We start from the raw sequence: 1,075,678 nt of genomic DNA, 5'->3' as shown, positions 1-1,075,678 counted from the left end.
AGGTTGGACAGGAAAGGAAATGTCTATGCGCATTTACTAACATGGATGACTTAGGGCTATTTGTGTTATGATTCTCAAATTTTATAGTGAAAACCATTTACTCATGGCTTGAAGCAAAACTGGTTGTCTTATTGGAAGCCATCACCATTTTCTTTGGAGTGAGGAGGAGGGAAGGCTGCATTAAGAACATAAGAGAAGCCATGTTAGATCAGGCCAATGGCCCATCCAGTCCAACACTCTGTGTCACACAGTGGCAAAATATATATATACACACACACACACAAACACACACTGTGGCTAATAGCCACTGATGGACCTCTGCTCCATATTTTTATCTAAACCCCTCTTGAAGGTGGCTATGCTTGTGGCCGCCACCACCTCCTGTGGCAGTGAATTTCATTATACTGTGGCAGTGAACTCCTGCGGCAGTGAATTCCATTATACTACAAAATTAGTGTAGCCAGGTCAAACTCTGAGGAGGCATCTGCCCTTTGAAACTTGGTTCCAAGGGAAATCCACTCAACTAGTACTTTGGCCAACTTTTATCAACAAGCATACAGGAAAGTGTTTTCTAGGGACTATGTCACACGCCTATTTCTTGCCTTTGTTTTACTTCCCTTTAAGGATTGTGTTTATTGTAATGTTTAAGTTCTCAGATAGTCCAGGCTAGCCCGATCTCATCAAATCCCAGAAACTAAGCAGGGTTGGCCCTAGTCAATATTTAGAGAGAAGACCACCAAGGAATACCAGGGTCACAACAGAGAGGCAGGCAATGGCAAACCACCTCTGAATGTCTCTTGCCTTGAAAACCCCACAGGGTCACCACAAGTCAACTGTGACTTGACAGCAAAAATAAAAGTTTTAAGTGCTTTGTTTTGTATATGTCACTGGGTACCTACCTAGGAAAGGTACTCAGAAATATTATAGATGGATGAATTAATTCAAGCATTCAGGAATGCACATGATAATTCACAGATCGTGTACCAGTTGTTCACAGAATGCCAGGCTGGACTGCCACAAATGGAATCACTTCTCATTTCAAACTTCCCACAGAATAAATGAAGCAAAGGGGGTAGCAGTGATGGTTATCAGTGTGTGAGCTCACTCATTTAAATAATAAATATAGAACCAGATTTGTGTATGGATGTTTATGTTTCTACATTTTACCACTGAAGTAACAACATTTATGGGTATTTCAGTGGATGAGGACATTTAGATTTCATTTGCAGACAAGAATGAGTGTAAATCTGAGGTATATACCTCCATCTTCCCCATATACACATGTCACATGTGATGTGCTACATTCATCACAAAATAAGATGTATAAGCACACATCCAAGAGTTACTTGTGACATTCTGCACACTGCGGGTGAGTAGAGGAGAATGCGCATGTGCAGGAAACAAGTCCCCATAGCCAAACTCACCTTGAGTTTATATGCCATGGAAGGATATGAAACTGGCCACGAGCAGTCACCTCCCACTCCCAGCTGAGAGCACTGTCCATTGATCAAGGGGAACGTGTAGTGTAGGAGCATCGCATGTGTCACCCTGGACATGGGAGGCAGGGATATTTCCTCTCCACACACTCAGCTGCAGTTTATCCAGTATTTCCAACACTTATATCCTTCCTGACTGTCTGATAAATAACAAAACTAAGCAACATAAAAGTAAACATTACATTGAAACTGTAAAACTTCAATGTACATTGTTTCCCTTAAGAATTTTCAGAGACTGGCTGAACTGTCTTCAGGCAGCGAGTCCAGCATGCCAACACTATGACCAAGCAAATCTTACTTCTATTTCCTCACCAATATAGACTTTTGTGACAGTGACCCCCGCAAAAGCATTCATTTTGTGTCTTCTTGGGGTGTTTGGGGATTTAATGGAAATATTTGCGACTTTTCTCCAAAAACTGGACTCAGAGCAGTCAGGAAGTAGGTTGTATTAGGAGCACTTTGATGGTTGTTAAAAGAATAAGATAATATTAAATCTTAAAAATTACATTTCACTAGCATAACTCCTAGACTTTGTGGCTTAGACAAATCTCCAGAAGAAAGTAATTCAGAGGCCGTTTTCCCACTCACGTTTTACTGGCGCCACGACCATCCTGACGCCGGCGAATCTGCCTGGATTTCGCATCAGAAGCTCCGGCGCTCCCAGAAGCGCCGGCTACTTCCGTCGCTAAGCCAGCGCAAACGGAAATCGCAAAGATGCAGGAAAACGTTTGCGCTGGCTTAGCGACGGAAAGCGCCGGCGCTTCTGGGAGCGCCGGCGCTTCTGTTGCGAAATCCAGGCAGATTCGCCGGCGTCAGGATGGTCGTGGCGCCAGTAAAACGTGAGTGGGAAAACGGCCAGAGAGATAATTCTGGTGTAATCAGGCCTGTAGCCAGGATTTTCTCATTTTGGGGGCATTGGGGAAATGGGGGGGGGGGCTGACAAAATTAAAAAGTTCCCTCAGCTCCTTCATGCCTTCCATGGAGGCATTGTCCTTTCTTTCCCCTCCAAAGACTTGCTTTTTCTCCCTTCTTGTCAATTGCCTGGGCTTTTAAAGGGCTGAGAGGCTGGGTCTCTGTGCTTTTGTAAATGGCTTTAAAGCTGGCTGCAAGAAACAGGAAGACCCACTATGGGTGTTCTTGCACTGACAGTTTGTGACTATCACTGCATTGGAAACTCACCTTTTACATTACCTAATGTTCTCACAACTGTTTTGCATCGTTACTGCTGGAAGCAGCTACATTTGTTTCAGTGAGATGCATTTTGGAGCTGCTTCTGCAACGTTTTTCTCGACACTAGTTTTCATCTTGTCTTTTCTCTACAGGCATTTCAAACTTGTATTGTAGAAGTTTTCATGCGTTTTAAGAGACTCCTCCGAAAGCCACCGCAAGGTGCAGTAATTTGCATGAGAACTGACAGCACTTGAAATTTTTACATATCATTGCTTGCCTCATCTAGTAATTTAAATTTGTATTGTTTTTGCAGTGTTGACACGATTTCCAAGCAATCGTATATATTTAACTAAGCAATGGTATTCCGGCTGCCCTCTGATCAGAGACACCCCCCCCCCCCAATTGAAACGCTTAAATGTAAAAGAAAAATAATTAAAGCGTAACAGTGGCTGGCGATTTGAAGACTCTAAAACTCTGGATCAAACTGAATGTGAAAATACCCTATGGCCGCATCTCGCCCTCCTGTCCTACTCAGATGCGGGGGGCTCGACAAATTCAGGGGGCAGGGCCCCCAGAGGCCCCTGTAGCTATGGGCCTGGGTGTAATCCAGGAGGAAGAGATGCCTCCTGGCTTTCCTTAAGCACCCACAGTCTCAGGAAATATCCTTGCCTGGCCATGATTGGTTGGCATTTCGTGCCTCTCTGTTGTTGGAGCAAGTTTATTAAAAAGCTCAGGAGAAACAGTGAACAAGGCTTGAGATGGAAGGACCTCATCTAGAAAAAAAGTGTAGGCAGCCAAACTCATCCTTTATGATATTAGTATTTGCACTCTAAGACTGAACCCCTTCAGCTGCATCAATGTTTTAAATTAGGGAATCTCAGGAGACACCCAGGACAAACAGTTGGATTAAATATTCATATGAGACTTAATCCACTCTCAGCAATGAGGAAGAATATAAAATGCAAATGGGAATCTAAAATCATTACTGAAATTCCATAGTTTTTATTTGATCAAATATTGTCACTTCAAAGTGATTCGGAAACGGGGCCTTGAAATGTCATTGTGGGCTTGAGCCATAAGCGCTCCCCCTTCCCCACCCCCTTCCAACCCCTAGGGAGAACACCCGGAGAGGAGAGAAGAAAAACGCATAGTGTTAATGAAAGAGCTCGACCTCCGCTGATAAATCAGCAGCAACATAATCTTGTGTATGTTTTAATTAGTCAGATGTGTCATTTTTGTTAATTGCAAGATGGATGAAGCCCCAGAAGGCTTGGAGGGTTTGGAGAGAGCAGTAGTTCCACATACCCAACTCCCTCCTCACCCCTAATGAGGAAGATTTTGATTTTTTAAAAATTCATTCTCAGTTTTTTCCAATTCATACTGAAAAAGAAAGGGGGGAGAATTAATCATAATGCAGCATTTTATTCCTGTCCATTCACAGCAAATGCAGCTAAGAATGGCATGTAACCTCCTGTGGCAGGCAGGTAATTCAAGCTGAATTCCCTGCCGTAAGGAACAGGATACTTTCTAGGATAAAAGAAATCAGCCTGTTGGGCGGAAGAGCCATTTTCCTCCAATTGGCAGCTGAAACATGACATACGCCTCCACTTAAATCATTTCTATTTTACCTTTTTATGATGCAGTTGTGAATTAGCTGTTTCTGCATTTGTAATTAGAGAATGTAACAGATGGCCTGGGCTTAGTTCGGGGTGATAAATCCATTAAAATAACCTACAGGAAGCTGCTGCAGGCAAACCATGATCTGCCCAATGCTTTGTTCAAGATTTGTGCTCCCCTGGCATATAGCCCTGCACTGGAGCTCCTAGAACAGGCAAGAGTGGCACAAAATCCTTCGGGGAGTCCTTGCAGAGCCATCTCCCTTGGAGTATTGAGACAAATGGATGAAGGGCTAGGTTGGTAGAGCTGTGTGGGCCTGTGACCTGTCAGTCAGAGAAGGCACTCCCATATTAAGATTCCCAATCTTTGTTTAAAGACTAGCTTTGTGTTTAAGAATGTAAATATCTGCACCAAAGTGTTCTGCTCTGCAGAAGGCCAAATACTGGGAAGTGTGTAACATATGCAGATTACTTTACTTGTCGTGAAGAAAATATATTTAGGCACTGACAGTCCATTGGAAAGCCTTCTCAGCCCCCTGTTACCTTCGCTGAGATATAAGGCATTGCTAAAACACATTACCTTCACATATTTATGTTATTTACTTTGTGTAAACCCCACTTTTCTCCTGGAAAGTGGCTCGCAGCATTCTTCCCTTCTCCGTTTTATCCTCACAACAACCCTGTGAAGTAGGTAAAACTGAGATTGGTGTAACTGGTCCAAGCTTCCACAACAGCATGGAGACCCACAATCTAGCCTCTCCTTCCCAACCTAAGGACCATGGGATTGCTTAAAAAAAAAAAAAAAGATGTGAGGAGACTAAACTCTGTGTCTGGTGTTCTCACAGAAATTACAAAGATAATTTATTTTAGAGGCAACCCCAGTTTTCAACAGCTGCCTTCAGACAACAAACTGACATACCTGGTTTCAGTGGGTGGTTGATGTTTTACGTACCCTCTGCTGGTGAACAGAATGCTGGCTGAGGGCAGGCCTTGGCGAGTGCCCTGCATTTTTGGACTCTTTCACTCCTCACACCTGCTTCCTGCCATGTTCTAATCCAGTTCCTGGCCCTGCTTAGCTGCTGCCATTCATCTCTTTGGCCTCTGACCACCAGGCATGAAGCCAACACATATATACTAAAACCAGAAATCTGTGGGTTTTTTCCTCTCCGTCTTTCTGGGCCAAAACTGTATGCACAGATTTGTTTTATTCTTCGTTAAATGTGTATCCTGCACTGTCCTGACACTGGTGTGAACATGCCAAGAGACAGAAAGAAGGAGGATCTTCCTGTTCACAGAATTCTTATGCACACTGACCTTCTCCAAAGAGGTTGCAGACAAGGGTTGGCATCAGGGGTTGGTAGCGCTGGGAAGTTGCCAAGGCCTCAGGACAACAATTACAGTTGGACCTTCCTCTCTGGGGTGTGTGTTTGGCAATGGAAGCACTGAGCCCTCCTAGAAAGGTTGCCATGGCTCAGTGGCAGAGCATCTGCTTGGCAGGCTAAAGGTCCCAGGTTCAGTCTCTGCATCTCTAGTTTAAAAAGGATCAGGTAGCAGGTGATGTGAAAGACCTTTGCCCAAGACCCTGGGGAGACAATATGATAGTCCCCATGGTGTGACTTGGTACAAGGCAGCTTTGTGTGTGCTTGGTCATTGTGCTGCCTCCACAAGAAAAGAGGGTAACCCTCTCCATCTCCCCTTCTTTCTCTGCCAGACAGACTGAGGGCCAGCAGCATTGTTCTGCTGCCAGAACTTCAGGCTACAGTGGCTGCCATTTGGAGCAGGAGGGCAGTGAATTCCACAAGTTTGGGTGAAGAAGTACTTCCTTTTATCCGTTTTAACCTGTCTGCTCAGCAATTTCATCGAATGCCCACGAGTTCTTGTATTGTGAGAAAGGGAGAAAAGTACTTCTTTCTCTACTTTCTCCAGCCCTTGCATAATCTTGTAAACCTCTATCATGTCACCCCGCAGTCAACGATCTTCTTCGTGGTCTCTGTGCAGTCCCACACATGGGTTTTCCCGCTGGAACGAACCCGACCTCGGAGAATTCAAAGCTAGCCTTAGGCGTTATTTTTGGCGCGCACTTCCTCCCGCCCTGGGGAGCAGGCATCCACTGCGCATGCCTGGAGCGGGGGGAAGGCGCTCCACCCACCAGTTTCTTTCCGACCGCCGCCCGGGATAGTCCTTCCTCGTTGCGTCTCCTCTCAACTAGCCTCCTCAACTGTCCTTTCTCCGCTACCGCTAACGTCTTCCTTCATTTTTCCCCACGTTTACTTCTGTCTGGTATAGTATAAAAAAAGAAAAAAAAAATTCTTTGTTATATCCTCCTGTTTCCTTTATCTCTCCCCTTTTCCTCCTTCCCCCCCCTCCCCCCGGGCGTATGGAAGGAAAAGTACTTAAAATCACTTTTAAAAAGTGTATTCGCTGTGGGACTAAGATCCCCTCCTCAGACGGCCACGCTTTGTGCCTAATTTGCCTGGGCGACACCCACAGGATTGACGCTTGTGCTCACTGTGCCCAGTTCGGCAAACAAGCTAAAAAGAACCGCGCCGCTAGACTGAATAGTCACCTACTGACCCAATCTCTGCGCCCAGCTATGTCTCAGTCTTCTGATCCGCAGAAATCTCCACAGAGGGTCGGTACGGTCCAGGCAGCTTCTGTGGCTATGACTCCCAGGAAGCTTAAGCCCTCAAAACACCCGAAGAAGCACCATGATTCCAAGAAACAACATGGTGACTCGACGGGAAAAGAGAAATCTTCTTCGCCTCACCAGTCAGCTTCGGATGCGAAAGCCGCCTTAGCGGTCTCTTCACTCCGAGTGCTCACGGCTCCAACACCGCCTCCAGTCCTGACTCCGGTAGATGCTATCGAATCCGAGGTCATCCGAATTGGCTCTCGTTCGCCTTCAATACAGGAATTCCTGCCGGAGGACCTTTTGGCGAAGGAACCTACACAGCCATCTTCACAGCTTCTTCAGCAACAGCAACTGCAGCAGCAAAAAGCTCTACAGCAACAGCAACTGCAAAAACAGCTCGACCTTGACTCCTTCCGGGACGTTACTGTCCCTCGTACCTACAAGGACGCTATGGTGTCTCCACTTCGCTTCGACTCTCCACGCCATCGAGACCACGCACCCGATAGACGTCACGGAAGATCACTCTCTAGGGACAGACATCTGGCGTCCCCTAGAATGAAGCACCGGTACCAGACATCCCCATACCGGGAGAAGACCACACGATACCGTGAGCGATCCCTCAGTAGAGACGAGGGGAGTCGGTACTATAGCAGATCACGCTCTCCATCCCGCTGCTCCTATCCGCGCTATACACCGTCAAGATCCCCTTCTATAGAATCCTACCGCACCCGTAGACACCGTGACTCACGGCACCAGGATGTGGGACATCGAGAAGGGTACCACGGCCGGTATCAACGACACGACTCGTCTAGGTACCAACAACAAGACCCGGCACGGTACCAGCAGCAGAAGGAATTGGGCCGGTACCAACCACAGGATTCAGCACGGTACCAACAACAGCACAGCCCAACACAGTACCAACAACAGCAAAGTCAAGCACGGTACCAACAGCAGCAAAGTCCAGCACGGTACCAACAACAGCAGAGTCCAGCACGGTACCAACAACAACAAAGTCCAGCACGGTACCAACGCCACCTGTCATCTCGCTCCGAACATGCGGTATCGCCTCACCATCGAGTTCCAGTCTCTCCTACACCATCAACATCTAAGCAAACTAAACCGCCCTTACCACCGGATCCCGAGGATCCACGGGACGAAGACGAGTCAGACCTTGAGGCTTCAGACTCTTCACAGTCCTTATCTCAGCCGGCCTCCCCAGCCTCTGACATAGTCAAGCCTGCAGATCTCTCTCCCTCAGAAGGGGCCAAGTCCTATTTGGACCTCATAACCGACATGGCCACAACTTTGAACATTAAGTTAACCACCGACCTTCCCAAGGTTACCGATGTCGTCCACGATTTGATCAATGCAGACCTACCTGCTACTTCATCATTGCCCATGCTTCCAGTCCACTTAGAGGCCCTCAAAGAGGCCTGGGATAAGCCAGCCTCTATACCACCAACATCCAAACGTGTCGAGTCACTGTACAAAATTCACGCCCCGGAGTCAAAATTTTTGTTTAACCATCCAGCGCCTAACTCTATGATTGTGCATTCGTCGTCAAAAACTAAGCAAACACGCCACCCTGTACCACCGGAGAAAGAGGGGCGTAAACTAGATACACTGGGGAGAAAACTTTATTCAATCTCCACAGCATCAGTAAAAATCAATAATTACATGGCTCATTTTGCGGCATATGCACACAACATTGCTACACAGCTCACCACTCTGGTACCATCGTTACCTGAAACATCACAACGACAAGCCACCAAACTGCTAAGAGAGCTCAATCGTCTTAGCAAGCAACAGATTAACACTGTTCGCCACTCAGTCGGATGCACATCCAGATCAATGGCAACCGCAATAGCTCTCAGGAGACACGCCTGGCTTCGCTCGTCCTCCTTACAACAGGACATTAAGTATAAAATAGAAGATCTCCCATTTGATGGGCAGGGCCTGTTTAATGGCACCACGGACGACATCCTTACCACCGTGGATGACAGTAGGAAGAGAGCGAAACGACTGGGGGTAACCCAACAGCAACCTCAGGGTAACAGGCAGAGGCCTTGGAGGACCCCCTTTTACAAGCGCACCAGATCTCCTAAGCAATCTGATTACTGGAGAAGAAGGGCACCCCCTGCAAAGCAACCCTTTCAACAACGCCAAAGACCGCAAGCTCCCAAAAAGACCACTCCTCCAAACAAGCAGTCTCTTTGACTTCACCTCCTCCACTCCCAGACTCCTCCCCTTCCTATCGACCTGGCAGTCCATAACAACGGACTCTTGGGTTCTGCAAATTGTAAAGAAGGGTTACTTCATAGAGTTCACCTCACAACCAAAGAACTCGCATTTCCTCGTAACGCCCCCCTCACAGGCTCTAAAAGACGAAATCAACATCCTTCTGGCCAAACAGGCCATAGAGCCAATCCCCCCCCAATACCATCGCACGGGGTTTTACTCCCGGTACTTTCTGGTACCGAAGAGAGACGGGGGCCAGCGCCCAATCCTGGACTTACGCAGACTAAACAAATACATACGTCCCACAAAATTCCGTATGATTACCCTACAGTCCACACTGCCACTCATTCCCAAGGACGCGTGGATGGCCCTGATAGACCTGCAGGACGCGTACTTCCATATCACCATCAGCAGCTGCCACAGAAGATTCCTGAGGTTCGCCATAGGGGATGCCCACTACCAATTCAGGGCACTCCCCTTCGGCCTATCAACCGCACCAAGGGTCTTCACAAAATGTATGGCAGTGGTAGCAGCATTCCTCCGTCAGCGGGGCATAGCCCTTTACCCCTATATAGACGATTGGTTGATGGTGGGAGCCTCGGAAGAGCAGCTCAAGGACCACGTTCAAATAACACTTCATCTCCTCACTATCCTAGGGTTGCAGGTCAACCACCAAAAGTCTCAACTCTCCCCCTCGCAGACAATACAATTCATCGGGGCATATCTATCCACCACAGACCATATGGCATACTTACCCATGGACAGGGTCACGACTATCCAAACCCTGGCCAACAGTATAATCTCCCATCCGACGCAAACAGCTCTCGTGTTTCAGCGCATGTTGGGTCTGATGGCAGCAACAACCGCTGTTCTCTCGTATGCTCGGCTCCACATGCGACCTCTTCAACTGTGGTTCGTCAAAACCTTTCACCCACAGCGCCAATCACAACGGACGCTACTTTCAGCTCCCAACCACATTCTGCCATCCCTACAGTGGTGGACAAGCCAGCACAATCTTCTACAAGGAATGCCATTCCTGAAACAATCACCTTCAACTGTTGTCACCACAGATGCGTCGAGGTGGGGGTGGGGAGCTCACCTCGATTCTCTGATGGCCCAAGGTCAGTGGACGGCGAACGAAAAGCTCCTGCATATCAATTGTCTCGAGCTCCTTGCTGTTCACAGGTCACTGAAATCCTTCCTGCCATCTCTGCACGGTCGCCACATACAAATAGCATCGGACAATGTGGCGACTGTGTTTTATATCAATCGGCAAGGAGGGACCGCGTCCTCCCGTCTCTGCAAGATGGCACTACGCTTGTGGCATTGGAGCATCGCTCACAAAATCCATCTGACTGCAGTGCACCTACCAGGAGTGCAGAATACGCAAGCAGATACTTTGAGCAGGATGACAGTGAACGATAATAATAATAATAATATAATAATAAATTTTTATTTATACCCCGCCCTCCCCTGCCGAAGCAGGCTCAGGGCGGCTAACAATACGGTGACCAATGGTACACCAACAATAAAACAGTTACATTAAAAACATTAAATTAAACATTAAATTAACCTTAAAAACCAGAATTAAAACAATTAACTAAAACATTTTTGACGCTATCCTTGACACTCTTCTAGTTGATGTTGATGGCGGATTTCAGTTATTCATAAGCTAATTTAAAAAGGGTGGTCTTGCAGGGCCTGCGGAACTGATCAAGGTTCCGCAGGGCCCGCACCTCCTCTGGGAGTTGGTTCCAGAGATGTGGGGCTGCGGCCGAAAAGGCCCGAGAGCGAGTATTCTGTAGTTTAATTTGTCTTGGCCCAGGGGTAGTCAGTCTGTTCTTTCCTACTGACCTCAGTGCTCTCTGGGGTTCATACGAGGAGAGACGAATGGTCTATCAACAGGAAGTATCTCCTCCCTGTCTTCACTATGTTTGGTGTCCCAACCATAGATGTCTTTGCGTCCCCGGACAACGCTCAATGCGAAATTTTCTACATGAGAGGACCCCCATCCTCCCTGTCACCAGGGGATGCGTTCCTACAAATGTGGAACGGCCCACTTCATTTCCTTTTTCCACCGATCCCGCTCATAACAAGGACAATTCAGAAATTGCAGCTGGACCACACGAACTGTGTCTTAATCACTCCTTGGTGGCCGCGCCAGGCGTGGTTTACCACTCTACTCCTCCTATCCAACAGGACTTATCACTGCTTCCCGCCGGTACAGGATCTTCTGTCACAACAGAAGGGCAGGGTCCTACACCACAATCCTTCAGTCCTCAAATTGACAGCTTGGAGGATCAGTTTTTAGGTTTTCCTGACGATGTCAGACACATCCTTCTGAACGCCAGGAAGCCTTCTACTAGGAAATCCTACACTGCCAAATGGAAACGCTTTACTCAATATGCCATGCGCAATAATTTCCACCCTGCGTCCTCCTCCATCTCGCAGATCCTTACTTACACCGTCTCTCTTTCGGAATCTGGCCTCACTTACTCCTCACTTAAGGTGCATCTGGCCGCCATTTCCGCCTTCCACCAGAGCATAGAGGGCCGCACAGTATTCGCACATCCTGTTACGAAATCCTTCTTGAAGGGAATTCTCCACCTTAAACCGCCGACGAGGCAATTCTGCCCTACATGGAGTCTATCTGTCGTGCTCAGTCAATTGATGAAGCCCCCCTTCGAACCAATGGGGTCTATCCCCATGCACCTCTTATCGTGGAAAACAGCCCTGCTAGTTGCACTCACCTCAGCTAAAAGGGCCAGTGACATTTGCGCTTTTCGATCTGATCCGCCCTACACTGTCTTTCATCACGACAGAGTGGTTCTGAGGCCGGACCCAAACTTCTTACCTAAAGTGGTGTCACCCTTCCACCTCCAAAGTGTAACCACGTTGCCATCCTTTTTTCAACACCCCTCGGACTCGGGACAGAAATCTCTCCATAACCTCGACGTGCGTCGAGCCCTTGCCTTCTATTTGGACAGGACTGCTGCATTCCGTAAAGATACTGCATTGTTCGTTTCCTACGGAACCCACAAGAAGGGACAGAAACTCTCTATACAGAGACTGTCTAAGTGGCTGGTTGAAGCTATATCACTTTGTTACAAGTTAGCTAAACAACCAGCTCCAGAACCTCTAAGGGGTCACTCTACTAGGGCACTAGCCACATCCTCCGCCTTTGCGAGGGGCATACCCGTTGAAGACATCTGTGCAGCAGCAGTGTGGTCTTCATCGTCCACCTTCGCCACGCATTATGCTATGGACATTCATGCACGGCGAGATTCTTCCTTCGGGCAAGCCGTACTCCGCTCCATTTTCAACTGAGATGCCATGCTCTCCAATGGTGAGTGGGAGTACCTTTTACTCATCTGTTATGTATAACCTAACTTCTGAAATTTCTCTTTCAGAAACAGCACCCACCTCCGTGCAGGTTAGCTTATCAGTCACCCATGTGTGGGACTGCACAGAGACCACGAAGAAGATAAACAGGTTGCTTACCTGTAACTTATGATCTTCGAGTGGTCATCTGTGCAGTCACACACGCCCACCCATCCGTCCCCGCTGCTGTTTATGCGATTCTACATTTCTCAGACTATCTTGCACTTAACAGCGGCTGGAAAGAAACTGGTGGGTGGAGCGCCTTCCCCCCGCTCCAGGCATGCGCAGTGGATGCCTGCTCCCCAGGGCGGGAGGAAGTGCGCGCCAAAAATAACGCCTAAGGCTAGCTTTGAATTCTCCGAGGTCGGGTTCGTTCCAGCGGGAAAACCCATGTGTGTGACTGCACAGATGACCACTCGAAGATCATAAGTTACAGGTAAGCAACCTGTTTCTTCTCCAAGCTAAAGAGCCCCAAGCGTTTCAACCTTTCTTCATAGGGAAAGTGTTCCAGCCCTTTAATCATTCTAGTTGTCCTTTTCTGGACTTTCTCCAATGCTATAATATCCTTTTTGAGGTGTGGCGACCAGAACTGCACACAGTACTCCAAATGAGACCGCACCATACTGTTGCAGGGCCAGATCTGGGAGGGGGGGGCAGAGGGGGGTACTTGGGTATGGAGTCCATTCTATTCTATGGGCCCATAAGATAGAATGGGTCTATAAGGGAGCACCATTTTTTAATTTTGCCCCCCCCCTCAAAAAACATGTAGATCTGGTCCTGCTCAGCTGTCCAGGCAGATTACACAAAAACCAGTGGCAGCAAGGATCAGCCACCATCTGCTTGCCTGCTCTGCGTGGGGGCATGACTACATCTGGAGGAATTTATCCCCACTTCCAACCGTGGAAGCCAGCCCTTTTTGCAGAAGTGAGCGCCTTAAAAATCAAGCTGCAATGTTTAAGTGCTCTGCTCACTGACAAAGACTGTGGGAAATGATCCCTGTAACAGGATTCTGCCTGAATGATGTAGTATAGTGGTTAGAGTGTTGGTCTAAAGGTAAAAGTAATCCCCTGTGCAAGCACTAGTTGTTTCTGACTCTGGGGTGAAGTTGCTTTCACAGCGTTTTCATGACAGACTTTTTACAGGGTGGTTTGCCATTGCCTTCTCCAGTCATCTACACTTCCCCCTCCAGCAATCTGGGTACTCACTTTACCAACCTTGGAAGGATGGCAGGCCGAGTCAACCTTGAGCCGGCTACCTGAACCCAGCTTCCGCCAGGATCGAACTCAGGTCATGAGGAGAGCTTGGACTGCAGTACTGCAGCTTTACCTCTCTATGCCATGGGGCTCCTGTAGTTGGTCTACAGAGTGTTGGTCTAGGACCAGGGAAACCCAGGTTTGATTCTCCCTTCTACCATAGAATCTTGCTGGGGGTGACCTTAGGTTAGTCACCATCTCAGCTGAATCCTATCTCACAAGGGTGTTGTGAGGATAGAATAGAGGAGGGGAGAACAATGTAGCCACTTCAGGTCACCACTGAGGAGAGAAGCAGGGTATAAATATCCAAATGAATCAAGTTTCCCTGGTAAGAGAGCTGTAGTGCATTCCAAATCAATATATTTGCTCCTTCCTTTCCCAGCATGCTGTCCTCTCTCTTTCTCTCTCTCTCCTGTTACCCTTAATCCATCATCCCTGTCTCCCTCTCAGGTAGAACAAAATAGGAGTCAAGTTGTACCTTTAAGACCAATTTAGTTTCTGACTTGACTCCTATTTTGTTCTACTGCTTCAGACCAACATGGCTGACTACTCAGATCTCTCTCAGGTAATGAAAGATCAGCTGAGTGGCTGGATTTGGAATCTCAGGTGGAGGTAGTACTCCCCTCCATGACCCCTTCAAGCTTCCCATGGTCCCCAAACAGATTTCTGACCTTGCTAAATGCAGGCTGTTGGCCATGATATGGGGCGCTCATGGCACCAGGAAGGAAGGAAGACTATGACATGAAAGTCATTCACAATCGAGTATAGAATCCAGAATGTTTGTCCATAAACTGCAGAGAGCTTAGCTTGCACAGCGTTATTCCTGTTTCCGCATGACTCACCTGCTGGGCTGAATTATCCGGCACAGCATCTGCTGACATAAATCTGTGTGATGACCCACTTGCCCTTCAAACCTGCCAAGCAGACTGTGCCGAGATACCGTGACTCCGGATCGGGGGAAAGGGATTGCCAAATGGATACGATTGCCACCGTCGACCACCTACTCTTTCATACACCCACCCACACACAGGCTGTTATTCCTCCTGCTGCTGCAGCCCAGAAGGAAAAATCCAGGGAAATCCAACCATGGTCTCCTTTTTTCCTCCACTCTTCTTCCTCCCCCTGGCCCCCTGCATAGTTAATAAGCACAGCTCTGGCAAGTGATCCTTCACTGGATTTAGATTGGGACACTGAAAGGCCTTCCCAGATAGTACATTTATAGCAAAAGAAATGCACAGTTGTTATTGCTTACATGTTAACAAAACCAGACATTTCCACATTAGTTGTCAGGCTGACTTTCCAGAGCTCCCTACCAACAGAGCCCCTTCCCATCTCCCTCTGTTTCCACAGAGAAAATCTTTATTTCGGATGGTATTTGAAGGCAGAGGCTGACACCGACTGTGCTGATGGCCCTGGAAGGGGAAAGGCAAAGAGAGTATGCCTGTCTTGTTTGCCTTCCAGAGCAAGTAACAGTGTGGAGGCACAGGCCAATTTCAAGTGGTAAAGCCATGGGGGTGGGAAAAGTCACGTTCTTTCCTCCTGCACTGCCCCCCTTGGTTTAAAGAATCCTCCATGCTTCAGAGTTGCCATTTACCTTTCATAAAAAAGCTGGCCACATCAGTTTATAGACCTCCCGGCGTCTCCTCTAGCCCTACAATATTTCAAGGTGGTAAATACAATGTAAAGGACTGGCATTAAAACTTGGAAAGCACAACAGTGTGCCAATTACAGACATGGTCAAGCATTAACTCATGTCTGTATTTAGTCACATATTCTGGGCCAGTACATTGTGGTGAATAACGTTGGGTGAGATGAGGGAAACAAAGGGGGGGAATCTCCTCCATCTTCTTTACCACACATGTTCATCCAGCTCTGCAATTTAAGATTTGCAATGCCCTTTTCATAGAATCATAGAGTTGGAATGGACTTCCAGGGTCATCTAGCCCAACCCCCTGCACAATGCAGGAAATCTATAAATACCTCCCCTGCCCACACACAGTAACCCCTTTGCCATGCCCAAAAGATTGCAAAAAACCCTCCAGGATCCCTGTCCAAACTGGCCTGGAGAAAAATTGCTTTCTGACCCCAAAGTGGTGGTCTGAACACAGAAAAACAATGTTACCATATGATCCACCTTCACATTATGTAATGATGGAAGGCCTTCAGCTTGTTCCAAATCTAGTAGTTAATGTACATCTCTTTCTTCTTCTTGAGAGCAAACCTGCACATTACAAATTATCATGTGGAAATAGCTTGAAATGGCTTCCAGGTGTGGCTTAATCCTGCCACTGTTGTAATGCACAGGGCCTTCAGTGTTGAGTTGTCACATGGGGATGCTCCATGTTAACATCATCTGCTGCAGGGAATATGAGCTATTGCTGAGGAACATCTATTTTCCATGTGATGTGGAAATACGAGGGGTGACTTGTTTCATGTACTATGCAACGAGATTTTAGGTCAGCAATCCAGGGTTGTGCTAAACAATTTCTGTACAGTAAACATCATGTATGAATTGAGACTTGTTTGACTGTTCCCTCTTCAATGGGGAAGAGTCAAAGCTATGTCTGTGGGCATCATTGCTAGCTGATATCTGCCAATGCACATGTGCACGCACACACCCCATCTTCTTTACCACATATGTTCATTCTTTATGTTTTAGAGCATCGCAGTCTTTCCAGCAGCTGTTGGCAGTACAGTATGGATTCACTCCTCTCCACTACATATATATAAAAAATCATTATGTCCATAATTAACTGCACACACCGTCTGCTCACTGAAGTGATTGGATTTAATCATTAATTAAACTTTAGTGCTGGGCCTCTTTCACTGCATAGTTTTCATGAACTTTGACTCAAGATTAGACAGCAATTGATGGGCTTAATAATGTGATCTGCTGAGTGTCCTCACCTTCTTCTGAACTTAGCACCTGTTCTTAGCGCACAAATGATTTATGTCAAGTACAAATAACCAAGTAGCAGTAATTTTTTTAAAGGTTAAATCATTCCAAGAGGAAGTGCAGATTTTTTTCAGGACAATGGTTACCTTCATAATTCACTTCTCATATAAAATATGATTGCTGTTACACTTTTTTTTATAAAAAAAATATTAAGTATGAACACTGGTTTCCATTATACTTAGCAATGTTCATTGGCAGCCTGTTAGGAAATGGGACTGATGAAAGTGATACTAAATTTTCAGATACGATTTAGCTTAAAGAATCATTCTATCTGCTGTAATGCATCTAACCACCTATTTGGTGTGTAAAACAGTTCCACTTGGGAGGCCTGGCACCCACGGCATTACTAAAAAATTCTTGTTAGCAATAAGATCCATCACATCTCAGAAACTCTATGACTAAAAAAATGACAATTAGCATACGGTGTGCACATCTTTAGAGAACAGCTCTGTCAACAGCAACCAGCTCACCAACCACATTAACAAAAATCCAAGCAAGCATTGGCACCTTCAAGATATGGAACCCATTCGTTTCTTTTATCAATACTTATTTAACTCTTCATCCTCTACTATGGGTTTTGAAATGCACAGGAGCAAGGCAGGTATATAAATAAAATATATAAATACCAAGCACCAGAAATCTACTAAATGATGTCATTATAGCTGGAATAATGTTTCTAATTTCTTTAGACTTGAACATTTTATTCATTTGTGAAACAAATTGTACAGTCACTTCACTACCTGTCTTTTTTTTTTTTTTGCCTTTCTCCTCCATGTTGTGTTACTCTGTTGTTGTGCAAGTAAGTTAATTGGAACAAGCATAATAAAATGTTTAAATCTGAAAAATAAAATTCCTCTTGGGAATGCTACACGACTTCTGTTCATGGATTTTGCTGTAGACTGAGGCAGCAGCTACCCACACACTTTGTCTGCTGGCTTGAATGTTGAATCAGTAACTGAGATATGAGAAGTTCCGTTGTTCTGCTATGTTTTGGAAATCCAGTGCTGATATTTTTGTAAAAGGAACTCAGTTTATAGTCCATGGAGAAAGGCCACAGCTCTGTTACAACACCCATTATTTGCAAGCAGGAGACTATAGGTACAGTCCTTGCCATCTATAGTTATAGAAGGGATGAGAAAGAATACCTAAGAGCTTTAAAGACCTGCTACCAATCCAAGCGGACAAAAACCAGCTTGGTAGCCTACTAGTCTGCCCCAACATAAGGCAGTTTTATGTGCATTATGCACGGGATGGAGAAAGGGGATAAACTTTTTCTCCTTCTCCTAATAGAACTCAGGGGTAATAATAGAACTCAAGTTGATGGGCAATGGATCCAGGACAGACAAAAGGCAATGCTTCTTCACTCAACAAGTAATTAAGTTGTGGAATTCACTGCCAGTGAAGGTAGTGATGGCCAAGAGCACAGATGTCTTTAAGTGGGGATTAGACGGATGGATGGAGTAAAAGTCCATCAATGACTACAAGCCATGGTCACTAGTAAAAAGGAATCTCCATATTCACAGCCAGTAAACTGGCTTCTGCGTGAAACAGAATGCTGGACTAGATGGACCACTGTCTGATTTAGTAGGGTTCTTCTTACAGTGCACATGTTCATAGATGGGCATGGAAAGGAAAGGTCCCCTGTGCAAGCACCAGTCATTTCCAACTCTGGGGTGACGTTTCATTCAAAGCAGACTTTTTATGGGATGGTTTGCCATTGTCTTCCCCAGTCATCTACGCTCCCCCCCCCCAAGCAAGCTGGGTACTCATTTTACCAACCTCGGAAGGATGGAAGGCTGAGTCAACCTCAAGCCGGCTACCTGAAAACCCAGCTTCTGCTGGGGATTGAACTCAGGTCGTGAGCAGAGCTTAGGACTGCAGGACTGCAGCTTTAACACTCTGCGCCACAGGGCTCTTTTAAGATGGGCATGACTCCAGTATAAAACACCCCTGAAGGAAAATGATCATAATTAAATTTGCATCCTACTTTTCAGCTGGAGTACTCAAAGCACCTCATAACAGTAATAGAAGGAGAAAGCTAGAGAACAAGTAAGAGGATGAGAGGACCATCTCTGCCAGCTATGTGATATCTTTGCTAAGGACTGTTTTCCCCTTTCCTGTCTCAGGTATCTTATAAAGCTTGGGGGAGACTAAAGGCTCTTGCCCCATATCTTCCGTCAAAGTAACCAATAAGTCCAGGAACAGCTTGAGATGAACTTGTTTACTGTGCACAGAAGACACATACTTAAATTAATAAAAACATAACAACTACATTGGACCTTCATGTTTAGAGACAGTCTACTTGCAATGATCAAATGCTGGGAATCCATGTTGATAATTATTACCATCATATCCCATTTGTTCCCTCAAACTATCTTCCTGGTTACTGCTAGAGACAAAACATAGGTTTGGAGCAATTATAGTGAGGAGTTCAAAGGACATATGATGACAGCAGATCTACATCTGATTCATGCATAAAGTAGGGGAGCAATTTCCATCTTTCAAAGCTAAAATGGCACACGGATGTGGGAACCTGAATTCTCTGCACCCACTGCTGACCTTCTCATGGTCTCTCCCCTTAGCCAATGCTTTTCTTGCAGCTGAGCCCACTTCTATTTATTCATTTCATTTATACCCCCTGCCCTTCTCTCTACTGGGGACCCGAAGTGGTTTACAACAACATGCTTTTATCCTCACAGCAGCCCTGTAAGGTAGGTTAGGCTAAAAGTATGTAACTGGACCAAGATCACCCAGCAAGCTTCCACAGTAGAATGGAGATTTCAACCGGGGTCTCTCAGTTACTAGTCAGACATTCTAACTCAGGGGGGTCTCCAGCCCACCAACACCTATCCTGGTTGCTGCCAAATGTTTTTAGAAAGTGAAGAGGGGCCAGATGGGGTTTTGCCCAGCAGGACCTCTAACTGGCCCCCAGGGATCTGATTGGTTGAGCAGATTCAAAAAAATATTGCTTTTGGTAGCAGCTGCCACTGCAGCACAAAGATCTTCACTGCATAGCTAAAAGTAAGCTGCGCTTATGTAAGGATTTTTTAAAAAATGATATGTATGCTTTAAAAGGCACCCTATTAAGCAGAGCTGCTGCTTGAACTGTTCAAAGTGTTACTCTTAGGGTCTGATTAGACAATATGTTAAATGTGAGTGGGGCTGCGGAAAACCCCAATCCAATTTGCATTTAATGTGTGACCTGGCACTCACTTTAAAAATTAACGCTATTGGTAGAGGTTTGGAACAGATGTAGTAAGTACTTGTCCCTTGCCAATTCTTAGCTATCATTCATTATTGGAAACAAAGAATATTCTGTAAACACTGACATAAAAAATTCAAGAATTGGGAAAATGCTAAGATTGGAAGATATTTAGATTTATTATGCAGTAATGATAATGAATGCAATAAAAATGGTCAAGGTCTTATGGCTTTAAACTAAATACTGAGGAATGCAGATTTATCCGTACAAAAAGATTGCTATTGTCTGTGATCATCCTGTTAAGACAGAATTGTTTTAAAATGATTAATCAATGGTATATGACACCTTTGAGATTATCTAAAATTAGCGGTAGAATAAATAATACATGCTAGTTTGAAAGCTGACTTTCAACATGAAGTGGAGGGTATTGATGAGCACAAATTTTCTGGAAAATGGTTCATAAAGTTATTGTGAAATTTGGAATGTTATCACTCCAATGAAACTATAAGTGGGGTTTTTAACCTAATTGCACTGAAATAATTCCAGTTGTTCTTAAGGAACTGGTGCTAATTTATCGATGGTGGCAAAAATTATTTTCACTAGGTATTGGCAGACTCATACTTCCTATGAAGAAAGAATGGTTGCTTAAAGTTTATAACACTTTGCAAATGGTAAAATTAACTGCACCGCAACATTTTGGGAATATAAAGCATGAAGAAGAAAGCTGATTACCTTTAATTACATATTTGGGGAGAGAAGGCAACATGGTATAGCTAAGCTGGGTCTGTACTTAGAAGGGAGACCACCAAGGAAGACACTGCAGAAGAAAGCAATAGCAAACCACTTCAGCTTGCCATGAAAGCCCCTTGCTGGGTTGCCATAAATCTGCTGAGACTTAGCAGCACTTTATGCATGCACATACACAATTACATATTCAAATTCAGTGGTAGAGTAGAACATAAAATAGTGCAGTTACTTGAAAATAAATGTATGATAGCTGGCTTTTAAGCTGAATATTGTTTTATAAAATTGTAATTTATAGTGATCCTATTCCAGAGACTTTTCTGGTTGGCCCATTTGAGGAAACATTGACACACATACCAGCAAGAGCAAGTAGGCTAGTTTGCCTGCAGCAGTAGAAAAGATCAAAAGTCCTCTAGCATCTTAAAGGCTCATAAAACGTACTGCAGGGTAGGAGTTTCCGTGAGTCACTGCCAATGCTTCCTCTAAGCCAGGAGTAGCCCAACTGTGGCTCTTTCACACATGTTGTGTCACTCTCAAAGCACCCACTACCCCTTTGGCTGGCTTGGAGAAGGCACTTGTCTCTTTAAAACACTTCACCAAGCCAAATAAGCCAGCAGCTTGGAAAATGCATTTAATGTTAAAGTTGCTTTCTTTCCACCTCCCTCCCTCCCACCATCTACTTGCCTGCCTGCCTGCCTTCATCCCTTCCATGTGGCTCTCAAACATCTGACTTTTATTTTATGTGGCTCTTAAGTTAAGCAAGTTTGGCCAGCCCTGATCTAAGCTGTGGAGTTTTGTGAGCAAAAATTCTACTTTGTGGACTACTGGCATTAAAGTTGTGAGCGAGCGATTTGGGTACTGCATAAATTAGTTTGCTCTGGGACCAACTTTCCTGAGCTAAGACAAAAATGTGCGAGCCAGAGGCTAAAAAACTGAGCAAGCTCACACTACCTTAGCTTAGAGGGAACACTGGTTCACTGCTGACTTCTTTAGACTCACAAAACATCATACCCTGCAAGGGCTGCCAATCCCCAGGTGGGAGCAGGGGATCCCCCAGTTTGGAGGCCCTCCCCCCTCTTCAGGGTCATCAGAAAGTGGGGGGGAGGGAAATGTCTGCTGGGCACTCCATTATTCCCTATGGAGACCAATTCCCATAGTGTATAATGGAGAATTGATCTGCGGGTATCTGGAGCTCCGGGGGGGGGGGGCTGTTTTTTGAGGTGGAGGCACCAAATTTGCTCCATAGCATCCGTTGCCTCTCCTCAAAAGACCCTCCAAGTTTCAAAAAGATTGGACCAGGGGATCCAATTCTATGAGCCTCAAAAGAAGGTGCCCCTATCCTTCATTGTTTCCAATGGAGGGAAGGCATTTAAAGGGTATGCGGTCCCTTTAAATGTGATGGCCGGAACTCCCTTTGGAGTTCAATTATGCTTGTCCCAACCTTGCTCTTGGGTCTACCCCCAATCTCTCCTGGCTCCACCCCCAAAGTTCCCAGATATTTCTTGAATTGGACTTGGCAGCCCTATACTCTGCCGCACCTTTTGTTACGTCTTGCAGCTGCTACCGGACTCTTGCTTTTTTCTACTCCATACTAGTAAATGACCCTCCCCAGGGGGCTCCAGCCTATTTACAGAAGGGCACAAGCTCAGCCAGTCGAACTTCTCCCTGAAACGCAGGATCCCTTCTCGGAAAGCCAGCAGGGCGCTTGCTTGGGCGAACTTCGCGCCTTGTTTCTTCTGTGCAGCTGGGCCGTGAGCAGAGATAAAGCGTCAGAAAGCAGAGCTGGGCCAGGCGGGGCCTGGTGGCGAAGGCCGTGGCGCGGCTTTGTTCTTCGGCGACGACTCCTGGAGGCGCAGCGGCTGCTCAGAGGCCGCCATGGCCCGCCTGCTCCGAAGACTTCCCGGCGTGCAGCTCCTGCTCGTTCAGGCGGCGCCCCGAGCTGGCGGCAGCAGCAGCGGCTGGCTGGGCTCCCGCTCCGCTCACTCCGACACGGGTAGCTGCTCCGAGCGGGCGAGGAAACTGGCGGCGACAGAATTTCAGCGTCATGGTTGGGTCAGACTCAGCGCGGGGCGAGCAGTTGTCCCTGATAGGGAGCAATCCTAAGAGGAGGGCTACTCCACGTTATTCACTGGGGCTTGCTCCTAAGGCAGTCGTTCTTTGCAATCGTAAGAACATTTTCCTGGCTGTAAGCTCCCCTGAATAATATGGTGGCTCTAATTTCTGAGTAGTAGACCTGCTTAGGATAACTCCCATATCGCGGCCACGTCAGTTGAATTTCTCCGTTCCCTTCGTTAAGATGGGTGGCAAACAGTGTTCCCTCTAAGCTGAGTTAGCGTGAGCTAGCTCACAGATTTTTAGCCTCCAGCGCACACCTTTTTGTCTTAGCTCAGGAAACCCAGACCACAATAATTTATGCAGTAGCTCACAGTTTTAATGCCAGTAGCTCACAAAGTAGAATTTTTGCTCACAAGACTTTGCAGCTTAGAGGGAACATTGGTGGCAAAGGAGGACATGGTGTGGAGGGAGGAGCAGCAGAGGCCCTCCTCATCCCTCCTCACTTCTGCTTCTGCACTGCGGTAGTAAAACCTCTGGCTTTATTGGTGCCTTCAGGTGGGTAGCGGTCAAGTAGCAGAACAAAATTTGAGTCCAGTGGCACCTTTAAGACCACCAAAGTTTTATTCAAGGTGTGCAAACACACTTCCTCAGATACAGTGACACAGTTTCCTCATCCATTACATATAGAAAGAGAGGGGGGGTTGTCAGGAAGGACCAATTAGAGTCAAGACAGAGATAAAATCAAAATTGGAAATTACCATACATTTAGGTAGAGGGCGAGCTGTAAATTATTATAGAGCATAATGAAAATGTTTAACAAATTTGAGGTTCAAACAGGAATAATAAGCTTAGTTTATATGGTAACATTTTGGGGGGTGCAATTTCCTTTACTGTTTTTGCCCCAGAATTGAACCCAAACAAATGGTTATCTTATAACCTAAATTTATTATTCTTGAATTATCCTTTGTTCTGTATGATGATTATTTTTGAGTGCAAGGAAGAGGCAAGATACTGGTCTTTTAACAGAGCAACTTCCATGTTGGATCTTAAAAGCATAGCTAGGATCAGGGCTGGGGGGGGAGGGTGGGAGAAGAGGATATCTTTTTGAAACCATTTCCTTTCTTTATGGTGATTTTTTTTAGTAATTGAGCATAATCCCTACTTATTGCACTCAAGGCCCTGTTAAATGTCAATGTGAAAATGAGCCTTTGACAGTTTCTTACTAGTAAATTCAGCTGCTCTGGTGGGAAACCCATTTCTCAGCAGCTGTTCCAAGTGCCTGATCTTTCTGCACCCTCCCAGATGCAGGCAGGCCTGCAGCTACATCGCCTTTCTCTGGCTCTGGTTGTAATAATAGTTTTACATCTGTCTGGTGCACGTATATAGCCTCTAATCTGGTGCATGAACACCTGTTTGGTGTGTCATGGGCCACAAATCTGTGGATTGCATTTCAGCACTTTCAAATGTGCTATTTGTTCTCCTGCTTTTCCAGATAAAGACACAGGCTCTCTGACAAGATATGATGAATCACATCTTACCACTGACTGGCAAAAGAAACTGACTCCTGAGCAATTCTATGTCACAAGGGAAAAAGGAACTGAATTGGTAAGCCAAAAAGATGTAGCAGTTTTCAAGGCAGCAGGATATGTGTTCTGTGTAATCTAGAGAAGGGGTGGCCAAAGCTGCTTAATGTAAGAGCCATATAGAATAAATGTCAGATGTTTAAGAGCCACAAGACATGAATGTGAGATGTTGAGAGCTACAAGACAGGAAGGAAGGAAGGAAAATTGGGGGAGAGGTGCAAAGAAAGCAACTTTAAATGCATTCTCCAAGCAGTCAGCTGGCTTGGCTTGGAGGAGTGATTTAAAGAGAGGAATGCCTTCTCCAAGTCAGCTGATGGCACAGTGGGGGCTTAGAGAGCCACACACTATTTGTGAAAGAGCCACAGTTTGGCCACCCCTGATCTAGAGCAGGGGTGGCCAACGGTAGCTCTCCAGATGTTTTTTGCCTACAACTCCCATCGGCCTCAGCCATTGGCCATGCTGGCTGGGGCTAATGGGAGTTGTAGGCAAAAAAACCATCTAGAGAGCTATCGTTGGCTACCCCTGATCTAGAGACGTACTGTATGTAGTGTTTCATTCCCTCTCTATCGGGAAATGTCTGTTTTAGGGCCAAACTCCGTGACTGTGACAGATCTGCATCATTAAATGTGTGAAGCTGGGCTTTGAATATAATTTAATGAAGGATGCTGAACCCTTCCTGCCCACTGGCAACTCCATTGCATAACAAAATTCAGTGCAGACAGAAAACTCAGCAAGGGGAGCAGTCCTCCCTTCTCTCTTTGTTTGCTGTACTTGTTTTCTGTGTGCTTTCAACATGGAGTGAGGAAGGACTCCAAAATGTGCAGCTCCCTGATCTTCCACTTGCCATCAGAAATGGAGCTGTCCATTCTACTGCCTTGTTCTTGGGTGTGTATGAATCAGGACTATTTCTGATATTGCAGCACAGAGGGAGAAAATGACCTCTGGGGATACTGTGATGCCCACAGTGGGCGAACTCATTCGGTCATGGTCCCTTTGATGTTTAAGCAGCACTGTGTTTCCACTAAGGAGCTTGGGCATAATTTCTTAGGTTCTAGAGCCAACTTGTAATAGCCCCTGTGATAACATCTGATACATACAAGCAAATTTTAAACGTTAATAACTTATTTGCGAGGCTTATTCCTGTGCACAGTCTGCTCCTGAAAAGTTTCCCCAAGCAAATACTTTTGTACTGCCTTAATTTGCATGATATTCGCAGGTTGCAGAATGCAGCTTTTCCTAGATTTTCTGCCTAGCCATTGCATATACTGAACTTGTAATTCTGAAGGTAGAAATGAGATGCCATATTAATAGATATCCCTTCTGATTTAGTACAGCAAACCTGCTATGCTGTTTTCCACTGTCTCAGGAAGACCAAGTCCTATGATGCACTTTCCCCCCATATGGTTTTGTTTTCAGTCAATCATGTATTGTAGTAGGGGAGTCTTGTCTTGTAAGTTTCATAAATCAAATTAAGTTATCCTCTAAGGAAACAAGGATAAAAATTACTGTATAAAGACTTCGGCATGTCATCACTTATTCCCTGAATGTGGAAACCTTAATGACTTTCTCAATGGAGGAAGAAAAAGGTTATCCTTTCTCTAGACAGCCATACAGGATAGAGGAGAAATGGGGAATATTTTAGGTCCAAGGGCCACATCTAGGTCTCCACCCACTTTTGAGGGCTCTGAGTTGGCGTTTGGTTCTTCCTGTTTCCATTGCTGATAGATCCAAGTGGGCAGCCGTGTTGGTCTGAAGCAGTTGAACAAAGAAGGAGTCAAGCGGCACTTTTAAGACCAACCAAGTTTTATTTGGAACGTAAGCTTCCGTGTGGTCTCTAAGCACACTTCATCAGACGAGGGGATCAGGTACCTGATCCCCTCATCTGATGAAGTGTGCTTAGGAGTGTGCTTAGAGAGCACACGAAAGCTTGCGTTCTGAATAAAATTTGGTTGGTCTTAAAGGTGAAACTTGACTCCTGCTTTGTTTCCATTGTTGATGGTGCAGGAAGCAGGACAATCTGGCATACAACTTGGATCTCCCAAAGGTGGGCAGAGACCCTGTAGTCAGTCTCTTGCTGGGCTGGGCTTAATGGCACTTGCACCTTGAGCCATCTGAGAATTTTTCAGGCACATGAACCCACTAGCTGAAGCCTTAGCCTTGTGGCCCAGTGTTCCTGAGAGACTGCTGAGCAGCTTGAGAGTCTAATGAAAAGCTCTTGTGGGCCAGATGTGGCCTCAAGGATATGATCTGCCTGTATCTGATCTAGGTATTCTCCAGGTAGGTGTCATTAACATCAATAAGGAGGAAGGGCCCAGGTTTGACTATTATGTAAAGCGAATCAACACCCAGAGGTCTAGTCATCATGGTAGTAACCACTGCTGTTCCTGTCCTGCATGCGCACCTTCTCCTTTGTAAGCCATCCTGTGATGGTAAATTGCATAAATGTGTGGTGAAGAACTGACCTCCCCAGTACTAACTTCTCCATGAGGACAGTGGGAAGAAGGACTGAGATGAGAAACGGAAGAAAGGAGTTCTGTCCTGACACAGCAAGTGTAGGAAGGGCCCCTGGCTAAGAAGTAGAGTGTATGTTTTGCATGCTGAGGCAGCTGGACTACATGTGTTAACCCATGTAGTTGCTGAACCCATGGCCACTGATGCCATTTTAGAAGCACCTGTGGTTTTAAAAAAAAAATGCAGTGAGGCCCCAATCTGGATCTGCTCTTGTCCACCCCTGCTCTTTCAGGTGTGCCCCCCCTCACCCCCAGTGGCTCAGGATATAGTCCCTCCCAAGCATCTCTACTTTAAACTTGCAGGACTGGGAAAGACTTCTTTTCTTGAGACCTTGGGCAGCTGGTGCTGTTCAGAATAAAAGGAAATCCCTGACTGACCGACTGTTAGCTAGTTAAAGGCAGCTTTGCAAGTTTCCTTTCTGTTTTATATTTTTGTCTGTCCTAAACTTACTGCCTATAATCTTTTAACCCATTTTTAAACACGGATGATAAGCAGCAGTGGGAATGGGCCACTGCAGAAGGGTGCCATCACAGAACTTGCAGCTGGAATGTATGTCCACCGGGCTGCCTCAGAAATCCTGGCTGAAATTGAGCACTGCAAGGTAGTTTGGAAGAAGTAATTGGCCTTTGAATGAGAACCTTAATGTTCATGTTTGAAGCCTTTTAGTGGAATCTACCTGTCTAACACGGAGCCTGGGATGTATCACTGCATCTGTTGCGATGCCCCACTGTTCAGGTAGGATCCCAGCTGTAATCTGTTATATTTTTAATGCATCCCTCTTTTCTCCTCAGGAGCTTAAGAACATGGCGTTCTCCTCATGTTAACCTCACGACAACTCAGTAAGGCAGATCAAGCTGAGAGAGAAAGAGTGCTGGGCCAAAGTCAGCTGTGGCTGAGGAGAGTCCAAGTGAAATTCTCTGTCTGCCATTTGCACAGCAGGGGTGGGACTTGGCTCAGTTGTGACAAAACTGAGGCAGAGTGTCATTGGGAGCGTGTGTCCCCTCCTACACTTTCCTTCCTACACATGAAACTCAAAGAAGTAAGATTTTTGGTAGGGAGTGAGCTGTAGTTTGTTGTGATCAGGGCTTTTTTTTGTAGCAGGAACTCCTTTGCATATTAGGCCACACACCCTGATATAGCCAATCCTCCAGGAGCTTACAGGGCTATTAGCACAGGGCCTATTGTAAGCTCCAGAAGGATTGGCTACATCAGGGGTATGTGGCCTAATATGCAAAGGAGTGCCTGCTACAAAAGAAAGCCCTGGTTGTGATGCCCAAACCAGGTGAAATAACAAACTTGGAGCTTGTTCTGTTGCCTAGGTACCGGGATCCTAAACCACATCCTGGTTTGTTGGCAGGAGAACAAATCACAACTTTTGGTTTTCTTGCCTGGCTTGGACATCATAACAAATGAAGCCAGGAGGCTGGAATTCTGACTCACAATGCAATCCAAGAGCCCTGTCCTGGGAGCAAGCCCCGTTGAATAGACCTGAGTAGGATTCTGAGTAGACCTGGTTAGGATACCTCACTCATTCTCATCAAGAAAAGGCCAAGAATTGTTCATGACCTATGAATGCATCCAGTGGCAATCTTCATCATTCCACCATATGTGGTAGAAGAGAAAGATACTTTGAAAAGCAGAATGAAAAGACATTTGACTCTTTTGATACACACTTACATAAAAATGCTGCCTTGAAATTCAGGGGCTCTCCCTACAGGACTGAGTAATTTCCTTTTCAAGAAAGTAAAACTTATATATGGCGACCAGATTTTTAAAAGTAGAAACCCGCTGTCCAGGCCTATATTATTGAAGCATTCCTTCCAGTGTTTGACAGCAAAATGGATACATGTTTTTTCTACATTCTCATTTCAAGCTGATAACCCTTTTCCTGGAGAAGATAGATCTGTCTGCTGTCATGCCCCCAGTAAGCGTGCGCTCTGAAGCTGATCCAGAAACTTCAGTCAGTGTAGACATCTGCCTTTGTACAGGCATAGGCAACTCAATCAATTCTTGCCCATCTGCTTTTTGTGAGTTTGTGGATCTGGTTCAAGATGTTTGGTATGACATGTCAGTGCCATCCACTGCAGGTAGGGAAAAGGCCCTTAGACCCAATTTTCACAATCAGATTGAATAAAACCAGATGTTCTTCATGTTTACTGCTGAGCAGTATACAAAAAGTTAGAAATGTCCCAGTGTCTTTTTCCCATGCAAAATGTAACTCTGTATTTACAGTATCTGGATATATTACTGTTTTCTGCTAGAAAATAAAAGAGGATTAGGACTACTTGTGATGCGGGCTTCCACTATTCTAGATAACAAATTACAGAACTTTAATGGAACGTTAAACCTCGATCCAGTCATAAAATTACAACCAAGAGTTGTACTTCTTAAAATTATCTTTGACTTGATTCAGGACAGTTAAAATGGAGATCAAAGCACATGACATATGCTGAAGGAATGGTGTATTGAAAGCTAATCTGAAGCACATGGTTGGGGAATGCCCACTTATCCATAAATGCTCTGGTGAAATACTTCAAAGGGCAAATTGAATTTTGAGTAGTGGTCTTCTTGTGGCTCCTGAAAGGCTTCCAGCAGAAAATCGAAGTCATCTACCTATTAATAAACCATGCTGAGACAGTTGTGGTTGAAAGCTATTTTAATAGGCCACAACATTGGCAAGGGGTTTCTCCAGTAAGTAAACATGGATGTGGAAGACTCAGGGAACTAGAAATAGACTGTGTTGATTCTCAGACACAACAGAATCACATTGGTCTCAACCCAAAAATGTTCTCGTGCTATGGAGGGCTGTCCCCACTGATTTGCATGAGGATTCTGTGGTACTTACCTGCCAAAGACAAAATCAGCGCTTTTAGTTCTGGCAACATATGGTGAGAAGACTTGGTCCAGTCACTAACAGCTGATTAATCCAGATGGTTCAGGTTGTGTTTTCAGTGGAATATGAATGGTATGTGCACATGTGATTGCACACACAACTGGTTCTACAGCCAAGGTCATATAGAGCCAGTGTAACAGAGTGTTGGGTTAGGATCTGGGAGATCCAGGTTGAGATCTTCACTCTGCTGTGGAAGGTGGCTGCACTATCTTGCTCCTGCCATTCTCTCTCAGCCTGGTCTACCTCACAGGGTTGTTGCTGTGAATAAAATGGAAGGAGGGAGAATGACGTATACTGCCCTGAGTTGATCGGAGGAAGGTGGGGGAGGGATAAAAGTGTACTACATTAAGATCAGTTTGATGTAATGTCAGGTTGGGACCCCTGGATTCCAGTCCCCTCTTGGCCAAAAATCTCCCTGCTGACTTTAGACCACTCGGTTTAACTGCCTTGCTGGCTTCATGGAGGGATGTCACAAGGACAGAAGTGGGGGGAGATCCATGTCCAGCAGCCTGAACTATTTGGACAGTGTAAAAATGACGTTGACAGATGGGTAACCAAGGCTCCCTTTCCTTCTGCTTCTGTCAGAGGCACCAGCAGCTATGCTTGTAGAGTTGCCAGCCTCCAGGTGGAGCCTAGAGATCACCTGCTTCTGCAACTGATCTCCAGCTTGCAGAGATCAGCTCCCCTGGAGAAAATGGCTGCTTTGAAGGGTGGACTCCATGGCATTGTACCATCCTGAGGCCCTCCCTCCCCAAACGCCACCCTCTCCCAGCTCCAAACCCAAAGTCTCCAGCTGTTTTTCAAAACAGACCTGGCAACCCTACGTGCTTGTGCCACTCAGGAAGATTGATGTGGCTATGCTTGTGCCATTTGGGAAGATTTTTAAGTCTGTAATTTGTGGTTGTCAGCATATTCATCCATCACTAGGTGGCGCTAAAGAATAGAGGTTGTGGGGAGGGTGCTGTGAAACCTTATGCAAGAGAAGAGAAAGCAGCCATCTTTTTTCCACTTTTCTTCAGCAACATTTAGTCAAGCTTTGATCTCTAGAGGAGTTCTAAATGTTCTTACCTATTGCACTGAAAAAGCAAAAGTTTAAATTAATGCCCTGACCTGCATGACCCAAGCTAGCTGGCTTTTGCCAGATCTTGAAAGTTAAGCAGAGTCGTCCCTGGTTAGAACTTGATGGGAGACTGCCAATGAAGTCCAGAGTCACCATGCAAAGGCAGGCAATGGCAAACCACCTCTGAACGTCTCTTGCCTTGAAAATCCTACAGGGTCTCTATAAATCAGCTGCAACTTGATGGCACTTTACACACACACAAATGAAGAAAATAAAATAAATGTGTGTGAGTAGCTCACACACAATTGGATTTATCCCTTTTCTCAGCCCTACATGCATCAAGTGGAAATAACCCCCATTGCATTAGTTGGATTTCCTTTCATGCAAGGTTTTTAGTATTGCATTTTTGAGCACAAAATTTATCCTCCAGTTAGGATAAATATCAGGAGTCCAGTAGGAAAGACCCCTGGGGAAGGGAATGATTAAGCAGTGTAGTTGGAAGTAATGATGGTTCTCATTAACATTATAGAGCATGTTTATATACATCAAAGTAGAGCCATTAATATTCAGTTTTGCCATTCTTAACAGTTCGAAGAAGAAGTATGACTCTGGCACTGGATGGCCTTCCTTTTCAGAGGCACACGGGACATATGGAACCGATGAAAGCAATACTAATATCCTGAGACGGCCTGATAACTCACTAGGATCAACCAGCACAGAAATCCTTTGCAAGCAGGTACATTTCACTCATCTCATTTATATCCTACCTGCCTCCAAGAAGCTTAGGATGGTATCTGTGGAAGAGGTTCTCCCAATCTTCCCCCCCCTCAAAACTCTGTGCAGTCACTTAGACTGACCCACCCAAGTAGTCTGCATGGCACCCACACATATTTGAACCCCATGTTGAACTTCAGCATGCTACTGGTGATGGACAGCAGGCTGTCCTACCCCCAAAAGGTAAAACAGGCCATCCTGAACCTATGGGAGTGCTGCTTCAGTACCAGTTGCCTTTCGGAGGGAGGAGTGGACTGTTAGAGGGAAGCATGGCAGGAGTTCACATCTGCCTCAAGGAGAGTCCAGCTGTAGTTTGGGTCTGCCTCAGGAAAAGAACAGAAAGATAAAAGGGTAATTCTGCCAGGCAGCATGGCACAGTGATGGGTAGAGAATACCCAGTTGTGAGGCTTGTCTTGGGAGATAAGCAGACCCTGGTACCATTTAATTTGGGAAAGGGCAGGCCAGTGTGGGCATGCGTGTGTGTAAAAATGAATCCAGCCTGGTGGCTAAGCAGTAAAAGCCTCGTTATAACTACAAGCATTAAAGGGAATTCAGATCACAATCTGAGGCCATAACTAGTTTAAGTGCCTCAGCCAGCCTTCTGTGATTGCTGGAGACCTGTGCTGCTGAACTGTACTGTTAAAATAATGTGTACATAAATAAATCTTCTTTGTTATTTTCATACAACTCCTGCCTCAGTGATCTCCGTGTTCTTCTCACCACAGATTTTACCTCATGGCAACAAACTCGAACCCTTTATACTCACTACATCAACTATGACTTCTGAGGAGAAAGTTTTATTTTAATGGTTCTCCCAAATCTTAAGATGCTGTGTGGATCCCGTTGTGTGATTTATAGGAGTCTGTGACATCCTTATTCTTCATGCAATATTTGTATGGAAGGAAGAGAAAATGTAATGCAGTAAATGTGGCATTCCATTGCCTTTACATTGTCTGGTACAAAAGTGTGTGTGCATTGAGGGGGGAATACATTCATTTATTTAATTGCATGAATCCATCTAAAGACGCCACCCAGAGCTCCTTGGGGGAAAGAAGGGCTAAAAATGCAATAAATAAATATACTTCCACTTATCATGTAATTGGTCCCAGGTGAACCGTATGTAGAAGCTTCTGGGAGCAATCTTGTACTGTGTAAAATTTTCAAAAATTTCTATGTGATGAATGGCTGAGCAAATTGATATATTTTTTAAAAAATATATGGGAAATGATTCTTATACATCAGACACCAGGACTGATTTCCAACTTGCAGAAATGCAATTAATAAAATAGTGGGACACAGATTGAAAACAGAAGGACATTCTTTCCCATCTCTACTTCATTTATGTTTTGAGCTGATTCTAAGTGGGATCTTCTCTACAACTACTTTTGACATAGGAAGTCACCTAATTGGAGCTGAGGCATTTTTTTTTCCCCACAAGCAAGTTTACCCAGGAGAAATTGCTCAGATTACCCGGGGTGTACTCACAACGTATAATCTAAAGGGGAAAGAAGCTGGTATTAAATATGGAAAGTCATGATTGTATGGCAGTTGCAGAGGTGATACGTCCCTTCAGCGATGAAATCGATCTCTGTTTAATTTATGTAGATGTGCTTCTGTCAGAGAAGCCAGCCCTGCAATCAGGTCTGTTCTTCTCTTGCAGTGCGATGCTCATCTCGGCCACGTCTTCGATGATGGTCCTGAGCCGTCTGGGCAGAGGTTCTGCATCAACAGCGCTTCATTAACATTCAAACCAAGCTCAAGCCACTGAGGCATGCCAGTTCACAACCTGCACATCAACACTGCTGTGATGCTCAGATCTTGTTCACCGCAGAGAACCACCTAGGAAATTTATTAGGAGCCAGCTGGCCGTAGATAATGTGCTTATTTCATGTACATATTAGTTAAAAAGTAATTAGCCCTCTTGTGGTGGGTGCCAAGCCATTGATGTGAGAAGTACTGTGTTTATTCTGTGATGGCACATGATCCTTTGATGCTTTTGCCCTGAAATAGCCTCAGTTGCATTCTTATAGATGTGCGCACAAAGGTCTTGCGCACACAAGCTGTTCTATTAAATCCAGGCCAGGTAGCAGGTCCACATGGGCAAAAGAATGCACATGCTGCATTTGTCACACAATTAAAGGTTGTTTTTACCTGATTGTCTGGTTTTTATTGGTAAATCCAAGAATGAAGAAAAACTGAACTATGGCCAGTAAAGTGCGAGCAAAACAAAAGGTGATAGGTGACCGGTTTATTACCACACAAAGCCCCTACGTGTTTCCCCATGCAGGCTTCGTCAGGGAGATCAGACAATTCACCTTGTGCTGGACCTTAAATCCTTTGACTAGCGGTTCTCCTGGGATTCCCCTGTGCATTTCTGAGGGGTATTTGGGGTTGCAGTGTAGAGGGGGAATAAGAAAGCCGTTCATCATTGATGGAAATCAATGTTTTCAGCAAGATCCAAGCCAACATGATCAGAATTTAAATACTGAAGTGTTCTGGTTGTCTCTTAATTGTGGCATAACTTATCTTTTTATAATATAAACATATAACTTATTGTTGTCAAAAGAAAATGTCATGTTTTGTTTTTTTATCATTTGGTAACACTGGAGTATAGAAGGTGCCCCCCTGGAACAGCACCAAAAAGATGTACACAAAAATTTCACTCCCAAAGCAGTTGCAGGCAGCAAGTCCCATATAAAAACTAGTGGCCATAACTGTGAACACCCCTTTTCCTCTAAATGTGTATCTAGTATGGTTTGGATGGGTATCCGAAGATCTCCGTGATCCGTCGATAAGAGTAGAGATGCACATTAGCAACATGCTCTGATCTCCCTTACTGGATTGGTTTACCTTTGGGACATTCACATAGATCCTCAGATGCCCATTATTTTTATTCCTAGAAAGGTCACAATCTTCATTCAAAGCAAATTTAACTCTGAATTGAATTGGTAGTGTGTTTTCACCCTGAAATACAAAAGCCAGAGGGAGCCAATAACATTGTGTGTTCTGCACAATGGTATGCCCAACAATCTCAGGGCTGTCTTTATTGGAGAAAAGATGTGTGCTTTGTTTTGAACCAAATGCTTGCAAGCCTTGAAGACTAAATGAAAGGTCTAGGACAAAGTCACCTTGCATTTATGATGTCTGCATGACCCTTGAAGTGCTTTGTTTGCCCAAAATGAACAGGGATATCACCTTTATCTGATCTGACAACTTAAGAATTGACCTTCCTAGAAATCACCTGGCAACTTTCAAACATAAATCTTTATTGCAGCTCAACCAAAACTGACCACTACTCAAACAAATACATTGGAACTAAAGCACGGAATCAGCCACAGGTCCTTGTGCTGTATGCCTCACACTCACTGACATGTTGGCCAGAAGTTCTGCCTATCCCAAGAGCATGGTTTGTTTCCATGATCGTAAGGCTAGCACAGGTGAAGCCAATTCCAGAACATGGAAGCCTTCGAGTTGCATGCAGTGGACTTCCTTTACTCTGGCAAATGGCTTGTCCAGATTTTCCATTAGTAGGAAGTACCTGTTAAAATCAGATTTCCCCCCACCCCCCACTTGCAGCCAAACCTCAGTTATGGAGCCATACCACAATAGACAGAAAAATCCCACAGCATTAGTTTGTCATTTGTGGTTGCTGATCAAAATGCTCACTGCAAGCTGCACAAATTTGGCTCGTATTCAAGATGGTGACTGGCTGTGCAGTGGAGGGGAGGGTGACTGGTGGGAAAGATCTAATGCAGTGGCAAGTTGGTGACTCTCCCAAATGGCGAGGGCTGCCTGCGCAGAGACGGGGTGTTCCTCCGGTAGCCGAAGGCTCCATTGTAACCAAGCACAGGTTTATTTGAGTTGATAAAGAGCAGGTGCCCCCTCACCTGTTCTGCAGAATGACCTGGGGAAAACACCAATACAGACCGAGTTTTAGATGAAGCCATTTTTAGAAGAATAAATTGTGCATTATATACATTGATGCAAATATGGTATCAATCTTCTCTCATCCTCTCTCTGTATATATAGCCCATATATAAAATAGCTGTATGACTTGTGTTTAGCATTAGAGAGCCAGCTTGATGTAATGGTTAAGAGCATTCTTAACCTGTAATCTGGAAAACCAGGTTTAATTCCCCACTTCTCCACATGAGGCCAGCTGGGTGACCTTGGATCAGTCACAATTCTCTCAGCCCCCAAAACCAAGTCTAGCTTGCCACTTAGTGGTGCATAATGCTAAAAGAACTAGAACATCCAACTGCCAGACAATCTTAGGATCTCCCATCTTAGCAGTAGTATGTGTGAAAAGGATCTAGGGGTTTTAGTGGATCATATGCTGAACATGAGTCAACAGTGTGATGTGGCTAAAAAGGCAAATGCAATTTTGGGCTGTATCAACAGAAGTATAGTGTCCAGATCACATGATGTGATGGTATCGCTTTACTCTGCTCTGGTAAGACCTCACCTGGAGTATTGTGTTCAGTTTTGGGCACCACATTTTAAGAAGGATATAGACAAGCTGGAACAGGTCCAGAGGAGGTGACGAAGACAGTGAGGGGTCTGGAGACCAAGTCCTATGAGGAAAGGTTGAAGGAACTGGGGATGTTTAGCCTGGAGAGGAGGCGGCTGAGAGATGATATGATCACCATTTTCAAGTACTTGAAGGGCTGTCATATAGAGGATGGTGTAGCATTGTTTTCTGTGGCCCCGGAAGGTAGAACCAGAATCAATGGGTTGAAATTAAATCAAAAGAGTTTCCGGCTCAACATTAGGAAGAACTTCCTGACCGTTAGAGCGATTCCTCAGTGGAACAGGCTTCCTCGGGAGGTGGTGGGCTCTCCTTCTTTGGAGGTTTTTAAACAGAGGCTAGATGGCCATCTGATAGCAATGAAGATCCTGTGAATTTAGGGGGAGGTGTTTGTGAGTTTCCTGCATTGTGCAGGGGGTTGGATTAGATGACCCTAGAGGTCCCTTCCAACTCTATGATTCTATGATCTATACTACACAAACTGCTGTATGATGGTGATTATGATTAGCATTAATTTACTAAACATCTACCCTTTAAGTAGGTGTCTGTTTTTGATGTGCAAAATGAAAATGGTAGCATCTGTTCACACTAATTCCACCATCATAGGTAGTAAAAGATGTTATTACTACTAACAATATTTAATAATATTTCAGCTTCCAGAACTGGGTTTGGATATAATTCACCAAGATTAAGAAACAATCTAATGGGAAGCTCTGTCAACCTCAGTTGAATGAATGGAAGCTGAACAACAACACAGCAGTCACTTGCTTAAGTTGTTAATATGAGCAGAGTTGTGCCGTTATTTTTTCTATAGTACCATAAAGGGTAGGTGCATAGGATCTAGAATCCCAACTTGTTATTTTGGGGTTTGTTCTCAGCTGGAACTAGGATTGTTCCCATATTAACTATTTTCCCCCACAATGCTAGTATTCATCTGATCACAGCAAACTGAGAAATGTTATAAAACTTTTCAGTCCAGTGTTTTCCCTGATATCCTCCCATCTTCTTAAAGTGTTGGTTTGTGGTGATTTCCCTCCCTAATTTTGAACACACATGGATCGTTGTTAGCTATTACTGTAGCTGCTCCCCTTAGTCCTGCTGTTGTGGGAGCCCTTCAGCTTCCCTCCAGAATAGTAAAGCAAGCCTAGGACTCTGACATTAGCTCATTGGGAAAGGAAAGGCAGGCAACACTGAGAAGACAATATAAAGAACCAGTGTGGTGTGGTGGTTAGATCTCCAGACTAGGAACTGGAAAACGTAGGTTCCAGTCCCCTCTAGAAAACAGTAAAGGTATTGACATCCAGAGCTCCTTGAAGGAAAGGTGAGATAAAAATGTACTAAATAAATAGGGAGCAGGAGTGTGCCTAATAATTTGGAGGGAGGGTGCAGGTTGGATGGTTGCTGCTGCTTGTCGTTAGGGATGGTGGAAGAAGAACAGCTGAGTAGTGCGTCTGGAAAAGGCATTAGGTAGCCACAGCGAAGTTTTTCATTTTATTTGATTTATATTTGAAGTTGGTACATGCTCGTAAGTTTCAGTTCCATCCATTGTGGAACAAAGCCATTTACACCTGTTTTAAAACATAAAGCAAAAAGCTCCCAAGCTGCCTGAAATTGCTTTGGAAATGATTAATCCAAGGGTGAATGGCTGTTCATTCCATCCCAGCATGTCAAAAGGGATGTGCTCCTGGGCAAACGTAATTAAGGTTTTGCTATATGGGAATGGAGCATTACAGGGTTATACTAGAGATATAATGCAATGTTAAGCATTGTGTGGAATGTTAGCAACAATTCCACTTCCAGCTTATTGTGGGAGAGGAGTTCTTCAGCAGGCCAAGGAACGTGGTGTGGAAGCAACAGGAGACACATTTGCTGACACGATATAGCCATATACAACGTAGGAGACACAATTCGCACATACACAAGCAGAGTCTCCTTCTGCACCAGGACCTCACAACACTTGTAACATGAGAGAGTGATAACTAATGGACAGCATCACACTGAAGTATAATGGGACAGGAGTCCAGTGACACTTCAAAAGCTAACAAAATCTAATTAAGCTTTTGTTGAAACGTGTTGTTAGTCTCTTCAGGTGCCCCTAGACTGGGATCCCCAACCTTTTTGAGGCTGCAGCTGCCTTTAGAATTCTGACACAGGGTGGTGGAGTGCAGCCACAAAATGGCTGCTGCAGCAGACACACCCAGCCACAAAATGGCTGCCAACTTACCTTCAGTCACACAGTGAGGATCCTTGTTGCTGTGCTGTGGTGGTGGCAGCTGCTGCCAAAGCAACATTTTAAAAATCTGTACAGCCAATCAAATCTCCAATGGCCAATCAGAAGCCGTGCTAGCCCAAAAGCACCATCTGGTCCCTCCCACTTTCTTGCTAGACCACAAGTACTGTCTGGGAGTACTGTCTACTCCCCCTTAGTCGGCACCACGAAAGGGGCTGGTGGGCACCGTGGCACCCACAGGTCTTGGGGACCTGTGCCCTAGACTCCCCTTTTATTCTGCTTCTACAGACAAGCATGACTGCCCATCTGGAAGCGACCCCAAGGACCACAGGGCTTCTCTGCAGTGGTGGTTCGGGTCAAGTACCTGCTCCTGCTTTGTTCCGGTTCTGCAAATAAAGAGCCGCATCTCCTCTGTGCTGGAAACGTTGCACAAGTTTTTCATAACTCGAGGACCGTCTGTTTGCCTGTAAAATTTAAAAGCATTCTATTTGCATTACTCTTTCATGAACTTACCATCAAGAACACATATGGCTCCCGGCCTCCCTCCTCTTTGGATCAAACAGAGGGTTTCCCTGGGCAGAAGGATTTCCACCCATGGAACACAACTTTCTCACCTACTCCCTCCTGCTGCAGCCAAAACACCTCCCTCCAGTGTAGCTCCTAGGGGAGATGATGTCAATCTGTTCTAGCTCCTTGGGCTTGCTCAAATGACATACAAGAGAGCTTGCAAACTTTCAGTCCTGCTCCAATGAAACTCTTTTTACATCCCTTCAATTTTAACTGGAGGGAGGGAGTAGTTCAGCATGTGCTTAAGGCTCCTGCTGAAATCAGTAGGACTTACAAGGGCCCAGTTGTTTGTACAGCATTTTAACCCATTCTGACTTTACTTCATTCATCCTTAGAATAACCCACTGGGGTCCATCAGCATGAGTCTCTTTCATTTGAGGAGCCTAAGGCCACACAAGGAGGCCAGGGTAGACTTGTTGCACCCACCAAGCCTGACACAGAATTCACTTTGCTTCCTCCTGCAAGATGCACAGCTGGTGCCCAGGACTCACCTCTACATCATGGTGCACACTTAGGTCTGGTGGGATGTGAGGGGTATATCAGGTGCAGGCTGGGATGCCGCAGCTCCAACCAGGGGGCGTAATGGCATGCAACAAAGCAAGACCTGAGCTGGACTGGGGCGGAGGAGGGGGACATTGGGTCACATGGGTTCTCTACCCTTTTTAAAACCTGGGTTATAAACACTGTTGTCTTAATTTGCATATATGGGCCTATTCTCATGGCTTTGCCTGATGGATGAATTGCTAGTCAGAGACCTGCTAAAAAGAATGTCCTTTTAACAAGCAGAAAGCTTTTCTGAACAGCCTGCAAATCCCTCTCTTTGGGATCCTTGATGAAACCTAGTTGGAATGTCAAAGAAATCCTCCATATTTGAATCTGGAGGAAGAGCAAGCGGGAGTCAAGAATCAAATGCAAAGGACTGGAACTTAGCTTAGCTGGACCCTAAAGGGGATGAGTTGCAAGGGAGGGCTCTAAGCACATCCTGCTCTCTTTGGGAATTCAATGCAAGATCAGCAGTTTGGATCATCCTAAACCCAAGTATTTCAAGATCCTTATTATTCACATTAGCTGGCGCGCACACACACACAGAGCAAAACTACTTAGGTTAACCCCAACAGAAGCATACTACCCAAGATTCAGGATGCAACAGCACCAATCTATTCAGCACTGGTCACTACATTTGAAATACATTTGCTTCCAAACTGCTCTGTTAATATATATTAAAATAAGTAAAATAGTACTCTATAAGTCTAAAGGTTTCAGTCTGATCCAAATAAAACTAAATCTTGTCATGCTGTGTTTCTTACTGCATGGAGTGTGTTTAACAATACATTATCAGGGGAGGAGGAGGACTCCCTTATCTTAAGTGTTTATGACTGTGTAATTTGGGATCCTCATAAACCCACAGCTTCAAGGCAGTTTCAGATACTTATTGAATAATGTTCCCATCTGCTAATATGTTAGCCCTATCTTTTGGGCAAAAGCTTCATTGGGTTATCCGCAATAGAACCATACTCTTCAAGACTCAGAAAGTAATAACAGCACCATCTTTAGCACTGCCTTTGGACTCTATTCTGTTCTGGCTACCCCAACTCCAAAAAGATGGCACATTGGAAATGATTTTTTTTTAAAGAAAAAAAAGAAAAAGGTCCTGTGCAAAAAGGTTGAATAAAATGGGTATGTTCAAGTTTAGAGAAACACCAGTCCAATAACTGCTCCTATGGACCAAATGCATCATTCCTGGTATTGGATCCAGAGCGGCAATCCACTCTGAACTGTGTAAAATCCGACAATGTATTGGAAGCTACATGAGTTCTAGAGAACACAATATTCAATACAACTCAGTTTTGATGATGATGCTTTGGTGGCAAGGCAGCAGTGGCAGCAGAAGAGACTGGATTTATACCCCGCCCTTCACTCAGAGTCTCAGAGCGGCTTACCGTCTCCTTCCTTTCCTCTCCCCACAACAGACACCCTGTGAGGTAGGTGGGGCTGGGAGAGCTCTTGAGAGAACTGTGACTGGCCCAAGGTCACCCAGCAGCTGCATGTGGAAGAGTGGGGAATCAACCCCAGTTCTCTGGATTACAGTCCGCCACTCTTAGCCACTACACCACGCTGGCTCTCTGATGTAGCAGAATCCTGGCTCCCATTTCTCCCACCACGACTTACCTGCCCCATTCGTTGGAATAAAAGAAGCACAGGCTTGCTTGCAAAATAGGCTGTCGCATATGGGTCCTGCTGAGCATCATAAAGGGGAATAACAGAGCCCAGTTTTGGCAGAGCATGGCTGTAGTCTTGGGCTATCCTGTCCATGGCCACACAGTCCAAAATGAACCAGCGTTCCCTTGCAAGCAGTTGGAATTCTGAAGCAGATGGCTGGAGACCTCTGACTAGCTTGCTTTTCCTAGGTATTGCCATGAATTTCTTACAAGAATGTCAGAGCAAAATGTTGCTTCCTTTCTCAAGCTTCATCTCAGGAGGGGAAAGGTCTGGCACCTATTTGGAATTGTTCCCTTTCTGTGTGGTGGAGAACATCGCACTGTGGTGGGAAAAGGACACCTTCTAGAGAATGTCCAAACTGATCCCAAGACAGAAAGAAAGCTGCCAATAGCCTTTGGATTCTTCCCCTGACAACTAGTTTCTGTTTTCCCCTGCGGGCTGGAAAGTGCAAGCCAACAACATCATGGTGTATTTACATGGATTGCTATGGCCACCATCCATTCACAGAAGAGGTTTTCCTCCTCTGCTCTCAGTTATTTGTTTTACCTCATCTGACAATGACACAGACATTTTCTGCCTTCTAACCCTCACTGGTAAATGTCATGCTGCAAAACCACTGACGGTTTCACTACATGAGAGATCTGCAATATGACCTCCAGGGCTTTTTTTGAAGAAAAAGCCCAGCAGGAACTCATGTGCATATTAGGCCACACCCCCTGACACCAAGCCAGCCGGAACTGAGTTCCTGTACATTCCTGCTAAAAAAAAGCCCTGCAGATCTCCCAACATGTCTTTAGCTCTTAAAAGCAACCATTGTGGAAACAATAATCATAATTAGGAGGGTTCCAGTGGTGTTTTTTTTTCTTTTTAAACTTTCCTGTGCCACCCCCACCCCCACTGCTACTAGCAGGGTTGCCATGACCCTGTTGAGAAATGCCTGGAGATCTGAGAGGTGGAGCCTGGGGAGAGTGGGGCTTTGAGAGGGCAGGGACTTCGAAGGAATATAGTGTCATAAAGGCTACTTTCCCTGGCAGCCATTTTCTCCAGGTGATCTGATCTCTGTGACCTGGAGATCAGTTGTAATCTCAGGGGATCTCCAGCCATCCCCTGGAGTTTGGCAACACCAGCTACTAGCCCTAGTAGGGTTTATAAAAGGCACATGCAAGGTCTGGTAGAGGACACAGAAGGTTCAGAAATATGGGTTCAGGCAACATCGAGGGAGGCCCAGAGCCAATGTTTGAGAAGGCCACTCTGAGTGAGGCTGACAATGCCTGCTTCTCTGAAGAGGCTGAGGTTAAACTCCCTTGGAAACAAATATATTAGCATTTATATAAAGTTTTCATACATCACATGCATCATCTCAGCCATCTCCTTGCAAAGTAGGCCAGAGTTCCCATGTTGCAGACAGAGAACCTCAATGACGTTTCAATGAAAAATCATGTTTCGGGCTTGGCCCCTGATCCACAGATGAGCCTATCCAGCTGCCTGACTGTAGAGATCTTCTCAATGAGATCCGAGTAGGGTCAGGAAACAGTTTTGCTCAAATGCCCACCAGGGCTTGGAAGAGGCAAGTTTCCCACCTAACTGGAGGGAGAGGGCAGGTATGTGTTTATATGAAAAGACAACATTGTCTTCATATTCTGAAAGAAGAAGAGAAAGTGAAAGATTCTGAGAGCTGGTTGAGAGTTGGCTGAAGCATCTTTGTGGGCAGGATCTTGTTGGAGTGAGCGACTCAGGATGCCTGGACATTGTGAGGCACTACATCACTTTAAGACCAATTTCCCACTAACCTTACCTCTCTCTCACTCTCCTCTTCTCAGCAGGGCTTCTGTCGGATTTCGCACAAGCTGCCCCGAGGCTGCAACTTGCTCCGCTTCTTTTGCAAAGCAAACAAAATCCTCTAAAAACCAGTTTCCATTTGCCACACGAAAAAGGTGAAGCTAGTTGCAACTCCGGGGCAGATAGTGTGAAATCTGACAGAAGCCCCGCAGAAAAGAGGAGAATGAGAGCGAGATATGGCTAGTGGGAAATTGGTCCCTGTGCGTATAGGTGTTTTCTCCTTGAATGGAAGATGTCTCTTTATCTTAATATGGGAGCTTAGCTTTGATCCCTCCTCTCTTGCTTTGTCCTCTCGCTCCCTTTACATGGCGACCCACTAGAGACACATTAGAGACACAGTGTCCTCACACTCCCACACAGGACCGGTCCTGCCACTAGGCAAACTAGGCCATTGCCTAGGGTGCTGGCCTTCTGAGGGTACCAATTGGGCGCTCCCCATGTGACTCGGAGACATTATCATTGCGGGGGGGGCACCAGAAGTTAGCCTTGCCTAGGGTGCCAGACAGTCTAGGGCTGGCCCTGCTCTCACACACACGATGCCTGACACACTGGCCATTTGTGATAGGGAAAGTACTCTTTACATTAGGTTTCTTTCTCTCCTTTCAACTGCAACCTGAATGTGAACTGAATCTACTTGAATAAATGTAAGTTTACCTTTTTTGCAATATACTTTTGGGGAGATTTAGTTACTGCACTCAGTATCACACTTCTGTGGCTGAGCAAACTCTGCTATGTTAAGCAAATATCCCAATACAGCTCTTTCTTTTTGCCCCCCACCTCCCCCAGCCAGATTTTATGTTGGGTTGTAGACCTATGCTGCCTTGGAAGAGTGCCTCTTGGCCTATATGTATGCATTACCTGTATAAAGGTAAAGGTAGTCCCCTGTGCAAGCACCAGTCGTTTTCGACTCTGGGGTGACATTGCTTTCACAACGTTTTCACGGCAGACTTTTTACGGAGTGGTTTGCCATTGCCTTCCCCAGTCATCTACACTTTCCCCCCAGCAAGCTGGGTACTCATTTTACCGACCTCGGAAGGAGTGAAGGCTGAGTCGACCTGGAGCCGGCTACCTGAACCAGCTTCCACTGGGATCAAACTTAGGTCGTGAGCAGAGGGCTCCGACTGCAGTACTGCAGCTTTACCACTCTGCACCACGGTTGTAATAAAGTAAATAAAATAGTTGTAAATAAAGTAACTCCTCAGCATCATAAGCCCCCAGCACTCTCTCTCCTTCAAAGCAAACCAGTCTGGGTCAGTGCTAACCCATGGAACTTCGCACAGCTCAAGGAAGCGAGACACAGACCTTTAGGTTCAAGGTCTGGCCTCTCTAGCCAAAATTCATGCGGAAGCAACATTGGGAAAGGCTTCAGCTCCAGACTCTCGTGCACCACTGTCAGGTATAGTATTTTTTACCTTGCCCTTCCTCCAAGGCTGATGATCCTGGGTTCCCTGCACCCATTTGATCCTCACACCAACCTTAGGAGTTTGATTAGGCTGAGAGAGAGTAACTGACCAAGGTCACAAGGAGGAGACTGGATTTATACCTGTCCCTTCATTTGGAGTCTCAGAGCAGCTTACAATCCCCTTCTATTCCTTTCCCCACAACAGGCACCCTGTGAGGTAGGTGGGTCTGAGAGAGCTCTGAGAGAACTGTGACTGGCCCAAGGTCACCCAGCTGGCTTCATGTGGAGGAGCAGGGAATCAAACCCAGTTGTCCAGATTAGGGTCCTGTTGCTCTAAACCACTACACCAAACTGGCTGTTTAGCTGGCTCTCAACTTGCATTGAGCTGAAAGTCCAACACAATGCGGGAAGTTCACAGCTATCCCTCCCACCCCGCATGGACCCTTGAGGAAGGGGGTGATGGAAACCAGGATCACTGGGCCATTCCAGCCTGCAGGAAAAATTCTTCCTAACCCCAAAGTGGCAATCAGCATTACCCTGAGCATATAAGGAGTCAAAAGGGGAGGCAGTCCGGTGGTTGGATTCCGTAAGGCAGACCCAAAATCTCAACCTGCACACACATCCCTCTCACTGCTTTCAGGGCTTTCACGGTCTTGCAGCTATCCAACTGAATACACGGCTGTAAGAAAGCAGAAGTCTGCAGAGGACCAAAGAGGTCTGATTTCTGGTGACCTCTGGCTGGAACGACATGCATCCCTCAAGGGACCAGAACTGCAGGATGAGGGTTAACATCCCCAAGTAGACAGCCTTGCCACTGTCATTAAAAAATGGAGTCAGAAGTGCTCTTTCTGGAGGGAGCAGGAAGAAGCATTTTCTGTTATCAGTGTGCCAGATGTATGGGGAATACTTCACAGGTCCTCTGCCCCAGCCATGACCTTGCCCAATCCACAGCAGAACAGTTTCTTTCTGATTCAAGCTTTGCATTGTATAGCTATAATGGATCTCTTCTTGAATACATTTCAGTATTTGTGCCGGGGTTCTATTATGAGCAAAAGGTCATGTTCTCAGTCCTTTTCCATGTACAATATAACTAGCAGCATGTACACCACATCATTTCAGGCTCCCCCCCCCCTCCCAAAGGGAGAGAGAGAGAAAGGCCCTCCATTCCACTTGGCAATATTCAAATCAGATTCTAACAAGGCTTTAAAAAGAAAAGAAAAATGAACCACGTATAACTTTCTATGACCTTGTGTCACAATGAATGTGCCTCGATTAGGACTGGGGGGATAAATGTTTTCCCTTTGTCCTTCCCTCACATTGCAAAAATTTATCCTCATCCATACTGGTTCTGCCCCGGCATTCATCCTTCCCTTTTTATGATTAACGTATAAAAGCTGTAATCATTTCCACTGACACTTGTTGAAACAAATGGAACCATTGTAGCACTGCTCTGGGGTTCTCCTGACTCTAGGAGATAAACATCCATCAAACAAAATACTGAGGAAAGGGTGATGTTCTTCCTAGTATTATGGGATGTAGTTCTTTGGCACTTCCATCCTCCTGTTTTCAATTCCGTTTTTGAGCAAGTATTGAACTCCATGTTGGGCTTCTCGGCTTCATCAATTAATATCTTGACATGTTCCAGTTCTGATTTCCACAATCTGAGTACTCCAACTTTTTTATTATCTGGAGGCTAAAAGACATAACAGCAACACCGAACTGAAGTACTGGAGGTTCGTAGTAAAGCCAATCAGGGCTTGTTGATTCAGCCTGTTCTAGATGGGGTTGCACTTTCCCTTAAGAAAGGCACTCACTTGCGTGTGCAGACGGAAGCACAGGCCTCCTCTGAGTAGCACCTTTAACCAGCTTTGACTGGTATACCAACTGTGCCTGTCCTTCAAGAGTCGAGTGTTAGCAATTTTGCTAAAAACTTGGCCCACATTCATCCATAGGCTGATTACGTCCAGGCTGGACTACTGCAATGCTCTCTCTATGTGAGGCTGGCCTTGAAGACGGCCAAGAAGACCCAGCACTTATTAAGGCTGCTGACTGATATAAGTTAAGTCTTGTAGCTTCTACAAGATTTTTAGTGGCTGCCAATTTATTTCTGGATAGACTTCAAGCGCTGGTTGTCTTTATATGTTATTCTGAACGTAAGTCTGGACCCTGTGGAGATGCAGGAGATTTGGAAGGAGGAGGGGATGGGAATGAATAAAAATTAATGAATTAAAAGACTGCAAAAGATGCTGGAAATAGGGCTCTTTAGCTTGGAGAAACGTCGACTGAGGGGTGACATGATAGAGGTAGAGGAGTGGGGAATCAAAGGTGCCAATGGACTCAAACGTTGTCCTGTTGCTTCAGACCAACATGACTACCCACCTGAATCTATCTCCATATACACATTATTACAAAGTCCTTGTACAGGGTTGCCAATCCCCAGGTGGGGGCAGGGGATCCCCCAGTTTGGAGGCCCTCCTCCTACTTCAGGGTCATTAGAAAGTGCGGGGGGGGGGAATGTCTGCTGGGCACTCCATTATTCACTATGGAGACAGATTCCCATAGAGTATAAAGGAGAATTGATCCACAGGTATCTGGGGCTCAGGGTGGGGGGTTGTTTTTGAGGTAGAAGCACCAAATTTGCAGCATAGCATCTGATGCCTCTCCTCAAAACACCCTCCAAGTTTCAAGATGATTGGATCAGGGGTCCAATTCTATGAGCCCCCAAAGAAGGTGCCTCTATTTGCCATTATTTCCAATGGAAGGAAGTGGAAAAAGGCCTGTTCATGAAGGAAATAAAAGAAAAGCAGAAGAACATCAAGGAGGGGGACACAAATGGGAATGATTTTGATTTAATGAAAGCCTACAGTTTTTTCAGTCATTTAGAAATGGGAATCTGCAATCTTTGATCCGGTGTTCTCTGAAGCTCCTGATGGGGATGACTGCAGTTTCGTAAATGAAAGTTCAGCCTGTATTCACAATATTGCTTCAAAGCCCAATTATGCCATGGGGGTAATAGGTGAGCTCTTGTAATGTCTGCACCTTTCACACATCTCTTGTACATGCCATCTTGGCCTCAGTTCCCCACCTATAAAATGGTAATTCTATCTCACAGCTGTAGCAAAGCGCTTTACACATGAAAGGTGTCACAGAAATTATTGTTAAAAGTGGAGGGGCTTACAGAGCCCTGAACACAGTAGGGGCCATATCACAAAGTTGGCATGAATGCCATCCTGAACTATTCTTTGGATAGGATCCTCGTATCTCCTGCACTTCAAGCCAGTCCCTGTTTGTTCCTTTGCCAGCAACCTCTGCAAACAATTGGACTTCAGAGATACAGATGAAAGCCACATAGCAGGTGGCAATCTAATTGCTATCAATCTTATATCCAAATATCTTATTTTGTCATCTGAACGCACCTACAGCTGGCTCTCAACCCTGATTATCCTCCATGCTATTAGTGACTGGTTCAAAGGAGATATGGGCTTCAGATTCCTGATTTGCATGCTACGTGTGATGCAGAACCCAGGGCAGCCCGTGTGATTTGGATGATGGCAGCAAAGGGGACAGGATTTGTACAGATGTCTTGTTCCTAATAAGGAAGTGCTTGAGCGCCAGGTGAGCTATTTGGAGCCAGGGTTCCAAAGGAAGGACCCCTTTAGATCTATTCACAGGAAAGCATTCATAGTAAAATTTGGTGTTCATTATCTGACCTAGCTAACTGGTACTAGCTTGACACTTCAAGCAGAGAACGGCAGCTTGAAGAGAGGCATCATGCCAGCTCAGGGTGGCATAACCTTCACACAACCTGGAATGATGCCAGGAAGCAACCAGCAAGTGTCTGAAGGGGCAGCATAGCAAAACCAATATGTCTGACTAGTTCCCTCTGTCTCTTCATCCCCATGAATAATAAAAACAATTTTCAGTGTCTGGTTGATAGATTTTATGCATTTCTTATTCCCATGAAGTCATGTATTAAAAGCAGGGGTCATTTTGTAGAAAAATAGGTGGTGGAGCTCATCCAGGGATTGTTATGCAGCTGCACATACTATTCAATGGACAAGGAGGTGGAACTCTCAGAAAGGTTCAGGACTCAGAGCTGTGCTCCTGTGAGCTCCCACTGAATCCAAGGTCTGATTAAAAGAGATTCCTCCATTATGAAACACAACTTGAAACAAACACACACAAACACAAATTATTTCTCCCAACAATTGCCTTAGCAAGACATTGGCTTCTGACCTGAAAAACTAGATGAGATGGCCAGTTGCCCTCAGGAAAGGTATTGAAATGGCTAATAACATATGTGTATGATGGTTAGAGTGTCACACGAGGATCTGGAAGACCCCTCTCTGCCATGGAAGGTTGCCGGGTGACCTGGGGCCAGTCACATGCTCTCAATTTACCTCACAGGTTTCGTTGGAGGATAAAATGGAGGGTAGGAGAATGATGTAAGTCACTTTCAGGAGAATATCGGGGTTTAAATGAAAACAAGTAAACCAATAATTTAGCATTTTGCACAAGCAACATACTAAAAGTTCTTTCAGATGTTATCACAGTTCAGAAGCACCAACAAGCAGTTGTGCAGAGGCACCATGTTTCCACTTTTGTGCTTTTTGTTACAGACACAGGGAAAGTGTGCAAGCTGTCTGCCTGCCTCTGAAACCTGTCTGGGCTTTAAAACTGGCTCCTGGTGCCCAAATGGTGGGACAAGTCACCTTAGTCTGAATTTCTATCCAGGCAAGCTCTTTACTTTGAAAATGTAAAAAATTGCTGCTGAGACCTGTCCTTCAGAGACATTAATTCCATTTTAGTACACAAGATGGCACCAAAGAACCAGTTTACCCCCACAAAGACTTATTTAAAAAAAAATTCTGAGAACATTTGTTGCAGTGGGCTAAAAAAAATTACAGGAGTGCTAGTTCCAGAATATAAACAAACATCTGGGCCAAGATAATGCTTTCTACTGTACTGGGTGCCTGACAGAAAAGCTTCTGTGCTTGACAGAAGAGGGTTTAGATGAAGAAGAAAAGAAAAGATTGGATTTATACCCCCACCCTTCACTCAGAGTCTCAGAGCGGCATACAATTGCCTTCCCTTCCTCTCCCCTGTGCAGTAGGTGGGGCTAAGAGAGCTCTAAGAGAACTGCTCTTAAGAGAACAGTGCAGAGAGAACTATGACTAACCCAAGATCACCCAGCTGGCTGCATGTGAAGGAGAGGGGAATCAAACCTGGTTCTCCCAAGTTAGAGTCTGCTGCTTCTAACCACTACACCAAACTGGATCTCCTGATGAGGTACCGTCAGAGTTATAACTTGAGGGAGGGGATCTCTTACAGATACCACTGGTCTTAACCTACTTGATTTTTTAAATCCCACTCTTCATTCCAGGTGCTCAGGGTAGCATGTATGGTTCCTGCCATTTTATCTACACAAAAATGCTATGAGGTAGGTCAGTGGATGGTGGCAGCATTAAAAGATTAGATGGATTCATGGAGGAAAGGCACCTCAGTGGCTGTGGGCCATGATGACTAAAGGGAACCTCCATATCCAGTGGACAGTAAACATCAAGAGAAGACCTCAGTCTTTAGGCCCTCTCTGATGTCCCTTTGTAGCAACTGGTTGGCCACTGTGAGAAACAGGATGCTGGACTAGATAGACCAGGTGTGAACCGGCAGGGCACCTCTTAGGCTCCAATGTACAACATCTGAAATCCAAATAATCATCCAAATAGTGAAGATATCTCCACTGCTGTTTAACCATCTGGGGACCTGCCAGTGTTGGGCGAGGTGGATGGGCCCCCTTGTGGCACAGCTGATCTTATGATGACGTGTGACTCTTCAACATCACAGCATTTAAAACTAAATCCGCACATTATTAGCCTGTCCTAATTCTCCCTTTAAAAAAAAACACATGGATCTGTGCCAGTCCTTGGAACAGTTCCAATTTTGGATCAAATGCTCCATTTGAAGCCCAAACGTTTCATCTGAAGCTACTGGAAAAGACCACTTGCTCATCTTCTCAATATTTCTGCTAGTTTGGATTTGAAAGGAAGCCCAAACTTGTGCGGGTGGTTCTTCATCCTAGGACGTGTTGATGAGATCTCTCCAACAACCGCTTCTCACTGTGTACCAAACAGAAACATGCCAGCCATCTGACTTAACGGTGCCAAGCAGCCATGGCATCGTTCCAAAAGGAAAGGAAAACTCAGTGTGAGAAATACCCAGCAGAAGGGCAATAAATTAGGACACAAGCTGTACAGACCAGCACAGCATCAGAGATGCACATTGGCACCATACCAGGAGGGCACTGGATTCACTCCCGTTCCCTAGGTCTTCATATGCCAGCTCAGAAGGCTTGCCCTTGCTACTGATGCCACACAGTCCTGTGGAACAGGTGCAACTCCACCCAAACAATATGAGAGGACAAAGGAGAACAAACAGGCATTAAATCCTGCCGCTCTGCCACTCATCCTGTTAATCAGAGACAGGTGGCACAAGATAATTCTGCCAGTCATAGGATTTCACATTCCCCATGTTGGTAGAGAATATACTACAGTATTATTTAGCCAGCCCTAGTTATGTCGTGAGATGACCACTGCTGCAGAGAACACCAAAAACAATGGGCCAGAAAAGTTGCTCTTATTATTTTATTTGTTTAACATACTTACACACATACCCTGTCACTTGTGGTAGCTTTGCAATCTCAATTTTTAAAGTTTACCAGTACAATAAAACCTTAATTAACCCCCTTCCCAAGAAATTCCCTGCAGTTTGCTCTGCTTTTAAAGCTCTAGCAAACAAAGACATTTCAAGGATCCTGTTTCACAGAGTAGGAAGTACATACATATGTAAGTACCCTTAAGATGCAACCACCTTATGGCGAACCCTGCAAGGGGTTTTCAAGGCAAGCATGGCTGGTGCGTGGGAGTAGGCCAAGTAAGCAGCCGCCTAGGGCACCACCAGGCACCCCCTCTCCCCACACACAGCATGTGTGCTCCTTGGAGCCCGCCTTCCCCAATGGAAAGCAGGCTCCATGGAGTGCAGATGCTGCCTGGCCAGTTTTGCGTTCCCCGGGGTCTGTTACAGACCCAGGAAATGCAAAAGTGGATGGTGCCTGTATAGTGTGCTCCTTGGAGCCCGGCAGGGATAAATGAACCAATTGCAAAAGCTGAAGAAGAGCCAATTACAGTTTCTAAAAACTGGCTCCTGTTGAAGTTGTATGCTGCCACTCACCTTCCTACTCTGCTTTAACAGAGCCATGGTGTGGGAGCCATAGCTAAGTGGTAGAGCATCTTTCTTGCGTGCACAAGGTCTTGTCACTGGCACCAACTAAAAGGATCAAATAGTATTCTCACGATTCTTATTGCTTAAATTAAATTTAAAATAAAAAACTGTAAATTTAAAATGTAAATAGTTTCAAGTTTCATTTCTCCTACAATTCTCTGTTTTTTTTAAATTTCAGGGGGGGGTGCTAGTGGGCAGCTTGCCTAAGGCACCCAAAACCCTAGCGCCAGCCCTGTACAGCAAGTGAGAAGCAGGAGTGGTTTCCCATTGCCTTCTCCTGCAGAGAATTCCCAGGCAGTCTCATCCAAGTTCTCACCTTGCTTAGCTTGCAAGATCAGAGGAAATCAGGCTATACTAAGCCATTTTTCCCTCCCAAGGTGGGAGGGAGCTACTATGTCAAAAACACTGGCTCTAGTACGTACAAGCTTAAGCAGGGGAGCAACCAGTAGGTGGCAACCTGAACACTGCAGTTCGCCCACTGGGACATGTGTAGATAGAATAGACAATCCTTCCAATGTGTGAGCCTCAGACCACTAAAGGTTTTATATGTCAGAACCAGCACTTGGAAACAGACTGGCAGTCAACGTGCCAGTTTTAAAGTAAGCAAGATGTGTTCCCTTCAACTAGCTGCTGGCAGTAACTGGCCTGCTTCATTCCAAACTGAGAGCCAGTTTGGTGTGATAGTTAAGAGCGGAACGCTCTAATCTGGAGAATGGGGTTTGATTCCCCAACCCTCCACATGCAGCTGCTGGGAGACCTTGGGTCAGTCACAGTTCTCTCAGAACTGGCCTCTCAAGAACAGTTTTCAAAAGAGCTCTTTCAGCCCCACCTACCTCACAGGGTAATCTTTCCTGAACAAGAAAGGCTGCAGCTGGCTAGCCAGTCAAAAGTTCATACAAGGCACTTCTGGCTACAGCTGCCACCTGCTTATCCAGCAGTAGGCCTGAGTCTGAGAGCAAGTCCTAAAACTGCAGGTATGTTTCTTCAAGGTGAGCACCAAGGCTTTTTTGTACAGGATGCATATTAGGCTACACATCCCTGTTGTAGCCAGTCCTCCTAGAGCTTACAGTAGACCTTGTACTAGGAGCCCGGTAAGCTTTTGGAGGATTGGCTACATCAGGGGTATGTGGCCTAATATGCAAATGAGTTCCTGCTACAAAAAGTCATGGTGAGCGCAATCCCATCCAGAACAGATGACATTTTAAGTCCCAGGTCAAAACTTTTGCTCACTTTCCATCTTGTTGGGATTAAGCTTCAGTTTACTAGTCAACATCTGCTCTAAAACTGACTCTAGCAGCATCAGTGAATAGTTTCTACAGCCTCCCTATGATTGGCCAGAAGCAGGAGTTCAAGCTGAGAGTCATCCACACTTTGGTGACAACTCAGCTCAGATTTTGAGAGGAACTCATCCAGAAGTATCAGGTGGATGTTGAAAATCATAGAGGACAACCCTTGTGGACCACAGGCCAAAAGCCAAGGGGCTGGGCAGCAGTTCCCCCTAAAGCCATCTCCTAAAATCTACCCATCTGGTTGGACTGGGACCAATACAAAACAGCAGCTCCCAGCCCCGGTCAGGAAAGGCTGCTGAGAAGGATAGATATCATGATCAACAGTATCAAAAGCTGCTGAGAGGTCCAGAAGAATCAGTACATACTCCCTCCACCCATCACTCAGTGTAGGTCACCCACCAGGGCAACCAAGGCTATTTTAGTCCCATAACCAGGGCTTTTTGCAACAGCAGAAACTCTTTTGCATATTAGGCCACACATCCTAATGTTTTTTAGGTTTTTTAAATGTTTTGACTTTTAAATGTATTAACTTTGTACCTTGTTTTATTGTTTTGTCGTTGTTGTGAGCCGCCCTGAGCCACTCTGTGGGAAGGGCGGGATATAAATTATAGAATAAATAAATAAATAAATAAATCCCTGATGTAGCCAATCCTCCTGGAGCTTATAGTAGGCCCTGTACTAAGAGCCCTGTATGAGAGGATTGGCTACATCAGGGGTATGTGGCCTAATATGCAAAGGAGTTCCTGCTACAAAAAAAGCCCTCCCCACAACCAGGACTAAAGCCAGTCGGAAAAGGATCCAACCATTGCCCTTCATCTAGGAATGCTGGAAGTTGTCCAGTCACTGTCTGTTCAGTCACCTTATCAAAGAAAGGAACATTCAAGATTCATCTTTAGTTATTGAAACTTTTGGATACTGAAACACTGGAATGCCCCTCAAATGAGCAATCTCTAAGCAAGGCTAGGCCTAGTCAGCAGTGGAAGGAACAAAATGTGGGATGCAAATATGAATAATGCAAAAATTGGCTCTGGTCTTCAGCTGAAGTTAACCATGGATTAGTTTTAGAGGACATTTTCAGAAGTGCCATGAAGCCATTTCACAGATTACCCATCCAATAAAGGTAAAAGATAAAGGTAGTCAAATAAGGGACCACATTTTTGGAGTTGTCCACCTGCCAACAACCATTAAACAGCACAGTTAAACTGTGGAACTTGTCGCCACAGGGTGCAGTGATGGCCCCCAACTTTGAAGGCTGTAAAAGGGAAGTGAGCAAATTCATAGAGGATGGGGCTGTCAATGGCTATTTGCCAGGACGGATATACCTATACTCCCCCCCCCCCCCGCCTCCAGTACCAGAGGCAGTATGGGAAGACATGATTCAACAATAATGCTAGGAAAAATTGAAGGCAGCAAGAAAAGAGGAAGACCCAACATGGGATGGAGTTCCTGAATAAAGGAAGCCACAGTCCTCAGTTTGCAAGACTAGAGTAAGACTGTTAATGATAGAATGTTTGGAGGTCACTAATTCATACAGTTACTATAATTTGGAAGGGACTTGATGGCACATGAGAGAGAGAGAGAGAGAGAGAGAGAGACAGACAGACAGACAGACAGACAGACAGACAGAGAGATCCATTTAAATCAATGGGCTTAGAAGGATGTAACTCACCTTAGGACTGCGCAGTTAGCCTTTTTGTCCCCCTCCCCACTCAAGTCTCCACTGAGAGGCAGTTTGGTGTAGTGATTATGAGTAATCTGGGAGAATCGCATTTGATTCCCCACTCCTCCTCCACATGCAGCCAGCTGGGTGACCTTGGGTTAGTCACAGTTCTTTCAGAACTGTTCTCTCAAGAGCAGCTCTCAAAAGGGCTCTCTCAGCTCCACCTACCTTACAGGGTGTTTGTTGTGGTGAGAGGAAGGGAAAGGAGATTGTAAGCCACTCTGAGACTCCGAGTGAAGGAAAGGGTATAAATCCAGACTCTTCTTCATCTTCCACCTGTTGGCCTGAATCTCTTTTTTTAGCCACAGGGAGAAGAAAAGGAAGACACCACTCACACAACCTGGAGGAACCCTGAGTAACTACTCCAGAACATCTGCACACAGTGTGTGCATGCTCATTACCTTTTGGGAGACCTTCCTTCTCCACTGTCATCAGATGGGAGGGGTGGTGTGGTTAAAGGTCCAGGAAGGGGCACACCCCAATGGACCTTCAGCTTGGCTCCCAATCGAGGCAGTCCTCATTCTCAAGCGACTGATCCCATAAAGCATCTTGGCTGTGGCTTCTCTCTCAAGGCCATCTAGTAAGCCTAAGGCTGAGCAAGCAACAGGCCCCAGATGACTGTACTCCAGCTCCTCCATAGTGGTACCATAACCCCACATACATTTGTTTCAGAGCCCCATTGACACACTTAGATTCAAGTCCCTCCCACTGGCACCTCAAAGACCAACAAGAGTTCAAGGGAAGAAGCTGTTTTCCTGCAGATCAACATGAAACTATCACCAGGGGCACATGTGGGCTTTACACACTCACTTATCATTTGGCAGATAAGAACAGGGCTACTACCCACCCTATTCCTAATGCAATCCCAGGCTCTGACAACACAGCCTTTCATTAAAGCCAGTTTCATGTAGCAGTTAAGTGCACGGACTCTTATCTGGGAGAACTCAGTTTGATTCCTCACTCCTCCACTTGCAGCTGCTGGAATGGCCTTGGGTAAGTCATAGCTCTTACAGAGCTTTCCTTGAAAGGACAGCTTCTGAGAGAGCTCTCTCAGCCCCACCTACCTCACAGGGTGTCTGTTGCCAGGGAAGAAGGTAAAGGAGATTGTGAGCCGCTATGAGACTCTGAGATTTAGAGTGAAAGGTAGGATATAAATCCATATCTTCTTCATCTTCTAAAGGAAGAAACAAACAAAAAAGTCCTCTTATTTTTCTATATATTTCCCCTTTTTCACTTTAAAAGAGGGAGAGGTAACTAGATCCTGTACCTTTCATTACAGCTGGCAGCCCATTTAGGCCGAAGGGTCAGCCACAGTCAGAACGAAGGAAGCCAGGGGCTGTCAAGCAGAGCAAGGCACTAGCAAACCATCTCTTCTTGTCTTGGGCGTGGAACCGAACACCCGCGAAGGAGGTCTCTATGACCAGACCGCATCTTCTTCTTCTAATGGTAACCTTAGCGTTTCACCTGAGCAAGACAACAGTTAAGATGGAAGTACTGCAAATGACCTTCAGCAAACAGAACAGCCTCTGATTGGTTCAAACGCTGCACCTGAAACCTTTCCCTTCATTGACCGGAGAGCGCGGGAGAACCCAACCAAAGGAGCTTCCAGGATAGATGACGTTCTCCTCTTGAGCGCCCCCTGCAGGTCCAGAGATCGGCTTCCGTGTACTCCGAGGGTTTCTGCGGTTCTCATACTGGAGCGAGACGGGAAAAGAAAACTGTGGCGCTGAGGGAGCCTCGAGGGGGCGGATTATATCTTACGTGACTCTGCCATTCATTGCTTAAATCTGCTCAGAACTCCTGAGATTAATAAATATCTATATTTCTATGAAGTGTTGGGCTGATTATTAATAGTATCCAGGCCTCGAATTCAGCGGGAGCTCACAGCTCCTGAACCTTTCTGAGAGTTCCTCCTGCTCCTTCCCACTTTGCCCATTGAATAGTAGGTGTAGCTGCGTAACAATCCCTGCATGAGCTTCACCACCTATTTTTCTACAAAACGACCCGATAGTATCGGATTTTCTTACACGCGGTCTAACAACCGCCGCTATTTCAGCGCTTCCGTTTCACAGATGGGCAACTGAGGCTACGTTTCTTGCCCCAGGCCAACTCATGAGCCTGAATCAGGCCGAACTGGGGGGCTGGAGGGAGCCTAAAGAAGAAAATGATGGTATTGGATTTATATCCTGCCCTATAATCTGAATCTCAGATCTCAGAGCGGTCACAATCTCCTCTACCTTCCCCCCCTCCCACAGCAGACACCCTGTGAGGTAGGTGGGGCTGAGAGAGCTCTTATAGCAGCTGCCCTTTCAAGGACAACTCCTACGAGAGCTATGGCTGACCCAAGACCATTCAAGCAGCTGCAAATGGAGGAGCGGAGACCAAACATCTGTTCCAAGCAAGGACCTCAGGCTTTTACGCAACAGATGCTGGGGGGAGAGGAAGGATTCGGATTCTGCCCCCAGGGAAGGAGCCGGTGTGAGTTCCATTGCGGTGCGGACGCTCTTTCTCCAGGGCGCCGCATCACCCAAGAGCAACAGCCACACAGAGAGGGCATGCAGCAGCCACATCGTCCGCCCCAGCTCCAAATCCCCACCCTGCCTTGGTGATCCGGAGCCTCTCCTGCCTCGCAGGGCTGTGGTGGTGAGGAGCGAATGGAGGAGCCGGGAACCACGCTGTAAGCTGCTGCCTGCCCTCTTGAACCATGGGGGGGACCCTGCTGTCGTGGGCAGTGGCTTCCCACAGACCTCATTCCTCCTTTGTATTATGTTCTTAGTTTGTAATTTTTTAAAATTTTTAAACTTTTATGGCAGCGGCTATGGCAGCGCCCTGCAGCCATGAGTTCCACAGGCTGCTTGTGTGAAGCGCCTCCTTTGCGTTAAAGCCGCTGCCTAGGAAGAAAGCGGGAAAGGTGTGAAATTCTGGGGACTTCCCAGGTGTTTCTTCCAGGGGCCCCCCTGCCCCCGCCCCGCCTTTTCCTTCCTGGGCCCCCAAGGCTGGCTGCCCCCTGCCGCCTACCTGCCTTCTGGCTCGGGCGGCGGACTTCTTTCTTGGCCCCGCCAACTCCAAGCGTCAGAGGAGAAAGCGCATCTGGACAGGTGCAGGTGGGGCGAGAGCCAGGCAGCCTCGCGCGCAGGTACCTGCCCAGCCCGCCGACCTCCTCTCCGCGGCCGTCGCTTTCCCGGGGGGGGGGGGGTCCGATCTGCCTTCTTGCCTGTGGCCAGCCCTCGCCGCCGCCGCCTTCTTCGCTGTCCTTGGATGGCGTTTCCCCAACAGGTCCCTTGTGCGCTCCAATCCCGCCCCATCCTTGTTGTGTGGCAATGCCGGCGAGGGGGAGCAGGTGCCTCCGGGGGTGGGAAGGCGGCCATTGGGCAAGGCGGCGTCAAGAGGACCCCGGCCAAGAGTCGCCTGCCCCCCCCCCCCGCCGCCTCCTGCGCTCGTGTGAAGGCCGGCGGCTAACAAAGGTGGGGAGGGGAGGGGAGGGGAGGGGAGGGAGGCGCAGGCTGAAAGAGCCGCTTTCCAAGGCCCCTCGCGCATCGGGGGGGGGGGGGATTTTGTTGTCTTCGGAGAAAAGGCCTCTTTCGAGAATCCTGGGGAGACGCAGAAGACCAAGCAGGACAGACGCACAAAAAGATACCTGTTTGGGTTGTAAAGCGCCTGGAAATCACCCGTGAGCGACCATATATAATTTGATTTGCTAGGCAATCTGCGAAGCGATTGCCCATCATTTATAATGTGCATTGAGCATTTTGCTTAATTGTGTCTCTTTTTGTAAAGGAAGCACAGCCCCCCGCCCGGCTGCGAGGCGCACAAGTGGCCAGATTCCCATGGACCAGCTCGGTTTGCAGGCTGGCAAGCCCCGGCTCTCCCCCCGCCCTTCTTTCCCAAGCCGCCGGGCGGGAGGGGCGGGGAGGAGGAGGAGGAGGGCCGCCTTAATGGCTTCGGGGGCTGGAGAGGGGAGGGGGCGGCGCGAGAGGCACAAGAGGGTCGCGCAGGTACGAGCCTCGCGCTGGAGTTCGCCCCCCTCCCCACGCAGCCCCCGCGCAACCCGCAGCCCTTGCAGGTGCTGCCTTTTCAAAAGCGCCCCCCTTCCCCCCCGCTTGGAGCTGCCTGTCGCTGTTCATTTCTGAAGAGCCTGTGCGCGCATGGGCACGGGCGGGGGGGGTCGGGAAGGCCCCTGTGCCGCCAGACAGAGAGAAGCCGCGGGGCAAAGGGGGAGATGTTGCTCAGGCCGGCGGCTCACAGAGCTCAATGGGAGCTTCTTCTGCCAGTCTCGAGTCGGTCTCAGGTGAGGGACGCAATGCCTCGCTACCACCGGCAGGTGGCGCGCTGTGCAGAGGAAGAGTTGACGGGTGCTGCGGCGAGCAAGAGGAACCTGATGGCGAGCGCTCTCCATACGCTTCGCCTTCTATGCAGGCGTGAGGAACGCCGGGGTTGAGACGAGGCTGCGAATCCGCTAGTAGGGATTGAGAGGAAAGGAAGGGCTTTTCCCAATACCATCCCGTTGATCTTGCTGGCCTCTTTTCTCCCAGCGTTTCTCGGCTGGGTCAAGAGCGCTCCTTTGGTCCCCATTGAGCTGCAAACAAGCCGGATGGGTGCTCTCTCGTGGCAGAGGAATGCGGCAGGGCTCTTCGCTAGAATCTCAGCAGGATCTCTCACTCCTCCCGGAACCTTGTAGATCCTTCCTTGAAACAAGATTCATTTGGGCAGGGGGTTGAACTAATTGGCCTGTATGGCCCCTTCCAACTCTGGGATTCTCTGATTCCCCCTTCATTTAAAATCTGACGTTTTCCGGAGCAATAGCTGCAGAAGGGAGTGCCCTCACCAGCTTTAAGATCCAAAAGCACTATGCTCTAAGCTAGTTCCGCTCAGCACAGACATGGCTTGAGAATTAGAAGTCCCTCCACGGGCTCCACCCAATATTTATTAAATGAATCATGCCCCAAAGAAGGATGGCTAACAACACCCTCTTCTCCCATCCCTGACTTTGGTAACTGCGGGGACCCTGCGCGTTCCTTTTTTAAACTCCGCTTTTCTGGCTGCTTACAACATCATTCTCTCCTAAAGGCTACCGCCTTTCAACAACAACCTTGTCAGGCAGTTCAGGCTGAGACACGTGACTGATGCAAGGACACCCGTCGACTTTCCGTAGCAGAGTGAGGATCTGAGCCGGAGTTTTCCAGATCTATCCTAGTACAAAACTACATTAAGCACAGCGGAGACGAGAGGTGCGGTGCTTCCGCCCCTTGGAGGAAAGGCGATCTGCACATGCTCAGAGGCAGTCTCTCACCTTTACCGGGGTTTATTCAGAAGTCTGACAGGGACTAAATGGCTGGTTCCCGGCTAGCCATCTGCGCTTAAGGGAGAGGTGAAGGCGGGAAGAGGCCGACAATAACCCAAGCAGGAAACTCGGCCGTAGCCTGGAGAGCGGGAAACAGGCACACCGGACGGGGCTGAGGGCTGCGAGCCCGACGGCTGTCTATCTTTTTCAGGCAGCAGAAATGTTCTTGTAGGCATGGGAAGGGACAGTGGGGAGGAGCCCGCCTGAGAAACGCTACTTGGGCCCGGCCCAGAAGGCCTTGTCGCAGGCCTCACTCTCGCTTGCCGCTCAAAAGCCCCCAGGCTAGACGCTGAAGCGCCCAGGAGGCCGCAGCAGAGGCCCACGCCTGATGCCGTTTAGCTCCTCAGCCCCGCGAGCAGCATGGCGAGCGCTGGCCTGGATTCCTCCTCCCGCCCCACCCCCGGGGCCGCCGGTCGCTCGTCTTCTCTCCCCGTCATTTGCTTTGCCTCAACGCCTCCCAATCGATGGCGGGCCATTTGTTCCACTCCTCGGCTGAGGGGGGAAAGGCCCTCCCTCGCCGAGCGCACAAGTGGTGGGATTCCCATGGACTCGGCCTGCTCTGCAGCCTGGCACTGGGCGGATGGCGGGGGGAGCGCCAGACACGGCGACCGCGGCTTGAAAGGCCTTGAAAAGAGGCTCTTTTATGGCGCATTACCAGCCGAGGGCGGCTCAGGTACCAGCTCCTCGCCGAGGGCTCGCTGCGCTGCACTAGGCCCGTGGCTGCAGGTGCGCCAGCAAAGTGGCCGCCTGGGCGCCTTTGTGGGGCTCTGGCCTTTGAGGCGGCCTTCTTTGTGTGTCAGCCCCCCTCAGCGACCGCTCCGGCTTGTTGGCCCATTAGCACCGCAGAGCTGGAGACGCCCGAGCGCGTAATGGATGGGCCTCGCTTGCCCACCCGCTGTTCCCCCAAAAGCCAGGGGAAGGCAGAGCCGGTGGAGAGCCGCATGGAAGCCATTGAGCTAGGAGGGCAGGATTTCCCTCAGCCCCTGGCGAACATAATGAGAGGTTGTGAGGGCCGCGGCTTCAAATATGGCCCATGTGGCGCATAAATTCCTCTGTTGGCGCCCAGATTAAGTCCCAGTGCTCCGCTATAGACGAACCAGCAGGACTGAGGAAGACTCTAACAGTCTGGAGTGTGGGGTGTGTAACTAAGATTTGGTAGAGCCAAGTTCAGTCCACCCCCTCTACTATGAAGTATACTGTATTGTTAAGTAACCCTTGGGCAGTTACTCTCTTCCAGCCTATCCTACCTCACAAGGTTGTTGTAAGTGAGAGGAAATAAAACCAAATGCTATGGTAGCAGCTGCCCCTGAAATTTTTTTTTTAATCTGCCCAGCCAGTCAGATCTCCAGTGCCCAGTCAGAAGCCTTGTTGGGAATGTGTCTGACCTGCCTCCACCCACTTTCTAACAACACTTGCTGGGCACCAAGAAAGGTGTTGGTACCATAGCATGCACAGGCATAACGTTGGGGACCCCAATGTAGGCAACGAACTGTAGTAAGGCCACAACAGTTTCTAAAGTTTGAGATACCATACTGAAGAGAGGGTTACAAAAGTGGAAGACTAACTTTCAGTTAAAAATTCGGTAATGATACTAGAATCATACATTTGGAAGGGACTGCCAAGGCCATCTAGTCCAATTCCCTGCACAATGCAGAAAATTCACAAACACCTCCCCCTAAATTCACAGAATCAGCATTGCTGTCAGATGGCCATCTAGCCTCTGTTTAAAAACCTCCAAGGAAGGAGAGCGCATCACCTCATGAGGAAGCGGGTTCCACCAGGGAACCCCTCTAGCTGTTAGGAGGCTCTTCCTAATGTTGAGCTGGAAACTTCAACCTGTTGGTTCTGGTCCTACCTTATGGGGCCACAGAAAACAATTCTGCACCATCCTCTATATGACAGCCCTTCAGCTGCTTGAAGATGGTGATCATATCAGCCGTCAGCCACCTCCTTTCCAGGCTAAACATACCTAGCTCCCTCAACCTTTCTTTGCAGGACTTGGTCTCTAGACCCCTCACCATCTTCGTCGCCCTCCTCTGGACCCATTCCAGCTTATCTATATCCTTCTTAAAATGTGTGCCCAAAACTGAACACTCTAGGTGAGGTCTTAGCAAAGCAGAGTAAAGCGATATCACTTCACGTGATCTGGACACTATATTTCTGTTAGTACAGCCCAAAATTGCTACACTGCAGTATTTTGTAATGCTATCCCTTATAGATGCAACTTCCTGAGCTATCTATATTATCTGCACTATAGCTCTCATCTCTAACTCACAAAGGTCCTCCAGCCTTAGCTGTTATATGCAGCCCCTGTCTACGCTAATGATGAATAATAAAAAGTTACTATTGCTATCTGTCTGTTTCCGAGAGACAGAAGCAGGGCTTGGATGAACCGTGTTTTAGTACAGCAAATGCAATAATGAGCGTAGCTGCAAATACAGGGAGCTTTGTTAAGGGGGTGGCCCCCTCAGCTGGCCCCTTGATACCCTTGTTTGCAAAAATTTGTGCAACTTGCTAGTTTCTAATCTTGCTGTACTATAACCAATGGGACAGCACCATGAAATTTGAACTTTAATAAAGAAAGGCTCCTCATAGATGACCTATAGTAGCCAAGTCACGTCAGAACCAGTTGTTTAGTCATGAGAGCCAGTGTGATGTAGTGGTTAAGAATGGTTGACTATTATCTGGAGAACCCGGTTTGATTCCCCACTCCTCTACATGCAGCTGCTGGGTAACCTTGGGTCAGCCACAGTTCTCTCAAGAGCTCTCTTAGCCCCCCTATCTCCCCCCCCAACTGTGGGTCAACCACAATTCTCTCAGAGCTTTTCTATCAAGAGCTCTCTCAGCCCCCCTATCTCACAGGGTTTCTGTTGTAGGGAGAGGAAGGAAAGGAGATTGTAAACTGCTCTGAGACTCTGGGTGAAGGGCGGTATATAAATCCAACTCTTCTTAAAGAGAGCCAGTTTGGTGTAGTGGTTAAGTGTGCAGATTCTTATTTGGGAGATCCAGGTTTGATTCCCCACTCCTCCACTTGCACCTGCTGGAATGGCCTTGGGTTAGCCATAGCTCTGACAGAAGTTGTCCTTGAAAGGGCAGCTGCTGTGAGAGCCCTCTCAGCCCCACCCATCTCACAGGGTGTCTGTTGTGGGGAGAGAAGATATAGGTGATTGTAAGCCACTCTGAGTCTTTGTTTCAGGGAGAAGGGCGGGATATAAATCTGCAATTCTTTTCCCAGAGATGCAAACTTTCCTGAAAATCTGCAGCTTTTCTACACGAGTTTTTGCCTATTAATACAACAATAATTTTAGAGAGAATCATATTTTGTTTTTATATTATGCCTTTATGTGTTCTCAGCAGTTGCTTTTAAAAGGTTTGATCCCTTTTATGTTAGAGTAATAACTAGGGTTATAATCCTATACAGATTTACTTGGGAGTCAATCCACTGAACTTGTTGAGGATTGCTTTGTAAGCCCTGCAGCGGGACCATCATACTTATTAACCATAGTAGAAAACCTTTGTGTGATCTCGTTGGGAAAAAATTTTTAGAGCACTAAAAATGCACAGCTATTTAATTTAAGTTAATTTTTTTTAATTTATACCCCGCCCTATCCCACAAGAGCAACACATAGTCTTGTGTGTTTGGTCATAAATAAAACATTACTAAGAAATAAAAGTGAAGGTTACACTGTGATATAAATAAAAATAAAAAGCAAACTGTCTAACTAACTTCTCTTGATCTAATCTCAATGTTGGGTAAAATTATATTACTCTAAAGAACAAAGAAACAGAAAATTTCCCCAAACTGAGCATGTTACTAAAACCATGTAGTACCCCCACCCAACTGATTAACCAATAGGGAATCTCAGATCACCTCATTTAGACTACTGCCTCCTACTTCTCTAACAGGAACTTCTACACAGTGTCTAATTGGCTCTATGCCAATTAAATACTATTTGTATACACAAACAACAGATTAACTCTTTCATGACACAAGTGGGAATGCTTGTATATTCCAGCATCCCTTCTCAAGGGTCACACACTGAAGTAATGAAGAAGAAGAAGATATTGGATTTATATCCCACCCTCCACTCAGAGTCTCAGAGCGGCTCACAATCTCCTTTACCTTCCTCCACCACAACAGACACCCTGTGAGGTGGGTGGGGCTTAGAGGACTCTCACAGCAGCTGCTCTTTCAAGGACAAACTGCCAGAGCTATGGCTGACCCAAGGCCATTCCAGCAGGTGCAAGTGGAGGAGTGGAGACTCAAACCCGGTTTTCCCAGATAAGAGTCTGCACACTTAACCACTACACCAAACTGGCTCTCCTACACCAAACAGGCTACATAAGGTTCAGTTTCTTGTGCAGGTATTCAAACTTCCCCTTTGCTAGAGGCTTGGTTAGGATTTTAGCAACCATCTCTTCTGTATGACAATACTTGATCTCAATCAGTCCTTGTTGTTGCATTTCTCTCACAGAAAGATATTTGACAGCAATGTGTTGTCACTCCTCCACATGAACCTGCTGAGTGACCTTGGGCCAGTCACAGTTCTCAAAAGAGCTCTCTCAGCCCCACCTACCTCGCAGAGTGTCTGTTGTGGGGAGAAGAAGGGAAAGGAGATTGTAAACCACTCTGAATGAAGGGCAGGGTATAAATCCAATCTCCTCATTGATTTGGCTGCATAAAATCAGATAATTTACGTAAGTGAGCACATACTGATCTTGCCATCTTTAAGCCTTGAGAATAGGTAGGGTTCTGCCTTTCCATGTTGAAAGCCTTGACATTGCAGCAGCAAAGTTAAATTTTCATTCATTTACAGGTTGCACATTTGCATGAAGAGAGAACCTCAGTGTTGATACTCCTAAATTGCTTCTCTGTGAGTGTCTCACAGCCATCTGTGTCTCTTCAGTCCCAGCTTCCCCTGCCTTCCTTTCTAACTGAGGGTTCTCTTGTTGCTTATCCTGTTGAACCACAGCTCTGGCAGATAGCCAATCAGCCATATCAGTAAAAGAGACTTTGTCAACTTCCTGACTGTTTTGCACTATGGACTCTATATGCTCAGAAGCTTGGAGTTCACCACTTTCATCATTGTGTAACACATTACTTTAACCACAAACGTTTTAGGATCCATAATTCTGTAACCTCTTCCACCTATAACATACCCAACAAGGATTACCATTTCAGTTCTGGAGTCAATTTTTCCTCTATTTCCCTGGGAATATGGGCATATATGCCTTGGAGCCAAATGCCTTTAAATGCTTAAGGCCTGGCTTCTTTCCAAACCACAGTTCCAATGGTGTTTTCCCAGTCTCCTTTGAGGAAATTCTGTTAGCTGTGTTTACTGCTTTTGCCCAGCAGGGTTCAGGCAAGCCAGCTTGTAGCAGTAAGCAGCATGCCATCTCTAGTAGGCTTCTGTTAAGCCTTTTAGCAGCACCATTTTGTTGGGGAGAATAAGGCACAGTTGTATCATTCTTTACTCCTTCCTCCAGGAACTTTTGGAACTCCTTGCTACAATACTCTGTCCCATTGTCTGTAAACAGGACCTTTGGAGCTTTACTGAATTTATTTCTCATAACAGCAACACAATTTTTGAATTTGTCCAGTGCCTGATACTTTGAATTTATTGGTATATATACACAAAATTACTTCCTGCATCCATAAACATCAAAATGTATTTGTTCCCTCAAATTGAAGGATAAAAAGGGGCAGCCAAAACAGAGTAGACCTTCTATACAGTTGATCATTGTGTACAGTCTGTTGCTTCTTATGTCTGGGTGCAGTCTCCTTTCCTTTTAGACAAACGTCACACAATCTCAAGTTTGGCCACAATCAGCGACTTTGACACCACAATCTTGCAATAGTCTCTGCATTGATTCAACATTCGCGTGTGCCATTCTCATGTGCCACATATAGATGCAATTTGAATGAGAGCAGTTACTTCAGCTGACATGATAGACAGGGTTCCTAAAATAGTAGAAAGCATCAATCTCCTCTGCCAATATTTCATCAGTTGACTTAAGGTGAAAGATGCTGCACCCATCCTCTATGATCAGAAATCTATTTTCACTTTGCACAATTCTTTTAACTGTTCTCACGTTCTGATAGGCTTGATGAGCAAATACACAGTCTCTCAGAAGAATCTCAACTGTCTCTCCAGCATCATTCAAAACCTTGAATTTACATCTCCAACTCCCTGCACATGCAGAGAACTCCCATCTGCTTGTATCAGATTATTCTTATTTCCTTCATTCAGTTCCACACAGCAGTCTTTATCACAACAGATATAAGGGAAACTTCCATTATGTAAGAACCAAAGATTCTTTACATCTATGACTTTTCCAGATACAATTATGTATGCTGCTGAGGGGGCTTCTTTCCATTTTTAGTTTTGCCTGTCTTTTTGCATTGCGTGCTTGAATACGTGTGGTATTTCTTCTCTCAGGCCCCATGCCTTATAGTCTACAGTATTTTGCAGTATGCCCCCTTTTCTGACAATTAAAACATGTAACTTGTTCATTTCCTTGCTTTAATCTCATAGCAGCCATTTCTCCAGTTGCATCAGCAGTATAGTTTTGCACATTTATCTCTCAAATAGTTCAACATAAATTCCACATCTGTCTTCTCCTGTGCTTTCAAAACAGCAGCTTGATTTCCATATGAGCTGGGAAGACTATTTAAGATCACAGCATTTGTCTCTTCTGGTGAGTGATTAATTCCAGCTGCTTGGATTTCTGTGGCATAAGGTTGTCTAGATGAGCAGACATACCCCCCCTTCACAAAGCTTAGAGTTAAAACCTCCATCTTAGAAACAAAGTCTGCTTCTGTGTTTTTAAAGCATACATTTGTTGCAGCTTCAATAAGATCTCTTTAGCAGTTCTACAATTTCTCACTAAACTCATATTGAATTTAAGATCATACTTTGTGCTCTGGCAATCTTCCATATAAAATCTCTCTTTCTTCCATTTGTCTGATTCAATAATACGCAAGATTTGGTGAAGGCATTTTCAATCATAGAAATTGCAGAGCTGTAAGCCAGTTTATTGATTTTGTGAACTGTTGCTTCACCTTATGAGAACTATTGACATAGTTCAGGGGTGGCCAACAGTAGCTCTCCAGATGTTGTTTGCCTACAGCTCCCATCAGCGCCATGCTGGCTGGGGCTGATGGAAGTTGTAGACAAAAAACATCTGGAGAGCTACCTTTGCCCACCCCTGACATAGTTGATTTGAATCTTTGGAATTTACTTAAAAGAAATAGTGACATTGTTGGTTGATTTAAAATTGTGGAATCTGCTTAGATGAAAGTTTCTCTTTGAAACATTGTAATTATCTAGGAAACATGTCAGCACTCAAAAGGGAAGATTCCTGTTTGATATCAATGGACTTTCTATAGTACCCAATGAGGAAAGAGTCCTAAGTGCAATTAATCATCTTCTATTGTTGTATAATGTAGATATGGGAAGGAAGCATGGGAAGGAAGAACTTTATTTCTTTGTTTCTGAAAGATTTATATGTTGAGTAAAACCTTGAACTTCTGTCTAATTTCATTGTGTTATTATGATTATAACATCTATGATAACTATATATTTTGATTGTTAATTTAATTTGCTGTTGTAGTACTGTTGCAACCACAGGATATATTGTTGTTATTGAGCTTTCATTATCTTCTTGCCCCATATGATTAACATCAGGCTCAGTAGAATCATAGAATCATAAAGTTGGAAGGTACCTCTAAGGTCATCTAATCCAACCCCCTGCACAATGCAGGAAACACACAAACACTTCCCCCTAAATTCACAGGATCTTCATTGCTATCAGATGGCTATCTAGCCTCTGTTTAAAAACCTCCAAGGATGGAGAACCCACCACCTCCCGAGGAAGCCTGTTCCACTGAGGAATCACTCTAACAGTCAGGAAGTTCTTCCTAATGTTGAGATGGAAACTCTTTTGATTTAATTTCTACCCATTGGTTCTGGTCCTACCTCCAGGGCCACAGAAAACAATTCCACACCATCCTCTATATGACAGCCCTTCAAGTACTTGAAGATGGTGATCATATCACCTCTCAGCCGCCTCCTCTCCAGGCTAAACATGCCCAGCTCCTTCAACCTGTCCTCATAGGACTTGGTCTCCAGACTCCTCACCATCTTCGTCGCCCTCCTCTGGACCCGTTCCAACTTGTCTATATCCTTCTTAAAATGTGGTGCCCAAAACTGAACACAATACTCCAGGTGAGGTCTTACCACAGCAGAGTAAAGCGATACCATCACATCATGTGATCTGGACACTATACTTCTGTTGATACAGCCCAAAATTGCATTTGCCTTTTTAGCCACCGTATCACACTGTTGACTCATGTTCAGCGTATGATCCACTAAGACCCCAAGATCTTTTTTGCGCATACTACTGCTAAGACAAGTCTCCCCCATCCTATAACCATGCATTGGATTTTTCCTACCTAAATGCAGATCTTTACATTTATCCCTGTTAAAATTCATTTTATTGATTTTAGCCCATTTTTCCACCCTGTCAAGGTCATCCTGTATCCTGTTTCTGTCTTCTTCTTTGTTTGCAACCCCTCCCAATTTAGTATCATCTGCAAATTTAATAAGCATTCCCTCTATTCCTTCATCCAAATCATTGATAAAGATGTTGAATATCAGAGTAGAAGCTCTGATATTGAACACTTGGTTGAGCAACTGGAGTGGAGTAAATTAGACCTTTAGTCAATTTCTTGATCTTTCAATTAAACATGAGAAAGCCTTATATTAAACTTTAAGTGATGGGCAGCCCAATCCAGAGAATCACTGTGTAGCTGCGCTCGAGTGCAGAACTAGCGTAGGCGGCCACAGTTGGCTCCCAAAGGGGAAACATTATGCTACACATTGAGGGGGAGCGTGAGCCCAACGAGTGAGAGAGAACCCATCGCCATGGTGATTCCGCCCATGCGCACGCCATTGGCCTGCTGCCGAGACGGTGGTGGGGGAGGCTCAGGCTTGCGCGGGACCATGGGATTGGCCAGCCCATTGCATGTGATTGGAAGAGGGGGTGGAAAGCCCGCACCTGAGAGGCCATCAGTCCCCACATACCCTCCTGCTGTCAGAGACTCTGCCAATGGCAGACAGATGGGCAGAGGCATGCGCAGACAAACAAGACCCACAAAGTGCAGGAGTCTGCTGCTCTAAACAGTGGCTAGAATGTGTGTCTGGGAGTGGGCAGACCACTAAGTCCAAAAGACACCCCCCACCACCACCTGGAGCTCCCCCCCCCGCCCAGTGTTGCCCTGCCGCTGCCCCCCGCTATGTGCAAGGAACGCCTCCCCTGAGGGCCACAGAACTCAGAGTGCAAGCCGCTGGGAGAGCCAGTTTGGTGTAGTGGTTAAGTGTGCGGACTCTTATCTGGAAGAACCGGGTTTGATTCCCCACTCCTCCACTAGCACCTGCTAGCATGGCCTTGTGTCAGCCATAGCTCTGGCAGAGGTTGTCCTTGAAAGGGCAGCTGCTGTGAGAGCCCTCTCCAGCCCCACCCACCTCACAGGGTGTCTGTTGTGGGGGAGGAAGGTAAAGGAGATTGTGAGCCGCTCTGAGACTCTTTGGAGTGGAGGGCGGGATATAAATCCAATATCTTCACATCTTCTTCTTCGCCTCATCAGCCCCCCCTTTGTGCCCTGCGCACAACAGCCCTGTGGAGTTGCAACAGTTTCCCTGTTGCGTGCTGGGCAGTCTCACCGTGGACGGGGCTCCATTCAGAGCGACGGGCAGAAACAGCTGAGGAAGCGGAGGGGGGGTGGAGCGACACACACTGAAGCCTCTGTGTTGGATTCCCACCTGCAAAACAGAGACAGAGATCAAGAGCACCTGCAGGGGCAGCAGCTGGAGGAGCAGGCTGTGTTTCAGCCAGCCGCTCTCTTAAAGGGACAGTTTCTGACCCACATTCCCGCATTGGTGCAGCTGCCACACACCCCCCCCCCCCCGTGCCCTGCCAGGGGTTGGGAAAGCGGCAGATGGCAGACCAAGGGAAGGGAGCAGGCAGCAGCACAGGGGAGCGGGGTCAACAAATGCCCCTTGTTGGAGCCCACTGCTGGGTTCAAGTGCCAGAGATGCTCACACACCGAGCGGTCAAGAGCGAGCAGAGGGAAAGGATATTGGGGGGTGGGGGGGTGGGCAACTTACCTAGTCATAAGCGACAGTCTTCGCATGCAGAGCCTCTGGGAACCTGGAACCTGTGGAGACCTGGAAACAAGAGCAGTTAGCCCCAGGGGGCTAACTGCTCTTCGAAAGTCAAAGATACTGTCAAAGCAACTGCGCAGTGCACAACCCGTCACCAACATGCTTGCCTGTCCCTCGCTCTAAGTCCATATGGCAGGGAGCTCACTGGCAGATCTTCCCACCATGCGAAGCTGTCCCTAACAACTGAGTTGTGCGAGACCAAAGCGGAAGTATTCCTGGGGGGGGAACCACGTTTTGGTGCTGGGGTGGGGACTTGTCAGCCCGAGGCATGAGGGGATTGGTGAGGCAATCACACCGCTCCCTAAGCGGTTTGCGAGCTTCTGCAGCAGCGGAGCCAACCTTTGTTTTTGGTTTCAATGAGTGCCTATGGGACACGCTGCTGTTTTTGCAGACATAACATTGCACCTCTTGGAGGGGGGCGTGTCATGGCCCAAACTGCTCAGGGAGCCATCTAAGCCTGACTGCACCCCCAACTCCACCCCCTCCTGCGCCTGAGCGCCGCGCTCCACCTCACTTCTGCCAACACTCAGGCACAGCCCTCAGAGCAGCACTCTGGCGGCCCGATGAACATGTAACTCCCCTCTGCTGTGGCGGTGCCGGCTGTATGTGGGCACAAATGCTTCCTGCATCCATGTAGCAGATCATCTTCTCCAAAAGACTTTCCACACACACCCTTTGGATTGTGCTCTTAAGTGGATTTAAGTGGCCAAATTGGAAATAGTTTGTTACCATACTGACCTTATGGCATTTGGATGACGATTCGCAAACCATTTGTGTGGAATTGGCTCTGGTGCCAGTGCCCCTCAATTGGTGTTCTGATTTACACAGCATGAAGGATGGGCGAGATTTCAGATAACTCCTCCATCCTGTGAGCCATATGTTGTAACAAGTTCGTATCAACATAGCTTCAATGGTTTGATCTTTAATTGGACAAAAGAGCCCTGCCCTCTCAAATATGAGGGCTTTAAAACAGTTACTTTCTGGTCTTTGTTATAGCTTGTTGTTTTTTTTAAATAAACAAACTTTATTGAATGTTTATCAATACAGCGATGACATGTCCATAATTTTTACAAAGACAAGATCAGTCTAATGTTAATGACAACTACAAGATCTTGCAGTCAATATAGCAGAATAAACAAAATTATTTCAAGATCAAAAATAAATCAGTTTCTTGTAAAATAAATTCTGAGATACAATATTATGTTCCATTAAATAAGAAATCAAACAGATACAACACACTCTTCATAGTGTTCTAAAGATAATTCAAATGAGTTACAAGCAATTTTGTTAATTATATAAACAGTTCCCATAATCTCTGAAACCAATTTTCTAAAGAAGGTGGAGAGGAGTTTACCCAGCTAGCTGCTATAGAAATTCTGGCAGCTGCAATTAGATTACTTATTAAAATAGAAGTGCATTTCCTAAGCAAGAGATCTTTCCAATTGTGTAGTAGATAAACATCTGGTTTTAAAGTCAAGTGGTAGCCAGTAATCAGTCTTATTTGGGTTTGAATTTGTTGCCAAAATTTATACATGTGTTTACAGTTCCACCAAACATGTATATAAGTAGCTAATTCGCCACAATTTTTTGTACAAGTAGGTGCAATAGTAGGGACAAATTTGTGAAGCCAGTACCACCTCATAAGTGTTTTGACAAACTGAAATTTAATATTTAAAATATTAGTTTTATTACCATAAGAGTTCTAAATAATACTCCATTCAGCAAAGTCAATTTGTTTATGACAGTCTGCATTCCAATTTTTCTGATATCCCATTGATTTAGTTTCAGCCATTCAAAGCAAGACATAGGGTGACCAGACCGTCCCGGGCGCCCGGGAATGTCCCGGTTCTGGCCCCCTATTCCCGCCTCCCGGGCTGGCTATACCGGGACCATTTAGAGGTCCCGGTTTAGCCAGCCCCGGAGGCGGTGGGCCGCGGGCACCGGCGGGGAAGGCGGCGAGTGAGGGAGGGTGTGTCCCTGCGCATGCGCAGGGACGCTCCCTCCCTCACTCGCCACCTTCCCTGCCCGCGCGCGGGGCCCGGCAGCGGTGGCGGAGGCCTCTCTGCGGCCTCCACTGGTTGCTGGAAGCCCTCCAGAGACTCTGGAGGGCCTCCAGCGACCAGCGGAGGCTGCGTAGAGGCCACGGAGCAGCCGGCGCTGGTCCCGGGAGGCCTTCCAAAGACTCTGGAGGGCCTCCAGCGACCAGCGCCAACCAGCGAAGGCCTCTCCGCGGCTGCCGCGGGTCCCTGGAGGCCCTCTAGAGGCCCGCGGAGGCAGCGGAGAGGCCCCCGTGGGTCCCTGGAGGGCCTCCAGAGGCCCGTGGAGGCAGCGGAGAGGCCCCTGCGGGTCCCTGGGGGGCCTCCAGAGGCCCGTGGAGGCAGCGGAGAGGCCCCCGCGGGTCCCTGGAGGGCCTCCAGAGGCCCGTGGAGGCAGCGGAGAGGCCCCCGCGGGTCCCTGGAGGGCCTCCAGAGGCCCGTGGAGGCAGCGGAGAGGCCCCCGCGGGTCCCTGGAGGGCCTCCAGAGGCCCGCGGAGGCAGCAGAGAGGCCCCCGCGGGTCCCTGGAGGCCCTCTAGAGGCCCGCGGAGGCAGCGGAGAGGCCCCCACGGGTCCCTGGAGGGCCTCCAGAGGCCCGTGGAGGCAGCGGAGAGGCCCCCGCGGGTCCCTGGAGGCCCTCTAGAGGCCCGCGGAGGCAGCGGAGAGGCCCCCGCGGGTCCCTGGAGGGCCTCCAGAGGCCAGCGGAGGCCGCAGAGAGGCCAGCGCTGGTCCCTGGAGGCCCTCCAGAGACCAGCGCCGGCCTCTCCGCCGCCTTCCCGGCCGCCGCAGCCGCCGCCAGCCCCGCCAGCAGCCCGGAGGAGAGACCGCCACCGCCCTGGATCAAGGTAAGCCGAAAGCAGGGGGGCGGCTGGCGGGGGGCGGCTGGCGGAGGGGGGGCGGCTGGCCTTCCTTCTTTCCTTCCCTCCCTCCTTCCTCCCTCCCTCCTTCCTTCCTTCGCTCCCTCCCTCCCTCCTCCCTTCCTTCCTTTCTTCCTTCCCTCCCTCCTCCCTTCCTTCCTTCCTTCCTTCCTTCCCTCCCTTCCCTCCCTCCTCCCTTCCTTCCTTTCTTCCTTCCCTCCCTCCCTTCCCTCCCTCCTCCCTCCCTTCCTTCCTTCCTTCCCTCCCTCCCTTCCCTCCCTCCCTCCTCCCTTCCTTCCTTTCTTCCTTCCCTCCCTTCCCTCCCTCCTCCCTTCCTTCCCTCCCTCCCTTCCTTCCTTCCTTCCTTCCTTCCTTCCTTCCTTCCTTCCTTCCTTCCTTCCTTCCTTCCTTCCTTCCTTCCTTCCCTCCCTCCCTTCCCTCCCTCCTCCCTTCCTTTCTTCCTTCCTTCCTTCCCTCCCTCCCTTCCCTCCCACCTCCCTTCCTTCCTTTCTTCCTTCCTTCCTTCCCTCCCTTCCTTCCCTCCCTCCCTCCCTCCTCCCTTCCTGACTGAATGGGCCACTGGCCTGATCCAACAGGGCTTCTCTTATATTCTTATGTGACACAGAGTGTTGGACTGGATGGGCCATTGGCCTGATCCAACAGGGCTTCTCTTATGGTCTTATGTGACACAGAGTGTTGGACTGGATGGGCCACTGGCTTGATCCAACAGGGCTTCTCTTATGTTCTTATGTGACGCAGAGTGTTGGACTGGATGGGCCACTGGCCTGATCCAACAGGGCTTCTCTTATGTTCTTATGTGACAATACTGACTTTGGTGGACCCAAGCACTGATTCAGTGTAAGGGAGCTTTGTGTTTGTGACTGGAGTGGACAATACTGACTTTGGTGGACCCAAGCACTGATTCAGTGTAAGGGAGCTTTGTGTTTGTGACTGGAGTGGACAATACTGACTTTGGTGGACCCAAGCACTGATTCAGTGTAAGGGAGCTTTGTGTTTGTGACTGGAGTGGACAATACTGACTTTGGTGGACCCAAGCACTGATTCAGTGTAAGGGAGCTTTGTGTTTGTGACTGGAGTGGACAATACTGACTTTGGTGGACCCAAGCACTGATTCAGTGTAAGGGAGCTTTGTGTTTGTGACTGGAGTGGACAATACTGACTTTGGTGGACCCAAGCACTGATTCAGTGTAAGGGAGCTTTGTGTTTGTGACTGGAGTAGACAATACTGACTTTGGTGGACCCAAGCACTGATTCAGTGTAAGGGAGCTTTGTGTTTGTGACTGGAGTGGACAATACTGACTTTGGTGGACCCAAGCACTGATTCAGTGTAAGGGAGCTTTGTGTTTGTGACTGGAGTAGACAATACTGACTTTGGTGGACCCAAGCACTGATTCAGTGTAAGGGAGCTTTGTGTTTGTGTCTTCTGGTGCAATTTTGTTCTCAGATCCTGTATTTACTTCATCAGTATATGGGATAAGGCACTTTCTCAACTGTGCTGCATAATGCAGCCTATTTATTTTGTCCTGTTTGCTCTGTTGGCTCTATCTGCGCCACCTTCATCACTTTCGGGGTGTGGATCCCCCAGTGGGGTGGTCTCGCGACTCCCTCCGCCGGCTGTTTCTGATAGCCCTGCGCCCCCTCTTTCATTTGATATGTGTCCCGTGCGGATGCCACCCTCCCGCCGGGAGATGCCGCAAAATGAGCCCCCTTGAGGCTTATGGCGGCAGGGCTCGGGGGAAGCGAGCTAGACTGCTGTTCTTTTGAGGGGTCATAGAGTGTTTCGAGCCCGTCCCTGTGGCATCGGTCCCATCGTTGTGGGGCCCAGGGGACCGGCGCAGCGGCACGCTGAAGCAGCCTGTCGGTCACTTCCGGGTTCCTGTTCTGCATCTCAACCTGTGTTATTAGTGACACGCTGCTTCGGCGTGTGACTAAAACCATGTAGTACCCCCCCCCCACGCAAAAAAAATCCCCCTGATTAACCAGGAGGGAATCTCAGACCACCTCATTTAGACTACTTCCTCTTATGTCTGTAGCTGGAACTTCTACATGTCTAATTGGCTACTATTTGTAAACAAACATTAACTACAATTTGTAAGCAAACAACAGATTAACTAGCTTAGTTTAGCCTGGCGAGGAGGTGGCTGAGAGGTGATATGATCGCTGTCTTCAAGTACTTGAAGGGCTGTCATATAAAGGATGATGTGGGATTGTTTTCTTTTGCCCCAGAAGGTAGGACCAGAACCAGTGGGTTGAAATTAAATCAGAAGAGTTTCCGGCTCAACATTAGGAAGAACTTGCTGACCCTTCCAGTGGTTCTTCAGTGGAACAGGCTTCCTCTGGAGGTGGTGGGCTCTCCTTCTTTGGAAGTTTTTAAACAGAGGCTAGAAGGCCATCTGACAGCAATGCAGATTATGTGAATTTAGGGGGGACATATTTGTGAATTTTCTGCATTGTGCAGGGGGTTGGGTACCTTCCAACTCTGTGATTCTTTGAGCTCACTGGTGACACAAGTGGGGATGCTTGTGTATTCCAACAGATCTTTTGGGTTCAGGGATGGAAGAAGGAATTCATAAATGTAGAATACACAAATGGTAAAGAACAACTTGGGCTGTTTGGCAATGATGCTGGTGTTGTTTTCCTTTTTTTTTTTTTTTGCCTCATTGTGGCCCATGGTGTCAAAGTCAGTCCCCTTCAAGAAGAATGCAAATGATGAGAATGGTAGAGGAACCAGGAAGATCAAAGAAAAAATACCCACTTCCTTCATTGTTTTCATCTATGTGCTACCCCATGTAGCAGCAGCCTCAGGAATAGCCATGCCTTGCACCCTCTGTGAAGGGGTTATGGATGAGCACAAGGGCAGTGCGCCCCATGGAGAGACCAATGGAAGAAACTGGAACTGCTTGGCTTCGTCTTTTGCTCCGGTTTCTGGATTCTCTGTCATTATGGATTTCGTTATGTTGCAGGGAAACCCCAAACGTGTCCCCCCCACCCCCCGCCCGCCATGGAGGGTGAGTGGAGTCTAGAGGCGAAACTGGGGAAGCACTAGGATTGCCCAGGTCACTTTTGTCAGCGTTAAGGCATAACGAAGCCGGATTCTTTCCCCCGGTTTAGTTGTGCAATTGCTTCTTAACCGAGTCGCCTGGAATAACTGGGCATTCACCCCGGTTTCTGTTCTGTTCTCGCGCTTGCTGTCCGGAGTCCAGAAGGTGGATATGCCGTCAAGGCGCAACATCCACGGCTTGCTCATCACGCTTTGGTCGTCCATTGGTCACAGTGGTCAAGCGGCGCGGTGGAGAAGATGGAGGGCGCTGCCGCGAGTGATCCTGGCGCTCTTTGCGCCTCTAAAACTGCTCATCATTACACTGAGCGTTTTCCCACCATATTTTCAAACCAGTCCTTACTGAGGCGGGATTTTCAACAAGAACCTTCTAGGGCCCTTAGCTTAAGTTGAACCCAAACCCTGTTTTTAAGGTCAGTAAATTGCTCTAGAAGTAAGGAGATCACAAACGCTTAGCGTTTACACTGCCCGTTGAATGAATACCTCCCCTCCCCCGCCAAAACTATCTTTACGATGTCCAGTGCTACAGTTTATGGTGCAATGCAAATCTCTGTATCTCCGCTTTTATGGATGGGAAATTGAGCCAATAAGAGAGTTACTCAGATTCAAGTCCAAGGAATTCTGCACACTTGTCTTCCTCAAGAGCCAGGACCATTTCGCCACCCTGTCTGATTTGGAGTAACAGTTTCGAGGACAAAGGAAGGAAGGACCTCCAGAGTGGCCTGAATCCCAGCCCTTCTTGTTTTAAAGCCTCCCCCGACGCCAACTAAGCCTGCATGTGACGCAGTTCGCTCTGTTCCACAAACCAAAGGAGGTTCATTCAAAACAGGTCGCTCAGGGCAGTGAGCTTGGCTACATGTCGCAATGAAATAGGCAATGCTTCCCTTGCTGAATAAACTCCAAGGCATCGGGTCTACCCACAGGTTGTCTACCAAACGTCTACCAAAAGCTCCGGAGGCAGAAGCAGCGCCAACCGCAGTGGACCCACAGGGCTAATCCGTGATGGATGGAGGAATCGATTCACATCCCCTTTCACCCTCGCCACCACCTTTCTGATTCCCTCTTCTGCAGAATGGCTTGATCCCAAGCCAGGGTGGCCCAAGAATCGCGCCTTTGTTCGCTGGCCGGTGCTCCTTGTTTTTCGTGTTATCATCGCAGGTCCCGAAGGGCTTTGAAGTCTGGTCACTCATTACCCTCCTGGCGCTGGCCTTCTTGCGCATTAAGATAGCGGAGCGCCGCTCTCCCTCCCGGGTTCTGCCCCGCGCCCCACAGTCATCATCGATCCTCCTCCAGAGCTGGGGGTGGGGGGTCACCCCCGGCTGTGACCTTGAGAGCCCCCAAGTCTCATCACTTTTGTTTAGCAGCAAGCCCCACACAGCCCAAACGGGAGAGGGCAAATTGAACCGGGCCTTTTCCAACCACCCTGCGGCCAGAGAGGGTAATAAGGAGCGCCAACAAGGATTGACACGAGCCGTGATGCAGTTGTCGCTTGGGCGACATAGAGCGGTTTAGCAGGCCCGCCTCCCTTGTCCCCACAACAGCCCTGCCAGGCAGCTCATTATTCATCGCTGGCGACAGGTGGGGAACTGAAGTGGGGCGGGCGAGTCCTTGCCTGGGACCACCTCTCCGTTTCCCATGCCCGGATCGAGCGCGAAGAAGGGGTGGAATCCAGGCGGGCGGGATTGGCGCAGCACATTTGGTCTGATGTGCAGGAAAGCTACCCTGGACTCTCAGTTGTGCGCATCAGTTTTGAAGATGTGTATTAAAGAATGGTAGGGCTGTATTGGTTCTCCGGAGCAAGAACCCGACACCGAACAGATCAGTATCGGGGGAGAGAAACCCTCAGATCCCGAATGAATGGAAGACCTTCAGGCGAATTCCTTTGGAAGCCTCTTTGAGGTTTGCGCCCCGTGGGAAATGCAGTTGGCAGGGGCTCTTGGGGTCGTAGCCGCTGAATTATCCCTCAGACTCAACCTTGATTCCTCCCATGGAGGAGAAGGTGCGTTTCCCAACACTTTTGGGGGGTCGACTCGGGGCTGACCTGCGAAGGCTGGTGCGCGCCAGAGCAGGCTCAACCCTTCGTCACCCCCTCCACCAAGAGCAGCCCTGCGAGCCCCGCGGCCGCGCCTCTAGCCTAGCAGAGCCGGTGTGCTAACCTCGCGCCCTTGGGTGACCGAGAGGCCGGGCGCGGGGAGCCAGACAGGTCTGGTCGGGGCATTCATACGGAGTGCAAGAGGCCTGCCTGGTCTTTCAGGGGACGTGGAAGGCACGGCGATGGCAATGGAACAGAGCAAACCCAAATCTACCTCCCAGTTAAAACTCCTATATAAAGGGGGATTTATTTCATAGGACATTCCCGAAGAAGAGGTTAGAGCAATGCTTCAAGTACTGCCCCCCACCGCCGCCCCGCACAACAGTCCTTGGAAAATGCCCAGTTCTTTCGCTCTCCTTCCCAGACTCGTAGACAAACAGGCTTCGCTCTATTAGCCGCCTTCTCTCTTTCACTCTGGAAACACATCCAATTGATTCTACTGGCGCTTACTTTCCATTATAAGGGCAGGCGGAGATGTTGCTTTTGGACTTGCGGACCAGTCACTCAACAGACACTTCCTTGCTTGTTTGACAGCGCCGGCGCGCGCGAGTCCCGGGGCCCTGCGCCCTGCTCTGGCTGCAGCACCCCCGCCGCGCCCCGTCCTTCTCTGCTGTGCACCTGTAGCTCGTCGGGAAAGCCGGCGCCTTCGAGGACGGCCCACTCGGGAGGGGGGGGGGGCAGGGCAGGCAGAGCGCCGGGCGGGGAGGGGAAGGGGCGGCCCCGCCCCCTCCAGCCGCCGCCTAGGTGCGCCTCACTCCCCCCCTCCTCTCCGCGGGTCCCTCCGCCGCCCATTCTGGCCGCCTCCTCCCCCCCCCCGCCCGGGCGGTCCCTCTGATTGGCTGGCGCCGCTGGTTAATGGCACGCGCCCGGGGTTGTACCTATAAGAGGCCTCGCGTGCCGGCCCTCCGCTCCGGTGCGTCTCCAGCCTCCCGCCGGGGAGTGAGAGCGCGCGCAAGCCAGCCAGCCCGCCAGCCCGTCCGGGGCCGCTCCCAAGAAGCGCGCGGGGGGCTGAGCCGGAGAAAGAGGCGCGCTCACACACCCCCCCACGGGGCCCAGCCCCAGGCCGGCGGCATGGAGGCGGTGCTGCTGGAGCACTTCCCCGCCGGGCTAGACTCTTTCGCCGCAGCGGCGCCCTACTTCGACGACGAGGAGTTCTTCACCGACCACTCCTCCCGAGACCCCCTGGACGGCGACGAGCTGCTGGAGGGCGAGGAGGAGGAGGAGGAAGAGGAGGTGGACTTCCTGGCGGGGCCCTTCCACCCCTGCTGCCGCCCGGGGGGCCAGTCGGACGGCGCCTGCTGCTGCCCTGCCCTCTCGCCGCCCTCCTCGGCCTCGCCCTCCAGCCTGGCCGCCTACCAGGAGTGCTGCGGGCGGGCTGCTGCGGCGGGGCAGGGGCTGGGCGGCGGCGGGGCGGCGCGACGGCGGCGGCGGGTGCGCTCCGAGGCGGAGCTGCAGCAGCTGCGCCAGGCGGCCAACGTGCGGGAGCGGCGGCGCATGCAGTCCATCAACGACGCCTTCGAGGGCCTGCGCTCGCACATCCCCACGCTGCCCTACGAGAAGCGCCTGTCCAAGGTGGACACCCTCCGCCTGGCCATCGGCTACATCCACTTCCTCAGCGAGCTCGTCCGCTCCGACCTGCCCCTGCGCAGCGCCGGCAGCCAGCCCGGGCCCTGCCCGCCCAAGAAGGTCATCATCTGCCACCGAGGCACCAGTAAGTCCCCCCCGGGGAGCAGAGGGACCCTCCCCCTCGGGGGCAGCCCCAGCGCTAGCCTGCCCTTGCCGCCTCCCCCCCCCCCCCCCCGCCACGCGCGCTCCGTCGGAAAGGCGAGGCCGGCTAAAGCTCTCCTCCGCGGGACTCGCCTGCCCTCCTCGCGGGGCGCTTTGCTTTCAGCGAGGCTGCGCAACCCGCCCACCCTGCAGCATGGCTGCTTGGCAGGCCTGGCGGCGGCAGCCCAGTTGAAACTGAGCCCCCCGCGACGTGGATGGGACGGGCGCCTTTGTTCAGCCGGGGCCAAAGCGCCCTCAAGCCCCAGCGAGCCTGGGCTCCAGCCAGCCTCACCTTTCCAGGCCTCCCTCGCTCTCAAGCACCCTGCCGCACCCCCAGCACCACCGGTGGTGCACGCCTGCTTTCTGCGCCCCCTCGATGGCCCCCAGGCTGGGACAATCCCCACCGCAAAGGCTGCCCCTCAGCCTCCTGTCCCACCCGTGGCGCGCAACCGTCAGGGAGCCTCCCCCTGGACCCCGGGCGCCTCTGAAGCAGTCGGGCAGGAGCAGAGATAGAGAAGAGCGGAGGGCAACAGGCTGCCATGCCGGCGCTCTCCCACCCGCTCCGCGCCCCCAGGGACTCGGCGCCTCCCGGTCACTGGAGACAGGCCGGCAGCAGAGCGCACTTCAGGGCCGCAACCAGCCCCAGAAGTCCGGTCGCCAGGCTCCCTCCCCTCTTCAGGAATCCCACTGAGCCACTAGAGGGGGGGGGGGGTCGTCGGTCCCTGAGTATCGCTCTTGGCGCTAGTTCTGCAGAGGCGCCTGCGACCCACCCAGCCCAAGAGTCCCCAAAGGAAAGCGCTTTCCTCCCGGTGGTCTGCAGGAGCTTCGCGCGAGCCCCGGAGAGTGAAGCCGTCCTTTCCCGGCGCTGGAGAGTAGATTCCCTCGCGGGTGGCGGGGGAGGGGGGGATAGGAAGGTACGGGGAGAGAGGGGGGCTTCTGGTTCCCGCTGCAGGCAACAGGCGCGCAAGGCAGCGCCGCAGCAGTCAAGCGAGAGGAGCGGGGTGGGGTGGGGTGGGGTGGGAGCCGGGCTGACTCTGACACACCTTTCGGTGCGTGGCCTGACCTGTTCCTTCGGTCTGTCCCCCCATCCCACCCCCAGGATCGCCTTCTCCGAGCGACCCGGATTATGGACTTCCTCCTCTGGTTGGACATTCCCTCTCCTGGACAGACGAAAAACAGCTCAAGGAACAAAACATTATTAGAACGGCTAAAGTGTGGACGCCGGAAGACCCCAGGAAGTTAAGCAAGCAGCCCTCCCTCAACAACATCGAAAACGAGCCCCCCTTTGACTTCCTCTCGTGAAGCGGGAACGCTTTTCTCCTGTATACATATAGACTAATCTTTATACCTGTACATTTGTACCTAAAGACTTATATTTTAAAGGTACTCTACAATACAAAAAAAAGTCTTCTAATGGCAATCAACTTTTTATTTATCTATTTATTACGTAGATTTTCTGAAACAGAACTGCCTTTTTTGAATGTATAATTTATATAATTTATTTTAATTATGAAATATGCAATGATTTCAGTTTCTCCAGCAGGACCTTTCAGGCATTTTTATTTTTTTGGCTGGGAAAAGAAAACACTTTCCAGAAACTGTGAAGATAATTTATTACCATGTGATGAATATGCCAATTATATTGTTATAATAAACTCTGATTAAATCCAAGGTGATTCCTTTGGAGGAAGCGCGCATGTGCGGAGGAACGGGAAGTGGATGCTAAAGTCTGGTCAAATGAGGGAACAAACCACGTGTACGATGTCGGGGGTACCCACAGACTCCAAGAGAACATTTCTCGACTCACAAGCGGGTTCACATGAAAGTTTAGTACGAGAGGCTTAGATGGCCTGCCTCTCTGCTTTCCCATGAGATCTGGCCTGCTCCCTCCCCCTCAGCAAATCCTCATCCCATTTTAGATTCAGGTGTGGGGAGCCCTCGAACAGAGTTTGAGTCCAGTGGCACCTTTAAGACCAACGAAATTTAATTCTGGGCGTAAGCGGCCCTGTACATGCACACTTCATTTGATTTTAGCTACGTTATAGGGATGATGCCACCTTCCTGGCAACAAACGCTTCAGTGCTACTTCCGTGGGGGGGGGGGGGGAGACTGCTTTCAAAGAGCAAAGCCCAAGGTTTGTTAGAAGAATGGTAACCGTGCTGTATAGGATTTGTGCCTTACAGCTCCGCCTATCAAATGCCCCCTTCCAGAATTGTTTGGAGAGTGATGGATCCAGGTGAGCAGCCGTGTTGGTCTGAAGCAATAGAACAAAGTTGGAGTCTGCCAGCACTTTGTATTCAGAATGTAAGCTTTCGCGTGCATGCTTACATTCTGGATAAAACTTTGTTGGTCTTATAGGTGCTACTGGACTCCAACTTTGCTCTCTTGGAGAGTGGTGGCTTAGGCAGAGGAATCTCTCCCTTTATTCTGCCCCATTTGGACCACTTTCCTTTGAGCCTGGGCTTTTGTCCACTCCAAGGAAAACTTTCCCTCTAGGCTCATTTCATCTCGGTTCTTTGTTATTGCAGCGAGTTTGTACTAGTATTTTTTTTTGCATAAACTCTGCTGGAAGTACCAGTTTCAATAGACTCGTGCGCTCTTTTGCCCGAGTGGGGGTGGCGCTTCTAGCATGTTGGACTCGATATCAGGCAGCTTCCTCAAGGAGACCATCAAGGTGGTCATTTCAAGTGGGTAATCCAGTAGAACAGCGAGATGCCAGTCCAGTAGCACCTTAGAGGGCAACAAGAATTCCGGAGTCTGGGCTGTGCATGAGCCTAGAGACCAAGAAAATGTTCTGGGTATATGGGCTTTGGAGAGCTTGGAACATGAACCTCCTATGGCCAAAGGAGGTTTGATTTTGGAAAACTCATGCCCCGAGAATCTTGCTGACTCTGACTGGTATCTAGCTAATCACCCCAGTGAATCTATGCAGCTGAAAACAAGCAGTCCTTCAGAACTCATGGACAATACCGAGGCTTTCGCCTCCCAGTTGAATGCTGGGCAAATCTTAACCCGAACCTTCTACAGTACTGATAGATCTTGATTTTTTAAAGCCACTTTGGCGTCTTATTGTAATAGCAATAATATCGTAGTCCAAAATTTTCGTGGGGAAAATGTACGATAGCATTTACGATATACTGAAAGGTGAATCATACTAATTCGTGGTCCGCACCACCTGAAACACCTTGGTGTGGTTACTGGGGAAACCAGAGCCAGGAGGGACGGTGGCTCAGTGGTAGAGCATCTGCTTGGGAAGCAGAAGGTCCCAGGTTCAATCCCTGGCATCTCCAACTAAAAAGGGTCCAGGCAAATAGGTGTGAAAAACCTCAGCTGGAGACCCTGGAGAGCCGCTGCCAGTCTGAGAAGACAATATTGACTTTGATGGTCCCCAAAGGTCTGATTCAGTATAAGGCAGCTTCATGTGTTCATATGTTCGTCCCTTGACCCACAGGAGAATTTGACCAATTCAGTTTCAGCCTCAACTTGCTACCCGTAAAATGGGACTAATGGCGATCGCCTTCGAGTGCAGCCTGCCCTAACAATCGACAGCAGCAGCCTGCCTGCCAACAGCAGAGAGAAATTCTGCATTCTCCTTCCCCTGGGCTGGGCTGCCTGAGCCTGTGGGCGGGGGGGGGCTTGTGTTCTTCCCGAGGCCAGCTAGTCTGCCAGCACCAACAGCAGCCCCCCCTTTTCTCCGCAGCGCGGGTGGAGATTTGGGGGTGAGGCACAAAACAGATCCTCAGAGTGCTGGAAAGGGGGCCTGGAGAGGAAATGGGTCGTTTCCTGGCGGCGCCGCGTGCCGGCCCTTCGCTTGAGCGCAGCGCCTGGGTCTGACAGGCCTGAGACGAACGCTTTGGACCGGGCGGGGAGCCAGCGCGACAGAGGCCATTTGCAGCGCAGTCCTAAGCGGAAGAGTCCGCTGGCAAGGCGAGGGGCTTCGAAGGGCCCTGCGCGCCCGGGGGAGCCTGGTCAGGGAGGGGTTAACCAGGCCTGCTCGGGGATATGGGGGGGGGGCTTTCTTCCCCGGGGAACTGGGGGGGGGGAGGTGGCCGAGGGCAGGCCCCGGGGGCTGCTGCTGCTGCAGCTTCTGCGCCTGCTGCTGCTGGCCAAGGCCACAGGTGCGGATTTTCCCGTGGTACCCGCCGCTTGTCAGTCGCCGCCAGGGCCCGGGCGGGTCCCCCGGGAGGAGGCCAGGCCAGCTGCCAGCCCTTCCGAGAGCTGCCCGGCCAGCCAGGGGCGCCCCGCGAGGCCACTTTCGGGGAGGGGGCTGGGGCATTCACCTAGTTAGGCCCGCCGGACAGGGACCCCCCCTCCCCCCGGAGCAATTTCCAAGGCTCGGTCCCCCCGCCCCGCCCAACTCCGGGGAAGCAGAAAAGCCCCCGGCGAGACAAAAATGCGGGGAGAGAGAGCGGGCCTCGCAGCGAATCTGCAGCCTTCCCCGCTGGGGGAGCAGGAGAGAAAGCGAGGGCAGAAGAGCCCGACTCGAAATCGATTCCGTCCCGTATTAGGAGCTCGTTAAACCCCGAGGAGAGCCGCGCAGGGAGGAGTGGGGAGGGGGGGGGGAGGCGGCCTGGAATCGCACTGTGCAGGGGGCTGGACTAGATGACCCCGGGGGGTTCCTTCCAACTCGATGATTCTATGACCCTGCGTTAGAAAGTCAACTGGCCGTCGTGGCCCGATTCGCCTGGGGAGGGCGCGGCGGTGTGGGTGCGCGGTGCCCCTGCCTGGTTCAGACACTGCAGGCCTTGTCGGTGGGGGGGGCACCTTTCCTTGGGCCGTGCCACCCCTCTGGGCTGGGGCTGCTGTGCTGTGCGTGCGGGGTGCGCACTGCTCTTGTGTCCTTCAGGGCCTCCTCCTCGCGGCCTTTAGTGCGGTGCACATCAAGCGGAAGAGCCGCGGCTCGCCTGGGACCCCCCCCCCCCCCGTCTCTCTCTTGTCACTCTCCTGTCTGGACTTGGCAAGTCCCTTGAAAAGGCACCTTCAAGGAGACTGACGGGCTCTTTTCGCCTCCCCTCCATTCAGCCGGGCTGCAGAAGCTCTGGAGAGAAACCCCAGCCAGCCAGCCACCCCTCGGCCCTTTCACTGGCTAAGCCAGGGCTTCTCCGTCCTGGGGGAGATTCCAGCCACGTTGCGGGGAAGGCTTGGAGGAGGCGGGAGGAATACTCCCTAGAAAGGCAGCAGCGGTGTGGGCAGGGTCTCTGTGCCTGGGCGTGTGCGTGTGAGTTTGTGTGAGTGTGTGTGTGTGTGTGTGAGAGAGAGAATATTGCTTGCCTTGGCACTGGAAGAACCAGCGTGTGGGCTTGCATGATTGACAGCTATTCAAGTCTTTGAAACCTGCCTTCTCTCTCTTCTCCCCCCCCCCCCAAGAACAACAATAACAATATTCATAGATGGATTCCCTCCCTCCCTCCCTCCCTCCCTCTAGGCTCGTGGGTTATACGGCAATGAATTATGCATCTCTTCGCCCGCCCCCCCTTCCCTCCCCATCTTTGCAGTCTGATCGGAAGTAAAATAGCCTGGAAAAAAAGAGAGAGAAAAGATCTGCGTCGTCCTTGAAACAGCCCAGGCTAAGAATGTGGGGCTCAGCGAACGACCGCGATCTCGTCTGCCGAGAGAGCCCCAGATCTGCAGGGTCCCGAGAGGAGGCTTCGCAAAGGAGCCCCTCGACCGGCAGGAGGAGTGCCCGCTTGGCGGCAGGAGGGCAAATCTTTCGGAGGCTGCTGGGCGCCCTCTCTTCTGGGGGAGCTCAGCTGCTGCTCCCCCAGCCTGGTCGGGAAGGGATGCTGGGGGCAGCTCCTGCCTCCGCCCACGGGCCCCTCCCCTCCCCTCCCCTCCTGCCCCCCCTCGGGCTACAGAGCCCCTGATTTATGCTCCAAAGCAAAGGGGGGCGGGGGGGGATGCAAAGCGGCACCCCAAGGCTGCTGCTGCTGCCGCCATATCCCCCTGCTTGGCTTCCCCACCAGCCAGCCCGCCCTGGCCCTTGAGCCCGATGGCATTCGTGATGCCCCTTGAAAAGGCCATTTAGCCATACAAAACCGGGGCGGGGAGACAAGGAAGCCGTTCAGAGCCCCACGCCGGGAAGGTCTGGGAAAGGGAAGGCTTCTCCCGCCAGCCCGGGCGAAGGCGCAGAGGCGAGCTGAGTGAGAACCTGCTCCCTTGGGCTTCCCAGGCCTTCCAATCGGCCCATGTTGGGATTAAGGCCCCTGTAATATATGGGGTGTGAAACCTGGGCTAGGCATGAACTCATCCCATCCCCATTAAGGTCTCTTTTGCGGGGGCATCGGGGAGCAGCTGCCAGGACGAACAAACACCAGTTGAGGGTGCCTTTCCCCACCCCCCGCGCCTCCCCCTCCGCCAGGCCTGTGGGAATGGGCCCGCGCTCATTCCACAACAAATGGCCCTTTCGCGCTCGGGAAGCCTTGGGAGGCAACGATTCCCACGACGGGCTGTGAGGTCTGGCCAACAGGTGTTCGGATTTGGCCGAGGCAGCCAGGGAAACCCAGGGAGGGCCCGCGTCGCTGCCGGCAAAAGCGGGCTGCCCGGGCGCCTCTTGCTTTTTACATGGCGTGGAAGCCGCAGACAATCGAAATGATATCTTTATTGCTAGGTTCATGTCCTGGGCTATAACATATCAATCCCTGTCGGGTTTCTCTCGGATGCACCTGGTATTTCAAACTTGTTCTTTTTGTGTTTCTGGGTGCTGCGGCTGCAGCTGCCTAAAACAAGCAAAGAGGGAGAGAGGCCCTCACAATGTCTCCAAGACGTGTTGGCATGGTTTGCTTGTCTTTAATGTACCATTAAGCATTGTCTTGACACAATATGGGAACTGTAAAGCATGACATGTGTTATAATAAAACACATTTTCAATGATGCACTTGCAAAGGGAGCTGGGATGCAAGCAAACAAACAGGCCCAAGTTTTGTTTTATTTTTTGTGCTGTTGTGTGTGTCTCAGCCTTCAACTGGCAATTAAACTTAAGGCCGCTGCTTTCCCCCCCTTTCTCTGATCAGCCAATTAAATTTTATGTCTCCTAATTTTTCACACAGAAAAAAAAGTCTCCGTGCCGGCCTCTAAAGACATTGATTTTCTTGCTATCACCTGGTGTTCAGACCTTAGTTCCATTTATCAAGAAGGGGAACGTCAAGCGTTGCATAAAGTGACTCTGTTACCATAAGGCTCTCACCATCCTGGCCTATTGTTTTCCCTTGTTAATAACTCATTACCAGGATTTAACAAATCCACCATTACATATGTTTTGTGTCTCCATATTTTGATCCGTACGATTAAGCAGATGTTACGATTGAAAATTGAAAAGTCCAAGGCTACTCTCGGCTGAAAGAAAGAGGGCAGCCTCAAACAACGAGCTAACAATGAGATTCAGAAGATCTTCAGAAAAACATTTACGACCAATAAACAGACTCCAACCTGCTCCATTTCAACCATTGTGTGCCTGGGGGGAATAATTAAGTTTAATAGGGAATAGGTCTGCGGGGTTTTCAATGCCAAGATCACAGGTGCGGGGTGGCACGCTGAATGATTCGCCTGATTTTTGCCAAGCTCAAGGGCCCTTCTCTGGGACTTGTGAGCCGGGGGGAAACATTGTCATGTCTTTTAATTCGCAGCATTACTTTTAAGGCGAACAAAGGGGCGGGGGCGGGGGGAGGCTGAGTGGCTGGCGCGGCGAATGAGGCGCGCGCGGCTGCACAAGAGAGCGGCTCTCCTTGGCTGAGCGCGCCGCCAGCTTGGTGCGCAGGGGCCTCCCCGGGCCGCCTCAAAGCCTCGCTCCTCGCCCCCCCTGCCCCCCCCGGCTTCAGTCCACCCTCAGCCTCCCCTGGGGAGCCCCCCGGAGGCCTCAAGCAGGCCTCCGAGGGGCTGCAGGCCGGCGCTCGAGCGGGAAGCGGCTCTGTGGCCAACTTGGCCAAAGTCTCCCCAACTTGTGGCGCGAGCGCCTGGGGAGGGTCCCGGGCTGGAGACGCGCCTGCGTCCTGCCTCTCTCCTCGCCCCCCGGGGCTCTGGGGAGCCGGCGAAGAGCCTCCTCAGGGGAGCCCGGAGCGGGGGGGACCCCCTGCTGGAGCCTCGGCGCCCTTCGCCTCGGCCCGGAGGCCCGGAGAGGCTGGCAAGGAGCCGCCAAGAAAGGCTCTCCGCCCGGCCCGGCCTCGTTGCGCATGGAGGTCTCCAAGAGGGCTGCGGCCGAGGCGGGCGGGCCTGAGGCCTGGGCGCGCGGGGGGGAGGCGGGCCAGCCGCTGCGGGCAGCCCGAGGGGACAGCGGAGGGGGGAAGCTCGCCTGCTCCCCGAGACCCGCCCCCCGCCGCCGCCGCCTGGCCGAGGAAGAGGAGCCCGGGCCCCTGGCGCCACTCGGGACGCTGCCGCTCGCCGCCGCCGCCTCTGCGCCAGGCCCTGCCCCGAGGCCACTGCGCCCCCTGGACCCCCGCCGCGGGGCTCTGGCCGCAGCCCGCCTCCTTCGCCGGCCGCGCCAGCAGCTCCTTCCCGCTCGCCTTCCGGCGCACCTGCTATGAGGCAACTTGTTGCGCCCGGCGCCTGTCGCGCTGCCTGGGCGGCGCTTTCCCGCTCGCAGGGCTGCTGAGGCGCGCCACCCTGGCCCGGCCCGGCCCGGCCCCACGGCCCACAGCAGGCCGCCCGCGTGGGCGAGGGGCCTGGGGCCCAGTTGCCTCGGCTGCAAGCCGCCCTCTGGCTGGGAGCTGTGGAGAGGCCCGGCCAGGCTGCTGTGGCCACCAAGGCAGGCGCTCCTTCGTTTCCGGGAAACCTCCCCGGCACTCCAGCCAGCTCTGGCCCTCGCCAAGGCCCCTCGGGGACTTGGGAGAGGCGCGCACCGCCAGGGTGAACGTGGCCCGCTGCAAGGGGGTGACATGCCCTCCCAATTAAAGCGATCGCCTCTGAACTAAGAGCTCGAGCTCTTCTCAGGAGCCCGGGAGGCAGCCTCCTGGCGCTGGGCGTTTGCGGACGGTTTTCCGGGGCAGAGCCCAAGAAGGAAGGAAGTGTGTGTGTGGGGGGGGGGGGAGCCTTCTTTTGTGCCTCCGGCCAAGAGATGAAGACCGGCGAACAAACAAGGAGGACAGGCCCTTGCCAAGGGAAGAAGCTTGCCTGGCCGGCGGCCCTTCGCCTGCAGCCCGAGCTTTGGCTAAAGGGCACTTCCGTTAGCAACAGGCCGTTTCCACGTTGGCGCAAAGTATTTGGGACTTTGTCAAACTTTGCTTTGTGGCAGGCAGCTCCTTTGGCTAGGCGCTCAATGGGCACCCGCCCGAAGCTTAGACAGCGGCCCCCTTCCTTCCCGGCGCTTTCAAGACAAACTTGAATAGTCGTTGTCAAAGTGGAGGAGGCCAAAAAAAGAAGAAGAAGAGGGGCTTCAGAAAGAAAACAACCCTTGAAAAGTCTTGGAAATGGGTAGATTTTGCAGGTGTAGAATGAAGTTAACAACCATGCCCAGTGCGTGCTCCCCCAGTGGGGAGAGTGTGACAGGGACAGCTGGCTCCGCTTTCCCTGTGAAAACCCCCCCTTGGTGGACCATACACAACGCCGGTGACCTTTCTGCAGGGGAACCAGAGCCGGCCCTTTGACTGAATTAGTCACAAAGACGTCTTGCTATGACTTTTGTTCCTCGCCAAAGCCAAGAAATATTGCGTTTAATATGAGAAGGATAATATTGCGTTTAATATGAGAAGGATTGTCCCCAGCTTTCTCGTGCTCCTCCAAGAAATATGACCGCCCTGATTTAAGGGAGCTCGTTTCTCTTCTTCGCCGCCCCCGCCCTACACAAGACCTGCGGATGAGGCGGCGCACTTTTTACAGCAAGCTTCTCTCCAAAAGGAGCCTTCCGTCTGAGTGTGCGGAGAGGCGAATTTATCAATCTTTTCATGATCTGACAATACTTGGAAATGCATCATTGTCACGGGGGGGTGGCTTGATAGATTAGCTGGAGGCGTCAGAGCCCTTTTCCAAGGTCAAGTTGAAGATTCTTGTTTGCTGTTTAACTGAAGTTTGTTAAAGAGTCGAACAATGCCGGCCTGTTAACTTGCCTCTTGTCTTGAGACTCGAATACCCAAAACGCTTTTCCTCTCCAGGGACAGGGAATAAGGGGAGGCGATTTTTATCTCTTCTCGCGCTCTCTAGAAAGAACTGTCAGTAATAGAAGAGGGACTCCTGAAATTAAGGAAGATTCAACGAGGTTAAAAAGGGTCTCCTGTGTGTCTCCTAAGGCAGAAACGTATTTTCCCCCAAACAAGGTGCCGAAGTTTATTTTTGCCTTGGCACGCACACACACATCTATCTTCCCTCCCCACGTGCCTTGGGGCGATTCCTTTTTACGAGTTGGATTCCCAAACGCTTGTTTGCGGCGGGACAGCAACGGATAGCAACTGTTGCCACAGGCTGGCTTAAAAAAAAAAAAAAAAACTAGCCTTGAACCTGTTGTCTAAAGGAATTCTTTGCAATTTCCCTTTGCTGGCCTTAAAGCGTTTTCTTTCGCCCCTTTGCAGACTTCTTCAGCGTTAGTCTGGGTTCCAATCGACTTGTTTCCCCCTCGCTTTAAGATGATTGATACTTGTGTTATTCAGCCCAACTTTTATTTACCTTGCAAAGAAAAAAAAATGTTCGGAGGACCCAATGTGATAAATTACAGATATGCAAATCACATTGAATGGTCTTGTAAGTGTGTCTCGCTGGAGCTGAATAAGGCCTTGCAAGCCGGTCTGTGCGCCCTCAGGACCCCAGGGAGCTGATCAAAGCACCCATTCTCTTTCATCCCCGGTATTCTCTTCCAACCTATCTCGATACAATATGTTTCCATGATGCCCTTAATGGGCTAGGGACACAGAACTCATTACAACCTAGCTAGTTCTGCCGACCTCTTTGTTCAGAGGCAGAAAGTTAAAGAGAAAAGGGGGGAGGGAGTGTGAGGGGGGGGCAGAGCCTCTGCCAGTTGCCAGCTTTCTGAAATGCTCAAGCATGCGTCATTTTTCACTAGGTCTCGTTTTGATATCCTCAAAAGACAAACTATGAAACCGGCTTGGCCTTTTCTGGCATTAATTACACCGCTTTCCAGGCGATCTGTTTTTCCTATTATATGCATTTCTCAGCAGGGATTATTTTGCAAGACTTTTATTTTTTTTGCAGCTGCTAGTTGAACTATGAATGCATTTTTATCGCTGTGAGGGGAAACAAGGACACAGGAGCGAAAGTTGCAGTGCATGCTCTTGTTTAAAAGTTCTTGTTTCATCTCTGGGGAACTTGGAGTCTAGTTTTAAAATCTTTAAAAATCTTACTTTGTCTTGTAAAGATCACATCGTTTATTTGTCAGAATTTGGAGCTTCTGATTTTGGCGTAGTTTCGCCTTTCTCTGATGCAACAAACACACTGATTTATCAAGTCGTCCATATGAAAAGCCGGACTTTACTAAAGCCAGCAGCTAGGTTTTTTCTATCTGTTAGCTACAATCTCACACTTTGGCTGCATTTTCAAGCCTTCTGTGTAAACCCGTAGACATGACTGCATGAATATAAGGCTGAGGGTACACAGGTGCGCACATGTTGTCCATAGCTGCGAAGCCAAACCGTGGCTTGCACGTGGGGAACAGATCATGCGCGGTCATGACCGACCAAACATGGATGGAAAACTTTTATATGAGCTGGCACCACTCTGAACGCCATGTTTGTCGACTGGGAGAATTCACACGAACACCGAGGAGAGCTGATTAAAGCGGTGGTGAGTGGGGCCTCCTCTTTTCTTACAGCCACGTGTGAATCAGTCTTAAGGGTTTGGGTTTTTTAAAAGTCACTGGGACTTTGACCTCGACATATAAAGCAGGGGTGGCCAACGGTAGCTTTCCAGATGTTTTTTGCCTACAACTCCCATCAGCCCCAGCCATTGGCCATGCTGGCTGGGGCTGATGGGAGTTGTAGGCAAAAAAACACCTGGCGAGCTACCGCTGGCCACCCCTGATATAAAGTATGCTTACGGAGTCCCCTTTGAATGGAGGTGTTACCACCTTTGGATGATGCACATATTGTAAATGCCGTTTAGGTCAGGTACAAAGATGTCACCAGTTTTCGCAAGGCCTTTGAGAGATAACTCATTCTGACCCGTTTTACAAAAAAGAGTGAGAAGTATTCTTTAAATAGGGAAGGAGGACCCAAAAATGACCTGCCCCAGGCGCGCCCTAATGAACTGAGTTTTGAACCCAGCTCCACAGCCATCCTGTGAGAGAAAGCTTGCAGGCCAGTCGCTTGAATGGTCTTGCAGCGGATCAGCCTCTTGTTTGGGCAGCTTTGCCACTGTCTCCCCATGCAGACCCATCAACTCTTTCTCCCGTAGGTATTGCGAGGAGGGCGTTTGTTTCCTGGGGTTGATTGGTTGGTGGAAACATGGCTGGCAGCCAGTGCTGGGAAAGATTCCAGCCCTGACTCCGATTAACCCTCTCTGGTGAAACTCTGCTGGAAACCAACTCACCAGCCATTGCCATTAATCTACCTACTAATTAAGCCAATTCATTTCTAAAGGAGAAAAAAAATCCCTTTCTTTGGCCCAAATGCTGGGAGGAAATTTGAAAGAAGCGCCAAACTGCGTCCCTGTAATTCAGCCAGGAGACTGCTAAAACAAGGTTGTTGATATATAGCAAGAGATAGAAACCAAGTTTCTAGGGCAACAATCCTTTGGAAGTGCCGGTGGCACACAGAGCAGGAGCTGTTGGCTGAAGAATGGCAGCGTTTACAGCAGACCATTGTGTTGATGGGTGTGGGGGCGGCGGTGGAGAGACGCCGCTTCTCCCAAACCCAGCCTCTGAGCATTTCCCCGATGCCCCTGCTTATAGCTCCGAATTTGTTGCCCTGTAGGGTTGCCACCAACAGACGGGAGGGGGATGCCCCACCCCTTTAACAGAGGCTTCATATTTGGAAATGAGCAGCTAAAGTTTTACATGGCAGGTGGGAAACAATGCAGGTTTTTATTTAAATAAAAAAGGTACTAAATAAACAATTTCTAAAATTGGGGGTGCCCAAGCTTGGCCTGCAAGTCCATATCCCAATTGTCAGAAGTGTTGGAGGAAGGACTGTGGTTCAATCAATATCAGCTGACTGAAGGGTCTCCAACCTGGTGCCCATCAAGTGTTTTTAGGAAGTGGGCAGAGCCAGGTAGGCCTTTTGCCAGTTAGGCTTCTGATTAACTACTGGAAATTTGATTGGCTGTGTAGAATTCTTTTAAATGTTGCTTTGGCAGCAGCTGTCACCACGGCCCAAGGATCTGCACTGTGTAATTGAAGTTCAGCTGTGGCAATCATTTTGTGTCTGGCTTTGCCTCCTGTGGCAGCAATTTTGTTGCTGTGCCCTACAAGGTGGGTCAGAATCCTGAATGTACCCACGGGCTCAAACAGGTTGGGGACTTCTGGATTAGTTCTTTTGTGTTTGTCCCAGAGATCCTTGGTGCACTTTGAAACTGTTGTGCCCAATCCCTTAGCACTGAAAGCCAGTGCAGCCCCTGTCCAGATAGCCTAAGCCTAGGATCGACTCTGCAAGCTATAGAATGGAGACTCTTTGGAAATACCAGAGCCAGAGCAAGGCTTCTAATTCAGCCACCACCCTGAATATCCTCCAGCCTCCAGTAGGGTCAGTCATTAGAGGTTGTCAGGACTTCCAGGTGCACACATGTGCACGCACACACACACACTTTAAAAAAATAAACCTGTTGTGCACCAAACATCACCTGATTGATCCCATTAAGGCCAAGTTCACACATGCAAGGGAATGAGGTGGCAATAAAGTGATCCAGACCTGAGATGATTGAATAAATTGTGTTACTATTTCCAACTGCAGGTGGAGGATCACATTTTAGAATGGTTCCTAAGGATGCCAATAGGTGTGCATGTCCTATCCCTTTTCTTCTAATTCTGTGTCATTCTGCTTAATCCTCATAGGAAGGTGTTTATATCACCACAGATTTGGGAAAGTTTGTTTGGAACAAGGCTACCTATCTTTGTTCAGTGGTGAAGGAAGTTACTTGCTATTTTACATGACCTGTTTGTATTGAACAGAACTGTTGAAGTTAAACCTTGAAATAACTGAAGCCCAGGCTGGATACAATAACACTTGAATCTGTTAAAATAAAAATGCATTAAAACCAGCCACCTTTTAAGTGATTGCTACGATAATACACAAAGATACTTTTTAAATATTTCCAAATTCCATCCCCCATAAAGAATGAAATAATCCATTGTGTCTTTGTTCCACCCACTGGAGGGAATGTTGACAGAATTCTTTCCTCCGGTGCTACTGTAGCTTAGTAATTAACTATTATCAACATGCATGAGGTGTCCATGCGTGCAAGGTGATGAAGACTGTGGCCAATTCAAACAACTGTACTGTGATGATGTGCAATATCCAGTGACTCTGGAACAGTGTTCCCTCTAAGCTGAGTTAGTGTGAGCTAGCTCACAGGTTTTTAGCCTTCAGGTCACATATTTTTGTCTTAGCTCAGGAAGGATGACCCCAAACAAACTAATCTAAGCAGTAGCTCACAACTTTAATGCCAGCAGCTTATAAAGTAAAATTTTTGCTCACAAGACTCCACAGCTTAGAGGGAGTATGTTTCTGGACCACTGAGGACACACAATCACTAGGGTTGCTAACTGGCTAAATAAAAGAACTATCTTGTTGCTTTAATATTGGCTTAATGGGATTTCCCAGTTGACATTTCCCTCCATCCCATGAAAAAGCTTCACCTGCTCAATTCCATACATTAAGCTTCTCTTAAAGGGACATTTTTATCTCCAGACCTGTTGATAACCCCTAACCATGGCCAGGAGAACTTTCAAATCAACTTCTTGGTGGTGTTTTCATACTCATTCAACTGCCAGTCATGAAGGGTACTTAGTCATCTGAAAAGCTCAAGGGATGAACTTGTGCATAAGAACTAGCCCTGGATTTATGTGGAACAGCTGCCAAGCAAAGCAGCTACTGCCGATGGATTTCTCTGCTGCAGAGCTGTTATTGGCAGCAAGACCTTTCAAAACTGGATTTACAAAATTCACTTTAAGATTCCAAAGAAGATGATCAGGGGAAGGGACTGGGGGGGGGGCAATCCCAGGGATCCTGCTCACTCTGGTCAAAGTGTCACCGGGGCACAATGATAAACCAAGTGGCCCCTTTATGGAGCTGGCGGGTCGGGGGAAGCATCACTGTCTTATCCTCACTTCCACCAGAGGATTTTTTCTGAAGAGAAAAGAGAGACCATGGCATACCCTGTGCTAAGCTCCTTAAAGGAAAAGGTAAAATACAGACATGAAGCATGGCATAAATGTCTGGTATCCGTATAGTCTCAGCACAGAGGGGCAGTGTGGTGTGGCGGTTAACAGTGTCAGACTAGGATTTGGGAGATTCAGGATCTGGGAGATTCCACGTGCTATGGAAGCTTGCTGGGTGACTTTGGGCCAGTCCCATTTGCTCAGCCTCACCTACTTCCCAGTGCTATTGTGAAGATAGAATGGAGCACAGGGGATGTAAATCATTTTGGGTCCCCATGGTGAGAGGAGGAGGAGAAGAGGAGATTGGATTTATACCCTGCCCTTCACTTGGAGTCTCAGAATGGTTTACAATCTCCTTTCCCTTCCCCTCCTCACAGCAGACACCCTGTGAGGCAGATGGGGCTGAGAGAGCTCTGACAGAAACTGCTCTTGAGTGGAACAGCTCTGAAAGAGTTATGACTAGCCCAAGGTCATTCCAGCAGTTGAATGTGGAGGAATGGGGAATCAAACCTGGTTCTCCCAGATAAGAGCCCATGCTCTTCACCACCACACCAAACTGGCAAGGTACATATGAATTATGTAAATAAATAAAGGATCAAGAACCAAATACTACACAAACAGCAAGTCACGTGATTTGTTGGGCTTGGGGTAATGGGGGGGCAGAGAATGTTTTTCTGAAGCCTTCTGGCAGGCCTGAAACAGCTTTACAGCAGCTGCCTTAAAGGGACAGAGCTGATGTGTGATTGAAGCAAACCTCTCTATTCAGGACCAACACATTGCAATTGCAAAAGTAACTCAGTTATTTACTGATGTAAATGGTCAAACTACTAGCAAAAAAAGGGGGGGGGGCTCTTGAGCATCCATTCCCTGTCGCTAGAAAGCTTCACCAGGAAAGGGCATGAAGGATGGTTTCCTACACAGCCTACTTTGCTCAGATGCCTCTAGAGGTCAGCCAGAGGACGGAAGTATCCAGTCTCTCTAGACAGGAGGAAGATTCTCTGAGAGAGACCAAATGACAGGGCCAATTCCATCAGCCCACAAGTCATTTGCTCTTTTCCTCCCCACTTGTGGCTCTGTCCCACTGTTGGGTTGAAGAAAGTGGTGACGGTGGGGGAGGCAATTCCTCCACTTCCTCAATTTCATCCTCGGACTCGGAAGCTGAGAAAAGGAAAAGAAAGATCATAAATACCTAAAACATGCAATTTTGGGATTAGCAGAGCTTTTTTTGAGCAGGAACACACAGGAACGCAGTTCCGGTTGGCTTAGTGTCAGGGGGTGTGGCTTAATATGCAAATGATTTCCTGCAGACTTTTTCTACAAAAAAGCCGTGTGAAGCAATGGTGACATCAGGGGGTGTGGCCTAATATGTAATGAGTTCCTGCTGGTTTTTTTCTACAAAAAAAGTCCTGGGGATTAGTATGCTGTACTCCTTGAGGGGTGGGTGTCTCCACTGCTGAATAGCATGATGAAAGCATTCTTCTCTTCCCTTTCACTGTGCTTGGGATGAATGGGGTTTATTGCCTAAGAAAGCCAGCAACACCTCTGAGGCATAAATCCTGCACTACTGACTGAGACTTGGATGATCCTTGAGGTGGTTTGAGAGTTTGTGTCATAGTGCAGTGGGGGGGAAGACCCTCACTCAGCCTTCAAGCTCACTGGTGACCTTAGCCCAACCACTTTCTCTCAGCTTAACCTACCTGACACAGTTCTTGTGAAGGTGACATGGCAAAGGGCTGAACCACATGTGCAGAAGAAAAGGATAAAAGTCTCTGGACCCAGTATTTCACCCCACTCCCCATTATTTTTTTCACAGCAACTGCAGGTATGGCCTCTTAGGCTCCATTCCTTTTCTTTCTTGCATTTGTTCTGTGTGTTTGGTTTCACTTGTGCTTCCCTTTTCCTTAAAACAAAAGATTACAAAATCTACAACCATAATTGTGCTTTCTTAGGGCTAAGGCCCACTGAATGCAGTGACTTGCTCCAAAAACACATGCATAGGCTCAAACTGTACATAACTAGCCCTTTAATTTGCAGAGTATTGCAGGTACGTATGAAGGGAGAACAGGCAGGATCTATGTCCCTGGTCAATTAAAGCTCTAATTCCATTTTAGTAGGCATAACTGCATTATTTTATTGCCTGCAATAGTGGCTGGAAAACAAATCAGTGGGCACTGGGCACTCTACTTTTATATTAAAAACAATGGAAATAATGCATTTAATGTAAACATATTACCATTTTGGGTTTAGCACTAGATCTATGATAGTTCCCCAGGGCATCTTTAGGCTCCCCACTGCCATTTTCCCACCTGCTGGTTTGAGTAGCTCTCACCAGTCCCATCAGCCCTTGCACTTGCTACCTAACTAGGGTTGCCAACAAGCCTGGAGAAAAAGTGTACCATCCTTTCAACAGAGGCTTAATAGGATGTTCTGTATGTCCCTGCCATGAAATGCTTCAGCTGCTCATGACCACACATTCAACTTCTATTAAAGGGACAAAGCATTTTTCTCCAGCCTAGTCTGCAACCCAGGATTTGTTTGCCCCTTTCATGTAGCACTCAGTATATGAAAGTTTCCAAAATGGGGCAAACAGGGGCTCCCTGGAGGTGTTTTCGGTTGCACATGTGGGCTGTGGTCTCAATCTGAACTGTGCTCACGCATGCCTGCAAATTAAGTTCTGAGCATGGAACTTCTGGTACATATCTAGCTGACAGTCCATGAGTTTGTCCCATGTCAGTTGGCCCACAGCAAGGTTGCTTTTACAGTGAATGTTCCTGAAATCTTTCTCAGGATGAGCTGTTTTCTTCTACTCATGCATTTTACTCATAATTTAAGATGGTATCTACAATTGTATGAGTTTAGTGACTGGGGTGGACTCAATGTTTATTTCAGGCTATTGTTTAATTGAGATTCATCTGGCCTAATCAAAATGCACCGTTTTAAAAACACACACACTCCTAAATTTAAAATATTGTTTGTCTGCAGCCTAACACAGACTCATGCATCACACGTTTCTCCAGAAAGCACAAATACATTGTACTATCCCTTTTTAAAATTTTCACAATAACCCTGTGGAGTAGGCTAGGCTGAGAGCTAGTACCGGCCCAAGGTCGGCCAATGAAACATGTGGTTTGGGGGAGGGGGATGTGTCAAGGGCCATGAAATGCAGGAGGTACAGGGCAAAATATAACTGTGTAAAATTCCAATACAAATCAAGAACCCCGCCCCCCAGAGAACAGTTCAGTATTTCCTGTACTCCTTTCCATTGCTCTTTGACCCCGATGGTTTATAAAACAACTGCATAGTGAGCACATATGTGAGCATCCATTCATAGCATCTGAAGACCTTTATGCTGGAATGACATTTGGTTAGTCTTTAGAGTGCCACAAGCCCAATGGTTATTTTTGTGGCAACAGACAAAAACAGCTACTCCGCTGGAGTATCACTAGTGTTTTTAATATGGGAGGGAAGTTCACTTAAGTACAATTATCCTTACCTAGGGCTGGGGAGCAGAGATCCAGTCTACTCGCAGAAGTGCTTTCCATTGCCAAAAGGTGCATTCTACTGATGTTTTGCAAAAAGGGAAGGCTCCTTCCACTGAAGGAAAGCAGAGGGCATAGATCCATGGGAGACCAACCTACAGAAAGCACTTCTGTGTTGGAATTTTGCAACTAGTGAAACGGTCCTTAAAGCAGGACAGATGGAAGAGAGTTTCGAAAGCCTGTTAGTTGCATGATGGGCAGAAATCCAGCAGGTGCAGCTTCCCTCCCACCTCTGCACTCCATGCTGGGAAAAGTTACACTTGTTGCATTTCTGCCAGATGCAGCTATTAAAAGCACAGAAACTTTGGTCTGGAAGAAAAAAAAAAAGTGTCAAGTCTATTGTGGATCCAGCTTAAAATTCTCAGGCAGAGGGGAGTGCCGTAAAAAAGAGTCTGATGTTCTCCTTTCACATGCTGCATTCATTTACATGCCGGTTCTTATTCCAGCTGCTGTGCAAACTTCTCATTGTTCTTCACACATCGCTTGTTGTGTGGCAAGTGATGTCTTCAGGCTTAGCAGTTAATCAGGAGACACCACCAATGCAGCAGTTCATGAAATACTACTCTCCTACTTTGAACCTTCCAGAGATTGGGAGGCAGGTGCCCATGGCGTCCCCAAGGGAATCCCTATAAATAACTTCAGTTGGGAGGTGAGACAAGCCAGTTCCTTATTCTTTGGCAGGAAAAAGCTAGCAACCAGCCACTGCCTCCTGCTGAACAGCCTCAGCTAGCCTGTTTGGAACCTGATGGTTGTCTGCACATCTGCAAGGTTAGCCCTCCCATCTGGTTTAGGAAAAGCCACAGCTTATATTAAAATACACAATTCGTTATGAGATGCAGAGTTTACAAATCAGGAGGAATGAACAGAAGTTATGCTTGTAACCACTCACATGATCCCAAACTATTTCAATGACTACATCTCCTTTTGCAATGAGATATTGTTTAAAAGTCAGAGTGTAATACATTATTTGTACAAATTGGTTAAATATTTTGGAAACTTTTTAAGTGGGGGGATTGGAGAGGGCTGAGTCATGTAAAAGATTTATCTAGCCACACAACAAATTCCCACCTATCAAAATATATGCAAGAGATCCCATGGGGATACATTTAAAAATAATTTCACATAAAATCTTAAGTAGGAAAAATGATCATAATATTATTCTGGAGAAGTTACTGCCATGCAATTGTCTTTTTTTAAAAAAAAGTCCTAATAGAACTGAAATTTGTAAAAGAAGGTGAAACGACTCCCCAGAAACTCTGATGCCAAAACTAAATATGGAATAACTACGATGACAGTAAGAATTAACACAATGGGGGGAAAGTCAGTTTCTTCCATTCAAGCCTTTCCTTCAGTTTCATAGCAAAAATTGGATGCAAATATCCTAAAAAGACTAATGACATTTCACAGGTAATGCAATTTAGAAAGAAACACTTCCATGTTTTCTTTTCCAACAATGTGCATTTTTGTAAACTGCTATAAATTGCAATTCAAAAGCACTGATCTCGCCATCCCCAATCATTTTTTATACTGATCAAATGAATGCAGATACTCCCATTTGGGAGGGGCGACATGACATTTCACTTGGCAGTTCTAAACAGGTCACGGACCTTTCACAGACCCTAAGGCAGTGGGAGGGAGCGCTTTACGAAACCGTGTAACCAAATCAAACCAATGGTTACCCCCTTTCAATGCCATTGGAATGGTCTGCACAATGCTTATTCACATAGCAGCAGAGGAACTGAAAGGATGGTCATCCAATGGAAATGTCTTTTCCTTTGTCTGAACTTAACAGAGCCTCCAAAATACTAGCAAACAATTATATCTGGGATGGCAAAACCGCAAGCAAACACTAGACATCTCTAGAGACCAGGACACGTTAGAGACTGAGGTGCGCTTAGATGTTTAAAAGTGGCCAAGCCAGCAATATGGAATTGTGTATGGACATTTATTGGAGATGTCGCTTTGTTTGAAGGCGTAGGCACAAAGACACAACATGGCTGCCCTGGAGATGACCTATTGCTTTCAAGTTGCTTGAACACATCAGAATTTCCATTGTTAGGGTTGATTAATTGAAACTGATAAGTTACCATGAATAAAGATTGTTTTTTCTGTTTAATGTGGTGGGCCTGATTTGGTAAATGCTTCATTCATGTAGCCTTACCGCGCAGCATATGGGCCAGATTCATTCAGCATCGCAAACATACACAATTTATTATGCTTGTATGGTCACAGCCAAAGGGCCTTTCTAGTTTAATGTCAAAGTCTGAATGAAAAATTCCATTTAAAGTGTCACTACTCATGTTAATGCGGGAGTCTGATCATCTAGCTCCCAGCAAATTCAAAATGCTGGAAAATACACACACACACATATATATTTTAAAAGTGAAATCCAAGAAGGAAGCAGATATAAGGGCTAGGAAAACACTGGCTTTCTTTTCAAAATGAATAAACAATTTATCTGAAACATTTGCAGACACCACTAAGGAAGAGCCATGAAGCAGCTCTGCGGCACCTCATGTCACATACCACTGATAAAGTTATCACTGTAATGTTTCAATAAGATACTGTCACTGCAGCTCTCTGATTTGGCATTCCTGTGCTGAAAGCAGCACAGGAGACTGGTAGACTTAATAAATAAGCTCTGGGGAAGAATAATTGGAAGCCAAAGCTCCATAAATCCTGCTGGTTTGATGATGCAGTTATGTCCGGAGTGGAAGACTGTGCTGCAATTTAATTGTGACTCTCTCAGACTTTATTAATTAAATGTCAAGGGAACTTCTGATTTTTTTTTTTTAAACCTAGGCAATGGTTACAGTGTTAAATATTATTTGCAGCCACCACTCTTATGTACTTTGGTGCTCCATAAGAACACATGAAGTCATCTTTTGGCTTGCTGATACAGATAGTTTCATGAGTCGATTCTGATAACTGATGGCAAACGATGCAAAACTCAATTTTTCAAGAGGGCCTTTTTGCACAAATCATAGGGTTACACTGTATAAAATAGAACAAAGTTTGAGTCCAGTGGCACCTTTAAGACCAACACAGTTTTATTCAAGGTATCAGCTTTTGTGGGCAAGCACATTTTTTCAGATACGAACAATGAATAAAATCTGCCCCTCCCCTCTTTTTCTGTAAGTAGAACTGGAAGAGATTTTGTTCCATTGTTTGTATCTGAAGAAGTGTGCTTGCACATGAAAGCTTATACCTTGAATAAAACTCTGATGGTCTTAAAGATGCCACTGGAACCAAACTTTGTCCTGCTGCTTCAGACCAACACGGTGACCCCATCTGAATCTATTATATGCAATAGTTTATAAACTTTATTGGATAAATGATTAGGGTCTGTGGTCTAGACTGCTTTGCATAGCTTATTGTAAGTAGGATCCTATTATGTAATTCTTGCACTGCTTCATGAACCATGTTAATACTTATGCTATACATCAGTTCTATCTTTTAGACTGCTGGTTGGTTCTAGACTTCTAGAATTGGTTTATTGGTTTATTGAATGTTCCATTCTGTTGACTGTATTGACTCACTCTATGTAATCTGCCTTGGGTCTCAGAGAGAAAGGCAGACTATATATAATGTAAATAAATAAGCTAAATCGGGGCTTTTTTTGTAGCAGGAATTCCTTTGGATATTAGGCCACCCACCCCTGGTGTAGCCAATCCTCCTGGAGCTTACAGTAGGCCCTGTACTAAGAGGCTCTTGGAGGATTGGCCACATCAGGGGTATGTGGCCTAATATGCAAAAGAGTTCCTGCTACCAAAAAAGCCCTGAAGATAATTAAATAAGGCCGTTCACAGAGACATGCTGAGGAAGTCTAGTCTGGCAAAACACTCATGGAGAATCTTTCTAAGAGTACACACTCAATGCCAGCTGCCTAGCCAATAACATTCTGGAACCTCCTACTGTTACAATGGTTAATATCAAAAGGTGGACAGCCAATACTTATTTTCCTTATACCAGCACTGCTAGTTCACATTATGATTCTAATGCAAGCCAATATTCTAAAGCTGAAAACAGAGACTCTGAGGATGGTAGTGACTTTAGATTAACTCTATTGCTTCTAATAAGCCACCAAAAAAGAATAAGCCAATATATAAAAAGCCAATTCCCCAAATGATCAAGAAATTAGGGCAGAGCTACAGAAATAGGACCCAGTTTAGTGGATCCCACTCAATTCTCAGCAGAATGAGTGCCAGTGTGAGACTGCCATTGGAAAGTGGGCAAGGCCTGCTTTCCCCTCCAGAGCCATGAACAATCAAGGACTTTATTGTCCTCCTATAAGAAAATGGTTGCAATTCATTTTTATGGGGAAATATAGATAAAAAGGAAAAGGTAGTCCCCTGTGCAAACACCAGTCATTTCCAACTCTGGGGTGATGTCGTATCACGGCGTGTTCATGGCAGACTTTTTACGGGGTGGTTTGCCATTGCCTTCCCCAGTCATCTACACTTCACCCCCAGCAAGCTGGGTACTCATTTTACCGACCTTGGAAGGATGGAAGGCTGAGTCAACCTTGAGCCAGCTACCTGAACCCAGCTTCCACTGGGATCGAACAGGTCCTGAGCAGAGCTTGGACTGCAGTACCGCAGCTTACCACTGCACCACAGGGCAATATATGGGGAAATATACATTGCTGGAATTATGGGCTGCAACAGACAAAACCCATATACCATCCCTGATACTGGGCAACTTGGTCACCAGCAGCAGGCCCCTTTCTTCCTCATTCTGACGGTCGCTTCAGGGGTGAAAAGGACAGGCAGTACGTTTCCAAATAATACTGTCAATCAGAAGAAAAGAGATGCCCTCCAGAAGACAAATGGGACTGATGAATGCCTCTCTCAAGAACTGCACACAAGAGTCAATGAGCTCTTTTAGTAGCACTATTTCTTGTTACAATTTAAAGACTCAGGGGATGACACCAGACCAGTATCTTTGAAAGGACACCCTCTTGCTTCATGAGAATGGGGAAGAGCTGCTGTTAGCCTACTCTGTGGTAAGGCAGATGCCAGGACGAAGGGTTTCTGGCAGGTCCCACTGCTGTCAATCTCCCCCACTCAGTTCTTTACTAGCATGCTCCCAGGGAGATGCATTGCCCAATGCCACTGGGAAAAGGGCTGCAAGCAGTGGTGAGCATGGGTGCTGGGAGAGCTCACCTGCAGCCAGGGGAAAGACACTCAGATAGGTGGGAGTAAGGGAAGGAGGGCTTGTGGAGTGGCGGGTGGGATGGAAGAGGGGAGGGGTGTCCTGGGAACTCTGCCCATGACCCCTCAAAACCTGGAACCTGCCCTGGAATGGGTTGTTGTTAGGCATTTATGACTCCCATCTATAGCTGTGAGCGTCAAAGTTCTGTGAAACAGTCAGACAGCTGATGGCGTGGGCTGTTCTGGCTGAAAGATGCAGTGGTTTCTCTGTATTTCTCGTCTGTAAGTATGACTGCAACTTTGGTGCCTGGTCTCTAGGAAGGACTGGTTAAGTTTTTAATCTTGAGGCCCCTATTTATGCGACTGGCAATATGACTCTGCACGTATCATGGAGGAGGGAGGGCAGTGCACCTCCACCCTTTTAGCAGGTTGTTAGTACCAGGCCCATCTACCTTTGCAGCTATAGATTCATGAGAAGGAAGTTGACTATGAAAGAGGTTAGTTATAGATACACTTCAAGTTGACTCACTTCTATTGGTCTGCATAGCTCATAAGAGACTTCTCTCTTACAGATGCTATTTACAGTGATCTCTAATAGAAATAAAGAACCCCGTGGCACAGAATGTTAAAGCTGCAGTACTGCAGTCCTAAGCTCTGCTCACGACCTGAGTTTGATCCCTGGCAGAAGCTGGGTTTTCAGGCAGCCAGCTTGAGGTTGACTCAGCCTTCCATCCTTCCGAGGTCAGTAAAATGAGTACCCAGCTTGCTGGGGGTAAAGTGTAGATGACTGGGGGAGGCAATTGCAAACCACCCCGTAAAAAAGTCTCCTGTGAAAACATTGTGAAAACAACGTCACCCCAGAGATGGAAACGACTGGTGCTTACACAGGGGACCTATCCTTTTCCTAATAGAAATATGCCTCTACTCTTGTTGGGCTTTTCTTTAAAACAGTAATTAAAAAGCTTGATAAGAACCAGCATGTGTCCGTTTGCAGGTGGTTATCAGAAGCAATGTTCTATTTTTTTTCATTATCCTTCACAGAGGCTACAGGGGATACTATATGGATTTCTGCAATAGTGCCAAGAATAATCAAACCAAATGAAGCCCATATATGATGGGCAAGAAACAGGAAGCAGGGTCAGGGAAGAAAAGGGACACACGGGGCTTTGCCTACAGGGATTAGCTACCAATATCCAGTTTATAATTTCCACCCAGCCACATTTCTAAACTGAGTTGTTGAGGCTGGGAAATTACTCCCCTAAGCAAGTGTTAAATCTGCTGTTGCTCCTAAATCTGTACACACCTGTTTGGCAGAGGTATATGGGTTTCTTCGATTAGGAAAGCTCATTGAGTTGCATTAGCTGGTGGGCATCTGGCTGCTGTCTTTTTCTCTGTCTTACTTATTCTCTTTCTCTCTCTTTCTCTACTCTTTCCCTTCATTCCCACTTGCAATTTCTTTCTTTCCTTCCTTCCTTCCTTCCTTCCTTCCTTCCTTCCTTCCTTCCTTCCTTCCTTCCTTCCTTCCTTCCTTCCTTCCTTCCTTCCTTCCTTCCTTCCTTCCTTCCTCCTATAGATTGAGGAGTGACAACATCACCAGGTCTCAGGACAGAAAGCTAGATGAGCTGTACAGAACAGGGCAGACAGGGCAGACATCAAGCACAAATGCTTCCCAACACCCATGACCTGCAGCCATGTTTACGGCTGCAATCACACAGACCAAATGAATGCACTTTCAATTCACTTTTAGAGCACTTTCCAGCTGGATTTTACTGTGTGATCTAGCAAAATCCAGTTGGAAAGTGGATTGAAAGTGCATTATTTAGCATGTGTGATCGCAGCCTACGAAAGAGAAAGATCCCAAAAATAATACAGTGGGCAGGGGCAAGAAAGCTGCACTTAATTTGATATCATTCCAGGCTTCAATCAGTGGTGACTATGTTTCTTTTTCATTTACACATTTCCCTTTCTTGCCTACCAAATCCACACCCATTCCTATTAAAAGAAGGATAAAAATGTAGACCCTGGAATCTGATCCTGCCATGATCCAGCCACTTTAAAGTCTCCCTGATTTCAATGGGAAAGAGTTAAGCAAGCACCAAACTCTCCAGCAGATGTTACTGAAATTTAGAACTTTTTAACTTTGGCTTGGATGTGAATCTAAGTTGTCTTTCCTCTCAGTATGATAGTTGGAATTTTGGTTTCGTTTTCATCAAAACTTTCGATGGAGCTAAAGGAAAGATCAATGGCTAAATTGTACACCCAATACTTCTAGGTTTCATGCTTCAAAGGGGTTAACAATAACGAATGGGATATGGATTTCAAATTTATTAAAACTTCCTTGTCATGACTTGGACCTGTCTGTCAGATCTGACCTTCCTCTTAACCCCTTCTTCGTGGGCTGACAAAGCTATTTGAAATAGAAACAAACAGAGTAATCTGACAGAATAATTAGTGTTGCTCCTGTGCATCAGATACTTCTGTTTGTGCTTTCTCTTATTGACCAGCTGCCGTAAAGAGTCACTGTTGCTCAGCCCTTTTATCTTAGGGATCCATGTCTTTCTTGCTCATTAAGACTGTATCTAAAGATTACAGTGCAAATAACGCCTTGCTGGGCGGACTGTGAGAAAAGTCCTCTTGAGTACATAGACTGAAACTGGGGTTTCTGTCACCCAATGAGAACCTAAGATGCTCTCTCAATCATCCTGTTTTATCACTATTCATCTAGGGATCATGAAAAAGAAGGTCCAGCAAGGAAGGGAGCAACTTATGATCAAGCTCACTCTATAGGTGCAGCTGTAATCCCAGACACAGTTACTTGGGAATAAATCCATCCAACACAGTGAGAGTGACATGCATAAAATGAGTCTGTTAGAAGGTGACCTGTGTTAGCTGTGCACTCTGATTTGCCGGGTGCATGAATGAATATGTGCCATCAAATCTCAACCAATTCATGGCAACCCCATGACTATAGGGTTTTTAAGGTAAGAGATGCTGGTTTGCCTTTCTCTGCATAACAACCCCTGTTTTCCTTGGTGGTCTCCCATCCAAGTGCTAACCATGGCCAACCCTGCTTAGCTTCCCAGCTCGGGTGAGCTCAGGCTAAGATGGACTATTCAGGCGGCTGCCAGATGTTTAGTAACTCCTCTTTCTGTATTTCTGTATAGAGAGCAAAACCAGCCTGTTTATGGCACCCCTGCCATATGTGGCTTTTAAGCTACCTTAAGCTTGGTGGTCACAACTGAAGAAGGCTGAAGTCAGAACCATCTTAACTCTAGGACAGAAAGCCAGATGAGCTGTACAGTTAATCAGAACTGGGGTTTTCTTTACAGATTGCTGTCTCTGCCCAGCTTCCACTGTCCCTCTATTGCTTATTGTCTGATTTTAATCTCCTTATCTTGTTTCCTTATCTATTACCTAAGGTTCTGTTGAGTTGTTTGAGTCTTCTACAGCCTGATTTTCATGCTTAGTTAGAAGAAAGTCTCATTGGATTCAGTGGAGTTTCTGTACTTTTCATGTGAAGGCAGGACAGACAAATATTTTAAACAAGAGGAAACAATGATTGGGAAGGCAGAGATCTTGAAAGACATTGTGCTGCTCACCTTCAGAGTGGTTCAGCTGACTCTTGTTGACTCGGTCAGGAGCCTAGCTCAGGGGTGGCCAAACTTGCTTAACATAAGAGCCACATAGAATAAACATCAGATGTCTGAGAACTGTAAGACATGAATGTTAGATGTTTGAGAGCCACAAGGAAGGAAGGAAGGCAAATAGGTGGGGGGAGGTGGAGGTGGAAAGAAAGCAACTTTAACTTTTAATGCATTCTCCAAGCCACCAGTTGGTTTGGCTTGGAGAATACATTTAAAGAGAGAAATGCCTTCTCCAAGCCAGCCAATGGGGCAGTGGGGGCTTCGAGAGTCACAAAATTTGTGTGAAAGAGCCACATGAAAGAGCCTAGAGATCACCCTGGACCCAGTGTTATGGCTGGAGAAGCAAATTAATGCTGCTACCAAAAAAACCTGCTTTCTTCCATCTCAGTTTAGCTTGGGAGGCGGTCCTCTACCTTGATTCAGTTGATCTGGCCTCCTGGATCTGTGCCATGGTAACATCAAGACCAGACTACACAGATCTTCCCTCAAAGTCCAGTTGGAGACTCCAGTCAGTACAGAATGCTGCAGGTTGGTTATCACTAGGAGCTAAGCAGAGTGTGCACACTACTCCCATAACTGGCTGCATATCAGCTACTAGGCCCAATTCAAGGCACTGGCTAACATATACAAAACTATCCATAGCCTTGGACCCTCATATCTTCAGGACTTCCTCTCCTCCTATGCTCTGCCATGACAGATGTTCATCTGAGCAGAGCCTTCTGAAGTTTCCACCAAGCAAATGGGCAAGATCAACAACTGCCCTTATGTGTGCATTCGCTGTTGAGTCTCCCACATTATGGAATGGCCTGCCTCATTATGTAAGGAAGGTTTCAGCTCTCCTTTCCACAATCTATACAAAATGTAACTATTTAAGAGGGCATTTTTACACAGGCAATAGGGCTATAGCATAATGGAAAGGCTCAGAAAGATGCTTTAAAGTAGAAAAAGGGATGGTTTAGTACATACTATACTGTTTAGTATGTATTATCCTATTATGCAATTACTGCATCATTTAGCATGTCAAATTAATACTTATGCTTTGTTTCAGACTTGTTTCAAATTTCTGCTCAGATTTCTACAGGCCTAATCCTTTATGTTGCTTGTTGGTTGTCCCATCCTGTTCCTCCATTGACTTACACTGTGGAATCCTCTTGGAACCTCAGTGTGAAATAATGTAGATAAAAATAAACAAATACAAAGTATCTGGGTTGGAAAAGCCCCTTGCAGAGGGAGAAGGCTTCTTTGCCTGATGGAAAACATCTCTGCTAGTGGACCAGATCCTTTACATAAGGACCACACTGTGTAATTTTGGATGTTCTTCCTCCAGGTGAAGCACCTTTAATACAATTGTGTTAATGAGACGACAAAAGTCTATAATGTTTAACCGTAACCAAGGTAAGATAGCTTATGCCACATATAATTAATGTGTGTACCACTTCAGGGGTCCCTAACCTTTTTTGAGCCTGTGAGCACCTTCAAAATTCTGACACAACCATCACAAAATGCCTGCTGCAAGAGGTGGAGGTTCACAAAATGGCTACTGCATGAGGATCACAAAATGTCAGAAAGTGTAATTATACATTATTGTAGAACAAGGGAGGCCAAACTGTGGTTCTTTCACATATATTTTGTGGCTCTCGAAACCCCCACTGCCCCACTGGCTGACTTGGAGAAGGTATTTCTCTTTTTAAAGGCATTCTCCAAGCCAAACCACCTGGTGGCTTGAAGAATGCATTAAAAGTTAAAGTTGCTTTCTTTTCGCCTCTCAACTCCCCCCACCTGTTTGCCTTCCTTCCTTCCTTGTGGCTCTCAAACATCTGATATTCATGTCTTGCGGCTCTCAGACATCTGATGTTTATCCTATGTGACTCTTCTGTCAAGCAAGTTTGGCCATCCCTGCTCTAGAAGTAACTATTTGACATTTCAGGCAGAAGCTTTATTTAACAAGATTCCTTCTAATCTGCATAGCCAATCAGAAGCTGTGCTGGGCAAATGCCCCACCTAGCCCCTCTCATTTTCTAAAAGCACTTAGTTGACAGGCCCCTGAAAGGGTGTCAGCAGGCCCATGGGTGCCTTGTCAGGGACCCCTGTTCTACATCTGCTGAGAAACATCATCACTTACCCCCTTCCAATACACAGGGAATCTCTACTGTCACTGGAGTTTTTGTGCCACTTGAGCCTTCTTCAATCATCTCTGCAACTTCCTGAGATCTGATCTTAGGCTGAACATGAAAAATACTCTTATTAAAACCACTCAATGACCACAGTACAATTAAACTGTCTCATTGTAATACTGACATCAGTGAACATAGTAAAGCGTGTCAACTGAGAACAATGGGAATATCAACCTTTAAGTAACAACAACAAAAAAACAGCACTGCAAATGAAACTGGTTTTACATTGCCTCATAGAATTTTAGGATCTTGTCTTAGCTTTTCCTGATGAAATCTTCCCAACTCTACGTTCTCCTACAAATGGACCTTGAGCTTGTTTGGAGGTTCTAGCAGGGGAATGCTGCTACTGTATGCCCTTGACTGAAGAATGGTACGCTCCTTCTATCTGGGATGGTTGTCCTCTTCCACTGAGCATGCAGCTTCGGGAGGGACGCACATGGAGGGGTAAGGGAGGTAGGGGACAACAGCCTAGCCAGCCAGATCAGCTGAATCAACCCTGGCTATCAATGGGGTGACAGATGTCAGCCAGATTGCCTTCACATTCATCTTCCAAATTCTACTTGGTACCAGAATTTCTTATAAATAAGCCAACATTGATTGACTTGGAACAGCAAGGATGACCTACCCCATAGCTCTATGACAGAGCCCATACTGCACAGGTAGAAGGCTCCAAGTTCAATCTCTGGTCTCTCCTCTTAGAAGGAACTTGGTAGTAATAGTGCTAGGCAAGACCTCTGCTTGAGCCCGGCAGACCAAGGATTTGATTCAGTAAAGAATATTCATATAGTCTCAGGAGGAGACAAATGGAGCATAACAGCAGAGTCTCAATTATAATTTATTAAGAAAGATACTTTTACACATTAGTCTCCTACTTTGACACATTTACTGCTCCACTGTTTGTAATTAAATCCAAACATATTGTGATCTATAAACTTAGCCTGTATTTGCTATTTAGTCTTTGCATATGTCAAAACATATTCATTCAGTGTCAGCGCTGGGGAGCCAGTGCAAAGCTGGTGCCCTAGGTCAGGTACCTGCCACTGCCCCTTGATTCCTCAGTGAGGGCGAGCTTGGCGGCAGCCATAATGGGGCTTCTGGCATCAGCATGCACCCACAAATGCACACTGTTGCTCCACCCCTCACATCTGTGCTTGGAAGTACAGACACGAGGGACAGTGAGTGAGTGGCGTGTGTGCACGCTGAGGTTGGAAGCCCCGCAGCAGCCACTGAGCTCACTATTTCCCTCACTGAGGAAGCGAGGGTGGGCAGGAGCACTGAAACCAGCACCCTCCCCACAGAGCGGCACCCCAGGCAGCCCCCTCATGCTGCCTAATGGACACGCCAGCTCTGTCTCCATTAAGTTGTATGCTAATTTGCTGTTGACCTACGTAGAGGCATCTGCCTATATATATGAAGGATAACTCCTACTTCTATGTATCTGAGGAAGTGTGCCTGCACATGAAATCTCATCCCTTGAATAAACTTTCATTGGTCTTAAAGGTGCCACTGGACTCAAAATTTGTTCATAAGATCTCAGAGTTTTTTGCATGAGAAAATGTCCCAGTATGCAAGCATTTATGAATCATGAGACCCCTGCTCTTCCCTCTAGATAATCACTTTCCCTAAGTAAAACCAAATAACAAAATTCTCTTGAAGAGATATGCCCCAGTTCATCTGGATTTGTGCATGGTGCTGAACAAAGCCCTGCCGGCTTTGACCAAATATTTGGAATGTGGGTGGACATGTTATACTAATTCAAACAAACAGACAAAACCCCTACATACCAGAGGTGGACGCTGGATATATAAAGTACTTGAACCCATTTTATGTAGAGGATGCTGTATAAGAAGAGGATGAACACCCTGGAAGAAACACACAAAATACCAGTTAAACTTTTTTGTTGCGTACAAAGCAATAGACTTCGGTTTGAAAGCAGCAAGTGCTGTAACTGCCCTGAAGCTTAACGTAGCTATATAGGACTACCCTCTGCGTTCAGGGAGGCAAGAAAGAGCAAGATAAAAGCACAGAATTTGACCCTCCTCCTGACAAGTTGTTTTAATGCATTTCAGCAGAAATAGAGAACTGGCACCAGTGGTACAAACAAAATCCAGGTGCTGAGTAACAATTGGCACCTAAAAAGCCAGGCCTGATGAATGTCACCTGAAATGGTGCAGAGGTCTGGAAGTCGGTTTTCCTTGAGATCTGCCTGCAGCCATGCCAACCCACATGAACCCAGTTCTACCCTCCTATTTGGCTATTAGAAAATCTCATTAGTCTCCAAGTTTGCAAAAAAAAAAAAGTTTGCTCCCCTGGTTAACATACAAAGGGTTTTTTGTCTGTCCATACCCTTTCAGCAAGCGTAGGGTGTCTAAATTTTGATGACTGACGCATTGAGTGTCTAAGAAACATCTCATCCTTAATGGCATGTAAGCTGAAAAATAAATGGACATGATTAAATTCAATTCTCAAGACTGTGTAATTGGCTAACAGAGATTCTTTGGCCTTTATTTTAAAAGCGTGAAGCTGGGATCATGCGCCTGGTGGGAGTTGGGATTAATTTGTTTAAACAGCTGACCTTCCCCCACCATATCATAGACTGATTTTGGAACTCCTCACAGTTTCAAAGGCAGCGTGCTCCTATGAGGCATGTAGGAGAGCCAAGTGAGATGGGGCTGCTGTTTGAGAAAGACGACCTTGAAGCTGTGGGGCCCATTGTGCTGACAGCACAGTTCTTTGGGCCCTGGCCTAAAGTTCAAATTTATAACAATGTGAACCAGAGACAGACAGCAAAACTGGGTTATTAATCCCCAGGGCCTTTTTTGTAGGAAAGGTCCAGCCAGAACTCATTTGCATATTAGGCCGCACCCCAACATCACCATTGTTTCACACAGGGCTTTTTTGTAGAAAAGGCCAAGCAGGAACTCATTTACATATTAGGCCACACCTCCCGACACCCAGCAAGCCAGAACTGCGTTCCTGTGCGTTCCTGCTCAGAAAAAAGCCCTGTTAATCTCTATGATGACCAATTACTCTCCCAGCATCTGCATCTTCATAATATTTTGATCCGTAGCTCCTCCTGAGTAACACAGGTAGAGAAATCAGTAAATCTCTTTCCAAGCAATCTTTCTGATTAATGTTCTTTATCTGCTCTCCCAGTAGAGAGTCAGTGTGGCACAGTGGCTTAGGAGCCACATGGGGGCTCTTTGACATGCCACTTGGGGCTCTTCTGAGCTTTGTTCCTCAGTGTGGCACCTGTTCCACATTTCAGGAAACTAAATAAGGCCGTTGCTTGGTGAAGCCTGTGGTTGGGTAGGTGGTTTCCACCTTGACACAGTTGTTGCCACCACAGGAACAGGTAAACTGCAAGCCTCCCTTTGGGGCAGGACTCGTGTCAGAGATGGGAGTAAATATGGCCGTTCTGACCAATGGTAATTGCGAATGTGGCTCTCCCTGAGTTGTGGAGTGAGTATCACCAGTTTGGAATGTCAGGCTAGGATCTGGAAGGCCCAGCTTCAAATCCCCCCTCTTCCAGGGAGCTTGCTGGGTTCAGCCTAACCTACCTCATAGTTGTGTTGTGAAGATAAAGGGAGGAGAGAAGAGTAATGCAAATTGCTTTGGGATGCCCATTGGGAATAAAATGTTTTAAATGTTTTAACGTTTTCATATTTAATGTTGTTTGTATTTACTGTTAAATGGTTGGGCATGCTGTTGCTGACCCTCGTGTTGTTAGCAGCTCTGAGCCTGTCTTGGCAGCGAGGGCGGGATATAACTTAAATTAATAATAATAACAGCACGATATAAACGAAGCAAATGGATACAAATAAATAATAAATAAACCACTTCTTCATGTCCAATAAAACAAATCTAGGAAAGCATTATCCTTCTTAAAAAAAACAACAGGCACTGTACATAGGGCAGAGAATTACGAAAAAACAGCAAAGGCCACTGTGTTTAGAGTACACTTCTGAATATAGAGAAAGACTGCAGAAGAATTAGCTCCCAAAATCCAAGCACATGCAGCAAAAAGCCCCAAAAACAAACAAAAAACCCCCCTGTTTTTTTATGGTCTGCTTTTAGGCTAAGGACTGCTTTATCAATATTGTTTTATGCTGCATGTCCTTTTACGCACTAACGATATTGATAATTTTCATGCTGCTGTTTTTTTTTATTATTTTTATATCTTCTTCTGCTTCTGTGAGCTGCCTCAAACAGGTCTCTGGAGAGACAGCACCTGACTTTTCCAAATAAAGAAATAAAGTCAAATTCCCTGGGGGTGACTGGCTGCAACAGCAGTGGGAACGTCAAGAGACCTGGTCTTGTCTTTTGTGACCTGAGAGGGCCACAGCTCAACTTTTGCTTGTGTTATGAACTCACCACTAACTGTGGGTATCTCACTCTCTCTAGCCTCATCCATCCCATCTGCAGTATGAGGATAATGATAGTGGGTTCAGCTATGTGCGGAACTCCCCTCCCTCCCAACAAACCTTCCTTCAGTGGAAGACATGTGTATTATTATTTATTATGTTCAATTTATTGGCCACCCTTCCCTAAAAGGTGGGGAGGGCAGAATACTACTAAATCTACTAAAATAATAAATAAACAGGGCGCAGGGTGGCTTACATCACACACACACACAGAATAAATAATAAAAATTAAAACAACAATTAAAACAGTTAACAATTAAAATAACCTCTGGTGGAAGGCTCTGGAGTCTGCACCTCTTGGAATGGAGTGGCAGAACCCAACCCAATGGCCTATTTTACAAGAACTACTGCAAAAATTTTATTTTAATTTATTGCAGGATTTATCCTGCCCTTCCTCTGAAGAGCTCACTGTTTTCTTTGCCTTCATTGCATCCTAACACCAACCCAACAAGATGGGTTCAGCTGAGAGTTGTTGGCTGAGTTTCATGGCAGAGTGCTGATCTGAATTTTGGTCTCCCAGAAAACAATCTGACAATGTAACCTCTCCATAAAGCACGGGAAGCATTTTGTGCACTAGAAGTGCTATATAAATACTGTAAGTGCTATACAAATATTAATGATGATTATAATCTAATGCCTAAGGCCAACCATGCCTAAGGCTAAGACCTGACACACCAGAGCTAACAATCCAAGGAAAACAGCTCAGCCCAGAGAAGTCTATTGTATGTCATGTACACTAAGATGCTGTTCTTGAGCCATGTACAATAAATTGGGATGCAGAAGCTATTGAGTGATGATTCTAGCTCAACAGAAGAATGATCTTATCACACATCCTTATGTGATGATTCCAAATTTCTGTAAGAAGCCACCCCCTTGGAAACAAGGGCTGGTTCCTACCCTCTTGCTGTTGGCGCAAGAGAGAAGAGGGTCAAATCTTGCCTGATTCCCTTGCTCACTGTAGCATCTCCCACCATCCTGCTTTTCCCCCCCTCAACCCACACAGGTTCCTTGATATCAATCACAGCTTTTTCCAAGGACCAAAGGAAGCTGCTTCAGGAAGGCAAAGGTAAGGAAACAGTCGCAGCTGGTAGGATCCAATCCATAGTTTTCAGTTGCCATTTTTGTAAATTTGTAAGATGTTGACCACAAGAGGGCCCCCATAATTCCCATAAACACAAACAGTGTGCAGGTGAGTGAACGATAAAAGAACAGCAGTATCAAAGCCCAAGGCCACTGTTCTATAACACCATTGTCCTGAAAATATAACAACCACCCATTAAACAACATGCTTCAACCTTTTTATCCACAAGAAAAGCAAAACAAGAATTTGAATGGAATGACTCAGTGGGGGTGTTCTTGAACCTCCTGGATGGAAGCATTCTCTGTGTAGCTTGACTTCTTGTGATTAACCTTTCATTGGTGGCTACAAAATAGGGGTCTTATTGCTCTGTGATTCCAGGACTTAAGGAGCGGCTAATCAAAACTTGGCCATTACTGAAAAGGAGTAGTGATAGGAGAGAAACCTCTATTGCTGTGCCATCCCCAATGACATGGCTTGAATTACATGGTTTGCTTACATCTGGAGAATTTCAGTGATGTTAAATTGCCATCCATCCATATGATGTTCATTGGGGCACACCATATTTCTCTAAACTTTGAATTTTCAGGGCATAGATCTCTCTCACTCTCTCAAAACTGGAGGCACCTTTTCCTTGACATTCAGAAGATACATTCAGAGGAAACATTCAGAAGATTGTCTAAGACTGGCAGCAGCAATCTCTCAGTCGGAGGTCTCCCATATCACCTATTTCCAGATCTTTAACTGGAGATGCCAGGAATTGAACCTTGGACCTTCTGCATGCCCAGCAGATGCTCTGCCACTGAGCCACAAACCCCTCTGGAGTCAAATCTCCAGGGTGGGACCAGGCAATGGAAGGATTCCCAGTATGTCCCTCAGGATGTTGTCGCAGGCTGAGATGCTGCTGCAGTCTGCACAGCTGTGATGGCACCTATGGTAGCAGACTCATTCAACATGACAGCTGGAGGTTCTGAGGCCAACTTCTGTCCTACCTGTGACCAATAATTTGGAAAAACTCTGGAACTGCTCAGCCTGTGTTCCCCTCTAATCCTGTGCATTAGCAGAAGTCTTCTAAAAGAGCCCCCCTCCTAGTATTGCTGCCATCCAGTTTTCATGATCTTTTCAGGCCAGGTCTATTGAACTGTATGAAGGAAACAGGGCAGCTGTGTTTGGTCAGTTTCATCACCCTTTGCTTCACTTCCTTTGACTCAGTAAATGCTAGTGATAAAATGTAGTATTTTAAATGTGTGCTCCAGCCTTTGGCAAAAAGTGCTGAACTGCCCCATTGATTTCAACTAGAAGGAGACCATCTGTTCATAACTCTCCTGTTGAAATCAGTGGGTCTTAAAACACTTCACTGCGGCAAGGTTGCACCTTTAGACAGATTAATACCCTACCTTCTCTTCAGAATCTGAAACTTCAATTCCCAGGCTTGACTTAATTGTCGTATTTCCAGTTCTAGTCTAAAGAGCAAAAACAGTATTAGTGCATTTGGCAGCCACGAAACAAACATGGCTTTTTACAGGCCTTGCATACCAAGCAAATTCTTGCATGCGTACCTCCTTATGCGCTCCCTTGCTTCACGTTCAGAATTTTTAAGCCGTACCACCTCATTTAGTAATGCTTTGCTTGCAGTGTCCTTTACATAGGAAGCATGTGTTACAAAACAGAGCCATCCATTACTCATTGTTCTATGTTAAATGCATAACATCGCAACAGAAATATTTGGCTACACATGTTGGAAAGAAAGATTGGGTCTTAGTATATTTGCAAATCATCAATGTATTTACCTGTCCTGTCAGGCAAGTGAGGTGCGGTGATTAGAAGATCAAACTAGAATGTGGGAACACCAGGTTCAAATCCCCATGGGAACTTGCTGGGTGACCTAGGGCCAGCAGCATGCTCTCAGCCTAACCTACCTTACAGGGTGGTTGTGAAAGTAAAGTGGAGGAGAGGAGGAGGATGTAAGCTTACAATCTCCTTTACCTTCTTCCCCACAACAGACACCCTGTGAGGTAGGTGGGGCTGAGAGAGCTCTCACAGAAGCTGCCCTTTCAAGGACAACTCTGCAAGAGCTATGGCTGACCTAAGGCCAGTTCAGCAGCTGCAAGTGGAGGAGTGCGGAATCAAACCCGGTTCTCCCAGATAAGAGTCCATGCACTTAACCACTACACCAGACTGGCTCTGAGATGCTAGTCCAGCATACTAATACCTACTCCACAATTCAGAGGGCCCCATTAAAGGTGCGCCCTGACCTAGATAGCCCAAGATAGTCTGATCTTGTCAGATCTCAGAAACTAAGCATGATCTGCCCTGTCAATTTTTGGATGGGAGACCACCAAGGAAGTCCAGGGCTGTGACGCAGAGGCATGCAGTGGCAAACCACCTCTGAATGTCTTGCCTTAAAAACCCTACAGGGTTGCCATAAGCAGGTTGCAATTTGATGGCAAAATAATTAAAGATGTACTCATTTCCCTAAGGAAAAACACCTGGGAATGGGTATCCTAACTAGGGACAGTAGCAGGAAAAGGTGCACACGAAACAAAGGTTTGTGGGGGGTTTTTTTGGGGGGACGACACATTCTTGGATAAACAGCAACTGGAAATACAGCTTTCGACTGTCTTCCTATTGCAACAGTAGTCACAAGACAGGCCAGACTGCCTCATGTTTCTTCATAAAAATCCCATAGGCATAGAAGGAAGGAAGACTTTCTACCTTGTCACCTTGACAGAGAGATTCCAACAGTTCCTGATGAGATCCAAACAAAATTTCTAGCTCTGCGGCTTCTCGAGTTGATACTGCTTTTCTCTCTGCTGCCTCTCTCTCAGCCGCTTCTCTTGCCGCAGCTTCTCTCTCTGCCGCTTCTTTCAGCTCTTTTGCCATCTTCTTTTCTTGTTTGGGTAGCTGGACTGCTTGCGCCTGGGGGAGGGGGGCACAACAAAATCCCAAAACTATGGACCTGACACAACCAGTGCACTTTGGGAGTCACAGCAGTGTGCTTATTACAAGCTGAAGGGGATATGAAGGTAAGGGGACAAAAAGAGAAGGACTGAAAATGGATTTGATGGGGCAAATGATCAGGGACTCTGGGGACTGAACGGGGTCTGAAGTTGGGAGCAAGGGAGTCTCATGGGCTAGCTGGGAGCTAGGATGAGGCACAAGGGGGGCTGGGATATGCAGCGTCATCCTTTATCATTGCTAAGTAGCATAAGGGCTCTGTACTGACTTAGCCTTCTGCCCAGCCCTTTCCTGGTTGGCGAAGCAGTACCTTCTGTTTGCTGCATTCTGAACTCTAAGCTACTGGCCTCAGGGATTTAATTTAATTTAATTTGTGATTTATACCCCGCCCTATCCTGCAAGGCTCAGGGTGGCTTACGACATTAAAACACTGCAGTAACAATAAATAAAACATCCAATTAAACACAACGAATTTAAAATATCTCATAAACACAGTACATAAATAGAGGGTCATAACTCCAACAATAATACAGCCAGAGGCCACAGTTCAGCAGTTGGTATGACTTCAGCTAGTTAATACCACATAGCACAGCTTCAGTTCATTGATAAGACTTAAGGCTGTAACTCAGACCCTTGACCCAACTCAAGCACACTCAATGCAGATGTAGAACAGGTCTTACCTTTGGGTACAGGTCAGAGCCAAGTCCTCACACTAGTACTTGTAGGTCCAGAGTGAAAATCATAGAACCGTATGGAGGGCTATGGAAAACGAACCATTGTCTCTGAGGTCTGCAGCTTATGGTTGCAGAGCCAAATGAGGCTTAGTACAAGCTCAAGTTTATGTTACTCCTACCAGGCGGGAGTAACCCAAAGAATAAATGTATAAATCTATGCAAATCACACACTTACTATTAACTGTAAAATATTCTTTCTTCTGGTACAAATGCCCCCCCCCCCCGCAACCCACTTTCTTCTGGTAGGTCTGCACTGCACCACAAATATCCATGAATTGCTCAACACTGACATCTTTAGTGTGCTGGTGGTTCTTTGTCCAGGCTATCCAAGGCAAACCTTGCCTTGTGGTGACAAAATACTGTGAACCAGCTCTGTCTAAATGCCATGTGTATTTTGACTTCTTGATTTCTTCAGTGGCGTAATAATCACAAATGCATCCCCCACGTTTATACTCCAATGTGAGTATCTAGTGTAACACACATGGCACTTTATCCCATAATATTCAGACTCATTAGGTTGGGTCATGTGGATTGTAGAAGCAAAGAACTTTTTTCTTTTACAGCACAATCCTAAACAGAGTTATACCCTTATAACCCCCACTAAAGTCAATGGGCTTAGAAGGTTGTATCTCTGCTTAGGAGGCACTATAAAAGCCACTCAGCAAGATGGTGTATTCTCTGTAAGCTGCCCTGTCTGTGTGTGTGTTTTAAAGTGAAACATTTTAAAATAAACAACTAAATAAGGAGGAAAGTCAGATCATGTCTGGCATGGTCCTGATTTTCTGAACATAAGAACATAAGAGAAGCCATGTTGGATCAAGTCAATGGCCCATCCAGTCCAACACTCTATGTCACACAGTGGCAAAAAAAATAATACACACACACACACACACTGTGGCTAATAGCCACTGATGGACCTCTGCTCCATATTTTTATCTAACTCCCTCTTGACGCTGTCTATGCTTGTAGCCGCCACCACCTCCTGTGGCAGTGAATTCCACATGTTAATCACCCTTTGAGTGAAGAAGTACTTCCTTTTATCCGTTTTAACCTGACTGCTCAGCAATTTCATTGAATACCCAGAAGTTCTTGTATTGTGAGAAAGGGAGAAAAGTACTTCTTTCTCTACTTTCTCTATCCCATGCATTATCTTGTAAACCTCTATCATGTCACCCTGCAGTTAACGTTTCTCCAAGCTAAAGAGCCCCAAGCATTTTAACCTTTCTTCATAGGGAAAGTGTTCCAACCCTTTAATCATTCTAGTTGCCCTTTTCTGGACTTTCTCCAATGCTATAATATCCTTTTTGAGGTCCGGTGACCAGAATATACATATCAATTTCTAGCAATTTATAGATTCCTTGCAACGTATCAATAACTCATCTCCAAAAATAAAAATAAATAAAATAAAGAATTGAAATCCATGTTATTTGCAGGCTGAGCTGTTTATATGTTGCAATACATTTATGGTTTGGCCAGATCTACAAGTTACTCTTTTCTATATAGTGGGTTGGACAGAATGGTGTGGCTTTTAATTAAAGAGAAAGGCAATAATCATGAAATGTAAGAATGGCATTTCACATTACATTTCTAATTTAAGCCTTCTTTTTCATGCACAAACACATGCACACTCACTAATTTTATATCTATTTTCATTAGCAATCGAAAAATATGATCTTCATGAGACCTGGCTATGGCTTCACTGAAACACAGGAATTCTGTTTTATTTTATATCTTTAGGGGGGAAAACAAATCTTGTGCAAACACAGTTCAGATATATACAAATACAAGGCTCTGGAAATCTTTTGAAATGGCTGCAGGTGTCTGCCGTTGTATCTACAAGCTACTTCACTGAACCAGTGTTCACAGATAACAGTTCAACAAAGTACAGTGTGCATATGTATTGAACAATAATTATGTTCTCTTTTCTTTTATGTCTGCTTCATGTGCCCCACTGTACGCCCTCCCAGAAGCTTCTGAATACCAGCCCCCAATACCCAGATATTTCTGTTTACTGACTGATTCATATAAAGGGAAAAGTTGCCTTGGACACCTTTGACAGGTGGGGAGGGGGTGCAGGGGTAAGAGAGCAGAGGACCTCTGAAGTACTCCATTTATAGTAGCTGTAATATTACTACATTCATATATAATACTGACAATAATATAGCAATTTGAAATTTGAAAAATTCAGCAAAATAGTTTGGTCCCAAGAAATTTAGTGACGCTTTCATTTTATGAGCTTTCCTTAATCGGGGTCCACAGTTATCGCTATCTACTTATTATTTATTGCTTATTTTATTTACTTTAGTTATCCCACTCTTTTCTCCCCAATGAGGACTCAAAGTGGCTCACATCAGTCCCCTCTCCTCCATTTTATCCACACAACAACCTTGTGAGGTAGGTTAGGCTGAGAGGGTGTAATTGGCCCAAGGTCCCCACACGAGATTCCAGGGCAGAAGTCAGAACTCAAGCCTGGATCTCCCAGATCCTACTCCAATACTCTAACCACTGTGCCACACTGGCCCTCATTTCATTGATTTAGGGAACAATTCTAAACAGGTCTCTTCAGAAGTAGGTCCCATTTTATTCCATTGGGCATGCTCCTGGAAAAGTGGTTTTAGGTTTACAGCCTTAAGGGCTTTGGGATATAGTAGAATAGTAAAGAATAGTTTTAAGCAAATATTTTGGTAACTTATACCCCACTTTTCTTTCCCTCAGAGAAGAAGATGATGATGATATTGGATTTGTATCCTGCCCCTTTCACTCTGAATCTCAAAGTCTCAGAGCGACTCACAATCTCCTTTACCTTTCTCCCCCACAACAGACACCCTGTGAGGTGGATGGGGCTGAGAGAGCTCTCACAGAAGCTGCTCTTTCAAGGACAGCTCTGCGAGAGATACAGCTGACCCAAGGCCATTCCAGCAACTGCAAGTGGAAGAGTGAGGAATCAAACATGGTTCTCCCAGTCAAGAGTCCATGCACTTAACCACTACACCAAACTGGCTCACATCACTCACCAAAGTGGTTGACATTATTCTCCTTTCTTCCATTTTATCCTCACCACAACCCTGTTAGATAGTTTAGGCAGAGGAAATGTGATGGGCCCAAGGTCCCCCAGCAAGCTTCCATAGGAGAACAGGGGTTTGAAGGTGGTTCTCCCAAGTTTTAGTATAACACTATATAACCACTGTGCCCCCTTGACAGTGTTATATGGGTTATTAGACTGCCTCTTTAAGGTGTAGTAAACACCAGCATCTTGATAACTGATTGAATTTTGTATCTCGGTACAAACTACAAATATTTGGCAACTATTCACCCATTATAATTAACTGGTCCCATTTATGCTCTTTTTCTGGAATAGCACTAATCTCAGCATATGTTGCTTTCTCACCAAATGTCACAGTTTTCCAAATATGTTTGATTAATAATGTCCAATACCTGTTGTAAGCAATTCAACTTCAAAGAGTCAAGGAGAGCTGGGTATGAATTCAGCCCTTTTTTACTTCAGAGTACTGGCTTGCCGTATGCCACTACTTAAAGTTGGAGGAAGATGTAGGAAAAGAGTGACCTTTAGCCATGTTTATCAGCTCTAACTTCTATCTAGCTTTGGAAAGGCATACAAAAGCAATCCTGTATTGTTTTGGCATTCAGCTTGTCAAAACACTGGGGGGATAGGGCCACCCATAAAGAAGGAGTGGGCCACAATGTGTAAGAACGTTGATTTCTGAGACTTCTTGGAAATGTTTCTGTTATGACAGACCAGTAGTGGAGACCAGGAGCTCCACTGGGTTCACCGGTGGTGGAGGTGAGGTGAGGCAGGAGTCACAGTGGTGGTTTCAGGGGTAAAATTAGTGAAGAGGGGGAAGAGATACCCCCACAAGTACTGCTGGTCACCATCTGAAATATACATCTACATGTAATTAATAATAAAATAAACCCAGGTTACAAAATTAGAGAGTGTTTGTAATACATTACTGGTTGCAAACATCATATATCTTCACATCATTGGTGGGCTGGGCTAAAGGGGTCCACTGAAGTTGTGCAAAATGCTTAGCAAGTGGAACCTAAAACAAATTGCTAAATACAATATAAGGAGCACCAAGCGTTGACCATAAGATCAGCAGCCTGAAGAAAAAAAGTCTTGTCCCTAATAGATGCTTATTGGGATGTTGCTTACCTGGTGATATTATTTACCTCTGTATCATGAAAAGCTTCACCTCCTCCCTTCCAAATGTTAAGTGTCTATTCAAGGGGCAAGACATTTATTCTCCAGGCTGTTGACTGTGCTAAATTCAGGCCATCCAATGACTGACAGCAACAAAACTAACTCACCTTTGCTGTAACTGCAGCCTCCTGTTCTGATTTTGCTGCACTTTCAGCTAATTTTGCCAACATTTCCTGTGCTTCTTTGACTTCCTTAAAAAAAAAAGCATTTCATTGAAAATGAAGTATGCCTTGAATCAAAAGAATAGGCTGAATACAAATGTTTTCTGCAACAAACAAATAAATATATTTATAAAAAACCCTGGATTGGAAGCTAATTTTTATAATTGACAAAGCAGTTCTACTCAGAATCCTCCTCAGGTTCGTTCAAGGGAGCTTACTCCTGGGAAAGTGTTCTTAGAGACTGCACATGTCTTTAATAGAGGCTTAAGAGGATAATATTTACCAGGTGATGTTATTTACCTCCATGCCATAAAAAAAGCTTTAACTGCCCATTTCCACATATTAAGCCTCTACTAAAAGGACAGGAAATGTTTCTGCATATCCCCTAATGCCATTATTTGCATCTGATGAAGAGAGCGCTCTTAAATGAAATATGATCCTGGAATTAAGATTGATCTTAAAAGTGCCTGTTCATTTTTGTTTCACTTTACTTATATCATGAAATGAACCAGAAAAAAAAGGAAGAGAAGAAAGACAGAGGTTAAGATAACTCAGACCTTACAGAGAGCGTATAAATATTGGAGGACAAAAATTTTGGACATAAGACAGTTCTGTGGCCTTCATTCAGGGTCAAATTATACACATTTATTCAGAAAATTTGTATGCCACCTCTCCAGAGATCAGCTTGAGGTGACTTACAACTAAAACAATAAAACCAAACAAGCCAATAATAACATACAATAAACTTTGAGAACCTAAAAAATTCCACATAAAATAGCTTCAAACAGCTTCAAACAATGGAACCTTTTGCTACATGTACAGTTCTGTGGCTGAAACTCTGATGTGTTGTTGGATATATTTTTTTAAAAAAATGCTGCAGGAAGGATTGAGTATTATGAATGAGGTACCACAAAACTGTGAAAGGGTTTATTTCTATTATTTTGTGCCATTTCATTAAAAACACCCACCTAGATGCTTTGAATTCACTTGTACTGCTTGTATGGGGGGGTCCCCCCCTTTTACTGGGACTTAAAGCACCAGCCAAGGTGTGTGTGCATTTTCAGCTAGCATAATGGGGGGAAAAATAAAGTTCGTTTCTCCAGAACTGTAGCCCTGATCCACATTAGGTATCCTTCCATGACTGCTTTTTAGGGTCAAACAGCATGTCTAAACTTTCCTCTTCTGTGGGATTTTTAAGCATATGGTTAGCCACTATGGAAAACAAGATGTTGTACATGATGGACCACGAGTTCAATCCAGCAGAGTGCCTCTTATGCTCTTAGGCCTGAATTCCCACATACAGAATGCCAACATCACCCTTTGAGGAGAACCAGTTTGGATGGATGGAGGGGCTTCCTTTTCTTTATGCCAAGCAATTCCTCAGGGAATCCAGAAGGAACAGTTCCTTCATGCTGGCTCACGCTGTGCTGCAACAGAGGTTCTTGCAAATGCCTTAAAAATGATGAATTGGAAATATCTTGATGCTCTGGACAGGATAGCTGGGAAATGCTGGCTTTCCCTAGGGCATAATATTTCTGTAGAGGGACCTGCTTAGACTTCCCAATCTACATAGATTTGGCTGTTCATAGTTTCAGTCTAAGAAATTCAGTGAACTAAGATCCAGCCAGGCTTCCACGAATACATAGTGATTCTTCAGGCTTCCTTTCCAGCAGCACACTCTACCCCCTGGTTACTTCAGAAGAGCCACCCATAAAGATCAGATGTCCCTCCCAAGCATCATTTCATTACACATGAGCTGGTCCCAGAACAGAAGATTACCAGCCACTCTTTATTGCACAGAAGTATTTGACGCAAATTTGGCCTCTCTGGATCTCCATAGTAATAAGTCTATCCCAGAAATATTGTAGATAAGTCTGCAAACTAATGTATAGCTCAGCTGTATATATGTGGGGTCTAATGTGATGTAAGGACCACAGTGTCAAACTAGGATGTGGGTTCAAATCCCCACTCAGCCATTACACTTACTGTGTGACTTTGGGCTAGGGTTGCCAGACAATGCCTAGCTATCAGTGGGAGGGCTGTGGGCAGGGATTCTGAGGGCTGCAATGCTGGCTGAAGTGTCATGTCACTTTCAGAAAAAACCCAGAAGTGGCATAGGTAGCTCTAGAAATCAGTGAAAACCTTATGGTTTCTGGTGATTCCTAGAGATACCTTATGTATGTCACATCAGGTTTTTTTAACCAGAAATTACATGATGCTGCAGCTGGCATCATGAGTTTCAATATTTTTCCTCCTAGCGCCACTCAGGGAAGCAGTGAGAAACAGAGCAGAGGGCAGGGTATTCCTCACCCGAGGCTTGGCAACCTTACTTTGGGCCACTCACTCTTTTTTTCACCATCAAAAGGTGAATGCGCACGAAAACATAGTGGAAGGGAGAACCATGCTGAGCTCCCTGCAGGAAGGGTAGGCTAAAAATGTATTGAGAGATAGTCTACTTGAAGGTATGCCCAAAAGATTTCAACAGGTTGTACTCTCATGTAACTCTGCATAGGACTGCAGCTTAAGGATTTGTGAGGTTTACTTCTCAGAAATATGAACAGTCCCATTATTCTACACTTCTGGTTTCAAAGGAAGCCTATCTGGCAAAGTCGACATAGTTACAGGGCAGCAGCTGAAAAGTTCTGGACCTAGTTTGAAAAATACTATTGAATTTTATTTAGGGCTGAAAACTTCAGCCCTCAACCCTGCTGAGTTTGCAGCGTCTGCAAACCCAGTTCTGTTTTCACTACTTGTTCAGAAGCTGGCTGAAGAGCCCGCAGGATACGGCCCTCTGTGCGAGAGTGCGTGACGCGTGGTGCTGAGACTAACAAAACAAAATAAGCAGAGCAGCTATAACTTGGCACAAACTGTGACAAGCCACACACAAAAAAAGTGTGAATATTTAAATAGCTCAAGAGGTATTGATTTGCTATTCACAACCCCTTTCTCTTCTGGACTGCATCATTCTTCTCTGGCACATTTAGAAGAAGCGAGTCAAGCTGTGTTTTATTTTTTTCATATAATAAACCCACTCAGTTTACTGTAACAAAAACCTACCGGCGGTGGCCAGTGTGAAACCAAGTCACCCCCTCCCCTTCCCTCCCCAAGAGTCAAATGATAAAATAAAGGGGCAGCCATCTGGAAAGTTCTTGCATCCTTTCAAAAGGCCACTGGGAATGTCTCTTACAGATGCCTCTATGAAATGATGGTGGATTGTGCCCACAGCTTTGATGAGATCCATACAGAATGCTCAAACATCCAATACAGGGGTCCTTTATGAAACTGTTGTCAGTAGCAGCAGCAAAATCTCCATAAATCAAAACTCCCAGCGGCTGAGCCAAACCAGAGGAAACACTGGGAATTCTGCATACAGAACTCTAAAAGACTATTAAAAAAAAAATCAGAGACACAGATCCCCAATTTTGACTGGGCTACGGTACAAGGAAATTTAAGCTTTGTCCTCTTGTGCCATTTTGCCTATCTGAAACTGTGCCACAGAGCTGCTATTTGTCTCAGCATACATGTCTTATATCTGGTATGTTTGCTCCACTGGAAGCGGGGGAGGAGCAACAGCACTTCTGTGGGGTTTTCTCAGGAAGGAAAATGTGTCCAAGGTTGAGGGTGAACCCTGACCTTGTGGAGCTTGCTGTGACGGTCCTGGAGTCCCCGACAGACAGCAGAAGCACCCCTCATGCCCCCCCCCTCGCTAGCACCTAGAACCACTCCTGATGCCCAGAACACCTGTTGGCTGCAAGGGAGAGCATGTTGGCAGCAGCTCTGGCCAGCACAGGACCAGGTGATGCAGCCCCCTCCCATTTTGTGGCCTGAGAACTTCCCTCTGGATGGCAAGCAGGACAGTGGAGCCCTGGTTCCCCCATGGTGAGCAAGGGGGATCTCACAAAATGGTACAGGAAGAAAAGATTTAAACCCCCCATCCCTTCTCCTAGGCCAGGGTTACAATCCAAACTATGGAACCTCCAAAGTCAGGAATGGACTGGTTCGGCCAAAGTGAAAAATAACAGGTGTAAATCTTCTCATTATGACATCACTAAAACATCACTCAGCAGTAGGCTTGCCAATCCCCAGGTGGGGACAGGGGATCCCCCAGATTGGAGGCCCTCCCCCCACTTCAGGGTCATCAGAAAATGGTGGTTGGGGGAGGGAAATGTCTGCTGGGCACTCCATTATTCCCTATGGAGACCAATTCCCACAGGGTATAATGGAGAATTGCTCTGTGGGTATCTTGGGCTTGGGGAGGGGACTTTTTTGAGATAGAAGTACCAAATTTGCTGCATAGCATCTGGTGCCTCTCCCCAAAAAACCCTCCAAGCTTCAAAAGGACTGGACCAGGGGGGTCCAATTCTATGAGCCGCAAAAGAAGGTGCCCCTATCATTTATTATTTCCAGTGGAGGGAAGGCATTTACAAGGTGTGCGGTCCCTTTAAATGTGATGGCCAGAACTCCCTTTAGAATTCAATTATGCTTGTCACAACCTTGCTTCTGGCTCCACCCCCAATGTCTCCTGGTTCCACCCCCAAAGTCCCCAGATATTTTTTGAATTGGACTTGGCAACCCTACTCAGCCGTAAGCAAGATTTCAAGTAACAGTCCACTAACAGAGGTATTACTCTATTGTTATAGGATTTCCGATAGACCAGTGTGGTTACCAAGAATTTTGATCAATCTGGTTTTTCAGTTCATACAGCAGAGCTATCTATGGAAATTACTTCCACAATAAAGGGCTAATAAACCACCCACAGTTTTTCCAAAATGCATATTCAGGTGATTCTGTGCTTCAATTCAAGTCTGAACTCAAACCTGATCCCTGCATCTGTTTTCAGGGGACTGGAGAAAGCAGCAAAGTCAGCTGTGATGTGATCCTTCCTGCAAGTGAAATTCGGTGTGCACATTCACAAATACATGTTTAAATGCCAACTCAATGCCTCCACTACAAGGGGGCCAGATATATTTTTTTTTAAAAACTACCACAACACAATATTGTGGTCTGGCTAGCCCAGGCCAGCCTGATCTCATAAAATCTCAGAAGCTAAGCAGGGTTGACTCTGTTTAGTATTTGGATGGGAGACCACCCAGGAAGTCCAGGATTACTACACCAAGGCAGGAACAATGGCAAACCACCTCTGACCATCTCTTGCTTTGAAAACCCTATAGGTAACTGTAAGCTGGCCATGACTTCACAGCAATTTCTGCCACCAATACAATATTGAATCTGAACACTGAGGGCCAACTTTTTAAAAAAGCATTTCTTAAAAGTTTTAACCCCCTTGCACTCAGCACCATGGACCCAATTCAATTCACGGTTCTCCACAAATGCTGTAAGAAAACAATAAAATGTTGCAAGCACCAGTCATGGGATTCGCACATCTTGTTTAGCTGTCATGAGCATTAATGACGTACTTCTCTACTTGAATTTTTACACCAGGTCAACCTGTTTTATCTGAAGAGAGGGAAGGAAAGGCATAAAACACGCTGCAATGCTGTGCATGAGATGAGGTCTATCAAAACAGTAGGATTAATACTTTAACATGAATATCCCTGCAACTCACCCGAGTTTTCGACAGAACTCTCTGCTTCTCTCTTTCAAGTTCCATCTTTAGCATTTCCTGTGTGTTCATTAGCTAAAATTCGAAAGGAAATTGTCAAAAGGGAAAGTAACAGCATTAGATGACAGCTGAGGATGAAAAGCACTTGTTTTGTTTTTAAATAAAATGTTTCTGAAGTTGTCTGGAAAGATGCAATTGTACCCAGACACCAAAATTTTAAATGCTAAGGACAATGGGACTGAGGATGACTCTGGTCATCAGATCCTGATAGGAACAGATTGGGGTTTCAAGCAGCTCAGAAGTAAGGGGGGCTTGGGGTGGGCAGAAGGTCCATTGAGCTCTGACCCACCCAGTGGCAACACATCACCACTGGTTGTCTTAGTGCCATGTGGCCAGAGTCCCCGAGACTTAGACTTCTGTTTGCACCCAGGTGCCAGATGCCCTCCAGAGCACCAATCTGCTGGGAACTTTCCCAGTTAGTTAAAGGAGATCAGTACCCTTTAGCACGATTCCTTAATACCAGTAAGGGCACTGGCCCTCTGAATTTGGTGTGCAGTTCAAAAACCATGAGGAAGGTGCTTGCTACTGGGCAGAACAGAACCATGATCCTTCAGAGGTTTGGAAGGGCAGGAAGTAAAAAAGCTGTCTCATTCCTTTCCCAGCCACAGGCTACTTAGCAAAGCACTCTTTCACATTCTGCCAGCTGTTTGTTGAGTCCTCATCAGCCTGGGTAGCCTTGGTTTTTTTGATCTTGCTGCTGAAGTCCTCACAGATCTGGCCCACTCTCCCTGCCTTAATATGACTCTCGCAGCTGCTTGAACCAAGTTCTCCTTGAGCATGACTACCTCGTAAGGTGATAACAGCTCTGCTGAAGGTTTCACTCTCCCTAAGGCCCAGGAAGATACCTTGCTGCACAATTGTCCCATGGATCTTTGTGAATAGTTCCATGACACTGCTAACCGTAGCCTCAAATGTAGTCTCTAGAGAGATCTGCCATTCATTATATCATGTAAGTTCCACCTCTAAGCCAGGGGTGGCCAACTGCAGTTCGGGAGCCACATGTGGCTCTTTCACACATATATTTGTGGCTCTCGAAGTCCTCACCACCCCATTGGCCAGCTTGGAGAAGGCATTTAAACTCTCTTTAAATCACTTCACCAAGCCAGCCAGCAGTTTGGAGAATGCATTTAAAGTTAAAGTTGATTTCTTTCCACCTCCCCCCTCTATTTGCCTTCCTTCCTTCCTTCCTTTCTTTCTTGTGGCTCTCAAACATCTGATGTTCATGTCTTACATCTCTCAAACATCGGTCGTTTATTCTATATGGCTTTTACATTAAGCAAGTTTGGCCACCCCTGCCCTAGGGAATCTTAAATGTGTTCCCCGTACAATTTGAGGAAAACAAAAAAAAGCTGAAATGTGGGTTTGGGCATGTGTGAATATTGTGCTTAAACAGTCAAAGTTACCTAGTACAATATAACTACTACTACTAGTAACACTACTAGTCATGTTATTATAATGATCACATAAATTTAACATGCCACATCTGTCAGGACATCTCATAATACTTCATTTATACTCTGCCTTTCTTCCCAGATGGCTTACATCATGTTTATCTCCTCCATGCTGTCCTCCCAAGCAAGCTTCCATGGTAGAGTGGGGATCTGAAACTGTAGCCTCCCAAATCCTGGTTTAACACTGTAACCACTACACATACTGGCTCTGGAACAGGAAGTCCATTCCGCTTGGACCTGGTCAACTGGCAACAACACCAACCACTGTTACCATGGTCTAGGTTCAAACCGAGCAGACTTTGTCATTTTGTCAGCATCAGTGTTCCTTCTAAGCTGAGCTAGTGTGAACTAGCTCACAGTTTTTTAGTCTCTGGCCCACACATTTTAGTTTTAGCTCAGGAAGGATGGGCCTAGAGCAAACTAATTTATGAAGCAGCCAAACTGCTCACTTGCAACTTTAATGCCAGCAGCTCACAAAGCAACATTTTTGCTCACAAGACTCCACAACTTAGAGGAAGCCCTGAAGGGTCACTTGGCTCTGCTTGCTCCTGGCTACCAGTGGCCCTCCAGGGCAACAGCCCACCAGGAACTTCCCTGGTAAGTTAAAGGGCCAGCCTGCCCACAGCTCTGTCTCTAGACTCAGGGGGTGAGCTCTCCAGCAAGGTGCTCCAGGTCAACTGCCAGAACTAGAATAGATACATTTTATTTATTTATTTGATCAAATTTATATCCCGCCCTTCCCTGGCGGGCTCAGGGAAGCTAACAACAGCAAATTAACCATATAAAACAAAAACAGATTACACAATAAAATCAACCAATACATGTCAACCACGGCATTGCAGGCCGTGGCAACTTGGCTAAGGCTGAGTGGGTTGAAGTTGAATCCAGCGAAGACAGAAGTCCTTTGCGTGGGTTGGGGCGCTCTGGGGAGGGAAATACCTCTCCCGGTTTTTGACGGGGCGCCACTGAAGCGGCGCACCGGGTCAGGAGCTTGGGAGTTCTACTGGAGCCTTCACTATCAATGGAGGCCCAGATAGCAGCCACTGCTAAGTCAGCCTTCTTCCATCTAAGGCGGGCAAGGCTGTTGGCCCCCTTCCTAGAGCGCCGGGACCTAGCAACAGTGATTCATGCAATGGTCACCTCGAGACTGGATTACTGTAATGCCCTCTACATGGTGCTGCCTCTGTGCCGAACCTGGCGGCTAGGCTGTTACTAGGGCTCCAAAATGGGAGCACATACAGCCAGGGCTGCGCAGACTGCACTGGTTGCCAGTTACATACCGGATTCGCTACAAAGTGCTGGTTATTACATTTAAAGGCCTCTATGGCTGAGGACCTGCCTACCTGAGGGACCGTCTTTCCCCATATGAACCCCAAAGAGCACTGAGGTCAGCAGGGAAGAACCTGCTGACTATCCCTGGGCTGAAGGAAACAAAACTACAGAGTACCCGCATGCGGGCTTTCTCCGTTGTAGCCCCACACCTATGGAACCAGCTCCCGGAAGAAGTGCGGGCCCTGTGGGACTTTGAACAGTTCCGCAGGGCCTGCAAGACCATCCTCTTCAGGATGGCCTCACCGATTAAAAGATAGAGAGACTGCTTAAATGATTTTTACCAACTGCTGAAATAGCACCATGATGTTAATTTTATTAATTTTAGAATTTTAATTAAATTGTTAATTAGTTATTGTTTTAAATATTATTGTATAACCTATTGTACTGATTTAATGCTGTTAGCCGCCCTGAGCCTGCTTCGGCAGGGAGGGCGGGATATAAATAAAACGATTGATTGATTGATTGATTGATTGATTGATGTTCTGCAAGTCAAGAAAAGGACAGACTCAAAGTACTTTCATAGCAGACCTACAGCTTCACACTACCTGCCAACTGCTGGGATGCATGTTCCATGCTATAGGAGCGCTTCCTGGCTCATATATATGAACACGGTTTGTTTGCCCTGTGTTATACTGAGTCAGACCTGTCAAGCTCAGCACTGTCCACTCTGACTGGCAGCGTGGCTCTCCAGTGACCCAGATCAAGGTCTTCTTACTGATCCGTTAAACTGGCAATGCCAGAGAGTGAACCTGTGACCCGCTACCTGCAATTGCTCTATCACTGAGTCTTCCTGAACATTCCCAATTAACAACCCCCCCCCCCACAAGACCAATAACCCTAACCACTGTATAATCCAAAAGTTAAGAATGCCAGCTTGTTTGGTCTATGAAAGATAGTGGGTTCCATAAAACTTAAAATAAAGGCTGGGGCATTGAGAAGACTGGACAGCTTTTGATTACAGCTTTTGTGCCTTTGAGATTAGTAATTCATCACTGTCAGGGGGGGAAAATACAGTACCTTTTCCATTGTCTTCAGATCTCTATCTCTTTTGTCCTGCAATTGTTTCATTTCAGTATCTAAAAAAAAGTGGGAGAAGAAGGGGAGGAGGAAGCAGACCATGAAATTACATGGCTATTTAAAGAGATTCATATTGTGCACCAAAGGCCAGTCTGTAAACCCAGTGGTATGCACGGTGGATGGAGGCCATGACAGACCGGTGACCTTCACAACTGCCCTTGACATTCACAGCCTTCTTCCTGCTGTTCAGCTGGCTGGTCAGAGAGAGAGAGATTAAGAAATAAGTTCAAGAGCCAAGTGTGTCCGAGCATCCCGAGCTTTTCATTAAGACTGGCCTTGGATATCCTTGCTCTTTAGTCACAGCTCATACAAAGTCTTTTTAGCAGGTGGTTCTTTATGGCTATTACACCAAGTTTCTGATGTCCCCCCCACCCCCGGGTGAGGATGGGGCGGACACCATCGCATGAGGTGATAAAACAGCAGAATGCCGGCTTCATGTTAAATTCATATTCTTGCCGAAAGGTATTGTTTTGGCATCACCCCTCCCCCCCCACAATCTGGTTCCTACAAAGCTATAATGACTTCATAACTGGTTTGTTATGCTCAGGAAGGCTGTTAATACAACTTGTTTTCAAAGATTTTAACAATTAAATAGTTTGACAGGGATTGTAGTGAGGTAAAGTTGTGTGAGCTGCCTCAAGGGTGCCTCTAGAGGGCCAGAGAGTAGGATGAAAATAACAAAAAATAAAACCATAAAAGATTTATGGAGATAGAAATTTTTTGTAACTGCACCTTTCTGGCTTTCCATTGTTACTAGGAAAATATGAGGTAACATACATTATTTTGGGCATTGTGGAAAGGTGTCATATTAATATTTTAAGCTAACCAGCAAGCCAGCCAGCCCAGCCAGCCAACTAACCAACCAACAAAACAATCAATCAAACAAACAAACAATCATTTATCTAACAGTCCAATCCAATAAACAGAAGACCCACTAAATTTAATGGGATTCTCTCCCAGTTGAGAACAGAATTGAAGCCTTAGACATACGTGTCTGGATATGTTAGGGTTTGGTAGTAGTAGTAGTAATCTCCATACATCAGTTTGCAGATGCCACAAACCCCAGCATTTAAAAAAAAATCAATAAAATATATTCAGAATTAAGCGTCTGGAATGCCCTTGACCTCTCAAGACACCCTGCACACTATCAAAATATAGCATTTCTTCCCAGAATATACACATCTTATTGATTTATTTACACAATTTATAGTCTGCCTCTCACAGGGACATATCAAGTCCTGTGTGTATTTCCTGCACTCAATTTACATCCATTTCTTGTTGTGCTTCATCATCAGTGGAGCAATGTCTGAAAGCTGATGAGTTGCCACTAGGATAAAACGTAGGTTTGGGAAGAGTTTTATAGGACTGCACATCCTCACTTTTAACTCTCCAAAATATATTTAAAGTCTCAGCATTCCAAAGGATGACAAACTTTCTTTCCTCAGCAGTAAATGCAAGGAAAATATTGTGTTCAACATTTGAAAAGCTCAGGACCATGATGCAACTCTAGCCACACTTGCTCTGGAATAAACCCTAATTAATTCACTGGGCTAAGCTTTTTGTCAGTGAATCCTAGATTTTCCTACTATGCTATATAGCCAGCCATTTCTTTTCCTGTGAGAAAGATTACCTAATTCAAGATGGTCTTTCTCTTTTCGTTTCACCGTTTCAAGAAGGCGTGTAACTTTAACGTTCAGGGATGCAATTTCTTCCCGCATATCCTTGTTCTCTTGCAGAAGATATTCTTTTTCAAATTCGGTGTCATCCTCATATGGGATCTGAAAAAAAATAATCAAGAAGCCGTCTTTTTCTAATGCATAAGGAGTAAAAAGGGGGGAGGACGGTAAATCCGCCTCCCCAGGAGCACAATAATTACACAATACAAGCTATCATAATTTTCTGAATCCTGTCATATTAGTTACAATATGAATGGAGGGAAAAACGGGAGTCTAAATGGAAGCTGAGGGAAGAAAGGCTGCAGTACCCTAAGTACAAAGACTGTAACACATGGGGATGGGTTATTGACAGGAATAATGCATATCACACGGTTTGTTTGCCCTCATCATTCAGGCCAATGTATTGTGGCAGCTACGTCCAGGAAGGCAGCTGGGGCCTATCCACCCACACTGGCCTCCGTGTTTATGAAGTGCTCTCTGTAACTAGGCGGGCAAGAGAAACCCAAAGGCAGGCCAGCTCTGGGGGGTTGCAAAGAGCACGGCTCAGGAGAAGGGGGACTCGTCACCTTTGTACCGCTTATTCCACAACAGCGCTGCTGTTGCTACGAGGGGCACATCAAATGTCAAAAGCGGTGAAATTTTCAGGCTGGGAGCCGCATGGAGTCCATCAGGCTGCCTGATACCAACACAGTTGGTTTTCTGCTTGGTGCCGGAGCCACCCAGAGGCAATTCATATTCCAAGCTTAAGATAGCTTTGCATGCACATCACACATGGGCCGTTCAGGGTCTCTCTCTCTTTTTTAAAGCACCATTGAAGACTCTGGTTTAAATCTCCATGCAAAACAGTGATAACCTTGTAGGAAAGTTCCAGGACAGCAAGCAACAAAAGACTTTAAAGTTATACTTTTAGTAAAGCAAACTCATTTACATTTTTATTATGCATGTCCTTTGTTAAAATCTTGCCACGTTCATTATGGAAAAGACTTTCGTATGCATCCAAGCTTATTTGGAGAGCTATTCTTTCTTCTCCTCTGCTTCAAAGCTATTGAAGGCATTTGCATAGATTGTCAAATGGCTGTCGAGATTTTACTGCATATATTTCTTTGGAAACAATCTCAGAAAGCTCTCAGCAGAAAAGCTGGGACACAGCTTTGCAATGACCCTAAAACATCTTAGTCGATTCTGAAATGGCTGTTTAATAAAATCTAATAACAGTACTATTTAGTCCTTCAAACAATTATTGCAAGTAAATAAGCAATATTAGATTTATTTGGCATTTGAAAATAGGTTTTCCTTCTAGATCATTTGAAGATACAGAAGTAAGAAAAACCTTGAATCTGAAATTTGGGCTTTTAGCACATTTATACCAAGAGGTGTTTTGATACATGCATACAACTAAAATGTAATATATCCCAATGGTTTTGAAGGTTATATTGTTTTGCTATTAAACTCTTTGGCTTTTGTACCTTCTTAGGGCCCAATTCACAAACAAACTGAAGATGTAGCAGGTAATAAGTCAGGCCAGGCCAAGATTTAGGTTGCTTAAGGTGGAAAATTCAAAATGGAATCCTATTTGACTACTTAACATGGTACACAATCCCCTGGGAAATTCCCCTGCACAAAATTCTCTGAAACAAAAGACAACAGCAGCGCCTATTCATTTTAATACAGCTTGCACTGAAGCCCTTCTAGTATGGGATGCTTGCAATCAAACTCTACTATATCTCTCAGCGCAGGATCCTAGGCAAACTGTAGTTTATTTCCTCCCCTTACACCAGAATTTTAAACAACATTTTAACTCCAGGTCAGAAACTCAGTTTGTGGGGAGCAAACAAGCTTTCATTTGCCCAAGAATTTGCGTTTGCAGCTTGATTCAAGTCTTCCCAAAGCCTTTACTGGTGCTCTGCATACAAGGCGAAGAGGTGGGAGAACTGTGTAAACACAACAGCAAGCTGTGTTCATGCCCACTGTGGACAAACAGAGGCTGTAACATGTGAATGCAGCATCTCTCTCTCCTTTATGGCTACCGCCTCTCAGGTGCCTGGAGTCTCAAACCCAGGATATTGAGAGCCAGTGCCTAGCATTTTACTCTTTGTACCACTGCAGCCATATGACTGTCTCAACCTGAAGGGAGCCATTGTGCCATCTTACAAGAGGCCACAACAGGAATTACAGTATGTGCCATCCCTGAAGTGGCATGTGACTGGGAGAGCCAATCAGAACCAGGACAGGACTATATAAGTTCTTCCTCTGGCTTGGCTCTTCAGGCCTAGTCACTTGCTGTTGCGGATTAGGCTTGGCTTGCTGTCTGTGCCTTCTGCCTCTGGCCCTTTAGAGCTATCGTTGCTGTATCAGACTTGACTCTTGCTTGGACTATCCTATCATAGGACTATCGTGCCTGAACATCCCTCCTATCCTAGGCCAGTGGGGCAAAACTGCCCCACTTATACTCCCAGAACAGTGGATCTGGTGAAACCCTGCATTCACCTACTCTCATAATCAGCTGTGGAAGGCAAAGATCTACAGTGGCCAGCACCTCCATAGACTATAATGGCAAAGCTCCCACTGTGCTCATAGATTTTGCTTCTTAATACGTATCAGAGCTGAGAGTGGACTCATTTTCTGGCATTGTGGATGGTGGTGGACTATTCCTTGCATTTATTTATTTGGATTTTTGACTGCCCTTCCCAAAGCTGGGCTCTGGGCAGTTCACAACAAGTTCTAGTTACAATTACAGCAAAGTAAAATCAGAATAAACAAACAATAAAAACATCATAGTTCCCTAAAAACAAGATGATGTTCAGATCCTAGTGGTGCCACCATCTCACAGAAGGGCTAGAAGCGAAAGTGCCAAGATGGAACCATCGCTTCTCTGTCAAATACCTGGCAAAACATCTCTGCCTTACAGACCCTGCGGTGTATTAAGCAGGGTATTAAGACCTGAATAATGCTGTATTAAGACCTGAAGGGCCCAGATGGAGTTTGGCAGAGAGTTCCACCAGGTTGGGGCCAGGGCAGAGAAGGTCCTGGTTGAGGGCAGTTGGATATCTCTTGGGCCAGGAATCACCAGTGGATGTTGATCGCCAGAGAGTAAGTGGTATACCAGGAGAGGTGGTCCTGAAGGTACGTGGGTCCCTGGCCATTAAGGGCCTTAAAGGTCAATACCAAGACCTTAAACCTGATCCGGTACTCCACCGGGAGCTAGTATGGCTCTTGTAGCACAGGAAAGATGTGAGCTCTGTGTGATCCCTAGAAGGACGCTGGGTGCTGTATTCTGCACCAACTAGAGTTTCTGGTCAACCTCAAGGGCAGGCCTGCATAGAACGAGTTGCAGCCTGACCACAGTATGGATTACAATGGCTAGGTTGGGACAAGACAGATGGAAGGCCAGCTACCTGACTTGGCAAAGTTGGTAAAATGCCAGTCTGGCAACGATGAAAACCTGGGTCTCCATTGTCACAGAGGCATCCAGGATCACCCCCAGACTCTGGGTGGAAAGTGTCAGTTTCAATGTCCAGAGCTGGGATTTGGAGCCCTATATCAGAATCTCCTCAATTTAGCCACAGAATCTCCATCTTAGAAGAGTTCAGTCACAACCAGCTCTGCTTCCAGTCCCTCAGCCAGGTTAGCTGGGATGGTATTGGTTGGCCACACAACAACAGGTAAAACTGGGTGTCATCAGCATATTGATGGCAACCCAGCCTGAAGCTCCGAGCCAGCTCCCTGAGGCACACCCTCGCTCCCAGCATGAGGACTCTTGCTGTGTCTCAGTTCCACAGATTATAACTTCACATCAACAGATGCTTTGTATTAGAAATGTTTAGGACTCTTTCCATATGCCTGTTTCAGCCTGAAGCAGCTATCACTTTCTTCCCACAAACAGAGCCTGTTGCATCCATGCTGATGGTATTATATACTGAACCGAGCACATGACTGGGTGCCAAAAGTTTATGCAGTGTTCAGCCTATGATGTCATCAGGAATGGGAGCAGCTCAGACCACAACAGAGTGGCTGGAAGCCTACACAGGCTGAGACAGTTATGTGAATGATCTTAGATATTTTGGCTCAGCTAAACTACACAAGTGTTTTTTGGGTGTGTTTTTTTTTAAAGTCTGCAATCCTGTGATCAGATGAACATGTGCAAGTCTCACAAGATTCTCCTTGTGCACAATTTACTTCGTAAATGATGGCATCTGCTAATCTGAAAGACTAATTCATCACTTTGAACTGTATGTGTAAAATGCCATCAAGTCGCAGTTGACTCATGGAGACCTCAGCATGGGCCTTTCAAAGCAAGTGAGAAGCAGAGGTGGGTTGCCATCACCTTCCTCTGCAGTCTTCCTTGGTGGTCTCCCTTCTAAGTACCGATCCCATTTCGCTTCCAAGATTTGACGAGATCGGGCTATGCTATACTGCCTTCCCTCCATATTGAATTACCACCCCAATATAGAGTTCTATACCCAGAGTTTGAATATTCAGTTTGATTTAGAGTAAGCGTGAACTCCACAGGTGCACAAAGAGCTGCCCCTGTCAAAGCAGACCCCTCCATGCGTGACATCTCCATTAATATTTTGCATTATTACAAACGGATTTGTGTAACACGCCTGCAGTAGTCCTGTGCAATATAAACCAGCTTTGATCTAAGTAAATTAAGTTCAACATATTTATTTGGAAGCAAGCACTACTGAACTAGGTGGGATATGTTTCCAAGTAAAATATTTTTAGGAGAAGGCTGATCGTGGGAGATACAGCAAACAAAACATTATCTCTGAATAAATCCTACTGAAGTCAAAGAAGCTGCTTTAGGGTAAGGGCATTAGAGATGATGATGAGCATGGTGCTTATGCCCAAATACCCACTGGATGACTATCATGCCATACAGTGACATGAGAAGCTGTGCAGTATATAAATTTGCAGCTTTTTAGTGAACAAATATTGCAGTAATTATTTGCCTATTATTATGCAGCAATTATTTGGGGGGGGGGATTAACTACCAGGAATAATTACAATTAAATGATAATCCTTCAAATTGCATATGCCCAGTAACAAGCAGTTCAAAGTAATGTTTCCCACACATAAAACTCATTATGCATTCTTACTAGTTATTTGGTTGGATTAGGCACGAACTGGTTTTTTGTTTTGTTTTGTTAAGATCAAAATCCCGAAAATCCTCTAGGAAGTCTTTAATAAAGGCCTGCCAGAGGGTGTTAACAAATATCAAATGGCACAAAGAAGTGATCAATCAATATTCTCCTGTGATACTGTTTGACTCTACGTGGTTACAGAACAAATCCACATTTTCAAAGGACCGTTTAAAGAATTGTCTATGACCTTAACAGGCTTAAGCACAGTTCCTTTGCTCTGGAGGAATCTGGCCTCAGTTGCTTAGAGCGCCTGCAGCCATCATGGTCATAAATAAGTGGAACGAATCAAGCTAATGGAAGGGTAACATTTTCAAACTAGTGGCTTAAAAATAGAGATATAGGCCCATTTTTTGAAAGCAGCATCGGTATCTGCTAGTGCTACCCTGCATCAATTCATATGATGCGGTTTCTGGCATGGTTAACCTTCAGCTCCACCATCTGTTATAAACCAAGAATTGCAGAGAAAATAATGAACTAATTGGGGCTCCTCTTGCACTTCGTTAATCAAGGTTAATAAAGAGGTGGTTTTCTTCAGCAACAGTCATTTGTTGCACTGGCAGATTTTGCACTGAGGTTCTACCCACAGGAAATTGTTTTGCTTGCTGGCCCAGGGGATTTAAATAACAATTGCAGAAAATGGGTAGCTATCAAAACTTAGTTAATAAGCGTCATAAGGCTTAATGCCCTGTACTGGCTTGCCAATTTCATTCTGCAAGAAATCCATTGTTAAATATATGATGTGATTTGGGATTGGAGCCACACTGAATTTTTCCATCTGTGGAACAAAACTTTCCTGGCTCTCCCATCCCTATACGCACTCACTGCAGACCACAAATCTCCAAAAAGAAGACAACGACATTGGATCTCTATTCCACCCTCCACTCAGAGTCTCAGAGCTGCTCACAATCTCCTTTATCTTCCTCCCCCACAACAAACACCCTGTGAGGTGGGTGGGGCTGAGAGAGCTCTCTCAGAAGCTGCCCTTTCAAGGACAACTCCTGCAGGAGCTATGGCTGACTCAAAGCCATTCCAGCAGCTGCAAGTGGAGGAGTGGAGAATCAAACCCAATTCTCCTGGGTAAGAGTCCGCACACTTAACCACTACACCAAACTGGCTCCCATCTCCCTGTGCTGCTCCAGGAGAATAAAGAACCCTAAGGAACTCCATGAAGTCATTATCTGAAACTGCTCTTCTGTTCTGTTAGCAGAAAATGTATTCTGGATCCAAACCCTAGTGCTTACATTTTAGTTTGAAGACATGAATTGTGGTATCCCTTGAATGGAGGGGGCATGTGCAAATTAGTTACCGATTTCTCTTTCTGGAATATGACAGAGAAGAAACCAACCATTCTAACACCCCAGTCCAAATGGAATAGCTCCTTCCCTGCGGTCAATGCAGAAGTGGTGGGTTAAGCTGGCAGATGCCAAGGATATTATTTACTGCGCAAGAATTCTAGAGATAACCTTCTGGCTGACAAGCTTCCCTTTGCAGCTTGATCCTATACACCCTATTTGGTCCCACTGAGTTAGTGTGGGGTTACAAGTTATGTGCATTTACAACTAAGTTGGGGTCCAGTGGCACCTTGAATAAAACTCTGTTGGTCTTAAAAGTGTGAGCTTTCGTGTGCTTTTCTGTGTGAGGAAGTGTGCTTGGCCCACATAAGCTCACACTTCGCCTAAACTCTGTTGGTCTTCAAGGTGCCACTGGACTCCAACTTCTGTTCTATTGCTTCAGACCAAAATGGCTGCCCACCTAGATCTATGTGTATCTACAGTAACCTTTTAACATACTTTTAATAGAGTCCAACCACTAAAATTTCAAATTAAAAGGGAAGACTAATGGGAGGGGGGTGAGGGGTCAAGAAGGACAATGGAACCTTTCCTTGTTTTTCTGCTGAACCCCCCCTGCCCCACCAGTTCTTGGCCCTGCTTGTGAAAACTAGTTATCATATTTTTTAAAAATGATACATCAATTTTTCTAAAGCACAGCCAAAAACAGCTGCATGGGTAGGAGATGAGGAGAAAGGATTTAATAGCCCCCCCCCCCAAATACCAGCCTCACCTTTCAAATAATATCCTCAGTGGCAATATTCTGTTTAAAAAATTAAAGAAAAAAGTTCAAAGAATCACAGAACTACACATCATGCCTAGCTCCACTCTCATTGTCAAATAACGTGCACAGATCTGTGGCTTTAAAAGCAAAATCTTATTTTTAAAACCCCAATTAAATCTCAATAAAGTGCAGCAGTTTAGCTTTCTAAATCCCTACAATCATATTTCATCAGCAGGGCTTTATGTTTTGCATACTATTATTTATGCATACATTAGGTTTAAAATCTAATGTTATTTAGTATTTGGGAGGAAACGTGGGAGAATGTTTTCCAATTATAACTATATTTGCGTTGTCAAAACAAATGCAAATATGATCCAAAATGTGAATGGTATATTTTTGGAGAAAGGTCCTTAAGATTTGGCTAATATTCCAGATCATTATGAAAGCCATTAGGCTAGTTTACACAATACTTTCCTGTAACACATGCCCTATATGGCCTAGGACCTGCCTACCTTAGGGACCGTCTCTTCCCACATGTTCCCCAGAGAGTACTACGTTCAGGTTCACAAAACCTGTTGGTAGTCCCCGGGCCAAAGGAGGCCCGCCTAAAATCCACCAGGGACCGGGCCTATTCAATAACGGCACCTTATTGGTGGAACCAGCTGCCGGAGGAGGTGCGGGCCCTGCGGGATCTAGGGCAATTCCGCAGGGCCTGTAAGACAGTCCTCTTCCGGCAGGCCTATGATATTAACTGACAATGTAAAATATCCTGGATGAAAAATGTATCTATAGGCCGCCGGTTTTTATTCTATCTTTTTTACTAAATTATGATTTAATGGTATTTTAATTGTTTAAACTGAAATTGTTTTAATTATTGTGTTGTAAGCCGCCCTGAGACACCTAGGTGAGAAGGGCGGGGTATAAATCTTAATATAAATAAATAAATAAACATGAGCACTCCCAAAATGTCCAATGCAACAAACATGAGATATGTGAACAATTAGAACATGGGGACAGCTGCAAACATTTCAGTAGCCATAACCATGTTTTTCCATTCACCACAACCACAGGAATTATTGCTGTTGTTATTGATGATGATTTCTAGCCCCACCCCCTCAGCACAATGCTGAATCAGCGCTGACTATACACAATGCTCCAGTTCACAGGTTAAATTTCTCCATGCAAGCTTGTGCTGGAGGGCATAAGGGCATACTCATGTGCAAGGGCAAAACCAAATAGAAGAAACAGCGCAAAGATGGTGAATCTGAATTACAGTGTGTATTTCCTCTTCACTCAAATTGTTGCATGCTCTAGTTGCATTCAGACATCACAACAAGTCACGGTTTGATCTATTCCCAGTTGTGACATATGAATGCTGAGGCTTCCATCTAAAACTTCAAAGCTGCTGGTTTCTTAATCACAATTTGTAGTAGCTGTGGTTTGTTGCAATGTCTGAATTCACAAACTGCAGCTTGTTATATAGTGCTGCTCCCCATGAATGTATGGGTACAGAGACGCCATAACAGAGAAGATGCCCTCTCTGCTTGAAGGTAGACTAGACAAGAAACAGACAAAGTAGTTGTTTAGAAACAAACTGGGATTTGTTTCTTGCATCTGTAAACTAACCAGAGTTTATTGTACAAACAGTAAGTAGTTTAAATAAATTAACAGTTTATTGCAACATCTGAACCCAACCTCTGATTCCAGCAGTGTCTTTTCCCCATAAAGGACTATCTGTGTATGAAGCTAAGTCAGAATGTATGATTCCAAGGGAAGATGTGCAAATGAGACTTTGACCCTGTCTGCTCTGGCTGATGGATCTTTCCTGCAAAATCTAAGCTGTTTTTACAGCCCCAAAGGGGTACGCCTTTGAAGAGGCAAAACATTGCCTAGAAACCAGCTCTTGAAATACCAAGTTCATCTCTGTAATTGCAATCCACAAGAGGGGGCACTTGTACTAACTGTGCTGCTGAATGAGCAATGAGCAAAAACTGCAAGAAAATATTCATTCTGGTTAACTGGGTGTGTGTTTTTTTTAAACTTTATTTCGCTGAGTTGCAGTGATGATGCTAAGATAATCCTTACTTCAAGTACTAGAATCTAAAATGGGAACTGTATTGTTTTGCAGAAAGGCCCAAATGTTTTCACCGTGTTTCAGATTGTTATGAAAGCCTTTATTTTATGGCCAGTTAACACTGTACTTTCTTCCAACACACGTGGAGGTTTCATCACTGGAGTGCTGATCTGGCCAAGGTCAAGCACAACTGTCACTGATTCAATAAGACAAGGATAAGTATGTGCTTAATTGTCCCACTGAAAAAAACCCCAAGCCTTAAAATGTTAGCCTTGGTTGCAATATACCCATAATTACTTCTAGATTTTGTAATAAACTGCTTCCTGGCATCTATGGAGGTCCTTTTCTTCTGTCTTATTTCTGCAGCTCTCGGAAGACGGGATGTTTTTAGGTGGCATAATTGTTTTTCTATTTGAAGTCATATGGGGAGAGCCTAATTTGGCATGCACACACACACACAACCCACCCCGAAATGGTAAGAAAGTGAAATAAAGAAATGGGAGGAAGAAATGGAAAGAAAGAGAAATAAAGGGGAAGAAAGGGAAATAAAGAAATGAGAGAAGAAATGCAAAGAAAGGGAAATAAAGGAAGTGGGAAAGAAGGGGAATTAGGGGAAACAAAGAAATGAGGGGAAGAAATAGAAAGAAGGAAATAAAGAAATGAGGGCGAAACTTACTGAACTGTGACAGAGACTTTTCCAGGCCCCACAGCATTCCTGGCTGGCCAGCCAGGACCACGGAGGCTGCTGTGTAGTGCAGCTGGGCCCCATGATCCCTGCTGGCCAGCCGGACCCCAGGGAGGCCGCTGCACAGCATGGCTGGACCCCATGATCCTCGCCAGTAAGGCCCCAGGGAGGCCACCACATGGCTTGGTTTGGCCCAGCAATCCCCAAGGGCCAGACCAAGTGATCTTGAGGACCATGAACGGCCCTCAGGCCAGACGTTCCCCACCCCTGCTATACAGGCTTCCTGGCCAATTCCCATTGCAGTATTTTGACAAAACACATGTATGGACAGCCTACCTTCTTAATTTCCTTTGCTTTATAGGCTGCTATTTCTCCTTCTAATCCTACAATTGTAATCTCCTTTTCTTCCAGGTCCTCTCTCAGTCTTTCAAGCCTTGTGGCTAACAATTCTTCATCTTCTCCAGGCGGACTTTTTTCAATAGGGAAATACTTCTGTGGAAGCAAGAAGTTGTTCCCGTGAGAGGTCCTCACAGAGGTACAGCAGCAACGGCTCATGACCATTAGATCTTTCTTCCAACCCAAATAATGTAGCTTTGTTAAAAGATGACAAACTCTACAGCAGAAGCAAAACAGTCCCTGTCTGGACATTGCCAAAAAAGCCAGTGTAGCTTAATGGATGCAGCACTGGCCCAAGGTCTAGAGTTCAAATCCCCACTCCATTCATGCAACTGAGTGACCCTAGGCCATTCATACTCTTTCTCAGCCTAATCTACCTCACAAGGTTGTTGTGATAACATGGAAGAGGGGAGAACTACATGTACTGCTGTAAGTTCCTTGGGGAGCAAGATAAAAATGCAGTAGAGAAATGCCTGCTTGTGATGAGATTCTGGGCTCGACAATATATCTCAGCCAAATCTACTGCATTGGGGGACTTGGGGGTAGTATAGGTGCTGCACCATCCTAAGCCTCTTGAGAAAAGTATAAGGGGGAGAAATCAAATTACTATCAATAACAAAACCATAGAAACGCAGAGTTGGAAGGAGCCATACAGGTCATCTAGTCCAAACCCCTGCTCAATGCAGGATCAGCCTAGAGCATCCCTGACAATCAGCCAAAGAACAGTGCACACCTACAAGTCAGAAGATCAGTGAACTGTCTTTTACTGTAGGAAAGGGAGGGGAGAGAAGCAAGGAAGCACTGCGCAGCCAGTACATGTTTTTGCACCAGTTGTTGCATACTCTTGTATTGCTTGTCCATCAATGGTAGGGCTAAAAGCTGGAGCCAGCCCAAGAATCTCATTTGGACCTTTATAGTCAGTCAGTTTATTGCGGCGCTAGGCCAATCAACAACAACAACAACAACACAACACATTGACAACGGTACAACACAACACCAAGCTAAAATATGACATAACTATAAAATAACTGTATGCAACCTTCAGAGTAGTATTAAAATTATCTGGTATAAGCAACACATAACTAAGGGCGGCATTATACAAACAGATCACAACTTCTTTCAAGTACAAGCAACATTCAGTTTCTTCCTGTCCAGGTCAGTAACATATAAATACTTAGCAAGATCCAGGGAAAGTTGATCACTCCCATCCCCTAGGAGGAAGTAAATGGCCTGGGCCTGATTTAAAGATTTAGCTTGCATTAGGTGGTTCCGCAGAAGTCTGTGCCTTGCCTCTGTATGGAAGAGACAGTTCAAAATGAGATGGGAAACCGTATCGATCTCCTCGAGGCCACACGGGCAGGTCCTATCTTCTAGCGGAATCTTATGGAAACGGCCCCATTGGACCTTTATATTGGTGCTCCTAACCTAGATTCAAGGGGCCGTTGTGTGTGGGGTTCAGGCAGCTAGTCAGGGAGGTCAACTCAATACTGGAAAGCAAATGACAGACAGCTGACTGGGCAAATCTTGCTGAGATGTTCTCCCCCTCTCACGCCGGCTTCCAGAATAATTCTAATAGCCACAGCATGTAACCCATGATAGGGATGCCCAGGGCTTGCTGCTTCTTTTTTTTGCCGGAATGCACAGGAACACAGTTCCATCTGGCTTGGCATCAGGGGGTGTGGCCTAATATTCAAATGAGTTCCTGCTGGGCTTTTTCTACAAAACAGCCATGTGTGAAACAATCATGATGTCGGGGGATGTGGCCTAATATGTGAGTTCCTGCTGGGCTTTTTCGACAAAAAAAAGACCTCAGGTGGAGCCTGAGGATCCCCTGAAATTACAGCTCATTTCCAGACTACAGAAATCAGTTCCCCTAGAGAAAAAAGAATGTTTTGGAGGATGGACTCTATGGCACTGGACCCCACTGAGGTCCCTGTCCTCCCCAGGCTACATCTCCAAATCTCTGTTTCCCAGCCTGCATCTGACTACTGTATTCTCCAGCCCCACCCTGTGGTAAGGGGGACCTGGCAATCCTTATATATATAAAACAGGTTGGCATGATGGCCAGGAGCAACTTCCATCAACTGCATCGGAATCACCAACTGTCTCGCTACCTGAACTGAGCCGATCTGGCCACACTGATCCATGCTTCTGTGTCCTCACAGCTGGCTTACTGCAGCAGGCTGTACATGTGGCTGCCCTTGAAGACAATTTAGAAACTACAACTGGTTCAGAATGCAGCAGCCAACTAGTGTCAGGGACTAGCTGCCAGGAACATGTATTGCCCATTTGGAAAGAGCTATCTTGGTAGCCAGTCTGTTTCCAAGTTTAATTCAAGGGGCTGGTTATGACCTTTAAAGCCCTTCAAAACCTGGGACCCACATATTTGACGGACTGCCTCCTTGCATATGTTCCTGCATTGCAACAATGGTTGTGTCAGGCAGCCATCTGCCGGCAGCCACCACTTGGAGTAGACCTTCTGGCACTGACCTTTTTCATCATGGCTCTTGCTCAGTGGAATGGGGTCCCTGAACAGGTTAGGGAGACCCTCCCTGGAGATTTTCAGGAGGTGTTGCAAGGCCTGCCTGTTTGCCAGGTCTGTTGAGGTGGTTTAAATGACAGGCATATTAGACTAGGGGTTGGGATTTAGGACTTGCTATTTTATCTTTCATTCTGGGGATGTTTTAGCCAAGAAGAAAGGCAAGATGTAAATGTGCTAATAGGTAAATAAGTACAAAACTCACTGAATAGTTTAGTCTGAGGATTGCAAGTGCGTCACACAATTGTTGCTGGAAACTGTGTCTCATTTTGGCTTCCTTCTGCAATTAAAACAGGAGAAAAGTTCACATTTTTTTTACAAATTAAGGAAATTGGCCAAAAAAACTGGCAATCACCCAAACGATATCATATTTTGATTCCAAGAGCAAGTTACCATTCATTTATCTGCTTTTTAAAACAAACAAACAACAAAGTTGATGTTAGATTCACTGATATCGTGTAGCCAGGAATCTCTGAGGCAGCAGGGTGCACTAGGCTTACATGCAGCAGCAGCTTCTCTGCACTGTGTGTGCGAGCAAAGATTACACTGAGCCTTTTGTCAGTTTCAAACTAAGAAGCATTTTAGGAACTCCATTTTAGATAGTACAAATGAGAGACAGAATCTGATCTAACTAGATATAATGGATGCAGATGCACAATGCATGTCCTGAATCTATGGTGCCAAAGATGAAGAGTGAGCTCCCTTCTGTGTGTGTGTGTGGGGGGGGGGGGGGGAGGGAAGGAAGCCTTGTCTCTAACAGCAGCATTCTACTTCCAAGGAATAGTATAAGATAACAGGGAGGAGAAGATGCCCTGTGTGTCCTCCTGACCCCCTCTATCTATGGTGCTGTCTCTGAAGTCTGAGGCAGCAGACAGTGTACACTCTTCCACTTCCAACAGATTACAACACAATTCACTAATGCGCAGCTGCATTGCCTCTTCTAGCACACTCCAGGCCCTAGAAACCCCAGGCACAAAAGTCTGGTCTGGAAGTTTGCTTAGTCCAACGGCCTTGAAACTACCCATGATGATGCCGTGACTGGTCAAAGACATTGTAACAGCTTGCATTCAAGAGCCATGAGATGCTTTCCTCTTCTCTGCCCAGCCTCCTGTGATGGCGGGGTTGTGGCTTAGTGGCAGATCACCTGCTTGGCATGCAGAAAATCCCAGGCTGAGTTCCCATCATCTCCAGTTAATGGATCTCAGGTAGCAAGTGCTGGGAAAGGCCCTGGAGAGCTGCTACCAGTCACACAGCACTGGACTCGAGGGACCAGTGATCTAAGACTGTATAATGACAAGTTCATATATTTGCATGACTGTCCAATGGCTTGAAGCTTCAGTGGCTGTCACATGACCTCTTGCAGACTTCAGCCACAAGGGTATTATGCCAGGGCTTTGCAGAATAATGCTGTAGCACACAACCACAACGGTTGCCTCACAGTACAATTCTAAACAGTTACATCCTTCAAATTTCATTGAAGTCAATGGGTTTAGAAGGGTACAGTTCTGTATTAGATTGCACTGTTGATCACTTGAAACAATGCAGAGTTTGTGAAACTGAAAAGCTGTTAACTTCTTCAGCAATGAACACTGAACTTTAAAAAAAATAGGGACAGTATATTGAAGAACATTGTTGATATTATTATCAATACATGTACTACTGTACAGAAATGCAGTAGTGTGTGGAAATTATAGTAAATAATTAGAAATGCACTAATATGGGCATTTTTAAACATTCCCTATTGGCACACAGTCTACCCCACAGTATTTAAATTTTCCACTGTGTTTCTCATAAAATGCTGTTTAAATACATAAGCGGAAGCTAAATTCAGGCAAGACAGAGGTAATACTGGACAGCAAGACTGATGTTCTAGAGCAGGGACATCGAACTCATTTGTTACAAGGGCCAGATTTGACACAAACAGTTCTTTGTGGGGCCAAGCCATGCATGTCATACAATGTATTGCCAGGTAGTGGAGATATAAACTTTATAAAGGATACAAATAAACACAATTAAAACATGCTTAAAACTCTTCTGATATTTTGTTTAAAATGGAAAGGTGGAATACTGGGATTTGGCAATGCAATTTAGAAAATAAAACATGAAGAAAAAGCACAAAGATCACAGCAGAAATTAAAAATATAAACTAAAAATATAAAATGCTCTGAGCCTAGGAAAACTTGAAATGGTTAGGTATTGCAAGCTTCTCTTTCCCCCGCCACACCTCAAGTCTACTCAGACTGGCAATGGCACTCTCCAGTATAATATCCCCCTTCAAATGTGGGTTCCCAGGTTACAGTACTCACTAAGCACCAGTGCATTCCTCAGAGAGATCAAAGGAGCAACCCTTTATTTTCAAGGAGTTTCAGCTGGCCATAAATGCTGCAAAAAGCTGCAAAACACAGCCTTAGCTCTAGTCCATTGAAATACATTGCTGCACAAAGTTGCAAGGAAAACACGGAATGCATTTTCTGTTAAGATCAGTGGGTGCAGTGAAATCCATTCCGTGTTTTCCTTTCAGCTTTGCAAGCCCAAAAGCCAGCAAAGATAAGGCAGAAGGAGCTGGAAAAGCTGTCAGCAGCATTGGGGTTTCAAAGGGACAGGAGGGGGAGAAAAGAGCCCTGCAGGCCTGATTAAAGTCCTGGGTAGGTTGGGTGTGGCCTGCAGGCTGGGTGTTTGAGAGCCCTGTTCTAGAGTCTGGATCCACATGTTTTGGATGGAACGGAGCTGGTTTTTGTAGAGCAGGTTAATCATGTATTCAACAGGAGCTCTATGCTGGGCCGCACTTGAGTACATCCTGGAAATTGCAGTCAGTCCAGAATACAGCAGTCCAATTACTGTCAGGCACTATCCACTGGGAACATATCTGGCTTATCAAAAATCAGCTACATTGGCTGCCATTTTGTTTCTGAATTCAACTCAGGGTGCTGGTTATGACTTTTAGTGTATTTCATGGAATGGAGCTCACATATCTGAAGGACCATCTCCTTCCTTGTGTTCCTGTGCACCAATTATGCCCCCCCCCCCGCAGAGTGGCCCACTTGGTATCAACCAGAACCTGGCCCATTTCCACGGTAACCCTTGCTCTGTTGAATGGGTTCCCTGAAGAGGGAAGAGAGAAAAGCATCTTGTTAGAGGTCTTTAGATGATGCTGCAAAGGCTTCTTTGTTTGTCAGGGCTTCTGATGGGATATGAACAGAGGTGTCTTGGGAAGGGAGGGTATTTGTAATAATTTAATAGCTACTTATAAGATGCCCTAAGCCAAAAGGAAAGGCAGAGTATAAGTATTCAAAGAAATAAATAATAGAAACTTAATCTGTGGAAATGGGCAGTTGAAGTTTTCATGCCATGGAAGTCAATAACATCACCTGGTAAATAATACCTCCTTAAGCCTCTTTTAAATAGCATGATGCTTCCCCCCCACAGGCTACTGGCAACTCTTAAGGTAGGTGATGAGAAGGCATCTGAGAGTCACCATGGGCTCCCAACCAAAGGTGCCTTCTAGGCCCACTCATGTAAAAGAACACAGGTACAATACTTGATTAGAATAGGCATACTGCTAATGTCCCACAATGGGAAGTGCGGCTTTACTGAATCTGGAATACTCTTGTTATATCAAAACTAGTAAAGACTGTAAAATTCCACTCAAATATGCTGATCTTGAATTATATTAATGTACTGTGGACAGGTATATTGGTTAACAGCCTATGTTGTATACAGTTTATCTCAAATGTAAGGCTACTAAGTTCTGCTTATGATTTTTTTTATTTATTTAGGTTTTTCATTTCATTGGTTTGTAATCTATGATAAAGTTTCAATAAAAGTTTTTAAAAAACTAGTACTGCCACTAGTTCAGTCACTGCCTTAGGAGATGGTGGCAGATACATGCATAGATGGCTTCTACAGGGGACTGGATAAACATATGGAACAGAGATCCATCAGTGGCTATTAGTCACAAGCTACAGATGGAACTCTCTAGGGCAAGTGATGCTTGTATTCTTGGTGCATTGGGGGGGGGGCAACAGTAGGTGGCTTCTAGAGCCCTCGCCCCACTGATGGCACTTAGTTTATTTGGCCACTGTGTGACAGAGTGTCGGACTGAATGGGCCTTGGCCTGATCCAACATGGCTTCTTTTATGTTCTTAGCATATTATATGAGGGCTAAAGTGAAGACTAGGGTTGCCAAATGCCTGAAGAAAAAAATGTCCTGTTCTTTTAATAGAGGTTTAACAGGGATATTATTAAACAGGTAATCCTATTCACCTCCATGCCATGAAAAACGTCGGACTAACACAGCTATCCATCTTGAACATTTTCTTTTTGAGATTCCCAGCCATTCCTCCCAGAATTACAAAGGCTAGGATTGGGGAAAAATTATTGTTATCAGTTTATAGTGACCTTGTTACGCCAGCTGCTAAGATATAAATTCCACTAATAGTTTAAAAAATCTGCCCCCACAACAATTTTACACCAAAAGAATAAACTAAAAATGGTATGTTGATGCTACAGAGGAATCAGGAAAGAAGAAGATGATGATATTGGATTTATATCCCACCCTCCACTCTGAAGAGTCTCAGAGTGGCTCATAATCTCCTTTACCTTCCTCCCCCACAACAGACACCCTGTGAGGTGGGTGGGGCTGGAGAGGGCTCTCCCAGCAGCTGCCCTTTCAAGGACAACCTCTGCCAGAGCTATGGCTGACCCAAGGCCATGCTAGCAGGTGCAAGTGGAGGAGTGGGGAATCAAACCCGGTTCTCCCAGATAAGAATCCGCACACTTAACCACTACACCAAACTGTACCTCCTTATAAAACTTCTCAATGTACTCCAGTCTGTCGTTTATTTCTTCCCAGAGATTGAATGAGTGTTCCTTTATTTTGTCTTCATATTGTCTTTGAAGGAAATTCTTATACTTCGTGAAGTCATCGTGCACGGAGTTAGCAAACTGAAAATACAAAAAGGCTCATGTTTCACATATTCAATAGAACAGATTGTGTAAGTGCATTTCTAGTGGAAGGATCACTCAGATACTTCTATGCCAAAAAATCATATAAGCCAGACAGGGGAGGTGTTAATCCTGGTTAGTCCACTGGCAACAAACACCCAGAGATATCGTACAATTGGCTACCAAAGGAACAGAAGTAAAGTGTAATGGTTAGGGGGCTGGAATAAGATCTGGGAGACCCAGGTTCACTTCTCCACTCTGCCAGGGAGGGAAGCTGGCAGAGTGACCTTGGACCACTCACACACTCAGCCTAACCTACCTCCCAAGGCTGTTGTAGAGATAAAATGGAGAAGAGGAGAATGATAAAAGACGCTTCAGGTCCCCACTGGGGAGACATATAAACAAAGCAAATAAGTAAATTTAAGAATTAAAACTCCCAACAGACATGCAAAAATGCAACCCAGTGGCAATAACTCATGTACAGTGCAATCTTATGCAGAATTATTCCTAAATCCATTAAAGTCCATGGACTTAGAGTGGAGTAGCTCAGCATAGAACTGCACTGATGGAAATGTCAATTCTGAAAATGTATGGTAGACAATTTTAATCACCTGGGCTCTTTCCTCATATCTTCCCATAGACCTGGATGGCTTCACACATACCAGTTCAGCTGATGACAGCAGGAGCTGGGAAAATCCCAGTTCAAGTGGCACTTTGGCCACAAGCCCCTATTCTCTCACAGCTCTCTGCAAGAATACACATCCCCCTTACAGAGCTGAAATTGTATGAAATTTCTAAGAAGAATGTGCCGTGGTATAACAACCAATTTATGGCAACCCCTTCAACTGAAGGTTTCAGGCATAAAATGAGCATAATTAGTTTGCATTGCCTTCGTCCACATAGCAAACCCGTCTTCCCTGGTGGTCTCCCATCAAAGTACTGACCACTGCCAATCATTCTCAGGTCTCAATACTGACAAGCTTGGGCCAAACTGGACTCATTGGTCTGCTGACATTTCTAGAGTGCTATATAAATCATATTGATTATCACTGCGAAACATAGGATGAAATGCTTTGAGTCATGCCTCTTGTGGTCTCTGTTCCAAACTGCATATTTCTTTCATCCAGTCAAGCATAAATATTGATGGCAAGTGAGAACAGATAAAAGGATAAGGGCACCTATGGGGAGGGGAGCATTTGTTTCCATAACAGTTTATTTGTGTGTTGGTGTGATGTCAGCTGGAAGCTATAGGAGGAGTTATACACAGAATGTCTTTGATTATATGAACACTGATGAAGGAGGAGGAGGAGGAGAAGTATACTCTGAATCTCAGAGTGGTCACAATCTCCTTTACCTCCCCCCCCCCCAGACACAAACTACACCCTATGAGGTAGTTGAGGCTGAGAGAGCTCTTACAACGACAACTCCTTTCAACGACAACTCCTACAAAAGCTATGACTGACCCAAGGCCATTCCAGCAGCTGCAAATGGAGGAGTGGGGAATTAAGCCCAGTTCTCCCAGATAAAAGTTCACGCACTTAACCACTACACCAAACTGGCTCTCTTGGAGAAAAGTCCAGTTATCACTTGCTATAAGTCCTGATCAGAGAACAGAAGGGTGAACCTAAATATGCTCAGTCAATTTTCAGGCTAGAATTTTAAAAATTTGGTGTGGAGTATGATTACAGGTTTAGGTAGCACCAGATAAAATGACAAATGGGCAATAGTCACCTATTTTCCAATACTTATACTGCATTTCATATATTTAATTCTATATATTTAATACAGTATGACTCTACAAATCTTACAATCAATGTTCCCTCTAAGCTGCAGAGTCTTATGAACAAAAATTCTACTTTGTGAGCGACTGGCATTAAAGTTGTGAGCTACTGGCATTAAAGTTGTGAGCTACTGCATAAATTATTGTGCTCTGGGGTCATCCTTCCTGAGCTAAGACAAAAATGTGTGAGCCGGAGGCTAAAAATCTGTGAGCTAGCTCACACTAACTCAGCTTAGAGGGAACAGTGCTTACAATATGCACAGTCCTATGTGTGGGAAGCTGGGATTGTGTCCATTCATGCCCTTGCTATCACCTGTCACTGTCCTCTATGTCCCTGAAGAGACCAGGACCCTGCCGGATTTGCCACAATTCTGCAGGGTCTATAAGACATACCTGTTCAGGCAGGCTTTTAATAACTAACTTGAGGCACTCTTAACATCTATGGGGGTGCGTAGTACCCACCATCCCACAGCATTAACATAAATTATTTTGAACCAGACAGAACACCATCTGAAATTGTATTTAAAATGGTTTTAATATTTTAGTAATGTTTTATTGTATTAATTTAAACCTGTTATTGAATTACTGTTGTTAGCCACCCTGAGTCCTATAGGGGAGGGCGGGAAATAAATATAATAAATAAATATGTGTTCACAATACCTGTGAAAAAACTTATGCATATACAGATTGTATGTACAGTTCTTGATCAAGCCAGAGCCTCACTGGTGATGGTGCAGCATGATGACATCACTTCTGGTGTATGACATTGCCACGCCAGCCACGATGTATACTGGGCATCCCTCCTGCTTCTGATAAGGCCCCTTGCCAGCCAACTAATCAGTGGTGGTGGTGGTGGGTGCTTGGGGGTCCTCCAGCAGGGGACTGGCAAGTCTAGGTAGGCAGCAGGCAAGCCTAGATATGTGCCAGGCAGGCCTCAAGGGGGAGACCACTCCAAAAGTTAGGTGCCACCACTGAAAAAGTCCATTCTTTTATAAGTATTAAAACAAAGCTCTGCCTGAATGACCACAGAAAACAGCTTACCTCTATCAAAGTCTTTGTTGTTACTGTAAACTCTTTCAGATCTGTTATTTCACTTCCCTCTGTCTGAGTGGCACAGTCTGAGATAGCAAAACCTATTTTTAGGTCCTCTGAAATTCTAGGCCTATAAAAAATCACATTAAAAATAGCTACTCTGAGCAGCAGGTATAATGTGCTTAAGTAAATATTAAGATTTAAGTATGTAGTCAGCCAAACATTTCTTTTATTTGCATATGGTTCAATATGAAATACATTTACTTGCAAATCCCATTCATTTCAAAGAAATTTATTTCCAAATGACTGTGTACATTGCCCTTTGTTTTTGAGCTACATGTACAACAGTCAGCCCTTGTTCTAAAGCTTATTATCAAACTAGAATATGCATTTATTATTTCTCCAAGATAAAGGATAATACTGCCCTACTTTACAGGATTCTTGTAAGGATTACTACATCTATATAAGACATATTGAACAACATCAAGCAAAAATGAAAATTATATCATTAATAGGGTTGCCAGTCACTCTCTGTCAGCCTAACCTACCTAACAGGGCTGTTTCAAGGATAACATGGAAGAGAAATGAACAATGTTGGGTCCCACTAGGGGGAAAGGCATGGTATAACTATCTAAATAAACAAGTAAACATTTTCCAGAAGTTTACACAGGATTCTTGGGCAGCCTCCAGTACTGGTCGGTCAGGCCAAGGCTTGCTTAGATTTAACAATGTAACAATATAGATTTAACAATATAGGGCCATACAACATTTCTGGGAACCTATTTGTATACAAGAGACTCACCATATGACCATAGCTGTAACATGGAGCAATTTCAAACATCTTACATAGGGTTGCCAACAGGTTTGGAGAAAAATATACTGCTCCTTTAATAGAGGCTTAATATGTGAAAATGGGTAGCTGAAGCTTTTCATAGCATGGAGATAAATAACGCCAAGTAAATAATATACCATTAAGCTTGTATGAAAGGGTCAGGACTTTTTTTCTCCAGGCTGTTGGCAACCACATTCATGAGCCCTCAGTTAGGAGTGTCCCTCCTTTGATTTCCACTGCCCTATAATTTGAGAAGACTTGTTTATATATTCACAAAATTTTTGTGTGGGTGAACTCATCACTCATAACCTGGGGGTGGCTGGTATTCTAAATTTGACTTGATTTCATATTCCAGAGAACAGGTGTAAATGGCAACTGCTCAGGCCTTTGGCTGGGAGATAAGACTGAGTCAACATTTATGTCATCAAGCTAAACTTAGCCTTTTCACAGAGGGAACTCTTCTCACGAAACTATGAGAAGACAAGTCTGGAACAAATGCCAGAAGGCCTTTAAATAGCCTTCTACGTTAACATCTCCCGTAATAATTTCCCAGATTGTTTCTCACATACAGGACTGCTCACATATGTGAACCTCATCACATCTGAAAGGTTTTTTAAATAGGAACATGGAAAGTTTTAATATTCATATCTTCAGTTATAGGGGTGTTTCCGAGTTCCAGAAGCAATTTAGAGATGCATTTCTATTTGAATCCAGCCTCCATTCAATACAGTGCCTTGGAAACAGGTCCCAAGCGTAATGAAGCTGAGGTAAAGATGGGAAGAAAAGATCCCAAGACATTTAACTCTAGCGCACCCAAGGTGGCCAAGGCTAGTCAACTCTGTGGTAGAACATTACTGGAGATTAATGGTAGAGCTTGAGGAGGAAGCCTAGCAAGTATATGATACCATAGAATTTGCCCTCCAAAACTGCCATTTTCTCCAGAGGAACTGATCTCTATACAACAGAGATCTGTTGTAATTCAAGATGTCCAGGCCCACCTGGAGGTTGCAGCCATAGTGTAACTCCACACCACACCACCATAACATAGTGTTTAGAGTAGAGGTTGGGAGACCCAAGGTCAAATCCTCACTCCGTCATGGAAGCTGGTTGGTTGACCATGAGCCAGTCACACACATTTGGCCTAAGCTACTTGAGAGGAACTGTTGCTATGAGGCGGAAATGGAGGAGCGAAGAACAGTGTGGTAATGTTCCCTCTAAGCTGCAGAATCTTGCGAGCAAAAATTCTACTTTGTGAATTACTGGCATTAAAGTTGTGAGCTACTGGCGTTAGTTGTGAGCTACTGCATAAATTATTATGTTCTGGGGTCATCCTTCCTGAGCTAAGACAAAAATGTGTGAGCTGGAGGCTAAAAATTTGTGAGCTAGCTCACGGTATCTCAGCTTAGAGGGAACACTAGTGGAAAGCCACTTTGGGTGCTCATTTTCTGTGTGGATTGAGTACTCTGATGCAATCCAGTGTAGGCACAAGAGCTGTCTAAGGAAGCACTTAAATTTGAAGGGAAGTCTAAAGATATTTATTATGTGCATTATGTGTATCATCAGAGAGGCACTTCGTTCCATTCCGTGGTACAGTGAACACAGTCCTATGTCCAAACTGGACAAGTGTACACAGGCTCTTCTAGACAGCTGGGAGTTGTATCCCCAAACATGCAGAAGAGCCTATGCACTTATTCAGCTCCATTCAGACCTTCCACCATGGACAGGGCCAGCTCCAGCTCTACCACATATTTGGAATACTGTGTGCAGTTCTGGTCAGAGTCTCAAAATGGACATCACACAGCTAGAAAAAGTGCAGAAGAGGGCAACCAGGAGGATTAAGGGGTTGGAGCACCTTCCCTCTGAGGAAAGGCTGAAGAGTCCAGGGCTTTTCAGTTTAGAAAAGAGACAACTAAGGGCAAATGTGACAGAGGTTTATAAAATTATGCATGGGGTGCAGACAGAATTGACAATTTTTTCTCCCTCTTCCAAACTACTAGAATTTGAGGGCATTCAATGACGCTGATGGGCAGTAGATTCAATACAGACAAAAGGAAATACTTCATTTTACAGTGAATTGTTTAAAATGTTGAATTCACTGTCAGAGGACATTGTGATGGCCACAGGCACAGATATAGGTTTAGAAGGGAATTAGATTCAGGGAAGATAGATCAATCAGCGGCTAGCTATTAGCCATAGCGACTAAGGGAACCTCCATGGTCAGAAGCAGTAAACCTCTGATAATACGAAGCACTATGACTTTAAGTGGGTGGTGCTTAACATGATCTAGCCTTAGAGGGTTGGGGTATATGTAGGAAGTCATGGCTGAAGCAACACGTCAATTCTGCTCCTTGTATGCTTTGTTGGCTCTCCAGAGAAACTGACTGGCTACTGTGTGAGGCAGGATGCTGGACTAGATGGACCATCGGTCTAAGCCAGTAGGGTTCTTACGTTCCTTATGTTCATATCATATTGAATAACGAACTCTCCACAGGGCTTCAAATAATGGGCTTTGATCGAGCAATGACCAAGTGATAAACACGCGGGTGTGAATTCAAAAAGAGGGGTTCTGTCAGTCCGCATAAATCTGAAAACGCGCTCCACAACAGTGCAAAGCGCCCGAGCAAATCCTTGCACTTCCCCTCGCTTTCACTTTCACTCTCCTTGTGGGTCCCCCATTCGCCCTCTACAGGTGGCTTCCCGCATTACCGGTAATCAGCTTCCAAGTCCGCTAAAGAGGGCATCGTGAGGAGCTCTAGGATATGCGGGGACATGCTCAGCCTTCGCGTGGTTAGAAAGGCCCGGACTCGCTCCGTGATGCTCATCTCTCGCTCTTTGGGGAGGATGGCCGCCTTCGCCATCCTGCTCCTCTTCCTGGATCGCCGGGACGCGGTTGTCAAGAACCAAGCGTACAGCACCATGGAAACAAGCGGCCCGCCCCCGAAGCACTGAATCTGCTCTTCATTGGAGGGAGAGGCAGCGACGACGTGAATTCCTCCTGCCTTGCCTTCTCCTTCCCTCCAGCGCCCCCCATTGTACCTTCTCTTATTCTCGTGGGTGCATGCAAGATACTTTAGTGGTATTATTTTTTAGGGTTTAAAAAAAAATATTTAAACAAATTCGTTCCTATGGCCAGCGATGGGAGTAGGCGAGGTAGGTGGCCGCCTAAGGTGCCACCTTGCCAAGGGGCACCATTGGGCGCCCCCTGCCGCTCTCTGCTTCCCGGGCTGCAAACTTGGAAAGCTGAGAACACCAGGACTGCGCGTGGTCGCGTGCTCTCCAACGAGCCTGGCTTCCCTCGCGAAGCAAACCCAGCTAGGAAGAGAACCACCCTATCCGGCTGCTTTCGCCTTAAAGGGCGTGGGCGTGGCTTCTCTGAGCCCGACTTCCCTCACGAGGGAAGCCGAGCTCTGAGCTCAGAGGGGAACGCCTCCACGGTTGCTCTTGCCTTAAAGGCGAAAGCAGTTGCTCTGGGGGGCTCAAGGCCCCAGCACCGGGCCTGTTCATTCCTTTCTACCAGCACAGGGCCACCAATACAGATTACGAAAAATGACAAGCTTGAAAACTGTTAGTAATGATACTAAAACCAGCAATATTTGAGTCCAGCAGTATCTGTGTCTGCTAAGGACATCTGATAACTAGGTTTCTCTAAAAGAAAAAGAGAATAAAATAGCCACCTTGTTGCTTTCTAAACGATAGTGTTGTAGAGGCAAGGTGAATTGACCTGGGAAAGCCTATTGTAACTGGGGGCCTTCTGACCCAAGGCCTATTGCAAGCAGGCAGCTACCTAACCTTGAAGGGGGTGGAGGAGAGAAGAAACAGGACCATCCCCAGCCTCCATTAAATTTGTACAGAGGGTGGGGGGGATGGTCTGTTGTTAATGGCCATCTAAAATCACATGGACTCAGGGGTGGCCAATGGTAGCTCTCCAGATGTGTTTTGCCTACAGCTCCCATCAGCCATTGGCCATGCTGGCTGGGGCTGATGGGAGTTGTAGGCAAAAAACATCTGGAGAGCTACCATTGGCCACCCCTGGATACCTAATCCCAGCCATGACATGTCTGTTTTGACTATTCAAGGGGAAAGCACTCTGTATGAAGTCAGTCTGCAATTTTAAGAACACTTCCCTGGGTGTAAGTCCCACTGAATTGCGTAAGACTTTGATTAGACCTGCTCAGGATTGCTCAATTAGAGAAATTCCCTTAACTCATTGGTTCTCTGCCTTGTTGGATACATATTGTTAAGTATATATGTGCTTGTGTATGTGTTTTTATTGAATTGTTTTACAATAATATGGCATATTGAATTATTTTATAATTATTTTATAATTTAGAATACTCTTTAATTGTTCAAGTGTTTTAATGTCTCTATGTTTGCTGCTGTAGGGACCCTGATTGGGTGGGAAGGTGGCATAAAAATGTTTTAAATAAATAGAACTTTTGACGTCAAGGGCTGGCGTCAATTAAGGGTAAAGCAGAAGGGAGACAGCAGATCACACAAGGCCTTCTTACACCTTGCTTGAATACCAACCCCCTATAAAAACTATTCAAGTTTGGCTTTAATGATTCATTCCCTTACTTGGTGCTTGGGGGGGGCACAGTGGGAGGGCTTCTAGCCCCACTGGTGGACCTCCTGAGGGCGCTTGGGTTTTTTGGCCACTGTGTGACACAGAGTGTTGGACTGGATGGGCCATTGGCCTGATCCAACATGGCTTCTCTTATATGCTAAAACGTTCCTTGGTCTGAGGCAAGTCAGTATGAGATGGTACTTTTACAATTCACAATGGGATGCACATGCCTGAAATGGCAATGGAAAAATAGAATTTATGACTTAAGTGTTTTCTTGGTTTGTACTGAAGTAAAATGTGTTATTTCCAGGAAAATGTTTAATTTTGTTCTGTGGGGGCAAGTGATTCACCCAAGTGCCATTATTATTTTTGTATTTCTTGCAAAGGAGATACGCAACATGGGCAAACATGAAGCCAGCAGCAGCTGTAACGGGTGATAATTCCTGGGTGTAGGTGTATATGAGAACATAATTTTAGACACTGACTTTTTAAAAACCAGTAGATAGATCCTTATTTGGAAAAGGTCATACTTTTATAAGCCCCAAAGATAAACTCTTGTTTCTATAGCAGATTGACATTCAGCCAACTCCTCCATGCCAGGTTTTGATGGAACAATGGGGAACTGTTGACTGGATCTTGTACATCTAGCAATGCAGACCTATGCAGAGTTACTCCAGTCTGAACACACACATTTCATCAGCCTTAAACTGGAACAACTCTCCATAGGATTGCAAGGTGATAAAAGAGATGTTCAGAGACATTCTGCATCATGGCTGCTTACTGGTACTGGAAGCTGAGAGGGCAGATCCAATGTTAGACCTAGCAGCTTGTAATAAGAAAGTACTGAGTTACTGCACCTTGAGGGATAATAATCCACCTCTTCTTCCATTTGGCACCTTCATGAACTTCTGTAGATACCACAGGTTTTAGCATCATTGTTTTCCCACCGGCAAAGCACAGTCAGATGCAGTGGGAGGATTCAGCTGAGCTGTAATATTTCCTGGGTATGATATATGCTGTATTAGTATTTAATTATTGTGTGGAATATGACGCCTAAACAGAACTAGCTAATTCAACACATACCTCATTCTAGTGATTCAAGGCTGTCATAGTCAAGTCAAATTTATTGCATTAGCTCACAGCCTTAGCAAACAACATTAGAAAAACAATATGCACAATAGCATAAAGCAATCACAGCACATGTTAGAATCCATAAAATATCCATTAAAAATCTAAAAACATAATATACAATCAACAAACATTAATCTAAGTAACAAATGAACTACTGATCCTATAATAGCATAGAAAGACCCAACTATTCATCAACTACATTGGCATTGGAGGTTTTTGACTGGATCATTATAACTAAGGCAATAAATTTTGCCATTTGTAATGTGACCCATTTATTTTGGTCTGCGAGTAACATTACAAGTTTGTGTAAGACAGTCATATAGAAAGATGGCTCTAAGTATAAAGATTAATGATTGGAGTGAAATGTAGGGAGCAAATTTTGCATCAAAAATGATAAAAGTTTACTTTTCATGCTGGATGTGGAATTATACTAGTAAATTGTATAAGAATGTATACTCGCCTTATCAAGAAAAAACCCATAGCTGTTGTCATTACTGAATACCCAGCTGCTAATTTGTCATAACCGATATCCAGGCCCAGAGTGTTTACCACACCCTAAAGGCCTGCTAAAGGAAAGGGAAAAAATAAAATAACTAGGAAAACTTAAAAGAATATCATGTAGGTTCTTTTGGTCAGTGTGTTATCAGGTCCCAGGTCTACCAAGTAAAAAGCAAAACTTATAGAAACTTTATTTGCAAGATAAGAGGGAAAGGGAAACCCAAAATGGGATGATAGAAACCAAGCAAAACAAACACGGTGCACAGAGGAACACCAAAGAAAATCCTGAGGCAATTTGCCTGCTTCCCTACACTGGACTGTGTAGTCAATTAGCTAATTACCTAAGCTATACTCACTGACACTTATGCTGTCAGGCCCACAACATCAGAGAGACATCTTCAAAGTTCCGTCCTCTTTCAACCTTGTGTTGGTACCTTCTTCTTGGTGTCCTGAAGAAGGTTTCTGACTCGAACAAGTAAAAGCTCCGTCTTTTGTGGGCACCTAGCCTGATTTTATCTTGGCTAGTTGGTTGGTTAGCCAATCACTGACGCAATCTAATCTAAAAGCTGTCATCTAGCCTTGGCTTAGATGTTAACCTGTCAAGACTAGATCTGAACAATCTATGTCACTGTGGGCTGGCTTCACAGGTGTAACAAATTAGTTTCCACCTTAATTGGTTAAGTGCCTATTACCTTGACACAATGCTAGTGCAAATCCAGAAAAACTTACAAACACATACAGACATTGAATACACAAACACTTAGGCGTTTCTCCGTTTCTTGACACACCTGTCTTGGATTTCGGCTACACATACCTCCTAGCAATATACATACTTTGTGATTAAGGGTGGCAGAGGAAAGTGCTGTTAAGTCACAGCTGGCCTCATGGAATTTTCAGTGCAAAAGAGACATTCAGAAGTGGTTTGCCATTGCCTACTTCTGCATCATGATTCTGGGATTCTTTGGAGATCTCCCATGCAAATACTAGCCAGGGTCACCCCTGCATATCTTCTGAGATCTGATGAGATCATGCTAGTTTGGGCTACCCAAATCAGGGTGATTAAGGGGGCCTTCCCCGAACACTATTTGCTGACTAGGAGAATAACAATACAATCCTATATAGAATTACCCCAGTCTACAGCTATTAAAAGGAACAGACTTAGATTAAAATAACTGTATAAGATTAATCAAGATGAGTAGCCATGTTTGTCTGTCTGTAGCAGTAGAAAAGAGAAAGAGTCCAGTAGCCCCTTAAAGACTAACAAAATTTGTGGTAGGGGATGAACCTTTGTGAGTCATTTCTCACTTCTGCATAAGATTGTGCTGTAAGGGTTGTGCCTGCTGCCATTCTTGGTGAAGGCATTGTATATTGTTCCATTACTTACCAGCCATGTCCAAGTGGCCTCACTGTGCTTTTCCTGATACAACACAAAGCTATTATATTTTGTATGGAACACCAACGTGAAACAGCCTTTTTGTGTGCCTTGATTTATGTTGAGGAACCTGTCTTTAAAATGGATGAGCTAATTTCTCTGAGCAGCACGTCATTCACACGCCTTTCCATGCAGCCTAGCCAAATTCCAAAGTGGTGTGCATTTCCTCTGTGATGACTGACTGAGGCATACTTGAAAGACAGTTTGTTGGAATATGTTACCTAGCAGGTGTGAGATTCTTAGCTGTTGCTTTTGGCAGGGTGGGGGGGTGGGAATCCTCTGTTTTCAAGGGAGAAACTCAATTCAGGACAGAGCTCCTACACCTTGGATTTCCAAAGTTGGCTGTGTTAATTTCTCCTAGTTAAAAAAAGAGAATTGAAATAGCATGCAAAAGTTCATTAAATAAGAAAAGATTAGTCTTTAGTGGAAATAATTAAGTCCAAGACAGAATTTCTGTTTGGCCAGCTTTTCTCACTTGCAGTTCCATTTTTATATATATAATGGCATATAGGCATATAGAAGAGGAAGTTTTTAGGCATATAGAAGAGGAAGTTTCAGCGAATACATCTTGCCTTATTTGTGTGTGTGTGTGTGTGTGTATATATATATATATATATATATATATAAATAAGGCAAGATGTATTCTCTGAAACTTCCTCTTCTATATGCCTAAGAAATTTCAGCCCTGACCTGGATAGCCCAAGGTAGCCTGATCTACTCAGATCCAGGAAGTTAAGCAGGGTCAGCCCTAGTTTGCATTTGGATGGGATGTCCAGAGTTGCCACACAGAGGCAGACCACCTCTGAACATTTCTTGCCTGGAAAACTGCACAAGGTTGCCAAAAGTTAGCTGTGACTTGATGGGGGCAGAAAGGCAAGGAGCCTTGTCCTCCACCATATCTAGTCATTCTTGTGTTTAATTACATAATTAAGCACATAGTTCTCTTTGTTAGTTAAATTCAGGGCTTTTTTTGTAGCAGGAACTCCTTTGCATATTAGGTCACATACCTCTGATGTAGCCCATCCTCCTGGACCAACAGCCTTGTAAGCTCTTGGAGGATGGGCTACATCAGGGGGGTATGGCTTCATAGGCAAAGGAGTTCCTGCTACAAAGACAACAAAACAAACAAAAGCATTGGTTAAATTAAATGGATTTTAAAGTATAGTCATAACCAGGAAACAGATAAACTACAGTTTGGAAAATGCTGCCGTTTGTGAACTTAAGGGGTTTTTTCAACCATACAGTATTATTATAGAATCATTCCTGGGTTTCTGGAAGCCTGAAAGAATTAAAATTGCATCATAGGAAAGAACTAAAATTATATCCTAGGGTGGCATTCATGGACATGTGAAAACGCTTCGTAATAAGTCCAGTAGCACCTTAAAGACCAAGGTGTTTTCCAGGTACAAACTTTCAAGAGCCAAAAGCTGCCTTTTGTCTCACACTTTTATCAGATGATGCTCAAAAGCTCATAGCACCTGTTATTGGTTTAAATGTTTTTATCATATCATTGTTTATATCTGTTCAATTGGTTTTATGTAATAGTTTTGTTGATATGTAAGCCGCCCTGAGCCTGCTTTGGCAGGGAAGGCGGGATATAAATCTAATAAATAAATACGGTGGAAATCTGGTTGGTCCTTAAGCTGCTATTGGACTCGAATCTTGCTCTTCTGCTGAAGATCAACATGGCTACCAACCTGATGCTACTTTGTAATGATCTACGCCATTGGCCCCTTGGATTCAGTTTTGTGTATTCTGGCTGCCAACAATTGTCATGTCTCAATCAATGTCTTTTCCAATTTGCTATAGGCTAGGAATTTAATTTGGGCATTTGGCATGTGACACCTGCTCTACCAATGAGCTATAGCTCCTTCTCCCATGAATGAAAATTATTATTTTATATATATATATATATATATATACACACACACACACACACACACAGCTAGTCAAAGTTAAGTCATTGTAAAGGGCTCTTGAATCATATGGGAGAGATTTAAGCATATGTTTGGCTGGCCCATACTTGTATTTGCATGCAGCCATTTATATTTTATTGAATATTTTCATCAGGATTGTTGATGATGTTTGTACATTACATAATTAATTATAGCTTGCAAACTGTTTCCAGTTAATGAAGTCATAATTTACTTAGGGCTACTAAAGTCCTTGGCTCTTGCTGTTGCCCTTGTTACCTAGGAAACCGTGTCCTTAAAATGCTGGTTACATACCTATCATCCCTAAGGTTCAGATGTCGCAGTCTCCACCTTCTTTGACATCACCACTAGTTACAGGAAAGGCTGACTAATCTGATTCAAAGTGAGGGCAAGACCTGTTAAAGAAAGCATTGCCCAAAACTGAATTAACTTTATCCATCCATGCAGTGCCAGATTAAACCCTGTGGAGGCCCTTAGGCAGTCAAAATCTTGGGGACCCCCTCACAAATTCTCAGAGTTGGAGCGCCCTCCCCGCCCCCCGCTGCAGTCTGCAGGCACCTTCTCAAAAGCCCCTTTGACAAAGCTGTGAGGGAGAGGCAGAAAGAGGCAAACTTGGTGACAACTCCAGAAGCAGCTGCACCAGGAAAGCTGGGCAAAGAGCAGCTCAGTTGCTGGCTGTGCGTGCAGGCTGGGAGGGCTGCAATCAGGGGGGAAACAGGCATGGGGGCCCATAGACCAGTGCCTACTTGGCCTAATTGTTAATCTGGCCCTGCATCCTTGGCTTAATTTGCTCTCTAGCTGGGATTGCCAACCTCTAGGTGGAACCTGAAGAGCTCCCAAAATTACAATTAATTTTCAGGCTAGAGAGATCCATTTGGGTGACTTCCAAGACGGTGCCGAGATGAAAGCTGTGGCAACAATTCTCCACAAGTTAATTGCATTTTATACTATTTGTATTCCTTTTAATTCTTTTAAAAACTTCAGCTGTCCTTTCCAACTAGAGGCTGAGGCAGAACTTTCTCTCTGTACAGCAAGCAATCGCTGGGGCTCCTCCCTGAATCTCCTTGGTAAACCTTACTTCATTTATCTCTTTTAACTTCTAAAATATAAGGTTGCCTAAATGAGCACTTGTGGCTTCTAGATACTGGATGCACCCATCCTCTTTTGCAGAGGTTGAAGAATGAAGCCTAACTTTTCTAGCTGGATGGCAAGGAGGAGTCTTTGAGAAGAGGGCAGCCAAGTCTTTGTTGCTGTGTGAGAGGGCTGACTTGCATTATCAATCTTAATATCTGCCTACCTGATCCTCCATCTTGAATTTGAGTACATATAAGAGAGATCACAAGAACACCCTTAATATCACAAGGACATTCTCCTCACCAAGAAGCTATTCTGTATAAAAGCCTTGGTAAACAGAGAGCACAAAACAATGTGTAATGTAGATTTCTCCATCTAAAACTAGATGTTTTAAAGAGCACAAGTGACCCAATCTCTATCACGGTATCACCCACTTTCAAATACTCTTAAGTATTAGCAAAGTCTGATCCCTGGAATCATTGTCAAAATGGTAACCTTGGTTGCTGCATTTTCCACTGACAGGAATGTCCAATTTTTAAGGGCTACTGCATTGCAGAGTATGTTGCAGTATCTAACCTGAATATGATCAGAATATTTATGATATGCTTTACAAAGGAAAAGAAAAACTGGGAAGGGAATACTGAGTTTGACAAAAATGTAACAATGGGGCAGACAAAACAAAGCAAAATATCCCTTCCCTTCTCTGCTTGTAAATGTTCCAGCTGCAATGTTTTGTCAGTTGTATATCTAGTAAAGTAGGTCTTAGTGGAGCATCTAGTCTGACGTCATTGGATACCAATGTTTTGCCAACTTGGTTTGTGCAGTTGTGGTTTGTCTCCTGTATAATCTGAGCGCTCCCTGGAATGTGCCCAGTAATCAGTGATTACTATGCCAGTGGAAACTTTCTGTGCGAGAGCCAGTTTTCTTCATTAGGAGAGCCATAGACTATGCTTACGCATTACAGCCTTTCTTTTTCAAGCTACAGATGAAGAGCATACTTTCTGCCTGAAGTTTATAAGATTGGAGGAAGAAGTTGACATGTCTCAGAAAATCAGATTTAAAAAAAACCAAACACTTTTTGCCTAAAGCCCTCTGATACTGATATTTTGATCTACAAGAACAGAAGACATGAACGTTCATAAGAAATCAGATAAAGGTCTTCTCCAATCCTGTACTTTCTTATACTGAAAATTAAATTTATTTCATTTTAGAAATGAAAAAAGCTCGTTCTGTACATTGTAAAATACCATGTTCTATGTTACTTGGTTGGCTCGGTGCTCATATTACATTGATTCTAAAGATATACACAGCACACTTGCAATGTCATTCAGAATGGCTGGCACAAATTCAGCAGTATATCATTGGCGTGGCAATCACCGAGTCCCTTCCTCTCCCCCCCTCCCGATAATCCAATTTCATATTGAGTTTTGCTTTTGGAACTTCAAAAAGGATTGGATATATATCTGTCCCTTGGTAGTCCAGGGACACTGTTCCATATTAATCCCCACCTGCATTTCTCATATGCACAAAGCTTGTGTCAATGATACACATTCACACGCACATGTTTGTTGAGCATGCTGTTATTAAACAACAACAACAAAAAACTTTCCATGCTAACTGTTAAACTGCTGTCTCCAGGACTAGAGGATGGGAGTACAAGTGTGTCAGGAATGAGAACTAGAATCAGGACAGACCTCTTCCACTCTTAATTTGAAGCAGAGTGCATTGGACCTTTATTGTTCTCCCCACCTGAAAGGGTATATGAGGACTCAGTATGTAGCTTTGGCTAAAAAGCTTAATAAGAAATTTTTAAGGGCAGTTCATACGATCCATTCCTGTCTTTCCTTCTTCTCCCTAAAAGCTGTGATCTTGTTATGGTAAAAATATCCCCTTCCCCTAATTCTTGCACTAGTAATTTATTCTTGGAATGAATGATGCAGAATGGAGTTTTATGTTGAAGAGTGTGGACCAAATGTAGAATAGCTGTTGCCTTAGTTTAATAACATGTTTGTTTTTCTATAGCACATTCTACTCTTCTTAAATCTTCCCTCATTTGCCCTGTGAACAAATGGCTGTTATTCCCATATAGCAGCAGATGGGAAGACCACAGTTCGCTTAAGGCTTTCCAGTGAGACTGAGCTGGGATCTGAACCCAGGAGTACACTGTGAACTAACTCTTCAGCTTGAAGATTAGGCAGTGTTCTACAGAGGCATTTGGGCTGCAGATCTTGGGCAATATTAATAGATAGCAAATTATCTGGAATTTAGTCTCTCTCTCCCCCTTTGTTTTTGTTTTTTTAACCAGAAAGAACTATTTGTGCTTTTCCACTCAGGTGGCAAAGTATTTTGGCCTGTTATTGCATCGAACCCCACTGGTGCTCCCACTTCATTTACAAAAGAAACCATTCAGCTGAATGTAAAAGATTATCTGATAGTAAAATGAAATACAGAGTGCTTTTGTATACTCCAGAAGGCACAAAAACAGAAAGCACAGGTAAGCTGAACTTCCTGTTTTTGTGATTTTGCAGCATTCAAGGGAAGTGTATGTGGAGGGTGTTTCATGCGTTGTCCTTCAGAGGTGTTGAGTGAGTTCTCTTTTTTTCAGACTTGCTGAATTTATGCAGAACTCACAAGAATAACTTTGGCACGCTTTCTGTTCTAGCTCTTCTTGAGAATATAAGCAAGCACTGTAAGCCTCTCACTTTAAAAGAATGATGAGGGTGTCTAGTTGTCCTGAAGTCCTGTGATGTCATTGCCACTCATTCTGAAAGTATCACTTTCCCAGCTATGCCAGTCAGTCACGGTGGTCGCTAGGAAACTGAGGAATGTTGAGGATTACTTTTACATTGACTCATTCAAAATTATAACCAAAGGAGAACAGAATGTCAGGGTACATTTTCAATGAAAGGACATCAAGCACTACTTTGAATGCTTTAAATGTAACAAATGTATTAATGTTACCCAAATGTGAAAAATAATAATAAGATGGGTAACTTGTTAAAAAAAAACCCTAAATACTAAAAATGTAAATGCTGGTATATTTATTAGCTATGATAGGCCTGGGATTGCTTCACATTACTAAACTAACTTATTGTGAATTATAGATTTTTTAGTTGTCACCACGCTTATCTTTTCAACTTCTGAATTGTTCACAGAAATGACACAACTATAATTCTTGCATATTTGTATTGTAGCACCACTGTTCAGAATTTTCTTTTTGCTTGCTATCTATATATTGTTCTGACTGAGGTTTCACTTCATATATTTAATGAAATGGGCAAACAACTGCTTCAAAAAATCTTTTAAGGTACCTTGAAGACCCTCCCCCTCCCTTTGCTCCAACAGACTAACATAGGTTACTTCCTTGGAATTTGTAATAATTTTTAAATTTCACAATCTTCCTCTGAGTCATTATTTACTTTTGCTCAAAGAATTTTGGTAACCAAAGCAACCAGATTCCAAAGTTTGTCTTCTGTTGAAATTACTGTGGGCCTGCTGTGTTAAGATTACTACAGTAGCTTATCTTCTTCTACATTACTATCATTCTGTAGACTGGAAGTGTCAAACTCATTTGTTAGGAGGGCTGGATCAGACATAAATGTTACTATTGGGAGGCTGAACTATGTGTGTAAAATGTAACACCAGGTACTGAAGAACTAAACTTTAAAAATGACACAGGCAAACTCAATTAACAATATTAAAAAGGTAAAGGTAGTTCCCTGTGCAAGCATCAGTCGTTTTTGACTCTGGGGTGACGTTGGAGCATTTTCATGGCAGACTTTTTATGGAGTGGTTTGCCATTGTCCTCCCCATCTACACTTTCCCTCCAGCAAGCTGGCTATTCATTTTACCGACCTCGGAAGGATGGTAACTCGGAAGGAAGGCTGAGTCGACCTGGAGCCAGCTACCTGAACCAGTTTTCGCTGGGATCGAACTCAGGTCGTGAGCAGAGGGCTCCGAATGCAGTACTGCAGCTTTACCACTCTGCGCCACAGGGCTCTTTATTAACAATTATTACTTGTACTCAAAATACAAACAAAAGCAATTGATTCCTTGGACTGAAAGCAATTTATTTACAGGGAATTCACAAAAGCATGCAATACTAGGTGGTTTCCAAAGGATACCATAAAAGTGGAGGGTATTTTATATTCTCATACCAACTAGTTTCTATTTATATATATAGCACTATGAGGAGACAAGTCATCTTCCTTGCAAGTAAAAATGGTAGTTTTTTCATCACACATAACCAATACGCCTAGCCACCAAGCACAGCTACAACCTGTCTCTCTTTGTTTCCTCTCTTCCCCCATCCAACCTCTGAGGATCTCAAGGAGGCATGCCAGACTCCCTCCTCCATCACCCCATCCTCCCCCCAAATCTGCAAGGCAGGCCAGGCTGAGCAACTGGCCCTGGGTGACCCAGACAACCTGGACCTAGCTCAGGAGGAATTAAGGTTTGAACCTTGTTCTTCCAAATTCCCCACCCCTAGTTCTCATCCCGCCTGAGTTTCCCACAGAAATGGTGAGACTGATGGGAAGGCCTGACAGAGAGGCTGTTTCTGAAAACTCCAGGGGAGGGCTTTTTGTCCTCCTATGACTTCTTCCCCTTCATGAGCTGAGGTGTGGGGGAGAAGGGAGGTGCTGTTTCCCATCTGCCCTGACAATTATTCTGCCTCCTAGTTCTGTGACTGTTCAGACATGCAGCAGTGACAGTGGTGCCCATTTTTCCCTTCGCTCCTCTGAGACCAGGACGTCTGTCTCCTTAGAGTGGCACACGTAAGACAGCCCAATTGCCTCCCAGTCCACATGCTGGCCCTCCTCTCCCTTGCTGGCTCCATCCCTTCATAGACAAACCGCCACTCCAAACACCTGCTCTCACCAACCCCCCTCACAGTCACCATTTGGTGTAGCAGTGGCATCATCGGCTGCTCAGCTGTCTCTCCATCTAGTGGCTTCACCAATCCTCTGAGCTGCAGTCGAAGGAAGTAGGAGGGGAAAAATACAGTGCCTCCTCTTTTTTCCACCTTTGCTGCCATTTTTCTCACACTATTTTACCTCAGCCTCTTACAATCCTGTCCCCATCAATTTCTTTTCTATTTCTTGACAGGTTCAGCCATACACATCTCACTGCAACCTTCTGCCTTCTCCCTAAAAGTCCGAGACAGGCTGATTCTAAAACCCCAGGGCATACATTTGACACACCTGCTGTAGACTGTTGAGAGGCCTTTTGTCTCGCTGAATGGAACATGATTAACAAAAAGGTGCAAAAATGATTATGTTGAATGGCGTTCTATTGGATAGTACTGTGCATCTAATATAATTCACTGATCATCCTATTGGTCCTATATGAACTGCCAGAATTTAAAAACAAATTAAATGCATGGTGTACTAATCTTTCAACAAATCAGATTTATTTTGATTTCTGTTACGTCAAGTTGACTTAGTATTCACCCCACCCCACCCACGGTTTGCCTGATCTTGGGCTTTAATCTTGGGTGAGTCAATGTTAGGGCACCTTCTCAAGACAGTAGGTTGTCAAAGCCAAAACTAGCCCCCACTCAAGGGCTTCCTTTATGTGTCTGTTTGTGTGCTAAATACTGCATTGATACAAGAATTTGGAACTAACAAATCATCTCCATGAGGGACAACAATTTGGAACTAATAAATCATCTCCATTTTTACATTTGACAGATAAGCAGTTTATTTTATTTTTCATGATATCCTGTACAGAGTTACTGTAGGCTAAGCCCATTATTGAGGTAAATCATACATTTCTTCATGTGACTACACACATTCCACATGATCGTAACTACACATATTCACAGGTTCATGTGACAAAATAACCTAGTAGTATGTGGAGGTATTACAAGTACCATTAACAGTGCTATTAAATGTGACATCACATTTAAATGTGAACGTGTTCCACTCCATGACATCATCACCATGAGCCTCAAGATCTAGGATGCTGGATACTTGCCAACCTTATCACCCCACCCCAGCTCGGCATGCTTACTTGCTGGCAGTCTCTTTGAATTAAAGAAAAAAGGAGTCTTGTGGGATCTTAGAGAAAACAGAAGATTAAAGCTTTCATGAACTAAAAGCCCATTTTATCATATGTGAAATCTTGCCCTCCACTAGCATACATTTATATACATTTTGAGGGCCACAGAGAAATCACAGGAAGGTAGGTTTGCCACCAGTCAGGTGGGACCTAGGGATCTCCTGGAATTACAGCTTATCTCCAGACTACAGCAATCAGTTCCCTTGGAGAAAATGGATGCTTCGGAGTATGGACTCTATGGCATTGTATCCCACTGAGGTCTCCTATCCTCCTCAGACTCCATCTCCAAATCTTCAGGAGTTTCCCAATCTGGACCTGGCAACCCATTCTGGAAACTGTACCACATCTCCAAAATCTCCCCCAGGTTTTTTTAAGCATCAAAGGGATTCCTTATCCCCTTTTTATCCTTTACTCTCAGCATTCTGTCCCTTCTGGAACATACATTAGACCTCTTGATGCTATTCTGGAGAGTTCCATTAATTTACAACATCTTTCTTCACAAGAAAGCTGATAATTTCCCTTATCTCTGAGCAGCTTGGGTTTGTGGCAAATCAACGATCATCAGGGGCCAGCCAGTTTAATATGGAGAAAAACTATATAAACATATAGATAATGTTACAATTTACATTCTGTATATCCCTTTGTATGAGACAGAGAGTATAAACTGCCTAGATAGTCCATATTTGGGAACAAAGGGCAGGATACAAATGATTTATAATCATGAATAAAGAAATGCAAATAACAATGTCTCTGATTAAGTGCGCTGTAATCTTTAATGTGCTGCTTATCTCTTTGTGTTTTGCTTCAACATACAACATTGCTACCCCTCTAGAAGTTGTTACCAGTGTATTCAGTGAGGCAGTTTGCTTCTGAACAATATGTATTGGATTGTTCTGTGAAAGATGGAAAAGGATGAATTTATGAGTTCTAATTATAAAGAGGATTTAAAATTTAATCCCTCTCCTTCTCAGTCCTCTAAACTGTTCTAGTGCAGATGGGAGACATTTGTGATGAACGATAACACTATGTCAGTCACTTTCAAGAAATATTGACATATTCCAATATCAGATTTTAATTCTGTAACAGATAAGATTAGAATGTTTGCATCAATAGTGGATCTTACTGAGAGCTAGAAATTACAGGCCAACTAATTTGTCATAGCAGAATCAGAACATAAGAGAAGCCATGTTAGATCAGGCCAATGGCCCATCCAGTCCAACACTGTGCCACACAGTGGCCAAAATTTTTTTTGGCCACACACACACACACACACATATACACACTGTGGCTAATAGCCACTGATGGACCTCTGCTCCATATTTTTATCTAACACCCTCTTGAAGGTGGCTATGCTTGTGGCAGCCACCACCTCCTGTGGCAGTGAATTCCACATGTTAATCACCCTTTGGGTGAAGAAGTATTTCCTTTTATCCGTTTTAACCTGTCTGCTCAGCAATTTCATCGAATGCCCATGAGTTCTTGTATTGTGAGAAAGGGAAAAAAGTACTTCTTTCTCTACTTTCTCCATCCCATGCATTATCTTGTAAACCTCTATCATGTCACCCAGCAGGCGACGTTTCTCCAAGCTAAAGAACCCCAAGCGTTTCAACCTTTCTTCATAGGGAAAATGTTCCAGCCCTTTAATCATTCTAGTTGCCCTTTTCTGGACTTTCTCCAATGCTATAATATCCTTTTTGAGGTGCGGCGACCAGAACTGCACACAGTACTCCAAATGAGACCGCACCATTTATTTATACAGGGGCATTATGATACTGGCTGATTTGTTTTCAATTCCCCTCCTAATAATTCTGGACTTTCTCCAATGCTATACTATCCTTTTTGAGGTGCGGCGACCAGAACTGCACACAGTACTCCAAATGAGATCGCACCATTGATTTATACAGGGGCATTATGATACTGGCTGATTTGTTTTCAGTTCCCCTCCTAATAATTCCCAGCATGGCGTTGGCCTTTTTTTATTGTAAACGCACACTGTCTTGACATTTTCAGTGAGTTATCTACCACGACCCCAAGATCTCTCTCTTGGGTCAGTCTCTGCCAGTTCACACCCCATCAACTTGTATTTGTAGAGCGTATGTACAGCATCAGTTTCTGTCAGATAAGTGCCTATTAATACATCAGTGTGTAAAAAGTTGTAACTTGATTCATGGATAACATAGACGCAGCTAAGCCATCTATGAATCATTACTAAGGGAAACCTAAGTAGTAAGCTGCGTTGTCACAGATCTTGAGTTGAAGTTCAGATTAATCTCTGCTCTGGTATCCATTCGATCAAGGCACTGAATTGCATTTTTTGTAGGTTTCACTGACATTATGATTATCAGCTATTCCTTAGTGAATGAACTGTCCATCTTTGTCCTGTTTTCTTTGTATTACTTTCACTACTGAGGTTAGGAAAGTACTTTGCCTGACTCCTGGAAAGTTGTTGCCATAGTAAAGAACTAATGGGTAAAGTCTAGTTCTGTATAAGAGAACTTTGGAAGTAATTTTTTGTACAGAGCAGGCTGTGATGTTTACAATGTAGGCAGTGGTATGGAGCGGCATTAAATAGCAATTATGGGATAGGGTATTCTTCTGTATTCCGTACTTGACTCCCATCAGTCGGGCTTCCGCCCGGGTCATGGGACGGAGACAGTGCTGGTTGCCCTAGTGGATGATCTCCAGCGGCATCTGGACCGAGGCGGCTCGGCGGTACTGATGTTGTTAGACCTATCGGCAGCGTTCGATACGGTCGACCATCGGTTGCTGACTTGCCGACGTGGGGATTCAGGGGTTGGCTCTACAATGGCTTACCTCTTTCCTCAAGGGTCGGGGACAGAGAGTGGCGATTGGGGGTGAACTGTCCCAGAGGTACCCGCTGGATTGCCCTTTATGGCCTGGGACCTGCCTACCTTAGGGACCGTCTCTCCCCACATGTTCCCCAGAGAGTGCTGAGATCGGGGTCTCAGAACCTCCTTATAATCCCTGGGCCAAAGGAGGCCCGTCTGAAAGCAACCAGAGACAGGGCCTTTTCGATCGCAGCTCCCTGTTGGTGGAATCAGCTCCCGGAAGAGGTGAGGGCCCTGTGGAACCTTGAACAGTTCCGCAGGGCCTGCAAAACAGCCCTCTTCCGGTTGGCATATAATTAATTGTTATCAGAATGCCTGAATATTCAAATCTCAAACAACAGATTATTGAATATTGGAATATTGAAGAATTGATTTAAGGAAAGGTAGCATAGTACATATTGAAGTGAGTTTTATGTGTTTTTATGTATTTATTGTATAATTATTAATGTATTTTAAACTGACTTTGTTAGCTTTTATGTTGTAAGCCGCCCTGAGCCCACCTCGGTGCGGTAGTGCGGGATATAAATCGAATAAAATAAAAAAATAAATAAAAAATTCCTCAGGAAGGTTAACAGGGTGGGGTACTGGGAAAATGACCTAAGACATCCTCTCTTAATAACATTTATTCTCTCTCGCTGCCTCTTAAAGCTTTTAGTTACAACAAACTTGGGGGGAAGATACCTGCAACTGTGTGCTAAATCAAACTTGGCCTGAGTTGCCAAAAAGGCTGGCCCTGCTTCTTTGCATTTTTGTGTATCTTCATCAGGCTGGGAAAGGAACTTGGGAAGTTAAAAGAAAGCATCCGGCTGTTGGAGGCTGAGAGGGTCCTGGGGATACTGGTGGCACTCTCTGCCTATCTTCAAAGTATTACCTTCTTTAGGGCTTTTTTTGTAGCCCTCCTTTGCATATTAGGCCACACACCCCGATGTAGCTAGTCCTCCCGCAATTTACAGTAGGCCCTGCACTAAGAGCCCTGTAAGCTCTTGGAGAATTGGCTACATCAGGGGGTTGTGGCCTAATATGCAAAGGAGTTCCTGCTACAATTACAGATCATTATTATCTTTAGTTCTATCTGTATTATGGTTGCTAAGTCTGTGCTGGGTAATTCTTGGAGATTCTAGGAGTGCAGCCTGGGGAGGGTGGGGTCTGAGGATGGTAGGGACCTCAGTGGGATACAATGCCATAAAGCCCACGCTCCAAAGCAGCCGTTTTCTCCGGGAGAAATGTTCTCTGTCGCCTGGACATCAGTTGTAATTCCTGGAGATCTCCAGTCCAGGCCTGGAGGCTGGCAACCCTAAGATAATACGTTAAAAATCATATTGGTCTCTAACTTGCAACTGGACTCGAATCTAGCGGCTCCTCTTTACCATTATTACAGTGCCGGACATGCATGAAAATTGGCGCCAGCCAACGGCTGTTGCGGGGGAAATGGCGCCGGGGGGGGGGGGGGAGGGAGCGGACAAAAAATAGGAGGTTTGAAGCCGTCAGGCCGCGATGAGGTCACCCAGCCTATCCGCCTTGAACGTGTCCTCTCCGGCGTGCTGAGGGCGGGAAGTAAACAAGGCCCGGCCCTCGCTCCCCCTCCCCTTCCGCCAGGCCTCCAGCACCTTCCAGAGGCTTTGGCCTAGAAGCGACTAGAAAGGGAGGCGGGAACCACCCTGAGTTGTGGCGCAGCAGGAATTCCCGGTCCGGTGCAAGCCGAGGGAGGCAGAAAGCGGCAGGAGCGCCCTTGAATCACGCCCGAGATTGAGGAGAGCGATGGGGGTCGGCAGTGACAGGAGAAGGTGATGCCCGTGTTTATTTTTAGTCCGGCGCCTCATCCTTTCTGGCTGCCGGTGAGGAGGGGCGGCGGCGGCCCCCGCGGTCGCTCCCTGGCCCGGCCCCAGTGGCCTTCGTCAGGCGGACGCTACAGCAGCCCATAAAGGGCCGAGGATGCAGCTCTACAGCACCATCGTCACCCACTACCCGGCAGCGACAGCAGCGGCGACCAGCAGCGGCTCAGCCACCAACCCGGGCGTCGTCTTCAAAGTCTCTCCGTCTCCGGACCCTGCGGGCCAAAGCCCAGTGGGAGTCGAGAGCGACGCGGGCGGAGGAGGAACTTCGGCTGCCGCAGCCGCGGGAGCAGCCACCGCCATGCCCGCCTTTTCTTGCCTGGAACTGCTGCCTCCGACAGGCCCCGTGCAGAGGAAGCCGCCGCAATGCTACGGCTCCGCCGCTCCGATGATCCGTCGGCGGCCCTTGGAGAGGGTGGTGCCTATCCGCCTGGTGCAGCGCCCGGAGGCCGTGGTCATGGCGGGCGAGCTGGGCCCGTCTTCGGCGGCGGCTCAAGCCCATCCTTGGCTGCTGGTGGAGAGTCACGGAGGCGACCTGATGGCCGCCCAGCCGCGCCCGGAGGAGCCCAGCAATCGCGGCCTCCGCTTCAGCGAGCACTGCCAGGCCTTGCAAGCGGCCTCGGCGGCCCCCACCAACTACCCGGGCGTCTCCGCAGAGTCTCAGCCCGCTTGCCAAGCACCGGCTGGCGGCGGCGAAGCTGAACTCGAGACCGCCGAGGAAGACGGCTCGGGGCGCCCCGCCGAGCGCAGCGAGAAGCTGGCTCTCTATTTGGCGGAGGTGGAGAAGCAGGACAAGTACCTGCGGCACAAGGGCCGCTACCGCTTCCACATCATCCCCGACGGCAACTGCTTGTACCGCGCCGTCTGCAAGGCCATCAACGGCGACCAGCGGCTGCACAGCGAGCTCCGCGAGCAGACGGTGCATTACATCGCAGACCACCTGGACCACTTCAACCCCATCATCGAAGGCGACGTGGGCGAGTTCCTCATCAACGCCGCCCAGGATGGCGCCTGGGCCGGCTACCCGGAGCTCCTGGCCATGGGGCAGATGCTGGACGTCAACATCCACCTCACCACGGGCGGCAGACCCGAGAGCCCCACCGTCTCCACCATGGTCCACTACTTGGGGCCTGAGGACCCGAACCGGCGCAGCATCTGGCTGAGCTGGCTCAGTAATGGGCATTATGACGCGGTGCTGGACCGCCAGTGTCCCAATCCAGAGTACGAGGAATGGTGCAGGCAGACTCAGGTGCAGCGCAGAAGGGACGAGGAGCTGGCCAGATCCATGGCAGTCTCTTTGTCCAAGATGTACATAGAGCAGAATGCCTGCTCCTGAAATGGGACCCTGTCACTGTTGGGGGTCTGCTGCCCTGGTGCCTTAATCCTTCTCCATACAGGCTGCCCTAACCTGTGCTGAGCAAAGAACTCAAGGGAAACAAAAGACTGATATTTGTAATAAGCACTTGTATATACCGTCACATCCTGATTGATTGGTCATTCTGTTGGTTTTGTATATGTTTGTTTCTTCTAGTACCTCTTTTGCTTTTTCTGTAAGGGGCTTTCCTTTCTTCGCACAACATTTTCTTTTAACTTGTTACCTCTTTCTCTTATATTTTGATTTGGCACCTGGCTTTTCAAGTCTGCTGCCAAAAATAAGTGAATAAGAGAGTTATTAGTCTTTGTGCTAATATGGCTTGTGGCCTAACAGTTGTTTTATACTGCAACTTGAAACCTATCATCTTAATTCTATCAAACAAAAAAAGTGTGGGGGGTTGTCCCTTTTTATTTGAGTTAAATGAGTAACTTTCAGTGGCTGTGTATTTCTTTTAATTTAAAATATGCAGTTAACTTTGAAGCGGTTACTTCTACAATGTATTGACCACTGCAGAGCGGGATTTCTTCAGACAGTTGGAGCACGACAAGGCTATTTCAGAGATGTTACAGAGAGCAATTGTGCCTCTTCTGTGTGCAGTTGCTGTCTAGAGTAAGCTGGCTTTTCACTTCATCACCCAGTTGGTGCCATTTTTCTTTCCTTTTAAGTATTGGCTTACAAAACAAAGTCTGACTTGGAATGTTATGACATAATGAAATAGCTATTTAAGAAAAGACTTGATGTGTGGTCTTATCCTTTTTAAAATACATGATCTATGCCTGCTTTCTAACTGTACCAGCAGGTCTATCTTATCACACACTATTTGTTAGTTGTTTTCTAATCACTAATAATGAGCTTACTCTGGTATTATGTAAAAATGTATTTATACTAAGGGTTTGTATGGTTTGCTGGGTCAAACATTCTAGGTTTCCAAGATAAAAACTACCCTCTTTAATTTCCAAGTAAATTGAAATTGCTAGATATATTTATTAAGTAATGGAGTTTGTACTTTTTTATTTTGTGACTTTTTGAATTTATACTGTATTTGTATAATAGGAATATTCTTAGCTATTCTTAAATAAATGTATAGTTTTGCTTGAATTTTAACTTGTAGTTCTTATTTAAGATATTAATATTTGAATATAAAGAAACGTGCTTAACAGTGCAGCAGTCCTAACCTGAAAGATACATAGTGCAATGTCATGCAGAGTTACTCCAGTAAAAACCCATTTATGTCAGTTCCCTTCGGTGAGCTTAGAAACACTTAGCTCCGTTTAGGATGGTAACAAGTGTTCAAAATACTTGGCATGTGGGCTCTTTTTAAAAATGGTGTTTCTTGATGAGGCTCCTGAGTGGGATAAAAAACTTTTACCACTTAGTGAGGCTTGGTCTCCCACATTCTGGCTTGCTTCTGTGAAGAAAGTGGGAGGAAATCGGCAGGAAATGTCTCTGGCCTTGGTCTCTCACATTCTGGCTTGCTTCTGTGAAGAAGGTGGGAGGAAATAGGCAGGAAATGTCTCTTGCCTTGGTCTCTCACATTCTGGCTTGCTTCTGTGAAGAAGGTGGGAGGAAATAGGTAGGAAATGTCTCTGGCCTCAAACCTGGTTGGATGCTTGAAGGAATAAGGGATCTTGTTGGGTCTTATTTCTCTTTTCATTCAGAAGTACACTTTCTCCTTTACTTCTAGTAAAGGCTCCCAAGGCTGTACATTTGGGAACCTTGGCTTCAGTGTAGCTGTAACCAGGATATTGAAACTTTCTGCCCACAGTTTACTTCTGGTTCTCACTGAAGTCAGGTTAGTTGCGGCTTACTCTGAATGCTGTGCCTGCACTCTGTACCTCCCCCACCCTCCAATTTCTGTTGGGAATTGAAGAGTATATATTCTGCATTGCAATGAGAAAACCTTGATAGTGGTGTGAGGTTGATGTCTCCTGATTGGTCAGTTTTACACTGGGTGTGTCTTTTGATAGTTCTTCCAGCTGAATTTACTGTGGGGTTGTCATTAGCAACTCTTCCCCCTACCCCATCAGTAGTCAATGAGTTTAATGCTAACCTGGGATGTTTGGAGGAAAAAAAATCATTGGCAGGGAATGTTTTAAAATTTTAGCAAGAAAGATGCCAAACACATGGCAGAGAAGGAGTGGGGGTGCTGCTGTAAGGCAGCATGGTGGAGATGGTTCACAAAGCGGGGGGAGGGAGGCAGAGACAGCAATGCGTTGCAGCCTGAACATCCCCCCCCCCGGGCAGTTTTATTTGGAAATCAGATGACAAAAGGAGAAAACCAGATGTTGAGATAGACCAGACTTTTTCTTTTAAAACAGGCTGCTGCTGCCCCAGAGCTGGTTCCAAAGCATTGTCCTCATATTTGAAATGTTTGTGGCCAGTCAATTTAAAAGAAAACCAGTTTTCCCCCCAAAACCAAAATTGCCCAGATGGGGAATGAAACCAACAACCTTTGCAATTAATAGCACTTTATCTTAATCTACTGAGCTAACTGACCATTCCTGCAAGTAAAATAAAAGGCTATTACTTTTCTAATATTCTATTTTAAAAGATATGCTTAGTGCAAAACTGACCAATAAGGAGAGACCAACTGGGCTCCAAGGGGAGGTGGGAGGAAAAGTTAGGGGAAATGCGTATGCTTTTAAATTACTTTAGGCTTGGAAGCAAATTAAGGGGATAAATCGTTACAAGAAGACTCTGAGAAACCCCGGGGGCTGGGGTGGAAACAGACTGAAATTGGCTCAGAACTGAAGAGGGGGAGATGAGTGCACAAAGAACAACAAAATGCGATTGGTATGTGAAAGTGGGGAAAGAACTGAAGGTGATGTGTAGTGAAAGCAAGGGAAACGGAGGTGCAGAAAGGGCCTTAGAGGGTATGATTCTTACGTCTCCATTTCTCCCAAACTCAGAGCTGGTCCCTGAATATTTGTTCTTTTCTATAAACAATATTGCTAAATGCTATGTGGGTTTCTGTTCACACCAACTGAAAGGCATATGTTAGAAAAAATATGTTGTTTTCTTTCATTTGTTCCTGTTTTTGTGGTGCTGTCTTTGCATTGATCTCAGCATTTCTGTAAGAGGTGGTCACTTTCTAATACAAAAAAAGAGAAGTTGGTTTTAGAGTATTGCTTGAAGGTTAATTGGTTGGCCAGTATCACTTAAGACAGCATAGTAGTTTCTGAACTTTTATGCTAGGAGGCAGCCTATAAGGGCTGCATACATGAAATCAAAGGCATTCCACTATTTGTTTACAGAACCATTGGGAACTGATGGTCCATTGCTGTATCTCAACACCCATAAAATGTTTGTGATTTTTGTTCAATTAACTTGATTCACTTTTCAAAACTTAAGTTAGCTGCTCCTTGTAGTAATCTGTAACCTGCATGAACAAGCACTTCCCTACTGTCTATTTTTTCCCTTTCTTAAAATATCCTGATGCTTTCAGAAGAAATTGCATCTTTTACTGGTAAGTTGTAAGTAGTTTTTCTCTGAGGATATTGAAGTGTATTTGCCACACACAACAGTTAGCAGTTGGTGCATTTCAAGTATTCAGAGTAGAACTGTTGTTTGTTCATTTATTTTACAATAAGCTATCTTCAGAGAGCATTCCCTTCCGAATAAGATGGAGTAAATATCACTTCTCAGCTTTTTGGCTAACATCAAGTGTAGTAGAGGGAAGATTATTCCAAGAGGGTATAACATCCTAAAATGTTACCTCTTTGGTGTTTTGAGAATAAAATCCCATATGCATTGTAAAGCTCAGGAAGATTAGATGGCTGTTGGTTGATTCAGAAATCAAATATAACCATATTTAAACCTGACTTTTTTTTTTGCTCGTCCCTTAAATTATAGCCAAGCCATGTTTTTGCACTGGTGAGATTTGCAGTTGGTGGCTTTGAATGCATTTTTATCAAATAATTCAATGTGGAGATACCAAAAGAAATCATGGAAAAGAAATTACAGGAAAACTAGTATTTTCCCATATGTGGTAAATTTCCGTTTTTCTTGATAGTGGCTTGCACATACAAACACCTGTCTGCCAGGGCTAGCCTTTCCATTAAACAGAACGAGGTGATAATTCCAAAGGAATCGCTGTTGTCCATTTGAAGCATAAATCTTGTTACTCTTTAAGATGCTGCAAACTTTGGAGTAAGCTTTTATGCCTGCTTTTTCTGGTAAATGAGTGGATCTTTGCCAGGCAGGCCTATTAGGAGATGGGGGGGGGGGAGAAGAACAGAATGTTCGAGGAGCCATGAAATATAAATCTAATCAAAGAAAATACAGATACCATTCATTAGGTTTGTTTGTGTTGGCAGCTGCCTTTGGTGGAAGAGCTTGAGCAATATTGCAGATGGACCAATCAGTTTTGCAACTTTATGACTTGCTCAGAATTCCCATCCGAATCAATAGGGATTACTGTCATGTCTATAGATCTAGTTTGTATAGGTCTGCAGCTTAAAATTGTATTTTTCTCTTGGGTAGAGGACTGAGTGGGTTTACTAAGATGGATTTGAGAAGTTTTGGACCACTTCTGTTGCCTTGTGAAAGTGGGAGAAAGTGTTGCTTCAACGTGCAGCTATTCACTTTCACCATTTCCAGCTGCTGCCAAAATGAAAGTGTCTAAAGGTTAACAAATATACCATAAGCTTTTATGAGTCACAGCCACTTCATCAGATATGTGAAGTATCATCCTCAATGTTAGAGAGGAGTGGCAATGCGGGAAGGGGAGCTGATTACAAATGATGCCAGAAAGTCAAGCTGTCCAAAAGATAAGTAAACTGTACAGAGCACGTATAAAAACCGGATACCCAGTCGAAAGAAGAAATGGTCCTACTTGAGGGGTGTGTACTGGTTCCAACTGGTGATGAATTAGTAATTCAAGTGGATTGCTACATAAATCCCAGGAAATATAATAGTGCTTTCTGTAGTGATCTAGCCATTTTAGGGCTGTTTCATTTAAACGAAAAAGTCTGGGGAGGAGTGGTTTAACAATGATGACAGTCCATTGAAAAGCAGGCTGGAGGAGGATGGGACAAAGCAAACCGATAGAAACATTATGCACTAGGAAAAATGTTCTTCCAGAAGAACATTGTAGTAAAAGTGGTCTCAAGAGAGCCAGAAAAAAATGGGGAAGGACAGCAACAAAAGAAGGTGAAATTAAAGGCACAAAAATGCATATGGAAATCGGGATAAACCGAAGCAGCAGAAGCAGCATGAGCCCAGAAGGGATAAAAAATGTGGAAAAGCCATGAGTAGTTGCTTCAGGGTGGGGGACTGACTTCCATAAGCAAGGACAATACCCTGTCACCAGAATCCTCTTCCGGGAGAGGTGGTAGATTCTTGGTGATCTTTTGCAGAAGCTGCCAGGGCTTCCTAATATGTCTACACCTGTAATAATTGGTATTTACCTACAAAAAAGTGCAGATTGTCTACGCCAGCCAGGATGAGTGCATTTACAAACAGCTGCACCTTTATGCTATCCTTAGCCTAGATGACAAAAGAGGCTACTATGTCCAACAGATAGCTTTTTAATATTTTACATTATAATGCTGCCATGTTTCATTGTTGCCAGGTTCATGATTAAAACAACTTTGTAATTTATTAATAAAGGTTGCTCAGTCTAAAAGATCCTGCAAAATCACAACTGCTACCTTATGTACTGAACTGTGACTTCTAACAAATGGAAAATTCCAGCTGCAGAGTTAGGTATAAATTATGCTAGAAGTATGCCAAGCTAATGACATAGTTCATAACAGCGAGAAGCAATTTTAATGGAGAACTCAGTATTCCATCTTTTTCCATTAGCAAAAAGAGGCTTTGGAAGTTCCAAGTAACTTGTTCTAGCTTGCTTGGGGAAATGCACCAGTAGCCAATTCCTGAGGGCCTTTTCAGATAATCCATTTAGAGTACAAAAGGCGCATCTGATACTTCTTTGTATTTCATCACTCAGATGTCTTCCTTTGGGAGAAATATGGCATTTGCCCAGTATTTGAATGGTAGTATTTTGGTGCTAGAAAATAATTATTTTTTTGCCACAGCTTACGTATTGTTGAAAGTGCAATGCATTTGCACAAATAGTATTTATTTATTTAACATATACCTTTCTTGCCAAGCCCCAAGGCAAATTATAAAATATTTCTAAATGCAACAAGGCAGCATAAAACATCCAATCAGTAAAGCAATAGAACTAGGATTTCCAGAATTAGGAAACAATAAAAGTAAAAAAACCCTGTAGGGCATGATATACCTTGAACAGGGTAGAAGGTGCATTACTAAGGTAAAATAAACAATGCAGTAAAAGCAAGGTGATACATAAATATTATGGGAAGCTACAATCCTTTTGCCTTATAAGAATTCCCTCCTGAACTGTTTCATTTCACTCCAGCCCTATTCCCTTCATAAAATGGTCTCCTGAACATTTCTGTTCTGCGCATTATGTGGAATGATAGAAGTGTGGGAGCTTTTCTGACTCAGGCAGGCCGTTCTTCAAGGAGGGAGCCACAATAGAGAATGTGTGCCAATGGGCAGTTGTAGGTCATAATAATTTGCCAGGTGGCTCCTCCAGAAGAGTTTTCACAGATGAGCAAAGCTGTCATGATGGAAGATCACAAGGGAGGCAATCCTGCCAGATACATGGGTCCAAGGCCATAAAGGGCTTTGTAGGTAATAATACCTTGAAATGAACCTAGCACAGAAGGTGATAGTGAAAAATGACAGTTCCCTCTTTTGCCCAAACTATGTTACAGTTTCTATTTCATCTAAAAATGTGGGTGCACTTTTATCCCACATTATAGGATCACTATAAATTGACCAGCAAAATCTTCAAGGCTGAAACAGACTGAGAAAGGGTTACCTTTTTTCAAAATATTTCCTGTTGAGTAGAAAGTGCAGAAGTCTTAAGGTAAAGTTGGTGGGGCATCAATTTCAGCTTGGTTAGACTTCTGTGTTTGAAGACAAGCCCATGTTGCTCAACTGGGTGCCATTGTGGCAGGTTGAAGTTCAAAGTGAACCTTGGATCTTGGGACAATTGTAGACTTCTACTTTAGACCAAGCTGTAGGTGCATACAATCTGGGTCATGTAGGGATTTATAGACAAACTTTGACACCTTGCATTGTGCCTGGAATCTAACCAGCAGCCAGTAGGCTGCTTAAAAACAGATTGATTTTGCACCCAGAGTCCCATCCTCAGTAACAGATGGTTTGCGCTAGCTGCAAATGTATAATATTGATAATGTTTTGTTGTGTAGGATGAGGAGGCAAGTGTGTGTGCCAAAATGTGCATGTAGAGTCATACAAACATCTATCTATTGTTAGCCAGACTATCCTCCTCACTTAGAGTGGGGGATTTAGCTGTGAGGCTTAGCTGGCAGTTTAAGGACAAATAAAGGGATCTTTTACACCAAAGTTTATAAAAGGTTGTTTCAAGAGGAATAGCTCTTTAAATAACCAAAACTAAGGTAAAGGAAACTGGTTTTATTAAAATATCAGATCGAAATATGAATGCAATCATACATTCAAGACATTCAACTGGATACAATCATACACGCAAAACTAAGAGAAAATGGATGAGTTAGAGACAAATAGGGTATTTTGGGATCTTCCAGTTGTGTATAAATCCTTGAAGAGAATAGCCAAAGACCTGTGTATAGCTATGCCTGAACCCAAGCAGTCTTGGGGTGAGACTCAAGTTTGGGCACCCCTTCTAAGTCAAACACCTGGCTGGAGTAGAGCAGCCTGTTTTATACTCTTGGCCCAGTGTCCTGAGGTGCGAGTGTAATTGATAGATCAAAGGATGGAAATCTTCCCAACTTTGATCATTAGTCCCCAAACTCTATCAGGAAGGTGGGATACATCCTGAGCAGGATGTTTGCCTGTTTGTAAAACAGATGGCCAATACCCTCTGATGGATCAATAGGTGTTATATTTTGCTTTGATAACCTAGGGAAGAACAATAAATGCAATTACAGGAGGAGATGACCAGAGATTTTTTTATACTACAAAGACTTGAAGGAATGAGAACCAGGTTGTCACAGGGTAATATGATTGCACATCAGAGCAGATAGAGAGAGACAGGAGGAAACAAATGCTGGGAACAGTGTTGATAGCCATAGGGGTGGGGTCCAAGATACATGTCATGTAGGTAAGTCCTTTGTCTTCTTCTCAGAGTCCTTTCCCTTTTAGGTTGCCTTTTTGTCCAAATCAGATCATTTATAGACAAAGATGCATAGTTAGGCACCTGTATTGGAGAGAGCCAGTTTGGTGTAGTGGTTAAGTGTGGGAACTCTTATCTGGGAGAACTGGGTTTGATTCCCCACTCCTCCACTTGCAGCTGCTGGAATAGCCTTGGGTCAGCCATAGCTTTCACAGAGTTGTCCTTGAAAGGGCAGCTGCTGCTGCGAGAGCTCTCTCAGCCCCACCTACCTCACAGGGTGTCTGTTGTGGGGAAGAAGATAAAGGAGATTGTAAGCTGCTCTGAGACTGATTCAGAGAGAAGGGCAGGGTATAAATCTGCAGTCGTCTTCTTCTACTATGGAATATCTTATAGTTTAATATATAGACCACTGTACATGCTGCAGATTTCTTTCCATTGTAGGGTATCTAGGGGGCCTTATCACTCTCTTGTGGGGTAGCTCATATGCACTTTTATTATTCGTTCAAACTAAACTGGTGACTTCCTGCTAATACAAATGTAAGAATTGTTAAAATAACAAAGCAATTCATTTCCCCCCACTCTGTTGTATTTTGTTCCTTGTCAGATCAAGGTGGCGATCCTATGCACCTGAGAGACTTACATCTGTGCAAGTGGTTTGGATTTTAAAAATTGAACTTTTAATAGGAGGCAATTTTCATCCTAGTTTGAAACAAAGTATAATGTATTCTTTCTGCATCAAAAACTGGTATGGAAGAGGACAAACAGAAAAAAAGAAATACTTCACCCAAAGGGTGATTAACAAGTGGAATTCACTGCCACAGGAGGCATAGCCAGTTTCAAGAGGGGATTGGATAAAAATATGGAGCAGAGGTCCATCAGTGGCTATTAGCCACAGTGTGTGCCTTTCTATCTATCTATCTATCTATCTATCTATCTATCTATCTATCTATCTATCTATCTATCTATCTATCTATCTATCATCTATCTATCTATCATCTATCTATCTATCATCGGCCACTGTGTGACACAGAGTGTTGGACTGGATGGGCCATTGGCCTGATCCAACATGGCTTCTTTTATGTTCTTATGCTTAACGATCAGGTGTACCATTCCATCATCAGATTATAGAAGGGATGAATAGTCCTTCATTGTTTTGTGCAAAGTGTTGCAGATGGATGCCATCAGACTGTTCACTTGAACCAAATTCTATAAAGCGCTGTTTTGTTTTTTAATGTAATCATCTTATTTAATTGGGAGGTGAAGTGGGTTGTTGCCAAAACCGTGAGTGGGGGGGAAATGATGCCCATTTCATCAAGGGATTATAAAAACAAGTGTTTTGGCATACAAAGGAGCATCGGCAGGGTAGGAACATCAGGCTAGCCTGTTTGAAAAAGTCAGCGTGTCCCTGCTCATTGAACCCTGGACTAATATTACAGAAAGCAAGTGCAGCAAAACCAGCATTTGTAACCGAGTGCTGCACACACGATTCTGCTCCTAAATAAACCGGCTTCAACAAACGTCACTTGACCTGTCTAGCCCTTGCTTGACTATCTCTAAGCATAAATCATTTGTAGAATCCAGATAATGGGATGCCTTTATTTATTACAGATTTACATTCCCATCACTAAGAACTGAGTCTGATTCTGCAACAGTAGAGTAAATCTAAATCAGCTCCCACCATTTGGCAGCTCACCAGCCATCTGGTTCAAGTAGCCCTGATTTTCTACATGCATAAAAAGGTAAAGGTAGTCCCCTGTGCAAGCACCCTTCGTTTCCAACTCTGGGGTGATGTCACATGATGATATTTTCATGGCAGACTTTTTACAGGGTGGTTTGCCATTGCCTTCCCCAATCATCTACACTTCTTTCCCCCAGCAAGCTGGGTACTCATTTTACTGACCTTGGAAGGATGGAAGGCTGAGTCAACATTGAGCCGGCTACCTGAACCCAGCTTCCACCAGGATCGAACTCAGATCGTGAGCTGAGAGCTCAGACTGCAGTACTGCAGCTTTACCACTCTGTGCCACAGGACTCTTTTTATCTGCATAGAGTATGTTTATTATATAGATATGTGTGGATCTGCATGAACTGTGGAGGCAGGGGGAGATGAACTATCTCCTTTCTGTCTTCGTGGCCCTGAACTGCAGATCTAAATATATTGATGATTAGAAATAGCCAGCGTGGTATAGCAGAGTGTTGGACTAGGAGACCCAAGTTCGAATCCCCACTCTGCCATGGAAGTTTGCTGAGTGGCCTTGGTCCAGTCATACACTCTCAGCCTAACTTAATCTATTTCACAGAGATGTTGTGAGGATAAGATGAAAGAGAGGAGCATGGTATAAGCTGTTGGGGAGAAAGGTCAGGTATAAATTAAGTAAATAAATAAAAGTTATGCACTTGATGCTAGACTATTGAGAACATAAACTGACCCCTGAAAAACTCTGCATATGAGGCAACACCCATATTTATTCTGTTGTGCTATGGGCATGAGTGTGGTCTTTTCAGACATGCTGGCCCACTGAACTACTTGCATGAAAGTAACAGAGAGACAAGGAAAATGACATTGAAGTAAGGGAATTACTTGTTTGAATGAATATCCAGTCCTGTCCTGCCCATTCAAAGTCCTTACCAATATTTTAATACTTCCTTCTTTCTCTTTTCTATCCATAATCTCATCCCTGTGAAATGAGATTAGACTGTTAGATGGAAACTGGGAAGCAATAATCCTCTTCAAATCCCTGGTGAATACTTTGACTGGCTTGATCCTGTTCCCTGATCCTAACCTATAGGTGTTGCATACTCAGCTCAGGCTCAGTCCTGCAAATTCTGATCTCTCCCATCACACCAGTGTGCTGGCCCAGTTCTTGACAACAGTAATGTAATAAGAGAGCTTACATTAAATTTAAAATGTGGTTCTCTAAATGAAGCCAGAGCTCTCCCTAGGAGCTAAAATGACTAAACTGAGGCTATTGTACTTTGCTGACATTGTCAGAAGTCAAGAGTTACTGGGAAAGACATTAATGCCATGAAGGGTTGAAGGCAGGAGAGGAGGAAGATACAGGGCTTTTTTCCCCTGGAGGAATGCAGTGGAATGGAGTTCTGAAACCTCCTTGTGGAAACAAAATTCTCAAGAAATATTTAAAAGTTCATGAGGGGCACCTGTGTGTTTCTCCATTTTTCTCTTGAGAGTCCCGGAACCTCTTTTTGCAGAAAAAAAGTCCTGGGAAGACCCAACATAAAATGGATTGCCGCCATCAAGGAAGCCCTGGCCCTCAGTTTTCAAGACCTGGGAATGACTGTTAAAGATAGGGCATTTTGGAGGGCATTAATTTGTAAGGTTGCCATTAGTTGGAAGCGACTCAATGCCACTTAACACACATATAAAATGAAGCCATTCATTTGATCTGGAAGAAATAAAACAGTTGACACACCCTCTATAAAACCATATGACTAGCAGCTGAAGAAAACCCAGACTTTTTATTTCTGGAGAGAGCCTTATCTCAGAAAAGGATGAAACAGGGTTTTAAAAACTCAAGTAGAGCTGGTTTATCAAAGTGGAAAGAATAACTGCCATTTTCTTTTAGTCTTCTGGATGATCAAAAGGAGACTAACTTTGAAAGAGACAGCTGAGTTTTCAAGTAAGTGTCCTTGGACTGAACTCTTTCTGTCCTTGTTTGTTTATTTTTTCCAATGGCCATAGATCACCTTAAGAACCAAATCAGGACTGGCCGTCTGCAGTTACAAAGTTAGATGTAATGTTTCAGGCAGCAGAGTACGATAAAAACACATCACATTGCTAGTTGATCTTGGGGACACATTTTGAGACTCCATCTTGGGGACACATTTTGAGAGGGGAAATGATATAGAAATATTTTAAATAAACAATTAAGCAAATACAGGGCTTTTTTTGTAGCAGGAACTCCTCTGCATATTAGGCCACACACCCCTGATGTAGCTAATCCTCTAAGAGCTTACAGTAGGCCCTGTACTAAGAGCCCTGTAAGCTCTTGAAGGATTGGCTATATAAGAGAGGTGTGGCTTAATATGCAAAGGAGTTACTGCAAAAAAAAAAAGCTCTGAGCAAATATATTTCTATTACATATGCAGGGGTAGGGAGAATGCTGTTCAAACTTTCCACAGAGAGCTGTCCAACTGCCTTGGGCAAACCATCCTGGTCCAAACCATCAAGAATGCTCAAGATTTCCCTTTTCACATCAGAACTTGAACTGAACCTCTCCTTCTTGCGTAGAATTAATGTACTTTTACATTTTCAGCCTGTAAATGTGATCAGCTGGCTGCCTCCCCTCTGCAGTTGCTCACCTGCCATGCACCAGCAAGGAAGTCATTTGGAGTGGCTTTGAGGAACTCCGCCCACAGCAGAGTTCACACCATATATGATTGTTCCTCAAGAGCAATTTGTGGAACTAGTGATGCATGAAGCTGTCTTTTACTGAATCAGACCACTGAATCCATCAAGGCCATTGCTGTACTACTGTCTACTCAGACTGGCAGCAGCTTGCCATGGTCTCAGACAGAGGTCTTTCACATCACTTACTCCTGATCCTTTTAACTGGAGATGCTGGGGCCTGAATCTGAGATCTTCTGCAAGCCGAGCAGATGCTCTACCAATGAGGCATGGCTGGTCCCCATTGTTATAAACAGTTAAATAAGCTGCTACACAATTATCCTGTTCCTTTTAAAAAGGGTACTGCTTTCCCCATAGGTGCAAATGTTGTTCTCTGGTATATAAAAACATTTGTAAAATTTGACCCTGAATATATTCTAGAGCAGGGGTGGCCAAAGTTGCTTAACGTAAGAGCCACATAGAATAAATATCGGATGTTTGAGAGCCACAAGACATGAATGTCAGATGACTGAGAGAAGGAAGGAAGGAAAATAGATTGGAGAGAGAGGTAGAAAGAAAGCAGCTTTAACTTTAAATGTATTCTCCAAGTTGCTGGCTGGCTGGCTTGCAAAGTGATTTAAAGAGACAAATGCCTCCTCCAATCTGTCTGACAGGGTGCTAGGAGCTTCAATATGCGTGAAAGAGCCGCATGTAGCTCCCAAGCCACAGTTTGGCCACCCCTGTTCTAGAGAGTTAATTTCCAGAGAGCTAACTTTCGTCAGTTTGTTTAGAAAAAGCAAATTTTAAAGTGCCATAAAAGTCTGTTTTAACAGCTTTGGTTTTGTGCCAGCATCACCCAATTCAAATTTTACAGACAATCTTGACCCTCTCCTTCTGCAATCTCTCCCTCCTCCCCCACCATTGAAATACAAGGCCCAGTTTAAACCTGATAACATATGAGCAAAGAGGACTCCAGCAGGATAATTTTGCAAATGGCCAGTCCTTATTTAGACTGGGCTCTCGGCCCCTACAGATGCAGTGTTAATGATAACAATTAAATGCTGTCAAGTTTCAACCAACTTATGGTGACCCCCTCACAGAGTTTTCAAGGCTAGAGATAAGCACAGGGCAGTTTGCCATTGCCTTTCTCTGCATGGCAATCCTATTTATTCTTGGCAGTCTCCCATCCAAGTATTGACCTTGGTCAACCCTGCTTAGCTTCCAAGCTCCAACAAGTTTGGGTTAGTCCAAGTCATTAAGACTGCTAATGCCATGTTAGCATGAAAGAAACAGAGGGGGACTTGAACTGTCATGCTGATGTGGCACTCACAGCCACTTGGTGCATGGAGCAAGCTAGGTGAAATGAGGCAGGTGGCCTGTACAGTGTTGAACACATAGCATCATGCAGGGCTTTTTTTTTGTAGGGGGGAAAAAAACGCAGCAGGAACTAATTTGTATATTAGGACATGCCCCCTGAGGTCACCATTGTTTCACACAGGGCTTTTTTGTAGAAAAAGCCCAGCAGGAACTTATATGCATATTAGGCCACACCCCCTGCTGGTTATAATGGCTTAAATGCTGCAGCTGCCATTTTAGTCATCAGGCTGCAAGGAGCACCCCATGTTTGGAGACACTGTGACCACCTCTGATGCTGCAATTTGTCTTCCTTCCTTGAGCATGTTGACTTGGTTCAGTAAACCTGCAGTCTACTTTCTAGCATGTTATGTGGAATTATTTCATAGTGGTTTCATGGCTGATATTGGAACTCAAAAATCATTGTAAAATTATAAGAGAGTAACCATATACAAAAATCCAACTACCCCACACAAATGGGAAGGTACAATGCTATACCCAGCTTTTTATATTTTCATCACTTATTAAAAACCTTTGTGCAATGTGTTGAGAGCTTTTTTACAAAGCAGCTGACGAAAGGTTATCTAACTCATTATAACCACCATATCTGAGAGTGGGAACATTAATATATAGGAAAACATGGTGTGGAAATGGTTGCCATATTCTGTGGATGTGGAAATGAAACAGGCTAGCTTTTATGCAGTTACCAGCTCATCCCAAGACAATGAGCTATCAATGTCACATTTAACCTTTAATTTTAAGCTCTCTAACCAGCTACAATGGAATAGCAGATAATGGGAAAGCAGAAACAGACCAGAAGAGGAATGACAATACCTAATTGCATTTACTTTTTCATCCATCACTATAGAGCTCCAGTGCCAGGAGAACAATGTCTGTTGTTTTGGGTCCACACTGGGTAGAAAGGTGGGGTGTAAATGAAGTAAATACATAATTTTCAATGGAATCAAGTGTGCCACCAAGTAATTCATTCAGATATTTAAATTCTGCCTTTCCTCATCCAAGGCCACTTACAATAATTGTTAAAAACATGTTCACTTAAAACCAGGAATAAAACGTGCGTGTGTTAAGTGCTGACAAGTCACTTCTGATTTATGGCACACAACCCTATGTGTTCTCCAAAACATCCTGTTGTTAGCAGCCTTCCTCAGGTTTTGCAAACTGAGGACTGTGGCTTTCTTCTTGATTATAGCAAATCTCTTTTTCCCCCTTAAAATATGTCTGTTGTTCAAGTCCCCTCAAATGCACTGGCAAACAGGCAGGCCTTCAGTTCTCCAAGGAGGGGGTTCCTTTCACCTCTTCACCCCATTCCACAGATCTGTAGCCATGATGGAAAAGGCCCAGAGTCTGGTCGATGCCAGACAGAACACTGTAAGTGGTATGGCAACCAACAGATGGCTGTCTAGAAAATGTAGCTGGTGTTCAGGGACATATGGGAGGAAATGGTCCTTCAAGTATGTGGGTTCCAGGTCCTGAAGTGTTTTTCAGGTCTTCATGACCTAGAGCCCACATATCTGAAGGTTAAATTGAACTCAGAAACAGCTGGCAGCCAATGTAGCTGTTTCAAAATGGGCAACATACATTCCCAGTGGTGAGCCCCTGGCAATAGTTGGCAGTTGCATCCTGGACTGGTTGTGCTAATGCAACAGTGAGCATTTCTGCAAAATGCAACCCCCTCCTCTTTGCAGGTGAAGCTGGTTTCACCGCAGCAATGCTGTATTGCAGCTCTGCTTATCGCTTGATCTTAACTTGAGAATTGTACAGGCCATGCCAGAATTCTGGTCTTTATCAGATACTTCACATTCTTTTGTGTAAAAAAGATAAAGGTAGTCCCCTGTGCAAGCACCAGTCGTTTTCGACTCTGGGGTGACGTTGTTTTCACGGCAGACTTTTTACAGGATGATTTGCCATTGCCTTCCCCAGTCATCTACACTTTCCCCCCAGCAAGCTGGGTACTCATTTTACCAACCTCGGAAGGATGGAAGGCTGAGTTAACCTGAAGCCAGCTACCTGAACCAGCTTCTGCTGGGATTGAACTCAGCTCTGCTTATCACTTGATCTTAAAAATTGTACAGGCCATGCCAGAATTCTGGTCTTTATCAAATACTTCACATTCCTTTGTTGGGCAAGTAATATTCCTGTCTTATGGAAAATGTTGGTTTGGGAACTGTTTTTCTCAGGGGGCGTGGAAGGCAAAGTCATGTTGGAAAACCTGAAGCTTTCAGAACAAACAATAAAAAGTTTACTGTGGTGTTCATACTGCTAAAAATCACTGCTACCTATTTTAGTCTGTTCCCCATCCCTTGATTCTTGGCCTAAATGCTTTATTTACAAATCTCAGCAGGGTTTGCTTCATCAAATACTTAACATTCCTTTGTTGGGCAAGTAATACCTCTTATGTAAGAACAGGTTCTCACAATCTGGCAGGAAGTATTGTTTTCTTTTTCGTATCTTCTGTTTGCACCCTGATCACATATTTTTCCAGCATTCCTCTTAACTGGGAATCTGGCAAAATCAAAGAAAGCCTTCCGTCTTCTGCCTTGTTAATAAAATATTGACGAATAGTCAGAACATGTCGTTCAATCTTCTGGTTCTTCTCAAAGAATTAACATAGTATAAAGGAGTCTGTTATGTAATCTTTATTTTAAAAACACATCTGGTCTCCTCTTAAGAACAAACTCTGTTGTGTCTCACTACAGATCATGAAAGTATAGTCCCACCCCAATTTTATTTGAATAGTATTTACAGCCTATTATGTTTTCATATACACTTTGGGAAAAGATTAGCAAGGATTTTTAAATTTAAAAATAGCTATATTAATGGCAGGTTTCATTCATCAGGCTCCCTGTGCAGTTCCATATATGTCTGTGTGGAAGTAGTTCTGGACGTACAGAATTTATCTGTACGTTGTTGTTCCATCTGTCTTTCCAGGAGCTCAGGGTAGCATTCATCAGCCTCCCCTTTTCCATTTGACCCTCACAACAGCCCGGTGTAGAAGGTTAGGCTGTGGGATTGCGACTGGCCCAGAGAGATCAGTTGCACTCAAGGGATTTGAACCTGAGTCTTCCATTTAACCATAACACTAACATTCTCAGTAGAAACTTGGCAGAACAAATAGCAGCTCCACAGGGCAGTTTCAGACTGGGACACTGGTGTGAGTGGGAAGGTTTCAAATTTCCACTGTCTTCATATTAGGGTTGCCAGCTCTGGGGATTTGGGGGGGGAGGACCTGGGAAGGGTGGCATTTGGGGAGGGGCAGAAACTCAGTGGGATACAATGCCATAGAAGCCACTCTCCAAAGCAGTCATTTTCTCCAGAGGAACTAATCTCTATAACCTGAAGGCCAGTTATAATTCTGGAAGATCTTCACCCACCACCTGGAGACTGGCGACTCTACCTCCATATGATCCTGGAAGGAATGGTAGATCTGCATGTGATTTTTGAAGGGGAGCACTCTGGGATAGAGTGTGCAAAAAATAAACATTCAGGGGACCAAATATCTCCTACTAGCAGATTCAGTAGCCGAATCTGATTTGGAAGATATTTGCCAGTTCCCAAATATACAACCCCATTATACCCTATGGGCCATTGAAGTCAATGGCAAAACAGGGTATAATGAATTGTGGATGGGGGGGAGGGGTTTGAGGTAAAGGCTCCAAATCTGCAAGGCAGCTGCAGGAGCCTCCCCCCCACACAGTTTCAAAAAGGGGGTTCAATTCTAGGGGCACCCAAAGAGGGTCCTTTCCCCCTATGATGATCATGGGAAAAAAGCAATCTGTCACATTCCAATGGGAAAAGTGACTCTAAGGAGGAGGGGGGTTGAGTGAGGGGTACCAAATTTGCAGGGCTGCTTTTGGTGCCTCTCCCCCACAGAACCCCCAGCTTCCGAAAGGATTGGACCAGGGGTTTCAACTCTAGGGGCACCATCTATGATGGGAAAACGTACCTTAGGCAGCAGTCAGATTCTCCTAAAGAATAATAATAATAATAATAATAATAATAATAATAATAATAATAATAATAAGTTTTTATTTATACCCCGCCCTCCCTGCCAAGGCAGGCTCAGGGCGGCTTACAGAGCATGATACAATATCATGGTACGACAATAACAGATAAAATCAATCAACAATATAAATACAAAATATAAATTAATTTTAAGAATAAGCTAAAACAATAAAGTGGTGCTACAGTCTCTGTTTATTCAGGCAGCATAATATTCGTTCTGGTTACATCTTAAAGGTTTCTTGGAAGAGGGCAGTTTTGCAGGCCCTACGAAACTGGTTAAGATCCCGTAGGGCCCGCACCTCTTCCGGCAGCTGATTCCACCATTGGGGCGCTTTTATAGAGAAGGCCTGCTCCCTAGTTGTTTTAAGTTTGGCCTCCTTAGGCCCAGGGATTTCCAAAAGATGTTGTGAGCTGGAACGCAGTGCTCTCTGGGGAACATATGGAGAGAGGCGGTCCCTGAGGTAGGCAGGTCCTCGGCCATATAGGGCTTTAAAGGTGATAACCAGCACGTAACAAACCCGGTATACAATTGGCAGCCAGTGCAGTTCCCGCAGCCTAGGCCACACGTGTTCCCACCGAGGTAGTCCCACTAGTAGCCTGGCTGCTGCATTCTGCACTAGCTGCAGTTTCCGCGTTCAGTACAGGGGCAGCCCCATGTAGAGGGCATTACAGTAGTCCAATCTTGAAGTGACCGTCGCATGGATCACTGTTGCCAGGTCGCCTCATTCCAAGAAGGGGGCCAGCTGCCTCGCCTGTCTAAGATGAAAAAAGGCGGATTTGGCAGTGGCAGCTATCTGGGCCTCCAAAAATACACCCAACCCAGGCCAAAAGATATTGGGGGGGGGGGGGGGCAGTGGGAGGGCTTCTCGTGTCCTGGCCCCACTGATGGATCTCCTGATAGTGCCTGGTTTGTTGATCACTGTGTGACACAGAGTGCTGGACTGGATGGGCCATTGGCCTGATCCAACATGGTTTCTCTTATGTTCTTAAGAGCAGCAAGGTCTGATCTGGAGAACTAGATTTGATTCCTCACTCCTTCTCTTCATGAAGCCTGCTGGTTGACCTTCGGCAAGTCACAATTCTCTCCGAACTCTCTCAGATGCACCTACCTCACATGGTGCCTGTTGTGGGGAAAGGAAGGGAAGTCAATTGTAAGCTACTTTGAGATTCCTTAAGGTAAAGAATAATGAGGTATAAAAACCGAGTCTTCATCTTCTTGTTCCAAAATTTTGCACCTGTTATGCACACCTCAAGTCAACAAAGGCCACTTAATTGCTTAAAGGCATTGTTTCAGAAGATGTGAACTCCTGGCATATATACTCCAAATCTAACCATTGGAACATCATGAGAAAGAAAAACAGAGTTAATTCCACAATGGCAAATATTGACTAAATATTAAACTCAGAGCTAATGTGCCGCATCGCAACCACCAGTCTAAATCCTTAGTCAAACCTACAAAGTATTTAAAGCAAAAGTCCATTGCCCCCCAAGTCGGAATAAAGAGACGGACACAATTAGATTGGTGAAACTATGGGCCACTTTATTAAAATAACCAGCAACGGCAAGGGCAACCGAACTGCGGCCAGGTCAGGGCCAGGGGTCTCCTCAGACCGCTCCCCTGCCTTTTCAGCGGGCGAGAGACCCGGCCCCCCAGCCAGAGCTGTGAGCCACAGCTCCTGTTAGGCAGGCCCAGCAGGGAGGCTCGCACCGGAGGGCCCAAACACCAGATGCGAGTCTCAGCGAAAGGCACCCATCCAATCGAGTCTCCAGGACAGTCTGCATTCACATACCTTGGGCTACACCAAAGGTTGATCCTGCCAGATCCCTAACTCCCCAAAAGGGGGAGGCTAACCGGTCCTCCCCAGGCCGCATGGTGCCATAAACCCCGTAAAACCTGCCCTAAAAAGTGACCAAACTCTACCAAGGCACCAACCCAAAGCCAATTCCTCAATCCACTGATATGCTATACAGGGTAGGCAAAAAACACCCCCCAGTCACATGCCAAATAGCCGGGGAGTAAAAAATTCCTATCCAGCCCCTCCAAACGGAAGCGACCAGCAATTGCCTGCATAACAAACAGGGCGGGCGGGTGGGCCGAAAACGCCGAGAGGACTGCCGTGGTGGCAAACGGGGCTTCAACAATAGCGCTGAAGCCCCGCCCCCTCAAGACGCGCTCGAAAGCGCGCCGAAGAGTCCGCTCCCCCTCCAGGGGGCAAAATTTCCCCTTTAGCCACGCCGCGATGCAGCGGGCTCCAGGAGGCTCCAGACTGCTGATTTCCTTCTCAGTGTTTAATGAAGTTGGATCCCAGATGCTTGCATTTTCTCAATGGCCCTGAATCTGAGAAGATTCTCTGGATATTTGAGGGTAGAAAAGTGTTTGACTAGCAGCACCCACATCTTTCCAGCCCCAATGCAGCTTACACTGCCCAGGCACTTTAGCACTGGAATTGTTCTACGTAATTTTGGTCGCGACCTGGTGACAGCAATGGGTGCAAAGCCTGCTCTTATAGTTCTGTGACCACACAATCATAAGTCAGCAGCATTTCTCAAACTGGGGTCCATGTAGATCACTGCAACCACTTGATTCACAAGCTGTAGCAAAGGAGATCCAGTTACCTGGCAGTGACACCCAACATGTCTCAGGCTACCAGATAATGTGGGGGTACAACTGCAAAGGATTTGAGGAGAAAACAAACTTGGAGAACAATTTCCAAAGGAAAAAAAATTGTGTTATTTTGCAGCTTCGGTGAGGACAGCACAGAGGAACATTCATGCAAATTGTGTTTGTGCAGAAAGATACTAAATTATTTTCTTAGAAGGAAGCTTCACTCATATGACTTCCTCATACATTGTTTTCTGTGTAGGGTTTATTTATTTTTAGTTCAGTGTTCAGTGGGTTTTAGTTTAGGGTAAGCAGGTATAAGACTGCAGTTATTTACTTACTAAGAAGGCAAACAAGAACTGAAGGTGGCAGTAGAGGAATGCTCATATCCCTCTCTGAAGCAAATACTGCTTTCTGGGAGTGTACTACCGAAAAGGCAAAGAAAACTGGCCAAATCAGGTTTGATTATTCTATTGACTTCCTTTTTCTGTCCAGTTTCCCTTTTCTTGTTTTTTTTTTTTGAAACTCTTATCCTGCCTTTCCCTAGAGAGTTCTTCTTTTAAGGACGTTCTTCTATTTTCTTTTTGTTTATAGATTCATTATTATATATTCATTTTCCCGTCCACCCCTGTCCTGCTCAGTATTGTTTTGAAAGTGTTAGGAGTGCCACTTTGAGCTAAGAAATGTGGATGGTGTGGAATAAATTAGTAACCAATATGCATTTGCCACCATGCTAAGATGTAGTTGTGTAGACTCCCCTGGCCCGGGCAGCCATTGCCAAAATGTGTGCCATGCAGGCTTCATTTTGGGCAAGAGCTTACAGAACCTCTAAATTTTATTGTGCTTTCTCCCCCCATACTTGCTTCTGGGCTCCATTGTTCAAGCCCCCTGTGAGAATGATGCTGAACTCTAAGATTTGACAAACTTTCTAATATTTCCCCCCACAAAAAAAATGGGAAAATAACCAAAACATATAAAGCAGACAGAAGGATATCTTCATCATGCCACTGTGGCCATATAGGAGAAAGTAATTTAAAAATTATGATGGGAGTAAGGTTTTATTATGACAATTATAATTCAAGAAGCATTTTAAGGTATATGCTAAGCTGATATAATTGAGTACACCTTCCAGTGATGTCAGGCTGTGGCATATGCAAATGAGTTATACAAATGAATTGTGCTAATGAACTCTGGCACCTCTTTTTCTATGAAATGACCCCTGGTGCCATAGTACCCATCTGTGTGCTTCCTGGTGTCCAGTTATTGCTCTCCGAAAGCAAAAAGCCTTTCCTCTACTCTTACTGGATCAGAAGATTCTTCAGAAGAGTCTAGTAGGCATCTTGTTTATGTCTGTAGGGAACTTGTGTGTGGAAACAGTTGCCTACATCATAGGAGGATGCTACAGCTTGGAATGTTGTAGAACTTACCAACATTCTGTGATTGGGACCTCCTCCATGACAGCCATTTTATTGTGGTGCCTACGCCTGTCCCTCAAAATTTGAAAAGTGTCTGCAGGTTCAATAAGGGTGTGGACCTCCAGTGTTTGAGCATAGCTAAATACAGAGTTTCAGCTTACATGCAGGCACTCAGAAGTCACTAAGTTCAATGTGACTTATTCCCTAGTATATTTGCTTAGGATTGCTGCCTTAAATTGCTTAAATCTGTCTCTCCAAAGAACCACAAAATCTGTTGTTCTGTGAAGGTTATGTCTGTTATGGAGTCTCAGCATGCTGACCAAACTGCAGCTTCCGAAATTGTTTGTGAGAAGCCAGGACAGTTAAACTGGGATAAAACTGATGTAACTATATAGTAGTGCCATCAGAAAGGATAGCAGAGCAGAGTTTCGATGAACTTTCACAGACTGCCACATTCTTGGGCCTACTACCTGCTGTAGCCACTCTAGTCTCTTTGGATTTACTGGGCTTCTGTAAAGAGATTACTAGTAGGCGATGACCTTTTGTAAATCAGGCAAAAAAATGTTAATTCTCCTTCAACGGAAGAAAATATCACCGCAGATCTATTTCATTCTGCCTGCAAAATGAGAATGGCTGAGCAACAGCAGCCACCGTGACTGTAGGCATCTGTCAGGGAATGTGGTCTGTCAATATGCAATATTCAGGTAAAGATGGGTTTGCTATACGCTATGGGTCCCTGCTCTAAAGCCACCTGTAATGGAAAGCTAGACCGAAGCCATAAACTGCACAGCACCGTAAATAAAGTTAACTGCTACAGAAAAAAGTTGCACACTGAAATAGTTTGCTAAAGCAAACTGAAATATAGCACAGCCCTGAATGTTCTGTTCAGGCACAATCAATTTTTTATTTGTAGTCTGGTGGTTATTTTTCATGGATAGCAATAATTATATTTCTTTCATAAAATCAATACAAATCAGTCAGGCATTTGAAACAATCTGTTCTGTGTATATCTAAGGCCTGTCTCAAAGCCTGCGCAAGATAAATAAAATGCAATGGGGCTGGCAGTAAATTAGAACAAAAAAGGAACTGTTGAAAAGATAAATGAAATGCAATTACACAGATCTACCCAAATGTTTAACTTTATTTGGGTTAGAAGCCAAGAAATACTGTGTATGTTTCTCTCCCCCCCCCCCCCCATCTTACTTGATTTTGTGACACTTAACGGTAATGTGAATGAAAACAGATGCAGAATGCAAATGGACAACACTTCCAGCCATTTCCCCGCAGCTGTTCAAGAAAGAGCTGAACCAGACACAAGGACAGGTGCTCTGGGAACTAAGCCATGAACTGTCATATCTCTATCTGGCCCTTCTTTAGGGTGACATCCATGGTTCTTTCAATTATATCCTCACAACAGACTAGTGAGGTAGGTTAGTCTGAGAGATTGTGACTAGCCCCAGTGAGCTTCATGGCTGAGTACAGATTGAAACCTGAGCGTCCCCAGTCCTAGATCAGCATAGTACCTGTGACACAACACTAGTATGTGGTTAAGAACAGACTTTTCTAATGGCTTAAAAGCAGATCTGAAGAGTTGGGGAGATGAGCTTTTCCCAATACAAATCCCGCTCCACCCTCCAAGATGTTATACCCTGTGGAGGAAACATAAGGTCCTATAAGGGCCAAAACTTGGGAACTCCCTTCCCAGGGAGATTTATCTTCCACAACCAGCTGAAGACATGTTTGTTTGGCTTGGTGTTTCCTCACAAATTTTTATTAGCCCTCTTCCATGTTTGTGTGTGTTTACATGTTTTATCAATGGTTTTAAATATTTTGTATACATTTGTATTTTAAACACTGTTGTAATGTTTGAAGTATTTTGACCGCTGCCTTAGGCTCTGAGTTGGAAAGAAAGAAACAGAGAAAGGAAGGAAGACAGACATAGAAAGAAAGAAAGAAAGATAGATAGATAGATAGATAGACAGACAGACAGACAGACAGACAGACAGATAATGGGGCAAGTTGCAATTTCTGGCAGAGGAGGAAGATGACTATCTCAATACCATAATTTCAGGGTAGGATAAAACAAAGATACTTAGTCTGCAACTCTAAGAACACATCCCTGAGAGTAAGTCCCATTGAATAAATTGAATTTGCTTCTGAGCATATCTGGCCTGCTCCTTTAATTTATTTATGGAGGCTGAGAGTGCTAGGGGAGGAGGTTGTGACAGTGTGCTAGCATATGTGTATATGCATTAGCATTAGTTGTGCCTTTCACTACCACTCATAAGTCCACTATCAGACTGTGTGTACAGTCGTGTCCATGTAACAAATTTACCCCTGACTGCAGGCAAGTTGCAAGCCTGAACTCTCCCTAGAAGCTAAAATGACTAAATCAGGGGTCATTTTGTATAAAAATAGGTGGTGGAGCTCATCCAGGGATTGTTATGCAGCTGTACCTACTATTCAATGGACAAGGTAGGTAGGTGGGGAGGAGGAGGAGGAGGGAGAACCCTCAGAAAGGTTCAGGAGCTGTGCTCCTGTGAGCTCCTGCTGAATTCAACGCCTGGACTAAACTATTGTGCTTTGGTCATATTATGAGCAGACAAGAGTCATGGGAAAGGACAATAAGTGCTAGGAAACGTTGAAGACAGCAAGAACATGGGATGAATTAACTCAGTAAAGGAAGGTACGGCCCTTGGTTTGCAGGGCCTGAGCAAGGCTGTTAATGAGAGGGTGATTTGGAGGACATAAATGCATAGGATTGCCATAAATCAAGTGACTTGACAGCACTTAACACACAGCACAGGCAGGCAAGTTGAATGGCGAGAAACAGTAGAAGCCCGTAGGAGAGCTTGAAGGAACCGGAGCTCTGTTGGCCAGCCTACTATACAGTTACAGCAGGAAGAGCCATTCTTCATTAGGGTCGCTATGAACTGTTCAGGCAGTTTTCTGACAGCAGGCACTTATTGGGCCCAGTCAAAGCTATAGTCAAAGCAACTATGTCTGGGGCCCACAGAAGCTGTTCCATTTTGAAGCCATGTTTTTAAAGAGCAAAACATTGGCAGTGGTGAAGCCATCATAGTTTTGCTGAAAGGTAATCCTGGTCATCTATCACATATCCTCTTAAATCCAGAATGCAAAGCTAATTACCGATTCACTCAGCAATCTGTAAAATGCATTTAGTACATAAAATAGACTGCAGCTAATTTTAGGTTTCTTTAAAATGGGAATCATAAATCAAAGTGTTTTTTTTTGTCTATGGTTTCAGCCAATGCTCTTCAAACGAACCAGACCTCTAAACCAGGAGGAGGACCCTGCCCTTCACTTGAAGTCTCAGAGCGGCTCACAATCTCCTTCCCTTCCTCTCCCCACAACAGACACTCTGAGAGGTAGATGGGGCTGAGAGAGCTCTGAGAAAACTACTCCTGAGAGAATTGCGACTAATTCAAGGTCACCCAGCTGGCTTTATGTGGAGAAGTGGGAAATCAAACCCCGCTCTCCCAGATTAGAGTCTGTGCACTTAACCACAACACCAAATTGGCTCTCTTTCAATCACTTTAAAACGTTCTATCCACTTGCTATTTGCAGGCCCATTACTCTCAGGGTGTCTGTTGTGGGGAGAGGAAGAGGAGATTGTAAGCCACTCTGAGACTCCTAGTGAATGTTTGTGACCTCTGTTCAGGAGGCGAACACCATATTTGCAGGCACAAGGTCCCAGGTTCAGTCCCCACCATCTCTAATTGAAGAATTTCACACAGTTGGTGATGTGAAAGAACTCAGCCTGAGACCCGAAAGAGCCCCAGCTGGAGTAGACAATATCAACCTTGACAGATCAAGTGAGATGGCTTCACATGAAATAAGAGGTGCTGTTCCAAAGGACCTTACAGCACCCTTACTGACTTCACCACCACTGTTACTTGCAATGGACCCTGCCCCTCAGACCAGCATCATCCTTGACATCGTGCCAACCCCTCCTTGGGAAGCAAAGAGGGACAGTGGTCCACCTGCCTGATTATTCACTTCGCCTGCCTGCCTTGTAGGCAAGCAAGGGCTGATGGTTTTCAATAGGAGGCTGGCAAGGAACATTTACTTTCTCTCTCTTTCTCTGCTATTATTCCTGCATTTATTGATACCCCCATTTATCTCCAGGTCCAAGGGTCACCCAAAGCTGCTTCCAATGTCACCCCCTCTCTTCCCTTTTATCCAGATAACAACAGCTCTGTGGAATAGGTTAGAGAAAGGTTTGGTTTACTTTATCTGTACTCCACTTTTGTCCCCAGTGGAGAACCGTCGGTTTCCTCTCCTCCATTTGTCTTCACAACAACCCTGTGAAAGCAAGCTGGGATGAGAGTGTGTGACTGCCGCAAAGTCAGCCAGCAAGCTTCCATGGCAGAGCGAGGAGTCTCCATGGTCTTAGTTTAACAACCGGGCCTCGTGTCATGATCCTGGGCCTAGTGAGGCCTGCAGGCCACAGGGAAGCCTGCTTAGGAGTACTGGGAAGAGCCAACATTTCCCAGAATCCCCTCTATCCCTTTGATTGGGTAGCAAGGGTTTTGGAGGGAAACTGGCCCAGAGAGGGGTGAGGCCTGGGAGGAGAAGATAAAAGGGCCAAGCCCAGGCAGGGGCCATTCTTTTCCTAGGAGGAGGAGCTACTGTCAGGAAGAGACCCTTGCCCTTAGAAGAAGGGTGAGTAGGCTAGGTCTGGCTGAGACAATAGGGACAGTAAGTTCAGATGCGTTAGGGCATTTGTTTATTTTTCCCTTCACTTCTTTTACTGTTTTATGCACCTTGTTTGTTATATTGCACTGACCTTTTAATAAACCTTTTTGTTGTTGTTGTTCACTCTGCCTAGTCTTCACAACTATTACTTGGCCGAAGCTAAGGGAGGCCTGGAAGGGCTTGGGAGGTTACTCTGGGCCTTCTCAAGGGAGACCCTTAACCCAGAGTGGTGGTAGCAATTGGTAAGACCCCCTTGAGTCGTGACACCTCGGATTCAGTGGAAACTCACAGGACTGCAGCTCTTGAGCCTTTCTGAGAGTTTCACCTCCTCCTTCCCAGCTTGTTCATTGAATAGTAGGTGCAGCTGCATAACAATCCTGGATGAGCTCCACCACCTATTTTTCTAAAAATGATCCCTGCTAACAGATACATCAGGGTCACCCAGGAAGCTTCCCCAAAGAGGAAGGAGGAGAAGGGGGGGAAATGACAAAAGAGTTGGTGGAAGAGCTGCAGCTTTAACCAGTCTGTTGGTGCAGGATTCCTCCCCCCTGCAGCAAAGACCCAGCAAGCTGATTTGGCTTCTGTATATGGTATGCCTGTTTATGAGCAATTTGTAGGCGAGGCTCGCTGCATTCCTTCCCTTTGGAATGGAACCGTCTCGTTCTGAGCATTTTGCCTCTGTTCGAGCCATTGGCGGCCCACTAATGAAAACAGCTGTGCTTCAGATGCTTGAGATCTGCTGCTGTCCTCCCAGCGACGGCTCAGGAAAGCTCCGGCTTGCTTTTACTTTAGAGCGCCAACAGCAGCATTTCATCTCCTTGTCAACTGTGCCATCTTTTAGTGTTGAGAGTCCACCCAGGTCAAGCTCCTTGACTCCACTTTGGAGTTGGTATCAGAGACATGAGTAAGCCCAGCCGCCTCGAGGGATCACAGTCAATCCATACTCATATCCGCGTGTGCTGTAAAGAAACAACAGAAGTCATCATTCTGGAAGATGCACAATTCCTTCTTTAATGCTGCAGGATATTGCCATGCCTCCGTTTGTTAATGCACATCTTGCTTACTAATGCAATGGCCAGATGGACCTCAAAGGACTGCTTCTTAGTGGAGCCAAGTGGGATCAAATGGGTGTGGTTCAGATTGTTTTAAATGGCCATAATCAGACAAAGCATGACTCAACATTTCCACCTTGTGGTGGGAAAAATATTAACATGTCTCCGTGTGTGAAAATGGTTGGGATCCCCTTTAAATCCCAACTAGTCTTGCCAACTGCCTGGAGAATGGTATTTGCCTCCACCTCATGAAAAGTTTCACCTGCCCATTTCCACACTCTATTAAAAGGGCAAGGCTTTCTTTGCCACTTCTGTTGGCAGTAAATTCCAGTCCACTCAAAAAGTCCAGAAAAAGGCCAACATGGAATGGGCATTCAAAAATCAAGTTGGGCTGTCTTGCTCTGTTTCACTGTGTTCCAAATGCAGCCTGAAAATTCTACTAGATTGGGAGTTACTCCATGGCGCAGAGTGGTAAAGCTGCAGTACTGCAGTCGGAGCCCTCTGCTTACGACCTGAGTTCGATCCCAGCGGAAGCTGGTTCAGGTAGCCGGCTCCAGGTAGACTCAGCCTTTCATCCTTCTGAGGTCAGTAAAACAAGTACCCAGCTTGCTGGGGGGAAAGTGTAGATGACTGGGGAAGGCAATGGCAAACCACTCCGTAAAAAGTCTGCCGTGAAAATGTTGTGAAAGCAGAGTCGAAAATGACTGGTGCTTGCACAGGGGACTACCTTTACCTTTTTTATAAAGGTAGCTACAAAAGAAATCTCTCAATGGAAAGAAAAGAGGTATGCATCCATCCATCCATCCATCTAAAGGTTGCTCTCTGCATGCCCAAAACAGGTCAAAACAGGTGAGCCTTCAAGCAGGGTTGCCAAGTCGGGTTGAAAACTGTGGGTTGGGAAATAACGGGATATTTGGGGGTGGAGCCTGGAAAGGGTGGAGTTTGAGGAGAGGAGAGAGCTCAGCAGGGATGTGATATTGCTCTAGGACTTCCGTTTCTCCTAGAATCTATCATATGCCATAAAGTCCTCCCTCCAAAGCTCCCAACTATAACTGACAGCACCCACCGGCCCAGCCCGGATAACCCAGGTTTTTTTTCAGGGGAAGAAGGAAGAAAGATGGAGGTGCCAGTGATGATGACAGGCAGCCAGCAGCCGTACCAATGCTGAGGCCCCTCTATTGGGACAGTGATGCTGGTGTGTTGCTGAGCTGAGAGAGAAGGAATGGTTGCCTTCCTCTCACACAATCTGAGGCCCTCCCAGTGATCTTCCTCCTTTGGGGTGCAATTCTGGCTCGCCTCTTCATGGTGCACCCTGGGTAACACAAAAGAGCCTGGACCAGCCAACCATCCATCACTCAAGGTAAGTCAAAATGCTTCTTGCTTTGTGTCAGATACAGAATGATGTGGAGCTAGGTGTGGTGGTCCACCACTTTTCTTGTTTGAGAGTTGTGTTGTTTGGGGCAGGGCTGGAGAGCTGGAATCTGCAGATTGTGTGTTCTGTGGCAGGGAAGCTGGCACCTGGGTGAGAGACCCAGAGCCAGCATGCTTGTTGTGCTTGGCCAGCTCTCCCCGTGTCGTTTGGGGCAGGGCTGGAGAGCTGGCATGTGTAGATTGTGTGTTCTGTGGCAGGGAAGCTGGCACCTGTGTGAGAGACCCAGAGCCAGCATGCTTGTTGTGCTTGGTTAGCTCTCCCCGCGTTCTTTGGGGCAGGGCTGGAGAGCTGGCATCTGTAGATTGTGTGTTCTGTGGCAGGGAAGCTGGCATCTGGGTGAGAGACCCAGAGCCAGCATGCTTGTTGTGCTTGGTTAGCTCTCCCCGCGTTCTTTGGGGCATGGCTGGAGAGCTGGCATCTGCAGATTGTTTGTTCTGTGGCAGGGAAGCTGGCACCTGGGTGAGAGACCCAGAGCCAGTATGCTTGTTGTGTTTGGCCAGCTCTCCCTGTGTTGTTTGGGGCAGGGCTGGAGAGCTGGCATCTGGGTTTGCTGCAGCCAGATTGTGTTTTGTGTGGCAGTGACATTGGCAACTGGGTTTATATTGGTTCCAGGCCTGCAGGGTTCATAGAGTAGACAGAGGGATGTAGTGCATTTGGGTCCTATAGAGATTCTCTGGTGTGAAGTTAGGTTTGGCTTTGGGTGCCCCAGGAATTGGACCCCCGGTCCAATTTTTTTTTTGGCCTTGTGGGTTTCGTGTGGGACAGTGCCCTGAAGCTGCACAGCAGTTTGGGGGGCTCTCCTCAAAACCTCCTGCTCCCCAGAGCCACTTTTCCCACGGCAATTACAGTGAGGAAGTGGCTCTAATTGGTTTTTTCTCACCATTTTGAGCAGTGTTCCTTTTGGGGTGCCCACAGATGGGTGCAGTCTTTTTGGGCCAGGGGGTTTCATGCTGGGGAGTCCCCTGAAGCTACCCTGCAGTTTGGGGCCTCTCCCTCAAACTCCCCTCTGGCCAGAGCCACTTTCCCCACAGCAATTATAGTGGAGGAAGTGGCTAATTGGGCTTTCCCCATCATTGTTGGCAATGGGCCTTTGGGAAGCCCAAAGACAGGGACCCCCGGCCCAATCTTTTTGGTACTTGGGGGTTTTGTAGGGGAGAGTCCCCTGCGGGTTCCCTGCATTTTTTGCAGCTCTCCCTCAAATCCCCTGCCCCCCAGTAGCCTCTAATTATGCCCTATGTTGCCATTGATTTCAATGGCCCATAGGGTATAATGGTGGAATAGGGGCACCCTCTTTGGATGCCCCTGGAATGGGACCCCCTGGCCCAATCTTTTTGGGACTTCGAGGGTTTGTAGGGGAGGGTCCCCTGCAGGTCCCCTGCAAATGTTGGGGCTCTCCCTCAAACCCCCTCCCCTCCAGGCGGCTTCAAATATACCCTATTTGCCATTGATTTCAATGGCCCATAGGGTATAATGGGGCCGTATATTCAGAAATACCCGCGCATCTACCATATATGCGGCTATTCCGACTACGGATTTCAGAAATACACGGGATTCTGTATTTCCCCCCCCCCCACCATATACTTCCGAATCCGTGTACTTCCGGATTTTTTTTTTTTTGCACATCCCTATTGGCAACTCTATAGAATCCTGGAAGGAAATATCCTGTCTCTTTAATGGAGGCTTAATGTTTAGAAATGAGCAGCTGAAGCTGTTCATGGCATCAAGGTAAATAGCACCCCATAAAGCTTCACACGGGATAAAAATAAGTTATTTCCCCAATGTGTATATGTTAGTGTAGCCAACTGTTGTGTATGTGGACTAAGGCGTATGTTCGTCACTAGTGTTTCCGCCTGGCTCATTGGAGCCTTGAGGACTGAGCTTGGGGACTCTAGAACAATGGACAGTAGGATCCAAATCATGGGGCATCACACACACGCAGTTGCTGACAATCCTACCTCTAAGACAAACAAAGGCCACAAGCCATGCATGGTGGGGTTTGGCTTTATAGTCCCCATGTTGTCCAGGGCTTTTTAATAGCTTCCTTGAAGCATCTCTAGTCTGCTCTGCTTCAGCAGAATGTCTCAGCTACAACTTTCTTTCCCAGGTAGAAAAACATTTGCCTTTGTTACCTCTGTAGCCAATCGACACCCCCAAACCAGGCCAAGATTGATCTTTAACTGGTCTCTGGTTTGGCTGATTTCCATTTTCTTGTCTTAATCACTTCTTGACTGAGCTACTGCAATTATCTTTTATGGCCCTTCTTAACCTCACTATCTAATGATTAAGTTACAGTTGGCGGTTTGCATTGCTGCTGGTGTCCTGTAACACTTCTGAGATTATCTGTAGCTTTAGATGCACAACAGAATCCAGTTTTAAGAATTGTTCCTCTCTGTTTGTTTTTTTCCCTCCAAAGCTGCTGACTGTCCTTAGCATTGCCATCTCTGGCTTGGGTAACACTTGGGTATTTTGGGAATGGATCCTAGGGAAGGGCAGGGTTTGGAGGTGGGAGGGATCTCTGTGGAGTATAATGCCACCGAGTCCATCTTCCAAATGAGCCATTTTCTCCAGGGGAACTGCTTTCTTTAATCTGGAGATCAATTGTAGTTCTGGGAGATCTCCAGCCACCACCTGGAGGCTGGCAAGCCTTCTTGCAGCCCTGCTCCTGTATGCTGTCTTGTCACAATAAAAACAACTTCTTCATTCCTCCATGACGTGACTTTTCACCATACACTTTGTACCCTTCAACTCACTGGCAGCCATTGTCACTTTTCATAATCATAAAACTAGCAATCCCTTGTATACTTGGTGCTCTCTGGTATACTTCATACATGACAGTGTACATACAGTAGTGTTGCCAAACTCCCAGTGGGGCCTGGAGATGTCCCAGAATGACAAAACAGAGATCAGCACTCGTGGAGAAAATGGCGGCTTTGGAGGCTGGACTTTATGGCATTATACCCTCCCCACCCCAAACCAGCTTCCTCTTCCAACATTTCCAAGAATTTCCCAACCCAAAGTTGGCAACACTAACATATACACATTGAGGAAATAACTTCTTTTTATCATGTGGAGAGATACATGCCACTTGTCTGTTGCCAGGATTTCAGTAGCAGGATGGGCTTAGCGCCAAATGTACTTACTGTGATTTGATAGCCAATACATGGAACAAGCCCGGAGTTCAGGCCACTGAAAGGGGTGATAAAGTACATCTCACACAGAGGGAACTAGAGGGCTGGTAAAGGCAAAGTGGGTCTTGGTGAGAAAGCTGAGACTAGTGCAGCAGATACTAATAAGGAGTGGGGAAACCACTTATATGCTAAAGCCTGGGCAACGCTTTGAATGTGCTACATGTTCTTACTTATTTACTTTGTTTATAGTCTGCCTCTCTGATTCAAGCAGGTTACAGAATGAGAAGACAATGCAATAAAAACATACAATAAACAATGCAAGAATAATAATTAGAACCATGTTCATGTTATGAAAATGTAAAGAAAAAACTACCCATTTTGCTATTGAGCATAGTTTTCTCCTCTGTATCTCAAATTGTAGCAGAATACTGGCTGAACCAGAAAGCATTCTCTCTCTCTCTCTCTCTTTCTCTCTCTCTCTCTGTGCTGCCCCACAATGTTGAAAACTGCTGCAAAACTGAACATAAATGGCCGAGAGAGACCCTGAGAAACAACAGTCCATGCTTGAGGTCCAAGGTCAGATCCAAAGTGGACAGTATGAGAAAGTCAAAACAGTATAGCCATCATGACCCGAAAACATTTGACTTGCACAGGAAACATATCATTGAGAGCTATATCCAGTGAAGTGGATCAATATCAGAGCAGAAGTGATTTTCAAACAGAAATTGTTCTGGGATAAATTGCCTAAAGCACGATGGAAGGCAAAAGGTGAATAGGCCATGACCTAGATTCTTGGGGACCTTTGGCAAAGTGAAAGCAACTCACCATATGGCTCAGCAAATGAAGCTGATATTGTGCTGGAGCAGGGGTGGCCAAACTGGCTCAGGAGCCACATGTAGCTCTTTCATACATATTGTGCAGCTCTTGAAGCGCCCACCGCCCCATTGGCCAGCGGCTTGGAGAATGCATTTAAACTTGAAGTTGCTTTCTTTCTACCCCTTCCTTCCTTCCTTCCTTCCTTCCTTCCTTCCTTCCTTCCTTCCTTCCTTCCTTCCTTCCTTCCTTCCTTCCTTCCTTCCTTCCTTCCTTCCTTCCTTCCTTCCTCCTGTGGCTCAAACATCTTATGTTTATGTTTATTTTTACAAACTGGAATTTAATATTAAAAATATTAGATTTGTTACCATATAAGGACCAAATTCTGTTCCACTGAAAGCTATCGATATGTTTATTAATGTCTTTGACTCAACTAGCCTGATAGTTAATAATAATAATAATAACTTTTTATTTCTATCCCGCCCTCCCCGCCGGGGCAGGCTCAGGGCGGCTCACAACATAAAATACATTATACATCAGTTTAGAGGTTTAGTTTCAGATGTAGATCTAGCCTAATAGTTTAGAGGTTTAGTTTCAGTTTAGAGGTTTAGTTTCAGATAGTTTAGAGGTTTAGTTTAGTTTGAGAAATAAAAAAGACTCCTTTAGGAATTGGAAGGAGGGCCTTATAACCAAAGATGAATATAAACAAATCACCAGTGCTTGTAGAGAAAAAGTTAGGAAAGCTAAAGCTCAGTATAAGCTTAGGCTGGTCAAAGATGCTAAAAACAACAAAAAAGGGTTCTTATGTTCAGAGTAAGAAAAAAAGCAAGGATACGGTAGGCCCATTGAGAGGGCAAGAAAGTAAAATTGTAATAGGCAATGAAGAGCGGGTGGAACTGCTCAATTCCTGCTTTTCCTCAGTCTTCTCTTCTGAGGGAAACGGTGCTCAACACGGCAAAAACAGAACATATAAGGAGGATATGAAGTTCCAACCTAGGATCAGCATAGGGGTAGTACATAAACACCTAGTTTCTTTAAATGAAACTAAGTCCTCAGGGCCAGATGAATTGCATCCAAGGGTTCTAAAAAGCTTGCAGATGTAATTTCTGAGCCTCTGGCTATTATTTTTGAGAATTCTTGGAGAACAGGAGAGGTGCCGGAAGATTGGAGGTGGGCGAATGTTGTCCCCATCTTCAAGAAGGGGAAAAAAGAGGATCCGGGTAACTACCGACCCGTCAGCTTGACGTCTATACCTGGAAAAGTTTTAGAACAAATCATCAAACCGTCGGTCCTGGAACATTTAGAAAGAATGGATGTGATTACTAAGAGCCAGCATGGTTTTCTCAAGAACAAGTCATGTCAGACTGATAGGGTAGGGTTGCTTGTCCTTCCACTATCCAACATGGCTTCCATTGAACATATGAAGCTGCTTTATACTGAATCAGACCCCTGGTCCATCAAAGTCAGTATTGTCTTCTCAGACTGGCAGCGGCTCTCCAGGGTCTCAAGCTGAGGTTTTTCACACCTATTTGCCTGGACCCTTTTTTGGAGATGCCAGGGATTGAACCTGGGACCTTCTGCTTACCAAGCAGATGCTCTACCACTAAGCCACCGTCCCTCCCCAAACTAACCAGACTAACCTGATCTCTTTTTTTGAGAAAGTGACTACCTTGCTGGATCACAGGAATGCTGTAGACATCGTTTATCCTGATTTCAGTAAGGCTTTTGATAAAGTTCCACATACTATCTTTGTTGACAAGTTGGTAAAATGTGGTTTGGATCCTGTTACTGTTAGGTGGATCTGTAACTGGTTGAAAGATCGCACCCAAGGAGTGCTTGTGAATGGTTCCTTATCCTTTTGGAGAGGAGTGACAAGTGGAGTGCCTCAAGGATCTGTCCTGGGACCTGTTTTGTTCAACATCTTTATCAATGATTTGGATGAAGGAATAGAGGGAATGCTTATTAAATTTGCAGATGATACTAAATTGGGAGGAGTTGCAAACACAGAAGACAGAAACAGGATACAGGATGACCTTGACAGGCTGGAAAACTGGGCTAAAATCAATAAAATGAATTTTAACAGGGATAAATGTAAAGTTCTGCATTTAGGTAGGAAAAATCCAATGCATGGTTATAGGATGGAGGAGACTTGTCTTAGCAGTAGTATGTGCGAAAAGGATCTAGGGGTCTTAGTGGATCACACGCTGAACATGAGTCAACAGTGTGATGCAGTGGCTAAAAAGGCAAATGCAATTTTGGGCTGTATCAACAGAAGTATAGTGTCCAGATTACATGATGTGATGGTATCGCTTTACTCTGCTCTGGTAAGACCTCACCTGGAGTATTGTGTTCAGTTTTGGGCACCACATTTTAAGAAGGATATAGACAAGCTGGAATGGGTCCAGAGGAGGGTGACAAAGATGGTGAGGGGTCTGGAGACCAAGTCCTATGAGGAAAGGTTGAAGGAGCTGGGCATGTTTAGCCTGGAGAGGAGGCGGCTGAGAGGTGATATGATCACCATCTTCAAGTACTTGAAGGGCTGTCATATAGAGGATGGTGTAGAATTGTTTTCTGTGGCCCCGGAAGGTAGGACCAGAACCAGTGGGTTGAAATTAAATCAAAAGAGTTTCCGGCTTAATATTAGGAAGAACTTCCTGACAGTTAGAGCGATTCCTCAGTGGAACAGGCTTCCTCGGGAGGTGGTGGGTTCTCCTTCCTTGGAGGTTTTTAAACAGAGGCTAGATGGCCATCTGACAGCAATGAAGATCCTGTGAATTTAGGGGGAAGTGTTTGTGAGTTTTCTGCATTGTGCAGGGGGTTGGACTAGATGACCCTAGAGGTCCCTTCCAACTCTATGATTCTATGTATTAAGCAGAACTTTGTATGATTTGGATAACACACCTTTAGAATCATCCTTCAACACCTTGAGCAAAGCCTCAAAAGCTGTTAAGGGGCGAGTACGCATTACTTGAATTTGAGGGGAGAAAAACATGTGCTTAATTTGCAGGTATTGAAACCAGTGAATTTCCAAACCTATCTTCTTCTGTAAAAATTGCTTGTCTAAAAACTCATTTTTGTGCAGCAAGTCAATAAGACGGTTACAACCTGTCGCTTTCCAATGTTTGATAAAATTATGGTCCTGGCCTAATGAGAACCAATCCTGGTTTAAGAACAAAGTATATACTGATATATCCAACACCAGCCTATCTTTATATCTTTGCCAGATCATGAAAAAAGAATTCAGGAACAGTTTTTCAGTCCACTTAGTCTGTGCTTTAAGTTTTGCATTCCATAACAAATCTTCTTTATCATACAGGGTTAAGTATGAGGATTCTATTTGTTCCCAATCTAAGTTATCCCTATGAAGTAATACAGCAACAGCTTGAGTAAGGATTGTAGCAACATAGTAGTTTTGTAAGTCCGGAAAATCCATACCACCTCTAGCTGACTGTGGAATCAATGTTTTATGAGATATTCTAGCCTTTTTGTTGGACCATAACAATTTGTTAAGAGTCTTTTGCCATTTCGTAATAGAAGAATTAGGAATAAGAATAGGAAGAGCTTGAAACAGGAACAAAAATTTTGGGAGAATAAAGTTTTTAATTTAATTAAGAAATATCTATCAGGCCATGAAAAATGCTGTTTATCCCATCTTTTTAGTTGAGTGCTTATTGAATCAAGTAATTTATCAAAATTATAATGAATCAAGTTAGAAAGATCCAGAAGAATTCCTAGGAGTCTCCAAGAAGTGGTCGTCCATTTATTATATCCCAAAGACCTAAGGACCTTTAGAGCAGGGGTGGCCAATGGTAGCTCTCCAGATGTTTTTTTTGCCTACAACTCCCATCAGCCCCAGCCATTGCCCATGCTGGCTGGGGCTGATGGGAGTTGTAGGCAAAAAAAAACATATGGAGAGCTACCGTTGGCCACCTCTGCTTTAGAGTATCTTGGTGAATTCGAATTGGGTATAGTTCAGATTTATCTCTATTGAAAGAGATACTAGATATAGAGGAAAAGGTGGAAGACAAATGTTTGATGTATATTTTTTACACAATTGGAAATACCATGCGCTTAACAAAGGTACTGTTGAATTAATTAATATTTTGATTGCCGCAGCTAGAATGACGATAGCTGCAAACTGGGTAAACTCTTCTCCACCTTTATTAGATCAATGGTTTCATAGGCTCTGAGGCGACTAAAGGCTCACTCCAAGACAATGGAAAAACTTATCCGAGAGCTACCGTTTGCTGATGATGCTGCACTCGTCTCCCACTCGGTATCAGCTCTGCAGCATATGACGTCCTGCTTTGCAGAGGCTGCCAAGCTATTCGGCCTAGAAGTTAGTCTGAAGAAGACAGAAGTTCTCCACCAGCCTGCACCCCAGAAAGATTATCACCCTCCCTGCATCACTGTGGGTGAATCAGTTCTGAAGACAGTCCAGCAGTTCAGCTACCTGGGGTGCATCATCTCCTCAGATGCCAAGATCGACAAGGAGATTGACAACAGGCTGGCAAAGGCAAACCGTGCATTTGGCCGACTGCACAAAAGAGTGTGGAGCAACAAGCATCTGAAAAAAGGCACAAAGATCAATGTTTACAAAGCGGTTGTGATGACAACCCTCATCTACGGCTCCGAATCGTGGGTTTTATACCGTCATCACCTGCGACTCCTTGAGCGCTTTCATCAGCGCTGCCTTCGCACCATCCTCAACATCCACTGGAGTGACTTTGTGACCAACACTGAAGTCCTCAAGAGGGCGGAGGTTACCAGCATCGAGGCACTGCTGTTGAAGACGCAGCTGCGCTGGGCAGGGCATATTTCTAGGATGGAAAACCACCGCTTTCCCAAGATTGCTCTGTATGGCAAACTTTCCACCGGCCATCGAAATAGAGGGGCACCAAAGAAGAGGTACAAGGACTCCTTGAAGAAATCCCTTGGCACCTGTCGCATCAACCATCACCAGTGGTCTGACCTAGCCTCAGATCGCAAAGCATGGAGGCACACCATCCACCAGGCTGTCTCATCCTTTGAGAACGCACGCATAGCTGGTCTTGAGGACAAAAGGAGATTGAGGAAGAATCGCACTGCTACAGCACCAACCCCAAATCAGACTTTTCCCTGCAGCCACTGTGGCCAGATCTGCCTGTCCCGCATTGGTCTTGTCAGCCACCAGCGAGCCTGCAGCAGACGTGGACTACTGCACCCTTCTTAAATCTTCGTTCGCGAAGTCAAGCCGAGAGAGAGAGGGTTTCATAGGCTGTAGGAATTGTTTGGTCTGAATAAAATTGCATGCAATTCTTTTGATTTTTCAATTAAGCAATATAAACATCGTGTGGTAGCTGTCTGGTTTCCTCTGGTAAAGCATTTAACTGAATATGACATTGTACCTAACAATTAATTCTACAAAAAACTGATCTATTTTTGATCTGTATTTAATTTTTGTTTTGTCCTTGTTTTCATATGTCAGATTTGAGGTATGATAAATTGTTGACACTTTGTAATTATTTTATGTAAAGGATAAATAAACTTTATTATTGTGAAAAAAAGAACAATACATAAAACAGCCAACATTTTGTGTAAACATGGAACCTGAGAAGTCTCTTAGAGTTCATAAACATGAAAAGTTTGCAAGCGTTTAGCATAAAACTCCTATTTAATTTCAACAAAGTTTTTTGGGGCATATGGTGTTCATTAAAGAAATATAAAGCTTGCGTCAATAGAAGCATACTGTGTTTTGCAGAACAGAAATGGAATTTCTTGTAATAGCTGCTGCAGCTGAGTTTTACCTCTAGACAAACATAAATGTAGCTTTTTTTAGCACTTGCTTTAGTGCAATATTTCCCTCATTGGGATATCTAGCTTGTCATAGTGATATAGGATGCCTGGCATATTGGGATATACCTGTGTCCATAAGTATGTATGATGTGGGTATGTATGTAGGAAGAGATGAAGGTGAGGAGGAAGCTAGTCAAGGGAATTTGCACATCTGACCCTTGTTTGGATGAATGGGTAAGGAATGTTGCACTGGAGGGGATTCAGATATATCCAAACTGGGTAAGAAAGGGCCATGGCTCAGTGGTAGAGCATCTCCTTTGTATGCATGATACCAGGTTCAATACTTGGCATCTCCAGTTAAAAAAGGAACAGGTAGAGATGATGTGAAAGACCTCTGCTTGAGACCAAAGAGAGCCACTGCTGGTCTGAGTAGGCAATACTGACCTTGAGGACCAAGGGTCTGATTCTGTATAAGGCACCTTCATGTGATCATAATCACACTAGATATAGCTGGGGGGGACACTAACTTAGGAAGCTGATAGACAGGCAAAAAGATACGGCACCAGTGGTTTTCAAGTGGGGACTCTTCTTGCAGCAGGACCTAGGTATTTTCTTGTCCAGAGATAAGGTGTGCTGTTTTTCTCTCTGCTGTGCTACAGCACCACCACTGCAGATGGCTGAAAGGGGTATTGCAGCTATCAGCTTAGCATGGAATAGCTGAAACAGCCAATCCTGTTGGAAGGGTAGTAACTGGTCAAAAAAGTATATTAATTATTTCGTAAATACTCAGCTGCTAATATTCCACAACCTATGTAGTCATAGAGCACAAGACAGTATGGTAGGCTGCTGCTATTTAACTGCAATTGGATTACAAAATGTGGAGCTTTACCAGCAGATGCTACCTAATGTATAGTGAAACAGATTATTTTTTTGATAGGCATAATGTGCAATCCTTTTTTAAACCTGGTAATTGCATAACATGTTCCTACTTATCTATTCAGACCAATTTGCCATGAGATAAAAGCGCAGGATTTTCTTTGAAGTAAATGGTAATTGTATGTGCATGAAACAGACACCTGTAATTTTTACAATTACCTCACATGCCTACCGTTTTCATAGTGCTTGAAGTGCTTCTTTCGCATTTCTTATGTTAAATACATGATAGTAACTAAAGATTCTCCCCCTAGCTGTTGAAGTAATTGCTGAACTTTTAGGTGTAAGTTAATGCATATTTGCAGGGAAGAATTTAGCCTTTAACCCATAAAAATTTCTACTGGTGAACATCTTTGCATATGAATTTATGTGAGCTAGAGAACAAGAAGCCAAAGACTTGGTTTACGGTGAAATGAATTTTGCTTTGGAAGATCCATCGTTTTATGCCCATGGCACAGAGTGGTAAGCTGCAGTACCATACCAAACCTTTAATGGCATAATAGTTGCAAATAAAAATACACGGAGTATAAAAATTTAAACATTGGAGATAAAATCAAAATGAAACCGAGCTTACAGATGCATTCCTACATGGTCAGATTTAAATTTAAGGATGTCAGCCAAAAATTTTGCGACAGCCTCGCTAACCTTCCCCTCAGTATCATTCAATAAATAATAACAGGGTGGCAGAATAGACAAATCTGGGGAGAACGAAAGCTTACAAAATAAATCTTTATGGAGATTATGATAAAAGGAACAATCAAGCAATATATGCTGAATTGAGTCGGGAATATTCGCTCCACAGGAACAGAGTCTGTCGCCTAAAGGGACTCGATGATATCTCCCTTATAAAACTTTGGAGGGAAACACATTTAGTCTAGCCAACATAAATGTCCTGCGATGACTTGGAATGGTGATGTCTGATAGATAATCGGGCATTTTGCCTCAGAAAGCATAAAGACCTAAGGAAGCTGGGGAGCAAATATAAGGGTCTGTTGGCCGTAGTTTCATTTCCTCCAACTCCCACAGTCTCAGTTTAATACAGCTGAAGATATATGACTCATCAGAAGTGAAAAAATCATCAACCTCTATCCCCAACTGGTTAAGTTTGGACATAAGCACTGCTGTCCAGGATAAAATATATGGGTCTCTTTTCATACAATCAAGAAGGCTGTTAGGATCTGTTCTAAAGTGAATTTTGAGCCAGAATTTAAACACTGCAACCCAGGCTTTTCTCTCCACCAAAGACTGACCCACTTCAGAGCAGAGAGCAAAGTAGGACACACATTTTGGCATACCAAGAATTTGTCTAAAGAATGAGGCTTGAATGCCCTCCACTTTCATGGTAAATTCTGAGATCCATATAGGGATACCATAGAGAATTTGGGCTAGCATTTTGGCTTTGAACACCTTAATTGCTGCTGGAACTAATTGGTTGCCCCTTGCAAAGAAAAACTGTTTAATTTGAGCAGGTAAGCTTCAGTACTGCAGTCCAAGCTCTGCTCACAACCTGAGTTCGATCCTGGCGGATGCTGGGTTCAGGTAGCTGGCTCAAGGTTGACTCAGCCTTCCATCCTTCCAAGGTCAGTAAAATGAGTACCCAGCTTGTTGGGGGTAAAGTGTAGGTGACTGGGGAAGGCAATGGCAAATAACCCCGTAAAAAAAAGTCTGCCTTGAATATGTCATGATGTGACATCATCCCAGAGTCGGAAATGACTGGTACTTGCACAGGGGATTACCTTTACCTTTTTAAAGCCCCATGGTGCAGAGTGGTAAGCTGCAGTACTGCAGTCCAAGCTCTGCTCATGACCTGAGTTCAATCCCAGTGGAAGCTGGGTTCAGGTAGCCAGCTCAAGGTTGCCTTCCATCCTTCCAAGGTTGGTAAAATGAGTACCCAGCTTGCTAGAGGTAAAGTGTATATGACTGGGGAAGGCAATGGCAAACCACCCCATAAAAAGTCTGTCATGAAAACATTGTGGCCGTTTTCGCACTTAGCGTTTGCTCCCCTTTTTCCGCGGCGCAATTATGTCCGGATCATTTTTCTCGTTTTCCCACTAGTGACTCTTTGCGGAGTCGCCTTCCCTGAAGCCCCGGCTCAAATCGTTTTCCCACTGGCATCGGCTTGAGTCCGATGCCCTGTCAATCATTTTTTTTTTAAGCGCAAGTCTGGTTGCGTAATGACGTACTAACGTACTAACGTAACATCGAGCTGTTCCCTCCCCTTCTTTTCTTGGACAAACCGCATCACGTGTGCTGCTGCTGCTTATGGATTGGCTGCAGCTGTAGAATCCTCCACAGCCCTTTATCTATTAACGGAAGCATTCACAGTGGAGAATCCTAGCACTAGATTCCCCCCCCCCAAATTCTGAAGCACTAGATCCCCCCCCCCAAATTTCCTCCGCTCTCTTTCCCCTCCCCGGCTGGCGCTTGCAACGGGGACCTGACTGATTCCTGCTGCCAGAGCTCCCCCCCCGCTCCATTCTCTCCTTCCCCTTCTGTGGCGCGTGTGAGGAGCTCGCTCGCGTCTACTTTCTAACCGAGCGGAATGTAGCCAGGGAGAAGAATGCAGGACTCCAACTTCCCATTTTATACATGGCGATTTTGTGCAGGTCCAGAAATCCTGGTGGCACAGCTGAGGGAGGCATTCCCTTTTTAAAACACACACACATGGACGCTTTGGCCCGCACCGGCACTACATTCCCCCCCCCCCCCAACAATGGTCGTTTTCGCATTATCGAGATAACGCAACAGCGGAATAACGCAACTAAAGTCAATAATAAAAAAAAATTCTAACGAAACCAATTGAAGTGCCAATTGAGGCTATTCCAGGAGGGTTTTTTTTTTCTATTTGTTAATTTCGAAATATCGCTATTACGCAAAACTGTGAAGTTTAAAAAAAAAATGGCCGTGCCGGCACTTTGGGGAAGTGCCGCGAAAGGCTGATGATTGGCCAAGCGGGTGGATGGGGTGGGAGGACGGAAAGGGAGAGGGTGACGCCCCCAAAGCAGTCGATCCGGCGTGGATGGATTTCGCACAGGAAACTCCGCTGAGTGGATCCGGAGTGGATCCGGAGGTTTTCGGAAACTCCGGCAACTTGCTGAAAAACATACTCCGGCGTAAAATCCCTGAAGCGCCGGAGCAAAGCGCAGCGCCGGAGCAACATGTGCGAAATCCAAGAGAAGATCCGGAGGTAAATGGGGCGCTACGCCGGAGCAAACGCTAGTGCGAAAACGGCCTGTGAAAGCAACATCACCCCAGAGTCGAAAATGACGGGTGCTTGCACAGGGAACTATCTTCACCTTTAGGCTACTGTTGCCTTGACCTGGGTGGCTCAGGCTAACCCAGTTTTATCAGATCTTGGATACTGTGCAGGGTCGGCCCTGGTTAGTTCTTAGATGAGAGACTACCAAAGAAGGGTTGCTATACAGCAACTGGCAATGGCAAACCATCTCTGATCTTAATGCCAATAAAGGTCTAACTTGCACCATCTCTGATCGTCTCTTGCCTTGAAAACTTGGGGTTGCCACAAAGTCAGCTGTGATTTGAGGGCATTTTAACACATGTGCTATTCTCCCTATTTAGAATACCTATATGTTCCGTTCAAACCTCCCTCCAAGCTGTGGAGTCTTGTGAGCAAGAATTCTACTTTGTGAGCTACTGGCATTAAAATTGTGAGCTACTATATCAGTTAGTTTGTTCTGGGGCCATTTTTCCTGAGGTAAGACAAAAATGTGCGAGCTGGAGGCTAAAAAACTGTGAGGTAGCTCACACTAACTCAGCTTAGAAGGAATTGTATTTAGATTCTTGGCAGGGCTCCTAGACATTTAACAGTTTAATGTGTAACCCCTAGCTAGGAATGGAATGAGCCAGAAAGGGGTGGAGCCTCTAGTTGCAGAAGGTTGCAGTGTGCGTGCAATGCAAATCTGCCCTGCTGAGGACCTTAAACCTTCATCATAGGCTCTTAACACCTTGTTAAGGTGGAAACTGGTTATGGGAGGGAGACTTTTGTTCCAAATTGTGATTTTAGAATCATTGTTTCTGGGCTGTGTTATCTAACGGGGAGTTCATTTGGGACCCTCATATTCTATGCTGGGGTACAAAGGGCTCAGCCAAAAATTTCTTGGACCACCAACAAGAGGAAAGAGATGGACTTTGGGGGTGGCAAGCTGTGAAAGAGTGAAACGTTAATTGTTTGTACTTTAAAATATTGCTATTCCGTTGTGTTACTAAGAGCATCTATGTTCTGTTGCATGATATGTTAAGTGAAAAGTAAAAATGCCTGACCCTATTCTCTTTGAATTAGTCTATTCTTTTTGAATTATTTGAAGATTTGTTCCAAGTTCTGCCTCATAGAACTCACAAACTGAGGTTGCATATGCCACCAGTGCTCGTGGTTCTATTATTTTCAGTCTTCCCAAACTAACATATTCTAGCTTTCCCAATTATAACCTACAAGGTAGGTATGTTAATCTAGGATGGGCCAGAAAATAGAGTCTGTCCATTCACCAGGGCTTGGGGCTATTATTGTTTGCTTGTGGTACTAATGCCATTGATAATGTCATTTTTTATCTCCCGCCTTTGTATTTTATTCTTATAAATTCCTTGGAATGAAATCTGGGTTCAGCTGTGCAGTCTAGGAATTCAAAATATGTCGCATCCTGTCGTGTTCTGCTGCAATACAATTTGAATGATGGCTTTAGTAAAATGTGCTCATCTTTTTGATTAGCAAATAATTACATGCAAAACTACCACCGCTAATTTCTATGGTGCTAATTAGAACTTAGTTGAAGCAGTGCACAAAATTGCTTTGGCTTAAAAATAAGCAAGTAAATAAATCAGAACTTGGTTGCTAAGAGCTGGATGAATTCTTTTAAAACTCAAAAAACTAAGAGAAAAAAGGCAACAACGCACCTAGCTCTGTACAATAGAGAAAGGAGTGATGGCTAAGGAATATGCTTTCATTTAGAATGAAATATTAAGCATCAAGGGACACTTTGCCTGAAGAAACATCCAAAGATTAATTGTGTTGTTTTGCTGGGTAATATTAAGATGGTAGGATTTTCCCCCTCAGAGTACATCTGTGACTGAGGTGCTTTGTGGGTGAGGGAGCCATGGTGAGAGGTGTTGAGTTTGTGAGAAAATTTGGGAGCTGTATTTATGCTTTCTGTTCTTCCAGTCTCTTTCCCATCCTCAGTCATGGGTCTAAGGGCTTCTTTATCCTTCACTATACCCTTAGCGGTGTACAATGCCAGTTCTGTCAGGAGCAAAGTTTCCATGCTTCGCAACTTGGTGGTGGAGACTTTTGTTGACTGAATCTGGCAGGACTTTGGCAATGCTATTTGGTCTCCATTGACTCCGGCTGGGTATGCTGTTCTCCATCCCCTCAAACTGGGAAAGGGCAGGGAGTGACTGCCACCATCTTCTGGAAGTCCTTATCCGTTAACAGATTCGCCAGTGCCAAATATCACTGGCATAATCCATATACCTCATGTTGGAATCAATACTCCCTCTAAGCTGTGGAGTCTTGTGAGCAAAAATTCTGCTTCATGAACTATTGACATTAAAGTTGTGAGCAAGCAATTTGGGTACTGCATAAATTAGTTTGCTCTGGGGCCATTTTTCCTGAGCTAAAACAAAAATGTGTGAGCTGGAGGCTAAAAAACCTGTGAGCTAGCTCACACTAACTCAACTTTGAGGGAACACTGATTCAAATTCAGGAACATACAGGGTATCATTTTGATTTTGTGTCTGCCTAGCTGTCGATGGGTACCATATCTGAGCCGGCAGAGTTTAATTCCGGGTATATCCTTTCATGTGCATATTCACATCATATATCTGACATCAGGCCTCAGATTCAGCAGGAGCTCACAGGAGCACAGCTCCTGAACCTTTCTAAGGATTCCCCCTCTTCCTCCCCATCTACCTTGTCCATTGAATAGTAGGTGCAGCTGCATAACAATCCCTGGATTAGGAGAATGGGCAGCCAGCCAGGCACCAGGAGCGTTGTCATGCCCCCAGCAGCCCTCATTAATCCCTGGAGAAGCCGACGCCACCCTTTCTCCACTTCTTATGTGATTTTGGGCAGCGGGTGGCTTGCTGGCCTTTTGATTGGGAGGGGGCGAGTGAGGAGAGCCCCAGGCGAGTGAGGCCTGTTTGGGCTGGCTGGATCTCTAGCCAGCCCAAGCAGGCCTCGTTTGCCCGGGGCTCTTCTTTCTTGCATCGGGTTACTTTTGGCTGGGGGGAGGAGTAGGGTTGCCAAGTCCAATTCAAGAAATATCTGGGGACTTTGGGGGTGGAGCCAGGAGACATTAGGGGTGGAGCAAAGATCAAGGCTGTGACAAGCATAATTGAACTCCAAAGGGAGTTCTGGCCATCACATTTAAAGGGACGGCACACCTTTCCTTCCTTCCATAGGAAATCATGAAAGATAGGGGCACCTTTTTGGGGGGCTCATAGAATTGGACCCCCTGGTCCAATCTTTTTGAAACTTGGGGGGTATTTTGGGGAGAGGCACTAGATGCTATACTGAAAATTTGGTGTCTCTACCCCAAACAACAGCCCCCCCAGAGCCCCAGATACCCGCAGATCAATTCTCCATGATTTTCTATGGGAATAAATCTCCATAGGGAATAACAGAGTTCCCAGCAGACATTTAACTCCCCCCCCCCCCGCTTTCTGATGACCCTGAAGCTGGGGGAGGGCCTCCAAACCGGGGGATCCCCTGCCCCCACCTGGGGATTGGCAACCCTAGGGAGGAGATATACTAATGAGTTATGCTAATGAGCTCTGACACCTATTTTTCTACAAAGCGACCCCTGCCTTACATTATCCGATGACGTGTGCTTGTACACAAAAGCTTGTACCCAGAATGAAACTTTGTTGGGTATTAAAGGTGCCACTGGACTCAAACTTGGTTCTGTTGCTTCACATCAACATGGCTAAGCAGCTGAACCTATCTTCAGCAGATATATCTTGACTTAAGTTTCCGTGAACTGGAACCTAGGTCTCAGAAGCTTTATGCAATATATATTTTGGAGATAATTCTCGATCTCTTGCATTTTCTTGGCCTTCAGGCCTCATTATTCATAGTAACGTGTCTCTATACACATGTTGTAGGCATACATATAAATTTTACCTTTAGTGCATAATGGTACTCTTGATCACAAAATGTTTATTGAGAGCAGAACCACATGTGGAAAGTTCACATTATTTATAATCAGCCTAACTTGCTTCACCACTCTGGTCTAATCCCCATGAACAATGCAGGCAGATCCAGGGCTTAGGTGCAAACATAACAATAGAAAGCAGAATATTTATTTTCTACATTTCATAGGCAGTCAGATAAGAAGTTCCTTCTATGCTTGATCACCCGTCTGCTATTTTTAAACAGCTATGAGTGTGGCAAGTAGCCTAAGATAGATTCATTCAGTCATCAAAACATTCTCTCCGCTGCACTGTTGGATTGCTCCTGTCCCACAAATATGGCTGATTTTAGCTATACTGTAAGCAATAATACACTGATAAGAGATTATGGCTCATGAAAAGCTCCTCAGTACAGACTCCAATATAAATTCCATCTCTTCTGTGCTCATTTGTGCTATCAGCTCCAGGCCTTTGATATTTTATAAAGCAATGTTTTACAAGGGATGGCAGTTCCTAATAAGTTAGATATGCAAGTGAAATTGCAACATTAGAACTAACTTTCTTAAGTCCCGGTGCCATTTTCAGGCTTGCTGTGTAATCGGAACCTTGTCTGGAAAGTTGATCTACGCTTAAATCAATTGAAATGGGGCAGTTTTCAAAACTAGAATTAAAATAGTATTATCGCTAGTGGGTAGATGGGGGGTATGTTTCAAAGGCACAGCTGTAGTTAGGCCTGTTTATGCTGAACATGGGCTTCAGTGCTTAATTTACCATAGCCTATTGTCAATATTTGTTTTCCCTAATGCACTACTATGGGCAATTAAAGGATAATCTTGCCCAAAGCAAAATGTGCCTCACTCTAGTTGGAATGTATTTCCCTATTAATTGATCCATTAAGTAAAAACCAAACCGTCTGTTACTTATTTTTAAAAAGTGACATACTTATTACATATTTATTCTGCACTTCCTTCAGGGAACTCAGGGCAGCATGCATCCCGTTTCTCCATTTTATCTTCATAACATTGGGTTGCCAATCTCCAGGTGGTATAGCTATGCAAGTGAGAATCACAGAGAAGAAGCAAGGGGGGGAAAAAGGCACAGCCCCCATGACAAGTAGTCCTATAACTAGTAGTTTAAGATTCAGTCACACTACAAGCATATGAAACACAACAATTACAAAGTTCGTTTCAGAGAGCCAGTTTGGTGTAGTGGTTAAGTGCGCAGACTCTTATCTGGGAGAACTGGGTTTGATTCCCCACTCCTCTACATGCACCTGCTGATGTGACCTTGAGTCAGTCACAAGTTCTCTCAAAGCTGTTCTGCTCAAGAGCAGTTCTGGGAGAGCTCTCTCAGCCTCACCTACTTCACAGGGTGTCTGTTGTGGGGAGGCAAAGGGAAAGGAGATTTGTAAGCCACTGAGGCTCCTTTGGGTAGTGAAGGGCAGGGTATAAATCCAATCTCCTCTTCCTCTTTTCTTCTTTCTATAGAGACATTCAGATTAAATTAATGACAGTAATCCATGGAACAGGTAATATGTCAAAAAGCCCTTATTAACAATTCATAATTGTGTTAAAACAATTTTATTTGGTAACATATGGTAACAAATTATATTTCTTGCATCATTAATAACTTCTTATCTATCCCATATATTACTTTCTACCCACCCCTCCCCCCGTTACTTGACCCCCGCCGGTGTTATTTACTTAAAGTACTAATGTTTAAAGGTACCCTTAACTAATAAAAACAAAAATTAATATTCATCTTTTTTCTAAGACTTAATCATTATCAAAAATTGTCCAATGTCCTTTTATTTTCCACTCTTTTTCTACATATCTTCTGAATTTTTTCCACTCCATCTTAAAAACTTCTAAATCATAGTCTCTTAAAATTCTTGTTAATTTGTCCATTTCACTCCTTGTCATAACTTTTACAATCCAATCCCATTTCTCTGATATTTTTTCTTGCTTCCACAACTGCGCATATAATGTCCTAGCAGCTGAAAGCAAGTACCAAATTTTAGTTCTATCTTTTGGAAATTTTTCCATTTGTAATCCCAACAGAAAAGTCTCTGCGACTTTCTTAAATTCATATCCCAAGATCCTAGAAATTTCTTGTTGAATCATCTGCCAATACTTTTTTGCTCTTTCACAAGTCCACCACATATGATAGAAAGAACCTTCATGTTTTTTACATTTCCAACATCTGTCTGGCATCTTATTATTCATCTTTGCCAATTTCTTAGGAGTCATATACCATCTATACATCATTTTAAAATAGTTCTCTTTAATACTATGACACGTCGAAAGCTTCATAGAGTTCTTCCACAAATATTCCCAAATTTCCATTTGTATTTCTTTATTTATATTAATTGCCCACTTAATCATTTGAGATTGCACTACTTCATCTTCCGTAGACCATTTTAAAAGTAATTTATATAATTTTGAAATTAATTTTTTGTTGTCTCCAAGCAGAATTTTTTCCATTTCTGTTTGCTCTTTTTTTATTCCTTCAGTTTTAATGTCATTCTCCACCAAGCTCTTTATTTGTTGCATTTGAAACCAATCATATTTATTATTCAGCTCTTCAGCAGTTTTCAATTCTATTTTGCCACTTTGTATTTTTAATAGTTGATTATATGACAACCACTTTTCTTCACCTGTCTCAGCTGTTATTTTTATCACTTCTGCTGGCACTATCCATAACAGTTTTCTCTCATCTCCATATTTCTTATATTTCATCCATGTATTTAGCAAGCTGTTTCTTATATAATGGTGAGAGAAAAAGCCGTCTATCTTCCCCCCCCCAATAATACATATAAGCGTGCCAGCCAAATTTATTTCCATGACCTTCCAACGCTAAGAGTTTTTTGTTTAACAACATTATGTCGATGCACTTAGAGCCCAAGAGGGTGATCCTTAGTGACGCAAGAATGAAGGTTGCACACAGTAGTTGTAAAACCACTATATACATTTATTTACACTCCAATCACTCTCCACTCTGACAATATGCTCCGTTGCACTCCAACTTCATTAACCCACACACACCAAAGTGTCTTTGTACATTTATACATTGAGCAGCCAATCAGCAACTTGCTGTGTCATGCTGACTGTGCTGACTGATGCAATATCCCTGGCACCCAGCCACCTACTGTCATCTAGATGATCTAGCCTCTAGCATTAGTTTCACTTTCCCAGCATGTGCTATAAGCTGTCACTTCTCCCATATACAAGCGACACATTATCCATTCTTTTATCCATACTAAGCAAACTGCTTCATGATATAATTTTAAGTCTGGTAATTGAAATCTGCCTCTCTCTTTTGCATCTGTTAAAATTTTCATTTTAATTATTGGTTTCTTCCCCGCCCACACAAACTCTGAAATTTTTCTTTGCCATCTATTAAATTGTTTACTGTCTTTCACAATCGGAATAGTTTGAAACAAATACATTATTCTTTGTAGAATATTCATTTTAATTGCGGCTATTCTACCCAACAGTGACAAATTAAGTTTATTACACTTTAACATATCTTCATCCATTTTACGCCATAGCTTCTCATAATTATTTTTGAACAAATCAATATTCTTCATTGTTATCTCCATACCCAAATATTTTACCTTGGAGGTAACATCACAGCCCATTAGTCTCTGCAATTCTTGTTGCTTATTTATTTGCATATTTTTACATAGAAGTTTTGATTTTTCTATATTAATACAAAGTCCCGCCAACTCCCCATATTCTTGTATTTTGGCTAACAACAAAGGTGTGACTTGTATGGGGTTTTCATTTATAAACATTATATCATCTGCAAATGCTCTGTATTTGTAAGTAAATCCTTTTACTTTTAATACTTCTATTTCTTTATCTTCTTGAATTTGCATCAGTAATATTTCAAGAGTCATTATAAACAACAGTGGGGAAAGTGGACAACCTTGTCTTGTACCTTTACTAGTTATCATGTCTTCTGTAAGATCAGCATTTATACATAGCCTTGCACGTTGTTCAGTATATATTGCTTTTATCATTCTTATAAAGCTTTCTCCCAACTCTATTTTTTCCATTACTGCAAATATAAAATCCCAATTTAAATTGTCAAATGCTTTCTCTGCGTCCGCAAAGAATAATGCTACTTCCTTTTTCTGGATGTCTTTCATAATATTCTACAATATTTACAACAATTCTGATATTGTCTCTTATTTGCCTTTTGGGAAGAAACCCCGCTTGATCTTCCTTTATAAAGTTTATCAAATATTGTTTAAACCGTTCTGCCAAGATTCTTGTATATATTTTATAGTCATTATTTAATAATGAAATTGGTTTATAATTTTTTACGTTCGTAACGTCTCTATCTTCCTTTGGAATCTATGAAATAACAGCTTCCTTCCACGTATTTGGTATTTTCCCTTTTGTTCTTATCATATTCATCAATTTCTGAAGTTTCGGGATTAACCCCTCTTTGAGGGTTTAAAAAAATTTAGCTGTACATCCATCTGGCCCAGGTGCTTTTCCATTTTCCATTGCATTAATTGCTGCTTCAATTTCTATTTTGTCAATTGGATCGTTCAAAACTTTTCGCATATTTTCTGTTAAGGGTGCTATTTTTATCTTTTGTAAGTACTCATCCATCTTTTCTTTCCTTATTTTAACATCTTTAAATAACTTGGCATAATACTTAAAGAATTCTCTTTTTATTCCTTCTTGATCTACCACCTCTCTTCCATCCACCACAATTTTATTAATAATTTTACTTTCTTTCTTTTTCTTCAGTTGCCAGGCCAAATATTTTCCGAGTTTGTTTTCTCCCTCGAAAGATTTCTGCTGCAATCTTTTCAGATTCCATTCCAGTTCTTTATTTAACAAATGTCTCATTTGCGTTTGTAATATTGTAATCTCCCTTATAATTTTCTTTTTCCCTGGCCTTTTTCTCAGTTCCCTTTCTTTTTTCTTTATTTCATTTTGAATGTCCAAAATCTGTTTTTCTTTTGCCCTCTTATCTTTGTTATTCAATGTAATCAATATTCCTGTCATTACTGCTTTATAAGCATCCCAGACCGTCTGAAATTCTATATCCTCTTTATTGTTTATTTGGAAGAAAGCTTTAGTGTCATTTTCTAGAGATGTCACTATTTCTTTATTCTGTAGTAAATCTTCATTCAATTTCCATCTTCTCCACTTCTTAGACAATTTTGTAATCCACATTATTGGGTTATGATCAGCCCCAATTTTAGGTAAAATCTCTATTTTCTTTGTTATAAGGCCTAAATCTTTAGTACCCCACAACATGTCAATTCTGGAAAAAGTTTTATGTCTTGCTGAAAAAAAGGTATAGTCTCGCACTTCAGGATTAAATTTCCTCCATATATCCTCCAAGTTTTCTTGTTTGTCCAATTCAAAAAAAGACTTTGGCAATTTTCCTTCCTTATTATTTTTTCCCCCCAGACCTATCCAGTGTGTTCTTAATTGTTCCATTAAAGTCCCCCATTATCAAAACTTGATCATATGTCACTTCATCAAATTGTTGTATAATGCCTTTTTAAAAAGCATCCTTTGCTCCATTTGGTGCGTACAGTCCCAGTAACAACTTTTTTTTGCATTTAATATTATTTCTACAGCTACAAATCTTCCATCTTTATCTTTAAACACTAATTTTGGCTCCAATTCCTGTTTAATACAGAAAATCACTCCCCTTTTCTTCTGTTCAGCCAATGAATAAAATTCTAGTCCCAGTTGTTTATTCCATAAAAATTTGTAATCCTTTTGTTTGATATGCACTTTTTAATCCAATGAAACGTTGCCTTTCTTTTTTGTGGTGAATTTAGTCCATTTACATTCCAAGATAATAATCTGTAATCCATCATGGTGCAAATTCTTTATGTTCTTCATAAAACCTACGCAGTTCCTGTGTGCTTGTAATTGTAATCCTTTTACCTTGCAGCTCAAAGCTCAGACCTTCAGATATTATCCATCTATACCTCATTTCATTGTCACGTAGTTTTTCTGTCAATTTTTTGTATGCTTTTCTGTCATTTATCACTTGTCTTGGCAATTCTTTCATGATTCTTACTCTGCTGCCTCCCACTATCAATGTCTTTTCAAAATTTTTATTCAAGATTTTCCCCACCATTTCTTTTGTCATATATCTTATAACCACATCTCTTGGTAGATTATTTTTCTTGGCATATAGTGAGTTCACTCTATACATATAGTCATACATGCTTCTAGTTGTTAACTATTCATAATTGAATCCAAAGATGCTTCTCTCTATTCACAGAAAGACACGTCCTGTTCCAACCATTGAAGAAGAGGATTCAATTCCAGACAAAGTTCACACTCACTGGGCCATCATAAGGGCCACCATAAAGCTACCCATGGACTCCTACACTGGCAAGGCAGCAGGTGAAAAGATTATAATCTACTGGGTCAAACTCTGCTGTAAGATTGAGTAATAACAACAGCACTGACTTACCTTGGTCCAGCTGCCTGTGGAGATCATCTGTGAAGGTGACCAAAGCCATCTCCATCCCATGGCTGGAGTGAAAACTGGCACCCTTGGGCCCAATCCCTCATCTTCAAGAAACTGAGGAGCAGGAGAGAAATTAGCCAGACAATGGCCTCCATACTTACGCTCTAGGAATTTCACCATGTAATGTGAGCCTGCATGCAGGGACGACGGAATATAAATCAGCTTAAATAAATAAATGGTTATAGAGATTAGGGGAAATTCCTAGAGCATCACCTCTAAGTGACACCATATCCTTCTCAAACTCCACCCTTCCAAACTGCTGCCCTCAGAATCTCCAGGCATTTGCCAAGGCAGTGCTGGTAACTCTACACTCATCCAACAACAAAAGGAGCTATTTCTGAATGGGTTCACCCTGCAAACAAAAATGTAAACCTCCTGGGTTCTCATGAAACACCCCCTTCTCAAGTGAAGTAGTGGAAAGCCAGGATCAGCTCTTTGCTTTGAGGAGGAAGCAAAAGAGCACCAGGAAACTCAGCAGTGGACACCATTGTACCCATGGGCACCACAATGGGGAAACACTGCATTAGAGAGTTCCCTCTCGGAATGAATTTTACAAATACCTTGGTAGTTTATGGTTACGCCTTTCTGTGAAGGCAGTCCAATTAATTCAGCATGCTTTCTTTATGAGCATTTTGCAGGAAAAGTACAGATAGGCAGGTTTTTTTCCCCAACTAAAAACATTTTTTGGGAAATGTGACTGTCTGTAGTTCAGTTGTAGGACAAGAAAGAGGACTTTGTATGATTAGAGAGGGAGAGCACAAAGTGAAACTGGATAACCCTGTTATAGAACCCATCAGCTGTAGGTAACATGAATCATAGAACTGTTAACTGAGTCTTTTTTAATGTGTTGAATCCTTCATTTCATGCAATTTTGTAAGCAATGTACCTCATATAATCTTTATTTTTGGAAATATATACCATCATATGATTTTTGTGTGTGCGTGCAAAATAATAAATGTTGGTGACCAGTGTAATAGTCCTTCAGAGGTAAATGTACTACTGACTTTGGGGATTGTCAGAAATATTTTTCCTCTCAAAGTCCTGTGACATTATAGGGCCATGCACAATGACATTGTAAAATTACACTGATAGTGGACAGTCCTGAATACCCAAATGTATTCAATTGCGGGTGTACAGAAATAACAGCCACATAAAACCATTTCTTATCTGGATGTTTATGAGTTCTTCAGACAAAAGTGACCTTGCATTAATCTTCTGCATGTGTCTGTAGAGATGCAAACATGCAGAAATCAATACCTTTTAATTTCCACTTCCTCTCTCAATTGAAAACCAAAGAAAACCACAAGAAAAAAAAAGGTGTTGTGTCTTTCTACCTCTCTGCAGTTCTTCAAACCAATATCTTCACCAGTAATTAAGAACTGTATAAGGTTTTATCTAGTGCTTGCATATTTCTGACATTCATTACATTTTTATCCCACCTTTCCTCCAAGAGGTCAGAGTGGTATACTTCAATGGTTTTCCTTTTATCTTCACAACAACCCTGTGGTGTTGGGTAGGCAGAGAGTGACTAGCCCAAGTTTACCTATCAAGCTTCATGGAAGAAAGGAGATTTGAAGCTGGGAAGAAAGGAGATTTGAAGCTGGGTCTCCTAGTCTGACACCCTAACTAGTACAACACAAGAAGAACTGATGAATCATATAAACCATCTATAATATACATTTGTTGTTGATCTTCGTGGTCTCTGTGCAGTCCCACACATCAGTTATCCATCTGGATCGAACTCGACCTCGGAGAATTCAAAGCAATCTTAAGCATTAATTTTGGCGCACACTCCCTCTCGTTCTGGGGAGGAGGCATCCACCGCACATGCCTAGAACGGAAGAGAGGCGCTCCACCCACCCAGTTTCTTCTTTACCGCCGTCCAGGATACACCTACCTCGCTGCGTCTCCGTCTTTTCTCTGCAATCTTCACCTCGCTACTTGTGTCTTCATCGTTCTTCATTTCAAATTTTCATCTTCACCTCTCCGGTATCGTAAAAAAATAAAATAATAATAAAAAAATCTTTTATCTATCCTTCCTTATCTTTTCTTTCCCCTCCCCCTCTTCCCGGGCGGATGGAAGGGAAGGATAACAAAATCACTTTTAAAAAGTGTACTCAGTGTGGGGCTAAGATTCCGTCTACAGACGGACACTCCTTGTGCCTTTTCTGTTTGGGGGAGACCCATAGAACCGACACTTGCCTCCACTGTAGTCAGTTTGGGAAGCAGGCTAAAAAGAATCGTGCGGCCAGGCTCAAAAGCCACCTTCTGGAGTCATCTCTACGGCCTGTGATGTCTCAAGCCTTGGGGTCTCAAATTTCGCCATCATCCCTAACCACGCAAAGGGAAATGGCTCGGCTGGCAGCTTCCGTGGCATCGGCTCCCAGCAAGCATAAGTCCAGGAAGCACTCCAAGAAGTCTGACAATTCCAAAAAGAAACATCATATGGAATCGACTTCTACAAAACCATTGGATTCAATAACCCATCGATTGAAGTTGAGGACAGATCATCGGTCTTTGGCTCCTAGGTCTCCCAATATGACCTCGACATCGCACCCGACTGCTCCCGCTACAACTTCGATGTCAACGGTGCCGACTTCACCCGAGCATACTGATACGAGGCCCGAAGAGATCGACCATATTCTTTCAAGGTCACCTTCGATCCATGAATCCTTACCAGAAAAGATCCTTGACACTGAGTCGCCTGAATCAACGCATCTTCGGAGTCAATGATCTAACGTTCTCGAACCACATTCTTTTCGAGAGGTCTCTTTACCTCGTAAGCAGCAGGCAGCCTCCCCAGTGTCTCCGCTTTGAAGGGAACCATCGACTCTGAGGGAGCCATCCACTCGAGTCCTACCAGCATGATCCCCACGTCACCGTCAGGAACGCTACTACTACTTCACCCCATTGTGTTCCAGATCACCATCCCCTAGTCGGTACCAACGGTACTATAGGTCACCATCTTCAGAGTCACATCGGTATCGGTACCGTGAGGAACCACTTCACCCTCGGTACCGTGAGGAATCATTCCACCCTCAGTACCATGAGATGGATTATCAGTACAGGGAACATTGACTTCGTGAAGACTCCTACCGTCCTCGGTACCATGAGGAGGTCTCCTGTACTAGATCCTTAGGAAGCCCTCACCGTCAAAGACATTATGCCGTAGTATCATTATCACCAGCCAGGTCCACTTCAGTCTGTTCAATATCTTCAAAACAACCTGAACATCCTTCCTTGACAACTAAGTCTGTGATACCTACCAAGCCTACTTATTCAGCTCCCACTGATGTTGCCATTGATGCTCCTGAAGAATCTGAAGCTGAGCACTCAGACTCTTCCCAATCAATGACTTCTGCACCTCATTCTCCAGCCTCGGATATTACCAAACCAGCCGACCTTTCACCATCGGAGGGATCCAAGGCTTACCTGGACTTACTTTCTAACATGGCTGCTGCCCTAAATATCAAACTCACCACTGACCTACCCAGAGTGTCAGACGTAGTTCATGAGTTGGTGCATGCAGACTTGCCGGCGGGCTCTTAATAATAATAATAATAATAATAATAATAATAATAATAATAATAATAATAATAATACCTTTTATTTATATCCTGCCCTCCCCGCCGAGGCAGGCTCAGGGCGGCTAACAACATTAATCAATATAACAAATGATACAATACTTTAACAGTAGATAAAAATTGATTAAAATTCTAAAAAACAGTAAAACAATAAAATTAACATCTTGGTGCTATTCTGACAGATAACAAACTCATTTAAGCAGTCTCTCAGTGTTTAGTCGGTGAAGGCTTCACTAAAGAGGAAGGTCTTGCAGGCCCTGGGGAAACGGTCAAAGTCCCGCAGGGCCCGTACTTCCTCTGGGAGCTGGTTCCACAGGTGTGGGGCCACAACAGAGAAGGCCCGGGTGCGGGTACTCTGCAGTCTTGCTTCCTTCGGCCCTGGGATAGTCAACAGGTCTTTCCCTGCTGACCTCAGTGCTCTCTGGGGTTCGTATGGGGAAAGACGGTCCCTCAGGTAGGCAGGTCCTCGGCCATATAGGGCTTTAAAGGTAATGACCAGCACTTTGTAACGAATCCGGTGTATAACTGGCAGCCAGTGCAGTCCGCGCAGCCCTGGCTGTATGTGCTCCCATTTGGGGAGCCCCAATAACAGCCTAGCCGCTGCGTTCTGCACCAGCTGCAGCTTCCGGATTCGGCACAGAGGCAGCCCCATGTAGAGGGCATTACAGTAATCCAGTCTCGAGGTGACCGTTGCATGAATCACTGTTGCTAGGTCCCGGCGCTCTAGGAAGGGGGCCAGCTGCCTTGCCCACCTCAAATGGAAAAAGGCTGACTTAGCAGTGGCAGCTATCTGGGCCTCCATTGATAGTGAGGGCTCCAGTAGAACTCCCAAGCTCTTGACCCGGCACACCGCTTTCAGTGGCGCCCCGTCAAAAACCGGGAGAGGTATTTCCCTCCCCAGAGTGCCCCGGCACACGCAAAGGACTTCTGTCTTCGCTGGATTTAGCTTCAGCCCACTCAGCCTTAACCAGGTTGCCACGGCCTGCAATGCCAGGTCCAAGTTCCCTGGGACGCAGCCAGGCCGGCCATCCATTAACAGATAGAGCTGGGTGTCATCCTCATATTGATGGCACCCAAGCCCATACCTCCCTATGCTCCTGGTTCATCTAGAAGCTTTAAAAGAGGCGTGGGACAAACCAGCATCAGTCCCACCTACATCCAAGAAGATTGAGTCTCTCTATAAAATTCATGCACCAGATTCAAAATTTCTGTTCAACCATCCGGCACCCAATTCTATGATCGTTCACTCATCATCAAAGTCTAAGCAGACGCGCCACCCGGTTCCACCTGAAAAAGAGGGGGAAAAATTGAATACTTTAGGGAGAAAGATCTACTCTCTTTCTACTGCTACTTCAAAAATTCACAACTATCTGGCGTATTTTTCGGCATACACATTTAATTTGACCTCTCAACTTAATACTTTAGTTCCGTCCTTACCAGACTCGGCACAGAAACAGGCATCGCACATCCTTCAGGAGCTCTCTCGCGTCAGTAAGCAGCAAATTAATTCAGTGCATCATGCAGTGGCCTGCTCATCTAGAACCATGGCCACGTCCATCGCCCTACGCCGCCATCCCTGGCTCCATTCTTCTACTTTACAGCCTGACATCAGGTTTAAAATCAAAGACCTACCTTTTGATGGTCAAGGACTCTTCAATGCCACTACAGACGACATTTTAACTACAGTCGATGACAGCAGGAAAAGGGCAAAGAGGTTGGGAGTTAACCAGCAACAGTCTCAGCCAAGTCGACAGAGAGTTTGGAAACCTTCATATTATAAGTGGCCCCGCTAACCTAAACAATCCGATTTCTGGAAACACAGGGCACCTCCAGCCAAACAGCCATTCCATCAAAAGGCCCGTTCACAAACCACAAAGAAGATGGCCCCAGCGTCGAAACAGTCTCTTTGACTCTCTCATACCGCATCTCTGTCCACCACAACATTTTACAGACATCACCAGACATCTTGCTCGCATCACCAGACTAAGCCCCTTTTACCCCATGAGGGAATCGATAACATCAGATTCCTGGGTCCTGGCGATCATCCATAGGGGCTACATCATAGAGTTCGATTCGCCCCCGAAGCTCCACAGATTCATAACTAGCCCTCCCTCCCTTCCTCTCCAAAAAGAAACCACCACTTTGCTGGACAAGGCGGCCAGTTCCATTGCAGTTCCATCACACAGGGTTCTACTCCCGATACTTTCTGGTTACAAAGAGGGATGGGGGTCAACGCCCTATACTAGACCTGCGCAAACTCAATCAGCACATTCGTTACAAGAAATTCCGCATGATTACCCTGCAATCCATTCTACCACTAATTCCAGAGCAGGCCTGGATGGCATCAATAGATCTTCAAGACGCTTACTTCCACCTCACCATCAATCATCATCACAGAAGATTTCTCAGGTTTGCCGTCGGGGATCAACATCAGCTTCGTTCCCTTCCGTTCGGTCTTTTGACAGCACCAAGGGTCTTCACAAAATGCATGGCGGTGGTGGCAGCCTCGCTCTGACAACAGAAGATCTCCGTCTACCCATACATAGACTCTTATCTGGGAGAACCGGGTTTGATTCCCCACTCTTCCACTTGCACCTGCTGGAATGGCCTTGGGTTAGCCATAGCCCTGGCAGAGGTTGTCCTTGAAAGGGCAGCTGCTGTAAGAGCTCTCTTAGCCCCACCCACCTCACAGGGTGTCTGTTGTGGGGGAGGAAGGTAAAGGAGATTGTGAGCCGCTCTGAGACTCTTCGGAGTGAAGGGCGGGATATAAATCCAATATCTTCTTCTTCTTCTTCTTAGATGATTGGCTTGTTGTGGCTCAGTCCAAGGAGCAACTCCAAACGGACGTCTCTACCATCCTGGTTCTACTAGCATCGTTAGGTCTTCAGGTCAATCTAGCAAAATCCAACCTGACCCCTACGCAGAACATTCAGTTCATAGGAGCACGCCTTTCAACTCTAACACACAGAGCTTACCTTCCGATGGACAGAGTGCACCATATTCAAACCCTTGCCAGTACCATCATGCATCGTACTCAAACAGCCTTCATCTTCCAACATATGCTGGGTCTCATGGCAGCAACCACTTCCGTTCTGTGCTTTGCAAGACTCCACATGCGCCCTCTTCAACTGTGGTTTGTCCGGACATTTCACCCACAGCGACAACACCAAATGACCCTACTTACTGTTCCATCTTACATCCTACCATCTCTACAATGGTGGACACTGGAACACCATCTCTTGACTGGAATGCCGTTTATACGGCCGACCCAGTCTGCCATTGTCATGACTTACGCTTCGAAGTGGGGATGGGGAGCCCACTTGGGAACATTGACAGTTCAGGGTCAATGGACAGATTACAAAAGATCCCTCCACATCAACTGCCTAGAACTCTTGGCAGTTCACAGAGCTCTGAGATCTTTTCTACCATCTCTTCACGGCCAACACATTCAGATCACTTCAGACAATATTGCCACTGTCTTCTATATCAATCGCCAAGGGGCCACTGCTTCCGTCTGCCTCTGCAAGCAAGTCATGTCCCTATGGCATTGGAGCATTGCGCACAACATATTTCTGACAGCTGTGCACCTACCTGGAGTTCAGAATGTGAAGGCGGATGCACTAAGCCCACACCTAATTAACGATCATGAATGGACCCTCAATCGCCAATACCTTCAGTGAGTCTTCAAAATTTTTGGAGTCCCAGAGATAGATGTCTTTGTCTCACTGCACAACACCCAGTGTCCGTGCTTCTACACTCGAGGTCCGAGAGATGCATTCCTCCACCGGTGGTCGGGACTGCTGCATTACTTATTTCCACTGATTCCTCTCATCACAAGGTCACTCCAGAAAATCAAGCTAGATCAGACCAATTGCATCTTGATCACTCCATGGTGGCCTCGTCAACCCTGGTTCACCACTCTTCTTCTCCTGTCAGACAACACATTTCTCCAATTTCCCAGAGTACGCGATCTACTCTACCAGCAAGAAGGCAAGGTCCTACACCATGATCCTGGTCTTCTAAAACTGACTGCCTGGAAGATCAGTTTTTGAACTTTCCTCAGGAGGTTCACCATGTCATGCTTAATGCCAGAAAACCCTCCACTAGGAAATCATACTCTCTGAAATGGAAACGTTTTTCGACCTATGCTTCCAATCATAATTTCCATCCTGAACTTTCCACTATAGCTCAGATTTTAACATATACGTTGTCTCTTTCTAAGGTGGGACTAACTTATTCTTCTTTAAAAGTGCATCTAGCACCCATCTCAGCCTTTCATCCTCGCATTTAGGGATGCACTGTTTTCTCCCACTCTGCAACTAAAGCCTTTATGAAGGGAATCCTGTGCATCCAACCTCCAATTCGTCAGCTACAGCCCACTTGGAGTTTATCTCTCTTCCTGAGCCAACTCTTAAAACCACCTTTCGAGCCTATGGCATCTATCCCTCTACACCTTCTGTCATGGAAGACGGCATTGCTGGTGGCACTTACATCGGGTAGAAGGGTCAGTGACATTTGTGCTTTCAGGGCAGATCCTCCATACACTATCTTCCATCATGATAAAGTAATATTATGCCCTGACCCATCCTTTCTACCTAAAGTTGTTTCACCGTTTCATTTAGGAAAACCTTCTACTCTGCCTTCATTTTTCCAACATCCTAGTGATGAAGGTAAACGGGCCCTTCACAATTTGGATGTGCGTAGGGCTCTTGCCTTTTACATTGAACGGACATGTTCTTTCCACACTGACACTAGACTTTTTGTAACCTATGGAACCCGCAACCAGCGTTGCAAAATCTCAACCCAAAGATTTTCCAAATGGGTAGTTGCAGCCATTTCCTTATGCTACAGACTGGCTAAGCCACCTGTACCAGAACATTTACGAGGTCATTCCACTCGAGCCGTGTCCACATCATCAGCCTTCTGCAAGGGTGTCCCGATGGAAGACATCTGCGCTGCTGCGGTTTGGTCTTCTCCATCTACGTTTGCCGCGCACTACGCCCTAGATAGCCGTGCTCGGCATGACGCGTCCTTCGGACAGGCTGTATTACGTTCCATCTTTGACTGACGTCCCCAGTCTTCTATTCTGTAAGTACATTCCTTATTTTCTCATATGCCTACTTAACCTCTGTCTTCTTATTACAGATCCAGCACCCGCCTCCAGGCAAAATAGCTTGCCAGTCACCCATGTGTGGGACTGCATAGAGAGCACGAAGAAGATGGAAAGGTTTCTTACCTGTAACTGATGATCTTTGAGTGGTCATCTGTGCAGTCACATACTCCCGCCCAGCCTTCCCCGCTCCTGGATTGTTTTAATTTTTCTACTTACTAGATTGCTCTATACAGCGGCTAGAAGAAACTGGGTGGGTGGAGCGCCTCTCTCCCATTCTAGGCATGCGCGGTGGATGCCTCCTCCCCAGAACGAGGAGGCATCCACCGGAGGCATCAGACTCGACTGTGCAGCTGAACAACAACAAATAAAATCATACAAATAATCCAATATATAAATCTGTTTGGGCCAAAAATATCAATTAATATATTTAATCCATACTTCAAATAGACTTCATAATATAATAATAATATAATAATAAAATTTTATTTATATCCCGCCCTCCCCGCCTAGGCAGGCTCAGGGCGGCTAACAACATATCCATACAATAATTATACAAAACTTTTAAAATCAGCATTAGTCTTAAAAACCATTCTAATTTACATTTAACAATAAATTAACAATAACAGTAGGCATTTCTGGTGCTATTCTGTCAGTTAACATGGCAAAAATCACTTAGGCGAAAGTCACTTATGCGAATCCAGCAATCCAGCAATCCTTCAATCAGCAGTCCTCAAAGGCCATCCTAAAAAGGATGGTCTTGCAGACCCTGCAGAATTGGTTAAGGCTCCGCAGGGCCCGCACCTCTTCCGGAAGCTGGTTCCATAGGTGTGGAGCTACAACAGAGAAGGCCCGTGTGCGGGTGTTCTGCAATTTCGCCTCCTTTAGCCCGGGTATAGTCAGCTTGTTCTTCTCTGCTGACCTCAGTGCTCTCTGGGGCTTGTATGGGGAAAGACGGTCCCTCAGGTAGGCAGGTCCTTGACCATATAGGGCTTTAAAGGTAATAACCAGCACTTTGTAGCGAACCCGGTATGTAACTGGCAGCCAGTGCAGTTCGCGCAGCCCTGGCTGTATGTGCTCCCACTTTGGGAGCCCTAGTAACAGCCTAGCCACCGCATTCTGCACCAGCTGCAGCTTCCAGGTTCGAAACAGAGGCAGCCCCATGTAGAGGGCATTACAGTAGTCCAATCTTGAGGTTACCGTCACATGAATCACTGTTGCTAGGTCCCGACACTCTAGGAAAGGGGCCAACTGCCCTGCCCGTTTCAGATGAAAAAACACCGACTTGGCAGTGGCTGCTATCTGGGCCTCCATTGATAATGAAGGCTCCAGTAGAACTCCCAGGTTCCTGACTTGGTGCGCCGCTTTCAGTGGTACACCGTCAAAAACCGGGAGAGGTATTTCCCTCCCTAGAGCGCCGCGGCCCATGCAAAGGACCTCTGTCTTTGTCGGGTTCAGGTTCATGGTTTTCTACTTATAGGGTTCTACTTTTTCTACTTCATGGTTTTCTACTTATAGGGAATGTGTTTGTGTGTGTGTGTGTGTGTGCTTGCATGCCTGGAAGTCATGGTGACTTCTAATGACCCCTAGTGGTGCTAGGACATTTTTCAGAGAGGTGGCTTATATCCCCTGCCTCTGCATCCTGGCCCTGGTATTCCTTGGAGGTCCAGAGTCAGCCCTGCTTAGCTTCTGAGACCTGACAAGATCAGGTTTGTCTGGGCTATCCAAGTCCGGGCCACTTACAGGGAATTTTGAACACAGGGGCACTTCAAAAAATTGTAACCCCTCCCGTGGCAATCTGAAGTGATACAGTCCATTTTACCACCTCAGCACTTACTACCCCATTCTGCTGCATGTCTGAACCCAGAGCTGGATTAACAATTAGGCCAAGTAGGCACTGGCCTATGGGCCCCTATGACTTTAAGGGCCCTGGGCCAGCTTTCCCCCACAGTTTCCCCCCTGCTTGCAACCCTCCCAGCCAACAACTGAGCTTTGCCCAATTTGCCTGGTGCAGCTGCTGCTGGCATTGTCACCAAGTTTGCCTCTTTCTGCCTCTTCCCTGCAGCTTAGTAAAAGGTGTTTTTAAGAAGGTGCCTGCAGGCTGCAGTGAGAGCCGTGGGCAGTGGGGCGGGTACTCGGACTCTGAGATAATTTGCAAGGGGTCCCCCAAGATTTCAATTGCCTAGGGGCCTCCATAGGGCTTAATCTGATATTGTCTGAACTAGGCCTAAAGCATCTTCGGTCTCCAGGTGTTCAAAATGCCCGGGGGTAGGAGTCTGTCAGCTCATCAGGAGTTCTTCCATGAGAAGATCAGAAAGGGCAGATGGTCTTCCTTAATATTTTCTGCTAGGTCTTCATGACTCTTTAGGACAGTTCTAGACCCAGGACATTTACAGTAATGGCCTTGGGAAGCCTGGGGCTGAGTGATAAAGTCACTCTTTACATATAGAGAATCCCATGCTCTGTATCTGCTATCACTCATTTTAAAGGATTTCAAGCAGCTGGTACTGAGGAAAGCTTCTGCTTGAACTCCTGGCTTGTGCCTGCTTGTCAGAGTAGACAATAGTGACTAGCTGGACTTATGGCTTGGAGTTTGGTATAAACAGGGCTTGAATTCAGTAGGAGCTCACAGGAGCACAGCTCCTGAACCTCCAGCCAGGGTCTGCATGCAGAGAGGAGTTCTCTCCCTGCTGCACACAGATCCTGGGCCTTTGCAAATGAGTTATGCTACTGAGCACCTGCACCTTTTTTTTCTACAAAATGACCCCTGGGTGTAAGGAAGCTTTATAAAACTTCTAAACTTTGAACTGCACCATGAAGAACCTAGAAAATCAGATTCAGAAAAGGATGCCAGCACAATTGTTGGATGAAGAGCTGGGAGACCTAAATACTAATTTCCACTTTGCCACGGAAGCTCTCTGTGGGGACCATAAGCAGGCCCATCACTTCATCTCAGCCTAACCTACTGCAAAGGTGTGTTATTGTGAAGGGAAAATGAAACAGGGGAAATGTATGCTGCCTTAGGACATTGGGGAGAAAGTTGGGTATAAATATCTAAACAAATATCTCTCCTTTACAGCTGCATTTGGCAGAGCTACGTCATTATTGTTGATGAAGCTTTTCTGTTTCCTGTTTTTTTCATAATTCTTATTTTTAAATTTTTTTGTTAGTATATGTGTTAGTGCCCTGACCTGGATGGCCTCAGGTTTCTGGTTTCATCACATCTCAGAGCCCGGATCTACATGTTCTTTGAGATGGGGCACAATTAAAAAATGGCGTCCCCTTATGGGCCATTCTATCTTATGGTTCCATAGAATACAATGGACTCCATACCCAATTTGGCGCCCCCCTCCGTTGGCACCCGGGGCAAGCACCCCCCCTCTGCCCCCCCTAGATCTGGCCCTGGAAGCTAAGCAGGGTTGGCCCTGGTTAGTACTTGTATGGGAGACTACCAGGGCTTTTTTTGAACAGGAACACACAGGAATGCAGTTCCAGCTGGCTTGGCATCAGGGGGTGTGGCCTAATATGCAAATGAATCCCTTCTGGGCTTTTTGTGTGAAACAATGGTGGTGTCATGGAGTGTGGCCTAATATGCAAATGAGTTCCTGATGGGTTTTTTCTACAAAAAAAAAGCCCTGGAGGCCATCAAGGAAGTCCAGGGTTGCTATGCAGAGGAAGGTGAAGGCAAACTACCTCTGTACATCTCTTGCCTAGAAAACCCCATACGTGTGTGTGTGCGAGGGTGCCATGACACGTCACCCACCCACACACACACACACACACAATATAGTAAAGTACTTTGAACTAATTTTGGAAAAATGGTATATAAATGGTTCAAATGCTTAAAAAATGAAGACCGTTTGCCTGTCCCTACTATTATTCTGCTATGACAAAATACAATCACAGGGTATTGTTGGATATGGTGTTGCATGGACTCCCAGTTCATACAAGGCGATGAAAAGAGACAAACAGGTCTGGTCTGAACCAGTGAACAGGATAGATATCCAGTAATATGCCCCAGAATCCTTTGCAATCCTCAGGAGTTCTACAGAGGAATGCAGGAGTACCTTGGCAGAGAAGCAAGTCTGCGACCCATTGTTGTGCATCAAGGAGAATGAAGGTCTTTGCTTTATTTCTCCTCCTTTGTTCGGCTTCTGTATGAATGAATAAAGCTAACATTTTGTGTCCTCTGCCATAAATTCAGCTCCCATTAAATTACCGTCAGGAAAGCCATGTTAGACTCCCTGTGGATATTTTCTTATCCTCGCTTCCTCTTCATTCCTTTACCAACTGAAACAATTACTGTCGTCATTTTTAACAACGTGAATAGTGTTCTATACATGTTTGCTTCTTTTGAATGGCCAGGCATTAGAAGAGGTCAGTTCTCTGATTGACTTTTTACTAGTGAAACAGAAATGTCAGGATTGTAAAAGTGTCTTGAGCTCAATCAAATGGTTATTAGCATGCTGAGGGCTCTCTTTAATTAAACAAAACTCCTACTTTGACCACTTTGGAGGAGGGATGTGCACTGAAATCAGAATATAATTGTGACCTTATATAAAATGTTTTTGTGATGATTTTTTCTGACAAGCTAATGGCCCAGTACAGGTCATAGCAGTGAATCTTTGAGTACAAGTTCAACAGATTGCTGATTGCTCTCCTCAGATATTTGTTCAGGTTTTCTCATCACTAAATAGAAAAGGTAGAAGAATTCTATAAACATACAACCTTGTTTTGGTTGGCAAATCATGGACTCCTTAAAGTATACCAGGGTGGATAACCTCCACAGATTACAAAAGTGGATCCTGTGGTTGAACCAACAGAGAAGCTCTCTGAGACAATTCCCTTTTTTATTTATGTTTATTGATTTATTTAGACTACTTCTAGCCCACCTGTCTATAAACATTTAACCAGTCATAAAAACCATTACAAGGCTCAAACCATAAACATATAATATTGTTACATATGCCCAACTTGTCTGAGTGCTGAGAAGTTCTAGGGCAGTGTTTCCATAGGCTGGTTCCTTTTGAAGGAATGAACACTGGAATCTTATGGAGTTTTTATAATATTTGCTTTATTTACTAACTAGAAATAAGGCCTGTTGAAGAGAAAAATACAATGGGCTCTAGAAAGAGACTCTGGGTGAGTGCCCCCCTCCCCTTGCTGTCTTTCCACCCACTCAAGTGAAGGCGTTTACTCCCCTCTGCACTTCACGGGGAGCTGATCTCTGCCATCTGGAGAGCAGTTGTAATTCTGAGTGATCTCCAGCCATTACCTAGAGATTGGCAATAGTGATTCCCAAGGAGGAAGTGGCTGATTTGGAGGGTGCAGTGTACCTGTCTGAGGTCCCACCCCTCCTCAAACCCCACCCTCTTCAGGATCCACCCCTTAAATCAGGGGTGGGGAACGTCAGGCCCGAGGGCTGTTTATGGCCCTCGAAATCACTTGGTCTGGACCTCGGGGCTTGCTGGGCTGAGCCTCCCTCATGGGCATTGGGAAGGTTTGCTGCTGGGATATGTGGGTCTGCTGGGAGCAGCTGAAGGGAGGGAGGGAAGGGTGGCAGGAGTGGAGGGTGGGAGCCAGCTTCCACCAGTTCAATTTGCACATAATTATCCCAGATGGTATGGCCTAATATGCTAATGAGTGTGTGACCTTATATGCTAATATTAGGGGATGTGGTCTAATATGCCTGGATGGACATAAGAACATAAGAGAAGCCATGTTGGATCAGGCCAATGGCCCATCCAGTCCAACACTCTGTGTCACAGTAGCCAAAAATTTTACATATATATATACACACACATATAGATACACATATAGATATACACTGTGTCTAATAGCCACTGATGGACCTCTGCTCCATATTTTTATCTAACCCCCTCTTGAAGCTGGCTATGCTTGTAGCCACCACTACCTCCTGTGGCAGTGAATTCCACATGTTAATCACCCTTTGGGTGAAGAAGTACCTCCTTTTACCTGTTCTAACCCGACTGCTAGGCATTTGCCTAGGGCAGCAGGTCGGTGTGTGTGTATGTGCTGAATTAGGCTCTCCCCATGTGACTTCAAATAGAAAAACAATTATTTGCATTAATTTTGCCGGCCTGAATTGTTCTCCCTTGGCGGAGCACTTTTTTTTAGGTTGATAATTTTGTATGGCCCATGAATGATGTTATAAATATCCAAATGGCCCTTGGCTGAAAAAAGGTTCCCCACCCCTGCCTTAAATTTTCAGGAATTCCCTAACCTGGAGTTGGCAACCCTATCTCCTTCCCTTTATCTGCCTCTCTGCCTTCAGCTTTTCCTCACCTCCCCCCTCCCTGCAGCCTTCACCTTGGGAAAGGACAGTCTCTCTTCACAGTGGTGGGGACCAAAGCAGTTTACATCATTCTCCTCTTCCCACTTTGATCTGAACAACAACCCTGTGAGGCATGTTAGGCTGAAAGTCTGTGACTGGTCTGAAATCACCCAGACAGTTTCCACAGCAAGAACCTGGGTCTGGCAGGTCTCACTCTGAAGTCCTAACTCCTATGCCCTTGTCACGTTCTCAGCATGCAGGCAGGCAGGAGTCCAAAGCCAGTCCAAGATCAAAGTCCAGGAAGTCAAGCAGGATCCAAGTCACCAATGCAGAATCACAAACCGGAATTAGAAGTCAATGTCCAAAAGCCACAAGATCAGGGTGCCAAGGAAATCAAGCAGGTCAGGATCAGGAAGGAGCATGGATGCAAACCAGAGAATAGGCTTGTTGCTTCCACAAGGTTACCAGGTCCTGGGTGGGAGCTATATGGGAGTCTCAATCAGCCTGCTCCCTAGGTGGCAGTGACTCTGCTAGAACTCAGGGCTGAGAGATCTGAAGCATCAGTGTGCCTCATGTCTTTGCTCCAAAAGTTCTTTCCGAAGCCTGCTTTGAACTCTTGAGATGGGAGGAGGAGAGCTCGGAGGGGATTGATCGTCAACAGCTGACACTGGTGCCTGGAGACTGATGTATGGGCCAGCTGCTATTTGTTCAGCTGAGGAACTGGCTGACAACTCTTCCAGGTCTGTTAGCCCTTCCAGCTCCTCCTTGTCAGGGTTCTCCCTCAGAGGCCTTTCAGACAACAGTCTCTCTCTGATAATGTTGTTGGTCTTAAGCACAGGACTTCAATTTCTCTGTCTCTCACTTTCCCTCCCTCTCTCTCTCTTTGTATCTGACCTGCTGGTACAGGATGACATTTCCTCCCCCCCCCCCCCGCCCCGTCTCTGTTTCCCTTCCGGAGGAGGATAGGTAGGAGTTCTCAGCCAATCAAGGGAGTCCTCAGCCAATCATGAAAAGGCTTTCTGTGTGGCTCTTTCACTCCTCCTCCATCCCTCAGCCAGTTGAGGGAAGGCTTTCTTTCTCTCCTCTGCAAAGCAGAGCAACAGGCGGCTTAACCAATGGAAGAGTAGGATGAGTCATAAACTGCAAGAACCAAGGTTGGTTGCCTTTGACTGACAGAAGCAGCTTGGCTGGCTAGCAACAGCTACTCGGGCAGGAGAGAGGAGCAGAGTCAACCAATGAGTTCTCCCTCAAGGGCCAAAATAGGACTTGAAAGGGCCTCCTGCACCACCTTTTACTGAGAGAACCAAGCTTGGTTGCTTTTTGCTGAGAGAAGCAAGGTTAGTCGCCTAGCAGCAGCAGCTGCCGCTCCCTAGCAGTTTCCACGAAGGGCCAATCCTCTTCTGTCCTGGGGCCAGCAGTGAGTGGAGGAGAGCAGAGTCAGCCAGTTCAACACAAGAGCAGTTGATTGATGCACCACAGTCCCAACCAATGAGGGAGCTTGGATTATACAGTTTATATATAAATAGAATCTATAGGCAAAATACTGATGGAGCCACTGTTGACTATCTTATAGAGCAGCAGGCTTCACATGAGATCAAGGGGGCAGGGGAAGAGAGTTCTGACATGCTCTATGATAGTTTACTCCATTGGTGTATCTAATTCAGTGTCATTTACTCTGACTGGCAGCAGCTCTTCAGAGTCTCAAGCAGAGAAGGATTTTTCCCAGCATTTATTGTGAGGTCCTTTGGGTTGTCAGGGACTGAACCAGGAACTTTCAGCATGCAAGTCGTGTGATCTACCACTATCAACCTACATATAAACCTACAAACATTCATACATAAGCACAGTTGTTTTCTGAACATTTGGATAGGTCAGGTTAAAAACATATTCAAGATTTCCTTCAATCATGCAACTGGACATTATTACTGATGCCATCTTGTGGTCATCTGGTAATGTCAAAAGTAATAAGCTCCTTATCTTGAAGGAGGTAAAGAGCTCCTTCCAAACTTAAATGACTCATTGGTGATGAAAGCCAATGACATGTCCACAAACACATGTGTCCGGGCAAAGAATATGACGTTAACCGAAAATGTGACTAGAGCAGCCTGTCTCTTATTTGCACAAACAAACTAAGGTACATATGGATCAAGGACAGGTTTCCTGGAGATCTGGGGTCAGTATTTGGGAAGGATGGGATCTGGGGAGGGGAGAGCACTCACTTGGGACATGATGTTAGACAGTGGAACTTCAAATCAACCAGACTTCGATTTGATACAAAGTTTAGGCTTTATTAGAGAATCCATAGCATCTGAACGAAGAAAGTTTGGAACTGATACCGTGTTGCATATGAGCACATATCTTAAAGAATTCTACATCAAAGCTTGCTATGCAAAAACCCACACATCTAAACATTGCTAGGTCGGGGTGCTAGGTTTCACACGGGTACTTCCTCTTATCTCTTTGTTATTGCTGCTTCACAGGAATGGCTGAATTGCCAGCCCTGAGGCACTTATCTTCAAAGGAAAGTATCTTTTGTTAGTTTGCAGGGAAAGGAATGTTCACACCAACTGTTAGTAACATTCTGTGGCCTCTACTTTGATATGCAGCTTTCTCATGGTTAATATCAATGCTAAGAAAATGGAGTCAGTTAAGCTAAGCATTTACTATAGTTATAGTCCAGTGTCTGACACATGATACCACAGAGTCTGCCCTCCAAAGTTGCCATTTACCTCCAGATAAACTGATCTCTGTTATAATAGTGAGAGAACTCCAGGCCCTGCCTGGAGACTGGCAACCCTAAAAGACTAGTTTACATAGGGTTGCCAGATTTATCACTATGGCAAAAGACTTCCTACTGGCAAACCTTTCTTCCTGATGCAGCTGCTTTGGGCAGTGGGAAGAAAAATAATTAGCAGTGTTACCACATCACTCTAGAATTGTCAGAAACTCTATGATTTCCATCATGCTGTGTGCAACACTGGTGTGCTCCATGTCCCTGTCTCCTAGCCTCCCGCTGATTGCCTGCCATTTGCTGACAACCCAAGGTTTGCATGAGGATAATGTCACATCTGTTGAGGCCCCAAGACTCTTAAATAATCAAGGACTCAGTGTGGGTTTTCTTCATGCAAAACATGTGCTCTACATGTATTCATTTATATCCCACCACTCCATCAGTGGTCAAGAGCCTCCCCAAGTGACCTGTGGATCAGTTGTCAAGATAGACCCAGTGGTGCCTCAGAATTCTGAATATGTGGAAATACCTTTTGAAATTTGGCATATAAGCACAGACAGCTAGTAAAATCTTCCACCATTTGTTAAGCAAATTGTTTCAAAGTTATATATGACTGAACAGAAGCTAGGACCTAACAGAATTAAGCTATTTTATCACATGAACTGAACTTCATCACACATCTGGTAAACATGCCAACCACATTTTCCTCAGTGCTCATTCTGGATGACTAAAATGAATTATCACGCCATTACTTCGAGACATATGTCTGTCTCTGCAGCTGAGCCACGTCCCCAAAATGGAAGACAAAGCACAGGCCATAAATCAATGGAAAAGGCCTTGGCGTTCTGCTTCCACAAACCTGAGTGTGACTTTGACCTTATTACAGTTTGGGTAGAGATGATGATGTAGAGTTGTTTTTGAAACTCTTCAGATTTATTCTACAAAATAAATCACGCTGAGAGCTGTCTTGACGGCTCTGTGGCATGACAGAGAGGAAGAATAGTTACAGCTACACTTGAGTGCACAGTGAAATAGCTAACAATTTGTTAAATATCCCATGAGTGGATTAAACAGGCATATGATCAGTTAGCTGGATGCCAAAGCACAGCAGGAACTGATTCACTGGGAAGAAAAAAAAATTCCAGGATGAATCTATCAAAACCTAATTAGATTTATGGGAAATGGTGAACAACTCACTTGAAAGAATGTCTGATCAGTAAATTGTCAAGAATACAAAAACAATCAAGAACCAGTTTATGCATTTGCCTATTTGGTTCAGGGGTCCACAACTCAACAACAACAACAGGCCTTTATTGGCATAAAACAGATTTAGCAGTACAAATAACAATGTAAGCAATATAAAATCCTGGAAAATAGAGTATGCAGGGGAGCTAATGTAAACGTAAAATGAGTAAAATATATGTAATTTCAAGTTTAACAAAATTAAATGAATAAAACAAATAAGATATGGTCATTCCAGAGCCAATGTTTGTCGGATTTCCATGGCCTGTTGAAGAAATTCGGCAACCGTTAAAGTTAATTCAGAGCAAGTGTCATTTAAAAGTCTGTAGACTTTGCCTGAATCAGCACAGCTCAACATATCTGCTAAAATATCTTTCAAATATATATGACGAATATCATTATAAAGGGGACAATTCAATAATACATGGGAGATAGTTTCGATATTAAGATCATCTTGTGGAATGTGGCTGGTTGGTGGAATAAAATCAAAGACGCAGAATTCATTAGTTACCTTAAGAACTTTGATGTCATCTTACTTCAAGAGACTTGGTTCCAAAGTCCAATCTACCTTGAAGGCTATAAGCCCTATTCGCTACCAGCCTTTAGAACCAACTCAAGAGGTCGTTTTCAAATGGGTTTGTCTATATTTGTGTCTCTTCTTTATAATTTTGTATGTATCCCCTTACAGGCTGGAAGTGCTATGGAACAAGCTATCAAGCTTGTTTATGGGAATCTTTCTGTGATTTTGGTAAACATATATATCCCTTCTGCCCTAGATAAATCTGCCCTTTTACATCATTGGGAACATCTGAATATAATTATGAATGAACTGGAAACTAAATTTCCCTCCACTGAAATAATAATAGCAGGGGATTTTAATGCAAGAGTTGGCAATGATGAAAAAATCTTTTGTTAAGGCCCTTAACCTCAATTTAGATGCTACCTTACCACCTTTTTTTCCTATAGGAGGCAAGCTAAAGATAGCTCTTCAAACTTGGCAGGCATTTGCTTTGCCAAATTCTGTGTCCAACACAATAGGGTCTGGCTAAATGGCCTGGAAAAGTTTTCTCATTCTGGGGATTTTACATTCATTTCTAAGAAGGGTTGTAGCACAATTGATTATATTACTGTCCCTCCCTCACTTGAATCTTATATAAAAGATTTCTGCATAGGTGATCTCATTATCAGTGATCACCTTCCACTTATTTTGACCCATGCAGAGTTTTCCCCTGACCTTTCCCTTAATCCTTCTCTACACTTGGTGGATTCTACGTTCTTACCAAAAATCTGCTGGAATAATCAGACAAAACTAGAAGCTCAGTTACTTTTAAACTCTCATTCCCTTTCAAATCTTAGAAGTGTTTTAAATAATGCAACTAATCCTTCAGTGCTAATAACAGCCTATGATTCCCTAGTATCTAACATTCTTAATTCATTAAATGCTAGACCTAAAAATGTAAAAAGGGAAAGAAACATGAAATCTCTGCAACCCTGGTTTGATAAAGAATGTAGAGCCATTAAAACTCTGTTGCGCAATATCTATAGATATTACCGTAAGGCTTTGTCCTTACCACCAGAGTATTTTGATCTTCAAAATCAGTTGTCTCAGGTTATCATAAACAAAAAGAATGACTATGCTAAACTTCAATGGGAGGAGCTATTCCAGGCCATAATCTTAAAGAATTCTAAAAAAATTCTGGTCTATTGTATTAGGTGCCCATAGAGTTGATGCCCCTTCTATGTCTGCTATCTCACCCAATGTCTGGTACCAATGTTTTTTTCTATGTTCTCCCAAAGTACTTTATGCACTTCTGGACCTTTCAAACTATCTCAGGTAGATCTTCTGGAGTGGCCCTCTGTGCCTTCTGATGAAGTTAAAGAACTAATTTCGCAACTGAAATTAGGTAAAGCAGCAGGCCCTGATGCTATTCCTTCTGAAATCCTAAAATTAGATTCAGATTGGTGGGCTACTCCGCTCGCATCCCTCTTTACAAGTATTGACAGAACAGGCATAATTCCTAAAGCCTGGCTCAACTCAATAGTGGTCCCAATTTATAAAAAAGGAGATCCTGCCATCCCAAATAATTACAGGCCGATTAGTCTCCTATCTACCATTAGCAAACTATATTCTAGACATCTGTTGAGTAAACTTGAACAATGGATGACACGGATTTTGTAAAGGCAAAACTACTCTTGATCATTGTAATACCTTGTCTCATCTAATTTCCAAATACACTATTAGGAAAAAGATGAAATTGTATGTAGCCTTTTTAGACTTAAAGGGAGCATTTGATTCAATTGACAGGGACCTGCTTTGGGCTAAACTTGAACAAACAAGTATTGATAAAAGACTTCTCATGCTTATTAAAAAATTATATACTTCTAACTTTTGTCAGGTCAAATGCTCTTCATCTGGCAATCTTACATCAAAAATCCTGTTAAACAAAGGGGTTAAATGTGTTGGCCCCTTTTCTGTTTAACCTCTTTCTTAATGACCTTGCTCCCTTTTTGTCAGATATCAATCATCATAGTCCTAAACTAGGTGCCAGAATTGTTCCCTTACTTTTATACGCGGACGATACAGTTTTACTATCTTGTTCCAGAATTGGATTAAAACGCTTGCTTGCCCGTTGTATCACTTTCCTTAACTACAATAAGCTTCTTTTGAACTATGCAAATCTAAAATTGTTGTATTTTCCAAATCTTGGAAACCAACTAAATGGTCAATAGGTGGCAAAGAGATGGAACAAGTAAAATACTATAAATACTTAGGAATTCATTTCCAATATAACACACTTTGGACTAATCACCGTAACTGTATAATTAAGTCAGTCAATGTTAAAGTTGCTGCTATTCAGCGCTTCTTTTATAGTAGAGGCAATCAGTTTGTTCCAGCTGTGCTAAAAATCTTTAAGGCTAAAGTGATACCACAGCTCTTATATGGGGTCCCAGTTTGGATCACAGCCTTGGACAACAACATTGAAGGTGTCCAATCAAAATTTCTACAGAAAATCCTGGGATTCCCGAAGTGTGTACCATATGCAGTTCTATGTTTAGAAACAGGGATGAATCTTGTGGAAACACAAGCATGGCTAATGTTATTTAAATATTGGTTATGGCTACATTTCTACTCTGATTTGGAGAGCCTTCTATATCAACTGCTCTCAGAATCCAATATGTCAAATTGGTTAGTATTTATTGAGAGGGAAATTAAGTCTATGGGCATTGATATAGATTCACTTTTTATGCTATCCCCAAAAGATGCATTCTTGAAACTTAAGCACAACTCTTAATATTTGCCTTATCAGATCAGCTATTTCAAAGGAACTGATGGTTAGATCCAGACTAGAAAGGAGCAGGAGTCCAGTAGCATCTTAAAGACTAACAAAATGTGCGGCAGGATTTAAACCACTGCTCACTGTTTCAGAGAGATTCAGACTAAATCATACTGAGCCAGGTTTTCCCTGACTGTATCTTGAAGTACTTAGTGATGGTAGAAAGTGCCATCAAGCTGCACCTGACTACTGGTGGCCCTGTAGGGTTTTCAAGGCACAAGAGAAACAGACGTGTGTGTGTGCAAAGTGCTGTCAAGTCACAGCTGATTTATGGCAATCTCATAGAGTTTTTAAGGCAGGAGGCTAACAGAGGTAGTTTGTTATTGCCTGCCTCTGCCTAGTAACTCTGGACTTTCTTGGTGGTCGAGTATCCAAGTACTAGCATCCAATGAACTGACAGGCAGTAGATTCAGGATGGACAAAAGGAAATACTACTTTACACAGAGGGTGATTAAAATGTGGAATTTGCTGCCGGAGGATGTAGTGATTGCCACAGAAGAATAGACAGCTTTGAAAGGGGATTAGATAGAAGAGGATAAGTCTCTATCAGTGTCTACCAGCCATGGTGACTGAGAGGAACCTCCACATCCAGAGGCACTAAATCTCGGAATCCCAGAGCCAGGAGGCAACATCAGGGAACTGCCTCAGCCTCCATGCCCTGTTGTTGCCTGTCCAGAGGAAATGGTAGGCCACTATGTGAGATAGGAAGGATGCTGGACTAGCTGGACCACTGGTCTGATCCAGTAGGGCTTTTATTATATTCTTATGTTCTTAATGTGAAGCCTTTGCAGTTTTTTCAAAACACCACCAGCTGTTACTGTGAACAGTTTTCATTGTCATTACTGTAACTATCTTTTCTGGGATCCCCCCAGAAAATGATCAAGAGAGCCAAGCAACAAAGACTGTTATATATTCTTCTATAACAGCACAACCTCATCTTAAATATTTGCCATTTTTTTTAGCAAAAGACCTGCAAGGCAAGACGGTATCCGGGCCAAGACTTCTCAGCCACTGCAAATAGATTTTTTTGCTCCAAAATGAAAAAGTGCAGTGCTTATACCGTTGTTCTTATTGAACTAGACAAAGGCATTTGCCTCAATCATTGTTGTCCTCTAGCAGTGTCAGGATTAATAGTTTATGCTTCAACAGTTTCTCCAGCTCCTGGGTTGTTCAGCCTCCCCTAACACCATCCAGTTTTAGGGGAGTACCATGAACTCTAACCCAAATCTTTTTCCTTCATAGAATGAACCAGCTCCAATCTGGCTGTTTCCCTAATAGTATTATACTTCATTGAATTTCTTCCACTGTTTATGCATAAAGTGACAAGGGGAATGAAGTCTCTAAACAGATATTTCCCAATTGTACATGTGAATTCATATGCGAAGGAAAAGCTGGCTTTCAACGGAACTACTGCAATAGATAAGGAATGGGTAATAAATGACTCACTTGCATGATTCCACTGAAGCTGTTTTCTCTGCAAGCTCCTTTGTCTGGGACACCTTTGCTCCTCTTGGGGCATGCTGTGGTCTGAATCAGGGGTGTACAACCTTGTTGAGCTTGTGTGCATTTGGGAAATTTTGAGAACAGATAGAAGGCACTACCACAAAATCACTGCCATGAGGAGGAGGATACAGACAAAGACATGGTAGCTTCCATGATAGTTGGGACCACTGATAAAACATTAGCCCTAGTATCCCGGTATTATGGCAGCAGTATCTGTATATTATGGTAAACATGATGATAAATCTTTGGCCCTAATATCCCTAACTACAGAATACTCGCTCTCGGGCCTTTTCGGCCGCAGCCCCATATCTCTGGAACCAACTCCCAGAGGAGGTGCGGGCCCTGCGGAACCTTGATCAGTTCCGCAGGGCCTGCAAGACCACCCTTTTTAAATTAGCTTTTATGAATAACTGAATTATACCAACAACGAAGAAAATCCGCCATCAGTACTAACTAGAAGAGCGTCAAGGATAGTGTTATAATATGTTTTAGTTAATTGTTTTAACAGGTTTTTAAGGTTAACTAATGTTTAATTTAATGTTTCTAATGTAACTGTTTTATTGTTTGGTGCACCATTGGTCATCGTATTGTTAGCCGCCCTGAGCCTGCTTCGGCAGGGGAGGGCGGGGTACAAATAAAATTTATTATTATTATTATTATTATATTATAGAGGCAGATGTTTCTGAATAGGTGTTCCATGGAGACATAAAAGTGATGCTTCCTGTAATTTTCTGAAGCATCTGCTGCATCAGGGAGGCAGAGGAAGGGCAAAAAACTGCTCTGGGGAAGAGAAGCTATGGAAAAGAAAGTGGGCACTACATTGGTAGGGATCAGTGGTGTAGTTTGTGGGTTGCTGTGTGGAAAGCTTTGCCTTGCCTTGGGGATGAGGCTAGAAGAAGTATGATTCTAAAATGGGTTGGATTTTAGGAGGTGAGCGCCTTTCTTGTTGGGTTGTCTCTCACATCAGATGAAAAGACAGGCAGCATCTTAAAATGGCAGAGTATTTGTGGAGCTTTGCTCTCCTTGCACATTTTTTATTCTGGGTTGGATCCAACCAGCTTTTCTGCTGGACAAAAAGAAAAGAACGGTCCCCTCAAGCACCCAAAAAGGCTGCGCTGGGGATCATGGGACTCAAATCGACAAAAGACATATTAGATGAAAGCTTAGTAATAAGAGAAATCAGGTGAAACTAACTGCAAAAGCTGCCCAATCCAAACTATTGTGAAATACCAACACTATTGCACATTATCAAATATTGCCAAATCTCGGCAGCTATCCAGCACCAAACTCAGATTAAAGGTAAAGGTAGTCCCCTGTGCAAGCACCAGTCGTTTTTGACTCTGGGGTGACATTGCTTTCACAACGTTTTCACGGCAGACTTTTTTATGGGGTGGTTTGCCATTGCCTTCCCCAGTCTTTTACACTTTCCCCCCAGCAAGCTGGGTACTCATTTTACTGACCTCAGAAGGAAGGAAGGAACTCAGATTAGGGAACATATAAAAATGCAGAGACTATTTTTAAAAAATCAGACAGCAAAACTCACAAGGAATTTATGAGAGCGAATTCACGTCTGCTATACATGTAGGGAATCTGGTGCAGCTTTGCTCACTTTGGTGCCACTGGCAATGCATCCCCCAGTCTCCATGCCCTTGATCCACATCAGACTTGAGCAGAATTTGTCTCTGACTTCACCATGTCCTGCTATTCCTTCTGAGGCTGATGTGTCCTTGTCAGGTGGATTTTTGGATGACAAAAATCAGGCTTGTACTGAGCATGCATCTTCTTGAAATGTTAATTATAGAGTGAGGGCAGCTTCTCTGTACTCTGACCCTCTGTGCTATAACTCTTTGTGCTTCAGTTCTTCTGCTAAGTAAGATAAGCACATAACTTACCTGGCAGAACTCCTTGCAAAGACAGAGTTGGTTAATGGGGATGGGGGTGGTTATTGAGATACTTTGCTGATAGGAGACTAACACATAGGCCTAAGATTGAGATCCTTGCTCAGAAATAATTCACATCAAACTCAGTAGGGCTTACTTTAAATAAATGTGTTTAGGATTTCACTACTTATTACTTTAAGGCTCAGGGCAGTGAACAACAACGATAAAAAATTAATGAAGATAAAACAGTTTACAGACGATACAATTAAAGCATTCCCAGATGGCACTAAACATTCAAAATTTCAAGTTGTGCCCCTGACTTATGGGGGAGATAGAGAAGAAGCTGTGGAACTGCCTTATGTCCACAGTGCTTGGATGTTATTCGGCAGAGAATTCCACCAGGTGGGAGCCAGGGCTGAAAAAGCTGCTGTACTAAATCTATGTATTAAAAAATAAATCATTGAAATAACCAAATACATATGGTTAGCTGAGACTGAACAACAATGTGATAGATTTTTCTAGGCAGAGTTTAGGGAGAAGAGAGAGCTCAGTGGGGCTATGATGCTATAGAGCAGGGGTGTCAAACATGCAACCCGGGGGCCAAATCAGGCTCTGGATCAGGCCCCCGAGCAACTGGTTGTCCTCTGCTTCCTTTTCCCTCTCTCTTGCTTCTTTCTGAATCACAGCTTGCTTTGCAAGGCTTGCTCAATTGCCCAGGAGTTACAGAGGAAAGCCTCTATTTTCTCCATTGGCTGAGGGGAGGAAGGGGGGAGGCAGAGCTTGCTTTGCCAGGCTATCTCAATTGCACAGCAGAGCTACTGAGCCAAGCCTCTCTTCTCTCTGTTGGCTGAGGCTCCTCTCCCTCCTGGTCCCCTGGGGAAGGAAGGAAAGAGCCAGCTTCCTTTGCCCAGTTCCCTGGATCCCATGAGAGAAATACAAAGAAATCACCTTTAAGAGCAACAAGTACTAATGTTTTAAGTTTTTTTTTAAAAAAAATATTTACTTGTGTTTGTCCGTGTCCTTTACAAAGTTTATATCTCTGCTATCTAATCTTAAATAGGTACATACATGGCCCGGTCCAACATGGCCTGGCCCAACAAGGTCTCATTTATGTCAGATCCTGCCCTCATATCAAATGAGTTCGATACCCCTGCTATAGCGCAATGATGTTCTTCTGAGCACTGTTCCCTAATGTGGCACCCAACCTATGTTTCATGGAAGTGGTCAAGGCTCTTGCCCTTTGAGGCTTGTGGCTGGCCACCTTGAAACCGTCACTTGCAGAGGAATGGGTAAGCTGCAAGCACCCCTGAGATGCAGGCCCTCGTGTCATGAATGGAAGTAAATGTAGCTGTTTGGATGATGGTGGCTGCTAAACTCTGAGCTTTAGGCAGAGTACCATTGCCATAAAGTCTGACCTATGAAGTTGCCATTTCCTCCAAGGAAACTGATCTAATTCAACTAGAGGTCAGCTGTAATTCTGGGACAACTCCACACCCCACCTGGAGGGTGATGACCTTAATTATACAGATATCATGGACAATGTTCCCTCTAAGCTGTGGAGTCTTGTGAGCAAAAATTCTACTTTGTGAGCAAAAATTCTACTTTGTGAGCTACTGGCATTAATGTTGTGAGCTACTGGCATTAAAGTTGTGAGCTACTGCATAAAATTATTGTGCTCTGGGGCCATTTTTCCTGAGCTAAGACAAAAAGGTGTGAGCTGGGGGGCTAAAAAAATTGTGAGCTAGCTCACGCTAACTTAGTTTTAGAGGGAATACTAATCATGGACTTGATCCAACTAAAGAGAAGGTGATTTAAATGGAGAAATGAAAGCACATTGACAGCTTTTGGATAACAGTCTATATTCTCAGGGGGGTGAAGTCTCTGTTTAGTTAGTTCTCTGTGTTAGCTGGAAGCACAGGCTACGTGAGCTCCCTTGTTCTAGATCCAGTTCCTTTCATTTCTGTATCTCTTTGTCAATGAGTGGGTGTTGTTTTGAACCTGAGAGCAGGAACCTGAGTGAGCTCCGTAATCCTGACCTTCAAATAAAAGGGAACATCACAGTCACCACTGAACTATCCTGTCTAATAGCTCTTCACCCTCCAGGACTTTGTCCAGTTCTTTTAAAAAGCAATCTAAGCTAGTGGTATCCTGGTGGTAGCTAACCTTGAGTGATTAATTTGAAGGAGTATGTCCCTCCCCCCCCCCCATCTTTCATTTTGCAAAAATGAGAAATGCAAAACCAATTTACATGTATCTTGTTAAAACCTTCCCAAGACGTCACTTCCCTTTGACTGGCCAGGGGAGAGGGTGAAAGCAGGCTCTGCTCCTGAAGTGGAAGGTATTCAACCTTGGCAGCCTGAGTTAATGACTTTTTGCTCATGGTGAATATACAGCAGTGCTTAGAAGATGAAGTTGTCATGAGAGAGCATTGCCATATGCTGGTAATAGGGCAGGCAAACCTGCGGGCTGCCCAATTCTCTGTCCCATCCCTGCGACTGAACTGACACAGGTGGAAGTTCTGAAAAGGAATATTTGACTGCGCTTAAAATACCTTCCTTCCTTCCTTCCTTCCTTCCTTCCTTCCTTCCTTCCTTCCTTCCTTCCTTCCTCCCTCCCTCCCTCCCTCCCTCCCTCCCTCCCTCCCTCCCTCCCTTCCTTCCTTCCTTCCTTCCTTCCTTCCTTCCTTCCTTCCTTCCTTCCTTCCTTCCTTCCTTCCTTCCTTCCTTCCTTCCTCCCTCCCTCCCTCCCTCCCTCCCTCCCTCCCTTCCTTCCTTCCTTCCTTCCTTCCTTCCTTCCTTCCTTCCTTCCTTCCTTCCTTCCTTCCTTCCTTCGGCACTAGATTCTGTTAGTTTCTTTCTACAGTTGTTCACCTTGTGCTATGGCTCTGCTTGCTTTTAAGCCCCAATAAAGGATTCCACCCCTACAAGGCTTTGTTTGAATTGTTTATTTTTTCTTGCTAACTCTTACTATACTAATGGTTAACCAGGACCACAGCAAAGGTGGGACCACCAGTAAGTACCCCACTCCATCTGAAACACAGATTTGCTACATTTATGCACTTTTCAAAAACAAGCTTTTAACTGAAGTTTAAGTTTCCCTTAAAGAATGCAAGTTTGTCCAGCAAAGGAAAGATGCCTTTAACAAGCATGGGCATTTGGTGCCCTCAAAAGTGATAGTACTACAAACCACTCCAAGTTGCCCAGCCCAACTCACCCAAGATTCTCCTAACCCAGGTAGGTTTTGTAAGATTATAGCCATCCAATATGTTTAAGTGAGCCTTAAAAAAAAAAAAAAAGATCTCCCATTAGCTACTATGACTGTGCACATAATAGGATGCTGAAATGGTGGCACAGGGAGTTAACCAAGGGTGGAATTCTAGCAGGAGCTCCTTTGCATATTAGGCCACACACCCCTGATGTAGCCAATCCTCCAAGAGCTTACAAGGCTCTTTTTTGAAAGCTCTTGGAGGATAGAATACATCAGGGGTTGTGGCCTTATATGCAAAGGAGCTCCTGTTAGAATTCCACCCCTGGGAGTTACTATCTATTTAAGAAAGGTGTGGATTATATGGGAACAAAAGGGTTGGGATGTTAAAAATCACCATGATTAATTTCTGAGGTTCACTCCTAGATATTGAAAGGTACACAAAATGACACCTTAGCCGAGGATGCAACCTGAGGCTGCCAGCCCTTGTGATTTCTGTGTCTTGTTGCTGCCGCCTCTTAACACCTGCCCCCCTCCTCAGTGACTCTGCTGATCTTGCCCAGGAACTGAGTCTTTAAAAAACCCCTTCCCTTCCCTGTTCCACAAGCACGGCAGAAGACTATTTCGCTGTTGCTGCTGTCTTTGATGCCTAAGGAATGAGGAAGGAAGAAGCACCAGCTACTCCAGCTCTTGGAGGTGGCTGCAGGGTGGTGGGAGGATGCAACAGCAGGCATGGCAACAAAGGAAGGCAGCAATTACTTTTGCCCCCTCCCAAACCTACAGCCTCACCTTTGTTGAAGAATGGCCATGCAGATGCATCGCTTGAACTTGACAAGAGGGTAATAGAAAGTATGTCTGTTATGTACAAATCACTGGTTTTACATTCCTGAATCCATTTCAAATATGGCAGCCTTGTCTAGCAATGAAGGTGGGTTACAGCCCTGCTCCTGGCATACTTTTTTTCTTTACTGTTAACTTTTGCTTTTTAAATGTTTATAGATTTACAGCAGGGGCTTGAGGAGGAACAGAACCTAATTTACAGACTGGTTTTGATAACATTTAAAGGAATGGTTTTGATATTGGTCTTCAGGATGGATGCTGCATACTATCCATATGTTTGCTGTTTGACAGTTGCGTTATTGGTTTATCTGACTTTGTTTTCAGCATTTTTTTGTGTGTGACGTTATTGATTTTTGTTGCAAACTTGGCAGCTGCCTTGGGAATCTTTTCTGTTTTTGAGAGGGGCTAGAAATGTTTTAAAATAGAGATGTAAATAAAAGTGCTTGGGGCATGAATGCCCGATAAGTAGAGCTAACCTTGTAATTGTCAAAAGAAGCTTAGCAAAAGATGAGCATTCAGCATGAACTGAGACCAGAACAGGTTTCCCTCTCTTGTCTATTGATTGTATGAAAGATTTTTACAGAGTTGTCAAGACATCCTCCGGATTAATAATTGCAGGGGAGTAGCCATGTTAGAATATTGCAGCAAAAATAATCTTTTATATATAATTTCCCTTTCATTTTGGCAAATCCAAACTGCTTTATTGAATGGGACTTTATTGAATGGACTGTGGTGCATCAACCTTTCGCCCATCAAACCATCAATCAACCCCTCTTGCATTGCATTGGCTGACTCTGCTCTCCCCCACCCGCTGCTGGCCTCAGGACAGGTTAGTTGCCTAACAATAGCCACTGCTAGTGGCTGCTGTTAGGCAATTAACCTTGCTTCTCTCAGTAAAAAGCAACCAGGCTTGGTTCTCTCAGTAAAAGGTGGCGCAGGAGGCCCTTTCAAGTCCTATTTTGGCCTTTGAGGGAGAACTCATTGGTTGACTCTGCTCCTCTCTCCTGCCCAAGTAGCTGTTGCTAGCCAGCCAAGCTGCTTCTGTCAGTCAAAGGCAACCAACCTTGGTTCTGGCAGTTTATGACTCTCCCTACTCTCCCATTGGTTAAGCCGCCTGTTGCTCTACTTTGCAGAGGAGAGAAAGAAAGCCTTCCCTCAACTGTCTGAGGGATGGAGGAGGAGGGAAAGAGCCATAGAGAAAGACTTCCCACGATTGGCTGAGAAGGGAGGAGAAGGGAAGATGTACTCTCAATTGGCTTAGGACTCCTCCCTATCCTCCTCTGGAAGGGAAACAGACAGAGAGAGGAGAAAAAAATGGCATCCTGTACCAGTAGGTCAGATAACAGAGAGAGAGAGAGAGAGAGAGAGAGAGAGAGAGAGAGAGACTGTTGGTCTGACAGGTATCATTAAAGAGTTCTGAGGGAGAATTTATTGGGGCCAGTCCTGACAACAGCTGCCAGTTCCAGGTTGGTGGGAAATTCCTGGGGATTCTGTGGTGCAGTTTGAGGAGGGCATAGGAGATAGGGCTTCAGAGCAGGGTCTGCCATTCCCAGGTTTCTGCTGTGGAAGCTGACTGAGTGATTTCAGACCAGTCATACACTCCCAGCCTCATCTACCTTGCAGGATTGTGGTGCAGATCAAAAGGGGGGGGGAGGAGATTGATTGTCCCCCCACCATCACTGTGGAGAAAGGCTGTCCTTTTCCTATGTAGGGAAAGCTGAAGTCAGAGGGAAGATAAAGGGAAGGAGATAGGGTTGCCAACTCCATGTTGGGAAATTTCTGTAGATTTTAGGGGTGGAATTTGAGAAGGGGTGGGGCCTCAGTCAGGTACAATGCCATAGACACCACCCCTAAGCCAGCCATTTCCTCCTGGAGAAGCACTGTTGCCAATCTCCGGGTGAGGGCTGGAGATCACTCAGAATTACAGCTGGTCTCCAGATGGCAGAGATCAGCTCCCCATGAGGTGGGGGGGGGCAAGGAGTAAATGCCTTCACTTGGTGGGTGGGAAGACAGTAAAGGTGGGGGGGCACTCACCCAGAGCCTTCTAGAGCAGAAGTGTCAAACGTATGGCCCAAGGGACAAATCAGGCCCCCGGAGGGCTCCTATCAGCCCTCCGAGCAACTCACTGTCATCTGCTTTCTTCTCTTTTGCTTGCTTCCACATCACAACTTGCTGAATCCCACAGGAGCTATAGAGCAAAGCCTCTATTTTCTCCCTTGGCTGACCAGCACATGAAGCAGCTTATGTACAAAAGTTCACAATGCCCAGCCATTTCATGTTTTCTCCTAGGTCTTAGGCTCAAAATATTGACCATGAGATATCTGTAATGAATGTCAATAAATCAAACAGCCTACTCAAAATTACTATAGCACACACATTGTCTCCAGATTTTGATGTGGTAATTCAGAACAATAGGTGTCAGATATCAGAAAGTGTTAGATAAACAAAATATTGCAGGAGTGCTAATATTTTAAGCATGTTTTAATTTTTTTTAAAAAAAATTAATTGTGTTTGTCTGTATCCTTTATAAAGTTTACATATCCACTACCTGGCATTACATTTTATGACACACATGGCCCAGCCCAACAAGGTCTCATTTATGTCAGATCCAGCCTGCATAACAAATGAGTTCGACACCCTGTTGTATTTTTCTTCACAAGGGGTCTTATCGCTAGTCTGGTACTGTGGAACATTAAAGAAGAAGATGATGATATTGGATTTATATCCCGCCCTCCATTCAGAGTCTCAGAGCGGCTCACAATCTCTTTTATCTTCCTCCCCCACAACAGACACCCTGTGAGGTGGGTGGGGCTGAGAGGACTCTCACAGCAGCTGCCTTTTCAAGGACAACCTCTGCCAGAGCTGTGGCTAACTGAAGGCCATTCCAGCAGGTGCAAATGTTGGAGTGGGGAATCAAACCCGGTTCTCCCAGATAAGAGTCTGCACACGTAACCATTACACTAAACTGTCTCTCTACAGACTTTGTTTTTCATGGCCCTTGATCATGTTTTTATTTTTAAACGTGTCTCACATAAAATATCAGCTTATTGGGGATCCACTCATTGCATCTGTGGAAGAGGCTTTGGTTCAGGAAAGCTTGCTTATAATGAAATGCAGTTCTGTTAGACTTTACAGTGCCATAAGACTCCAATGTCAGTACCTCCTACTTCTCCAAACACTGATGAAGTTCTGGGGAAAAGGCTGTTTGCTTTGCGTGAGAGAACACTGGGTGATGTTGTTGTCTCTGTAGTATTTGACCGAGTCCCTACTAGCCTTGTCCCGCTCTCACTCTCCTCTTCTCCACAGGGCTTCCGTCGGATTTCACACAAGCTACCCTTGGACTGCAAAGCCCCGTGGAGAAGAGGAGCGTGAGAGCGGGATAAGGCTAGTGGGGAATCAGTGTTTGTCGCATTTACAAAGGTACAAGCCGAGCATACTGGAAACAAACAGGCACTCCTACAGCAAGCAGCACTTCCAATGCCCAGCGCTGGATTCTCAGATAGCAACTTATACATTGCTGCCAAAGGCAGCACACCAGTTTCAGCTAACTCCACCTAGAACTCCCTCCCTCCTCCTCCCTCTGAATTTAGACTGCAAACTGGGCTGCAAACCTTTAAAAAATCTGCCCACATCTGCTGGTTGAATGCTTCCCAATCTCTGAAGGGTATTATATTCCCCATACTGGAGATTTGTAGCAGCAGAAAAGAGCAAGGGTCCAGCAGCACCCGAAAGACTGACAAAAGTAGTGGCAGGGCATGAGCTTTCATGAGTCACTTCTCACTTCTTCAGATTCTTCTGATACTCATGAATTTCATACCTTGCCACACATTTTGTCAGTCTTTAAGGTGCTACTGGACTCTTGCTCTTTTCTGCTGCTACAGACAAACTAATATGGCTACCCATCTTCATCTATCACCATGGAGATTTGTAGAAATCTCCTGTCAGTAGCCTCCATTGATGAAATGTCAGCTGATTGTCCTGGACTTTAGCGAGTCTAATAAAGGGTGGTCTCTCAGTACCTTGTAACACTGCGTCAGCCAATCCTCATATTGTGGCATCTTAAAGAATAACACATTTATTGCAGTGTAGGCTTTCATGGATTAGAACCCACTTAATCAGATGCATGAAGTATGGCTTGGACAGATGTACATGGCTACATTAGAACAAATGTAAGCAGCAGGGTCAAGTGCCTATAAATGCAAGTGGTTTGGGCTGCAATATTTTAATATAAACCTCAAGAGTATGCAATACATGTATAGTGATTGTTTGCAGTAGCAGTAACCAGGCCTTTTTTTCCCCCAAAGAAAAGGCCTAGCAAGAACTCATTTGCATATTAGGCCACACCCCTGGCATCACCATTGTTTCACAAAGGGGTTTTTTTTGTAGATCCTGGTGTGGACCTGGCACTTTACACAAGAGATTGGTTTGCCTAAATGTGAGCACAGAGCAGGTTTACAGAAACCTGGAACTTGTTTCCCACTTGACTCTTTCTGACACTTGCTTATTCTGTCTTCACTCTTTCACTGAAATCCCATTTCTGCAGTGATGTGTGGGAATGGCTGTGGACTCGGCTTCCTGGTGACATCATGGCATTGCTGCCGTGCCATTACTGATACCTTCCTTGTACGGTTAATATAGAAATGTCCTGTGATTGGCGGGTGGCAACATAGCTACCAGGATCTCCAGGAGACTCATTTGTGCTATGGAGGCTCTCCCTTCTCCCTACTGCAATAATTGCACTTTTGATGCAACACCAGCTGGGGAATCCCAACTAGATGCATTGCTCTAATGGTGGCCATCTGTACTGGACTCTGCGACGGCACTGCCTGTGTATTATACGGCTGTTGTCTTCTGCTTGTACCTATAGTAGAAGGATTTTTTTTTTAAGGATCGTACTTGCGAGTGTTCCTTTGATACATCACAGAAGATGCACGGGGCTTTGATTTCTGATATACTTAGTAGTGTGTGGGGAGGAAGGTAGGAACCCCAGGATTTATTTGTGGCATAATGGGCCCTGCTGCCTGGGGAAAGCGTGCAAGGAGGGCTTCTGTATCTACTGACTCTGCTTATCCTTGGAATTGTTCTGGCTCACAGCTGGAATCTTTCTTCCCAGGCAAGCCTCTTTTTTTGCTGTGTTGCAGCGCATCTCCCTTCTGCAAATGCCAGAGTGCTTTCTGGGAATGGTGCCTTTGCTAAGTAATTCTGCAGCAGTGCAATACATAAATACTGAATTTTAATCAATTCAGTTAATCAAAGATAAATCATTCCCCAGAATGCTTTCTCAACAGCTGGGGTGGGGGAGTAACTATTGTGCCTGACAACCATTCACAAAAACATGGCATGGCCATAATAAGCCCAAACTATTAAAGATTTTTTTTTTTAAAAAAACCCACTACATTTGGTTAAAAATGAGGAATGCTACAGTTTTTTCTAAAGGTAATTGTAATTTTGTGGATTTCCCAAGTGTTTGTATAGAGCCTTCATTTATGGACCTTGACATCTACATTGGGGGGGGGGGGGGAAGGCCTTTTGGAATATAAGACTCAAAGGGCTAATCACTGAAAAATTAAAATTAGATCGATCCATGTCATAAGTCTGTTTTCCAAAATGAGAAGCAAGAAAATCACTCATGTTCAATCATGAACTGCTTATGATGAAAACATGTCAAGTGGCTTCTAGTTAAAGCAATAAATGACTGCTTTTCCTTGAGCAGTGATCCCTTGTCATCTATAAAAGACACACAGCCTACTTGGTATCATTTCTATGGCATGTTTTTATTTGCAGAGTGCTTTGCTATTTTCTTGAGCTTTCCCTGACAACAATCCTATGAAATAAGTCTTGTCTGACTGAGTCTGTGCTGGACATGGGACTTCAACTCTGGTCTTCCAGATGCAAACCTAACTCCTCATAATCAATGCTTCCTCTAAGCTGTGAAGTCTTGTGAGCAAAAATTCTACTTTGTGAGCTACTGGCATTAAAGTTGTGAGCTCCTGCATAAATTAGTTTGCTCTGGAGTGATTTCTTGTGAGCAAAGACAAATGTGTAAGCTGAAGCTAAAATACTGTGAGCTAGCTCACACTAACTCAGCTTAGAGGGAACACTGCTTGTAATCCTCCCAGGTATGCGCTTTTAGAATCTGCAGGAGTGTTGCTGCTTTGGAACTTCTTCCAGACCTGGATCAATGCAGTCATTTAATGGGCTATCCTGTGGGGGAGAGATTAGCTCTTGAAAACAATGTGTACTTTCTCAGGATGGAATAAATCAGTTCTGAGTCTTGCAGCAGATGCCTTTTGCAGGAACAGTTATATCCCAGGCTGGGTTGGCCTGTCCACTAGGGATCCTCTAGTAGTCAGTGCCAGACATGGAGGAAAACCAAGCGGACAAGCCATTGCTCCCAAACCCCCACCAAGCTGCAGCCTCAGGGAAGTGTCCCTGAACCTAGAAGTTGGTTGGCCACAGGCATAGGGTTGCCAAGTCCAATTCAAGAAATTGAAGGTGTGTGCTGGCCACAAGGGGAAAGGAGAACATGTAGCATCTTCTCACCTTCTCTTGGTGCAGGGGAGGCGAAGAGGGTGAGTGCTGGCAGTAGCCCCACACGTGGAGACAAGGAGGATGAGTGGTGTCTTGGTGTGGGAGGAAGTGAGGAAGGTGGGTGCCAGTGCAGGCCACTGCCAGAGGTCACTCTGCTGCCTGGGGCAATGAGGACAGGATGTTCTTCCTACCTCCCCATAGCATACAGGGGACAAGGAAAGTGGACACAACCTTTCTGCCCCTCAGCTTGCCTGGTGCTGGAAAGTGCCACCAAATCACAGCCAGAGCTGGCCCTAGACTGTCTGGCACCCTGGGCAAGGCTAACTTCTGGCACCCCCCCCCCACACTGATAAATTCACCGAGTCACGTGGGGGCACCCAGATTGGTGCCCCCAGAAGGCTGGCACCCTAGGCAATTGCCTAGTTTGCCTTGTGGCAGGGCCAGCTCTGGTCACAGCCTATGTAGGATTTTCAAGGCAAGAGATATTCAGAGGTGGCTTGCCATTGCCTGCCTCTGCGTTGGGACTCTGGACTTCCTTCATGATCTCCCATCCAAATGCTAATCAGGGTTGACCCTGCTTAATCTTTAAGACTAACAACATTTATTTCAGCAAGAGCCTTCATGACTCATTGCTCATTTCTTCAGATATGTGTGGAAATCAAATCTTTCTTATGGGTCAGGTGACAAGGTGGGGGAAGGCAGAGGGCTATTTTAGTTGCTAATCTTTCAAATGTAGATGCACTGTGTAGGAGAAAAGCAGGCAGAAAGGTGTGAATCCCATCCTAAAATTTTAGTGTGACTTCTTTGTATATATAGAGAGAATGCACGATTCAAAATAATAGGGGATAAATAAGTAAGATCAGAGTTTAGCTCAGCAGTATTTTTGTTACGAGGAGGCACTGATCATGGGAATCACAGCGCTTTATTAGTGATTACAGCATACTGAGCACAAACTGAATTGAGGAACTAAGGGCCAATGGGGCCAACTATATACACCTCGGGTTCCCTGTGCTGGTGTGCAATAGGCCACTTTGAACTAGCCGGAGAACCTGTGCTTGGTCAGGGGAGCTCAGGAACTAAGATCCTCCTTCCATTGTTTGCGTAGTCCCAAGCTTGGTCCCTGACTCCAGTGAGCCTCTGCAGAAGCACATGTGTGCACAAAAGCCCAGACACAACAATTTTTTAGTCATATTACGTACTTTAAAATGCATGTAAAAATTTATTCCTTAACATATGAAAATTTCAAATCTTTCCCTTTCCTTGCTGCTTCTTCAAATAGATTTAAAACATAATAATTTGCATTGATTTTTAACCTATGTGACAACTGCAAAATGAACTTAACGATTAAGGAAATACGATCAGCCAAAAAGAACTAAACTTTTAAGAGTTTTTTTTTTTTTAAGTAGATATGGCTCCAAGTGAATTGGGGCCCAGGCTGTTTAAGCAATGTTTTGTTCTTCTGTGAGGATAATGCACCAAGTTCCTCCACCCAAGAAAAGTAAGTCCTTGAAATGATCATTTGAGAGCAGGACGGGGAAAGAGGAAAAATCGTGCAGCCTGATTATACTGCAGGCTGCTTATAAGGCTGCTGAGCAGAAGGCTCACCCACGCCGAGTTAACATTTATCCGGATGTTGATGTTTTCAGTATGGCAACATTTGCATCATAGATGATGTCAGTTCTCCATCTGAAACCTGGAAGCCGTGTTGTTTGGGAATTATTTGCCTATAACACACATTCACATATTTAACAAAGGCAGCACGGTCTGCACTCCTAGCCAGGTTTTTGGTTCCAATCGGTAGGGCTGCTTTGCACAGTCACTTTTAACCAGTGTTAAGCTGAGATGGGAGCAGACGGGGAGTTAACGTGGCCCAAGAGCAAGCCAGGGGGAGCGGATCCTGCACTGGTACAAGACAGTGCTGCGGAGGAATGCACGGCTGGGACCTGGCATCCTAGCAATGGGAGTTGGTTCACTTGTTGCCGCCTCCTGTGCCGGCACCAGGTCTGAGTGCTGAGTAGCCCCCATAGTGCTGGCAGAACTTTTGCAGCTTGATTCTGCTTGCTCATGGTTGCCAGTGGCCATCAGGAACATTCCCAGTACATTAAATGGCCCTGGAAATTAAATGGAATCTGGCTTGTTATTGTGTCCAAAGGCATGCCTTGCTGTTTCCCTCCTTCACCCCTACCATTCTTCATTTAAAGTTACTGTGTACATTTGTTGCAGTAGAAAAGAGCACCTTAAAGACTAACAAAATTTGTGGCAGGCATGAGTTCTCCCTCAGAGGTTGTCGGACATCTCTGTGGGTTATTCCTACTATTCCTTCAGGGAGGCAGGAACACTTTTTTCAACTTCCTGTTGGCGCCTTCGGAATAACCCCGCCCTCAGTTTTGTTCCTGCCTCTACAGGGAGCAGCAGCACAAGGCTAGGCTCAGCCTTTTTTCTCTGTTTCTTCTTCTCAATTTCCATTCCATATCCTTTCCTTTCCATATCTACTTATCCCTCCTTTTCCTTCTGCCTTTGCTGATCAAAGACTACCGAGGAAACTTGTTCTGGGTCGTTTTAGAATGGCCTGTAGTAGGGACGGTTTCCTATCGGACGAGGAGGGAGAGTCGCGCGCCGCGCTTCTAGCAGCGCCGACTCACGTCGAAGGAGCCGACCTGCCTTTGCGGCTTGTTCGCGCCCTTCCTGACGCGGCCGCAGACGAGCCAGCTGCCAGCGCCAAGAAACGGCGCGTAATGAAGGCCCAGGCTACGTCCCTCGGGGCGGCAGCAAGCAGCGGCGGCCATTTTGGAAGTGCGGAGCGTAGCTCTCAGACCTTCCAACCCCCAGGAGCAGGCACTCCGGAGACTCGGAACTACCTGCAACCGCGCATCGAAGGCTTCCAGGACGGGGGTAATGTACAAATGGGCAACCCTCTGAACCCAGAGGCTATGCTTTTTATTAGAAGAGCTATGCAGGAGGAAATGGGCTCCTTTTGCGCCCGGCTGGGGCTTCTCCCTCAAGGATCAACCTTTCCTGCAGACCCTCCCCGCTCTTTCTCCTGGCCCACTAAGGCAGTGCGAAAGGCCCCAGTGCAGTCTTCCCAATCCTTAGAGCTCGAGACTATGGCATCTGACTCTGACCAGGAAGACAGGGAAGAGGGGGAATGTTTCTCTGAGGAGGAACAGGAGGAGGTTAAAATTCCTGAACAGGCTAGTCGTTTCTTCCATCAGGAAGATTACCAGTTTCTTCTAGCCAAAACGCTTTCAGCCTTAGAAATTGAGGAGGGCCCTATTGATGAGGAAGTCAAGGTAGCTAAATCTAAGAAGTTTAAGTCAAGAACCAGTGGTAATTCTGAGTTCTTGCCCAGGGGGGAAGCTTCTGAACAAGTCTTCCCTTTTCCAGAATACTTTGAAAAGCAGGTTAGAGCAGAATGGGAAAAGCCAGCTTCCCTTAAGCAGTTTCCTCACTTAGTAAAGAAGTTATATGCACTGCCTGCCTATACCAATGAGTTGTTACAAGCTCCAACTGTGGACGGCCCAGTAGCAGCTCTACAGTCTTCGGGACTGGTTTCAGAGGACGGCCAGGGTTCTCTTAGAGATCCCCTGGACAAAAAAGCTGAGGCAACCTTGAAGAGATTGTACGAATCTGTGGCCATGATAGTTAAGGCGTCCTCCGCGTCCTCCCTGGTCTCCAGGGCGTCCATTGTTTGGGTACGTAAGTTACTCCAGATGTTACCAGAGGACAACAGACGCATGTTAGAGGGCGCCTCACGCATCCTTAAGGCAGCGTCATTCACAGCTGACACAACCTTAGATATACTGACCTTTGCCTCTAAAACAATGGCTTCCGCTACTGTGGCTAGACGCCTCCTGTGGCTTAGGGCTTGGCAAGCTGACTTCCTCTCTAAGTCCACAGTGGCAGCTTATCCCTTTCAAGGGGATCGTCTCTTCGGGGACGCTTTGGACAAGATCCTAGTAGAGACTAGGGATAAAAAGAAGGCCATGCCCAAATCCATTCGGAGGAATGAAAAGAGGGGCCCCCAGTCCTTTCGGACCCAACATTCCTTGGCCAGATATCGTTCTGAATCAAAGAAGTTTAATTGGGAAACACCAAAGAATTCCTTCAAAAGAGGCTCATTCGGCTCCAAATTCAATCGTAATAACTTCTCCAAAATGGACAAGCCTGACAGAGAGGGCAAGTCCAAGCAGGCATGACTACGGTCACGTACCGGTGGGAGCTCGACTACTCCACTTTGCAGAAGCCTGGGAGGCCTCTCAGGCAGACCAATGGTCTTTAGAAATTGTAAAAGAGGGGTATTCAATAGAGTTTCACCGCATTCCACCAGACAGATTTGTCAGATCACCTTCCCCCAAGCAGAAGCACAAACGTCTCATCACCTCAAAAGCAATTCAGCATCTTATCGACATTCGAGCAGTCGAACTAGTCCCAGGGTTGGAGAAGGGGAAAGGCGTATACTCCATCCTTTTCACCATACCCAAGAAGAATGGCGACTGGAGGGCCATCTTGGATCTCAAGTTTCTAAATCGCTATGTCAAAGTACGTCACTTCAGAATGGAAACCTTGAGATTCATTATGGACTCTCTATTGTCAGGGGAGTACCTCACTTCCATAGACCTGACCGAAGCTTATCTCCACATCCCTATCCACCCTTCTCATCGTCGTTTTCTAAGGTTCGTGGTACTGAATCAGCACTTCCAATACAGGGCCTTACCCTTTGGCCTGTCAACAGCGCCCAGAGTTTTTTCCAAAATGTTAATTCACCCAATAGCCCAGCTGAGGAAGCAGGGTATTCACATTCACCCCTATCTGGACGACCTCTTGGTCAGATCCAACAGCAAAGAGAAATCCCTTCGGGGGACAACTCTGGCCATTCAGTGTCTTCAGTCTCACGGATTCCTGGTGAACAAAGAAAAGAGTTCACTTCAGCCGAGTCAGAGGTTGGAACACCTAGGCGCAATGATCGACTCCACTTGCAATTCGCTATTTCTACCTCTGTCCAAGGCCAGGGCCATCAAGGATTTGGCTTCCAGGGTCATCCAGAGCAAATCATCACCTCTGATGTTGCTTGCCAAACTAATGGGACTTTTGATATCGACCATAGACATGATTCAATGGGCCAGATTCCATTCCAGGCCTCTTCAACTGTTCCTACGACCATTTCAACTTCAGATAATGGAGAGAAAGGCCATAAATCTGATAATTCCGTTGTCAGTCAAGAGGAGTTTGCGATGGTGGACGGACTTGTCTCATCTTCGCCAGGGCAAGTTGTTCCATCCTCCCTCATACCTGGAGGTATTCACAGATGCCAGCCTGGGGGGCTGGGGAGCTTCTCTTCAGGACAAGCCAGTCCAAGGCAGGTGGTCTCAGTCCGAGAGTCTGCTTCCCATCAATCTGCTGGAAATCAGAGCCATACGTCTAGCCCTGGTTGCATTCAGGACCCAATTGTTCCAGAAGCATGTGCTTGTCAGAACGGACAATATCGCAGCCAAGGCGTATCTGAACAACCAGGGGGGCTCCAGGTCTTCACAGTTGCACCGGGAAGCATCAAGAATTCTGACATGGGCAGAAAAATATCTGGCCTCTCTAAGGGCGGAACACATCAGAGGCCAGGACAACATACAGGCAGATTGGTTGAGCAGACAGGAAATCTGCGAGGGCGAGTGGGCCCTCAGCTCAGACATATTCGACCTCATATGCCAGCGTTGGGGTCTACCAGAGGTGGATCTTTTCGCTTCAAACACAAATTCGCAACTACCAAGGTACTTCACAAGGTTCTCCCATCCAGAAGCCGAACAGACAGATGCCTTGACAGCCATATGGCCTCCAGGTCTCTTGTATGCGTTTCCTCCGGTCCCTCTGGTTTCTCGAGTACTGCGGAGGGTGAGAGCTCTACAGGCGGAAATCATCATGGTAGCTCCCTATTGGCCACGGCGTCCGTGGTTCTCAATGTTGACAGAGCTATCAATAGACCTTCCAATGTCACTTCCAGTTCCTCCCGACATGCTTCATCAGGGTCCGGTGTGGCACCCCGACCCGGGGTGGTTTCATCTGACCGCGTGGAGATTGAGCGGGAGACATTCAGAAATCTAGGTTACTCTCCGGAGGTGACGGACACTATGCTAGCATCAAGAAGGCCCTCCACAGTTCGCATATACAACACCACCTGGAAGGCCTTTGTCCGATGGTGTCGTAGGAAAAAGGTTCCTTCGCTTTCCCCTTCCATTGCGGAGATACTAGCGTTTTTACAGGAGGGCCTGGAGTCCAGGTTAAAACCAGCTACGCTGAGAAGGCAGATAGCTGCCCTGTCCACTGTCTTACCGGTCGTTGGAGGGTATAGGCTATCTCAACATCCACACATCCAGTTATTTTTGCAGGGGGCAAAATCGAAATCTCCTCCGACAGTCCATCGCTTTCCGTCTTGGCGGCTCCATACCGTTTTATCAGCGCTTACCAAGAAGCCATTTGAGCCCCTTCGAGAGGTGGACTTAAAATGGGTGCGAATGAAAACTCTCTTCTTAGTAGCCATCACGTCTGCACGTCGAGTCTCGGAACTGGGGGCCTTATCAGTGAAGGCGGGTCTTTGCGTGTTCCACAAAGAAAAGGTGGTTCTGCGCACGGATCCCTCCTTCATTCCTAAGGCTGCTTCTAGGTTCCACCGCTCACAAGAAATCTACTTACCCACCTTTTGTCCAGAACCCAAACACCCAAAGGAGGTAGTCTGGCATACGTTAGATGTGCGCAGGGCCTTGAAGATTTTCATTCTAAGATCTGAGTCAATTAGAAAAACTGAATCCATGTTCATCAACATCTCTCCTCCAAGAGTGGGAGACAAGATGTCTAATTCATCCATCAGTGCAGTGCTGAAGGCCTGTATCAGCGAAGCATATAGGGCATCAGGGTTACAGGTACCTGGAGGAATCACTGCACATTCTCTTAGGAGTGCCTCCACAAACGCGGCACTGCTGAATAGGGCTTCAGTCGAAGAGGTGTGTAGAGCTGCTACTTGGTCCTCTCCGTCTACGTTCATAAGACATTATAAGATCCATTCCATGGCATCAGCAGATGCAGCATTTGGGAGAAAGGTATTACTGCATGTTCTGGGGAGGTCAGCGATGAAGACCCACCCGATTAAAGGGGACTGCTCTGGTAGGTCCCACAGAGATGTCCGACAACCTCTGAGGGAGAACGGCCCATTGGACTTACCGTGAGGGGTCCTTCTCCTCAGAGGTTCGGAGGACATCTCGCCACTCCCAGATTCATTTTCATCGCTTAGGTTTCTTTCTATAGCCTATCTCCCTTGTACTGTGTTACTTTCAGTATTATCGGAGTTCAAGTTTACAGTTTACATGTTAAAACGAGTTGTTAGTTGTGTTTATAGTCCTTCTAGTTAGAGGGAAGACGACACTGCTTTCGGAGTCCCACAACTGAGGGCGGGGTTATTCCGAAGGCGCCAACAGGAAGTTGAAAAAAGTGTTCCTGCCTCCCTGAAGGAATAGTAGGAATAACCCACAGAGATGTCCTCCGAACCTCTGAGGAGAAGGACCCCTCACGGTAAGTCCAATGGGCCGTTTTCATGAGTCACTGCTCATGTCTTCAGATGCTACTAGTGCTTTTCAGCTGCTACAGACAGACTCACATGGATACCCATCTTGGGTAATTTGGTTAGGAACTAACTCTGTGATGTATGAAAGGTGTTTATTTATTTATTTATTATTTATTTGTTCGATTCATATCCCGCCCTACCCTACCAAGGCGGGCTCAGGGCAGCTTACAATACAAAATGCTAACAATAAGTCAGTTTAAAATACATTAATGATTATACAATAAAATACATTAAAATACATAAAACTCACATCAATATACTATGCTACCTCTTCCTTAAATCAATTCTTCAACTATTCCAGTGTTCGATATTCTGATGTTCATAAGGTTAAATATTCAGGCATCCCGGTATCAATTAGTTGTATGCCAACCGGAAGAGAGCTGTTTTACAGGCCCTGCGGAAGGTGTGCTGTTTAAAGGTGAAAAACTCTGTGCTTGATAGGGTTGCCAGGTCTGTGTTGGAAAATACCTGGAGATTTTGGGGGTGGATCTGGGAGAGGGTGGGGTTTGGGGAGAGGAGAAGCCTCATCACGGTACAATGCCATAGAGTGCACCCTTTAAAGCAGCCATTTTCTCCAGGGAAGCTGATCTCTGCCAGCTGGAGATCAGTGGTAAAAGGAGGAAATCTCCAGGCCCCCCCTGGAGGCTGGCAACCCTAGGAAGGAGGGGAAAGGAGGGAATACTGAGACAGGCACCTGAGCTTCATAGCAAGCCATGCTTATGCCCGTCCTGGTTTAATGTCAGTTAGAAGCAATGTCTACCCTAACCCATAATTACTGTGGTTGTGCAGTGATACGTACTCCCTCCACAAGCAGGTTGTAAAAAAGGATGTTAGCTGCTGTACTCAAAATGTCACTACTCAGTGTTTGCAGAATATAAACCATAGACTAAACCATCCACCATACCAGAATCTCCAGAGTGCCCGGCTCAATATTTGTTGCACAATAAAATCTGATCTGAGCACCTAAAGTGAAGACTGATCTTTGTGCCAAATCTGTTTCCTGCATTTTGCAAGACCAATATTTGTGCCCATATGTCACTGCGAGGCAGATATTTGTAGGCCCAAGTGCACAAGTCTGTGTATGCTCACTTCCATCGAAGAACATTAAATTTATTTCTGAGTAAACATGCATAGGCCTGGGCTGAAAATCTATATAGCAAACGGCTTATATAATAATAACTGTTGTTTGTTGTTTTTATCATCCTGAAAAGGCCCAGAAAAGTAAGGGGTTTTTTTTTTCCAATTAAAATATGATTTTGGAATTTGTCTTGGGAAATGGAAAGTAAACCCAGGAAGCTGTCTTATTAGCAGCTTCAGTAAGGTAATTGGTTTATCAAAGTCTGTATTGTCTACTCTGATTGGCAATGGCTGTCAGGTAAAGGTCTTTCACATCCCCTGGTATCTGATCCTGGTTCATTTGGAGATGTTAAAGTGTGAATCTGGCACTTCCTGCATGCAAAGCAGATGCTCTCCTACTGAGCCATGGCCCAGTCTCACAGTTATGCTTCAAGAAACAGCTCATCTCTGTCTTACTACCAAGAAATGTAACTTGTGTCTGTTTTAACAGGTAAGACCTTTGAAGATCAGTTAAATGCACTAAATTTTTATTGCCCTCCCTTTTGATGTTGGGTTGGATCCAGCCAGTTTTCTATACTCATTCTTGTCAAAACTCCCCCTATTGCAACCGGCTTCCCACATAGATTTTGTCCATGCAGGTCCCATGATCCCCAGCATAGTCTTTTGGGTGATCAAAGGGGTCTCCTCTCCTTTTTCACCAGTGGAACAGCTGCTCGGATCCAACTCATTGCCTTTTAAAATGTCTTCTGCTTTCTGATATATTACTCTCTTCTTTTTTTTTTGCATTTCTCATGCAGACACTCTTCCTACTTCATGGGGGTCATCAGATACGACATATAGAAGCACACCCAAGTTTGCCAACACAAGGACATTCAGCACAAAGCTATGGGTCGCATTTCCTAAGGGATGTGGGTGTTTGCAAAAATGTGGCTGTTGCATTGATTCACAGTGCTTTCCTAACAGCACTTTTCCTGGGAGGAAACCCCAATTGAATAGACTTCAGTAGGATTCTGAGTAGACATTCTTAGGATTGCTCTTTCCCTTTTTCTTTTGCTCTTTTCTTCTGCTTTTTGATATATCAAGAGCCAGTTTGGTGTAGTGGTTGAGTGCTCAGGCTGTTATCTGTGAGAACCGGGTTTGATTCTCCACTCCTTCACATGCATCTGCTGATGTGACCTTGAGTCAGTTACAAGTTCTTGCAGAGCTGTTCCTCTCAAAAGCAGTTTCTGTTAGAACTCTCTCAGTCCCGCCTACCTCACAGAGTGTCTGTTGTGGAGATGGGTGGAAGGGAAGGAGATTGTAAACCACTCTGGGAGTCCTTTGGGTAGTGAAAGGTGGGGTATAAATCCAATCTCCTCCTCTTCTCTTGGTATATGTTTGCAGACATGCACCTAAGATGTCTTATGGTGTAACATGTGAAGTAGTCCTTAGGAGATGCAGATCAAAGTGTTGACACGGAGGATCTTCTTTCATGGCACTTTGGCTAAATTAGGCAAGGGCTTATGGACCTCTTCACCAGCCTATGCTGCCCCATATGGTGACTCACCTGAGGGTCAAAATTAAATATAACAATTTTTTTAAATAAACCATACATTTCAGCATGAGCTTCCATGAGTCAGAACTTGCTTCATTAGAAGCACTGAAAGCATCCGAGGCCCTGAAGCATCTGTTATACATGTAAGTACTGTTAAGTTGCAGCTGACTTATGGAGATCTCAGCAAGGGGCTTTCAAGGCAAATGAGAAGCAGAGATGCTTTGCCATTTTCCTTCCTCTGCAGTTTTCTTTGGTGGTCTCCCATCCAAGTGCTGAGTCTGCTTAGCTTCTGAGATTTAATGAGATTGGGCAATAACATGCTGCTTTCCTGGTACATCTCTTAAGGTGAAGGGTTTTTCTTAATAACAAAAAGGTTAAAAAGGCCTTTGGTGTCAATCCCAAGGGCCTTATGCAACCAATATGTGGAGTAAATAAGATTAATATGTTTTTCTAGATGACCAGGGCTCTTTTTTTGAGCAGGAACGCACAGGAATGCATTTCCGACTAGTTTGGTGTCAGGGGGTGTGACCTAATATGCAAATGAGGTCTGCTGGGCTTTTTCTACAAAAAAGCCCCATATGAAACAATGATGACATTAGGGGGTGTGGCCTAATATGCAAATGAGTTCCTGGTGGGCTTTCTCTACCAAAAAAGCCCTGATGATGACCATAGACCTCTCTATGTTAACGTGCTAATGCTTTCCAGCTTGACATCTGCCTCTGCAGTAGATATGGAGCACGGAATGAAGACACATGGCACCTGCATGAGTCTCCCTTGCACATATCGCTCAAAGACACCCACCTGATTTCACTACTACTTATAGTAGGTTTATTTTTATTCAAACGGCATATAAGGTTCTAATTTCTCATATCTGCATAGTGAGTTGAATGACAAGCAAGACACAGGGCAATTTTGTGTCTTCATTTCTAAAAATCAGCTGTCAGTTAAAGCCCACCAAAATTTTACTTGGGAGGGAGAAATCAAAGTGACTTTGTATGTCACTGAAAAAAAAGAGCTCCCATCTTGTAATTGACACATGCCATTGGCAGCTTGTCATTGTTCTGATTAAAGGAAAGGCATACTCAGCATTAACACCCCCCCCCATGACAGCAGAACGACTACTGGTGTGGGGGGCAAGGTGAGGGGTGGAGGGCTGGAAACAGACTGATCCTTTTAAAAATTCTGTGCCAGAGTCTCTGCAATTAGTACACTGTGTAAGGAAATGCCCCTAATTTCCAGAAAATCGTAGTCACTCGTCTGGTTGCCAGAGTGCCTGGAGACAGAGCTCTCACACATCTGCCAGAAGGACGTGGGTTTGTCTACCAGACTGGAAAGGTCTTATGAGTACTAACAGCCACAATGCTAAAGCAGCGCTCCCTGTCCCTGGAGGAGCGCTAGCAAGGAGAACGGATGGTTTCCAGTCGCTTCGGGCAAACGCCATCTCTGTCTTTGGAGCAGAAGAAAGTGCGCCATTAGGAACTATCCAGGCCATGCGGTTTTCAGCCTTGACCATAGAATCCACTTTGGGAGGCTAATACCAGCGATCTTCCAGCAGTGCCAAGACTCCATTTCAGCAAAGCGGGAGGCACACGTACACAACAGAGGTCACCCATCCATGAGGCCATCAAGCTTATCCAGGTGTGGACCCTGCGGGACCACCCAAGCCTTTGTCCAACAGAACCCAGGACAAAGACTGGTGGCAAGAAGAACACTGAAGAAGAGGAAGACCATCTTCAACCAGAGCCAAGTTCTTTGTATAAACCGGGTGTTACCTTAGGTAGCAATTTGGCCATCTATTGTCACCTTTTTAGATAAGTTTGATAGTTTTAAGCATACCTCCACCCAGTAATTTCTCCCATTCTTCTCCCCAACTGTCATCCTGGAGCCTCCCCCTTGGCCCATGGTTACCTGTACAGGTAACCCGGGCCCAAGCTTGTTCATTGGTCAGTTATGGGCACCCAATTAGGTGCCACCAATTAACTTGCTATTGGTTACTACAGCAGTCCAGCCCTTATGGTCACTGTAAAGCCTCCCTTTTTCCTCGTCTGTACCTCCCATCCCCTGAGGGTCCAAGGTAGTCTATTTAACCTCTGACCCAACTCCACTCATGTGTGCATCTAACAGTACCCCAGTTCCGCTGTCTAGATCCATCCCCGATTTTTGGCCAGTTTTGGGTCCATTTCCCCCGTCCTCTTTCGTCGCCATTGGAGCCTTCCTTGAAGACTACGATCGGTAATTATCACCCAGTTTGTCTACCCATGTGTGGTCTCTCTCTCTCTATTTTTCTTAGGACTGTATGTATGATTTTATGAGTATTTTATCTTGTATGTAAGCCTATGTTTTTCTGAAATAAAATTTTAATTGTTTTTACTCAATTAGAGTCCCTAATATTTTTAAGTATTAATTTCTGGACGTGGAATCCTGTATACATAGATAAAGATCCTATTAAGCCAGGTGCCCACCTGACAATTCCCCATCCTCGTTTTGAGGGCATTTTGGCTTACAACTGGAAACTGTTGTTACCAGTGTTCCCTCTAAGCTGTGGAGTCTTGTGAGCAGACATTCTACTTTGTGAACTACTAGCATTAAAGTTGTGAGCTACTGCATAAATTAGTTTGCTCTGGGGCCATTTTTTTGGGAGCTAGGACAAAAATGTGTGAGCCAGAAGCTAAAAATCTGTGAGCTAGCTCACATTAACTCAGTTTAGAGGGAACACTGGTTCTTACACAGGTTCTTACTCATTTGGAGAAGTGATGATTGAGGGGTGACATAACAGAGGTTTACAAAGTTATGCACGGGATAGAGAAGATAGAGAAAGAAGTACTTTTCTCCCTTTCTCACAATACAAGAACTTGTGGGCACTCAATTAAATTAACGAGCAATAGGATTAGAACAGATGAAAGGAAGTACTTCTTCACCCAAAGAGTGATTAACACATGGAATTCATTGCTGCAAGAAGTGATGGCGGCTATAGGCACAGACATCTTCAAGAGGAGACTTGATAAACATATGAAGCAGAGGTCCATCAGTGGCTATTAGCCACAAAGTATATAGATGGAACACTATGGGCGTTTTCGCACTGACCTTCAAGTGGCGCGACCACCCTCTTCACACCGGAGGATCTGCCCGGATTTCGCACAAGAAGCGCCGGCGCACCCAAAAGAGCCGGCTACTTCCGTCGCGAAACCCGCTCAAACGCGGGTTTCGCGACGGAAGTAGCCGGCTCTTTTGGGTGCGCCGGCGCTTCTTGTGCGAAATCCGGGCAGATCCTCCGGTGTGAAGAGGGTGGTCGCGCCACTTGAAGGTCAGTGCGAAAACGCCCTGTGTCTTGGGCAGTGATGCTCTGTATTCTTGATGCTTAGGGGGGGCAACAATAGAGGGGCTTCTGGAGTTCTGTCCCCACTGGTAGAGCTCCTGATGGCATCTGGGTTTTGAACACTGTGTGATACAGAGTGTTGGACTGGATGGGCCATTGGCCTGATCCAACATGGCTTCTCTTATGTTCTTATTGAGTTTCAAACTTGGATTTTGTAGCACAACATCAAGCAGTTGCTGAAATCAAGTGCAGAGTTCCCATTGAAACCAATGTCTCAGGAGTATTACAGTCACTCTTAGATTTCATTTGCAACTGAACCCTAACCTGGGCAAGTCTTGGAACTACAGCTGCAGTTTTAACTGATTAATTGACTTACTGATTAAAAGTCCAGGACTTGATTAAAATTCCTGGCTATAAATAACTGGGCATTGGCTGGAGCCAATCTTTTGCATCTCCAAGCCCTCTAACTCTTCCAATGAGGCTCAGTGCAAAGTCAAGGAGATTCCCTTTTAGATATAGAAAGAGCACACTGTTATAAACTACCATTTATTTCCAAATAAAAACAGTTCTCCTGAGCTGATCCATTACACTACAGCTCTTATACTTTGATTAAAACAAATACCCTCCTGAACATTTCTGTTGTGCACATTCTGTGAAATGGTAGAGGTGCAGGGGGCCTTCCATGGGCAGGTAGGAGCCACAACAAAGAATGTAGGTGTGCAGGCCTTTGCCAATCTTACACATTTTTGTAGGGGGACACCCTCAGAAGGCATGGCTCAGACAAGCAAAGCTCTCAAGGTGGACATTCTAGGAGAGCTGATGCTGCAGGGACATGAGTCCAAGGCCATGAAGGACTTTGTCGCTGATGACCAGTGTCTTGCTGGAGGCAATGCTAGTCATTCAAGGATAGGTTTGTTTTAAAACATGACTAGTTTTGTTCACACCCTGACCTGAACAGCCCAAGCTAGCTCAATCTCCTCTTGGAAATGAAGCAGGGTTGGCCCTGTTAGTACTTGGTTGGGAGACGGGGGTCACCATATATTGGCTGTGACTTGGTGGCACTTTACAGCACCAGTTCTGTCCACAATTAACAAGGTGATAATATGCCACTGAAGAGCGCATTGTTTCCACTGTTTACATTTAACGTGATACGCAAATATGCTGCTAATCGTATTATGAATATATGAGGCTGTTTCTATACAAGTTGCACAATTTCTTTGCATTTTGTATTTTCAGCTCCCTCCCCATCCTCACAGAAGGCAAAAACTCAGATACAAGTGCTAACGTTGCTCTTTTTAGTATTGAGTGTATTTGTAGTTTTGTTTTTAGAAAACTAAGGCATTCATACTCTTAAATTTTGTAAAAATGCCAAACAGTACAATTTTAAATGCTAAGTCATAAATAATGCATTTTATGTTGTTGAAACAATCAAACAAATTCAGGCTTGATAAGAGAGTAAGTATTGCATATAGTTCAATTTCCCCCACAATTATGTTTTCTCCTGAAAGTTTTTGTCCATGGCCTCACAATTTCTGGAAATCTGACATCTCTGTTCCCTTGCTCTTTTCTTGAATTGGAAGAAAGATGGGGACACTCATTGACTTCCTGTTGAGTGCTGGAAGGGCTCAGAAAGAAGCTTGAATGCTGCTGTCCAAGCAGAGACAACAAGCCCAAGTTGGCCAACCTGGTGATTGTCTAGATTTGCATTCAACTGAGGCAACAGTATTTCTATGTTTCATCTTGGTGTTGCTTGGTTCTTATCTTACTGTTCTTTTGACTCAAGGTCTTGTTCAGATTGAGATCCATCTCTCTCACCAGCAATCACCACTGCTAATATTAGTGCCTGCTAAGGTAGTTTACTGATCCTCAAGTAAAAACTGAACATTTTTTTCCCAATGATAAATGAACATAACCTATTCAAAGGGAGGACAAACAGCATTTCTCTCAAATCAGATTTCACACTCCAATAAAACATGTCCCAAAGACTCAAGCTGACCAGTTCCACATTTACAAATTTGGACTGAGTTTGTGAATGTGACTTGTTGCCAATGGTGTAGATTGTGGTTTCTGTTAATTCTGCAATTATGATATTATTTCGTTTGGATCTGGTTTGTTTAATGTTTTTGTAAGGTTGTTTAATGTTGTAAGCCAACCAGAGCCCACTCGCGGGATAGGGCAGGGTTTAAATCGAAAAATTAAATTAAGTCCTGATATCTTGAGTTCTTAGAATGTATTTCACTGGAGTTTGAAATTCGATCTGATTTGAGAAAATGGTATTTGTCCTTCATCTTAGTGGGTTGTGTGAATTTATTATCTCAAAAAAATTGTCTGTTTTTCATGCTATGCCTGTGATCTGGCCTTCTGGTAAAGCCAAGGGAAAAGAATTTAACCAGTGTTGCTTGGTGTGCCTGTTTCAAAATGGAGGCATTCCACACTATGACAAATGTTGAGAAGCTAGAGCAAAATAATGCCACTAAAACAGAACGGAAGTGGCCCCAAACTAGTCTGTGGAGACCTAACTTCTTTTTTTGAAGTCATTTTTTCACTAGAAAAGTAGAATGTATTTATATGCAAATAGAAGAGATTAATTAACTAAAACTGTGCCAGATAATTGACTGAGTACTTTAATTGACTGACAGCTGTACTTGAAACAGATATGCAATGTGTATTCATATCCACTTCTTAAAACATCGATGGGTTATTGAATCACAAATATTTCTTTGAATAAAACCAAAGCAGCTTGCTGCATTAAAGAGAATTTTAAATAAATAAAACCATCAAAAATTATAGGAAGCCTGGACATATGGAGACATGAAACTGCCTTATACTAAACTGGTTTAGTAAGGTCAGTATTGTTTATTCTGAGTTGCAGCAATTCTCCAGGGACTTAGCTGAAGGCCTTTCATGCAAGTTACTATGTGATCTATCCTATTAACTGGAGATGCTGTGGATTGAACCTGGGATCTTCTGAAGGCCAAGATGATGCTCTTCCACTAAACCGCAGTCCCCTTCCCCAACTTCGTTTAGTTTCCTTATATAGTGACTTTGATGGCCATTGGATTGTGGAACACTCTTATCTACTCTCATTCAGCAAAAATTCAAGGTTTTAGAAGGTCCTTCAAAATTATTTTATCTACCGTAAATAGGCTTTTTGAATTTGTTGGTTGATCTTTAGATAGGTAGGGTTATAGTGCTGATATTTATTCAGGTTCATTACATTATTGTTGAATTCTTAGGGTTGACACTCTAGAAAAAATGTGGTGCAATTATTTAATAAGTAAATAAAGGTCACAATCTGATACAACTTCTCCCCAAAGGCCTCAAGTGTTCCCAGTCACTAGTCATAAATTATGATCCAAGTCCAACCTGTTTAAAGTTGGATAAATTCTTGCCTTTTAACAAGTTTGCCCCCTGAATGATAATGTTTGTGTTAGCACAAAAGCCAGTTCTGTCACATCATTGACCTCACAGGATGTTCACCTGTCACGGCCAAACATACATGCTTCAAGAAAGATGTAGACATGCTCAGAAGATGGCAACCAAGATGGTCAGGGGTCTGAAAGTCAAATTCTGCAAGGAGTGGATGAGTGCACTGGACGGGTTTAACCTGCAGAAGGGAAGACTAAGGAGGGGACATAATTATATTCTACAAGCACCCAAGCCCTGACCTAGATGGCCCAGGCTTGCCTGATCTTGTCAGATTTTGGAAACTAAGCAGGGACAGGTTGGCCCTGGTTAGTATTTGGATGGGAGACCACCCAGGAATATCAGGGTTGCTCTGTAGAGTTAGGCAATGGCAAACTACTTCTGAACATCTCTTGTCTTGACAACCCTACAGCCTGCGACTTGATGGCATTTTCCACCATCTCCACAAACACCTGAAGGTCTCTCACACAGAAAAGAGCAAGGTCTTGTTCTCTGCTGTTCCAGAGGGCAAGTCTAGAATTAATGGGTTTATTCAGGAGCGTAGACTTCCATTGACATTATGAAAAAAATCCGCAATGATAAGATCAGTGGAACCCAAGGATAGAAGTTGATTTGCTCTCCCTGGAGGTGTTCAAGTAGAGACTGGATAGCTATTTTTCCAGGGTGACTACCTAGTTTTGGATTTCCTGCACTGAGCAGGGGGTTAGACCAGGTGCTCTATAAGGCCTCTTCTAACTTAGGACTGGATGCTTTGAGATTTTGCTGTCCTTGCAGAAAGACCAGACAAAGACTACAAAGCTGTGTTAGGATAGAGCAGCTGCTTGCTTGGAACTTGACCACAACGCTGTTGAAATTGGTGCAATTGCCTGTGATCAAACTTGGCCACTCTGAAATCAACAGGAGTTGTTAAAATAGATTTTGAATATGAGACTGCAAACTAATACTGTGTAGGAATCATGCAAAGTAATAATGTATAAAGAGGCAACAAGATACTCCAAATCCAAATCACACTAACTAATACATCAAACTGAAAATATCATTGCTCCACTTGCAGTATTTTCTATTCATAAGTGGTCAGCATTGCTGGAGTGTGAGAAGAGCTTGAATTCATTGTAACCACTATGTAACATCTGAAGACATTAAATGGTAGATTACTTTAGAATACCTGAATAAAATTTCATTCTTCGCTTTCAGCCAAGGATTTGAAATCTTGAAGGTCATACATGGGGGGAGGACAAAGACTCACAGGGCAGCACTAAGCAGTTACTCCAGTCTAAGCCCACTGATTTCAGTGGATTTAAAAAGGACTAACACTACAAAGCATTACACTGTCAATCGATTTCAGTCCCCATCAAAGGTTCAGCCTATAATCTGTGTATATTTAGGTAGAAATATTCTTCACTGCATGCAAAAATGAATAGCAGTATTGCATCGTACCTTAAAAACCTAACCAATTTTTATTCCAGCATAAGCTTTTGTGGACTACAGCCCATGTATTCAGTTGCAGCGAATGGATAAAATAACACTATAGATTTCTTGGGGGTGTGTGTGTATGGAGGAGGGGTGAACAAGGGGTCATAAAATGCAGGAAGTCTGCAGTGAAATTCAATTATGCAAACTTCAAATTAATCAGGAACAACAAAGACTGTACACTAGTTACTACTGAGCTAGTTAATACCCATAATGGACCATTCCAGGTTTTATTAAGACAATCACAGTTATAAAGATTGAAGATCCTGAATACCAGTTCAAAGGGTGGACAGTGGGGATGCCAGCCTCCAAGTGGGACCTGAGGATTCCCCAGAATTACAGTTCATCTCCAAACTATAGAGCAAGGCTGGCCACAAAGGTAAATGTCAGATGTCTGAGAGGCACAAGACATGAATGTCAGATGTTTGAAAGCTGAAGGAACTCCAAGCCACTGTCTTGAGTTTCCCAACCTAGATCTGGCAACCCTCCCTCACTGCCCAGCTGGTGGCCGGGGCAACCTGGCAGCCCTAGTGGGCAGTAGTGTGGTCTTTCAAAATAAATCCATTTCAGGCTGGACTCGTGTCATTGCGAAGCTGTATTGTGGAAGGACCACGAGTTTATTCCAGTGGCTCTTAATGTTGGAGTAAACGTGGTAAAGCGCTAAGCCCCCACTGGCCAGGGGCCGCCACTCCGCCATCGCCAGTTTCTGTATCGCACTCCCCCTGTCCAACCTTTTCCTGGGCATCCCCTCGGTTCTCTACAGCGCCTGGCACGCTGTTGGTAAGGAAATCGTTGGGCAAGAGGGATTCTGGAGAGGTGGCACGGCGGCCCACGCCCTCCCCCCGCCCGAGTTCAGAACTGCCCCCTACGGCCAACCTGCCACGGGGCAGCGTCCAACCCCCCACCTGAGACACTTGCCGCCGCACAGAATCCCCCCCCGCCCTCCCGCGGCGACTCCTAAGAGACCGGGCTGCGCACTTTCCGGGAGCGAGTCCTTCCCGCGTAAAGGCGCACGGGCCGGAGCTGCGCGGCTCCCCAGGGCCCGGCCGGCCGGCGGCAGGGGCGGGGAGGGAGGTGACGCAATGCCTGCTGCAATCCCGAGGAGCAAGAGCTGCGCAGCGGCGGCGGCGGGCTGAGCTGAGGGCGCGCTCCCCCAGGGCCAGAGGGAGGCTCGGGTGAGCCCCGCCCCCGCCGGCCGAGCCGCTGCGCGGCTGCCTATCAGCAGAGAGCTGCGCCGCCGCTCCAGCCCGCGCCGCCGCTTGCAGGTGAATTGAAAGTCGTTGGCGGGGAGGGAAGGACACGCCAGTCGCCGCCGCCTCTTCCCGCTGCAGTCCTGGCACCGCCGGAGGAGCGAGGCGCGGAGCCCCACACGCGCGCCTCCCTCCCGTCTGCACAGCGGCGCTCCGGCGGCTGCGCTGTCCCGGCAGCCAAGAGGCGCCCGCCCCAGGGGAGGCGCCCGGCCAGGGCATGTCTGCGGCGCGGGGCTCCCCGCTGGCCAGAGAGCTCGACGGCGCGGGCAGGACCGGCAGCCTGAAGCGTGCAAGTAAGCGCACCTCCACACTCCCCGCCCCCCCCCCCGCAAGTTCGGGCTCGGGACCTGCTTCCTCGGGGGAGAGCCACGAGGTTATCCCGGGATGGGGAGGGGGCAGGACACATGCTGGAGGCTGGAAGCCCGCGTGTGGAGGGGGGCAGGTTAGGCTTCGCGAAGGGCGCTCTGCACATGTCCCGGAGCTGCGTTCGATGCTCTGGGAAGCGATTCCAGGGGCGAGTTCTAGGCAGCCCCGCTTCAAAAGAAATGGCATCGCTTGCTGTTCCGCACAAGGTTGGAGCGTGAGTTGAGAGTCCTGGTCTTTGCCTGCCCCGAAAACACCCCGCGGCAAGGGATGTGGTGGAAAGAGTCGCTCTGCTGTGGCTTCCCAAGGCGTAGATCGAGTCAAGCGAATGTCTGGGGTGGGTGTGGGGAGGATGAGGAGGTGCTCTTTTGGGGGGTATTGTGGCTTTGGGGGGGGTATTGTGGGACTGGATGGTCCCCTCCCCAAGCCCCATTGACAAGGAAGCTGGGAGAAGCGCTTGTTTTCTGTGCCATCTTTCCCCAAATCGACAGCAAGGCGGCAGGGCATCGGGCTGTGGGCGCACTCCCGGCTGGAGGTGTGACCCAGGGACAGTGAGGGCCAGACAAACTGTGTGCTGCTCAAAAACTCACCAGCTCCCTGACATGGCAAAGTTTGCAGTCAATAGCAAATTCCGTGGAAAGGGCTGGATTCGAAAGGCAAGGATGGGGGGTGAGGGGGGGGGACATTGGGATCTGTCATTCCTCCCAGAAGGTAACTAGGATCCCTGATTGGCTTTGGCATCCCTCATTTCCATTGTTCACCACTGTCCCTGATACTATTCTACTGTGATGACAACTTTTTTTGACCCTCCCCCCTTCCCCGCAGCATGCAAAGTGTCCTCCCCATCAGCTGACTGCTTTTTCTCCATCTTCCCACCCTCCCCTCTGCATCCATCCCTTGCAAACCAGTTGGGGAGCTGGTGACCTTGGAGCCACCCTCTCTCTAGCTGGGCTCTTATTTGTAAACTGCAGCGCTCCTGCTTCAGGCAGAATTTGGACAGCTGTGGCCATGTGAGTGTCGTGCACCGTGCTGGAGTTGGGCACGGAGCCGCACTCGCTTTCCCATCCAAGGCAAGACATTCTCTCCTCTCCCAGCGGCTTGCTGTTGTGCTCCTTCCGCAGCACTGTGTTTTGCAAATGTTGCCCTTGAGCTGTGGAATCTGTATTAAGTTGATCAAACTTCTGCTGGTGCAAACTTCTTTGCCGCTTGCTCTGTGGTTGGTGGGGGGCTCCTGCTGCAACCAGCAAAGAGGCGGCTGCTTCTTTCCCCTGTGAAGATCCGCTGAGCTCTGCAGAAGGACCTGCTACAGCAGCGGTTTGCATTGGCAGATAATCTTCGACTCATTGTCTGATGCAGGGGGAGTAGTTGCCTGAGTGATGGGAAATGTAACCTTTGGTTCTAGGCAGCCTTTGGGGACCAAGAGGTAATTTAGTTACCCCTGAGATTGGCACCGTTTTAATTAACTCGAGTAGGTTAATCGCTGGGCATAGGGGCTGGGTTCAGGCAATCCTTGAAAATGGGGGGTGGGGAGTGACATAATGCCTTGCCCTTTTGATTGCATGACTGTTCATGTCCTGTAATTTAGGCCTCTTAATTTCTTCTTTAACATTTAATAAACAATAACCCTTCAGGTCTCTTTTGCATTTATGGATCACAGTGGGAAGGCGCTAATCATAAATATTTCATTGGGCAAAACTACACTTTTCTTCGAAGGGCTGTAAGGAGGGGGTGGCTGCAGAGCGCCAGCAAAACAAGGAGCCACTTTTCCTTGGGCAAGGATGGGTTTATCCAGGGCCTGCATAGGGCGTGTAGGTGTAACTGCCATAGCTTCTCCCCTGATAATACCGGGAATTGTAGTTTGGTGCAGACAAACCCCAGCCTCTCTTGCAGAACCAACGATTCCCAAAGGTGATTTGTTTATTTGATCATTTATTAACTATATTTATAGACTGTCTTTCAGCTGTAACAGCTCCCGTAGGTGATTTTACGGTAAAAACAAATCAGTAGTTAGTCTTAAAAATTATAAAAAATCCCAATAGGCAAAAAGCACATTCAGCACCATCAGAGTAAGTATAATCCCCTCTCTTTTCAAACAGTAAGGAAAAATGGCTAGATCTGATATCTGAAGATTCAGTGAAACAGGCTAACTTTTGACTTTTCATGAAAAAGAGATGGGAGACTGTGCTTGCTGAACTGTCAAGGGGAGGGAGTTCCAGAAAACAGGGAGTCACAACAAAAAAAGTCCTGTCCCTTGTTCATGATTGTCCATAAACAGATACAGACAGACAGGTCCTACTTTTAGTGGTGATCAGGGCTGGCTCTGCCACTAGGCAAAGTAGGCCTAGGGCACCAGCCTTCTGGGGGCACCAGATTGGGTACCCCCATGTGACTTGGTGATGCTATCAGTGCGAGGGGGTTGCCGTCAGAAGTTAACCTTGCCTAGGGTGCCAGACAGTCTAGGCTGGCCCTGGAGGTGACATTGTGAAGAATTGTAGCATGTGGACTGGAGTTATGACTCCTTTCTTCCCAGGCTTATTTTGGTGAGGAAAGACTTGCTGCAGTTGAGAGATACTTGGTGGCTAAGCATCCCAACTAGTAGAAAGGAATTGTCGTATCTCACTCTTTTTGTTTTTGTCCCTAATGCTTGAATCCTGCCATATGTCCAGAACTCTGGAGAACAGGCAGAAATATTTTCAATTTCACATTTTTTAAAAACTCCAAAAGTAATACTTTGTTGGCTCTCTGCTCAATGCCTGCAGTTTCAGCGTGCACAGGGGCAGTTTCTTAGAAGCCCTTGCCCGCAACAGTGATAATTTCAAAGCAACAGTAAGCTTACAGTAGGAATTAGAACCTCCCTCCTTTTTAAAAACCCAAAATGAGCTGATATTTTGCAGTGACAAAAAGCTGAGCAATCTCCATTTCCCTGCCTAGATCTGGAGTGTGCATTGTTGCTTTTGACTTCAAGAATGCTTTCATCTGTGAATGGATACTTCAGGCATAACTGTGTTCTATTAAGTGGTCCATTATCACATATGCTGTTTCTTTTACATTCTGCCTTTTAACAGTTGCGTGGCAGAGAGGATAATGCAACCAGCTCATGTGTTTGATTATTTGGTGAGAGAATTTTTTTGGGGGGGTGGGTGGGAATGGAGTGAGCAAGGAGTTAACAAGGAGATGGAGATGGAGCCGGGTAGGTTTTGAAGGAGGGGGTGCACTCTTAAAGTGACAGGGATCTGAGGTGGGAGAGTCAGGGAAGCAGGGAAGTCAATTGGATTTTAGGCAGTGAGACACATGAGTTGAGAGACTGCTTCCATTCCGGCTGGTACAAGGCATTAATTATACGCCAGCCATCGCCTCGTAATATATTCTGTGCATTCTTTGCTTCCCCCAGTGGTGAATTGTTCAGGGGAAGCGCTGCAGGGGTTAGTTTCCTGTGGATGAGAAAGTGTTGAAAGATCTTTGTAGCATCTCTTGGCTTTCACTTATGCAAGCCAAGTACTTTGGAAGCAGGCAACCTCCCCCCCGCAAAGCAGGGGAACAGTAAAGGCTAATCTTGTTTCAGTTTTCTTAAAACAAGGGTGGCCAAACTGTGGCTTGGGAGCCACATGTGGCTCTTTCACACACAGGGCTGGATTAACCATTAGGCCAAGTAGGCACTGGCCTATGGGCCCCCACTCCTTTAGGGTGACTTCCCCCCCATTCCCCACCTGCTTGCAGCCTTCCCAGCCCGCATACACAGACAGCAACTGAGCTGTTCTCTGCCCAACTTGCTTGGTACGGCTCCTGCTGGCATCATCGCCAAGTTTACCTCTCTTTGCCTCTCCCCTGCAGCTTAGTAAAAGGGGCTTTTAAGAAGGTGCTTACAGGCTGCAGTGGGTGGCAGGGCAGGCACTCTGTCTCTGAGATAATTTGCAAGGGACGCCCAAGATTTTGACTGCCTAGGGGCCTCCACAGGGTTTTATCCGACACTGTTCACACACATTCCAAGCCTCCACTGCCCCATCAGCCAGCTTGGAAAAGGCATTTACCGCTATAAATCACTTTGCCAAGCCAGCTAGCGGCTTGAAGATTGCATTTAAAGTTGCTTTCTTTCCATCTCTCCTTCCCCCCCACCTATTTACTTTTCTTCCTCTCTTGCAGCTCTCAAACACCTAACATTCATGTCTTGCGGCTCTCAAGCATCTGACATTTATTCTGTATGGCTCTTACATTAAGCAAGTTTGGCCACCCCTGCCTTAAAAGCAACTCTTCCCCTCCCTTCCAGCCAACTGTAGTTAAATTAGGGTTGCTGATCTCCAGGTGGTGGCTGAAGATCTCCTGGGATTTCAGCTGATCTCCAGGCAACACAGAGATCAGTTCGCTTGCAGAAAATGGCTCCTTTGGAAGGTGGACGCTATGGCATTATTACCCTTTGAAGCCCCTCCCCTCCCCAAATCCCACCCTCCTCAGGCTCCACCCCCCAGTCGCCAGGTATTTCTCAACCTGAAGCTGGCAGCCCTAAGTGAATGCACTGGATTTTCTGTCTCTTAGTGGATCTGCTGCAGTTGCCTTCTTTTCTTTTTATAGCCTCTTAGAAAACTAATCTGGGATCCCACCCCTCAAATACCCTACAAACATTAAGGAAGGCATCTTGATCATTAGTTTCCTGCTGAAGAAATGCAAGCTGATCATCCGTGACTAGGAGGAAGCAATGCTCTTAACAACAGCTACTCATCATTTGTGACAATATAATTATATTACGTTTGCTTGCAAAACAATTGGTGCTAGATGACCACTTAAAATATTTTTCTGATTGGTTAACATCTCTTTTGATGGGATATTTTAAAAAGTTATTACCTTTTTAAAAAAGTGGGTGCTCTTCTAGGGTAGGATTCTGTGTATGCATCATGGTGTCAAAACTGATACATATGTTCATATGTGTCAACCTTTTTTTCTCTTGCAGTTAATTGGATGCTGGTTAGAGTCCTTCCTGTTTGGGCAGTGGCTTTTGGAGTATCTTGGAAGTCCCAAGGTTTATATGGGAAAAGATCCTTTGTGGTTTGGCTTTGTGTCATTTTCCCCAATGCTTCTCTGTCCAAAAGGCTTACATTCCAAACTACACAAAAACACCACCTAGTCACACCTGTTCATATTGTTAAGGAGTCAGCTGCCTACTATCTTATTGAAAGAGTAGTCAAAAAGTGAGCTAATGGGAGAGAGGATAATTTAAAATTACAAATGGTGTGGCGAAAGGCTGGGCAAGGAATGTTTCTTTCCCCCCCTCTTTCACCATGCTTATCTGAGTTGTTTTCCAGAATCTGCTGTCACAGGATATGGAGATGGCTGCTATGCCTTAAAATGGGATTAGCCTGTTTAATGGAGGTTGGGCTTATCAAGTGCTGCGAGTCATGATAGCTAAATGGAACCTCCATGTGCATAAGTAGTATGCCTTTGATAATACCAGACACAGAAGAGAGGCCATTGTGTGCTGCTTTTGAGCTCCTAGGCATCTGTCCAGCTGCTGGTGGAATCAGATGACTAGATGGACCCTAGTTTGAGCCAGCAAAGCATTTCTAATGTGACCCTGGATTCGTCTTCCAGTACATCTATCTGTTACGTACTTCTGTTCTTTCCAGTTCCCCTCTTATTTCCTTATTCTCCGAAAAGGCAGTTCCCATGATTTGAATCCATCCAGTCTTTACCCCGCTCCTTAAAATTGCTTTAGTAAAATAAACATGGAAGCTTGAGGGATGAGGCTTTCATTTAAATTCACCTCTTGGCCTTTGATGATTTATGGTTCATCTGTGCCCTCACGTAATGGCGTACTCAGGATGAACAAGTTTAATTCCTTGTGCTGAATGAAAAAATATCAAATTGGTGCTGATAAGGCATTCTTTGAACTCCTAAAAACTTCTTTGATAATAGGAAGGATATAAAACGTTAGATCTATTTTTTAAAGTATCTCATTTTCCATGGGCTGTTTCAAAGGAGGCTGCTGTCTCCTTGCAGGGATTGGCTTTCTCTGGTATGTTTCAATGACAGTGCCTAAAAGGAAATACTTTTGCAGATGCGTGTGTGTTTTCAAATGGTTCTTCTAATTTGTTTTACTTCAGATTGCTTGCCTCTTCTACAGATTGCTGTCAAATCGTAATGCAGGTTTTGAAGAAAATTTGAATTACCAAAAAAAAAAAAATCCCCTCGGCAGTTAGCATGTGTCTGGAAGGTTTTCTATTTTATATAAGCTGTGTTTTATGGATATTTCTGTCTTTGCTTTGTGTTTTCTTTGCTAGGAAGGATTTGTGCCCGAAGAGCATATGCTCTTGCTGCATGCTTCTCTGCTTAAGACTGTGCCTCTCTTCCTTTATGGCATTAAGTTCAAATTGCTCTTGCAGCCGTAACTTCAAGACAAAGCGGCAGGGAGAGAGGACTGCGTCAGATGTGGCATTGGGAGGTGCGAGGGGCAATTGCCAAGGCTGTTGGGAATGATGATGCCATGGACTTTTCAAGTCCCCCCTTGACTCTCAACCCGCTCTCTCATCCGCCGAGTGGCGAAGGTCATCTCTGCCTGCAAAAAGGGACAGTTCGATATTACAGGACTGTGTGAAGCAATATCGTTTGGTAGGCCGAGGGCAGAGGCCTGCAAAAGATGTCCACCCATGTGGAACAGTATTCAGTGTCAGCAGTTCAGTTGCCTCCGCTGGTCACATGGGGGCTGACTGGCAGACGCAGACCCAAGAAAATCTTTCCCCCTCTGCTTTCAGTTTTTTTTATCTTGACCTTGGTCAATCACTGTGTCTCTCTCCCCTCTCCCCAGCTCATCATTGCAAACATTTTTGTTTTGTTTTGTTTGCAAAGCATTAGATCAAGAGGAAATGCAGCACTGGGTGGGAACATGCTGCCTGCATGCTGGGTGTATTGCGCATACACTGGATAGGACTTGTCTAGTTAAGTGTGTGTTGCATAGTCATTCTGCAGCACAGAGGGGGAAGACAGCGGAGGCAACGTGGATGTGAGAAGTGGGAATCCAGTGGGACCAGGTTAGTTAACTGGCATTAGCCTAACCCTTGGGGAATAGCCAGCCTAAAGAAAGGAAAGGGACTCTGCTCATATAGCTCCTTATGTATGTGGGTGCTGTCCAGCCACAACCGACTTATGGCAACCCCAAAAAGGGGCTTTCAGGGCAAGAGAAACTGAGGTGGTTTGCCATTGCCTTCCTCTGCAGAGTCTTCTTGAAGGTTTCCCATCTAAATATTGACCCTGCTTACTATGCCACCTGCCCTTGAGCTAGCTGCTTGTCTTCCTGGATTTATGTGGCACTGTCACTGAGCTTTCTCCTATGGCTAGTTCTAGCCTCCTGTGACTTCCCAGGTGAGCCCTCTAGCAAAGGGGTGTCAAACATGCAGCCGAGGGGCCAAATCAGGCCCCCAGAGGGCTCCTATGAGGCCCCTGAGCAAGTGGCTGTCATCTGCTTCCATCTCCCTCTCTTGCTTCCTTCTGCATCACAGCTTGCTCTGCCAGGCTTGCTCAGTCGCACAGCAGAGCTACTAAGCCAAGCCTCTCTTCCTTCTATTGGCTGAGGATCCTCCCCTCCTGGTCCCCCGAGGAAGGAAGGAAAGAGCCAGACCTTCCTTTGCCCAGTTCCCTGGAGAGATACAAAGAAAGCACCATTAAGAGCAACAAGTGCTAATGTTTTAAGCATGTCTTATTTTAAGTTTTAAAAAAATCTTTAATTGTGTTTGTGTTTATATCTCTGCAACCCCACATTGCATTTTATGACACACATGGCCCAGCCCGACAAAGTCTCATTTATAATAATAATAATAATAATAATAATAAAATTTTATTTATTTATTTATTTCTATCCCGCCCTCCCCGCCTAGGCAGGCTCAGGGCGGCTAACAACATGTCAGATCTGACCCTCATAACAAATGAGTTTGACACCCCTGCTCTAGCACTTTATGGAAATTTCATCCCAACAGGCAGAGGCCAGTTCCTTCCCACTGAATCTCTTTCTGGGATTGGCTGGCATCCTGTCGCGGGAGTTCCCTGACCTGCTCTTACTGGCTTTTATGGGTCATTGCTTGCTATGGCTTGACCAGTGATGGCCTTTGCTCAGATGTTCCTGGGGATCTTTTGCCCAGTAGAAGACAAGTGTAACTATAAGAAAGGGTGTTAGTCAGGATGTGAGAAGACCTGAGATGAGGAAAATGGATTGTTACACATCAATTATTGGAAGACAGTTGTACAGTATTGGACAATAAAAATGGATTGGAATTTCATAATTTTTTTTCTAAATCTTTATGCACATGTGCCCTTCTGGAGAAGTCTTCATTTATGGCAACGGGTTTATGGACATATTGTTCAGTCTACTAGATGGCTCTGAATCGATTCTTGTGTTGAAACACTGTGCTGCATGGAGTATTTGTATGTTGTAGACACCTGTCCTTTGGAGGCTGAAATGTGAGAACTATACTTTTTTCACTTGATGCTGCCTAATGGCTGAATGAGAGAGAGAGGGAGAGAGAGAGAGAGAGAGAGAGAGAGAGAGAGAGAGAGAGAATGCTCTTACTTGTTAATATGAAGTAGCATACTTGGCCTGGGTATGAAAGCATCTTTTACTCTGCTCTCAGTTCCCTGAGCTAAATAGCTTCCTTTAAATGGAATCATTTTGAAGAAATCCAAGAAGCATTTACAAGCAAATTGCTTCTTAGTGTTGCTGCAGTGCACATAGGCACAACTGACCCAACTTTGCATATATATTCTGCTTTGTGTCTAAACAGGCTACTACCCAGGATTGTGGACTTGGGGTACAGAGAACAGATACATAGCAGGTGCCTCGTGCATGTGGTCTCATCTCCACACTGGGGTTATGAGAGATGCTGCCCACATAAGCATGAGGTACCCACAGGCTTATCCTGGAGGTGGGTCAGAGAAGAGGGGGACAGCACGGTGGTGTCTCACATACCTTCCCACTCTGCTGCCCTGCCCCCCATCCTATGCATGTACCCATTGGTCACACCGCTGCCCACCAGCTCCTTTTCATGGAATGCCAGCAAATCCTGTCCCTTTGCTCTCAGCCCTTGCACAGGAGGAAATTGCGGGGTACCGTGTCCAGTTCTGGTTGTCTGTCTCAAAAAAGGATATTGTGAATCTAGAGGAGGAACCAGAAAGGACAAAAGATTGGAGCATCTACCCTTAAAAGAAAAGCTGAGCAAACCGGATTGTTAGCTTAAGTTTTGAAAAGTGACTCAAGATGGATATAGATCCGGGTGGGCAGCCGTGTTGGTCTGAAGCGGTAGAAGAAAGTAGGAGTCCAGTAGCACCTTTAAGACCAGCAAAGTTTTATTCAGAAGGTAAGCTTTCATATGCATGCAGACTTCTTCAGACAATGGAATGGGAGTTCAGTGAGCAGAGCTACATATAGCTGGTGGGCATTGGTTAAGAATGCAAAGTGGTACAAAGTTAGAATTCAATGGTAAAATAATTAATGAATTAGTTTCCCAAGCAAATGCTACCCAGACCAAATGTTCTTTCAGTTTGTTAATTTCACTATTTTACCATTGGATTCTAAATTTGTAGCACTTTGCATTCTTAACTACTGCCCACCAGCTTATAAGTAGCTCTGCTAACTGTACCCCCCATTCCATTGTCTGATGAAGTCTGCATGCACACAAAAGCTTACATTCTGAATAAAACTTCTTTGGTCTTAAAGTTGCTACTGGACTTCTACTTTGTTCTAAAGATGGATATGATGGTGCAAGGAGAGTAGATGGAGATGTTTTTCTCTCTCTGTATAAAACTAAAGGACATCCCATGTAACTTTCTTCTTGTGGGTTCCAGATGGACGGAAGGAAATGCTATTCCTTACTTTTATTCCACAAGCAGTGATACTGCATATGTTAATTTAGAGTGGTAGAACCAGCTCCCCCATTTTCCAGGTTTCAGATTCTGGTTATGTGGGAGTATTATGTAGCATTGAGTGCTGTTAGCCTGGTGTTGGGTTGTTGGTGTTGTTTTTTTTACTTTTAACAGAGGAATTTGCTCTGGAGAGGGCAATTGCAGGGGAAGGAGGGAGCAGGTATCACTAAGTTGGCTCCCAGTCCAGTGCCACCTATAAGGAGATCACCCGTTTAGAGTCAAGTTAACTGTAATTTCCAAGGAGAACTGGCATCACTGGGGACCGATCTGGAAAGAGGTAATTACCTCCATGAAGCGGAACCAGTCTGGAATTAAAAACCGTGGATGTCAAAGGAAAACCTTCCTCTTCTCCTTGTGTCTAAAAATACTCCCTTCCGTCCTATCTGCATAATTGAAACATTCTTCAGTTTTATTATGCTTCATCCATATACTTCAGCAATTCCCAGGAGCCCCCAGGTATGAAAAGAGGCTCACACTTCTTAACACAGTGAAAATAACTTCCACCAAGAGTTTTTAGTTGGTGACCAGTGCTGAAATTGCAGTAATAACTGTGGTTGGACCAACAAAAGTACCAATTCTGTTGAAGTGGTGCTGCACAAGCAGCAGAACTGTTACATAATTTAGAGCTAACATGAGGATGGTAAAATGGGACCATATTAATACGTAGGCATCTATTAATTGCTTTTAAAAATATTGTGCAGAGCAGCTAGATGTAAGAAGCTCTTGAGTGCTTCATAGGATGCGTTGGAGAGGAATAAAGGTAGCCACTTAAGTAGCATAAAAGCTTTTGACAGTACAGTGCACAACACAGGAACCATCTTTGCCTGAAGAAACACTTAACTTATTGAATTGAGCTGTGGCTTGGTTTGTGCCTGCGCTTTTTAGAACTATGGGCTACATTGCCATTAATGACTTTGCTTTCATCGTTCTTGCATCCTCGCTTCCGTTGTGATGTAACAGCTTTGGCTCTTTCTTCGGCCTGTCTTACCTTGTTCAGTTTGAGAAAGATTGAACTTTCAACCAAGAGGCTGTACTATATTTGAAAAGCAAACTAAGCTGTGAGGAAGGTGCACATTGCATGCTCCTGGGACAAAAATTGGTAAACTTACTGCAGTGGATCTCATGCAAGTGGGTACATGGAAATTAGCATATTTTATGTAAAATCCAGGGCAAATTTGGTGAACTGGACAGAGTGTTTGGTTTGAGCGAAAGTTCTACTTCATGAGCCACTGGTCTGAAAACTGAGCTACTTCATAAATTAGTTTGCTCTGAGACCATTTTTCCTGAACTAAGACAACAATGTGTGAGTGAGAGGCTAAAAAACTGTGAGCTAGCTCACACTAACTCAGCTTAGAGGGAACATGGCTTAGCAGTTGCTAAATATGTGAGAGGGTTGGATCTTGATCTGCTCAGGACCTTTGAGTCAAATAGGCTTCCCAACCCCCCTGCCCTGCTGGGGGACCCCTGGATTAGCAGCCTAATCCCCCGCTCTCTAAAAATCTGATAGTGGGGGTGTGGGGGGGGGGGTGGAACAGCGCCGTGTCTCTTTCCCTGCCTGGCTTTAGGCTTCTCCCTTCCTCCGGGTCACAAAGACCCGCCCACCGCCGGCCTGCTATTCGCTCCAGTCCGGCCTCCCTTCGCAAGGTGCATGCTGGGACTTGCATCCTCTCCGGCTGCCGGGTGGCGCCTCCTTGGCTGGCAGGGCGGGGAGCTCCACCCCCGGAGGACCATGTGCGTTTCTACCTCCGGAGGCTTCAGTCGCTGATTGAAAGGCTTCCTCTTGGGATGGTGTGTCTGTGTTACTTTGAAGAAGTTGGCAGCAACTTGTGAGTAGAAAAGCCCATCCCCTTCAGAGTCGCCAGAAATGGGGGGGGGCACATCTGCTGAGCATTATTCTCTATGTGGAGATTAATTCCCATAGGGTATAATGGGGAATTGATCTGGAGGTTTCGGGGGCTCTGGGGGAGCTGTTTTTTGAGGTAGAGGCACCAAATTTTCAGTATAGTATCTAGTGACTCTCCCCAAAGTATCCCTCAAGTTTCAAAACGATTGGACCAGGGGGTCCCATTCTATGAGCCCCAAAAGAAGGTGCCCCTATCCTTCATTATTTCCTATGGAAGGAAGACATTTAAAAAGGTGTGCGGTTCCTTTAAATGTGATTGCCAGAACTCCCTTGGAGTTCAGTTATGCTTGTCACACCTTGTTCCTGGCTCCGCCCTGATGTCTCCTGGCTCCACCCCCAAAGTCCCCAGATATTTCTTGAATTGGACTTGGCAACCCTAGAGTCAAAAGAACAGTAAGATAAGAAACATAATTTTTTTTAAACCTTTATTTATTTTAAACCTTTATTCGGCATTTGTTTGTAAGAATCCAAATAATAGGAAGTCGGAGACAATACAATTATATTATAAAAGAAAATGCTATTTAAAACTATAAATATCCAAATTTAACATAAAATCAAGGATCGACTAAAAGAGACCCTGTCAATACTTCATTTATTCCCTAAACTGATAAATCCATCCTACTCAGTTTGATTATTGCCCATCAGTGAAAATAGACAAGGAAATATTAATTTTTGTTGAAACATGCATGCAAGTAGAGTAAAGACATATTTGTTTAGTTTAAACATCACAGATCTTACTTTCCAACTTTGCTGAGAATTCTCAGCCTCGGTTAGTACCAATACTGGCGGAGAGGGAAATAAACTGAAAGGTATAAGATGAGATGAAGAAACATAATTGATTGATAGAGAAATTTACAAACTGGTCCTGAGCAAGCCTGTCCTGTTCCTGCATATCTCTCAGATCTGGTAGATAGAATGTTGGACTGACAGACCCAGGTTCAAATCCCCACTCGGCCATGGAAGCTTGCTGGGTGACCTTGGGGTCAGTCACACATTCACTCTCTCAACTTAACCCGCCTCACAGAGTTGGTAGGATAAAATGGAGATGAGGAAAATTATATTACAAGCTATTTTGGGGAAAGGGGAGACAAGCAGGCCATCAATATCTAGGTAAGATTGAACAATACTTTGCACATTGAGAAAAAGAACTGTAGATCGGTAGCCAAAAGCATAATTCAAATCAAATGTGACATTCATTTCTTTGACCTTGTTACTTATTTGGCTCTGTGGCCTGCAAATCTGCCTGTTTGCTCTCTCCTTGGTTGCTATATGTCATCCCTTCTACCTCAAGGTCCAATATGAGGCTTCCCACAATTCTTCTTTCTCCTTGACATCCCAGTTCCTCAGAAAACTTTCCTTCAAGTATTAGTGCCCCCAGCCTTTCCTCAGCCTATCCTGGTCTGCATTCTCTCAAGCATTATTTCATCACCCATAATCCTGTGCTTCTGGACTTTAGGTTGCCAATCCTTGATTCCATCTTTAGTTCAGCTGTCTGCTTTTAGTGTCTTTACCTATCCAGCATTCATGCTTCTGTCTCTTATACCTGTCAGTGGCGCAAAGTTGTTTCTGCCCCTAGGCCCTGTTTTGGCCTAACCAAACTGACTTTCATTTGCTTTGCAAAAGCTGCATTGTTTAGCCCAAGGTAGGTCAGCAACTGCATGTAGGTCGTCTTCCCAATACACATGGTTGTTGTATTGTATGAATTGGGGTGATGTATGTATTCTTCATGCATGCACAACTTCTATATGTGCAATTGAACCTCTGTATTTTCCAGGTTTCTGGCTTGCATATTCCAGAGCCATATGTACATTGCCCTTGTTCAGACAATATGGTGGAGCTCCTGGTCTCCATGTGCTAAGCTTCTGTTACATGTGCACATTACATCTGCAAAAGGGCTTATATTTTCCAAGTAGACATGTGTTATAGCTACTGCCCTTGTGACTGGATGAATCCTATCAGGATTTGGCGTCAGGTTGGAGCATTAGCCAGTTCATTAGTATTAGAAGTTGAACGCTGTAGTTGAAGAGGGGAGAGAGCTTGGGAGGGGCCATGGCTACATGGTAGAGCATCTGCCAGTTTCAGTCCCCAGCATCTCTAGCTGAGAAGGACCAGGAAGCAGGTGATGTGAAAGACCTCAGCCTGAGACCCTAGAGAGATGCTGCAAGTCTGAGTAGACAATTCTGATATTGAAGGACCAATTAATCTGGTTCAGTGTTAGCTTCATGTGTGTGAAGGTGCAATGTTTCATGGTTGTTTCAGCAGAATACCCTTTGTAAAATCTTATTGAAAATAATGTTATAGTAGACTCAGGTATGTAGCCATCCCTCCTTTTGCCCCAGACAGCAGAATTTTGCAGCCACCAAATGGAAATAGGTTATCTGAAGGGATGTGATTGATGAAGAACACCATCACCATTACTTTTGGACAACCCCACCACTCAGCATGTCTAAGTGGTAAACTGCATCAATTTTAGGATTGTAAAAAGTTAGTACTCACTGGGGAGAAAGCTTGACTGCTGGAATTTACTTCCTCTTGTAAAAGTTTTAGACAATTATCATTTGAGAAACAGCAGTTGTAGAACACGGTAGCAGCTAATCTCTATGAAGACAATTAAGCTATCCTCTGTTGATATAATTGCTGTAGCTGTTGCTGCATAGAAATTGTAACTCATCTAAACTTTCATTTTCCTGCTTATTAACGCACAATATTAACCAGGGATTAAGTTGAAAGTGGTCAGCTCTCCCCCCTCCCCTTTTTATATTTGCATTTCTTATGTGCCTTCTTTGACTTTGCATGCAGCAAACTAGTAATTACATATCATTTGCTGGTCAGGGGTAGTTAATATATAAAGTGTTGCAGGATCAAAAAATGGCAGAAGATGCTGTTTTAACTATGTAGGAGATTTACATAAGCAAACTTATTGCATGGACATTTTCATTTGGGTTAATTCAGAGTTGAAAATCGCATTACTTTGATTGTTTTTGGGCCTTGCTAGTCAACTGAGTTAAAGCACACACACACAAACTAAGCATAGGGTAGTATACATTTTAGTACAACACACAGGTAAGTCTGTGCTGTCTTAGTTCTGAAAATGCATGCTTGTTGATTGAACTTGCTTGGGGTTCTCTTCTGTGGTTGGAGGCTGGCAGATCTTTCTAGGGTCTCAACACTCCGGAAAAGGGATGGCCAAACTTTCTTAACATAAGAGCCACAAAAAAATAAACATCAGATGTTTGAGAGCCACAAGACATGAATGCCAGATGTTTGAGATCCACAAGGAAGGGAAGGGAAGGAAGGGAGGGAGGAAGGAAAGGAAAAAGATGGGGGAGGGAGAGGTGGAAAGAAAGCAACTTAAATGCATTCTCCAAGCTGTTGGCTGGCTTGGCTTGGAGAAATGATTTAAAGTGACAAATGCCTTCTCCAAGCCAGCTGACTGGGTGGTGGGGGCTTCAAGAGCCGCACAATATGCGTGAAAGAGCTACATGTGGCTCCTAAGCTGCAGTTCGGCCATCCCTGCTCCAGAGTGATGTGAGAGGCCCACAGGACAGTATAAAGTATCGAGGCAAAGGACATGCTGCTGCTGTGAGTTTTCTTAATTTCAAACAGGGACTGTCTTTGTGATGCTGGAGCTGTGGGGAAAACTCCACGATGTGACCCCGGAATCACTGTCCTGCAGCTGGAGCCAAGTGGGGGTGGCCCTCAGCCCATGCAAGATGAACAGGAGCTGCTTCTGCCTGAGCCCCAGGTGGGGCTGGTGCAAGCAGCGGCAGGAGCCTGTCCTGCTTTCCTCCCTCTTTTGGGTGGTCTGACCCCTCCTAAGCATGGGTCCCAGGACAGCTGCTCCTGTTCCCCACTCCCTGAGACCACCTCTAGTTTCAAATCCTATATGTGTCGCATTTAAAGAATCCAAAGCCATGCTTAATCATTTGTCTGGTTTCCAATGGCAAAATTTCTTCCTGTCTGGGGATTGTTGGGATGACATGCTGCTACCATAGCATTGCCGTGTGCTCATTTATTCAATACATGGTGCAGTCATCCTTGCCTACAGCTTTAAAAGTTACTGGCTCTTTGTAGCCTTAAGTCAAGGAACACGATGAAGTACTCTTTGTTCAGTCTCCGTACGACAAAGCTTTGAAAAATATAGCAGCCCTAGACAGGTTGCTTTAAGGCTTTTTATTATGAGTCAGAGAGTGAAGTTTTTTAGCACTGCTATGAGGCTGTTTTGTTAGGCTTTCTTAGCTGGAGAACCTTTACCTTTCAGGAGTAGCCTCTTCTGAAGCTGTGCCATTGAGACAGTGTTGCTGTCTGTGCGAACTTCTGCCTATGTTTTGGGATTATTTGGATAGAAGCAGAAGGGGTGGTAGAGCTGGGAAGGGAAGTCACTGAGTTCCCTGACCTTAGGGTAATGGGGCAGAATAGTAGGCCACCACACTTTTTATTTAAAAGGTGCCTCTGAATTTTGGTTTTAGCAGTAGCAGAAGAAGGGTTGGATTTATACCCTGCTCTTCATTTGGAGTCTCAGAGCAGCTTACAGTCTCCTTCCCTTTCTCTTCCCACAACAGACCCTGGAGAAAGGTGGGGCTGAGGGAGCTCTTATGAGAACTGCTTTTGAGAGAACAGCTCTGAGAGAAGTGTGACTGGTCTAAGGTCACCCAGCTGGCTGCCTGTGAAGGGGTGGGGAATCAAACCTGACTCTCCATATTAAAGTCCACTGCTCTTAACCACTACATCAAACTGGCTCTTGTAGTAGTAGATGATGAATATTATTTCAAGACTAGAATTAAGTATGGTCCATGATAGCTTGCAGCTTGAATTTATAAGCTGCTTGCAGTTTGAATGTATAGTTATAGTGCTTAAAAAGCAACACATGTGACAAGGCATGGGGACTTTAGCCCAGCCATTATCAGGGGTTTGGTTAGTGCTTTCTAAGAGTTACTTATGTCTATGATGTGATTTGTTTATTTAGTTAATGGATCCAGGAGGTCCTGAGGCTCATGTCCTGTGCCAAGATTGGGTTTCCTGGTTTAGAAGTAAATGCAGTTTGCTGTGATGCCCACATTTGATGGTTTAACAAGCTGTACTTCTTTTCTTGTCCATGGACAGGTGTAGTATCTTGGTTTGTAGGAGAGTAAAAAAGTTTCAGTTTGCTAATCCACCCACTTTGGTTGTTTGAAAACTTGTGATGATACCTAAATTGTACACTTTCAGTCTTGGTGTAGCATGTGAGGAGAATAGAGAAGCGTGCTGGAACTTGAGAATTTCTGGGCTTGTTCTTGGTGACATGCACATGCAGCCAGTTTATCCAGCAGACATACTTAACTAGGATCTCTTGGCTGGTCTTTTTCAATTTAAATCTTGCAGCATGAAGCTTTCTTATGTGCTCTGTCAGTGCTGAAAGCAGAGGGAGGCAATATAACTCAGGTGGTGGTTATTATATTGCCATAACCCAGGTGGCTTAGACTTGATCCCAACCATTCTCCTGCTAGATCAAGTATATCATTATGTATGCAAATTCACTCTCAGGAAGGGAAATTGCGTAGGCTTCAACATCTTTATCATAGTACAACTTCAGTCCTCTGTAGTTATCTGCCTGCCTCATTGTGTAAAGTGGCTTTCTTGAATGGAATACCCCCACAAAGCCTGTAGGACCCTACAAGAGATTATTGTGTTACTTCTCTGAAGAGAGGCTTAAACAGTGAAAAAGATCTCTGTAGACTTCAAAAAATACTGATGGAGAAAAGCATGAGAAGCTTATAAATGATGAGCTAGGCATGAAGATAGAAATGATTTGCTATATAAAAATTAGCCTGTGAAATTTGACAGGTTGTTTTGTCAGGTGGTATAGAAAGATTAGAAGAAGGATTATGGAGGATAGATCTATTGCTAGTCAGCTGGGAAATCTGGAAATGGAATCTGCATGGTTGATTGCCAGTTGCTGGAGGGGAAATAGGTGGGGTGCTCTTTCTGTGCTTTGGGAAAGCAGGTAAGGTTATTGCCTTGTGGGCGTTGTGACTGGCTGGTGGTTCCTGCTTGACACCGAGAGATTCTAACCATGTTTCTTGCAATGCTAGAGTTCAGCCTGTAGGGTACTTTTAGTATAAGGCAGAAGCCATCTTTTAACATTCAGCCTAATCAAGAGTTTTGGAGCACTTGAAAGCTTGCACACTGTTTTATGTCATGAGCAGCGTTCCCTCTATGCTGCAGAGTCTCGTGAGCAAAAATCCTACTTTGTGAGCTACTTGCGTTAAAGTTGTGAGCTACTGCATGAATTAGTGTGCCCTGGAGTCATCCTTCCTGAGCTAAGACAAAAATGTGTGAGCTGGAGGCTAAAAATCTGTGAGGTAGCTTACGCTAACTCAGCTTAGGGGGAACACTGGTCATGAGTCCAACTTGCAAGTCTTTTATCTTACTCCATGGAACACAAGGGTTTAGCTAAGTTTTGGCAGCGGATGGGGAGACTACTCTACATCCTCAGTCAGATGTGCTCTGGTAATTTTTATTGGGATAAATTTGCTGTTAATGCTTACCTTATTGTATGTGTGTATTTGGTAGGATGGCAAAAAAAATACAGTAGTGATGTAGCTCTTCAGGTTGATGGTAATTGTAAATGTAGCTCTCTGTGTGCCATGGAGTGTATACCACTGGGGTATATAATTTTAACCAGAGCAGAATACAGGGCTGAAATGAACGTATGATAAGCATAATGAAATGCCAACACTGGTATTTATCAGCACACAGAGTTCAGCTTTGTCAACATCTTTGGTTTGGACTTTTTTTAAGAGCTCAAAATGATCTGTGACCAGAATACTTAAGGAATCACCTGCTCATGTATGGACTAGGGATGAACAGCTGGGAAAAGGAGGATTTTGGATTTGAATTTCGTGAAGGGCATATTTGATGGTATTCTGGTCCCCGATGCAGTTTTGGAGTTTGGACTTTTCTTGGATTCCAGAATTACTTGGGTTCTATTGTTCCCTTTGAGGGACTTTGTAGGAAGGGGATAGCTGGAGAGGCTGTTTTTCAAAAAAGAGAGAGAGATGCTAAAATTGCAGTGGAGTTAGTGCTGCCTATCCATGAAAAACCCCTCCCAGTTTTCAAGCAAATTGGACCAAGGTGTCTGATTCTACAGGCCCTTGAAAAAGGTGCTTCCAACAATTTTAATTGCAGATGTATGGATTAGTGTGTGTATGTGCCTGGAGAAGGGGCCTGCCTGCCTTCATAAAAGAGGGAGGGAGAAGGAGTTGGCTAGAATGGCAGCTCTGCTTGCTCCATGCTTGGCTGATGCTGGCCAAGAGCCTCCTTCACTGGACCAGTCAAGAGTCATGCTTGTGGGAGTTGCCTTCCCATTGTTGGGGCAACCAGTTAGGGGAAGCAAAAGGATCCTTAAAATGCTAGGTGTAGGTATTTCCAAATATTTCTGAAAATAGGAGACCCAGGTTCCAGTATATCTGAGAATCCCGAACACCATTTTGGATACCCAAATATACTTGAAAATACCAATAAAGGATTTTTCGGATGTATATTCAAGCTGGATATATCTGAGTGCCCATCACCCAGTATGAACATGCTCATATGCCTAAGGCTTCTACAGCAGCCCTGTTCTGTGTCGTCCCCCTGCCCCATTCTGAGGTCCAGAGAATGGCTACTTGGGAAAGGAATTTTCTCACTGGTGGTCTGGAGGTTGTGGTACTCTCTCCCCCCCCCCCCCCCAACAGGGTGCCTAATCTTGCCTCATCAGAACTATTCTATTTTGCTAGGCTGTTGAAACTAATTTACAATTGCCTGGCTGTGAGCTGTGATTTAGGTGTTTGAAGCTTTCGTTTTCTCTGTTGGGTTTCTGTGCTTATGCCCTCTATTTTAATCTTTTCAGTTACTGCTGCTGTTATTTTTTTTAAAAAACTTGGTTACTATTTTGTGGGGCTTAGTTGTGCATAAGCAGCTTTGTGGACCCAATTAGCTCGAAAGTGGAATATTAATATTATAAAGATCTGGAGTGTGATCTGTCCATCCTACTGCTAGGGATTGCTTTTCCTGGTATCTTTGATGCAGTTAATGTATATATGGTCTGCATTGATATGTGGAGTCCAGCAGGGAAAGGGACCCTGACTTGGGGGGGAGGGTGTTTTTCTCTCCAAAGAGGAGCATGGCTTCCTGAAGTGTTATCTCTAAGTGTGAGATATGAGCCCCACAAATTCTAGGCTGGGGGTGGCCAAACTTGCTTAACATAAGAGTCATATAGAATAAATGGCAGATGTTTAAGAGCTGCAAGATGTGTACATCAGATGTTTGAGGGAAGGAAGGAAGGAAAATAGATGGGGAGGGAGAGGTAGAAATAAAGGAACTTTAAATGTGTTCTCCAAGCCACCGGCTGGCTTGGAGAAGTGATTTAAAGAGAAATACCTTCTCCAAGCTGGGTAACAGGTCAATGGGGGCTTCAAGGGCCACACAATATGTGTGAAAGAGCCAAATATGGCTCCTGAGCCACAGTTTGACCAGCCCTGTTCTAGGCTTAGCATAGTGTGGTCATAGGGCAATTGAACGTCTCGACTACCTTTTTGCTTTAATTTATATGTATTTTAATTTATTTTCATACTACCTTTTCATCCTATCAGGATCTATTAGCTAGCAAACATGAAAACATTAAAAAAATTAAAATCTAGTTCATATATAAAGTTCAGTTAAGAAACAACCAACTCTAGAAGGAGAGCCTAAAACTGTTATTGGGGTATGCCAGACAGAACAAAAAAGTTTTCACTGGCTGGTGAAAGACACCAATAGAGAGAGACAGACAAATGGTGCCACGAGAGAGAAGGCCCTTTCTTGGGTTGCCACCTGTCTGGCCTCAGATAGCATAGGCAACTAAAGTAGGGCCTCCAAGGATGGCCAGTGCACTGACTAACAGGCTTGGAGTATCTGGTAGCAGAAGTCAGGCAAGACAGAATTGTTCAGTGCAAAGATCAGGGTTCCTGACTAGGTAAGGCAGATTCAGTGGTTGTGCATCTGTCATATGCATTGCACCTATGCCTAACAGCCTCCCTTGGGTGATTTTTATATCCACATGTTTAAGGGTCATGCACAGCAAGCTGCTTTGGAATAATCCTGCAGCTACTCAGCTTCCTTATCAGCAAGTTGCTAGCACTGGGCCAGGAGGCATGCACTTTGTCATCTCTCCTGTAGCTCTGTTCTTAGCCTCTGTCTGTGGCATTCTAAGAGTGCAGATGAGGGCTGGAAATGACTGAATTTCACCTGCTCAATCAATGCTGGAGGGTGTTGATGACTCTGCAGCAGCTGTTGACTGTGAATCCTGAGAAGCTTGCAGCTCATCTTCCTGCTTGTCAGCTTCTGATAACTCAGAGCTGGTTACACATGGCTCCTCTTCTCCCGAGGAGTCCTTGCTATCACTGAGCCCTGACTAATTCATGACACTATCCACCCCTCAGGGCCCCCCTCCCAAGGTGGGATAGGCCCAGGCTTCTGGAGATATGTTCTGTAGAAGCGTCGCACCAGGACAGGTGCATAGATATTATCTGCAGGCTCTCAGGTTTGTTCCTCTGGCCCATAGTCTTTCCAGTCCACCAGGTACTGGAGCTGTCCGTGTTGCCTCTGGGAGTCCAGGATCTGAACCACTTGACTTTCTTGTCTGTCCATCAAGATGGGCAGAGAAGCTTGGGTTGTGGGGCTGAGTAGATCTGGAGGTCTGCTCTTCTGCTGACAACTTCCTTTGGCTATCTTAAAAAAAATGGGAAGAGAGGTCTTACATCAATATTCCACATGTTTGCCTTGAACTTTTTCCTTTTTAATTCTGAACAGGTATTAGTCAAGGACACTAATTAAGGTTACGCCTGATCGAGTGTATATCAGATGGACAAGTGTGATGTGGTAAAATATTAATGTAGGGTTGTGTTTTATCTTCCTCATTGGTTTTGATAACTCTAGCATTAAGTAGGAATAATCCCAAAGGAGTATTTGACAAATATATCTTTGGAATTAATAAGCAGATTTTATGATTGCTTAAGCTTTTGGACTGACTTGTAGTAAGTAATTTTTTTTAATTGTTTGCTTTTAAACCCCCCCCCCCCAAAAAAAAAAACAACATTGTTTATGCAGTGGTTCAAGGTATTTACAGTGCTGTTCTAGCCAGAGTTGGTCTAGTCCAGGGGTGGCCAAACTTACTTAAAGTAAGAGCCACATAGAATAACAGTCAGATGTTTGAGAGCTGCAAGATATGAACATCAGATGTTTAAGAGATGCAAGGAAGACAGGCAGGCAGGCAGAAAGAAAGCAAAGATAGAGAAGGGAGGGAGAGGTGGAAAGAAAGCAACTTTAACTTTAAATGCATTTGCCAAGCCGCTGACTGCCTTGGCTTGAAGATGTGATTTAAAGAGACAAATGCCTTCTCTAAGCCAGCCGTTGGGGCAGTGGGGACTTTGAGAGCCACACAATATGTGGGAAAGAGCCACATGTGACTCCCAAGCCACAGTTTGACCATTGTTGCTTTAGTCTAAGACCACGGAAATCAGCGGCCCTAGATGTGAATAATTCTGCAAAGGATTGCACTGGTTAAATATGAGCAAAGCCCATTAGGTAGTGGAGGACCATCTCTTATTCATGTGCATTTTTTGGGCCAGTTTCCAATCTTATACTCATAGTTGAGAGGTCTTGATCCAGTGTATATTTATTTGTTTGTTTACCTAAGAAATGTTTACTTGCTTTTCTTCATGTGATATGGACCCAAAGTGGCTTCCAATGTACAAAAGGCAGTCAAATATCATGAAAGTACTTTGCATTAAGAAACTACTTTGAGGATGGCAACAACTGGGGTTGCCAGGTCTGTGTTGGAAAATACCTGAAAACTTTGGGGGTGAATCCAGGAGAGGGTGGGGTTTGGGGAGGGGAAGGGCCTCAGCATGGTACAATGCCATAGAGTCCACCCTTTAAAGCAGCCATTTTCTCCAGGGGATCTCTGTCAGCTGGAGATCAGCTGTAAAAGGGGGAGATCTCCAGTCCCTACTTGGAGGCTGGAAACCACAGTTCTGTCCTTGATGAAGCAGTCTCCAACAGGTAGACCCTCACTTCCTTACCTCCTTCTAAAGGGCAGCTTTCTTATAGTTCAAGGAGCTGGAGGGGAACATCCTCTGAAGCAGACACTCCCCCCCCCTCCCCTGCCCTTCTAGAAGGCAACTTTTGTTATAGTCCCAGGAGCTGGAGGGGAGGACCAGAGCAGGTGGCCACAGCTCTGCTCTTGATTAAACACTCTCTCCACAGGTAGGCTTTTCCAGATACCTTAACAGTTAAGAGACTGAAACACACTCTTCTGCTAGTCAGAAGTAAGTTACTTCTCACAAGGAAGTTTCACATTGGTGGGACTGACTCCCAGGTAAATGCACAGGATTCTTTGTTTTTTAAGCATATAGCTTGGCTACTGGGCTAGCTTTTGAAGCACATGTTAAAGAAGATCGTCTCTCTGTAGATACAATGCTATGGCATGGGAAGTGGAATTTCCTCAGGTGGGGGCAGATTAACTGTGCCATCCTTTGGGTTGGTCTCAACCTGTTATTTGTATATAGGGTTGCCTGCCCCCAGGTCCCAGTGGGGGATCCCCCAGTTTTGGGGGCTCCTCTCTGCTGTGGACCAGCTGGCTGGTGGGGAAAACCCCTCCCCTAAACAAGGGCATCACAAGGGGGATGCTCTGGTTTTTCGACAAATGCTACAGTTTAAGCCCAATTTAAGTAGAGTTTACCCAAAAACCCAAGCATCCCCCATGAGATGTCTCTGCCACACCCTGGAACACCCCCCTCCCCCAAATCCCCTTGCTGTATGGACATAGGGACCTGGCAACCAATTCTCCCTCTAAGCTGTGGAGTTTTATGAGCAAAAATTCCACTTTGTGAGCTACTTGCATTAAAGTTGTGAGCTCCTGCATAAATTAGTTTGCTCTGGGGCCATTTTTCATGAGCTAAGACAAAAATGTATGAGCTGGAAGCTAAAAATCTGTGAGCTAGCTCACACTAACTCAGCTTAGAGGGAACACTGCTGGCAACCCCCTAATTGTATAGGATAGCAGAGAGTATTAAGAATGTAAGAAGAAGCCTGCTGGATCAGACCAGAGGTCCATCTTGTCCAGCTTCCTCTTTCCCACAGTGGCCAACTGGTTCCTCTGGAGGTAAGGCTGCCAGCTCTAGGTTAGGAAACACCTGGAGATTTTGGGGCTGGAGCCTGAGGAGGATGGGATTTGCGAAGAGGAGGTGCTTCAATGGGATACAATGCTATAGAGTTCACTTTCCAGAGTAGCCTTTTTTTTTTTTTTACAGGTGAACTGTTCTCTGTTGCCTGGAGATCAGTTGTAAAATACCTCCAGCTACCACCTGGAAGCTGGCAGCCCTATCTGGAAGTCCAACAGCAAGGTGTACAAACTGAGGCCTTCCCCTGATGTTGCCTTCTGGCACTGAGATTCAAGAGGTTTACTGCCTCAGAATGTGGAGGTTCTTTTTAGTCATCATGGCTAGTAATCGCTGATAGTTCTATCATCTACAAATCTGTCTTAATCCCCTTTAGACAGATTTAGATCCTCTTTAGACTGGTCTTGTTCATACTGTCAGAGCCAAAGCTGTTCTTTCTCTGCCTGGAGGCTATTCTATAAGATTATCTCATCCATGCAAATGTAAAAACTCTACAGTTGTACATCAGCTGACCTGACCAAAGTTGCACATGCTGTGGTAGTTTACAGATTAAACTACTCTAATGGGCTGTATGTGGATTGACTTTGAAAAGTTCTTGGAAAATTCAAAATGTGGATGCCTGGTTATTATTTTGAACTAACAGCTAGGATCCCATTAGACCAATTTTGCTCTCCATTGGTTACCAGTTGGCTTCTGGGCCTAATTCAAACGCTGTTTTTGACCTTTTAAAGCCCTAAATAGTGTGGGAATAGGGTAGCTGAAGGATCATCTCATCCAACATGAATCTGCTTGAATATCTAGTGAGGTTATATTTGATGGACCATAGTGTCAGAGGTTCTTCAGGTGATCATGTGGGGTAGGAACTTTTCATTGCTGGCACTAGGACTGTGGAGTTGTCTTCTCCCCCCCAGTTAGAAATGGCCAGCTACTCTCCTTACAGCTTTTACAAAGCATTTTTGCTTGGGCAAGCTTTTGGATTAGCTAAAATTGGATTTGGGGGAGTGATTTTTGGATGCAGCGCTGGCTTATTCCCGTTGTGGAACTGTTTGTTTCTGTTGTCCATTTAATGCATTTTCCCCTGTTCTTTAAAGCGATGTTTTTATGCTATGTAAGTTTCTTTGTGGATGCCTCTGCCAAAAAGCAATAGAAAATGTTTTCATAAATATTGCAAATAGGTGTGTTTGATACAGATACTAGGAATCTGTTGTTCACATGTGAATTTACTTATGTATTTGAAAAGCTGGTGCTTGTCTGGTGGAGTTTCTCAGGGAATGGGTGCTTGTCCCTGAGGAGAAGACATGAAGAAATATGGTTAAGGAGAAGGGGGTGTCTTCTGTGCAAAGAATGACCTAGTCTTGTGAGCAGCGTGAAACATCTGTAGCAGCAGCACTGCAGAAAGCCAGCCAACTTGTAAGAAAGAAACTAGGAAACTTTTAGAAGGCCAGAGAGACAGAAAATTCTATCATCTCTCTGTTTTTAACTTTGTGTTGCCTGTTTGAAGTTTTTATACTTACTTTCCTGCTTGATTTCCTACCCATTGTGAAATAAACTCCATTTGCCTGTGAAAGGTAAATGTTTAGGGTCTAAATGCTATATAAAATATGATTGTCTTATGCCTTCTAGCAGTTCTCTCCTAGTTAGGAGAAGCAGAAGCCAAGAGGCTGACAGCAGTGCTGTTTTTCCCCTCTCTTCTTCCATTAACCATTCCAGGTGTCGTGATTGCTTCCTTCAGCGGGGTCTGGTTGAGGGACATGTAGTTGTATCTCTTAGGCAAATTCATTGTTATGGATGTTCCCTGCCCAGAAGCTTGCATGTGTCAACTAGCCATCATGTGCCTTATGTATTACAGAACAAACCTTGATGTTGCTTTTGATCCTCTCAAGTGCAGTGCTTTTCAGTGGAGGAAACTTGCACATTTATCTGCCAATCACTGAGCAGTGGAGGGGACAGTGGTCTCACATGGGTACTTGGCAGCAGAGCTGTATTTGCTTTACCACTCTTTCCAACTTCCCTGAAATGTCTCCCATGAATAACCCTCTCTCAATTCAGGTAGAAATGTAGCCCCCCATTGTTCAGTGGAGGGTCCTTTGTTCAAATGATGGACCACATGCTCCGATTCCAACCACCTGAGGCCACACAGCTGGAACAGAGCTCAGGTCGAGACCTTGGGGAGCGAGATGGACCAATTGTTTGACACAGTGAAAGGCAGCTTTTACTCTCCAGCACTTCACATTTGGTTAGCACTTTGAGGGGTTTGAAGCACTTTATATATTTTCTTTGGTTGTAATCAGGTGCTCTGTAATCAGAGAGAGAAATGGTAAATTCTTATAGTGGCTTTAGAGGTTGCAAAGGACCACTGGGTGGAGGGGAGGGGAAGTGATTCTTTTGGCACATTTGAAGAGGCTCTGAGCATCTCCTCTGCAGAGACTGAGGTCTTTGTGAGGGTGGTGGGGAACTCCATGGAGACAGTGAATATAGCTCTATCATGTTGCCACATGCTTGAATGCTTGCCTTTTGAGAAACTGGGATCTGTATGAACTCCGTTGTATCACACATAAAGGCGGATATACATACACATCCAATCCTTGAGCTTACAAAAAAGTGCCTTGTAAGCTCTTGGAGGACTGGCTACATCAGCGGTGTGTGGCCTAATATGCAAAGGAGCTCCTGCTAGAATTCCACCGCTGCATGAATATATTGCTTTAAAGTTCATAGTAAACTCATGGTCATTCCTGGGTAGGCATATCTTGTATCTAAAACAAGGAATAATTATCAGTAAAAGGTACTTCCTTTTTTCCAAGTGCCAAAACCATCGTACTCTTGTTAGATTAATTTGCGCTATTTGTGGATTGTGCTAATGGTCTTCTCCCCAGTCCCTCTGAACACAAACAACTTCTGAAGCATATTTATTCTTTAAACTTTTGACACTCTGGAGCTAGAATATTACGAACACATGGTTATGTTTAGCATACATTAAATGCTTTTCCTTTTCCAAGAATAACATGCAGCCAAGAATCATAAGCAGCTGTTGGCTAATATGTCCACAGATAACCTTTCACCTGGGAGGAAAAGGACATAAATACTCATCTGTAAGGAATAATGCACATTTCACAAGAACCACAGGTTATACTTTTTTGTGTGTGTGGTGATAATGTGCTAACTTTACTGGGAGGGCATGCTGCTGACACGGTGAATGTTCTACTTCCTTTTTATGTTAACTTGATGTCGAGCACTCTTAAATGTGGCCTTTTGCCCATTATCCATCATGTAATGCTGCCCATGGAGTTGAAAATCAATTTATCTTTTAATCTTGAGTTCCCATTTTACGCACAGAGCTTTTTCCTCCTCCTGCTTGTCTGCAAACACGTGTCAGGTTTCTGAAACAGCTTTTGATGGAAGATAACCTTTTGTCCACTGCTTTTCTGTCTCTCTGGTGTGTTCATTCTGGTAGGTGCCCAAGTCAGTCGTCTAGGCAAGTCTGGTCAATTGACCAGTTAATCTGTGACCTTCTTTTTGACCCAGGTCAAATATAGTAAAATACCCCTTGAATGCTACTGTGTAAGTGGCAACTTATTTTGTTCAGTGTCACGATAGCATCATTGATCAGCGACAGCTGTTTTTAAAAGCACTTTTTGATTTTAAACTGTTGCTGTTTGGTTTCTTTTGGCTTTATTTTTGTTATAATTGTGTTTGTTTTAAAAAACTTGACCATTGACCAATATTTGGCCAATCAGTGGAATAAATTTATTTGCTTCTGAACTGGTCAGACAACCAGTCCTAGGACTATCGTCTAGCATTGGGTTCCAGCAGCCTTGGGAAGATTAATCATTCAGGGGCTACTGTGGATTGCAGAAGACATCAGTCACAGGATAGCTGAGGAGAGATAGTGACTTGCTAAAATCCCAGCCCTCTTCTTGTTACTGCCCCTGGCATGGCACTTAGGCACTCCTGTAGCTTGGGTGACATGATCCCACCCTACCTAAGACTTTGCTGTAAGTCATTGCTTTCCTGGAGAGGAGGGCTTCAGCTACAGTTATTCATACCCTATTCGTGTTGAGGTTTAGTTTACTGTGCTTGAGGGCTTCAGAAATTTCACCTGGTTTGAAATTATCAGAGGCCTTTCTTTGAAGGTCTCTCAAACTTGGGGCAGGGTCTTTTTGATGGCAGCACCACAGCTGTGGCTTGTGGCTACAGCCCCTGTGACTGGCTTCTGGTGTGTGTTTTGGGGTGCAATTCAGCATGTTGGTTTTCAAGCTTTGAAGACTGTTAGTTTTGGGAACAGGGAAGAATCCCTGACTTGGTGCTGTGGTTAAGTGCGTGGACTCTCATCTGGGAGAATCGGGTTTGATTCTCCACTCCTTCGCTTACAGCTGCTGGAATGGCCTTGGGTTAGCCATAGCTCTCAAAGAGCTGTCCTTGAAAGGGCAGCTTCTATGAGAGCTCTCTCAGCCCCATCCACCTCACAGGGTTGTGGGGGAAAAAGATAAAAAAGATTGTAAACCGCTCTGATTCAGAGAGAAGGGCAGGGTATAAATCTGCAATTCTTCTTCTTCTTCCAGGCCTGTTGGTGCCCTATGATCATTATCAGAAGCCTTTCTTTGAAGGCCTCTCACACTTGGGGCAGGGTCTTTTTGATGGCAGCACCACATCTGTGGAATAGTCTTCCCCAGGAGGCTTGCCTTAGTGCAGTCTCTGTTGTTGCTTTGATTCTATGCAAATGCATTTTAAAAATGTCAGTTGGCATTCAGTTCTTGTCATGTTTCTTTTCTGATTTATTTCTTGATGTTTATTGCAACTGTATACATTGCTGCTGTGTAAACAGTTGTTTTAACACATTTTTATACAGCAATACTTGTCGTTATAATATGCTTTATCTCTTGTTGCGCTTCTGCTTTTATCCCTTGATGTATATTTTATGCTGCAGTCCTAAACCAGGTTACACCCTCTGAAACTAGCCCATTGACTTCAGTGGGATTAGATAATTTAGGATTGGTTAGTGTACTAGATAATTTATTCATGTTTATTGTTTATAATGTGATGGTTGTTGGATGCAGTGGGCCTTTCCATCCAGACCATCTGGTAGTACATTTGGCTTGTGCTGTTCCCAACAAGGTAGAAGAAAAGCAGGTATGGGGGAAGAGGATGTTTGAGGCACCATTAGACTGGATGCTTCCTAAGGCTGCCAACCTCCAGGTGGGGACTGGAGATCTGCTTTTACAACTGATCTCCAAATTACAGAGATCAGTGACCCTGGAGAAAATGGCAGCTTTGGAGGGTGAACTCTAGTCTAGCACTGTACCATGCTGAGGTCCCTTCACTCCCCAAACCCCACCCTCTCTAGGTTCCACCCCTGTAATCTCCAGGTGTTTCCCAACCCAGAACTTGCAAACCCAAATGCTTCCCCCCATCACAGTTTGGTAACTGAAGCAAAGAAAAATCTCCACGTGGAACCAGCTACCATCTTCACATGGAGTATGCTGTAATAGGCAGTTCTTACATTTCATGTAAAACTTATTTTGATCTTCCTTGTTCTCTGGCATATTTGCTGTTTGCTCAATTCAGCCCCCTACCCTTGGCTCTCAGACAAGTATTGATAATTCTTCTTCTGTTTCCCAGGCCCCTGTCTTTCTGCCTGGCTACACAGCCTCAGTCTCATTCTTTCTCCCCACCCCAGTAAATGTGTATGTGTGTGTGTGTGTGTGTGTGTCTCTCTGGCCCACTCATTTCTTTCAGCCTTGCTCTCTGCCGCATGCAGTGCTGTCCTAAGCAGAATTGTGCCCTTCTGGGCTATTGTCTTTAGTGGATTTAGATGGGTGTAATTCTGCTAAGGATTGCCCTGATAGTGGTCCACAGTGTCTGGTTTAATCCACCTCCTTACCCTAACTTGTCTGCTAGTACCCATTTTCCTAATTTCACAGTCTGTCTTGCAGCCTTACCCTCTCACCTAGCCCCCCCCCCTCTAATCAAAATTGCTCTAGCAATTCCTATCAGCAACCCTTCCCTCCCCATCTTCCAGATCTGCTTTTTCGCCAGGCTTGCACATTCCTCCTCCCTCCCTGTGCAATCACATTCTCTCCAAATGTAAAAGATTGAGGCGAACTTCCTGTTCACTTTCATTTCCCCAGGAATAGAGAAGGAGAGATGAACCTCCAAGCTGATGCTCAATTGACGAGATTGCAGTACATGCTTCATATAGCACCGGCTGGGTTATTTTCCTTCTTGTTTGCCATTTCTTTCTGCTTCCTTGTTTGTAGCACCCACTTGCTTTTTTGTAGCACCTACTGTTTTTGCTTTCTTTTTTTGTAGCACCTACATGCTCCAGTGTTTGGTTTCCTGGCTGTTGGATTCTTCCCACTCTGTAGTCCCCATAAGAAAGTGGGGCATAGTAGTTAGAGTGTCAGATAACAGCTCTGGGAGACCCAGATTCAAATCCTCACTCTGCCATGGAAACTTCCTGGGGGATGTTAGGCCAGTCCAGTCATTCACTTCCAGCTTACCCTTCCTTGTAGGCTCTCGTGAGGATAAAGTGGAAGAAAAAACAATGTAAGCCACTTTGGCTGTGATCGCACACACCAAATAATGCATTTTCAATCCACTTCCAATGCACTTTTCAACTGAATTTTTCAGTTGGAAAGTGAATTGAAAGTGCATTAGTTAGTGTGTGTGATCACAGCCTTTGGGTCCCCATTAGTGGTGGTGTATAAATGAAAGGTGTGCTGTTTTGCGGATGCTCAGCCTAGTTTCAGAGCACTTGGCTGTAGTTAGGTTGGCATGTGGTCTGACCAGCTTGGTCAACTGGCTGCCTGTTATTGGTGGTCAGATATTTCATGAAGCCAAGATTGTCCTTGTCTGGCAGCTTAATCTTTTAATGTCATTATGATGCCCCTTACTGGCCATGCATTTTTGTAGAAAAATATTTGCATATTAGGGCATACCGCCTGGCCTGGGACCATGTGGCTGCAGCATGGCAGGTTGGGCCAGCCAGAGCTCCACGCCTGTGGGCTCCAGCAGAAAAAAAGCCCTGCTTATTGGCAAGGGCAGGAAAGAAGGCTGCTTGACCCTGTAGCTTTGCAGCGTTTTGTGGCCAGTTGGGTGAAGCTTGTCCTTCAAGCCTCCTGCTAAGAATGCAGGCACTTCAATGAGAAAAAAATTGGCTTGATGCCTGTTTCAGCACAACTGCCTTTAAAAAGAATAATTCCAGTTGATTTGCTATGTTAGCCTGTAGCAGCAACAGGAGTCCGGTGGCGCCTTAAAAGACTAATAAAATGTGTACCAACGTAAGCCGTCCTGTTGCTGATCTAACTGTTATTGCTCTCAAGATAGTTTCAGGAAGGTAGTCATGTCTCTCTGCAGCAGAAGAGCACTATTCACGTCCAGGAGCACCTTTGAAGCCCAACAATATTTTCTGGGTAAGGTTTTGACTCAGAATTAAAACTCCCTTTGTCAGATGCTCTCACACAAGCTAATTTCAAGGGATGAAGCTACTGGATTCAACAGCAAGATTATTTTACACCTCCCCCCCCAGTTCATTATAGGTACTAATATTTTGCATATCCCTCTCTGTAACTTCCTGTGTATCTGCTTATCTTATAGAAGAAGTTAGTGATAGTCTTTATCCATCTTGAGTAAACTAATTGCTCTGCTGGATCCAGTTTCAAAATGGCATCTTTGTGATGTCTCTTCCCCTTCCCCTAACCTTTCTGACGTAAATCTAAAAGCAGTGACCTCATGGGTGCAAAAATCAGTGGCCTCTGACGATGTGACCTCTCACTCACCAAAAACCAAACCTAGTTTTTTTTTTTTGCCACTGTGTGACACAGAGTGTTGGACTGGATGGGCCATTGGCCTGATCCAACATGGCTTTTCTTATGTTCTTATCTGCTGGAATAACTTTTGTTATTGGACTCCTGTTCTGTTTTGCCTCTAAAACTGCCCTTTTTTTAGTAGTTGCTGTCTGCTTTATTTCCGTTTTCATTTCATTTTTAGGAGATTTTTGAAACCCTAGAGAGTGATTGTTCAGTGAACCACTGGTATTTATAGAAACTTTGCTTAATCTTATTAGAAGGTGTCATAACTTCTTAAAAGATTGTAATGAATTAATGTAATTGCTGCATAAAAACTTACCTAATTTTTTCTTGTAGTGAGAATGAACAGATTTGTTGGAGATTATTAGAACATTCAAAAGATACTTTCAAGCACCTTTAGAAATACTTGGTCAGTATTTGGATCTTGAATCGTTTTGACCTACCACACAGTCAGTTCTCACTAACAATGACTATTTGTACCAGCAGAAATAGAGCAGTGCCATATTGACCTTTGGAGAAGCATGCAGGGTTTGAGCAATGACGGCAGAGTTTGGGGACTCAAAACTGCTTACAACATTGTTCTTCCCTTCATTTTATCTGTACAATAGAAACCCTGTGAGGTAAGTTAGGTCACCCCGAGAGTGGCAGAGTATGAATTCAAACTCCAGTTCAAAGTTCAACACTCTAACCACTGCATCATGCTGGCCAAAGCTATAATTTCTCGAGGTATATGTAAACAAAACCTCTTAAACTGTCCTCACGGTAATTATTTAATAGGAGAAAATATGTTGTGAAGTCCAGGATTTGCTGAATTTATAGTGCAAGGTTATTCCAGAGCACAGGGAAAGCCAGTTGAAATAAATGACTTTAGCCTGGGCTAACAGCATAAAGTTGTGCTGTTTAATATAATCTGCACAGGGACAGCTAAAGAAATGCACCACAGATTTCACAAGAGCTTGTTAAAAAAAAACCTGCCAAGAACAGTGATTTCATCCTTTAATGTTCAGGTCCCCTCAGAGCATGGATGGCAGGCTAGATTGGCTAGATAATTAAGCTTGGTTAGTGGGGGTATTCTGTGTGTAAATCAGCATCAAGCCACAGCTGGCTTATGGTGACCCCAGCAAAGGGCTTTCATGGCAAGTGAGAAGCAGAGGTAGCTTGCAATTCGTCTTCCTCTTCAGTCTTCCTTGGGAGTCTCCCTTCCAATGACCAACCCTGCTTAGCTTCTGAGATCTGAGGAGATGAGGCTGTACCATTGCAGCTGTTCTGCAGGAGGTTTCTCCCCAAAAATATGATCACACTGATTGATCTTGCTTCTGGAGAGATGCACTTTTACTTCCCCCCGACTTTCCCATTACAGAAGACAAAATTTAGGTGGTTGGGTGATCAGTCAAGAAGGAAACAGGGATGCGAGGCTCGGAGCACACCATTCACACGTCAGCCATGATCGTTGGTGACAACCTGGCCCCCATGAGGCTATACCATGCCACCTTCCTCTGGCATTCTTTGTGCATTTCTGTTAACTTCCTTTCATCATTGAATTGTAATTTTTGTAGTTCAGAGAGAACATGGTATTGAAAAGTACCATTGGCTCTATATAGGCATTAGAATAAGAAATGTTTTTCTTAATTTTTTAAAGGTAGGCATATAACTGTCCCATTTACAGTTAAGCTTATTCATACTCTTTTTTTCCTCATTTATATATTTTATTGAATTTTGAAAATATACAAGTTAATATCAATATTAATACTCATATACAATTAATCTTATGGAATCAGGTTATAAACAAGCATAAATACTCACATACATACAATAAAATATCTAGTAAGAATTTTAAGTTATATAGATGTGTCTAGATATGTAGACCATTTTCTATCCAAGGAGAGAGATCAAGATGAAAACAAGATTAAAGGTAAGGCAATAATTCCTGCATCAAAATACAATCAATGTAATTGAACCCATGTTATCATTAAACTATTAAGTAAGCATTGCTAAGAATTCTTAACTGCCTAAATAATTTTTATGCAACTATTACAGATTATTCCAAAAATTACTATCGAGTAATTACTGTTAGGTGTGATCCACAACTAACACAGGAAAAGAAAAGGAAGGTAGAAAAAGAGAGAAATAAAAAAGTACTAGTAAAAGGAAAAGAAACAAAAAACAAAACTGAAGAAAAATATTAAAAACTTATAAGTAGAGAAGATCAAGATATTCTGGTTTGTGTGGTTGAATATCATTTGCTGTAATGAACTCAATAAAAGGAAACCATTTCTCTGTGAAATAATGCTCTTCCTGCCTTCTAGCATTGGCTATTCTAGCTGTACAGATTAGTAATTTGGGTTTGACAGTTTTGCTGCAGTACCATATCAGATCATCTCCTTAGTTTTGCTTGCAACACTTATTTTCTGTTGTTGAGTCAGAGATTCAGTAAAATGCTTACCTGACTGAAAAAGCGAGAGTCCTAATATTTTGGGTAGAAAATAGTATCAAAATTCTGCTGACACTTTCTCACATAAGCCTTTTAATATGGTTTCTTAATTAGGATTAAACATTGCTTTTGTAGGAATTTTGTAGGGATTCCAACGTTCAACAAAGCGTTGATCTGTGTAAACAATAGACTTTACTATATAGCGTTTTATCTAATTCTCCTGATTAGATTGTTTTATGATACCTTCCTTTCTACCTAATGACAAAATTGTATCAATGCTTTTTATATATAGATAGTACTTTATAAATAGAAGGACTTGGGCTTGGATCCAGCGCAGTGTTTTGGCAGATGAAGGATTTATGCCTGCAGCTATATGGGGAGGGGAGAGGTGAGAAAGCTGTGCTTTATTGGTGGAAATTCTTCTGCCCTCAGCAATGCTGTCCTGGATCCAAACCATGGTTTCGTGTTAAGTCACAAGCAGAATTGTCTGCCAAATGAATAATCTGACTACTGTGTCTTGTAAGGGTTCCTTAAGATATAAAGTAATTTCTCACTTTAACTGCAAACTCAAATATCCCTGTTTCAGATCTCCCAAAGTCACAACTTGCAAGATGTTACTCTGTTATGATGCCCCATCATGCATCCTGTCTTGATGTCAGAGCTACCCGGCAATCTGGGTGGAGCGTGGACTTCCCTTATGGAACACTGGGTAAGTACAAACATATGCCATTAAGTAGCAAAGTTATCATTTTAGAGTCTTGTGGATTAGGTTTTGTAATTTGCAGAATCTCCCTTTAGGCCTTGTAGAAAAATGGGTCTGAGCTCAAAAGGGTTTGAGATTTGCAAACAAAGTGTTTCCATATCACTAAACAATTGTACTGGGATCCCTTTCTTGGAATCTTGACATGACTTTTAGGTTCTTGAGGTTCAACCAATGTTATTAACAGCTTTTGTTCTTCTAGTTTGGAACTATAATATTGAATCAGAAGTGCAAAAAGTGGGCCAAAATGAGGGACAGGTAAAACATTGTGCAAGCCTAGTCCCTTGTTATCTAGCTGTCTGTACTGGAAATTATGTGATTTCTTGGTCGGGTGGATTGTCAAGCATTTTCTGTCTAGACATTATGAGCATTGTTAAAGAAGGTACTATAATGGAAGGCGATAGGCCAAACAAGAAGTTTTCTGTTCTGGATGCGTTGGCCTTTTAAGATAAGAGGGGAAGGTGGTGGTTAGTAGGTGGAACCATAGGTACCATTTTGTTTATAGCCAAGGAATCCTAGGCTCACTGTAGGGGTTGGATACAATGAACTCTTCAGCTGGTTTCAGCTTGGGAGTAGGGTTGCTAGTTCTGAGTTGGCACATATCTGGAGATTTTGGGGGTGGAGTGGAACCTGAGGAGGTTAGGGTTTGGGGAGATAAGGGACTTCAATTGGATATAGTTCCACCTTCAAAAGGAAAAACAACCAGTAGCTCGAAGCTCACGACCTGTATACTGCAGTCTAAATGTATTGTGAATATCTCAAACAAATTCACAAAAAATATATATACAAAACATTTCAACAGCAAATCCAGTTGCATACAAAAACGCTGACTCAAGAAAGGGTCCGCAATGAGACTTTATTTTATTTTATTTTATTTTTATTTGATTTGATTTATATCCTGCCCTCCCTGCCGAAGCAGGCTCAGGGCTCCTCTACCCGCCGAACCTGCATCTTTTTGTTGATTAAAGAGCCCAAGCTCTAATTTCTTCATGCAGTTGCAAAGCGCTCAATGTATCAAATGTATTTTTGATCAGATGCATTTTTTAAAAATTGTCTTCAAAGTGCTTTAAATTGTTCCAATACCTGATGTATAAAGCACAATGGTGGACCGGTAAACGAAACCATTTCCCAGATGATTGCTTCCTCAGCCGCTAATCACATGCATTGGAATTTGCTAGTGATACAATCACAGACACTAATCGAGTCAGAACGACAAAACTGGCTCCTCCAGTATGATTTTGTTTCAATACATTCTTAGTTATTTGGTCACTATATGTCTTTAACCACCTGGAAGTTGGCAAGCCTAATTGGGAGACAAAAGCTGCTCTGGAAGATGGTCTCCAGCTGAGGGAAGGGGAAAAGATCCAGTTTGTGCCTGCCTCAGACAACTAAGAGCTGTTGGTTTGCTGTGAAGGCCGATTTTGCCTGCCTTTTGAGAACCAGTGGCTCACGTCTGCCCTGCATGGAAAACAGTGAGGACAGGAAGAAATGTAACCCCCAAAATGCTGAATAGGAATTTTAAAAGCAATGAATGGGAGCATCTGCATCCAGTTATTTCAGGAAAACATGAAGCAAAAACAGCTGCTGTGTGAAAAAGCTTGAGCAGTGTTTACACTGTCTGGATTTCCTCCTCATCTCCCTTCTTTCCTCTGTCCCTCCCTTATTTCCTTGAAACAGTAGCTGTATTGAAAATGATACTTGAGTCCACAAAGAGTTCTTAGTGGCTGAAGAACAGTGGCTAAATGTTCCTTACATAGACTCCAGCACACAGAGCTGACATTCTTTGCTGTGTTCCATCTGCTTTTAGGATATTCTCCTGCAGAGAAGATTTTGACTACATGTATTGATTCTGTACACATTATGTAGAATGTGCTAAAATAAACACTACTGCTGACATACATGGATAAAAAAAATGCTATGTTGGGTGTAGAATGTTGCTTGATTGTCAATATTCTCGTTCCCAAAGTATTGCCATGATTTCTGTACTCACATCTGGTGAGTTTCCATGCAAGCCAGTTCACTGTTTCTCAAATATTGGACCTGACTGCCCCTTGTTTCCCCCCTCTATGACTTTACAGCTGTTCTAGAAATTTCCCTCAGGACAAATCTGCAGGGTTTTTTTTAACACGCAGATGAACCTAAACTGGGTAAATGCTCTTTCTTGATCACGTGGCTAGTATATTTCTCTTAAATTTAGTATCAGAATTAATTTCTATAAACTATCTGATTATGAGGGTTAGTTCATAAGAATAGGAGAAGAGCCCTGCTGGATCAGACCAATAGTCCATCTAGTCCAACATCCTGTATCACATAGTGGCTACCAGTTCCTCTTGAGGGTCAACAACAGGGCATAGAGGCCAAGGCCTTCCCCTGATGTTGCCTTCTGGCTCTGGGATTCAGAAGCTTAGTGTCTCCGAATGTGGAGGATTCCTTCAGTCACCATGGCTAGTAGCCATTCATATCCTCTATTAATCTATCTAGTCTTCTTTTAAAGCTGTCTATTCTTGTGAGCATCACTACATCCTCTGGCACAAAGTTCCACATTTTAATCACTCTGTATGTAAAATAATATTTCCTTTTGTCTGTCCTGAATCCAGAAGGCTTGAGTCTCTTAAATTATGTCTGTTCTTCTTTCCTTTGTGTTCATGTTTGGTAAATCCAAAGTTTCAATCTCACCTAACAATTTGGTGTGTGTGTGTATGTGTGTGTGCAGACATTTGACCACCTCTTCTGCTATTCCTGGGGTCCTTGTTTCTAAGGAGCAGCATTTTGAGGCATCTTGGACCGCAGTGGGTAGGGGAAGCAAAGAAGTTACAATCAGCTGATGCTAATCTTTTGGTCTGTGGGAACTAAGCCACAGTGTACTACTCTAAATATTGCTTAAAATGAATAGATTTATTTTAAAAAACTAACCTTGTCTTCTGTAGCCCTAGAATGGAAAAGTCAGGCACTGATCCACTAGTATTCATCACTGTTTTATTTTTTGCTTGTGCTTGGCTTCCTCTTTCCTTGATAAACTGTGCAGCTTCTTATTTCAGCATCTATAGCCTTAAGTTTTGGTGGTTGTTTAGAATGAAATAATATCTAGTAGTCTTCATGAACAGACCTAGGGAATTTGAAAGCCCCTATGTTAGGCAATGAAAGCTGTCCATAAATTCCCTGCTGCCTCCAGTTATATAGTTGTGTGTACATCTTGTTTTTACTTGTATAGTTTAGCACAGGGGGTCCCCAAACTTTTTGAGTTGGTGGGTACCTTTGGAATTCTGACATATGGTGGTGAGCACAACCACAAAATGGCTGCTACTGGCGGTAGTGACAACCACAAAATGTCAGGGAGCAAGGTTATGCGTAACTTTCATAGACACTCTACAAGGCAGAAGCTCTTATCAACAGGATGCATTTTAATCTGCACAGCCAGTCAGATCTCCAGTGGGCAATCAGAAGCCCTGCTGGGTACAAGCCCCACTTGACAGAGCTCACTTTACATAAACTCACGGCAGGCACCAGGAAAGATATTGGAGGGCAGCATGGCACCTTCGTGCACCACACTGGGGACCCCTGATTTAGTGGCTATGCAGTTTTCGGTTTAGGTGCCAACAGGAACCTTGGGTAATAACACTCTTTTAATAGTCCAAATCATCCAGGAATCCCTGTATGAGAGAGACCCCATCCCATCCCTGTATGAGAGAGACCCCACAGTCACTGTCATCAGTCATCACTTTGTGAATTTGCAGGTGACATGAAGTTGTCTTGTATACAGTCCATCTAGCTTGCTGTTATTTGTTCTGATTGGCTCTCCAGGATCTCTGAGAGGAGGGTCTTTCCCAACACTTGAAACCCAAGATCCTCTAACTGAAGATGCCAAGGATTGAAACTGGGACCTTTAGTGCAGCAGTCCCCAGCCTTTTTGGCACCAGGGATCAGTTCTGTGGAAGACAATTTTTCCATGGACCGGGGGAGGGGAGGGGGATGGTTTTGAGATGATACAACTGTGCACTTTATTTCTATTAGTTTGGTGTGGTGGTTAAGTGTGCGAGCTCTTATCTGGGAGAACTGGGTTTGAATCCCCACTCCTCCACTTGCAGCTGCTGGAATGGTCTTGGGTCAGCCATAGCTCTCATAGATGTTGTCCTTGAAAGGGCAGCTTCTGTCAGAACTCTCTCAGCCCCACCCACCTCAGAGGGTGTCTGTTATGAGGGAGGAAGGTAAAGGAGATTGTGAGCCACTCTGAGACCCTGAAATTTGGAGTGGAGGGCAGGATATAAATCCAATGTTGTCATATTATTATTATTATTATTACTACATTGTAATATATAATGAAATAATTATACAACTCACGGCCCAGTTGCTAACAGGCCACGGACTGGGACTGGTCCATGGACCGGGGGTTGGGGACCCCTGCTTTAGTGAACAGCATGGCCTCTCCCAGCTGTATGCCAAGTGGTTGCTAGGCAGTTTAACACTTACTGGAGTACAGACAGCACATTCCATTATCATCCTCTCCTAGTCTTTAGCAGTTGAATGGAGTTTGGCTAAATCTGTTTTGGTAGAGAGGAAGGAGACCCTTCTGATGGCTGTGCTAACTCAAGTTGTCATCTCATATGTAGGAGCAGAGTTCTGAGGTATTAAACAATGCAAAATACTTGGAGACTGCCAGGTTTCATTTTCCAGATCTTTTCCAGTAGTAGTGACGTTCTCTCAGGGTTGTGTCTTCCATGGTACTGTGATGAAAGCCCTGGTAAATGAAAAAATAAACTCTGGGAGAAGAGGTAGGTGGAAAGGTGTTTCCTCTGTCCCCTCAAAATCAGAAATTGCTACTACTCTGGCTGTTGGAAGGAAGGCAATATGTGCAGATCTAAAAAAAGAAAGGAAAAAAAGAAAAGGAGTATATTAAATTTTATGGAGGTAATTGCTTGGTCTTCCCTGAAATAAAACTGAATTGATTTGGAAACTTCTAGAATCCTTGGTGCCTCCCCCCCAATTGGTACACAAAAGAAAGGGGGGAAGGGAGCTGTTCTGTTTCCCCATGTCCTCTCCAAAAATGTATTTTCTCATATGGCAGGGTCTGTAGCAATTTGTGTTATTATAAACCTTAGCATGGCAATTATTGGATGTTTTTGTTTTATTGCTTTATGGCCATCTTTTTAGGTTTTGTTCATGGCTCAGCTAAACTGTTTTAATGAAGCATAATTATTATTAAACATAATTAGGCTTAAGCTCTCATGCTCAAACCGGTTGGAAAGGCAACCCAATCCTATGCTTTTATGCTATGGGGACTGTTAGAGTGGAGTGGGGGAGGATAACTTTTAAGTGATCCTTGGTTTTTATCCTGGAAACTGTTGGAAGAGAAGGGCTTGGAGCTGTCCTTGGCCTCAGCTGGAGCGGTGGGGGGGCGGGGTGGGTGGGTTACAAGAGAATCAGGGTTTCCTTCCTGTTTATTCTTCTGTCTGTGTCCCCTTTGCTGTGTGGACTGATAATTCTTCGGGAGCAATTTCCTCTCTGCTGACCGGACACTTCCTCCCTCACACACACAAACAAGAAACGCTCTGCTCTTGTCTTTGAACAATGGATACAAGAGCCACTCTTCCCTGCATCTGTACCCATCCACAGTTATCATAGATTATATCCTGTCTCTCATCTGTTCTGTCAAGAATGAAGTTTCTTGTAATAAAGAACTCTTGTTAGTTTTGAATCTGACTACTGGCTTTGTGTAACTTTATAAGTTTGCTAGCACACTCAATACCAGCATTTTGCTGCATGTTTAGCTTGAAGCACTCTACTACTTAAGGGAAGGCTGTACCAAACTAGTGAATCCAACAGGTTATTTTGACCCAGAAAGAGTTAAACTTGTCTTCTGTGTCTCAAGGGGCCAGCTCTTGTGCAGTTTAAAATTAATGAAGATTAGTACTTCCGAATTCAAGAGGATTCCTTAATGTGAGGTGCTTGCAGAAATAGGCCTTATATAGAATCATAGAATTGGAAGGGTCCCCCCAGGGTCATCTAGTCCAATCCCCTGCACAATGCAGGAAATTCACAAGTACTTCTCCCTAAGTTCACTGCAAGTCAATGAAAATAGCCTTAAAATCAACTTTATTTTCACTTCAGTATTCCACTACATTAAAAATGAATAAGTGATTTCATATTTTAAAGGAATATGTAATCAAGGTAATACATCATATTTATTTGAGCCCAAAAAGATCACATCATAGTGATCTTTTTGGGCTCAAAGTTTGACTACGTGGAAGTTTTCTTGGCCCCTTTTTATTTGGCCATAATATCATAGGTTAGGTATGTTCAAGGAAGGTCCTTAAATTGTTTCAGTTAAGAGCAATTCTCCACTTTATGTTGCCTGATTTAGGGATGCCAGCCTCCAGGTGGGGATCCTCCAGAATTACAGCTCATCTCCAGACTATAGAGATCAGTTCCCCCAGAGAAAATGGCTGCTTTGGAGGGTGGGCTCCATGGCATTATGTCTCACTGAGGTCCCTACCTTCCCTGGGCTCCACCCCACTCCAGCTTCAGCCTCTTCATCCCCTGCTGGTGACCAGGGACCTGACCACCCTAATTTATGTGAGTCTCTGGAGGGCGGGGGTGGAATTCTAGCAGGAGCTCATTTGTATATTAGGCCACACACCCTGATGTAGCCAATCCTCCAAGAGCTTACAAGACTCTTTTTTGTAAGCTCTTGGAGGATTGGCCACATCAGGGTTGTATGGCCTAATATGCAAAGGAACTCCTGCTAGAATTCCACCCCTGCTGGAGGGTTTTGTTTTTGTTTGCAAACCTAAATGACCCAAATTGATGTCAAATGAAAGCCTGTCAATTAACTTGAAGCGAAAACCTGACGTATACCAACATACAGTGCTTCCTTGTACTGTATTGATCCACCTATCTCAGAATTCTTTACTTTGACCGGCAACATCTGTCTGTTTACTTAGGCTGACAGCATTTGTCCTAGGAACAGGGAGACCTTTTACAAAATTCCTTCTTCCTGTGACTGCATATGCGGGAGACTGAACCCAGGGCCTTCTGACAGGCTCTATCCCTGAGCCGCAGTCTTTCTCTTAATGGATTTCCTATGGGTACTTGTAGCTGTAGCATACCATCAGCTCATTGGCCCCTATGGCTTGGCAGTTCTCTACACCTCAAGGAGGGAGAGGGAGAGACCAAGAGTTTTCCTAACACCTGCTGCTGGAGATAATAATATAATATTTAAACACCACCAAATCACAACTGACTCATGGCAAACCCTCATGGGATTTTTCAAGGCACGAGATGTTCAGAGGTGGTTTGTCATGGCCAGTTTGGTGTAGTGGTCAAGAGCGGTGTAATCTGGAGAACCAGGTTTGATTCCCCAATCCTTCACATGCAGTTTCTGGGTGACCTTGGGCCAGGCACAGTTCTTGCAGAACTGTTCTCTCAAGAGCCATTCTCTCAGAACTCTCTCAGCCTCATAGGGTGTCTGTTGTTAGGAGAGGAAGGGAAAGGAGACTGTAAGTTGCTCTGAGACTCTAAGTGAAGGGAGGGGTATAAAGCCAATCTCTTCCACCCCCCATCTGTTTGGCAATCTTAGACTTCCTTGGTGGCCTCCCACTCAAGTACTAACTAGGGCTGACTCTGGGTTATTCAGGTTTCTACTGGAGATTCCATGAATCAAACCTGGGATATTCTACATGCAAATCCACCACATGTGCCACTCTGTACTTTGCCACTAAGACAAGGCCCTTCTCTAATCTGAGAATTGACCCCCCTTCCTTGTAACTGAAGGGTTTACAAGAGCAGCACATAGAAAAAGGTTGTCACCAACCTATATGGTGATCTGGATATGGGGGAGGCATCTTGAGGAAGTTGTGGTGTAGTGGTTAAGGGCACGGAGTCTTATCTGGGAGAACCAGGTTTGATTCCCCACTTCTCTACTTGCAGCTGCTGGAATGGCCTTGGGTTAGCCATTGTTCTTGCAGAGATGTCCTTGAAAGATGTCCATAGTTCTTGCAGAGATGTCCTGTGAGAGAGGTGCTGAGAGAGCTCTCACAGAAGCTGTGAGGGCTCTCTCAGCCCCACCTACCTCACAGGATGTCTGTTGTGGGGGAAGAAGGTAAAGGACTGCTCTGAGACTCTGATTCAAAGAGAAGGACAGGGAATGAATCTATGGTCTCCTCCTCCCTCTTCTTCTTCTATGGTTGACACAATGCAGGCATGTAGCCTCTGCCCCGGGTTGCTGGGGAGTAGCTTGGTTGACTCTCTTAGGCTGCAAATATAGATAAGGAATATTTTACCACACACTGGGTGAAGAGTTCTGTATCCACCCAGATATGGGCACAAGCCCTTGCTTGTACTTAAAGAATTAGATTATTTTTCTTCATTGTTGTGAGACATTCTGTTCTCTCCTATTTGGTATGTTGTTATCATCCACACTTAATTTTGATTCTTTCTGTCATGTATGCTAACATCTGTAACCATAAAATGTAATTTATCTACAAGATACGGCTAATATTGTGAGAGCAATTCTGAAGCAGAATGATTTTTATATGGGCGGATGAAAGATTTGGATGGTTTCTCTTCAAATTAAAGAACAGGTCATGCTCAGAAACAAATTAAATATTAAACGGAGGAATTACATTGGACCAATGCCCAGATTCTAAAACCAGGCTGCCGAAGACTATAACCTGTCCTCTTCCTTCTGCAAGTTTTAATTCAAATCATACTAAGGCAATGCAGCCATAATAGTCAGTCAGTCAAGATCCCCAGTCCAATTTTCTCCATCTAAGAAATATACAAATCTCCATTGTTGCGTAGCAACAGGTTAATGTATGGTGCTATTTGCAGTTAACAGTATTCCATGCCTTAAGAAGAATTAGGCTGTTGATGGGATTGTTGTAGGGAAAACAAGCCTGTTTGCTTGCATGGTACTGGTTGCTGCTCTGTTTGCGCTGACAGGGCATTGGTCATACAGTGCTGTCTTTGCCACTTGCTCAAGGTCATGAGGTGGAGCTGTGGGTTTCTGTGCAAATTCTATCTGCTACCTATGCATATTTTGCCAGCCATTTTTACTGTAATTTTTTGGGGGGGCGGGTGGGAGGGATTTTCATATGTACAATAGTCTAAATTGGAAACCGCTGTGATTGCATGAGACTAGACTTGAACCAGAAAAGTTTTCTCTCCCTTTTTCGCAATACAAGAACTTGAGGGCATTTAACGAAATTGCTGAGCAGTCGGATTAGAATTGATAAAAGGAAGTACTTCTTCATCCAAAGGATGATTAACATGTGGAATTCACTGCCACAGGAGGTGGTGGTGGCGGCTACAAGCACAGACAGCTTCAAGAGAGGACTGGATAAGCGTATGGAGCAGAGGTCCATCAGTGGCTATTAGCCACAGCTTATTGTTGGAACTCTCTGTCTGAGGCAGTGATGCTCTGTGCTAGGGGTGGGGGGGGGCACGGTGACAGGGCTTCTAGCCTCACTGGTGGACCTCTTGATGGCACTTGGTTTTGTTTTGTTTGGCCACTGTGTGACACAGAGTGTTGGACTGGATGGGCCATTGGTCTGATCCAACACGGCTTCTCTTATGTTCTTAGTTTGTCTTGTCGTCTTTGCTCTGGTCTGCAGCTTGATGCAAACTGCCACCCCCCACCCCCGCCAATTCATGGCAATGGTTTTGAAAATAGAACTGGATGCCACAGGAGGTTTAAGAGGGCAGATTAAGTATTCCAAAGAATTAGTCTTTTAAGCTTCTGGAGCTTGAACTAGAACTTCCTGAGGAATCTTATGGTTCAAAGATTCTGATGGAAAAAATACATCCCTTCCAAAAGACACATAAATCAAGAGACTGGCTTCGTTCCTGAACATGGTCATATATGTATAGCTTCCATTGACTTTAAAGGGATGTTATGGGTAATCAGCATTCATCTGCCTTATTTCTTTCAGGCTCATTTAAAGATAGCAATTTTCTGCACATTACATGCTTTTTACAGGGATTGTGGATATACTTGGTGCATTGCACATTTTCATTAAGTGTAACTAACTTTGTAGGTTTCTGTAATATAGGAAGACGCAGTCAGTGCACACCATAAATACGTGGCAAGAACAGAACCAGTACTGGATGAACATATGATGGATGCAATTGTGACATTTATATTCTGTTCACTGAGAATTGCTGAAACTTCATATGCATTAAAATAAAGCCCTCTCCTAAGAGAAAGAACTTGGATCTTATTGAACTTGGAATCTTTAAAGAGGAATAGTCTTCATCCTCCATGTATACGGTTTCCCACATCTGAGCACTTAGTGAGAATAGAGGCTACATCAGAAAAGCAAAAGTGGTATAGATTATACAGATCTGATCTGGTGTTTGGGTTTAAATTTCTTCTCTCATATAAATTTGCTGTGGAGAGCCTTGGCAAGCTTCTTTCCTCTCAGCTGCACTTCCCCTTTATAATATAAAATCTATGAAGATCTAACAAGGAAGAAAATCACAGTCATTCTGGTTTCTTCATTTTTAACACATCTGTCTTCTTCTAATAGATATACCAGATTTCAGAATCCTCTGGTTTATAACAAGCTGGCAGCCATAAAACTGACAGCATCCCAAAGGGGAATGTTTTGAGTCCTTGAGATTACCTGGGGTGTATGTTGTGTGTTCTGCTGTGTAGCTTGTGGACAGGAAGGCTCTTTATTTATTTGATGCTGGATGGTGCCACTGCCATCAGTCTGTAGCTGGGCTATGCCAACCCTATAAGGCAGGGGTGTCAAACATGTGGCCTGGGTCTGAATAAGGCCCCTGGAGGGCTCCTATCAGGCCCCCGAGCAACTGGTTGTCATCTGCTTCCTTCTCCCTCTCTCTCTTCCTTTTGCATCACAGCTTGCTTTGATAGGCTTGCTCAATTGCACAGGAGCTACAGAGCAAAGCATCTGTTTTCTCCATAGGCTGAGGCTCCTCCCTTGGGGAGGAAGGAGGGGAGGGATAGCTTGCTTCAAAGGAAGCTCTGACTCCCTTCTCCAAGGGACCAGGAGGGGGAGGAGCCTCAGCCAGTAGAAGGAAGAGAGGTGTGGCTCAGTAGCTCTGTTGTGCAGTTGAGAGAGCTTGGGTTGTACAGGAGAGATACAAAGACAGTACTAATGTTTTAAGCATGTTTTAGTTTTAGTTTTTTTGTTTTTTTAAAAAACTTTGTGTTTGTCTGTGTTTTTTATAAAGTTTATATCTCTGCTACCTAGCATTACATTTTATGAAACACATGGCCCAGCCCAGCAAGGTCTCATTTATGTCAGTTCTGGCCCTCATAATAAATAAGTTTTACACTCCTGCTATAAGGGTTTTCAAGTTAAGAGAAATCTTAACTTGAAATCACATGACTGTGATTTTTTGAGGTGGTCGCCGCACCTCAAAAAGGATATTATAGCATTGGAGAAAGTCCAGAGAAGGGCAACTAGAATGATTAAAGGGCTGGAGCACTTTCCCTATGAAGAAAGGTTGAAACGCTTGGGACTCTTTAGCTTGGAGAAACGTCGACTGCGGGGTGACATGATAGAGGTTTACAAGATAATGCATGGGATGGATAAAGTAGAGAAAGAAGTACTTTTCTCCCTTTCTCACAATACAAGAACTCGTGGGCATTCGATGAAATTGCTGAGCAGACAGGTTAAAACGGATAAAAGGAAGTACTTCTTCACCCAAAGGGTGATTAACATGTGGAATTCACTGCCACAGGAGGTGGTGGCGGCCACAAGCATAGCCACCTTCAAGAAGGGTTTAGATAAAAATATGGAGCCCAGGTCCATCAGTGGCTATTAGCCACAGTGTATGTGTGTATATAAAATTTTTTGCCACTGTGTGACACAGAGTGTTGGACTTGATGGGCCGTTGGCCTGATCCAACATGGCTTCTCTTATGTTCTTAAATGGAGGTGATTTGGTATCGCCTGCCTCTGCATAGCAACCTGGACTTCTTAGGGGGTCTCCTAACCAGGCATTAATCAGGGTGATCCCTGCTTAGCTTCCAAGATCTAACAAGATCAGACATGCCATCCTGATCCAGGGCATTTAATGCCATTTATACCTTGACTTTCTCCCAGGTGGGGACCCCAAACAGCTTATGTTGTTTTCTGTTTTATTATCATATTATTTATTCCTCAATAAGATTACATATTTTGATTATTAGTGAGTGATTATTGCTGACTATCAGATTATAAAGAAGTCAGTTGACATGCCTTACCTAGATTTGACTTTGATGTGTCTGTATATAACCGTGAATTACATTTGGAAGATTCAGTGAGATAAGATGACTATAAATGTATACCAGGTAATACTTCAAGTAATGTGTATAGAGACTCCTGAACAGATTAATCCTATAAATTATGCTAAAAGATAAAACAGTAAATTATTCTAATGGAAGATATGAACAATGTCACCATTATGGTAACTCATAGTTGCAGAAGGCAACATTTTATCATAAACTTTATCCTGTTTCAAAATCAGAGCACCTACATGCCCCAAAGCACCTTGGCGAAACCAATAAAACAAAGACAAAATTTTATCACAAACATTATCCTGGTACTGTTTCAAAATCGGAGCACCTGCATGCCCCAAAGCACCTTGGCGAAACGAATAAGACAACAGCCTCATTAGTCTACAGCAGCCTGTATTCCTAGGCAGTCTCCCATCCAAATACTAACCAGGCCTGACTCTGCTTAGCTTCTGAGATCAGACAAGATCAGATGTGTTTAGGATGGTATCACTGTAGGCCACAAATGTCATCGTTCCAGAACATGACAAGTAATGCCCGCCATTCAATGAATATATCTGCATTCTGCCAATTGTTCCTTATAGATTCCTGATTATGTCAATTTTGTCACCAGTGCAATCTGCCATGTACAAAGTAAATCAGTTATTGTTAGATGGGGTTTTCTTCTTTTTTCAGTTAGTAGCTATGTCCATTTTTGCTGTGGTAATCAAGCTTAAGACTAATTCTGTATCTGAGGAGGGTATGTATTGGTTAGGCCAAGACAGAATGACTAGATCCAGTGAGTTTCCATGGCAGCATGGAGATTTGAACCTGGGCTTACCAGATTCTACTCCAATGCTCAAACTCGGGGGTCCCCAACCTTTTTGAGTCTGTGGCCCCATTCGGAATTCTAACATAGTACAGTGGGCGCAGCAGCAAAATGGCTGCTACAAGAGGCAGAGCCAGTCCCAAAAAGATTGCCACAGCTTAACTTCAGTGACATAGGGTACATCCTTGTGCTATGTTGGCAACTGCTAGCAACATTTAAAACAAAAAAATCTGCGCAACCAGTCAGAAGCCTTGCTATGCAAAAGACCTACCTGGCCCCACAGGCTTCCTGAAAACATTTGGTGGGTGCTAGAAAAGGTGGCAGGCATCATGACACCCATGAGCACCACGTTGGGGGAACCCTGCTTTAACTACTATACCACACTGTCTCCAGAAAATAATTTACCTGTTGTCATGTAAAAGCATCCAGTCCAAAGTGATTTTAATGGCATTCACTTTGTTTGCACAGTTTTCTGAGTTAGCTCAACTTTAAACCCAGGAAACCTTCAAAACACATTTAACAGACCTCTCGCATGCCCAGGACAGGCCTTGGCCTAGTGAAGACGGAATGGCTCTGGTGCCATTACAGAAATGGAAAGTCATTTTGTTTTCTGAGAAAGGTTGGCAGTGGATGAAAGCCAGCATCTTCACGCCTGTCCGTTGAGCCGTTTGAAATTAGATTTGGGCACGGTCTGCGTTCATAGTGAGCAGTTAGTTGTGTGACTAAGTTTTAATGCAATTGGAAATAATTAGGATCCTTGTCAGTTGTCTTGACAGCAAAACCAAGACTGGAATGAGTTCAGGGAAACCAGCCTCTTCGAAATTGCCTGTCTAACTCAAGACTGAGGCATATTGACAGCAATTCCCAGGAAATTGCCAATGCCTTACAATTTTTCTGTAACTAAACTTGAAAAAAAATATTGTACAGGATCATCAAAAGTAGCAAATGGAATGAACAACTAATCCAAAATGCCCACCTGGGACTAGCTGTTCAAGCTCATAATGATGGTTAATGAGTATTGTTTACAATTGCTAAGGTACACTTTCTATGTACTCCAATAACTCCCGATTTTCCCTGTAGGCTGGTTGGTTTTATAACTATTAAATAATACATTCATGTGCATGCCTGTGTGCATACCAATCAAATACCTTGCTTTGAGAAAGACTAGAGAGACTTCTTGTTGCTATCACCCCCCCTCCCTCCGAAAGATCTTGTGGAAAAAATTGCGTTGGCAGATTGTAAGATTGTATTAGCTTTTTACTTTGCCCTGTGTTAACATCTTGAAACATTTTCTGGATGGGGAGAGTTACTGGTTTGGAATCTCCAGTTGCTGATGCAGATATAGCTGCTGTTATGGATAGTGCAGGTCAGATGTTGTCCATCAGAAGCTTGGACTGAGGGGGTTGGGCAGGAGGGGAGAGACTTAGTTCAGCTTCCAGTGCAGAGATGATTGGTGCTGTTATTGACTTTTCTGACATATTCTGTCCCTGTATAGCATTTGGGCTGCGATCTTGCTTCAGTCTACCTACATCCCACTTGGGATAGGCAGGAACTTGCTTCCATGTTGAATGCGTTCTTGATGGATTTGATGGACTGTCTTGGTTCTGATGAAAAAAAAATAACTTCCATGTTTTACATCTCGTGGGAATTAATAAGTGCATATCATCTATTCTAAATGGCTGTGATGTTTTTGTGAGGTGTGAAACCAGTGCTAGTAGGAATGCGCTATGGGAAGCCAATTATTTTTCTCTGCTGTGTATATATGTAATACATATGGAACTTAAAGTTGAATGTGGCTTTTGAATGTTGTGGGAATATTGTTTGTCCACTTAGACGTCCACCTGCAAAGTCTCTTGAGGACCTTTGCAACCATCCTTGTGCCATAACACAAGTAATAACCAAATCCTACTTTTATCCCAGAAATTTATTTTTTTATTTGAGTTCTTTATGGTCCACCTTTCTTTTAGAGCATCTTTAAAATGTACAAGCATGCAGTTTTCCGTATGTCTCTCCACCCTTCCTCATTCTTAGCAGTCTAACTTTGGCAGTAGTTCTGTTGTATCATTATTCAGCTATACAGTTTCCCTTCCACTGACTAAAAGCCAAACTCTATGACTGCAGCATACAGTGCATATTTTGGATAAAAGAATTCTAAATCCGTAACTGCTTGACCAGATGATAAATTGGATTTTTAATCTTCCAACCAGGGCCTTTTAAAAAAAAATCAACTCTGGACTGACTGTTACAGTAGTGTAGAACTCTTATGAAGTGTTTTCAAAAACCTTGAAAACCTAACTCAATACCCTCTCCCTTACTGCAGAAGATGTTTGTAATGCATTTTGTTTAATTTTTGTCTTTATAGATCAAGAAGGAAAAACATAACACTTAAAAATGGTTAAAAATAGCAATGTGGCTTATCAGGCTTCCCAGTAGGATTGAACTATATCAGTCCAGCTTTGGAAAAATTTTTTAGTGCAATAAAGGCAGTTTTTCTCCAATCATTCCGCAATGCATTTTAACACATCGTTTGCATGCTGTAAATATAGAAAGTGCTTCTAGCTTTATAGAAGTTCTTTTTGAGTTTTGTTTTAAAATTCTTGATTAGGGGAAACTGGTTGACATAAAGCAGAATTCAATTATAATTTTTTGAAAATGGAAACGCTATTGAAATCCATCTTTTAAACTGGGGACTCCACTTCTTTCTGAAACTGAAAGCCAGGCACGCTTATCCGTTTTGAAACTGATGGGAATTTTTCACCCATTGTACTGGGCTCAGTTTTTCCTTAAGTAACAGATGAAATCTGGGTAACAAATATTGCTGTGGAGATGCTCCTGATGAGTTACAATGTTTGCAGTTGTTTATGGAAAAATATCAAAAGGTTATCAGTTCAGGTGTAAAGTGTCCTTCCCTGACCCCTGGCACTGCTTGTGCCCTCCTCTCTTGTTAGAGTTGCCAGTCCCCAGGTGGAGGCTGAAGATCTCCCAGGATGACAGCTGATCTCTAGATGATAGGGATCAGGTCTCCTGGAGAAAAGGGCTGCTTTGGAGGGTGACTCTGTAGTGTTACATCCCTGCTGAGGTCAGTCTCCTCTTCAAAGCTCACCCTTCTCAGGCTTGACTCCCAAATCTACAGGTATTTCTCAAGTGAGAGTCGGCAACCCTACATGAATTCCTTCTGCCATTTTCACAGTGACCATAACCATGATTGGTTGTGTCTTCTGCACAGATAACAAACATGGGTGATGCTAACCAGAGTTTCTTCCAGAGATGCATGTCTAAACTGTCAGGAGGGTAATGATTTGGGTGCTGGCTTGGATTGAGCCAAGGCATTGCACTGCTTTATGGGAGTGTCCCAAGGGTGAGGTGAGGCATTTCAGAGTTGAAGGACATGTGAGCAGAAAGCTGTGCTGCTCATAGGTGAGAAAGGAAACCATGGGAGAAATTTTGCTGCAAATCTAGAATTATTACAACCATGTATTCTGGTATGTCATACCTTTGATAATGTTTGTTTCTGTAGACAGATCATTGTTTGCATCCCCCCCCCCCCCAATTCTGTAATCCTGCTCCAACTGCGTTGTTTATTGAAGGTCTTTGCTCTTCATTTGAACAACTTTTCAAATGTTTTGTAATCTGTCTTGATTCTCAGTGAGCCAGGCAGACTATAAATAAAGTAATTAAAACAAAAATAAATAGTGATGACTGGAGTTGTTGATGATTCTTACAGGGGCTTGACTTTCAATAGTTGCCTCTCATTTCCTTCCCCTCTAGACGTACTTTTAGTTGAGTGATGGGTGAGTAAATTCTACATGAATGGTGTTCTTTCTTCCAACATTATGTCTCTTGACTGATCCCATTTTGTCTAATTCTCATCTATTTCATGTTGTCCACATGTCATTCTTCTGCACCAGGCTTACCGGATGCTTGCTAATGGTGGGCAAACTCCTGGTAATTGTTTTAATGCCTGGTGATGCTCATCTGGTTGATGAGTGAAGTAGGCCAGCAAAATGGGGTGGGGGGATCTTCATGTTTTCATGGTGATGTCACTTCCAGCAAACCCAGAGGTGGCACCAGCATCATGCTGGGGCAGTATTCCAGCGCTCACCCAGACACTCTGTGGAAACCTGCTGTAAGTACCTGCCTTGTCCTTCTCCTGCTGTTTTTTCTAATTTATCTTAACAATAACCCTGTGATGTAGATTAGACAGAAAGAACATGACAGGCCTGAGGCTACTCAGGGGTATCATACTAGGCTGGGAATTTAAATCTAGGCTTGGCTAGTTCCACATTGCTTCTTCACCACATTGTCTATTTTTGTGTCCCTCTCTCGCACAAAAACATGGCCTTCCATTCAAGACTTGACTGTTGCTTAAACAGAGAGAAGTATGAAAGATTTTTGTTTTAGAAGATCCTGTGAAGGCATAGCTTAAATCCCAACTGAAATTTTCTGAGGCCTTCAAGTAACTGAAGAGATTGCCTTTATATCCTATTGTGGCATACTGACACCTAAAGGAGACCTGAGGTATTGGCAGTGTAAGGTCACTTCGAACAGTTATATTGTAAAAATTCATTCTGTAAACCTATATTAATATGAGAGGTTAATGTAACCAGCAGATTAGAATTATTGACTTTTCCCCAGATTATACAGTCCCAGAGGACCAGAATTTAAAGCTGTTGTCCATGAATGAATTCAAATTTAATTCTAAATAAAATGAGTGCAAACAAGGATTTTGGTGACAAGACATATTTGCTAACATGCCTTTGCAATAGGTACAAAAACCTAGTACAAAAATATTTCCTAGCTACTAAATCCATTATAGAAGGGCAGTATTTCTTAAGAGGGTAAAACAAAATAGCCAGAATGTGGAAACTGTCTATTGCACAAAGCAATTATGTTTCTTTTTGAATTTTATAGCCATCCTCAGAAGGGCAACTGGTATAGCATTAATAGCCAGCTCCTAAGTTAATTAAAGGAGCCCTGTGGCATAGAGTGATAAAGCTGCAGTACTGCAGTCCAAGCTCTCTGCTCATGACTTGAGTTCAATCCTGGTGGAAGCTGGGTTCAGATAGCCGGCTCAAGGTTGACTCAACTTTCCATTCTGGTGAGGTCAGCAAAATGAATACCCAGCTTGCTGGGGGGAAAGTGTAGATGACTGGGAAGGCAATGGCAAACCACCCCGTAAAAAAGTCTGCTGTGAAAACGTCATTATGCGACATCACCCCAGAGTCGGAAACGACCGGTGCTTATGTAGGGGACTACCTTTACCTTTAAGTTAGTTAAGGTCCCATGTAAGATCCTCTTATTGGCACTCAGACAACTACAAGATGAGATTAATGAAGTTTAAGGAGAGAAAGAATCTGAAGGAAGCTAGCTCTATTTGATGATGATGCTTCTAGCTTTCTCTGATGTGGTTAGAACACCTTCAGGGATACTCTTGGAGGCAGCCAGCTAAAGGGCAACTTTTGGTTTTGGTGGAAGTTCTGAAGACTCCATAAGTGGGGGAACTCCCACCAGTATCTGGGGGCTGGCAACCCTACAAGGGGAAAAAGTGCAGGCCTGCTTTGAATGCAGGGGGAGCTTTCATACCCTGCCCCCTGCAAGAATAGCTCAGAAAAACCTATGTGTTCGCATGGCACTTAGCTTTTCTGTTCTTTAGGGGTTCCAGTACCCAGCCAGCTGCAGAAAGCCGTTCTGAGAAACAGTGAGTGCTGGTGGTGGAAATTAGACACAGATCACACCTTCTGTGCTGTTCCACCTCTAGGCAGGTACACAGGGAATCAGTGTGGACCTAAACCACATCCGTGTGCGCGTGTGCATACACACTGCACAAATTGGGGTTATTGAGCATGTTTACTTCCTTTCTTCTGCACAGTTGTAGCATCTTACAATAAATAATGCATCACAATTCAAACTTTTTTGCTCTGTGTGTGTACTTTGGATCTCCTTAGATGCTCTACAGAGTCTCAGTGTATCCTTTGCATGTGTGTGTGTTTTGTCCTTGGTGACTCTGCTTCCAGCTTTCTCTGCAGTGGTTAGAACACCTTCAAGGAGGCTCTTGGAGGCAGCCAGCCAAAGAGCAGCTGTTGGTTTTGGTGGAAATACTGCTAACTGGCTAGAGCTGTGGCCAGAGCTGCTACTAAAACTCTGGAAAAACCAAACCGAGCAACTGAGTCGCCACAGTTAAAAAGCTCTGTTGGCTAGAACAGAGAGGAAGCAGAAACTCTTCTTTTAGCTGTTAGATCTTAGTGTTTCAGGTGCCATTATTTGGCATTCTGTCAGTTAGGTTGTTGGCCCTGACTAGCCCCTAGCCACTCTGTGTATGGGTGGGGCGGGGAAAATACTTTTTAGAGACACACCAGAATTACCCCGAAATGGAGAGCAAGTAAATTAGGGTACTGTTTAAGGGCACTGACCTTTGCTTGCCAAAGCCATTAGTTTTTTGAGCAATGGGTCTGATGCATGTGTCAGTGCTAAGAAATTTATATCAGCATGTGCAGGTTCAGGATAGGTTGGTGGGTTGTGTTCAACAGGTGAGCCAGTGCAGCTGCAAAATTCTGAGTTACGTAGGCTTTGCAACCATGTCATGTTGACAGACTCACTCATGTAAACATTTAGGTTCAGGTTGCAAATAAAATCTGATCACTGACAACACTGGACTGGGAAACTTCATCTTGAACTTGTCACTGCTGTTGACTTTGGGGGAGGCTAACAAATAATGGATTATTTAAGTGCTTAGTTATGCATAGCAGTAGGTTTGCTATATACTGGCCATCTTCAAACTGCCCTTTGTATTCTGTTTTAGTAACTGATCCATTTTAGCAACCGGCTTCTAGAGGAATTTATTTACCTGTTCAAACAAACTGGCTTTGAGGGAAATGGCTTTTTTCTGAATCACTGTTCTGAATCGCTGTGATGTTCTGTTTAAACTGTTCATAGCACTTCCTAAAATGCTGCTCTCCCCCCTTCCCCCTTTTTCACTGCAAGATCTTCTTCAGACTTTTTTTTTAACATTCTATAGTGGAGTGCTGTACTAGCACTGAAATATATATAGTACTTCAGTGTTATAGTGGTTCAGTGCTATAGCGCTCAACTTAGAAAGTTTTTAAACATTCAAGGAAGATCACGCAGTGAAAAAGAGTGTATGGGGGGAAAGTGGCACTGTTTGAAATGACAATAGCATTTAATAACAGTTTATTAATGGAAGGAAATTCACTTTATGAAACCCCCGTCCCTGTATTGCCTTTTACTTGAAACTGTGTAACAATGAATATCGTCTGATTTAGAACGGTAATGTGAAAAGGGCTACTGTCTTAACATGAAGAGATTGCAAGCCTGGTTTTCATTTGTTTTCTGTTAATAAATAGGTCAGGAGAAAAGAGTGGTGGTTGTATGTGATGGGCTGACATTTAAGCAAGAACCCCCCTGGATGGATAAAATAGGAATGTCTTATGCTGTCTGACTGTTGTTTATGTTTTGTAATTCACCTTGAGACTCTATGAGAAAGGTGAGTGATAAATCAAGTAGTAGATAACTAAAGCTGAATGTCTCAGTCTTCACATGGTCAGTGCAAGTTGATGGGGTGTTAACTGTCAGAGACTGACCAAGAGAGAGATCTTGAGGTCGTGGTAGATAACTCACTGAAAATGTCGAGACAGTGTGTGATTGCAATAAAAAAGGCCAACGCCATGCTGGGAATTATTAGGAAGGGAATTGAAAACAAATTAGCCAGTATCATAATGCCCCTGTATAAATCGATGGTGTGGCCTTATTTGGAGTTCTGTGTACAATTCTGGTCACCACACCTCAAAAAAGATTTTATAGCATTGGAAAAAGTGCAGAAAAGGGCAACTAGAATGATTAAAGGGTTGGAACACTTTCCCTATGAAGAAAGATTAAAACGCTTGTGGCTCTCTAGCTTGGAGAAATGGCGACTGCGGGGTGACATGATAGAGGTTTACAAGATTATGCATGGGATAGAGAAGGTAGAAAAAGAAGTACTTTTCTCCCTTTCTCACAATACAAGAACTTGTTGGCATTCAATGAAATTGCTGAGCAGTTGGGTTAGAACGGATAAAAGGAGGTACTTCTTCACCCAAAGGGTGATTAACATGTGGAATTCACTGCCACAGGGGGTGGTGGTGGCTACAAGAATAGACAGCTTCAAAAGGGGAATGGATAAGCGTATGGAGCAGAGGTCCATCAATGACTATTAGCCACAGCTTGTTGTTGGAACTCTCTGTCTGGGGCATCTGTATTCTTGTGCTTGGGGGGCACAGTGGCAGGACTTCTAGCCCCACTGGTGGACCCTTGATGGCACTTGGGTTTTTTGACCACTGTGTGACACAGAGTGTTGGACTGGATGGGCCATTGGCCTGATCTAAAATGACTTCTCTTATGTTCATTGCAGAATGAGACACTTAGGGGTTGAATTCAAAGGTACGTTTATGTTTTTCACTTAAAACTGTTCCTTCCTTAACTTTATTTTCTTTCAATAAAAATGGGACCTGAGAATAATTTTGCACTGGTGTCTTGAATGTGTTGGTTAATCCTAACATCTCAGTTAACTACAAGGGCTAGGTCAAAAGTTACAACATTTCTTATAGGCAAAATTCCTATATAGGGAGTCAACATGTAACTCTTTTGTATCAAAGATTTCAGGTTTTCACGGCTGGTAACATCATTAGGGTTTGTAGAATCTTTCGGGCTCAAGTGCCGTGTTCTACTGGAGAAAGTTTTTCTTCCAGACGTTTTGTTCTCAGCTGCGGAGAACATCCTCAGTGGCGTTGCAGCCGGAGCAGGCGCTCTGACCTTCTTGGCTGCTGCGCATTGAGTGAGGCCAGGGCTGCTGGAGAGCTGCTATTTCTAGGCTGGAGGGGGTGTGGTGAAAGGGCAATAGGTTTGTGGATGTGCCCGTTGTTTGGTGGGGCTTCCTGGAAGGGTAGTGATAAGGAAACTGGCTGTTGAATGTGACCATTGTTCTGTGTTAATTGCTGGCAGGGTTGGAAGGGGTGTGAAGATAAGGAAGATGGTTGTTGACTGTGCTGATTGTTCTGTGAAATGTGCTGGTTGTTCTGTGAATTTCTGCATTTTATAGTCTGTAGGGTGTCTTGCAGAGCTGGATACCAAGAATGGTGGATGGAAATGCCTTCTTCCTTTCTGTTAAAGTTGTGCTGGTGTTTGTAAATCTCAATAGCTTCTCTGTTCAGGCGGGTATGATAATGTGAGGCCGTAGAAAGGACTTCAGTTCTTTCAAAGTGGATGACGCGGTCTCCTTCTTGAAGTGCATGTTCAGCTACAGCTGATTTTTCTGGCTGAAACAAGGAACAGTGTCTCTTGTGTTCGGCGAGGCGGGTGTTGATACTGCGTTGGGTAGTGCCAATGTAGACTGCACCACAGGAGCAGGGTATTTTGTAGACTCCAGGGGTTGAAAGTGGATCTCTCATATCTTTGGCCGAGCACAGCATGTGGCGGATCGGTTGTGTGGGTTTGAAGACTGTGTCAACATTGTGGCGTTTGAGAATTTTGCCAATGCGGTCGGTGACAGATTTTATGTAGGGCAGGAAGGCTGTACCTACATTTGTGTGTGTTTCGGGATTTGGTGTGGATGGTCTCTTGGGATGGAGGGCTCTTCTAATTTCTTGTAGGGAGTATCCATTGGCCTGCAGTGACTGGTTGGGGTGGTGTAGTTCCTGCTGGATTTGGCTTGGTTCACAGATGCGTGATGCTCGGTGGATGAGGGTTTTTACAACTGTACGTTTTTGGCGAGGACGATGATTGGAATTCTTATTTAGATAGCAGTCGATGTGTGTGGGTTTCCTGAATACAGTGTGGCCGAGTTCCAAAATTCATACAGAAGACATTGTCGCCAACATTGAAGCCAGTATCCGCAACCTCCCACGACACATTGCAGAAGAAATAAGAAGAGAATCATCAAGAATCTTACAATACGCTAAACCTCCAAGAAGCAACCTCACCCTTGTGGAAAGATCAGCTCTGAAAACCCTCAACACTGACAAGGACATATTGGTTCTTGCAGCGGTTAAGGGGAAAGCCACAGTTATTCTCAATACAGAAGACTACCATAACAAAATTCAGGACCTTCTCAAGCCAGGTACATACAGGAGACTTTGCTGACACCCCACCACAAGAATACTTCGGAAAACAAATCTGTTCATCAAAGGCTCTTCAATACCAATTGAGGATCAATGCCTGCTCAGAAAGTCTGAAGCTCTGCCCCCCAGACTGTATGGCCTCCCTAAGATCCACAAACCCAATGTTCCTCTTCGACCGATAGTCAACGCCATCGGCTCACCTACCTACGCCATAGCCAAACACTTGACCAGCCTTCTTCAACCCCTTGTGGGCAACACTACCTCTTACATCAGGGACTCATCACATTTTTTGGAAAAAATCAAACCCCTAAAACTCCAACCCAGCGATCTTTTAGTAAGCTTCGATGTCGTCTCGTTGTTCACTATGGTTCCCGTCAAAGAAACCCTTGTCCAACTACAACACATCTTTCCTGATGATATCACTGCCCTATTCCACCACGTGCTCACCACTACCTACTTCCAATGGAACAATAACTTTTATGAACAGATTGATGGAGTTGCCATGGGAAGCCCCCTTAGCCCTGTCATCGCTAACTTTTACATGGAAACCTTCGAAGATACAGCACTAAGATCTGCCCTCCTAAAACCACGTTGCTGGCTTTGATATGTGGATGATGTTTTTGCCATCTGGAGTCATGGAGAGGCTTCTTTGAATAACGTTCTCCTTCATCTCAATTCAGTTCATCCTCGTATCCAGTTTACCGTGGAGAAAGAAAACAATGGTCAACTTGCCTTTCTTGACGTCCTCATTACCAGGAAAGATGACGGAAAACTCGGCCACACTGTATTCAGAAAACCCACACACACCGACCGCTATCTAAATAAGAATTCCAATCATCGTCCTCGCCAAAAACGTACAGTTGTAAAAACCCTCATCCACCGAGCATCACGCATCTGTGAACCAAGCCAAATCCAGCAGGAACTACACCACCTCAACCAGTCACTGCAGGCCAATGGATACTCCCTACAAGAAATTAGAAGAGCCCTCCATCCCAAGAGACCATCCACACCAAATCCCGAGCCACACACAAATGTAGGTACAGCCTTCCTGCCCTACATAAAATCTATCACCGACCGCATTGGCAAAATTCTCAAACGCCACAATGTTGACACAGTCTTCAAACCCACACAACAGATCCGCCACATGCTGCGCTCGGCCAAAGATATGAGAGATCCACTTTCAACCCCTGGAGTCTACAAAATACCCTGCTCCTGTGGTGCAGTCTACATTGGCACTACCCAACGCAGTATCAACACCTGCCTCGCCGAACACAAGAGACACTGTTCCTTGTTTCAGCCAGAAAAATCAGCTGTAGCTGAACATGCACTTCAAGAAGGAGACCGCGTCATCCACTTTGAAAGAACTGAAGTCCTTTCTAAGGCCTCACATTATCATACCCGCCTGAACAGAGAAGCTATTGAGATTTACAAACACCAGCACAGCTTTAACAGAAAGGAAGAAGGCATTTCCATCCACCATTCTTGGTATCCAGCTCTGCAAAACACCCTACAGACTATAAAATGCAGAAATTCACAGAACAACCAGCACATTTCACAGAACAATCAGCACAGTCAACAACCATCTTCCTTATCTTCACACCCCTTCCAACCCTGCCAGCAATTAACACAGAACAATGGTCACATTCAACAGCCAGTTTCCTTATCACTACCCTTCCAGGAAGCCCCACCAAACAACGGGCACATCCACAAACCTGTTGCCCTTTCACCACACCCCCTCCAGCCTAGAAATAGCAGCTCTCCAGCAGCCCTGGCCTCACTCAATGCGCAGCAGCCAAGAAGGTCAGAGCGCCTGCTCCGGCTGCAACGCCACTGAGGATGTTCTCCGCAGCCGAGAACGAAACGTCTGGAAGAAAAACTTTCTCCAGTAGAACACGGCACTTGAGCCCGAAAGATTCTACAAACCCTAACTCTTTTGTAGCTTATGTAATTGTGTTGGTTTTATATTTTACTGTGTAGGGACTGTTGCCTATGCAGTATTACACATGAGACTTTGAGACATTGCATGTCAATTCCTCTTTTGAAACTGGTTAAGATATAAGATTCTTTTAATGTTTGAAATTGCCTAATGTTTGAAATTGACTTTGCATGACTTACAAAATTCTCACCTTGAGGTGAGAAAATCCCTGTAATTTTTTTTTTGGTTCAGTTTTTGGAAATAAATGTATCTCTGTGTCATAAGACAGAAACAGCTTTAGGGAGCTTAATCACTTGGAAAAATGTAAGATTTCTTTTCTTTAAAATTAGTACTACAGAAAATGGGCTAGATTCCTAAATGCTCTGTTTATTTTTCCTTGAGATGCACAATAACAAACATTTCTGAATGTCTTTGTATTTATAGCATAGAAATATCAAAAGAAAATGTTACCGTGAGGATGCGAAGTGCAGACATGGTAATGGGGACACCTGTGAAGCTTTCAATTGTGTACTTATTGTACATTTATTACAATGTTATCTCTTTTCTCCTAGTGAATGTATCACAGTCCTTTTCTGCTCTCCTAGAAAGATGTTTCATTTCCCTTTTTAGACTTTAGCCCTGCCTTTTCAGGATTCCTGATCACACAGAGAAGTCTTTACACATACCTTTTTTCCTCCTTGTCTCTCAAAATGAGTGTGTCAGGGCTAGAGGCTGAGACTACTTCCATGTTCTCACTCCCTCCAGAAAATGCCATCTGAAAAGGGAGTTTCTGGTGGTGTATGCTGGATGTGGACTTTGAATACCTGCTGAGTTGTTCCCCTCCCTCCCCATGCCAGTTGTTTTGGATACTATGGTCATGACACAGCTTCTAATATTTTGGCTTCATTAGTTCCTGTACAGAAAAATAGCATCTTTCCGATATCCTACAACTAAGTGAACACATTTTCTGTATTTGTGTGTGATCTGCTGTCAAGTTGCTTCTGACTTACAGTGGCCCTATAAATTAATTACTTCCAAAATGTTCTATAATTAGCAGCCTTGCTCATGTCTTGCAAAATGTGGGACGTGGCTTTCTTTATTGAATCAATCCATTCCCTGCTGGGTCTTCCTCTTTTCTTATTGCCCTCAACAGTCCCTAATTGTATTCTCTGTCCCAGTAAGTCTTGCCTTCTCTAATTTTCTACTGTTCTGATTTTGAATTTTATGTTAACATGAAAGTACCGTATATTTGTTTATATCATCTATATGCCACTTTTCTCCCCAAAGGGAACCAAAGCATGACATATGAACTGGATGGAGTTGCATGACCATTCATCCCAGTAATGATACTTATGAATGACTAGCATTATGCTGTATAGGGTTGCCAACCTCCAGGGAGGACCTGACGATCTCCTGCAAATGCAGCTGAGACTACAGAGACCAGTTCTCCTGGAGAAAATGGCTGCTTTGGACGATGGACTCTGGTATTACATCCCTGCTGAGTTCCCTTCCCTCACGAAATCCTATCCTCAACAGGCTTCCTTCCCCCATTCAGGAATTTCATGATCTGGAGTTGGCAACCCTCCTGCTTTGGAATTGTGGCAGGCTTTATCTTACACAAAGTAGTGCATGGGGCCTATGTTTATAGGTCCTACCAGGGTTTTGATCCACTTTGCAAAACATATCTAGGTTTTCACAATTTCACATGGGAAGACGGATTTCATTATTGTGCAGCAAGCACAGATTGCTCATGTGGTTCAGGCTTGGTGGAGCCAGGAGGGTCTTCTGGACTAATCTTCGTATACAGCCGTCATGTAAGAGGGAAATGTTTGTTAAAAACGTAAACCCTGCTTCCCATATTTGTTTATTGTGGCTTCCAGTAGAAAACATAAAAACAGTTACAAAACCAAGTAACAATAACAGGTCAAAGATCAAAGTTCATTACCCAAATAAAGTGCAAAGTACAGATTCAGTCCACTCAATGGATCTTATTTGAAGACAGCAGCTGTTGGCCACAAATCAAGAACAATAAAAGGCCAGGAGCTCAGGAATTCAGCCTTAAGCTCTTTGGAATAATATGCCTTGCAGAGCCTTGAAGTCTAGTCAAGAAAGGAGCTTTTCATACCTCTCCTTGGAGGCCAGATGTACCTTGCCTTAAAAGCAGATGCCTTTAAGAAAAGATTTTGAGCTTTTGCTTCTGTGTATAATATAACTTGTAGTTATTCTGTTCACCACACCTTCTCACTGGTGCTTATTTTTCCTCAAGTGTTGTCAGGAGTTTCTCATTGTACCAATAAAGGACAAAGGCTTTACTACAAAACATCTTTATATAATGGCCTGTGTAATAAATAATAAGGAAAGTCTTCTATATTTCCTTGAAGGACATGATGCACATCTTAATCTGCAAAGTTCAGGAATCAGACACATGCATTGTCCCTCAACGACTTTTTCTTTCAGAGGCATTGGGGGTTTCAATTTTCTCAAAGCAGAAGTGACACAAAGGACAATTTTTAAAATATGTATGGTTTTAAAATATTTCAAGCAAAGTGTAAAAAAAATCATAAATCAACATACATGTATTTATTGTAGAAAGCTAAAACCATTTAAGGGCCCATCATAAGCCTCTATTCTATGTAAAATCATAAAACCACAATGGGAACCCACTCAACTTGACCTGATACGTTTTGACCTAGATTGGTCTTCTTCAGAGGTCAGAAAGGTAAGTACACATATTGGCTCATAATACAAAACAGAATAAAACAATGGAACAATGCTGAACCGCAAGGAAATTTAGTGAAGTGACAAAGGCTTAGAGATATTCTTGAGGCCTCTTATTCTATAGCCTTATGTCTTAATCAAGGGCATACCTATAGCTTTCAGTGTTTTGTTGTATGCCACTTGTTCCAGAATTGATCAAGTAAAGTCAGAGCCTATGTGCCAAGAGTTATGGCACATAGGCTCTGACTTTAAGAGTTAACTCTTGGTCGAAACGCATCAGGTCAAGTTGAGTGGGTTCCTATTGTGGTTTTATGATTTTTTTACACTTTGTTTTTAATGTTTGGCCCTTTAATTGCATATTAACTTTTTAGGTTTCTTACTCCAGTTTTTGGGTTAAGTTTCTTTCCCTTCTTTGTTTTTCTTTAAAATATTTCAGCCATGGGGAAAAAGCACAATGTCTTTGACTGGTTTCACGCACACTAAATAACGCACTTTCAATCCACTTTCAGTGTACTTTGCAATTGGGTTTCGCTGTGGAAAACAGCAAAATCTACTTGCAAGTTGTCACTGAAGTGGATTGAAATGGCATTATTTAGTCAAATTGAAATATCAAGTTATGAGATTCTGCTGGAACCCATGCCAATTTTATTGAGTTATTTTCAAGAGCAATGTAAGAAAAAAGCATAAACTCTTGGACACATGAACTGCAGCATGAGCTGTGATTGCAAAGTAGTGGCATCATAGTGGAAATAGAAAACATGTCCACAATAGAAGAGGGGACACAGAGTTGGTTCAGACACAAAACACAGTTTGTGAAGCCAGGGACTTGCCTGCGCAAGATCTTCAATTCCTGGTTTGTTTTGCCAATTTCCGGTTTTATCACCATTATTCATTATTCTGCCAGTGACCTGTCTAATTCCTACTGCATGGTGTTGGCTTTATATTCTGGTCTGAGGCACCCCACTGTGGTATTCATCTGGACGATCAATCAACTAGGGTTGTTTTAATTAAACCATGGTTTCACGTTACGTGTGAACCCATCTCCTCACTGTGGCATGCCACACTGCTGAAAGAGCTAACTCATTTCAGATATCAATAAGAAGTCTGTCACAGGCTGACTTTTGGAAAACATTTCAACAGTTTTTGGAGTGGAGTTAGTGTCCCAATGAAAATGATGAACTTGGTGTTCTGGCTCTGGTCCTATTGGCAATACAGGATGTCTAGAATTATTATGACTAACATATATTTTGTTTTTCACAAACACTTTTCAATAAAGTGCAAACAAGAGGAAAATAAAGCCTGGCAGAATGTTATAGAACTTCAGAGGCTTTCAGCGCAGTGTACTAAACATAGTTTCTGTTACATATTTCCGAGAACGGTTGGCTTTAAAAGCAGCATCACCCTTTTTGAAGAGTTCTGTGATGCGCAAAGCAGTTGACCTCCAGTGATATGTGTAAGAAGCCATAGATTTCGCCACTGTCTCAGCTGTACTAGTTTCTCTTTGTCTTGTTCTGAAGCCACTCAGTCTGAACAGGAGCATCAGCTGAGGTTACACCTGTCTATTGCTTTACTAGGTAAGCCTATTAATAGACTCAGGAAGTAGTGCTTCCAAGCTTGTTCAGATTAGATTACTTTCTGGATAACTTTGGCTTTGCAAAGCAAATTGTTTGGAGGTCATGATGGATGTGCACAATTTATAGCACATGGAGAATAAATACTGTATTTATGTTGTGCCTGGCTCTGCTGATACGAACAGCTTGGCTCATATGTAGCAATTTGGTTTCTTGCAATAGCTTAAGGCCATGAGTGTGATCAATGCAATACGTATTCTGCCACTTCTGTACCATCTCCACAGGAGAAATGCAGATGCAAATGGATTTCTAAATGAGTTACAATAGCACTGTTTGGCAACTGAAATAATAATCAACAGCTATACATAAACATTTTTATACTTCTGATCAAGGAGTCAAACCATTAAAAAATGGGGCTTGGTTCCAGTTCAGGTTTGGCAATATTTTAAAACTCTTCAGATTAGTTGTGGTTCAGACAGTAGCTTTTAAATGCAGTTTGGAAATAAGGTTGCCAGCCTTCAGGTGAGATCTGGAGTTCTCCCAGAATTACAGCTGGTCACCTTAGTGGAGCTAATGACTGTCCGTCAGTTTGACGGCAGCATCTTCATGCATGTGCACTTTTGGAAAAACCTCATGCAAACTGGTTTGGTAGGTGTGAGAGGCTGCTCCACATGAACTGGACAGACAGAATGATTGGGTCTTTGAGTGCAATAAGTTTGGCGGTTGAATATGTTCGTGGTGAAGTTTGCAGCATCCCCAGCTGTTGCCCTGCCTGAGGGCCAGTTTCTCCTGCTACTCTGTGTCTTGTTTTCAGATGGTTCTCAGGAAAATGTATTTACCAAACGTTTGTTTATTTATCTTATTAGACTTTTTAGTCACCACTTAAAGGTTTTGTGGTGATTTACAACATTAAAACCAGTAAGGTAAAATCAACATAAAAACAAATATAAACAGTAAAATCTTAAACTATTAAAATATGTGGCTATCCCCATACTACTTAAAAAAAACACCCAGCCCAAACATGTGGTTACACTCCAAAGGCTAGCCTAAACAATTCAGCCTTTCATGCCCTGAAGAAACAAAACAAGTCCAGCGGGGCATGGTTATCATGTGAGATTGCATTCCAAAGGGAAGGGGCCACAACTGAGAAGTCCCTTCCCCTGGTGATGGCTACTAACCAAGCCACTCTGGGGTCAGGCCACCTGCAAGAGGGCTATGGAACATTGGTGGGTCATGAGTGACCAGAGTGGTGGTCTGATAGGAATGAGGGGCCTAGATCATTAAGTTAGCATATCCCATCTAAAGAATCCTGCGAATGTAGAACAGCTTAATTTTTTTGTGTTTAAGAGTTTGGTCCTGGTATAGGTTTTCATGAATGCATGAAGTGGTCTTATACTGAGTCAGACCACTGGGCTTTGAAGTCCATGTTTCCTGCTCTGACTGGCAGTAGACCTCTAGGGTCTCAAGATAAGGTCTTCTGTATCACCTGCTGCTTGATCTTTTCAACTGGAGATTGAAACTGGAACCTTCTGCATATAAAACTGATGCTGTTTAGCTGTATGAACGAAGCTAATGACTTGCCCCAGGCTACCCAAATGAATTTTCTGGCTCAGCAGGAATTTGAGTTTCATCAGGCCCTAGTTGTGAAAAGATAGCTGTCTGTCTCTGTCAACCATGTTTGTGATAAGTAGGTCTCCTGAATCATTTGGTTCACACATAAACTTCAATTCACATGTGCAGTGGCATCTTAATAATAATAATAATAAAAAATTTTATTTATATCCCGCCCTCCCCACCTCGGCAGCCTCAGGGCGGCTAACATTTTATAAAAACATACGATAGTAGATAAAAGCCTTTAGATTTAACAATATAAAACATTAAACTTAATAACATTAAACCAATCCAATAAATACAGTTATTCAGCAGTATAGATCTTCAACCCGCATTGGCGGATCCTTAATTACCGATCTTCTTAGCAGTCCAAGTATGCAAGTTTAAAAAGGGCGGTCTTGCAGGCCCTGCGGAACTGATCAAGGTTCCGCAGGGCCCGCACCTCCTCGGGGAGTCGGTTCCATAGGGTAGGAGCCGCGATTGAAAATGCCCGTGCTCTAGTATTCTGATATTTAATCTCCTTCGGCCCAGGGATGGTCATTAGATTTTTCCCGACTGACCTCAGTGCTCTCTGGGGTTTATATGGGGAAAGACGGTCCCTCAGGTTGCTTGCTAAACTATAATTTGTGCTTCAGGTTTAGAGATGGCTTGATGGGCAGGAGTTTGGTTTAATAGTTCTAGGAGGATAAAGAGAGCCACAAAGGTGAAATGTCAGATGCTCGAGAGCTGGGAGGGAAGGGAGGAAGGGAAGGGGGAGGAAAGAAGAGAGAGAGAGAGAATAGATGGGGGAGGAAGGAGGAGAAGGAAGGAATGAAGAGAGAGGAATGGGGAGGGGGAGAGAGAAAGAAACAACAAAAGCAAATAGATGAGGGGGAGTGAGGGAGAGAGAGAGAGCACGTGTGCGTAAATAGATGAGGGAGGGAGGGGGAGAAGGAAGGGAGAGACCAAGCTTGGAGGTTTCTCTTGCAAAGTCATGTAAACTGCTTGGCAAGAGAAGCTGGTGCTAGGATCTCTGTGCAGCAAAGAGTTCTCTCCCTGTTGCACGCAGGCCCTGCTTGGAGGCTTCTCTAGCCAGGTGGTTTAAACTACCTGGCAAGAGAAGCTGCTACTGGCTGTGTTGCCCAGGGGGAGGAGGGTGCTGAGGGGAATGCAGGTGGGGGGTGGCAAGCCTGCATGAGCCTCACAGGAGGAGTTGAAGAGCTACATGCGACTCGTGAGCCAGTTTGGCCATCCCTGCTCTATTATATCTGACCTCTAAAACTGCCGAGGAAAGAGCATTCATTCTTGCCAATGTAAAAGCTCTTCTTAGATATGGGACTGTCAGTTGATATTTTTCTGCCAGTAGAAGTTCTGCTTGTGCAGGAGGCGTGGGACTGTTGTCACCTTTCTGCCACTTCCTTGCAATGACCTGTGGCATTTTGGAAGGGTGTTATGGGGGAAAGAGGGGAGGAAGGCTCTTCTTTCTGCTCATGGTTGGTGACAGAAGCAGGTATCAGTGTGCTGTCTTGAAAATATTAGTTTCCCTCTTTCATATTTTAAAGTAATTTGTCAGTTTCTGTATCTTGGCTTTGAGGAATCATTTCATGTGTCTGTTTCTTCATTTGGCTACCTGTGCTTAAAATTTCCCATTTACACTCTGTCCTCTATTGTAATATTAAAGTTGCCTTGCAGAAATACAGTTATATTTAATGAATTGCTTAACCATTAATGAGAGGTATGGCCTTTGCAAAGTGTGTGTGTGCCCCTCTAAGAAACAGCAGCACAAAAGATCCATGGCTATAAATTAACAATTAGACTGTTAAATAAGTTTGATTTAGTCATCAGGAAGAGAAATTGTAGCAGATACTGACAGTCTGGACTGTAATCCTGTGCCTACGTTTCTACTGAAGCCCTTTTGAAGTCATTGGAATTGAGCATACAGGAATGGTCTCAGAGTGCCATTTCAGAGAATAGTGGTTTTCTGTCACTCATCCAGTGGTGGATGTGCAATTATTTTGTAATTCTACATGAAATTCTGAAGCCTGGTCTATGCAGGAGATTAACCAGGAAGACTGAAGTGGTCCCTTCTGACCTTCCTGCCCATTCATGTAGAAGTTTTTATGTAGTACAGATTGGGTAAGCAATCAACCTTTTGGTCGGCCTGCAAAAAAGGTTTAGTCCTCAAGGAGGGCTCGGTATTGAACTTACTGCCTTCTGCTTCTCGAATGTTACGTGTAAGAAACCAATTTTCTTTCTGATGTTTTGAAATTAACTTGGCCTTTTATCAAAGAGCATAAAACTCTGTACTGCCAGTCTCTCTTAAAAGTGGGCAGATAAGCAAAATCACTGGTATATGTTGCCTGATATTGAAGCTCTGTAGGGTCAGATGGTGATGAAAGATGATAAGATATTATAGCTGGTACAAAAAGCCATGTCTCCTGTGAGATATCACATACTTACTCTAGTGAAAACTTCCTTGAATTCTTTGCTGTATTGTCACGTGGAATGAGGCTCTGGTCTGGTTCCTAGATTTACTGGGCCAGCAGCCCTCATCGTCTGAGGAAAATAAAATGGTGTGTTGTCCAAGGTCTTGTGAGACTTCAGCAAGAAGCAGGAGCTGGTCTTATGAAAGGTTCTGTTCCTATCCAAGCTGGTCATTCGTTTGGACTGGCAAGGAGTGCCCAAATTCACTTGGGTGGAGGAGAGCACTGGGCTTTGGTCAGCTGCTCTTTAAGGGAGTTGGGAGCAAACTTTAAAACCCTGATTGGCTGTTGAGAATGTTTGTTCCCTTTCCTTAAATATTCCTTCTCTCATGGGTTGGATTTCTTATGTGTTTTTTTATTTGGCTATTGGCTTTTTGTCCCAGCTGTATCTCAAGGACACCAGTGGGAGGGACAGTATAGAAAAGGTGCCCCAGTAGGCTGACTCTCCTAGGATTGGAGGTAGCAAGAAACTCTGTCATCAAACACTTGGTAAGTCTAGTGACAAGGCAGGATACAACTATAACAGTATTGCCAGGGGTGGAATGCTAGCAGGAGCTCCTTTGCATATTAGGCCACACCCCCCCTGATGTAGCCAGTCCTCCAAGAGCTTACAAGGCTCTTTTTTGTAAGCTCTTGGAGGATTGGCTACATCAGGGTGTGTGGCCTAATATGCAAATGAGCTCCTGCTAGAATTCCACCCCTGAATATTGCCGTCATTTGCAGTGAGAAATCTATATAATAGCTGTCTCTTGCTGTAGGGCAGCACTTTTATTTGTCTGTATATCCAAGATGAGCTGAATTATCGGTGGGTTGTCCAAGCCAGTTATGGCTCAGTTGTCCAAGCTAGTTTCTTGTGGACATCTCAGCTGGAAGGGTTATAATTTCCATTCCACAGTTATCTTCCTAGTTTACTTATCTTGTTACGCTCTGTATAAGTTTTGGACTGTTCTAGTTCTAATCTAGTCTCATCTTGTGGTGTCTTTTGCTTATTCTCCCCTGTTCTGGATTGGCACATTGGTAGAAATTGGGGGCCACCTCCATTATATCATGGCCAGCAGAGCACGTGTGTGAGGTAGGTTTTGAATCTTGTGCTAACAGTGGTGGTGTGTGGTGTTTAGTTGCAGTGGCTTCTGGTGTGTGGCAAGGGCCATTCCTTTGTAGTTTCCCGCTGCATGTACAAGCAGAACTATTTGTGGTGTGTGCATGTGTGTGTGAGAGAATATCATTTGGATTATGTGCTAATCTCTACCTTAATGGGCCTTCCTTGTTAGAATCTGGCAATGTGCAGCGGCCCCTGACCTTTAAAAATACATATTTTTGAGACCTCTCTTGGAAAGGATCATTATAAGCTAGTTTCAGCCTCAAGAAATATGAGGAAATTAAAGGGATTTAGCTCATAGAAAAACCATTAACATTATTTTTAACAGGCCATATGGGAGAATACCAAGGAAACCACATAATTAAGAGTCTTTCAACATGATTTTAGAAAATAAAGTGTTAATTTATCTGTAGATAAAATCTATGGGCAAGATAAGATCTTAAGAATAAGAATGAACAGATAGTTCAGAACTGGTTTTTTTAGTAGTTGGTTTGTACTTTGTGTTCAGCTGTCTTTCACAATTCTGTGGTGAATACCAGAATATTCCCATAATTCATTTCAGTTTTCTGCAAACAGCTTATATCTTCCTCAGTAAAATTTATATAAGCAAAAATTGTGAAACTGTTGTACTACTTGGTATTGAACAAAGTTGGCATAGCATACGAATTCACTTTAATTTTCCTGAAGAAATCTTGGCAAAGCATTGCAAAAATAAGCCTACATTTTAGAAGTGTGTCAAGTTCCTTGAGTCTGTTCTAGTTTGATAAAAGGGGGATTTAATGTCTGTTTCATTTACTATGGCTGATAACCGAAATTTCATACACCAATGCATGCTTCATTTGCAAGATATCTCTTGAATGTCCATCTGGAGTCCCAAATCTACTTCTGAGCTCTTGCTTGGTGTTCTCTACTGTCTGAAGTGCAGCAGGTTGGGATGTGAAACACAGCATCTTTGATTTATGATGCCAATGGCTATGGAATAGGATTCACACCAGGGAAAACTCCATCTCTGCCCCACTTTTTTTGTTTTTTTGCAGATAACTGAGCTGTTTAAGGGACTGATACTTGTCTTCTTGTCTGTTCCTTTTGATACATCTATATTTGCTTCAGTGGACTGATTGCTGCAATTTGTTGGGCCATCTGTATATCTAATAGCAAAGTCTAGCCCCCATCTGCAGATACTTAAATCTGCAGATCAGGGACACGCTGATGCTAATGAGATTTTTAATTCAAACTCGGGGGACTCCTTGTGTTTACAGAAAACCCCTAAATCTTAACAAAAATATATTGGGAGATTAAAATTGCCTCCAAATAAAAAGTGTTGTATGTACATGCACAGACTTAGTTTGGGAGTTCTGGGTGGCTGCTACCACAGGACACTATTCTGGGCCCAGAGGACTCCAAGGCAGGCTCCTTGCCTGGCTTTGGTGGTGTTGAATGCTCCGGGCCTGGTTGCCATGGCAGAACACTCTAGGACCCATTTTGGGCCTTGTCACCATGGCAGAGCACTCCAGCAGCCACTCTGGACCTGGCTGTTGTGGTAGAGTACTCTGGGAGAGGCTTTGGGTCTGGCTGTGGTGGCAGAAACAACCAGAAGCCACTCTGGGCTCCCAGCAGCTCCCAAGCACTGTTGCTATCATCACCTGGCTAAAGGTGGATGATGGGGCCTAGAACTGTTATGGGGAAGAGAAGGGATTCCCCCTCATGAGTCTCCACCCCTCCCCAAGTCTTAAGGGGATTTGGCAGTGATGGAAGGAGGGATTCCCCCCATATAGTGCCTTCTTGTTAGCCACATTGGAGATATTTTCCAATTGAAAATCAGGACATAAATATTATAAATCATTTTTGCAGTTGGCAAGACTTAAATTCTGAATAAGTTATGTTTGGCATTCGATGTCTGTATTCAGATTAGCACTTGTGTCACATTTTATTATTTATTTCAGTTGCATCCATCGTTCTTCCTTCATGGAACACAAAGTAACTTATGTAGGATTCCCACTAGTCTTCTCTCCAGCTTCACTGACCAAACCTGGACCCTCTTAGTTTTAGCAATATTGCTGTATCACATGATCTTCCAACTACCATGCTCTGGAAATTCACTTTGTCCTTTTTTTCCTTCACATCTTTCTCCCATCCCATGTAGACAAGACAGAAGATGGCTAAACTTTAGTTCCTTGAAAGAGTTTTGGCTGCAGCAGATGCTCTGAGCTCACTTTGGTGGGGAAAGCGGGATATAAATGGAATAAACAAACAAATAATTAAAAAAACTTGCACAGTGAAACAGCCTTGGAATGTAGCTTACAAACATTACCAGCCTCTATACACTTTATCTAATTGTCCTTCCATACATATATTAGCCGTTAGCCTAAAAGGAGAGACGAAATCCAAAGCTTCTCCAAACCTCTTCAGTTCCTGATCAGCTGAATGCAGTTCTTACAGGTTCTGTGGCTGTTAGATGTTATCCATGATGCACATCTCAAATATTGCACCAGCAGATTCAGTCACTGAGGGTGAGCTGCTCATGGGTCGCCCAACACGCCAGTAATTTTGATTAGCACATTCCCATGTAGCCATCCCTCCACCACACCTGTTGGGTTCGTTACGGCTCCTCGGCAACCAGGTTTTTCTCATCTCCACTCGCTATCATCTACTTTGCATGGTTAATTATTGATAATTGTCACTTCTTCCATGTTATCTTCATAACAACCTTTTGCAGTAGTTCAGGCTTAGAGTGTGTGACTGGCCCAAAGTCACCCAGTGAACGTCAAGGGTGAATTGAGATTTGAATCCCAGGTTTTCCCAATCCATCTGAAATCCCAGACTGTCTTTAAGTCATTGGGCACAGCTTTTTGGTAACTCTGGTCCAGTCCTGCCGTCTGCTTTGAAAATATTATTTAGGAAGAACTTTAAAGCAGTTTTAACAAGGCAGATAGTTTTTGGTGGGAGGGAAAGTTAATCCATGAATGTCTGCGAAGCATGCTAATAATGGAACATTTGGGAAAGCGAAGGAAAACCAACATTTATATGTTATTCTGGTTTTCCTGCCATTGGCTCACTATAAAGTAAACCACAGACCCTTGTGGCTATTATTTCTACAGACCTAAGGAATTTTATTGCACAGTTATGAAAAGTACATGGCTTTCCAAACATAACCAGGCCAAGCCTTGTACATTCTATGCATTTTTAAGGCTTTCTCTGATTACAGACATTTTCAAAAAGTATATTATGAGAAGCCATAATAGGTTGGCTGTCTGTGTGCATGTGTGTGTATGTAGCAATGAGAGAGTTCATGGATTTCACTTTTACATGTCCATAAAATGTTTGTGTGTGAATTTCTCACAGAATTATTTGAATTTAATTGCTGAGGTAAATAACACATGTCAAAAGAATTGTTTTTTTTCACAATAATATTAAGGAAGCAAAGCAGGATACAATTACTTTGGGAAAAGTGTCTTTGTGTGCAGTTCAGCATATGGAATGAATTGTCTGTAATAACAAAAAAGTTGTAGTGGATATCAATTTATAGGGCAACTTGGGATTTTATTTTAAAAGGAGAAATTGTAGCATTATTAGTACTTGGCGAAGTGCAAATATGCTAATACATTTCCAGTGCATTAAATAAATTAAGATATTAGTTTAAAGGAAATTTAATTATGGGTTTGAATTTCATTCCCTCCCTCAGAACCATAAATCCAGGCATCAAGAACTGGAATACAAGCTACCAAGCTCTACTAACCAAGTCATACCTAGGAGTGCATTTGGTTCAGCTGAACCGAATAGACCGCCGAATACCCCCTGATTTGGAAGTATATGGCGTCGTATACTTCCAAATCCAATTAGAAGGAATTATACGAGAGCCATTTACGGCTCCCCGTATACTTCCAAATCAATATTCCGAAGTATATGGAACTCAATGTAAAAGGCGGGAAAGGAACTTCTGCAGCCTCAGGGAAGCTGTTTGCCTCCTTTCCCACCTTTGGAAGCCTTTTCTCGCCTCTCCCATAGCCTCCCTGGGGTCAGGGAGGGAGGGAGAGGGGGAGAGGAGCCCCAGCAGCCAATCCAAAGCATGCATTTGCAAAATGCATTGCAAATGCATGCCTTGCAGGGCTGTTGTGTAGCTGATGGCTGGGCTAATCCCCCAGCCATCAGCAACATTGTTGTTCTTTTGTTTACTTGGGTATCCAAGTAAACTGTTCTCTGGCCAATCACAGAGCAGTGGTATTTTTTGAAACTGCTCTGTGTAGGGCTAGAGAACCTTTTTAAGGAGTCTGACTGGCTGGTCTCTATTCCATTGTTGCTGTGTTGGTGTTGGTGTGTGAGAGAGATTATGCTGCGCTTGCCCTTGGCCTCAGCTCCTGCTGCTCTCTCTCAGCCTTCCCTGACCTGCCTGGAGAAGACATCTAAGGTCAGACAGTCTTGGGGTTCTTGTTTTTATTTTAGTTAGGATAAAAGTAAAAGGACTTTTTAAGACTCAGAGTACTTATCCAGATTTGGGTGGGTGGGTGTAACTTATTTGGGGTTAGGGTTAGGGGGTTCTGCTGGGGGTGGGGGCTTGGGGTGTGGAGGTTTGCCAATTTGCCTATATCTAACTTTAGTGAGAGGACTTTTAAAAGTGCAGTGTCCTTTTACTTTTCCTGATTTGGGTGGCTTGGATTTCTTGGGGTTAGGGTGAAGGTTTTTTTGGGAGGAGGGGTTGGTTAAGTTCCTGTATTGTTAAAAGTCAAGTTTTTTACTGTTTTAAAAGGATTCTGTGTTTGATTTGTTGCTGCTGTGTTGTGCTGCTGTTGTTCCTTTTCTCTTCTGGTTCTGGTTCTTGGGGATGGGGCTGTTTGGCCTAATTTTTATTGTTAAAAAGTTCAGTTTGTAACAGTTGAGTTTGTTGGCCTTTTCTCAGTTGGATTTGTTTGGATCTGTGTTGTTGTTGGTTTTGCATCCTGTCCTGTTGTCCCTTTTCCTGGTTCTGGGTTTTTTTTTTTTTGGGGGGGGGGTTGTTGACTGATTTGGCCTGAGGTTTTTTATTGTTAAAAAGTTCAGTTTTTTAACAGTTGAGTTTGTTGGCCTTTTCTCGGATTTGTTTGAATCTGTTGCTGTTGGTTTTGCATCCTGTCCTGTTGTCCCTTTTCCTGGTTCTGGGTGTTTTTTTTTTGGGGGGGGGGTTTAAAAGTTACATTTCTTTCTGTCATGTTTTGGGTTTTTTTAATTACCTCTGGTTGGTGTGAGGAGGTTGGTGTGTGCGCTGTGTGGGGTGGTTTCATGTGCTTATAGAGCTGTTTTTGGAGTCAGAGGGTTCCATGCAGTTTCGGGGGCTCTCCCTCAAACCCCCTGCTCCCAGTAGCCTCTGATTATGCCCTATGTTGCCATTGATATCAATGGTCCATAGGGTATAATGGTGGGATAGGAATGGGAACCCCTGGCCCAATCTTTTTGAGACTTGGGGGGTTTGTAGGGGAGAGTCCCCTGCAAATTTGGGGGCTCTCCCTCAAACCCCCTGCCCTCCAGGCAGCTTCCAATATACCCTATTTTGCCATTGATTTCAATGGCCCATAAGGTATAATTGGGCCGTATATTTGGAAATAGCCGTATATCTCCCATATATATGGCTATTCCAAGTACCGGTATTCAGAAATATATGGTATTTCGAATATTTTGGCCCCGTGTATTTCCGAATCAGATTAATTCCGAATTTTTTTTTGCACACTCCTAGATACCTTGTAATTTTACAGCTTAGTCCTCTAGGCAAATATAATTGAATTCATTGGGATGTACATGTAAGAGTTCAAAGGACTGTAGATTTGCGGCCCAGTACTGAAATGCCAACCTGTCACTGATGCCATGCTCTGGCGTTAGAGTTGCCAGCCTCCAGGTAGAACCTGAAGATCTCCTGCTTTTAGAACTGATCTCCGGCTGGCAGAGATCAGCTCCCCTGGAGACAATGGCTGCTTTAAAGGGTGCACTCTGTGGCATTGTACCATGCTGAAGCCCTTTCTCTCCCCAAACCTGCTCTCACCCAGATCCATCCCCAAAGTCTGCAGGTATTTTCGAACACACAGCTGGCAACCCTATCTGGAGTCCATAGTAACCATGCTACAAGTTTTAGTAGTGGAGCAGAACACTACCCCCCCCCCCCCAACATTTTATTACATTTTTAAAAATCACAAACCATCAATAAAACATTCTGTTGAACAAGCAAAGAGAAGGAAAAATAGAATACAACATAACTGTCAACATACGTATATAGTGCTTTTGATTTAAGCATATGAGTATCTACAAAGGAAAAGGCAAATTATATCTTATCATACTATTACTTAATGTTAAATACATTAGGACATTAGACTAATAGTGACAGTAATGTAGTTTTCTTGGTTCCTATATTTGTCTATTGGTGCAGTCAATTGAGAGCTTTAAACTCACTTGGAATAACCTCTTGCTCAGCCAAATATTTCAGTGGAATAGACCATTTTTCAGTGAATTTAAAGCATGGTCATAATGTTGTATTTGAGCTGGTATTTTTTCCATCCCAAATTGTTCCCAGATATTACAGTGCCATAATGCAAGCATTGGAGCTGACTTATTTTTCCGATCGAGTGCAATAGCTGTTTTTGCTGCCACTACTAAAGTGAAGATTAAATCTTTTGTAAATTTAGGAATTGTAGGTTCAAGCCACTAATTCAGCAACAGGACTTCAGGTGTAAAAGGAACACAGTAGCCTGAGATTGAGTGTATCCAGTTCAGTACATCCACTCCAGATTGTCTAATTTTTTGTGCATCGCCACCAGCAGTGTGCATAAGTGCCTACCTCTCTGCAGTTTTTTCAACAAAGTGTTGATTGAGAGGACATTGTGTGGGAAATCTTAAGTGGCATATGATACCAGTGGGTTAATATTTTGAACATTTGTGGTTTTGTAAGTTACAGGAGATATGAAAACATATGAGAACATATGAAGCTGCCTTATACTGCATCAGACCCCTCAGTCCATCGAAGTCAGTATTGTCTACTCAGACTGGCAGCGGCACTCCAGGGCCTCAAGCTGAGGTTTTCACACCTACTTGCCTGCACCCTTTTTAGTTGGAGATGCCAGGGATTGAAACTGGGACCTTCTGCTTACCAAGCAGATGCTCTACCACTGAGCCACCATCCCTCCCCTAATATAAAATTGGAAGAACACCAGATTTTTTACCAGATATCCTTTGTGAGTGTTATACTGCAATCTTATTGCCATAATTTCTGATAATATGTTTTGGTGTTACCTTTTGAGCAGAAGTTTGTATATTTTTGAAATCAGATGATGATTTTACTATTTGCCTCTCGATTTCAAACTCTGTTAATGTGTTAGCTAGTATTTTAGAAATATTAAGTTGTTCAGAGAGACTGTGTATTTATAGATACTGGAACCAGAGAACTGAGCTACCTAAGTTTTCTTCAAGTCTAGATTTATCAAGTGAGCCATGTTTTGTGGTTATATTTATTATTGTAGTAAGATTTGCTTGCCACCAGGGTTTGAACAAATTGTGATCTTGCCCTGGTAAGAACCATTCTTGAACTAAAAAGAGGAGAATTGCAATAGTGTAGGTAACAGTTTTCTTCTTTTATTATCCTAAGTATGTAATATTGAGAAGAGAAATTTCTGTTTTTGATGTGTTTTGACCTGTAGCAGGGTTTGTTCCATACTGTATCTAGAACTGTTTTAGGATGGATATATTCATACCAAATCATAACCCAGTCTAATGGGTTTTCCATTTTCAGCATTTTAATCACATCAGATAATTGGATTGCTTTGTAGTACATTGTTAGATTTGGGAAATTCATACCACCCTGTTTGGAATGTCTACATAAGGTGTCAAGATTTATGTGGGGTCAGAACATCATTGATGCCCCATGACAGAAGGCCACTGGAACATGTTGATGTGGCTAAAGATACTTGACATAAAACACTGTATGGATGTCACTTCAAGAGAGGGAACAGGCATGGTATCCTTCACTGGAAGAAGCACACCCCGGCTCAGCCTATCCCCATGAAGCATATGCAATTCCACTGGGGTTATACCAGCACCATCAGAGCTTTGAGCCAGTGTATATTCACCAGTGTTCTCTCTAAGCTTTGTTAGCTTGAGCTAGCTCACAGGTTTTTAGCCTCTGGTTCACACATGTTCATCATAGCTCAGGAAAACTGGCTCCAGAGCAAACTAATGTATGCAGTAGCCAAACTGCTTGCTCACAACTTTAATGGCAGCAGCTCACAAAGTAGAATTTTTGCTCACAAGACTCTACAGCTTATTGGGAGCATTGATAGTCATTGTCCTATACTGTTTAGGATTCTGGCATTAGGTGGAATAGGGAAATAGTGTGGTGTCCACTGGTGGCTTCCACCTCCCCTCGCCCCCACTGCTTCCTCTGACTGGCCCTTTTCTTCAATTGTTTATAGTCCATGTCACATGACTCTTCTGGTGACATGAATGTATGAATGGGGAAGCAGGATCATACCTGACTTTCCATATGTTGGAATGAACCTGTGGATCAATGCGTTAAAGTAACAGGAGGGACAAGGAAGCAGATACAGCCCTGCTACCCCTTGTTCATATCGCCAGATTTGTTACATGAATGGGGTTTTGATGTTTTCATGAGTTTAGGCTGAGAACCCTTCATTTGTGGGGTTGGGGGTTGAAGAAGAAGAAAATATTGGATTTATATCCTGCCCTCCACTCTGAATCTCAGTCTCAGAGTGGCTCACAATCTCCTTTATCTTCCTCCCCCACAACAGACACCCTGTGAGGTGGGTGGGGCTGAGAGGGCTCTCACAGCAGCTGCCCTTTCAAGGACAACCTCTGTGAGAGTTATGGCTAACCCAAGGCCATTCCAGCAACTGCAAGTGGAGGAGTGGAGAATCAAACCCGGTTCTCCCAGATAACAGTCCGCACACTTAACCACTACATCAAAGACCTGGCAAACCTGGCAGAAGACCTGACAAACCCACTGACTAAATCTGCCATTATGCCAAACCCAGAGGTCACAGAACGTGCAATCCTAAGCAAGTCTGATCAGGTTTACTCACAGGAAAGCATCTTAGAATTGCACTGATTCCTTAGCAGAAGGGTAGACAGAGAGAGGTAGACAGTAGTATATGCATTTATAAAAAGTAGTTCCTTTGCTTCTGAACTACAGGATAGAACTTTGTCTGCTGACTGGTTTTATTTGTATATTGTTAATGTTTTTTCCCCCTGTTTATACTGTCAACAGCCCAACAGGCTTTTTAAATTATTCAAATTAATCACACAAGATATAAAGGCATTTAGCTTTTGTGAGAAGAGCCTACAACACAGCACAGGTAATGTGAATCTTGATGCATTTTGATGTGCAGTGTATATTAAAAGCATACACATTTTTAAAAGTATTTATACTAATGTATAGCACTTTACTCCTGATGGTTTTGTGAATTAGCAAGCTCCAACAACAGCAGCCTGTGAGTACCAGCCATTCAGAAGCACAACCAGTTTGTTGATCTTTCGCCTTTGCTGACAAACTAGAAAGATCTCAACAGCCTGTGCTGTGCTGCCCTTGCCAGCAGGGAGTGTGGGAAAGGCGCAAGGTTAGAAGGCTGCTGGCAAAGTGTGTGTGTGGGTTTGTCTCTTCATGAAAGGTCAATGAAGAATCAGCTTTAAAGGCACTATAAATAGTCTCTGTCTAGTACAGAAAATCATCTCTTCTTGGTGCTCAGGGTCAACAAATGAGGCATTTTTCTTTTTTCTCACCTATGACCCATTGGCACAATGGATGGCCAACCTTCTTGTTCTTTAGTCCTGCACTTTCTGTTGGTTGGCTGAAAGCAGTGGCTCCTCTCTTGCTCTAATGCTGAATCACCACCATTTTAATTGATTTTTTCCCCCTTAAGAAATACTGCTGATTGACCAGGTAGAGAATTGGGCTCAGAAGATATGCATTGCCCAGCTTTTCTTTGGCCTGTGATATGGAAGCTTTGCACAGATGTTTAATTTACACATAATCACATTTACCAGATTTCCAGACAGTTTTTTGCAGGTACTTGTTAAGGAGCGGAAAAGTGTCTTTTAATACAATGAGCATACATTGCCTTTAAAAACAAACCATTCAAATATCAATTTTCTGCATGAACAAAAATGAATAAAGATTAAGCATTGCTGCAGGCAATATTGTCATTAGAGCTGCAGATTCTTCAGCTGTAATGAAAATGTCCCTAAAACCATGCAATGTCATATTTGTTGGAAGTATATAAATGCCATAACTTGTCTGTAACTTATTTTTAAGTCTACATTTTACAGTATTGTAATAAACGTGGTGTGTAATGCATATGAAATAATTGTTTCTTAGAGAAATGCTTTTCTAATAACTTGTTGGTGCCTACTAATTAACTGCAGATTAGGAAGGAAATTGGTAAAGAATAAACTGCCTGCAGAAAGATAACAGTAGGTTTCTAAAATCTATTTGTGTATAACAGGCTCCTCCTCCACTCTTATAGTCCACAGCTGAGTAATCTTCCATTAAACTGTTACATGGCTTTCCATTCTTAATTTTAACTTGCAGCAATTTTATTTTTTGTAGCAGTTCCAGATAAAAGTTTCCTAAAACAGAGGAGAAAGTTGAGAAGAGCCTGCTTAGCAGCAACTAAACTAACATCTGGCTGACTTTGTTTTTTCCTCTGCCTGCAGATATTTAAGTCTGGGTTTAAGGAGAGGCAAAAGCCCTTTGCGTATAAGTCAAAATGTTCTCAGCCCTTTGTTTCTTAGCTTGTGGCTCACAGCCTGGGACCTACGGCAGCCAGTCTATTGAATGAGGACCTGCCCGGCATTTGTTTGTTTTGTCTGTTTTTTTGTCTTAATTTAAATTGTTTAATTTGGAAATTTTTGTAACTCCCTTTGAGGTGCTTTGGGTGAAAATGACACAAAAATATTCCAGTCAATCAATAAAGGTAAAAGTAGTCCCATGTGCAAGCACTGGGTCATTACTGACCCATGTGGTGACGTCCCATCATGATGTTTTCATGGCAGACTTTTATGGGGTGGTTTGCCATTGCCTTCCCTAGTCATCTATACTTTACCCCAAGCAAGCTGGGTACTCATTTTACCGACCTCGGAAGGATGGAAGGCTGAGTCAACTGAGCTGTCTACCTGAACCCAGCTTCCGCTGGGATTGAATTTATGTTGTGAGCAGAGCTTGGAGTGCAGTACTGCAGTTTAACAATCTGCGCCATGGGGCTCCTAGTCAATCAATACATTTTCCCCAAACCATTAACATGGAAGTTAGACAGGCAATAGGAATGCAAGTCTTTTGGAGATCTACCAAAATTACAGCTCATCTCCAGATTACAGAGATCAGTTCCCCTGGAGAAAATGGATGCTCTGAAGGGTGGATTCTATGGAATTGTACCCCACGGAATTGTACCTCCCCACGTGCCACCTCCAAATTTCCAGGAGTTTCTCAATCTGGAACTGCCATCCTCATTCCTGACCAGTGTTAGGGGGAGGGATCTGGTCAGCCCCATAGCTAAGAGTCACAGGGGGAAGGGCCATGGGGTGGTGGTGAAGGAGGGGGACCATGGGGGTGAAAGCAAGAAGCTGGAGAGGCTGGGGGCCACCCCTCTCCCTCCCCCCTCCAGTGTGCATGGAAGCTCCGATTCCCCTTCTACCTTTCCTGGAGCTCAGCCTGCAGTGATCAACTTCCAGTTCTGAAGTTTAAAAGAAGGCTGATTTGTATCTTTGTGCTCCCTCCCCATTTCCCCATCTCTGTGCTCTCTCTCCCCATTAAGAGCCAGTTTGGTGTAGTGGTTAAGTGCGTGGACTCTTATCTGGGAGAACAAGGTTTGATTCCTCACTCCTTCACTTGCAGCTGCTGGAATGGCCTTGGGTTAGCCATTTGCTGGCCTTTGGGTGCTCTCTGGACCAGCAAGCCACTGAAAAAGTGCCTGCCGCCTCCACTGCTTCCTCCCCACTTCCCTCCCTGGGAGTGAGCAGAGGCAGCGGGTGCTATTTCAGCAGCTTGCTGGTCTGGAGAGTGCCTGAAGGCCAGCATAGGAGTGCTTTCCTCCGCATGGCCTTAAAAGAGCCCCAGGAGCTTCACTGGGTGGGAGGGAGGGAGGCGCCGTGGAGGGGGGAGGGGGCCGCCAGAGCAGTGGGGAGATAGGGGCTGCCAGAGCAGCAGCGGCGGAGAGAGCAGGGGCCACCAGAGCGGGGGGGGCCCTCCATCAGAAATTTTATTCCATGGCCCCCCCATCAAAAATTTTCTGGCTACGGGCCTGCCCTCTCCTCTCTACCTTGCCCTGTCTTTTTCTTGGACCTCTGGAATAAGAGTTCTGTAAGGGTTAAAGTGCTGAACTGAGATCTGGGAGGAGTTTGAATTTCTACTTTGCAATTTGAAGCGTGTTGGTTGACCCTGGACCAGTCGTTCTCTCAGCCTAACCTCACATGGTTATTGTGAGGATAAAATAGAAGGGTGTGGGGGGGGAGTTGGGTGTTGTTAGCCACTTTAGATATCCATTGGGAAGAGAAGCATGATATAAATATCAAAATAAGTTTTTCTGTTTCTTACCGGATGATGCAGATTTCTGACTCTTCTGTGCACCTTTTGGCCTTGTTGTCACTACTGGAGTTTCTATAATGTTGAAGGACTAAGCACAACTGCCCTTCAACCACCCAACAAGACACTGTCTTAGGGGCCCCAGGGGTGTCAAACTCATTTGTTAGGAGGGCCGGATCTGACATAAATGGGACTTTGCGGGTTCAAGCCATGTGTGTCCTAAAATGTAAATGCCAGCTAGCAGAGAGATAGACTTTATAGAGGCCACAGGCCAGCACTATTAGATATCATTTTTTAACTTAAAATACAAATATGTTTAATACTCTTGCAATATTTTGTTTAAAACAGAAAGGGGGGATAGTGGAATTTTGCAATGCAATTTTAAAAATAAAACATCAAGAAAAAGCACAAGAAAAAACATAAATAGAAAGCACAGCAGAAACGTAAAAAAATAACATGCTTTCAGTGAGAAGACACAAAGCTGGCTCAAAGCATCAATGTTTGGTTTGCAACACACAACTCCAAGAAGTTTCAGCTGGCCATAGGAATGCTGGGAAATTCCTCTCCATTGTAACACAGACAAAGTTGCAAGGAAAACGTGGAGTGGATTTTCTGTTCACATTTGCTCTGCCTAGAAGCCTAAGAAAATCCATTCCGCATTTTCTTTGCAGCTTTGCTTTCAGCTTTAGCCTCTGCAAAGAGCAGGCAGAAGGAGCTGGGAACTTTGTTGCAGGCAGCCTCAGAGCTTCAGGGATGAGGACAGGAGGGTGGAGAAGAGAGCCCTGTGGGGCTGGTTTGACCCATGGGCTGCACATTTAACACACCTATTCTCATAGGAGTGAATGGGCCTAGGATTTCTGGTCACAGTGGGCCCTAGAAGGTACCCAACCACACTTATGCTGATGCTGGCCTTCTATAAAACATGGCAGTGACTTTGGGAATTGTAAAGTGGGTATGAAAATGAATGGAACTGGTGTCACATGGCAATCTGTGGGAATGCACTGTATATATTCCACAGTGTTGAAAGTGTACCTATTGATTTCATTCTTGTTCACTCATAGAATGATGTCCTTAAAATAGCAGGATGGAAACAGCCAACCAATAATGATTGGTTACAAGAAATCTGATCTTGACATTTGAAGCATTAATCCTGAGTACATTTCCTGTTATGTCATAGCTGCCTATATTAGTGTAGACAGGTACCTCTATCTTTTGAAATGTCACAGGTCAGAGGAAAATACGTGCTGTTTCTCTTTTAAATGCCACAGAAGAAAATTTATCTGCAGCATATTCCAAAGCAACATAAACTCATTATATAGTAATATTTGCCAGGCTCCTTGGAAAGATCGTGGATAGCCCAGGTTTAAATCAGTTTTTGCAACAACCTGCTTCTGAGATGGGGATGCTCTGTAGTTCTCAAAACCTTTCTGGGATAGGGATGACTCCATGTTTGTAACAGTGGTGATGTGGGGGGGGGGGGTGTCCTAATATGCAAATGAGTTCCTGCTGGACTTTTTCTACAAAAAAAGCCTTGTTTGTAGCAATGTGAAGAAAAATGGCCTGAGCTGTGTTGACATCCATTGAGCAGTGCACACAAACAATGTAAGCTCTGGAGGCCTCTTTCAGATGGAATTGTTTGAAGGGGCTCCCACATGGCATCTGTAAGGCCTTGAGTCTCAGGGGGATATAAATGATAATCTATAGTTGTGCCCAAACATTCCTGTTTTAGCAAGTGAACTTGCAACTTCCAAGCACGTTACCCACCAAAGGAATTCAATTTGTTTCAGATCCTCCTCTTCTTTGCATTGGAAGTTGTTTTAATACCCTAAACGAAAAACCCATCCAATCCAATAGTAACTCCCTTTCCCACCCCCACCCCCCATTTCTCCAAATAACTGCCTCTTGTCCAACTGATGCGATTTTCATTTTCTTGAGTAGGTCCGTCATTCTTATTACTTTCTGCAATCTCAGAGCAGCTCCTCTCCCTCTCCTCTCTCTCCCCCCATCCCTCTCTCCCCATCTATCTATCACCCAAGGCTTGTTTTTTTTAAGCAGGAACGCACAGGAATGCAGTTTCGGCTGGCTTGGTGTCAGGGGGTATGGCCTAATATGCAAATGAGTTCTTGCTGGGCTTTTTCTACAAAATAAGCTCTGCTATCACCTATCTACCTATCTTCTAGATCAGGGAAGTCGAGCTCATTTGCTATGAGGGCTGGATTTTGACCTTTTCGGGCCAGGCCATGTGTGTCATAAAATAGAATGCCAGGTCAGGGAGATATAAACTTTATAAAGGATACACACCCTCAGCCTAATCCACCTCACTGACGTGCTGAACCTCAACCAACAGAAGGAAGAGAGGCTTAGCTCAGTGGCTCTGCTGTGCAATTGAGAGAGCCTGACAAAGCTAGCTCTCCTTCCCCCACTTCCTCCCCAAGAGAGGAGCTTTGCTCTGTAGCTGCTATGTGATTGAGTAAGCCTGAAAAAGCAAGCAGAAGGAAGCAAGAGAGGGGGAAGGAAACAGATGACAGTGAGTTGCTCGTGGGCCTGATAGGAGCCCTCCAGGGGCCTGATTCGGCCCCTGGGCTGCATGTTTGACATCCCTGTCTTGATGTTAAAATAATGCAGATATACCCATACCAGGCATACTTCTGAATTTAATTTTAACAGCTAAACTGCAACGGATAAAATCTTCAGCAACCCAATTAGTGTGGGTAATTTAAGAAGCTTTCCAGTAGGTTTGCCCAGCATATGTGCAATCCCACATTGGTTCTAGGGATAGACCAGCAGCCAAACCGCTTCTTGCATGTCCCTGCCCACACACCAAAGTTGTCCCAAGAGTAATGGCCCATCAAGGCCATTCCTCTAGGCTACAGCTAGTTTCCAAGTATATTTTTGTTTGGTTGCTTTTAGAAAGGAACGTTCAGAACCCCGAGCATATCCTTATCTTGCTGTAAAATAAATAAAGTTGGCCTTTGAGTAGCCTAGCTTCTGGTGTGGTCTCCCCTTATCCTACCTCCTTCTTCAAAGCAGACGTCTACTGAAAGAAAACTGAACATGTTGCAAACGGAGCTTTTTAGTACTTTGCTGAGTCCAATCATTTTCTAATGGTATGTTTAGTTAAAAAGCCATGATTATGCTCCATGTGAACTCTGATGTTATGGTTTGTAGTTTGCATTATTAAGTTGGTTACGGATATATGTGTGGAGATGAAAATGAATTATGAAGGATTTGAGACGGAACAAGGGTTCTGATGAGCCGGTGAGAATATTACCCAGATGGGAAATTTGGCTAGTATTAGCTGCTTTTTACCATCTGTTTAATCTTTGCAACAAAGATACATTAAAACTATGATAAAGGGATAGAGAAAAAATGTAGTTCTCCTGTATCCAACTCAACCCAAGTCTCCAGCCTCACGTGCACTGCATCTACAGAGAGGCCCCAGGTTTTCTTTTACTAACAACTAGAAGAAAATTTTGCTTTAGAAATCAAAATAGTTATGCAGCAATACAAAGGTGTGAATAGCTCTGATGCATCTTTCCACATGTTGGTGCTGTCCCACTGGCTCCCGTTTTGGGAATCCTTTGCCTGAAAAGGGCTCTCCTCCGCAATAGTAAAATGAATGGAGTAGATCAGGGGTGGCCAACGGTAGCTCTCCAGATGTTTTTTGCCTACAACTCCCATCAGCTCCAGCCAGCATGGCTGATAACTGGGGCTGATGGGAGTTGTAGGCAAAAAACATCTGGAGAGCTACCGTTGGCCACCCCTGGAGTAGATGCATCATGGGTGGAACTCTGTGTGCTCAGCTGGACTTTCATGCTGTTTCTAGGGTGGGCTCTGTAGTGTGAATTCAATGGTGAAATGCTGTTCACTTTGGAGAAGAAGTGAGTTTTATTGCTATGTATAAAGAAGTTGGGATGGGAGCTCTGTCTCTTCCCATGCTTTTTGGCAGCACCGTTGCCTAATTTGAGATCATGCAAGGGCAAGTCGTTCCTCACTTTCTTCCATTAGCTGTGTAGACAGCAACCTTCAGACGGAACCTTCATGCACTACTGGGGTTGTAGAGTGGCGTCTGTGGTCCAGATCCAGCATCGGGACTCAGCAGCCTTCTTCCTTTTCATCTAAGTCTAAGAGAATAAGCTGTGGTCTGAATGACGCTTGGTTCAGATCTCTCCTCTGTCACAAATTCAAAAGCGACTCTGAGGCAAGCCAGTCTATTTCAGCACCCACATCTGCAATGTTGAGGTGACAGTGTTTGCTTACTTTCCAGGTTTGTTGTAAAGATCACAACAGGCCAATGTGTATGAAGCACTTTGGGCACTGAAAATGCTATGTAAATGCTTTTTGTTGTGAGATAGGCTTTAGGTTTTTCTGCATGCTCAACTTACTGATTTTCTTGGCAGCCAATCCACAAATATTTTAATTGGTTTGGGCATGGTTCTTCTGCACATCTGCCCTTCTGAATTTTCACAGTTGTGAATTAATTTTCTTCCAGATGTTTCAGTATTTTCAAGGAATGGTGTTGTCATCATTGATGGCATCATTGGTGACATTACAGCACCCCCTTTTAATTATTTTGCACGTTAGTATTGGTGTATTGATATCATGGCTACATTACCAAAAAAAGGCACTAAAATATCAATATATTAATACACTGTTGTAGTGATAGTAGCAAGTTCTCTGAATTCCCAGCTTTCATGTAAAAAACCTCTAACCCCTTCCTTTTCAGTTTTTTAAAATAAAAAATGAAACCACTCATCTTCAGGGCAGGGAGAGAGAAGAGGGAGTGATTTGGTGACACATTTCACTTATTGAAAAGTGGGCAGGATGGGGGTGGGTGGGAGTGGGAAGGACAAATAAAACTGACAGAAATGTTGTGTGTGTGTGTGTAAAGTGCCATTAAGTTGCAGCTAACTCATGGGGACTCCAGTCAAGGGGCTTTCAAGGGAAGTGAGGAGCAGTGGTGGCTTGCCATTGCCTTCCTCTGCAGAGTCTTCCTTGATGGCCGCCATTCCAAGTACCATCCCTGCTTAGCTTTCAAGATCTGACAATATTGGATTATACCATGCTGCCTTGCCACCCTGACAGAAACATTACGCATGAGGAAAAAGGCAACTCAAAATTGGCTTTCAGAAAAACTAAGCAAAAACTAAAAGACAAAAAGTGTCCAGAAATCAGGGGATAAACCAAAGCAGTATGGGGCCAGAATGGGGGGGGTGGGGGAGGGAGCCCAAAAGTGCTTTAGCACACTCTGGTGTGCCAAAAGAGATATATGGCTTTAGAGTTTCCTTTCTCTCATTCCTCAAATATTGTCTTTTTCCAGTCCCCCCAAAGACAGTGCCCTTTCCTGATAATGCAGAGGATGCATGAATATTAGATAATATTACAAAGGAGCTTGTATTTAAAGGAATATTTGCTAGAATAAGAACATAATTATGGGTCTAGTGAATAATCACAGGGGAAGAATAACTAGATTATAGTTTGATTACTTATTTTCATACCCCATTTTCACTTGCATGACCCACTAGAACACCCTACAACAAAATAGGAAATGTAAACCATAAATCAATATAATACAATAAAACTGAATGAATAGAACTGTCTTGCAGCCGACTTGAGCATTTCCCCAGATGAAAGGGATTTTGCTGCAACCCCCATTCCCACCCACCCTCGTTGCTCCTGAAATGGAAAACGTTTCCATTCGTGGAAACAGCTCTGGCACAACTCAGGCCTTTCTCTTATTTTATTTTTCTTAGGCACCTTACCACCCACACCCTCCTATTACGGTTATTATTACAGACCCCCTTGTCAACCTTATGAGTGTGAGGTAAAGTGTATTTTCAGTAAATTAGGGCATTTTCTTCCACGTATATGCAGGATTCCTTAACCCTGTACCAGAGAGCACCTCAGTTTTGCCGTCAGACACCTTTTGTCTTGGAGCCTTCAGAGCGTGTGGTAGGTCATTTGAGCTGAAGATAACACAGGAGTCATATATAACCAAAAGCAAATTAAGTTTGTTTATTCAGTTTGTATCCCACCCTTCCTGAGCCTGTCTCAGAGCGGGTGACAACAACTTATACAATTTACATATACAATTTAATATACAAACATACAATTAAGCAGTCTATTTAGCTGGAAGTGTGACTTGTAATTTCTTCCACTCCAGCCTGCTAGCTGACACACTTATCAGAGCTGTGAGTTGTGTTGTAACTTTTAAGTATAAAGTTTGTCCTTTCGGTAGTTCTGCCTTAAATGAAAACTTGAAAAATGCCAGTTTTTATTTGAGAGATGCACCCAAACTCTGCCTGTTAAAATCAATTATTAGAGTTCCCTCGCGGATTTCCTGCCTAGTCCAGAATGCCTCCTATCCCTTCTCCTGCCAAAACGCAACTTTCCACTCATCTTGTGTTATTTTTTTCTTCCGCATTCCATTCAGCCTGTTTGAATCTGATTGGTTCATTCAACACAAGCTTCATTGGATCTAAACCATCAGGAACCAGCAGAATCCACCAAACCTTTGGTCTTTCGGCTGGTTTACATATTGTCTAAAAATGGGGCCTCAACTGTTTGTCTTCTGTACAGCAGAAAGTGGGGACAGGATTTCAGCTCAAGTCCTGATTCCCCAACTGCACGAGACATAGGAAAGAGGAGCAACTTGTGCTGCTGTCTCTCCCTGCTTTGCTGCATTCACTGTGGTGTTAAATCTATTTCTGTTGTTTATAGTGCAGCATATATTGTCATTATAGAAAGATATTTTCATGAGTAGCCACTGTATGCGTTGTAGATTATGGTGCTAAAACTTTGGTTTTTTGTAACGTATGGTGAACTGTAAAGTGTATTTTTAGAGAACATGCAAGGATCTCACTAAGTTTTTTAAAAAATTGGAAAATCCTTTTTGAGTATTTTAAAGTATTCCACTTGCTCACTAGAGTGCAGCAGAGAGAGAACATATCAGCCCCTGTTGCTTTTAGTAACAGTGTCCAGTGAGATAAAGCAATGCATAAATCATCCAGGTGCTTTTGCAGGCGCTTTACTAGAGCATCAAGATGGAGAGTTGAGATCATATTCTTAACAGCAGATATATCTCTGCAGTCAAGAAATGTCAGTAGCTATTCAGCACAACTCTCATTGCAATATGTGGGAGCTGTGCAAAAATTCTAGCCCAGAGCTTCTTTTGTGTCCTCTGCACACAGGTAGCAAGGCAGCTCAATTTGCAATACAGCTAATTTGCTATTTTCTTTGAGTCTAATCATAATGAAGGAAAATCTCAGTTCTGCAAAGCTACAGTTCTCTGGAATCACTTGTGAAAATGTTTTTATTCTGCCTTCATATCCTAGGATTTCCAAGGCAACTTACGACAGCAACCTATAGGGTTGGTGCCATAATTGGTGCTCTGCCTGAACAATGGAACTTGGCTGACTCTCCTCTGCACTGCACCCCACCAAAGCCGGTCCTGAAGGTCTTGGGGGGCATTTGGGAACAGTGTGTGATGTGGGGGAAGGGGAAGTTGTCACAAGTTGCCCCCTTCTTTGAACACACAGAAGTGCCTTTCTGTGCATTCGCTGCAGGTGTAGATCCAACCCTGTCCTGCACTTGCAGGCTAGCTCAGTCAGGTCTTCTCTGGAGCAGTGCAGTCAGGTCTTCTCTGGAGCAGTGCCCTAGAGATAGCAAGGGTTGGGAACATTGATAGGCGCTGGCAGCCAGGAGCTGGAACTGGACGCAAGGAGCTGACACTCAGGTTTTACCCGTTTGATACAACATGACAGCTTCCCCAAATCTTGCCTTAAATAAGCTGGGAAGTAATCAGGCTCAGCTTCCCTGCTAGCGAGTGTTGAGCTCCTGTGGCTCCAGCTGTGTTTGGACCAGAATCCTGCAAAGAATTATTGTCCTCATTTTCTGCCTCTGGGATGGGGTTGCATGCAGCCAGTTCAGCACTTTGCCTCCTTTGGGCCACCTCTGCCTTGGTCTTCTGCTGTCACTATTCCTGCAGAGCAAGATTGTCCCCCGGGTGCTATGGTCCTGGGTCCTGTCCAGCAGAGCCTTTGTGTCTGTTACAGAGGCTGGTGGTAAAGCCTCCATTTCAGGTTTAGGCAGGATAGCTTCTGATGTCGCTGGACCATTCTCAGCAGATGTCTCGACCATGTTAGGTTCCTACTGGTTCTCCTCAGCCTTGGGCTCTTCTTCTGAGGAGTCTTAAGTCCGAGTCACTGAGCTGGTTACTAGGGGCTCACAAATATCACCAAATCAGTAGAATACCAGCAAAGAAAAGCACCTCTACATTGCAAATAATTAATTAGCTTCATCAACTTAGGTTTCTGAGTCCCACTAAGGGAAGCACATGGCTGAAATGCTGTGCCAAGTTTAGGCAGAATAAAAATGCAATATTTTGCTTTTTAACATTTCAGAGGGTGACTAAATATTTTTTTCATCTTTGAGGTTAGCATTTTTCTCTTGGAGATAAAAGGCTCCCTATAGTTGGTACTGGCAACAAGAGTGATTTGGGCATTGCCCCAATGTTAGCCGCTTGGATGTGAAATGCCTTTTGCTCCCTGTACTCCTGCAGCTACTGGAATGCTTGGTCTGGAGGAAAGCTTAGATAAGCATTACAAGCTTCAGATAGTTCTAAGGTTTGCAGATCTGACTTGTGCTGATTTTCAGCTGCAGCTCAGCTTGTAGAAACATTTGTCCTTGTTGCCATGTGCCAACTCTTCTTTAGTCTAATGGGCTGGGTCCTACCACTTTTATGCAGACCCATGGTGCAGCGTGGTAAAGTTGCAGTACTGAAGTCCTAAGCTCTGCTCAACACATGAGTTTGATCCCGGTGGAAGCTGGGTTCAGGTAGCTGGCTCATGGTTGACTCAGGCTTCCATCCTTCTGAGGTCGGTAAAATGAGTACCCAGCTTGCTGGGGGGAAAGTGTAGTGTAGATGACTGGGGAAGGCAATGGCAAACCACCCCGTAAAAAAGTCTGCTGTGCAAACATCATGATGCGACGTCACCCCAGAGTTGAAAACGACTGGTGCTTACACAGGGGACTACCTTTACCTTTTATCTACCACTTTGGTCAACTATATGTGGCCCTTTCCCTGGTCACGGAGGCACCATAAGATGATTTTGTGCCTAACTGAGCAGAGTGGGAGGATCCAACTCATTTTTAATACAGCATGGAAAATTATACCCAAAGGCTGAAAAATATCCCCTCCTCATTTTGGCCACAAATTCCTTATCCTGCATCTGGGGAGCAAATGTCTGAACCCTTTTATTTCTTACAAAAGGCATTACTGTTAACTTGGAATAGGGAATAGTGTCTGTTTTAAATAATCGGAAATGTACAGATAGATTATTAGGAACCTTCTGTACTAGAAATACTAGTTGTTTGTGTCTTCTGACTGAGATGGATCAGGAAAAACCTGACCAAGACTGCCAGTAATACTGCCTCTCTCTTAATTTCTCTCTCCACCTACACTGTAATTAAATGATTATTTTAATAAGCCGCAAACCTATTTTTGTCAACAAAGGACTTCATCACAAGAATTACTTCTTTCTACAGTGCATCATTATTTAAATTGTAACATTGCAATTCACAGATGGCTCAGTTCTGCGTTCCAGACTGATTTTTTTATTCTAGTATCTTGACCTGGTATTAAACCAAGTTGGTAATGCTCAAATTCCATTGAAACCAGCTAATTCCTCCCATTTTTTTTTTTTTAAATGAAACTTTAAGGTCAACTAATCTTCTTTTTACTGACTATGTTTAGCAATCCAAAATATGCCATATGAAAGAGTTTGGTGATCATGTTGGAACAGAATGACATTTTATGATAATGTAATGATCCGTGAACATTGTCAGTCATCTGACACCTGGAATGTTAAAATAGGTTGCAACAGCATGATGCAATGCCCTGTCGTCTTGTATCTAAATGGCAGCTTATGAAAGGAAAAAGGAACTAGCCCATGTTGTGACACTATGGGTGCAGTCACACTCACCATTAAATCCATCTGCAACGCGCCTCTATTATAATCCGCACAACCAATTTCCCAATCAGACAACAGCCAGGCTCCCGTTCTATCCCATGTGGGTCCTGTCGCTGGTCGATCAGAGTGCTCTACCGGACCTCGTTTCATGAGACGTCAATCTGCATTAGCGCAGGCTCAGTGATGCCCGCTATCTGCACTATCAAGCAGATCCAGCGTTTCCTCCCTTCTCCACGAGAGACCTCGCACACCCACCATGACCTCGTTCTTGAGGGCAGGGATGCACGTCGCTTTTAAATGGGTCAGATCACTAACAGTTTTGCTAGTCCGTTGGCACTACTCTTCCAGCACGAACACTACGTGTGCAGAAAAAACCCCAGGAATTCAAATCAGTTCACATCTAGTTTCAAAAGTGAGTTTTGTTTCTGGACATAGGGGCAAGTAAACGATTTATCAAGCCAACACTCGCTTGCTCATTCACTGGAGCAGTGATGATATCACTTGCAGGGGGCTTTGGACGGGAAGTGGTGGTGCACTTCCGACGAGTCGCCAACAGTGGAGCGTTCAAACAGAGAAATTCCACTCAGGAACCGTCAGAAGAATGTTGTTCCGGATTTAAAGCAGTATCAAATTAGTCCGTGCCCCAGTCGTCTCAACGTGGGACTCGAACGAGCTAACCACCATTCTCAGATGCTGACATTTGGACAATTGCTTAACATCTGACATGCTTCCGGACTCCACTCATGCCCGTAGCGGGATTTTCTGAATGTCTGACTTCACCCTAAGTGTTGTTGTTTAGGCAGTGCTTGTGTCTGCCACAGTGCCCAATAAATTGTCGCTGGTAAACTGATGTAATGTTGATTGCTTGCAGCTAGCAAATTGTTTCATAAAGTGTTGTGTCATTCTTTGTATTGCCAGATATCAAATGCTCAGTTGTGCTCTGATACCACTGAGTTGGGTTACTAGGATTGTGCTAGTTCTGGTTGCAATTTGAGCCTTGTGTGTTCAGAAGACCTCCCATTTTTAGAAAAAAGGATCTCCATCCATCCGTAGCAGTTTAAGGAAAGTTGCTGAGAATTCCCTGTATAGAACTGGGAGTGAACAAACACATGAATGTGGACTGTTGAGAACAACTCTTATTTGTTTATTTACAATTTAAATTTGTATACTGCCCTTTTCTGAGCTCACACAGCTCAGGGCAGTTAACAACTGAAAACGGTACAATTTTATACCCTAAAATTAAAATAGATAAAAATAACATAAGATGGCACCAAAGCAGCCACACAGAATGCATTACTGTCTCACAATAAGTGGAAGAAAGCAGAATGGGAGAGGGGGAGGGAGTGCCTGGTAGGGTGGTACCCATTGCTGTCCTGAACCCCAAAGTCTGGTGGAACATCTCTGCTTTGTATGCCTTGCAGAACTGTATGAGGTCTCACAGGCTGTGGATACGGTTTGGCAGAGAGTTCCACCAAGTGGAAAAGCCCTGGTCAAGGACAGCTGGACATCTTCTCAAACTGCATATAGGTCAGTTCTTGGTATGCTGGTTGTCTGGCTTTGTTTAACTTGTTCATGGTTCCAAATCAGAGCTTTTCGGGACAATCAACACCACCAACCTAGTTTGAATATTCAACCTGGCATTTACCTTAGGTCTATCTAGAGTATATTTAGTTGTTCTGCTTACATTTGAAGGGAGTATCAGTAATAATGGCTATGATGGTAACAGTGTCTGTCTAGCCTATGTTAGCAGATTCTTTGGGAAAACAGGATTGATGAATACTCCATGTTTCATAAAGATGAAAATTTGGCAAATATTGTAGGGCGCATATGTAGTGCAAGTGCCTTTGATCTCAATAGAACTCAAAACCCTCCATCTGGGCTGTGTAGGGCTCCTGGGTTGCTTGCAAACTTCCATATGCAAGCAACTTCAATCTGAGAGATGCTGCTTGACGCTAGGGGTAAAAAATGTTTTCAGTATATCCTGACATCTTGATGGGCATTGCAGCAGCTACCAGGATTAATGGGATGAATAGTGGTGCTTTAGGCCCAGAAAAACAGTAGTATTCACTTTGCTTTCATTAGTTTGTAGAAATACATGGGGGATAAAAGTTGAAGTTAGGTTCTGATTGAAAATTCTGCAAGTTCTAATGGCTACAGCTCCTGGAATTACACTGCCATGGTAACTGCTACACCTTTTCTGGTCTTTTGCTCAGATGCTTACTTGGTTCTTATGCTTGACTACAGTTAGGGTGAGATCACACAAGAGACTTGGCCTATCCTAGCCACTTCTTCCCTCTGGATTTAATGTGTGTGATCACATGCGCACATCTGCCCCCTGAGTCCTGCTGCCTTACCTTGTCTTGAGATGGGCTGGGACAGGATTAAAGTGCTATCAGGAAGTTCCTGGTAGCAAATATCTAAATCACACACAAGACATGTTTCCTGGCTGACTGAACGGCTGGGATATGCGATTCACCTGACTGGGATATGCGATTCAACGGCTGGGATATGCGATTCACTCTTGCGCGTGTGCAGCCTGTGCCTATCCTGGCAGCAGGGTGGGGTTTATGTGAGTGCTGCAGCACACATAAAAGAGAACCAGCTTTTTCAAAGCCAGGAGACTGCCATGGCAAATTCCCAGTGTGATTTTACCCTTAGCGTAGCTGAAGTGTTTCAGTAGCAGCTGTGCCACTATGGTTTCTTAGCCTTTCTGGGCCATGGGACTATTCTTCAAACTGATTTGTTGGAGCCCCAGATAGAAAGTGTGAGAGTACTAGATCAGAGTCTCTGCATTTAGATTTTGGAAGTGTGAATTATTAGTTGTCATTTTGTGTTCTGGAAGGAGGACATTATTCAGCGTGACAGAGCATAACGTGAAGGATACTTTTTATAGCCATTCTATCAAATAAAATGGATATATAGAAAACAATTTTAAAATATGAAAATGAAACTCATAAGAGAGTAATAGCCATTTCTCAAGGTCAAGTGGCAAATGAAAGAAAAAAAAAGCAGCAATGTATTCTGGAAAAAAATGCAATGGGAAACTTGTTCATGGTAGGGAAAAAAACTGTTCTGTGGGTCTGTCTTCTAATCTTTGTACATAGTTTTGCCAAAGCTCAGCATAGGCCTTGTAGGGTCATATGCCTTTGAAGGAGAGAGTACAAGAGACTTGCAGTGGAATCTGTTTTACCTCCGTGTTTAGAGTTTGGGAGAAAAGTGGTAGGTGTGCAGAAGAAAGCACAGTTGGTGCTAGTTTCAGTGCGGCATCAGCTCTTCCAAAATATAACACTCTTCAAAAATATAACAGCATCACCAAATTGCAAGTAGGTGGGACTTCCAGGAATGGACTACTTGTTTTTGGATATCTTAGCAAAAGGGTGTGTTCAGAAAGGTTCCTTCTCCACTGAGCTGGCAAACTAGCCTGAAAACTACTCGTTAGCTGAGCTTGAAGACAAGAGTGCCAAGGAAAAGGGGAACTCACTGTGCTGTTTGTCCAGCCATTTCCCTGTGTGTGCTTTTGTATGTAGGTATACCTTCACAAGCATATTGCATTTGATATTTTATTTAATTCTTTGGTTTTCTGCTTAAAATAGATGAGGGTTTGCCTGTATTGGCATATGTACATGGTAGCTTTTTTCAAAATTTCAAATGATCAGTTTCTTAAATGTAGGATAGCTTCAAAATATACATTTTAAAAAGCATGGCAGAGGAAAAGAGAGTATGCAGGTTGAGGCTTAGTTTTACTATTGGGGTGGACAGGCCATTGTAATCACCAGGGACTTTCTAGTGGGCTCTCCAGCCTCGATCAGAAGGTCTCTGCGTGACCCAGGCAAAGCAGCTCCTGGCCTGGGCGAGTTGTGTGGGGTTGTGTCGAGCCCAGTAGAGCCATGGGGAATGGGGTTGCCAATCCCCAGGTGGGGGCAGGGGATCCCCCAGTTTGGAGGCCTCCCCCCCGCTTCAGGGTCATTAGAAAGCAGCGGGGGGGATGTCTGCTGGGCACTCCATTATTCCCTATGGAGACTGATTCCCATAGGGTATAATGGAGAATTGATCCACGGGTATCTGGGGCTTTAAGGGGGCTGTTTTTTTAGATAAAGGCACCAAATTTTCAGCATAGCATTCAGTTCCTCTCCCCAAAAATCCTACAAGTTTCAAAATGATTGGACCAGAGGGTCCTCTTCTATGATCCCCAAAAGAAGATGCCCCTATCCTTCATTATTTCCAATGGGGGGAAGGCATTTAAAAGATGTGCTGTCCCTTTCAATGTGATGGCCAGAACTCCCTTTGGAGTTCAGTCATGTTTGACACACCCTTGCTTTTGGCTCCACCTCCAAAGTCTCCTGGCTCCACCCCCAAAGTCCCCAGATATTTTTTGTATTAGACTTGGGCAATCCTAACAGAAAACACCAAATCAGGCTATGCAAAGTGCAAAGCTGGCTGACTCTTTTGCCCTCCTTTTTCCTCTCCCTTCTTTGTGGGGAAAGGCCATGGAAGGTCAGGGGTCAAGGTGCAAGTTTTGGGCCATTTTTAAAAATCCCAGTCTGCTTATGTTATGATATGGCGGCAATGCAGGAACACCTTTCTGTTTGTATTCCTAATTTCAATTAAATTTCCTTTTATGGTAGACTTTTAAAACTTGTAGAATGTGCTAATGCTGGAACATAATCCCTCTTTGCATGTCTGGAAATCTTAAGGCTGCAGGGGTTGATGTTTTGTGTAGAAGTTTTTGCTACCAGACACATCTGGCATTGCCTCTAGGACCACCATGGTAAGAGTCTCTCCTGGTTTTCCAGATGGGCTATGTGAAGCAATACTTTTTTTTTACTTGCCTGTTCTGATCCAACCTCACTGAAAGATTTTTGTGATGTTGAGTGACTGTGTGGGGATAGTTTTATTTGGTAGTGAATTATGTATGTTCTTTTGGTATACAATCTCCCATGCTGTATTGCAAACTAGTCTGTATTGCAAACACAAACAAAATAGCGCACTTTCAGTTCACTTTCAATGCCCTTTGCAACTGGATTTTACAGTGATGGCAAGACTGAGACCTACTTGCAGATGGTCACTGAAGTGGACTGAAACTGCATTATTTAGCATGTGTGAAAGTGCTCCTAAGCATTACTGGTACAAGTCAAGACTGTGTGGAATTAAATGTGCAACCTCAGTACTGGTCCTGATCCAGTGTGAGACTGGAGATAGCATAGGATTCCTGTTTGAAACCACCTTGACACAGAAGAACAGTTAAATGCACTGCACAAGTATTACCTTTAAATACTAATTTGAGCAATGTGAAATCAAGATGAGAACCATGCCATGGTATTCCTGTACAATTTCTGCCAGTTCTTCAGAAAAGAAGAGGGACAGTGGAAATACTTCTTCGCTTCTTGTATTTGCAAATATAATACAGTGTTGATTGTATAAAATAAAAAAAGGTAAAGGTAGTCCCCTGTGCAAACACCAGTCATTTCCGACTCTGGGGTGACGTTGTATCACAATGTTTTCACAGCAGACTTTTTAGGGGGTGGTTTGCCATTGCCTAAAGAGCCCCGTGGCGCAGAGTGTTAAAGCTGCAGTACTGCAGTCCTAAGCTCTGCTCACGACCTGAGTCGATCCCTGGCAGAAACTGGGTTTTCAGGTAGCCGGCTTGAGGTTGACTCAGCCTTCCATCCTTCCAAGGTCTGTAAAATGAGTACCCATATTGCTGGGGGGGGGGGGGGAAGTGTAGATGACTGGGGAAGGCAATGGCAAACCACCCCGTAAAAAGTGTGCAGTGAAAACGTGACAGCAACGTCACCCCAGGGTCAGAAATGACTGGTGCTTGCGCAGGGGACCTTTCCTTTCCTTGCCATTGCCTTCCCCAGTCATCTATACTTTACCCCCAGTAAGCTGGTTACTCATTTTACCAACCTCAGAAGGATTGAAGGCTGAGTCAGCCTTGAGCCGGCTACCTGAACCTAACTTCCGCCAGGGTCAAACGCAGGTCATGAGCAGAGTTTGGACTGCAGTACTGCAGCATACCACTCTGTGCTACAGGACTCTTAAATAGAATAGAAAATAGAAAAACAGAAATGTTTATCTTGTGTTTGGTGTTTCGTTGGGAGGGAACCGTGCAACACTAAAGACTGTATGTACAGTACTACACTTCCCATGAACATATGGTGGGGGCTTGCCCTGGCCATCTGATGCTAGATGGGGGGCAACCCGAGAAAGAGCCTTCTTCGTTGTGTTACCGAAACTTTAGAATTTCTTCCCCAGGCAGATTTGAGCGAGATGCTTTGTGCATATCAAACATGGGCTGTATTATTTTGTTTTGTGCGATGATCTCATCTCTACATCAGTGACAACCAGCCAGTGGCCATATCTAGACCCTTCCCCCTGTTTTTCCCCCCTTTACATTCCCTACCACACCCGCCTACATTTCTTTTTGCTGGGAGCACATCTTGTGTTTCTTCAGATGGATAACAGAAAGACACCTCAGAAGCCTGTGCTTTGGAGCAGAATTTTGGAAACAAATCCATATTGCCCTTTCTTCCTATTGAGAGCCAATTTGGTATAGTGGTTAAGTGCACTGACTCTTATCTGGGAGAACTGGGTTTGATTCCCCACTTCTCCACTTATAGTTGCTGGCATGGCCTTGGGCCAACCACAAATTCTCTCAAGGCTGTTCTGCCCAAGAGCAGTCCTGGGAGAGCTCTGTCAGCCCCACCTACCTCATAGTGTATCTGTTGTGGGAAGGGAAAGGAGATGTGTAACCCACTCTGAGACTCCTTTGGCTAGCGAAGGGTGGGGTATAAATCCAATCTCTTCTCTTCTGTGCTCTTCTCTTGACACTTTGTGTCACAGAAAAGATTTTTTTTTTAAATTGCATTTTAGAACTTCGTTTTTAATGAAAGGCTGATCTGATATTGGGCTACCTGTTCCAGTTTGTTGCTGACCAGCCTGGCAAAACATTGGAGTTAATATAATGTGACAGTTTTTCTTTGCCAGCCTTCGTCAAGGCAGTTAAAAGAAAGACTGTCTGCTTATATTTTATGGTTTGAGATGCTCATAAATTTCTAACTCTAAGTATAGGATCAGTTATTTTATTGCAGGGTTGCATCCCTTTGCTAATAATTGGACTCTGAGGACTGACAACATGCTTGCCTAACTTGGATCTGAAGCTCTTGTCTCTTCATGTGATATAAATTTATGGGCCCGTGTTGGAGATGCTGGAGACTGGCTGTTACGTAAAATGAGTCATATTGTCAGTGAATGGTTTTACTTCTAGATAGTGAGCAAAAAACTATATTCAGTAACTTCATAATTCTGATGTGATTTTATAATTGTCATTGCTGTTTCTTTGCCATGCAAAATTCCACAGTACTTTACATTAAAAAATAGCTTTTCCTACACTGAAATCAAAGTTACGTAATGTCTCTTCTGTATCAAGGCCTTCTCCTGTGCTACTTCTTTAAAAGCCAGGAGAAAGAAGATTTGCCTGAGTAGCCATCTCAGTGGGAACAAGTGAGTTGCCAGATGAACCTCCCGGAAAGGACAGTAACAGTGGGGAAGTCACTGGTTGATGCCAATCTCACCTCTGTTGGGCATAGAGAACAGGGATGGAGACAAAGATGTTAATTGATGGACAGAACAAAAAGTTCCTTCTAAAGCCCAAAAGTCATCCCTACTATCCAGGGTTGGCACTACCCAGTAGGTCAGGAAGGTGGCTGTCTAGGGCGCCACCTGCCCACAGGGTCAGGTGGTGGGCACCCTCTCCCCCTTCCCTGTGCACTCCCTGCTGCCCTGGTGCCCCTTCCTTGCCACCGCTGTGCTCACTCTTGCTGCCGCCTGCCTCTCCGCTGCCCTCCTCTGCTTCGCCATCCAGCCTGGTGGCCTGCCAGGAGTGCTCAGGTCTGTGCACAGACCCAGGAAGGCTGAGTGGGAGTGGCAGGGTGGCATGTGTGCTCAGAGGCACTTGGATCTTGCCCTCCCTTGCTGAGCCTAGGGTGCCAAAAATCCAGGTGCTGGCCCTGCTACTATCAAATAAAAAACTTGGGGGCTGAGCTGTGATGGATGAAATGCAGATTGAGCATGAGAAAGTCCATTTTATTCTGAGTTTATCCCCAGCCAATGCAGATGAAGGCTGTGAACTCCATCAGACCTGTTGACTGTCAGTGTTGATGCAGAAGAGATGATAGTGAACTAAATTTGTTCTCCATTTCTTAACTATTTCTGTTTTGGCTTCATTAGAGCCTTCCTTGGAAGCAATACAATACCGATATCTTCCACATAAAGAAGGGTGATAAGACAAGCTTTAACTCCAGAGCTTTAATGGTTGGATTTACAAGCTAGCAGGCCTAATGTGCATGCTTTGTGAAAAGACACTCTTTTGCTCCGCTATATTATATATGCTGTACTGCTGGCACAGCTATGTCTTATCTGGCAGACTTCATCAGTAGACAGATGGCTTCTTATAGACTAAATATCATTCACTGTTTTCTTGGGTTCAGTTTATGTCTGTGTGAAGAAAACTCTTCTAAGTGCATTGCTCAGCAGAAGGGAATGCTTTACATTTCACAATCCTTACCTACATTACTTAAATTCTCAAAAGACTGCTAGAGGACCTGTAACTAAATGAGTCTGCATACATTTCACTTCATCCACAGCATTATGTAACTTCATTACTTCCTTGAGGTGATCTCTCTTTTCCACTTAGGACAGCCTTGAATAATGTTTGGCCGCTATAAAGGCTGTGACCTTCTCCTGAGGAAAGTCTGTAGGTGGGGGACGTGATATTTGTGTCATCTTCTGGTTTTTTGTACATATTTTAATCTGCTCTCTCTTTACTATGTCCCTTGTATTTGACTGCTTATATTGGTAGGGAGACAGCCCTGTGCTGCAGAGTGGTTAAGCTGCAGCACTGCAGTCCAAGCTCTCTGCTCACGACCTGAGTTTGATCACGACAGAAGCTGAATTCAGGTAGCTGGCTTAAGGTTGACTCAGCTTTCCATCCTTCCGAGGTCGATAAAATGAGTACCCAGCTTGCTGGGGGGGGGGGGGGGGGAATGTAGATGACCAGGGAAGGCAATGACAAACCACCCCGTAAAAAGTCTGCTGTGAAAACGTTGTGATGTGATGTCACCCCAGAGTTGGAAACAACTGGTGCTTGCACAGCGGACTACTTTTACCTTTTAATTGGTGTTAGGACATATGGACTTGTCTTCCTGAAGAGGCCCACTTAGTTCTTGATAGGAGTGTGTAGTTGTTTTTCTCCATATTTTTTGGCTCAGGTCTATCAGAGCTGAAAAGATTTTGGGATTCCCAACCCCCACCCCACCCCTGGATTTTTCAGAAATCCTGAATTTTTTCCAGGTCCAATAAACCTGAGAAGTTAAAAAAAAAAAGTGGGAAGAGTAGTGGCAAAGATGCAAAAAACAGCTGACAGTGAGCTCAGCTAGGGCTCTTTTGGTTTAAAGGGAGCACCTAAGAGAGCCTGCAAAGCAGCTGGGCCCATGGGGAGACTCTCCACCAGCTCAGCTTAGGCTCTCTTGGGTAGTCTGGTTTAAAGAGTGCTCTCACTGGCTGTTCTGCAGGCTTTCTTCTTTTTTGCAGGCTGTCCCTTTAAATGTCCCCTGTTTATAGGGACTGCAGAAGATAGTCTTTTTGCAGGCAGTCCGTTTAAATGCCTCCTGTTTATAAGGACTGCAGAATATATTCTTTTTGCGGGCAGTCCCTTTAAATGCCCCCTGTTTATAGGGACTGCAGAAGATATCCCCCCCCAAAAGCTGAGTGGCAGGAGTAGGGTGGCCATAATTTCTGCAGGCCAGCCAGGGACACCTTGAGGGGGGAAGGAATGTGTGTTTCGAGCCCGTCCCTGTGGCATTGGTCCCATCGTTGTGGGACCCAGGGGGCCGGCGCAGCGGCACGCTGAAGCAGCCTGTCACTAATAACACAGGTCGAGATGCAGGACAGGAACCCGGAAGTGACCGACAGGCTGCTTCAGCGGGCCGCTGCGCCGGCCCCCTGGGCCCCACAACGATGGGACCGATGCCACAGGGACGGGCTCGAAACACGCTATAACCCCTCAAAAGAACAGCAGTCTAGCTCGCTTCCCCCGAGCCCTGCCGCCATAAGCCTCAAGGGGGCTCATTTTGCGGCATCTCCCAGTGGGAGGGTGGCACCCGCACGGGACACATATCAAATGAAAGAGGGGGCGCAGGGCTATCAGAAACAGCTGGCGGAGGGAGTCGGGAGACCACCCCACTGGGGGATCCACACCCCGAAAGTGATGAAGGTGGCGCAGATAGAGCCAACAGAGCAAACAGGACAAAATAAATAGGCTGCATTATGCAGCACAGTTGAGAAAGTGCCTTATCCCATATACTGATGAAGTAAATACAGGATTTGAGAACAAAATTGCACCAGAAGACACAAACACAAAGCTCCCTTACACTGAATCAGTGCTTGGGTCAGTATTGTCTACTCCAGGGGTGGCCAGAGTTGCTTAACAAAAGAGCAACACAGAATAAAGGTCAGATGTTTGAGAGCCGCAAGACATGAACATCAGATATTTGAGAGCCAAGGAAGGAAGGAAGGAAGGAAGAAAGGAGGGAGGGAGGGAGGGAGGAGGGAGGGAAGGAAGGGAGGAGGGAGGGAGGGAAGGGAGGAGGGAAGGAAGGAACAAAGGAAGGAACAAAGGAAGAAGGAAGGAAGGAGGGAGGGAAGGAAGGGAGGAGGGAGGGAGGGAAGGAAGGGAGGGAGGGAAGGAGGGAAGGAAGGAAGGAAGAAAGGAAGAAGGAGGGAGGGAGGAGGGAGGGAGGGAAGGAAGGAAGAAAGGAAGGAAGGAGGGAGGGAAGGAAGGGAGGAGGGAGGGAGAGAAGGAAGAAAGGAAGGAGGGAGGGAAGGAAGGAAGGGAGGAGGGAGGGAAGGAAGAAGGAAGGAGGGAGGAAGGAGGGAGGGAAGGGAGGAGGGAGGGAGGGAAGGAAGAAAGGAAGGGAGGGAAGGGAGGAGGGAGGGAAGGAAGGAGGGAGGAAGGAAGGAAGAAAGGAAGGAGGGAGGGAGGAAGGGGGGAGGGAGGGAGGGAAGGGAGGAGGGAGGGAGGGGAGGAGGGAAGGAAGGAAGGAAGAAAGGAAGGAGGGAGGAAGGAGGGAGGGAAGGAAGGGAGGAGGGAAGGAAGGAAGGAAGGCCGCCCCCTCCCGCCAGCCGCTCCCCCCCGCTTTCGGCACCCTCCCTCCCTGCCTGCCCACCTGCTTCCAGGGCGGGTGGAGGCCCGCGCGCGGGGCCCGGCGGCGGTGGCGGAGGCCGAGGAGGCGGCAGAGAGGCCAGCGCTGGTCGCTGGAGGGCCTCCAGCGACCAGCGCCGGCCTCTCCGCCGCCTCCCCGGCCTCTGCCTGCAGTGGACGCCTGTGCGCGGGGCCCGGTGGCGGAGGCCGGGGAGGCGGCGGAGAGGCCGGCGCTGGTCGCTGGAGGCCCTCCAGCGACCAGCGCCGGCCTCTCCGCCGCCTCCCCGGCCTCCGCCACCGGGCCCCGCGCGCGGGCGGGGAAGGCGGCGAGTGAGGGAGGGAGCGTCCCTGCGCATGCGCAGAGCCCGCCACAATTGCCCTGCGCACGCGCAGGGACGCTCCCTCCCTCACTCGCCGCCTTCCCCGCCCGTGCGCGCGGCCCACCGGCTCTCTGGCTGGCTAAACCGGGACCTCTAATGGTCCCGGTATAGCCAGCCCGGGAGCCGGGAATTGGGGGCCAGAACCGGGACTTTCCCGGGTGCCCGGGATGGTCTGGCCACCCTAGGCACTCCTCCAGCCACTCAGCCATTTTTCAGGATATATTTTTGGCTTGCGTAGATCCAAATGCACACCCCTGGTGCTTGAGTTGGATCCAACTAGCTGTTCTGCTAGTGATAAATGAGAGGACAATTCCTTTTTGACCATTGAAAAAGCCTTATTTGGGGAATTATGAGGACCTGCATGGGAAGAAGTTGTGTGTGAGGTGAGCTGTAACTGAGAGGGGAATTGGGCAGGGCTTAATGAAAAAGGGTCTAGATCCCAACCTCTTATTCTATATTTTTAGGCAGCTGGTTTTCAAGCCAGTGTTTGGGCTAGACTAATTTTTATTATGTGTGTTCTCTTGGTGAAACATACTTAATTTTTTGTTGCTTCCCCAGCATTGATTCTTCTCATTTGCTTTCCTTTGCTTGTGACAGGCTGCTCCCTTTCCTTTTGTGTGCTACTTTTATTCTGTCCAACCTCTGTTGCCCATTTGGAATGCCATTGTTTTTGATGCATGGTTTGAATTTATTTGCTGTAGTGATTAAGAGTGACAGATTCTAATCTGGGGAACTGGATTTGATTCCCCACTCTTCCTCCACGTGCAATCAGCTGGGTGACCTTGAGTCAGTCACAGTTCTCTCAGAGCTGTTCTCTCAAGAGCAGTTCTCTCAGAGTTCTCTCAGCCCCATCTACATCACAGGGTGTCTGTTGAAGGGAAGGAGACTGTAAGCCCCTCTGAGTGAAGGGCGGGGTATCAATCCAATCTCCTCCTCATCCCCTATCAGGAGTGCTGGGAACGTGGGGCAGAAATCCGATAGCTAATTAAGTCAGTTTGAGAAAAGGTTCAGTGGCCAATTACTTCAATTCATTTTAGACTTTTAATTGGAGGGGAAGAGAAATTGCCTGAAGGTGAACTTTTTTAAAAAAATGGCCATTTAGATTCTCAGTGGACTCACTTTTTAAAAAGGGATGCTTAAAACAAATCTGGATGAGCATTTTGCCTTCTATTCAGGTAGAATTAGTTGAATACAAAGTTGACCTCTATGCAAAGTTACTCAACAATTTGATCATGTGTTATTGAGTTCATCAGACTTCATCTTGCTGTAAATTCCCAGACAGAGGAGTCAGCAGCTGCTTTTTGTTCTTAGTATTGCTGTGTGAGGATAGCCAGGACAATAAAACCACCAGTTAACACATCTCACAATAGTCACACCTTCTCCATGAGAGAACTGGTTGTGTCTATGCTTTGCTAATACTGTTGCAATTACATTTATACACAAACTTGTTGTTTTGCAAGCACTGGCAATGTTTGGATGGTGATGGAACAGGTGATGCTTGCTTGAGCTAGGGCTGGCATCAACATACCCTCAGGGCCTGCTGGTGTCAAACCCCGCCTCCCTTGTCATTTCCCTGCTTGCTCACTTGTGAGTGCTTTGCTGCCCATGTGTCCACCTGCACACCGGGCTGGCCCTAGACTATCTGGCACCCTAGGCAAGGCTGACTTCTGGTGCCCCCCACCCTGCACTGATAACCAATTTTCAAAAACAGATTTGTGGGGAAAATAAAAAAGTCACATTGGGGGCACCCGATTCAGTGCCCCCAGAAGGCCAGCGCCCTAGGCAATCACCTAGTTTGCCTAGTGGCAGGGATATGCTGCCTAGTTTCATCAGGAAAAGTGGTTGTGAGCATGGGCAGCGGCAGGGCTTTTGAGCAGAACAAGGAGGAATTGCACTTGGGTGAGATGGTGGGAAGGGAGCTCTGGGAACCCCCTGCCCAGGGCCCCCCAAAATCTGGAACTGGCTTTGAACATGAACTGTTACTAGCTCTCTTGTTTTGGTGGGACAGTCACCAGTTTGTTCAGAGCAGATAAGACCAGTGTTTAATAATAATGACCTGTGCCATTTTCTTGGGCAACATGTCTTCCTCCAGCTGCTGTTGGCTTGATGGCATGATATTGTTTCTAGATTTTCTCTAGAAGTGAGGTCGATCTTCTCTAGGAGTTGACAGGCCATCCACCAGGAGTTAGAACTTTTCCTGTGGAGCTCTTTGAAACAACCTATATTGTGTTGTTTTTTTAAAGGCAAACTTGTAAACTTTAATAATTTGGGGTCTGTTAGGAAGTGTAATCAGTACTACTGTTAGCATTGGTGACTGATTTTCAAGGGCAACATCATTTAGGAGTATTTAGCACTGGATATGTGGACTGCATATATTTCTTAATTTTGTTTGGTTTGTTTTTAATGTAATTAATTTGCCTCCGTTGCTGTTAGATGATTGAAATCCAGTGAGGATAGGTGAGTAATAGATGTTTTCAAATAAATTTGTCCCTTAGACTCTTGCAAAGAAAAATATGTTAGCAGTTTTAAATACATTGGTATTTGTTTCACATGCTGTATCTTCTGACTTTCTTCTCCTGTTGCTGTAACCCACACTGATCCTTAGAGATTTTCAACAAATGTAAATAATGATTAATTAAGAGCTGATGCAGGTATTTGACTTTCAGCTCTAGCAGATATCAACTGTGGTAAGGTTTTTCTTGTCCAACCCTAGGTATCATGAGGGGGCTGACTCTGTTTTTAGGTCCTTTTCTCGGTGAACGTTGTAGGCTACTTTGAGACCACACTGAGGGGAAAAGTTGGGGGTATGAATTAATTCGATAAATAAATAAATAGATTAATTGTGTTTCCACAGGTGAAAGGGAAGGGGATAGATGGATGGAGGGAACACCGGCTCAGCTGCTTGGGTTTGGATTGGGATCAATCCTCCATTGATGTCCCCTGCCCACATTACTAAGACCTGTGTGTTTGGTAGATCAGGAACTGAAGTGAGAACCCAGAACATCATGGACGTTTTTTCAGCAGGAGCAGGAGATGGAATGGCATAGTAGGCAGTAGAGGTACAACCCATCGAAGTATTTTAAAAACCCTTGTGTTGTTTTTTCCTTATGAATTTGTGAATTGTAGTAAAGGAAGAGAGAAGAGGTTAAAAATGCTTTGTTATTTTCCTGTGGGAATCCATTTTTTTCCCCTGAGTCTCTTTATGTTGTATAGGTAAGAATTCACAGAATACAGACCCTGTGTCTTGTTGCTGTGCCTTTGGGCTGTGGCTGCTGAAATGTGTCTATGTTACTGTCTTGCATACCTGCCTTGGCATAAGCCTGAACTTGGGTTACCCTTTTTAAGCAAACAGCGGCTCCTTTTGATTTGCTTGTTCTTCAGTATCTTTTGCCATTTCAATATTTTTTGCCATTCTGGGAAATATTTTTAAAAGCTGTTTCAAAGTTCTGGGGTCTGAAAAGAACTGGTTATCTTCAGCACCCCCCCACCCTCCCCTGCAGCCTACTTTTGTAGCTTTTTGAAATACTGTTTATAATAAACTACTGTGCTCTCTAGCCCTTATCCTGCAGTGTATGCCGGAACACAGACTGATTTCTAAGGACCCTTGTTACCCTATGCATATAAATAGGGGCTTCATCTTGAGGTGCTTATTCAAGCAAAGGCTAAATAACTTTCCAGGATCTCAGCCAGCTTCCTTGGCATTGGGTAAGGCAGAAGAGGTACTGATTGACAGGCGGGGTTCAGCAAGGCACCGTTTTGATGTACTGTGCACTGGCCTCTTCAGAGTCAGTGGCATCACAAGTGCAAATATTTCAGCGGGTGGTTTTGAATGACTTCTGTTCCACTGCTATTAATATGATTATACACACGCTTACTTGAGGGTTATTTGTTTTAGAGAGGAATAATCTGGTACAGACATAATACTGGCACTGTGCAAACCACAGCTTGTGGATTGGGAGCCAGCTTTGGGAGTACACGTTTCTCCATCTCCTCCTCCCCCCAGCAGAAATTCTGCCTTTCTTCTTTTTGGGGGGCTTGCTTTAATCTTAGTGCAGTGTTTACATGCTCGGTGGTTGAAGCCAAGTAGTGGTTTCTCTTAACCAAAGGTTGAAACCCGACTTTTCCTCCAGGTTAAAAGGGACTGTTTGGGATGAACTGTCTGTTGAGACCAGTGTGGTATAGTGGGTTGAATATGAGATGGTGATCTGGAAGACCCTGGTTTGAATTCCCAGTCTGCCATGAAAGCTTATTGGGAGACCATTAGCCAGTCACACACTTTCAGTCTAACCTAACCAGGACTTTTTTGGTAGCAGGAGCTCCTTTACATATTAATCCACACACCCCTGATGTAGCTAATCCTCCTGGAGCTTACAGAGCTCTTAGTACAGGGCCTACTGTAAGCTCCAGGAGGATTGGCTGCATCAGGGGTGTGTGGCCTAATATGCAAAGGAGGTCCTGCTACAAAAAAGCCCTGAACCTAACTCTGGTGTGAGGATAAAATGGAGGAGAGGAGAACAACACAAGCTGCACCCATTGGTGCAATAGTGATACTCAGCTGCCAGTAATTAGGCTGCCTGAGGCGGGGCAGGAAGCAGCCAGGCAGGCACCCCTCCAGTACGCTTAGATTCAACAGCAGTGGAGAACCCCCATCTCTTCAGCTTCTACTTGCCATCAATGGGATCACTGGAGGGAAGGCAGGAAGAAGACTGGCACCCTTCCATCATATTGGGTTGGAGCTGCAGCCACAAACATCCCTCTCCAAAGGGTCATTTGCACCAAATTTTAATTCTCATTCATACTGGTTTTGGAAGCCCAGTTTGGCAGACAAGTAAAATAAAATAAAAAAAAATATGAATTGCTATCTTCTAAAAAAGATGCTGGAAAAATGGGGTTGCGTGATGAATACTTTGTCATTAGAACATGGCCGAATAACAGTAGGAAAGTGACATTTCTTGCTAGACCAGTTTTTTATCTGGAATGATTATGGTTGTTTCTATTACATGAAAGTTCATTTGCGTCTCTTTTCCTGCCTACCAAGCGCTGTCACTGGGACTAAAACTTTAAACCTAAGGTAAATCCTGGTGTTGGTCAAGATGAGACAGATGGCTCTTAGTACCATAGCAACACTCTTCCGTTAGTTTGGAAAGCCAGATCTAATCTTTCAGAGTACCATGGTTTTGCTTATGAACTCAATTCGGGTCTCCTTGGAAACTGAGTCAAAGTTGCAGCAGTTCCATATAGATGCCTCCATAAATACATGATCAAACAAATATTGGCCTGAAATTTCATGTCTCTGGCAGCATTATTCTTTTCTAGTAAATTCTTAATGACATGAACTGAACACAGGGATGTAGGTATATATCAGGCGTGGCTTGGGAGCCACACAAGGCTCTTTCATACATATTGTGTGGCTTTCGAAGCCCCAACTGCCCTGTCGGCAAGCTTGGAGAAGTCATTTGTCTCTTTAAATCACTTCTTCAAGCCAAGCCAGCTGGAGGTTTGTAGAATGCATTTAAAGTTCAAGTTGCTTTCTCTCCCCCTCCCCCATCTATTTCCTTCCTTCTTTACTTCCATGTGGCTCTTAAACATTTGACATTTATTTTGTGTGGCTCTTACAATAAGCAAGTTTGGCCACCCTTGTATACAGGGCTTTTTTTGAGCAGGAATGCCACTCTTCTTCCAAGGATCTCAGGGTGGAAAGCATCATTTTTGTCCTCATGACAGAGCCTTGGGGTGTTAGATGGAGAGGGGGTGTCTTTGTTCAGATGTCACCCTTCTAAACTGGGTTCTGCATAAACCACAGTTTGTTGGCCAGTTTAATGCCAGTATAAAGTGCAGTCTAAATGTAGCCTCTATGACTGAGCCATTTAACAAACTTTATGACAGAATAGAAATGCAAGCTCTGGAATCCTACAGTGGCTCAGGGTTCCTCCACACCACCATTTCCACATGTCGACTGTGGTGGTGGTGGTGGGGGAGCTGCCAGAAGTGTTCAGAGACTTTAGCTGGTGCAGAATGCTTGCAGCCAGGATATTCAGTCAACATCCTGGCTACAGCATTCTGCACCAACTGAGTGGGCTGTAGGGACCATATCGCTCCAGTCTTGGCCAGTCTACACTAGCTCACAATCTGTTTCCAGGCACAATTCAAGCTGCTGGTGTTGACCTTTAAAGCCCTACGTGGCTTTGGGCCAGCATACCGGACAGACTGCCAACTCTCTTATGAACCTCCTGGACTGCTGCTATCATCTCCTGAGGCCCTGCTTTGGGTGCTCCTGTCTCCTGAGATTAGGTGGATGGGATAGGACCTTCTCAGTCATGCCCCCAAAACTTTGGAACTGTCTCCCCAGGGAGTCTTGCCTATCCCCTTCTGTTGTCCTCTTCCTCCAGCGGAAAGAGATTTTTGTTTTGTCAGAAGTCCCATCCCTCCTGCCCTATATTTTAATTGTATTTATGTTTTTGTATATGTGTTAGTTTGATTTTATTTGTTTTAATGATTTTTTATTTTAATGGTTTTCAAGATGGATGTTTATTATGATTTTTTTTTCATCTGTTAGCTGCCTTGCAAATTTTGCAAATAAACTAAGCGCCATCTGCACAGTGCAAACACATGGAGGAAATATCTGTACATATGCTTCCTCTCTGTGATTATGGGTGCTGCTTTCTGAACATTGCCAATCACAGGGAAGGGCTTTTTTGGTAGAAAAAGCCCAGCAGGCATTCATTTGAATACTAGGCCACACCCCGTGATGTCTCCATTGTTTCACAAATGGCTTTTTGTAGAAAAAGCCCAGCAGGGGCTCATTTGCATATTAGCCCACCCCCCCTGATGCCAAGCTAGCCTGAACTGCGATTCTGTGCGTTCCTGCTCAAAAAAAGCCCTGGAGAAGGGACATACATCTAGATACTTCCCCCTCACGCAGACCCCCTGCTGTCGTCCATTCCCATGTATTTAGTTAGTAGATGGAGGAGTCATGTGTATGGAGCTAGTAGGTTTTGGTTGGAAAGGGCGAAGGAAGCCCCAGTTACTGTGTTGTAGCCTCTTTAGATCCTTATATTTCAGTGAATGAGGAACAACAGTTATATTATACAGTTATAGTAGATAGTTGCTATCAACATAGTTTTTTAAAATTACTTAAAAAAAGTTTTTAATTACATTGTTTGATTTGAAAGAATAGGAAAGTTATTTTCCTTAAGATAAGTTCACTTTCTTAAAAAACAAACAAACCCTGATTCCTTTTTGAAGGGCTCTGATGCTTTGTTCTTTAATGTGGTTTTGCTCTTTTGAAAGACTGTATTGTTCAAGGCTTGAGTAACGTATGATGACAAGTTTGTTGGCTGACATTTTGGTTATTTATCTAAGTTTTACAGGGTGGAAAAGTTAGCTTATTATGTGGAAAACCAGTTCTGATTACAGTCGAAGCAACATTATTTACAGCTGATGATCAGAGGTCAAACAAAGGAGACTGCACTTCCTCATTGTAGTGGATTTCATTGTGGTGGATTAAAAAAAATTAAACAAAGGAGGGTGCAAACATGGCATAGTTAGATTCAAAACATAGAACCTACACAAAACTGTCCCATGATTGAAAACTAGTGTGGTATAGTAAATAGAGTGTCAGACTATGGGTGCGTTCGTAACTACACTAAATAGTGCATTTTGCAATTGGATTTTTGCTATTCTTACGCAGTAAAAATCCAGTTGCAGAATGCATTATTTAGTGCAGTCCAAACACACCCTATGATTGGGAAGACCCAGCTTCAAATCCCCTCTTAGCCATGAAGCTCGCTAGATCACTTTCAGCAAGTCCCTGACCCTCACCTTAATAGACCCTTATGGCTGTTATGAGGATAAAATGAGTATGAACCATCTGCAGTAGGAAAACATAACTAGGGCCGTTTTCCCACTGACCTTACTCTGGAGCGACGTCTCTCTTCATCGCGCAGCGTCTGTGCAGATTTCCCACCAACTGCTGCGCACAACCAGGAAGTGCCGCGGCTTTTGCGTCGCAGATGTAAACCTCTAAAAACCAGTTTACATCTGCGACGCAAAAGCCGCAGCTCTTCCTGGTTGTGCGCTGCAGTTGGTGGGAAATCCGTGCAGACGCTGTGCGGTGAAGAGGGAGGTCAGTGGGAAAACGGCCTAGGTAAAAATGAGATACAAGTTAGTGACTGCTGAACAAAAACATGCCCTTTGTTTATACCAGACTTGTAGCAATAGAGCAGTTAACAGGCAGCTTTTATTACCTTTCTTGGTTTCCCATGCAAATGCTATCCTGACCTAATTTTTTTTTTATATTTGTTAATTACACTTTTTTGCCATTGGATTCTAACTTTCTATCACTTTGCATGCTTAGCCACTGCCCACCAGCTATAAGTAGCTCTGCTCACTGTACCCCATTCCATTGTCTGAAGAAGTCTGCATGCATATGAAAGCTTACCTTCTCAATAAAACTTTGTTGGTCTTAAAGGTGCTACTGGATTCCTACTTTGTTCTATTACTGAACAAAATTTTAATGTAAAAGTTGTAATAAAAATATGCCACTTCCATTAATGTTTAAAGCATTTTCTTGGCAAAAATTGATATCTAACTTTTTAATGGTGTTGGCAAATGGAGCTAAAGAGAGATGCACACTGCTAGTACTTGTATATTAGAGCAGTCATTTCAAAGCAGGAAGTCACAGTAGACTTGGCCTGGTTTGGGGATCATATGTGATGACTGATCAGGTTCAAGTGTAGTAACAACTGAAAGACCAACAAGATTTTCAAGGCATAAGCCAGAGGTGACCAAACTTGCTTAATGTAAGAGCCACATAGAATAAACATCAGATGTTTGAGAGCTGCAAGACAGGAAGGAAAGAAAATAGATGGGAGGAGGGAGAGGTAGAAAGAAAGCAAACCAGCTGGTTTGGCTCAGATAAGTGATTTAAAGAGAGAAATGCCTTCTCCAAGCTAATGGTGTGATGGGGGCTTTGAGAGCCATACAATATGTGTGAAAGAGCCGCAGTTTGGCCACCCCCATCATAAGCCTTCATCAGATAACTGATGAAAGGAGCTTTGACTCTTGGAGGCTTAAATCTGGGAATCTTCTCAATCTTTAAGGTGCTACTGGACTTCAGTCTAGCTGTTCTTCTGCAGATCAACATGACAACCCTATGAAAAATAATTAGAATCATAGAATCATAGAGTTGGAAGGGATCTCCAGGGTCATCTAGTCCAACCCCCTGTACAATGCAGGAAATTCACAAATACCTCCCCTTAAATTCATAGGATCCGCATTGCTGTCAGATGGCCATTCAGCCTCTGTTTAAAAACCTCCAAGGAAGGAGAGCCCGCCACTTCCTGAGGAAGCCTGTTCCACTGAGGAACCGCTCTAACTGTCAGGAAGTTCTTCCTAATGTTGAGCTGGAAGCTCTTTTGATTTAATTTCAACCTGTTGGTTCTGGTCCTACCTTCTGGGGCAACAGAAAACAATTCTGCGACATCATCTATATCAGGGGTCCCCAGCCCCTGGGCCGTGGACTGGTACTGGTTTGTGACCTGTTAGCAACCGGGCCATGAGTTGTATATTATATATAATATATACATTATATATTGCAATGTAGTAGTAGTAGTAGTAATAATAATAATACATTGGATTTATATTCTGCCCTCCACTCTGAATTTTAGCATCTCAGAGCGGCTCACAATCTCCTTTACCTTCCTCTCCCACAACAGATACCCTGTGAGGTGGGTGAGGCTGAGAGAGCTCTCCCAGAAGCTGCACTTTCAAGGACAAGGCCTTGACCCAAGGCCATTCCAGCAGCTGCAAGTGGAACAGTGGGGAATCAAACCTGGTTCCCACATATAAGAGTCTGCACACTTAACCACCACACCAAACTAATAGAAATAAAGTGCACAATTGTATCATCCTGAAACCACCCCCCCCCATCCCTGAAAAAATTGTCCTCCACAAAACTGGTCCCTGGTGCCAAAAGGCTGCTCTATATGACAGCCCATCAAGTACTTGAAGATGGTGATCATATCACCTCTCAGCCACCCACTTTCCATGCTGAAATTAATGACTGATGACTTGAAGAATTCAAGTAGTCACACTTTTTAGCTCATATTTTTGCTGTGCGGCTTCATTGCCCCAGTAATGCATACTTTGAAAATCTACATACCTTCATAAATTTCTCTGCTGATCTGTGGAGGGATTGGATCTATGAAGATTTGATTTCCTGCACAGTTGCTGTAATAGCTACATGTACATCTCAAAGGTCTTTCTTAAAGAACTTGATTTCTGGATGTGTCTCGAATCATCCTGTTGTAGAGGGAAATGAGTGTGTTTCTTCAAGAGGCTTACAAAATCAGACATTCCCAGTGTAACGAGAAAGTTCATTTTGTAAAATTCATAGTGTCTCTATGAAACCTTGACAGATAATAAAAGAACCTGCAGGTGTTTGAGAGCAAATGTACAAGTATTTGAAAGCATAACTTCAAAATGCCTGAGCAGCTTGTCTGCAGATAAGTTTTCAGAGTCCTGGGATGGCTCAGCTGTAGGGAAGGAAGGGCCAGCAGTTGTGGTGTACCCCTGGGCAGCTTGGAAAGTCATGCCTTCCTTTTCCCTTTTTCTTTAAACATTTAAAGGGCCATGGGGAGATTTCCACTTTACTTTCAGGACAGTTTTTTTCTATAGGAAGCACTTTTTCAGGTATTGAAATTCCAGAACCCCCAAATTACGTTAAAAAAATAATTAAAAAAATGACCTCTTCCTCCATTCAAGGTTACCAAAAGCACGCCATGTAGGTGCAAAAAAAAATTCAAAATGAAAATTCTTGCAATTTTACACCCTATCATCTCAAGACCAACCCATTAAATTTTCTAGTGTGGTAAGTATACTGTGACATAAATATCTGAACACTATTTCACATGAAAAATTGGGCATGGGGATAGGGGGCTAGCCATGTCATGTGTTTACCACTGTCATGTATAGGTTTTTGCACATTGCCACATTTGGAAAGCCATCTTGGAAATGGTGTTCAAAAGCCTTAATCTGATGCTGTGAAGCTGCTGCTGGTCCAAGTTTTTCCTACTCTGCCTGGCAACAGCAGTTTTCCCAAGATACCAAGCAGAGAGAGGTCTTTCTCATCCCCACAGCATGAGATCATTATCTGAAGATGCCAGAAGTGAAACATGAAGCCTGCCTGTGGCACCTTCCCATTCCGTAGGAGCTGTACCCAGCTGGCCTGCAGAGAATTGCCCATCCTGCACATTGTGGCAATTGAAATGAGACCTTACTGTTGTGAGGTTTTGCCAAGTAACACTCAGATAGACATACTTATGAAATTATAGATGAAGATATGCTACTAGTTCAAACCTTTCCATACAGAGGCTTCGCCAGAAATGAAACTGAAACTTATAGATAACATTAAATGCATTTCTAAAACAATGGGCTCTCCCCATCCCCTTCAAAGACAGAACTCTTTTCTGTTCACAGGGAACTCATCTCCTTATCTTATTCCCAGGCTCTGGATGGTACAGACCAAGGGAAGGGAGGCCCAGCCACTAATGCTCTCACTGTGAGAGACATAATAGCTTAACACAGCCCATTCCCACAATAATATATGGTATGATAGCAACAGGAAAAAGCAAAGCAAAACATGGCAGGAGACATTACATGGATCCTGACAACTGTTGAATCAACTGATGTTTATTGCCATCTGGCTGGACCCATGAGTTCAACAGGTTATGGGCATTTTAAAAATAATAATAAGGTGACTTCAACTCTTAACCAACTTACAACAATCCCTCATGGGGTTTTCAAGACGAGAGGTGAGTAGAGGTGGTTTCCCATTGTCTTCCTCTGCATAGCAAGCCTTGTCTTCCTTGGTAGTCTCTCATCCAAGTACTGACCATGGCTGATCCCATTGAACTTCCAAGCTCTGTCAACTCTGATCTATAGTGTTGCAGAGAACATTTTGAGTGTTGGTGATAAATGTTAAAGTCAAGGACTATTTCAGAAACAGGGCTTTTTTTTTTTTTTAGCAGGAATGCAGTTCTAGCTAGCTTAGTGTCGGGGTGTGGCCTAATAGGCAAATGAGTTCTTGCTGGTCTTTTCTTCCCAGAAAAGCACTGTGTGAAACCATGGTGATGTCAGGGGGTGTGGTCTAATATGCAAATGAGTTCCTGCTGGGCTTTTTCTACAGAAAAGCCTTGCTCAGAAACATCCCAGTAAGGCAGACCAGAATTAATATCCCTGTATTATAATGCAGCCATGCCAAGGCTGAGTGAGAGAGTGGCTTGTCTGAAACCAGCTAAATCAATGTGGGGGTGGGAGTGAGACTTGGCATGAGAGCACTTTTTGGTGTAGCCTAAAATCAGAGTTAAACTCCTGCTGGTGTTTAATGCCCAAGGCAGCAGTCAGTCAGTGTGACTGCACTTACTGCAAATCTCAGGGTATTGTGAATTTATGGGACTGCGCATTTTGAGCTTTCAGATTTTGATCCCAGGAGTGAGAAAAAAGGGGGACAGACCAATTTGAGCCATTAATTTTTTTCCAGTTTTCTATGATTTTTGGTCCTGCTTTTGAATGCTTGACGTTCAGCTAGATAAGAAACATGCTGAATTAATTAATCATAGAACTAGAAGTAATTAACTGCCTCGAATTCCAGTTGAAAAGAAGACAGCATTGAAATGAGCCAGGAGTGTCTGAAATTAGAGCTGCATCCAGTTGGTAGAAATAGTCTCCCATTATTTTGAGTGATTTCAGATGAGCTATAGAAAGCAAATTAAATGGTCAGTGGGAACGTGATTTGGCTTCCTGCTTAAAAAAAAAGTAAGGAAGAGAAAAGGAAAGTAAACCACTCTGCCCTGCAGCGAGAAGGGGGAGGGGGGAGCTTATGAAGATTTCTTATGTGCTGATGTCTGCCTGAGGACACTAAAACCAACATCAAAGACAGAAATGAATGGAATAGATATGCCTCTCTGTTTTGTCCAAAAGCCAATGCTAAATTTAGTACAAACATTTCTGAACTACTTACTTTGTGGTGTTATACACATACACACTGTTTCTCCTTATTTGAATACTACGTATAAAGCAGTGCATTTATTATTCAAATAAATTCATCTAATGCATATTCACAGCACTAATGGTATTTAATTTTGGAGATGATGATCCTGGTGATTGTTTAATGCTCTACAGCATGTGTATGTGGAATCTGCTAAGCTTTGTTTTCCTTATTGCCACTCATATGCTACCCATCAATCAACAGGAGCCCGAGGACTGCTGAAATTCAAAGGGTCCATTTTCACAATACATCCTGCTTTCTTCCAAACAAAAAAGTTGCATTAAAACATTTCGGTGCTTGTTCATGATGAGATTGTACCTTGGAGGTACATGGGTTCAGACCATTGCTCTGCTCCTTTCCCCCAGCAGATGTAGATTGAAGAATTGCTGTATATAATAACTTACAGCCCTAACCTGGATGCCCCGGGGCAGCCTGATTTTGTAAGATATCGGAAGTTAAGCAGGATTGGCTCTGGGTAGTATTTGGCTAGAAGATGACTGAGGAATTCCAGGGTTTCTAAGAAGAGGAAGGCAATAGCAGACAACCTCTTTGTGCCTCACATGGGGTGTAGTGGTTACTTCTTTGTGCCTAACATGGGGTGTAGCACTACATTCTGTTTCCCAAGGAGTACATGGGATGTTGTATGAAGCAGTGACATTGAGGAGAAAAGCTGGATGGCTCCAATCCACTAAATAAATGTCTTATAATCCTCTCTGCCCTGCTGTCTACTGCTATTGCCAGTGGCAATGTAGTGCTACTGGGGGATTCCCAATGCCCTACTTTGAGTCTTGCTCCTGTGTGCCCAGATAGCCATTTGTCTTGCTCCTGTGTGCCCAGATAGGACTGCTTTGGATTATGTGGGCTGTATGCTCTAGTCCAGTCTCTTCCTTCTGTTTGGCTGTTGATCATCTGTTGCTGATCAGAAAGGGTTCTTTGCCACCTTGGGTAGGATTTGAACTCATGGTTCCTGCTTGCCATATGACAGGCTTTACTTAGTGAGCTGCTGGAAGATGGCAGGAATGCCTTCTGTGGTTGTGCAGCAGTGGGTCTCCTTGTTGCTGTTCTAGTGTCTACATTCCCCTTTCCTGATGAAAGGGTGTTCATCCTTCACCCTCTCCTCCACTACCCCATCCTTTTAAGAACATAAGAGAAGCCATGTTGGATCAGGCCAATGGCCCATCCAGTCCAGCACTCCATGTCACACAGTGGCCAAAACCCAGGTGCCATCAGGAGGTCCACAAGCAAGGCCAGAACTCAAAAAACCTACCCCCAGTTGCCCCCCAAGCACCAAGAATATAGGACATCAGTGCCCCAGACATAATGTTCTATATATAAGCTGTAGCTAATAATAGTCCTCAAGACCTAACCTTTATATGGGACAGATTTGGGGGCCTTTCCTTTGCCAAGTTAGATGTGGAGGCATGTGGGAGCTATGGTTGGAGCTGTCAAATTTCCTTCCCTCTGTGTGTATCTGGTGAAAGGGTAATGCTTGCAGATGGGGATTTGGACCTGCATCTGTGGAGTTCCATAGTGTTTGTGCATTCCCGGACTCTTCTCACAAATTCCTCTGTTCAATTTATGGTGGAAAGTGTTTTGTTCCCTTTATTCCATTCCTTGTTTCTGCATGTGGGCAGACCAAGACAGGGCCATGTCAGTGTCTTCTGGTTGGCTGCTTCCATCTCTGTTTGTCATAGAGGCACTATTGGCAAAATGTGCTGTGATTGGTGGTTGGGGTTGCTCTGGACTTTGGTGCACCTTAAAAGGTAAAGGTAGTCCCTTGTGCAAGCATGGAGTTGTTACTGATCCATGGAGTGACGTCACATCATGATGTTTTCTTGGCAGACTTTTGACGCGGTGGTTTGCCATTGCCTTCCCCAGTCATCTACACTTTCCCCCCAGCAAGCTCCGACCGACCTTGGAAGGATGGAAGGCTGAATCAACCTCAAGCTGGCTACCTGACCCCAGCTTCCGCTGGGATCAAACTCAGGTCATGAGCAGAGTTTGGGCTGCAGTACTGCAGTTTACCACTCTGCGCCACAGGGCTCTTTTGGTGCACCTAAGTATGAAGGTTGTATTTATTTCCCTGGTTGTTCAGATACAAGATACCAACTAGTGGCACCCAGTGGGTGCTGACATGGTAGCTGTAGGTATATAAGTCGGTTGTCAAGTAACGGATGTGTTAATCTGCTTTATACTATGTCAGACCCTTGGCCTACCAAGATCAATATGGGCTACCCAGACTGGTGGCAGCTCTCCAGGATCACAGCCTGAAGTAGTATTTCACATCACCTTCAAGCTGTCAACTGGAGGTCCTGGGGATTGAACCTGGGACCTTCTTTGCGCAAAACAGAAGCTCTACGACTGAACCATAGCTTCATCTCATTGAGCCCATTGCCTCTCCTATGAGGAGCAAGTGGTCTGCCATTTATTCCCTTGTAATAGTAAATGGTATGTTTGCTGATGCACACATCTATTGTGGAGATCAAGGGTGAGAATTGACTGGAACAATAAAAGCAAGTATGCTTTTTTTTGTTTCTCATAAGTTGAATTGAAAGAAATAAAGGCTGCAGTCCTATGTGTGCTTATTTTTAGTAAGTCTCATTGAACTCCATGGAAAATTCTTCTTAATTCATTTGGACTGCAGGCGTTGAGAAGATAGGACACCCTGCTGCTGGACTCCAGCTTCAATATTATTATAAATAACAATCACCAAGAGCCTACATTGGGTTAGAAAAATGCTCCTCTTTTCTTTTTGACTGCTCTTTCTTGCAGTGGATTAACATTATGCCAGTTTCTAGAACACAAAGAAATATTCATAAGCTTAATTTCATAATGTTTATAAACATATATGCATGTCCTTTTCACAAAAAAATTGTAAATATTATTATTATTCAACATCAGATTGTTAAAATGCTCTGTTAATTAATTTTAATTGATTTTTACTTTGTTGTGGTTTTATACATGAAATAGCAGGGATTGAGCCATCCATTTATAAATGATGATGATAAGTTGTAGATGTATGCTTGCCTGACTATCTTGAGGGTTTTATACTTCCTGAAGTCAGTATTTTCTATATCCTCTTATTGTTGTTTTTTTTGGAAGTGATACTTTATCCAGCCATGACTAATAAGTCTAATCTGACTCAGTTGGGCATGTGGTAAATCGGCTGCTGGATTTTGTGTACAATGAAGTGCAAAAATGGCAAACAGCTACAGAACAGCTGCATCAGAGCTGCTACTGTACAGTCTGTGTGTCAGCTGGAGGTCAATTCCCAATTAACATCTGGATGTAGCCTAGCTAGACAAGGACTAGTGTTAATATAATGTATAACATATGCTTTGGGTCTTGCGTTCCACAATGAATCATAGAATCATAGAGTTGGAAGGGACCTCTAGGGTCATCTAGTCCAAACCCCTGCACAATGCAGGAAACCCACAAATACCTCCCACTAAATTCACAGGATCTTCATTGCTGTCATCTAGCCTCTGTTTAAAAATCTCCGAGGAAGGAGAGCCCACCACCTCCTGAGGAAGCGTGTTCCACTGAGGAGTTGCTCTAACGGTCACAGATGCTCTAACGGGGCCACAGAAAACAATTCCACACCATCCTCTATATTACAGCCCTTCAAGTACTTGAAGATGGTGATCATATCACCTCTCAGCTGCCTCCTCTCCAGGCTAAACATTCCCAGCTCCTTCAACCTTTCCTCATAGGACTTGGTCTCCTCACCATCTTCGTTGCCCTCCTCTGGACCCGTTCCAACTTGTCTATATCCTTCTTAAAATGTGGTGCCCATAACTGAACACAATACTCCAGGTGAAGTCTTACCACAGCAGAGTAAAGCGATACCATCACTTCATGTGATCTGGACACTATACTTCTGTTGATACAGCCCAAAATTGCATTTGCCTTTTTAGCCACCGCATCATACTGTTGACTCATGTTCAGCGTATGATCCACTAAGACCCCTAGATCCTTTTTGCACATACTACTGTTAAGACAAGTCGTCTCCATCCTATAACCATGCACTGGATTTTCCCTACCTAAATGCAGAACTTTACATTTATCCCTGTTAAAATTCATTTGATTGATTTTAGCCCAGTTTTCCAGCCTGTCAAGGTCATCCTGTATCCTGTTTGTCTTCTTCTGTGTTTGCAACCCCTCCCAATTTAGTATCATCTGCAAATTTAATAAATAGTCCCTCTATTCCTTCATCCAATTCATTGATAAAGATGTTGAACAAAAAAAGGTCTCAGGACAGATCCTTGAGGCACTCCACTTGTCACTCCTTTCCAAGAGGATGAGGAACCATTCACAAGCACTCTTTGGGTATGATCTGTCAACCAGTTACAATCTGTCAATCTGTCAACCTAACAGTAACAGGATCCAAACCACATTTTACCAACTTGTCAACAAGGACAGTATGTGGAACCTTATCAAAAGCCTTACTGAAATCAAGATAAACGATGTCTACAGCATTCCCCTGATCCAGCAAGGTAGTCACTTTCTCAAAAAAAGAGATCAGGTTAGTCTGACATGACTTGTTCTTGAGAAAACCATGCTGGCTCTTAGTAATCACATCCATTCTTTCTAAATGTTCCAGGACTGACTGTTTGATGATTTGTTCTAAAACTTTTCCAGGTATACACGTCAAGCGGATCCTCTTTTTTCCCTTTCTTGAAGATTCACCCGCCTCCAATCTTCCGGCACCTCTCCTGTTCTCCAAGAATTCTCAAAAATAATAGCCAGAGGCTCAGAAATTATATCCGCAAGCTCTTTTAAAACCCTTGGATGCAAATCTGGCCCTGAGGACTTAGTTTCATTTAAAGAAACTAGGTGTTTATGTACTACCCCTATGCTGATCCTAGGTTGGAACTTCATACCCTCCTTATATGTTCTGTTTTTGCCATGCTGAGCACCATTTCCCTCAGAAGAGAAGACTGAAGAAAAATAGGAAATGAGCAGTTTCGTCCTCTCTTCATTACCTGTTACAATTTTACTTTCTTCCCCTCACAATAGGCCTACCATGTCCTTGCTCTTTTTCTTACTCTGAACATAAGAAAAGACCCTTTTTTGTTGTTTTTAGCATCTTTGGCCAGCCTAAGCTCATACTGAGCTTTAGCTTTCCTAACTTTTTCTCTACAAGCACTGGTGATTTGTTTATATTCATCCTTGGTTATAAGGCCCTCCTTCCAATTCCTAAAGGAGTCTTTTTTATTTCTCAAGTCTTTAGAGAGCTGTTTATGGAGCCACTTCGGCTTCTTTAGGCTTTTTCCATTTTTTCTTCTCATAGGAATCGTCTGTGATTGCGCTTTCAGTATTTCACTTTTAAGAAACTCCCACCCCTCCTGAACCCCCTTCCTCCTAAGTATTTCTGACGATGGGATTTTACCCAACATAGTTCTAAGTTTATCAAAGTTTGCCTTTCTGAAGTCCAACCTATAAGTCTGACTACGTATAGCTTTTTCCTTCCCTAAGACTGTAAATTCCAAAATCACATGGTCACTACTGCCCAGGGTACCCACTATTTCCACTTCTTCAATCAATTCTTCCTTGTTGGTGAAAATCAAATCCAATATAGCAGATCCCCTTGTTTCCTTCTTCACTTTCTGGAAAAGGAAGTTGTCAGCAAGACAAGTCAGGAATCTATTTGACTTTTCATTTTTAGCAGAGTTGGACTTCCAACAGATGTCTGGGTAATTGAAATCTCCCATGATCACTGTATCCCTTCTCTTGGAGAACTTTGCAATCTGCTGTAGAAGTATCTCATCCAAGTCCTCTGTCTGACTTGGTGGTCTGTAGCAGACCCCCACAATAATATTTTTACCCAGAGACTCTCAACTGAGCTGCCATGCTCTGATTCATATATTTCCTCACAAGTATATACCTCCTTCACATATACTGCTACGCCTCCGGCCTTTCCCATTTGCCTGCCCCTTTTAAATAAGTTGTACCCTTGAATCCTAATATTCCAGTTGTGAGTGACATCCCAACAAGTTTCAGTAAGGCCTATTATGCCATAGTCTTCTTCCTTTAGTAGGACTTCCAGTTCCTCCTGTTTGTTTTCCATACTCTGTGCATTAGTGTAGAGACATCGGAATCCATGTTTTATGCATCCCGAGGATTTCGTTTACGTACAAGCCTGCAAGTTAACATTACCTAGCATATGTGCCACTCTTTGCAAATCTTTAATGTTTATCCCCAGTTTCTGGCATCATACAAGGCTTTGAATTATTGTCTCACTTCCCCATACAATTTAGTTTAAAGCCTTCCTTATTAGGTTAGCAAGGCTGTTACCAAACACCCTTTTTGCTACCGCCCTAAGGTGCAAACCATCTCCCGATAGAAGACCACCATCTCGAAAGCGTAAGCCATGGTCCAGAAATCCGAATCTTTACTGACGACACGATTGATGTAGCCAGTCATTTATTTGAAGTATTTTTCTTTCTCGTCCTAAGCCACAGCCTTCAACAGGAAGTACTGACAAGAGCACAACCTGTGTGCCCAGCTTCTTCACCTTCTGACCCAGAGCCACATAGTCTTTTTTATATGTTCAGGGCTATGATGGGCAGTATCCTCCATTCCCAGCAAGAAAGGATAGTAATCCGTGGGCTTGATAAGTCTTCCAATCCTTTTTGTCACGGGCTGGATGCATGCACCTGGCAGACAGCAGACCTCTTGGGATGACAAGTCTGGTCGGCGCACTTTGGGCTCCACCCCTCTGAGCAAGGAGTCTCCAATCACCACCACCTTCTTCCTATATTTGGGAGCAGAAGCTCCTGGCTTCTTATCCGCAGGATCCTGAGAAACTTTGTTCAAGCTTTGTGGAGTCTGGGGAAGTAGCCCTTGTTCATTGGTTCAGAATCAGTTACTGTGGGGAGATCCTGGAACCTATTGCTGAGTAGCAGGGCCTCAGAACATCTCCTGATTTTCTTTCTCCGTCTGGTTACATTTTTCCAGAAACCTTCTTCTTGTGTTGGGTTTTCTTCTAATTGCTGAGATACCATTTCCTCTCCCTCCTCTTGTCCTTTCAAGAACACCTCATGCGTTTTGTCAAGAAAATCCTCACCTTCCTTTATACACTGCAGTGTGAACAATCGTGCCTCCAGTCCCTGTATCTTCTCCTCCAGCAGGGCCACTAACTTACACTTGCTGCAAGTGTAATTTGTGCTACTCTCAGGTAGAAATACAAACATCCCAGTCTCTACGAATATTGCTCAAGGAGAGCTCCCGAGTTAGGCAGGCACATTTTCTTGTGAGATGATGGATGAGGGTACAGGAGAGAGAATGTAAGTTATGTAATCTACCTTGGGGCATGCAGGTTTCAATATCACTGTTTAGACTCAGTCCCTATGTCAGGGGTGTCAAACTCATTTGTTATGAGGGCTGGATCTGACATAACTGAGACCTTTTTGGGCTGGGCCATGTCGGGCTGGACTGTGTGTGTTCCTATTTAAGATTAGGTAGCAGAGATAGAAACTTTATAAAAGAAACAAACACAATTAAAGTTTTTGTTTTTTTTAAAACCAACTTAAAACATGCTTTAAACATCAGCACTCATTGGTCTCAAAGGTGCTTTCTTTGTATTTCTCCCATGGGATCCAGGGAAGGGTAAAGGAAGCTCTGGCTCTTTCCTTCCTTCCCCAGGGGACCAGGAGGGGGAGGAGCCTCAATAGAAGGAAGAGGGGCTTGGTTCAGTAGCTCTGCTGTGTGACTGAGAGAGCCTGGCAAAGTAAGCTCTGCCTCCCCTCCTTCCTCCCCAAGGGAAGAGCCTCAGCCAATGGAGAAAATAGAAGTTTTGCTCTGTAGCTCCTGTGCAATTGAGCGAGCCTGGCTAAACAAGCTATGATATAGAAGGGAGCAAGAGAGAGGTAGAAGGAAGCAGATGACAGCCAGTTGCTCGGGGGCCTGATAGGAGCCCTCTGGGGGCCTGATTTGGCCCCTGATCCGCATGTTTGACACCCCTGCCCTATGTTTTTCTTCATAAGATGGAGACAGTGAAATGGGATTGAGAAGAACTCTGACAAAGTGATTCTTCATTTCAAGCCTTCTTACTAGTATGAGTGCTTAGATCATTTTCTGTAAAATCTCTTAAGTTCTCATAATGCCACATTTGGGCAGTTCTCCCCTCTGTGCCTAGCTTTTCAAACCTTTTCAGAAATGTGAACAGAAGATCTGATTTCTAGGGATTAAATAGTTGAACATTACTCTTCAAGACTGGGAGTCACTGTTGCTGTCAATTATTAGCACCACCTGCCAACCCCATTCTCAATCTGTAACCACAGAAATAGCAGTGAGTTGCCTGATGAGGGGTTACAAGTGAGGGATCCCCAAGACTTGTGAGGGGAGGGCCCATCCTCTCCCCTTTGCTTGTTTGTCAGTCCCATTTGTCAGCTCCTGCTTTTTTTCTACCTGCAGGAAACCCACAGGGGAGAGGAAATCTTGTTCACCCTGCTGCTCTACCTGCCTGCCCATCCCCCTTCCTGCCCTTGGCCTGCGCAGCTGCCTCCTCCCCCTCTGCTCTCCAAGGAGGGGCTGTGAGGCAGCATGGAGGGTCAGCAGGTCTTGCTTTCCCTTGTTCCCCTGGTGTCAATCTTTTTCTTGTTTGATCCATGTATTGAGAATACTACTCAAGTCCCTGCCTTTTCCGTTCAGGCAAGTGGTTATTGGAACTGGCTCTTCTCAGTGGTTTCTCCAAGCCTATCAGACCTGTAGCCAGGATTTTTAAAAATTATTCTTGGGGATCGAGAGTTCAGGGGGCTGCTGATGGGATGCACCACTGGTGGGCAAGAAAGTTGTCTGCTGCTGAGGCTGGGGTGGCAGTTTTGAAAAACCCTCTCTGCTCAGCTATCGGGCAGCAGGGAGAGGGGAGGTGCAGCCTCTTGCTGGCAGAGTCTTCTTTCTGCTTGCTGGGAAGAAGACTTAACCAACAAGAAGACCATGCAATGCCCCCCCCCCCCAGTCAGCTGAGCAGAGTCACTCCACAGTTGTGGAATGAGAGCAGGGAGCAGCTGGAGCATGTGTCTCCATTGAATCCAAAGTTTAAATCTAGAGTTTAACCCCCCCTCTTGGCTCAGTTGGCAGGAGGGGGAAAGGGAGGGGAGGCACAGAGGGAGCTGCTGCCAGGGAGGAACTGTGCTGTCAACACTGGTTGCCTCAGGTTCCCTTGCCCTCTGGGGGGGGGAGGGGAGGGAGACCAGAAGTCTGGGGTAGGGGCACCCCTAATTTGAGAAGGGGCACGGCCCTTAATGCCCCTCTGTGCTGGCTACACCCCGGCATATGATTAGTTAGTTGTATCCATCTACCGCTTGTGTGCTCTTTTATAGGCCCACCTTTCCCTTTGTTGTTTGCCCAAAGCTTGACAATTAAGCATATTAAATAATGAGCAGTACACACACACACAAACACACAAATTCTTCATCATAAGCAATAAATGGTAAAAAAAAAAGTCACATCTCCTCCCAGAGGAATGAAGAGAGGCTTCCCATCATGTTCTTTTTCATCTTCCTGGGCTTTAATCAGATAATCTCATTCCAAGACACAATTTTTTTCCCACTGGCTTTGTTTGGTAAGATGCAAATTGAGATGTTGCTGAGAAGATGTGTGTTTATGTCGCAGAAATGACACATTTTGTGAAGTTTCTCGCAGGCAACAGAATTCTCCTCTAGAGCTAGACGCCTGATGATTGAGTGGGTGTTAACATTTGCCTTAAGTTAAATAAGAATGATAGTATCTATAACTACACCTACTTTCTTTTTTTTGTATCAAACAACTATGTAATCATTCCTGAGAGCAGAGAATTGCATGAATAACAACTATCTGGGCCATTAAATATCATCAAAAATAAAGAAGTGCAAAATCTTCCATTATGTCTGTTGTACGTATTTATAAATACTTATTCAAAATTATTGCCTATCTTTTCCCATGGAGTGAGCAGATCTGTGTACACAGAATTGTCTCCGCCTTTTAAATGAATGAGAGAACATCTTGCAGACAAGTCCAGATTATATACAGTTCTGGAGCTGGGGTTTCTGGTTTTCAGAGCTTCTGGTAATAGTGCAGTGCAAAAACAGGTGTCCTTAAATTCTGTTGATGAAAACAGGCTTAAGCATTCATAACTATATAGTGAATGGCAGCTGGTGCCCTTTGAATATATATTTCAAATAAAATTCAAAATCTGCATTTTAAAATCTTTCATTAGCAAACTAAATATGTTAATTCCTTAAAGACTTTTAACCCTATTATCATTTCAGAACTTGTTTTAGAAATCACTGTTATGAGATCAAGCAAAAATGCCAGCCCCTGGGCGGTTTGTTTATTTTTAAATTTGTTATGCTCTCTCTCCAGGGAACTTGTGCGAGGTAGCTTACAAAATGAAACATAATAAAAATATAAAACTTTGAAGTTGTGAATTAAAACCCAGAATTAAAAACTGAGCCAGAGCACAGCAACATAAATCACTGAGTGGCTTTTGTCCATCAATTGTAAATACTAGATAGAATTATTCTCTTTAATTGAGAGAGAGATTCATAAGATCATTTGAGCAGATTATGTCCTTGAGCCATGTTTACATTCTTGGAATCAGCAGTTAAAGCATGGCTATGATAGAACTTGGTTCACCTAAGTCAAGTAGGGCTACCAGGTCCCCTCACTGCTGTACCCGGGGCAGTTAGGGAGGTGTTCCAGGAGTGGGCATGATGCATGTGATGCTCTGGTTTTGAGCAATACTCTGTGGTTTTTTTCTGCCTTTAAAATCATAGGGTGTTTTCGCACTGACCTTAATCAGCAGCGACGCCCCTCTTCACCATGCAGGATCGGCGCGGATTTCGCACTAATTGCCGCGGAGCACCCGGAAGAGCCGGAAAGTCCCGCGGCTTTTGCGGCGCAAATGGAAACTGGGTTTTGGCGGTTTCCGTTTGCGGCGCAAAAGCCGCAGGACTTTCCGGCTCTTCCGGGTTCTCCGCGGCAATTAGTGTGAAATCCGCGCCGATCCTGCGCGGTGGAGAGGGACGTCGCTTCTGATTAAGGTCAGTGCGAAAACGCCCATAGAGTTTGCCCAAAAACAAGAGCGTCTCCGCATGACATCCTCGGCCCAATGATATCACTTGGAAGTGACACTGTTACACTGTTTGGGGGTGGGGTTTCCCCCACCCACTGGCCACCTGGGCAGCAGTAGATCAAAGCTCCAAAAAGCAGGGGAACCTGCACTGCGAGTTGGGGGCTGGCATCCCTAAAGTCAAGATTCCCCAACCTGGTGCCTGTGGGCACCATGGTGCCCACAGTAAATTCCTTGTGCCTGCCAAACTTTTCAGAAAGTGGGTGGGGCTGTTGTAAGGCAGGGCTTCTTACTGGCTGCCCTCATTCAGATGAAAAGGTTTAACTGAAGATTTTGGGACATGAGATCTTCTCTATACAAGGTATGTTTTCCAATGAGCTGTAGCCTCTCCCAATATTCATTCCAGGACACAATTCTTAACTAGAACTTTTTGAATGATCCCAGCCTCTTCCATCCTGTCTCACTCCCATGACTATTAGCAACTGATGGTCCTTCTCTCCCACATCTGCTAATTTACTCACTGGTTCATAACAAAGAGAGAGGAGTCACTAGAGTGGATTCACCTCAGCCAAAGTGCTGAATGCTGACCATAGGTGGTCTTTTGACATGCTCCACACTCATGTGGTGTGTAAGTTGCACAGACTTTCTCAGGTGTACTTGCTGAGATTTTCCACTGGAGAGTCATGTTCCTGAGTTTTAAATGGATGCATTAATGGATTTCTGTGCTAAAAGTGCAGCTGGCTTCTTTAGTTATTGGGATGTGTGGCAGCTGCATTAGTTTGTGTTTCCAACTTCAAGTAATGGAATGCGCTCTCATATTTAAACCCCCTCTTTCAAAATCAGAATGGGGAGAAGGGTAAAGGCTGGCCATCTTCTTGACTTGTTACAGACGTGCAGGGAGTTGGTTTTAAAAAAATACAAGGGAGGTGTTTAAACATTCAATCCTTCTGTTTCCTGCAGTCTGAAGAGGCAGTCAAGTAAAACTTAGTCTATTTATTTATCTATCTAATACTGCTTATGCCGCTATTGCTTTAAGCAGAAGTTAGAGTAAAACTTAGATTGTTCCCTACTCACCACTCAGTTCAGTAGAACATCTAGATTTGAGTTCAGTAGCACCTTAGAGATCTACAAGATTGCCCACTTAGTTTGCTTTTACCTAGTTAGCCCAGGCAAGCCTGATCTTGTCAGATCTCAGAAGCTAAGCAGGGTTGACTTTGTCACAAGTACTTGAATGGGAGCCCTCCTTGGAACACCAGCAGTTGGGAGGGCAGAGAAGGTTTTATTCAGCTGCCTCTCTGAATATCATCCAGGATCCCTGTAGGGGGTCAGTCACCAGAGGTCGCCATGACTTCCAGGTGCAGACACACACACAATACAAAAATACAAAAAAGAGAGTCCCCCCCCCCCCATATAAGCTTTTGAATGTCAAACCCCCCTTTATCTGATATCTTGTTGGTCTTGTGTTGGTCTGTAAGATGCTACTGGACTCGAATCTAGCTGTTTTACTGCAGCCCAGCGCAGCTGAAACTAGATTTGGTGGAGTTTCTCATTTGATCTGTCTGGTTACTCACTCCTCTTCCCCTATATGCTTTTGGACTGTGAATAAATCAGAATCAGAGTAGTGGAAATTCAGATCACTAAGTAATTACATCAGTGCATATAGCTTAGCACAGAAATAAGCACATTTGTTTCCCCCTGGATACTCTTCAAAAACATGTGCCAAAGATTTTTTGGTAATACATAGGCCCTTTCCACACTAGACTTTAATACTGGTTCAACCCTGCCCCCAGACTGACATTCCACACTACACTCGAGTTCACCCTGTTTTTTATCTTGGGGTGTTTTTTTTAATTCCATTTCCACATTACACTGAGTTTTGCCCCAGCTTCACCGCATGATTATCCCAGGATATATGGGTTGTCCATGGTTTTCCTGCAATGAATACAAGTCAGTGAATACAAGTCAAACTCAGGGAAAACCCGAGTGGAGGTCCAAGTGCAGAAAGGGCCATAAAGTACTAAAAATAAAGGCATTTTTCTTTTGTAACAATTTAAGCCAAATATGTATTTGAAGATGTTTAAATATGAAGAATTATACTAATCAAACTATTATAATGCATCTCAGAAGGCTCACACTGGCGTCATTCTGTTTAGTTTATCAAGGTGTTTTCAGTTAAAATATTCAGTAAGTTCTATAAAATGAAAATACACTTGAATTTAGAATTGCAGCTTCTTGGTTGAGAAGTTAAGCTAGAGAAACGGAGGTAAAATGCGTAGATTGTATGATTAGAACATGAAACCTTTTGATGGCTTGGAAGGAAACTGTTTTGGCTCTGTAGATCCAATCTTAATGAATTGCAGAATTCTCAGTTCTTTTTATGCGTTTCTTTTTTAATTCATGCATTCAGCTCATTAGTTGAGGATGGATTTTGCTCTGCTTCATAATTACCTGTGACACATTTTACAGGTTAAAGCTCTGGGCATGATTTAATCTGAGCTGTTGTATCTCACTGCAGTGGCAGAAAGCCATTGAATTTTGTTTTGATAAGAATTGTGTACAGTTATTTATGTCTGGCTTGCGCACTCACTTTTCAGATGGGGAACTAAGAAATCATGGCAACCCTGAAAGTCCCTGGAGGAGTTCATTTAAACATTTGGGGATGGGCACAGACTGGGCAAGCCTGGTTTGGGGTTTGTGAACTAGGTGGTACTGAAGCGAACCCCCAAGCAAAGCTGGCCTGCACTGAACTTGTTTGAGTCCCCCTGGTGATACACATCACTTCTGTGTGGCATCAGGTGCTGCCCCAATACACCTGCATCATCTGGAAGTGATTCAAGTGTGTTGCCCCCCAACACATGCACACCACGTCCAGGAGCCCACCTTTCCTGAAGTGACACAGGTGTGCCAGGGGTGGTGCTCAACATTGCCCAGAAGTAGTGCATGCATGGGGGGGGGGGGGGGGCTGAACACCAGAACCGAACTAAGCAAAACCTCAGGGAAGGAGCCTTCCCCAAGCCTCAGTCTAGGGTTAACAAACTGGCCAAAGTTTGGGATTGGGATTGGGCCTGTGCCCATCCCTAAAAACATTTACGTTTTGCCTTTCCCTGTGACTCAGGGTGATTTATAAATTGATAATTAATGGCATCAAATAGCAATGAAACCCTAGTTTCCCCCACATTAATAAAATGCCTGCAACTTAAGCTCCGTTAAAAGATCTGGTGAATAAAACACCCTTGCAATGTCTCCTGTAGTTTTCCAAAGACAGAACCCCCTAACCTCCATGGGCAACAAATTCCATCAAATGGGAACAAGCACTGGGCTCATTGATATCAGGTGGGCTACCTTTAGTGAGGGAACATCCATAAGGGGTAAGGTGAATGCCATAGCTATTGTGCGGGGACAAAACGTCCTTTAGATATGTGGATCCCATGCTGTGGAGAAGCTGTGAAGCACAAGACTGGCAGCCATTGTGGGGAGGCCTCACTGACAATATAATGACATTGCCAGTGATACAATGATGTCACTTCTGGCATTTGGCCCAAACGCTGTGATTTAACCATAGAGTTCTGAGAGCTAGAGCATCACTGACAATGCAATTATGTCTGGAGGTGACATCATCGTGACAGGATGCTGGCAATTGCCCCTTCCATTTCCCCCCATTTTCGCCCACTGCCCAGCTGAGTGGCAGTTGGAAGGTCTCCTGCCCAAAGAGGGAACATGGCTACCCTGTTTTAAGCCTAAGATTGCCAAACCCATGCTGTCTGTTAGCTTTCAACTTCCGCCACTTCGCACTTGAGCAAGAATTCTGGAATAGCCTCCTTTGGAATGATCCATCTGGCTAGAAAGAGAACAATGGAAAGAGGAAACATTCAAGCAGCATTAGAGACAGAACAGAGTGATAGGAGAGGAGACATATACTAACTCAAAAAAGGTGAGGCATCATTTTGACAAGGGAAGAGTCAAAATGATACATCACATTTTGGTCCTATAGAAAAATTCCCAAAGCTTGAAGAGACGCAAGGAACTATTTTTTGTACAGAAGTAATAAATAGTGAGCATCCTTGCTGAAGAGGAATGTGATTGCTACAGAACAAGATGTAAAATGCAAAAAAAACAAATTCCTTTTAATACATGTTATTACCTTTTATTAAGGCCAACCAAAATAACACAGTGCACAAGCTTTCAAGGTCTGTAGAGCTTGTACAAGGCTGCATATCAGAAAACAAAAGGGATAATTTATTTATTTATTTATTTATTTATTTGGGATTTATATCCCGCCCTTCCCACGGATGGCTCAGGGCGGCTTCCAACAATTAATCAAACTTAAAAATAAACAATTTCAAATGTAAAACAATTAAATAATTTAAACAGTTAAAACATTAAAACAGAGTAATGCAGTTTCCTATGAACAGATGGCTGGCCAGTTTCCTCAGGTTGTTATCCTAGCTAAATGTAGGCTAGGTATAGGCTAGCCGGAAGAGGGTCGTCTTACAGGCCCTGCGGAACTGCGCTAAGTCCCGCAGGGCCCTCACCTCTTCCGGCAGCTGATTCCACCATACGGGGGCCATAACGGAGAAAGCCCTTTCCCTGGTGGCTTTCAGGCGGGCTTCTTTTGGCCCGGGGATAGTGAGGAGATTTTGTGTTCCTGACCTCAGTGCTCTCTGGGGAACATGTGGGGAGAGACGGTCCTTCAGGTAGGCAGGTCCCAGGCCATATAGGGCTTTAAAGGTAATAACCAGCACCTTGTACCGGACTCAGTATATCACTGGAAGCCAGTGCAGGGTCCGAAGACCCGGCTGAATGTGTTCCCACTTTGGGAGACCCAATAACAGCCGGGCCGCGGCATTCTGCACCAGCTGCAGTTTCCGGGTCCGAGACAAGGGCAGCCCCATGTAGAGGGCGTTGCAGTAGTCCAACCTTGAGGTGACCGTAGCATGGATCACTGTTGCTAGGTCGTCGCGCTCCAGAAAGGGGGCCAGCTGCCTTGCCCGTCTAAGATGAAAAAATGCGGACTTGGCAGCGGCTGCTATCTGAGCCTCCATCTTTAAAGAAGGCTCCAATAGCACCCCCAAGCTCCTGACCCTGTCCGCCACCATAAGCGGCGCACCATCAAAAGCCGGCAGGGGGATCCCCCTCCCCGGGCCGCGGCGGCCCAAGCAAAGGACCTCTGTCTTCGTAATGGTCGTGTCTGAGGATGTTAATGCCTCTTTTCTGTCAGGTTTGATTGAATACGTTAAAATGGTGATCCCACCCTCTGCCATTCATCCACTCAGAATCACCCTCTACCAGATTTGCCTCTCACTAGCAAAAGCTGGTAATCAGCTTGTGCTTTTTTTGTAGGGGGGGGGGGGAAATCCAGCAGGAACTTATTTGCATATTTGGCCACAACCCCTGATGTCATCATTGTTTTGCACAAAGCTTTTTTTGTAGAACAAGCCCAGTGGGAACTCATTTGCATATTAGGCCACACACCCCTGACAGCACCATAGTTTCACACAGGGCTTTTTTGTAGAGAAAGCCCAGCAGGAACTCATTTGCATATTAGGCCACACACCCCTGATACCAAGCCAGCCGAAACTGCATTCCTGTGCATTCCTGCTCAAAAAAAGCCCCTGGCTGTGTGTATTTTTAATGGAACATGTAGTCCTATGCTCAAGAGACACAGTTAGAAGTTTTCCAAACCAAATTAATATGGGCCACTTACTGTGCTTTTCAGCCCCTCTCCCACTGGGTGCACATGTATTAAAAACACACACTTTTAAATGTATGTGTCAGGTTTCTGAATTGACGAAGAAGACTACAGATTTATACCTTGCCCTTCTCTCTGACTACAGAGACTCAGAGCAGTTTACTATCTCCTATATCTTCTCCCCCCACAACAGACACCCTGTGAGGTGGGTGGGGCTGAGAGGGCTCTCACAGCAGTTGCCCTTTCAAGGACAATTCCTGCGATAGCTATGGCTAACCCAAGGCCATTCCAGCACCTGTATGTGGAGGAGTGGGGAATCAAACCCGGTTTTCCCAGATAAGAGTCTGCAGACTCTGCACATTTAACTACTACGCCAAACTGGCTCTCACTGATACTCATGCAAGAAGGTTGACTTTTAGAAAATGTATTTAATCCTTTCTGGGTTTTCAGCACACTGATGAATTTGGCTTAAGGCCCTGAGGTCAGGCTAGGCATGAACCTGACTTGTTAACTGCCACTTCCAATGCCTGCATATTAATTTTCACACTGAAGTTCAATTGTGATAATTCCAAATGAGGGTAGCCCTGTTAAATTGTTTGGATGAAATGAGAGTCTAATGGCACCTTAAAGACTAATATGAGCAGCTCTGTGGAAGAGTTCACATATATTGCCTACCAATAGAAGGAAAGTGCCTGTGTGGTGCTTGCAGAAGCTCTTAGAGGAGATACTTCCTCACTTCCCCCCCTCAGGTTTGAATGCTGCTTCTTTAGCATGGGAAAGGCTCTTGCAGTTCCTCACTTTTGCCGTCATGCTGCTGGAACAGAAAATTGTTGCCACTAATGGCTCCCATTTCTTCTGCTGCTTCATGAACTCATTCGAAGGTTAGATGGCAATGAGCTGCAGAGTGGCTGTTGCCTGCCCCATCTATCTGTATACAATAGAATCATCTTGCTGCTAGTTCCCATTCAGATATTCTCCTTTCACCGCTTTCTATCTGGTCTTGCAACTGAAAGGAGATAGGTGTTCATGGTTTCAGGATAAGAAGGCATGTATAGAGGTTCTGCACATAGGCTTGCATGTTTAGTTTCTATACAAGTTGTGAAGTTCTAGGCCAGGGGTGGCCAAACTTGCTTAATCTAAGAGCCACGTAGAATAACCATCAGATGTTTGAGTGCCGCAAGACATGGATGTCAGATGTTTGAGAGCCGGAAGGAAGGAAAATAGATGGGGAGGGGGAGGGAGACATGGAAAGAAAGCAACTTTAACTTTAAATGCATTCTCCATACCTCCAGCTGGCTTGACTTGAAGAAGTGATTTGAAGAGAGAAATGACTTCTCCAAGGTGGCTGATGGGGCGGTGGGGGCTTCAAGAGCCGCACAATATGTGTGAAAGAGCTGCATGTTGCTTCCAAGCCACAGTTTGGCCATCCCTGTTCTAGGCAGATACCTCACAGCAGCAGGGCTGGCGCTAGGGGTTCTACTGCTCGAGGCAGACCCCTGCACCATGCCCCCCCCCCAAGCTCCCTCTATGGAGCTCATATTGCATGCACGCAAAATGTGCGCATGGCACGATGACGTCACCAAAAGTGACATCATCGTACAGGGCAGCAGGGACGAGAGAACAACGGGCGGCGCACAACAGTGCTGCTGCATCATTAATTTCCCCCTGCAGTAAGCCCAGCATGCTGCTTTAGTGGGGCTGGTCACTTTCAAGCTGAAAGCAGCCGAGCGGCACCTTTGGAAGGTGCCGCTCAGCTGCTTCCAACCCCAAAGCGACCAGTGCCGCTAAAATAGCGCTCTGAGCTTACTGCAGGGGGAAAGTGCTCCTCTGATCCTGCCTTCAAGGCAGGGTCAGTGGAGCACTCTGTGTGGGTAAGGGGGCGCCTGGTGGCACCCCCAGGTGGGGTGATGATATTGATGATGATATTGGATTTATATCCTGCCCTCCACTCCGAAGAGTCTCAGAGCAGCTCACAATCTCCTTTATCTTCCTCCCCCACAACAGACACCCTGTGAGGTGGGTGGGGCTGGAGAGGGCTCTCACAGCAGCTGCCCTTTCAAGGACAACCTCTGCCAGAGCTATGGCTGACCCAAGGCCACTCCAGCAGGTGCAAGTGGAGGAGTGGGGAATCAAACCCGGTTCTCCCAGATAAGAGTCCGCACACTTAACCACTACACCAAACTGGCTCTCCCCAGGCCCCAGGCCGCCACCTACCCCACCTACTCCCACGTGCCTGTCCTACACAGGAGGGAGGCCTGTAGGGACCTACCAGTATGAGAAGCAGAGGAGTGATTAGAATAATAAGGCTTCCCATTATTTCCTACAGTTCAGTATCAGTGGAGCAGTATCTCAATACACAACGGGTGTGTGTCTTTTTGAGACTGTGTTCGATGATGAATTCCTGAGGGATAATGTATCCCCGAGGAGCTTCTGAAGCTGCTGACTTTGTTTCAGAGTCATGCAGAAGTAGGGGAAAGAAATCAGCTGGAATATTAGATCCCCCAGGGCATGTTCTGTCTTGGTCCTCTCCAGCAGAGAGAATTCACGAACAGCTCCTTTTCAAAAGAGCCAGTAGTCAAAGCTGCTACCCTGTCATTGGTTGAGAAACTGCCCCATAATCCTGTGAGGCTGATTCATAAAATGGTAGTTCTACCTGCTGGAGCTTGGCAGGTGGCTGAAAGGCGAGTTCCAGTGTCCAAATGACCAAATCAACCATTGGGGGGAGTATTACTACTACTGAGATGTTGACATGCTCTTGGGTTTATCTGGTTCTCAGCTAGTGGCACTGTGGAAGGAGGCAAGAGGCAATGCTTATTCTCATCACCACATCCAAGGGCTGTGCTGCTGCTGCTTAGCTCCAGGGCTGGCTCCAGAGATACTGATGGCACCTCTGAAGTTTTCTGGATCTGGTTGCTGATGGTGCAGGAGATCTTGGCAAAAATACCTTTGGTCCCGGTATGGACTTTTAGCACTGAGGAACATGACCTTTCTTGTTTTAGGATGGGAAATCCCAGATGCCTCCAAAACAGGGATTAGCATTATTCATAGATTGAGAGAAATGGCAAAGGTCATTTGAGGGGAGGGATATTGTAAAAGCTGACCAATTAATCTACATTTAAGTAGGTAAAAATACTTGCTACATATATTTAATGGTCCTACAGTGAAACTACACTCTGTCAGGAATATTAGAATGTAGAAGACCTTAGTGGTCCTTTTGAGAATGAGGGATTTTCATGAGAGAGCAATCTTTGAAATGCCTTCAAATACGTTAAAGGGAAGAATTTTTATGGGCCACTACAGACCTCAGCAGAAACTCGTAAAACTGTAATTTCTATACCATGTTAGGTTGTTCATTTTAAAAGCGATTTATCTTTGAGTCTTTTGGCAGCCCTAACCTAATAATTATGATATCAGGACATTTATGGCTGCAGCCAGATGTAAATTTCAATACATATTGTTTTGTCGTGGCCATTTCCAAGGAACTTTGGCCAAAGCTGGTATTGAAAAAATGCTTTCAATTTACATTAAAAAGCTATTGGAGCCAGGAAGATGTATTGTAGGACTGATGTTTAAGTAAAGTGAACTAAAACACACAAGTTAGTTTCAAGTCCTTATGAGATGCCAGGCAGTACGAACTGTTTAATAAAATGTGAACTGCTTATATGTTTTGTGTTTGTATTTTGAAAGACTGTACATGTATTAGGACTGTGCCGAATATTTCCTTCCCTCATTTTTGGTGTTGGAAAAATGTTTTTGTGGGGGCCAAAACATGTCCTTCCCCGTTTTCTCATTAATGAGAATATGAATGTTCTTTATATCCTGTTCACTGACATTTGTTTCCTTAGTTTGTTGCTGTTCTTCTTTATCACCTTTAAAGTCATTCCAGCCAGTCGGATCACACAGCAAACATCTTGATGCCATGATGCTATGCATGCAGTCAGTTGTTGCTATATGCTAGTCAGTGGTGTAGGGAGGGGGGGCGGGGGGGCAGGTTGCCCCAGGTCTGGGGGGCCCCTTGGCAATGCCGGCTGCCTGGCGTCCCCGCCGCCGCCACTCACATTGCTACCGAGATCCTGGAGCGCCACGTTCATGCTGGCGATCATAGGTGAGGAGAGGAGCTGGGCGCCGCCGCCGCCTAGCGCCGGAGGCAGCCGGGGCCGAGGCGGGCGGCTGCCGGGGCCATGCTGCGCTGCTCCAACAGGGGGGCTCTCTCCGCCCGCCTGCGAGCCCAAGGGCCTCCCTGCGCGCCACGAGGAGGTGCCGCCAGTTGCTAGGGCGAGCTGGTCCTTGCCTCCGGCTGCCACCCCTGCTGCCGGCCGCCGAGGTCATAGAGCGGGAGCCGGGGCAGGGGTGGCTGTGGTGCCGGTGCCTCCCGACCGTGGAGCCGGTCTCTCTGGCCCCGCCGGCGCAGCCAGCCGGTAGATCTGCCATTGCACAAGTCTGCCGGGATTTTGGTCTGGAACCTTCATCGTTGCAGGTGTTTAAAACATATATATGATGTGTTGGCTCTTTCGCACACATTGCGTGGCTCTTAAAGCCCCCCCCATCGGCCAGCTCGGAGAACACATTTAAAGTTGAAGTTGCTTTCTTTCCACCTCCACCTCCATCACTTCCTGTTTCCAGCAGGGCTCCCTCGTAAGTGGTGGCCATCCTGCGGAAGTGACATCACCGGAAGTGACATCATATCCTGTTTCTGGCAGCGTGCACACACATAGGGGGGCCCACATAAATCTTGGACCCCAGGCCCCCAAAGCCCTAGCTACGCCCCTGATGCTAGTGTCAAAAAGGGCAAGTGAAAACATGGGGATCACATGGTGAATAGGATGAGAGCCTAAGAGCAAGCAGGGTCTACCTAGAGCACTGATTTATGAATAAGTGAGCACTTCCATTCCCTTTTGTCTTTGTTCCTGCAGAATTGCCTTTAAATGTACAAATTTCTTTCCCTCTCCATGTAAACCACAGCACAGTTTTGTTTTCTTATTGATCTAGATTTTTAACTCTCCCTGGCTTCTATGCCCAGTTGACATGTTATATAATAGCAACATTAATAACACCCCTTCAATGTATCATTCACAAGAAAATAATCCTTAGTTGAAAACTAAGTATAACATCTGGGGGGAATAGGGAGGACACATTTTCTTATAAGTAGCCATAATGAAATTTGGGGAAAAATCATCTGCCCTGCTTTCCTGAAACCCATTCCACTTGTTTTTCTGCAGTTCCCTCCCCCCTCAAATGCAGCTGATTTCCCAACAATGAATTGATAGAATAGCAAAAAACCCAATCCTCCCAAACAGAAATGATTAAAATCTCAAAAAGAGACTGTTAAAACAGCAGATTCCAGAAAGTATCTTACAAACCCTTACTAAAAACAGCAAACTTGGCATAAAATTTGGTGGTAGGTAGAAAGTGCCGTCAAGTCACAGCTGACTAATGGGAACCCCTCATGGGGTTTACAAGGCAAGAGCTGAACAGAGGTGGTTTGCTGTTGTCTGCCTCTGCGTTGCAACCATAGACTTCCTTGGTAGTCTTCCATCCAGATGCTAACCAGGGCTGACCCTTTTTAGCTTCTCAGATCTGATAAGATTGGGTTAGTCTTGGGCATTCAGGTCAGGACTTGGCATAGCAATGGGAAATTAAAAGCTGTTACCCTCTTCAGAGTTACAGTCTCAAGTTTGTGAGTTAAACTTGGGTCTGGAATCTGATCAGGAGTATGATGAGCTGGGGGCAAGAATTTCAGAGAGAAATTAGAAAGGGGGGGGGAGATTTTGCACACAGAAACACACTTGCTTTTTACTTTTGTCACATACAACAAATACCACATTAACTTTATAAAAACAAAATACCAGCAAAACATTATGCAACATTTCTGAGTCTCAGTATCACACCATTTAAAACACATTGTTAATATAACCTGTACTTTATTCTTAGCTAGTAAACATGTACCCAAACCAAAAAACCCCTCTTGCAACATCTCCAAATGGGTTTCAGGCGAAGGGAGGTTTTACAAGGTTGTTATCTGCCACATTTGGACTCAGAGTTGTGCATATAAATGCAGAATGTTGTGTGTTTGGTATTGGGAAGTCAGTATCTCAGGGTGGAATTAGCCTTGTTTTACTAGCTTGGCCTGTATGAAAAAAGGGGAAATGCCAAAAACAAGAAAAATGTTTATGGGAAAAAAGATGCTGTATGAATATGGTTTGATAACTTTATGACTGTAGTGTACATTCGTATGTTTCCACCTTGGAGAAGTGCATATTAAACTATAGCTTCTGAAATCCTCATTATATAGAGGCTGCTTTTCAGCAGTGGATATGGCTTACTTGAACCTCAGGATTACTTGGATTTAGTACTTAACTCTACTGTGCACCTTATGCCAGCTTTTTTTATTTTTTGTTTTTATTTATTTAGAATTTATATCCCGCCCTTCCCACAAGTGGCTCAGGGCGGCTTCCAGCTGTTCTTTGCTGTGAGAACCACTGTCCTCCCTGATGAGTGAGGTTGGTTGTCCCAGGCTGGGGTCCATGTGAAAGTCATTTGCTTTTACTTAAGGCCAGGAAAGAGGTTACTTTTGCCTGATTGAAAGGTGCCCCAGAGATTTTTTGCCTATGGGAAATTGCGGGATTGTGGGTGAAAGTGGATGGAACACAAAGAAGGAAAATTGCAGAAGGTTCTTAGTGTGAACCTGGCCTCCTTGTGGCTTCATAGTGTGGATGATGCCAAATCAGATGCATCAAAGGATGAGCAGAAACCAAAGGTAGTGTTTTCATTTAAAAGGGAAACCTCCTGCTATACGAGGAAAGTAGCATGGTTGATGCAGTCTGAAGGCCCAAGTAGCAGGTAAGTAAAAGTTTGCACTTGAAAGATGGAGACTGGTGGACAACATACTGGTTTGTCACGTTAAAGTTATACACTGGGGAATCCTGTAGCTTGCTATGCATCAGAAGTGAAATGAAATGATTGTGTAAAATAGAAAGGTTTGTTTAATCCTCCTTGTGTTAAGTCATCGTCTTTCTTTGCCTCACACTGTAGGCTCATTGCAGGTGAGGTTGCTGAAGCTTAGGGACTGACTCCAGATGTGTCATTTGGCCTTTAATAACCATGGTGGAGCCAGCTGTGACTCAGAGGTGCGGCAATGGGAGACAGAAGGTTTAAGTATTACCGACTGTGCCATTTTCCCAATTGAATGTGGACCTCACAAGCTGCTTTTGACTCAGAAGTGGGAGGGGGAAGTCAGGCTCCCATACTATGCTTGGCTCCCCCCCCCCTTGTGCCTTAAACCAGGGGTGAAATTTTAGCAAGAGCTCCTTTGCATATTAGGCCACACACCCCTGATGTAGCCAATCCTCCAAGAGCTTACAAGGCTCTTTTTTGTAAGCTATTGAAGGACTGGCTACATCAGGGGTGTGTGGTCTAATATGCAAAGGAGCTCCTGCTAGAATTCCACACCTGCCTTAAACCAACATGAGATGTCCATTTTCACTCGGGGAAATTGACTGAAAAGGGAAAGAGTTCACAATGGCTGCTTTTTTGGACCAAACATGCTGAGATAGAGGTTTGCCTGAGACAACTCTAGAGACTTTTTGGCTGAGGCTAGGGACCTCCCAGTTCATGTTCGCTATACCTGATTGCACAGACTCTCTAGCTCTGCCTAGTTTACTTCATCATGCCTTGAGGAACCAGAAGAATATTTTCTTGTGAAAAGCAGTGTCTGTTCAGCCGTTCACAGGGAACAATAGGACAAAAGGTTTAAGTGTTCAAAAGTGGAGAGGAAAATGCAAGTCAGTGGTCCTTTGTTCCTTTCTCTTTACTGTTTCCAGAATCATTGCTAAGTGGGAGATGAGGTTTAAGAGAACATTGCCCCTTGCATTTCTTTGCCCCTTCTATAGGGAAAAAAAAAGTTTTTGTGTTCCCTTTGTATTTAACCTAGAGATTGGTTTTGATGAGTATTTATCATTGAAACTGCATTTCATTGAAAGTGAAATCCTGTGGACTGCCACACACGGTAGGTTCCAGCAAATTTAAGTTGTGTTCTCATGTCCTTGTAGTTTTCACATTTTGTGATTGTAGACATGTACTTCCAATAGGGTTGCCGGGTCCCTGCTGGCCACCGGCGAGGGATGGGGAGATTGCTGTATCCAGCTGGAAAATCCTGGAGATTTGAGGATGGAGCCGGGGGTGGGGGGTGGGGGTGGGAAGGACAGGGATCTCAGTGCCTGAGAGACAATGCCATGGAGTGCACTCTCCAAAGCAGCCATTTTTTTTCCAGGGGAACTGATCTCTGTAGTCTAAGGATGAGCTGTAATTCTGGGGGATCCCCAGGTCCCACCTGGAGGCTGGCATCCCTAACTTCAAAGATATTGGGTATACAGCTAAAATTGTAATGTATGCCCTGACCTGGATAGCCCAAACAAGCCTGATCTCATCAGATCTTAGAAGTTCAGCAGGGTCAACTCTGGTTAATACTTGGATGGGAGACCTCCTTGAAATACCAAGTTGGGAGGACGGGCAGGCTTTATCCAGCCACCTCTCTGAATATCCTCCAGGCCACCAGTAAGGTCAATCACCGGTGGTCAACATGACTTCCGTGTGCTGCAGGCACACACGCATGCACACACACACACACACAATACAGAAATACTCCCCAAAAGAATTGTAATGTGTGACATTATCTGAAAAATATGTCTAGAACAGGAGGTTCTGTGGCACCAATCCAGTAGCCACAGATGTTAAGCAATTTTGCAATCTTCACAGGAACAAAGGGGAGCTTAGTATATATGGCTGGGACCTAGAAAGGATGGTAGTACTTCCCAACTTCTTTTAAGTTACTGTTAGTTCGCAATGTCAAACTTTGCCGCCTTCTTCTTATTTATTCTGGTCCAATCAAAGCTCCGTCCACATAAGCAGGGCCTTTTTTTTGCTGGAGCCCACAGGAGTGGAGCTCCACCTGGGCTGGCCAGGGCTCTGGCAGGCCCAACCTGCCATGCATCAGCCACATGCTCCCAGGCCAGGCGGTGTGGCTTAACCTGCTGGGCTTTTTTTACAAAAAAAAAGAAAAAGAAAAGAATACTGCACATGATTGCAAATGCAAGGGCATTATTAGCATTGCCAAAGTAACTTCACATAGGAGTTCTTTGCAAATTGTCCTTCATCCGCCATTTCCCCTTCATTCTCCCCCCCCCCCAAAAAAAAAGCCAGTGGAGAACTTTTTTAAAAAGCAGTAATGGCTATAGCATAGTGAAAAACCCCTTCAGTGGGAAAAAATGGCAGCCATGAAGGGCAGATGGAGAATGGTGCCATGGTGAGTGGGACCCTTGAAAACATGGACTGTTCTATCCTAATGGCCCAATAAAATGCCTGGATTTCACTCTTTGGCTGCAAAAGAGTACCCTGTAGGTGGGGAAAAGACAACTGGAGTATGGTTAGAGCATAACATCATGTGACTACTCTCAAAAACAGCTCTGATGTGGATTCCAAAGCTGAGAAAAACCTCTGTGTGGAAGCAGCCCAAACAATGCAGAGGTGCTTAAATCCTCTCTTTATGAAGGAAGGGGGAGGTTTGTTATGATGTAAATCCCTGGTCTTCCTCTGGAAGGCAGTGTGTCTCTTATAGATAGTTGAATAATAAGGGGGACCAGAACAGTTCCTAGAGCTTTTTGAAATTACAAACTGGAGATAGATATCAAAAAGCATCAGACTACAATCAAGCACACAGACCATAGGATAGCTGAGTTTTGAATTACAGATTTGGTATGATTCAGATGGGTTGCCATGTTGGTCTGAAACCTCAGAACAAAGTTTAAGACTAGTCAGGCACCTTTAAGACCAACAAAATTTTATCCAGGATACCCTGACTAAAACTTAGTTGGTCTTAAAGATGCTGCTGGACTCAAATTCAGTATGAGTTTACAGGCCATATATTTCTTGTCTCTGCAAGGAAGAATCTTGGCTTTCCTGAATATGTAATCTTCTGATGTAATGTTTGAATTATTGATGATATCACTTGGATATCACTCCCTTTCCTTAATTTTTGGGTTTTTTTACATGACACAATTACATGCTTCCTGCCATATCTGAATCTACCTTGGCCACACATCACGTGTGGTCATATATGCAAGCTAAGGCTGCTTGAGAGTGCAAGGAACAGCGTAAATGCGCCACCTATTAAGCACATCGATGTAAAACTTAAAATCTGAATGGGGGCTCTCTGCTATTGACCCCCTGCTTCCTATCCCTCCTGGCCCACGTTCTCATAATCCAATGATGGATGGATTGGTTAGTTCAGTATCCTGCCTGTTCTTCAAGGAGCTGAGGGTGGAGGGCCTGGCCCCTGTTCTGTTTTCACAGCAGCCCTCTCAGGGAGGTTAGGCTGAGTGAAAGTGACTGACCCCACATATTTAAGAGCCAGAACTTGTAGATATTTCCAGTTCTTGCTCCAGACAATAGGTATAGATGATAAACAACCCCCAGTGAATTATACAAGGGGCGTAAGTTGTAATGTTCTAATCAAATAGCATGGAATCTCCTTTCTTCCCCACCCCTTATAACAGGATTACTGACTTTTTGTAAAAAAAAAATAATCACAAAGGAAAACAGCTTATAGAATAGTCAGGCAACAGACTTCTAGATGAATATCACATATGTGCACACATATCAGGTGCCTTCTTGGACAATAACTTTCCAACATAAAGCTCACTCAGATGCAGGGATATGTGTATGTGTATATCTTTCCAGCTTGTAGCCCTGTATATGACACATCCATGAGCAAGGCAAGCACCAGTAGAGTGAGAGATAATGCCCTGCCCAAATGGGTGCATGTTTGGTCTGTTGTTGAAGGTGATGTATGCACAGCTTGAATGCTCTTGAGCAAAACTGAATAACACACTTCCAGAGCACTTTCCATATACTTTAGCGATAGTTTGCAAGTGGATTTTGCCATTTCATGTCGTAAACTCCAGTTGCAAAGTGCATTGAAAGTGGATTAAAGTGCATTATTCGGCATGTGTGAAAGTGCCATCAGTGTACAAGAGGATGGGGATAGCACTCATGATCAGGTGTGGGGCCAGCATGCTTGTTTCCATTTCCCATTCTTGCACATTAATCCCGTCAACAAAAATATGAAGGCATGAATAATTTTGCCATACATCAATGTACAGTGCCACCAAAATGTCGAGGGATGACCTTTTTTTTTTGCTGCAAGTTAAATGCGATACCCCAAAGAACCCTGGGAGTCTGATCACATTGAATGCTTGTTGGTTCTCAGACATAAGAGCATTGTGTGAGATCAGATGCACAGCCTTCTATTTTAGGAACATCCTCTAAGAATAAATTAACTTCTGGTACGGCATGCAAGGTCTGGATTTCTCAGTAAAATCTCCTGGCTATTGTGTGGCTGGGGAGGAAGGATCGAATTCCTTTGTGCTGATTTTTCTTTTTTACTCACCTGGATGGATGAATAGACTCACTGTTCTGTTCAATAGCTTTGTCCAAACTGACTACTTCATGCCTTGTTCATTAGGTAATGTACGTATCTATTAGTTACTGGCACAGGGAGAGGCGTTATCTTAGCCCAAGAGACCTAGATTGATGATACCAGAGTGGATCTTGCTCCATCCTCCCATACAACTGAGAACTTTCTTCAATCAACGTCATTAAGGACAGATGACTTTCTGGCGTTCTGTCCTCCCTTGAAAAAAGTGAAGTCATGTTTAACAAGTGTGGGTCATCTTAGAACCAATATTGAGCAGTTATGCTTCCGTTCCTTTTCATTCTGCCTTTACTTCAAGGATCTTGGTGTAATGGTTCTTTCTTCCAGCAGTTCATCCTTAAAACAACCTTGTAAGATCATTGATCTGATAGAAAGTGAGTGATGCAACATCACCTATGGATATTCATGACTGAGTAGGGATTTGAACCCTGGTTTCTTCAGTTCTTAGCTGGCCCCAACTGGACATGTCACTTTCTACATGTATACTTAATGCTAGATGTGTGTAAGACCCTTAGTATAGGATTATAGGCTTAGTTGAATCCTTTCCTAGCTGATCTGTTTTTGTTGATTCCTGGTATCCATTTTCTTCTTTGCAGTCTATGATCCAAGCACATGAATGGAGCAGGTGGTGGCTGGGTTTTCTGGGGCTCTTTGGAAGCCAAGTGGGAAACTGTGAGGATTCTCTGTTGTTCTGCAAGCAAATGGTTATGACAGATACCTCTGACAAAATGTCATGTCTGGTTAGACACCTTCTCTCACACTATTTCCGCTATACTACCCTAGCTCCAAGAAGCTGAGGTTGGCATGCCTGGGATTTACCCCCATTTGACCCATCCTCATAACAGCTCTGCAGGGTAAATTACACTGAGGGCAAGTGACTGGCCCAGCATTACCTAATTACTTTGTGCTTCAGGAGGATGTTGAATCTGAGTGTTTCTGGTCCTGGTCTGGGATGTTAGCTGCTGCTGCCTGGATAATGAAATAAAGGTATACTTTAGATGATGCATATTAACAGCAAGCGGCTTATTTTAGTGTCAATGCTTGTAATGCAGCTGTTTCAGTGATACAATACTTGATTTTGGTGCCAGTCCAGATTAATTGTATGCAGGGGTGGAATTCTAGCAGAAGCTCCTTTGCATATTAGGCCACACATGTAGCCATAGCCAGTCCTCCAAGAGCTTACAAAAAAGAGCCTTGTAAACTCTTGGAAGATTGGCTACATTTTGGGGGTGTGGCCTAATATGCAAAGGAGCTCCTGCTAGAATTCCACCCCTGATTGCATGTGTTATGCTCTGTCACTTCTGACTTATGGTGACCATATGAATTAATGACCTCCAAAATATCCCTTCATTGGCAGCCTTGCTCAGGTCTTGCAAACGGAGGGCCATATCTTCCTTTTTTGAGTCAGTCCATCTCATGTTGGGTCTTCCTGTTTTCCTACTGCCTTTAGCTTTTCCTAGCATTGTTGTCTTTTCCAGTGAGTCTTGTACTTTGGCCACATCGTGAGAAGATGATAGCCTCTGTTTAGTCATTTTAGCTTCTAGGGACACTTCAGGCTTGATTTGATTTACACCCTACTTATTGAAGTGCTGGAAGCAGGTGATAGCGCAGCGGCAGATGGTGCATTTGTGAGGAACCCCCCTCTCTGAATCAATGACTCCTAAATTTCTATCCACTTGAGATTCCATTCACTCTGACACAATATGTGGCATGCAACCTCTTTTCCTCCAAGTGGATAGACAACAGTAAATAACGTAGTCCTAACCTTGATAGCCCAGGCAAGCTTGATCTTGTCAAATCTTGGAAACTGAGCAGCACTGACCCTGGCAAGTACTTGAATGGTAGACCTCCAAGGAATTCCAGGACCGGGACGCAGGGGCAGGAAATAGAAGCCTCCTCTCTGAACATCTTATCCCCACTAGGGTATGCTAGAAGTCAACCATGACTTCCAGGTATGCGCATGCACAGTCACAGAAAAATACAACAAAAAAAGGTGCATAATAGTGCTAGTCCAGCCATTGATTTACTGGCCAGAACTACTTGAAGAAGTCTGTATCTATCAGTCTTGCCCTTAGATCTGCCCGGCTACTTAGAGGAGGGTAGGGTACAACATTCAGGAAGTTTTGGGCAACCTGCAGGCCCATTTAGCTGGGCAAATCATATTATTTGTTGATGTTGATTGGGGTTGGGGTTCGGTGGTGTGATGTTGGGGATCGGAAGGAATCTTTGTCTTAAGGCCTGGGTGGTTCTTGTATTCAAAATTACGAATAAGTAAAGAATCACTCTTAGTCCAGTATATTTCAACCCAGTTTCAGAAAATGTAGTTGCACAAGATAAGCCCCACAGCTTTGAATAGAAGGTTTTCTGAAAGACGCTCTGGACTTTAGCAAAGGATTTTCCATTTTGCAAATTATATAATACAGGGAGACACACAGAGATGTTTCTGCTGCGGTATGATGCTGCCAAAGATGTGGGAACTTTATGAGTGCCTAACCACATAGAAAATTGCTTGAATGAAGCAGGATCTTTTGTAGTTTGTGTCAATTTAACCATGCCAGAGAAATACGTTCATTTTTGGAGGATTTTCCTGGCGTAGTTTTCCATCCTAATCATGCAGAGAAGCATCCATGGTTTCCAGAAGCATTTGTGCAATTAGGACAATGTGTGGAGCAAGCGTGTGTGTGTTGAGGTGGAAGGGAGGGCAAAACACCATTCTCAGATTGGAATGTTATTCTTAAGACATTTCCATACCTTATTAAAAAAACCCACCCTTGTGCCTAGAACACTCCCCACCCCCAGGGGAATGCACGGAGGTTCCCTGGCCTTGTCCAGGCTCTGGCCCTGCCTTTCATCTTTGTTCCATGCTTCAACAGCATTGTATTTTTTAAATTACCTTTTTGCAATTGAGAATTGGGGATGTATCTGCTCCTCAGGTGCTTTGCGAACCATTGAAGTGAAATGGTTGCTATATTTAACAGTTTAAGATGGCACCATGTTGTGATTTAGACAGAACATGATGTGCCTTTTTGCCTGTGCAACAATAAATTTGGTGGCCGCTTAATAGTATTTGGGTCCAAACGGGGGTCGTTTTGTAGAAAAATAGGTGGTGGAGCTCATCCAGGGCTTCTTATGCATCTGCACCTACTATTCAATGGGCAAGGTGGGAAGGAGGAGGTGGAACTCTCAGAAAAGTTCAGGAGCTGTGCTCCTGTGAGCTCCTGCTGAATCCGAGGCCTGGGTCCAAGTATATAAACTGCTGCTGCCTCTGTCGTTTTTTTCCACTAGTGCGCAAATACTCTTTTAATGTTTTGTTTGGCATTGCCTTTTTGACCTTCCTCCCTATTTGTCTTTTTAATGCTGGTTGTAAATTTTCTTTATATATAAAGTTGGTTTTAATATTTTAAAGTGTTCATTGCCTCAAGGGCCCTAATTGTGTTGTAAGGCAGCATAGAAACATTTTAAATAAATACATAGGAAATTGGCAGCAAAATATATGGAAATTGTGCAGTATAATCCCCTCCAGTTCAGTTTGTGGGATTTGTTGTTTTTGAGCTTATTCGTATAAGTTGTAGTTTACCCGGTGGTAGGGTAAGCAACTGCCTAAGCTTAGCTGTAACTCACAGTTAGGAGTTACTGCTTCTTCCTCCCCATCGGAAAAGTGGGAATTACCACTTTTACCCCATTAGTTACCACTTCTGTTTGGTACAGTGGTTAAGTAGCCAAACTAATCTGGGAGAACTGGGTTTGATTCCCCACTCCTTCACATGCACCTGCTGGTGTGACCTTGGGCCAGTCACAAGTTCTCGCAGAGCTGTTCTCTCGAAAGCAGTTCTCTCAGAGCTCTCTCAGCCCCACCTACCTCACAGGGGAGAGGAAGGGAAGGCAATTGTAAGACTTCAAGTGAAGGGCAGGGTATAAATCCAATATCTTCTTCTGTTCTTGCATTGTGTAGTTGAAACTGGAAGGATCATTCAGCTTCCCCGACCCCGTTGAGCAGCTTTGCAGCTTCAGATAGAAAGGTGGTGTAGCAATATACTAAATAGAAATTAACTCTGTGTAACTATTCCTGGGCACTAGAATACACATAGGCCTTTGGATTTGGCAACAGGATTACAGATATTGCTGCTAGTTATTATGAAAGCATTCATTTGTTTAAAGCCACACCTGGAAATATGGCAGTCCTATCCTGTACAGAAGAGCCCCATGGCGCAGAATGGTAAAGCTGCAGTACTGCAGTTGGAGCCCTCTCCTCACGACCTGAGTTCGATCCCCAATGGAAGCTGGGTTTTCAAGTAGCTGGCTCCAGGTTGACTCAGCCTTCCATCCTTCCGAGGTGAGTAAAATGAGTACCCAGCTTGCTGGGGGGAAAGTGTAGATGACTGGGGAAGGCAATGGCAAACCACCCCGTAAAAAGTCTGCCATGAAAACGTTGTGAAAGCAACATCACACCAGAGTCGGAAACGACTGGTGCTTGCACAGGGGACTACCTTTATCCTGTACAGAATGCTTGCTATATCCCTACCTAGGACTTGCTGATTTTTTAGTGGTTTTGAGAGTTCTTGCAGGGCGGGGGGGGGGGGGGGGGGCGGTATTCCTGACCTCTTAAGCAAACAAGGATGGTTCTAGGTTCTAAGAGCTGCAGCAAGATGCTCTCTGGCAACCTGGATATTATCAGAGCATGAATCACCATGGCCAGATGACACTTTTTGAGGAATGGCTGTAGCTGGTTGTATTAGTTGAAGCTGTACTACGTGCCACAGAGGAGAACTGGGACATGTTCTGTAGCGGTCCTTTAGCCCCAAGTGTGCCAACCCCTTGTGAGTGTATGCATGAATGAATGCACGCATGTCCCTCTTGGAGAAGGGAGTGGAATGCGACTCTCGCATTCTTCTCTAAGGCCTGATGGTGAGGTAGGCCCTTAAAAGAGTCAAACTCCACTTCCCCCTTTAACATGTTTAGCAGCAAAATGGCAGTCTCCTATTTATGAAAGCAGCAGATTTGCCAAGCATTCTGTACTTTTTTAGGCACTCTGTGCCATTCAGTAGATTACATTTTCAATGATTCCTTAGTAGGAAGCATTAGGAGGCATGTATTTACAGTAGCAGCCATGTATGTTCTGTATACTTAACAATGAGAGGCCTAGTAATTCTCTTTAGTAGATAGAAATCTTCCTCTCAGTGGCTGAATCCAAATAAAGGTTATCATTTCTGGGAGGCTCCTCACAATTTTGAGAGAGAGAGATGTAACATAGTATTTTAGACTGAAATAACTTCCATGCTGTTTCAAGAACAAGAACCCTTCAAAATCAGTGGGAGCCATTTCTGAGAGATATTGATAGGAGTGTCACAAGCTGGAGGAAAGAAGTACAATACACAAGTTCCTACCAGCAAACTGAATATTAACAGTTAGCTATTTTCCCATGGCTGTTGAACACTAATATCAGCTAACAGACCCAAACGATCCTATCTGTTACAGATTTGATAAAGCTAATCACCAGGGATTTAAAAATTAACTTTCCATTTAAAATTTAACTTCGATGCCTCGGGCAAGCAATATGTTTGTTGGAAGATTCCTTTCCCTTAAACAAAAGGAACACTTTTTATTGACTTTTTATATCAATCGAAAGCAACACACAGCTAGGGGTGAAACAAACATTTCAGATATTAAAAAACTATTTCTGCTGTGCAGTCATTTCAGTGACTGCCTCTTGGCTTTGGTTTGCTTGCAGCAAGAAGAGAAGCAGCCAGATTCAAAAGGTTGATTCATTTCTTTCACACACGGATCCTGCTGTTTGCTCTTCATGCTGGCTTGATCCCAAATGTCCCCTTAGTATGTGATCTTGTGGAGCAATGCAGTGTTATCATCAGGTAGGGCATAGATGGATTCTGCAGCCATTGCAGTTGCATGCTACTTTTGGGGAAATGCTTGTAGGACTTTCCTTTAGCACCAGACAGGGCCTTCTTTCCAAGACCATTCTGCAGTAGTGAAATTCCCCTCATCAATATTTTTAAAACTTAACATTATGTGAAATTTTCTGCAGTAGATTTTTCCTTACCAGGCACAAACCCGAACTTTTCTCCTTATCCCACATTTTTGGAATCCCCGGTTTTAGCAGTTTCTGAAGACGTGGGGTAAGAATGAGAAAACTTTAGATTTGCACCTGGTGATTAAAAAATCTACTGCAGAAAATTTCACATAATGCACAGTTTTAAAAATGTCAATGTGGGGAACTTCACTACTGTGGAAACTGTCTAAGAGATTTTCCAGGTGGCCAGAACTCATTTGCATATTAGGCAACACTCTCTGATGCCAAGCTAGCTGGAACTGCGTTCCTGTGGTTCCTGCTCAGAAAGAGCTCTCCTTCACATGACAGCAGAAAAGCAGAAAGAAAAACTCCTTTAGTCATCAAAGAATCCACCTCTTCCTTTCCCAAGTCTCAGGAAAGATCCAAGGGCAAAGCTGTGAAGCAGCTCCCAGCTGTATTGTTGGCAAAGATGTACCATTGCACCATACATTTAATTAACTTTAAGTGAGCCACTTGTTATAAAGCAGCAGGAAAAATTGTGACTTTTTTTACTAATGCGCTGAATTGTAAATAACAGCGGGTAAATTTGAATATATTGACCCATTTGTAATAGTGATGGAGTGAAAATACTGAGAATGGGCTTACTTTCTTATTAAGAAATAATTGTTACTTCTGCCTCTAATCAACTGCTCCATTAATTTTTTATCCCTCTCAAGCAAAGATAACTCTTGTAATGAAACTACTTGGAGTTCTGAAGATGTAGTTTAAGCCGTACAAATTTGTTTAGCTATCTTCCCTGAACATTCTTTGGCGCTAATCAATAAGCAGCCACTTCGTCAAGAGTTCCAAAGCTCAATGGAAATCACGGTCCATCCCCACCCCAAAATCTGGGATTAGGGCAAAAGGACTGAAAAGGCTAATGCTCAGGCAGATTTACTGCAGAAAGTCTCAAATTGCTGAAGGGGGTAATAATGTCAAAGAAGTCCTACTTTCTGTCACCTCTCACTGGAGAACGTCAGGCCTTTGGGAAGACTGAACTAAAGCTGGGCCACGAATAATGACTTCTCTGGATGCCAAGACTGCAAACACTCCCCAAATATCCATTGTGCTTTCCCCTCACTACACAGTAAACATATACATCTGTCTAGCTGGTATTAGGTGATAATAACTTCTAGGTTGAAGGAAGTGATTTGCAAGCAGATGCAAACGTAAGAATCTCTCATTTAATGATTAAGAATACATTTGAAGCTCACAGGAGCCCCACGGCACAGAGTGGTAAGCTGCAATATTGCAGTTCAAGCTCTGCTCACGAGTCACGACCTGAGTTCAATCCCGGCGGAAGCTGGGTTCTGGTAGCCGGCTCAAGGTTGACTCAGCCTTCCATCCCTCTGAGGTCCGTAAAATGAGTACCCAGCTTGCTGGAGGGAAAGTGTAGATGACTGGGGAAGGCAATGGCAAACCACCCCATAAAAAAAATGTCTGCCAAGAAAACATCGTGATATGACATCACCCCATGGGTGGGTACAGGGTGGTTGTACAGGGAACTACCTTTACCTTTTGAAGCTCACGCAGCCTCATGTTTGAATTGCAGCTTTGGCAATGGTTGAGGAGCTGGGTGGATGAGATCACAGTGGCAAGCTCTGCCCTTTACCTGTGTCCATTCATTGTAATAAATGCATATCACGTATGCACAGAATGTTCCCTCCATGCAGTCAGGGAGCCCTGCTGTTTTCAGACTTCCCAGCTGCTTGGAGAAAGAGCTATATGCCAGTTTGGTGTAGTAGTTTAGAGCACAGGCTCTAATCTGTGTTTGATTTTCCACTCCTCCACATGCACCTGCTGAGTGACCTTGGGTCAGTCACAGTTCTTGAAAGAGATGCTCTCCCAAGAGCAGTTCTCAAAAGAGCTCTCTCAGCCCCACCTACCTTGCAGGGTGTCTGTTGTGGGGAGAGGAAGGGAAAGGAGATTGTAAGCTGCTCTGAGAATCCAAGTGAAGGGAGGGGTATAGATCCAATCTCTTATCTTTTTCTGCTTCTCTTCTACACTCAATTAATATATTCTAGTGAACTCGCATAGTTAGAATGTGGTCCTTGATGCTGTGATTCTGCTTGTCCCATGCATGCACATTGCATCAGTAAAGCATTTTCAGGAAGCTGTTCTAGTGGATCTCCCTCAGGTATGTCTCTTTTTGCTAATTTCTGTATTTTATAAATCCACTAGCACATACTGCTTGCTGTCTCCTGTTTTTAGACATCTAGGTGAGGCCTGTGATCTGCCTGATATGACTGTTTCAGTACAAAAGTCTGAATCTAGTGACTATTGGGGCTGTCTTTAACTGTATGATTGTGATTCTAAAATGCGGGACATTTCCTAGGTTTACTGCCCTCAGCTCCAGTGACAGAAAGCAGAGAAGTCGCTTTTTAATGTGGGTTTTCAGTTTGCTGAACACTGTAAAACCTGATGTGTAATAAAATAGTCAGGGCAAGACAAATGAGATCATAAATGTAGACAGTCAAGTCAACGAGATAAAAGGAAGGTATCAAGACCGTGGCTGTGAAAATAGCAGATAGCTCTGTATGATATATTATACCAACTGCATGTCAAAACTTTCAGGTTCTGCTTGCTCTGGGACCTGATGCTGATAATGAAGGCCACCTGCTATCTTGGAGTAAACTGAGTGGTGCTTGGGATGGTATAGTGGAGAACCAACAAATACACAGTATACTTTAACAATGGTTTACTATTTAACACTGATAACTTGGTATAAAAAGAAATATTTTCTTTTTATAAACAGCTAAAGCTGTTTCTTGTCCATTAGGCCCAGTTTGTATAGGCCCAGCAGTTCTACAGCTTACTACCAAGGAAGTGAAATGTGACTTTTCTGCTTACAATGAGGCATTCTGGGTTAGCCTTGTAAAGATAAATGGAATGTTGGGTTCTTGGAGTTCTGGTATCTCTTTACAATCTTAAAGAGAGCCAATTTGGTTTAGTGGTTAAGAGTGTGGACTCTAATCTGGGAGAACTGGGTTTGATTCGCCACTCCTTCACATGTAGCTGATAGTGTGACCTTGGGCCAGACACAAGTTCTCTCAGAGCTGTTCTCTCAAGAACAGTTCTCTTAGAGCTCTCTCGGCCCCACTTACCTCACAGGGTGTCTGTTGTGGGGAGAGGAAGGGAAGGAGATTGTAAAATGCTCTGAGACTCCGAGTGAAGGGCAGAGTATAAATCCAATCTCCTCCTCCCCCTAGATCAATGGTTACCAGTCTCCAGGTGATGGCTGGAGATATCCCAGAATTACAACTAGTTTTACAACTAGAATTACAACTAAAATACATCAGGTCAACTGGAGAAAATGGCAGCTTTGCAAGGTGGACTCTATGGCATTGTATTCAGGCTCCACCCCCAGAATCTCCAGGTATGTCCCAACCCAGAACTGGCAACACTAGTGGGGCAGGCAAAAATATTATTGAGTTATTACTGTGTTTTAATTGTTTTATTATGACTGTGATCTGCCCTGAGCCCGTATGGGAAAGGGCAGAATATAAATCGACCAAATAAATAAATAAAAACCTCCTCACATCCACATGGCCTGGCAGAACAGCATTGAAGGGCCCCAGTAACAACCAAGCAGCCAGGGAAGGTGGGTAGGGTGAGCCCAGACAGACTCATCTGCCAGGAGCAGCTGAAGGGGCAGGGAGGAGACTGTTGGCTAGGTTAAGCCTGCCATCACAGGCCAAGGAGGGGCAGGGGCAGGAGCCTCAGGAGCAGCCTGGAAAGAGGCAGAGACAGGGGATTGTGACTTCCTGGGAGCAGCACCAGCCAGCAGGAGGTTGTTTTGAAGCCTCAGGTTGTGTGGGTCCAATTGGGGAGGGAGGCCCAATGTCTCAGAAACTGGGAATGAGCCGGATCTCAATCCTAATTGGAAGACATTGGCACAGAGGCGGGGGGGTGGGGGGCATCTCCAGATGCAACCCTAAGGCAGATGGGGAAGGCAGCCCCAGCCACAATTAAACAACCAAAGGGTGAACCAAGAGCTGGGGAGAGGATGTTGTACCCTTCCCCCTCTCATTCCTAGGGTTGTCATGTCCCCCCTGGCGGGGAGTAGGGGGGTCAGGGTTGCAAGATCCAGTTTGAGAAACTCTTGGAGATTTGAGGATGAATCCTGGGGAAGACAGGGACCACAGCAGGGTACAATGCAATAGAGTCCACCCTCCAAGCATCCATTTTTCTCCGGGGGAACTGATCTCTGTAGTCTGGAGATGAGCTGTATTTTGGAGTGATTCTCATGTGCCACCTGGAAGCTGGCATTCCCTGCTCTTTGCGTTCGCTGAGATCTCTGTTGGGTGTGCTAAAGAAAGAAGGAGGCTGGAGGCCCTGGACTTTGACCTTCAGGAGGCAGAGTCTGACTGGCAGATTTGAGCTTGAATGCTTAAAATTCACAATGAAGACTGATTCCTCACCGGCATTTGCTCCACCCCTGCACTTCTCCCTGCACTGGCTCAAGCGATGGATTCTCCACTAGTTGCTCCACAGGCATCTCTTACATCATGGCTACTTCCTTTTACCGTCGCAGCAACAGAATGCGGTATTTTTGGAGTTCCAGTTGCTGCAATGGGAATGGGAAGGAGCCCCGAAGCAAGATGTGCTGTGGAGCAACTGGTGGGGAATCGATGGCTTGTGCTGATGCAAGGAGAAGCGTAGGGGCGGAGCAAATGCCAGTGAGAAATCAGTCTGAGAGTTGAAGCTTCATGTCCCATCTGAGTGTTTCAGCTACTGTGATGATTGTAGCTTGGAAGAATGATAGTGACCATCTAAATAGCATCCTTGCTGATGCTTGCTATCTTTCTGTACCAGTCAGCTTTAGCAGCTTCCACTTTGGGTTGATAGTTTTTATGATTTGTGTAATGTGAAAGTCCCCTCACCCTCTTTGCCTTACCATGAGTGATGTGTTTGGTTGCTGCAAGATTTTGCCAAGTCAAATACACTTTTGTATTAAACTGTCCGTCCTTTCATATTGCTACATACTGTGGTACTTTGGTGTCAGATCTCTTTCCAGTTGCGTTTTTTAAAAATATTAAATAGCTGACATTAAAAAAATAAGGAGGATAACCGCAGGAGGCTTCAACTGCACCAAAGGACTATCTTTGGAAACTGACATTTATTTTTCCTTGTGTAATGTCTGGATTCAGGTTTTATGTGGTTTCTTTTATTAATTTTATTATTTGACACTGAGGACAGGCATAGTACCGTTGCGTGAGATTTACATCTACTGACAGATATGAAGTTTCTGTGCATGTCTTGTGCATTTAAATTGCATGGATGCAATGAATAGGAAAGGAGCAGTCCTTATGCATTTTAAAAGGACAAGCAACAATTAATATATAGGTGTGTTCTTCAAAGTTTATGTGTGTGGGGGGTGAGTGTCTTTTGTAGGTCTCTCCAGAGTAGAAAACAGTAGAATATGACAGTGGAATGGTTTTATTATCCCTCAAAAAATGTAACATTAACTATGTTTTGTTATAGGAAACCTGTTGACATTTTTTAGCTCTTCTTTTAAAGGTACCCTAAAGAGTTTGCTTTGTTTAAATTGATTCTAGGTTTGTATCTGAAGAAGTGTGCTTGCACACAAAAGTTTATACTTTGAATAAAATGCTGTTGGTCTTACAGGTGCCACTGAACTCAAACTTTATTCTGCTGCTTCAGATCAAAATGGCTACCCACCTGAAATTATTCTAGATATGTTTATCCTACTTTAACTAGTAGGCTCCTTGGTGGTTTACAATTTTTCGGGGAGGAGGGAACAATAAAATCACAATATAACAATTATACATTCTACAAGTAGATCACAAAAGCACTGTAAAGAAGTCAGTATTGTAATAGTAAAACCTCCTATAAAATAGCAGCACAAATTCAGATGCAGAGCAAAATGAATTATTATAACAAGCAGCAGCATCATAAGAGCAGAAACAGGCAAATCACGAGTACTATAGATTATTCATGGTTGGTAGCTGACTACTTGAATGGATAGAATGCTGGATTTAAGGAGGTCTGGGTCAAATCCCCACTCGACCATGAAGCTTTTGGGAGACCATGAGTCTGTCTCAATCTATCTAACACACAGTTTTATCCTCTACTTCTTCCAAGGACCTCCATGTTTCTCTTCTCCTCATTTTATCTTCACAGTATCCCTGTGGGCTCGGTTGGACTGAGGAAGACTAACAGTGCAATCCTAAAAGTGCTTTTGTGAGAGTGAACCCCGTTGAACAGACCTGAGTAGGATTCTGAGAAGGTCTTCTTAGAATTACTCTCTAACCGGCTGAAGGGGAGCTCCATGACAGAGAAAGGAACCCAGGTCTCTTCAGTCCTAGTCTAGCACTCTTAATTCCTATACTACAATGGCTATCTAATGATAACTTACCTCACAGGGTCGTTGTGAGAATCAAACTTCAGTTCTGGGGAACTACTTGGAAACAAGGGCAAGATGGAAATGTAATTCAAACACAATTTGAAGCCCTCTGCTGCATAGTACTTGAAACCCAAATTTCACAATTAACTTCACAGTGGCTGCAGAGAAGATCATATAAGGCTTTTTATGTCTCATTAATTCTGGTGTAGCCCTTGCTATTGAGGCACTATAATAAGAGCTTTATAGAACATTAACTTTTTAGACAGGCTGCTGACCAGACAAATTCATTTAAGGTATTGGGCGAGGAGAAGAAATGCCTTCTGCATGCCATGTGAACCTTGGGAGAGATATCAGTTAGAGCCGTTACAACCCATGCAGTTGAATCCTCTGTGTTTTTCTTTGGGAGTCTGGCTCACTGAATTCTCTTGGGTTGTTTCTTGGTAAGAATGCATAGAATTACAGCCTTGGTCTCTGCAGTAGCCTGTTCCAGAGTCTTTAAAATACAATGGAGAAATGTTAACAATAGAAAAGCTAACTTGTGAAGTTAAATTGTTTTTAAAAGTCTGTTTGCAGGGGGTTGGTAAGAAGCCTTCAAATTTCCTAAAAGAACCAAGATACCTGGTGCCCACAAAATCTAATTCTATACCACTATCACACCCCTTCCTCTGAGGGTTCTCACAGCAAAAAACAGATATCTTGTGAGTTGATACTTAACATTCATATGGGGCTTTAGTGTGTTCCTTTGTTTTAAAATATATTTGCTTGCAGGCTCTGAGTATCAGGTGCCAGAAGCCAGGCAAGGCAGAATCCTTCATGCCAAGGCCAGGGGTCCAGAAGTCAGGCAAGTTGGAGTCATATAGTCCAAGGTCAGTGGTTCAGAAGTTAGGCAAGGCAGCATCAGTAGCTTAGCAGATATCCTACTCCTTGAGTTCCGTGCCTAGCAGCCTCCCTTGGCTGGTTCTTATAGCCATATGCTTAAGGGTTATGCTTCCAGCCAGCTGCTCAGGAACACTCCTGCAACTACTTATTGTTGCTATCAGCAAGCAGCTGGCATCGGGCCAGGAGGCATGTACTTTGTCATCTCTCCTGTAGCCCTGTTCTTAGCCTCTGTTGGCAGTACTCTAAGGGTGCAGGTGATACTGGAGGGCTGGAAACAACCAACTGAGTTTCACCTGTTGAACCAGGGCTGGGGGGTGTCCTGGATCTGCACCAGCTGTTGATAGTGAATCCTGACAAACCTACAGCTCATCTTCCTGCTTGCCGACTTCTGTTGACTCAAAGCTGGCAAATGGGGCCCTTCTTTTGAGGAGTCCTCACTACTGCTGAGCCCTGGCTGACCCATGACACCCTGGGGTTTTTGCCCTGTAGAAGCCTAGATAGCCTGGCTTAACCTGATCCCATAAGAGCCTGGGAGGTATGCAAGCTTGGCAAACTCTTAGTACTTGGACTGGCAAGGAAGACATGGATTACTTTGTGGAGGAAGGCAATGGCAAACCAGCTGTGCTCCTCTGTTGCCAGGATCACCCCAGGACTGGCATTGCTATGAGTCATTTGTGACTTGACATCATGTTTGTCTTCTTTCTCCCTGTTGGGAAACTGAAGCACCTTACAATATTGTTCTCCTTATTTTCACCCTCACAGCATCAACCTGGTGAAGTAGGCTAGGCTGAAAGAAAGATTGAGTGGCCCACGAGTGGGTGATTCAGTGGGTGATTCAGACAGATTGGCAGATTGGGGATTTGATCCCAGTCTCCCAGATCCTACTCCAACACCCTAACCACTGTGCCCTGCTTGGTTGCACTTACATTGTCTCACAGATTTTCCATAGTCTTCTCACGAATAGAGGCCTCAGATGACACTATAATTGTTTCTTAGCTTCCACTAACTCTTCTGTGGTATTACTTGGGACCTATTATTTCTGGAAGGTTTACAGCTGCTTCCACAGTTGTTTGCAAGGCTTGCTGATAGCTACAACTAAGGAGCATCATGCCCACCAATACAGCATTGGAAAGCAACAAGCATTTTTTGAAACTGTTTTAAATCTGAATTGTTACTTCAAGGTACATATGTAAGAGTTAGGCAACTCACAATTAGCATATGGCAGGCTGGCAAGGGTATCTTCCTTTTTATTTGTTTCTCTGTAATCGGCACTAAATGTGCTTCTTCTCCCGCACCCGCCGCCAAAACTATGAGTATTTTCCAAGAATTCAAATACCGGGTGCAGAATGAAGCAAGCCAAAACCCAAAGTTTATTAACACAGAGAGACATTTGCATGTGTCCTTCCCACACTTTTTGGCTAGCTTGCTTAGTTTATTTTGGGAACAGAAACTAGCTTTCTTGAGCAAAAATTTAGGGGTTTTTAAAGTTATTTTTTCAGAATTAATTGCTTGTTTTTTTTCAAAATGGCATGTAACTGAACTCAGTGGCCATGATCCAGAAAGCCTTTTTTGGTGCATGCTACAGACTTATGCTAGACTAGTGGGCCTGCTGACCTCCCCCCCACACACACACACTTTGGACAGCTGTTCCTGAAGCTGTATCACAAACTACTTGGGAAATTTCTGTTGGTTTAAAAAGCAGCTTTCCATGCAGCAAGTGGGATCTCTTATGCAGCAAACTGTGTTCCAGTTCAAGGCTTGGAAACTCCTAGAGATTTGGTGGTGGAGCCTGGGGAGGACAGGAACCTCAGTGGAGTACAATGCTATATAGCAGGGATGGCCACACTGTGAGTCGGGAGGCACAAGTGGCACTTTCAAATATATTGTGTGGCTCTTGAAGCCCCCACTGCCATGTCGGCCGGCTTGGAGAATTCATTTGAAGTTAAAGTTGTGTACTTTCCATTTCTCCCACCCCATCTATTCCTTCCTCCCTCCCTCCCTCCCTCCTTCCTTCCTTCCTTCCTTCCTTCCTTCCTTCCTTCCTTCCTTCCTTCCTTCCTTCCTTCCTTCCTTCCTTCCTTCCTTCCTTCCTTCCTTCCTTCCTTCCTTCCTTCCTTCCTCCCTCCCTCCCTCCCTCCCTCCCTCCCTCCCTCCCTCCCTCAAACATATTATATTCATGTCTTGTGGCTTTGAAACATCTGATGTTTATTCTATATGGAACTTATGCTAAGCTAGTTTAGCCACCTACTTAGGCTTCCCACCCCCCCACCCCCGCTTTGGCGGGAGACTTCTGGGTTCGCAGCTTCATCCCCCGGTCTCCAGAAATCGGGAAGCGGGGGGATGGGGGGGTGGAGGGGGGGGAGAACATACCTGTAGGGTTCATGTTGGTGTAGAGCTCCTGAGCAGTTTGTAAAACGTCTGCCCCTTTAAGGCTGGGCAGGAAAGAGGAAACAGGAAGGGCTTCGGAGAACGGCCCCTCCCTTTCTTTGCTTTCGTTTTCACAGCAGGCAGACTTCTCCGGAAGAAGACCAAGTAAGTATTTGTGTGTGTGAGAGAGGGAGGGGGCAGGGAGGGGGGATTCCCTGGTATGGAGGCCCTCCCCCCCCTTTAGAAAGCGTGTGCGGGGGAGGGAAATGTCTACTAGGCACTCTGTTATTCCCTATGGAGAACAATTCCCATAGGGAATAATAGGGAATTGATCCGTGGGTATTGGGGGCTCTGGGGGGGGGCTATTTTTTGAGGTAGAGGCACCAAAATTTTAATATAGCATCTAGTGCCTCTCCCCCAAATACCCCCCAAGTTTCAAAACGATTGGACCAGAGGGTCCAATTCTATGAGCCCCAAAAGATTTATTTTATTTTATTTATTTATTCCGGGATTTATATCCCGCCCTTCCCACGAGTGGCTCAGGGCGGCTTACAACAGACAACAAAACAATAAAATCAGAATAAATTAGTTACATTTAAATCAAGCATTTAAAAACCTAAAACCTTAAAATTAGTATTAACTATAGAGTTATCACAGAAATCTAGAAAGCTACATTTATCCAGTCAGGGGTAGGCTAACCGGAAGAGGGTCGTCTTACAGGCCCTGCGGAACTGGGTAAGATCCCGCAGGGCCCTCACCTCTTCCGGTAGCTGGTTCCACCACATGGTGGTGCCCCTATCCTTAATTATTTCCTATGGAAGAAAGGCATTTAAAAAGGTGAGCTGTCCCTTTAAATGTGATGGCCAGAACTTCCTTGGAGTTCAATTATGCTTGTCACATCCTTGTTCCTGGCTCCACCCCCAATGTCTCCTGGCTCCACCCCCAAAGTCTCCTGGCTCCGCCCCCAAAGTCCCCAGATTTTTCTTTAATTGGACTTGGCAACCCTACACCTACTATATAGTCCACCCTCCAAAGCATCCATTTTCTCCAGGGGAACTGATCTCTGTAGTCTGGGGATGAGCTGTAATTTCAGTGGATCCCCCAAGTCTCACCAGGAGGCTGGCATCCCAGAAGGGAACATGCATACCTGTAGCACTGAAAAAAACAGAGTATCTGATTTTGGAGAGAGAGCTCTATACTTCTAAATGTGCATCCGGTTCCTTTCCCTGCCCCCCCTTTCACAGTACCCAGTTGTGTGCAAATTTCTAAGTTTGCCTGTGGAAGGACCAAACATCATTTGGTAAGGTGACACAATGCAAGATGCATTTGGTTTAGAGAGGACTTTCCTCCTCAGTCTGTACTATTGCACCCTGTGTATTATTATATATAATAAGCAACCATTTCAGCTGCATATCTATAATCATAGGAAAGCTTCAACAGCTGCAAAATTAGCTTGTCAATAGTTTTACATGCTTCAGTTAGCAGAAAATGTACCTTCCTGGAAGAGTTAACCTTCCCCCCCTTTGCATTACGCATGCATTTATGATTTGCATCTGAAGTTCATTTATTCTTCTTCTCTGTGACTGCTGTACATTAAAATGATATGCCATCTGGTTGTCTATTCAGTTCTATGAAAGGATGACAGCTTTTTTAAAAAAGGAAATCTGCGAGAGGTGCTAAAAGTGTGATGGTTTCATGATTTCGGCAAGTGCAACCCTTTTCCAGACGAGACTCAGTTTCCTAAATTTTATTTTTTGACATGGCCAAGCTGAAGAACATGCCTTGATGACTAGTCCTGCTCTCCATAGTCTTCTGAGACCCAGCTTGTGAAGTAATCTTCATATTCAAGCTGCTTCCTTGAAATGCTATGCCGAAACCCTGGCATGGTGTGCGAGCCGTGAACAGCTTGTTACATCCTGGGCTTTCAAGGAACACCACTGATTTCTTCATTTCAGAAAAACTCATGAGAAAACAAGAGGTACACCATAACTGCAGAAAGCAACTTCAATACATTATGTGAATAGTATTTTCTTATAACAAGGGTTGAGTCCAGTAGCACAGAGGCTAAGCAGGGAGGGTACTTGGAAAGGAGACCACCAAGGAAGATTCTGCAGAGGAATTCAATGGCAGACCACCTCTGCTTCTCACTTGTTTTGAAAGCCCCTTGCTGGTGTCGCTTTAAGTTGGCTACAACTGGACAGAACTTTACAGCCACGCACACGCAAGCTTCAAAACTCACTTCATCAAATATGTTGGCTATCTGACAAAGGGAACATTGACTCTTGAAAACTTATACACCCGCATAGTGTTGGCCTGTGAAGTGTATCGTTGCCAACCTTCAGGTAGTACAAAGACAGGATAAAACATGGTGTGAAAGTTGCAACAATATAGAAAAAAAATCCCCATGTATCTCCAAAACAATTCTTGTACACGTTACACTTTTCTAATAATAAAACAGTTATATTTACAGTCCACAGTCAGACCTTGAACATTTGTATGTTTCCTCTTATTGTTATGACTGACTGTAGTCTTTAGTGACACAGGCACTGAAAAGACATCAATTTGTTTTGGGAACAGAAGACTCATTTTAAAACAGGAAGGACACCGGGCACTTGTTTGCAGCTTATCGAGTTGGAGATGTTGAACTTTGTATTCTTATAATGTACAAGCTGAATACTCAGATTTGGATATCTTTTGCATACCTGTGAAGCTTATCTGGATTTTGCAACTTGTCAATAGTGTGTATTTGTACCTTTTGTACATCGTTCAGTGTTATCACACACATTGTTATTTAAATATAACAATTTTATTCTTAGAAAAGTATAACTTGTATAAGAATTGTTTTTGAGATACACTGTGATTTTTTCCTATATTGTTGCAACCTCCAGGGAATGACTGGAGATCTCCTGGGATTACAACTGATCTCCAGAGGAGATCTGTCAGTTTCCCTGGAGAAAATGGCTGCTTGGGAGGGTGGACTGAATGGAATTAAACCAGCTGAAGTCCTTTCTTCCCTAAACCCAGGGCTTTTTTATAGCAGGAACTCCTTTGCATATGAGGCCACATCCCCTGATGTAGCCAATCCTCCTGGAGCTTACAGTAGGCCCTGTAATAAGAGCCCTGTAAATTCTTGAAGGATTGGCTACATCTGGGGTGTGTAGCCTAATATGCAAAGTAGTTCCTGCTACAAAAAAAGCCCTGCCTAAACCCCACCCTCCCCAGACTCTACCCCCAAATCCTTCACGTATTTCCAAAGCAAGAGTTTGTAAACTACTGCTGCTGGACTTGACTCTCGCAGTTGTGCCACAGACTGCCAGCTGCCCTCTGAAAGTGTATTCTGACACTGACCTGGTTCTGTGGGCAGCATAAGACCGTCTTGTTTTGATGGATGTTGAGATGTCATGGCGAAGGCATTAGCATGCCGTGGTGAATGGCAGGGGGAGCAGCTTGTCAGTCCTCATGTTGGTGTTGATTCCATGTTGGTTTTCAGGGTCTGGATTTAACTTGGTGGCAGTGTGATCCTCAGCAGGTTTACTCAGAATCCAACACAGGCTGGCCCTAGACTGTCAGGCACCCTAGGCAAGGCTAACGTATGGTGCCTCCCCCTGCACTGATAACATCACCGAGTCACTTGGAGGGCACCCTGTTTGGTGCCCCCAGAAGGCTGGTGCCCTAGGCAGTTGCCTAGTGGCAGGGACAGCCCTTCCTACACAGGTCTATTAAATGGAACTTGCTCCCAGAATGGTGTTCTTAGGACAGAACGGTTGGCTAGTATTTATTTAGGGTGTTTATTCGCCTTTCTCCTGAGCAGCTCGGGATTAAGGTGGGTGATGACAATATAAAAGCAATTTGATAAAATAAACATTAAGCAACAGATATATTTTTAAAAATCATAAAACACTTTACACCTCAACCAGCAGGGTATTATGAGGCCCCTTTAATCACTATTGTAAGCAAGAGAGGTGGGCTGCAAATGTTTTAATATGTAAACGAGTAAAATACAGTTGCATAGTCTGTTTCTGATATTGGGGTTCAGATGGTATCCCTGTCCCTTCCTGTGCTGCCAGAGTAATGGAAGAAGCTCTGGTGCATATGGCTGTAGCCATACTGCAGGTCTTCCACAGTCAAGGGTGGGTCTTGTAGAAACTGGGCTGGGGGAGGAGTGTACTGATGTAGGAAGAACCTGCAGCCTAGGCTCCTTCTGTAGTGTCCAGACTTTCTCATATTGACCGAATAGCAGGGGAATGAACAGCCCTGCTCAGGTTCTCTTGCCAATGGAGCAATGCATACACTGGGTCTAGTGCTTGTAAGGATCCCTCCCAGTCCCCTGGTCTGGGCAGGGGATCCCCTGATTTTGGGAGGACTTCCCCATCACTGGCCAGTTGGCCAGCAAGGGGGGGATCCCACCCCAAAATGATGTTTTCCGGGTCACTTCCAGGTTTACTGGCCTGAAAACCTGGAAGCGCTGCCCCCAAAGTAGCCATTTGAGTGGTCCTTTCACTGGGGGGAAGTGAAACGGGCCATTCAAATTACTGCAAGCCTTCAGCGATCCTAATTAGGACAGCCTAAACTTGCTGTAAGCTTTTTCAGTGACCAGTTTCACTCTCCTCCCCCCAATTAGAAGTGGTGGGGAGAACAACTGGCCATGAAATGGCTGGCAGCCATTTTGAGTGGTCCCTTTTGCTTCTCCCCAGTGAAAGGGGCTACTCAAATGACTGTGTCCCACTTCTGGTTTTTCGAGCTACTCACAGAGAGGGAGGCAAGGGGAGAGAGAGAAAATGTGTGTGTTTACCTCATACATGGCTCTTCATGCACATTCTGGTTTTACCAGGAATGGTCCAAAACATCATTTGGGGGATGTACCCGCCAACCCCTCCCCCCAAAAAAACCCCATCCCCAAAGGCCCTGTCTGACAAGGTAAGGGGACCTGGCAACTCTAAATTCATGCTATGCCTATCTTAAGAATGCTGCATTGTCTGCCACTGCATTTCAACATTAATTTCAAGGTGTTGATGTATGTGTTATGTCCCGTCAGGATGCTTCTGACTCATGGCAACCCTATGAATTAACAGTCCCCCAAATTCCCTATTATTAACAGCCTTGTTCAGGTTTTGTAACCTGAAGGCCATGACTTCCTTTATGGAGTCAGACCATCTCATTCTGGGTCTTCTTTTCCTTGAACTTTTGTGTTTATTGTCTTTTCTAATGAGTCTTCTAGAGATTCGTCTTGGCTTAAGAGCTTGAAGAACTCCCCTCTTCTTAGGTGAACCCAGCAGGCGGCTTTTCCAATCACAGTCTATTGGTTTTTCTCATACATAGATAGGATAAAACAAAGTTAGACCGATATCACACTAGGCTTGTTACAGGTGGAGAACCCTTTTGCTCCCGGCACTTCTCTCGGTTTTTGCACAAGCTGCCACAGAGCTGTGAGTTGGAGCGTTGCTTTCCCGCTGCAACCAAGATCCTTTTACAAGCAGTTTCTGCTTGCTGTGGGAGAGTAGTGCACCAACTCCTAGCTCCGCAGCAGCTTGTGCGAAAACGAAGAGAGTGTACTGATGTAGGAAGAACCTGCAGCCTAGGCTCCTTCTGGGACAAAAAGGGCTCTCCACCTGGGACAAGCTCTAGTGCAAAATCGGTATTAGAGTCCAGTGGCACCTTTAAGACCAAGAAAGCACACCAAAGTTCATACCTTGAATAAAACTTTGTTGGTCTGATAGGATAGGTCAATCTCTGTGGCTATTCCGTTATTGCCGGATGTGAGAGTGATCTGGCTGCGACATTTGTCATCCCATTGATGATCGCCAGGGTTGATTTGGCTGATCTGGCAGGCTAGGCAGGTGTCTCCTACCTCCCTCCCCACTCCCATGTGCATCCCTCCTGAAGCTGCGCACTCAGTGGAAGAGGACGACTATCCCAGATAGAGGGAATATTACCATCAAGGGTATATGATAGCTGCACTCCCCTGCTAGAGCCTCTATTATTGCAGAAAAGCTTTTGAGAACATGTTAGAGAGGTTTCTACTTTGTTTCAGAAATTATGCAGGGCTGAATTTTCAAAAGGCCTTTTGCTATGGTTTTAAAAGGGTTGGTCCATCCCTTGCTTATGGGAATTTTAAGTTTTGTAAGCTGCCTTTGGCCCATTGGAAAAAGATGAAATAAAAATAATTTAAAATAAGTAAAGCCCTGATGGTAACTCAATAGTATAAGATTAATATTGCTTTGATTTGGGCTGAGAACTAAGAGTTTAGGCAAATGTTATCATTTGGATTCATGGCATGTAAAGTAATTTTTAAAGCCAGGATTCCAAAATATGTATTTAAGTTAATGGTGGTTTAATATCCTATTTAATGACTTCTGCTAGCTAATTTATAGAAAACCCACGTTGTCATATTTCAGGAGCAATTTATTTTCTAGACCCGCAAAAAAAAGGGGGGGGCTTGCATTTTGAAAAGGAAGAAAACATTGCTTTATGCAATCCATGAAAACCACACTGTATTCTAAAAATGTTTTGGGTTGATATGCATTTGGTTAATGGACAACATAGTTGATTCCCTCCCCCAATTGTTCCTTCAAGTAAAGCCCTGACAGAACTTGTTCATTGATCTATAGCAGTAGAGGCATCCCATAATACAACACAGGAACCTGACAAATTGAACTATTTTGCTGCTTAATGGTATGTTACATCAATATGATGTGTACTTTATAACAAGCTGGGGTTATAGCTCTGAGGTCCAACCAGGGGGGGAAAATGAAACTTTTTGAGTACTTCAGGAAAGCACCTGAGGGCCTTGAAAAGCTCACAGGCGGATGGAGAGATGAACGCTTGGGGGGGATTTGTTCGAACCTGTTCTGACAAAGAGAAGGAGCAGAGGAAAGGTGAGTGTGTTTGACAGGACCGAGAAGGAACATTAATCTCCTAAGGGAAATTAGTCACAAAGTGAGGCAAGGCTTTTGGAATCAGTGAATGGAAAATACGGGGCTCAGGAAGTTACTCTAGGCTGCACTCTGCCTTTCTGACCCATTAGTGAGGTGACAGAGCTTCCACAGCAGAATTTATTTTCAAGTTAGAAATTCAGAAATGCTGAAAGACTTTCATTGGTGGTTGGTAGCCAACATGGAAGTGGAGGTAGGGTTGCCAACTCTGGGTTGAGAAATTTCTAGAGGTTTAGGGATGGGGCCTGTTGAGAGATTTCCAAAGCAGCCGTGTCCTCTGGGGAACTGATCACTGTAAACAAGATCAATTATAATTCTAGGAGATATCCAGGCCCAACCTGGAAGTTGGCAACTCAAGGCAGGATACAAAGGAAAAACCTACCTTAGTGAAAAAAATTACATATGGAGGAGGGAGGGATATGAGTTTTAGCTTGATAATCTAGCCACTGAAACATTCTTTCTTTATTTCTTTTTGTATTGTATGCTGTATCTAAGGTCATGGTGCTTGTTTGTACATGGAATTATCTGCATTAAAAACCCTATTGTGGCTGTCTAGATGGCATTGCAGAGTACAAACAGTGGCAGGACATCTTCACAAGTTTGGCCAGAACTCAAAATGGCTGTCCCCCCCCTCAGAAGACCATCCTTCTGGCTGGCAGCTTTTAAACAGAACAGCCAGGAACCAGGATGAGAGAGATGGAGGAGAAGACAAGAGATGGAGTCAGGGATGCAGGCAGTGACTATGAGGTCTGAGGAACCTGATGGAATGGAGGAAAAATCATAGATGTGAGGAAGAGAAGAGGTACATCATAACAAGGCAGGAGGTCAAGGTACCAGAGGCCACAAGCTAGCCAAGGAACATTTGAGAAGCCCTGGGAGTGATGGTGGGCAAGGGATTGGCGCCTAGGAAAGGACAGAACAGGAGGAGAAGGTAATAATAATAATAATAATAATAATAATAATAATAATAATAATAATAATAATAATAATAATAATAATAATAATAATAAAATTTTATTTATATCCTGCCCTCCCTGCCTAGGCAGACTCAGGGCGGCTAACAACATGTCCATACAATAATTATACAAAACTTTTAAAATCAGCATTAGTCTTAAAACCATTCTAATTTACAATTAACAATAAATTAACAATAACAGTAGGCATTTCTGGTGCTATTCTGTCAGTTAACATGATGGCGAAAGTCACTTAGGCGAATCCAGCAATCCTTCAATCAGCAGTCCGCAAAGGCCGTCCTAAAAAGGATGGTCTTGCAGGCCCTGTGGAATTGGTCAAGGCTCCGCAGGGCCCGCACCTCTTCCGGGAGCTGGTTCCATAGGTGTGGAGCTACAATAGAGAAGGCCCGTGTGCGAGTGTTCTGCAGTTTCGCCTCCTTTGGCCTGGGGATAGCCAGCTTGTTCTTCCCTGTTGACCTCAGTGCTCTCTGGGGCTCGTATGGGGAAAGACGGTCCCTCAAGTAGGCAGGTCCTCGACCATATAGGGCTTTAAAGGTAATAACTAGCACTTTGTAGCGGACCCGGTATGTAACTGGCAGCCAGTGCAGTCCCACTTCGGGAGCCCTAGTAACAGCCTAGCCGCCGCGTTCTGCACCAGCTGCAGCTTCTGGGTTTGGCACAGAGGCAGCCCCATGTAGAGGGCATTACAGTAATCCAATCTTGAGGTGACCGTCGCATGAATCACTGTTGCTAGGTCCTGATGCTCTAGGAAAGGGGCCAACTGCCTTGCCTGCTTCAGATGAAAGAACGCCGACTTGGCAGTGGCTGATATCTGGGCCTCCATTGATAATGAAGGCTCCAGTAGAACTCCCAGGCTCCTGACTTGGTGCGCCGCTTTCAGCAGTACACCATCAAAAACTGGGAGAGGTATTTCCCTCCCCAGAGTGCCGCGGCCCACACAAAGGACCTCTGTCTTCGTCGTGTTCAGCTTCAACCCACTCAGCCTAAACCAAGTTGCCACGACCTGCAATGCCTGGTCCAGATTCCCTGGGACGCAGTCAGGTCGGCCATCCATTAGCAGATAGAGCTGGGTGTCATCTGCATATTGATGACAACCAAGCCCAAACCTCCGGGCAATCTGGGCAAGGGGGCGCATGTAGATTTTAAATAACATCGGGGAGAAAACTGCTCCTGGGGCACCCCGCAATCTAGTGTGCGCCTCTGGGACAGCTCACTCCCGATTGCCACCCTTTGTCCCCGTCGCTTGAGGAAGGAGGGAAGCCATTGTAAGGCCAACCCCCTAACCCCTATGTCAGCAAGGCGGCGGGTCAGTAGCTGATGGTCAACCGTATCGAACGCCATCGACAGATCTAACAACATCAGCACCACCACGCCACCTCGATCCAGATGCCGCTGGAGGTCATCTACCAAGGTGACCAGCACTGTCTCCATCCCATGGCCCGGACGGAAGCTGGACTGGCAAGGGTCTAGGATGGAAGCGTCATCCAGAAAACTCTGCAGCTGCAACGCCACTGCCCTCTTGATAATTTTACCTAAAAACGGTAAATTAGAGACCGGTTGGTAGTTTGCCAATTCGACCAGATCTGCTGTACTGAGGTTTGTGAGAGTTGACCTGGGCTGAATTTGGGGATGTTGTATTGGAACGGACTGGTTAAGTACAGTGGCTATTGAGGAATCCAAGAGGGAATACCTTGCATGTGGATTCCTGATCTGAGGGTCCCTGGTCTGAGATCATAAGAAGGTGACCCCTGTACAGTAGGCAGAGCTGAGAGGTATCAGTTTGCCCACAGCCACTCAGTGGGCATCCTGGGTGAATGAAGATTTAGCCCCACAATTTCCTGGTCAACATTCAATTTGTTTATTTAATTAATTAATTTAATTCCCTATTACCCTTCTTTTCATCCCAAGTAGCTAACATCATTCTCCTTCCTCAGTTTTATCCTCACAATAACTCTTTGAGGTAGATTTGGCAAAGGGTGTTTTGCTGGCCCAAGATCACCCAGCAGATTTCCAAGGCATGAGTGGGGACTTGAAGATCCTAGTTGGAGACTCTTAACCCCATCAGTCTGTTTTTCAGTTCTGTATTTATCTTCCATTGGCCAGTAGTAAAAGAGGTAATTGGGATTATCCTGCTCCCTCCCGTTAAAATAGCTGCCAAGATGCAGAGCTGTGTGAAATCCTGGTCTCTTGATTTCTGGGAAGATATTGTGCAGCCTTGAAAGAAAGCATGTTGCAGGCTTTGAAACAATGATTTCTTGTTTCTGACAGAACAGCATTAAAATCACAGTTTTGGAACACTGTCATATTGTATGTTCTGGTTTAGCGTTGCAGCAAAACCACAGGAAATCCTGAAGGAGGACTTGACATTATGACAATGCTGTATCTTATTAAATGGAAAGTGCAAAATATCAGATCAAAATTAGCAGGCAACTTTTCTTGTCTGATTATCCAAAAGGTCCATCTGGCCTAGCTGTGTTTCTCCAGCCAGATTGCATGAAAACTCATCAGTGGCATATGTTCGAGACAGCTGCACGAGATGGTTAGCAAATCTGGTAATCAGAGGTATACTGCTTGAGATCTTGGAAGTTCCATTAATATAGCAGAGCTAGGAGGCATCCTCCCATAGATATTTACAAAAATCTGGACTGCTAGTAACCATCTCCACATTTCAAATTCCTTAATTGGACATAATTTATTTGTTCTGAAGTTCTTGCGACCAGTTCATGTTCTGAACTTCTTCTGACCAGTTCAGTTTGATGACCCTTCGTTCCAATGCTTTGAGAAGGTGAATATTAACAGATGGTTTGTCTTTGAGTAATCTGGAGTTCCTTTAAGGCATGCAGTACATTTCTCTTGATTTCTTTCTAGTGGTCTCTGGTCTGGTTTTTGTGGTTTGATCTGCTTGGAGCTGAAACACAGAAGACTGAAAATAGATTTTCTCTAGAAAGAGGCTTCAAAGTACTCTCTCTTTATATTGTCATCCATCTTCAGAACAGGGGTGGGCACAAACCTAAAAATTCCAGTTTGATTTGGGGCAGTTCCTGAACTGAATTCTGAACTGGGCAAAAAATGCTCAAGCCAAAATGGCCAGTTCAGATCCACCTTTCTCCCAGCCATGGCAAACCATGGCCAGAAGAAAGGGGGGTCACCTAGGAAGGGTTAAATGGCTGGCAGCCATTTTATCTGTCTATTTTGCTTCCTCCCTACCCCCCGCCCCCGCTTCAAAGCAGAGGGGAGCAAAACAGACAGGGTTAATGACTCACAGCCTTTGCAGCCTAATAGCTGATGGGCAGATCCACCCCACTGTTAGTTTTAAATGGCTGGCAGCCATTTCAGCGCTTCCAAGCTGGAGGAAACAAAACTGGTGGGTGAAACAGAAGGTGAAAAAGCAGCCATTTCAGCAGTCCATTTCATCTCCCCTGCTTCAAAGTGGGAAGAAGCTGAACTGTTGTTTATGTTGTGTACTTCTTGTGCTGCTCTCTTGGGCCGTTTTCCCACTTAGCGTTTGCTCCCCTTATTCCGCGGCGCAATTATGTCCGGATCATTTTTCTCGTTTTCCCACTAGTGACTCTTTGCGGAGTCGCCTTCCCTGAAGCCCCGGCTCAAATCGTTTTCCCACTGGCATCGACTTGAGTTCGATGCCCTGTCAATCATTTTTTTTTTTAAGCGCAAGTCTGGTTGCGTAATGACGTACTAACGTACTAACGTACTAAGGTAACATCGAGCTGTTCCCTCCCCTTCTTTTCGTGGACAAACCGCATCACATGTGCTGCTGCTGCTTATGGATTGGCTGCAGCTGTAGAATCCTCCACAGCCCTTTATGTATTAACAGAAGCATTCACAGTAGAGAATCCTAGCACTATATTCCCCCCGCAAATTCTGAAGTTGCGAAATATCGCAATAACGAAGAGAGAGAAATCGAGGGGTTTGTGTGTGTGTGTGTGTGTGTGTGGCAGCTTCTTCCCTTCGCTCCCTCCCGGGTGGCGAAGCTGGGATTTCCTCCGCTCTCTTTCCCCTCTCCGGCTGGCGCTTGCAACGGAGGACCTGAGTGATTCCTGCTGCCAGAGCTCCCCCCCCCGCCCCATTCTCTCCTTCCCCTTCTGTGGCGGGTGTGAAGAGCGAGCTCCGTCTATTTTCTAACCGAGCGGAATGTAGCCAGGGAGAAGAATGCAGGACTCCAACTTCCCATTTTATACATGGCGATTTTGTGCAGGCCCAGAAATCCTGGTGGCACAGCTGAGGGAGGCATTCCCTTTTTAAAACACACACACATGAACGCTTTGGCCCGCACCGGCACTAGATTCCCCCCCTCCCCAACAATGGTCGTTTTCGCATTATCGAGATAACGCAACAGCGAAATTACGCAACTAAAGTCAATAATAATAAAAAAAAATTCTAACGAAACCAATTGAAGTGGCAATTGAGGCTATTCCAGGAGGGTTTTTTTTTTCCTTTGTTAATTTCGAAATATCGCTATTACGCAAAACTGTGAAGTTTAAAAAAAAAAATGGCCGCGCCGGCACTTCGGGGAAGCGCCGCGAAAGGCTGATGATTGGCCAAGGGGGTGGATGGGGTGGGAGGACGGAAAGGGAGAGGGTGCCGCCCACACAGCAGTCGATCCGGCGTGGATGGATTTCCCACTGCAAAGTCCGCGGAGTGGATCCGGCGTGGATCCGGCGGTTTTCAAAAACTCCGGCAGCATGCTGAAAAACATACTCCGGTGTAAAACCCCTGAAGCGCCGGAACAAAGCGCGGCGCCGGAGCAAGAGGTGCGAAATCCAGGAAAAGATCCGGAGGTAAATGGGGCGCTACGCCGGAGCAAAGGCTAGTGCGAAAACGGCCTTGGAGTTCCTGCCAGGCTCATTGGAGCCTTTAGGACTGAGCTAGGGGATGAAGGAACAGTGGGTAGCAGGATCCAAATCCCTGCTCCCCTGGTCCAATCACTGGCCCCCTGCTGGTTCAAATGACCCAATGGTGTCCTAGCGCGGGAACTGGGGACTGTATATAGTTGGCCCCGTTGGCCCAGTTCAGTAGTCTTTAGTTTAACCATTGTCTTGCTGTAATACAATAAAGAGCTGTGGTCACTCCAGCCACGTCTCTCCATGCATTGAGTCCACTATATTACATAAACCAACCAGCGAAATGGCTTGCAGACACTTAAACCTGTGAGCTCTGGACACGTGCCGCTCAGCTGTTAGGTTCAAATGTTCTAAACAGACAAACTGAAGCAGACAAAAGTTCAGTAAATGTTCAAGGAAGGCAGCTTCCCGGAACTTTGGCTCAAGGGCTATGAAGTGGGCCAAATTCATGCTGAATTTTGGCTTGTGAACCAGTTTGTGCTTATCTACTTCAGAAAAGTAGGGGATTGAACAGTGTTCCCTGGGACGCTGACTGTTCCACAACTTGATGCATGGAATGTGAACACAGCAGTGTCTTCCTGACACAGACACCTCAGTATGGGGCTCGCTGTTTCCTACCTGGGGAGCAAAGAGGTGGTGGTAGCAGCAGCAGCAGTGCCAAAGCAGGGTGAGCAAGTGGGAGGAGCAAGAATGACACATCAGCTTTTGATTGGCTGATATGACAGAAACAGAAATGAATATAAAAAGAGTGCTCACTGTATGCTTGCAGAGTTGGAGTCTCATTGTATCTATATGCTTCAGATCTTAGTTATAGATGTGTTTGGTCATAGCAGAAGGCACTGAGAAATTCTCAGATGGAAAACAAGGTTTATTGACTCATACATTTTCCGAAAGTGTGCAGTAACATTAATCTCGAGAGAATTCCTTACTTGCTGCCTTTAAGCATTTCTAGAATCCTAACACTATCATTTGTGCTGCCAGTCAAAATAGAGTCAGACTAAATATACCTGTTATTTGGGAAGAATAACATAAAAGGGGACTGTGAAAACACTGTCGGGAGTATTTAATAAGCTTTTGTGAAATGTGAATAATTGAACCTAATAAAAGTTTTCTTCTTTATTGCTTTGTTTATTGCTTTGTCTATGAACTACACTTGGAGGGGAAAAAAGGACAACAGTTTTTTTTTTTAAATATTTGGATCCTGTCCTTTGTTCATGGAGGAGCTCAGAGCATCAATTTAGCCAAACTACCACCCTGTATGGTAGGTTAGGCAGCTAAACAGTGTTCCCAAGTAAGAAAAAGAACACTTGAGGAACATATTTGAAAATGGAGCTTTCCATACCCAGCGCTCCAGGGACTGTGCCATACCTACTGCATATAATTTTCTTGAGCAAACTATAAGCTTATTTGTAATTAGTTCTTAATGGGTCTGAATAAACCCACTCAGTTTGAATATAATTGTTGTATTGCAGCTGGCTAATTCAAGGCCAGGGCAAATCATAATCTCCTACACCCTCCCAAAATACTCTCCGGGATTAACATAGTGTGCTTATTTGTACAAAATAGCAACATAATGCAGGTATTACAGCGTTTTGTGGTAGTGGAAAGTACTGTCAAGTCGCAGGTGACTTATGGTGCCCCCTTAGGGTTTTTATGGCAAGGGACATTCATAGGTAGTTTGCCATTACCTGCCTTTGCGTCATGATCCTGGATTTCCTTGGTGCTTTCCCATCCAATTACCAACCAAGGCCAAATACCAACCCTGCTTAGCATCCAAGATCTGATGAGGTCAGGACTTTATGAGTTCAATATGTAGTGATGATAAATTCACTAATAATAACTAAAAATGCAGGTACACTAAAATAAACAAAGTCCTTTTTTGACTCAACCTTTTGACTGAAATTCCAAGATCAAACAAGCACACCCATGTTTGGCCACTAACGGTAGCCCCTATGGAATAATATGTTGCGAACTTTTAGCCTCGTGGGGCTAAATAACAGTGATACTTCCCTTGCTAACACAAGTGCTGTGACACCCAGATGTATCAGTGAAGGAACCTTTTCAGGGTAAAGAATAATACCAGAAGCTTGGGTCATACATTTAGGGTTGTCGGCCTATAAAAGCACCCAGAGTGTTGTGCCAATGAAAACTTGTGGTCGGGTACTCCTAGGACAGTGTGTCAAACTTCTGTGTGTCATGTGCCCTTAACAGGTTGCTGTTTAACCTTTGTTTGCAGCACATAACTGTAACAAATTCCATAAGATGTAGAGGTGGCCACTGGTTGTTATGATGACTTTAAAAACAGATGGTCATTAGCTGAACAGAATCTCTGTGGTATATCAGACCTCTGAATACTGAGGATGCATCAGACCTCTGAATACTGAGGATTCCTAGAATAAAAGGCCATCAACTTTGTATTCTCTTAATGGCCTTCCCTTGTGGTCATCCTTAGTATTCACAGGTATGCTTTCAAAGACACATGATCCAAGAACGCAGTTCTGTCTGCAAAAAGGTAAAGTACCGAGTCACCCATGGGGTGACGTCACATCATGACGTTTTCTTGGCAGATTTTTTGTTATGGGGTGGTTTGCCATTGCGTTCCCCAGTCATCTACATTTTACCCCCAGCAAGATGAGTACTCATTTTACCAACCTTAGAAGAATGGAAGGCTGTTAGGGTTGCCAGCCTCCAGGTGGGGCCTGGAGATCTCCCGCTTTTACAACTGATCTCCAGCTGGTAGAGGTCAGCTCCCCTGGAGAAAATGGCTGCTTTGAAGGGTGGACTCTATGGCAATGTACCATGGTGAAACCCCTCCCCTCCCCAAATCCCACCGTCTCCTGGATCCACCCCCAAAGTCTCCAGGTATTTTCCAACACAGGCCTGAGAACCCTAGTCAGCCTTGAGCTGGCTACCTGAACCCAGCTTCCACCAGGATCGAACTCAGGTCTTGAGCAAAGCTTGGAATGCAATATTGCAGTTTACTGTGTGCCAGAGGGCTCTGCAAAAAAGTAGTGTATAAAGGGAAGAAAATACATAAATAAATTGATTATTCTTTTTAAAGGACCTCTCAGCCTCACCTACCTCACAGGGTATCTGTTGTGGGGGAAGAAGATAAAGGAGATTGTAAGCCACTCTGAGACTCTGATTCAGAGAGAAGGGTGGAATATAAATCTATCATCTTCTTCTTTTTCTTCTTCTTCTTCTTCTTTTTTCTTTTTTCTTCTTCTTTTTCTTCTTCTTCTTCTTCGATTGAAACAGATTTTCTCAAGCCTTACATGTAGGTGAACAGGAGCGGTGTTAGTTGGTAAGACCTGCTTTAATACATCTGTTTTAATCCAATTTTAGCTATCCTCGGGGGGGGCAGGTTGTAGAAAAAGCTCAGCAGGAACTCATTTGCATATTAAGCCCCACCCCCTGATGCCAAGCCAGCTGGAATTGCTTTCCTGTGCGTTCTTGCTCATAAAAACCCTGGCTATACTTATGCATCTTGTCTCTAACTAGCCTTCCTGACAAACAAAAGGGAAAAAAAAGAAGAAAACAACCAGAGATATGTATGGCTTGAGGAAGTCTGTTTCAGTGTATCTGAAGAAGTGTGCTTGCATACCAAAGCTTATACTCAGAATTAAACATTGCTGGTCTTAAAGATGCCACTGGACTCAAACTAGGTTATCAATAAAGACTGGTTTGCACTGGGTTTAAATATATGCTCATTTCCCTTCCCTCTTGCTCTCTTTTTAAGTGATCAGACACCATTTTGTCTGATGATAGGAACATTCTCATTCAGCCAAGCCTAATGCTTAGCTGTAGCACAAATCAGTGTTATTGGCTTTAGACAAACACAGAAGCTCTTGGCTAGCCAACTGTGGGTGCGTGATAAGGAGACATGCTAAAGCATGAATGCATTCCCGTGCAACTGACATCTGGAAATGGAATGCAGTGACATCCTCTTTAGTCAGATGAAAAACCACACATCTGGTTTTTTATTTCCACTATTTTACCTTGGTAGGTGGGGCAGTCTTGCTCTACATTCTGGCTATCCAGTGTCTAGTCTGTACATGCCAGAAGACTTTTTTTCTCTCTCCTCGCAGTTGCTGATGGAGCTTCTGTTCATCACTATTGGTTTGAGAACTCACCGGTGAAGAATTGTTGTCTGTTGTATCCTAACACACATTCTACAGGTCAATTTTTCTCCGTGCCACCCAATGTTTTTTTTTGCTTAAAACAGCCTGAACTGAGAGCACTGCTGTTTAAATGCAGCTGCAGGCTGTACAGTCTCTACGGAGCCAGTCTGCTGAAAAGCAAGAATAGAAGGATTTTTTGGGGTGGTGTATTTTGTTTTAAATAGCATTTTTTTTGTGTGTGTGTGTACAGCAGGTAACATTCCTGCATATTCACGATGGCCAAGCCTTCTCGTTTAGCAAGACCGTTATCTACTAACCCGTCATCTAGGCTGCCTCCGTCTCGAAAAGAAGACTTTAGCGGCAGAATGAGGAAAATTAGTTTAGGTGAAAAGATTCTGAGAGCTGGCAGTGAAGGAAACCTGATTAAGCAGCCAAGGCAGCCGCAGCAGCAAGCGCAAAACCCAGAAGTGCTTCTTTTGCAGAGGGCACCTCTTTTGAAAGGTAAAAAAAGATATTCTCTTTTTCCATCCTAAATGAAGACAGAGCCCAGGGTAATGATTTTGAAAAATAAGACAAACTAGTACAGCAACGGTAATGGTATAAGAAAGAGACAAGAGGAAAACGTAGCGTTGGAGCTCCCAGCTTCTGCTTTAATAGCTTCAGTCGGGGCTTGTTCTTGCTTTTAAAAAACCCACCTTGCACGTTGTGTTGAAAAAAGTTAAGCCATCTGCAAAGTTGATTAAAGTCAATATCATTTTGCGCAGCTTCTGATGGGTTGTGTATAAGCTCTCGAGGCTGTACCAGTTTCAAGGCGCTGATTGAGATTAATGCTGAAAATGGGACCTGGAAGTGGGCAATTATGAAGAAGGGAGGAAGGTGGCACGGGCAGGGAGCTTTCTGCTGGAATGTCTCATGCAGCGTGACAGGGGGAAAGAGTAGCCCCCAATGCTGAGCAGAAACAAACAACTGAAAGGCGTTCTTAAGAAATGCCATAGATGGATGCATTGTCAAAGGTGTGTTACTTGAGCAGAGTGAGCAAACATGGGAAAAAATGCAGCCAGAATGATGAACGCCCCCTTAACACCTTCACTGATCTCCTGAGCAAAGGACAGGAGAAAACTGTGGCGTGGATCACTGTGCTGATGAAATTTGGCAGCAATTTATAGCTGCTGGAGTGGGGAAGCAGAGACTTCTGCTCTGTTTATGAAACCTGAAAAAAAAGGATTTGCAAAGTATTATGATTTAAGAGCATTAGTCTCCTAATTGGATTTTGAATGAGATTTCATCTTTCCATCATAATGAAACGTGGTGGTGGGGTTGTGCTTTTCAGGATGGCAATAAAACCGCCTTGTCCGGAGATCCTGTAGCAGTTAAATCACAGACTTTTGTAACTTGAAACTGCAGGCATTTGCTTCACATACAAAGCATCAAAGGTTGTACATTTTCCCTGTTTTCAACAGAGTATGTTTTTGGAAGTCCACCCTGCCCCCCCTTCCTACCCTTTGTATGACTTTTATTATTACAACAAGAAAAAGTGAGTTGATGACACTTAATACTACCCAGTGAGATGGACGATGTGTTTGTACTAGCGGCACTCTGGCTATGATGAAAGGCAGGTGGAAGTACAAACAGAGACCAGGAGGGCTTTAAATGTACGGTCCTACCTTTGCGCAACAACTTGCATATTTGACAGCTAATGTGGAAACTTTTCTTTGATGTGACAGGGTCCATCAGAAACTAAAAATCTTTTACTTTGAGAAACTATAGGCGAGAAAGAAAATGTAAGGTGTTTTTTAAATGGATTCACTTGTGGCTTTATTGTGAGTTAAAATGCAAAGCCATCGTCTGAATTAAAAAGTAGACCAAATGCCTTTCTGTAGCATTGCACTTTCTACTCCTAAGAAACATACTAGCAATGCATATGGCCATGCAGATAGAACGTCATCTCTTGTCATCTCTTGCACCTCCTTAAATGTTGCCTTAACACTGAAGTTTGTGGCATTTTACAGAATATTAAGTGATCCTTTTAGGAGCTGTGACTTTTATGAAGCTCTTGGGGCATGTTCCCATTAAAGTGGCTTTTAGAACTACATAATACTTTGCAACTGACAGCAGTGGCTACCTACACAGATTGGTGCTTCAAATTTGCTATTAAGGCTTCTCTCTCTCTTGGGGGGTGGGGTGGGGGAGAGCAACAACCCAGTGGCTTGAAGTCAAATGTTGTGCATGCTTTCAGCATTTGGAGTACTGTGTTTGTTTTTTAGAGCATGACCAGATTCCTGTTATGAATTTCAATTCTATGTATGCATAAGGCAAATAAAATTAGAAAAGGTCTGTGCTTAATGTGGGTAAAGAGCCATGTATGAGGGAAAATTCTCTCTCTCTTCCTCTCTCTCCCCCCTCCCCTGTATGTATGTACACAATTCCCCTCAGAATTTATTTTAGGACATGATTAACTCTGTTAATGCACAGTTATCTGGGAGTAAGCACTATTGAATGTGGGATTTCTAAATAAAGCATGCGTGGGATTATGCTTGCATAAGTGATGATGATTGGATCTGGCCACAATGTCTTTGGAGGATGGAATGACAGAGGGAAATACAGATATGGAAGGTGACACAGTACTGGGCTCTGAGAATAGTGTCACACAGGAGTACATAGTTTAGGGATGAGCACTGAATGGCCAGAGAACCTCAGTCTTGACGCCTGGCAAAAGGTTCTCATCATAGTTTTAAAATGTTTAAAATTTCTTTCTTTCTTTCTATCCCGCCTTTCTCCTCAGTGGGGACCCTCCTCTGTTTTACCCTCACAGCCACCCTGTAAGGTAGGCAAGGCCAGGAGTGTGTGACTGGACCAAAGTCACCCTGTGAGCTTCCATGGCAGTACGGGGTGGGGGATTCCAACTTGGGTTTTGTGGACCCTAGTCCAACACTTCAACCACAGCATCATGCTTTCAGTAAAGTCAAGACGATAAGATCTCCTAGTAAGATCTTGATGGTGACTAGGTTGATGGAAGCAAGGAGTTCATGGGAATAGAGAATGCCTTGTTGTTTTTTGTCTTAGCCCCTGTTGTGAGATTCAGAACTTATATAGTGGGTTTGGAAGAGGGAGGGTAGGTCTTAGGGTGGAAGGAGTATTAGGATTAATGAAGAAGTTTATTTAACACCACCTAAAGGGTGCTCAAGGTTGACTCAGCCTTCTATCCTTCCAAGGTCAGTAAAATGAGTACCCAGCTTGCTGGGGGGGAAGTGTAGATGACTGGGGAAGGCACTGGCAAGCCACCCCATAAAAAGTCTGCCATGAAATTGTCATGATGTGACGTCACCCTAGAGTTGGAAATGACTGGTGCTTGCACAGGAGACTACCTTTACCTTCTTAAAGGATTCATCTCCTTGTTTTGTTATTGTGACGAATGTTAAAACTGGGAAGGAAGTTTCCCAACATGCAAATATCTGGGAAAGTTTTTTTTAAAAATCCCAAGAAGCAATATGTGGGGTATTTGGAGAGGGGGCAACTGTTGGGGAGGTATTGATTTTCTGTCTTACTCAAACTGCTTAGAAATGAAAACAGGGAAAGGGTACTGCACATTGTAGGTTTTAATGTCTTGTATCTATTTTATAATATTTTTTTAAAAGATCATGATGGTGACTGAACTGGAACTTTAAGGGAAGTTGAATTCTTAAACACACATACACACACCCTTTAATATAGTGGGTTTCACGCAGAGAACAGGTGAGGTGGTAGTGAAACATCACCTCTTTATTAGACACAGCATAGTATAGGGCTGCACTAAAAGACTGGAGAATTGGGCCAACTGTATACAACTCAGGGTTCCCGCACAAGCACGTTATTGGATCATTCAAACCAGCAGGGGCTTGTGATTGGTGCAGGGCAGCAGGGATTTGGATCCTGCTGCCCATTGTTCCCAAGTCCCCAAGCTCCATTCGTATGGCTCCAATGAGCCTGGCCGGAACACCCAATTCAGTCCTCACTTGAATCCACATACACAACACCCCTCAATGCAAAATTATTGAAGACACTAGTTCATTTCGGGCTCTCACCTCCCCTGGGTAAATTAGAGAATCCCACTTGGGTCCAAGTAACAGTATTATGGCACTAAAAGTGGTGAGGTCTCTAGGAATTATGGCCAAAGAACTTGTAGATTTTACTTACTACTTCTATTTATTTCCGTCATGTATGCCCTGCCTTTCTCCCCAAGATGGTCCCAAAATGGCTTCTATCATTCTCTTTCATTGGTGACCTGAAGCAATTTTCCGTACCTCTCTGAACCTGATGCTTCCCTGCTGAAGTGGTGTCAGTCAGAACGGCAAAGATTTCCCAAATTCATCACAGCTCCAGATGTAGCTCTTTTTTGTTGAAGGCTCTGAGGTGGAAATGCTCTATGTGGCTTTCAAGAGCAAGTGTGGTGAGAGGCTGCTTTGTTCCTAGGCAACCTTGGCTAGAGCCAGTGCCTATTAAACTCCACAGAGAATTTCTGATTTCATCTCTGTGAGCACTGGAAAAGCAGAGTTTCACATTGCATTTTGCTCATTCCCTGTTCTTGACATGCCCGGCAACTGAGCTTGAGGCTATTGATATTGTAAACTAATCCTGGGGTATATCTTCATAGGAGCTTCCTTCTCCTGGTTGGGCAAGGTAGCATTAAAAATGAGAAGTACAAAGAGCACTTCCTAGGGGAGCTGCACACAGTTGGTTGCATGGTGACTAAAGAGAACTTCTATACTCAGGGGTGGTAAGCACCCGAATTCCAGGGCTAGGAATGTCAGAGGAAGACCATGGCCTCTATGCCCTGTTGTTGGCCCTCCAGAGTAACTGGTTGGCCGCTACGTGGGACAGGATGATCCCCACTTGTGTTACCGCTTGTGCAACATCTTGTACAACCAACCCTGGGGTTTCTGGAAGTGAACCCAGCAGCTTCTTCATTCTTCAGATGGCTCCCCAAGGTACAGTGTGCACATGATCTTGCATGTGTGTATCATTGTGCATGTAATCAAATTTGGATGGGATGAGAAACAAGATCTTGTGCAGTCTTTTCTTCAAATGGAACTATGCTAAGTTCCACTTAAGCATTGCTGGATCCCACTGAATGTATCTCATGCTGTCCTTTTACAGCAGACCATGCACAGTGCGCAGCCCATATTGGGCCTGCAGTTACTCCCAGATGCAGGACAAATTGGTGGGGCTGAGGGAAACCAGCAAGGACTATGTCAGTCCTGAACTACCCAGAGGGTGGGTGGCTAGGTTTCCTTAAGCTCTAACACTGAGACTTAAAGGCATGAAATCTTGAAAGTTTTTAAGGATGATTCCTGTTGGACCAGCGGGCAGAGCCTAGCAGTATTTCTTTAAAGGGATTTCAGGCCTCTCCTGTTTAATCCCCAGTGCAGGATAAATGGCCTTTCACATTTGCTGTCCAACTATACGTTTGAAACGTTTGTCTTTGTCCACGTTTCACACTGGAAGAGAAAGCTACTGAACATGGAAGAATGGACTGGACAAGAATGTGTTATCTTAGATAACAGGTTTGCAGCAAACCTCAAAGCCAAGATATGGAGTCCTCAACAATACTCCCTCTAAGCTGTGGAGTCTTGTGAGCAAAAATTCTACTTTGTGAGTACAGGCATTAAAGTTGTGAGCTACTGCATAAATTAGTTTGCTCTGGGGCCATCCTTCCTGAGCTAAGACAAAAATGTGTGAGCAGGAAGCTAAAAAACTGAGCTAGCTCATACAAACTCAGCTTAGAGGGAACACTGGCCCCCAGCCTTTTTGATCCCGTGGACAGCCCTGGAATTCTGACACAATGTGGTAGGTGCAGCCACAAATTGGCTGCGATAAAATGGCTGCTGCAGGAGATGGAGCTAGCCACAAAATGGCTGCCACAGTTTACCTTCAATGACATGGTAAAAATTCTTATCCTGTGGTGGCAGCTACTTCCAGAGCAACATTTTTAAAAATCTGCAAAGTGATCAGATCTCTAGTGGCCAGTCAGAAGCCTTGTTGGGAAAAGTCCTACCTGGCCCAGCCAACTTTCTGAAAGCTCTTTGTGGGAATGAGGAAAGGTACCAGTGGGTACCACGTTGGGGACCCTTGCTCTGTACTGTGCACCTAAGAATGTAAGATAAACCATGTTGGATCAGGTCAGTGGCCCATCCAGTCCAACGCTCTGACTGATTCCTCATTAGCCTTATGACGCTCTCATGCTCCTCTTCTCCACAGGGCTTCAGGCAGATTTTGCACAAGCTGCCCCTGGGGCTGCAACTCGCTTCACCTCTTTCACACGGCAAACAGAAACTGGTTTTTAGAGGATCTTGCTTGCTGTGTGAAAGAAGTGGAGTGAGCTGCAGCCCTGGGGCAGCTAGTGTGAAATCCGATGGAAGCCCTGCGGAGGAGAGTGACAGCGGCATAAGGCTAGTGGGAATCCGTCTCTGTGGCACACAGTGGCAACAAAACAAAACAAAACCAGGAACCATCAGGAGGTCCATCAGTGGGGCAAGGACACTAGAAGCCCTCCCACTGCCTCCCCCAAAGCACCAAGAATTAGTAAGTAAGTAAGTAAGTAAGTTTTATTCTTATATCCCACCCTCCCCCGCCAAAGGCGGGCTCAGGGCGGCTCACAGACATGGCGTGCCATGATTTAGATAAAATACAAAATAAACAATGATTTAAAATACAGTTCAATTACATAAATTAATTAAAATAGATAAGACAGGTGCTATAACTACTATCAATCTCAATTATACATACTGTCATACAATCATTACTGTCAGTTACAGTTATGCATAAGATGGTTAAGGCTACAAAACAATTTAGTCAATTTGGTCTGGTCCTGACTTAAATGCGAGCTGAAAGAGAAAGGTTTTGCAAGCCCTGCAGAACTGATTCAAGTCCCGCAGGGCTCGCACCATCTCTGGAAGTTGGTTCCACCATCGAGGGGCCATTGCTGAAAAGGCTTGCTCCCTGGTTGTCTTCAGTCTAGCCTCTCTAGGCCCAGGGATTTGTAAGAGGTTTTGGGAGCTAGATCTCAGTGCTCTCCAGGGAACATATGGCTACAGAGCATCACTGCCCCAGACAGAGAGTTCCAACAGTACGCTGTGGCTAATAGCCACTGATGGACCTCTGATCCATATGCTTATCCAGTCCCCTCTTGGAGCTGTCTATGCTTGTATCTGCCACCACCTCTTGTGGCAGTGAATTCCATGTGTTAATCACCCTTTGGGTGAAGAAGTGCTTCCTTTTATCAGTTCTAACCTGACTGCTCAGTAATTTCATTGAGTGCCCATGAGTACCTGCTCACAAGTACTACACACTGATGTGAGGAACTAAACTCTGCCCACTCCACCAGTTACCTTGCTGCATCTCGTTGTTTGAAGCATTTTTGTTGCAGCCTGGATCCAGTACCCAAGGTGAAGAGAACTGAGAGAAAATATCCAGGAACTTCCTGACTGAATGGAGTGATTGAGTTCTCTGAGTAAATAAAATGCTTCAAACAATGACAGATGAAGAGATATAGTGTGAGAGGGAACAATAATTATGTATATGAAGAAAACCCCCTCCCTGTTTTCTTTCTGAATGTGCAGATGTGTGAACAAATATAGATGGATCACTCATATGAGGTCTTCAGCACTTTTAGGTTTCACAGTTTCTGTTAGTGTCTAGCCTCCCAATCCTCACGTTTCTTAGAACTCATACAGGAAAAAAACCCTTGTTATTTCACGTTACAACATGTGAGCACAAATGTTATGCATATTACTAGACTTTGTGAAACCACTGCCTGGACATGGCAAAAGAAACAGCTTTCCTCTCAGACAGTGTGTAAACAGTGAGTGGCCATCCTTTTCCACAGGCACGAAGAGATTCTGGCATGAGGGCCTCTGGACCAAACTGTGGCAGTCAAGCCAAGGGCCAGTTCAAGGTATTTTTACCACTACTATTATAGTATGTCTCTTGCCTTCTTTGGAAACATAGGGGCTTCTCCCAAGCCTGTATTTATGTACCAGATATTGGGGCCAAACTAGAGCTAGGGGGGAGGGGGGAAACGGCGCCAGGGAGCATGGCGAGCCGCCCCGTCTCAGAGTGGGCGACGCCGCTGCGCAGCTGCCGCCTCTTCTCCGCTCGCCGTGGCTGCTCCTCTGAGATGGGCTCAGGCTGAGCCCATCTCGGAGGAGCAGCTGCGGTAGGGTGGGGGTGGCAGCGGCGCGGCGGCCTCGCCCATTCCGCATCTGGGGTGGAATCGGGGGGGGGTGGAGGCGGGCCGGGGACGTGGCGAGCCGTGAGTCCAGGTCCTAGAAGGGCCCGGATTCGCGGCTCGCCATGCTCCTGGCCTGCCTCCACCCTTCCCTTCTCTGGTTTTGCCTCTGCTGCTGCCGCCTCTTGGTTGCTCCTCCGAGATGGGCTCAGCCTGGGCCCATCTCGGAGGAGCAGCTGCGGTGGGCGGGGAGGGGGTGGGGGCAGCAGCGGCGCGGCGGCCTTGCCCGCTCCGGGATGGGGCAGCTCGCCATGCTCCCCGGCGCCATTTCCCCCCTCCCCCCGCTTCTGTTTTTTTGGGGAGCAGGGGAAGAGGGTGGAAATCCTGGGGTCCCCCGCCAGGATGGGAGGGTTGGGAAGCCTATGTAGAAAAATCCTAAACTGCTGGGATCAGTCAGTGCCTACCCTGGAAGTATAAAGCTGCTGTCCCCTGGCTGAGGCCTTCAGGCTGAAGAACTGTGGAGTGAAAAATGTTAACTCTGGTGATCTTGCTTCTTGACCTCTGTTTGACCTTGCACTTCACCTTTGCCAAGGACTGCTTTGAGGATTCCAGTTCCTTTCTTTATCTTGATCACGTCTTTGCCTAGCCTCTTGCACAGTATAGGGATTTCCCTGTCATATCTTGTTTGGTCTTGAGTTTTGCTGGACTCCTGGATCATGCCCTATACTTGTTTTGTTTGACTGTGCATATGGAAGAAATGTGTCACACAAGATCTTCCCAATAACACCAAGCACAGTGCTTTTTCTGCAATGGATAACATATGTATATTCCAGCTTTGGTATTTATGTACTGAGGCAGAAAATTCACAGATGTCATCTTTGAGAAGACATGACTGTTGTATATTATATGGAGGATCATTTGTAGCTCATGTGTTCCATACATGTGGTCACAGAAGTGATTGTATTTCTAAAAGATAAGGGACAGAGAATGTTTGGGTTTCCCTTTATGCAATTCTGTTTCTCTGACACCGTTTTAATATTTATCAGGTAATTGCATGCAGATAATCCTGTAATGAGCATTTGGCAATAGTATCATGCAACACTGTGCAAACTTAATGCACACTTTCATCTTGGTTTTTATTGCCATTATGCACTGTTTTATTCATGTACTCTTATCCTGAGTCGTTTACCCGGAGATTTTATTGAGGATTTCAAACCTTCTGTTACAGAAAGTAGTAATATTTTTACAAAGCTGTTGACAGGCTGATGTTTGTATGTCCTAGAATAAACATGCTTTCCATTTAATGTTAGACATTTCACTCTTGGGACATATCCATGGTGTTAATACATACTTTTCCCCCCTCAGAAAACGGACACAAGGAGATGCTCTGATATTTTATGATTTAAAATATAAGGCCATTTAAAAATCTTTTGCAACCAGTGAATCGGAGAAAAGTTTTGCTGGATTGTATTAAAATGGCTGTAACTATATGGTTCAAACACAATACTCACAAAGCCCTGTTGCAGATTTTAAGGTGGCTTCTGAAAATTCTCCAAGAATACCATTGGCTAAAATCAGCAAACTGGATGATTGTTTTCATTTCCCTCATTTTGAGAGTCATTCACTGAGGCTCAACTCATGGAGGTGTGTATTCAGATGTCCCTTAGAGCAAGTTGAGTTGTCTTCTCAGGCAAAGAGAGTTTCAGTCAGTTTTCCTTACAGCTGCAGACCTGCCCCCACCCCCTGCATAAAGCACTCTCCTGGAGAATACACCAAGCAAGCCGCAGCTTGGAGTGGGCATAGGGCTACAAAAGGAAAGAGGAAATGGGAGATTCCTTTTCCTGCTTATAGTTCATAGGATCCAAGCTCTTGATCCCATTAAGCTCTGTGGGACAAAATATATGGGTTGTAACAAGGGAAGATTGTTGGAGGGTAAAAGCACCCCCTTTCCGCAAAAGCATAGCACAACTATTGGTGGGTTTAATCTCAGTGTTCATGGTGTCACTTTTTAACAAATGTCCCTATGGTGGTGGTGGAAAGTGTTGTCAAGCTGCAGCCAATTTATGACTACCCTGTAGGGTTTTCAAGGCAAGAGACATTCACAGCCAGTTTGCCATTGCCTGCCTCTGTGTAGGAACCCTGGTATTCCTTGGTGGTCTCCCATCTAATTACTAACCTGTCTCAACTTTGCCTAGCTTTCAAGATCTGACAAGACTGGGCTAGCCTAGGCCATCCAGGTCAGAATTCTGAGAAGCCTTCTGTTTAATTACTATATAATACATATCTGGAGGTTCATCTGAGATGGAACTGCTTGCCAAAGCTCAACTTGGGATATATTTTAGCAAAATCAGCCAAATTGCTCAGACCCAACTTAAGTGAAAGGCACTGCCTAACGTAAACTGTATTTGGATACTATCAGGTTATTATGTTCATGGTGGACTCTAGATGCTTCTTATTCAATAAAAGGAGGTTGTTTCAAAAACACATGCAGTGTGTGGGTGAGGCCCAGCCCTGGCCCAGCCCTCCCTGCTGGTGGGCCCACTTGCTTGGGGCCAGAATCATGCAGGGGTGGAATTCTAGCAGGAGCTTCTTTGCATATTAGGCAACACAGCCCTTATGTAGCCAGTCCTCCAAAAGCTTACAAAAAAGAGCCTTGTAAGCTCTTGGAGGATTGGCTACATCAGGAGGATGTGGCCTAATATGCAAAGGAGCTCCTGCTAGAATTCCACCCTTCCAGAATGTTTTCAACATTTCCAGTGGAGCTTCACTAGAAGGCATGGCCATATGGGCAGCAAGGGAGGCACTCATCAGGTGACAGGTGACAGTGGCCTGCCGGGGGGGGGGGGGTAAGGATGACAACCTCCAGGTGGGATCTGAGGATCCTTTCAAATCACAGCTCATCGCCAGACTACAGAGATCAGTTCCCCTGGAGAAAAACGGATGCTTTGGAGTGCGGACTCTGAGGCATTGTACCCCACTGAGGTCTGTGTCCTCCCCAGACTCCATCCTCAGATCTCCAAGAGTTTTGCAACCTGGATCTGGCAGCTCTCTCTCCCCCCGCAACCCCTACTGGTGGCCAAGGAATGGTAATCCTGGGAGGGGCTTATTGGGGTGGTGGGCCCAATGCCTAGCTCTAGCTGGTGGAATGATGTGGTGAGCCCAGCGTGTCAGTGCCAGTGGCAGGGTGTGAAGGCTGGTTACAAAGGTGCAGATAGGCAGCCCAGTTTTCTGCCCAGACATGGCTGCTGGGGATGGGGGAGGAAAAGACAGTTTGGGAGGAACAGAGCCTCAGTACAGAAGGCTGCTGAGAAAGCCCTGGGCTACGGAGGAATAAGGGGAAGGAGGTGATCTTTTAGATTATAATACTGGCTGTTTTACGTCTTGAACAGATTGGCTCACTGATTTTCATAACTTAGAAGAGTGTAACTCTACTTAGGATGGTGTTGTTACTTTCAGTTCCTTTCATAAGAATCTCGAACGTACAATTTGCCTTTTTCACTGCTGTACATTGAAGCATCGTTTTCATTGAGCTATCCAGCCTCACAGCTCCAAAATTTCCTAGTCACAGCCTGTTAAGACCTCATCAGTGTATATGCAAAATTAGGAGTTTCCCCAATGGACATCATTCTTACACTTGAGTATCCTCCAAACACTTGGGGCCAGTTTTAACTTTCCATAGGGTGTGACTTTTCATCATCTATTCTTTCACATAGTACCATAGAGGCAAAAAATATTATGGGTTGGAGCTAGCTAGCTTTTTCACTCAGTCTCGCTTAAATTCTTTCCTTTTACAGTCCCACTCCTACTGTCCCCTCTCCTTTTACAGTCCCCAGGTTATGCTGGGGGTCATGCATTTCCATGGTCCCCAGCACAACCTTTTGGGCGGTCACAAGAGATCCTCCCAGCTTCCCTTCTTTAGAAGAGGGTTTTGGGGGAAATGGTCTTGCTTTTTGAACAAAGGTCAATTGCTAAGTTAGAATCTGAGTATGACAACAAGGAGACATTTTGTGACTGAAACCTATCAAGTTTGTCTGTCACCTTTCTTCTTTTTCCTTCATTTTTCTTGAGAATAAACCTGAATTTGTTCATGCTCATGCTCAGTTGGTTACCACTATAGAATATTTATATTATACATGAACTATAAGTTAATGTGTCTCTGTGCTGCACTTGACATTCCAAACAGTATCACTCTTAATTCTCTCAGGGTTTTTTTTCTCACTCAGTCAGAGTACCAGGGAGGTTTATAGTTCTTTTATTTGTATGCTTGTAAAACGCCATTCATTCTTACAATATCATTGTAGAAGACTTTCACTTCACATTCTTGGAACTCTAGGCAGGAATGACTCATTACTCTTCATAACGATACTTGAAAAAAAGTTATGTGCTCTGCGTCTAAGATAATGTGACTTTCTAAAATTAACGTTCCCCATCTCCCCCCAACCCTGCTAGTAAAGATAATTTGAGATCAATGGCTATTTGTAAAGTTGCTTTAAACTGTAAGCAATACGAAGTGAGAGCAATTATTACCAAGAATGTCGAATATGCAGACGAAGGGACATAGATTTTGAATTGCTCCTCTGTTCCAATCCAAAAGTCTCCCCTCTCTCCCCACATCTGGCATTCTGTTAATTTTTCACACAAAATCTGGAGGCTTGCCAAATGCGACTCTACTGTGCTGTATGTTTATAATGGTAATTACTTTTATGCTAGCTATCTAGAGCAAAATGTATTTTCTTGCAACTTATGGGGCACATAAACTTTACGGTTGTCCTATTAGTAGAGTAACGGAAATGCAAAGCAGAAGAATAGCTTCCTGTATTAATCTTTTTATGATTGGTATGAGTAGCTGAACTGATTACTTTTAAAGCATGATTTTTAAAAAAGAAGTAGAACGGAATAAATAGATTTCGTTTGGGGCTATGTAATGTAACCGTTCCTTCCCCAGCGGTGATATATGGTACAAATGAGGATGAAGGGACTCTGTTAGAAATGACTTCTTGGTCTAACTCAGTAATGCAGTATTTTCTTTGATGCGCATAAAGCCCCCCTGCACCCTAGGCGATATTTTGTAATGTCACTTTAGCTCAGCTTGTATTTTTCTTTTTCTTTCTCACTTTCTCTCTTTTTAAAAAATCCTACTTATAAAACTCCAGGTCCTGTTGAGTTTTGAGAGCACTAACTAAAATAGCTTAAATAGTTTAACTTTCACTAATTCATTATTCTGACTGTGGGTTCATGAAACAGCTTCTGCTTTGATAATGTTAGTGGGTAACTTCTGCTCCACCTTTGTTACCCTCACTCATTTTTTTGTTTGCTGAGCATGTAGTAGAAGCCTGTTTGCCCCCCTCCATTAATAGTACAGCTTTAGGGGAGGCAGGGAGATAGGGTTAATTTTTAACTTGTTTTAGCCTATTGGTTAAATAACAGTTTCATGTTAGTGTATTTAATCTAGGATCCAGGCATGCGAGCAAGAATTTATTTATTTATTTTTGTGGAATGGGAAATAGATCCATGTGCTGGTTGAACTGAGGAAGTCCATGTAGTTATGCAGCCCAGTCTAAATATTTGCAAGGCTGCACCTGTGCATCATTGGATGTTGCACTATAATAATAGTGTGTAACTCCATTGAAAAGCCACACAGGAAAATCCAGTTTTGAATTATCACAATGGCATAAAAGCAATGCGGCATCCAGTGATGGGTGCATGCAACCACAATTGAGAATGTTCTTTTTTTCTCTTCACTCAACAGCTGGTTGAAGAGGAGGATGGGTGTGCTCAGACTAAACTTCTTTTTCTCTCCCAACCTGGGGGGGGGGGGGTTTGCATACTTATTTTATTCACTAGTTAGTTCCTTTTTCTTTGGTCCCCCCCCCCATTCCGTACGTGCTCTCTGCAGCATATCTCCCTGCAGATTTAAACTACAGGGAGATATGCTGGAAATAAACCTTTCCAATATTGAAGCGACCACTAGAGGGAGCAAAACATGTGAGGAACAATAAAAAAACCAACCCTTGAAGAAACAGAAACTTAACAGGGCTAGGATAGGTTTGGTATTTTGATATTGTTTATTTTATGGTATGTTATTCAATTATTTTATGGTATGTTATTCAATTTGCATTGCATTAGATTCTACATTTGCGTTGAGCATATATTGATCCTAAGGTTTATGACTAGAATTTAATTACATGAGTAATTTTTACACAGTGTGGTGTTATGAGGTTTGTCGCAAGTCTACCTTAGAGCAACCATTGCAGAAACTGTCAGAGGATAGCCATACTGGTCTGCCATTGAACAGCTAGATTTGAGTCCAGTAGCACCTTAAAGACTGGCTAGATTTTCAGGGTATAAGGTTTCGAGAGTCAATGCTCTCTTTGTCAGTTTCTCAAAAGCTGATACCCTGAAAATCTTACTGCTCTCCAAGGTTTGACTGGACTCAAATCTAGCTGTTCTAATGCTGTAGAACTCAATAGTCACCTTCCCTTTGCGTTCTTCCCTACAGTAGTGACCTTATGACATTTTCCTTCCCCAATATTACTGAGTCTAATTCCTTTCTTTTGCATTCTACCACCTCCTCCTTTCCCTTCTCTGTCTCTTATCATGTTTTATTGGCCACTCTATCTCTTTTATTGGCTATGTGAGGAAGGAATGCATTTTCAATATTATTAAACCCCAGAATTATGAGACAGAGATTCTCTCCTCCTTTTTGCAGTGAACAGAGCTTAAACTAAACGTTTTAAGAAGCAATAAATTTTAGATGCTGTTTATTTGCCTTTTTTGTTGTTCAGCCCGTGGCCATGTCAAGCTTCCACCTCCTTCCCCAAATAATCATAAGGACTCAGGAATCACCATTTAATAATAAAATGCAGTCTAGGTTTGTCAAGTAATTATTTGGCTTCGGGACTCCTGTGAAAAACATTATGTTGTATGACAGAAAATCAAGAGATTATTAAAACACTATGAAGAGGGAAAATTCCTAAAGAAAGATTACTAAATTCAAGATATAAGAAAGCAGAGTTTTCTTTCCAGATCTGATTCCTTCTGGCAACAGCAGTTCTCCCAAAGGCATACACAAGAGAGCCCAGAGAAGCAAAACTTTCCCCCACAAGATTTGGGCTTCAACTGTGCAAGCTTCAAGCTGAGGATTTATCACAGCAATCTACAAATGCAGATCTCTGGCTGCATCTGCATAGTGGGGATTCTCCATTTTGCTTTAACTGCCTCTGTGAAGGCAGAAGGACTCAGATTGGCAGTAGAATATCCACTATACAGGAGTTTTCTCTAAACTTTTCCTCATCCACCATGATTTGCCCCGCATTTTTGCCCCCTCCAAGCCGCCAGCACATTTTAGTGAGGACTTTAAAAAATGGCGCTTGCTATAGTTCTGTAACATTGTACTATAGCAGTTACTGATTTTTTAAGACCTTTGCCAGAATAGAGGAAGAAATGAAGAAATGAAGGCTGTGAGATGGTTATTATCAGGTTCTGGGGATTCTGGGTTTGAGCTTAGTGAGAAAGGACCCTTTAGGCCATGATTTTAGCAAGGTGACTTGGCTCTGGCCTCAGATAGTGCAGGGGGATTGTGCTCACCCTGTTCCCTCTCCTCTGCTCAGGGTAGCCAGTTGCTCTCCCAGTTGCTCTCCCAGTGTCTCTAGGTCCAACCTGTGCTTTTCCTACCTGGCCTGCCCTGTTCCTGCTGCTTAAGTCTTCCCCCTCAGGGTGGGATGTCACTGGGCTCTCCAATCCCCCCTTCCTGGGTGAGGCTGATGTCATGGATGTCCATTGCACTCAGTGGGGTGCCTCTTCTCTGGCCCCAAACTCCTTCCTTACCCTTAGTTTGGGTGGGGCTGCCAGTCCAGCCTCCAGCCTCCCTTCTCACACTCTTACCTGCCATTTCCTCCGCTCCACCATCAACTTACTGCCTTACTCCTACATGAGAGATGCCTCTAGCAACCATATATTCTGCCCTACCCCACAAACAGGCTCAGAGCAGATTACAACATAATCAACTAAACAATAGGTTTAAAACTAATAAAATCAGTACATTAAAACAGTTAACCTTTCATTACAGAGCAGGAGACAGAATAGTTCACAACAGTATTAATTTCTAGCTGACCAATAAATCAGACGATATCATATTACCAGTGGGCTGTCAGATGATATACTCCAGCACACTTTCGGTAGACTGTAGTGTGCTTTGGTAAGGGAGGCAAGTTTGATGTAGTATGGATGCCTGTTGCCTCAGTCAAAGACCTGGCAGAGCAGCTCCGTCTTGCAGGCCCTGCAAAAAGGTAATCTGGCAGGGCTCTAACCTCCAGTGGGAGCATGTTCCGCCAGGCTGGGGCCAGGGCAGAGAAGGCCTTGGCCCTAGTTGAGGCTAGGGAGACATTCCTAGGTCTGAGGACAACCAGCAGATGTTGGTTTTCCGAGTGTAGGGCCCTTTAGGACATATAAGGGGAGAGGGGGGGTCCCTCAGATATGTCATTCCCAGGCTACCCAGGCCTTTAAAGGTTAATATCAAAATCTTGAAGCTAATCTGGTACTTAATAGGTAGTGAGCGCAATTGTAGTGCTGGTCGGATACATGCCTGCACAGGCAATGCCATCAACAGGCACGCTGCCACATTTTGCACCAGCTGGAGTTTCTGGATTAGCCCCAAGGGCAAACCTGTGTAAAGCAAGTTACAGTAGTCCAATCTGGAAGTGAGCATATCATGGATCACTGTAGCTAAGTACTGAGGGGAGAGGTAGGGTGCCAGGTGCCTGATCTGCTGGAGGTAGTAAAAGGCTGACCCAGCAATGGCAGTGACATGGGCCTCCATTGAAATTGAGGCATCCAGGATCACTCTCAGGTTCTTTGCAAGAGGTGGTCTGTCCATGGCAGGTAGCATGATACCCTGTGCTGTTCCATCCTGGCTCAAGTACTGGACTTTCATCTTAGTTGGATTAAGCTTCAACTGGCTCTGCTGAAGCCATCCAGCCACAGCCCCCATCTGCTCTCCCTCTCTGCTGGTAAGTTCAGGGGTGCAGATGCTGTCCTTGAACAGTGACAAAAGGAAAATGACACCTATGTAAGCAGAACTTTACGTGTGACATAGGGACAACAAGTTAAAATTTGGACCCTACAAAAGACCTGAGTTTTTGCATTCCATCAAAACACCTTCTGTGATGTATTTTGTTGTTCTTGTTACACTAGTTTGCCCCCCCCCCTCTTTTTTTGTTGCTTGTCCATTTTTACAGAATTGGGCCCAGGATCTTTACAAAATCTCTTTACTGCCTTGATCCAAGAACCTGGCTAATGGTAATCTTAGCTTGGAAATTGAAGGCATTCAAGGATGTTGTGTGGTGGGGCTAGATGCCAAGCCAAAGATTGGTGTACTTCCTTGTCCAAGTGGTTACAATTGTGTGATAAAGGCTACAAGGGACAGGTAGCTACTGAGAAGAGTGGAGCACCTAGAAGTAGAGCAGGCTACGATACCTAGCTCAGCCTAGACACTAGAGTCAAGGAGTGTCCTCAGCAGAAAACAGGTACACATGAATAAGTGAAGCTGATTTATACTGATTCATGCGATTGGTCTTTCAGGTCAATGGTGTCTGACTAGCCTTAGCTTTCCAGGCTCTCAGGTTGAGGTCTTTCACATTAGCTGCTGCCTGATCCTTTTAACTAGAAATGATTGAACCTGGGGCTTTCAGCATGTACACCAGATACCATGGTCACAGATGCCATGATCACAGCAGATGCCATAGTCCCTCCCTTATCTGAAGGGACACACCTTCTGTCTCCTTCTAGGACCCTCAGGCTATTGCAACCAAAATTACGAATTTAAATTATACAAAATACTTACACTTATAAACCATTTATTTGTATATTATGGTTGTGCTAGCCTGAGGGTTTTGGGTTTTTTTCAACTTTTGTTTATTATCACAATTCAGTAATCAATCAAGAGCCCCACCTGCCCCACCCACTTTCCAAAAACTCTTTGTGGGCACTAGGAAATGTCTTGGCAGGTGCCATAGTGCTCATGGGCACCACATTTGAGACCCCTGCCTCAGAGGAACTCCTTGCTCTGTTCGAAGCCATTTGATATGAGATAAAGCTTTATGAAGGTCTTCAGAAGGAGAAGCTATTAGAGATGGGCATGAAACTCACCCCAAACCTAATTTTGTGATGAACATGGCCATTTTGTGGGTTTGTGAACTCAGGATTCTGCCATCCCGCTGCCACGAACCTCCTATGACCCTCCCAGGTGGTTTTGGGAAGTTCATGCGGTTCGTATCAGTAGATATGCTGGCACCGGTGGTGGGCCATTTTGCTTGGAAGGACAGGCCCGGACATGATGCCAGTGTTGGGTAATCTTTAGTGTGCTGGACTTGGATTAGATTGGATATACCCAGGCTCAAATCTCAACCCAGCCATGAAGCTCACTGGGTGACTTTGGGTCAGCCACAGTATGATCCTGTGTAGAGTTACTCTCGTCTAAGTCTACTGAAGGGTTAGAATGGACTAACCCTGCACAGTTTTGTGTAGCAAATCTCTCTATCTCAGCATAACCTACTCCATAGGGTAATTGTGAAAATGAGTGGATGTGACAACAATTTATGCCACCTTGAGCTTCCATAAGGAGACAGTGGGATGAAATTGGTGAATGCAGAAAGATTATTGCAAGTTTTTATCCTCAACACCAAGCTAGGGTTGCCAGGTCTTACCTTCTACTGGAAGGGGGTGGGAGGGAACTTTCTGAGAGTGGGATCACTGTGTGTTATGTCCCCAGTGTGATGACATCATGTGGAAGTGATGTCATCATGCTGGGGATGTTGTGTAGCAACACTCTAGTATTTTGGACAAAAAATACTCCGGTATTTTGGGCAAACACTCTGTGGCTGGGAATGTCGCACCGGGTGATGGCTGTTGGGAACAGGGCTTCCTCCCGCCAGCCAGCTGGCCAGTGGTGGGCAGGAGACCATGAGATTGGGAAATCCCCCTCTCCTGCCTGAGGGCTGCAACCCTACCCCAAGCTCACATAAGTAGTTTGAACAAGATAATGAATGGGTGTTCAAGAAATGCAAAATTAGATACTGTTTTTAATTTAATGTGACTGATCCACTGTGATTTTATGTTGCATGGGGGAGGGAATTTGCAGAGAAATTATCTCCACAGGAAGCTGGTGGATGTGAGTTGTGTTTCTGTGAATGTCAAAATTCTCCTTGATTCCAAGAATCTTTGGTATCATTTTGTAAAATAAAACATGCTGAGCCCAAGAAGCAGAAGGAGCAGGGGAGGGAATACCATTAATTCTTTCAAGAAATAATTTTCCAGAACCTGGTTTTACAAGGTACTGTGTGTGTAACATGCAGTGGGATTATAGAAAAGGGGCTAGGAAGAGAAGGCTCTATATATTATTTTATAAATGGATGAACTAGTTGCTTTGGCATATTGGACTCTACATATGTATTGGGTTTGCAATGGTATTTTGAAAATGTTCCGCTAGAGGTAACAGAACGCAGAGGAAGCCTTTACCCTGGTTTGTTAGCTTATTGGTTTGAGCTGAACATTGCTTAGGGAATGGGGGATTTATTAGAGGGTTATCTTGAAGAGCAGTGGTAATGAATTCGTCCTTTCACTGCACACTGCATACCGTTGATGCAAACTAAGAGAAGCCTTTGACAAGTAGTTTCCACACACGCTTGAATTTGTGCCTCTGCTGGGAGCCCTCAGCATGAAATCCTCCACATGTTTTCCTTTAATGCACAGAATGTAAAGAGGTCTGTCTCATTTGGATTCAACGGTCTCTGCATGTAGCAGAAACATAACATAAGCGCAGTGATGATAAATGTTGCTACTGATAAAAGGAGTACAGTGATACTGTTGGAGCAAATATTCAGCCATATGATACTGCAGGGGGGAAATTCCCAACAATCACCACTCAAGGGCCTTCTAAAAAAGTGAGGGCTACATGTTTTGGTATCTTGAGAAATGGTGTGTTAAAAAAACGAAAGGCTTCTACACCCAAAGGAGTTGAGAAATATAGTTCTTGGATGCTTTACATCACAGCACTGACTAGTGATTCTGACTGATTTTACCATCAAATTGCAAGTAAGCTTTTAAAAAGGTATTTACTATTGTGTCAGTTTATGTGATGGTAATTCTGATGTACATCGGATATTTAATGCACTTAATATAATCAGTATTCTCCATTAAAGTCTTAATAAAAGTCTGGCTTACTAATATATTGCATAATAAAGCATTGAAATATATGTACATACACAGTCAGTTTTAAATAATTAAGTCTACTGCTTCTCATGTATTGCTTTCAGCATAGAGAAGCAATGCTTGCAGGTCGAAAATTTAACTCTAAAGATTGAAACGAATTTTGTGCTCTTTAAGTAAGAAATCAGTAGAATCAGAAAGCCTTGTGCTATTCGCCTAGTTTCCTACATGTCTAGGTGAAAAGATTAGAAAAAAGGGAGGATGGGAGAAAGCAGCCCCTCTTCAAACCTTTATAGTTTCAGAGTTCTCACACTGAAAGGGGCATAGGCTTAACTAGTATTAATTATTGCAGTCCTCTGGACTAAATGGATTGTGGAGCTATCAGGATCCAATGTACTGTGTGTATTTTTTAGGCCATGTTGTTCTCATAGAGTGAAAAGTAGCCCAGTTTCTGCACAGGGAACTATTGGATGAACCCATGTGAAAAACTGAGAAGTTAATGCATCATACAAAAACACATGAAAATAACTATGGAATTGAACATTTAAATTGAAAGTTGCTATCATTTCAGAAGCTAGTCAGCTTCTGCAGTCAGAGTAATGACAGTGAGGCTGGTTTGTCAGAAGGGTAGTCAAAGATATAGATGTGATTCTGTTAAAGAAACAAAGCCAGCATTGTTATAAAGGGTGTGGGTTTTATAGTCAAGGGCCTTCTTTCTGTAATGACCTAGCTAAGAAAGGAAGTTGCTGAATGTGAGATCTTATTAATGTATTCAGGAATAGTTTCTTGCCAACCATCAGACATTTGCTCAGTGTTAACAGTGCTTGGAGTGCCCTTGAACTTCCAAACTGGCAACATGGACCACTAACCATGGCCAGACCTATAGCTGCTGGGAACAGCCCTACCTGGTAGATAGGTGGGTAAGGCAGAAATCAATGGATTTTCTAAATCAACCATGAGGGTGGTGTTATTCTCTACCAGCTTGGCGCCTGCAAATGTGCAATTCCTGGCACCCATTTCTTTCACTCCAAAAGCAATGAGCTAATCCCATCATTCCTCAACCTCATTGGAGAATGAAGGGCTTCAAAAGAGGCCAAGCAATATCAGCTTTGTTTGTGATTCAGAAGCTCCAGCAGTTTCCATGACAGGAAGATACTTGGCTTGGAACTTCCCAATATCCTGTGATAAACCTAAACTTCCGTGGCAGCCATTTTGTGTTGATGCCCACCCAGTATACTTAAAATTGCCCAAATGTCCAAAAGTTAAATAAAGTTAGGAACCCCTGTCTCTTTTCTCTCTGTGCTTAATTCCCATTCTCTCCATCTCAAAGCCATTTCTCAATGGTAGTAGATAAGTCAGTAGGCATAGACACTGTCACCATCTCTTAAAGAATTACACATTGCATTTACTTTGGTTTTTGAGCCACAATGCAGCAGAAAGCCCTCTGCTGCACCACCCAGTTTAAGCAGCCTCTGCCTATTCCCATGATATCAGAATAGGGATCCCAGACTCCCCAGTGCAGCTGGGGGAGCCCTATTCCCCCCCCCCAAATTACCCCTCCCCAAAACAGGCAATAAGCTGGAAACAAATGTGATGTGCCTACATGACCTGGAAGTGATGTAGGCATGTTGGTGATGGGGGGAGAGATGCTCTGGTTTTTGAGCAAAACTCCATGGTAGGAGCTAATTCTACCACTGGGATTTCACACTCACCCTTACGCCGCTCTCACGTCCGTTTTCTCCTTGCAGCATCCTCCCGATTTCCCACTATTTGCACCGGGGCTGCAGCAAACATTGCAGTTTTTGCGCAGCAAATGGAAACCGCTAAAAACCAGTTTCCGTTTGCTGCGTGAAAACTGCAATGTTTGCTGCAGCCCCGAGGCAAATAGTGGGAAATTGGGAGGACGCCACGTGGAGAAGACAGATGTGAGGGCGGAGTAAGATGAGTGCAAAATCGGCCCTCATTTTGCCCAAAAACCAGAGCACCACCCAACCCCCCTGGCATGCCTACTCCACTTCCAGGTCACATAGGCACGTCACATTTGTTTTCAGTATTCCTCCCTGCTCCTGGTAAGTTCACCCCCTTCCCCTGCCAGCAGGTCTGAGGGACCTGGAAACCTTATATCAGAACAAGGATTTGGAATACACTTAGTGGTGTCATGCCACTTCTGGCAAAAAACCCCAAACCCTCTGGGAATCACTAGAAACTCTATGGGTTTTTTTTTTTTACAAAACCAGATGTGACGTGACCCTGAAATCAGTGTTGTGGTTCCCTTACATTCCCCCCCAAACCCTCTTGTAAGTTGCAACCCTAAGCATACTAATGAAACAGCAAATTCTTCTACCTCCTCTGAATAAAAGTATCTCTTCCTGGTTATAAAGCAAGACAACTCCTGAAGTAATCATATTGATATAGCATTTTGTCATAGCCAAAGCAAATTTGCCATCAGTATTTTCACTCCTTATAAACAAACCAGACTCATACATAACCATGCTCATGAGGAAAACCATTTCTTTGTGGCAGATTCTACCCCACCCCCCCAGAAGTCCTCAGATGCCTCCATTTAGCACATCTGCTATGTGATTCAGTGACTAGTATTTTGAGGCCTTTTCCAAATCAAACAGCAGCAAAACACCCTTTATCACAGAATTTCTGCACATGTGAATGTAGTGTAGAACACTGAAGAGAACTCTTGTACTTTTTTTTTAACCAATCCAGGCTTTACTTTTTCATCACAGAACAATTAAAAAAGAAACAAGCTTAGCTAGCCTGAGGTGTGAAAATGTACTTCATACTTGGTGAACCACAGATTCTGTCCCTCCCTCTCCAGCTAATTAATCTTTAAGAAAACTTTGGACAAGGTGAAAAAATAAATGTGAGAAAACATGCCATGTCAGACAATCCTCTGTTCTGGTGGGGATGTTATACTGTGCCAGTGCAAATTATGGCTTCTGTGATAAAGTCTGACTGAGGTACAGAGGTACAATCTGTGGGAAACAGATGCAGTATACAAAAATAGGATACTATAAAGTCTTATTGCCAGTCTACATGGTTCAGCCAAGTTTAAAAAGGATACCTTCTGCTTTCATAAAATGCCCAGTATGTTTTGAGGTCTTATGACACTGTTGTAAGGATCCATAAAAATGGAGTAAAGGCCTGCTCATTATTCCTCAGTCTCCATTCTTACTTTTCTGTTCTATATATACCTTTTACATAGTTGGTGCTTAGAGGCTAAAAGACATGTGACAATGGCCACTGGTTAGAAAATATAATTTGCACATGGCTTCCTTGTTAAGTAGCATGCACGTCATTTGCATTTGCTTTATTGCTGAAGTCAATAGGGGAGGACAGACATGCAGAAGCTATAAGTGAGCACCAGAATTCCCAGCAGTCTAGTGTTTCCTATTTTTATCTTATGTATTTTTGCCAATGTATCAGAGTTTTTTCAGGCATACTCTTGAGGCATGAAAGGGGACAACTGATGACAAAGTCCTGTTCTAAAGATGACATTTTTAACAGTACATGCATGCACACACAATTTATATACACACACATTTGTATCTACATGAAACCAATGCATTATCATACAGTATTTCAGTCCAAAACATCATGAACAAGGGCAAGTGAATGTAGAAGTGAATGTATGCTGGCCCTTGTATATTGCAAAATACCAAAAACTGTAGGCATACCTTTTAAATGTCCATTCTTTGTCCTTCCTGAAACCGTTTGCTTTTCAGGAAAACATTTACTTCTTCCTGCTGGTTACATGATACTGATTATTTGTGGCAACACCTAGTTTGATGATGTCATGGAGCCACATAGTTGATCAGATTTTGTCTACATGGTGAGATCACTGAGAGTAAATGAAACCCTCCTGCTGGCTTCATTTGAATGGTTAGAAAGATGAGGGGCTATGGTGGCTACAGTATAATATCTTTCTTGTGGTGCTGCATTGGAAATCACACACTAGAGCAACCTGGCATGACCAGGAAAGCTGCTCCAGAAACTCAGCAATTTGCCACACAGTTCCGAAATTGTACGGTGCTTTATTTGCTTATGGAGATATAAGCATTATATGAAGATGTATATTTGTATAGGGCCTACTCATACAAAGAGAGAGTAGGATTGGGAGCTAGCCTACCTGCAATGGACTACACCTGCCACCTGCCCACCTGTAGGCACAGCACTTACCGTATATGTGTTCACACGGTATGCACAGTGGCTCTATCCCTATGATAAGGGATGTTGCTTTTCAGTTGAGCCTGTATTGTGCAAATGGTACAGAAGCTAGGAAGAACCAGGGTACTCACTCCCTGCTTCCCATGTATGTACATTGGTCATATACACAGACATATACAAGGACACTGCTCCTTTTCTTGCCATATACCAACATTTTCATTGCCAGTACAATGTGGCAAGTCAGGGAGTTACCATGTAGTAACAGATACAACTCTCTTCTAGAGCCAGGGTTGTCTTAACGCATGTGCCCACAAGCATAGGGGCCCCATACTAATCTGTGTATGATGCAGTACTAATAACCAGGTATTGATAGTTTGTGAATATATGAATATATGAGTAGTTGTCGTAGGGGCCCAGTAAACTGCTTTGCCCGGGGCCCATAATGCTGTTAAGATGGCTGTGTCTAGAGCGAACGCTTCGATGCACCTTCAAACCTCTCCTCCCCAAAAAGTTGTTGAAATTCAGTCCTGCATGTTGACTTGGCTATAGTTCTTACTGTTTTTTGTGTGTGACGCTTTTGAAAAGGGCAACAAACCAAGGTAATATTAGAACTGCAAAAAATGAATTGAGGTATGAGTTTTCAGAATGGTAATTCTACTTACATCCCATGGTTACTATAAGAGGGGAGACTTCCTCAGAAGCAGATGGCAAGTCTACCATGTTCAGTACACTATTGGGGGCTTGTAGAGCTTGACCTGGGAACTGTAGGGTGAACTGAACTCCCTGAGTCTGTGTTCATGGGCCCTCCCCAGGCTCTACCTCCCCAATTCTGCAGGAATTTCCCAATCCAGAGTTAGCAACTCTGGTAGCCCAGGCTTATCACTCATCACAGCCCCCTCCCATCAACAACAGTGCAGAAAAAACTACCTATATGAGTTTACAGTGCATAGAATTCCTGCCTCTCTTCAGCTTCCCTCTCCTTAGCTCTTGCAGCAAGTGTTGATCTCCCATGCACATTTCCACAGTGCTCCCACCACAAGGTAATGCACATGATTTGTTATGATATCTGTCATGAAATAGAATATGTTAGAGAATAATATTTCAGTAATGCGGAATATATGCCAAAGCATTGCTATTAGACTGCACTTGATTTCCACAAATGAATATTTAAGTGGAAAGGCGGGCATTATTGCTTCTGCTTCAGTTCATGGCAAAAGCAATCTGAGAATTTAAACCCATAATAAAAAAGCTAGTTTTTGGAAGCAACAGGTTAACATTTGGAAATGATAAAATGTTACTGTGGCATCATTTTAAAAAGTGGCCATACTAATATGCCTCGCTGAATAACCTGCTGCCAGCTATTCTATTTTTTGAGGCTGGGTATTGTACATTTTAATCTCTTGTAGGAATCTCTGTGTTTTGTTGAGCCCCATTATGGGCTCTTGGATTGAGATGGAGTCACTTGGCGGCACAATTGGAACACAGACGCTGAATCCTATTATTTTCTTAATTAAGAGTTACTGTTAGGGACATTTGACACTGCTTTATAATGCCAATAATCCCTTGCAAAATAGTTGTTGATCTAGTTCATCAGCAGTTGGCTGAGGCATTAACCCCAGCTTCACCTTTGTTAGACAAGAGATTCACTAAGACAAAGAGAAGGGCTGGTTTGTTAGATTTACAGGTTTTTATCAGAATCTTGTTTCTCTTTTTAAAAATTAACTTTATATTAGTTAGAAGGAAGTGCAAGATCTTTTAACTGTTAATGGTCAGTACATAAAAGAGTTGTGCTGACTTTAAAAAACCCCATTTATTTCTTTTGTCGATCTTGCATGCTGATGCACACGACCTACTAATGTGATTCTTGGTGCCCCATACAAAGCCATTCATCCATGCTGGGTATGAAAGAAGGCTCCTGGTCCGTACATGTGCTCTGTCGCATTCCTCTGGTTTTCTAACAAAGCTTTTAATTGGTAGCTGTGACTAATGAGCATGAAGTCCCAGAGGAAATGGAGCAGAATTTTCTATTATCCACCAGGATGAATTTAGCACATAGATTATCAGGGCTTCAACTCCAGGATAAATCAGAGTCAAAGTCTCCAAATACAGTGCAGCCTAATAAGTGAACGTTTCTTTCATAAAATTACGCTAATCTGTTTTAGCTGAACTGTGTCATGCATGGACTACCCAGAACAGTGTTGTGTAACGACCTTTTCAGCAAGATATGTAGTGTGTGTGTGTGTGTGGAAAATCTTTTGATACACTCACAGTGATTACGCATTGTGCTGAAAATGGTTTCAGATGGCAGCTGTGTTAGTCTGCAGTAGAACAGCTAGATTTGAGTCCTTAAAGACCAACAAGATTTTGCAGAGTATGAAGTCTTGAGAGTCAAAACTGGTGAAGGGAGCTTTGATCCTGGAGATCTCATACCTCAAAAATCTAGTTGGTATCTAAACTCTACTGAACTTCAATCTAGCTGTAGTAAAAATCTAGTTATACTCATTGGAGTCCTTACTAATAGTGTGATTTGGAAAATAGTACACTCCTTCCGTATGTCCTTTGAAGAAGACAATTTGTACAATTATCTATATGGTACAGTCTTTTTGAACATACAGAATTGTAGTGTACATTAATTTGTAATAATATAATATTTGGGATTTTATGTACAGTACTGGTGCCCAATTCTTTTGGATTACTCATTTGAAGATTGGCAACGGTGGTTCCCCAGGAGTAGATGGTTGATTTGAAGAGTGGAGTTTATGGCATTGTACCTGTCTGAGGTCCTACCCCTCCTCAAACCCACCATCTCTAGGCTCCACCCCTCAAATGTCCAAGAATTTGCCATCCTGGAGTTGGCAGCTGTTAGATCACACTGGCTGTCCAGGGGGGCTGCTGATAAACAGGAGCAGGAATAAAAGTAAATACCTCCGTGAGTAACCAGCCTCAAAACAGAAAAACTATAGAAAAAGAATACATATGTATAGCAATATACAGTGAAATCAATCACAATATAGAAGCCACACCCGCACCCCAGTTACAAAAAGGCGAAATGGTCCCAAATTACAGTGCAGAGGTCCGAGTTCTGGCAGAGGAGTAGTATTCACAGGAGTCCCAAGCTCCAAATATTCTTTACAACAATTTGATGGAAATATTCCTGTGCAGCGAGGCACAAATACAACGCTACAGGGTTGTACTAAATTCCCTGTTTCACAATAAAAGCTTCCACAAGCTTTACAGTTCCTTTATACATTTTACAATTGCACTAGGCTTCAGAATTCTTGGCTCACACAGGAGCCCAATCAGATAATGATGAACAGGAGCAAGCAGCCAGGCCTGGTTAAGTCATTCCAGTCAGGTGGCATCAAGTCACCTAGAGGGTGCTGCCAGGCCTAGGGTAACCAGTAGGGTTGCCAATCCTCAGTTGGGGCAGGGAATCCCCCAGTTTGGAGGCCCTCCCCCCCACTTCAGGGTTATCAGAAAGCTGGGGGAGGAGGAAATGTTTGCTGGGCACTCCATTATACCCTATGGAAACTGATTCCCATAGGGTATAATAGAGAATTGATCAGTGGGTATCTGGGGTTTGGAGAGGGGTGTTTTTTGAAATAGGGGCACCAGATTTTCAGCATAGCATATGGTGCCTCTCCTCAAAACACCCCCAGGGAATCCAATTTTGTGAGCCCCAAAAGAAGGCGTTCTTTTCCATCATTATTTCCATATGAAGCAAAGGCATTTAAAAGGAGCACAGTCTTTTTAAATGTGATGGCCAGAACTCCCTTTGGAGAATGAGTGACAGGAAAGAGCCAGGGCCTGTGAGGAAATGCTCCCATTGGGGTAATGCCATGCTGCCTAGTTGCATTGCAGTAGTGGTGGTTCCTTGGCTATTTTTGTGGCCTTCGGAGGCTACGAGTGCTGGGAAGCCATCTATGTGGGCTGTTGATGGGGCGGCAGAGGTTTGTTGCTGGCAACACTTTTCATAAGACAGGTTGACAGAGAGGACACACAGGAGAGTTGGAGATGTGTTTGTCTCTGAGGTGCATGGAATTCACCCATTAGCCAATGGGAGAGCTCCATTTGGGCACCATCATAGGGAAATTATATCTAACGATAATCCTGTAAAGTAGGTTAGACTGAGAATATGTGACTAGCACAGGGGCAGCCAGTAAGCTTCCGTGGTAGAATGAGGATTCAAACCTGGGTCTCCCAGATCCTAGTCTGAAATTCTAATCACTACATCACACTGGCTTTCAGCGGGGTGGCTGTTGTTGAACTGTAGCTAGCAGGCAGTCCTGGATGAGTTGTGCAACACTGTTATAATGTTCTTGGAAGCTGCTCCAAGCCATTTTTGGAAGGATTGGGATACAAATTAACATAAATAAATAAATAGTCATGTTAGCATTTAGCTCAGTGATTGCTGCTAGGCCTGGCCCCCATGAGTATTCCCTCAAGGGGCCCTGCCCCCTCTCCTTACCATTTACTTTCAAAAATTAAGTCTTGAAGGCTGGCTGTTGTGGTTGCCTAGTAACTACCACTGAGATGGCATTTATTTCTCAAAGCTACAAGTCCTGCTCCTATTGTTGGAGATTAAAATACCATTTTTTAAAGATTTCAGATTTTTCTGCAAACCTGGGTCTTTTCTCAGGATTGTAGAAGGATTTGTCTTGTCTGTTCATGGCCTCATTATCCAGGTTTAAGTATCCACAGATAGGGCCATGTTAAGAGATATATTCATGAGACTTAAGTTGTGTGATACAAAAGCCATGGTTATGTCACAGACTTAAAAATTCTTTAGAGTTGTTATAGTGATTTGTACTGGGAGCCCAGCAGCAAAACCATATGCTACTTATGATCCTCTCAATATGTGTTGTCACCATTTTGTATGAATAAGGGATGTATGGTGTGTGTTTTTTAATGTGAGTATAGCTTCACTACATGTGTCCAGAGTTGTATATGCACAAAAAGATCCATGTGTTGCCCTCTTCATGCAAAATAGTGATCACTCCTTTTCATGGGCTCCAAATATGTGTGGAAGTAACATCTGAAAATGATAGGGTTGCCAAGTCCAATTTAAGAAATATCTGGGGACTTTGGGGGTGGAGCCAGGAGACACTGGGGCGGAGCCAAGAGCAAGGGTGTGACAAGCATAATTGAACTTCAAGGGAGTTCTGGCCATCACATTTAAAGGGACGGCACATCTTTTTAAATGCCTTCCTTCCATAGGAAATAATGAAGGATAGGGGCACCTTCTTTGGGGGCTCATAGAATTGGATCCCCTGGTCCAATATTTTTGAAACTTTGGAGGTATTTTGGAGAGAGGCACTAGATGCTGTACTGAAAATTCGGTGCCTCTATCTCAAAAAACAGGGCCCCCCCCAGAGCCCCCGATACCCACGGCTCAATTCCCCATCATTCCTTTTGGGAATCGTTCATGGAAGTACATGATGGCTGTGGGGGTGGGGCTTCCCCCTCCGGCCAGCTGGCTGGGGGAGGGGGAAAGCCTGTAAAACCGGGGGATCCCCCTCTGGGACCTGGGGATTGGGAAGCCTAGAAAATGACTATAAAAGTGCTAGAAACTGGTGTATAAGGCAAATAGTCTATCATGGGTTCATGAAAGCTGTCTACTAATGTAGCTGCTTTAGTCCTAAAAAGAACTCAAGGTGGGTTACAGTATTTTTTAATGCAGCAGAATAAAACAAAGCATTAAATATTACTTATATCCTGGAGTAAAACAATGTCAGATGGCTGGAAAGTTCTCAGTATGTTTTTTTATATGTCCCCTTATTTTTGCTTTGTTAAAAAGGACTGTGCTAATACTGTAATGACACAACAATGATCATGTGAAAGAACCTATAAAAAGTGCTTAAGTTTCCCATGATGCATCTATATCAGAGAGGCAAGTTACAGAGGCAGAGACCAGATCAATAGAGGACAATGCCTCCAAATGGGCAAAAAATCACCAAATTAAACAGCATTAGCTAGCTAAAATAAAATATTGTCATTATAAAGGAACAAGAAAATTCCAACATTTCAACACATTTACTTTTCTACTGTTTATCAGAGTGAAAGTGCAGACAGAGTTCAGTCTTTCGTTTTCTCTCCTTGCTAAATCAGCAGTTGCAGCTTCACTCTCAGGGAGTTTTCAGCTCGCTTAAAAGTGTGGGAAACATGAATGATATTAGGGTCAGAGTTCAAAAGAAGCCTGGCTTCTGTTCCTGTGCTCTTTGGAAGACATACTGAGGAAGATGCATCATGTGTTGCTGCTGCTGACTCTTTGAATTTCCCTCCCCAAAGGTTTGCAGTATTTTGTTAGGTTCTGTGCTTCTTTTCGAAATTGTAAGTGCTTGCGTTTTAATTTTTACAGGGTTTGTTCTGGGGTGGGGTGGATTTTCCAGTTTGAATTCTCTGCTTTCATATTGGTTGTGTTGGGCTTGTTACAAAAATTCTAAGTTCTGATTGGCTTCTGTGATTTGACATTGGTACTGCTGGGCTTGTTTGTGTTTGGAGTTCTGTTTGCATTTGGAGGCTTTTGGCCAGTGGTTGCTCTTGTATGTTTCACTGTTGGCTTAAAGAGTTGTCTGAGGAGTTTAACTGGTATGTGGGAATATACCAGAAGATGCAATTCAATTAGTATGAGGGCCCTAGGCCATGAAGGGATTTAAAGGTAATAACCAGCACTTTGAATTAAACCCCCACAGTAACCAGTAACCAGTGCAATTGATGCAGCCATAGAGGTTAAGATTTGCTTATATAAAATCTGCCTTTATATTAGCTACAGCAGCGGTAACTATATGTATTTTAATCCATATATATATTTTAAAAAACAAGGCAACTTGGATTTAAGCCATATGAGTCCCATGGAACCCATGCCAGACTAATTGAATAGAGTCTGCTATAGTAAATATATATGTATCTTACCTTAGGGCACAAAACATGTACATAAATATCAGCAAGTGTAATTGGCTTAGTGCAAGAACAGACACTGCACCACCATTAAAAAAAAGGTTATATTTTGTCTTGACTGGACAAGTTTGGCGAGTCAGTGTGTCTCTGACTTCTAGTTCTGACTGTAAAGCCTTCTGGGTCTCAGCACCAGCAGCTGTGAATTTGTACATTTGCCCCATTATTTTCTCAAATGGACTTTCATTCCAGCTGTTACAGCTATCGCCAAATTGGATAGTTTATTGGGTTTATGGTTGCACTTTATACAAGGACAATACAAGACACAAAAAGGTAAATGGAAGAAATCTTTCCTGCGATGAATGTATTTGTTTACTTTTTACATTTTGTAAACAATTATAAGCCTATTCTTTCTCCTGAGCTACTGGAATTGAAGGTGGGTGGCAGAGTAAGAACCATAGAACCCACTCAAAGTTTAAAACATCAAACTATTAAAAGACAGTAAATATATTTTCTATAGAACAGGGAGCTGAAAGAAAAATATGGAGAACTTGTCAAAGTTCATGGGGAAGAGCTGACCTGGGCTCCTGAGCGTCCCCTTCCTTCTCCAGGTTATTCACTGCAGACATTCATTCATGTCACCTCCAACAAACCAGTCTGCCCCATAAATTATGCTCAATGTCAATGATTTATCCTAATTATTCATGTATAGAAGTTCAGTAAAGTACCTACCAAATCTCCATTAGCACCTTGTAAACTAAGTCCCGTTGATCCGATAGTTTGTAGGTGTTGGAAGATTCCCAGGTTCAAAATCATTTTTGCCAGTTTTCCTTGGCAGCCCTTTCTGAGTGGCTTTTTTCCAGTTGGTAACCTAATTGGTCATTACTAGGTGTGACTAGAGCCATGTCAGCTCAGAAAGTGGAGTGAATGCTAACCAAAGTTCGTTTTCTTTTGTTGTTGTAATTTAAATGTCTTAGTTAAAAATCCTGAGTTTGTATGTGTGAAGCACTAAAGAGCCAGGAGGCAACTTCAGGAGAAGGCTGAGGCCTCTATGGCCTTTTGTTGGCTGTCCAGAGGAGCTGGTTGGCCACTGTGTGAGAAAGGATGCTGGACTAGATAGACCATTGGTTTGATCCAGCAAGGCTGCTCTTATGTTCATTGTGTGTGTATGTAAGTGTAAAAATATAAATTTTAAACCAGGCTTGAAATGCTGAAGATATAGAGCTTTTTTTAGATTTCAGGTTATCATGGTCTCGCATGCTACATAAATGATGAAGGTCATAGTCTGATGGGTTTTTAATATGCTTTCAAATAATTTCTAAAGGGTATGTTGATACTTTTGGTGTACTGTAGCTCATCGGCGTTCTTGATTCTAATATTACCTCCCTAAATGCTTATTATTTTATTAGAATATTTAAATTCAGCCTCTCCTAGGGTGGCTAACAATGCAAGCTTTAAGAGTGTAACTATAAAAACCAAAACAGAAAAACAGCCATTTACTTCAGTGAAAGGGTGCTAGCATAACAATCAGATGCAAACACCTTCTGGGAAACATTGACTTTACACAGTGTCCATAAGGACAACAGGGAGAAAGCCTTTTCAGCATCTTTGGAAGCCTGTTCTAAGGAACCGGGGCTATATCTTCAAAAACCTTTTCATCTAGCTGAGAGTGTTCATGCTGAGAAAAAGAACCTTCATATACAGAAGCAACAAACCTCTGAATGCCAGTGCTGGGAAGCAGCATCAGGAAAATAAGGCATTGGATGCTATGCCCTGTGTCTTGGGCCTCCAGAGAAAATGGCTGGCTGCTGTGTGGAACAGGATTCTGGACTAGATGACCACTGGCCTGATCTAGCAGGGCTCTTATGTAAGCCTGCCTTCCAGCTGCTGGCATAGATGAGACAGGTTGCTTTGGCTACTTAAGTATGAGGCTTTATACAGGAATAGGTGGTCCTCCAAGTACTGGAGGGGGGTGGGTTGGTCCCAGCTTGTGAAGTGTTGTTTAAGTAAGAACCAGCACCTTGAAATCAGACCAGAAACAAATTAGCAACCCATAACGCTGTTTTAAGATTGACACTATGTGCCTTGAGTGATCACAGGCAACAGCATTTTATACCAGTTGCAGTTTCTGATTTAAATATGGCAGTGGTGAGCTGGCAACCCCCAGGTCCCAGCAGGGATTCCCCTGCTGTCATATAGAGGATGGTGTGGAATTGTTTTATGTAGCCCCGGAAGGTAGGACCATAACCAATGGGTTGAAATTAAATCAAGAGTTTCCGGCTCAACATTAAGAACTTCCTGACCATTAGAGCAATTCCTCAGTGGAACAGGCTTCCTCGGGAGGTGGTGGGCTCTCCTTCCTTGGAGGTTTTTAAACAGAGGGTAGATGGCCACCTGACAGCACTGAAGATCCTGTGAATTTAGGGGGAGGTGTTTGTGAGTTTCCTGCATTGTCCAGGGGTTGGACTAGATGACCCTAGAGGCCCCTTCCAACTCTATGATTCCTTTAATTAATAAAATAATGTGCTGAATATTACCACCTGATTCTGTAATAAGTAAATATCTTATTTGAAAAATATATTTAGTAATGGCGGGTTGAATCCAAAGGACTGTGAGAAGAACTTCTCTGCTGGAAGGATCCTGTACTACCTGTAACTCTCTCCTAAAGCTCCCACATCACCCAAAAACCTGATCCTGATGTTTGGAGGTCCCCTGCCGGAAACTGTTCCAATGCGAAATCTACCAAAAGTGTTGATCTCTTTTGTATGAGTGGAAAGGATCCCCTATTTTTGCAGAAGGGTACCATTTGACCCAGTCCATTTATTTAGAGTCAATGATAAATTTGCTTATGGCAGCAAAATTGTTTAAAGCATTATACTGCGTATGTTTTATAACTCTCTATGTCTGTATATCCACACACTGACTTAGGAGGACATGGTTGGATCTAGGCTTTCTTTTGAAGTATTTTCAATTTTTGTGTGTTCAAAATGCTGGGTGAAAATTTTTTCCAGCTTCCATGGACAAATGCACCACCTACATTCTCAGGGACGTTTAGCACTGTTTATTTTTACATGAACTTTGAAAGACTAATATCCTTAATTTGATTTGGAAAGCTAAGGAAACCAGTGCAGGTCCTGCCCTGTTGGTACGGGATGTCCCCATCGGCATTCCCTTTAAGCTGAGTTAGTGTGAACGCTCAGTTTTTTAGCCTCCAGCCCACACATTTTTGTCTTAGCTCAGGAAAAATGACCCCAGAGCAAACTAATTGATGCAGTGGCTCACAACTTTAATACCAGTAGCTCATAAAACAGAATTTTTGCTCACAAGACTCCGTAGCTTAGAGGGAGTATTGGTCCCCATATAACACCTTCCTTAGTCTGATGTATTTTCTGCTCGTTTAGATCAACATCTTCTGCTGAGGCTCAGAGCTGGGTGCCTCCACCTTCAGAAGTGAAGTGGGTGGCTGATGGTGGTGAGATCTCTGTGCTCACTTTAGGTACCAGGTAAACATGTCTATCTTTTCCTAGGCCTTTGCTGACATCTGATTGCCATTTTTAGAATTATTTCCAAGAACTGTGTTTTAAAAAAAAAGTTTTGGTTTTCAGTCTCTATTACTGTTTGGCAAGAAACCACTTCAAAAGCCTGGATGAGGAAAAATAAGGTTGCCATTTCCATATGGTGGCTGGAGATCTTCTGGGATGCCAACTAATCTCTAGCCTGGAGACTCCAGGCAACAGAGATCAGTTCACCTGGAGAAAATGGCTGCTTTGGAGAGTGGACTGTATGACATTTTACCCTAGTGAGGTCTCTCCCTTCCCTAAAACCCACCCTCTTCAGGCTCCACCCCCAGAGCTGACATCCAGAAATAATGAGATGTCCTCTAACTTTCACATTCTGAGCTCTAAGCCTCTGAATCCCAGAGCCAGGTGGAAACATCAGGGGATTGTCTCAGCCTTGATGCCCTATTATTGGCCTTCCAGAGGAACTGGTTGGCCACTCTGTGAGTCAGGATGCTGAACTGGATGGCCTCGCGGTCTGATCCAGCAGGGCTCTTATGTTAACCAAACTCCCAATTATAACCACAGCATAATGCTGGCTTACAAATGCTGGCTGAAAGGAAACCAGGTTCACATTCATTATGATTAAGGTTAATATAGAGGTGACTGCTGGTAATTCTGAGGTCTTGTGGGCCCTCCCACCTAAAGGTGGCACCTGGCAAGGGAGCGGTGAACAAGGAATCTCACAAGGTATCACCTTTAAAATGGTTGAAATTGCCAGGGAAAAGGTTGTGGGAAAAAGGAAAAAGACCATGATGGAGACTCTGTGAATTTCACAACTAAACCAATGCACAATATGGGGGTGCAGTGCCCTAAAAATAGAAATGAAGTGCCTTGAAAGCAGATGCATAGTTATCTGTATTGTTCCTGTGTAGCTGAGAAGCAGTGTTTTGATGCTTCTACAGCTGGTTTCAAACTCCCAGAGTGTGATGTTAGTGATTCACTGTTGTCATCATGCAGAGAACAGCAATTTAACATGTGAATGACCTTGCTCGGTCTTGGAAGCAAGTGATGTCAATGCATGGGCTTGCTGAGTGTGGCCGGATGTTTAATCAGTTTCTTTGCTTTAAGGAACAGTGGGAAGGAAATAGTGTGTTTAAAGATTATGACTTCGTATACATCTTAACTTACTGCGCTGGGATCTCAGGACAATAGGAGATCAGTTTCTTTTTCCTGGGGAATTTCCTCTTGTACCCTTTATATTTAGACAGTTTATCATTTTCTTCCTTAAACTACCTATTTTTTTCATCTCCACTTCCTGGAGCCCCCTGAACTGTTTTTTCTTTCGTTCAAGATGCTGCTAATGTAGCTGCCTCTAGGATAAATAATGTAGATAACAAATTGGATGCACATTTTCACAAGGAAAACAGATAAAGAATACATGAGTTGAGCTGATTTCTGTCAAAGAGAATCTTAAAAGCAGAACATTAGAGTCCAGTGGCACCTTTAAGACAATGAAGTTTTATTCAAGGTATTCAAGGTCAGAAATCTTATTTCTGATCCATCTTGGTGCGGGATATTGGTATACTGAAATTCCACATCCATGGTGACTAGAATAGTGTTCTTTGGAGGGCTGTTCAAAGATCGTATTTTCCTCAAAGTCTGTAGTGTTGCAAACATAACTAGGAGTGCTGATGGCATAGGGCAGGGGTGGCCAAACTTGCTTAACATCAGAGCCAAATAAATTAAACTTCAGATGTTTGAGAGGCGCAAGACATGCCTTTATTAAAACTCTTAATACTTTCTTTGCACAGAAGATAAAATACTTAAAAGTTAAAATATATAAAATACACAAACATAACCATGTTTTTTTAAAAAACAAAAGCTGGGAATAACAGTCCTCATAAGACCAGCATAGGGAAAGGTTAAGGAATTATTTTTTTTGTGCCAGTAGGAGAAGGGAACACACATGTACCATATAAATCACTGACCACTGTTTACATCATTGTGCGTCTCTCTTTTCACTTGGCACCAAGGTTAGAAAATACAGCTCCTACAAGGGCTACAAAACTAAGGGTGAACCCTGTGCAGCCCTTTTTAATTCTGCACTTCCTTCCAGTGGCTCCCTCAGCTCTTGCTCTCTCTTTCCCCAACCTCTGTGGTAGTGGAGAAGAGCTTTCAAGTCTATTTCCCCCTCCTTCCCCTCTTCACACATGACAGAAATAGTCACCTACCTACTCAGAGGCTGACTGAGGTCCCAATGCAAAGCATGCTTACTTGAGAGTTCACCTGTGTTAAGTTCCTCTTTAACCTCCAGGAGCCACACAATATGTATGAAAGAGCTCCATGTGGCTCCCAAGCTGCAGTTTGGCCACTCCTGGCATGGGGCCTTAGAATAGAATCCATATATCCAGATACCCCATGATGATAGTGCCTATGCCTGAAACAGTGGGGCATCCTGGGTTGCCAACAACATCAACTACACCATCTCAGGCTCATTCACTTGTTCATCTCCTAACATTATATATGCCCTCATCAGTCTTTATAGGGCAAACAGGACAAACCCTATGCCAAAGTGATAAATGGACACAAATCTGATATCAGGAATCACATGAAAGCTCACACCTTGAATAAAACTCCATTGGTCTTAAAGGTGCCACTGGATTCTAACTTTGTTCTGTTGTTTCAGACCAACACAGCTGCCCATCTTGATCAGTCTTAAAAACAGTATGTTAGCTTGGGGCTGAATACCTGCTCTGGTTAAAACTTCTACTTCCCTTTTGTATAGAGGAGCAAACAACAAATACCCCAGTTTCATTTGGCTGAACTTTATTTATTACCAGTGACTATATGGCCGGCAGCTTGCAAGCCTCCAGTTAGGGTTGCTACAGTTTGGATTGTTGGTATTTTTAGCCTCTAGGTAGGATTCGCAGTGGAGGACGGTAAGCAGTGGGGTGCCGCAGGGCTCGGTACTGGGTCCCATCCTCTTTAACTTGTTCATAAATGATTTAGAGTTGGGAGTGAGCAGTGAAGTGGCCAAATTTGCGGATGACACTAAATTGTTCAGGGTGGTGAGAACCAGAGAGGATTGTGAGGAACTCCAAAGGGATCTGTTGAGGCTGGGTGAGTGGGCGTCAACGTGGCAGATGCGGTTCAATGTGGCCAAGTGCAAAGTAATGCACATTGGGGCCAAGAATCCCAGCTACAAATACAAGTTGATGGGGTGTGAACTGGCAGAGACAGACCAAGAGAGAGATCTTGGGGTCATGGTAGATAATTCACTGAAAATGTCAAGACAGTGTGCGTTTGCAATAAAAAAGGCCAACGCCATGCTGGGAATTATTAGGAAGGGAATTGAAAACAAATCAGCCAGTATCATAATGCCTCTGTATAAATCGATGGTGCGGTCTCATTTGGAGTACTGTGTGCAGTTCTGGTCGCCGCACCTCAAAAAGGATATTATAGCATTGGAGAAAGTTCAGAAAAGGGCAACTAAAATGATTAAAGGGCTGGAACACCTTCCCTATGAAGAAAGGTTGAAACGCTTAGGGCTCTTTAGCTTGGAGAAACGTCGACTGAGGGGTGACATGATAGAAGTTTACAAGATAATGCATGGGATGGAGAAAGTAGAGAAAGAAGTACTTTTCTCCCTTTCTCACAATACAAGAACTCGTGGGCATTCGATGAAATTGCTGAGCAGACAGGTTAAAACGGATAAAAGGAAGTACTTCTTCACCCAAAGGGTGATTAACATGTGGAATTCACTGCCACAGGAGGTGGTGGCGTCCACAAGCATAGCCACCTTCAAGAAGGGGTTAGATAAAAATATGGAGCAGAGGTCCATCAGTGGCTATTAGCCACAGTGTGTGTGTGTGTGTGTGTATATATATATATATATATATATATATATATATATATATATATATATATATATATATATATATATATATATATTTGGCCGCTGTGTGACACAGAATGTTGGACTGGATGGGCCATTGGCCTGATCTAACATGGCTTCTCTTATGTTCTTATGTTCTTATTGGAGATTTCCCACTTTTACAACTGATCTCCTTCTGGCAGAGGTCAGCTCCTCTTGAGAAAATGGCTGCTTTGAAGGGTGGACTCTAGGGCATGGTTCCATGCTGAGGTCCCTTCGCTTCCCTCCCCAAACCCAACCCTCTCCTGGCTCCACCCCCAAAGTCTCCAGGTATCTTCCAACTCAGATTTGGCAACCCTATAACAGTTTCTAGAGCTCTAGGCCTGTCCTGTTCTGGTTCTACAGGTTTTTAATTATTTTAATTATTTTAATTACTTTAGTTTTCTATCCTGCCCTCTCCACAAGCGGACTCAGGGCGGCTAATAATTTTTAGCAGACCCTGCACTCATGCAGGCTGCTAACAGGAAGACTGAAAAGAGAAGCACTAAGTCCCTCCTACTCTCCTAATCGCTCTGTGGCCTACTCGGATTGCCTCTTAGAGTGACAGTACACAGCATTCCCATTCAACATTTTTTTTGTCTATGACTGCAGGCCTCTGTATACTTGGACAATACTTACTTAGAGTCTCAGACAGAGCTACATCTTTCTAGGTCCAGTGCAGTCAATGGTCACAATCATGGATACCTTAAAAAGGGAATTATAATGATTCATGGAGGATACGTCCTTTGATGGCTACTAGCCATGGTGACCAAAGGCAATTTCAAAATTTACAGTAGAGTTTCCAGGTCCAATTCAAGAAATATCTGAGGACTTTGGGGGTGAAGCCAGGAGACATTGAGGGTGGAGCCAGGAGCAAGGTTGTGGCAAGCATAATTGAACTCCAAAGGGAGTTCTGGCTATCAAATTTAAGGGACCGCACACCTTTTACATACCTTTTAAATGCCTTTCCTCCATTAGAAGCCCCAGATACCCAGGGATCAATTCTCCATTATACTCTATGGGAATCAGTCTCCATAGGGAGTAACGGAGAGCCCAGCATTTCCCTCCCCCTCTTTTCTGATGACCCTGAAGGGGGGGAAGGGCCTCCAAACTGGGGGATCCCCTGCCCCCACCTGGGGATTGACAACCCTAATTTACAGAGAGCAGCTCTTTGAATACCAGTGCTTAGAGGGAACATTAGGAGAAAGCCTTGGCTTCTTTGCCCTAGTTGTTGGCCCTCCAGGGCATCTGGCTAGCCAGTGCATGAAACAGTATGCTGGGTTAGATAGACTGCTGGTCTGATCCAGTAGGATTTTTCTTACATTCTTAAAAGGGCATAATTCTGTTTAGGATTACACTGTAAGTCTTTTTCCATTGAGTGAAATCCAGTGGGTACTTTCTTACAAGGCATCACTGCAGCAGAAGGAAATCATGAGATCCTACCAAATAGAATTTCCTTCTGTGTTAATATTCAAAGGTTTGGTTGCATGGTACATTAATGCTGTGTTGGCCTCCTGTAGGAGTGCTGTAGTTCAAAGTGTGCATGACAATATTTAATTTAATGTTTAAGTTGTACTAGGAGGGGGGACTAAGTTCAGCCTTCCCTGCCCAGATGATTGGTACTGTTGTTGACTGTTGTGACAGAAACGATTCATATACATCTCCAGCAGCTGACCTGCAGATGGAACAGTATGCCCAGCTTCTGTCTGCATGCTTCCCTCTTGGGATATGCAGGGACCTGCTTCCTTGTGTTTACCTTCTAGATGGATTTGGTTGACTGTCTTGGCTCCAATGAAGAAAAACAACTTCCATAATTCTCTTAATATTTATGAGAATTAATGAGTGCATATCATCTGAATGGCTGTGATGTTTCTGTGATTTATGAAATATGCTATGGGAAACAAATTACATTTCTCTGCAGAGTGTGTGTGTATATATATTACATTTGCAGCTTAACATAACATTTTCAGTCTCTGTTTTTTAAAAAAACCCTTCCTTAAAGTTGTGTGAACTAAACTTGTGCACAAGCTCTTAATACTATGAGTATAACAGCACTGTGTAAAAAAGACTTCATTGATATATCTGGAGATCAATATTATAATATATCTATAGTAATATACATTAAATGCTTATATAAATATTAGCGTTCAGTTGAGAAAAGATTGAGCAGCTATAAATTTAAATGCAAATAGGTCACCAGACAGCATACATTACTTCTGCCCAGAGATTACTTCTGTAGTAAAGATATGCAGGATTTTAGGTTCGTAAAAAAAATCAGATCTTATTTGAAAGGTAATTCCACATTGAAATATAATATGTCTCAGGTGGAAAGACTGAAGGAAATCTTCCAAAGCCAGAGACACCAGGGTTTTTTCTTAGGTATTGTAGGTTTTCTTTACCCACCTCCCACAAATGTAATCATGCCGAATATTCTATTCTAAAACACCCCCAAAGTCTCCTGGCTTCACCCCCAAAGTCCCCAGATATTTCTGGGGTTGGATTTGGCAACCCTACCTGTTAGAGACCTAGTTGTCTGTGCAGATTTTTTTTAATTGCAGGGGGTTTTGTTCAAAAGCCCCCCTGTTTACAAAGGATTATTCTACCAGGAAGTGGGAGATCACTCCAGAAGCTACAGTGGTGTCTGCCACATGACTCTGTGTTCTTGGAAATTTGGGAAAAGGGGAGGAAGAGACGTTAAACAAAGAGACCGATTTCCCACTCACCTTACTCCGCTCTCACATTCGTCTTCTCAGCGGGGCTTCCTTCTGATTTCACACTATCTGCTCTGGGGCTGCAGCAAGTGTCAGCGTTTTCGCGCAGCAAACCAAAACTGGTTTTAGCGGTTTTTGTTTGCTGCACGAAAATGCTGACGCTTGCTGCAGCCTTGGCAGATAGCATGAAATCGGAAGGAAGCCCCTCTGAGAAGACGAATGTGAGAGTGGCGTAAGGTGAGTGGGAAATTGGTGAAAGACTTCCTTAAGTTTTTTAAAATCAATATTAATTTAAAATTACTTTCTGTGCCATAATTGCGAAGACTTAATTTACACAACTTGCAATAGAGCTGTATTTGAAATGTGAAAGAAGTTATGAAATGTCTGTGCTCTTCTTTACATTACAGCTAAGTACAAAATTAACCCAAGTGCATAATTTGTTAGCATTTAAAGCAGCATTAAAGGGAAATCAGTGTCCCTGTATAGAAATCAATTGGAGGAGTTGCCCTTTTTATGGCATAATCATAATCATTGCCGAAATAAGCAGCCTGAGTTGTTGCAAGCATAATTACCGTAGTAAAGCACTAATGATATCACAACACAATCTTTGCAAACATTAATGAATGTTTATGTATTGCATGCATTTGGTGGTATTATTTATTACTAATTATGTGGCAGGTTGCCACCTATTATCATGCTGTTAACTTGCTCTGTCTTCCATTTCTCCCAAAAGTCTAATCAGTTTTATATTCTTGTGTTTTTGATGACTTTCTTATTTCACTTTGCCAAATATTAGGGGGGAGGGGATGTCTCTCTTGTATTCCTTCATGCCTTTTCCAGTGAAATGAAAAAATAACTCTAATGTCACACTGATTATAGAGCTGTGCTTTCTGGGTTTCCTGTACATTCTTTCTTTCCAAGTTTCTTTTTTTAGCATGCCATTTAGCATCTTTACTTGATGAGCACTTTGCTATTCTGTTTGCTTACTGGGACCCAGAGAAAAGCCATTAGTCAGGGCAGAGAACACATTCTCCGTCTTCTCCATTGACTAAGCTATAGTCCCTAGACAATTCTATCTCTTAGGTCTCTGCCTGAAGTGCAGAGGGTGGAGCTCTAGAATACAGCTATGCCAGATGGAATTCTTCCTTCCTTCCTGTATGACTTGGTTGGCAAGTGTGGTAAGATCCCTCTGGAGTCTGGAAAAACAGACTTTGGAATCTTTACTGCTCAGATAATTTTAAAAGACCTTTGTGTCCGAGATCATGCATGGGTGGGATGAAACCAAGTAAAATGTGATGCACTTCATTCTCATAGATCATTCATTGTTTATTTACTTAATTTATACCCCTCCTTTCTTCTCAATGGACACCCAAAGCAGCAGACATCGCTTTCTCCTCCTCCATTTTATCTTCACAACAACGCTATGAGGTAGGCTAGTCTGAGAATCTGCTGAAGGTCACTCAGCAAAGTTTCCATGACAAAGCAGGGATTCAAATCTAGGTCTTCCAGATTCTCATTGTTTGATTTTTGAGAGAGAGACTGAAACTATTTTGGAACAATTTTTAGCGCTTGATTTTTACTGCTGCCAAAGAGCCTGGTTGGAAAGGAGGCAGCTTGCAGAGATGTGCTGAGCCATTTGCACACAAAAAAACTCATTAGGCAGAAGATTCCCCAGTCTGTTGCATGTGAAGTAGTCATTGGCATGCCTGTGTGAACAGAATCAGTCCTAAGACTTGGGAAATGGTGTTAGGATTGATTAATGACTGATGGGAACTTAGCAATATACTGGGGACTTCCAGTTCAATGTAAAATCCACCAGGCTCAGAAAGTTGTCCATACTTTTCAACAAGGCTTTTTTAAATAGAAGAAGCCCAGCAGGCACTCATTTGCATATTAGGCCACATCCCTGACATCACCACTGTTTCACACAGGACTTTTTTTGTAGGAAAAAAGCCCAGAAGGAATTAATTTGCATATTAGGCCACACCCCCTGATGCAAAGCCAGCCAAAGCTGCATTCCTTTGCATTCCTAAGGTCATAAGAACATAAGAGAAGCCATGTTGGATCAGGCCGATGGCCCATCCAGTCCAACACTCTGTATCACATAGTGGGCAAAAAACCCAGATGCCATCAGGAGGTCCACACACTGTTGCCCCTCCCAAGCACCAAGAGTACAGAGCATCACTTGCTCCTGATAGAGAGTTCCAACAACATGCTGTGACTAATAGCCACTGATGGACCTCTGCTCCATATGTTTTATCCAATCCCCTCTTGAAGCTGGCTATGCTTGTAGCCGCCGCCACCTCCTGTGGCAGTGAATTCCATGTGTTAATTATCCTTTGGGTGAAGAAGTCTTTCCTTTTATCCATTCTAACCTGATTGCTCAGCATTTTCATTGAGTGCCCATGAGTTCTTGTATTGTGAGAAAGGGAGAAAAGTACTTCTTTCTCTACCATCTCTATTCCATGCATAATCTTGTAAACTTCTATCTTATCACCCCTCAGTTGACGTTTCTCTAAGCTAAAGAGCCCCAAGCATTTTAACCTTTCTTCATAGAGAAAGTGTTCCAACCCTTTAATCATTCTAGTTGCCCTTTTCTGCACTTTTTCTAATGCTATAATATCTTTTTTGAGGTGCGATGATCAGAATTCTACGCAGTACTCCAAATGAGGCCGTACCATCAATTTATACAGGGGCATTTCCTGCTCAAAACCCCCCCTGCTTTTCAACTATTCTTACCAATTGAAGTGGGAATTATAATGGTGTGACCCATTTCTAGCTCTCTCTCTCACTTTTTGTAAATTAACATTTTATTACATTTTCAAAACCAGACAAAGATACAATATATATTTAATATAGCACAGTACGTTACTAAAGACCTTACACTATGAAGTTTAAGATTTCAAAAATAGAGAGCATATAGGAGCTACAAGAGAAAAAACCTGCAGCATGTAATTGAATACAAGATAAACAATTAGAGGATGCATTTTGATCCTCAGAGTGTCTAATCAGTAAGTTTTGCCATTATCTTGATCTCCCAAAATTTAGAACCAATTCGGGGAGGTGGGGAGACAATAACATTTCCAAGGGCAGGAACAAGCTGCCAAAGTGAATTCATTCTTGCTGTGGTGAGTTTGATGATACATTTAATAAATTATTTGGTTAGCAGTTTGTAGAATTCTGCATGTCCAAAATCCATGGACATTATGTTTAGTTCTTGAAAAAGTGCAACCAACACAACCTTTTGTCAGAGTCCCCCCCCCACACACACACACACACAATGTATGGAGATCTTTCCTGCCTCTGGAAGAGAGACGTTGAAAGGACTTTTCAGTTTCCATTGAAGGGTTACATCTGAAAAAGTAGCTTACTAAAATATACTTTCGAGAATAGTGTTAGGCAGCCTATAACTGATGACTGTTCAGATTGTCATAATCTCCTCTGAAATGGAAAACTGGCACTATTCTAAAACCTATGGTTAAGAAAGAGCATCTCTGTAACCGGCAAACCTGATTTAAAACTGGTTCACCTTTGAAATGTAATGAAGACTTTGCTAAGAGGTTTGGTATGCAATAATACAACAATACAACAGGAAGTAACGTTGAAAGTGTGACTTTATGAGAGCTAATGGATCACAGATGACACTTACCTCAACAAATGTCAGAGCAATTTGTGAAAAACATACTTACCTTGTATACACTGATGTTTTGTAGTACTCATCTTTTAATAGCCTGAAGGAAAATGTTTGTGTCCACATAGCTGAGAACTTGTGGCATGTATATGCCAAGAAACTGAAAGGGAATTATGCCTCTCTGGTGCAGTTGGTGACTATATGGAATGTTGTGAGATGTCCTTCAACTCTGATTCCCAGAATTCCTTAGGAATTATGAAGTGATGTTTGCTGTGAGCCAACCACCACATATGAAATGTTTTAGGTTCATGGACAGCAACAAATAGGTTAATTTATCATTTGCCTTTTGACCCTATAGGGAGCACACGTTTTTGTCTCAAATAGGTACCAAAAAGTCTTTGCCCATCTCTGTTTCTGTAGAAGAACATGTGCCAGATTCATTTTTTAAAGATTTTAAATGCATAGCCCTCTTACCCACTAGATGGCACTCAAAGTGGCCTTGTTTGGTTTAAAACTAGTTCACCTTTGAAATTTAATGAAGACTTTGCCAAGGGGTTCGGTATGCAATCGTACAACAGGAAGTAACATTGAAAAGTTAAATTGTTGCCTTGTGGGAAATACAAACACAATTTGAGATGTTGTGAGGATATGGTTCCTTTAAGAGAAGGGTTGGAGGGTGTGTCCATAACAGGCAGAGGAGCTACAAGACAAAAAACCTGGAAGGTTCTAAGAGATGGAGTCTTCATGTTAAATAATTATATTATAGTATTTGTATCTAGCTTACAACAACTTATTTCATTATTCTCAAGACAGAACAGCACAAACACTACTATGGTTATCCAGGAGAACAAAGTTTTAGTCCAGTGGTACCTTTAAGACCAACAAAGTTGCTTCAGAACAACACAGCTACACACATGAATCCATGGTTAACCAGGGTTTATTTATTTACAAACATCTGAACACTTAGATCATTCTATCCTGTCTTTCAGTCTTCAGAACATAAGAGCGCTGCTAGATCTGACCTGTGATCCATCTAGTTCAGTTCCCTGTTTTATGCAGAGGCCAGATCCAGCAACCACAGCATAGAGGTCAAGGCCTTCTCCTGATGCTTTCACCTGGAACAGATATTCAGGGATTTGTTGCATCTGTATATGGAGGTTACCATGGTCTCATCCGCTCTGAATATGTCTGTTTCCCTTTTCAAGCCATTTATGCATGTGAGTATCACTGTATCCACTGGAAGTGGATTTATTTAATCATTGAGCAGAGTTTTTGTCTTCTTTGATCCTCTTGCCCATCAATTTTGTCAGGTGCTCCCAAATTCTAGTATTATGGGAGATGGAAATTTTTTCCCCCTGTTTTCTGGACCCCATGCATATTTTCACAAACCTTGTTATAGACTTTATAAATTCCATTCTATAAGTGCCCTTTAAATGGCTGAAGCAGCACTGCTTATGGTCTGAAAAGTTGTGTATGTTGCAGAATTGCATTGTTTTGAAACTGCTGTAACAACGCCATAAGTTTGCTGCTTTAAAATGCAGTAGGGCACAACAAAATGTCTTCCATCAGCTGAGGAACAGACATGAGACTTCCTGAACTTGTCAAGGGAATAAAAACTTACATTAAAAAGAAGCAAAGGAGTCAATTGAGCAAATTTAGTTGACTTTCCTGAGTCCTTATGCAACAACAAAAAAAGTCCTCCAAAGACTAGAACAAATGACTTTGTACTTTCTGGACCACTACTTTTTTCTTTCCTCTTATTTCTTTACGCCTTGTCTTATTTTTACCTTATACTCATTATCAGTCAATGCTGCATGTATCTTTTTTTGCATTGCGATTTAGTTTGGTTCTCAAGTTTCCATTTGAATAAGTATAAATATTAATTGGTCCTGGGGAAGGTAGTGATTTAAGGAAGCTTATGATGTAGAGATTGCAAAATTTAATATTTTTAAAAAATAAATATTTGTGTTCATAGGTCACATAGGCTGTTACAGTGTGCATGTTTCTGTGTGTTTTATGGAGTATGAATGGTGTTTGTAGAATCTGCTGAGCTAAGCTAGTTTTATGGTCCAGCAATGAAAGACTATTGTGTTAACTGTAATACTAGCACAAACTATCAGACATCCAGTTGAGCTCCCCCTGTAACTGCCTCAGACAATTGGAATGTGTTTCATTATCCAGAAACTGGGATGAAAGGTAAACTGGCAGTCTGGCCACCTTTGTAGATTTTTGGGATTCTTGTGGTATGCTTTGATGAGTCAAAATGGTTCTGTTTGGTGATCTGCAGTGACTCAAAGGAAATGCACCCCAGCATCTGAGGCTACAGTTAAGATAAGGATGTAGCGAAGCTGCAAGGGTTACAAGACTTACGTATTCTAGTTATCTTAGCAATATTTAGGTGTTGCTGTGATTCAGCGCTTCACAGACATTATGTCAGAGATCTGTGGAACAAGCTTGTAAGGTGGGTCTGTAAGATTATTTTCACAGTATAGTGGCAGGAACTGAAAGACGGCATTTTTCGTAAGGTAGTGGAGACTCTGGAATTGTGCTAATCCTGTTTGAGTACTGGCAATAGACCTGGGAGATGTCGGCTGAGGTACCACTTTTGCCACTGGACAAGTTTGTGTTTCTAAGCTTCAGTAGGAATGAGAGTGACAAACCCCTCTGAAGTATTTTGCAATTTAAGTAATAAACTGTAGGTATCCTTAATCAGTGGTTTTTCTGGCAAGGAAAAGCAAATAGTGTTGCTTCCCTTCTCATGGACCTCTTAATTTACTGTGCAAAATAACTCACTGAACTTCTGTTCTTTCTGGTAGCTGTTGCTTCTAAATTTGGAATGACTCATGAATACACTTAGAAAATCAAAATATATTCATTTATGCCACCTCTCATTGCCAATTTCTTCATGTAGAAAATTTTATTATGTGCAGGGAGAACATAGAGCCGTAACGATAAAAGATGCATGAGGCAAGCTGGTAAGTGGCAATCATCCCTGCTAATGGCAGGCTTTTAGAGTCCTGTCTGTATCAACAGGGCAGTGAAACGAAACCACCTGTAGACAAGGTAGAGATTTCTGCAAGTGGGAGACTTCCCACATGTGCATAAAAATGATTCATTCCAAAAGACTGGGGGATGGTGTGGTTCAATGGAAGAGCATCTGCTTGGCATGCAAAGGTCCCAGGCTTAGTCCCTGGCATTTCCAGTAAAAAAAGGATGAGGTACCAGGTGATTTGAAAGACCTCTGTCTGAGACTCTGGAGAGCTGCTGCCAGTCTGAGTAGGCAACACTGACCTTGATGGACCAGTTGTCTGCTTCAGTATATGGCAGCTTCATGTAAAAATAGTTCATTGCCCTTCAAGCTGTGGAATGTTGAGGCCTAGGCAACTGAGCATCAGCTTTAAAAAAAGGAAGAGGAAAGAGAAATTGGTTTGCTCAAATCTGTAATAGCTCCTAGTACTCTGGAGGCAGAGATAGACAGGCAAACACACCAGGAAGCTTTGCACAATGAGGCATCCATTTCCAAACCTTCTGGTCCAGGTTATTAGAAACTTCAGGGCACTAACCATGTTGAAGGTAGAAGAGTCACTGAGTGGCAATGTAATTAGGATTGGAGGGAAAGTGTCTCTGATTCTAATAAATCATACCTGAAGGACCTCAAGTTGGGCAGAGACGCAAGCAGTTTCTTTGAAGGATTGCCTCTCTTCCCTAGGAGTGTAAGATGGTCCCAACAAGGTTTGTACTCTCTTCCCTCCTTAAAGAAGGTAAGGTCTGTGACTGCAGTGGTGGGAATGTTCTCTGTGATGGCCTGTCCTTAAGGAAAGGCTGCTATTCTCTTTATGACATATACAATATACACATAGATATGCATGTAAGACATACACAAAAACCTGTAATAAGAATGGGTTACAAAATTAGAAAACAGTACAATAAAACAGTAATAAGACATAACTTAAGAAATGCAAAAACTGTATTGCAAAAGTTAGAAAACAGTGCAGTGAAAACAAGAAATTCATGTAATGCACAGTACCATATGCTACAGCCCTTGTTCTTTTGTAAAACTTCAACTATCATACACCCTTGACTGAAAAATGGTACTCTACTTCTGTCTGGAATGGTCATCCTCCTCTTCCTCTGAGAGCACAGCTTCAGGAGGGATGCACATGGAGCTGTGAGGGAGGTGGGGGACATCCACCTAGCCAGCCAGATCAGCTGAATCAACCCTGGCAATCAATAGAGTGACAGATGTCACAGCTGGATCGCCCACACATTCCATTGTCACTAATTAACTCTGATTCTAGCCTATCCAACCCTTACCTGACGACTAAGAGCCAATTTGAATAAAATTGCTTACCATTTTTTTATTGGGAGCAACTGGACCTGGCCTTTGGTAAGTCTATGGAAATGGGAATGTTTGTTTGTGTGCCTTTGTGTTTCTGACCTGATGCACTGATCAAAATCTTGGAATGGTGTTCCTGCCCCAGATCTTTGATTTGTTGGTTGTTTGGCTGCTTGTGTTGGCTGCTGAGGTTGCACTGCCATGGAGATCTAGCTGTTCTTTGTGCTCCATACAGGCTGCTCAGTCACCTTTGTAGTTGTGTTGGAAAGCAGCTGCCACCACATGGGTGAACTGCTGGAAGCTAATGACCTGTCCCACAGAGCAACTATCACAGGAAGCAATGAAAGCAGCCTCTAAATGGCTGCTAGTTCATAACCATGAGATGGGGGTAGACAGATGGTGGGTTCTACCACTGAAGTAAGGTAGGAGCATCACTACTTGTAATATGTGTGTGTATGTGAAGTTCCATAAAGTAACATCTGGCTTAAGGAGACTCTATAAATTAATGACCTCTAAAACATCCTGTAATTAACATTTTGTTCAGATTTTGCAAACTGAAGGTTCTTTTATTGAGTCAATCCATTTCATGTTGGGTCTTCCTCTTTTCCTACTGCCTTCAGCTGCTCCTAACATCATTGTCTTTCCCGGTAACTCTCTTGTCTTCTCACAATGTGACCGTTCTTCTAGGGAGATTTCAGGCTTGATTTGATCTAGAACCTGCTTGATTGTCTTGTTGGCAGTCCATGATATCCTTAACTTTCTCCGGCAATATCACATTTCAGCATTTTCTGTCCTGTCAACTGTTTTTCTAACCTGTTTGTAGTCTGAACTGGTACGCTGCTCGATGCTTTTATGCTCTGGCTGAGGTTTTCACTGTTGGGTTTTTCAACTGTCAACAACTTGTGACATTTTGTGTTTTTATTTTTCACTTCACCAGCAGCTTTGAGCAGGTTCTCTGAAGAGGTGGCAGAATTTTCTTTTTTCAATAGTTGAGTCCATCCTCATGTAATTTATAATTAATGTGCGGAATTTGTGGGTGTGAGTTGTGCCCAGCTTTGATGTTTTGCTTGTAATCAAGGGATGGAGCATAGTAGAAACTAATATAGATCTTACAGAAAATGAGGAGCTTCCAACTTCTTTGAATGGCTTTCAGAAGGAACTACTGTAATGCTTCCATGTTCCCTCAGCCATTCCAAATTACAACACACACACAATACTCTTGCAAGATTTTGCACTTCGAAATAGTAAAAAAAAAAATCAGTTTACCAATATCTAGACCAGGCGTGGCCAAACTGTGGGCGTTTTCGCACCGACCTTAATCGGCAGCAGCGCCCCTCTTCACCGCGCAGGATCTGCGCAGATTTCGCACCAATTGCCGCGGAGCACCCGGAAGAGCTGCAAACTCCCGCGGCTTTTGCGGCGCAAATGGAAACCGCCAAAAACCAGTTTCCATTTGCACCGCAAAAGCCGTGGGACTTTGCGGCTCTTCCAGGTGCTCCGCGGCAATTGGTGCGAAATCCACACAGATCCTGCACGGTGAAGAGGGGCGTCGCTGCCGATTAAGGTCAGTGCGAAAACGCCCTGTGAGTCAGGAGTCACATGTGGCTCTTTCACACATGTTGTGTGGCTCTCAACCCTACCCCCCTTCACTTCATTGGCCAGCTTGGAGAAGGTGTTTCTTTAAATCACTTATACAGGCCAAGCCAATGGGTGGCTTAGAGAATGCATTAAAAGTTAAAATTGCTTTCTTTCCAGTGTTCTCCCTCCCTTCCTCTCTCTCTTATGCGTCTCAAACATCTGATGTTCATGTTTTATGGCTCTTAAACATCTGATATTGATTCTATGTGGCTGTTACATTAAGCAAATTTGGCCACTAGACTTATCAGTAAAAAAAAGGTGAAGGTAAAAGTGCAAGCACCAGTCATTTTCGACTCTGGGGTGATGTTGCTTCCACAACGTTTTCTTGGCAGACTTTTTACAGGGTGGTTTGGCATTGCCTTCCCCAGTCATCTACACTTTTCTCCCAGCAAGCTGGGTACTCATTTTACTGACTTCGGAAGGATGGAAGGCTGAGTCAACCTGGAGCTGGCTGGGATCGAACTCAGGTCATGAGCAGAGGGCTCCGACTGCAGTACTTATCAGTACTGTGACCAATAATTACAACATAAAGAAATTCAATCTCCACAAAAATAGATCCCCAAATTAATTAATTAATTTCTGGAGTTGATCATGTCTCTTCTAATCTACTTATCTTCTTCATGTCTCTTCTTTCCTGCACTTTCTTCTCAATTTCAGCAGCCCAGTACTCAGGGCCACTCTGGTGCCTCTCCAGAGCACTATACCAGCATAACTCTGGGATACCACAGTGTAATGCTTAGTCAGCTGCCTGAGGGTTTCCCCAGAATTCCACTGATAATTTCTTAACTTCCACTTTGATGCTACATGTCTTCTCCACAACCCTATCACAATCTGAGTACCTGTCTATCACATGCTTGCTGCCCTGTTGCTCTTACCAGATCTTGTTCTGGAAAGATCATTCACAGCTGAATTTGATCTGCTGCTTATGAATCTCTGTTTTAAATTACCAAACACTTAATGCTTCACAAATCTCAGAACAACTCCTCTGTCCATCCATGATGTATGATATGCCATAACATTTTCTGTAACTATCTCTTCACTGCCCTTAGCTTAATAGAACACAATTGTGATCCTACTGGACTCTGAAAAGGAAAATTTGATAGTATTTCAAGGGGTATTTTATGCATTTTATACATTTGACGTATGTTGCTTTGCTATGGAAGATAATGATGGAACAACTCCTCTTCAAGGCTCTGGATTTAAAAGTGCCACAGCAATCTTGATTTTCCAGGGCATCTTCTTTGATGGGGACCACTTTGTTATTGCTGCCATTTGTGCATTGTGCAAAGACCAATTAAAGAGGGGGGCCTGTTTGCATTTTTATAAATCGTCTGCAGTCATAAGCCACTTATTGCAAAGTAATTTTGCTAAATTTGCCCATTTCCTTTCTCCTTTCCCTTCCCCATTATGGCCTAAAAATTCAGAACTAGTGATCTGCGCCTCTCAATTTGATTTGTAGTTAATGAGTAGTTTATGTTAACATGGGGATGAAAAATCACTGTAATTTCATGCTGTAGCCATGGCTGAGTCTGGAAAATACTTTTCTAAGAAAAGACTATATGAACAGAGTGGTCTGGATGGTTTGTTTTGTTAAAGTGATACCATATGTTTGTTGATTAACAAGTTGTCAGGATATTAGAAGATCTTGGCTGCTTCTGTGGAGGAGCATCTGTTTTCTACATTCTTTATCTAATTTGTATGAAACATTTGCCAGATTGAAGGTTTTTCTACATATCAGACATAACTTTCCATTGGGCTTTGTGTATATGTGTGTGTATGTCTGTGCATTCCATAGGCAACACTGGGGTATGTTGCCAGGAGTAATATGCATTGACATCTTTCAAAAGTGGATGAAGTAAGATTGGGAAGGAAAATTGAGGAGTTATAGAAGGAAGGGTGCTCTTGCAAGTCAACATTGTTCTTACATTATGTCATAACTGCCCTTACATTGTATGTTTTTCAGTGTCAGCCGGTGATGAGCTCCAAAGGAAAAAGTAAAAATAGTTAAATATGAACTTCAAGAGTAGCTCCTTTGGTTTGTACAGCTGGATCGACAGTGAGACTTGGGGATGAATGTATAATATAAATTCAGACACAAAAACAAAGGTCATGCAACAAAGTTCTCTTCCCATAACCTGTTTCTTTATTAGTTTTTTCTTTGGCCTGAGTAATGAGGTCATTGTCCACCCCCCTCATATGTAGCCACTCCCCCAATAACTTGGCAGGAACTGAATTAAACAGTGTAGTCCAAAACGCATTCTTCTTTCTTGGTTGGCATGGCATTTTTGTCCTTTCTTGGCAGCTGTTGCATTAACCTTGTTGAGTTAAGAATGTTTCGCATTTAGACTCACACAATACACTTTGGTTGCTGTTACTTCTGACAATCAGGAGGCAAGACCTGTGTGTGTGGCTTAGGAACCACTTTCTGGCTTCCTGATTATAGAATAAAGATGGAGGCTGGCTTTTAGAAAGGCCTGTATTGTCTGGGCCAACACCTGAGTGATTCTGTCCCCGTTCTCCGGAGCAGCAGTCAAGGTTAGCTGAGGCTGTTGAAAGAACCCTAGACTCAAATATCAGGCAATTTACTAGTCCTACTTACGAACTGAAACAGGAGCTTTCTGACCTTTAGAGTGAAGTTCAAGGAGTCTTTCTGAACATAGGAGTAGGAAAAGATCTTATTTCTTAAAGACACAATTAAGCAAGAAACTTACAGCTTACATTTTTGCACTTTTCTTACTTCTAACCATCTCTTGGTTTTTCAGTACATGGTCAAACCAAACATAATGTCAACTCATTGAGAAAAATTAGCAGGGACACTTTTTTTTTTTAACAAGTTCATATAGTGTTATGCCTATATAGTGTTAATCCATTCACTGCTTATCATGTCCACCAGTCTCTGAGTTTTGAAACCAGGGCTGTCCATCTTTCAGTATCTGGCCTTTATGTGACTTCAGAAGGGTTTAATCTGTTACTGGAATTCCAGGAGTTCAGTTGTTATGTTGAGTAATTCAGTCAGATGGACAGCTGACTTGCAAATTCTCAACTGACAGCTTGTTTTTATGAAATGTCATGTAGTTGTAGGTAGTATCTTACTGACCACAGATAATAAAAGGTAATTCCTTAGCTTCAGTTATTTAGTTCATTTGTGATCTGATCCCAGCCCCTATCAGAAACTAAAGAAGAGGAGACATCAATCCAATAGAGGGCAGTAATGCTTAGATCCAGAAATTATTTCATTAAAGATGGAGCTGAATTACTGGAGTATTATGGTGATACTGTTTTTGCCTCATTTTTCTCTAAATCCAATCAGGAAAACCGAGGGTAACTATATGTAAAGCCCTACCTTTTTTACCATCTTTGCTCTCTGGAAAAATATTTCCTTTAAAAGGCATAAAACAACCGTGTTTTTCCTCTTGTTTGTTGTTACACGGACTAATGCCTTTGCCGATTTCCCTTTCATTTTCATTAGAATGTTATTTGAACCTGCAAAGGAAGTTTTAAAGCAAATATTAGTTGGAAATTCACATATTTAAGAGCGTTGGGTTTATCGAACGTAGGCGATTGTGGGGAAGGAAAAGAAAGAATATAAAAGAGGTGCATTGAGTACAATTTCTATTAATATGTACCATTGAGAGCAACAGAGAGGGGAAAGTGAGGATTAACGGATTGTAGACATACAGTGCAACACTTCCCACATTCCTTCTTGTATCCTTTCTGGGAACATGATTCAGTCATTCTTGAGCCCATGAGATTTGATTGGGAGAAACTGGAGCATGCTGGGATTTAGGCGGGAGAGCATGTGCTGAACTCCTCCAAATCAATGGGACTTAAAAGGGCTGAAGTGTATCTAGATGCTGCCCTGCATTTCAAAGAAAGTATCATCTTCATACAACACAGAACTCTCCTCAGCTGCCTTTCCTGGCTTTCCTCTCACTTTAACCTCCAGCTGACCTGGTGAAATCCCACTGAAAACTGTACAACTTTATGGTGTTATCTCAAATATCTACTTTGGGAAGTTTGAAGAGTTTCTCTGCATTCTCCTTCGGAAGACAGTTTTGGTGGTTCACAAATACTATCTCCCATGATGTGGGCAACTTTTCATCTTTTTGTTCCCTTTCAATTTTTGCTTGTTCTAAGATGAAGGTTTTATCAAAGGTAACCTGCTGCAGTTCGCATTGTTTCATCTGCTTTCTTACCGGGGTTGCTGCCTTGTTAAAACTCAATAAACTACAGCCGGTGTTCTTTGGTGCTTTGAAAGGACAAGAAGATTTTGGGTAAGTCTTTTTTCAGCCAGCCAACCACAACATTCTCCAAGAGAAAGAGGGGGAGAGAAGCTGCTTATTTTGCATGGGTGTTATGGGGGGGTGGGGTGGGGTGGGGAGAAGGAGTGAGGGATAACTTTTTGACTTTGAAATATCTCCAGATGAACACAAACAGTTCCTGCTTGTTTTGAGAGGGTGGGCTGGGAGTGTACTAGGAATCCTAGGAGTGGAGAAACTCAATATTTAGAAAGTTTTAAAGGAAAATATTGTGTGAAATTTGTGCCTGTCTTTGTTCTACAATATAATTTTGCATGGCCTCAGACGAGTGAAATTAAAATACTGGAAAGCGATATATTTGTATGCCTTTGGGGGAATAAGAGAGAAAGTATGTGTGTGGCTAGGCCAGCTGTATAACTCATTTGTCTGTGTCTACACACACACACACACACACACTGTCCTTTCCCCTAACCTCTTGGACTTGTCCATAGATTTCCTGATGCCTGAGCATCCATTGTAAAAAGCTTCCAGGTATATTGAATTTATCTTGAGATTTTAAGGTTAAGTATCTACTTTTGCTTTGTTGATTCTCATTGTTTTCTGCCTAGACCTCTGAAGAAATCTAAAGGTTCTGTTTCAGGAACTCCCAAATATTGGCAGTTCTAGAAGAAGGCATTATTATGCAACATTTAAGAGGAATCCTAAGCAGGTCTATGCAGAATTCTACTCAACCCCCCTGTTCTCAAGCTTACTTGGTTGGGCCTACTTCCAGGGAAGTGCCTTTGGATTGCACTGTTATTTATCCACTTCATTTCTACCACACCCTTCTTGCCATCACTCCCCCCATCCTCCATTTTATCCTCACAACTACCATGTGAGGTAGGTTGGCTGACAGTATGTTACTGGCCGAAGGTCATCAAAAAAGCTGCCATGGGTCTCCTGGATCTTACTCCAACCACTGCGCCACACTGGCTGTCAGTGTGAACAAGTTCATAAGCTTTATCCCTTTAATATTAAGCCTATGAGGGGTTCCTCACATCCTTGATCCCTCTAGTCTAGTCTTGTCCATCAACAGGGAGTGACTCCTCAAGGTTTCTGGTAGAGATCCTTCCCAGCTCCACTTCCTTTTAACTGGATGGTCTAAGGATTGAAAGTGGGATCTTTCTTTCTTTCTTTCTTTCTTTCTTTCTTTCTTTCTTTCTTTCTTTCTTTCTTTCTTTCTTTCTTTCTTTCTTTCTTTCTTTCTTTCTTTCTTTCTTTCTTTCTTTCTTTCTTTATTTTGGACAGCTCTCCCGTGAAGAGACTGGGCTCAGAGCAGTGTACAACATAAAATCATGTAAACATCATTAAAAACAAACATCATTAAAAACAAAATTAAAATTAGTAAAATGCAGCAGTAACCAAAAGATGCTGTTTTCCTAATGGTGTCGCTGCCGGGGCCGGGGGGGGGGGGGGAATGCCAGAAAGATGGTGCTGTGTTGCTGTCCTCAACCAAATGCCTGGTGGAACATCTCTGCCTTACAGGCCCTGCAGAACTGGATGAGGTCCTGCAGGGCATGAATGTTATTCAGCAGAGAGTTCTACCGGGTTGGTTGAGGACAGCTGGATATCTCCCAGACTATTCAGAGCAGTGTTTCCCTGGGGTGATACCAGAAGAAGCGGTCCCAAAGATATGTAGGTCCCAGACCATTAAGGGTCTTAAAAGTCAACACCAGAATCTTGAACATGATCTGGCACTCCACTGGAAGCCACTGCCGCTCTTGCAGCACAGGATAGATGTATGCTGTACGCTGGGTCCCTGTGAGGACCTGTGCAGCCACATTCTGCACCAATTGGAGTTTCTGGATCAACCTCAAAGGTAGGCCCATGTAAAGTGAGTTACAATTATTCAGTCTGGAAGTGACTGTTGTGTGGATTATTAAAGTATACAACAAATAATGACATTATCATATTTTTAAAAACTCAAAGTACAGAAAAGCATTGCCACAAACAGACGTGTGTGTGCTTTAATCATTGCTATCTATATTGGTTTAGTAACAGGCTCTGCTGGAGCTCAGCTTCCAAACTTCCAAGACTCATGTCTTGCTGACATTTCTGAACATCATCAGATATGTATATGGTTTGTTAAATATTTCCCTACCTTTACCATCCCAGAAAACCCCATAGTTAATTGAGGGTGTCTTGACCTCCTCCAATGATAGGAAATGGAGTGGGGAGTCTCATGCAGATCTTAACTGAGGGAGGCACCTCCTTCAACCATACAGATGAGATGCTGTACTTCTGTGCAGAAAAAGGAGCCCCCAGTTTGACAGTGGGCCCACGGGAGTACAGCATCTCATGTGCAGGCGTTGAGTGGTACACACGGGTCCTTTGGAAACAAATGCCAGCTTTTACTGAGTTGAGAAACCATTATTTAGAGGTCATTTCTTCAGCTGGGACTGAAAAGAACTCAAAATGAGATTTGAATTTTGTGGCTTTTAAGCCCAAGTGGCGATTAAGTGGCGATTAAGCCCATGAGATCAGACAAACAAGTCAGTGGCTGCTGTGTAGACCCCCTCCCCCCATTCCCACAGAAACCAAACACTGACCATAAGTGATAGTTGTTTTCAAAAGCTAGTCTTCATGTAGTGCCTGGAGATCTCCAACTGCTACAATTAATCTCCTGGTGACCAAGATCAGTTCCCCTGGAGAAAATGGCAGCTTTGGAGGGTGGGTTCTACGGAATTATACCCTGCTGAGGTCCCTCCCCTTCTCACACCTCCCCTCCCCCAGGCTCCGCCACCAAAGTCTCCAGAATTTCCTCAACCCAGAGTTGGTAATCCGATTCCCTCCAGAAGTTCCATCTTTTAAATGATTGACTCAAGTTTCTGGACTTCTTCCTGTGTCAGAGTCTACCTTAAACAGAGTGCCATGTAAAACTTTAAAATAGCAAGGCCTCCAGTTTGACAGGGGATGCCATCTTGTGCATGCTTAGTTGGAAGCAACTCCCATTACAATAAAAAAATAGACTTGTATCTCAATAAATGTATTTAGGACTGGGCTCCAAGTGACAGCTTGGCAATATTCAGCGAGAATCTGGAGAGGAGATAACAGTATGAATGGCAATCTCTGTAAGGCTTGAATTTCAATCCATTTATTACATACTTTAAAGAAAGTAGATTGTGAATGAGAAATTCTTAAACTGCATAAAAGCAGCATTTAAGACTGGCTTATTGAGTTGTGACTTCTCCCTAAATTAATTCATATTTTCTTATCACGCCATGAGTAAAATGGCCTGACTTTTTTATAGCTGCTGACAGCACCTTTGAAATTAAGTGGAAATTGGTTTGTACAAAGTAAAAATCTATGGGAAACTCCTGTTGCTGAAGGCCTTAAAAAAAAGAGCTGAAAATATACTAGTTTACACTAATGGAGTCTGTGAGCCACCTGATGTTTGTCTTAAGAACGTAAAAGATGCCATGTTGGATCAGGCCAGTGGCCCATCCAGTCCAACACTCTGTCACACAGTGGCCAAAAAACAAACCAGTTGCCATCAAGAGGTCCACCAGTGGGGCCAGGACACTAAAAGGCCTCCCACTGTTGATCCCCCCCCCCCAAGCACTAAGAATACAGAGCATCACTTGCCCCAGACAGAATGTTCCATCTGTACCTTGTGGCTAATAGCCACTGATGGACCTTCTGCTCCACAGGCCTCAGATTCAGTGGGAGCTCACAGGAGCACAGCTCCTGAACCTTTCTGAGAGTTCCTCCTCCTCCTTCCCACCTTGCCCATTGCATAGTAGGTGCAGCTGCATAACAATCCCTGGATGAGCTCCACCACCTATTTTTCTACAAAACAATCCTTCTGCTCCATATGTGTATCCAATCTCCTCTTGAAGCCATCCATGCTTGTAGCTGCCACCACCTCCAGTGGCAGTAAATTCCATGTGTTAATCACACTTTGAGTGAAGAAGTATTTCCTTTTATCCATTCTAACTGGACTGCTTAGCAATTTCATTGAGTGCCCATGAGTTCTTGTATTGTGAGAAAGGGAGAAAAGTACTTCTTTCTCTGCCTTCTCTATCCCATGCATAATCTTATAAACCTTCATCATGTCACCTTTCAGTCGTTTCTCCAAGCTAAAGAGCCCCAAACACTTCAGCCTTTCTTCAAATGGAATGCATTCCAACCCTTTAATCATTCTAGTTGCCCTTTTCTGGACTTTTCCCAATACTATCATATCTTTTTTGAGATGTGGTGACCAAAATTGTACACAATATTCCAAATGAGGCCAGACCATTGATTTATACAGTCTTGTTGAAGTCATTCACACCTAAATGTGAGAAAGTTACAACCAGATTGTAAGTTTTGCATAACTTTCTCCAGGTGTTAGACTATAGATGGACCCAGCACAATTTGCATCCTACCATTTCCCCAAAATTGGGCTAGCAGGATGTGACATCAGAATCATCTCCTTAATTTGTGGTCCAGAGCGAGACAGACAGATCCCATTGAAGCTACTTAATTAACTGAGTTACTTTGCAGTTTTCTAGCTTATTTAGTACATGCTTGCTTATTTTCACTGGTTTATCTACTGTTTATTTATATATAAATATTCCACCTTTCTCCCCATTGGGAAATCAAAGTGGCTCACAATGTTCTCTCCTCCATTACATCCTCATAACAACCTTGTGAGGTAGGGTAGGCTGATTATGTTTGACTGGACCATGGTCACCCAGCAAGCTTCCATGGCAGAGTGGGAATTCGAACCTGGGGCCTGCTAGAATTTAATCTGACACTTCAACTACTACTCCACGCTGACTGCCTTGAATGCACCTCAGATCCAAATTTGGATCCAGTGAAGAGATTTGTTCCAATGGAAGGGGTGATTTTTGTCCTTTCCAACTGCAGACCATCCTGCCCCCTCCAGAGCAGCATCTGGGGCTGAGGGAGGGGGGTCCCACTTGACAGATGGAGATCCCTTCTGTCTGCAGAAACCTCTGCTGAATCCCCACAGTGTGGTACATAATAATGCAGTACTTAGTGCAGCCCCCTTTCTCATCAAGTATATCTATAGATGGACCATAGAAAACAGGGCCCTGTTTTCCTTCTGGATTTTGAGCAGGAAATACCAGAAAAGGGATAACTGGTATGCATCAGCCAGGAGTTTGTAGCATTACTCCTGCTAGTGTTGCGGAACAAAATTTGCCAGGTACTGGATTTATATGTTACACTCTGTTGAGGAACAAGACCAATCATTCTGTGTGGAAGCTTAGCGATAATAGTTTCCACTGACAGCTAGACATCTAGACAAGTGTTATCTGTTTTATTTCTTTTACCTGCCGTCATGCAAAGCGTTTGCAGAATAGGAGCCCAAAAGTGGGTACATCCATATTCACTATATCTTCTACTGTTTATACAAGAGAAACTAAAACTACTTTCATTTCCCCTTCTCAGTAGGAAGTTCCACTTCAGGTGCTGTGGAATGATGGAAATTGCATAGTTCTATAGCACTTGTGTCAGACAGAGGAGAGGGAAAGAATGCCATGTATAATACATGCTCCTTTTCGAATGCATTTCAACCCTTCGTGGGATACGGAATATCCTAAAAGCCTGATTTTCAAGTAGTTGTCAATTTCAATTTCCAGTTCCTTTTAAACTCCTGGGCCCTTCGAAAATGTCCAGAACCTCCTTATCACTGCTTCATCTGCTTTTTATGAAACCCTTTTCTCCCCTATCTTAGCCCCCTGCAATCTTCATGTCAGGTGTAGGGAAGACTTTCAAAAAAGCTGTGAATGGAAGCTTAAGAAGCCTGCCATAGAGATTTTGGACATTACAAAGATCTGGTGAATGCAGAAACATTTGTGAGTCATGACATGTACCCCTGTTTCTGTGACACCTGACTGGAAATACCAAATTGGCTTTCAGTCCTTTGGGAGCCTTTCTGCAGCCCCTGGTTGCAAGCATGCTTTTATTGCTTCTCTCTCACACACACAAACTCCTCAGCAGACATTTGCAGTAAGTTATCTGTGAAAGTGAAATTGTGGCCCGTAGCTCATATGAAACAAATTCTAATTCTTAGTCCTAGCTTGCTTCCTTTTGATTGCTTTGGAAAGTTAGTTTTCCTGCATGTCTTCCGCATCACCAGAACATGAGGATATTCATTGATAAGTATGATTCCATTGATGTCATGACAAGCATACTCCTTGATAGAGGAGTAACCCTTTAGTATCATATCACATACTTTTCATATAGGGTCTTTGGTTCAGTCTACCAGTTGAAGGATCTCAGGCAACAGATGTAGGGAAGACTTCGTGCCAAATCCTGAAGAACTGCTACGAGTTAGATTGGATGGCACTGGGCTAGATGGATCAGTGCCTTGACAGATGGTCGTTCTTTATGCCTATATGGCAGACGCAGGCTATGGTTGTTTTGTATAGCCAAGCCTACTGTAAGTTTTACATGAAACAGCTGAGCTGTTTGCTGCACCTCCAAGTCTAGGAGACTGTGGCTGCCATCTTTCCTGGGAGTAAGCACCATTGAATAAAATGGGACTTACTTCTGAGTATACCTATTTAGGATTTCTCTCTGTATCCTCAATTTAAGGCTGCAATCTAGTAAATGTGCCCCTGAGCATTGTGATTGAGTTTGCACTGCAGGTTGAATTAGCCCTCCCTGTCTGAGTTCCATAGGCAAAGCCCAGATAGCTCCGGGGACTGTTGAGAAGAGGAATGGGAGAACTACAGAGCATTTTGCAGAATGACAGAATGAGTTGATACCAAATATGGGTACAACTTAGCAAGAGGCTTCCAGACATTTACTGGATGAACCTTCCTGCCTAGTTCAAGCAGGTATGAGTTGGCGTGTGAAAGACAGGAGGTGGCAGCTTTCCCCACCACCTTTGTTCATGTAAATTCGAACAGGATATGACTACATGGTTTGCAAGCTGTGGTTGCTTTCTCCCTAATCAAGCAGTTTAATTATCAGTGCAGTGTGGGAAGGATCAAAGAGGCATTCTTTCTCTTTTGGAAGTTTACCAAAGGTAGGGAGTGTGGGAGCAGTTGTGAAGTCTCTGTGTGTATGTGTGTTTACAAGTAGGAGGATTGGTCTTCAATGCCGTTCTTTTTGTGCGTGGAGTTCAGGCCAGCCTGGGAGCCCAAAACCAAACAAAGCTTTGCAAAGAAAAGCCAGTGTGGCCCTTGACTTTTCAGATAGGAGTCAGATGCCATCTGTAATCACTGGAAAGGCATGGACTGAAACATTGTTGCCTTGCTAAAGCACCCGTTTGTTATTTATAAACACTGTGATCTGTCTCTGTTGTGGTCTCCTTCAGATATGGGACTTTTTCAATGAGTGGAAATAATTCCTGGGGTTGCCAGCTGTGGGTGAGGAAAGTCCTAGAGATTTTTTTTTGAGGTGAAGCCTGGGAAGGTCAGGGTTTGGGGAGGGGAGAGACATCAGCAGGGTATAACGCCCAAGAGTCCACACTCCAAAACAGACATTTTCTCTGGGGCAGCTGACCTCTGTAGCCTGGAGACTGTCATTCAGGGAGATCTGCAGGCCCATTCTGGAGGTTGGCAACCATGATAATTGCAGTGTAATAGGGTAAAATTATCTGTAAATTGTCATGTTTGTAAGTGGTACAGTTGGTACAACTATGGATTTTTGGAAGCTCCAGCACACCATTTTCCACACTTGATAATGTATGAAAGGGCACTTCTTAGGGTGGGGCTGTGGCTCAGTGATAGAACATGTACTTGGCATGCTAAAGGTCTTAGGTTCAATCCCTGGCATCTCCAGTTAAAAGGATCAGATAATAATGAAGTGGAAAATCTTTTCCTGAGAATCTGAAAAACTGCTGCCAGTCTGGGTAAACAATACTGACTTTGACAGACCAATGATCTGACTGAATATCTTCATATCTGCTGCCTCACTGGTCCAAAAGTAAAATCCAGAAAGCTAAGAAGACGATCCATAGAACACCTTTAATTAGGATGGGCCCAATGACAGATAACTGCATGCCAACTTTTGAGTTCACAAAACTCATCTAGATCTGTATCAGGATGGATGATGTAAAATTTAAAAGAGAGAGAGAGAGGAGGAAAGTAGATGATTTGTCATGAAAGTCATGATTTGAAGACCTTGTCATACCAGCATATGTTGGATCTTCCAGCAGGAAAAGAAGAGTCCTGTTTCAAGTTATAGTTTTGGGCCTACAGCAGGTTGAAACTTTTTGGCTTGCCAAAAGTTCCAACATATGTTGGCATGACACAGTCTTAAAATCGGGCCCTGCTTCTCTCCGCTCCCTTTTTAAAATGTTGTAACATTTTACAAAATGGCCTGATCTCCTCAGCTCTCAGAAGATAAGCAGAATTGGCCCTGGCTTGTATTTGGGAGACCACCAAGGAATACCAGGGTTGTGACATGGAAGCAGACAATGGCAAACCATTCAGACAAGGGTCTGAATGTCCCTTGTCTTGAAAACTCCACAGAGTTGCTGTAAGTCTGCCATGACTTGACAGCAAAAGAAAAGTCCAATGAAGAGTTCTGATGGACTCCAAAGTTTGCACAGCATTACTTGACAGTGGGTCCGTCTTAATAAAAGCTATTGCATGGATTGTTTTATTGAAATAACAACCATTTAAATAGAATAGTTCTCCCTTGGACACATAGGTGTAATGTTTCTGAATCTAAATGCTGCAGGGAAGAATAACTCCAGGATACGGCAGATGGGTTTCAAAGTGAATTTCCATTCCTACACCTGAGATTTGCCGTCTGATACTGAAAGCAGTTTGTAAATGCTGGAGGCTCCAGTTCAAATCACCCCTCCCGCTCTTTCCCCACCTGGGAACAGCTATTTTATTGGCTTAAATTCTTGATTTACTTCAGTTGTCAGGAACAAAAAGGATGCTCCTCTGCTAAACAAAAAGGTCATTTTCTTCTGTGCAATGATGAATTTTGTGTCTGGTAAAAGGACAGCTGAACATAGCTTTGATTGTGTAATTGCAACACTTCTTCAGTTATGTGCAGGATCTTAATTGATTCTGAAAGCAGGAAGACTAGCTCAGCAGGGAGGGCAGTGGACAGAACCCTGCTCCCTGAAGGGCTAGTGTTTTACTTGTGGGTGGCTTTCTTTTTATATATGATAAAGATCTTTTAAAATTCTGTCCTTCCTGTGACCCTGAAGTGATACACACCATGCCAGTACTTCATCCTGCAGTATGTAAAGATTGGTCCAATGTAATATTGCGTAGCAATGAGTTCTGCAGTCAAATCAGTCACCCTTCTGTTTGTTCAAATATCCTTTTTCTGTTTTCAGCCAACTTGGTGCTCACTGTCAATATTCTGGTTGAGTTAAGCTGACGTAAGCGAAAGAACATTTAAATTGACTTGGCCTAATTCCAACCGTGTTGTCTTTACTACATTGCAAAAAGGGTTCATTCTTACAATTGCAGGATTTTATTGCTCAGAACAGCATAGGTTATACTGCTTTCACATGAGTGCCCCATTTACCAACATTTCCCAATACAAACAATCTGATAGATTTGTTAATGGGAGAGGCAATCTGAGATGTCTTGTTTTATTCCTCTCCAGGTAAATTGGGTATCCATAACCTCTTTAAGCACTATCGATCATAACATTACTTCTCCAGATCCATCAGTGTTAGTTAATTAATTGCTGTTTTTACAGTTGCTACTAAAATGCAAGTCCTGCTAGACCATAAGTTTTAGATGCTGTTAAAACCAAACCTCTTTTTTCTTGCCAGCGATCCTTTGGCTATGTTGCTGGTAATACCAGATCAGATTTCAATACCCTGTCCTGAAGAATGATGTTTGCAGGTCCCAGAAACCAAGTGCTCTAATCTGAAGTCGCAGGGTTATTTATCTTCTTGATAGATGATTGCCAGTGTGCTTGGCCATTTACTCCGAGATGCCAGAAAAGAGAATAGCAAGATATGTCAACATGGGTCTTAGCAGCAAGATCATTGTCAATCATTACACTGTGTATAGTTGGTCCTGGTAAAATAATGTTCAGTTTCTGTTTTTGCTGCTTTAAGGAGCACTGTATGCACACTTTGAACAGAAATTAAGAAGAAGAAGAAGACTGCAGATTTATACCTCACCCTTCTTTCTGAATCAGAGACTCAGAACAGCTTACAATCTCCTCCCCCTACAACAGACACCCTGTGAGGTGGATGGAGCTGAGAGGGCTCTCACAGCAGCTGCCCTTTCAAGGACAACACTTGCAATAGCTATGGCTAACCCAAGGCCATTCCAGCAGCTGTAAGTGGAGGAGTGGGGAATCAAACTTGGTTCTCCCAGATAAGAGTCCACACATTTAACCACTATAACAGGAGCCCCATTAACAGCCATGCCGTCGCGTTCTGCACTAGCTGTAGTTTCCGAGTCAGCGTCAAGGGTAACTGGCTCTCTAAATTTTATGTATCTTTTTTCATATACTGAAAATTTATTTCTTAGAAGCTCAGATTTTACACAAATCTTTATGATTTGATGTCTAGGTAGAGAAATCCAATTCATCTTTTGCATCTTCTACTCCAAACTTTTGGAGAAACTTGGGGTGAATTTAAAAATAACTGAGAATTTAAAAATAACAATGGGGGTTTTTTTGTGGGGGAGGTTATCTGAAACCATTTCTTACTCATTGGCTTTGTTCAGACCTTGCACAAGCCATGGTTTGCCCTAGCCTTTGTTTATAGCCCCAAGACTTCTTCCATTGTGATCAGCATTCCCATCTCTTCCGTACAATTCATTCCAATAGGAAAGCATTTCCATCAGTAATTTCTCTATATCATACAACTGGAAGAAACTCTTAAGGACTGTACCCTGAGCCAAGGAATCCTTACTGCAGGCAAAGGGTCCCCATCCTACGAGCGATTTAAAATTGTCTCTTGAAGAGCAGATGAAGGGAAGAGCAACAGTAATAGCGTGTGAGTTTTTCATCTTTCCCAGAATTCTTGGGCGTGGTCGGACATCTGTAAACAAGGAGACGTGAGCAGGAATCATTTGAAATATTTTCACTTTGATGGTGTTGAAATCAAGGGATTAAGCTTTAAACTTTAACTGTGAGGACATATGTACCCACGTACCCGCAGGACTTGCCTCTCCTGCCATCTTCCACAGCGGCAGCTTCACTCATCAGAGCAAAGCCTTCCAAAGGCATCACCCTGCAACTGATTGAAAGCGGCAACTGGCTGCTCATGTGCCTTCTCTGTAGTGGCTCCTACATTATGGAGCAAATGGTCTGCCTGAAGCTATCAGGAAGCCCCCTCCCCCCCCCCCCCCGGTGCTTCTATCATTTCACAAAATGGGCAAAACAGAATTGTTCAGCTGGGCTTTCCTGGGGAGGAGCAAAGCTGTCATGTAATGGATCAACTCAGAAGGTGACCCCACTGTATCATGTTGTTGTACTAGCAATCTTCCATATTAGACACACATGTTGGGAGTCTAGTAGCACCTTTAAGACAAAGTTAAATTCAGAAGGTAAACTTTTGTATGCATGCATACTTCATCAGACAATGGAATGGGATACAGAAAGCAGTGCTAAATATAGCTGGTGGGCAGTGATTAAGAATACCCCATTCCATTGTCTGATGAAGTATGCATGCATGCATATGAAAGCTTACATTCTGAATAAAACTTCGTTGGTTTTAAAGGTGCTTCTGGACTCCTACTTTGTTCTGTTGCTTCAGACCAACACGGCTGCCCACCTGGATCTAGACACACATGTTGATATTCAAATATTATCAGATTTTGTAATTGTCTTATTGACTGATGGCATAGTTCTGTTGTATCTGAGATCCACCTTGAGTCCCAGTGAGAAAGGTGGACTATAGATGAAAATGAATGGATGAATGCATCATTTGCTCTAAACAAGGTGGTCACAGAAAACAAAACAAAAAAACACTATGATCAAAATTAGTAATACGTCAATATTTACAAAGACCGATTTGTATGTGACACACATACCGCCTGTCAGGAAAATTCTCTCCCCATCTCCGAACTAACAACGCTGCCAATGACTGTTGTAACATTGTGTCATGCGCAATATAAACACATATGACAGGGCGTGTATAGGAGGCCTTAAGGCTGAATGAGGCAGTTAATGGTTAAACAATCAAAACCAACTGTGGAATCTGTTGTTTTGCTGGCTCAGGGCTGTCGTGAGCGCCTAAGCGCTAGCAGCCTGTTAGAAAAGAAAACCAACCCATCAGCAGACCTGCGTGTGATCCCTTGGAATTGTTTTGTTTCACTAAAGCTCTGTGGGTAGCATTCTGCCGGTGGAAATGCAGCTGCTTCTTGTTTCAGATGCCACACTGTGCAAATATTTCCAGGGCTTTGCTATGCAAGCAGCTGATTGGAGCTGTTTTTGCCAGATCTAAATGCACTTGGACTGTAGACATGCTGCGATGAGTCTATTCCATCTGCGTAGCAGTTCTGGATAAGCGGTACTGTCAAGAGTCACCAAGCAGCAAGCTGCAGGAACTGCCCCCCAGCTGGTGTGAAATCCACTTGAGAAATGTGAAAGTCACGCAAAAAGGGGTGGTGGGGTTTCAGGATTGTGCCTCTTCTTGGAGAGGGGGGGGGGAAATTGTCCTCCTTTGTCCATAGGTGATACCTACTGAATTGATTCTATCTGCATGCAGGACTGTGGCTTCATGTAGATCACCCAAATATTACAGACAAGGTTGTTGTTGTAATATGGGGTCCATATGTTTGGTCCAGTTGTGTCATGACATCCTATATATGGATTCTTACTTACCCTGCTTCCACCCAACTTTCAAATATGGAAAGAGTGGTGGTATAAGGACTCAAGTGGTGTTTCTGTGGTAAATATTCGGGTCTTGGTTGGATTCAACAAATTGCAAGCACAACTTGGATGTGAATCATTCTCTCCTCACCCTTCCACCACAATCTCTCCAAGCAGTTGATGCCAGGGGCAAGACATCCATGGGAGCCTCATGGAATAAATGATTGGGGGGGGGGGCAGTGAAATTGTCCTTTCTCACTCTTTTGCTAGATACTTTTTGCAGGTCTTAGGGGAGTTATCCAGGGGAAGGGAGAGGCAGGAGACATAGGATTGCCAGCCTCCAGTGGAGCCTGGAGATCTCCCACTTTTACAACTGATCTCCAACTGGCAGAGGTCAGCTTCCCTGGGGAAAATGGCTGCTTTGAAGGGTGGTCTGTATGGCATTGTACCATGCTGAGACCCCTCCCCTCCCCCAACCCCACCCTCTCCCAGATCCACCCCCAAAGCCTCCAGGTATTTTCCAGTACAAACCTGGCAATCCTAAGGAGATATCTTCATCAGTGAGAATGCTGTGCTCATGGTTCATAGGGTTCCATTTTCCTTGTGCTTGGTAAGTGATACCTCACATTCAAGGGTCATTTTGTAGAAAAAGAGGTGCTGGAGCTGATTAGCACAACTCATTTGCATACACCACACACTCCTGACATCACTGGAAGGTGTACTAAATTATAATTCAAGAAGCATTTTAAGGTAACTGCTGAGCTGATATAATTGTCATAATAAAACCTTACTCCCATCATACTTTTTCAATTACTTTCTCCTTTGTGGCCACAGTAGCATGATGAAGATTTCCATCTGTCTGCTTTATATGTCTTGGTTATTTTCCCTTTTTTTTGGGGGGGGGGGGGAATATTAGAAAGTTTGTTAAATCTTATAGTTCAACAAAATTCTCACAGGGGGTTTGAACAGTGGATCCCAGAAGCAAGTATTGGGAGCGGGGGGTTAAGAAAGAAAGAGCACAATAAAATTTAGAGGTTCTGGAGCTCTGTTCCTGTGAGCTCCTGCCCAAAATGAGGCCTGTTCACATTACAATGAGAGGTTGTATGAAGAGACTAGGTTTGAGAATACACTGCATTTCCTGAAAGAAGGGTAGGCTATGAGAGCAGAAGAGGAAACAGATAAACTTTCCCCAGAATAAATTGGGAAATAGTGATTATTCTGTTTTTTCTACCTTGTTGGTCAAATTGGACCTGGGCCCACCTGCATCTCACCTTGATTAGTTTAGTCCAAGGGGTTGGCTGACCATATGAGTAGTTCCCTTTCTCTGGCTTTCGTCTTCTAAAAATCTCTACTCAAAACATTTGCTCTCTGTCTCCCTATCACATAATAAATGAGGAAGATACCTCTTGTGAGACACTCTCAGAGAAGTGAAAGAGAAGCAAAGTGAGGGGAAGAAAGGGCAGAGTTACTGTATGTCCTTATGACTCAGTCAGATGACTGATGCCTCTTAAATGGGAATAAGAAAAATGTCTCTTTCCAACAAAAGAGAGCAAGTTATTTTCCTTAGGAGGCTGACTTGTACAGTATCCAGACAATGGGACTTCCAAGTCAAAATGAAACCTGCACATAGTATTGGGCGTTGAAGATACATAGGCTGTTTTGTCCAGATGTCCTCATTCCATTCAGACATCACATGAAGCCATGAATTAATTAAACTAACAACGGTAAGTGTGATTGTCCCAGGGTAGGCTACCCCGTCAAATTATGTTTAACTTGGGTCTGTGAAATCAGTGTCTGAAACCATGGTTCATAGTAGTTTAATTCATCAGTTTGTCTTTTATGTGATGTACAAATATGGGATGTCCTGGATGATCTCATACTTATTGTCAAGCGGTCATTTTGTAAAGCAATAGGTGGTGGAGCTCATCCAGGGATTGTTATGCAGCTGCACATACTATTCAATGGACAAGGAGGTGGAACTCTCAGAAGGAGGAGGAGGAACTCTCAGATAGGTTCAGGAGCTCCCACTGAATCTGAGGCCTGCTTATTGTTGTCTTCTGTCTGGTGTGTTCCTACGGTGACTCCAGGCCAGTACAAAGGAAATGCAACTAGAATTTGTTAAGGGGAACCAGGATTTGAGTGATTGTCTGCCAGCCAAATTGTAACAGAAGCCATGTTGGATCAGGTCAATGGCCCATCCAGTCCAACACTCTGTGTCACACAGTGGCTAAAAAACCCAAGTGCTCTCAGGAGGTCCACCAGTGGGGCAAGGACACTAGAAGCCCTCCCACTGTTCCTCCCCCCAGCACCAAGAATACAGAGCATCACTGCCCCAGACAGAGAGTTCCAGCAATACGCTGTGGCTAACAGCCTCTGATGGACCTCTGCTCCATATGCTTATCCAATCCCCTGTTGATTGCAGCCATCACCACCTCCTGAGGCAGTGAATTCCATGTGTTAATCACCCTTTGGATGAAGACGTACTTCCTTTTATCAGTTATAACCCAAATGCTCAGCAATTTCATTCAAAATCCTGGTTTTACAAACCAGCCATAGGTAAAAGAAACCGTAGCTTTGTGTTATGTCCAATAATTCCATTCTTCTAATGGCAAGCACCTTTCCTTCAGTAGATCATGGCTTTTCCACCACAGGAAGCCTCCTTGCAAGAAAGGGTTGTCCCTTAGCAAAACAATCTTTTTGATCCAGTTCAGTGACTAAACAGGTGAGGCGGGTGGCAAGCAGAGAGAGGGCTTTCTCAGTCATGGACCCTTGCTTGTGGGTCCTTGAGGTTCGCTTGGTGCCTACATTACAGTCTGTTAGGTATCAGGACAAAGACGTTTCTGTTTACTTATGTGCTTAATTAAGTGTTTAATCTTTTACCACCATTTTTATAATGTGCTTTAGTCTGTAAACGGGTATTCATTTTCAGCTGCTTAATTATCTGTGAGTTTATGCTCTGGGTGATCATTTTAATTAAGATTTTTAATGTTTTGTTTCTATTTTTTACATTTTCTAAGTCATTGTGGGCATGTTCCCTGGAAAGCCAGAATAAAATTATCTGCATAAATACAACAAATAAAAACAGTATAAATCATTCGTATGCATATTATTCTGTTCCTGATCAAATCAAATGCTCCCTTCTATATGGCTACTTTTTAAAGTCTTGGACCGATTTCCCACTCACCTTATGCTGCTCTTACGTTCCTCTTCTCAGCGGGGCTTCCTTCCGATTTCACACTATCTGCCCCGGGGCTGCAGCTAGTGTCAGCTTTTTTGCTCTGCCCTTTTTTAGAGGTTTCTGTTAGGAGCCGTGGCTGGATGGTTACAGCAGAGTCGACTGAAGTTAAATCTAACCAAGACGGAGGTCCTGTACCTGAGTCGAGGGTGGGTGGGTTCGTGCATTCAGCTCTCAGCCTTGGGTGGTACCGTTTTGGTGTCGGCCCAACAGGTGAAGAGTCTGGGAGTGATTCTGTATGCCTCCCTCGCTGTGGAGGCCCAGGTCACAGCAACTGCAGGGTCTGGCTTTTACCATCTACAGCAGATCAGGCAGCTAGCACCATAGCTATCCCCCCAAGACCTAACTACAATGACCCATGCAATGGTTACTTCCAGGCTGGGCTACTGTAACTCGCTCTACGCTGGCTTGCCCTTGAAACTGATCTGGAAACTGCAACGGATGCAGAACGCAGCAGCTCCAGGGCTGGATTAACAATTAGGCCAAGTAGGCGCTGGCCTATGGGCCCCCACACCTTTAGGGGCCCCAGGTTGGCTTTTCTCCCCTGCTTTCATCCCTCCCAGCCTGCACATGCAGTCAGCAACTAAGCCGCTCTCTGCCCGACATGCCTGTTATGGCTGCTGCTGTCATCATTGCCAAGTTTGCCTCTCTCTTCCTCTCCCCTGCAGCTTTGTCAAAGGGGCTTTTGAGAAGGGGCCTGCAGGCTGCAGCAGGGGCTGCAGGCGATGGGGTGGCCACTCCAACTCTGAGATAAATTGTGAGGGGGCCCCTGAGATTTTTACTGCCCAGGGTCCTCCACAGGGTTTAATCTGGCCCTGGGCAGCTGCATTGCCTGTATAGGTGAGCATATGGCCGGCGCTCCACGGCCTGTACTGGCTGCCTATAGGGTACTGGGTCCGATTCGAGGTGCTAGTCTTGACTTTCAAAGCCTTGCACGGCCTGGGACCATCTCTTCCCATATGTGCCCTGGAAGTCACTTTGACAGTCCCCAGCCCAAGAGATGCCCATCTTGCCTCTACCAGGGCCAGGACATTTTCAGTCCTGGCCCCAACCTGGTGGAATCAGCTCCATATGGAGATCCAGACCCTACCTGGCTTGTTAGCCTTTTGTACGGCCTGTTAAATGTAGCTGTTCCGCCAGTTTTTTGGATGAGGCGGCGGGCATCTATCTATTACATCGGTTGGCCTCCCTCCTGCTGTGCTACTGTACCGTGGTACTATCTTTCTGTGCTGTTCTGTAGTACCATTTTGCCATTCTGTAGTTCCATTCTGCCATACTACTCTGTTATGTCATTTTGCTGGACCATCCCGTTGCACTTTACGAAATGTTATAATTGTTTTTTATTATGATGTTATTGTAGTTTTACTGTGATTTTATTATTACCCCCCAGGTTACTTGGTCTTCCACCAGTCCCGGACTAGCGGGCGGGGGGGAGGAGTGGCATTACTCATACGAGAGGCTTACTCCTTTAGGGCTCTCCCGGCCCCGGAGATCCCGGGCATTGAATGTGCCGGCCTGATGTGGGACGTTGGGGAGGGGTTGGCGGTTTGGCTGGTGTACCGACCGCCTAACGCACCAGCTGCCGCCTTATCATCCCTGGTGGAGGCCGCAGCGGGCTGGGCGTTGGAGTGCCCAAGGCTACTGGTCTTGGGTGACTTCAATGTTCATGCCGACGACGCGGACTCCGGCCGGGCGATGGATCTAGTGTCATCCATGGCGACACTAGGACTCTCCCAGGTTGTTACAACGCCCACTCATCAGGCGGGACACATGTTAGACCTGGTCTTCACGGCGGGAGTACAAGTCAACGATATTGCAATGGAAGCAGTGCCATGGTCGGATCACTTTGCCCTCAAGGCCCGTATGGATATGCCACCCCAAACCCGTTTAGGCGGAGAGCATATTTTGGCTCGCCTGCGGAGCCTGATGGACCCGGAACGGTTCCTGACGGCCCTACAGGATACCTGGCCCACTGGCGATTCCCTAGAGGTTCTGGTTGAGTCCTGGAATGACGGACTCTCCAGGGCTATCGAGGAGATCGCGCCGAGGCGTCCTCTGCGCCCCCGCCTCAAACCGTCTCCCTGGTTTAATCAGGAATTACGGCAATTGAAGCGGGACCTCAGACGACTAGAGAGGCTATGGCGGCGTACTCGAGACGAAGTGACCCGAACATCTTATAGAGAGAGTTTGAAGACCTATGAGATGGCAATCAAATCCGCAAAGAAGACATACTTTGCGGCTAAGATTGCGTCCTCAACTTCGCGCCCGGCACAATTGTTTGAGATAATTCGAGATCTGACTACTCTGCCCCAGGGCAGACCAAATTCTAGTGAATTGGAGATAGGCTGTGAGGCTTTTGCGAACTATTTTGCGGACAAGATCGCATCACTCCGCCTCGACCTCCCCGTCAACTTTGAGGCAGTTAACGCAACCGAGGCCCCGAGCATGTCTTCGGATTATATCCTGGACGGTTTCAGCCCCCTCAGCCTGGAGGAAGGCGACAGGATCCTCTCATCTGCCCGCCCAACAACTTGTAAACTGGACCCATGCCCTTCCTGGCTTATTAAATCTTGCCAGGGGGATCTCAGATATCCTATACGGGATATCATAAACAGATCCCTAACAGAAGGGCTTTTTCCAGCGCCACTCAAAGAGGCTGTGGTCCGTCCCCTCCTAAAAAAACCATCTCTAGACCCGGCCCAATTGGCACACTATAGGCCGGTCTCAAACCTGCCCTTTTTGGGCAAACTCATTGAGAGGGCAGTGGCGAGGCAGCTACAGACTTTCCTGGAGGACGCTTCCATCCTTGACCCACTTCAGTCTGGCTTCCGCCCAGGTCATGGGACGGAGACGGTGTTGGTCGCCCTAGTAGATGACCTCCAACGGCATCTGGATCGGGGTGGCTCGGCAGTGCTGATGCTGTTGGACCTATCTGCGGCGTTCGATATGGTCGACCATCCGTTGCTGACTTGCCGCCTCGCCGACGCAGGGATTCAGGGGTTGGCCTTGCAGTGGCTTTCCTCTTTCCTTGAAGGTCGGGGACAAAGGGTCGCGATTGGGGGGGAACTATCCCGGAGGCGCTCACTCGACTGTGGGGTGCCCCAGGGAGCGGTTCTCTCCCCGATGTTATTTAACATCTATATGCGACCTCTTGCCCAGATTGCCCGAAGGTATGGGCTGGGGTGCCACCAGTATGCTGATGACACCCAGCTCTATTTGCTTATGGACGGCCGACCGGTCTGCGCTCCAGATAACTTAGATCGGGCATTACAGGCCGTGGCCGAGTGGCTCAGACTGAGTGGACTGACATTGAATCCTGCGAAGACAGAGGTCCTTTGTTTGGGCCGTCGGGGGCCGGGGGGGGGGAAATCCTCCTGTCAGCTTTTGGCGGTGTCCCGCTGAGGCCGGCAGACAGGGTCAAAAGCTTGGGGGTGCTACTGGAGCCGTCCCTAAATATGGAGGCCCAGATAGCGACCACTGCCAAGTCCGCGTTTTTTCATCTTAGACGGGCAAGGCAGTTGGCCCCCTTCCTGGACCCCGACGACCTAGCAACAGTGATCCATGCTACGGTCACCTCGAGGTTGGATTACTGCAATGCCCTCTACATGGGGCTGCCCCTGTGCCGGACCCGGAAATTGCAGCTGGTGCAGAATGCCGCGGCCCGGCTGTTATTAGGCCTCCCAAGATGGGGGCACATTCGGCCGGGTCTTCGGGCTCTGCACTGGCTTCCAATAATATACCGAGTCCGGTACAAGGTGCTGGTCATTACCTTTAAAGCCCTATATGGCCTGGGACCTGCCTACCTGAGGGACCGTCTCTCCCCACACATTCCCCAGAGAGTACTGAGGTCTGGGACTCAAAATCTTCTCACCATCCCTGGGCCCAAGGAAGTGTGCTTCAAAACAACTAGAGACAGGGCCTTTTCCACAACAGCCCCTATGTGGTGGAACCAGCTACCGGAAGAGGTGAGGGCCCTGCGGGATCTTACTCAGTTCCGCAGGGCCTGTAAGACGACCCTCTTCCGGTTAGCCTACGCCTGACTAGACAAATGTAGCTTACTAGATCTTAGATTTGTGTGATTATACTGCACAGTTTTAATGTAAAATGTAAAATTTTAAGGTTTTTAGGTTTTAAATGTTTGAATTTAAATGTATTAATTTGTTCCGATTTTATTGTTTTATTATTTGTTGTAAGCTGCCCTGAGCCACTTGTGGGAAGGGCGGGATATAAGTTACGGAATAAATAAATAAATAAATAAAATAAAATAAATAAATTATTTATGATGTACTCCACTCTAAGCCCCAAACGGGGGAATGGGAGGAATATAAATAAACTACTACTACTAGTTTCTGTCCCACCTTTCTCTCCAGTGGGCACCCAAAATGGCTTACATAATTTTCTTCGCACCCCCCATTTTATCCTCACAACATCTCTTTGAGGTAGGTTAGGTGGAGGGGGTATAAAACTGGTTTAGCGTCACCCAACAACCTTCCATGGCAGCAGGCCCGGGACTAGGCTTTCCTGCGCCTGAGGCTGAATCTCACTCTACTGCCCCCACCCCCAATATTATATTTGAGCGCCCTGATGACGTCAATTATGATGTCACTGACATGCTCCCCCACTTCACCGAGGCTTCCCAAAGATTGGAAGGCCTTGGTGAAATCCAGAAGGCCATGGGCACGCTCAGAGCCCAGCTCTGAGCGCGCCCGCTGCCGTCTTGACTTTGCCCAGGCTTCTCGAGGTCGCTTCCCAGCCATGCCCCCCCTCACTTTGTCTAGCCTTCTCGAAGTCAGGACAGGATGGCAGCAGGCGCTTGCTGTCATGATCCCCTTCGCCCAGGTTTCCTGAGCCTTGGGAGCCTGGGCGAAGTCAGGATGGGCGTGAGCGTGCAGAGAGGGGACGCCTTGTGGCACCCCTAGTTGGCCTGCTCTTATGTGCCAGCCCTGCACAGCAGAGTGAGGATTAGCACCTGGGTCTCCAGGAACCTACTCTGTCACTCTAACCAATACACCACCAGTGTTCCCTCTAAGCTGAGTTAATGTGAGCTAGCTCACAGTTTTGTAGCCTCTGGCCAATACATTTTTGTCTTAGCTCAGGAAAAATAGCCCCAGAACAAGCTCATTTATGCAGTAGCTCACAACTTGAATGCTAGTAGCCCATGAAGTTGAATTTTTGCTCACAAGACTCCACAGTTTAGAGTATTGCACACCACACTATCTTATTCTGAATTCCACCCTCCTAAACATCATCTTTCTGCTAGTGGCCCAGTAAGTTTGCCAAGCCTGTTTCTATAGTATATTTGTTTATCTGCTTTTGTCTATTTTAGTTTCCAATGCAATCTCAACCTGGCTAATTTGCTTCTGGTTTATTGCTTGGTATCATTGAGCAGCTTCTCCTTTTATAGATTTCACTGAGGCTGCAATTATAAATCTTAATTTAATTCTTCATAGTAGTACCAGATGTTACCCTTCATAGGACTCTCGTTTCTCAAGAACTCAAACATCAGCCACTGGCAGAGGTGTGCAATTCTATCTTTTCAAAGTGGTATGAAAACACACCTGCATGAGATCTCCTTCATGCAGTGCTCTGAAAAGCACCAGAGCCCTGTGTAGCCTGGAAACCGGCAGCAACCTGATTCTCTATGGCCTGAGAGGGGAAGGCTTTGATCACACGCACAAAATAATGCACTTTCAATCCACTTTCAGTGCATTTTCCAACTTGATTCTACTGTGTGAACTGGCAAAATCCAGTCGGAAAGAGCATTGAAAGTGGATTGAAAGTGCATTATTTTGTTTGTGTGATCACAGCTGAAAATAATCAACAGAGAATGAGTCTTCTGAGATTTGCATGATGCCTTCATTTGAAAGTGTGTGCCGTAAAACACAGGGGAGTCCTCTTTCAGGAATATTAATGTGCTCAGGATTTCATAGTTCTATAAAGTGGAAGTGTGTACAGCTTTATGGAGAGGTTTGGCCCAATTGGTGGAAGGCAGAATGCTTTCCTGTGCCGTTCTCTAATAAATTGAGCCATGGGTCTGTGAAACTACAGTCTGAGAGCTGGTGGGTACATTTGGGGAAGAGATCTCCCTTTTTTGTGTGCAAATTTATAAACTCCACACTCAAATTTGACATCTTAATCTGTACTGAGTTGCTAGCTTTCTTTGTGTGACCGGTAGCTTTAGCAGCTGCTAGATCTGCAAGACGTTATCAAGTAATAATATTCACCTCCATTTTTGAATAAAAAAGTATAATTTGCTAATTCCTATACACCAGCCTGCTGTCAGGAAGGCACAGGGAGGAACTGGGGTCATTGTCCTGATAAACTGGCAGCTCTTGTCTTGAAAATGGCAGTGGGGTTGCCAGCCTCCAGGTGGGGCCTGGAGATCTCCCTGAATTACAAGTGATCTCCATATTACAGTGATAGGTTGTCCTGTAGAAAATACTTGATTTGGAGCCTGGACTCTATGATATTATACTCTGTTCAGGTCCCTTCCCTCCTCAACCTCCCCCTGCTCCCTCAAGGCCCCCCCTTCCAAATCTCCAGGAATTTCTCACCTTGGAGCTGTCAACCCTAGATGGTGGGCTGCAAACCTACACCCAACTACATCAAAATGTCCCATGGATTTCAGAGAATCTTACTTCTCATTAAGTCTTTAGAGGATCGATTGATGTGAGTCCTTTAGGTGTAGTGTGGTGTGGTGGTCAGAGTGTTGGATTGAGACCTTCGAATTCCTAGTCTGCCATAGAACCTCTTTGGGCAATGCCTTCTTTTGAAAGTGTGCACCATAAAACACAGGGAAGTATTTTTCCAGGAACATTAATGTGCTCAGGGGTCATAGTTCTAAAAAGCAGAAGTATGTACAGCTTTATGGAGAGGTTTGGCTCTCTCCCTCTCTGCCTAACCTACTTCACAAGGTTGTCGTTGTAGGGATAAAACAGAGGAGGAGAGGGAGACGTGATGAGATTTGTGTTGAGATTTTCTCCACTGGGAAGAAAATCAGGGCATAAAGTATCTTAACCAATATAAGTGAGTAAGAAACCTGAACTCATTACCAGTGTACAGTTGCTAATGCTAAAAGCATTTCCAAATGATATCTACGTTCTAATCATGAACTCCAGTTTTGAGGACTTCTGCATTCTGATCCTCTGAGCATTTGCTTAGAAGCAAGCCCCCTTGGTTTCAGCTGGATTTGTTTTCAGATGTGAGTGTATGGATGCAGAAGCTGGATTCCTGCAGTTTAAGGCCTGTCATCAAATGTTGATTTCCCCCCTTCAGTATGGTTGCTTTGGGGAGGGGGGGGGGGAGACTCAGCTGTATTCTGAAGCCAAGGGAAAAAGAACTAGGTTAGAATCTTTCTCCCAGACAAATCCATCACCTGTTGGGGGCCTCACAGATAGAGGCTGGGGGGGGGGGGGGAGCTTCCAGCAACAGCCGCTGGAGTAAGGGAAGCTCTGGAGAGCACTGCCCACTCATCTGCTGGAAAACCATGACTCCTTCCCTGCCAGAACGTAGCTCACTTTTGAAAGGAACTTTGTGCTGTTAAGAGGGGAGGATAGGTTTCTTTCTCTTTTTTTCCCCCCTGGAGGCAGTGTTTGGGATAGTTTTGTAAAACTGTAAGTTTTTTCCCCCGACTTTTGAATCGAAAGCTTGTGCCGTTTTGAAAAGTAGGCTGGGACAATGGAGGAAACTGAAAGCCAGAAATCTGAGCCTCTTCAGGCTTGTCCCAGAGACAGCAGACAGATGATGGGTAAGTAACAGAATCGCTCGGTAGATGGAGTTACATTCAGCATGTCCCTCGTTGATGCTTTTTATATCTCAGTGACAGATTATATATGAAGCAGATCCTTTATTTATTAGGCTGTGGCTGACTGTTTTGTCTGTTTCTTGTATCTGACTTTTTTCTCCCAGGAAAAGGTTTTTTGTTTTTTTTTAACAGCTAACCAGCACTGGGTTTTCAATGCAAACGTTTGGTGAAACACAAAGCAAGCAACGAGACAAGAGGGTGTCAGCCCCTCTGGGAAGGGAAGTCTTTCTTAAAAAGCATTTTCCCCCAATGATGTGTTGAAACTGCTTCCTCATTTAGGGCAGCTGAGGTTTAGTTAACATGTTCGAGTTCCTAGTTTAAATCCCAGTGACCCACAGTCGGGGTTATTATGCTCCATGTGAAAGCCATGTGTTTGCGTTGGCATGCAGCCCAACATTATTATGAACACGGCTTTCGTGTAAGGTCAGATTGAGCGGAGAGTGTGCTGGTTTTGCTCTGTGTTATCTAAAATGTAGTGCAAACTGTTTCCTTTTTAAGAAATAGTGTGCTCAGAATAAACAGTTGAGGCAGCAGGACACGTGCCGAATCCCAATTTGTTATATGAGAGCTTGTAGAATCCATTGAATTATTTGGTAGAATGTATAGTTATACAGTTCTCGAGAGTTCACAGTTTTCTTTACTCTGTTTCATAAGCAGACTTGCATGCTCTTTTACCTGCATTTGGATACACACCAAGATTTTTTAAAATGTGTGAGGACTGGATTGGTAAGATACAGTTTGAAGGAGGAGGGGAAATTTCAAAACAGGGCTGACTTTTTACTGACTGCTTGATCTGATTGAGTTAGTTCGTGGGGGGAGGCTTATGAGGAAAGGGGCACCATGTGCTCACATTAACGAGACCCTTTTGTGGATGTCTAACTCTTGTGCACATGCTGGAGGGCTGGGCATTCAACAAAGATAACAGTTAAAAACCCAGTTTAAACCCTCCCCCCATATGGCTGGGCCAATCAGTTTTTGGAGTTCTTGATGGGCTGGGGCTGAGTCAAGTCAGTTCTCTCACTAGGTAGGATGGCTTCGCTTCTGGGTGGAGTCACACCCTCCTAGACAATTGGCATGTGGGAGTGAGCAGCTCTAACATCACAATTGGGGGGGGGGATCTAGCCCCCAAGGAGGAGAAATGGGCTGTTCCTGTTTCAGTTACCTGAAGGTACTCTTCATACAATACAGAGTACACAAGTTGGTTCCAGAGTCCCCACCTTGTGTCTAGTATAACAGTTATATGTGACTTACAGAAGAAGATTTGGTTTTGATACCCCACTTTTCTCTACCTTAAGAAGCCTCGAAGCGGCTTGCAATTGCCTTCCCTTCCTCTCCCCACAACAGGCACCTTATGAGGTCAGTGGAGCTGAGAGATTTCTGAGATAAGTGTGACTAACCAAAGGTCACCCAGCCGGCCTCGTGGAGGAGTGGGGAATCAAACCCAGTTCTCTAGATTAGAGTCTGCCACTCTTAACCACTATACCATGCTGGCTCTCACAAGTCCCATGCATGCAGTGCCCAGCTTGCATTGGGACCATGGTGTGTTTGGGAAGGGGCTTCAGTCTTCCCTCCCATTCTGTTTTTCAGACCTTCAGAAGTCTTGCAGGTTTTTTAGGAGCCAAGTAGTGCTAAACTCACCCATCCCTCCCCCCCCATAACCCCAGGCATCCCAGAGAGCCAGTTTGGTGTAGCGGTTAAGTGTGTGGCCTCTTATCTGGGAGAACCAGGTTTGATTCCCCACTTGTCCACTTGCAGCTGCTGGAATGACCTTGGGTCAGCTATAGCTCTTGCAGAGCTGTCCTTGAAAGGGCAGCTTCTATGAGAGCGCTCTCAGCCACACCTACCTCACAGGGTGTTGAGGGGGAGGTGGAGGAAGGTAAAGGAAATTGTAAGCTGCTCTGAGACTCTGAGATTCAGAGTGAAGGGTGGGATATAAATCCGATGTCGTTGTCATCATCATCATCAATTTCAGGTTGCAATTGCATGGGTGGAAGGCTGGATCTTACTCTTGATGGTTCCTTCCTTTGTTGGGAGCCGAGTGTGGCATAGAATCCTCAGAGTTCCAGTTTATCTGTGATCTTGAACTGTGGCACATGTATCTAAGTTTGTTTTTTAAAAAACACACTCTACCCCACAAAGGTATTCTCATTTCACCGCCTCACCTCAGTGTAATATCTTTGGTGTGAACTACGTGCTTCTAGGTAGGGCTACACCATTTTCAAGTAAAGCAGGATTCCTCCCCTTCCCGACTTACATGTGGCAGTGTGGTGGTTGTGATGATGTCACGGAGGATCTAGCCCCAGGCACCCCACCTTTAAGTTACCCCTTTCCTGACTTTACTACCTTGCCACAGGTACAGCTTTATTAACAGGGATTGTATTGTTGAGGAATGAGCGTATTCTAAAAATAAGCTCTCATTCTGTAAATGGCTGCTGTTGTGTAAACATCTTTATTAAAAAAAACAAAAACTGTCTTGGGCAGAGGGCGGAACAAGTATTCCAGGTAGCCCACTGGCCTGATTATGGCACAATATGAATTGATGCCCATTGCTGGAACTTTCTAGGGAGGCAATGTGGGGAGTTCTTGAAACTTTTGCTGCAACTCCTGGTGAGAACACCGACTTGAAATTCTCATTTAAGTTTTCTGAGAAAGCTACTGCCAGTTTTATGTGTGGGATGGAAAGGCTATCTGACCTTAAAAAAAAAGAAAGGAAAGGAACAATCACCCTGCTAACTTAATAAAAAAAAGTTTTACTCCCTTTCATGAATGGGGAGCAGACAAACATGCGTTTGAGTCCAAACATCTCAAGCCTGGGAAAAAGCTAAACTTGGACCAGTGGAATGTCAGTATCATGGCAGGCAGTCATCTACAGCCAAAGGAAGTATATCTGAACGTTCTGGGTTGTAAGGAGCTGCTCTGCTGTCATAATCTGAACAATCACAGCCATCGGTTCCTGTGCTCTGGATGGCCTAGGCTAGCCCGATCTCTTCAGATCTCAAAAGCTAAACAGGGTCTGTCCTGGTTAGAACTTGGATGGGAGACCACCAACAAAGTTCAGGGCTGCTGTGCAGAGGCAGGCAATGGCAAACCACCTCTGCTTGTCTCTTGCCTTGAAAAAACTACAGGATCACATAAGTGAGCTGCAATTTGACAGCAGGTTCCACCATGCTATCGGTGTGCTACTGTCTACTGGGGGTTGTAAACTTTTGCAAGGCTGCTCAATCACATCCTCAACCAAGAGAGTCTTTAGAACATATTGATACATTCCACTGAGGAAATGCAAGTGACTCCTGCTTCCTAGGTCAGTAGGCATCATTCATGTCCAAAGCTGCACTCAGTCCTTGTAACAGAAAACTGTTTTAACAATCGATGAAAGTGAGAAGTTTTAGGATTCTTAACAAAAAATAAAATCCAAGATTTGGGGACCCAAATTGGCCACCATTGCAATAGCTGGGTCCAGCTGCATTTGATGCCCCCCCCATGGTCCAATATAGTCATCAGACTTCTAAAGCCACATTTGACCTTGTTCAGCCCTTCACCTACTGTGTGACAAAAAACATAAGAACATAAGAGAAGCCATGTTGGATCAGGCCAATGACCCATCCAGTCCAACACTCTGTGTCATACAGTAGCCAACACACACACACACACACACACACACTGTGGCTAATAGCCACTGATGAACCTCTGTTCCATATTTTTATCCAATCCCCTCTTGAAACTGGCTAAGCTTGTAGCTGCTACCACCTCCTGTGGCAGTGAATTCCACGTGTTAATCACCCTTTGGGTGAAGAAGTACTTCCTTTTATCCATTTTAACCTGACTGCTTAGCAATTTAATTGAATGCCCACGAGTTCTTGTATTGTGAGAAAGGGAGAAAAGTACTTCTTTCTCTACTTTCTAATCATGGTGTGTGCACCAGGGCTTTTTTTGTAGAAAAAGCCCAGCAGGAATTCATTTTCATATTAGGCCACACCCCCTGACATTACCATTGTTTCACACATGCTGATGCCAAGCCAGGCAGAACGGCATTCCTGCTCAAAAAAGCCCTGGTGCACACTATATAAGGCACTGTCTTGGTATAAACATCTCCTGTGCCTAAGTTGGGAGACTTATTTTGGAGGAACTTGGACTTTACTTCTGACTTGGCTAGTTAAGTGAACCCCTGTGGCAGCACATGTCCCAAATTAGGCAATTTGACACACGAAAAATTATAACTAAGGAGTGTGATATTATGCCACTATGATCTCCAATGGTGGCTTGAGTTGCGTTAGTCTTGAAAAGGTGACCTTATGGTATTAGAAGCATATTTCTTTCCTAGCCTGCCAGAACAGTGTTAAGGAAAAAAATGAATATAGAATAACTTGCCCAAGCTGTATTTTCATTCAGATGGCTCAGTTAGGTGTCCCCCTGAATTACAGTGAAGAAAGCTGATGTCTGTTTTGCATGATGTCTGAAGTTTCATATACTTGAACTGACCAAACCCCATGGATGGTGCTGCAACTCTTGCATGCTCAGATTGCATCCAACACATTGGCCCTTTTCTGACTGCCTTTGCATTCCATTTTAGTAACTGGGTGCTAATGGATTTTTTCTGTCATTTCAGATAAATGCATTTTTGTAACCAGCAAAAAGCGAGATTTATTTACCTGTTCATACAAAGTTTGAGTCCAGCGTGCACATGCACACAAAAGCTTATACCCAGAATTAAACTTTTGTTGGTCTTAAAGGTGCCACTGGACTCAAACTTCGTTCTGTCTAGTCCTATGACATGTTGCCAGTCTGGATTCTCACTCGCTGCCTTGTTTTAGTATGTTACCCACCAAATACAGTTGTTGCAGTATCTGTTTGCATAGTTAAATCAGAATAATAAAGATTTATGTGGTGGTACAGACAGGCAGGGAACAAAAATGAAGGTAGCATTCAACCATTGTAAATTTAAAGTTTAAGGACAAAACCACAACCCTGTAAAATAGGCAATACACACCATACAAGGCTGCGCAAACATAAACATGCACACTACATTCCTTTGTGCATCAGCCTTGGAAGCATACTTCTTCCCTTTACCTTGTTGACCCTAGGAAGTAGGGTGGCCATATCACTATTTTAATTCTGTCATTACACTGCACCCCTCAATAGCTCATGCATATAACCCCAAACACACACAACTGCTTTATTCCTATCCCTCTCGGTCATGACAACCTGTAGAACATCTACTAACACCAGATATAATATGCTGTGCAACAAATGACAGTGTGCGAATGATGCAGCAGCTGTGGTTTAATAAAATGTCAGAAAAGACAAACAGGCAAACAAATGACCCTTCAGAATGCTACCACAGTTGAAAAATGCATGCATGACTTACTAGGAACATTTGGGCAGATGTCCACCAAGCTCATTGTTGGAGCCTCACCACAAAACAGCTCTTGGGAAAACACCTCACGGTGAACAGAAGAAGCTGGCTCATCATCTTCAAAGGTGATGCTGTGTTCCGATATCTTGGGCTTCATGCTAGCATCTCCTTTCAGGATACTGCATAACTCCGTATAATTGGGAGATGGGGCTGGTGAATGATCAGATTGTGAATTACAAGCTCCCACTCACTTGTACTCAAGGCACATTGGCACAACATTTTTGTTATTGTGTGGCATTCCTCAGGTGTCCACTTATGGCCACACCTGGACATCTCCTCTGAAATCCTCATATAACAGTTGTAATTTCTGTAAGAAGATCACAGGGCTTGCTGGATTCTCTCTTCCCCCCAAAATGCAAGGAGGTCAAGAGTTTCCTGGTCCTTCCAAGCTACCCTACTCATACTTCTCATAGCTGACCAACAAGGCTAGTGTCATAGATAAGCAAACCGCTTGCCAACTTCAACCCATAAAGACAAGGATTGATTCCTTACTGATTGTTTTGCCCCTGGGCTTCTGCTTGAGCTGGCTCAAGCAATCGATTCCCCACCAGTTACTGCACAGGTGCCTGTTGATCCACGGCTATCTTCCATTCTCCTCACAGCGACTGGATCTGGGGTTTTTTTTGAGATCTGGTTGCCACAAATGGAATGGGAAGTAGCCACAGATCAAAAGGTGCCTGCATAGCAATTGGGGGGGATTGATTGCTTGAGCCAGCTCAAGCAGAAGCCCAGGGGCGGAACAACTGCTGGTGAGGAATCAGTCAAGAACGTTGCATCCCTGAGATATATACCTGCAATCCACTTACCAGCCAGGCGTGTTTGGGCATGGATAGGCTACATGGATGGGTGAACATCAGGATGTTTGCTACAGACACCTTAGGTTAGCAATGTCTGCCACACCAATCACTGATGCCCTGAGCACCCTCTGCCCAATAAGCTACTTCTCTCCTCTTGTTTACAGGTAACAACAGCTGCCATCTCACTGTATCAATATAACACTTGAGATGCATTGGCTCCATTGAATCAGTGGAATCAAGGCATCTCAATGGTGCCTCTATAGCACTGAAGTGCTATATTGGTTTAGCGCTATAGCATTTAACTTAGAACATTAAAAAAGTTGAGGAAGATTGTGTGGTGAAAAAGGACTGGGGGGCAGGAAGTGGCACTGTTTTAAATAACAATAGCACTCATTATCAGAAGGAAATTTGCTGTATGAAACCCCCATCCCTGTATTGCTTGACTCAAAACAGGGTCAACAACAAACAGCATCCAGTTTAGAACAGTAATGTGAAAGGCCCATGCTGTTTGGTGGCCAGCCACTCTTAACGGTTGCATGATGAGCTGGGCAGTTATAGGTGTGGGGAAATGTTGGGATATAAATATTCTGTAATAAGCAAACTGATGGATTCCCTGGAAACCAGAACTGCAAATTTAGTTGTCTCATTCTCATTATGCTACACCAGCTACCAGTCAATGTTTTGACCTTCTCATTGGGAACTGGTGCAGCAAAAGGAGACTAAGGCTGTTTCCACCTGTGCCCCAACAGCAGTGACAAGTTGTGTGGGAACAGGTGGTAATGGAATCCTCTCCATACTCTTTCCACATAGCTCACTGCTTGTGTGGCAGCAATTGCACTGGGACTCTCGACAGCTCTAACCCACCCACCCCAATACATGGAGAGGAGATGTGGCACCATCAAGTCAGGGCCTGTGGTCACTTTCAAGGGTGCACTGGATCCTCCCTAAACAGGTGAAGGGTCGGGTCTAAGCCTGTCCACCACTTTTATGCCTCAGCATGAGAGGGGGTGTGGTTTTGAGTCACCAGCATCCTCCTTCTGTCCTGGGATTGCTCCTTAGATTCTCTCTCTCTCTGGGCATCTGTTCAGGAATAGAGTATCCCCAGCCACTTCTTCCTTGGCCTAGGTTTACTGGGGCTTAAATACCCCGGGATGGGATTCCCTGACTCCACCCCCTATTTCCTTTCAGAAGGCCCAATGGCCTTGCAAGATCTTCCTCCCTCACCTGAGCCTGGGGAAGCAATTGGGAGGCACCCTCAGGAGTCTCTGGGTAGTTGTCAGGTACAAGTTCCTGACAATGACTTGTTTAAAACATGTAGTCCAGAAACAGTCTATTGATTTTCCTAATAGTATTGTCATTGCTGATGAGTGGTCAGTTATCCAAAGCATATTCATGTATCCATAACTATATTGTTTTATGTAAATGAGGCCACAGTAGAGGATAGATCACTGTGGGAAGCAAGGGCCTAATCTTGTCTCCTTGGTAACAGAAGAAAGGTACCAATGGAAGATATCTGCAAAACTGGAATGCGACCTTGGAGAAAAGGAACACTGGGGTCTGGGAACTAATTCAAAGACGTTTGGGCAGGAAACATTTACACGAGAGAAATTATTGACTGTTACCCTTTAACCTATATTTGCACTGTAACTTTCACTTATTGTCAGTCTGGCAAGACTAGTAGTCTTGCGTGCACATCTTCCAAATGTTTGCTGCCTGATTCTTCATTAAAAGCTTCTTTTGCATTTACTCGAGAAATCTTGTGATAGATTTTGGGCAAAACCTTACGGTAGTGTTCTCTCCAGGCATCCATATCAGGCTTCCATTCAGCTGCTGGGACATATCCCCCATGGCCCATTGCTTAACACAGAGGTAGCCGCAGTCACAGCACCTGTGGAGATCTTGGGCCTTTGGAGTGTGAAAACCATGCCCTGCCACAGTAGGAGTTTGATAAGTGGCTGAGGAATGGAATTTGTTCTATGCTTATTGTTATTGTTCTATGCTTTTATGTTGTAAGCCGCCCTGAGCCCACCTCGGTGGGGAGGGCGGGATATAAATCAAATAAACAAATAAATTTGGAGGCCTGACTCAGCTCTGCCTCCACATATCTCTTTTGGCATATCCTAGTGAGCTGCAGTTCAGTGCTACAGTGCAGCTTGGTGGGGGGGGAAAGGAAAATGTGGTTTCAAGAGCTAAAGGGAATGAATACCTCAGGCCCTGCACCAATCTGAAAGTGGAGCACAGTTCTATGACTCTCCTTGTGGTGGTGATGGAGGGAGTATCCACATGGACAGCCATGCCCAGGGCTTTTTTTGTAGCAGGAACTCCTTTGCATATTAGGCCACACCCCTGTTATTAGCTAATCCTTCAAGAGCTTACAGGACTCTTATTACAGGGCCTACTGTAAGCTCTTGGGTGATTGGCTACATCAGGGGTGTGTGGCCTAATATGCAAAGGAGTTCCTGTTATAAAAAAAGCCCTGGCCACGCCACAGATTCCTCCTTGGAGATGGATTAAAATAAATCCCCCCATCAGTTTAAAAGATTCATATTGAGTCATGTGGATGCTCTCTTTTAATGTGGGAGCTTCCTGCTTTCCATGCAGGGAAGAAAATCCCCATGTCATTTAAGAGGTCACTGGTTCAGATCTCATCACAGACTCATGAGGAGCTCTGAAGCAAGCCTCTCTGAGCTCCAGATCCTATTTCAGTAGGGAGACAATAATAATACTGGCCTGCATTAAACGACTGTTGTAACAAATGTTGTGCTACTTCTTGCTTTTTTAAAAAAATGGAAAAAAAAACAAGGGGGAAAATTCAAAATCCAGCAACAAAGAATAAAAAAAGGAAAAAAAATATACATAGAAACAAACATATAACAACAGTGGTGGCAGATATACACGTAGGTTTCTGTAAAAGGTTCCCAAATATCCAAAAATAGGTCTTTACACAATTGTTGTTCAAATGACATGCATTCAAATAGTGACAGAGTTCTAAGGGTCTCAGTCTATTGATTTACTGGAGGTGGGCATTTATCTTTCCAATGTTGTAATACTCATCTTTTAGCTGTGGTAATAGCATGGCGGGTTTAGTTTCATTAACTGTCTCTTAGCCTCCAAAAGAAGGGCAGATAGTTTAAAAGTACATAAGCAACCTCAAAAACCAATAAACAACTCTGATACAAAATTTATATAAGCAATAGCTTTTATCCCCAAAAAAGGAGGACTGGACACACTCAAAGTGTATCTTTAAGAAAAGCATCTTTTGATTTACAATGCCAACAGTTGGGTACCTTACACGATATTTTGCTAAAGAGTCACCATGGTGTCCAGTATATCCTAAACATTTATTTTGTTGAATAAGTCACAATTTAAGAATTTAAAAATTATAAGGCCATTTTACATTGCTTTGGCAAAATAGGGTGATCTTGCTCTTTATTCCATTCATTCATGAGACTATGCATATTTATTAATCGACATCAAATATTTACAGACAAATATTATAGGATTCGTGTTCTGCATTGATTCAATTAGACACTCAAGAACTTTTGCAATCATCTGGATGAAATGCTTCAAATGCCGAAAATACTATAGGAATGCCGCTGTGCTTGCTGTTGCTGCTGTTGTTAACTACTACCACCCACCACCATCTCCACCAAGAGTGAGGAAGCGAAGGAATCTGAATGTGATCCATAGCTTGGGAATGAGTGGCCAAGCCTTGGTTTAGCTGTTTCGTGAACCAAGCTTGTGGGTACACACAAGCCCTTTTTGGGTAGTGTGTTCCTAGTGCTCTAATCATGGATATTGGGAGAGTATGTTATGGTGGTCATGATTGCTGTTTATCTGAAAAGGACAGCATGCATATTGTCAGGGAGTTCATACCAAAACTGCAAAATAGCGATTGGGTGTACGTTGGTTCGCTTTCCTGATATGCGCAGTCGAAATGCCAGAAATGTAATACCTGAAAAGGCTACAGTGAAATAGACACTCGTGATTGATACAATTTGGTTGAGCCATTATGTGTGAACTCCTGACACTTTTCCTTACTCAGAAATACTAGCTGTGTAGAGGCGTCATACCGTTTCCTTTGCTGAGATGTGTGGACAAAGTGGCAGAATTGGCAGTTTCTGGGAAACATTCCGTTCTGCTTGTGACACATGAGATAATCAGGGCTTCAAGGAAGCTCCTGCAATCAGCTTGTTGACATAACGTATTTGCTTTGTGATCCTTAAAAGAGGAGATGAGAACACAGCCTAGTTCTTGAATGGATAGACTGTCAGCTACCCAGCAGGTCTGATGAAGTATAAGCACAACCAATGAAAAGGGAAAATGGTCTGTATTTATGATGAGCCTTATTAATGCATCAGGTCTTGTCACTGTTCCATAGCTATGTATAGTTTGGTTGCTTGTAGGAATGTAACATGATGTGTTCTTTTTGTGTATTCCTCTAACAATCTGTATTCCTTGTCAAAGAATTTCCCTTGAAATTTCAGGGAAGATTATATCAAAATTATTGAGATTGGATGGTTTTGTAATTAAGTTACATGTGGAAAAATATTTCACTCTCCAGCAGCCCCCTCAGCATGTGTGGCTGTACTCTAACCTCTAACAATATGAGGATTTAATATGGAGTCCTCAGGAATGCTGAGTGGCTTTTAAAGTCTTTACCAGATCCAAATTCCTTGCTCCTCTTTGAGCACAACTCGTGTCTGAATGGATAATGAATTATATAGAGAACAAATGGTGGTGGTAAACAGGAAGAGACTTGCGAAGCACTTTGTAAATGGAAAAATGTTATAGAAATTATGGATAACAGTATGTTTATGTGCATTCATTTTAGAGCTATAGGTCTCCTGATGTGTTGGCAGATGCCAATGATAGAAAATTAAAGATTTCCTTTGCATGCCCTGATGGATCAGACAAAAATTCACCTAATCTTTATGCATCTGTCTATCTACTTTTCTCTTCAATGGGAATTCAAAGCAGTTTACAACCTCGTTATCCTCGCCTCCATTTTATCCTTACAATAACAGCCTTATGAGGTAGGTTAGGCTGAGAGAGACTGGCTGGACCAAGATTGCTCAACAAGATTCCATGGCTGAGTGGGGATTCAAATCTGGGTCTTCCAGAACCTAGTCTTACACGTAGTCCACCATTCTGTTTGTAGCAATGGCCATTTAGATGCTTCTTCTTGACATTTAACAAGTGGGTGTAAAGTTGATGGCTGTTTATCTCTCCAGCTTCTTCCTGGCATCTTGTACTCAAGAGAGGTACTGTCTCTCAGTGTGGCACTGCCATGGCTAGTAGACATCATGCAACCCCCTCCTCCATCAGTTTAATCTAGGAAGGACTTGCACTCGTGTTTCCCACATCTGAACCCATTGCTCTAACCATTGCTGTGCTGTCGGCTCTTGGTCATTTTACAGTGTAATCCTGAGTAGATTAAGGCACACACCATTAGTCCATCAAGGTCAGTATTATCTACTCAGACTGGCAGCAGCTCTTTGGGTTCACATCACCTGCTACCTGATCCTTTTAACCAGAGATGCTGTGGATTGAACCTGGCACCATCTGCACGCCAAGCAGTTGCTCTGCTGCTGAGCCACAGCCCCCTCTTCCCTGACCACTGAAGAGATATAACTAAGATATACTGGGTTAACCTGGAGAGTTGGATGCACACTGTATGGTGTCCCATCATCATGTACAGTGGCAATGTAGGATACATAGCGAGGAGGGGTGACTGCAATAGCAGCACAGGTTGTGCAGTCCAGGCAGGGATTTTTCTGCTGTCTGTTTAGGATTGCCTGGGAGGGAAAGGAGCCCTTTCTTGGTTATGTGTTACAAATGTTCAACCCTGCAGATGTGTCCATTAATGTAAACGTTGACTAGGAAAGTCAAGGAGACTGCTAATTGCCAAATATGGAAAAAGCAAAGGAAAATGTTTCACAGGAGGCTGCCGGCAGTGGTATGAAAGCCAAGAATGACTTCTGTGATAGCATCACACACAGACAGATCATTTCACAGAAACCTCCTATACCTTTGAAGCCTAACGGCTGTAGCTCTTTACATATAAACTCTGTTCCCCCACCACAGTGTGTGGGGTGGAGCTCTCTGATCCTATGCTCACTTACTCAGAGGTAGTTTATTGTTGGTCTTTAAGATGGTACCACACTTGATTCTCACTGTTATTTAGAGGTAAATCTCATTGAATCAGATGGGACTTCATTATGAACAAACACAGTTAGGAATTATTTATTTAAACATTAATATCTTCCATGTCCTCGGGGTTCAAGGCAGCTTTTGGGGGTATTGTTTGTATTTTTTATCTGTGTTTGTGCTGCACCTAGAAGTCATGTCAACCTCTGGTGACTGACCCCTACTGGGAGCCTGGAGGATATTCAGAGAGGTGGCTAGATAAAGCCTGCTCCACCCTCTCACCTGGATATTTCAAGGACAGTCTCCCATCCAAGTATTTGCCAGAGTTGGCCCTGCTTAGCTTCTGAGATCTGATGAGATCGGGGGTGCCTGGGTATCCAGGTCAGAGTGGCTCAAGGTGGTCTACAATCATAGTTTAAAACATTTTCAGTTAAAAACCAAAAGAATAAAATAGCAAACCTCAAACCTTTACCCCCCTCCTGGAGCTAAAAACATATGTCCATTTTGTTTGCTTGAATCTCATCAGTATCAGCAGTATTTAAGCAAGGTGTAGTAGTTAAAGTGTTGGACCAGGATCTGGGAGATCCACGTTTGGACCCCCACAATCTGAGAGACCAAGGTTTGAACCCCACTACTCTGCTATGGTTGCTTGCTGGGAGATTTTGGGTCAGTCCCTCACTCTCTTAGACTAACGTACTTAACTGGAGTGGTGTTGTGAGGATAAAACAGAGGAAGGAAGGACCACGCCATGAGATGGTTTGAGTCGGTCCCCCTTGGGATAACAAACAGCAGCCCAGGCATGCAAAGCCAGTTCTCTGGGCAATTCATCCAAGTGACAATTTAGGTAGAACAGGAAAGAGGACAGAGATACTCCAGGGGTGGCCTGACTTCCTGCTGGTGAACTGCCATGTGTTAGTCACCTTCTGGAGCCACATCCAACTGGGTCTGATCCAATCTTAGCTCAGAGTTTCAGATGGCAGCAGCGGCCTGGGAGGAGAGAATGTATCTGTATGACTCTGACTGACAGAAATACCTTGAAGGAACCTTGGCTGGTGTCATTCATGTCCATATCCAATATGCACAGAATTGTGTTCCGTTGTACTCAGGATGGTGATGGCATTTTTGAGTGATCATTCATATGATTACTCAGAATAATATTACCCCAAATATTTTCAAAATAATTGATTTTAAGAAGTAATTCCTAATTTATTTTAAGAAATACAAATACTTGGGGATATTTCCAGTGATTACTTTCCTCATGACTGTTCTTTGCTAGCCAAGTATTTTTTTCCATATGTATTAGGTAACAAACTTTCAACCTGCATTTTCTTTTTTGGGCCCTGAGGGGTTTGTGTTGCTGAGTTACCTGAAGATAAGTTAGGTCTGACATGCAGCCTGTGTTCTCTTCTCAAAGCTATTCATAATAGACAGGCCTCAACAGTAGGTTTTAAAGTTGCAAAAGTTATCTGACTTTTCCCTGTTATTTTTTCCCCCCTGCTATCACATAGTCTTGCTTTTATTTCATTTCTCAAAAGAATGGTTTATTGAAAAAGTGACACTATATTTTCCACTCTGCTGTCTCGGGGAGGCATAAAATTTAACCAAGATCCATGAAATTTAAAACCAAGGCTATGGGCTGAAAAAGCAGGGAGTAGGAGGGGGGGGGGAGGAGTTGAGAGAAAGAGAGAAAAAAGTGCTTCTCTAGCTTTTGCACAGACGCTTCAGAACATGCTGAAAATACCCTGGAAAAAAGATTAAGGATTTCAATTCCAGTTTGTGAAAGGAATTTTATCAATTGGGATCTTGAAGGAGGCCTTGTTACAGCCCCATTAAAATGTGCCGGCGCATTATGAAGCACATTTTTTTTCTAAAGAAATACTCATGTAGATTTTATTGCTTAAGGAATAAAGGTGTTTTGCCATTCATTCATCCTTTCCCCCCTTTAAGATGGTATGGAGGACATACTTCTCTTAATGATCCATTTTCCATGCAGCATTACGTACTATATTTTATAGCTTATGCAAACTACCATTTTAGTACATTTTTATTAAAACTCAACAGCATACATCTTTCCATATAAATGAAGCAGAACTGTTCCTTCTGTACTACTTCTAGAAATAGGCTTAAAAGTTATTCTTCTGTGAGCGGGTGCTTTTCTCTTTTTTTCACAATGCCTTGCATTTTTTGATTTACAGACCAAGGGAAAAGCAGTCTGCATGCTGCCTCCTTAGATGATGCAGAGTGTCTCTGGCCTAAGGAACTCATTGTTACTGGAAACAGCCAGACTTCAAAGCCAGGACGCAATATTCCTCGGAGACACACCGTAGGTGGCCCTCGGAGTTCCAAAGAAATCCTGGGCATGCAGACCTCCGATATGGACAAAAAGAGAGAAGCTTTTCTTGAACATCTCAAGCAGAAATACCCCCATCATGCCACTGCAATCATGGGCCACCAAGAAAGACTGAGAGATCAGGTATGGGAAATCAATCAAGTCATTTAAATGGTTGGTCTGATTTCTGTTTTGTTTTTAAAGGTATTTTTAAAAGCCAGCTTGGTGTAGTGCAGATGTAGCCAAACTTACTTACTGTAAGAGCCAGATAGAATAAACATCAGTTGTTTGAGAGCTGCAAGACATGAACATCAGAGGTCTGAGAGTCACAAGGCAGGAAGGCAGACAGGAAGGCAAGCAAATAGATGGGGAAGGGAGAGGTGGAAAGAAAGCTACTTTAACTTTGAATGCATTTTCCAAGCCACCAGCTGGCTTGGCTTGGAGAAGTGATTTAAAGAGATAAATGCCTTTTCCAAGTCAGCTGATGGGGAGGGAGGCTTTGAGAGCCACACAATATGTGTGAAAGAGCCACATGTGGCTCCCGAGCTACAGTTTGGCCACCCCTAGTGTAGTGGTTAAGAGCAGAGGATTCTGATCTAGAGAGCTGAACTTATTTCCCCACTCATCCTTCTCATGAAACCTGCTGAGTGATATTGGGCCAGCCACAGTTCCTTCAGAACTCTCTCAGCCCCACTGACCTCACAGGAGAGGAAGGGAAGGTGATTGCTGCTTTGAGACTCCTTAAGGTACAGAAAAGTGGGGTATAAAAGCAAAAAGAAAAGGCTATCTAAATTATAAACATGTTTCTGATTCCTTGTGCATATCTGTACACACATGTGGTTTCCATACGAGTGGGCTGTGCTGTTTCTGAAGGAAGTGTTTTATGCTCAGTGGAAATGAATTCATGTAGCTACACTTATACTGAAGTTGATAAAGAAGCCCTTATGCTTTCAGGTCATCTCTGGAGCTCTTTGCGTGTATGAAACCCCTGATGAAAAGTGGGTATTGCACAGTTTCAGAGCTGAACTTCATAACCAGCAGGCTTATGTATTTCTTGTTGAACGATATTCTCATAGATTACAGGAGTACCAGTTTTAGGTAATTTTTAAAATATAGAGTAGCCATGTAGAAGACTCCGCAAGAAGGTTTCTAATTTAGCCTTCTGTCTGTCATGCTACTATTTTACATACATGGATTTTCTAATAAATGAGTGAACACTGAAATGTGCCATTGTATCACCTGTGGTCTGAAGCCATATGGCCCAGAAAGAGATCCTGGGCTTACACATTCCTCTCTTGTACATTTCCCTCTCCCTCACTTCCTCTTTTGAAAAAAAGCCAGGAGATCAGAATGAACACAGTCAAGGTAAGCACAAGTTGAGTGGCCTGCAAACCAGTACTGAAAAACATAGTTTCACTGTGACTTCTGTTGTGTCCTTAATGCTAAGCAGCCTAGTAAGGAAGCAGCATGATTTTAAATAAAAGAACCATTTAATAACTCAGGTTCTTTCTCTGTATTGACCTGCAGTAACAGCAACTTCCTTTTTCTCAATTCTTGCCTACACTTAAGTCCTGGAATGGACTACAGCAGTCTGAAACAGTGGCCAGGATTCAAGGAATAGGCTTATCTGAAACACCACAGCTTCCATCATTAGTTTGCTGGTACCTACCTTACTTTGTACCTGCCTTACTTTGCTGATGTAACAATTTGTTGCAAAAGAGAAAATTGTGGGTGTGGAATCTGTATTTACAAGGGAAACGTACAATGAGAGGCCTAGGAAGGCTGAGGGGAAGGCTTGTGAATTTGAGTTTGAGGCACCAACAGCCAAGTCTTGGTTGCTCATTAGATGTGAATCAGGTTGGCATGATGTTGGGTCTTTAACTGTTCATTATTGGGCAACTGCTTCAAAGATGAAAGTAAATGGGCTAAAAGATTATAAGGAGTGAGAACAGCCGACCGGCACCCTTTTGCCTTGAACATCCTGGCTCATCAAAGGTGCACATAGTCCAGTTCAGGAATGTCGAACGCATTTGTTATGAGGGACAGATCTGACATAAACGGGACTTTGTGAGGCCGGGCTATATGAGTCATAAAATGTAATGAGAGGTGGTTTGGTGTGGTGGTTAAGTGTGCAAACTGTTATCTGGTAGAACCAGATTTGATTCCCTACTCCTCCACATGCAGCTGCTAGTGTGACCTTGGGTCAGCCACAAGCTCTCTCAGAGCTGTTCTCTCAAGAGTAGTTTCTGTGAGAGCCCTTTCAGCCCCACTTACCTCACAGGGTGTCTTTTGTGGGGAGGGGAAGGGAAAGGAGTTTGTAAGCTGCTCTGAGACCCCTTCTGGTACTGAAGAGCAGGGTATAAATCCAATCTCCTCCTCTTCTTCTAATGCCAGGTAGCGGAGAAATAAACTTTATAAAGGACACAGACAAACACAATTAAATATACTATTTTTATTTAAAATACAAACATGCTTAAAACCCTTGCAATATGATGTTTAAAATGGAAAGACGGGGGAATTGTGGGATTTGGGAATGCAGTTTTTTAAAAAATTAAACATCAAGAAAAAGTACAAGGATCACAACAGAAACTAAAAGGGAGGGAGTCTCAATTGCACAGGCTGCTGCATCAGTAGCTGTGTTACCAACGGTGCCGGGCTGCGTTGGAGTGGAGTGGTGAGCGGCAGAGTGGAGTAGAGAGCAGCGGCGGATGGCGGGCGGCGTGGCTGTGGCACGCCGAGCTGGGAGCTGCAAGCTGAGACGGCGGTGTGCGGCCGCGTGTGGCGGGCTGTGCTTGAGCAGCGGGAGCCGAGCCGGGAGTTACGAGCCGGGAGCTGTGTGCTGAGCCGGCCGAGAGCCGTGGGCTGGGCGTAGCCGAGGCTGAGGAGTGAGCTGTGGGCCGGAGGATATCAGCGAGGGGCTGGTGGTGGCATCGACAGTAGCGACAATAACAAGCTGTGTAGACCAGCTGTGGGCGGCGACGGAGTGTGGGAGGGGAACGGGGCGAGCGCCTTGGATTTTCCACCCACTCCCCCTCCCCATGTGTGTGACTGACTGTGAACGACGGCTGTGAGGAGTCTGGCTTGAAGGAACTGGAGGAACAGCTGAAGGGGGCTGAGGTGTAGATGGGTTGGTAGGATGTCTGAGACCCTCTAGGTGCCCGGAGGGCGATGGCAGTGCGACGGAAGGAGGGAGGGAGGGAGGGGATGCAGGGAGGCTCATACCCCCCCCCCGGTCCCCTGAGGTTGCGCAGCAGGCCAGATAGCTGGCATAAGAGCACCCCTAACGACCTATCTATTTACCTATGCCTTCATCTATCTCCTAACCACCACACCGAGAGAACGGGCTCCATATGGATATCGGTACGCCCAAAGACAAGGACAAGACAAGAATAAGAACACTGCACTTTATAGGCACTGTCACTTTAAAATCATTGCATTTTATGCAGCCTGTTTACGTCCCCTGTCCCAACCCTTACCCTAGCGGATCTAAAACTTGCCAACCTAATAATAATATGGATTGTGGTTGATTGTTGGCTATTTAAATTAGATTGTTGACTATTAGCTAATTTGAGAAAAATTTGATTTGTGGCAAATTAATTAGGGAGGTATATTTATTTGGAGGGTTTTTTTATAATTAAGGAGCCTTTAGAACTAATTAAGAAGAAGAAGAAGAAGAAGAAGAAGATATTGGATTTATATCCCGCCCTCCACTCCGAAGAGTCTCAGAGCGGCTCACAATCTTCTTTACCTTCCTCCCCCACAACAGACACCCTGTGAGGTGGGTGGGGCTGGAGAGGGCTCTCACAGCAGCTGCCCTTTCAAGGACAACCTCTGCCAGAGCTATGGCTGACCCAAGGCCATGCTAGCAGGTGCAAGTGGAGGAGTGGGGAATCAAACCCGGTTCTCCCAGATAAGAGTCCGCACACTTAACCACTACACCAAACTGGCTCTAAATTTTAGCTAATTAATTTAAATTTTAGTTAATTCATTTAAATTAAATTTTAGCTAATTAATTTGTGGGAAGATTTAGGGTGGGTTCTTAGTTAAATAGCTTTTAGATTTAATTGGCAGATTAGCTTTTATCGACAGATTAGCTGGGAGGAGGAGGGTGGAGGAGAGGGCAGTGTTAACATCCTATCGGTCTAGGTGGACATTAACAGGAGATGATTGGCCTGGGGATTCCAGTATTCCTGGGGAGGGGAAGGTATGGCGGTGGGACTAGGCAGAATCATAAGGGAAGGAGACCGAGACATAACAGTGCTTGACCCCCTTCCAGCCTATGTCCCATCCCGACGGTGACAGGTAGTAGGGCTGGGTTGAATCACTCGCCTCCGTCACTGGTGTTATCCAATGCCAGGTCCATTAATAATAAGACCTCCATTCTCCGGGAATTCCTGTCTGAACAGGATATGGACCTGGCATGCGTGACCTAGACCTGGGTACGGGAGGGGGAGACTGTAGCTCTCTCCCAGATGACCCCCCCCCCGGGATACTCGGTCTTTCACCAGTCCCGGACTAGCGGGCGGGGGGGGGAGTGGCACTATTCATACGAGAGGCTTACTCCTTTAGGGCTCTCCCGGCCCCGGAGATTCCAGATTCCAGGCATTGAATGTGCCGGCCTGATGTGGGATGTTGGGGAGGGGTTGGCGATCTGGCTGGTGTACCGACCGCCTAACGCACCGGCCGGCGCCTTACCATCCCTGGTGGAGGCCGCGGCGGGCTGGGCGTTGGAGTGCCCAAGGCTATTGGTCTTGGGTGACTTCAATGTTCATGCCGACGACGCGGCCTCCGGCCAGGCGATGGACCTGGTTGTTACAACACCCACTCATCAGGCAGGACATATGTTAGACCTGGTCTTCGCGGCGGGAGTATCAGTGAACGATATTGCAATGGAAGCAGTGCCATGGTCGGATCACTTTGCCCTCAAGGCTTGTATGGATGTGTCACCCCAAACCTGTTTAGGCGGAGAGCGTATTTTAGCTCGCCCGCGGAGCTTGATGGACCCGGAACGGTTCCTAACGGCCCTGCGGGATACCTGGCCCACTGGCGATTCCCTCGATGACCTGGTAGAGTCCTGGAATGAAGGACTCTCCAGGGCCATCGAGGTGATCGCACCTAGGCGCCCTCTGCGCCCCCGCTCGAAGCCGTCACCCTGGTTTGACCGGGAGCTGCGGCAATTGAAGTGGGGACTCAGAGGACTGGAGAGGCAATGGCGGCGTACTCGAGACGAAGTGATCCGAACATCTTATAGAGTTTGAAGGCGTATGAGATGGCAATCAAATCCGCAAAGAAAACATACTTTGCGGCCAAGATTGCATCCACAACTTCGCGCCCGGCACAATTGTTCGATATAATTCAAGGATTTACGATGCTGCCGCAAGGCAGACCAAATTCTATTGAATTGGAAATAGGCTGTGAGGCTTTTGCGAAATTTTTTGCGGATAAAATCGCGTCACTCCGCCTCGACCTCCCTGCCAGTTTTGTGACAGTTAGTGAAACCGAGGCCCCGAGCCTGTCTTCAGATTACATTCTGGATGGCTTTAGCCCCCTCAGCCTGGAGGAAGCTGACAGGATTCTCTTATCTGCTCGCCCAACAACTTGCAAATTGCACCCATGCCCCTCCTGGCTTATTACATCTTGCCAGAGGGACCTTAGATATCCTGTACGGGATATCATAAATAGATCCCTGACGGAAGGGCACTTTCCAACACCACTCAAAGAGGCGGTGGTCCGTCCCCTCCTAAAGAAAACATCTTTAGATCCGGCCCAATTGGCACACTACCGGCCGGTCTCAAATTTGCCCTTTTTGGGTAAACTTATTGAGAGGGCAGTGGCGATGCAGTTACAGACTTTCCTGGAGGACACTTCCATCCTTGACCCATTTCAGTCTGGCTTTCGCCCGGGCCATGGGACGGAGACGGTGTTGGTTGCCCTGGTAGATGATCTTCAACGGCATCTGAATCGGGGTGGCTCGGCAGTGCTGATGCTGTTGGACCTGTCGGCTGCATTCGACATGGTTGACCATCGGCTACTGACTTGCCGCCTTGCCGACGCGGGGATTCAGGGGTTGGCCCTACAGTGGCTTTCCTCTTTCCTTGAAGGTCGGGGACAAAGGGTCGCGATTGGGGGGGAGCTGTCCCGGAGGCACGCACTTGATTGTGGTGTGCCTCAAGGGGCAGTTCTCTCCCCAATGTTATTCAATATCTTTATGCGACCCCTTGCCCAGATTGCCCGAAGGTATGGGCTGGGACGTCACCAGTATGCTGATGACACCCAGCTCTATCTGCTTATGGACGACCGACCGGTCTGCGCCCCAGAAAATTTGGATCGGGCATTACAGGCCGTGGCCGAGTGGCTCAGACTGAGTGGACTGAAGCTAAATCCTGCGAAGACAGAGGTCCTTTGTCTGGGTTGTCGGGGACCGGGGGGGGGGAAATCCCCCTGCCAGTTTTTGATGGTGCACCCCTGATGGCGGCGGACAGGGTCAAGAGCCTGGGGGTACTATTGGGCCTTCCTTAAAAATGGAGGCTCAGATAGCAGCCACTGCCAAGTTGGCTTTTTTTCCATCTTAGGCGGGCAAGGCAGTTGGCTCCCTTCCTGGATCGCGACGACCTAGCAACAGTGATCCATGCTACGGTCACCTCGAGGTTGGACTACTATAATGCCCTTTACATGGGGCTGCCCTTGTGTTGAACTCGGAAATTGCAGCTGGTGCAGAGTGCCGCGGCCTGGTTGTTACTGGGCCTCCCAAGATGGGGGCACATACGACCGGGTCTTCGGTCTCTGCACTGGCTCCCAGTAATATACCGAGTTCGGTACAAGGTGCTGGTTATTACCTTTAAAGCCCTATATGGCCTGGGACCTGCCTACCTGAGGGACTGTCTCTCCCCACACGTTCCCCAGAGAGTACTGAGATCGGGAACCCCAAACCTTCTCGCTATCCCCGGGCCAAAAGAAGCCCGCCTTAAATCCACCAGGGATAGGGCTTTCTCTGTTATGGCCCCTACATGGTGGAATCAGCTGCCGGAGGAGGTGAGGGCCCTGCGAGACCTTGTTCAATTCCGCAGGGCTTGCAAGACAGACCTCTTCCGGCTAGCTTACACCTGACTGACGAGAAACTTAACGTAGCTTTCCAGACTTCTGTTATATATTCTGTTATGATGCTTAATGTTTTAATGTTTTAAATGTTTTAAATATTTATACATATAAATGTTATTAATTTTATGTTTGACTCTTTGTTGTAAGCCGCCCTGAGCCACTTCGTGGGAAGGGCGGGATATAAATCCTAAATAAATAAATAAAATAAATAAAAATATAAATGCTCTCAGCCTAGGAAAACATGAAATGGCTAGGCATTGCATGTTTATCCTCCCCCCCCCCCCCCGGGTCTACTCAGATCGGCAATTCAGCAGAGACAAGCTGGCTCAAAGCATCAATCCTTTATTTGCAAGGACACAACTCCAGGAAGCAACAGCTTCAGTTGGCCATAAGAACGCTGGAAAATGAGTCTGAGCTCAACTCCATTGAAACACATTGTAGCACAAGGTTGCAAGGAAAACGTGGAATAGATTTTCCATTAAGGTCTCTGGGCCCAGACTATCTATCTGGGTGCAAAGACCTTAGCGGAAAATCCATTTTGCATTTTCTTTGCAGCTTTGGAAGCCCAAAGAGCTGTGGGACTGATTAAAACCCTGGGCGGGCTTGCTCTAGCTAGCAAGGCCAGACATTTGACAGCCCTGGTCTAGTTCATCTTTCCTTTTAACCTTTATTGACTTGATGGTTTCTCTGAACAAATGAACATCAACTTCCTTTTGTCAACATACCATGACAGAAAAGATGCTGTTTTACAGGAGTGGGTTCTGAGGTGCCTCTGCTGTTGGATTGAATACAGTCACTTTTCAGTGACTTCATGATGTGCCATGAAACCATCTTTAGGACTGGTATAATTTCTTACTGACTTATGATTCAGCAGCTGGTAGCTAACTCCCTTGTAACATGAAGGGACTGTGGCCCAATAGTAGGGTATCTGCTTTGCATGTGGAAGGTCTTAGGTTCAATCTCTAGCACTGTCAATTAAAGAAAAGAAGCAGGTAGGAGGCTCTGTAAAAGATATCGGCACAAGACCTGCCGTTAGTCAGAGTAGACAATGCAGACCTTGGTTTGGCCCCAGTATAAGACAGATTCTTGTGTTTAACTTGCTGGCTAGACTGCTTCAGATGCTTAGAATGCCATGTGTCTTGATATTGATCAGGAAGGCACTGCTGATGCTTAGCAGCTTTTCGGCTTTTGTCCTGGTGAGACTTGGTCACAGGAGGGACATCACACGAGTGTTCCAGTTTTATTGTTTTTATTTTCTCTATATTGTTTTGACATCCATTCAGAGAGCTTTGATGGCCTGGGTCCCACATACTTCAAAAGTCTCACTTTTAGGTGAATGTGTTATGCTGTCTTACTGAGTCTGTACTATTGATCAGTGTTGTCTTAACTGACTGGCAGTGGCTCTGCAGAGCCTCACTTCACCTATTACCTGATCCTTTTACCTGGAGATGATGGAGACTGAACCTGGAACCTTCTGCATGCCAAGGAGAGGCTCTGCCATGGAGCCACAACTCTGCGTATTCACTGCTATCTATTTTGGGTCCAAATTAGGGGGGAAAGCAGGATATATAAATAAAAATGCGTAAGGAAGAAAGGTTGACTTTATTGTTTTCTATTTTTTCTTATTCTTTATATAACACATCTGTCCTCAAAAATAGTGGCTTTACTCTATCTTTCACTAATTAATATTTCATTCTTAATTAAAGTTTGCCCTCATTGATTAAAATTGACTCCCCTTAATTAAAGATGTATTAAGTTGAAGCCAATTTACATCACAAACCCTCACAGTCTGACCAGTACAAGTAGCAGCATAATCCTGCCTAATAAAAGAGAAATGGAAAGTGGGGTTTCGTTGATGGAATAATCCAAATATTTAGTTTGTTAATTTACCAGCAAAAACTTGCCTCCCACGTTTAATGTGATCTGGCTTTCTGTGGACCAAAATTTAGCTGCTCCTTATGAGGGTCTGGTGTGTGAGGCGGTATAATTTAATTAGAACTGAGATTCTTGACCAGCACAAATCCAAAGATTCTCTCATTTCAGATAGCTGAAAAAAAATTTAAAAAGTTAGGACTCTTTCCATTTTCCCTACGCCATTCTCGCCATAGAATGCAAAGCCAAAGGAAATTTCCACAGTTGGCTCCAATGCTGCATCATAGTCTGGATTTTGTCTCTTGTGTGAATGATACTACTGCAGGGTAGAAAGTGGAAAAGGGCCATTTTCTAATCAGTGGGCTAGCCAATATAATTTAAATTGCAGACACAGGAAATGCAAAGCTTAAATGCATATATTCCTTGTGAAAGGGGGCCATGTAGAAGCAAGTCTATGGTTTTTCTACATATTATGATAGTTAGAGAAAGCACTGGCTGTAACACTAACATTTCCTACAGCAGAAATGTAACACGTGGACATTCAATACCAAATAGGAAGAAACACTGACATACTTGTATCTGGGATATCCCAGGCATGAGTCCGCTGGTGTTTAAGGTAGACATGTTCATGTGCAAGGCTGGCATGTCACATGTTTGCTGGCGTTCCTCACAGCAGTCACAACTTGTGCCCTAAGAGGGTTCTGATTTCCTGCCAGCTGTTGTAAATGGCCAAGGACTATGCTCACACCCCCTTTTCCCCATAAACGTTGAAATCCTCCGTCTGCTGCTTCACTGATTGTACTTGTTATCTGTGTAATGGACTGTAGTATCTGTGTGGAGGATGCAGGGTGGTAAGTAAAGATAATGCACAAATTGCTTTTAAAAAAATAATGGCAGAAGTGTGAGATTAGATCTTTCCTGAGTCATGTAAATATTTAGTTCCACTAATGTAGATATTTGCCAGCCAAGTTTGAACAGACTACTGCAGGGATATCCTATATGTTTTGCAACTTGATCCCTCTCTGGAGCCAATAAATTACAGCAGGAATGCAGTAACTGCATTTGCTATTTGTTTTTTGTTTTTTTTTAAATGTGTCCTACTTGCTAATTTATTAAAGCTGCAGATCTAAGATCACTTGCTAGGGAGCAAGTCCCACTGAACTCAGTAGGGGCTTCTTTTTGGATAAGCATGCATGAGCAAAATCAAAGGGATCTTTCCTGTTTGTGTGTTTGTAATAATCAGTCCTGAGCTGCGTATATAATGACTGACTGAGTAACCACTGAACAGCATAATTTCTCAAAGGGGATCAAGCCTTGTTACTTTTGCCTTGAATAATTTTTCCCCTTTATTGTGATCCAGGAAAGGAAAAGGAAAGGTCCCCTGTGCAAGCAACAGTTGTTTCCGACTCTGGGGTGATGTTGCTTTCACAATGTTTTCACGGCAGACTTTTTACGGGGTGGTTTGTCATTGCCTTCCCCAGTTTTTTACACTTCCCCCCCCCCAGCAAGCTGGGTACTCATTTTACCGACTTCGGAAGGATGGAAGGCTGAGTCAACCTTGGGCCGGCTACCTGAATCCAGCTTCTGCCGGAATCAAACTCAGGTCATGAGCAGAGAGTTCAGACCATAGTACTGCAGTACTGCTGCTTTACCACTCAACTTCTCATAGTAGAGAGCCAGTTTTGTGTAGTGGTTAAGTACGCAAACTCTTATCTGGGAGAACCAGGTTTGATTCCCCACTCCTCTACTTGCAGTTGCTGGAATGGCCTTGAGTCAGCCATAACTTTCACAGGGCAGCTGCTGTAAAAAGCTCTCTCAGCCCCACCTACCTCACAGGGTGTCTGTTGTTGGGGGGGGGGGGGAAGGTAAAGGAGATTGTGACCGCTCTAATTGTGATTCTTCTTCTTCATAGAATCCATACAAGTTCATTCCTTCTCTCTAGAAACAACCTGTGACTTGCAGTCCCTAGCAACTTTGTATTAGCATGTGGACGTGTGTTTGTGTGATGATGCACCCTTTCTTGGGATGCTCAAAGGCTGAAGGCTGGTTATCTCAGTGGACTCCAAGGATTCTCTTATAAGGCACCAGGACAAGCAGAACAGCAATTTACTCTCAGAAGGAAAATGTGTATAGACTCTGGAGGGATACAGAGTCTGTAAAGGCCAGGAATGAGCAGGAGATCCACCACAATAATCTGTTAGGAAATTTACATCCAAGGAACAAGGAAAGTCACTTGCAGTTGAGCCCTAAGCAGAGTTGCACACTTCTAAGACTGCTGAAACTAGTGAGCTTAGAAGGATGGAACTCAGCGTAGGGGAAGACTGTCCGACTAGCACCAGTTAGGCTCTGTGATAGTCTTGAACGGAGGATGAAGCTTCTAGGACTGAAACAGATGGCAACACTTTGCAGTGGAACATTAAAAATATTGACTGAAAGAATAAAATATATAAAATAATATATTATCCAATTTAAAAACAGCTGTAGGTAATAAATATAATCTTAAGAAGGAGGGCGAAAGCAATTAAAACTAAGCAGTTGCTTTAAAACAAGTAAAGAATTCAGAGCTTGGTAAATAATATATATGAATCTGGGGAGAGGGGGTGGGAAATCAAGAAAATGATTCTGAAAATTAAAACTTTCCCCCGGCATAAGAACATAAAGGAGTCAGCACCAGGCAAACTACAGTGGACATGTAAGTTGCCCTGAGCCTGCTTTGGTGGGGAGGGCGGGATATAAATTAAAAATTATTATTATTATTATTCAGAGCTGAGGGGCTACAACTGAGAATGGCCATTCTGTGGTGGCCCCCTACCTGTCTTCTGATGGTGATGATATACAGAGTGGAACTTCTGCAGAATGGGTTGGTTCATTCATTCTCACTAAGTTTCCCTCCATCATTACACATGACTTCTGCGATGCATGTCCATGATCCTCATCACCTTTTTTGTCATCAAAGAGGACCTTGTCATCCTCTTCTCACTAGTGGAAAAACTAGCCCAGTGTCTCAAATCAGTGGACAGGTCCTTGTGGAAACAGGTCATCTTTCAGGTCTACTGTGATTAGGGTACACAAAAGCCCAGGATGGGGTTAGTTTAATGTTCCATTCAATCTAGTATTGTTTGTAGCCAAATAGATTTATCTGAGAGGATAATAAGGATAACATCATGATAGTGATAGTAACTGTCATGATCCTAGGCCTAGTGCAGCCTACAAGCTCCAGGGAAGCCTGTATTAGAGTAGCAACCAGGCCTACATCTCCCAGGAACCTTTCTGTCCCTCTGATTGGGTGGGCAGAAGTTTTGGAGGGAAAACTTTCCCGATGGAGAATAGAGGGGTGGGACCTGGAAGAAAAGGATAAGTGGCCTAGCTAGAGTGGTGGAAGTGTTCGTTCTGGAAAGGCTGAGCTGGAGAGAGGCTGCAGCAGGAGAGTTCCCTCATCCAAAGAGGGATGAGTAAGTTGGAAGCAGAAGGAGGGAACATGTAGTTAGTCGCATCAGGGCTTTTATTTTCTTTGTGCCACCTTTGCTGTTTTTCCCTTTTTCACTGCTGCACTAATATTGTATATACTCGAGTATAAGTCGACCCGAATATAAGCAGAGGCTTCTAATTTTACCCCAAAAATCTGGGAAAACTTATTGACTCGAGTATAAGCCGAGGGTGGGAAACGCAGCAGTTACTATTCCTGTGGCAGGTAAGGCCACAATGCTGCTTGCAATGAAAGATGAGGAGAATGGTGGTGCAGAACACAAATCAACAATACCAAGGCAGAAGTTATTTCTGGTCAGACTGAAAACACCAGTCCCAGCACGACCCCTCCCCCTTCACTGAGGAGAGCAGGGGGCGGCGGCTGCTGATGCTCCTCCTGCGGCCGCTCCACAACCACTCCGTTCATCCATCCATCCCACACTCTCTTCCTTCGCCCCCCACCGCCGCTCACCATCGCTGCGCTTGATCTCCACATAGATCCCTATCTGGATCTTGCCGAAGTTGGCCGCTGCCATCGCGTCATAGAGGGGGGAAGGAAGGGAGGCGAGCTTGTGATCGGGGCGCAGCCGGGTGAAGGGGGAAAAAAGGGGAGGGAGGTGGCAACAGCGGCAGCAACGGCAGTTTCTACAGGGAAGCGGGGAGGGGGAAAGGGAGGAGGAGAAAAAGGCGCCGGCCGGATACAACAGTCGCCGGGAGCTGCTGCGGCTGCGCACAACGTGGAGGCGTCACGGCAGGACCGGCTGAAGGGGTGGGAGGAGCAGCAGCGGCGGGTCTCCCTTGGCGCCCGCTGAGGAGGAGTTTGAGTGTGAGGTGATTGGGGTTGAGGCCGCCGCCATCGCCTTTCCCCCGCCTCGCAGATGGAGCAGCTCTTGCCACCTCCCCAATTTGCCCTTCTCTCCGGCTAATCCCGCTGTTGTGCAGCGCTTCCTTGACGGTCTGTCTCTCCGGGCTTCACAGCCTCAGAGGATGCCGACAGAAGGTTATTATTAGCACGGCGTTAAAAGGGAGTGATCAGCCGAAGGTTGCCAAATGAGGGAGACGACAGGGAGAGTTGAACTCCAGCTTTAGCTGTCCTTGGAATTCCGGGGATGCTGGCGGAATAGTGACTCGAGTATAAGCCGAGGAGGGTTTTTTTCTGCCCAAAATTTGGGCAGAAAAACTAGGCTTATACTCGAGTATATAGGGTAATTAAAACTCACTTGTTTGTTCTTGAGTGCTTACAATAAACTTATTATTGTTATACTGCCTGGGTCCTCATGCCTCTTCAGTCACAGAGGAAGGTATTTGCTGAGAAGGAAGACAGAAGGGTTGAGTGAGTGCTCTGGGCTTTCCCAGACAGATCTGTACCAGACTGGTGGTAGCCTGATTCCTTACTTGTGACAGACATAAAGTGCATTTTGTTACTTCTGACTGCCAGAGATATGTTCCCATTAGGAGACCAGCTCGTATAGTATTAATGTTGCAAAGAGGGTTATGTTATCTTCTTGCTGTATGGAGACTTCTGTTGCCTGGACTTGCTTTGGGCATTCATGATTATCCCAGTGTGGGTGGGAAGTGCCGAAGCTCAGTGGCAGAGCAAACAGCTTGTGTGCAGGAGGTTCAAGGCACAACTCCTTGCACATCCATTTCCTTGGGCTCAGATATCTATTAAGGGTTTTTATTATGCAGTCCATAAGTGCCTGAGTCCATACAAGTGCAAGAATCAATAAAGGCCATAATCAACTTAACATGTATAAGCCAATAGTAATGATCAATAAAACACAGTAAAAATAGCAGGAAGATCATAGCAGAATGGTAACAGCTGTGGAATATAAAGGATAAGTGCAATAAATAATTTAAACTATGCTAAAGCAGATCCACAATAGCAACTGTAATAGCAATGCAACAAAAGAATGGCTCCTTATACTATCTGCCTTCTAGTATGGATGGGCTTCATTGTGATTAAACAGTTTACTGCATTATTTACTGACTGCAGTATTTTATTGATTGTGTTTTGTTTATAAAGATTTGTTGCTGCAATAAAAAACCAGTCAGGATGAAATAGTTCCTTAAATAAAACAATAATCAGCGAGTTTAGTAAAACTGTTTCCGCAGTAACACATCTAACAGCGTACACTCGAAAGGCCCTGGCAAATGGAAACATCATCATATGTTGCCTAACTGGTAATCCAGCTGTATGATGAATCTGTGTGAGTTGGGCTTTATATAATCAAGGTGCTACCACTGGAAAAAAGCTCCATTTCTGGCTGCCACTCATCAGAAGGTGGTAGGGTTGCCAAGTCCAATTTAAGAAATATCTGGGGACTTTGGGGGTGGAGCCAGGAGACATCAGGGATGGAGCCAAGTCAAGGCTGTGACAAGCATAATTGAACTCCAAAGGGAGTTCTGGCCAGCACATTTAAAGTGATGGCACACCTTTTCAATGCCTTCCTTCCATAGGAAATAATGAAGGATAGGGGCACCTTCTTTTGGGGCTCATAGAATTGGACCCCCTGGTCCAATCTTTTTGAAACTTGGAGAGTGTTTTGGGGAGAGGCACGAGATGCTATACTGAAAATTTGGTGCCTCTACCCCAAAAGACAGTCCCCTCAGAACCCCAGATACCCGCGGATCAATTCTCCATGATTTTCTATGGGAATAAATCTCCATAGGGAATAATATGAGTTCCCAGCAGACATTTCCCTCCCCTCTCCCCGCTTTCTGATGACCCTGAAGCAGGGGGAGTGTCTCCAAACCGGGGGATCCCCTGCCCCCACCTGGGGATTGGCAACCCTAGAAGGTGGAGTCTTATACAGTAAGGTGTTCTAAGTAGCTCTTTGTTGGCAGACAGGCTAGTACAGAAGTAGCTGATCATTAGGTTGCACTATTCTCAGCACTTTGAATTGAGCCTGGAAAAGGATAGACTGCACTGAAATTTTAAAAAGGCTGGAATGATATATGACTTAGAGGGATGGAGGTGTGCGTCTCCTGCATATTGATGACACATCACTCTTTAGTCATTTTTAGATAGATGTTAAACAGAATGAAGACAGAACTCTTCCCTGTAATCAAGGCTGGCCCTAGGGTGCGTGGCACCCCAGGCAGACTCACTACCCACCGCCACACAGGCCCGAGTCCCTGGGGGCCCGAGGCGCATGCATGCTGCGTGCATATACACACACCAGGTCAGGCCGCCGCCCCCTCCCTTCAACAGCACTGCAACATGGCACCGCGCTCCACCCATATACCCCTGCGTGCTCAGAGGAGTGCTGCTAGCCTTGGCCCTACCCACTTCAACATGGGCATCTCAGAGTTCTCTCTTTAGAGAGTGCTGGAGGAGGCTTCTCTCCCCCTCCCTTTCCAGAACCAGAAGGGAGGGGGAGTGAAGCTTCCTCCAATGCTCTCTTAAGAGAGAACGCTGAGATGCCTGTGTCGAAGTGGGTAGGGCCGAGGCTAGTGGCGCTCATTTGAGTGTGCCCTTGGGCCAGAGCCAGTGTATGTGTGCAGAAGGTGGCCCAGCTGGCAGTCAAACAGCAGCAGTGTGGGGGGGGGGGATTAGCTATTTGTCTTGGGGATTGGGAGGGGGAAGAGCACAAGAGGGGAAGACTCCCCTCTTCCCGGCGCCCTAGGCAATTTCCTAATTTGCCTAGTGGGTGAGCCGGCCCTGCCTGTAATGTAGATTCAATAGGGTCAATCAATCATACCTCAGGTGGTTTTACTCATCTTACTGATACTGCTTACTGCTGAAACAGTTTTACTAAACTTGCTAAAAGTACTGCTGGGCCTATCAGTAAGATGAGTAAAACTACCTGAGTGAATCCCCTTGCTGGCCAGCTGGTCTAGGGCAATACTGTGGTCAATGGTATCAGAAGCTGCCCATGAATCCAGGAAAAGCAACATGGACTCATTCTCCCTGTCACAGTCCTGGTGAAGATCATCTATTGGTATGATTAAGTCCATTTCAGTCACCACACTAGACCTAAAGTTGGATTGAAATGGACACAAATAATTTATTTCCTCTGAGAATGCCTGGAACTGTATAGCCATCACACTCTTGCCCCCCAAAAGTGATCTATAATCACTGAATAGCAATTACTGAACTAATATGGCTCTGTTGATGGCTTCTTCAGGAGGAGTTTCACAACCACTTCTTTCAAAGGAATCATAAATTCTAGGTTAGATGGTCTGACTTGATATAAGGCAAATCCATAAGACTGTAAGAGTTTGAAGCTAAGGTATTTTCTTCCAGCCTCCTTTTACTGTATTGGCCTTATATACAGAGATCCAAGCTCCTGGCCTCACCCTTCTTCCATATTTGTTGACAAGAAACAGAACAAAGTTTGAGTCCAGTGGCACCTATAAGACCAACAAAGTTTTATTCAAGGTGTAAACTTTCGTATGCAAGCATACTCCTTCAGATACCATTAACAAGAAAATAATAGTAAAAAGTATATTTTTAGTAGTACTGAATATATGTATGTTCCTATGTTGCACAACTTACCCTATTGATATTGTAGATACTAACAGAAATCCTATCAAAGTACCTAAGTTTCCACTTGCTTTTGCAATAAGTACAGATCCAAGGTGAAAAAAAAAGTTCCAAATTTGTACATGATGCTGGAACATTATATCACTAACAACTAAACTAAGAGAACTAAATCTCTTTGGTTTTTGTCTTTAACTGGTTCTGTTGCTCATTTTGCAGAAATGGAACATTCCCCACTTTTCCTCAGAATGAATTTCTACAGCAGTGGGAGTGTCCATTGTTCATATGGCTGTGCCTCTACTACTTTGTGTGCTCTTTGGGTATCAGTTCAGGTTTCATTGGAGCAATGAGAGGGTGGGAAATTTTCAACAAGATATATTCAAGATCAAATCGAGTGTTTGTATTGTTATGGTTATTAGTTTATACCTCATAATAATGATAGCATGCTACCAGTGCAAATCAGGCACCCTTTTATAGGAAAGGGATGTGTACTTGTTCAGGTGAATACCTAGTACAAGGGCCCACCTATGAGTTTATAACAGCATTAAATCTTTGGTTTGCAGAATCAGAAATTTGATCATAAATATAGATGCTCTTGAGAAGGGAAGAAAATCACATGGAGTTAAAAACATCAGAAATGATGCCCCCATGCTAAATTCCACTCTATGGTTAAGTAACTGTGAGCACATTTTGCAGTTTGAGTGTGTTCACAGCTGGTTTCCAGATACTGTGGAGACATTAGTACCTGTTAATAGCAACAGTGTGAGAAATTTTCACCTCCCTAGATGGTGGGTAATCAGTCTCCTCTCTAGATAAAGCCTAGAGAAGTCACTAAAGTCCCATTGCCAGATATTGGAGCTGAGAATCAGGCACTTTTTTTACCTTTAGTGTTACTTCAGAAAGCCATCTTTAAGCAAGTACACTAGCCATGTTCAGACTATGATGTCAGGATGAGTGAACGCATGTAGAAAAACAGCAAGATCATACAGTAGCAGACCTCACTCCAACCTGTAAGTGTTCAGTTAATGTACCCACAGAACTGCCTCAGGCAGACTCTACAGGGCTGTATGCAGAAAGGAAGCAGAGAGAGAACCCTATGTGTGTCCCATTGAGGTTTCATACAGATGTCCTGCTGAGCCCACAGTGGTCTCCTTCCATGCAAGTCCTAAAAACTTGTCCCTCCATTTCCACTTAAATGGACTGCTCCAATGCCAAGATGAACTGAGCAAAACCAAATTGGGTATGGAAGAGAACTAGCACAAATTGTTAAAACTGTGCTGGGAAGATTAACTTGAAAAATCAATATTTTGAATACTTCTGTCTCTCTTTTTGAGGGGTGGGGTGGGGGTAAAAGTCTCTAAATGCACATTATGTTTTGGGCAAATTGATGTGTCTGATTCTGAGAACCATCAATCAGAAGAGAACCAGGCCTCAAGCAACTAACTGGAGTTGGCAGACAGATCTGCTAGTCTTTGCAGAATGCTCCCCCAGCAACTAAATGCAGTTTGATGAACTGTCTCTCCAGGACAAGGACAGACATGAAGAAGCAGGTCAACCACAACAAATTCCAGGAAGACAGATCCAAGCAGACAAGATTCTAGGGGAAGAGGGCAGGAGGAATCCCAGACAAAAGATATTGACCTAAACCACAGCACCACTGCAAATTTCATCCAGATTGTGGTTTCAAAGCCAATCTGGATTTCCAAGGAAAGTTGCTAAATACCTCAGCAGCTGATAAGACTGGAGCTGCTTGGTAAGCAGCAGGTAGGGTTTTAGGGACTACTCACACAGCACAGTCCTATTTGGTATAGTAGTTATAGAGTTGCCAATCCCCAGGTGGGGTCAGGGGACCCCCCATTTTGGAGGCCCTCTCCCAATTTCAGGGTAATCAGAAAGCGGGGGTGGGGAATGTCTGCTGGGCACTCCTTTATTCCCTATGGAGAACAGTCCCCATAGGCTACAATGGAAAACTGATTTGTGGGTATCTGGGACTCTGGGGGGGGCTGTTTTTTGAGGTAGAGGCACCAAATTTTCAGCATAGCATCTGTTGCCTCTCCTCAACCCCGCCCCACCAAAGTTTCAGAAATATAGGACCAGGGGGTCCAATTCTATGAGCCCCTATCCTTCATTATTCCAAAGGAAGGTGCCCCTATCCTTCATTATTCCAAAGGAATAATTTTAAAGGAATGTGGTCTTTTAAATGTGATTGCCAGAACTCCCTTCGGAGTTCAATCATGCTTGTCACACTCTTGGTCCCGGCTCCACCCCCAAAGTCTCCTGTCTCCACCCCCAAAGTCCCCAGATATTTCTTGAGTCAGACCTGGCAACCCTAAATAGTTAAGAGCAGTGGACTCTAATCTGGAAGAATGTGCTTGGTTCCCCACTCCTCCACATGCAGCTGCTGGGTGATCATGGGGTCAGTCACAGTTCTCAGAGCTCTCTCAGCCCCACCTACCTCACAGGGCATCTGTTGTGGGGAGAAGAAGGGAAAGAGATTGTAAGCTGCTCTGAGCGAAGGACAGGGCATAAATCCAATCTCTTCTTTTAAAACTTGACCTTGCAACAGCATCCAGAATTGGTAATATTATTGTAAAAATTTAAGTTGGGAGACCATGTAAAGTGGGCCCTCATCATTTGCAGAGCATTTGTTCCAAATGGCAAAACCCACAAAACAACCATATTTCTCACAAAATTTATTGATGCAACAATTACAATCAAGGCACAGTGGGAGCCTGGAACAGTCTGGAAGCCACATCATGAAACTGGACCATGGATAGCAAATCAGCAAAATCACAAGTCATGAACTGGAGAATGGCAGTGGTCTACTGTATTTGGGGAACTCTTCTGGGAAGTTCCTTTTTCTTCCTCTGAACCCTGAATTGGGACACAATCCCATCTATTGTGAGCCTTCTGAGAAGGAGCCCGGTAAAAGCAGGGTATGGATCTGTTTATATATTTTTTTCAGTTTCCTCTTTTACCCTTATGAATTTTTCACTCACCAATGGGTTTTGGATAGGATCCAAAGGCACCATAAGCATACATAAGATTTTCTCCATGGTCACCGGAAAATCCCAGGGATTTTCCTCCAACTAGTTCTTCCTGAAGTTCCTCTAACTTTGGATGTGGAAGGGGTCTTTTTAAAAAGCCTTCGGGAGCCTTGCTGCCTGTGTGAAAGCTCCCTGCAAGGATAGCAAAAGAGCTCTTATCTACACATCGGGCCTCTGGGCACTATTATGATACAAACAATACACTCCGGCGGGTGTGGTTGTTATTGCAGAACTATCCCCCACACACTTGGGCATGACTTGTCAGATTTTTTTAAAAAAGAATAATAGGAAGATTGTCACAACTCCAAAAGGTGTTGACAGAGTGGGGTTAGGAAATAGGTTTTCTTTTTCTGTGGGACAGGGGAGGGATGGAATTTTCGGCATCTTTTAATCATGGTATCCCTGAATGCTCATGAAACTGAAACACTAATGAGATCCACTGTTTACTGAAAAGAAGGAAATGAGAATGTAAAGGAAGGAGGGGGTAGTTCAGAAGGAAGGTACCGAGGCTTCGGAGAGATGGCTTCTGAGGGACCTCCCAGTTCTCTGAGCTGCAGGTGGGTCTGCCGAACTGTATTGTTGTGTTTTGTTATGGTTTCTACCTTGGAGAGTGACACCAATGAACAAGGGGACAGAAGGCTAACCGTTCATAAGTTGTGAGACTGAAGTAACTCTTGCGTTGAAAAGCTGTTCAAAATAGCTGAATTCCTTCCAAAGAAAATGGGGAGGGAAACCCTTCAGGAGAGACCTGTTTTACAGGTTCTGTCATCTAAAGGGGATTGTGGGTTCTTTTAAAAAAACAGGAGCAAAGGGAAACAATGAATCTACTGAAGCTGTAATAGTAAAGTCTCAAAACATGTGGCTCTTCAGCATAATAGGTTTGGGGGGTTTTCTGAGGGGGGGGGATGTTCCACAGCAGGAATTGTTGGACAGGGAAATGCAAATAACAGTATGTTGTTCAAATATATATCTCTCTATATATATCACTCAGTCTGTCAGTTAGTTTGACTTCAAAAGCAAATAAAACGTGAATTAATGTTTTAAGAGTCACTTAACTTCTAGTTCTATTAGCATGTCAAGGAACAGGCTGTTAAACATTTACTTGAAACAAAACAGTCGAATTGTATTTGTGCAGTCTGAACCTGACAGGTTGTTCTGTCATGTTAGGCAGGTGGGGTTAACGTAACCATGGAGACTGATGATGTCATGCTTGGGAAAGCATGTTAAGGCAGCGAATGTACCATGTAGCTGTTCAAAGTCCCATAGGCTAGAAGTGGCTTTTATGCAAATGAGAAAGTTTCACTCAGAGCAGAAGGCATTGCATTGGAGACATGGAAGGCTTTTTACTTGCCTGGATTGTAAAAGAGTTTATAATAAACTAAAGAGGGGGAAAAGAGGATTGGTGGCTACAGGAACAATTCTATAGCTTATCTCCTGCCTTGCCTGAGGAATCCTGCATTGAGGTAAACAGAAATTTCTTTTTCGTCGTCCCTCGACTAGGATTGTACTGTTGAAATCTACTTTGCGGCATTGTTTTCTTTATAGCAGATCTGAATCAATAAATTGGGCTTCCTGGTATAGTATGGATGTACCCTGTCAACCCCTTCCTTCTCCGCCTCCCCCTCTCCACCCCATCTTTTGAATGAGTGATCTGCAGATTTTGAATAATATCAAAGCAAGGGGGAAGGATTATGTTCATTAAGTGACTCATGCTTCGTGGTGTGTTGGAGGGGAGAAACCAGAAACTGAAAATGGATTTATTTATTCTTTGATTCTTTCCTAAAGAGAGATGGGTGGGCTGTGTTTTCTATGCTAGAATCAAACTCCAGCATCACCAGAAAATTAAGAAAGCATGTTTCCTGGTTGTGAATGCGTGGCGATCTTTATTGTAGTCGTCAAAATTGTTTTGTGATACAACTTGCAAATGCAATGTACCCCTTTTAGAACACCTTGCAATGTGAAACGGGCAAACTTTGAGAAGAGAAAGAATAAAGTTAACCCTTTCCTATCCATTAGGGGGCAAATTCCCTTCATTTTTTGCCACTTGCAATAAAATAAGAAGAAAGCTGTTATGATACCTAGCATCAAAAAGGAAGTTTAAGTAGCTAAATATGAGGTCTGAATAATTTGTGTACAGGCGTAGTTATATGAGGACAGAAAGGTCACCGGTTCAGTTTAACACCTATGAAATGTAAATGGAGTACAGAAACGTGGTTAAAGTATGCCAAGGTATCTTTTGGAACTGTAATTCCTGCAGACCGCCCCGAACACCCCCACTGTTGCTTTCCACCTTTATTTCCATCTTCTGCTTTGTTTTTCCCAGCCTTCCTCCAAAGAGTTTTCAGGGAAGTACGTTGCTCACCACACGTGCTTCGTTTCTAATGCCAGTGTAATGCAAGTTCAATAGTGCAAAATGTTAACAAAATGAATAGAAACAAATGAAAACACATTTCAGTGATTGTTTTCTTGTGTTGTGCTGCAAATCTATTTGACTTGACACTCGTGGATGAATTGCTACTATTAGTTATTAATGGAAATTTACAGAATTAATTCTGCACTTGATTTTTTTGTTTAGTTAAAGAACAGGTCTGATGCGTTATGTGTTTAATATTAAAATATGTTGTATTGAATAATGTGTCAAGTAAACGGGCACATTTGCATTCATCATACTGATTGTGGTTGATGAAGTAGAGGAATGGAAGGAAAAGGGAGAAAATGAGTCCATGTTAAAATTGGGTGAATAAATTTGTGGCTGGCAACCATATGTAGAAATATGGCATTTGATTACAGCAAGAGTATTGTTTTGAATTCTGAATAAATGAATATCTAACTAATGAAGGGCTTCCATTACGACCAGAGGAGGACAGATGTCCAATATATTGTATAGAGACAAAGTGGTACACAGCATCACAGTGCCCAAAAACACAGTATGTTCTTTAATGCGGCAATGGTGTCTGCCTAGCAGTGATGTTCTTTCTCCCCATACCAATGATATTGTTATGTACATTGTTTTATTCTGGGTAAGTAAATGGCAGCCATGGACTTCTCTGGGAGAAACAAATTGTGTACCTGCATACCTTACCTGCAGCATCTGTTCCTCTACCTCCCTTCCACAGAACTAATAGAAGCTTTGGGGTGGGGGTTAATTTAGATATGGTACAGCAGGAAAGAAACAATCCCACTCCTCATGCCTAGGCTTGCTGTCTCTGGATTCAGAAATACCTGGAGATTTTCAGGAGGGACCTAGCAATCCTACCCGATGCCTTCTTTGAAAGTGTTTTTAGAAAGTGGGCAGACCCAGGTTGGGCTTTTGTACAGCAAAGTTTCTGATTGGCCACAGGAGATTTTATTTGGTGTGCAGATTTTTTTAAAAGGTTGCTTTGGCAGCAGCTGCTATCACAGCACAAGGGTCTTCACTGTTTTACTGAAGGTAATCCTTAGCAGCTGTTTTGTGGTGGCTTCTGCTTCCTGCAGTAGCCATGTTGTGGCAGCCGTTTTATGGCTGTGCCCACCATGCTGTGTCAGAATTCAGAGGTGCCCACAGACTCATAAAGGTTGGGTACCCCTGGTGTCAGACTAGGCTCTGGTTCAAGTCCCCACTCTTCCATGAAGCTCACTGGGCAGCCTTGTGCCAGTCACTTGCTTGTATAACTTACTTCACAAAGTTGTTCTGAGCATAAGATCAGGGAAGGTAAAACTTTATTGTCCTTGAGGAAGATGGATTATCAGTTCACTGTTTTTTAAATGATGGTCTCAAATGTAATTATTAGGCGTATCTGCACATATAAAGTGTGTCAGTCTTGCTCCCCCATCTAATTATAGTAGGGGTTTCCCCCAGTTTGGGTGCTCTCAACCCACTGGCACAGAGTGGGCTGCCGGGAGGATACCTGCCCCCAATGAGTTCCATCATTGCACAACATGTCTGGAATGATGACGTAACTCGAAAGTGACATCATCATACAGGGCATGGTGTGATGGGGGTGCTCTAGCATTTAGGTAAGAACTCTATGGTACCACAGAGTTTTACTCATATCCTAGAGTGTCCCCAGCATGATGGATGATGTCATTGCAAAGAACAATCTGCTGCTGAAGCCAAGCTAAGACTTGGCAACCCTAAATTACAGTCCTGTGTTGTATCAGAGACCCCTCCCAGGGGCTCCTGAGTTTGAGAACTACTTTCTGAAGGTGAGCCGTCCAAAGCAAACAAAATGTTTCACAACATCTCCTGGCACTCACTTCATTCTTTGGAGGATGCTTTGCTCTTAACTGGCCTGATGGGGCTTTGTTCTGTCACTTCCCATAATAGCAGCGATCCTTGTATTGGTTTTCTTGAAACATGACTAGTCCTTTGCAACCTTGTGCTAAGAAAATATGGAGCCCTTGCCAAGAGCTAATCTGGGCATGTTTATCAAGGGAGAACAGTTTCAGGTGCAAGAATTGCTCCAAGGACAATAGATGTTGCTAACTTGGTCTGCTTGTGCACTGTCTGTCCAATCTTGAGCAAGTTGAGTGAGTTTGCAGTGGAGGTCACGCTCCTTTTCAAATATTGCAGTTATCAAGGGCTATCCTCCCTTGCATACTTGAACACACACCAGCCTGCTTGCTGGTCCCACTGAGTCTAGTTTGGGATTATTTCTGAATCTGTGCTTTATCTTCCTCTGCTTTATGGGGGATGAGGGATTTATTTGGATACATGGCTCTTGGTCTTTAACTCAATCTGATTCTCAGGCAATGTAGTTGACTGCTGTAGTGCACTGGTAGAGTTCAAGGCATATTCTGTAGCTTTTTTCAAACTTTACATCCACACGTATTGGCAGCCCAGTAACTGTGGGTACATCCTCCCAATATGGTCACCACAGTATTTGAACAGGAGAAGCGCATGTATTTTGCCTGCATGTACAGCTTCAGCATGTGAAAACCATAACTGGATTTTTCAGGGTTTGTTTCATGCATACCAAAGCACATGCAAAAGTCTGCACATAATCTTCTTTTCAGATTGCATGGTGACCATGTGCATTGGGTGCATTGTAGGTGGCATGATGTACGTGGTTGCTACGCTGTCCATACATATGGATGTAAAGTCTGAAAAGACTTTATATCTCTGAAGCTACATTTAGAGTTTAGACATTACATGTGTGGGGTTGTTAAGTCCCATAAATAAGGAAACTTTATTATGATCTGATATGATATCTGAATTAACAAACCACAGTTTGTGAATAGCCTCCTAAATTAAAAAAAAAATGGTAGAAATTAGATTTGTATAAACCATGTAGGTGCCAGCTAAGGGTCAACTTGACGTCTGAATTAATTACAGCCATTGTTTTGTTGTCAAGTGTTGGCATATTTACTAGACTAAATTTATGAAACAGAGTTCTGAGAAGATAGAAAGCAAAAGCAGACAAGCAGTAGCCTAACAAATAGTTTGTCTGTTGGATGCTTGAAATCTCAGACCGTGGTCTCAGTTGGTTAGCATCAAGCATGGAAAATCTTGGTGTCTGAACATACACATGAATCAGACCCTTGGTCTGTCAATGTCAGTATTAGCTACTCTGATTATCATTGGTTCTTCAGGGTTTCAGCCAGAGGTCTTTCACAAAATCTACTTCCTGATCTGTTCTGCCAAGGATTGAACCTGGGACTTCCTGTATGCAAAGCAGATGCTCTACCACTGAGCCACAACCCTTCCCACTCTTTGAGCTGATATTTCTTGCAGTGACTTGAGGCCAGGGTGCTTGAACTATGTTCTTAGAAACCTTGGAAACCATCAGACACTTAATTGTTTGTTTATTTATTAGGTTTATTTATGTATTTATTAGGTTTATCTGGAGTTTATCAATGAAAGTATCTTTCATAGTGACAAGTATCCATTAAAAATAGTTTGACTACTGTTAACAATCCTCCCCTTCAGTTTGTTACCAGAGGGGTGTGGGGGGCATTATTCTAAGCCAGGGATGGCCAAACTGTGGCTCGGGAGCCACATGTGGCTCTTTCATACATATTGTGTGGCTCTTGAATCCCCTACCATAACATCAGATAAAAGGAAGTACTTCTTCACCCAAAGGGTGATTAACATGTGGAATTCACTGCCACAGGAGGTGGTGGCAGCTACAAGCATAGACAGCTTCAAGAGGGGGTTAGATAAAAATATGGAGCAGAGGTCCATCAGTGGCTATTAGCCACAGTGTGTATGTGTGTGTGTGTGTGTGTGTGTGTGTGTGTGTGTATATATATATATATATATATATATATATATATATATATATATATATATATATATATATATATATAATTTTTTTGGCCACTGTGTGACACAGAGTGTTGGACTGGATGGGCCATTGGCCTGATCCAACATGGCTTCTCTTATGTTCTTATCAGCCAGCTTGGAAAATGCATTTCACTCTTTAAATCACGTCTCCGCCAAGCCAGATGGCAGGTTGGAGAATGCATTTAAAGTGGCTTTCTTTCCACCTCTCACTCCCTCCTCCTTCCCCCATCCATTTGCCTGCCTTCCTTGCTTGTGGCTCTCAACCATCTGATGTTTGTGTTCTGCGGCTCTCGACCATCTGACATTTATTCTATGAGTCTCTTCTGTTAAGTTTGGCCACCCCATTCTAGGCCTTTTTGTTCAGCTCAATGATGTGTTCCAAAATGTGCCACAGAAACAAACTGCCCCCTCCCCCCCGCAAGGTTCATGTACTGCTCAGTTTGACTTCCAGTCTGGAAAAAGTTCCTTCAGTATAAGAAAATTTGGATATATTGGCATTTTTTAGCCAAAATTACCAAGGCAAAATCAACAACAAAAAATAATCTTCTCCTCTGAAAAATAGCAGAGATTGAAGAATAGTTAACTCCCAAATGCAATACTGTTAGACTTGGACATTTCAATTAAAGAGATGAGTCCATAAATTAGATTTTGTTTGGTTCCTCCTAAGCATTCCTGATGGCATCTGCAGATAAAAACCATTTGTTTCTTTCTAACCTTATACATAGGGTGTAGTTGTGGATGTACAATAAGTAGTCACCCCACCGGGTTTACAGTGTGGAATTTAGGTGCTGTGTTAGCATTGGATATTAGCAATGTAAGCATGCCCCATGTAATTCTCTGATCACGTGAGTTAAATTGGACACACCTGGTCAGTTTGTTTAGTCTAATTTTAATCCCCAGGATTTAATCTACTCTTTTCAGAGTTCTCTTTAACAGCATAGAGGTAAACAACCCAGACAAATCTCTCACTGAAAATAGAGAGATTTCTTTTCTTTTTGGGAGGTGAATACCCTTGTTGCAAGTTCTCCAAGGAAAAGGGACAGAAAACCCTGCAGTCATCGCTTGTGAATGCAGGGGAGTTTTGTAGTGTGCATCCTCTTGACAGAGTCTGCACTTCCTCATTAATTGCACTAATTTAGTAACATTCATGACTGGAAGTTTTTAAGTCTGGGCATAGCCAACAACAAAAGGCCATATATGCTTTGATGTAGCAGAGAGGTGGGAGTGGCTCTGTTTGTTTGCACCCCCTGGAGAGAGGCTGTGTACAATCTGTGTGGTCTTTCTTTGGAGATAATGCTCATCCCCCTCTGTTAACAGTGCAATTTCTCGGACATTTGTAAATCCACTTGAACCCTTCTTCCACATGGGATACAAATCCTCCACCACATATCCTGCAATGCCCACCTAGTAAATCCTTGAGTCCTTTGCCTTGAATCATTCTGGGTTTTGTTTCTTTTTGCATGGATTCCTAACACCCACATATAGTTTGCGGCTATCTCTACCCTCTTGCTGACCTTACCACACTTTGAGAAACCTAATTTCTGTGTGGGAGGCCAGAGAGGAGAAATTTCTGTGTATGACAAACAAGAGGCCTGCTCATTAGAAGCTGTGATGAAGCATTCAATGCTGGTATTTTTATATCACAGTGTTAGTGTTGAAATAGCATCAAACAAGATAAACTTGGTTTTGAACAAAACCATATTGCTCAAAGGGCCTCAGCTGTATATAACTGTTCTTGATTATAGCAGTGGTCACTCCAGGCATGGATGTAAATGTTGTCGACTGGAGATATAAATGTTCTTGAGGAATTATCCTATGTGTTCTGAAATGCAAACCAGGGTTAGGCTGCCTTTCCCTTCCCTAAATGCCATGGCTGACCCTTCCACTGGCTAGCATACAGGATGTTTTTCTTGTGGAGCAGTCATTCAGAATGCTCTGGGGCTAAAGGTAAAGGTAACCCCCTGTCCAAGCACCGAGTCATTACTGACCCATGGAGTGACATCTCATCATAACATATTCTTGGCAGACTTTTTGTTACGGAGTGGTTTGCCATTGCCTTCCCTAGTCATTGACACTTTACCCCCAGCAAGCTGGGTACTCATTTTACCGACCTCATAAGAACATAAGAGAAGCCATGTTGGATCAGGCCAATAGCCTATCCAGTCCAACACTCTGTGTCACACAGTGACCAACAAAATCAGGTGTCATCAGGAGGTCCATCAGTGGGCCAGGACACTAGAAGCCCTCAGAAGGCTACCTAGAGCTGGCTTCTGCTGGGATCAAACTCAGATCATGAACAGAGCTTGGACTGCAGTACTATAGCTTACCACTCTGTGCCATGTGGCTCCTTGCTCTGAGGTTAGCTTTATTCATTTGTCCCAGTAGATGGAATCTCAGGGTAAAGACAAGGTTAGCATCCTCTTCAAGGACCTGTAGCGATAACCCCTTAGGTTTGAGTCTCTGGGCTAAAATTGCACATAATGGAGGAGACCGCCTAACTTTTTTCAGCAGCTAAAAGTAGCTGCGGTATAGAGGGGCCCTGATTTGGTTCAGGCCATGGCACTTGAGAGAGTGTATGTTAGGAAGGATTGGGACTGGGATAGCACTGTGGGCGCAATAAAAAGATGGCTGCCATGGGAGGTGAAGCCAGTCACAAAATGGCAACCACAGGAGAATCATAGAATCAAGAGTTGGAAGGGACCTACAGGGTCATCTAATCCAACCCCCTGCACAGTGCAGGAAACTCACAAATACCTCCCCCTAAATTCACAGGATCCTCATTGCTGCAGATGGCCATCTAGTTTCTGTTTAAAAACCTCCAAGGAAGGAGAGCCAACCACCTCCCGAGGAAGCTCTAACAGTCAGGAAGTTCTTCCTAATGTTGAGCCGGAAACTCTTTTGATTTAATTTCAACCCATTGGTTCTGGTCCTACCTTCTGGGGCCACAGAAAACAATTCCGCACCATCCTCTAGATGACAGCCCTTCAAGTACTTGAAGATGGTGATCATATCACCTCTCAGCCGCCTCCTCTCCAGGCTAAACATCCCCAGCTCCTTCAACCTTTCTTCATAGGACGGTCTGCAGACACCTCACCATCTTCATCGCTCTTCTCTGGACCCATTCCTGCTTGTCTATATCCTTTTTAAAATGTGGTGCCCAAAACTGAACACAATACTCCAGGTGAAGTCTTACCAGAGCAGAGTAAAGCGATACCATCACTTCATGTGATCTGGACACTATACTTCTGTTGATACAGCCCAAAATTGCATTTGCCTTTTTAGCCACTGCATCACACTGTTGACTCATGTTCAGTGTATGATCCACTAAGACCCCTAGATCCTTTTTGCACATACTACTGCTAAGACAAGCCTCCTCCATCCTATAAACATGCATTGGATTTTTTTCTACCTAAACGCAGAACTTTACATTTCTCCTTGTTAAAATTCATTTTATTGGTTTTAGCCCAGTTTTCCAGTTTGTCAGGGTCATCTTACATCTTATGGGAGCCGGTTTGGTGTAGTGGTTAAGTGTGCGGACTCTTATCTGGGAGAACCGGGTTTGATTCCCCACTCCTCCACTTGCACCTGCTAGCATGGCCTTGGGTCAGCAATAGCTCTGGCAGAGGTTGTCCTTGAAAGGGCAGCTGCTGTGAGAGCCCTCTCCAGCCCCACCCACCTCACAGGGTGACTGTAGTGGGGGAGGAAGGTAAAGGAGATTGTGAGCCGCTCTGAGACTCTTCAGAGTGGAGGGCGGGATATAAATCCAATATCTTCTTCATCTTCATCTTCTTCATCTGTTTCTGTCTTCTAATCTACTGTATTTGCAGCCCCTCCCAATTTAGTATCATCAGCACATTTAATAAGTATTCCCTCTATTCCTTCATCCAAATCATTTATAAAGATGTTGAACAAAACAGGTCCCAGGACAGATCCTTGAGGCACTCCACTTGTCACTCTCCAAGAGGATGAGGAACCATTCACAAGCACTCTTTGGGTATGATCTGTCAACCAGTTACAGATCCACCTAAATAATGGTAACAGGACGCAAACCACATTTTACCAACTTGTCAACAAAGATAGTATGTGGAACCTTATCAAAAGCCTTACTGAAATCAAGATAAATGATGTCTACAGCATTTCCCTGATCCAACAAGGTAGTCACTTTCTCAAAAAAAGAGATCTGGTTAGTCTGACATTGGTGGAGCCAATGATAAAATGTCAGGGAATGAGGTTTTATATAACTCTAATAGTACCTCTTCAGCATTTCAGGCAGAAGCTGTGTTTAACAAGATGTCTTTTGATCTGCACAGCCAATCAGAAGTCCTGCTAGGTAAAAGCCCCAGCTATCCCTACTCACCATGTAAAAGCACTTGGTGGGCATCATAGCATTCACAGACACCATATTGGGGACACCTGAACTGGGATGTTAGAACAGAGCCAGATCACAGGGTCCAAGGGGTTCCTGCAGTACTGAGAACATAGCTTTTCAGCTCAGTGAACCTATATCTGTTGCCTTCATTTTTATTATCTGGGTCCCAGCCATGTGGACCCTGTGGCACTGTTGCACTGTGGAGTCCACTTGATTCTGCTTGCTTCTGCCCCACCCCCCCAATGGCCCTTTGAGAAATTTCCTGGTAAGTTAAAGGGCCAGTCCTCCTATGGTATGTGCAAAGTGATAGAAATGGCCACATGAACTGTTATTAGCAGTGAGAAGGGGGTGATAAAGTATGAGTTACCTGTCTTTTCCTTCCAGGTGGCCAGCAGTACTTCCACCTGTGGGGAGGATTTCTCCCATGGCACAGGGAGAAAGGTTAACCCCAACAACCTAGCACAACATTGGTTGCTAGCCACCTCTCACAACTTTAAAAAAAACCCAACAACAACAGGAGAGTTGATCACATAACACTCCAGGTCTATGGTTAGCTGAGCACTTTGATCTGATGTCATTATGGTTCCTTTCTGGATTTAAAGTGCATGATCAGACAGCAACATCTGCCTTCCATTCCCCAGTCATTGGCATCCTGTTCTGATCTGCCTTCAAATCAAAGCTATTAGGCACTGAGGAAAGTTCAGACTTTATGGATGTCAGCGCTTTCACCCCACGTTTCCAGATGTCTGAACTCCCCTGTTGCAAACTGAAGCTAGTTTGGAAGTGTGAACCTTCCTGTCCATTTCCATCCCCCCCCCCCCTTTTATAAGGTAGTGATGTGAGCACAATCACCCCTGGGTTATCAATCACTGCTTGTGCATTTCTGCACCCAACACTCTGTCAGGATCAGGAGCCCCTGGGGGAGTTGTTTTTGAGTGACAGTTCCCCCAACCCACTCCTGTTTCTTGGGGTTGGAAAGCCATGGCAATGGTCATGTATTTATCCTTGCCTATGTCTTTAAAAGCACTTACAGGGGTATCCAACATAAGGACTGGGAGACAGTACTGGCCCATCCAGGACTGTGAGCAACTAGTGCAAGGGAAAGAAGAGGAGACTGCTTGTGGGGGGGGGGGAGTGGATGGAGCCACTCCGATTGTGGCTTCAGCATATCAGAACAACCTTGTCTACAGCAGTCAGGCAGTGTGGGAGCATCTGCCTAGTGCTCCACCACTGCCTCTCCAGTCTGCATACATGGATTTTCCTTTGTATTCCCCCACCCACCTATGGGACCTTGCAGTGAGGATACCCCACCTTGGAGCCTACCAGCTGCTGTCCTGTGTAGAGTTTATATCTCCAGTACCTGGCATTACATTTATTGGCACACATGGCCAACCTGTAATAGGAGTTTGCCAACCTTCGTGATCAGGTAGTGATGTGCACATCACTACCTGATCCAAAAAAGTGGGGATGGAAATGGACAGGAAAGTCCACACTTCCCAACCAGCTTGAGTTTGCAGCAGGGGAGTCCAGACATCCAGAAATGTGAGGTGAAAGCCCTGACATTCATAAAGACTGGACTTTCCTTGATGCCTAATAACTCCAATTTGAAGGCAGGTCAGAACGGGGTACCAATGACAACAGGGTGCCATGCATCTGTTGAAGGAGAGCTGTGTTTCTCGAAAGCTTATGCTACAATAAATTTTGCTAGTCTTAAAGGCGCTACTAGACTCTGCTATTTTGATAGGAATTGCATGGACAAGACAGTCTGAAGTAAAGTTTCATCCTGGTGTGTAGATTGGGAACACAGGCCCATTAAGACTATATAGCCCAGAAGCCTGAAATGCATGAGAAAGACAGAAAATAAAGAAATAACTCCAAAAGAAGGAAGCCGTGGACTGAACCTGTGTGAATTGCTTTGTGTTCTCACTGTCAGGTCAGCAGGATGACCAGAATCACTTTGTGTCCCATAGCTACATTCTGTATATTGTGACTTGGGTCCCCTCATTATATTCTTCTCACGGAGGTTGGCAAACATTCTCCTTTAGCAGTATTTATTCTAGACCAACTCTATTTTTAGTGCTGCTGAATGCCATACACGCATCTGCTCTAATTAGTAGTAAATTAGTCACACAAGGAACAAATATTTGAGTCTGATTAGAAGAAGTTAAAATAAGCATTGCTTTTTTATATAGATTACATAAATAACTATGTTAATGCCATTAACTGAGTTTAGTTAAGTATCTTTGAGTTAGTAACCACAAAGAAAGGGGGAAAGAAAGATGCCCTTTCACTTCAGGGTGTAGAAGAGCTGTCTCCTTAACAAAGCTCTTTCGTGTCCGATTGTGATCAAGGGAATGTAAGTGCAGCTCTTTAGCAACTGCCACTTATTGTAAAGCTTTCAAATGTATGTTAGGAATGGCTCTGCGTATTTGAACAAATCCTTCCATTCCTGCTCTTCTGAAAGAATCTTCTTAAACAACACACAGATGTTTTATGCTAATCTCTTGGCTTTTGGCTTTCACTGTGCGTTCTTTTCTGAAAGGGCCACAATGCAAATGTTACAGGAGAATTTTCCTGGTTGCAGTCTTTTTTTTTTTTTTAATTAACATGGGGTGCCACAACTCCCCCCCCCCCCCAAACGTGTTAGCAGTTGTGCGGGGACATCTCTTTATTTAGACACACGGGAAGTGTCTGGAGCCCTTGAATACAAAGGACTGTATTCTGAAGCATAGTAGTTTGACAGAACTACTATGAGTAGTAATTAAAGTTGTTTTATTGGAGCCTGCATGACATTTGACCCATCACAGCCTGCACAGGTGGTTTAACCCTTCACAGAACCTTTCAGATGGAGGACCAGGAGCTACATTGGCCATTTTGTGCCCCTAAGAATAGCGATTAGTGGTATAGCCTTTGTGGTATGGTGGTTAGAGTGTCATGCTAGGAGCTGGGAGATGAAGCTGGATAACCTTGAGCCAATCTCTCAAGTCTCAAGTAAACTGTAAAAACCATGTGAAATTAAGAACTCTCTCACACTTTGCTGAGAGATCTGGACTCTGCACAACCCTGACTTCTACTATCTTGAGTCTGATGTGGAAGTATATCTGTTTTATGGTTAGGCTGGAAATTTCACTAGAATGACCTTCCCTTCCCTTTATTTTTGTTTCTGGTTCCTAGCAAAGACTATGCCAATTGTAAATAATTGTATTTCAGTGGATTTAGACTGGATAGTTTCTGGACTAACTGCATAAAATTGCATTTGTGGGTATGTTGAAGTAGAAACAACAAGGAATCTTGTGACACCTTGAAGACAACCAGATTTTGAACACAATCAAATTTATTGTGGCATAAGACTTCATGACCATTCACAAAAGCAGCACGCACAGGATTTTCATAAGCACAAAACTGATTTAACACTCATAATGTGACTGAAATCCATTGTCTTTATTAAGTCTTCATAGTATTGTGTAAAAGTTGTGAGGAATCAGAATTCATGGATTTCGTGTTGTGTTTTTAAAAAATGTTTGTACATTTAAAAAAAAACAGTCCAGATTTCTGTTGCTGATGGTACCCCGCTTCCCCAACTCCTGCTGGTTGTCAGGCAAGCCTGGCAAGCCTAAATCATGGACAAAATCCATGATTAAGGGTTGCAATAAAGAAAAGAAACTGGGAGGGATTGACCAAAATCTAGCTGGATCCAACCTCACACTGCATACTCTGGGGCAATCCTAGGAAAGCAGAAAACCATTTACTTTGTTAATGAAAAAAATAGGAATGACTTTGTGAGATGCTCATGATCTGAATGTCAGGTAGCCTTCTTTGTCCTTGTTGGGTACCATCAAGCCCTTCCTCCTTCTTTTCCCCATTTTTGGAGGTGCTTGCCTAAGCAGCTTTTGGGGGAAAGAGTCCTCCCCCTGGCTAGAGGCAGTTTGACAGAGTCCAACGCGTACACCTGAATTCATTTCAGCCACACCCAGAGGCAGCCTTACAAGTCAAGCCGTGAAAAACCAGTCTTTTCTATTTGTGAATCATATCTACACCCAAACATGCAAGAACATTTCCTCAGTGCTGCTTCTCAAGGAAGCATACGGAACGTGCATGGTGTAAAGACAATCTTTGGAGATCTATGATTCAGCTGTGGCCACTGGTGTCCTCAGAAAGTTTGAGAAATTTACGGAGACCAAGAATATGGACTCAGATGTAGGTCAGTCTGTCAGTTCTCTACCCAAAGGACCACGAAGAAAAAGGAGCTTCTCGTCTCTTTGCTGTTCCTGTGGCGTATACCGAGTGAACGAGGTACAGCAGCAGTGCTCTGGCTGTTTCGAACCCTGTAGTGTGGTTGCTGAACTTCCAGCGGTAGCACCTTTGGTTATGCAGCAAAAGTTAATTTCTTTAAAGCATGGCTGTCTAAAATGGCTGAAAGGGTTAAATAATAATCTTTTAAATTCTTTTTTTTTTTTTACTGTTATACCCCTCAAGTCATCAATTTTAACATGCAGATTCTTTGTGAGACTTTTTAGAAGGTACTTTTAAGGTTGTTTTGGATGACTAAAATGTTCTGGTCAATGACTGTAATAATAAACTGAACTGAACTAAAGCATGGCCATCTAGCAAAGGGATTGTTGTTGTTATTAGTTGAGGCAAAATGTTTGATGTTGGATATTTAAGAAGTATTCTCTAAGAGACTCGTTTGGACATCTGTAGTAATCCCAAGCTTGGAGATTTGCAACTGTCAGTCTCCCCCACTGAACATTATCTACCCCTTTGGAGTTGTACAGGCAGATGTATTTGTTTTAAATACATGAAATCCTATCATGAAAAGTGCAATGAATTTACTGTGGATCTCCCATGGTAGTCTTATTTTGAACGTAGAGCATGTTGGGAAGGGGTGGAAAGCAGTAGACGTGTGAGCAATGTACTTTAAATTTGTATAGACAAGGTCATTTCTTGTTTGCTGTTTATACTGTGTCTGAAATATTTTAGGGCCAACCCTGTTTTGTAAATGTTTCTGGGGCTCCTTTTTGAAGGGGAGGGGCTGTAAACTGTACAGATGGAGGGTTTAATCTAAACCTGCTTTCAGTGACAAACCAGGCCTTGAGCATATGATATAAGAAGGCAGTTTCTTTGACCATTTGCAGAGTGCTTTCCCCTTCCTCCTCCATTAAACGCTTTGTATCATTACTCAGATATGAATAGTGAGATGGAGTTTGAGATCAGAGGACATGGTTTCTAAGAACATATGCTCCTTTTGAAACAGGACACTGTGTATGCAATTTTGATTAATCTTGCTACAATTGGATTGTTAATATGCCCGTAAACAGTAGTGAATAATGCATATCTCTTGATTAGTAGGCGCAGTGGTTTATAATATTCATTCATTCCTTCTTGAGGCGGGTTATTGTTATGCCCGTTGTACAGAAGGAGCTGAGAGTGATGGTGTACAATTTGCCCAGGGTTCATGATCAAATTGGATTTGGAACCCCTAACTCTGAAGTTCAGAATCAATATTCTGTTCCCAGTGTATATAAGAACAGACTAATTGCCTGGCTCAATAGTAACAAGGTTGAGGTAGTCTACTGTTCTAGTTAGACAAGTTCCCCCAGGGCACTCACAAGGTGAGTATGGTGGAGTTATCTGTCTCCTGTTTTTTGTCCCCTGCTGTTGACTCTCAGACCGATTTTGCACTCATCTTACTCCGCCCTCATGTCCGTCTTCTCTGTGCAGCGTCCTCCCGATTTCCCACTATTTGCGTCGGGGCTACAGCAAACATTGCGGGTTTTGCGCAGCAAACGGAACTGGCTTTTAGTGGTTTCCGTTTGCTGTGTGAAAACCGCAATGTTTGCTGCAGCCCCAGCACTAATAGTGGGAAATCGGGAGGACGCTGTGTGGAGAAGACAGATGTGAGGGTAGAGTAAGGTGAGTGCGAAATCGGTTTCAGTCTCTGGAACCTCACAAGAAGATCTGTCTTTCATGAATTTGTAGGCTCAATCATACATTGAGTACATCAGCCACACAAATAGCAATGCTTTAGTACCCAAAACGAACTTTAAATGTCTCATAGCTGTGAATTGGTTCCACAGAAGAAATGGGCAGTGCATCACATGGCCTACCTGTACCTTTCCTCAGAACCCCACTGTTCTACTGAACATCCTGTTGGAGGATTGGGAGAGCTTTACCAAGTATACATGTACAACAGCACAGGCATGCTGCAGCAAAGAGGAAGGAATTGGGTAACATTACTTCCTTTTAATGCATCAGCAGAGAAGAGTGAAGGAGATTATTTTACCCAATTATCCCACATTGCTGCAGTGCCCCATACTGCGTGTTTCCTTCAAGAAGAGCTCGACCCCTCAAGAGGATTTTTAGAACAAACATCAGGTGGTTTTAGAAAGTTGAAGACAGCTCCATTGACTCCTTCCATTCACTTTTCCTTGAGATCTAATCCTATGTGTACGGAGACAGACTTGTGTGCTTTTCCACAGAAATGTTGAGGATTAATGTTGAGAAGTTCATAAGGAATCATTTGGGGCTGGGATAAAAATGAGGAAATTTCTGCAAGACACAAATTGTTCATTTCAGTTTTCTATAACTCTTAATCCGCTTGATCAAGCCAGTTTCCAGTCCTGCCTCAGCCTTCTCCCCTTTAATTAACACTCAGCTGCTCTCACTATTCCATGTCTCCAGGAGGACAGTGAGCATGCTCAGTCCTCATCAGGTTGTTGTAGTGGTGGTCTTTCTTACATTTACGAAGTTGCATTTTCTGTATAGCTGGGAAATTCCCAAAATGTTCAACGATATCTGACTTATCGGTCAGTAATCCCATTTTGCTACTCTTCTCGAAGACATAATCAGAAAGCTTGGTATTGGAGGGAATGTTGAGGTCTGGGAGAAATCACAAATTGGGGGTGGAGATATAACTGTGAAATTTCCCTCCATATCCAAATGTCCTCCTCCACAAAAGCTTATACTACTTGTAGTTTGGTCAGACCAATTTCCCCTTATCCCTCTTTTTTCCTCTTGTTCTTTGACCAACAGTTAGCTGCCCTCAACATTTCAGATCTCTTCAAGACTAAGAAGCATTCTGAGTCACATCTATCAGGTCACATCTTTCTGGATAATTTAGCTATGGAGAAACCTCTGCCTTTTTGGTGGGTGGCACCATTTACTGCTCTACTAATGGGCAGTTGGTTGCGAACCAGAATTAGGAAAAGGAAAGGTCCCCTGTGCAAGCACCAATCGTTTCCAACTCTGGGGTGACATTGCTTTCACAACGTTTTCATGACAGACTTTTTACGGGGTGGTTTACCATTGCCTTCCCCAGTCTTTTACACTTTCCCCCCAGCAAGCTGGGTACTCATTTTACCGACCTTGGAAGGATGGAAGGCTGTCAACCTTGGGCCAGCTACCTGAATCCAGCTTCCGCTGTGATGGAACTCAGGTCGTGAGCAGAGAGTTCAGACCACTGTACTGCAGTACTGCTGCTTTACCACTCTGCGCCATGGGGCCGCTTATCCGAAATCAGAATTAGAGGGAGCAGTAAACTGAAAGTACTTGAGTGCTTAACAAGATGTTGTTTTGTCAAATAAGGCAAGTTTTAGGTTCTGTTGTGTTACCCTAGGGACTAGCAAAAGTACTGCTACTCTCCCACACCAGTAATGAGGAGAACCCACTCACCTGTTTTAAAGATCATCTTTCCCTTTCAGTAGAGAGCGTCATGCTCAGCTCTAATAATAGAGGAATTAAATGTACACCCCTTTTGTTCTTTCCTTCCGGCTGCCACCTGCTAGTTTTCCATATCAACAATACCAGAACGTTGAGTTTGCTGTCAGGCACAAGACACCTTTTTGTGAAGAGCAAAGTAGATGAGCTTATTAGATGAACTTTGGAGGTCAGGTCAATGGGTGTTAACCATCATGGATAAATGGAATATCCGTATTCTGAGACAGTATGCCACTGATGGCTGGCTGCTGAGGGGTGGCTGACAGAAGAGACTGTCCTCTTGTTCTTGCTAATGGGCTTTCTGCTTCTTCTGGCTGGCCATGATGGGGAACAAGGTGCAGGGTGAGATGTACCTTTTGATCTGACCGAGCAGAGCTTCAGAGGGTAGCTGTATTGGTCTGTAGTAGAATGGTTAGATTCAAATCCAATAACACCTTAAGAAGAGTTTCAAGGAATAAGCTGTCGAATAGTCTACTGTGTTTGACAAAGGGAGCTTTGACTCTCACAAGTTTACCTTGAAATACTTAGGGTGTTTTCGCACTTAGCGTTTGCTCCCCTTATTCCACGGCGCAATTATGTCCGGCTCATTTTCCTCGTTTTCGCACATGGACTCATTTGCGGAGTCGCTTTCCATGAAGCCCCGGCTCAAATCGTTTTCCCACTGGCATCGACTTGAGTTCGATGCCCTGTCAATCATTTTTTTTTAAGCGCAAGTCTGGTTGCGTAAGGACGTACTAACGTAACATTGAGCAGGCACAGCTGTTCCCTCCCCTTCTTTTCGTGGACAAACCGCATCACGTGTGCTGCTTCTGCTCATGGATTGGCTGTAGCTGTAGGATCCTCCACAGCCCTTTATGTATTAACAGAAGCATTCACAGTGGAGAATCCTAGCACTAGATTCCCCCCCCAAATTCTGAAGTTGCGAAATATCGCAATAACGAAGAGAGAGAAATCGAGGGGGGGGTGTGTGTGTGGCAGCTTCTTCCTTTCCCAGCCTCGCTCCCTCCCGGGTGGCGAAGCTGGGATTTCCTCTGCACTCTTTCCCCTCTCTGGCTGGCGCTTGCAACGGGGACCTGACTGATTCCTGCCGCCAGAGCTCCCCCCTCGCCCCATTCTCTCCTTCCCCTTCTGTGGCGCGTGTGAAGAGCGAGCTCGCGTCTATTTTCTAACCGAGCGGAATGTAGCCAGGGAGAAGAATGCAGGACTCCAACTTCCCATTTTATACATGGCGATTTTGTGCAGGTCCAGAAATCCTGGTGGCACAGCTGAGGGAGGCATTGCCTTTTTAAAACACACACACATGAACGCTTTGGCCCGCGCCGGCACTAGATTTCTCCCCCCCCCCAACAATGTATAATGTAGTTGCGAGATAACGCAACAGCGAAATAACGCAGGAGGTTTTTTTTTGTTGTTAATTTCGAAATATCGCTATTACGCAAGAAATATGAAGTTTAAAAAAAAAATGGCCGTGCGGGCACTTTTGGGAAGCGCCGCGAATGGCTGATGATTGGTCAAGGGGGTGGATGGGGTGGGAGGACGGAAAGGGAGAGGGTGACGCCCACAAAGCAGTCGATCCGGCGTGGATGGATTTCCCACAGCAAACTCCGAGGAGTGGATCCGGTGTGGATCCGGAGGTTTTCAAAAACTCTGGAAGGATGTTGAAAAACATACTCCGGCGTGAAACCCCTGAAGCGCTGGAGCAAACCGCAGTGCCGGAGCAACAGGTGGGAAAACCAGGAAAAGATCCGGAGGTAAATGGGGTGCTACGCCGGAGTAAACGCTAGTGCGAAAACACTCTTAGTCTCTAAAGTGCTACTGGATTCAATGCAGTCTTCTCACATTTTGCAAGTATGTGAGAGCAATCCTCAGCAGGTCTACTTAGAATGGAAGTCCTGTGTTATTCAGTGGGGATTCCAGGATAGTGTCTGTTCTGTCTGCGCTAAAGGGCAGAGAATTAATGCAGTAAGAAGAAGGAAATGCTGTACCTTTAAATGCATGGAATTATGGGGTTTGTAGTTCTTTAGGTGCTGTAGGTCAGGTGGGATTATATAGTTCCCCCTAACAGGACTGGATCTACATGTTTTTTGAGGGGGGGGGGAATTAAAAAAATAGCGCCCCCTTATGGGCCATTTTATCTTATGGTCCCATAGACCATAGGGGGAGGGACGATGGGTCAGTGGTAGAGCATCTGCTTGGTAAGCAGAAGGTCCTAAATTCAATCCCTGGCATCTCCAACTAAAAAGGGTCCAGGCAAATAGGCATGAAAAACCTCAGCATGAGACCCTGGAGACCCGCTGCCAGTCTGAGTAGACAATACTGACTGATGGACTGAGGGTCTGATTCAGTATAAGGCAGCTCCATATGGTCATATGGTCATATAATACAATGGACTCCATACCCAATTTGGCGCCCCCCTCTCCATCGGCGCCCGGGGCAAGCACCCCCCTCTGCCCCCCCTAGATCCGGCCCTGCCCCCTAATTGGCTAATTGTGGAAGGTTCAGCCCCCTCTGTGGACCTGCAAAAGTTTATTGGCCCTTTCCTGTCTATTTTACAATCCTTTGTTAGCTATTTGCTCAACATGGTGACCCAAGGGGATGTGTCTGTCTTTTCACCTCGCATCCATAACTTGTAAGAAGCTATTTCAGCATACATGTCCCACCTATATGTCAGGGCGCAGTGAGTACTCTGTTAAATGCCTTGGGATGTCAATAAAGTCTGTAAAAGTTCTGCAAGTGTGAGTGCGTGAGTTGAGCACACCTGGACAAAAGCTTCTAGAAAGAGCTACCCTGGCGACTGGGCTCCAGAATAGTGAAAAGACAGACACATCCCAAGGTCCGCAGAGGGGGGCTGAACCTTCCACAATTAGCCAACTAGGGGGAACTATATAATCCCATCTGACCTACAGCACCTAAAGAACTACAAACCCCATAATTCCATGCATTTAAAGGTTCAGCATTTCCTTCTTACTGCATTAATTCTCTGCCCTTTAGCGCAAGCAGAACAGTGTCCTTGAAATTGCAGGCTGCGTGACTTGATTTTTCCAGTTCGGTGAAGAGGTTGTGTGCAAACTCTTATCTGGAAGAACCAGGTTTGATTCCCTACTCCTCCACATGCAGCTGCTGGAATGATCTTGGGTCAGTCATAATTCTGTCAGAGCTGTTTTCTCAAGAGCAGTTTCTGTCAGAGCTCTCTCAGCCCCACCTATCTCCCAGGGTGTTTGTTGTGGGGAGGGGAAGGGAAAGGAAATTATAAGCCACTATGAGACTCCTCTAAGTGAAGGGCAGGGTATAAATCCAATCTCTTCTTCCGCACTGTAAAACGGCTTCTGATGCAACTTCTAGGGGTTTGCAATTACTCTGTTTAAAGAGACTTCACTCTTTTGCCCTTAGGAAAAATAGTAGTGATGAAAGAATGCAAATTTTATCTGACCCTTGAACCACATTCCTTTTTTTATCACTTCTGTACAAAATTAAACACAATAAACACAAAAATGAACTGTATAAAAACAAACAGCAAAAAAAAAAATCAACTCAGGACACCATCTTCTTCTTTCTTTGTGACCTTCCCTGTGGATTTGTAACAGGTTTGTAGTTTCACATATAAAATTAGTGTGTGGGGAACAAGGAAAGGTGAGAATTTTTAGTTTGAACACAGTCCATACTAGACTTTGGTACAGTTAAAAGGAGAGATGGTGGACTGACCATCCAGTCCTGTGCAGAGTTAGTCCAGTCTACACCTACTGAAATCAATGGGCTTACACTGGAGTATCTCTATACAGGATTGTTCTGCAAGGGTTTTAACTGGTGTAGCATCACACACAGGTGCTTTGGCAAGTCTTGTGGGGAGGGGAATCTCCTAGTTCCAGGAATTAAACAGTGGTGCTACTGTTGGGATGGGCTGGCCTATAATCATCACTCAGGAGTAATAATAGCAGCAGCAGCAGGAACTACAACAACCTGTCTTACTCTTCCAGAAAAGAAAGAGACGTCATTACAAATTATATGTTATAAAAGTTCATGTGATCTCCTCACTCGGTCACTAAGCTTTGGATCCAGACTGCTTTGATTTTTTGCAAATCACTTGTTCATAAATCTACCTGACCTTGTTTTGCAGTGCCTGTTTTCTCCCCAGCCAAGCTCCTCATCTGATAACATGGGTAGTTCATTCACAGTTTAAACTAAGCCAGGTTTCAAATAGTTTTGCACTGTGGTGGTGGTCAGCATGGCAGCTGGCCCAGTTAGTCGCTCACTCATGCTTCCCGGCTTGTCAGCAGGGCTGGTTTAAGTCCAACTGATGCCCTAAACACAGCCCATCAATAGTTCCCCTCAGCTCTTCCATTGCTTCACTGATAACACATGAAGAAGAAAAAGAAGAAGAAGATGATGATATTGGATTTATATCCCGCCCTACACTCTGAATCTCAGAGTCTCAGAACGGTCACAATACCTCCCCCCCCCCCACAACAGAAACCCGGTGAGGTAGGTGGGACTAAGAGAGGTCTTACAGCAGCTGCCCTTTCAAGGACAACTCCTTTGAAAGCTATGGCTGAACCAAGGCCATTCCAGCAGGTGCAAGTAGACAAGTGAGGAATCTAACCTGGTTCTCCCAGAGAAGAGTCCACGCACTTAACCACTACACCAAACTGGCTCTCAATAAGACTCAGTAAGGGCTGAAGGTGAAGTACGAGATTAAATAAATCAGGTTTCTCCCAGGCTATACCCCACAACTATATTAAATACAAACTTTTAGAAAAATTTTTAACACTACATAGTGGTAAGCAATATAAGAGAGCCATTTTGGTGTAGTGGTTAAGTGTGAGAACTCTTATCTGGGAGAACCAGGTTTGATTCCCCACTTCTCTACATGCAGCAGCTGAAGTGACCTTGGGTCAGTCATAATTCTGTCAGAGCTGTCTCTTGAACAGTTTATGTCAGAGCTCTCTCAGCCCCATCTACCTCACAGGTTGTCTGTTGTGGGGAGGGGAAGGAAAAGGAGATTGTAAGCTGCTTTGAGGTGCCTTCTGATAGTGAAGGGCAGGGTATAAATCCAATCTCTTCTCTTCTAATAAGCAAAATAAAACCCCTCTGTGGTGCCCCCCCTTCCACTGGTACCCTAAGCACACACTTATTTTGCTTCATGGTTAATCTAGGGCTGCATGTCAGACTTGTGTATACCCAGGGTCATCACAGACAAGCCATTTATCATTTGAAAGCTACAACATTTCAAAAGTCATGTGCACCTTTTCTACCTGTGCAGTTGATGGCATTAATCAGCTGGTGACATTTGTCATGTTGATGTGTAAGGGGCTTAAATGGCAGTTTCTATTCACAGTGTGACACTGTGCAAGGTGTTTGCAATTCAGTTTAGAACACTTGGCTAATGCAAACAGGTTGAATGTGGGAGTAAGGATGGAAATACAGAGGATTCTTGCAACTTCCGACTAACTCATCTCAGCAGATTTGCAGCAGAGTTTTATGGAAATCTGCATGCACAAAGTGACTCTTGTAAAACCTTTTAGAAGAGTTTTGAGCATCAGAACATCCACTCTTCTCAAGTATTAGAGGGTGCTGCTTGTAATCTGCAATCATATTCCAATTTACTCCATTATTACTTGTGACCCAGTGACAGCAAGCACAGCTGTCTTGAGCTCACTTGTGCAGCCCATTTAAAGCAAGCCTTCTCTGCACCAGCCCAGCTGTCTCAGACTTGCTCATGCAGCCCATTTTAAGGGGCTCAGCTTCCTCTGGCTCCCTGATGCAAGCCCTTTAAATGAGCTGTACAAGCAAGCCTGAGACAGCAGGACCAGAAAAGGTTCTCCCTGCTGGCTCAGCTGCCTCTGGCTCCCTGGCACAGCCCCATTAAATGGACTGCATGAATGAACCCGAGGCAGCTGGACCAGTGTGGAGAAAGTTCTGCGTGCCAGCTCAGTTGTCCCAGGTTCCCTCATGTAGCTCGTATAAAGGGAGCCTGCGATGGCGATGAAGTGACCCCTGGAAGGTACTACACCCTTTCCATTTAAACCCTGCTTTTAGCTCCCTGTTAAAACCCATAGGGAGATGAGAGCAGGGTTTAAATGGCTCCAAACCATTTAAACCAAACAGCTGAGCAGCAGGGAACCCCCAGCTGCTCAGCTGTTTCTGGTGAAGAACAGAAAGCAGGGGTAAATCTGAACATCCCTACCTAGAGATTGAACTCCAAGAGCCACAATGGCTGTTCTGGGCTTGAAATGGTCTCATCAGTTCCCCCTTACGGTATAAGAAGATGTATTGCAGTTGGGGTTGCCAACCTCCAAATGGGTAGAGATCTCCTGGAAATACAGCCAGTCTCCAGACAACATAGATCTAAGGGGGGAAGAGGCTTTTTTGGAAGGTGGACTGTGTGGAATTAGACCCAGCTGAGGTCCCTCCCCTCCCAAATCTCCCCCCCCCCCAAAAAAAATCTCCAGCTATTTCTCAACCCAAAGCTGGCAACACTAATTGCAGTGTTTTTTAGTTTTTTTCCAAGCAGTCTACCTAAATGGTATCCACATCTGGAGATGTATTTGCTATGTGAAATTCCAGCAAAGGAAGATACATGGTAGTCTGTTAGCCTGATATTAAACAAGCCTGTGTCTGTGTGCACTGATGGAAATGGAAATTTTTATGCTCAGCTTCCTTTATATTTAGTCTGACAAACTGTTGCAGCTTTTGGCCCATTGATTTGTTTTTATTTCATCTCTGGAGCAAGGATTGTTAAGGGAGGGAAATAAATATAGCTTTAAAAAAAAGAAATTGTAAATGTTAAGTCCTTTTGAAAAAAACTGTTCTTAAGTGTTGGTCTTTTCCCTGCTGGAGGAACAAATCTTCATTACTGGTTTAATAGCGTCTTCTAAAGAGCAATTGTGTTTAATTTCATCCTGCCAGAGATTACCACTAATAGGAATCCTTCCATTTGGTGGGTGTGGCTTTCTTCCTCCCCCCAGAGCTGCTGCCCAAAACATGCTGATCTTGGGGACTGGGGGACTTAAAGGAACAGCGCAAGTGGTAGTTACAGCTCTCTCTTGTTTAATAGCGTCTTCTAAAGAGCAATTGTGTTTAATTTCATCCTGCCAGAGATTACCACTAATAGGAATCCTTCCATTTGGTGGGTGTGGCTTTCTTCCTCCCCCCAGAGCTGCTGCCCAAAACATGCTGACCTTGGGGACTGGGGGACTTAAAGGAACAGCGCAAGTGGTAGTTACAGCTCTCTCTTGGGGGGAAAGAATCAGCAAAAATTGACCCCACCCTTACATCAGCAGAAATGTTAGGCAAGATGTGAGACATGATTTACTTAGGGCCAGGACTTTTTTGTAGCAGGAACTCCTTTGCATATTAGGCTACCCCCTCCCCGATGGTAGCCAATCCTCTAAGAGCTTACCAGGACTGGACCTTCATGTTTTTTAGGGGGGCCAAAATTAAAAAATGATGCCCCCTTATGGGCCAATCTATCTTATGGTCTCATAGAATAAAATTGACTCCATACCCAATTTGGTGCCCCCCCTTCATTGGCGCCTGGGGCAAGCACCCCCTCTGCCCCCCCTTAGATCCAGCCCTGGAGCTTACAGTAGGCCCTGTAAGAAGAGCTCTGTAAGCTCCTGGAAGATTGGCTACATCAGGGGTGTATGACCTAATATGCAAAGGAGTTCCTGCTACAAAAAAAAGCCCTGCTAGGACTGAATCTGGAGGCTTCTTCTGTTCCCCTCTTTCATGGTTTCCAAGATGATGCTTATGTATTAAGTTCTACCTGGCAAAATCTGTACTAGGAAATCCAGTTTATCCAGCTTTCATCCTAAATCCTGAGCAGGGAGGCAAGTGGCGATGTTATATGCTGATTGCAGAGGCATGTTCAAATAAGGGTAGCCAAACATTTTGAATACATGTTTCAGACATATGTCAAAGATAAAAAAGTAAACAATAGCGTGTCAAACCAGAACAGCCAGTTGTTAAAAAAGACAAATTGCATAATCATGAAATGGGTTATTTGGAACATAAAAGGGGAGGGGGGAAGGAATCCCACTTTGCTGCTCCAAATAATAGGTTTTCTTCCACAGCACCTACTTACCAATTTCTTTGTCTCCGTTTTGTAGCCTTGCCCACAATATATTTAATTATTTTATTCCAAAATAGCCTGAAATTGCAGGTTTGGGTATGGCAAAGACAGCTGCCCCAGATAGTCCAGCTGCAGTTTTCAGCTTCTTATCTGTGACATTGAAGTGACCCTCTGCTCTTAATGTCACCCAGAGCTCCGAGTCTGGCTTTGCAGCTTCTTGTGCCAGGCAAGCCATTATCCAGCCTGATTGCTCTGGTCAAACAGAGCTAATCACCTGGTCCATTGGCCTCTCTGCAGCGCTCTGGTCTTTATTAGTCTGTGTCTTCTCCCCTTAAGCAAGGGATGATTAACCTGGTGTTAAAGTTCCCCTGGAGCTGCCTTTGTTTAGGCCTGTTAATCAGAAGCTGATTCTGTGGCTGCAATTGAATAATGCCAAGGTGGCTCCAGTTACTTAATTCACTATTATTAAGTATTGGAATAGATTCAAAAGGCCAACTATGGTAGTACGTGGAGTATCGAGTTTGCCTGTACTGTTGCAGCCAACAAGAGACAAACTAGTTTGCTGTGTTTCTAATGTCAACAGTACAATATAGAAGAGAGAATAAACTCCCCTACAGGAACTATCAGATCTGAAGAGCTGGAAAGGGTGAAGTTTGTGAATATTCAAACAAGCTGGTCTACTGATGTTCATTGTATTTATTTATTGACTTTATTTATGGTCTGCCTTTCTCAAGGCAGCTTATAAAATTATTTTTAAAATGCAGTAAAGAAAAACAGAACAGGGCATACCTCCAACAATGCAACGACTGGATTTGTAAAAATTAGAAAACTGTGTGGTAAAAACAAGCCAATACATGCAAGAAATGGTGCAAGAAATGACTACCCTGTTCTCTTAATAAAAGCACCAACCTGGCCAGTTCCATTACTGCAAACTGGGGAGGGATGGCTTTAAGAAAGTGAAGAGAAATAAAAGGCGACCATTTGAGAGATAAGTGATTTAGCAGGTGACAGTGAAAAAGAAGAGGATCTGAATGGACCACCTTCCCCTGCTTCCACCACCTTTGGAATGCTCTTCCCCTTGACGTATGCATTCTTGATACCCCCTTGCTGTCCTTGCACTGCCAAACCAAAATATATATCCTTGCCCAGTTTTTTCTTTTTTAACCTGAAGGGTTTCTTAACTCTTTTTATGGTCTGTATATAGCCTGAGGACCGTTCTATGAATATAACTTTTGGACTGTTGTTTGATGTCCTGTCTCAGCTTGTCTCTTGTTTCCAACAGCTTGCATTTTTTAGGATTTGTTTAGTTTTGACAGTTTTTAGAGAGCCTGTTTGATGTAGTGGTTAAGTGTCCAGACTTTTATCTGGGAGAACCAGCTTTGATTCTCCACTCCTCTACATGCACCTGCTGATGTGACTTTGAGTCAGTCACAGGTTCTTGCAGAGCTTTTCCTCTCTAGAGCAGTTTCTGTCAGAGCTCTCTCAGCTCCACCTGCCTCACAGGGCATCTGTTGTGGGGAGGGGAAGGGAAAGGAGACTGTAAACCGCTCTGAGACTCCTTCAGGTAGTGAAGGGCGGGATATAAATTCAATGTTCTTGTGTTGTTGTTTATGCTGCTGGTTTTAATGATATTTATTGTACAGTTTTATTTTGGGACCCACCTCAAGTTGGAAAAGTGGTGTACAAATTAAATAAATAAATGCTCCACAGACCATGCTGATTATACACTCTGACTGATTCTGCAGTTGCTTTTGCTCTGCTCCAGGCTTCTGCTTTCACTGGATCAAGCAATCAGTTGCCCACCATTTGCTGCACGGGTGTATTTTGATCCGTGGCTCCCTCCAATTTCTCTTGTGGTTTCTTGCTTTTGTTATTTGGCGATCTGAAGAAGAAGAAGAAGAAGAAGAAGAAGAAGAAGAAGAAGAAGAAGATATTGGATTTATATCCCGCCCTCCACTCCGAAGAGTCTCAGAGCGGCTCACAATCTCCTTTACCTTCCTCCCCCACAACAGACACCCTGTGAGGTGGGTGGGGCTGGAGAGGGCTCTCACAGCAGCTGCCCTTTCAAGGACAACCTCTGCCAGAGTTATGGCTGGCCCAAGGCCATGCTAGCAGGTGCAAGTGGAGGAGTGGGGAATCAAACCCGGTTCTCCCAGATAAGAGTCCGCACACTTAACCACTACACCAATCTGGAAGCTGTGAGGTAAATTTGCCAGGTGTCAACAGAGTGTTTAATTGGCTGTGGTATCAATTCTTTTTGATGGACATCTTGAAAGGCATCTATGCATATTGGTATTCCCAGCAGGCCCATTCTTTCAAACCCTCCCCCCTTCCAACTGAATGGCCCGTCCATTGGAGGGCCTCCAATCTGTCACCTTTGCTCACTGCCACTCTGAACAAGTAGTTGCATTGTTGCTGGTCTTTTAGCTTTTTTCTTTCCTCTTCCCTAACACAGCATGCATAGCAAAGGGGGGGTGGGGAGAGTAAAGAGATCTCTGTCTCTCTTAGAGAGGGGCACATAAGAAAGGGGGTGGGGGAGCAAAGCTGCTGTGACTGCCCAGGCGAAGGGAGGTTACCTTGTGGACCTCAAGGCAGCTTAACAGTGCCAGGAGCCCAGGACCACTAAACAAGTGGCCCCTCCACCCCCAAACAACAAATCCTGCTGTGGGCCCCACCAAACATGAAATCCTGGCTACAGCCCTGAATCCCGGTGGCCTGTAAAATATCCCTTTTAAGAAGGGCTTTTTTGATCTGGTGTGATTTGATTTTAATTTTTCAACTGGGTGTTTGAGTGTACTGATTATTGTTTTTACCTGCTGCTTTCTATTGATCATGAAAGCTACCTTGAGCTTTGGTTAAAGCAGGGTAAAGTGTCAAAAAAAAAAGATCATCTTTCATGCATGTATAAAAGCTAAGACGTACGTTCTAGAACTGTATTGGTATATTTTGAGATCAAAGGAATACTAAAAGTAATCTGCAATAGGATCACATTATTACACTGGAGAAAGTACACATTTTAAATGTAAACCTGCATGGTGGGACCAGATCCCATTATCATTGATCAAAAGCCTATGCAAACTATTTTGTCCATTATGAGGAAGGCCTGGCTTGGCTTGCAATAACAGTTCACTGATTGCAGCCAATGTGTTTCGTGTAGGATTAGTATGCAATCATTAGGATGTATACATTTGCATAAGTATTATTGGCATCAATGGGATTAATTAGTATAAAACTGCAAGCAGACAGCAGCAACCTAAAACTGTTCCCATACCTTTTCCTTCCTTCTCAAGTTAACTTTGTCTGCACTAATAATTCTTAGGTTTAATATTCTTTTTAGGAAACCACAGATATCTAGCAATGTTGAGCAAAAAGCCGAAGTTCAAAGTTGGAGTTACTTTCAGCTTGCTTTCTTATGCTTTCCCTTCCTTTGTATGGATGAATTCCTCGTAGTAAAACTATGTACTGTTCTATGATAAAGTTGTTTTTGTTGTTTTTGATGATGATGATGATTACCATTCTTTGTGGTCCATTGTCTCCCAGAGCACTGCACATGGCTAACAAATGAAATATTGCTATTAAATGAATATATCTATGTTTGTGTATAGTTATATACAGGGCTTTTTTTGAGCAGGAACACAGTTCCAGCTGACTTGGCATCAGGAGGTGTGGCCTAATATGCAAATGAGCTCTTGCTGAGCTTTTTCTATTTAAAAAAACCCTGGTTATATATACAGCAGTAAGGTAGTCCCCAGTGCAAACACTAGTGGTTTCTGACAATGGGGTGATGTTGCATCACTGCAGACTTTTTATGAGGTGGTTTGCCATTGCCTTCTCCAGTCATCTACACTTTCCCCCCAGCAAGCTGGGTACTCATTTTACTGACCTTGGAAGGGTGGAAGGCTGAGTCAACCTTGAGCTGACTACTTGAACCCAGCTTCCGCCGGGATTGAACTTAGGTCATAAGCAGAGCTTGGACTGCGGTACTGCAGTTTACCACTCTGCACCACGGGGCTCCTCATATATACAGTAAGCACAGTTACAATGATAAAGATCACTAGAATTATTTATACGTGGCAAGACTTTCATTCCACATTATTTGCTTTTGTTGATATGTATCACTTGCTTGAGTCATGCTTGAGTCTAGTGGCACCTTTAAGACCAACAAAGTTTTATTCAAAGTACAAACTGTCAGTTGCAAGCATACTTCCTCAGATACAGTGAAACAGAATTCTGTTTCAGTTTGTTGGTCCTAATGGTGCCATTGGACTCAGACTTTGTTCTGTTGCTTCAAACCAACCCAGCTACCCCCCCTGACTCTTGCTTGAGATTCATGTTTGTCTACCATCAGTATACTCCAAGATCATTTTAGATTTGCTGAAACTGATTATCAGGCAAGCACCGCTTTGCATCTGATGACCCGTGCCCTATTTCTTCTCCTGGATTACAGTCAAAACACCAATTCATTGGCAAAAGAATAATGTTTAAAAAAAAAAAACCTTTTGCAATTTGACTGTAAATGGAAGTCATAAAATACTATGTCATGACTTGTCTGTTTTAAATAGCAATAGGGCTGCAACAGTAGTTTGAAAACAAGTTGGACAAGGAAACAAAATATGGTTTGGGCAACTCACAGAGGAGGGTGTATAAAACTTGACACAGGACATAAAATTAAACAGGAGCTGGGACTGGTGCCAGCAAGACCTCAGGTTTAGGTTCCAGAAAGCCTTTTAGTTCCACTTTTCCTTCCTCCTCGTGGTTAAACATGTGGACTTCCCTTTAGGGCCTGTCCATGGGGCTGTTTATTAGTAAAAATCTGTTTGCAATGAAAGGCGACCTCTTTATCGTTCCAGTGGTTTCCCACCAGCCTTGATTGGAGTTGAAGTGAGGCAAATTGTGGTTCTGTATTTTAATTGGGTGCAGGGACAGATCTGTGGATGCCTGGTATAAAAACCGTGAATAATTAATTCTGTCAAAACCCAAGCACATTTTGTTTGGCCTGCGATCCTAAGTGGGCTGAGTTTGGAAGGAGGTGCGCTCAGAGCTCAGGGGTAGAACAGAAGCCTTGCTTGCAGAAGGCTGGAGGCATATCCAGCTAAAAGGGTCTCAGCGGGGCTGGAGAAGACTTTCGCTTGGGATCTTGGAAAGGCAGTGCCAGGCAGAGTCACAGTAAATAGTGCTGCTCTAGGTATACACGTTAATTGGGTTCCTCTGGCATAGTTCCCTTGCTAGTGTAGTGGTTAGCATAGCTCCCTTCCAAGCAGTTGAACTGGGTTTGATTCCAGGCCTACCCACCACTGTTAATTAGGTCCTCCATTACCCAACCATCTGGAGAACCTATTAAGATGGGCCTGTCACCCTGCTGGTTTACAATATTAACTGATTCTGGCAAGGCACTAATTAACGCTAGTAGCCTGATATGATACAATGCAGCTCCATATGTGGAGTTAGATTTAAGTCCAGTAGAACCTTAAAGACTAGCAAGATTTTCAAGGTGTAAGCATTTGAGAGTCAAAGCTTCCTTTGTCAGATACTAGTGAGAATGGGAATCTTTTACCTCACTACAGATGCAATTTTTCTGCTAATTAGAGCAAAGGCATTTCCCCTCTACTCTAATCAAGCTGATTACATCCACATTGTACCTTTGCATCTTGAGTGCCTTCTTTACAACATCCAGCCCACCTCCTGATTGGGATATATAAAGACTCAAAGATCTCCATTCCTGCTTGTATCTGACGAAGGGAGTTTTGACTCTTGAAAGCTTATACTCCAAAAATTTTGTTGGTCTCTAAGGTGTCCCTGGACTCGAATCTAGCAGTTCTACCACAGACCAACACAGCTACTCTCTGAGAGTGCATTTTTTGGTAGCAGGAACTCCTTTGCATATTAGCCCCCCCCCCCCCCCGATTTAGCCAATCTCCCAAGAGCTCTTAGCACAGGGCCTACTGTATGCTCCAAGAGGACTGACTACATCAGGGGTGTGTGGCCTGATATGCAAAGGAGTTCCTGCTACAAAAAAGCCCTGCAAATAACACTAAATAATGCATTTTGCAGGTGGATTTTTACTGTGTAAGAATAGCAAACATCCAGTTGCAAAACACATTATTTAGTGTTGTGTGAACGCAGCCCATGACTGTCCCCTATGATCCAGAGTTGAATGCCTATGAACACCATGGGTTTTAGTTCTGAGTAAACATTCTTGACATGGAAAGCTTTTCTTAATTATTACTCCACAAATTTCCTTTGCAAACTACATTGACCTGTGGTTTCTTCTTATTTATTTTATTTATTTATTTATATTGGGATTTATACCCCGCCCTTCGCACCGAAGTGTCTCAGGGCGGCTTACAACATGATAATTCAAATACTACAATTTAAAACACTTACAAGTAAAATTAAAACCATAAATTAATAAAAGCAAGATAGATAAAAACCGGCGGTCTACAGATGCATTTTGTTCCATCCAAAAGATTTCCTTGTCAGTCAGTATTATAGGCCTGCCGGAAGAGGGCTGTCTTACAGGCCCTGCGGAACTGCCCTAGGTCTTGAGGGTATGGTAGCATATTCAGTTTATGTCCTGGGCTGGATGGCCTAAGTTAGCAGAATCTAATCAGTTCTCAGAAGCTAATCAGTCTCAGGCCTGGTTAGTATTTGGTTGGGACACCTCCAAGTAAGCCCACAGTGGCAATGCAGAGGCAGGCAATGGCAAACCACCTCTTCACATCTCTTGCCTTGAAAACCTTCAGGGGTTGCCACTTTTCTACCTGCATAGCATATTCTGTGTTTGCTGCAGGCCTGGTCTCTTAGATTTAGAGGAGATGCAAAAGACACCTTACTCAAAATGTATTTCCTTCATTTATACCCCACTCCAAAAGTGTGAAGGGATGCATCCTAGGCATGGTTTAAATCCTTTCTTTTTGCTAGAAAATAACAGCTGGTGGAGAAAGTGTTACTATTAAATACAAGCTGGCAGATCGGGATTATGACTGAAATTATGACAGCTTTCATTTCCCGGTGAATAAATCACTGCAAAGCTCTCTCTCTCTGTTTGTGTGTGTTTGTGTGTACATGTGTGTCAAATAAAAATAGAGGATAACAGTGGTTAAGCAACAATAACATTATGGCAAAAAGACAGCAAGCAAAAATTAGGGCAATCCTTTCCTCCCCTTCCAAAACATCAGCCAAAAGCTTGTGCTAATAGGGGTTGGGGGAAGGGCATCAGTATGCCACTGAGAGGTGGTGTTCTGGATTCTTCCCCCCCCCCCCTCTAAAAAGTTCTTATCATGTCCCTGGAATGCAGCAAGACAGGTGGGAGAGGGGTGTTCAGAATACAGCTTCTGAGCATTTGGTTCCCTCCCCTCAAAAATCCTTGCCATGTAACATGGGTGTGGGGATAGCAGAAGGATCAGAATGACAATTTCTAATACTTTTTTGTGGTCCAGGTTGTTCCATTCCCCGCCCCACAATGTGACTTTTCCCTTGCTGGTGGCTCTTGAGCTGCTGTTTTAGTGTTAAAGTATAGTTAGCCCTTCATGAATGGCAGACTTTGACTTTCAAACAGTATGTGCCTAGTTATCATGAATTATTTCTTTTCGCTTAATGTCGGTTGGATCTTGTTAAAGTAATTGTAGCAAAGATCATGCAAGATTTAAATATAATTTAAAATAGAATTGTATGTATAACTGAAAATGCAAAGGCTATTTTGGTGTATCAACATTAAGTAGAATTCTAGAGAAAGTCTCTTATTTATTTTATACTTCAGATCTATATTTTTATTTAATTCATCCTGAAGTTTGTAGCTGTAAATTGATATTGTATTGGGTTTTTTTTTTAATTCAATAAAGTATGTGTTTTGTTTTGTTTGTTTTTTCAAAAAAGTATAGTTAGCCCTTAAGGTGAGACCCTGTTCCCTGAGCTTCATATGCCCACCTGCAATGTGGGGGAAATAATACTTCTGTAGTCTCAAGGATCCTGACCTGGGTGGCCCTGGCTACCTGGACCTTGTATCTCAGAAGCTCAGCTGGTTGGCCCTGGTTGGTACTTGGATAGAAGACCACCAGAGTGGAATACCACAGTTGTTGCACAGAGGCAGACAGTGGCAAATGACCTCTGAACATCTCTTGCCTTACAAACCCTCCTGGGTCACCATACGTTAGCTGAGACAGTGGTAACAAAACAAAAACCTGTATGGCCATTGTATGAATTACTGACATACTGTATGTGGAATAATTAAAGTGTACTATGTGCTATGACTATATGCATGGAAGTTTGGTGTTTTCTTCATTCCCTTACCAGTTCTCAGGACTTTTTGTTGTTGTTTAAAAACCCCAGCCAGAACTCATTTGCATGTTAGGCTACACCCCCTGATGTCACCATTGTTCCACACAGGGCTTTTTGTAGAAGGCCAGCAGGAACTAATTTGCATATTAGGTCACATCCCCTGATGCCAAGCCAGACGGAACTGCATCCCTGTGCGTTCCTGCTCAAAAAAGCCCTGCCAGTTCTAGAAATAGGAGTATGTGTGGTTGTGTACAAGGCTGTAATGTGACATCTCTGAAACCTCAAAGAAAATTAGGTCTCATCATTTGTGAGCTCCAACATTAGGATGTCCAAACCCAGCTGCAATTATTTGCCAGAACATCAAATCTTAACTTGGTTTCCTTTGTTCTTCTAGTGAACTCCATAAAATTGTTTCATCTGCTGTAGAATAAAGTTTGAGCCCAGGAGCACTCTTTAGACCAACAAAGCTTAATTCTGGCTTTCAAAAAGGTTATAGTCAGAATTAAACTCTGTTGGTCTTAAAGGTGCCCCTGGACTCAAACTTTGTTCTATTGATTTCAGACCAACACGGCTGCCCACCTGAATTGACCTACTATAGTTTGTTCCCATAATATGCTTATTGATTTGACAGCCATGATGAGGAAACATTAAAGCAGGTTATTTTAGAGCTAAGAATCTGTGAAGTCCAATGGCTGGAGAGCAGCAATTTGACAAGAATTGGTTCAAATCCTGCCTCTTCTATAAAAGACATTGTAGCACAGTGGTTAGAATGTCGAATTAGGATGATGGAGACCCATAGCTTGAATTTCCATTCTGCCATCCAAGCTCACTGGGTCACACATATTTAACCTAACCAGGGCTTTTTTTGTAGAAAAAGCCCAGCATGAACTCATTTGCACATTAGGCCACACCCTGACATCACCATTGTTTCACACAGGGCTTTTTCTACAAAAAAGCCCAGCAGGAACTTATTTGCATATTAGGCCACTCCTCTTGACACCAAGCCAGCCGGAACTGTGTTCCTGCTCAAAAAAAGCCCTGAATTTAACCTACCTCACAGAGTTGTTGTGAGGGCTGAAGGATAAAAATGTAAGCCACTTTGGGGCCACACTGGGAAGAAAGGGGGAGCATAAATGAAATAAATAAATATTGGCTACCTTTGGTATTGTCTCTAAAGCCTGGTCTTCTCATGGTGTGCAACAGAATGAAGTGTTAGATTCCTAAAGAGGAAGAGTATACCATTCCATTTGAGACTGCCAGTGGGAACACCATTATTTTTAAAAGTTTATCTGAGTAAAAATTCCCTGAAATTAAAAAGCTAGCATATAAGGGAGACTGGTTCTCTCCTAGCATCCTTCTAGTTGTGCCTGTTGTCTTGCTGTAGGATAAGCTTTTGTTTTTAGGTAAGTCTGCATTAAAAATTTGAGCCACAGCTTGCAGTTGAAAGAGAGGCAATCAGTCACCTCAGTCCCCCTGCCCTTCTAATGCATGTGTAGGTCAGGGCAGAGTTTCATTTACCCATCTGTAAAATGAAACAGGTAAGGATCAGACGCACAGGGCTGTTAAGAGCGCAAATGAGATTCAAAATGTAAATCAATACAGCTGTAAATCAAATTAATGAGGTTCTAAATCAGTGGTGAGTATAGAACTATTTGTGAGTGCTAATGAAAGTGCATAAATTATCTTTGTTATTCTCTTATGAATACAGAAGGAAATACACAATTGTCTGTTCCATTCTTATAATCAGAAGGCAAAGACTGCAAGATGCACATTAAGTGCACCGCTAAGCCAACTTGAAAAGTGGCAGAAGATATATATATTTCTCCTGTTAGTGGTCTCAGAATTGATTTGTGAGAAAGGGAAGGGGGAAACGTGGACAGAACCTCCAAGTCTTGATTCATTTGTGCTTTTCAACTTCTGCAAGTATTTGTGCTGCTTGGGCAAACTAGCTGATTCTCTCTCCTTCACCGTCTTCTGTCTGTGCCTTTGGAGGTGCTTCTTTTGAAATACATTGTCAAGGCAATGGGTTGGAAATCCAGCCCCTTCTGGATGGTTAAAATCCTGATGCACTGCAGAGAAATTCTTGAGATAGAAATAGCAGGACACAATGAAGACGGTCTGCTTGGCCATCTCTGTTTTTAATAGGTTTTGCTCCTGGCATACTTTTTAAACTTGAATGCTTGGAAGACAAGACCCCATCTGATGGAACTGCCACTCAGCCTAGGGCACAGTTTGGCTTTGATTGATTTCAGTCAAGTGCAAGGCCAAAAATGATTAGGCAGAAAATATGGCACTGTGGAAAATAGAAGGTCCAAACATGGTTTTGAAAGAGTTTGCTTGTCAGCCTCTGAAATCAGCTGCCTACCATTATCTTCCCTTTCTCCCCCCAAAATCTAGTAATCCAAAACATGTCTCATGCTGGGGAAGGAAAACTTGGGTGTAGTTTCACACCGGTCAAATTATGGTGCAGCTACCATCAACTGAACACACAGCTATGATGCTGGTTTCAAACTGTAGTGGTAACAATCCACAACTCTCCTCTTCTTTACCTGTTATGCTCCAATTTTTCTAGCAGCTAATTTGTCAAGATGGTTTCACGTTTTTATGGAACAGGAATGCAATGTCTGAGGTGGAGGAGGTCTTGGTATAGTCCTTTTTTAAAATATTGGAAACTTCCTGGAAACTGGATGCATTATAAGGACAGAGAACTGTGAGACAGTGGCTGTGATCACACACACTAAATAATGCACTTTCAATCCACTTTCAGTGCACTTTTAAATGGGATTTTACTGTGTGACCTGGCAAAATCCAATTGGAAAGTGCATTGAAAGTGGGTTGAAAGTGCATTATTTATGTAGTTTGTGTGATCACAGCCAGTGCCATAAAGTAAAAGCACAAGTTGGCTGACATGTAAACACCCCCTCCCCCCCAAAAAATTAGATATCAGTAAACAATAAGAGTGACTTATTTAGTGTATAGAGTGACAACAGGAATGGAACCACCTCCTGTGGAGGCAGGAAAATCTGGAAGACAATTATTTCAGTGGCATAGTATCCATCAACATGTGGATCCTCCCGTGCAATTCCACACAAAGTTTGTCAGATCAGCATTGACAGTTCTGCAGAGAATGACCACTGTATGGAACTGATCATGTCAAGTGGTTGTGTCCCATTATATATGGTATATATTCTGGATTACCAGATGTTATTGGGGAGAGGAAGGGGTTGCTGCTTGCAGTGGCAGCTATGCCCCTCTCATAATGTTCAATTATATACAAAGTAATAAAGCAAATTTATGCTGAGTAGATATCAACTGTGGGATTTCTTTTGCAGCTCTAGAATACCTTGTGAATACTGAGTAAAGCAAATTCCGGGCACAATTTGGAGAATGATGCTCAGATGAAACTTCTCTAAGCGTTTAGAGAGAAGATAAAAGCATTTGTGTTAGGAAACATTTATCAAAGGAAAGGGGCCCAAATCTCTGTAATTATCTCACCATCTCCCTCTCTCTCTCTCTCTCAGAGGCAAAAGTACTTGGTGAGTCAGGGAGTTTGAGGGCAGAGATCACTCATTGTCCAGCTGATTTATCATCATGGAGCCAAGTCAGGCCCATAAAGAGGACTGTCCTTTTTAGTTTCGGATGGGAGCCAAGGAGGACTTCTCTTGGTTGGTCATGATGAGTGAGCGCTCTTAGGTCATGCTGAGGTTTCAAAAAGAGAATGCAGTCTGCTCTCTCCCTGTGTCAAGGTTCCTGCCAAGATAAGTATATGCAGGGCTTTAAAAAAAAAAAAAAAAAGCAGGAACGCAGTTCCGGCTGGCTTGGCATCAGGGGGTGTGGCCTAATATGCAAATGAGTTCCTGCTGGGCCTCTTCTTACAAAAAAAGCTCTGTGTGAAACAATGGTGACATTAGGGGGTCTTGCCTAATATGCAAATGAGTTCCTGCTGAGTATATGACAGTGTGCCTGCTTAAGTTACAAGAAGTCTGGCTCTGTGGGCATCCAGTGGCCTAGGCACTTGCCAGGGGCAGCAGAGGACTGTAGTTGTGAGAGAGCTGAAGCCACTTGCTGCAGAGGAGCACAGGCCAGGAGCCATCATGTTTGCTGAACGGAAGGAGAGGCTATGGCAGCTCCTCCCTATCAGCTTCCACTCAGGGAAGCAACCTTTGGAGGAGGGCTGCCATTATTGCTGATTGGTATCTGAAGGGGAAGCATGGAGGATGGGCTGCCCTAGTCTTCCTTCTTCATATATGAAGGAATTGTCCGTGCTCTCTGCAATCAGTGGAAGAAATCAGGATAATGTCAATAGCCACCGTGTTTCTCACTAATTTATGGAATCCTTAAGTAGTTCATTGTAAAATATGGTTAGATTAGGTTACGTTAGATTAGGTGGTGTGGTGGTTAGAGCATCAGAGTAGGATCGAGGCAACACAGGCTCTACCGTGGATGCTTGCTGGGTGATCTTGGACCAGTTACACTTCTCAACCTCATCTACTTCACAGGATTGTTGTGAGGATAAAATGGAGGAGTGAAGCACAATGTAAATTGTTTTGGTCCACATTGGGGAGAAAGGTGGTGCATACATGAAGCAACTTTTTTTTAAAAAGAAGAAGAAGAAGAATTTGATTTATACCCCACCATCCTGCCCTTCATTTGGAGTCTCAGAGTGGTTTACAGTCTCCTTCCCTTCTTCTGGCCACAACAGACACCCTGTGAGGTAGGTGGGTCTGATAGAAAACCACCTATGGAAGAACAGCTCTGAGAGAACTGTGACTGACCCAAGGCCACCCAATTAGTTGCATGGGGAATTGAACCCGGTTCGCCTGGTTAGAGTCTACTGCTCTTAATCACTACACCAAACTGGCTCTCAGTGTTTATGTAGACCAAATGTCAACCAGAAATTCATATTTTTGCCATAATAGTGAGGGAAGGATGCAAATACAGTGATCTGCTGCTGTCACCTACAGATAGGGCTAGCCACATCTTACATGTGCATAGTTTGCTTATTTATCTTTTTCTTTCAGTGTCTGACAGTGGGAAACCCATGAGAGAGCCTGCAGTATCCCACTTACAGAATTCATTGAATGTCTTCCTGGGGTGCCTTCTCTGGATTAAAATATATGCAGTTACACACATTGTGCAGTGTGTTTTTGTTTAGCGGAGAAAAGCAAGAAAAGCCGTTCATATGGTTATGGTTTTTTAAAAAAAAAAATGGCAAGCAGCAAAAAAAGGGGGGGGACCCATACTTGGCAGTAAGCTTGTAGGCCATCAGCTCATTTCTAACATGACATGAATCAAGGGCTTTCATATGTGACTTCTGGCAGCTCTTGCAAACCAATGGGATCTTGATGACGCCTTTCTTTGATGTCCTGCATTTGTAAAGCTTAACCCCTGAGATGCTTCTGTATCAAAGACTTGAGATTATATATGTTCTGGGCTGCACTGAACAGTTATCAGCAGGCCTGTAATTTGCTTCATGATATCCACAACATGAAGATTTTTCAATAATGGTGGCAGCTCAAAGTCATTCCATGTGACTGTGGTGATAGATATCTCACCACACAGATTACAGTGTTTCCTCCATGATACCTGAGATATCCAAAGCCAAATCTGACCTGTGTAATGAACTGTGTAAACACCATTGGTGTCATTGGACATTTGTGCAGTAAGATTTGTGTAATAAGATTCAAAGTGGTGGCTGTAAAATATAAGCTAGCCTTATCAGACAAAGTATCATAATGCCTTCTCTTTAGTTAAGAGTTAGTTGCATGGGCTTAGACTTGTGCAAACCATGGTGCAGCCTGTTGTGTTCTCTTTCTGCTTATCAGGCATCAGCTGTCCATCTGCTTGCTATGAAAAAGGTGCACACCATCCTTTTGATGCTGTGGAGTTATGGCTAGCAAACTTTTCAGGTTTCTTATAGCTCACACTGGCCAGAATCCTGTTCCAGCTTGCCTTTTTATTTGATGCAGAGTCTTTTCAGAAGCGTTAGATGTTTCACAAAACACGGTGATTTAAAATCCTATGCTCCCTGTCCTTGGCATGTTTAACAGGCCTGCAAAGACATAGCTCTTCTATAAATTCTACCCATTATGTACACCCTTAAAATTTAATACCATGCTGCTGTATGAAATATGGGCACAAAAGCATTTTCCAGGCATGCTAAGATGAGGAAAACTGCAACAGAGGATGTGGCATATGTTTTATATACAGGTGGAATATGTGTCATATTCAAATATTGGAGATAGGCCCACAATTATAGAATTGTAGGTAGTCATTGTGTTAGTTCATGACAACTACTTAGTGAGACTTGATTTGCTTTTCTAAAACTGCTGGGGAGCATTACCTAGGGTTGCTGTGGGAGGTAACTGCATGTGAGCTTGGTGCCTGCTGGAGAGGGGTTTCTGATTGCTTTTATGTGTCTTTTGTGTAGCTGTTGCTGAGTGAGGAGAGCTTGTTTGCCTGAGGGTAATTGCTGGCCCCACTCTCTGCTGTTGCTCTGGCTGTTGAGTCAGAGGTGGGTGGGGGCTTGAGCCTTTAATTTGCAAGGCTCATCCTTGCCAGAGGCACGAGCCTTTGGTGCGAGCCGAAGGGCAAGATCCAAAGGGCTCTTGGCCTGGGAGTCTAGCTTGGGAGTTCTGTAGATAGGTGGGTAGTTACCGACAAGTAGTTTCAAGTGGCAGTTGGTAGTGGGATTTAAAGATAAGTGAAGATAAAGAACATTTTGAAATGGATTGCAGCAATATGGCTGGTGAGGGAGCAGAGGCAGTGACGTGTAAAGACTGTGGGATGTTTATATTTTTACCTGAGAGCAGCATGAATTACACTTGCAGCAAGTGTAAGTTAGTGGCTCTGCTGGAGGAGAAGATACAGGGACTGGAGGCATGATTGTCCACACTGCAGTGTATAAAGGAAGGTGAGGATTTTCTTGACAAAACACATAAGGCGCTCTTGAAAGGACAAGAGGAGAGAGAGGAAATAGTATCTTAGCGATTAGAAGAGAACCCAACACAGGAGGAGGGTTCCTGGAAAAATGTAACCCAAAGGAGAAAGAAAATCAGAAAATGTTCTGAGCCCCTGCTACTCAGCAATAGGTTCCAGGATCTCCCCACAGTAACTGATTTTGAACCACTGGAACAAGGCCTACTTCCCCAGCCTCCACAAAGCTTGAACAAAGTTTCTCAGGATCCTGTGGAGCTTCTGCTCCCCAATATAGGAAGAGGAAAGTGGTGGTGATTGGAGACTCCTTGCTCAGAGGGGTGGAGCCCAAAGTGTGCCGACCGGACTTATCATCCTGAGAAGTCTGTTGTCTGCAGGGAGCACGCATCCAGCACGTGACAGAAAGGATTGGAAGACTTATCCTTTCTTGCTGATCCACGTGGGAACGAATGATACTGCCCATCATAGCCCTGAACATATTAGAAAAGACTATGTGGCTCTGGGTCAGAAGGCGAAGGAGCTGGGTATACAGGTTGTGTTCCCGTCAGTGCTTCCTGTTGAAGACCGTGGCTTAGGATGAGAAAGAAGAATACTTCAAATAAACAACTGGCTACATAGATGATATCATCAGGAAAGATTCAGATTTCTGGATCATGGCTTACGCTTTTGAGATGGTGGTCTTCTATCGGGAGATGGTTTGCACCTTACGGTGGTAGGGAAAAAGGTGTTTGGTAACAGCCTTGCTAACCTAATAAGGAAGGCTTTAAACTAAATTGTATGCGGGACCGAGACAATAATTCTAAGCCTCATATGATGCCAGAAACTGGGGATAAGAACATTAAAGATTTGCAGAGAGTGGCGCATACGCTAGGTAATGTTCACTTGCAGGCTTGTAAAGAAACCAAACCCTCAGGATGCATAAAACGTGAATTCCAGTGTCTCTACACTAATGCACAGAGTGTGGGAAAAAAACAGGAGGAACTGGAAGTCCTAATAAAGGAAGGAGACTATGACATAATAGGCCTTACAGAAATGTGGTGGGATGACACTCATAACTGGAGTATTAGGATTCAGGGGTACAACTTATTTAAAAGGGACAGGCAAATGAGAAAGGGCAGAGGCATAGCAGTATATGTGAAGGAATATGTGAATTGGAGCATGGCAGCACAGTTGAGAGTCTCTGGGTAAAAATAAAAGGAGCAAGAAACAACAGTGATATTATTGTGGGGGGTCTGCTATAGACCACCAAGTCAGGCAGAGGGATGAGATACTTCTACAGCAGATTGCAAAGTTCTCCAAGAGAAGGGAAACAGTGATCATGGGAGATTTCAATTACCCGGACATCTGTTGGAAGTCCAACTCTGCTAAAAATGAAAAGTCAAATAGATTCCTGACTTGTCTTGCTGACAACTTCCTTTTCCAGAAAGTGAAGAAGGAAACAAGGGGATCTGCTATCTTGGATTTGATTCTCACCAACAAGGAAGAATTGATTGAAGAAGTTGAAATAGTGGGCACCCTGGGCAATAGTGACTATGTGATTTTGGAATTTACAGTCTTAGGGAAGGGAAAAGCTATACGTAGTCAGACTTATAGGTTGGGCTTCAGAAAGGCAAACTTTGATAAACTTAGAACTATGCTGGGTAAAATCCCATGGTCAGAAATACTTAGGAGGAAGGGGGTTCAGGAGGGGTGGGAGTTTCTTAAAAGCGAAATACTGAAAGCGCAATCACAGATGATTCCTATGAGAAGAAAAAATGGAAAAAGCCTAAAGAAGCCGAAGTGGCTCCATAAACAGCTCTCTAAAGACTTGAGAAATAAAAAAGACTCCTTTAGGAATTGGAAGGAGAGCCTTATAACCAAGGATGAATATAAACAAATCACCAGTGCTTGTAGAGAAAAAGTTAGGAAAACTAAAGCTCAGTATGAGCTTAGGCTGGCCAAAGATGCTAAAAACAACAAAAAGGGTCTTTCCTTATGTTCAGAGTAAGAAAAAGATCAAGGACATGGTAGGCACATTGCGAGGGCAAGAAAGTGAAATTGTAACAGGTAATGAAGAGAGGGCGGAACTGCTCAATTCCTACTTTTCCTCAGTCTTCTCTTCTGGGGGGAATGGTGCTCAACATGGCAAAAACAGAACATATAAGGAGGGTATGAAGTTCCAACCTAGGATCAGCGTAGGGGTAGTACATAAACACCTAGTTTCTTTAAATGAAACTAAGTCCTCAGGGCCAGATGAATTGCATCCAAGGGTTCTAAAAGAGCTTGCGGATGTAATTTCTGAGCCTCTGGCTATTATTTATGAGAATTCTTGGAGAACAGGAGAGGTGCCGGAAGATTGGAAGTGGGCGAATGTTGTCCCCATCTTCAAGAAGGGGAAAAAAGACGATCCGGGTAACTACCGACCAGTCAGCTTGACTTCTATACTTGGAAAAGTTTTAGAACAGATCATTAAACAGTCAGTCCTGGAACATTTAGAAAGAATGGATGCGATTACTAAGAGCCAGCATGGTTTTCTCAAGAACAAGTCATGTCAGACTAACCTGATTTCTTTTTTTGAGAAAGTGACTACCTTGCTGGATTGGGAGAATGTTGTAGACATCGTTTATCTTTATTTCAGTAAGGCTTTTGATAAGGTTCCTCATACTATCCTTGTTGACAAGTTGGTAAAATGTGGTTTGGATCCTGTTACCATTAGGTGGATCTGTAACTGGTTGACAGATCGCACCCAAAAAGTGCTTGTGAATGGTTCCTCATCCTCTTGGAGAGGAATGACAAGTGGAGTGCCTCAGGGATCTGTCCTGGGACCTGTTTTGTTCAACATCAATGATTTGGATGAAGGAATAGAGGGAATGCTTATTAAGTTTACAGATGATACTAAATTGGGAGGGGTTGCAAACACAGAAGAAGACAGAAACAGGATACAGGATGACCTTGACAGGCTGGAAAACTGGGCTAAAACCAATAAAATGAATTTTAACAGGGATAAATGTTAAGTTCTGCATTTAGGTAGGAAAAATCCAATGCATGGTTATAGAATGGGGGAGACTTGACTTAGCAGTACTATGTGCGAAAAGTATCTAGGGGTCTTAGTGGCTCCTACGCTGAACATGAGTCAACAGTGTGATGCGATGGCTAAAAAGGCAAATGCAATTTTGTACTGTATCAACAGAAGTATAGTGTCCAGATCATGTGATGTGATGGTATCGCTTTACTCTGCTCTGGTAAGACCTCACCTGGAGTGTTGTGTTCAGTTTTGGGCACCGCATTTTAAGAAAGATATAGACAAGCTGGAACGGGTCTAGAGGAGGGCGATGAAGATAATGAGGGGCCTAGAGACCAAGTCATATGAAGAAAAGTTGAAGGAACTGGGGATGTTTAGCCTGGAGAGGAGGCGGCTGAGAGGTGATATGATCACCATCTTCAAGTACTTGAAGGGCTGTCACCTAGAGGATGGTGTGGAATTGTTTTCTGTGGCCGCAGAAGATAGAACCAGAACCAGTGGGTTGAAATTAAATCAAAAGAGTTTCCAGCTCAACATTAGGAAGAACTTCCTGACTGTTAGAGCAGTTCCTCAGTGGAACAGGCTTCCTTGGGAGGTGGTGGGCTCTCCTTCCTTGGAGGTTTTTAAACATAGGCTAGATGGCCATCTGACAGCAATGAAGATCCTGTGAATTTAGGGGGAGGTGTTTGTGAGTTTCCAGCATTGTGCAGGGGTTGGACTAGATGACCCTAGAGGTCCCTTCCAACTCTATGATTCTATGATTCTATTACAAGATTTTTTTAAAAAAAACACAGTTGTACAATAGGACCAACCAAAGTGTCGCAAAACAGCAAGCTTTAACATTCCTCAGAACTTTTCACCGCAGACTGTACATTCAGTACAAACAGACAAAAAAGTGAGGGGAAAGTGATATGTTTGATGAAGTGGTTAAGAGCAGTGGACTCTTTTTTAAAAATGAGGAGAGTGCCAGTTTGGTGTAGTGGTTAGAACGGCATACTCTAATGTGGGCGAAGTTGTTTTGATTCTCCACTCTTCCACATGCAGCCAGCTGGGTGACCATGGGTCAGTCACAGTTCTCTCAGAGCTCTCAAGAGCAGTTCTCAAAAGAGCTCTCTTAGCCCCACCATACTGCACAGGGTGTCTGTTGTGGGGAGAGGAAGGGGAGGAGATTGTAGACCACTCTGAGTCAAGGGCAGGGTATAAATCCAATTCCTTCCCCTCCTCCTCCATTGTGGAGAAGCTCCAGATCTGGAGTTTGTATCATCTTAGAACAAAATACAGGATATGTAGAGCCAAAGAGAGTGCCTAATCTGCCAAGAAGCACTATACACAATATAGAATTTCAACACCCTAACATATGGATGTGTGCTGAATTAACATGATTTTTATTCTGCCCACTCATATAGCCTTTTTTGAAGAAATGTTTCCCTTTTCTCTCTCCACTGTCACTGTAAACTGGTGTGCTATTTTATCTCTCCTGCCCCTGGAGATCTTGGTGGAGAAAAGGCATTTGATTCAATTGTGAAGATTTGGCATTCTCTCTCATATCAGGGCTGGTGCTGCCTCCTGTCTCACCTCTTGGAGAAGTCAACTTTAGGAAGGACAAGGGAAGATTATCCTACCCAGTACCAAGACAAGAGAGACACCACAGTGAAAACTTTTGAGCAGGCTGTAAGGTCGATTTCCTCCCTAGTGCAACCCTAAACAGAGCTACACCCATTTTCTGTTTAAATCAGTGGTTTTAGAAGGGTGTGACTCTTTTTAGGATTGCCCTCTAAGTGTGGCTAGCAGGGTGATAGGGCTCTGGTTCCTGAAGCATCATGGTCTGACCACTACAGGACGGTGGCCTGGTGGTACAACCCAGTTTCTCTTACATTCTGCATTCCCCCATTGAATTCCTCTGTAAATGAAAAAACACACACAAGTTATTCAGCTTGTCAAGCATTGAAAATTTAACTTTAGATTCGAAAGTTCTTGGTCACAGTGCAGGCCCCATCTTCTGTGGCCCATGAAAGATTACTCCTATTCTCCTTCCTTTGAAATAGTAGCCAGAACCTGGAGGCATTCCTGGAATGTGCTTTCTTCGGGAAGGGCTTGAACTCTGAAGTTTAAGACTGCCTGTTGAAGAAGCACAAATCAGTAAATTATATGATGAAGCTGGGTGGGTGGGTGGGAAAGCAACCTCAATGTGAAGAGTGCTGTTGGACATATTTACGACTCATGGTAGTGAATGTAGCCCTTCTCTGCCTGCTGTGGGAAACTTCAATGTGGGATTTTGAATGCTGTTCTTGTTGGTCTAATCTGCCTAGGTCTTTGTGGTATACTTCTTGTAGATGGCAGAATGCCTGTGGTAAGGCTGAAGTGCAGGGGCTGAAAGTGTGCCTGAACAGCCAAGCCCTTTGAATTTCATATTGCAGAACCAAAAAATGAATGTTTATGGTTTACTATGAAATATGTAATGCTTTCTACAGGATTAGACATTGTTTGCAAGTTCCCACGCTGGAGATCTTGGCATATATCCAGAACCATCCTAGTTCCCTTAGCAGCAGGCTTAAAAACCTTGGAGTGATATGTGCCATAAGAAATTCATAGTAAGTAACTTATGTCTACACTTCCTGTGGAATCATTCTGTTGATGGCTGCTGTTGATGGCTGACAGAGCTTTATGACCGTTCACCTGGTATCTCGGTATGAGATGGGCCATTTATATTTGTAGGTACAGGTACCTGTGAGTGCCAAGTTTTATCAAGTATTCTTGAAGAAAATGAATCAAAACACTTCAGTGCAACATACAGGCTGTGCTGGTTTTTATTTCTCAAGAGCTCTAACCTTTGATCCAGTAAGTTCCTATTCTATCCTCAACTTGGATTTATTTCTCGCTAGACTCTAAATTTGGTGTGATTATTGATATGACCCTCAGACCACGAAGTCTACGTTACTCTAATTATAGTGCTCATGCGGGTGCTACTTCTCAAGTGGTTTGAGAACTGTGGTATTAAATCTGCCTCAGTAGAATAGCCTTGACTCTGAGAGGAAACCACAGCATCCATTGCTAACAGGGCTTCTTCTCTCCCCATGTCAAAACTGACCCCAATGCCCACTTTCTCACACAAATAACTAACTTTTTTAAAAAAGCCGCTGGTTTAGTCTTAAATACCTAAGAAAAGCAAGGATAATTGAAGTTCACAAAAAGACATTTGAAATCTCTTGTGATTTAACTTTCACTTTTAGAGAAACTGAAATGAAATGAAGTGACTTGCCCAAGACTTCAGGGACCCTAAAGACTCAGGGATGTTGCTTCCTTGATTGGGAAAGTGGACCATGAGATCACACACCTTCAATTTACTTTGTACCTCAGTGGATGAGATCATAGGATAGTTGAAGTTACCAGATTGTTTGGCTTGGGGCTTTTAAAGAGTTGCAATCTTCATTATTTTTAAACTATCAAACAGAAAGAAAAGTCAAAGCTTGCCTCAGTGTCTAGGTATACACATAGAAATGGCATACCACCAACACTGATACTGTCCCTCCTTCAAGTGCTGTGTGTTTATGTGTTTTTAATTTACATTATAATTTTAACTCTGTTTTTAATTGTTTAAATGTTTTAATATTTTGCTGGCTTGTGAGCCCTGACTGGGTGGAAAGGTGGTATAAAAATGTTTTAAATAAATAAAAGATGAATGTAGGTTTTAAAAAAAACAAACTCCAATAAAGGAGGGATTGTGAGAATGTTCTTCTGAACAGATCTTGAACTATTAGGAAAAGGGAATTCACCTAGGCTGTAGGATGCTTAGGGAATGATCCTAAGTCAACTCAAAAGTATGTTTCAGGTTATTCAGCAGGACTCCCAGGAAAAGTGTCCTTAAGATTGCAGTCATCTTGATGATTTGGCAAGCCTGAAGGAAAGTGATGATTACTGTACTGGCTGGATTGGGAAAGCCAAATGAATAGGTTTATATTTGAATATACAAAATATTTCAGATTATTTATTTATTTACTTTGATTTCTAACCACCCTTATACTGAGTTCAGGGTGGTGAACAACACATCAATAAATGCATATAAATCAATTTATAATCAAGTTAAAACTATTAACAATTAAAACAATAACAAATCTAAAAACTATTCCAGATGGCATGAAAGGACCAGTTGTGTCCTTCCCCATGAGGCAGAGGAGGCCAGGCTTGACGGCAACCTTTGCTGTCCTCAGCCTGGCAGAATATATCTGTCTTGCAGGCCCTGCAGACGTGTACTAAGTCCTGCAGGGCATAGATGTCATTAGGCAGAGAGTTCCACCAGGCTTGGCACCAAGGACAAAAATAGGGTTGTCAGGTCCGACTCAGGAAATATCTGGAGACTTTGGGGCTGGAGCCAGGAGACTTTGGGGATGAAGCCAGAACCAGGGTTGTGACAAGCATGATTGAACTCTGAAGGGAGTTCTGGCCATCACATTTAAAGGGACCACACTTCTTTTAAACGCCTTCCTTCACTGGAAATCATGGAGGATGAGGCACCTTCTTTGAGGGCTGATAGAATTGGACCCCTTGGTCCAATCTTTTTGAAACTTGGGGGGGGGGGGTAGGAGAGGCACCAGACGCTATGCTGAAAATTTGGTGCCTGTACTTCAAAAACCAACCCCCCGAACCCCAGATACCCACAGATCAATTCTCCATCATACCCTGTGGGGACAAGTCTTCATAGGGCATAATGGAGTGCTCAGCGGACATTCAGCCCCCCCCCCCCCACTTTCTGATAACCCTGAAGTGAGGGGAGGGCCTCTAAACAAAAGGATTCCCTGCTCTCAACTAGGAACGGGCAACCCTAGGGCCCAAAATGGCCTTGGCTCTGGTCAAGGAGAGCTGGATCTCTTTCCAGTTGTAATTGACACTTGGAACTTCTCTTGTGTACCTTATCTCACCAAACCTCTCCATCCTGGTAAAGATTTAGGTCCATCAAATTGTTGCTTTGGAAGTATTATCTACTGTGTTTAAATTTCAAAACTATTTCTCTTTATATAATTTGTCATTCTGAAGCTGATGGTCAAAACATCATGCTCCTTCACATATACATTGTGACTGAGACATTTAAATTAATTTAAAAGCGACTTGCTAACCTTTTGTGGGTATATATAATGAGACTCAGGAGGTTACTTTAGCTATTATGTAGGTAATTAATGTCACTTTGGAATGGGTAATGATCTTTTTATATTGCAGTTTACTAATGATCTTTTTATATTGCAGTGTACATTTTCCTTAGAAATGGAAAATCAGGCTGGCATTTAATAATTGAGCACCTAGCCATGGAGAACACCAAGAGAACTCTCAAAATATAGTATACATGATCCTGAAGATTCCTTCAGTTAAAACATTTGAGTCTGATCCTTCCTTGCATGAATATAGTTCTGGCGAAAGGACAGGAAGAACCTTCATGGAAGCCTTTTGCACTTTTTCCTGTCTAGTCCTTGGTGTGTGTGTGTGAATGTTCACCATCCTTATAGAGAGTAAAAAGGGAGCTGAATGAGTCTGGGGGAAGAACACCCTGATCTTTTGTTCAGGTTGGCAGCTAGCAGATTGTAACTAGCAAGAGTCAGGGCAGTGAGGACATGTCAGGTGATGGTGCCACTCTAGAGATCATTGGAAAGTTTATAGTAGTGTTGTGTTTAGAGTAACCATAGTCTAGTCATTAGAGCAAACTCGGGTATCAAGCCCTACTCTGCCATGGAAGCGCACTGGGTGACCTTGAGTCAGTCAGTCAGTCAATCACCCGCAGCCTTGCCTACCTCACAGGGTTGTCAGGAGAATAAAATGGAGAAGGAGAATGCTGTGAGCCAATTTGGTTCCTTAATGAAGTACCTTCTATTTTGGTGAAGTGGAAGACAGCCAAGACTGGCTCTTCAAGGAAGAGATGTATTGGAGAAGAAGCAGCTGGGAGCCAGGAAATGCATGCCTAGGTGCTATGGCACCCATAGACACTTCTCCAGAAAGTCCTCTGTCTGAACCTCTAGTTCTGTAATGTTTCTGTATCACCTCTCTCTCCCTAAAAACCAAATGTGTATTTTTCTAAAACAAGACTGTTTTCATTAAAACAGTGACAAATGTCAAGCTTTCATGTGATAAAAACTAAGTGTGTGGGGTGGGAGTATGATGCCACCCACTTTTATCTGAATACAAAATCAAGAGAAAGTGTATGTTGTAGTGATTCCCATTCCTATTCACCCTCCCCCCTTTACAGTAAGCCTAAAGTAAGCAGAAAAAGAGAATTCTCATTTTGGCAATGTTGATGGTTTGAAGGCACACTAATGAACAATGCCCCCCCCCTTTTTTTGTTCCTTCCTCCTTTTCTGCTCAGCTTGGACATTCTGAGTCACCACAATTGTTTATCTGTAGACCAAATAAAAATTACATGCTGTGTTCTGGCCTCCTGTGTAATCTATTAGCCTTTTGAAACGCCAAGTGAGCTTTATGCAGGTACCAAAGTGTTAAAAACAAACCATTTGACAGTTTTGTGAAGACGAATATTTTCCCCTGCTGTGTTTTGTGAGTGGTGATGAGTTCTGGCAAAGGTCTGAATGCTCCAGGGCTGGTGGACATAGAGTCTCTATACATGTGCAAGACAGGGCGCACAACTAAGCTTGGAATTTATGGGTGTTCCCTTACCATGCAATGTGCAATAGGACCTGGTGTAACAGCTTCTGTGTTGGAAGACCTCTCTCAATCTGTCCCTTACAAGAAAAAAGAGCGATGGATAGATTATTTGATTGGACATATGTATGGAGGCAGCTTTTATTATAAGTGAGCAGCCAAAAGTCATTCTGGCATGGCCCACACTGATGGCATTTGGGGTAGGCTTGCTAACTCTGGGTTGGGAAATTCCTGGAAATTTGGGGGTTGAGCCTGGGTTTGGAGAAGGAGATACCTCAGTGAGATATACCAGGGGTGGCCAACGGTAGCTCTCCAGATGTTTTTTGCTTACAACTCCCATCAGCCCCAGCCAGCATGGCCATTGGCTGGGGCTGATGGGAGTTGTAGGCAAAAAACATCTGGAGAGCTACCGTTGGCCACCCCTACTGACATAGAGTCCACCCTCCAAAGCAGCCATTTTCCTCAGGGCAACTGATCTCTTGAGGTTGGCAACAGGAGCTACTGACTGTGTCCTCATTCGTAGAACTTATTGATTTATATGATTTATTTAAAACACTTGCTCCTCAGATCAGCTAACAGGATGAAAATTAAAAACAGCAGCTGCAATTTAGTATGTGACTGTAAACTAAAACTTTCCTGCCCCCTCCCACCCACTGCAGCCTATTCATCTCCATGAGTGCTTTCATCCATGCTAAATAATGCAGTTTCAGTCCACTTCAGCAACAGTATGCAAGTAAAATCCAGTTGCAAAGTGCATTGAAAGTGGATTGACAATGCATTATTTGGTTTGTGTGAAGGTGCCCAACGAAATGCAGCCGCTGAGGGATGACAGGGAATGTGAAGTATGCCATGAGAGGGGCCTGAAGCAGGAAGGGAAATCAGAGGAAAGTGCCAATTTAGTCTGGATCCAACCCCCAATTGCCTAGTAATTTTCAGCAAATTGTCAGGCCTTCAAGGCTTTTCTGGTGGTCAGTATGCTTAACATTGTACTTTAATCTTCAGACAGACTGCTCATAGCTGGGGGCATGGAGCTCCAGAAAAAAACCCTGGTCTCTCAGCTGTGTGAGCCAGCCTTATCTCTCTGCTTCTAAGTCATGTCTAAACATATTGTACAATTCTTTGCAAACAAGTGTTTTATGCCTGATCCATGGTAGTGTAACACCTGCCTTCTAAATCCATCTCACTTCTTAACTGGCGCAGTCAGAAAATTCTGATTTTTCGCACAGCCCTGTCAAATAGAAATAATATTAGTGTGTATAGATTTTTCCTTTTAAAAATTCATAATGATGATGAGCATAATTGATCTTTTGCACTTAATATACACTGAGGTCATAGTGTTAGGCATGATTTGAGAGCCTCTTGTTGATGTAGCCAAACCAGAGCTGTTTTCAGAAACCAAAAATAGATACTTTGATGTGTGGAATTAAAAAAAAACCCACATAAGGCTTTAAGTTAGCGCAAGGATTTTAAAATAGAGGCTTAAAGCCATCTGTGATATACCTGCATCTTGGATCTGTGGGAAAGAAGTATGCAAAATAGTTTAAAATTAAGCTGTGTATTCCCAAGTATTGTGTTAAACCAAAACCATAATAAAAAGGCCATACAGGACACTTGTCTTCATTGCCTGTTGACTCCACATGAGAACAGCCTTGTTGGGGAAGGACTGGGTCCAGTTTCTTGCCTCTAAGGATAACGAGTCCATCTTATCACTGAGCACCAACTGGGAAACAGCAACTATGCTTGGGATTCAAAGAACACCAGTGAATTTCTAAAATAATTTAAGATATATCTCTTAAAATTATAATGAGGTATGAGTTCGCAGTATCTTGTGAATGAAGTGCTTCCATTTGAGGGTAATTCCAGAGGGGTAGCTGTGTTAATCTTCTGAGGCAAAATCGAACAGGAGACTTGTGACAGTTTAAAGATTAAGCAGTTTTTGTTCTAGCACAAATGTTTACGGACAAAATGGGGCACTAATCCATGAAACCTTATGCTGAAATCAAAACTTGTTAGTCTTTAAGGTGTCTTCAAACTAGGGTTGCTAGGGAGACTGTTGGGGGCAGAACATACCCTCTGTGACATCAATTTTGGTTACATAACCAGAAGTGACATTACGAGGGGCTGGGGGAAATTATAGGATTCATAAGAAGCTCTTGAGTTTCAGATGTTTCCTGGAGCACTCTGTGGTGCAGTGATGTCATTTCTGGTTATGTAGCCAGGAGTGGCATTGTGGTATCAGAAGATGGGCATTTTTCCTCTCCCTTTCCCCCTTCACCAACCCACAGAGTGCTGACAGAGGAAGTGGGAGATGCACCAATGGAGTTTCGCTTGCCAGCAGTTGACAAATGATAACCCTATACTAGATTGCTGTTTGTTTTGAAGAAACTGGGGCCGTTTTCCCACTGACCTTACTCCGGAGCGACGTCCCTCTTCACCACGCAGCGTCTGCGCGGATTTCCCACCAACTGCTGTGCACAACCAGGAAGAGCCGCGGCTTTTGCGTAGCAGATGTAAACTGGTTATTAGCGGTTTACATCTGCGACGCAAAAGCTGTGGCACTTCCTGGTTGTGCGCAGCAGTTGGTGGGAAATCCACGCAGACGCTGCGCGGTGAAGAGGAACGTCGCTCCGGAGTAAGGTCAGTGGGAAAACGGCCTGGCTCTTTTGACAACAGCAAAAATACCAATATACATGTTGTCTGATTGTATTGTAGTATTTTAGGATATGGCAAAGAAGGGGCCATTGATTCTGTCACAGTTGTCTAACACACAGTGAAATGGTCATAGTGATAAAATTTGTACTCCTTAGAGTAATTCGAGAAGGCTTGAAATGATGAAGCACATGCCTCTAATGAAAGCAAGTCCCAGCCATATGGCCAGGGATTACTAGGCTTTTGATGATGGGTTTGGCTTCTACATGTTAGAAAAGGAGAGAAAGGTGATATTTTTTTCTGCTGGGAGAAGAACCTTTCAAGTTTGTTCTTGTCTGATTTTTGCAAAGGCCGAAAGGCAAATAATAGATGGAAAGATGCCATGTAGCCAAACCTGATTTATCCAGTTTTCTCTGGCAGTCAGATGTTGTTGCTGCTTAACTGTTTGCCTTATTGCTTCTTGGAAATGTTCACATGTCCATCCAGACTTTCCCCCCAGGTAATCACTGCACCTTCTGCACAAGAATGTCTTTCTTTTGACACTTCATTGTGCGAATCCACAAACAGAAGAAGCAGTTCCTCAAAAGGGAAGCAGAATATTGTGTCCTCCTGAATGTTCTGGGCCTGAATTGCCAGTGCAATTTCCTGGGAGTAAGACCCATTAAATAGACCTGAGCAGGATTTTGAGTAAACTTGGTTAAAATTGAGTAACCTATTGAGTCAGAAACTTCCAAGATGTTTTAGTGCTGCCCCCCAACTCCAGCAATCTTTGGCACAGCTCCATCTTTGACAGATTGAATCAAAACTGAGAGCCAGTTTGGTGTGGTTAAGTGAGTGGACTCTTATCTGGGAGAACTGGGTTTGATTCCCCACTCCTCCACTTGCAGCTGCTGGAATGGCCTTGGGTCAGCCATAGTTCACACAGAGTTTGTCCTTGAAAGGGCAGCTTCTGTGAGAGCCCTCTCAGCCCTACCTACCTCACAGAGTGTTTCTTGTGGGGGAGGAATATAAAGGAGATTGTGAGCCACTCTGAGATTCAGAGTGGAGGGCGGAATATAAATCCAATGTCGTCGTCATCATCATCTTTTTCCTTCTCCTAACACTTGGATTATATTCTGAATTAAAAATATAGGGGAAAGGACACAGTTTGAAAAGGTAGTGTAAGATGTGAAAAGAGCCAGTTTGGTGAGAGTCCTCTCAGTCCCACTCACCTCACAGGGTGTCTGTTGTGGTGGAGGAAGATAAAGGAGATTGTGAGCCACTCTGAGTGGAGGGTGGAATATAAATCCAATGTCGTCGTCTTCTATATCAGCTAATGATTGCAAAATTCTGCTTAATGCAAGCAGCTGTACTAGAATGATCTTCAGTTTTGTTTTTAGATTGTGATTGTAGAGCCTAGGGGTTGGAGGCAGGGCTTCAACTCCTCATGCAGCTCCTGGCCATTTCCAGGAACTATTATTACCTCTTATAATTGCATGAACAAGTGAAGCTGACTTACAGTGAATTTAACTCCATCAAAGCCATTAGTCTACTCAAGCAACTCTCCAGAATATCAGGCAGAGGTCTTTCACATAACCTACTGGAGATGCCAGGGACTGAACCTGGAACTTCCTGCATGCCAAGCAGATGTTCTGCCACTGAACCATGGCCTCCCTCCCATTTGGTTTGGAAGCCTGTGGACTGGACCTACCTTTTATTTTTATCTGTCTGTAAAGCCTTACCTGTATGGTAGCTAGACTGTTGTCAGGGGCTAAATACAGGGACTGTATTGACCCTGTGCTGAAAGGTCTGTAGTGGCTGCCCATTTCTTTCAGGCATAATTCAGAATCCAATCCACCAGTTAAAATTTCAAGCCCTGCCTTCTGTGCCCTCCCTTCTGAGGTGGGTGGTGGTGACTAAAGACAGGTGGTAGCATCTGGGCTTTGAAATGCCAGTTCCCTTGAGGCTCACCTGGGGCCTACTTTGATATCATGCAAGCATCATCAAAACAATCCATTTTAACCACGCATTTAACTAATTTTTTTAATCTTTTAAAAACACCCTGTGTTATGATCTGAGGACTGTTTTACGGATATTGGCATGGTGTCTGTGATGGCTACATACTGAGTCTGGGCCTATAACTTCATTTCAATAGCTTGTTTTTAATACTGATCATTTATGTTGTTGTCTTTTATGGTTCTCTGGTATTGTTTTTACTTATGAGCCATCTTGAGCAGATGTGAGTCCCCCAAATAAATAAGTAGGCATGTACCAATACAGGTAGGGTTGCCAGGTGAGGCTGACAAGCCGGCAGGGGACTTACTAGGAGGCTCCTGGAGAGAGGAGGGAAGAAGTGCAATTGAACTCTGAAGTGAGTTCTGACTGTCACATTTAAAGGGATTGGTATTCCTTTCAAATGCCTTCCCTCCATTGGAAATAATGGAAGATGAGGGCACCTTCTTTTAGGGCTCATAGATTTGGGCCCCATGGTCCAATCTTGTTGAGTCTTGGGGGGCTTTTTGAGGAGAGGCACCAGCAGCTATGCTGAAAATTTGGTGCATCTACCTCCAGAGCCCCTGATACCCAGGTATTGATTCTCCATTGTGCTCTATGGGGATCCATCTCCATAGGGTATAATGGAGCACCCAGCGGCCATTCTCCCCCCCACTTTCTGATAGTCATGAAGCAGGGGGTGAGGCTCCATACTGGGGATCCCCTGCCCCCAAATGGGGATTGATAACCCTAAATACAGAGATGGCCTCAACATACCTTGAAGTGGGGTGGCTGCCAGGACCCAGGGCTCCTAATGGGGCCCACTGCTACTGGCCCCCAATCACACACCTCCCCTGTCACCTGTCTGCATGCTCTTCCCCATCTGTTGGCTTGAAGTACCCTGCCACCCATGCTCCCAGCTCCCCAGCATCATTGGGGAAACACGTGCTCAGAAGTGATGCTGCAGGTGGCCATGGCAGGAGTGCTCCCTGCTGCACACAATGACCAGTGCTGTTGGGAAATGAGTATGCAGGTGGTGCAGGCAACTGATCAGGGGCAGTAGAACAGCTTACAGGTGGGAGAAGGTGGGAGCATGCAGATGAGTGATGGAAAAATATTGCAGGCCTGATGATGGGCAGGCAAGAGACCCTGGGCACTGCCTGCTCAGGGTCACTCAAAACCTGGAACTTGGTCTTTACCAATACCACTCTCCCATGACGAAAGTCAATGTCCCGTGCATGGATATGCTAGTGAACAAAGTGGGGTATCCTTACAGATTGAAGCTGGAGAGATGTTGGGCAATCGTGTGTTTGAAGAAGAAAACCTGCCTTTATGGTGCACTTTGCTTTCCTGCTGCCAACACATGGCACCAGCCCTCACCTGACACACTTCATATATGCTTCCTTGAAACCTCTCTTGCCCTCTCTCATCTTGATAGATTTTCCAATCCAAACCCACATAGAATGCCCACCCTGGCAAGACCCACTAGGAAGCAAAGTGAGATATGAAAGGTACTAAAATTAACCCTCAAATACTCAGAAGAGAACCTCAACAAGTATGGGAGCCAATATGGCCTAATGGTTAGAGTGTCAGACCAGGATCTAGGAGACACCAGGTTCAGATCTCCAGTCTGCCATGGAAGCTGGCTGGGTGACCACACACCCTCTTCCTAACTTTTTTTCTTAGGATAAAAAGGAAAGAGAGGAGAACAATGCAAGTCCCTCAGGGTCCCTAGAAATAAATAAATAAAATTGCATATCAACTTGGTGTCATATTTTGAGTTACGCAGATCGCTTTTGGTTCACAACAGTCATATTCTAACAGAAAGGCAATTTATATACTTGATTGCCTGTGTGGGCAGATATAACAAACCTTGCTTGGATTGCTGAAAGAAATAATGTTCTTTCCTTAATGAAGCTAAGTACTGTCAGTGTGGGTAGTTGACGCGTGCCTTTTTTCAGGCTTTGCTGTGAATTTCGAAGATCAGTTTTTGTTGAGATAATCCAGTGGGATATCTTGTGCTATTAATAACTGGAAGAGAAGCTTACCCATAAACAAGGCTGTTTGTTATGAAATGGTTCCCTTTGATCATTGGGGAACCATTTTGTCATTTCAAACTCTTGGTTGGAAGTCTGACACAAGCCGTGTCAGGTAACTGTTGCTGTTGGATCTCTCATTAGGAACCATGCTTTATGTAGTGTGAGATTATCCAACAGGTATCAAAACAGATTCTTCTTGTGGCTTTTTAAAAACATATTTGACAGCATGGCTTGCTTGTCTGTTGCAAGTTTTGCCTCTGTCCTGTTCCTGCAGCAGGGAAAGGGTATATAGAACCTCCACAAAGACCAACTTCAAACAATACAACAGTAATACTCTATTAAAATATTGTATATGATTTTTCAACAAATATTCACACAATCAAAAATTACAATTTGAACAACCCAAGGAACATCAACCACCGCACCCAAAGTCTCTCAAAGTGCAAATATATGTTCTTTTGTCTTCATTAGATGAGTGCGGGTGACTTGTCCAATGGTAAAGTTCTCCACCGAGACCTGTGCTCCAAATGACTTCTTCAGTACAGCAAGGCACCAGGAATCATATTAATTCTACCTCTTCATGCTATCGTGATCCGAGGACCTCTTAGAATGGCTAACCACCACTTAAATCGCTGTCTGAAACCTTGATACCAGTATAAGTAGATGTTTTTAGAAATTGTTTTTATGTTTTATGTTTTTATTGTTGTTTTATTTTATTTGGTCACGCAATGTAAGTGTGTGACCTTCAATTTGTGAGCCGCCCTGAGCCTGCCTCGGCGGGGAGGGCAGGATATAAATAAAATTAATTAATTAATTAATTAACCATAACTAACCATACTGGAAGCGATCATGAGCACTAGCATCTAAACTGTAAAATGTCTTTTGAAGCTCGTAGAAGCAAATGCGAAATGTGGAAATAAGTATGACCACGTTGCGTATGATTCCTGGTGCCTTGCTGTACTGGAGAACTCATTTGGAGCACAGGTCTCTGTGGAGAACCTTACCATTGGGCAAGTCACCTGCACTCATCTAATGAGGACAAAAGGACATTTATTTGCACTTTGGGTGTGGTGGTTGATGTTCCTTGGGTTGTTCAAATCGTAAATTTTGACTGTGTGAATATTAGTTGAAAAATCATATACAATATTTCTATAGAATATTACTGTTGTATAGTTTGAGGCTGGTGTTTGCAGAGGTTCTATATGCCCTTTCCCTGCTCCATTTCTGCATCACTCTTTTGTTTGACTTTTCCTGTCACACCTCCAGTTGGATTTGGAATGGATGTTACTGTGGCCTCTGCTTCCTCCTGGGGCTGCCTGGAGAATTATCCTCCTTCTCAGGCTGCTGGGTCACCTGACTGGCCTACTTTGGTGTTGCTCCTCCTTCTGGCTGCCAGGCCGCTTGTGGAGCTGGTGTGGGACCAGGGCTGCCAGCTTCAGGCAGGAACTTCCACATCCATATGTGTTAAACCTCTGAGACACAGTGATAGGCAACTATCAGGGAAGAGGCTTGGCCTCTATAACCTGTTTGCTGGGCTTCCAAGGCAAGTGATTGGCCACTGTGTGAAAGAGGATCAGATAGACTGCTTGTTTCTGATCTAGCAGGGTGGTTCTTATATTCTTGTTAACGCTGTCTTCCAGGGCATGAGATACCATATTCTGGCATATTCTGATGGCTCCTGCTTTCCAGGGTGATAAGGGCTATGTTATTGCTTCTGTAGGGATTGGGAGTATGTGGATTAATAAATGGAGGATCCTGTACATAAAGGATTCACTGAAGCAGAGATTTTAGACTGGTAGGAAACACAGGTGATGGAGGATATACAAATACCCTGTGTGGGCCTTAAGGACTCAGGATCCCATGCATTATTGACAATGGAAGAGGATCCCTTTCTATGCAGGGTGCAGAGGTCACTTTATTCTGGGAGTGAAGAATTGGAGGGGGGCAGTGGAATGGAGATTTTTGATGCAACTTGTGGACACCATCTTGTACTCCTTCCCACTTACCCAGGGCTGGACTGGACTGGACAGCTTCCTTGCTGATTTTATGAATATTTTAATAGCATGGAAGAGCCGTTTTTGGTAACTGTTTTGCAAGTGTTTGTATATGTACAAAATATTGCTCTTATTTTGAATTGACCTCATTTCCCTGCTGTGATGCTAGCCCATACTCAAATCTGATAGGTATATAAGTGTCCAAATCACTGAGTGACCCACACTGAATGGAATCTCCCATGTGATGGATCGAGGTAGCATTGCCCTTACTCTCAATTGCTTTGTTTGCCTTTAGTAATGTCTTGTATTGGTTACTATGCAGTGTCAAGCTGTTATGCCATACTGGCCATGATCACCCATGTGTCAAATCCAAAAAGAAAATTATATAGTGATTAGATTTTGAAGTAATTTCACCGTTGGCAGACATGTGAAACAACAGCATGCACCAGGATTTTAAAAACAGTTTAATACTGTCTTTTTCTAGTAAAGCTATTTTTGAGCAGAAAAGCAAAATGAAAGGATATCTGGCTAGCACTATACCCACCACTGTGGTCCTAAGACATGATATTCAAGTTGCATTTGAAAACTTGGTTGGAGGTTGCATTATCTGGTCTGCATTCCTAGAGGCTTTTCTTGGATTTGGTTGATGCGTGCTGGTGTAAATTAGTTGCTTCCTACAAAAAAATCTTTAAAAGAAGCATGCAAGGTTACTTTTAGCTATCAAAAAGGAATTTTCTGCCACCTCTCACATCTTCTCATCTGTGTTGCAGGGGAAAAACAGCCAGAGGAAGTTGTACTTGCAGTCTTTTCCCCAAACTCCCGAATATCACTTCCAGTAAAACTTACATTGATGGTCCAGTACTCTCCCTGGTGATCTCCAGAGCTGAGAGAATCTGAACTTTGTCTCATAATTCTTGCAGTGTCTTATCCAAACAAGCTAAGGTAAAAATTGGTACTTTCAGATTAGCTATTATCCACTTTTGCTTTCCCCTGAGGACTTCATGCAGGCAGGCTATCATGGTGAATTCTGCACATTTTCGGGCCACAGAATAGATGAATTAACTTCAAGGTGTCGTGCTTATTGGCTGTCTGTTATGTAGATGGTGACAGGGCCCTTGGCTGCTAAGGATGATAAAAATGAATGCAATATTTGTGTTTCTTTACAGACACTGATGCATTTGGCTTCAAACAATTCTGTGGTTGGCAGCATAATAAAGTGTCAGATGCTTTGAGAGCGAACACTCTCATTATTGCAGTCTCAATGTAAATGGCTCTTAGAAGAACTCATTAAATTCAAAACAAAGAGCGCCAACTGGCCAATTAAACAGAGTAGGTATCAGGCCAGGAAATGCAACTCTCTTTAAACTGACTGCTTAGCAGTGTGCTTGGGATTTTCACTGTAAATGGAGCAGCCAGCCTGCTGAGATATCCCACAGAAGCACTGGGGCATTTATATATACCTGCATAAATATACATCAGCGTATCTAACTGGAAGTTCAGAGAAGATGTTGAGCTTATGAGTTTGGAGCAGTGACTCAGTAGTGGAACATTTGCTGTGCATGCAGAAGGTCCCCAGTTATCCTGTTCTCTACCTGGCTAATCAAGAGGAAAGGTACAAGGTCTCCAGTGGGCAGCTGAGATCAGGCCAGGTTGGAGTGGACCAGGTTGGTGGAGGAGCTGGATAGCAGCAAGCTATCCAGGACTAGCACAAGCTAGAGCAAGGGGCTATGAACCAGCAAAAACTAGAGCACAAGTGGAGGCTTATATAGGGAGCTCATAACCCCACTCCTTCCTGTAGTCACTGTTGGGCTCTGGGACCTGTTCCCATAAAGAGAGTGTTGCTCTCATCCTACATAAGACTGGACTGTGGGATACCAGACATGTGCTCCTTTGTCTGTCTTCACTTTGGCTCTAGGTCTCTATTTTGTTTGCTCCTGGAGGAGCATCTAGGGTTGCAGGAGATAGACAGAACCACTTGTTGTTGAGTGGGAGCCTGCACTGTTAGACAAGATTTCTCCTGGAGGCTCTATGGTGCTGGAAGGCTCAGGTATGGTTGCAGCTATGGAGGCTCCTCTGCCCTTGTGGAGTCTTCCTTCAGTTCTGAGACATGTTCAGTCCCCAGTATCTGCGGTTTAAGACTTAGACCATAGATGTTGGGGACTGAGTCTATTCTGACTGGTAGTGGCTCTCAAGAGTCTCCAGCGCCGAAAGACATTTCCCAGTACTTGCTTCCTAGAACTCAGTGGGCAGTACTGAGTTAGATGGTCAATAGTCTGAGTATGAATCGTATTTTCATATACTTCTTATCCAAAGTCTCACTTTTCAGAGACTTGTACCTAATCATCACCTCAGGTGAATATTTTATTGATTTGTTTGTTTGTTTGTACCTACCATGCCTTTCTCCCCAATATTGACCAAAAAAGCTTACATAATTCTCCATTTTATATTCACAACCACTATGTGAGGTAGGTTAAGGGCAGAGGGTGTGACTGGCCCAAGGTCACCCAGTGAGCGTCTGTGGACTTGAACTGGGGTCTTCCATATCCTCATTTGATAATCAAACTACTACACCACTGACTTTCACCCTATTGTTGTATGATTCTGACATTCCCTATACTTGGCATAGCTGTACACTTTATATCTATAAAAGCCCAGTGTGTGAAGTGGGAGTTAGTTAATTCTGATGTTGACATTTTTCTACTCTATCTATTTTTTATTTCTTCACTTTGGTTACTCTTGAGACTGCCTCTCTGCTCATGGAATGATATGGACAGTAAAAACCTTTAGATGCCATTCATTACTTTAAACCCATAATGAAAAAGAAATCTGTCGTCTATATTGATCTAGTCATATAAATAATTGTGTATGTGGAGGGTGATAGTTGACAATGGGGTTAAACAAATATGAGTACCTTGGTCTCAATTTATTTGAGTATCCTTCTTAAAATATGACTCTTGGGGCTAAGTGAGAAGTACAGCTGCTAATGGGAGGAATCCTGTTACAAAACCTAAAAGAGAACTCCCTCCTCCCCTTTGCCCTCCTCTCCTTTTCCCTCCATTTTCATTTCCACTCCAACATCTCTGTGCACATGTACTTCGGGGTTCCAGTCACCGTGATGAAGCTTGACAACCTCTGGCTTTCCACAGATGTGTCTTGCAGCTTTACAATTTCATCATGACAGCTGCACGGAGGTTAATGAATTGTGTGTTGTGGCAACGTTATACGCTGTCAGACTCCGCAGTCTTGGACAGATCCAAGGATCTCTCACCTAGCGGCTGCTCCCCAGGAACACTACAAAGACAACTTCTTTCCTCAGCAGAAAGCTGTTAAAACACTGATAACTTCAAGCCTTTGTTTTAAAAACAAATCCATGCTGACCTGTTAGCTTTAGACGGGTTCCTAATAAAGCCAGCTGTGGCCCACATGGAATTCTCTGAATTCTCTTTACAAAGAGTTCCTCTTTCATAATATCAAAGCAAAGAAAAAGAAGGAATACAAAAAGAAGCCATGGTCCATCTCAGCTGTTAACACACACACTGGCTATAGTTTGAACCTATTTTGATAAATGAGGTAGAAAACTATCAGGGGTCCCCACCCTATGTGCCAGGTGTGCGTTGCAGATTCTCTCATTTCCGACATGCATAGTGCCCAATTTGGGTCGTATATGTGGCACATGGGGAAAAGGGGCTTTAGCCTTTCCACCATTTTCTTGACTTGAAATAGTTCCAGGGGGCCCTGGCAGACCTATTGTGGAACCCTACACATACATTTGTAGGTTCCCACAACAGGCAACCCCCAGGTCCCCATGACCATTTCAGTTTAGGAAAGTGGTGTAGTCATGGGTAGAACTGGTTGTAATTGATAATACATACTGTAAACTTTCACTGCCATGTACTACTAATGCAGTGTTGATATCAATGCTAAGGCTGAGAACCATTTTGAGTGAATGCGGTGCAGTGGATTAAATGTTGGACTAGGACTGTGATGTTCTGCATTCAAAACCCTGCTCAGCCAATTGGGCAACCTTAAGTCAATTGCTGTCTTTCAGTCTGTTTTACCTCTCAGAGACATTCTGAGAACTCTGTGGAATAACTGTATATATGTGGCCTTGAATTCATTGGCGGAAATACAGAGTCCAAATGTAATCAACAATAATCATGAAACAGAATAGTGTCTTGGCAAAGGCCTTTTCTCATGACCTGCTGCATGTATTGCATCTGCCATTTTCAGTCTTCTTCTACTTTGACTTAAAGTTGTGAGTTCCAAGCACTGAGGCAACCATATGAATGACCATGACGAGTACAGAAGTCTGTGCAACAGTGAACAGAAGACCAGTTTCCAATGAGTTTTGTGCATCCTGTTGGCCTGCAACATGTACATTCCAAGATGGAAGTCAAGAGTTGCCAACCTCCAGGAAGAGTCTAAAGGAGACAGCTGTTTTGGATGGTGGACTCCATGGCATAATACATTGCTGAGGTCCTTACCCAATCCCTGCCCTCTCTAGGCTCCTCCCTCAAACTCCAGGAATTTCACAACCTGAAGTTAGCAACCTTATACAAGATCCACATCTGGAAGTTAAGACTGTTGACTCAGAACTGCACTTGTGTCATGCAGAATGTGTCAGGAAAGACTGAATTAATCTGTGAGCCAGAAAACCTGATAATTGGCAGAGCTGGTCATGTGTCTAGCACAGGGGTGGCCAAACTGCGGTTCGGGAGCCACATGTGGCTCTTTCACACATATTGTGTGGCTCTTGAAGCCTCAACTGCCCCACTTCTCCAAGCCAAGCCAGTTGGCAGCTTGGAGAACTCATTTAAAGTTCCCCCTCCCCCATCTATTTGCTTTCCTTCCTAGCGGCTCTCAAACATTTGATGTTCATGTCTTGTGGCTCTCAAACATCTGACATTTATTCTATGTTGCTCTTACATTAAGCAAGTTTGGCCACCCCTGGTCTCGCATCAGCCAGTCAGGAAGTCAGTGCTGTGTAAAATTAAATACATTGACTGATAAAACTAATTACTGAATCTGTCACTTGGCTCTTCTCTGTTTTATGTTTCCCATAGCTTGTTAATAGAGTAACTGTTAAGATTTTTCTTGTTGCCTGGTAGTAGAGCAGAATCACTTGTTGTGTGGCCTTTTTATTTTTAGTAACAATCATGGTAAAGTGTTCTCTGAATGTGTTTCATTTATATGTCTGCAACTAGAAGTTGACTAGTCCACCAGCTCTGTGTAGTCTACAAATGGCCAGGACTATAAAGTATTATAAACAGCGCCTTTGGAAGCGTTTGTATAATGTAGCTATTTAAGGAGTTTTACCCATTTCAGATTTGCTTTACTATCCTCTAATGTATACACAGTTTTTTAAAAAAAATCCTGCAGATGCACTGAAACAGAATATAGATTCATTCTTTTCCAGTGAATGTATGTTTGTTAATTAGAACTTTGGTTTATCCAAATAATTCTACCTCGCTTAATCTGCTTTCCATATGTAGCCCTTTCAGCTAAAAACACATCATTGAGGCTTAATTGAATCAGTGCCACAGAATAAATACATAATGCATGGGTTTGTGCAATTTTTTTTTGTCTTAATGACTTTCAAAAGATTTATTAGGGACTACTAGAATAATTTAATGAGGGGAATATTTTAAGTGTCTTCTGGAACAGTGTTGCACGTGTAAAATTTAATATCTTAGCATTAATTTTTCATAGGGTTGATGTTATGAAGTTGCCAGGTAACTTGGTTGTATTTGTGTCTGCACGCACATTCCATGCTGTACCACTAAGTGTGCTTGCAAAGAAAGTGGCCCTATCAAATGAGTAGCTCACACCTTGTTGTTGTGAGCTACCCATGTTGAAGCAGTGATGGCCGCCGAATTTGGGGGAGGAGGCAGAATCACAGCATCCATACTCATCCATACTCATCCATACTATGCTCATTGGGCAGTAAGGCAACAGACTAATTTTCTAAATAAATAAATGTATAAATCAATAACTAGAGAATGTTCCCATGCTGTTTTTGACCTCCTTATATGCTGTATATACAATGATACCACCAAGCCTCGAATTCCGCAGGAGCTCACAGGATCACAGCTCCTGAACCTTTCTGACTGTTCCCCCTCCTCACCTATCTTGCCCATTGAATAGTAGGTGCAGCTGTATAACAATCCCTGGATTAGGAGAGTGGGCAGCCAGCCAGCCACCAGGAGCTTTGCCACATCCCCAGCAGCTCTCATTAACCTCTGGAAAAGCCCACACCACCCTTTCTCCACTTCTTATGTGATTTTGGGTGGTGGGTAGCTTGCTGGCCTTTTGACTGGGGGGTGGCGGCCAAGGAGAGCCCCAGGTAAGTGAGGTCTGCTTTGGTTGGCTGGATCTCTAGCGAGCCCAGGCAGGTCTCTCTCACCCGGGGCTCTCCTTTCTTGCATCAAGTTGCTTTCGACTGGTGCGGGGGGCAACATAGGCTAATGAATTATACTAATGAGCTCTACCATCTATTTTTCTACAAAACGACCCCTGGATACCACTCTCGTGCTGGTGTGCTCTTTGTCAGTCTTGGGGCCATGGCCAATGCATAGCCTTCTCTCCCTTTGCCCTCCACAGACGTGCAAGGATGAAAACAAGTACAAAACATAAGAGCTTGGAAGGGATCTCCATGGTCATCATCCAACCCTCTGCACACTGCAGGAAACTCACAAATGCCCCCAGTGATCCCCTGCTTCACACCCAGAAGGTGGCCAAACCCCCCCCCCTCCAGGATCCCTGGCCAAACTGGCATGGAGAAAAAAATGCTGCCTGACCCCAAGTGGTGAACAGCATTTCCATGGGGATGTACAAAAGAGCCGCAAGAACGAAGCACATCTGGTACTCTTTTTTTTTGCCATTAAGTCACAGCTGACTTATGGCATTGACCCCATAAGGTTTTCATAGCAAAAGACATTCAGTGGTGGTTTGCCATTACCTTCCTCTGCATAGCAACCCTAGAATTCCTTAGTGTTCTCCCATCCACATTCTAACCGGAGCCAGCCGTCTTATCTTCTGAGACCTGATTAGGTCAGGCTAGCCTGGTACCTTTGGAAAAAATAGGGGTTTTTGGATGTGGGTCTAAATTTGAAATCTCAAGAGAGCTCTGCTTACAGGAAGGAGTTTTGGCTTCATGGCTCTGAGGGGAAATTGAAAATGTCTGGGAGCTGGAGTTTTCAAAACAGGGTTTTTTGGGGGGAAGCAGAGTGCTTTAGGTCACAACCCACCCTGCTTTCTTTCACAGTCAGGGTGTCCTTTGTGTTGACTGTCAGTGCTTGGGGAAATCAGCCAACAAAGGGGGGTGGGGGGAAGGCCTGCCTTTTGCTTCCTGTCCTGATTCAGGAAGCTTCTTGATCCATTCCTATCATCGTGATCTGTGTCATTGTTCGCTAACACAGCATTTTCATTTGCAAAATGTCTAATTGTGTTTTCTTTCATCCAGAATCCCAGAGAGATAGTTTATTCTTATGCTGCATGTGAACAATCATGCATATTTTTGGAAAGCTTACCGCTGCAAGAAGAATATTTGAGCTTTTCCCCAAAAACATGAAGGATCATAGAGTGATACAGTGGCCAGGGTAGAGGGACAGTACAAGACCTATTCTAACCTGATGTCAGAAGGTTTCTGTCATGCAAGAAAACCTGCAAGTGAAATTCTAAATAGATGCAGTAATATGGACTGGGACATGGCTTTGGAATGATTTGCTGTAGTAGATTGCATTAAAAATTGCCAATCCATACCTGTTTTCTAAGTGGAAAGCTGAGGCTAAAAAATATTGAATGTCCTGCACTATGCTGGCCATAGATATCCACTGGCCTCAGATTCAGCAGGAGCTCACAGCAGCACAGCTCCTGAAACTTTCTGAGGGGTTCCCTTCTTCCTCCCCACCTACCTTGTTCATTTACTAGTAGGTGCAGCTGCATAACAATCCCTGGATTAGGAGAACAGCCAGCCAGCCACCAGGGGCTTTGCCACTCCCCCAGCAGCCCTCATTAACCCCTGGAGAAGCCTGCACCACCCTTTCTCCACTTCTTTTGGGCGTCAGGTAGCTTGCTGGACTTTTGACGGGGGGGGGGGGCAGGAGAGTCCCAGGCGAGCGAGGCCTGCTTGGGCTGGCTGGATCTCTAGCCAGCTCAAGCAGGCCTTGCTTGCCACGGGCTCTCCTTTCTTGCATCAGGTTGCTTTTGGCTGGGGGGCGGCATTGCTAATGAGTTATGCCATTGAACTCTGCCACCTATTTTTCCACCAAAATGACCTCTGGATATCCATATTGTCCTCTCTACAGGTCTAACTACACAATATGGGTTTTGGTGATTTTTTTGTGCTCAAAAATGCATAAATAATTCCCTCCCCCTTTCAACTGCAGAAAACAGCATCTAGGGAAAGTAGGAATCCCTTCTCACACCTGACTTCACAATTCTAAGCTGAATTTGGCTCCTGACAATTTTTAAGATGATGTTTCCCACAGCTACTGTGTGGTTTTTGGGAAAACAGCTGGGTCCAAGAGAACCCAGAAATCCTGGAAAACTCAGACCAGACTTACCCAAAAACTATCAAATTCAACCCCACCCCCATCCATCATAAAGCCCTTTCGGTAATCCTAGGTTAGTCATTCTGTCTCAGTCTAACCTACCACACAGAGAAGGGAAAGTCATGGACAGCAGTCTGGGGCTATTTGGAGGAATGCTGGGTAAAAGTGTAGTAGGTAGGTAGAATTCAGATTGCATGCCCTTGGGATGCTATTGAGGGCCAGATGGCAAGGCAACATGCACAGAGTTCCCAGGAGATCAACAATCCAAGCAGTGAGCAGACCTATATTTTCCAGAGGAAGCCTTCCTCATATCTGCTGATTCTCCCTGTAGTGGTCCCCTGCCTTGCTTTCTCATTATATCAGCAAATGTGGAGATGACAGTATAGGGTTTAGTCCTGCACTAAAACATGGTGAAGAATCATCAAAGGGCAGCAGAGGAGGAAGAGGAGGAGGAGATTGAATTTATACCCTGCCCTCCACTCAGTGTCTCAGAGCAGCTCCTTTCCCTTCCTTTCCCCACAACAGACACCCTGTGAGGTAAGTGGGGCTGAGAGAGCTCTGGGTCAACTGCTCTAGAAAGAACAGCTGTGTTGAGAACTTGTCGCTGACCCAAGGTCACAGCAGCAGCTGCATGTGGAGGAGTGGAGAATCAAACCTGGTTCTCCCAGATTAGTGTCTGCGCTCTTAGCCATTGCACCAAACTGGTTCAGATCTGTAATCTTATTCATAGTGCAGTTCTAGGCAGAGCTATTTCCTTCTAAGACAACTGATGTCTTTGGGCTTTGAAGGGCATAACTCTGTTTAAGATTGCACAGTCAATGTTTTGTTGCCAAAGAAAAGTAGAATCCAGAGAAAGTGCTGTTCTTTCCAACCGCAATTGTGTGGAATAAGATGAGTTAAATCTCGGGTCTGAAATGTCTGAACAGAAGCAATCAAGCTTTTCTTTGTTGAGGTTTCGATGCCGCTTTTGTGAGCTCTGGTTAGGAAGAGAGCTTCATTTATAAATACATTTTACAGGTAGTTAATCTCGGTTGTGTCTGATATCGTTCAATATTTTTAAAAGCAGGATTCCAAATGGATGAGTTATTTATGTGTTTCACTTACTTTCCATGATGTCTTTTAACGGATTCTAGACCCAGTCCTTATTGTGATGGCTTCTGTACTACAGAATGGCACACTTGGCTGCATTTTATAATCATTTTTTCATGTCCTCTGACATGGATTGGAAAGGGAGGCCCTACTTTGCATGGTTAATACCCTTGCATACTTTTGAGCCCAGGCAGTGGTTTCCTTCTATCTAGTAAGTACCTGGCAACACAACTGGATCAGCTCAAACCAGCACATCTGGAGACAAGGAATCATGGCAAAGGCACAGCATCTCCAGCCTTCGTTCCTAAATTGATAACCTATCCATTAAAAAAATATCCAATAGGTACCTATCCAGTTTATATTTGATACTACAAGAAAGGTGATCATCCATATTCAGGGCCAGCCCTCCCACTAGGCAAACCAGGTGGTTGCCTAGGGCGCCAAGAGGCAAGGGGCAGAAAATTGATCTCTCGCCCCCCCTCCGGTGCCCCAGGCAAGCGCTTAGCTTGCCTCCCTCTCCCCCTCCCTGCCGCTGCCGCCCACCCCCCCGTCATGGCGTTCTGCCCCCCCGGCGCTCTGCTTGCCTGCCTGCTGCTGCTAAAAGCAGTGGCGCTCCGCCCACTCCCCCTACCCCTGGGGCTCACTGGCTAAAAGTAAGCTTTGCCGGAGAACAGCTTGTGCCTACGCATTTTGTCTCTACAAAACGCGCAGGCACAAGCTGCTAGCCAGCTAAGGTTTTTTTAGCTGATGAGCCCCGGGGGAAGGGAAGGGAGCGAGCGGAGTGCTGCCGCTTTTGGCGGTGGCGGGCAGGCAAGCGAAGCACCAGGTGGGCGCAGGCGAGACACCATGCGGGGGTGGAGGGGAGGGGGTGCGGAGCCACAGGGGGGGAGCCGTGGGGGGGGCGCCAGGCAGCAAGTCTGCCTAGGGTGCCCCAGGGTGTTGGGCCAGCCTTGTCCATATTATTCCATTGTTGAGTTCTCATTATGATAATACCATCGCCACACACACACAGATATATATATTCCTATTCTTCTGGCATTGCTTTCATTGCTCAGTGACAACAGCAATAGGTGATAACCTGAATATGGCTTAGCAGTAATGCCACATGCTTTGTATGCAGAAGGCTCTTAGCTCGTGTTGGGTTGGTAGTGGTTATGCCCTATTTTGTTTCAGTTTCTTATTACTGTTTTTAGTTACTTGGAAGAGGGGCTGTGGCTCAGTGGTTGAGCATCTGCGTAACATTCAAGAGATCCTTGGTTCAGTCCTGGGCGTCTTCAGCCAAATGAATCAGGAAGGAGTTGCTGTGAAACATGCAGGGCCAGCCCTGCCACTAGACAAACTAGGTGATTGCCTAGGGCGCTGGCCTTCTGGGGGCACCAAATTGGGTGCCCCTCATGTGACTCGGTGATGTTATCAATGCGGAGGGGGCACCAGAAGTTAACCTTGCCTAGGGTGCCATACAGTCTAGAGCTGGCCCTGGAAAAATGGCTGTCTAGGGCCCTAGAGAGCCACTGCCAGCATAAGCAGACAACGCTGGCCTTGATGGGCCATGGCCTGATTCAGTATAAGGCAGCTTCATGTGCTTACTTAACATTCTGAATGGATTTCCTTTTATGCTTTAAATGGATGTGTGTCTAGGGATAGGAATTTCTCCATCTCTGACTCTGGCGGTGACTGCACAGAAAGGGAGAGGAAGCCATTGGGGAGGTACTCTAAGAGCCAGTGAAAAACCTGGATGGCATATCAGGGTGGCTCAGCAGAGGCAGGTCAAAGCTGCAGTGGGAGCAGCTCTCAACCTTTCACAAAAAGACCAGGAGCAGCTAGCCGTCAGGAGCAACGCATTGTGCCATCTTCAAAAGGGCCAGGGGAAAGGGCTGGTGAAGATGCTGCTGCCTACAGGCACCAGGTGGCATGGATGGAGAACCATCTAGAACAGGGGTGGCCAGCGGTAGCTCTCCAGATGTTTTTGCCTACAACTCCCATCAGCCCCAGCTATCAGCCATGCTGGCTGGGGCTGATGGGAGTTGTAGGCAAAAAACATCTGGAGAGCTACCGTTGGCCACCCCTGAACTAGAAGAAGAGGGTGATCAGCCCCAGCCCTCTCAGCCCCATCCACCTCACATGGTGTCTGTTGTGGGGGGAGAAGATATAGGAGATTGTAAGCCACTCTGAGTCTCTGATTCAGAGAGAAGGGCAGGGTATAAATCTGCAGTCTTCTTCTTCATCATCACAAATCCCCTTGCCTCCTGAATTCAGGCTATTGGCCATCAGTGCCTCTCCCCAATGTTGTAAAGCATCTCAAACACACAGTTGTGGCAAGCATGAGGCACAAGTGTTTTAAAGAAATAAGAAAGTTACAGGTTCAATCCAAGGCATCTCCAGTTAAAGCCATTGCTCATCAGAGTAGACAATACTGAGCAAGATGGACTAATTATCAAGTTTGGCATAAGGCAGCCTTGTATGTTTATATGTTCAAATATGAAACATCACAGACAGAACTCTCATATCAGCCCACGCAGAATACTTTTAAGTGAATTCTGTTTGCACATTTAACTGTGTGGAAGGTAGTGATAAATTATCAGCATCAAAGGATGTAATTGCATGATGTGAATCAGCCCTTGGAGATATTAGAAGCAATTGTTCTTTCTTTGTAAATATATCCCTTTTTAAAATCTTCTTTACTCTAGGCTAAACATGTCCAGCATCTTTTAGCTGTACCTCATGTGGCGTGCCTTTGTGATCTATTTGTCATCTTTGCAAATCTCCTCTGAATTCTTTCTAATTTATCCACATCTTTCTTCAGTTGGGACATCTGCCTATGAACAAAACAAGATCTTACTGAATTATGGAATTCACTGTCAGTGGAGGTAGGGAGGGCTCTGAGCGCAGATGGTTTAAAAATAGAGTTAGACGGATTCTTGAAGGATATGACCAATTGGCACTAAGCATGGGAAGTAAAGGGAACCTCTATATTCAGAGGTGACAAATCTCTAAAACCTTGGGTTGCCAAATGCCCACTATGGGAGATCTCCTGCCCCCAGGATCCATTGTTCATTGACACTCCAGCAGCTGGTGGAAGAAAAAAAATGCTTAAAAGGGTGTCAATGAAAGTGTGACATGGGGTTGCCAGGTCCCCTCACAGGTTTAGAAGGGGATTTGGGGGCCATTCAGGGTGGGGGGGGGGGGTTGAGATGTCACGTGACATTACATCAGGAATGTCACCCGGAAGTGATGTCATTGTGTTGGGGATATTGTGCAGAGGACATTCTGTTTTTTGGGCAACCTCTATGGTTAAATTGGGCTTAAACCACAGAGTTTACCCAAAAACCAGAGCATCCTGTACAACAAGGGTGGAGAACATCCGGACCGAGGACCATAAATGGCCCTCGAGATCACTTGGTCTGGCCCTCTGGGATTGCTGGGCCAAGCTGAGCCATGTGGTGGCCTCCCTGGGGCCTGACTGGCCAGCAAGGATCATAGGGCCCAGCCGTGCTGCGCAGCAGCCTCCCTGGAGCCTGGCTGGCCAGCCAGGATCGCTGCAGGACCTAGAAAAGTCACTGTCACAGTTCAGGTAAGTTTCCCCCTCATTTATTTATTTCCCTGTCTTTCTGTTTCTTCCCCACATTTCTTTATTTATCTTTCTTCTCCCCTTTATTTCCATTTCTCCCTCCCCATTTCTTTATTTTCCTTTCTTTTCCTTCCCCCCCATTTCTCCCTCCCAACCTCCCTCCCTCCCTCCCTCCCTCCCTTCCTTCCTTCCTTCCTTCCTTCCTTCCTTCCTTCCTTCCTTCCTTCCTTCCTTCCTTCCTTCCTTCCTTCCTTCCTTCCTTCCTTCCTTCCTTCCTTCCTTCCTTCCTTCCTCTTTCTCTCTCTGTGGAGCCTGAATGGTGGACATTGTGAAGGACTACTGCTGGGATATGTGGGTGACTTTAAAGGTCTGCATGGAGGGAGGGTGAGAGGAGTGGCAGGGGTGGGGGTGGGAACCAGCTAACCCTAGTTCAATTTGCACTTGATTATCCCAAGTGGTGTGGCCTAATATGCTAATGGATGTGCGACCGAATATGCTACTATTAGGAGATGTGGTATATTATGCTAATGAGTTCCTGTTGGGTTTCTTCTATTTTTTTTAAAAAAGGCCTGGACCTAGGCATTTGCCTTGGGCGGCAGGTCAGGGGGGTGCACGCCAAATTAGTCTCTCCCCACATCACTTCAAATAGAAAAACAATTACTTACATTAATTTTGCTGGCCTGAATCATTCTCCCTTGGCAGAGCACTGTTTTTTAAGTTGGTAATTTTCTATGGCCTGCGAATTATGTTATGAATATCCAAATAGCCCTTGGCATAAAAAAGGTTCCCCACCCCTACTCTACAACATGATTACATTGCTTCTGGGAGATGTCATTGCACTGGGGACATTGCACATCGACATCCCTTTTTAGGGGAGGGGTTTCCCTCACTGGCCAGCTGGTCCACAGTGGGGAGAAGCCCCTGAAACCAGGGGATCCCCCACTGGAACCCAGGGGCTGGCAACCCTAGTGTCACATTGCTTCTGGGGAAAACCCGGAAGTGACACCAGTCCAATCTAGAAATTGCCAGATACTATTGTAAATCTATAGACTTTCTAGTGATTCCTAGAGCAGACAGACATCACTTCTGGGTTTTTCCTGGATGTGATGTCATGCTGTCACTGCCTCCCGTTGTTCCTGGTCCCCCTGTTGTCAGACATGGCCTAGAGATTGTACTGAAACCCAGTGCTAGGAAGCAACATAATGGGAAGGCCTTGACCTCTAGGCCATATTTGTTGGCCCTTCAAGGCAACTGGCTGGCTGCTGTGTGAAACAGCTTGTCGCAGTAAATGGATTACTGGTCTGATCCAGCAGGGCTCTTATGGATAGCAAGCACATTTAAAAAGAGAGAGAGAGAGAGACAACAACAAACATCTGAAACCAGGATTTGTCCACACAAGCTGTTGTCTCTGACTGGCAAGTTTGGTAGAAGCTAGGACTGCCAGCACTCCTGCTATGGCCTCCTGCCAAAAGCTGTCATTGCCTGTTGCTGCTTGGAGTAGTGACAGGAGATTGGGGGGTTTTTATATTGAAAAAATTGGCATCATGTGCACTGCTATAGCCATTCCAACGAAAACCCAGGAGTGATGTAGAGCATTGCCTCAGCATTTCCCCCAGAAGTGATGTAGCAGTAGGCGTGATGTTGTGCCCCCTTTACCTTCATCCCCAAGCTGCCAGAAGCTCTCAGGCCTCTAGGGGATGCTCTGCACGTGCAGCAGAATGAGATGTGGTAGAATGAACTGGGCTACTTCAGATTGCAAGTGAAGGAGTCACTTTTTAAATGCTGGTTTAAAAAAAAAAAACACCTGCAAATAGTTATTATTCTGGGGAGAAAGTTTCTAGCCTGGCCCATTCTCCCACCTCAGCACTCTGCTTTACTATTCTGCTGCAAGTTAACTCCTTTATCCTAAGTAAAGGTGCTGTAGTTGGTTGCTCTGGCCTTTCATGCCACACCACAAAACTGTTTTTTTATGTAGATATTTATAAACCACCATTCTCCCCAGTGGGGACTGGAAGCACTCCACATTATCCTCTCCTCTATTTCATCCTCACAACAACAACTTTGTGAGGTAGTTTAGCCTGGGAGAGAGAACAACTGGGTCATAGTCCCCCATCAAGCTTTAATGGCAAGGTGAAAACTGGAAACTGGCTCTCCCAAAGCCTTGTCTATCACTCTAAGCAAGGCTCTTTTTTTGTAGCAGGAACTCCTTTCCATATTAGGCCACACACCCCTGATGTAACCAATCCTACAAGAGCTTACAGGGCTCTTCTTACAGGGCCTAGTGTAAGCACCTGGAGGATTGGCTACATCATGGGGTGTGTGGCTTAATATGCAAAGAAGTTTCTGCTACAAAAAAAGTCCTGGCTCTAACCAGTATACATGCTGTCTGTTTGACTTGCACTCAACTTAGGCTTCAGTTTATATGAGAATCCACATGTTCTGACATGACCCTACAAATGAAAAAAACCTTTCAACTAAAGTTTGCCTTTTGACCGTTTCATTCTAGTGGACATGATGGTAAAATCTACTTAACATTTGAGAGTCTAGTCATATGGGTGTTTAAAGCATAATGAACTGGCAAAGGTATGGGGAAGTAAGAAGAAAAGCAACAGAATGAATTTAAGTTTTTCCCTTTCTTTTCCCCCCTGAAACTCTCACAGTTAACCTGAATTATTGTTAGCTCAAGTTGAGATTCCAAATATAGGAGATGTGTCAGAACATGCTGATGGGGTCAATAACTATCTCCCAGCTTTCAAACTGCTTTAAATTGCCAGCTTATATCCGCGATTCCTTGCCATTTTCAAAGAAGAAAAAGAACTTGTTACTGAAGCATACAAATTTGAACACAAAGAATTCTTTTTGTGGCACAGAAAATGGTGATGAAATCTGTATGTAATTATTCTTCTTCTTTTTTTTTGCATAGATAGCAATACAGGAAGAATAAATTTGGTTCCCATTTTTCAAGGGGGGGGAGATAAAAATTGGCTGAAAACCATAAATCAAGTACGGAATAGATAATCGCAGATATGACAGTGGAGCTGCAACTGCTGATTACTTTCTCCCCCCATTGCTGATATATAATTAAGAATTGAAATCGAACAGCTGGAATTGATTTTAATCACATTGATCCGAGGCATAATGTTCCCCCGACTGGCTCTTCCTTTGAAGCTCCTTTACGCTTCTTAGCCTGTTATTGTACCTGAAGTAGATTGACAAAAGATGGCTGACCTGCTCTCTGCTCAGTGCGATTATGAATAGGGAAGAAGTTATTGTAACCCCATAAATCAGCATCATTTCATATCCATTGGAAGCTGAACTTGAACATCTCCTCCTGGCATTCTGCTTCTATAAATATTCATGATTGCGAAGGGCTGCGCAGTAGATGGCACCAATGGTATAACAGCAGCATCTTCTGCAAGGCAAGCTGGAACAAGTGCACCCTGCTATGCTGGCGTGTTTCTGGCATCCCGCTGAGGTATGTTTCGACAGGATCTCAGGCAGAGAAGTTTGCACCAGCATGGCTGATTCTGCAGTGGCCGAGAAGTCCTTAGGCTGGTTTGAAACAGAAGGCCTGTTTGCAAGTTGTGGTGAACCTGCTGATGCATTACAGTGAATGCATACACATCAGGGTTGCCAGCCTCCAGGTGGGGCCTGGAAATCTCCTGCTTTTACAACTGATCTCCAGCTGGCAGAGATGAGCTTCCCTGAAGAACATGGCTGCTTCAAAGGGTGGACTCTAGGGCATTGTACCATGCTGATGTACCTTTCCTCTCCTGGATCCACCCCCAAAGCCTCCAGATATTTTCCAACACAGACTTGGCAGCCCTAACGTACGTCCTATATGCATATGTGCACAGCTGTTTGTAAGAAGGAACCAACATATGTTCACTTTACAAATGAAACCAGGGGGCCAGTATCGTGATAAATGTGAGGTGTCAGTTACACAGTCAGCTGTACATGCGTTGAATGTAACATGAGAATTGCACAATGCACATGTAGAGAAAAATCAAGTATGTACTTTACATAGATTGTATGTTCATTCACTATAACTTATGAATAGGACTTCAGTGATCAGCATATATGATTTACATGCAATAATTCTCATGTTACATTCAACACTTGTAAAGTTGAACTTAAACCCTGATTTTATCAAGGTACTGGTCTGTGGTTTAATTTGTAAAGAAAACGCATGTTAGCTCTTTCTTACAAACAGTTGCATGTATGTACATGAGTTTACTGTAACATGTGAAAAGGTTGAGAATGTTTCCTGTTGCTCCAGAAATATTGCTAGCACAACAGGGAGAAAGGGATCTTGCTAAACTTAAGATGGGAGCTGGAGATCTCCCAGAATTCCAGGTGATCTTCATACAACAGAGATCAGTTTCCCTGGGGGGGGGAAATGGCTTCTTTGGAGGATTAGTTCAATGGCATTATACACAGCCAAGGTCCCTTGCCTCTCCAAGCCCTGCCCTCTCTAGGCTGCACCCTCAAAATCTCCAGGAATACCCCAACCCAGAGCTGGCAAACTACAGTCCATCCAGTGCCTGCTGGATTAATTTTCCTATAGGGAAATGTTTAAAAATGCAGTTTCTCACAGACACCTCGCAAGACAGTCTATGCTATGTGTAGAACAGGCCAAATACAGCACCCTTCATGTCAAAGGATGGAATTGTGGCTCTGTTACAGATGATTGCTGAGCGTCTATTGACTCCTGTGGGGTCTGAGATTTTGCAGGGACCAATTCTCCTTGTTTTCTGCTTGTTGCCTTTTGTTTATTCTTATTTTTTCCTTCTAAAAGTGTGCAGAATATGCTGGACTTAGGTCTCCAGTGTTGTGTGAAGGCAATATTTCAGACCCTCCAAAATAGTGTTCCAGGCTCCTCTTTGCATCAGACATCTTCCGTCTTCAAGCAATCTTTTGCTTTGTTCTTTTTATTTTACAAATTATAATGCTGAGTATGTGGGCCTGATGGAATAGTTCCTTAATGGAATGCGCAGAGTCTCTGCCGGCGGTTGTTCGGGGGTACTGCAGTATTCAATAAACCTGGGAAGCATGAAATTGGTTTCTTGTTAACAGACAACAAGAGGCAGCGTATATCAGTTGAAATCAAGGCTCGCTTTCTCAAGTCCCTAAGAAACAATTCCAAAGCAACTTTTGGGGTGGGAACTGACTGTTTACGAAAACACTGTTTTCCATAGGTTCGTGTTGTGTGCAGTGTTCCATGTATGGACAGAGCAGCTTCCAGATTCCCCCTCTAGCAGCAACTGCTATAAGACCCCCAGAAAGACTCTCTGACTAGTAGGGAATTTCTAGAACAAAATTCAATGAGGAGTGAGGGTCTGCTGAGTCTCACAAATCAGCACAGATTGGCTTTTCAGGATACTGGCCTATTTAGCTCTGGAGATGTGAATATTGGGCTGGGGGTGCAGCCCTAAGAGCACTTGAAAAGTCAGTTTGGTGTCGTGGTTAAGGGTGTGGACTCTAATCTGGGAGAACCAGGTTTGATTCCCTACTCCCTCACATGCAGCAGCTGGGTAACCTTGGACCAGTCAGAGTTCTCTCAGAGCTGTTCTTCCAAGAGCAGTTCTCAAAAGAGCCCTCTCAGCTTCATGTACCTCACAGGGTATCTGTCATGGGGAGGGGAAGGGAAAGTAGATTGTAAACTGCTCTGAGACACCCAGTGAAGGGCGGGGTATAAATCCAATCTCCAGTTTGGTGTGGTGGTTAAGTGTGCGGACTCTTATCTGGGAGAACCAGGTTTGATTTCCCATTCCTCCACCTGCAGTTGCTGGAATGGCCTTGGGTCAGGCATAGCTCTTGCAGAGCTGTCCTGGAAAGGGCAGCTTCCGTGAAAGCTCTCTCAGCCCCACCCACCTCACAGGGTGTCTGTTGTGGGGGAGGAAGGTAAAGAAGATTGTAAACTGCTCTGAGACTCTGAGATTCACAGTGAAGGGCAGGGTATAAATCTAATATCATCATCTTCTTTTTCTTTTTCTTCTTCTTCTCTTCTCTTTCCTGAGAGTAAACTCCAGGGCAGGGCTCCCCAAGATGACTGCCGCTGACACCTTTCCTGACTCCCACCAAGTGAGGCTTTTGCCCAGCAGGGCTTCTGTTTGGCCACTGGAGATCTGATTGGCTATGTAGATTTTTAAGAAGCTGTTTCAGCATCAGCATAAGAACATAAGAGAAGCCATGTTGGATCAGGCCAACGGCCCATCAAGTCCAACACTCTGTGTCACACAGTGGCAAAAAAATTTATATACACACATACACTGTGGCTAATAGCCACTGATGGACCTGTGCTCCATATTTTTATCTAAACCCTTCTTGAAGGTGGCTATACTTGTGGCCGCCACCACCTCCTGTGGCAGTGAATTCCACATGTTAATCACCCTTTGGGTGAAGAAGTACTTCCTTTTATCCGTTTTAACCTGTCTGCTCAGCAATTTCATCGAATGCCCACGAGTTCTTGTATTGTGAGAAAGGGAGAAAAGTACTTCTTTCTCTACTTTCTCCATCCCAATAAGAACATAAGAGATGCCACTCCACAGCAGCAGGACCTACCCCTCAACACTGACAATAAGCTGTTTGTAGGGATAAAATATTTTCCAATAATATGTTCGTTTTAAAAGGCATCCTATTCAACAGAGCGTCTGCCTGTAATATTGAAGAGTTGTTGTTAAAATTATGCATAACCTCGCCCCCTAATATTTGTGGTTGACTCCACCTTTTGTGGCAACCATTTTGTGGGTGTGCCTACCACCTTGTGTCAGAATTCTAAAGGTGCCACAGGCTCAAAATGGTTGAGGACCCTTCATCATTTCTAGTTCCTGAGCAAGTTGCAACTCATACATATTTGGGGGAATTTTCCTAGACATTTTTGTAGGCCAGAGAACAGAATTTTACTGTAATTATGTGTCTAAACCAGTTCACAGAAGTGCACACTCTTGTTTTGGGCAGGAAAGGATTAGATTGCATTCTTAAACAAAAAGAAGTACAGCCCCAGGGAGCCAAGTCAGGCAGGTGTGAAAGGGTGTGACATTGTGCCCAAAGCTGTGACCCTGTTAACTCCAAGTGGTTCCGGGGTTTTTAAAGCATTTGTTTTCTAAAGAGCCTGAAATTCTATGCCAGAGTATATTCTGACCCTATACCTACACTATTATATATGACTCTCACCCTTTTCAATGCCTTTTCTCATCTAGTATCGTCAGTTATCAGCTCTTTTATTATCTGAATGGTGGTGGTTCTTCTTTCCTGTTTTATGAAGGCTGAGTGACTTAGGGTTGCCAATATCCAGGTGGGACCTGGAGATATCCTGGAATTACAACTGATCTCCAAATTACTGAGATCAGTTCCGCTGGAGAAGATGGTGGATATGGAGGATTAACTCTATGGCATTATATCCCATTAGGTCCCTCCCCTCCCCAGACTCCACCTCCAATCCTCCAGGAATTTCCCAACCCAGAGCTGGCACCCTTAGAGTGACTAAATGGAGCATATTATGGCTGTTCTGGAATCTGAACCCAGGTTTCCTAGATTCAAGTTGACATCCCAGAGATATTGTCATGTATTTGTTTGCTGTGCCTGTAAGTATAAGGTTTCAGCTGCAGTATTACATGGCAAAGATTTCCATTTTCTATCTTTTTCAGCGTCATGTTTATTTTGTGGAGTGCTTTTCTCTCCAGTTTTGTTTTTTAACAACCTTAAACGAATGTAAGGCAAGCTGCCATTTAAGGTTCAGAAACCTTGTTCCGCTGGTAGATTTTCAACCAACAAGGACTTTGGGACAAAAAGCAATGTAGAATTGATGCTGCTTTTTTGGCTGGCAATGAATATTGTGTCTACCAACCAGAAAATGACATACTGAAATATTATGTGAACCATCCCCCTTCCCCCCAAATTGCTAGTTTTAACCTTCAAAGGTGTAGCGGATGATTTTGTTTTTCTGTTCCTTTCTAGGTGAAACAAGATAAAAGGTTTGCAGTGTATCTTCTGCAGAGTTACTCCAGCCTAAGCTTGTTGCTTTCAATGGATTTAGATTGCAGTAATCAGGGCTGGCCCTAGACTTTCTGGCACCCTAGGCAAGGCTAACTTCTGATGTGTGTCCCCCCCTCACTGATAACATCACTGACTCACACAGGGGGGGTGGCAGAAGGCTGGCGCCATAGGCAATCGCCTACTTTGCCTAGTGACAGGGCTGGCCCCAGCAGTAATTTTGCATAGGATTGTACAGTTAGTGTGCCTTTTATAGGAAGCTTTTCCCTCCCAGCAGCGAATGGAGCAGTTGCTTTGTTTATATGATATAAGCATGATCCTAGAGCTGCACATTAAATCTAAACAAACAGGCCAATGTGGTCAATATGTGCGTGTGTGTTGCATCGATAATGTGGAGCTGGCATGCTTTGAAAATGCTAAGGAGATCGTAAAGAGCCACTGCCTTCTCATTTTAGGCGCAGAGAGATGGCACACTGGGCGTGCATTTGCAGCAGGATGCCTTCATGTTTTCAGTTAAAACCTCATCATTCTCCTTTTATTGCTATTTCTGCTGTCAGTTTTAGCAGCCCAGGGACAGTCACCATCCTCCCCCTTCCTCTCCCTCTCCTCCACAAAGAAAATAGCTGCTTTGTATTATCCAGCTTTATGGGTTACCTATGTACACTTCCATGTGTGTGACTGCCATCGAATGCACACTCAGGTATTTTGGAAGAGAAGGCAAAATTGTTCTGTCCTTGGATTGTTTTGCACCTTTACTTCTCCTCACACTCCATCCACAGGCAGCTTCCAATAACTTCAGAGTAGAAAAGCAATCATGGGTGATGGTGGTGGAAACTTGGAAAGCGGCGACCAGACGCAGCCAGTTTATGGTGACTCCATAGGGTTTTGAAGGCAAGGGACATTCAGAGATGTCATTGCCTTCCTCTGCATAGCAGCCCTGGACTTTCTTAGTGGTGTCCTGTGCAGGTTCTGATGAGGGCCAACTCTGCTTAGCTTCCAAGAATGGACAAGGCTGGGCTGTTTTGTGTTATCCAGGTCAAGCTAAAACAATTTTCCCCTCCCCAATTCCTTGCACAATATATTCTATAATTTACATTCTAAGCACTATGTTGCTTAGAAAAAGATGAAGATATTGGATTTATATCCCGCCCTCCACTCCGAAGAGTCTCAGAGCGGCTCACAATCTTCTTTACCTTCCTCCCCTACAACAGACACCCTGTGAGGTGGGTGGGGCCGAGAGGACTCTCACAGCAGCTGCTCTTTCAAGGACAACCTCTGCCAGAGCTATGGCTGACCCAAGGCCATTCCAGCAGCTGCAAGGAGTGGGGAATCAAACCCGGTTCTCCCAGATAAGAGTCCGCACACTTAACCACTACACCAAACTGGCTCTCCCTTAACCACTACACCAAACTGGCTTAGAAGACAACCATACAAAATCTTAGAGATACACCTCATACTTTATTTTAGCTCTGTGTTACAATAGGTATATGATATTTTGCTTCATAGACCTGGCTCACAGTGCCGGAATAAACCTGTGGAGGCCCTTAGGCAGTCAAAATCTTGGGCCCCCCCTCACAAATTATCTCAGAGTCAGAGCACCTGCCCTGCCCGCAGCCCCCACTGCAGCCTGCAGGCCCCTTCTCAAAAGCCCCTCTGACAAAGCTGCAGGGGAGAGGCAGAGAGAGGCAAACTTGGCAACTATGCCAGCAGCCGCTGCACCAGGCAAGTCGGGCAAAGAGCGGCTCAGTTGCTGGCTGTGCATGCAGGCTGGGAGGGGAAAACTGGGCAGGGGCGGGGGGAAGCCGGCCCAGGGCCGTAAAGGTGTGGGAGCCCATAGGCCAGGGCCTGCTTGACCTAATTGTTAATTCGGCCCTGCTGGCTCACATCTCCTTGTTTCTAACATCTACATTTCATTAACTGATAAACAGATATTGCTTGGACTGTTTTTTAAAACCAGACAACTAATCACTATGATATCGCAGGGCCCTGTGTGAGGCTCTTTCTCATTATATATCTAATGCTGAACATGGTCCCCTTGTACATATTAACAAACCTGCAAGAAAGGATGACTTATTGGGGGGTGGGGGTCTGCAAGGAGACAGGGCAGAGATCCTACGTAAGCTTTCCCCCACATTTAGCCCTTTGCCTCCAGTGGGAACTGAGAGAGACATTTGACCTGGCATGGTGTAATAGTTAGAATGTCAGATTAAGAACTGGGAGATCCAAGTTCAAATCCCTATTCTGCCACATTACAGTTTCCTTCCCATAATTTGATGGGCATCTCAGCGTTAATTATAGGGCTGTCATGTGCCTGCTGGGGGCAGAATATTTCCTACCCCCAGCAGCTGTTGCACGCTGGCACTCCAAATTGCCACTGGTGACAGTGTGATGTCACTTTCAGGAGAAACTCAGACCATGATGTCAGTCCTCTCTAGGTATCACTGGAAATTGTATGAATAACATTTCTGGCAATTCATAGAGATGACCAGCGTCAAATCCAGGTTTCCCCAGAAGTGACCTCATGCCATTGTTGACATCACACCTCCCCACCCATCCTTCCCTGGGACTCCTGCTGGTTTCCAGGAGCAGTGTAGGGTGGAGCACTATGGTGGGTAGAGTGTCTGTAGAAACAATAGCTTTGTTTTCGTAAGCATCCCATGTGATAGATTAATTGTCCATCACATATGAATTCCCTCACTCCCCAAAGCAAAATTGCCATATCATTGTATAGCACAAAACACTGCCACCCTGACTAGGTATAATTTAGATGAAAGCTTTCAGAAATTCAATGGTGCTTCTAATTTGTGGGCAGATATGAGCCATTCATGTTAGGCTTCATGTTTATTATTCATCAGGTATCTCAAAAGGCACAAAGGAGACATGCCAGTTTCCATATTGCCTCTTGTTTTTCAGAACCCTTAACTGCACTGTGCAAACACATACACTTGATTAACTAGGTTGAATGACTTATATTAAGGAGCGACCTTAATAAGCAACCTACATGAAATGCTCTTTGAGTGCTCTGTGCCAATAGTATTCTGGTTGCACAGAGATGTCTTTCTGGCATGCTAGCAGCTAGAAGATGCTTTGAGTCTTGTTAATCTGGAGACAATTCTGCAGCAATGGGGAAAAACAAATTAAAAATAACTCTGATTGAACTTCAACTTCATCTCTCACAAGGCAGGCAGAGAGACCGCCTTCTGAAATCAATTGCAGTTGTGCCCAGTGCTGGAACTAATACAAATTAAATGCAATATCATATTCTGCAGAAATGAAATTTTGGCACTGTTCATGACTGACACTGGGATCCCCATGCACATAGTACAGTTTAGTCCCACTGAATCCAACTGAATAATCCTTGTTTTCCCTTCCTTTGTACATATGTGCCATCAAGTTGCAACCAACTTATGACAGCCCCCAAGGCAAGTGAGAATAGGGTTGCCAGGTCTGTGTTGGGAAATACCTGGAGACTTTGGGGGTGGATCCAGGAGAGGGTGGGGTTTGGGGAGGAGAGGGGCCTCAGCATAGTACAATGCCATAGAGTCCACCCTTCAAAGCAGCCAGTTTCTCCAGAGGAGCTGATATCTGCCAGCTGGAGATCAGTTGTCAAAGAGGAAGATCTCCAGGCCCCACCTGGAGGCGCGCAACCCTAAGAGAAGCAGAGATGGCTTGTCATTGTCTTCCTCTAGAGACCCTTCCTTGGTAGTCTCCCATCCAAGAAGCTTCCAAGATCTGATGAGATTGGGCCATACCATATCGTCTTCCCTGCCAGTTCCTTTTGCTACTAGTGTGTATAATGCAAATTGCCAGTTATCTTGCATTGTCAAAGGCTACTTAGCATTTGAGAGATTCCTGCCTCCCCCCCCCCCCTTCTTTTCCTCTGAAATTTTGCCTAGCATAATCCAGTGAAGTTTGGCTTCCTTGTCTATTCAACAGTTGGTGGGCGAGGAGAATGTCATGACAACTGAGCAAAGTCAGTGTCATAGATAGCACTGGAACAGTATATTCCATTCCAAGGGCTGGATCCAACAATCCACTCATGCAAGGGTTAGGGCTCTTCCCTGCTTTCCCCTCCACATAAACTGTCCCTTTTGATTCCTGGGGTCATGGGATCGGTGTGGTGTAATAGCTGTAATGGGTTGAGGGGCTGCAGTGAAAAGGGGAAAGGGAGCAAAATTGCTGACAAAAGAGTTTTCCCCAAAACTGCTTTTCTCCTTGAGAGGTAAATTTTAAAACTCTGTATTTTTAATCCTTTCAGGGAACAATGAGGAACTATTGTGACCAGACAATTGTGTGGGCGAGGAAAGGCAGCCCCATCAACCTCAGGTGGATCCATCATTCAGAGCTTGAGATGAAAGATACCCATCATTTGTTTTTATGAGTGTTGTTATTGGTTTGGGTTGGTCACCTTCTCACTGCTGCTGCTGCTTCTTTTGTTTCCTTTACATCACTTACAAACCCTTTATCCACAATCAATGCACAAATGCCTTTGATATGTACATCACAAGATAACCAGCTAGTGTAAAAATCTGAACAAAAATCATCACTTGTTTCTCAAAAGTGAGAGTATTGAATTGGACCAGCAAACTTGGGAAGTTGAGTGTGTAAACCTGAAGCTATCCACGCAGCCCCTTTATGTGGTAAGAAAGTTACCAGAAAAGTAGGCACAGAACTCTACATGCAGTTACCCTCTTAATTGCACAGTCTACTAAAGCTTTGGAACTCACTAAACCGGCTAGGTCAGATTCACAGGATGACTGGGATTTCCTTCAGGAAGGTTTGTTTGCCTGCAAGAAGAATTAGAAAACAAAGACTGGGAAACCCAGCTGTGCCAGTGGTGATGATGAGGGAAATCTGTGGAATTCGTCTTTGTGAATCCTAATTTGGCCCAAGAGACCATGTTTATTTCTGTCCAGTAACTACTTTAAATGTCCCATTCATGTATGCACTGTCCTTTTAGGAAAGTGGTAGTGTAGATCAAAGAAGAAAGGCAAGATATTTGGGGTCAAGGCACCTTGGGGTAGCGAGGACACTGTGTATTTCATAATCTGATGGAGAGAGAGGTTCCATGTGAACCCCTGATGGGAAATTCTAATGTTGTAAAATTATAAAAGATAGCTGTTTAACAGCTGTATTGCAGCATCAGCTTTTCTCAACTAAGAGAACTTTTTCAGAGGTATGAAGGAGTTGCCGTCAGCTGGCCAGTTTCCTATCCTGGGTATGCTTGGAAGGTGCAGGATACAGTCAACAAACCAGGCAGGGCTCTACTGTGAGCAGGGAGCTGCTTGGGTGCTTGATGTAGACCACCATGAATTCTGTTTCTTGAATTCCATGATGGAAGGCAAGATGTGTTCTCCCAAAAATATACATAGAATTGTTTCTAATTAAGCAGAAATGTCATCATTCAGAACAAACTAATCTGAACAAAGAAGCCCTTGCTAATAGCTTGTAATAAACCCATCCTTTATGAGCTTGATAAATTATGGCTCAAACTCTGCTCACACCACCACTTTGCAAGGAGACAGAGGTGGAAAAAAAGGTGCCATTGCAACCACAGTCTTGTAGAGCCTGTTTCCATGGTCCAGCTTTCTGATGTCTTGCAGAAATAGAGCAGAAGGTATTATTCACTTGATATAATTGCCAAGGAGGATTAATGACTATAGACGTCGTGATAATCACCTTATATTGATATCGTGTCTCACATCCAGCGGGAATCCCAAATCCCTTTACAAACATTATAGAAAGCTGGAATTGTAAACTACCTCTGCCTTGCAAATGCCTTAGGGCTTTTGGTGTTTTAACCTCTAATAATGATTGCTTCCAGGTAGAAGATTCTTAAGATGCATCAACTTATTATAAATGGGAAACTCCCCTTGCAATAATCTCAGCAAAAGCTCAGCGTTCTGCTTGCTGCGAGGGACCCTGGGGAGCATTCCAAAGTGCAGATGCTCCAGTTGTGAACTTCACTGAGAGTTGTTTTAACACAAAGAGAGATTATTTATTGCCTTAGACTACTGTGAAAGAATTTCCCTGGAGGCCAAACCTTGCATGCGCTCAGAATTTCTCTCCCTCTGTTTCTTGCAGTCCTATTTCTAAATAAAATATAGATAACAACCACTTGGAAGAAGCTGGTTTTCTCTGCTAAAGGATAAATAATTCCTTAACAGGGCACATATATTTTCCAGTGAATTAGCCAAAAAACCCCAATAAATTCCTGGTGTGGTATATTTGCAGAGTCACAAGCTAGATATGAGTCTGAGGCCCCAAGGCCAATAAGGTGGTTTGGAGGACAAACTTGAGACCAAGTGGTAAAGCTCTCAATTCCATTGTACACATTCTGCATTGTTGCCCTATGCAATGGGCTGGCAAAGAAGGTGAAGTCCGCATCAGGAAGTAACCATGGTAATGATATTCATAAATCCCACATGTGATTGTGGGACATCCTGAGCGTGGCCATCCAAACTTGCTCCTCCAGTCTTCATTTTGAAGACACTTCCTGGATATCCTGAGGAAACCATGTGTCTTGATGAGAACTGACAATTTGGTTGTTTTATATTGCTGAAGAGACATGCATTCCAAGATGGGCGGAGGGGGTGAAACCTATAAAGTTAAGCACTGAGTAGTTAATTCCTGTTCAAGAAGCTGCCTGCTACTGAATCAGACCCTTGGTCCATTAAAGTCAATATTGTCTTCTCAGACTGAGAGGGGCTCTCCAGAGTTTAAGTCTTTCACATCACCTACTGCCAGATCCTTTAACTGAAGTTGCTAGGGATTGAACCAGGTACCTCCTGCACACCAAGCATGTGCTCTGCCACTGAGCCCCAGACTCTCCATTAGTTTAGAATGTAAGTTTCGTTCAAGTTTTTTTAAAGTTCAGAATTTTCACTTGAGACAAACAGAACAAACTGGGACAAAAATTAGACTGTTTTTTTTTTTAAAAAAAAAATCTACTGTAATACATTTCCATTATGAAACAAAAGATGCTTGCCATTTCTGTATTACAACCCCGGCAGAAAATGGAATCTTCCTCTTTCTTGTTTTTGTTTTGTTTTGTTTTGTTTTTGCACAGTCATCGCACCGTGCAATCAATTATGTGTTTGATTCTCACTTTGGCGAGCAGTCTGGGTGTCTTCTCACAAGAGTGCACTTTTCTTACAGGGGCATAGTGTTTGTAAAGCAAACAGTACCATATTTGCTACCTGCAAAAACTCAGCACTTCTCTGAAATGCCACATTTGTTGCTGCTCCAATCTATGTGGTTGTGAGCATAAAAGGCACAGATGGATGACCTTAGTGATGTTCTTAGTGATCTGTCTTCCATCATTATCTTGTCCTTTTGTAACTTGTAGGTTTATTTGTTTTCTTTCTTTTGGAGAACGAAGTTCCCCCGTTATATGTCTCCAGGTTAGGGTATTGCACATGGGGTTGTGCATCTGACTTGATTTTATAAAGCTCTACTATAGCACTTCTGTGTTTAATATTCTCTAATTTTGTTATTCACATTATTTTTTGCTGTGGGTTAAAGCCAGTGATTTCCAACATGGTTCCTGTGGGCACCATGGCACCTGTTAATATATGTCCTGGTACCCACTTTCTTTTTCTTCCCCAAAGCATTGATCCCCAAACCAAGCAGCTGGCTTTCTTTCATCTCACTGGAGCAGAGGGGGCTTCAGACGACTCTGGGAAGAATCACTTCTAGGTCTGCGGGCAGCACCCATTGGGGAAGCAGCCAGCTTCAGTTTTCAGTATGCAAACATACCCTCAGGGCTCAACAAGGCTGGGAACCCCTGAGCTAAAGGGTGGCAACCAAAGGGTTCTTGAGCCTTGACTCTTAGACCCTGGCTCACAGCCTGTGGCCGTGAGTTAGCCATCCATCCCAGTGGATTCAAAGCCAGCCCCAGAGTTGGAATTGTGCTGTGTATGTTTGTTTGTCCAAACTATGTTTGTTCTAATTTTTGTAAGCTATTTTGAGTCCCTGATTCAAAGCAAAAGAGACTGAGGCTGCAATCACATACACTAAATAATGTACTTTCAATCCACTTTCAATGCACTTTCCAACTGGACTTTGCCAGTTCACTCTGTAAAATCCAGTTGGAAAGTGCTTTGAAAGTGGGTGGAAAGTGCATTATTTAGTGTGTGTGTTCACAGCCTGCAAGTATCTAAATAATAAACATTCAGTGCAGACAAACCAGTTAGAGAAAAAAATATAGACTTTGGCAGTGTTAAGTTTGATGCCCCTTTGTTTCTGTTTGCTCTCCTTTGTTAGGATGATTCTTGACATTCAATCCAATTGGCATGGTGATTCCTGTTACTTTCTTTACATCATGACACTGGTAAAATAATGCAGCTGCTATGCAGTGAAAGGTATTGCATATGACACACATTCAAGGATGGCTCTGAGGCGGAATGCTTTCAGCTTTCCGCCTTTGAAATGACTCCAGTACTCATATAGCCTCCTTTTGCAAACTCAGATGCTGCTCCCCCTTCTGGTTGTAAAGTCACTGTAAAGGTGTGGCTGCTTGAGGACTGGAACAGAGAAAGTGAGGACAAATAATAATACCAATGTGCTTATGAGTGGAGAAATTTCCTGAAAACAGACATCATGAAATACTCCCAGAGAAAGCAGATAATTGGGGTACGGAATGTTGGGTCTAATCTTGAAACAGTTTACTCCAGAGTATTCCTATTGATGTATTTGGCAACTGTCTGGAGTGAAGGGTTTCAGAAGCATGGCCTGCATATTAACAAGCGAATGCATCTGAGAACTGAAAATATTTCTGCTCTGAGAAGTAAAGAGAGACGGAGAGAGATAAAAGTACAGAAAACAAAGAGATGAAAAATAGGTCTCTCTGCAAGGAATATTTTTAAACGCAACAAGTTGTAAATTCCTTTGTAAGCCCATATTTAAAGCGAGGCAAGTTACGATTCTCTGGCACAGGGCCCAGAAGTTTTATAAATCGAAAACCATTTTATGTGCTGGGTTCTTTTGAGTTTTAAAACCTTGCCTTGGTCGCTGAACGGTGAGGTCATCAGTTCCCCCATATCCAAGTCTTGTCTGATATCCCAGTCTTTTAAACCCAGCAAAGCCGAGAGGAGGGCTGTGTGCTGTCTAAATAAGATGCTGCAAATCGATATTTTATATAACTTAGCTGGTGTCTGAATCTGGATTTTGCTTGTGTTTCAAAATAGTCCCTTGCTCTGTAGGCAGTTCTTTAGCTCTTATGTTCAGTGTCGTGGCTGCAGAACCTAGCAACAGAGTAGTTTTGTTGCCAGCAAGGGAACAAGCCTGCTTTTGGAGCAATCTTGGGACTGGGGTTGGCCAGGGTTGCCCATGGCAGTCATTTGTCAAACTTGATTTACATTTAGGTCTAGTGGCCTCTTTATAGACTGGGAATTGCTCAGTAATGTGATGTTACTGGCAAAGTATTGCATTTGGAGAAGAGAGAGCCAACATCTGAACCTCAGGAGTAGAGGGCAACTTCAGGGAAGGCCTTGGTCTTTGTGCGATATTTGTGGGCCGTCAGGGACAACTGGTTGTAGGGTTGCCAGTCGCCAGTTGGGGACAGGGGATCCCCTGGCTTGGAGGCCCTCCCCCCACTTCAGGGTTATCAGAAAGCAGGGGGGAAGGTTGAATGTCTGCTGGGCACTCCATTATACCCTAGGGAGACCGATCCACATAGGATATAATGAAGAATCAATCAGTAACCACCCTGAGCCTGCTTCAGCGGGGAGGGTGGGATATAAATCCAGTAAATAATAACAGATCTCTGGGACTCGGGGTGGGCTGTTGTTGTTGTTTTTTTTAAGTAGAGGCTCCAAAAGATACCTGTGATATCAGCTATTATCAGCAGACTGGAATGGAGTTCTGGAATATTGCAATATTGTGTTAGTTAATGTTGCTAAATTGTAATTTATTATTTGATGGTTTTAGGATTTTAATGAAGTAATATATGTTAATTCATTAAAATCTTAAAACCATCAAATAATAAGGTGTTTGTTGCCCATCCTGAGTTTGCAAAAGAAGGCTATGTGAATACTGGAGCCATTTCAAAAATGGAAAGCCTCAACAAGAAAACAAAGTTTCGGCATAGAATCTGGTACCTCTCCTCAACCTACCCTTTCCTCAAGTTTCAAAAAGATCACACCAGGGGGTTCAATTCTATGAGCCCTAAAAGAAGTCCCCATCCTCCATTATTTCCAATGAAGGGAAGGCATTTAAAAGGAATGTGGTCCCTTTAAATGTGATGGTCAGAACTCCCTTTGGAGTTCAGTTGTGTTTGTCACAACTTTGCTCCTGGCTCCACCCCAGAGTCTCCTGGCTGCACCCCCAGAGTCTCCTGGCTCCACCCCAGAGTCTCCTGGCTGCACCCCCCAGAGTCTCCAAATATTTCCTAAGTCAGACCTGTCAACCCTAACTGGTTGGCCACTATATGAAACAGGATACTAAACTAGATACCCTGCAGGTCTTCTCCAGCAGGACTCTTTTTATGTTCTTATGATGATGAAGAAGAAGACCATAGATTTATACCCTGCCCTTCTCTCTGGATCAGAGACTCAGAGCGGCTTACAGTCTCCTTTATCTTCTTCCCCCACAACAGACACCCTGTGAGGTGGCTATGGCTAACCCAAGGCCATTCCAGCAGCTGCAAGTGGAGGAGTGAGGAATCAAACCTGGTTCTCCCAGATAAGAGTCCGCACACTTAACCACTACACCAAACTGGCTCAGTTAATCAGCCAGTTGGAGTCTGCAAGATCAGGCATTTTTCCGCCATTATCTAAAAAGAATAAAAATCACTAATTGTTTGGAGGTAGCTAAGGAGTAGCAATGAATTCCTGTCTGGCTCCTGTATAGACTCGGCAAGTATATACTAGTGCGTGCTGAACAAAGCCATTTTTTAACTTGTGTCACTGATGGAACTGATGGGTGGATGACAGGTGCTTATTGAAAGAAGAGAGGAATGCAATGAAAACCTTTTAAATAATAAGGTAGATATACAAACCTTGTCATTGGGATGGTTTGGTACAAAATAACTGGGCTTCCCTCACCCAAAGGCTATATAAGAGGTTTTGCTCTGCTGTCAAGCTTACAGAATGCTGTCAGCTTTGATTCTGAAACAGTGCCGGAGGAAGCTCAGACTTTGGGTTGATACAGAAGAAAAAAAAAATTACACATTTTTATGTAACTTGTTCTTCCCTTCCTGGCAAAGTGCTCAAACATGTTAGCCTTTGTGTTCAGTTAGCTTCTCTTTAACTCAGTTTTACAAACCAATCCAACAGATGCCGATGTCATTCTTTCCCTAGGAAAAAAAGGTTGGAGGAATGTCAGAGCACTTTCATACATGCGGCTTAAATGGGCTTTTCCGTAAATCAGTTTGTAACTCTAATATAAGTTCATATTGGCAAGAAAGGCCATTTGATTTCTCTTCCATATGCAATCTAGCATTAATGAGTTTCACATTCAGTACAAAGAGCATGAAAGAGGACTGAAACTTTTTTGGGTGTCTATCTAACACTACAGTCCTATGCAGAGCTACACTCTTCTAAGGCCATTGAATTTAAGATTACGCTGTTTCTTTCTCCAAAGTGTCCTAACTCAAGCAAGCTATCTAATAAATCTATAGTATTTGAGTTGTTTCCCCCTCAACTGAATACGTTTATTTAAAAGCAATTTTAAATATTAAAAAAGGATTAAATTAACATATATAGTTACGGCATCCATCATACAGTAACGGCATCCACCATCCAGGAACTCTTCATATAACCTAGCAATTTGTTTCATTTTTTTAGCTTGTTAGTCTCAGTTCTTCAGTTTGTGAAATTAGAATAGCAATCGGTGCAAAGTTGCTTTGGAGATGATGGAAGACTGCAAACTATATTTCATACATCTCTTGGTGAAATGTGTAATCAAGTCACACAGTCAACTTATGGTGACCTATAGGGTTTGCAAGGCAACAAACTCACAGTTGTGGTTTGACATTGTCTGCCTCCGTGTGGCAGCCCTCAACTCCTCTGGTGGTCTCCCATCCCAGTATTAACCAAGGCCAACCCTGCTTAGCTTCTGGGATCTGGCAAAGTTGGGCTCACCTGGGCCATCCAAGTGTGGGAAATAATTTTTTCATCAGTAATTGAAGAATACTTCATGTATCTTTAGGTGTCTACCTTGAAGGTTGTCATAGTTCATTTGGAAACACAGTTGGGTTTACAAATGCATATCATCCACTTAAACTCATCAAAGAGCCAGGACTAGTTGACACTCACTGTTGAATGCACAGCAGGGTTTAGCCTATGTAAAATGGCCATCAAAAAGTGTGTTGCTATCAAGTGGTTTTGTTTTATAAAATGAACTCAAGTGTACATGTTCATTATTTGAAGAACAGGAGTTGCACGGAAATCTTTGAAGACCAGAGTGACATTATCATGTTTACAATGGACACAGTCCATGCTCTGCTTGGTATTTTATGTGGTTTAATAATTTGCAGCACCTGAGAAATGGTCCTACATTGTAAAAGCTTTTGCACTTACTGTTGCAAACATAAATTTCTGTTCCTGCAGATCAACACCTATTGTTGAATGGCATGGAAACTCGAAACATGCTAGGGATGTTCCACATGGTAAATGGCTTTCTACTGTTGCAGTCATCATATATCACCACCTACTAGACTGAAGTACACTTTAGAATTGTGAGGCTGACATAATGAAGCATAGATTTGCCAGCCCCCAAGCCCCAATAGGGGATCTCCCAGATTTGGGGGCTTCTCCCCACCGTGGACCAGCTGACCAGTGGGGGAAACCTCTCCTCTAGACAGGGATGTCACCATGTGATGTCCCAGATGCAGTGATGTCACCTGGAAGTGTTGTCGTGATTTTGGCAACGTTATGCAGGAGACTCTCTAGGTTTTGGCCAACTCTGTGGTTTAAGCCTAATTTAACCATAGAGTTAGGTGAAAACCAGAGTGTCCCCCATGTGACATCCCGCCTACCACAAAAACATTCCCCAGATCTCCCTGCCAGATGGGTGAGGGGACCTACAACCCTAATGAAACATCAGTCACATGTTAATCTCTCCCAAGCTTTGCTAAATTGAAATACTAACAAAAATTACGGTATACTCCATAAGCATATGCTTTCATGGACCGCAGCCCATATCTTCTAGTGCTTCACAGGTTTACGCTTATGGTCAGCTGAATTATTACACCTGTGTAACCATTTTTATGCATGACATCTCAATGCCTGTTATATCCAAGACTCCCATACACTGTGTGGATTTGTCCCTTAGCATTCCTTTTACTGCTATCACATTCGGAAAAAAATGTGGAATCTGCCAAGGTCTTGGTAGAACAGAAATGTAGCATTAGGGTAAAACTGCTTTGCTGGTCTGGGTAATATTGCTAGGCAATGATTCCCCAACAAACACCATGATTTCAAATAACAGCTGTTGCTCCAAGCCAAAGCCTCCTGGTTAAGCAGTATTGTAAAGCTTCAGGGTAGTCTGAAACATGTTTCAAATTATCGTAGCATACCACTGCTCTTCAGCATTATTTATATATTATCCATTTTTAAAGCAGAAATTTAGAATCAGTTTAGCGCAGTTAGGGTTGCCAGGTCCCAGGGGGGTTCCCCTGCTTTTGGAGGCTTCGATCCACCACCAGCCAGCAGGGCAATTCCAGGTAATGACATCACATTGGGGACATTGTGCATGATGTCCCACCCACCCCCTGGAACGCCCCCCTCCAAATCCCCCTGCCATGATTGCAAGGGGACCTCGCAACCCTAAATGCAGTGGTTAGAGTGGGGTGGGGATCCCCAATATGATGTGCATGGGCATGATGGTTTCCACTGTCATCTTTGCTAGTGCCCGCCAAGTATTTTTGGAAGGAAGGTGGGGCCAGCAGGGGTTCTGGTTAGCCACTGAAGATCTCATTGGCTTTGTGGATTAAAGTAACATTGTTTGGGCAGCAGTTCTTGCTGTAGTGTTTTCTCCCTCTCTCACTCCTGCTTCACAGTATATTTTTAAAAATTACTCCTCTTGTTGTCCCCTATGTTTGGGTTTCTGCTCTGTGTGGGTCTTTGTGTGTGTGTCTTCACCTCCCATGGCAGCCATTTTTCAGCTTGGCTCACTGCTCCATGTCAGAATTCCAGAAATACTTATGAAGGTTGGGGCAGCTCAGTTGGAGTGTAGAATTTGGAAAGCTCAGGTTCAAACCCCACTTTGCCATAAAACTCATTGTGTGACTTTGAACCAGACACACTCTCTCAGTCTAACCTACCTGACAGGGGTATAGTGAGGAAAAAAATGGAGGAAGGGAGGCTGATGCCTGCTGCCCTAAACTCCTTGAAGGAGCAGCAGAATAAAAATCTACTAAAACAGAGTTATGTTCAGAAGCTCTTTTGTTGGGTTTAATTGGATGTGCCAACTTTGGACTCAGAAGAAATGCCCTTTTAACAAACAGAGAAGGTCACAATGAGGTGTAAGACAGAAAAACTTCTGGAAGATTAGCAGCCATTAGATGTAACTAGAGGATATGAAAAGATTACGTCTTTGCTGTTTGACCTGATGTGAACATCTCACTAGATGCTGCTATTCTTTGCTTTGTTTAATGTGCCTTACAGAACAGCTATTTCTTTTGATTAGCCAGGTCACTTTAAGTAAAGCTCACAGGAAAACAACAGAACCGAATAAAGGGAATTCTGCTGCACTTGGAATGGATCTTAGTTCTTTCTTTCGCCCACTCTTCATTTTCAAATCACTACTAGTTTATTTTAAAAACACACATACACATATGATCTTGGTTTCTTTACAGCTTATCTCTGTGTGTTTCTTATTTCCAATAAGTCATAAATGGCTTACGAGGAATCATTTTTCCAAGCAATGAAGTAATTTCCCCAGCAATGTAAGGTAATGATTTCAGGTAGAGAATCAACAAAAGGAACTGGTGGGGCTTGAGCAAAAGCAACAGATTTCAAGTTTGTGCAACTGTCTATTTTTAAAATAAGGACATAAAAAAGACAAAGAAATGCTGAAATCAACTAACTTAAGTTTGGGCCAGCGAAAGAAATTTCAAGCATGTGCAAACAGCTTCACCCAAGACCCATAAATCTATATATAGGTGGCTAAAAAGAGCCCCCCCCCCCTTTTGCTATTTGCTGCCAGTATTTGGCTGTAAGGCTTAACAAGTTGGGACTGGAGCATATGTGTATGTACTTTGAGAGATATGGGGAGGGGGGAGCTTGTGATAGTTTTTTGGAAGTATGTAGCCTGACAAATCTGAATTTATATGTTTCACAAGTTTCCATTAGCTTTATAGCATTTGTTTTCTAGTCCAGTGAGAGCTGGCTGTTGTCCTTGGGCATATTTGCAAAATAGTCTTCATTACTTTCCTCCAGTTGGTTCCTAATTCTCCCAACAGTTTGCCTGGTCTGCTACTTACTATTCATCTAGGCTCCCACTGTCAGTTGTATGATCGGATACACTCTTTTCCATGGCTGCAACATTTGTGTGCTATTAATATATACCAGTCCCATTAGCCTTTGGCCCATGCTCAGCAGAATTGTCACTCCTCTCGTTCTCCCGACATTAACAGCATTATCAGGAAATACTGCTTTCCCACAAAAATTTTCGTCAGCAGGAAATCTGCATTTGATCCCAAATTTCCTCCCTAAGCTCTTTAAAAGCCAAGGTCCTTCCAACTTAAATACCAGCATCTGCATATTCCGATCCAGCCATTGTTTCCATTACAGTCTCCTTCCAGTATTGATTCTTGAAAAGGGAGACGGAACCTCAATTTTCTGTCTAACACATTTTAGAATTACTTTCATACTATTATTCTGCTGGTAGTAGATTAATCAGTTTAAGCTTTAGCTGGTTATAATGACAGGGCCATGAATTAAAATGTTCCTTGAAGGAGGATGTTTTTATTATGGCATGCTGGTGTTCTTTACTTTCACACACACTAAATAACACACTTTCAATCCACTTTGAAAGTGGATTGCACTTTGCAACCAGATTTTACTGTGTGGAATGGCAAGATCTACTTGTTTAAGTTTATTCACAGCAGAAGCCAGCAAACACAATACAGATAAAAACCAATGTCGGTTATAGTAACCCATATAAATTGTGCTGAGAGAACAGAGGTAAAATTGCTAATCAATTATAAAACATACATACAGTTTATAATGGGATGAAACATTTTAAAAACTACCAACTATGAGAGAGAGAGAGAGAGAGAGAGAGAGAATGCCTACCTATTTCCCTTCAGAGCTATGAGTGACTTTCTAGTTCTGATGGCAAGCCAGCCAAATTTAGCTAATTTGAGTATAACCATAGGGTTCCTTGAAAATGGTCACTGAAGTGGATTGAAACCACGTTCTTTAGCATGAGTGAGAGTGCCGATATAAAATGTAGGGCTGCCAGCTTCTGGGGGAAGCTTGGAGCTCTACGGAGATCAGTTCCCCTGGAGGAAATGGCAGCTTTGGAAAGTGGGCTGTATAGTAAAACAACCCCACTGAGTTCCCTCCCCTCCTCAAACCCTGCCTTCCATAGGCTCTGCCCCCAAATATCCAGGAATTTCCTGACCTGGAGTTGGCAACCCTGATCACTTCTCAAATATGCATCTTTACGAGGTTTAGGATATATACATATTTAGTTAAATTTAGCTTGTTGGACAGAAGTATGGATACATACACAATACGTGATACTTGTATATGGCTACTTTTTTGCCTTTTGTGCATCCAGGGCTGGCTCGCCAACTAGGCGGTTGCCTAGGGTGCCGGGAGGAAGGGGGTGCCGAAGTGGACTTCCTTCCCTTCCTGGTGCCCAAGACAACTGCCTAATTTGCCTCCCTCCCCCCTGACTCCGCCACCAGCTCCCTCCTGCCTGCCGCGGTCCCGCCCCCCTCAGAAGCTCGCCCTGTCGCCACCTGCTCCTCAGCTTGCCCTGCCACCACTACCACTGCAGCCAGCTCCCGCTTGCCCCCCCACTCGCCCTGCTGCTGAGACAGCTGCCAGCTCCCGCTCCCCGCTCACCCTGCCACCCACTGCAGCTGCCAGCTCCCACCCCCCTGCTTGCCCTGCCGCCGCAATCACCAGCTCCTGCTTGCCTCCTGCTGCAGCTGCCAGCTCCTGCCCCTCCTGCTCGCTCTTCCACTGCCACAGCCACCAGCTGCCGCTTGCCCCCCCCCCCCCGCTCACCCTGCCTCCACCACAGCTACCAACTCCAGCTTGGCCCCAAGAAGCTCACCATGAGGACCCTGAGCCATACTGGCTTTGAGGTCTGCGTGTGTTTTGAAGAGACCTCTGGAGGAAAGTTCTTCCTCCTCTTTTCCGGAAAAGCCGCCCTGAGCCATTCGTGGGAAGGGCGGGATATAAATTCTAAATAAATAAATAAAATAAATAAATAAAAAAGGCGGGAAGAAACTTCCTCCAGAGGTCTCTTCAAAACACATGCAGACCTCAAAGCCGGTATGGTAGGGCATCCTCCCAGCGAACTCAGGGGAGGTGCGAGCAGAGGGGGGGGCACCTGTCTGGGGGCGCCTGCCACCTACAAGTAGCCCCGTGCCTGCTGCTTACTTGCGAGTAGGCAGCAGCGCGGGCGCTACTCACGAGTAGGTGGCAGGTCCGGGGACTCAGAGATGGGGGCAGAGCTGTGCTGCCCTGTCTAGGACGCCAGAAGGGCTCAGGCTGGTCCTATGTATGTCTTAATTTTTTCCTTCTCGTGTTCCTATTGGTTATGGCAAAGAACAAAATGAGGTATAATTTATGAAGTAAAAATTGCACTACTTAGCATTGCCAGCTCTGGCTTGGGAAATCCCTGGAGATTTAGGGATTCTGTGGAAGGCAGAATTTGGGCAGGGGAGGGAGCAAAACAGGGTTTTGATTCCATAAAATTTAGCCTCCAAGGCTGACATTTCCTCCAGGGGAACTGATCTCTGTTTCCTGGAGATCAGTTGTAATTTCAGGAGATCTCCAGCCACCACCTTCAGGTTGGCAACCCTACATTCTGCTTGATCTTCAGACTGGGGGAGAAATCCATATGGGCACAACTTGGGGCACATATTTCCACATGAAGTGAACAGATGCAGGTGGTGAATCCCTTTCATTGACACTGTGAAAGGAAGAGAGAATGCTCCCTTTGGATCTTAACGGCTCCCTTCTGCTTCCTGGATTTGTGTGTATCATGCACATCCAAAGCTTAAAGCATTGAGGTAGTTCTCCCCTCCCCCCTTCTTTTAATTTGAATTATTTCTGTCTTCGTATTAACTCTTTATGTTTGGTACATATCCGTTCAATTTAAAAAAATAGGGCAGGTGGAATGAGAAGGAGGGAAGGAAAGGTTACATCAGTGTTTAGTTCAGGGGGTTGGACTAGATGACCCTGGAGGTACCTTCGAACTCCATGACCCTATGATTCTGTTCTGTGAATCTGAGGACGTTTGATCTGTGTGTGCAAAGGTGTTTGGGGACTGAAAGGGAAGAAGGAGCAGAAGTTTCAGGTATTGGGCTGCAGCAAAAATGTAGGTGGAAAAAACTGAAAATGTCATCTTGGAGTGTTTGTATAAGAAAAGTATAAATTGACTTGACTTGTATAAATACAAATGAGTAGCTGTGTTACTGTTTAGCAGCAAAATAAAACAGAAGTCCATTGGCATCCTGGAAACTAACAAAAGTTGTTCCAGAGTGAGCATTCATGAGCCAGAGTCTACTTTATCAGGTGCACTGAAGTGTACATCCATTAGACTGATGTATTTATATTAAATACTGAAAACTGGCTGGCAGGGAGAGAATTCCACAGTTCTAAGATCACAGTTCCAAAATCAGCATTCATTTTCTGCCATCCCATTGACACATTTCTTAATTATCTGTGCCTCATGTCCTTTTCTTCTCCACATTGCTATTTTTTATTGCTGTATATTTTCACTTTTATACTTCCACTCCATCTTTTGTTCTGCTTTGTTTTACATTAAACATTCTTTCCCCCCTCCCCCTTCTTTCTTTCTCTTTTTTCGATCCACAGGCTTTGCAGTGCATGTTGATCTCCTTCCATTCAGAACTTGACATTCAAAGGTACTTGATGAAAATTGAGTCCTCTCAGAGAGTTAGTACTGTACTTTTCTTTTTTCTGCACTCTGCCTGGGATTGAGCCTGTCGCTTTGAAATTGTGTGACGCTCATGCCACAATGAGCAGAATTGTCCCTGTTTAAAATGAGGCCTGCATGTTTTGTTGTTCTCGCAAACTTGAGCTGGGTAATGCATGGAGCACCTTTTAAAACCTGCGTTTGAAGTGTTGTGTTTTTAACAATGAGACCTGGCATAGATACCTAAAACTGCATGAAAGGGCTGTGATGCTTTGTTCTGACCAGCACAATGATTTCTGTAAACCAGGGCCAGATCTTACTTCTATTTCGTTCACAGCCATTTTGGGCACTCTATGAAGTCACAGGCATCTGCCTGTATCGGACAGATAGTGCTCAGGAAAGATACCGAAAGCCAGTGAATTTAAACATTACAGGTTTTACAGCTTGTTTCAGACACAAGTCCCCTCAGCCCATGTCCCTAAGAGGCATTCCATTTGCTTGAAATCTTTATGTAACTAGCCCATTAAAAACCTTGGACAAGATCTGTGGGACAAGAAGAAATTAATTATTTCATGGGTGGGTTGGAATATTAGTATCAACACATAGTACATTAACCTTTATAAGCACAGACCACAAACGCAAGTGTTGTCTTTATTTTATATTCCCATTGGGTATTTGTGTTCAAGTAAGAATAAAATAAGATAATCTGTTTTTTGGACCAAAACATGTCCCCAAAGGCCAAGATAATAAAGCCTCATGTCTTCTCCTTCCCCACCCCCAATCTTTTATTGTGGTTTTAAGATGCTATTAAGAATATTTCCCCTTTAATCATTCTCATACTGTCTATTTTCATAAATCTGGTCCTCATTAAAAACTGCTGTAGTAGGTAGAATACCATACTTAGATAAAACTGAGGCATCTCTGGTAATACAGCTTCCAGCTCTGAACTGAGAAATTCTTGGGGATTTGGGGGATGAAGATGGGGAAGGGAGAGACCTCGGTGGGGTATAATTCTATAGAGCCCATCTTCCAAAGTAACCATTCTCTCCAGGAGAACTGACTTTTTAAACCTGGAGACGACTTATAAATCTGGGAGATCTCCTGCCAGCACCTGGAGACCAGCAACCCTACTAGTAAGTATTATTTCGGTTATAGTGGGATAGAGGGTAGGAAAGAGGGTGGGGTGTTCAGATGTGCATGTTGAGGGACCTTCGTTTATGCTGGAGTATATACATTAATGCTGTGGCTGTGAGTGCTGAAATGAAATTTTGACAAGATGAAGATGATGCCAGTTGAAAAGTCTCACATCCTACAGAGAGCTGGACTGCCCACTGTGGGGAGGTGGAGCTTTCATTAGTGAAAATTTTGGGATTACTACTGGGTCCAACCCTTTTAGCAGGGCTGGCCCAAAGGCTTTTAAAAGGTGTTGTAGGCCAGCCAGTTGGACTCCCCTCCCCGATGCTAGACTCCCCCTACTACTGCAGCCCAAGTACACTTAGAAATGACATGTCTGCTGGCCCATGAGCTGGGTGGGTGCAGAGCCTGGTGGCAGTAGAGCCTGTGGTTATTTGCTCTTCCTTCATGGAAGCAGGGCATGGAAGGGTAGGCCAGGTGAAGTGGAGGAGGGAAGGCTGGGAGAGTGACCACAGCTCAGGGGTTAGGATTGCCAATCCCCAGTTGTGGGGCAACCGTAACCCCTGAGTTTGTGCTGTCTTAATCCCCAGTTGGGGGCAGGGGATCCCCTGGTTTGGAGGCCCTCCCCCACATCAGGGTTACCAGAAAGGAGGGAAGGGAAATGCCTGCCGGGCACTCCATTATACCCTATGGAGACTGGTTCACAGGGAATTAGTCTGTGGATATCTGGGGCTTTTTAAGGGGCTGTTTTTTGAGGTCAAGGCTCCAAATTTTCAGCATAGCATCTGGTACCTCTCCTCAAACAAGTCCAATTCTATGAGCCCCTATCCTTCATTATTTCCAAATGGGAGGGAAGGCATTTAGAAAGTGTGTGGGCCCTTTAAATGGGATGTCCAGAACTCCCTTTGGAGTTCAGTTGTACTTGTCACACCCTTGCTCATGGCTCCATCCCCAAAGTCTCCTGATTCTACACCCAAATCCCCCTGATATTTCTTGAGTCAGACCTAGCAACCCTATCAGCGGTGTCTGGACCTAGATGAACAAGGTGCCTCTGCTGCCCCAAGAACTGAGTGCTTGTGGAGCTCAGCATGACAGTAACCACTTCTCTTCCCCTCTCTCTCCTTCATGGGAGTGGGGCAGGGAAACGCTGGCTTTGCAAGTAGGCCCCCCAGCCAGCACTGCCACTGATCATGCCATGGCAAGGCAGTTTTGGCATCCCAGGCCCCTAATCTCTGGCAGCATAGGAAGTCACCTGCTTAAGAGGTGGGCTGGCTCTTCCTTTTAGCAGAGAGAGAGATGACTACAGTAGCTAACAGCACTTTTTCCCCATTGGGCCTCGCCTGGAAGTTATCCCCTATTTTTGAAAACAGCCTGATTGGATAATCTTGAGACCAGACTGCTGTACTGTGTTCTATGTGGGGCCCTCTTGAAGAGAACTCAGAAATAGTTGTCTCAAAACGAGGCAACATGAGTGCTTTCAGGGACTAGGTGCTGTGAGTTTGTGATGCCTTTGCTGAAGGGGTTACCTTGGCTGTTTGACTGTTCAGGGATTCAGTTCAAGGAGCTGATTGTGGCTTCCTCATACCTGCAGAACTGTCCTTTCATCATGCAGTGGAATCTGTTTTGCATTCTTTGTATAAGCAAGAATGATGGTTGTCCAAGCTCAGGCTTTCTTTCTGGCAAACCTATGCTCTGAATACCATGTCAGAGGCAATAGAAAAGGTGGTGACCCACCTGTCTTTTAGAAAAAAGATGTAAAGCAGAGCTCTTTAAAAGAGCTTTTGAAGGGATATAATTGTCTTCGGGGACTGATGTGTATGAACTGTCTGACTGATAGAGGTCATCACTGGCACTGTTTAAGCATTGTGCTGTTTTTGTGATCCCCTGGGTCCTGAACTGGGAGAAAGTCAGGTTAATTTTTTTAAAAAGTTTAGCAATTATTGGACACAAACCTTGATCCAGATAGAAGATGGAAAGGTCCAGGCACTCCTTAAAGTAAAATTGCTTTATTAAGAATTATGCTCTGGAAGATAAAGCTGACTTTTTCTATATATTAATGGACAATTGCCTCCAAAATTGCTCCATCTGTCAGCAGATGAACGTGGAGCGATAGCTACACCAAGCTTTGGCTGTGAGTTTGAACTGTTCAAGGCTAAAGTCATTGACCAGCTACCCCAGAATTAAATTTATGAGACTTATATAAAAATCACATGCATTCAACCCCTCACTCCAGGAGAATGCAATGAACTTTTTGCTAGCAACTGTGAAGGTGATCCTGCCTTCTGCATAATTAGACAGAGACCAGGAATTAAGTGTCCTGCCCTTTTCATATTCATTTCTTTCACAGTCCTCTGGATTAAAGAACATATTTTTGGCTGGCCATGTCAGCAGTGTGGTTTATCAGCATCAGATGGGAGCTGTTAACGGATGCCAGAAAATTCTCGAGATTTGTTTTCAATGTAGCTCATCCTCTAATAATATGAACTATGAAATCACTGATCTAGCTGAAGGCACTTGTGACTAAGCCCCATTAAAATCATGGTGGTGTTAGTTAGGAGTAACTAAAGTCCCATGCATTTCTCTGAGATTTTGTCAGGACTAACTGTAGTTGGACTGGCGCCATTGTCTGAATACAAAGATGTGTTCTGAGGTGAAATGAAAGAAGCCGTAAGTCAGCGGCCAAAATGTGTAATATGTTGTTTTGCTGCTTAACAATGGGGAACAGGATCCTGCCAACATTGGAGCAGTGGCCAGAGGGTGCACGTGTGCAGTGAGATATGACTCCTTGCCATGGTGATAGAATGTTACAGTACTCAGAAGATCATAAGACAAGATGACATCAGCACATAAGAAGCTCTTTCCCTTTCTGATTACTAAGGATATGGAAAAGCTCCTTTCCCTCTGAGGAGAGAGAAGAAGTTATGCAGACTGAATTCTATTGGCATGAGAATATCAAAACTAGATAAACATACCTTGAAAATCCATAAGAAAAGGTGGCCATGCATACTTAATTTTTCTTTATACATGCATTGAATGATTCTCATGTTACATTCAGTGTGTGTGCAACTGAGCCTGTGATTGAAACTGCACCTTTATTCAGGTGCTGGTCCCTACTTTCAGTTATTAAGAGCATTGGCTCTTCCTTACAAACTGATGTACATGTGTACATGCAGGGGGTCTCTGCATTTGCTGTAATGCAAACAGGGTTTTTGAGGAAACCTGTCTCTTGTACAAAACTGGTCTGTCAGATATGCTGGCTGGGGTAGATAAATCATCCCTCTTCATTAATTCTGAACCAGGTTTCTTCTCAGCTTAGTCTCCAAAGGAACTAAGAAACTAATGAGGAGTTAGGGAAACTTTGCTAAAACTGAGTAAGCTCAGTAGCTCAGACAGATCTAAAGCCCGACAACTTCAGCTTGCCAAATCTTCGGGTTAATGTTCATGGAACTATTTTAATGAGTGTTTGAATTATTAACTCAGTTCTCAAGCCTTAATTAATAGTATTTCCTAGGAAACAATGGCTGGGGTCCAAAAGTCTGTACATAGGAGTCTTTTCCACTTACAGTTGTTTCCATATCCCCTGAACATGCGCGCACACACACAAACACACAAAAGCTGAGCTGAAAGGCCATGAGACCCTATTTTTGACAAGAGCTGTCACCAGAAGGGAAAACTGCATACACACTTGCATGCACACATACACGTAGTCATGTCAAAGTACTTTGCTCACAAGTATTAACTTTTTTGGTTTCTAGGATTTTGTAAGAAGAAAATAATGAAAACAAAACAAAATTCGATATATTTACTTTCAAGGTAGGCTATGTGGGGATAATATGTGTCATCCAATTGGGAGATCTTTTCATTCAGCTTTTTAGAATCCATATGGAAGGATCGATAGTCCCATGCCTAACCATACTCTGAAACAGGTGGGTTGCCTTGTTGGGCTAAAGCAGTAGAACAAAGTTTGAGCCCAGTGGCACCTTTAAGACCAACAAAATTTTATTCAAGGTGTGAGCTTTCATGTGCACCTACACTAACTTAGATATAGTGAAATGGAATTTACCACTCCACAACTAAGAATGATCTCTATCTCCAATTTTGACATCTTTATTTGCTACACTGTTTCCCCACAGAATTAAATCCAAATAACGGTGACCAGCTGAACTTGTTATTCCTGTTTCCATCTGTTAAAACATCTTGACCGATTTCTCACTAGCGTTGCTCTGCCCCCAGGCTTCTGTTTTCCCTCAGCACAAGCAATCGATTTCCGCGGATGCATTTTGACATGGGGCTCCTTCCAATTCCCCGTGTGGCATTGTCATCCTTAAAAGACAGCATCACAAAACCATGTGGGAACTAGAGAGAGCCCCACATCAAAATGCTGATGAGGAGCAACTGGTGGGAAATAAGTCACTTGCACTGGGGGAAACAGAAGCCTGGGGGCAGAGCAATGCTAGTGAAAAATCGGTCCTTCAATATGTTGTATGCTAATTTGCTGTTCATCCTCTGCATTATATGTATGGACTGCTAAATTCCATTTCATTGTATCTGAGGAAGTATCCATGTTCCTGAAAACTCATGCCTTGAATAAAACTTGTTTGGTCTTAAAGGTGCCGCTAGACTCTAACTTCATTCAGACTCTGAAACGTTACATATCTCTGCTAACACAAGAGTGATCGCACCCCATGCTTCCCCCACAAAGTAGTGCTTGTACTGAGGATGCTTACCCACTTGAATACTGATCATTCAGAGAAGCTGCTCTGTCCTAGGTGCAATGAAAAATGTTTGGATAATGAGAAGCTCAACTAAAGATAAGCTTACAAACCAGGCTTCTATCCTGGAGACATGCAAGGGGTTCACAGTCCTCTGCAGCAGCTGCTATATTGTTAGTTTCCTTGCAAGGGGAGAATCCTGTATAGTTATGGTGGCTTCGTAAATCTTTTGCTTCCAAAATACAAATGTTGTGCAGAGTGAACAGATTGTAAACACCTAGGTAATCGCAGGGGACTTGAAATAGCATCAGGTTCCAAAAGGAACAGCAACTCCCCCACACCCCACCCCAACACACACACGCTAACTCCATGCCACTGCTGCCAGATGCAAAAGAAGTTGTTTCTCTGGTGAAATGCTATAAACACAAAAGACATTCCTTGAGTTATCCCCATTATCCGTGGAAAGTGAGGTGTTATGCAAATTTCATTGGCTGGGAGCAGCCAGAGGCCATCAAAGGTAGGGGCGGACCAGCTATTTAACTTGCAGGGGAAATTCCTGGTGGGCTACTTCCTCAGACGAGCATGGACAGCCAGGAGCAAGCACATAAGCTCTGCCTGTCCTGCAGAAATCCCTTGGCTCAGATGTGGCATAGTGGAAGTGTGGGGAGAGGCAATGGGTAAGCTGACACCCATTGATGGCTCCGTTGTCCAGATCTGAGCCGATTCCCTTGCAGCTGGGAATCATTGCGCTGCAAGAGACCCTCAGCCTGGCTTGCTCTGGGGCCATCTTAACTTTCCAGGTCACCCCGATCAAAGGCCCATTAAAGCAAGCATTTTTGTTGACCAGTATTCTAAAGAGAAAGTCAGTTTTGTGTTACTGTGTAACTTGCTTGTAACATAAGGAACATGTTATGAGCGACGAGGACCAGCTGGTATCTGAGCCTGCAGCCAGCCCCTCTAGTGCTCTGGAGGTTGACATGAGCAGCCCTCGCACCTGACCCAGCAGCAAAGGAGGAGCAGGCACAGCTGCAAGCAGGGAACCTGCCTGACTCACCCCTGTAAGTAGCATGATTAAGGGAATGCCTACGCCGCCGCTTACCAGCCCAGTGGAGGGACGCATGCCTAAGGGGAAGGCGGTCGTTAAACCCTGAGTATTAGCAGGAGCTTCCCCGCTCTTAATTGGAGCCCACTAGAGGGCCATTTAGCCCCTGCTCAGGGCTGGGGTCTCCATGGAAGCAACAAGTTGTTTTGGCACAACACATGTCCACCTCGGCCCCTGCATTCACTCAGATTCTTTGGTATCCTGACTCCCAGCTCTAGACGACCTCGCCTTCCGCTCCCTGACTTGGCTTTGTGACCCAGCTTTCATTGGAACTTTTGGCTAGACCCAGGATTGGACTTGGACTTGCTCGCACCTGCACCCAGCCCATGACAGAATGTAGATATCAACCTACTGAGCCACTTTGGGGGTTTCTATAGTATTAGACTACATCCCTTCTGCTTTTTTTTTTTTTTTAAAGTGGCTGTATTGGAGGGAAGGAGCTTTACTAATCTCTGGGCAGCCATGAGGGAGCAGGAGGATTCTTGCCACAATTTAGTGAGCCCTAGAATGATCTCCCTCTCTCCTTTTTTTAAAAAGCTTTCCTTTGCATAGTTGCCTATGTGGTATTTTCTGTGAAGTTTTATATGCTGCCCCCCCCACAAGTACCCCAACCAATGTTCATTGAATTTCGCACATTGCAGGCTTTTCCTCACCATTTGATAATGAAATAATAATAATACCCATGAAAGTTAAAGGAGGTATACTTCATCCAGCTGCTGAGTGTTTGGAGTTTCTTTCCCAAGGCTTGAATCGATTTCTGTTTTCACAGGTGAAAATCCTCAAGATTCGTGTGAGGATAAATTCCACCCCCCATGCATGTGTTTACAATAAGTAGAAGTTGGGATAATATACTAGTTAGATTAAGAGATATATAAAATGTTTTCTCTCTTCTGGAAAGTGATGGTAGGGAAAACCTTTGAACAAGGATTAGAAGCATAGCAAAATGAGTAGCATATGGAATGAGGGCTTTTAGGTTGCAGAGAGCTTATGGAGAGGTTTGAACAGTATTTTTTTGTATTCCTTTTGCACAGAAACTTATTGTACCTGCTGTAATTTGCTTGCAAGGCCTGGCTACCCAGTGTCAGGAATACAAGGGAAGTTTTCCCACCACTGAAACAATTCAAGGTTGCAGTCAGACAACAGACTTGGCATGATTTGGTTGCACTTCTATTTTATCTGATGTTAGTTGTTCCTGAGAGGTTTGCCCAAACATGGCACCCTTAACCTGCCTTCCTGTACACTCACACTATGGCTGTTTTCCCACTGAGCTTACCTCGGAGCGAAGTCCCTCTTCACCGCGCAGCGTCTGCGTGGATTTCCCACCAACTGCTCCGAGGCTGCTCTGAGTAACCAAGTAGAGACGCGGCTTTTGCGTCGCTAACGTAAACTGGTTTTTAGCAGTTTCCATTTGCGACGCAAAAGGTCGGGAACTTCCTGGTTCCTCGGAGCAGCCTCGGAGCAGTTGGTGGGAAATCCACGCAGACGCTGCGCGGTGAAGAGGGACGTCGCTCCGAGGTAAGCTCAGTGGGAAAACGGCCTATGGTTAACTGTTCAGATTGTTGCTGCACATTAACCATGGAGTGGGCAGTCCAGAGGCATCCTTTTTTTGGTCTTTCATTGCATGCACATAAGCATGTATCTGAAGCTCTGACAGTTACACAATCCCTCTGCCAAGTACTTTGGCCCCTCTCAGCCTCCTTTGCTTTGCTTCTGTTCCTTGGAATACATGGGAGGGGGAAGTGTAAGCATCATACATGAGAGTAGCCCCATTTTCAGTACATTTACTCTCATGTTAATCATAGGGTGCTCTCAAACAGCAGTTCTTTTTCTGCTAACACGGTTGGCATTGGGGAAAATGGGGTGGGGAGTAGGGTTACCAGCCTCCCTGCCAATATGGGAGCCTAACTAGGGGCTATTTTCAAGGTTGTCCAACCCCTCCCCACCAGGGCTCTCAATCCTGACGGAATGTTAAATGCAGAAATGCACAAGAGGTGATTGATGGCCTAGGGGACACTTACACACATATGTGAAAATGACTTGAGTTCACAACAGGGGAGTTCAGACATCTGGGAATGCAGGGTGAAAGCTCTGACATCCTTATAGACTGGACTTTCCCCAGTGCCTAATAACTCTAATTTGAAGGTGGGCCAAAACAGGGTGCCAGTGACTGGGAGGCAGATGTTGCTGTCTGATCGTGCACTTTCAATCTGGAAGGGAACAGCAGCACTATTGGATCAAAGTGCACATCTGACCACAGCCAAAGAGCACCTCTTGGCTACCATTCAATACATGGGAGGAGAGATGGAGCATGTATTCACAAATGCTGTTGGCTTGGGTTGACCCCAGCCACCACAAAGCAAGCCCACTGTATTAGCTTAGAACTTTGCTTAGCAAGTCCTGTTGGTCTCACTGGAATGCATAGGAATATTGGGAACTGGCTTATCCTTAAACAGATGTGTGTATACATAGTTGTGGATGGTCATGCATTCTTAATAACAGCACTGAATATTTAATATTTTACAACAGACAAGATGAGATAACCATGATCCTCTGAGGCAGTGCTCTTTGCATCTCATTTAAATGTCACTAGAATATATGCCTGGGGATGCAGTCAGGGGCCCCCAGCATTGGGGTTTGAACTTCAGAGTCCATTCCATGCCTAAAATGTAGATGGATCTTGCCAAATCTTGTTAGTTTTCAGGGTACCCCAAGTCTCTTATTTATTTCCTACTGTGGCGGTATTTATTTTGGGTTGGCTCTCCTTATGATCCTAACCATATTCTTTATGGTCTTAAACATATTTTTAAATATACTCTTTATGAAATTGGCTACAAGAACTCTTTCTGAAAGTAGCCATTCTCTTATGAAATGAGCACTAAGCTCTTCAAACACCTTAGAAGCCTCTATATTTTTCTATGGGCGTTTTCGCACTGACCTTCAAGTGGTGCGACCACCCTCCTCACGCCGGCGGATCTGCAGGGATTTCGCACCAGAAGCGCCGGCGCACCCAAAAGAGCCGGCGACTTCCGCCGCGAAACCAGCTCAAACGGAAACCGCCAAGAAGCAGGAAAACGTTTGAGCTGGTTTCGCGACGGAAGTCGCCGGCTCTTTTGGGTGCGCCGGCACTTCTGGTGCGAAATCCCTGCAGATCCGCCGGCGTGAGGAGGGTGGTCGCACCACTTGAAGGTGAGTGCGAAAACGCCCTATGAGTTTTGACTGCAGTTATGCATTTGGCCACCAGAGGTTTCAGTCTCTCAGCATCTATAGAGGGCCAGATGGGGTAACTGGGTACAAGGTCAACCAATATGGCAGCCATTGGCATAAACCCAGAAACTTGGTTTAGGGAACTGCTTGCCTGAGGTGTTCCTAGCCATTATTGTTTATTGTTGATGGTTGGCCATGAAATTATTTACTGCTGAATGACACAAGTAGCTGTGTGTATGAGGTCACGAGGTATGGGTATGAGGTCATAAAAGTCTACTTAAGCTGTGGATTTTTTGGTTCATGCTGCTGATCTGGACCAGAGGGTAGCAAGACTCCCTCTGTGTCAGATTATGCCACACTAATTGGGACTTAAAATCTTGGACTGCTCTGCAGAGACAGTTTCTTCTGCTGAGCAGCCTAAGAGAGGAAACAGCCTTTGCTGATTTAAAGCACCTTTGGTTTGAGATCTCAAAAACAGAGAAAATGCTCAGATTTATAATCTAGAGCATAGCATCTACTAGGGATTTGGGACATAGATTTTAAAATGGGAAAATGTAGACTAAGAAGGCTAAGTCCTATTGGGATGTATATTTTTCATTATTGCTTTATTGTATTTTATACTTTATGCTCTGTGTAAATTATTTTCTGTTCTGCTTTTTTGTCCGTATATTTTAAGCCTTCTAAAGGAGTGTTCTTAAGTCTAAAGGAACTGTAAGAGCAACTGTACTAATGTAATCTCTGTTCTGCCTTTCTATCAATATATCTGAAGCCTTCTGTCTAAAGAGGAAACTGAATTGTACTAATGGTATCTAAACAGTTTGCCTTCTGTCTAAAGAGAAACTTGGAGTCTAATAAACTGTTTTTGCTTTGAGAAGCCTGGAGTCAGATAAAGTTTATCTATGAGGTCTTAAAACTTATTAGTGAGTATGTATTAGCCTTCTGATAATTACAGGTTGTTTTAGTTCCTGCAGGGTTTTGATTTTGGTGTTTTATATTGTTGGGGGTACAATAGAAATCCCCCAACACCTACTATGAGGCTTTAATGTTCTGATAAGTGTCTCTTAACTGCAATAAGATCTTTCTGATAAATCAGGGGCTGAAGGTGCAGGATTAGAGTTTCAAAGGAAAGAGTGCAAGAGAGAAGACAGCCTATGCTGATGAAGAAGCTTAAAGGAGATGTTGAAACTAGGACATTAGGAAGATGGCATGCAAGAAACTCCTTCCCAGGCAGCCCAGCAGAATGAATGAGATAACCTCATGGATGGTGAAAGAAATATGAACAATGAAGTTTCAGAGCATTTGGGTAGACATCAAAGCTGAGCATCACTTGATTATTAAGTGCATTTCTCAGAAATGTTCAGCTTCATTCCCTTTAACAGTTTCAGCTTTTTATTTTTACCTTAGCATAAATTTGGGTTTCACAGTTAATTGAAGAAGTTTCTACTTCTCCGCTCTTTTACACAGAAACTAAAGTATGCTCTGTACGCTTTCTTAACCTGTTTCCAAGAAAGGGGGCATAAACGTTTTACCTATGTAACCATCATTTCCAAGACATTCCAGTTTTATAATTGTATCCTTAACCTCTGTGGTGAGTCCCAAGACCAGGCTGCACAGAAATAAATTGGCTGCCTGAATGGTTTTGTTCATCCATTTACTTATTATTGAAGAGATAGAGCATATCAATATGTTGGCATATAAGTAACACATGATCAGTTGAATGGCCAGTGTTTTTCAGTATATATAGCTTTGTTGGATCATTAATTGATTACTTAAATTTTTACCCCACTTCTCAGTATTGGTTTCTGAAGCAGCTCATAGAAATAAAATGACATATTTTAGTGACAATTTAATACATATATTCCTTGATGATTCTCAGCTGAGGTGGATCAAAACAAAATGAAGCATTCTCTTAACAGTTTTCCTATGGATGAGAGCCAGTTTGGTGTAGTGCTTAACTGCATGGACTCTAATCTGGGAGAACCGTGTTTGATTCCCCACTCTTCCGCCTGCATCTTCTGGAGTGATCTTGGATCAGTCATAACTTTTTCAGAGCTGTTCCTTCAAGAGCAGGTTCTGTCTGAGCTCTCTCAGCCCCACCTACCTCACAGGGTGTCTGTTATTGGGGAGGGGAAGGGGGAGAAGGTTCTAAACCGCTCTGAGACTCCAAGTGAAGGGTGGGGTATAAATCTAATATCCTCCTCCTCCTCTTCTTCTGCTACTTCTTCATCAGAAGATATTTCTAGTTATCTTTTTTTATGTCTCTTTATCCTGTTCTTCCTCCAAAAAGGTCTTGGCAGCACTTATTTGCTCCCTTCCTCCATTTTGCTCTCGCAGTCACCCTATGAGAGTAAGTTATGGTGAGAAAAAGTTACTAGGCTTAAGTCACCAAGTGAGCAGTTTTCCTTGGCCAGGCCCTGGTCCAGGACTGTACCCTCAGCTCCACTCTGGTTTTCTAATTAGATATGATCTGAGGGTTATGACTTATACCTTCATCACTGGCAGGCTTTAATTGATGAATTACAAGCTTCTAGGAGAGCGAGAGCCTCTCTTTTTTTAATTATGAAACTAGTTGCTTCATGATCCCTTAAGATGACTTGTAGATTGATATAGAAGGATATCACCTGGGATAGAGGTAAGCAGTTTTGAATGGGTTTTACTCCTTTTTTTTTACAAAGATACTACAGACAGGATTCTTGTTGTCATCAGGGTTTGAGGGCTTGATGAATCTGTGTTCTTTTCCAAATATATATTCTTCAGTCATTCTGCAAAAGCAAGTGAAAGGACTCCTGTAATAGGGCAATCCTGTGGTCCTGCTATAGTGGCAGCTGCTATGCCAGGGCTAATGTGGGCGCAATGGAGTCACCGTCCTTCAAGTTTCAAGTGGCAAAGTTGAAAATGCAGGAACAGAGAAAGGGACAAGTGCAAATATAGAAATACCTGTCTCCAGAACTGTACCCAGCATTCATGACATGACATAACAAGGCCACAATGTTAGCCATGGAAGCTTAGAACCAGAGAATAGAAAAGGGCAGAGCCAGATATGGAAACAAAGTCTGTCATTCCAACCCCAACACATAGCTATCTCAACACATAGCTAGCCGTATTAGTGAGAAAACAGACATGTAGAACTGATAGGCCACAGTTTTCCCAGGATGGTTCAGAACATAAGACCAATGCATCCCCTTGCCCCCGGCGTCTTGAGAACACCACAAAGAATACATGAGCCTTTGTGTACAAATACGTGGATGGTGGTCACATGGACACAGGAGAACATTCAGTATCACAACATTGGAGGCAGTGTGTGACCTGACTGATAGGTCAGCAGGGATGAAACTGTGTAATTGGAAGCAGTTGAATGTTGGTTTCAGTGTCAGCCTGAGAGAAACAGAGGTGACTTCCACAAGATGAGGATGACATTGGGGGTAGTTTTGTCATCAGCAACACTTTTAGGTACAAAAGGGAAACTCATCAGGTCCAGGACCACAATCTTTCACTTCAGAAAGCTCTCCCTGCCCTTCTCACTTAAGCCACAGGTGCAGACAAAAAAAGGACTTAGCTCTTCTGAACATAGGGCAAAGTCCATTCTTTCTACGCAATTCATGCTGGAATCTTATAAAACAGTGCTGAAAGGTCCTGTGTTGAGTGGTAGCTCACTGAAATAACAGCTGCTTAGTACAGATGAGGTCCCAGGTTCAATCCTAGCCTACAGAATTTCATGTGAAAAAGATGAGAAGGAAGAGGGGTGAGAACTTTTAGACACATATAGAGGTACTTAACTAGATTAGATACATAACTTGTGATGATCAGATAAGGATTGCTGCTTGCACTTGTTTTCACTCTAGGTAAATAACAAGCCTTCTTGCCAAAATCAGATACTGTTCATTGAATGTGAAGCCAATATGCAAGAGGACATAAGAAGCTGCCATATAGAAGGTCAGATCCCTGGTCCTGAGAGATTGTACTTATTTTCTGTCCTTGGAATTTTTCCGAAGTCTCAAGGAGAAGTTGTTCACAGATTCTATTTTCTGGAGATCCTTTGGTCCTTACACATGTAGGGCATGTGCTTGTACCACCCAGTTAGAGTTCCTCCCCATAATGTAATTTTCATAGAATCATGGAGTTGGAAGGAACCTCCAGGGTCATCTAGTCCAACCCCCTGCACAATGCAGGAAACTCACAAATACCTCTCCCTAAATTCACAGGATCTTCATTGCTGTCAGATGGCCATCTAGCCTCTGTTTAAAACCTCCAAGGAAGGAGAGCCCACCACATCCTGAGGAAGCCTGTTCCACTGAGGAATTGCTCTAACAGTCAGGAAGTTCTTCCTCATGTTGAGCCGGAAACTCTTTTGATTTAATTTCAACCCATTGGTTCTGGTCCTACCTTTTGGGGCCACAGAAAACAATTCCACACCATCCTCTATATGACAGCCCTTCAAGTACTTGAAGATAGTGATCATATCACCTCTCAGCCACCTCCTCTCCAGGCTAAACATCTCCAGCTCCTTCAACCTTTCTTCATAGGACTTGGTCTCCAGACCCCGGACCATCTTCGTCGCCCTCCTCTGGACCCGTTCCAGCTTGTCTATATCCTTCTCAAAAAGTGGTGCCCAAAACTGAACACAATACTCCAGGTGAGGTCTTACCAGAGCAGAGTAAAGCAATACCATCACTTCACATGATCTGGACACTATACTTCTGTTGATACAGCCCAAAATTGCATTTGCCTTTTTAGTCACCGCATCACACTGTTGACTCATGTTCAGCGTAGGATGCACTAAGATTCCTAGATCCTTTTTGCACATATTACTGCTAAGACAAGTGTCCCTCATCCTATAACCATGCATTGGATTTTTCCTACCTAAATGCAGAACTTTACATTTTTCCCTGTTAAAATTCATTTTATTGGTTTTAGCCCAGTTTTCCAGCCTGTCAAGGTCATCTGTATCCTGTTTCTGTCTTCTACTGTATTTGCAACCCCTCCCAATTTAGTCAGCATTCAACTGTTCTTTCAAAGTCTTGGTTTTTATTTTGCTTCGAAGCTAACACCTTACTTGGTGTAATTCACAGAGCTTCCAAACCTTGGTTTGCACCAGTGAATTTAACAGTCGGTGTTCCATTTCTGCAAAGCAGATATAAATTAATGAATGGAACTACTTCAAACATCTCCTTTAATTAGTGTATGGTAAGCTGCTTAGCATTTGAATGAGCAATGCTAGCCGCAGTGAATAGTTAGCCATTTTTGTGAAGTGTGCTGGAATCCAGAATGGAATTTAAAATGATTTATATGAAATGGTGACCCCCCCCCCCCCAAAACAAAACAAAACAAAACCCTCCACCTGCTTTCAGAGCGAGTTTGGTGTAGTGGTTAAGTGTGCGGACTCTTATCTGGGAGAACCGGGTTTGATTCCCCACTCCTCCACTTGCACCTGCTAGCATGGCCTTGGGTCAGCCATAGCTCTGGCAGAGCTGCTATGAGAGCCCTCTCAGCCCCACCCACCTCACAGGGTGTCTGTTGTGGGGGAGGAAAGGAAAGATTGTGAGCCGCTCTGAGACTCTTCGGAGTGGAGGGCGGGATATAAATCCAATATCATCTTCTTCTTCTTCTACTTTCCAGGTAGGTAGCTATGTTTAGTTACTTTTTAGCTTGTTCTAAGAGTAGTTGAATCCAGTGGGGCAGGGAGGGTGGATGTTCTGAAATAGTTTGTTTTTTAAAAAAATCAAATGTCTTCTTGATCATCCTACTTTAAATAAGGTAGAAAATAGAGATCACCATTTTTTCCTTATCCTTCCCAAGTTGGCCACAATTTTGAAAGAAACATGTCCATAGAAATGTAGTTATCCATCAGTGCTGAGTACTGTTGTAGTCCTGGCTTCCAGATGCACAGAGCTAACTGAATGAAAGAATTATTGGCTCCTTGAATGTCTGTCTTTATTTTGGGGTCATTTGTCACATTTCAGGTGTTAATGCATGTGCACCAGCACAGGGTGTTTACAGCCTTGTAGCCTAGACGTTATCTACGTCATGGAAGCACTTCAAAGCATACTTCTGTTCTCTAAGAATAAATCTTAGCTTGAATTCCTGAAGGGGGAGAAAATTCTGCTTCATAATCATGTCACTGCAGGACGCTAAATAATACCTAATTTATTAACACAAACCTTTCTAAAACCCAGAGCTCCAGAGGCCTTGAGTTTCTCATTAGGTATTTCAAAGTTATTGTATTTTGCAAGCAACTGGACAAGTTGGCAACAGAGAGTGGGAGGGAAGCTGGAGCTCTACAGCAACCTAATGAAAACCTCATAAAAGCTAAAGCTGCTCATTCAGTCAAGGTCACTGAGGGAGTATAACATGATCCATGCCATTTCTGTGGCAAGCTCAACTCTTCCCACTTAAAAAAAAGTGCTGAAAAAGGCCAGATGTCAGCAATATGGCTCTCTTTGTTTTTAAATCGCCTCTTGATCTGAGCAGCATTTTCCAACCTTCTAAATATAGAACATCATTAATGAAGATGAATCAGAGTTTAAAATAAGACAGGCAACGGTAACGAATCCAGTGTTTAGGGGCCGAGAATTGGAGATCACACACTGTGGTGGAGGCCAAAGGAGTAGGAACTTTCTAGATCCCTACATTGCACCAAACCAGGGAAAATAGGAGCTGTGGCTGAGTGGTAGAATGTCTGCTTTGCATGCTGAAGGTTGCAAGTTCAATCCCCAGCTAAACGTTTCAGGTGATAGGTCATGAGGAAGACCTCTGCCTGAGACTCTGGAGAGCTGTTGCCAGTCTGAGTAGAGAAAACTGATCTTGATGGACCAAGGTCTCACTATGAAATCAAGTTAATGGGTTAGAACAGAATACTGTTCTGTCTTAGTTTCCACAGTGGTTCCCATTTTGCCACTTACTGCTTGTTTAGAGTTTGCACCTTTCTGTAGAGTTAATTAGTTAATTTGCATGAGAAAAGCAGAGCATCAAAATGGATGGTGAGTATCTTGAAAGGATTCAGTATGCTCAAACCATTGTTTTTTTTTTGTTTTTTTGTTTTTTGCTGTTTTGGGATACCCTGAGACAGCCTGAATTGTTCAAACTGTTATTCTTCAGAGTTCAGATTCTGTAGAAGTTAAATTTTTTGCCTGGGTTGGTGGATGCATCTTAACTCCATTGTGCATATAGGTAAAAGCAAGGGTGCATGAACACTAACGCATGTGCAGTGTCCAACTTTCTGTCTTGAGTGTTACTGCTGCTGAATTGTTGATAATCTATTTATAGGACTTCATTTTTCTACCTATATCTTTATACTAAAAAAAAAAATCCTCTAGCTTTTACACAGGTGGACAACAGGCTATTGAATAGTAAATGGCAGAGTAGAACCTTTAGCAGAAGTGTATTGCTGCATAGATGGAGTAGAACCTTTAGCCTTGTGTGATAGTGAAGATGAGAAGGAACACTCAAAAACAGATCCCTGGTATGAGACATTGTTTCAATTTCATTTCTGAAATGTTGAAGGATGTGGAATCAAGTGCCAGTTCATAGGGTTGCCAACAACCTGGAGAAAAAGACACTCTGCTCACTTAATAGAAGCTTAATGGAATGTTATTTACTAGGTGAAATTATTTACCTCCATTCCATTAAAAGCTTCACCTGCCCATTTCGACTCAACTAGTCTCTGTTAAAGGGACAGAACATTTTTCTTCAGGGATAACCCTAGTTTCCTGAGTGTATGTAACTTCAGGACTGTGAACTCCTCTGGAATTAAACTTGTCTGTAATTCTCTGTTATTTGCTGATCTGAAAGGTCTTTCCTCAAATCCCTTTCCTCTGTTTTTCCACACTACATTTCCAGACATACTTTTTAGGAAAGACAATCCCCCTTCCCTGTGATTTTTAGGAAATAAAGACAACGCATCCTCTGCTTGTTTGGAACTCTCTTAGAAATATGTCTGAGGATGGGCCTTTGACTTTGTTGGGAATCCTGCTCTTTCTACTGAAATGTTTGTCCACTCTAGAAATATATATCATGGATGGGGGAAGGCAGAATCATATAAATGTAGCAAATGAAAGTTAGGGTGTTTCAGGAAGATTCTGGTTTGAAGGGAGGAAAGTGGCATGGTGTACAGACAGGGGGAGCTTGGAACAGGACTTGTTGAATGTCACAAGCAAGCCACAACTTGTTTGTGTTGTGAACAAGCCTCAGATCCTTACTCCATCCCTCCTCCTGTCAGCATGAATCTACAGTTGACAGCTTGCTGATTTTGTAAGTCTTTGATCCAACTCCAGTTTGTCATGAGAACTGAAATTTTGCTGGGGGTGTGTTTATTTCCAGGAGCCTGGATTCTAAACCTGGTTTAATCCTGGTTTTGGATCCTATTTACTGGGAAAGAAGCAAAAGCCAGGGAGTCACAAGGCAGATGTGGTCAAGTTCACAGGTTTGGGGCTTGTTTGTCTCACAAACCAAAATGTTATTTAAAATCCGGGGTGCAGACAAGTAGTGAATGACAATTTTCCATATTCTTTTGAATGGAAAAGTGCCTTTTTTTTGCTTAAGTTAACCCATACATCAGTACCGAAAGCAGGTTGAAGCAAACTTGTTTTCATTCGTTGTCTTTAGGTTTTGTTGAGTCCATATCTGCATGTGCATACAGTTGCTATTAACTGCCAATATTAACAGTTGTCAAAGCAGCAGGGAATTGAATTGCCATCCATCTATTCCTTAATGTCTTCGTTTCAGGTACTTGTTAGATATGAATTTCATGTCATTGAGTGTACAGCCATAAAAATCTTAATGGAATACACTGGGAGGGTCTTTTGTGAATAACATACACAGGAGTCACCTTGAGTGCACAGGGCCTGCCATAATTCAACATTCACCTTCTCACTCGTGTTTTTTCGAGGATTCTTCCCCCCCCCCTCCCAAAGGCATTGATCTTAAAGTTATATTTTGAAAAGCATTTGCTCTTTAGTAATGAGTTGTTTATTTATTCATTTCCACAGACAAGGAGCCCAAAGCTGTCTCAAAGCCCACAACCCAACTTAGGAGATCAGGCAGAGTATTTGTCAGAAGCATCTGCCGACTCTCTCGAAATCATGTCGGAAGGAGAGTCCCCTACGCCTTTCTCACGAGGAAGCCGTACACGAGCAAGCCTGCCGGTGGTGAGGTCAACAAACCAGACAAAGGAGAGATCACTTGGTAAGACACCACCTGTGCCGTTCCACCCAGCTAAATACCATTCTCTTCTTATGCTTCTGTTGCTGGCTGCTCCCTGTTTATATTTGTCACCAAATTTTGTTCATGAAGGGAATGGAAAAACTGACATGTCATAATCCCACAGTACGCACAAAGGCCTGTCTCTGTGAGACTAGTACCAATTCCACAGTCGCTGTTGCTCTGCCGCCCCCCCCCCCCCCACTTCTGCTTTTGTTAGATCAAGCCATGGATTTCCCACCAATTGCTGCATGGATGTATTTTGACCCACAGCTCCCTCCAATTCTCCCCATGCCTTCTCAGTCTCTAAAAAACAAGATTGGGAAGGCACAGAGATAACTAGACGGAGCTGCGGGTCAAGATGCGCCCATGCAGCAGCTGATGAGGAATTCTTCACTTGATCTGATAAAAGCAGAAGCCTGCGGGGGCAGAGCAACGGCAACTGCGGAATCGGTCTAGACTTCAAATTGTTTCTGCCTGTCTGTCTGCTACTTTTCTCCCTAGCAGGGACCCTGTACTGTATTGTGGCTTATAATACAAAATTACATTTTTAGCAAACAGATTGGGGGAAAGGCTTTCAAGTGCAGGGCAGGCTTCAATCTCTCCCTCTGTCTTTCCCCATCTTTGCCTGCATATCTTTCTCTCACCTTCAGGCACCTTTGACCCTTTGGCCATACCTCCTGGCCACCTCAGTCTCAAAAGGATTGCCTGCAAGAAAAAAAAATGGGAAAGAATCAAGGTCTTACAGCAGCCAACTGGAAGTTGCAGATCCCTCCATTGTTTTGCTGTTTGTTGAATGGGTGGCCTCAAGAAACTACATTTCAGTCTGTCGACTGCGGTAATGATCAGTGATTCATCTTATGAAGGCAAAAGCAGAGGTTCCAAAGCAGTGGTGGGCAATATCTACTTGGAACTTTGCCTCTTCTTCTAAAACATTTGACCAGTAAATGAGTCTTTTTGGTGGATGGATGGAGCAGTGAGACTGGCATAAAGAGGTTGGTGTCCCTGGTACCTCCTGCAGGCTCAGCTCTGCTCTTCCGTTGCCCACTCTATGCATTGTTGCATGCCAACATAAGAAGCTGCCTTGCAAAGAGGAAGAATATTTTTTCCCATTAAGCCAACATGTTCTACTGTGACTAACTACAACTCTCAAGCCTTTCCCAACCCTGCAACTCAAGATCCTTTAGCTATCGATTTAAGGGATTGAAACTGGGACAATCTGCATGTAATGTACTCCCCAGCTATTGTCCCTCCAATGTGTTGCTTGCAGTGTTCCCTCTAAGCTGAGTTAGCGTGAGCTAGCTCACTAGTTTTTAGACTTTTGCTCACCCATTCTTGTCTTAGCTCAGGAAAAATCTCCCCAGACCAAACTAATTTATGCAGTCGCTCACAACTTTAATGCCAGTAGCTCATGAAGTAGAATTTTTGCTCACAAGATTCCAGAGCTTAGAGGGAGCATTGGTTGCTGGCCCTAACTACAGATTGTTTGTGTAGATTTTAACCAGTTCCATTCATAGAGGCTTGGAACTGAAAGGGGCCTTATAGACTCAAATTCAGGAAATGTAGAGAATTCCCAATAGATGGCTGTCCAGCCTCTACTTGAAATCTTGTAGCAAGGAAAAACCCACCACTGTCCTGAGTAACCAGTTCCATTGCTGAAGTCTTCTCACCAAAGAAGCTTCCTTGAACATCCAGCCGAAATCTATCCTTCAGTAGCTAGCCCATTAGATGTAGCCTTGTCCTCTGCAGCAGCAAAGAAGCCATCTTTGCTTGAAATGACAGCCTTTAAGCAGTTGAAGAGCATGATCATGTTGCTTCTTATTGGGCTAGATTCAGACTGAATTTTCCAGTGGCAGAGTGGAGTTTCCCCCCTCCTCCTGCTGCAGTTCACTAGGGTTTAGGGGACCCAGAGGTATAACATGAGAGGTCTTTGCAGTGGGAAGGAGAATGAGTGGAAAGTGCCAGTTTAGTTTGGATTCAACCCAGCCACAAACCGCTCTTAAATTCCCAACCCCTTTTAGCTGTCAAAGAGCACCACTGGGCAGAGGGGAATGATTTCTGACTTCTGACATCCTCCCCTTGTCCCTCTGCCATATCTCAGAGTAACTGTTCTTGCCATTGGCCGACTCCATTTGGTTACAGGTTTAGGAGGAGATGGGTTTTCTTGGCAAATGCTGCCTGGAGACAGGCAGACTATTGCTGTATAAGCCAAGGTTACCAATGGCTGAGGAAAGGAAAGGGTTATTGCTATAGTGTTGTGTTATTTTGGTTGACCTTAATGAAAGGTATAGCGTGGCTTTTGCTGGAGTGCAGCTTTTCTTCTGCAGGAGTCCATCTCTCAGTGTGCAAAGTATCATAAAGCAAAAAAGACTGGGTGATAAATCACAGGGTTACTCATAAACTGAGCATAGTGGTTTATTTATTCTGTTAACAATCCCAAAGCATTTTTATCAAGACTGCTTTGATATCTGATACATAATCCTATTTTCTTTTTTTAAAATACCCCCCCCCCCCCAATGGAAGTGACAGGCAGTTTGTACTGGCTTCTGGAGCCTACAGAGACCAGGGATGATAAATCAAGATGGGTAGCTATATTAGTCTGTCTGAAGCAGCAGAAAAGAGCAAGAGTCCAGGAGCAGCTTCAAGACTAACAAAATTTATGGCAGGGTTTGGAGTTTTGTGAGTCACTACTCACTTTTCAGATACTCTGAAAAAATGAGCAGTGACTAATGAAAATTCATACCCTGCCACAAATTTTGTTAGTATTTAAGGTGCTACTAGACGCTTGCTCTTTCTGCAAGGATAATAAAAAAAAAGTTGTCGGCTGTCAGCTCCAGCTTTGAGACTGTGGAAATCTAATGCATTTTGTCACCAGCTTTTCTGTTAGATGGTTTTAATTGTTTTAATTCCTGAATTATTGGACTTTAACTATTGTATTGTGTTTTCTGTTGTTGTGACCTGCCCTAAGTCCGCTCATGGGGAGGGTGGAATAAAAATCTACTAAAATAAATATAGTTCTGTATCCTGCATTTTAATTTGCAGCAATCTGCTTTGCATTAATTCTTTGACTATTGCAGAAAGTATATCCAGGAATTCAATTTTATGTTATTGAAGCAACATCACAGAGGACTATGTCAACCTAGGGATCTGTTTTGAAACAGCAGGGCTGTAATTATGCGCATCTTTTCCTTGTACACAATGGCTGCCCAGTTCACCTCACTAGACCATGCCATTCTTTGTGCTAGAAGGAAAGAGCATGAATTTAAATGCATTGGCCCACCTCATGGACAGCAGCTTTGTGTGTACCTGAACCAGATTCAGGATCATGGCCATTGGCAAATATAGATTGAATGTTTTGTTGTAGATCTTCTTCGTTTGTTATAGTGTACATCATTAAAAGAATGCCTGCATGGTTAACAACATAAATCAAGGAAACTAAAAAGTTTTTTAAAAAATCTTTTAATAAGTGGAAGGTGTTCCTCAATGAATTGCACAAGACAGACCATAGGCTCTAGTGAAAGAAAGTTAATAATTAGGCGTGCAAATAGGGAATATGAGGAGCGGGTTGCTAAAAGCATCAAAATAAACAATGAACATTTATTTAAATGTATCCAGAATAGCAAACCAGACTTAGTCTTCATCCCCTGTTGATGGTCATCCAGAAGAACCGGTTGGCCATGGTGTGAGACAGGATGATGGACTAAATGGACCACCATCTGTTTCAACAGGGCTCTTCTTATGTTCCATGTGAAGTATGACATTGGGATTGGTCTCCCTCAGGCTGTTGCCAATCCCAGCAGCATCTGTTTCCCTCCTTTCTACTCTGTATCTATTTAATAGACTCTTCTCTCATAAATCCTGCCGGAGAAGAGACTTGCAGTTCTTCCCCCTGCCCAATAGCAGCAGGTGGCTCTTTTCTCAAAGACAATGCCACAACACGTTTACAAAATGGTAACAAAGAAGACTGAAATGCCTGGCTTAAGGAGAAAAATTTAAATTAACTTTCCTTTGTTAGCAGTGTATCTGGTCATTTACACTGGGATTTAAATGTGTTTTCTTTGGCACTCATTGTTCTTGCAATAGGAAGCCGCAATGTAGGGTTTCTTTTCTAGTGCTAACTTGGATGGAATGTATCATGCTGGTGGAGTTGGATCGATGGTACTGCTGGTGCTCTTTTGTAAATACAAGGTACCAACACTCATATAGAAGGTCGCGGTGATTTCCACCAATTCCCCCCTCCCTGTTCCTGAGGGTGCATTCTCTCTTTCTCTGACTGAGTGGGGTAGGCGGGCTCATGAGGATCAGGGCTTGAGAGTGACCCCAAAAAGGTGCTGGTACTCAGTACCAGTGAGTATTGTCACAAAAAAGCCCTGGGTGCAGCAGTGATACTGCCTCGTGGCGCAGAGTGGTAAAGCTGCAGTACTGCAGCCGGAGCCCTCTGTTCACGACCTGTGTTCGATCCTAGCGGAAGCTGGTTCAGGTAGCTGGCTCCAGGTTGACTCAGCCTTCCATCCTTCCGAGGTCGGTAAAATGAGTACCCAGCTTGCTGGGGGGAAAGTGTAGATGACTGGGGAAAGCAATGGCAAACCACCCTGTAAAAAGTCTGCCGTAAAAACATTGTGAATAACATCACCCCAGAGTTGAAAATGACTGATGCTTGCACAGAGGACTACCTTTACCTTTTTACAGCAGTGATGTTAGCAACAGTTGGGAACCTAAGAGGTGCATAATCCTACCATCATTCAAAGCTGACCTAGGGAGTGGTGATGCAGGTTGGCTTCTAATACCAGTGTCATTTCAGGAGTTAGCTATGTTGACTTCTGATAATGGGCTGATAATCATAGAATCAGATCTGAAACTGCCTGATAAAGAATTTTGGCTAAACTGGCAGCTCAGAATACTCTTGTGGCCTTGTGTGACAGCCATCTGCACCACAAGTCATCGTTGTTTTGCCTGTTCAGCATATAGGACTTGAAGGTATTTTCAGTGGTGCTTGGTTTAGGAAGTCCTGCATGCATGAGTTGTCATACTTTCTGAGATGAGGGAAACATTCCTTTTCTCCACATACCTGGTGAGCAGTTATACATGTGACTTAATATGATCACAGCCTCTTGGATGTATCTGTTGCACTGAAGTCAAGGCGTGATTTGCTATCAAGGATAAACATTAGGGTTTGGGGGGTTATTTGAAGGAAAAATATTTTATTAAGTGTGTTCTAAAAGGAAGTTCTTGCAAATTCTTTATCTAGATTTGTTACTGCAATAACCAAGGAATTTTGAAAAAAATAGGATTTTCCCTATCCTTTCAAAGGTTTTGTGGGTCTCTTATTTCTCCAGGCACTCTTGGCTAGCCCCAAACTACACAAATCTGCTGTTCTTTCTAAGGAGATATTAAAATATTGGTGAACTAGTTAATTCACATTAGAGAATCTCATGAATTGTTACAGTGGTTTTCTAGGACTGCCTTAATTTTAAAAAGGCACACCTGGGAAACTCTGACAGAAGCATACAAAGAGTTAACTCTTAGCTAACATAAAATGACCCTGAAAAAGCTATGGGAGACATTTGACAGGATCCCTAAAAGTTGGGCACTTAAAAAAAAATGCAGTGTCTGTGGTCTCTAAAATATGAGTGGCTGGAGCTCTGTGACTCCCTGAAAACTAAAAACCTTTGAAGTTCCAGGCATTCCCTCCTGCTGCTATGTTTTAGCATCTTAATCTGTTTTTAAAATGGTTAGAATTTTGTCTGGTTGGTCACTTGTCTGATTTGCTTCCTCTCTTCCTTCTCCACAAGTAAGAAACACCTACTTTGCTTATCCCTAATGCATATATTAATCCAAGGCAGATTACGCTAATGCCCTAACCCTTCAGTATAGGGTACTATTAGGGTACTGACTTTAAAAGTGGTTGCTAAGTAAGTGGTTGATAAGTACAAATAATACAGTGGGGCTTTTTCATTCAGATGAACTGATGTGCCCACATTTGTTTTCTATCCAGATGTGGTTGTATCAAGGCACAGTATACTGCTATAGTACCATTCAAGGAAAGGTTGAAACCTGGTTCTCCCCCTGGAATCATGAGCTTACCCCTTGGGGGAATTATAAGAATGTTAGAATTAAGAGTGCAAAATTAGAATCCTTGGGTGTGCATAATAAGGATCTGTACAATGTCACTGCAGAGAGCTCCAGGAAATTCAAGTCATATTTTAACAGCACTTTGAGGCTGCGAATCCTTGAACACTTACTTGGGAGTAAGCCCCATTGAACTCCGTGGAATTTAGTTCTAGGTAGGGTGGCCAGACCGTCCCGGTCTCCCGGGACTTTCCCGGTTCTGGCCCCCAATTCCCGGCTCCCGGGCTGGGTATACCGGGACCATTAGAGGTCCCGGTTTAGCTAGCCAGAGAGCCGGGGGCCGCGCGCGCAGGCGGGGAAGGCGGCGAGTGAGGGAGGGAGCGACCCTGCGCGTGCGCAGATCGCCCTGCGCACGCGCAGGAACGCTCCCTCCCTTACTCGCCGCCTTCCCCGCCCGCGCACGGGGCCCGGCGGTGGCGGCGGAGGCCCGGGAGGGCGTCGGAAAGGCCCGCGCTGGTCGCTGGAGGGCCTCCAGCGACCACCGCGGGCCTTTCTGAGGCTTCCCCGGCCTCTACCACCCCCCCCCGGTGCTCCTCCGCCCGGGAGGGCGTCGGAAAGGCCCGCGCTGGTCGCTGGAGGGCCTCCAGCGACCACCGCGGGCCTTTCCGAGGCTTCCCCGGCCTCTACCACCCCCCCCGGTGCTCCTCCGCCCGGGAGGGCGTCGGAAAGGCCCGCGCTGGTCGCTGGAGGGCCTCTAGCGACCACCGCGGGCTTTTCCCAGGCTTCCCCGGCCTCTACCCCCCCCGGTGCTCCTCCGCCCGGGAGGGCGTCGGAAAGGCCCGCGCTGGTCGCTGGAGGGCCTCCAGCGACCACCGTGGGCCTTTTCGAGGCTTTCCCGGCCTCTACCACCCCCCCCCCCGGTGCTCCTCCGCCCGGGAGGGCGTCGGAAAGGCCCGCGCTGGTCGCTGGAGGGCCTCCAGCGACCACCGCGGGCCTTTCCGAGGCTTCCCCGGCCTCTACCACCCCCCCGGTGCTCCTCCGCCCGGGAGGGCGTCGGAAAGGCCCGCGCTGGTCGCTGGAGGGCCTCCAGCGACCACCGCGGGCCTTTCCGACGCTTCCCCGGCCTCTACCACCCCCCCCCGGTGCTCCTCCGCCCGGGAGGGCGTCGGAAAGGCCCGCGCTGGTCGCTGGAGGGCCTCCAGCGACCACCGCGGGCCTTTCCGACGCTTCCCCGGCCTCTACCACCCCCCCCGGTGCTGGCGGAGGCCCGGGAGGGCGTCGGAAAGGCCTCTCCGCCGCCGGACTCGCCTCCGCCGTAGGTAAGGGGGCCGAAAGCGGGGGGGGGCTGGCGGGAGGGGGTGGCCTTCCTTCCCTCCCTCCTTCCTTCCTGCCTTCCCTCCTTCCTTCCTCCCTCCTTCCTTCCTTCCTTCCTTCCTTCCTTCCTTCCTTCCTTCCTTCCTTCCTTCCTTCCTTCCTTCCTCCCTCCCTCCCTTCCCTCCCTCCCTCCTTCCTTTCTTCCCTTCTTCCCTTCTTCCCTTCCTTCCTTCCTTCCTTCCTTCCTTCCTTCCTTCCTTCCTTCCTTCCTTCCTTCCTTCCTTCCTTCCTTCCTTCCTTCCTTCCTTCCTTCCTTCCTTCCTTCCCTCCCTCCCTCCCTCCCTCCCTCCCTCCCTCCCTCCTTATGTTCTTATGTGACCCAGAGTGTTGGACTGGATGGGCCACTGGCCTGATCCAACAGGGCTTCTCTTATGTTCTTATGTGACGCAGAGTGTTGGACTGGATGGGCCACTGGCCTGATCCAACAGGGCTTCTCTTATGTTGTTATGTGACGCAGAGTGTTGGACTGGATGGGCCACTGGCCTGATCCAACAGGGCTTCTCTTATGTTCTTATGTGACGCAGAGTGTTGGACTGGATGGGCCACTGGCCTGATCCAACAGGGCTTCTCTTATGTTGTTATGTGACGCAGAGTGTTGGACTGGATGGGCCACTGGCCTGATCCAACAGGGCTTCTCTTATTTTGTTATGTGACGCAGAGTGTTGGACTGGATGGGCCACTGGCCTGATCCAACAGGGCTTCTCTTATGTGACAATACTGACTTTGGTGGACCCAAGCACTGATTCAGTGTAAGGGAGCTTTGTGTTTGTGTCTTCTAGTGCAATTTTGTTCTCAGATCCTGTATTTACTTCATCAGTATATGGGATAAGGCACTTTCTCAACTGTGCTGCATAATGCAGCCTATTTATTTTGTCCTGTTGGCTCTGTTGGCTCTATCTGCGCCACCTTCATCACTTTCGGGGTGTGGATCCCCCAGTGGAGTGGTCTCCCGACTCCCTCCGCCGGCTGTTTCTGATAGCCCTGCGCCCCCTCTTTCATTTGATATGTGTCCCATGCGGGTGCCACCCTCCCGCCGGGAGATGCCGCAAAATGAGCCCCCTTGAGGCTTATGGCGGCAGGGCTCGGGGGAAGCGAGCTAGACTGCTGTTCTTTTGAGGGGTTATAGAGTGTTTCGAGCCCGTCCCTGTGGCATCGGTCCCATCATTGTGGGGCCCAGGGGGCCGGCGCAGCGGCACGCTGAAGCAGCCTGTCGGTCACTTCCGGGTTCCTGTCCTGCATCTCGACCGGTGTTATTAGTGACAGGCTGCTTCGGTGTGCCGCTGCGCCGGCCCCCTGGGTCCCACAACGATGGGACCGATGCCACAGGGACGGGCTCGAAACACTCTATAACCCCTCAAAAGAACAGCAGTCTAGCTCGCTTCCCCCGAGCCCTGCCGCCATAAGCCTCAAGGGGGCTCATTTTGCAGCATCTCCCGGCGGGAGGGTGGCACCCGCACGGGACACATATCAAATGAAAGAGGGGGCGCAGGGCTATCAGAAACAGTCAGCGGAGGGAGTCGGGAGACCACCCCACTGGGGGATCCACACCCCGAAAGTGATGAAGGTGGCGCAGATAGAGCCAACAGAGCCAACAGGACAAAATAAATAGGCTGCATTATGCAGCACAGTTGAGAAAGTGCCTTATCCCATATACTGATGAAGTATATACAGGATTTGAGAACAAAATTGTTTCCGGCGGTGATATTTGGGGGATTTTTGGGGACGTCACAGGAAGTGCTGTGAAGTCACTTCCTGTTTCCGGCAGTGGCATTTGGGGGAAATGATGCCATTTGGGGGAAATGATGTCACAGGAAGTGATGTCACTTCCCATTTCCGGCAGGTGACGCGGGGGAAATGATGTCACAGGAAGTGATGCCACTTCCTGTTTCCGGTGGTGGCATGACATCACCGGAAGTGCCGTCACCGGAAGTGATGTCACTTCCTGTTTCCGGCGGCACCCCTACCTCCCCCCCCCCCCCCAGTGTCCCTGGCTGGCCTTCAGACATTATGGTCACCCTAGTTCTAGGTAAATATGCATAGAAGAGCCCCATGACGCAGAGTGGTAAAGCTGCAGTACTACAGTCAAACTCTCGGCTCACAACCTGAGTTCAATCCCGGCAAAAGCTGGGTTCAGGTAGTCGGCTCAAGGTTGACTCAGCCTTCCATCCTTCTGAGGTCGGTAAAATGAGTACCCAGCTTGCTGGGGGGAAAGTGTAGATGACTGGGGGAGGCAATGGCAAACCACCTTGTAAAAAGTCTGCCATGAAAACGTCATGATGTGATGTCACCCCAGAGTTGGAAATGACTGGTGCTTGCACAGGGGACTACCTTTACCTTTTAAAATATGCATAGAGAAAATGTTGCTGCTACAGGCTGTCCCAAACATCATTCCTGTAGTAACTATCAGTCAAGTACATCCACCTCCCTTTGAAGTCTAGAGCAGAATTCCCATTGCTTTTAATGTAATAAGGTTGACAAGCCAGTCATCTGTCAATGATACCCGAAACTTGCTTCTGTAGCTCCCTGCATATTCTTTGAAGTGGTATTTCCTTCCAAAATTGAAATAAAGAAGGAGGCTATGCTATTTGATTAGTCAGGAGATTCTCCTTCTCTTGAATTAATAGCTGTGGTTATTAAACAACCAGTTGATGAATGGGGGTAAAAGAATTCCTTCTCTAGATACTTCCAATTTGACATTTCAGTCTGATAAACATCAGCAAAGAGCACAGAACCGTTCAGTTCACCAGTGAGCCTGCTTTTCCCAGCTGCTACACTATCAGAAGGTGACATAAAGGTGTGCACGCAGCTTTGAAATAGACAGTGATATATTAGTTAGACATGAGTTCAAAGACTACAGATTTTGCACCAGTTCACAGCTTCCAACACCAAATGGCCTTGTTAAAACATTAATACTTCGGGAGCGATGCCTTCTTGCAGCTGTGTTCCCTTGCTACCAAGCTGTGATGCTGGTTTTTTTAAAAAGCAGTGTCAGAAATGAAAATAATTAAAAGGGTGTCTTCCCTGTCCAAACCCTTGAATGTCGCATTAATGTCTGTTTTATCCTGTATTTGCATCCAGTTAGTTTGAGCACCATCCATGTTTCTCCCCTCTTCTATTTTATTCTCACAGTTGCCTGTCGATGTTCATTGCTGTTTGAACACAAGTCAATGGCTGGCCCAGGGTCACCCAGTTAGGTTCCTGGTCGAGCAGGCACTTGAACCTGGGTCTCTCCATTCCTAACCCCCCCCCCCAAAAAAAAAACACTCAACAATGGTCACAGTGCTTCAATCTGTGTGACTAGGAGCACAGTGAGATGTGGTTGAGGATGAGCTCTGATTCCTATATAGTCTGATTTTGTTTTAACAGAATCTTTGTGCATATCTGGTTTCTCCAGGGCATCTCAGGTCTTTACTCAGCAGTTCTGTCTCAAATAGTGGGAGGATCAGATTCCCCACCCCCTCCTCCACTGATCGCTCTCACAGTTCCTTAGAGTATATATTTGTTGTTTATTCTTGGGGAAAGGATCCTTAAACTTCTGTCTCTTTCCCTTTTGATGTAGTGCTTTGGTGTAGTGGTTAAGTATATGGATTCTAATCTGGGAGAACCAGGTTTGATTCCTCACTCTTCCACATGCAGCTGATGGTGTGACCTTGGGTCATCCACAAGTTCTCAGCAGAGCTGTTCTCTCAAGAGCAGTTCTCAAAAGAGCTCTCTCAGCCCCACCTACCTCACAGGATGTCCATTGTGGGGAGGGGAAGGGAAGGAGATTATAAACTGCTCTGAGACTCTAAGCGAAGGGCAGAGTATAAATCCAATCTCCTCCTCCTCCTCTTCTTCTTCTTTTTCTTCTTCTCATATCTTCAGAGATAGTAGGTTGCCTATTCTTGAGGACTGTAGGTTGCCTGTTCCTCATTGCAGTTTTGCCTGCCTGCCAGCATGTGCAAGCATAACCTTTGTCTTCCTCCCTTGTTGCAAGTGGTCAGATTGAAAGATTTCCAGCCATTCCCAAATTCCAGAAATAGCTAGGTTTGGATTGAAATTCTTGCAGTATGCATGAATAGGCATCATTTGGGTGGGACTTTTTAATTTTTGTATTTGTGTGTCTGCACCTGGAAGTCACAGCAACCTCTGGTGACTGCCTCTACTGGGGACCTGGAGTGATTAACACATGGAATTCACTGCCACAGGAGGTGGTGGCAGCAACAAGCATAGATGGCTTCAAGAGGGGGTTGGATAAACATATGGAGCAGAAGTCCATCAGTGGTTTTTAGCCACAAGGTATAGATGGAACTTTCTGTCTGGGGCAAGTGATGCTCTGTATTCTTGGTGCTTGGGGGGGGGGGGGGGGCAACAGTGGGAGGTCTTCTAGTGTCCTGGCCCCACTGGTGGACCTCTTGATGGCACCTGTTTTTTTTTTGCCACTGTGTGACACAGAGTGTTGGACTGGATGGGCCATTGGCCTGATCCAACATGGCTTCTCTTATGTTCTTATGATATTCAGAGAGATGGCTGAATAAAGTCTTCTTTTGTCCTCCCAACTGCTGGTATTTCAAGGAAGTCTCCCATTCAAGTACTTGCCAGCAATGCTCCCTCTAAGCTGTGGAGTCTTGTGAGCAGGAATTCTACTTTGTGAGCTGCTGGCATTAACGTTGTGAGCAAGCAGTTTGGCTGCTGCATAAACTAGTTTGCTCTGGGGCCATCAGCTAAGATAGAAAACTGTTGTGAAGTTATGCAGCTGAAAAACTGTAGATCTAGCTCACAAGCAACTCAGCTTAGAGGGAACACTACCTGCCAGAGTCAACCCTGCTTAGCTTCTGAGATCTGACAAGGTCGGGCTTGCCTTGTCTATCCAGGTCAGGGTGTTTTGATTGTAAAATATTTGACTGCATATCCCTTAAAAATAGCATGCCTACATCACATTTGGCCAGCAAGGGCACATAAATAGGCATTCTGGGTGGCTAGGAATTCCCTTGTGAATCCTTGGCCATAACTGACCCTTTAAAAAAATATGATATGCATTTATACATGAATGGGATTCAGCTGCAAGTCTTCATAAATTTAGCATGATGAACCATTGCATCAGATTGTACTAAAAGGTAATTGGATTAGATTGTACTGAAAGGGGATGTCAGACTTCAGTTTATCAACCCCTGAGCCAGATGCCCTGACCTGGGTGGCCAGGCTAGCCTGAACGCTTCCAGTCTCGGCAGCTAAGCAGGGTCAGCCCTAGTTAGCATTTGGATAGGAGACCGCCAAGGAAGTTCAGGGTCACTACATGGAGGCAGGCGATGGCAAGCCATCTCTGAAGTCTCCTGCCTTGAAAACCCCATAAATTGCCTGTGTCTTGACAACACTTTCCCCCACCACTATTGTTGTTGGGGGGGGGGGATGTTCAGCTATATTTCACACTTGTGGCCTTACAATGCCATAGCTATTAATAACTCCTACCTTGGCATATATTTTACTATAGCAAAGCCGGGGTTGAGCTGTAAATGTTTAACCAACTTCTCACACTTTGTGAGTCTTTCTCAAAACTGAGGAATGTTAGTACGCCCACTTGAAGCTTCAGTCTTGCAGATTGCAATAACTGAAGAGTGGTTTTTGATGGATAAACAGGTTTGATCATACAATAAAACTTGACTGACTGACTGACTGAATAAGAATGTGTATGAGAAATTCTAAGCTTGATGCTGCCGCTTAGGCAGGATGCACATTAAAAATTAAAATATTTTCTGTGAATGGAGGACATAAACTATATTTTCAAAATGTCTATTTGAAAGCTAGAATTTTTCTCCAGGTTTATAGTAGTCAGAAAACTGCTGGGACAAAAAGAACCCAAAACTGAGATAGAGATTTAAGAACTTTCCACAAACTTCCCTTGGGATTGGATAAGCATATGGAGCATATTAGCCACAGCTTATTGTTGGAACTCTCTGTCTGGGGCAGTGATGCTCTATATTCTTGTGCTTGGGGGGGGGGGGCACAGTGGAAGGGCTTCTAGCCTCACTGGTGGACCTCTTGATGGCACTTGTGGGGGGGGGGGTGTTGCCACTGTGTGACACAGAGCGTTGGACTAAATGGACCATTGGCCATGGCTTCTCTTATGTTCTTATGTTTTTAATTTTGACTGAAAGAAGCCGGAATTAACCAATTCGTTAGTATACCCATCAGTTTCAAATTTTGTGCATTGTATAACGGTTGCTAACTCCTGCTTGGGAAATGCCTGGGGGTGGATGGTGGGACTTGGTGAGGAGAAGGACTTCAACAGGGTATAATGCCATAGAGTCCATCCTCCAAAGCAGCCATTTGCTCCAAGGGAACTAATCTCTGTCCACATACAGTGGTTTATTTTTGCAATGTGTAATACAACTTGAAGTGCAAACATTAGCCAGAGTGTGTTTACAAATCTCTCAACATTTAAATAAATAAAATGCCTTTGCAATGATCTATAAAATGCTTTTGCAGTCATAAAGTGTCTTTCCAATATAGTCGTTAATTGACCACATTAGGTTAGTGGTGATGCTGTCAAAGACAGCATGCAGAAGAACATTCTGCCAAGGTAGCTGTTCCTTTTCCTGGTGTCACATCTGCTCTCCATTATTTAGGTGCATATGCTTGGCGGCAGCACTGTTCCTGGGAACATCCAACGAGGCTTTTTTTTGTAGGAAAAAACCCAGCAGGAAGCCATTTGCATATTAAGCCACACCCCCTACATCACAATTGTTCTGCGCAGGGCTATTTTGTGGGGAAAGCTCAGCAGGAACTCATTTGCATATTAAGTCACACACCAAGCATATTAAGTCACACACCAAGCCAGTCGAAACTGCGTTCCTGTGCTTTCTTGATCAAAAAAAGCCCTGCATCTGACCAATCACAAGCTTTTAGTGATTGTTGGTGCCTAATACACAGCTAGATTTAAATCCAGTGGCACCTTAGAAACCAACAAGATTTTGAGTGTATATGCTCTCAAAGAATCAAAGCTCCCCTCATCAGATCTGAAAAAAGAAGCTTTGACTCTTGTAAGCTCATACCCTCATATTCATCTTGGTCTTTAAGGTGGTGGAGGAGATTGGATTTATGCTCCACCCTTCACTCAGAGTCTCAGAGCAGCTTACAATCTCCTTTCCCTCTCCCCCCCACCACAACAGACACCCTGTGAGGTAGGTGAGGCTGAGAGAGCTCTGACAGAAACTGCTCTTGAAGGAACAGCTCTGACAGAGTTATGACCGACCCAAGAACATTTCAGCAATTGCATGTGAAGGAGTGGGGAATCAAACCTGTTCTCGCAGATAAGAGTCCATCCATTTAACCACTACACCAAACTGGCTCTCTACAGGACTCTAAGGTGCTACCGGACTGATCTTGCTACAGGACTAGCTTTTATACTGCAACCAATATGGCTGCCTTCTCAAGTAATACTTAGCGGAGCATCAAGTTTCCTATTGCTTCGCTGTTGGGAATCCCTGTTCTGGCAGGGATCTGTGGAAGTGCTTCTGTCCAGCTCCTGCTTGTCTGGTTGCAGCTTCTGGAGAACTTCCCAGCTGACTGCATCTGTGTTTATGAAGTGTGGTGTGTCCATTCCTTTATTTTACTTATGTCCCTTCCACTGGCTTCTTGGTGCATTTAGAAGACACCTGTAAATGTTTGCCGTCATGGTCAAAGGCATTAAAAGCTGACTGGCAGATCTTGAATGAAAACAACCCCAAGCAACTCGTTTCAACTACTGATCTGAAACAAAGCCTTCCAGGAAACCAAATAGCCCCAAAGGTGAACATATTTCCCTTGTTTGTTTTGTTTCCCCCTAAGCCTCATTTTCTTTGTTGTGGAGCTGAATAGGAGTTATAAATGAAATATTCCTTATCTTTGTGTTAAACGTTTTGCAGGACAAAACTCTCCCTCCCCCCCCCATCTTCCAACTTAATCAGCAACCGTTCTGGTGCCTATTGGATTTTTAAAATGTTTATGCTTCACTGTGTACCCGGGGGAAAGCATGAAACGCACACCGTCCCAAATGAAGCTGTGTAATCACATTTGTCCCTTACTTTAATCTGCTCTTCCTTTGTGGGTAAGCAGATATCTTGTGAATGCACCTGAAAAAAGGCCATAGAGGGAGCCAAAATACTGTTTAGTGTTCTTTCCTTGGCAAACACACATTGTGCAAGCTATGTTAATCCTAAAAGAAAAGCTTTGATAGTCTCAAGGCCTCCCATATTTTGTAACATTTGAGTCCAGAAGCTCCAGTCTAAAAATTAATGTAAACGAAGGCAACTCCATCCATTTCACGGCATTTGTGGGAGGTACCCGTCGTGTCAATATTTATGTTGCCTGTACATTCCTGGAGGCAAGGGGAAACGGAAGTGGGTCTGGAGGAACAGTATAGGCTTTGGAGGTGGCGTGGGAGTATCAGCAGAAGCTTACAGGCTCTGAAAGCTGCCAGGCATTTTTGGAAGTGTGCTCTGCAACTTGGGGAGGGGAAATTCATAATTTTAAAGAGGAGAGGCCTGGAGACACAGTCTGGCCCCAGTCTTGGAAGGAGGTGGGGGAGGTGGCTATGGCTAAGTGACAGAGCATCTGGTTTGCATGCAGAAGACCTTAGAGCCAGTTCCTGATGTCTCCAGTTAAAAAGATCAAGCAGTAGGTGGAAGACCTCCATCTGATACCAGCTGCTGCTAGTCTGAGCAGACAATAGGCCTTAATAGTCTAATATAGTGTTACATCCTGGTCTTATAATTCTAAGTGTGTGCCCACAGGTAGTCAGTACCAAAACTGGATCCATACTCTTCCATCAAAGACCAATGACCCCACTATCCATACCTTCCCCTCAGCCAAAGAAAGACAAGCTTATTAAAAGGACTTGACCCACTGACGACTCAGGTCAGCTCATGGGTACTAGCAATATTTAGAAACAAGTCATTTTGTAAAAAAAAGATGTGCCAGAGCTCATTAGCATAGCTCATTAGCATAAGTCATTTATGCAAATGAGTAGTGCCAGCAAAGCAAAGGGAGACCTCGCCCTGCAAAATCAGCTGTTCTACAGGCTCTGCTACACTGCCTGATTGAAACTGGGCAGCCCAGCAGTGCCTGAATGGAGCCTGTGGGGAGAGGTCTCCCCACGCTTTCTTCACTTCCCCAGATCGGGGAGAGATCTCTCCATTCTATAGGATAGTATGGAGAGATCATGCCACCACTGCGGCACGACCCCAGAGAAGGGGTTAAAGTTTAAAACCCCTTCTCTAGTAGGGCTGCTAAGTTCCCAGGCTGGGCAGGGGTTCTCCCATCCTAGAGGTTCCCAATCCACCGGCTCATATTGGGCCAGTAAGGGGATCCTCCCCCAATGTTGCCAGTGCAATTATGTAACTTGCAAGTGACGTAATTATGCTGGTGACATTGTGTGCTGGCCGCTCTAGGAGCTTCTGGGAAAACTCTATGGTTTTCTCAGACGCTCCAGCACTTTGGAAGGAAAATTGCTAGAGTGTCTGGGAAAACCATAAAATTTTTCTGGAAGCTCCTAGAGCAGATGGCGCGCAATGTCACCAGCACAATTACGTCACTTGAGAGTGACATCATCGCACCGTGCACACGTGAAAACAGTCCCCTGCCGGAGGCCATGGGGGATTTGGCAACCCTATTCTCTAGCATTACACCCATGGCCTGATCTCTCCATTCTAGCCTATGGGCCCACAGGATAGAATGGACAGATTAGTCTTAGAGCTTCTGGGGTGCCGCTCCAGAGAGTTCCGGCCCCAACTGAGGCCTGTTTATAAGGCATCTTCAGTGTTCACACCTTTATTGCAGTGCTTAACAACAATCCTGCTTGGCAGGCCACTGTTACTATTTGTAGAGCTTCTGGGGTGCCGCTCCAGAGAGTTCCAGCCCCAACTGAGGCCTGTTTATAAGGCATCTTCAGTGTTCACACCTTTATTGCAGTGCTTAACAACAATCCTGCTTGGCAGGCCACTGTTACTATTTGTAGAGCTTCTGGGGTGCCGCTCCAGAGAGTTCCAGCCCCAACTGAGGCCTGTTTATAAGGCATCTTCAGTGTTCACACCTTTATTGCAGTGCTTAACAACAATCCTGCTTGGCAGGCCACTGTTACTATTTGTATGCCATAGGTGTCAGGCTGAGACTTTCATCATAACAACTCGACCCACATTGCAGGTTGTTGTGAGTCTAAAATGGAGAAGCAAAGAACGTTGTATGTTGCCCTAAGCTTCTTGAAGGACAGAATAAAGATAGAATTGGTCAAGGGTTAACTTACTACCTCCCATCTGCTTTCTGGGTCCACAGATTTTCTACTGGCATAGTTTCATGGCTGAGTCTAGCCCATCCCAATTTGGAATCTAGCTGCCACTTGCTCCCATTAGATGCTGGAAACTGTGGCCAGCTACAGAATGCGGCTGCTAGGTGGCGAGCAAAAGACACGGACCAATTTCCCACTCACCTTACGCCGCTCTCACGTTCATCTTCTTAGCAGGGCTTCCTTCCAGTTTCACACTATCTGCCCCGGGGCTGCAGCAAGCGTCAGCGTTTTCGCACAGCAAACAGAAACTGCTAAAACCAGATAATGTGAAATCAGAAGGAAGCCACACTGAGAAGACAAACGTGATAGTGGCGTAAGGTGAGTGGGAAATCAGTCGCGGTGTGAGTTACATAGATAGATAGATAGATAGATAGATAGATAGATAGATAGATAGATAGATAGATAGATAGATAGATAGATAGATAGATGATGGATGGATGGATGGATGGATGGATGGATGGATGGATGGATGGATGGATGGATGGAGGATGGATAGATAGATAGATAGATAGATAGATAGATAGATAGATAGATAGATAGATAGATAGATAGATAGATAATTTTATTTATATCCCGCCCTCCCCGCCGGAGCAGGCTCAGGGCGGCTAACAACATCATTCAAATTCCATTATACAAAAGACAAGGTTACATTTAACATTAAACATTAACAATTCTGATAAGTTTAAAATTAATTAATTAAATTGATAAAAGTGCTAATGCTATTTGTTCTTTATGATGGCGGTAATCATTAGCAATTTCTTTCTTCGTCAGCGAAAGCCAGTCGGAAGAGGAAGTTCTTGCAGGCCCTGCGGAATTGTTCAAGGGCCCGCAGGGCCCGCATTTCCTCTGGAAGTTGGTTCCATAGGTTCGGGGCTACAGAGGAGAAGGCCCGATTGCGGGTGCATTGCAGCTTCACCTCTCTTGGTCCGGGGGTGGTCAACAAGTTTTTTCCAGCTGACCTCAGTGCTCTCTGGGGTTCATATGGGGAGAGACGGTCCCTAAGGTAGACAGGTCCTCGACCATATAGGGCTTTAAAGGTAATGACCAGCACTTTGTAACGAACCCGGTATATAACTGGCAGCCAGTGCAGCTCGCGCAGTCCAGGCTGTATGTGCTCCCATTTAGGGAGCCCCAGCAACAGTCTGGCCGCTGCGTTCTGCACCAGCTGCAGCTTCCGGGTTCGGTACAGAGGCAGCCCCCATGTACCCCATATATTTATTCTTTAATATTTCTTGTTTCTTTAAAAAAAGGGACATAACTACAACACAGGTTGGAAAGGGAATGTTCAAGGGATGAACACATGATGAAGCTGCCTTATACAGAGTCAGACCATTGGTCCATCAAGCTCGTTGTTTGATTGGTGGTGGTTCTCCAGGATCTTTGGTAGAGGTTATTCACAGCACATGATTCTTTTTAACTGAAAGTGCCAGGGACTGAACTTGGGATCTTGGCAGATGCTCTATTACTAAGCCATGGCTCTTTCCCTAACACGAGTAAAGGAAGTGCAGTGGTGAGGAGTAGATCTCCTATGCTGCCAGCTACTTAATCTCAGAATTTGATAGTTAGGTTCATTATACATATTATTTTCACCTACAAGCTACTGGAGAAATCTGATTTATGGGAGATGTAGTTTCCTTTAATATTTACTGTTGATTTTAGTGTGCTTTCAGGGGGGCAATTCTGCTTCAAGTGGCCCTGTTAATGTCACTGTTGTAGGTGCAGGACCCAGAATATTGTGGGATGGTGTTTTTTTTCCCTTTATCTTTGCAATTGTATGATTGCAATCATGATTTAAAGAAAAAAGGAGCAGTTGCTTTTACTGCAAAGAAGAATGCCATCCTAAGAAGAGTTACACCCCTCTAAGCCAGGTGCCTTCAATAGACTTAGAATGGTGTAACTATTTAAGATCACTGTAATTCCCACCCCCCCTTGTAAGGAACAACAATTCAGCAGCTGAGGGCTAATTCAAAAAGGCGTACAGGAAACAACCAGCGTACAGGAAACAACTAATTAAGGTGAGAGCAGAAGCATTTGAAGCAAAGAAAGAAATTTAACGGTGCAGTTGCAAAAGGAAGTGTAATCCTTTCTGAACAGGACTTCTCTTGAATAATTATTTAGCAGAGAATTGCTTATGGAAGGACAGCACTGTATTCCCACGTGGAGTTACCTTTCTATATTCCAGATGACAGAAGAAAAACAATGTCTCAGGATCCTTGTTCGAGTGCAACCATAAGGGCAGAAATATCATATTTTATCCAAGCCATCTGAAGCAGAGCTATACCCAGTCCATTGAGGTTCATGGGTTTGGAAGGGTGCAACTCTGTTTAGTGTGGCAATGTAAAGATTCTATAAGTTCTTAAATCTTTCATGTTCTTTGACAGATATTGATGTTTCCAGCATGTTTTGATCTGGGTGAGAAAACAGTCTATCTGGTGTGAAAATAAAAATTGCCCTGACTATAATAAATTAGGACGATAAGAGGATCAATGGATGGACGGACGGATGGACAGACAGACAGATAGTAGCACTACAGTATGGATAGAGTTTACTTTCAGTAAATCAGCATTTTAATTGGTGTCTAACATTGAGTTTGAAATCTTTCATTCATTTCATTTTAACTAAACCGGGGGGATATTTTTCTTGTAGGCATTTTATATCTTCAGTACGGAGATGAGACTAAGCAACTGAAGATGCCCAATGAGATCACAAGCACAGACACCATCCGCGCCCTTTTTGTAAGTGCCTTTCCACAGCAGCTGACCATGAAAATGCTGGAGTCCCCCAGTGTGGCCATATACATCAAAGATGAAAGCAGAAATATCTATTACGAGTTAAATGATGTAAGGTAGGTGAATATATATATATATATGGCCTTGGTTGTGTTTGCTTATTTTACGCATTCCATGTTCTAAGATGGAAATGTTAAAAAAACAATGCAAATTAGAATTACTGTGGAAACTACATTGATGTTAAAGTGGGCAGGACATAGGATTGGCAACTGCCTGGAAGGAAAAAATATCCTGTCCCTTGAACAGAGATTTATCGATATGTTACCAGGTGCTGTGATTTACCTCTATGTCATGAAAAGCTGATCATTTCCTTCGATTAAGCCTCTGTTAAGGAACAGGTCTTCCAGGTCTTTGGATAACCCTAGTAAAATAGGGAGCCCCTGTTCTTTTCTTCTACATCTTCATATTGTTAAAATTATTTTTTTTTTACTGTTAATTAAAACCCATATATTCCGCACTTTCAGCTGGGCTACGTAGGGTTGCCAAGTCCTACCTTGGCTCCGGTGGGGGATTCTTCTCAGTGCAATGACATCACACAGAAGTGACACCATCGCGATGGGCACATCATGCCAGGGATGCTCTAGGATTTGGGTAAAAGCTCTATGGTACCATAGAGGGGTTTTTTACCTGAACGCTAGAGTGCCCCCACACACAATGTGCCCAGTATGATGACATCACTTCTGGGGCACGTCGCATAACAACAGAACTCTTTGGAGCCAGGGATGTCCCCCAGTGGCCTACTCCATGCTGGTGGGTTAGAGGCCCCCAAACCAGGAGCTTGGCAGCCCTAGTACTATTCCTAGGGTGGATTCCAGCAAAAATATAAACAAGATACCAACACAAACAACAGAGGGAAAGACCAGCTACTTGGCAAAATATAATTTCTCATCTGCCCTGCTCTTGTGTACAATTTCCCAATATAAGAAAAAAGCTTTAGCATTTTCTTGGCACGGAAGACTGGAAAGGTGTTGTTTTGACTGATACAGAGATGCAGAGGAACACAGGCCTTGAGAATGCTTGTACTTCTTCTTCCCACTGGCACAGCGAAATGGTCCAAGAAGGTCCTACATCTCCAAACATGGTGCTACTTGGATGGTTGTGGAACAAGAATCACTTCAGGTTACAAAATATTCTTAATTGACTGGGCCGTAACTTAGTAGTAAATAATGGTGATGATACTATAAGTGTTCCCCAATATTCCCTCTAAGCTGTGGAGTCCTGTGAGCAAAAATTCTACTTTGTGAGCTTTTTGTTGTTGTTGTTCAGTTGCAGTTGAGTTCGACTCTTTGCGACCCTATGGACAAAGTAACACCAGGCCCTCCTGTCTTCTACCATCCTCCAAAGTCTGCTTTGTGAGCTACTGGCATTAAATTTGTGAGCTACTTCATATATTTGTTTGCTCTGAGGCCATTTTTCCTGAGCTAAGACAAAAATGTGTGAGACAGAGACTAAAAATCTGTGAGCAAGCTCACACTAACTCAGCTTAGAGGGAACACTGGTGTTCCCTAATGGCTCTCTGGAACATTCTCCAAAGAGAGCACAGGTAGGTTGAAAAGATTGTCAGAGGTACTCTTGACATGTGCAACAAGGACTGTTTTCCTTTTCCTATCTTAGGAAGTTGTGTTAAAAGAAAAGAATATTTTAATACTAATAGTGCAACTTCTAGTTTTTATATATTAGATAACCTGATATAATGAGTAGAAGGTTAATTTGGGACACAAGAGTTCTGTACTCAGACCCCTTGGGCATGACCTTCCACGGACAGTCTTAGGGGAAAAAATACTCTTAAGCTTTTTGTATATAGATGAAACAGCAAGCCCTTTTAATAACAGGATTATAATTGATAATTCTAAGATTCTAAACTTTCATTGTAAGAATACTTGCTAGGCAAGACAAATTCTGTTGAAATCAGTAGAACGTACTTCTGAGTAATGTTCCTTGCAAATAACTCTGCAACTAACAGTACAATCCTAAACAGAGAGCTGCATCCTTTTAAGCCAGTTGACTTCAATAGATTTAGAACAGTGTAACACTGCTTAGGATTGCACTGCAAGCTTGCATCCTTTTTTCTACACAGTATCTTAGAAAACAAGGTTGGGCATTTGGTGTGAGAGTCCTGAAAGCCTTTGATATGAAAATAAGAGAATAACCGATGACAGAATATCTGTACATAAATTCTGGGCAATGAACATGTATAACAATTCACATCTCAATTCTTTGTCCTGACCAGTTACCAAAAGCAAATAATCATAACCATTTTAGTTGCCGTAAATGAAACAATAGCCTATTGAGAAAGTTTTATGTGGCTGTAGTTATCATTCTGCACTGTGCGGCCACTGATGTTTATCGACCAGTTGTTATGTTTTCTGAGAAGAGAAGAAGCAGCTTTGATGGTTCCCATGCCATTCTGTTCTATTGACAGCTGAAATAGAGAATCAATGTTGGGTGGGTCGATATATGAACATGCAGAGCCGTCTTTACTGAGCCATACCATTTGTCCGTAGTACCCGATGTTTAGTCTGTTTGGTGGCAGCACTTGAAGGCTTTGGGCCAAAGTCTTTCCTAGACCAAAGTTGCCTTTTAACATGAATGGTACATGGGACCTCATGCTGCTAAAGAATGCACACTACCATTGCATTATGCTCTCCCTTGATTACTTTCCACCCTAGCATATCCTCCTTTCTGGGCCATGAAGGTGCTGCTGAGGGTAGTAAACAAAACATATGCTCCTCTCACAAGGTTTCCATTTTGCCAATGGGACCAGAAAGAAGCAGCAACCAGTTCTCTTAGGTGAACATATTGTTTTGATTGATCTTGGGAAGTGTTTCTGTATGCATACAGATAAAATCAACCTGTTTTTTTTAAAAGATAGTGGAGAAGGGTTCTAGACTTTCTCATGCCTTCCCTGGATATGCTACGCTTTTTCCTATTTGCAAGTGTTTTTTACATGGAATGCTATTCAAAAAGAGTGGTGTTTATCCTTCCTTAGCAGGAGAAATTTCCTCCAGCCTAAGTAGCCTACCTCTGACTTAAAGGGAAGAGACATTTAAGCTGGAGAGAACTCCTGAGACAGAAGGAAGACTTTGGACTTTGGGCAGTGGAGTGGTAGAATACATGGCAGTAGATCCCCACCTATATTCTGAAACAGCAGACGCCTCGGGGCTTGACCGCCTCGTTCCTCTGCTTGCATCGGTTTATTTTGAAACATTCCTGTCATGCCTTTCCTAACAAGACCCCAAGGTGGCAAACTATATAAGCTTAGAAATATTTTATGTAATATCTGTCAGATCACAAAACATACAAATAGCCCATATACACATAGGCATAGTAATTTCAGCACAATATCATGTGAAACAAAAAATCTTAACTACTCTTCTAAAAGATAACAATGATGAAATCCTGTGAATCTTTAGAGCAGGGGTCCCTGAACTTTTTGAGCCTGTGGCAGCCTCTGGACCTGACATAATATGGTGGGTGCAGCCACAAAATGGCTGCCACAGCATACCTTCAGTCACACAGTAAAGACAGCTCTGCATGTTCAGCTGCTGTGAAAGCAACATTAAAAAAAAAATCAGTACAGCCAATCAAATCTCCAACGGCCAGTTAGAAGCTTTGCTGGGAACCCTTGGTTGGCACCAGGAAAGATGTTGGTGGGTGTCATGGTGGCCAGCAGCACCATGTTGGGGACCCCTGGTTTAGGGGGAGCTCATTCCTCAGCAGTAGAGCTACTGAGGAAAAACCTAAAATTGAGTAATCCATGATTATGCAACTCTAGGTGCCTAAGAGTTGGGATGTGTGAACTCTCCCTTGAAGACGGAGTTGTAACAAGCTTCACTTGCCCACGGGTATGCGTTTTCTCATGGCTTCTCTTCAACACTCTAATTAACACTGAACGCCTAATTAACCCCTGTTTCTTAGCAGCTGGGAGGGATCTGTCTTGTCAGGTGATCTATTTTTCTTGACAGAGCTGCTTGAAATCTAGAGCAGAGTTGCAAGTTTTAACTAGCTACAGATTCAAAGCAATTACCAACTGCCGTGTGACTTTAAAAGAAACATGATCTGTCAAAAAAAAAAAATCCTGCTCCATGTGTATTTTTTTCCCAAACAATAATCCCAGTGATTAAGATCAGCCCACTAAACTTATAGCTGCACCTGGAGCAAAGGAATTCAGTCTTGTGTGCAAATTCTTGGGCCATCGCTGGTGTTCAATGAAAAGCATTGCGCTTTTGAGAGGACCTAAGTGGGTTTAGATTGCAGCCTCTGTTGCTAATTATTGCTGAAGGAGGAAACAACAGAGTTCATTGTGGACTTGCGATCTATAAACAGTGTGTAAGGTAGGTTTGGAGATGACATGAGAAACAGCTGACGTTTTGATAGCTGTTCTGTCGAGGTACCAACTTTGTTAATTGCAAGCCTGTCTTCAGACTGGCTTGGACTAACTCTAACTTGTTTGGGCTAATTTTCAAATTGTACTTAGATACTTGTAGTGCAAAATCGACAAAGCAGTCATCAGTGAATGCATTTTAAAATGATTTGCTGTCTGGTCTCATCAATGTTTACTATGTTTCATAGAGACTAATGTCCGTGTAAACCAGCATAGGTTCAGGCTGTTAGGATATGTGCAATTTTAATGTGTTTTTTTTTCCTTTCTGAGTTTTCCCCTAGAATTGAAAGGTCCCTTACTAAGGAACATTTTAAAGTAATTTGTTTATGTTTAGTTGTGGCTGACACATCTTCCAAATTTGGGGGGGATTTTTTTAGTAAACAGAACAGGGAATTTATTAAGTTAGAAGTTCTGTCAGGCAGTATTATAAACATGAACACTGTTTTGCTTGCAGACAGTTTTTGTTCCACACCCAGGTTCTTTAATGAAACTGGAAACTACCTTCTTTTCATGGGTGCAGAGTTGGCCTTAGAGAAATATACCTCTCAGGGGGATAAGTAAGAGGTAGTGTAACTATCTTTTGTCTCCCTTCAAATACCTAGTTTTGTGCCTCATGGCCACCATAATCATTAGAGCCAGCCAAGGTAACGGGTTAAAATAAAGTTCTGGTATCATTGTTGCTTTTTTTTTTTAATTTTAGGAACATTCAAGACAGGTCTTTCCTTAAAGTTTACAACAAAGATCCAGCACATGCTTTTAATCACATGCCCAGAGCTGTAAATGGAGATGTAAGGGTAAGTGGCAGAGTTGCATTTTATTTTCCTTGGTGTTCAATCGGCTCTTTTCTATGATGAAAAACCTGCATGCAGTGCCTCTCTCTCTCAACTTGACTTCACGAACGAAGATTTAAGAAAGGTGCAGTAGTCCACGTCCGCTGCAGGCTCTCTGGTGGCTGACAAGACCAATGCGGGATAGGCAGGTCCGGCCACAGTGGCTGCAGGGAAAAGTCTGATTTGGGGTTGGTGCTGTAGCAGTACGATTCTTCCTCAATCTCCTTTTGTCCTCAAGACCAGCTATGCGTTCATTCTCAAAGGAAGAGACAGCCTGGTGGATGGTGTGCCTCCATGCTTTGCGATCTGAGGCTAGGTCAGACCACTGGTGATGGTTAATGCAACAGGTACCAAGGGATTTCTTCAAGGAGTCCTTGTACTTCTTCTTTGGTGCCCCTCTATTTCGATGGCCGGTGGAAAGTTTGCCATACAAGGCAATCTTGGGAAGGCGGTGGTTTTCCATCCTGGAGATATGCCCTGCCCAGCACAGCTGCGTCTTCAACAACAGCTGCGTCTTCAACAACAATGCAGTGCCAGAAAAGAACATATGTGTCAAAGTGAGATTTTGCCTTCCTTCCCCAATTATCTCTTCATACCTTTTTGTCAAATGGTTTATTGTTGTTCAGTCTAGTTCACCTGTTGGAGAAGGTGTAATCAGAGGCATGACATCTGAGAAGTCAGGTAATGATTGCAAACCTCCAGTGCTACCTATTTTGAAAGCTAATCAGTGTTCCTCATTGTCCTTACAGATTGTGGGATTGGGTAGACCTTCACCCATTCCATGTCAGATTATAATTTCCCAGGACATTACTCTGGCATTAGTGGGTAGGTGCCACTAGCACTAACCAATGTTCTCTCATTGAATCTGAAATTCAGAATCTGAAACCACCATTCAATGTTGGTTGGGATCCCAGGTCAAAAAGTAACTCTGATTAGGGCTAACTTTGATTACCACAAATGCCAACATAATAGTCAAGGGTGGCTAGCCTGAGTAGTGGCAAATCATGCTCTGAAACAGGTGGATGGAGATATGACCCTCTGTTCTCAATTGCTTAGATGTTGCTAAGGGATCTGCTACATTATATCTGCACTGTGCCAGTGCATGGAATCTTAAAATGCTTCTATTCTATCTGGCCTGATTGGTTAGATCATGTCCCATGCCATTTGCATCCTTAACCTCTGTAAAATTGAATACTTTAAAATTACTTTGATTTCACTAGGGGAGCACATGCATCTTCCCCATGAAATCAGCACATTTCACATTATATTTATATTATGTATGGTTCACATTTTTATTTTATTGTGGCTCCCTGCCTTTCTGCAAACTGGGAAACTGAATTATTCAAGAAAACATTTCTATAGGATTGTATTGTAACAAAATAGCTCAGAAAGATACTTGGGTAAACGGTTAGGGACTGTGGTCTGTACTACTATATATAGCTCACGCTCCCTATTGCTGTAAGCAGGATTCTGCTGTGTAATTTCTGCATCATTTAATACATCATTTTAAGATTAATGCTCCACTAAAGTTCTGTTTTCAGATTTCTGGTAGGTCCCACATTTCTACAGTCCAAATCCTATTGCATTGCTCTCTTAGATGTCCCATTGTGTTGAGTGTAATGGCTCACCCAGGCCTTGGATTCAGCGGGAGCTCACAGGAGCACATCTCCTGAACCTTTCTGACAGTTCCACCTCCTCCTTCCCACCTTTCCATTGAATAATAGGTGCAGCTGCATAACAATCCCTGGATGAGCTCCCCCACCTTTTTTCTACAAAACGACCCCTGGGTTCACCCCATATAATCCTGCTTGAGTCCTAGTGAGGAATGCAAGCTATAAATACCATATTTTTAAAAAAAAATGGTGGTGAAGCTTCTGGTATGGATTGGCTGAGTTGATGTGGATGTACTGAATGTTCAGTTGCTCAAGAAACCAAAGAATCTGCAGTTCAGTTTCTGTGAGGGAAGGGGTAGCGGCTTGGCTGTTGGTTTTCTTGTACACACACAGAGATAAAGTGAAGATTGGGAACAGGTTCTGGGATGTAGGGAAGCTAAGGGAGTGGGAGCCCAGAGGCAAGGAGGCTGAATGAAGACGCAGAATAATCAGCAGACAAACAGGGACCTGAAGGTAGGGAAAATAGAAGAGAAAGAAGCTTGGAGGAAAGAAGTAGAGCAGACAGGGAGCTGAAGCCGCCCTGAGCCTGCTTCGGCGGGGAGGGCGGGATATAAATTAAAAATTATTATTATTATTATTAAGAAAAAGGGAACTAATCAGATAGGAAATTCTGAAGAAACTTCATAAAAAAGGCAGAGATGTGCTAGATGCTGTGGGGGACAGGACAGAAGCGGTACGTGGAAGACTGATCATGAGATGTTGTGGCTAGAAAAGTGGGAACTTAAATCTAGGGATGGTGGAGAAAAAAGTTCTGAGCAGACGTTAATAGTATACACTGTATGCACCTATAGGGGAAGCAATCATAGCCATTGTCCTGCCCCTTGATGTCTATTCATTCAGTCAGATGTCTGCATGAATACAAATACTTGTGTGTGTTAAGTTCCTGCATGTGATCAGGAATCTGCTTTTTGTGGCTTTCCCAAATGCATGGAAAACTTGTGGTGTTCATTTCTGGACATGCAAAGCTTACTGCAGACATTCAGCTGAATGCACAATCAATTGATAAATCCAGTAGATTTTTTTTAAAGGGTCATACATATGTCATGTGCCAGTCAGGAATTCTGCATTTTATAAAACACAGGTCTCAGGTAGGCAAACAATTGTACTTTGGAGAACCTGTCCCTTTTATAGGAGAAGAATAAAGTACATCCCTTTCCTCATCAAACCACATTCCAAAGTGACAGGTGCCCCGCCCCCACACCAGCCCCCACCTCCTCACCCACAAATGAATGCCTGACGTAGTGGGATTGTACTTTTTTGCTGCCCCTTCTAATACATTAATTGTAACCATCCCAGCATTTTCTTACACATTAAATCCTAACATTTACCTAGCCACCTAACAGCATTTTAGATGCCTATTCTAATACATTAATTGTAAACATATAGCATTTTCTTACACATTAAATCCTAACATTTTTCTATCATCTTCAGTGCCTGTTCTCAGAGTGAGACAAAAGTATTTGACCTTAAAAGGTCAAGTGCTGAAATGTATATCTCGCAGACGTGGGAGGATATTCACCCTGTGAGAGAGAGCAAGAATCTTAGCAAATTATTTAATGCTGACACAGTTTAGACCTGGACAAAATAAACAGATGAAATTAGGTTCTCACGCAATAAATTTCCTGTTCTTATGGTCTGTGATTTAAAATAGCTTTTCCATCAAATTTATGTATGGGCTAATTGTGAGAATAGTGTTTGACCCCCAAAAATGGTCCTAAGAGGTCAAGGGGTTTTATGGCTGTGAAGTGCAGAAAAATGTAGACTTAAGAAAAATGCAAAAGCAGGACAGAGATATACAATTTAGGTTATTTTAAATATAAACAAAGATAGGATTTTCTGACATGTATAGAAACACACAGGTTACAGAATGCCCCATTGGTTTTTTGTGGATATACTCTGACTGTGTCCAATATGTAGATAAAATAAAATTTTAAATAAAAACAAGCAACAGTAAGCAGTGTTTTAAATGATTTTAGTTCTACATGCCCTGTTAAATGTGCATTCACCCCATGTTCCCCAAGTATTGTTGACAACACAAATATTTACTGCCAACTTTGGTGATTTTTGATATGGTTCCACCAAGATCAGGATCTGAGCCTTTAATTGTATTCAAGTAGGCATTCATTTGCTTTTGATGGAACTCTTAACATCAGAAGATCTGGGGCTTAGTTCTGAGCCATGCAGCTCACTTAATATCTTGGCACACAATACAACTTTTTTCCATCGTCAGCATCCTCCACCTGTTAGCACTCCAAGGAGCTGTCTGGGGGGTTACTTGAGCAATGAACAGGGCCCCGGCAGTAGGAGGTTGCCTAGGATTCTATAAGAAAAAGAAGAGCTTATCGTTGCCGCTTTAGGGAGAAGAGGGGGTTGTGGGTCACGGGCAGCCTAGGAACTGATCTCCTTGATGAACCAAGGGTGCAGAGAGAGGAGCGAATTCCACATTTTAATCACTCTCTGTGTAAAATAGTATTTCCTTTTGTCCACCCTGAATATGCTATCAGCCTCGTTGTATTGAGTTCTAGTATTTTGAAAGGGGGGAAAAGTTCTGTTTGTCAACTCTCTCCACCCCTTGCATAATTTTATAAACCTCTATCTTGACCCCACACCCTCCCCCTCCCCTAACATAGCCATTGCTTTTCTAAACTGAAAAGTCACTCATCAGCCTTTCCTCATAGAGAAGGTGCTCCCCCCCCCAACCCCCCCCAATCAACTTTGCTGCCCTTCTCTGTACTTTTTCTAGCTCTGCAATGTCCTTTTGGAGATACGGTGACCAGAATTGTACACACTATTCCAAACAAGGCTGCGATATAGATCTATATGGGGGCATTACAATATAGGCTGTTTTATTCTCAATCCCGTTCCCAAGAATACCTACCACAGACTTTGCCTTTTTCACCGCTGCAGCACACAGGGTTGACACTTTCACCAAACTATCCACAACACACTTGGGATTTTCCCCCCTCTCAGTCACAGCAAGTTCTATCCCTATTAGCTTATACGTGAAGTGGGGATTTTTTTTGACCCACTATGCCATCACCTTACACTTACCAGCACCTCACCCCATAGTTCCTAATCATTTATGAATAAATGAAATAGTCTTGCCCCCGTACCAATCCTTATCGGACCCCGTAGCATACTTCCCTACATTGTGAGAATTGTCCACAGATCCCCACTCTTTACTAACAGTCATTGAACCAGTTTTTTAATCAGAAAGAGAACCCATCCTCTTATCCCATGACTGCTAAGTTTACTCAGGAATCTCTGGCGAGTCTTTCTCAATGAACTCTAAAAGGTTGGTGAGGCAGGACTTCCCTTTGCAGAAGCCATGTAGGTGAAGAGTAGGTGGAATTCACTGCCACAGGAGGTGGTGGCGGCCACAAGTATGGCCACCTTCAAGAGGGGTTTAGATAGAAATATGGAGCACGGGTCCATCGGTGGCTATTAGCCACAGTGTATGTGTGTATATAAATTTTTTTGCCACTGTGTGACACAGAGTGTTGGACTTGATGGGCCGTTGGCCTGATCCAACATGGCTTCTCTTATGTTCTTATGTTCTTAAGATTAAAAAAACCAAAACAAAAAAACCTGGCACGATTGTGATCTGAGGGTGGAAAAATGTTTTTGTTTCAAACAGTCTTATTAGTAACATATGGCAATAAATTTCAATTTCTTACATCATTAATAATTACTTTTTATCTATCCCATATATTACTTTCTACCCACTCCTCCCCCGTTACTTGACACCCGCCGGTGTTATATACTTAAAATCTTAATATTAAAGGTACCCTTAATTAATAAGAACCAAAATTAATATCCTCCTCCCTCTTGTACTTAGTCATTATCAAAAATTGTCCAATGTCCTTTTATTTTCCACTCTTTTTCTACGTATCTTCTGAACTTTTTCCACTTCATCTTAATTACTTCTAAATCATAGTCTCTTAAGGTTCATGTTAACTTGCCCATTTCACCCCAGTGTCATAACTTTTAAAATCCAATCCCATTTTTCTGGTATTTTTTCTTGCTTCCACAACCGCGCATACAACGTCCTAACTTTTTCCACTCCATCTTAATTACTTCTAAATCATAGTCTCTTAAGGTTCATGTTAACTTGCCCATTTCACCATGTGTCATAACTTTTACAATCCTACCCCATTTCTCTGGTATTTTTTCTTGCTTCCACAACTACGCATATTATGTCCTAGCGGCTGAAAGCAAGTATCAAATTATAGTTCTATCTTCTTTTGGATTTTTTTTCCATTTGTAATCCCAACAGGAAAGTCTCTGCAACTTTCTTAAATTCATATCCCGAGATCCTAGAAATTTCTTGTTGAATCATCCGCCAATACTTTTTTTGCCCTTTCACAAACCCACCACATACGGTAGAAAGAACCTTCATGTTTTTTTTTACATTTCCAACACCGGTCTGGCATCTTATTATTCATCTTTGCCAATATCACCCAGTGAGTTGCATTTGAACACGAGTCTCCTAGGTTCTTGTTTAGCACTTAACCCGCTAGAGCCAGCGGAGTATTTTACTTACTTTACTGTAGCCCCCCCTTTTTTGTTTTTGTTTTTTTGCTGAGACTGAAATGTAAGAACAATGTTCTCAACTAGGATAGGCATTAGAGGACCACACTAGGATCCGGAACCATCAAGTTCAAATCCTGACTCTGCCACGCAAGATTGCCGGTGACTTTGAGCCTATCACGCTCTCTTGCCTTAGCCTACCTCACAAGGTCACTTTTGCGAAGATAAAATGGAAAAGGGGAAAACCATTTGATAAGCTGCTTGGTATCATGATTAGGGAGGGAAACAGGATGTAAAAACTAAGCACTACACCACAATGGTTTCCATGAAATGTGTGGGCTGGACAGTTGTAAGAGGTCACAGAGGCTACTGTTACACGGCTAACCTCTACCGGCGTCCAAGCTCTGACAAAATTGGGCTAGTCGGTTATATTCAGGCTTCCCATGAAACATTTACACGCGGATAATTAGAGAAATAAGAGCCCCTAGTGGTGCAGAGTGGTAAAGCCGCAGCACTGCAGTTCTAACCTCTGCTAACGACCTGAGTTTCACGGTTAAAACAATTTATTTGGTAACAAATTATATGTCCTGCATCATTAATAACATCTTTTATCTATCCCATATATTACTTTCTATCCATCCCTCCCCCATTACTTGACCACCACCGGTGTTATTTACTTAAAATACTAATGTTTAAAGGTACCCTTAACTAATAAAAAATGAAAATTAACATTCTTCTTTTTTTTCTAAGACTTCATCATTATCAAAAATTGTTCAATGTCCTTTTATTTTCCACTCCATCTTAAATACTTCTATATCATAGTCTCTTAAGGTTCTTGTTAACTCGTCCATTTCACTCAATGTCATAACTTTTACAAACCAACCCCATTTCTCTGGTATTTTTTCTTGTTTCCGCAACTACGCATATAATGTCCTAGCGGCTGAAACAAAGTACCAAATTACAGTTCTATCTTCTTTTGGAAATTTTTCCATTTGTAATCCCTACAGAAAAGTCTCTGCGACTTTCTTAAATTCATATCCCAAGATCCTAGAAATTTCTTGTTGAATCATCCGCCAATACTTTTTCGCTCTTTCACAAGTCCAACGCATACGGTAGAAAGAAACTCCATGTTTTTTACATTTCCAACATCTGTCCGGCATCTTATTATTCATCTTTGCCAATTTTCTTAGGAGTCATATACCATCTATATATCATCTTAAAACAATACTCTTTAATACTCTGACACGTCGAGAGTTTCATAAAGTTCTTCCACAAATATTCCCAAGTTTCCATATATATTTCTTTATTTACATTAATTGCCCACTTAATCATTTGAGATGTCACTACTTCATTTTAAAAGTAACATATAGATTTTTGAAATTAATTTTTCATTGTCTCCAAGCAGAACTTTTCCCATTTCTTTTTGCACTTTTCTTATTCCTTCAGTTTTAACATCGCTTTCCACCAAACTTTTTATTTGTTGCGTTTGAAACAATCATATTTATTATTCAACTCTTCAGCAGTTTTCAATTCTATTTTACAGCTTTGTATTTTTAGTTTATACGACACCCTTTTTCCCTCTCCCATCTCCGCCGTTATCCTTATTACTTCTGCCGGCGATGAGGATGGAGAAATGTTACGACCGTTCCTTTGTCATAGATTGCTATTTGATCATGTTTTGCGCGCTTCGGTTTTAATACAAAGGCACGCAAATCGGGGCCCTCGGCGGTAGTTTCTAAAGCATCCGTGCAATTCGATGTTTTGATTACGCGTGTCTTAGACGGTCACTGTATATAACCGAATAAAATATAATACGCGATCGCGATGTATAACGTTAGACAACCTTGTTACTCTGACTTTTGACAACCCCGAGATAGGCCCCCTTCTGCGAATTCAGCTCAGCGGCCCGTCACCAATAGGGGAGTCGCCGTTGTTCAAACGCGCCAGCGGGTGCGGGGGGGGGGGGGTCGGCGCAGGATTCTCTTTAAATACGGGAAACCCGAGCGCCGTTCTGACGGCTCCGTACCACCATGGAGAAATTTTCTAACATGGAGGGACCCCTAGGCATCAAGCCTCACAAACATTCAGGAAAAGGCAACGGTGATGAGATAGAAGCGGAGAACACCGCCCCCGAGAAGACCCCTCTAGAATCTGTACCCGAAAACATGGAAGAGGAGAGTTTGGGGAACCAGGAAGCAGAAACAGATGCACGGGTAAGTTGTGAGAAAAGAGGAAAGCGGGGAGGATTGCAATGGCGGGTCATGTAGCGTTATGCCCTTTCTTTTCTTTTTTTTTAAATTAGGCGGCGGAGGGATCAGAGACCAAAGTCGCTGATTTAGAGGATTTGATCATGTGTGGGATGCTAACCCTGGTGTTGCTCAAATCTTTAAGAAAGCGTGGTTCTAATCTCAAGAACTCAACACAGGTGGAGAATAATGAATCCCCTTTGAGGGAGAGTTCCACAAAGAAGGCTTGGGAAAAGGCAGAGCTCACTGAGAATGGCGTCTCTATCAAGGAGTCAGAACGTGGAGGGAAGGCACAAGAAAATATGGAGATTGTGGAGGAAACGGTCTATTTGAAAGCGCTCTTTCCGAATGTAAGGCCTAAAAAAAAAAAACCACCGAGGTGTATGGAATTGGGGGTGGGGGGCACGCTCATGAGACAGGATACTAATTTTTTTGTTGTTGTTCTTCAAACTTTTAGGTAGAGAATGTGGCAGCGGTCAACTCAGGGAGGCCGGACACCTGTCACTGCCCATACTGTGGGGGTCTAGCACACTTTCAAGATTCAGATGAGGAAGATTCCCTAGCAGATGCCGAGCACGGTACCGCCGGTGATTCCGGAGTGGACATGGAGGATACCTCTGGAGATTCTGAAGCAGACACGAAGGATGAAGCCGTGGAAAAGGCGAGAGAACCCCCGATTGATGAAGCGCAAACACCGGAGTCTCCAAAGGAGGTTGATTCCCTCATGGAGGAAGAAGAAGAGGTTGCAAAGAAGGAAAAACATACAGATTAGAATCGAGAATGTCCCAACCACATGTAGATGAGAAAACACACACGTCTATTTGTATATAAGACCCGTGTCCTGAAGCAGATAGTAAGAACTGTATTTTTTCAGTAGGGTGGGGGAAATAGCACGCTTGTTTTTGTTTTCTCACATTGATAAAGCGGATGTATCGTTGCTACACTTTCTGTACATACACACGTGTCTAATCCTTGTGAATCGCAACACGACAAAGATGTACGCCGTGTATTTCTTACCCTGCCCCCCCCCTTGCAGGATTTCCCGGCAATCCCCCCTTCCCTCCTATTCGACACCAAAGTGGAAGACGCCTCATTCGCGGGGAACTGTAGACACGTGGGTCGGGATGCAGATTGTTGTTAATTAAAAAAAAAAGCTACGCTTTGTATATTCTCGCTTTAATAAAATGCTTTTCTATTAGATATGACGGTATGAAACACGTGGTGTGCTCGACTGAAATAAGCTTAGAATTCCCTCCATAAAAATCCAAACACACATCGTTACGCCGGTTGCACCGCAAGGTCATCTAACGTATTTTAGCATAACGTCTCAGTTCTCTAGAATGGAACTAACAAAACATACAAACTTAGGATCTGAACAATCTTTGTTTCCATTTGTTTGGTTTTTTGACGTTGCCAAGGGGGGTTGTGCTTCATTTAAACATTCAGGCCTAGACACCGATTTAAGCAACGTTATTAAAATTGTAAAAATATAGAGCGGACTCATCACGGGTACTTGTTCACAGTTTCGAGTTCACGATGTACTTTTATCTCACAGCCATGAGGAAAGCTAATCCTGCTAGGACAAATCCGGCGGTCGCTATGATAGTGTTGCTTTTGGTATCGCACCGGCTGATTGAATCAGAACCGTGTTTGTTGAAGTAGCGGTAGAACCCTTCCCAGCCACCATGCGCCTCCAGCCACTCACGCTTCTCCACAGACAGATAGATGACCAATGCCTCTGTCAGGCCGCCGATCTCCTCGTGAGCCCCCCGCCCAGCCAGCGCTGTTGCCAAGGTGCCGGTGAACACAAACAGCGCCACTACTCGACCCCAGTTAAGCCCGCCATCAGATGCCATCTGCGCCGCCACACGTCTCAAATGGACGTCTGCCCTACCAGGCTCCGGCAAGATTGCTGTGGAGCAAATGGAGTGAAAGAATGTCTTCTCACGGCTCTCCAGCTTGTCAGCCACTCTCCGCAGGGTCTTGGCCGTGTGGCTGTGAGACAGCACCGAACCACTCAGGTTGCGTCGCAAGTAGCCATCCACCAGTCGCCTTGTCTCGGCTGTCAGATCGCTCATCATAGCGACTCTTCGATGACTGCCGATGAATACGTCGGCCCGCTCCAACCGTGCCCCAGTACCGCCGGTTCTATACAGATACGGTTTTACAACCTACTTTCCCCCAATCGGTAGGTTTCTTACAAACCGAGAAGCCGACAAATTAAGCATCCGTAATAGATACGGTCATAGAAATGTAGAGGAAGTACCGTCCGAAAGAACACGGGTAAAAGAATGATGGGATTACCTACGTGTATAGACAAGGAACATACCCCCCCCCCTTTCCCTAACATGATCCGGCAGCGGACTATAACGCTGTTGCTCGTGTGTTACTTTGTAATATGTTTATTGCACCCCAACCTGATTCCGGCCTCCCCCCATTCTCACCTTTTCCCATTATGCTCACCCTCGGCACTTTTGATTCGTAGCCATCTTTATACAATATTACACCCGCTTTCCTATATAAAATCAGATAGACTCCCTCCGTTTCTTACCCCGCCTGCCCCAGCTAATTTTAATCCGCCCAAGCAAACGCCGAAGAAACCTATCCTCCCACAATTGCGATCCGCAGCCTTTACACCGTCACTCCTACCCTGTTCAATAGGTCATATTTACAGGGGAGTGTTTCACCGTAAAGTGAAAATAAAGGAAAAAAGCTTATATGTAATAACAGGGTGTGTCCGATTATTCAGTGTATTTTTATACTTTGTTTCTTTGTTGCCCAAAGTGTTTTACAAAAAGCCATTAGCCAAAAATTGGCATGATTATACATTATTAAAACAAACCAGGAGAAGGACTTTCTGTGTTGGTGGTATCGGATGTGAGAAGAGACGGCCCCCGCCTTCAGCTGGGGCATAAGAACGGAACCGCTACAGAAAAAGACTTGCTCCGGCTTTTAAAGAACTTTTAAAGAGCTGTTCAGGATTATGTGGGGAAGAGCGTGCACGGTGTTGTTTTTTAAAGTAAGGAACCCGTGAAAACACGCTGTCGGTATTAGGACTTGTGTTTAAATAGCTCTCGGTCTATTTTAAGTTTTCTCGGTGCAGAGCCGTTATTTTCATCGTTATTGGTAAAACCATACGTCTATCGGCGTATCGGCGTCAATCTCCCTCTTACTGATCAAAAGCGACCTCCCTAAATGCAGCGTGATCTTTTTTAATATCGAATATTTTTTAGTATCAAAATTTGCACAAACTCAACGGCTTCTAAATACATTTTTATTTTTATACATGTGAATGTATAAAATGTACATTTATTACAGAAAGTTTTTTAAATTTATTTACAAAAGGGGGAAAAGAAAGGTATTCACAGATGTGCCATTCTGAAATGTATTATGCAGAAATTTCTCAACAAGTGTCACATAGGGTTGGTGGCATTTCTGAAACAACGTTCTCAATTGTTCACAGGGGGTCGGGGATGTTCGTACGCCTTCCACCAGGTTGGCCAATGTTATGACATGATTCTTGTTAATACCGCAACAATCAAGAAAACACGCAATAACCGTGATCACATACAACACGGGGCTCATATTCAGATTGCGACAAACATATCTTAAGTTCTCATCGTAAAAAGCAGAGGACCACGTCAAACATACATGAGAATTCTGTCCGGGTCTATCTAAAATGCATCCGTCACACATAGAATAAGAGAGATCGTTGGAGCAATAATTGAGAACAGAATAAGCGGTGGCAGTTATCAGTTTGTACATCGCAGAACGTGACTTTTGCTTGTCCACATGTGGAACGTCTTCATCGGACACTCCCACGTATTTTTGCAGGACGGTTTGAATCGACGTCTGAACACCGGACAAGTCCACGAGACAAATTTTCTAAAAAAAAAAATCACAAACACACAAAATGAGAAAAGGAGCCTAAACAGAAACAACACAACCTTTTACACATCTTTCCCATGTTGTTCTACCCACCTTAAATGTATCTTGTTGTGACGGATTCACGGAGTCACAACTCTCACCATCCTGGAAACATCTACTCCGCTTCGGTGTACAGGTTTCTGCCCCATCTTTCATTTTCTCGGGGGAAGCAAAAAGGCGTTTAGCAAGAACCGGCTGTACATTCTCCTTGTCAGAATCGGTGCTAGGTTTTTGAATCCTCGCTGTAGTTTTCCTCCTCACGGGTGCTCCGGGGGCCACGGGATTAAAAACAGACAGAGGTGTATTCGCCATGGTGGTACGGAGCCGTCAGAACGGCGCTCGGGTTTCCCGTATTTAAAGAGAATCCTGCGCCGACCCCCCCGCACCCGCTGGAGCGTTTGAACAACGGCGACTCCCCTATTGGTGACGGGCCGCGGAGCCGAATTCGCAGAAGGGGGGGCCTATCTCGGGGTTGTCAAAAGTCAGAGTAACAACGTTGCCTAACGTTATACATAGCGATCGCGTATTATATTTTATTCGATTATATACAGCGACCGTCTAAGACACGCGTAATCAAAACATCGAATTGCGCGGATGCTTTAGAAACTACCGCCGAGGGCCCCGATTTGCGTGCCTTTGTATTAAAACCGAAGCGCGCAAAACACGATCAAATAGCAATCTATGACAAAGGAACGGTCGTAACATTTCTCTATCCTCAGTGCCTGCGGAAGTAATAAGGATAACGGCGGAGATGGGAGAGGGAAAAAGGGTGTCGTATAAACTAAAAATACAAAGCTGTAAAATAGAATTGAAAACTGCCGAAGAGTTGAATAATAAATATGATTGTTTCAAACGCAACAAATAAAAAGTTTGGTGGAAAGCGATGTTAAAACTGAAGGAATAAGATGAGAACAAACAGAAATGGGAAAAGTTCTGCTTGGAGACAATGAAAAATTAATTTCAAAAATCTATATGTTACTTTTAAAATGAAGTAGTGACATCTCAAATGATTAAGTGGGCAATTAATGTAAATAAAGAAATATATATGGAAACTTGGGGATATTTGTGGAAGAACTTTATGAAACTCTCAACGTATCAGAGTATTAAAGAAAATTGTTTTAAGATGATGTACAGGTGGTATATGACTCCTAAGAAATTGGCAAAAGATGAATAATAAGATGCCGGACAGATGTTGGAAATGTAAAAAACATGAAGGTTCTTTCTACCGTATGCGGTGGACTTGTGAAAGAGCGAAAAAGTATTGGCGGATGATTCAACAAGAAATTTCTAGGATCTTGGGATATGAATTTAAGAAAGTCGCAGAGACTTTTCTGTCGGGATTACAAATGGAAAAATTTCCAAAAGAAAATAGAACTATAATTTGGTGCATGCTTTCAGCCGCTAGGACATTATATGCGTAGTTGCGGAAGCATGAAAAAATACCAGAGAAATGGGGTTGGATTGTAAAAGTTATGACATTGTGTGAAATGAACGAGTTAACAAGAATTTTAAGAGGTTATGATTTAGAAGTTTTTAAGATGGAGTGGAAAATAAAAGGACATTGAACAATTTTTGATAATGATGAAGTCTTAGAAAAAAAAGAAGAATGTTAATTTTCATTTTTTATTAGTTAAGGGTACCTTTAAACATTAGTATTTTAAGTAAATAACACCGGCGGGGGTCAAGTAATGGGGGAGGGATGGCTAGAAAGTAATATGTGGGATAGTTAAAAGAAGTTATTAATGATGCAGGACATATAATTTGTTACCAAATAAAATTGTTTTAACCGTGAAACTCAGGTCGTTAGCAGAGGTTAGAACCGCTGTGCTGCGGCTTTACCACTCTGCACCACTGGGGCTCTTATTTCTCTAATTATCCGCGTGTAAATGTTTCATGGGAAGCCTGAATATAACCGACTAGCCCAATTTTGTCAGAGCTTGGACGTCAGTAGGGTTAGCCGTGTAACAGTAGCCTCTGCGGTCTCTTACAACTGTCCAGCCTCCACATTTCATTGAAACCATTGTGGTGTAGTGCTTAGTTTTTACATCCTGTTTCCCTCCCTAATCATGATACCAAGCAGCTTATCAATTGTTTTTCTCCTTTTCCATTTTATCTTCGCAACAGCAACCTTGTGAGGTAGGCTAAGGCAAGAGAGCGTGATAGGCTCAAAGTCACCAGCAATCTTGCGTGGCAGAGTCAGGATTTGAACTTGATGGTTCCGGATCCTAGTGTGGTCCTCTAATGCCTATCCTAGTTGAGAACATTGTTCTTACATTTCAGTCTCAGCAAAAAAAACAAAAACAAAAAAGGGGGGGCTACAGTAAAGTAAGTAAAATACTCCGCTGGCTCTAGCGGGTTAAGTGCTAAACAAGAACCTAGGAGACTCGTGTTCAAATGCAACTCACTGGGTGATATTGGCAAAGATGAATAATAAGATGCCAGACCGGTGTTGGAAATGTAAAAAAAACATGAAGGTTCTTTCTACCGTATGTGGTGGGTTTGTGAAAGGGCAAAAAAAGTATTGGCGGATGATTCAACAAGAAATTTCTAGGATCTCGGGATATGAATTTAAGAAAGTTGCAGAGACTTTCCTGTTGGGATTACAAATGGAAAAAAAAATCCAAAAGAAGATAGAACTATAATTTGATACTTGCTTTCAGCTGCTAGGACATAATATGCGTAGTTGTGGAAGCAAGAAAAAATACCAGAGAAATGGGGTAGGATTGTAAAAGTTATGACACATGGTGAAATGGGCAAGTTAACATGAACCTTAAGAGACTATGATTTAGAAGTAATTAAGATGGAGTGGAAAAAGTTAGGACGTTGTATGCGCGGTTGTGGAAGCAAGAAAAAATACCAGAAAAATGGGATTGGATTTTAAAAGTTATGACACTGGGGTGAAATGGGCAAGTTAACATGAACCTTAAGAGACTATGATTTAGAAGTAATTAAGATGAAGTGGAAAAAGTTCAGAAGATACGTAGAAAAAGAGTGGAAAATAAAAGGACATTGGACAATTTTTGATAATGACTAAGTACAAGAGGGAGGAGGATATTAATTTTGGTTCTTATTAATTAAGGGTACCTTTAATATTAAGATTTTAAGTATATAACACCGGCGGGTGTCAGGTAACGGGGGAGGAGTGGGTAGAAAGTAATATATGGGATAGATAAAAAGTAATTATTAATGATGTAAGAAATTGAAATTTATTGCCATATGTTACTAATAAGACTGTTTGAAACAAAAACATTTTTCCACCCTCAGATCACAATCGTGCCAGGTTTTTTTGTTTTGGTTTTTTTAATCTTAAGAACATAAGAACATAAGAGAAGCCATGTTGGATCAGGCCAACGGCCCATCAAGTCCAACACTCTGTGTCACACAGTGGCAAAAAAATTTATATACACACATACACTGTGGCTAATAGCCACCGATGGACCCGTGCTCCATATTTCTATCTAAACCCCTCTTGAAGGTGGCCATACTTGTGGCCGCCACCACCTCCTGTGGCAGTGAATTCCACCTACTCTTCACCTACATGGCTTCTGCAAAGGGAAGTCCTGCCTCACCAACCTTTTAGAGTTCATTGAGAAAGACTCGCCAGAGATTCCTGAGTAAACTTAGCAGTCATGGGATAAGAGGATGGGTTCTCTTTCTGATTAAAAAACTGGTTCAATGACTGTTAGTAAAGAGTGGGGATCTGTGGACAATTCTCACAATGTAGGGAAGTATGCTACGGGGTCCGATAAGGATTGGTACGGGGGCAAGACTATTTCATTTATTCATAAATGATTAGGAACTAAGGGGTGATGTGCTGGTAAGTGTAAGGTGATGGCATAGTGGGTCAAAAAAAAATCCCCACTTCACGTATAAGCTAATAGGGATAGAACTTGCTGTGACTGAGAGGGGGGAAAATCCCAAGTGTGTTGTGGATAGTTTGGTGAAAGTGTCAACCCTGTGTGCTGCAGCGGTGAAAAAGGCAAAGTCTGTGGTAGGTATTCTTGGGAACGGGATTGAGAATAAAACAGCCTATATTGTAATGCCCCCATATAGATCTATATCGCAGCCTTGTTTGGAATAGTGTGTACAATTCTGGTCACCGTATCTCCAAAAGGACATTGCAGAGCTAGAAAAAGTACAGAGAAGGGCAGCAAAGTTGATTGGGGGGGGGGGGGGTTGGGGGGGGGAGCACCTTCTCTATGAGGAAAGGCTGATGAGTGACTTTTCAGTTTAGAAAAGCGATGGCTATGTTAGGGGAGGGGGAGGGTGTGGGGTCAAGATAGAGGTTTATAAAATTATGCAAGGGGTGGAGAGAGTTGACAAACAGAACTTTTCCCCCCTTTCAAAATACTAGAACTCAATACAACGAGGCTGATAGCATATTCAGGGTGGACAAAAGGAAATACTATTTTACACAGAGAGTGATTAAAATGTGGAATTCGCTCCTCTCTCTGCACCCTTGGTTCATCAAGGAGATCAGTTCCTAGGCTGCCCGTGACCCACAACCCCCTCTTCTCCCTAAAGCAGCAACGATAAGCTCTTCTTTTTCTTATAGAATCCTAGGCAACCTCCTACTGCCGGGGCCCTGTTCATTGCTCAAGTAACCCCCCAGACAGCTCCTTGGAGTGCTAACAGGTGGAGGATGCTGACGATGGAAAAAAGTTGTATTGTGTGCCAAGATATTAAGTGAGCTGCATGGCTCAGAACTAAGCCCCAGATCTTCTGATGTTAAGAGTTCCATCAAAAGCAAATGAATGCCTACTTGAATACAATTAAAGGCTCAGATCCTGATCTTGGTGGAACCATATCAAAAATCACCAAAGTTGGCAGTAAATATTTGTGTTGTCAACAATACTTGGGGAACATGGGGTGAATGCACATTTAACAGGGCATGTAGAACTAAAATCATTTAAAACACTGCTTACTGTTGCTTGTTTTTATTTAAAATTTTATTTTATCTACATATTGGACACAGTCAGAGTATATCCACAAAAAAACCAATGGGGCATTCTGTAACCTGTGTGTTTCTATACATGTCAGAAAATCCTATCTTTGTTTATATTTAAAATAACATGCATTGAATATCTCTGTCCTGCTTTTGCATTTTTCTTAAGTCTACATTTTTCTGCACTTCACAGCCATAAAACCCCTTGACCTCTTAGGACCATTTTTGGGGGTCAAACACTATTCTCACAATTAGCCCATACATAAATTTGATGGAAAAGCTATTTTAAATCACAGACCATAAGAACAGGAAATTTATTGCGTGAGAACCTAATTTCATCTGTTTATTTTGTCCAGGTCTAAACTGTGTCAGCATTAAATAATTTGCTAAGATTCTTGCTCTCTCTCACAGGGTGAATATCCTCCCACGTCTGCGAGATATACATTTCAGCACTTGACCTTTTAAGGTCAAATACTTTTGTCTCACTCTGAGAACAGGCACTGAAGATGATAGAAAAATGTTAGGATTTAATGTGTAAGAAAATGCTATATGTTTACAATTAATGTATTAGAATAGGCATCTAAAATGCTGTTAGGTGGCTAGGTAAATGTTAGGATTTAATGTGTAAGAAAATGCTGGGATGGTTACAATTAATGTATTAGAAGGGGCAGCAAAAAAGTACAATCCCACTACGTCAGGCATTCATTTGTGGGGTGAGGAGGTGGGGGCTGGTGTGGGGGCGGGGCACCTGTCACTTTGGAATGTGGTTTGATGAGGAAAGGGATGTACTTTATTCTTCTTATAGGGCAAAAAAAGGTACTGGTTTGAGAGCTGAAAGGAAGAGGGACAGGTTTGTAACCATGTGAGACCGCATATTCAATGTAAGGACAAAATGGAGGCAATATGTTAACATGTAGGGGCTGTGTGGGCCAAAGAGCCAAGAGGTTTGATAAGTTTAGACCATAACAAGATGATTCTATAAGTTGTGTTTCTGCTGTCTTAGCAGCGTGGGGATCTAGGAACTCTAAAAGTGTGTGAAACTACTAATACATATTGCTTTGAACCAGTTTGGTGTAGTGGTTAAGTGTGCAGACGCTTATCTGGGAGAACTGGGTTTGATTCCCCACTCCTCCACTTGCAGCTGCTGGAATGGCCTTGAGTCAGCCATAGCTCTTGCAGGAGTTGTCCTTGAAAGGGCAGCTGCTGTGAGAGCTCTCTCAGCTCCACCCACCTCACAGGGTGTCTGTTGTGGGGGAAGAAGTTAAAGGAGATTGTAAGCCTCTCTGAGACTCTGATTCATTGAGAAGGGCAGGGTATAAATCTACAGTCTTCTTCTTCTTAAAATAACCAGTCAAATCATTGGTTGTAGTCTTCGAGGGCTTTGCATTGGCTGGAACATTCCTCTTTCTTCAATTACATCAGATAATTATCCAAAGAAAGTTCCAGTTTTGGATCATTCAGATTTTTTTTCACAACATGGATTCTATTTTCCTTTTAGGGATTCTTCACACAGAGGTTTTCCCTTGGTGTGGATGCCAAACTGTAGTGGTTTTTCTCCAGAATACATTTTTGTCCATTTGTTGCCTTTCCATGGTTTCCTCGTTGTTCCTGCCAAAATTATATCAAAATTATTCTAAAAATTATATCAAAGGTGTTTTGAGAAAGCATGGAGAAATGATGAGGTAACCACAGAAAGACACAGTGTCCTCAGGAAGGTTGAAAAAAAAAAACCCACTCCCTGTGAAAAACTCCTTTGTGAATAGTAACACAAAAGGTTTTGTTTGCTTCACTCTAGGGAGCCTACTGTGTGCCATTCTCACATTAAAAGACACACTTTTTTGACATCAGGATTACTCCTTATGTTAGAGAAAATAATGTACGAAGTGAATGTCAGGTTACATCAGTTCACCCACAAGCAAAAAAGTTGGGACAGAATTACTTATTGACTGAGCCAGTATACAACCTATGGAAGCTACCAACATTTGAATAAATGAGCCTGCTTCCCAATAAAAATGCCCATCTTCTCCCCCAGCAGAAGCCTGAGTCCCAAGCACCCTCTTTACCAGGAGTGTCAAACATGCAGTTCGGGGGCTGAATCAGGCCCCTGGAGGGATTCTATCAGGCCCCCGAGCAACTGGCTGTTTTTTGAGGTAGAGGCACCCAATTTTCAGTATAGCATCTGGTACTTCTAACCCCCTCCCCAATTTCAAAAAGATTAGAGCCCCAAAAGAAGGTGCCCCCATCTTCCATTATTTCCAATGAAGGGAAGGCATTTAAAAGGAGCATGGTCCCTAGGTGTGATGACCAGAACTGCCTTCGGAGTTCAATTGTGCTTGTTGCAACCTTGCTCCTGGCTCCATCCCCAAAGTCTCCTGGTTCTATCCCCAAATTCCCCAGATATTTCCTGAGTCAGACCTGGCAACCTTAGGGGTGTTCCACTTATAAGCAGGGCTTTCTGTATCCCAGGAACTTGCTTGGTTGAAAGGTACAGGTTTTCTGGATCTAGGAACACAAATGCATGCAGATATTCATGATCAATCCTATCTTGTTTTGCTTTTCTTCTCCATTTCACATCATCTGCTACACCAGGTTTCACTACATCTCAGCCACTCCTTATAAAAATAATCTTACATCGAAACAAAACAAAATTATCTCCCAGGGGTTGTTGGGGCCTTTAAAACCTTCACCTCTGCATCGTTGCTCATAGCTATTTTTCCAGGTCTCTCTTCTTATCTTTTTAATTGGCTGAAATTGTTTTATGTTGATCTTAGCTGCTTTGTTAGTGCTCTGGGTAGACGGTGGGGTAGAAATGAATTAATGAATTGTTTGCCGTTAATACAAGCAAAATGCACCTTTCAAACCAAAGTGCTAGTTCACCACTACTGTTCAGCTGCTTATCAGTTAATTAAGATAGGCAATTCAAGCTCGGCAGAGGCTCCGATGCAAGGTAGTTAAATTTAGAATTTACCAGCAGAGCAGAACGAAGTTTAAAAAACTCTTCAGTCACTACTTGAAATTTGATATATGGAACACGTTTGTATTTCACACACATCTGTTCTAAAATGGATGCAAGTGTTGGCAACCCACTTCGTGTTGCCATTTATTTCTGAATGTATCAAAGAGAGGAATCTAAATACGCTTCGTGAACTTTCAAATATTGGCATGGACATAACATAATCTCCAGCAGAAATGCCTCCAAAACTAACATTCCCTGTCCTCAGAATTCAGGCCCTGGTGGTTCATAATTACAGCCCTGGATTCTTTTCTGGCGTGGACAGTATCCACTCCTTTCTCCCCACTTTTTTTGGCAGTCCTGGTGGTGGTAAGTCAGCCAGCCTGCCCACATGTATGTGAGAGGTACCCTCAGGGTACTTTCCATGTACCCTGGGAAAGGTTGCCTTCCTTGTAGTATCTGACATCAGATGATACACATTCTGAAGACTGCTTTCCTCAAGGTATCTAAAGCATACCCTGGATGATGCTAAAACAGTCACTGGGGAAGAAGAAGAAGGCAGATTATTTATACCCCACCCTTCTCTCTGAATCAGAGACTCAGAGTGGCTTACAATACCTTCTCCCCCCACAACAGACACCCTGTGAGGTGGGTGGGGCTGAGAGAGTTCTCACGGAAGCTGCCCTTTCAAGGACAACTCCTGCGATCGCTATGGCTAACTCAAGGCCATTCCAGCAGCTGCAAGTGGAGGAGTGAGGAAGGGAGGAAAGCAGCTGCATAGCCAGAAAATATGACTTCAGGGGGCTGTGGAATTTTTTGGGGGGGTGTCTTGAAGCAGGTGCAGTGAGGCAACAAGGTGGACCATTCTCCAACAGCCCACCCCAGCACGTCACTGTGTCTGCACCAGTTCAGGTCAGCTCTCAGAGAGCTCTTGGAGAACTAAAGAGGAGGCAGCCAGGCAACTCTCCGAGCAGGCATCATGAGGTGCCAGGGTGGGCCATTCTCCAATGGCCGGCCGCAGCACCTTGCTGCATCGAGGAGGTCTCAGAGAGCTCTTGGAGAGCCAACTCACTGGCAACCACTCAAAGGCCGTGAGTGAGAAGTTAGGGGCTGTGAGTGGTAAGGACCTCCTGAGTCCCTGTGGGTGGCTGCGTGGCTTCCAGATGCCAAAAGGAAAGGGGGAATGGTGAAGGTGGAGATTTACCTTTCTGAGTCACTTGGCATTTGGCAGTGCCTAGAAAAAAGACAAGCTATTTGCAAATTTTTGTGTCAACAGCTCAACTTCCCTGAGCCTAATTCCAACTAGAGCCCAGAAAAGCTTTGCCTAGTTCTAGTCTAAAGTCTTTTACTTGTGTTATGTTTAATTTTGAATTAATATAACTCAGCAACAGTTCTTCCCAGATTTGAATACCAAGTCACCTATATACTGTTCTTCCTTGGTACTGCTAAAATCTATGCCTTAAACTATTTCCCAAGATTGTTTCACTGCACAAGGAAGAAAGTACTACAAGGTGGTCATTAATTTTAATTCGGGATCTATTTGAGTCTGCAAGCTGAGCTATTACATTCCTGAAGCAACAATCAATTCCTGTGGAGGCAAATCATGGCAAGTTTTTACCGTCCATCAGAAACACAGATATACCATTTCCCTGGCAAAGTCTTCCCTAACATTCTTCTTTTTTTTTTTTTAGTGTTCTCTTTGGAGAAAATTTGTAAAACTGGACTAGGTCATAGAAAATATTCAGTTACTAGCAGGCAGTCCACTTGGTTCTGAGTAGGTCATATAGCACTTTGAAGTGGATGTCAAATTTTTGTGGGAAAACATCTGTAAAAATATGGACTCATAACTGCGCATCTGTTTCAGAGATGCTTGAGCACATGCCATGGCGCTTTGCATCTTGTGACTGGGCGCATTAAAGCATTGCTGAAGTTATTAACGTAGCAGGGGCCGGTAACTTTTACCTCAAGAGAAGGAGGGTGGTGAGGTGTTGCGTTCTGGGGAACATTTTCTCTAGATTTCGGTCTCGGCTCGCCAGTGACTCTGTGGAGGTATGTCACACTGCAGGTGGCATGTTAAAATGTACGCCTCTGCCAAGAGAATTCATTTCCTGAGCGGCAGCCAAGCTCTCTCTTGGAGCTGTGATGTTATTAGCTTTCACAAGCTAAGCAGAGTTAAACTGGGGCAGCCATCGGGGAGATGGCCGGGCTCTCGTTCTCATTCAAGCAGCAGTTCTTTCAGGTAAGAAATAGAAATAGGCAGCAGGAAAGAGAGAAGCTTCATTATCTACTTGTGTTCTGTTGACCCATCACAGAAAATAAGTAGGTGGGGGCAGTGGAGTCAGAGAGACTGTGAGGAGAATGAGTGAGATGCCTTTCACTGACTCTCTCATTTTGGCTGTGCTGCTAATTGAGTAGTCTGGAGGGTTGTGGGTTTTTTTTTTCTCCATGTCCATATTAAATGTGTAGGATAAATTTGTGAGGAACTTTGCAGCTTCTGGTGGTTGCAGTCTGGCATGGCAAGCAGGCTCTTTTTCAGCAGTCAGGGGGTGAGGAGACTCTCCGGTTTAAATAGGAGGGCTTATAAAATATATTTTCTCTTGTGATGCAACACTGGCAGTGGTTAAATTTGCTACTTTTGGAATATGCTGTGCCTACAGTTGGAAGCATCGGGTGCACATCAGCTACAGCCTGTGGGGTTCTAGTTCGCTTTTTGGACCTCTGACCAGTAGCATAATGGTAGATCACCAGGCTTCTGAGGGTGTGGCGTAGAAGGAGGCTAACGGGACAGCTTGAAAGACCTTCCAGAAACTTTGCCTTCTAGAATGCCCACTTTATTTAACAGAAGTGAATCTCTTATCAGGAAAGACAGACGGTCCCCTTAGAAGTGTCATGTTGCCTGTAGGGTTAAAACTCCTTTGAAGGAAGGAAAGCCAAACTAGGTTCTTTTCACCTGCTTGTTTGTCTCTTTCACCCTTCACATCTTTCTATTTCCCACTTTTCTGTCTATTCAGACTGAGCAGCTGGGTTTTAAGAATCTTCTCTTGTACCCCTCCACCTGGCCATTTCTATCTAAGCAGGCAAGCGTGGCTTTATGTAGAAAATATAATCAGCCGCTTTATGTGTGTGTGTGCTGAGAAGTTAAAATATTCCCCTCCCTTCTGCCTACTTCGTTTCATCTTTTTCCAGGGGGAATAACATAACAAAAGAAGCTGTGTCTAAAGTTCAGATGTAGATTGTTATATACCCACAGTGAACTTGTTCACTTGAGCTGTGATTTGGGCTGCAAATTTATGAACTCTCTCCTGGGAATAAGCCCCTGTTGAATGAAATGGGATATATATCTGAGTAGACAGGTTTAGAATTGTTTCCTCTATTGATTTGCTATTGAAAACCTACTGTGTGTGTGTATGTGTGTGCATGTGTGTCTAAACTGCTGTCAAATCACAGCTGATTTATGGCGACCCCAGCAAGGGGCTTTCAAGGCAAGTGATTAAGCAGAGGTGGATTGCCATTGCCTTCCTCTGCAGAATCTTCCTTGATGGTCTCCCTTCCAAGTACTGACCCTGCTTAGCTTCCGAGATCTGCCAAGATCGGGCTATACCATGCCACCTTCCCTCTCCGAAAACCTGCTAGCAGTTACATTTTACTGTCTTGCATTATCTTGTTTTTGCATAGCCACACTTCATTTTTCTCTGTTGCCGTTCTCCCAGTTATTCAGCACCTAGATGTGCTTGCGTATTGCCAAAGCTAACATTTAGTTAATGGTGAGAATCCTCATAACCAGTCATTTTTAATAGGAAAAAACACAGTTTGCTAACCTTAAAAAAAATCATCTTCCCTGGTTAAACTTTCTTGTGCAAGTTGCTTCCCCCCAGTGGCCAGATGCGCTTCTCATCTCAAATACAGAACAGTTTGATTTTAACATAGGTAGAACCAGCTGCATAGGAAGGTGGTGAGCTCCCCTTCTCTGGCAGTCTTCAAAACGTGGCTGGATGATTATTTGTCGGTGATGCTTTAGGCTGATCCTGCATGGAGCAGGGGGTTGGACTAGATGGTCTGTATGGCCCCTTCCAGCTCTATGATTCTATAACATAATGTCAGTACTACATCAGGTTTGGGAGCGGTAATAAGTCCACAATATCTCCAATAAAGGAGTTTTGTTAGTTATTTGTCATTTAGCTGAATGCTGTTGTGTCTCTTTCTGCTAAAAAACTGAAGCTCCTAGGATGCCAGTTTCCAGAGCTTTCAGTGCCATCTCTGTTGGTGGTTTGTCTGCACTGCTTTGAGCAAGTGTCAGTTCTACTACATATCATCTAGAAGCAGATGATCCTCAAGCCAAGTCTTAGCCAGTAGTCTCTCAACTCCAGTAGCACAGGAGGCGTTGGCAGGGATGCCTGTACTCATCATTGTGGCATTAGCTGGGTTCAAGCCGAGCAGTCCTTGCTATGCTCATCTTGCCAGCTGCCTTCCAGGGCAATGGCCCTCTAGGAGCTTTCCCAGAAAGTGAAAATGACAGTACATCCCTGCTGTGATCTCTGAGGCTAGGGCAATGGCGACCTACCGTACAGCGCCACCATGCTTGTAAATGTAACAAATCAGCCACAGATGTGATAAACAGGAATGGGAATAAACCCCTTGATATTTTCCCCAGTTGAAAATGACTGTGTCAATTTAACCGCTGTCCTCAGAAGACTCTCTTTGGCAGATGTGTGGATTCGCCACATGGTGTCATGTTCTCGGGGTGCAGGCAGGCAGGAGTCCAAAGCCAGTTCAAGGTCAAAGTCCAGGAAGTCAAGCAGGAGCCAAGTCACCAATGCAGAATCACAAACCGGAATCAGAAGTCAATGTCCAAAAGCCAAAAGGTCAGGGTGCCAAGGAAATCAAGCAGATCAGGATCAGGAATCAGAAAGGAGCGTGGATGCAAGTTACCAGGTCCTGGGTGGGAGCTATATGAGAGTCTCAATCAGCCTGCTCCGTGGGTGGCAGTGACTCTGCTAAAACTCAGGGCTGAGAGATCTGAAGCATCGGCGTGCCTCATGTCTTTGCTCTGAAAGTTCTTTCTGGAGCCTGCTTCGAACTCTTGAGATGGGAGGAGGAGAGCTTGGAGGAGATTGATCGTCAACAGCTGACACTGGTGCCTGGAGAGTGATTGATGGGCCAGCTGCTGTTTGTTCAGCTGAGGAACTGGCTGGCAACTCTTCCAGGTCTAACAAGCTCCTCCTTCTCAGGGCTTATGACACATGGACGGGTTGAGCTGTAAACTGGATGAGGAACAAAAGTGTGTCTTGTGGTTGTGATACTACTTGCCAAGCTCAATAATGGTGCAAGAAATATGTGCAGTTCTGGGATTGTGAATTACCTACCCCCTTGCCCATGTTTCCTCTGGCACTTCATGTATTGAGAACTTCTTTTAATATATGCAGGAGAAAGCCATGGTTAAATTATTCTAACAAGTTTACAAAAATGCTACAGATTCCGTCCCCCTCAGACTGATGAATCTGATGGTAGTTGTATGTCTAAATGAGAATGTGAGGGCAGGGCTAATTAAAACAAAAAACAGAAAGCAAAAGCCAGAACTTGTGCAGATATGATTGATCATTTCATGTGGCTTGGATCCTTGTGATATTTTAATGAGAAATTCCTGTGTGGTTTTTGTTTTGTTCTGTTCTGAATATCAACCGAAATATCAGCAATATTTTTGGCTTTGGCCTTTTAATCCATGGTACAGCCATTTGCTTGCTGCTTCATCCTGAAGAACTGTTATCAGTTAAAAATATATTAACAAGACTTATAAAGTAAACAATTGTCCCTCCTTATATTTGTCAAATGGTATTACTTCATATGGACCTCTTGAGTAAGTAAGGGAAAGAAAGGGTGAGAAAGTCAACCTTATCCTAGCAAAAAAACGGCAAGGTGCCCGAATTACTTCCCAGTCTGTGATATCTGAGGGTTGTATGTGTACACTTTCCTCTTTCTTCTGGAGAATATCTCATCTCTGCTAGGATGGTCTTACTTAGGAAGTAGAGTGTTCATTGGGAGAATTCCTAGGAAGCAGAATGCTGTTTTTCATTAGAAGGGATGGATGACTTTTGAGATGTTGATGCTATACCTCACCCCAAAGGTACCAAGTTTAATTAGAGAAGTATGAAAGCCATCCCAAGAAATGTCACTGCTTTCCCAAGGCTGTAGCCAGTTGGTGGAGCTGCCACATTTCCAGGTGATGCTTCAAAGAAATGAATGGAAAATCAATGATTGCATCATAACCAGCAATGTCCATAACCTTGTTGTCAAGTCCCAGTGGGCCAAACCAGACTTGACGGCATCCTCATGGCCACCACAGGGACTCCACTGCCATTTTAAAGTGATTTAAATATGCCACGAGATATTTTAAAGTCATTTAAAAATGCTGGTCAGGATTGTAGCATGGTATTCTTGCCTCCTGCCATGCCTTTTCAAGTGCTGAAGCAGCCACAGGGGAAACAGCTGTTTTGCCATTTGATTAAGGCATGGGGAGGGGGAACAAATGCACTTCAGCCTGCTGCAATGTGGGCCCGATCCAAAACAGGCACTTGCAGCATTTTTAAATCACTTTACAATGGTAGTGGTGTCCATATGGGAACCATGAGGACACCATCTCATCTAGTTTGGCCCAGGATCTATGGATTATCAGAAATTACAAAGATGGGGGGGAGGTATTAGAAAAATTCCTAGGTGGGGCAATCATAATTACAGATGTGATGCATCCAGTAGTCCCACCCTGGTTATTGCTCTTGATTAAACTTCCTTACAAATCCCAGCAGATGTTATGCCCACACAAAACTCGACATTCACTCTGAATTCTGCTTCAAGTTACATAAGAACATAAGAGAAGCCATGTTGGATCAGGCCAACGGCCCATCAAGTCCAACACTCTGTGTCACACAGTGGCAAAAAATGTTATATACACACATACACTGTGGCTAATAGCCACTGGTGGACCTGTGCTCCATACACTGTGGCTAATAGCCACTGATGGACCTGTGCTCCATATTTTTATCTAAACCCCTCTTGAAGGTGGCTATACTTGTGGCCGCCACCACCTCCTGTGGCAGTGAATTCCACATGTTAATCACCCTTTGGGTGAAGAAGTACTTCCTTTTATCCGTCTTAACCTGTCTGCTCAGCAATTTCATCGAATGCCCACGAGTTCTTGTATTGTGAGAAAGGGAGAAAAGTACTTCTTTCTCTACTTTCTCCATTCCATGCATTATCTTGTAAACCTCTATCATGTCACCCCGCAGTCGACGTTTCTCCAAGCTAAAGAGTCCCAAGCGTTTCAACCTTTCTTCATAGGGAAAGTGCTCCAGCCCTTTAATCATTCTAGTTGCCCTTCTCTGCACCTTCTCTAAAGCTATAATATCCTTTTTGAGGTGCGGCGACCAGAACTGCACACAGTACTCCAAATGAGACCGCACCATCGATTTATACAGGGGCATTATGATACTGGCTGATTTGTTTTCAATTCCCTTCCTAATAATTCCCAGCATGGCATTGGCCTTTTTTATTGCAAACGCACACTGTCTTGACACTTTCAGTGAGTTATCTATCATGACCCCAAGATCTCTCTCTTGATCAGTCTCTGCCAGTTCACACCCCATCAACTTGTATTTGTAGCTGGGATTCTTAGCCCCAATGTGCATTACTTTGCACTTGGCCACATTGAACCGCATCTGCCACGTTGACGCCCACTCACCCAGCCTCAACAGATCCCTTTGGAGTTCCTCACAATCCTCTCTGGTTCTCACCACCCTGAACAATTTAGTGTCATCCGCAAACTTGGCCACTTCACTGCTCACTCCGAACTCTAAATCATTTATGAACAAGTTAAAAAGCATGGGACCCAGTACCGAGCCCTGCGGCACCCCACTGCTTACCGTCCTCCACTGCGAAGACTGCCCATTTATACTCACTCTCTGCTTCCTATTACTCAGCCAGTTTTTGATCCACAAGAGGACCTGTCCTTTTACTCCATGATTCTCAAGCTTTCTAAGGAGCCTTTGATGAGGAACTTTATCAAAAGCTTTCTGGAAGTCAAGGTAAACAACATCTATCGGGTCTCCTTTGTCCACATGTTTGTTCACCCCCTCAAAGAAATGCAACAGGTTAGTGAGGCAAGATCTTCCCTTGCAGAACCCATGCTGAGTCTTCCTCAATAACCCGTGTTCATCAATGTGCCTACTCATTCTGTCCTTGATAATGGTTTCTACCAACTTTCCCGGTATTGAAGTCAGACTGACTGGCCTGTAGTTTCCCGGATCTCCTCTGGAACGTTTTTTAAAGATGGGGGTGACATTTGCTACCTTCCAGTCCTCAGGAATGGAGGCAGATTTCAATGAAAGATTACAGATTTTTGTTAGAAGATCCACAAGTTCAACTTTGAGTTCCTTCAGAACTCTCGGATGTATGCCATCCGGACCCGGTGACTTATTAGTTTTTAATTTGTCTATCAGTTGTAGGACCTCCTCATTTGTCACCTCAATCTGACTCAGGTCTTTCAACACCCCTTCCAAAATTAGTGGTTCTGGGGCGGGCAAAAAGTTCTCGTCTTCTACAGTGAAGACGGAGGCAAAAAATTCATTTAGCTTTTCAGCCATTTCCCTATCCTCCTTCAGTAATCCTTTTACCCCATGGTCATCCAAGGGCCCCACTGCCTCCCTGGCTGGTTTCCTACTTCTAATATATTTGAAGAAAGTTTTATTGTTGGTCTTTATGTTTTTTGCAATATGCTCCTCATAGTCCCTTTTTGCCTGCCTGATCACAGTCTTGCATTTGATTTGCCACAGCCTGTGTTCCCTTTTACTAATCTCACTTGGACTGGTTTTCCACCGCTTAAAGGAGTCCTTCTTACCTTTTACAGCTTCCATTACTTTATTTGTTAACCACGCAGGCCTTTTCTTATGCCTGTTTGTGCCTTTCCTAACTTGTGGTATGTATTTTATCTGAGCTTCTAGGATTATAGTTTTAAATAGCGTCCAAGCTTTCTCAAGGGTTTTGACCGTATGTACCTTTCCTTTCAGTTTCTTCCTCACATGCCTCCTCATCTCAGTGTATTTACCCCTTTTAAAGTTAAACGTGGTTGTGGTGGTCTTTTTGGACAACTCCCTATTTATACAAACGGTGAAATCAATAACATTATGGTCACTGCTCCCAAGCGGCGCAATCACTTTTACATCTCTCACCAAGTCTTGGGCATTACTTAGGACCAAATCCAGGATCGCCCCACCCCTGGTAGGTTCTGAGACCATCTGCTCCATAGCACAGTCATTGAGAGCATCAAGAAACTCAATCTCTTTCTCTCGACCAGAACACATATTGACCCAATCAATCTGTGGGTAGTTAAAATCACCTATTACAACACAGTTTTTACGTTTAGCCGCTATCTTTAAGCCTTCCATCATATTATAATCGTCCTCTCTCTTTTGATTTGGTGGGCGATAACAAACTCCCATAGTTAAATTTCCTTTTGGGCCCTCTATTTCAACCCAAAGCATTTCTAAAAGTGAATCTAATTCTCTGATCTCAGCCTTACTGGACCGTATATCCTCTCTGACATACAGAGCCACCCCACCTCCAACCCTTCCCTCCCTATCCTTCCGATATAGCTTATATCCAGGAATCACCGTGTCCCACTGATTCTCCTCATTCCACCAAGTTTCTGAAATTCCCACAATGTCTATGTTTTCTCCCAGCACTAAACATTCCAATTCACCAATTTTACTTTGAACACTTCTAGCATTTGCATACAAACATCTATAATTTCCCAGGCGAGCTAGGCCCGCCACCTTCCTCCTGCCGCCTCGAGACACTGGCAGACAGTCCATATTGTTTGTCACCTTCACAGTGGACAACTCCGGTCCGTTACCCGGTAGAAAAATAGCAGCTAACCCTTCATCTCTTTGAGACGAGTCCTCCCGAACCAGAGACATTTCATCTCCTGTCGGCTTTCCCCCAAGATTTAGTTTAAAAACTGCTCTGCCACCTTTTTGATTTTAAGCGCCAGCAGCCTGGTTCCATCCGGGGACAAGTGGAGACCGTCTCTTTTGTACAGCTCCCGCTTGTTCCAGAAAGCATCCCAGTGCCTAACAAACTTAAACCCTTCCTCCTTACACCATCGTCTCATCCACACATTGAGACTTCTAATTTGTGCCTGTCTCTCCTGCCCTGCACGTGGAACAGGTAGCACTTCCGAGAAGGCTACCTTGGAGGTCCTGGCCTTAAGTCTCCCGCCTAGCAGCCTAAATTTTTCCTCCAGGACCTCACGACTGCATTTCCCCACATCGTTGGTGCCAACATGCACCACGACCACAGGCTCCTCCCCAGCACTGTCTATCAGTCTATCTACTACACGCGTAATGTCCGCTACCTTCGCACCAGGCAGGCAAGTCACCATACGGTCAGTACGCGGTTTCGCCACCCGGCTGTCTACTTGCCTAATGATCGAATCACCAACTACCAATACCCCCCCTCTCCCCCTGCTCAGGGATGGTTCCTTGGCGCGAAAGGATTCCCGCTCACCGACCGAAGAAGAGGTCCCTTCTGAGGGCGCATTCCCCTTATCCTCAGCACGGTGCCCTGTTCCCTCTCGACCCTCACGCTCTCTGGCAGCAACGGGGCTGCTACGTTCAGAGCGGGGCTCATCTAATACGCCCCCGAGAGTCTTCCCCAAGTGCCTAACTGACCGTCTCTGCTTCTCCAGGGCAGTCACCTCGGCCTCAAGGGTACGAACTCGTTCCCTGAGGACCAGGAGCTCCTTGCATCGAGCACACACCCAAGACTTCTGTCCTTTGGACAGATAGTCATACATGTGACACTCAGTGCAAAACACTGGAAAGCCCCCAACCCCCTGCTGGCATTCTATCTTCATTGTATATATATATATATTAAAATATACAGTCCTCTTTAAATGCTATTTAAATGCTATTTAAGTGGCTCCCCTTCTGGCGGGTCAACTTACCTAAACTTACCTTATTGGGAACTTACCTTATTTGGAGAACAAGGAAGCCAGGGATCTGGGTTCCTGCTCCTTAGAGAGCCCCTAGGCGAAGAGCCACAGGCCAAGAGCCCTTTAGCTCTTGCCCTTCGGCTCGCGCCAAAGGCTCGCGCCTTTGGCAAGGCGCAGCTTAAAATGCAAAGAGGTGGAGCAGGGCACTCCTCAGCAATCACTCTCAATCAGCAGCAATCACTCTCAATCTCTTTCACCCTTAAGGCAGTCAACCAAACAAAGAGCAGTCAACCAAACAAAGAGCAGTTCCCCAGCTATCACACCTTAGAATTTTAGGCAGCCCCACAAACCTTAGAATGTAGTCCTTCAAAACTCAGAAATTCTCAGCAATTTCTCCAGCTGTCTCAGCTATCAGAGCTGCTCTGCTCTGCTCCTCCCAGACCTCTGTGAGATGTGCTCAGCCTTTGGCAAGGCGCAGCTTAAGCTTGTTGGTAATTCTAGCATTCAGTTAAGCTTGTTGGTAATTCTAGCATTCAACACAAACTATGATTTAGCCACAAAGTTTGGAATAACACTAAACATCTCCCAATGTGATTATGTAATTCCTAGAGCAACCTGGAAATAATGTCTGTTGTGAGGTCATGCTCTAACATTCATCCCAAACTCTGGTTTAACCATAGAGTTTGGGATAAATGTTAGATGACATCACAACTGAAAATGGCATCATGTTGTTGGTGTGCTGTCATTTCCCCCCACCATTTGTCCCAGTATTTCCTCCCACTATCCAGAGAAGCAGTGATTAGCACAGTCGGTGGAAAGGGGAGATCTCTGCTGAAGCAAGCTATCTGGTAGGCTCCTCCATTGTGCCAATGAAACTAACAATGACCTCCTAACAAAAAGGCTTACAATCTCATTCAAGGCAGGAGAGACCCAAGGGCCGAGAAAAGGAAGAGGAAATGCAAAATACACTAGACATGACAAAAATGAGGCTGAAAGGAAATATGGTAGGTGAAAAAAAGAGAACAGGCGGGGGGGGGGGAGGAGAAAGAGATTAAAAGGGGAAAAAGAACTGTTGTTTAGAATGAGGAAAGAGAAACCAGGCAAAACTCCTGGATCAGCACTTAAAAATTTTTCATAATCCAGGATGGACGACAGTCCAAGCAGATGGATTTACTACTGAATCAGTTACTTTAGTCTTGCAACATCAGAACCCCGTCTGGCAAGGAGAGCAAATATTTAAGCAGTTAGTGTTGTGAAGTCTGGTACAGCTGAGGTTGCTAAGAATGCATTTAAAGGGCTGCACATGGTTCTTTTCTGGTTCTCCTACTTCTAATAAATACAGTTAACTTTTGTGGAAGAAGTGAATGTGCGTCTGCTTTGCGAGCCTCATCTCTCCCGTGGCATTTCTGCCTGCCTTCCCCCCACCCCCCGTCAGTTTGTCATTGAGAGGTTATGACAACACAAGCCATACTGTATTTATAAACATCACGTCTTTCCTTGCCATGGCTCACAATATCTGTCTAGCAGAACACATGCAAGAAACATTTCTCGTTAGCTCAGCGTTGTTTTTGGTTTTTACTGATTTCCGGGACGGGGAAAAAAATGCCTTCTGTGCTCAGATTTAACTTTTGTGCAGCGAAAGCAAAAGCCTCCAAATGGGCGTGAAATCGTTTGAACCAGATGGGCTCCTCCTCCTTTGGAACTCCTTCTTTTTTTCTCCCCCAGTCTAAAACTTCTCCTGGAAAGACAAGAACATGTTGGTTCGGCTTTTAGGATACAGGAAGGGCACTGTTAGACCCAAGTTTTTGAAGTATCTACAAGATTCTGCTAGAAAAGAAATTAACTGAAAGATGCAAGGTAAGAATCCTGACCAGAGAGAGAGGGACAGAGATGCAAAATTCCTTAGGGAGGCTAAAGGATTTGTAGATAAAATATATTACAGATTAACAAATGGAGCAGAATTATACTTTTGTGGGCAGCCAAGTGGGGAAATAAAAGATTCTGTCTTCTCGCTCCCCCCCCCCTCCCTGAGACTGTCAGAATATATATTCCATTTCAAGCCATAAGAATCCGGACACCTTGCTGAGTTTTCAAATTTAATAAGTATAGCATACCTCTGTAGCCTTTGGTATGATAGGTGTGCTTCTGTGAGGTGAGTTGAGCAAGGAATTGTGAGCAAACTGCCTCTTCTGCAGTCGATCTGCAATGCTCTGGGATTCTGACTTTTTCAAAGTAGCTTTTCAAATAGCGAATGGTTATGAAATACTCTAAAAGTCAATGAGATGGGTGGAGAGCATTCCTCCTCATTTATCTTTGGTTCTAGCTAGTGATGACAAATTTCTATTATATCTGTGGGACCACCTCTCACCATATGAGCCTCAGAGAGTTTTATGCTCTTCCAACCAGCATCTCCTGGTAGTTCCCAGCTCGAGGAATGTCTGATAATCCCCAACTGGAGCAAGGGCTTTCTGGGCCCTTGCCTCAACCTGGTGGGACATGCTCCCATTTGAGATCGAGGCCCTGTGGCGCTTTTGGCTGAGGTGATGGATGTGCTATCATTCTGGCCTTCCCTGCTCATGGTCCCTCTCCCAGTACCCTGCTGTCCTTGATATTATTTGGTCACTGGAGTCTCCTGGGATACCTATTTTCTGCCTGACATGAGGTATGGATTTTTTGTTCTGTCTGTTTTGCCATTTATGTTTTATTATTGATGGGTTTTTATATCTGGGATTCAGAGGCTTAGAGCCTTTGAATGTGGAAGTCCTCCTCAGTCACCATGGCTAGTAGCCACTGATAGACATATCCTCCATGAATCTAATCCCCCTTTAAAGCTGTCTATTCCTGTTGCCATCACTACATCCTCTGGCAGTGAATCCCACATTTTAATCACTTTATGTGTAAAGAAGTATTTCCTTTTGGTCATCCTGATGTCCTTCTCCCTTGCCCTCATACTTATTGCTAGACTTAGCCTGGCAACTACTTTTGATCTCCACATCCACAATGCTCTAGGAATTTTTTTGCAGTTTGTGTGGTCTTTACCTGTGTGATGTGGCGACATCATGACTGGATCTTCACCCAGAAATTACATCACTGAACTGCACAACACTCTTCCTGTCCATGCCCGCTCTCCAAAGTTGCTGGGGGGTTGTTAGGCAGAGGCCTGGAAACCCTAATGGCATCACTTCCCTGTAAAGCTTCTTTCTCCCTCTAGGCATCACTCCAAATCTCCAAGAATTTTTCAAGCTGGAGTTGGCAACCCTCTTTGGGCACCAGGGGCTTAAAATCCAGTTCAATTAAAAAGTAATAACCATTATTTCAGATTTTTTTTATTTTTGCTCTTTCAGATTGACTCGTGATAGCCCCACTCCCTCTGGGGTTCTTGGGCCTCAGGCTTTGGGCCTCATTCTTGCAGCCTTGGAGTGGGAGATTGAAATCCCAGGTTTGAAATCTCAAGGCTGTCAGCTGGACCCTGATGGCTTCTTTCAGTACAGTGCATACCTGCTTGTGGTAAATAAAGTTGTGTTAGTCTGTAGCAGTAGAAAAGAGGAAGATTCCAGTAGCACCTTAGAGACTAACAAAATTCATAGCAGAGTATGAGCTTTTGTGAGTCACTGCTCACTTCTTCTGCATGTAGTAATTATTGCACTTATAAATAGGAGATGGGGGGCACTGACCAATCAAGTACAATTTACATTTAGCACATAATGAATTTCCTTTTTTTTTAAAATGTGTGCCATTATCTTCAAAGCCACATGCTTGTAACTGTGCATATTTACAGGTGTAATGGGGGTGGCATGTGAAACTGCTCCCTCCCTAATCCTGTGATATTGCCAGATCCCACTTTGTGTCTGTGCAGTAGTGGATTGGTAAGAAAGGTGCATTGGTAAAGGGACAGGGACAGTGGGCAATATGACTGTGTTGCTGTATTGTGCTGTACTGTAAGTGTGCTCTAGACTAGGTAGTTCTATACCACTTAACATATCCTGTTTAAAAGCTTGTGCTTTTTTCCCACCTTGGTGTGAGCTTTCTGTTTGTTTTCAGATTTCTGGAGTCCAAACCCTATTGTGCCATTTATTGGATACCCCAACCTGTTGATTATAGTTGACTTACACTATGCAATCCATCTTGAGTCTCAAAGAGAAAAGTGGACTATAAATAACTAATTAAGAATAATAAGAATCACTGGACCACCATCCATGACAGCCTCAGGCCCCATCTGACGATTCTCAGGGTTTGGGAGGATGGGGATCTAAGATTTTTTAGAAGTTCTGTCCAAGGCATGCAGGAGCTAGGAGCAGGGTAAGTAGAAGCGAGCTGGCCCAATTCCATTTCTCACCCCACTTCATGTGTTAATTGTGTACAGTTCTTCTGTGAGAAGACAAAGCATCTGCCTGCAATAGAGACAACCTACTTCTGCAGTATGCAAACACTTACAAATGCCTTGGGGCCCAACAATATAGGATTTGGGGATGTTTGCATCTTTCTATGGGAATGAAAAGAGTGAGGGACATCCTGATGAATCTGCATTCTGCTTATTTTCCTGCATTTTGTTGTGTAGCAAAGTAGCGACAAAGAAGAAAATCTGTTGTTTATTCCCCTGAAATTCAGTTGTCATTTTTTAATGCAGCATTTGGTTACAGGTGTAAGTATGCATGCATGACATTTGGTACATTCTTTGTTTGTTTGTGTTTTTGGATTAGCTTTATCTTAATGGATTCCATATTCTTGTAACAGAAAACATATTTCTTAGATCAGAGGGCTTGATAATGCCATTTGAGACTTAAAAGGTTACCTTTCTCATTGTTCTTGTTTTAATCATCTGAAGCTGTTTTATAGTTTTATGTGGCTTTGGCAAGGTAGCCCAAACTGTAGATTATAGAAGAGCAACAAGACCCAAATATGCTGAATTAGTATATATCAGAGCCAGGCAAGCAGAATTTTATTTTGATTTGCGAGATTGGTTACTGAAAAGATTTCTTTTTTCTAAAAAAAGAAATTAGAAACTGAATATACAACCTCTGTTATGCTGAAGAAAAACTGTTGCTCTTTTACATAATTGTGTGCTTGGGAACGGTTCCTGAGAGCATGAAGGGGCAATGTGGTGGTGGTGGGGGGAGAACTTTTCATCTTTTCTAAGGCTCAGAAGGCTCAGAGGTAGCCAGCATCCATCGCCTGTCTGAAAGCTGCAAACAACCAATTGATAATAGGCAGAGTTCTTGGGTTCTCCCTTTCATTTTTGGGTCAAATGGTGCCCTTTTTGTTGAAAGAAAGCTTAGAACGAGGTGGATTGGATAGGTCAGGAAAATCTGTAATCGTTTTAACAACCTAGTGAATTGTATGAAGCGCTTACAATTTGTTAATACATAATGAGCACAACACTCAATTAGTTGATTATATGGTCTTTTAAGATATGCATAAAACTGTTTTACCTAGCTGCAAGCAAAAGGATAATAAATACTGGCTCAGTAGTGCAATCAGATCAAGCTTGAGTGCACAGTGTTATTGGCTATAAAAAACAACAACACAGTATTCAGGTTATTTAACTGTGAACAAATTATCACTACTTACTTAACATGATTATTGTTGTTGTTGTTCAGTCGCACAGTCGAGTCCAACTCTTTGTGACCCCATGGACAAAGTCACGCCAGGCCCTCCTGTCTTCCACCATCCTCTGAAGTCCGCTCAAATTCATGTTAGTTACATCAGTAACACTGTCCAGTCATCTCATCTTTTGCTGTCCCCTTCTTTTGCCTTCTGTCTTTTCCAGCATCAGGATCTTCTCAGGGAGTGCTACCTTCTCATTTGGTGGCCAGAATATTTGAGTTTCAGCTTCAGCATCTGACCTTCCAGGGAACAGTCAGGGTTGATTTCCCTTAGGACTGACTGATTTGATCTTCTTGCAGTCCAAGGGACTCTCAAGATTCTTCTCCAGCACCACAGCTCAAAAGCATCTATTCTTCTGCACTCGGCCTTCCTTATGGTCCAGCTCTCACAGCCATACATTACTACTGGGAATACCATCGCTTTGACTATATGGACTTTTGTTGGCAGGGTGATGTCTTTGCTTTTTATTATACTGCCTAGGTTTGCCATAGCTGTCCTCCCAAGGAGCAAACGTCTTTTAATTTCATGGCTACAGTCACCATCTGCAATGATCTTGGATCCCAGAAATGTGAAGTCTGTCACGACTTCCATGTCTTCCCCTTCTATTTGCCAAGGTGTGATGGGGCCGGATGCCATGATCTTAGTTTTTTTGATGTTGAGTTTCAAGCCTTCTTTTGTGCTCTCCTCTTTTACCCTCAACAAGAGGTTCTTTAGGTCCTCCTCACTTTCTGCCATTCTGTTAACATGATTACTGCTTTTAAAAACTTAAGAAAGATTTTTGATATTTATAAGAAAGATAGTACCCTTAGGGCAGGGTTTCCACTGCTGCCTTAGCAAATGCTGAGAGATTGGGGGGACAGTACCTTGTGCAGGTGCAGTTTGGAGAGGATGTAATTTCCCTTCCAGGTGACACTCTAGGCTGCCTCCTCTAGTCCCCATACTGTTTATCATAAAGAGTAGGGGAAATTTCTAGAGCATCACAATGTGGAAGCCATTCCACCACCCCCCATTCCTTAGTGCTTTGTGGGTAGGAAATTGGGGCTGAGGGACTGGTAGTTCCCTGCACCAGGCAGGTAAATGGAAAACCTACCTAGGTCTCAACTGTCCTTCCTGTGGGCTTGGTTCAAGTTTCTAATATGGGCTCTTCTTCCCTGGTCCCATAATATACATCCCATCTAACAAAATTTATCTGTTTTATTTCAGAAACAGTATAAATAATTCATATCATGGTAATAGGCTTGCAGCCTGGACTGAACCCCTGTGGATCCCCAAACCCAGTAAAATGTACCCATTCCACTGTCCCTTCCTTTTTAGGGTCCTGATTACCTCTGAAGTAACAGTTCATAGTAGTTCATAGTATGGTTGCTGAGGGCTTTTTTTGTGGGGGGGGGGGGGAGGTGCTAGAACTCTTAAGAGGGAAATATAGGAGAAACATATGGGTGCCCCTCATTAATTTTAAAACATTTTTTGAGAATTTTGTTCCCACAAAGAGGTTCTAGAACTCTTTCACTGCGTTCCCCCAGAAAAAAAAAAGCCCCGGGGTTGCCAATCCCCAGTGGGGGGTGGAGAATCCCCCAGTTTGGAGCCCCTCTCTCCTTTTCAGAGCTATCAGAAAGTGGGGGAAATGGCCACAGTGTGCTTCTTTCTGCAGTGGGAATTATGCCCTCAACAGGCAAGAAGCAAGAAATAAACACAATGTTCCTATGTAACGAGAAAGTGATGTAGGCACATCAGTGATTCTCTGGTTTTGGGGGGAAACTGTGGTAGAAATAAATTGATTCCTCACTAGCCTTATAGTGCTCTCACTCTCCTCTTCTCCGCAGGGCTTCCATCAGATTTCACAGTAGCCGCCCTGAGGCTGCAACTCATTCTGCCTCATTTGCACAGCAAACAAGATCCTCTAAAAACCGGTTTCTGTTTGCCACACAAAAGAGGCAAAGCAAGTTGCAGCCCCGGGGCAGCTAGTGTGAAATCTTACGGAAGCCCCATGGAGAAGTGGAGTGTGACAGCGGCATAAGGCTAGTGGGAAATTGGTCTTTGTGTCAAATTATAGAGTTTTGTCCATAAACCAGAGCATCTCCGCTCCCCCATGTCACCAATGTGCCTATATGTCACTTCCTGGTGATGTTAGCACATCACATTTATTTCCTGTTTCTCCCTCCTTGCTCCTGGAAAAGTAAGCCCCATCCCCGCCTGCTGATCTGATTAACCTAACAACCCTAGTTCATAGTCTGAGATACAGCATTAAATAAGAGAAGAGAAATCCACCCTAGAACATACTTGCATTGCATGCCTGACATATATTTTATTTATTCTCCACAGAGAGGATAGAGAAAACTTTTTCTCCCTTCCCTATAATATTAATGGTATAATATTAGTAGTCAGGGGCACCGAATGAAGCTGATGGGCAGTAGATTTAGGACAGACAAAAAGAAATGCTACTTCACTCAACAAGTAATTAAATGGTGTAATTTGCTGCCAGTGGTGATGGCCACAAGAATAGATTGCTTTTGATTAGACAAATTCGTGGAGGATAAGCCCACCAGCAGCTTGCAGCCATGATGACTAAAGGGAACCTCCACCTTCAGAAGTGGTAAATCTCTGATTACCAGTGCTGGCAACATGAGGGACAGCCTTGGCCTCTATGCACTGTTTGTTGGCCCTCCAGGATAAATAGTTGGCCACTGTGTGAGACAGGTTGCTGGATTACATGGACCACTTGTCTGATTCAGCAGGGCTCTTCTTACGTTCTCTAGAAATATACGGGTAATTTCTTGCAGCTAAATGATTTAGACAAGAGTCCTGAAATTGTAAAACTGTTCAAGTGTCATTATTAAACTTTTTACAGTGAAGAAAGATCATTGGAGAGAGAAGTTGCTGAATATCTTAATGAAACAAATTTCACTAGACTGACTGATTAACACAGAAAAATGCTGGAGACAAAAATAGTAGCTAATGAGGTTGAATTTATTATTGAAGTTCATAAGACTTGTAAAACTTCTAGTAGGGACATCGTTACAGCAAAGTTTTTTAAAACATTAAAGTGGGAATTGATAATATTTCTTCTGTCTTTAATCATATTCTTAAGAAAGGAAAAATCTTGGATTTGTAGAGCAATAGTGAGGTTATAGTTTTCCAAATGCTAACCAAAATTAATTGAGGAGACACTTCTCTTGTCCTATCTTATGGCTGAGTCAGGGTATGATATTCACAGCATTAGCTGCCTAACAGGTGAATAAATTAATAGAACAACAAAGATATATTCTTATTGAATTATTTTCATTCCTAGACACTTAAAAGAGAATATAAGAACTATTGACATAATTCATCTTTTATAAAGTCTCTTGCAATTCTTGCACTGTGCAAAGTGTTTGATCATTTGAATTGGCATTTTAAGTGATATTAATTAGAATGGAATCTCGTTCAAAATTTATTGGAATGATTAATTCACTAGATTCATTTTCCTGAGGTTCAGGTTAATCGTATATTGTCAAAAAAATTTATTTGGAAAGTGGTCAATGCAGAAATGCCCCCCTGTTCCCACTTTTTTATCTCATACTTCTGCTGAATCCCTTGATCACATCATAATAAAATTAATTGACTTTAATATGGAATTTAACATGTGTCAGGTTCATACATTTGCAAATAGTAGCTATTCATTCACAGATGGAACAGTTGCTGTGTTCTAAGCCATGACTTGAGAAATACCAAAGTTTCAGGCTTCAGAGTTAAAGAAGATTAATCAGAATTGCTACAAATGTATCTGACAGTAGGTTTGGACAAGATCTTTCAAATATGATGCCGTATAAATATTTAACTACCCCACTGCAGATAGTTAATTACCCTTTTTGGGTATAAATATATTACCTGATGTGTCAAATATTATTCAGCTGAACTGTTTCCCACTGCTTCAGGTGGTGAAGGAGGATAGGAAAAGATAGGACATAGTAAATCTTTCCTAGTTTGGGCATATTGCCACCACTAAAATGAATGTATTACTGAGATAAAAACTTTTTATCCCAGGCCATCTCATTAATAGTAACAGACATAAAACCGAAGAACTGGCAAAACCCTATTAATCATACTAAAAAAAAGCCCAATGTGAGTGCAATAATGTATAGATCTGTTAGAAAAGGGGGGGGGGGGGACACTGATTGTTGTCCTGTGCAAATGTGTGTCACTCTACTGTGGCCCAGTTAAGAGTAGCACTGGAATAAATGAACCCAGCCCTGCTGGGTTTCACTAACTGAAACTGACCTCCCATGTGCCCTTGAAGGAAAGAAAAAGTAAGATAAAAGAGGAGATCTTTTTGTCCTGTAAATGTCCTTTTTTATTTTTAAAGGGTAATAATGGAATGTAATGAAATTGCACAGAACTGGGAGGGTTGTTCAGATCAAGACCTTGGCATGGCTGTAACATTTTGACACTTTTGCCATTAGGAGTGGCAACTCTTCATGCTGTATTGGAAGAGAACCGCTATTATCTGTGGATGGATGCAGTTTTGGAATGTGTCATAACAGAAAGGGGCATGATAAAGGAAAGCATGTGGTTCAGTTCTCCCTATTTACCAGGGATCCATTAGACATGCTTCAACATAAACATGATTGCCTGTTGAACTTATTTTTCTCACCACCCTTGAGTACACGCTGGGCTTTTTTGTAGAAAAAGCCTGGCCGGAACTCATTTGCATATTAGACCACACTCCTTGACATCACCATTGTTTCACACAGGGCTCATGTCAATGCTGGTGATTAAAGTTTATTTTGGGCACCTTTCCACTTGCACCAGGACCAGGTCACTGTAATGTACGACTGCTTTCCCCAATTTAAGAACTACATTTTCTTGACTGATAATTGAGGCACGTATCCCACGAAGTCATGGTCAGGACCTATTTGAATTGTAAAGCAGGCAATCACTTGGCAGTTTGTACCTTCTTTGCATCGTGCAATTGGCTGCATCCAATAAATTACTGACAAGAGCTAGAATGCATTACCTGTTTTTTGTGGCTGTGTTGTCAAGGGCATCTGCAGAAAGGGCTCACAGGGTTAGCTGGGTTCATTGGCAGACCAGAAGGCACACAGAGCCAGTAGTAGTAAGTCTCAATTCAAAACCCTCAGACAAGTTTCTTTTAAAACTGGAGCTGGCACCAGACAAACAGAGGGACTGCTGTAGGGAAAGCACTACTGTTGAGTGAGAAAGCAGCATAATCATGCAAAAAGACACAGCTGCATAGATACAGACTCATCTGAACAGTTTGTCGAGTAACTAGTTCCCTGCTTGTGACTGGCAAGCAGAATGAAAGCCAACCCAGTAGGTCCTGAAGCATACCTAGTCTCTGCCCTGGGTAAATTATTGTCCCAACTTTGCCTCAGCCTTTACCATTGACAAATAGGGTTGCCAGTGCTGTGCTGTGAAGTTCTTGGAGATCTGGGGAGTGAAGCCTGGACATGGTAGGCTTTGGGAAAGTGAGGGACTTCCATGGGATGTGATTTGATTGAGTGCTCCCTCCCTTCTGGAATTCTAAACCTGGATTAAAATCTGATTTAGAACTCCAATGTGTGGGGGAGGGGAGAGCACCAGTACAATCCCATGTCAAGTTACTCCAGTTTAAACTTATTGATTTGAGCAATTTAGAATGGAATAACTGTGTGTAGGATTGCACTGTAACTCTGGTTAACCTCTATGCCTGCATTTGGATGTTGTGGTTTCCTGGAGTTCATTTATAACCACAATCCTTGGCACACAAAGAAAGGGAGGAAGAGCAAGACATGTTTGCAAGCCAGCTACCAGCCAGGTCCATGCTGATCTCCATTTCTTCCTTAATAGCAGGGTGGTCAACTCCAGGTCTGGAAATTCCTGGATATTTGGAGATGGAGTTTGGGAAGAAGAGGCACCTCAGCTGGGTATAATGCCATAAAGTCCACCCTCTAAAGCAACCATTTTCTCTGGGGGGAACTGCTCTCTATAGTCCGTAGATCAGTTGTAATTTCGGGAGATCTCCAGCTACCACCTGAAGCCTGGCAATCCTACTTCATAGTATACTTCCACACTCTTCCTTCTCATCCCTACAAAGCCTTTGAACCCAGGCTGCTCTCCCTAGAGCCCCTCTCTGCCATCCCTTCTCTCTCTCCCCCCGCCCATGCCTTTTTAGCAATCCTGCCTACCTGAAGGACCGTCTCTCCCCACATGTTCCCCAGAGAGTACTGAGATCGGGAACTCAAAACCTCCTTGTTATCCCCGGGCCAAAAGAAGTCCGTTTAAAATCTACCAGGAACCGGGCCTTTTCTGTTATGGCCCCTTCCTGGTGGAACCAGCTGCCGGAAGAGCTGAGGGCCCTGCGGGACCTTGCTCAGTTCCGCAGGGCCTGTAAGACAACCCTCTTCCGGCTGGCCTATGACTAACTGGCACAAGAAACTAAGTGTGGTTTTACTAGACTTCTGCTGTTCTTAATGTTTTAAATGTTTTAACTATTTTACTGTTTAAATGTTTAAACCTTATTTATGTTAGATTCCATGTTGTAAGCCACCCTGAGCCACTCGCTGGGAAGGGCGGGATATAAATCATAAAAAAAATAAAAAAATAAATCCTTGGTCCTACTTAAGCCATGGCACATTGATCGCATCACATTAATACAAATCAGGTTGTGCCCCACCCATCCTTCATCCGTCAAAGTGAGCCTTCCTCTGCCTTGAGGAGACTTTGACCGATTTCCCACTAACCTTATGTCAATCTCACTTTCCTCTTCTCTGCGGGGCTTCCATTGGATTTTACAGTATCTGCCCCAGGCCTGCAATTTGCTCCACCCCTTTCATACAGCAAACAAGATTCTCTAAAAACCAGTTTCTGTTTGCCGTGCAAAAAAGGCGAAGCTAGTTGCAGCCCTGGGGCAGATAGTGTGAAATCTGATGGAAGCCCCACAGAGAAGAGGAGTGTGAGAGCTGCATAAGGCTAGTGGCAAATCAGTCTTTCTGTGAGAGGCTCTTCCTCCAAAGGAAGTTGTCAGGTGTTGGAGGAAGGGATTGTGGCTATTCGTTGCTAAAACATACATATGCAGAGAATTCTGTAAAGAGAAACAAAGCTATGACAGCAGGATGTGTGTATGCGCTGTGTATGAATGATTCTGAGTTCAAGTGATATGGTCATCACTTAAAGATACTGTATGAGGCAGTTCAGTCAATCTTGTGGGCTGGTTAACATGCAAAGGAGCTCCTGCTAGAATTCCACCTCTGCCCTCAACATACACACATACACACACATGCACACACAGAGTCCTCTCTGACACTCAGTTGCCCCATTAGAAGTTTCCCTGCAGCCACATGTCTGTTTTTGCCCTCTGACTCAAAACCGCTGTGCAAGGCAAAACAAACAAATAGGTGCTTGAGTGGAGCTGTAAATTACTAGATATCTCTGGAGGTCTGAACCTTTCATGATTTTTTTTTTTTTTAAATCAGCAACAGTTTTGAAATGTGTCTTCCAATGAGCCTAATAGCTTAGGGGTTGGCTGAATTTACATTATGCAGATGTGGTAACTGTAGATTTTGGCAACTCAGAAATATAATTATAACGCTGTGTGGCTTTTTAAAAATAAAAATAAAAAAAAATCTATATGAGACGTGACCATTTTGGTCTGTTTATATATAATATTGCTGTTTGTTATTCCTCTGACTCACTGCGGCTGAAGGTTTTGCTGCTCTTGGGCTCTGTTTTCTGGGAAGGTTTAAAGGGAAGTTTTCATAACATTCTTGTTTTTAGATTGGTTGCTCAATTTTATTTTATTTTTACTTTGGCCTCCTCACTTTGTTTTGTCAGTGGAGGACTATAAAACTGAAGCACTCTGTGAAAATAAAAATAGATGCAAAAATCGACTGCGTGTAAGGAGAGCCCGGGCTGGATGCTTGCTCAGCCAACCAGGGGTAGAATTATGCAGGCTGGTTCTGGTAGATAGGCTGTGAGCTGACATTACATTTGGCAGAAGAGAACAGCAACAGTTGCACACACAGTCTTTGATGTCAATTGCTCTCATGTAAGCCTAATTACCATTGTGCCTGTGGTTTATTATTTTTTTTCCTGTATGCGAAATGTCCTGTATCTCAACCGTGGGTCATGAGTTTTGAACATGGTGTTCCTTGTGCCTTTGATATGGCTCAACCAGAAGGCAGCTGAGACTCCCTGCACCGCAAACAGAACTCCCTAAGCATGCCAGAGGAGCTGTTTTCAGTGAAAACAGATCTTCTGCAGATGATAGCAAAAGGATGGTAAACTGAAGAGGGGTGGAGGGGGGAAATCAGCCAGTGACGAAGCCTGAATTCTTAACTCATCCCAAACTCACAACATAGATATGGGTGGGAAGGGGGAAAGTTAAGGGTCAAAATAGAGGCATTGCGTGGGTGGATGGAGGCAAAAGAGGGTGGATTTATGACTCAGTTCTCTCTGCTTGCAAATAAGGGTATAGAATTGAGAGCAAGGAGTGTCTGTGCTGGGTTAACAGTTTGTGGCACTGTGCCCTAACCCAAACTGGTTTGTAATGGTTGTGTGTGGTGAACCTTCTGCTAGCTCTTGGGCTTTTTTATACAGTACAGTTAAAACCATATACAGAGAATGTGTGCTTAAAAAAAAAAACAATGGGGAAAGGATGGAAGAATACAAGGGAATGAAAAGAACCCCCTCCCCAAAAAAACCCCCAACAACTTGGAGGATTAACAAAGCACTCAGGCACTTTTGAAGATGGAGCCAGAGGAACAAAGATAAATAGCTAGAGGAAGCAAGCATACCCTTACCTTAACCACTAAAACAGCGTGGACTATCTTAAATTGAACCAAGGAACAGAACCCGTTCTGTCTGTAAAACCTAGAGGTGTAATCTGATTAAAGAAGTATATTCTCAGTTGACAAATTGTAGGATCTTCAGGTGACTAATCAATGACTTGATTAATTCTTCATACATCTATGTATGAATAAAAGACAAGGTACTTCTTTTGTTTTACCTACATATGTTGCAGCAGATGCCATTTTAGAAAAAACATCTTATTCTAAAATACCTCGTCACCTGCAATTTCTATATAATCTCTTGTAAAAAAATAGTTAACTTTTTAAAATTGAGAACATGTCCAATGGAGCAGTGGAAAGGGCGCCTGTCAATTGATCATTCTGACCAATTTTTAAGATAGGTACTGCCACCTTTCTTTAAAATTGGTTGTAGATCATCAGGGATCCTTGCTTTATTGGTTACAACCCTTGCTATCAAACTCAGATAATGGTGGTGAGCAAGATCTGGGTGGTTCATGAGAAGGAAAGAGGAGGCAGGCAGAGATGGGAGCAGTTCTGCAGAGGAGGGGGAGATAGTTGCCTGCTATCTTTCTGGCCACCAAAGGGGTCTTTATGAAAATGTTTTTGGCTGGGCAGAGCCAGATGCATATGCTGTGCTTGCCCCCTGCCAGTGGACTTTTTGGTGTAGTGGCTAAGTGTGCGGACTCTTATCTGGGAGGATTGGGTTTGATTCCCCACTCCTCCAATTGCACCTGCTGGAATGACCTTGGGTCAGCCATAGCTCTCGCAGAGTTGTCCTTGAAAGGGCAGCTTCCACGAGAGCTCTCTCAGCCCCACCCACCTCACAAGGTGTCTGTTGTGGGGGAGGAAGGTAAAAGAGATTGTAAGCCACTCTGAGACTATGAGATTCAGAGAAAAGGGTGGGGTATAAATCCAGTTTCTTCTCCTCCTCCTCCTACTGCCACTATTACTTATTCTTCCACTGTGGTTATGCCAGTGGACTGTTGCAACTATAGCAGAGCCTTATTTACAAACTATGTTTTTATTCATTGTTAAAACTACCTGGAAAACAATCTTTCATCTCTGTTTTATTCCAGAATATCACTTATATCCCCAGCCCTGGTTTTGCTTGTGCTTGTTCTCCCCAAAAGATAAGAACACTGAGAATAAAGACCGTCACAATATCTCAATAGAATTAAACAATAAAACTATATTACTATTAATCTATGTGTCCACTGTATACCATAACAATTCATTCACAATGTTTCAGCAGTGCATTGTGTGTTCACAGACACTCAACAATGTTTCAGCCAACAATATCACAGCCAACAATATCACAATGTTTCAGCCAACAATATCACAATTAAAGAGGCAGGTATAAATATCACATCTTTTAGAATCACCTCCATTAACTATCACGAGAAAGCGATAAATGACATCTTTTGAACATCTTTTACATGTTAGGGAAGAGCAAAAAATATGACTTAATAACAATAATTTATAAGACACTTAACAAATTGGAAGAAGACAAAATGACTTTATATCAAAAACAATGGCATAGCTATTTACAAGGACAACTGACAGAGGAAGACTGGGAAATGATCTGGAACATAGACAGCTTCAAGAGGGGATTGGATAAGCATATGGAGCAGAGGTCCATCAGTGGCTATTAGCCACAGCTTATCGTTGGAACTCTCTTTCTGGGGCAGTGGTGCTCTGCATTCCTGGTGCTTGGGTGGGGCACAGTGGAAGGGTTTCTATTGTCCTGGCCCCACTGGTGGACCTCCTGATGGCACTTGGTTTTTGGCCACTGTATGACACAGAGTGTTGGACTGGATGGGCCATTGACCTGATCCAACATGGCTTCTCTTATGTTGTTATGTTTTTACATTCTAACACAAGTTTGCATTCAAAAATATTCACTATCTGATTACAATCAATAAAACTTTGAACTAGGTGGTACTTACTTCCAACAACAATTAAGTACATTGATTCTTCCTTTACACAGTTTTGTAATAAACAATATGGCCAAATAGCAAATTATATATATTGTTGGTGGATTTGTCCATTCATACAAAAGCTTTGGTTTCAAAGTATTGAAAAAATTAAAGAGATATTGTTAGTTGACATCCCAAGGAACTCTAGAAGGTTAGTGAGACAAGATCTTCCCTTCCGGTCCTCAGGAATGGAGGCAGGTTTTAGTAATAGATCACATATTTTTGTCAGAAGATCCACAGGTTCACATTTGAGTTCTGTTAGAACTCTTGGATGTATGCTATCTGGGCCTGGTAATTTGTCAATTTTAATTTGTCCATCAGTGGTTGGAGTGATGGATTAGAACCTGGGGCATTTGTGTTTGAATGTGCACTCTGCTATGAGGGAGGCACAGTGGGTGACTCTCTCAGTCTAACCAATCTCACTGGGTTGCTATTGTTGTGAGAATAAAGTGGAGGAGGGGCATATGATTTTGAGTCCTCATTAGAAGGAAAAGCAGGATATGAATAAAATAAACTGACCATGCAATCCTAAACAGAGCTCTCCTTTTAAGCCAGCTGAAGTCAATGGGTTTAGAAATCTGTTTAGGGTAGTACAGTTAAGGGTATGAATATTGGCAGAAATTGTATTGTACATATAGCTGTTTTGGGCCTGAGTAAATTAAGGCTCCCAAGTTCCTGCCGTGGAATTCCCCCGGTTTGGCAGACCCCAACCTGCTGGCAGGGAGGAAGCCACAGGGGGGATCCCTGCCCCCCCCCCCAAAGAGCTTATCGCCGTGTGGCACAATGATGTCACCTGGAAGTGATGTATCGCGCAGGGCATGTTGGCTCTCGGAATTCACTTGAAACTGTGTTTTAGCGCAGGAATGCTCTAATAATTTTTGGGGAAACTCTATGCCATAGTGTTGCCATGCAAAACCATCGAGTTTTAAGCGAATTCCTAAAGTGCCCCGTGCAATGTGCCTGGCATAATACGTCACTTCCAGGTGATGACATCATGTTGTGCATGCTGTGCACATATGAGAAAAAGTCCCCCACCAACAGCCACAGGGGACTTGGCAACCCTAGAGTATGACTCCTGTAACATAGGGTTGATGGAAGCATTTTTGGGGGGGGGGGGGATTTCTTTTATTTTCTTTATTTATATCCCACCCTCCCCACAAGGTAGGCTCAGGGTAGCTTATAGGTCACATAATATCATGATGAGAAACAGAAGATAAGGGTTTAAAAATCCGGGCATTTAAAATTCAAGTTCCATACTTAAAACTATAGTGCAAAGTTACCACAGTAATAACACAGATAGAAACCTTCTGAGCAGTGTCATGGGATGTTGAGCTACTAACCACTAGGCTGAGCTGACAGCAGGAGAGGCCAAAAGATGGAGATTTGGGCGTCCACTGCCTCAACTGAAAGCCCAGCAGAACAGCTCCAGGCCCTGAGGAATTGCAATAGATCCCGCAAGACTCTGATCTCAGATGGGAGCTTGTTCCACCAGGCTGACCCTGGCCCTAGTTGAGGCTAGTTGGATGTCCTTCAGGCACAGAATAACCAGGTGTTGATTGATTGAGCATAAATCTCTGTGGGGCACATATGGGAAGAGATGGTCCCTGAGATATGCAGGTCCCTGGCTGCATAGGGCTTTAAAAGTCAGTACTAGAACTTTGAACTGGATCTGATACTCTGTAGGCAGCCAGTGCAGTTGAAGGAGCAATGGCTGAATGTAAGCCTGCACAGACATTACCGTCAGCACAAGTGCTGCTGCATTGTGCGCCAGCTTCAGTTTCTGGGTCAGGTTCAAGGGCAGCCCCACATAGAGCAAGGCACAGTAATCAGCCTTGGAAGTAACCATTGCATAGATGACTACAGCTAGGTCCTGGGAAGTGAAATAGGGAACCAGTTACTTGACCAGCCGAAGATGATAAGAGGCTGATCTTGCAACGGTGGTAACCTGGGCCTCCATAGTAAGCCAGAGATCCTGGATAACCCCTAGGGCCTCCACCCTCACTACTGGTACCAAAGGTACCCTGTCAAAGGTTGGGAGTCGGATTCCCAATCCCAAATCACCACAACACAGGTACAGGATGTGTACTTAGATGGACACATGACATCAAAGAGGCCAAATCTAAGCTTTTCAATCCTCTGAGGTTTTCCTGTCATGCCTGCATGCTGGATTAGGAGATTGCACATTGATTTAGCCACAACTGCATGTAGAACATCTGTTTCAACATTTCCAGTCGGGAGAGTTTATTGTTGTACCCACATGTGCTGCCCATATGAATTTCTCCATGGCTGCACTGAGATATGACATGCAGGAAAAGCATTGTTCTCCTGCATTTTCCCGGGGGTGGGGGGGAGGAGTATGTTCATCTCCACACACCCTGCCTTCTGTGCCCAACAGGATCTCAAGCTTTATTATGTGTTATTTTCTAGGCACTTACAAGTTTAAAATCTTAATTCAGATTTTGTTTGCTTCTCACCCTGGAGAGTTCACACGCAAATTTGTACTTGCGGGTGGTTGACTGTAAATTTCACAGCTTTTTAACTTCTCGCTCACCACACAAAAGATTCACTCACTAGGCTCTGGATTTTATTTAATTCTTGAGACAACAATTGCCTGTATACCAAACCAGCTTGATTCCTTGCTGATGTCATATTTATGTTAACAGTGCAAATGCTAGTTTGGAACTATATGGACCTGAATTGTGGGAAAATATAAGTTCAAATTTCTTTTTGAATGTAAATCTTGCTGAGAAGTTTCAGGCAGTCTGACAAGGCAGGCTCTAGTTGATTAAAAAATGTGTGCTATAATAAAGTTAACAACATTTGTATGCCTCCTTTCTGCCTAGTCAAGACCCCCAAGGCAGCTACATCTTGTCAGTCCTTAAGACTCCTCTTTATTTTTACCTCACAGAGTTGCTGTGAAAGATAAAATAGGGTTATATCCCATATGGCATTTGGTTCCTTGTAGGAAGGTTGGGATACAAACATGTTAAATAAAGGTTTGACTTAACCTAGTAACCTTTTGCAGAATAAATGTGAATGAACACATGGAGATAAAGAGACTGGAGAATTGAACAGAGGAGAAAATAGGTGCTTCTTTCCTCCTCTGCTGACAGGTGGGATGGGTAGTGGAGATGAGAGACACTTGGCTTTTGTCAGGACATTTCAAGAAGTCATCATGTTGATCTGGAGGAAGAAAATGGCTTCTATTTTGAGACAAACAGAAAAAAGTAAATACATATTGATTGAACTTTTAGGACCTACTTCAGCACCTAGTGATTGGTATCTCTGGTTGTTGTCCTGAAATGGCAGCCACTGTTCACAGGAACAGCAAATACCAGATGCTTGCAATTGTTGTTATCTTATATCCTACTAACATATTTAAAGAAACACAGGACTGTACCTGTGGTGGTCACCATGTTGAGTTCTCCCCTTCCATTATGTGTAAATACAATGTAATATTGTGTCCTGTTGTAATTACACTGTATTTTCACATTACGTGTTGTCACTGGTTGAGGTGGTAAAACATTTGATGTATTAGCATCTGATTCAAGCCATACATCAAACTAAGGATAGGATAACTTGAGGTGTGGCTGCCATTTTGGAGGTCAGGCCATTCCCTATAATATGTGTTTTTCTGAAAATCTCCCTATCCTACCCTTACTCCTCTAATTAACAAATGTACAGTTGTTATCAGGCTCATTTATCTGCTTGTTTCTTTTAGAATTTATCTTCTGCCTTTCACCTTACTTACAGCCTCCTGTTTAGCCCTTGGGTCATGTAAACAAACCTGGGAATGAAGTGAGTTTACAAGCTCATTTACCACCCCTGCTCCTAAAGATGGCAATGCCCCTACTCATGGCTGGTTGGAATCCTCTATTCTTACTCACAAGTGTGCACATACATTTTGTACCCCAGATTATTTACTACATTCTTTGTTCTTGAAACAGGATGTCAAGGTGACAGTAGACCTGGGCACTGAGACACAGTCTTCTTGCTTAAACAATGGTTGTTTTTCTTTAAAATTGATGTTTGAATTCGGTGTTGACACTACACTGCTGACACATTCCTCCCCATCCATTATCTAAACTGGCTGGCCACCCCCACAGTAGATTGTATAGTGTACTTGTTGAATAGTTTTGCAGCAGTTCCTAAACTCTGCCTCCCAGAACACAGAATTTTGCCTGCTCCTTGAGTCATAAAAGTTTTGTCTCTTCACCCAGCTCTAGGAGCTTTTAGGAAGTGCTAGATGTTATGGGGAGGGAAGGCAGCATGGTATAGCCTCATCTTGGCAGATCTCAAAAGCGAAACAGGGCCAGTATTTCAAGGGGAATCCAGCAAGAAAGACTCTGCAGAGGAATGTATCTGAAGAAGTGTGCCTCCACACCAAAGTTTATACCCAGAATTAAACTTTGGTGAAGGGGTTTCCACTGGACTCAAACTTTGTTCTGTTGCAGGAGTGTCAAACATGCAGACTGGAGGCCGAATCAGAAGCGCCTCATAATCTGAATAAACACTTTTTTGATAATGCTCTATATCAGGGGTGGCCAAACTGTGGCTCTTTCACATGTATTGTGTGGCTCTCAAAGCCCCGCCATCCTGTCAGCCAGCTTGGAGAAGGCATTTCTCTCTTTAAATCACTTATCTGAGTCAAGCCAGTTGATGGCTTGGAGAATGTAGTTAAAGTTAAAGTTGCTTTCTTTCCACATTTCCCTCCCTCCTCCTTCCCCCATTTATTTGCCTCTCTCCCTCCCTTCTTGTCTTGCAGCTCTCAAGCATCTGATATTCATGTCTTGCAGCTTTCAAACATCTGATGTGTATTCTATGTGTCCATTACATTAAGCAAGTTTGGCCACCATGCTCTATATGGTTGCCAATACAGAATTTGGAAATTCATGGAGATTTGAGGCTGGAGCCTGTAGAGGGTGGAGTTTGGGGAGTGAAGGGACCTCAGCGGGTGTAATGACAAAAAGTCCATCCTCCAAATCAATCATTGACTCCAGGGGAACTGATCTCTGTAGTCTGGAGATTCCAGGAGAATGCCAGACCCACCTGGAGGTTGAGAACCTTAGGAAACCTGGCAGAGTTCAGGGCCTCTGCATATCTTTTTCCAGCCCTGCTTCCTGCCCCTTTCCAGAGTTGCTCTCTTCATCTTTGACTGGGATAAAGCGACATGATTATTTTTGTTAATGGCTTATCTGTTTTCCCTTTGTAATAAGCTGCAAACATTCTCTTTTCTGTCTGTAGGGCTTTCCAGTTAATAAAAAGAAAATCAGAGCGTTGCGCTGTTCTGACAACGGCATATATATTTTTTAAACACAGCAAATTGTAGAAATAGTAGAAGAGAATAATTAGTTCCAAACTGCAATGCTTCAAGGAAAGTAATGAAGATATTGCAGAGGAAGGACAAAATGAGGCCAGCAATATGAAGTGTTTGGTGTAGAATTCACTATCTGATTTATCTGGACAATCTTTCGTGACTGGTAGCCCATTCCTCACAAAGCCTGAGGTATTGGTAACCCTTCAGAACGGTGCCCTACCCTGCCATTTGCTGCCTCTGTGCGTGTCAATGTGGAGGACACAGAGGGAGAAGGCCTTATTTTCAGTATTAGTGTGTTCAAAACTAGTTAATAGGAACGAATTAAATTCCGGATATTGCAGGGCAAGATAGACAGGGCTTGAGGGCTCCTGATAAAGTAATTAAAATGGCGGGTGATGCTTGAATGGTTTGTATGTATTATCAAAACTGTTGAGATTGAATTACAGCTGCAGCAGCCACCATCAATTCATGCATTATTTATACCACTGTGTCATAATATGTTTTTAAAGACAACAAAATGAGATTAATTCTGTAAATGGTATTTTTAAAAAATCTGTCTGAACGTCAGCCTTAGAACTCATTTTGGATGGGGCTTTCAGCGTTGTGAGCTTGTGAAAGTATGCCTCGGTTTGAGCAAACAGAGTTTATCTTTCCTGACACTGATTGACTGTAGCGAGCACCATCCTGACTGGGGAGAAGTACTGGCACCAAAATTCAATAATACCATCATTTGGGTTGAAAATCATGATTCCATCACCTCTCAATATTGCCCCCAAACATCTGGCACCCTCCTGGAACATTGCAGTGCTTTAATCACATACACTGTGTATTCATCTAGGCAGGTCTTAGTTTTTTCACATCACCACAGTGATTATTGACATAGGATTGAATATTGCAAAGGAAGCCACATAGGCCCTGAACGCAAGAGCCATTGGGGCAGGAACCCTAGGCTTGCCAATTCCAGGTTGCTAAATTCCTTAAAATTTGGGGATGGAGCCTGCTTCAGATATGGGGGAGGAGCTTAGCAGAGATGGATGTCCACCCTCTGAAGCTGCCATTTTATCCAGGGGAACTGATTTCTTTTGTGTGGAAAGCAGTTCTAATTTCAAGGAGATCCCCAGGCCTCACCTGGAGGGAACATAAAAGTATTACTTCATTGCTGTGTTTCAAGACTGCTGTGTACAAGAAATATTGGACAGAGTGGATTTTCTACCATCATATGGACTCTTCAGGAAAATTGGACCGAGATTTCCTTTGAAGTTGAGGGGCTTTGAAATTCTGAAATATTTCAGGACTCTTTGCCTTTAAATGGTTCGTTTTTGTCCTTCTGTTGCACTTTAGATTGGTGTTTTGGATGTCAGGATATGATATTGGAAATAATTTGTTATAAGAGTGTTATTTAGTATTAATAAGTATTTTCTATTTCTTGTCTATATGTTTCCTTCTTTGTGAGGCTGGTTATCATGGAACTGTTTGGTTTTTTCCAGTCACCTGGAAGTTGGCAACCCGAGGAAGGACAGATTTCATTAGTAGACTCCATTCATGCAGACATTTATTCATATAGGCATCAATTTATATTCAGTCTGCTACATGTGATCAGCAAGGGTGTACTAGCCAACATTACAGCAATGAAATAGGACAGATTTACCTCACTCCCCACATCTAAAATCTCTGACTGCAATTTTATGCATGCACACTCATGCCTGCACACATACCCTATTGCATATTGCTGAAGGCTTTCTCTCTTCTGCATTGCTTTACTTTGCAGCAGCATAGCCACCATGGATTTAAAAGTCAAGAGAGTGCTTGTTCTTTGGTTATCAATCTACCATATTTTTCGCTCCATAAGATGCACTTCCCCCCCCCCCAAAAAAAGGTGGAGCAAATACTGCAAAAAAGTGTGCACGTTGGGGACCTTAATGATGCCATGGGGAAGCCTGCAGCCAGATCTGAAAGCAAGGACTACATGGAAGGAGAGCGGGTCCAGGCAGGAAACTTACAATTCCATGGTGGCAGCGTGGAGAAGCGGGTCCCGGCCAAGAAGGAGGAGATCGTACAGAGGAGGAGGGAAGGCTGCAAGTGAGGAGTGAGTGCTGTTGCTGGCTGTGTTATTGCCGTGCTGATTGGAGAAGAGTTTGTGTTATTGCCGCGCTGATTGGAAAAGAGTGCTGTTTCTGGCTGTGTTATTGCTGCGTTGATTGGAGAAGAGTGCTGTTGCTGGCTGTGTTATTGCCGCGCTGATTGGAGAAGAGTTTGCGTTTCCTAGTAGACAGCAGGGACAGCAGTGCGCATGCGCATTACTCTCCATTCAACGGCTGGGCTTGTCTGAGGTACTATGAATGCTGCCTGCCGGGGGCACATTTCATTAAAAAAAATAAACTTTATCACTCATTAAATCTTGATTACACTATTTGGTTCAGAATATTTTTTTTTCCTGCTTTCCTCCTCTACAAACTAGGTGCGTCTTATAGTCAGGTGCATCTTACGGAGCGAAAAATACGGTATTTTGAAAATAGTCATATCTTCCTACTGTATGCTGTAGATAACTGATTTAATGTAGAGCTGAGTTAAACCTTAGCCTGGATAAGACTATAGGGTTGGATCCTGTGAATTCCCTTCTACTCAGCTGGATCATATGACTCTCTCGGTACAACCTTTAAGAGAGAAATATGTACTCTGACATTTTTTGATGAAGAAAGGCTTCCTTTGATGAGAGAAAATCTTTGTTGAAGGAAATCTTTCTCTGTTAGATGAAGTCTGGGAAGAAAGGAATCATAGAGTTCAGCCCTTAGTGTTAATGTGCACTGAAAACAACAGTTATCAGTTCAAATTTATCTATCTAATTCATCCATTTATCCAATCAAGAGATTTAACTTCTAGAAATTCTGAGGTTGGAAACTGAAACCTAACAAATGACAAAAACAGCTCCAGGAAACCAATCTAAGAAAATTTTAACAAGGTGGAAAATTGGGTCAGTGATTGACCAGGCACCAGAAAATTGGGACCATCCATACTCAGTGGAGACCAGAAGAATTCATGGAAGGGTGTTTGAGCCTGCCATTCACCTCTTGCCGTCACTACAGCCCCGTATAGGATGAGGCCTATAGCAGCCCTTAGTGGTTATCAGATGAAGTATTCCTTTCTGTTCCATTTTTTGTTGTTCAAATCTGTCTGCTGGTATTTGAAAGCTTGACCCACATATCCTGACATGGAGGTCTGATCTGATTTGACCTGACATAGCCTGACCCCTCTTCTGTGCTAGGGCAAAATCACACTGATTGAGGATAGTGGCAGATGAACTCGCGTTGCCACGGTAACAGCAGCACACATGCCAGCATTTGGGGATTGTGTTGCTGACCCTTTTGCCACTCCTCTGCTAGAACATGAGGCAGCTGCTCCTCACGACCCGCAGCAAACAATTAGAGGCGATGCTTTGTGTAGCCACTTTGTATAGACTCATTTGAGGGGAGGGGAAATGAAGGGAAACAACATTGGTGTGTCTGCTGCTGAAGAGATGACTATGATTCTCCTGGTTCAGAATATTTGTTTAGGTTTTGTTGCTTTTATATCCTGCCTTTCTTCCATCATACAACTCAAGGTTAGAACTCCCAAGAGGTTTCCCAACCACTGACTACCAAACCCAGATCTTCAGCAAGATCGCTGTATCTTGGGACATCCAAACATGCCCTGGGCCCTCAGAATGCCCTGTAGAGACTCTGGCCTGGCCACTGTTACAGCCTGCTTGGAGACACCACTATTGTGGAACTGTGTGGTTTTCCTCACAGTTTGTAGCCAGCCTGAGGGCCCAAAACAGAGCCTCCTACTAGTTGACGCCAGTAAGTGAACAAACCTGACTTGTTGTCTTGATAAGAGATGAGGCATGTACAGTTTACTGACTGAAATTCAGTCGGTGTGTGTTCATATCTTTACATATTAAAATAATTATATGCCACCTTGCTTTACAACTAACAAACCTGAGGTGGTTTACAACAATAAATAATAGTTTTAAAAAACTTTAAGTTTAAAACTTGAGACTTGTAGTTGTCTGCTTAAAAGATCATATCAGTTGAGTCATCTGATTAGCTTAAACTAAAGGTTGTCTTAAGAAGGATCACTTGCTGCATCCTACAGGAAAAAAACAGAAAATAATCGAATGGACCAAATTTCCCTTGGCAGCTCTTTGGGGCTGTCATTGTAAACCCTGAGAAAAGTCACTGCCATCTTCAACCTCCTAGAGGAAAGGATGGAAAGGAGGAACTTGCACAAAGATGGGGGGCCCTCAAGCCACTTAGACTAGTCCAGAAACAAATCAGCAGCCATTGCAAATAGGCAGCCAATGCTCTGGATTTGGTATAAAATACTGGTCATGTTGTCTTAGAAGGCGTGTCTCTATATTCTGAACCAGCTGTAGTTTCTGGGTTGTCTTTAGGGGAAGCCCCGTATTCAGCACTTTGTAGTAGGTTTTATTGCTTTTACGGTATATCCTGCCTTTCTATTGATATTGCAGCATGGCAAGGTTGGTTGAGTGTCGTCAAGGGGTCAGATTATAAACCAAGTTCAAGTGAACAAAGGCTCTCCTAGCAACATTTGAGCTATTTCTACATCAACTGGGCCAGGTTTAACAGGACCCCGAACTGTTTACTTGGTCTACCGATGATAGTGTTGCCCCATACAATGTTGGTATGACAGATCCCCTCAAACTATCAGCCTTCCCATCCAGCATCACCTTGGCCTTGTCTACATTCAGATTCAGCTCGTCTTTCGTTAGCCATTTAATCACAGCATCCAGGCAATGCTCCAATCAGATACAGCAGATTCTGGTTGCTTAGTTAATGAAATATAGAGCTGGGTGTCATCAGCATATTGAAGCTACTCTACCCCAAATCTCTGTACAGTCTCATTGGAAGGTTTAACATATGCATTAAATATAATGGGTGATAGGATTATCCCCTGGGGCACCCTGCATTTCAGCTCCCAGAGAGCCACCTTAGTATGTCCAATTGCCATTCTCAGAGTCTGAAACAACAGAAAAGATTGAAACCACTGGAGTACTGTATCCTTCAAACAGATCTCGTACACAGACAAAATCAAATAGTCTACTATGACCAAACTGCTGTCAATTCTAGCAAAATCGGTAGAGGTATTCTTCCATCCATTTGTCAATGGAGACTGTCATCCAAGTCTACTAATTCTACCTGTGTTCCAAAACCAAGCCTGAAGCCACATTGAAATAGGACAAGGGTGGATATGTCATCCAGGAGTACCTGAAGTTGCTTTGCCATTACCACCCACCTAATTGTAATTTGGACACTGGTGTATAACTATATCAGGATCATAACTGGGGAAATAAGCATTCTGTGACAGAAGTATTCTTCAGTATCTTAGGAAATGTGCCCTCTGTCTGAGATCAATTTATGATTATTAATGGCAAGATCTTACAAGCCACAAGGGACAAGGATCCAAATGGTCTTCAGAACCCCAAGAATCCTGTCTAAATCTGTCAGGAGCAGTCTGAATCTATCCATTATAACTTTATTTAAATAGTGCTACCCACACCTGTTGGATTGATTTCCCAATACAATTAGTTTTAACTCCAATATTAAAGAAGTCAACACATTTTTAAAGCAACAAAAGAACCAAATCTGAATCCAACTTTTCCCTCACACTCTTGTCAGAGTACCATTCTACTTTCTTTCCTCTGTCAGTGCAAAGAGGTTTTCTTGCTGGCATGGCTGGTTGTAATGTATGGAAGTCAGAGACATTCAGATGGCAACATGCTTTATTAGCGAGTACATCACAAAAAAACCATGGCGGGGCCAGGTCCCCTGCTATATACATTTCCCGGAACAACCTTCTTCCTGGTCAGGTCCAATCCTGGCCAGTTAAACTTCCCGCTGCTGATCATCAGAGGCAGGCTGCATTCGTCCCTTCCAGGCACCGCCCACAGGTGCGCTGTGCTGTACTTTCTGGGACGAACGCCGGACACAACACTCCTCCCCCCCTAATTCAAGATACATAGTCTTTCAAATGAGTGGGCAGTTGCTGCTCTCTGAGCGACTGTCGAGGTTCAATCTGGGGAGCTGGGGCTACTGCCTGGGGTTCTGTAACCACTGGTTCCCTGCTTTGGGTCGTGGTCGACAGAGCGTTGTCTCAAGCCTGCGGGGGTATCTATCCCGCCCTGTACTGCTCCGCCAGCGAACCCGGCGAGCTCGGCAGGGTTGCTTCTTGCAGCAACCCCGTTCTCTCCCCATTCCCCACTCCCCCTGGCCCTGCCAGTTCCTCCAGCAGGGTGCGGCAGTGGAGTTGGTCTATGTGTCTGCGGAGGAGCTGCCCCCCTTCCAACAAGACCTTGTATGAGCAGGACTCGGTGAGCCGCAGCACCCGAGCTGGTATCCACTCTCGCAAAGTTCTTATCATAGAATGGATCCCCTGGAAAGAACCGCCTAGTGGCCTCCCTGGTCTCGAGGGATCTGCGGAGGTTGGGGGCCCGTTTGGGGTGTAACCTATTGAGCCGGGTGGCTTACGCCCGTAGCCGGGTTGGGGTTGATCCTGTTCCCAAACAGGAAGGCAGACAGTCGGTGGTCCCAACCCCCTTGGACTATGCGACCCAGGGCCTCCTTGGTTGTGCGAATCATGCGCTCTGCTTGGCCATTAGTGGCCGGGTGAAAGGGAGCAGACCGTATGTGGCAGATGAGGTACCTATTTAGGAATTCCTGGAACTCCCGGAAGGTAAATGCAGTGCCGTTGTCCATCGCTACAGTGTCAGGGATTCCATGGGTGCAAAAAACCCTCCATAAGGCTCAGACTGCGGCCGCAGTGGAGATGGAAGCAACTGGGATGACCTCCAGCCACTTTGTGTAAGCATCCACCAAGATAAAGAATATTTGCCCCTGGTATGGCCCCGCAAAGTCTAAGTGTAGCCAGGACCATGGCACCTGATTGGATTCCCAGCGGTGAACAGGGGTGCCGGGTAGATTTGACCAGGACTCTTGGAAGGCCAGGCACCTCCTAACCCACCCCTCTATCTCTTCATCCATTCCTGGCCACCATACATAGCTCCTGGCCAGAGCTTTCATACACACTATCCCCGGGTGCGTCTTGCGCAAGGCTTTGAGCACTTGCTTCCGGAGTAGGGGAGGGACCACCACCCTGCTGCCCCAAAGAATACACCCTTTGTGTAAGGAGAGTTCTTCCCAGCAGGAAACAAATGGTCTGAATTCAGCATCCAATTTGCCTGTGGGCCAACCCCTCCCCACCCAGTCTGAAATTTGTGCAAGGATGCGGTCTCTGCCCGTGGACCTGGCTAACTCCACTGCGTGGAGGGGCCACTCCAGTAGAGACTCCAGAAGCATCACATGGTGAGCCGGGGTCGGATCAGGGTCCATCTCCGGTAGCGGAAGGTGAATGAGGGCATCTGTGTGGCCCATTGCCTTGCCGGGGCAGTAGACAAGCTTGTAGGTGTATGAGTTGAGGAACTCGTTCCACCACAGAACCCTCTGCAGCAGGATCTGCGGTGTCTGGCGGTCTGGGGTGAGTAGGCCAAACAATGGCTTGTGGTCTGTGGCAATCGTGAAGCGCCTACCATACAGGTAGTCATTAAATTTGTATACGCTCGCCACGATTGCCAATGCCTCCTTATCTATTTGTGCGTAGTTGTGCTCAGTCTGGGTCAACGTGTGAGAGTAATAAGCCACGGGGACCTCTCTACCGTCCAGGAGTTGGTGGCCCAGGAAGGCGCCCACTCCATAAGGGGAAGCATCGCATGCTAAAATCACGGGGAGGGACTCGTCAAAATGGTGGAGTACCTCATTTGAAAGCAAGATGTCCTTGACTGCCTGGAAGGCCACGGCCTGCTTTTTTCCCCAGATCCATGGGGCGCCCTTATCTAGGAGTCTGTGTAGGGGTTCGGCCAGGGTTGCTTTGTGGGGCAAGAATGAGTGGTAAAAGTTCAGGAGCCCCCAAAAACTTTGTAGCTCTGCTTTGCACATGGGGGCCTGGGCCTGTACTATCGCCCTGGTCTTGTTGGCCGTTGGGTGAATTCCTGCGGCGTCCACCGCAAACCCCAAGAACTCCACCCTTGGCACCCCAAGTGAGCACTTCTCCTGCTTCACCTTGAGACCCGCATTCTGGAAACAGCGGAGCACCTCTCGAAGGTGGCGGCAGAACTCGTCGGCATCGGGTGCCGCTATCAAAACATCATTGGGAATCCCTTTAAGGAGAGAGTCCATTAAGCTTTGGAAAATTCCCAGAGCCACGCTGATCCCAAATTGTAGCCTCCACACCTTGAAAGCACCCCAATACGTAATGATGGTCTGGACCACAGCCGTTTGCTCATCCACCAGAAGTTGTTGGTATGTTTGGGCCAAATCCAACTTCCTGAAAATCTTTGAACTGGCCAGGGAGGTGAAGACATGGCTGACCACCGAGATGGGGTATGGGTGGTCCTGTAGTGCTTTATTAATTGTGCATTTGTAGTCTGCACAGATGCGCACGTCCCCGTTCGGCTTGACTGGGGTGACTATGGGGATTTCCCAAGTGGCATGAGAGTTGGGCTCTAGCACCCCCTGGGCCACGAGGCGGTCCAGTTTGGCTTCGATTTTTGGCTTAAGTGCAAACGGAACCCGCCAAGCCTTCAGCCTTAAGGGCCTAACTGTGGGGTCCAGCTGCAACCCGTGTACGTTCCCAGAGCCCCTGTGAATACTTCTGGGAACTCCCAGCACACTTGGTCAAAATTGTGGGCCTGTATGTGGTCCGCCCCTACAATTTTGATGCCCAGGGGCTTAAACCAAGCGAATCCCAATAGGGTGGTGAGCTGGCGCTTTACCACAAGTATGTCCAGGGCCCCTTTAAATGAACTCCACCCTAATTCTGGCCCACCCCATAATCTGCACTGGCTTCTTTTGAAAGTCCCGCAATATGAACTCCGTGGGCCACAGGGCCAACTGGTTGTGGGGGCAGAGTTTACTGAGGGTCTCCTCTGAAATAATGGAGATGGAGAATCCTGTGTCCAATTCCGTCAGGCAGGGACTCCCCTCAATCAAGACCTGCACTTTGACCTTGTCGGGGGTGTCCTGGGGCAAGTTCATTACCTGGATGCTGTTTGCATCCGTCGTGTGTGCGTCTGTCGCGTCGTGGTGTGTGGACTGAGGCCACCTGTTGGTTCTGACCCTGTAAACTCGGGCGGTGGCCCACTTTTCCACAGCTTCTGCAGTCTGCGTTACGGTAGGGACTCATGTGGGTCCCCACAGCTGGCACACTTGGTGCTTGGCTTCTCCGCAGCCCGTGGTCGGTTTGGTGTTTTCAGCCTGCTGCATGGCTGGTGGCGAAGCTGGTGTGCCCCATCCTTGTCGCAACTGTCTGACATCGAGGCAGTGGCGGCCTGGTGTGCGGAAGGGCTGGTGTGCATCTGTTCGAAGGTGGTTGCCTGTCGGAGCACTTTCGTGAGGTCAATGTCTTTGTTCTTGTATGCTAGCAACTTTTGGCACATTTTCTCCTCCCGGACACCAACTGTGCTATTTCAAACAATTTATTAGTAACATATGGTAACATAGTCAGTTTCTTACATCATTAATAACTACTTTCCCCCTCTATCCCATATATTACTTTCTACCCATCCCTCCCCCCGTTACTTGACCCCCCTCCGGTGTACTAAACTTTGGTGTACTGAGCCTGCTTCGGCGGGTAGGGCGGGGTATAAATAAAAACTTATTATTAAACTTAAAATATTAATATTAAAGGTACCCTTACTTATTAAGAACCAAAATTAAAATCCTCCTCCCTCTTATACTTAGTCATTATCAAAAATTGTCCAATGTCCTTTTATTTTCCACTCTTTTTCTACGTAACTTCTGAACTTTTTCCACTCCATCTTAAATACTTCCAAATCATAGTCTCTTAAGGTTCTTGTTAACTTGTCCATTTCACTCCATGTCATAACTTTTATAATCCAATCCCATTTCTCTGGTATTTTTTTCTTGCTTCTACAACTGCGCATACAATGTCCTAGCAGCTGAGAGCAAGTACCAGATTAAAGTTCTATCTTCTTTTGGAAATTTTTCCATTTGAATCCCAACATAAAAGTCTCTGCAACTTTATTAAATTCGTATCCCAAGATCTTAGATATCTCTTGTTGAATCATTTGCCAATAATTCTTCGCTCTTTCACAAGTCCACCACATATGGTAGAAAGAACTTTCACGTTTTTTACATTTCTAACACCTTTCTGACATCTTATTGTTCATCTTTGCCAACTTTTTAGAAGTCATATACCATCTGTATATCATCTTAAAACAGTTCTCTTTGATACTCTGACATGTTGAGAGTTTCATAGAGTTCTTCCACAGATATTCCCACGTATCCATCTGTATTTCTTTATTTACATTAATTGCCCACTTAATCATTTGTGATTTCACTACTTCATCTTCCGTAGACCATTTTAAAAGTAACTTATAAATTTTCGAGATTAATTTTTCATTATCTCCAAACAGAACTTTTTCCATTTCTGTTTGTTCTCGTCTTATTCCATCAGTTTTGAGATCACTTTCCACCAAACTCTTTATTTGTTGCATTTGAAACCAATCATATTTATAGTTCGATTCCTCAGCAGTTTTGAACTCTATTTTACCGCTTTGTATTTTTAATAGTTGACTGCATGACATCCATTTTCTCTCTCCTGAAACAGATGTTATTCTTATTACTTCTGCTGGAGCTATCCATAGTGGTTTTCTCTCATCACCATATTTCATATATTTCATCCAGATACTTAACAAATTATTTCTTATGTAATGGTGAGAGAAAAGACCATCCATCTTTTTCTTCCCATAGTACATATAAGCGTGCCAGCCAAATTTATTTCCAGAACCTTCCAACATTAAAAGTTTTTTATTCAATAGCGTCATCCATTCTTTTATCCACACTAAACAAACTGCTTCATGGTATAGTCTTAGATCTGGTAACTGGAATCCTCCTTTTTCTTTAGCGTCTATTAAAACTTTCATTTTGATCCTTGGTTTCTTCCCAGCCCATACAAATTCTGAAATCTTCCTTTGCCATTTATTAAACTGTTTTCTGTCTTTCACAATCGGAATAGTTTGGAATAAATATATTATTCTCAGTAAAATGTTCATCTTAATTGCAGCTATTCTTCCAAGCAATGACAAATTAAGCTTGTTCCACTTTATCATATCTTCATCCATTTTACGCCATAACTTTTCATAGTTATTTTTAAACAAGTCAATATTCTTCATTGTTATTTCCACACCCCAATATTTCACTTTAGAAGTAACTTCACATCCTGTTAGTCTCTGCAGTTCCTTTTGTTTATTCACTTGCATATTTTTACATAAAAGTTTTGATTTTTCTTTATTCATATAAAATCCCGCCAATTCTCCAAAATTTTGTATTTTAGCCAATAACAAAGGTGTTACGTGTAGGATTTTCATTTATAAACATTATATCGTCTGCATACGCTCTATATTTATAAGTAAATCCTTTAATTCTCGTTCCTTCTATTTCTTCATCATCTTGTATTTGCATCAATAAGATTTCAAGAGTCATTATAAACAACAATGGCAAAAGCGGACAACTTTGTCTTGTACCTTTACTAATTATCATTTCATCTGTAAGATCTGCATTTATACATAACCTTGCACGTTGTTCAGTATATAATCCCGGACACCAACTGTGAATCAGTCCAGCAGGATCTCTTCCAGGTCACCCGTGAAATCGCATCTCAGGGCTAAGCCACGGAGCTCAGCAAGATACTCGGCGGTGGACTCAGCTTGTCTCTGCTGTCTCGTGTAATGTACGGAAGCCTGCGTGGGAGACAGGATGGCTGTGGCGCCATGTGGTATGGAAGTTGGAGACGTTCAGATGACAACATGCTTTATTAGCAAGTACATCACACAAAAAACATGGCGGGGCCGGGTCCCCTGTTATATACATTTCCCAGAACAACCTTCTTCCTGGTCAGGTCCAATCCTGGCCAGTTAAACTTCCCGCCGCTGATCGTCATAGGCAGGCTGTGTTCATCCCTTCCAGGCACCGCCCACAGGTGCACTGTGCTGTACTTTCCGGGATGAACGCCGGACACAACACTGGTCTTCCTGATTTGTTCTTTTTTGCCAGAATAGAGAAATGGTGTCTAGTCTTGATCCCCATCTGGTATGCCTCAGATTGCTAGTTCCACGTACTGGAGCCCCAACACTTACCCACTCCTTGTCCCTACTTTTGACAATGGATATTATAACCAGTCCAGTAACTGTTCCCACTGAGCTCCAGGGCTGAGCCATTTAATTCTTGCTCCCAGAAACTGTTTACACAACTATAAGACTGAGAGTGTGCCTTCCTTTCAATAGGAAAGCTTTTGTTAATCTTGGGGCTCATCAGATGAAAGGCATAGGAGAACAGGGCCTCCAAGAAAGCAAGGACTCTACACAAAAAGTGCCCAAATATTAGTGCTTCCAAGCTCTTTTTCATGTTTGATTGGTTCAAGATGGCCCGTTTCAACATTTTCCAAGGCTGGAAACATTGGAATTTCACCAGGAGCTCTGGGAGGATGGAACAAGGTTGCAAGTCATTTGCTAATGCTTGTCCAGATACTTCATACTGGTGGTCAAGAGACAAGAGGTGGTAAGTCTGGGCAGGAGGAGGACATGGTTTTGAATCTGAATAGACCTGATCCTACCATTATTGGAGGCAGGGGGGGCGGGAAATTCAGTTAAGCATAGAAGGCAGTTGGAAGGGAAAGCAGCATGATATAACCCAGTCTCAGATCTCAGAAGCTAAGCAGGTCAGTACTTTGAAGGGAAGACTGCAGGGAAGACTCTGCAGAGGAAGGCAATGGAAATCCACCTCTGCATCTCACTTAGCTTGAAAGCCCCTTGTAGGGGGTCACCATAATTCAGCTGTGACTTGATAGCACTTTATACAGAAAGAGAGAGAGAGAAAGCAGTTGCCACTTCATCAAATATCAGATAGTGCACTAGCCAGGGGAAGCTTTTTCTCCCATAATACCAGAATTCAGGGGCACCCACTGAAACTGATGGGCAATAGATACAGGATGGACAAAAGGAGGTACTTCCTTACTCATTGAGCAGTTAAATTTGGGAAATAACTGTTACTATAGATAGTGATGGCTGTGAACATAGAAAGATTTAAAAGAGGGTTACAGTTTCATGGAAGATAAGTCCATCAATGACTACCGTTCTAGCCACAATGAAGCATATTCAGGGGCAGTTAACTGCTGAAACCCAGTGCTAGGAGGCAACTGCAGGTGGGTTGCCCCATTCACTGGCCTTCGAGGGCAACTTGTTTGCTACTGTGTGAAACAGGATGTTGAGACTAGATGGGCCACTGGGCTGATGCAACAGGGCTCTTCTTATGTTCTTATGAATTAAGGTGGCATGATAGCTCCCTCAGGAAGATGCCTCTCCTTTAGAGTCATATGATAGCGTCACACATACATACCCCTCAGTTATACCAGTATTTAATCTCTGTGATTAAAAAAAGAGAGGATTAATTTTAGAAATTATTTTATGCTGGGGTCTCCAACAGGTGACTCATGAGCTACCATTTGCTCTCCAGCTACTGCAGAATAGCTGATGTATCCCCAAAAGACGCAGGAAAAGATGGTAGAAAGATCTGTCCTTACATTTTGGTGCTCTTCTTTGTCAGTGTTCTGTTTCTAGGATAGAACTCTCCTAAGACTTGGTAATTGGATGAAAAAGGGAAGTAGCTTGGGATGTTTTTCATTATTCAGAAGTAGCTCTCATTAAGGAAAAGGTTAGTGAGCCCTGTTGTATGCTAGAAAAGCTCATTCACTTTTTATCTTGCTTTAGCCTTGTCCCTTTACTCTTAAGGAATCCATAAACTCCTGATTGTAATGACAAGTAGGCAGTGTAAAACAAACAATGGAGATAAGTAAATGGAGCAAACCTGTTGCCCTGGGTGTTGTTACAAAAAAAACAATTATGCCAACCCACGAAAACAGAAGAATAGCGATGCCAGGACAGCTGCTAGTCCATCTGGTTCAGCATTCCATGATTGTGGCCAGCCTGATTCCTAATCAGGGCATGAGCGAGATACCTGTCCCAGAGTTAACCTCAACCACCTATGTAGACTTTGAAAAGAGAGGTTTTGATTTTGAGCATCAGTAGTTATTAGCCAGAGATACAGGTGCCTGTTTTAATAATAAGTAACTTTTTAAAGCCAGTTACACTTATAGTCGAGGAGCCCCATGGTGCAGAGTGGTAAGCTGCAATACTGCGGTCCAAGGTCTCCTCACGACCTGAGTTCAATCCCAGAGGAAGTTGGGTTCAGGTAGCCGGCTCAAGGTTGACTCAGCCTTCCATCCTCTTGAGGTCAGTAAAATGAGTACCCAGCTTGCTGGGGGAGAAGTGTAGGTGACTGGGGAAGGCAATGACAAACCATCCCACAAAAAGTTTGCCGTGAAAACATCATGTTGCGACATCACCCCAGAGTCAGAAACAACTGGTGCTTGCACAGGGGACTACCTTTACCTTTACACTTATAGTCACACCTTGTGGGAATGAGTTTCATCAGCTGATTCTGTTACATTGTAAAAATATGCATATGTCAGTGTATGTGTGTGACAAGCAGTAATTAACTGAGACTCTGTTGTGATGCACTGTCCACTCAAGCATGGAGGTAACTAACAGCATCCTTTTCTTTAAGATGGGGTGATTGGTTGTGCAGTGTTATATCTCCTCTCTCACCAGACTAGAGAAATGCATTCCAATCCTCCATTCCAAATTACATTACATTTTACTATTCATTGCATTACATTACAATCAATATTCCAATCTACCATTCTAATGACAATAAAAATCCAATGAAATAAAGAGGATATATGGCCCTTCTTGGTAAGAATACAGATGTAAGGACTAAAGGAGATTAGCATATGTAGTGAGATAAGAAACCAATACCACTGTTCAGTCCTGGGGCTTTTTTGTTTTGTTTTGCTCTAAGTGTTGTAATAACTTTGTCAATTTAAGAATTCTTAATCATGAAACTGAGAAACCTGTAGGAGAACACTTCAACCTTCCAGGACATTCAGTGGGTGACCTCAAGGTAGAAGTTTTATTGCAAAGGAACTTCAAGAACGGACTGAAAAGGGAACTTGCTGAATTAGAAGTTATTGGAATCTCAGCATTCCACAATTAAGAAGGGTACATTTCCACATCAATCCCCAATTTTATGTTTCCCCCCAGAATTATATCCAAACAAATGGTGACTATATAAACTAAGCTTGTTGTTCCTGTTCGGTCCTTGCATCTCTCAGACACCTTCATTATATTGTATGCTAGTTTGCTGTCACCCTTTACCTTTCTGTATGGACTGGTAGCTTCCATTTCAATGCATCTGAAGATGTGTGCGTGCACACAAAAGCTTATAACCTGAATAAAACTTTGTTGGTCTTAAAGGTGCCCCTGAACTCAAATCTTGCTCTGTAGTTTCAGACCAACATGGCTACCTACCTGAGTGTATGTGTATGTATTTGCACAGCAAGGACTTTCCTTACAGAGGAAGAGGGTGACTCAGCTATTGTTTGAAATAAATGTGTTAACGCTTGCTTTTTTATTTTACTTTTTTTCCCCAACCCAGCTTAATTGCTTGTGTAATGTTCTGCAGATAGCAGTGGAATTGATTTATGACGGCTGCCCAAAGTTCAGCCTGGCAAAGCAGCTAAGGTAACTAGTTAATTAGTAGACAGGGCCTCTACTTTGCGGCAGGAGATGTTTCCCCACTTCATGAGTTGCAAGCAAACCAGGCTGTTCTGGTTTTGAAAGCTCTTCTGATAAAATGGGTGGCGAGGTTTTTCTTTAGCCCTCTGGCATCTTCCGTTTATTGAAACATAAGCAATTTGAGACTTCATGCTTATTCTGCGTGCCGTGAATGTGGAGATTCTTCATAGTTGGGTAGAGTTTTGTTTTTAATCTTTTTATCCATTCATAAGATCTGTTTGCTTGTTGTTTGTTTCCCCCACGCACACTTGAGAAGATTCTCTGGGGCTGCGTTTCTTTTTTCAAGTTGATTTCTCTGGTCTACATGTGGCTTGTTCTGTAGCAGATGCCCAGGCTGGTATTTTGCACAGTTTGTGACTGGATGACAAGCCAATGTTGGGGGGTGGGGGGTGTTGCTGTTTGGTGACCGATTTCCAAGGGGAGGAGAATCTGAAGGCTTGTCATGTGGAAAAGTACTTTAGCCTATTGAAGCAGCTCTGTTTTGAGTACTGGGGGAGGCAAGATGACCCAGGCTTCATGCAAGCTGAAAGACTGAAGAGCCTTCTGAAGAACCCATGAAATCTTCTCCTGAGAAGGTATATATACAAGGAGAAAGTCTTGTTCTACAGCGAGCCTTTAAAATTTGGAAAGCAAAAGACATGTGGAGTGCACTCTAGAAGTGGTGATTGCATTAATGTAAGTGGCTTTTATTATTTCCAAATGAAAACTTCGGAGAGAGGAGTGTGTTGGCTTGACTTGCAGTTTCTCCTGTGTCTCTGTGTGTGTTTTCAGCCCACAGAGGTGATTACATTATTTGTTTTAAGCAGCATCTAATAACTGAAGTCCTTAATATAAGATTCTGAAAGACAATAGCTAAGCATAGTTTAAAAGATTTGTGCCTGGAAGGAGTATTTGGGAAAGGTGCCTTTCATATCTGTGCTGCCATAGATGATAACATTGTGAATTGCTGTGTTTGGAGGCAAGAGGATTCTCTCTGGCTGGCAACATTAGGATTTCCTTGACTTTAAAAATGAAACAAAACAACTCCGGTAGGGAAGTAAACTGGGAGGGGTCTGACTGGTTTTCCTAGTGTATGTTTTCCTCAGTATGACTGAGGCATTAAATATATTCGTATTAGAGAGCGCACTTATGAGCTACGCCTGATGTGAGCATGCAGATATAAGAATTTGTTAGGGCATTTAAAAAAGCAATGGAATAAAAAAAAAGACAAATACTAATAACAAATTGGTCTCTGTGTGTGTGTGCATTTTAAAAGGCAGCTTGAATGTCTCGCTCTCAGAAGCTGAGCAAGCAGCTGCCCCCATAACATGCTGTAGTGGATTAGAAGTGCACCCAATGAGGCATCCACAAAATGAAGTTGGCAAGTGTAATAACAAATCATTCACCGTTTCACTAAAAATTAAATTCTGAGAGCCAGACTACATATCTGTCACTTTGTTGTCCTACCCTTTCTCCAGGAGCCTCAGGATTAGAAGGCAACCCTGTGAGGTAGGTTAGGCTGAAGGAGGCCCATGGCCACATAGGGAACTTCATGGCAGAGTGGGAATTTGAACCTGGGCCTCCAAGGTTTTAATCTGATGTTCTAACCACTGTGCAATACTGTAACTTCGGAGTTCTGTGCTATAGCTGAAGACAGGTAGTGTTAACCCTTTCCCCTTGCATCCCTTCTCCAATCTGAAATTCCCCCGCCTTCCCTGACACCATGGTTCTGTTCCAGATTGGACCCCTCTCACAACTGCTTTTCAAGGATGAAATACACAACAGGAGTTCCAGTGAGGAAACACCAGCATCACAAACTGACTGGCTGTTAAATACATCTCTCTGTGAAAAAATAGTTAATAACAAACAAGGAACCAGCAAAGATTGGTGAGGGAGGAATCTCATTTTCCTGTCCCTCAGTATTTCCTCTTTCCCTTCTCTGGCAGTTCCTTTCCCTTTTTTCTTGCTTCCTTCAGTCCTTCACACCCACCACCCTACTAACCTTTATTTATTTAAAACAGTTTCATGCCATCTTTCCACCCATCAGGGTCTTGAAGGCAGTGAACAGAAACACAGTAAAATATTTAAAATTCAGTTAAAATATAAAATTCAATTAAAAACTCATAAACAAATAGTACTAGAAAGAAAGCTAATAACAGTCATTGTGGGTATGTTGGACAAAACAAAAAAGTATTAGCCTGCTGGCAAAAGTCACCCATAGATGGTGGCAGACAAATCTCCCTAGAGAGGAAATTTGAAAGTCTCACCCTACCCCCATTTTCACCTTTCCCCTCTTCCCTCTCCTAACAGCCAGGAGAACTCTGGCTGTGTGGTGCCAACTGCTAAGTCTGGTTGTGTGGTGCCAACTGCTAAGTCTGGGCTCAGTTGTGCTATGGAGTAACTGCAAAGACTTCAATGGGCACCTAACTTTTCCCTGTATCCTCACACTGTTCTCTCTTTCCCTCCTCCTGGCAGCCCCCATGCCTTCTCCCCTTTCCCTGTTCCCTTCTCTGCTTCGCACCTACCAGCCAACTTTTTATATGCTTCCCATCTTCTACTAAATATATTAATTTACACCCTTTGTATCCTGCCTTTTTCCACAATAGGCACTCAAAGCACCCTCCTCTCTTCCATTTTATCTTCACAACAACCCTGTGAGATAGGTTAGGCTGAGAATGCAGAAGGTCACCCAGACCCAAAGTCACCCAGTGAGCTTCCACAGCACAGTGGTGATTCACATCTGGATTTCTGAGATCCCAGTCTGAAACTCTAACTGCTCTGTCACAATTTTATTTTGTGGGGTGGTTGCTGTTGAACAGTAGCAAATAGCTGACCTGGGTGAATCACACAATTCACATAGCAGCAAGTCACACAGTGGATGCTGCCAGGCTTTGCCCCAGTGATTCCTCTGCCAAAGGCCAAAACAGCCCTGAAAAAGCCCCTGCTCCTTCTCATTGCCTTTTCCTGACAGAAATGAAGGCTTGATCATTCTGTTGTGGTTGCTTAGCAATAGCCACTGTGGCATCCATTTCTTATAGCTCCGGGGGTCCTTTATCACTAGGGGGTTAACTCCCCCAATTTATTTGCTTTTACATGTCTGATCTTTTTATTTCTTTCCAAACCTGGAGCTTTTCTCAGGCTTGTACAAAGATCCATCTTGTCTGTCTGTGGCCCCAGTCATTGGATTTAAGTATCCATATTTGGAGTCATCGTGAAAATTAGATATATTGATGGTGGTGATGTGTAGATTCACCATAGTTTATGATCACTTGTGCATGGACTGCACTGTACATTTGCCAAGTGTGCCTCATGCATGCATTCTGTGTATTCATATGTCATGATACAGACATGCAGTTATCAAGCATGGTGATTTCTGTCTCTGTTTGCTACTCAGAAGGATTCTCTATGTCAGGATTTTCTCTTATGTGAATTCTAGAAGAACTGTTGTGGGGGTTTTTTCTGCTGTACCAAAAACAAGTGGCCTTCAGCACCTTAAAGACTAAGCAGCTTTGTAGTTTTGATAGTCTACTTTACCAGATGCATGAAGTGACTGAATTGGGGGGTGTCCTTCAATGTCAACATGATTGCAAGTCTCCCAACAAGAAGTGGCAGCTATTGGGTTACTCCTGGTCTATGTGCCCCATATGATCACAATGTGATCATTCTATGCATGATGCATTATGATCTTGAGTAAAGCATCCCTTGGAGTAAGTATATGTTAGGATTTTGCTAAGAAAGCCCTATTCATGAGTAATGCCTTTTAGTTATACATCTAATATATTTAAAATGCAAGCTTGAGGATATAAAGTGAAAACAATCCACAGAGACTAACTTGTATTTGCAAACAAATGTACTAAGCACATAGAAACTTTTTTAGGAAACCAGCTTACTGCTCTTTTACTGAGTATGTAATGGATCTATGTCCATGTTGCTTTCTTTTTGGCAGTTTGGGCTTCCTGACACACCTTATTTTCTAATTAATTTTGTTATTGGAAGTCATTTTCCTGTTCCTGGCTCCCTCCAGTGCCTGAGGCTACAACCCCCCACTCGGACTTCTAGTCACAAGAAGAGTCCTGTGGAGACCGAAGGCTCTGATTACATCCATCTGTATACTTTGGCATGTGAATTGTCATCATGATGAAAATAAACTGGTGGGTGGAGAAGGGAGAGAGTGCTTTGGTAGAAACGCAGACTACGTTTTGATTGCTCCACAAGGGTAACGCCCTCAGTCAAAGTCAACACTGTGAGAAGGTGCAGCCTCAATCACACGAGTAGCACTCCTTGACCAGGATTTCTTGGGGGTTTACCTTGATGTAATTTTTTCATGAATTGGAACTGGGCTGTTTTGAATCTGATCCCAGAGTTACTGAGTGAAATGTTATGGATTTAAGGTTTGTGTGCCAAATCATTGAATTTCTCTCCCCCCCCCCCCCCCCCACTCCTCACACATACAAAGAAATATGTCAGTGGTCTCAGGTTGTGTTCTGAAGGTACATGATATAGCAAGTTTGGTGAACAGGTCCAGGTCTAGTCAGAACTCCAGAGGGAGACCACCTTGGCCCACCATGTCCCTTCAGCTTCCTGGAAGAAAGGTGGGGTATAAAGTACTAAATAAACATATGATACCAATTCAACCCTTATTATATTTGTATGTATGTTTTCGTATGTGCGTGTATCTTTTGGCTATTAGGTCCTCTGTTTGGGAAAGTTCAGTGGGCAAAACTCATCTGACATGACCATAGGTTTTCAAAACATCTAGATTGCAGGCCATCCTCCTTTAATCAATGTCTTATAAGGGATCCTTGTTCCAAAGTGGATTCTTCTTTGTCATCTATGGTTTACTCTTGGATTCACAATGTACTTCTCTGCATGTCAATTCTGCATCAGTAAAATGGTGTGATTCTCCTCTCCCTTTCCACACATGAACACATGTAAAACTACCTTTTACTGAATCAGACCATTGATCCATCCAGTATTGTCTGCTCCAACTGGTAAACAGCTCTCCGAGGTCTCAGAAGTCTTTCGCATCACCTACTGCCTGGCCCATTTTAACTGGAGATGCTGGGGGTTGAACAAGGGATCTTCTGCATACAAAGCAGAGGTTCTTCCACTGAGCTACATAAAGTTGCGTAACTTGTATGGTTCTCTTTTTAGAACAAATCCACATGGCTTCGTAATATCCATTGATTAAAGTCTATTGATACAAATAATAATATAGTATAATAATATACAGATACTGATGATATCCAGGGAAGTATTATTTCAGATATCCAATCTGAATTATTAGAACTGAGCCAATTTTCTTTTGTTTCTTTAAATAATCCACCTTGTTTGGGGATGAGAATACTTCTGTATCACTGGACTAAGCTAACCCAGAACAATGACTCTTAATTGGGTTTCTTTATATTGCAGATGCAGAGAGACATCTTTCCAAACACTTCTCGTCAAGGATCTGCTACGCATCCTTCTCATACGCTTCCGACTTCTCCCCCTGCTACTCCGGTGCCCCATTCAATGCCCCCTTCGCCATCCAGGATCCCCTATGGCACGGTCAGGCCAGTCAGTGGTCCTGGCAATGCAACAATTCCTAGGGACCGGCTTTCGAACATATCAGCAGCATCCAGACCCATATCACCAAGCCCTAGTGCCATTTTGGAAAGGAGGGATGTGAAACCCGATGAGGACCTGGGTAACAAAAACCTAACTCTTTTTCGAAATGAGGGACTCTATGCTGACCCATACTTATACCATGAGGGTAGGATGAGCATTGCGGGTTCGCATACAGGGCACCCTCTTGACGTCCCTGACCATGTCATTGCTTACCATCGTAGCACCATGAGGTCTTCAAGCACTTACTGTAATCCTTCTATGCAGCCCGAAATTATGGAGCAATCTTTGTACCGGCAAAAATCTAGGAAATACGCTGACAGTCACTTGCCAACTCTGGGCTCCAAAACACCTCCTGCCTCGCCTCACCGAGTAACCGACATGCGAATGATAGACATTCACACCCATCACAACACCCAAGTGTCTCCGCACACTCTTCACCTTGACAGGTCATCTCCTAGTCGCCAGTCCCTTAAGAAAGACCCAGGAACTCCTGTGTTTGTGGATGGGAAGCCACGAAATGCAATGGGGCTGCAGGGCATGGCTGAGGTAGCCCCATCAACACCGGACAAGAAGGCTTTTGGCTATGGAACAGCTGTGCTACCCAAAGAGAGTGAGACAAGGTAAGGAGAAGCAATGTTACATGGGACTTTTATTTGGAAGAGTATATTGAGTGAAAACCTGAGAGAATATACCTGGGTTGGCAAAGCTAAGTCCTTGCAAGGTCCTTTACTGTAGCTACCTTTCGGCCTGGTCCACAGGTCTTGGGAAATAGAAACTTTCCCACCTGTGCCTCCTATTGGTAAATGATAAGGAATCTTTTAATGAACATGTCCTTTGTAAGAAAGAGGTATTAGTTAGGTTCAGACTGGTAGCATGGAGATTATCTGAGATGTTGCTTGTAGTGTTTCTGATTGAACTGGTATGTGTTTCCATCTCAAAGTCTGCTTGTCTCCAAACAATATAAGCACACTTGGAAGTTTCTACTCCACTCCCATGGTTCTTTCTAAGGTTTGATGTGCTACTATGACCATATTGCAGATCTCCGCACATATGGATCTTAGGCATGTGGAAGACCCATTCAAGAAGCCAGTGTGGTGTAGTGGTTGGAGTGTTAAGTCAAGGATCTGGGACATCAAAGTTCAAATCCCCCCACTGCCATACAAGCTTGCTGGGTGACCTGGGGCTAGTCACACACGGTCAGCCATAACCTGGGAGGATAAAGTGGAGGAGAGGAGAACAACGTAAATTGCTTTGGGTCCCCACTGGAGAGAAAGGTGGGGTATAAATGAAGTCAAGAAACCTAATCATGTTATGTGCTGTAGAAGATGAAGATCCTGTGAATTTAGAGGGAGGTATTTGTGAGTTTCCTGCATTGTGCAGGGGGTTGGACTAGATGACCCTGGAGGTCCCTTTCAAGTCTATGATTCTGTGATTCTAAGATGCTATACAGATTGAGAACCTTCTTTGGCAATTATAGCGGGTGAAAGTATTATCCAAAAAGAAAAAAAAGAAGACAAACTTGAGCAAAGATATTTATGATGCCCTTTTATCCTTTCCATTATGCATTCAGATGACTGTTTTAAAAGAATTAGATGATTAACTGGTTGTTTGTTAGAATACATTAACCAAGACAAGCCTCATCCTTCTAGTATTGACAGCTATTTCACACCTGTTACGAATGACAGATCACCCAGATGTTACAATTTGTATTCTTTATGGAATCAAAGTTATTCTTTTTATCATTCGGTCTTCAGAAATAGGTACTGTATCCACTGTTAAATGCAGATTTGCATGCAAATAGAACATTTTCCTGTGCTAAAATTAGCAGGTCAGTCTTGGTAAAAAAATTAATTGATTTTGTTGTTTTGACATCAAATATAGTTACTTAGCCTGTCTCTTTGGAAAGGAATATATTTTCTCATAAATATTTATACAAATATATACGTACTATAGATACTGCAGCCCCATCTAGCATTTTCATGTATACAAGATCAAAGACAACAGAGTAACATGGAAACCAAGAAAAGAAACTAATACTAGAAAGATTTTTTTGACCCTTAGGAGGAGGTGAATATTTTGTAAGCTGTTGAACTAGTGGGATCCAAGACATTATGTTGCATCCATCGTTGTCCTTCCACTCATGAGGTACCCCTCTTCTTAGAAGGAGTCTTTCTTCAATGGATGACCTTCTTCCATTCATAGGAATAGTTCTTCCATCGGTGGAAGATTCTTTTGTGAACAGGAGGGCATCTGTGAAACTACCAAGTGACCAGTATGTTCCTCTTTTTTTCTCTGTATACTCTTTGCAACATTCAGCCATGTTACATAGTACTGCCCTTCTAGGACTATACCACATTATAATTGTTTTGCACTTTATGTTTCAATGAAAATACAAAATTCTCAATATGTAAAATGTTAGTACATCTCATATACAAAACCTGCTTGTTTGTGTTTTTAAACACCGACATATCCATGTACACCTATTTATACAGTATGCTGTGTGTTTTGTGTATCAGATATATGTTTTTACATTTAAACGGACACTATCTGTCATGCACACAGGAGTGGACCGTTCTCTCATACAGAGAAATGAGTCCCTTTTTCCTCTTCTGACTATCATCAACAGGTTACTTAAAACATGCACAAATTAGCTCCAGTCAGGGCTGTTTTGCAGCAGGAACTCCTTTACATATTAAACCACACCCCCTGATGTAGCCAATCCTCCTGGAGCTTACAGTTGGCCCTGCACTAAGAGCCCTGTAAGCTCTTGGATGATTGGCTACATCAGGGATGTGTGGCCTAACATGCAAAGGAGTTCCTGCTAGAAAAAAAGCCCTCGTTCCAGTGAGTAGGAAGGTAGAGGGTGTTCTCTCCCCCACATAAATCTCTGTTACTCTTTGACAACCTGCATCTTGTTGACCATGACCCTGGTGATAGGGTTTGAGGCACATTAAAGACTGAATAGTTTCCTGTAAAAATCCTGAGGGAGTTTTCAAGGAACAGATAGTTTGGAGGAGTGGGCTTGCTTAGGACTATGGATCTGATATTACTAGTTGGTTCAGTAGCTGAAATTACCTTCTTCAGGATAAGGGCAGTCTTTTTGACATGATATATATCCATCTTGATTTGGAGAGAGGAGAACTGGGGTTAGGGGGGAAGGCTGATGGTTCATCAGTCACTCATACCTTTCAATTCACTGCCCTGTAATCTCTCCTGCATTTTTAATGGTGGCATCTAAAGATACAAATCCAAATTCTGACTGCAGCAATTAAAACATTCCTGATCTGAATTAAAACATTCCTGACCCTCAGGACTGAATGATATGCCAGGAATGAAGCTTTTAGAAAGAGTTTGGTTCAAGAAATTTTAAAAAGTCATTCATATCTTATCTCCCTCAAGTGTCCTTTAGTAGGTGGGGGTGGATATTAACTCAAATGCACAATTGATGGTTAAAGAATCACCAGTGTGTGAGATTTGAAGGGAAGAAGCTTTTGCATTTCTGACATTTTACTTTTAAGTCTGTTTATTGCTTGGTTTTTGTTTTCTGTTCTCTTCTGTCAGGCATTCAGGTTCAAGAGCTAGGAAGTATCTGGGGCAGACAGGCAGCAGCTAAGTCAGGCAGCTGGCCAGGAAGTGTGGGACACAAATGGGGTAACCTGGTGGCCTCCCTCAGAGACAAGTTACACAGCGTGAGGGAGAGCAGCAGATCTGTAAACTTTGTAGTGGGACAAGATAGATCCACTGGAAATCACACGATTCCCAGGACAGATGAAGCCCTCAGCCTAGATTTGAGGCCACAGAGAAGCAATGCCCAAATTTGCATGACTTCTGTTTTGAAGCATAGAGTGACTGACTTCATTCATATCCAGAAGAAGATATTGGATCTATACCCCACCCTATACTCTGAATCTCAGAGTCTCAGTGGCTTACAATCTCCTTTACTTCCCCCCCCCCCCACAACAGACACCCTGTGAGGTAGGTGGAGCTGAGAGACCTCTCCCAGAAGCTGCCCTTTCAAGGACAGCTCTGTGAGAGTTATGGCTAACCCAAGGCCATTCCAGCAGCTGCGAGTGGAGGAGTGGGGAATCAAACCCGGTTCTCCCAGATAAGAGTCCGCACACTTAACCACTACACCAAACTGATTAAACAGCCAATTCCTGACTTTTGATATCTGAGCCATTAATAACTTTATGGAACAGAGGGCATTGCTTTTGGGTTACAAACTTGTCATGCATTTCATGAAGGAACAGCCATGGTAACCGCTCACGTTTCTATGGTGCTTCACCACCTCCTGCCCCAGACTCCTTCCAACCACAGCTGACAGCCACAGATCCATGAAGGTGAATTGTCTATTAGTTTGCAAACTGCTGAGGAGCCTTTAAGACGAGCCAGCCTTATAAATGCTCACTCTAGTGGTCTGTTCTTATGAAAATGTATTGACAATGATAAACAATAATAATAATAATAATAATAATAATAATAATAATAATAAATAATAATAAACTTTTCATTTATACCCCGCCCTCCTCGCCTAGGCAGGCTCAGGGTGGCATTTTCAGAGCATTTTCATAATGGCACATCTGGGGGGGGGGGGAAGAGTGCTTCGATTGCAGCACTGGTGCATTAGCAAAATTATACCAGCCGTCTTCCTGATGAACCGTACTCCTGTGTTAAAAAAGAATTGTCTGTAGCTATTTATAAAGGTTCTTCCAAGTGCTGAAAAATCACTGCCGCAGATTAGTCTATTGTCTAATGCAGGGAATGTTTGTGAGTGGTACATTTATCAAGATTCTGACATCTTGCTTAATTTCATGGAATGGTTATGGCAAAATGGTTTGGAAATGTTTAAAATAGAAATGCAAAGTGGCGGCAAGTGGTGATGCTAATTCTGGATTGTCTGTAGCCCCAAGGCTAAGAGCTAAATCAAAGGACCTCTTGAACTACCTGTTGCTCATCTGTATTGTGTCACTTGGTTAGTTGGGGAATCCTATGTTTGGGTGTTTGCCCCCAAAGAAAGCACAGCCAGTCCCTACAAAATGAAGATTCCAGGGAGATTTTAGGGCCAACTTTGATATCAGGGGACTACCTTTACCTTTTGATATAGATGGGTAATTTGTCAGACCTGCTGTGGGTCCCAATTAAGGGGGAATGCGAGACATAAATTAAAAAATAAGCATCAGAGAAAACATTCAAGCTCATACACATAACTGCAATTTGAAATGGGACTAACCACCAGTAGTTAAGAGTTGTGGAGGAAGATTTCTTTTTTCCAAGAAGGGAATCATTGCTTCAAAAGCAGAGAGAGATCATTTCTCACTCTTTTATCCAGCCTGTTGCTATATTTTAGCTTAAAGGGAAGGTGCATCATGTTCTGCCTTTCAAGGAAAATTGGGATTTCTCAGTAGAAAAAAATTATTGGGGGAAATTGGGATTGCCTTGGATGGGGTGGTGTATGGTAGACACCTGAGATCTTCCTTGGCATGGTCTAGTTTGTTCTTCTAATTATTTATATCTCACTCCCAAAGCTGGGTAGGGGAGGTGAGGAAAGAAAGAAAGAAAGAAAGAAAGAAAGAAAGAAAGAAAGAAAGAAAGAAAGAAAGAAAGAAAGAAAGAAAGAAAGAAAGAAAGAAAGAAAGAGCTGGTCCAGTTACAGGTTAGGAAATTCCAGGAGATTTGGTGGTGGGGTCTGGGGAAGGGAGGGACCTCAATAGGGTATAATACCGTAGAGTCCACTCCTGAACCACTTTCTTCAGGGGAGCTGATCTCTGTAGTCTGGTGATCAGTTATAAGTTGGGATATATCTAGGCCTAAAAGGAGGTTGACAGCTCTAGGCCTGATGGATGAGGATGAGGTGAAAGAAGAGGATCTTCCTCCTCAAGGCTGCAACCAAAGAGCCAAAAGACAGGAACCCTTTGCCTGGCACCTCTAGGCATGCTAGGATTGCCTGTCTCTAAGTAGTGGCTGAAGATTTCCTGCTATTACGACAGGCAACAGAGATCAGTTCCCCCAGAGAAAGTGGCTGCTTTGGAAAGTGGATTCTATGTCATTAAACCCTACAGCAGTCCCTCTCCTCCCCAAACTGCATCCTCCTCAGGCTCTATCCCCCAAATCTCCAGGTATTTCCCAACTTTGAGCTGGCAACCTAAGGGCAGTACCAGGCCTTAAATTCCTGTAGAGCAGGAGAACCAAAGCAGCTGTTACTAGCCAGCTAGCAGGCTCTTTCCCGTTTCCTCCCATGCTAGAAGGGAACACAGGCAGAGCCGCCTAGTGCAAATCTCCAAGCAGTATCTTCTCCTTAGATTTCTGATGGGGATGAAACTGTACACAGAGAGCTGAGGGTAAGGTTTAATGGAGGTCTAACTTATTTGTGATAATTTTAAAGTTTCTTGCACTGTGTTTATTTTAAAAATTGCATTTTGATAACGTTAACAGGCATAATCTTACTCAGATCCTTAGCTTATTTTTCTATAGGTGGTACACTGACAGATACTGTCAGGGGTCGTTTTGTAGAAAAATAGGTGGTGCCGCTCATTAGCATATGCTGCCCCCCCCCCACACCAGCCAAAAGCAACCCTACACAAGAAAGGAGAACCGTGGGTGAAATCCAGCCAGCCCAAGCAGGTCTTGCTCACCTGGGGCTCTCCTTGGTGGCCCCCTCTCCACAGTCAAAAGACCAGTGAGCCAACCACTACCCAAAATCACAGAAGAAGTGGAGATATGGCGGTGCAGGCTTCTCCAGGGATTGATGAGGGCTCTGGGGGTGTGGCAAAACTCCTGGTGACTGGATGGCTGCCTGCTCTCCTAATCCAGGGATCGGATCGTTATGCAGCTGCACCTACTATTTAATGGACAAGATAGGGAGGGAGGAGGAGAGGGGCTGTCAAAAAGGTTCTGGAGCTGCGCTCCTGTGAGCTCCTGCTGAATTCAAGACCTGGATACTGTGTTTGCACTGTCAGAAAGCAACCTTGCTATTAAAAAAAAGAAAAAAGAATCCTCTTTGATAAAAGAGAAGCTTGGAAGTGCAGCCTTCTTATTGCAAGACCTGGCCTCTGCCTCTGTTTGCAATTGTGCTGGACTCTGGTTCTTATTAAAGTTATAAAATAACAATGGGAACGTTTCCTTAATAAAAGAATACAAAGGAGTAAAATGTACAAACAAGCCCAAGTTGCTAATTCTCTCTGGGATGCATCATCTGTCTGTCTTTAATATGAGTTTGTTTACACACAGCCTAATGAGCCATAGGAACAGGAATGGGAGAGTTTTTATGGCTGAAATGCTCGTTTCTGCCTGCACCGAGCGTGAAGCGTCTTCTCTTTAGTGCCTCCAGGAAAGGGAGCCGGCAGGCCAGCTGTCCTCAGATAATTTCAAAGCGAGAGGTGGAGATCAGTGTGTAACGTCCTGTTCTGAATGACCCCTGGCTAGTAATAAGGCAGGAAAAGGGTGTGTTCCTCAGTGGGATTGTAAGAGAAATCTGCCAATACAATGGGACGTCTCCGCCATAGGGCTGTGGGGGAAGGGATCGCTTGTATCTCTTGTGCCTCTTTTTGACACTGGGCTTCAGAGAGCTGAGCCCTTCTTCAAAAATAATTGGTTGAGGAAGAGAAATTAGTAACTGAATAACCCTGCCAATCTGGAAAGCGCCCAAGGCTCATTCTCCTTTGCCCAGGGCACAATGTTTTCTCCTTTCTGCTGCATTGGCAGCTCCAAGCTGCTTTTTTGGGAAGGCAGTGATCCCAAAGTGGGAATTGCCCTTTTGCTAAGGTTGCCAAGTCCAATTCAAGAAATATCTGGGCACTTTGGGGGTGGAGCCAGGAGACATTGGGGGTGGAGCCAGGAGCAAGGGTATGACAAGTTAATTGAACTCCAAAGGGAGTTCTGGCCATCGCATTTAAAGAGACTGCACACCTTTTAAAATGCCTTCCTTCCATAGGAAATAATGAAGGATAGGGGCACCTTCTTTTGGGGCTCATAGAATTGGACGCCAATCTTTTTGAAACTTGGGGGGTATTTTGGGGAGAGGCACAGGATGCTATACCTCAAAAAACAGGGCCCCCTCAAGAGCCCCAGATACCTGCGGATCAATTCTCCATTATTTCCTATGGGAATAAGTCTCCATAGGGAATAATAGAGTTCCCAGCAGACATTTCACTCCCCTCCACCCGCTTTCTGATGACCCTGAAGTGAGTGGAGGGCCTCCAAACCGGGGGATCCCCTGCCCCCACCTAGGATTGGTCGGTCGGGACGCCTAGAGTATCACAGTAGAAGACTGAAACCGAGCAAAAACTGTGAAATAGTTAACGAAACAGACTCAATGCAAAACTTCTATTACAAATGTTTAGAGGCAAAAACTTAACAACTAAATTACAAATACTTAAAGAAATACAACACAAAAATATACAATATCAAAAATTCATCCTAATTGGAAAGTTCTTGCATGAATACTGGAAGCCAGAAATTTGGCACAGCTAAAAAAGCATGTTGAAAATATAGAAACTTTTCCTGTTGAATTATCAGAGCACCAGCACTTTAATCCAGCCCATTGTAATGGGTGAATCGTCATGAGTTTTTATAAGTCGGAAATTGACGTTATTAAAAGGACTGGAATAAATGAAATAATGGAATAATGAAATTTGTAAATGATGGATAATTGTTATGTGTATGTAATTAGGATTAATTTTTGATATTGTATATTTTTGTGTTTTATTTCTTTAAGTATTTGTGATTTAGTGATTAAGTTTTTGCCTTTAAACATTTGTAACAGAAGTTTTGCATTGAGTTCACTATTTCACAGTTTTTGCTTGGTTTCACCCACCTGGGGATTGACAGCCCTACCTTTTGCACTGCTCTTTAGAAGTGTTCTGGCATTTTGGTCTGAGCAAAAACTGGACAGGAAAGGTCTCCACCCTCTTCTAGAAATGATGATGAGATTGGCTTTGAGTACATCACTCATGCAATAAGAGACTCCTGGGAGTGGATTGCAAAGGCTGGGCCCTGGAGCTGCAGGGTTCAAAGTGGGCTTACAAAGGAGCAGGCATTTTCAAAGGCAGTGCTGCCATAGTCTATAGAGGGCTTTAAAGGTATGGATGCCACTCTCCAGGTGGCAGCTGGAGATCCCCTAGGATTACAGCTGGTCTCCAGGTGACAGGGATCACTTTACCTGGAGAAAATGGCTGCTTTGGAAGGTGGACTCTGTGGCATTACATCCAGCTGTGGCCTCTCCCTTCCCCAAAACCTGCCCTCCTCAGTCTCCACCCCCGAAATCTCCAGGTATTTCCCAACTCAAAACTGGCAGCCCCATTTATAGGGCAGGACCATGTCCATAGCATGTGCCTCAGAAAAGGACCAGCACCAGGTAAAACTGCTGGAGGACTTGTGTGACATCCCAAGCATAACATGAAGCACAGGAACATATAAGATGAGTGCTGTAGCACCCACTCTGGCTCTCACTTTGTTTCCGGGCTCAATATAGTGCTGTGTTTGATCATCATAAAAATCCTGGATTCAAAGTACACGAAGGACTGCCTCTGTTCATATGAGCCAGCTCAGAACCTGAGATCAGGCGCCATTTCCAAAACTGTGCAAGAATCAGATTTGAGTTTGGTGGGCAGGGTTTCTTTTCTTTTTTTTTTGTAGCTGGAATTCCTTTGCATATTAGGCCACACGCCCCTGATGTAGCCAATCCTCCAAGAGCTTACAGGGCTCTTCTTACAGAGCCTACTGTAAGCTCTTAGAGGATTGGCGACATCAGGGGTGTGTGACTTAATATGCAAAGGAGTTCCTGCTACAAAAAAAAACCCCTGTTGGTGGATACTCTTGACAGGGATTTTTCAGGTTATGCTTCCAGTTTGTGGAATTCCTGGTCACTGTGCAGCTGGTCTCCTTTCTCTCAGCCTCCTGGTATAATTTATTTTTTTAGAAAAAAATTGAGATCAGTTTATTTTAACTGCTCCTTCTCCTCTCCCAACCTGCTTCTGATGAGTACCGTACATTTGATGGCTTTATTGTTCTGTTTGTTTGACTTGATCTGTCATTTATTTCTGACTTTTTGCATCTGGTGGTAGTGACATGTTTTCGCTTGGTTGTTGCTAGTCTTGAGTAGTCAGAAGTGGGGGGGGGGGTGATGTGACTTCCAAAAAGTGACATGGGCTTCCTAGGAAAATTTGAATCAGAAAATAAGTCATTCAAATAATGTTAGCAAACATTTAAATAATGTTGACAAAGGAAAACAAATAATCCACAAGTACAAGCACTGGGGTTTGTGCATGCTTCCCATCCCAAATCTAACCCTTCTAACACAATTGATTTGCAGCACAACAGCCCTGGCAACTGTGGAGAAACAGACTATATTTACATGTATAGAGAGCAGAAATTTTTCTATGGGGCAATATGGCATCAGAACATTTTCCACTCCAAATAATAAATAAATAGGACCGCCACACCCCAAAGAAGATATGCCAAACACTTGGAAACAAGTAAACAAGTCCTGGTGCACACTGCTTGAGAGCAATTTCCTTCCACTCCCCTGCTCAAATGCTAAAGCACCATAATTTGAGTGCTCTTTTTATAGTACAATGCTTTATTGCAGAATAAAGCGTTTTATTAAATAGTTAAACAGCTGTGACGTTGAACCATAGAATGAGTGTAGGCCATAAACAGATCGATACTAGTCCAAGTTGTCTAAGTAATCTGAGGTGTCTGCTTCATGGTAGGATTTGTATGAACTTCTGTCTAATTTGGTTAATGCTGAGGGAAGGGGCCGTGGCTTTGTTTTTCATTGTGCAAACCAGCTAGTAAGACTGATCCAGAAGTGTTTCTAAACATAATCTGGCTCACTTTGGCTCCAACATTTTAATTTTTTCCACTGTGGTAGGTCTTATTGCAGTTCCCTTCTTTGACCAGTGCTGAATGGCGGTGCAGGGATTATCACCCCCAGATCCTGGGTTTGAATCCTACCCAAATCAAATCTTGGGAGCCATAGAGGGATAGCATCATATACCAACAAGTGTGGGAGAAAGGCCCATGAAGAGAAAAACAGGATCAGAGTTAGGAAGGTGTGAAAGAGGAGGTGCAGGCAAGATAAAAGACATGGATCTCTTGTTGGGTAAAACAGAGGGTTGGAGGTGATGCAGAGTGCAAGAACTGGAGAAGAAAGACAGGATCATAACAAGAGAAGAAAGACTCCGCTAAAGGAAGGAAGGAAGGAAGGAAACACGGCAGGAGGGAAGACCAGTTGGAAGAAAAGCCTGGAGGTTATTTGTCTGATCTCAATTCAGCAGTGAGAAACAGAGAGATGAACTTCCGATCACAGAAAGAAAGATTTAGCAACCAGTTGTCTATGGGAGAGGGGGGGAAAGGAAGGGAGAAAATGCAACTGCAAGCCTATGTGGCTGACAGCCAAGCTGCATTATATATGGGGATTTATGATTTGATCCCCTGACATTGCTTGTGACCCTTCCCCTATTCCTCCCTTAAAAGTCATGCATACAGAGATCTGAACCTCCCAGACTCCAATCCAGTACTCTAACCACTACACCACACCAGCTTTCTGTTCACATCTGGTTTCTTCTGCTGACTGCCATACAGTGTGCTCTCCTCAGAGATAAGATGTGTTTTCTGACACTTTATGGCCTTTTCCACACTATGCCCTTGCAATGGCAAAATATACAGGAGATCCTGGTTCTGGGTAAAAAGTGAACACTCGGAATGGAATATACACCCTTTTAACTTTTGGTTTTCAGGAGACTAAAAATAGCAGCAGCACAGAGTCTTAGAGCTAATGAGTCTGCGAAGCAACAGCAGGAGTCCACTGGCAATTTAAAACCTCACACATTTATTGTAGCAGAAGCTTTTATAGACTTGAGTCTGCTTTGCCAGACACGTCGCGCAGGCCTGGGTTTATGTGATCGTTTCTTGCTCAGGCATACCTGCAGTCAAGCAGCACATGTATTCACACGATTGCCATTGCCAAGATTTTCTTTGATAGGGCAAATGCACATCCTGGGATGCAGGAACCCTTTTTGTTCACCAGATGCAACATGCATGAGCACCAGAGGCCTGCGTGAAGATCACAGTCAGTGCTGTGAATTGGTCCAGAGTTTTAAAAAGGCCCACTGAAGGCCAACAAGAAAGTATCTGGAAAACCATACATAAATTGCTGTATGTAAAAACTAGGCCCAAGGGTGGTACTCTTTGTACCTCTGAAGAAGTGAGTGATGACTCACAAAAGTTTATGCTGAAATAAATGTTGTTTCAATTTGTATAAATTTGCAAAAGAGAATTATCATCAGAAATGTTTTTTTTAAAAAACAGGTTTTAGTTGATTATCTTAAATGCACCTTCATGAAATTGCAATGTTGCTGTAACCTCTTTTTCATCCCAGGCAGCTTTCTCAATGTCATGTCTATCAAATGCCTTTTGTTAAAAAAAGGGGCGAAAGAACATAGTTGGCCTTTGGTCAGAAGGCACATATATACCTGTGTTCAGGAGGCACTGAGTAAATCCCAGGATATCTTCATGGGTCCACTTATTATTTTAAGAAAAAAAGAACAAATCTTTAAAGTGAATACATTTGACTTTAACAAATAATTGTCTTGTCTTACAGAGAGAGGATGCAAGCCATGGAGAAACAGATAGCCAGTTTAACTGGCCTTGTTCAGTCTGCGCTTTTAAAAGGGCCAAATACAAGTAATAGCAAAGATGCTTCTAGGTAAAAACCAAGAATTCATTCGATCTGTTTCTCTGTCGTTATTTCTTTGATCACTGCGAGGGGAAAAGCTGGAAACCCTGAGAGCTAAATCCTGACCTCAGGGATGCCACTGGAAATTCTTGTCATTTACTTCCTTTTGATCAGGATTACTGCTCAGTAATTGACATCTGTATAGATTCAAGAGAGGCAGAATATTCTGTACTATGCATGGAGGTTTTCACCATGTCCTTCTTCCCGGCCTTACAGTTTAACGTGATTAAATGCTTATGTTTTGTGATGGAAATTTATCCATGTTTAAACTTGTACTTTACAGAGAGATTCTACAATCTACTGACAATAATAATAAAAAGAATACCCTGTGTTTTTTAGATAAGCTATTTTTAAATGCTGTAATTTGAAAGCAAAAGTTCTTGAGTGTTGTAAACTGTGTGTCCAACTTGCATGAGTCTCTTAATTTTTTTGTCTGATTCAATTTAGTGAGAAGATGGTGAAAACTGTGTCCAGTAAAAACAGCACTGAGAAGTCAGGTAAGATGGGGGTGGGGTTATGTGTGTATGTGTGTGTGTGTGCCTGTGCTTATATGCCTTTTTTGGGCATTGCATCCACACATAACAGCAGTCTGTCAACTACACATATCAGAAGTGTAGATTACTCTCAAAGCAACAGCATTTGCCACATTGTGTAAGGTTTTTCTCAGAATCTATCACAAGATTTCTTGAGTAACTGCGGAAGAAGCTTTAATGAAGAAACATGTAGCAAACACTTGTAGCATGTATACACAAGGCTGTTGCCTTGCCAGACTAATATAAAAGGAAATTTACATGCTAAATATACATTATAGGTTAGCAGCCCATTACTCCTCCTGCCTAAACTCTTCCCCTCATAAGTCTTTTAATTATTTCTCAAGCCGCAGTGTTACTCTCTGTCAAGGTCGCATTCCAATTCACAGACATCTGTTGGCTGCTCCCTCCTGCTTCCGATCTCACCCTGTTCCACCCAAGTGAGTTTTGCTTCTAGGTACAGGGGTGAGCCCTGACCAGCCAAGTGGATCATTGCCAGGTATCCTGCTACATCCACATGAAAACACATCTGTCGCCCCTGAGCAAGCAACATGTCAGCCACGCATATCTGGTGGACTCTGTGTTTACCAGAATCCCAGTATGTATGGACATAATGTCTGAGAAGAGCTTATTTGTGTGATGCCAAGAGTTTGGCAATCTTGGTTAGCAAAAACAGGCTTTTCTATGTGGTTTTACATAGCTGTCTCAAAGGGAAGAGAATCAGGGACTTAACAAAAAGGTCAAGTTTCCCTTGACAGATGTGTGTGTGTGTGTGTGTGTGTAAAATGCCATCAAGTCAAGTCCCAGCCAACTTATGTGACCTCACAGTGTTGTCAAGGCAAGAGGTGGTTTGCCAACTTTGATGGCAGGGTTGCATCCAAGTACTAACCAGGACCCACCCTGCTTAGCTCCCAAGATCTGTCAGGCTGGGCAAGCCTGGGCCATACAGGTTGTGGTTTGACAGATTTATCAGTCTGGATATGGAGAAGTCAGAGGAAAAAAGCTAGAGAGAGAGTTTTGCAGTTAAGATCTGGATGGAAAGGAGCTGAACCGAGAGTCCTTCAGTTGGAATTTGCCAAAATTGAAGCAGCTTTCCTGAACAATTGCTCTTTGGCAAACTGAACCATGATTAGTGGCTATACTGCCTATTTTTAGAACTCTGCTTGCTGCCAGTACATTTTTAAATGAGCAGATCTTACAAAGCTACCAGTCAGGTTCTCTCACTCCAAGGAGGTTAATTTCTGTAGATATTGTCCCTGGACTTCTTACAACTTAAGGAATTGGGGATCATTTATCAATCTGTTAGAATACAGATAATACAATATAATAAAAAATACAGACATCACCCTGTCAACAAAAGTCCATATAGGCAACCATGGTATTCCCAGTAGTAATGTATGGCTGTGAGAATTGGACCATAAGGAAGGCCAAGCACAGAAGAATAGATGCTTTCAAGCTGTAGTGCTGGAGAAAAATCTTGAGAGTCCCTTGGACTACAAGAAGATCAAATCAGTCAGTCCTAAGGGAAATGAACCCTGACTGTTCCCTGGAAGGTCAGATGCTGAAGCTGAAGCTCAAATACTCTGACCACCAAATGAGAATGGAGCACTCACTGGAGAAGACCCTGATGCTGGGAAGACAGAAGGCAAAAGAAGAAGGGGACGGCAAAAGATGAAATTGCTGGACAGCTGGATGACTGGAGAGCCAGCTTGGTTGACTGGATGATTGGAGAGCCAGTTTTGTGTAGTGGTTAAGTGTGCAGACTCTTATCTGGGAAAACCGGGTTTGATTCCCCACTCTTCCACTTGCACCTGCTAGCATGGCCTTCAGTCAGTCATAACTCTGGCAGAGGTTGTCCTTGAAAGGGCAGCTGCTGTGAGAGCCCTCTCCAGCCCCACCCACCTCACAGGGTGTCTGTTGTGGGGGAGGAAGGTAAAGGAGATTGTGAGCAGCTCTGAGACTCTTTGGAGTGGAGGGCGGGATATAAATCTAATATCATCATCTTCTTCTAATACGAATTTGAGCAGACTTCAGAGGATGGTGGAAGACAGGAGGGCCTGGCGTGACTTGGTCCATGGGGATGCAAAGAATCGGACTCAACTGTGTGACTGAACAACAAAAAAATTCCTTAAGATATTTATTAGGAGCAAACAAGTGAGTCATCAAGAGATAGCAATAGCCTAGAGCAGCTAAGGATAGGAGAGTTGCTTCTTGAGTTGAGTGCCTTGGACATCTGGCAGTCAACAGCTGTATCAAAGCTATGCCTTCTGAGACCAGAACCCTTGAAACTTCAGGTGGCCTAGCAAAAAGAAAAGGTGCAAATGCCAAGGACTAGGGTCCCACTGCATTGGGCCTGGCCATTACCACAAATAGAAGGCCCTTCCATGTCCCCTGTGCAGCAATCCAGCCATATAACTCAATGTGCATAGAGTGTGCACAGACTAGGGCCTCAGTGTCCTATGGGAGCCTTGCAAAAACCTGTCATTATAGCTAATAGCTATGAATGGTACAGTGCACTCATAATTACGTACTACCAGGCCCAGGGCTGTTGGCAAAGTTAAAGATTTGCACTGATCTCCACAGGGATCCCTTTGCATAGCAATACAGCAAGGAGAGAATGTATCAATAGCTTTTACATAGAGTGTCATTTCCCCCTTTCAAGAGAGGAAGGGAAGGAAGGAAGGAAGGAAGGAAGGAAGGAAGGAAGGAAGGAAGGAAGGAAGGAAGGAAGGAAGGAAGGAAAAGTGTATACTAGTAAAAATTACCCAAGTGGCTGAATGAATTTTTTTATTTATGCAACATCAACTTACAAAATTTGTTTTAAATCTGATAAATAAGGTTCCAGTAATGAAAGATGGGCTAGGCTGGTGCAGCATAAAATGTGTCCTGATTGATCATGGGAGGGCTTGCCTCTCTTTTGTGTGGTGCCAGCTTGAGTGTGAATAAAAGCAGGAAGGCCAGTGCAGAACAGGGATGATGAATGGCTGATCTTGGGATGAGGTGCCGACTGCCCCTGCTCTGTGTGCTGTTTTTGGTGACAAGATCTCATGAAAACTGGCCAGTGCAGGCCAACCCCTTGAAGGAAGAAGGGTGTGTGGAGTCTGAGTGTCTGTAATAAACAGGAAACCACAGCCCCTCCAGCATTTTTGGCTTTTTGATGGATAGCACTGCGTTTCCAGAACTCTGCGAAAGGCTGAATTTTTTTGAACTATTTCAGAAAAATGCATCCCAGTTGCCACTGTGTTTTGTGTGAGGATAGGCACATCCTCCGCAAATGCAAGTGAAGCTTTTAAATGTGCCAAGAGGCATGTGCCTACTAGCTATAGACCTGTGACTTGACTCTTATTTGCTCAAGAAAATTATTTCCTGGCCACTGTGTGAGTATGGAGAAAACTGGCTTAACTTTGGTGCTATGAGAAGCATCCTGTTCTCCAGCAAATGCTGTTTTGCAGCTTACGTGAATGTTGTACTTGTGCACAGGCAATGTGCACTTCCCCTTGCACTCCCCCTCCCCGGGTGGTGGGTCCCAGTGCAGAGCTGCCTGGAATGAGATGTTTTTGGGAGGCTGGCACGGATGGGTGGGTGTGGTAGGCAGGGGAGGAATGTGCATCTGCCAGGCTGTCGTTTTTATTTCTCCCCTGGGAAGATGATGCAGAATCTTTTTATACCCTTGAAACATAGCCCAGAGCAGATGCCAGCTGGAAACGTGTGACTTAGCCGGAGGAGAACAAGCCAGGATGTTTCCCCTGCCCTCATTTCCCCTTTCTGAATGGGAGCTTCCTTCAGAAGCTCATCAGCTGAGCGACAGGCAGGCAACACGAGGATCACGCCCATCTGTGATCTCACTGATGTGAGAAATTTCAAGGCAACTGCTGCGCGAGGCAGTAAAAATAAATCTGTTTACCACTGATCTGTTCTATGTTAAGTTTTATGAGTGCGTGTGCGTGTGTTTCTTTTTTAAATTAGGGAGCTTAGCTAAACTGCCTGCCCATCCTACAAAATGGAAGCATGATTGAACCAGCCAGGAAGGGACCCCATTGCAACTGGGAATGATTTCTCACTAGTGTTGCTCCACTCCCAAGCTTCTGTTTCCCCCAGTGGAAGTGATCAATTTTCCACCAGTTGCTCTGCAGACACACTTTGACACGGGGCTGCCTCCAGTTCCCTGCACGGTTTTGTGATGCTGTCTTTTAAGGATTATGATGCCACATGGGGAATTGGAAGGAGCCCTGTGACAAATTGCATCCATGGAGTAACTGGTGGGAAATTAGTTACTTGCGCCAGGGGAAAACAGAAGCTGGGGAGGAGGATATGGAGCAATGCTAGGGAGAAATTGGTCTGGCGTTAGTGTTATTCACTTGGAATCAGCCACATGCAACAGAGAATGTTAGCTGATCATGGGTGATGATGGGGAAAGCATGCCAGAAAGCAGGGGATGAAAAATGACAGGGAGCTTTTAGCATTAAGGTTTCATCCTTTTAGATGAAGTTGATTTCGCAACAGACTTTTGCATAAGAAGGGAGGACCCATTCCAAGTATCAAAGCCCCAGCACAGATATAAGGCATAACAATGGTTTGTTGCCTGAACCCTAGACAATACCACTCATGTGAAACCTTGGTTTAGCTTTGCTGAAACATGTCCTGCCCAGGAGGATGTGTATGCACCAGCATGACCTGATTGTCCACTTTGTAAGCAGTTACGTTGGAGAGATGGGGAGGCTGTCTTAAAATTGTGGCCATGGTTTGCAAATATAGTTCAGCTATAGACACGAGTGGACAGCCATGTTGGTCTGAAGCAATAGAACAAAATTTGAGCTCAGTGGCACCTTTAAGACCAACAAAGGTATGAGCTTTCATGTGCAGGCACATGTCTTTGTAAGGTTGATGAAGCTCCATTCCATGTGGCTTAACGTGTTGCCTTCCATGAAGATAGATCCAGGTGGGCAGTCGTGTTGGTCTGAAGCAGTAGAACAAAGTTTGAGTTCAATGGCACCTTTAAGACCATGGAGTTTTATTCAAGGTATGAGCTTTCGTGTGCAAGCACTTGTGCCACTGAACTCAAACATAGTTCAACTATGATTTGACAGCTTTGTTTGGCATCAATATTTAGCCGTGGTTAGGTATTCAGACATAGGGTCTATGGCTGCTTCAGCATCAACTACCAACATTACTTTAAAACTAACATTAAGCTGATATGCATGAACTAAACTATCTCCGAATTTCCCCAGCCTTGAAAACCCTATAGCAGGGGTGGCCAAACGGTGGCTCAGAAGCCACATGTGGCTCTTTTATGCATATTGTGTGGCTCTCAAAGCCCCCACTACCCTGGCAGCCAGCCTAGTGAAAGCATTTCTCTCTTTAAATCACTTTGCCAAGCCAGCTGGCAGCTTGGAGAATGCATCTACAATTAAAGTTGCTTTCTTTCCCCCTCCCCATCTATTTGCCTCCCTCCCTCCCTCCCTTCCAGCTCTCAAAAATCTAATGTTCATGTCTTGCAGCTCTCAAACATCTGATGTTTATTCTGTATGGCTCTTCTGTTAAGCAAGTTTGGCCACCCCTGCCCTATAGGATCACCTGTGACTTGGCAGCAATAATAATAATAATGTTGGCTTAAAAGGACATCCAAGTGTATCTTGAGGGTCACTAACCAAAAATGGCTGCTAGCACTTCTCAGTTTTAGAACAGAGTTTGTATTTTTGAATGTGCTGCTCCACAGCTTTTGTGACTGTATGTCCAGGACTATGAGCAGCAGCAGACTTCCAGCCAATCCTAAACTGTGAATTTATTTTAGCGTAGTTTAAAGGATTTATCTACGTATGTTTGTAAGCAGCCTATCCCCTGCATATTTGGTTTCTGTGTTACTTGAACTACAGGCTATTTCTATATCCCAGCACGGATAATTCTTCATGTAGGGGGTATGATTTTCCTGATCAGTCCTGACAAAATCAAGACTACAACCAATCTTAACTAGATCACATATCATTAATGGAGCAGTAATTCAGATCCTTCTGATGTTTCTGATTCTCCCTTCCTATTTCTGTCTGCCAATGAAAAGCAATTACTGCTATTTAATGGTGCCATTACTCCTTTCTTGCATCTGTCCAGTTGCTTCACAAAAAGACATCAAACGCACATTAAATAAGTTTAGTTGGGAAGCTGGTAGTAGATAACCAATGGCAGAATGAAACTCTGGTACAGCCTCTGTAGAATATTCACTGAAACATCCACCTTCTTTTAAAGCTAACCTGATAAATTCCGTATGTTTCAGCTGTCCTGATTTTCCAGGGACAATCCTGACTTTTTGAAATCCGTCCCTAGGAAATCATTTTCCCAGTTTTTGCTGCAAGCTACTCAGATTGTCAGTCTTCAGAGTTCTGCCCCCCTATCAGTTAAATCTCTTAAATATTTGTTGTCTGTAATGTTCATGCATGTAAATGCACATTAATGAACTAACTGGTCCCAATGTAGGGAGATTGGAAGGATTCCCTAGAAGGAAATTTTGCAGCTTTTTGGTTTAGCCGAAAGGTGACATGATAGAGGGGACATTACAGAGGTTTGTAAAATTATGCATTATTATCTTAAGGGGGGAAAGATGATATACTACAATTTCAAAGTATGACTGACAGGGCCGGTGCATGAGTAGGCCAGGTAGGCAGCTGCCTAGGGCACCACCTAACCTACAGTGGCGCCCCGTACCCAGTGCGCCTGGCATTCCCTGATATGTGCAAGGGAAAGAAGGCTCTGAGCAAGGCAGGCACTGCTCCTCTGCCCAGGTCTGCGTGGGTGGCAGGGGCGGGGTGGGGGGGGATTCTTGTCTGGAGCAGCAGGATCCCTAGCACCAGCCCTGATTACTGATCTTTGGTAGGTAATGGATTTGGTACATACAAAGAACACAGATGTCTTTTTCATTAACTTGTGTACCTTCCTACCATGGGATGTAGTGATGGCTTAAGCTAGACATTACTGACAGATCCATTAATAGCTATGAGCAATGATGACCCAATAGGACTTCCATGTTTGGAAGCAGCAAAAGGGGGTGATTTTGGCCTCCAGGACTCTCTTTGTTAACCGTCTGCATCGTCTGATGGCCGCTGTGGGGAATTGGACAGTGGGCAGTGCTACGCCTGGGCTGGGTCCTTGCCTCCACCCCAGGAGCAGCAAAACAGTAAACACTGCAGGCAGGGGTGGAATTCTAGCAGGAGCTCCTTTGCATATTAGGCCACACACCCCTGATGTAGCCAATCCTCCAAGAGCTTACAAGGCTCTTTTTTGTAAGCTCTTGGAAGACTGACTATGTCAGGGGTGTGTGGCCTAATATGCAAAGGAGCTCCTGCTAGAATTCCACCCCTGCTGCAGGATTCATTATGCTAATGGAACAGCATGACCATTCCAGCATGTACTGAACCAATATTATCCACATGCTATGAATGAGTATGAACTGGCCCTTTGAGTCCCTTATTAATCGGGAGCACCAAGAAGGTTCTCCTAAATGACCATGACAGTCCCTGAGATTGATTCCGTTACCTCCACCATATTCCGTGGACTTGAATCCATAAAATATTACATCAGAGCGAAGCTGGCCACAAGTGGTGGCAAAGAGGACCATCTGTGAACATGTAGTGGTTGCAGCTGATGCTCCTTTTAACCAGTCTTGCTGTTTACTCCCTTCTTATCTGGGAGAACCGGGTTTGATTCCCCACTCCTCCACTTGCACCTGCTGGAATGGCCTTGGGTCAGCCATAGCTATTGCAGGAGTTGTCCTTGAAAGGGCAGCTTCTATAAGAGCCCTCTCAGCTCCACACAGCTCACATGGTGTCAGTTGTGGGGGAAGAAGATATTGTAAGCCGCTCTGAGTCTCTGATTCAGAGAGAAGGGTGGGGTATAAATCTGCAGTCGTCTTCTTCTTCCCAACACACAGGCAGCAGTGGTGAGAGGGAGCACCAGAGTCCAATGGGTGGACTTCCTACTGGATTGTAGACTTTGGCATATGCCCATCCGTGCCTACCCCTGACGATAGCCTTGGTGGTTGACATGGAATGCCAGTTGATTGCCATACGCAGGGTGAATCAGGCATTTGAACTAGCTGGGAGCCTGTCTTTATGCATTCCTTCCTCATCCTTGTTTGTAGCACATTCTGGGCAAGATTATTAGCAAGATGATACGTCGGTGAGCGTGCCTGAGAGCAGATCGCTGAACATCACCGTTGATCAGGTTCCATCAATTATCTGAGCATATGGGCAAATTGCAGTCTTGTTTAACAACCTGCATTTAGTGTGATAAACTGCAATTATCACTTGATGATAACTGTATTTCTAAAGTCATTAGCCCAGACAGTTGTTTTCTATCACACCGTGTTGCTGTTTAATTGAGGGGGAAGCAGTCATGGGCATAATAGGAGGGGCCAAGGCCGATTTCTGTTCATGTTTCTTCACTCTCAAGCAAATTAACTGAGGTGTAGGAGCCCTGATATTTTACCATTGCAACAGGAGAGAGGAGGTGGCTGAACAGGCGCTCTTAATGAAACCGTTTGCTGTTTGCTTTTAGGATCTGCTCACACATCTAGTGGCAAGAATTCATCAGTTGCATCCACTGAGCCCACCGCTGCAAGCATCAGTCACTCCGTGCCAGTGGGCTCCACGCCCATGCAAGTCAGCCTCTTTGACATGAAACGCAACGTGACGGATCTGCGTCTTCAACTGCACCAGATGAGACAACTGCAGGTATTTGGACTTCTTTACATTTGGAGGAAGACAAGTGCCTTCTGTGGCAATTTTTCCTTTTAAGCTGAGCACTCTGTAATGTTTTTACACGTGTTTATTCAGAATGGTTTTCCTCTGAATTTTCTCCCACACTGGAGACTCAAACCAGTTTATGAAATAAAACAAGCAGTAAAATACAGTTTACAAAAATGTATATCACGCCCCCCCTCAAACTCTCACCTAGACAGCCCAGGCCTAATATGCAAATAAGTTCCTGCTGGGCTTTTTCTACAAAAAGCCCTGTGCAAAACAATGATGACATCAGGGTGTGTGGCCTAATATGCAAATGAAGTAAATGGAGTTTCCATTTAATAGGTATGAGTAGCAGCTGATTGACTTTTGATGCCTGTGAATTAATCTCACCACTCCTTTGTCAGGTTCATGTCAGTGTTGTACCCATGAAGAGGATATTTTCTCCTGCTGCAGTGATGGCTGCACACTTAACTATTGCATTGGTACTCACTATTGCATTGGGAGGAGTTTGCTCATCTTCATGCTGACACCATTCATGCTGCTTATCCGAAATATGAGGAGTTGCAGCCAGTTGGGCTACTCCCTGCTAGCCTCCACCATTGTGGTGGAAAGTGCTGTTAAGTTCCAGTTGACTTATACTGACCCTTCATGGGTTTTCATGGCAAGAGATGACCAGTGGTAGTTTGCCATTGCCTGCCTCTGCATAGCAACCGTGGCCTTCCTTAATGGCCTCCCATCCAACTCCTAACCAGGGTTGATCCTGCTTAGCTTCCAGGAAATGATGAGACTGGGCTAGCTTGGGCCATCCAGGTCATGGTGCTCCTATGAATAAGACAATCCAAATTATATGGAGAGAGAGCTGCACTTAATTTGTATGTACCACCATAGGAACAGCAAAATAATAAACACTGCAGAACTAATTGTGCTATAGGAACCACATGAGCCAGATGGGGCTCAGGTATTTGGAAAGATGAATGCCCCAAATGAAAGGGTGCCCTTCTCTGTGGTCTTGCCAGGTGGAAACCATCACGGCTACCATGGACTTCCTTTCTGTTTGCATGTCAGAGCTGCTTCAGTTGATTGGCTGGTTGGCTCCATTGTGTCCCTTACAGGGGGAAAAATCACATGGGAATGAGTCTGCATGGATGCTTATGAACAGCTGCTGCCAAAGTTTTGATTGCTGGCAGATAATTAGTGTTGTGACTATTTGTTTTACTGCCAGAATGGCACCTACATTGTTAGGATCCTGCAGGGCAAAGGCCACTCAGTGATGGGAAGTGGCCCGTGGGAACAGTGCCATTGCACTCTGCTCTCACTATTCTTTCCCCCTTGAGAATAAACCATTTAAGAACTAGGTCCTAATCTCCAGATAAATGGAAGCAGTCCAGTTAAAGTGAACATGTCGCAGCTGGACTTCTTGCTCATCATGTGCAAGTGGCCTTAGCCATTCACTGAGTCTCGTGGCTAAAACTCCATGAAACCATAAATATTAAAGATGAGAGATTGCTGATGCCATTGGATTGTGTACTTGTGGCACCTCTCAGACCACAAAACAGAGATGCAGTTGTCTAGCTGGGAAAGAATAATTAAGTTGCTTTCCCTTGCCACAGTTGTACTTCTTATAATGCATTATTTTTTTATATATGTGGAAGACCTGTTTTCCAAATATATACTTTGGATAAATCTATTTAAGTAATATCTCCCCCTCTATCTTTCTCCCTCCTTTAGGCTCCTTTTATGTGAGATTTTCTTTATTATGAAGCTTTTCAAGGTCCCATTTATATAGTGCAAAACTCTTGTTATCCATCTTCAAACACGGCAAGATGTAAATCTAAATAAATAACATTTTCTTAATGATACCATGCCTTTGGGAATTGTAAGAAAAGCTGTCAAGACAGTCTTTCTTCCTCAAATAGCTTTAAAACTATTTAATCTTTCTCCTGAGTGGACATAAAAAAGAATTCTTTCCATTACTGGAAATAAAAATGTGGGGTGGTAGCCAAATAAACAATTAATCATGATGGTTTTAATAATGCTCATAGTCTCATATTGTCTTGTGCTTTCATCATTCCAGAATATTAGAAACATAACCTGTTTTTATTAGGGTTTTTAAACATCTTTTATTTGTTTTATACTCGGATGAGATACACCCCCCTTTTCCCACGCCATCTTCACAACATCCCTGAGCAGTGGTTGGAGGGGAAACAAACAGAATGACTGCCTTAGGGGTTACCCAGTGAGCTTCCAGTCACATGAGGATTTGGAAGGCCCAGGTTCGAATCTCCGCATTGGCATGGAATCTTTCTGGCAAAACCTTGAGTCAGTCACACATGCTCAGCTTAACTTACTTCACAGGGCTGTCTGTGGTAAGGATGAAATGGAGGCAAGAACTTGGAGTCCCCACTAGGGAGAAGGTTGGGGTATAGCTGAAGTCAGGGCTTTTTTTTTTTTTTTTTTAGCAGGAACACAGTTCTGGCTAGCTTGGCATCTGGGGGTGTGGCCTAGTATGCAAATGAGCTCCTGTTGGGATTTTTCTACAAAAAAAGCCCTGTGTGAAACAATGATGATGTCAGGAGTGTGGCCTAATATGCAAATAAATTCCTGCTGGGCTTTTTCTACCCCAAAAGCCCTGGCTGAAGTTCATGAATAAATAATAGCCATGTTTTAAAATAAGCATATCTGTTTGTTTCCCTTTTCTAATCTGAACACTACTGGACAGTTTGGTTGGAGACACTGGAAAACTGTTATTCCCACTTTTAAAAAATGCTGGGTATCACTGTTTGGACTTTCTGTAAGCCATCTGAAACAATAATATCTTTTAGACAGTTAAACAGAACCAATACCAGCCCTTGTAGTTTATTATGAGCGGTCATTTCCCTAGTATAACAAACACAGGAACTTTTGGTATTAATGATGGAGGTACAATTTTGCTCTTCCAAAACATAGTCCTGAGTGCTAGAAAAGTGCACATGTATGCAAACCGGAATGGATTTCCTAGAACATGAGGTGTCCAGGAATGAAACGGAAAACAATAATGGAGATTGGGGGCAGTTCATTCTGTACTTTTGCATAGAAGCCACAGACAGACTGTGTAAATATTTACGGGAAAGATCTGAGCAAAGGTATTTGATTGGGTGCCGTGTTTATTGCAGCACAAGATGTTGCCTGTTTTTGTGTGAGCTGCAATTTCTTTCCCTCATCTATTGGTCTTCAAAAGGTTTCTCTAATGTAACCCTTCTCAGAAGTCAACAGCTTGAAATGATGGCACGGCCTCCCCTCCTCACCCTTCTTCAGGCAGTTTGCCATTTGCGGAAGAAGATCAATGATACTACATTCATCAATAGTATATGAAAGTACCTAGAATAGTATCAGAAGCATAATGCAATCGATAAGCAATGTGTTCACTTTGAACGGTCATAAAAATGACAAAAAGGGGCATGAAACTCTGTGCCTGGCAACAAACCAGAGGGATTTGATCATTCAGTTTATGAGAATCCCAAGCTATACAGCAAATCCTATTTGAGAAATCACTTTTAATTTATGAAACCAAAGCTCAGAAATATATTCATGCTCTGTGGACAAACAGCTATCAGAAGAAGGGTGTGACTACATTAATCCCGCCTTTATTACGTACTTTAAATATTTGGGCATGCTTTTTAACTGCCATGGCTTTCTCTCTCGAGTCTCGTATTATTATAGAAATTTTGATTTTTATGTGTGTGTAAAATCTGTTAAGCAATGGATTCACCCAGACTTGAAAGTCAGATAATAAAGGAAGCTTGTAAAATCGGCAATAAGTAAGTGCATGCCGCTGCCTTAATCAGTGGATTGCTGCATCCAGCTTGCTAGGTGGCAGCCACTTTCCCCAGGAGCGGGCAGAACTCCTTCTCCCATTGGCTCCTCCAGAGTAACACAGACCTTCCCCCTTCCTCATCTGGCTAGCCAAGGGGTTTGGCTGGTCCCCTTTTATGGCCAGTTCAGGTGCAAGGTGGCGTAAGCGGAAGTGTGCAGGGCTTTTTTAAAGCAGGAACGTGCAGGAACTCAGTTCTGGCTGGCTTGGTGTCAGGGGTGTGACCTAATATGCAAATGAGTTTCTGCTGGGCTTTTTCTACAAAAAAAGCCCAATCGGAAACAATGGTGACATCTGGGGTGTGGCCTAATATGCAAATGAGTTCCTGCTGAGCCTTTCCTAGTAAAAAGGCCCTGGAAGTGTGTATCCAGTTGCTACCCGGCCATGTGAGATGGCATCCACAGCATCACAACAGAAGGGCTGTGGCTCAGTGGCAGAGCATCTTCTTGGCATGCAGAAGGTTCCTGCTGTCTCCAGTTAAAAGGACCAGGTAGGGCTTCTGCCTTGAGAGCTGCTGCCAATCTGAGCAGACAGCACTGACTTTGATGGACCCAGGGACTGATTCAGTATAAGGCAGCTTCATGTGTGAGATTGAACCAGGGAGGGGGGCAGGCAGTCTGTATCCAAAATTCATGCTCTTCTGCTGAGCAGCTGGGTTTGCAGTTTGCAGCATGAGTTCCAGATTATCTCACTTGTTTGATTTTGGGGGTTTTGTTTTACAAACTTAAAAATATACAAAATCGACTCACAATAAGTCAGATGTTTGGTCTTTGTATTCCTATCTTGGTTACTGTCAGATGGAGGCTCTGCCAGGGTGTTTGGGTGTGTGTCTTTCCCAGTCCCATGAAAAAAGATTATTCTAAACTGGTATTTCCAAGGACTGAATGTGGGACTTTCTGTATACAAGACATGGGCCAATAATTGCCCAGTCCACAATGGAAGGGTCTTTTTGTAGAAAAATAGGTGGAGGAGCTCATTAGCATACCTCATTAGCATATGCCCCCCGCCAGCTGAAAGCAACCCTACGCAATAAAGGAGAGCCCTGGACCAGTGAGGCCTGCCTGGGCTGGCTAGAGAGCCAGCCAACCCACGCAAGTCTCACTCACCTGGGGCTCTCTTTGGCCGGCCGGCCCACAGTCAAAATTCCAGCAAGCCACCTGCCGCCCAAAATCACATAAGAAGTGGGAAAGGGTGGCGTGGGGTTAATGAGGGCTTCTGGGGACTTGGCAAAGCCCCTGGTGGCTGGCTGGCTGCCCACTCTCCTAATCCAGGGATTGTTATACAGCTGCATCTACCATTCAATGGACAAGGGAGGGGGGAGGGAGGGCTCAGAAAGGTTCAGGAGCTGCACTCCTGTGAGCTCCTGCTGAATTCAAGGCCTGGAAGGTATACACTTTTGAGAAAAGTGATGCCACTTTTTCAGAATCCCAGTCAGCAACAGCAGGCCAGAAGGCCCCAGAGACCTCAACCCTACCCCCAAATCATCCTTAATTTTGGTACATTCTACATAGTTGTATTTAAGCCTCCATCTGAGTTGTACTTAAAGCCTCCATTTAAATTATCTAGTGCCGGATTTCTCTGCTGAACTCTGCCCACCAGCACGGCACGCTGGAAAGGACCTGACTGCTCTTTCCCCCCCTACTCCTCTCATTTGGCTGCCTACAAAATGATTTAATTACATGTTTATCTACACATTTATTTATGTATTTCTCCATGTGATGCTAGACTGTTCAGAAGCACATAAACTGTGCTGTTTGGAGAGTGGACCCTGATCTCAAGGGCTGGATTCTCCCCCCCCCCCCCAACACACCCCATCATTCCAAACAAGCTCGCAAGGTCATGCAGCCTTGGGAAAACACGTATGACTTTAGCATTTAGTCAGTAAAAACACACAAATATTGAATGGCAAAGTGAAAAAAATGCATACTTAGAAAAGTATTACACGGTAAACCATTGAAGGGAGAGGAGAATGCTAAAGATAGGAGTGAAAGGCCGGAGAACTGGGCTTTTTTGGTAGCAGGAACTCCTTTGCATATTAGGCCACACACCCCTGATGTAGCCAATCCTCCAAGAGTTTACAGGGCTCTTAGTACAGGGCCTACTGTAAGCTCCAGGACGATTGGCTACATCACGGGTGTGTGGCCTAATATGCAAAGGAGTTCCTGCTACAAAAAAGCCCTGGGAATACCTATGTACAGATAGTTGTGGTGGCTCAACAGAGCCAGGGGAATTCACTACATGAATTAGTTTATAAGGAGAGTTGCCAGCTCTGGATTATGAAATTCCTGAATATTTTGGGGGAATATTCTCTGGGAAAGGCAGGGTTTGGGGAGCCTGGGAAAGGCAGGTTTGGGGAGAGGCGGGACCTCAGTGGGGTATAATGCCATAGAGTCCACCTTCAAAGCAGCCATTTTTTCTGGGGAACTGATCTCTTTTACCTGTAGGCCAGTTGTAATTCCGGGAGAACTCCATCCATCGTCCAACAACTAGCAACCTTATCTCAATGGACCTAGTTCTTTTCCCATACTCTGACCTTCCTGGTGCTCTCAGACTCTTACTGCATCTATATATGTCTCCTGCTAGAGTAAGGATAGACAACTGTAGGCTAAAATGCCTAATCAAACCCCAAGCAACTTCCCTCAGGCCCTGAGAATAGATCCTGCTCCAGAAGTAAGTGGGTGCCTCCTGCACCGCAGCTGCTTCTTCCTCTTGCCACCAGGGCTTTTTTTGTAGCAGGAACTCCTTTGCATATTAGGCCACACACCCATAATGTAGCCAATCCTCCAAGAGCTTACAGGACTCTTAATACAGGATCTACTGTAAGGTCCAGGAGGATTGGCTACATCAGGGGGTGTGGCCTGATACGCAAAGGAGTTCCTACTTTAAAAAAAACCCTCCCTGCTTGTCACAGATAAACAGGCCAAGTGCCCTTCACTCCCCCACCCCTCCAGGTGACTGGCCATTAGCAGAGGCTATCCCTTGTTCTGTACTTCAGCCATGCTTTCTGAAACGTACACAGCAGGTTAAAGTACGTTGTACATGGCATACTCTGCCAGGGAACAGTTTGCACCCAGGAGAAGGGGCTTGAAAAATTCATCACCTGTTTCATGGTGCCCTTAGGGAGCCAGGGTGTAACTGTATTCTTTTGTTTTGTGGCATTTTATAAAAGGCGGAGTGTCTTTGGGTCGATGAGAAGGAGAGGGCATCCTCATTTTAGCAGCTGCCCTCAGGCAATCCCCTTGAACTGCAGTCTTCTTTTAACATTAATGAAACTCTGGGTAATTGGGTATGGAGAAATGAGAAATGCAGTGCATTCTTAAGCAGAATTTATATCATTCCAAATGTGGTGACTTCAATGGACTTAGAATGATACGACTGTTTAGGATTGCCCTGACAACCCATAACTCACTGGCTGTGTGAACCTGACTTCTCATCCCATTGACTCCAGTTGGGTGTATAGAAGAAAAAGCAGAATTCTGCTGGGGAAAAGCTCCAAAAGCCAGTTGTAGATCCTTTTGCCCTGTTTGTCCAGTTTGTCCGGGCCCAATGATTCTGCCAAGAAAATGGGGCCTCTGTCTTTTAAGAGCCTAATGGAACCAGGAATGGTGCACAGAGCTGCAACCGTGGAAGCAACAGTGCCACCTTAACAGTGGAGCAAAGTTTGACTCCAGTGGCACCTTTAAGACCAACGAAGTTTTATTCATGGTATAAACATTCATGTGCAAACAGGAAAACTTATACCATGAATAAAACGTTGTTGGTCTTAAAGGTGCCACTGGACTCAAATTTTGTTCTGCTGCTTCAGACTAACATGGCTTCCCAACCTGAATCCATCTTAAGAGGAGTGATACCCTTCTCAGTCCATTGCAGCCAATGGGCTTAAAAGGGTATAATCCTGTTTAGGATGGCACTGCAAAAGTCTTGGATCTTCTTCATTGCACATCTTTATCATATATTTGTACATTGGGGAATCAGTCCACTGTTTCACTGTTGCTTTGTCCACAAGTTGCAGTGAATTTATCTGCAATCCATTCACAGTGTACGCTTGGTTCTTGTTGCTGCCTGCACTGAGTAGTTCTCGTGTTACATTCAGCACTCATATGCTGCTGAATATGTGACTTAAATCCTACATTTATATGGGTACTGGTCTCCAGTTTCATTTCTAAAGTGAAAGAGCATTGGCTCTTTCTTACAAAGAGGTGTTCACATGAACATGCAGCTTCTTCATGTTTTCACCATAGCGTGTGAACAGGGCTGGACTGTAGATGTATTCACTGTAACATGTAAACAGAGTTCATGTTGCCTATGAGGGAGACTCTGGGGGGTGTATTTTGTGTTTCCCCAGCCCGGCCCTCCATTCTGGGAGAATGAGCAGTGGCAAACTAAAATAGCCTCAAGTAGCTGCTGTGATTCCTCTTTTTGCCCCACTCAAGCCCCAACATTTTAAATTAAATGGTGGCAGCCACAATTTGAAATGATAATTCCTGATATTTTCCAAATAACTGTGAAACTAGTTTTAAAAAGTGCACATAGTACACAATGGTACATTGGCGCCATCTTCTGGAAGAACAGCTGTGACATGATGCAGAACAGCAAACATCACTCAGCAGCTGGGTCGGGATTGTGGCTCAGGGACAGAGCATTTGCTTACAAGGGCCCAGTTTCAATTTGCAGGATCTTCAGATAGTACTTGCTATAAAGGCTTCTGCCTGGGGCCCTAGAGAACTGCTGCCGCTGAAAATAGGCAGTACTGATCTTGGTAGACCAAGGATCTGAGGTTGAGGCAGCTTCATGGGTTCATGTCCTTGTGTTCTTGCACCCTGTACTGAAATCATCTCTAGCGCCCACTACAGCAACATGAACCCCTCCCATTCTGCTTCCTGCCAGAAGTCGGAGGCATGGTTTCAGAAGTTAACACAACTTGTGCTCTGTTCATCACCTTCGCTTCTCCTTGAAAGTAACATTTATGGATAAAGGCAAAAGATTCTCCCCCTCCCCCTTTCAGCTGCAAAGCTGTTTATCTAGCCTGACTTCTGAGCAAAATGATGCATTCAGTTATTTGGGCTTTTAGTCAGGCAGAGAAAATTGAAGTTGATTTCTTTTGTGTCGCAGCTGCAGAACCAAGAAACTCTACGGGTCATGGTGAAGAAAGCTGAGCTGGAAATCAGTGACAAAGTGACAGAAAGGGCAAAGAGGCTGGAAGATCCTGTGCAACGGCAGCGCCACCTGGTGGAGCAAGAAAGACAGAAATATCTCCACGAAGAGGAAAGGATCATCAAAAAGTTAGGGTGAGTGGAACGACCTCGGAAGATTTTGCAGAGGTTTGTCGACAGAAGGGGACGTAGTGTGAACTGTTTCTGATCTTGGCACAGGATCAGCTTCTGCTGTGACCTGGGAACTAGCACTAAAGCAACAGTTGTGGGCAAGGCTCTTTTTGTAGCAGGAGCTCCTATGCATATTAGGCCACACCCCTCTTATGTAGCCAATCCTCCAAGAGCTTACAGGGCTTTTATTACAGGGCCTACTGTAAGCTCCAGGACAATTGGCTACATCAGGGGTGTGTGGCCTAATATGCAAAGGAGTTCCTGCTACAAAAAAAGTCCTGGTTGTGGGCCTTGAATAGTACCATTATTATCAGAAAGTGGTTTCTTAATATTGTACATTGTGTTGGCTGGCTCCAACCGGATTTTCTGCTGATTAAAGGAAAGTGGGGTCCCTCTTTGCCCTCTCCAAAAGGCAATGCTTGGGGTCATGGGTCCTGCATGGACAAAGTCCACATGTAAAGTATAGCAAAGAGACGAATGAGATTAAATGGCAAAAAGCTGACTGGATCCAATCCATGCAATTGATCATCTGCTGTTCTCTCGGGCAGCTACATCAGCTACTCTTCGGAAAAAAGTGCTTTTATGGGATAGACTGACACCAAATCCATAGTTTACACAAATAATTCTTTCTCCCAAGTGTCCTTTGGTAACTGGTGGTGGAAAGCACCAGCAAGTCGCAACCAACTTATGGTGACCCTGTAGGGTTTTCAGGGCAAGAGATGAGCAGAGGTGTTGGCCATTGCCTGCCTCTGCACAGCGACCCTGGACTTCTTTGCGGGTCTCCCATTCAAGTGCTAACCCTCCTTGGCTTCTGAGATCTAATAAGTTTAGACCAGCCTGGGTCATCCAGTTCCGGGCTCCTTGATAATTTCTCATTAACAAATTGTTTTGATTGGTGTTTCTAGAAAACAAGACAGCCACATCTGAGGCATGGCTGCTTTATTTGTGAGGCCAGTTTTACAATCAGACTCTCATCACAGCTCTAGAGGGAGTGGCATGTTGTTGTTTACAAACTTCTGGTCTCTGGGTGACCATAAATAACATCACACCCTAGAATCCCAAGCAGAACTACAGGACTTAGCATAAGTTGCCAGTTGCCTGTTGTTTATTGCAAAAGGTCATTTGACCAGCAGTTGATCATGTTACATTAAAGTAGGCATTAATTTTTCCCTTTCAGTATTCTGGAGTTAGAATGTACTTTAGGGCATTTTGTTACAATAAGGGTATCAGTAAAAGACATCTTAGAATGACATATATTTTATTTACAAGTTCTTTGGTCTTGTGTAAAGTAGGTAACGGACTGTTTTTAACAAAAATGGAACATGTGTGGAAGAGGAGTGGAACCCTGACCTTTCACATTATAAAATGTTTCTGTTTTAGAGGCAATTAAAATTCTTACTTTCATAGCAAGTTTTTATCTTTTTTTGCCAAGACCCTCATGCAGGAGAGGAGTGTGTCTATTTTTAAACAAAAACTGAGGAGCTAAACCTAATTTTCATCAAACTACTCTACTTTGCACTCAGTTGCACATTTTAGTTACAGGTTGGACTTCAAAATATTAGATATCTGTCAAAACATTAGGTATTTGCCAAACTGGGAACTCTGCTGAATGCAAAATAGCCATCCCTTGACTTTTATTATCCAGATGCAGTACTCTGATCTATGATTGTAATAAATATATTGATTGATATCTAGACGCAGAGGGCCCAGTGGTAGAGTATATGGTTTGCACGGTGAGGGTCCCGTGTTCAGTCCCCAGTGTCTCTGCTGCATGCCTGAGTAGACAAGGGTGACCTTGATGGACCAGGGATCTGGTTCAGTATAATGCTGCTTCACATGTCATGGCTTGTAGCAGAATTATTTTTTTCCCTCCTCCCATGAAGGCTAGAGTTTTTGTTTCAGGATTTTTTAATTATGGATTTTTGTCCCATTAGTTCCCAAATTCTTCATCAGAAATTATATAAACTCTACAAAGGAGTTCAGTCGTGATTATCTCTATGCCACTCTATGACGTCTCCTTTGTCCACACTGTCTTTCAAAAAGAAAGGTACTCTGTGTATAATATGACTACATGCAGATCGTACTGTCATTCACATCATAACTGTTACCCAAGTCTCAAACAATTGTAGGGTTTTCTTAAAAGGCACTGGCATGAACTTATTTCCTTGTAGCTAAAGACACGTGCCTCACATTCTGTTTTAAAGAATGTCTTGCCCAAGATAAGAGATGGTGGGTATCTTGGCTTAGGCTGCAATCCAGTGTATCTGGAAGACTTTTTGCATAAAGCATCCAAGGATCCAATCAAACAAACTGCATAGGTCTCCCCAAGACTTTTATATGCAAGTTTCAGAGAAAAGGAGATTGCATCATTCCACCTCCGCATGGTTTCATCCATTAAAACCAATCTCCCTGTATTGTCAATAGCCCTAGAAAGGGGGAAAGACATAAGAACATAAGAACATAAGAGAAGCCATGCTAGATCAGGCCAATGGCCCATCCAGTCCAACATTCTGTGTCACACAGCGGCCAAATATATATATATATATATATATATATATATATATATATATATATATATATATACACACACACACACACATACACACTGTGGCTAATAGCCACTGATGGACCTCTGCTCCATATTTTTATCTAACCCCCTCTTGAAGGTGGCCATGCTTGTGGCCGCCACCACCTCCTGTGGCAGTGAATTCCACATGTTAATCACCCTTTGGGTGAAGAAGTACTTCCTTTTATCCGTTTTAACCTGTCTGCTCAGCAATTTCATCGAATGCCCACGAGTTCTCGTATTGTGAGAAAGGGAGAAAAGTACTTCTTTCTCTACTTTCTCCGTCCCATGACCCATCTTGTTTCACATGGAGAACTATTATCGGTGCTTGGGAGAATGGCACCTTTAAGACCAAGAAAGTTTTATTCAAAATGTAAGCTTTCGTAGTTACACACACTTAGTCAGGCAATGAAAAGGAGTGCAATGAACAGTGCTATGTATAGGCATTGGCAGTGAGTTAATTTGAAATTAGTGGGAATTCTTTTTAACAGATTAAAAAAAAGCAAGTTTGTCTCTGGTTATCATCTGCACGGTCTGGTAATCATCGGCCTGGATTTATTAGTTTGATCTGGTGGCTTTTTAAACATTGCTGGGAGGATCTGATGCTTTATCATTCAGCCTCTTGTCTCTTTTGACCTGGCATAATCACACTTAGGAGCAGGTTGCCTATGAAGAGGTGTATGCCTGGTTCCTCCCCAGAACTGTGAATTGCAGGCTTGATTCTGGAGGGTTGTAGATCACAAGTCTACAAGTTGGCCTGTTATGCATTACTCAGTAAAGCAAGATATTTGCAGAGTGTTGTATATTCATCTTTAACACTTAATTCACATTCCCGCAAAGTTCTAATTAGCCTGCCAGAGTCTTCCCTCTTCGGAGCTTTTTGACGTCACTTTTCCTTTCACTGTCCTCAGGGACTCTTTTCCCCAACTCTTTTCTCACCTTCCACTGTTGTCCAGGAGCCAGTTTGATGTAGTGGTTGTGCACGGACTCTTATCTGGGAGAACCAGGTTTGATTCCCCACTCGTTTTCATGCAGCTGCTGAAGTGACCTTGGGTCAGTCATAACTCTGTCAGAGCTGTGACCTCAAGAGCAGTTTCTGTCAGAGCTCTCTTAGCCCCACTACCTCACAAAGTGTCTGTTGCGGGGAGGGTAAGGAAAAGGAGATTGTAAGCCACTCTTTTTTTTTTAATTAGGTTATCTTTATTTGATTCCATTATGTAATACAATAATGCTTCCGCTATTGAATTTTTACAGCTTTTTACCACCCTTCCCCTAACCACCACCCCCCTCCCTCAAGTCCCAATTTCTTAGACCTTTTCTCTCAGCCAGGGGCATAAGGTTTGCAGCTTCCACTGAACATCCCTTCTTTGTTCTTCTTCCGCCCATTCCCGGTATAACGACCACTTCTCCTTGACTGTCACTCTCCTTTCTTCCCACGATGAATCTTGGCAGATTGTGGAGATTATATCTGATTGGATAATTTCAAATAAGTAATTATGCCAATTTCCTTCTGTCCATTTACTCGCATCTTTCCAACCTGCTGTTATAACCGCTTTGCCTGCTAGCACCATTGCTTTCAATAATTCCTGATGTTTACTCTCTATTCTCTCCAATCCAATTGTACCTCTCAACATCAGCTCAAAATCTATATTTAAGTTTATTGTAAATAATCCATTGATTTTACCCACTACCATTATTGTAAGCCACTCTTAGACTCCGAGTGAAGGGCAGGGTATAAATCCGATCTCTTCTTCTTCTTCTGTGCCCTTTAGGGCCCCTGGAATGCCACTAGCAATAAATACAAGTTAATAGTAATATAGAGGTTGCCAGCCTCCGAGTGGGGCCTGAAGATCTCCCAGAATTACAATTGATCTTCAGATTACAGAGATCAGCTCCCCTGGAGAAAAGGGTTGCTTTGGAGAGTGAACTGTATGGTATTGTGCCTTGCTAAGGCCCCTCTCCTCACCACACCCTGCCCTTCCCAAAGCTCCTCCCACAAAACTCCAGAATTTCCCAACCTAGAGATGTGATAGTTTTGGACCCAGGCTGTACAAGGAGACAAAGGGGCAACTAAGAACATAAGAAGAACCCTGCCAGATCAGACCAATGGTCCATCTAGTCCAGCATCCTATCTCACATGGCGGCCAACCAGTTCCTCTGGACAGCCAACAATAGGGCATGGAGGCTGAGGCTGTCCCCTGATGTTGCTTCCTGGCTCTGGGATTTAAAGGTCAGTGCTTCTGAATGTGGAGGTTCCCCTCAATCTTCGTGGCTAGTAGCCACTGATAGACAATCCCATTCTTTGGGGGAACTGGCAAGGATGGGATGCCAAGATGGTCAACTGGACTGGGGGGTGTTTGTTGCCAAGGAGTAGAAAACGCTGTAGCCATGGAGTTGTTTACAGCATTTTTAAAATTGGGTTTGGGGACCTGCTTCAAAGCCCAAGGTTGCTATTTCAAATAAACTACATCAGTCATTTCTCAAATACGTCAAGACAGTTAAACGGAAATATTTATATTTAAGCTAATTGGCTTCAGTCAGGATTAGTTCCATGAAGAGTGATGCTGTCCTGGGAGCACAATTACATACATTCTTGTCAAAGTCAAAGGAAGCCAGTTCTGCCTGTCTGAGGCAGAACCCAGTTCCACTCCGTGCCAGTCAGGTGGCAGCAGTGAGGGTTACAATCCCTCCTTCTCAGATTCACCCCTGAGCAGTTTTGCACTTGTTCTGTGTGTATGTTTAAAAGGGGAATGCCTAATCTCCAGTAAGTGTGCCAGTTGATTCAATTGCAGAGGCAGGGTGACAAAAAAGGTTCACTTTGGAGGAAGCAAGTCTTGCAATGGCTGCTGTTTTGATTTGTATTTGTATTCAGCCTTCATTCCAAGTAATCTGATCAAATTGGATGGGAAGTGAGCACGCACACTTGCGTATTGCAGCCAGCCAGTGTGGTGCGGTGGTTAAGAGTGGTGGACTCTACCCTGGAGAACCAGGTTTGATTCCTCACTATTCCTCCGCATGAAGGGCAACAAAGATGGTGAGGGGTCTGGAGACCAAGTCCTATGAGGAAAGGTTGAAGGAACTGGGAATGTTTAGCCTGGAGAGGAGGCGGCTGAGAGGTGATATGATCACCATCTTCAAGTACTTGAAGGGCTGTCATATAGAGGATGCTGTAGAACTGTTTTCTGTGGCCCCAGAAGGTAGAACCAGAACCAGTGGGTTAAAATTAAATCAAAAGTGTTTTCGGCTCAACATTAGGAAGAACTTCCTGACAGTTAGAGCGATTCCACAATGGAACAGGCTTTTTCGGCAGTGGTGGGCTCTCCTTCCTTGGAGTTTTCAAACAGAGGCTAGATGGTCATCTGACAGCAATGAAGATCCTGTGAATTTAGGGGGAGGTATTTGTGAGTTTCCTGCATTGTGCGGGGGGTTGGACTAGATGACCCTGGAGGTCCCTTCCAACTCTATGATTCTATGACTCAATGATTTTATGAAGTCTGCTGGGTGACCTTGGGCCAGTCACAGTTTTCTCAGAGCTCTCTCAGCCCCACCTGCCTCACAAAGTGACTGTTGTGGGGAGGGGAAAGAGATTGTAAGCTGATCTGAGACTCCAAACAAAGGGCAGGATATAAATCCAACTCTTCTTTCTTCTTCTTCACAAGGTGTCTGTGGGGAGTGGAAGGGGAGGCAATTGTAAGCCACTTTGAGATTCCTGAAGGTAGAGAAAGGTGGGGTATAAAAACCAACCCTTCTTCTACTTCTGAAATAAAGGGATGATGGATTTTATTTTGTTTATTGCACTTACACCTCACCTTTTTCCCCCGTGGGGACCCAAAGTGGCTGATGTCCTTCTCATTGCCTCCATTTAATTCCAATAACCACCCTGCGAAGGGTGCTAAGTTGAGAGTATATGACTAGCCCAAGGGTAGCAAGCCAGCTTCCATGGCAGAGTGTGAATTCGATCCTTCTGTCTCCCAGATCCAAATCTGACATTCTAACCCCTACAACATACTGTCATGCAGGGCTCTTTTTGTAACAGGAACTCATTTTCATATAAGGCCCCACCCCCTGATGTAGCCAGTCCTCCTGGAGCTTACAGTAGGCCCTGTAAACTCTTGGAGGATTGGCTATCTTGCGGGGTGGGATCACGTATATAAAGGAGTTCCTGCTACAAAAAAAAACCCCTGCTGTCATGGATGTAAAAGTCCATGTGCTTACACACAAGATGGGCAATGGGGGAAGATTCATGCTTTCAGATATGCATTTGGAAGCCCACAAGCGGGCAAAGCAGCAGAGAGGGGGATTTCGAGGCAAGATGTGATGGGGGAAGCTTATAGGCCTACTAGGTCTCTGCTCCTCCTCCCTAGAAAAGGCAGATTTAAAATAAAAAACATGTATATTCAATGTGTAGTTTTACTCTGAACAGCAAACATACAATTGCACTGAATTTTTTCCCCTGTGGAGACTGGAAAGCTCTGTTCATTTGCTGCCATCAAGTGTACAGCTTTGAGAAATCTCAAGTCCATCTTCTCTCTTTTGGCTGTGTTTTTCTTGTCTCCTTCTGTGGACTAGGAATTAGAGATCTCTACAGATGGCAGGATTTTTATGCATTAGCTTACAAAAAAAACCCAAACAGCAAACTAAAGTTTTATGAGAGTCCAAACAGGCATGAAGATAAGTACAGTCTGAGGAAAACTGTGGCCTTCTCATGGGTGTTCCCAACTATGATGCTGTTATGCATCCATCAATGTAAAAGTCACAGTTTGCACCTTTGATTATTCTGGTAATTGTTGGGTCACATTTTTAGCGGATAATCTCCCCCACTCTCAGCTATAGGGGCAGTAAATTGGCAAGTTCTAACCTTTCCCCAGCGTTTAATGGAAAATGTAGTTTCAGTTATGGTCTTACAGTATTGTGGACTGTTTCTTTTAATTTTAACATATGGAATTTTGATCTTACCTTTAGCCTGTGCTATATCATTAGTGATAAGGTAGATTTAAAACATTGTTACTTGGCTATATAAACAGTAACCTGGAGATGAGAACCTCTTAATTCAGTAGATGTATTTAATTTTCCGTAGTGTAAACAAGTTTGAGGGTGTAATCAGCCCACAAAGCATGAGGAAGAAGAATCCCCCAACAGTTCAAGATTTTGGCTTTCTGTTCCATCTCTGTACAATAGCTGCCAATGGAAAAATAGCATGGTCCTACGTGGGCAGGAGCAGATGGGATTCAAGATCCAATAGAAGCACACAGTGACCTGCAGTAGATCCACGTGTACCCCTGTGCAAGCACCAGTTGTTTCCAACTCTGGGGTGACGTTGCTTTCACGATGTTTTCACGGTAGACTTTTTACAGGGTGGTTTGCCATTGCCTTCCACAGTCATCTACACTTTCCCCCCCAGCAAGCTGGGTACTCATTTTACCGACCTCGGAAGGATGGAAGGCTGAGTCAACCTCGAGCCAGCTACCTAAACCCAGCTTCCACCAGGATCAAACCCAGTTCATGAGCAGAGCTTGGGACTGCAGTACTGCAGCTTTACCACTCTGTGCTACAGGGCTCTTTCAGTTTAACCTTATGAATCAACAGTTATTGAAACTATCTTTTAAAAGTTGTATCAGTCAAGCTTAAGAGCTACAGCCCTCTAATAGTCTTTGGCGCAGGGCTTTTTTTGAGCAGGAATGCACGGGAATGCAGTTCCGGCTGACTTGGTGTTGGGGTGTGTGGCCTAATATGAAAAGGAATTCTGCAAAAAAAGGCCTGATTAGGTGTAACTCTGCTTAGAATTGCATGTTAGTTAGTTCTAATAAATGGCTACATCCCTAAACTGTACCTTTATAATAAATGAATGCTTCTAAATGAGTCTTGTCATGTCTTTAGCACATGCAGAGACTAATTCTGCAGTTCAGCTATGATATCTGCCACTGTACTTTTTGCTTTTACCCCAAGCAAGTCAGAATTCCATCCTGGAGCCAGGACTAGCACATCAGTAGAGTCACAATATTAAAAGAACAGGGACAGCAAAAACCCATGGCAAAAATCACAGCAACAGTGCAGATGTTTAGCTAACCATATCATTGCACCCACACAAGTCAAATAAATGCTCAGCACCAGTCACTGTGTGGTAATGTTATTCCTACTTAATTGCGGCTGTTTCTTGTTCCATGGGACATGTTTTTGATCTGATAGTTCATTTATTTCACCTGGTGCCCCGAATGTCCAACATATTTTGTCTCTCACTGCCTGTCTTCAAAAGAAACTAGAATTCAACTTTCTGTTCTTTTTCCCCCTTTAAAAAAACTAGCGAACTTGAAAGTTTTGTTGAAGAGCTGAAGAAGGAATCTATGACTAAAAGGACAGTTACTTTGAAAGATGTTGAAGATGGAGCTTTTCTTCTTCGACAAGTTGGAGAAGCTGTCGCCACCCTCAAAGGTACTGCTCTGAGGTTGTTTCTTTTGATGTGAATCTTCTGGCTGGCTTCTTTTTTAGAGGAGCAGATCCTTTACCTTTTGTGGTGGTAAAAACTGCCATCAAATTGCCACTGATCTATGGTGTTTTTGAGGCAAGAGACAAACAGAGGTGGTTTGCCATTGCCTACCTCTACCTAGTAAACCTGGACTTGGTGGTCTGTCATCCAAGTACTAACCAGGGCTGCTCATGCTCCGCTTCTGATAGCTGATAATATAGGGCTAGCCTGGGCCACGAAGGTTAGGGCTTACTACTTATATCCCAGCCTAATAGTATGCTCATTTTAAAGTCAATTCCACTGAGATCAATGGGTCTTATTTTCAAGCGTGCCAAACTGGAGCTGTTTCAAGTGATTGACTGAAGCGCAGCCCGCAGAAGATGTTTTGGGTGTGAATATTAAGCCTGTACACTTATCCAACTTCCCGTTTACGAAGCATCCTCTTCTTCTACTAAGAAGTACTTTCTGGCCATTATCATTACAGGAGACTTTCCAACATTGCAGAATAAGATGCGGGCCATTCTCCGTGTTGAAGTAGAAGCTGTGAGATTTCTAAAGGAGGAACCCCATAAACTGGACATCCTACTGAAAAGGGTCCGCAACATGACCGATACCCTTACCACACTCCGGAGGTGAGATGTCGATTTCTTGGCATATTTAAACTAATCTAAGCAGGTTTTTCATGCAGTAGATTATATAAGGCAACAACTCAACACACAAGGTGGGGTCCAGACTAAATTTTTCACTAATGGAAGAGCAGGTATAATTTCCACCAATTCTGCTCTCTTGCTGCAAAACCTCTGATTTCTGAGGGTTTGATGTTTCCCAAGAACAGAATTCCGGGGAGATTAGTAAATTGCAGCAGGATGGGGGAGCTGTAGAACTGGTCAGAAGGACAGGTCCACACAGGAGTCCACATGAAGAACCCTCTGGACTCATTGGCTCTCATGTGAATGAATGCCGCCTTTGTGCTAAAGCCTGGTAGCTTCACTTGGACCGTTTTTGCACACAGCTTGCCACACAGTCACAATCCTGTTCCCTCTGCAGCGTCCAGTCAGATTTCCTACCATCTGTGCCGGAGTTACAGGAAGTGCCGCGGCTTTTGTGTAGCAAACGTAAACTGGGTTTTAGCGGTTTACGTTTGCTATGCAAAAGCCGCGGCACTTCCTGTAACTTCGGCGCAGATGGTGGGAAATCCGACCGGACGCTGTGGAGGGAACAGGATTGTGACTGTGTGGTAAACTGTGTGTAAAAACAGTCTCCGCTGTAATCTGTGTGAGATGAGGAGTATTCTTTTTGTTAGTTTTTTTTTTTAAAAAAAGAGAAAAAATGGATAAGGGAATAAAACTCAAAATCCAGCAACGAAATACTGTTCTTTGTAAAAGGAGAGGGGATATGGATAAAGACAAAAATATAACTACAATAGTGGTGGATCTACTCATATGTTTCTATAAATGGTTTCCAAAGATCTAAAAACAAGTCAATACACAGTTGTCATCTATATGCCAAATATTGATGGAGATATCAGTGGTAGTTGAGACGATGGGTAGTCTATTTTGTGTTGTGGCCTCTTTCTTGCTATACTACTACAAAAGCAAAATTCTGGCCGTCTCACTCTTACTGCCTTTTTTTTAAAGCCTTTTAAAAGTCATTATGTTTATGATTCCATATGCAGACATTGTTTGGACTTTTTAAGATTTGAATCCGCTGGCAACTTAAAGACCAACAACATTTCCAGGGTATACATTTCCAAGAGTCAAAGCTTAGCTTAGCCTCTCAAAAGCTTATATTAGGGGTGTCAAACGTGCAGCCCAAGGGCCAAACTGGGCTTCAATCCCCGTGGAGCTCTCGTCTCTCCCCTCCCCCTCCCATCCTCACCCTGCAAGGCTTGGAGGCTTCTTGTGTTTCCAGCTCCTTCTGCCTTCTCTTTGCAGAGGCTAAAGCAGAAGCAAAGCTGCAAAGAAAATGTGGAATGGCCTATAGGCAAAGCAGACTGGAATGGGAAATCCACTCCACATTTTCCTTGTAACTTTGTTTCAGTGGAGAGGTTTAACTTCCCAGTGTTTCTATGGCTAGCTGAAGCTTCCTGGAGTTGTGTCCTTGCAGATCAAGCGTGGATTATCTGAATCAGCTTTGTGTCTTCTCAAATGGAGTGAGAACTAGTGCCTAGTGAATTTTCTAACTTGGGAACCCACAGCCAAAGGGGGATATTACACTGGAGAGCCATTGCTAATCTGAGTAGACTGGAGGGGGAGGGCAGGGGGACTTGCAATAGCTTGCCTTGCCATTTCATGTTTTCCCAGGCTGAGAGCATTTTATATATTTTTTTAGTTTTCTTCTGTATGATCCTTGTGCTTTTCCTTGATGTTTTATTTTTAAAATTGCATTGTAATTTTAAACAAAATTTTGCAAGAGTTTTAAGCATATTTGTATATTAAGTTAAAATATATTTAATTGTGTTTGCCTGTGTCCTTTATAAAGCCGCCCTGAGCCACCTTGGTGGGAAGGGCGGGATATAAACCATAAATAAATAAATAAAAATAAAATAAAGTGTACATCTTGTCTCAATGGCATTACATTTTGGGACACTCATGGCTTGGCCCCACAAAATCCCATTTAAGTCAGATCTGGCTCTCCTAACAAATGAGTTTGACACCCCTGGCTTATATCCTGGAAATTTTGTTGGTTTCTTAAGGTACTACCGGACTTGACTCTTTTTTTGTCTTGTGTCTTTCCCATAAAGAGCACTAGAGGGAGCCCCTCCATTAAAAAAAGATGAGCAAGAATCACGCTGCTCCTTCTTTTGCAGAAACGTTACAGATGGCCTGCTGAAGGGTGTGGATCCCTCCCAGGCTGCGCAGTACAGTGCCATGGAGAAAGCTGCAGCAGCAGAAGTCCTGAAGAGCCAAGACAGCCCAGCCAGCAGTCCACAGCACAATGTAGCTGAGTCCACCGTGGAGCCCCCTGTCAAGTCTGAGGTGGTCCCTGTCTCTACAATGAAAATCCATCACGTGCAAAGCTCTCCTGTGGTGATCCACCAGTCTCAGCACTCATCCGCATTGGTCAGCCACTCTCAAACGTCTCCAGTGGCAAACAGCCACGCTGTAAGCTCACTGGCATCAAACCAGCCAACATCCAATGTGCTGGAGTCTACAGCCACAACCGCCGCAACCACTTCCACCACACTGCAGACACAGGCACCTCACTCACCCCCGGTGTCCATCAATGGCTCCACCATGCAGAGTCTTTTTATTGAAGAACTTCACAGCGCCAGCACCAGAAACAGAGCTCTGTCCATTGAGGTGCATTGGTATTGTTGTTTACTTACTTACTTCACTTATACCCCACTGTTCTTTCCAGTGGGGAGGGGACCCAAAGTGGCTTGCATCCTTCTCCTCTTCTCCATTTTATACTCACAACAATCCTGTGAGGTAGGTTAAGCTGAGAGTGTGTGACTGGCCCAAGGTCATCCAATGAGCTTCCATGGCTTGGGATTCAAAACTGCATCTCCCAGATACTAGTCTAACACTCTTAACCACTACACCACAATAGCGCTCTCTCTCTCTCCCCCTCCCTCCCTCTACACACACACAGTTCCTTCCCCACCTCCAGCTAGAAAAAGCAGAATAAAGAAGACAGTATACAGCAGGGAGTCTCCAACCTTTTTGAGCCTGTGGGCACCTTTGGAATTTTTACACAGTGTGGAGGGCACAGCACAAAATGGCTGCCACAAAACTGCTGCCACAGCAGTTGGAACCAGCCACAAAATGGCTGCCACAATGAAAATCCTTGTACTGTGGTGGCAACTGCTGTCAAAGCAATGTCTTTAAAATCTTCACAGCCAATCAAATCTCAAGTAGCCAATAAAAACCATTGCTGAGCAATACCCCCACCTGGAGGGACCTGCTTTCTAAAAACACTTGTTGGGCACCAGAAAATATGTCAGTAGACACCATGACACCAGTGGGCACCAATGTTCCCTCTAAGGTGCAGTCTTGTGGGCAAAAATTCTACTTTTTGAGCTACTGTCATTAAAGTTGTGAGCTACTGCATAAATTAGTATGCTCTGGGGTTGTCCTTCCAGAGCTAAGACAAAAATGTGTGAGCTGGAGGCTGAAAATCTGTGAGCTAGCTAACAGCTTAGAGGGAACACTGGTGGACACCACATTGGGGACCCTTGGTATACAGTATACAATATTAGCAGAACTAGCAGTATACAATATTAGCAGAACTTGGTGGCCTGGCCATAGAATTTTCATGTTTGAAAAGTATAGAATACACACAATCATGTTTGGAAAGTATAGAATACACACAGCCCTGCACATGGAAGTAGCCATTGCCCTCACACACACACAGGGCTGGCTCTGCCACTAGGCAAACTAGGCAATTGCTTAGGATGCCATCCTTCTGGGGGTGCCAAATTGGGGGCCCCCCATGTGACTCAGTGATGTTATTAGTACCCGAGGGGGGGGGAGACGGGGACCAGAAGTTAGCTTTGCCTAGGGTGCCAGGGAGTCAAGTACGAACCCTGACACACACAAAAATGCACATGTACTTCTGCTGAGTCCTCTGAGGTTGCTTCCACAAAGGTTTTGGTCAGTGTTCCACCCCAAACTGCAGCAGGTTTTTTGCTTCTTCATGACACTGTTTTGTAATCTTCCTGCCTTCCAAGTTTCCCTGCGCTTTGCTTTCGTTTCCAAATTCTCATTTGCCATGATGTTTCCAGAACAATTGTTCTCAAAGCATGCAGGATCACAATGCAGTTGGGAATGTGCAGGTTTCTGTACCACTCCCACATTTACTAGTATTTCACCATCCCCCCCCCAGCTGACTTTTTGCAAGATTTGCTTTTGAAAATCAATAGTAGGTATATCTTTACGGCATCATAACACTATAGAACATCCTTATTGTGAAAGCCTCTGCATTTGTAGCAGCAATGAGAACACCCTGGGGAATCATCCCCATGTGGAAGCAAACAACCTGAAACAGGGGAGCTGCTCGTGTACACATTGGCCGTTTTCGCACTAGCGTTTACTCCGGCGTAGCACCCCATTTACCTCCGGATCTTTTCCTGGTTTTCGCACCTGTTGCTCCGGCGCTGCGTCTTGCTCCGGTGCTGCAGGGGTTTCACGCCGGAGTATCTAGATCCACCTCCTTCCAGAGTTTTTGAAAACCTCCGGATCCACACCGGATCCACTCTGCGGAGTTTGCTGTGGGAAATCCATCCACGCCGGATCGACTGCTTTGTGGGCGTCACCCTCTCCCTTTCCGTCCTCCCACCCCATCCACCCCCTTGGCCAATCATCAGCCGTTCGCGGCGCTTCACAAAAGTGCCCGCAGGGCCATTTTTTTTTTAAACTTCATCTTTCTTGCGTAATAGCGATATTTCGAAATTAACAAATAGAAAAAAAAAAACCTCCTGGAATAGCCTCAATTGCCACTTCAATTGGTTTCGTTAGAATTTTTTTTTATTATTATTGACTTTATTTGCGTTATTTCGCTGTTGCGTTATCTCGCAACTACATTATACATTTTGGGGGGGGGGGGAATCTAGTGCCGGCGCGGGCCAAAGCGTTCATGTGTGTGTGTTTTAAAAAGGCAATGCCTCCCTCAGCTATGCCACCAGGATTTCTGGACCTGCACAAAATCGCCATGTATAAAATGGGAAGTTGGAGTCCTGAATTCTCCCTGGCTACATTCCGCTCGGTTAGAAAATAGACGCGAGCTCGCTCTTCACACGCGCCACAGAAGGGGAAGGAGAGAATGGGGCGGGGGGGGGAGCTCTGGCAGCAGGAATCAGGTCCCCGTTGCAAGCGCCAGCCGGGGAGGGGAAAGAGCGCGGAGGAAATCCCAGCTTCGCCACCCGGGAGGGAGCGAGGCTGGGAAAGGAAGAAGCTGCCACACACACACACACACACAAACACACAAACCCCTCGATTTCTCTCTCTTCGTTGTTGCGATATTTCGCAACTTCAGAATTTGGGGGGGGAATCTAGTGCTAGGATTCTCCACTGTGAATGCTTCTGTTAATACATAAAGGGCTGTGGAGGATACTACAGCTGCAGCCAATCCATAAGCAGCAGCAGCACACGTGATGCGGTTTGTCCACGAAAAGAAGGGGAGGGAACAGCTGTGGCTGCTCGATGTTACGTTATTACGTCCTTACGCAACCAGACTTGCGCTTAAAAAAAAAATGATTGACAGGGCATCGAACTCAAGTCGATGCCAGTGGGAAAACGATTTGAGCCGGGGCTTCATGGAAAGCGACTCCACAAATGAGTCCATGTGCGAAAATGAGGAAAATGAGCCGGACATAATTGCGCCGTGGAATAAGGGGAGCAAACGCTAAGTGCGAAAACGACCATTGATTCTCCTTGCTTCCAGAACATGTTTTTGGCAAAAGGTAGAATATGTGTAGAGTGTATGCCAACTGGAAATAGTGCAGAGGGCAGAAACTTGGCAGAGAAGGGTGTAAGAACTCTCAGTGGATTTGATTCATTGACAGTTCATAGAGGGAAGTATAAACAGAATATCGAGCCAATGGCAGAATTCAAAGTGCTTAATGAGTATGTGTGTTTCCTGTTAGAAAGCAGAGAAGAAATGGGAGGAGAAAAGACAGAACCTCGATCACTACAACGGGAAGGAGTTTGAAAAACTCCTGGAAGAAGCACAAGCAAATATCATGAAATCTATTCCAAACCTCGAGATGCCACCACAAGCCACACCCTCACCCAAAAGTGATGCAGCTGAGAAATTAGAAGTCTGTGGTAAGGGGGTCAAGATTGTATGGCAAAATACTGATTGTGAGTTGTTTCAGGGTGGAGCCTTTCAACCTTCTTTTCAATATGAACCAAAATGTGAATGATCCATTTCTGGGGGCAAAACTCTCATTTAGGAAAGAACTTGGATGGTAGAAATACAAGTCCTAGTTACAGACTGGGGGCCTCAGCCCTCTGCAAGTATCTCACAATATGCAGATAGAAACAAGAATAAGAATGTAACAGGTTAACCCTGCTGGATCATACCAGCAGTCTGTCTAGTCCAGCATCCTTTTGCACACAGTGCTCAGCCAGTTGCCCTGAAGAGCCAACAAACAAGGCACAGAAGCCAAGGCCTCCCCCTGATGCTTCCTCCTAGCACTGGTATTCAGAGGCTTACAGCATCTGTACATGAAGATTCCCTTTACTCATCATGGCTACTAACAGTTGATGGACTTGGGGGGGGGGGGGTTGTAGCAGGAACTCCTTTGCATATTAGGCCACACACCCCTGATGTAGCCAATACTCCTGGAGTTTACAGTAGGCCCTGTACTAAGAGCCCTGTAAACTCTTGGGGGATTGGCTACATAAGGGGGGTGTAGCCTAATATGCAAAGGAGTTCCTGCTACAAAGAAAGCCCTGGATAGACTTGTCCTCCATTAATCTGTGTAATCCCTTTCAAATCCATCTATGCTGATGGCCATCACTATGTCCACTGATAGTAAATTTGGCGGTTTAAATACTTATTAAGTAAAGATGTTTTGTTTTTTTTGCTATCCTGGATCTAGTGCCTATCAGCTTCATTTGGTGACCAGGAGGGAAACAGGAAAAACTGTTTTTATCCACTTTTACCCTGTGTATCATTTTATAAATGTGCCCCCCCTCGTCTTTTTCTAAACAGAAAACTCCCAGTCATTTTAGCTTTTCTTATAGAAAAGGTGCCCCAAACCCTTAATAATTTTGGTTGCCATCTTCTGCACTTTTCCCCACTTTGCAACCTCCTTTTAACATGGAACTGTACGCTGTATTCCAAATGAGGCTGCATCATAGATCTACACAGTAACATTATAACATTGACTGTTTTGTTATCAGTTGGTTTTCCTAATAATCCCCAGCGTAGTGTTTGCCTTTTTCAGTGCTGCTGCACACTGGGTTGCCATTTTCATTGAGCTTTCCACTATGACTCTATGATCTCTTTCCCTCTCCGTCACCACTGATTCAGATCCCATCAATTTGTACAGTCGGGTGTTTTTGCATTGGTATGCATCCCTTTGTAGTCCATTAATGTTAGTAAGTTAAGCACATGCCTATCTCATTCATACTAAAATAAACAGAAGTCACAGTTGTTAAAAAAAAAAACCCTAACCTATTAACAATAGTGTTATTTCTTTTAATTTTCAGAAGAGACTTCTCACACAGAACAAGCAGCTGAAAAGCTTGTGAAATCTCCTCCACCTCCTCCTCCACGCCGCACCTACCTGCTGGGATCCGGATTAAGCACAAAACTGAGTGAAGTCAGCTACGTGGCCAGGAAAGACACCCCTGTGGTCAAGGTTTGGTGACTGAGGCAACTTAGCTTACATTGCCATGGCCCAGAGAAGTACTCACATCAGTCACACCCAGGCATATAAGGATAGCAGCCACCTCTGCATAAGAGTTGCCCTTTCTGCATTTTTGTTTATGATCATGTCAGCTGCAAATCGAAAGCTGTTGGTACACCATATGTTTAGGAACTGAAATATTATTTGAGCAAGTACACACATCTTGCGCAGATGGAAACGATCAGTTTGAGAGAACAATTCCCTAGAAACCTTTATGTGAGTTCTTGCTTAATCCATCTATTACTTTTGAAGCCCCAACCCAAAGGAAAAAGTATAGGGGGAAATCTGATAGACAGAGAGACACTTTTACACACATTAAAGAATGCACTTTCATTTTTTATTTTTAAGTTTTTATTTTATTTACTAAATAAAGAACTTTCAACACACTTCGCACTTTCACACTACTGTGTGAAATGGCAAAATCCACTTGCAAACAGTTGCTGAAGTGGATTGAAAGTGCATTATTTAGCATGTGTGAATGTGCCAATATATGTTGTAGAAAATGGCATAGTTTGTATTGCTGAAACCAAATGTTATAATTGGGCCTGTGGGATGTGTTGGGATACTGTGATATCCTTTTACAATCCAAATGAAGACAGAGGCCTGTCTGGAGACCCTGCACACATAGCTTCTCTGTGATCTTTAGGAGAGCAGTGAAGATCCTGCTCAAAGAGCACAGCCCAAAGTATCTCAGGACGATCAAGTCTCTTCTCAACCCCTGCTGGCAGGCACCGTTCCACCTGCAAAAGAAGAGGAAGAAGAGGAAGGCGAGAGAATAATGGCAGAATTACAGGTATGTACTACATGAAACAAGTATGTCCAGGGAAGCTGGACAGACACTTACAAAAATAGAATGGTAGGCTTTTTTGTAGACCTAGAGCACAGAGTATGAGTATGTCCCACTGAAATGAATGTTATGCTGTAGGGAGTGAAACTGGACTTGCACAAGAGGGATTCCTTAGTGATTTTTTACTTCTGTGGGTTAAAGATTCGAGTGTTTTTGGTTGTTGTCCTCCTCTGCACTGTGGATAAAATAACCATTGGATAGTTTCTTACTGAACTTCTGAAATGGACACATCAGCTACAGTTCAGTTCAGGGCAACCTGGAGTGAAATGGTAAGATTTCAACCCATACATAACCATTAAGTGTACCAAAGATGAAGGTTTCATCCTGTTTTCATTTTGGAAACTTTTGTCTGTCCTAATTCTTATCCCAAGGTATCTCAACTGGACCTGGCTATTGCAATGTAGACAGTCTTCTTTGGTATTTAAATGATGGGCAATGCTCTTTAGCTCCATGGGCACAACCTAGCAGAAGTCAGTTATAATTCATTCCTGATCCATCAATCACAATTACTGCATTTCTCCAGCTTGTGTTATGTGCATTTTGTATTAGCTAGCAAAGTGTCCCTTGACGCTGCTGTTCTGAATGGCTTCTGCGGAAGAGAACACTGTTCACTATTAATCCTGAGCATTGTCATTTATCGCAACTACACAGCTATATTTTGGATGGTTCTTAAGGCCAATGCACACAAACAGCTTTGCCTTGACTAGAATGGCTTAAAGAAAAGGGTTGGATCCCATAGGAGATTTCAGTTTATGCAACAAGTCTTCAGCAAGTGGAAGCACTTAAATTACTCCTTACTGTCCGTTTGCATTAAGGGAAAGGGATTATCCCCACTGTGTTTTACATGTGTAAGAGATTCATAGCACAAAGTATTTCTTCTGATAATGTCAAACTGAACAAAATCATGCAGACCTTCTGTTGTACATCCCAGCACTCCATATATATAATTCCATATATATAAGTATATTGAAGCGCTGTGTGTTGCTGCAGCCTTTTGTGCTACTGCTTGTGCATGCAGAACTGTGCTAATTACGTTCTCCTAGCTACTCATGATGGATCCAACCCAGAATCTGTGAGTTACCTGACTACAGATCACCAGTACTCCTGGCTCGTGCACAAAAAGGAGGGGGTCTTCTGATCATGTGCCCTATTTTAACTCCTTAGGCTTTCCAGAAGTGCTCCTATATGGATATAAACTCAAACAGTCATGTTGAGCAGACCAGAAATGACACACAAACAAAAGAGGCCAGGCCAGTGGCCTTAGCACATCCCAAGGAGAAGAAGGTAATGGTGGCATTTCCAGCTCTGCCACATAGTTGCAAGCTTCACCTTCTTTCCTTGCTTCAGGACTAACCTCATGCCTTGTAGTGTTTCTTCCTGTGTGTGTCCTGATGGCTCCATTTATTGTTGGTCTAGATTTAGGTCCCACAATGTCTAGATTTAGTGTCCCACAATGCAATTAACTTTGAGACATTTCAAAAGAGAGCTTGAGATTGCTTCTGCCATCCCAACTGTTTATTGCGTATAAATCCCTTTTACAAAGTGTTCAAGAAGGTCCAAGACTGATAAGGTGGTATCTGAGATCAAAAGAAAAAGGGTAACCTTTTAAGCACAGCAGTCAAGATTTTTTGAGGTGAACACCCTACCATTGCCATTTATTAAAATCAGAGGGGGGTTTTGTAGCAGGAACTCCTTTGCATATTAGGCCACATGCTCCTGATGTAGCCAGTCCTCATGGAGCTTACAGTAGGTCCTGTACTAAGAGCCCCTGTAAGCTCTTGGAGAATTGGCTACATCAGGGGTGTGTGGCCTAATATGCAAATAAGTTTCCGCTACAAAAAAAGTCCTGAAAAACCAGCTTGCCCCAGAGAACACTGAGAAGGGCACTGCTGAGAGGGGGGAAAGGACACGTTTTCATATCTTGTGTCTTTGTATTTCAATTTACATATATTTTAAAATTTACATCCTGCTTTTCTTCCAAAGCTGGAACTTTACAAATACCAGGTGGGTATTCTCATCCAGCATGCAGAAGCAGGAGACATTCCATATGTTAAATTTTACAAAGTGAAATTTGCTCCTCCTAGGGACCTAGGCAAAAATCACCATTTAAAAATCATGTTAGTCTGCGCATAGCAGAAGAAAAGATCAATAGCACTTTAAAGGGTAGGAGCTGTGAGTCACTGCTCACTTCTTGAGATAAGGCTAGAATATGAGTCCATCTGTCCTTATATCTTGGAGAGTGGAGTGGTTTCAGACAGGTGGATTAGGCGTGACATGAAGAGTTCGTAGACATGGCTGCATGCCTACTACCCCTCTGTATATCACACCTAAGCAACTTGTCAATTATCACACCTAATCAAATCGTTAAATCAAAATTAACATGTTTATCTGAAAGGAAGAGTAGGGCTTTCCCTCCATGTGTAGAGTCAGAGAGAGAGAGAGTTTCATTGTAAATTTATCTGCTTTACAGTCATATACAGACATAAAATGATGTTTTTGTGTATAGGATTGTCTTACATTGAGGGTTGTGTTCCTTTGGGGTTAACTGAGGCATATTTCATTCTTTTTTATCTCCAGGCTTAAAAATCATTGGGGTTGATATTCATAGTAATTCAGAGAGCAGTGAAATCACAAGGAGTTCATAAGCTCTCTGCTTTGTCCCTGAACTCGTCCAGATTGGAGGTGGGGGGAGGGGAACACTCTTTGCTAGGGAGGGAGGGTAGGTGGGCATGAACCTAGCCTTAGGATTGAGGATGGAACAACATGACTTCCAGTGGCTTCAAATGTTATATTTTCCATTGAGGTTGGTTGGTTAGACTGAGAGAGAAAGTGTGACTGGTCCAAGATTACCTAGTGAGTTTCCTTGGCAGTGTGGGGATTTGCACTTTGGCCTTCTAGAGCCTAGTCTCTCTCTAACCACCACACCAAGGTGGCTCTAAGTAATAGAATTTCATAGGTTCTAGATTGTGGACACACCAGAATATTGTTGCACACAGATGAAACAATGTCTCAAGCAATGGTCATCTGGACCTCTTTTCCTTCAATCTGGCCTAATAAGCATGACACTTTATTCAGCTGTTTCCAAGGCTTGATCTTTGGATGGGCGGGTCATACTGTTCAGTGCTAACCAAACTACACCTGCATGGCTGTAGTAAGTTTCAGCTGGCTCTTGGACTCTGCTTGCAGACAGTCTTTTTCCTCTTCTGTTTGCTGTCTCATGTGTATTTTAAGCATCAAGACTTCTGTACTGGAAAACAAATGATTCACTTGCATCTGTGATGACTTTCCTTTTCTATTAGTGTAATAACAGCAATCACCATTTTAGAGAGTGACTGAACACAGAGTTGGTTCCCATAGAATTTAACAAGGCAGAGTTGTCCCTTTATACCCACACTGTGTGGTTACACCCCCCTATATGCAATCAGAATTGCTGCTGCATGTAGTTCTGTTCTGATGTACTAAATTGTAATAGACATTTGTAACCACCATTGAATCTATTTAACTTTGTTTGTTTGACCCATTCGTACCTCACCTTCCCAATGGAGAGCCAAAGCAGCTTAAGTTGGTGTCCCCTTCTCTGTTTTAGTCATTTGACAGCCCTGTGATCTAGCTTAGACTGAGAATGCGTGACTGGCCCATGCAAGCTACCATGGTAGAGTGGAACTCCCAGATCTTAGTCCACCACTCTAACTAATACACCTTACCAGCTCTATTGTATCATTACACATCCATGTGTACCCTGGCTGGCTGTAGTACAGGCTTCTGGTAACAAAGTCATGGTTGCCTTTTAAGCAGCAAGCGTATTCTCCCTGGACTTCAAGAGCAAAACACTCCCTCTCCTTATATCCACTTAAACTGAAACGGTAAGGCACAAGTGATAACACTCTCCCCGACACTCATGCATAGAAAGGAGCTTCCATGATGTTTCAAGCAGGATTTAATGTTCAGGTGTGCAGGGATAAAATACATTGAACTGCAGTTTTGAAATGGATGGGGCTATGGCAGCAGACACAACTGATTCAAGCAGAAATAATGGTTGGGTTTTCCTTCTGGGAGGAGCTGCAACTGTTTTGGGGGCAATGGCCCTTTTAGCTAATATATACTGCTTTGTTGGTGTGTTGGGGCAATACTTTGTCCTTCTCCTTCTTGTTCAGGTAGGCAATTTCCCTGGATCTTAAAGTCCAGCCCCAGTTATATTCTTTGACTATTTGTGCCCCAATACTGCACTTGTGCTTGAGAAACCCAGTGTAGGGGGAATGGTTGTACTTGAGTGACAGGTCTCTTTAAGCTAGCGAGTTTGCTTGTTATGCTAACAGTTAGTGGCTGTGGTCTGGATTCATTGCTTCCCTTCGCAGAACTACCTATCATTAAAAAGATTCTGTATGATACAGAACAAGCAATGAATGAAAAAAAGGACTCTTAATTTAGGTCAAGATGAAGCAATGTTGTACCAGTGGTATCCAGTGTTATAAGCAATCATGACATAAGCTCTACAGAGCGGTTGTTTAAAGAACCATCTCCATCTAGAACCCATGTTGACTGTGTATATAGTTCAATGCAGTAACATGGAATGCACTATTGTACCAGAATGTGGAATTACCTCTGAAGATGCCCAGAAGTCAGATGAAGACCATGGAAATGACTCTGCTGTGATGTGTAGAGTGGCAAATTCACATTATCTGTGCCTTATCTGCTGATGATATGCCGATTAATTTGGGGGGACATAAATCCGGTCCTTTAAAAAAGAAAGTTATATCCAGTAACTAAGTAATGCAACTCTTCCCCCTAGGTGTATGGGGAGGCATCAAAAGATAGTGACCACCCCATGGACAAGCCAGAAGGGAAAACAGAAGATATGGGTTTGGATACTTCCAGCATTAATGGGAATAAAGCTAGCTTTCCAAAGACTGAAAACTTGACCTTCAGCAAGGATTTGCTTTTGGACAGTAAGGATTACGCCAAGCAAAATTACCTTAAGCCAAACGCAAGCATCTCCAGTATCCATTTGATAGAAAACGAACGAAAAAGGGAAGCTGAAAGTCCAGCTGTGGAATCTGGAAGGCAAAAACTAAGCTATGGAGTAGCAACTGAGACTGGACACAGTGCACCCCAAAATGAGTTGCTGGAAAACTCAGGGGCACCTCTGGCCAGGCAAACAGACTTGCAAACTCAGGAGAGTTCATTAGCTCCTAGATCTTTGCAGGAGCAAGAAATGCCTGTTAGTGGCCACAATCATGTAGTCCTAAGGCATAAAATGTCTAGGAACATTACCTTAAATAACATTGATGAGGTAGAGTCTCCAAGTAGCTCTTCGGGTGAAGAAACCCCACCATCGGAGAACATTGCTTTTATGATTACCAAAACAGCAGTTCAGGCGCTGTCCAGTGGAGAAGTCCACGATATAGTAAACAAGAAAGGAGATGATGTGCAGACTGTTAACATTGATTCCAAAAAGGAAAAGGCAACAGAGCGTAACATGCCAGAGAATCCTGAAAGCGACGATTCAGTTGTTTGCTTGGACAAAAAACCAGTCATCATCATTTTTGACGAACCAATGGATATTAGAGCAGCTTATAAAAGACTTTCAACGATCTTTGAAGAATGTGATGAAGAACTGGAGAAGATGATGGAGGAGAAGATAGAGGAAGAAGAGGAAGGCTCTGACTCATGTGACACCCAGGCATATGCAGTTACCCAGACAGAGAGCAATCAAAGGCATTCCCCTGATTATTTAACAAATTGCAGATTCGAGCAGCAATACAGACTTCAGCCTTCGCCTGTTTTGCCAGCCCAGCCCAAACTCCTTGAAGAGCAGGAAGTCGATAACCTGGATGTCAGGAAGTCTAGTCACATTTGCAGGCCTAATCCAGAAACGAAGCTGGAGGCTGCAGATGCTAAGAAGAAATTTAAGTTTAAATTCCCCAAAAAGCAGCTGGCTGCTCTTACACAAGCAATCCGCACAGGAACCAAAACAGGCAAAAAAACTTTGCAGGTTGTAGTATATGAAGAAGAGGAGGAAGACGGGACTCTCAAACAACACAAAGAGGCTCAAAGGTTTGAAATCCCCAGTTCTCGACCTGACAACCTTTCTGGGAAACAAGAGGCAAATGCTGCAGCCCAGATATCGAGAACAGATGAAATTAGGAAAAACACTTACAGAACTCTGGACAGTCTGGAGCAGACTATTAAGCAACTGGAGAGCACCATTAGCGAGATGAGTCCAAAATCGGTTTCCGAAACCACGTGCCAATCGGGCGGAGTCCCTGCCCCCGTTTATTTCCGAACCAAAGAACCCATAGTGCTGGAAGAGAATAATGCTGATGTAGAATCCCCTTCTCCGACTTCACGTAAGGTACACTTTAGTATGAGAAATCACAACGCCAGCTGCTTTCTAAAACCTGCAATAATAATAATAATCACTATTAAGCAAGAGGTGTCTTCTGATTGGTTTGCTTCCTTTTGGGTGGCTTGTGTGGTGCATCCACAAGGTTTCTAACGGCTAATAGAACGTGTGGTGTTTTTTTTAATTAAAAAAAAAACCTACAAACCTATCTTGTTGATTATGGTGATGGGAAACACAGGAGAGCTTGGTGCGACAATTCTGCCATGGGTGCAAGAGCACCTGAGAAAGTTCAATTTTGGTTAATCGATAGTCAAGCCTTTACTCTTCTGTTCTTGATTCCTGAATTAACACCTGTGGTGCAGCTTTGGGTGTGAATTCTTTTGGTGCTTCCTGTGCATGTAGGGCTTTGGCTTCTCACAAAAAGCAGCTTTTTGCTCCTGGCGTGCAATTCTCCCTGTTGCAAAAGGACCAGTATTCACCTACATTTCCCTTTGTTTCTCTCCTCCTTTTGCACCCCAACCTCTCTCGCAGAGTTCACCCAGCAGTTCACAGACAAGCAGAATGCCAGTCCCAGCAGCTACAAAAAGTAGGCAAGCAGGAAGTGTTGACAAACCAAGCAAACCGCACAAACTACAGGACCAGCGGCAGTACAGACAGGTAGTTTTACCCTAAGCCCAGTCTTGGGATGGACTTAAAGCTGTGGTGTGTTTTGGTGTGTGTTGGTGAAGTCCAATGACTGACCTGGATGCTACCAAATAATGGACATTGTCTTCCCACTGAAATCTGGAAATGGAAATCCGGGGCTCGGGAGACGGGGGCATGAAGCTATCGTCCTTTTTTAAATCATGTTTGTGCATGTCTGCAGTAAAAACATCTCCTGCTTTTTTTGGGGGGGGAGGGGATTGTTTTGAGTACTCAGTTGTAATTTTTTTGAAGTGTCAGTGACAGGAACAGAAATTGTTTGAAGCATTTCAGAGGCAACCGTTGATACTAACTCCCTGGTTAGGAAGACTGCAGTCAACGCATATTAACCATCTGCCGAAATGTTTCTCCTCCTCATAACAATCTTGAAGCATGGCCAGTTTGGTGATCAGTCCTGATGTTGTGACGTCATCCTCCCACTCCCTCCCTCCCTCTTTTCAGCTTCTTCTCACTTTGTGCATCCTCTGTTCATGTTCCGTGTATGTGTGCGTGGGGAAGATCTACCAGGTCCAGTCCGCAGCTACAAGTTTTAGTGCAGGCTTCAAACTATTAATTCCTGTTCTTTGTAAACCTAATTTCCCATGCCGTCCCTTTTTTTATTTATCATGTATGCTGACTTAAACTGTCTCCCACCATCTTTATTTACAGGCTAATGGAAGTGCTAAGAAAGCTGGTGGGGACTATAAGGCTACTTCCCCTACCCTACCTGCTTCAAAAATTCCAGCTTTTTCTTCCACCTCTGGGAAAAGTAGCTCTGTATCTAGTGGTGATAGCACTAACCTTCTCAGCCCGCCTGCTAAAGCCTCTGTTCCTCCTTCTAACCCTCTCAGTCCTTCAACAGGTCGTAGCTCTCACTCTACTTCCTTAATCCCATCCGTCTCTAATGGCTCCCTAAAGCTTCAGAATCCTACTCACACAGGTAAAAGTCACCACCATCTTTCATTCTCAATACAGACTCAAAATGGCCGACCAACCCCTCTTCCTCCATCTTCCTTTTCCTCCTCTTCCTCCTCCTCTCCCTCTTCCACCTCTCCCACCTCACTGAATCAAGGTATGAAGAGCATCCGGTCAATCCACACACCCAGCTTCACCAGCTACAAATCACAGAATGGAAGTATCAGCAAGCCCAATCCATCTACCACCACCACCAAGGAGCCATCTTAAAAGCTCTGTACTGGCTCGTGCGAGTTCACCAAAGGCTTTCCAGTTTCTGAGGATATTGCAACCAATTTATTGTAGCTGAGTAATGTATACCATTATTGCTGTATCATTTGAAGCTTAATACTAAATTTGTGGTAAATATTGGATAGGTATTAGAAATTAGAGACACAAGTAGTTTTGTAAGCATTCATTGCTGTTGAAATGCCAGAGTGGGTTTTCTCTCCCCCATCCTTTAGCTAGAAGCGGTTATGAACAGAAGAGCAGGGTGTGAATGAATTAAAAGTATGTGCACACAGAAATGTATCAAGCATGAAAAGAAATGTATTATTAAAAGAAAAAAGTGAGTTGTTTTGTATAAAGCTATTTTTAAGAACTAAACATTGTGCGGTATAATGCAAAATGATAAAATCTGAAACTAAAATATTTTGTTCTTTTATTTTAGTGTTATTTAGATTTGTTACAGATTTCTATTTTTGTCGACAAAACTTCATGGTTACTTTAAAAATATCTTTTTTGCCAAAACATTTGATACTATAATGTACATTTGATAAGTAGTATGCTGGACACTTCCTGTACACAACTGTGCAACTGGACACTTCCTGTGCAACTGAGCTGAGATGGACATTGATGTGTACAAGGCAACTGCACTGCCATTCAGATTATATTTAATAATTTGCGATGCCACAGGGGAAAAATTGTTTTCACATTTAGGCATTTGCTGATTCTTTTAGCTTCCTCGTTTTCCATTCTACTGAGACCTGGGTAAATCATGTTGTTTTTTTCAGTGTGGATTTAAAAAAAAAGGTGTACACTTCTCTACTGTTCTGTATAATGGAAAACCTTTGTACATATATAATATAAATATATATATAAATATAAATAAATAAATACTGTATGTGGCTGGGCACATAGAGTAGTTTTCAACACCAAAGGTCGAGTTTATGCATGTTCTCAAATCTGCTTTGGGAGGTCACGATGATGATACAGTTTGGGGGGCCGAAAGTGTTGTGGGAAGGGGTCTGAAACCATCACGCTTGCAAAACTAGAGTGTTCTTATGTAAATATCTTATTTGTACAACCCCATAATATATAATATACAGGTGCAAAAGGGGGAAAAACCCCACCTTTGCAAAAAAAATAAAGGGCTGCATGCTTACATTTTGGTATTATTTTTGTCACCAATCAATTCTTTCTTAATTTTTGTGGGTAGTACACAGGCCATTATGGACACAAATCCAACAGTGAAGCATTTTGTAGTTCTGTTGATTTCAATGCAAGAATTGTGTGTGTGAATAACTTGCAGATGCTTGGGAATCTTATGGGACTTAAAAGTGCTTCACTTTGACAGGTCCGAGTACCTTATTTCTAATTCAAATGCTGATTCAAATGCCTTCTGATGCATTCGTCAAAAATTACAGTTAATATATCCTGTCTGTGCTTTATCAATTGATTGCCAAAGCATCTGAGAATTATTTTCACACCACTTTCCCAGAGTGCCCCCATTGAGAAGCTTTTAGCATTATGGCTAAGAGCCAGGACCCTTCTCTGTTCAAATTTTACATCACCCAGTGGCATCAACCCACATCATCATCTTGAGTGTGTAATGTCCAGTGACAGCTCTCACTATGCCACAAGTTATGAAAATATGCCAGCATGGTATTTCTCACAACCAATCTTATTTCTACAGCAACAGCTAAAGGCATACCCTTTTCCAAGCAATGAACAGCAGTTGCTTGCAGTTTTGCAGACGCTTGTCCCAGCATTCAAAAACCATCCCTGCGGTGGCCGCACAGGAGTGTGGTTCTGTTCAGAGGCAGGCATGCTACACGGTCACTGTAGGGTTGCCAAGTCAAATTCAAGAAATATCTGGGGACTTTGGGGGTGGAGCCAGGAGGTTTTGAGGTGGAGCCAGATGACTTTGGGGTGGAGCCAGGAGAAAGGTTGCGACAAGCATAACTGAACTCTAAAGAGAGTTCTGGGAATCACATTTAAAGGAACTGCACACCTTTTAAATGTCTTCCCTCCATTGGAAATAATGAAAGATAGGGGCACCTTCTTTCTGGGCTCCTAGAATTGGACCCCTGGGTCCAATCTTTTTGAAACTTGGAGGGTCTTTTGAGAAGTGGCATTGGATGCTATGCTGCAAATTTGGTGCCTCTACCTCAAAAAACAGCCCCCCCCTCGAGCCCCAGATATCTGCGGATCAATTCTCCATTATTCCCTATGGGAATCACTCTGCATAGGGTATAATGAGTGTTCAGCAGACCTTTCCCTCTGTCAGAACTTAAGAACTTCAAACGGATCCCATACTTGGTTACAAAGTTAGGATTTTATTGAAGAGAACTAAGCACTGGAAGAGGCAAGATAACAGTGATGGCGAGAGCCAGCACCAGCACAATTTTATACACGTAAAACAAACATCTCACAAAGCCACAATTCACACCGTTACAGGCACATCTGTCTTCTCACCATCACTATCAGTAGAGAGGATGCCTCCCTACTCCGAAGGCCATGCTGCTCGGCTTCAAAGGGTCCCAGTGTGAGAATGTGCAGAGACATAACATAACTCATTCTACAACCCCAAATATTTTGGATACCAGTGGGGCAAGGTTAATTACTATTCAAGCACTTTGGGTCAAGCAAGGGTTACAACATGGAGTCAGTTTGGTTCAGTAACAAAGCAGCTCTAAGTCATAGTAAAAATACATTGCAGCATTGGTCACATTATAGGGAACCAGCAGTAAAGATACAAGTTCTGACATACTGCCCCCCCTAAGCGCCCCCTCCCACGGGGCCAGCCTTGGGCTTGTGCGGGTACAGTAGGTGAAACTTTTTCAGCAGTTGCGGAGCGGCTACGTTTTGAGATTCGACCCACTCGTCACAGCTCGGGGGGAAGTGTTTCCACCTGATCAAATAATACAGTTTCCCCCTTTTGACTCTGGAGTCCAGGATCTCCTGGACCTCATGGTGACTCTGACCCCTCACTGTCGTCGGAGGGGGCGGTGGGGCCCTGGGATGGAAGGACGTAGCACCAGGGTCTTTCCGAAGCAAGCTGCAATGAAAAACAGGATGGATCTTACTTAGAGATTTGGGCAGTTCGAGTTCCACGGTCACTTTGTTTATTACCCTTTTTATTTTAAATGGGCCAAGGAACTTCAGTGCGAGTTTGCGACAGGGCTGGGGAAGGGGAAGGTTTTTTGTGGACAGGAAAACTGTATCCCCCACCTTCGGGTCCCACTCTTGGGAGTGCTTTTTGTCAAACTGCTTCTTGTAGGCTTTTTTCGCTTCCTCCAGGTTTTCCTGAATACCCTTCCAGCCTTCACGGAGGCCCTCCCACCATTGTTGACAGGATGTGGGTTCGGCCGGGCTGGCGGGGAGGGCGAGAGTGGGAAACGGTTTGCCCTCGTAACCATTGATAATTTGAAAAGGGGAGGTTTTGGTTGAGCTATGGAGGCTATTGTTGTAGCCATATTCTGCAAAAGGGAGGAGGTCCACCCAGTTGGACTGTTGGAAATTAATGAAGCAGTGGAGGTACTGTTCCAGAAGACCATTAACCCTCTCCGTCTGTCCGTCCGACTGGGGGTGGTAGGCAGAGCTTAGCCCCTGCTCGATGCCAGCGAGTTTGCAGAACTCCCGCCAGAAGTTGGCAACGAACTGCGTCCCGCGGTCGCTAATGACCTTGTCTGGGAATGAGTGTAGGCGTACAATGTGGGTGAAAAAGAGCTGGGCGAGTTTTTTGGCCGTGGGTAGTTTCTTGCACGGGATGAAATGGGCTTGCTTAGAAAATGTGTCGACTACGACCAGGATGACTGTTTTGCCCTGTGAGGGTGGGAGTTCGACAATGAAATCCATGGAGACTACCGACCACGGTCTGGTGGCTGTAGGGAGGGGAACCAGGTGGCCCGGGGGTTTACCCCCCCTTCTTTTTGCCATGAGGCAGGTGGGGCATGAAAGAACAAATTCAGATACATCTTTCTTAATTTTCGGCCACCAGAACTGGCGGGTGAGTAAGTTGAGGGTTTTGACATAGCCAAAGTGGCCGGCCAGGCGACTTGAGTGACAGCGCTCCAAGACCTCTTTTCTGAGGGGGTCGGGCACATAGATTTTTTCATTGTGCAGCCAGAGCCCGTTTTCGGCTTTAACCAAGTTAGGTGGGCGGTCGGTCTCCTGGTTGTATTCTGAGAGGAATCGAGGCAGCAGATCTGAATCCGGAGGGCTGGTCTGCCTGCCTGAGCGGGTAGTGACCCCCCCCGAGATGGCTGAGGGGGAAATTAATGAGTCCACTACCTCCTCCCGGAGACTGTCGTGTTGTGGCATGCGAGAGAGGGCGTCTGCTAAAAAATTCTTTGAGCCTGGGATGTGTTTCAGCACAAAGTCAAATTTAGCAAAGAAACCTGCCCACCGGATTTGTTTTGCAGTCATTTTGCGGCGCCCGGTGAGGGCTTCAAGGTTTTTATGATCGGTCCAGATTTCAAAGGGCACTCTCGCTCCCTCGAGCCAGGAGCGCCAGGTTTTCAGGGCAAACATGACTGCAAACGCCTCCTTGTCCCAGACCGACCAATTTCTTTGTTCGTTGGAAAATTTCCTTGAGATATAGGCACATGGACGGAGCACCCCATTTTCCCCCCTCTGCATCAGTATGGCTCCCACTGCGGCGTCGGAGGCGTCGCATTGGACCACGAAGGGTTTCCGCTCGTCGGGATGAGCCAACACGGGTTCGGAGGTGAAGAGGCGTTTTAGTTCATTGAAAGCTTTTTGGCATTCAGGCGTCCACGTTAGGCGTGCGCCTGGCTTTTTCGCCTCTTCACCCTTCCCTTTGGTTTTGAGGAGTTCCGTGAGGGGGAGCATGACTGTGGCAAACCCCTTAATGAAGTCGCGGTAAAAGTTAGCGAACCCGATAAAACTTTGTAACTGTTTGCGGGTTCGAGGGGGTTCCCAGTCTAGTACCGCTTGGACCTTTGCGGGGTCCATGGCCAATCCCTCCCCTGACACTCGGAAACCCAAATAGTCCAATTCGGTCTTGTGGAACTCGCATTTTGACAATTTGGCGTACAGTTTGTGTTTGCAAAGGGTGCGTAACACTTTTCGGACCAGGGGTACATGAGACTTTAGATCTTGTGAATAGATAATGATGTCATCAAGGTACACCACCACCCCCTTAAACAGGAATTCCCGTAGCACTTCATTGATAAAGTTCATGAAAACACCAGGGGCTCCCTGCAGTCCGAAGGGCATGACTAGGTACTCAAATTGTCCCAGGGGGGTGTTGAATGCTGTCTTCCACTCGTCCCCCTCTTTGATGCGGACGCGGAAGTACGCGTCTCGGAGATCAAGCTTTGTAAATACTTTGCCCTTTGCTACGGTGTTCAACAAATCCTTTATCAACGGGATCGGGTAGGCGTTGGACATGGAAATCCCGTTTATAGCACGAAAATCTGTGCAGAGCCTAAGAGACCCGTCCTTTTTCTTTCGGAAGAGGACGGGGGCGGCATGGGGGGCAGTGGCCGGCCGTATGAAGCCGCGCTTAAGGTTCTTGTCCAAAAACTTTCGGAGTTCAGCTTTTTCCGCCCAACCCATGGAGTACAGTTTCGCCTTGGGAAGCTGTTGCCCTGGGATCAGCTCGATGGCACAGTCCGTAGGGCGGTGGGGCGGTAGCTCGTCCGCTTCCTTCTCGCTAAACGCTAATCTTAGATCCTGGTATTCCTTGGGGATTGAGGCGACTTCCTCGAGAGTGAGGCAAGCCCGCATGTTTTTGGGGGGAGCGTGCGGTCCCCATTCGGGGCGCCAGTGGTGATGCTCACACCTCCAATCCGGGAACCGGACGATTTGTTCCTCCCACCTTATGTCTGGTTGGTGGCGGGCGAGCCAAGACGAGCCCACCACCACGTCAAAAGAGCAAGAGGGGGCAATTACGAAGGTTTCAATCCCCCAATGCTCCTCGGTTCCCACCGGGACTGCCTGAGTCTCTAACGCACATGGTTCCCCTCTCATGGGCCCCCCGTCCATCTGCTGGAACTGCATCGGCTGTGGTAGGGGGGAGGTGGCTAATCCCAACGCCTCAACTAGGCGGGGGGTGATCAGTTCCCTGTTACACCCGGAGTCGATCAGCGCTCGGGCGTGCATGAATCTCTTTAGGGTAGGGTTGAGGAGGGTAACGGCCATAAATAGTAAACCCCCTGTTGCTCTCACCGTGAGGAGTGCCGGCTGTTGTTGGACCTGCTTTGCGGCACCCATTAAAGCAGGTCGCTGTCGTTTCCTGCCGACTCGGTGTCGTCCGATTCTTCGGTCGATTCTTCCACTGTAGCCAAGTCGGTGGTAAAATCCTCGTCAGTCGCCAAGGAAGTGGCGACAGAGCCCCGGCTGGGCTCCTTCGAGCGGCCGCTCTTTTTCTTCTTCGGCCCCGGGGTAGTTGTCTTCGCCGTGGGTGGGGTGGAACCCACTTTCACTGGGCAGTTGGCAGCGAGATGATTTGGGTCTCCGCATTTGAAGCACTTGCGAGCGGGAGACGGGGTGGAGGCCGCCGGTGCCTTCCTCCCTTCGGATTTAGTCGGTGTGAGCTTCGCCGCCTTCTTCGCCAGCTGCTGCCGTCGCATCCCCACATGTTGGAGGTTGGTCTCCACCTCTCCGGCCAGCTGGATCCATCCGACCAACGTGTCGGGTCTCCCTTGACTGTAGCAGCGGTCGAGGATTGTCGGGTTCAAACCATTGATGAACGCGGTATATTTCATGACCTCGTTCCATCCCCTCGCCGCCGCGCAGTACCCCAGGAACTCGGTGGCATACTCGCGGGTGGAGCGGTTGCCTTGCTCTATGCGCTGAAGGGCGGCGACAGCCTTCTCCTCCCGCAGGGGATCGCCATACTGGCGGAGCATCGCGTGCAGGAACCCCGCCACCGTAGCTAGCTCGGGTTTTCTTCCCATAAAAAGCCCGACGTACCACTTGCGGGCCGCGCCTCTCAGTCGGGACGCGATGTGGTACACTCGGCTGGCTTCGGTCGGGTAATCCGCACCCCAGTGGGTGAAGAACGTGTCGCACTGTATGGTAAAATACTCCACGTCCTCCGGATTCCCATCGAAAGTAATCTTCAATTCTCTTCCTCGACCCTCGGCCCCCCCTGGGGCTCGCGGCGCCCCCGGCGGCGGCGCGGGGCCCGGTAGAGCCGGCAGGATCGGGGCGGGGGGCGCTGGGGCTCCTGGAGCGGGCAGGGCCGGCAGCGCCGGGGCAGCCGGGGCCAGCGGGGCTGGTGGTGCCGGGGCGGGTGGAGCCGGCGGCGCCGGGACGCCCGGAGCCGGCGGGGCTGGGGCGGCCGGAGCCGGGGCAACCGGAGCTGGCGGGGCCGGGGCGGCCGGAGCTTGCGGAGCTGGGGCCGGCGGAGCCGGCGGGGCTACGGGCAGTTGCCCCAGCGGTAGCCCTCCAATCGGGACTCCCAGGACCGCAGTTTGCAAGGTGCGGAGCTGGTCGTAGATCGCGCCCAGGTTCTGCTGCAACTCCTCGGCCATCGTCACGCGGGATCGATGCACGTCGTCGTGTATCTCCCGAACCCAGTCGAATAAGTCGTTGCGGAGGGTCCGGATCTGGTCGTCTCCCCCTCGGGGCTCCGGGCCCCCCTCTTGGTCGCCGTCTCTGGCTCCCCCTTCGCCCAGCATGCTTCGGTACCGCTGCTCCGCGGCGTCGATTGCTGCCGTGGACTTCCGTGGGCTCCAGGTTCGCGGGGCTGGGAACGTGGCGTCGACCGAGAAAGGCGCCGGGACCTTAATTTTGCGCCGGACCCCCGTCACATTTGGGTCGAGCGGCGGGTCCTCTATTGGGGTGGTGGGCTCTCCGTCGTCTGGCACTTTTGCCGCCATCGGGCCAAGCCTCCAGTACAGATAAGCCACGAACAATGGGTTCACTGTTATAATGTCAGAACTTAAGAACTTCAAACGGATCCCATACTTGGTTACAAAGTTAGGATTTTATTGAAGAGAACTAAGCACTGGAAGAGGCAAGATAACAGTGATGGCGAGAGCCAGCACCAGCACAATTTTATACACGTAAAACAAACATCTCACAAAGCCACAATTCACACCGTTACAGGCACATCTGTCTTCTCACCATCACTATCAGTAGAGAGGATGCCTCCCTACTCCGAAGGCCATGCTGCTCGGCTTCAAAGGGTCCCAGTGTGAGAATGTGCAGAGACATAACATAACTCATTCTACAACCTCAAATATTTTGGATACCAGTGGGGCAAGGTTAATTACTATTCAAGCACTTTGGGTCAAGCAAGGGTTACAACATGGAGTCAGTTTGGTTCAGTAACAAAGCAGCTCTAAGTCATAGTAAAAATACATTGCAGCATTGGTCACATTATAGGGAACCAGCAGTAAAGATACAAGTTCTGACACCCTCCCCCCACCCTGCTTTCTGATGACCCTGAAGCAGGGGGAGGGTCTCCAAACTGGGGGATCCCCTGCCCTCACCTGGGGATTGAGCAACCAATAAAGAGCAATGCGGATACTGGAGCAGGGAAACAAGGTAACAACAAACCTCTGTGAGAACCAGCCTCCAAATTAATACACTACAAGCAACTCTTAGAAAAAATGCAAATTGTTTCTCAGAATAAACCACAAACTTTGTCTTCTGTACAGCAAGGCACAAAACGCGACGCAGTAGTACAAAAACCTTGTTAACTTGTTTCCCTGCTCCACCTGGGGATTGGCAGCCCTAAGTCACTGTCATGCAGAATTATGAGCTCACACGCACAGCTATGTGCACATTTTAAGAGAAGCAAGTATAATCACTCGGAGGCTGACCACTGTGTGAAAGAGACCGATTTTGCACTAGGCTTGTTCCGGATGGAGAGCCCTTTTGCTCCTGGCGCTTCTCTCATATCGATTTCATACACAGCTTACCCCGCGGTCATGCTCCTTTTATGTGCACAGCGTCCGTCGGATTTCCCACTATCTGTGCCAGAGTTACAGGACGTGTTGTGGCTTTTATGTAGCAAACGTAAACCGCTAAAACCCAGTTTATGTTTGCTACGCGAAAGCCACGGCACTTCCTGTAACTCCGGCGCAGATAGTGGGAAATCCAACAGATGCTGCGCAAAGAAGAGGAACGTGACCGCGGGGTAAGCTGTGTGCAAAATCGGTCTCAGTTTTCACACAAGCTGCCATGGAGCTTCGAGTTGGTACGCCGCTTTTCCGTGGCAAGCAAGATCCTCTTACAAGCAGTTTCTTCTTGCCGTGGAAAAGCAGCTCGCCTGCTCGCAGCTGCGTGGCAGCTTGTGCAAAAACGGAGAGAAGCACGGGAACAAAAGGGCTCTCCACCTGGAACAAGCCCTAGTGCAAAATCGGTCAGAATGTTGGTCTAAGTAGACTTTCGGGATCTAAGCTGCTCTTAGATTCAGACTCACCCACTAGGTCAGAGTTCTGTATGAAATATTCATTGCCTGCCATCTTCCAATGCTCAGGGTGGCTCCCAGTATAGAACATGACATGTAAATAACGAGATGATTAAAAACCATTATCAAAATCAATCTTGGTCAGCCCCCAGAACAGCAGCTACAAAAATGAGCCCTTGGGGCCAAATGGCTTATGGATTGGTTCTATTCTGAAAGCCAGGCGGCAGGGGCTGGAGTGTACCAGCGGCAGGAGTTGAGTGTTTTGCCTACAACAACTGGAGAGGACAAGCCACCATTTCCCTAGTGATGGTGCTCCATGTTGGGCGTGTACTGAGTGAGCATCACAGTCATTGGAAAAAGGAGGGTTTTGAGTTCAGAACTGAAGTGAGATTGATCTAACAATGCAACTGCTGCCCTTGACTTGCTTTCATTACTCATTTGGGCTTTTTATACATGGGCTTCTTGTGATTTCCTCTGCTAAACGGGAATGGCATTCTCTCTCCTGTAACAGCTTTGTTGCCTGCAGCATGCCTTCTGCTTTCCTCCTGGCCTTTTGTTACAAGATGATACCTAGAAAATAAATTTGCTGGATCAAGAACCCAAACAAGAAGCCCAATATAGCTGTTCATAATATAAATGTAAAGGTTGTCCCCTGTGCAACCACCTGTTGTTTCTGACTCTGGGGTGATGTCGCATCACGACATTTTCATGGCATAATTTTTTACGGGGTGGTTTGCCATTGCCTTCCCCAGTCATCTACACTCCCCCTCCCCCAGCAAGCTGGGTATTCATTTTACCAACATCGGGAAGGATGGAAGGCTGAGTCAACTTCAAGCTGGCTACCTAAACCCAGCTTCCACCGGAATTGAACTCAGGTCATGAGCAGAGCTTAGGACTGCAGTACTGCAGCTTTACCACTCTGCTCCACATACTTATGTACTGTCAAGTCTCCACCAACTTGTGGCTCTGTCTGCAAAGGTCTTTAAAGGCAGCTGAGAAGCAGAGTCTCCCTTGGTGGTCTCCTGCCCATGTACTGACCCTGCTTAGCATCCAGGATCTGATGAGGGCTATACCATGCAGCATTCCCTCCTCAAAGCATAATAATAAATAACAGGTTGGATCAAAATTCTTCTAATGGTGGAGTTTTCCTCCTGTAAAAGAACTCTTCCGCCTGCTGAGCATGCCTCTCTTTCTGGAGAAAGGATCCAGTTTAACTGTATGGAACCTCTGTATCTGATTCATGTTGATGTAGCATGGAAATCTGATAACTGAGGGTAGCTTTTCAATAATTGCTATCCAGCTGTACAGCACTGAACTATATTCCCTCCTTATAATATTTGAATTGCTCAAGGGTTGCCAACCTTTTCTTTGCTGAAAACTACTTCCAAACAATGAAATATATCCTACTCAGCCCTGGCCCAAAATATTACCAACCTTTGTTATCTAGTAGAATATACCAAAAACGGAGCTGACAGACCAAACAACCACAGAGGAAAAAATCCTATGAAATAAAAGCTTTTCAAAAAAGCCCAGAGCAAATATATTCCTGGGTCTTCTAGAGGCAGCCAGTGAGCTACCAGTAGTTCACAAGATCCCTGTTGGAATAGTTCACAAAGGTTACAAATAAATTTACACCATACAGCAACACAGGCAGGAGCCAGTGACAGAAAACATATTCCCCAAAGAGAAGAAACAAAACTTTGTGACCAAAGATTTCCATTGTAATCATTTGTGACATTTTCTCCTTTCTCAACCTAGACTAAGGGATATTCAGGGGGGAACCATACGTTGCACAGGCTCACCATTGTATAGATCACATAACAATCTGTTCTCCACAGCGGCCAAATATGACTGGCTGGCCAAATCAACTGCATATGCCACACCTAATCTTTATAAAAGTGGGAGGTGGGGGGAAACAAGGATGCTAAACATTACATATGAAGCCTACCGTTCTTCCATCCTGGAACTTGAGATATCTTACACAGGATTCCCAAGATATCCCTTGGCCAGTCATTCACTGAGCAGGGAGTGGGGGGAGACCTCTGTGAGAAACCAAAAAGGGATACTGAGTACCAGAAGCCACACAAAATAAAAGACTGTGGTACTAGATTGCATGTAAACCAAATATTAATACATATAGTGCAAAAAAGTACAGTGTGATTACTTTAAACAGTCCCTATATACAGTGCATAATACACTGAAGTATGATCATCCAAATATTTTAAAAATTCAATACATAATACACTGAGTTATGACAAAAAAGTATAGCAATTATTGACAGTCTGCTGGCTACCTAAGACACCATTTCGATGTCTTTTTCGGAATTGTTTCTGTTACAATCTCATTGCAGAAAGGCCTTGAACAGTTGTTGTGAATTGTTATTTATCAGCCAAAGAGGATTAAGAAGTATATTTAAATAATTTCTCATCTATAGTTCTGATAATCTTGCATGTACATGATTGGCTGATAAGTAACAATTTACAACTGTTCAAGGCCATTCTGCAACAGAACTGTAACAAACAATTCTGAAGAAGATTCTGAAATGGTGTCTCAAGTAGCCAGCAGACTGTCAATAATAGCTATATATTTTTTTCTTATTGTCATTTATTTATTCATTCATTCATTCATTCATTCATTCATTCTATGACTTATATCCCGCCCTTCCCATAAAATGGCTCAGGGCGGCTCACAACAAACGATAAAACAATAAACAGAGTGCAAAGTTATTACATTTTAAAAAGTCGAAGCGTTTAAAAACCTAAAAACCTTAAAATCTTAACGTTAAAACTATACAGTATATTTCACTGAAGTCTGATAAGCTACATTTATCTAGTCAGGCGTAGGCTAACCGGAAGAGGCTTGTCTTACAGGCCCTGCGGAACTGAGTAAGATCCCGCAGGGCCCTCACCTCTTCCGGCAGCTGGTTCCACCATGTGGGGGCCATTGTAGAAAAGGCCCTGTCTCTGGTTGTCTTGAGACGGACTTCTTTGGGCCCGGGGATGGTGAGAAGGTTTTGCATCCCAGACCTCAGTACTCTCTGGGGAACGTGTGGGGAGAGACGGTCCTTCAGGTAGGCAGGTCCCAGGCCATATAGGGCTTTAAAGGTAATGACCAGCACCTTGTACCGGACTCGGTATATTATTGGAAGCCAGTGCAGAGCCCGAAGACCCGGCCGAATGTGCCCCCACCTTGGGAGGCCCAATAACAGCCGGGCTGCGGCATTCTGCACCAGCTGCAATTTCTGGGTCCGGCACAGGGGCAGCTCCATGCAGAGGGCATTGCAGTAATCCAACCTCGAGGTGACTGTAGCATGGATCACTGTTGCTAGGTCGTCGCAGTCCAGGAAGGGGGCCAACTGCCTTGCCCGTCTAAGATGAAAAAACGCGGACTTGGCAGTGGTTGCTATCTGAGCCTCCATCTTTAGGGACAGCTCCAGTAGCACCCCCAGGCTTTTGACCCTGTCCGCCGCCGTCAGCAGCGCACCGTCAAAAACCGGCAGGGGGATTTCCCCCCCCCGGTCCACGACGGCCCAAACAAAGGACCTCTGTCTTCGCAGGATTCAGTCTCAGTCCACTCAGTCTGAGCCACTCAGCCACGGCCTGTAATGCCCAATCTAGGTTTTCTGGGGCGCAGACCGGTTGACCGTCCATAAGTAGATAGAGCTGGGTGTCATCAGCATACTGGTGACACCCCAGCCCATACCTTCAGGCAATCTGGGCAAGAGGTCGCATATAGATGTTAAATAACATCGGGGAGAGAAGCGCTCCCTGGGGCACTCCACAATTAAGTGTGTGCCTCCGGGATAGCTCCCCCCCAATTGTGACCCTTTGTCCCCGACCTTCGAGGAAAGAGGAAAGCCACTGCAGGGCCAGCCCCTGAATCCCCGCGTTGGCGAGGCGGCAAGTCAGTAACCGATGGTCGACCGTATCGAACGCCGCCGATAGGTCCAACAGCATCAGGACTGCCGAGCCACCCCAATCCAGATGCCGTTGAAGGTCATCTACCAGGGCAACCAACACCGTCTCCATCCCGTGACCTGGGCGAAAGCCGGACTGGAGTGGGTCAAGGACGGAAGCGTCCTCCAGGAAAGTCTGTAGCTGCCTCGCCACTGCCCTCTCAATAAGTTTGCCCAGGAAGGGCAAATTTGAGACCGGCCTATAGTGTGCCAATTGGGCCGGGTCTAAAGATGGTTTTTTTAAGAGGGGACGGACCACAGCCTCTTTAAGCGGCGTTGGAAAGAGCCCTTCCGTTAGGGATCTGTTTATGATATCCCGTATAGGATATCTGAGATCCCCTTGGCAAGATTTAATAAGCCAGGAAGGGCATGGGTCCAATTTACAAGTTGTTGGGCGGGCAGCCAAGAGGATCCTGTCAACTTCCTCCAGGCTGAGGGGGCCGAAACCGTCCAGAATATAATCCGAAGACATGCTCGGGGCCTCGGTTGCGTTAACTGTCTCTAAGTTGACGGGGAGGTCGAGGCGGAGTGATGCGATCTTGTCCGCAAAATAATTCGCAAAAGCCTCACAGCCTATCTCCAATTCAAAGGAATTTGGTCTGCCCTGGGGCAGCGTAGTGAGATCCCGAATTATATCAAACAATTGTGCCGGGCGCGAAGTTGCGGACTCAATCTTATCCGCAAAGTATGTCGTCTTTGCGGATTTGATTGCCATCTCATAGGTCTTCAAACTCTCTCTATAAGATGTTCGGGTCACCTCGTCTCGAGTGTGCCGCCATTGCCTCTCTAGTCGTTTGAGGTCCCGCTTCAATTGCCGCAATTCCTGGTTAAACCAGGGAGACGGCTTAAGGCGGGGGCGCAGAGGACGCCTAGGCGCGATCTCATCGATGGCCCTGGAGAGTCCATCGTTCCAGGACTCTACCAGATCATCCAGAGAGTCGCCAGTGGGCCAGGTATCCCGCAGAGCCGTCAGGAACCGTTCCGGGTCCATCAGGCTCCGTGGGCGAGCTAAAATACGCTCTCCGCCTAAACAGGTTTGGGGTGCCATATCCATACGAGCCTTAAGGGCAAAGTGATCCGACCATGGCACTGCTTCCATTGCAATATCGTTCACTTGTACTCCCGCCGCGAAGACCAGGTCTAACATGTGTCCCGCCTGATGAGTGGGTGTTGTAACAACCTGGGAGAGTCCTAGTGTCGCCATGGATGACACTAGGTCCATCGCCTGGCTGGAGGCCGCGTCATCGGCATGGACATTGAAGTCGCCCAAGACCAATAGCCTTGGGCACTCCAGCGCCCAGCCCGCCACGGCCTCCACCAGGGATGGTAAGGCGGCGGCTGGTGCGTTAGGCGGTCGGTACACCAGCCAGATCGCCAACCCCTCCCCAACATCCCACATCAGGCCGGCACATTCAATGCCCGGGATCTCCGGGGCCGGGAGAGCCCTAAAGGAGTAAGCCTCTCGTATGAGTAGTGCCACTCCTCCCCCCCGCCCGCTAGTCCGGGACTGGTGGAAGACCGAGTAACCTGGGGGGGGTCATCTGGGAGAGAGCCACGGTCTCCCCATCTCGCACCCAGGTCTCGGTCACGCAAGCCAGGTCATAAATTGCTATATTATGTTCTGAATTTTTAAATATTTGAATGGTCACACTTCATTGTATTATGCACTGTATATAGGGACTGTTTTTACTAATCACACTGCACTTTTTGCATTGTCTATTGGTTGCACACAATCTAGTACATAAGCCTCTCAGACTTACACTCAGCCATGCTGGCCTATCAAGTGCTTTCCAACAGCATCCTGGAAGTTCATTTACAAATACTTCATGACACCCTTCCGCTGAGGCAGAAACGCAGTTCCGGTTGGCTTGGTGTCGAGGGGTGTGGCCTAATATGCAAATGAGTTCCTGCTGGGCTTTTTCTACAAAAAAAAGTCCTGAACAAAAACAAAACTTTTCTGAGAGGGGGGAAAAAAGCATGGAAGGAAGTAGTGTCCCAACATACATTCTGCCATATCATGCTTGTGTTTACAGACAGAAGCTTTCAAATGCGTGGGTAAGACTTAAACATATGATTCATTCGCTATATGTCAAGGCTGGACATATGTGTTTCTTAACCTGCAAGCCAACTGCTCGACACTGTGGTAAGAAAACTGAAGGAGCCTTAGCAGCAACTGATAAGAACATAAGAGAAGCCATGTTGGATCAGGCCAATGGCCCATCCAGTCCAACACTGTGTGTCACACAGTGGCAAAAAAAAATTATATATTTTCATTTCATTTCATTTTCATTTTATTTTATTTATATCCCACCATACCCCACCGAGGCGGACTCAGGGCGGCTCACAACACAATAATTCTAACAATAGGGTTTAAAAATTTAAAATACAATTGGAGTACTGTGTGCAGTTCTGGTCGGCACACCTCAAAAAGGATATTATAGCATTGGAGAAAGTGCAGAAAAGGGCAACAAGAATGATTAAAGGGTTGGAACACTTTTCCTATGAAGAAAGGTTGAAACGCTTGAGGCTCTTTAGCTTGGAGAAACGTTGCCTGTGGGGTGACATGATAGAGGTTTACAAGATAATGCATGGGATGGAGAAAGTAGAGAAAGAAGTACTTTTCTCCCTTTCTCATAATACAAGAACTCGTGGGCATTCGATGAAATTGCTGAGCAATCAGGTTAAAATGGATAAAAGGAAGTACTTCTTCACCCAAAGGGGGATTAACATGTGGAATTCACTGCCACAGGAGGTGGTGGCGGCTACAAGCATAGCCAGCTTCAAGAGGGGATTGGATAAAAATATGGAGCACAGGTCCATCAGTGGCTATTAGCCACAGTGTGTGTGTGTGTGTGTGTATGTATGTATATATATACACACACACAACTGACCAGCATTGAAATATTCTGAAGGAAGACAATAAGATAGCAACTGACATTGACTGATACATTGATATACTGGTTGTTTTAATTATGTAAATTATTAATAAGACCACACCATCGATTTATACAGGGGCATTATGATACTGGCTGATTTGTTATCAATTCCCTTCTTAATAATTCCCAGCATGGCGTGGCCTTTTTTATTGCAATCACACACTGTCTTGACATTATCAGTGAGTTATCTACCACGACCCCAAGATCTCTCTCTAGGTCAGTGTCTGCCAGTTCACATCCCATCAACTTGTATTTGTAGCTGGGATTCTGGGCCCCAATGTGCATTACTTTGCACTTGGCCACATTGAACCTCATCTGCCACATTGACGCCCCCTCACCCAGCCTCAACAGATCCCTTTGGAGTGCCTCATAATCCTCTCTGGTTCTCACCACCCTGAACAATTTAGTGTCATCTGCAAACTTGGCCACTTCACTGCTCACTCCCAACTCCAAATCATTTATGAAGAAGTTAAAGAGCATGGGACCCAGTACCGAGCCCTGCGGCACCCCACTGCTTACCGTCCTCCACTGTGAAGACTGCCCATTTATACTCACTCTCTGCTTCCTATTAATTAGCCAGTTTTTGATCCACAAGAGGACCTGTCCTTTTACTCCATGACTCTCGAGCTTTCTAAGGAGCCTTTGATGAGGAACTTTATCAAAAGTTTTCTGGAAGTCAAAGTAAACAACATGTATTAGGTCTCCTTTGTCCACATGTTTGTTCACCCCCTCAAAGAAATGTAACAGGTTAGCGAGGCAAGATCTTCCCTTACAGAACCCATGCTGAGTCTTCCTCAATAACCCGTGTTCATCAATGTGCCTACTCATTCTGTCCTTGATAATGGTTTCTACCAACTTTCCCAGTATTGAAGTCAGACTGACTGGCCTGTAATTTCCCGGATCTCCTCTGGAACCCTTTTTAAAGATGGGGGTGACATTTGCTACCTTCCAGTCCTCAGGAACGGAGGCAGATTTCAATCTGCCTTGGGTCCCATTTTCTCACAAGAAAGGCAAGTTAGGGTGCTGCCAGACGGACCACTTAAAGCGAGAAGGAAGAGCCTTTTTCTGGACCGGGGCAGAAAATTCCGATGTGGCGGCGTTCACATGAACGGTCGTATAAAGAGTTGGTCCCGTTAGTGAAACGCAGTTGATCGATCACACGGTGATGGTGATTTCTGGGAGGGGGGGGGGGTCCATTGAGCATGCGCCCAACTGCTTGGAGCTGGGAAATCAAACATTGCTTCAGCGGCAGGGGGGGGAGGGGGAAAGGTTCCGGAATTAATGTTGCCGATCCAAACCAAGGCACTGGCAGGAATTATTTTCCTAGAAATTGGCAGTTACAATGATATCTTGAAATCCTCACATTGAAAAGAAATATTTTTTTCCTATTCTGAAAAGTGGGATAACGTTTCCCCCCCCCCCTCGGATCCTGTGGTGATTGGAGGAGCAGAAGCGTCATCTCAGATTCCCGGATGATCTGGAAATGCGCATGTCTGCTGGGTGGGAGGCAGTATCACGCGTGAGCTGTCCAAACAACAAAAAGCCGATCTTGTGTCGCTGTTTTGAAAAAGGGCCGGACTTTCTGTGGTGTCAAATTAATGTGGCACTGATCTGCAGCAAGTCGGAATGACGCTGGATCATGCTCGATTGCCAGATGTGGATGTCTGAACGAACACATTTAATCCGTCAGCGAGACGGAGCTGTGTCGCCACTAATGGTACGTCTGGCCGCACCCTTAGAAGCACATCCACAAGACAACTCTACAAGCATGGCCAGGTTCTCATTGGATTATGCACAGCTATGTAGGAGAAAGCTGCACATTTTGACAGCCACTATGGGTACGCAAGTGCAGTGGCTACAATGAGAAAGATTGAGCATGCTTCCCAAGTTCTGATTTTGTGCTCCTCCCATCCACAGATTTCTGCCTTGTTTCGGTGTAAAGTGGCACATCACACAATGTCATATTTCTTTGACTTATTTTGCCTATGTTTTCTATAAGGTGGTTAACTCTGATATCAACTGTGGGTAACAAAAGTAATAGGTTTCATTTGCTGCTATAGAACAAGACTGAGTAAGTGCCAGAGCTTTTAGCTACAAAACCTGAAAAGTGGCTGTATTTGTTGCTATGGGATAGTAGGATTTCATACCCCACTTTTCTATACCTTCAGGAGTCTCAAAGAGACTTACAGTCTCCTTCCCTTCATCTCCCCACAACAGACACCTTGTGATGAAGGTGGGACTGAGAGACTGGCCCAGGGTCACCCAGCAGGCTTCATGGCAAGGAGTGGAGAATCAAACCCAATTCTCAGATTAGAATCTGTCACTTTTAAGAAGAAGAATTGCAGATTTATACCCTGCCCTTCTCTCTGAATCCGAGTCTCAGAGCGGTTTACAATCTCCTTTATCTTCTTCCCCCACAACAGACACCTTGTGAGGTGGGGGGGAGGGCTGAGAGGGCTCTCACAGCAGCTGCCTTTTCAAGGACATCTCTGTGATAGCTATGGCTGACCCAATGCCATTCCAGCAGGTGCAAGTGGAGGAGTAGGGAATCAAACCCTGTTCTCCCAGAGAAGAGTCTGCACACTTAACCACTACACCAAACTGGCTCTCAACCAGTACACCACACTGGCTCTATAATGGAAACCAGCATTTTATTGGAAGTTACATCAGTAATTGCCAGTATTATGGGCAGAAGGCTGTCCCTTCCCTGAATGGTAAAAACAGCCACTCAGTTGAGCCAATGGGAGTGCTGCTCCAGCATCTAATCATCTTTCAGAAGGGGGATGGAATGTTGGAGGGAAACTTAGCAGGAGTTGAGTTGTGCCTCAGGGAGAGAGTAATGAGAGAGAGTTCAGGTCTAGCTCAGGAAAAAAGCAGAGTGAAGGGCAGCTCTGCTTGGTAGTATGGCAGAGTGGTTTGGCTCTACTTAAGACAGAGAACAGAGTACCCAATTGTCAGGCCTGTCTCTGGCAATGAGCAGACCCGGTGCCATTTAGTCTGGCTTTTGGGAGAGGGTAGGCTGGTGTGGGTGGAATCCTGTGTGTGTTTCGATCCAAGAACCTAGTAGCTAATTGGTAAAAGCTTGTTTATGCTGGAAAATATTAAAGACAATTGAAACTACTCTCTAAATTAATATGCCTCAGCCAACTTTTTCTGCTGTCTGGCTGGAGCCTTGAGTTGCTGAGGTGTTCCTTGAAACCTGCTACCGATATTTATTGTTAATATATCATTCCTGCCTCAGTGACCTCCGTATTCTACTTGCGCACCACAAACCTTACCTCACAGAAATGAACCCAAAGCCTAAGACATCTGCTACCTTTAGAACACCTGGTAACTGAGGAGAAATTTTATAGTTTAAAACAAATCTGGGTCCCCAAAAACATAGGCGACTGTGTAGGTCCCCTCAGTTGATAGTAACAGTCTGTCCCAAATTAGTGTCATAGTGGTGGGATATAGACACAAAGTTTCACAAACCTACCCAAGATGGTGAAATATGAAGGTATAAGTATTTAAGAAATGTGATTTAAAGGCCTTTTAAAGGAAGTAAAAGCACTTAAGAGGACTGAAGCTGAGTCGCTTGCTACAGGGGATAGCATAGAAGCAAAAGAATTTGTAAATACTGTCTCAGTAGAGGTCTGGAGAATTAGGCGGGAAATTGAAATAGCTAAATTAGAAAAAGAAAGAAAGGCAGTGAGATTAAAAGAGATATGCCCAAAGGGAGATTGAATTAAAAGAAAGAGAAAACAAAGACAGCATGAAATCAAATTAAATAAATTAAAAATGGAAGAATTACAATTAAAGGCTGAGTTGAGAAACACTAGGTTAAGCGTTGAGGCCTACTATGTTGATCAAACAAAATTTCCGAAACTTCAAACATGAGACAATATTGAAGGGGTTTTTTGTTAGCTTTGAAAAGACTTGTAAAGATTTTTAAATGGCTGGCAATGAAAGGGTGATTTATTTCCACTCACAAATATGTTAGAGGTTAAATGATCTCTACTCTGCAATGAGAAATGAAGAGTCCCTAAACTATGATCTGTTTAAAGAAAGGGTAAGGCAGAGATTTGGATTAACTGCTGAGCATAAGAAAACATTTTTTAGAGAACTTCAAAAAAATGAGATGAAAACTATTGTCAATTGGCCTGTCATTTTGACAGACAGTTAAATTGTTGGTAGACTAGCAGTGGGGCCAAAACAAGAGATCAGGTAGTGAATGCTGGAACAGTTTTATAGGGTCATACCCAGAGATTATAAATGGATTGTAAAGGACAAAAAGCTAAAGAACATAGCAACAGCATCAACAAGATGAAATTATAGATTCCCTGGTGGAGAATTTGAAGGGAACATATTTTACCTCAGGGAATCAAAAGAAATTAGCCTGGCGCTCTTGGGAGGGGGGGGGGAATTATCTCAAAAAACCAACCCTGCCAAGTGGACTCCTCAGACTAGGAGAGAACCTGAGGAACTGAAGTGTCTTAATTGTAAAATACAAAAATTAGTAAAGAAATAATAATTCAGAACCTGTGAGGGAACTAAATGTATTTACAAAATCAAAGAAGTTCTATACACCCAGGGGGCAGAAATAGCAATCCCTACTGAAGCAGAAACCTCTCCTGAATCTAGGATGTGGAAGATGCCTGAAGGGATTACAAATGAATATATGGAACCAGTTGAAGTGATCTTGTTGGCTGGAGAGATTCAGGAGCTCAAGTGACCATAATAAAGCCAGAACTAGTGAGGCCTTAGCAGGCTCATAGCAAGGAAATTTTCAGTGGGTGGGCCCTGGGGAAAGTAGGGAGGGGGAGCCACAACATTTTAAAAATGACAATAAACTCATGCTGCTGCCAACCATCTGGTCATCTGGGCCCTTCACTCAAGAGCTCAGGGCGTCTTTAAAGCAGAGCGCCCCCACCCCCCGCCAAGAGCACAGGTCTTACACCTTGCCAGCTCCCTTCTGGAGCAGCTGTAGGAAAGGAAGAAGAAGAAGAAGATATTGGATTTATATCCCGCCCTCCACTCTGAAGAGTCTCAGAGCGGCTCACAATCTCCTTTACCTCCCTCCCCCACAACAGACACCCTGTGAGGTGGGTGGGGCTGGAGAGGGCTCTCACAGCTGCTGCCCTTACAAGGACAACCTCTGCCAGAGCTATGGCTGACCCAAGGCCATTCCAGCAGGTGCAAGTGGAGGAGTGGGGAATCAAACCCGGTTCTCCCAGATAAGAGTCTGCACACTTAACCACTACACCAAACTGGAAGCTGTCATAGCATGAAGCACCCCTTCTGCCCACCCACCACGTCCAGCCTGGCAAGAACCTCTTCAGTGCTGCAGCCAAGGGGGGCTATGGCTAACTTGCCTCGCCACCACCAAGTACCTGCAGCCGGCTTTCCTCAATGATGTCTCAGCTTTGTCCCAGGCGCATGCTGCATCTTCCCCTCCTCAGCCACCTGCACCCCACACGGCCTGTCAGATGGAGGGTGGCAGGGCCAGCACCAGCAGGACAGCAGGAGGTGGCAGCAGCCCCACCAGGCCAGGGAAGAGAGCAGGCCTTTCGCCCCCTGCCTGCCAAGTACCTCGGCTGAAGGAAGGCAAGGAGGGGAGAGCTGATGCTTTGTTCAGGAGGATGCAAGCTCAAAGCCGCACTCTGTACCATAATAAAAGAATGGTTGGTGTATATATGTAAATAAGAAAAGTGTTATTGTACCATTAACTATTTTTTATTCCGTTTCTGTAAACTAATGTTTATATTGCTTGTTATTATTACTGGGATGTAATTAAAAGTAAGTGTGCCCCATTGACGAGGCAGAACCAAAAAACACCACACCCTTGTCAATGGTTTCCAAAGGAGGACTGGTGTGATGGACAGAAGGCTGCCCCTTCTCTGAAGAGCAAAACAGCCACACACTTAAGCCTATGGGAGAATCAAAGAATTGGAAGAGACCTCCAGGGTCATCCAGTCCAACTCCCTGCACAATGCAGGAAATACACACACACACACATCCAGTGACACATGCTCCACACCTTAAAAGATGGCAAAGAAAACCCCAACAACTCCAGGATTCCTGGTCAAATTTGCCTGGAGAAAAATTACTGCCTGACCCCAAAGTGGCAAACAGGATTTCCCTGGGTGTACAAGAAAGGGCCACGAGAACTAAGAACTGAGGCAGCCTCTCCTGCCCTCCTCCTCATGATCTAAATTCACAGACTCAGCATTGCTGTCAGATGGCTGCTATCTATCTAACCTTTGTTTAAAGACCTGAGATCTAGTTTGGTATAGTGTAGTGCCCAGGAGTTCCCTGAACCACCTCCGCATTCCCTGGAGGGAGGCCAGTCTGAGGCTTATTGCCAGGGCACGTTATCAAGAGAAGGCTAGGTTTTACATATAGGGCCCAGCCTACCCTAATCCTCCCCCCTAAAGGGCTCCACAATTTCCAGCTCCCCAAAGCAGGCACTGATTTTGCCTTCTCTCATGGTAGGCCCAATTAGGCGCTGTTTCCTAGCAAGCCATTGACACAGAGACAACTTAACAAAATACAAAGAACATTTTATTTAATAGGGCAGGTAATCCCCAACATAGTGCAGAACAAAAATAACAAATTTTAGCTAGTTTTTTACCTCAACCTGAGTTGCAGGCAAAAGAATCTTTCAGGAACTTCTTCTCAGGATTGATCAGGCACCCTCCAGGGTTTCAGAAAATTGTCAAGCAGACCCTCAGGTTACTAGAGCTCCTTGTTTCCGCAAGAGCTTCTGTTAGGAGAAAAGATTCTCCTTTTCTGGCCACCAGCCAGACCTTAACATCAGGGATTAATCACCTGCAGCTGGTGGCTCCATCCTGTTGTTAACCGGTTTTGGGGCTGGGAGCCCTTGTCCCCTAACAATCACCAGGCTAAGACTTCTTTGCTCATAATCCAAAGGTTTATTTGTAAGAAAAAGAAGAAGAAAAAGATCATTTGCAAATGGAGAGAAAGAGATTCCAGGCTGAGCTGATTTTCTCTCTGTGTGTCTTTCTTAGCTCAAGCTGTTGTTTTTAAAGCATTCTCGAAGCAAGAAAACCCCCCTCCTCCTTCTCTCTGCCCCCGTGACCAAACCGGCCAAAAGGATTCACAATCTGACTCCTCCCGAGCGCAAAGCAACAGCCCCCCTCCTTTCACATGAAAACACTCTACTTCTGCATTACCTCATTTTTGCTAATCAGCTAAAATTTCTTCAGGGCCTCTTCTGCCCAGCTAGATAACGCCTCCCGTCCTAACAAACTTTAAAATTTCTTTTCCCACAAAGTGGTGGGCCTCTAATCTGAGATACACATGCTCAAAGAACATCCCATTCTGGCAATCCCTCAACCTCCTCTGCATTCTGAACTTTGTTATCTTTGAGTTGTCAAGGCAACTATACTCCCCCCTATGCAAGATGTTTTTCGTTGTGCCATTCCCAGATCAGAGCCAAACTCCCTATGTGCACAGATAAGCAATATACAAGCAATTCCAATACATCAATAATTATGAATGAGCCAGACTTGGGAATTATTTTTCAACAATTCCGCCTTTTTATTTTTTCTAACTCTTCTGGCTCATTCACAAGACTCCTGGGGGTTAATAATTTCATAACTTTGGTACACTTCATAAGGGTGCAATATGGCCATTCTGCTGGTTGGCAAGGCGGCCGTTATTGCTGAATTAATCATGTTCCGTACTAGGGGAATTATACATGGCAATATCATAAGGCCCAAAAGGATTATTCCCAAGAAAAATAACCCGTTTCCAGTTTGCAAAGATTCCCCCTAGCCACCCGCTAGTATCCATAATACCTGTCCTGGTTTGTACTGCTACATGTGCCCACTCTTTCATTTTGGTGGTAGTTTCTGATATAACCTCCTGGGTGTCTCCTATTTTATTCATTGATTGATGCCACATGTTCACATTCCAGACCCCTAATACAGCTGGGAAAAGGAAAGCTGCCCAAAGGGGGTCCCAGCATTCTTCCGGATCTCTTCCACCCACCCATATACCAGAAGGCCCACAAGTGTTACATAATTCTTCACCCCAAATTACAGTATCAAGATAAAGTTCTGTCCACCACTGAAACTGCCCAGTACTTGGCTCTTGTGGCAACAAACCCTGAGGGTCTCCTTCCTCGTCCCACTCACAAACGGTCCACTCTTTCCAAATCCTCGGATCTGCCCCAACCTTGGCAAATCTATACTTTTCCCTGTATTGATTCAGAACTGGGTCCTTTACCAAAAGTCGTCCTGCAATAAAATCAGAAAGTTTAGGAAGAAATGGTTCAATAGAAGGTTGGCCTACAAGCCAGAAATCCAAATGTTGACACAATGGCCCCCGCCAGAAGGTTAACTCTTGGGTGATAAGTTTGTCAGGCCACGCAGAAGCAATGGCCGAGAACCGTTGTGCTGAGTTCCACACCGGGTTGTCTGGATCGGTCAGCTTCCACATTAGTTATGCACAATTGGAGGGGTTCTCCATCCACTGTATGGCTCTTCCAGCTCTTTGGTTCTGCCCCCTCCCCTGTGCGAGTGTGGTGCTTCCAACCTCTCTCAGCAGTTGTCACGGCCGTTTCAGTACTTAGAAGGACTTGGAAAGGCCCTTCCCAGTCTGGCTGAAGAGCTTCCCCCTTCCACCGTTTGATGTGCACCCAATCTCCTGGCTGATATTTGTGCACCGGGACCTTTAGCGGCGGAGTGAGATGAATCAGCCCTTGTTCCCTGTAGGACTTAAGAAGAGAAGACAGGGCCAGCACATGTTTTCTTTTACATACAAATCTTTTAGCAAGTGCAAGTTGGAATTTCCAGAGTCTGATGTAACATCCCAGATTCCCATCCCATACAGACACTCAAAAGGAGACAGGCCTGTAGACTGATGAGGCCTTGTCTGGATGTCAAATAATACTAAAGGTAACATTTCACACTCTGGTTCATACATTTGGTCTTTCCTGAACTCTGGGGGTGCCAGGGGGTGTGGAGCTTCCACTTTACCCAGAGCCTCCATAACCTGGTGCAGAACTTTCTGGGCAAAGTGCCCCTATCAGAATTTAAAGTTTTGAAAAAAGACCAAAACATGGGATAATCTGTTCCAATAATATTTTAGTCACCACATTAACAGTTGCTCAGGTTGTGGGGAAAGCTTCTACCCACCCAGTCAATTGGTCAGTGAGGACCAGGCAGTGTTTAACCCTTCCCACCTGAGGCAAATCAATGAAATCACACTGGATACATTCGAAGGGATGCACTGCCAATGGTCTCCCAACCATCTCAGTTTTCCAAGAGTTGTGTTTTGTTTGCCCGCTGGCAAGGACTACATCTGGCCACCAGGGCGTTGGCCTGGGACCACACCCATCGTCCCACAAATTTTTCTAGAAAGGTCTGGACCAAAATTCGTGTTTCCCAATGTCCTCCCTCATGCAATCTTCGGAACACCCATCGAGCCATGGCTTCTGGCAGCCACAACTTCCCCTTCACCAAAATCTATCCCTTTTGTATTATTCCCCTTTCTCCTTTGCCTTAGCATCGGCTCTATTATTCCCCTTTATTACATCAGCTTCCCCCTCCTGGTGAGTTGAAACAATCACCACTGCTATCTGGGCCAGGAGAAGCAAGTTTTGCAATATTTCCTTGACCAATTGCTTTCCCCTTTATTGAAATCAGACCCCTCTCTTTCCAGAGATTTCCAAAAGCATGAACCTCCCCCCAAGCATATTTTGAATCTGTGTAGATATTTACTGACCGCCCTACTGCAATTTCCAATGCCCGCTTTAGGGCGTACAATTCTGCAGTCTGTGCAGACATAGAGAGGAGTGCACTGGACTCCACTTCCATAGCCAGTATATCTCTTGCCCTCTATCACCCGAGAAGACCCATCTGTATACAAGTTCCAGGCACCTTCAATAGCGGTCTCCTGTAGATCTTCCCTGTATTTAGTTTGTAATTCAGTAATCTCTATATAATCATGGGTTTTCTCAAACTCCCTTTGCACATTGCTGGAAAGGCCCTCTGCCGGTCCCACATGATCAGCGGTGGTGACTAGCAAATCAGGCTGTTCCAACAAAGTTGCTTCTATTTGCAATAGCCTGGCATCTGTCCGCATGTGTCAGAATGGCCCCGATCTGGTAAGGAACCATCAGGGCCACTGCTGCACAAGCCAAACGTTTTGAAAAATAGCAGTCACTTGGTAATTACCAGAACGTTCTTGGGTAACCACTGCCTTACCCATTCCTTTCCCAATAGTGACAAACAGATGGTTTGGTAGTCCTAGATCAGTGAGACCCAAAGCTGGGGCCGAAAGCAAAACCTCTTTTATTCTTTTAAACAGCTTGTGATCACCTTTTTCCAAAATTAGGGGATCTGGTTGACTGTTTTTCAACTTCAGCAAAAATGGTTAAACCAATTCAGAATATCCTTCAATCCACTGTCTACAAAAATTTACTGTTCCCGAACATCTTCTCAATTCTCTTTTTGTCTTTGGCATTTCTAACTGCTGGATTCCTTCAATCCTCTGGGGGTTTAAGTACTTCTTCCCTTCTTTCAGGCTCAAGCCCAAGTACCTTACTTCGGGCTCACAGAATTGGTTTTTCCTTTACCACCCGCAATCCTTTTACTCAGTCCTGCAATACAGGAGCCAATGCTTCCCCAAAAATTGAGGGGGATTCTGTGTATCCCTGGGGCAGTACTTTCCCTTGAAAACCTGGTCAAATGGCCAGTGTCAGGGTGAGGCCACTGGAAGGCAAAAATAGGCCTTGACTCACTGGCCAGGGGAACACAGAAAAAAAAAGGCAGATTTTAAATCAATCACAGTATACACTTTATGACAACAGGGAATGCTCTGCAAATTGTGTGGGGGACAGGTACCATGGGGGCTCGTGGAATCACAACCTTGTTCACTTCCCTAAGATCCTTATCTTTACTGGGGGGATCTGTAACAATCCTGGCTTACCCGGGCACGCCCAAATTTTGGGGTCAATTTTTTTGTTTCATGCACTTCTTTCAGCGCAGCCATCCTGACTGCACAGACCCAATTTGCACATTAAATCTCTAACTCCCAACAGGCAAGTGTCTGAATCAGGCATCCAAAAGAATCCATGCAGCTCCACACCTGCCCTCCCCTTGCATTGAACTTGAAGGGGTTTTAAAATGGGCACTGAGCCCTCACAATTTTCTATTCCCACAATTTTTACAATACCCTCCAGAGACTGGTATGGGCCCTTCCACACAACTTTCCAGAGTTTCACATTTCCCTGCCCCCAACATTCCTTCTGACACAACATTTGTATACATTCTCCACTCCTTGCTTCCTCTTCATGATTCACCCCCTCCTCTGCTCTCGTCCTGTCTCTGCAAACCTGGGTTTTGTGACCCCTATCTCATGACTACATTCAAAAGCCTTTCATACCAAATTCTGACACATCTTTAAACTATCTCATATCAAAACCTCTTTCAGACACTGAGAGTGTATGCTCTAGTTTTTTTTTAAATAACATTATTTCATTCTAATAGGGTTAGAATGTATTATGAGGACTTTTTAATTCAGTCCTCTTGTACTTCAGAATGGCAAAAGAGTTGGTGTACCCGGGCATCTGCTCTCCAGCACTGGCCAAACAGATGCTTCTAATACACAGTAGAAATCTACCTATTAACTAAACCAAACAAACAAAAAAAATTATCCTTCTTAGAATAGTAATCTAATTTACTAAGCATCCCCAACAGACCTTGGCTTTGATCCAGCAATGCGCAAGATAACCAAAAATTGATTGTACAAAAACCCTGTGCAATCAGAAACTCAAGTGAGGATACCACAAGCATGACTCAGTAGCTACTGAGATATTTTTCCTATTTTATTTAAAGTTCACCCTTTCTAATATTACACAGTGGAAGCCAATGCAATCAATAGAATGACACAGAGACCTAGTGCAACTGAAATTCTGCACTGAATCCAAGCCATAAATATAATTATCCTCCCAAAATTTGTCTAATCCTTTTTAAAGCCACCACTAATGTCAGTATCTTTTGTGTGCTAACCTCCTCTTCTTCTCTAAATCTGCACTATAACTGCCTCCGTTTCCTTGCAATAATTTTCTGTGCCTCTACCATTAATCCAGTCAGGGCTCTGTCAACAACCCTCCAATTTCTGCAATTTCTTTCTCGGTTTCTCTGTTCCACAAGGTGGAACTTCAATGCTGTACACCCCTGTGGTTTCCCAAAAGCCTTATGAAAACTTACAAGTACCCTCTCAATTATCTCTCCTGTTCCAAACCTTGTTCCTTTCCTCCTACTCTCTCTCTCTCTCCTACTTTCTTTTCACCCCCCCCCTCTTCCTCTGGGCTGTTATGGTCTGTTGTGAACCATAAGCCGCATTCCTTTTCTTTAGCCTTTTCCTACTTCTCTTGCCATATTCAAAAGCCCTCTAAGTGTTTATGTTCCTGGGGATGATCCACTCAAACCCTTGTAACATATACCACTGGAAAATTTCACACCTCTCCCTCCTTGGGGTGTTTGTAAATCTCAGTCAGCCGGTGTTGCATCTGGGAAAGCGGCTTCAGCTTGCCGCTGTTTGTTTTCTTTCTTTCTTTCTTTCTTTCTTTCTTTCTTTCTTTCTTTCTTTCTTTCTTTCTTTCTTTCTTTCTTTCTTTCTTTCTTTCTTTCTTTCTTTCTTTCTTTCTTTCTTTCTTTCTTTCTTTTGATTTCTCTCCCTCCAGATTTTTCCATAGGCACTTACCCAAGGGGGCCTTTAATTCTTAATTTTTTCTCCGGCTCCAATGATTTGCTGGGGCTTTTTCTTTTTGATGAATTGCAAAAAAAATTTTTTCCCCAACTCTTCTCAGTCTCTGCCTCTTCGCAAGAGGGGAGATGACTGCCTTTTTTTCCACTTAAGGTGGCTACTATCTCGCCTAAAGGGGGGGGCGGCCACAGGCACTTTGTCTTCCCCCTTCTCCTTTCTCTTTCCCTCCTCTCCTTGCACGGGAGCGGATGGGTTTATATATATTCTAAAGGGTCAAATGAAGACATTTTCTGGTTGTTTTGTTTGGGCTTCTCCCGGGCCACCTTAAGGGAGGCTGGGAAGCAATACCTGAAGGCCATTCACATCAGAATGTACGGAGCTTCCTTTCCACTCTGGGACTAGGCTCCTGTTCCAAATATAAACGATTATTCTCATATGCCTGTGTTGTTTTACAGGAACCCCATTTGTGGCGACCTTAAGTGGCCCAATGTAAAAATACAGCCATACAGTAGTACATAATCAAACCATTCACTCAGGGGAATCCAATCCCAAAATAACCCAATTGGAGGGTAGTCTTCAATAGACTATCTCCGGGAATTCCTGACTCTGGCCTCTCCAAAGTCTGGGCGTCCCCAACGGAATTCCCATTTCCTTAGACGTCTTATCCTTAGGGGACTCAAACCCCAATTCCCATTTCCTTTATCCTTAGACGTCTTATTTTACCATCCCCTTACCAAAAGGACACACACACCATCCAGTCTTTAACACACTTATCTCCTCCCAAACAATATCTGACAGAGTTACTGTTAAAAAAAAAAAAATACCCAGGTCTTCTTCAAAGGAGGAGAGGTCCACAATCTTCTGATGAAGCCTGTTCCACTGAGGAACCGCTGAAACTATCAGGAAGTTCTTCCTAATGTTTAGTTAAAAACTCTTGATTTAATTGCAACCTGTTGGTTCTGGTCCAACCTTCTGGGGCAACAGAAAACAACTCTGCACCATCTTCTATATGACCCTTTAAGTACATGAAGATGCTGATCATGTCACTACTCAGTCATCTCCTCTCCAGGCTAAACATACCCAGCTCCTTCAGCCTTTCCTTGTAGGACTTGGTCTCACGACCCCTCACCCTCTTCATTGCCTTCCTCTGCACATGTTCCAGCTTCTCTATATCCTCCTTAAATTGTGGTGCCCAAAACTGAACGCAATAGTCTAGGTGAGTCTTACCAGAGCAAAGCGATACCATCACTTCACGTGATCTGGTCACTATATCTGTTGATTCAGCCCTAAATTGCATTGGCCTTATTAGCTACTGCATACTTATTAGATACTACTGACTTATGTTGTGTATGGTCCACTAAGACTCCTAGATCCTTTTCACACATACTACTGCCAAGACAAGTCTCCCCATCCTATAATTATACATTTGATTTTTCCTACCTAAATGCAGAACTACATTTATCCCCATAAAAATTCATTTTTAGCCTAGTTTTCCAGCCTGTGAAGATCATCCTGTATCCTGACACTGCCTTTCAAATGGTTTATTTTGCCTTAGCCCTTTATGAGCAAGTTCCCAAGAAAAAAGAACAAACACAAACAAAATATTTAAAGATGGTCACGTGCCAGTTTTCTGTGATCGCCAGACTGGTGATGTCAAATCAAGATCCCCCCACCCCTCTTTGAGTGGCACTATTTCCCATTTCTTCAGAGATACTAAGTGCAAGCTATCTCATACAATTCCAGGTCAAAATGTGCCAAAGTATGACAGCAATGTGTAAAAACCAGTATGCCATCAAGAATTCTCCATCCAGATTTGATTTTCAGAAAAAAAGTACTGAGAAATGTAAGTAGTTGAGCTCTCTGTCTAATCCGTCATTATTAAAGGCTGGGAACTGCCATGAACATGCTGTTACAGTTCTGGTAAAAGCTTTCATGTAGACCAAGGGTGTCAAATGTCTGGCCCATGGCTTTAATCAGGCCCATGACGCTTTTCTCCCGTTTCCCTCCTGTCCTCACCATTTGAAGCTTCGAGGCTGCTACAGTTCCCAGCTCCTTCTGCCTTGTCTTTAATGGCTGCACCAGGAAGCTCTTTTGGGCTTGCAAAGCTGCAAAGAAAATGCAGAATGGATTTTCTATTAAGGTTTCCATGCCCAGATAGATAGAGACCTTAATGGAAAATCCATTCCATGTTTTCCTTGCAACTTTGTGTGTGCTGCAATATGTTTCAATGTCATGGAGATCAGTTTCACTTTCCAGCATTATTATGGTCAGCTGAAGCTGTTGCTGGAGTTGTGTCCTTGCAAATAAATGGTTGATGTTTTGAACCAGCTTGTTTCTGCTGAATGGACCTGGGAACCGGTGCCTAGTGAGTACTCTAACCTGGGGCCCACAGCCAAAGGAGGATATTTGGCTCAGTGGTAGAGCATCTGCTTGGGAAGCAGAAGGTCCCAGGTTCAATCCCTGGCATCTCCAAAAAAGGGTCCAGGCAAATAGGTGTGAAAAACCTCAGCTTGAGAACCTGGAGAGCTGCTGCCAGTCTGAGAAGACAATGCTGACTTTGATGGACCAAAGGTCTGATTCAGTATAAGGCAGCTTCATATATTCATATATATGTTCATATTACACTGGACAACCATTGCCAACCTGAGTAGAGGGGACAAAGAAGCCACTTCATGTTTTCCTAGGCTCAAATCATTTTGTATTCTGCTGTAATCCTTGTACTTTTTCTTGATGTTTTAAAAATTGCATTGCCGAATCCCATCTTTCCATTTTAAAGTATTTTATTGCAAGAATTTTAAACATGTTTGTATTTTAAGTAAAAATATATATATTTGTGTTTGTCTGTGTCCTTTATAAAGGCTATATCTCCACTATCTGGCATTACATTTTATGACACACATGGCCCAGCCCGCAAAGCCCTATTTATGTCAGATCAAGCCCTTGTAACAAATTATTTGAAACTCGATGTAGACCTTCAGAGGGACTAATTGGCCACTTTGTGAGACCCGATGCTGGACTAGATAGACTACTGGTCTGATCCAGCAGGGGTCTTATGATTTTAATCATAAAAATGCAGATTTTCTGAGCGCCTAAGAAGCTTAGAAGAGGTTCTTATGTGTAAGCTTTTGCAATGAATTCAGTTATATTGCTAATAATTTGGGGGATGTCAGAACTAAAGCACCCAGAAAGAGAAAGTAACTACATGTCCAAATGTTACCTTTCCTGATGAATATAGAGACATGGGGGGTAGAGATGAAGCGGCTGTTCATTTATATATTAAAATATTTCTATCCCACCTTTCTTCTTGGCTCAAGGCAATTTTTGATTGCTAGAATCTTTCTCAAACATTTGACATTCACCATTGTGTTTATGGTGCAATGACACAATACTGAGAAGTCCTGGGAGATTTTGTCTTGAAAAATGAAGCACGTCAAGGCTGGTATTAGACTGCAGAATGGTGTGGGGAGCTTCTCCCATGTTGCTTTCCCAAACTGAGATGGCCCCTGGAAACTGTTTCTGCCATTGGACAAACATACAGGTATGAATGTGGGTACCCTTGTGTTTCTTCAAAGAGGCAAAAGGCAGTTCATGCATGGGGAAAGTGCATTGGGGGAGGCACTTAAATCCTTCCTCTTCTCACAGTGCCCGTTCTAGATCTCATGTGCCTGATTTTTCAGAGGAAGAAAATGACATTGCCTTATACTGAATTAGACCATCGATTCATCAGGGTCAGTGTTGTCTAGTCAGACTGTCAACAGCTCTCCAGGGCCTCAGGTAGATGTCTTTAACTACTACCTAGTGATTTCAGCTGGATATGCTAGGGATTGAACCTAGGACCTTCTGCACACAAAGCAGATGCTCTATCACTGAGCCACAGGTCCTCCTGTAATGTCCATTCACATTTTAACCTAGGGCAGACTCTCATTTATTGCAGGATACTTAATGAACATCAACCTGCTATTCTGGCATTTATTAGTTTTGGGGTTTTTTAGCCCAGTGGACACAGATTGGCAGTCGCTAGGCCCTGGCTTGTGATTCTTTTAATCTGCCCACTTTCTCTCTATATAGGACTGCTTGACATTCCATCCTACTGTCTGATGAAGTGTGCTTAAGGGACACGAAAGCTTACATTCTGAATAAAACTTTGTTGGTTTTAAAGGTACAACTTGACTCTGCTTTGTCCATTCGTATGAGTTTAACACATAAAGCTTCTCATAATGAGACAGACACTTGGTCAAAGCCAGCCTTCTCTACTCTGACTAGTAATGACTCTCCATGGTCTTGAAAAGGAGGTCTTCCACATTATCTACCTACCTGGTCCTTTTAACTGGCGATGCCAAAGATTAAACTGGGGGTCTTCTACATGCTGCCCTACCACTGACCCAGGGCTTCTCCCCTTAGCTCATACCATGCCTTTCAGTTCAGAATTCGAGAGATAACTTCCACGGAATATCATGCAATTAAAACACACAGACAATTGCTCTGTGGTGCCCCCCTCCACTAACTCTTATTAGACTGTTTTGGGTGCTCCGTCCCTCACCTCCAACTTGTCAGTAGCCTACATGCTCCATCCTCTCAGGACTGCAGGTTCATCTAAGGTAGGAGCCAGATATAGAAGCTGTGCCTTGAATGAAACAGCAAGCAATGGCCGGTGGTCAGTTGCCAGTTATAATCTGTTTACATCCGCCCCTTACCCCAGGAACTGAGATAAAATTCTGATGTTGCATGATTGTCCCTAAAAAAGTTAAAACTGAGAACTGATTCACAAAACCCTTATGCAATTTTCTTCAGTCCAGGCTGAAAGTCCGAATTAAAGGATGTTAATGAAGTCATATAAGCAGCATGCATGAATCACAGCACGGCTACTACCATGGAGTAGTTGGGAGCTATGGGATGGTGACGCATTCAGTTTGTGCATGTGATTTATATGTCCGCTTTTGGACCACAGGTCTGTTAAATCAAAGACTGGAGCCAAAGACAGCACTGAGGCACTTCAGCTATGTGTGTCCCCACACAGACTGCCTTTCTCATCTACTTCCAAACTGTGGAATGAAGCAGGCTCATGCCTGAGAAACCTGATGTTGCCATAAACTGACTCATACCACCACCCTCTCAATTTGTGACAGTGGTGTATTAGCAGCCAAAAACACATAAGCTGCAGACACATCAAGCCATTTGAACTAAATGACTCCCCAAGTGGCTGCAGAGAATTTTTACCCCATTCCATACCAATGTACTTTTAAACATTTTCTGATCTTAGAGTGAAGATCACCCCAGGAAAGTTTCAGGTTTGCAGAAAAATCTGAAATCTTAAAAACCAAACCCCAGGCGGATGGAGTTAAAAGCCCCCAAACAAAAGAAGCTTTAGGAAATGACTCCTCTCAGTGGCCGTTGTGGGAGTTGCTATGCAATCGTAACTATTGCCAGTTGAAGCCTTGGTTTCTGCCAGTAAAAGACAGGGAGAAGGGGCAGGTCCCTTTCCAGAGCTGTTTTAGCCTATGAGGGAGGACTCAACAGGCCAGGAAAGAGGGAAAGCTAAAGAAAGGGAGGGCAGATAAAGGTAGATTTGGCTGGTGGGTGGGAAGGAAATATGAAAGTTTCGGGGAGATGCTATGAAGGCTTTTAGAGAAGGGCAAGAGGAAATAGCAGGGGTGTGTGAAAAGCACCCCGCTACTTGTTTGATTGTAGTTAAGAATTACCATACCACTGACTTTGCACGTGGACTGGGCCTTCATCCTTACTGTGCTACAACTCACACAATTTTGTTTTAATAGAAGCAAAGCTAAGGACAGAGCTAACAGTGGAAGAAATTCTATAGGGATTTGAGTAATGAGCAAACTGCCAATCCAATGAGAGTACTGATGTCATATACACAAGGCCACTTCTCTTTGTTTTGTTCTGAACTGAGTAATGGAAATTCCAGTCCCCTGATCCAAACTCCCAGTCAGTAATATGGACTGCAGTACCTGTGTCATCCATAAGCAATTTGCAACAAGAGAGAAGAAGCCAGTTTTCAATGCATTCTGGTCTCAACCCCTGTACTGCAAAACCAAAGGCCAATTCAGACAAAAGGCCATCCCGGAAGTATGTCTGCTGTTTACGTCTTGATGTTAACAGCAGCCAACGTAGTAAAGGGCTGAGATGTCTGCGTGTACAAACATACCAGGGACATATGTCAAGGAGGAACAGCCAACCAGGTCTCCATGACATGGTCACTGTATATTAACAAATATGCATCACCACTCTTGACTGTGTTTACGGAGGCATAAATTCTTGCCTCATTTTAAGTGTGACTCAATCCTGGCAGTTGGCAGTTTCTCCAGGCATCACCTTCCTGCATGGCACAGCACACCTCTTCTGAAACTTCAGCAGCAGCTTGTGATGCAGAAGTCCTTATGCCGAAAGTAACAAAAGTCCCACAGGACTTGCACTGAACCTTCATTCAATGGCAGATTAAGCCCTGTGGAGGCTTCTAAGCAGTTGAAATCTTGGGGGCCCCTCGCAAATTATCTCAGAGTCAGGCACCTGCCCTGCTGCCTGTGGCCCCTGCTGCAGCCTTCAGGCACCTTCTCAAAAGCCCTTTTGACAAAGCTGCAGGGGAGGGGCAGAGAGGCAAACTTGATGATGCCAGCAGCAACCTCACCAGGCAAGCTGGGCAAAGAGCGGCTCAGTTGCTGGCTGCATGTGCAGGCTGGGAGGGCTGCAAGCAGGGGGGAAACTGGGAGGAAAAGCCATCCCGGGGCCCCTAAAGGTGTGGGAGCGCATAGGCCAGTGCTTACTTGGCCTAATTGTTAATCCAGCCCTGCCTTCAGTGCACATGAACCAGCCCTCCATGTTGGTTGCATAAAGCCTTCTACTTGCAAAAGAGAATTATTTCTTGTTATCCCATCTAAAAGCAAACCAATTTGCAAATCAGCCATGCTCAGAATGGTTCGCCTATCTTAACTGCAACTGTCTATATCCACAAACTTTTTCAACTATTTTCTTTCATTTTCTTATACTGGGGGAAGCCACTGATCTAAACTAAATATTTTTTTCCGTTGTTCCCTCTAGAATGAGTCTGTGCACACAAAGAATCAAACCAAAACAATTTTATTTCCAGTGTTTTAAGTGGGTATGCACAAAGGCATAATACAGGTTTGGAGTCATTAAAAGTCTTCATGCAGAATTATATTCTCAATAAAAGAAACCAGTTTCCTCAAGGATTCACTATCTACACGCCTATGTAACAACATTTATATCAAATCTGGTATCTGAGGAAAAGATACAGATGGCGTATGTACATTTAAGTTACTTATTTTTACAGAAAGATTAAAAATTCAAGTCACATAAAACTCAAAAAACTGTATTAAAGTTGGAATATAAAACTCAGAAATCCAACTGGAATGCCTAAAGAATGGAAGCTCTGTACCCATCTGTGCTAAAAATTTTTAAAATGTCATGAAACAACTTACCAGTCATATGCATTTGCTTATATTATCTAATTTAACAGCTATTATGGCACCCTAACAAACCAAATGAACTCCCCCCCCAATGAGGCACTTGTTAGTGACTAAACCCAAAACAACATTTTTCCTGCATACTAATGCCAATTGTCAGTCATAAAAACCGTGTACACATTACATATTTTGCATTAGATGCTTTGTTCAACATTTGTATGCAGCAATTAAATATACTTTTCTTTAAAATATATTTATTCATATATATATATTTATTTTTTTTATATATATATATATATATCTCTTCTAAACTTTCTCTCCCATCCCTGCCCACCCCAAATTGTTCTGTAGTATTACTGTTCTGTAAAGACTCTTCCACGGTGCATACTGGTGAAATCAACCCTCATCTGATAACTGCAAAATAATACTGTACAGAAAAGAAACATATACAGAACAATTGGGGACACATTAACAGTGAGGCCACTGTTGAATTGCTGAAGTGGACATTTACTGCTCCATTTCAAATAAACTGATGAAACCGAGATCTAATCGCTTGGGTCACAGATAATTTATGAGGATGGGCATCAACTACTGGACTGAAGCTACCTTTGTTCACATTCTGGTAGCCTTCTCCATTGATGTGATCTAGTGGAGGCTGGGGTGGTCCCGACACTGAGGCTCTAGGAACCAGAGTGAAACTACCAGAACTACTGCTGTCCTCTGCGTGCTTCTCTGCAGGCAAAGAGAGCTCGATCTTCGATGCACCTGCTAAGCTAGTGTTCTCCTGTTGGGGTTTCCCACTTTCACCCGTATTAAGGTCAGTTGTGCTCGTGCGTAAACGTTCTCGTGCAAGCCAGTCTGAAATTGAGAGGTCCTGTGCTGGACATTTGGGCTTCAGCCGGTTCACTGCTGAACAGTCTTCCTCCCTGTTTGGATTTTTCTCTTGCACTTTCCAGGCATTCAAAACACTGATCTCAGCAAAATCCCTCTGTCCTCCTAATGTATGCCTTCTCCTGATGTTCTTTCTCTTGGCAGTCTCTGCAGAGTTTGATTTTTGATTGCCCACTCCAAACATATCATCTGCTGAGGCCTTAAGCCTTAGTTTGAGCCTGTCAGTAATCTTCAGTCTCCAAGTAGGTTCCTGCTTTTCAGGTTCACTTCTGGGTGAGGTTGCCAAGCTGCTGGTTGACTTTCCTTTCTTCATGTCAAACATTTTGGTCACTGATGACAGCTCCTTCTCACACTTGGCATATCCACAGCTTTCGCTGTCAGCCTTGTGTCTGGCTGACTTTTTCCTAGAAAGTGTATCACATTCAATCAGTTTGTGTGAACTGAACAGTCTGCGGCTGTCCAACTTTGGTGTCAAGCTTCCCTCGGTGCAACTTACTTCGCTTTCTTCAGAGTTCCTCCGGCTGCCTTTCACCACGCCTGGCATCTTCCCCCTGAACAGTCTCTCCACAGCTGAACTGGATGCAAACACAGAGAAGTCACTCTCACTGTCTGTTTCCACGGGATGACCTTCACTAATCAATTCGCTTCTCTCGTCATCAGCCTCTTCTCCTTTGCTTTCCATCACTGACTGCATTTCAGAGATCAGCACAGTGGGATCCAAGCCGGTTAGGTACGTAGTTGATGAGATTGTCGAGTAATCTGAAGTGATGGAGCTGACATCAGCTCTTAAGACCTCACTGCATTTGTTTTCAGGGTGGGCCAGTTTCTTACTGGTGAACCTCTGCAGAGAAGCCGGGCCAGAATTGCTGAACCTGGTACCCAAGTCCAAGACTGTTTCGTCCATCTGAGTAGAGGCCTCCAAGACCGGAGGTTTTCTGCAATCCGTAGGTGTACTCATCCGAAAGCTGAGATTTGGAGATCTCATAGATTTTTGGTGGAAAGTTGATGAGGGATCCTCTGATTGTGCCCTCTCTTTCCTTGGCAACACTTTTTCATCTCTGCTTGGTGCAGAAGATTTTCTAACACTGTTCTCTTTCAGAACTGCTGCTGTCTGTTTTCTCCCACCCATCTTCTTCTCTACCTCATCTTTAGGCATGTCCTCTTTAGCTGAGCCACTGGGACAGTGTTTCGCTGGCTCCTTCTTGAAAAACACATTATCAAACTCATCTTCAGAGCTGCTGGGATGCCGTTTCTCTTTTGTTTTTTTCCGCTTGCGGCTAGCTGATACAAAGAGGGAAGACTTAAGCAGTTCCCTGCTATACTGATCCCTTCCGGTTCCCCAAGAACCCTGGATGGGAGACATAATGAAAAAAAAAGTACTAACAATGAGAGGAGAAAATAAAACCATGCTTTAACACTATATTTTAAGCCAGAATCTTCTGACAAAATTTGTTTATGTGATGCACGCTGGTTAAGAGTGCTGAACTAGGATCTAGGAAAATCAGGTTCAAATCACCACTCTGCCACCACTCTGCCATGGACCAGTCATCACACTGAGTCTAACGTTCCTACCTCACAGGTTTGTTGTGAGAATAAAATATAGGAGAGGAGAACAATGTAAACTACTTTGGGTCCCTACTGAGGAGCAACATGGGGGTGTAAATAAAGCAAATTAAATAAATGAGAGATACTGATGAAGCTGCTATGAGCACTGAACCACTCTGCTCCTTGATAAATACAGAACCATCAAATTAACTAACCAACCTGGGTTAATTTCCCCCATCTTCCTGGAATAAACTGCCCAAGCCAGATGGATAAAAGGCTGGGTCCCAGAAGAAAGGGAGTTGTGTAGCATAATAGAAATATGGATTTTATAAGTGTATGATACTCTCCAATTAGATCCATAGACGTCTATAATTCGGAAAACTCTACTGAGACTTTCTCATTATGCTTATGAGAAAAGGATTGCTTGGATGGAGTAATCTGGAAACTTGCCAAATAAAAGGGGACCATTAAAATGCATTTTTTAAAGTTAGGAAGATCAGGCATGCACTATCCAAACCACCACATTGTCTTCATTCCTAATTCTTGACTGTAATAACCAAATGTTTGTGTGAATCCACATATTTGGTTATTCAAGAATTAAGAAGAATCTACCCTCATTAATGTCTTTCTGTAGCTCTATCTATCACAATTCTTTCTACAGTAGAATGACTCTGAATGGCTCCTGCAATATTCTCTTCCTTTGCAACACAGATCTTGGATCCTTTTATGGATTTCATCTTTGGGAAGAATAATATAACTGAAGTATGAGGAAGGCAACTATTTGTCTACTGTATTGACAACCATGATCATATTTGGTTTGCAATTTTGGTTTCCAGGCAAACAGTGAGTTGTGCAAAATCACAGGGGTAGATCCTAGCCCTATAATACCCTCCACACGGCAAAGTTCTGTATTATGAGAAAGGGAGAAAAGTACTTCTTTCTCTACTTTCTCCATCCCATGCATTATCTTGTAAACCTCTATCATGTCACCCCGCAGGCGACGTTTCTCCAAGCTAAAGAGCCCCAAGCGTTTCAACCTTTCTTCATAGGGAAAGTGTTCCAACCCTTTAATCATTCTTGTTGCCCTTTTCTGCACTTTCTCCAATGCTATAATATCCTTTTTGAGGTGTGGCGACCAGAACTGCACACAGTACTCCACATAAGACCGCACCATCGATTTATACAGGGGCATTATCATACTGGCTGATATGTTATCAATTCCCTTCTTAATAATTCCCAGCATGGCGTTGGCCTTTTTTATTGCAATCACACACTGTCTTGACATTTTCAGTGAGTTATCTACCACGACCCCAAGATCTCTCTCTTGGTCAGTCTCTGCCAGTTCACATCCCATCAACTTGTATTTGTAGCTGGGATTCTGGGCCCCAATGTGCATTACTTTGCACTTGGCCACATTGAACCTCATCTGCCACATTGACGCCCCCTCACCCAGCCTCAACAGATCCCTTTGGAGTGCCTCATAATCCTCTCTGGTTCTCACCACCCTGAACAATTTAGTGTCATCTGCAAACTTGGCCACTTCACTGCTCACTCCCAACTCCAAATCATTTATGAACAAGTTAAAGAGCATGGGACCCAGTACCGAGCCCTGCGGCACCACACTGCTTACCGTCCTCCACTGTGAAGACTGCCCATTTATACTCCCTCTCTGCTTCCTATTAATTAGCCAGTTTTTGATCCACAAGAGGACCAGTCCTTTTACTCCATGACTCTCGAGCTTTCTAAGGAGCCTTTGATGAGGAACTTTATCAAAAGCTTTCTGGAAGTCAAAGTAAACAACATGTATTGGGTCTCCTTTGTCCACATGTTTATTCACCCCCTCAAAGAAATGTAACAGGTTAGTGAGGCAAGATCTTCCCTTACAGAACCCATGCTGAGTCTTCCTCAATAACCCGTGTTCATCAATGTGCCTACTCATTCTGTCCTTGATAATGGTTTCTACCAACTTTCCCAGTATTGAAGTCAGACTAACTGGCCTGTAATTTCCCGGATCGCCTCTGGAACCCTTTTTAAAGATGGGGGTGACATTTGCTACCTTCCAGTCCTCAGGAACGGAGGCAGATTTCAATCTGCCTTGGGTCCCACTTTCTCACAAGAAAGGCAAGTTAGAAGCACATCCACAAGACAACTCTACAAGCATGGCCAGGTTCTCATTGGATTATGCACAGCTTTGTAGGAGAAAGCTGCACATTTTGACAGCCACTATGGATACGCAAGTGCAGTGGCTACAATGAGAAAGATTGAGCATGCTTCCCAAGTTGTGATTTTGTGCTCCTCCCATCCACAGGTTTCTGCCTTGTTTCAGTGTAAAGTGGCACATCACACAATGTCATATTTCTTTGACTTATTTTGCCTATGTTTTCTATAAGGTGGTTAACTCTGATATCAACTGTGGGTAACAAAAGTAATAGGTTTCATTTGCTGCTATAGAACAAGATTGAGTAAGTGCCAGAGCTTTTAGCTACAAAACCTGAAAAGTGGCTGTATTTGTTGCTATGGGATAGTAGGATTTCATACCCCACTTTTCTATACCTTCAGGAGTCTCAAAGAGACTTACAGTCTCCTTCCCTTCATCTCCCCACAACAGACACCTTGTGATGAAGGTGGGACTGAGAGACTGGCCCAGGGTCACCCAGCAGGCTTCATGGCAAGGAGTGGAGAATCAAACCCAATTCTCAGATTAGAATCTGTCACTTTTAAGAAGAAGAATTGCAGATTTATACCCTGCCCTTCTCTCTGAATCAGAGTCTCAGAGCGGCTTACAATCTCCTTTATCTTCTTCCCCCACAACAGACACCTTGTGAGGTGGGGGGGGGGAGGGCTGAGAGGGCTCTCACAGCAGCTGCCTTTTCAAGGACATCTCTGTGATAGCTATGGCTGACCCAATGCCATTCCAGCAGGTGCAAGTGGAGGAGTAGGGAATCAAACCCTGGTCTCCCAGAGAAGAGTCTGCACACTTAACCACTACACCAAACTGGCTCTCAACCAGTACACCACACTGGCTCTATAATGGAAACCAGCATTTTATTGGAAGTTACATCAGTAATTGCCAGTATTATGGGCAGAAGGCTGTCCCTTCCCTGAATGGTAAAAACAGCCACTCAGTTGAGCCAATGGGAGTGCTGCTCCAACATCTAATCATCTTTCAGAAGGGGGATGGAATGTTGGAGGGAAACTTAGCAGGAGTTGAGTTGTGCCTCAGGGAGAGAGTAATGAGAGAGAGTTCAGGTCTAGCTCAGGAAAAAAGCAGAGTGAAGGGCAGCTCTGCTTGGTAGTATGGCAGAGTGGTTTGGCTCTAGTTAAGACAGAGAACAGAGTACCCAATTGTTAGGCCTGTCTCTGGCAATGAGCAGACCCGGTGCCATTTAGTCTGGCTTTTGGGAGAGGGTAGGCTGGTGTGGGTGGAATCCTGTGTGTGTTTCGATCCAAGAACCTAGTAGCTAATTGGTAAAAGCTTGTTTATGCTGGAAAATATTAAAGACAATTGAAACTACTCTCTAAATTAATATGCCTCAGCCAACTTTTTCTGCTGTCTGGCTGGAGCCTTGTGTTGCTGAGGTGTTCCTTGAAACCTGCTACCGATATTTATTGTTAATATATCATTCCTGCCTCAGTGACCTCCGTATTCTACTTGCGCACCGCAGACCTTACCTCACAGAAATGAACCCAAAGCCTAAGACATCTGCTACCTGTAGAACACCTGGTAACTGAGGAGAAATTTTATAGTTTAAAACAAATCTGGGTCCCCAAAAACATAGGCGACTGTGTAGGTCCCCTCAGTTGATAGTAACAGTCTGTCCCAAATTAGTGTCATAGTGGTGGGATATAGACACAAAGTTTCACAAACCTACCCAAGATGGTGAAATATGAAGGTATAAGTATTTAAGAAATGTGATTTAAAGGCCTTTTAAAGCAAGTAAAAGCACTTAAGAGGACTGAAGCTGAGTCGCTTGCTACAGGGGATAGCATAGAAGCAAAAGAATTTGTAAATACTGTCTCAGTAGAGGTCTGGAGAATTAGGCGGGAAATTGAAATAGCTAAATTAGAAAAAGAAAGAAGTAAAGGCAGTGAGATTAAAAGAGATATGCCCAAAGGGAGATTGAATTAAAAGAAAGAGAAAACAAATACAGCATGAAATCAAATTAAATAAATTAAAAATGGAAGAATTACAATTAAAGGCTGAGTTGAGAAACACTAGGTTAAGCGTTGAGGCCTACTATGTTGATCAAACAAAATTTCCGAAACTTCAAACATGAGACAATATTGAAGGGGTTTTTTGTTAGCTTTGAAAAGACTTGTAAAGATTTTTAAATGGCTGACAATGAAAGGGTGATTTATTTCCACTCACAAATATGTTAGAGGTTAAACGATCTCTACTCTGCAATGAGAAATGAAGAGTCCCTAAACTATGATCTGTTTAAAGAAAGGGTAAAGCAGAGTTTTGGATTAACTGCTGAGCATAAGACAAAAATTTTTTTAGAGAACTTCAAAAAAATGAGATGAAAACTATTGTCAATTGGCCTGTCATTTTGACAGACAGTTAAATTGTTGGTAGACTAGCAGTGGGGCCAAAACAAGAGATCAGGTAGTGAATGCTGGAACAGTTTTATAGGGTCATACCCAGAGATTATAAATGGATTGTAAAGGACAAAAAGCTAAAGAACATAGCAACAGCATCAACAAGATGAAATTATAGATTCCCTGGTGGAGAATTTGAAGGGAACATATTTTACCTCAGGGAATCAAAAGAAATTAACCTGTCGCTCTTGGGAGGGGGGGAATTATCTCAAAAAACCAACCCTGCCAAGTGGACTCCTCAGACTAGGAGAGAACCTGAGGAACTGAAGTGTCTTAATTGCAAAATACAAAAATTAGTAAAGAAATAATAATTCAGAATCTGTGAGGAAACTAAATGCATTAACACAAATCAAAGCAGTTCTAAACACCCAGGGGGCAGAAATAGCGATCCCTACTGAAGCAGAAACCTCTCCTGAATCTAGGATGTGGAAGATGCCTGAAGGGATTACAAATGAATATATGGAACCAGTTGAAGTGATCTTGTTGGCTGGAGAGATTCAGGAGCTCAAGTGACCATAATAAAGCCAGAACTAGTGAGGCCTTAGCAGGCTCATAGCAAGGAAATTTTCAGTGGGTGGGCCCTGGGGAAAGTAGGGAGGGGGAGCCACAACATTTTAAAAACGACAATAAACTCATGCTGCTGCCAACCATCTGGTCATCTGGGCCCTTCGCTCAAGAGCTCAGGGCGTCTTTAAAGCAGAGCGCCCCCCCCCCCCCCCCGCCAAGAGCACAGGTCTTACACCTTGCCAGCTCCCTTCTGGAGCAGCTGTAGGAAAGGAAGCTGTCATAGCATGAAGCACCCCTTCTGCCCATCCACCACGTCCAGCCTGGCAAGAACCTCTTCAGTGCTGCAGCCAAGGGGGGCTATGGCTAACTTGCCTCGCCACCACCAAGTACCTGCAGCAGGCTTTCCTCAATGTTGTCTCAGCTTTGTCCCAGGCGCATGCTGCATCTTCCCCTCCTCAGCCACCTGCACCCCACACGGCCTGTCAGATGGAGGGTGGCAGGGCCAGCACCAGCAGGACAGCAGGAGGTGGCAGCAGCCCCACCAGGCCAGGGAAGAGAGCAGGCCTTTCGCCCCCTGCCTGCCAAGTACCTTGGCTGAAGGAAGGCAAGGAGGGGAGAGCTGATGCTTTGTTCAGGAGGATGCAAGCTCAAAGCCGCACTCTGTACCATAATAAAAGAATGGTTGGTGTATATATGAAAATAAGAAAAGTGTTATTGTACCATTAACTATTTTTTATTCCGTTTCTGTAAACTAATGTTTATATTGCTTGTTATTATTACTGGGATGTAATTAAAAGTAAGTGTGCCCCATTGACGAGGCAGAACCAAAAAACACCACACCCTTGTCAATGGTTTCCAAAGGAGGACTGGTGTGATGGACAGAAGGCTGCCCCTTCTCTGAAGAGCAAAACAGCCACACACTTGAGCCTATGGGAGAATCAAAGAATTGGAAGAGACCTCCAGGGTCATCCAGTCCAACTCCCTGCACAATGAAGGAAATACACACACACACACCCAGTGACACATGCTCCACACCTTAAAAGATGGCAAAGAAAACCCCAACAATTCCAGGATCCCTGGTCAAATTTGCCTGGAGAAAAATTACTGCCTGACCCCAAAGTGGCAAACAGGATTTCCCTGGGTGTACAAGAAAGGGCCACGAGAACTAAGAACTGAGGCAGCCTCTCCTGCCCTCCTTCTCATGATCTAAATTCACAGACTCAGCATTGCTGTCAGATGGCTGCTATCTCTCTCTCTCTCTCTCGGCTTGGCTTCGCGAACGAAGATTTAAGAAGGGTGCAATAGTCCACGTTTGCTGCAGGCTCGCTGGTGGCTGACAAGACCAATGTGGGACAGGCAGGTCCGGCCACAGCGGCTGCAGGGAAAAGTCTGATTTAGGGTTGGTCCTGTAGCAGTGCGATTCTTCCTCAATCTCCTTTTGTCTAACCTTTGTTTAAAGACCTGAGATCTAGTTTGGTATAGTGTAGTGCCCAGGAGTTCCCTGAACCACCTCCGCATTCCCTGGAGGGAGGCCAGTCTGAGGCTTATTGCCAGGGCACGTTATCAAGAGAAAGCTAGGTTTTACATATAGGGCCCAGCCTACCCTAATCCTCCCCCCTAAAGGGCTCCACAATTTCCAGCTCCCCAAAGCAGGCACTGATTTTGCCTTCTCTCATGGTAGGCCCAATTAGGCGCTGTTTCCTAGCAAGCCATTGACACAGAGACAACTTAACAAAATACAAAGAACATTTTATTTAATAGGGCAGGTAATCCCCAACATAGTGCAGAATAAAAATAACAAATTTTAGCTAGTTTTTTACCTCAACCTGAGTTGCAGGCAAAAGAGTCTTTCAGGAACTTCTTCTCAGGATTGATCAGGCACCCTCTAGGGTTTTAGAAAATTGTCAAGCAGACTCTCAGGTTACTAGAGCTCCTTGCCTCTGCAAGAGCTTCTGTTAGGAGAAAAGATTCTCCTTTTCTGGCCACCAGCCAGACCTTAACATCAGGGATTAATCACCTGCAGCTGGTGGCTCCAACCTGTGGCTATACAGCAAGGGAGGCATCCTGATAAGACTGTAGTCCATTTAAAACGTGCTCCCTGGCACTACAAGTGGTTAAATGCATGGATTCTAATCTGGGAGAGCACGGTTTGGTTCTCCACGTGCACCTGCTGAGTGACCTTGTGTCAGTCAGAGTTCTTGAAAGAGCTGCTCTCTCAAGAGTAGTTCTCAAGAGCTCTCTCGGCCCCACCTACCTCACAGATGTCTATTGTGGGGAAAGGAAAGGAGACTGTAAGCAACTCTGAGACTCTGCATGAAGGGCGGGGTATAAATCCAATCTCTTTTTCAAAGGAGAAGAGGTCCACAATCTTCTGATGAAGCCTGTTCCACTGAGGAACCACTGTAACTATCAGGAAGTTCTTCCTAATGTTTAGTTAAAAACTCTTGATTTAATTTCAACCTGTTGGTTCTGGTCCAACCTTCTGGGGCAACAGAAAACAACTCTGCACCATCTTCTATATGACCCTTTAAGTACATGAAGATGCTGATCATGTCACTACTCAGTCATCTCCTCTCCAGGCTAAACATACCCAGCTCCTTCAGCCTTTCCTTGTAGGAGTTGGTCTCACGACCCCTCACCCTCTTCATTGCCTTCCTCTGGACATGTTCCAGCTTCTCTATATCCTCCTTAAATTGTGGTGCCCAAAACTGAACGCAATAGTCTAGGTGAGTCTTACCAGAGCAAAGCGATAGCATCACTTCACGTGATCTGGTCACTATATCTGTTGATTCAGCCCTAAATTGCATTGGCCTTATTAGCTACTGCATACTTATTAGATACTACTGACTTATGTTGTGTATGGTCCACTAAGACTCCTAGATCCTTTTCACACATACTACTGCCAAGACAAGTCTCCCCCATCCTATAATTATACATTTGATTTTTCCTACCTAAATGCAGAACTACATTTATCCCCATAAAAATTCATTTTTAGTCTAGTTTTCCAGCCTGTGAAGATCATCCTGTATCCTGACACTGCCTTTCAAATGGTTTATTTTGCCTTAGCCCTTTATGAGCAAGTTGCCAAGAAAAAAGAACACACACAAACAAAATATTTAAAGATGGTCACGTGCCAGTTTTCTGTGATCGCCAGACTGGTGATGTCAAATCAAGATCCCGCCACCCCTCTTTGAGTGGCACTATTCTCCATTTCTTCAGAGATACTATGTGCAAGCTATCTCATACAATGCCAGGTCAAAATGTGCCAAAGTATGACAGCAATGTGTAAAAACCAGTATGCCATCAAGAATTCTCCATCCAGATTTGATTTTCAGAAAAAAAGCACTGAGAAATGTAAGTAGTTGAGCTCTCTGTCTAATCCGTCATTATTAAAGGCTGGGAACTGCCATGAACATGCTGTTACAGTTCTGGTAAAAGCTTTCATGTAGACCAAGGGTGTCAAATGTCTGGCCCATGGCTTTAATCAGGCCCATGACGCTTTTCTCCCGTTTCCCTCTTGTCCTCACCATTTGAAGCTTCAAGGCTGCTACAGTTCCCAGCTCCTTCTGCCTTGTCTTTAATGGCTGCACCAGGAAGCTCTTTCGGGCTTGCAAAGCTGCAAAGAAAATGCAGAATGGATTTTCTATTAAGGTTTCCATGCCCAGATAGATAGAGACCTTAATGGAAAATCCATTCCATGTTTTCCTTGCAACTTTGTGTGTGCTGCAATATGTTTCAATGGCATGGAGATCAGTTTCACTTTCCAGCATTATTATGGTCAGCTGAAGCTGTTGCTGGAGTTGTGTCCTTGCAAATAAATGGTTGATGTTTTGAACCAGCTTGTTTCTGCTGAATGGACCTGGGAACCGCTGCCTAGTGAGTACTCTAACCTGGGGCCCACAGCCAAAGGAGGATATTACACTGGACAACCATTGCCAACCTGAGTAGAGGGGACAAAGAAGCCACTTCATGTTTTCCTAGGCTCAAATCATTTTGTATTCTGCTGTAATCCTTGTACTTTTTCTTGATGTTTTAAAAATTGCATTGCCGAATCCCATCTTTCCATTTTAAAGTATTTTATTGCAAGAATTTTAAACATGTTTGTATTTTAAGTAAAAATATATATATTTGTGTTTGTCTGTGTCCTTTATAAAGGCTATATCTCCACTATCTGGCATTACATTTTATGACACACATGGCCCAGCCCGCAAAGCCCTATTTATGTCAGATCAAGCCCTTGTAACAAATTATTTGAAACTCGATGTAGACCTTCAGAGGGACTAATTGGCCACTTTGTGAGACCCGATGCTGGACTAGATAGACTACTGGTCTGATCCAGCAGGGGTCTTATGATTTTAATCATAAAAATGCAGATTTTCTGAGCGCCTAAGAAGCTTAGAAGAGGTTCTTATGTGTAAGCTTTTGCAATGAATTCAGTTATATTGCTAATAATTTGGGGGATGTCAGAACTAAAGCACCCAGAAAGAGAAAGTAACTACATGTCCAAATGTTACCTTTCCTGATGAATATAGAGACATGGGGGGTAGAGATGAAGCAGCTGTTCATTTATATATTAAAATATTTCTATCCCACCTTTCTTCTTGGCTCAAGGCAATTTTTGATTGCTAGAATCTTTCTCAAACATTTGACATTCACCATTGTGTTTATGGTGCAATGACATAATACTGAGAAGTCCTGGGAGATTTTGTCTTGAAAAATGAAGCACGTCAAGGCTGGTATTAGACTGCAGAATGGTGTGGGAAGCTTCTCCCATGTTGCTTTCCCAAACTGAGATGGCCCCTGGAAACTGTTTCTGCCATTGGACAAACATACAGGTATGAATGTGGGTACCCTTGTGTTTCTTCAAAGAGGCAAAAGGCAGTTCATGCATGGGGAAAGTGCATTGGGGGAGGCACTTAAATCCTTCCTCTTCTCACAGTGCCCGTTCTAGATCTCATGTGCCTGATTTTTCAGATGAAGAAAATGACATTGCCTTATACTGAATTAGACCATTGATTCATCAGGGTCAGTGTTGTCTAGTCAGACTGTCAACAGCTCTCCAGGGCCTCAGGTAGATGTCTTTAACTACTACCTAGTGATTTCAGCTGGATATGCTAGGGATTGAACCTAGGACCTTCTGCACGCAAAGCAGATGCTCTATCACTGAGCCACAGGTCCTCCTGTAATGTCCATTCACATTTTCACCTAGAGCAGACTCTCATTTATTGCAGGATACTTAATGAACATCAACCTGCTATTCTGGCATTTATTAGTTTTGGGGTTCTTTAGCCCAGTGGACACAGATTGGCAGTCGCTAGGCCCTGGCTTGTGATTCTTTTAATCTGCCCACTTTCTCTCTATATAGGACTGCTTGCCGTTCCATCCTACTGTCTGATGAAGTGTGCTTAAAGGACACGAAAGCTTACATTCTGAATAAAACTTTGTTAGTCTTAAAGGTACAACTTGACTCTGCTTTGTCCATTCGTATGAGTTTAACACATAAAGCTTCTCATAATGAGACAGACACTTGGTCAAAGCCAGCCTTCTCTACTCTGACTAGTAATGACTCTCCATGGTCTTGAATAGGTCTTCCACATTATCTACCTACCTGGTCCTTTTAACTGGCGATGCCAAAGATTAAACTGGGGGTCTTCTACATGCTGCCCTACCACTGACCCAGGGCTTCTCCCCTTAGCTCATACCATGCCTTTCAGTTCAGAATTCGAGAGATAACTTCCACGGAATATCATGCAATTAAAACACACAGACAATTGCTCTGTGGTGCCCCCCTCCACTAACTCTTATTTGTCCTTTACAATCCATTTATAATCTCTGGGTATGACCCTATAAAACTGTTCCAGCATTCACTACCTGATCTCTTGTTTTGGCCCCACTGCTAGTCTACCAACAATTTAACTGTCTGTCAAAATGACAGGCCAATTGACAATAGTTTTCATCTCATTTTTTTGAAGTTCTCTAAAAAATTTTTTGTTATGCTCAGCAGTTAATCCAAATCTCTGCCTTACCCTTTCTTTAAACAGATCATAGTTTAGGGACTCTTCATTTCTCATTGCAGAGTAGATTGTAAAGGACAAAATGGATTGTAAAGGACAAAAAGCTAAAGAACATAGCAACAGCATCAACAAGATGAAATTATAGATTCCCTGGTGGAGAATTTGAAGGGAACATATTTTACCTCAGGGAATCAAAAGAAATTAGCCTGGTGCTCTTGGGAGGGGGGGAATTATCTCAAAAAACGAACCCTGCCAAGTGGACTCCTCAGACTAGGAGAGAACCTGAGGAACTGAAGTGTCTTAATTGTAAAATACAAAAATTAGTAAAGAAATAATAATTCAGAACCTGTGAGGAAACTAAATGTATTAACACAAATCAAAGCAGTTCTAAACACCCAGGGGGCAGAAATAGCGATCCCTACTGAAGCAGAAACCTCTCCTGAATCTAGGATGTGGAAGATGCCTGAAGGGATTACAAATGAATATATGGAACCAGTTGAAGTGATCTTGTTGGCTGGAGAGATTCAGGAGCTCAAGTGACCATAATAAAGTCAGAACTAGTGAGGCCTTAGCAGGCTCATAGCAAGGAAATTTTCAGTGGGTGGGCCCTGGGGAAAGTAGGGAGGGGGAGCCACAACATTTTAAAAACGACAATAAACTCATGCTGCTGCCAACCATCTGGTCATCTGGGCCCTTCGCTCAAGAGCTCAGGGCGTCTTTAAAGCAGAGCGCCCCCCCCCCCCCCGCCAAGAGCACAGGTCTTACACCTTGCCAGCTCCCTTCTGGAGCAGCTGTAGGAAAGGAAGCTGTCATAGCATGAAGCACCCCTTCTGCCCACCCACCACGTCCAGCCTGGCAAGAACCTCTTCAGTGCTGCAGCCAAGGGGGGCTATGGCTAACTTGCCTCGCCACCACCAAGTACCTGCAGCCGGCTTTCCTCAATGTTGTCTCAGCTTTGTCCCAGGCGCATGCTGCATCTTCCCCTCCTCAGCCACCTGCACCCCACACGGCCTGTCAGATGGAGGGTGGCAGGGCCAGCACCAGCAGGACAGCAGGAGGTGGCAGCAGCCCCACCAGGCCAGGGAAGAGAGCAGGCCTTTCGCCCCCTGCCTGCCAAGTACCTCGGCTGAAGGAAGGCAAGGAGGGGAGAGCTGATGCTTTGTTCAGGAGGATGCAAGCTCAAAGCCGCACTCTGTACCATAATAAAAGAATGGTTGGTGTATATATGTAAATAAGAAAAGTGTTATTGTACCATTAACTATTTTTTTATTACGTTTCTGTAAACTAATGTTTATATTGCTTGTTATTATTACTGGGATGTAATTAAAAGTAAGTGTGCCCCACTGACGAGGCAGAACCAAAAAAACACCACACCCTTGTCAATGGTTTCCAAAGGAGGACTGGTGTGATGGACAGAAGGCTGCTCCTTCTCTGAAGAGCAAAACAGCCACACACTTAAGCCTATGGGAGAATCAAAGAATTGGAAGAGACCTCCAGGGTCATCCAGTCCAACTCCCTGCACAATGCAGGAAATACACCCACACACCCACAGTGACACATGCTCCACACCTTAAAAGATGGCAAAGAAAACCCCAACAACTCCAGGATCCCTGGTCAAATTTGCCTGGAGAAAAATTACTGCCTGACCCCAAAGTGGCAAACAGGATTTCCCTGGGTGTACAAGAAAGGGCCACGAGAACTAAGAACTGAGGCAGCCTCTCCTGCCCTCCTCCTCATGATCTAAATTCACAGACTCAGCATTGCTGTCAGATGGCTGCTATCTATCTAACCTTTGTTTAAAGACCTGAGATCTAGTTTGGTATAGTGTAGTGCCCAGGAGTTCCCTGAACCACCTCCGCATTCCCTGGAGGGAGGCAGTCTGAGGCTTATTGCCAGGGCACGTTATCAAGAGAAGGCTAGGTTTTACATATAGGGCCCAGCCTACCCTAATCCTCCCCCCTAAAGGGCTCCACAATTTCCAGCTCCCCAAAGCTGGCACTGATTTTGCCTTCTCTCATGGTAGGCCCAATTAGGCGCTGTTTCCTAGCAAGCCATTGACACAGAGACAACTTAACAAAATATAAAGAACATTTTATTTAATAGGGCAGGTAATCCCCAACATAGTGCAGAACATAACAAATTTTAACTAGTTTTTTCCCTCATCCTGAGTTGCTGGCAAAAGAGTCTTTCAGGAACTTCTTCTCAGGACTGATCAGGCACCCTCCAGGGTTTTAGAAAATTGTCCAGCAGTCCCTCAGGTTACTAGAGCTCCAGGGAGATTTGCCTGGCCCCTTCTGTTGCCATCTTTTGTCAAAAGGTGAAGGCTTTTTTGTTTTGCCTGCCATTCCCTCAGTGATCTATCCTTCCTCCTCAATGCTGTTTCATTTGTAATTTTGTTAAGCTTTGGTTTTAAATTGCTGTAATGATGATTTTTGTATTGGTTGTAATGACTTTTGAGATGAAATTTTAATTTTATGCTTTTAATTAAGCTACTTCGGTGGCCCTGTGGGAGGCAGAAAGGTGGAGTAAAAATCGTGTAAATAAATAAAATATCATTCCATCCAGCATTTCTTGGCACTTTTGACAGTGCTCATTCTTTTCCCTACATCTGCATTCATAAAATGTCTGCACAGTGAGAATCCATGTGCTCCATCTGAAGAAGGGGGTTCAGATCCATCAAAGCTTATGCTGGAATACAATTCTGTTAGCCTTCAGGGTCACAAAGATCACAGCAGTAAGGGCTTCCCCATGTCAGAAATACAGTTACAATCATGAAATGAATGTGCTGAGGATATGTCAGGGCTCCTGTTTTCTAATTAAGAAGCTGAGCCACCTTCCATCCCCCCTCCACCAATTTGTAAAATTACAAATAGAAAACCAAAATAAATGCACAATCAACCAAAGCCAGTGAAGAACCCAAATGCAATGGATTACCTTAGATTTTGTAGAGTCACTAGTAGTTGAATCTGTTGATAAAATCAAAATGCAAAACATTACTGAACACTGCTCAAAGTCTGCTTTTTGTTCTAGACAACGTTGGACATATGAAAAAAGACAAGCACTGAACAAAATGTGAGAGCAAACTGGTTAAAAAAAGTTTAAAATAATCAGAACAAAGTGGATAGTAAGAGCTCACAAAGATGCAAGCTGCACCACAGAAAGCCACCGCCATGAAAGGATGCCGTGAGTTGTAGGCAGAATCAGCTCAATGACAGAAATGGCAAAGGAGCCCTGTTCTTCAAAACAAAACAGAACAGAAAGACTAATTTTTATTCCATGTTCTAAGTACACAGTCCTGCAAAACCGCAGCTGAGAGACCTGTTCAGGATTGTACTCAGTACACTCCTGCAAATGCAATGAACCAATTTCAATAGAACAGCCTTTGGCTATATTCTGAAACAATACCCCCCAGGTTCTTATCGTAAGTCGCATTTGTATTCTGTCAAGTATGTTTGGGTAGAGGTCAAGGAGTGGTATTTTGACATCGGGGTCTTAGTTTTTGGCACCCCAGTTTCACATTTAGGTGCTCCTTTGAGCTCCATATTTAGGAAATTTTAATTTGTCCCTAGCTAGATTTCCACAGCTATCAGTTTTGTGCTTAGTCTTTAAAAAAAAACACACAAAGAAGCGCTATTATGAAATGAAAATGGACACCATCATTTTACTCTTGCCAAAAAACAAAAAAGTCGTACAGTTGTAAGGGGGGGGTAAAGGAGGGGCTAATGCAGCACCCAGATGGTTTGCTTTGCCATTCTCCAACTCTCAGGGGGTTCCCCCCACCTCAGAATTAATGAGCTGAGCCCCCATGCCCTGCCCCTTTTGACACATGGCTAATGACTAGAAAGACTGGTGGACCATACCATGCTATTTCTCCTCAGGGTCTGCTTCAGAAATAATAAGAAACAGCAGAAACACTTTTTAAAAAGTAGCACTGATCTGTTCAAAATACTCTTCAAAAGAAAAAAAAATTACAGCACAGATCAACTAATTCTTTGTGCATTTACAAGAAACGGGGGTTTCTGCAGACAAGGCAGCTACAGTGTGGGCAACAGTCCTCCTTCTTCCTACAGTTCCAGCTGTCCATCAGTGACATCACAGAGTCCACTAGTGACATCACCGTGTGATACACTCCTCCCACTTCTCCTGTTTCAACATCAGGATAGAGGGAATGTTTCAATACACTGCTGAAAAAAAGAGTCTTCTACAAACTAAAACACAAACTAGAAACAGAGGGATAACATTTGTGATAAACAACATGCTTTGTTAGTGAACAGTACAGCAGCAGTGTGGGGGAAAGTCGCCGAGGAAGTTTGCAACAGCAGTACTTAGCCAAATAATAAATATTGTCATTAAATAGAAACAAGTCAAGTCTGAGTAAGCATATCCTGTTACAATATATTTGGGGGGGAAATGTTGGTTATCTGTCAAGCAAAGTTAACTTTAAAACTTTAATCTGTCTTTCTAACTTTGAAAACTAGCACCATTTGAACAGTATGGAAGGTTCAAACTTTCTGCCATCCCAACAGCCATTCACACCACTGCAGGTTATCTCATCCACTGCATTGGAAGAATCATATGGAGCGATTACCATGGTTAATGATACAGTTGTGAGCATGCTTAAATTTTTCTCATTTATGAACTGTCCTCTTACACCAAGAAAGCATTCCAACCTATGTCACATGCAACATGCCTTACTGTGTTCTCTTAAATAAAAAACACCTATGATCATTTTGAGAAGGAAAAAAAAAGTTATTAGCAAAGAAAGGAAATAGAAGATTAAAACAAATCATTAGAAGAGAATTTTCTAGCCTACAGACTGTCCAGGCAAAAGTTACCTGATACGTCTCCTGGAGATACTCCCGTCCTTCCAATGTTGGTGAGTAAATGATCTATGTTTGGCACTGGCTGAGATTCTACAGTGTTTTCCTCCTGAATTGCTGTCTACAGTTAATAAACAAAGATCTCTTCATCATCGTTTCATAGTTAATGGGCTCATTATGACTTAACAGTATTTAGAAAGCTCTTAACTATTCACTCGAAAACACTGTTTCCTCAGGAATTCTTAAACACACAAACAAAAAGTGAAAAGGGGGGGAGGGCTCATTCTAGAAGAGAAGGCCTACAAATTAACTGCACTGTACTCATTTTCTTAATTGTTTGGAATAAAGAGCAAGTACATTGCTTGTGAAGCGCAAACAACATACAGGGAAAATATGTGCTGAGGGGCCTAAACTAAGAGGGAGTTAAAAGGACCAGTACTTACAAGAGGTTCTTCATCATCTTCTGCGAAAAACCAGTCATGCTACAATTGAAAATAAAAGAAGTGAAAAAAAGCCCCACCACAATCTCAAAAATGTGGACATTGCGGAAATAAAGGGAAAGAAGTAGCGAGCTGTGCAAAGGAGAAGAAAAAGAACTAAAGCTGATTTAGCTAGAGGAAGCAGGTCTGCCAGCATTGTGCACTTTGGGAAGGTGAAATGGATTCACTTACTTTTTGGATAAGTGTTTCTACGATTTTGTATTGATCAGGCATATGGGTAACCATGTTCGTCATGTTATCTTCAGATGTTCTCACAAGAGTTGGACCAAATACTATTGCCAGGTTTCTTGGTTCCATCTGAAACACAAGTAGAGCAGGTGTGATTTATCCCTTTGTAGGAAGGATAAAGACATATAGTTGCTTTCTTTTAAAAAATGAAGTGAAGTAAAAAACAAAACAAAAAATCTCTCCTCACCAAGAACCAGATTTTTGTAAAGCCTTTTCAGATATTCGCTCCCTAGACTAACATATCAAAGTGCCAGCAAACCTTGTATATCAGTTAGAGCAGGGCCGTAAAACATGTGGCCTGGGGGCTGAATCAGACTGTTGGAGGGCTCCTATCAGGCCCCCAAGCAATTGGCTGTCAACTGCTTCCTTCTCCCTCTCTCTTGCTTCCTTCTGTATCACAGCTTGCTTTGCCAGACTTGCTCAATTGCACAGGAGCTACAGAGCAAAGCTTCACGTTTCTCTTGGCTGAGTTTTTAAAAATCTTTGTGTTTATGCCCTTTATAAGGTTTATATCTCTGCTACTTGACATTACATTTTATGACATACATGGCCTGACAAGGTCTCATTTATGTCAGATTCGGCCCTCATAATGAATGCGTTCGACACCCCTGAGTCAGAGAGTTAGGCCAGGACTCAGAATCAACTGAGTTCAAATCCCTTGAGGTAGTCAAGCTCTGTCATCTTAACCTACATCACAGGGTTGTTGTTGTGAGGCTAAAAGGAGGGGACATGTGTACGCCACCTTGGGTTCCTAGGAGGAAAAGTGCGATAGAAATCTGATGGACAGAAAAATAACCCCCCTCACACTAATATGTACATGAAGCAGAGTCACGTTGTTGCTTCTGCTTCTGGGTTCTCAGAACCTTGAGGGTCAACGCTGCCTTAAGTAGAGATGTCACAGGTGATTCAACCTGGAACCTCATACATGTAAAGGATGTGCTCTGCCTCTCTGATATAACCTTCTCTCAGCCCAAAGGTAAAAAGCTCCATACTACTTCACAACATGAATTAAGGGTGCAAACTTAGACAATGGGAAGAGGAGCAGCTGTGCAACATAATGTGCTCCAACAATGAGCTACAGCAACTCTTATGTGCGCCACACATTTCTTCTGCAACATGTTTTAACCTTATAACCCTCCACTAAGCAGATGATGAGTTTTCCAGCCACCACACCATGCAGCATCTGCTCTGGCAAGGACTTTGGTTACCGAAACTTTGCCAGACTCAGAAACCCTACATACAGTTTCAGCTAAAGGGGAAAAGTACATTGTAAAAACCCAGATGCTCTGGGACTCTGTTTTATAAATGCCTGAGAATCACACAGCGATCATGGCTCCAAAATGAATACCAGTCCCACCCACATCCACCCACTCATGAACATAAACCCTTGGACTCAAAATTGACTTGACCTTGTTCTTCTCCGAATTTTCAGCTACAGTCTTTAGATGTGCAGACAGAAATTTGAGTGTTTCATAATGGTGTTCCGGTAAATCATGGATCTGAAACACATGATTTTAGCACAGAGTTTAACAACCATATTGATCATCAAAATGTTGCACAAGATGATGTCCATATGCAGAATCAGCATACCAGCCTTTTAAGTGTCTTCAGTCGTTCCACAGGATCTTCTTTTCTGTTTGCATCTATGAAATCTGCATATTTGTCTGTCAAAAAGAAAAACTGTTTTATTGCAAGCCTACCCAATTTCCCTTTCTTCCTTTAGCCCAAGAGGTGTAACACAGAGGCTCCCATTTGCACACACAGAAAAGTATAGACGACACTGTGATCTGTGGAATGGTCCAAGAGCATGGTCGGATGCATCAACACTGCTAAAACCAAACCGGTCTGAGATTTTTCAGAATCTAGATGGAAGACTACGGGGGACTCCTGTGTAGACCCAGTATGAGTTACAATAAAAGCACGGGGAGATTTAAATTAAAGACCAAATTGAAAAGAGACAATAGAGTCTGCATGAGCTCTGGCATCCTTGTCTACTATCTAATCCAAAGAAACATGTCCATGTCCAAAAACACGTCAGATACTGTAAGATGATACAAGGAATATTTCCATGATAAATAGATTCTGACTGTAAGATTTTATTATTATTGGTTTAGTATGCGTTTTATAATTTTGGCTTGTTACAATTTTGTTGTTTCTGCTTTGAGATTTTAGGAAAGTGATTGGGAGGAAGGAGGGAGGAAGGAAGGGAGGGAGGGAGGGAGGAAGGAAGGAAGGAAGGAAGGAAGGAAGGAAGGAAGGAAGGAAGGAAGGAAGGAAGGAAGGAAGGAAGGAAGGAAGGAAGGAAGGAAGGAAGGAAGGAAGGAAGGAAGGAAGACACTCATCAATCAAGCATGTAATGTATGTTCTCAATAGCATAAGAGACAGATGTCCTGGGAATAAACTGAGTATTATTTACAAACAAGCAAATCTGTTAGTGTTATCTAAGCCATCACAGACAATTTACAGTCTCGGGTGGTTGTGTTTTCTTAATGGGGAGAGAGAATTACCATTAGTGAAGAGTGGTTCCGGAAGCTTCCTGAAGAACGATTTCAGTAAACTACTTATAACATTCAAGTCTCGCCATTTCTAAGAATTGAGAGGAGAGAAAGTTCTTGTTAGCCTGCTCATAACTGCAATTTTGAAGGGGGAAGGGGAGGGAGGGAGAGAGAGAATGAGAGAGAACCAGAGAACATTGCTTACATCATCATGAATGTCAATTTCAGTCACTCCTTTGTTGAGCTCTTCTTGCATGCTTGAGATAGCAGCATTATTTCCAGGAACCCTGTAAATACCTGTATATTCAAGACCTCTCTCTTCAACAAGCTTGCAGCATACATCAACAATAAGAGGAATATACTGGAGGGAAAAATCCAAAGACAGATAGTGATTTTACAATGTATGCCTTACAACTTCTTATGAACACAGGAAGACTTTTCAAAATAGAATTGTTGTTGTTCTTGTGAATAACTGATACCTTATTGCTTTGAGCCGGGGGACAATCATCCAGTCTGACTCCAAAGGTCCCAGCTACAGATGGCTTCTTTTCAAATGGTTTTCTCATGATATTGGGAATGTTTTTTCGCCATGTACCTTTGTCTTTTGGTGGACTTGTCTCATCTTTTTCTTAAGGAAAGAAAAGCAAAAGGGGAGATGAGTTTTTTTAAAAAAGACTGAGAGATGGACTGAATGTGATTGAATGGTTAACAGAATGATGAAATCCCAACAAAAATTGGAGAAGGCACAACAGAGGTAGTTGAATCACATGCATTATGTAGAAGAAGTTGCAGTCTAGGTTGTTTGTACCTGAGATCGGGGTCCCAAAACCTTCTCACAATCCCTGGGCCAAAGGAGGCCCGTCTGAAAGTGACTAGAGACAGGGCCTTCTCGGTGGTAGCTCCTTGTTGGTGGAATCAGCTCCCGGAGGAGGTGAGGGCCCTGCGGAGCCTTGAACAGTTCCGCAGGGCCTGCAAAACAGCCCTCTTCCGGTTGGCATACAAGTAAATTGCTATCGGAATGCCTGAACATCTAATCTCGAACATCAGACTATCTAATATTGGAACACTGAAGAACTGATTTGAAGAATGGCAGCATAGTATATATTGATGTGAGCTCTACGAGCTTTATGTGTTTTTATGTATTTTTTATGTATTTTATATGTATTTTAAGTATTTTATTGTATAATTATAATTACTAATGTATTTTTAATATATTTAAATTGATTTTGTTGGTTTTATGTTGTAAGCCGCCATGAGCCCGCCTCGGTGGGGTAGGGCGGGATATAAATCGAATTAAATAAATAAATAAATAAATAAATAAATAAATAAATAAATAGTAACTAAATGCAAAGATCTGGACCTTGACCACAACTTCTCCATCTTCAGGCCACAGCTTCATCCCAACCTCAGCAACTACTACCAATATACCCACTTCTAAAATAAGAATCAATTTCCTTGGTACTAGAGTCAATATAAGCAATGGTGCTGTATAGACAGCTCATCATACACTGCTCCACAGCTCCAGCAAACATGCTAAAAGCTAAGCGTCTGTAATCCAAACTGAGTCTAAGTTGTCTGTACAGGTCTGTTACCTTTAATCACTGATTCTTGATCTTCCCTTGATGTGTCAAAAATCTAACAAATTCAGCTCATTTTCTCTTGATTCAAGCACACCATCTATTCATTTGAAATTTAAAACATGCACTATTTTAAATCTATTTGCATCTGCACGGTTGGTGGTTTTCATCATCACACAGTAGCCAGTTGGTAGCTGCTGTTAGTGCACGCTTAAAACTTACTTGATTGCTGGAATTGATGGGAACTGCAGCTTGCTTGGCCTTCTCATTCAGTTCAAGAGGCCAAAAATCCACAACTGCCATCAACCCCAGCAGGAAGTTTTTCTTGAGAAGATGGAGAAAATAATTTACAAGAAAGACAGTAAGGACTAGGGGTGTGCACTTGGTATAAACTGAACCGAAAAAATACCCGATAAATGAGTATTTAATGCGTATTTTCTCAGCCAGTTACCAAGTGGCCTACTGATTCAGTTGTCCACAAATGGCCACCCTGAAAAATGCCGAAAAATATTCAGGATTTTTTGTGGTCACTGGATAGCCACAATTAAAGGGCATTCACAGCTTGCAAAAGGCACTTAAAAGGACCGTGATCCCTTAAAATGCCTTTTCCCATTATTTCCAGTGGAGGATGGGGGGCAGCTCTTTTGGACAGTCCAGTTTAATCTGAGCTGCCCAGCAGAACCCCAGTAGAGCCTGTAAGGAGAACTCTCCCTGCAGGATCAGTTCCTGGGCTGGCTCAGTTGGGCAGTACAGTCTAAACTGGGCTGCCCAGCAGAATTCTATCTGCAGGAACGGCTCCTGTGCAGGCTCTGTAGGGCAGTTTGGTTTAGACCTGGCTACCCTGCAGAGCCCCCAGCTGACCCTGTGGGGAGAAGCCTCAACTGGAGCTGGCTCCTCTGCAGCTCAGTTTTAACCAAACTGCAAGGAAAGGAGCCACCCAGGATCGGCTGGGGTGGTATGGAGCTCTCAGCTTCTGCCGCTACAGTTGATCCTCTCTTTTTTCCCCCCATCTTGGGTCCATTGGACCTGAAAAAATTCAAGAATCCTGAATATTTTCTGAATCCAAATACCATACTGATATTGGAATTCGGGAATATCAAGAAATAATATTCTTTGGGTTCCGTATACTCAAACCTGAAAAATACCGGGGGGGGGGGGCGGACCTAGTAAGGACCTACATTCTACATGTGAACTACCATCCCTTGAGGCAAGTTAGTCTGCTCTTCTGAAAAGGTTATTGTTGTGGGCTTGGAGTGAAGGGTACGAACTAGAAGGAGGAAGATGGGCTTCTCTCTGTGTGCATGCACAGACATGTCAGCATTTTATACATGTCCCAGATTCTCACACAGTTATTGCATGTTTTCAAATATATGGCACAGATATAGTCATGTGTACTTGTGTGCACACGCACAAACACACACTCAAGCAAAAATTATGATCCAACAAGAATGACCTTGGGACAAGTGCAAGCTTAACACATGTGAGAGAATATTTCTCATTACATGGCTCAGAACGATATGTAATGGTAGTAATGAATACAATACGATGGTATTAACCAAAATTCTATAACGTGAACAGATTTTCTTGCAAAAATGGCTGCCATACCTACTTTAACATCAGCAACAACATTACAATAACCAAATACAGCTGCCCAGGATACTGGCTCAATTTGCTTGCAGCCTGGAAAACATTTTTAGGGCTGATGTTTAGGGCAGTGCAGAAACATCTTTTGTGGGAATTAATTTCCTTCTTGGAAAATTAATGCATAACTTCCACTGCCAGACTTCATTCACAGACTCTCAATTTAAGATTCTATGTATTCATTTTTCTTGAACACGGAAAAAGGCAAGGCGTTCACTAGATAAAGCTAGAGAAATCACATTGGCAGAAGTAAGTCTGGGCTTGCAAAAACAGCTGCTGGAAAAAAGTGACCAGAGTGTGGTTTCTGTCAGCTGGAGAATGGCAGCTCTGTTCTCAGTCTCCATTTCATACCGTTGGTTTCCCATTCCCTTTGCCTCAACCTGGCAGGGCCCTAATTATTATATGAACCCCAATGCTTTTCTGTTATGCCACAGCAAAGCCCCACCACCACCTCCCAAACCACTCAGAGCATAAAGCTACTAAAACAAATCACACAAAATAAAGTACATTTTAAGAATTGATTGAAACAGATGACTAAAGGAGACTGGGGAGCTAAAACGTGACTCAAGATAAACATCCAAGTTTGCAATTTTAGTGGCAAGACCTAAGTGAAGCACAGCAGGTTGATCCATGCAAGAGAAGTTTCCCTATTATTGCCTAGGAACTGACAAAGATGCTTGGAAGCCATGAAAATCCTAGCTGCTCCCACTGCCTTGATCCTAAGTGTGATCTTGTCAACTGGCTTTCCCTACTGGACTGGAACTGGTAATACGCATGGCATAGTTACCTTTAGGAACAAACTTCCTTTCAGATTCCTCCTTTGGAAAATGTGGTATTTGGGTCCTTTGCTCAGTTTTAGCACCAAGGAATGTCTGCTTGATGCTTAAGCTCTGACGAGGTGTTTTGGGGGATGGCTCTGTTTTGCCGCTAGAAGCACTGAGGGAGAAAAAAAGAAAGAAACTGTATTATTCAGAAATAGAGGGACCACAATAATCAGGCCAGCTGGTCTATTACATTGCACACCAGCCACTTACCTCATCATTGTGCTGTACTTATTAATCCTTCGGCTGATTAGGTCCCTGCTGGTCACACCGGTGTTCTGTAAAAAAGGAATTTAGAACTATTTTGCAAATCCTTATTTGAATAATTCCAGCTGAATTTTATCAAGCCACATTCAGAAGGTTTAACCCTGTGATCCTAAGGCATTACTACTTCTTTTGAAGGAGTTTTAATTTTGTTTGTTTGCTTGCTTGCTTGCATGGTACAGAAAAGCTCAACTGCACACTTCTGCACATGGTACAGAAAAGCTCAACTAGGTGTGTGTGTGGGGGGGGGGGGGTTTCAGTAGAAACTCTACTGAAAGATTAGCCCTGTGTATGGTAAAAAAACCTTTTTTAAATGATGGGAAAGGGAAACACCCTTTTCCACCCAGCACTCAAACATGCAATTTTGAAAGAGTTTCTTTTTTGTTTCTATTTTACAGCACAAGGGTTTGCTTTTCCTTGGGTGCCTCTGTCTCCTCAGTTTAACTGTGTGTACCTGTTGGACTTTGGAAAACAAAATTCCCTACTGCTCACAATCAACACTAAACCAGCAACTATGAGTCTCATTTAGAAGCCACTATAGATCATGTTTTGCTTTAAAGAACAATCTCATGAAGGAGGATTAAGATTCTACTGCAAAATCTGCCCTTATGTTTTGTATGCTAAACAGTGAGGATGACACTGTACACACATTCCACAATTGCCTGGGTCTTGAATTACATTTAGCTAATAGCACTTTAAAAACCAGTGTATTTCTGCACATATCTACCTATCAATTCAACCATGCATGAAAATGCACTTTAGAAAACTAAATATCTTCTTCTCATGTTCTTATGATAAATGCTCTTCCTTGAGAACTATTCTAATATTCCACAAAACAAGGCAGCTCCAAACATCATTAATGATACACTGTAACTAATGTCATAAAAGTCTCCAACTATTCATACTTAAATCTGCCCCCCACTTTACAAAGTGATACATGAATTAAACTTTTTTTTAAAAAAAGAAGAAACAATTTCTCTCAATCTTTGTTCTACGCAGAATGCACAGCTGCAAAATCAAATCCAATACACTCATCTTATAACAGTAATTTTCCCTACCACTTTCATTTATTTAAAATATTTTTGTCCTGCTTTCCAAAGTCTACATCTACAAGATGACTAACAAAACCAAATTAAAAAGCAAAAAAAGTAATGAAAATGCATACAACAACAAAACAAAGCACAGTAAATCAAACAAACAGAAAGAACCAACTGAATAAAGCCATGATCAATTTACAAAGCAGTGAACATCAACACTGGATCCTATAACTTTCTTAAAGTTCATTATTTTAAAGACACCGCACTCTATCAGAGACTGAGAGGTGAATTATCTGGTGAGTGTGGGGGGTGGTGGCAGCTCCATGCATTTATATGATCTGACCTCTATTGCCTCAATTTGTTTAATGTGTAGAGTGGCTATGAAGAAAGACATTTATCTTCCTAACAATATGAGACCAAGAGTATCAGAAGCAGCCTCAGCTTTAATCAAGGTATTATACCACAGCTTCCTTCCTTCTTGGAACTCACACACACACACACACACACACACACACAAAATGAAATTCTGATTCCATGAAACAGATAAATCAGAATTCCTTCATTTTAAAAACCTGACAATAAAGTATCAGAGCCTTCTTATGTTTAAAAACAAGGTAAAACAACAAAATCTGCTACAGATTTATAATCCTTTCTGGCATAGGCTGAAAGCTGCTATCTAACCCCAAAGACCTGATTATATCATCTCCCTCCACTTTCTTGCATGTGCAGGATACTAGTTTTCTTTAGATTACAGTATGACTTGGGCAGACCATTCAAGTCCAGACAAAGTCCTCCCAAAAGCCTTCTCTTAGAGCAGGCATTCTTCCAAGGACTCCTGGATGCAGCTGCATCAATGGAAACATTTGAAAGGCCCAGGGAAGAACAGTAGCTAGGAGAGCCTTAGTAGAGAAGGAATGGCTGCACACTTATATTCAGAACAGCAGCACTGTACATGTACATGGAGACTGCTGGCCACACTAGGTCTCTGAAAGCCTACTTGCACTCTGCAGATACAAGATGCTAAATTAAGGTTCAAAACTTGTTGTATTCCCCCCTCAACTGTTTATCAGGCGGCATTTTGGATGCTCCTAAAACCCAAGGATGAAACAAAACATTTCTATGGCTTAAGTTTGTGTAACAAGACCTGACAAAAGGACAGCTGAAAGAACAAGAATGACTGAAAGAACAAGAATATTACTCATGCTGACTAGCTAATTGTACCACAGAATCAACTCCCCTTCAATGTTACCATATGAATTTGGATGAATAATGGTGCACCCTCCATTGACATATGTAAAACACACCAAAAGCAAGAGATAAACACTTGGCAAGCACACAACCTCCTCATTTAAATTGCTGTTCTCTTGTATAGCCTTAATCCATGCCAACATGTCATCTCTGTCTTCAGCCTGAAACAGGTATTCGCAGTTTGAGGTGGTAAGTCGAAATACATTTTTCCTCTTCGTTTCGCTGTATGAAATGTCTATCAAACAAGCATTGATACTGATTGGCAGTTCATCTTCAGATGGAACCGTTTGCTCTTTTCTATCCTTGTACAAGTAGAGGGAACAGCCTTTAAGAATGACATGCATCTGTTTCCATGGCCGGATACTCCCTCCAACTCTCTGGGAAAAAACAGGAACTAGGATTAATGGTGATATTCATTTAACAACAATAACATAGGTGTACATGATATAGATTAACATGAGCCAAAAATAATACCCTCCTCAAGAAGGGTTCCCTGACTCAAGAGTTTACAGTCTAAAATTTGAAACAAAGAGACAGTCAGAAAAAGTAAATATTTTACAGAGGATTAATTCTGATCTTCCAGTTATTTATTACTGCAAAGTTCTCTTATGAAATAAATGGATAGGCCTGAAATCATACAGAAGATGTGTAAATTTGTATGACAGGACCATTTTTCTGACAGCTTCATTAACAGGCTGTTGCTTAATGCCTTCCTAGACAAACATGGCCATTCCTGAGGGAAGACAAAACAGGCAGCATTTTCACTGATACTGTTTTAGGACTCCCGCCCCGCCCCCTCTCTTCCAGACCAAAACTCTTTCCTGAGAACTGACCAGGGCTGATAGCCTGGGGATCATCTGCTGTGAGAACAGCCATGTGTTCATCTTACAGAGCTGCAGAGAAATTAATATGCAAAAGAAATTCCTTACTTTTATTCTTCTTCTCTAAAAAAAAAAAAAAAGGTAATCCCCTGTGCAAGCACCAGTTGTTTTCGACTCTGGTGTGACGTTGCTTTCACAACATTTTCACAGCAGACTTTTTACGGGGTGGTTTACCATTGCCTTCCCCAGTCATCTACACTTTCCCCCCAGCAAGCTGGGTACTCATTCGGAAGGATGGAAGGCTGAGTCAACCTGGAGCCGGCTACCTGAATCAGCTTCCGCTGGGATCAAACTCAGGTCGTGAGTAGAGGGCTCCGACTGCAGTACTGCAGCTTTACCACTCTACGCCACAGGGCTCATCTTCTCTATGCTCATACAAATTATCCCAAGGAATATAGTTTCTAAAGCAGATCCTGGTAATGGCTGGGCATTTTTGAAAAACAGACTTTATAGTCTAAAGAAACATCCAGTCATAGTTGCTAAATGCTCAGAAACCAAAAGGAGCAGAACATTCTGTATTAACCTTAAGCTGCATGTTAATAACAGCACTACCTTTCCCTTGTCTGTGACAAGCTGTCGAAAATAGAGACATCCTTCCTTGGTGACATCGCCAAAGACCTCTGAAGAAGCTGTTCTGGACCCTGAGTTTTCTGATGATGTTTGGCTGTCTGGGGCCTAAACAAAAACATCACTGTGAAACAACTTTACAATTTTAAAAAAACAAGTTATGGCCACACACACACACACACTCTTGCCTCAGTTTTCTTTTTCTCCTCTGAAGGTGGAAGGTAGGCAGTCAGCTCAGGTCAGCTGCACCATAGCTAGCGGCTGCTGGACTCTGCACTGCCGTTTGCTGAATCTAACTATTTGTTTGGTTTTTACCCAGGTTTGTCCACCCAGACATATAAGCTTGTGAGTTCTCCACTGGGAATTCAACTCACATATTGTAGGTCCTCATTTGGACTGAGTGGGTCCATGGTGCACCAAAGTGACTCTTCCCCCCCCCCCCCCGCCAACCATGAAGCATTTTAGCAACCTGAAACAGCCTTAAGGGGACTGCTATTTGCCTCATTTAGGATTTTTGTTTATCCTGCCAATATATGTGAATAGAAGACCCCCAATGGGGAAAACAGCAGTCTCCAGGGCAGTTTGAGGTCAACAAAACATCTCAGAGGCATATAAACCCCCTCATCTAAAACTGAGAACTGAAGTCTGGGAACTGAGTTACCAGCAGGGAAATCACAAACACCTGGGAGAAGGCAAAGTACAATTAGCCACTGGCGAGTCACAAATAATCAGTTGGGGCTTTCTCTCGAGTCACAGGGCAGAAGTTGCCAAAGTTGGCTTTTGTTAATGCTCAGATAGTGTTCAACTTTGACACATGTTGCTGAGAGCAAAATATCAGCATCCACAGATCACCATGAAACAACTGCATGTTTGGTATCTGCGTGCTCTCTAAATTCTGTTCATCATAGTGATGCAAATCAACATTCAACATTGACACAGACTTACACTAATTTACACAATTAGTACATTGCTGAATACAGTGACTGACCTTGATTCCTTTGAAGTTAGCTACATGCTTTAGAGACCTATATAGAGAAAATAGATATCATAGTCATTCTTGCTGAATTCAGTCTGATAAAACCACATACCTATAAATGTTTCTACATTGTTTCATTCATGACTTACACTTTTCCTTCTCTATAATCATCCAGTCCTTCATCATAAGATTTCGATCTCTCATTTTTAGAAGTAAATTGGTCATCTTCAATATCGGTCCTCAGACACTCTGCAATTTTAAGTATATTTATTTAATAGAAATATTTATATCCCATCTTTCAGTCTGTTTATTTACTTTATGGACTACCTGCCTTCCTCAAGGAGGATTATATGACAAACAACTATGCAACCCAAAAGCATGAGACATCTAATAATCAATGCAATAGGATTAGGATTACAAATTAGAAACAATGCACAAAAGTATCAGATGATATGTCAAATCAATACCAAAAATGGAGTTACAAAAACTGAAAACAATATAGTAAGAGCAGGATAATACAAATAAAAATATAGATAACATGGTAAAGGATTTTATTAAAATCTATCAAAGTGACACCATCAGAAAAAGCAATCCAAAATTAAAACAGCAACAGCAATGACGCTCAAAAGAGGATTATATGGCATACAACAGTGCAACCTAGCAGCATGAGACATCTAATAAGCAAAGCAATTGGATTAGGATAACAAATTAGAAACAATGCACAAAAGTATCAGAAATGATATGTCAAAACAATAAAGAAAATGGAATTACAAAACCTGAAAACTACGTAATACGAGCAGGACAATACATACAATACGCAGATAACATGGTAAAGAATTTTAATAAATGTATCGAAGTGGCACCATCAGAAAATCAATCCAAAACTAAAACAGCACCAAAAGCAGCAAATAAGCATTATCTTGAGCATCTCCAATTTATAAAACAAAGAGCTCATGAAAGGTTCTTTGGGGCAAAAACCTTGCCTATAGCTTGGTATCTATAAACAGACTGACATCTAATGAGGAAGAGAATACTATGATCTTGTAGTCAAGGGGTAGACAGGCCATTAGGGTCAGTGAGGAAAGTCCTAGTGAGGCCCGATGACCTGACCTCTTCAAGCAAGGAGCCTTAACCTCATTTTACCTGGACACAAGCCTCCTTTCTCAAGCAATTTTCCCCCTCCCGATCCATGCTGGCTGCAAGTTATTAATGAGAAGATCCTATTCTGCACAGTCACCCTGCTGCATTTCAGTGGAAGTAGTACAAGGAACAGGGTTTCCAAAAAAGATTACAAAATGTGTATCAGTTTGAAAAGCACTGACATTTCATCAGCAGATTAGTCAATGCAATTTGAAATCACAAGATGTTTAGAAAACTTACCATGGTCATGTGACAGCTGACGTCGAATTAAAGGGACAAGAGAAGTGGGGCTAGGAGGGACAGTTGTGATGGTGGGTGCTCGTGAGGAAGATGCTGAAATAACAGCAGAGGCTGGAATGTGGGCAACCTCGTGGTCAATGCTAGGGCTAGTTGGTTCATCTGCAAAGCAGATGTAAATTAGTGCATAATGCAGCAAATTAGTAAGATTTCACATGAAGATAATGCTCCAAGACTTGCCATATCAGCACATACATAATTACGACAGGCGCAGTATTCTTGGTCAGTGCAATACCAGAGATCACAACAGTGAACAGTGCTGCCTTCTGCTGAGTTACATCCTTCTAAGGCCACTAAGTTCAGTGAGTTTACAAGGGTATAACTCTGCTTAGGATGGCACTGTGAGTTGCACAGATATTGCAGTCGCATTCCAGGACAGACAGAATAAATATACAATCATTTGCCAATCTTAAAAAAAAAAATCCCCCCCCCCTCACGAATTACAGAATACTCACACTCAAATTCACATTATTCATAGGACAACATCAAGTATGTCCCACATTTACAACATGTCTAGGAAAGGAGCAAAGGCTATGCTGAGTCGATAAAATGACAGTGCTTTCTTCCTTCATGAAATACTCTTTTAAACAAGAATCTACATTTAAGTAGGAAGTTTGTCACCTGTTTATAAAAAGTTCTATAAACCATCTGGCCACTCAGGTAAGTGACATGAAATGAAATCAGAACAAACAAAACCAATTTCTTTAAAATTGGGGGGAGGGGGCACCCCAACATACATATTATAATGAATTTCCAGGCAAAGTAGAAAGCACCACTAAACACAAGCCATCCAGTTTCCTGTTAAAGTAAGAAATCCATACTTCAAAAGTTGCTACTGTTACATACCAATTATAGCTTCCACTAATTGCTGATATAAGTTATCACAGTCTGTACATATCCAGCACCTCGAAGTCTCTACAGCAACAAGGGTCATCCCGCAGCATTCAAAGAATCTTTGAATTTGGAAAGTTTTGTTTTGTATTTTTGAGAAATTGCCAAGATGCAAAACAAACATGCAGGATGATTAATCTAGGAGATCCTGATCTGTGAAATGTTAGAATTTTAAAAAGAAGAGACTTCCAACAACTTCACTTTAGCCAAGACAGAACTGGAGAAATCCAGACCAAAGCATGTTACACTGTGATAATTAATATGTATGGACTGGATTCTAGGTGCTATGCATTTTAATACGCTGTGCTTCTGAAAGGCCCATTCAGATCTGAAAGCATTCACAAACAGAGGTTTATTCTTTTCTTTGAATGAACAGATCAGCACGTACTGCATTGTGTTTTAAAGCAGTAATTGACGGCTCTGTTTTAAGCAGGCAAGGCCTGCAGCATCAAAGTTGGGCAATGCATGCATGGACACACATGCACTTTTTAAAAAATAAACAATATTTTTCAAGAGTAGGGGGACTATGTAACTCAGCTGACAGAGACTGGATGCTGACAGAGACTGGAAGAAGTAATTTAATGGAAATATTTGAGATGACAGTAAAAATGTGACAATCCAGAGATAATGTCCAGTATCATATGCATGTTTCACAGCAAAAATATTTCCCTTCAAATTCATTTTTTCCATAAATATTTAAAAGACAAAGTAGTGAAAAATTTTATCAATCTGATTCTCTTGGTTATCAATCACCCTTTTTCAAAAGCAACTTCGGGGGGGGGACATCATGAGCCACTCGTGGGAAGGGCGGGATATAAATTCTAAATAAATAAAAATAAATAAAAAATAGTCTACAATAGCAGATGCTCAAAACACACATTGTTCTTATTAGCTTGTAAAAGCTTTCAGTAATGTTTCAGTTGCTTTAATCAAAGTTCAAAATATCTTCTCTTGTGGCATGAAAAAGTGGACTTGAAATAAATCCACTCAAATACTGTGGGTTACGGCAGTTTTTACAATGCAGTGTATTTTCCCAAGGTATATGACATTTCAACTCATAACGAATGAATTTCTGAATTTCTTAAGAACTGGCATCAGGTTTTCTTTAACTAAACTCTGTCATGTTGATTTTTTGTTTTTTTAAAAAAGCTTACACTGAACTATTCTCTTAAACATGCTTTCAGCTGATATAGAAAATTGTATTCATGTCATTTTTTTAAAAAAACCCTGTTTTTAAAAGAAGAATAAAAAAGTACCAATGCTCACAAAATCAATGCATTTGTAATGTCAGGCAGATCAGTGGATGCAGGAAATCTTGGCTGAAAACACTACCTATTAGTTCAAAATGGACATAGGACTCCTGCAGTGAATTTCACTGTGGCCAATCTGTAAGGAAGTGTGAGGGATGGAAATGGAGGGAAGACCATCATAACTGAAAGTAGGGTAGGTTTGAAAAAACTGAAAAGTACCTTCAAAATCTCCCAGTAACAATAAAAATGACAGGCTTGTATATATTCCCCAATACGATTACATAATCTAACAAAATCATACTAAATATTCTTCACTATTTAATTCAGCAGTTTTTTAAAAAAAGTACTGCTAATAACTGTTTTGTTTTGATGCTCAAGTTATATTTCAGTGAGCTGCAACACACACGAGAGCAAAAGGATATTTCAAAGAGACTGTGTGGGTGTCAAATCTTCTACTACAAAAAGGCACAAACACCAGACTATGAATAATGGCTGAATGAGGAAAGTCTCATTCCCCTGTCCTCATATTCTTGTTCAGCTATAGCTCAGCCTTGCATTAAGACACCAGCAGAACATTAAATGCCAACATAAGCTTCTTCCAGGTGTCTTTTAGACTTCATTATTACAGCCAGGGTCCAAAGAACTGTGCAAGCCATTCCACTCACCTAAAGAGCTTTTAATCTTGCTCTGCTTTCAGAGTAGACACAGGAGAGATGCCTCAGCAATCTGAACATGACAAAAGTTTCTAGGGTTCCTGCTTCCCAAAAAGTTAAAATTCACAAGCCTTGGAGTCAATGCTCTCCCTAAGCTGTGGAGTCTTGGGAGTAAAAATTCTACTTCATGAGCTACTGGCGTCAAAGCTGTGAGCGAGCAATTTGGCTACTGCATAAATTAGTTTGCTCTGGGGCCATCCTTCCTAAGCTAAGACAAATATGTGTAAGCCGGAGGCTAAAAAAACTGTGAGCTAGCTCACACTAACTCAGTTTAGAGGGAACTCTGCTCTGGGTGCTCCCTTAAATAGCTCTATGGATCCCAGGTTATATTACTGATTCGCATGTTTAGGCATTATTACAACACCAGGGAGTCTACAATGCTCACTCACACAGGTCAACTGAGAAGGAGCACAGAAGGCTCTAGACCAGTAGGTTCTGATGCACATATAGGACGTGAATCCCAGGAGAAAGGCAGGCAGGCAGGGATAAGTTGTCGCTGTTGTTGTTCAGTCACACAGTCGAGTCCAATTCTTTGTGACCCCATGGACAAAGTCATGCCAGGCCCTCCTGTCTTCCACCATCCTCCGAACTCTGCTCAAATTCATGTTTGTTACATCAGTAACGCTGTCCAGCCATCTCATCTTTTGCCGTCCCCTTCTTCTTTTGCCATCTGTCCTTCCCAGCATCAGGATCTTCTCCAGTGAGTGCTCCCTTCTCATTTGGTGGCCAAAGCATTTGAGCTTCAGCTTCAGCATATGACCTTCCAAGGAACAGTCTGGGTTGATTTCCCTTAGGACTGACTGATTTGATCTTCTTGCAATCCAAGGGACTCTCAAGAGTCTTCTCCAGCACCACGTCTCAAAAGCATCTATTCTTCTGCGCTCGGCCTTCCTTACGGTCCAGCTCTCACAGCCATACATTACTACTGGGAATACCATCGCTTTGACTATATGAACTTTTGTTGGCAGGGATAAGAGGCACTCCAAATTCATGACAGAGCATACAAATAATTTTAACTGGCATTTAATCCCACTGCTGGTATTCTGAGCGGCCTCCACCACATAACCTCCGTGATTCCTTGTTTTTAATTTCAACAAGTTCTATGATATCATGAGCTTAATCATGACAGAGGTTATCTGGACTGTATGCACAGCATCCAGGAAAATGCTGCACTTCAGGAAGGAGGGAGGAAGGAAGGAAGGAAGGAGGGAGGAAGGAAGGAATTCTTTCCTCTTCCTTTTATCTAATGACTACTGTTGCTTTGTTTTATATTTTTCCAATCCCTCTTCTTTTTATCTAATGACTACTGTTATTTTATTTTATATTCTTCTGATGGTTAGGCAACACATTTCATTTTCATTATTTGATTTTAATTACACCCAATATAAGTTGTCTACACCTGAAAGATCTATTGCTGTGAGTAGCATGATGTGGTGGACACACTAATGTTAGATGTCCAGGCAGGGCAATATTTCATAGATATAGTATCTCCTAAACATGTGCAATAAACTAAACTGTGGAACTGGGATGAAGCAGAATGAAGGATGTCATGTCTATTTCTTGCTTCTGCAGAAGTCTGTAGCCACTGACTGTGATACCTGCATAGTGGGCTTCCAATCCAAAGGGGAATGGCTGGTTCTGACTAATATATGGAACTTCAATATGTAATAAGACAGCCTGTTGCAGATCAAAAGGTTATATACCAATGAAAAGACAACAAAACATTGCATAGTAACACCAACAGAGAGTGTGTTGTTGGCCCAATAGTGGTTTAAAAAGACACAGGAATCATAGTTGAAGTGGGGCACATGGGGGAGGTGGGCAAGCATGATAACTAAAGTGGTGAGTGCCATAAAGATGAGAAGATTATGAAGGCTGAAGGCTGTCTGGCAAAATGTTTCACATGACTGAAAACAATGGTAACCCGGTGCCAGGGTAAAAAGGCTTGTTTAGTACTAATAAAGAGAACTGCTGCAACAAACTACAGAGCACAAGCTGGAATGAGAATTCTGTGGTTTGAAAGAGGAACCCAAATATATGGAACAGGAGTTCTCAACCTTTTTTGAGTCAGTGGGCACCTTTGGAATTCTGACATATGGTGCTGGCCACAACTACAAAATGGCTGCCACAAGAGGTGGAGTCAACCACAAAATGTCAGGGAGTGAGGTCATGCATAACTCTAATAGTAACTCTTCAGCATGTCAGGCAGAAAATCTGTTTAGCACAATGCCTTCAAGAATATTTTCTTGCATAAACACTTTCAGTCACACAGTGAAAATCCTTGTGCTATGGTGGCTGATGCTAACAAAAGCAGTTTTTTTTAAAAATCTGTACAACCAATCAGAAGACTGCTGGACAAAAGCCCCACCTGGCCCCATCTACTTTCTAAAGACATGTGGCAGGTGCCTCAAAAGGTGTTGGTACTCATAGGCTCTATGCTGGGGACCCCTGGTATTGAGCAATGTAGGATGGTGTGTATATTGCGGTGGTGGAGTTACTGGAAGATGCTAAACAGGACACACTCAGTTATGTAAAGAAATATGACATATTTTGCTGTCTCAGAAATCTTGCTACCACCACCACACCATTTGGTGAATATCTGAAGGGTCATACATTGTCCAAAAGGGAAGATACAAAATGGTAGTTTCCTATGTTAAAATCCAAATTTTTCTGTTGAGGTCTGTGAAGTTTAAGTTTATGGATGTGAACAATACTCACTGAGCAGCAGCAAGAGATTATGCAGAAGTTCCATTCTTCACTGTTTACACATAATTTGTTCACCCCTCTGAAATCTGTAACTAGTGATATACCCACATCTTTCTTTGGGACCATGAGCTAATGGGAATATGATCTGTGATGATGGTGGCACTTTTTCAAAGCAGAGATTGAATCTTTTATGGGTGGAGTGGAAGCAGGCAAAGAAGAAAGTTCAATCTCAAGAATCAAGGAATTGTTTTTAATCGATAACCTGGACACTGGATAGTAGTCAGTGGCAACTGATAGTCAGGAAGGAAGGGTGAATGAGGAAAGCCTTATTCCCCTATCTTGTTTCTGCTAAGGCAGTAATGAACCTGAGCCAAGAAGAGGGGTTTTTAGGACAAGCCCAGGTACATGTGTTCAAGCACCTGTTTTGCCTGTAATAGTATTATATTGAAAGTTGGTACCAAGGAAGCTGAAGCTAAGTGGTACCATGCTGGATGGTACAGTTGGAGCTGGAATGACAGAGACAGGAAGTTCCACATACTGAGTGGTATTCTAAATTCTGTAATCTTCATCTTCCTCTTTTTCTTGTTCAGTTTCATAGCAGTTAAAGTCACACAAACTCTTATGACTCTTGGTTGATTTCAAGTGTAGCTGGGATGAAAGTTGGCTGTCAGGTGAATGCATCTTGGTTCTGAAAGCTGCAGTCTTAACTGGAAGCATGAAAGCTGCCAACACTTGCTCTGGCAATGGAAGACAATGACACTGAAATGGCTAAGAGATGCTGAGTTGTTGACATAGACTGAGTCATTTTTATGGCCAAAAGGCTCCCGAAGAAAGGTTCAAAGTCTGAAGATGCTATTCCTCCAAAACTGCTTAGAAAATTTAGCTTGGTGTGAGCAGGGTTTGACCTCTTTTTTGGTGTCAAGAAGAGGGAAGCAGATCCAACCCAAAGGGCTCCATTTGCTGACCCCTGCAGTAGTTGTTCAGGTGGCAAATCAAATAGTGCATGAGGGAATGTATTAGGAACTTGCTGGAGAAAGGAAAAGTAGGCCAGATATGAGAGATAGTCTTGTCCCACCCCACCAAACCACAACATCATCACCCAACAAGGCAAAGGGAATCTAGCCCCACTACCAGAGCTTTTGAGGTACAGCTTTGAGCTTCCTCTGAATACTTCATCCAGTAACACCATGAAATATGACAGTAAAGGGAATACTGGGGACTGTGATGCTGTGTGCCAAGAAAATCTGAGATGCATCACTGAGTCTCTTGCTTGGTCCCTGTGATGGGGTGTGTGAGATTCTGCCATTTTAGTAGGGTCAACTTCCAGAGCCTCCTTGTGGGGCCTAGACAGGCCTCAGACTGAAAAGGAAAAGAGATTAACTTCTCCCTAATTATTTCTCCTCTCTCCCTACTGCCCTCTCTGCGGCTGCTTAGCTAGCACCACAGGTCAGGCACATTCTCCCAGGCCTGAGTATCTGGCACTTACGAAGGACACTCTCTAGGGAGCGCCCATCTCTTCCTACCTGTCTCCTTCCCTCCAAAAAACTGACAGTCTCAAGGTCCACCACAGCACCCGCCTGTCAAAATTTTGGCTGCTCTGCTAGATCATCCAGCAGAAGCAGCGCTGAATTCCATCTGCAGGCTGCTGATGGGCATGCTGCTCCAGGCAGCCCTCTTTTCTTCTCTTCCAGTTGGGTTGGCCAGGCTGGCTACCACTATCTACCAAGCCACTGCTGCTCCCAGCCTTGCTTCCAACAAGTACAGAAGTGTCAGGGCTACCCCATGGCAAGGTAAAAGGACAGAAACATCCTTGAGATAAAAGTGGCAAGATAGGCTCATTCTTGAGTTCAAAGTACTAAAGACCTTATGATGGGATTCAGACTGAAGGGCATGAACTTTGGCTGCAAAGTTATTAATGGGGACTTTTCTGGGGCTAAGAGGAAGGAAACTGTCTTCAGCCAGTTAAATTAAAAATCCCAGCCATGTGAGCTCAACTCTGTGCTGCTACATGTTTTTTTCTGACTGCACAACAGTAGCATACATGTGCAGATCTCAGCTTAAAGCAGTTTAGAGGGTCTTGTGGGATAGTGGGTGGGTCACCCAATTCCCTTCTGGCAATTTTCTGAGTCAAGAGATTCCAGCCTCTAATTCTTCATTTTCAGCACCGGCATACACACAATGTAGGTTATCAATGTGTTATAGATGAGTCTGCAGCATAAATATGAGCCATTGCAACTGACATAAGGAACAATGGTCTCAAACTAAACCTGTCATAGATTGTGGGGAGTGATGACTAATGTAACTGTGTCACCAAGTGAAGGGCTAGTGATGCTCATTAGAAAAAAAGGAACAGTGGAATTCTATGCTGCCACAGTGGGTCTTTTTATGTGAGTAGGAATCAAACAGCAGGGTTCCCTCAAATATAAAAAGATTTAATATGGCAGTATGAGATCCAGCTCTTTCATTATTTTACACATAACATGGACAAACTGAGTTCATTAGCAAGGACATCACCATTTAAAGTTCCAGATGGGCAAGACACTGCTGATTGCATTCAGAACAGGCTCACTTTAAATTATTTCCCAAAGACTGAAAAATGAATTACTTTCACTTCAAGCACATGTTGAAGTTCAACCTAGTCACACATCCCATGTTAACCGTGGAAGTAGGGTGGAAACTGGGAGAGCTTGTTCTCTGCCTGCATCCCAACTCTACTTACAAGCATCTTTCCCTGCTATTTCCTTCTCTTTTTACAAAACATATCTGATGGCAAGGATGTCCAACAAGGAAACTTTGCTGTAGGGCCCCCATAAGATCTTTGGTGCTGTGAGGGGCTTTGGAAGTAGCCAGGCTTCCTTGCAGAGCTGGCCCTGCCACTAGGCAAACTAGGCAATTGCATAGGGTGCTGGCCTTCTGGGGGTACCAGAATGGAGTGGAATGGAGGATAGTAAGAGGCCAGTCACGGGGCCCAGTCACAGTTCTCTCAGAACTCTCTCAGCCCCACCTGCCTTACAAGGTGACTGTTGTGGGGAGAGGAAGGGAAGGTGATTGTAAGCTGTTTTGAGACTCCATAGGGCAGAGAAAAGCAAAGTTTAAAAACCAACTCTTCTTCTCCTACTACAGCCTAGCAGAAAAACTATTTGCTTCAACTAAATTTTTGAACACAGTATGGTTCACAAGCTTTCAGAAAAGCACCAAGAGATACAAAGCTAGCCAAAATATAATTCAGTGCAGTGGCTCAGAGATTGTGGGTGTGGACAAGCGAATCCCCAGTTCCAACCTCATCTCAAGAAAAACCATTTTCTCCCAGCCTCAGTTCTCCATCAGCAAAATTCCATTGGCCTAATTTACAAGTTCACTGAAATATTATTTGTGAATTGTTTCAAATATTTAATAAGTCACAAAATGCTAAGTATTGTTGTTATTGGCTGGGATTCAAAGAAATCCAAAGAGCTATCTTTTATTCACCCTCTCCCACACTAAATGACAGACTACTACTGAAGCAGAAGAGACCATCCAAAAGGGGGAGGGGAGGAGTCAAGCGTCACACCAAGCATGTCTAAACCCTTCGGCACGACATAAGTAGCTCACTGGATCCCAGCCAAAATAAACAGGCCAGGTGACACACATGCCCAACTATTAAAATTCTTTAAATAGTCAAAACTTGTTAAGCCTCCTTGGAAAATATGTTCAGTTCCAGTCAATGTCACAGCAGAAACAGATGATGGTAACAGTAAATGGGGACAACCCTGGCAAAAGATTGTATACGGCCTCTGCAGTCTATTTGTACCAAGCCCAGATTCGAAGATCCTGTGCTGAAGATCAGTGTTGGTCCAAATGGTGGCTGATAAAGTGGAATGGAGGATAGTAATAGGCTGTTGATGCCAGTTTGGTGTAGTGGTTAAGTGTGCAGACTCTTATCTGAGAGAACCGGGTTTGATTCCCCACTCCTCCACTTGCACCTGCTGGAATGGCCTTGGGTCAGTCATAGCTCTCGTAGGAGTTGTCCTTGAAAGGGAAGCTGCTGCAAGAGCTCTCTCAGTCCCACCCACCTCACAGGATGTCTGTTGTGGGGGAAGAAGATAAGGGAGATTGTAAGTCGCTCTGAGACTCTGATTCAGAGAGAAGGGTGGGGTATAAATCAACAATCTTCTTCTTCTTCTTCTGATTGGTGCCGCTGGTCATTCAACAGCTGCATGTGGTACTTTCCTGGTGTTGCTCTAAGCTAGTCCCTGCCTCCCCTGGCACCATGCATTGCCTACCACGCTAAGGCACAGGGCATTGTTTCTCTTTACTCCCACTCAGCAGAGACCCATTATCCCCCATCCCACTGCTCCAATGAAACAATACATCTGGTCGTTAAAAATCTGTAAGGACAGTAACTTTAATATTTTGCAATTCCATGCCATTCAACACTGTATTATTCCAGATGTATAAGACAGCTCTAAAAATCCCAGGCATTAGGTTGCAACAGCCCTTAGAGTTTTCATTGTTGCGCTCAGTACTTTCAGCAGTGCTTTTATCATAGTGCCTCTTGGCAGTCCTCAGTGGAAGTACAAAGCTTATCATTTCACAGCACAACATGTTTTGTTATAGGACATAAAAATTCATGTGCAGTGCTTGCTTATATGTCAACAATACATCATTCAATGTTGGGGTATGTATTTTATTTCTTAAACAGCGGTTTTCTACACTGGTTCCAATATTCAATTATGAAGCCTTTTAAAGCAATAATTACATTATCAGAAACTGGGGGAAGGTAAGGTAGGTTTCTGATGCAATTACATTCAGGGTTACCCCCATATTTCAGGCAGCACAGTAAACTGGGTTCCAATCCCTGCTCTGCCACAGAAGCTTGCTGGGTGAACTGGGTCCATCACAATTTCTGAGCCTAACCTACCTCTCAGGGTTGTTGTTGATAAAGTGGAGGAGGGGACAATGATGTAGTAAGCCACTTTGTGTCCCAATTAGGCAGAAAAGGAAGATTTTAATGAAAAACTGAATGAATAAATGAATAAGCATATTTATAAATAAGCATTTATATTAAAAATCATAATTATAAATAAGTGCATTTATTTCTAAACAACCATAATTGGTCATCAAATTATGAGAAACTGTGAAGTGTTTAGAATTAGGTTTTGCTGTAGCAATAATCATAAAAATTTGGTAATTAAAATATAACACCACAAAGGCTGAAAAATAAGCCAAATGCCTAAATTTGGTGGCTGGATCCTAGAGCCAAAGAAAATTTCTCAAGGTTCAATGTAAAATATCCTTTTATCCAGGGCTTTTTTTTGTAGCAGGAACTCCTTTGCATATTAGGCCACACACCCCTGATGTAGCCAATCCTCAAAGAACTTACAGCGCTCTTAGTACAGGGCCTACTGTAAGCTCCAGGAGGATTGGCTACATCAGGGGTGTGTGGCCTAATATGAAAAGGAGTTCCTGCTACAAAAATAGCCCTACTTCATCTATAGCAAGCCAGTGAAAGTTTTGTGATTTGAAAGGGCTGGTGTTTTTTTTTCTGTTTTCTTTCAGGTCAAAAATTACTTAGCCAGGCTTATAAAAACTGTGTAGGCTAGTAAGCAGTGTGAATTATTCCCTTCACTGCTGCTTGCTGGGCTTGTTGTACAGCAACTAAAACCAGACATGGAAACCTACCAATTTTAGAGAAAATTGTTCCCATGGATTGTAGTGTAAGAACAGGGCAAGAAAGCATCCAACTTCCACTAGCCTTCCTGTTCTTAATCCTTGCAACAATGTCATGACTTAGCTGACCTTCATATATCAGCTGCAGCAACTGTCAGTTCTCTGTGCAACTACACTGCAGCACACCTGTGCAGGGGCGACATTCTTATAAGACCAAGTCATTACTCTAGTTAAAGAACAACTGTCAAGAATTCAAGACTCACACACAACTGTATGCCACAGCCTAAATAAAATTACTGCATCAAATGCATAATGAAAGATACTTTTCTTCAAGTTTAACGGCATTTTACATTTATCCCCCACCCACCCACTTTCTAATTTATTCACCATATTTCTATGACCTTCGTTTGCCAGCTCCTGCATGGGAGCCTCTTGTCTTACATAACAAGAATGATCTCCCTGCTTTCTAGGCTGCAGACAGGGCAAGCACTCAGCTCCTAGAGAATCATTCTGTAACATCATCCTTATTTGTGTTCTTCGTAACTTGCCTGGTTATTCCATTTCTCATTATCTTACTTACAAATCACCTTCTATAATCACTCCAAAGTTTGAAGATGTGCCCACATACACAAATTCATGCCTACTAGCGGGAAAAGTTTTACTGCAACTACTGAATGCTAAATTAATAAAGTCATAAATGGCAATGTGAATGTCAATGTATATATTAAGAGTCTTTTAATATGGAATATACCTTTCAAAACAACCCACAGAAAGAGAAATTTAGCAAATCATTTAAAAATAAAATTGAACTTTTTAACATGGATCATACGCTACCTCCAAATGCTTAGTATTTTTGAGAGAAATAATACTAGTTCCAATATACAAAAAGTCAAGTACACTTAGTAAGGCAACCAAAGACCCCATTATACATTTCCATGTTTGCATGGGAGAAGCTTCCTTCTAAGCTGGTGAGACTGGAAGTGTATATATGGATATTTTAGCCACAGGAATGGCCCTAATCCCATGGGTCTTTCCTAACTAGGGTGGCACTTCATCTTGAAGAAAAATGCACATTAGGTGGGAAATGCCATCCTTTATACATCTGTGCTTAATGCTTTTTGTCATGTGAGGCTCCATATCATTAGGCTCACCAATATGGTTGCAGAATTCATACACAGACCACAGCTAGTGGGAAAGGAACTCCCATGCAAAAAAGGAACTTGGGTACATAAAATTAAATGGTTATATCCCAGACAGCTTCAAGTGCACTGAAATGTGGATATCACATTCACACAAAGATGAAAACTAATGTTTTATCTCACCAATAAATGGAATCGATGCCAACGAGTCTCCTGGAGGGCTGGAACCAATGCCTTTCCTTTCTTCTATTATTTTTATATTGACCTCTCGACGTGCATCATTGGGTAACCAACAAATAGTGTCAGGGACAGGCTCTTGATCATTTACAGCTAAAATGTAGGACTGATGCCGCAAAGGCTGCGGTGTCTGATGGCCAGAAGGAGACTTTTCTCGCAAGGTAACTGCTTCTGCATCCTCAGGTACATTGTCTGTTGCCTGCATCCTTGCCTCTTTTGCACTTTCATCTTGAACCATCTCTTTAACAGAGACATCTAAATTAACAGAGGTAGTTAAGTGCTCATGAATCTGAGGGACAAATTTGGCTGCAGCTATACAGGAAGTAGGGGATAGGGTGCTCATGCCTAGTTCTGTTTTGTGGTCTGGTACACTTTCCACATGCATTCTTGACTGCTCATCTAATAAACCACTGTGATTTATATGATTTACTTCTCTTTGGTCGTTGGCAGTAACATTATCTCGACTCTGATTAAGGGGGAGTGATGGTTTTGCTGCATAGGGTACAGAAGTTTTAAAAGAACTGCTTCTTGTGCTTCTAGCTGTTACATGAGGTGATCCTTCCTGAAAAATGCTGGCAGCCTTTGAAGCCCCAACAGCTACTGGCAAGTCTCTGAGATGCTGCAGCGGTTTTACATCAGGTGAGACCTTTTGGAACTGCGAGGCAGGCCCTGTAGATCTACTTCTCCGACTGTCTGGACTACAAGCACCTGGAACCAAAGGCGAACTAGGAAGAGACATGTGAAATGCATGAGGTCGAGATCTCTCATAAATACCTCGGCGATCATCTGGTTTGGTAAATCCAGACCATTTGTAACTCTTACTTCTTTCTCTGCTTAAATCTACAAGATTCTCTGAGTGGAAGTTTTCTAATGTTTCACCCTGCTTTCCTAAAAAGTCCCAGGACCGTGTCCTAGGTCTTTGGGAGCTGACATTTGGCGAGGTTAGAGCATCCTGCGAGACACTTCTTGGCCAATCTTTCATTGATACAGGATCCTCAAGTCTCTCCTGGGACATGCTCCTTTGTCGGACTTGAACAGATTGCAGAATCCTATCATGAGAGGTGCTCCTCCGTCGTACCTGTGGACAACTGCGAATTGGTACCACTTGGTTGTAATCTATTGTGTTTTGAGATGCTGCCCTTAAACTATCTAGTCTTTCCTGTATTGTTCGGCAACCATACATGTGCAAACGTCTATTATCAATATATTCTTTGTAAGTTTTGTAGTTTTTCCAGTCAATGTGTCGGTGGGCATTTGGAGAAGTATAATGATTAGTAGTGATTGATGGCATACCTGCTGTTTGAGCAGGTCTAGAATTTGAGATTCCTTCTGGATGCCCTCCGCAGCTTCCAGATTTGCTAACCACTCTAGCGGGATCTAATGGCCTTGTAAGTGGAGTCTGAGGAAGTACAATGGCAGTAGTCACTGAAGAGGGTGGTGATGTGGTTCGTGCTTTTGTTTTTAGAGTGGTTTGTTCCTTTAAACCATATCTCATTTCTTCCGTCCAGTGTGTTGGACCGGTATGATTTGTTCTACAGGATGGCAAGTCTACAGCCTTCTCAGAAGGCACAACAACAGTTCTTACAGTCTCATTGAAAACACAGACAGCTGTGTTGGATTTTGCAATTTCTGCTGGGGATGGAGGCACTTGTATTTCCATTATGCAGGCCTTATCTGGTTGTGCTGACGTTCGAGCAGATCTACTAGTTTGCTGCTTTCCCAGTGAAGAGTCAGAAGGTGCTTTCTCAAAAGGCTGTGCCATGACAGAAGCTGTGGACTTTAGGCGGGGATAACATATTGGTGGTGGTTCAGGGATATTGTGGGCATTGCCACTGTAGGCTTCATTACCTCTCAGGTAGGCATCATGGGAATATGCCTGTAAAACAGAGGATTTAAAAAAAAAATTAAGTCAGAATTAAAATGAAAATCCATCACTATATTCCTTTCCTTTTATTTATTAGCTTCCTTGACCAATGGTTTTAAGCTCAACATAAAACAAAACATTGAATAATAGAACTACACTATATTGCAGAAAGATGAATCCTGTAGATGGCAAAATTCCTTGAAGGAAAAAGGACTTCTCAGATATGAATAAGAGTACACCTGATCTTTGCTAAAGGATTAGTAGTCAAGAAAGAAGAAATGTCAAATTCTTTCTGTTATTACTCCCCATGCATGGAAATGCACCATGCAAGTCTCTGAAAAGGACAAAGCATGTTTTATACAAATAAGATTAACAGAAAATTCTACCAGTTGCTGCAGGTGATTGGAAGAGAGAAATTTGTGACCAGAAGCAGAAAGGGAATTTCTTTTCATACATATTTTTAAACCATGCTGCAAAACATTCCTCCCTTTGGAGCATTTCTGATGCTGGAAGCTAGGATTCTGCAGCATTCGACAGGTTAAACAAGGAATTTAGATCTAGAAAATTCACATTTGTTTTTTTGAAACGTAGGAAAGCAGGCAGTCTATGCGGACAGCCTGGCACTCAATACAGATTCCTTTTCTAAAAGGCACAATTGCTATATCTAACATGAACAGACAGTGGTTAATGTCTTTGTTGCCAGCCAACGCCCACCCTCCTTCCAAATAATCTTATGTGTTACTTATTCTGTAAATGCCGTACTACTGGCAGTGATTTCAAACAAAAACACTAAAGATATCACATTAACATACATGGTTTGGCAGCTGTCTATAAGTGCTTCTTTACAGTGGAATATAGTCTAGCACAAACTATGCATGTTCTACATAAGCATAATAATTTCCATCTTACCTTGCATTTTAAAAATCTGATTTTACATTCTGCATGTTAACCTTTTGTTATCAAGAGACAATCCAGCAATCACTATACAACTAGCAGCATACTTGAAAGGTCTGCCCCAGAACATACTAGGCACCATTATTTCACACTTTGTGATGACTTCCTTTAATTGCAATATGAAATAATAAGAGCTGACAACACACAGCTTGCCAATGCAGCAATCGTCGCAGCCTCTTTTATATATTTATATGGACACAGCTTAGGTGTGGTATCATATTACAGAGCTTCCTGCTCAAATCATAACATGCTCCATTCAGACAAGTCAACATGCCCTGCCTTAGCATTAGACAGGTTGTAAAAGCCCAAATGCAGCCATAAACATTAGACCGAGAGCAAAGTGCTTTAGAGGGCGAGGCGCTTAATGCACAACTGCAACAAATACTATGGTGAGCATTATTTAAGTGCAAAGAAAATATTTTAAAGCAGACTGGAAAGAAATAAAACCAAAGCACTAACAAACACAGGCACACATTAAAAGGCAACAGGACCGACAGTACAACTCAAATCCAGCTAACTAGCAGATCTCCAGTTTGCTCTCAAGCAACTTGCAGGCTTTCACAGTTCAGCTCCTTGCAAAATCAACCAAGAAACACATGCCTTACAAAATCAGAGAAATGGCTACTATACATTTCTTACCAGGGCTGTGACATCCTTTGAAAACTGCAACTGGTAGAAAACAGGAAAATATAGTAAAAACTGCTTGTGGATGTATAAAAGATAAGAGTTATGTTGTCATACTGATGCTGGGTACACAGGAAGCTAAAAATAAATCTAGACCGATTTCTCTGGAAGGTACCAAGAGAGGTAAAGGGCAGTGGAGCATACACAATAACTTCAGCATCCTTGGGAGCATGTCCATTTCAGGCTTTTACCTGCTTCTGGCATTTATTCTCTATCCTTCCAGAAAAAGAAAATACAGTTGTGCCATGTTTCCTTAGTGCATCTTTTGCTGCTGCATGCAGAGCCTACTGGTTGTGCTACAAGGCTTCCCTTCTACTAGAGCAACATAACGGTCTTTCATCTCCCCTGAGCCGCTAGCATCCCTGCTTCCAGATGACGAAACAAGGGTTTCATTATGCATTTAAAATCTGTGCATCCCTTCCCCACATGCATCCGAACAGAACCACAAGCCATCAGCTGACTGCAGCTGCTTTCATAGCTCATGGCTGACATTAGAAGGATGATTTCAGAATAATCTTCAGAGAAAAACAGCCTCTTCATGTGATCCTTTTCATTTTGGATGTTTCTTCTCTGGCAAATTAGGAACAGGCTGTGCTTCAATTGCAAGGTGCTTCCTGATACAATGGTCTCAGTTTTGCATGCTCTCTCATGTTGGAAAATAAGGACTCTGCATTTGCGTTCTTTTAAGATCAGGAGAAAGAAATGAGCGGGTAGGCACAGAAAAAAAATAATAGGGGGGAAAGCAAGCTGTGGTAGCGCCTAAGGAAAAAAAATATTTACTGGCTCACATACTACGGTGTGCGAATACTGCCTCTCTTGTCCAACTTGGGCATATATATTCTATCCAAACCTGCAGATTTGCAAGATGTTCCACTTTTTAAAACATCATCTCTAGTGTTAAAGATATAAAACCACACGTCAGAAGAAGCAAAGGCTCATCTGGAGGATAACATGATTCTCATTTGCATCTTTTAAAGTATGCAATTATTATCTAATAGGTCATTGCTACCATAAATAATCAAGAAATTCTTAATTTACAAATGAAATTGAACTTTCTGAGATAGAAAACATTAATGGAAAGAGAATTTAAGAGCTTATCTGAATCATAATTTTTTAAAAAAACACTAAGAAACTAACAGAACTGATGTGGACAGCATAAAGCTTCTCCACCCTGAATTTAATATTATTTACACTAACAGGCACAGTAGAAAAGAGTAAGAATCCAGTAGCACCTTAAATACTAACAAAGTATGAGCTTTTGTGAGTCACATTTTTTCAGATACAACTAGAATGTGAGTCCATCTGTCTTATATATTAAAAAGTGAAATGATTTCAGATGCCAAATGACGTTAGCAGGCAAATGGCAATAGCAGGTGTGATTGTATTAGGTGTGATATGTAGAGAGGCAGTAGGCATGAAGAAATCAGCATTGGTAATGAGATGAGAAACCTAGGTCTCAATTCAGTCCAGATGGATACATTGTCTTGAACTTCATTATCAGTTGCAATATAGCAGCCGCTCTTCCTAATCTTCCTTTGAAATTCCTTTGTAAAATAACTGCGACGTTGTAAAATAACTACACCACCAGTGTTGTTCCGTTATCATTTTCTTCGTGCTTATCTTGTAGCAAACTGTCCCTGGGTATCATTCTTGCCTTTCCAATCATCTTTCTCATCAGGAGAATATTGTAGTTGCAAAACTGTCTGTTGCAGGTCCTTCAGTTGTCTGAGGGGTTCGAGCAGATGCAACTATAGCAAAGGGCTTGACTATTACACAATGGATTGCTTGATGTGGTTGGAGTGGTAGCTGGAGGCATGTAGATATGTTTGCCTATCTGTTGCTTTCCAGTATAATGAGGTACTTATGTGTCCCTCATGCATCTGTACTATGGTGGAATCTCTCGAGGGCTTCTTTGCCATGGGTCCAAACAATAAAAATGTCATCAATGAATCTCAAGTAAAGGAGACGTGCCAATGGATAGGAGTTCATAAAATGCTGTTCTAGATCCACCATGAAAACACTGGCATACTGTGGAACCATGCAAGTGCTCATGGTTGTGCCCATGGCAAAGAAGCACTTGAGAGATTTCACCAGGCTTTCCACAACTTCCACCCCACCATCAATCAAACTGTGAATTACTCTATGCAGGAAATAAACTTCCTGGACATCACAGTACGGATACACAAGGGAAATCAACAGATTTCCACATTCCAAAGACACATTTTCCAAAAATAAGACAAAAGAATGCTACTGGCGGTCACCTACAACTCACAACTCAAGCCAGTTCAATGCATTATTAATGACCTACAACCCTTGCTGGATAGTGACACTTCCCACATGCAGGTACTGGGGGCCAACCTTTTCTTGTTTTCGGCAGCCTGCTAATCTAAAAACAATACGTTACTTAACAGTAACATGGACTGTTACAAACCTAGATGCCTACTTTGGTCTCATATAGATCCTAGCAACACCACCAGTCATTCCTTCCCATTAATATTGTGACATGTACTACAGTTTTCTGTTGTGGACTCCAAATGTGACACACAACCTATTAGATTATAAACCTTCTTCCACTGCATAGTCTCTCTTTTCTTTTCACCTACTACTACAAAGGGCATGATCCAATTAAGAACATAAGAACATAAGAGAAGCCATGTTGGATCAGGCCAACGGCCCATCCAGTCCAACACTCTGTGTCACACAGTGGCAAAAAAATTTATATATACACACACACTGTGGCTAATAGCCACTGATGGACCTGTGCTCCATATTTTTATCTAAACCCCTCTTGAAGGTGACTATACTTGTGGCCGCCACCACCTCCTGTGAGTTTAATTGGTGAGTGCATATGTATTCTGTGAGCCCTATTCAAACACAGAAAGAAATCATCCAGATAATGCTGTAATAGAAAACTATGGAAACTTACTAGCAACCAATGAAAACAAGATCTGAGGAAAGCTCAACAGAGGAAAGAGTATCAAAGCAACTACAGGAAGAGACAGAAAGTGCTTCACACCATTTATTCTAGAACCAAGTTCTCAACACAATTAACTTCAAGAAGAAGAAGAGGTAATGCACATAGAATATAGATCTAACCGAAAATCAAGGGCTGGAAAACACAATATTAGTCCAAACCAAGAATTAAGAACAGACAGGTTTAAACCTGAACAGACACTCTAACAATGTAAAAAACAGCCACTATGGGTCGCTAATGACCTGACTGCTAGGACCTACTGTCCCTTTTAAACAACCTGTTTTAATAATACATTTGTGTGTTGGTTTTAATGGATTTTAAGATTAGATTTTAATTTGTACTTTTTAATTTGTTAGCTGCCTTGGTGGCTCTTATCAAGGCAGAAAGGCAGGATAAAACTCTAGTTAATAACAGTAATAAAAACAACCAAAAGCTCCCATGGATGAGCAGAAGAGTCAAGAGGAGAGTCCTTTGGAATTTACAAAGCTACCTGACACTATGTTTGGACTGAAGTTTCATTGATTCTTCTAGCAGCTCCTGCCAAAGTGATTGGGAAAGCAGCAATGATGCCAAACTTGTATTGTATGAATTGGTTCTATGCCTTAGAACCACCTGGTACCAGTAGGGTTGCCAGATCCAACTCAGAAAATATCTGGGGATTTTGGGGGTAGAGCTGGGAGACTTTGGGGGTGAAGCCAGGAGACTTTCTCATTCCCTAAAAAAAAAAAAAAATACAGCAGTGCAGTTCCCCTGAATACAGTCTTCATTTCCTCATTCCCCAGTAGCTGCAGTTCCATTAAATAAAAGTGAACACACACACAAAGCAGCCAAATAAACACAGCATGCACACACTTTTGTGATCTCATTGGGGCAATTTACTCATGGGAGTTGCTGAATGTAACCATCATGTAACACAGGCAGTCTGCAGGCTTCTTTTAAACCTGCACAGATTCAAAGACACATGGTGGCTGTTGTGGTGGGGCTTCCCCCACCGGCCAGCTGGCTGGCAGTGGGGAGAAGCCTGCAAAACCAGGGGATCCCTCACTGGGACCAGGGGCTAGCTAGCAATTTTACCAGTCAGAGGTAAAATTCTGTTTCCACTGCCATCTGTGGCATATGTCTTAAGAGAAATGTCCATAATGTCAATCTGAACATGATCTTGAGAAGCAAATTAATAGTCATCAATGGAAATAGCCTCTGGCACTTAAATAGCATGGGCATAACTGTAATGCATCTAGCAAAGGAACAAACCACTTGTTTTGAAAGTCAATAAAGCACTGGAGATGATAACTCAGAACAGCATGTTGAACATAAAGCAGTTTCCTTCTCATTTTGATGCAGCAGTTTAAAAAGTTGCTTGGTACAAGATGATTCAACATTTATGATTATTTTATTATTTTGTCCTGAAATTTATGATTTTGTCCTGAAGAGACACTGGTTTGAACTATAATTAAAAAGTGATTTAAAGTTCTTTAAAGTGTAGAAAAACCTCTAAAGGATATTTGTGCTGTTCCAAGAAGCCAGATCATTCTAAAAGAGCTTAAATGTTTGCACTGAAGCATAAAAGAGAAAGAGCTACAAGAGCTACAAGAGAAAGGGCCTTCTCTGTTATGGCCCCTACATGGTGGAATCAGCTACCGGAAGAGGTGAGGGCCCTGCGGGACCTTGTTCAGTTCCGCAGGGCCTGTAAAACACCCCCCTTCCGGTTAGCCTACACCTAGCTTGAGAATTTTAATGCAACCTGCCAGATCTCTGTATATATATATTGGAATATTTATTAATTTTATGGTTTTATCTGTTTTATCTGTTTTAAAGTTATTCCCTTACATGTTTAAATATTGTTTAATTTATGTTGGATCTAATGCTGGAAGCCGCCCTGAGCCACTTGTGGGAAGGGCGGGATATAAATTCTAAATAAATAAAAGTCAAAATCATGTCATTGTCAGTGAAGTGGTATGATGGTACCTGTCACTTTCCTATGCAGCAGATCTTCCACCCAACACCTGAAACACTTTTTAAATCAGGTGGATTTTGCAAGTAGTTGCAGATTATGGTTTTAAGAATAATAATAATAATAAACTTTTATTTATACCCCGCCCTCCCCGCCTAGGCAGGCTCAGGGCGGCTAACAAGACATGGTAAAACCATGATACAGATAAACAATAAATAATATAATTAATAATTTAAACAATAAAACCAATAAAACAGTATGACGTTAAAATACAATCGGATGGCATATAGGATGGCTTGGTATTCCTGATCTTATCAGAAGTTCTGTCTTAAAAAGCTAGCTGGAAGAGGGCAGTTTTGCAGGCCCTACGGAACTGGTTAAGATCCCGCAGGGCCCGCACCTCTTCCGGCAATTGATTCCACCATTGGGGAGCCTTTGTAGAGAACGCCTGTTCTCTGGTAGCTTTTAATTTAGTTTCTTTTGGCCCAGGGATTTCAAGCAGGTTTTTTTAGCTTGATCGCAGTGCTCTCTGGGGAACATATGGAGAGAGGCGGTCCCTAAGGTAGGCAGGTCCTTGACCATATAGGGCTTTAAAGGTAATCTCCAGCACCTTGTAACGAACCCGGTAAACAATTGGCAGCCAGTGCAAGTCTCGCAGCCCAGACTGCACATGTTCCCACCGAGGCAGTCCCAGTAGCAGCCTGGCCGCTGCATTTTGCACTAGCTGCAGTTTCCGGGTTTGGTACAGGGGCAGCCCCATGTAGAGGGCATTACAGTAGTCCAACCTCGAGGTGACCGTTGCATGGATCACTGTTGCCAGGTCGCCGCGCTCCAGGAAGTGGGCCAGCTGCCTCGCCCGTCTAAGATGAAAAAAGGCGGACTTGGCAGTAGCTGCTATCTGGGCCTCCATTGTCAAGGGAGGCTCCAGTAGAACTCCCAAGCTCTTAACTCTGCGCACTGCTACCAGTTGCGCCCCGTCAAAAACTGGGAGGGAGACCCCGCTCCCTAAACCGCCGCGACCCAGGCAAAGGACCTCTGTCTTCGCTGGATTCAATTTCAACCCGCTCAGCTTAATCCAGTCTGCCACGGCTTGCAACGCCCGGTCCAGATTTTCTGGGGCATTGCCAGTCCGGTCGCCCATCAATAGATAGAGCTGGGTGTCATCAGCGTACTGATGGCAACCCAGTCCATGTCTCCGGGCAATCTGGGCAAGGGGGCGCATAAAGATGTTAAATAACATCGGAGAGAGAACTGCTCCCTGTGGCACCCCACAATTAAGTGAGTGTCTCTGGGACAGCTCTCCTCCAATTGCCACCCTTTGTCCCTGACCCTCAAGGAAAGAGGAAAGCCACTGCAAGGCTGACCCCTGAATCCCTGCGTCGGCAAGGCAGTGGGCCAGCAGCCGGTGATCGACCATATCGAACGCAGCCGATAGGTCCAACAGCAGCAAAACCGCCGCACCGCCTCAATCCAGGTGCCTCCGGAGATCGTCCATGAGAGCGACCAAGACTGTCTCCATCCCATGTCCCGGGCGGAAGCCGGACTGGAATGGATCTAAGGTGGAAGCGTCCTCCAGAAACCTCTGCAGCGCAACAGCTCTCTCAATAACTTTGCCCAAAAAGGGCAAATTTGAAACCGGCCGGTAATGTGCCAATTCGGTCGGGTCTGATGTAGTCTTTTTTAGGAGAGGGCAGACCACTGCCTCCTTCAGAGGGGCAGGAAAGCAGCCCTCTGAAAGAGATCTATTTATGATGTCCCGTATAGGACATCTTAACTCCTCCAGGCAAGCTTTAATAAGCCAGGAGGGACATGGGTCAAGATCACAGGTTGTTGCACGTGCAGCAGAGAGGACTCTGTCAACTTCCTCCAAGCTGAGCGGGTCGAAGTGATCCAGGCTCAAACTAGAAGGCAGGCACGGAGCCTCGAGTATACATACTGAATCCAATATGGCAGGGCAGTCGCAGCGGAGCAATTGGACTTTATCTGCAAAATATTTCGCAAAAGCCTCACAGCCTATCTCTAATTCCTTAACATTTGGTTTGCCCTGTGGCAATGTAGTAACTGTTTGAATTATCCTAAATAATTGTGCCGGGCGCGAATTTGCAGACGCAATCTTAGTCGCAAAGTATGTTTTCTTTGTGGCCTTGACTGCCATCTCATAGGATCTCATACATTCCCTATAAGATGCTCTGATCGCTTCGTCTCGAGTGCGCCGCCATTGCCTCTCTAGCCGTCTGAGGCCTTGTTTCAGCTGGCGTAATTCCGGGGTATACCACGGCGCCAGTCTAGTCCGGGGTCGCAGAGGGCGTCGAGGTGCGATCTCTTCGATAGCCCTAGAGAGTCGGCTATGCCAGATCTCAACCAGGGCCTCCAAGGAATCGCCAGAGGGCCAGGGATCCCGAAGAGCCATTTGGAACCATTCCGGGTCCATTTGGCTCCGCGGGCGAGCCAAAATAGGCTCGACGCCTAAGCAGGTTTGGGGGGGAGCATTCATACGAGCCTTAAGGGCGCAGTGGTCCGACCATGGCACCACTTCTATGGTTATATCATCCATCACAACCCCAGCCGCAAAGATCAAGTCTAACATGTGAACGGCCTGATGCGTGGGGGATGCAACAAATTGAGAGAGTCCAAGTGTTGCCATGGATGACACCAGGTCCGTCACCTGACTAGAGGCCGGGTCATCTGCATGGACATTGAAGTCACCCAGGATCACCAGCCTGGGGTGCTCCAATGCCCAGCTTGCCGCCGCCGCCTCAAGCAGGGACGGTAAGGCGCCGGCCGGTGCGCTAGGCGAACGGTACACCAGCCAAATCGCCAACCCCTCTCCAGCCTCCCATGCCAGACTGACACACTCAATACCCTCAATCTTTGGAGCTGGGAGCGCCCTAAAGGAGTAAGCCTCTCTTACGAACAGCGCCACTCCTCCCCCCCGCCCGCTAGTCCATGATTGGTGGAAGACCGAATAGCCCGGGGGAGCTGTTTGTGAGAGAGCTACAGTATCGCCCTCTCGTACCCAGGTTTCGGTCACGCAAGCCAGGTCCATGTCCTGTTCGAGTAAGAACTCTCGAAGGACAGAGGTCTTATTATTAATGGACCTGGCATTGCATAACACCAATGATGGAGGCGGGTCTGTCCTGGCCCTACTACCTGTCATCCCTCGGGATGGGACGCAGACTGGAAGGAGGTCGAGCACTAACAGGTCTTCGCCCCCTTCCCTTATATTGCTGTCTGTTCCCACCGCCATACCTCCCCCTCCCCAGGAGCACTGGAATCCCTAGGCCAGTCATCTCCCGCTGGTGGAATGGATGTTAACGTAGCTGCCGCCACTAGTATCTAAAAACACTATCCTTAATTAGCCCCCCCAATTCACTCTGCTCCCATCAATCCCCGTTCTCACTCGACCCAATTAAGCCCAATTAAGATGTGACGTGCCCCTGAAAAGAACTTAAATTAATGCCCTTGCCAGATACAACCTTTGCTTTGTAGACTTGTTCATTCACAATGTTCTAGTTGCAAGCAAACAACAAACTTCTTGGATTGCAGCCAAACACTGCACTTCCTTTCAGGCCTTGTTCTGACATGCAACTGAATGCAGCAGGAAAGCAATGAGATGCACATGGGTTGTACTTTTCACTTCAAAAGGGGCTGCACATGCTCATGGGCAAAGCTTTTTTAGTAGAGAAAGCCCAGCAGGAACTCATTTGCATATTAGGCCACACTCCCTGATGTCACCATTGTTTCACATAGGGGTTTTTCTGTGAAAAAAGCCTAGCAAGAATGCATTTACATATTAGGCCACACCCCCTGACACTAAGCCAGACGGAACTGCATTCCTGTGCATTCCTGCTCAAAAAAAGCCCTGCTCACAGGACCTGTACACTTCTCTTATCTTAGTCTTACACTGGCAATGCATTCTTTCTTCCCCAAATAACTGAATTTTCTGCAAGTTGCAGACAATTTCTTAATATTCTTCAGAATGAACATTTCCTTTAGTGCCATGTTTGTTATTGTCATAACCCAGTGCCAATAATGCAATATTCTCCTCCATGTAACAAACAGAAGAGTAGGTACACTGCAGAGCAGCAGTCACAATCCTGTATCATTTTCTTAAAAGGTTTTTCTTAAGTGTCAGAGGAGACATGTACTCGAGCACTGTAGAAAAGTGTATAGCCATCATAGAACTAAATGTTTTTTAGCAAAGTGATCTGTGAAGCGGAAAATGAGTGTGTAAATATACACAAATATGTTTCACTCATGTTATTTCTAAATAAAAGTCATAGAATCCATCTTCTCTAGAAGTGGACTTTTACTTTTTAAATAGTGCATACACAGCCCACCTATCACTACAAGGATTTGTTCTTCATTCATTTTGATCAGTATAATTTTCAGCAGTTTTGTTAAAAAATTCACCATAATAAACTTTGATCGCAAAAAAATTAACGAAGAATCTCTCATCCAGAGAACACAGCGATGTGTTTATTTCAACTGCAGGTTATAGTCATATAAATAACTTGGAGTGTCAAACCCCAATTACTGTAATTTTATGCATGCAGAAAGCTGCAGTGGACAATATCATGTATAAGGGCTATTAAATATTTCTGCGCATTTCAGTCTTTTGTATCTTCATAATTCATTTTCTTGTTGTTATCTGAAAAAGTTCGTCTTCATCCAACCAATAACTCTGATTTTATTTAAATCTTTCTGACATTGTTGTTACTTTAATAGTCATAAGGATCTAACAGTGCAATCCTAGACAAGATTGACTTCAGAACACTTAGAAGGGATAGCTCGAGACTGCCCTGTAAATCAACTAAATACAGATTCACCTTATAGATCAAGTCATGCTTTAGGTGGTGATGCATTCAGTAACGCTCCCTGCAGTAAAGGGTGGAATTGGAAAGTCACATGTTTAAACTCACAACAGAAACTCACCAGGACCTTCAGCCAATCAGATCAGACATTCTGGTGTATTTAATAATGCTGCTGAATTTTAAAAAAGCTTTTCCTATCATAAAAGTTCTTGTTAGTTGCTTACAACTTGGCCAAGCTCCAGCTATCAGGTTTTGTATTTCAGGTTATTGTCTTGGCCAATTGTGTGCTTCCAGGACAGTGAAAGACACTGATCTCTTCCTTATCCAGTCAGATCACCCAAATGTTTTCTAATCTTCCCCCTATCTAGCAGAACTGGAGGAGTAAAATATTTGGTTCAAAGGCTTCCACTTTGTTGCAAGGGAATTATATTCATATCTTTAACCTGATCGTTGTCCACTGTAAGAGACAGAATGCTGGATTAGATGGACTGCTGGTCTGATCCATCAGGGCTCTTCATATGTTCTTCATATGTTCAAGAGCCAGTTTGGTGTAGTGGTTAAGTGTGCGGACTCTTATCTGGGAGAACCGGGTTTGATTCCCCACTCCTCCACTTGCACCTGCTGGCATGGCCTTGGGTCTGCCATAGCTCTGGCAGAGGTTGTCCTTGAAAGGGCAGCTGCTGTGAGAGCCCTCTCCAGCCCCACCCACCTCACAGGGTGTCTGTTGTGGGGGAGGAAGGTAAAGGAGATTGTGAGCCGCTCTGAGACTCTTCGGAGTGGAGGGCAGGATATAAATCCAGTATCTTCATCTTCTTCATCTTCATCCCACTTTCAATTTAGACATTTAGCAGGGATGGAAAACTTGCTCCAACTATGAAGTATATATGAGTAGCTGAAGAGCTACAACACTTATGCATGTGATGAACATGCAACTACCACCCTTTTCATAGCAACCTTGAGAAAATGAATGTTGTCAGATTATAATGAGAAAACATGTTAAACTTATTCTATAATTTCCTTATCCTATTCTGAAACCCAAAATGGGGCAATGGGTGGAATAGAAATACAATAATAATAATAATAATCCCAAGTACAAATAAATACAAGTCAGTCAATATTTTTGAGATATGGAATCAAAAGGAAATACAGTGAACTTGTGCTTGCTTTCATTTGCCTCCTTACTGCAGACTTTCTTCAAGAGAGGCAGAGGCTTGCTTGCTTTTTAATGCAGAATGGTCTTGTTAAAATGTTTCCTGCTCAACTACTCAAGCTAACAAACCATGCATGAATATTTTAAAGATTTATGCATCCTTGGGTTCTGAGGTGTTTGGGCAAAAGAGGACCATATAAAGTTCAAATTCCTATTTAACTCAGGTGTCAATGAATTGCAGCCCAGTCTTCTGAGCATACACACATCAATTGTTGCTCCAAATTCAGTGAGCCTCACCCCTTCCCCAAGTACATGTGCACACAATTTTATTCTTCCTTAGACAAGTACCCAGGATAGTTTTGCACCTTACAATGAATAATAATGTTTTATGCAAATCTTTGGAACAATTATGGGTCTATTTTTCTTCATTTATCTCTCAGTATATTTAAAATGGAAAAAGTTGCAACATTTTATAAGATTTATTAGATGATCAAGTGAATTCCATAAATGAACCCCATAAAGAAGCTACCACCTTATTCCAATGACTACTGTGCACAAATGGTAGCCCAGTGCACACACAGAAACCATCTCATTCACTTCAATCTCAGAGAATGCTCTTCATGCATTATATCTAGACACATCAGAAGACCCTGGAATACTTCACATTAGTTGATCCATTTCTTCTTTTAAACCTAAGCAAGAATGATAGTCTAAAAAATTACTGCTTCTTAACTAGCAGTTCAGTAGACTTACTTGGGTGGGTGCTAATGTAAGGTGGGTAACTGCAGATACTCTGACAGAGAGAGCCAGTTTACTGAAGTGGTTAAGTGTGCAAACTCTTATCTGGGAGACCGGGTTTGATTCTCCACTCTTCCACTTGCACCTGCTGGAATGGCCTTGGGTTAGCCATAGCTTTCACAGAGATTGTCCTTGAAAGGGCAGCAGCTGTGAGAGCCCTCCCAGCCCCACCCATCTCACAGGGTGTCTGTTGTGGGGGGGGTGAAAGATATAGGAGATTGTAAGTCACTCTGAGTCTCTGATTCAGAGAGAAGGGTGGAGTATAAATCTACAGTCTTCTTCTTCTCTACAATTAGGAATAAGAGAGTGTCTAATTGTCTAACCCTAGAACATCAGCCTTCAGGCAGAAAAGAGCAAATGCAAAAAGATACTGCTATGGCCAAGGATGGTTGAGCAGCATCATTGGCTGTCTCCCTGCTGGAACTAGATAAAGGGAGGGCAAATACTGAATGGTAGACTGCTGCATTCTTCCAGAGGTAAATACAGATGGACTTGGGTCTGATCATTCTCCCAATACAGAAATATATGTAATATATATGTAATATTGCAACTAATTGCCCTTAGTTGTAAAGAAGTTCTAGTGAAAGCAGTGAAAATTATATCCCAGATTAACTGCACTAGGTTCACTAACTGTCATAACAGCAACAGCAAAACAAAACGAATCCATATAAAACTTCCTGCACAGTAAGGAAAACCTCAAGGGGGTTCTGTCAACTGAATTTCTATGAACCAAGTTTAACTGAATGGCAGGAAAACAACTCATTTCTTATTGATTCTCTTTTTGCTGAAGACCATCACCACAGGTATGCTCTCCTTCTTACAAATGGCTGTACACTCTTAATCACTGTGTTTTAGATTTTATCCAGCACCATTTCATACAAAAATAGTAGCTCTTTTTATAAATCGGTGGAGCATACAGAGGGGACAGGAAAAGTTCTTCATTCTTTTCTTACATGTTATTTTTTCCCATCCTCTATATCTATGAAACTAAAGTAACAGCAAACAAAGAATCCTGTACATGATCGCGATCTATTGCACTTTATAGCACCGTTTTATCCATCTAATTAATTATGTGATTGAATTTGTAACTGAATTGTATTTTAAAATTGTTTGTTTTATATTGTATTTTATTTATATCACGGTGTTCCGTGTCTGTGAGCCGCCCTGAGCCCGCCATTGGCGGGGGAGGGCGGGATATAAAAATAAATTTATCTTATCTTATCTAAGTCTGGAGGGGAGGAACATGGATGGCTCAACTAAGAAGCAGCAATACTCAAAGACTTAGCTTGTGTTTGCACAGATACTATCAAGAAGAAAGCTTAGTTCCCATTTCATAAATACAAAACTTACCAGCTGAAGGATGTCCTCATCTTTTGGCATAACACTAAGTTCCAATACATCGTCACTGCAAAGAAGAAGAGGTGGGACACATTACTACAACTAGCCCTTTCAGTCAGGATTTTAATGTCCAAAGAATGTTTAAAGAACTACAGTCTCACAACTAGTTCCACTTTCAACCATCAGCAACTAAGATTTATTTCCTTATTTTTCTCTTCATTTCAAGATCATTATTATTCTTCCCTCACAGCATGGCCAAGAAATTCAGGGGTTCTTAATGATTTTCTACATGGGCAGTGTTGTGGAGTAACTGGTGTTGGGAAAGATTTAAAAAAAAAGTGCATTTGCTGTGAACCAACCAATCAGTCCAACAATATCATTTTGGGCATGCCCTCTTTGTTGGCTTTTCTATTAATCTATTTACATGGTGTATATTCTACTGTAAGTTGCTCTGGGTTGCTTCAGAGAATAAAAGGGGGGTATAAATACCGAAAGAAATAAAAAGCAAACAGTTGCTATCAGGAGTGGAATTCTAGCAGGAGCTCCTTTGAATATTAGGCCACACACCCCTGATGTAGCCAATCCTCCAAGAGTTTACAAAAAAAGAGCCTTGTAAGCTTTTGGAGGATTGGCTACATCAGGGTTTGTGGCCTAATATGTAAAGGAGCTCCTGTTAGGATTCCACCCCTGGTTGCTATACAGGGGAAGCTGAAATATGTGTAAACTATTACAATTGAGTGGCTAAATGATTCCTGTTTCAAAACATTTATCTGATAAATCATAAAACAGACTATATAGGATCAACTATAGATTATGGCATTGATTGTGCAAAGATAAGAGGTGTTAGCATCTGTCTAAGCCCCCTGATTTCTATGGACGTAGGAGGGGACAACTCTGCTTAGGACTGTATCATAAACCATACCATAGCTACAATATTCTTGTCTCTTCTCCATGAAAGTGACAAGAAGTCTATACACAGGAAGATGGGCTGATCTTACTTATTATCATTTTTATAGGAAGCTGGAACACAGAGCAGGCATTGGGTTCCTGCAAAATGTCAATAGCGACACAGTTTACAAGATTATCAACTATTGTCCCAGTCCACAGTACAATATACGTACGTCAATATATTTTAAGAAAGTGAGAGCTACCTATTACACCCATGAACCTCTTTCAGGATCAGATTCTACTTGCTTTTCCTAAATTGCCAGAACACCAGCAATTAACGCAAAAAATTCCTTATGACTCCCCCCCACATCCCAATATTTGAATTTAATTTATGTGAATTAATTTCCTGGCACTAGTATTTCTATGATATCCATCATCAATAGTTCACAGAAAAATACCAGCATGTGCTCAAACTTTGTGGAAATTTTATAAACTATTTTCTTAATACTGATTTTTAAAAAATGCGAGCATAATCACCCTATAATATATGCTTATGAGAAATGTCACCCACAGAATGGAACTGACAGCTTGAACGTACTATGAAGCACAGTCCTACAAATTCTTAGAGATTACTGTGTACAGCACTGATCAAACACATAACCTAATTTTAATTTCACATCTACTGCTCAGTCAAAGTTGATTCATAGTCAAAGGAGACATAAGGAAAAAGAACTTGCTATAATACCAGAGCAAAGACCAACATTTTAAATGTTTCCTTTATAATAACCAGTGGACCACTTTTTGAAGGATGTGGAATTATGGAAAGGATTTGTATCTATTAGAAAATCATTCAAAATCATGTGTGTGTGTGTGGGGGGGGGAGGTTGTTTTGAAATACACACAATTTGCAGTGACAATTTTTTGTCTTTTAAAAAACCTAAATGCTTAAGTCAGTACAACACATTCTAGAAAACACAAAGAACTTTGTAACACAAGTTGCAGAATGTATCTACAGATGATAAATAAAACTGAAAAAGACTATTTCAGAAGCAAGCCCAGAACTTTTGTTCCCTAGCAGTTTAGGAACCATCTTCTGTAAGGATATCAGTGGTTTCAACCCACATTCCCAGATGCCTGAACACTCTCTCATGCACTCAAGCCTCTTGGAACGTCTGAACCCTCCAGTTTTTGCTCTTAAAAAAAAAACAGTTAGCAATGTCCACATCATTGGAACTTCACACCAGGGTTGTGAATCACTGCTTGTGTGTTTCTTTGCTGCAATATTTTGTTCGGATTGGGAGCTTCCAGGAGGGTTGTTTTGAAAAACAAATTCAAGGGGGAAAGACCCTTTCTGCCGTTTCTTAGGGTGGGACAATGTGGGGGGTAGAATGTTTCTGTTCCTGGAACTTCACTTCAAGCCACATCACAGTATTCCTGCCACAGAAGCATCAAACACAGTTGCAGGTTAAAATGCAAAGTCCAAAAGAATTCTCCCTGAGGATTCATGATGTTGACCAATCTGACAAACAAGATTCAAAAATGAGCAGGAAAGGGAGTAAGATCAAGTGGGAAAGGGTGTGATTTCCGGCAGAGACTACTGTTGTATAGGAACAGAGATCACAGTACTTGGTAGAGGGATTGCTGACCTGTCAAAAAGGAGCAGTGCTTTAAATCTATTTTTCTGTACAAGTGCAGAAAAAAAGGATGCTGTTTGCCCACTCTGTGGTTAATGCACAGTAATAATCTAAATGGTCAACCACAGGGTGAGCATGCAATGTAGTTAGTGGGTTAAGGGTAGATGTTTGGACAAAATAGGCAAAAAAGAAAATATGGATAAAATTAGAAGTGCGGGCAAAACTCGCTCAGCCCATCATTTGACTGCAGCCCTGGAGAACATCGTTTAGATTACTGTAATGCACTTTACATTGGGCATACAATGTATACAAAATATAAATCATGAACCATATAGTATTTAAAACTGTAGAACTTGTAAGTATCTTACCTGTTCTGAATTAAAGCAATTATTTGGGAATATGTCTTCCCTATAACACTTTCTCCATTTACTTTTATTATTCGGTCACCTAAGAAGGAAATGCAAATATTACAAATAAACAGGAAACAAGAAGATGGCATCATTCTCATTGACTTCTCCGCTTCTACTGTACTTTTCAAAGTGAACCCACTGACATCATTGCATGGAGATCCACTGCATCTGAGATTCCCCTAAGCAGGAATAGTTTCCCTAGTTTATTTTAAGTGCATGAGAATTAATCACATCTATGTGCCAAAGTTTGAGAACTCATAACTATAAAAATCTTACTATCCAAACCAGGGATCTGCAAGCCATAGTTCTGTATAGATCCAGGTCTGTAGCTATGGGGGGAGCGGGGTGCTGTGGGGGCCCTGCCCTGACTGGCGAGGGCCCCAATTCGGCCCCTTCCCAACTTGCAGCCTTCTCTCCACTCTGGCTGTTGTGGCCTCCTCCCTCCCCAGCAATTCAAATCGTGGGGAGGGGTGTGCAGAAGCAGCCACTGCCTTCCCCGTTCCATTTAAATGGCCTGCCAACCAGCTGATCGGCAGGCCCCTTTAAATCACAAGGGGAGGCTAGCAGCTGCTCCTGACACTAGGAGGCAGGTGGCAGCAGCCAGGCACTCCACATGTTGCTGCTGCCTGCTAAACCCCTGCAATGGCCAACAGACCAGTTCCTGCAACAGCGCTTGGGGCTGCTCCTGCTGTCACCACTGCCTGGGCACATCGCCTAGGAGCAACTTGACTCCATTGCTCACCTGGGATGCCAACTGCAGACACACTACTGCCCGCCCTGGCCTCAGTGGACCTGGAGCACAGCCCAACTGCTTCTGGTGGGCTGCCCCCCACCCCCCAAAATGCCTGGGAAGGGAAGCACCACCAGGCACCCTGGTCTCTGGGCTCAGGAGGAGCACCTCCCTCAACTCCTTGCCTCCCAGAAGTGAAGATCTCTTCCCTTGCTGGGGCTTGCCTGGCACAGCTGCTCTGCTGCTGACCCCGGTAGGAACCACCCAGCCTCAGGGGCGGATGGGGTTTCCCCAGGGAGGGGAGCTCTTCTCTGGGTATCCCCTCGCTCTCTTCCCAACCTGAGGAAGGACTGCTTTTTTGGTGTTTTGTTTATTTTCTTTGAGAGGAAGCAGGTCTTCTTCTCCTGCCCTCCCTTTTTAAATGCTCCCCAACTTTGGAAATATGGTTCTTTAAAAAACAAAATCAAATATTTATATTAGATTCTATTAGAGGGGTAGGTGTGATACTGGAATATTCAGTATGTGAAGGGAACTGCAGGCAAAGGTTTTTATAAAATTACTGGGCTTCTTTATAGATGCTTTACAGAAAAAAAGGTAAAGAAATGAACAGTTTTCAATAATCTAAATGTGGACCATGAGCAGATTTATGCCAATGCACTAAACTGTGCAAGCTGCTCCAGTGCAGGCCTCATGTGCACCACCTCCAAACAGAGGACCTGCAACAACCTGTGTTTGGACTGCAGGAACTCCTTTCCCAGATGTTTGGACTGCAGGAACTTTAAACAATATTAACGTTAGTTACTAGTAATGTTAAATTGCACATTTTCAGTTATACAAATAGAGCTTCCTTTTATAGGTTCTTGTGGAGATCTTGCTCTGAAGTTTTAAGTACAGTGGCTCTTTTATTGTAAAAGGCTGCAGACCCCCTGATCCAAGCTTTCATAATCGAACATGTCAAGAAAAACCACTAAACTAAAATCCTAACCAAATTAACAATTTCCCCTTCACTCAGGAAAACAAACATTCACGTAGCATTATGTGCTGCTAAATTTATATATGGTTGCGACATCACACTGAATCAGTACATCCAATCCGAAAATATAATGTTAATACAGAAGTGTAGAAAAGCACCTGTGCATAATCCAGCTTCAAAAGCAGGCAAACCTTCCTTAACCTGCTTAATAAACATGGTATCCATAGGCTCCAATCTGCTTCTTGGTATTCCTTTAAAAAAGATACACATTCATTGTCATTACAGTGTAGAAATCTAAGAACGATCTGAATTATTAATTATATCACATTCATCTTTATATTAAATATTAGGATCCAAATCATTTTTCATTCTAGCAAACAGAGCATTAGCACCTGTTCTGTTTAAATTGAAAGATTATAAAATGCTTTGTGGCTTAGAGTAGTCTATGTAAAATACATTGCTACAGCACAAGTTTATTTTTCATGAATACGATGCCTATTCCCATTCTTTATGGTTATTTAATACTTCTACTAAGATAGGACAATATTTTAGAAACATACTTAGTGAACCCCTAATAGCATTTCTAAAATTCTTGAATCTTCACGGGAACTTGAGACAACCACAATGAAATCCCTTAAACAATCCCAACATTAATTTGCAATACTACCAGTGAAACTAATTTATATATTATGACAGGTGGAGCTAGTATAGGAAACTTTCCACAAGAATTATATTTCAAAAGCCATTGCTTAACAATGCAGTCTTACCTCAAGCAAGTATAGCAGAGAGTCAGCACATACAATGATGGGGCTAAGAATGTGAGCTGCAAATCACTGGTTCAAATCTAACCTCTATTGTGAAACCAATAGGTAGCTACAGGCATTCTCTTAGACTCTGACTTGTTATCTGCAGCATGTTCATAATATATTACTGACATATTTTACAAGGCTATTGTAACGTGCTACGGAAATACTAAATGTTTTGATTATACCTTACTAAGCTTATGAATTCATACAGTGTATGAAAATAGTAGAAGGGATGGCAGAATAGAGAGCACAATAAAATGCATGCCAAATTCCATACAACCTTTTTATTACTTTTCCTTTCTTTAAAGAAAAAAATGATAAAACCACCAAAAAAAACTGTGACAGAAAGGAATGACGAAGCATTTCTTGCTGTATCATTTTAGGGTCCCAAAATGGAACAGGATCAAGAGACTACTCTCTTATGAGTGTACACACCACAGTTTTGAGCTCAATGCAGCAGCTCACACTTTCAGCTGCAATAGTGAATATGCAAATGCCTTCAAATTAAGATTGTCCCCTTCATTTTAATGGATACCATTTAGTTACTTTGATGCAAATGGCTGATTTATTCATCTACAGAGCCTTTGATTAATTTAAACACAAAAACTAATTTTCAAGGCCTTTTGCAGCAGCAGCTTATGTCTGAATAGAATAACCCCACCACTTTTGCTTTTCAGTAAATGTTTCTGGCCTTTGAACAAGTGGTGGGCTGCCAGCTGAACTAAAGATACACGATGACCAAATTCATATGGTAAATAATATTAAATGATAACAGCTAAAGCCTGGGTAAAGAATGGAGGCTAAGCTTATCTAACACAACTCCCAGTTCTAGGTACCTATGTTGTATCATCAACAGTAATAACTTCATCCTCAGAAGAAGAAATATGAAAACAAAAGACACAGTTTTATAGAAGAGTTAATTTTGTTATGAACATGAGGGAAACTGTCATGGAATACAAATGCAACAACCTTGCCAAAGTTAAGGAGGCTTGGAACTGGTCTGCGCTTGGATGGGAAACCTTCTGTGAACTCTACATAAGCCATCTTTAGTTCTATGAATTAATGGGGCATGCAGGAGGTCTGACATTCACTCCCTGGCATCTCCAGTTAATCAGGGGGCAGGTGATGTGAAAGAACTCTGTCTGACCCTGGAGAGCCGCTGCCAGTCTGAGCAGACAATACTGATCTGTCCGATTTAGTGTAAGGCAATTTCATGTGTGTTCACATGGTTCCTGAGAGTTCTAGCATAGGGCACAACAATGTAATTAGAAGAGTTAACTGAACTTAGATCTGGAGAAGTTTAAATATATGGAAATCAATCTTGTTTGAAATAAGCTGACAGGTATTTGTATAGAAGGCCTGTGGTATCACCCAAAATAACCTCCTCTTTTTAGGAAACGCCATGCAATCATGCTCAGTCAATTGACTGTACTGGCTTACATTCCTATTGCTTTAGAAAACCCATTAAACAAAGGCAGAGAATCTTTTCTCTTTCACGAACTTCATTGAAAAATACAAAGATCCACTTTCACACCAGGTCATTTATAAAGCAAACACGCAATTCAAATCCCAACAGCAATTGTTCAGATTTCCCTGTCTGGAATATTTCTCTACTTCTCAATGGGTGAAGGGAAAATTAAAACTTGGACAAAAGGATTGTGTGCTGGCACTGCCCAGCCTGCCAGGAAGCCTGTTGGACTTCTTAACCTAAGGCTATACAGTGGAATAAAATGTTAACCAGTTTTGTAGTGGGCATGAAGTGACCCTAGTAATAAGAAACGAGATGGTGGAAAGAGCACCATACACTCATTATTTCACCAAAATAAAAAGTTTATGGTTTGCAAAGTTCTGACCAACAGAAATATAACACAATTAAATCTAAAATGTTAAAAATATAAACTAGGATGTTAAATAGTTTTCCTGGGAAATGAATACTACAACACATTATCAATTCAAAAAAGTGTTGAGGGACATAATGTCACCCAGGAGAAAAATCAAGCATAAGAGCAGCTTTTGCTGGCAAGTAAAAAGGAGCAAATTGGATTTCGGCTATCAAGTCTGATGTATTTTACCAAATATGCTTTTGACTAAAATAAAAATGGGTACAGACCCTTTTAACAGATTAAAACAGAGTCATTTGTTCATTCTGGTTATCTATTTGAAAGTTTTTACATTAATCATCTGCTTCTAGTTTTCTTGCATCTTTAGCAGGCCTGAGAGTGAGATTTCACTCTACAAAAGTGTGGAGGAGGAAGAAGACGACGACTTCAGATTTATACCCCACCCTTCTCTCTGAATCAGAGACTCAGAGCGTCTTACAATCTCCTATATCTTCTCCTCCCCCAAACAGACACCCTGTGAGGTGGGTGGAGCTGAGAGGGCTCTCACAGCAGTTGCTCTTTCAAGGACAACTCCTGCGAGAGCTATGGCTGACCCAAGGCCATTCCAGCAGGTGCAAGTGGAGGAGTGGGGAATCAAACCCGGTTCTCCCAGATAAGAGTCCCCACACTTAACCACTACACCAAACTGGCTCACCAAACTGGAAGAGTTACTGTCTTCCTCCATGGGAGCAACAATCTCTCTGCTTATTTTTTCAATCCCCTCTGGCAAGGATGATGCTGTTGATGATGGGGGAAAGATGGGGGGATCTGGTTCATGAACTGACTGAAAAACAGTAATACATTGCTATATTTTGTAGATTAGTTACCATTCTACTTGTTAGAGTTATTATACAAATAAACTTAACCCTGGCATGGGTAAAATCTTCCCTCTTTTATCTTTTCAAAAGAGACCACAGACAAACTTTCAGAGTTACCAGCCCAGACTTTGCACCAGAATGCTCGACTGGGGGAAGGGGGAATCTATAATTAGACACAAAATTTAACAATTTAATTTTCAAGTGAATGGAAAAGCTACAAAGCAGCTTGTAAAGAAGAACAAATTGACTGGAGCAGCAGTGAGGATGAGACTTAGCAGCTCACATGGCATCAGCAGCATTCACCAATAGACAGAAAAAGAGGAAACTGAAAAGATGGTAGTTGCTATGGATACCACTACACAAAAATCAGAAAGCAAATGGGAAATAACAGGAGTATCAGACCACTGAAGATAAGCACCAAAAATATCTTGCAGGGATAAGATTATCTTCTACTGTTAGGCTGCTGGCAAAAATGAATGTCTTCTGCTTATGTAGAAAATTATATGTTTTCTAAGCTTATCAAAATTGCATCAATGATTGAACAATCCCATCTCACAAGCCACTTCCCAACAATTCATCTTGAAGACTAAAGCAAAAAGAACAGTTCATCATATTCACATGAAATAAAAACTGTCCATATACTAAGGTCCACATAGAACGCTATTCCAGTAAATTGTTAGAGTTCACCATCATTACAGAAGGCAAATGAATAAAGCTGCTTTCTAAAATTTAACATTCAAAAATCAAGAGGCCAGTTCATTTTTTAGTATTACGGAGATGTTTCACCTTTACGATGCATCTGTTTTGGAGATGCACTTTACAATACAGGTAACAACACTTCTACAGAAACATTTATTTATACCCTGCTTTCTGTTCAATGGGAGATCTAAAGAAGCTGACAAGATTCTATCCTCCTCCATTTTCTCCTCACAACAACCCTGTGAAGCAGGTCAGGTTTAGTGTGCCTGACTGGCCTAAGGTCACCCAACAAGCTTCCATGGCAGAATGGAGTTTTGGACCAGGGTCTCCCAGATTCTACTTGGATGCTCTAACCACTATTTCCCACACACTCAAAAATGGATAATAATTTTGAAATAAGCTGACAGTGATCAAATACTGTGTATAATGTTATGAACTAAATATTTTAAATCCAGGAGTAAAATTTCATTTTGTAAATGACAAGAAATTACAAGAAAATGAATATATTTATTTGTCAATTAACAGGGCAAGCACCTGTTATTCTGTCACAACTTGAATTAAGGATTGTTGTATTTGTACAGTATTGCAAATACTAAAATATGAAAAAGAGCATCCAAGCCTTAGCTGTGTTTCCTTCCCACAGTTCATATTAAATTGTAGTTGTGGCTGTTTTCTTCTTACATACGTACAAAAAAAAATTCTCAACCTATGAGCCATAATCAGTAACAGTTCCTTTGCAGACAAGCAGGAAATTAAATATCAAAGCTGATGATTTTTTTAAAAACCTATTTCATGTTATTAAATTTCTTTAAACAAAACAACAACTAAGTCTGTGACATGAAGATCATCAGATAAAGCCTTTCTAAACTGATGTTAACTTCAGAGCTTCCTGATCCACACACAAACAAAATTATTAATACAAAATACTTTTATGAGGTAATAACATTATCATATGGCGTTATGTGTGGTATAGCCAGAAGATTCGAAGATTGTGACACTGCCTAGGTCTTTTTAGCATTACGCAACGCAAGATGGTGAGCTAGACTTGTTTTTTTGGGCTAAAGCGCTCTCTCTCTCTCTCGGCTTGACTTCGCGAACGAAGATTTAAGAAGGGTGCAGTAGTCCACGTCTGCTGCAGGCTCGCTGGTGGCTGACAAGACCAATGTGGGACAAGCAGATCCGGCCACAGTGGCCGCAGGGAAAAGTCTGATTTGGGGTTGGTGCTGTAGCAGTGCGATTCTTCCTCAATCTCCTTTTGTCCTCAAGACCAGCTACGCGTGCGTTCTCAAAGGAAGAGACAGCCTGGTGGATGGTGTGCCTCCATGCTTTGCGATCTGAGGCTAGGTCACACCACTGGTGATGGTTGATGCGACAGGTGCCAAGGGATTTCTTCAAGGGGTCCTTGTACCTCTTCTTTGGTGCCCCTCTATTTCGATGGCCGGTGGAAAGTTCGCCATACAGAGCAATCTTGGGAAGGCGGTGGTTTTCCATCCTAGAAATATGCCCTGCCCAGCGCAGCTGCGTCTTCAACAGCAGTGCCTCGATGCTTGTAACCTCCGCCCTCTTGAGGACTTCAGTGTTGGTCACAAAGTCACTCCAGTGGATGTTGAGGATGGTGCAAAGGCAGTGCTGATGAAAGCGCTCAAGGAGTCACAGGTGATGATGGTATGAAACCCACGATTCGGAGCCGTAGATGAGGGTTGTCATCACAATCGCTTTCTAAACATTGATCTTTGTGCCTTTTTTCAGATGCTTGTTGCTCCACACTCTTTTGTGCAGTCGGCCAAATGCACGGTTTGCCTTTGCCAGCCTGTTGTCAATCTCCTTGTCAATCTTGGCATCTGAGGAGATGATGCACCCCAGGTAGTTGAACTGCTGGACTGTCTTCAGAACTGATTCACCCACAGTGATGCAGGGAAGGTGATAATCTTCCTGGGGTGCAGGCTGGTGGAGAACTTCTGTCTTCTTCAGACTAACTTCTAGGCCGAATAGCTTGGCAGCCTCTGCAAAGCAGGACGTCATATGCTGCAGCTGATACCGAGTGGGAGATGAGTGCAGCATCATCAGCAAACAGTAGCTCTCGGATAAGTTTTTCCATTGTCTTGGAGTGAGCCTTTAGTCGCCTCAGGTTGAACAGGCTGCCATCGGTGCGATAGCGGATGTAGACACCATCGTCATCATCTAGATCTACTGCGGCTCTTTGAAGCATCATGCTAAAGAAGATCATAAAGAGAGTTGGCGCGAGAACGCAGCCTTGCTTTACACCTGTGCCTATTGGGAAGGGCTCCGAGAGGTCGTTGCAGTGTCTGACTTGGCCTCGCTGGTCTTCATGTAGCTGGATGATCATGCTGAGGAACCTTGGGGGACATCCTAAATGTTCCAAGATTTGCCACAGGCCTTTCCTGCTAACGGTATCGAAAGCTTTGGTAAGGTCGACAAAAGTCACATATAGACCCTTGTTCTGTTCCCTGCATTTCTCTTGGAGCTGCCTGAGAACAATACCATGTCGGTGGTGCTCCTGTTAGCTCTGAAGCCGCACTGGCTCTCTGGGAGGAGTTCTTCTGCAATGGTGGGCACCAGTCTATTCAGGAGTATTCTGGCAAGGATTTTGCCTGCGATGGAGAGCAGGGTTATCCCCCGGTAGTTGGAGCAGTCTGACTTTTCCCCTTTGTTCTTGTGTAGAGTGATGATGATTGCATCGCGAAAGTCCTGTGGTAGTTTGCCTTGTTCCCAGCAGGTGACAAGTACTTTGTGAAGTGTACTATGTAGTACTGTGCCCCCATGCTTCCAGATGTCTGGTGGGATTCCATCAACTCCCACTGCCTTGTCACTTTTCAGTTGCTTGATGGCTTTAACAGTCTCTTCTAGGGCGGGGATCTCATCCAACTCTGTTTTCACTGGTTGAAGCGGGGTGAGGTGGATTGCTGAATCTTGAACTACGCGGTTGGCATTGAAGAGAACCTGAAAATACTCCGACCACCGGTTCAGTATGGACACCTTGTCTGTGAGGAGCACTTGGCTGTCTGCACTACGCAAGGGACTCTGAGCCTGATATGATGGGCTTTGTAGAACCCTCTTAAATCACCAGTGTCTGCACACAGCTGGGTTCTCTCTGCAAGCTTGGTCCACCACTCGTTCTGAATGTCTCGAAGCTTGTGCTGGAGGTTGCTACATGCAGCACGAAAGATTGCTTTTTTCCCGGGACAGGAGGGCTGAGAAAGATGTGCTTGGTAGGCAGATCTCTTTTTCGCTAGTAGTTCTTGGATCTCTTGATTGTTCTCGTCAAACCAGTCCTTGTTCTTCCTTGTGGAGAACCCGAGGACTTCTTCAGAGATCAACAGGATGGTAGTTTTTAGGTGTTCCCAGAGTGCTTCTGGAGAAGGGTCTGTGGGGCAACTGGGGTCCTCAATTCTTGACTGGAGTTTTGCCTGGAAGGCAGCTTTAACTTCGGCTGACTGAAGGCTGCCAACCTGAAGCTTCCTCCGAGGGATACCTCCTCTCCTGGGTGTGGGTTTAAAGTGAAGACGGAGAGTGCAGCATACAAGACGATGATCCGTTTGATATTCCGCACTGGGCATTACTCGGGTGTGTAAGACATCTCGAAGGTCTCTCTGGCGCACCAGAATGTAGTCGATAAGGTGCCAGTGCTTGGACCGTGGGTGCATCCAGGTTGTCTTCAGGCTGTTCTTCTGCTGAAAGATAGTGTTGGTGATGGTGAGCTGGTGCTCCATGCAGAATTCTAGCAGGAGGCGCCCGTTATCATTGCAGTTGCCAATGCCGTGTTTGCCAAGTACTCCTTTCAAGGCTTCCGAGTCTTTACCTACTCTGGCATTGAAGTCGCCAAGGATGATCACCTTGTCCTCTGTAGGGGTCTTCCGTACGAGGTTGCGTAGATCAGCATAGAACTTGTTCTTTTCTGCAGGATCTGCTTGAAGGGTTGGGCATACACACTGAAGAGTGTTGCATGCTGCTTGTTTTGAAGTGGGAGGCGCATGGACATGATGCCATCTGAGTGACCTGTTGGCAGGTTTTCGAGTTTGGAGGCAATGGAGTTCCTGACCATGAAGCCAATGCCAGAAAGGCGGCTCTCAGCCTTTGACTTACCCGACCAGAAGAGGGTATAGCCAGCACCATGTTCTTGAAGACTACCTTCCTCAGGAAAACGGATCTCACTGAGAGCTGCTATGTCAATATTCAACCTGAGAAGTTCGTGGGCAACTAGAACAGAGCGTCGTTCAGGGCGACCACTGTCTACTGTGTCAAGCATGGTTCTAATGTTCCAACATGCAAGCTTTAGTCTTTGCACACTTTGTGAGGCAGGTGCATGCCTTTTCTTTGTTGTTATTTTTTGACCGGAAGTAAGGATGCTCGTTGACTGCGTCTAGCCAACTTGGGGGGGGGGGAGACGAGCTTTGTTTAGGCCACCTTTTCTAGGCCCCTCTCCGTGCGGAGCAAGCAGTGCTGTCCCTAGATAAGGCTGCTTGGTCGTTCAGGGTGCTGCCGAAAAATGCTTTCGTCTCCGGGCCAGCATCAGGCGACCAATACCCTGAACCGCCTACATGCAGGATCGGGACTGCGGCTTCCAGTGGCATCTTCCACCTGCCGTTTCGCCCCTTGCCCATCGCTGCAGGACTTGGTGTGTTGTGGGTTGTGGATGTGGATATGCCCTTCAGGCCTGCGCAGAGGAATTTTTAGGTGAAGCACAGTGTGCACGGTACTGGCTCCACCCTTTCACCTTGGGGTCATCTGCCATGGCCTAGTAAGCCGGGACGCCGGCAGCGAGTCCTCCAGGTGGTAGGTGTTACATTAACGAGCTCTATCTGCCCGGGTTTGATGTTAGAGTTTTCCTTCTCTTGGCTGGCGAGGTTGGTGAGCCCAGCCTGCCCATCCGGTTATACCGCCGGACATTCGGTCGCACCATGATGGGCAAACTCTGTGAGAAACGGGGGGGACCAGCGGAAAGGTGTTGCCACGGATGCAGTAATGCAGGAGAGGCCATTGCAGTGACCATCTGCCAGGCGTAGCCGGACAGTGACCACGCGACATTCACTACACCGGGAAAGGAGAGGCTATGTATTGCGCATACACTTTCCCTGGGGGGGCAGGATACCCAAGAGGGAGCCCACCCCCCCTCCCCCCCAGCGCTCTAAGAGCACTGTGAATGACCCAAGGTCTGGCTTCATGTGGAAGAGTATGGAATCAAACCTGGTTCTCTAGATAAGAATCTGCAACTCTTAACCACTACACCACACTGGCTTTCTCTAATGAGGTGATAACCAGTTGGGATTGGCCTGCAAAGTGTGCACTAGAGCTGTGGAGCTTCTTTATTTTCCATTGTGACCATTAGCCACAGGGCAAATATATATTACATCACTTATCGTGAGACAGTGGTCTAGGGGAAAATATTTATTTGAAATATTCTTATCTGCTTTTTTTCCTGCAAAGTAGAAACCAAAGTATTTTTTTTAATCGATAAGCTAAAATCACAACACAACAACACAAAATGAGCTTTTATAGGTTCCGAGGTTCTGCAAATGCACACTTGAGATCCCATATGTGTTATGAACAGAGACTACAAAGAAAAACCATAGGATCCAACTCTTACAGACACATACTTCAAATCAGGAAAATTCTACTACTCACATAGACTGTGCCTCCTTACATTGCTTCATAAACCTCTGGAGGACAGGATTCTTAAGTTTGGGGTAATTCGCAAAGGAGCACATAGCAGCTGCTTTTCAAATGTGAACAGCCAGGGAGCAGGGCTGAGCAGGTAGAAAAACTCAGAGGATGAAATCACATTGAAGTTTTCCAGTGCATATGTCAATGTTTCCAGTTAGGATCAGGAGGACATCCTAAAACAACAGTATACCTCTCCTCCATCAGAAGTTCTATACCAGCTGTCTTCAGCAAGTAATTTAGGAAGCAATGGGAAAGCCACAAAACAAAATCTCAGCTCTGGATGATTCACAAGGAACTCAGGGGCCTTTTGTCAAGTTTTCAACCCAACAACTGCTTGCTCCTCCCAGAGACCTCCAATGATACAAGGCAAGAGTCAGCACTTGGGGTGGGTGGGTAGAGAATCTCTGAAATCAGGATTACTCCAGAACACTTTCAGATATGCTTGACCAATGTATATGCTTCTCCCACTGCTCAGCACCAGACTTTCAAAAATGGTTTTCTTACTGCACTGATTGCCAGTATCTTACCAGTACCTGTTCAGTGATGCTGAGTTTCCATCTGAACTGTACTTTTCTCTTACTGATATGGGAATATTTGCAGGATTAAGTTTTTTGGCTTTTTTTTTAATAAACTATTCTGGCTTCTCCAAGCATGGTTTAAGGAAGGAAGTCTTTTGGGAGGAAGTTGTCATTCCATCAAAGGGGATTTCCTTGCCATTGCTTGAAGATGTTCTTCCATCCTGAGCAGCGCAAAGACTTGGGAGGTAAGAGAACATCTTCAGTTTCATAAATCTGGTCTGGTCTATCAGATCCCTTTGTGAGAAGCTCCACAATAAATTGCCAATTACTACTGGGAATACCATTGCTTTGACTATACGGACTTTTGTTGGCAGGGTGATGTCTCTGCTTTTTATTATACTGCCCAGGTTCGCCATAGCTGTCCTCCCAAGAAGCAAATGTCTTTTAATTTCATAGCTACAGTCACCATCTGCAGAAATCCCAGAAATATGAAGTCTGTCACTATTTCCATGTCTTCCCCTTCTATTTGCCAAGGTGTGATGGGGCCGGATGCCATGATCTTAGTTTTTTTGATGGTGAGTTTCAAGCCTACTTTTGTACTCTCCTCTTTCACCCTCAACAAGAGGTTCTTTAGGTCCTCCTCACTTTCTGCCATCAAAATAGGGCTGTCTGCATATCTGAGGTTGTTGATGTTTTTCCTGCCAATCTTAATTCTGGCTTGTGCTTCATCCAGGCCAGCATTCCGCATGAAGTACTCTGCATATAAATTAAATAAGCAGGGTGACAATATACATCCTTGTTGAACTCCTTTTCCTATTCTAAACCAATCAGTTGTTCCATATCCCGTTCTGACAGTTGCTTCTTGACCTTTATACAGGTTTCTCAGACATGTGAGATAGTCTGATACTCCCATCTCTTTAAGGACTTGCCCAGGTTTGTTGTGATCCACACAATCAAAGGCTTTAGCATAGTCAATGAAGCAGAAATAGACGTTTTTCTAATACTCCCGTGCTTTCTCCATAATCCATCGAATGTTGGCAATTTGATCTCTAGTTTCTCCGAAATCCAGCTTGAACTTCTGGTAGTTCCAGATCTACATACTGCTGAAGCCTAGCTTGTAGGATCTTTAACATGACCTTGCTGGCATGTGAAATGAGTGCAATGGTGCGATAGTTTGAACATTCCTTGGTATTACTCTTCTTTGGGATTGGAATATAAACTGATCTTTTCCAATCCTGCGGCCACTGTTGTGCTTTCCAAATTTGTTGACATACTGTGTGCATCACTTTAACATCATCATCTTTTAAGACTTTGAATAGCTCAACTGGGATATCATCATCTCCGCTCGCTTTGTTGTTAATAATGCTTTCTAAAGCCCATTTGTCTTCACACTCCAGGATGTCTCGCTCAAGATAATCAATTTCACTGTCATGATTGTCTGGGACATTGAGATTCTTCTTGTATAATTCTTCTGTGTATTCTTGCCACCTCTTCCAGATCTCTTCTTCTTCTGTTAGGTCCCTACCATTTTTGTTCTTTATCATGGCCATCTTTGCACAAAACGTTCCCTTGATTTCTCCAATTTTCTTGAAGAGATCTCTTGTCTTTCCCATTCTATTATTTTCCTCTATTGCTTTGCATTGTTCCTTCAGGAAAGTCTCCTTATCTCTCCTTGCTGTTCTCTGGAAATCTGCATTCAGTTGGGTGAATCTTTCCTTTTCACCTTTGCCTTTTGCTTCCCTTCTTTCCTCAGCTATTTGTAAAGCCTCATCAGACAGCCACTTTGCTTTCTTGCATTTCTTTTTCTTTGTGATGGTGCTGATTGCTGCCTTCTGTATAATGTCACAAACCTCTGTCCATAGTTCTTCAGGCACTCCGTCTATCAACTCTAGTTTCTTATTCTTCACCTCCACTGTATATTCATAAGGGATGTGATCAAGGTCAAACTTGAATGGCCTAATGGCTTCCCCAGTTTTCTTCAGTTTAAGTCTGAATTTTGCGATAAGTAACTCATGATTTGAGCCGCAGTCAGCTCCAGGTCTTGTTTTTGCTGACTGTAAGGAGCTTCTCCATCTTTGACTGCAGAGTATATAATCAATCTGATTTCTGTGTTGCCCATCAGGTGATGTCCACATGTAGAGTCACCTTTTAGGTTGTTGGAAGAGTGTGTTCGCTATGACCAGCTTGTTCTCTTGACAAAACTCTATTAGCTTTTGCCCGGCTTCATTTTGTTCTCCAAGGCCAAACTTGTCAGTTGTTCCAGTTACCTTTTGACTTCCTACTTTGGCATTCCAGTCCCCTATGATGAGGAGGACATCTTTTTTTGGTGTTAATTCTAGAAGGTGTTGTACATCTTCATAGAACTGGTCCACTTCAGCCTCTTCTGCATCAGTGGTAGGGGCATAGACTTGGATTACTGTGATATTGAATGGTTTGCCTTGGATACGGACCAAGATCATTCTGTCATTTTTGAGGTTATATCCCTGGTTTGTAGTACACTACCTTTATTAAATGATCTTATTTTTCAGTTCCAATTTGTGTTAAGAGTTTGCCACTAGATGGCTCCTTTGCATATACTTTAAACAGTATCACAGCAGAAATTTGCAGATAAGAAAAAGATATGGAAGGGGCTGTGGCTCAGTGGTACAGAATCTTCATGGCAGACAGAAGATCCCTGTTCTTGGGACCAGTACCTGGATAAATGTCAGGGGTTAACTTAGCACCTCCTGTTAAAAGGACCAAGGTATGATGTGATGTAAAAGACCTCTACCAAAAACCCTACCAATCTGAGTAGGCAATACTGACCACAACACACCAAGGATATGATTCAGGAGCCCTGTTCATGTTACAGTGCATGCACACCCAACCTACATGTACATGTATATGTATGCGAGACAACACATACTCACTTTACCAACGTAACTTGGGACCAGTACCTGGATAAATGTCAGGGTTTAACTCACACATTTGGAAGTTGCATACATTGAACATAACATGGGAATTATTAAACCTTTGTATTAAAACATCTAGTGTACACTGAACAAGGCTATATGTGCATTCACTGTACCTTGCAAACAGAGCTAGTATGAGACAGCTTGATATGGTCATGTGATATGGTCCTAATCACTGCAATTTATGCATATTAACTTTTAACGAAATACCTTTTTGTTTCAAAAGCCTTTTCAAAAAACATGAACAATTTCTTGTAGCTTGCCTCAAGAGCTACTTGTCTTCTTAGGTCATTCAAAAACTACACAAATAAAAACTTTGGTCATGCACACCCAGCTAGCTACTCCCTCATTAGCATACCATTATAGACTCCCTACAGTGCCTGCAGCAAAATTCTTTTCCACTTTTCAAATTATGGCCCGTTTTTCACCTTAAAAGGTTTCCCAAAGTGTCCACTGATTGCAAAATTGGAAACAAACAAAAAAAAGAGTGTTTATTTTTAATTAATTTAGTGCGAGTGTGATCTTCACGCTTAAGAGTGTATGTTGTTGTTGACTGTACTTTGGACTTTGGAAGAGGGAACTGCTACAGCAGAAAAAGCAAGTAAAGTGCACAGTTTTCTCCTCAGTGTGTTTCTTCTCTGGATCAAGTCCTGGTGAAATGAAAGTAATGACCATTCCATCCCTATCCCAGATCATCAGATTTCTTTGCATGAAATCTGATGGAAGTGAAGTGGGTAAACATCAAATAAGCATCTTGTGCAGGTAGAGTTTCATGTCCCCTCGAAGAAGAAGAAGAAGAAGAAGAAGAAGAAGAAGAAGAAGAAGAAGAAGAAGAAGAAGAAGAAGAAGAAGAAGAAGAAGAAGAAGAAGAAGAAGAAGAAGAAGAAGAAGAAGAAGAAGAAGAAGAAGAAGAAGAAGAAGAAGAAGATGATATTGGATTTATATCCCGCCCTCCACTCCGAAGAGTCTCAGAGCGGCTCACAATCTCCTTTACCTTCCTCCCCCACAACAGTCACCCTGTGAGGTGGGTGGGGCTGGAGAGGGCTCTCACAGCAGCTGTCCTTTCAAGGACAACCTCTGCCAGAGCTATGGCTGACCCAAGGCCATGCTAGTAGATGCAAGTGGAGGAGTGGGGAATCAAACCCGGTTCTCCCAGATAAGAGTCCGCACACTTAACCACTACACCAAACCAGCTCTCCCCTCTTTGCACCCCTCCTACTCCTTCACTCTGCTTTCTCATTCTCACGATAATTCCACTGATGCTCAAATTGTGACTCATCCCATCGTGTATTTGCTCCATTCTTTTCCTACTGAAAGCTTCTTTAATCCTTTGAGCACACAGGTTTCCTTCACTTTCACCTGCTAGTACTTCCTTGGCCTTTACTACACTTTACAATCCAACTAGCATACAAACATTAACTTTTCTCAACCTTTCATACACATACAGGGGAAAGCTATCATTACACTATTATTGTCTCCATCACACTTAACACTAGGTGCTCTTGAGAGGCTTGCATATGGAGAGATGCAAATGCTTGGTTGTTTGAAGAAAACATTATAGCTAAAACAGAAGCCATGTATCGACTCTTAGTGCACACGGAAGGCAATATATGGTAACTGGACTTGTTCATATGGTGCCATACCTTATCGGCTTGTACAGAACTACCTTTCTAATAGAACGAAGTTTGTGTACAGTGGCACCTTTAAGACCAACAGTTTATTTAAGGTATAAGCTTTTGCGTGCACACACACTTCTTCAGATATCTTTGTGGGCACACGAAAGCTTATATGGCTACCCACCTGAATCTGCCTTTCTAATATTATTTGTGCTAGGCGAGGACAACATGCATCCAGCAAAGACTTTGCCCTCCACACACTAGCCTCTACCCCAGTTCCCATTTTCCTATACCACCCTAGTCTGACTCCAATATTGCAGAAGTGTAAGGACTGCTTTAATTTAATCCATGGGGGAAAAGCATCCTGGGATCCAAAGCATAAACTGAAGAAGAGCAGAATGTGGCCCCAGGGAGAACTGCAGTCCCTTTTGAGATCTCCAAATTAAATAGGAGACATGCTTTCTTTACTTCCTAAATCAGAAGGACAGCTAGATGAAGTGACTGTAACATCCACATTTGAAAGTAATGCACATCTCACAAAGGGATATTGGGGGGTGGGGGCTTTTAGCTACATCAGCAGTGTACTTTTTTCTATTATACCAGAAGACATGTTAAACATATCCTGTTGCCAAACTGGCTCCTGGCAAACTGGCTGTTTGCAATTAATTCAATTAGCCTTTAGGAAATAGGATAGAACTTGCATGGGTATTCGTTAGCTTGGATATATCACAGAATATCCATCATTTCTACAGTTTGCTAATATAAGAGACAAAGATTGGAACATTAGGCAAAACCTAGTTCTCTCCTCACCATTTGTAGTAGTTCTTAAGATGTAGTGTCCAGGCCTGTAGAAAAATGCCCTCTGGGCAATAGGGAAGAGTCCAGTTGTCCACAACATTTTCTAGAGCTCTAGCTCCTATGAGAGGAAGGGGGATTTCTCTGCCCAGTCACACTGGCATTAGCTGCCAGGAAGGGGAGCAGAGACAGACGAAGACTCAATCCTTCACAAAGCAAGCACAAGAGACTTCTAGTCTCACCTTTCTCCTTAGCAATTCAACCAACTGAAGATTATTTGTGGCTCCCAAAGACCTATCAATCAACTCTGATATCCTGTCTAGTGGATCCAGTACAGCAGGCTCCACCCTTAGGTCTATGGATTATGTATCTGGAGAGAGCCTACATTATAATTTGTTTCCATATCTGCTGTTACACTATGTATTACAATGTGTAACAACACAAAAACCCTATTTGGTTTCTTCCTGCTGTATCTTGATATGAAAAATGAAATATCTGTGCCTGCAAACAGGATATTGCTCATATTTTAAAACCAAGGGTACATTATTTGCTCCAAATGCATTCATATTTGAAAATATAAATAGTTTACACAGAATTTTCAGTGGCTATGACAGAACATACCTAAAATATTTCAAAGAACTATGCATGAAATAGAAAGTTGAATACTTTGTTCTTAGACAATAATATTTTATAGTGAAATATAAAATATACATGTATTGGTCTTCTGCCTTTCATCCAGATCTATCTCTCTGCAGATGTACAGATCAACAAACCTACAATTAAGATCTATACATTTCATATCAAATATACATTAAAAGAATAAAATTCTAATATTTAGTTCCTCTATATGGAAAATTGACTGTTTTGTGGACTAGATGACAGAAATTATGGTTTTTTAATTATTATTCTAAAAAATACAAGAACTGTGGAGAACATACCACTGTTATTTTCATTCTCTTCATCCTGCAAAAGAAAAACATAATAATCCAATATCTTTGTACTGGAACACAGAACCTCTTCAAAGCATTTGTGGCCAAGCTTTTCACAATTCACCTCAAACTGGCCAAGATGTACTTAGGCAGCAGCAAATTGACCAGATTTGCAGGTACCAATGATGATGATGTTAGTTTTTACAGAGTTATAATTAATGGTCAATAATGAATCAATTAACAGATATAACTAGACAATCAAAAAAGGAAGCAGTTATTCTAAACAGACTGCAGCTATCTGTGCTCTGTTCACTATTCACATATAGTTTTGAACCATCTTTACAACTACCATAGTCATTTAATATTTATTTAGCTCTGCCTGTAGTGCTAGGATAGTACACAGAAGCAGCAGTGGTACATACTGATCTCTCAATCTGCTTCCTAGCAGTAAGGGTTCAAAATAATTTACCATTTAAGTATATTTTTAACCACTGACAAGTTTTACACAGACTGGGGCCTACTTATAGGATTCAGGCAAAGCTTCCAGAACAACATAACAACTGCAAGCATATTTAGAAGGCCATTCATATCAAAATATAACTAATGCCACTGAATCATTTCAGCGATAATATATTCAAAAATACAGAACATTCTTAATGTTACCTTTCACACAGTGCTCACTGAGGAAAGACATCAGTTACACTTCCTCAGATCATCATCAACATATATGAGATGGCAGATGCAAATCTCAGAAGCCATGTGAATGCAACTGTAGGACAACTGAGAATTTAACTTACTATATCATATGCTGCCCTTTATACTGGGATCCCAAACAGTGGATAGAGTGTTGGCCCAGGATCTGGGAGACTTAAGTTCAATCACCAGTCTGCCATGAAAGCTTGCTGAATGGCCTTGGGCCAGCCACACTCTCACTCTAACCTACCTGACAGGGTTGTTGTTGTCAAAATAAAATGAAGAGGAGAACAATGTATGCCAAGCATTGACAAAAAAAAATTTTGGCTCTAGAACCCAACCCCAAAATTTCAAAGCCAGGTTCATGTTTCAGCATTCACTGTTATGTATGACCATATTTTCTAATTATTGCTACCACAAAAAAAAAACCCAGAGGCACCACAATGAAGTTTCTAAGAGACATGGCAACATAGCACCTAAGATTTGTCAAGCCCTCATGAAAGCTGCTTTGGGTTCCCAGTGGAGAGAAAGACATCACATAGATGAGGTAAATAAATAAAAAGTTATTAGTTCAAGCCTGTTCAGTAGAATCACTGGGCAAATGGATTTTGAAAACATGCTACAGTCTGAATGTAACCTATGTCACTTACTGCTGTGACAGTTATTAAAAAACCAGAACTAAGTATCAAGCTATTGACTGCTGTTTCTTGCTTAAATGGACACTTAATTTAGACTCAGCATAATGACTGGGATATGCCACATTCAGAGGCAAGTAAAAAACAGGTTTCCTACCTGTAACTGATGATCTTCGAGTGATTATCTGTGCATTCACATTCCTGGGATGAAGCGCCAGTGCCGATCCCTGATCGGTAATTCCAAGGTCCGGGATTTTTCGCCGCCCGACCCCAGTAGACATGCGCAACAGCCCCAATGTGCATGCCCACCCGGTGGGCATGAATATCCCGCCAGTTCCTTCCCGCCACCTATCAAGAGTATCATGACCGGCAGCAGAGGGAAAGGAGGGCGGGTAGTGTGAATGCACAGATGACCATTCGAAGATCATCAGTTACAGGTAGGAAACCTGTATATCTTCTTCATGGTCTCTGTGCTTCACACTCCTGGGAGATTAGCAAGCTAGGCTTACCTGGAGGCGGGAACTGGCGGTTATGCAGAAGTAGCAGCTTGAAGGACCAGGGAACCCAGCTGTGCTCTGCGACGCTTCTGGACATCCAGGGCATAATGTCGCATGAAGACATAAGGAGATGCCCAGGTTGCAGCCGAACAGACGTCCATTAGAGAAGCGCCCATCAAAAAAGCTGTAGACGTAGCCATAGCCCTAGTGGAATGCACACGGAGTGGTCCCGGCAAGGGACACTTTGCCAGCAAGTAACACAGTTTAATGGCTTCCGTGATCCACTTTGAAAGTCTCTGTGAGGAGATCTTGAGACCCAACCTAGGTGCTGTATAGGAGACGAATAGATTGGGATCCTTCCTGAAGGGCTTGGTGCAATGCAGAAAAACCAACAACGCCCTCTTAACGTCCAAAGTGTGTAAACGCCTCTCTTCCAGCAAAGATGGAGAAGGATAAAATGCGGGCAAAAAAACCTTCCAAGTTAAGGTGGAAACTAGACACCACTTTAGGGAGAAATGAAATGTCCGGGGACAAGGAAACCCCATCATCCTGAAAAGAAACGTACGGAGCATCACATCGCAGAGCCACAAGCTCACCTGCCCTCCTGGCTGTAGTGATGGCTACTAAAAAGGCAGTCTTCCAAGCTAGAAGATGCAATGGGCAGGTAGCCAAAGGTTCGAAGAGCCATTCAGAGAGTCAGTCCAGCACGAGCGTCAGATCCCAAGCAGGAGGAGGAACCTTAGACCGGGGGTGGAGCCGTAAAAGACCTTTCAGGGAACATTTTGTATGCTGGTGGATAAAAACCGAGGTGCCATCCACAGGGTTGTGATAAGCCGAGATGGCAGCCAAATAAACTCTCTAAACAAAGAATGATTAAGTCCAGCATCGACAAGAGAAAGCAAAAACTCAAACACCAACTCAAGACTAGCAGAACGATCACTTATGCCTTTGTTCTGTAGAAAAGACAGGAATTTAGACCACTTTCCCGCATAGGATCTGCGAGTGGACAGTTTCCTACTGTTCAACATGACATGTTGTACACTGTCAGAGAATTCTAGAAGTTGACCCTCCAAGCTGTCAATTTGAGGTGAGGGATGTTGTGGTGAAACAGGCACCCGCCTTGAGTCAACAGGAGGTCCGGTTCTGACGGGAACTTGTGGTGACACCCCCCCCTGCCATGGCTAGGAGAACAGGAAACTGTCGAGGCCACCAAGGAGCAATTAGGATACACTCCGGACGCTCCTGAGCCCGTTTGTGGAGCACTCTGGTGAGAAGAGTAGAAACAGGTAAAGGAACTTGTCCGTCCACGGAAGGAGAAGACCGTCTCCTAGGGATCTCGGTTCCGTCCCTCCCCCGGAGCAGAACTGTTCGCACTTCTGATTGCTCGCTGTGGCAAATACATCTATTCTGGGATGACCCCAATCCCGGAATAAAGGTTCGAGGTAGATCCAGTTCAGATCCCATTCGTGGTGGAGTCAGGGAGTCCGCCTGAACATTCAGCTCCCCAGGCAAGTGGGTAGCTACTATGAAAGTTCGTGAAGCTATGCATGTCTCCCAAAGCTGCATTGCCAACGCACACAGCTTTCTGGACACAGTCCCCCCTTGGTGGTTTATATAACTGACAGCTATCATGTTGTCCAACATCACAGCTACAATTCAATCGCTGATCAATGGTAGAAATGACCTTAAGGCGAGATCAACTGCCATGAGCTCCAAAAAGTTGATGTGATGGTGAACCATCGACGGGGGCCATAGACCGCCTACACGTAGGTCTCCAAGCTGTGCTCCCCACCCCCACAGGGACGCATCCATTGTCACCGTGAACGAAGGGAGAGAGAGATGGAACGGAGCTCCTCCACAAAGGTTGGACCTCATCTTCCACCAATCCAGAGATTGAATCACCGACAATGGAACCTGCAGAATCTTGGACGGGAGATCTCTCACCGGATTCAAGTTCCTGATGAACCAAAGCTGGAGAATCTGCATCCGCAGTCTCACAAAGCGCAGAACATTGGTAGTAGCCGCCATGAGGCCTAGGAGACACTGAATCTGATGAACAGAAGTGCATTTTACCCGCTGAATGAGCTGGACCAGGGAGATGATGTCCAATGCCCGGAAATCTGGAAGGAATGCCAGATGCTGAACGGTGTCCAAAATCGATCCGATAAATTGGACTCTTTATGCCAGGACCAGGTGAGATTTCTTCTCGTTCACTAGAAGTCCTAGTGCACTCAAGAGGCTGAGAACTACCTGAAGATGCACTATGAGTGAAGCATCGGACGCAGCCACTACCAGCCAATCGTCTATGTAAGGAAAAAGCATAATACCCTGGAGCCAAAGGTATGCTACCACAACAAACATGGTCTTTGTGAAGACTCTGGGGGCCGTAGACAGCCCAAAAGGGAGCACCTGATATTGAAAATGGTGCTGCCCAATGGCAAAACGAAGAAACCTCCTGTGACTGGGGAGGATGCTGATGTGGAAGTAGACATCCTTCAGGTCCAGAGTAGCCATCCAATCTCCTTTGTTGATGAGCGGCAGGATACTTTGTAAAGTCAACATCCTGAACTTTTGATAAGCGATGAATTCGTTCAGGCCTCTCATCCATGATTGGACGAAACCCACTGTCCCACTTGGGAACCGTGAAGTACCTGGAGTAGAACCCCTGGCCTTTGAGATGTTCGGGAACAGGTTCTATTGCTTGTTTGCTGAGCAACTTTTGGACTTCTTCCAGTAAGGTAGCTGTAGGGGAAGTGATCACCAATCTGGGATACGAAGGAGCCTGAACAAATTCTCTTGGATAACCCTCCTGTATGATGGACAGGACCCACTTGTCGGTGGTAATCTGCCCTCATGTCTGCAGGAATCTGTAAAGGCGGGTGGGCCCTGAGGAGGGGAGGGGGGGGGAAGGGAACGCCAAAGTCAAAGTCCCTGTTTGGGATTCCTGCTAGCTTTAGACTTTCCCATCTGCAAAAAAGAGGAAAACTTGGATTTCCCTCCTGCAGTGAAGGAACCTTTAGGCTCATGCTGTCCTGTGCGTGGTTTCCATGAACCTTCAGGGGATTTGGAATGGTAGGGCTTCTTAGGCCATTGCTTGGACCATTGGCGAGACATGCTGGGGCTAGAAGAAGATGGATGTACTCCTAAGTTGCAAGAAATTTTTATACTCTTGTCCATCTCCTGTAGGACTGTGTCCGTAATGGAGCTGAACAAACCTTCACCCTCAAAGGGTAAATCCTCGACCCAGGATCTTGTGTCTAATTGGAGAGCGGTGGACCAGAGCAAGAGTGACGGCATAAGGAAATAGCCGAGGTGAGAGTTTTAGCTGCAGTGTCCACCATGTGCTTGGAAGTCTGCAGCTGTTGTTTCACCAGGAGCATTCCCTCCATCTGAGCCTTCTTGGCCAACGTGCGCTTGTCGTCAGGAAGAGAGGCCAGAAGCGGTGAAAGCTGTTCCCACAGGGAATACTGGTATCTGGCCATGCAGGCAGCATAATTAGAGATTTTGATCTCTAGAGTGCCTGCGGAATAGAAACGCCTGCCAAAGGTGTCAATCCTCTTCCCCTCTTTGTCTGGAGGTGAGGCATGGGTCTTCTTAGCCTTGGAAGAGGATGATACCACTACCAAGCTGGGGCATGGGTGGTTGAAGAGGAACTCTGAACCCTGCTCCTGGATCCTATACATATGATCCATATGCTTGGACGAAATGGAGGTTGAGGCAGGCTTGGACCAAGGATCTTTGATGGCTTGCAAGATGACCTTGGTGATGGGAAGGGCTGCTGCCATCGACGTATCTTTTTGCATTATGTCAAAGACTGTATCGTCAATGCCCGGTTGGGGCTGAACCACAGGCAGAGACAGAGAATTCGCTATCCTCTTGATCAGCTCCCCATATGACTTCAAGTCCTCCGAGGGGGAGATGGGAAGATCCTCTGCTATTCTGGATTCTGGGGACGATCCCTCCTGGCGGCCCAACTGCTCTTCGCCATCGTCATCGGAGGTAGATGGTGAAGACGATGCGTTGTCAGCCGATGGTAGGCCGGGGGGTTGATGGGAACTCTGGTCGAAGAAGTTTTCTCAACGTTGGGACCACTGGAACGCGCTGGCTTTCTGACCAATCTCGGTGTCGGCATCAAAGGCTCTCGGCATCAAAGGCTCTCGGCGACCTGGTGGAGAATGTGCCAAGACTCTCGTGTGGTGAGAAGCCTCCGAATACTGATCCCAATCGGGATTCAGGGGTGGATACCAAGGGTAAGGAGAGTGGTAGGGGTAGCCGATAGTTTACCGAGTCCGGTACAAGGTGCTGGTTATTACCTTTAAAGCCCTATATGGCCTAGGACCTGCCTACCTGAAGGACCGTCTCTCCCCGTTCCCCAGAGAGTGCTGAGATCGGGAACACAAAATCTCCTAGTCATCCCCGGGCCAAAGGAAGTCCGCTTAAAATCGACAAGGGACCGGGCCTTTTCTACTATGGCCCCCTCCTGGTGGAACCAGCTGCCGGAAGAGGTGAGGGCCCTGCGAGACCTTACCCAGTTCCGCAGGGCCTGTAAAACAACCCTCTTCCGGCTGGCCTATGACTAGCTGGTATAAGAAACTGCGCGCAGTTATATTGGATGTTCGCTGCCTCTAAATGTTTTAAATGTTTTAACTGTTTAAATGTTTTAAATGCTTTAATGTTTTAAATGGTCTAATGTTTGAATTTAAATGTTTTACACTTAATTCCTATTTATGTTAGACTCCTATGTTGTAACCCGCCCTGAGCCACTTGTTGGGAAGGGCGGGATAGAAATCACAAAATAAATAAACAAATAAATAAAATAAATAGCCACCAAACGGGTAAGTCCACAGCCGTGGGTCCCAGCTGGGGAGAGGGTGAGGGCATCGAAAAGCGTCCGAAGGTTCCCCAAATCTCTCAGGTTGGGTTGAGGTCATTTTCGGTATCGAGCGATCCCTTGAGAAATTTCTACATCTGACGCCGAGCTCGGATCACCGCCCTCCTTAGATTCTGCTGACTGTTCTAGGAGGTCTACCTCAGGGTCGGAGCCAGAAGAGGTCTGTGGGACATCCGTCGGACTCGAGGGGCTCTTCAGTTGAGTCAGAGAAGTGAGGATTTTCACTGGTGGCTTCCCCGAGACGATTGCCGGGTCCTTCGGTGGCGGAGAAGGAGTTTGCCTGTCTTGGCGCCGCTTCTTCTCCTTATGCTTCCTGGGCTCAGCAGAGCGTAAGGTTCCGAATGGGATGCCAAGCCCACACACTTGTGGGGCCGGTCAACTCCCTGGAATGGTTGGGTTGGTTGGCTCAACATTGAGACCGGAACCAACATCGATGCTGGGGCGGCCTTCGAGGTGCTTGTTGACGCCGATGTCGACATCTGCGGTGTGAGGGCTGATTTCACTAGTGCCGTTGATAGTCTCGCTCCTCGATTCTTCCTGGTCTGTTTGGAGAATTTCAAGCAGTGATGGCAAGACTCTACTCGGTGACCTTCGCCAAGGCACAGCAAGCAAAGAGAATGGCCGTCCGGGGGAGGGATCTTGCTCCCACACTTAAGGCACCTCTTAAAAAAAACCCAACGCTTTTCCATAGACAGGGATAGCAAGGGAAGGTGGGGGAAAAAGGGCCCCGAAGGGCAAAAAAACTAACAAATAGTCTCTAAATCTACTTTTTTCCCCTTTTATAACAAGAACAAGGTGAAAAATGAAAACGAAAAAACTAAGAAAGAAACCTGGAGAGGAAAAGATAATAACTACCGACCAGAGTGACCAAGAATAAGTCTACCCGACGTGGCGGTATAGAAGGAACTGGCAGGATATTCACGCCCACCGGGTGGGCATGTGCATTGGGGCTGTTGCTCATGCCTACCGGGGTTCGGCTGCGAAAAATCCCGGATTTTGGAATTACCGATCGGGGATTGGCGCTGGCGCGTCATCCCAGGAGTGTGAAGCACAGAGACCACGAAGAAGATCCCCTGAATACCAATGCTAGAGAGGCAGCTCCAGGAGAAAACCTTTGCTTCTATCCCTGTTTGCTGTGGAAACAGGTGGGCTGCTGTGTTAAACAGGATGTCATACTAGAAGCGCCCCTTGGTCTGATCCAGCATCTTCTAAAGCTCAGTAAATATATATATATGTTAAGGCACTGTTGTAGTTCTAGTCTATAAATGCAACAGTTGTAATTAGTTAATTCCAGTATGTTAGTCATGCTCCACCCAACCCTTTGTATACATTTGTGTTCACTGTCTGCAACAAATTATGGTTTTAAGCAAATAAAGTGAAATGTTGTTTTTGCAAAACCCTACCCCCCCTCAAAAAGGGTGCATAGAACTGCTTCTTAAGTCAATAACACAAGGAAGTTGTTTGCCATTTCTGACATGTCCATCACTAAGAATGAATTTTGAACTGCAAAGAATGTTCTTACTGTAGCACTAATGCAATGTTCTTCATTACGGACATATAAATGTATCTATAACCAACAGGCAGTGAGCCATTTAACTCACCCTTAAGGAAGACTGAACAGCAGACTCTGGAGGGTAAACAATAAAATGCCTCAAAGTGAAGCCAAAACCATGTATGGATCTTCGTAAAACTACAGTTTTGAGGCCAGGCAAAGAGAATGTTTCTTCTTCCTCTCCAAATGAGATGGCTTCGATCTGTTCCTGTCCATCTTTATTTTTCGATCCCTAAAACAAAAGGAAGCATGAAAAAGTTGCCAGGTAGTATGTTCAGCTTTAGCTTTTAATTCACACTTCTTACCCTCTTATTGAAACAAATTCTTTGTGTGGCTCAATCAAAAAAGCTCCTGCTAATTTTACACAAGAAAACTAAGAAGAGTCATTCTGGATCAGACCAAAGGCTGATCTATTCAAGCATTCTGTTCACAGTGGCCAACCAGGTGCTCCTAGGAAGTCCACCAACAGGGAGACTGCAACTGCATCATCCTGCCTGGGCTCTTCAGCAACCGATTTAAGGAGGCATACTACCTCATACTGGAGGTACTGGAGGGAGTAGATATCCATCATGATTGGTAGCCATTGACAGCCCAGTCCTCCATGAATTTGTCTACCCCCTCCCCCATTTAAAGCCATTTTCCAATGCTATCCCATGACTCTGAAGTTTGCTCAGGAGTATTTGGTAAAGGACTCTCTCAAAAGCCTTCTGGTAAACCAAAAAAAAAATGTCTCTATCAGCTCATTCCTTTCCATGTGTTTACTGATACTTTCAGAGAATTCTAAAAGGTTAACAAGAAAGGACTTAATGCTTTAGAGCACTGATCCCCAACCGGGGGAAGGGGGGGGGATGGTTTCAGGATGATACAATTGTGCACTTTATTCCTATTATTATATCATAATATATAATGAAATAATTATACAACTCATGGTCCAATTGCTAACAGGCCATAGACCGGTACCAATCCGTGGCCTGGAGGTTGGGGACCTCTGCTTTAGAGTTCTTTGAAAGTGTCAACATACATGTGGACAAGGAATGAGCTGGTAAACACTGTAAATCAGTGCAATATGGCAGGGATGGCGAACAGTAGCTCTCCAGATGTTTTTTGCCTACAACTCCCATCAGCCCCAGCCATTAGCCATGCTGGCTGGGGCTTATGGGAGTTGTAGGCAAAAAACATCTTGAGAGCTACCATTGGCCACCCCTGCAATATGGTATCAGCAGGTATTGCCTGAGGTCACTCAGTTCCTAATTGCAGTTCCCAACCAAGTAACTGTTGTCCATGCAGTAGCCATGATCCCAAGCATAGTCTTTTTAGTAGGTGTCCTTCTTTCTTGTTGATCAGTGAGAAAGAGTTAAATCCAGTCCTAAATGTTCTGCATTCAGAACAATCTAAATCATTTCATAGCTAAAGGAATAAAGTTGGAGTTAGGAAGTCTTTTGAGTAGCCAAACTGCAGCTCAGGAGCCACATGTGGCTCTTTCACACAAATTGTATGTCTCTCAAAGCTCCCATTGCCCCATCAGCCAGCTCTCTTTAAATCACTTTTCCAAGCAAGCCAGGTGGAAGCTTAGAGAATGCATTTAAAGTTGCTTTCCCTCCCTCCTTCCGGTTCTCAAACATCTGACGTTCATGTCTTGCAGCTCTCAAACATCTGGTGTTTATTCTATGTGGCTCTTACATTCAGCAAGTTTGGCCACCCCTAATATATGGGTGTTTCACAGTGAATCCAGAGAGAACCTAAGTGACTTTTTCTAAGACTAGAAAGTAGAGATTCACTGTTCAGCCTAACTAATTGTACTTCTCATGGCTAAGAAAAGCAAAATAAAAACAGGCAAAATTACATTAGATTTAAAAAAAAATCCAACAGCATGTTTGCAAAGTACACACACCCATAATCATAATGTTCAGGACCAAAGTATAGTTTTATTTTTAAAATATAGTGGAAATAAACTATAATACTGTGCTCTTATAAAGCCTCTTGCCATACTATTTATACAATACGTTTTTCCAATGCACTCTTCAGATTTTTTCATCTAACACCTAAAACTGTACTGTGGGGTTGTTTTTTAATTATTTGCTTGTATTTACCGTATTTTTCGCTCCATAAGACGCACCTGAGCATAAGACGCACCTAGTTTTTAGAGCTGTTTGTGTGAATTTAGAGGCATTTGTGTGAATTTTTTGCAGTATTCGCTCCTTAAGACGCACACACTTTTCCCTCCACTTTTTTGGGGGGGGAAAGTGAGTCTTATGGTGCAAAAAATACGGTATATCAAACCTCCCTCCACAGTGGGGACCCGCAGAGGCGTACATTGCTCTCCTCTCCTCCTTTCTATCCTCACAACAACCCTGTGTGGTAGGTTAAGCTAAGAGGGTGTAACTGGTCCAAAGGTCACCCAGCAAAGGTCACCCAGCAAGAGTGGAGATTCAAATCTGGGTCACCCAGATTACAATCCAACACTAACCACTACATCATGTTGGCTCTCTGCTGACATTCATTTTCAATATACTCATCAGGGAGCCAGAACTGGTTGCCCATTTCAGCCTGATATATACTCAACAGCAAAACTAAAGTTGCAGCTGTATAATAAGCCTAGTCCAACTAAAATTGTTCATGACTGTTCCACTGAAACAAGATAGACATAACTGACATCAGTCTTATTGTTTTCAGTGAGACCTAAACTGCAGTCATAGTCACACTTACTGAGTTCAAAGAACCCAAATAAATATACTAACCACAATGGTTGCCCCCCCCTTTTGGTATTTTGCACACATCTGGAAATCATGGCAACCTCTGGTGACTGACCCATATTGGGGGCCTGAACGAGATTCACAGAGGTGGCCAAATAAAGTCTGCCCCTTTCCTCCCAAGTACTGGTATTTCAAGGAGGTCTCCCATCCAAATACTTGCCACCCTGTTTAGCTTCCAAGATCTGATGAGATCAGACTTGCCTGGGCTAACCAGGTCAGGGCACAATAATTGCCTTTTGATCCACTGGTACCAAAGTGTGGAACAGTCTTTGATCATTTCACTACTGCTTGAACCTTGGATCATGTGTTGGGTTCTCTGCTCAGCATAATGCATTGTCCTACCCACAGCTAGGAACCTTCATGCCTTAAATCATGGATCAGATGCTAGAACTGCTGCTCATATTGATAAATTTTGTTGCTTATTATTATTATTAGTGTCACCAAGGCAAAAGACTAACAAAGGTGTAGTGTCACCAAGGCAAAAGACTAACAAAGGGGGTTTGCCATTGCCTGCCTCTACACAGCAACCCTGGCATTCTTTGGTGGTCTCCCATCTAGCTAATAACCAGGGCTGACTCTGCTTGGCTTCTGAAATCTTACAAGATCAGACTTGCCTGGGTCATGGGGATTCAAAATCTACCTTCATTTTAAAAACATTCTCCCACTACTTTTAGAATGTCTTGTAGAGAATTTATACCTCCAAACATATATAGTGTGCCTGCAAGACTACTTGTAAACACACTCTGATCCACCTGCTATGGTCTACAAAAGTCCTTTGGAAGGTTAGCAGCTCCATCAGATTTTTTTTTTTAACTTCATAATCCTCTTGCCAACTCCTTACCCTTCAAGAGTCTGGCAAAAATGCAATGGAAGCCCTATTCAATAAATTGTTTTCAGCAGCACATTCTGTTACTTGAGAGGATACAGAATGAATATACGCATCAACAATCTGAAACATATATCTTACAAATTATATAAACAATACCAAAGTTAAAAGGAAAGGATTAATTTTCTCAGTCCAGCTACTGGATGTGTAGAATTAATTTTTCATTACTAAAACCCAGAATGGACTGACCTCTCTTATTTTACATACATTGCTAAAAAAAAAATACCCTTCACCTCAATTTCAGCACATCATGGTTTATTCGTGGTTACAAATCACAGTTCCATCACTAATTACTGTACTTTATCTCCCAGTCAAAACAGAAAGTAAAAAAATCAAAGATACATCTAGCCATCTTGATTCCAACAGCAGCCAGCCAGATTAATTTAAGAACAGAATCAGAGACATTCTTCTGAATGGTCTGCCTCCAACATACAGAATACAGAGATATACTTTCTTCTGAATATAGAGGTACCGATTAGACATGATAACTAACAGCCACTGTATACAAAACAATCCTTCACTAGTTTGCTGTTTAAAACACACAAACAAACATCTAAGCTACTGACTGTTACCATCTTGTGACAGATCTGTGAATTAATTACCTACTGTGCAAAGAACTACCTTCTTTTGTAAATTCACCTTCTATGAATAGTCACAAACATTCAGGCACATTTCATAACCAGTTAGAGCTCAAACCGTGCTCATTCTCAGGGTTTCCTTTGCCTGTATCTTAACCATTAAGCAAAACAATCCTAGTGACATCTATGTACTATTTCCCAAGCCATTTTTTACATAAATATCAAGGACACGTACTCGACCACACCCAAAACAGCATGCTGCTCTTCGGCACCTCAACCTGAATCGTTTCCAGCCTCTTCGAAACATGACTCTTACAGAGCATGTTATACTATGTCTCTCTCGAAAGAGTGACCGCTGGACACTGAAGGAATGTTGGTGAGGGAGACAGTTGGAAAACAGCAGTGCAGAGAATTGAAAGAAAACAGAGTGGGGAGAATGTTGGCTGAGAGAATCATAGAATTATAGAATTGGAATGTACATCCAGGGTCATCTAGACCAACCCCCTGCACAATGCAGGAAATTCACAAGTACCTTCCCCTGCCCTCCTTCTCATAATCTGCCTAAGTTCACAGAATCAGCATTGCTGTCAGATGGCCATCTAGCCTCAGCTTTAAAACCTCCAGTCCACCACCTCCCAAGGAAGGTGTTCCACTGAGGAACCGCTCTGTCAGGAAGTTCTTCCTAATGTTTAGTTGAAAACTGATTTAATTTCAACCTGTTGGTTCTGGTCCAACCTTCTGGGGCAACAGAAAACAACTTCACACAGCCCTTTGAGCACTTGAAGATGAAACTGGAGAAAAGCTGCTTAGAGCACCTCTGCTTCCCTATATCAACCTTTGGGATTCTTTGTTACAAACTGACTTTTTCCCATCAAAGAATCCCAAACTCTGGAATAGGGAAACAGTTCAAAAGTACAGTGAGGGAAAAAAAAAACCTTTGCAACCTCTCTATCTGTTCAACTCCAATGTTATCTTCAAACCAGAAATAAAAGTTAACTCTTGTTTGTTTAACCCTGCTGGCAGGTTGTCTCGGAAAGAAACACACACACAGCAAATATGTTACAATAAAATTTAGTTTTGATTATTCAGATTTCCCCCCTCTAAAATATTTAGAAATCAGAAAACCAGGAAGCAAAATGTGCTTCCTACAAAGACCAGGTTGGTCAAGGGGCATGGATTCACTTTACAACATACGTACTACAAGGCACTGAATGGAGGGGGGCGGGGAGAGACTGGCAGACTGTGGATCCAATCAGCTACCGAATTCACCTGGAATTTGATCAAACCCATGAGGACATTCCCTTAAAATAGCAAGTTAAGAATTTAATACGTTGCATACTGCAAAAACAAAGTAAAGCTTACATTTCTCAAGAAGTCATATAACGAACCTGTCTATATTCCAAAAAATATGTCCTGTCTTTCGAACATGATGGGAAAGGCAGCACTAAGTAATCAAAATCATGCTCTCAATTGAAGTAACAGGAGAACAATAATTCCTTATAGCTGAATCACTGTCAAAATTTGACAAGAATAAATGCAGTATCAAATTGGTGGCAATCATGCATGTATAATATTTAAATGTACTAAAGGTTGCTTTATTGTATGTATACAAAAAGTGACTCCAAAATCAGCCCAATTAAAACACACAGCCATGGCTATCTTGTAACACAGTTTGGATGGATTTTTTAAGAGCGCAGATTCAGAAATTTACTCACCATGGTCAACATGGCAACAGCCTCACCCCACAACAGCATAACAACTTGGAGCTGGGTGGGGCGGTTAGTCCTAAGGCCATGCTGTTTCTGAAATGTCACCTCTCTCTCAAACCCAAAGCACAGCATGGACAAGTTCAGCACTAAGGTGAGGGACAGGGGATTATTCTTGGCCTCACATTTTGCTTTGACGGCACACTGAGCACCTCCAAAGTATCACATGACATCAGAGACAAGAACCCAGTTTTCCCCTGATGGAAAGGTAGAAGCCTGGTGAATTGTAGATATCACATAAAAAAAAGAATTAAGATAGATTAAAAGTCTGTCAAGAAAACATCATGATGTGATGTCACCCCATGGGTCAGTAACAACTTGGTGCTTGTACAAGCGACTATCTTTATAACTTTTAATTGCAGTTCAATGACTACTAGTATGACGCTTCCACATTTGGAGATCATATCCCTCCATGTAACAAATGTCACAGATAAAGTACAGTGGATGGCTGTTCCATCACACTCAGCTTGTGAATTCCATGGCTGTCTTCTGCTGAAGTTAGAATGCTGGAATAGATGGAATTTGCTCTGATTCAATAAAATAATCAGATTCACAACCCGCTTTTCAAGATCTACACCGACTGCTTTGAGAAAAGTAAGGACTCCAGGAACAAATCTAGTTGCCATTCCTACAAATGGCACTTTTGAACATACTATTATTTCTTTTTCCTTCAACATTATATTAATTAGTTACTAAAGAACTTCTTTCAGTACTGTAGGTGTAGTTTTCTTTGCACAAAACACAAAAATAGAGGGTGACCATTAAAAACTGCTTAGAGACAATGGAACATTCAATGCAGATGTTGCAGTGGTGGGCCCCAAAACGCAAAGCTCTTCGTCTCTTGTTTCATACAGTATGAAAGATTAGGCTTAAAAGAATAAAAACAGGCTTGGTATAAAAGCACAGTGAGCTGAACACTGGAATATCCATTAAAGTAGTAATTAAGAGCCAGAATATTTAAAACCCTCATAAGATATTGTTCACTAGTTTGCTGTTTAAAACACACAAACAAACATCTAAGCTACTGAGTGTTACCATCTTGTGACAGATCTGTGAATTAATTACCAACTGTGCAAAGAACTACCTTCTTTTGTAAATTCACCTATGAATAGTCACAAACATTCAGGCAGATTTCATAACCAGTTAGAGCTTAAACCGTGCTCATTCTCAGGGTTTCCTTTGCCTGTATCTTAACCATTAAGCAAAACAATCCTAGTGACATCTATGTACTATTTCCCAAGCCATTTTTTACATAAATATCAAGGACACGTACTCGACCACACCCAAAACAGCATGCTGCTCTTCGGCACCTCAACCTGAATCGTTTCCAGCCTCTTCGAAACATGACTCTTACAGAGCATGTTATACTATGTCTCTCTCGAAAGAGTGACCGCTGGACACTGAAGGAATGTTGGTGAGGGAGACAGTTGGAAAACAGCCAGTTCAGAGAATTGAAAGAAAACAGAGTGGGGAGAATGCTGGCTGAGAGAATCATAGAATCATAGAATTGGAATGTACATCCAGGGTCATCTAGACCAACCCCCTGCACAATGCAGGAAATTCACAAGTACCTTCCCCTGCCCTCCTTCTCATGATCTGCCTAAGTTCACAGAATCAGCATTGCTGTCAGATGGCCATCTAGCCTCAGCTTTAAAATCTCCAAAGAAGGACAGTCCACCACCTCCCAAGGATGGTGTTCCTCTGAGGAACTGCTCTGTCAGGAAGTTCTTCCTAATGTTTAGTTGAAAACTGATTTAATTTCAACCTGTTGGTTCTGGTCCAACCTTCTGGGGCAACAGAAAACTACTCTGTACCATTCTCTGGGGCAACAGAAAACAACTTCACACAGCCCTTCGAGCACTTGAAGATGAAACTGGAGAAGAGCTGCTTAGAGCACCTCTGCTTCCCTATATCAACCTTTGGGATTCTTTGTTACAAACTGATTTTTTCCCATCAAAGAATCCCAAACTCTGGAATAGGGAAACAGTTCAAAAGTACAGTGAGGAGGGAAAAAAACCTTTGCAACCTCTCTATCTGTTCAACTCCAATGTTATCTTCAAACCAGAAATAAAAGTTAACTTTTGTTTGTTTAACCCTGCTGGCAGGTTGTCTCGGAAAGAAACACACACACAGCAAATATGTTACAATAAAATTTAGTTTTGATTATTCAGATTTCCCCCCTCTAAAATATTTAGGAATCAGAAAACCAGGAAGCAAAATGTGCTTCCTACAAAGACCAGGTTGGTCAAGGGACATGGATTCACTTTACAACATACGTACTACAAGGCACTGAATGGAGGGGGGCGGGGAGAGACTGGCAGACTGTGGATCCAATCAGCTACCGAATTCACCTGGAATTTGATCAAACCCATCAGGACATTCCCTTAAAATAGCAAGTTAAGAATTTAATACGTTGCATACTGCAAAAACAAAGTAAAGCTTACATTTCTCAAGAAGTCATATAACCAATCGCTATCTATTTTCCAAAAAATACGTCCTGTCTTTCGAACATGATGGGAAAGGCAGCACTAAGTAATCAAAATCATGCTCTCAATTGAAGTAACAGGAGAACAATAATTAAGGATTGTGGAATCTTTTGGGCTCAAGTGCCGTGTTCTACTGGCGAAAGTTTTCCTTCCAGATGTTTTGTTCTCGGCTGCGGAGAACATCCTCAGTGGCGTTGCAGCCGGAGCAGGCGCTCTGACCTTCTTGGCTGCTGTGTATTGAGCCAATCAATGCACTCAATGCACAGCAGCCAAGAAGGTCAGAGCGCCTGCTCCGGCTGCAACGCCACTGAGGATGTTCTCCGCAGCCGAGAACGAAACATCTGGAAGGAAAACTTTCTCCAATAGAACACGGCACTTGAGCCCGAAAGATTCTACCCTAATGATGTTACCAGCCGTGAAAACCTGAAATCTTTGAGAAAAACAGGTTGCTTACCTGTAACTGATGATCTTCGAGTGGTCATCTGTGCAGTCACACACATGGGTCTTGCCGCAGGCAACGGATCCATTCCTCGGAGCTCCAATAGCTCGTTTATAACGTCTTTTGGCGCGCTTTCCTCCCGCTCTGGGGAGCAGGCAGCGACCGCGCATGCCTGGAGCGGGGGGAGAGCGCCCCTTCCACTCAGTTTCTTCCAGCCGCCGCCGGCAATGACACTGTAAGTGTACGGAAGAATCACAAGAGGCCAGCAGCGGGGAAGGCTGGGTGGGCGTGTGTGACTGCACAGATGACCACTCGAAGATCATCAGTTACAGGTAAGCAACCTGTTTATCTTCTTCGTGGTCTCTGTGCAGTCCCACACATGGGTGACTAGCCAGCTGGATGAACTGGAGGAGGGTGCTGGTAAAGAAAAAGGTTAGTCACAGGAAAAATCAAATCACATGCAATCACGCAATCAACCATCATGTGACGTGGTCTGCAGTGTAAAGATGGAAGCGGATGCACTCACCCCTGGCTTCAGAGGAAGATGGATCTGAGGACCGCTTGGCCGAAGGAGGCGTCACGTCTCGCACGAACGTCCATCGCATAATGGGAGACGAACGTGGATAGAGAGGACCAGGATGCAGCCGCACAAATGTCCTCTAGAGACACGCCTTGTAGAAAGGCCGAAGACGTGGAGACCGCTCTAGTAGAGTGGCCCTTAAGGCCGTCGGGCAAAGGCTGTTTAGCCAGTTCGTAGCACAACCTGATGGCACTGACTACCCACTTTGACAGACGTTGGGTAGAAATTTTAAGACCCCTGTGGGGGTTTCCGTAGGCCACAAACAGATTAGGGTCCTTACGGAAAGGTTGTGTACGATCAAGGTAGAAGGATAACGCCCTTCTAACGTCCAAGGAATGCAGGGCTCGTTGTCCCTGGTCGGATGGGTTGGAGAAGAACGTTGGTAGAGAAGTTGAGGTTGATAAGTGGAACTGGGAGACAACCTTAGGCAGGAACGCAGGGTCCGGTCGCAAAACAACTTTGTCCTTGTGGAAAATGGTGTAGGGAGGATCGTAGCGGAAAGCGCATAAGTCACTTGCCCGTTTGCCCGAGGTGAGGGCTACGAGTAATGCTGTCTTCCAGGAAAGGAGATTGAGGTCTATGGTAGCCATAGGCTCAAAAGGGGCTTTCATCAAGCAGGAAAGGACTAACGATAAACTCCATGTCGGAACAAATGGTTTAACCGGTGGGTTGAGGTGCAACAAGCCCTTGAGAAAGGACTTTGATAAGGGATGGGAGAACACAGTCTTGCCATCGATCGGCTTGTGGAAAGCAGAAACCGCAGAAAGGTGAACCTTCACAGAGGAATAACAGAGTCCGGATTTCTGTAGGGAAAGTAGGTAGTCCAGAATTAGGGGAACTGGAGCCGTTTCCGGCTGCAGCTGAGAAGATGTTGCAAAGGAACAGAAGCGCTTCCATTTACGCTGATAAGAAAGTCTGGTGGAAGGCTTTCTTGCGTTGAGGATGACATTGGCTACTTCTGTAGAGAGGAAGGTGGCCGTATTCTCCAGGCGGTCAGGGCCAGGACCCGAGGGTTGTGATGAAGAACCTGACCGTTGGCTTGAGAGAGGAGGTCGCCCGCAGGAGGAAGCCGGCAGTAAGTGTGGCGTGACAGTTGAAGCAGCCTCGTGAACCACGGTTGCCGAGGCCACCATGGCGCAATGAGGATGCAGTCTGTGCCATCCCGAGTTATTTTCACCAACACACGTGTCAGAAGGGGGGTCGGTGGAAAGAAGTAGTGAAGGGGACCTGTCCAATCGTGCAGAAAGGCGTCGTTGCCCCTCCTGCAATAAAACTGAGGACACTTGGCATTGTTCCTGGATGCAAAGGCGTCCACCTCGGGTGTTCCGAAGCAGCGGAAGATGCTGCGAAGGTAGGTCGGAGTGATGGACCATTCGTGGTCGTCTATCCGAAACCTGCTGAGGGAATCGGCCAAGGTATTCTCCACACCGGGGAGATGAATGGCAGTCATAAATATGTTGTGTTTGACACACCATTCCCAGAGCAGTACGGCTATACGACAGAGACGGAGGGATCTGGTGCCCCCTTGCTTGTTTATATAATAAACAGTCGCCATGTTGTCCGTAGAGATCTGGACATGCTGGCCCTTTATTAATGGGAGAAATGATTGAAGAGCTCTGTGCACCGCGATCAGTTCTAAGCAGTTTATGTGCATGAGTCTCTCGGTGGTCGTCCAAAGCCCTCTGACAGTTTTGTCCTCTAGGTGGGCTCCCCATCCCCACTTGGAGGCATCTGTTGTTATAGTGGTCGTAGGGGAAGTCGGTAGAAACGGCTTGCCCTCTAGTAGATTGTTGGGCACAGTCCACCACGTGAGAGATAGAAGCGCTCTCTGTGGGATAGTGAGCAGAGCAGCTTGCGGTTGCGTTTGAGGGTTGTAGGCTCGAACAAACCAGATCTGCAGTTGTCGCGTTCGCAGTCTGGCAAATCGAAGGACAGATGTCGTTGCAGCCATAAGGCCCAGCAGGCGTTGGATTGTGAACGCAGACTGACGGGGTTGCTGTTGAACTGCCTTGGCTAGGGCAATAATAGTGCATGCCCGATCCTCTGGGAGAAAAGCTCGATGCAGGGAGCTGCAGAGAAGGGCGCCTATAAACTTGAGGTCCTGGGTAGGTGTGAGGTGCGACTTTGATGTATTCACGCGAAGACCCAGGGAGCTCAGAAGAGTGAGAGCTGTGTCGAGGTTGTGCTCCAATTGCTGTTGTGTCGGGGCCACCAGGAGCCAGTCGTCGATGTACGGGAAGACTGGAATGTTCCGAGTGCGAAGTGCAGCTGCCACAACCGCCATGCACTTGGTGAACACGCGGGGCGCAGTGGAGAGGCCGAAAGGTAGGGACACATATTGGTAGTGGTCCCGGCCCATGGCAAATCGTAGATACTTCCGATGTTGAGGTCGGATTGTCACATGGAAGTAAGCGTCCTGAAGGTCCAGGGAAGCCATCCAGGAATTCCTGGGGATGAGAGGCAGAATGAGCTGCAGGGAGATCATTCTGAACTTCCTGTATGCGATGTGCTTGTTGAGCTTCCTTAGATCTAGAATGGGACGCCTTCCTCCATCCCTCTTGGGAACAAGGAAGTATCTTGAATAGAAGCCTGTCCCCCGATGGAGGGGGGGAACGGGCTCTATGGCTTCCTTGTGGAGCAAGTCCAGGATCTCCTGACGGAGGAGGGGAGAGGGGGGGGTAGCTGTGAAATAGTGGTGGCGAGGTGGAGAAATGAACTCGATTGCGTAACCTAGACGCACGATGGTCAGCACCCAGGAGTCGGTTGTTATCGAGTTCCAAGTAGGAAGGAACGGTGACAGACGTGTGTTGAAGAACGGTACGGGGGAGTCAAAGAGACTGCTTAGAAGGAAGGGAGGGTTTTTTGGCCTGTTGTGACCGCGGTCTTTGTTGAAACTGCGGTTTCTGCTGGCCAGTCTTCCTCTTCCAGAAGTCGGTACGCTTAGGTGACCCTTGGCGTCTTTGAAATGATGGTCTCCATGGCTTTGCACGGTTGGGACGCTGGGAAAACGGTTGGGAAACTCCCAAGCGCTTGGCACGTTTGCGGCCATCATCCACCGAGGCTAAGACTTCGTCAGTAGAAGCATGGAAAAGGCCGAGGCCATCGAAGGGAAGGTCTTCTATTTTTTGTTTAATGTCCGGTTGTAGATTTGTGGACCTCAGCCAGGCGTGGCGTCGTAAGGCAACAGAGGATGCAAAAACCCTGGACGAGCAAGAAACAGCATGGCGTATGGTGTTGATCTGTTGCTTGGACACTCTAGATAGCTCTGATACCAAGCCGGAGGCCGTTCTTTGGGAGGGTTCAGGAAGGGCGGAAATAAGAGGCGTAAATTGGTTAGCCAAGTTGTAGACATAGGCTGAAAAGTAGGCTAAATAATTGTTTAGTTTAGAATTTGTAGAGGCAAGGCCGAAAATTTTTCTTGCCAGGGTGTCCAATTTCCTGCCTTCACGGTCAGGAGGTGTCGGATGTCTGGATGGTTTAGCCTTAGTGGCTGAGTGCACGATAATGGAGTTGGGCGCCGGATGAGAAGCAAGAAATTTAGCCTCAGGAGCGTGAACTCTGTAGAGAGAGTCAAAGCGTTTCGCGGTAGGTGGAACCGAGGCAGGTTTGTCCCAGGTTTCGCGGAGGCCTTCGAGGTGTACCGGGAGCATGGGAAGAAGCGAGCCCGGTGGAAAGTCCGTTTGCACGAGGTCGTGTACAAGGTCAGAGACCTTAGGTGAGTCCGACGGAAGAGTAATGTTGAGGGCTTCGGCCATGGTTGTAATTAGGTGGAGATAGGCCTTGGACGCATCAGATGGAGATAGTCGGGGCTGTGGTACCGAATCCGAGGCTACCGAGTCAGGGCGGTCCTCGGAGTCTGAGGATGCTGACGATTCCGGGTCGGAGTGGGAATCCTCACCCGAGGGAGAGTGCGGGGGTCGGATCGGGTCCGAAGGAACAGGTTGAGATTTCATCGTCTGAGCAGGTTGGTCTGTAGGAGTGGAGACCGGAGGAGCAATCGCGGCCGAGGCTGATGGAGTGCGCGGTCTAGCGTCCTCTGTCTGGTAGTGGTCCCGGGGTCGCTGTCGATCAGAGTGACGAACAGATTCCCGAAGCCTTTCGCGGAGTCGAGGGGAATAGCGAGAGTAGTCCGGCTCTCGGATCCGATCCCGAGGATAGGCATGTTCACGGGTCCGATCTTGGTCACGGGGTGGAGAAGAGAGGTCATCGTCGAAGCCGCGGGGGCGTGGCTCTCGGGTTCGATCCCAGGAGTAATCACGGCGTGGAGAATCGCGGAGTCGTCGAGAAAAGTCACGGAGTCGATCACGGGGTCTAGGAGAGTCCTCGTATTGGTACGGGGAATAACCTGAGCCCTCAAGAGAAGGAGAACGAGAAGGACGATGAAAGCGAGAGTGGTGCCGGTCGTATCTGGGGGCATAATAGTCCCGATAATAATCAGAGGAGTCGGAGTCTCGGCGCCGGCGCGGTGATCTGGAGCGAGCCTTGAGCGGTGACCGGGATCGTAGTCGACGTGAGGGTGAGCGAGAGCGCCCCTTGTTTGAGGCCTGAACGGCCGAGTCCTTGTACAGGGGAGAAATCCCGACGTCTCGGAGGTCCTTATACAGGGGAGAAATCCCGATATCGCGGAAGGATCCGATTCGAAGCGGGGGTTTCAGGTAGGTCTGGGTAGACTCACTAGTAAGATCGGGTTCAAGGAAGTCGGTCGGGACCACGCTGTGCACCGAGGGCGAACGAGAGTGGACCGGTATGACCTCAACTGCTGTAGATGTGTGAGGCGTCAGTTGGGGCATGTCGGTGATGACGTCCGACGGAGTCGTCAACTCAAGCGGAAGAGCAGGCTGAGTTGGAGTCACAGGATCCATGGAGGTCGATGTCGAAATTGGAGGCTGAGGCTTCTTGGGAGCCAAGTGCGCGTGGAGTTTCCTCGGACCCGAATCGGCCGATCCGGGATGACGAGACTTTTTGTGCGCCGGACCCGTGGGTTCCAGGTGGCGCGATTTCTTCGAAGCCTTATGGCCGGTCTCGGCGTGCTTCGAAGATTTTTTATCGGACTTGTGTTTCTGTTTAGCGAGAGACACGTCCGTAGAAGCCGAATCTCCCGCTTGTTGTTGGGGAGGCGGCGAGCCCGATGTGGGCATAGCCCTTAAGGACAACTCGATCAGGAAACTCCGGAGCCTTGCCGCGCGGTTTTTTCGGGCCTGCTTTCCGAAATTCGCACAATGAGGGCAGGAGTCGACTCGGTGAGATTCCCCCAAGCAGAAAAGGCAGTGGCTGTGGCCGTCTGTAGTAGGGATTTTGGTCCCACAGCGCGTGCACTTTTTGAAGGTAACTTTCCCTTCCATGCGCCCCGGACAAGGGGGGGGGGGGAAGGGAGAAAAGGGGAAAGAAAGCGCAGAACGGGTTTTTTTTTTTTTTTGTTTTTGTTTTTTTGGGACGAAAGAGAAGATATAAGAGATAGAAATACGATACCAGTGAAGGAGGAAAGAAAGCGGATGAAGTAACAGACGAGCTAAGGAGGAACGCAGCGAGGGAGGTGTTGTCCGGGCGGCGGTAGGAAAGAAACTGAGTGGAAGGGGCGCTCTCCCCCCGCTCCAGGCATGCGCGGTCGCTGCCTGCTCCCCAGAGCGGGAGGAAAGCGCGCCAAAAGACGTTATAAACGAGCTATTGGAGCTCCGAGGAATGGATCCGTTGCCTGCGGCAAGACCCATGTGTGGGACTGCACAGAGACCACGAAGAAGATCAATAATTCCTTATAGCTGAATCACTGTCAAAATCTGACAAGAATAAATGCAGTATCAAATTGGTGGCAATCATGCATGTATAATATTTAAATGTACTAAAGGTTGCTTTATTGTATGTATACAAAAAGTGACTCCAAAATCAGCCCAATTAAAACACACAGCCATGGCTATCTTGTAACACAGTTTGGATGGATTTTTTAAGAGCGCAGATTCAGAAATTTACTCACCATGGTCAACATGGCAACAGCCTCATCCCACAACAGCATAACAACTTGGAGCTGGGTGGGGCGGTTAGTCCTAAGGCCATGCTGTTTCTGAAATGTCACCTCTCTCTCAAACCCAAAGCACAGCATGGACAAGTTCAGCACTAAGGTGAGGGACAGGGGATTATTCTTGGCCTCACATTTTGCTTTGACGGCACACTGAGCACCTCCAAAGTATCACATGACATCAGAGACAAGAACCCAGTTTTCCCCTGATGGAAAGGTAGAAGCCTGGTGAATTGTAGATATCACATAAAAAAAAGAATTAAGATAGATTAAAAGTCTGTCAAGAAAACATCATGATGTGATGTCACCCCATGGGTCAGTAACAACTTGGTGCTTGTACAAGCGACTACCTTTATAACTTTTTTTTTTTTTCAAATTTAAACACATTTATTACACCCAAGTGAAAACACAAATACAACAGGTAAAAATACAGATACATACAATACATATAATACATCTACATACACATTCCATACATCCTCCAAATAAATCCAAACTCCCTCCACCCCACAAGCATACTCCCAGGCATCCCGGGTACGAACAGAGATTTATATATGGTATTTGTAATATTTCTATTGTTCCAATATTAGTCCTTTACTTTTTACCCAACAATATATTGGTTCCCAAGTCTCTTTACATTTTTGTAGATTACCTGCACGGAGTCTTGTAGTCATTAAGTCTAACTCCACAGCTTCCATAAGTTTAACAATAAATTCTTCCCTAGAAGGGATTTGAGGCGTCTTCCAGTATTTAGCAAATAATATTCTTGCCACAGTAACAATATACATTAATACCTTAATCGTTTTAGGTGGGAAATCCTCTCTACAAATATTCAAAAGAAACAGCTCTGGAGAATGGTGTAATTTAATTTTTAAAATTTTCTGTGTCCAAATATTAATTGACACCCAGTATTTTTTAGCAAACTCACAATTCCACCAAATATGGAATAATGATCCTTTAGTCTTTTTACATTTCCAACATTTGTTGGAGTAGTTTGGATATATTTTCGCTAGGCGGTCTGGTGTTAAGTACCAACGGTAGATCATTTTGTACAGATTTTCCTTAAACAAAGCCGGCGTAATTAGTTTTACATTTCGCTTCCATATTTTCTCCCAATCATCCAAACTAATATTAAACCCAAAATCTCCCAACCATTTTATCCAAGATTCTTTAACTACCTCCCCCAACATTTTCTCTCGTAATAGCCAATCATAAATTTTTGAAATTAATTTCTGATCTGTCAGGATAATTTGGTCAAAATCGTTAAGTTTCTTAGGAAAGCCTCTTTCTTTATCCTTTTGATAACTTGCTTGTACTTGACATTTCAGCCACCAGTCCAATTGGGCCATTTCTTCCGCTCGCAAATTATTCTGTTTATCTAATAAATTTTGGTAGTCACTTAAGTTGTTCCAGTCATAAAGGTTGGGGTGGGTATGGGCTTCCACTGGCGATATCCATAATGGGGTATAGGAGTAAAACTTTCTAATATCCATCCAGGCCTTGTATAGAGATTTTCTTATTTCATGCCTCCAGAACAGACTATTTGGTGGGGGGTTTTGGTACCATAGAAACCCGTGCCATCCTCTCCCCAAACCTGCCCCCTCTATGGTCAACATTCTTTTATTTCTCAATGTAATCCACTCTATTAGCCAAACTAAGCGACTGGCCATATGATACAAGTTCCATTCTGGTAAGGCCAGCCCTCCTCTCAATTTACTGTCCTGCAGTACTTTCAGTCTAATTCTGGGTTTTTTATTCTGCCAAATAAATGATTGAATTATTTTGTTCAACTGTTGGAAAAATTTCTTCGGGAGCATAATAGGGATCATCTGGAAGAGAAATAATACTCTTGGCAACACATTCATTTTGATAGTTGCAATCCTACCCAGAAGTGAGATATGCAAATCTTCCCATCTTCTTAAGTCGTCTTGAATTTCTTTTATTAATTTCTCATAGTTGTTCCGATACAAATCTTTAAGATCATTAGTCATTTGAATTCCTAAATATCTCACTTTTTTTCCATATGCAAATTCTGACTGGACTTCAAATTGATTAATTTGTTCTTTGTTCATATTTTTTGTAAAAAATTTTGTTTTCTGTACATTAATCTTGAATCCCGATACATATCCATATTGTTTAAATGTTTCCTTCAGTTGTTCAATAGATGAGTTTGGGTCTTCTAAGATACACAACAAATCGTCTGCAAAGGCTTGAATCTTCAGCTCCTCTCCCCTAATTTTGGTACCTCTTATTCTATCTTCGTCCCTTATTCTTTGCGTTAACAGCTCTAACGTTAATATAAATAGTAGAGGCGATAAGGGACAACCTTGTCTTGTACCTTGCGCTATCGCAATCAAGTCTGTTTTAGTATTATTAAAGCTAATCCTTGCATTCTGCTCTGTATATATAGTTTCCACCAGTCTACGAAAGTTTTCTCCACAACCTATTGCCTCCAATGATTTCAGTATAAAATTCCAATTAACATTGTCGAAGGCTTTTTCCGCATCGACAAATATTAGTGCCACCTGCTTCTCAGGATGTTCCTTATAATATTCAATGGCATTCATTAGAAGTCTTACATTCTGTCTCATTTGTCTACCTGGCACGAAGCCTGTTTGATCTTCATGCACAACCACATTTATAACTTTTTTAAGTCTGTTTGCCAGCACTGTAGCAAACACTTTATAGTCACTGTTTAACAGGGAGATAGGTCTGTAATTCTTTACTTCCGCTGGTTCTGTACCTTCTTTGTGTATCAAGGTAATAAGTGCTTCCTTCCAAGATACTGGTATTTCCTTCCTTCCAAGATTCCTTCCAAGATACCAAGATACTGGTATTTCACCATTCTTTTGTACATCTTCAATTACATTTTTGTATGGGATAAGCAGTTCTTCTTCAAACGCTTTATAAAATTCAATGGGGAGGCCATCCGGTCCAGGTGCTTTGTTCGATTTTTGTTGATTAATCGCTTCCCCTATCTCAAGCATGGTTATTGATGCTTCTAATTTTTCTTTTTGTTCTTGTGTGAATTGTTTTAATTTAGTCTTTGCAATATATTCTTCTTGTAACAAATTAGGAATTTCTTGACCTTTATATAGTTTTTGGTAAAATTTTTGAATTATTGTTTTCATCTGATTGATTTGTGTTGTCTCTTTCCCTTCTTCATCTTTAAGTGATTTTATGATTTTTTTACTTCTTTCCTTTTTTAGCTTGTATGCTAGCCATCGGCTGGCTTTGTTTGCACTTTCAAAATGTGTTTGTCTCATCCATTTCATCTTCTTTTCTACTTCTTCCATTAGTATTAGATTAATTTGGTGTTGAATAGCCGAAATCTTCAATCTTATTTCTTCTGTATTTTTTATCTTTAACTGCTTCTCTTGTTCACTTAATTTTTGTACCAAGTCCTTGTAGGTCTTTAAACGTTCTTTTTTTCTTCCTGCTGCATATTTAATTGCAATCCCACGAAAGAAGGCCTTGAATGTATCCCAAATAATGTGCATGCTGGTATCCTTGGTTGAGTTGTATTGGAAGAATTCTTTTATTTCTTTCTTTGCTGCCTCCAAAATTTTTTTTTCTTTAAGAATTTGCAAATTAAGAGTCCACCGTGAATTCTTCGGTATACCTAATAAATTGATCTGAATTGGATTGTGATCAGCGTATGTACTAGGTAAAATATCCACTTGTCGAACTGATAACATTAGGTCGGCCGACAGCCAGCACATATCGATTCTCGACCAGCACTTATGCGCAGATGAATAATAGGTATAATCCTTGGTTGATGGATTCTTAGTTCTCCATGCATCTAGTAAATTACATTCATCAGCTAACTTTAAAAAGTCTTTGGGTAAACTACTTCGTGGCTTCCTTTTCTTTTGTTCTTCAAATTTTTTATCTTTTTCTGTGTCGAAGACCGCATTATAATCTCCTATAATGCAACAATCCTTGGGTTCGAATTCCATCAATTTTTTGTGCAAGGTTTTGTAAAATTTTGCGAGGTTTTCGTTAGGGGCATAAATGTTAACTAGTATTAATTTATTTCCACAATACTCTATCTCTACCATCACTATTCTTCCCTTCTTATCTGTATATAGGCAGCTGGATTGGATAGACTTGGATACATATATAGCTACTCCTTTCTTTTTCTTTTCTGGGTCAGATGAATGGTATAACGTACCTAATTTTTCATTTCGTAAATATTTTATATCTTTTTCTTGCATATGTGTCTCCTGCAGGCAAATTATTGACGAAGATGTTTTTTTAAGTTGTTGGAATATCCTTCTTCTTTTTCTTGGGTCATTCAAGCCGTTAACGTTGACTGATATAATTTGCATTCCAGGCCTGGTATTCATTTTGACAAGTCTATACTATCAGATACTATTTTCTGAGTTTTTTTAGTTCTAGTCCTTGTTTTTACTCCTTCTTTCCACAACTTCTGCACTGCACCCTCTTCTGATCTGCTCCGACAGTCTTCTTCTTCTTGTTCTTCTTGTTCATCTCCCGTCTCAGATTCGTGGCTATTTAGGTCCACATATTGATCCCAGAATTCCTCTAGTTTTTCCAGCGATGTTATGTTATGTCTTTTAGTTTGATATATGAAAAAAATCCCTTCCGGGATTAGCCATCTAAATTGCACTGAATGTCTCATCAACCAGGTTGTTAGTCTACAGTATTTAGTTCTACGTTGACGGACTTCCCAGGGTACATCTTTCAATATTTTTATGTTGACATCCTTCCACTTCAGTTCCTGCTCTTTGGCTTTTTTCAGAATTTTTTCACATGTCATGAGATGGGTAAATTTAACTTGCACCTCTCTTGCCAAATTATGTTTCCTCGTGTAGTTAGAGGAAATTCTTCTGGCCCACTCAATATCTCTTCTTCCCTCTTCCAGGCATTGATCACCTTCAAAGGTCAACAATTCCAAAATTTTCTCTATTATATTTTCATCCTTTTCCTCTGGTATATTCTGGAAACGTAGTATATACGCTGCTTTTTCCATCTCTAACTTTATTACTCTTTCCTCCAGTTTGGTCACTGTTGCTTTGTTTTCTCGGGTTATATTGGCCATTTCTTTCTCAGTCTCGACTATTTTATCCACTTTAGCAGCCAAACTGTGAACTTGTTGGGTGTTCGCTAATAATTGTTTTTGGAATTCCTCAACTTGTCTGTTTGTTTTCATTATCTGACCCATTAAATCTACTTTCATCACTTCTAGCGCTTCTTGGTTTTGCCTAAAGCCAGCCGTCACTATGTTTTGCAGTTTCTCAATCGCGTCTTGGTTGGATGTTTCTGGTATTGGTTTCCCCCCTCCCCCAGGAGTTGGTGAGGGGGTACCTTGCCCAAACTTCTTAGGACCCATTTATGCTTCGTGGATACTTTCTGAGACACCTGTTAACCAATTTCTCTTACTTCTTGTTCTTACCTACCCCGTCTCCTTGCTCAGGGGTATACTAAATTAATTAATTAATTAACTAATTAATTAACCAATCAATTAATCCAATTAATTCCTCAAGTCCCAGATCCTTATATAATCAACAGCTATTCAATTCATTACATTGTAATCAATCAACAACTATTCAATACATTACATTAATTTGTATTCCTTAATATTCCTTAGTAACACAATTACCTTGGTCTCCCAATACCTTGATTAATTACAATTCCAGTATCTTAATTTACCTTGCAGAGTTACCTGTTTTTTCTACTATGTCAATTATTACATCAAATATATAATACTCACCTAACCACAATTATATATGGAGCTATACATTCAGTAGTTACACACACAATATTTAACCAGTTCTCTACCTTTCAATTTAACTTTCCTTTCTACAGCCTATTAGTTATTAAGTTCCTCCCTCTCCTTCTCCTGCTTTTCTTCTTCCACAATAAGATAGCTTTCTTTCGTGTTTCTTTCCTTCTACAATTATTGTCTTAGTCTTTCTTATTCTTGGCCACACAAATTCTTCCAACAGCTTCCAAACAGTCAAGAGCCCATCTTCAGTGGGGAGACAGCCGCAGCGCAACTGCTGCTAAAAACCCTCTCCCCACCCTTTACCATGTTAGCTTTCCTCCGTATTCCTTTCCTTCTGCATTTATTGTCTTAGTCTTTCTTATTCTTGGCCACACAAATTCTTTTAACAGCTCCCAAACAGCCAAAAGCCCATCTTCAGTAGGGAGACGGCCGCAGCTCAACTGCTGCTAAAAACCTTCTCCCCACCCTTTACCATGTTATATCTCCAAGTACTATGCTCAAATTTCTTTCTTTCTTTCTTTATACTCCAGTCTAGACCAGTAAATAGTTTCCAAAAGTCTTATATCTATTCAAAATGCCAGTAAATAGTTTCCAAAAGTCTTATATTTTTTCAAACGCCTCCCTCTTTCCGTCCCGTACTTTCACTTTTAAACTACAACAATGCCGCCATTAATGTACTCTCCACGTGTCACAGTCCAACAATTTTTCTAGTCAATTTCTCCTTCTCCTTTCTCCTTCTGTTCTTCCTTTCTCTTCCTCTACTGTTAAATTATATTATATAGATCACCTTAAACTTTTCTGGCCCTTCCTCCAGTTCCAAAGACTCACTCAGACTGACAGCCCCTTCACTTCTTCATACAGCCTCCGCCATTGCGCCCGCTGTTTGCCGTCAGCTTCCCTGTCTTTCAGCTCAGTTCCACCTTCACCGTCTCCACCTGGCTAAAGCAGCTGAATTTTATCTTTAATCTTCTATCTTCCTCCAGCCCAAATGGATCATCCTTACTCCTCCTTGGCCCAAAATAGTTTCATACCTACTGTGTTTCTTGTCGGCAGTCTCGTTTACCATTCGTCCGCTTCTTTCTGCTCTCCGCTCTCTTTCCTCAGTCTGCGCCTCCCGTCGGAGCTCAACATCAGCTCGGCCGCCGAATCTCCACCGCCGTTTGAAATAGGTGAGAACAAACTTCTTGCTTCTATTCTTTTAGTTGTCCCCTTGCACTGGGTAAAAATGTTGTCTCTGCTCGTTCCCTTCTCCGGTGGCCCGGTTAGTCACTGAAGTGTTGCTTAGGCTTCGGCTTTAGGGACAGTCTGGGATCGAAAGAGGAGCCTCCGCTCCCCCCCCCCGTTCCCAAAAAAGCTCCCCAAGCTGCGATACGTCTTCTGACGTTTCTTTAGGGGGTACTCCCTTCGGAAAGTCCCCCCGAATGCCCAGCAAAACAGTGCAATTCCCGGAGCTCGGGAAAGGCTCAGCCGCACCACGCCATAAACCGGAAGTGTCCCTCTACCTTTATAACTTTTAATTGCAGTTCAATGACTACTAGTATGACACTTCCACATTTGGAGATCATATCCCTCTATGTAACAAATGTCACAGATAAAGTACAGTGGATGGCTGTTCCATCACACTCAGCTTGTGAATTCCATGGCTGTCTTCTGCTGAAGATAGAATGGTGGAATAGATGGAATTTGCTCTGATTCAATAAAATAATCAGATTCACAACCCGCTTTTCAAGATCTACACTGACTGCTTTGAGAAAAGTAAGGACTCCAGGAACGAATCTAGTTGCCATTCCTACAAATGCCACTTTTGAACATACTATTATTTCTTTTTCCCTCAACATTATATTAATTAGTTACTAAAGAACTTCTTTCAGTACTGTAGGTGTAGTTTTCTTTGTACAAAACACAAAAATAGAGGGTGACCATTAAAAACTGCTTTGAGACAATGGAACATTCAATGCAGATGTTGCAGTGGTGGGCCCCAAAATGCAAAGCTCTTTGTCTCTTGTTTCATACAGTATGAAAGATTAGGCTTAAAAGAATAAAAACAGGCTTGGTATAAAAGCACAGTGAGCTGAACACTGGAATATCCATTAAAGTAGTAATTAAGAGCCAGAATATTTAAAACCCTCATAAAACATTGTTTTAGTCTATGCCACTAAATGCTCTCATTAATGCCCAGCTCCCAGTGTAGAACTGCAGACAGATTTTATCCCTATCAACTAAAGAACATAAACCTCAACACAAACTATATTTGCATCCCACAACATGAAAAACACCCACACACACAAAAAAAAATGCCCTTCAGAACACAGAGGTTGCCTCCCAAATGTAGTCTGAAGAAACCTCCTATTTTCAATGGCCAGATCTGTAAGGAACAATTTACATATTGCAGAATATGCAGGTTGTGTCCTATGTAGCAGTCATACATGATTTAATATCCCCTGTTGGGAAAATCCATGAGTTTACATGGGCCAAAATACCATACCCCTAGGACCACTGAAAGTGAAGAAATGGCATGGAGGCTGAAGCTTCTTCTCCACACACACCATAGATTGCAATCTGAATAGGGCCCCACATATAAAGGAACTGAAAAGAACCTGCAGCTCATATGTGACTGCTATACAAGAACAAAGAGTGGGGATCCCAGACCAACCCTCTGTATTTCATAATCTGTGAATCTGAGATATACACACACAAAGTAAAATGAGAATTTGTTCAACATTCAAGTATTCACAGTCATTCATGAGCAGACATCCATTCATAAAAACTACCCATTCCAAAGATCATGCAACATATTTTACCAATTTATTTCCAGATTTCCAAAAGCCTACAGAACACACTGAATTCTATATATTGTAAGTTGCATTAATAAAAAGACAACCAAAGTTGGACAATATGCACAATTCATTTTGAGGTCATTGAAAGTTCAGCTCCTGATGTTAAAATCTGATCTCAAATCTTTTAATTACTTATTAATAAGGAAAATTTCAAGAAACCAGCCATAGTACCAATTGATTTTCTTATATTTCTAAACAAACAGTTGATGCTTATAAGAAATAGTCTGTTTGGTTTCAAAATGCTGTCCCCACTCCCCCACATGTAGACAACATATCTGGGTTAAACAAATTTTCCATACCCATTCATTCCACGGTTTCTGTGTGTGAACTGCCATCAGCGGTATGGTAGATGCCAGTTGCAATGGCAAGAGCATTGTTATCTCAAAAAACCCCCATTTCGTTATCCACTGAACAACCATCAAAAGAGATTTGCACCCTAAGACTGTGATCAGAATAAAGCCTGGTGCTATTAAGTATGTGGCTTCACAGCTGTTTATCTGACCCATGAACAATCCGGTCTGTCCAAGATCCCTTCTAGAAGAAAGATTTTGAAAAAGGAAAGCAAGAAGAGGTACTGTGCATGAAATACAAGCAAGTGGAGAGGGAGCAGGAATGAGGGCAGGAGGGAGAAGAGTCAGCATAAGAAGGAGGAGATTCTGATTTGTTCAGACAAGAATGACTTGCTGAGAACAAAGTTCCTGCATGTTTTTGCTCATGAATTGAACATAAAGTGATTACCGTGTAAAAGCAGCTCATGAACTACTCTGTCATTTCCTAAAGGAGTTATTTCCAGAGGGAAACTTACTTCTCCATGAAACAACATAGCTTGACTGAATCTTGAGCACAGCCTACGACTTAGTGAAGGAGATAAATATCAAGACTACTCAGTGCAAAGTCCAAAATGGTTGCATTTAATTTCAAATCAGAAAATTTATCAAAAAATAAGAGGCGGTAGTAAGAAGAGTCAGACAGGTCAGGGGACTTGACAGTTATTCAAAACCACTTTTAAAAAATCTAAGACAAAGTGTGTACCACAAATTAAGAAAGCTACAAACAAGTCTAAGGGATATCAATGTGTTCAACCTGCAGAGTTAAGAAATCTCCAAGGTCTTGCCCAAATAGAGAGCACAAATACTGGCAAAGCAAATTTAAGTTGACAATAAGGCAACAAAAAACTGAGTGTACTGAGAAATTTATTAAAACAAAAACAACTTATTTAATTTAAACAGAATCAAGAAGCCAGTGAGGGAGGTTGCTGGACCACTACAAGCAATTACTGAAGAAAGACTTCAGAGAAGTTAAATAAATTCATTACACTGCTCTTCGTTACTGGAGATACCAGTACCTGAATCAGTTTGTTTGCTTCTGCAGAGAGCAGTGGGGGGTGGGGTGAGATAGTGTTCTAAGACAGCCAACAGATCACCAAGTCTGGACACCAAGGAGCTCAAATTTGAAACCATTATCTTCTGACAAAAACATGCAACTTGTTTCTAAAATCAGACTACCATGCAAAGGACTGAAAGATAGCCAGTATAAACAACATTGGGGGGTGGGGTGGGGGTTTGTTTTGTTTTTCTTAAGAGATCCAGGACATACAAGACCTGTCAGCTTAGTTATGTTAAAGAAAATAGTTTCAAAGCATTTTTAAACCTTCTGAAAAACAAGCCTTGATGACTCAGCATAGCTGCTGTAAAGAAAGCCCTGACTCAGCCTTTAGATTATCTATAGCATTATCAAAACAGACAGATATTATACACCTGATCCTCATTTGATCAACCATCTCACCAAAGGCTGATGAGAAAAACACTGTAATAAAGTATAACAGTTGAACAAAGCAGGAGTCAAGCATCACCTTTAAGACCAACCAATTTCTATTTAGAACATAAGCTTTTGTTCTAAATAAAAATTGGTTGGTCTTAAAGGTGCTGCTTGACTCCTGCTTTGTTCAACTGTTTCGGACCAACACGGCTGCCCGCTGGGATCTATCTACAAAGTATAACAGGGAAGAGCCTTTTGTGGATTAGAAACTTAACAAAGAACAAGAAGCGAAAGCAGTAATAAACTTTACAGTTTTATTATGGAAGGATGTATGCAGAGCAATCCTCCAAGGATCAATATTGGTATCAGTGATCGTCAGCATTCACAACAATCTTGAATGAGGATGACTGATGTGGAAGCCAAGTTTATGGATAGCAAATTATTCAAAGTAGCGAGGGGGGACCCCAAACTGAACTGCAAAGAGACCTCTATAAACTAAGAAAACGGAAGTGTATTTGGCATTTTGATGTAAAAGAATTAAAAAAAAAAAAAACATGGCTAACACAGGTTCAGAACTGGATCAAAATATCCACGGAAAAGATCTTGAGGATATGACAGACTGCTTCATATGATGGAGCAAGTGTGGCCTGCTAGGAAACAAAAAGAAATATACCAAACCGCCACCATCATGATATATTCAGAAATGGAGTGACAATAATTGGAATATAGCTTTCATCTAGTCACCACATCACAAAAAACATATTGCAGGCCCAGCACTGAATGAAAAGGATACCACAAAGCAACAATCCTCCATAACATCACACAAAACCTGTTGGAATGAAACTGGCTGCAGCTTTTATTGGTTACAGCAACTGTAAGAGCCTCGGCACAGAACGGAGCAAACATGCATGCATTGATTGACCCACCTACTGGCTGGTAAGCTCCCCCCACCCCAGTCCACTTGCTGGGGAAGCGGGATAAACACCAGGGATAGCTAGTTGCAGGATTCCACTTGAGCAGTAGCCTCTGGGTGCTCTTCCCCCACCATTTGAGACAGAGGGTCCTCTGACAGTCCCTGGGGCTGGGCATGTCCCCTGTAACCTTTCACCCCCAAAACGAATCTGGCCCCGTGCTGATACCATCCAACAAAGCTGTAACAAGGTAGCAATTGGGAGATCCAAGTGGGCAGTCCTGTTGGTCTGAAGCAGTAGAAAAAAGTAGGGGTCAAGCTGCACCTTAAAGACCAAAAAAGTTTTATTCAGAATGTAAGCTTTTGTGTGCTCTAAGCACACTTTATCAGATAAGGAATCAGGTACAATGAGCAGAGCTACATATAGCTGGTAGGCAGTGGTTTAGAATGCAAAATGATACAAATTTAAGATCCAATGACAGAATAGTAAAACTAACAAATTGAGCAAACCTTTGATCTGGGTAACATTAGCGTGAGAAACCAACAAAGCAGTAAAATGCCAAAATATGAGAATGTCTGTTAATCACTCTATTGTTATAAGCCTGGGTCAAAATGAGGGCATTTCTTTCTCAGAAGTTTTTCCCATCCAACTAATTTACCTTTTAACATGTAACATACATATAGTTTGCCATTAGAAGAAAAATATATTAAACAATAACAACCCAATGCAAAACACTGACAATGCCAGGAAAAGAAAACCTAGGGAGAGGTGGAAGGGAAATGCCATAAGGCCAAATGAGGCCAAGAGCAGCGAGGTGACCCTTTAAACAGAGCTAGCCAGGTAGCAGGACAGCCTCCAAAGGGAGGGCCACCCACCCCACTCCCACTGACAATGTCAGGCAGAACCTGATAGAGGAAGGGCATGGTCAAATGCCATACCCCACAGCCACAGTGACCAGCACACTTGCCAGGCCGCTGCGACTCCAAGCCTCAGCCAGCCAGCCAGCCCAGCTGCTTTGTATTCTCCTACTGCCAGGTCTGCAAACAGGGCCCCAGATTAGCCCAGATTCAGTTTGCAGAGCTTGAACAGGTGCAGAAAGGGGTAACCATAATCAAAGAGTTGGGACCCCTTCCTTTAGGAAAAAAAGACTTTTAAAGAGGGCACATTATACAAATTTATAAACAAAGAAACTGTTCTTTCAGTTACACTCAAGAACACTCAAATAAAAGCTGCTTTACATAATACTTAATGTTTGGAATTCACTGGAAGAAGTTGATAATGATCACAGCTTTGAAAGTAAATTAGACAAATTATGGAGGAAGGACCTATCAATAGCTGGTAGTTATGGAAGCTGAACAAGACCTGGCATGTTAGAAGGACCATGTCCAAGACACTAGAGCAGGGGTCCTCAGCGGTACCGGTACATGGCCTGTTAGCAATCGGGCCATGGAGTGAGGCAGAGACCTTTGCCTACTCCTCATTTAAAGACCCCTGGTGGGAGGCAGGAATGGGGTATGGGTGTGGAGGCAGCAAAAAACCTAGCACCCCCACCGGTTCGTGGAAAAATAGTCTTCCACAAAACCGGTCCCTGGTGCCAAAAAGGTTGAAGGCCACTGCACTAGAGGGACCAAAGAACAGGACAGAACTGTTGCCTTCAGCTGTCCTTGTGGGCATTCACAAAGAATAAGTCCAGTTATTCATATTTCTTATGCTTTCAACCCATTTACAATTACAGTGTTTGACACAATATGTGTCATTAAAATACAACATATCTCAGCTGCAAATGCTGCATTTATGCACTATATTTTCCTTCAAACACCAGATCACAACTGCGGTGATATTCCAAATTGCTGAAGGAACCATTACACTAGGCACTGCCACTCCATATGGCAAATTATTCCATACATTTGCAGGATTCTAACACAGCTACAGCAAGACGTAGAGCAGTACTTCCTATAATGGCTTAAGGAAAAGCTTGGTGATTCCACTCCTTTCATGCTGTAAATCTTGGAACCCTGAGAGACATAAGTTACTATAATTTGTTTCTATGTATAAACTGTGGATCTGAATAAGAAAATGCCCTATCTTAGTAACTAACTGAAAACTGCGGATCTAACCAGGCAAATACACAATTCTTTTCCCTAGCTGGGAACAGATAGGGCCACAGAAGGAAGTAGAGGAGAAAATGGAATATGGCACACTTCCAAGCCTCTCAGGTATTTGCACTTGGCAGGAAACACCTTGAACTGAAATGGAAAATATGCCAAAGTATACCATACAACAGCAAAAAAAGTACTTTGCCTCTTATTTAAAGAAGCACCAGCTTTAAACCTTAAGTAAAATGTTTTCTGAACTAGGCCTAGTGTATATCTTAATGTCAAACATTGTGGATTAAGAATTGCAGAGGGTGGCGGGTTATTTTAGTCTTGTCTCATTGCAGTTTAAGGACTAACAACACATTCCAGCATAAGTTTTTGCAGACTATACCTGAGTGGATCCTAGGGTGGCCAAGTCCAATTCAAGAAATATCTGGGGACTTTGGGGGCGGAGCCAGGAGATTTTGGGGGTGGAGCCAGGAGACATTGGGGGTGGAGCCAGGAACAAGGGTGTGACAAGCATAATTGAACTCCAAAGGAGTTCTGGCCATCACATTTAAAGGGACAGCACACCTTTTTAAATGCCTTTCTTCCATAGGAAATAATGAAGGATAGGGGCACCATCTTTTGGGGCTCATAGAATTGGACCCTCTGGCCCAATCGTTTTGAAACTTGGGGGGTATTTTGGGGAGAGGCACTAGATGCTATACTAAAAATTTGGTGCTTCTACCTCAAACAATAGCCCCCCCCGGAGCCCCCAATACCCGCAGATCAATTCCCCATTATTCCCTATGGGAATCGTTCTCCATAGGGAATAATAGAGTGCCCAGTAGACATTTCCCTCCCCCCACAAGCTTTCTAAAGCAGGGGGAGGGCCTCTAAACGAGGGAATCCCCTGCCCCCTCCCTCTTTCACACACACACAAATACTTACTGGGTCTTGTTCCTACTGTACTTGCTCTGAAAACGAAAAGAAAGAAAGGGAGGAGCCGTTCTCCTAAGAAACTGTTATTGACCCTTTCCTATGAATCCCTTCCTGTTTCCTGCTCAGCCTTAAAGGCACACATTTTAAAAACAGATCAGTTTGCAGGTTTCTAAACCTGCAGGAGCTCTAAAACTACACTGTGACTGTGGGGGCGGGGCTTCCCCCGCTGGCCAACTGGCTGGGGGCGGGGAGAAGCCTGTCAAAACGGGGGATCCCCCGCTGGAACCGGGGGATTGGGAAGCCTAGTGGATCCTAATTATACAGTCATTTCCAATGCAATCCTAAAAATATTTTCCTGGAATTAAGCCCTATGGAGTACACTTTAGTAGAATTCTGCATAGACCTGCTTAGATAGAATAGCATTATGAAGGCAGGGTCACAATATTAAGAAATGCAGCAAGTACAGAGTAAAATATAATTAATATTAAAATCTAATTTAAAAATAAAGAGATACTTTACTGGGTCAGTAAACTAGTTTCTTCCATATTGGGTGGGGTGTCCCAAATTCTGCTAAAACACCTGAATGCAGTGAGAAATCCTCACATTTTTATTCAATCTGGGGGAAGGAAGTAGCGGTTCAAACTCTTAACCAGTTCCAATTCAGCAATTCCATGTTGAGACCCCCTTTGAAGCTCTTTTGTTAAAGATGAGATAATTTCAAATCAGAAACAATGTCTGGAAATTTAAACATTCTCCTACTCATTTCTAAATACTGTGTAATTAACATCAGAATTGTGTCCATTTTTTTCCTTCACAAAAGGATCTCAACATGTGTCCTATGCAGAGAGCGAAATGGCATTGCTGACATGAGACTGAGCAAGTGGATAAACTCAAAATGGAATTATCTTGGATTACAAATAAAAATTTGAAAAATTTCCCTCCTTCTACCAAAATGAATAATGCAAGAAATGACAATATTCCTAAAAGCCAGCCAACAAAATGAGACCACAGTCATTTCTAGCAGTCCAATAGGTTTGTTTTAGAAAGATTAACAAGAAATCACAATACCCTGACCTGGATAGTGCAGGCTAACCCAATCTCATCAGATCTTGGAAGCTAAGCAGGGTTGGCCCTGCTTAGTACTTGGATAGGAGACCACTAAGGAAATCCAGGGTTGCAAAGCAAAAGCAGGCAATGGCAAACCACCTCTGAACATCTCTTGCCTTGAAAAGCCTATGAAGTGGCTGTAAGTCATCTGTGACAGGAATTATTGAGCTATATAAACACTTCAGCAGTAGTAGTATATAAACACTTCAGCAGAAAAATTGGAGTCAGACAACAATTTTTCTCTAGACCAGTTTGGCCAGGAATCGTGGAGGGTTTTGTTTTTTGCCATCTTCTGGGGATGGAGCACATATCATTGGGACTGGGGAGAAGGTATTGTGAATTTCCTGCATTGTGCAGGGGGTTGGACTAGATGACCCTGGAGGTCCCTCCGAACTCTGATTCCATGAAACACTTCAGTAGTCATACACACATTATACACTAGCTGTGTATACACAACTCCTCTGTATGTTCAGTTAGTTTGCGCAGAAGTGTATGAGTGTGCAGGTCCTGACCTCCCTCCATGTGATCACCAGCTCATAAGCATGGTGCCCAAGTGTGGGAGAAATCAATCAGGCATTTTCAAACACCGGCATTCATGATCATAGGGCAGCACCTACCTGGACAAATCAGAGACTGTACAGGGTTTGACCAGCATACTCATACTCGTTCTCCCTGTAAGCCTACAGATCATGATCGTGTGCTCAGAGTATGTGAACAGAGCTAATGTTAATAGTAATTGTGGGGACCTGAGTAGTTATTTTGAACTGTGGAGTATCATTAGTACAAATAAATCCTGTTCTTATTTATTGAGAAAATTTAAATGCCATTTCTTCAGATATTTGCTCATGGTGGCTTACAGCTGAAATAATACAGACCATTAGAGCTCACCCATTATTAGACCAAAGTTAGATCCTAAACTAGACTAAATTCAGATCCTATGGATCTGATCAATTACCACCCTGTCTCGAATCTTTTGTGTCTGGGCAAGGTAATTGAGAGAGTGGCAGCAGAACAGCTCCAGGAATTCCCAGATAACACATCAGTGTTGGACCCATTTCAATCCAGCTTCCACCCTGGCCACAGGACAGAAATGGCTCTGGTTGCCCTCACAGATGATCTCTGCAGGCAGCTGGATCAAGGCCACTTGGTGCTGCTGCTACTTCTTACAGCAGCATTCAACACTGTCAACTACAAACTACTGACTCACCACCTTGCATTATAATATTGTATGCCAATATTATTTTTGTGTTTGTCATGACCCAGATGCGGATGCCACCTGACACTGCCACCACTCTGGAATTAGGGTCCCTGAGAAGGCCCAGAGTCCCCTCCCAAGCCCCTGCTTTGTCCAAGAAAATAGGTGTGTAGACCAGGCAGAGTGACAAAGAACAAAAAGGTTTATTTTAAACAGGAAAATCAATAAAGGGGAAGTGAAAGATAAGGTGCTTTAAAACTATAGTAACATGGGTGAAGGAAAATAAAGTCCCTAATGCGACTGAACTTAACCATCCTTTGTCTGTTAGGCCCCAGGCCTCGGCCTGCTCACTCTCTCCCTCAGTTAAGGTCCCCCTCCTAAAGGCAGCTGTCCTGCCTGCTTGACCTCTCAGGAAGAAAGAACAGCATTTGTCTCCTGAGAGAGCTTTTAAACAGTTCTCCTCAGAGCCTACTTGAACACTGATTGGCTGAAACCAGTGCCAAGCATTCTGGGGATTGTAGGCTGTCTCTTTCTACTGAAACACAGACTCCCTAGGCCCACTAGGCCTCTGTCTCAGCACTGCACAGATCATGACAATGTTGCTTTGGGAACTATGGCTGAAAAGCAGAATTTAATTTTTTTTAATGACTAAATTGAATCAAGATAGGTAGCCTGGTTAGTCTGTCTGTAGTAGCAAAAAAGAGTAAGAGTCCAGTAGCACCTTTAACAAAATTTGTAGTAGGACATGAGCTTTCACGAGTCACTGCTACTACTTCAGATGCAGCTAGAACTGCTGCTTTTAGAACAACAACTGAATGTCCTGGAAGTTTAAAATATCCCCCTACTGATTTTTGAATGTTGCGGTTTCTGAAGTCCGACTTATGTCCATTCTTTGTCAAAGGAGCTAGCCTGATTGTTCAATGTAGAGGGTGAAAGGGCACTGTTGACACCTGACAGCATAAATCACATTAGAGAGTGAGCAGGAGTACGAACCTGAGATGATATGGCTGATGTTGCTGAGTCCACTGGTGGTGTTATTAGGATCTCTATATGAAAGTTGGCATCTTGGTTTGTTGCAAGTCTTGGTACCAATGTCCATGCTACTGTTAAGTAGCTTATTCATTGCAGTGAGTTCTTTTAGGTTAGCAGGCTGCCTGTAACCAAGAAAAGGTTGCCCCTGCCCAGTGCCTGTGTGAGGAAAATATCACTATCCAGCATGGGTACTCGGTCATTAATATGCATTGAACTGGTTTGAGTTGTGAACTGAAGGTGACTACCAGTGATGTTCTGTTGTCATTTTCTTTGGGCTTGTTTTGTAGCAGGCTGATCCTGAGCATCATTCTGGCCTTTCCAATAATCTATCTCACCATATCAGGAGGATACTGTAGTTGCACAAATACATGTTGCAGATCCGTCATGTGAGTATCTTATCCTGAGAGGTTGTGAATCACTGCTTGCTACTTCAGATGCAGTGAACCTGAGGGTTTGATGCAACTATTGCAGGGGTGGCCAACGGTAGCTCTCCAGATGTTTTTTGCCTACAACTCCCATCAGCCCCAGCCATTGGCCATGCTGGTTGGGGCTGATGGGAGTTGTAGGCAAAAAAACATCTGGAGAGCTAACATTGGCCATCCCTGAACTATTGCATGGTGGTTGGTGTTGTGGTTGGGGTGGTAGCCAGATGTGGTTGGAGTGGTAGCCAGAAGCGTGTAGATACATCTGTTGATCTATCGGTTTCCGGTACAATATGGTACACTCATATGTCCCCTGTGTATTCATACTGTGGTGTCCAGGAATTTTATTTCTTTTGTAGAGTAATTCAGAGTTAGGTTGATGTTGGGGTGGAAGTTGTTGAAAGCCTGGTGAAATCTCTTGAGGGCTTCTTTACCATTGATCCAGACAATAAAATTGTCATCAATGAATGTCAAGTAAAGGAGAGGAACTGAATGTATTCAATTACACTGGTAAAAATAACCCTGGCTTACCAAACTCTAAGTATCGTTTCAGAAGACTTGCCATGAAAAAAACAGAGCAAAGTGATTACACATATACTGCCCTGCGATAACAGGACATGTTTATACTACTGGCATTCATATACCCAGTTATTATAGGGCTAAACACAAATTGATGATAGTTTCCTGCTTTCCTGAAAGTTAACTCCAGAATAGCTAAAAAAGCAATGTTTCTATTAGAGCTTATTTTGCCTTTAATATTTCTACATTGTTTCATGATAAGGAATCCCTTCCCTCACGTTGTGTGCATTTTTAAATCATAGCAATTGCTATGGGCCCAAGCACACAGGAAGTGTGCTCTCCCCTTAAACAGGTCACTGCTATGATTACATTTTTACACAGGCCAATCTGTCCTCTAAATCCTCTCACAGAAAATGATATTTATTCCATCAAGATTTCTGATAACTTAAATCAATAACATGGTATTTGAAAGTCAATTCTGCAAACATTGTACTTCATACATACACATAAAGGTAAAGGTAGTCCCCTGTGCAAGCACCAGTCGTTTCTGATTCTGGGGTGACGTTGGTTTCACAACGTTTTCACAGCAGACTTTTTATGGGGTGGTTTGCCCCATGGCGCAGAGTGGTAAAGCAGCAATATTGCAGTACTGTGGTCTGAACTCTCTGCTCACGACCTGAGTTCGATTCCGGCGGAAGTTGGATTCAGGTAGCCAGCTTAGAGTTGACTCAGCCTTCCATCCTTCCGAAATCGGTAAAATGAGTACCCAGCTTGCTGGGGGGAACATTTAAAAGACTGAGGGAGGCAATGGCAAACCACCCCGTAAAAAGTCTGCTGTGAAAACATTGTGAAAGCAACATCACCCCTGAGTCAGAAACAACTGGTGCTTGCACAGGGGACCTTTCCTTTCCTTGCCATTGCCTTCCCCAGTCATCTACACTTTCCCCCCAGCAAGCTGGGTACTCATTTTACCAACCTCGGAAGGATCAACCAGGAGCCGGCTACCTGAACCAGCTTCCGCTGGGATCAAACTCAGGTTGTGAGCAGAGGGGCTCCTGACTGCAGTACTGCAGCTTTACCACTCTGCGCCACAGGGCTCTTCCACCATATATACACATAGATATTAGCAAAGAAGCCAAAGCTTTCCTGATCAACGTTCAGATCTGCCTTAAAGTGTCAAGCCCAGGAGAAGTGCCTTTAGAGCTGAGCATCTGTCACTTTGCTGGTAGACCCTTTAATGCTGTCAAATCTTGAGGTAGGGGGCACAAAATGTTCCAAGGAAAGCTTTCCCAAGAAATCCTTATTATTCTTGCATTAGAAAGTGAAATAAAAGGCATGCAGATTGAAGTGCTGCAGAGGATGGTGTTCTGCTCACCCTAGAATTTGAGAGGTCTGACAGGATGTGCAATTAAAATTAAACTTTACTAGCCATGTAATAATATAAAAAGGGGGCTGCTATACAAGGAACACTCTCCTAGAAGACTCTCTAAATAAAACAGGACATGTTTTTGGGTAGTCCCAGGAGGTTTTTTGTAGCAGTAACTCCTTTGCATGTTAGGTCACACATCCCTGATGTAGCCAATCCTCCTGGAGTTTATAGTAGGTTCTGTACTAAGAGCCCTGTAAGCTCTTGGAGGATAGGCTGCATCAGGAGTGTGTGGCCTAATATGCAAAGGAGTTCCTGCTACAAAAAAAAGCCCTAGGTAGATCTGCTTAGGATTGCTCTCTATATTAGTCACCCATTAAAATAGCCATTAAAATTACCCTCTCGCTTTCCCCCCTCCCCATTTAATTTTATTTTTGTTTATCCCGCTTTTCCCTGCACTGAGAGCTCGGGCAGTTCAGAACAGATTTAAAGCACAATAAATAGAATAAAACAGTACAACATTCTACATTAGCAATAAACAAGATAAATATTTGCAAGTTAAATTAAAATATAAAAGCAGAAACTAACTAAAATGAAAACAACTTAAATGTATGAAACAATATTTGCCACTAAAAATGCAACGTGATAGGGGACTGCCCTCCAACACAGAGTACCGCATGCAGTTGCAGAGAAGAGAGTATGCCAAGCCTAGGAATCTAAAAAGGCTGAGGAGACTGGCAGGCCTTGTTCACTTGCCAGAGGTTGCCAGTAGATTCAAAGAAATCAGCGGACTGGCACACAGCGATCCAGCAATAAATACAGGGAAGGGGTGTGTGACTAGTGTGTGTGTGAGAGAGAGCCAGGGGGTGGGGAGAGATGAGGGATTACAATGCAGAGCCTTTAGGACTATAACCTGCATTGAGCTAAGATTGCAACAACCCTGGAAACAGTCCCACTTCAAAAAAAGTGAAGAAAATCATTGCCCACTCTTAAGCCTGAGCCACTCTTAATGCCTTGAAGTTACTACAGCACATACAGAAAGACACTCAGTGCTTGAACTCTTATACATACGGGGCATGCTTTTAAGGAAAGTGTATTACTAGATTGTAACTTCTGCCCTGCCTACACATAATGTAGCTTGGATTTACTACTCACAAGCTTTGTTTCTGCCACATTCACATTCCCTATTTCAAAGGAAGTCATTTGTGGGTAACAAATCTATACAACTCAGAGAGGCATTAGACTGCTGCTAGCAGAACTAGAGCAAAAGGCTACACTAAGAGTCATCTGGAGATATTTTCTCCATAGAAGATGACCTATGCTTGCTGAATTATGTAAATGGCTTGGAACTTGACAACTGTGGACTACTGTTCACCCTGCCAGGAGGAAGGTATCTGAACCGAGCTAATCAGCTAGCAAGCTACATTAGAGGTGGTTTGAGATGTCCAACTTTGGCATTAGAGGTGGTTTGAGATGTCCAACTTTGGCACCATTCAATGAAGAGAAGAGACACTGCACAAGAACTTCACTGAACTGGGGAAAATTAAGAGTCCAATAGCATCTTTAAGACCAATAAAGTTTATTCAGACTGTGAGCTTTTGTGTAAGCTCACAGCCTAAATACAGTTTTGTTGGTCTTAGGCTTGCCAATACCCAGCGTGGGTTCTTCCACTTTCCCAGGCTGCTTCCCGCCCCTAAGCTGGCCGGCGGGGGGAAGCCCCACCCCCAGAGGACCATGTGCGTTTCTACCTCTGGAGGCTTCAGTCTCTGATTGAAAGGCTTCCTCTTGGAATGGTGTGTCTGTGTTACTTTGAAGAAGTTGGCAGCAACTCATGAGTAGAGAAGCCAGTCCTCCTTCAGAGTCGCCAGAAAAGGGGGGGGGGAGTCTGCTGAGCACTTCGTTATTCTCTCTGTGGAGATTGATTCTCATAGGGTATAATGGGGAATTGATCTGGAGGTTTCAGGGGCTCTGGGGGAGCTGCTTTTTGAGGTAAAGGCACCAAATTTTCAGCATAGTATCTAGTGACTCTCCCAAAAGTATCCCCCAAGTTTCAAAACAATTGGACCAGGGGGTCCCATTCTATGAGCCCCAAAAGAAGGTGCCCCTATCCTTCATTATTTCCTATGGAAGGAAGACATTTAAAAAGGTGTGCAGTCCCTTTAAATGTGACGGCCAGAACTCCCTTGGAGTTCAATTATGCTTGTCACACCCTTGTTTCTGGCTCCACCCCCAAAGTCCCCAGATATTTCTTGAATTGGACTTGGCAATCCTAGTTGGTCTTAAAGGTACTGTTGGACTCCTACCTTTGTCACATTGCTTCAGACCAACACGGCTACCCACTTGAATTTATTGAACTGGATTACTACACCAGATTGCACTGGAATCAAATGCACTGAAAATAATCTATACTTTTGAATGAATTGTTGTGGAATTACTAACCAATGAAATAAGAATATTTCTTTATTAGTAATTTGGCCAAGATCTGTTTCTGTTTCCTACTTGTCTGGAGATACTGGCTGGTGAGGGGTGTGAGATATTGCTATGCATTGAATCATGGAAAACCATGACCGGCAAGGCCACCATGGAGCCACAAGAATGATTTCTGCTTGTTGCTGCTTGATCCTCCTGAGGAGTTTTGGAAGGACTGCAATTGGAAGAAAGGCATACATCAAACCCTGAGTCCACTTGGTTGTCAGAGAATCCACTGCTTCTGCTTGGGGATGGAAAAATCTGGTGTAGTATCTGGGCAGTTGATGGCTGAGAGGAGTAGCAAACAGGTCTATTAGTGGTAGTCTGAAGTGGTCCATGATCTGTTGGAATAAACTTCTTTTCAGGAAACATTCCCCTGGTTGAATGGTCTCCGGACTGAGCCAATCCACCTGAACGTTGATCATACCCTTTACGTGCTCAGCTCTGATGGATTCACTCAGCTGAACAGTCAGGCAGGTCATGGCTGCTATGTTGTCTGTACGTACTAGTACATGAAGACTTGTCACATGGTCGCTGCAGTAGAGGAAGGCTAGATGGGTGGCTCTCAGTTCCAGCATACTGATTGGTAACTGTGAGTCTGCCTGAGACCAATGGCCTAGAGTCGGTATATCATTGACCTTAGCTCCCCTTCTGGAGACGCTGGCATCCATGAACAGCCCGATCACCTTGGTGGCATAGTAAGACTTCCTTTGTTGGAGACAAGAGTCCTTGGTCCACCATCTCAGACCAAAAGTGGTACCTTGATCGGAATATTCTGCTTTTCCATAATCTGGAACTGGTAGGGTCGGAGCAGGAATTGAAGAGGTCTTATGTGCAGTCGAGCGTGTTGTACTGTGTCTAGGTTTGATATTAGAAGCCCCATCAACTTGGCAAAGGAGAGGGAAGCTGAATTGCTCTTGAGTATCAAGTCTGAAAGCTGTTTGATCTTCTGAACCTTGCCCCTTGAGAGAAACAGAGTTCTGTTTGGTGTTTATTATCATCTCAAGATGCTCCAACCTCTTGTGAAAAGAACTTTTTACCAAAATCTAGCTTATTTGCAACATTACCAAATGTGACTTAACTTTTTCAATTCAAGAAGTCCTTGTAACTTTCCAGGGCAGTTGTAACAGAAAATAAGTATACTGGACACACATATACAAAACAAGCAACACAATATAACGAAAGGTCTTGGATGGTACAAAATGGCTATGTTCACTAGTAGGAAGCACTTTATTTAAACGAAAGAATTGGTGGGAATTCCTCAAGTCACTTGCATGTGTTAATTAATGCAAATGAAGGGCTAGCAACTGATGGAAAAACTACATGTATGTGAAAGTGTTTAATACCTGTCTAATGGATATACTACCAAAGACAGGACCAAGGTGGATGACATCAATCACTTTTTCTACAACACAAACACTCTTGGCCATATTCCAACCACCCTATTATCTGCCATAAATTATTTGGCATTAACAGCTAAAAGGCAGTTGTAATGCTTCTCTTTTCCTTCACAGAGGTACTTGCAGCGCAATATACAACCTCCTAGAACCAATATTCTCATTCTTATAAGGGTGGATCTCAATTCAAGAAGACCACAGGCAGCAGAATAAAAGTTTATACCAGAATAAAATTTTAGCTGGCACAAAAACAGGAGCTGGGGTTTGGTATGTGGGTTGTTGTTTTTTTACCCCACAGATATCCTTCTTCCCCTCCATTGCTCCATAAAGATTTCAAAACATCCAAGCACTTACACATCATTCCACAGAAGAGGTTCACCTCTTTAAATGGGTTTGTCTTACTTTATGACATTCCGCAATGTTTTGTACAAGGCAGTATCTGTATGTGAATGCATGATGGAATGTAGGCTTGGTTTATGTGATTTTTCATCTCCAGTAAAAGAGGATGAGGAGAATGCATGAAGCACCTGACTTGTGTAAGTGTGATTTGAATGACAGAGAGGAATAGAGAAAACGGAAAGCCCACACCTCTACCACATATGAATGATTCTGGCCCTAATGAATATAAAAAATGAGTTCAAGACAAAAGACAAAGTAGAGAGCCCATGTGGTGTACTTTGGTGGAACAGTGAACTTGGTATGATGGACAGAGGAGTAAAAACCATCCAACAACAAAGAAGCCCACTGCAGGGAAGCAAGGTCAATTAGGACCATTGAATTTTGTCAGTGTGTAGTTGTCAGTTGGATTTGATAGCTGGTTGAAGGAGGCAGCTTCACGGGATAAGTACCTGTATAGGAATCAGATTTTCTCCCATTAAATTCTCTATAAAGAAGTGCAAAAGGCAAAGCAAGATGTGTTTATTTGTAATGTGTCACTACAGTCAGCCAGGAAAGGGTTTTATTGGCATATTCAGCTTGAAAGCTGAAATCCCACATGTCCGTGTTACCTATTAATATTTACCTCTGTGAACATCATTGTTCACTTTTACAAAGGAAATCCAATTTGTCTGTCAAATTTACTTCATACCACCGCTTTCAGCTGCTGGATTTAGTGAATATAATCTGTAAAATCAAATACTATCCCAGATTATTACTCCAACCGGAATTCCCAGGGCAGTGTTAAGGAAGGAAAGTTAAAATTCTGTATTAGGGTTTGCAGTAGAGTAGTCAAGGGGGAGAAATATCACACCAAGGTTCAAATACATGCTTAGGAATGATGTCCACTAGGTGACCCTAGGCCAGCCCCGTCTCAAACTTTTCACAGAGCTGTTGCAAGAACATTAAAAATAAAACCAGCAGCTTTTAATTAAACGAACTAGTTAGAGGAGTCCCAAATTCATTCCTACTAAACAAAGAATACCTACATAATTGTATTCTGAATTCTACTAACTACTGATACTTATCTTTCCAGCTTTTAGTACTAGAATTTGTTCTTAAAGCCACTATAAACTCCATTTACAAAGTCAAACCTAGCATCATTGGGTTTTTTGGTTGCTATTTACTCTTGCCACATGAACCACAGCTTCAGAAGCTTATAACTGCCAAGATCCACCCACAAATGACTCAGAATATTTCATTTCACCATGTGACCCAAATCTACTTTTTTTTACTTTGGCTACTTGAGTCTCTTCCATCCTGGGAAGTGCATCTGATTCAAGTGATTGCCTTCCAGCAGCAAGAAGCGCAACTGAAGAAAAAGTGAGGCTCAAGAAAATACAGAGACTGTGTCCTTGAAGCCCAAACCTCCATGACTGCTTTTAATTAGCATTATGGACTTCATACAGGATCAGCTTTTGACCTTCAACAGCCACATCCCATTTCTGCTTCTATGTAACTCTACCACATTGTACATCAAAACACACAATGCTTAAATGAAGGTTTTGTTCCTTCTTAAAAGGAAGCCAGCTGCCAAAGACCAGGGCCCTGGAAAACTAGCTTGCCTGTCCTTTAACACAGAGTCTTGTTCTTTCCATTTTTATACTCAGATTGAATAAGCGAGTTTTTCCTTTCATTATCACCCAAACTATTTGCTAAATTTGAAATAGGTACCATTTATATCTTCTTAGAAAAATATGCAGCAGTGGTATGTAAAACAGTACACAGTTTCTAAAACAGGGGTGTCGAACATGCGGCCCCCAAACAACTGGCTGTCGTTTACTTCCTTCTCCCTCTCTCTTGCTTCCTTCTGCATAACAGCTTGCATTGCCAGGCTTGCTCAATCACACAGGAGCTACAGAGCAAAACCTCTCTTCCATCCATTGGCCAAGGCTCCACCCTTGGGGAGCAAAGAGGGAAGGCAGTTTGCTTTGCCAGGCTCTCTCAGTCACACAGCAGAGCTACTGAGCCAAGCCTCTCTTCCTTCTATTGGCTGAGGCTCCTCTCCCGCCTGGTCTCCCGGGAAAGGAAAGAAAAAGCCAGAGTTCCTTTTGTCCAGTTCCCTGGATCCCATGGGAGAGATACAAAGAAAGCACCTTTAAGACCAACAAGAGCTAATATTTTAAGCATGTTTTACGTTTTTTAAAATCTTTGTGTTTATCTGTGTGCTTTATAAAGTTTATATTTCTGCTACCTGACATTACATTTTATGACACACATGGCCTGGCCCAACAAAGTCTCATTTATGTCATATTTGATGGGGTATGAGCTCTCATGAGTCACTGCTCACTTCCATCACTGCCACAAAATTTCGATTGTAGACCTTATTTGAATAGTGTCTTTCTCCACCTACTGGAAATCCCAATCATAAAGAAAGAGTCATTAGTCCAATCCACCAACCACACATACCAAACATTCCTTCTCACAAGTCAGTTGTTCCTTGTGCCTTTAAGCTCATATCTTCCACTTTAGCATACAGAGCCTAGTCCTACCATGTAATCCTAAACAGTTACACACTGGTAAATTCATTTGAGCCAATGGGATTGCTCTGATTTGGATTACATCACTAAACACTTTTACTTGTATCTGCATTAAACTCACTGGACATTTTTCCTAAGTAAACATACATGGAATTGGATTGAGACCTGCTTCCAAAAATTTAAGTTTGCTTTTGCATTACAGGAAAAACCAACATTCAGTAATACCAGGGGGTTCATAGTTTTAATATGAAGTTGCACAATTTCTAATCCCAACTACACTTTTCCAGCTATTGCTTCTCCTTCAAAAAGCAATTTTAACTCACATGTTAAAACCTTGCCTGTTTACCTAGAACAGATTTGTAACTTAAACATGACATTTAAGATGTATTTACCATCCTTACAATGTCAAACTCAGCTATTTGACTGTTTCCCCATATAGTAAAAGGTGAGAGGTACATTAATGAAAAATATAATTGCCCTAGAATATAATTATATAAACAACATCTAGAGCCTTATGTATATGCTTACTTTTAGTTAAGTTCCTTCAGTCTCTTTCTAGAACTCAAGTGCCTCTTATACTGCTGTGTCCTCGGCTGCAGCTAATGCAGTTAAATCTTTGCAAAGGCAGTTCTTTGTAATCAATTTAATAGTTAAACTAGGCAACAATGGAAAAATGCATGCTTATATACAGCTGATTACTATTTACTACAGACTATGGCATACTGTACAGAATGAGGGATGGAGAAAAGGAGGGGGGAGGAAGACAAGGGGTCAAGTTTGTGTCTTTTTGCCAAATAACATATTTTTCCCCTCTTCATAAACAATATAATGGACAAACCTGACCATTCCAAGCGCAATACAGGTTACATATAAAACTCCAGTTGTGGTTGATCATGCAGTCTAAAATCCTGAACTGGGCCATGACTCCCTATAGCGCAGACTGCATCTCTCCTCTGACTCAGCTTTTCTCCGTGTTGTACTCGGTGTAAGAGCTATGCAGTGAAGAGAATCCAGAGGAAGAACCTTTCCCTCCCTCCTTCCCTGCCTGCCAAGTCAGCAAGACAGCTAACTGCGAAGTGCATTTAAAAATGCAGGCAGGTAGTGCCAAATTCTTTACTCATAGGAAAGGGAGAAGAGGGAAATCCCTGAATAGTTTGGGCAGAAATCTCTTTCATTTTTCCTGCAAACAAAGCAAGACACAAGAACTGCATGCTGTTTTAAGGCTGCAGTCATATGCAAAACTATACTAAGATTAAACTCCACTGAACTCAAAGGGACGATCCCAAATGAAGTCCTAAATATTACACTGTGTGTTTATTTGATAAATAGTAGAGACAGCTTGCTGAAGTTTCAGGTATTGAAAATATCATGCCTGATTTATTAAAAGTAGCAAATATTGGCATTATCCATCAAATTTTCTTCTTGATTATGGTGGTATAGTGTGACAACAAAAAGTAGTAATGTTAATTTTCTATGAGGCAGTTGGATAAACAGCAACCTTATGCCAACATTTGGATGGTCAGAAACTTCCCCTGTGCTAGAAGTGCCTTGGCTATGAAAACCAACTCTAGTTATTTTCTGGAAATTAATTTGATAAGCCAAAATTAGGAAGAATTCTTATAGCTAAAATTCCAATTAGTTCCCTAGTAGCTCCAATCTCACCAGATCTCTGGAAGTTATGCAGAGTCTGCTTTGGTCAGCATCTGGATGGAAGACCACCAAGGAATACCAGTGTCATGAGGCAGAGGCAGGTAATGGCAAACCACCTCTGAATGTCTCTCACCTTGAAAACCTGATGGGGTCTCCTTAAGGCAGCTATAACTATGAAGAAGCCCCTGTCCTCTAAAGGGCAGTAATAATTCTGTGGAGCAGCTAAAGTTGGCTTTCATAGCCAAGACACATCTAGTACACGATAGACGTGGCCTTGAAGTATTTTCCTATTCTCTTATTCCACAAATTAAAACGTGTTTTAAAGGCAGGACAATATCAAAGCTATGAAAACAACCAATAATTAATGTATATGCTTTCTTGTTTATGTTATATAAACTTTTGTTAAAGCCTTGAAATTATCCGATAGCTCTTTGTTGTCAAGGAGGGGAATGGGAAAGAGAAAAATCCCATGTGAAGAAGCTTATGAACTGTGGGCTTAAACTTTTAACATCCAATGTCAAAAGTGACTGGCTTTAGCTTAATTTAGTTACAACTTGGCCTGGCCCCACCTACTAATGCACACTCTGCCATATTTAAATACTGTAACTATCATTAAGAGTTGGGAGACTGGAAGGAAAGGCATCGGGGCTAAATGATTAGACAATTCCTTCTGTAGTACAATACTGTTGAGCTATTAGGGTTGCCAGATCCCCTTGCCGGTTTGGTGGGAGGATTTGGGGGGCATTTTAGGAATGGGTGGGGACATCACATGGTGAAGTCCATGTTCAGAGGAGGGGTTTCCCCTGCCAGCCAGTTGGTCTGCAGTGAGGAGAAGCCCTTGAAACCAGGACCTGGGGGCTAGCAACCCTATGAGCTATAGAGTTACAAGAATAGCTTCCTCCTTACTGAGTCCTGAACCCCAATGGTCTACTGAACCTCAGCAGCCTACTGAGTTCAATCCTCCTGTGAGGGAAGTTGCTTCTCCAGCCTTGTACAAGAATGGTACAACAAGGGAGGAGAATATTGTCCTACTTCCCAACCCTAATTTTACATGCAGGATACTATAAGTTGTTACTGACGGAAAGACATGAGGGGAGCAGAGTGATAGTCATCTAAGATTTGAAAACTAGAATTTTTCTGCATAGCTGGGGAGTTCTGTAAGGAAAACCCAATACCTTGTCTGTAAACAGCCTTGTTTCACAGCCCTGCTGATAAGCATGAGAAGGAGCACAGATAATTGTTTCTTTTGAGAGTGCTCAATATAGCTATTTGAGACCACTCAGAAAGCAGCAAAGCTCATCAGTAGTTTCACATCAAGGTCACTTGTCACTCAGGGACACTGCAGAGACAGAGAACACTCAGATGCTTGCCAAACTCTTTCTAGGTAATCTCCTTATACATGAATACAGCATAAATAGATGTGGATGAAGAGCAAAGGAAAACACAACAGCCACATACTAGGGCTTATAACCCCACTGTTATCCACTGTAAACATTATGGTACAACACAAAACCTCGTAAGGACCTTTAAGGCCTATTCATAATGCTCCTGTCACACACATGTACTTTCAGTATTGTGAGCTCTTGGGGCTCAAAATTATGCATGGGATACAGAAGGTAGAGAAAGAAGTATTTTTCTTCCTTTCTCACAATACAAGAATTCGTGGGCACTCAATGAAATTGCTGAACAGTCATGTTAGAACAGATAAAAGGAAGTACTTCTTCACCCATAGGGTGATTAATGTGAGGAAATCACTGCCACAGTGGTGGTGGCAGCTACAAGCATAGCCAGCTTCAAGAGGGGATTGGATAAACACATGGAGCAGAGGTCCATCAGTGGCAATTAGCTACAGCATATTGCTGGAACTCTCTGTCTGGGGCAAGAGATGCTCTGTATTCTTGGTGCTTGGGAGGTACAACAGTGTGAGGACTTCTAAAGTCCTGGCCTCACTGGTGGACCTCCTGATGGCACCTGGTTTTTTTGGCCACTGTGTGACACAGAGTGTTGGACTGGATGGGTCACTGGCCTGATCCAACATGGCTTCTCTTATGTTCTTAAGAGTCCCTACAGAAGATAACTTCCACCTTGCATTAACAGTGAGAAACCAGCTCTGAAACTTTCACAATTTATGCTGACTATTGAAGTATTCTGTCATATGAGCAGCCAGGATCAGCACCATCACTGTCCACTCTGTTTGTAATACAGGATAGTTCACACAAATTGGGAAACTCTAACAAAAAATCTGTGTAGATAAGTCCCACGTTGTGTGAAGACGTAAGAAAAACAGTGTTATTACAACACTTCCTTACATGCAGAACTTATTTAACATTTAAAATTGTACTAGCACTGTAAGAATTTTTTTAATCAGGTAACCCCTTACTATCTAAAAAGAGTTAACATAAGAGGTGGGCATGATGCAGAAGATGAGAAGATACTCAATAGTTCAGGTACAGTCTTGACCTGGATAGCCCAGGAAACCCAATCTCATCCAATCTTGGAAGCTAAGCAGGATTGACTCTGGCAAATACTTGGATGGGAAACCTTCTTGGAATACCAGTAGTTGGGAGGACAGGAGCAGGCTTTATACAGTCACCTCTCTGAATATCCTCTAGGCCTAGTCACCAGACATCACCATGACTTCCAGGTGCAGACAAATACACACAACCCCCCCCCCCAAAAAATAGCTCCCAAAATAGTTCAAATACAGTAATGATGAACGAAAAAAAGTAGGTAAATATTGTTTATATATACTTACAAAGAAATTGAGAAGACAAGAGTCACTGGAGAAGCCAATACTATGAAAAGTTGAAAGCAGCAGATAAGAGGAAGACCCAACATGAGATGGATTGTCTCAATAAAGAAGCCATGGCCCTTCATTTTCAAGACCAGAGCAAGACTGTAGACAACAGGAAGTTTTGGAAGACACTGATTCATAGGGTCTCTGCTCTGGTAAGACCTCACCTGGAGTACTATGTTCAGTTTTGGGCACCACATTTTAAGAAGGATATAGACAAGCTGGAACGGGTCCAGATGAGGGCAACAAAGATGGTTAGGGGTCTGGAGACCAAGTCCTATGAGGAAAGGTTGAAGGAGCTCGGGATGTTTAGCCTGGAGAGGAGGCAGCTGAGAGGTGATATGATCACCATCTTCAAGTACTTGAAGGGCTGTCATCCAGAGGATGGTGTGGAATTGTTTTCTGTAGCCCTAGAAGGTAGGACCAGGACCAATGGGTTGAAATTAAATCAAAAGACTTTCCGGCTCAACATTAGGAATAACTTCCTGACCATTAGAGCGATTCCTCAGTGGAACAGGCTTCCTCGGGAGGTGGTGGGCTCTCCTTCCTTGGAGGTTTTTAAACAGAAGCTAGATGGCCATCTGACAGCAATGAAAATCCTGTGAATTTAGGGGGAGGTGTCTGTGAGTTTCCTGCAATGTGCAGGGGGCTGGACTAGATGACCCTAGAGGTCCCTTCCAACTCTGATTCTATGAGTCAGAAGTGATTTGACAGCACTTAACAGGCAAAAATAAAAGGTGAAAAAAATCCAAATAAATTGATTCAAATATTTGCCCAGTCATGAAGCGCACTGGGCCAGTCATCTGCTCTCAACATAGCTTACACCACAAGGAATTGGGAAGGGGAGAGAATGGGATAAAGAAAAAATGGGATGAAAATCCTGAGTTCTTTGAAGGAAGGGTAGGATACAATGTGCAAGAAACAAAGTTTTATCAAAGAAGATAAAGAAAATGAGACAAAGGAAGAATTTTCAGTGGGAAAGCTTAAGTGAAGCAGATAAATGAACCCTTCTATCATACTGGTTTCAGAATTCAAACTCCTATGCACCCTAAAGGCTATTTATTTATTTATTTATTTATTCTATGACTTATATCCCGCCCTTCCCATAAAATGGCTCAGGGCGGCTCACAGCAAACAATAAAACAGAGTTTAAAATATTATTACATATATAAACATTTAAAATCAGAGCATTTAAAAACCTAAGCCTTAAAATCTTAACATCACATCTATACAGTATAATTCACAGAAGTCTAATAAGCTACATTTATTTCCTAGTCAGGCGTAGGCTAGCCGGAAGAGGGTTGTCTTACAGGCCCTGCGGAACTGAGCAAGGTCCCGCAGGGCCCTCACCTCTTCCGGCAGCTGGTTCCACCATGTAGGCACCATTGTGGAAAAGGCCCTGTCTCTAGTTGTCTTAAGACGGACTTCCTTAGGCCCGGGGATGGTGAGAAGGTTTTGAGTCCCAGACCTCAGTACTCTCTGGGGAACATGTGGGGAGAGACGGTCCTTCAGGTAGGCAGGTCCCAGGCCATATAGGGCTTTAAAGGTAATGACCAGCACCTTGTACCGGACTCGGTATGTTATTGGGAGCCAGTGCAGAGCCCGAAGGCCTGGCCAAATGTGCCCCCACCTTGGGAGGCCCAATAACAGCCGGGCCGCGGCATTCTGCACCAGCTGCAATTTCCGGGTCCGGCACAGGGCAGCCCCATGTAGAGGGCATTGCAGTAGTCCAACCTCGAAGTGACCGTAGCGTGGATCACTGTTGCTAGGTCGTCGCGGTCCAGGAAGGGAGCCAACTCCTTGCCCATCTAAGATGAAAAAACGCGGACTTGGCAGTGGCTGCTATCTGAGCCTCCATCTTTAGGGGAGGCTCCAATAGCACCCCCAGGCTCTTGACCCTATCCGCCGCCGTCAGCGGCGCACCATCAAAAGCTGGCAAGGGGATTTCCCCCCCCCCGGTCCCCGACGACCCGAACAAAGGACCTCTGTCTTCACAGGATTCAATCTCAGTCCACTCAGTGAGCCACTCAGCCACGGCCCGTAGTGCCCGATCCAGATTTTCTGGGGCGCAGACCGGTCGGCCGTCCATGAGTAGATAGAGCTGGGTGTCATCAGCATACTGGTGACACCCCAGCCCATACCTTCAGGCAATCTGGGCAAGGGGTTGCATATAGATGTTGAATAACATCGGGGAGAGAACCGCTCCCTGGGGCACTCCACAATTAAGTGTGCGCCTCTGGGATAGTTCCCCCCCCAATCGAGACCCTTTGTCCCCGACCTTCAAGGAAAGAGGAAAGCCACTGCAAGGCCAGCCCCTGAATCCCCGCATCGGCGAGGCGGCAAGTCAGTAACCGATGGTCGACCGTATCGAACGCCGCCGATAGGTCCAACAGCATCAGCACTGCCAAGCCACCCCGATCCAGATGCCGTTGAAGATCATCTACCAGGGCAACCAACACCGTCTCCGTCCCATGGCCCGGGCGAAAGCCGGACTGAAGTGGGTCAAGGATGGAAGCATCATCCAGGAAAGTCTGTAACTGCCTTGCCACTGCCCTCTCAATAAGTTTGCCCAGAAAGGGCAAATTTGAGACCGGCCTATAGTGTGCCAATTGGGCCGGGTCTAAAGATGGTTTTTTTAGGAGGGGTCGGACCACAGCCTCTTTAAGCGGCGCTGGAAAAAGTCCTTCCGTCAGGGATCTGTTTATGATATCCCGTACAGGATATCGGAGTTCCCTCTGGCAGGATTTAACAAGCCAGGAAGGGCATGGGTCCAATTTACAAGTTGTTGGGCGGGCAGATAAGAGGATCCTGTCAACTTCCTCCAGGCTGAGGGGGCTGAAACCGTCCAGAATATAATCCGAAGACATGCTCGGGGCCTCGGTTGCGCTAACTGTCTCAAAATTGACGGGGAGGTCGAGGCGGAGTGATGCGATCTTATCCGCAAAATAGTTCGCAAAAGCCTCACAGCCTATCTCCAATTCAATAGAATTTGGTCTGCCCTGGGGCAGCGTAGTAAGATCTCGAATTATATCAAACAATTGTGCCGGGCGCGAGGTTGCGGACGCAATCTTAGCCGCAAAGTACGTCTTCTTTGCGGATTTGATTGCCATCTCATAGGTCTTCAAACTCTCTCTATAAGATGTTCAGGTCACTTCGTCTCGAGTGCGCCGCCATTGCCTCTCTAATCGTCTGAGATCCCGCTTCAATTGCCGCAGTTCCTGGTTAAACCAGGGGGACGGCTTAAGGCGGGGGCGCAGAGGACACCTAGGTGCGATCTCCTCGATGGCCCTGGAGAGTCCATCATTCCAGGACTCTACCAGATCATCCAGGGAATCGCCAGTGGACCAGGTATCCCACAGGGCCGTCAGGAACCGTTCCGGGTCCATCAAGCTCCGCGGGCGAGCCAAAATACGCTCTCCGCCTAAACAGGTTTGGGGTGACACATCCATACGAGCCTTGAGGGCAAAGTGATCCGACCATGGCACTGCTTCCATTGCAATATCGTTCACCTGTACTCCTGCCGCGAAGACCAGGTCTAACATGTGTCCTGCCTGATGAGTGGGCGTTGTAACAACCTGGGAGAATCCTAGTGTCGCCATGGATGACACTAGATCCATCGCCTGGCTGGAGGCCGCGTCGTCGGCATGAACACTGAAGTCACCCAAGACCAATAGCCTTGGGCACTCCAATGCCCAGCCCGCCACGGCCTCCACCAGGGATGGTAGGGCGCCGGCTGGTGTGTTAGGCGGTCGGTACACCAGCCAGATCGCCAACCCCTCCCCAACGTCCCACATCAGGCCGGCACATTCAATGCCCGGGATCTCCGGGGCCGGGAGAGCCCTAAAGGAGTAAGCCTCTCGTATGAATAGTGCCACTCCTCCCCCCCGCCCGCTAGTCCGGGACTGGTGGAAGACCGAGTAAGGCTAGAGAAGTTACCAGTAAAATCTTATGCAGTAACTCCAGTATAAACCAATTGATTACAGTGGGCTTAGACTAGACAACTCTGAACACAATTGTACCATATATATATATATATATATATATATATATATATATATATATAGTATAAGAGATTACACTTTCAAATGTTGGAAATTCTATCTCAGAAGTCCTAGGTAAAAAGCTGCTTCTGATCAATGTAGCAAATACGGTTCTGCAAAGCAAATGTCAAATTTATTGCAGGGTCAACTGGCTGGATGAAAAGGCTCTGCATGCAAATCCCCCATCACTGTGCTTATTATACTTTCACCAAGTTCCATATCATTCACAATTCTTCTAACTTTATAGCATACATGGTACTATAGCATAAATCAAAATTTGTTACCAACTGAATTTTTCAGCTTTAGGCTAGTAATTTCCCACTAGGGCCTGTTCTTACACTCCCAAACAGAACCACGTTGAGAGTTAGAATTGCAAGGGATGCAAGTTGCTTGAATCTTTTAGGTCACTGTCAATTTGCATAGCATATTTATGAAGCTGACACAAAGCCACAGTAATGGGTTATTGGGTTATTACCTCAATGAAACTGTGCATCCTCAAATAATCTTATTTCCTTCTCTGTAACTGCTACCAATTAAATTCTGGGTCAGGAAGTACAAAGGTGTTTAGCTGTGCCACGAGACAGATCTGCTGCTTTTAGGATCAAGGTTTCTGAATCCCACTTGACTTCTACTAAATGGAACTATGGACCGGAACTTTGTGAAATCAGGTAGAGAGAAGTTGTATGTCCTCCTCCCACTAACGTGGACTTGCACTTGTGGCCAGCCGTCTTCCTTTCTATTGAGTACCTTTGCAGTATTCTGAGCTAACTATTCCAGCCTTGAAAGGAATGCAAATGTTGCCACAAGCTATCATTACAAGATATCTATAGCATAGCCTGTAACACTATCCTCGGTGTAATGGAGTGATTCCTTTTAAACTCAGGACCTCTGGAAGCTATAATGAAGTCAGGGATTGCTATGCTAGAAGTGTCTAGTGGTTTAATCTGCTCTCTACCAGCACTCACAAAACCCTCATAATAGCATTTTAAATCAATTTTAAACTTACCTCGATGATTAAAAGTCAATATAAAAGTAACATTTTCAGTTAACATGGGAGAAAAAAACATGGATTTTAGAAAAATTCACAGCTGCCTTTTAAAACTCAGCACAGCAAGTTCCAACACCATTTTAATTTACTGAGCATTAGGAATTCTTCTCGACAGCAGTATTTTATGTATTTATGGGATGGATGTAGAACCAGTGTTCTTAAAAGTTGTGTCTATTTAGTATGACCAAGTACTAATGGGTATAAATACTTCTATCCACTGTCACCAAAGATACCTAAGAGCCAGTGCAATGCAATAGAGTAGCCGATTATGACCTATGTGACCCAGGTTCAACCCTCACTTTGCCATGGAAGCTTGCTGATGACCTTGGCCCAGTCTGATCTACCTCACAGGGCTGTTGTGAGAATAAAATGGAGAAGGGCTTAATGTTCCAAGTCACTTTGAGTTCCAATTGAGGAGAAAAATGGGGCATAATTGACATAAATGAATTGTCCAACTAGCAAACTTTACTTCTGGTAACTATTAAGTGGACTTGCCACACCTCTGCCTCTTTCCCTTTCTTTTATCTACCATCTTTTTATCTACAGCTCATAACAGACCACAGAATGTAGGTGCAGCATCCATATTCCCCTACCCTAGTGTTTTTAATAGCATGTTAGGCTAACAACATATGCACACACATGCACTTGTGCAGTAATTGTCTGATAACGCCAAAATGTTCAAGGCCACTGGGAGTAACAAGTGTGCCGAAAGGGTGCAGACAAATTTAATTAACATTCAGTCTAAGGCACAACTGGTATATCTCATAAAACCAATCCTAGGGCAGGACAGTCTTCATTAAGCACAGACAAGTTGAACAAAATTAACAAGTAACCCAAGCCACTAGAAGATTTTACTCAGTCAAAAGTGACTTTGCCCAGGAAAATGAAGAATAACTCCTGCCTCTTGGTCTGGTCTAGAGCCTACATAATGTTTGACCCCACCAAGCTAAAACAGCAGTTATCCTTGACAGCCCCTCAAGGACCAAATGAAGTGCCAAATTTTACTACTTGCCAAAGACTGCAAAAATGGAGGTGAGAAGGGATGCCAAGTTGCTTTGCGTTAAGAGGAAAGGTGGAGTATAAATATTTTAATTAATAAATAAATATCAGAAGAACACACTTCATAGCTGATAGGCTAAGCCCAACTAGGAGGGCCAAGTTATGCAGGTCACCTCTGCTTGTTTGAACACTGATTAACCATCAATCTTTTACTTGAATTAACAAAGGTGGCCACAGAACACAAACCATTTTAGCCACAAGCATTAGTGTATTATTCAAGTACAAAATATAGCATTTAAATTCAAATGTGAGACTGGACTTTCTTTTAAGCCATGATCAGGTCTTACAAAATGAAACAAACCTGATTAAAGATTCAGGTGGGTAGCCATGTTGGTTGGAAGAACAAAGTATGAGTCCAGTAACACATTGAAGGGCTGTCATATAGAGGATGGGCAGAATTGCTTTCTGTGGCCCAAGAAGGTAGGACCAGAACCAACAGGTTGAAATTAAATCAAAAGCATTTCTGGCTCAACATTAGGAAGAACTTCCTTACAGTTAGAGCAGTTCCTCAGTGGAACAGGCTTCCTTGGGAGGTGGTGGGCTCTTCTTCTTTGGAGGTTTTTAAACAGAGGCTGGATGGCCATCTGACAGCAATGCGGATCCTGTGAATTTGGGGAGAGGGGGACGGTATTTGTGAATTTTCTGCATTGTGCAGGGGGTTGGACTAGATGATCCTGGAGGTCCCTTCCAACTATAATTCTATGATTTTAAGATCAACCAAGTTTTATTCACTGTATGAGCTTTCGTGTGCTTTCATGTACGCCCTCTTCGTCGCCGTACCAGATCAGCTCCATGGTATACCCTGGAGCTGCAGAGGATGAAACGGCAACTTAGATGGCTAGAGCAAGTGTGGTGGAGATCTTATGACAAGGAGTCTAGAACTTATAGAGCGTTTATGAAGGCCTATGAGAAGGCAGTGAAGTCTGCTAAGAAGAAATTCTATGTGGCCTCCATTGCATCAGCGAAATCACACCCAGCACAATTATTTAGGACAATTCAATCATTGACTACAGTGCCGACAGGGAAGCTAGGGAATCAGATATTGACTGTGAGGCTTTTGCGACCTATTTTGCAGATAAGGTATTGAGTTTTCGCCAAAATCTCCCAGCCACAGTTGACACAGCATGGGAACTGGAAGCCCGTGGTCCATCTTTGGGTCCCACATTGGACCACTTCAGCCGTCTTTCTCAGGAAGATGTGGACAGGATCTTGGCTGCAGTGAAGCCGACCACTTGCCCACTGGACCTGTGTCCATCCTGGCTTATTAAAGCAGGCGGCAAGGGTATCCAGGGTCCTCTAGCTGATATTATTAACCTATTCCTGGAAACAGTGTGCACACAAAAGCTTGTACCCAGAATAAAATTTTGTTGGTGTTATAGGTGCCACTGGATTCAAACTTTCTTCCCCTTTCCTATGGATGATTCCCCCCTTTTGTCTCCCAACAACCTGGGGGTCCAATGCCCTTAGAAGCTCAGTTTCAGGGGGTACAGAAGACTGTAGTGGGATGCTGAGGTTGAGGAGTTGTTCCTCAAGTACAACTCAGAATGCATTGCTTAGAATCCAAGCCTATGTCAAGTAACCTGCCAAATAATGGCCTAGTATTTAAGATATTCATTCAATATTTTTGCAGTTAACATCAGGATCAAACCTGTTGATGATTGCAATGCTTATTGTTCTAATAAAGTCAACTGTTAATATGAAACCATACCATTTGTAGAAAATGCTATTCATTTATAATTTGGTGAAGCTGCATGGGTGGTCCATAGCAATTGGTGGTATCTTCAGTTTTGCAGATGTCTGCAACTGATTAGCGGCCCAGCGGCCCTCTTCCCTGCTCTTGATAACAAATAACACCAGAGGGAAATGAAAAAAAGTATACTGACACTGAGGCATTCTTATCTTTACGGGATATTGGATAATATTTGATTCCCTTCATACAATAGAACTAATCTTTTACCAAAATTTGTCTAGAGAATTTTGCAATACACCGTACTTACTTTTACGATATCAAACTGAGGAAACTGAGCCACATTTTTTGTTCCAGTATGCTACATTGATTCTCAAAACCAAATGCTAAACTTGAGTAATGTCAGGTAGTTTTCAATCTTAACGTCCTTTTTCAAAAGAACAGTTTCAGTACATTGGTGGGTGTATGCAAATGAAGAACAAGGAAGTTATAAAAGACTTTCACCATCTACAGAATAAACTGTTTTTTTAAAAAAGAAGACTGTTACCATCTTTACTATTAAAATTAGAGCATTTTACTATTTACTATTGTGACCATAATCTAGCAAAGAAATAAATAGATTTAAATGCACTTAAGGCTGTTTTGGATAGCAGTCCATGTTTTTATTTAACTTTTAATTTAAGTAAGGAATTTTATGATGCAAAAACTATGAAAACTCAGCATACAATGAGTTATACTTGCATATTTAGAGTAAAACTCAGAAAATTAGGAATACAATGAATTATCTTACAACAGTACTATGCCTAGAACTATGATAAACACACTGCTAAATGAAATCCCAAAACATATAAAAATAAGCAAACCAATCCCTCTCCTCAGTTAACTGCCCTATGCCAGCAACTTGTACTCTCCTTAACTAACCGGCCTTCTCCATCTTTCTCTTTTTTATATTATGAGTTCTCTACAAGCATGCATTCAACCTCTGATGCCACCAAGGATATTAGTGATTGACACCCTATCCAGATTACAAACTTGAAAAGTAGGTAGGGTTTTGCCTCTAAAACTTTATGGAGAGGAAGCAGGAGAAAAAGTTTTTAAGATACTTCATTTTTGTACCTGTAATGAAACAAACCACTAATTTAGTACTAAGAAAGTTACACAAAGGTATTTATAAATCAAGTCCATCATGAAGCAACATGCAAGCACTATCAGTTGAAAAGCAAAATCGACAGCACGAGTTTAGACTCTTAGAATCCTAGAACTGGAAGATACCTCTAGTCATCTAGTCCAGCCCCCTGCACAATGCAGGAAATTCACAAATACCTCCCTCCTCCCCACACACACATCCCCAGTGACCCCTGCTCCATGCCCAGTTTGTTAACCACCAATAAATACATCTGGGTTTTAAATCTCCAGATACTGCATACTTAACCTTTATAATGAAGCAAAAGGGTTAAGTATGACCTAAAGGAGCCTGGTGAAGTTCTGTCTCATAAAATGAACAGGTGTATCCAGTTCCAGACAGGATTGCCAATCCCCAGCTGGGGGCAGGGGATCCCCTGGTTTGAAGGGCCCTCCCCCCACTTCAGGGTTATCCGAAAGCAGGGGGCATTGAATGTCCACTTGGCACTCCATTTTACCCTATGGAGAATGGTCCCAATAGAGTATAATAGAGAATCAATCTGTGGGTATCTGGGGCTCTGGAGGAGGGCTGTTTTCTGAGGTGGTGGCACCAAATTTGCAGCATAGCATCTGGTGCCTCTCCTCAAAAACAACAACAACCAAGTTTCAAAAAGATTGGACAAGGGAGTCCAGTTCTATGAGCCCCAAAAGAAAGTGTCCCCATCCTCCATTATTTCCAGTGAAGGGAAGGCATTTAAAAGAAGTGTGGTCCCTTTAGATATAATGGTCAGAACTCCCTTCAGAATTCAATCATGCTTGTCACAAACTTACTTCTGGCTCCACCCCCAAACGTCTCCAGGTATTTCCTGAGTCAGACCTTGCAACCCTAACTCCAGATAAGGCATCACTGAGGAAAGGCCAGACATTAACTGAATAAGCAAACAAATGAATATGGCATTCTGAGCATTCACCTTCTAGGGCAGCTTTATTTCTCCCTGACAGATGCTGACACTAGGCTTCCTTTGCCTTGGCCAGTGCATTGGGATAACCGAACAACATTCAACAGTACTTTTACACTTAATAGCCACAGGTGCCCCAAGGGCCTGCAAAAAAAGACTGCCTTTATCTGTTTAAAGCTGTCATATCATGGGCCAATTCCTAATTTAAATATTCCTCCAAAGAATGCTTTTGAAGTTATTCCTGTACAGCAAGAAGCATGAGGACATGACACGCATATTTAACGGTCTGTGTGTTCATACAGCAACAGACACACGGATGGCAGTTTAGAAGGAAATAAATAATAAATGGGAATGTTTTAAAAAAGAAAGGATTTTGAATGGGTGCAAAAGGTTACTTTTTGTTCTGAAACAGTCATGGGGATTTTCAGTGCTTTCTACATATGTGCTGCTACGTTCCATGAACGCTTCTTTTGGAGGAAACAGTACTTTTGCATCTCAGCAAGAGGTAGGTAGAACTAGCAAGGATGTGTGCGTTTTCTAACAATTTCACAGAACAGAAAGAAAACATCCATCCTAAGAACAAAGACAGGGAAAGGGAGGGTACAGGCACTTTTAAAACCATACAAGATATTCCACAACTTTCGAGTAATACCTTGACAAGCAAGAAATTCTTGCAAGTTTAGCTACATGTATATGTAAAATATTACTATCGAGCTACAAGTATGCATGTGGCAAATATTACAAAGGATATTAATTCAAACACTGTATAACCCACAAAGGAGGAAACACCTTGTAACACAATTCTCATATGCAGTAATTCTGAACATTCTCACACTGTACTAACGTTAGCTCTCAAGGCACAGAAGGCTCTAATGCTGGACATCCTTGCTAAGGCAATCTGCCAACAAAGTAAGAGATCAAAAAGGTGCTGCCTTGCTTAAAATACTTGGGCTGGTTTTCTGTTTTGTTTTTTTTGCATTCCTTACCTGGATTGTTCTGTACCAAAGCCTGATAAGGGTTTCAGGATTCTGGTGTTTACCTTCTGCAGAGAGTGAGTGGGTCTTGAAAATAAATGGCCTTCCATTACAGGTGACATTTTCTAAAGGACTTAAGATTGTGTCTTGCGAGATCTTTTTTCCTTCTCTCCACCCTCCCCTTTCTGTCTCTAAACATCCAGCCTGATAAAGTGTTCTGGAGAACTCAAAAAGCTTGCATGTTGTATTGTGTTATTTCTTAATAAAAAGATATTACATAGGGCTTTTTTTCCCTGTAAGTCCCAAAATTCTCAAGAGGGGCATGAAGAAGTAATACACAGGAATCTGTGAAACAATATTATTTTTATACACTATTGCATTACCTCTACTTCGAAGCAGATTCCAAACTTTAGACAAATCACCAACTTCCTTAGTTCTTTTTTGGGTCTTGCTTTTGGTGCCTAATGCTGAATGATGACCTTGAAGCAACCTTGTTTTAACATACTTTGTTAGATCAAAAACTGTCATGCTTCCCTGGTGTAGGGAAAATACCTAGAGACTTTGGAGATGGATCTGGGAGGGGGTGGGGTCTGAGGAGAGGAAGGGCCTCAGCATGATACAATACCACAGAGCCCACCCTCCAAAGCAGCCATTTTCTCCAGGGGAGCTGATCTTCCAGCTGGAGATCAGTTGTAAAAGTGGGAGATCTCCAGGCCCCACCTGGAGGCTGGCAATCGTACTCTGGTGTCCCTCAATTAGGGTTGCCAGGTCCAAACTTAGAAAAAATCTGGGGACTTTGGGGGTAGAGCCAGGAGACTTTCCCATTCCCTAAATTAAATAAATAAAAATAAAGCAGTGCAGTTCCCCAGAATACAGTCTTCATTTCCTTGTTCCCCCAGCAGCACTTCCACTAAATGAAAGTGAACACACTCACAAACATTCACAAAGCAGCCAAAATAAATACCGTATTTTTCACACCATAAGACGCACTTTTTCCTCCCCAAAAAGTGGGGGGGAAAGTGTGTGCATCTTATGGAGCGAAGGTACCATACGTACTTTCCTCGGGGGGGGGGGGGGGGTGATCCGCTGCCTCTGTCGCGGCGCTTCCCGCCCCTGCCTGCCTCCAGCTCTGACGCTTACAGCAAGCGCCAGGATCGCTCCCTCCGCCCTCCGATCCCAGCGCTTGCTTTAAGCATCAGCACTGAAGCCAGGCAGGCAAGCAGGGAGAAAGCACACCGCCCCCTCCACAGCGAGCGCTTGCGAAGCGCTGGGTTTGCAGAGGGGGCGGGTGCTTCCTCTGTCCCTGTCTGCGTGGCTTCAGCTTCTGCTGATAATAAGGGCTGGGTTCAGAGGCAGCCAAGCCTCGGATCCCAGCCCTTGCTATCAGCAGAAACTGAAGCCAGGCAAAGAGGAAGCCCCCCACCCTCCGCAAACGCAGCGCTTGGCGAAGCGCTGGGTTTGCGGAGGCGGGGGGGCTTCCTCTTTCCCTGTCTGGGTGGCTTCAGCTTGTGCTATCAGCACAAGCTGAAGCCAGGCAGAGAGGAATCACCCCCCCTCCGCAAACCCAGCGCTTGGCGAAGCGCTGGGTTTGCGGAGGGGGGGGGCTTCCTCTGTCCCTGTCTGCGTGGCTTCAGCTTGTGCTATCAGCACAAGCTAAAGCCAGGCAGAGAGGAATCACACACCCCCTCCACAAATGCAGCGCAGCACAAGCTGAAGCCAGGCAGAGAGGAATCACACACCCCCTCCGCAAACGCAGTGCTTGGCGAAGCGCTGGGTTTGTGGAGGGGGTGGGGTGCTTCCTCTGTCCCTGTCTGTGTGGCTTCAGCTTCTGCTGATAGCAAGGGCTGGGTTCGGAGGCAGCCAAGCCTCGGATCCCAGCCCTTGCTATCAGCAGAAGCTGAAGCCAGGCAAAGAGGAATAACCCCCCCTCCGCAAACGCAGCGCTTGGCGAAGCACTGCGTTTGCGGGGGGGGGGGGGGGTGCTTCCTCTGTCCCTGTCTGCGTGGCTTCAGCTTCTGCTGATAGCAAGGGCTGGGTTCGGAGGCAGCCAAGCCTCGGATCCCAGCCCTTGCTATCAGCAGAAGCTGAAGCCAGGCAAAGAGGAATAACCCCCCCTCCGCAAACGCAGCGCTTGGCGAAGCACTGTGTTTGCGGGGGGGTGCTTCCTCTGTCCCTGTCTGCGTGGCTTCAGCTTCTGCTGATAGCAAGGGCTGGGTTCGGAGGCAGCCAAGCCTCGGATCCCAGCCCTTGCTATCAGCAGAAGCTGAAGCCAGGCAAAGAGGAAGCCCCCCCTCCGCAAACGCAGCGCTTCGCGAAGCGCTGGGTTTGCGGAGGGAGGGGCTTCCTCTGTGCCTGTCTGCCAGGCTTCAGCTGCTGCTTCTAGCAAGGGCTGGGATCGGAGGCAGGATTGAGAGGGGGAAGGTGCCCAGATCTGGGTGCACGGCTTCAAAAAATTTTTTCCTGTTTTCCTCCTCTAAAAACTAGATGCGTCTTATGGTCCGGTGCGTCTAATGGTCCGAAAAATACGGTATATTTTGCGAGCACACACTTTTGTGATCTCACTAGGGCAATTGACTCTTTACTATGCAAAACAGCTTCTGAAAGCCTTGTAAAACAAATGGAGGGACTGGGGTCTATTCATTTCTTCACATGCTCACTGGGAACTAGGCTTCTCAATCCCCAGGTCCCAGTGGGGGATCCCGAGGTTGTACAGGCTTCCCCCCCACCCCCAACCAGCTGGCCGGTGGGGGAAGCACCGCTCGCTCAGCCACCATGCAGCTCTAGGTCTTGGGCAGGTTTAGAAACCTGCAAACAGGTCCATTTCAAAATGTGTGTGTGTGTCTCTCTGCCTTTAAAGTTGAGCAGGAAGTACTTCATGGGAAGTGCCAGCAACACTTGTTTTGCTTTCATTTCAGAGCGTGTGTGTGTGAGAGAGAGAGGGGGAGGGTTTGCCAATTCCAAGGTTTGGAGGCCCTCCCCTCCCCCACTTTAGGGTCATCAGAAAGTGGCGGGGGGGAGTGTCTACTGGGCAATTATTCCCTACGGAGAACGATTCCCATAGGGAATAATGGGGAATTGATCCGCGGGTATCGGGGGCTCTGGGGGGGCTGCTTTTTGAGGTAGAGCCACCAAATTTTCAGTATAGCATCTAGTGCCTCTCCCCAAAATACCCCCCAAGTTTCAAAACGATTGGACCAGGGGGTACAATTCTATGAGCCCCAAAAGAAGCTGCCCCTATCCTTCATTATTCCCTATGGAAGGAAGGCATTTAAAAAGGTGTGCTGTCCCTTTAAATGTGACAGCCAGAACTCCCTTGGAGTTCAATTATGCTTGTCACACCCTTGCTCCTGGCTCCGCCCCCAATGTCTCCTGGCTCCACCCCAAAAGTCCCCAGATATTTCTTGAATTGGACTTGGCAAACCTACTAGGAACAGCCACGGGCTCTACCAGCTCACCCCGCCCCATTCTTCCTTGCTCCTACTGAGGTTTAAAGACACACATACCTTCCAGGTTTCTAAGTTCCTTCTATGCTTCCAAGCTTCATCTAAGCCTTCCAAGATGGAAAGGCACATCATGGCTGTTGAGGTGGGGATTTCCCCCTGCCAGCTGACTGCCAGTGAGGAAGAGCCTGCAAAACCAGGGGATCTCCTGCTGGGACCTGAGGACTGGCAAGCCTAACTTTTAGATATTTTTTTTAAAATGTTGTTTCTACAAAGAGGAGCCCTACATAACCTTGCCTTTAGGAATTTCTAAGTGAATCTTTCTAGTAATTCCCAACTGTAGTAAACAGCCAGATACACAAGAAAACAATGGTATGGAGGAATATCCTTCCTACCAGAAGATGTTAAAATGATATAATTATAAATCATGATTTCAAATAAAAGAGTAACAGCTATTTTAATCATTTATTTAAATCAGGTCTCCCAATTTTGAACATGATATATTTTATATATACATACACGTACATATTAATTTAATATAGAAGTCCATATTGGCTTATAATCTGGGAGCATAATTCAAAAGTCATACAGTCCATGTGCTGGGTGGAACTATACCTGCTTAGAAACAGGAGTGTTTATCTGTGTATTCATGCAAAGGACAATCACTTAAAGGATAATTTGCAATCCTATCCAAACTTATTTGAATTCCACTGAACAAAGCATGATTTCTGCATAAACACGATGCAAGTTCTCCAGACCTTCCAGCAGGAAGAGCAGGGAAATTACTAAAATGAAAAGTAGATGTCCATGTTGTTTGATTAGTAGAAAAATAAACATTAAACTCTGAAAACAAAACACATTGAGGGCAGGTTGTTGAAGAGCATAAAACAGTTGCCACACAGACACAATAAAGGTGATTTGTATCTTGTCTGCAGACTACATTTTGTTAACTTCTAAATTATACAAAAAGGAAAACAGTCATATGCCTGATTAATTAATACTGAAGTTGGAAACAGAAGTGTATCCAGTGGTTTCCCTTTGGTATATGAAGCCTCTTCTAGTGGAAGAAGACTTCTACCTCCACCACTGTGAAATTAACCATTGGATCTAGCCAATAGCAGTCACACTTCTGTAAAGCATCAGTGCTTTATTAAGGCAAAAACTATTCAGCTACCAAGCAGCACCAAGATCAACTGACTTCTCACACACACTGGAGGGGAAAGAATAAACATACACAAATGTTCTCTTCAAGAACAGTTAAGCATATCATCGGAGAGCCAGAACAAACTAACAGGGTATTAAACTGGAGCCATGAACACACCATAGAGTACATCCTAGCATCTTCTTGCCTCCTATTAAATGCACAGTATATATTTTACTTTTCTCTCTGAAGTAATATCTTACATTAATAAAAAAAACAATTGTGGATTATTCTTCCACCTGTTTCTCCCACTAATTTCAATCTTTCATAGTTGCAACAATAGCTCTGTTTTCTCAGCAAGTGACCCATTGTAAAAATTGGACTACTAATTTCAATGAAATAAAATCCAACCTACCTGGTCCAGATTCACTTTTTCTATTTTCATACAGAGCCAGTTTGGTGTATGCAGGGGTGGCAAACGGTAGCTCTTCAGATGTTTTTTGCGTACAACTGCCATCAGCCCCAGCCATTGGCCATGCTGGCTGGGGCTGATGGGAGTTGTAGGCAAAAAACATCTGGAGAGCTACCGTTGGCCACCCCTGGTGTAGTGGTTAAGTGCGCAGATTCTTATCAGGGAGGACTGGGTTTGATTCCCCACTCTTCCACTTACAGCTGCTGGAATGGCCTTAGGTCAGCCATAGCTCTCACAGTTGTCCTTGAAAGAGCAGCTGCTGTGAGAGTCCTCTCAGCCCCACCCACCTCACAGGGTGTCTGATGTGGGGGGAGAAGATATAAGAGATTGTAAGCCACTCTGAGTCTCTGATTCAGAGAGACGGGTGGGGTATAAATCTGCAGTCTTCTTCTTCAATAAATATTTCATAACTTTTGATGCTGGTAGTGGTTCTTCATACCACATAGACCCTCCACTGTCCTGGACACACTATTTTCAAAAGAGTGCCAGTGGAAGGCAGGTAGTAGGCAAGAGACTGTTCCTCCAGTAGTGCAGGTGCTGGGCAGCAGGAGACACAGAGGTAAGACCTCAGAACTTAGAAGGGAAACTGGGAGTTAGGGCTGTCAGGTTCTGCCTCCTTCCTGACAGGAGACTTTGAGAGGCATTCCTGGACGGGGCATCCCCAACATGATGACATCACACTGGGGACCGGCACCCCACATGCCTGAACTCCAAGTGATGAATTCTCCATTGGAGTTCAAGTGCAAACCCCACCCCCACACTTCTCACAGACAGCATTTAAAGAGACCCTTTAAATGCTGTTTGGAAGAACCAGGAGCTGCACATACCTGAATTCACCACATGGAGTTCATGTGCACAGCCAGCAGCCATCCCTCTACCTCTCTCCTGCAAGATTTAAAGGGCCTTCCAGCTGGTGGGTGGGCCACATGCTCCTACCAATCAGCTGAAGGGCCTCTCCCTCCCCTCACAGGAGGGGAGGGAGAGGGGTGATAAGAAGAAGATGAAGATATTGGATTTATATCCCGCCCTCCACTCCGAAGAGTCTCAGAGCGGCTCACAATCTCCTTTACCTTCCTCCCCCACAACAAACACCCTGTGAGGTGGGTGGGGCTGGAGAGGGCTCTCACAGGTTTGGTTGCTGCTGGCTGCGCTTGGGCTGAGGCTTCCCTCACTGGCCAGCTGGCTGGTGGCAGGCAGGAGCCCCTGAAATTGGGGTTCCCCCACCCCTACCTGAGGACTAGCATACTTACAGGGAGTCCTTTCAAAGATCAGGTGGTGGCAGGGGTTACCTGAGAAAGAAAAGCCTCTCCAGGGGTTGGGAAAACCTTGGAGGGCAGGGTGGAACAGAGTCTGCAGGTCAGAGTAAGCCTGTTCCACCACAATTTGGTGGCAGTTTTGGGATGAAGAAAATATTGTTCGTTCGTTCGTTCATTCATTATCTTTGGCTTACAACCTGCCCACCCTTGCACAGCAAGGCTCAGGGAAAGTAACATGTAGCAATAACAATATTAAAACAATAAATCAATCATTAAGCCCCCGTTTACAACAACAGTTTATAACAACCATTTAAATCTAGTCAATCAGATGGCAGCACATGGCTTGACACAACTTGGTGCGTCTTCCCTCAGAGGAGACTGTACTTCAAGTGTGTCTACAGACTTTAAGATGGCATTACAACAGATGGACAGCCAAAAGCAAAGCAACTGAGCAGAGGGAAGCCAATACAGATGGAATTTTCACCTCTTCAACCACTGGTTGGATGTGTGCTCTTGAATGTGTTCCAGTTAGAACACACACTACCACATTCTGGACCAGCTGGAGTTTCCGGGTCAGGTTCAAGAGTAGCCCTGCATAGCACGAATTACAGTAGCCCAACCGGGAGGTGACCACTGCATGGATTTAAGTCTGTAGCTAAGTCAGGGGAGGGAGGACTACAATCAGTTGCTTGATCTGGTGTAGATGGGAAAAGGCTAGTATAGCAACATTTGTGATCTGAGACGCCACTGAAAGAGAGGTATCCAGGATCACACCCAGACTCATGACCGTTGGCACTGAAGTCAATGCCAGGAGTTGGATTCCTATCTCAATGTTCTCCACCCCAGCCAAGATACAGTAAATACATGAAATACAACAACAACAACTTTTATTTGTATCCCGCCCTCCCCGCCGGAGCAGGCTCAGGGCGGCTAACAGCATTATTTCATACATTAGTCACATTACTTCATACATACACATTGTTATAATATAAAATCATGGCAAATGCACATTAAACTGTGCAGAACAGGGTATTTTTTTAGCAACTGTAATTTAACATCAAGGAACATCAAGCCTGCTATTCTGCTCCTGCAAACAGTCTTTCAGTAGATTATTCAACAAATACCTTGCAGGTAAACATTGCACCATGTGGCATATGTATATACTTTCCACTAGAACATTTCTAAAACATGCACTTTATTCTTGCTTAATTCTCTGCTGAACCACTCCAACCAAAGCATATCAAGCGTATCAATCATGTTGAAGAAGTAGGGCTGCCCAGCTCCCTGGCTGGGTAGGGGTTCTCCCACTCAGGAGGTCTCCAACCTGCCGGTCCACATTGGGCTGGTGGGAGGATCCTCCCCCAACATTGCTGGTGCAATGACATCACTCACAAGTGATGTCATCGTACCAGTGACATTGTGCACCAGCTGCTCTAAGAGCTTCTGGGAAAACTGTATGGTTTTCCTGAATGGGAGGAACACTTATATGGTACCCGCCAGAGGCTCTGGGGGACTTGGCAACCCTATGAAGAAGAACAGCCTGTTTTCAATGAAAGGGGGGGAAGAGATACGCATTTATTAAGATATACACTGACACCAACCCTTTCAGTTAAAATTTCACTTTCACATTAGAAGGTAATGAGTGAACATTATATAAATCAGAATACTAATTTAAAACTTTTTAAAACCACTTTCTCCCCGCATTGGACACAAGGGCAGGTTACAATATTAACAACACATAATTAAAAGTCCATAAAACACCAACAAATATCGAAACCTACACAGCACTTAAGCTGCTTCCACACTTTATCTAGCTATATACACACACATACATACACACACAGATAGCATATCTTGAACACAGGTTTAACACTGCTAGATCACAGCAAGCTATGCTAAAGAAAAACAGAAGTGAAATAGATTCTTACATTATAAAACTAGTATTTCGGTAGAGCTTTAGTATAGTTTACAATTCCTGCTAAGCTCAGCGTTAAGCCACTAAACCCCAACATAAACAATAAAAAACCAGCTCCTTCATATCTGTCTGCACCCAGAGAATGTTAACATTACACTCAAAGTCTACAAAAAACATGGCAAGAAATCCAATAGATAATAAGCACTTTAAAAGGGGGGGGGGGGGACTACACAATAACAAAGCAGGGGAGAGAGAGATCTAAAGTGAGCCTGCAGGGGCCCTTCACTGAAAGGGACATCAGATGACTAGACCCCAAATTGATGACAATCATGTCAATTAACTATCAAAGAGCTTTGCTACTATCAGTGCAGCAAGCTCTGCTCTTTTCTTCTTGCTGCCCCCTCAAATTCAAAGGGCCCAGAGATGCAAGCTGAGTAGTTTTGCCTCAATAACCACTTAAATCTATGAGGATCTTACATTTAAAATTATTCACCTATTCACAGCTGAAAAACCACCAAATTATGGCGGGGGACATAAGTGGGGTTATTTGGAGCCTAGCAGAGAGAAAAAAGGCATTACCAAAAAGTGACGGAACAGAATACAGAATCAGCAATTTAGACAATATCCTAATTACACAGTCAAGTAAGCCCTAGTAATAGTTTGTTTATTTAGAAATGATAAATGGAGATAGGGTCCATCTATGCAGTATGACTCGGAATAAGTATATTTAACTTCAGAGCACCCAAAAACTCCAAGTGAAACAAACCAAATAAAGCTGCTAAATGGGGTAAAAGTCAATTTCCTATCATTCAGTTTAAAATGGAACAAAATAACAGAGAGGTCATTTGTCCACTTTACAATCCGCTAGTTCTCATTAAAAACCTCATTTCAGAGCCACCTGGACTTACATATAAGTAACACCTTTATTATTATCTGCCAACAGGCATTCCAATTTCTGATGGTCTGGCCAGTTTTCATTATCCCTTCAAACAGGAACTTTAAAAATTCAAAACCTTTTATGCTGAAGGAGCATTTAAACAAATCACAGATTCTCAACCACTTCCATATTCCTAGACACCCAAAACTACTGCAGCCTTAATAAAACAGAAGTTTTCTTGAGAATAATTCAGCAGTATCCATGTATAATCTCCAGAAAAAGATATATCAAAAAGAATACACAAGATTGTCATATACTGAATCAGACCCTTAGTCCATCAAGGTCAATATTGTGTACACAGACTGGCAGTGCCTTTTGAGGATCTTAGGCAAAGGTTTTTTACATCTCCTACTGTCCGAGATCCTGGACTTTGAGTCTCTCCATTGTTCATTTTTAAAATTGTTTCTGCCACTAGTTGTAGTAGAATAGCAAAGAATTTAAAAGAAACCCCACACAAATGATTGATGCTATTCAAAAGCTTTAGGATTCAGAATGCTGCCACCAGGGTCATATTAGGAGAATGCCCAGGGCTTTTTTTGTAGTAGGAACTCCTTTGCATATTAGGCCACATACCCCTGATGTAGCCAATCCTCCAAGAGCTTACAGTAAGCCCTGTAAGCTCTTGGAGGATTGGCTACATCAGCGGTGCGTGGCCTAATATGCAAAGGAGTTCCTGCTAAAAAAAAAAAAAAGCCCTGAGTATGCCCACATTACACCTACCCTAGGTCATTTGGACTAGTTTACAGTATGTTTTCAAGTTTACTCTGAGGTGTTGTTTACTATCTGTAATGCCCCTTATGAAACATCCAGGAGGAAGAGTAGCGAATCAAGCAGTGGTACAGGTGACATGAGATTTATGTCTTGGAAGTACTCATATTCCTTGCTAGTAAGAACCTTAATACTCAGTGGTTTCTGTTATTGTAACTGAGATGAATCTATATACAGATTTTACTTTATTTACATCAATTTGTTGCTAGAAGCTATGTCAATAAACATTATTAAACTGACAGATTTTTAAAATATTTGTTCAATAAAACTGATGAAATTATTTTAAAAGAAACTATAATAGAATGCTCTTCCTCTGTCACGAGCAGACTCCAACTTGTGAGCTGTTGTTTCTGGCAATTTAATCATCATTATATCCAAGAGAAGGTCATGAACCTAGTTTTGAGGTTTCTACTCTTCTGCTGAAACAGCTGTTCTTTGAAAACCTCCTCATATATGAACTTCTGTAATTATTAAGGTTTGATCCAGAGTAATTGCCTGATATTCCATACCAATGTGAGTTCCAGTCTGCAGGTGCCTATAGCAGTCTACTCTGTCATGGTGCCACAGCTGGGCAGGCAGTGCAGTGGTCTGACTGGGTCCCCTAAGTATCCCAGGAGCTTGGTAAAGATTTTCCTATCAACTCCTTTAGCATTGCTAGCAAGACTATTAAAAACAGGTCCTCTGTGAACTGTAGTGTCATTTCTCCTGTAATTTGTTTCCATCAATTATTTGAATCTTTTTGCTTGTTTGTTCTCATTCCTGTTTGTTCTCAGTTCATATGCCAGTGCTGTGTACATGTTATAAACAACTCACTACCTCTACATTATTGAAACAGAAGCTGGGTAAGGCTGAAAGGGAGGTCAAAACCTCAATACACTACAAATTTATTTACATGAACTCCAGGATTAGGGCCTACAATTTAAATCCAGCGCAGCTACAGATTTTGTATTGTTTACCACACTCACGTTCAGAAGAACTTGCCAACCATAGATGATAGTGGAACCTATTTGTGCAGGGCACATTACTGTAACTCTCTCAACATACACCACAATTACTTCACACAAAGCATGGCATCACTATGTTCCAATAACAGACCACAGCCTTAGAAGACTTCTGTATTTTTAAACACTGCCTAAATTTTAATCCTTGCCATTTTATCAATAGTGCTTATAAGCCATCTCAAGGACTTTTGAAGAAGAAAGAAAAAATAAATAAAATTGCGCCAGGTGCTGTTGCTGCAGTAGCACCAGCAGAAGAGCTTTTCTCTACCTTAAGGAGTCTCAAAATAGTTTACAATTTCCTTCCCTTCCTCTTTCCTTCCTGAGAAGGTTCTGAGAGAATTGTGACTGGCCCTATATAATCCAGAAGGCTTCTTGTCAAAGACTGGGGAATCTAACCCAGTTCTTCATATTAGAGTCCATCAGTCTTAACTACTACACCACTCTGGCTCTCAGCACACTGTCTTTCACTGCTGAAGACAGGCAAAACAAAAAATTAATAAATTCCACCTCCTCTATAATATGTATAGGACACATATGGTTCTATAGTACACAAATATCCCAGGCTCAGGATGGACAGCTCAGGTAAGTTCTAATTATCTCATTTTTAAAAAAGTATTTCAGCTACATCCATTATAAAAAGTGCTCAGGACTGTATCAAACTGACAAGTAATGAAAAAGTTTGCTTCAGGATCTTCTGTTGACCAGTTTCTTACATTCTTTGCATGTGTATCTTGTAATGTGTATGTATTTTTAAACCGACATTGGAATTCAAACCACTAATTATACGTTAGATGGGAACTTCAAATTCTTTACAAGCCTTTCTACTCTAATCTGTTGCCCAATGTTATTTTACTTCAAATGCAGCTGGCCATGGTAATTTTGGTCTGTGTTTTCTGAAAAAATATTTAACTCTAACTACTGTAAATACAGATCGCATCTCACCAGCACAGAGAAGTTTTTCCTATTGCTGGAATTCTGTTTTCTCACCTTATGAAGGAGGAATCAGGTGGTCAAATGCAGGTCCTGAAGTTTGAAGAACGGTGAAAAAAAAGTTCTTGTTCAAACTTTTCTGATAATCACAGCATTTTAGACTAAGCTGAAATTTGGCACATGCAATCTGATATGTAAACACATTGGCTTGAATCCTGTATTTTTTCCACCCGAGTAGCGCACTCTTCCACTTCAGAGCACATTCTTCTGCTCATGCAAAATTCTACCATCTTGGGCAAGAGAGAAGCACCTAGCATGGGAGGAACTCTTGCTACAAACAAAAGGCTACACTGGAGAAGGAAAATACAGAATCCAAGCTAGAAATTTTTAATACTCCTCTTAATGAATGATGCCTTAGCTTTTATTTTCAGAGACAATTTGTAACTCTATGGAACATTATGGTGGTGGTGAAAAGTGCCATCAAGTTCTATGGCACTTATGGCAACCCTACATGGTTTTCAAGGCAAGAGACATTCAGAGGTGGTTTGCCATAGCCGGCCTCTGCATCAAGCTGGTGCAAAATGCGGCAGCACGACTGGTAACTGCATTGCCTCTACAGGCAAGCATCCGGCCAGTGCTGCACCAATTGCACTGGCTACCAGCAGAGTACCAGATCCACTTCAAGGTTTTGGTCTTAACATTTAAAGCCTTATACAGCCTGGGACCAACATACCTGGAGGACTGCCTCTCCCCATATGTGCCCCAGAGATTGCTGTGTTCCACTTTGCAGTATCTTCTGACCATCCCTGGCCCAAAGGATGTTCAACTTGCCTCGACCAGGGCCAAGGCCTTTTCAGCCTTGGCCTCAGCCTGGTGGAATCAGCTTCTTGTGGAGATCCAGGCCCTACCTGATTTGATGCCATTTTGTAGGGCCTGAAAGATGCAACTCTTCTGCCGGGCCTTTGATTGAGGCAGCAATCAAATTTCTATCTGCTTGGCCTCCCTTGCCTGTCATGATGCTCTATCATTTTACCTTAATTTATAATTTCATCTCAGGGCCAACTGCTGTACTGATATATAGAATGCACCCAATGGAAATCACCGCCTGTGACATATGTGTTATTTGTTTTATTGTATTTTATGGTTTTAGCCTGTAGTTTTTAATTGTTTTAATTTTTGTTGTTATCCACCCTGAGCCCGCTTGCAGGAAAGAGTGGAATATAAATTAACAAAAAAAAATTAAATCATAACTGTGGATTTCCTTGGTAGTCTCCCATCCAAATCCTAACCAGGGTCCATCTTATTTAGCTTCCAAGATCTGATGAGATCAGGCTAGGCTGGACTATCCAGGTCAGGGCTATGGAACAACATGATCTGTAACATATAAATGTTCGTTACTCACATTGCATACAATATAAGACAAGTAAAAGCAGAGAAGTGATAGGAAAACTAGTATGTGGTCAGACGCTACAAAAACAAGACCACCCAAACTAGCTAAATTCCCCAAGGCTGATATTCTAATCCTATCTCTTGGGATCAGTTCCCACAAACCTAAGACTTCTAAAACAGAAAGCATTAGATCAGCATATAGATCAGATCTGACAAAAGCATAGGTGAAACTTTTGATGCACTTATAAACAATGTACCAGTCCCTGGAAGGGTGAACATCCCATATTCATCAATCCCACGTTTGTAAACAGCCACTTGCCTAATCATTCTATGGCAAGTAAGATGATACAGACAAGGAAGATTTTGTAAACTTGAAGAGTGCTGCCTTTTCAAACTGTCAACAGGCCATAAGAGACCAGCATTAACCGGGAAGGAACTGGGAACATTTTCACTAGCCAGTAAGATTGTGAACTTGTTTGCAAGACTGCTCAGCAATGAGATTACATGTTTTATTGCTTACAAGGCAGTAGTTTTTAACATGTAATTCAATTACTTGAATTGCCCTAAAATTTTAAGGGGGTGCTAATTCTATTAGCCTAACACAGGAAAAAGAATGTCTTTAAGGAACAACTAAAGTTGGGGATTTGTTTCAAAACTATACTGTGGGTCACTATGAGGGACGGGGGCATCCTTATTCTTAGCACATCCATGCCAAGTTGTTTCCCCCTCTGTTGCGCTTTACTTCTACAGCTTTAATTTTTACATTACTTTTTTCCCTGGGCAATAGTGTTTCCTGGTAAATATGTCAGCCTTGAAAGACATGAACTGAGGGAGAACTACCGCAATTGTACAGCCTGCTCCATGGCCAACCTAGCCTGGCCTTGCAACCCCAAAGAGTCCATTGCTCCGGGATAGAACATGTGCTTCAGCACTGTCCAGATTAAGAAACACAGGTAGCAGGTGTTGTGGAAGGCACATCCCTAAGACCTTGGAAAGCCATGATTAGTCAAAAGAGTGCTTACAAGGACTGCGGCATGCTGGTAGAACATATGCTTTGAATGTAAAAGAGATCAGATTTAATCCATGGCACCTCCAGTTAAAAGGTCTCATGTAGCAGGTGATGGGAAACACCACTCTCCGCTTATGATCTTGGAGAGCAGTGACAATGATCTGATAGTTTGATATGTCTTAACCAGTAAGTACACCTTCAGGACTAGAAAATAGAGACCAATTTCCCAAGGATATAATCTACATGTCCAAGTTTCTTCCACAATGCCAAATGAGAAGTATGGACACTGTTACCATATGAATGCTAAAGCAAGGATATAAAGCTAAAGCAAGGGTATAAATTCAATATCTTCTTCTTTCTCTTCTTAAGCACTCCGGTTCCTCTAAACAACAGTAGTATCAGCTGCACTATGTCCTCCTTCAGGAAATGACTACAACATTATTTTTAAAAACCTTTTTAGGGGTCAGAGTGACAATTTTGAATTAACGCAAGTTAAACACACAACATGATGAGATTTAAGGATGCATATGCCTTTACCTTCAGCACCTATTACTTCCCCTCCCTCCATTCATGTGTGTAAGAAGAACTGAAGCTATATTCATACTACAGAGTTCAACTGCTGCCCTGGTCTCCAGTATAATTAGAGTACAGAAGGTGGTTGTATAAATCTGTGGAGAAAGAGCAGTGAAAAATTGTCAAAGCCTATAATTAAAAGCATTTCAAACTCTGAATATGCAAATAAAAATGTAACTTGAATAACTCTGTCTACATGACCCCCTCAAAAAAATTATGAAGTACTTATTCAACTGGTACACAAGTTCATATAATAAGCTGCTGTTTGTTTTCAGCACTGTAAGTTGCAAAACATGCACACAACCCTAGTATACAATCACAGTTCCTGGACAAGGAACTTCACTCCAGTAACTACAGATATTGCTTTTGATCACCAGGAATTATATCCTTGGGTTGAACACATATCCATATGTCATAGTGTTTTTCACACAGCTATGGGCTTCTTTAGGTTTTTTAAATCAGCAACTGAATATTATTATAAGAATCTGTGTAGTAGACTGTATCTGTGTATTCTCTGAATTCCCAGCTTTCATTTTTTTAAAAACAAGTCTTCAGCTCCTTTCGTTGCAGAGAGATACTTTCCCCACAACAAAATAAGCTAAAAACTTACCTATGTATATATGTTTTAATAAAACATGGTGTGACAGGCCGTTTGTATCAACTGAGGGGACTCACACAGCCTCCTATGATTTTGGAGGAATGCAGGTTTATTTTAAACTATAAAACTTCCCCTCGTGTACCAGGTGTTTTAAAGGTTGCAAATATCTAGGCTTTGGGTTCATTGCTGTGAGGTAAGTTTTATTTATTTACTAGTAGGTTTCAAACAGCAGATTAGCAACACAGAGCTCCAGACAGACAAAAGAGAAACGTCACTGAGGCACATTAATTTAGCAGGGGTGTCAAGCATGCATCCTACAGATCAGATCCAGCTCCCATAGGGCTCCTGTCTGGCCCATATGCAACTGGCTGTCATCTGCTTCCTTCTCCCTCTCTCTTGCTTCCTTCTCCATCACAGCTTGCTTTGCCAGGCTTCCTCAATTGCATAGGCACTACAGAGCAAAGCCTCTCTTCCCTCCATTGGCTGAGGTTCCTCCCCCTCCTCATCCCCTGGGGAAGAAGAGCAGGGAGGGAGGGAAGTTTCCTCAGTTGCACAGGAGAGACACAGAGCACCTTTAAGATTGACAAAGTTTTATTCAAGGCTGAATGATTGGATGTCATAGATGTAGTATTCTCTTCCTTCCTGGACTGTTCTAGTTTAAAATTGTAAGAGAAGAAGCTACGTATTTGAATATTTTCACTCAAAGAGTTTTCCACACATGGGGAACTAAGGTAGAATTCTTTTTCCATAGGCAATGAGTTGGTGATGGGTGTATTTCAAACGTTCAGCCCTCCCACATCTATGCTCCAGTAGCACAATCCTAAAGGAATATACCGCACCTTTTTCTTGACTGTTTAATTTGCTCAGAGGTGAAGACTGAACAGAAAAGTCAGACCAAGGGCAACACAAGGAAATCCCGTAGCACAATTTTAAATTTTTGCCTTAATGTGCGGGGTGGGGGGGGAATTAAACAGCTACTTGCACCCAACCTCTAGACCTTAATGAAATTTACAACAGAATGTTTAAAAAAAAAAAACAGTTAATAGTCAATAAGCTAATAGAGCATGCATAGAACAGTGATATCTATGCCACTGGTCTTTTCAGAAGAAATTCTGCATCCTCTCTGAAAAGCCCAAAGACCAGAGCAGCTTCAAACTTCACTGGGGAGGTTATCAGAGCATCTGCAATCAAAGGTCACATCCCGACCCTTACCACAGATATTCTCACCTCAATGTGTACAGAAAAGCATTTCTAATAAAATACAAAAAGCAGTTGGACTCTTATGGGTGAAGTAATCTCTGGGGGGCCCAGGCTGCAAAGTACTTTAAAGAAAGCATGTGTGATACAGTAGTGAATCAGACTAGAAGCAAAAGTCACAGAGCTTTGTAATATTCTGATGGATATTCCTTTGGGCATAATAGTCTTATCACCACCCAGAACAGCTCAGCTAGGCACAGCTCTAGTGCTGTAATTATAGTAGAGAAGAATTATTTCTTCTCCACAGCTCACAAGCCTGAAAAATGGGCTCAACAATGTTTCAAATCCAACCATAACATGTCTTATACCACTGCTGCATTCAAATTAAATCCCTACCAGCTTCACAGGCCTTCTTATACCAGGAAGCTATGGCCTTTCAAAGCAAGGTAGAAGACACCTAACACAATTCTGTCAAGAGCCCTAGTCAACCATGCATTGCACACATACACCAAAGCATCAGCTACCTTCTTAATCCATAAGCCTCCATAAAACAACCTCAAAGAACAGTAGAAACTAAATTCCACAGAAAACAAAAACTTAAGAACAAGCCCCACTAAGAAATACAAAAATCAGGATTCCTCAAAGGCATAGTCAATCAGTGAAATTTCAGTGAACCAGACAGAGTAAAATTAAGGAATAAATTCAGCTCAAGATTGGAAAGCTCTCTGACTTATGAAAAACAGGTGCATCAGTCCAATTCAGACAATATTCAGGTTCATAATTTAGTAACAGATAAATTTGTTTCCAAAATGTGGACCCCTTCCACAAGAGAAAGTGTGCAACCTCTTTCACAGCCACTATCAAACTCTTTTTTAAGAAGATCATCTGCAATGGTGTTCCAGCATTCATGCACATCAAGATCCAGAAGAATCTGATATCCATTGAAGGTTAGAATCAAAACCTTGAAGTAGATCCACTGCTCAACCTGAAGCCAGTGCCACCAGTCGGATATGTGCTGTCATGGGGTACCTGCACCACTTTCTGAACCAGTTGTAATTTCTGGGTCAGCTTCAAGGACAGCCTTGTGTAGAGCAAGTTACAGTAATCCAACCTCAGGGCAACCATTGCATGGATTGTGTGGCTAGGTCAGGGTGAGAGACGAAGGGGGCCAGTTGCTTGACTTGGTATACTTGGAAAAATACTAGTCTGAGCCTCCATGGATAGGTAGGCATCTAGGAGCACACCCCCTCTTAATGGTTGGTGCCCGTGTTAGTGGCATGCTATTAAGAGCTGGGAGCTGGCACCCCAGGCTAGGGTCTCCTCCACCCAGTCACAGGACCTCCATCTTTGACAGATTCAGTCTCATCTGGCTCTGTTTCAACCATCCAACCATGACTTCCAGTCCCTCAGCCAGGTTAGATGGAGTGGCATCCCATCACCTGTCTATCACCAGATGCAGCTGGGTGTCATCAGTGTACTGATGACTAGCCAGCTGAAACTCTGCACCAGCTGGGCAAGAGTTAAACAATATAGGAGAGGATTGCCCCTTGGAGAACCCTGCACACTAAAGGGTGTCAGGATGATACCCTTTCTTCTAGTGCCACACTCTGTCCCCAACCCTGGAGGAATATAAGTCACTTCAAGGCTACCCCACAAACTCCTCTGTGCAACCCATATAAAATAAACTCCTGAGGTGTTGGCCAACAGATCATAGTCAACCATGTTGAACGCTGTCAGATCTAATAGCAACAGCAACACCAACCCACCTTGATCTAGCTGTCTGCAGAGATTATCTGTGAGGGTGACCACCAGCACTGTCTCCATCCCATGGCCGGGGCTGAAGCTGGATTGGAATGGGTCTACGGCCGATGTGTGTTCCAGGAAACTCTGGACCTGCTTCACTACTGCTCTCTCAATTACCTTACCCAGAAACAAAAGATTTGAGACTGAGCAGTAATTGGCAAGATCCAATGGATCTAAAGATGGATTTTAAAAGAGTAGTGCTACCACAGGCTCTTCTGATCAGCTTTTAAAAGGGGAAGCTTTAAATGAAGCTGTTCATAGAAGTTTTGTGCTCAAGATTAACTTCTGGTACTAAATAACTATGTTCTGACTGTCCGGAGTTTGATTCTTACTAAATATCATGTGCATATGCCGTTTTTACATTTTTTATTTCATCTGTCCAACTGGTGCTATAAATGATGTGTTGCCTAAAGGGCAATGCTAATTGCAGTTTGGCAGGTGATAAATCTTGAAATACTCTGCATTTGTATAATGCATGGGCCATACAATAGTTTCAATATATTTTATATGGGTTGCACAAAGTCAAGAATGTCGCATAGAATCCTTGATGGCACTGGGGAGATCACTCCAGATTAACTAACCTTTCCATTTGCAGTCAAAGAAATATAAAGGGTTATATAATTACTCCGTTTCTATATACATAAGAAGGGCCTGCTGGATCAGACCAGTGGTCCATATAATCTAGCATTTTATCTTACACAGTAAACCAGTTCACTGGAGGTCCAACAACAAAGCTTAGAGGCCAGGGTCTTCCCCTGATGTTGCCTCCTGACACTGGGATTTAGAGGCTGACTGTCTCTGAAAATGGAGGTTCCTCTTTTAGTCATCATGGCTAGCAGACATTGAGAGACCTATTCACCATAAATTGTCTGATCCCCTTTTAAAACTGTCTATGCCTGTGGCCATCACTAACGTTCTCTGGCAGCAAATTCCACATTTTAATCACTTGCTGTGTAAAGGAGTATTTTTTTCTGAATCTACTGCCTGTCAGTTTCATTGGATGGCATCAAGTTCTAGTATGTCTTGCAGATGTTAGTTACAGTATATGTCTTGCCTCTAAACCAGCTTTTCTCACACTTGAGTTTCCTGAAATACTGGGGCTGGTTATATATCACAGATCGTAAGTTTAAGTGGCTCTTGGAAAGTTGAGGCTGTTGTTCAGATAGCACAACAAATATGAGAGATGAATACATCTGGCTTGCTGCCGTGCTCGTGCATTTGTACTCCCCTTCTCCTGTGTATGGCTCTTCCACTGGAGGAAGAACCACTTAAATTGAAAGAAGATTCTTTAGACAGGCGTAAGGCTGTTTGGAGGATGGTTGGATCCAATCCATTTATTTATTTAAAAAACCTTATTCCCCATCCTGATTGGATGAGGGTTACAAACAGAAAGGGAATTTATCTGTGGTGAATGATCTTGAGTTGTGCCCCAATCTATACAGAAAAGAGGGTATGCCAATGAAATCCTCCACTGAAGAGAAAATGCAAAGGGAAAGTGCTCAAGACTGATGTTAGTACTTCCCACACCTCATACAATCAATTTTGGAACTAAGTTTGAGGGACAAAGTCTTCACCAACTGGGGGAACTAGTTTGGTAAAGTGCTAAGAATTATATGGCTCTTCTAAACCTCACTCCCCAAACACAGAGACTAGTGAGAATGAAAATGTAGGAAGTCCCAGCCACTCTGGAGTACAAACTTGCAAGCCAGCAGTTATTTATTTATCTAGGATTTATATCCCGCCCTTCCCACTAGGTGGCTCAGGGCGGCTTACAACATATAAAACTAAAATAAAATCTAAGATTAAGCATTAAAATTAACATTACATAATTTACAGTTAAAAATCTAAACATTTGTTATATACATACACATTAAAATCAGATGGCGGTCCTACAGCTACACTCATTGGTTACAAGTTCAGTATTTGATGTTCAGTATTCGAAGTTCAGTACTCAGTGCCGATTAGTTGTGGGCCAGCCAGAAGAGGGATGTCTTACAGGCCCTGTGGAATTGGGTAAGGTCCCGCAGGGCCCTTACCTCTTCCGGCAGCTGGTTCCACCAAGATGGAGCCATTACGGAGAAGGCCCGGTCTCTTGTAACTTTCAAGCGGGCTTCCTTTGGCCCGGGGACAACCAGGAGGTTTTGGGTTCCTGATCTTAGTGCTCACTGGGGAACGTGTGGGAAGAGACGGTCCCTCAGGTAGGCAGGTCCTAGGCCATAGGCAGTTGATGCCAGCTCCAGGTTTCAACTATTGCACCCTATCCTCATACTCAGTTGTTTTGCTCCCAGCAGAAAGATCACTGCCAGGTATTCTTACAGCTTGCTTCCAGTGTTCCCCCAACAACATTGAGGAAAGGGCTACACCAAGAAACAGAGAGTCAAGCCAAAATCAGGGTCAAACTACAATTGACAGCAGACAGGAATCCATCCCATAACATCCCGTGGCCCCACTGCCATTGTTAAAATGTGCGGTTCTGTGAAAATTACCATCCCAACCTGGATCAGGCACGTAGTACGGAGGCCCTAGAAGGCTTGTTTTCACCCCCCTATGCTTTTCAAATATAGAAACACCTATCAGGGGTGGTGGTTTCTTTTATTAAAAGGAACAAGGGTTTTATGTGATAAATCCAGATTGGGTCCTTGCAGAATTTTAAAAAGAACTACAAATGCTTTGAAAATGGGGTCAGCAGCCATGGGATGGGGTTGTGCCTGCAATCCATATAATCCATATAAATAGCACCACCTAAGCATGGAAGTCACCATTGCTGAAGACTTTTTTTCAAAAACAAAGACCAAACATGACTCTTCCAACCAGTTCAGTTTCATGACCTATTTGATCATGACCACCTACTAAAGACACTGATACTATCAGCACATCAGCGAGTCTTCTAGTATTATCTAGTCACTAGAAAAAAGATATTATCTTCTGTATTGGACTTCAATGATTTAAAAATAGAGGGAGGAATTAAGTGGAAGACTGTACCTCTTTCAGCACCTCTTGTTATTTAAATGGTAGCAATTTAACAAATGAATTATGGTAAATCCCATTGTGAGCAAGTTACATACATGATAATTTTAGAAAAATATGATGCTTAACTACTAAACAAACATGATTCAGTTGATTAAAGTCCATATCTTGGATAAGTAGTTTTGCTTGCTTGGGGGTACCGTGTTTTAACAACCTGGTGCAGATACAATGAATCATCTCACCTCCATGTTGGAGGTGAAAGGGCCTCTTGACTGTTTGATATGGTGAGGGTGTAGCCTGTTAGCCTCTGGGCGTTCCAACACTAACAATAGGTGAAGTCAGTAGTCATTTATGCATGAAAATAGGTAACAGAATCTCCTTAGCAGAACATAACAGAGAAGTATATAAAGATACAAGTATCAACTCCTTCAGAGAGTTGTATATTTCTGCAGTGCTCAAAATGCAATTCTGAAAAGATCTGGAATGTTTTCATAGGCAGGCAGAATCGAAAGCAATCTTCAGTGAGGTACATAGAGACCATTGGCCAAAAATCAGAGTAAAACCAACAACAAATATTTTTACCTCTTTTTATTTAGTGAAAAACAAAATGCCTTGTAGTCATCTGGAATACAAAGACTGCTTCACATCATAGTGACCAAAGACAATATTTGACAGATTTCTTTAAGACACTTATAGCAATGTAAGCCAGGGCAATTTCTTGCACTATCACAATCTTCAAGACAAAAACCATGTATTCAACTGATCTGAAATGTTATGCACTTTTTTATTTTCTGTGTCAACTATGCTTTTTCCTAAAAGAATATAGACATCTTAAATGAAAATACTTCCCTGAAAACACTCTTTCAAGCAGATCTAATATTTGGTTTAGTGACACTGAGTTCACCACTTAAATCCTAATTGTACTAGCAAAACTGAGCTGCAGTTAGCTGTACAGTGGCATTGCTTCCCAAATACACAAACTGCAAATCCCACTGATTTATGTGATATTTCTCCAACTATAACTCTGGGCATGCATGAAAACAAGCAGTACATAACTTCAGATACTAGTTATATGAGATACACATCTAAAATTAGAAGCCAAAGCACAATTCTCAGCTTCTTAAAAGCATCTTGGACTACCTTAACAATATGACATTTGAGATGACCTGTCAGATTGCCATAACTCTGATATCTGCTAATGAAATCTTTTGACATTGAATTTGTGCATTTTCTCTTCCTATTTCTAGAACACTTGTCCCCTAACCTTAAAATGTACATTAATGGTGTGCCAAGTAGCAGCTAACCTCAACCAACATACCTGCTCCTTTTATTATTCGTGTCCAGTGAGAGAAAGTTCAGGGAATTAGCAATAGTGACCACATAGAAAGCTCTATAATCCATGCGCAAAGGTAGTGCTTTAATTGAGATGAGTTATTTGCCTAACCTGAAAGCCATCACAACAGCTCTTAAACCCAACTGTCCACAAAAACAGATCACATAGACATAAGCTTTATACTCTGTTGTTCATATCAATGACAGCTGAGAGAGAACAGAGTTCTAAGTCTGAGACCAAGTTAGAGAATAAAATAAATGAAAATTTTACAAATTTCATATATATTCAGTTTACCTACAGTAATTTGCATGCTTGAGTCTACAGGCAGGAAGTTCTGAAAGGCCAGACAATTTGAAGACCAAAGGGCTAGCTAGGGTTATCACATTATGAATTCTTCACACAACTCTACAAGATACAACATTCTAATTTTACAGTTGAAAAACTGAAGCAAAGAGGCAGCAATATATCCCAACACTGTTCAAAATGAAACAGAACTCATGTTCATTGCCAGTGTTCTTAGATCATGAGCTCTAGTTTTGCAACATTAAAGTAAAGGTAAAGGTAGTCCCTTGGCAGATTTTTCCTGGGGTGGTTTGCCATTGCCTTCCTCAGTCATCTACACATTAGACAACGACATGATGTAATTACTAAGCCATCAAAGAAACTTTCAGGCAGTAATGAGTAGCTATTGGTACATGACATGCATTTTAAAAAGTCAGAATTTTTTGTTGTCAAGTTCACAACCCCATGTATTGCATGCTTCTTGTGACCCACAACGTGGATACACAGGAACAGAAAACAAGACTTAACATAATAAATTCCAAAATATTATCACAAAGCACATTCACACAAAGCCTTTAGCTCTCCATACAGGATTATAGCCTTTATTTACAAACAAGTCACACTAAACTTCCAATAATTTGTCACCATGTGTCTAGTTCCAGAATACATTTTTAAACAGGAACCTAAACTTGTGATTTTACCACATAAAAAGGAGAGCAATCTGATTCACTAACCACAAAAATAGTCATGTAGTATTAACTAGCCCTCTACATTAACGCACCCATCTATGTGTCCCAAAACAATTTCCAACACATCCCTCAGGGAGAACTACTGCAAACAATGCTGAAGTAGTAGATTTGAGTACTCAGCAAAGGTAGCTTTATCTCTATTTGCATTTTCCAATGAAGTAGGAAATAGCTACACACTGTCCAATGGAGATCTGAAGAAGTATGCACATTAACGAATAATGAGGTTTGCAAAACAGTAGTGTATAAGCCTAGAAGTGAAACAGCCACTCTACAAGACCAGTTTCAGTATTATTCAGTACTATATTTAAGCTGCATATATAAATAAAGTTTAAATTTGGATGAACTACAACCCCAACTATCTTAACCTATTCTCAACTCGTGCAATTGTCTTAGATATAGATAATTGTGTTTATAAATGAAGCCTTATCAGTTGCTCTCAAGTGCACTATTTACAGTGCCATCCTAAGCAGTGTTACACCTTTCAAAACACAATGACTCCAATAGAAGTGAAAGGATACAACTTTGCTTAGGGCCGCACTGTGAATTGCTGAATGGAATAGAGTTGTATGTCCCTGATCAAAGGTCAGGAACACCATCCATTTGCATAGAAATTTCTCAGGACTTAATGCTTTCCTCCCCATCATTCTTACCTTTGATACATGCAGAAGATTCCACATGTCAAATAACAACACAGTCTTCCATTTGGTCAACTGTTGTGACCCACTGAAGGAAAAAAAAGCAAGAGTCTGATTGATCCCAGGAAAAAATCTGCAGGGATTTCAACAGACCGTCAGTGAGGGTCGCTGTACAGTATACAAAGAAAATCAAAATGTACAAGCATACTCTCATATTTAACACGGAACTCTAATCTAAAATGCAACAGCAGCAAATGATAATGTGTGTTGAAATATTACACTGTAAGTGCTGACTCAGTTCACATATCATGCTTGTTTGGTGATCAGAAACACCCAGTAGGCTCACAAGTCTACTTTGCCATTGTGAATTCTCCCTTCTTCTATGGCTTAGTGTCACATGTGATCTGGAACCACCATAGTAAATTGTAGACTGAAGCCAACTTTTTAACTTAAGTTACAGTTTCTGGTTTACAAGCCAAATGTGGTAGCAGTAAGTTACGATTACACAATTCATAAATATTACTAGTTGACCAGCTATCTAAGAACAATCAAGAGAGGACAGAGTCTGTAGGTCAACAGACTGCCAATCAGGAAGCACAACATCTGAACCACGTTCTGCTCCTACAGGTAAAACAGATATGTTAAGGCATAAACCAGCCATATACTAAGGCCTGATCCATGCTAAAAACACTGCAATACAAGTGACCAGTTCCAATTGTATATCAGTAGGAACATATTGTTCTATGGATGACAGATAATGAAGTACACAGAACAGGAAAAAAAACCTTTGTCAATAAATATGCAATTTTTCGGACTAAAGGGTCACCTTGCCAAGCACGGTAGAAACAGTAAATAGTACTCTATGAAAGGACCTTAAAGACCATATGTGAACTTGAAAGCTTGTATATTCTCTTCAACAGAAGCTGGTCCAGTGAAATATCATCTTACCTACTTTGTGTGCCTCAACTCCAAGGGATTCATTATGGTTTACCATGTTAATGATAGATGGATTATATGAATAGTCTCAGTGCCTGGAATTCCACAGCTTCCAGGACTACTGAGAATTCTTAGTAATAGTGTGTTTCTCCTCTTCTCTCATTCCCTTCTCAACTTTAATGTTTCAAGGGGGAAAGTGATCCTTATTCTTTGTCATCTGCAACTGTCTTTGAGGAGGAAGGACTACAAATATCAAGATCTTTGAAAGCAACCTATTACTGCTTTTCATCAAGATTTCCAGCTGTGGACTAAACACACAGAAGATACTTTGTCCTTACCTAACCCACCTGTACAGAGAATTTAGAATAACGCAACACAGAAATGATCTTACAATGCCATAAAACCACGTGGCACTGTTTTATCAACATAAATCAAGGACAGACTGGTAGTTTAAAGGCTGTCTTATACTTAGAACTGTTTAAAAGTGTTACATTTCATTTCTAAGAGCCATGTTCACGTTTACTCAGCTACGCTATTTTTTCTATATATTATGTGTTTTCTTATATAGCACAGGGTAATGACACACAGAGGACAGCTACTTCCACGTCACAGGCTTACATGCATAGGAGATAAAACTTTTACATACCATATGCTTCATATAAACACTGACACAGCATGACGCTCTGGCATGCTTCAGTCTATTGGAAGCCCTCATAAAAATTCTGAATAAGAGAAGTCACCTTTGATGTCTAGTGGAGAGTAAACACATCGCACTGGCAGAAGTTTAATGCTATTAGTACTATTAATACAGAGCCTAGGATGAAGGGTTGAAACAGGGGCCTTTCTAAGGCCAGGGTATTAGTCTGAACATGCAGTGCCACCATAAGGCACTTTAAAAACATACAACTTTCCAAACTGAAGATTCACATGGCAACATCCCAGCAACAACTTTGGCCGGGTTGGGGGAAGAATATACAACAACCATAACAGATCTGAAGCTACTGTTCTTGGCCTGTGAAAAAGGAGATGGTAATAATGCGAACACACGGGGTGGGTGGGGGGGGAGTGTCATACAGGGGTTGAAAACAGGGAAGGAGGCTGCCCTCTCTCCTCCCTCCCCCATCAGATCAATGGGACAAAGGGAAACGGGGGTGGAGAAGAGATTGGGGGCTACCTCTTTTCAATCTAAACAATTCCCGAGAGAGAGGGAAAAGACACCCAACAGTTCTTCCTCTCTTTGTTAACATTTAATGGGGAGGAGCAGAAAGTCTCCTTTGGCATCCCCCAACCCAATAAAAGCGAGATACTTCGGCATCCCTTTCTTCTCACGCCTCATCCAGGTCAGGATGGAGCGGGAAGAAACCCAGTCCTCCGGATTGCGCCGCGAGGGAAACAAACAGAGCAGCTACAAACTTTTGTTTTGTTTATTTCCCGCCTCCTTCCCCCCTATCCCGAAGCGGCGCCTCCCGCTTGGAGGGCTACGGGCTGCCGCCGACATCCAGCGTCCAAGCCCCGGCAACTCCGGGGCGGGCAGGAAGGGAAGAGGGAGGCAGGGATGGGGCGGCCATTAAAGGCGCTCCAGCCCAAGCCATTCCTCACGCACGGCGGCGAAGGCAACCGCCCCTGGCTGGTCGCTCCCTCCCTCACGACGCCGGAGAAGCGCTCGCCCCATTCAGACCGCGCTCAGGACCCGCCCTGCTCCCCTCACAGTCGCCGCTGGGCTCCTTCTGCCTACCTGGCCGCAGCTCGTGGCGCCTTGGGGCTGGGGGGTGTCTCCATCTCCCCCGGGTGGTCCCGTTGCCCATCGGGTCGCCATTATTTCATATCCCAGTTACAAAGGAAGAACAAATCCGCGGGAGTCCACATTGAGGGGAGCCACCAAAAACCACAGACACGCGCGAGAGGGGACAAAAGAGGGGAGAGGGGGAAACAAAAAACAGCCGCTTCCCACATGCGCTCCCTTCCCCCCTTCCCAAAAAAACAATAATATCCCTCGAAATAAAAAATAAAAAAGCAAAAGAATACGTGTATAGATATCCACCTCCTAAGAACAGGAGAAAAAAAAAAAAAGACCCAAGTGTATACACAAATCCGAGCCAAGTCCCGTCTCCACAATGGGGTCCTTGGTAGGAAAGCAGAGTGGGAGGAAAAGGGATTTCTCCCACTTTTCAAGAAGCTGCCATGAGGGAGAAAAGAAGATCCTGGCGGACTTTTCCGCTCAACTCTGCAGCGTCCCCCTTCATCGCCGGCGGAAAGAAGACATGTCAGTGGCCCGGGTAAAAGCTGCCGCCACCGCGCCTGCTGCTGCTGCCGCCGCCGCCACCCGTCCCTTGTTAGGCTAATTGTACTAGCTCGTCATCTTCCTCTTCCTCCTCCTCCTATCCAAAGCCCTAGACACAGGGAAGGGAGGGCGGAGAAGGGAAGCGCCTACCGCCGCCGCCTCCTCCTCCTCCTCGCACACTCATGTCACAGGGAAATGAACGGGGTGGGGGGAGGCAAAGTTAGCCAGGGGTGGAGAAAAGACTCCGATCTCCCCTCCCTCCCGCCGAGATTTGCCTTTCAGACGCCGGAAGAGAGAACCAGAGCCAGCCCAGGTTGTGGAAGGGATCCCGAAGTCCTTCGGAGTCTGGCATTTCCAAACTTTCCCCGCTCCATCCGACTCAGGAATCGGTGCCACTGTGGGTCGGGGGGGCGCAACAGCAACAAGCCCTCTCCAGCTTGGGAGTCCTCACGAAGTCAAGGACTTTCAAGTTAAAATAGGCCCAGGACCAAAGTGCAAAAAGCCCGCCTCTACCCACAAATAACTTCTTTCTCGGGCTACAGAGGGTGCTCTTTCACAGCCCCGCGGATCCTCTGACGAAGCGAGCTCTGACTCACGAAAGCTTATGCTGGAATAAATTTTACGAATCTTTTAAAAGTGCCACGAGTGTTTGTTTTTTTTTGTTTAACTTTTTTTCACGTTCAATCGGCTTTCGGTCGAGACTTACACCAGTAGTGGCGAAAGGTTTGCTTTCAACATCTGAATCCTGCAGGATTTTTTCTTTTTAACCCCCGGACAATAGCTTTTATCTCCTTTCCCAGACCAGCCTCCATTCTTCGCCTAAGGCAGCGCACGCCCGGCTCCGCCAGTTTTCCACACAAGCAGCCTCAACGCTTCGGGCCAGCGTGTGTACACATAACGAACAGCTTGCTCTGCTTATCCTGAGAGGCGCAGCCACTCATGACGGCCAGCAAATAGATTTTTTTTAAAGACACCCCACACACATTTTTTAAAAAACCAACCCTCCATTAAATCGTCCCACTGCTCCAGGCAATCGCGATGGTGCCAGCTGCACCCGAGTCTGGCTGCCAGCTGGCCGCTGCGTCCTCTAGATGCTAATCGGAGGGGGGGGGGCAGAATTTTTAACCAATTTTATTATGCTCTCCACGATTTCCACAAGCAGCTTTCCTTCTGAGTACATGATAAAGGAAGGGCAACTCAGAGCAAGAGGCTCCTTCCCTTGTTTGCCACGCACAAGTCCAGTCAGTCCCTTTCCAGACCGACACAATCAGTGGTGCAAAAAAAATTCCCCCTAAAACTAAACTCGCCAGCAGAGTTCCACCCGAGCTTGACACCAAGGCAGTTCCATGGCGGAGGAAAGACCGCAGTTCCCGGTTTCGCCACTTTGGCTACGAAGGCGAACCGGGCGGCAAAGGGTCTCTCCTACTCTGAAAGAGTTCCCGCGTCTCCACGATAAGCCGCAAGGAACCGCTGAGACGGCCTTTGGGGACGTTATTCCCGCCCAAAATCTCCGCAGGCCAACGGCTAGCAGAAAACATCGACGCAGACCCGCCTCTTGTTCCCTCCTCCTCCTGCTGCTCACTCCGAGCTACAAAAACAATACCCAGAAGCTGGGAAAGGCTAGACGTTCGGCATTACGTATGGAAAATACTGACAACAAAGTTCACACGGGGAAGGAGGAGACAACAGAGTGGTTTGGCAGCAGATTCAAAACCATTACACCTTTCAGTCTGGAGTGAAAAATCGGATGCTTTCACTCGCAATTTTTTGGGAACCAGTTCCTAATATCTCCAATCTAGAAATGATGTTTTATTACTCTCCGGCACTATACATATGCTTGTGCTTATTGCCTCCACGTGGCATATATATATTAACATTCGCAGTATGGACTTTGTGCCTTTTTTGCTGTAAAAGTACGACCCTACAACTTAACCATACAAGAAATGGAAAGTACACACGGGCTAGCCAATAGTAATTAATGCTGATTTGCTTCATTTATTGTCTGCCTTTCTCCTGAGGCGCAAGGTGGATCACAGAATTAGAAAACAATGCAATAAAGACCAGTCTAATACATCCAACAAACAAGTCAACAAAACAGAATTAAACAATTAAGATACCACAAAACAAAAACAGTAGGACGCATCTCATAAAGTGGATTTCACAATGCCTGACGCGTTCAGACAGTTAAAACTACAACCCACCTTTATTAAAAGAAATCCCCCAGCACAGTTCCATTCCACACACACACACACACCCCGAAAAAAAAATTTTGGTGGCAGTGTCACCACCAATTCCTCTGTGAGACAGAAAAGGTTCATATGCAAAGTCAATTCCAGGTTTGGGGAGGCCAGCAGAGAGTGTCCAGCCGACTGCCTCCCCTCCTGCTCCCACCTCCTTTCCAGCCTGCAGACTAGGATTGCCTGGCACCTGGTGGGAGACTGGGATGTGGGTGGGATAAAATGGTGTTGTGTGATGTAACTTCCACATACCCTCTAGGATTTCCCCAAAACTCTTTGGTAAAAGATGTCACTTCAGGGTTATTAATTATTATTATTATTAGTTTATCTCTCTTCCGCCCCTTCCCCTTTTTGGGGGGCTCAGAGCGGAGTACAACAATTTAAGATAAATCATAATAAAATCAGCTTCGACATTCAGAAAAGTGCAACAAGTTAGTTCAGCAAGATGATCTGAAGCAAAATAGTATGGCACAAAGTAATGACACAGTACAGCACCACAATACAACAGTACAGTGGGTCGTAGGGGCATAAGGGGGGAGGCCAACCGATCTAACAGATAGATGCCCACTGCCTCATCCAAAGACCTGGCGAAACAGCTCCGTTTTACAGGCCCTACGAAAGGCCAGCAAGCCAGGTAGGGCCCAGATCTCCATAGAGAGCTAATTCCACCAGGTCAGGGCCAGGACCGAAAAAGTCCTGGCCCTGGTAGAGGCAAGACAGGCATCTCTTGGGCCGGGGACTATCAGAAGGTCCTGGGAGGCCGAACAAAGCGACCTCCTGGACATATATGGAAGAAGGCAGTCCCATAGGTATGTTGGTCCCAGGCCGCACAAGCATTTGAAAGCCAAAACTAACACCTTGAAACAGATCCGGTACTCTATAGGCAGCCAGTGCAGATCGCGAAGCGCTGTCCATAAGCTCACCCGTATAGGTGATGCAGTCAGCAGGTGAGCTGCCACATTCTGCACCCGCTGCAATTTCCAGATCAGCTTCAGGGGCAAGCCAATGTAGAGCAAGTTACAGTAGTCCAGTCTGGAAGTGACCGTTGCATGGATCACTGTAGCCAGATCTTGGGGGGATAGTTATGGTGCTAGCTGCCTGATCTGCTGTAGGTGGAAGAAGGCAGACCGCGCAGCTGTTGTGATCTGGGCCTCCATGGAAAGGGAGGCATCCAGAATCACTCCCAGACTTTTCACCTGCTGAGCCGGTTCCAAAGCGGCACCACCCAGGGCTGGGAGCTGGATGCACAAACCCACCCCTCCTTGATTCAGGTACAGGACCTCTGTCTTAGTTGGGTTTAACTTCAGTCGACTATTCTGTAGCCATCCAGCCATGGCTTCTAACGCCTTTGACAGCTGTTCAGGGACGGAAGATGATCTACGGTCCATCAACAGATAGAGCTGGGTGTCATCAGCATACTGGTGACAACCCTGTCCAAAACCTCGGGCAATCTGGGCAAGGGGGCTCATATAGATGTTAAATAAAGTAGGCGAGAGAATAGCTCCCTTCAGCACTCCACATATAAGTGGATGCCGTAGGGAGTTCTGCTCGCTGAGCATCACCCTTTGTCCCTGGTTCCCGGAGGAAGGAGGAAAACCATTGTAAGGCCGTCCCCCGCACCCTGGCAACGGCAAGGCAGTGGTTCAAATGTTGCCGATAAGTCAAGAAGAATCAGCAGCGCTGACCCGCCTTGGTCCAGATGCCTTCTTAGGTTGTGAGGGTGACTAGTACCGTCTCCTTCCCATGGCCTGGGCGGAAGCCGGACTGGAATGGGTCCAGGGCGGATGTTTCATCCAGGAAAACCTGCAACTGCTCCACCACCACTTTCTCAACTACCTTTCCCAGGAACGGCAAGTTCGAAACTGGGCGGTAGCTAGCTAGCACATTAGAGTCCAGCAAAGGTTTTTCAAAAGCGGGCAAATTACAGCCTCCTTTAATATCTCTGGGAATGTCCCACTTGTCAGGGACAGGTTAACAGCATCACCCAGAGAGTCCCTGATGTCATCCTGGCAAGCCTTCACAAGCCAGGATGGGCAGGGGTCTACCTGGAAATTGCTACCTGGAAATGACAACACAGTGTTGTGCAACACGTTTTCTATTCGTTTGTCCCTCAGCCATTCCATAGAGTACTGGCAGGGATTCCCCACTCCTAACAGGCATATGGCAATCCTATCACCCACCCACATTTCCCCCCACTTGCCTACGCATCTATTACCCATCTGCTAGTGAGCTCTCCCAGTGCCCACACTCATAGTCACTTGCACACTCCTTTTGCAATGGTGCTTCGTAGCACATGCAGCCGAGAGAGAGCACAAGTAGCTGAGTGCTCATGAGTGGACAATGGAAAGGCATGGAAGGGGAGGTATGCAGGTTGGAGTTCAGAAGCAATGGGCCCTATTAGAAGCTCTGGCCCTGACAGCGAACCCACCTCTCAGTATGCTGATACCGTCTATGCACAATAACCCCTTGGTGTGGAGATCTATGGAGCTTGTCTATCACAAATTAAGCACATTAGTTGAATGAAAAAGAGTAGTTTTGTTTACACAATTTTTACCTCACCTTTCTGCCCCATCATGGCCACTAAGCCAGCTAGTTCAGTGCAGTGGGCAGCTAGGAAATAACCTGCCTTAAGAAGTATAGTTGATGAGGCTGGTCTAGATTGCAGGGTGGAGCAGATCCATATTCTAAAGCAGGGCGAGGTTTTTTTTGGTAGGAAAAGCTCAGCAAAAACTTATTTGCTGTTAAATACTGGGTTTGATGCATAGATGTTCAAACAGGAACACACTTTATTGATAACTCCAGAGCAAGACAAAATGGTGGGGCTGCAACCCCACATATTCATGTAAAAGAACCACCCCATACCAAATCACAGCAGTCAAGCTTTCCACAAAACCCACTTGTTGGTGCCTGTTAGACTCCAAGTCTCGATTGTCTCACAAGTCACAGCGCCCTGCTCTGCCAGGCATGTGCAATCGCTCTGCCAAACATAAAGTCCAGTACACAGTATTTACATATTAGGCCACACCCCCAACATCACTGGAAGTGATGTCACCCATTCAGTAGATTACTTTCCGCATATTGACACAGAACAGTACAGTGCCATCAGCTGCATTTCATGGATGTGTGTTCTCACACAGCCCAATGAGAGACCTTGTTTGACACCCCATCCCCAAACATGGTCAGAGTCATGTGCGGCGGAATGGGCAGCAGCAGGCCCAGCTTCTCCTGGGAGAGGGAGCTTGTGGGTGGCTCTAGGTCTCTTGTTCTCTTTGCAAGTCCATTGGAGGCTGGAGATGCCAGAGATTACAGGGTCATCGTCTGGAAGAGCGTAGCTGTCTAGTGCCTTCTCTCTGCCAGGGACGTTTTTTGCGGTCGGAGCCCAGGCCGAGGCAGCCAGAACTGTGTTCCTGCTCAAAAAAAGCCCTGTTCTGAAGTGCTCTGGATGTAACCATAGACACCGTGTCTTCAAATGACAGGAAATAAAGGTGTGATAAATTAATGCATACCTGTTCCCCTTTCAGATTTTCAGGGAAGAGGAAATAGACCAAACCAGTCTTCAGCCCATCAGGCAAATCTTATGGAGACACACAGCATGAACCCTTCATTCTTCCAGGAGACTTACAATATTTGGCACTATTATAAGGATGCTTCATGGTGGCAAAGTCAGCCAATGAAGAGGTTGAGGTCTATAGCTGCTGAGTAGAAACAATGGACCCCACCGAAGAAAAGGTGTGCTTTGGTTTATCTGAAAAAGTGAGTAATGACTCATGAAAGCTCATACCTTGCTACAAATTTTGTTAGCCTTTAATGTGCTACTGGGCTCTTCCTCTTTTCTACTGCCACAGACAAACACCATCTTGATTTAAACATGTTTCAGCTTTCTAAAAACACCTCTCCTGAAGACAATAAATTTCAGGGGGGGGGAGATCACAATTCAGTGAAATAGAGATTTTCGTTTTGTTTCTTGCATATTCTAGACCACAATTTTTTTACTAGGTATGTAAACTTTGAAAAGTAAAACCAATTGATGTCATGCCTTTTCCCAGTCAAGCAGTCTGCTTCATCTGCTTTAATTAGTATTACAAAAATAATAATATAATCA

General features: G+C 44.0%; 7 protein-coding genes and 2 non-coding genes across 23 annotated transcripts; 4 read left to right on the top strand and 5 right to left on the bottom strand.

Moving 5' to 3' along the window:
* The first annotated feature begins 22,276 nt into the window (after positions 1 to 22,276).
* On the top strand, positions 22,277 to 33,719 carry MSRB2 (methionine sulfoxide reductase B2). Its single transcript, XM_060247917.1, has 5 exons — positions 22,277 to 22,681; positions 24,236 to 24,348; positions 27,496 to 27,572; positions 31,379 to 31,526; positions 33,225 to 33,719. The coding sequence occupies exons 1-5, from the start codon at positions 22,564 to 22,566 to the stop codon at positions 33,330 to 33,332; spliced, it is 564 nt and encodes a 187-aa protein (XP_060103900.1). The 5' UTR covers positions 22,277 to 22,563; the 3' UTR covers positions 33,333 to 33,719.
* A 1,091-nt stretch (positions 33,720 to 34,810) lies between these two features.
* Positions 34,811 to 41,236, bottom strand: LOC132578265 (uncharacterized protein C17orf98-like). Its single transcript, XM_060248189.1, has 3 exons — positions 41,059 to 41,236; positions 38,687 to 38,786; positions 34,811 to 35,468 (listed from the first exon to the last, which is right to left on the bottom strand). Exons 1-3 carry the CDS (start codon positions 41,200 to 41,202, stop codon positions 35,311 to 35,313), a joined length of 402 nt encoding a protein of 133 aa, XP_060104172.1. The 5' UTR covers positions 41,203 to 41,236; the 3' UTR covers positions 34,811 to 35,310.
* Positions 41,237 to 79,337: 38,101 nt separating this feature from the next.
* Positions 79,338 to 81,358, top strand: PTF1A (pancreas associated transcription factor 1a). Its single transcript, XM_060248005.1, has 2 exons — positions 79,338 to 79,977; positions 81,133 to 81,358. The coding sequence occupies exons 1-2, from the start codon at positions 79,338 to 79,340 to the stop codon at positions 81,333 to 81,335; spliced, it is 843 nt and encodes a 280-aa protein (XP_060103988.1). The 3' UTR covers positions 81,336 to 81,358.
* Positions 81,359 to 96,056: 14,698 nt separating this feature from the next.
* C10H10orf67 (chromosome 10 C10orf67 homolog) lies at positions 96,057 to 162,686 on the bottom strand. Of its 2 annotated transcripts, none has more exons than XM_060247918.1 (16): positions 162,554 to 162,686; positions 155,182 to 155,302; positions 152,217 to 152,360; positions 147,622 to 147,696; positions 144,818 to 144,973; positions 134,481 to 134,628; positions 132,791 to 132,849; positions 128,934 to 129,005; positions 123,314 to 123,397; positions 118,008 to 118,211; positions 116,852 to 116,931; positions 116,690 to 116,755; positions 112,137 to 112,221; positions 111,575 to 111,652; positions 109,739 to 109,838; positions 96,057 to 96,438 (listed from the first exon to the last, which is right to left on the bottom strand). In XM_060247918.1, the coding sequence occupies exons 4-16, from the start codon at positions 147,682 to 147,684 to the stop codon at positions 96,323 to 96,325; spliced, it is 1,311 nt and encodes a 436-aa protein (XP_060103901.1). In that variant the 5' UTR covers positions 147,685 to 147,696; positions 152,217 to 152,360; positions 155,182 to 155,302; positions 162,554 to 162,686; the 3' UTR covers positions 96,057 to 96,322. The 2 variants fall into 2 exon arrangements, with proteins under 2 accessions (XP_060103901.1, XP_060103902.1); XM_060247919.1 differs by having other exon boundaries at positions 162,539 to 162,683.
* Positions 162,687 to 177,067: 14,381 nt separating this feature from the next.
* Positions 177,068 to 179,851, top strand: OTUD1 (OTU deubiquitinase 1). The gene has a single exon (XM_060248368.1). The coding sequence runs from the start codon at positions 177,479 to 177,481 to the stop codon at positions 178,712 to 178,714; it is 1,236 nt and encodes a 411-aa protein (XP_060104351.1). The 5' UTR covers positions 177,068 to 177,478; the 3' UTR covers positions 178,715 to 179,851.
* A 108,287-nt stretch (positions 179,852 to 288,138) lies between these two features.
* Positions 288,139 to 858,168, top strand: KIAA1217 (KIAA1217 ortholog). Of its 11 annotated transcripts, XM_060248356.1 has the most exons (22): positions 288,139 to 288,384; positions 323,256 to 323,378; positions 559,711 to 559,988; positions 679,948 to 680,028; positions 699,145 to 699,340; positions 719,745 to 719,943; positions 724,972 to 725,065; positions 799,194 to 800,011; positions 811,993 to 812,097; positions 812,575 to 812,624; positions 821,202 to 821,377; positions 830,352 to 830,527; positions 839,431 to 839,558; positions 840,077 to 840,224; positions 842,402 to 842,894; positions 846,179 to 846,359; positions 847,752 to 847,903; positions 848,598 to 848,744; positions 849,963 to 850,082; positions 853,588 to 855,150; positions 855,673 to 855,798; positions 856,492 to 858,168. In XM_060248356.1, exons 1-22 carry the CDS (start codon positions 288,309 to 288,311, stop codon positions 857,005 to 857,007), a joined length of 5,946 nt encoding a protein of 1,981 aa, XP_060104339.1. In that variant the 5' UTR covers positions 288,139 to 288,308; the 3' UTR covers positions 857,008 to 858,168. The 11 variants fall into 11 exon arrangements, with proteins under 11 accessions (XP_060104339.1, XP_060104341.1, XP_060104340.1 ...); XM_060248357.1 differs by lacking the exon at positions 679,948 to 680,028 and having other exon boundaries at positions 288,140 to 288,384; XM_060248358.1 differs by lacking the exons at positions 679,948 to 680,028; positions 811,993 to 812,097.
* Positions 858,169 to 889,809: 31,641 nt separating this feature from the next.
* TRNAT-UGU (transfer RNA threonine (anticodon UGU)) lies at positions 889,810 to 889,881 on the bottom strand. Its single transcript has one exon. It is a non-coding gene; the product is annotated as a tRNA-Thr (tRNA).
* Positions 889,882 to 893,076: 3,195 nt separating this feature from the next.
* On the bottom strand, positions 893,077 to 1,069,451 carry ARHGAP21 (Rho GTPase activating protein 21). 4 transcript variants are annotated; one of them, XM_060248353.1, is made up of 24 exons: positions 1,068,794 to 1,069,451; positions 984,246 to 984,428; positions 975,938 to 975,962; positions 959,393 to 959,485; positions 957,490 to 957,568; positions 954,612 to 954,666; positions 938,019 to 939,948; positions 925,431 to 925,589; positions 924,200 to 924,299; positions 924,063 to 924,099; positions 923,060 to 923,182; positions 921,719 to 922,003; positions 919,291 to 919,355; positions 919,044 to 919,192; positions 915,518 to 915,666; positions 915,244 to 915,399; positions 915,051 to 915,129; positions 914,134 to 914,207; positions 913,953 to 914,042; positions 912,487 to 912,612; positions 912,259 to 912,297; positions 911,831 to 911,936; positions 909,930 to 909,961; positions 893,077 to 895,678 (listed from the first exon to the last, which is right to left on the bottom strand). In XM_060248353.1, exons 1-24 carry the CDS (start codon positions 1,068,872 to 1,068,874, stop codon positions 893,960 to 893,962), a joined length of 5,934 nt encoding a protein of 1,977 aa, XP_060104336.1. In that variant the 5' UTR covers positions 1,068,875 to 1,069,451; the 3' UTR covers positions 893,077 to 893,959. The 4 variants fall into 4 exon arrangements, with proteins under 4 accessions (XP_060104336.1, XP_060104334.1, XP_060104337.1 ...); XM_060248351.1 differs by lacking the exons at positions 975,938 to 975,962; positions 984,246 to 984,428; positions 1,068,794 to 1,069,451 and adding an exon at positions 941,530 to 941,559; XM_060248354.1 differs by lacking the exons at positions 954,612 to 954,666; positions 957,490 to 957,568; positions 959,393 to 959,485; ... (1 more) ...; positions 984,246 to 984,428; positions 1,068,794 to 1,069,451 and adding exons at positions 941,530 to 941,559; positions 941,766 to 942,224.
* TRNAA-UGC (transfer RNA alanine (anticodon UGC)) lies at positions 906,088 to 906,159 on the bottom strand. The gene has a single exon. It is a non-coding gene; the product is annotated as a tRNA-Ala (tRNA).
* Positions 1,069,452 to 1,075,678: the final 6,227 nt, after the last annotated feature.

This window comes from Heteronotia binoei, chromosome 10 (genome assembly GCF_032191835.1).
Source record: "Heteronotia binoei isolate CCM8104 ecotype False Entrance Well chromosome 10, APGP_CSIRO_Hbin_v1, whole genome shotgun sequence".
Classification (NCBI taxonomy): domain Eukaryota; kingdom Metazoa; phylum Chordata; class Lepidosauria; order Squamata; family Gekkonidae; genus Heteronotia; species Heteronotia binoei.
The sequence above is the reverse complement of the archived record's forward strand: the minus strand, read 5'-3'. Positions and strand labels throughout refer to the sequence as shown.

Excerpts from the sequence above, each read along its gene's own strand:
- C10H10orf67 (XM_060247918.1), bottom strand. The coding sequence starts at position 147,684 with ATGAGACACAGTTTCCAGCAACAATTGTGTGACGCACTTGCAATCCTC. Across the intron at positions 129,006-132,790 it reads ATCTGAAGACAATGGAAAAG|CTAATGAACACACAGGAAAT; the intron begins GTACTGTATTTT and ends TTCGAATTTTAG. Across the intron at positions 118,212-123,313 it reads AGGCTGCAGTTACAGCAAAG|GCGCAAGCAGTCCAGCTACC; the intron begins GTGAGTTAGTTT and ends CCCCTCCCCCAG.
- PTF1A (XM_060248005.1), top strand. The coding sequence starts at position 79,338 with ATGGAGGCGGTGCTGCTGGAGCACTTCCCCGCCGGGCTAGACTCTTTC. Across the intron at positions 79,978-81,132 it reads CATCTGCCACCGAGGCACCA|GATCGCCTTCTCCGAGCGAC; the intron begins GTAAGTCCCCCC and ends TCCCACCCCCAG.
- KIAA1217 (XM_060248356.1), top strand. The coding sequence starts at position 288,309 with ATGTCTGCGGCGCGGGGCTCCCCGCTGGCCAGAGAGCTCGACGGCGCG. Across the intron at positions 725,066-799,193 it reads CTGTAAATGGAGATGTAAGG|ATGCAGAGAGACATCTTTCC; the intron begins GTAAGTGGCAGA and ends TTTATATTGCAG. Across the intron at positions 842,895-846,178 it reads ACAGAGCTCTGTCCATTGAG|AAAGCAGAGAAGAAATGGGA; the intron begins GTGCATTGGTAT and ends GTTTCCTGTTAG.
- OTUD1 (XM_060248368.1), top strand. The coding sequence starts at position 177,479 with ATGCAGCTCTACAGCACCATCGTCACCCACTACCCGGCAGCGACAGCA.
- MSRB2 (XM_060247917.1), top strand. The coding sequence starts at position 22,564 with ATGGCCCGCCTGCTCCGAAGACTTCCCGGCGTGCAGCTCCTGCTCGTT. Across the intron at positions 22,682-24,235 it reads CTCCGCTCACTCCGACACGG|ATAAAGACACAGGCTCTCTG; the intron begins GTAGCTGCTCCG and ends CTGCTTTTCCAG. Across the intron at positions 31,527-33,224 it reads CAGAAATCCTTTGCAAGCAG|TGCGATGCTCATCTCGGCCA; the intron begins GTACATTTCACT and ends CTTCTCTTGCAG.
- ARHGAP21 (XM_060248353.1), bottom strand. The coding sequence starts at position 1,068,874 with ATGGCGACCCGATGGGCAACGGGACCACCCGGGGGAGATGGAGACACC. Across the intron at positions 924,300-925,430 it reads TCAGCTGTCACATGACCATG|AGTGTCTGAGGACCGATATT; the intron begins GTAAGTTTTCTA and ends TTAAAATTGCAG. Across the intron at positions 909,962-911,830 it reads ATCTCCAGGAGACGTATCAG|ATTCAACTACTAGTGACTCT; the intron begins GTAACTTTTGCC and ends TTTTATCAACAG.
- LOC132578265 (XM_060248189.1), bottom strand. The coding sequence starts at position 41,202 with ATGGACAGGATAGCCCAAGACTACAGCCATGCTCTGCCAAAACTGGGC. Across the intron at positions 38,787-41,058 it reads TATTCCAACGAATGGGGCAG|GCAAACAGACGGTCCTCGAG; the intron begins GTAAGTCGTGGT and ends TAAATTTTACAG. Across the intron at positions 35,469-38,686 it reads CCGGAACAAAGCAGGAGCAG|GTCATTCTGCAGAACAGGTG; the intron begins GTACTTGACCCG and ends TGTTTTCCCCAG.